Source organism: Penicillium nucicola, assembly GCF_028828085.1.
Source record: "Penicillium nucicola strain IBT 29836 chromosome Unknown utg000003l, whole genome shotgun sequence".
In the NCBI taxonomy this organism is placed as follows: domain Eukaryota; kingdom Fungi; phylum Ascomycota; class Eurotiomycetes; order Eurotiales; family Aspergillaceae; genus Penicillium; species Penicillium nucicola.
This window is the reverse complement of record NW_026643127.1, coordinates 3104-1074188: the sequence shown is the minus strand read 5'-3', so window position 1 is coordinate 1074188 and position 1071085 is coordinate 3104. Positions and strand designations below refer to the sequence as shown.

Genomic DNA, 1071085 nt, shown 5'->3' with positions numbered 1-1071085 from the left:
TCTCTTCTTTTGCCACAGATCCTCTTGACAGGTGGATCAATTGACAACCCAACGATACAGTATCCTGTGGATGATACACTGTGCCTATTGAGTGAGGCAGTGTAGCAGGATTACGCAGTGGTTCTGTTCTTGGCGGTCCCAGTGATTGTCCTCCCCCCCTAGGCATCGAAGCTCTATGCCACCAAAGTTTGATGCCCAGACACTATCCACCCCTGATGCATACTATGCATCGTCCAAGCCCAATATTCTGGGCCGATCTATTCTTGGGGCTTTCTTGGATTGCCGGTTTTATGGGTCTTGATAACATTGACGTCGCTGGTAGGTCCGTTTGCAAGGATTCGTCATACTGATTATAGGAGACTTGATTGAATTGTGATTCTCCTTGTGAGGCACAGTGGTCTTGGAATTTCTTGGCCGAATGGATCTACTTGGTTTTCAATTTGATGCCATTGATTTGCCTCAATTGAAGTTACTTATATATGAACCTCTTACCCATTCACCTTGTCTTTCCAGTTCATGCTTCAAGCCTTTCTCTTACTGTCTTTCTTGATTCTTCTTCTTGAGACCCACGGTCTATAGTCTATAAATCCACTTATCGATTCTCTTTGCTCCATTTCTCCATACTGGCCCCATCTATACACTCATTATGAGCAACCCAATCTTATTAGGGGTCTACCCTAACAACAGCTACGAGCAACACCCACCACCCTCCTCACATTCCTCATACTCCGACCAGCCTATCCTCCAAGAAGAAAAGGGTCAAAAGAGGCAAGGCCCTCTCGGCTTTCGTGAACGTCTCCGTCACTTCACCTGGGCATGGTACACTCTGACAATGAGCACAGGAGGCCTTGCCCTCTTGATAGCCAGTCAGCCAAACACCTTCGAAGGCCTCAAAGAAATCGGGCTAGCAGTCTACCTGTTCAACATTCTTCTCATGACTCTAGTCTGCTCCCTGATGGCAGCCCGATTCATCTTCCACGGCGGCTTCATCGACTCCCTAACTCACGACCGTGAAGGTCTCTTCTTCCCAACCTTCTGGCTCTCAGTCGCAACAATTATCACCGGTCTGGAACGCTACTTTGGCGAAAACCCAGAACCAGCCTTCTCCAAGACTCTCCAAGTCCTCTTCTGGGTCTACTGCGCATGCACCTTCCTCGTCGCAGCCATTCAATACTCCTTCCTTTTCTCCTCACACACATACCGCCTTCAAACAATGATGCCTTCATGGATTCTTCCAGCCTTCCCAGTCATGCTCAGCGGCACCATCGCCTCGGTCATCGCCGAACGCCAACCAGACCACTCCTCCATCCCAATCGTCACAGCCGGAGTCACCTTCCAAGGCCTAGGCTTCTGCATCTCCTTCATGATGTACTCCCACTACATCGGCCGGCTGATGGAATCCGGCCTCCCATGCCGCGAACACAGACCAGGAATGTTCATCTGCGTCGGCCCACCGGCCTTCACAGCCCTAGCCCTCGTTGGCATGGCCAGAGGACTCCCAGAAACATTCAGCGTCATGGAAAGCAGTGATAGCGTGGCCGATGGGCGCATGCTCGAGATCCTCGCCTTGGCCGCTGGCGCGTTCCTATGGGCGTTGAGCCTGTGGTTCTTTTGTATTGCGCTCATTGCTGTTGTGCGCTCGCCGCCCACTGCGTTCCATCTTTCTTGGTGGGCTATGGTCTTCCCCAACACTGGCTTTACTCTTGCTACCATTACCCTTGGAAAGTCCTTTGAGAGCAAGGCTATTGGTGGGTTTGGCTCGGCGATGTCGATTTGTGTGATTTGCATGTGGATCTTCGTCTTCGTTAGCCATATCAGGGCTGTTTGGCGACAGGATATTATGTATCCTGGTAAGGATGAGGATGTTTCTGACTAGTTCACCCTGGAATACTCCTATCGTTTTTTTTTTCGTTCTGCGTTCTGTTTGCCTTTTTCTTCTCTTTTTACAACTGGATTTTGCTTCTTTTCATTGCACATTTCATGAGCTTTCTTGTCACCCTTTTTTCTTGGTTCGAGTTGATTTACATATTTCTTTTGAGAGCGTTTGAGCACTTTGCTTTCTGCAGTTTTGACTGCTGCAGGAACACTTTTCCTAGCATCTTTGGCGTTGAGGCATTGCTTTTTTTTTTTTTTTTTTTTCATGGCGATCATATCATATACTAGAGTCCAAAATAGAGACCAGCAAAAGATTTCTTTTTACAACATATCCATGATATCATGGGTTAATATTGAAGGATATAGGAAATTCTAAGAGAACAAGCTCGTCCTACCTTATCTCTAATGCAAGTAGTGAGGATTATTAGGACTACCTACCTAGCATGTAGCAATACAATAACAATCACAAAAAATAACGTCAAAAGGTCCTGGGAGTTGAGCAGACTACAAATACAAGTATTGAAAAAAGATAATGAATAAATCACATTATGGAATTCTATATCAGGTCACCTTGCTCTAGCCCAACCAAGCAAGAAGCGACAGTGCGAATTTTGTGGGTATCATGACATTTGAGAAGTAAACAATGTACACGTCTTGGGCGCAGGACATGGCTTGGGGTGTTTCGCGGAGTGACAACTCAAGCTCCATGCTCGACAGTCAAGAGTGTCCGCGAGAACAGGTGCAGACGACAGCCCGCAGTCGACGCAGAAATGAACCGCGTGACCGTATATGCCCTCGGTCTGGGAGTGGCCTGTTGACAAGGCCACCATATTGAAGTGTTGCCGCACTCAATGTGAGAGAGAGAGTCGGAGTGCAAAAGGCCGTGTATGCTTAAGCAACCTTTCTGCCGACATTGCCGATTCCACGGCCGACAACGCTGACAATCACATCACCGTTGTCATTCTCGCCCGCTGCATCGCGGATACCCCATCCAGGAGCACCAAAGGTAGACATGTCCCGGGCGAGTTGGATCATGTTCGGGTCTGCAATCACCTCCCGGCCAACCTGCAGACGACCGACATCCTCAGAGCCCATGGTCATGAGGGTCATCATAGTCGCCGCAGCCGCAGGAGCCACACAGCCTCCCTTGGAGACAGTCTCCAACAGCTGGTAAGCACACTGCCTTCCAATATCCTCTGGTGCTTGACCACCCGCTGGCGGAGAGGCCACATCAGCCGAGTAAAGACAACCGGTGGACGACTCGGCAACCAAGGACAAACCAAATCCAAGACCGATCTTCTTCTTCGCCTGGGGGTTTGTTTTATCCGGGGCCGGAATCAACGGCGCAGACGCAACGTCGGAGAAGACATATGTATCCGGACAGAGAGGGTTGAGAATACCACGAGCAGTCTCAATCATGCGAGCGTTGTTCGAACCAGAGACACCGACAGAGTATACAACACCCCGAACACGCTTGATACGGCCGGCATTCATCAAATGCAGAGTCTTCGGCAGACGGACCTGGTGACCGAATACAAGCTGCACTTCACCACCACCACCCTTGCCATTAGGACCAGGGTTTGACCGGCGCAGAATACGGAGCTCGATGTTGTTGAAGATACCGAATTGGTTGTACAGAGGGAGAATCGCAGTCCGCACACTGTCGACGGACATGTCACCGGTTGGGGTCGACGAGGTAATAACACCAGGACCGGTGAAAAGGACCTTCATAGGTGCTTTGGAGAAGGGGGCCAGTAGGCAGAGGGGAATAAGGTAGTAACTGAGACCGCGGTTGCAGTTTGCAGGAAGCTCGTAGTTGATCATGCCGCCGCTAGCTCCAGTGCCAGATGTGCTACCTGTAATGAGACCAGGCTTGTAAACCAGGATGGTACCCGTGTAGGAGATCTCCATCTGAGAGCCATTGGTGACTGCATCGAGGAGGCGAAGGAAAGAAATTTCATGAGGCGCAAGACCTGGGTTCGTGGGCGACGACGAACGAATTTGCGAGATGTGGACTGTGCGGCCGGTGAGAGTGGAGAGGACCAAGCGATATACCAGGTTGTGATGAGTTGTGAACCGGAGAGGGGGTTGTGAGGTCGCCATCTTGAATTGTTGGTCAAGAAGATCTCCGCTAAGCTCAGTAGTTTCTAGTGATGAAAAAGAAAAATTGACGGGCCAAGGTTGATCCGGGCCGACTCCTAAGTCCGGGGATGCAGTTGGTATCTCCGAACATCTGATCTTGATTTCTCAGGGTCCAACTTAACTTCTGCAAAGCTCTCTACTCAATCTGGACAGACCAGACACAGTGCAGACATTATGCTTCCTCCGGCATTGAATATCCCAAAATGGTATGTCTACTATATCTCCTACGCTTTGACATCAGCGACTCAACTATATCACACCCCCCCACCATCGCGTGACTGTCGCAACACTTCATCGCAGAAGAGCTACGAACCACCAGACTAACCAATGTCAATAAACACAGGCTCGAAGAGAATTCACACCTCCTCCAACCCCCAGTCAATAACTACTGTGTCTATCACCCCTCATCTCCGGCCACTGCCGGTTACACTGTGATGATAGTGGGCGGGCCAAACGCCCGAACAGACTTCCACATCAACACCACACCCGAGTTTTTCTACCAATACCGAGGATCAATGCTCCTTAAGACTGTCGATACTTCCACCACACCTCCCACATTCCAAGATATTCCCATCCACGAAGGTTCGATCTTCCTACTACCCGCAAACACCCCTCACAGCCCTGTGCGCTTTAAAGATACCGTCGGTATCGTTATGGAACAGCCGCGGGCTGAGGGCGCATTGGATATTATGAGATGGTATTGCAGGAACTGCAAGGAAATTGTCTGGGAGAAACATTTCGTGTGCACAGACCTAGGGACGCAAGTCAAGGCTGTTGTCGAGGAGTTCACGGCCGATGAAGAGAAGCGGAAATGTAAGGGTTGCGGAGAAAGTGCAGCGACGAGGTACAAGGATGGTGAGATTGTCCAACCGTGATGAGTGAACTCATGAAGGCGTCGAGGGTGTAATATCTTGGTTTGAGATGAGTCATGAAAGGTGTGTTATGAGCGACGAATTCAACATTCTTTGATGACTGGTTATGGAAATAGAGTATGGTGCAGCACTTGGCAAATAAGATATGATTATACAGAGGAAGAAAGAACGGACATGATGAACGACATTGTTTATGTCGGGATATTTATTACAGCTCCATCCTCGCCATTATCCCATCGATCACAACCCAGCCAGCTCCCACGAAGCCCTAGCCAAAACACCATTTATTAACCGGGGCGGAAACCAAACCAACCCAACAATCATGTGCTAGAAAGAAACCCCCATAGATGCATACAGCAGCGTGATGGTAAGCTGCGAATTCTCGTGGTGCATTGATCCTGAACCCATACCACTCGTACATTCCATTTCACACGGAACTTTATTCATCAAATGGACAGTCAATACTCTCATGGCCATCTCGCTCACACAGGGCACACCACTTCGACTCGTCAACGACGCCCGAGGACTTGCCAGCGATCGGATCCATGGAGTTGCCCAGTCCGCCGATACCCTTCAGTCCTTCTAGGACGACATCCCGTCCTGTCTTTTGCGCGGGGGCAGCGTCCACAAAGCTCTCCGAGCTGGCTTCGTGACTGTGTTCCGGGTTCTCAGCAGCTGGGTGGTCCGGAGTGGGCTCCTCGGCCTCGGCCGGCTTCTTGGCCTGGTCGTTGTTCTGTCCGGAACCGAACATGCTGGTACAGTTGAGAATGTCGTGGCCGCCTGTTTCACAAATTTCACACCACATGGTGTCCTCGTCGGAGCCGCGCTCTGATTCATGCATTGTCTCGAGTCTTTGTTGGGAGGAATTGGAGGCCCCTCGGAGATGACGTGGCTCGGAGGGTGCATCGTGCCAGTCAGTTGGGACAACGGTGCGGTCAGAGAGACGGTGGGCTTGGTTCAGGCCGTTTGAGTTGTTGGAGATGTTGCCTGCGGAGTGGGAGGGTCTATGTTGTTTGGGTGAGAGTGTGATAGTAGAGCTGCGGTTACGACCACCTTGAGATTCAAGATGCATTTCTTGAAGTTGACGCTCGAGCTCCTCGATGCGATTGTCTTTGTGGCCAATGGTCTCTTCGACTTCCTGGATTCGCTGTTCAAACTCAGAGAGGTCTGGGTTGTGGTCATCTCCCGAGCCATTCTGTCCCAAGCTTGCTGCATCGGGGTTCCCACGGCTGAGAGAGTGAATGATAGCCTTGAGTCCGCGGATCTCGTCGTCCTTCTGGTCCAACTCGCTGCTGTTTCGTGGACTGTCTGATGTAGACTGTGCATCTTTCAACGCCGCGGCCGAATGATCACGCTCCTTCTTTAGCTCTAACTTGGTCCTCTCGACTTCACCACGGAGGAACTCGACCTCGGCTCTAGCCTCGGCCTCTCCCCGTCGGGCATCCTCGAGACCCTCTTCCAACTCGGAGACCAGCTCTTCCAGCTGCTTGAGCTGCTGCGCAACAATCTCGACATCTTCCCCACGGTCTAGGAAATGTTGATTCTGCTGCATAAGCTCATCAAGACGCTGCTCGTAGACCCGCTCGGTCTCGGAGGCGGCAATCTCCAATGTATCAAGGGTACTTCTGAAATCGGCTCGGTGGCCATCAAATTCGGTTGTCAATTGGACAATCCGTTCATTGCGTTCGCGCAGTTGTGTTCGGATCGAATGGCCGTCCGATCCTTCTAATTCTTCCAATGTCTTTTGGAAATCATTCAAAGTTCCCGCTTGCTCATCTAGCTGCTTATCTCGGTCCAAAAGCTGCTTCTCTAGGCTCTTGATCTGATCTTTCAAATCTTGAATTTCTGACGAGTGGGCCTGTTGCCGGAAGTCGGACTGCCGCCCATATGACGAAGCGTCGTCCTCCGTACTGATCCGCGACGCGGGCCTATCCGACAGTCGGGATGGTGCCTTGACTGGGCTTCGCATGCCATTGATTCCACCCATCTTGGACGCCGCTGAAGGTGTACGCAAGCCGCCCAGGCTCAGTTTCGGAGGGGGAACACGGGGCGACTCCGGACGAGGGAGAGACGGTCGTCGGACGCGTGGACGAGGTGTAGTGAGTGCCGGGCCGACAGACTTGCTGAAATTGGCTGGTGCGCGTGCCGGAGTCGTCGGCGTAGAATAGTTCGAGGTTGACCGTCGGGTCACGTATTTGCTATTGTTCATCGGGACAAAGATTCCGGATCCTGGAGTCGAGGTCGCAAAGTACTTGCGGCCGTCCACATCGCCGCTATTCTTCCCTCGCTGGGCATGTTCTGCACTCAGCTCGACTCCCGCGAAACGACCTGGTTTTCCGGCTACCGATCCGAGGAATTTGACTATTCCATGCATGCCGCCGGGGACATTGACCACGTCCCCGACCTGGACATCTTCGAGAGGCATCGTGACAGACCGTTGCAGCTGAAGTTGGTATAGATATGTGAAGTGGGATGGGGCGTCCAAACGAGAGATACAGCCCCTGGAAGGGCAAGGGCCAAGGGTTCAGCAAAGAGATGGAATTTGACCCAACTCCCATAAAAAGATCAAGGAGAGACGATATGTACAAACTCCCAAGAGCCAAAGGACCAAAAAGCCAAGAAGTAGCAGACAAGCAGACAAGCTTAGAAGTAAGAAAGGGGGACAACAAATAAATGCAACTCCACTTGGACACCCATTGACACCTCAACTTCCATCTTCCCTTTGCATGCGTCCTTACCTCTACGCATTTCAAATACTTCAATAAATCTCTTTTCTACTGTCGATCTTTCATTTCTTGACATCCCGCCCCCGGTCCAGCATCCAAGCTTCTCTCCCCGATCCCCCCGATTCCTCCGATCCCCCAGATCGCATTGCACGCCGTAGCATCATGGCGCAGTACTTCTTCGACCTCCTCTACAATTTCACAGATTGCATGTGCTGTTTTCCTAGCAGTCCACAGTTGAAGATCAACAATCGAAGCTTCAAACTCCTGCGCCTGCTTGGTGAGGTATGAATCCCGACAATTCGCTGGTCGGAAGTCGGACTGACGCAATACAGGGCGGTTTCTCCTATGTCTACCTCGTGCAGGATAAGAACACCAGCGAACTATTCGCACTGAAGAAGATTCGCTGTCCCTTTGGTCAAGAATCCGTATCGCAGGCGCTGAAAGAAGTCGAAGCCTACAATCTGTTCACATCGCAAACCAACATCATCCACTCAATCGACCACTGCGTGTCCACCGAATCCGGCTCAAAATTCCGATCGGACGGCGGCGATCCAGGCTCCAAGACGGTCTACATCCTTCTTCCATATTACCAGCGCGGTAATCTCCAAGATGCCATCAATGCCAATCTGGTCAACCACACCAAGTTCCCGGAGAAGCGGTTGTTGGTCCTCATACTCGGTGTCGCCAAGGCGCTCCGTGCTATGCACCAGTACCGCGTGAAGAGTGGTGCGACATCTACACGAAAGGCCAAGGCAGTGCGCAGGGAAGGCGAGGAGGCAGATGCGGAACGGACGATGCAGATGAAGCCCAAGCGCCGAGCAAGCCATCGCATTGCTCAGGATGAAGAGGATGAGGAGAATGAGCCTTTGATGGATGACGAGGTGACCCAGAGTCAGGAAGGTGTTCAAGATGGCGATCTGCGCCCATATGCGCACCGCGACGTCAAACCTGGTGAGTTGACTGGCAGTATCGCGCGTTTCTTCGATTACAGCTAACATTGTACAGGCAACATCATGATCGATGATAATGGGCAAAGCCCCATTCTGATGGACTTGGGATCTCTGGCTCCTAGCCCGATCGCCATCACCTCCCGGTCACTCGCCTTGGCAGTACAGGATACTGCCGCAGAACACAGCACCATGCCATACCGCGCACCAGAACTCTTCGACGTCAAGACTGGGTCAATTATCGATACCAAGGTCGACATTTGGTCCCTGGGCTGCACATTGTATGCCTGCTTAGTTGGCAAGAGTCCTTTCGAGGCACGCAGCGAAGAGACCGGTGGTAGCCTGAGCATGTGTGTTCTCGGTGGTGACTGGCGATTCCCCGATGAGAAGTCCGGTGCTTCCAAGGGGAAGGCCAAGTCTGGCGAGAGCGAGGACGCATCCAAGAGTGACAGCCTTGCCATTAGCTCACCTGTTAAGGACATCGTGCGCAAGTGTCTCACAGTCGAGCCCTCCGAACGACCAGATATCGACGAGCTCATTGAACTTATGCAGAGTGTCATCGAGCAGATGCCTGAAGATGACATCGCAGGACCATCTCATTAGCTTGGATGTCTCTTTTCTTTTACGTTTCTTTTGACCGGCAGGCCCGTATTGCGTTTGTGCTTTTCCTTGTATAGTATAAATGCGATTTCGGTATCCTTTCAGGGCTGGCAGGACTAACCTGTTCGCCATTCCATTAGCCTCTTGTTAGTAAAATAACTCAGTTGTGTCTCTCTTCATCTATCTTCTCGGTTACTCCTAATAATCATTTACCGGTGTCCTCGCTGAGCTCTACATGCCTTCATTATGACGAAATGCCTGGGGCAACTCGATATCTCGATGGCAAACATCTCCCAACTCATACCAAGCCCTGACAGCCTTCGATAATGAGCAAAAGCATCCCATTCTGCGACCACACGCACGGAGTAGGCGTGGCGACAATGTTCCCTGATCAAGTCAAGCAAAAAACATGTACTCCCCCCATGCTCTTCATCACCATCCACACCCATCCACACCCATCCACACCCAGTTAACACCTCCTAGTTCTCCTAGTAGGTCTCAAAAGAGGCGATCTTGCCGCAACAACCGCAGACGCTCTCGCCTACGGCGGCGCAGGAACAATTATATTCACGGGCCTCTCCCAGCGAGAACTGCAACCAGTAATCGACCACCTCAATCGCAAACACCGAAATGTGACGATACTCTTCGTACCCATCAATACCGCCAGCTTATCTTCAGTCCGTGATGCAGCGGAGACCATCAAGAAGATGGGGGAATTGATCGATGGCTTCAGTGCGTTTCCGACGGTGATGGCTGTACCCTGAGAGCCCACAGAAGATGGGAACGAGTCCCATTTCCAGCAAAACTATCTGACGTATTTCCTTTTGATTCGGCTGTTGATGGATGTCATGGCGTCGACTTCTAGGATTGTGGTTGTTACGACGAGTTTGAGGAACGAGGCGCCAGCGCCGACGTGGGAGGATGTTTGGTTTGCGGTGAGTTTGTTGTACTGGGCTGAAAGATGCGTGCTGATATCATATGTTCTTCCTGCAGGGTGGGGAGACATATCATTGTCTAGATGGGTATGCACAATCCATGCTGGCGAATATCCAGTTTGTCAAATCTCTTGCAAAGATAGGCAAGGATCGATCGATGTCAGTGTTTTCTGCGAACCCCGGAAGTGAGTGTCTCATACTCCGAGTTCATGAGCGGAGGGTCAACCGTCTGATCTCTCAATTGTGCTGCAGACACCAAGACCAACGTCCAGACCTACGTTTCATGGGAGGAGATATCCTCCTGGCTGCAACTGCGCAGAGAAGGTAAGGACTGATAGCGGCGACAAGAACCAATCTCACCACCGATGATTATCACAGCGGGCGAAGACCTCCCCATCCTCCTGCAACAAGCGCCAAATCGCTCGCGCAAGGCAGTGCCACTGTCCTGCGTGGACTGCTCGATCCGGAGCTCGAAGGTAAGCCAGCGCCCGATAACGCCGCCACACCACTCACTCGAGATACGATCTCGTAGCATCTTCTGGTGCCTTTCTCGATCATTGCCAAGCCCTCCCATTGCCGTATCTCGACTTTCCGGCGGGGGAGAAGAGCGCCGAGGCGTTATGGCGCCGTAGCCAAGAGTTGGTCGAGGCTTTTCTTGAACAACGACTCTAGGGAAATATGGCCCTGAATCAGACAGCAACCGTCTCAATCTCGGGACTTGGGGTCACTACGTACAAGCTTTGAGCTCATAGGCTTAATTGCCCTCGCGACTGATAAGAGCGGACTAAACCCCGACTACTCCGCATTCGCTTGGACCTCGTGTCGGCATAGTTCTCAGTTGACAGGAAGTTGTTGCTTGGAGCGAATGACAGGGCGTAGGAGTAGTCCTGGGCTGGTAAATGGCTATATCCCTCCATGTGTGACTCGGGCTTCTAGTCTCCTCAATCCAAGGTTTATCCGAGTTGGCTTGAGGGTGATAGCGATGTCAATTTATTGTCATATTTGGAATCATTCGAATAGAGCAAAGTGAATGGCGAGAAAGCAGAGACAGGGGTGATATAGTTGGACTGAACGCCGTCTAAAGCTCCAAAGCCCCTATAAAAAGCAAACATCTACTCCCTAGCTATCTCCAAATCGGCCAACTCGCCGGTCAATTGAGCTACCTGGACTTTGGCTCTCTGATACAACTTAAGCCAATAATATCGACTCTCAAATTGCCGACTTGCAGTGCGGGTTACTCCCATAGGCAAGTGATAAGAACTAAACCCCAAAGCTACTCCGCACCGCTGCGACCTCGACTTTATCTCTGCTCTCAACTCATCCTATCAACTGGTTTTGGCCTGTGAAGCGGAATATCTTCCGACATCTCAGATACAGGCTGATAAAGAGAGTTAGGGTTATCTGCATTCCTTTCCCCTCAACTACAGCATCTTTGCTTTTTCCCATTCCGACCTCTATCCCTTGTCTACTCTACATATGCACGCCCTCTCTCCCTCTCTCTCTAGAGAATCTTGATCTTTCTCAAAAAGCAGCTGGTCGCAACCATGGCACCAGTATACGACACTACAGTCATACCAGGTACACTCACCTTGGTGGATGTAAACCATGTCCTGGAAGCCAGACATCTGGACCGCGGAGACAGAGACATTGTACTAGTCCCGACACCTTCAAATGACCCCGATGATCCTCTCAATTGGAGTCCGAGGCGAAAAATGCTATCGACGGCTTGTGTGAGCATGTAAGGATACAATGGTTGAGAGGGAGTGCTGTTGGTACTAGTGCTCACAATTCACACAGTTATACACTATTCTCCGGTATTGCTTGCTCGGTGGTGTACTCGGTCCTGACACCGCTCCATGAAGCAACGGGGCTGCCTGTCAGCACCTTGAATGAGGGAACGGGGTATATGTTCTTATTGGCCGGATGGGGACTGTTATTCTGGCAACCATTTGCGATGCAGTATGGCAAGCGACCAACGTATATCTTGTCCTTGATTGGAATTCTGGTAGGGAGTCTGTCTAGAGCATGTTTGAATCTATACTGACTATCATGACAGGGAGTTACCATGTGGGGGTAAGATTCAGGAGCATCATCAGTCAGCTTGAGGTCCTGCTGCTGACAAGATAACATGATAGTCCGTACGCAGGAACCAATGGCCAATGGATCGCACGTAATGTTGTTTCGGGGTTCTTCACAGCACCTGTTGAAGCGCTCCCGGAGATCTCGGTGACAGATGTGGTGAGTATCTCTTGCCAGTGATGATTGAAATGCTACTCACGCGGATTTAGTACTTCACCCACGAACGTGGAATGTATATGGGATTGTACGCCTTCTTCCTGGCAGGAAGTAACTACTTCGCACCGGTAATCTGCGGCTTCATCGCCCAATACCAAGGCTGGAGATGGGTATTCTACTGGCCAAGCATCTTTGTTGGCTGCGCAATCATCTTCCTCTTTTTCTTCTGCGAAGAGACAAACTATGTGCGCGAGCACGTTGATGAACCTAGTTCCATTGTGCGGACTGGATCGTCGACCCAAAGTTCAAACAGCGTTGCAGACACCGAGAATGAGAAACATTCTCCTACTGTTGATTTGACACCTGAAACCGAGGCTGGCGTGATGCATACTAAGAAGTCGTATGTGAAGAAGCTGTCGCTTCTGGCTCCGCGCCAGAAACAAAACACTATGTTCCGTCGGTTCTGGCAGATTTTGTATTACCTATCTTGGCCTGTCATTTTCTATGCCGGGTATGGTTCTTGATTTCCTGTCATCTCGGATTATACTAACATATAGCAGATTCTCGTATGGTTCTTACCTGGTTCTGTTCAACATCTTGAATGGCACTGCTTCGATCATTCTGGGTGGTGCTCCATACAATTTCGGGCGAGCGTTGCATGTCCTATCTCCAGATATACAGGCTAACCTTTGACTAGATCGTCCATGGTTGGTCTCAGTTATCTATCATGCTGCCTTGGTGTGATTCTTGGGTAAATCATTCCCTATTCCTGTGTTCCAATCAGTACTAACTCCTATAGATCCATCTTCACGGGCCGTTTCAGTGACTGGCTCACTATCAAACTCGCACGCCGCAACAATGGAGTCATGGAAGCAGAGCATCGCTTGTGGCCATTCCTCGCCTGTCTGGTGCTGGTGCCTGCATCGCTCATTCTCTGGGGCGTCGGTGCTGCATATGAGGTCCACTGGTTCGGATTGATTGTTGCCATGTGCATGCTTGCCTTTACCAACACTTGCGGCATTACACTCAGTGTCAACTATTTCATTGACAGCTACCGAGAACTGAGTGGTGTTGCAATGGCGAGTGTCATCTTGGTTCGCAACACCATGTCCTTTGCCATTGGCTATGGGTGAGTTCTTTTTCTGTTTCATGGGAGACGGAGGCTAACTTCTTCTCAGCATTACACCCTGGATCGACAATATGGGATACCAGAACTGCTTCATTTCTGCCGCTTTCATCGGCATGGCATGTGCTGCAGTATTCCTATTCATGATCAAGTTTGGCAAGACATTCCGCGAACGCACACGCGAGAAGTACTGGAAGCTGGTCACAGAGAACTGGGAGCATGGAATGGGCCATTAACTCCACGACTATTGACATGAACTACATACACTAAGTTACAATGGAATATCCCTCAGCATAATACCCTCCTATTCAAATCATTCCGCAAGATGAATATCCCCAGCCTCATCATAAACAATCTCCCTCACCTTAACGGACCTCAAATGGTCCACCCCCTTGGACAACTCACAATCATGATAAAACAGATACCACTTCCCCTTAAACTCCACAATAGAATGATGCGTCGTCCACCCCAGCACGGGATCCAAGATCCTGCCCCGATACGTAAACGGCCCCCAAGGCGACGACCCCGTAGCATAGACCAGGAAATGCGTATCCCCAGTCGAATACGAGAAATAGTACGTCCCGTTATAGCGATGCATCCACGCGGCCTCGAAGAAGCGCCTCTCATGATCATCCGCCAGAAGAGGCAAGCCCGTCTCGGGCGCCAGAATCAGTAATTCCCGCACCGGCGTCGCAAGACTCAACATATCGTCCGACAAGCGCGCCACGCGCGGCGTGAGCGCCGGGACACCCTCACCGGAGGGTTCCTGGGGTCCTGATCTGGACGCATCGAAGATGAGCTTCTTCTCCCCAGATTCATTTCCAGCCTGGGACTCATCCTCAACCCAACATTGCAACTGTCCGCCCCAAATGCCACCGATATACAAATACGCCTCGCCGCCCGCCTCCTCATCCACAAACACGGCCGGGTCGATACTATAACTCCCCTCTAGAAAGTGCGACTCCGGCACGAACGGGCCTTCAGGGCTCTCGGAGACAGCGACGCCAATTCGGAAGATGCCGTCGTGGTCGCGGGCCGGGAAGAACAGGTAGAACTTGCCATTCTTGGTGGCAGCGTCTGGTGCCCAGAGCTGTTTCGAGACCCAGGGGATGTCTTTGTCGCGGAGGACGACGCCGTGGTCTGTTACTGGGCCGGTGATGTCTGGCATGGAGAGGACGTGGTAGTCGGCCATGTCGTATTGGTCGCCATTGTCGTTGAAGGCGATGTCTGTTTCGCGGTCGTGGGAGGGGTAGATGTAGAGTTTGTTGTTGAAGACGTGGGCTGAGGGGTCTGCTGTGTAGATGTGGGAGACGAGTGGTTTGGACATGGTGTTTTATCTTATGTGGTTGTGGTGGTGAGGTGGTGGTGTAGTTGGCGAATGTTAGGGCTGAGAGTATACCTTTATAGTCTTCGTCTCTCTCCGTTATAGCCTACAAGCCAGACTATTAGCCTGCAACTCCCTTGGCGATTCCCCGTTTTACCCGCCGGCTAAACCTGATTCTTAATGTTCATGTTCATGTTCATATTGTTTAGATCTATACAATCTGGTCTATTTTGCTCTGGTCTTTCACTTCAAATTCCACAAATGGCCCTGCGTCTCATATTCTCGCCCAAGACCCTCCTGCCACTCCCTCTCCATCCGCTCCAGCATTTCCTTTTCTGATTCCCTCATCTCCATCTCTACATCTATCTCATCCCCCTCTCCTCCCCCATCAACAATAATATCAACCTCATCATCCATCTCCACATCCATCTCCACTTCCTCCCTCCACATATCCCACTCCACCTCCCATCCAACCCGTTCCCGCACAGGCGACTCACAACCCTGCAAGCCAATAAACTTCCCAAATCGCCTCCGTCTCGTCTCAAGATCGACCAATTTCTCATCAGGCGTGCCAATCCAAGGCCGGATGGGGAAGGGGTACTTCTTTGAGACGGGGAGGGGAGGGTAGACCTGATGGAAGTGGCGGGCGAGGTTGTCGATTTGGTCCATGGTGAGACAGTTGTAGGCGAGGAGGGTCTCTGGGAAATCAGGGTGCGGTTGGGCGGTGGTGACAGAGACGAGGGGCTCGAGGCATTGGCTGAGGTGGTGGAGGACGAGGTGGAAGTGTGGGTGGATGTGTTTGCTGGAGGGTTGGTGGGATGTTTTGGCGAGGAGGTCTGCGATATTTTGGGGGAGGAGGTTTGTTGGAGAGGATGGGGAGAGGGGGCTACTGGGTGAGTTTGGGTGGTTCATTTTGGGGTGATATCTCGGTGGTTCAAATGGAGGATATAGTTGATTCTGGAGATGAGCATTGGATGGAGGAAATAGCTCTTATATACATGAAAGACGGACGGAAGAAAAGCATGCGATTGTCTGACTGAACAAAGGGACTGGACAATACGATGAAACGCCTCGAAAAAAACGTCTCTTTGAGCGACAAAGACATCGTTTGCTTGAATCCCAATCACACAAACGTTCGACTATAGCTCTGTGGACTGCGGTGCTTTGTTACTAAGAAAAGAACAATCTCATCCATTCCCCTGTATCATCCATTATATATGTTTCAGGCCCAATTATAAGCCGAGGTGTCAAAAAACTATACGATCAGATGGACATGTTGCCCACTCGGAGGGAGAGATCGGGCTCCTCGGACACCGCGGGCAGTCCCACATACTTGTTGATCCAGTTCAACACAGTCCGGTGCCAAAGAAGCGAGTTCTCGGGATTGAGAACCCAATGGTTCTCATCAGGGAAGGTAAGGAACGCGCTATCAACGCCCCGCATTTGCAGAACGTTAAACGCAGCGAGACCCTCGGCAATAGTCAAGCGGTAGTCCAGCTCATTGTGGATGATCAGATGAGGAGTCTGCCAGTGTTCAGTGAAACGAGAGGGATCCCACTTTGCCCAGTTCTCGGGGACCTTCCAAATAGGTCCCTTCAAATCATGCAGAGGGAAGTATTGCTCTTCGCTGGCTAGCTGGGAAGTCATGCTGAACACACCGTCGTGAGTGACGAGAGCCTTGAATTTGCGGCCGAGTGGGTGGCCCTGGATCCAGTTCATCATGTATCCGCCATAAGAGGCACCGAGAGCGACTGCACGAGAGGTGTCGACGTAATTAAGATTCTGCTCGATGTGCTCGAAGCCTCGTACTAAATCCTCGTAAGGCCGACCACCCCATTGGCCTTTGATGCCATCAGTGAAAGGCTGACCGTAGCCTGTGCTGCCAGTCGGGTTGGGTGTGATCACGACGTATCCTTGTTCCGCAAATACAGCAGGGTTCCAGCGGGTGCTCCACTGATCATTCCAAGCGCCCTGAGGCCCACCGTGAATCATATAAGCGAGTGGGTATCTCTCCCCGGGTTTGAAGTTGGATGGCTTCACGACGAATGCGTGAACGGGATGGTCTTCAGCTCCCCTAAACCAGATCTCGTCCACCTGGGCAGGAGACAGACCAAATGCAGCACCACCTCGGCCGTTTGATGAGACCATTTGAACATCATCTGGGCTGGCTGGATCGATGATCGTCCACAGGCTGTTATCAACCAGGCTGCTGCTAGACAAGAACAGCTTGGAAGAGTTGGCAGCCGCGGGAACTGCGTCATTCACGAATCCAGAGCGGGTCAGTCGCTTCAGTGAATCTGGCTTGGCCTTTTGCACATTTTCCAGAGGAAGTTGGTAGAGAACACCACGACCCATCTCCTCGGCGACGACTATCAACGACTTGTCGTCATTTGAAAAGGACAAGGCCGAAGGACTCAAATTCCAAAGACCTTCGCCATCGGCCGACTCGAAAATTTCAACCATGTTTCCATCCCATGGGTTAGGAACATACAAGATTCTGTTCTTATCAGACTCGTATCCGTCCTCGCGCATAGCCAGAAGCGCAATGGAGCTACCATCTGAGTTCAGAACGGGAGATGACATCGCTCCCTGAAGACCGGCAACCTTGCAGATCTTGGCATCCGTTGCACTCATGCTAGTCCATGAGAACATGGGAGCATAGTAGCACGAGCAAGACGTATGAGTAGCTGGATTGAGATCGGGGTCCTTGGCAATGAACACAATCGCCGACGGACTAATATCGAAATCACTAGTACCGCCAAACGGCGGAATAGGCGACTCAACACCCGCCAATCCAGATACCTGAATCAAGTTCGTAAGGCCCGAGACGGAGTACTTGCCAGCTTGTCTGCGGGCTGGCGACAATGGTGCCTGCTCTAGAATACCATACCAGATGGAGTTCTTCTGAGGCTCAACATAAGAATCCCAGTGCCGAACAAAAAGAGACGTGTATAGCTTGCCAGTTGTGTATGGTTTCTTCGCATCATGCGGGTTGTATAGCGATCCATCGGGATTGGCCTTGCCTGTCACGGCGAAGCCAACCTTGCCGGGTTCGATGAGGGTAACCTTCAGGTCCGAGACTGGGCCTGGCAACGTACCTGCAGTGTATGTGTCATTCGCCTGGCGGGCATTGCCAACGATGAAGCTTGTGTTTCCGTTTGCTTTGGTCTTGAGCCAGACTAATTGATCACTCGTGTCGAGCCACTGCGGGTTGCTTGCGCCGGGGTCGTTGGTGATGAGGGCAGATCGGCCAGAATTGATTTCAATGACGCGAATCTCATTTGTCTTAGAGTGGGACTCGAAGGAATAAGATGTCTGGGTGTAGACTGCGAGGGTACCAGCTGCGTTGGGGACGGCTGAGGACCGTCGGGGTGCCCCAAGCAGAACCCTGAAAATGTTAGTATCGATACATCATCAATTGATTTGCATAAGAGCCAATATGAGATAATTTCGGTGACAGGAGCAACTTACTCGGGAGTGAACTTCATGGAGCGAATGGCCATATCAGCTCAGGGTGGCGAGATAAGATAGGTAGCTTAAGAGCTCCCAGGGTGTAGATTTAGAGCTAGAAAAGGGAGATTGAGAGAGCTGTGTTGAGGTATGCACTATACAGAAGATAATAGATGATATATGATTGAGATAGAACGATGAGATGCGATGAGATGAGAGAGTTGGAGAAGGAGAGGTTGGGGACCTGATCATGCGGGGGTTATCGGTGAGCCCTAATCGGGTAAAGCGTCATGCCTACATTCTTGATGACTTCAAAGACTACTGAAGACTGGGGAATGGAGAACAGGAAATAGAGAACAGAGACTAGAGAATGAAGAACACCTTTGTATCCTATGACCCAAAACATAGCTATTATTACACGCAAATCAAAAAATCATCACTCTTCTTCCTCTTCCTCTTCACTTTCATCCTCATCCATACCCTCTGCTGCAGTCACGTTGAACGTGGGTGCTTGATCCACACCGACGTAGCTATCACTCATGAGGTAGAGGGTCAACTCATGGTCTCCAGGCGTGGGAACCACATATTCTAGACGCAGCTCCAACTTGCGACCAATCGTAACACGCTTGATGGCGAGGAGGCTCTTTGTCTTCTCGTCACCAACGACCAACCACCAGTTCTCCATCTTCTGGGTAGGATAGAACGGCGCGTGGACAGTGGCATCGGGTTCCTCATCATCTTCAAGATCCCGCTCGATCTTAACCTTGAGGTAGGAGGGTTCGCCCGAAGTGATGTTATCGGGATCCTCGACTTGGAAGTCAAGCTCGATGTTGGGGTACTTCTCGTTGGTGAAGGCGGCAGCTTGCGCCAATTGCTTGTTGTCGAGACCGAGACGCTTGACCAGTGTAGCGTAGTCCTTGTTCTCAGATGGGTCCATGGCTTCCATGAATTCAAAGATATCATTGATCCTGCACGAACGGAGATTAGTAAATGTTCCTAAGAAACTGCTTGCAGATACATACTTGTATTCATTGGCAACCTGGATGACCTCGGGGGTGAAATGAGGAATCTGCTTGAGAGGGCTATCACGATCCCACATGGACTGAACCACCATCTGCGACAACTCCATGGCGTTCATGGCGTTCAGATGACCCTCAGATGAGAGGACATCCACACATGCGCTGAGCAAGTTGAGAACCTTGCGGATGATGTCTTCTTGATCCTTGGCCAGATCAAGAGGAAGCTGCATGCGCGAGAAGTGAGCTTGAAGGAGAACGAACGCCTTGAAGTGTGGTGAGTCGAAGGAGACCTCGGCCATCTTGACGGGACAACGGTCATACACGCGACGGAGAATGTGAGCTTCATGACGACGCATCTGGATAGATTCGAACTCAGTCGCCGAAGTGACAATCTCCAAGATACCCTTGAGCTTAGTGCGGGCTGAAAGAGACAGAAGGAAGGTCTGCATGGTAATGAAGGAGATGTTGTAGTACGCTCCAATCATAGCAGCATTCAGAGGTGACACGCTGTCATCCTCCTCATCCAGGTCGATAATCTTGGCCTCTGACAATTCCTTCAATGTGTTCTCCACAAGCTCGGACAGGAAGGTGCTGAGACCCTCGTGACTGACATCACTGAGACCATAGAAGCTGGGGTTTGCAAGAAGTCGGCGATAGAAATAGGTATATGTCATCCAATCAACCGCATCTTGTGTGGAGGAGATGGTCTTTGTGCTTGCTTCAGTCACAAATGCATCGTGTAGGTAAACCTGCAAATGACTCTCGACGGGCAAAGCCTCGTTGAGGAACTTCTTGTAGTAGTCACGCTTAACAGCGGGCACCATAAGAACACCTCGGCCAAGCTTGTCCTGGCCTGGACGGGAGGCCTTGCCAAACATCTGCAGAATCTCACTGATGGGGTAATCAATGTAACGATGCTCGCGGCCATCGAAGAATTGAGTGTTCATAACGATGACAAGATGAGCTGTGATATCTAATTCCCAGCAAACATCCCGAGAAGCCAACATCACCTGAATAGCACCGATACTGAACAGATGCGAGACGATGCGCTTGTCAGTGGCAGTAAGGGCCTCGTGGTAGTAGCCAATACCGTGAGAAAGCGATGTGGCAAGAGTCTGCTCATGAACACGACTAAGGAGGGGAGCGAGCTCTTCGGCATCAGCGTTCAGGAATCGGTCTTCATCGTCGTCGATGGCGCAGGCGGAAAGAAGATCCATAGCAGTCGCACGAACCTGCTTACGGCTTGGAACGAAAACCAGAGCAGGCTTATCGGGTGAAAGCTGCAGAATAGATTGATAGGCAGGACGAGCCATGGCGAGCATGAGGAGGGGGAAGTGAGGAATGGTAAAGGACTGGAGATGAAGCTCAAGAGGCACAGGGCGGGCATGCGGGCTGAAGTTATAGATGGTGTGCTTGTTGGCACCAATCCACTCTCCAATATCCCGAGCGTTAGAAAGAGGCACACTGAGACCAACAATGCGCATCTCGTTCTCGGTCTGCAGGGCGATGTAGTGCATACGAGAAACAACCACTTCATATACGTATCCACCGTAGCCGCCGAGCAAGTGAAGCTCATCCGGAATGAACAATTGCACTGTCTGGATGTTCTTGCGGCGCTGCCACTGACGGGAAAGCACATCCCATTGAGCAGGAGTAGCAAGAATAAGATCACCTTGCTCGAGGAGTTTCAGATCGGCGGTGGTTTCGCCGGTGAGCTTAACAATAGTCTTGCCTCCGTCCAAAGCACTGAAGCGCTTCTGCCAATCAGCAAGTCTGAGGTCGACCAGCTCCTGGAAGGGAGCAAGGTAGACTGCACGGCCACCCTCTCTAGTGGACCAGTGCCGGAGTAGGGCCAACTCAGCGCAAACAGTCTTGCCACTTCCGACAGGAGCACCGATGAAGACATTGTCATCGGTGTCGAAGACTGACTTGAAGACTTGAGATTGGATCTTGTTGAAGTGCTGCCAATCAGGATAGAGCGCCTGGTAGTCGTCGCGCTTCAGTGCCTTGACTGGTGCACGTTGCATATCCAGTAATGGTGTGTGTGGAGGGAAGCGCTCCGGGAGAACAAGCTTCTGGAAGGAGACGGCAATCTTAGTTTCGGAATGCATCCATCGGTCAGACACCAGAGAAATGAAGTAGTTGGGTGGCATCGGCTCGGTGACAGGGACAGTAAACTCGACAAGATGTTCATTCATTTCAGACTTGGCGAATTCACCACGAAGCAAGAAGCGATCATGGAACAAGATCTCTTCACCATCACAGTCTTCAACGATAATCCAGAAGTCTTGCGCGTTGCCATGTACCTCATCATCCCAAACGAAGTTGGGAGAAATAGTCAGCTCAACACGCAGCATAGACCGGGTGATGGGTTGGACTTGAGCCTGAACCTCAAGTCGAGGGAACTTGGAGACCAAGTCACAAACAACACGTCCAGCCTTGGGCATACCAAGAAGCTCGCCCATACGGGGAGGATCCAAGTCGAAGTAGCTGCCCCAAGGTACATCAATTCGCTCAGCCTTTTGCAAGATGTCTCTTGGGCAGTGCTGGAATTGGCGAAGGGGGGACATGGTGGGCCACATGCGCTTCTCGGCCATCTTGCAAAGATCCAATGCAGTCTTGGCAACAGAAGACCAGCCCTTCTTCAAGCAGATCTCGAAAAGGGCTCGAATGATACGTCCGGCCGACTGTGTCACGTAGACCATATCAGCCATCAACGCAAGCCCATCGAGCTTGAGTCGGGAGATGTAAGCTTGCAGAAGAACATTGATCTTTGCATGGGGCTCGTCAATTGTTTCCTTGACGGGGACGGGGACACGACCCAAAAGCTTTCCAAGCTCAAGCTTCTCATCTTGGCGGACGGGAATGTATTTGAATTCGTCACTCAGAGCGAAAATTCGGAACAACTCAATGGTTGTAATAGAGGGTTGGAGGTGTTGAGCGTAAGTCAACATGGAGTTGTGACCAATGTAGTAGTGAGATGAGATACGTCCAAGCTCAGTTGACTGGAGTCGTCCGGTCTTCTTCTCATACTTGACGAGACCAGCCTTCTCGAGAACAGCAGCAGCGGAGTGGATGAGATCTACTCGCTTTTGCTCCAATGCATCATCATTTTGATAGTCGGCGCCAACACTGTACAGACCAGGCGAACGAAGCATTCGGACGTAAAGGTAGGTATAACCTAACCACTCCACACCATCGTCACGAGTACGAACATTACCAAGCACAACTTCGGCATTCAAGTTATCCGCCAGCTTGCTCATCAGCTGTGACTCAATTGGTAGTTGCTGATTCATGAGCGAGAGATAATATTGAATCTCGGTTTGGGATGTGATGATGATACCCTCACCGAATGTATCGTACTGAGGTCGACCAGCACGTCCAAGCATTTGGAGAACGTCTTGGGGACTCAATTCGACCCAGCTACCCTTCTCGGGAGAGTAGACCTGCGTTCCCTTGATGATAACGGTGTGGGCGGGAAGGTTGACACCCCAAGCGAGGGTCGCAGTACAGACGAGGACCTGAATACTTCCATCGGCGAAAAGAGCCTGAACAGAATCACGATCCGCAAGACTCAAACCAGCGTGGTGAATACCGAAGCCGTAAGGCATGAGGTCCTTGAGGCCAGCATCATCAACAGAATCAGCTTCCTCGGAAAGAATGGCACGGCTGGCAGCGTCACTGCGCAGAATCTGTCCAATAGTCTCATTCTCAAGGGCCTTATCCCTAATGTACTTAGCGGTCTTAGCAGTCTCCTTTCGGGAATGAACGAAGATCAGCATTTGATTGCGACGTTGTCCGACCTGCTCCATGACCTTGGTGTAACAAATATCGTTCATCGTCTTTAGCTGCTTAATGGCCTTCTTTTCGGTGACACCAATGAACTCTTGCTTCAAAGGGCAAGGGCGGTATGTGCCATCGAAATGGAATATGCCCTTGACAGGATCGGCACGCAGGAAGCTTCCCACATCGCGATAGTTGGGGAGAGTAGCACTGAGACCGACAATGCGCACAGGGTCTCCAGTCTGCTCGGCTCTGCGAATGGTTCGGCTGACAATGCTCTCAATGACGGGACCACGATCATCGTGGAGAAGATGGATCTCATCAATGATGACTAGGCGAACGAGCCTGGTGTAGCTAGTCTCGGAGGCCTTTCTGGTGATAACGTCGAACTTCTCGGGAGTTGTCACAATAACCTGAGTGTCGGCAATTTGTTGCTTGGTGAGTTGACGATCACCTGTAAGCTCAGACACACGGATACCATAAGGCTCGAGACGCTTGCCAAGGTTACCAACTTGTTCTTGTACTAACGCCTTCAGCGGAGAAATGTAAACAATCTTGAAATCATCGAGCATGATCTCTCCGGTTTCGGGGTTGCGGTTTTTGCCGATCTCCCGAAGAATTGTAAGCATAGCGACGTTGGTCTTTCCTGATCCCGTAGGAGCACAGACAAGCAGATTGCCATCATCGTGGAACGCTGAAGGGTAACACTTCGTCTGCACTCGGTTGAGTTCCTTGGAGGTTCCAAATCCAACACGGGCCCATTCGGGCAGCTCTGTGGTGGGAATATTCTTCTCTCCAGCTTCCTTCTTGGCCTTGGGGGGTGGCACGTGGATTTCTTCGTAACCCTTGAAGGTACGCTTAGTTGAACCTTGAGGAAGCTTGACATTGGGGTTGGTCATAAGGTGGTTGCCTTGGTGGAACACAAGGTTCTCTAAGTTGATAGTTCTCTTCGGCTGAAGAGGGCCAGTTTGTCCGCCCTCGGCGGTCTTTTGGTCTGCCGTGAGGCCTGAAGGGACGTCGACATCCATCAAATCAAACTTCATCTTCTTATCCGGGCGATCGGCGAGATCGTCGCGAGCTTCTTTGCCGCGGATTTCGTCGAGAATGGCGCGCTGTCCGGCTTCGACCATCTCAATTTCCACGAGATTGCGAGCATCGGCGTCCTCGGCGACTCGTCTCCAACGCGTGACCCAAACGGCCTTGTCGCGGTTGGTGACTAGCTTAGCGACCAGGTCGGGATGATCGTAATCGAAGAGCTCCATGAGGTCATTTTCAACATCGCGTAAGGGTTTTGGTGTTCCGTCTTCGTCCTTAGCACCGAGAATTTCGAGAGCCTCGTCGGCCTTCTCGTGTTGAATATGTGCATCTGTGTAAAGGGCGCCGATCTGGCGCTGCAGCCAGTAGGCATCAATTTCGCGGGCCGAGACATTCAATCCGGTCTTGTCGCCGTCCTTGTCGGTTTTACCCAAACCTCCGTCAATGACCATTTCATCGCCTTCTTCAGCATCCTGAGCAGCTGAAACGTCCTCTTCCGGTTGATCTTGTTCTTCCGCTTCGTCTTCGTCACTGTCTTCATCACGAATTTCGTCCACGGTTCCTGTGCGCTCTTCATCCTCATCTTCTTCGTCGAAGACTACGGCAACACCTTGGCGTTCATCGAGTTCACCACCCGCTTCGTCTAGGCCGCCGTCCATTTCTTCATCTTCATCTTGGGCATCGTAGTCTGTGATTTTTTTGCCTACGTTGACAAGCTCGTTGAACTCCTTCGGATTCATGGAGCTTCCCAGAAGATCGTCGATCTCCTTTTTCTTATCGAAATCCTTCATTTCTTCATCCTTAAGCAATTCCAAGACAGCATCGGCGGCACTTCGGACGACTTCGTGGGGGACATCGCCAAGGTGGCTTCCGGTGATTGTGAGAATAAGGTCGTAGGTGGCTCGTGTTGCGGGTGTCCGAGGACGGTATTTCAGGCCTTCGACAAAGGCATCGGCTGCTGAAAGGATTCCTTGGCCCCGTAATTGTGCCGGTTGGCCGCGTTGGCGCTTTTTCTGTTCACGTAAAAGGACATCTTCACCCTCACCGATAGCGCCTCGCTCAAGTTCTGAGGGGCCAGTCTTCTTCGACTTGGGCGCATTGTCACGCGCGACTCGCCCACCCATCTCTCGGATCCCAATGCGACCCGCAAGAGACTCCGGGTCTCCAGTTGGTTCGTCATGGGTGCGACTGATAAAACGACGGTCCGCCTGGAGAACCAGGTTGGACATCGCCGAGTACTTATACTGAGAAATATTTTGGTCCGCCATCTTGGTGGTAGTGTGGCTTCACGAAAAACGACAGAAAGAAAGGTTGCGACAAATCTGCCTGGGCGCGGAGGTCAAGATTCAGGCCCCGCCGAGACACGAAAACTGTCGGCAAATGATAAAACTTCAGATGGTCTCACAAACCTGGCTCATCCTCCTCAAGTCACGGTCCTTGTGAGAAAATAAACGCCAGGGTTGATGTAGATATGTGAAGCAAAGGAGAGAAGCTCGGGAAGATTTCGTGGCGAAGGCGGAAGGAGGGGAGCTTTAGTGGTTCTGCCGCTCCAGACAAGTTGGCGCGCGCAACAATGCGTCTACATGGGTTGTCTTCTCTGACATCGGTCCAATTTAGACCAACTGTAACGGCATCAATATGTCCATCCTATCCTTGTCAAATACACCGGACTGTCTGCCATCATGCGCGTCGGCCTGCCATCCACCCACGCGTGTATACCGCTCTGAAAGTCCCCATACGAGGCGCAAAGCGTAAAACAACTGTGAAATTGAAAGACCTTCCTCAGGGTGTTTTGAAGCTTGAGGCATACGACAATGGACTGGACGAAGCTCCTCAATACCCGACTGTGGTACAAGGGCATCGAAACAACATGCAAACATTCAAGAACTGTGTCATTTTGACCAGAGTCGGGGGCTTCTACGAGGTATGAGAATGGAAGCTGTGCTACAGTGTTTCCATATGCTGATAGGATGGATTTTTAGCTATATTTTGAGCAAGCAGAAGAACTAGCATCGTCTCTTGGCCTAAAACTGGCGACCAAAAAGACCAATGGCGGACCAGTTCCCATGGCTGGCTTTCCCTTTTTCCAGCTCGACCGTTTCCTGAAGATGCTTGTGCAAGATCTCAACAAGTATGTAGCTATTAGCGAGGAGTTTGCTCTTAATGCAGAGGAAAAAGCACTATCAGGCGGTCTCTTGTTTGGCCGCAAAGTGGCTAGAGTCGTCACTCCTGGCACGCTGATTGATGAGAAATTCATAGAGCCCTCTGAGCACAATTTCTTGTTGGCCATATACTTGGATGTTGCCACTATGGAATCGAAGCTGAAGCAACATGCCAATAGTGATGCCCAGTCTTCGCATCAACACATATTGTCCTCTGTGCCTCAGCAGGTAGGGTTGTCGTGGCTGGATCTTTCGACTGGCGATTTCTTCACACAGCTGACAACAACTCAAATGCTTCCATCTGCAATTGCCCGAATCGGAGCCCGTGAAATTCTGGTTGATCAGAATATCCAAGATCTCATTGGGCATGAATTACAGTTACTCGTTGGACATGATCATCGTCTGGTCACCTTCTTTCAATTCCCTGTGACATTCGACCCAGTGTCCGAGTGGGGAACCATGCTCGAGGCACCCGTTCCTGAGGATGATCGTGCGTCCTTTACTCCAGAGGAAGTGGCAGCTGGATACAGCTTACTTCAATATCTTCGAGTCCAATTACAAGGATCAAATCTTAAGCTGCAACCTCCTCGTCGAAGACATTTAAATGAATCAATGAGTATCGATCGCAATAGTTTGAGTGGTCTTGAGATCTTGGAAACAGCAAGAGATGGGTTTGGCAAGGGAAGCCTTCTTCATGCTGTTAAAAGAACTTCTACTAAAAGTGGCTCGCGGCTTCTGCGAGACCGGCTTAGTATGTGTAACTCCTCTTCCGGGCTTTTCTCATATGCTAACATGCTACACAGCCTCTCCTTCGACATCTTTAAAGATCATCAATGAACGTTTGGACCTCGTCTCGGTCTTTATGGACAACGAGGAGCTTCGTGAGAGCATTGTTCAGCTGCTGAAACGCAGTTATGATTCACAACGCCTGGTTCAGAAATTCGCCCTTGGAAAAGGGGACCCAGATGACTTGATCTGTCTATCTAGGGCCATCGAGGCCTCGAAGGAAGTCAGACAAGTTCTCTTTAATCACAGCAAAACTCCAATCTCGAACATTAATCTCAAGAACAGCGTGACGGTTATGATTTCACGGTTATATCTTGATGGCCCGATTGCATTGGCTGAAAAGATTCTCGCGGCCATTGATGAGGAGGGCTTGCTGCAAAAGCAACGCATCGAAGACAATACTGCTGCAGAAGCAGCTAGTCTGGCGCAAAAGGTGACACTCGATGAGGGCACACCCAGCGAGCTCGAAAGCCTACCGAAAAAGGTCAGGTCAAAAACCAATGATAGGACTGCGGCAACTGATGCTGAATCCGGTCCTATTGATACTTGGATAATGAGACGCGATGCAAGCAAGAATCTCAATGCTCTTCATGCGGAACTGGAACGACTAGGTGATGAAAAGGTTTCACTGACACAAAAGCTTCGCGATTCAGTTGGATCATCCGCCTTGACCCTCAAATGGACACCTGGCTTAGGTCACATATGTCACGTTAAAGGTGCCAAGATATCTCAAGAGTCCTTGGAAGACCTAGGCGTTACTCGAAACGTCTCATCTACCAAGTCCACGCGGTCATTTTATTTGCCAGCCTGGTCAGATCTGGGTGCAAATATGGACCAAGTTAAGATTCGAATTCGTCAAGAAGAGCAGACAATTTTCCAGCATCTCCGCCGCGAAGTGATCTTGAATCTTGTCAAGATTCGCCGGAACGCAGCTGTCATGGATGAACTGGACGTTGGCTGTTCATTCGCAATTCTAGCTCAAGAACAAAAAATGGTACGACCCATTCTTAATGACGGCGTTTGTCACAAGATCATCGGAGGAAGACATCCAACCGTCAAGCTAGGGCTAGAAGAACAAGGCCGATCTTTTGTGAGCAACGACTGCTTCTTGGGTGATTCCGAGCGAATCTGGCTCATTACTGGTCCTAATATGGCCGGTAAAAGTACATTCTTACGACAAAACGCACTGATCACAATCCTCGCGCAGATCGGGTCTTACGTACCTGCAGCTTATGCCGAGATCGGCATCGTCGATCAGATCTTCAGTCGCATTGGTGCAGCTGATGACCTCTTCCGAGACCAGTCAACCTTCATGGTCGAAATGCTAGAGACGGCTGCTATTCTAAGACAGGCTACTTCCAAGTCCTTTGTGATCATGGATGAAGTTGGTCGAGGCACAACTCCCGAAGATGGCACAGCTGTCAGCTTTGCTTGTTTGCACCATCTACACAATCATAACCAGGCCCGCACACTTTTTGCTACCCATTTTCATGCCCTCGCGGATATGACCCAGAACTTCGAGGCATTGGCGAGATACTGCACAGATGTCAAGGATACAGCTACTGGCGGCTTTTCTTTCGTTCATCGTCTGCGGAAGGGAGTCAATCGGGAGTCTCATGCTTTGAAAGTTGCTCAACTAGCTGGTCTGCCTAAAGAAACACTCGAGCTGGCTACGCGAATCCGTCAACAGATGAGAGACGAAACACCTCCGACGCAAACCTCCAGTGACAATTGATCCACGTTGCAAGGTGTTGGGAAGCAATGAAGTTGATATGTAGTTCACAGTGCTATGTATAATATCTATGTACAATATTTCGGCTTAAGATACCAAATTTTTACGAAGGTAGTCGCCTTCTCTCTTCTCAACCAACTCCCCAGTCAGTCGAACACCACCCACATATAATTGAAGCAGATGTGACAGAATCACAGCTTAGACCACAACTTCGCCGGACCTTTCTCAGCCCGACCAAGCTGACCCTTCTTTCCAAGATTAACAACCACACCCTCCCCAAACGCAGCCTCCTGACAATCCTCCTCACCAACCCCGTTAACAAACTGCACGACAACAAAATCAACCCGTCTCTTCCCCAGAACAACCATAGGCGCATGCCACGTCCCAACACCATAAGTAACAGCCTGACCACCCCGCGCCACAAAAGCCTTCACATTCTCCAAATCCGGCGGGTCACGAATGGTAACCACCTCCCCCGCCTCATTCTTCGCCGTAGCAGTCTTCCCCTTCAAAGTAGGCGCCACAACAACCAAAAACAACGGCTCCTCCTCCTCCTCCCCGCCGACCTTCTCCCGGCTTGACAAATCCACCGGAATAAACGTCTGGTTCGTAAACGGATGACGTTCAAGAATACGCACATCGAAGACTTCCTGGTCCGGCTTAGCCTGCTGCCGACCCGCATAGACAGTGCGCAGTTTGCGCGGGAAGCAGCAGAACATGGTCATGCGCGCTTCGGCAGGTTGGCCGCTTGGGCAGCCATTTGTGTAGCGGTCGAGAAGCGGGGAGATGGGGCTGTACTTCAATGCGGAGTTTTGGTTCGCTAGCACTGGGGTTGGATTGTAGGGTGGCAGAGAGGAGGGTTGAGGGGCGACGCTCAGCGCGCGTGGTAAGGGGGGAGACGAGTGCTGTGCCGAATGGTGCAAAGTTCATTGGTGTCAGTGGCTCTGGAGTGAGCGTTACACTTGGGTTGGTGGTGAGGATCGGCGCCATTATGGGGAGGTTTGAGGTGATTGAGTTGTCAGGGTTTGGGGTTCGTGCGTTGGACAATCGCTCGGGTTTATGTTGCCTCTGCTTGGGTAGGTCTACAGGCTAAAATTGACAGGGAAGGGAGTTGGAGGGTTTATAACAGAATGCGGAGATGTCGGCGGTTTCCGCTAATGGCTGGGCCGATAAGACGAGGCGATAAGCGGCCGGAGCCGATGAGTATAAAATGAGTCCAATGTGTTAGTTAGGGCAACAGTCGGGAAACACTGTGTAGATTCTCTTCTCTGGTGGATTATGATCGAAGTATACTCGGGTGCTCTGTGGATATGGATACGTGGTTTGGTGATTGAGACTTTGCAGCACTATGTATCAGTTAACTGGCGGGATAACCATCAGGAAATACTAGTAGTAGTCAACTGGATAGTCAACTGGTGGAATGCGATATGTGCTGGTTCACGTTTTGATGGATACCACCTTCCTCCAAGGCTTACTGGATACATTCCCTGGCATTCTGCGGGAAATTGGTTATTTTCAAGGTAAAAATGCTGGGTTGGCGCACTTCCAAACATTTTTCTTTGCTGGGAGGCTCTCGCACCGCAAACTGGCACTGGGCATGGAGAACGTAACAACCCCAATGTTTACATTTTGATACTAGTTTAGTCACAAGCTCTATACTCACTCCCCATTGGTGTAAGTCTCAGCCCGCTCTTGTCGCCGACATCAACACATGTATGTCTGTGACTGGCTCGGAGTCCAAGCGCGGTTGCATGGGCGCTATCATAATTATGGTGGAATATCCCCCCTGCTCAATACCAGAGTCTATTCAATGCAACTGGATATGATAGCTATGCAAATTACTTGCTTAGCGGGTCGTTGCGTCTGTGCATCTGTTCGTCACAGTTCATCGATACCTAAAGATAGACATAACTCCAGAACAGGGCTGCTTGACGCAAGCTCTGTCCTCGACTATTCTAGGTTGTGCGGGGTTTGAAATTGCACATTGCCTTTCAACCGGTTAAAGTTATAACGGTAGTGGTGTAGCTCGAGGCAGTGTCTGATTGGCCGTTATTCCGACTAACAGGACCAGTACTGTACATTTCTGTATACTTCTCGAGCATTTGGTGGATACAGGGAGATCCGAGGAGATCTGAGACACAAAGCCGAATAATCTAAAAAGCCAACAACACCCATGGAGACATTAAGGATGGTTCGCGCACTAGTCGCGAGGCAACCACCGTTGATCGCATATACATGTTTCAATCTGACCAAGTTTGCTTGCAAATGAGGCTCAACAGACTACAAGATTCAATACTTGGGCAGATATTCTCTGCACATGCTCCAGAGCTGGCCAATCACCTCGATTTGCAGTCCCTATCCAGCGATTAACGCGGGCATCCCGCGCCAATCGTCATTGGTGGGTAGTCTCCTTTCCTCCGGGTATAATGCCGGATTCATGATAATCGATATACTATTGCGTGAGGTTTATGCCGTTCTTGGATTGACAGCACTTCCTCAGCGGTTGATTCTTGGTGGTGTTCTAAGGATATAGAAGGGGGAGCTGGGGTATAAAGTCACCATGGCTCCGTTGGGTCGAGTCCTGGACTTGTATCATCTTATCCTTCCACTTGACCATTTTGAGTCCTTCGAGACCTTTTCCATATCTGATAAAGAACAAAGCAGTTCAACACTCTCTCTTTACTGCAGCAATGGATAAAACAGCTGCACCCAGCAACTCTCAAGACAAGACTGGTACGGCAAACAAAACCGACGTCCCCGTCACAAGTCCAAATCACACACAAAGGTATATAATATCCTCCTGGTTCTAGGTCTTTCATATTCAAGCAGCACCTCAAGCCAACCCATACTCCAGTATACCACTGAGCGCATGTCGGAGTTATCAACTAACATCGACTCATTTTGGAATAATAGCACAGAACTCCCCGTCCAACGAGACATGAACTTCGAACTGACAGGGGTCGGATCCTGGGTCGACACAACCAGCCTTACCTATCCTGCTACATTCTCCGTATCCAAATCCTCCAATTGAGCCAATTGCCACCTCAGAAATGCGGCTCTGTGGCAGATACCAACACGAGAAAGGAAATATCCGGCGATACGGTGAGTTGTTCCGTGTCTAAGCAAATCCATGCACGAGTGATGTAAACTGACACAAGTCCGCCGGCTCAGTCCGAGTAAGCCCGAGATCAGATCTAGAGAGAGACACCCCATGCCGTCTGTGGCATCTTATTGGAGGAGTACTTAATTTGTGCATGAGATATACCTTGGAGACAACCGCGGGGAATATCCTCATACAGAGGAAACTGGACGATCGATATGAAGTTATGACTTGAGTATTCCTCTTTTGCCTTTTTTTTTTTTGTTTTATTTCAATTTCATTAAGAAACCTGCATGTGAATGCCCTGGACGGGAAGATTATTGGGAAAGTGGAGACGTAATGCAGCTGTTTATGTTTGCATGGTGGCTAGCGAAAGAGCATATGGCATCGTTTCCCGCGGTTCCGACGCTACGAGATGAGTGGCGGCTTGAAGAACAGGGAAGATAATATTCTGAGAATAACTGTGTACAGAGTACATTTTGAGGCGCTTTTCCCCTCTTTCTCTTATCTTGGGGTTGGCCTTTTGTTTCATGTTGATCTTCTGTGGAGACGAGGGCTCTCAAAATCGATTTTGAATTGTTACATCGTGCATATATAGTACAGTAGATGTAACATGGCGTTACATCCTGGATGCAGTAGTGCCCAAACGGAGACGATGAGGGCTGTTGGAATTGTATGAACGTCAGATATGAGCAAGGATGACAGGGATGATACGGAGAGCCGAGGGAAATTGGTTGGTGTGGCATTTGACCTTGTAGGGCTGATAATGGGTTTCGTATGCGCCCAGTCTCGTGGCAAGTAACCTATAGTCTGGTTTTGTAGAGCCCAGTATCCCGGTGAGAGGCTATGATTTGTTTTGTATCCCTGGAGCTCCCCTGTGGTGGTTGAGGTGGTGTAGATGCAAGATCGATATTTGGTGCTGATGAAACCTATTGCTAAAGTCTAAACCATCGTCCATAGATAATAGTGAATTTGAGGAAGAGATTGTCAATTAAACATAGAAAGAAGTGGTCTATTACAGTATCCCCCTATTGAAGTCGACTGTTATTGATCACAGGAAAAGACCCTTTAAACACTCCAGATGAGGCCTGCGCAGAAAGCTGAACCCGAGGGTAATTTGGTCATGCATCTCTCGATCGCTGAAGAACCATTTCATCAATATGTCTATGGGTTTCTCTTCCTAGGCCCTCCTTCAGGTTGTCACAGCCGATGTAGGTACAGCTCAATTCTGACGTCCAATCCCTTACAGTCTTCACCGCGGAGACAGTGCTATGACCAGCGAAAGAAATGCTCACGGAACCGAACTTTCTGCTCAAATTACCTGATGTGATACTCAATTCTAGTCCTGCCTGTGTGATTTTCTTCGTGAAGTAACCCAGGAATCTGTCATCGCAACCGTTGAATCTGCAAACAGGGTATCCATTCAGCAGCTTTGACATGCGCGTACTTAACCAGAATTCCAGTGTTCTCAAGTATTGCTGTCTGTCTTGATCAATTTTATCTACAATCGACAATTTAGTAAATGTCTTTGGGGTTGTCAGATGATCGATTATCCCAAGTACCTTTGATTGCCTTGGGTATTGGTAGCTTGTCGGTATCAAAAGGACCCTTCCCGTGCTGCATCGCAATTTTGGTTGTATTATGGAGGATTTCAGGGTTGTTGAAAACTGAGGATACCATAATCCATGGTTTCAGATCTTTCGAATCCGACTTTGGTATGGTGCTCTCGAGATCTCGAATCCATATTTCTGCCATAACCTCGATAGCTTCATGGCATTGAAAATAGTCAGTAGCGATAGCCGCCTCACTCAGCTCCGACAAGCTCAATTTTCTGGGAACCTGTCTTAGGCGCCCATGGATAAGGTTCGGGATGATCAACAAGATTGAAATTATAACTCTACTGGTGGCTACAGTCAATATCTGCAACTATTGGGTCTACACCGCCATCACTATGACTTTGAACTTAACAAAGTTAGAACAGTGTGTGTGGATCTATGGTAAACATGTAAAAGATAAGAAATGGTGAATTGGTCAGTTTGTCATTTTGATGATGAGGTTGGATATCAAAATTGTGAGCATAATAAAACATCAATAGATACATTAGCTTGAGAACGCCATTAAACGGATAAAAAGTGCTACCAGACGACCTAAATCTATCTTTAGGAGCTATCTTTGCATCATCCTGTCGTCAAAGTGTTGTAGCAAATATTTAGAGGCACAGTGAGTGTTCACATAGTCCTCGGGCAACCACCACCCAAGTCAAGGCCAAACATGCTCACAGCATATTACCCACGCCGACGTGACCCGAGAAGACCGGCTCTCTTGGCTTCTTGGGTGGCAGAGAAATTAGTTTCTTGTGGTGCTAGGTTTCATCGCGGGTGCCGACAGTCACCGATCCATTTCCAGAACGACCAGCAGACTGAGGGCAGCATGCCCAAGTTTTTCAAGTGGTGTTTCCTCCTTTGGCATCAAATTTCGCCTTCTTGGCTCGTCGCTTGATTTCTCTCTTCGAGAGAGGTTTGTCGGGGTCCTCGGCAACAGGTTCGGAGCTGATAGACGCTTTTCTCTTGAGGTTATCAGCCCCGTTCTCGGGCTCTGTTGGCTCTGTTGGCTCTTTCGGCTTTGAGGCACCTTTCTGCTTTGGTACCCCATTGTCTGGTTTAACTTTCTCTCCGCCATGGACAACATCAACAATACCGCGCCAGCTGGTACGCTTCAACTTGGCCAGCGCGATGACCTTCCTCGTCTCTTCGCAGATTGCTTCCTTTCCGCGCTCTTGTGATAGCCCCCAGACACAGGTAAGGTTGATCACATCCCACGGGGCTCGCAGACTCAACGCCCTTCTGGCTTCGCTTGACACAATAATACCTCGGCCGCGTGTTGCGCGGATCAAGGAAGTTGCATTCCCGATGAGATTCCTCCGCGCATCAATACCACTCCCTGTGATTCCTGGCCCATAGCAGATTTCGATTCGGACTCCACGTGAGATCGCTGCAGATAGCATTTTAAACTTGAAATGATATGGCAGTCTCACGGAGAGATCCACCGAGATCACGTCGCATTCCAGATTCGTACAGGCATTTAGAAGAGATTTCTCATTTGTGGGACGGAGCGCAACCAGATCGTAGGCTTGAGTCAAGGCAGCCAGCCGTTGATTCTGTGCGGGGTCGGCCAAAGTTAGGTTAAGCCGGGTCAGCAATTGAAGCGATTTCGGTGGGTTCGCTGGAAGAGCGGGTGGAGTGAGGCTCGCAGGAAGCTTCCCATTGATTGTCTGAGACAAGGCCACGGTGGTGTAACCAACTAGCATGTCAGGTCAGTCTCTCATGTGCTCCAAAGGCGGATCTTGTGCCGGAGGCCGGAATGAATGACTTACGTTCAGCGAGGAAGTTGAGAGTGTGGGGCACCTCTGGGTCATCCGGGCTGAAAGGGACATTCAGGTCATAAAACATGGTGGGTTTAAAAGGAGGCCAGCCCTGCCTTTCTCTTCTTGTCTTGCTCAACTTATGATCACATCGAACTGTCCCAAACGGGCAATCAGAAAATCTATCGGATTAACTATTGATCCGTGGCTAACCGCTTTCGACCGGCTCCCCACAAACCCTCGGTCCCGTGACTCTGGGATCTCATTCTACGGATCATCATAATATCTCACTCCGTCTATCCCATTGCTCCAGGTCTCTTGTGAGCTTTGTGTTTGGGCTTGATCGTTGCTGGGCTTGCTGCTCTCTGCCTTTGAAGTTGATTCACCTCCCCGTCTCTCGTCACACGGCCGTGCCCCTCGTGACCCCGCTGCACATCTTTCAATTGTGGGCGCACTCGGAAACCGCCTGCTATCGTCAACATGGCGCGCGTCTATGCTGATGTCAATGAGCATATGCCTCGGTCCTACTGGGACTATGACAGTGTTAACATCTCCTGGGGTGTGCTGGAAAATTATGAGATCGTTCGCAAGATAGGTGAGATATAATCAGATCACGCCATTCTTTGGCATATCGAGAGACAGCGTCGCAAGTCCTGTGCGATAGCTGGATTTAGCGATCAAGCTTTGCTGATTTTTTTTTCACTACCAGGTCGGGGAAAGTACTCTGAGGTATTCGAAGGCATCAACGTTGTCAACTACCAGAAGTGCGTTATCAAGGTTCTGAAGCCCGTCAAGAAGAAGAAGATCAAGCGTGAGATCAAGATTCTTCAAAACCTTGCTGGTGGTCCCAACGTCGTTGCTTTGCTGGATGTTGTTCGCGATAACCAGAGCAAGACCCCCAGCTTGGTCTTTGAAGCTATCAACAACACCGATTTCCGGACTCTATACCCCCGCTTCTCCGACTACGACGTCCGCTTCTATGTTTACGAGCTGTTGAAGGCGCTCGATTTCTGCCACAGCAAGGGCATTATGCACCGTGATGTCAAGCCCCACAATGTCATGATTGATCATGAGAAGCGCAAGGTGAGTGGATGAGATGATTGAATTCATTGAAATGGAGAGAGCGGTTCTAATATTTTCTAGCTTCGCCTGATTGACTGGGGTCTGGCTGAATTCTACCACAAGGGCACGGAATACAACGTCCGTGTCGCGTCTCGGTATTTCAAGGGTCCCGAGTTGCTGGTTGACTTCCAGGAATATGACTATTCTCTGGATATGTGGTCTCTGGGTGCTATGTTCGCATCCATGATCTTCCGCAAGGAGCCTTTCTTCCATGGAAACAGCAACTCTGATCAATTGGTCAAGATTGCCAAGGTCCTCGGAACTGAGGAGCTCTTTGAGTACTTGGACAAGTACGACATCGAGCTGGACCCGCAATATGATGACATCCTTTCTCGATTCCCTCGCAAACCGTGGCATTCATTTGTCAACGCTGAGAACCAGCGTTTCGTCACAGACGAGGCCATTGACTTCCTTGACAAGCTTCTGCGATACGACCATGCTGTATGTTGCCTTTTACGCTTTACTCTTGTTCTATACTAATCAACTTTATAGGAACGCTTGACTGCTCAGGAGGCTATGGGACACGCATACTTTGACCCTGTCCGCGCCGATGCACAGGCTCTCAGCCACAACAACGTTACCCAGTCCTGAGTTTCCCGAATGGACCGTTGATGACCATGGCTTCAATCCCCCTTTGCAATGCCCGAGTTTCAAGTTCTCCGCATCCTGCCATCAAGATTGCGCCAAGAATCTTGGCATTCATCACCTTTTGCATTTGAAACCTGTTGTGATGAGCGGTATGACGGTGACCGACATCTTGAAAGGAGTTTGGTTTCCGTAGCCACCCTTTTCACCCTTTTTCCAATCTTTATCAGGCCCTTACACAGAAGGGACTGCGGCAATTGATCAAATCCTGAATGAAGACGACTTTGATGACAAGACATCATGACATTTAATCTCCTGGGTCTATAAGACCCTCTTATCGCCTGGGTCGTTTGGCGTGTCAGTGAGCGTGATAAATCAGCGTCTTAGATGGGCTACTCTTCTCTTTCATCTTTTATTTCTGTATAGCGCTGCTCGTGGGTTCCCTTTTCAATTGATTTCTCCCATAGTTGAATTGGTGTTGTGGCCTTTCTGCTAGGTGCTCTTTGGCTTCGTTATTGTTTTTCAGGGGGTTTCTTTTACAAGACAGCGCATTGCATCCTTTCACGCTCTATCATATGAATGAAACATGTGGATGACAAAAAAATTTAAAAAAAAAACTTGCTATAGAACTTGACGAGATGATAGTGATGACTGACTTGTATGCAATTAGAGTGTAGTGCATGGTAGGTCTCAGCGGTCGACAACGAAGTATGGTCTCATACAATATGTCAATCTAATCCTGCAAATTAATACCATGCGATCAAACCAAGCTTGAAATACTCCAAGTCAATAGTTAACATTAACGTTATAGATGTGCCTCAGATCACCCGTTGGCTCCAGCGTGTCACGTGAGGGCTTTATCGCAACGTCTGAGAAAAGAAGAATAGATGACCAGCAATGCGCAATCGAACAGGGGGTATATAAAGACCCAATGATGCTCAATTAAGTGACTCATGTCCATTGTATAAGCGTGTTTCGTCCGACTCCACTGAGGCACCGAACCTCCCACCAAGCCCCGCGCTCTCATTCGTTCACCCACCGTGGGAAATTTAATTGCCCGCATTTCGCACAACCATCCCACCTTGTATCTCTCCATCTCTCAAGATACTTATCAGGCGGTTCGTGGCGCGATCGGCGCCTTGGAGATTTACTCCTCACTATCGTGCATTCTCAAGGATGGCTCAGAACTCTGCCTCCCAAAACCCCAGTGAGTACAATGAACAATGACTCATGACACTTGCGCAGAAGCTCATGTATGTTGCTCGAATAGCGGGTGAGCCTACGGCTCCCCTTACCAGCGCACCCCCTCAGGTCGACGAACAGACACGCGCCAACATCGCCGATGCCGCCGCAAAGGACCCTCAGGGCCAGCACCAGGGTGGCGATGCCGCTCCCAAGGTGAAGACCGAGAAGGAGTGTATGTTCCAATCACACCGACAAACAGTCTCTTTGGTCCAAATGGACTGTTGTATCAAGGATCTTCGCTAATACATGGAATGGGGTACAGTGGAAAAGGAGCGCAAGAAGGCCGAGAAGGACAAGAAGTTCAAAGAGAAGCAAGCTGCCAAGGCTGCTAAGGCTGCTGCCACCAAGGATGCAGCTCCCAAGGCCGAAAAGAAGGCCAAGCCCGAGAAGGAGAAGACTGCAGACGCATACGACCCTCAGGTCATTGAAGCTGGCCGTCTCGAATGGTGGGAAGAGCGTGATCTCTTCAAGCCTGAGTTCGGTCCTGATGGCAAGGTCAAGCCCGAGGGTTCATTCGTCATTCCCATTCCTCCTCCTAACGTTACCGGTTCTCTTCACATGGGCCACGCCCTGACCAACGCCCTCCAAGACACTATGATCCGTTGGCAAAGAATGAAGGGCAAGACCACCCTGTGGCTTCCTGGAATGGACCACGCCGGTATCTCCACCCAGAGCGTTGTCGAGAAGATGCTGTGGAAGAAGGAAAAGAAGACCCGTCACGACATTGGCCGTGAGGCTATGGTTGGTCTCATTTGGGACTGGAAGGACGTGTACCACAAGAACATCAAGAACGCTTTGCGTCGTGTTGGTGGTTCTTTCGACTGGAGCCGTGAGGCCTTCACCATGGACCCCAACCTCTCCGCTGCTGTGACCGAAACTTTCGTTCGTCTCCACGAGGAGGGTATCATCTACCGTGCCAACCGCCTCGTCAACTGGTGTGTGCACTTGAACACCTCTCTGTCTAACCTCGAGGTCGAGAACAAGGAGATCGAGGGTCGTACACTTCTCGATGTGCCCGGCTACGACAAGAAGGTCGAGTTCGGTGTCTTGACTCACTTCTGCTACGAGATTGATGGCACCAAGGAGCGCATTGAGATTGCTACCACTCGTCCCGAGACCATGGTTGGTGATACTGGTATCGCTGTTCACCCCGATGACAAGCGCTACCAGCACCTCATTGGCAAGAATGCCCGTCATCCTTTCATCGATCGTTTGCTTCCCATTGTTGCTGACACTGAGGTTGACCCCGAGTTTGGTACTGGTGCCGTCAAGATCACCCCTGCCCACGATTTCAACGATTTCAACCGCGGTAAGGCTCACAACCTGGAGTTCATCTCCGTCATGAATGATGACGGTACCTTCAACAAGCACGGTGGTCCCTTCGCCGGCATGAAGCGCTTCGATGCCCGCTACAAGGTCATTGAGCTCCTCAAGGAGCAGGGTCTCTACGTGAAGTGGGAGCACAACCCCATGAAGGTCCCCCGCTGCGCCAAGTCCAACGATGTCATTGAGCCTATCCTCAAGCCCCAGTGGTGGATGAAGATGGAGAGTCTGGCGAAGCCCGCCATCGAGGCCGTTGAGAACGGTGATATCATCATTCGTCCCGAGTCTGCCGAGAAGAGCTACTTCCGCTGGATGAACAACTTGAACGATTGGTGTCTGTCTCGTCAGCTCTGGTGGGGTCACCAGGCCCCTGCTTACTTCGTCAAGATTGAGGGCGAGGATGGTGATGACAGCGACGGCAACCTCTGGGTTACCGGCCGCACTGAGGCAGATGCTCAAAAGAAGGCTGAGGAGAAGTTCCCCGGCAAGAAGTTCTCTCTGGTCCGGGATCCCGATGTTCTCGACACCTGGTTCTCTTCTGGCCTCTGGCCCTTCTCTACTCTGGGCTGGCCCCGTCAGACTCACGACTTCGAGAACCTGTATCCTACCTCCGTTCTGGAGACTGGTTGGGATATTCTCTTCTTCTGGGTCGCCCGTATGATTATGCTGGGCATTAAGATGACTGGCAAGATTCCCTTCAAGGAGGTCTACTGTCACTCCCTCATCAGAGATTCTGAGGGCCGTAAGATGTCCAAGTCTCTGGGTAACGTTATTGATCCTCTGGATGTCATGGAGGGTATTGAGTTGCAGACTCTCCACGACAAGCTGCAGCTGGGTAACATCGCCGATAAGGAGATTGCTACTGCTACCAAGTACCAGAAGAAGGCTTTCCCCAAGGGCATTCCCGAGTGTGGTGCTGATGCTCTCCGCTTCGCCCTTGTGTCTTACACTACTGGAGGTATGTTTTACATTTGATATCTGTAATTAATGCACATTACTAACATCTCGCAGGTGGTGATATTGCTTTCGATATCCAGGTCATCCACGCCTACCGTAAGTTCTGTAACAAGATCTACCAGGCTACCAAGTTTGTTCTTGGCAAGCTCGGTGATGACTTCAAGCCCCAGGCTGCTGTTAAGAAGACTGGCCGCGAGTCTCTCTCCGAGCGCTGGATTCTGCACAAGCTCAACACTGCCGCCAAGGAAATCAACGAGGCCCTTGAGCAGCGTGAGTTCTCCCAGACCGCCCAGATCTCCTACCAGTACTGGTACGCCCAACTGTGCGATGTCTTCCTCGAGAACTCCAAGTACCTCTTGGCCGAGGACGCCTCCCCCGAGACTCAGGAATCTGCCAAGCAGACCCTGTACACAGCCCTTGACGGTGCCCTCACCATGATCCACCCCATCATGCCCTTCGTGACCGAGCACCTATGGCAGCGTCTTCCTCGCCGCGCCGGCGACGAGACCATCTCGATCATGAAGGCCAAGTACCCCGAGTACATCGCCGAGTTCGACGACCCCGCTGCCGCCAACGCCTACGAGCTCATCCTGAACTCCTCCAAGGCCATCCGCTCCATCTTGGCCCAGTACGACGTCAAAACCCAGGGTGACATCATCATCCAGACCTACGATGCCACAAGCGAGAAGACCATTTCCGAGCAGATGACCACCATCAAGTCTCTCGGTGGTAAGACCCTCGGCGAGCTGACCCACCTCGGTCCCGACAACAAGAACCCTCCTTCCGGCTGTGTTGTTGCCCCCGTCGGTGCTGAGGCCGCCGTCTACCTCCGCGTCTCCAAGGAGGTCGCTCTTGAGCAGGAAGAGAAGGCCAAGGCTGCTCTCGACAAGGCTCTCTCCACTGTTCGCAAGTCCCAGGGTATCATCAACGGCCCTGGTTGGAAGGACAAGGTCAAGGCCGAGGTCCGCGAGGCTGAGGAGAAGCGTCTTCGTGATGCTGAGAGTGATGCTGCTCGTCTTGAGGAGCAGATTAAAGAGTTTGCGAAGCTGCGTTTGGAGTAGAATACCTCTATATGGTTAGGATTAAACAAAATATATGAATTGATTCCCTTCTGTTAATTTATTACCTCGATTGGTAGCTTTGTACTCCAACGTGCACATATATTTAGTGTCAACCTAACTTGAAGAAGCAACTAGATTATATATATCCGTGACAGTGCTTCTCAACAACGAACCTATATAAATTCAAAAAGAGATAACAGTGTGCGAACAGTAAACCTGTTAAGCAGAATATATTGTTCAATCGATATAGATCTGCCAAAAAAAAAAAAAAAAAAATAGGACCGTAACTAATTAATTGCCAATAGTTGACAATAAAATTGGGAAACCAAAAAAATTAGTTTCGCTGGGAATCGAACCCAGAACCTTTCCGGAACAGATGCTTGAAGCAATTGTTAACGGAAAATCATAACCGCTAGACCACGAAACTTGTTGATGCAAGACGGTCCACTTTAAGTTATTATTCCCGAAATATTAGCTCCCACGTGACAGCTCTTTATCGATAACAGCGCCAAGCCATCGATCCAAAACTTTTCCGCTCTTTTGATATTTTTGCTACGAGCCTTTCAGCAAATTAACCACACCACAATGTTGAGAGAAGTGTAAGTTGAATGTGACCGTCATGACCGCAGTTCTCGACTAATACCATCATTTGCAGAAAGGCCAAGAACCCGCGCACTGCGCGCATCCTGAAAGCACGGGAGCCCCAGCTCATCGAACCCCCCAAGAAGACCCTGATCTTCCACGGCGCAAAATGTCCCCAGGCCCTGGACACCGTTCTTAAGACTTTCCACCACTTGACGAAGCCTTACTCGGTTCTCTTCCACAAGAAGAATGAGAACTTGCACCCATACGAGAACTCGGAGAGTCTCGAATTCCTGGCGAACAAGAACGAGTGCGGTGTGGTCGCCTTTGGAAGCCACAACAAGAAGCGCCCCAACTGTGTTACATTGGCCCGTGTCTTCAACTCACAACTTCTCGACCTGTGCGAGTTGAACTTGCTCCCCGCCAGAGATGGCGAGGTTATTCCTCCTATCAACGAGCTTAAGATGGATGTTGGACTTGGACTCCGCCCTATGATGCTGTTCGCCGGTAGCCCCTGGGACGACCCTACCTCCACCGCTCACACCATCCTCAAGAGCACTCTTCTCGACATGTTCAAGGGCGAGGAGACCCGTCAGATCGACGTCGAGGGTCTCCAGTATGTCTTGATGGTTGCCGCCGACGAGCCCCAGGAAGGTCTCTCCCCTGTCATCCACCTGCGCTGGTACAGAGTCATAACCAAGCGCAGCGGTCACAAGCTCCCTCGCGTTGAGTTGCAGGAGGTTGGCCCCAAGTTCGACTTCAAGGTCGGCCGCACACGCCAGGCCGCCCCCGAGGTCCAGAAGGAGTCTATGAAGCAGGGCAAGCGTCCTAACGAGGAGGCCCGCACCAAGAAGAACGTCATCACCGACACTATGGGTGACAAGATTGGTCGTGTTCACCTCGGCAAGCAGGATCTGTCCGGCATGCAGACCCGTAAGATGAAGGGTCTGAAGCGCCGGGCCGGTATGGAGTCAGACGACGAGGAGCCGGAACAGGAGGAAGATATCATGAGTGTGGATGAGGACTCTGAAGAGGAAGAAGAGAGCCACAAGCGGGCACGGAAAAACTAAGATTTGCATTATTTCTTTTGCTAAGGCGTTTGGGCCGGACGGGATTGTATACTTTCTGCGCCTGTATGAGCAGTCTTATCGGCATATGAAAAGTTTTTTTTAACTCTACCATGATAAAGATATTTCCTCCACCATATCCAGTGCACCAGCTAGACTTAGACTATACTCCAATATAGAGATCTCGTAGTTTTGTATCAGTTTTATATCCGCAGTCGATCTGTATACATACACGTGACCATGACGTCGGCTCAGCTCTCACATGCCGAGGCCCTTCTCAATGCGGAACCGAGTAAAGTGCCGTTCCCCTCTCCAACTCCTTCATCTTCTATTCTTACTCTATTCTTCTCTGTTCACCATCATCCTCAAGTCTATTGTCCCGCCGTACCACCCCCGTCGACCCCCGAACAGAATCTGACCTCCTACCGAGGTCCAGCGGCGGCATGGATACACTGCTGGTAAGTATCGCAAACCATACGATAAACAAAGATACTCACGATATCACACAGTCCCAACTGGAGGCGCTTATCCTCAAACCCGAACTCGCGCCGCTACTGTCCCTTGTCAAGGGTGCTCGCAATGGAATTGTCTACGGATCGAAAGTGCGGTTTCCGCATGCGCTGGTGTATGTTGGTCGTCGGACAGGCAAAAAAACACGATATAACGGGAAGCTAACTATTGTGGACTTCATTTAGGATGATATTCCTGTTCAGGTCTGGAACGTACGTTGCTCCCCTATTCACACCTCATGGTTTTCGCAGAGCTGACCTTTTCGCCAAACAGCATACGGGAAAAAACCAAGCTTGTTCTCAAAGCTACTCGCCAGCATGCGCGCAACCTCGCCACATTTGCTATCATTTACAAGGCTTCTATGGTCCTTCTCCGGAATATCAACCCTGGTGGTGCTGGGAAGGAGGGCCGGTATGATAGTTTCTTTGCAGGCCTGCTGGGCGGGTATGCAGTATTTGGACGACAGCCGGGCAGTATTAGCCAGCAGGTATGTGTGCCTATTCTATGATATGGCGGACCTGAGATAATAGTCCGCTTTATCCCTTATACCTGATTGGTAGCTGACACTCACTAGATTGTCATCTATGTTTTCGCTCGTGTGATGCTTTCTCTCGCCAAACTCGCCATCCAACCTAATATGCATCCTCTCTCCTCCCTCATCACACCAGAGGCACGTACTAAGATTACGGATAATGCCTGGCCTGTTTTCGCCAGTATGACCTGGGCCTTTGTCATGTACATTTTCCGCTGGTACCCGGAGACATTGGCTTCCAGCTTGCGGAGTAGCATGGTATACATGTATGTCTTCCCACGTAACCCGGATCTAGCATTTCTAGGAACGAGAAGCCTTGTATCTGATACTGACTTGGGTTACAGCTACGCCGACTCTGACCATTGGGATTCCCTCCGGACGCTATTCATACACAACAAATAAGCTACCGTTTCCTAATCACCTTCAAGTTCTTTCTTTTTCTTCCTTTCTTTGGACATTTTTTGGCGCATAGAGCGGTTGCTTATTTGGATGCTTAGTGTTTTCCGTAAGACACATTCGAGCCGTGCAGTTTATCCTGGGACCTGCTCATTATATTTACACCCTGTATTATGAGATATGGAACTTGTCTTCATATTTTTGCCTGAATATATAAACTTTCATATATTTTGATTCTATGGTGTTAAAAGTTACGATATCCGAAGGGAAGAATGACGACTAGATCGTCCTATACTAATGAAAAATCTTACACAAGAAATTTAGTTGTTTGAGTCTGGGAGTTCACCAATGAATGTATGGCGAATCTCTGAACTTATATAGTAGAAAACCTTTCCTAAAGCTAGACCTAATCCGACTCTAAGATGATAAATAATCGTGGCATAGGCCATGGCCAGCAGCCTTAATTCTCAACACATGAGACCACTCGTAACTTGAGCTTTCAATGGATCACAGAAAGACGCTATAGCAGACCATGCAAACAACGAAAGCTTACTAATTAGAATAGAGATGAAGGGTATCAGATGTAATTAATAGTTCAAAGAGAACCAAAAATACAGAAATGCAAAACGACAGGGATATCTTACAAAACAGGAACCAGAGAAGCGAAGAGATCAGAGATCGAGCACAACTGACTAAACCAACAAAAAAGGGAAGTAGAAAGAAAGCAACTACTGTTGCCCTCCATCGACCTCAATAAGGACCTTCAAATCACCATCCATCCAGTCGACAGTATCAGCCGAAAGCAAAGCAATAGTCCAATCTTTCTGACTCTGAACAAGAAGCATCCCATCCGGTAACCAGACCTTGACTCTCCATTCAGCGATAACGGCGGACTCGCGCGCTTCCTGTGCGGCGGCATTCATGGTAAGACCCTCTGAATCCTGGAATGGCAGGCCGGGGATCTGGCCGGGGTATCGACGGAGGATTGCTTGCTTGACGGTGTCGATGTTGGGGCATTGGCTGGCGGGGAGATCAAACCTAGGGAGGATGCGTTTTCCGCCTTGGAGGATGCTGACGAGGAGGGATGTTTGGGCATTTGAAGGCGGGTTTGTGGCTGTGGGGGGTTGTGTTTGCTCGAGAGGTGTGAAGGGCTGTTGCTGAGGGTGGAATTGGTCATGTGTGTCTTGGGGTTGAGCTGAGTGGCCGTGTCTGCTTGCAATGTTTTCACGGATGATGCGTGAGACATCGCGGGTTATGCTGCTTGCACTGTTTGGGTTGTTAGTTTGTGCTCTTTGATTCTAGAATGGGTTGTTTGCTTACAATTCATCCCGGGCTGGGGTGTTGCGGGTTCCGCCGATGCGCCAGTTCAGGTTTGAGCATGAGTCTGCATGAATGATGCGGTCGATGTTTTGGTCTTCACAAGAGGGGATACAGTTGAAGTCTCCGCCGTGGATGACATGGTAGTGGCTGTCAACTGCAGCAACAATCCCACGCCAGTTAGGTTGCTGGAGCCCGGAGAGAGACCAGAGGTTGTCAAGTTCGTATCCTTGGTTGTAATTATCATAGGATCGGCCGATTTCCTCCCAATCAACGGTGTAACCGTCCAAGAGGAGGTCTGTTAGACCAAGATCCATGGGCTGGCTAGTGTCTATTGTTGATTGCTGCACAGGAGGTGGCGGAGGCATTGAGTGCGATATGTCATCAGGACGATGTTGTTGGTTTTGCATTTGGAGGTGTTGCTCGGGAGAGAAGCGTGGGCTGTTCAAACTGGAGAAATCTTCAGTCTTGCGACGACGACGTTCATCCGTACCACCACCCTTCCGGGTTTCAATGGCGTATTGACGTTGTCTTTCGTTAGTGACCATGCGTCGCAGCAAAGGAATGACCAGTGAAATGATTTTGTGGTGGTCACGCGGCCAAATGTATGCTCTCGGACCCATGCCCTCGTTGACTACATTTTCTCCGAAGAAGCGCTCCCCGTTGCCTTCTTGTTCAAGGAATTGACGAACGCAGTTCCAAAGACGAAGTTTGACCATTTCACTATCTCCCTTTCCACGCTGGCCCACACAGTCCCGTCTCTCGGGGTGTTCATCATTGAGCATGTAATTCTTTGCAGCTGCTTGCAAATGCAAAAAGTTCTCAGGTGAGATCTCAAGTGACGAGAACATCTTTGAGATTGGAGGTCGAGTGTACTTCTTATTGCTGGAAGGCTGACGAAACAATGCCGCAGCAGAATGGACACCAACAGCGCGAGCATCAGACAAAGACTGAGGTTGAGCAGGACGAAGATCCATACTGTCTCCAGCACCAGCATAGCCATGAGGCTGCTGAGCAGAGTGAGCTTGCTGTTGCCCGGAAAGACCAGCCCCAGCCAATGCCGGATCAAGATTATCATCGTTCCTCTTTCGCTTTTTCGAAACCGTGCGAGAAAGACCCGGAGATTGGGAGTGATCACTGTGACTGGGAACGCGCAAATGTCTACCATTGTTCATGCCGGTGCCAAAAGTCGTCTCTGAAAACTTGGCATCTCCGAACCCGTCGTCGTCGAGGTGCATGTCGGCACCATAGCCGTCCAGCTGGTGGTGATGACCAGCAGCACCGGCAGCTGCCGCAACTGCAGCGGCGGCAGCCCATTGCGAGACATCTTGGTCTGCGGCTGCGGTAGCCGCCTCTACCAATCCGGCGAGCTGGTTGTCATTTGGCGCATAGCCGTTGTTGCCCAATTGCGCATTCGGATCGAGATGAGAAGCCGCACCCGATTGGGCGGGGACATCGGAAGAAGATGTGGTAGGAGGTTGATTATTGGAGGAGCTCATAGTATCGGATAGGGCTAGAGTGCCTTTGCGCCCCAATTCGATAAGCTGATATGACGAAAATATGCTTTCGAAGGTGGGCTATGGGTGAAAATGCGACGCGACTATGTTTGTTGGCGACAAAATAGATTCACGCGCGTCTCGATGATCTGCTTGATCGTCAAACAAGTCGCTATGAAGCTCTTATCAAGCTCTTGTTGATATCGGCGCGCGAATAGCTTCGAATTTGGCAATGCGGCTTGGGAGAGCACCGTTTCGAATGCCAGAGTTGGCTTCACCCCAGAGGGCAAAAAGCACGTGTCTGAGAAAGAAGAATAGAGCTCTGAGAAATCACAAAGCCGAAAAGCTTCGTGGGTTGGCGATAAGAGGCGCGGGTTTGGAGATGTTTGCGTGGTTTGAAGGAAGGACAGACAGTGCAAACCCTGCTGTCACGTGACTCAGTACCGGAGGAATGCAACCTCGCCGCAACTATACAGAATGAAGTAGGGTTTAAGTATGGAATAAGGCGATAGTATACACGAGGAAAGTTTTATACCGTTCCAATGACCAAAAGGGAAATTGCCCAACCATAGGAGTTCTGATTCAAATATCTCGAACCCTACAGAGTAACTACAGAGTATAGACCACTGATCAATAAGTCAGATACCAAACAAAGTATTGTGCATCTATTGTTTCATTCTAGATATCATAAGCTCAATTGAAGCAGAAAATAATATACATGTCTAATCAGGTGTAACAAAATGACTCCCTCGTGATAAATCCAATGGAAATATACTGGCAGATATATGAGCTTTCTGCCCATGTCCAGATATGCCGATATATCCAATCCCCAAATGTAATCTCAAGCACATCACTCGTGTGTAAACGAGTATGACAAGAAAATGTTGTATGAATCATGCACAACCATCAGTGGGAAGCCAGGCAAGCCAACCAGCTTAGAACCCGTCACCCTCCTTCCAGGGACGACCAGCCTCCAGGGCACGGTACTTCGGATTCTTGCCACGCTCAATGGCAGCCTCAAGTGTTTGAGCAATCTGCTTCTCCGCACCCTCAATCTGCTGCTCCAAAGTTTGACCATCATCCCCACCCCCATTGTTCTCGTCGTCCGCAAAATCAAGGTTATCGGAGAACCACATCCAACTAGCCATATCACCTTGCAAGTTAGAAACCTTAGCCTCCAGAGCCTGATACTCTCTAAACTCCTCATTACCCCCGAAGCAAAACCCATACCCATCACACAGACAAACAGTCTCATCCACACAAACAACAGCCTCACCCGTGAAAACATACTGCCACAAATACTCCCAGATCCGCCCAGTGATATAATCACTCAACTCCGTTCCCAGCAACCAATCCCGATAGAACACATAGCGCGCATGCGGAATCGACCGAATGCGATCTCGAGACAGCGCAAACTGCGCGCAGCACGGCTGAGCCAGCACATTCGGGATGGCCTGGTCGGGGAAGAGCTCACCCCAAGCACGCGCCAGCATGGTCTCCTCCTGCTTCGATTCATCCGCTTCAATGGCACCGGGGTGCATCCAGGCCGGACACCCAGGCCCGAATCCGCAGCGGGTATTCATGTAACCCTCGCGGACGACACGGTTCAGATTCAAACGGCGCAGAAGCTCGGCTGCGTCACCGCCGAAGAGATTGTCGTTGTGCCAGGCGACTTGGTGCGAGTGCATGAAGACGGCTACGTCGGGAAGGCGGTCGTAGTGGTCGACGATGTAGGTGAGGTAGATCATGACTTCGTGGCCCTTGTTTTTAGGTGGGTGGAGGGGCGCAGAGGGATCGTCTGCGACGTAGACGGCACGTCCCCAGTCCGGCAGTTCTTCTGCTATCCAACTTGTGTCTTCTTGTTTTGTGCGAGCTACGACCATTGTCTTGGTGTATTTGTAGCCCGGGGGCCTGGGCGTGCCTGGGATGAAGTTTGGCGGGGGCGCGTAGAGGTCGTTTGAGTTGTGCGCGCGGGTTATGTTCCATCGGTCTGAGGTTGAGGCATTGTGGGATAAGGATAGGTCGCCTAGGCCTATGACTTGGGGAACGTCACGCCATGGTCTGGAGAGGCTTCGGGCTGTGAAGAGGAGGATGAGGAAGAAGCAGGCGCTGAGGAAGAGGACCGCTCGCCGTGGGAGAAGCATGGACAGGGTAGTCTATTATATTAATGTTCTGCGAGTAGGGTTAGCCTTGTGTCGCATGTCTCTAGCCAATGTATGTAACGTTATATGTGTGTAAGTGTATGGGCATGGGTATGGGCAGGGGGGTCTGTACGCCGGAGGATAGTTGCGAGGCTTAGCCAGGGGTCCTTACATAGCACAAATATCACCATTTCCTCATGGCCCTCCGGAGTATTCGGAAGGGGGTTTCAAGGGCGGGAAAGGGTCTCAGGAGAAGAACTCCATGACCGTAAGAGACACATCACTCTATCTTGATCATTGGGTCCTGAAACACGGGATGTGGAGTTAGTGCCTGCGCAGCGCAATGACGAAACAAGCCTTCGGGGGGCGGTTTTAGGGTACGATCCTAAGCAGCTAAGCACGAGAACATTGCGTCTAGGCCAATTGAATGGTATTTCAAGCACTCAAGACCTCCAAGCTCCTTTATCTATGTTTCTATCGTTCTACATAGCGTCACTTGCCTATGCGCCATAGTTATGCCCAGTCAAGTCATGATGCATAGACGGCCCCTATCCGTGCACAGCCACGCGGCACCGGACCCCCGAGACAGGCACTAGAGAGACCCTTCATGTGCAATTGCTACTTTTCCATTGAATTACATGTACACATTTGTAGACATCCATAGAATTCAACCGTATAAAAATCGTGAAAAGGAATCTGGGTATGATCTTTTGCTCGCGAGAAACGCCATGCAACGCTGGGGATTGGGGGGAAATCAGAAAGGGCTGAGCAGGCCGGAAAGAAAAATACAAGATGTGCAAGATCAAGATGCGTCTTCATCGGTCTCTTCGACCGATACTGCGCGAGCTTTGCCCTTAGACTCCGAATGATCGGAGTCAGGAGCATCGCGCGCAGTGGCAGTTGCACCATTGCTACCCCAGGTAGTCGGGATGGAGGCTGAGCCAACTTTGGGAGATTCGGTGGACTCTGTGGGCGCAACATCTGTCCATTCTTGAGAGGGAGAGTCCGCCCGGGGCTCAGTAGAAGAAACAGTGGGTGTGGGCTGCAGGCTGGCATTTCCGTTGGCAGTCGAGAGTGCTTCCGTAGCGGCGCCCGATACTTCCACTCCTCCATCAAGCGGAGATTGAGTGAAAGTATGGGAGCTAGCCTCCTGGGGAACCGTAGCACTAGACGGGGCTGTAGGCGAGGCAGTTTCCGTGGTACTCAGAGGCTGAACTTGTACTGCCTGTGGTACACCGACGCTAGGCTGCATAGATTGCAGGGGCAACAGAGTCCAGCCAGGAGGAAGTGTAAATCCTTCTGGCAGACGAGGGTCTCCAGAACGTAAAGAATTTTCGGGGCTTGTATCAAAGCGGTGGCTGGAGTAGCCAGGAGGAAACTGAACATGATTCAGAGGACCCGGCTGAGCAAGAGGAGTTCCGTTCATGCGCAATTGCTCTAATTCCACCTGGAGCTGACGCACGCGGTTCAACTGCTCTGTGGCAACACGGAGAGAGTTGATTTCAGCGGTAATCCGCTGCTCAATCTGCAGTAGCTGAACATTGAGATCAACAGCGGAGGTTGCGTGTACCCCTGGGGCCTGTGGGGCAGGCGCGGGGGTGGGGGGTTGGGGACGGCGGCCGAAGCCAAATCCAAGCCCAATCTGTCGGCCCGGAGCATTAGGGACGGGGTGTGCAGCGGGTTGCCCGGCTGGATTGCCTTGGTGAATCTGTTGGTGAAGGTTGTGGAAGATGTCTCCGCGCACAGCCCCAAAGCCAATTCGGAAGGGCCCAAATTGATAGACTCGCGCACGAGGCTGTCCATTGACACCTGGTGGACCAGGTTGATCATTTCGTGGAGCTGCAGCATTATTTGCAGCAGCTCCTTGGGTTCGAGTGGGCACGAGAACAGGACGCCGGCAAGTCGGGCAGTTTTGTTGCCTCTCAAGCCAGCTCCTGAGGCACGCAAAGTGCAAGATGTGCCCACACGGGAGCTTCTTGGGACGAAGACGGTCGGGAACACGACGCGGTGCAGGTGCTGGTTGCCCAGGCTCCACGCCGGCACCTGCTGCTGGCTGAACTGGGTGCATTTCCTCGCGACAGATGATACACACATCCTCCCGGGAAACCTCTTCTGCCGGTGCATCTGGATATCGCTCATTCATATCTCTCGTCGCATTTCGGTAGCGCATGAAGTCCATGATGCGGCGAGCGAATGAGCGGATGGTGACCACAACATCCCGCAGGATATGAATAGGCAGGCCGTAGAAAGTGAGGAGAATCCCGAAGAAGGACAGATAGATCACGAGTTTCAATAAGTCGGTCAAAAGATCCAGGTAAAACACCCAGCGGCCCTTTTCTTCCCATCCGGGCACGTCAATGTCCATCTCATCCACATCGTTCTCATCGGGCAAGTCCGTAGGAGGGAGGCAGCCCCTGCACGTGCGTGTTCTTGGATAGCTTGTACACGGGCTGCTCGAATCTCAGACCGACGTTCAGATATCTTGGCTTTGACTTGCTGGCGAGTTATAGATATTTCAGTCAATGCGATGGCATATCGGAGGAGGGTCGAAGTCGAGAGGATAGTCAAAATTGCGAACTCAAATCCGAACATGACCATCATGTCTGGTCGCGCCTGAGAGATGACGGTATGTACGCAATATCGCAACATTAAAGAGTCAAATGTCACGGTCAGCACCAGCGATAGGGCCAGGCGAATATGGAACAAGCGCGGATTAGCCGGAGGTTGTTGTTCCAGATATTCGACACGACCTTCACCGATCCAGCCCCAAACCTTCCCAACCAGTAGCGAAATGAACATGACCAAGAACCAGCCTCCAAGTTCACCCCGGAAGATGGTCATAGCCAGACATGTCTCCGTAACAGCGAACCACGCCCGTTCGTAGAGTTGTTCGGTTTCGATCGCTCGCAGGGGGCCGTACAGGAGTCGCTGAAGCCAGAAAAGTACAAAGCCCGTGATAAGAAGGCATAAATTCGTGAGAATCTAGAAACAAGTCAGTTAGCGGACGACGCCCGTGCGACAACCAAAGTGGCCAACTCACCATAAGATTCGCGCTACTTTGCGAAAGGTAGATGCATGCTGAATAGAAATTGGCCCTCTGATGAAGAGCTTTGAGAAATACACCGGTGGCCAGGACCACCGAGGCCTGCAAACGGGGTTAACGGTCTCCCCTCTCGATTGAGCAGCGGTATTACTTACCCCAGCATACGCGGCCAGTCTCATAGCTGTCGACTGATATGGTGCCGAAGGTCATGGACCAGGGAGAAGTGAGGAACTAGCGTCTCAAGAAAGCATTTGGCGGAAAGAAGAAGAAGGGAATGGCGTATACTTGTGAAGTGTAGCTTGATCTGGACAGCTTTCCAGAGCGCCTCTCCGCATCTTACGTCAGCTGCACGTGCCGTCAATCTATATGGCCCCGAGGGAAACTTGAGACTTCGCAGGATAGTAAGGATTGTTTGAAATGAATTGGGTCCAGCCAAGCGCCTTGAAAGATAAAACATGTCACTTTGGCTGATTTGAATAGACTTGTTTCGTCGAGAGGACTCGATTGCTATGACCTCATTGTAGCTTCAAGTTCGGTCGAATGTCGGACTAAACAAATAACCGATAGTATACGTCTATTTGTTGAGATATTGCCCCAATGACCAATCAACTGATATGTAACCATATTCTCACTTGTGAAGATCTCACCAGCCTGAAATAAACCAAGATCTATGAAGAACCCGTGACATCAATGTTTATCTGATCAACGTCATGTGACCCCACCCCAGATGACCAAATGTGTAACCTGCCCCCGTCCTTCTCAGACGTGCAGCTGAAGACATCCACTTCACTCGACATCAGGGTAATTGTTCCTCTGATAACACCCATACTTATTGTCTTATTGGAAATGAATCTTCGTCGGTGATGGCTTCGTCACCGGCATTGTTTACTGCCTCGCGCAGCCAAACGCTAACCTATCTATTGGCGGTGTGCCCCTTCTCCATCGCCTTTTTAGTGTTCATCAATTCGTCCATCTCCTTCGTGGTGACGGATTTGATTGGACTCCACGATGGAGAGGGCGATGCTGTGGGAACTCTGGGCTTCGCAGATGAGCTCCTCGCTCTAGCAGCTTGCCCACTTTGGGGTGTTCTCTCAGACCGCATTGGAGTTCGGCATGTATGTTATCTACTGTCGTTGACTGGCGTGACCATATTAACCTTCAATGCAGGTATGTACTGCGGGCTATGCCATCGTAGCCCTTGCTCTAGTTCTCTTTGTGCAGGCCACAAATATCTACCCTCAGCTTCTACTGGGGAGGTTGCTTTTCAGCGTTGGTGGCTCCGCTGTCTCGACTATGGTCACAGCGGTCTTGCCAACTGTCACTGGTAAACCTCTCAGCGCTCAGGCATACCGTGTATCTGTGTCCTCGGAGCTGACCATCACACCGGAGCGTGCCCGGAATGGTTACAATCCGAGGGATACCGGTAGTTCCGGTGCATCACCGTCCGCTCGACTTTCAGGCTTTGTTGGGATGTGTGCTGGCTGTGGCGCTCTGGTGGCACTGGCCGTTTTTCTTCCGCTCCCAGCACGATTTGAGAAGGGAGGGTTGACACCTGCTCAGGCGATCCAACGCAGCTATTACCTGGTTGCTGTTATTTCCTTGGTTATTAGTCTTGCGTGCTTTCTCGGACTGCGCGATCTCCCAGGCGACGAGGGCAAAGGCTGGAGTGCACTCTGGAAATCAGATTCAGGTTGTGATGAAGATGACGAGGACTCCGATATTCCAAGGCTGCCATACTGGAAGCAACTAACAACCGCCCTCTTTCTGGGCTTTCAAAATCGTGAAATTGGCCTAGGCTATATCGGAGGCTTTGTAGCCCGAGCCTCTTCTGTGGGAATCTCGCTCTTTATCCCACTGGCTGTCAATCACTATTATCGGGCATCGGGCCTTTGTGACGATGGACAACCCGTCCATGGAACTGGATTGGGTGATATCAAGAAATCCTGCCCGCGCGCGTATATCGTTGCCTCCATCCTAACCGGTGTATCCCAATTGGTTGCTTTGATTTCGGCCCCAGCATTCGGGTATCTGACGGACAAATCGCGTCGGTACAACTTCCCACTCCTCTTTGCCGCCTTTGTGGGAATCATTGGGTACTTGGTATTTGCCAAGCTTCCAAGCCCTCTGTTCAAAGGACCGGATGGTAGTTCAGGGGTATTTGTTGTGATGGCCTTAATGGGGGTCAGCCAGATTGGAGCCATCGTTTGCAGTTTGGCAGTTCTCAGCAACGGTATCCTGCGCGTCAGTCACGATGACGAAACCTTGAGAAAAATATGTGATCAGCAACGCGCCGCGGCGCGCCATGACGCCGAGCCTGGTGAGGGTCAGCCTCTTCTGGGCGGAACCGTCAACCACCGACTAGAGCGTCTGTCGCACTTGAAAGGATCCATCGCTGGCGTGTACTCGCTGTATGGCGGGGCTGGAATCCTCCTGCTCACCAAAGTGGGTGGACTCTTATTTGACGTGTTGTCATCAGGCACACCATTCTATATTATGGCCGGCTTCAATGGCGTGCTGCTTTCCACGGGTCTTATCTGTGGAGGACTTAATCACTTTGGGGCGCTTAAAAGGAGTCAATGATTTTGCCTAGAAAGATTGTGTTCAAGGGTAAAGGCGTCCGCTGAGAATACAATTTCAGCACCGCGGCTGAACGACTTTCCAGTGCATTACACGAGGTTCGGCAAAAGTGGGTTGCAATTTAATTTGAGCAAACTGGTTCATGACCTAAATTAATTTGCGGTAGATAGCGTCGCGAGTTTGCGACGCCCCAGTTTAATCTGAATCGTGGACTAAACACGCTAGTGAGGTCGTGTGGCTGATTAGGGAAATTAACAGTCATACGAAGTAGATATCAATGATCTTTGCAAATATTGAACCGAGAACTCCGTGTTCAACTGGATCTCCACCGTAGATGCCGAGCTCCAGATCACTGTGGACAACCGTCTGAAATTTCAATTGTTGATCTCATCTCGCTAGTCTCCGGCCTAATGAGGAGCATCAAACAACCTTCCCTTTTAGGCGCTCGACCCAGGGGTCTGTTCGGGCCCTAGTCCCAGACAGGCTTAGCCCCGTCCTTAACCTAGAACTAAACGTCGAAGTTTCCCCGTAAACAACCGCCTCGAGAGCATTTGGGGCCAAGCGCCCCCCCTTTTTGGTCGCTTGACTCCGAACCCCTGGGGCCTGTTCCTGGCACGTTGGAGCCCGCTTGGACTGTGCAGTCGCAGTCTTGGCGTTATTGGGCCACCACCCGCCAAGTCAATATCACCCCCCGGTTTCCCACTTCTCTTCTTTCTATCTTCAGGCTTTCCTAGTCCGTCTTTCACTCTTTCAATTCGTCTTCAGTCTCTCGTTAAACTCCAGTCGCTCGTTTTGAACAGTCGTTCTCTACCATATACTCAACTTTACCGCGAAATTTCAGCCTATCACACCCATTTTCAATACATAGATATCGCCTGAACACCATTGCCAAAATGCGTTTCCACTCTATCGCTCTACTGACCGGCGCTACCACCGTTGCTGCTGGTAACACCGCAGACCTTCTCCTGCCCGGCTTCCAGGGCATGAACCTCCAAGCCGGTATCATCGGCAGCGTATGTACCCCCCGTCAAGAGCGTGCATCATGCGCGACTGATGAACCAATGACTAATAATATATAGGAGGGAGATGCGACTACCTACCGTATCAACTGCCCCCAGACTGTGGCCGCCACTGCTTGTGGTATCCCCGGCGAGGGCATGACTGCGATTGCCGCCCCAACTTCCATGCAGCTCCGCAACATCAACATGCAGGGAACGTAAGTGCACGCGACACCACGCGCATCGCGCATCGCATCGCATCCGATACTAATATCGAACAGCACTGGAACTCTGTCCTGCAATGTTGAAGGCACCACTTACGCCTCTTGCCAGGCTTCCGCCGGGACTGTCACTCCCTCCGGCACTCTCGGCTCAGCCGATCTCAACTGGATGCCCGTGACCGTCACCGGTCCCTGCTCTACCAGCACCCCGACTCCCACGTCGACTCCCACCCCAACCCCAACCCCATCCAGCACCACCGAGATCGTGACTCCCACCCAAACCCCCACCTCCACCTCCACCGTGACCCCAACCATGACCCCGAGCATGACCCCCAAGAAGTCCTCCTCGGCGCTCATCTCCACCCCCCTCGCCACTTCCACTCCCCTGGTTGCGGCCCCCACCACCGACGCCGTCATCTCCGCAACTGGCTCGCCCTCCGCTTCCCCATCGGCCTTCAACGCCGCCGGCCAGCTCGGCGGAAACCTCTGGACCGTCGGCGGTGCCGCCCTGGCCCTGGCCTGCGCTTTCATTTAAAGCAAAGCATACATCTGACCCGATGCATGCCACGCCAGCAGTCGCGCCGGCCAAGTGAAGTACGATACGAGCCTCGCGCTCGACTTTTAATTATTCCGGGGTTTCTGTTTCTTCCGTTGCTTCGTTCGGATGTAATCATGTATCCCACATATATGTGTCCATCTACTATTCCTTAATGTTTGATACCTTTCTCCACGACAGACTACGATCTAGCGTCTTTTTTTCATACGTGTATCTTCATCATCTGAATATACCATTTTCTACCCCCTTCAGTGCCAATCTCCGTCCATCACTTGAGTAGGTCGCGCTTACAGTACTGTACGTGTGCTGTGCAGCAATCTGCAATAACTCAACTCAACGCTAGCTGATCCCGCCAAAAAATGTACTGTAACTCCGCGTCGATCTGTAGATCATTCTGCGGTCAAAGCTGTCAATGATAACACTATTGATCGCGTAGCATGCGGCGCAGAGCGCGTCGCTGCAAGGGCGTCCTGTCGGATTAGGGCTAGCCGGTACTGTATAGACGCCTTGACCATGTCTTGGCATAGGATCGAAAGTATAACGTTAACAGTGGATATATCACATATGAAACAAAGAAATCCGTTTCTTTGTTTGATATGTGCAGCAGATCCCCTCTCATAACTTAATTTAATAGCTCATACTTATCTCCTGCTATATTGGGATCGATCGAGACGGAATGGTGTAGCGATCGGCCAAATTTATTGACGTTAAGGTATTATCAAAGTTTTCCTGAGCATTAAGCCTCCGAAACAGTAGATATCGAGTAAGATTGGAATCCGAGAAATTAAATAAACAAGAGTAAAGTAGGAAAGAGATAACAGCTCATTGAAATATCCATCTTTCTTTGATCTCTGTCGGGATCAGGCGAGGAGAGTCCAGAGGGGCTGTACTAGTTAGGCTGAAACAGAGGCAGAGGCAGAGGCAGAGTTAGGAAACCTAGACAGTCGAAGTACAATAGACTCGACAACAGGAGCAAGAGCAACGCTAACGGAACGAGCCTAGTGCACACAACAAGCGTGAAGACCTTCATGGTCAGCATTAGTCATAGCGAAGAGAGCAGGACAAGAGCGACAAAAAACCCCATTAAAATGAGAACGAATAATATCTTCTCGAAACCAAACGCAAAAAAGCAAAATCATGGATCTCGTGGGGAAAATATAAGACATCTAACGCCGGCCTGCACCGTGCAAGTCGATAGCAGAGTATGCTCTCTGGAGTTGACTCAAATCAACCTCTCACTTGGAGGACATGGTCAAAGGCTCCTGGAGTGGAAGCTCAGCATCGGGAAATCGATCTGTCAGCTTAACCATCAGAGGAGGTTTCTCCCAAATGAAGTAAACTTTCTGATCAAGCCAATTGATAGATTCTGGGGAGAGGGTGATATCGAAGTTGAACAGTAGTTTGCATAGGATTAACCGAATTTCGAAGTAAGCAAGGCTAAATGGTAGAATATGGTGTTCAGTATATCCATATCCCGTTTCGTGAAGTACGAGTTTCTATCAATTGATTTAAAGACTCACGCTTTGCCAAGGCATCCCCGAGGACCGAGACTAAAAGGCTGCAAGACGTCCTTTTGGTCATTTTCAAAAACCGGGTTTGTTCCCAGCCAGCGCTCTGGCATGAAGCGGTCTGGGAAGGCGAAGTTCGATTCCGAGTGGTACGAGGCATAGTGGTGGCATGATACTATTGTCTGGTCTATGTCAGTGGCTGGTATCATGTATTGAGAGTGTTCAAGAATCGTACTCCCGCTGCCACGAATTGGCCGTTGACAAGTGCTCCGTTCTGCGGCGCAACTCTGGCGAGGCTGGTCACGAACGGTGGAAACATGCGCAGGGACTCCTCGATTACAGCTTCGAGATAAGTCAAACCGCTCTGGCTGCGGAAATTTATGTCGCTTTCTTTCTCAAAGGCAGTCCGGATTTCAGAAACCAGCCCCCTCATGACTTCTGCGTGTGTACACAGGAAAAACATACAGCCAGACAAAAGAGTTGCAGAGGTCTCGCTACCTGCTATTATAAGACTGTTTGAATTAATATGTTATTTTCCCACTCATATGCATAAACGAGTAAAAGGTACTTTGAGATCTAGAGTGTCACTTACATAAAACCATTGGAATGAATCTCGGCTCTTGTCATTGTCCTCTTGCTTTCAAAATGCTGACCCGTCTCATCACCAAGCCCATTCTGAAGAATGGCCGATATAAAATCCGGACGGCCCATCCTTTTTTCCAACCGGCGATCAACCTTCTGTGCAGTCAGATCAAAGTGTTCCTGACTCTTCTGCTTGAATTCAGCAGGAATCAAGAGGTCCAAGATTCTCTTGATTGATGGAAACTGGTTGAAAACAGTATAAAACGCCAGCAGTTTCAGGGAGCCGAAAATCAACTCGATCCAAGGGTGGAGCTGGCTATTATTGAGACAGTCAAAGGACTCCCCGAACATCAGATCCCCAGTAATGTCGAAAGTGGTAAAGTTCATCCAAGATTTGAGGTCAACTAGGGAATCCTCATGCTTGACACCCAACCGCAATTTATTAATCAGCGTATCGACATAGCCTCTAATCAATCCTTCCTGGTCCCTCAACGCTTTATCAGAAAAGGCATGGGCCAACAACCGTTTCTGTCGTGTGTAGTCGGCATCGTCAACCGCACATAGCAAATGATCAACACCATTGACAGGCGGCAGGTAGTGGTTGCGGTCTTTCTGAAAGCAGCCGCCAGGTCTATATCCATATATATCACGGAAGGACTGGGCAGTGTTGAAAGCAAGCTCGCCTGGAGAAATCCGAATAGCTGGGCCGTACCGGGCATGGAGAGCCGTGATGTCTAGATGGTTATGACCACGTAGAACGGAGATGCCCATGGGGATTCGTGAAATGGCCCATAGCTTTGGGCCGGGGAAATGACGCAGAGGAGAAATCCAAAAAGCGTAAACGATGCTGTACGAGACCCAGAACAAGAGCTGTGATATTGCAGATCATCAGCGCGACACAAGGAAAGTTCATACTAGTTATCCGAGAGCTCAGATACTCAGAATGAGGACAGAGGAGCTGCTGTATGTCGGATGGAATCCAGAAAAGGCAACGCAAGATATGTAGGGACCTGCAGCCCCCGATAACCGAGGGTGTACAGGAAATGCAAGACTGCAGCTTACCAGGAATCCTGCAGATAGGCCCCAAATGCGAGGTTCCAGCGCTATCCATGACATAGTGAGATATGGGGCGAGGGAGAACCACGGTGTAGAGGCCATGTACGCCCCGGACACCATGTTATTACGAGAATCGGGGACGCCGATGAGGGAAAAACAGAAGACAGGAGTCTCTGAGAGAAGTGATTTGCTGTCCAACTAAGAAAAAGATTCCAAAGATGCACCAACTGCAGGGGTGAGGTTGGAGAGAGAGAGAGAAGAGGAAGAGCGGGGGCGGAAAGTGGCAGAGCAGTGACACAACGTCTGCTATTAACCACCATTTGATCTTCGATCTCTCATACCCCGAGAGAGCATTCGGGAACTCCAGACCAGTTCAGATCTGACCCTAGGAATTTGGCTTCCGACCGTAAACGATATGCAAGTAGCAATACGAGTGGACGGCGGGATTCTTGATATCACTACGCACGCCTGCCAGGAACACTTGAGTAGCCTCGTTGGACCAACCAAGAACCCGAGTGAACAGAGCCAGTGAGTAGGCTTCGACTGCCATGAGAAGAGAGCACATGTTATAACGGCCGATCTCCTTTTGCACAGGATCATCAGCCCACGGAGTAGAGATGACCTACAACAAGGTTAGCACAGTCACAGATTCCGACGCAGAGAGATGCAGTCGCACCTTGTACATTTCATCCTTGACATCTTCAAAACCAGCCTCAATCAACCTCTGGCGATGTCCCTCGGCCATATTCATCGGACGACCAAATGCCTCACTGGCCGCCTGCAAATGCCGGAGAAACTCGCACAAAGTCGGCGCCAGACGCATTGAATCATCGTCCGCTCTCAGCGTTACCTCAAACTCCTGTAGCTCAAGCCAACCCCCAGGCCGAAGATGTTCATGGCTTTGCCGAATCAAACGCGGCCAGTCGGTGATGGCACCCCCGAGATCGCGAGCATGGATGAAGTCAAAGGGCCGTTTGGTACTGTACATCCATGGTGATTCAGCATCATCCACAATGAATTGCAAGTTGGGTGGGATCCACGATGGCTGGATAGGACTCAAATCGGTGCCGATCACCTCGGCGTTGGGGAAAGAGTCTGCAAAGTCGATGGCCCAGATGCCAGTGCCAGTCCCGACGTCCAAAACTCGGTGGATATTATCTCCCAGTGGAGCGAGGAAGAGCTGGCCGTTCAGCACTAGGTTTCGAACATGATGGAGCAGATCTTGTCGATCTTGTTCTTGGTCGTCATTGGGGAGCACATAATGTCCTTCCCGGTAGGAATGATAACGTCGGTTGTTTTCGTATCTATAATTCTGCACATCTGAGAGGAGAGACGCTGTGTAGCTGGAGTTGTCTGAATGCTGGTCAAAGACTGAGGAATCGTCGCTTGAGACCACAGAGATAGTATCATCCGTCTCTCCGGGAACATCCATTGTGGATGGTATAGAGGGAATCAAAGGGATGATCGAAGGGGAAGTTGAAGAAAATGAGTTCTCATCAACAAATGAAGAATCTGGAAGATTAGCCCATGTCAAAGTCCCACCAGGCCGGTCTGTTGGTATCAGTGTTGGTCTTCGCGATTCCTCTTTCTCTTCCTCCTGGACTGGGGCTGACTGCGATGCTAAGTGATATGGGTCTTCATGTTTATCTTCTCTCTCAGACTCTATACCCACTGATTGTACAATTCTTAATGTAGGAGATCGTGCCGGTGCCCTCGAAGACTCTTGCATTGCGGTGTCCGTCTCAAAGGTTCGCTTCAAAGACACGCAAGCCGACGGAGAAGTTGCCAGCGCAGGAATGCTTGGTACCAAAGCTAGTGTCAATGGTGGTACATGCTGCGGTTGCGGTGGAGAATGTCTCATTGTCGTCGTGGCTAAATTCCCAGGGTCGTTATACCCAGAGAGTATAGTTGAGATCGAAGACGATTCCAAGTCCACGCTTCAGTCGATTTTCCGCGCTAAATCATCACAGCAGAGAGAAGAGACAGCCAAGCATGGCATGCCGAGAATCAGTCTTGCGACAGAGGCTAGAGATAACCACAAATACTGTGATATAAATGATATGGATGCGCGGTGAGCTGGATATTATGATACCAAGACAAAGCAGGCCCGAAGCCCCCTCCCCCTTGCCGGGGGTTGAGTATCCAAGGTATTACAGGGATTCAAGGGAAGAGGCGCTGGGGTATATAGCTGCCCTACTGTACTTGGCGGACGTTGTTCATGCTGCAGGAGCCCATTCAGCCCTAACAGTGTTCACCGTCTATCCTAGACCTTTCTTGCCTCATTAATCTCGCATGGACATTCTCTTCTCTGGTCCCCCCTGAGTATATCTATATTGATGGTTTTTTTTAAGAAGAGCAATACCGCCCAGCAAATTATGTTGCACGGCGTCGGATACTACGGGTCGGATTGGATCGGTGGGATTCATATCCTGACGAGGGTCGGACACGGGGGAAACAGGATGTTTCCAGCCAGCCCAGCATCCGGTGATCTTCTGAAATGAGTTCGTAGGAGAGTATATCCGAGTCAGGCTGGACCTTCACTGGTCGATGGTCCGACAAGGAGAAAATATACATTGAGGAACACGGCATATTTTAGAAGGCCTTATTTCTTTTTTCTAAGTCAAGTAAGGTCTGTATTGTGATTGCAGCTGGGCATCAGGGTATTATCTCATTGATCATCATTCATGCGCCCGGATCGCCTCGATTTATTCGCGAGCTCGGTCTCGTCATCAGTCAAGCAAACCACCCCGGCTGAACTTGGCACCCTTCAAGGTCTGCCCGGGCCTTTCCCTCCTTTCTCCGGGTATGCCTCCCACCTCTAGCCCCGAATGAAGGAAAGCCGCACGCAAAATTCGCCAATGGGCCTCTTGGTTGAATTCTTGTAGGCTTTCAAGGGTAGTGCGCTGCACCTCGATCCGAGCGTCGACTTGGTTCGACACGAGCAATCCCTTCTCAAGATCAATACGGGCATCCAGAACACGCTCCTGAATCAGGGTGATCAGCTCCTGCACGAATGGCGATGAAAGACCAGTAGGCCGCGCTTCGCCGCCAATAACTTCAGGTGCAAATATCTTCGCCATCGATTCGAGACTGACACTGCTGAAAGGAACCATGTACTGCTTGATAGACTTTGTGCGAATGCGCTGGTACAATGTTTCGAGATATGGCTGGAGGTGAAGGTCGAGAAGGTAGTCTGAGCGGTAGGCTTCCAGGATGTCAAGACAGGAACGGAACTTGAAGTTGCAGAAAAAAGCGATGGCGCGGCGCATATGAGGTTCAAGTTCGAGGAAGTTGCGGAAAGAAGTATTGTCGAGAACGTTGCGTTGTAGTTCTTCGCGAGTCATGGTTGCAAGAGCCAAGATACCACCATACACGGCAACATCGTTGGGGGTGATAAGTTCGTTGTAATTGTCGCCAAGGTCTGGCTGAATAGTCAAGAAAACATTGGCTGCTTCGAGGAAGGCCTGCTGACGCATTTGTGAGAGTGCATAGGCGGCGGAGATTTTGGATTCGTTTTTAGCCGCGTCTTCTGGCTTCGACTGGGAATTGCGCAAACGCGACACGCTTGACTGCATAGAGACCCAATCTCCACGTTCGGCGGCGACATTGACCATCTTAAATAGCATAGATGTGATATGATTAGGTGCGGTACAATAGTCTCTCATGCGAGCGTAAGCCTTGGTTGCGGCAGGCAAGTCTCCCGTCTGGTGATAGTGATTTCCTAGGTCTTCATTGCCCATCTGTGGTAATCAGCATCACATTCGCACACGAGTTCACTTTCAGTGCTTACCCGGATGCTCTCTTTGATCAAGTTATTTTTATATCCCCTCAGTTCATGTTCAAGTCGCTCAGTCTGCGTCCGTACGTATCGTTGGGTACTTTGAATCCAAGCGTTGTCAAGTGACGCGGAGGGATCAGTTGGCGCAATGTCTGCCAGTGCGCGGACGGCCTTCTCGTAACGTGCAACATCCTTGCTGGATTTGGCCTCGGTGATGGCAGCCTTCAGGGCATCGACGGACAGCACAGTGGAGCACGTGCCTATGAGGTAGAGACGGTCGTAACGGGTGCGCCCTAGTCAAATGTTAGAAATGCCGATTTTGAAGGGAATGAAATTCCTAACCGGAGTAGTTTGAGATGTAAGTTTCTAGATCAAATTTGGGTGCATCTGCGAAATCCAGTTGTCAGCGTCACCTAAACGCCTGAGCAGGGTTGCTTGATGGCACAACCCCGCGGGGTTCCACATACCGTCAACCTTCACAGGTGGCGCGGATTGACCAACGACAGAAGAAGTACGAGATGTAGCATTTGCAGCTGAAGCTGAAGCTAAAGTATCGGCCTGAGACCGACTCGATGCTTCAGAGAATGAGGTGTCCATCTTGCCTCACTGTTCAGACAATGCCGGTGAGTCAAGTTAACACGGGTGGGGATTAATGTGTGTCAAGCTCTGTTTTTAAGAGAACAAAGCAGTCACAAAGAAGAGAGAGCAGTCAAGATTCCGAACGCTAATAACACGAGGTAGAGTATGTCAAGAGCAAATGAGGTGCAAGTCGATCATGGTCGTTTACAGGCAGTAACATACCGCCCACATCACCGCCCGCTGACCGCCTCAGTCCCCTTGAATCCTCCAGACGCATGGTTGAATATCAGAAGAGACTGAGAGATATGTTTTACAGGTTTCTTGGAAAATCCCGTTGAAAGTGTCATGTCATAGTCCAAGTGCAGGTAGATAGTTTGATATCGATGCCTGACGTCTGAGGCAACAATCCCGAGGCTCCTCGGCTTCGGGACATTGAGTAATCAGGAAAATAAGCATCAAATCGACCTACTTATGGGCTTAGAGATTTCAGAATATTTTGATTATAATCCCTGCCTTTGCCGAAGATCGAGTAAACATCTCATTAGCTCAATCTCGGCCCCGAGGCACAGTCGTTTGTGATCTTACATATAACAAGCTTAATCCGGGGTAACACCATCCAACCTCCGTCAACCTTTGTACAGCAGTTCGAGCTATTTATTTCACCCCCACAGTCAAGATGGCATCTTCACAGCAAGTTGCCCTTGTCATGGGTGCATCCCGTGGCATCGGCCGTCAAATTGCCATCGATCTCGCAAAGAGTGGCTACTCGGGTACATATACATCTACTCCATCTCGGCTTCAGAACCACTAACCCAGCCCAGTAATGCTAGCGGCAAAAACAACCTCAGACGCATCAAGTGTGGTCCCATTCCCCCCAGACCCAAACTCATCAAAATCAACAATCAACACCGTAGAACGGGAGATCCATGAAGCAGGCGGCCGCGCTGCCACGGTTGCGGTTGACGTACGCGATGCGGAGCAGATCCAACATGCTATTGAAGAGACAGCGCGTATATTCGGCAAGCTGGACGTCTTGGTTTACAACTCCGGGGCGATCTGGTGGTCGTCTGTGGAGAATACGCCTTTGAAGCGGTTCCGACTTATGCAGCAGGTGAATCCCGAGGGGCTTTATGCGACTGTTCAAGCTGCTTTACCATTCTTTGAGAAGAACGGGTGGAAGGGGAGGATTGTTGTTGTCTCGCCTCCGATTTATTCCAGATTCTTTCGCGGGAAGACGGCTTATGCTATGGGTGAGTTGTTTATTTATCGAGAATTGGTTAAGCGGAATGATTCTGATATAGGGTGATATAGGTAAGGTCGGGATGAGCGTCTTGGTCAAAGGTCTAGCCATGGACTTTGTTCGTCAAGGCCGAAATGAAATGGCGGTGACCAGTATCTGGCCTGCATCGGTAAGTACATGGTTATTGATTCTGGAGTGCTTCAGTATGTGAGGGACATTGCTGACTGCATTCATTTGTCTAGTCTATTGAATCGGCAGCTACAGAGCATAACAAGGCAGCTGATCAATCCCACAAGAAGGATTTGCGAAAGCCTGTATGTGTGCAATTTATTTTATCAATTTGCGACAATTACTGACTTGCTGCAATAGGCCATTTTCTCCGATGCTATATTAGCTATGCTTCGTGCCCCACATAGTGTGGTCAACGGGTTGTTGGACACGGACGAGGATTTCCTCCGCGAAAAGTGCGGTGTACTTGATTTCTCCAAGTACTCTGTGATCCCAGGGTCCACCCCACGGCGGATCATGCCGGCTCAGTTCCCGGCATTGGAAGTTGCAGAGCAGGACGATGAAGGGCAGCGGATGGATAGTACTAGATTGAGAGCTAAGATGTAGATTTGGGGTAATCAATCCAAAGCAAATCTAATTTGATGATAATATACTGGAGAATTGAAAATTTCTTACACTATGCTGCAATCTGGGCTATGAAATTAGTTTTAATAAGGGTCAAATGATTGACCGTGCATATGCAGCTCCACAAAAACTCATAGGAACAAATAAACGCTCAATGCAAATGCAATCAGAAATGCAAATGAAAGCCAAAAAGAAGCTGCACAACGGAAGGAAACGCCATACCCAGTGTCATAAACGAATAATATCCCTGATGAGTAGTATTTGGCCACGTCAAACATATATCTCAGCGCCTACATCAGGGAAGCAAAACCAGCAGTGAAAACACCAACAACAGCAAACAGCCCATAGACATGGCTCATTTCAACAGAAACCATACGTGGTGCAGCACCAGTCGACCCATCGACAGCAGTATTGACTGGTGTTTCTGTAGCACTCGCAGTCGCAGCTGCAGTCGACGCAGTCGTAGTAGTCACATTGTAATGCTTAGGGGCCCGAGCTCCACAGGGATTGTCTGATCGACAGGCGTATTGGCAGGAGGAATCGCCATTGCAGTTGGTGACGCATTGATCGTTGTGCTGTGTGCATGTAAAGTAGGGGATTGTCTGGGAGTATTCAGTAGCGTTGGGAGAGGCACCATTACTGCAGATGCACTCATAGTCTAGTGTTGTCTAAAGATTTGTTAGACTGTTACATGTTGGAAGCTCTTGGGTACTTTGGTTCACTCACTGCGTCACAGGTGTTGGTTGTGGGGGAACCGGATGCCCCGGATAATTGTAGGCAGAGGAGAGGACATGAGGAAGTCTGAGAGCTGCACCAGGCCTCTGTACGGTAGATGTTAGCTTTCTATGCTGCGTAGGGAGGTTGGATGAGGTATTGACTTACGTCGAGTAGCATATGGAACTGAATTTGTGTCAATGGTAGAATTAGACTGGCAGCTTGCCAGTGAGGCAGCCGATGCGAGAACGAAGAGAGTCTTGGACAACATGTTGATGGTTGTGATATATGATCTAGAATAAGACTTGACGGAGGAGGCTACTTCAGTTTTGTGTTAGCAATCTAGCTTTGAGGAATTCCCGAAAACCTCTTGTACTGCTTTAAATAGAGATATAGAGGCCCGGCGACAGGTCGGGAATGAAGGGATATGGGGTCTACTAGAACAGAAGGGGACCTGACTTACCGCGTTCAAACTCCTGGACTCCTTCTCGACCAAGTAGGGGAATGTTAGGGGGTCAACGACACGAGCAGACAAGACCAACAAGAGTAGAATGAGAAGGAGAAAAAAAAAGGGTAACTAGTAAGGAGAAATCAGAGTTCATAAAGGGAAAAAAAGCAATGATCACCGGACTATTGCCTCTGTAAAGAGTATCTACTAGCTCGTTTGGCCGGTGGGACGGACTAGTACCCTTTCGGTTCTACCGCATTGGATTGTTCTTTTTGCTGCAGGCCATGATATCTGTATGCGTTTGGTAATGTGAGACAGCTTAGTTCTTGGAGCCTTGGAAATCTTGGAAATCTTGGAACCCTTGGAAGCGAGGCCTGGACACCGAGAGCGACATTCCAGGGAGGCTTGCCTGAGACGTGTCAATCCGGGGATATCGGCAGTTTCGCGAAGGGTGTGTTGCCAGCTCATGGTGCCACCATTCGCTTCCCGACCAGTCTCCACTGTAAGAAGTGTAGTAAAGTCAGACACTCCAGTGCGTTGAAGCGATAAGTGTGTCTCAGTGCTCTGCAGCCGATCACCGACGCTTACCGGGTTAGGATTAGTGTCTTGTTGGTTGGAGACGAGAGTTGAGTCGTTGACAGCTGCAGCAAATACAGACCCTATTCTAAGCCAGTAAAATCCGTTGAAGCCCAAGGTTGTAAAGCCATTGGTCGTGTTCTTTGTGAAGAGTAACTTGCTGTTAGTTGATTTCGAGCATCCCCTTAGATAAGCTAAGCCCCGTGACCCCCGTCCACGGGTGTCTCACTCCAATTGACTTTCACCATCTCCAACTCCAAAGTACGTTGTCTTTGCCTCCGACTCGCCACTGATATCCTGACATCGTGCAGCTCTGTCCCATATCGGATAGCCCCCATCGCTTGTTCCCGATCCTTGCATCACATCACCACGCCCCAAGGCCCAAAATAGACCACGACTTCCCGCCACCATACCTGACACTGTATGCTTTCCACCCCGCATGAGGGTCAAAGTCCCTGCCTAAGCCACATTCTACCCTTTGAGCATCCAAAGCGGAGGTTCTACATCGGCCATGTGACAGAATCAGAACCAGAACCAGCTAACCCAGGCGAAAGCTTCAACAGGACACAACCACAACCACCCCCAACTTCACAACCAACATCTAATGGATGGAGCCAGCTTCTGAGGAGGCCGGACCGGCAGCTGAGCCGCAGCTGCAGCCGCAGCTCTCCTCCCAATCCCGAACACGATCCCGAACATCCTCCCAATCCAAGTCCCCGCCTTCAGATCTCCAACCCTTCCCCGCACCCGGACCAGACACCAGTTCAATCATCTCAATCAAAAGTGGCACAGCACCAAACGCCCACAATGACGGCTACTCAGATCCAAATCCAACTCCACCGAGTGCTGCATCTTCTATCCGTTCCCGCCCCGTTTCAGGCGTAGTACCCCCATATTGGCACCGACATGAGCGCGACGCCTCACACGTCTCGCAATCATCCTTAAGTCGAGTTGCCCCGATAACACTTGAAGACCACACAGCGGACCCAAACTCGGAGACGAGTCGGGGACTCTGGGCGCGTAGCGTTTCCGTCGATGATCACGTCGTCGTGCAGGGCATGACTGGGGTTGGATCGTATGTTGTTTGGAACTGTACAATTTTTACACTTGATGTAAGTAATGACCTGTGGAGGGGATAACCAGCTTGGTTTAAAATTGGAATTGGAGCTGGAGTCTAACGTATGTGTTATTGGACAGGGTGCTCCAATTGTTACTCGCTTAAGGCATGTTCAGCCCCCGCTTCCTCTCCGTACGGCGCAACCCATCTAACTCGCAGACTTGCTTCCTTTAGATACTCCGAGTTCGATGATTTGCGCCAGCGACTGGTCGCTTCATTCCCACATGCTCGAAACGCGTTACCCGCGCTGCCCCCGAAAAGCGTTCTTTGTATGTATATCATGTTGATCCTCTTAGTCGCCTCTTCAATCAGCAAGGACATCAACCGAAATAGTGCAAATAATGCTAATACCGTCAATAGTCAAATTCCGCCCAAAATTCTTGGAATCGCGACGCGTGGGCCTGGAGTATTTCCTCAAGTAAGTTCAAGTTGCAAGCATTAATCACATAACCGACCCAAATCCATATTCTAACCTCGCCTTAGCTGTATCCTTCTCAACCCGGAGTTCTCAGGCTCCCCCATTGTCAAAGACTTCCTCTTTGGCCGTAGTTGTTAATTAATATTTCTGCCCTCGTATTACTGGGTGATGCAGGGTTCCATGGCGTTTATTCTGGACTTGCATTTGCATCAACTGTACACCATGAATCAATTGACAAGTATATTCGCTTCGGATGTTGCGTTACAGAAATGGACTCGATACTGTATTTAACTTCACTGGAATCTCTTTGAACCATTCCAATTCATCTAACCAGTAGCCCAGTAGTTGAATCGTCCAGAATAATGGGGCACCCCAACGCCAATGATAGACAAGCTAATAGGAAGAAGGATGAAAATGAAGCATGGGTTCATGATTAATGGTATCGTCAAAGCCCCAGCAAGGAACAGTGTTGAGCTATTAGAACACGACAGAAAAAGAAGACCCAAGGACAAAACGCTATGAGTATGATACAGTCCCCAAATGTGTGCAGTAAAGCACAGCCAACACCCAGGACAAAATGAGGAGAAAACAACAGAAATAGGAGCCGAAATCCAGACAATTCACGAGCTACTCTCGCGAACCAACAAGAGAGGCTTATCCAAAAACACCGAATTCCCAGCCTGGGGCTGGTCCTGGTCGAGATCCCGATCATGTTCCTTCAGACCCTGCCGATCTCTTCCTCCCTCAACCACAGCAGTCCTCCCACCCCTCGAAGTCCAACCCCTAACATCCGCCCAGAAGATCTTCCGCCAGCTAATATTCGCCATATGCGTCATAGCAAGTAAATGCCTAGGCCCAGGAATACCCGAAGGGAAAAGCAGATAAAGACCCGAGTCCTGCGTAGGATCCGGGCGGAATTTATCATGGTAAGCCTTCTTCCCACCAATCGGCAAGCGATGGAAAGCATGGCCATAGAGATCTCTTGTGAGATGAGCCAACGGGCCAGGAATGCCGCTCACGTCATCCCGCGCCAGGGCATGCAGCGGCTCGAAGCCGAAGCCGAGGTATGAGACACCTGCGCGATTGAGGAGCGCCATGGCCGCGACGAGCAGCAGATCGCTGATTCCCTTTGCGCTGCCTGGCGCGGCGATGCACGGGTCGACGTGGTATCCCCCCGAGCCGAGATGGCGGAGGGCCGCGAAGCCGTTGATGTGGTTGTCGGCGCTGCGCGTGTATACGAATGTCATTAGTGCTGGGAGGGCAAAGGGGTCGTAGACTGTTATGAAGGCCTGGGGGCTTGGGGAGCTGTTTCGCTCTTCGCGCCATGCGTCGTAGATAGCTATCAGGTCGGTTTGGAGCTGGGGGATTGTGCCGTGGACGGCGGGGGCGTAGATGCCGAGGGTGATGTTGCCTTTTTCTTTGTTGAGGAGTTGGCGGTTCTGGGTTGTTATGCGTTTACCGCTTGTTTCGAAGAGGACTTCGTTGGTCTGGGGGTTGAGGACGCGCTCGGTGCCGAATCGGATGGTTGTCCAGCCTTCTCGTCGGGCGTATTCTCTTGTGAAGGTCTCGCTGGCTCCCATGAAGGCTATGCCCCAGTGGTGTCTTTTTCGGTATTCTGCGAACTCGGAGAGGAGTTCTGGGATGTCTGTTGTGGTGCACAATGGGTCTCCGCCGACGACTGCCACATTGTTTTGTACTTTGAAAGAGACCGCTGCTGTGCGAGCTTTGTTCACGAAGAAGCGATAGCTGCGGTCGAGGATGCCCATGTGAGCAACCCGGCCATGGTATGCGGCTAGTCGCTCGATAGCCGTCATTGTGGTGAAGTCGTCGAGACTGAACACATCAGCCTTTTCTGGCTGATGCTGCTTTGAGCGAGGGGTGATAGGTTTGGCATCTGGGAGGTCAGCGGGCCGTTCTAGCGAGTGAACGATTTGCGGTGGTTCGTTACTATCCACGCTCGTTGCCGGGGTCGAAAGAGATCCTGATGCCGTGCGAGTGCTGCGACTAGCTGAGCTGTGACATGATGAGGCAGTCAGGGCGGCATCGAGGTTTTTGCGTAGATGGTCGGCGACAGAGACAAAGGAGATATCAAAAGCATCATCAAGATGTTCCTCATGCCGGGGATTTGCATAGAGCTGATCAACCAGAGCATCGCCAATCTCATCCAGTAACAGAGTCTTCTTAGACTTTGGACCTCCGAGATCCAGAGTAACCTTTCGACCGCGTCGTGAGCGCTTCTTCTTGCCTGAGGGTACCGGTTCACCAGAATGCACCGCAGGGGCCATGGTTGAGTGCAATACAAAGCGTCGTCAAAGGTGAGTCTTCAGTTTGCGAGGAAGCGACGATGACACGTTCCTGCCCTGACGTATCTCAGTTAAGTATGTGTGCTGTCATGGCTGCTCCGGGCTCTGGCCAGAGCCAAAGCTTACATCGTACCCAGGGGAATACAGGTAATGTCTTGGTACGAGGTAAGTTCCGCCATGGATGAACAAGGCCCATACCGCGGTCAACCGTTGTATTTCGGAGGAAAACCGAAGTCTCTGTAAAACGCTGGTGCCTATACAAATTAGCCTCACGAACAAGCCTCGTCAGGGTCCTTGGCGGAAAAAGGGTGATAGCCCGCCTAAGCCCTATGGGGAAAGCTGATCGGCAGGTGCTTACAAACTGACGAATAATTGCCAACCATGACTGCAGAAAACAGGGACGAGATCGGGTGAATAATTTGTTGCCTAATATTCTGACTGCAATCGCGGTCCGCGGACCCCGATTTACCCCCGAGATGCCTCATTTACGGCCCATGGGCTATTCATAGCCAGATAGACTGAGCTATGCTTATTTCTATCCGGCTGCGTATGAGATGCTTGTACGTTGCACTGTGTGGCTGAACTGGGAATCGTCGACACGTCGCGGATATCTCCGCGCCAATACTGTGTCGGTGGAACCTACATGGGAAGCATGGGAGCCTAGAAATAATAAAAATAATTCGTTTGTCAAACCGCTAGGTATGTCACACAGTCAGAGAAATTCCATTGAAACAACAGATTGGTGTATGGTCCCCCAGGCGCAGTACTCAATACTCATGACATCAGAAGCAAAAGAAGAGCGATCACAGAAGGGAAAAAAACACACGTCCTAGGCATGGAGTGTGTGCTATTTTGCGAGATTTGGGGGACTGCCATTTCATACAAAGATTCACTTGGATGGGCCAGGCTCATTGGTGTTAGAAACCCGCTTCTTGAGGCAGGAGGCAGACTGCTTGCGGTCGAGGTATTCGAGGAGCTGAAGGCAGGGCGCAGTGTCGTCGTTGTCGTTGTCGTTGTCGCAATCACTGATTTTGGCCTTTCCATTCTTGTTAGCCTTCTTGCCTTTCTTAGCACGCTTCTTCTCAGCCTTTTCCTCGGCGATTCTTTGAGTAAGAAGACCCCTCATGACCTCGGTAACGTGCTTGTCCTCTGCTTCTTTCTTTTCATCCTCACGACGTTTCTTCATGATGATATCCAAAAGGCCAAGCGGTTTCTTCTTGCGATCGCGGCGCTTCTTGACAACATTGTTCTCATCAGTGATACTCTTCTCATCGGCAATGCGCTGTCTCTCAAGCATGACATGGGTCAGCACAAGCTCTTCCTTCTCCTCGTCACTCATCAACTCCTTGAGCGACATGCGAAGCATTTTCTCATCCATTGAACTCATTCTCTCAACGGAAATGCGGAAGGCAGAATCGAGAGAATCCTGATCCAGCTCATTCTTGGCAGCGTTCTCATCAACAGGAATCTTGTTTCGGACAGGCTTCTGGACGCTTTTCTTCTTTTTCTTCTTGGTCTTTACCTCTTTCTTCTCTTCAGCGACAGCATCGATCTTAGCCTTGACTGAGTCATCGCCTGCATCATCGGTATCCGAAATAGGAGCATTGTTCCAGTCTCTGAGATCGGTAAGAAGCTTCTCCTGTTGGGCGAGCAGATCCTGCGCTAGCCTAAGACATCTATCGGCGACACCCACATCCACCTCAGGAATGGGAGCCGAGGCACGCTCGGTGGGGACACCGCAAATGTAGTCCTAGACAAAGAGATAGTTAGTATTCAATACTCGACAGAGCTCGGGCTGCAGAACTGACCGTGTGGCGAATCCAGTGTTCTCCAAGGTCCGAGTCGGCATTCTCGGGCTGGTAAGGGTGGTAATCGCGCATAACATCGCAAACAAGACAGCCAAAGTAGTTTTCATCGTCTCCAGATGGATCAGAGTTGGAACCAGCATAATTGCCGGGGAAGTGGAAGCCGTGGGGACACAAGAAGGCGGTTCTGCTGTCTGGCATCTCCAGGGGAGGAGACTGAGAAGCCTCTCCATGATCAGGTGACTTTCTTTTGTCGATGGCGGGCTTGCTTTTTTTGTCATTACCGTTGCGTTCGCTGCTGGCTGGGGTCGGGTAAACAATAGGCCTCGTGGATGCACCGAGGGGCGCCGGGGAGTGCACCGACTGGGAGAACTTGACCTTCTTGGCCTTCTTGGCCTTCTTGGCTTTATTGGACTTCTTCCTGTCCTTGCGAGAGCCCGGATCAGGCATGATGATAGTGTCAGCAGTGGGAAGGCAGGAGTTGGATTGGTCGAAGATCAGGTAAGGAAAGAAGGAGGTGACGAAGTACCGAGTCAAGAGGAAGGCTACAAGCGCAAGGAAGGAGATTCCCCCGCCAAACGACACATGGAACAACATCTTGCGATGAATCAAAGGTTAAGAAGTTGTTTTGTGTCTGTTTACTTTTCGACAATTTCTTCTATACAAAGTCTTGGCGGGGTGTCACCCCAAAGAGGTTTAGCGTCTTCCTTAGCGTGGTCCGCAGCCATGCATCAGACAACACCTCAAGCGTCACAGGCACCATTGGGCCTGACAAGCTTTGCTGGTTGCATCAGTGAATTCTAAATCCGCCTAGACACAATGATAAACCCCCGAGAGGCCACTGTTGCAGACATTCCACAGATTCGAGACATCAATCACTACTACATTGTCAACACTTCGCTGACATTCGCAACGACCCCGCCTCCCATTTTTGAATACGAAGATAAACTACGCGACCTGAAAAGGCGAAAGCTGCCATTTCTGGTGCTGGCGTCAGACCAAAGAAAAACACACGATGGGGCGGACTTGGTTCTCGGCTATGCGTACTTGTCACCGTTTCGCGGGCACCTGCTTGCATATGCACCTACAGTGGAACTCTCTATCTTCATGCATCCGGAAGAGAGAGAACATGGACTGGGAACTATCTTGCTGGAAGCGATTATGAACAAGGTCCATGATGGCCTCGTGGAGCACCGGTGCGAGGAGCGGGTTGGCGACATTGACAGTCTGGTTCCGGGAGGATCTATTGGGGTCAGTACCGATGCAAGAGTCCGAAATGTGATCGCTGTTGTGGCTATTGACCCCGATACCTATATGAATGGCGAGGGGCTAAGGGCATGGTATTGCGAGCGTGGGTTCGTTGAGAAAGGACGCTTGGAAAAAGTGGGCGAGAAGAATGGCAAATGGTGAGCGTGAACTGAGGCGAGTTTCAGCTTATTGGGGCTAACTAATCATCTTACAGGATCGACACGGTTTATCTACAGTTCACAGCTCCGCTGAGTATACCTAATGAGTACGAACAAGGTGTCTGCAGATTGCAATCTTGGCATTGACTCGTGATGAGAAATTAGATACATGTCAGCTCACTGCTATGTATCAGAATTTATCATGTTTCCTCCGATATCTCCAATTATTCACCAGATTATGCTCAGGGAGATGTTTTCTCGGAGGAATGACACGAGTTGTGATTTATGAGATCAGAAATATCAGTCAATGCTCAGAGCCAATGAGGCTAGGAGAACAACTTACCCGCATCTCTAGACAGAGCGGCCAGAGCCACGCTCGCGGCTAAGGGCAGCTGCCCTGAAAGCCTCGACAATGTCGCACAGCTGACCATGTGTCATTTTGTGAGCGTGTGCGTCCTGCTCACGGATCTGCGTATTGATGCAGGTCGTGAGCAAAGGGAAGTCGTCGTCAAGCTCCCGGAGCAGAATCTTGGCAGCAACGTAGTTGGGGATACCGAGACCGATGCGGCGACAGTGCTGAACCTGCGCATTCCAGTTCTCGATGTAATCCGAAACGTCGGTGTAGTCATGGCGCTTCATATCCCAAAGCGAGTACACCTCCTTGGTCATGCGATCATCTTGGCTGCGGTCAATCGGAGTGGGCTTGACGGAAAGAGCAACAGCGAGAGCAACGGTCTCATCGGCAAATTGAAGATCTTCAGCAAAATTCTCGAAATGAGGCATAATCTCTGGGCCGATAACGCGGTATGTCCACTTTTTCACGAGTCGAGACCATTTGATCCAATCCTTGTAGTGATGGTGAGACTCATCAGGATGAGGAAGAGTGTTGTCGATGACATCTAGGATCTTCAGCTTGAAGAGAACATTGGTTACGTCGGTGGTCCATGGCTCTTGACCCCGATCTTTGGTCAACTTGCGGACCTTTGGGATCTTGGTCCATACAAAGTAAGGCAAATGATCTGCCTGTGTCGTCTGTTGTGGTAGAATAGCAGGGGCATTAAGGTTAAGGCCTGCAATAACTTCAGCTGCATTTTCGTCAGTAACTTCAATGCCAGAAGCAGAGTGAACGAATGGAGCAAGGTTCACAGGTTGAGCAGGAATGGAAGCAGCAGGATGAACAAATGGAGCACAGTTCACAGACTGAGCAGTGGTGGAAGTATCAGGACGAACAAATGGAGCACGGTTCGCAGGCAGGGCAGGAGGAGAAGCAGCAGGACGAACAAATGGAGCACGATTCACAGGTCGGGCATAGGGGGACGAAGCATCGTTGGGGCTAAGCACCTGACCAGACAAGCCGCCAGACTCAGCCGCGTCAGAAGACCCATCATACTGGATGAAAGGAACTTCATCGTTCGAAAGGAGGAAAGCATAGTTAGAGTGATCCGAAGCAGACATCGTGACGGTGGTAAACCAGATGTTGAAGTGTAGAAGAAATTGGACGGACGATGATGTGAAGGAAAGAGGGCGAGTGGTGAAAAAAGTAGCATTTATAGCAGAGCTTTGAGAGAAGAACACGCGCTTGTTCTACTGACTACGGTCGAAGCCGTCCGGTTTTGTTTATACCCACGGAGTAGCGCTTAAGCCCAGTAGACCTAGGAACCTTAACAAAAAATAGCACACAAGCCACAGTACATGATCACTATAGGCTTATCATTCAATTGCAAGTTCCTACAGCCATGCGAGAGGGTTAGTATCACCAAACTGACAGCGTCCCGGCGAAGCGGTTGAGATATACACACGGCCCCGCAAATTAAGCTTCCCCCAATCGGGCGGTCCAACGTTGGACAGGACCCGCCAACCGGCGATTTCTCCATGTTTGCCGGTGATCAACAAAAGGACTCGAGTTCCCCTCATTCCAATGTTATTTATTTGTATTCTTTCTCTTCATCTTCATCTCTCTATCTGGAACATATACAGTGCGCACATTATGGGAGACCCCACCACTTCTGCACCCCTATCGCGCAGTGAACTCAATGTGCAGAATCAAGATGAGCTGCGACTGGCGCAAATGGGTATGTTATCTATCCTTGCACAGTGGCGAGAACAAGTGTTAACAACCTCCAGGACACAAACAAGAGCTGAAACGACACTTCTCTGTTTGGAGCTTGATCGGATTGGCCGCCAACTGCACGATCTCGTGGACGGGTGAGCTCTATCATACAAGAATTACTGAAGGGGTCACATCTTTAACACAACGCAGGTCTCGGTCTGGGATTGATCACAGCAATCAATGCTGGAGGCCCGGGAGCATGTGAGAAAGACTCAAAACCAAGCTTGAGCAAGGTCTCGACTGATATTTGCCAGTGATTTACGGCTTCATCCTCGTTTTCATCCTGCAATCATTCGTCGGCGCATCCCTTGCGGAATTCGTCTCAGCCTACCCCGTTGAAGGAGGAATGTACCACTGGATTGCTGCCATCGCACCCAAACGATACAACAGTCTGCTGAGCTTTGCGACTGGATGGTGCACTGTGTTTGGCTGTGAGTTGACCCCATGAGGGTAAGCCCCCGATGTTAATGGTGGATAGGGATCTTCACAACTGCATCCACAAACTTAATTTACGCCACTACTGCCATGGCATTGATTGCCTTGTACCACGATGGCTTGGTTGTCCAACCATGGATGACATTTGTCGCATACCAGATTCTCAATGTCTTGACTGCCGGTGTGGTCATGTTTGGCAATCGGTTCATTCCGATGATTAACAAGTTCTCCTGTATGCTGCTCCCCACGAACTTTCTCAGACCTTCCCAGTTTCCAAAACTAACGCTATGTGATAGTGGTGTATCTACAGCTGGCTTGGTTCATTACCATGGTTGTGGTTGCTGCTTCAGCACCGGCGCACAATGACAGTAAATTTGTCTTCCGGACTTGGATCAACAACACGGGCTGGGATAATAATGTTATTTGCTTCATCACTGGATTGGTGAATCCGATGTATTCCCTGGGAGGATTGGATGGAATATCGGTGGGTCATATCTCATTGAAAACAAAGAAAAATGCTGACGATTTTACAGCATATCACCGAAGAAATGCCCAATGTGAGTTGTGTTTGTTTACCTGATAGGAACTTTCATTGAACATTTTCAACAGCCTGGCAGAAACGCCCCGTTGGGTCTAGGTTTGTCTTGACTTCAGTACTTCACGCGGATAATTTTTTGCTGATATCATGATCAGCCATCACACTCTCAATCGCCTTTGTCACCGGACTATCATACCTCCTCAGTCTGATGTTCTCAGTCCAAAACTACAGCAGTTTGGCCGACACGCACACTGGACTCCCTCTCGCCGAGCTCTTTTGGCAAGCAACGTCAACAAGGGGAGGGGCATTTGGATTGGTGTTCATGGTGTGGGTTGCGCTCGGCCCTTGCGTGATAGGATCACAATTGAGTGAGTGGGACTCAATGGACAAAGAGAACCTTCATTTTCTAACCTCAACAGGCACGGGGCGGGTATTTTGGGCCTTTGCACGAGACGACGGTCTGCCATTATCGAAAATTTGGGCACGAGTTCACCCGCGGCTTGGTTCCCCATTCAATGCACAGCTCTGTGTGGTAGTCATTGTTGGCCTGCTAGGCTGTATCTACTTGGGATCCAGCACTGCTTTCAATGCTATGATGAGCTCTGCCGTGTATGTCCTTTTCTGTTCTTGAAAAAGGATTGACCCCTGACATTTTTCTCTCGACGCCACTGACAAACCTTCAGGACAATCAACAACTTCGCGTTCCTGGTGCCAATACTCACAAATGTCTTACTGAGACGTCGCACCATGCACCGTGGCCCGTTCTTCATGGGGCAAACAGTTGGTATGACTGTGAATATCGTATCTGTGGCCTGGTTGATCTTTGCCATTGTATTTTTCTCGTTCCCTTATGAGATGCCTGCAACTGGTATGTACCAATCAATGCATACTAACCTTCGGTTTCAGACATGATGCTGACCTCCACTCTCCACAGTATCCAACATGAACTATACTTGCGTTGTTGTTGGTGGATTTTTGATCATTGAGCTTGCGTGGTGGCTCGTCGCTGGCAAACAGTATTCCTTGACTGTACAACGGGCCAAAGAAGAAGTCCCTGTCAGCGAAAGCTCAGTACAGGGTAAAGACCTTGCATGAGTTTGCCTTTGTATGCAGCAGTCTCAATGTCCATACTTGGACTTGGCTGCCTGACAAATCTAAATATAACAATGTCGATCTTGAATGGATGGGTTGCCTGTATGCTTCCCATGGGGAGGTACATGTTGCCCTGCTAACCCCTGTTAGGAAATTGGTTCAAAGAAAGTTCTTCCCGGGATCTTCATTATAGAAATATCATCTAAGTGGAATAAAAAAGCAAAACATGTAGTATTGCCAAGTAAGCAATAGTCTGGTAAAGTCGAGATACTTGAACAATAGTTGTTGTACGCAGCAGCCACATGGAAAATAATCAATCCCAATCCCCTAACACCAACTCTACGTGGTGTCCTGGGCACCACGGGATTAGCGGGAATGAACGCGCTTGGTGAGCTGGCTAACAAGGGGGCGGAGAAGTCCCACAGCAGAGGACTACTGCAGAGCCTCCCGACGATCAGCGGCATACGCTCCAAATTACGCGCTCTACGCGGAGGCGCCCTAGAACTGGTGGCGGCGGGCCTCAGCGACTCTATCCCGATGGCACCGAGCCTGGGACGATACCTTCGAAGTCTAGCTTAGGACTTTCAACCTTCCAGGGTCAACACTCTACCGCTGGCTCGCGATCACATCCTCCAACATGAGCATCAACGAGCATCCGCTGGCTCGCTGGCCCACGGGCTCACACTCACGTCCTCCCAAAGGAACTTTGACTGGTATTATTGCCAATACAAATACGACAATACTAAGCCTACCTAGTCCTGCGGGCGTGATAATATCCCAGAGCACATCGCCCTGTGCGCGACGGCGTATAGACAGCTTAAGGCGTGGTCCATCTGGCCGCCAGACCCTATCACGAACAAAACGGAAGCCCGCGCTTTCCTTCGGTCGCTTGAACCGACCGACTTGGCCACGCTGCTATAGAAAATAGCCTTCCAACAACAGCAAATAAGTTAACAGCAATGCCACTGGTTTCATGTTTAGTAAAATGAGCCGTGACAACATAATTCAGTACCGCATCCCCACAACTTACCCCACTGAATTCTGCAGGGTCCTCGGTGTGAAACAAGCACTAACTAAAGTTTTTGATCTGACACTCCGTCTCATAGGCTATGGAACATCAATGGCTCGAGTCCCAGTTTCCCATTTGAAAAGATTTAACCTAGAAGGTGATATGGTCTTCCTTAGCGTGATGCAGGGCCCTTGACAAGGTGATGCGTCAAGTGCGCCCCGTTGATAAATGCAACAGTACGTTGATCTTTGCCCCTTTCGACGCTAACGCTGAGCCTTGAATTTTAGTATTCATTCCCCTGATCGGGTATGGCTCTGTGAGGTGAATGGTATAAGAAACAGTTGAATTCCAGGAAGAAACTTATAGCGGGTGCTCAAAGGGATATATAAACAGAATATAAACACTATGCATCATATCACCGCCACAATTCTCCTTTCGCTGGGTGTTGCCTCGGCCTACGAGATTCCTAATAACCTGAAGCAAATCTATGACAATCACAAGGTACCGGCTTCAGGATCACATCTACAAGTCCCTCTCCCCTCTAATCAACAATTGATAGTCTGGAACGTGCAACAACAAACTAGCTGGCGGCTTCACAGACGGAATCAATGGCGCTGCAACATTCGCCTACTGCGGCGACATCGACGGCGCAATCTATCTGCATAGCTCGGGCAACGGAGGTCAATATGATAACATGGACGTAGATTGCGATGGACTGAATGACAAGGGCGGAGACTGTGGCTCTGACCAAACTGGCCAGGATGAGACTGCTTTTAAGGATCAGTTGAGTCAGTTTGGCATTGAGGACCTCGATGCTAATCTGCACCCCTATGTTGTGTTCGGTAACACCAACTTCGACCCGCAGCAGTATGGCATGGAGCCGTTGAGTGTGATGGCTGTTGTTTGTAACAACCAAGTGGTAAATACACCCTCTCTTCATGGAACGCGACTCGTGCGATAGCTGCTGACCGTGGGGTGCTTAGTTGTATGGTGTCTGGGGCGATACTAATGGCGCAGACTCGACTGGCGAAGCCTCGATCTCGCTGGCTCAGATGTGTTATCCTGACGAGGGACTCAATGGGGATAATGGCCATGGCGACGATGATGTGCTGTACATTGGCTTCACCGGTCAGAATGCTGTTCCTGGTAGCAGTGCTAGCTGGCAAGCTGGGGATCGGAATGCCTTCGAGGATAGCATCAAGGATCTTGGTGACAAGCTGGTCGCCGGTCTCCAGGGATAGACTCGAGTTGGATATTCTCGTCGTAGCCTTCACTGCTAGTTGGTTGTGATGCCTGCGCGTCGCTGGCGCCGCCTTGTGAAGTGAGACTCGTCTTCAGGTCCGGGCATTACTTGGTCCATTATTGGGTGGAATAGAGCAATCTGATTTTCTTTCATCCCCTTCTTTGTTCATCAGACAACAAAAGCCAGTGACACGTGATAGGCAGATCCCGTGAATTTTGGCTCATTGGCGCCAATTCAGCCCGCGATCCGATTTTCAGCTCAACAACTGCCCCCCTAAGTGGATGCTCTCCCTGCTGGTTGCAACCCCATAGGCCAGATCCACGAAGACCTGCTATTTTGGATTCTTGACAGTCCTGGAGGCACTGTGACAAATACTGGATACCAACCACGGGGAAATTCGACCGTTTAACACCAACGCAATGACACTATTGAAAGCCAAAAAACAGCACCGTACTATTTGCAGATCTCGGAAACAAATCGGCGATCCACATATGTCATCATGGCTCCAACCCAGGCTCTGATCGGCGAGATCTCTGTTCCTTGGAGACTTCACGATCGATCGATCGGGAGAGTTGGGCGCCCACCCAAAATTACTAGGCCGATCTTTACCCAACTGTCCGCTGTTCCTGGCCAGCTCTTGCAAAGGAACATGGTTAATTCGCCCGCGTTCCACGACAACCATGGGAGACTATTGAAAAAAAGATCCTGCTAGCTTGCCCGTCAATCTTAAATGAAGTCATTGTTGAAAACCCCCGCGACCGAGGGCACTGGTTTTTATCCCCCTCACTTCCGTCGCTTGATCAGTCGCAAGCTCAAAATGGAACCGCCGAGTATCCCGGACAATCGACCTTACAAGTCTTCCTCCATGCCACACACACCAGCAATTGTCGAGCCAAACGACGACTTCATCACCCAAACACAGACCATGTCTGTACGCTCCAATTCTCCTCCGGGGCAAGCTTTCGAGCCGTCAGCCTTTGGTCAGCCAGCGATTGGGAGACCACCGATGGGATCGCGACAGTCCTCAATTGGCGCAAGAACCAACGGCGACTCCCCGCGCAGATATTCGATTGACCAAGAATCGATTGCCGACTCATTTGGCAACCAATCCCTCGGTCATCATTCCATTGGAGGCCAACCAGACAGGCAGTGGCAGTACGGCCAACACCAGTTCGACCAGCGATCGCAAAGCAATCTGTCCCTGGACCAGGAGTCAGTAGGAAACCAATCGCTCGGACACCACTCTATAGGTGGCCCACCGAGGGGTTATTATTCGTAAGACAAGTCAATCCCAAGATCACCGAAATTGTCACTAATGATGCAGATCGCCTTCAACCCCCACCCGCGATGTCCACTCGTCCCTTTCGACAAGATCAATGCGCCGGAACGTTGTGGTGAACGAACTCCCAGTTTTGCAACAAACAAACCCCAACGAGGGCTCCGAACAATTCCACCCGATAATCGAAGAAAATGAGGAACAATCGTATGACTTGGTTGCTCCGTACGAAGGCGACGCGGCCCCACTGCATTCCCTGGAGCGACAAGCGGACCTGATGTTTTGCTCGGAGCATATGCTGGTAATTCTCAGCAACCCGCGGTATCTTGCCCGATTCCGCGAATTCTTGCATCAAGAGCGTCCTGGTTCACTTTCGACTTTGACTTATTATCTCAATGCTTGCAAATCGCTCAAAGCGATCGAATATGCTAATGCGCTCGTGCGACTGGCTGTCGATGTGCCTACGGCTGGCGTTGAAACGGCCGAGAAGCCTGTTGGTCCTACTGTGAACCCTGCGCTAGAAGCTCGTGTACAGGCAGCATTGAGTGCTTTGACTGCAGAGGAATTACCTGCTTTTATAACGTCCACCTGTATCAACATTACCAGCAAGGTTGTGGAGGAGCGCGTGCGCGGAACCCTTCCGGACAAGTTTCAGGGTACTGCCGATGCGCTGGCTGAGGTGTTTTGTTTGACCGATCCGTCGCGGCCAGATAATCCTATTATCTTTGCTTCTCAAGGTATGTTCGCTTTTTGCTATTATACTGTAAAGGTGCGCTAACCCAGTCAGAATTCCACCGCACTACTCAGTACGGTATGGACTATGTGCTCGGAAGGAACTGTCGATTCTTACAAGGGCCGAAAACAAACCCCAACAGCGTGCGCCGTATCCGAGAAGGGATCAAGGGCGAGCGACACCATTCTGAGCTCTTCCTCAACTAGTAAGTCCGACATTGTACTAAAAATTGAACAGCCAGCTAATTGATAACCAGCCGCCGCGATGGCTCTCCATTTATGAACCTGCTCCAATGTGCACCTCTCTGCGACAGCCGTGGAAAGGTCCGCTACTTCATTGGTGCCCAAGTCGATGTCTCAGGACTAGCGATGGAGGGCGCCCAGATGGAATCTCTACAAGACATACACGCCAAAAAGGAGAATGCCTCTGTCAACGGTTTGACAACCAAGGAATCAAAAAGCGAGTTCCAAGAACTTGGCGAGCTTTTCAGTCCCCGCGAACTGCAGAATGTACGCGAACATGGAGGCAACCTGTTCCAACCAATCGTCAATGAGGACCCGCATCACCGGCTCTTCCTGCAAGATTCGGATACCGAGACCGAAGGCGGCCAGGATCAGAATACATCCCAGTCAAATCATCCGCCAAACCCCACCGCCAGCCTTTCTCTCACTGGCGTCTACAAACATGTACGTCCACCTTTGAGTATTTTTATATCCAGGTTATTGACAAATGATATAGTACCTCCTCGTCCGCCCATACCCATCTCTCCGCATTCTCTTCACATCCCCCTCCCTCCAAATCCCAGGAATGCTCCAATCATCCTTCCTCAACCGCATCGGCGACTCAGGTGCCAAGCGCGATAATATCAAGAATGCCATGATGTCCGGGCGGAGCGTCACAGCGCGCATCAAGTGGGTCACCAAATTCAATGACCAAGGCCGCAATCGGTGGATCCATTGTACGCCGTTGATGGCCAATAACGGAGAGATTGGTGTCTGGATGGTTGTTGTCATTGATGACGAGGAGGAGCATTCTATTAGGTGGAATGGCAATTGGCCTACCACTTACTGATTCCTCGACAGAGGGAAGCTAGCATGGGAGAGGTAAAAAGTATTTGTATATATATTGTGCTTCCCGTGGATTTAATGGGAGTTTTCGGTACGCGCCCTGCGTTTCAAACGGCTGCAGGGTCTTTGGTTGAATTAGCGCATAGCTCGATCATTTCGGTCATTTAGATTATTCCGGTGTTTGCTATTCCTTCATATCACAAACTATCTGGATGCACTTTGCCACCATCTCCCAAGCTATCGCGGAGATCGTCATATCACGCGATCGAAATCTCCCAAATAAGGTTAACCTTCACCCCCGGACCCCAGATGTTGATGTCATGACCCAAACAATCTCATCCTGCATAAAATGACCTCGATTCTACAGCTCGATCTTCGCATATGAACCATCACAATATAACCCACCATGAATACCAAACAGTGCATCACCCGTCTCATCCATATTCATACCCCCCTTGAAACCCACCTCCTCAGACCAGGCGTATCAGCCGTAAAACAAAACCTCGCCCCATTGACGCAAATCCGGCGCCTCGGTCTACTGGAACATCATTCACATAAATTGCTCAAGGATGTACGGAGTGCACCCACCCAACCGTGCAATACTTACTATGGGTAGTTCCAACTCCCAGTGCCGAACGGATTCGTCGTAACAAGCGCAGCAGAAGCCAAGAATGTTGTCATCGACATCAGTTCGTCCACCAACACTGCCACTCTACAAACCAACCCCCCAGCTAACGTGCACCAAAACAGACGCACCATCGGTAATCAAAGCGCAAATCCTAGCCGGCGGCCGCGGAAAAGGAAAATACGACAGCGATGGAAAAGGCGGCGTCCGGATCGTCAAGACGTGAGTCCCAACCAAAGCATACAAAAACCATCCATCTCAACCCAAATCTAAGCAAAGAAACAGACCAGGCGAAGCCTTCGAAAACGCAACCAAAATGCTCGGCCACAACCTGAAGACAGACCAGACCCCGCCGTCCGGCCTCCCCGTCTCCAAGCTATACATCTACAAGGCAGTCACCATAGCCCACGAATACTACCTAGCAATGACGTTCGACCGCCAACACGCCTCCCCGGTCCTGTTAATCTCGAACGAAGGGGGGATAAACATCGAATCGAACATCGACAATTTACACCGGCTATGGTTCAACCTGACAACCGGTATAACGGATGAAATTCACGCGTACATCCAAGCCGAGCTTGGGTTCTCGGATTCGGAAATGGGGAGGGTGAGGTATATCCTGGAGCACATGGTGAGATTATTCAAGGAGAAGGACGCGACATTGCTAGAGTTGAATCCGCTTGTGCGGACATCAGAGGGTGACTTTATTTGTCTGGATGCGAAATTCGATTTTGATAATTCGGCGAGATATCGACAGGAGGAGCTCTTTGCGTTGGAGGAGCGGTCTGCGCAGGAGCAGGAGGAGTTCGAGGCGGCGCAGTTGGGGCTGTCGTATGTCCGGCTTGAGGGGAATATTGGGAATATTGTGAATGGGGCTGGGTTGGCGATGGCGACGAATGATTTGATTGGGCTCTTTGGGGGGAAGTGTGCTAATTTCTTGGATGTTGGGGGTGGAGCGACGAAGGAGACTTTGGCGATGGCTTTTCGGATTTTGGGGAGGGATGAGAGGGTGAAGGGGGTTTTGGTTAATATCTATGGTGGTGCGTCTATGTTGTTTCAAGGCTGCAGAGGCAGATGGTTGATATGTACTAGGTATTGTGCGATGCGATATGATCGCGGAATCGATTGTTGCGGCTGCCAATGAGAATGGGGGCTTCAAAATTCCTGTTGTTGTCCGGCTGCAGGGTACTAACAGTGACAAGGGACTGAAATTGGTCAGTGGACTTTGGACCTGGTTTGTTTGCTTTGACGTCTGACTTTGATTCTAGATCGAGAATTCGGGATTGGATAATTTACACGTAGAGCCGGATTTCGAAGAAGCGGCGCGAGAGATTGTGGAACTCACACGAAGCAGATGATAATGAGAGTCTGTACAAAAGGGAGCTGATGTTCAAAATTATCAACGCTCAATCCTCAAAATACAGATCGTGAATCGCTATACCTAAAGAGGCATAGCTTTCGTTCTAACTGGGCACTTTTCGGTGAAGATAACCCGGGATCTTAACTTTGCTCGGTCAATATCCGCCTGAAAACGAGGCTCTAAAAGATCTGACATCGCTAGTAGAACTTCATAAATGGGATTTGTTGGTTGGGTCGCTACTATCAGACAAGAGGAGGTCTCTAGACTCAGTCACTAGGAGTAGTCGACAGAATCCCAAACAGGGCACAATGACATGCAATAAACAAGAGATGCAATATTCTGTTCTGTATTGAATAAAAAAACGAAGTCTGTCATGCCATTAACCCCAAAACAAACCACCACGCAACCCAACCCAAGCCCCCAAGCACCACCCAACTAACCAACCCCTTAACTACCAAAATACCTTTAATAACCTGAAAAGTCTTCCTCTCATTAACCTTAGGAAACGCCCCCCCAGGAACACCCACACCCAAAAACGTACAAAGCGGCCCCCACCCATGCTCAGCCGTGAACTCCAACACTTCGCCCCCCCTCCCCCTAACAACATCCCTCACAGACTCATTATACATCTCATAAACCCCAGCCGTAAACAGATCCCCAGTCCCAAACCGATCCAAGCACCACTCCACAATGCGCATATTAAGAGAATACCACAACCGATCCGTCCTCCAGAGCAACCCCACGGCCCGGAACGTCCCCGTGAAGAAGAACCCAAGACTAGCATAACAGCTCTGCGCCCAGATCTGCGCGCTGGGGCGCGTTGTCAGGATTACCTGTGCGTCTGGGTACATATCCATTAGATCGGGGAGGAAGAATATAGCCGGCATGTCGCAGACGGCTGCGTAGCCGGCTGTTAGGGTGTAGAGCAGCTTTTGTCGTTTGGAGGGGTCTTTTTCGTGGGTTGCTGTGATGAGGAGCTGTTGGCGGTCGGCGTGGGGTATTATCTGGGCCATGTGTAGGCATGGTGTGTAGCCTAATGTTTCGAGGGCTGCTTGCAGGGAGGATGTTGCTGTTCGGGGGAGGCCTGCGCCTATTACTTTTAGGGTTATTTGGGGGGTTTGAGTTGGGGTTGGGGCGCTTCTGGGGTCTGTAATGAATCGGACCATTTTGGAGATGAGTTGATGTTGGGGTATCTTGTACGGCTTGTCTGGGTTGGGGTTGGGGATGTATGGACCTTATGGGGTTGTCTTATAGATCTGTTTGATCTGAGGTCTGACGTCAGCAGTTGGCGGTTACCCCGGTAGGTTCAAGTTGTTAGGCGTCCAGTATTCTCACTGCAGATGGATAAAGTTTCTGGGCATGTAGATTGGTGTTGTTGTTCTATTGGAGGGAGGATAAATCCTAATTTAATATGAAAGTGCATATAGTATGCAAGATGGGAGGTGCAAGAGGCCAGAAGATGATGCGCATTAACTTTGGATCAGATAGCAAAGCTACTGTGACAATTATCCCAACTGACTCCCTGATCACGAATTCTCCCTGAATGTTTGACCCGACAACCCTAAACATTGGTACTAGCCGACAAGAATCCCCAGTCTGCATTTTTATACATCCGAATCCGGAGCCTCGGCCTAAGCCAGTTCAGATCAATGACGTCACCCATCCGCCTTGAATCCTCCAAGCTACTTATTCCACCCATTTCTCCAATTGCCCAGACATCACATCTTTAAAACTCCCAATTGATTGATTTATCCAAAATGACCGAATCACTCGCCATTCTCCGCCGGAACCGCTCCGACGAACTAGCAAAACTAGCCGACGAACACATCCAACACGACCTCCAACCAAACGACCGCGACAAGCTCAAAGCAGCCGCAACCTCAATCTCACTATGGACGACTGTAGGATCAGCCGTCGGTGTGAGTCTGGGACTACTGGCCGCTATCCGTCTGCGAGGCACACGCAAGGCGTTTTTCTCGGCTATTCGTGCGCAGGAGAGACCTACCAAGGTTGTTTTTGAGGATGGGCGGACGGGTATGTTGGAACTGACATTTCACTTTGGTTTGAGCATTGCTGATATGTGTACTGTTGCAGAATCTATTCCCGATCTTACGCCATTGTTGAAACCTACTACTTTGGGCGACTTTGCGACTTATTTCTTTGCTTCAGCTGGTGGGTTGCTCTTGGGTGGTGAACTTGGTTAGTATTTCTATAAGTTGTGATTGGGGTTGACGGCATGCTGATCTTTGTTTCGCGTGTAGGTTTCGCTGGTGGTGCTGCTAGTGGGAGCCGGACTATCTCTGCTGATCCGGAGAGCAAGAAGAGGATTGAGACTGCGTTCCGCAGATTCCGGTCCGATGTTTTGCGGAAGCAGGCTGATGCTTTGGATAAGGGTGGTGAGGGCTCTGAGTTACTTTGAGGGTCTCTCAGTGTATATAGATTAGACAAAATACTTCATAGAACTTGTTCGGAATTATGGTCGCTGGTCATGACCCATACCATCAGGTGGTAGTTAGGCAAGACTACAGCAGGGAATCGTATGGGAATTATCCTCGGTGTCGACATTGATTAGATCAATGATCTACGTGCACTGAATATGTTCCATAGGTATCTAGGTACGGAGGTGGGCTTGAAAAGTATACACCAATTTGAATTACAAGCAGCATCTGCACAGTAGAGCGACGAACAACCTTAGTATGCTAGTACACAGCATTATGGAAGCTATATGGCATGCGTTTTGCCCTCAAATCTCGAGATTGATCCAAATCTTGACCGTTAAGTAGTACTGTACAGTATACCTAATCGATCTGACGTCTGTTTGAGAAACAATATCGTGCCAGTTCAACTTTTAATCCGAATAGAAGAATCTGAAAAGCAATGAACGAGATGTAAAATACCCAAATCTAAGAAAAAAAACCAAAACTATTCTGCTACGAGGAATATATCAATAATCTATAGCGCATCTTACTCCCGAAGTCCAGGGCCTGGATGCTCACCTAGCTAGAAGATTATGCCATACGGATTGTCCCAAGGAGACACCTCTATTCTGAAGGACCATGGCAAACGTCATCTAATTGTCTATATTCAATTTAGCTGGCTTGAAAAGGTCATGTTGCACCTGCGGCATGGTTGGATAAGAAATAGAATCCATAATACACGCAAGCAAGATAGTATAAGTATGATGAAATCCTTCGTGCATTGTGTGGTGGTTTGAATCAAGTTAGGCAGAGCTAGGGATACAAAACCGCTCCAAAAACAAAACCACTTTGTTCGAATAAGCTCAGATCAGCTCGAATACCTTAAACCACCACGGTTGGACCAACTGGTAGAGTTGAAGAGGCAATGTGACATTGATGCACTTTATTGTGTTAGTTCATAAACATGATTCGGGAAAATATGGCTGGAGACTTACTGACTCGGGTACCATAGCTCTGAGGGAAGTCAATAGAGCTATGTAGAACTCCCTATTACCGAACTATTGTCAGTGACTTGCAGCAATAAGAGGGGATTAGTAAATAGTCATACCCAATTGTTAAACATCACGACATCATTCTCCTCATACTCCGGAATCAAAATATGCTCAGGAGTACAAATTCTATCAAGAATGTCATTGAGCCAAAGGCGAATTTCTTCGCCATCTTCAACAACACGCTCATCAGCCCCCGCTTCAGAGTTGAAGTACAGCTTGTGGACAACATCGGGCAGAATCTGGAAGCACTTGACACCGGTCACTGGATTGACCCACACCATAGGGAGTCGATAGACCTTGTCCGCCGTCCATGGTGGCAGCTGGTCTAGTGGCACAGTTGTTCCACCAGAGGCCATTCCGACACCGCAATTACGGATCTTTCGGGTTCCTGTCCATACATACGGCTGGGGCGCTGGTACCCAACTGCTATGGTCCACCAGCACCTTTTCTTCAGCCGTGAGCATCTCATATAGCTGTGCGCTATTAATGAACGCCGTAAGCCCAGGATTTGCAGTCATTACTCGATTAGTCCCATCATCCCAGCGGATCGTCACTTCAGGTCCTTTCGGAGCCTGGATGCAGCGCAGGGTGGTTACACGCGATGGGTAAGAACCGTAGATGACGCCGTCAAAATGGAAAGCACCAAATCGTGACTGACCCCGTGCGAGCTCATCCGCAGATAGTGTCTCAACATGCAAGTCGGCGTGAGTTCCTGACCGCAGGGTCAAGCCTTGATTGCCGTGTTTGTTGTCACTTATGTGTCCTTGTCCAACCAGGGTGACTCCTTTCGAGCCAGGAACAAGATTGAATTTGCCCTATAACAGTAAATATTGGGCGTAGTTGGATACGAGGAAAAGTAAAAACATACCCCAAGTACACCGACAGTATCATCTGTCACATCGTCTGTCATAAAGCCATGAACAGCAGTAGTATCTGGGTCAAGCCGGTGGACAAATTCAAATTGGTTAATTGGCTTGAGCTCTTGTTGGCCCTTGACAATGACAACTTGGTAAGTGTATATGGCGTTACGAATGGAGCCAAATTCTTCATCAGTCAAGTTATTCATATCGGCACCGGTTATGATCGCTCCCATCTGTCTTCGTCAGCGGGTCTTCACTGAGGTCCATTGGAAATACCAACTCACCTCAACTTTAGAGCCATTTGGAGGAGAAATCGGGGTCACTTGAAGGGTCATGGTAGAATTGTAATCACGATACTGATATGCGGGTAGTAAAAACGTTTCTTCACGTCCATTCTCTCCTATTGAGTCAGTGAGTTATAAGTGTAGATTCGGCTATGTAAGGCTCGCTGACTACTTCCAAATTGCAGATCCGACTGTGAGCATCTGGGGGTTGCTTATCTGTCGACAGAGAAATGCTCAGCGAGCCTATCGGTGCTTTCTCCCGAATCTGGGGTTTATCCGCTCAGGCTGCTGACACTGTCGCTACCGGAGATAACTCTGTCCCCGAATTCAAGCCACATCATAATCACCAGTCAAAGTCCATAAACTTAAAGTGGTACTTTGTTATTCTGTTCAGGGTTTTGTGGGAATGCTTTATCTGCATTTTTTGGAGCGATTTGAATTCTTCGTTATCAATACGTTTTCCAGAGTAGCTGTTAGCGAGCCCACCAACAAGACTCCAAAGCAACCCTATCTACAATATGAATTATCTTATCTTTATTTTTCACGAAAGTTGCCATTGGGCTCTTCAGGGCATGGAAAGAGGACATAAAAGAATGTCTGAATCAATATCAGAATGTTTCCGTACATCAACTATTCTTTAGTCCTAATCTTTATACGATTTGGCCATGAACAATCCATCAACGCAGAGCGAGAAAAGTTCTTGGCCTCCTGGAACTGTTTGGTTGCAAGAATTACACACAAATCATGACGAGATTATCTTACAGCCTCGACCAACAGATGACCCCAATGATCCACGAAATTGGACACCTTTCCGCAAATATCTCAATTTTGGCCTGACTTGCTTGTGGGCGCTTCTCATCACCGAATTCCTTTGCGCAGCAACTCCAACATGGGGTCCAATGCACGAGCAGCTCGGCTTCAGCTGGGCTATTTTGAATGACTCTTATGCCATTGGTTGTGGTTTTCTGGGCATTGGCGCAGTGGTATTGACCCCATTTGCACTCAAATTCGGGCGTCGACCGCTGTATCTTCTCAGTACAATGGTCACATTCGCTGTGAGCATTTGGAGTGCGAAAATGGAAAAGCCCGTTGATATCATGTTGGTCAATGTATTGTCCTGCTTTTTTGGCGCACTGTCTGAGGTCATCATCCAAATGACAATCGCTGATATGTTTTACGTTCACGAACGAGGCCGGATGAACGCCATCTTTATCTGGACTGTCCAACTTGGCGGATCCTTGGGGACACTTGCTGCTGGATACATCACTGTTTCCCAAGGGTGGAGATGGGTATGGTGGTGGAACGCCATTCTATTTGGCGCTTGCTTCCTTCACCTCGGATTTCTCTATGAAGAGACCAAGTACCTTCCCGCCATGAATTTGACTGCCGTTGCCAATAAAGAAAGCGCTATTATGACTATCGATTCAGCAAAGAAAGACTTCCTGTCGGTCACCCAAAAGCCAAGCTCCAATGAGGCACATCTTGGGCCACACAGCCCGCCAACGATCAACCCGAATATACCTCTCAAGTCCTACTGGCAACGTATTTCATTGAATACCTCATCCCCGGATGACTGGAAGACAATTGGCCGTCACATCTACCAACCATTCATCATTATGGGAGCTTTTCCAGGTGTATTATTCGTGGCCTCAGTATATGGCGTGCTGGTGGCGTTGCAGAATGCCCTTAGCACAACGATGTCCAGTCAAATGACCGAGCCCCCATACAATTTCTCTGCTGATATGATCGGACTCATGAACCTGCCTCAGTTCATCGGGGTAACGATTTCCTCTTTGATCGTAGGCAGTTTGAGTGATGCTTGGGTTCTTCGTCTCGCCCACCGCAATGGTGGGATTTACGAGCCTGAGACTCGGCTGTGGATGATTATTCCCTTTGTACCTCTTGTACTTGGTGGTTCACTCATGTTTGGATACGGAATCCAACGAGGACTTCCCTGGCCAATTGTAGCCATAGGAATAGCTATATCAAGTGCTGGCACTGCTTCGATCAACACAGTGACGTTGACGTATGTCACTGATTCATATAGTGAGGTGAGCACTCAGATTCCCGTTTCACTCCTTTTCCTTTTGATTCTAACAAATTCAGGTCGTCGGGGATGCATTGGTTGGTGTCACTTTTGTTCGCAATACCGTCAGTACCTGTTTTATCTTTGCTCTTACCCCATGGTTTGCAGCAGTCGGTATTCAGAACGTCATTCTTTCGATTGCATGTATTGCCACTTTCTTTCTGTGTTTTGTTGGAATTTTTATCAAATGGGGGAAACAATTCCGTGCCCGAACGGCTGCAAGATATAAGATGTTTGCTGGAAAGCAGGCCAATTTCTAAAATTAATTTCACTTTATACAGACTCAACCATTGGATTAATTGCGCTCGGGTGCCTTCTCACTCAAAGATTCTTATCTATTCTGAAACTAAGAATAAACTTGAACTAGTCCCAGTCTGACGCAAGAGACGATTAGATAACTTAACTACAGTAGATAAGGACTACTTTGTCAAATGCTCAAGTGAAAATCGTCATATTCTCTTTATCTGTACACACTTTGGGAAAATCAAACCACTGCAATGCCCAGGCGAGATAGAAACCGCGTAGCCAAAACCAAATCGTTCGATGGGTACGTACTGAAAGCTCCGAGCCATTGACTTGCTATTCACTCTTTTAGCTGTTGGACATGCCGTCGAAGAAAGGTAAAATGTGATCTCACGAGGCCGCATTGCTCCAGATGCCAAAAGGGAGGATTTTCATGCGATGGTTACACTCCCTTACTGCATTGGATAGACAATTCTCGAACCCGTCCATCCGCAATCAAACGCAAAGCCATGATGATTCGTGAGTAACTTAAAGCTTGAAGTCGCTGGTTTCTCGAATAATAAATAAATAGGGTTTCCAACATGGAAGTTTGGCCTGGATGAGGTGGAAGAAATGTTGGCTCGAATCGACACAGCTGGGATGACTTTTCAAGACGGTCCCTTCACAGTTTTCCCTAAACGCATCCCAAACATATTACGTGATGTCGATATGATACCAAGAGATTGTAAGCCGACGTCTTCTGTCATTATTCCATTCGGACATGATCTCTCATGGTTGGCTACAAACGAATTGCATCCTCGAGAGCAACGATCAAACCGATTCTTCGGGCACTATATATCGCACGTTGTGCCTGTTCTACAGCCAATAGTGCACTCTCAAAACTTTTATGCACATGTTTATGTCTCCCAAGCGATTTTGGGATGCAGCAGCCTTTGTGGGGACGGAACACCGTTACCGAGTCATCGTGCCATATTTTACTCTTTGCTTGCGACCGCAGCATTCCATGTCAGAGGTATTGTTAAAGGCTGTACTAAGCAAGTACTAGCAGAGGTGAATCAAGCTGCCCAAGAGTATCGAATGATGGCATATCGCTTCCTACGCGAAGCTGTTCAAATGGGATTCAAAAGTGAAATGGAATGGCTGGCCACCATATCAGCCATTCTCTCGTTTGTCACTATCGATGTATGATGATCCATCATTGTCTTTTTGAAGTGAATTGTGTTTTAACCTTTCTGACACTAGATAATGGAAGGCAGCATGTCGGAATATTCTCTTCACCTTGAAGCCTTTCAGCACATGAATATCTTGAGCGCAGAAGTAAAAGCAAACAACGCACTTCACAGGTCAACGCTCAGATCGTTTCTTCAAACTGCATTTTTTTTGCAGTCGACTTTATCTGAGACCACGCGGTGTAACCTCACGAGTATTCCATGGCCATCCGACGGTGACTATTCAAAGGAACTCCAAGAGGCTCTTTGTCAAAATCCAGCAATCGATGGCCACATGTTACAACATACTTATGGTCTGACTCATACTTTGGCGACGTTCATTCGCTCAATAACGGTTCTTTTCCGTCATCGCGTATACTACGATGATCAACATCAAGCCTTGCCTAATAGCCTCGTGAATGCATTCAAGGACCAAGGGGCTCAATTAAAGTCTTGGGAAGTTGCGTCGGAAGTGAACCTTTTATCGTTTGATGACGAATCAGAAGAGGGGGCCCTCATGAAGCGAATTCTGAACTTGCATATTTGTGCATTTTACCACGCTATACAGATCTATTTTTCCACTCATGGTGGCCAACTTTCAACTGATGAAGATTTGCCATTCCATGTCGATCAGGTGGCAGTCAACCTACTCGAGATTGAGAAAATGAAGCGTGAAAGCCTGGTACTATCAAACCAACAAACTGCATCAATTATGTGGCCTGGCTTCATCGCATCCTGTGAGTCATTACCGGACAAAAGAAGCATTTGGTCCAGCTGGTGGACTAAGATGCTTCATTATAATATTGGGAACATAGAGTTCCTCTGGCAGACTGTGCAAGATATTTGGCAATTTAGCGACGAGATACGTGCGTCACGGCAATCCTATGATGGAATCCCATCTTGGAGAAAGTTTTTCGCCCACACTAAAAGGAGCATCTTGCCATTGTGAACTCCAGGCAGTATTGCGATAGTCTATTATAGACTTCCGCAAAACTCAACTAGCCCTGTACTGCGTTAGGGCCCCAAATTGGGTCGCAAACACCACAAACTTACCACGATCTCATATTGCATTAGTTATGCGTTCTTTCCTCAGCTATAATTCTTGAGTATTTGATTTACGTTCGGCGCGGTGAATCCAGGATTCAGTAGATCAAATTGGACTATATGATCGTCAGATTAGATTTATATCTATAGGTATTGCTAATGGTATGCGAATATATCATCCTCCCTACTTTTCCGTTTCCATCTTGAGAACTATCACCTAACTCGGGTACACCGATATTGCGGGGAACATCAAAGGGACGTTATGTATCAAGGGACTCGTGGATTTGGTCATTGAGAAGAATCCTCTAAGAACCCCATTAATCCCATCAAGAATTAGTTCTAATGTAATATTCACACACTCATTCTCCCACCGCCTCCGGATTTATTCTTTCCTTAACTGATCGACAGGCAATACACCTATAACAACGTATCTATACTTTGTAGCACCCTACTCTCGAAGAATCAAGTAATCTTCTAGAATACAACAAAACGCTTAGTAACGGTGAAAGGCCACTTGCAGCCCGCCACGCGCCGTCTCGAAAGATTCTACTAATCAATAAAACTTCAAATTTCATCTTCTCGATTTTCTTTTCGCTTCCGCCCTATCGCGGCGTACCTGGGCAGTGACTTCAGAAGCGAATTGAATGATTATGTAACATTTAGGGGCGTGCTCAGGTTTACTCAGTGAGCAAAAAGCGACCAGGGATGAGTACTCAAACAGAAAGGAAAAGTCATGTCACATGGCCTAAAGTCCGGTGTATATGTACAGATTAGACCTCGAGGGCCTTCAAGAAGGCAGGGCTTTCGTAACCCTGTGATACCTTGGAGATAGGTGTAAGATGTGCCTCTTGCACAGTCTCTTGGATCTTGCGAACGTAGAATTGTGCAACCTTGAGCCACATAGCCTTCTCGCTCGCACTAGCCTCAGATCCCTGCCAAACCCAGAGTCTGCTGCCAGTATCATAGAGGAAGACATCGTTGGCATCAAAGTCGGACCGGTTGACACGCTGTCCATCCTTGACAAGATCGAAAGACAAGTCACCCGAGGCATCACTGAGTCTAAACAGCTTGCGCGACTGAGCACCAATACTACCCTCGCTGGACTTCTTCCCAAAGCGACCGGGCCTCGGCGCCTCCAATGTCGACGGAGCGTCTTCCTTTCCGCCGAGTAGGTCAACAACGATTCTCGACCTCGACTCGAGCTGCGAGAGAACCTCAACATCAACATGCTTCGCAAGAGTCATATCATTGACCACCTGCGCAGCCTTGGCCTTCTCCATCGGACTACACTTCTTCCCCTGCCAAACCCAGATTTTCTCGCCCTTGTCCAAAACAAAGACATCATTTTCATCCAGGCTCTGCCAAGTCGGCTCGACTTCATGCACAATGAGCGAATCGATCCGCGCAGCACCAGGATGCTTGAAGATCCGCAACAGAGTCAGAATATCCGGTTTCTCCTCAGCCTCGACGTGGGTAAATCCAGAGCGGACCCCGCCGGACCGAATAGAAATGTTACGGAAAAGAGCCAAGAATTCATCCGAGGGCGACTGCTGCACCTCGCGATGCTGGGTTGCCGCGCCGTGCAGGAACTCATCCAGCTCCACGGTCTTGTAAGCTGCAGTCCCGGCTTCGTCCTGGGTTGTCTTGCTGCCCAGCCAGAAGAAGACGTCATGGCCTAGCTTGTCGTCGCCGACTTTGTACGAGTGCAGCACGATGAAACTGTCTCCATCGTAGAATTGGCCGTACTTTTCTTTGGGCCAGGGGATGACTTCGAAGTTCTCAATGCGCCAGATGTAGAGCCCGGCTTCTTGGCCGATCTTGCCGTTGTTCCAGGCTGGCTCTGTGGTTGCGGAGTTGTACTTGACGCGGTGGTCGAGGTCTGAGCCGATTAGCTCGACATTGCTGTCTTTGATGTCGTACTCCTTGGGGTGAACTAGTCCTTCGTGTGGAGGCATGATTGTGGGATGTGTGTTGATGCTGATGTTGACTTTGGAGTGTTGATAAAGGGACGCGATGTGGCGGTGGGTGGCTTAGCGGGGCATTGGCCAATGACGTCGTTAATGTGGTTCTTTTTTTAGAACATCACGGCGAGAATAGGGCTAATAGAAACACATGAGTTGGGTGAAACCCGGTATGTGGATCGAGGATTGCTGGGAGAAATTATGATAGTCGCATGTAATGCCGAAAGACACTTTTGCATCCATCTCGAGTCTTTAGCTGAACATTGAATACTCCACACTGAGCAAGCACCAAATATTCCAGGATGTATTTTGGGGGATATCTTCATCAGCTAGGTTGGGTCAATATCAGTTAGCTCAAATTATTTTGCTTCTTTAATTACTTCAGATTTCGTCTTTGGTTTGTGGTGATAAAATCCGAACTTTGCAAGGTTGAGGGAAGAGGGAAGAGAGACTCGGGCAATGATATAATCAAAATCAAACACCCGACACCATTCAAGTATTCCTAGCCAGTGGCCCAACTGTCAACAATGCATCCATCTACTATCAGCTGCCACACTCCCTAACATAAAAGTTCCCAACCAAACACCTCCAAGTACTGACATGAAATAGCCGACATTCATTGTCATCACGGCAAGCATCCTGTCGCACTGTCAGCGATGAGGTCCACAACAACCAAAAGATGATAAAAGAACCTCAACTCACAGAAGATACGCCACACCAGCAAGAACAACCTCATACGTCGCCCGAGCCGCAGCAGGATTCACACGCCACGATGCCCACCGACTCCCAATTTCCTGCATACTCATCCGCACGCCAGAGGGTGTCCGAGGTGACTTCCCAGCTTCAACATGCGAATGACCATGGAGCGCATGTTGATGATTGCTATCGGTCCACAAACGACCTTCGAAAATCGGCTTGAAGGCCAGCAGGACGCGCATGATCACGGCCAGCGCAATGATAAATATGCACGTTCCGGCATATTGGCCCTTGCTGCCCGGTGTCCAATCTGTGGAGAAGAGAGGTGTTTTGAAAGAGACAAAGAAGGTCATTGCCATGTCAGCCATTGACATGGACATATCTGACATGTCGCTCATGGAAGATGAGGTTGAGGTTGACGTTGACATGGACATGGCTGTCGTTGTGCCCATTGACATTGCCGTGGTTGTCGCCGTGGACATGGTGGACATGTCCGACATGTCCATTTTGACTATTGAATGGGGATGGCGAACTGACAAGGAAATATTATATTATAGCGAAGGAATGGCAAAGTGGCTATAGTGACGCATATCGGTCAACAGGGGGAGACTAAAAAGGTCGGGAGCAAGCGACAGGAACCTTGGGAGTGAACCCACGGACCGCGACACCCCGAGGTCCACGCCAACGTGGGCTTCCAAGAAATGACAGAATCAGGAGAAATCTTTGCAGAATTGAGGGAATTGACGTATATCAGTGGGGCCGCTAATGCGCTTATATCAAAACCTTCTCATACTCGCTCACGGGTTTGGGCGAATCAGAATCTTCCAATTGAGATCTCTGGCTCGGACCTTTCCGAACTGCCTTATCATTTGGGGAACCCGGCAATTTGAGCATGTTCTCATCCAATCATTCAGAGATCTTTGCGTCGTCCCGTCTACCGCAGGGCTGGGTACCCGCAGAGGATTTAGCGGCACAGGTATTAGTAACACAAACGACATCCAGGCAAGACAGCCCTGAAGGCTTCATCGGTCTGACTATAATTCTGTCACAGGCGCTGATTGATCTTCCATGAATGTGGTGACTGATTTGTCCGCAAAACCGCAATGCAGATGGAATCAAGCACTGGCATGGTCCCGTGGCTGGACCAGCCTGTCATGCTACACTCGAGTCGTGATGCGGGTGAATGTACAATGACTCCAGAGCAGTGTGCACTCAAGAGTGGTTACTGGGTGTTTTGGTATGAAGCCGATCATCGTTATGCCCTGCCGACGGTTGCGTTCTTCCTGGTCGCAATAATCCTTTTCACCATTTCTCATATTGCTACAAAGGCGGCACCACAAAGCCTAGCACACAATTCGATATGGTCGCGTCTGGTGGCAGCATGTCGCTTTCTCTCATATAAGAGCTGGAGATTTGGGGGCTGGAATACACATTCTCTCGGTGTTTGCTTGCTGGGTGGCGCTGGCGCGGTTTTCTTTTTGGGTGAGTAGTTTGCTTCATCTGCGAGAAAAATAGGTCATTGACGACGAATACTTGAACAGCTATGACTCTTGGTCCTCGTCCCTACTACTGGCCTAACACAAAGGAGATCAGCTACGGCAACTCCCCCCTATTGCTACCCGTGCTGGATTCTTAGCTCTCGCCTGCATGCCTTTCCTAATGTAAGCACATCCCTTCAGACCGGGAAATCTGGAAGACCTAACCAGTTCACAGTATCCTAGGTGCCAAAGCCAATCCTATCACAGCATTAACTGGAATTTCCCACGAGAAACTAAACATCTGGCACAACTGGGTAGCATGGGCAATGTTCATCCTAGCATTAATCCACACATTCCCATTCATAGTCTTCCACGCCTGGAAAGGCGATCTTGTTGCATCTTGGAGCGAGGGCGGAGTCTGGGTAACAGGTGTGGTCGCGCTTATAGCGCAAGCATGGTTGACATTGATGTCGATTCCTTGGATCCGGTATGTTCTCCCGTAGAACCCAACATCCAATGTCTAACATCCGTTCCATGATAGAAACCGCTATTACGAATTCTTCAAAGCAACACACTACTTCATGGCACTTGTCTTCGTGATCTTCTTCTTCTTTCACTGTGACTTCCGCATGTCCTCCTGGGACTACTTCATTGCCACAGCAGTTATCTACAGTCTCTGTTGGCTATACTCCCAATGCAAAACATATCTCGAGCACGGCTTCCGACACAAGGCTAGTCTCGTCCCTGAAACCGAGGACACGCTTCGAGTCACCATTGAAACCAAGATGGACTGGACGCCGGGCCAACATATTTTCCTCCGTTTCATGACCTGTGGTGTTCACGCGTTCACGGCCCACCCGTTTACCATCTGCTCAGTGCCCCACAAAAACAAGAACAATCAGCTCGTGTTCTACGTCAAGCGACGCGGTGGATTGACTGGCCGACTGATGAGTATGGCGCGGAAGACGCCCGGTGTCCAAGTGCCTGTTTTGCTGGACGGGCCGTATGGGGGCATCCCCGAGGACAAGCTCGCAGACTCCAACAAGAGTCTCATTATTGGGGGTGGTGCCGGTGCAGGATTTACGCTTTCAATGCTGGAGGACTTCGTTCGATACTCTCCTTTCCATGAAGGAAAGGCTGAAATGAAGGTCGTGGTCGCCACACGAGATCCCGGAATGCGCGCATGGTTTATCCAAGCATTGGAAGACATGGCGCTGCGAAATTCTCAACAAGGGGTTATTCCAGGTGTTTCTGTTCACATTCACGAGACTTATAGTGAGCACCAGGTTATTGATACGAAGACGGCGACTGAAACAGTCATTTCGGATCTGAAATCCGAAGATGAGAAGACCGGCAATGAAGCTGTTCGGGAGACTACTACCGTCGAAATGTTTGGTATCAGCTTCTTCTCCGGTCGTCCGGAACTACCAGCTTTGATCCAGGAGTTCTCCAGTGAGGATGGTGTTTCTGTTGGTGTGGTGGTGTGTGGGCCTTCGTCCATGACCCATGATGTGGGTGAGGCTGGATCTGCTGCTCAGTATAGAATTCTTACCAAGGAGAATAATTGTGCGAGGGAGGTTTGGCTCCACACTGAGAGCTTTTCGTGAGTCTTTTCTTACCGTTTGGGTTCATAAGTTCTTGCTAATCATGAAGTTGCAGATATTAACCTAAGCACTGATTTGGTGACTATCTCTAGTGTGGTCGGGGATTTTCAAAATTAACTTTTGATGCAGTATAATTATTTACAAGAAAAAAGAAAATATCACTGCTAAAGACACATCATATAGTCCAGCTGCCTTGTGGCAAAAATTGTAGCCGACAACTTTTATCCCTTGGATAATTGTCCCATCGTTAAGATACGCATGTTGATAGTCTAGACCTAATCCCAATTAAATACTGCCCATGATAGTAACTGTGTACAATTCCAAAGGGAAAACAAAAGAAAAATGACCTGTAGTCTTCGGCTCTTGGCAATAAAACATGCTCATTCCTGCGCAACGCCAATATTGGCGCCAACTTATTGTCTGACACATGACACGGACTTTGTTTACAGCTGCAAGCTTGTGAATATAACATCTCTCCGACTGCTACTTTCTTTTTCCCCGACACCTCTAATCTCTCCAACCTCCATGGACATGTCAATGAGCACAACCACCTCCACCGCAGCAACAGTCTCTTCCACCGCCAGCATGGGAGACATGGACATGGGAATGGGAATGGGCGGCGCCCACGCCTGCAAGATCTCAGTAACCAACTCCCCCACTCTCGCTCTCGCTCTCACCTTCGCTCTCACACAATACGATGCTAACCCCATACCCTCTAGATGCTCTGGAACTGGAACACAATCGACACATGCTTCATCGCACGCTCATGGCACATAACCTCGCAGGGCATGTTCGCTGGCTGCTGCATTGGCGTGATTCTGCTCGTCATTGCGCTGGAGTTCCTCCGCCGTCTGGGAAAAGAGTATGATAGATTCCTGCTCCGACAGCATAAAGCGAAGATGGCAGCCGTGGAGACAGGACAGAATTCCTCGGCGAAGATTCCGTCGTTTGGGTTCCGGCCTTCTTTTTTGCAGCAGATGGTTCGGGCTTTGATTCATATGGTTCAGTTTGCCGTGGCGTATTTTGTCATGCTGTGAGTTTTGCTTCTTTTTGTTGGCGTGTGGTATTCTTGGTTGCGTATTCTGATTGACGGTGTCTACTGTAGGCTTGCTATGTATTACAATGGGTATTTCATTATTTGTATCTTTATTGGGGCTTATCTGGGTTCGTTTGTTTTTACGTGGGAGACTATTAGTGCTGGGTGAGTTTTCTTGTCCTGTGAGCTAGCTGTCGCTGTGGTTGATGTGGCGCTAACATTGGGGATTTTACGTGAAGGGATGGAAAGCAGACAAGTGTTGCGAACGAGGCGACTGTTTGCTGTGGCTGATGCTCTGGCTTGAAGGAATTACCCTGCCTGAGATATCTTACTTGATGGGGGTGTTGCTGAAGATCGGTTGTTGATGCAATGATGATGTTCCCAATGGGATTATCAAAGCTATCTGTTGTAGATTCAATACCAAATGCATATTTTACTCATGACTTTTTGTTGCAATTTCATATCTGTAGACCTGAACTAGTGCAATAGACATAAGTGGTGTTGCATTATAGGAACCAAGGATCTGGATATCATAATATCCAACAGTGAACGAGACTGCGAAGATCCATCCAGATGAGTTCTGATCAAATGGTAAATATCAAAACATGACATGCATATACTAAAGCAGAATTTGAACCCAACGTGCCGCGTAAGGCTGATAACCCCACCAGTTGACCAAATCCGAGACCCATTTGGTGCATAATCGTAGAGCAGTTCCCCAGTCTGACCTCGAGCCGTGACCCTTGCATGAACACAGAAGGGACGAAAATTTGATTATGTTGCATTGCAAGTACATTGAAAAGAAGGAATATATTATCAAGAGACCTGTTGACCATTGGCTTCGCTACCTCATGCAGTTCGACCCACGACGGGTGATAGTCTCACTAGTTCGCAAGCAGATTGGCTGACAGTTGTTAGCTTCGAAATGTGCTGACGTCCAACATGGGGGCTGATTTCTTTTGCGGGATACAGTAAGATAATTAATGCCCCGCTACTTAGACTCAGCTGAATCCCAATCCTGCGCGGTTCCGTCCTACTTGAATATTTGTCTCCTTCTCTGCACTACATATATAGCTGAAGACGTTGACCATGGCAGCTTTTGACACCGAGTCCACTGCAGGACTTGCAAATGCAAGTTACGATTTTGTGATCGTCGGCGGCGGGACTGCCGGTCTGGTTGTAGCCAATCGACTTACTGAAGATCCAAACATCAGCGTGCTTGTCCTTGAAGCAGGCACAAACCGTATAAATGATCCTCGCATCAATGTTCCAGGATTAGCAATGGCGGCTTTTGAACATGAAGATTTTGATTGGAATTTCAGATCCTGTCCCCAGGTAAGCGGATCCAATGAAGTTACTGATGGACTTGGAAGGATGTGTTTAACATGACTAGGAACAACTGAATGGGCGCCAGATCCTGGCAAATAAGGGTCGCACTTTGGGCGGCTCCTCGGCCATTAATCTGGGCATGATCGTCTATCCATCCCGCACTGGAATGAACGCCTGGGAAAAGCTAGGCAACCCTGGCTGGGGCTGGGATGAGTTTTCTCCATATCTGCGCAAGTTTCATACCGCTGCGCCTCTATCTAGCGCCAATCGGGAGTTCTTCAAGGGGATGAAACATGAGGCACAAGATCAGGGGAGTACCGGTCCTGTGCAAGTATCGTTTGGCGATGAGTACATGCCTTTCCACGCGGCGTGGATGGAGACTTTCAAGTCTCTGGGATATCCACAAGATGAAGATCCCATTAATGGAGGCTGTGCAGGCCCCTTCGTATCTCCTGGTGCTGTTGATCCAGTTACTCATACCAGAAGTCATTCTGCGGCTGCGTATCTGGGGCCGGAAGTTCAAGCTAGATCCAACTTGCGGGTTGTGACTGGCGCTTTGGTGGAGAGGATATGCGTGGAGAAGCGGGAACATGAGAGTGATGCCATTGCAACTGGAGTTCAATTCACCAAGGACTCGAACTTGTACACTGTTTCGGTGGCAAAGGAGGTGATTCTTGCGGCTGGAACAACGCAAACTCCTCAGATCCTCGAACTTTCCGGGATCGGCGATCGAAACATACTCGAATCTCACAATATCCCCACTATCATCGACAGCCCTGGCGTTGGAGAAAACCTGCAGGACCACGCCATTGTCTCGTTTGGATATGAGGTTGCAGATGGCATGCCATCAGCCGACATGGCCAGGGACCCAGCAGTAGCCGCTGCTGCAATGGCGGCCTACGAAATTGATGGCTCAGGACCTCTCGGCATGGTCCCATTTACCTCGGCCTTCATGCCGCTAGTGAACAGCTCTGACGATGATCGGTCTCAAGTGCTTCAAAAAGTGCAAGAATCTCTAAACAACCCCAGCATTTCACAGACACACAAGAAACAATACGAAGTCCTGCACGAGATGCTCCAGAACCCCAACGAGCCCCACGCTCAATACGTCCTGGCCCCATTCCAGATCCTATCCAGAAAAGAACAACCGAAAGATATCTTCGGTCTCAGCCATCCAGGCTTCTTCATCACTCTTGTTTCAACACTAAGCTACCCTCTCTCAAGAGGCTCCGTCCATATCCAAACTTCCGACCCGAACGCTCCTCCTCGGATCGATTCTGGACTTCTCCGTCATCCAGCCGATGTCGAACTACAGGCGCGCCATAATCTGTATGTGGATAAAATCGCTGAGACAGAGCCTCTTGCTTCACTTTTGAAGCAGGGTGGCCGACGTCTTCATACCTCTGAGCCTGTGACGGATTTGGAAACGTCGCGGACCCTGTGCAAGGAACTTGTCTTGTCTATGTACCATGTGAGTGGTACGTGTGCAATGATGCCGCGGGAGGATGGCGGTGTGGTGGATTCTTGTCTGAGGGTGTATGGTGCGGCCAATATTCGGGTTGTTGATGCTAGTGTCTTTCCTTTGGTTCCTAGGGGCAATACTCAGGCCACTGTCTTTGCGGTTGCGGAGAAGGCGGCGGATCTGATTAAGCAGGATCTGGATTAGAAGAGTTGGAATGCCTGAGTTTCCACGTTACTATCCGCTGGGTAGATGAGATGCAGTATGACATCTGGGATATAGTTCAATGTTTTCATCAATGCAATGCTGAATAATGCTCTATGAGTAAGCCCCGGGGAGATGGGGCCTTATAAACCAAAAGTCTCCGCATCCACATTCATCCGAGACGTCATACATAATGTCTTTGTTCGTATTCTTCCGTTCCAATCTCACTCTTTTCCAATAATTTGTCCTTGGAATTCTCACCTCAAGATGTCATCCCAACAGCCCCGCACCATCGCCATCGTAGGCGTTGGCCCATCCATGTCCCGATCCCTAGCTCTATGGCTCGCAAGTCAAGGATGGAACATTGCTTTGATCGCGCGATCCGAAAAAACCCTCTCAGCCATCGCAGAGGAAGCCAAGGCAGTTCAGAAAAATCCAAAAGCCAAAATAATCTGGCAAACAGCCGATGCTAGCGATACCACGGCCTTAAAAGCAGCTCTCGATTTGACCGTCGAGCAGTTCCAATGCAAGTTGGATGTTTTGAACTTCAACGTCGCTCGTGTAGCCGAGACAAACATCCTCGATGTAACCCCCGAAGAGTTGGATCTCGATTTCCGAATTTCTGCAGTTGGCACCCTCGTTGCCGGTCAGTGGTTCACGCGAAATGCCCGCCTGGACTTTGTCTCGACCGGGGAAAAGCCTCTGTTTTTGATCACTGGGGGGCTTCTTGATAAAGCACCAGGTTTGGAATTTTCTTCTTTGTCAACTGCCAAATCTGCTTCTCAGACTGTGAGTCGGCTTTTTGCGCAGATTCTACCGGAGAAGTATGGAATTTTGGTCGGCATGCCTCTGGTTTCGGGGAGAATTACTGATCCAGAGACTGGCGATTGGGCTCAGGGATTCCATCCAGATGACATCATTCAGAAGCTGTTTAAGCCGTTCTTCGATGATCGCTCAAATGGGAAGGGAGATTGGACTGTGGAGCGAGTTTTGTAAGACAAACTCTGAACGAACCCTTTTATAGTGTCATATTAAATGTACGGATGGATGGAGGGCTGATTGCAATTTTCTCTATCCACCCTCCTCACCTTTGGGGAAATGCAGGCAAAATTGAGTGTACCCACGAAGTTTTTGGATGCATTCGGATTGTTCAAACTTGGTCAATGGTGAAGTTCGAGTCTTACCAGACAAAAGATGTTATGGTCTCCAGTTGAACCTCTGAAGAGGCCGCGTACACACAGACTGCTCTCTAGGCTCATTTCATGTTGCAACAACTTGATAGCACACTTTCCAAGACGACTACATTTTGTTCCAAGTATCAGCTAAAATGTCCTGGTTCTCCCAATGCTTTTGTAATTTCAACATCACGTGCCCCGTGTATCCCATTGCTTCGCCGGCTAGTGCTTACCGCCCCACAATGACACTTGGGCAGCTTGATGACACCTCCTTCGTATTCCGGCACCTTGAAGCTCAAATCAAATGATTTCTACTTAAAATCTATCATGGTCCCCGTTCTATGTTTTCTAAGATAGTGAATACTCGACACCCAGATGTCCAAGCAACGAAGATCCTATCGTGTAGGACCTGCATCAAAGCGAAGGTGTTGGACATGTCGTGGTAAGATCGTGCGCGTCTTCTTCGAATTTGATATATGCAATTTGAGATAACATGGCTCTGGCTGTTCTTAGAGCGAAAAATTGCTTGTGATATGGGCCGTCCGGGGTGCCGGAACTGCGCTGCGGCATCCCGCATCTGCCAGGGTTATGGTCTCCGATTGAGTTGGCCGGCGCACGGTTCCAGCAGATCAATCAACAGCTCGAGTCAGGGGCTTTTGCCTGAATGGTCGAAGAATGGAAAAGATGCGCATTTTATTAATACGTTGATGACGGATGTTGAGATGCATTATCTGCAGTATCCGGGTGGTGTAGGTCAGTAGTTGAAATTGCTTTCGGACTTGCTTGGGTAGTATGTATGTTTTGCTAACTCGGTTACTCGTTAATTTTTTAAGCAATACTTCCACCTCTTCGCACGTGGATTCCTACTCTATCGAATTTGACAAACGCAGAGCCAACAACGGGCGATGGAGACCATCTGCTGTCGTTTTGTATGGATTGAATGAACCCCGAAGAGTCACTTGGCTGATTATTTGACTCTAGTCATGACGAAAGTAGTTACTTCCTTCACTCCAATCGGATCAGATGGATATAAGCTTTGGAAATTGTTATTTCAGCTCTCATTCTCCGACGATTCGCCCGCTTCAATGGCCGTCTTGCGGGCAATATTAGCCCTAGCTTCTCTACACCGTCATGGACACGGAAAAAATACTCTTCAACTAAAGGTAGCAGCTCTGGGCTCTTTGACCGCATCCATGAAAAGAATCACGACCGGGACAAGAGAAATCTATCAACATGTAGCCGTGGACATGCTACTCTGCGCATTTGAGGTATTGATTTCGCCTCCTTCTTTTCAATGCCTATTAATGAGATCAGATCTTTATGCCTTCTGAGAGCACCTTCCAATGGCCGTTATATTTGTCGGGCGCTAAAGTCATGCTCCACGAGATGTGCAAAGAAGGGCATCCCAAACTGATAGAATTCGACCCTCTTGTTCTTTGGGTGCACTATCATGATATTCTTGGACGGTTCAGCTTGAGACATTGGAAGGTTGATTCTCCGGAAAATTTATCGATTTTCAAGGTACCGGGTATGGCTTCGGCTCTAGTGTCTGTGGAAAACGATCAAGTAAGGTGACAGTTGTTCGATTTGAATCTTACTAATAAGATTAATAGTTTATCAGCATATTTGGATGTTCACTGGAGATGATAAATCTCATCGCCAGAATGTCAGAAATGCAATTGAATAGTCTGTCATACGAACGTAGTGACACTGATCAAAGCTCTCTCGACTCTATTGAGCGCGAATTGACCGCAATCAAACAAGACACAACACACCTCTCTGGCAAGAATAATACAGAAGAAATCAAACGCGCGAACAACATGGCCAAGCTGTATCAGCTGGCAGGGCTCATTTATTTTGAGCGTGTTTTGAAAAGATCCCCCAACAACAAACAAGTGAAAGAATGGGCTACTGAAGCTTTTGGTCTTCTCCGGGAGTCTGTGATATGTGAGCGAGCATTTCCGCTATTTTTTATAGCATGCGAAGCGCAAAACGATATCCAGCGGGAGCTCATTCTCTCTGTATTTGAAAATACACATAAACGGTCCCATCAGCGCAGGCTGTATGCCGTGCAAGGAATGATTGAGTCCATGTGGGTGCAGAACGATCTAATTATGGATTCAAACACACAGTGGAGGACGTATGTCGATACGTTGAACACTATCATGTCTTCGAATGAGCTTCTGCCAACACTAGCCTAGTATGTTCGAGGATGAGAAAATACAAGCAGGCTTTCACGAATCATCATCTATCCGAATCAAAATAATTAATACATTGAGAGTAATGATCGCGATCAAATGGTTTCCCCAGCTGCGCGGCGAATTGCCGCCGTCAACCCATCGGGCTGGCTTATGAATGGACTGTGAGACGCATCCACCGTCTCCGTGTTCATGCCATACCCCTTCGCCGTCACTTCAACCATCATCTTCTGTACTGCCAGAGGAATTGCCGCGTCCTGCAGACAATACAGATAAGTACTTGGCACCTCCTTCCAGGCGGCATAGGTGCAAGGGCTGTGAAAGCACTTGTAGCTATGAGGTCTGAGAGCAGCGACTGCGGTCTCAATCTGAGCAGGACTGCAGTCATTGTAGAAGACTTCGTCTGGGTTCGCAGGATTGACCTCTAGTCTGTCCTCTGCCACCCTGAACCAAGGAAGATCACTGCCACCAAAAGCACTGATAAGAGACTGTCCTTCTGGGATGACAAAAGAGCAGCAGAAAAACAGATGAGCGACGCCACCTGTCAGGCCCTGTTTTTGGCGCGTCTGGATGTCCAGTCCTTGAATTGCCTCGTTTGCGGGTAGCGCGCCGTACGAGTGAACGACGACGACCACACTCTGTCCTGCGCTCACTTCCTGTTCGATTTGCTTGCGAATGTGTGCAACATCCTCGTCAAAATCTAGAAAGTGTGTTGGCGGGTTCACTGAGGGCAGATGCACCTTGTTGGTCTTGTATTTGGCAGTCTCCAGACGCTCAATCACTGGATCGAAGGAATCAGGATTGTGCCAGGCGCCAGGGACAAAAAGTATAGTAGTAGATTCAGCCATTGCGAAATATAGTCATTCAGTCCTGGAGAGACATTGACAGGCGAATTGGTCTTGAATTTATACAATGCGATAGTTCCCTCCTTACATCCAATTCACTGAAATTTCGAAATTCCCCTCAATGTGCCCCAATGTGGAAAGCTGCTCGTAGCACCAATTAAAAGCCTTCGAATATGCGGATGAGTCCTCCATTGGGGTGCTAAGCACTTAGTTCAATCGTAACGCGGGAAAGGAGGGGTCGCAAAACAAACCCATTTGCCGCTTTGGGATTGCACATAACACGCGGTAAATGACGGCGGTTGCGTTGGCAGTATTGTTATGACAATCATTTGTTTAATCTAATGATGAATTCGCTTGCCGAAAGGAAAACCAAAGAAACAAGATTTAAATGTCTGGAGGGAGCTTGTTAAAACATCGAATAGGGTCCCGGCGTGAATGGCTGAAAAGGACCCAGAGCCTCTAGAAGCCCGATTCGAGTAAATAATACGATAGAAGCAGTCCATTAAGGATTACTGGATATGCAGTGAGATCAAAGCTTTGCTTATTTCAAGCCACAATCTCATCCATCCACTGTTAGGGATGTCTTTTAGGAAATAGTTACGGTACTTTTGACTTCAATGGGTAATTATCGCTGCACTCAAGCTATCAATCTTGGGATATTTTCATGTCTTGTTTTTTTTTTTTGCATATAGAGAACGTATACCACTCGAGATGGACGAATCTAGAGTCGTGAATACTGCTCCGGTGAGGACATGCGATATTTGGAGTTGAACACAGAGTCTGTTAAATTCACCATGGAAGTTTGAAAATAGTCTTCAACGATGATTCACGCGTCTTGAAATGAATTCATTTCCTCGAATTTGTCTAGCCTATTTACAGCCACTGCTTGTTCCCGTGATGCGATATAAACGCACCACCATCGCCATTTGCAATTGAGGCGTTGTCCATAACGGACAGAACAGCAATGACTGCTTCTTCAGGAGTCAACTGTCGCGTAAAGTGCGGTGCATACTCCACAAACTTTTGCACAAGAATAGCTATCTTTCCCTCCTCGCCTTCAGGCGCGCCCGCTGTGAGATGAGCGTTAGTATGGACATACAGGGCGCTTATGATTGAATCATGTGACATACCATTGTTTCGCTCGGTTGCTACATATCCAGGGCTGACGGCGAGGAAAAGAACACCGTCCTTTTTGTACAGGGCATTGTATTTCGCAATGGCGACATTGACAGCAGCCTTGCTGATAGCGTATGGGGCGCCAAATTCGACTTCAGTTGCATTGATCAGGTCGATATCGGCCATTCCAGTGGAGATAGTGAGGACCTTTTTGGCATTTCCCTTGAGGATTAGAGGCATAAAGGCGTGAATTGACTTGATGACAGCCATCATATTGACGTCTAGTGATTCTTGGAGGTCCTTTTCCAGAGTCTCGAAGTCATCCTCGCTGTGCATTGTCAGCGTTGTCGTATCTTTGATTGAAAGTCAATACATACAAGTCACCCAGCGATTTGAATTCACTGATTTTAGACATAACGGCGGCATTGTTAATTAGATAGTCCAAGCTCCCACCAGTGATCCCTTTGACAACTTCTGCGGCTGCCTAGAAGGAATCAGTATGTTATCATTATTAAGGATACATTTACACACCTTGAGGGATGGTAGATCAGTGTACTGAGCCTCCACCATGTGAACATTATGGAGTCCCTCTTCTTTGGCCTTTGCTTCAGCAGCAGCCTTGTTTCGGACCAGACCGATGACGGTGTTCTCTGGATTCTGAGCAAGATGCCGAACGAATTGAAACTGTTCATATCAGTACTCAGTCACTGCAGCAGAGAGCATGTGGTCACTAACTCCGAGACCACGACTGGCACCAGTGATAAGATAGGAAGACATTGCGGTGTCTATACGTGAATTGGAGAAGGTGGCTTGGGATAAAACGAGTTTGGAATGATACTATGGAATTGACTGGCGGGGGACTCTCTATAAATACTGCTGACTTGTAGGAATGATTCCCAAGCCTTCGGTCAAATGCTGATTAAAGGGCATCTACACAAAGGCAAAGTGGTGAGCTCACTTGCTTACGAACAGCGGAGTGGAGCTTAGTTGCAGTCTGCTGATTGGCTAAATCAACGGAGAGTCAAGTATTTGCGAGCCAATGGGAACAAGGCCAGCCTTGGCATTTCCCCGCGGGACAACAAGACGCGTAAAATTGCCTGGGACGGGTAAATTGTAAACCGAATCATGACAAACTATTGGCTTTACGCTGGCATGGACAGTCTTGCGCTTATGCAGTGACGGCCTCAGTGCAGTCATCGATCCATGGTTGCTTACCATAAGATTTGCCCGCGCATCCTAGCCCCAATCAACGTTGTTTCTTGTCGATAAGACGTTTCGCAGAAGCGGGCGCTAGCGGACCTTGGCGGGCCTATTCGCATTGCACAGTATGTACAGAGTATGTTGTCAGTCTTACTGGGTCTGAAAGTAGACTCTGAGAAGACTGAATAATTCCGATTTTGATATTGTTACACTCACGTTCTACTTCGTTCTTTGATCCAACATTTTTTTCTCTCGATGCTTGTTATCGCATCGGCAAGTATTCGCCATCTTCGATGAGTTCATTCCCATGGGGTAAAACTCGGCTGGGGTGGAATATGTTCAACTCGAAACACACAGCGATCATGAGCATCGAATCAAATACATAAAGAAACACCTCATGACTCTGTAGATAGCCCGTTGTTCCTTGGATGTACTCCACCACACGGTAGATTGATCGGACCATGATAATGAAGCTAGCCACATAAAGCGCAATCAGATATTTTTGCCAAGGTCTGGTGGTAGAAAGAGATCTCGGTGTTGGGTCGGCGGTGATATTTTTGTGAAAATGAGCTGAAACAGCCATGAAGACGCCGAAGAAAAGTATTTGGACGAAAAGTCCAACAACAATCATTCGCTCGCCGAGCGTTACTTTGCTCTGGCTTTTTGCTTGAGCTAGAATAGCACCACCTGAAGAAGTTGCAACGAGTATCAGTATCGGATGGGGATTTAACAGATCGTTCTTGTCAGTCACATACCTCCACTTTGGACTAGAAACGATAGTACATCTCCAGTGACAAAAACTTTGGTCAACTTCTGCGGACGGATCAGAGCCCTGGAGCCTCCATCAACCAAGTTGATTATCCGACCGAGAATCATATATATCGAAGCAGCGAGCAAAGACGGGGCAAGAAGCAAGAGCAGGCTTTGCATGGAATATGGCCCAACGGCGTAATCCGGAGCTTGCTTTGCATTGACCGCACGTGCGGCATATCCACAAGCTTCAACTGGTTGGATATTAGCCTAGTTCGTCAATTGAATTCGGGTATACATACATAGTATGCCAATAATGAATGGTGTAAGAAAGGCTGTTTTGTTGACACTGGCTTGCCAAATGTGTCCCATCCCGGAAATGAGAAAGGCGGCGGTAAAGCATACTGCAGCGACATATGATGGGGTGTAGTTGTATAATACATATTTAGCAGCCATTATGAGTATGGTATAGGGGAAAGAAAGCGATTGAATATTTAGCTCGAGGTGTTTCAATATGTCGGGTTTAGAGATTGGGGGTTGCCTGAGACTTTTATAGCTGAATTAACCTTTCTCAAGGGAATTTAGCCCACTTACTAGGAAACATTAAAACCAATCAGGGCAGCCAATATCTTGTTTTGTCCACATCGTATAATTAGCGTGGGTTTGGAATCTATAGGATCGAAGGTTTGTATTTGTTGTCCCAAAGTGGTAAGGTGTACGACGGAAAAGATATTCTTGGAGAATAGATTTAACACGGTTTCCCCGATGTCTTAACTAGTAACAAGCTTTACATTAGCTCATATTGGACTAAGATCTCGTGAGCCCAAACAGGAATAGTGTACGATCCAAAAATCCGCGCGGAGCAGTTTCAGATGGTCTCTCACTTCATCTAACCAACAATAGAACAACGAGATCCGCTGCCATATTATATAAATTACTAGGCTTCCATCTTCAAAATGGGTATTTCCGAAATTCACATTTCTTTCTGCGCACTTTCATACTCCGCCACCTAGCGTTGTCGCATCTCAACACATTTTGCAGAAGTGTGGTCTCAAGATTGAGGCGATATTTCTCGAGGATCAAAATGGGGCTGAGCAATTTTGCTATAATGGTTATCGTGATTGCCTGCTGCCTTAGTAGCACAGCCTTGGCGGCAGGGATATTTTCTCAATTTGTTGTGCATGAAACGACGCGCTCAGCCTTCAGTTTTCCCATTCAGCAACAGCAGTATATGCGATCCCTTCGCCTCCGCAATATACAGAACTTACGACGCCTGGCGGGCTGGGGCCGGCGACATCCAAGTAAATATGATGTGTATATTCCCCGTTTCATTCAAGTCACTCATCCTCTTATTTCTGTTAGGCAGCACTACCAATGCGGATCAGCAATTTAGCTACGGGGATGACGAGAACTTAGTATGAGGATCTTCCTTGCAAGCAACATCCATGGACTTTGCTGACTATATATTTCAGGGAGATAAAATGTCTAGCATTTAAAGTTCTGTCCAAATGTCGTTTTCTCCATGTTTTGATGTCAAAATCAAGTCTGAAGAATTGAGTCAACGTGAACATCTGCATTTTCGTGTTGCTCCGGTGTGTCGTGGATATCTGATTTTCTGAGCAAACCAAGAATAGGAGCAACGTGCTGCCTCCACTCCGGGTCGATTGTGTAATAGATTTCATCGAGCAATCTTTGGCTCCAATCCCCTACCCACCAATAACCCCGTAGGCGATGCATCAGGACACTGAAATAAACCACGATAACCATCGCAAGTGGTTTACGCGACTTCAACATTTGTATAAATTCTCTACGGACCGCAAATATCCAACGGAACATTGCAGTCACAGTGCTTGGCTCTTGAGGACTTGCAAGGCTCTCAAAGGCAATCTGAAGATCTTGAATTACCGATTCGTAGGTCTCTCTTTCCGCAGCGGTGTAAATATGAGATATGTTAGAATATAAATGGTGCAGAGCTCCGAGATTGTATGGTGCAGGCTGAGGATTTGCACCCATCGAAGGGTGAAAAGAAACTGTCTCCGTGTCTACCAAAGTCGCGAGTTGGCCTTCGCGCACCCACTGCACAACGGCCATGAGGATTGTTATTGACTCGCGGCAGATATGAAATATGCGGAGAAGCTCGTCCAAATACTCCATCTCGTGACTTGGTTTGGAATATAACGGAAGGGCAAATGTAAATATGATGATAATGTTGGATAGAGCGTATGTGGCGTCGGCGTTTGAACTTTGCAGCGATTCCTCTCTCGCAATGCCGGTGATAGCCTCAGAGTGATGCGCTTGCGCAATCGCCAAATATCTCCCGCGAGTATCTGCCGAGCATTCGCCAAACGCTCGATGTAAAGCAGCAAGGGCGAGGATTCCATTCATGAGAAAGGGATGGTGGGCAGCTTTTCTGGGAATGACTGATTTCCAAATCCATGTGACAGAGCTGTTTCGGGACAGCGTGAGGCTGGTATGGGTACACCATTGGACCATCAGTTCCAAGTCCTCCAAGTTCAAGTCTTTCTTTGGGACGCAAGGGACAGAAGTTTTTATGGTTTCTGAAGGGGGCGTTGGAGGCCTCGAAGAAGATGAAAGTATTGCAAATGATGGTGTAGCATTACTTGGCGATGATGTCGATTGACTGTAGCTGCATGTAACGCCACGGTCTATACATTTCTGGCAGGTAGGTTGTAATTCATCGCACTTCTCGTCGTATCAGCTATCATGAAGATCAGGTAGTGTAAATTGACTAGAAGATTTGGATTGAAAATGGCAATATATGCAATTGTACCTTATGTCGTCTTTGTTTGCATTGGAGGCATCCGTGCCGTGATTTCGTGTGACTGCGTCGTGAAGGCATGGGAATTGCAACAGGGTGAAAGCGGAATAATACAGCCTGAGAATGAGATAACAAATAATGTCCTGCGGAGCGAGCAACTCAGGGAATCTGCTCCCTGAGGATCAACATCATTTTCTTTTTTTAGCTTGGAGTGTTCTTGAATATTGAGTGGATCGGAGGTTACCGAGCGTACACTAGTCCACATATGGTATGGTGTACGCATCGCAGTGTCAGAGATTTTCACCATGCTTTTGTCGGTCGACAAAAGTCTAGTATTTAAACCAATGATACGGGTTCTGTTCATATTACGAGAAAGCTTAAAAATAAAGAATGACACAGCCAGTCCAGGAAAGTAACAAATAGGGTCTATACCAGATTCTCATATTGAGCACACTGCTTGACGTTGTAAATATGATTTTGTCACACTTTGGTTCTAATTTTTAACCTCTTTAAAGTGTCTGTTTTAAAGTGCTTCCTGCTTACGGTAATCATGCGAAAACATGCGCAAAATGTAGTTAAAAAGTGATCGCCAAGGAAGCCAAAGCTGACTGAAGGACCAATTCAAAAAATCCTAAAGACAAAAAAAATAAAATAAAAAAAACATACAACAGTAAGGATTCGCTAGTGGTCACCCACCTAACTACTAACTTACCGGCGTGTGGCTTAAGTACGGCTGAGCGGACGGGAAGCCCTGTTCTCCACACCCTGTGGTCGTATGTACTGGGCTCACTGTTAAAGGGAAATATATAGAATGCTTTTCCCTGTTATTAGGGTGATACCCTTGCGCGAGAGCAGAACGATTAACGACCGTCTGTTCTTTTCAACCCATTGCCATATTTATCTCCATTGCAATCAGACATAAGACCTATATTTGAACCAGCTGTCAGATGCCTGGCATAACATCACAGACTATAACTTATAAAGTATACTAGAAGGTGGCAAGCCGGGGCGTAACCGGATCATGTTGTTACATTATTTTCGCCTCCTGCTTTGTTCAGCATAGCACCCTACGGGCCGCTTTTATCACCCAACTCCTCTATTCATCTCTCTATAGAATACTGTCTACCATTTTCTTCGCTTTCCTAAGCACTCCCGCTTATCACCTTGGCATAGATACACACCTTGGTTCATTTGACCCCAATGACGCTTAAGCCGTCTCTTTGGTTAGTCTAGATGGCGCTAGCCATGATACGATCTAGTCGTTTAGAATAGATATTCTCGGATAATACAGACCACAAACCTGTAATGGCTTTGTGCAAGATACGCGGAATAAAGGAGGGCGTGTTAAAATCATGCAAGTATTTGAATCAGATGAGGTAGTTATACTGAAGGAATACACGTATAAGTTAGACACTCAAACCCCCGATGGTCTTCTTCCCTGTGAGCACACAATGTGAACTGACATCATCATAATTGCCTTCGATAGAGCCGTCCACGATTCTGGTATCGAAAGAGTCAAGAGGTGGCCAATATATAGACAGCACCCAATAACGGAAAAAGGAGCCAACATTGTTAACAGCCCAATTCATTTGATACAGGTGAGTCGGTACGCTCGGTAACGCAATGCTTGGACGACTCCGCCCAAGTAAGTTAGCTGAACATCAGCGATTGAAACCGGAAACTAAAGCCATCAGTAGGAAAAATGTATCTGGCAAACCGCCTCGTTCTTCTGCTTGATCTTTACGCAAAGCAGCTGTACCAAGCAGTTTAGGTTGTTATTCTTGCTTCTCTGCCGAGTATACTCCACGAGAGTCAAATGGTTCTGCACTGCAGTCCGGGATTGAAGGCCCTGAAAATTTAGTTCAAGGCGAACCGAGAATCGCGCTCCCATCCCTTTCCCAAGATCTCACTCTCCCGATAACCGTACCTGACGAGAAAATTTGTGATCTACCTGATTATTCGAATAGCACAAGTGATATGATGCGACAGGAGCTTGTTTCTCACCTAAATCTTTCCTCTAACCAATTTCGGGTCCTTCAATCCGCTCTCTCAGTTGTCGGAAAGTTTGCATCATTGTCACATCATGTGCAAAGCACTTCACATGAGAAAGATAGTGACGACGTGATACCGCCGATGGAACTTCTTTCTGAACTTTTCTACAACCTATTAGGTGGTACGTCAATGTTTTTCTTTCCCTGCAGGTCTCGCTTTAAATTTTCCACGTACCTGTGTTCAGAATCTGACCAAAGTAGAGCACCAGCATACTCATTGGCCCGATCACATATCATCTAACACTCTAGAGCACATCTGTTTGGCGCTAAGCAATCGTGCCGTAAGTGGCCAATTAGCCCTTCAATACGCCGTATGTGTTCACTACAAAGCTGCAACTCACATCAGTCGCCGGTTACGATGTTGCACATCTTAGGGCTTGTCGACTTGTCTCAAGGGATCTAGAAAATCCTACATCGCCTCCAGTCTGCGATGCCTGAAGGATATTGATTTTACGCTATCTCGAAGTCTCCCTATGCTCCAAGCTCTTCTTTCAGGCGTAAGTATCAGCAGCCTACCTGACACCTGAGGCAGGAGTCATGTCCTGTTGCTAACTCACCAAAGGCTTCGCTTGTGCAGTTTCCCGGCCAAACTAGCCGCTCTTGGCACCTGACTGCATTAGCATCCAGGAGCCTCGTAGCCCTGGGATACCACCATTTAATCCCGACACTCCTTGATACTGAGGAAAGAAGCGAAGTACGAGAATGCGTTTATTGGTGTTACTACATGGATAAGACATTGAGCATGCTTCTTGTGCGCCCATCCTCGTTACCGGGTTTATCATACAATCCGGCGACATTGGTGAAGCCGGACCTGAGGAATCTATCTTACAAGGTTTAGATCATGGTGCAACTTGCCCGTATTCAGGATCTATATCTCAATGCCTTACCCGAACGGCAAAATGGTCGCCCTTACCCATCAAATCTGGTGGAGTCCCTTTAATTCGAGCTATATTCTGTCCGTTTGAAGATTTCAGAGGTCAGTATCCCTTGGATTGCCCCATTATGTTCAATCCCAGCCTGAGTATTGGAAGGTTCGCCCTACGTACATTGACACACCGGTTCTAGAGTCTGAGTGGGATGCTGTTGACTTCACATATTTTTCGTTAGCTTGCACTGCTCTTCGCCCCGATTCGATATATCTACACGATCACCAAAAAAGCGAAGAATGTGTACAATGCGCGGGAAAAGCTCTCAGAGCAATGTAACAGTGCCATACATATGTTTCCAGCACATCGGGATCCACAACAGATTCCCTCGTCTGGTAAGTTACCCTGACTATCTATAACAAACGAATTTTGTTAATCAGAATCGAAATAGGACCGTACTTCTATACCCCCTGACGCCTTTTTTTGTTATCTTCTGCAACATTGTTGCCACCTCTGATGTGGACGACCTACAGCTTTTGAAAGAAGCTACTGCTACTATTGCAAGTATTGGCGGCCATTTCTCATTTAGCAAAAATATCCACAAGTTGCTACATCAATTGATTGGTCTTTGCTCGCAACTCGAAATTCCGCCAAAGCAAACTTCAGCTACCAATAATACAAATGAATTATCTGAGGAAGCGCACCTTGGCTGTCAAATATTTCCCACGACGTGGTAGCAGAAAATTCAGTGGAAAATCAACATTCTCGCGACACAACGACTCCCGGTCAAGGTACCGGGGTCGACGCCAACACAACCCCGCAGGTGAACCATCCACTCATGGGTCAATCAAGTGACCAGGAAGGTACGAAAAGCAGTTCAATATGGGATGCTGGGCTGTTGTGGGAACTTTTCAATGTCCAGCCGTCTGTAGAATGGTTCGATGTGGGCTACGACAACCTGATTGACGGCCACCCGGATTGAGTCGACATATATCCAATGGCTAATTATCCAATATACATGTGTAGCAACTCTCAAGATTCCAGAAAGACTTTACGGTAAAAGATAATCAAGCAACTGCCTACCATCAAATACTTAATTGTAGTTGCTGTAGCCAACTGAGTTGCAAGGGTGGCCCAGCGAGCAGCATATACATGTAAGGAGGTTCAAATAAGGTTTCTTCATGTATGGCAATTAACGCAGGAATAACTTTCAATAAATGTGGTGAGAAGTTGCTTATTCTAGAATTTGTGCCTTTATCGCGGCCCTCGATCCAATGTTCTGCAATTCCAAGGTGTGGGGTTGAATCGGTGGCTAATTCATCCCCAACATCAACAATTATTACTCCTACTATTACTACTTGTATGATTTTAGCTAGTAGCCTTTTTCCGCCCCACTCCATTTTAATGAAGCAATGCTAGCACTTATCAGGAACCAGTCACGAACGCGGGATCTTGACTAGGTTATCTGCTGCCAGTAAGACGATTCGGACCTCCGACGGACATGAAGCACAAATCTCATAATTTCGCCTAGATCAGTAACTAGCGTTGCATTCCCCCTCCCTCAGAGCTCGTCTACACGATAAAACTGAATAATCTGGCAGTTCCTGGCCTCGGACTCCGAATCAGTTTGCCTCTCATGCGCGAATATTTAGTCGTTTATGAATAATGCCTTTGGGATTCCGCCGCTAGTAGCAACTCGTAGCTGAGACTGGCATTGCCTGACGTGGCGTTGGATAAATAGTACAAACTCCCAGTCAATCCCAGCTTCAGAAGAGTCGCTTCAACTTTTTCTTTCTTTTGGCTATTGAGCTGGTGCCAGGAATTCATACGGTGCTGGTCCTTTGAGTCCGTATAAGGAGCCTGCAATAGTCGGTCCCTGCTTAAAACCAGCCATGTATGCTTTTGGCTTGACTGCCTTGTCCGTGCTCTGGGCTGCCGGTGCACAGGCAGCTGGACGTCGACCTCTTCCACCTCCAGCAGCAGCAGAGACGGCGGCTACCTATGGCACTTCTTTCTTCGAGCAATTGATCGATCACAAAAACCCGAGCCTGGGAACCTTTTCTCAGCAGTACTGGTGGAGCGACGAGTGGTGGGCGGGGCAGGGCTCACCGGTACCTATACTTCGCATCAAAAAGTCTACTCAACAAGTCTTCTGACCCTTTCCCGAAAACCAGGTTGTGCTGTTTACTCCTGGTGAAGAGGCGGCGGCAGAATATACCGGCTATCTTACAAATAGGACTCTGACTGGTCTTTTTGCCAAAGAAATTGATGGCGCAGTGATTCTTCTTGAGCGTATGTCTTATGTTGTAACCAATTCAGCTCAAACTGAGACTAACTTCATTGCGTTACAGACAGATATTGGGGCAACTCAACCCCGTACACTGATTTAACAACTGAGAACCTACAGTACCTAACTCTAGAAAATTCTATCGCCGATCTCGTCTACTTCGCTAATAATGTGGATCTTCCTTTCGATACAAACCACAGCAGCAATCCCCAGAATGCCGTATGTATTAAGCGTCCTTCCTATCAATCTATTTTGATCTGACATTTTGGGCTCTAGCCTTGGGTTCTGAGTGGAGGATCATATAGTGGAGCTTTGACTGCCTGGACTGAGTCAGTCTCTCCCGGTACTTTCTGGGCATATCACTCCACGAGTGCTCCTGTGGAGGCCATTTATGACTACGTGAGTTTTCGAATATCAGATAAACAAATTAATCACTCATTTTCATGTTCAGTGGGGATACTTTACTCCCGTTCAGGAAGGAATGGCGAAGAATTGCAGTACGGATGTCGCGAGGGTGATAAAACACATCGACGAAGTTTACGAGTCCGGAAATGAAAAGAAAATCCAGAAGTTACAGGACATGTTCGGACTCGGCGACCTGGAGTTCGATGATTTTGCATCGTACGAGTACCTCTGTCCATTAGAGAAACTGAGCTAACCTACATGCGCAATGATTAGTGCATTGGAAAATGGACCTTGGTTGTGGCAATCCAACTCCTTCTACACAGGATATTCCTCCTTCTTTGAGTTCTGCGACTACATTGAGGTAATTTCTCACTTACTCTGACAGCTTTGAAATGGAAACTAACCGTCTTCATTAGAATGTGGAGGCAGGCGCGAAGAAGGTCCCAGGACACAATGGAGTTGGCCTGGAAAAGGCACTTGCGGGATATGCCAAGTGGTTTACGGAGGTTTATTTCCCTGGATGTGAGTCAACGAAAAGTTTCCTGAATTTTATACATCTCTAACAAGAAATTCCAGCATGTACTGGGTATGGCTACTGGACCGACGAAAGCACCACTGCTTGCTACGATACATACAATGCCTCAAGCCCCCTCTTTACCGATACATCAATCGACAACGCTATCGATCGTCAATGGAACTGGCTTCTTTGCAACGAGCCTTTCTTTTATTGGCAAGAGTAAGAACATGCAAGACTCCGAGACGATGTTGTTTTCTAACAGATGTATTTAGTGGCGCTCCATCTGGTACTCCCTCAATCGTCTCACGGACTGTAAATGCCGCTTATTGGCAGCGACAATGCTCTCTCTTCTTCCCTGAAGTCAACGGCTACACTTACGCGAGCGCAAAGGGAAAGACTGCAGCTGAAGTCAATGCATACACCAAGGGTTGGGATTTGACCGACACTACGCGACTGATCTGGGCTAATGGGTAAGTTATTCTCTTCTTTCTACGGTTTCCCTGTGAGTCTCAAGTTAATTGAGAGCTGTGTTAATTATTTCACTAGACAATTTGATCCCTGGAGAGAATCGGGAGTCTCATCTAGCTTACGCCCCGGTGGGCCTCTCAAATCTCGGCCTTCGGCGCCTTTGAATGTTATTCCTGGTGGCTTCCATTGCTCTGACCTCATTGTTAAGAATGGCGCAGCGAACGCGGGTGTCCAAAAAGTCATTGACGCCGAGATTGCGCAGATCAAGACTTGGGTGGCTGAGTATTACAAATAAGAGGCTTCAACAACGCTAGTCTATCAATAAATCAGCCAATGGGTGGGCTTTTTGTCGACATGACGCAAATGAATCATAGATTGTTTTCAAAGGTTGTTGTTCTGGCAGCATGTCGGCTCTGCCCGTCTACTTTATATATGTATGTTCGTCAGATGTGTTTATTCATATGCTCCGGATGCCGAAGCAATCACTACACAAACCATTTCACTTCTATCGAATTCTGTAGAGGGAAATCTTTGTCCTAAAAGAATCTATAATCCACGAGGTAATTACTAGCGAAGTTTTATACAGCGAATCCTCAAGGGTCAAACCTAACGATACATATACCATCACAGGCCAAATCCCATGATGACACAATGTAAGTTTAAGGGCACTACAGAAATATAGTGCTTTGATGCTTCCAAATATAGAGCAGATCCCGAGACAATATACAGCGCCTGTCAGGGGAAACGGTATGATCCAATGAGTTTCTGCTGTTTTAAGCTGAAGGGGTCAATGCAGTGGTTGCGCGACTTGGGCAACTCTAACCTTGTCTAACATTACAGTTTACCTGCTTCTAAGGCTGTATCTATATGATTCCCTCCCATCAAAGCTAAAGTACATACGACCACAGGGTGTGGAGAACAGGGCTTCCCGTCCGCTCAGCCGTACTTAAGCCACACGCCGGTAAGTTAGTAGTTAGGTGGGTGACCACTAGCGAATCCTTACTGTTGTATGTTTTTTTTTTTTTCCCTACTACGCGACTCCCTCCTATGTTAGTCCATTTACCATCTATACCTTGTCGTTAATTGAGGAGTTGGGAGTACTATCGTCTCTCTTCTAGAAGACGGCTATTGATCTTTTGCTACGGTGTAGATCTACTCGTGGTGTGTCTGTCAAATTTGATGATGCTGTGCTTTTCTCGAGTGTAAACGACAATCAGTCAAATCGAGACTGGAAATCGAAACTGGGGCTGTCAAGCAAACTTTGCCATCGCACCCGCACATCGAGTTAGGAATAGCGCCGACCCACACCCCAGATATGCGGAAAGAATATGTGAAACATACTGCTAGATACAAATCACGAAGCTGCGAAAGGCATGATGAAGGAAACAAAAAGCTAAAATTTTCAGTAGGTTCACTCATAGGACAATTTGAAATTTATGGATGTATGTGGGAAACTTCCTGAATGACTAGTCCGTTTCAAACCTATCGGTATCGATAGAGCAAATCCGTTGATTCTTTGCTGTAATATTTCCAACAATGATTACCTGAGAGCCAAGCGCCTCTCAAGATCATTCTTAACAAGGCTAAATCGATTCATTCTGTCCTTCCTAATCCAGTACTCGGGTGCGATTGGTATTAGTCGACCGCAGCCGCCGTCATGAATCTCCACAAGCAAATACTGATTTGATTGAGAGTTCGTGAAACTTCGGCAGGGTATGTAGAATGACTCAATCTGGTGGCCTTTGATCGGCAAGAGAAAATATATAAAATAGTTGCGAGCCTTGGAAAAGCTTTCTATACTTCTCTCTCGACCCTTGCCGAGTGTTCCAAATTTATCTTCTTTCAGTGGGCGAATAAATAACTCTCCCAAAAGACAATATGCTTTCTTCGGCTGCCAACACTCTGAAAAAACACTTAAACGTTCCACCAAGGCCGGAGATTACCATTGAGTTGGAGGCAGAGAGCCCCAATCCTCTTAAGCCCTTGACCACTGGGAATTGGATAACAGGCACTGTTAGTGTCCAATTTCCGCACGAAACACTGGTTGAAAATGTTGAAGTTCTATTTGAAGGTTAGCAAAATAAGAGTTTGGCGCATTTGAGTCATCTGACTGATTTTATCCAGGCCGTTCTCAGACAACAGTTTTCCAGTCTTCGCCTGGCGGTCGAAATGGGTTGCAGCATGTCTTTCTGAAAGCCTACCATTCAACCGATCATCTCGAGCGCCCTGCAGATCGAGTGCTGCATCAAGCATCCTCATACGGGTTTCCGTTCTCCTTTGAAATCCCCGACCGAACTTTACTCGGCGCTTGCGATCAGTTCGAACATTCGCACAGCTTCCTACCGCCAACTTTCGGTGACCCTTTGCTTGATAGTCCCCCTCTCGGTATCTCAAAAAGCCTGATGCCGAAATCTGGTCAGATTACCTACAGGGTGAAAGCGATAGTTTCTGGAAAATCTTTGACGAAGAACTCAAAAACGTTTGTCACGACTGCGACCAAGCCTATCTGGGTACTTCCTGCGACACAGGAATGTATAGACGTGGTTGCTAGCCCTTTTTTTCTTCTTCTTCTTCAAGATGGAGCAAACAACCCGTGACATGTGTGAAACATTCAGATTCTTGGGGGAGGTTGGAAATCAAATCATTCCCGCCGAAACCAATCCAAATACCCAGATACGATCACCAAACAAGCGAGAAAAATTGTGCATTCGCTCACATTCAAGTTCTTTTCGAGTCCGAAGACTGTTTGAAGCTTCCGCCCAACATTGAGTCATTGTACACAAGACTTGTGTTTGTCACTTCCCTTAAAGCAAGCCCAATACATGTCGCCTTTGATGGAGCAGAACTGTCCTGTTCGACAAAAGACCAGCACCGAATATATAAACGGTACTTACCGCTATTGGAGTTGAAAGTCAGCGATAGGCAGTGGATAAAGTGTGGTACACATATTGACTCAAGCGCGTCTTCGAGGCCACTCTTGTCGCCACAAGCCGCCCATTATACTATCGAGTACACCATCCCTATTCAAATCCCCAGAGATCATTACCTTGTTGCCAACTTCGATTCATGTTTAATCTCCTGCTCTTACTTTCTCGAGGTATCTATGGTCTGCCGCTCTCCTGGAAGAGCCTTTGCCAAGAAAATCTCGTTCCAGATTCCCCTGCTGTTGAGAAACTGACTCACTATTGTCCCAAGTTTGAAGACTTAGGACATACCCTTTGGCAAGTTTTCGTCATTCACAACTTGTTATATCAAAATCTTCCGTCTCTAGCACTATGTAGTACAAAGCTTCTGCCAGACATGGCGTCCTATTCGAGACTTTTAGAGAAACCGAGCATAAAGAGCCTCAAAGAAGATACATAAGACATATGCACTATCAATAATATTGTTTCATGAGACATTTATACCACTCAAGTTCATAAATTGGCTAGAATAGATCGGTGGTGAAGCTTTCGATTCTGTGTTTGAGGTAGATTTACTATCCCATGTTGGGCTCTTAACTTTTATATTTCTTGAACAGCACAAGCCGTCTAAGACTTCTGCTTCTTCTCATCGTGGAGTACACCACGTTCCTTGACCAAATTGGAGATAGCTTCCCCCGTCTCACCGCCCAACTTCGAAAATCCTTGTACCACACCCTCCCGATCACCAGGTCGCATCTCCTGGCTCATCTTAAACTTTCCTTGGATCTTGTCGATACGAATCTCAATTCCCACAATATTCCGCTGCAATAACTCGACGTATTTCTCTGGCGCGTCACCCACTTTCCACGGCTGTGGTCGTTCACCACCAGAATAACCCATGATCGATGTTTCCGTATGCTGTGAAAGATCCTGGATTTGCTGCGAGAGAAACTTCCCAGCTTCTGGAGTCTTGGAATCGTAATAGAGAGACAATTTGCCATAGACCTGAACCGCCGAGTAGTTCCAGGTTGGTACGACTTTGCCCGAGTCAGGCTTTGTTTCGGTGTAATATTTGGGAGTCACGTAGTGATGGTGTTTGCCATTGAAAACAACAAGAACATCTCTATCGAGCTCCATGACATTTGGCTTGTTCTCCAAGGCCTCAATCATGCCTTTCACTTGTGGGTTCTGTTTGGCGATGTGCGCGCGAAGGCGACCCTGGGGCGCGGACTGTCCGGCTTCTTCGGGCAGGTCTAGCACGCAGGGGACGTGTGTGCATTGCAGGAAGTCTAGAGAAGACTCTATTCCTGTGATAAGCATTCCTAGGGGGTTTTCACGGATGAACTGAAACAGGACGGCATTGTCCGTCTCTGCGTGGACACTCGGTAGGAACATGTTTGACGAAAAATTGGTAGTAGAAAAAGAATGTATACTGCGCGAGACTTCTCTGGGGGTGGGAACCGCCTTATAATGCTTTGCCAGTGATTCAGATGAAATTTGACTCAGTTTCACTATACCTAGTTATAGAAGCTCCGGGGTTCGAAAAGGCACGCTAACTGCATACAGAAAGTATACGCGGCGTTTACAATTGGCAAAAACGCCCTGTCGGATTCAAATTACAGTTAAAAACATACAGTGGGCCAATCATACATCGTCCTTAATTTGATTACAATTCGAAATTTGAAATGATTGCAACTAGAAGAGTCATAGTGGAGTGGAGTGCCAAATATCCATGGAGTAGCTAGGGCTTACCAATCGTCTGCCATCGCTCCCGCACTCTTGATTTGTTCTAGTGCGAATCCACATTTGATCAACAGATCTAGTGAGGATTGAACATCTAACAAGAGAAATTCTGCAAGCTGCTTTTCGAGGGGTCTTCGAGGTTAATAGTCAGATCAATTTGAATTCGACATAAAATCATGCTCCTCATAGCAATGGCACGTTTGATGAAGCATATACCGCCAAATCGACCTGATCAAGGTAAGGCACACCTGTTGCCAAATGCTCATCCATCTCTCGATATCACGGATATACACCAAAGCACTTACAAGATCAAGGAAAAATACAAGATTTGCTGTCCTAATCAACATCCGGCCAGATAATATCAGCTTTTGGTGAGATGTGCGACAGTCCTGGAAAGAAGCTTTTGCATCAATTGCCCGGCAGCTGAAATTGACCTGTACGTTCCTGGCATGAAGAGAAGGTTTCCAATGGCTCGCTGAATAAGCACTTAGCCTGAACAATATAGTGAGAAGGCTAGTAGTTTAATTAAGCACCAGCACCGCAGGAAGGCTGTACACCTTTGATTCAGCCTGTTCCACAAGTATGCTAAGCTACCTTCATGTCTTGAACCAGACCGCAGATCTTGGAATACGCATGGGACTTCTGCTCTAAATTCATATTGAGATGGTGTTGCAGAGAAATCGCGATGATTCCGAGTGATAGATGGACAACACAATATGCAAACAGATCAAACCACGAGTGGATCCATCTCTTGGCGTTATTCCCATATTCCTTTCTCAGACCTCTTGACTCATCGACAACCTTGGAAGTCGCGTGATGAAATTACAAACCAACTATAAGACTGTTATCAAGAAATCGTCCCTGTTTTGAAACTCGAATATTGACTTCCACTTTATCTGTTCCAAACTTCCTGCCGAGGCGCTTGGAACCGTATCCGTTTGACTCGATACTATTGATTGATCTATCGAGAATCACCATCTCAATCACTACATTTCTAGTGCCAGAGAAACCCGGAAAATTGAGAACGGTATTTTACGGTGCCCAAAAACACATGAACTTAAACCAAAGACCGCTTCTCGACCAAGAAATGCCTTGATTTGCTGCATCGAGATGTACAGACCACTCCCTCCAAGACCTAAAAAAACCAATATTGTTCGATCGCGAAATGGCTGCAAAAGTTGTCGGCAAAGAAAGACGAAGGTTTGTTCGAGGCTATGTCAATCATAATATCAAGTAGCTCATGGAACCTCAGTGCGATGAAGAACAACCGACATGTGGGACATGTGCTAGATTGGGCAAAGTCTGTGAAAGCTACCGTCCAGACTTCAAGTTTCGTTCTATGAACGTAACTAGCTCGAAAATACCTTCGGCAAGGACCGAGTCCTCACCTAACCATATGCAGCTTTTGGAAGATGTCGACCTCTCCAAGCAGGCTGAATCCTATTTGCCTCGCATCGGAAATATCAATGTCACGAAATCGCTGCAGCACTTGGACCGTGATGTTTTCTATTCAACAATATGGGAGGATTGCTGCCTTCCAACTATGCACCCGATGTTTCAAACTCTCTCGACAAAATTTGGCAATCATTCAATGTTTCGAGATGCCACCCTCGCCTTGTCTTCGTGCAACTTTAGCCGTCTTCACCCGGAGAAAAGAGACTCAAAAAATGGTCATATGGGCTCCCTCAGTCCTAATTTAGTTCATCAAACAAGAAGCCAACTGTATTACTCCTCGGCAATTCACAAATTCACTGCCTTGAGCGAAAGCGACTGTCGAACAAATACAACGATGGTCTTAACAGTGTTAACCGTTTTCGCCTATATCGAGTCCTCTATGGGAAACTTTAAAGGTTTCTACTGTCATGACCAAGGAATGTCAAGCTTGCTTCTGCAACTCAAAGTCAGCTCGCAGGATTCGATCATAGACGCTCTGTTTGCAGCTTGGATACAAATTCGTATTTTGGTATGGTGGGCACGTGCCTACTTTTGCTCTCTTTCAGTACAGCAGCACCTGCCTGCGGTAGTTCTGCCAAGTATTTATGAAGAGGCGTTCACTTCATTGCAAGGACGGAGGGTTATTGTTTTAACTATCATGTGCGAATCGCATCGTCTCAACTTCCGAACTCTTATGAGGCACTGGCATCAAAGAGAAACGACCAACTACACAAATGAACAGCAATGGAAGAAGACGGACGATCTTGAAACAACGTGCCATATGCTTGCAAAGCAAGGAGAGAAACTAGAATTGTGGCTCAAGCAACTACCTCCCAACGAACTGCCCATACAAAGTCAAAATGCCTTGCAAGAGGACGGTGAGACAAGTCTCACTCGGGAGCCTACTTATTTTCACTCACACGAAGCGGCACTGAATTTTGCATACTATGTAGTAGCACGGATTATGCAATGCACGGGGTTGTTGCAAAGCTTAGAGAGCAGCAATCCAACATGCGATACATACGAATGCCACAAAGAAGATGCATGGGTCCAATTGCTACTTCGGATAGTCGAGGGCATAAACATGCAGACAGCACTCACTATGAATAACTACACAATCGGGTTCTCTGGTCTCCTTCTAACTGCGCTTCTTCGATGCCAGAGCCGATCTCTTGGTCTTGAGATCCAAGGCTGGCTGCAGAGACTGGAAGATCTGAAGCCGACAGAGGAAGGTGCATTTCCCTTATATCAAACTCTAGGTGTGGTCAAAGCCATCAATCAACAAAAGGCTCTGCACCGTGATATCTTTGGAGCAACACAGCCGGTGGACGATGATGGAGGCACTCCGAAATTTACTTCGTATAACAGTCAGCCTATCTCGAGTCTGTTGCTTCATGGGATCGATCGGACTACAGGGGAGATTTCTACTGAATGTGTATCTATTGACTTATGAGATACATGGTCTTGATGAAGAAACTTGGTATTTAATCTAGAGCAGGACTAAAAGGCCACCCACCGCCCCAAACTTCAACCTGACCAATAAACTAGCGGCATCTGAGCTCATTTTGGATATTGTAATTTACATCGAATTTTACCTCTAATGTGGCATCAGATTCGTGACATTTTAATGAACCGGATCAACCATCACCCTCGCCTAGTAACCCACCAAAAGCCCGACTTTTGTTAAGTGTGTAGGGCTAACGCGCACTCAGGATACCTGAGTCTGCTAGCAATCCCCTGCGTAAATCATGTACCCTGAGTGTCTATAGGTAACATGTTATAAGTGTATGTAAAATTTGTTGATTCCACCTAATAGAGCCTAGGGACATGATATAAGTTTCCAGCTACTGTTATATCCTAGGGGGCCGTCTGGAAATCGGAAACAGTGCTATGGTGTTTTAAAGGGTGAGAGATCCGTAAGAAAGCCTCGAATGTGGTATACTGTCATGTGATTGTGTGGCTTCACGCTGATCACATCACATTCCTCATTATGTTTTTCTCAAATTGTAGTAGATGAATTAGAGTTTAAACGACACAAAGATGTGAAATTGGAAAAATTAAAACTTGGTTTATGGAAAACATACACAATCTGAGGTACTCTACAGAGCAACTACAAAGCAAAGAGGTCAAAGGACGTATATCGTAGTATTATGAGAACTATGTTCGGCCCAATCAGGCCACTGAAATAGAAGATAAAGTATAGTAAGACTGGGATATCTGACACGAAAGGAAACAAAATATGAACGTCAAGAGTGGTTGACAACAACGTCGTGAGACCAACTTCCAGCAGAACAATGCAGCCAAATAAACGCTAGAACCATGGACAAATGCAGGTCTAGTCGGAAATTTAGAACTGCAAAACAGCAACGAAGAGGGCACCGAAGACAACGGCGAAGCCGGAGACGGTGGCGCGGCCAGCAGCGTTGAAGGCAACGGTGCTGGAGGAAGGAGAAGCGCCAGCTCCGGTGGCGGAGGGGGCAACACCAGCACCGTTACCGTTGCCAGCACCTCCGGCGGGGGAGGTGTGGGCGACCATGCCGGTGGAAGCGGACTTGGAGGCGCTCATGGACTTGGAGACCATCATGGACTTGGAGCAAGCAGCGTTGCAGACCTTGACGGTGCTGGTCATGAAGTTGGTGGGCATGGACATGGCTGGGGCAGTGGGGTGGGGAGCACCGGTGACAGGGGACCAGCCGGAGGGACCGGCGGGACCAGTGCCGGAAGGACCAGCGGGACCGGCGGGGCCAGCGGGGCCAGTGCCTGAGGGGGCAGCACCGGAGGGAGCGGAGCCAGTGGGAATAGTCATACCGGGGACGACGGTGCTGGAGACCTCCTCGGAGGTAATGGTGTCACAGGGAGTGGAAGAAGCACCGGAGGGAGCAACACCGGAAGGACCAGCAGGACCAGCGGGGCCAGTGACGGAGGGAGCAGCACCGGAGGGAGCGGAGCCGGTGGGAACGGGCATGCCGGGGATGACGGTGCTGGAGACCTCCTCGGAGGTAATGGTGTCACAGGGAGTGGAAGAAGCACCGGACGGAGCAACACCGGAAGGACCAGTGGAGCCAGTGACGGAGGGAGCAGAGCCAGAGGGCACGGGCATACCGGGGATGACAGTGCTGGAGACCTCCTCGGAGGTAATCGTGTCACAGGGAGTGGAAGAAGCACCAGTGGGGCCAACGGGGGAAGGAGTCTCAGAAGCGCCGGGGATGATAGTGCTGCCGATGTGCTCGGAGGTGATAGTGTCACAGGGGGTAGAGGTAGAGGTAGAGGCAGGGGCAGTGGCGGAGCCCTGGTTGCACTTAGCCTCACCGAGGACAGCAAGGCAGAGGTTGACGGGGATGTTGACGAGACCACCACCGTTGGAGCCGGAGGTCTGCTGGCACTCAGCCTCGCCGAGGACAGCAGCGCAGACGTTGACGGGAACGTTGATGAGGCTACCACCGTTGGAGCCGGTGCCAGTGGCGCCAGCAACCTGGTCACACTTGGCCTTACCGAGAGCAGCAACACAGGCGTTGACGGGGACGTTGATGAGACCACCGGACGAGGTACCGGTCTGCTGCTTGCACTCAACCTCACCGAGGACGGCGGCACAGAGACCGACGGGGATGTTGATCAGGCTGCCGGATGAACCAGTAGAGCCAGTGGAAGAAGAGCCGGAAGGAGAGGTGGCGGAGGAGCCACCAGCAACCTGGTCACACTTGGCCTTGCCAAGAGCAGCAACACAAGCGTTAACGGGGACATCGACCAGACCACCGGAGGAGGCGGTCTTCTGCTTGCACTCAGCCTCACCGAGAACAGCAGCGCACAGGTTGACGGGAACACTGATGAGGCTGCCGGAGGAGCCAGTAGAGCCAGTGGAAGAAGAGCCGGAAGGAGAGGTGGCGGAGGAGCCACCAGCAACCTGGTCACACTTGGCCTTGCCAAGAGCAGCAACGCAAGCGTTGACGGGGACATCGACGAGACCACCGGAGGAGGCGGTCTTCTGCTTGCACTCGGCCTCGCCAAGAACAGCAGCACACAGGTTGACGGGAACACTGATCAGGCTACCGGAAGAGCCGGTGGAGCCGGTGGAGGAAGCGCCAGTGGCAGATGCGGCGGAGGAACCACCAGCGACCTGGTCACACTTGGCCTTGCCAAGGGCAGCAACACAAGCGTTGACGGGGACATCGACGAGACCACCGGAGGAGGCAGTCTTTTGCTTGCACTCGGCCTCGCCGAGCACAGCGGCGCACAGGTTCACAGGAACGCTGATGAGGCTGCCGGATGAACCGGTAGAGCCAGTGGAGGAAGCACCAGCGGCAGCGGTGGTGGTGGAGCCGGTCTGCTGGTTGCAGTCAGCCTCGCCGAGGACAGCAAGGCAGAGGTTGACGGGGATGTTGATGAGGCCACCGCTGGTCTGAGTCTTCTGGTTGCAGTGAGTCTCACCGAGAACAGCAAGGCAGACGTTGACGGGGACGTTGATCAAGGAACCCTCATCAGAGCTGGCAGTAGAGGCCTGGTCACACTTGGCCTTGCCGAGAGCACCAACACAGGCGTTCACGGGGACGTTAATGAGACCGCCGTTGGAGCTCTGCTGCTTGCACTCAGCCTCGCCGAGGATACCAGCACAGAGACCAACGGGGACGCTGATCAAGCTCTCAGAGGCATGAGCTCCCTATAGTTCATGACACATTAGTTCCACGTCTATAGCACTTCTCATGGTTCATTTGCTTACCGAGGAAGCCGCAAGGGCAACCAGGGAGGTAATAAGAGACTGCTTCATCGTGTATAAAAAAAACTGCAGATATCCTAGGATTCTTAAAAGAGTGTCGTGACAGAAATGTCAAAGAGTGGACGCTGCGAACAGCAAAAAGGAAAGCAGGTGAAAGAATCACAACCGATTGAAGCAGATACTATGCACAGAGAAAAAAAGAGAGGAACTGGCAGCGGACGACGATCGCCTTATAGGTGCCGGACCAACATCACAGCCCGTCCACTTCCACCTCGTCCACTTCGAAAAGGGGATAACGTCGATCAGGTCCCGAAAGGGTCTCTGCCAAGTTCACAAGCCAAGCAGCATCGAGTCGCTTCAAAGCGACTGAACCGGTCCCATTTTGCCTATTCACCAGGATTCTCATTGGATGGAGGTGTCCCCTTCGGACGGATCACACGTCCAGCTTCTTTGAACTGCAGATAGTAATTAAACCAAGGCCAGGCATTAAACTCCACATCCGGAGCCGCTAGTTCCAGTGGCGTAGTTGTGATTGCTTGGAGGCGTTGTCTAGTTCGACTAGTTCCCCACACTGCCCCTCCCAGATCGTGATGGTTTTTCTGTGCGGGCTCAGGGGTTACCCTAAGAACCTCTGAACACGTCGGGTTATTCAGTGTGTGGGCTTTTTTAAACGTATTATCGGATGTTAGTTGGGGGATTTTGGGCCACATTGAAACTCAATCCTTTACTTTGGTGTTTTATTTTTCCCCCTTGAGAAACCGGATTAACTTCAGATAGGTACTTCATGTACTCCGTCCAGCATTAAGCATTTATGCATATGATCCATTTGATATCTTATTACCTGCCCGAATACGGTGGATATGTCTCCAATTTTTGCAGTCCCTGCACTGTCGGCATAAACCGGTTCAGGTCATATTCGGACAGCCTTCCCAGGTATTTGAAAAAAAAAAAAAAAAAACAACCCCTGCTTGTTACCTCGGTCTGTGTTGCTATCTAGACCAAACCCCCTGGTGAGGCACGTTACGCCCAGTCTCACAGCTTCTAGGCGTGAACCACTGGTTTCCGCCTATTTCTGCAGGATCATGCAGGTACCAGGGGGGCTAGTGCATCAATCCGACTTGCCGCAGCTCCGAGACTCGACGTATCATCAGGCACCAAAATTCAGACCTCATTCTAGGCTCGGCCCTACACAGTGGTTTGCAGGCTGACATGTTCCCCAACCTGTTTGTGCACCACGACCCTTAAAATTGCAGACCCCCACCACCCCTTTTTGTTGTTTGTTTTGGCCCACCCTGCCAAGTGGATATATCTCGATAAGCGAGATCTAGTCTACTGTAATACTTACTGTACAGGGCACTTGTCTTTGCCACAATGACAAGTCTAATATGCACTTTGCTTTTGGCACATTATCTATGCAAGTCGCTGATTGTCGGCGTTTTCAAGCATCCGGCTACCGAGGCCCACAGCGCCACCATGCAGGGCGTGTGAACATGTCATTTCCGGTGTCTGTGCCTGTGCTGGTGCATGTTAGTATTGCCATGCGACCGAGGCATTCATTCTAGCTGGAGTACTGTAGAATCTCCTATGGAATCTAGGTCTGGTCATGCGGGAAAATGCCCTTGTATGCAGGACAGATAGAATCGTCTAGCCTTTCACTAGATCACTGATCTAGTCGTGCCTGTCGATCCGGAAGTTCTCACCGTAATCAACCAGATCATACCGTTCAATAGTACAGTACTTTTAAGGTTCTTCTATTTGATGTTGATCGCACTCAACCGTGTTTCAATCAATAATCATACCAATAGAATCTTCAAGTATGCCACTAGCCGAGATTTCTTGCGTACGCGGACAAGGTCTCTGTCCGAAATGTTAGGAGTAGTTGTTTTGTTTTTCTTGACTCGTGATTTGGTTTTCTTGTGATTGCGACCGGTAATATCTATTTTTGTATCCCATGCAAGGGCGAGAAGGCAAATCTACATTTTATCTCCTTGTTGGCTGCATCATCTTATCTGGTTTATGGCATTCAGTAAATTTGACTGTTGCTAACCAATGTAATTGCGAGCATTTTTTAATTACAGGTCCAGCACCAGATATCATACTTTGCCACATTTGTCATGTGAAAGGGATTACAAAGCGCCAAAATTTGATTTAATCTGACCTAGCCAGCAAATGCCTTGATTTCTAATTCCAGATCCCAGATCAAGACGAGGATTCCAGAGTGTGTTTCTGAATCCAAATTACCTACCGATTCATAACGCAGAGCTTCAATATGCGCAGTGAATCCGCATAAATATCAGCATAGAATTAATCTTCTCTGACCATTGCCAAGTTGTTCTTCACTATCTTATGGTCCACGGCCATTCAAACTGAGACTTCATCAGAATCAACGTGAGACTCAAATCAGATGCCACTACTGTAATTTTATTTCTAGATCATCATAATAATTTATTGTCAGAATGGCCAGCTACTTCCTTGCGGCTAGGTAATTTCATAATCTGTTTTCCCTTCTCGGGGGCATTGGATTCTTTCCACTATGTTACCGTGTGCATTGATTGCCTATATGAATGCTCTTCTTAAGCATCAAACTTTTCCTATCGGAGTGGTTCAGAATGGCCTTTCTTCGCCAGTACAAATATATGTATGATCATGAGTCTCATTGTAGTATTGAGAACACCAAATTACTCAAAATGAAATATATTTTGCATGTTGTGGATGTCGCAATTGTATTGGTGCTGTAGATATATATCAGCATTGCAACCAAGTATATTGGCAACCACCCCGCATTTCTTATTTCACACAACATACACTTTACTTGCGAGATAATCAGAACGAACGTAAAGTATATAGAAAGCGAGAATGCAAATGTACAACATACCTATTAACGTAGGTCTTCTGAATCGACGTCAACATTTGAACTGCGTTATCGCGCCAGACGATTTGCATGATTTGCATCAATATTAATGCCTTAAGGCATTATAGTCTGACCGCCCGCTGAGACCCTGCCGCCGTAATCCCGGCGGCTTATGTTTTTCCTAATGGGTACTAGGGCCTGGTAGAATACAAACGTTGCAAAAGTGGCCTACACTGCCACTTTCACTAGCTTAAAGGCCAGTTTTCAACCCATTCTGTCTTAACAAAGTCAGCTAATTTTATGTGCTTTAGAATATTTCACGAAAATTTTATATCAAACTAGACAGCGTTAACTATTGAAGGTCCCAATTTCGCCTAATTCTGACATTTAGTTCAGGATTGCTCCAAAACATGGAAATTTGATCCGACCACCACTTTAAACCTCTCCGATCCAATCAGCACTTTGTAAATCCCTAAGTAAATCCTTATAATACTTTTGCTGTTGAACTCTAATTAATCAGGACGAAACTATAATAGAAAGTCTGACTTTGTGGCATGGACATGATTTGCAATACACACGGATTGAAACTATGGGAATGGCAGGTGCAATTATACTTTTACAATGTTTTGTATATTACTGCATCGACAATTGGAATGTAATTATGGGTGCGTGGCTAACCGTGTCTACATTAAGTCACGTTCTCTCAATTACAGACTTATTCTATCCTCAAGGTTTTACACAATGGATCCATGGGCACTGAAAGTAAGCCGAAAACCCCAATTTCCCGAGGTCCTTTTTTCTCTTTACTAAAGTTGCTGAATAAGGTGAGTTCAAGGTCCGTCCACGGCACTTCAAGGCTTAATATGTTTGTACCGTTTGCTTCACACGACACATTCATCATAACTCAAATCGGTCCAGACATGCCTTGCCTTGATCACTAACCACTCTCCTCCACTTATCAATACACGATGGATGCCACGAAAAAGCACGCGACCTTGACTAGCCTTCCACTTGAGCTACTGTGGATGATTTCTGACCACTCATCGTTAGCTGACGTGGTTTGTTTGGCTCTATGCAACCATCAATTGTTATTCTCGCTCGCAGGGAAATCTTTCCATAAGATCCCAAAGTATTCCACCTAAACCCCTATAGATGAGATCCGGATCGACCTGTTGTCTCGTCTTTCTCGCAATTTACCGCAATACTATGTCTGCCACACGTGTCTTCGACTTCACCTGTGGGAAGATATTGGGCTCCCTAAGGTTGGGCCATTTGTTGGAGCCGAGAAGCATTGCTCTAAGATTCGGGATCCCTCGAAGTCCTACCATTATCGTGAATCGTGTTTTGCTAGCTACCCATCATGGTGTTGGTACCGCGTTCACTTCGTTCATCTTCAACTTGTCATGAGAAGGTTTTACTTTGGACCTGGCTTTGGAATTCCCTTTGAATCATTATTATTCACACAGATAGGACCTCGCAGGGGCAGATTCATCGATGGGCCTCCCAAACTTGCTTGTGAGGAAACGGATTCCATGATGACTTTATTCTCAGTCGAAGGTCGAATATGCTCTACGCCACCGGGCCTTTGCTTGAGAACACAGCAACTAGCGATAGTAGAGCAACAAAATGTACCACAGATGTGGCCGTTCAACGCTCACGATCTTATGGAAGTCTGTCGCCATATCACCGACTTTCAACCGGAATTTTCGGAAATCATCAAATCTCAAACCAAGCAATACAGTTCCGAAACAAGCTTAAGCAAGCTGGCAGATGAAGGACGTTGCAGGAGATGCAATACCTCATGGAAGTTAGAGATACGAACCGTGAATACAACACATGCTTGCCTCGTCTTCACCTCGTGGAAGGACTTTGGACCATGCTTGAGCCCAGAGGATTTCAGTTGGAAGGCTCATATGAATGTTGAAATTAGGGAGTTGGCAGTCCACGAACTAGTCGACGCTCGTTCACGATTCGAGACGGATTCTATTCAGGCTGGTTTGTCTGAAGATGCGATGTATTACCGGAATCTCTCTTTGTTGCAAAGAAAGAGGTATCAAAAAGTAATGGCTGGAGACTCATTCCGAAAAGACTTTACATCACATGGAGACATAAGAAACCCTGGCGGCTGTATCATTCTCTGAAGAAAGTAGAACGATTGCTCCATGATCGAATGCCATGTTGTATAAGGTGAAAGTCTGCCTCACGTGTTTTCCACTCCCACGGTTGTTCCTTCCTGCTTCGTGACTTCCCATTTAGGAATCACCAACTCCCACAAAACTGCTCTCCCTTTTTATTCTCTCTCTTTATTTCTTTCTTCTCTGCCCGAAAGATAGTTTTGTGACATAGACGTCTATGAGTTTACATCCCAATTCTTCGGACCTTTATTATATGATGAGCCCTACAGTACTTGAGGTTTTCAATGTGGTTGGAGTTTGGGTTGCCCCATCTCTGGCAGCATTACTTGAATTCATTCTGGCTATACGCTCACACAAGACCCCCCCTCCTCTCGTGATCTTGAACAGGGCTATTCTGTTGATGAGACGCACCGTCTGCTCAAGCAGATCAACCGTCGAATCGATCGTATAGAGTTGCACTGTACAATTGCCCAGAGAACTTGCTTACAAGAAATCGAAGCAAATATCACGAGGAAGATCAATCAGGTGGTTGCCAATACAGAGACGGAATCGGCTTCTCCCTAGGGGATGTTGGGTTCCTGACCGGGCTGGCTTCTGCGGTAGTGTGTTTTTTTTTGTATTGCTTTTTTTGCAGTTCTGGGATTTGCTTTTGCTTTTTGATTTTACTACTCATGAACTGGGCACGGAGCGTGCACCGTATCATCCCTGATTCATGTTTTCCCACACTTACATCCCAGGACCTCAGGAGTTTATACCTGTTTTCCTGGGAATCATCCCTTCGGGGTTGGTGCGCCAGCGACGGGTTTGCACTTCTACGCAGTGCTGGCGACCAGTACCTCATGACGGCTGATGCCTGTCGAGGGAAGCTAGGACAAACCCACATCAAGTCTTTATTACTCAGTCATGATATGGTGAGTATTCCTCAGCAAAGCAAAAGCCATACTAATGATTCTGTGAGCGGAAACACCCTGACACATCAACTTGCTGGCCACCCGCTGCGTGGCCAAGTTCATGCACCAGACTGGCCTCCTTGCTCAGTTTCAACATGCCGAGTTCGACGCCGATAACGACCAAGAAGGCATCGATATCGATGTCGAGGTCAGGGAGCAGAGTCCCGAAGACGCTGGGTACTCACCAATGCTTGCGTCTACGGCTGAGGGTGGAGAGACTACGTCCCTCAGCGCGCTATTCGAATATACGGTGCCAAATTGGACTAAGATTCTTCGGTCATGACCAATCTGAGCAGCAATTGAGGCTGATGTGAGGACTGAGAACGGGGCCTGTCAGTGTGATGCAGGATTTAGGGGGAGAGACAGGATGGCATAGAAGTGGGATGTTGGAAAGGTAGATGGTGTAACTGCCGACGTTCTTTGTACCTGGATGCCTGCGACACCAGGTTTTTCTTATGTTTTGGGTTGAATTTTAGGCTGTTGGATATTTTTTTCACGTCAAGCTGGTACTTAGTCTCTCTTTTTGAGGACCAGCTCTTTTTCTGTATTTCGATTATCAGGCGTATGGGCAAGTTCTTGCTTCGACTAGATAGAAGCGCCTGCATAGCCATGACGGTACTACTTAGGCTGCATCAGATTAATTGAACTTTGATTGATTGATTGATTGATCACATCAACTTGCAAACAAATGTTCTCGGGCCTCTGGCCAACGGTAGATCCTACACAAGGAGGTGATCCACAAGGGAAACTCGCATCAGGTCCTGTTAACACGTTGGAAGATATGAAATATCGGATTGAGCCCGACTGGGCGAGTGTTTAGACCAATGATGGTGCTCGGAGCGCACCCCGGCGGCACAGGGACACAGCTGGCGGCATCAGCAAGAAACACTTGGTCAGGAAGTTGGAGCCGGGCGATCGAAATCGGATAAACAGATGCGATGGACAGAAGCAAAGAGTATGGACCACCCACGAGTTGCATCGGAGAAGAACTGCTCATGTTGTTGATGAGAGCCACATAGCTACCCAAAATTGAAGGACTCACATTCACATTGACCATTTTGGCAGAATAACGGTTCGAATAAGTTATGATGGCAAGGTATTGTCATATATCAAGAATTTCTTTATTGCTAAGATAAGCCATATTGTCAACTCTAAGCTTTGCCATACAATTCAATCCTCCATTTCCACCCGATGCAATCTCACAGTGACAGGATCAGCGGGACAAGAAGTAAGCGAAACACCATAACGGATCTCTCTCTCAGAGTGCACATCCTCAATCTGATCAAACCTCTGCAAAAGCCTTACCAGCACATGGCTAGCCCTCATCAAAGCAAACTGCTGACCAATACAGGTTCGAGGACCCCCGTTGAACGGAATATACTCCCAGGTGACCTTTCGCCCGACCCACCGGTCCGGATTAAATATTTCGGCATCCTGGCCCCAGAGATCCTTTCGACGATGCAGAACGTAGGTACTATACAAGACTGTATGTCCTGTACGAACATAGATAGGATCGGTGCCATCTTTCCCGCCGCCGCGAGGAAGCGTAGTATCTTTTGTCGCGCAACGGCGGTTGAAGGGCACGACTGGGTAAAGACGTAGTGTTTCGTTGAGAAAATGCTGTAGATACTGACAAGATTTCAGAGACGCAAAATCCATGTTCCGTGGCTGATCGTAAGTACCAAATTGCTCCAGTATATCGCTTCGCAGTCGTGTGAAGATGAGCGGGTGTCTTGCGAGAAGGAGGATTGTCCAGCTGAGTAGCGAAGCCGTTGTATCACGGCCTGCCAGAAGAACGTTTAAAGATTCATCGCGTAACCGGACAGGATCTTTCGTAAGCCCTGTTAGAGCTTTCAAGAAAATATACTGAGATGGGGCATTTCCGATGCTGTGAGGTTTCTCTTCCTGTTGTTGCGCCTGTATCAAAGCAGCGTGAACATACTTATCAACGAAAGCGTGAACGATATTGATACACTTCCGGAACTCCTGATTGTAGATGATCCAGTAAAGCCGCTCGAGCCGGAGTCGCTCTGCGAGAAACCACATGCACCGGTCAAATCCGTAAAGAAATGTATCATCGGATGTCCTTCCCCCGTCCTTGTGTATAGCAGCAATCTGACTATCACAACTCTTACCAAAGAGGAACTGGGTAGCCGAGTCAAGGGTAAGACGAAAAAAGATGGCTTGAATATCCACAGCAGATGACCAGCCGTCAGATAGCATAGGAATGGCACATAGCGCATTTTGAATGTGTCGTTCCTCCCTGTCAAGATTGCTCATTTGATCTCGCGTAAATTGAGGCCGCAGCAATGATCTAGAGCGAAACCAATCCTCACCATCGGTAGTAAACTAGGCAGAGTCAGTCAAACCGTGCGAAAAGGAAGTGATACTGTGAATGCTGGAACAAAACTGACAATACCATGACCGACAACAGGTCCAGCTACGTTGCGACGCGTATCGCCCAAGCCAAATTCTTTGAATTGGGTCGCTAGCATAGCTTGGATATTTTTCGGATCTGCCGTGAATAGGTTTTCCCGGCCGGCCTGGCACATTCGAAAAGTCGAAACGTATCTGTCATGCTGGCGAGATAAAAAAGCTATTCGCTTCTGTGCAAGCTCCGGGAGCAGCTTCTCCTTTGCTGCTTCAAGTGTTTCGAGAAGTGTGGAAATACCGAACGGGTCCATACTGGGGTAGAGAGGCGCTTTCCCACAACCCATCCTACGTGCTTTCTGCGCATAGCGCCAGGTGCAAAGAAAAGAGAAAAGCATATATCCTGCGATCAATAGAGCTGCAAGAACTGGTAATGAATGGCGTTGCAGAACAAGATTGTCAAGTGTTATGGTATAAGCAGAGGGTACTTTAAGATGCGCTTTGAATTCGAACATGGTGCAAGAGGCGAGTATGAAGACAGATCTGGTCGAGAAATAAGCGGTGTAAGCAATGAGATGTAGAGACTTTATTAAAGGATTTCCGAGCAATTGATGATTTGAAAAGTCCGGCAAAAGTAGGCAAACAATTACTGTCAAGTAAACTAACCAGGAGTATGCTGTCGCATTGATATAACAAAACAAACACCCCAACCATCATAAAGGAGTGCAAGGAGAGTATATATCCATGTTTCGTCCACTATATCCCACTCTATATTTAGTGTGGATGAACAACGGGCTCATGATCCCTGCGAGATAAGATGATGACGATGGAACGCCTGAAAGCCTCACGGCAGCCACTCCGATGTTATTAACTCAAATTGAGCGCAGCATTTGTCCCAATGCAGAATCCCATTATAACCCGATTTCCTATTTTGTGTGAGTGGTATTTCTTTGGGCATGCTGACCATGATTAATTTAGGCTGCCCAGGGCTTCTACGGTGCCAGGTGTTCCCCACTTGGCAAATGGGTCATAGATTCGGGGACAAAGATATGTGCTGACCTACTATACAATATATCACTTTGCAAACATCAATACTAATCTAGCTGTCTGTTGAGTGCGTCTAGGCATGTTGGAAATATGAGTCAGTGGGCTCAGATCTCGTGGACAAGCACAACAAACAACGTAATCAGTATCCTTGTTTGTCTTGCATAAATGATGCTTCTGAGAAACTATTTATGGAATATATTAGGCAACCCGTTGTCAGGCGAGGAAAGCGCAATGTTATTCAAGGATTAATCTCCCTCATATCTTGGGGTCGAAAAGGCCGTATGCATCTATCTACAAGAGCTACTTTTCCCTCCTAGCTAATGCCTTTTCCTAATTCTACCTACTCCGGAATACTCAAGACACACTCTTGAGCCATCAAACCTCCCATGTCGTCCTCGGAAAAAAGCCAAAGCGACCTCTCGCCAGAGGTTCATCCTCGCAGCCACATCCCCGATTGGAAATGGAAAGGAACTCTTTCAGTTCTTATCCTGACAACACTAATCAATGGTTGAACCCCTCAGTTTGATTGACACGGTTTATTCAGAGCTAGCATTCTAACAAAGTAATTGTTTTAGGTTATGATGTGAGCAACGTTGCTAATATCCAGCCAGCTCTTTACAAGGCCTTCGGCGACATCACGCTTCTACCATGGATCAGTCTATCCTTCAGTCTCGCCGTATTTGCAGTCCTATCATTCTCCAGAAAGATTTTATATTGCGTGGACATGAAATGGATCTACATAGGTAGCGCTGTGGTCTTTATGGCCGGTGCTGCTGTGGCCGGTGCAGCTCCCAATCTTCCTGCGGTTATTGTTGGACGGATTATTATGGGTGTCGGTGGTGCTATTGTCTACCAAAGGTCTCTTCCAAAGTATTTTAGACGATGTTAGTCCCAAGGAGCTCACGATAAAATAGCAACTTAACATTTGTCGCCGTTTTCGCCACGCCAGAAGAGACACCTCGTCTATTCGGTCTTCTGAGCGCAACGTGGGCCGTGGGCCTCGTCATTGGAGGTCCCATAGGTTCTGCCCTCGCCTCAAACAAACACACTACCTGGCGGTGGGCTTTCTATATGAACTTGCCTTGGGTAGGTCTCAGCCTGGTGCTCGCCATTATTTGTCTCCCTCGCAAATACTTGGGGCCAGACATTCCGTTGCTCTCCCGACTGATGGCGATCGATCCTATCGGAATTGTGTTCAACATGACTACCCCAGTACTGTTTGCTCTCGCATTGGAGTTCTCCGGTCCTGTGTGGTACTGGGGCTCTGCAGCGTCCATCGCAGTCTGGGTGGTCTTCGGGGTGGTATTGGTTGGATGGGCCATTCAACAATATTGGTGCATTGGAACAACTCCCGAGCAACGCGCCATTCCTCTTCATTTACTAAACCGTGCCGACCTGCTTCCTCTTTGGGTCGCGTCTGGCTGTGCGGGCGCGTCGTACGCCATCACTCTCTACTACACGCCGCTGTTTTTCGCGTTCGCTCGCGGCCACAGCGCAATGCAGCAAACTGTTCGTCTTCTTCCTTTCGTTTTGGTTTTCATCGCCGTGGTGATTCTTGTGGGTGGGTCGCTCCCATTATTTGGCCGCTATAACCTGATTTATATCATTGCTGGTATTGCAACTGTCGCGGGAGCCGGTGCTATGGCCGGAACTCTGAGCCCTGATGTCTCCGAGTCCCAAGTACTAGGATTTGAAGCAATCATTGGTGTTGGTCTTGGCTGTTCCTTCCAGCACGGAGTTGGTGTCTCGAATGTGATAAACAAAACCCCCCGCGACCGCGTCGATAGCGCTGTGATGTTTAATATGGCGCAAATGGGCGGCATTGCAGTTGCTTTGGCAATCGCGGGCTCAATTTATCAGAATGTGGGATACACTTTGTTGACAGATGCCATTGGAGAGAGCGGGTACTCAGGCAAAGACCTACGTGAGGCGCTCGCCGGTGTGTCGTCAGCAGTGTGGCAGTCTGGCGACCCTGAGGTTCTTTCTCGTGGAATTGGTGCCGTCGCAACGGTGATTGGACGGGAATTTTATCTAGTAATCGCTGGTGGTGCCGTCTGTCTTGTCTGTGGGTTAGTGATGAGATGGGAGCGATTAGACTATGGCAGACCCAAGAGCAACAACATCGAGAAATGAGCGTTTCTCAACCCTTGCTGACAGCATTATGATGAGTATGAGCCGACTGTGTGTGGGGAAGTTGATAGAACTCTTTATGGTTAATTATGAAACTTGAAAATAACTCTAACTTTCTGAGCGATGTAACTCTCAAGGTAGAAGAATATCTAGAGCCGCAGTTGTGATACCTCGCTTTAAGATATTGTTTCATAGGCTACGGAGCACCGAGCTCCGAGGAATCGAAAGCGACCTGAGCGTAGATGCTCGAGGCGCTGGGCGAAAACGTGTCTGCTAGAGCGCCTCATGATACTTGAATTGGACTAGGCCCGAACCCCTCTGGAATTGAGCCATAGACTCCTACATTCTTGCTCTGTAGCCTTCACACCTACATGTCTCTCTCTTGTGACCAATCAGTCATTTTGTACAGTTTTGTTGACTCTGCTTCCTTAAAAAAGAGTGACTCGATCGATACCTTGTCTTGAGACAAGTCGATTACAAAAAATACGTTTACTCGAAGTAACCGAGTCTGACCAGCTCTTCAGTAACCTTCAACGAGGGCAGTTGGTAGAGTTTTGGCCGACAGATACAGGGCTACGACATAAGACTTTAGAGAGACTTCATTGTTTCAGTAGCAACAAATTGACGATTGAGACGGTCGGAGATATAAGTCTGTGAGTATACGCGCCAAGGCATGGGTTCAAGGTGACTGTATAAGTTGAGAAGTAGATAGATGAAAATACATAGATCATCACAAGAGGGAAATTAAATCCACAAAAAAGGAATCAGAAAGAATTACCAGCAGAGATTGCGACTCATGAGGATCGAAGAAGACGCAGCAAGTGTCCGCACCTTAGTCAGTTTATTATCCCGAAATGGTTAAAGCGCAACCCTAGCATCTCTTTCGAGCTTTTACGGTCCCTAACCGAGACCCTTTTTAACCTCATGAGCCTCAAATTCAATTATTTTCTGACTGATCATCACCATTCACCATGGAACTGGAAAAGTTTCCCCAAGAAGTCTTCGAGACAGTCCTGAAATTCCTTGATCTCAACACAATCAAAGCTCTTCGCCTTACAAACCGAAGGCTCTCAGAAATATGTATTGGACCCCGCTTTCTAGGCTTCATTCAACAACCAAGTCTCGATGTATCACCGCAGAGTTTTCGTTCCCTTCATTCATTGGCGTGCAACCCTGCCCTTAGCAAAGTGATCCATTCATTGAAATTTGTGGCCACAAGCTTCGACTCTACCGAATTGGCGAAGAATGTGGCATCCGGAAAATACGTGGTCCGAACGGTCAAGGGACCATTTTTTGAAGCCACCACTATGAAATACACCCCCGAGGAACTTTTCAACGCCAATTCCGACTTAGAGTGGTTGAAAGAAAAGCAAGAGCTCCGAGCCAGTGAATCATCAAGTGAGATGATTGGACTTCTTCGAATCGCGCTCCAAAAATTTAGCGGGTTGGAATTCATTCATTTAGATGGCGCCGTCATCACTGGGCCAAGATGCACGCAGAGAAAGTCGACAGAACATGGAGAGTGGCATCCGCTCTGGATGAGAGCCTCTCATGTACTCTCTTTGGTTCTGACAGCGATGGTGCAGAGCGGGGTCTCGGTGAAGAAACTTGATGTCTATCGCAACACTCCTAGATGCTGTATTCCATCTGGTCATATTACATCCTATGTATCAGGTCTCAGTCCCAACCAGCTAGCGGGATTGAGCAAAGATTTGGTATCGTTCGCAATCAGTCTTTCTGCGGAGATACAGACCGTGGTTGAATTTGACGATTCTGATGATGATGAGTTGAGTGAATATGAAAAAGCGTCACGCACAACATTTGGTTCTTCAAAGGGTCATTTAACTTGTGAAGATCCGCGTGCAACGTTGGCCAACGGGACGCAGGGAGTGACTTCTCTCCTCAAATACGCATCGTCTCTGCAAGAGCTGGATTTATCCTTCCGCCATGCTCTTTATGGCAAGCGACTGGATAGCTATGATCGAATTGTTGAAAATATTGCCTCCGAAGCCCAGTTCCCGAAGCTGCAGCACTGCGCCTTTTCCGGCTTTTTCGCAAAAGAAGAGTCTATCTTATTACTTCTCCAGAAACATCCCGACATTCGCTCTCTGAAGTTACATGACTGTGATTTGACTGCTGGTTCATGGACTCCGATATTTGGCCATCTAAGCCGATCGATGCCAGCGCTTGACAACCTCGACCTTTCGAACTTGAGTGGAAATCATATGACCCACCGAAAGCGTCCAACAGGAGTAGACCACCCGGGTGTAAATAACACAGAGCAAGAGCAAGAAATGGTCTTGTTGGAAGTCGGTGGCCTGGTGAGCTTATACCCAGTATGGGATACCGAGCCACGATCGCGTTTGAGAACATTATCCAAGGGTGATACGTATATTGTGCACACCAGAAGCTTCAATCAAGAAGAATTGAAGAAAGGGCTTGTTTTTCGACCAGAACCTGGAGGTAGAACAAAGGGCTCCGCTGAGGGTATGTGGTGGGGAAGGTCTCGACAAGCACTTTACGGATGCCCATAGTGCCAGTATCATATACGATCACTGAAATCTACCGCAAGTAGTGAAATGAACCACCTTCATTGCGAGATGACTGAAAGCTATGAATGTCAAAGCTATGAATGTATGACGAAGAAGAGAAAAGGACACAGGATATGAACTAGCTGGAAATGAACCCTTCAAAGCATTCATGAACCAAGAGAAGTTTATCAAAAAGATGTAACTAACGACGACTGCATTGCAAATTATCAACACAAAATATGACAGACACATGCAAGACAATCTGTAAAATTACCTCCCTCGCTTCGGGGCAATGGATTTTGTTCAAATGGACTCATACTTCATGGCGCTCCGAGACAAGTCACCCAAATGCCGCCAAATACTCGTGGCCCTTTTCGGAGCTGGCCGAACTTCCTATTCAGGTTTGTCAACACGCAGTCCTCTCCACTTTGGGGATTAGAAACTCCCTCGGCTGAACTTCGGCCCCACCGGGGAGCTGAACCCTGTTCGAACATGAATCGAGCACTCATAGTATTTGGCAGCTTGTTTGTTTATCCTGGATCTCATTCTGCAATTCAACGGCGGAGTGCCCCTTAATTAGAAGCACACATTATGTAGAGGAAGATTTATCGATATATTCATTATCAGAATTGACTAAAAATAAAATGATGCACCTCAGAATGCAAAGGGAGGATGATCTTTCAAGATTGTGATGAATTGGTAAATCAATCTTCAAAGTCACACAAAATTAGACCCCACGCCCAGCAGCTGGAGCACTAAACTGTTGCATCTTTCAATAAAGGACAGTGCTTCGTCCTTGGTATGCCAGGCATCGTTGTAAGCGATACTCAGCTCCAAGCGACCGCGGAAGGTCCCCAAGAACAACCCGAGACCATTTCCCAGTTCTTCGCCGGTAACCCATGGGGAGTAAAGCTGCATGGCCCCGTATTTCTCCTGTATGATCTTGTCAATAACACCCATGCTCGAGATGGAAACGGAAGGTATGTTATTTGCTGCCGGGATAGGGGGGATTCCAGGACCAGCTGGGTAAGCGGGAGTTCCCAAAGCCCAGTAAGATGGCACAAGATTGATGCGCCCTTTATTGTCTCGAATACCATGATAGTAATTTTTGACCTCTTCGATAACCTTGCGAAGCTCACTTAGCTCGTCTTTGAGGCTTGGTGCTAGATCGCCAACGGCAGGGATCTTTGAGTCAATGACGAGACTTTGACCCGAGACTGAGTGGTAAACGGAAACAGCATGCGACGGAGAGTTGTAGGGATCCTGGCACTGCCCACGTTCGTTGATCAGAGAGTAATTCACGTATCGTACTTTCCTCTCTTTAGGGCCTTTCTTTTGTAGACTGAAAAGCACAACAGCAGCGCTTGCATGATACACGTGAGTCAAACTGGCCCCAATTTCTTTACAGGCGCCGAGCAAACGTTGGGTCTCATCAGATGTGAGCGTCAAAGATACCCTCTGGTGAATTCCGGGCACAAGCTTGGTAACATCATACGGCACTGTTGCAATCTCAACATCCTTCAAGCAAAGCTTCTTCTGCGTCTTTGTCTGTTCAAGTATTTCCTCCTCTTCGGTGGTCAACTGGTCTGGCAGTGAGGCCGCAACCCGAAACGGCGGGCTCAGGTTTTTCCATTCACTGCCAAAGGCGGGTACATAGAAATTGGCCGGGTCATCAAAAGCCGCGGAAGCATATCTCATCAAGTTGTTGATCAGTAGCAGAGAGCCAATTCCATCCACGATATCGTGATGAGAGCGCAAGACAAGACTAAAAGTTTTTGGTTGTCCAGATGGCCGGTCATTGTTGTAGACCAAAAAGAGAGTGGGTATTCTGGGCACCGGAGGGTCGGAATTGCACCATTCCTCACTAGTCTGCGTGGTAGATACGGGGCAAACTGTCTCATTAAGCCATGTGTCCTGTTGACAGTTGTTGGTGGAAAGGGTCTCGTAGATCTTGCGACATCTTCCTTTCTCCGCTTGATACTCAACCCAGGATGCAATCGTTGGATGATCATATCGTATCCGTAACCATGCCAATCGAACTGCTGAGATCACACGTTGGCTTGTCGCCTCCATGGAGTCATCGCCATCAATCGTAAATGAGATATGAGCGGTCATTGCGAAAAAGGTGCGCCCAGTTCCTTCAAACAGCCTTGCAAGTGTTGTATAGAGCTGCTCCGCCTCATCAATGTCACGTTCCCATCTGCCGAGCTCGGTAGCTACCCAATTATAATCTATGCTTGAGGGTGCCATTTTCGTTTGTTGTCATTTGATAGTGACGATAGAAAAGACTGGGGGTGGTCACGTCTGGAAGGCAGGTCGATGTGGAATACTCAAGTCATGAAAGTCTTGCGATGTAAAGCAGTTTGAGAGAAGAAGACATACTAAATTTGTCAATTACAGTCCGCCTAAAGCTCAAATTGTATAGATCAGGTGATGCCTTCACCCAATAAGAACCATATTCGGATAGTGCACGACTTGACCCACTCGCTCACTTGTGCAGTTCCATGATATTTTGTGGGTATAAGACACGGTCTGTGGGGTAAGACACATCGGCAAATACAAAGTTGCGGAATTCATTTCGGACACGGAGGTGGTCCGTGGGACATTTTTTGGGCTATGATCTGGCAGAGGCCTGTGTATTCAGCCGAAGTTGACCCGAACCACCCATAATGCGCAACATACGTATCCAACTGTCACTGGACAAGGTCACTGTAATACAACCAGCGCATAGGCCCTATATGACTAATATTTATTGGCAACTTGATCAACTTGACATAGAGTTTTGCGACCATTGAGCCTACGAACAAGCAGCGGGTAATTTCCAGCTACGCGCCACCAGGGAGACAAAAGGAAAACCAATTATGTTGTCCAATTCACATGACCGTATCATCGGTCCTAGTAAATAGCTAGCATGTAATCATAAAGTAAGATCGTAATTGTATCATAAATGATCTAAAAAAAAGTGAAGGTAGACCCTGAGAGTAGAGGGCTGTCGAAAAGCAATCACACTCATGCATGCTGGACCTTGGACACAGCCTCGTAGAAAGCCTTTCCCTGAGCCTCAGCAATCTCCAACTCAAGGTCAGTTGGCTGACGAGAGCCGTCTGCCGCCTGTTCAGAGGGGTTAGTCAGTCAGAGAAGGTCACGTTGGGATAAAGCAAAGGCTGACTTACAGCAAAGGTGCCTGCACCCCAGGGACTACCACCGTGGACTTCATCCAGGTTGGACAACAAGGGGAACACAGTCTTATAGCCCAGAGGGACGTAAATGAAGCCGTGGTGACTGAGGGTACTCATAGTGGCAAGCGCTGTCGATTCTTGTCCACCACCCTGTGTACCGGTAGAAACGAAGACGCCCGCATACTTGCCCCAGTAGCCACCAGAGGCCCAAATACCGCCAGTTCTGTCCCAGAAAGCCTTCCATTGAGCGGGGAAGTTGCCGTAGCGGGTAGGAATGCCGAAAAGAATGGCATCGTATTCGAGGAGCTTCGCAGGCTCAGCAACGGGGTAGCTTGACTTAGCAGGAGCATGCATTTTCGCAAGGATGTCACTGCCAAGTGTCTCAGCGACCCTAATGGCTTAGCGGTTAACGATTGAATCTGATTGTGCCAAGGTCTCGGACATCGTACTGGAAAATGTCCACCGTGCCACCTGCGGACTCAATGCCCTTCTTTTCTGCCGCGGCTAATTTCAAGATGTGCCCGTACATCGAGTACTGTTGGCTCAGTACACTGGTTAGTTGGTTGAAGCATCAAAGATCGGGAATTCAAGACAGCGCGGGTGAAATTGGAGTGATTGATGAATGAGGAGCATCACGTACGAAGACGATAGCAACCCTGGGAGCCATGATAGTCGATTTCAGTTTGTAGTGTGGAAAAAAGCTGTACGAATGCTTGCAATATTATTGAAATTGTCGGAAGAGGGGTTGAGGGTCTATATTTATACTTTATCATGGCAAAGTGTAAAGCACACGAATTGGACTTTAGAGCGAACTATAGAGTAGTCTAGATTTCAAACACAACCACCATCCCAATCCTTGCGCAAGATGCGGAACTGCGGACGCTTGGACCGCTACTGGTCGAAAAGTGGATAGGTAAGCCGATCAATTATAGGGTGAAGTTGTTTTACGAGGATAGACGGCGTCACTGGCAAATCCTCCCGCATCCAACGGATATTATATGTACGATACCAAATTAATTTAATCCGCTGTAGCCAAAGTTCTTTTATTTTCAACTATCTACTGTAGCGTTAGATATTCTAAGTCTTACCTGGTTCTTCGTATTCTCTACCGAGACCAAACATCTCGAGGCTTGAGGTTACCTTAGGCCCCGGGGTACATAGCGAGATCACGTCAGCCGTCCCGTGTGCCCACCCGAGTGCTCAATTTCAGTACATTACTGCAGCATACCGCAATCTATTGGAAATAAACAAAGGACCCAGAAAGAAGCCGAATTATACATAAAGGGTATCTAGCAAAAGGAATTGGTATGAGCGCCGAAATTCCTTCTGTATGTGAGAGCTCTGGTACGGTACACGGGTGATGCTCGATTTGTTGAATCTTATCGGTAGATCGATCTGCTTATCCGTAAGCGGAATTATCCTGATCTGGCCTTTGGTATCGGGTCATGGACCATTGAAATCAAGCCCCGCCATAATAAGCGTAACCCTAAACTCCGCTACAGGCTGAAATCAACCGTGGATACTCTTTGTTGATGAGGTCACCACTCCATGAAGCTTAAAAAGGATCAAGTGTTAGCGTAATAAATAACAGGGACCCCTCCATGCTGTTTCCTATTATGTATCAGCATTTCAAATTACTACGTATCGAGACTTGAAACCAAAAGTAACGGTATGGATCAAGCCACAGGCCCGAGGCAAATTGTTCTATGCTTTGATGGTACCGGATACGAATTTCGCGGAGATGACACCGATAGTAATGTCCTCAAGATATACCGAGTATGTGATCTTAATACGAAGCAACTTCTTTCATGATACTTATGCGAATCTAGATGCTTGATCGCAATGACAAAAACCACCTGCATTATTATCAACCTGGAATTGGGATGGATACTGGCTTCATTTTTGTATCCAACGAAGCCAACGCTAATCCCAATCCCATCAAGAGATGGTATACAAAAGCAAAAGACGCTGCCTTCGGGTCTACCTTTGCTGAACATGTCATGGCTGGTTATAAATATCTCATGAGCTGTTACACCCCTGGAGACAGAATCTACTTCATTGGCTTTAGTCGCGGCGCGTATGTCGCGCGCTTACTTGCTGAAATGCTCGACCACATTGGCCTATTAGAAGCAGGGAATGAAGGGAAAGTTCGTTTTCTCTGGTCTATCTATTCCAAGTGGGGAGAAAGCCATTATAGCAGGGAGACTAGCCAGAAAGAGAAAGATGATGTCTTCCAGTATATGAAGGCATTGCGAGAGACATTTTGTCGCCCAGTAACGCAAATCGACTTTCTAGGTTTGTTTGACACAGTCAACAGCATCCCGCACTTTGAGATGAGTCGAAACCGATTTCTATACCCTTTTTCGACGAGAACTACTGCCAAAACTATCCGCCACGCAGTCAGTATTGACGAGCATCGCGCTAAGTTTCGACAAGACTTGATGGCAAATTCTAATCCGATCTCTGCTCGAGCTGCTCGAGCGAGATTGTATAGTCGTCAGGCCCGGCGTATACGCTCCGCCAGTCGTCAAGATAGCTTTAATGAGCAGGGTTTTGCGAAAGAGCGAAGGCCCACTTTGGACGATCTTTCTCTGCAGAGCCCTTCCCCGCAAGATAGGTTCTATCGGCCTCCACCTCGTTCCCACCGGCAGTCAAGAAATGAAAAAGACTGTTCATTCCCAGATCTCATCCTCGATGCCACCTCTTATGGAGAGTACAAAGATAAAGGTCAGAGCGTTGAAGAAGTATGGTTTCCTGGATGTCACGCCGATATTGGGGGGGGGTTGAGATTCAGCAAAAAAGAAGACTGGGCGCTAAGCCATGTTCCATTGGTGTGGATGGTTACTGAAGCACAACGCGCAGGGCTCAAGTTCGATCCTGAAAAACTGAAACAATTCTGGTGCTTTGATGAGTCAATTGACGGTAATGTTCGACAAGATTCAGGTAATAGAGTTGCCAGCCAAGAAAAATTGGAAATGAGTGGAAAGACAGATGAAAGATCTGAATTTGAGCACGCACTTTGGAAGTCAAGCACGAATGGTGAAATCCATGATTGTTTGCGATATCATGATGGTGCCAAATGGCCTGCTGTTTTATCCTGGAAATTGCTAGAGTATTTTCCACTCCGGAGAATGCATTTGCAAAAGGACCAATCCTGGAGACCAATTCGATGGCCGTTGCCTCTGGGGGAAGCGCGGGATATTCCTGAGGATGCCACGATTCATGTCTCTGCACTTCGCCGTTTGAAGTCGAACTCCAAGTATCAACCACGAAACCTAAAACGGGGAGAAAAGACAGCGAAAAGAAACGAGAAAGGCTCTGCTTTAGCCGATGAAACCAAGGAGTGGGAAGTGCACGCCCATCGTGACTGCCCAGTGCGAGAATCATATCGTCGCAGCAAAATGAAAACGATATTCGATCCCTGAACAGATGAAATCGTCTAAACTTATCGCCATACTCAAAACAATCGAAATGTAAACATCGAGAAAGATTATTTTAGGTGTGCCTATGTAACTATGTAATCCTCATTATTAAACATATGCATTTCGTGAGCTAAGTCATCGGTGCGGTGAATCGTAGCTCTAGCCTAGATGGAAGTTGATGTTCCCGAAAATTATATGGAGTGTTTGAAATACAATTACTACCCCAAAGAAGAAGGCATTGGTTGAGGGTCTTGCCTCTTTATGAGGTAAAGTACCTGTTGAATTATATCAGATTTGCAGCAGCAGTCTCTGGGTCAGAAGTCGAGACTTCTCACTACTTAAATGCAACATGATGGAATATCTACGGTGTGCTATTAATGATGAGAATGACAAACATGTCTTATGATCCACGATTAGGAACTCTTTGAGATTTAGCTTTTCATGTACCGCCAGAAGCCCCAGGGCTGTTTCAAATACAGCATCAATTTGAGAAAGCGGAAATAAAGTTGTCGAAACATGCCAGGGGACAATAAGATAGCGTCGCGAAATGATGATTGTAGTCCGTTGTACTTAGCTGATATTGGTTGCAGGGGCATTCGATCCTTGGAGCCAGGTGCTTCACAACACATCTTTCGGTGCAGAGCCCGGTTGAACAGCCCGTAGTAGTTTTAGAGCTAGGTAACTTTCTTTGAGCGACGCCCCATATGCCATTCATCTGCGAGCGATAGAGATCTCGATTTGCCAAAGTTGCCTTGCCTCCCTCGGGCACCAGGTAGGGACGCGGACGATCTTGGCACAGTGCGTTTGACTTGAGGTTGTTAACAAGTAAGAAGAAATGATAAAAGTATACGTCTCACTTACAATGTGATTTATCACAGGGAGGTTCAAATTGATCCTGACATTCTCGGCTGTTGGAACTTTCATGTACGGCATTCTGTGGTTTTCCACCGTGTCCTGTTACAGCATTTTTGATCTTGCGTAAGAATTCAGACATTATGGATGTGTCGCTAGATATAACTGTAGATATCACTGAAAGTAATATCCAAGTGAAAAGTTCTTCCTGTTTACTTCTTCCATGCCATACCCGTGGACGTATATTAAGACAGATAATGTCAAATGACGTCACCATATTTTATAACGCGAGAACGTAGCCAAGAATGAACATTTTAGGTGAGGCACAAATAGCGAACCATGGGACCGTGATTCACCAGCTACTGATGATTCCTAGACCATCTCATTAACTTTGCACAAAGGCGCTGGGAATACCTTTAAATCTACCGTTGGTTCACACCTTCTGTAGGATCTGGTTCATTATCTCACGAAATCGGAACGGCGTTATGTCAGTCTGGCACAGCAGACAGGTCGATACCAAATGGATAGAGCATGAACAAAACCTAATCGTAGGTTGGGTAGTGTAAGTGAATGGCAAATGAAGCTTACCGCAGTTATTCTGATGCTGTATCTAGAAACATGATAAGGAGTGATATTTGTGTTTATCTTGCCCTCTAAACCTTCTATAAAGACGGTTCTTGTATCCTCAACATATCACGGGATTTGCCACTACCCTAAGTAGTTTATGTGAGCGTTCTTTGGCCACTTCAGAACTATACTTATATCCAGAGAAAGCTAAGTTGATGCATCAATCAAGGCATATATCTACTTGGTGCATTATCTGTAGTTTACGTGCTCGATATGCATATGATCTGATGCTGCAAAACCACATTAAGGTGGATAACGCTGGGAACCGCGCCTGGGAACATAGTAAAATAAAATTGTAGCACTTGGCCCTCCAATACTACAAGATCTCATTTACCATTTAACATGGCCATATGTTCTAAATGATAGAATTAAGACTCTGAACCTTCCGCTCCGAAGCCTTGGCCTTATCGTTTCTTACCAGGTTTGGAAAGCTCAATCCTCCTCCACCGCATGAACAGTCATAAGATGAGCCTGAAAGATATTGTACTTGGTAATAACTGGGGGCAGGTAGTCATCTTGTTAACTCAGGAACGCGAATGCCTTCATTGTTCGCCTGGAAGGATGTCAGAGCAACGACGATTTGGAAGGCTTGGCTACATTAGCATCACATCCGTGACTGAACAGCCGAGCAATGTCAATCACCATTTTGTACGCGTGCGATAAGCTGACGCGAGGCAGCTAAGTTGTAATGGTGACTCAAGATTCACCAACGCTGGTCGGCTGTCTCATCAATGTGTCGGGATCGATGCCTCAAATTCTTGAAATAGCTTGATCCAATGAAAGACACTAATTGCGACTTTTATTAATAAAATAGTGAGGATCGTGTCCAGAATTCCACATATGATACTAAAATGAGAACACGTCTATATGCATGAGAGACAAAATAATAAGCGAAAAATAATAAGCGAAAAGGAAGCCCGAAACCCCTTCTCCCCTCCCTTGTTCCTCTTCAAATCAAGGTTTGTTCAACTGTTCGTTGCGGAAAAACATGAAGAACCCAACAGGTATTGCTAATTGACAGCTCAATGCAATCCAAAACCAGGGCTTTGATATTCCCTCGATAATACCCGCCGAAAAGTCAGGGAACACATCTCCCGGTCCGTCTCGATCTGGAGCGCTGGCGCGAGCAATCAACGTAGTAATTGTACCGATCAATTGTGCGGCACACAGTGACGCCGCGATATGAATTCGAGTGAGTGTCTGTAGCAAGATCATACCGAATCCTACTCCCTGTATGGAGTCCAGGACTCCTAGCCAGAGCCAAACTGCGCGAGCGCCGATCGCGTATCCAGTTGGCCCGCCCGCCATCCACGGCACCCACCAGCCAATGCCAGATGTGCTCCACAGCATCTGTGCCCATCTAGGAGCACCGAGTCCAATAGCAAAGATGGCCATGATCCAGGAATGGCTCTTGGATCGCCAAGCTAATAGAGCTAGGAGCACATACCAGACTCCGATGAAGAATGCCACGGCAAGCAGGAAGATCGCCCAGCGTGGCACGTACTTGGATGCCCAGAGATAATTCCAGTTTCGTTGATAGGGCATGCTGAGGAAGTAGTTCTGTAAGACCACGGAGACTGAAAACCAGATTATGATCTTGCGGCGGAGGATGCTCTTGTAGAATGCCGGGATTTTTCCGGGGGTTTGACGGTAGTAACTGGGTAGACCGGTGAACAGGACTACGGCGATACCGAACAAGAGAGCTGATATTGGCATCGTGATTGCGGCAACAGCGCCCGCGTTTTCAATAACGGCTCTGCCGTTTCCTGATGCGATATCAGAGCCCCAAAAGAAGAGCGCGGCGATATAGAGATTCTGAGTTCCTTGAATAATGCAGGCGCGATACACCCAAGATTCAATCTTCGAGCCACCTATAAGATAGTGAGTAAAAGTCTTATAGCGGGGGTGATTACAGAACATACCATCATCTCCAAAGTTGAGCGAAAAGAAGAGGTATCCACTGGAGGATCCGATGATGTAGAAGGCAGTGGCAATGTGGTAAGCCCAATCCTGACCGCCACCCTTGGGAATAAATGCTGCAATACCGATAACCAAAAATGCAATACTGTAGAATACAAAGGGTAGCGAGAGCAGATAAAATGACGGGATGCGCCGGAATGCCAACCACCAACCACAAGTTGTGACAATATACATACTTCCCAAAATGTAGAGACTGGCGGGACTGGAACCTGATGGTGAGGTGAGCAAGGTAATTTGAGAGGAATTGGCAGCCATTATCTGGCCCAAGGCCAGAATAATTGAGTAGACCGGCCAATCGAATACGCGCCTCAATAGCCAGCGTTGGATCAAGGGCGGTCGACTGAAGGCTGCAGGTCGCAGTAGTACTTGAGTTGACAAGTCTTCATAGTTGGAGCCATCATCTTCAACGTCATCGTCTTGAGCATTAATAGATGGAGATCTTCGAGATCCAAGATAAGGCGAAGGGCTGCGACTGGATACACGACCCAGCTTGACTTCACGCATGCCATCAGACCATTCCTTCTCACTGTTCACGATGAACTCTTCAATGCAAAGATCGGTTTCTGAATTCTTGCCAGTCAAGCGTTGCAGCATCCCCTGGAAATAGCGAGCATATTTGCCATTTTCGTCTTTGAACGTCGGGTCTGCAGTCTCCAGGGAGAAACTTTCACGTGTTCCCTTGATCTGGTCCACGCTTAGTACCGAGGAGGACCTCAGCCTGCCCCTTGATTTTGAATGTGCGTCATTATTTCCAAGACCAGCTACCGCTGAAGGCTGTGATAGAGTTGTCACCGAAAGAGATCTACCTCGTTGGCCTTCGTCAATCCCAGTCACAGATGATGAAGAGCTATGCTGCCCTTGTTTTATGATTGCCTCCGCTGCTTCTGGAGAGATGGGCTGTTCATCAGGATCCGAGATTTCTTCCAGTCTGGGCGTTAATGCAGTACCCTCATGTAAAACAGTACGTCTGATCTGATGGCCAGGGCCGGCCCGAACTCCCAATGAGAGAGTTCGCTGAAGACCTTCATCCGGAATCTGGGGAGGAGTTCTGGGTAGGGGATTCATCTCATCAAGGTTCGGAGTTGAAGTTTGCCCCGAGAAAAAGGACATTTGGCTGAAGTTGCGCGAGTATCGGGCACTTGATCGCTTCTTCCGCGAAGGATCATTCTCCTGCTCATGCATACGAATTGACTGCGCCTGCAGATGATCGAGGTCCTCGACCCATCGAGCCACGGGGAAGCGCTGCTTAGCTGAACTTGCTCGCATCATGGCGCGATCTTTCTGCTTTGATCCGATGGCACTTTCGATGGCCAACTTGAATTGCTTTTGGAGATGTTTCACTGTCATGGACTCCACGGGAAACCACCAACCGGGCATTTGACCGAGTCCACCGACTAAAGCTCCAACACCTAATGCGCCCTTACGACCAAACTCGACCGCCACAAGGCCAAATGGTTCATCGCGCGATGGGATAAGAGCAAACTCGGCTCCTGTAAAGATGAAGGGAGGCAAGGCCGTGAACTCTGGCTTAGAGAATACTCTTCCTGGGTAGAGATTCATCATCTCTTCCAACTTAAGCGCGGCGAACTTGCCCGTACATGTCAATGACAGGGCCGATACAGATCAACTGGACGTTTGAATGCTTCTCTAAAATTGCCGGGAAGACATCGGCAATTAGATCAACACCTTTCTGAACCGACCACCGACCAACGAACACAAACAATTCAGCAGCCGGGTCGACATTCAGTCCGGCCCATTTTTGCGCCTTGGAACGGTCATCTCCACGGGATTGTTCGTATGCCTGGTCAACCTTGATGACTTGGTTGGCCTCTGTCTCGGGATCCCATGGCTCTGTGTCCGAAGGATCCGGGTTAGGAAGCTTGCCAATTTCCTTAAGGCCCCAAAAAATAGGATATCTCGCGTAGGAGCGATCTCCATATTTGTTTGAGACTCCGACCGCACCGAACCCACGTTGGTGCACTCGAAGGTAACTGGCTCCCGCATGAAGCAGGTTGAAGACCTCGCCAAACTGCACATATTTGCGAATGATAGCAACGTCGAGGTTGAAAACTTGGCTGATTTCATCAAGCTCTTTCTGATCGCGAAGCGGCCATAAACCCTGGAACTCAGCGTTGTGTAGCGACAAACAACACGGAATGGTATTCGGGAGTAAGTATAGTGGTGCCACTGCACCGTGGTAGTCATTGATATGATAGATGTCAATGCAGTGGGAGAAACGTTTGACAGTATCGGCGATACAGGCATTCCAGGCACTGTAATAGATTGCACTGTGAAGATCGTCCATCCGAGGGGGGTATGGCTCTGATTTGGTTTGCTGGCGGAAGATAGGGGCGTCGAGAAGAACATACGTGATATTTCGCAACTTGTGGTATTGGACCTGCACTTCGTATACACTATTGGCGATGGTGACGGCCATAGGCTCATCTAATGTGTCGATTGGGTAGTCGACTCCCCCAACACAGGGTACCACCCAGATGATGTCGTGATGTGGAAGGTTTTTTCCCATGAGCTGGGCCATGACGCCGAGTCCACCGATTTTGATTTTGATTTCCCAATCCTCGATGTCGTATTCCAAGGTTGCCAGTAAAACAGTCCGCTTTTTCTTCGAGGAGATTGAAGCTGCCAATGGGAACATCCCCGGGGTAGATGCCACAGCCATTTCAGTCATGGATGCTGCTTTGGTCTCTTCTCCACTCAATTTCTCGAATCTCTGACGAGGGCGGAGGAATGCAGGTAGAATATGAAATGGCAAGCTGACACCTGTGCGGTTGAAACTGATGTTGTAGAATGCGCCCATGTAAATCAGGACACTAAGTCCCGCGGTCAGTATAGGAAGGATCCACAGCAGTAAATATATGATCTGTTGGTGCAAGCGCAAACCAGTGGGAACCAGCTCAAATCGCATGTCGCCATCGTTCAGTTCCATTCGGTAGGCCATGTATGGTGCAGGCGGATATTCAGTAAAGTTGACAATATTATCGGCAACTGAAAGTGAGTCAGGTTGAAGTCGATTGAGTCGACTGCTGTTCAGGGTGTTTCCAAGAATGAGGGTACGATCAAGCTCGTTGTCCGCGTTCAATCCCCAAACATTAATTTGGAGTCTCGAGGGCCATTCAGCAGAGAGGTGGAATTTCCATGCGCCATCCTTGCTATCGTGAGAGAAAGCACTTTTGAGGCCAATGTCTTTGCCGAAGCGATTGAAATCTCCAAAAGCAAATAGATGGGGAAATCGCCTTGGTGCCTTGTCCTTCCCTCGTAAGTCCATATGTTGGATATGTTGACCACTTCCAGCCGCTTTGCTCCAATACTGAAGAATAACATGATCGCCCTCCCATCGCTGTTGCTTTGTACCTGACCAAGGCAGACTATTTATTCGGCTTGAACCCCCATCGTAGTATTTCCACGGACTCCATGAGCTCTCCCAGTTCGTTGAATATCGCCATTTATCTGCACCGACGGCATTGTGATGTACCAAGAAGCCGTCATCAGCAGTGAATTTGGTGAGGCCAGTGTTGGTGTAGTTTGCCGATATGGGGAATATCATTGGATTATCTTTGCGCCCAATACGGAACATCAAGCGATCAACCGAATTTGTAAACCGAGATTTTGTTGCTGTTGAGGCATTCTTGACAGTGAGGACATGTATACCGTGGGTTACGTTGTCCAAGGTTGCTTTCCAGGACCATGCACCTGGAATTTGACCAATATGCTTCGGAGTTCCTGGTGTCACCGTCCCACAGGAGACACTTTCTGCATTGATGTTTGGAATTGCCTGACTTTCGGTAGTGGACGAGATAGCGACACTTTTTGTTACCGCATCACAGTCAAGCTTTACCGAGAACTGAAGTTCTATCTCAATACTCTGTTCATCAACGACTGTGATGTTTGATTCGATTCTAGCATCGTGACCTGGTGTAAATGCTGTCATCACAACGGGCGGAGGTATCCATTGCGCTATTGGGACGTAGGCACGGAACTCGAAAGGTTTCAAAGTAGCTCGGTCCACGCAACCGTTGAAATTAGGAGATCCATGAATCTCTAGCCTGACTTGGCTTGGTTGTAGAGTAATCTCATCGTAAGGCGCCAGCAAATTTTTGACTTTGATTCCTCCTGCGAAAGGAGCGAGCAAGCTGTTGGCAGGCGAACTGCAGTCAAAGTCGTATGAGACCGTTGTGTTCTCGTTATGATAGATGAGCCAAACCGCGGTCTTGTTGGTCGGATCAAGGTCATTCACACCGGGGAACTGATCACGAAGAACACTCCATATCCCGAGTTCCGTTGCAGTGCCACCAGATCCGGGAAGAGTGACATTATGTGTTTGCTTGGAGAGAGTCTGGAGATAATAGCCGTCTTTGAGCGAAGGAATTTGCTCTCGGAGATGGTAAAATGACTTGATGATGTTGCGCACTGGATGTGTTGGATCTCGATGATCCATACCTACCTTGTCGTCGTGGCATCCCGTCAAGGCCGCCTCGACTGGGAAATCGTTGTATTGACTTGATCCAAGTCCATAGCATCCCTGTATTTGCCAAGAGGGTGACGAGGTCATGGGTTGCCGACCGAATATGCCAAGTGGACTTGTACTATCAAGGATATATAAATCTTGCTCTTCACCCCAGAGCAGGACAGGAATTCCAGGTAGCTGGAGAGATGTAATGAACTGCCCTAGCAGCATCTTTTCTGTTCCTTGTCGAATGGATGACCAGCGAAATGTATCTTGATTGCTAGTTCCCATCATATGTCGCGGATCGAATTTCCCAGTGTTGACGTTGATGAGGTCATTGGATATCAGAATATCGTTCCAGGCATCGACGAAATCAACACTGGTGTCTGCCGGCGCTGTGAAATTGCCATCCATGCCGAGGAATCTAGTAAGCGCACGATAGATGCTGTAGTGAAATACTGCCGCATCTGCTCCATGCTTTTCTGGGTGCCGAAGAAAGAATCGATCATCGGAAGCATTGGTGAGAGAAATGCTTTCCGTCTGATCACTCGGTCTCATGTCTGGTTCACGTCCGCGACCAAGGTAAATCGATGCATAGGAATTGCTTGCAGTGAATTCTCCTCCGATGAAGAAGTTGTCCTTTCCCAGAAGAGACGCACATTCTCTAATGGCCATGGAGCTGCTCGCAAATGCGTCTACTGTAATTTGGCCTGCTTTGTCAAAGCGGAGCGCATCGATATCAAGAGAAGTGATCAACATGCAGGTGAAATGTTCGATCTTCTTTCTGACAGATGGAACCCATTCTCGAAGTCTGTCTTGCACCAAGGCAGCTTTTGCGAGAGACTTCTGCCAGTCAGGCGCTAGACTCACAGAGTCCATAGCACCATACTGATTATAAAGTTAGGATTAAGACAGTAGATAGACTGCTGTGTTGAATTGGACACACTCACCTGATCAAAGTCACTGTCATAACAGCCCTTAAGTTCATTGAGGAACGCTGTTTCGTTTCCAACTGGCACTCCCACCTCCGAATAGAAAGTGGGATACTTGCACTCTTTCTTGTATTGATTGCTCGGTCTAAAATCAGAATATTGTTGCCCTTCTTTCCAAACCGTTCTGTATTCGAGTGGATTCAACGGCGCGGTGCTGTTGAGAAATCCTTCGAAGCCGAGCAAATCGGCCATACTAAAAATGTCATTTTCATATCTTCTTGCCAGGAGGTCCACGATACTTACGTTCCGTAGGTACTATCCAACATAACATACATTCCTCGTCGGTGAATTTCGTCGATCGCTGATCTCCACTGTTGAATGGTGCCATAGTGTTTGTCCAGTAAACTGAAGTCCAAGGGCTGTTTCCAGTTAGAAATTGACACATTGTATATAGTCAGGGTTGCCTACCGAATAGCTGTCAGATTTCCAAGGAAAGTTGACGAAGGGCGTGCCAGCAATATAGACTCCCTATGAGTGAAAGTAGTCATTAGTTACTTTCCCAAAAGACAACTCATATACCGAAGGTTTGCTAACCTTGATGCCGATTCCTTGTATGTAATCCAAATTCTCTCTCAACCCATCCATGTCTCCTCCAAAACGATACTGATTTGAAATTGTGTCGGTTTCAAACACCGTCCCATTAATATCATTGTTTTCCGGGTTACCATCAGCAAACCGATCGAGAAATAATGTGTAGAAGGGAAATCGCCAGTTTGCAGGGGATGGGTTGTATATATGCTTTGGCCATTGACCCCAGTAATCAAGAACATCCTTTGCGGTTTTGTTCTCATTGAGATTGTACTCAGAAAATTCTTGGTCATACCGCAGAGAAAGCACGAACTGGCTGAACAGCAGCACCCACAGATAAAGGCTGCCCATTGCTCCGATTGTGAGACCTATCATCTGGCCAGGTTAGCACTAGAAACCACAATATAAACAGGAGACTCTTTGCTTGATCATGAGTCAAAAATTACAGGGGCTTCTGTTATATATCGTATCCCTGGTGCCTTCTATCATAAATATCAGCGCAAGAAGCCAGCGTGCTTTGACCGCCATTCCTCTGTAATGCTCTGTAATAATATGTAATTAACTCAACCGATCACATAATATTGAGGCGCAAGGCTGAGGCTCAATCGACATCTCCGAAGTAAAAGAAAGCCCCCAAGAGAGGGTCGTGGCCAGCCTCACCTGAGATGCCGAATCTTACAAAGCCACGGACACCACTTGCATGCATAAGAACTTTCCGCCCCCATTTTTGAGCTTTGCGGAGGACAGTAACTCCAAATTCAAATTGCTTGGTTCACTTTGAACACTGCCACTTTTTAGCTTCTCTAGCATGCATGTCGCCCCCACCGAAAACAGCTGACAGGCGTATTGCGGCTCCAAGTCGAATCAGTCCATACACGGGGCGGCGCTAAATGGAGACTGATTTAGTCATGACTCAAATACTTAGGTTTAAATTTGGTTTATAGTTTAGATAGTGGTAAGCGAAGGGTTCACAGAATCATTATTACGGAGGTGGGGAAGTTCTGCGGGGGGTTGTTAATGGAAGCGATATTTAGTTGGCTAAGAGAAATCCTGATCCCGTATATAAGCTCTTCATTTACTTTAATTTAAAGTGGTACGCTAAAACATGTGTCTAGGCCGTGCTTGGCAAATCTGACATCTTTACTGTTTCGTTATTAACTTATTGCAGTAATACTCAATGGTGGACGATTATATACGAGCACAACTTCTTGGCTTGCATGTGTTAGATGGATATCAAGCGACTTGGTTCTCGTTTAATGAGGATTATAACCTCGACAAGAATTATTTTAGGTCATGATTATGCGTAATTTGCATTTTCCTCGTTCAGGATGACGACCGATGTGCAAAGTGCGTATAGACTTGTCCATGGTTGAAATCACTTTGTTGGCTTACATTAACGCGAACCCCGAAAGCCCGACACTATATAAGGCATCAGTAAGCAATGGACAACGAAGTCTTCGCCACGACTGGGACTTATTTGGGCTGAGCATGCGTCCATTAATTTAGACCGTCGGCTGAGAGCGACAATTTATCAGAGATGGTGGCTTATGCATATCTCGTACTCTGCCGGCCTAAGCAGGAATACGTAGCCACAATCTTGTGAAAGAGGCTGAATATGAAGATCATAGACGCGTTGATCAATCTTATTCTACCATGTGCGAATAGGAAAGTTGTTAGATACTCTGGCTTTTGTGAAAGGCTAAACTGACTTTGAAAAAGAAAAGTGGTGCTGAATAAGAACGAAGGTCAGTATACATCGTAATGGAAGACGGTGTGTATCATAAAGACCTTTCTTTGTCTATAAGGATTCGGCTTGCTCTAAGAGGAATTCGACAACCAGCCTCTTAGTGATGAATGACCGCATGGCATTCTCGTTCTTAATTTGCTTTGTTTCTAGTTCCTGTTGCGGCCCTAAGACATTAAATATATCACTCACCCCCTGATAAAATACGGCTGTTAAATGTATTTTTTGGTATAACTTGGCATTTTATTCTTTCGAAAATGTTTGTAGAGATCATAGATATATATAACTTATAGAGCAGGAGGGATAGATAGCAGAGCGTAACGAGAACAAGCGAAGTGAAGGTGGGGGGGAGGATTGATTGATTTTGCACATTTAAAAAATAAAAAAAAAACATACAACAGTAAGGATTCGCTAGTGGTCACCCACCTAACTACTAACTTACCGGCGTGTGGCTTAAGTACGGCTGAGCGGACGGGAAGCCCTGTTCTCCACACCCTGTGGTCGTATGTACTTGCTAACGTATAAAAGTGAGATATACAGATGATTTGTAGTCGAGAAACAGAAACAAAGAGAATCAAAATTAGCATTGACTTAGCTTGACTTGACTTTTAAGTTAACAATCTGAATAACTGTTTTGATATTGAATGATATTATGCGATGGTAGATTTACCATTCCTCTTTCCTTCCCGTTACCTCCCCAGTCTTGTCTTGTCTGCAGCACAATTTGATTTCTCGCGTCGTTCTTCCTTTTTAATAGAAAAATATACTGCAGATGACATCCAGGTTTGAAAGTAACTTCAAGAAAAATATCTGTTCACTACTTTGTTGAGATTTATGGTGGCCGGCCATGGTTCATGCCATGAATGAGCTATGACGGCAACCGGATTAATTCATCACCTAGGAAATCTATTCAGGACTAGCTTAAGGAAGAGTTTTCTGGTATATAAGGAGATTCTAATACAAAAGAGAATCTCCAGACTTAAACAACTCGGTAATCATTTGAAACATTATATATATTGTACCTTCTCTATCCGCCAACATTCCCTGCTTGTATCGTAACATTAAACATACTTTAGGAAGGACAAATATCAAAAGTAAGACATTCAAAAGTTGATTATATATTGACGCCTTGTTAGCTTTGTGATGATATAGCAGGATGCCCTTAGCATTACATTCATTGTATACAAGTATACTTTTATGCCACAGAATCCCATACGTTGCTTTAATTCATAGATCATATTCCAGTACATTTCATAAGAGGTTCGCCGCAATATCCCTCGACACAGAAGCACAGAGAGAAACGAGCCAGGCTGTAGCAGAAAATTCCCTGCAGGTAGATCTCACATGGGAGGAAATTGCTAACTTGGACGTCCTTAATAGCATCAATTTGTAGTTGATAAGTGTGTTGACAAATGTGGAAAGAATGGGCGGTTTCATATCTCGACCATCCATGGATGTATACAGCTGGCTTATCTACCGCCTTCGCGAATTGTACCTAGGCCAGGTCCCCCTACAGTAGTGGGTTCAATCATTGGACAGTTGAACAAGTACTGATTATCTGGTTTTTTACAGCCTGCTGCTGATTGCGTTTTAATTTTCCACAATAGCATCAACATTTCAATAATATACACTTGCATTGTTCCATTGATTTCTTGAAGTTGCCTTCTAATATCTCTCGGCTACATTGGAATTGAAATAGAAAGAAATTGCTTGAAGCGAGAGTCCAATTTGTAACTAGATATTGTCAATAATTCCACTATAAAATTGAATTGATCCACACTAAAGTTTAGGCGCTTGCTGTAATGGCCGCCTTCTCATCCGCCTCCTTTCTCAAGGCAAGATATTCTCGACCGTACCCATTGTATAGATCATCAGGAGAGGCGTCGGGGTTCAAGATGAGAAGAGGGTCTTTCTTATCAACCCAGCCGCATAGAGGTGTGAGCAGGTTATACCCGAGGAACTTCTGCAGCCATACAGGAAGCTTTCGAACTTTCTCAATATCGTATGTCAAGTAAGGGTTTTCCTCTTGTCGCAGATGACTTCTAGTCACATGGGTAGAGAGGAGAACACGTCGGTTGTCCACTGTCGTGTTGGCGCTGCTGGCGTGGATGACGCTGCTCAGCATCATAAAGCAGTCCCCAGCCTTGAGCTCAGCGTAGCGAAGCCGAGGGTCATTTCCAATGGGATGAGGCACGTTGTAGTCCCAAAGATGGCTACCAGGGATGAAGCGCGTGGTGCCATTCTCTTTTGTAGCATCCGTGAGAGCAGCAAACATTGCGCACCCGGAGTCACGGCCTAGAACATACTCGCTGGCTGCTCCATTCCAGTTCTGATGACCTTGATCATCTCGGTGCAGCAGTTGGTCAGGCGAATCAGGCTTCAAGTAGAAGCAAACGGTAGAATCAAGCTGCGGCGGATTCTCAAATTCCATTTGGATACCTTCCTGGACCTGTTAAAGTGACAACTTAGTCTCAAACTTTCGAAGGATTGCGGGATATGTTGATATTGCTTTACTTACCCAGCAGCCATAACGGCTTGTGAGAAAATGATTGCGCACTTTCTCGAAGATACTATTGCCAATCACCTTTTGGGCATAGGTCTCCGACTTGGTCACAAGACCGGTCATCTGGCAACCGTTCGCAGTGTACCCTATTATCGAAAAGGTCAGAACTTCTGAGGGGGCTGATGTGAGAATCTAAGCACGGCTCAAGGCATTGCTTACCAATAAAAGAGTCAGTCTTAGGCACATGTGGCTCAAAATCCTCAAGAATCTGGTCTAATATGGACTGGTCGAAGATGTTCCTCAGAATGCAAACGCCAGCGACTTCCATGTGCTTGATGACATCCGCAGCGAGAGCATCGTCGATTTGCTGCTTACCCACAAAGACTTCAGGAATTTCTGTCACCTCCGACTTGGAGTCTTGCTTGGTAGTCACTGTCATGATGGCTTGCCGGTGCTTTGGAGTAAAATTCAAATGATGTGTTTTGGATATTGTGCTCCAAGTTTGAGTATATTGAAAACGATCAGCTCACGGGTGGTTCCTACTAAAATACCATTCGACGGGACTCAGACTGAAAATCCCTCCCGAATTTCGTTCATTTATTATTTCTAAGTGCATATACAGCGTATGCTATAAATCTGAGCCAAATTAGAACAGAGTGGTCGGGCCCTTAGACTGCACATTGTCATCTGCACTGTCACTCGATGAGATTCTACAGTAGTGAAGCAGGATTTCACCGACATTCTACCTCATTGAGTAGTATATGAAATGTATCAAGGCTGTCAAGCGGTGTAGAACTGATTGGTGTTCCACAGTAGTAAGGCCTGCACAGTCAAGCTGAACCAATATGCATACAGATCAGCAGCATGGTGTACTGCGTTCAATAGCTCTGCAACAAGCCCGGAGTGATGTCTAAAGCGCGCTGTCAATACGAATTCTGTCCCAAGGTGCAGGTCAAACTGTAATAGACAATAGCGTTACCTCATACATGCTGTTGTACTACACAGATACTGCATGTGAGCTATCAAAATCGCATCACATAATCCCGCATGACGTATGTTACTGAGTACAGTAGAGAGATCACACGGTGCGAAGGTATGGGCTGGCTGAAGCCGTGTCTTGTAGTGGAATAGTCGGGGTGTTTGCCCAGATCAACAGCCTCAATTTTGGTATCAACCGTTTGAGATACAGTTGTGATGCAGACTGTATAGCTTGTGCCATAATGAGCCCGGCCATTTCTACAGTAGACATGGGCACGAAGAATGTATTTACTCGCCAATCGTATTTTTTTGATTCTTTTACTTTTTTCTGATTGAAATAGGAATGGCGCAATGGCAGTCTAATGCGACACAAAGGTCGACATATAATGTAGAGAGCATGGGGGAAATTCAACATAGAAGCAAGATGATTGATATGGGTGTTAATGAGGCTTACCGAAGATAGTCCGATATTTTATCATGAAATTAAGTGAGCGCCCAATAGGTTATATGTGTAATACTCATTTACGTGAAGAGAGGTTCCCTAATGATAAATACTTTACATAGTAGACTGCTGATATGACTGACGGAACCTATTCCCGAGGTAAACATGTGCCACGCAAAATGCCGCAGAATTCAAGACTACATGACTTATTCATATCTTACATCTGTTGAAATGAGGAAGACTGGCTCGCAGTTTGGCGGTGCAAACTGGGCACTGTCAACAGTGAGACATACGTAATCACGCACAGGGTGTACTGTAGTAGGTTTAGAGAGGACTCTAATCAGAAAATCAGACTTCTTCTTTGAAAAGTGTTATGAGTCAGCTGAGATGGTAAGAAATATACTCATACTCGATAGTTGTCTAGTCTCCAAGTATTTTGTTGCAACGACTGATGATGCAGTGAAGTGAGGCACAAACGCCAATGTTCAACGATTATATATTAGTCAACGAATGCACCAGTAGGGTATCGAAGTTCATTTTGACATCGAGAGTTTTACCTAGGAGCCATCGGGCCAGTATCAAATTTAAAGAGTAAGTGATTGAGCTATACTGAAAAGATTCTAACGAGATGAGTGATAGTATACACTGAAATAAACACCCGTTTTCTCCGAATAGGCCAGAGAGACGTATTGCAGGAGATTGTCAGTTGTAGAAAAGTCAGAATCCGGGCTGTAAGGTACAAGTTAGCTGTGGTCAACTGGTATCTAAAGGGGGGAATGTCAGAACATACAAATAACTCTGGAAGGTCGAAATGAAAGATTCAGCCAATTCGAGCCACCCGAGTGACTGGTAGAACTTAATAATTGCCTGTGCATTCTCCAGATCATTCAGTCCAGTGAGAATGAAATACCACTTGGGGTTCGGAACCATCCCCCCTGGAGTAAGCTCATAGTTCCAGATTCCGACCGCCATCTTGTCAAGGTGAAGTGTCAGGAGCTGCCACAACTCTCGAGCAAACCCGAGGCCTCGTTGAATGGAGGTATCGTGGGCAAAGCTTCCACCTAGAGTCCAGATTTGCTCCAGCTTGGCCCAGGTGACGTCTTGGATGGTGTTGTACACTTTGAGCCGAGATTTCGACCCGTCGACCAAATCGAAGCCGATGAAGGAGTACTGGTTGTAGAGACCTGCTCCTTCTAAGTAGTCACTGACACCCTTCAGATAATTGGCACAGTTCATCACATCATCGCTGGTCTGGATAGCATGATCCAGCAACTCCCGGAAGGGCTTCTTCGTTACAAAGCCCTTAAGGGCTGGATATATGTAGCATTTGATGGTAACCCCTCCGCCTTTGAGGTCCAAACCAAACGCAACCTGATTCCTGAAACGGGATATGGGCAACTGAGCCACATCGACGCCGGCACCATCTTGCGAGTTGACGGTCAACGTCTGGACAAAATGATCGAAGAGCCCCGTCTCGAGCCCTTTCAATTTCAGCTGACCAATGGCCGTCATGGCCTCAGCCACTGTGCCGTTATTGAAGGGGTCCTGGGCTGTTCCTGAAGCATGGCTCACGGGCTCCCAACCGATCCGGCAGGTTGGTGGGCCGTTGTCCTGGTAATTGATGCTGAACTCGACCGGGATGCCGGAATACGTGATGAATGAACCCCAATCACCTGGATGAGGGCCGAGGAAAGGAATGAGAAAAGTACGATAGAGTGTCATGTAGAGGTATTGCTGTTGGACATCATATTTGGCTGCTTCAAAGACCCGTGTAAGAATCGGCGCCGTTTGATCCCACCATTTTTTGCTGTCCTCATTGTCAAACCACGCATATTGAATAGGATTGAAGCCTTTGTATTGTTGGCTTCGTTGCTGCAGAGCTTCGGTTGATTCCCCAATAGCAGGCGTGGTCATGGTGATTTTGATGGCTGTTTTCTCCTTAATTGCCCAAGATCAAGATGTCGGGTGGTTCTGCTCCAATAAGTGAAGAAAGGGATGTAGAAAACAGGTTCGGGCAAGTATAGAACGTATCAAATCCAGAACGTGCATCAGCGTGTTTGGTAGCTGAACTCTCACCGCCATTCCGTAGACAGAAAGTTTATGCGCCTCGAAATCCATGGTTGCGATAGATTCAAAGTACTGTACAGTAGGTGTCTCAACCCACTTTTCGATTCATTGTCTCTTACGTGGTTGCCAACAATTGCTCCAACTTCGGCTGAAGAGGACCACAAAGTAAGGAGGTTGAAGACGCAGGTGGAAATTCCTGCAGTTGGTAAGTTCGATTGCTGTGCAGGACCTGCAGAAAGGTGGAGAGACGAGTGTGCATCGCCGTGTAAACATTGGCTAACGACGCTGTGTGGGCTTTTCCAGAGTTGGCGCATGATGCATGAATCATGACAAAGAAATAGCTACATATGCAGACGGTGCCCAGGCGAGGTCCTTGGAGATCCAGAGACGATCGACGCTAGTTGATCCACAGTGGAAAATAGAATCCTCGAGCGTATGTAAGTCCACTATGATTGGTCAATGTGGGCTCTGCAGCTCGCATCACTGGGTAAACCCCCTTACAGTCAGTTTAGACATTTGCAGACAAAATAAGCTCTGTCTACGTGATCCTCACGCGATCACGGCAAGACCCGTGAGATACCCGCGACCTTGTGGGGGTTTCCAGCTGAGAAAGATCTTCCTTGATTCTGACGAAAATGAGGCAAGGGATGTCACATCCAGTCGCTTCTTTTCTACGATGCACCACGTCTACATGAATCATCTCAGTGGCCTCATGGCGTGCCCAGAACTATCCCCTTGCGACCCGACTTTCGGGGGAGGATGATTTCTTGGAATGTAACTCAGGCTAATCATATTTGCCGTTGCTTCATACATTTGACATCAAGACGATACTATTGCAGGGTTACACGTCAAGGTCGTGGGTTCTGACAGCCTGTCCTGATCTAGTGACATGAAGTTACAGGATCTAGCGGTTTCGAACCATGCTAGTTGAATGGCACGAGTAAGATATTTGACGGCTCAAAATAGTAGCTCTATTCTAAGTATCGCGTGGCTCCGAGACTTCAGAGGACCCCTGTGAGAGATCCGCAACTCTCTCGGAACCAGGACAATAATGTTTCCATGAGATTGCTGGAAGCTATTCGACACATGCCTTCCTCATCCCAATCCTCACTACCCACTCCCAACCGGGTGACAAAGAGGTCGCTAGGGTCCCAACGACGCTTGGTCTCTAGCAGGCGAATATATTTAGAACCCCAGAAAGTGTGTGTAGGTTGTCTCTCGTGCGCAAATGGAATACCCAAGTAACCCCCTCTCTCTCCTTGTTCCAACGACTCCAACAATGGAAGTTGTATATCATTTATCTCGCTCTCCACCGTCCGATACGTCTCCCAATTTGGCTCCAGTGGAAGGGCTCGTGCAAGAGTCAGGGACATGATTGCAGAACGCCAATCTGAGTGAACGGCACTTTCAATGCTTTTGTTAGTACCGGTGATCTTTCCACCTGCTATTCCTTCAAAGCTCAGAGCATCCCCAGTATTGAAATGCAACCGGGATAGTGTTCGAGCCATGGTCGCCGGGCCGTCCAACGAGGCTATTAAGTCTCGTGATACCAGCCTCGAGGCTGTCATGATTCCTACTCCGGCCTGTTCCAAGCCTTTGGGGATAGCTTGGTAGGTGGAGAGTTGGTCGAAATGCTCTTCAGAGTAATCGACATGGAGGCCGAGATCCTTGACCTGTTTGACAAAGTCCTGAACCAGTAGAGACCCGGCGTCATCAGTCTGGTTGATGAAATAAATCTCACTGGTGAGAAGGGCGCCACCTAAGGGAAAGCTGGGAATAGCAAAGGATTGAGTCGCAATTCCTTGATCAATCAAGGCAGTTAGACCGCCAAGATGCCCCTGAACTGCATTCCAGAATGGCTCGTCAGGTCCATTTGGACTTATCACATTCAGCTTGGCAATAGTTGCGGGTACATCTGGAAAAGTGCGAAATGTCACGCTGGTGATAACACCAAAGGTGCCACCACCTCCTCCACGAACGGCCCAAAAAAGATCTTGATTCTGATAGCGGTTGGCCGTGACGTAGGATCCCTGTGTAAATCACATCAGTTATAGTTCGATGCCATAGCAACCGACCATGCTGTTTGCTCACCTTGGCTGTGATAATGTTTAGCTCCAAGACGTTATCAACGCCCAGTCCTTTGGAGGGACTAAGAATACCATAACCGCCACCCTGCATCCAGCCACCCGCGATACCGACAGTACTACAACTTCCACCGACGACGGTATATTTCCCTTCAGCGGCGGCCGAGTAGAGCTCTCCGGTCATCACACCGGCACCGACTGTAACCGCAGGGCCTTCAGACTCGACAACTTGCCCCCATGGTGCAGAGGGATGAAATGACTCGGTATGCTGAATTCCCTTCAGCCCAGCTGTGTGAATTTGGATCGAATCGGCCGCTGTCGAGCGGCCGGCGAGATCATGTCCAGTATTGCGAATAGCAAGACGAAGGTCATTGGCGGCTGCAAATTCAATGACTGCTTGCACCTGAGAAACGCTTTCTACCTTGGCGGAATATCTGGCAACTCGACCCTGATCACACTGCGTTATGTTGCCGTCGGGGCTGACATGACAACTTTCTTCCCTTGACCGCAGATTTTCCCAATTGACCACCTGTAAGGAGGCTGTGTATGATGTAGAGCCCATAGTCAGCGAGACATGACATGAAAGAGTAGTTCATAGCTCCAGACAAAGACCTACCTGGACTCTGCACACGCCAATTGGTGTTGTGAAAGTTTTTCACAAAGTCTTCACATGCGTCGGGTGTGAATTCATCTTTAAAACAGACACTGCCTGCTGGACGAAGAGCGACGAGGTTACCACCAATCGAGGTATTCAGATAGTTCCAGCTCGCCTGTGAAGGCCAACAGGCGCTACCAGGTTGACAGCGACAGTGGGGTTGTGTTGAAAAAAGGGGTGACTGCCGTAATCCAAAAGCCAGGACGGCAGTTAGGATGGCAAAGGACAGGATCATGATGACCGTTTGCTTTCTAAGACCATGCGAAAGCCAGGTCTTTGCTCTTCATCAATATAAGGAGATATTCACTTCCACCATACTTCGACCCTATAGGCCCTGTCACTGGAGTTTCTCAAGTGCGCATTGCACCATTGATTTCAGTACGTAGACAATCTGAATTAAAAAAAAAAGTGCATGCATGTGCATATAATATTGCTGCTAAGGTAAACAAATTCGATGGCTTTCTTTCTTTTTGCTTGAAGCAGGGGGAGTGATGCGTCAAGTAGGGGGATCAATGTTGATCATGGTCGATGCAAGGAGGATTCCCATGATCAATATCTAACACAAACTTGGAAGAACTAATTGGTGGGAGGCGCAATGTGGAAGACCTCAATTGATTTGGGCATGCCCATATGGTACGGTGAGTGTAAAGTTGCATGACTGCATGATATGGTCATGCATCGAGCATCTAGGTGTGATCATAGACTAGTAGTTTGGATGGATCGGGGCCACATTCCAATTCTTCATGCATGTACGGCTGATATGGAATTTCTAGCTCAAGATGATCAAGAACAACCCAGGCCTGATTGTCTTTCTTTCGGATCCGGCATTAGAAATTGTCTTTATTCCCAGCTTCAATCTCCTAGTCTTTGAACTTCTATTACCATACGCAGGCTGTGACAATGGAGCAGCCAGGGCAAACAATCATTGGACCTTCGGACCAATGGCTGCACATTACAGCACGAAGTCCTTTTACAACCCTCCCCGGTAGTTCTCAAGATCAGCAGGCACTCAGTCTAAATGAGGCTGTCTCCATCCCTACCACTGCCAGGGAAGGAGTTACTGTCCCTTGGTCGAGCATCTTTCGTCTCAGTTGGGCAGTTCTACTTGCCCAATACGGATGCTCCACAGCTGTTCAGCTCGAAGCAGATATAATTGCTGTTCAGCTCGAAGCAGATATAATTGAGGCCAAAAACAGTACAGTGATCAGAAAGGCAAAGAATAGCACCACTGTTCATGTCTCATCTGAACATAATATACAAACTGTTCTCGACGACCTCGAAAAACAACAACAGCAGTTCAGTGCCTCCGGCTCAGAGTTCGTCACTTCAAAGCAGAATGGGAGTGAGGATGTACAAGGGTCCCATGTGTCAGTCATTATGCCATGGAGCTCTGATAGCTGTGACGGTATAGCTGGTGCTTCTCAAGCCGCGAAGCATCCTTCAAATTGGAAAGATCACTCCAATCTTGATCTTGAGAACAACGAGATCTTGCGCCTAATAATCGTGCCAGGAGCATCAGGACGTCGTTTCTTCTTTCATGTTCAATACTCCTCTGCCCTGGGCTCCATAGATGTTGCTGTCAGGATAATGCATCAGTTTGCACACATTACTCGCCAGATCATCTCAAGCTCGACAAAGTCATTGCAACTTTTGAATATGATGCCAACTGTTGACCAAACAACGCTTCATGAATGGAACAGTGAAACATTCCCACCAATCTCAAGTTGCTTTCATCATATGGTCACTGCCCATGCCAAGAATGACCCTTCCACTCCCGCGATCTCGGCATGGGATGGAAACTTCAACTATGGCGAGCTTGATGCGCTCTCTGACAGCCTGGCTTCTCGGCTGGTGCACAGCGGGCTCTCCAAAGGAACAATTGTACCTCTATTGTTTGAAAAGTCTAAATGGATGGTTGTCAGCGTCTTGGCCGTCCTGAAGGCTGGTGGAGCCTGTGTTGGTCTCTGCAACAGTCATCCCGACTCATACGTCAAAGGAATTCTCGAGCAAACCGGCGCTGGAATTATTCTTTGTTCGCCCTCACAAGCTCACCGACTTCAAGGTATTCAACGCGTTCCCTGGATTGTTCCTGATGTCCTCGAAAACGCGCCGGCCTCCGAAAACTGCTCCGATGTGACATTGGCTACGGTATCTTCAGATCCCAGTGATCTGGCATTCGTGATTTTCACCTCAGGTAGCACCGGAAATCCAAAAGGAGTACTTCTAACTCATCAGTCTATTTCAACTTCGGCGCATTACCACGGCCTTGCAGTCAATGTAAAACCTACGTCTCGGATTTTGCAATTTTCCTCATACGCCTTCGACATGAGCGTCATTGAGACGTGGTATGCACTAGCCCGTGGTGGTTGTCTCTGTATTCCATCCGAAACTCAGCGACTTCTCGATCTAGGTACCTTTATTCAAGATCACCGCGCGTCTTGGGCATTCTTCACCCCAACCATGCTACGCGCTTATCGGCCCGGCGATCTACCCGGTCTAGAGAGCATCGTTCTTGGAGGCGAGAACGTGACACGAGATCTCGTATTGCAATGGAAAGACCACGCCCGTCTCTTTGATCTCTGGGGTCCTGCGGAGTGTGCTGGTGCAGCGGGCTGTGAAATTGTACCAAAGAGCTGGGTTCCAGGGACGTTCGGTCGTGGCGCTGGCTGCCACATCTGGATCGTGCGGCCGGATGATTCTGACCACCTGAGTCCGGTTGGAGCAGTGGGTGAGCTGGTTATTGAAGGTCACATTGTTGGTCGGGGCTACTTGAATGATCTCATTCGCACCGAGCAGGTGTTCGTTTCGCCGCCTAAGTGGCGGTCGATGTTCTCGGCTCCAGTACAGGGTCATTTCTACAAAACGGGAGACCTCGGCCAATACAATGCTGATGGAAGTGTACGATATGTCTCGCGAAAGGACACTATGGTCAAGATCAACGGACAGCGTGTTGATGTGGATGCTGTGGAGGTGGCCATCCGCACTCTCCAGCCACAGCGCCAGGTCGCTGTAGACGCAGTGTTATTAGATGGCCGCCATGAAAGGACGGACCCAGTGCTGATAGGCTTTATTGAAACTCCTGCCGGTGCGGAGTGGGCTGAGGAAGAGCATCTGGCCCCTACCACGCGGCCTATACGCGATCCAGTCACATACATCATGGAAGCTACACAATTACAAAACGAGCTCTCCCACTGTCTACCTCGTTTCATGGTACCAGCCTTTTTGATTCCGCTGACTCGTCTCCCCCTCGGCGCTACCGGCAAGGTGGATAAAAAGCGCTTGCGAGCCTCTGTGTGCACACTGTCCCATACAGATCTTGTGTCCTGGCTCAATCCAAAGTCTACATCGTCATCATCATCCGAATGTGGTTCTCCATGCCCCAAAATTCCAAAGAACAAGACCGAGCATCTCATCGTTGATAACGTTGCTAAAATCCTTGGAATGGATAAATCCATGATCGACATGGAGACATCCTTCCGGCAGCTTGGAGGCGATTCCGTCACAGCAATTCAGCTGGCAAGACATCTAGTAGAAAATGGCCTAACTCCGCGAGTGGAGGACATTCTTACCGGAAGTTGGACTCTGACTGAGCTCGCAGCAACAGTCCAACAGATGACGCTAGCTCGTGCCTGTGTACCGGTTCCGTTCTCCTTGATGATCCCTGAAGATCGGGTTACAGCCTTGAGAGAGAGTGCTGCCACGCAGTGCGGTGTTTCTGATGCTCAAATTGAGGATATGTATCCTTGTACACCGTTGCAAGAGGGTCTGCTCACTCTCACTACCCGATCGGCGTCGGACGCGTACGTCGACCGATTTCTCTGCGGTGTTCCTCCGACTACCGATTTTGATCGCCTCGAGCATGCTTGGAAACTGGTCATTGAGCGGGTCCCTACACTAAGAACCCGGATCGTGCAGATTTCTGGAAGCCCCGCATTCCAGGTCGTGATCCGTAACACTGAAATAGTCCCCACGTTATACCCAGATGTCGATAGTTTTTTGACGGGTGACTGTGCTGTTGAAATAGCCTTCGGATCACCGCTGTTCCGCCTAAGTCGTGTTGCAACAGAGCCGGAGACTTTGGCAATCACAATTCATCACGCCATATACGACGGATGGACATTTTCACTGTTACTGAGGCTAGTGGAGCAAACCTACCAGGGCTCTTCTGTTGTGCAACCGTTGCCGTTCTCCCTCTTTGTCCAGCATCTGCAACAGAAGCAGGATTCTATTGCCACTGCTGAATTTTGGCGGCGTGAGATGGCTGATGTCCAGCCGATCACTTTCCCTGAGTATCCAGCTCCGGATTACTATCCTCGAGCGGCAACCGTCGTCCACAGGGATGTTGAAATGCCCTTGACCACATCATCTGCCCCGGCTACAGTCGCCGGCCCAACGACACGACTATGCCTGGCTTGGGCGATGTTACTTTCCCTTTACAGTGGCACACAAGATGTTGTATTTGGCAATGTAATGGACGGGCGCCGGGTAGATCTTCCTGGCATTGAAGCAGTAGCTGGGCCCACGTTGAGCACTGTCCCCGTTAGGGTTCAACTTCAGCGCCAATCGACCGTTCGGGACATGCTTCAGCAGATGGAAGAAACAATGACTCGAAGAATTCCGTTCGAGCACTCCGGTCTGCAAAATATTGCCCGTACGGGCTCCGATGCCGCTCTAGCGTGTCAATTCCGCAGTCTGCTCGTGGTACAATCCGATCCCGAGGTATTTGAATCACCAGTACTGGGCAATATTGAGGTTCGTCTAGGAGGGGGTGTGCAAGGATTCCCCGGATTTGGGCTGATCCTCATTTGCCACCCTCATCCACAACGTCAGTCCTACACTTTGCTTGTAGATGAAGCCCTGGTCTCACAGCGACAGGCGTCGCAGATGCTCGAGCAGTTCAGTCATCTGCTTCATGAGCTCAGAGAAGACACTCGATTGCTTGGTGACATCGACTTGCTCTGCCGTGGCGATCGAGCTCAGCTTTCGAAGTGGCATAGTGATATACCAGAGAGCTGTGACTACTGCGTGCAGGAGGTGATCGGCCAGAGGGCCACTATTCGGCCCAACAAGATCGCCTTGTCCGCATGGGATGGCGACTTGACATACGCCCAATTAGATCGTCTGTCCTCAATAGCTGCCTCAGACTTGAAAGCCAAAGGTACATTGCATGGTACTGTGAGCTGCATTCTCTTTTCTCACTCACGATGGGTTGCTGTGGCCATTCTCGCCGCTATGAAAGCCGGCACCCCATTTATCATGTTAGATCAAGACCAGCCACAGGCTCACCATCAGGCCCTCTGCCAGAGAGTCGAGGCAAAACTAGTCCTGACGTCCGAGAATTTGGTCGCCCAGGCCAACGGTCTTGGGCTTGACTCCGTGTATGTAATTGGTCCCCAGTTGGAAGATCTGGATTGCCCTAGCCAACTTCAGATTGCACCCGGACAATCTCCAACAAGCAAAGATATCGCCTACATTATCTTCACGTCCGGATCGACGGGTCAACCAAAAGGAGTGATGATCGAGCACTGCCAATTTGCCGCGGCCGCTGTGGCTCAGCAGAAACATCTTCATATCAACTCGGCATCTCGAGTCCTTCATCTCTCTTCTTACGCCTTTGACTCCTTTGCTGTGGAGATTCTTACAACCCTTTGCGCCGGAGGGACGGTGTGCGTTCCAACAGAACAAGATTGTCGCCATGACATTGTTCAAACAATTCGACGATTCCAGGCCACCTGGATGGTGATCACGCCATCAATGTTAAGATTGATTGACACGGGCGATGTTTCAAGCCTTGAGACTCTGGTTGCGGTCGGAGAATCTATGTTACCTGCGCAGGCGGAATATTGGGGATCTCGCGTTCGGCTTCTCTGTGGATATGGGCCGACTGAGTGCTGTACTGGCGCCTCGGCCTATCCAATCGACCCTGCAAACATGGATGTGCGCAATATTGGAGCAGGAATGGGATCACGTCTTTGGCTGGTACATCAAGAGAATCATCATTCTTTAGTGCCTGTTGGGACAATTGGCGAGATTATTATTCAGGGCCCGATTGTTGGACGGGGATACTTGAACGACCCCCAGAAGACGGGAGAAGTGTTTCTCGAGTCTGCTGACTGGGTATCGCAATTTACCTCTAACCCACAAAACCGTCTGTATAAAACCGGAGATCTTGGACGGTACAACGAGGATGGCACTTGCACATTCTTAGGTCGTATTAGCCAACAGATCAAGGTTCGCGGTCAGCGCCTAGATCTTCCAGTGCTCGAACACCACCTTCATCAGGTTCTCGATGCGAACTGCATGGCAATTGCAGCAGTAATTATTCCTGGGGGGGCAAATGTCCATCCTGTCCTTGTGGCCATGATCCACCTTCACGCCGACGATGACCCTAAAGATGCGCCAGGAGAACAAGAAGTGTTTTCCTCGCATTCTCCTACATTCACTTCGCTAGCTCTCAGAGCCCAGGAAGCGCTTCAGCACGCTTTATCGCCAGCAATGGTTCCATCTCTGTTCCTACAACTCCCGCGGTGGCCACTACTTGTATCCGGCAAAGTCAACCGACAGGTTCTTCAGCGGACGGCATCCGCATTGCCAGCGGCAGAACTATTCAAACTTGGACGTTTGGCAGTAAGCCCGGACGAGGAGACTCTCCACGAAGACGAAAGCGTGGCTTGGACGCTTTCACATTGGCTGGTAAATATTTTCAACGAGCGTGTCAAGTCGTCCCAGTCGGCTTCTATTCCCAGCGGGACGGACGACTGCACAGATGAAACCCAAATCGCCGGTCGTAATGTCACACCGGTGCGACTGGGTATGGACTCAATTGATATGATGGCTTTCGCGCGGATGATCGCGCGCGAGTATGATGTTACCATTCCCACAACGACGCTTTTCCAGAGCTCCCTGACAGTGCGTATGATTGCCGAGATCATCCTCGCTGAAAGATCTCCCGCAAAACTGTCACAGCCAGACACAAAACAGGCCCGTTGGTGGATTGACTATCAAAGGCTGAAGGGCGCCGTGGAGAATCTGCAGAGTTCAAAGGTCACCACTCTCTGTCGTGATGCGCCTCAAACTGAACACATAGCTCCAGCAGCGCGGTCCGTCTTTCTCACTGGTGGTACAGGATTCCTGGGCTCGCGACTGCTTCAACAGTTGGTTGTAAGCCCCGATGTGTCATCTGTGGTCGTGCTTGTCCGGGGAACTACCAGTGTCACCAAAGCAATGGCTCGCATTATCCAATCGGCGAGACTGGCGCAGTGGTGGAGGGACGACTACCGACGCATGATTGACGTCTGGCTAGGGGATCTGGCACTCCCTCAACTGGGTCTGTCGGATGATCAATGGTCGATTCTTTGTGGCAATTCCGAGTCTCACTTTGATGCAATCATTCACAATGGCGCGATGGTGCACTGGGTTTACGATTACGATGTCCTGCAAGCTAGCAATGTTCAAAGTACATTTGAGTTCCTGCGGGCTTTATCGTCCAGTGCCCATCCCACCAACTTTACGTATGTCTCGGCTCTACGGCCTGGGGAAACGCAAGTCCCCGTTGCGGAAGAAGTTTACGATTCACTGTCTGCAGCCGAGGGATACAGCCAGACCAAGTCAGTTTCTGAGATGCTCATTCAGCACTATGTAAAGTGCCACGGAAGACACGACAGGACTTTCTCAATTGTGCGGCCAGGTCTCATGATGGGCTCAGTTGCGGATGGTATTTCCAACATGGATGATGTGATTTGGCGCACCGTTTCGGCCGCCATCAATGCTGGCGGATACAACGCAAAGGAGGACAATTCCTGGATCTATATTGCGCCTGTGGACTGGGTTGCCACCGTCATCGTCTTTGAGACCATTCACGCATCTTTGGTTGCTGCAGATACAGTCAGTCTAACTGTCCTCGAGGATGGTTTGCTCGTCCAAGACTTCTGGCAAGCTATTATCCAGGCCACATCGATGTCATTGCTACCCATGGATGGTGCAAAATGGTTGGCGCAGATCGAAAACCAAATACACGCAATTGGAAAGCACCACCCCCTATGGCCTGTCATTGATCTTTTCCAAGCCAGTTCAGGCTGTATAGGATCACCCCTTGGAGATGGGCGCAAGGTCGAGCAACCACGAGGGTCAAGTCTGAGTATGATCTGGATGACAGTGTTGCGAAGCGCACAGTACCTGACCTCGATGGGTTACTGGGAGGACATGACGAAAAGTACGCATCATGATGAGGAGATAAACAGGCTTGCTTTCGGACGCGCGAGATCAACATTGAATATCTTGGCTTAGACGGAACTTTGGCTTAGCAGGAAAATGAAATATTATGAGTTTAAAATGCAAATCAATATTCTAAAATAAATATTCAGGATCGCACTGAGTCAGGTAAATAGCACACTTCATGTAGAGAAGTAGATATCGTAAGGGTTATCCTCTGCCTGCACACTTGGCCAATTAGGCAATCCATGCGGCCGAAGTAAATATTCTTCACACCTTCATCTCATCTCCAATATTCTGGTTTGTCATTTAACAAAGCTCCCTGGATAAAGTTAACATTAGTTAATCAACTGTGGTACCTAGACCTCCGCATAGCCTAATCTTATCTGAACCCAATCCCAAAAAAGGTAGGGTACTAGGCATGGCTGACAATGCGACCTACTGAGCATAATTTCTTGCTAAATCGAAAATCTAAATTTTGTTTAGCGTTCATGATTTTGTACTAGATGAGAGTCCCCTCCCAATAGCATGACTCGCTACCCGAGGCATCCAGGACAAACTTGAGATATTGAGAAACCCATCACAATATGTTATTGTCAGATACAGCTATCATACCAAAAGTAAAAGGGTAATCATATCACTGAAACATCGATTCATTTCATGAATATCATATTGCTATGGTTTGTAGGTCATTTTGGGTACCGACGCAATTTTGCGGCCCACATTATATTACCCTCGCTTTCTGATGAAAATGAAACGTTGGTCAATTGTGGGATATGTCGAGGAGAGTTTTGTGTCAAGCCCAGCAATATCAAAGTTCAGCAAAATATGGGCCAAAATGAGTCGAAGCATATCGGCGGCTAACTGCTTCCCAGGACTTTGAAGAGCCATTTCGATCAGTCTAATGCTATGGAGGTCAATGAAAATGAATATTTGGACTCACCATGTGTGTCTGCCATCGCCAAACTGCCGCGATTTGGGACTCAGTCCTGCAATCTTGAATGAGTCCGGCCGGCCGGTTGCTTGACCGAGTCGATGGAACCGAAAGCCATCAAACTCATGAGGACGATCATAGTACTGCTCATCTCGAAGCATAGGTAGATTTGGTGTTAGAACAGACGTCCCCTTGGGGATGGTAAGACCGTTCTTGAAAGTATAGTCTTGTGTGGCTACTCGAACCAGGGAAGCTGATAAGAAAGGTATCCAGTTAGCTAGCTACCGTGAAGTGCATTGGTAAAAACTGAATATAATGTTCATACCCGGAGCAAGTGGCCTATATCGTTGGCACTCTTTGATGAAGCTGTCGAGTTTGGTCATGGATTCAATGGCCTCCCTTCCCAGGACGCCAAACTGTCGCTCAGCCCGCTTCGCCTCCTCCTGTAGTGGCTCGATGTACTCTGGTCGAAGGGTGATTTCAAAGAGGCATGTGGCAAGAACCTTACATAGATTGTCAGTGTGTTGGATTGTAGTGGATTATCAGTTAGCTCAAGAACATACCATTCCAGCCGAATGAACGGAGCCAAAGAGGGCTGCAATCACCAGTTGAGCGACATGGATCTCATTATACACTCCGGCAGCTTCCTCTTCTACCCACTTCCACATCCAGTCACCGATATTCTAAAAGCGATGATTATGAGCGATGCAATATCCGAAGCTGAAATTGACTTACTTGTGGTTCTTTAGTCTTCCCCTCCGCCTGCCTGATCTGCTGCGCAACGAGCTTGCTAAGCTGGGTATGCATACGTGACGCAGCGAAGTATGGCCCAAGCAATCTTGAAGGCATTAAAAATGTTAGACGGTGAAATTGGAACAATAAACAGGGTAAATACTCAAGCGAGAACCCAGGAGAAGCTTACGGCTTGAGGAATGTTGGCAACCATGCGATCTTCGGGCCGCTCACCGGCACTGCTGAGCCATATTTGACAAACAGGTTGACAGCCACGGGATCTCTGCATAAGGGATCCCCGACAAGTACCTTGGATATCAGCCGCAGCATCAGACCAAGTCCGAGATGAAGGCAGTTGAGTTCCTGCCAATCTCCTACCCGGCGTTAGCAATTAATGAATTCCCACCCGAAATACGCACTTACTATTTGAAGTGACTGGGATTTCAGAGCCAAGGGCAAATTGCAATTCATCGACAAGCTCCTGAAAGTAGAGGTCATCTTTCCCGGATGTTCGCACCCGCGACCATGCGAGTGCCTTGGACAGAACAGGGACAGGAATATGATGAAGCGAATGCGCGAATCCAGGAGCAGTGTACCTAGTTTCAAACATTCTCTCATTGAAAGCATCAAGTGACATATAGTCATCATTGAGACTCATATACTCTTTGACCAATGCATCATCGCAGAGACAGACCTCCCACCGTCGTGCAGTTCGAAACTGGAAAGCAGAGTCTCCATACTATTGTATGTTAGTCCGTTTGCAGGTATATGAAACCAAGGCTGGGGCTTACGAACCTTTTCATATCCCTCTTGGAGAATTCTCATCCCATTTTCAGCCCATCGCCACCCCTCCTTTCGAGATGAAATGAGTCCTTTGGCCCCCACAACGGGGAGATTTACCTACAAGATATTAGCACAGTGAAGCGGAAAACTGTTATTTTCTACTAACCCAGGAGCGGTAGTATCTGTACCATCCTGCAATCACTTGGTACACTATAAATGCGACTGCTAGTCGACTGAGCAATGTGTTGTTGAGATGAGATTTTGTCGCGGAGCCAACATTCCAGCTTTCAAGAACTGACATTCTGAAGATATTTAGCCGTGGAAATTGATAAATACGGGGGTTCTTGACTTAGCTAGATGAGAAGGGGTAGACAGATAATCCCAGCCACCTGCTCAAAACGAGATCTGAAGCTAATGCATCTTCAGATCCATAGAATGGTGGAGCCGTACGGCATCCCTTGATGTTGTTGATACATCACATGAGACTTACATTCCATAGCTGCAAGAGATAGAAAGATGAAAAAGGCTCCATTCTTATGCATACATGTGCAGCTGTGCAACCTTACACCGCCAATTTATTAATGCATAATAATTTTGCGGGAGTTCCACCTTTTGTCGTCAGAGTCTGGCCTTTGGCCAATGTGAGTATACGCAGCTAGTAGCAATATGGCCGAACAAGTATTCTTTTTGTGAAGTAAGAAGATATATACCTTAGCGAGCCTAGCATGTGGCGTTTTTTTTAATGTGGAAAGAGGTAAAAGGGCACCATCGGTGAGAAAATTCCGTGAACGATAGCGAAATGACACTAGCCACCGTGAAACACATGGAGCACAACGAGGAAAAGCTCTGTGTACCTCGAGTTGCTCAATTTTGGCCACATAGTGGAATCAATTGGCTAAAAATCCTTGCTGGTAGGTTCAAGGGGAAAACAACGGCTCTACGTGATATGGAAAGGTCGCTTGATTTCAATTCAAAGCAGGCAGGAAATTCGGTCTCAACCCGAGCTAAATGGGCCCAGCAAATTGTCAAATGTCATATTTCAAATGAAATCCGCCAAGCGGACATCATTTGCGAAGAGAGTGAATGGATATGGCTGTCGCCCACTTTGTTTATTGATATTGGACACGAATCGCCCTCCAGATCTCTTCCGAGACCACCAATCTTACCTTCATTTCCACACAAAGCTTCCTGTGCGGAGATGCCCATCCGGATATGTATTATCGGAGCGGGAATCTCCGGTCTCTATCTTGCCATGCTACTGGATGAATTACACCTTCCAAACTTCAGCTATGAGATACTCGAGTCAAATAAGCGAACAGGGGGCAGAGTGTATACACATCGGTTTGGACCGAAAGCAAGTGATTACTATGATGCAGGAGCAATGAGGTTTCCCAAGGTTAGTTACATCACCGTAGTTCCGAGGCGTAAGAAATTGTCTGACTGACACTGGGATGATATGATGGGCCTTCAGATCCCACCACTACAAAGGTAAAGGTCGAGATTGGACTTGGCATTTTCAATCATCTCACGCTGTTGTAGGACGTTCGACCTTTTTGAAAGATGTGATGTGGATATTGTTCCATACTGCTACGAGGCGCCGCATTGCCCAACAATGTTCAATGGGGTGTCAATACCCTCGAACAGACCGAATGAAGCAGAACATGATCCATTCCGTTTCAGCATATCGAACGGTGGTCTCGTTCCAAACCAGTAAATAACTCTTCCCAAATGAACTCGAACTGCTGAAGACCAACATTTTTCACGGGACTGTTTCTGAGGGTCCTGACAGCATATTGAAACGAGCCTTTACTCCATTCATATCCAGACTGGCGGATGATTTCCAAGAGGGCTTCGCGGAGCTCATGAAGTATGATCATATGACGACGCGAGAATTCTTGAAAGTCAAGATGTGGGTGAATTCAGCCAAAGAAAGGCAAAAGAATCAGAAATGGAAAGTGTATGCTAACCGATATCGAAATTACAGGGGCCTTGACTTCTATTCCATTTGCCATATGGAGACCGTACTGAGGTTAGTATGACCTCTATTTTCTAACTATTCAAGTGCCATTAACACAGACTCTTCTTCGATTCTAGTGCGTCAGGTTTATATGATCAGTCATTATCTGAATCTGTTTTGGATTACATGGACTTTGAGTACCCTACTACATCTGGCAGAAGCGTGGAGTGGTATCGCGTCTCAGGAGGAACATCCCGCGTTATTGAGAAGATGGAAGCCATCCTGTCTAGAAAGCCTAGCTTAGGATCCCGTGTTACATCCATCGAATACCAGACGGCAGACTCCCACTATCCGATGTCCGTGCAGGTCGAAGGGGAGACACAATCCAGAGAATACTCTGCCGTCTTCAGTACGGCCAGTCTGCCTTGTATTCGTCGCATAGCTGTGGGACAAGGAATATTGAGTCCAGGTCAGAGAACCGCGATTCAGAATGTTCATTATGATGCCTCGACCAAGATTGCGGTCAAGTTCAAAACAGCATGGTGGACGAAATACTGTCAAATCCGGGGTGGTCAGGCATCGACCGACCTCCCCATTCGGACCTGTGTGTATCCTTCGTCCGGGACAAATACAGAAGATGTCTCCACAGTTCTGTTGTGCTCGTATACATGGGGACAGGATGCCCAGCAAATAGCATCATTGACAGGACAGGACTCAGATGGAGCGAGAAAGAAGGAACTCGAGCATATTGTGCACCATAATCTCGCTCTCCTACACCAAAGCCACACCGATTCCTTTTCCTCTCGACCATACGGATATCGCAGAATGTTGAAAATTATCCAGAATGAGTACGTCTGTCTTCACGCTTACAACTGGTATGATGATCCTTCCGCCTCGGGGGCATTCGCCTATTTCGGGCCTGGGCAATTCCGGCATTTTTACCCCGAGCTCGTCAGCCCAGCCGCCGATGGCCACATGTTTCTAGTTGGGGAGGCATGCAGCGCCCATCACGCCTGGATCTCGGGATCGCTCGACAGTGCCTACCGGGGACTGATGCAGTACTTCTACAAGCTCATTATTGAAGGGCGAGTGGGCCGCGGGGTGTTAGATAAATTGAAAGAGGCATGGGGACCGCTGGATGAGATGTCTGAAGAGATGCTAGAGTGGCAGGCTATTCTAGCACACCTGGCCAGAAGGTAGCATCAGTGTGGCATATACTTTTCCATGGTAAATGGCACTCGGGTGGTCCATTCTGTCATACCCTGCAACAATTCCTGATATCGCTTAGAACTACAGTACACATTCTTTTGCTCCTGCGTCAAAATTCACTTGCTGGAATGTACCACGAGAAGCCAATGGCATTATTGTTCTTAAGCCTCTACATCTTACGATATGTAACGAGAAGAATTGCAAATATCGAAAAGGATCTACGGTACAACGTATGAATAAGCCACTTTCTCCAATCGCCTATTTGTACAATGTATATGCCCCTAGAACTGCGTCAGGATGGAGAGGTTGGAGTCATTATAGCATGTACGGTGTGTTGTCCGCAGGTATCGCGGTAAAGCGCTGCATTTTCGGTAAAAGTCCATGTACGCCAGTGGCCATAAACCGGCATCATAGAGCGGCCGGTATCCACCAAAAGCAATCATACTGTAGTGACCTGTTTCCATGAGACATCCGAAGTGTATCTCATGCCTCCTGATCTATCTTCCATTGCTCGCAATTATCCTTGCATGAGTTAAGTTGAAGATGAGCAAGGGGCTCGCATGGCAATGGGCTCCACTGGCGTGAGCCATTAGCCACTCAACACCTGGCATTGCTGTGCCACGCAATAGACCTGGACCCAAGAATAGATGCATAAAAAATATGTCAGTACAGTACTTCGTGATCTCGACTTTTCTTTTTTTTCTTTCAAATAGTAGCGTGGCAGGAAAAAAATATATGTTTGGTTTGTATTGCGGTCCACATCAACTCATTTACTATCCAAAGCAACATCTCAACGGATACATTGAGTATACCCCTCCGCAGACAGCATTATGACGATTCAGAAGAGAGTGATCAGCATATTTGGTGGAACCGGTAAGTACTTCTCTGTTCATTCCAGGTTAACAGGGGTAGCAAATGGCTAACACTTCTCGGCCCAGGTAATCAAGGTGGATCTGTAGCATGTTCTATACTCCAAAACCCCGAGTTCACAGTGCGATGCATTACACGGGATTTGAAGTCAGAAAAAGCGAAGCTCTTACAAGAGTTAGGCGCCCAGGTTGTGGAGGCGGATGGAAGTAGTGTTTCGGATTTGAGGAAGGCCCTTGACGGAAGCTGGGGTGTCTTCATCAACCTACTTACTGAGGTTTGGCCATCTGATACAATAAACGATTCAATCCCACAGTAAACTGACAGTTGAGCTGTTTATATGCAGATATATCCTGATGATGAAGCTGTCCAGCTGGGCAGCAAGATTATCAAAAGCGCGGAAGCAGCTGGGGTTAAACATGTGGTTTTCAGCTCAGCTCCGTATGTCAGCCGGTTGACCAATGGGAAAGTGTCCCTGAACTCTTTGGATGGTGTGTAATTGGAATCTCATTCTCGCACTGTTTGATATTAAAATGATGGCCGCTAATTTCAACAGTGAAAGCAAAAATCGAAGAGGTAGGACAGGCCGCGACCGGGTTTGACACATTTACCCCCGTTATGGTGGGATGGTACTTAGAGCAGATTGGCGAATTTACCGCGGATCTCTATGGTGGATTCCCTGTGAAGGAAGATTCAGAGGGCATCTCAACCTGTCGACTGCCTCTATGGGGTGGGAAAGAACAGATGCCCTGGATCAGCATTGCCGATGATTTTGGTGACATTGTCCATGGCATATTCTTGAAACCCCTGCGTTGGAACCGCCGTTTGGTTCAGTGTCATGCAGATCTACTCTCGGCCGCCAATATGACTACTACTTATAGCGCTGGTGAGTGCACTTTACAACCGTGGTCGAAAAGGAGACAAATACTAACATCTAGCAGTAACTGGAAAGAAGACACGATTCATTCCTTGTGTGGATATCGCCGACATGAAGGCAGGAATCTTTGATGGTGTTCAGAATATGTTTATCTACACACAAATGAGAGATGGGGACTACTATCCCAATGGAATATCGGAGATCGAAACTGCGGCCGAATTGAAACTCGCAGCCTTCAAGGCAAAGCGAGGCAAGGGGAGAGAGACCCTTCTTACTGTCAGAGAATATTTTGGGAGAGAGTATGGCAAATGATGTGTTCCATAGTGACAATCAGCATTGAGAGACAAGAATCAGGACGACGTTTGTCCGATGCCATGAGTGAAAGTTTGTAAGGCTCCTATGTGCCTCGACTTGCTTATTGTCAATTTCGCAAAAGACCGAGTAAAATGAGAATATCAAGTTTCGATCACATTCTAGCATTACTAATTGGTAAATAAGAGGTCGATCAGTGTCCACCTTGATTCTCTACAAAAGAATAGTGGAAATACAGCATCCCAGCGATGCAAGATGCAAGACGCTATCTACTTTAACTGCAATATCACAACTACACAGGTCGTATTGCATCCATAAGAAACCATATGCACAACACGATGATCAGTCCATCTCCTTGACCGCAATCTGAACATCCCCTGCTGGTAGCCCGTACCCGCTCTGTAGTTTCTCAGGAATCCAGTATGCCGATGTGCAGGATTTTAAATTTTATCTGCAACACCGCTTTGGGGATATGATAAACGAAGTAAGGGGGTTGAACTGGCTCTTTTTCACTTCCATATGGCATATATATATATCTTCACACAAGTCGATCAGCTTTCGTTACCAGCCACTACAACAGACAATCATGTGGCCACTTCTTGGTTTGGCAACATTCCTTATCTGGTTTTCATGGCATGTTCTGCAGCGTCTAACTCAGAAACCCCTTCCTCCGGGTCCAAAGCCACTGCCTTTAATCGGAAATCTACATCAGTTCCCGGCCAAGGACCCATGCCGCCAATACAAGAAATGGACCGACCAATATGGCCCACTGGTTACCGTGAAGATGGGTCCCAAACTTATGGTTTGCGTGGGATCTCACCAAGTCGCCGTTGAGCTTCTCAACAACAAACAGAGCGTGCTCAACTCGCGCCCACGCATGGTGTACATGGGTGAATGTATCTACAAGGGAATTAATACTGGTCTGATGCCGTATGGTCCTCGATGGCGAATCCATCATCGAATCCAAACGAGATGTCTTCGCCCAGCCTGGGTTACTCAATATCACCCCGTTCCGGACCTCGAAACCAAGCAAGTTCTGCACGACCTTCTGACAAACTCGGACTTCGAAACCATTTTCCAGCGATTCTCCTACAGCATTAATGCGACCCTTGCGTTTGGTACTCGCGTGGAAACAGCGCAGAGTCACATTATGACGGAGATGTCTCGTATTTCTAAACATGTGGCTGAGGCGTCCTCGACGAAGCTAGGGATCCTGGTCGAACTGTTTCCAGCCCTCAACTCTCTCCCCACATGGGCGGCCCCGTGGAAGCGGAGTGCCGACTCAGCGCGCCATGAGGTGATGAAGCTTTACATGGACAATTTCAACAACGGCAAGAACAGCGGGACGTGGAACTGGACGCGTGAAGCATTAGGGATGGATGAAGCGCAGATGTCAGAGCTCGAGTTAGCCAATATCATCGGCTTCATTTTTGACGCTGGTAGCGAGCCTATCTCAGGGACTTTACGCATGCTAGTGATGGCTGCAGCAGCCAACCCCGCGGCGATGCAGAAGGCACAGGAGGAAATTGATCGCGTTATCGGGTCGGATCGTTTGCCTAGAAGTGACGATATCGTGAACCTGCCATATACCCGTGCGGTACTCACAGAAACCATGCGATGGCGACCACTGATTCCGGCTGGGTTTCCACATGAAGGTGATGAGGACTGCGAGTTTATGGGTTACCGGATTCCACGTGGGACCACTATTATCCCCAACAATTGGTCATTGGATCTCGATGAGAAGATTCATGACAACCCACTCGAGTTTCATCCTGAGCGTTGGCTAGAGAACCATGATCTCCCGCTGGGTGCCTTTGGATTTGGCAGACGGAAATGTCCAGGCCAAGTTTTGGCCAGGGAGATACTGCACATTGCTGTCACCCGCATCTTATGGGGCTTCAACATATCTCCAGGGTACGAAAATGGGAAGAAGGTAGAAATTGACACCCTGAATCTAGAGCAGGGTCTTATTGGGCCCCCGGTCGCGTTTGAAGCAGAGTTTACACCGCGCAGTGAGAAGCATCGGAAGATCATCTCGAGCGAGTGGGAGGTCGCTGAGAAAGATCCGGATGTTCTCATGGCACAAATTGCTAGCCAGATCAAACCCAGTACCAAGGAGTGATTCAATATCCCGAAACCGAAATTGATGTTGATGACACATTTCTTTCTCTTCTAGACAGCTTATGATATAGTCAGCCCCGTTTCGTGAATATGCGCTACAGAAAAAAATCACCTTCTTTTCCCTTTTAGGTTTTGAATGTGCCCTATGTAAAAGTTCTTTCATGTTTGATGGTGGCCGTCGTCCCCAATCAACCATGTCTAATTGTAAATGTTCAAAATATCATAGCTCAAGCGTCATTGGAGATCTATAAGCGGGTACCAATTGTAGCACTGAAATTGCCCTTGGGATACTGCGAATTTATTTATGAAGAGCTAAGTAGAGACTCGATTTAAAAGACTCAATTCTTTCCGCCTACTGCTTGTTTGTCTCTTCTTCTTCTTCCTCAGTCCATGGATAATCATCAGAAGAATGGTAGTAGACACTAAGATATACACCTGTCTTTTCAGTGTAGGCAAACGAAATCCACGAAGTTAATCGGGCTGTTTTCGCAATATCGCGTTTGGGACTGTAGATTGTCAGTTAAAATTTATGGACGCATCAGTAGAGCCTGACTTACAAGTAGTCTCGGACAATCTCCTCATAATTATCCCCATACTCGGCCAAACCAATCTTGATCAGAAATTGCGCAAGCCCTCGCACCACATTTTCGTCATTCTCTCCATGAACCGGGAAGTAGAATTTGGTCAATGGTGCTGATTCGCCGGCTTTCATCTCGTAATTCCAAACCATGGGAGTGGGCGTTGAGTCTTGCCCGTCGTCAAAGCCGCCAGTAAAGGCACGATGCCCTTCTGACACCTTTGTGAGCTTCCACAGATCTTGCAGATACTCCAAACCTTTCTGTACGGTTGGAGAATTAGCCCGTCCACCCAACGTCCAGATCTCCTCAATCTTGTCCCAGACAACATTGTTGTGTGCACTGTACAACTTAAGTCGTGACTTTGAGGCCGCCACGCAGTCAAAGGACCAGAAGGCAAACTGACTGTAGCCGTCTGTTTCTTCGAGGTAGGCGTTTACCATATCAAAGGACCCAAAGTGGCCGATGCGTGGCTCGAGCTGCGTGATGGACTCGGCGATGGTTGCCCCAAATCCGGCGCCCCTGGCGTGGCACTTTAGTGCTGGAAAGGTGTATCCCTTAATGGAGATATTATCCGGCTTCAGATCAAACCCGAACGCTGCCTGGGAGGTCAGGCTACTGCCTTCCATCTTGTTACCGCTCAAAATGACTTTCTCATCGGCATCAACGGTGTGAGTCAGAAGGAAATGCTGGAATAATTCGTCGTCAAATCCGGGAATGTTGAGTTGCTTCAGCCGACTGATCATTACCGTGATCGGTATTTGATTGTATAGATCGTCTGGTGTGCCAGAAGCCTGTGCGACGGGCTCAAAGCCAATCCGGACGACAGGCTTAGTGTTTCCTCGTTGCTGATAGTTCACACTGAACTCAACAGGGAGGCCACTTCTTGTTATCGCGCTGCGGTAACTTTGAGAGAAAGGACCGAGAAGCGGAAGCAGAATTTGGGAGTAAAAGGTGAGGGCTTCGAGTTGGCGAGGGAGGTCATACCCAGCCGAGGCTAGGACTTTCCCTAGGAGTGGTCCGGTCTTCTCCCACCATATCTTTTGCTGCTCATCGGAGAACGAGGAGTAGCGATTCAAAGTTTCAAAGGAAGATTGACCAGACTTCAGTGATGAACCTTTGGTCGTGACCGGTGGCGGACACGATTGCTCAACTGCACTGACGGTCATGCTGTCCGAAGAAGAGATGTTTCAAATTTTCAACTTTCGTATAAATCGGCTTCTTTGAATATGAGGAAATCTGCGCGAGGAACAATATAGAGCAGCCTTGTCAGGCTTTTAGATTATAAATAGTGCTCAAAAGTGTCATATCTCTCAAGTACACTTCACTGACTTGGGCCGACTCATTTACCAGACTTCTCACCGCTACTTCTTGATCTAAGGAAATCGTACTGTAGTTAGCTGATGAAGATAGATCTAGAGCCTGAGCGACATGCATGGTGCATGATGCCTATTTATGCATCAAGTCAAGTGGGTCGATGGATAATTCCCATATTATACCTGCAGATAGAGTATGTATGCAAAACTCTTTCGTTTCCCCCTAATTTCTGCGCCATGCCTATGCACAATGCAAGGAGATATGCACTGCGACGTACCATACTATTGTACAACTCAGGCCTGAACCACGTCATCACAATTCCTTCACCTTGTCCTATTGATTGTTGAAAATAATATGCACCAGTAGACATAAAACAACGCCGGAAAGATATATTGAGTCAGTGTTTATATATCCACTGTACTCAACCGATCTACGAAAAACATCCCTCGTATCGACAAAATGACAGTAATCAAAAAGCTCATCACTGTGTTCGGCGGTACCGGTAATCAAGCAAATTTATCTTGATGTATTGTCCACAATGTAGCTAATGACTTCCTTAGGCAATCAAGGAAGCGCAGTGGTGCGGTCACTACTCTCCCATAAAGATCATATCTTTGAAGTGCGGGTCATCACGCGCGACCGAGAGTCTCCAAAAGCCCAAGAGATTGCTAAACTGGGAGCTGAACTCGTGGTCGCGGATGGACGTGATCGGAAACAGACGACTGCTGCCTTTCAAGGAAGCTGGGGTGTTTTCATCAACAGTAACTCCGACGGTCCTGTGAATATTCCTATATTCCCAAAATGCACTATGTATACCTGAATAGAACTTACTAACTGATCTGGGACTCTATAGGACGACGAAGACAGCCTCGACGGCCCTAATATTTATGACCTGGATACCGCCATCCTGGATGCTGCGGAAATGGCCAATGTAGAACATGTGGTCTACAGCTCAGCGGCGAATATCCATCGAGCCACAAAAGGTCGGATTCACATTTCAGGATTTGATTGTATGTGACCCCTTATAACTTGAATGGCTCGGCTTTATGGTCTGAACGCACTGACACTGAGGGAAATTAGGCAAAAGCTTAGCTGAGGACTATGCTCGGAGCCAGAAGAAATTTACCACGTTCGTCCCTGTACTTCCTGCTTCATTCATGGAATGTTGGGGTGAGGAATCTTTCTGTAGGGTTTGGGGTGGATTCCCCTGGTATCGTGATGGCAGGGAGAAAGTGACTCTGGCCATTCCTCCATACGGTGGCGATGGCCAGATGCCCTGGGTCAGTTTGGAAGACGACTTTGGCGACATTGTCCACGGAATCTTCCTGAATCCTTCACGCTACAATGGAAATCATGTCCAGGCAATCAGTCAGACAATCTCGTTCGAAGATTTGGCTGCAGCATTCACAGAAGGTAAACATGTCCATCTATTCCTCCGTTTTGCATTTTGCACTATACTAATAGGCGAAACAGCTACTGGCACCGCCGTCGACTATCAGCCGCTGGCTTCCTGGACTAAAGTCCATGATGATGGAACTCATCTGTGTCGAGAATCACGTATGATGTTCTTTTATATGAACTTTTGTGGTGGTAAGTGGTACGCCGAATACGCCACCGACACTACAGCGGCTATTGAGTGTAAGCGAGCTGCCAGAGAAGCGCAGGGACATTCAGCGGACAATCTTGTCAATTTCAAACAATGGTTCACAAAGGGAGCCGCGAATCACCGCGAATAGATGCTTAGATACAGACAATTCAATCCCATTGAACACATAACGCTGCAGTCCAACCCGTGCACAGTACCAAATGATCAAGGCTTTAGGAACATGGTTCAAGCCAGAAACATCCCGCCATTGGACTCCAAAACAGTACCAGAGGCATAGTGATCCTTCATCAAGTACAAATAGGCCTGAGCCACGTTCTCCGGCGTACCTGCACTCGCGACCAAGGATTTATCTTTCGCCATCTGGATCGCCGTGTCGTAAAAGTCCCCTAGAATGTCCTTCACGACATCCGTCATGATTGCTCCGGGCGAAACAACATTCACCCTGAGAGGTTTCAGGTCAATAGCCAGCCCCTTGGCCATGGACTCAACGGCACCACAGTAGGCTGAGATAACTGTCCACCCAGGATCCGGCTTGTGGGCATGCGCACCACTCGTGAGAGTCAGCGAATTGTTCGCAGTCCGCTCTACGAATTGCGTCAGGTATTTGGCGAATATCAACGGTGCAAGGTACCGGATTGTGCCGGTGCGTTGGACCTTGTCAACAGTAACCTCTGCAACAGACGGAGGCTGTGTCATATCCGCGGCAGTGATTACCACATGGTTGACCTTGTTGCCCGCGGCAGCGAACTCCAGAATCCTTTGCACGTTTGTCTCCAAATTTTTCGCGTCCCCAAGATCGCACGATATTCCCCGGAGCCGCTCCGCCGTGGTCTGCGTTGGATAGGCGGTCTTGAGCTGAGCCAATGCCTTCTCAAGTTTGATGGTGTTCGATCCGACAATTGTCACATTAGCTTGATGCTCCAGGGCTGCTTCAGCCACGGCATACCCGATGCCGGAGGAACCACCAACAATAAGAACCTGTTTGTCACATAGTTGACCCGTGTATTTGGTGGTTCGAGGTGCCATCGTGTACTTCGTCTTATGTTTGTAATTAAAAGATGAATCAGTTTGTTAGAACCAAGGGAACAGTTTTCTGAAGATCTGATGCCCAGGACGATGTGCCTCACTGATGGTCTACAAGTCCTGACCGCTATTTGATAGGTTTTAAGTATTGGAACAGTACCTAAGTGGAGTCCCAGAAGAGGAGGCATACATGTATGCGGGATTTATTGGGCTGCCCACCTCAGGAGGTTACCTGGTACACATCACCCTGCACCTGCAGATGGATCCCCAGTGTGGAAACAGGAGACTCCTTCCCCGGCAAGCAATTTACGTGTATGCGTTGAGGCTATTCTCAATTGCGCAGTGAGAAAAACAGGGTATGAAAGCATTCCCAAGATAATGGAAATGAATTTCTTCTCCAAGATGTTTCAACTAAGTGATAATTCATTCTACCTATCGTTGAGGTCCGCCATTGGAGTCTCAAGTTCTTCTGTTGGGAATATCTTGACGACTTGCACCATTTATATCTAGCTTCTGTCTTACAAGTAAAACAAAGTTATTAAACTGCCGAAAGGTCTAGGTAAGACAAGCTTCTCGGAAATTTCCTTTATATCGATTGCTAAACCGACACAAATATGTAAATGGCAGTGGAAACTTGTTTCTGACATCGATGGATGAATAGTGCGCAATATACTTTTAGGCTGTTTTCTCTTTGGCCATCGTTTCATCAATGATTCGGAACAATCCATCCGCTGGTATGTTCGTCGGGTGGTATTCAGTCCCCGTGATAACAGCACTTGCCGCCTTCTCAAATTCATCATAGGCGGACTGCTGGCAATCATGCGAAAAGATCCATGTCGGACGTGTTATCATTGTTGGAACCTCCTCCTTGTTGTCAGCTTCCCAATCAGCCTTGTGGAGAGACTGCAGCATCTTCAGACCCCCATCCTGGATCAGACTGACCCTTTGATACCTAAAGATGCACGTCAGCTATGATAATTGAAAGCATCCGGGGTTGAAATGACCTCAGCTTCTCCATTACACGCAGACCCAATGGGATGCGTTGCTTTCCAGCCAATGCCAAGCAGATTGCAACCACAGCCCCGTCTTCAATGGCTTGGTTTGCACCTTGCCCTGTTGTTGGTAAGAAGGGATGTGCGGCATCACCGATCAGAACCATTCGACCTTTCTCCGAAACCCATCTTGGCAGCGGATCAGCGGCCAAAACCAAGTGATCAAAGCATTTGCCATGCGGAGATTTTTCGATAATAGCTGATAGTTGGGCCTTGGCCGGCCAGTGTTCAATATACTTGAGGGCTTTCGAGGCATCTGATACCTGAAGCCACGGCTCTGATACATCGTGGAAACTCTGCGAGATTTAGTGTTATTTAGATTTCATTGAGAAAACTATTGCGGGGGAGACAACTAACCTTGTGCATGCAGCCCCAGTACACATCTTTTCCATGCCTTCCCGTCCCCATCAGCATCGTAATATCCTTTCCAATAAAGTGGCTCAGTTGGTCATGTTTATCTGAGTCCTGAAGCAGCCATTCTGCTTCCGAACAGCCTTTGAGAACTTCAGCCGGATAGCCACACCTATAAATGGCACTTCCAGTCTTCGTCAAGCTAGAATCAACTCCGGTAATTATCGGCCTAGCCTTGCTGTGGATTCCATCACTGACAATGACACATTCTGTCGTGATCCATTCACCATTCACCATGACTCCAGCTTGATCATCATCTTCCCGGTACTCGGTGACTGGCAGACCGAACCGTAGGTCGATCCCCAGACTGACAGCATGATCATACAGAGCATTCACCGTGTCAGATCTGTTAATTACCCATCCCTCTCCCGGTCGGAATCCATCCATGTCCTTCTGTTCTTTGACCTTTCCGGCCTCATCGTAAACGACAATGGTATCAATCGCGCAACGGACAGAATCCAGATACTTGGCCACGGATCCGTTCCCCCACTTCTGAATAACACATGCTCCATTTGGACCGATACTGAATATGTCCCCTATTGTGACGGTTAGAACACGCACAAGCACATATTGAACAGGTATTCCCCACCCGGATGCGTTGGTCTCGCTGCTTTTTCAAATCCAACAACTGTATGACCCTTCCGATGACACTCTATAGCAGCCGTTAGGCCAGCCATTCCCAGTCCAACAATGGCCACTCGAATGCCTGTCGAGTTCGGTGCTGCCGCACCATCTGTGGTTGATGTGGTAACAGTCATCTTAGCAGTAGATGGTTCTGCCTGTCGAGTGTGAATGTCTACCTGAGTAGGTATGTAATATGTAGGAACAGTACGAAGGTCTTTCAATGCGATGTCCGAAACGCGATTACGAATTATATCAGCATTATTACTAGTGGGGTAACAGATATGTATCAGATCTATTATCGTTACCAAGTATGGTAGGGCTATTAACATTGTATTAAAAGGTAAGAAAAATTAGCAGCGAGAATAACTCGCTTAGATTGATTCTACTAATATAGCGAGAATAACTTATGGAATAGCCATTGGCAATTCGCGGTGCAAATGTATACGAAAAAGTCTACAAGGACGCGGTTCACGCGCCAAAATCTGCGTTATAAGTGAGCACAAAGCTGGAGGGTTATGACGATGATAATAAGGATCGTGATGTTGACTGGATTTCTGAACACTATAATTACTAGCTGAGAACAGTGGCCGAGTCGGTCTTACTAGATTAGGCTGAGTAATTCTACAAATTGCTTTTTTGACACTGTTTTCTTGATGAACCCGAATAGTGAACAGTAACTTAGGGTACTGTAGTGAACAGCGCAGCTTTCCCCCAAAAGAGGATTAAGACGTAACCGATCTCCAAGGCCCGCCTATGTATCAGAATGTAAGGATCCGAGACTCTAGACTGCTCGACCGTCCCACATGTGCCTCTGGCCCCATTTCTCATGCAATAGAAGTAGGACGATCTCTGGTCAAGTGGGGGAGACTCGCACCGGCGTGATCTGGTAATCTGGCTAGACAAAAGCTCTGCAAGTACTCCGTAGTTGCAGTAGGTCCATTCAGCTCACAGTTCTTACACCGCTGTTACAATAGCATAATGTTATCATATATGCATCCAAGCCACGTATCTGCAGGATAAACCGAACAGCCTCTTCATGCATGAATCTGTAACGTGGCCATTGCAAATGCCACTGTGTTGATGGCTGCTGTGATGAGTCGAATATACTCGGCCCCGCAATTTCCACACCGCTTTTATACATGCAGGCCTATCTATATGCATGCATATGGGTCTGAATAAAGGCTAGTTCTTCTTGCGTGAAACTGTGATGTAACCTTTGAGAATATTTCTGTGCTGAAGGATATCTGTGATGAGTCGAATATACCCAGCCCGCAGTTTCCACACTGCTCTTACGACAGGAGAATGCATACTGCACAGTATACATGCATCAACCCGCACAACGATGAGTTTTTCATGCGTGCAAATGTGATGTGGCCATTAACAAAACTTTCACTTTGAAGGGTGGCCGTGGTCGGCAACTGCACCAAGCTACTGTATATCGATCCAAATTTTGTTCGGCATCGTCCTGTTAATTACGCAAGAGAGGACGATCTAGCTGGAATTCGAATTTCTCCAACGGGACAAATATTCAACAAGATGACAATTGAGCGAAAGGTTGTCTCAGTCGTTGGAGCTACTGGTGAGAATGTACAAAGTAGAAACGGGAATATTGCTGATACACGACAAAATAATAGGGAAACAAGGAGGTTCCGTCGCCCGATCATTGCTTCAAAACCCAGAGTTCCAAGTTCGGTGTCTCACTCGTGATACATCATCGACAGTTGCAGAGGAGCTACAGTCTCTTGGGGCTGAGATTGTTCAAGTTGATGGAGTTAATGAGAGTGAGACTCAACAGGCTATTGCGGGTAGCTGGGGAATCTTTATTAACAATGGATACTCCAACTCGGTAACTTACTGCCATAAACCTGTATACACAAAGACTAACAAAGCACAATAATAGGATATTGTTAGAGATGGACGATATGATCTCGACTTCGGCAACTGCATCCTTCGCAGCGCTGCCGCCGCAGGCATCAAACATGTGGTTTTCAGCTCTCAGCCTTCGGCTTATGAACTTAGCAATGGATTATTCAGAACGCCTATATTGGATGGTACGTCACTCCTAAATTGGTGTTCGTATTGTTGACATGGATCTGTCTCACTTACTTGTCTTCAATTCTATAGTAAAGGCACATGGAGAATCCTGGGGACGGGCAAGTCCCGCGTTCATCACATTTACGCCTATTATGTCCTCGTGGTACTTGGAAGACTTCCTCATGCCGTCATTTTACAAAGGATTCGGTGGATTTCCATGGAACGAGGACGATGAAGGATATCTCACATTTCGGAGTCCACTCATTGGCGGCCCGGAACACGTACCCTGGATTTGTATAGATGATGATTTCGGTGATCTGGTGCATGGAATCTTCTTGACCCCAATGAGATGGAATCACCGGGTGGTTCAGGCCGTTGGAGACATTATCTCTTTTGAGGGCGTGGTGGATACTTTTATCCAAGGTAACAGATCCAAGTTTTCTTTCGATTTTTTCTCTTTTTCTCTCGCTGTCTATTTCCTCCTCCCCCACTCTCTTCCTTGTATCATTGGTTGACTGGTTCATATTGTTGTAGTGACGGGTAAAAAGGCTCGCTTTATTGGGTATGAAGATCCCTCGCAATTCCCAGCCTTTGATAAGCCTGAATTGAAAGAATCGAGGGACGTCTTTGCATTTTATCAGCTGAGAAATGGGGAATTATTTGGGACCGGGATCACTGAGTCTCAGACGGCGGCAGAGTTGAAACAAGCCGCATTTAAAGCGAAGGGTGGAAAAGGTCGTGAGAATCTGACAACTTGTGCCGAATGGTTTAGGGAGGTATTCATTGCATCCAAGAAATCTTGTTAGTACCGCAAATGATTAGTCTCTTATTGAAATGCTGGACATGCCAGTCGCTCTATACCGTGATCGATATATGCATGATATTGAAGGCTTCTATTTGATACTAGTAATGAGTTTCAGTTGCAGCTACTGTCAACATTGAACTGAGCTGTAAGGTTAGTGAAGTCTAGTTAATCTAGTTGTTGAGTCAAGGTTGCCAGTGTGGTAATCTGTCGAACGGGTTCTGGTATTGTAATTCTGGAACTGCACACCGGAACATTATCCTTGATGATCTCAACAGAGTCTCGAAATTCAACATGTTTTAAGTTGGAAATATCAAACATTAGTTCAATCCTCTGTTGAATACTACTTACTTGCGTGGTAAGCAAGGCGATTTTAAAAGACAAGGAAAGATTCGGCGCCATTAACGGGTCTCCACATTAGAGTCATAATATTAGCACTCGAGAAACGACACATTGTGCGGCCATCAATACTCTGTCACTAAGGATATTTCCCACGGTTGAGCGTATGTTCAGCCTAGCAAACTAGGACACAGTATGGTTGCACGTACTTCCTGAAGACACGACCGTGGTAAGTATACAAGGATATCTAATAAGCTCGATGTTTGACAGGATCAGTGCATAGGAATACGTACGCAGATAAATATAATCTTCCTCGTTATCCAGAAAATATTTCCATGCACCAATTACTTTAGCATGAGTAGTTTTACTTGATTTTCGTGACTATTAAAACAGTGAAAAACCCCCTGATAATCGATTTCATTACAAGGAACGTTATTTAGATACGACAGAAGAAGGGACGAAGGACAGATTGACCACCAGGTCATGATATCAAGCAAGCAACAACTAGAGCCACAGCATCTGGCTGCAATACAAGGCAAATACTATGTTTGTATGGGCGGCAATCAAGCGGTAACTTGAACAAGATCACGGTGCAAGACATCGTCAATGCTCAAGTGCGGGCTTCCATCAACGAGTTGGTACACCACCACAAATGCGTCGAGCAAACTTTGGGCAACTGAGTTGCCTACGATGTCCGGATCATAACTCAGATCAACCTTCAAAGAGTCCGAATGTATCACACAATCGAGATACAATGCGTTAGGAGGTTCGTACCCCTGTGGGACACTGCACTTCCAGTCGGAAAACATTTTTGGAATAATCTCAGGTAAATGAGCCTGGACATTCATCAAGGCCCAACAACTGCAGGCTGCAGAAAGCTCAGGGCTGAGCTGCTCCAGCTTGTACCATCCAATGTTTTGAAACGGTAATGCATTAAGAAAGCGTCCCTGGATCATATCCAAGGTGTCAGAGATAGTTCGCCCTGGCTCTAACGGGACGCGGGTCGGAAGCGGCATAACGGCGGCGCAAACCATTTCAGTGATACCAGAAACAGGTGCTCCTCGGCGATTATTGACAGAGGCAAACACGACATCCAGGGTTTTTGTCCACAGGCTGAGCACAAGTGCCAGTGTTAAAGTTGCTTTGTTGTCCACAGTGAATGGACTCGAGCTTTTGCGCAGTGGAATGAAGAATGGTGCAAGCTGTGAACGCGCTAGCAATTCTTGGTTTTCAAGAGGAGTGGTGGGCAGTTTGATTGCGTGATAGCCTGCAAAACTGTTCTTCCAAAAATTCTCATTGTCTTGGTCGACATTTGAGAGCCAACTTAGATATGACCCATAACTATATGGTTGCAGAGCCTCAGAGTGGTAGGCTCTCTCCAATTGTTGATATATGGTCACCAGACCAAACTCATCATAGAGTGTGTGATGTATAAACAAGGATAGTAGATTGTCTTTGTCCAACACCATCCGGACCAGGAATTTCTTCAAACCCCAAATATTTTCTATATCGCTTGTCGGGAGCATTGACACGATTTCAAGCGGTGGGCCATCTTTCAAAATCACCTGGTATCCTTTGTCGGCCAGGGACAGGAATTGAGAACGAAGGACAGGGTTTGTTTGCACCACTACCCCCCAGGCTTGAGAAAGCCTGTTGCGGTCCAAGTGCGAACTCACCTTGGTGTCTACTCGGGCCGTGAGATTGTAACCGATTGTTGCACTGATGTCTTGACAAGCTTGAAACACATCATCCGCCGGATAAATGTCCTCGATCACAGTATCCTGATAGTTGTCCATTACCGTACGCGATAGGTGCTGGCGTTCCTGATCACCTTCTCCAAGCCACTGGAAAGCAACGTACTGTTCTGCGACTGACGTCAAGCTTTTTGAGTGAAATGCCAATTGTCTTAGTGTGCGGTGCTGAAAAACGTCTTTCACAGTTATTTCCAACCTCTCTTTCCTAGCTTCATTGACCAGCTGCATGGCCGAGAGCGAAGTTCCTCCAATGTTAAACCAGTCGTCACTGCGGCTAATAGTCTCCACAGGGATGCGTAATGTCTTGACCCACAGTCGTTGCATGGTTTCTTCCTTTGAGGTCAATGGAAGTCCTGTGGCCTTTCGCTGATTGTAGCAACGAAGAGACCTCCACTCCTCTGCAGACAAGGCTGAAGCTCGCTCCCTGATTAATCGACGATTGGTTTTTCCAGTTGGAGTCAGGGGAATATTGGAGATGCAGACATAGAATTCCGGATTCATGAATGAGGGTAGCTTGTCTTTTAAATATGACGCTAGACCTTCAATCTCACCAAGCAGCTCTGGCGAGGGTGAAGAGAACTTTAGTCCTCTCGTCCTTCCTAATGAGTTCGAATTTGTCTCAGCCGGTATCGGAAAGTGCAAAAATGCACCCAGCTGATCGCATACTACGTCAGCGATGATAGTGCAACTCCCATGGAAGTATTGGCGAGCGGAAAACTCTATTTCCTCCAACTCAATTCGCTGGCCCCGAAGCTTAACCTGGCTGTCCTTCCGACCCAGATACTCCAACGATCCATCGCTTTGGTAGCGTACCAAATCACCAGTCATGTACATCTTTTTGCCGGGAACATTCCGACGTTGACTTCCGAGCCACACAGGAGGAGATATAAACACAGATTCCGTCAGATCGGGCTTGTTGATGTATCCTTGACTAAGGGCCCATCCTTCAATGAGCAATTCTCCCGGGGTACCGATGGGGACAAGCTCATTTCGATTTTCCTGGTTGACGACCCAGGATATTACAGCGGGGGAATTTCCAATATTGGTGGGCCTGTTCGAGCTTTTGAGATTGGAGTTCACTGTCGTGCCAGCGGCAACTTCTGCTGGTCCGTAAAGCCCTATAACTTGGACGTAAGGAGACCATTTGTCGATATCGCTCTGTATGACGGGCTCGCCACCCAGTACCAGGTAATTTAGGCAAGGGATGTCAATGGGGTCCATAAAACGCGCCATAGATGGAGTGAGGAAGGTCCAATTCACGCGGAGTCTTGTGATAACACTAGCGAGGCAATTCTTTCGCTCCTCCTCGGAGGGGATACAAATACAACCTCCGGCCAGGAGGGTCAAGAGATGATCTGATACACTGACATCAAATGCATAGGATGCGAATTGAAGTACCCTTGACTGTGTGCAAAGCATCAGTGGCATCTTCAGGCCCGCCGCACTTGTGGCGTAGGCGGAATGAGAAACAAGAACACCTTTGGGAGACCCGGTGGAGCCAGACGTGAAAACAACATATAGTGGATCATGTGGCTCAACAACAATGGGAAGCAAATGATCTTCTTCCCCTGCGAAAACACATTGAACGATGTTCTCGACAATCAAGACATTTTTGGCCATCGAATCGACCAAAGAATAGGAGCATGCATCTGTGAGTACAACAGTCGCCCCAAGGTCCTGAGTTATGGCCTTCAAACGCTCTTGTGGATGACTTGGGTCGAGAAGAGAGAAGGCAGCTCCTGCCTTTAGTATGGCGAGAATGGCTACCACCGTCCAACATGACTTCTCCATGCATATGGGAACAAATGTTCGAGGGGTCACACCATGATCCATTATCAGGCGTGCCAGTTTCGTAGAACTTTCGTCCAGTTCTCGGTATGTGAAGTTCCCATCCCAGGAGCACACAGCTGGCTCATCAGGGCTGGCATCATTTTGTTTTCGAATAAGATCATGGACGCAATTGGTTGACACCGAGGGAACAGCTGCATTCCACTTGTTCAGTTGTTGAAAATCTTGCTTTTGAAGTGCTTCTGTGCCAACAGAGGACAGCAAATCTTCGATAGTCATCACGAGGTGTGATCTATAATGGCCTTTCTCGAGAGTGTCCAAGGTTGGTTACAATGCTAACAAAGAAAGAAGGAGATACCTTGGAACTAAACATGGAATGGATGAAGTTTGCCTCAATTCGGAACTCGCAGATAAAGAATGACTTATGGATATTCTTTAATCTGACTGATACTATATTCTGGGTATCAAACAAAACCCCTTCCTAGGTACAGCAAAAGAGTTACCACGTCCTCAGAAAAGCGGTAAAACAATGGAGTAGCGGTGACCATGTAAATTGCTTTTTTGACAACTGCATAACGTGAGGGGAACAAGCTGATGATGCGCTCTGTGCAGAGTGATATATTATTGTCTTCTAACTTATTTCATCCTACTCCGTAGATATGCTTACATGGTAGCCTCGTTGATTGCGAAATTCAGACTCTATTTTCTCATTTATTCTTTTGCCGATCTGCCACTCTTGTAGAATATGTACTAATTGAAGTTCTTAGCTCATATTGTAGATAGACGGTTTGTTATTATCTTCGGGTTCCTGAAAGCTTCGTTTTATCGTTGACTAACTTAATGTCGATCATGATACATTGGAGTAAATTATATTCAGTATACACTGTGCGATCTCTGCACTATGTGACGAAATGTCAAGCTGAAAAATGGGAAAATGCTTTTTCGATGCTGATACGCAGACTGTGCATAAACTGACGCTCACCGACAGTTTACATTGTGAATGATCTATCCATTCCGGTACAGTGGGGTTTCATAAATACCCGATGTTGCGCGGGTTGAGTACCTAGAAATCAACCACAAAACCAACACCTGCTATTCATGACAATCTATTAAAGACACTCCAATCAAACAATAGTCCGGGTTATCGCCGAGAAGATATTGCCATCACTATGCCCTCCAATGACGACCCAAACAGTGGCGAAGCGCGGGGCATGGGATCATTGTCGTGGGATGTGGATACGAAATCTTATACTTCAGAAAAGTCCCTGGTCAACGATATCATCAAAAACTTGGAAGAGTCCGGAGCATGCATTGTGAGAAATCTCATTGACATAGAGAGCATCAACCAAATCTTGGAAGATATGGATCCCTTCGTCAAAGCACCTTCAGAATGCGAATGTAAGAATGCTAATGCCACATTCCCTGGTTTGTGATATGAGGACCTGCTAACACATAATACATAAGTCTTTGCAAAAGAAGTGACTGCTGTGAGTGGCTTGGTAGGTAGGTCTGAGACCTTCGCACTTAAGGTGGTTGGAAATACCGTGTGGCAGAAAGTGTTGGACCATTTTTTGAAACATCAATACGGACCATACTGGGTATGTACTGATCAGTATCCAGTGAAGGAGACATTAAGACCATTTCTGACATGTTACTAGGCTGGAGAGGAACAATACACGAGTTATTGCGCTGCACAGCTCGGATCGTCTGCCGGCTTGGGATTAGCCCCAGGCGCGAAAGCGCAGATGCTCCATCGGGATGACTCGGCTCATCGCCACTGGAGCAAAGAAGCAGAGAAATATGATGTGGGACGTGATTTGTGCCTTACCTCTCTTACAGCTTGTACAAAGACCACTCGAGCTAATGGGGGGACACGTGTTGTTCCTGGAAGCCATTTGTGGGACTACAGCCGGCCACCTCCTGTGGACAATGACGGTGTTGTGGATACTGAGCTCAATCCGGGTGACTCTCTTATCATCCTAGGAAGTGTGATCCACGGGCATGGTGCGAATACCACCACTGATGAAAATCGAATGGTCCTTGGATGTGGTGCTTGCTGTGACTATCTACGGCAAGAGGAGAACCAGTATCTTTCTCATAGTCAGGATTTCGTACGCCGACTCCCTGAATCCATTCAAAGGTTCATCGGCTACAGCACGTTTGATCCTGCCGGAGGTACAGCTCATTGGAAGGACCCCTGGCAGGTTTTGAATGACAAAAAGCCGGGCGTCCAAGAGAATTCTATCCCTTGTAAAGCCTAAATCAGCAAACAAGACATATTGACAGTTTGCGGCAGGAGCGAGAGCCTTTTTCGTTCCCTTTGGCACCAATAAATGTCGACTGATGATGATTTTATCTTCTTTGGGCCTCCCTCTTTGACCTCTATATAAATCAAGCTCCGCTCGAAATTCGATTTTGAGATTTTTATTGCAATTATCAGAGGGTATTGATATAGAGACCACTTTGAAGGAACGAGTCGTAGAAGTTATCTTTCATTAGTTTGTCAACTTGTTTGACCCTTGATGGCCATCATTCAAGTTTCAAATACCAGGAGAAACCGAAGACAATTGCGAAAGTGTCGAGCAGACACAGAACTTATCATAATCCGGAAGGTTTCATATTATAGTCTATCATCGTAGCCAAACATCACCCTGTGCTAGGAGCAGTTGTCTTCCTGAGGATAGGTACCGACGATAGTACTTATCTGCATTCCATATCTGGGTTCAGTATTTCTCATGGCAGATGATACGCCGAGGATGAGGTAGAATAGTGTAGGTATAAGTTGGAGGTAAAAGAAGCGCATCAACATTTTGATCTGAGCTTCAGTATTGACTTGTCCCCAAGCTCCGGATCGTGGCCATGACTTAAAAATTTTGAAAATGAGGCTTCAATTTCACCATCTCAGTGTCATGGCTATCAGGTTAGCTATCAGGGAAGAGGTCCTTGATAATTTGGGTATATGTAACCGAGAATACGAAATCTGAAGAGGGGAAGGGATGATCGAAGGTCAAGAAAGCAAAGCTACCAAAACTTGTAATGGCATAAGTGCAAACACGACAAGTATTCACCATCGACTTTTGAGAGTCCTTCTACCTGCCATCTCACTATGTGCTTCATTCCTGGTAATCAGGCCATAACTTATTACACAAGAAGAACAGAGGTTGTAGTCCATAAGATCAAGCTTTAATCCAGAAACTATTTAATCGAATTTCAAGAAGGTCAATACACGACACTGTCCCAGTGACTGAAAATTTCGCGAGCCGGAACCTACATCATGTCCGATGAGTTTCATCTGTTGATTCCAATTTGATAACTTGCAGAGGTTACCGATGTGGTCTTCCTAGTCTTCTGACTCTGGCCATCCGTCACGAAAGTTTTCAGCATCCGGATTGATCACTCGAAGTGGATCTTTCTTATCAACCCAGCCACAGAAGGGCTTGGCAGTTGTATATCCCATAAACCGTTGGAGCCAGACAGGAAGCTGCCGAACCTTCTCAACATCATAACTCAAAAATTGGTTCTCTAGTTGTCTGCAATGGGCTCTGGTGACAAAACAGGATGTGACGAAACGTCCCTCGGATGTTGTGTTGTTACCACCACCATGGATCACACTGGTCAGCGTGAAGAAGGAATCTCCGGGATTGAGTTCGGCATCAACCATGCGATTGTCATACTGTTCGGGAAAGGGAAGAGCATAGTCCCAGAGATGACTGCCTGGCAAAACACGGGTCGCCCCATTCTCACGAGTGGTCTTCGTAAGTGCTGTCATCATGACTAGCCCGGTATCTCTTCCTAGCTCATATTTATCCGCAGATGGCTGAAAGTTCAAATGATCTGCATCATCTCGGTGTAACAGTTGTGCCTTTCCACCAGGTGGGATATAGAAGCCCAGGGTGCAGTCAATCTGGGGCTCGCAGTTATAAGCGACCTTCACCCCCGTGCTGACCTATTATTCCAGATTTTAGAACTTCAACGGAACGCAGTTGGAAGAAAGAAAGGCACTCACTGGGCAGTGTCCAAATCTTGTAGTAAGAAAATGGTCATTGATTTCATGGAAAATTTTGTGCGCAAGTATTTTTGTAGCAAATGTTTCTGATTTTGTGAGAAGCGCCGACACAAACGCGGTGCCACCCGAGTCACCTTGATCATTCATGAATTAGCTGAGATTTAAAGATCTGACTTAAGAACAAATATACCATAGTAATCTCCTGAGCTGGAAATATAAGGAGCCAGTTCTTTAGCAACCGCGTTGACAGTTGCCGCAGAGTACATATTTCGTACAATGCATACTCCTGTTTGTTCCATTCCACGGATAATATCCTTGATAAGATCGCCAAATGCGACATTCACCTCAACATCAACTTCAGGAAGCGCATTATTGTCGATATTTTTTCCATGTTCAGTGGAGATCGAATCGTTGGTGACGGTCATCGTGATCCCTGGTTGCAAATTACAGCGAAGGAAAAGGTGGTATGGTAAATATGCAAGACGGGCCAAGATATAAATGGAATCGGTCACCGTTCATCTAGAGACAAGGAAGCAAGGAAGTTCCTTCCAGGCCACCCTATGCCAGTCCATGGTCATAGGTAATCTGCAAGTCGGAACAGTGTAATAGTCGATCCCTGACTCAGTATGCACAACAAGATGTTGATCCAATCAATCAATCAATCAATCAATCAATCAAATTTTAATTAATATGTCGCAGCCTAAATAGTATGGGAGATTGATCTACTATCTGCGCGCAGCTGCAGTGTACTGTAATATGGCCACAAGTCAACTCCTCAAGTCATACCGCCATTCTACACATCTTTGCGAAGGAGCATAGCGGCCAATGTCCCAATGGACTTTTTGGCCTAGTTAATGCCTGAATGATGGTTGATTGTAGACCGCTTTTTGACCGCTCTATACAGTGTATTGTAAATAGAGCTATCCATCCATGGATCTATGAATGTTTACTTGAATCAGGCATTTTTGCCTAAGTAAATACGGATCAAAATTGTTACGGCTTTAGCTTTATAGAATAAGCGGTGAGCGGCTACAACACCAACGGCTTTAGACTCGGCAATAGTGTTAAGACTAGACGAAGGACGGAGGACGGAGGTTTACCTTACGGTAAATATAAAGCCGTGACGAAGGTAGTAGTAAATGTGACGAGTGGAGGAGAGAACAAAATACATTTATCGCTAGGTCCGGAGGGTGCATAATGTAGGAATGACTTCATTTTATTGAACTTAGGCACTTTAGGTACTTGGCTTAATATAACACCTGCCATTGTAATCCAGGTATTTTAAGTTCTGCATGTTTCAAATGAGGCACCGATAAGGCATTTTCTAGGCCAAAAAGTCCATTGGGACATTGGCCGGTATGCCCTTCTTCGCACATCTTACTTGTGTAAACAGCGTACATCGAAAGCGCCAGGTGTTAACTTATATAAAGAGTTCGTCCAGCGCTAAAAAGCGACTCCAACCCCCTCCCTCACAACTTCATGCGTCTAATTCTGTGGCGGCATTGTACGTAATTTTTAATTTTTGATTTTTATCGTAATCATGTATAATACAAATTAAATCTACTTTGAAGTATCAAATATTGAAGATTCAAGCGGTTTGATGGCACTATCCTTCTCAGTCGTAATTGGAGGTTGGATAATCTAATATTGAGTGATTATTGTTAAATTTATCGATTGGTGAGCCCATTTTGGACTTGCTTGTGGAATGCGTCAACATGTTATTTTATATCAAAGTTGCCAAACCCTCCGTGGAGTATACCCTACCGTAGGGCAGCTATTGCGAAAAAGACAATATTTATTGTTCAGAAATCGTAAGGAAAGTTGAGATATTCACATCATTGGGTCAGGCTTCCCGACTGACAATAAAGAAGGTTTGTAAAGAGTCAGGTTGAATGACATCCCTGGTCTCAAGACCCTCGGTTCCTGCGATCAAGTCGGCCACTTCTGAATCCTTCCAGGCTCGTCCTCTCAATTCTGAGAGATGAGTTTCAATGAGCTCGTGGTCACCATTTTCTTTAGTACGTAGAACCTCAAATCGAGAGGTCATGATTTGCGACGCGCCTTGCTTAGTGGAGCTCACAAAAGAGTTTCGATAAAGTAGACCCGGATACTCCACGCTCTTGTACTCCTGCACCGCGCCAGAGGAGTCAATAAAGTTCAAGTCTTTGCCATCTTGAACTGAGTTCTGGTTTGTAATAGAGATGCACGCTCTACCAGTCCCTGGTTGGAGCGCCACCTTTTGCAAACACTGCAAGAACTTCTGTGCCTCCTCTTGCTCCTCCAGATGCAAGAACCCCCCATCCGCAAACAAAATCAAATCCACACGCTGTTCAATGTTGTAGGCGGCCATGACTCGGTCAAGATCCACTGCAGAGGCGCAGTGCCAAATGGTGGTGCCGACCGCAGACATGTTTCGCGTTTTAGCGGCTCGATCAACCATATCCTGGGACAGATCAAAACCAACAAATTTGCAACGCGATAGATCAACCTCGTTCTCTTTTGCACACTTCACGAGTCCATCCAACGCACGGCCAGTTCCGGTGCCCACGTCAACTACCACGAGCTGATCGGGGTCCTCTCCTTTCGTGCGCTTCAATTCTCGAACTCGGTTGAGTTCGGTCCAAAAGACATCGATGTCTTTATAGAATGCTCCTTCGTTGGCACAGAGGAGATCATAGTGCTCGGCTAGGTAGGGAGAGGAATAGAAGTTCCTGGTTGCTTCCTGATTTATCGAGCCCATTTTGATGGCTTGGGTGAGGAAATACAGTCAGAATAAACAAGAAAGAGAAGCGGAATGGACAATGTGGTACGGTAGAAGAAAGAAACAGACGAATCCTAAATGCGACACCCTAATAATCGAGCATCACCTGTAGGACCTTTCAATGGGCTCCTCAACTGAAGGAACGGGTGCGCTAAATACGTGGCTGTACCTGTATATGCATATCCCTTGCCTTGCCCGATGCTATGCACGGCAATGCACCTACTTATGCAGTAAAATCGAGTATACAGGTAATATCCTATTCACCGCCAGTTCAAAATTTCGTGGTTTTACATGCAGATTCTGATTTAGAAATAGGGCCATTCTGCTCAAGAGATACATGCCCAAGTTGTTTGATAAGCAAATATCCCCAACAAGAGATAATTTGATGCCCCTAAGAGCCAAGATAATATCACCATCAAGGATGGCCGAGGCAACAAGAACCGTTGCTGTGATTGGAGCTACTGGTAACTCCAGCTAGTGCAAAGTCTAGATACACAAATCGTTGACATTACATAGGTACCCAGGGCGGCTCGGTAGCACGCTCTTTGCTCCAAAATACCGATTTTCAAGTGCTATGTATTACTCGTGATATCTCGACGTCCAAGGCGAAAGAACTCAAGGCACTTGGTGCCAAAATCACCCAAGCCGATACGACCAGCCATAAAGACCTAGAAGTTACCCTTTCTGGGTGCTGGGGTGTCTATATCAACTACACTGTTTTTGTTGGTGGCACAATTTTCAGCACCATCGCTATTGACTAATTTCAATTCATAGGGTATGGAGCCAGAGGTTTCCGAGAACTTGGGCAAGACGATTTTATCGAGTGCAGCGGCCGCCAATGTCAAACATGTTGTCTTCAGCTCTGATCCGAATACCGATCAATTAACCGGGGGCCGGGTAACTCTCAGTGCCATGAGTGGTATGTTGTTCTCTGGTCTCGACAAAGCGTTTCTGATCTTGAACTCCGTGAACGTTAGTGAAAGCTAGAGCCGAGAAGTGGGCACTCGACAATCTTCATTTCGAGACATTTACACCAATCTCAGCCGGGTGGTATCTTGAGAACTTCATGTCTCCCGAACTGGAGGAATTCCATGGTGGTTTTCCCACTAAAAAAGACGATGATGGCTACTTAACACTCCGACTCCCATATTGGGGTGGGAAAGAACAGGTGCCATGGATTAGTATGAAAGATGACTATGGAGACCTTGTTCACGGGATCTTCCTGAATCCTTTAAGATGGAACCTTCGTCTCGTTCAGGCTGTTGCGGATCCAATGCCCTTTGAGGACTTGGTTAGGATATTCTCACAAGGTAGGTTTCAAAAGCCTCAGTTTGAATTCATTCTTGACCTGGACAGTTTGATAATACTCTTTGATAATGATATAGTGACTGAAAAGAAGGCCCGATTTACCGCATTCCAAAGCCCCGCGGAAATGGGAGGAGACTTGATGGAGGGTCCTGCCAGTATGTTCGTCTATACTCAGTTAAGAGATGGGGAGTATTACGGAAATGGGCCAACAGAAAACCACTCTGCTGCTCAGCTTAAAAATTCCGTGTACCAGTCGAAGGGTGGGAAGGGTCGTCAAACTTTGATGACTGTTCGAGAATGGTTCGAGAGAGAATTTCCGATTGGGGCTTAAGAAAGATTAGTGTATCAGCTAGTGTTAGGAATGACCAATTGAACCAGTGTTAACTGAAATGTGACATTTATTTGAGATATTCTCAACAGTAATCTTGAAATGTATAAGGACACCATATTTCCTAGTCAACTCAAATTATAACAAGAATGCCTTGTGGAATTAGGTGGACGATGACTATGCAGGTCTCGATGATCTACAAATCTTGAAAAAGAGCCAATAGGATACTCAAGATCAAAGCATTCAATTCTCGTATAAACGAGAGTAAGGGATTTGGTCGACGATACGCCAGTCAAATCGTTACGACGGCTGATAAACGTAAGCTCGGCCAAATGAATTTCACTGAACTGAGTATGGTCATTATTTGTCTATTTGTAACGCTAATTCTTTTCTTGCCAAAGGACTGCCTATGGAGAAAGTTCTGTTCTGTTCTTTGGCCCTCAAGTCTACCACTAGTTGTTAAGAAACACGGAGCAATCATCATTCCAAGCTCGCCTTATCAACAATGAAGTCACATTTGGACTATACATATCTCTAAGCCTGCTTCTATTCACGAGAGCAGGCTTACCCATCCCGCTCTCCGATGCAAGATTATCGAAATCATGCCTTTTTGATAGGCTTAATCTGCGAGGCGATCTCGGCCATGAGCACGTCGGGGTCTTTTTCAGCAGTATTCCATTCCTTCTCGATGATTCGCCGATGTTTGTCACTGCGCGGAGCAAAATCCACTTCAAACGGTACTGGGGGTCCGCTGAAGCCTTGCTCAAGGTTGAATGTGTCCACCTCTGCTCTCTGTCCATTCTTCAACGGTGGTGCGATGTTGTATCCCCATAGAATGCGACTGATGGTGAGAGATACTATATCCCGTGCCAATGCCTGACCGGGACACTTACGCCGACTAAACCCGAAAGAGGCAAGAGGAAGGTCTGGGTTTTCTAGCCAGCGTTCAGGGCAGAATTCGAGAGGGTTTTCGTATAACGTCTCATCAAGATCCAAGGACCAGTTGTTCAGAATGATAGTTGCGTTGCAAGGGATACGGTATCCCATGAATTCATCATCCGCGAGAGTTGCGTGTGGAAAGCCGGCAGGGATAAGCGGCCGCCACCGCAGGGTTTCCATGACCACCGCGTGCGTGTATGGTAGCCGTGCAAGATCATTGTGAGTTGGTAGACGATCAGACCCCACCACCTGATCTAACTCATCCTGAGCCTTTGCCATCGCCGCAGGATTAGCCGCAGCTGTCATAACGAACATACGTAAGGTCCCAGTAATAGGCTCACTACCAGCATCGAAGATAAATCCCATGATATTAGCTAGTTCAACCTCAGACATTCCCTGCGCCTCCTCCATCTCTAGCGCTTCACGGGTCCAATTCCAGGTCGAGCTAGCCTTGCCAATTGATAGATTGGCTAAGTATAGGTCGAAGACTTCTCGGCTGACCTGTTCGGCCTTCCATTTCCATGGAGCAATTGGAAAAGGAAGATGGTTTAGAATAGGAAAGAACTCAACTAGCATTCCCAATGGAGTTTCTGCCATATCGTTGAAGTGCTTATTGATACGGGACATATCTTGCATAACCTGACATTGAGCTTCCACTCTCTTACCGAATGCTAGTGTCGAGTTGATACTGCAGGCAAATCTCTGGAAGATGCTCTTTATATCTGAGTTTGTGAGAAGCTCGTGGAGGACATGCTTTGTCTCAAGGTCTTGAATCGGGTAGTATTGACTGACCCAGGCCGAACGGAGGAATTTGGTCTGGATTCGGTTGTGATTTTTCCATTGGGGACCATATGGCATTAGACCGGTGTTCAGGCCCTTAAAAACACATTCGCCCATATATACCGCGCGAGGTCGAGAGTTGTAGATAGCTTGTTTCTTACTTAAAAGATTGCGGGCTATATCATGCGACCCAACGCTGATTAGGGTCTGGGGGCCCATTTTCAGCGTGATGAGCGGGCCATACTTTTTGTGCCACTTCTTGTATTGACGCCAGAGGTTATCCGTAGGGAATTGGTGTATATTGCCGATCAATGGTAGTGGTTTGGGGCCCGGGGGAAGTGGTTTTTTGGAGCGGTATTGGAAAGCATGCCATGAAAGCCAGAGAAAGAGGACTGATGCAATGACTTGTAACATGGTTATGTTGATGCTTTTTGTTCACGCTAGTGGTCAAAAGAATTTATTTTGAGATTCACAGCTGCCGATTTAGAGATATGAACATGGATTACATTATGTCTCTGCCCCTGGATTTTTCATATGCAGACAATTCGAATGCCAAGGAATTTTTGGCTAAAGGGCGGTCTACGAAAGCGATTACGTATCCTGCACAAAAGTTGAATGATACCTTGATAGGCAGCTCTCTGTGCATGTAGTGCATTGGCATGCTGTGGTCTGGAGACTGCAAGCAAGGCGCGAGCGATGGGTTTGTCACTTTGGTACTTGAATGACTTGTCTTTTCGTCATATCTCTTGCAGTACGAACTACATGAAAGTTAATTAATCTGCTGCACCAGCTGCTGATCACGAGGCGCTAGATTACTTTGACTCAATGGCATTAGATATAAAATGGATGATGGAATGCGCTCAAGAGCGCCACAAATTCCAGACTGCTATTTCCTCTTGCATTTACCATTGACCAAGAAGATCACTATCTCCAGCTTATGCATATTGGTTGTGCTGTGTTGGTGTCCAGGGTCAGAGGAAACCACGCCAGGTGTACAGACTCTTCCTCCTGCGACTTTAGTAAGCTATTGTCCAATAAAGAATGCAGTATGCTCTAATGCCATCCTTGCATAACGTAGATCACGCTGGGAGGGTCCTGGTACGTGTGTGAATGTGGCAGGATTAACCACATATTTGCCCTCTACAGTACTGTACAGTAAATCATGTTTGTTTCTTGCCCCCAATAGCAACCAACGGAATTCTGACCAATAGTAGAATGCCAAGCTGAATTTCAGGTCCATCCAAACATGAGAGCTATCAACAATTCATTAGAGGGTCTTCACACTTTGTTGGCCTGATGGAATCAAGCTCATATCCGTAGTCCTTGCTGTGAGCTCTTCAATTGACAATTTTGTCGCATTTCCTTGTGCCTGGAGCAGCTTTAGAAATTTGTGATGTTAACCAAACATAATATTTGGGGGGAGGGGGTTTCAGTTTAATTCGTCAGGGGTGCCTACGGAGGGGACGCAAGGGGTCTTGATGCTATCTATAACTTATGACTGTGAGGTTAGCGACCCTGAGCACCCAGCACTTCATCTGCACGCCCTTGCGACCTAGGGTGATTGATGAATGATTTTCGAAGCTCAGGTTACATATTTAAATTGTAAAGATATCGCAACAACGGGCAAAAGTCACTATCGCAGTTCTCAGTCCTTGCACCAGCTTTACCGATTAGCCTGATATCGTTCGTCATAACTGACGCCCAGCACCGTCATGGGTCTTCTTTCAATTTTCAATTTCAGGAAACAGCCTGCCACGATTCCCACGGACACCATTCTACCAGTACATCGCTGGGACTTTATGAGTGATTCAACCCATACTGTACCAATTCTCACATTTCGATTCGAAGCCGTCTTGGACCCCGAGAGATTAAAGTGGGCCTTCGCCCGTCTCGTCACTATTAGCGAATGGAGAAAGCTTGGAGCCCGCTTGAGAAAGAATGTGGGAGTTTCAATATTTCCTATACCTCTGAAGCTGCTAATGTGGCAGATCTACAGGCTTCAGGTAACCTAGAGTATCATGTACCGTCCCACTTTGACGAAGAACGTCCCGGGGTCCTGTTTTCCAGTTTCAATCATCAGATGAAATTGAGTGAACATCCTCTATCTCCTCATCTTCCAGAGTCACATAGAACTCCATCACTTGCCAGCGACTCCTCCCGGGACTGTCTCCCTCTAGTTACTTCTACCCACATGGGCCGAAAGCTAGACGACTGGCTGTACTCGGATATTCCGCTCGTTTCGGTGCATGTGGTCACTTTTGAAGACAAGACTTTGGTTTCGGTGTCGTATCCGCATGTTTTGACAGATGCACAGGGCTTTGGAACAATTCTCAAGGGCTGGACTGCTGTCCTTCGAGGCCGAGAGGATGAGGTGCCCGTTTTCCAAGGATTCAGCACAGATCCGCTCGCATCTTTGGGTGATAACGCGCCGCCAACAGACCTTTGCTATAAGAAGCAAACTCTTTCTGTCATTGGTGCGGTTGTATTTGGTATAAGGTATGTATACGGGCAACTCTTTCATCCGTGCGACCAACGGATATTAGTTGTTCCAGAAGCCTACTTCGATCAAATTAGGGAGCAAGCCATGGAGGAGCTTGCGATGAGCATGACTAAAGCCGATCAGGCTGAGCAAGGTGCCCCTTTCTTGAGTCATGGGGATATAGTTTTGGCGTGGTGGACGAAGATGACGCTTCTGGCGCATAAGGCTTCTGCCAAGCAAGTCGTCAGCATCATTAGTACAATGGACGTTCGAACGATCTTGACGGATTACTTCGGTCCTGGCCCTGTTTCCTTCATTGGCAACGCTGTTGTTCCGTTGTACACAGTTGCTGGTGTTGGTCCAACGATTCAACGAGGTGTGACCTACCTGGCAAACGAGATCCGCAAGTCCATTTCAATTCAGCGATGCTCAGACCATGTTGAAGCTACTGCGACGCATATCCACAAAAGCGGAAACTATCCACTTGTCGGTAATGCATTCATGCAGACTGTCTTTTGCTCAAATTGGTACAAAGCACAATATTTTGAAATGGACTTCTCTGGCGCACTTGCAACACCCGTCAATGGCTCCCAAGAAATACGAAATAGAGGAAGGGCTTCCTGCATTATACCTAACATGCTCATGGGGAATGGATCACCGTTCAATTTCACGGGATTGTTTATTGTTGGCAAGACTTGTGATGGGTCTTGGATTCTGCAGACTATCATGGAAAAAGGAGCAATGAAAGCATTTGAAAGCAGTTTAACCCAGCCTTCGGGCTGAAAACGGGCGGATTTAGCGACAATGAGATGACTGTTGGTCTACTCATGACCAGGTTATCTTTTTTTCTCTTTACTTTCTATGCATCCTGTGTACTCATTGTCCTCTTCTCTTTCAGAACCCTTGAGACCATAGGAGATGTAAATTCCAAGTGGGCCCATCACTGTATATTCTCCAGTCTACTGACTGCCCTGTACAAAATAAGACTTGCAGTACACTAGATCAACAAGTAACTTGCTGTTTTTGGCTGATCAAATATGAAATCAACAACTCCGACAAAGCGGGAGAAGCGGCATAGGACAAGTACGTGCAAGACTTGAGGACTCCTGTATTCTGTACAAACCGAGTAGATCCAAGATCAAGGACCACGTTACTCTAAAACTCTTATCAACAAACCCCAGCCCATCATGTTCTCCAGTCGACAGTGTTTCAGATATGCTTCGTCTGTCAGCTTTTTACCAACCAACTAGCAAGTCTACGTCAGTTGCATGCAAGTCCCTTCGCCCGACATATCTGAAGCCATGTTCATTCATCATTTTATGACACTCTTTTTCCAAACATGTACAGGTCTAGCAAATCCCTCCTCGTCCCTCTCAAATTTCACTATCCTCTCAAATCCCAGCGCTTTCAACTCATCGTCAAAGGGCGGCCTCATCTGAATCGTCTTATACATCTCTCTCAATTCTTTATTCTTTTTCGAAGCTCTTGCATAATTGCTCATGGGCTGCGGCTCCACAACAAGGTAACCCCCCTCATTCAAGATGCTGTGTATGTGCGCAAATAGCGTCAACATCCCGGAGTCCCCGTTATTGAGATGAATCCACTTGGTCACTGAGAGCAGTAGTACAACGTCAAACTTGCCCAGCGCAGTACCCATGTACGCGGATGCATCCACGAAGTCAAAGTGCTCAAATGTGCATGGCCCATCCGGGTACGTTGCCTTCGCTTGGTCGACCAACCAAGGGTCAATATCGACGCCAACTGCAGACGCTGCGCCGCAGTGTGCTATCGCCTCATGTGTCAACTTTCCGGCATTGCAGCCTAGGTCTATGACTCGCGCGTTGCGTAGGATATCTGGTGGGAGAATGGAAAGGCGCTCGTCCGGGACGGTGGGTGCCCGGAACTTGGAGTAATATTGGTGGTAGTTGCCATGGCGCGCGGCGAGGTGTGTAGCTTTGAAGCGCTCTGCGTTGGAGAGTTCTGTTGCAGGTGGGGGATGGTCATGGCATGCTTCAGCCATATTTGGAGATAGTGTATGCGGAATGCACTTTTCGGAAAGTGTATTGATTATGTCGAAAAAGCAAATGTGTAATGATGTGTCTGGATTAAGTTTTAGCACACTAGAAAGGCCATATATTAGGAATTGAAGGTCTTGAAAGTTTGCGATCAATGCCAAATTTTGTTGCGTTCCTGGATGTTTGTAGCGTTTGCATATGTCTGCTGCCTGAGGCATACCAGGCGCGAGCAATTAACAACTACAGTATGTCGGTAGCGAGCTGGATTGTTACTACTGCCGGGGCGTAGAGATGCTCTACATACCTGGTGAATAGTACTTTCCAATGAATTCCATTCGAGTTCTGCAAACTCCGACTGTTCTAATATAACGTTAGTGGCCATGTGATAGATGCAAGTAGCCTACAATTTATACGATCTGAGTCTGGAGGTATGTTGTAATGTTTCCATTGATTAGACTCATCTAGTCTCAACGAAATAGTAGTCTTTCCTGGAGTACAATGTCAAAAGGGTGTGCAAGGGGGGACGCAAGGACTATGAGAAACTCGACGCCTTCGGGAGATTGACGGTATGACGTCAGCTTCCCTGCGTTCTCCGCGTCTTAAGATTCGCTACTTGCCCAACCTTAACCTCCATACCCCCGTACTCAAAATGCCATTCAGACAGGCGCTTCAGGGAATCATCGACAAGGCAGATAAGGCCTGGGATGAATTGATCCATCCCGATTCTCAGCCGGCACCATCGTCTAACAATCCTCCGCCTGTTCCAACCTCCAGCAAACCCCCACTAGCTTATCAGGAACAGCACTGGCAACCCCAAATCTACTGGCAGCCCAATCTAAATCCCGAAGCACCCGTCTCCTCCAACTTTTACCATGAACAGGGTCAACATGGATGGGGCAACAATGAAGCGCAGAATTATATCAACAGCCCGCAAAACTCACTCCATTCCGCCCAGGGTGATGCGGTGGTCCTGCGCGCTCTGATCAACCACGGACACCCCGACCATGCCCAAAAGTTCACCAGCGCCAGGCTGTCGAGTCATCAGACACTCAGCCGACCACGGGGCTGCCTGTCGGCCAGAATTACGGCGCCGGTCGCCCGAGGTATCTGGCCAGCCTTTTGGCTGCTGCCTAAAGATCCCTTCAAGTGGCCCGAGGATGGCGAAATCGACATAATGGAGGCGTGGAACGGCGATGCTATCAACCACACTTGTCTGCACTGGGGCCACTTTAACGGCGAGGACTGGAACAAGCATCGCGTTCTCGAAACTCCAATCCCCAACATTAGCTCGCCGGCGGGTGTGAAATACGATTTTATTTGGGACGAAGACGAAACGACAGGCAGGGGCCGCTTGGTCTGGTTGATTGATGGTATGCCTATCATGCGGGCAGAGAAGCCGCCTGGCACGAGGAAGATGAGTGAGTTCAGAATTCTCATCAACATCGCCGTTGGAGGAAACGTGTGTCAGGGTAATATGCCCAGCGATGGATGCTATGAGACTGTGGTTCGTGAGTTGGCCATGTGGGACGCACCGCCTGGTGGTTGGCAAGAGTTTGACAGGGCTTGGAGCAGTTCCAAAGATGGCAATACCATGTAACGAAAGAGGGTAATTTACATGTTAAAGACAATTCACTATACCCACATCTTAAACCTGTTACAAGAGATATCTCTCACTAGGCGGATGAGATGAGTTGTGATTAATCATTTCAATGAACATGCGGGCAAAGTTGAATCCTACAAGGGATCTTGCAGCTCAAGGGACGCATGTGGACAATTTATCTTAACAGGGTTCATAGGAATTGTAGAGCTCCTGTACTATGGAAGTGTGCTCAAACCCCCACGCTCAACAGTTGAATGTGCATATATTGCAGATCATTCATCAGAATTATTATTCTAACAATCCGTCATACCTGTGATAACTAATTCAAGATGTCATAGTAATCCTCAGCCAATGCGCGTTGACTCGTAGTCTTCCTTGGAACATCTACGATAAGAAATTTACGAAGACTTGAATCCAGCATGCCTAGACCGACACTTTCGTCAGTCTCAATGTTGTGTCACCACGAATTGAATGCATTGTCTTCTCTTCGATTATCTGTGCATGACAAAAATGCGGACATTGAATATCCATCTGCTATGTTGGCTAGAAATAGTCATGATACGCGACCTGTATTACAAAATGGAGTCGCACTGCATAATCATTATATGCATAAAGACTACCTCGGTCGACACACCGTCGCAGGTTTTCAAAATGTTGAATGTAACCCAGCCCTTATTTATCAATATTACTTATGAGTTCTATCCGCAAGACCTCGATAGTCTTGTTGAATTTTGGTTCTATCATCAGACTACAATTCTATCCCCAAGTTATCGCTTTTTTCTGATCCCGAATTGAGCATTCCAAGATGATAACACAATCTGCATGGATCGGCAAAACACCTCTGGGGGAATTATTTCGACTTTTTGCTGGTCAAAAATCGCGGCTGTCTTTTGAAGAAGTTAAACTATCTGATAGCCTCAGACAGACCGAGTGAGTCTTCCAATCTCACTCAGGATATACCAAGTCTAATCCCGTTTGTTTGTAGCATTAAACCTGAGGGCCCCATTATCATATCTTGGTCTGGACCAGATGATACTGAAAACCCTCAAAACTGGCCCAGGCTTCTTAAAGCATGGGTGACGTGTGTCATATCGTACGTTGATTCCTAGCCGCAGTGCGATCAACGACATCAAACTAATCATCGCAGGATTTATTCATTCGTTGTGTACTGCGGTTCTTCAATATTCGTACCTAGCTACGAAGCAATGATCGCCAAATTCGGGCACTCTGAGGTCGTTGTGTCTCTTGTTATGGCACTTTATGTCTTGGGATGTAAGTACATTGATATTCCATTATTAAAATCCGTTTGTCGATAATTATGTGCCAACACTACGAGGCGTTTCTAGACGGTACGGGACCATTGCTATTTTCTCCACTGAGCGAAATCCCGTCGATTGGACGCAACCCACCTTATGTCATATCATTTTTACTGTTCATCATCATCTCGATTTGTCTAGCAGTGCTTGATAATTTCCCTGCGATCGTTGTTCTTCGGTTCTTCCAAGGCTTCTTCGGAAGTCCATGCCTAGCTACTGGCGGTGCAACTATATACGACATTTATTCAGTTTCAACAGCACCTTACGCAACTGCCGTATGGGTAGCCTGCGTGTATTGCGGTCCAGCAATAGGACCTCTCCTCGGCACCCAGGCCGTGAAAAACATAAACTGGCACTGGCCATTATGGCAGATCTCCATAATGGGAGGGACAATTCTGCTCCTTATGATTTGTTCACTGCCGGAGACATCTTCAAGCAACATTCTTCGTCGTCGAGCGCGATCTCTCCGAAAGTCCACAGGTAACGAGAATATCATTGCTCCAAGTGAGCTCAATCCGATAAAACTCTCAACACATATTAAGGAATCCTTGATCCGGCCAATGGAAATCGCAATCAAAGATCCCGCAATCGGCTTCGTGTGTATCTATGCCTCATTCATCTACGCCATATACTACTCCTTCTTTGAGGTATTCCCGATTGTCTATCTAGATATGTACAAGATGTCACCTGTTTCATACAGCTTGATCTTCCTCGCCATCGTTGCGGGATGCCTTGTTGCACTTTCAATTTGGAGTATCTACCAGCTTCAGATGAAGGAAACACAAGCAGAGTTGATTTCCTTGAATCTGCACGAAAAGAATTTAGTGCCAGCCCTTCCGGGCGTAATCCTGACACCTGTCGGCCTCTTTATTTTTGCCTGGACAGCACGTCAGTCTATACATTGGATTGTGCCCACGCTGGGAATTGCGATCTATGCTGGTGCGACCTTTGGTATTTTCCAATCCATATTCATTTACCTCCCGATTACATATCCCCAGTTTGTGGCATCGCTTCTGGCAGCGAGTGACTTTACACGATCAGCTACAGCGGCGGTTGTTGTGATCGTTAGTACTTACATGTACGACAATCTTGGAGTCAGCAAAGGTGTGACGCTTTTGGCGAGTATCTCTATCTTGGGAATCGTTGGTATGTTCCTGTTTTGGATATTTGGGGCCAGTCTCAGAGCACGGAGCAAGTTCGCCGCGAAAGGAGAGGTTGACTGAACTTTTGTTGAGATCATACTTTGTGGTGAAGACTCCTTTTCTATCACGGAATATCATAGAAGCAAGAAAATAGAAAATAGAAAACAGAAACTGGCTCTAGAGGCCAACACAAATTACTTGCGCTTGTTGGACAGGCTCCCTATAGCGGTTGCTGTCATTCTGATACTGCGCTCAAAACTTGAGATAAATAATTGGCATTTTACACATCCCAGTTCGTAAATTACTGCGTTTCTATACCTAAAACAACCGACAACCATGTTCTTTGTCTACTCTGTCATACGATAATTAGTTGCATAGTATCGTGCGCCCGTAGCGACATTGTGAACATTACTTACTATGTCGAAGGTTATGTTTCACCGAACAGGTATATGCGATCACGCCATGCTAACTAACATTATCAACGGACCTCGGTCTTGGAAGGAATCAAGTCTAACGGAAGGTGCTATTGTTGCATATAGCACGTAAGGCTTCATTATTACTGCTCTTGTTCAATAGCAATTACCCCGCTTGATGATTTTATTGATTCGTTCACCTCCGCCTCCTGAAGATGGCCTGTATCTAAGTTTATACGTGACCGCAGCATATAATGACGCGAACCGAAATGAAAATGATATATATCCAAGTCTTTAGGTGCGTGCAATGGCTTCCTGTCACAAAATTATTGCAAACCGAAACAAGGAAACAACCATGGCGCCATCTATTATCGAATCTGCAGCTGCGGAGATCATCGTCCCTGTCAAGGCGGAGTCCAAATCAGCTGATAACGTCCCCAAACCCCGAGTAAGAAGGATCATTGATGAGGAAGGAAAAAACACTACCGCCAGTGTACGTCAAAAATACCCCGTCGATAGCCCTGCGAATACTAACCCATGGTCAATTTAGTATCCGGCCTACCTCCCTACTTGGGACTACAGCGAGAAATACCCCCCCCTGGAACCCTTTACCCATGTTGACCATGGCAAAGACGCCGACCCATCCCTGAGTGATCTCCTACCAGAAGGATCCAAGATTCAGAAGCTCACACCAACGATCGGCTCTGAAGTCACAGGCGTTCAGTTAAGCAAACTCAGCTCCACCGGAAAGGACCAACTGGCTCTCCTGGTTGCCCAGCGCAAAGTCGTCGCTTTCAGAGACCAAGATCTTGCTGATTTGCCAATTAATGAAGCGCTCGATTTTGGAGGATACTTCGGCCGGCATCATATCCATCCAACCAGTGGATCTCCCGAAGGATATCCCGAGGTGCATCTTGTTCACCGGCACAATAACAACTGGGAGCTTGATCAATTCCTCGCTGGAAAGAATAGCAGTGTGTCCTGGCATTCAGACGTTACTTACGAGCAGCAGCCCCCTGGGACTACCTTCTTGTACATTCTCGATGGTCCAGAGGTCGGCGGTGACACCGTTTTCGTGAACCAGGTTGAGGCTTATAACCGCCTTTCACCGGCTATCAAAGAAAGACTGCATGGACTAAAAGCTGTGCATTCTGGAGTCGAGCAGGCTGAGTTTAGTCTGGGCCGCGGAGGAGTAGTAAGAAGGGAGCCTGTGAAGAATGAACACCCCCTTGTTCGTACTCATCCCGTTACGGGCGAAAAGGCGCTTTTCGTGAATGCAGGCTGTAAGTTTATTTTCTCGAGATTGAATGACTGAGCTAACTATACGGAAAGTCACTCGCAGCATTGTTGGTCTTAAGAAAGAAGAAAGTGACGCCCTTCTAGGCTTCTTGCTGGCCCATGTCGGCCGGGGTATCGATTACCAGGCGCGTGTTCGGTGGGCCCCTAAGACTGTTGTAGTCTGGGATGTAAGTTGACTTCCAAGACTTCTTTCATGATGCTGTAGAGGCTGATACATGCACAGAACCGTGTTACTGCGCACTCTGCGATCATTGATTGGGTGACTGGTGAGCGTCGTCACTTGGCTCGTATAACACCGCAGGCTGAGCGTCCGTATGAAACGCCGTATATTACCGAAGCAGATAAGGAGAAGGTTTGAATATCAAATTTTAATAGGATATGTGTATGAACATAATCAGAAGAGCGACCTATTGATCAAATACGGTACACGAAGAATTTGCAAGCAATGTAGCAAAGGTAGCAACGTAAAGACAGGATAGCGGAGGAGAGTTGTAATCTGCGGTGGTCTGCCTTGTTTTTCTATCTTCTTTAGCAATCATAAAGCATAATTCGAATGTATTTCTGGTGAGTGCTCAGGTGAAATTTCAGAATTGGTAGTTAAGCTTAAATCAGACCTAGAACCCAGTCATCGTTCATCAAACCCTTGCCCTTCCAGAAGCAAACTGCCAAATTTATCACATGGTTCTTCCACCGGCCCCGGGAGTTAATATCTTCTCTCCACAATTCGCCTCTGTTGTATAGGTTAATTTCCACTGCCGCGGTTGGCGTACCCAACCCCCTCACTAAATATTGCAACATCGGTGCCAAACTGGCGCAACCAATATCGGCAACAATAAATTAGTGCAAATGGCCTCATCCAAGCCAAGATACTGCAATTCCGGCACTGATTCAATGAGATTATTCCGTATGCCTTATCTACGGTTCAGTGACTTGTCCTATCAACGTGGTCGGATATGCATCCTATGAAGCCATTCGCTTCGGAGTATTAGAATTTTCTCCCAAGAGATTTATTGAACATATCGTGGGTATATTGAGCACGCCTCGGATATTCTAAATTGCCAGACATGTGAGTTGTGGCTTGACTAGTAAGTACGTTGGTCCTGTCATCCCGCCGAAATATATACATCACAGCCCGCACAACCCCGAACTGCAACGGGGGATCAGAGAGAAAAGCGGAAATCAATTCTGTAGCAATTTGTTAGCTGACCATTTCTAGACTCAGTTATCTGGTTTCATGCGCGCATACCTCTTGTTGGTTAACACCGGGTTTTCGCGTAAGTAAAGCTCTCTTTCTTCGCTTGTCATAGCATTCCATTGGGTAGCGTTTTTTCTAGATTCTGTTAAAACAGCTTATCTTTACAGATCATAGGAGGAAATGTAAACTCACCTGTTGCACCAGTCGTAATAGAACTTTGCTGCAATGAAAAGGGCTATACCGGATACAGCCAGTGCGATCAAAACTTTGTTTCCGTGTCGGTAATACGGTGCGTCTTTGGCTTGGTAGACCTGGTTTCAACTGTCAGTATCATGGAGAACTAACCGAGTCAGCGGAGTAGTTTGGAACTCACATTAGCGCTGACAATGCTGGAGACTTGCACAGTCATGTTGTACAATGCAGAGGCGACAGTGCGAGTCCGTACAGACCCAGCATTCCGCGAGGTCAACGCCACTAGCACAGGGTGAATGCTGGGTCCTCCGACCAGCAGAGTAAGAATAGCCCATCGCGGCCAGGGCATACTTTTTTGAGGAAGAACCTCCAAGGTAATTAATAAAATCAGATTCCATACACCCATCAATGCACCGCACAGCAGGCGTTGGTTTGTACGTTCTGCGAGCCAGGTAATACCGATGATAGTGATAATTCCAACAACAGCGGAGGGAATGACCAGCAAGTTGGTTTGGAAGGTAGTGAATCCTTGCGACCGTAATTGCAAGGTCAGGTAGTTGGTAGCCGGCCCAGGAGGAATCATCCAGATCAATCCGATAGTATAAAGTGGCCACATATGGAAATCCTTCAGCGATGCCCACATGAGCTTTGGGGTCATTGCTTGTCGATTATGCATGGTACCCTTGCTAGGATCGTCGCGAATAATTCGGTTCACCATGATCTTTTCTTCATGTTCAGTGAACCATCCGTTCTTGCCACGGAATCCTCCCTTAGTTTGCACTGGCGATGCGGGCATCCAGAAAACGGCGATGATTCCAATGACGCCGGTTATCAGACCTTCGTAGGCGAAGAGGTATCGCCATGAGCCACCACCGTGTGAGTCGGTTATATGGAGCAAGCCAAAGGCAAGGAACGCGCCGATAATTCCAGAGACGATGAGGGATATCCAGAAGCAGGTCAATCTTTTGGGCAGCTCATTGGATTTGTAGAAGAATGAGAGGAATAGGACTGTGTCGGGGATGCTGGAAGATGCTGTTAGTCGAATTCTCACATCCTTTGAAAATGACAACTCACAAGCCACCCTCCAAAAGTCCTAGCAGGGCCCGAAGGGCTAGATATGAACCCCGTCCTTGTAAGAAAGCTTGACAAGCCGCGACCAGACTCCAAGAGATCATTTGGATCGGAATCCACCGATCGGGGCCCAGTCTTTTGGAAATCAATTGAGAAGGCATCTCGGCCAGCAAGAAGCATACCAGGAATATAGTTTGACCCAAGTTATAATCGTTACTTGTCATTTTCAGATCTTTGAGTAGTGTACTGGACAAAGCCTGGCCGATATTTCCTCGATCAAGCTGCAATGCGAAGAACGTCACGCAGGCAAAGGTGCAGACACGAAGGTCAATCTGTTCGAAGTAGTGAGCGTTTGTGCCTCATTTGCCGTAGAAGAATCACATACCTTTCTCACAATCTTCTTCTCTTCCTGCTCTGTCCATTGAAAATCGGGGTCCCAGCGATGAAGTCCTTCGTAGTTGTCAATAGGTCTGAAGAGATGAGGACTATCGCTAGCCTCGAATGTTCCCTCTCTTTTGCTCGAATAGATCTGCTGTTGCTCTTTATCCGAATTGTCACCAATACTAGTTCCCGGCGAGTCTTTTGGACTGGCAGAGATCTGCACAGCCTTATCATCTTCAATCGCCATGTGAGAGGAGCGCCGTAAGAGGCAATGGACTATGTATAACTCGTAGAGGTTGATTGTTCTTGGTTGACGCCTTAAAGTATTGGTATAACTAGAATGCTTTTATACTCGTAACAGAAAGTACAAAGCCCAAAAAACCCCAATCAGTCACGCAATTCCAGTCAGTTAAGACTCGCAGCCACGAGATGTTGTGCCTACAGGCATAGATGAGGCCATCGCGAGGGGTAGCCAGGCCGAAGGCGCCTGTCCTGAGTCTACATAAGCGACGAGAATTAAGCAGCACATTGACGCTAGAGCGCATGCTATATTTTATGGCGACATCGGAGAACTTGAAAAATCATTGTTCAGTTGGCACATGTCGAAATCCGTCCAAACATAGGGTTGTGATGATCCCCCCAAAGATCTATGTCGATCTCTCGATCTCATACGGATCGTAGATATCTAGAATTAGACTTCTGGAACTCAATGCCTTGTCAAGCTGCCGTGAGAGCAGTCAAGGCATTTTCTCGGAGCAGTTTGGACCTTTCTGGCTAGCTGGGGTGGGTCACCGGCTTCCGGACTCGCATTACCGGCAACGAAAATATGCGATCGCCAAGCCGAGATCGAGGGTTTTACTCAGTACGGAGTACTCCCAGCTAAATCTCCGTAAAATCAAGGAAATTTGAGTGGGGCCTGTCATTCATTAGTCTCTCTCACTTGGGGTTTCGCTCGGGTTCGGATTCTGATCTTGTTGGGCGTGGAAACCCCCACACCTAGATTTCATACGAGGCATCATTACCAGAAGGGAAACAGGTATCTAGCGTTGATCTGTAGTTATTTTATAGTTTGAAAGACAGGCATTCTAAATTGACATGCAGAAAATCGGCTTTGTTGTTGCTTTTTCTCTTTTCTTTTTAAAAAGGGGCCTTTTCCCCTGTGCACAGTCGCCGAGCACGACCGAAGAGGAAAAGGACATGATTGCACGCTAATTGTGGATCGAAACCCCAACCATTCGTCCATAGGCGATGAGTACTCCACACTGGTCACCGATAAGGTTATTCTGAATACATGGATGCAATAATTAAGGGTAATTAATTTACATTCCGGAACAGTCCAGCATCGCTCAACTATTTTCCAAGCTCTCACTCTTCCTTGGCCTTCGCGATCATTTCTCGAACCGCATTTCCAAGCTCGCTAATGATCGGTTCTCCGCGGGGAATAGTATGTCCCTTGCCGGTGTCGAAGAAATGAGCCATATCAGGGTCACAGAGGTTGTATAGCGAATCAGCAGCGCAGCGGTAAGGGTCTAGATAGACGAGAATAATTAGCCGACGATCAGGATTCTATCGCAGGTTAGAAGGAAGAAGCATACCGGCTGCGCCAATGACGTGCAGTGACGGAATGTCAATCATATCCTCTCGCTCATCAGCGAATACGTATCCGTTCTTTTCATCAATTGGAGGCACGCCCGCGAAAAACACGGCACATTTTATCCGTCGAGGGCGACCGTGCTCTTGCTCCATCTTTTGTTCGTACAGCAGATACGTCGCTGCAATACTCGTTCCTTCACTGTAAGCAACGAAACCCTCGATGTCAGGGTTCGCCTCAAGGTGCTTGTCGATTTGCTCCATGAGATCATTATAATTAACCCAATTGAAATCACAAGGAATTTTCTTCCGCAGGCGCTCTTCTGCAGGAAGATCTGAATTATCGATTGCGGTGCGGGCTGTCTCGTGCAGTTGTTCCGTTCCAATGCCCTCGTAGTCAAGCCAGCGGTAGTGTGGCGGGGGACCAAAGAAACCCAAGAGTTCTGAATTCGTTAGATCGCTTCAATGCCACTGCCGCGAGTATATCATACCTGGGGGCGCAGTGCTTGGTGTCTTCGCTTCAATATAATCGAATGAAGCAGCGTTGTCGGCGGTCAAATTTTGTTGAAATGGCGCTATTTCACGAGTCAGTGTATTGTAGCTTTCTCACCAGCATTTCAGTGATACCTAGCATCGCTTCCAATTTCTGCGATCATTAGTTTAACTCCAGGTTGGCGCGCTCGAGGGAAGAGCTTCACTTACAGAGCTACTGCTCACTGAGCCATGCAGACACACGAAACGCATTTTGGAAGATGAGATACGAAGTTCTTTGAAGAGTGAAGGGAGGATTAAAAGCCAACTCCCACATAAAGCATTCCCACACTCCTATTCTAGTCGTGGAAAACAGCTGTTGATGATCCCTACCTGTTTGGAATTGTTTTCTTTCCGGTCTTCTCATGGAATACGTATCATACGAAACTGAGATGTAGTCAGTCTGCAGTCAGACAAAATGTCCGTAGTATCCAATTAATTTGGCCGAGTTCCTACTTTTCTCCACCATTTGGCGATCGGGGACCCCTGAGTACGAGTTTCCTACTATAGAAAGTTTTCAGCTATCATGGACCATAAACCCAACGGTCCACTTTTTAGTGGAGGTTAGAGTGAAGTCCAACAATTAAATCTTCTAGCTCTGCAGATCTCGAACCCGGTCATGAGCCGAGACACTGCCGTGCAAAATTGAAATTAGGAATAGATCACTCGTTCCCCAAAAGCCGATTTGACCCACCACCGACGTAATAATACATGAATGATACGATCTGCGATTACCATGCTCAACCCCTTACTCTTCAGGTTCTGTCTTCTTGACCAATTCCCGGAGAGCATTGCTCAATTCTCCGATCACTAGCCCAGAACGTGGAATGACATGTCCTTTACCCATATCAAAATACTCCGCAGTGTCAGGATCACAGATATCGTAAAGGGCTTCGGAGCCGTATCGGAAGGGATCTGCATGGATAGATCAGCCCGGTGTCAAAAACTTAGGAGAGCAATCATTTCTTACCATTTGCACCCACAACATGGAGGGTAGGGATGTCGATCATTTCGTCGCCTCCGTCGTCCGCGAGGATGAACCCAGCATTGGGCTTCATGGCAGGCCAGCCGCCGACGAACATAGCGCATTTGATCCGGCGCTCTCGCCCTTCCTCTTGCTCTCGACGTGCTTCATCCAGAATAAAAGTGGAAGCAGCCATGGCACCCTCGCTGTATGCGATGATACCGCCGATTTCGGGGTTCCTCTCTAGCGCGTCATAGATGTATTTCATGAGCTCTGGGTGGTTTTTGCAGGATCCCTCTCCGAGTAACCCTCTCATCGCGTCTTCATTGTTTGTATCGTCGCTGGGAGCTGCATTGCCACGAATGCGCATAATCCAGGAATCTTCTGGCGCTTGGCCATCGTCAGCCCACCTGTAATGCGGTCCGACTCCGAAATATTCTTCAAATCCTGGAGCATGGTTAGGCATGACAAGCGAGGTTTTCCGGGACCTACTCACCTGGTGGAGGGATAAAGGACAAGGGTCCATTAATATAGTGAAACGTTGCGTCTTCGCCCAAATCCTTTTGGAGAGGCGCTGTAGACAGAATTCCCTGTTAACGACCGTAAGAAGAGGCTCTGAGAGGCTAATTACCTAACTGAATGGTGATATTCTGCTGTTGTTAGTATGACTCCAATTTTGCGGTTTGAAATTGCGCGCACTCACATCGGTGTTGCCAATGGCACCGTGAAGACATAGGAAATGCATGATGAGCAACTGTCACAATACTACAATGGATGAAGTGAAGGGAATCAAAGAGCAAAAAAGCCACCAAATCAATGACCAACACGCTGGACCTCGAAATATTTTAATACAGTAAAAATTGTTGAGGAGCTCTGCCGATCCTTGTATCCTGGTTCTTTCGATCGACATCTATGATCCATAGGCTATTTCTCTAAGGCTATGCGATCGGCAGACCGCCACACTTTAGTCGCTCCACTCATAACCAAATCAGATGCAGGAACAGCGACCCATAGATCAAGGCCCCATATTCTGACAAAGAAGCCACAAAGTCTAAGTATTGAGTTAACGTGATTGGATCTATCAATCCCGAAAATTGAAACCACTGCATAGCTCCCCACTACGGAAGGGGTTGCCAAACTCCTGTTGGCTTTGAATACAGCCCCTGATCGGGAGACTCAGTACATGTACGAGGCAGAACTTGGACATCTTATCCATTGCGGTCTTTCCTTGTACTGTTAGTTGTCAAATAGCCCCGTCTGTGATTTAAAATGTGCCGATCGTTCTGCCTTTCCTTTACCAAGTGGGCCGTCTGCTTTGCTCTCTCAGAAAAGAATTTACACATGTGAAATGGTCTTTCCCTATTCTCAGTAGATCTTTTTCTTTCTCCTTTTCATCTTCTGTGTTCCTTCATCTCTTTGCATTCATTCTCTCTTGCCTTTTCTGCTGGGCTTCAGACTAGCATATAGCAGTCTTTAATACTTGCCCTTTCTCACTATACTATTCACTCCTTTTGAACATACACACAGAAAGATGTCGCCAGCATTGGATACTACAGCAGGCTCCAATGGGTCACAATCTCCAGTTGAATCCCCAGTCCTGGAGCCCATTGCGATTATTGGATACTCCTGCCGACTTCCTGGTCAGGTCTCTTCCCCAAGTGAGCTGTGGGAACTATGCACACGAGGCCGCAGTGGCTGGTGCCCCATCCCCAACGACCGGTGGTCCCCAGAAGCCTATCACCACCCAAACCCCTCGAAGCCAGGTACCTCCAACCAAAAGGGTGGCTACTTCGTTGATGACGTTACACGATTTGATGCTCCTTTCTTCAATGTCAGTGCCCAGGAGGCCGTCGCCATGGATCCACAACAGCGCTTCTTGCTAGAATGTTCATATGAAGCAATGGAGAGCGCTGGTATTCCCAGAGAATTCATGGCCGGACGAAGTGTCGGTGTTTTTATGGGAGGAAACTTTGCCGACTACGAAGCTAATAACACGCGCGATACTGAAACGACTCCCATGTTTCAAGCCACTGGATGTGCGCCTGGTTTGAAGTCAAACCGAATTTCATACATGTTCGACCTTCGGGGCCCCAGTTTCACCGTTGACACGGCCTGTTCATCTTCTCTTGTTGCCTTGCACTCTGCTGTGCAGAGTCTGAGGAACGGAGAATCTACCGAGGCCCTCGTCGGTGGTTGTCATTTACTTTTGAACCCTGAAAACTCCATTACTATGTCTATGCAACAGTAAGGCTTCCTCAACTGGAATTCGGATATTTTGTCTGTTTCTGTGACGCAGTCGTTAACCGCTTTATCTCTGCAGGCTTCTCAGTGAGGAAGGACGAACATATGCTTTTGAAGAGAGAGGAAAGTCCGGATTTGCCCGTGGTGAGGGTGCCGGTGTCATTATGGTCAAGACTCTCTCTGCTGCCATTCGTGATCGCGACCCCATTCGTGCTGTGATCAGTCATTCCGGTCTCAACCAAGACGGAAGAACCAAGGGAATTACTCTTCCCAACGGCCAGGCCCAAGAGGATCTGATTCGCCGAGTTTACCAGGAAGCTGGCTTGAACCCAAGCGACTGTGGTTACGTCGAAGCGCACGGCACAGGTATGTAAAAAGCCTGTCCCAAAGACTTGAAAGCTCATATGTCTAGGTACCGCGGCCGGAGACCCCATCGAAGCAACTGCTATTCACGCAGCACTTGGAGAGGGCAGGAACGCAAGAAACCCACTCTATATCGGATCAGTCAAGACCAATGTTGGCCATTTGGAAGGTAAGCAAGGCCCTCTATGTTCATCTTGATTGCTGATTCTGACATTTCTTATCAACAGGTGCTAGTGGTATTGTTGCTGTTATCAAGTCGGCTATGATGCTTGACAGTGGACTTCTGCTCCCTAATGCCGAATACAAAAAGCCCAACCCCAAGATCCCATTCGCGCAATGGAACATGAAGGTTGTGAACTCGACACGCCCCTGGCCCCGTGGCAAGAAATATATCAGTATTTCCAACTATGGCTTCGGTGGTACCAACGCACATGTTGTCTTGCAAAAGGCCCCTTCACAGCCGACGCCAGAAGAGACTGTCAAGGAAAAAGACGGAAAGCGCCGTCTTATCGTGATCTCAGCAAATGACCGAGAAGCTCTTCGCCAGAGAAGCCGGGACTACGGTATCTACTTTGAACAGCGTCCTGAGGTGTTCGAAAACACTCTGTTCAGCAACTTTGCCTACACAGTTGGAAGCAAGTTGTCTAATCTCCCCTTCCGAGTTGCCCTCTCCGCTACATCCCTCAACGATGCTGGTATTCAGCTTGCGCAGATGAAGATCAACCCCGCTCGTGTGGTCGGAGGTGACGGTCCCTCGGTTGCATTTGTCTTCACTGGACAGGGAGCCCAGTGGGCTCAGATGGGTATGCCTCTGATGAATGAATACCCTGTCTTTGCCTCTGCTGTCGAGCGCGCCGACAGGTGCCTGTCTCAGGACTTGGGTGCCGACTTCTCCCTTCTCGAGGAGTTGCAGAAAGATGTGGAATCCTCCAGGATTAACACTCCTTACCTGAGTCAACCGGCCTGCACCGCTCTGCAGGTTGCTCTGGTGGACCTACTTCGCTCATGGGGTATCCGTCCCAGTTCAGTTGTTGGTCACAGTTCCGGTGAAATTGGCGCGGCATACGCTGCAGGCATTTTCGACCTGGAGGGAGCCATGACCCTGGCGTACCGCCGCGGTCAAATGACTGAGTTGCTGAAGAGCAGCTTCCCTGACCTAAAGGGTACCATGATGGCGGTTGGCTCTAGTGTGGAAGATATCAAGCCTATGCTCAAGACCCTCTCCGCTGGATACGCCACTGTGGCCTGTGTCAACAGTCCTTCCAGTGTCACCATCTCTGGTGATGTCCCTGCCATTGAAGAGCTGCAGGTGATCCTTGAAGACAAGAAGATTTTCAACCGCAGGCTCATGATCGATGTGGCTTACCACTCCGACCACATGAAGAACGTCAGTGAGGCATACTTGAAGGCCATCGAGTCAGTCCAGCCGTCAGACACTGCCACCGCTACCTTCTACTCCTCTGTGACTGGTGAAATTAGTCGGGCAACCGATCTTGGCCCCAGCTACTGGGTCCAGAACTTGACTTCATCTGTGCTCTTCGCCAATGCCCTCGCCAAGATGTGCGGTGGAGAGAAAAAGCCCAACCTCCTCGTTGAAGTTGGACCCCATTCTGCTCTGAAGGGTCCCATCCTCGACACCCTGAAGACCCTTGGAACATCTGTTGCTTCCAAGATCGGTTATGCTCCTACAGTTATGCGTAAGGCCGATCCCGCTCAGTGTGTTCAAGACGCTGCCGGTGCGGTTTACGTTCGTGGTGGAATACTGAACATTAACGAGATCAACTTCCCTCTCTCCGGCACTGCTTCGTGTACATTCCTTCGTGATCTGCCCCGGTACCCCTGGCAGCACGAGACTGAGTTCTGGCACAAGACTCGTATCACCGAGAAGCACAAGTTCCGTGATGGAGTCCGAAACGATGTTCTGGGCGCTGAGGCATTCTACTCCAATGACTTGGAGCCGACGTGGAGAAACATCGTTCGTCTGGACGATATCCCTTGGCTTCGTGACCACAAAATGCAGGGTATGAGTGTTTACCCCATTGCTGGTTATCTGGCCATGGCAATTGAGGCCGCTCGCAGACGCTCTGAGAAGTACGGCACTGTTGCCGCCAACTCACAGTTCGAATTCCGCGAAGTGAGCGTTGGTGCTGCGCTTGTTTTGACAGAGGACACAGATGCTGAGACTACCATCACCCTCAAGCCTTACACTGAGGGAACCCGTGGTAACTCTGATGCCTGGGACGAATTCCGTATCTGCTCTTGGAACGACAAGCGTAGTTGGACCGAGCACTGCACTGGTCTGGTCCGCACCCGCCCCAACAAGAAGAACCAGAAGCAGAACTCTGTTGTCAACTCTGTCGAGTTTGAGGAGAAGGTCTTCAGGAAGCGAATCACCGAGGTCAAGGGTGCCGCTACTTACAAGATTGACATCGACAATCTTTACAAGGTACTTGCAGAGGTCGGCGCTGGTTATGGAACGCCCTTCCAAGGTCTTGAGAACTGCTTCTCCGACCCTCACCACTCGCGTGCCGACCTGTACGTTCGAGACACCAAGTCCATGATGCCCAAGGAATACGAAGCTCCCTTGACCATTCACCCCACCTTCTTGGATGCTTTGCTGCACCTCACATGGCCTATTCTTGGAAAGGGTCGTATGGAGCTCGAAACTCTCTACATGCCGACTATGATCAAGAGCCTTGTCATTAATGGAAACCTTTCTGCTACTCCGGGTGATCACTACCGTGCTTGGTGTATTGGAGGTTCTGACTTGGTCAAGCCCGAGCCCACCAAATTCGACTTGTGGGTGACCCCCACCAACTCTAGTGAGGTCTTGATCAACCTAGAGGGTCTCACCATGACTCCCATCAACGACGCTGGAAGTGGTGACAATGCTACCCGCGATCTTTGCTACAAGCTTGAGTGGCAATCGCTGGCTGATATCGAGAAGGCTGCCGCCGAGGAAGCTGAAGCCAAGGAAACCAATGGCCATGCTAATGGTGATACCAATGGACACACCAATGGGCATACCAACGGCCACGCCAACGGCCATGCAAATGGCGTCAATGGACACCACGAAGAGTCCAAGGATGAGCTTCTGATTGCTCAATTTGGCAAGTCTGAAGTTGCTGCCGAGCGCCTAAACGAGGCTATCTCCAGAGAGGCCATTCGCTGGTCGACCACTATCTCTTCCCTGAGTGATATCAACACCGACCAGAAGCGCGAGCATGTTATCATCCTGCACACTGCGGCCAAAACCTTGCGTGACCTGACAGAGTCAGACTTTGCCAACATCCAGAAGACTCTTCTCAACTGCAGCAACGTCATCTGGGTCTACCGCAATGACACCCCTGATTCTCAGATGATTGTCGGTCTCACTCGCAGTTTGCGCTCTGAGACTATGGCCAAGGTTGCCACTCTTGGACTCAGTGCCGAGGACCTGAAGAAGCCCGCTGGCCCTGTTCTGGCTGCCATGAAGGCCTTGTGGCCCGCTGACGAATCTATCAAGCCCTGCAAGGACTTTGAGTTCAAGACCGAGAATGGCGAGCTCCTTGTTCCCCGTATCACCAATGATACTGCTCTCAACGCATACGTGCAAAATGAGACCAGTACTGAGCCCATGCTCTCGTCCCAGCCTTTCGCTCAGCCCGGTCGTCGTTTCCACCTTGAGATTGGCAGCTACGGTGCTCTTGACACTCTCTACTTTGCCGATGACGAAGTTGTGCCGCTGGCTGACGACGAAATTGAGATCGAAGTCAAGGCTACCGGTCTCAACTTCAAGGACATTGTTGTCACTATGGGACAACTTGCTCAACCTTACATCGGTATCGAGTGCAGTGGTGTGGTCTCTTCCATCGGTAAGAAGGTCACCAACCTGAAGGTTGGCGAACGAGTAATGGCTTTGCCCCTCGGTGGTTATTCCACTTTCGCTCGCTGCAAGGGAACCAGTGCGACCGCTATTCCCGACAACATCTCGCTCGAGGTTGCTGCTACCGTACCTGTTGTCTTCTGTACTGCGTACTATGCCCTGTATGAGCTTGGTCGCCTGAAGAACAACTCAGGCGAGAAGATTTTGATCCACGCTGCCGCTGGTGGTGTCGGCCAGGCCGCGATCATGCTTGCACAGATGGCCGAGGCCGATATTTACGTGACCGTTGGAAGCGCCGAGAAGAAGGAGTTCCTAATCACGCAGTACGGTCTCCGCGAGGATCACATCTTCTACAGTCGTGATGCCTCCTTCGGTCGCAGCATCCGTGAGGTTACTGGTGGTGTTGATATTGTTCTAAACTCTCTCGCGGGTGATCTGCTCCGTGAGACTTGGGAATGCCTTGCGCCATTTGGACGCTTCATTGAGATCGGTAAGGCGGACATTACCAAGAACACCCGTCTGGACATGCATCCTTTCGAGTACAATGTCTCCTTCCACTCTGTCGATTTGACCAAGATCGCTGCATACAAGCCCTGGTTGATGAAGCAGCTCTTGGATAATGTTTCCTCCCTGATGGCTCACGGCTTCATCCACTCCATCTTCCCTCTCTCTTCATACCCCATTTCCGAAGTCGAGAAGGCTTTCCGTGCTCTGCAGACCGGAAAGTCGATGGGTAAGATCGTGGTCATCCCACAAGAAGGCGACATGGTCAATGCAGTCGTCGCTAAGACCGGCTCCAACATCCTTAAGGCCGACGCCACCTACATTCTCATCGGAGGTACGGGTGGCCTGGGCCGAAGCATGGCCAAGTGGATGTCACAGAAAGGTGCCCGCAACATTGTCCTCGTATCACGAAGTGCTGCAGTGAACGCCCCAGTGCAAGCTCTGATGGATGAATTGGCTCCTAGCGGCACCAACATCACCGTTAAGGCCTGCGACGTCAGCACTCGCAAGTCTGTCGATGCTATGTTGAAGGACATCGCGGACATGCCACCAATCCGTGGTGTCGTCCACGGTGCAATGGTTCTTCGGGATATGCTCTTCGAGAACATGGACCTCGAAGACTTCGAAGCCGTTACCGCTAGCAAGGTCGACGGTGCTTGGAACCTCCACGATGCCCTGACCAAGTCTCCTCTTGACTTCTTCGTCGCCCTTTCCTCGGTCTCGGGTGTTGTCGGTAACCGAGGACAAGCCGCCTACGCCGCCGCCAACGTCTTCCTGGACGGCTTCATGGAGTGGCGTCGCAGCCAGGGTCTCCCTGGTACAACCATTGATCTTACTGCCGTGCGCGATGTCGGTTATCTCGCCGAGGTCGACACCAAGCGCCAGCAGGAGGTTCTGAAGAACATCGGTACAGACGGAATGACCGAATCAGAAGTGCTGGCGCTTCTGGCTGCGGCCATCACCGGCGATCTGGCCAACTCATGTGGCGGTCAAGCAATTACCGGCTTGGAATCCAACACCCACGACCACTTCTGGGAGCAGGACGCCAAGTTCAGCCTTCTGGCCACAGCCAACAAGAACCAGGCAGGCGGTGACTCAAATGAGGTTGCTCTGCCACTCCACGTGCAGTTCGCCAAATCCGAATCTAAGGAGGAGAAATTGCAGGTTTGCTACACGGCTTTGGCTGCTAAGCTCGCCCAGGTTCTTGTGCTTTCCCTTGAGGATATCGAGCCTACTATCTCGGTCTCCTCACTCGGTTTGGACTCTTTGGTTGCTATTGAGATCCGTAACTGGATTGCCCGTGAGGCAAATGCCAACGTGCAGGTGTTGGAGCTCCTGTCGACTGGTTCGCTGATGGCACTTGCTGATGTCATCGTAACCAAGTCGCAAAAATAAGTTCGAATTATACAGATTGAAATGATGTGAAGGATTACGGCTTTTTGTGATGTTTTATATAGATTGTACAGTCCATTGATGGCGTTTACTGAAAGGAATTTCATTATTTTTTAGGTTCAATATTTGCAACTATTTTATTCGTATAGAGGTGTAGGCTTAAGCAGACGTTTTTGCACCACTTAAGCGACAATAGCAGGACATAGCACTCTTTCGCTTTCTCCGCGGTCATGGCCACGCGCCTCGTCCCCAGCCTGCACGTCAATCTCTTCCAATATATCGGAAGACATCCTCTCCGGCCACGTATCTCCAATATCGTCCCAGAACTGCAAGTCTACGGCTGCCTCGGGATACGAGCCGAAGTCAAAAGATGCACCAATCGAGGTCTCAAGACTTGGATAAATACGTGAAGTGATCGCGAACTGATCATTCACGTAGATCTCGACGATAGAAACATCCACAAATATTCGAATAACAAGATCCTCTCCGTTAAAAAGGTTGAGATCGCCAATATCAGGAGCTGACACCCCGAGCCCCCGAACAGAAGACCGTCTTCTATCAACAGTCACCGTGCCCTTCGCGATATCAATAATGAGTGCAGTGAGCTCGCTTTTACCCGGGGATTCGCGGACATTGAACACAAAAGTCTCGTCGCCGGAGAATTTGCAGAAAGTAGCTTCAACCTCGAAAGTTTTTGTTTGGATAGAATCAAATTCAAAGAGCGATTTTGGTGGACAGCTGGATCTAAGGGCGGTGACTTGTGGCGCTGGACGAATTCCAAGTGTTGACATCGTACCAGCCTCTTCATCAATGAGCCATCTGTTGCTCACTATTCCAATATCAGTCAAAGGCCGTGAGATCTCAAAGAGCTCCCTTGGATGGGTCAGACACCCTGCCCAGCCCTGCGACTGGATTACAGACCCGTTGCAAGTCTCATCTGCCCATCCAAGTTGGAGTAGTCTGTTCTCGTGATCGCGAAAGATATGGGCCGCATATGAAATGCCGTGGTCCAATAGTCCGTGGGACTTAATTTCAAAGTCAATACAGTCATCATGCTGTGTAAATTTGCCGCAAATCCATAGCAGATAATGTCCATTGTGTCTTTTACTATGGGTGTCTTCCTCAATACCGACGATGATGTAGTCTTTCCGGCCCAGGGTAAAGAAGGAAACGCATTCAAAGTTCTTTCCAAATTGCAAGCTGCTGGTTGGTGAGATCCGAGAACCGTTTCTCGCTCTTAGAACACTCCCCAGTGACTCCCATCCAATCAAATCATGCGATTGATATAGGCAAAGCTGAGGTCCAAGATCTCGATTGCCCGATGCGATCATCATGAAGTTTGTTTTGATATCCACCTTCAGCAACTCGGCAAGAGACTGTGACTTTGAGACAAAAGGATCACGCCACCCTGTTGTTTTTGTGCTATCCGAGGGTACCAGAAGAATTGGATTATTCTGATAGCGTTGCCAGGTTTCCCCGAAATCGGTGGAGAATGCAACAGACTGAGACTCGCAACCCTCGATGTAGGGCAGTGACCAGTGGATTGGCAAGGAAGAGACACTCGTGTAGAAAAGGTACAGAACGCGCTGTCCGTCGACGATTTCGGAAACGATTGAACCAGAGAAGACACCCAGTGAATCATAGGTTGTTCCGTTTCTTAAGGCTGGAGTGCAGTCTTGCCAGGTGACCAGATCTTTGCTCTTTGCCATCCCCCAAGCACTATTGCCTGCCTTGGAGGTGCCTGGGTTCCATTGATAACAGACACGATATTCTCTTGTTTCTGGTATCCAGACTGCACCACATGGATCGTTCATCCACGAATGAGGCGCAATGAAGTGCGATATAGGCCGGAAGCGATTGAAGGACATCTTGCAATTTTGGACAAACATGAGATACGTATGTCCAGGTTCAATGAAATATCTGACTGTGAAAAAATACGTGGCTGATATGATCAAATATAACTCGACATATCTTGTCGCTGTTTGTATACTGGGAGATCATCCCCCATCAATATCATCCATCAGATTTTCCCATCTTCGGAAAATCTTCGTGACAATCAGTCCACTTCATCGGGAGAACTATCGCGGCTAGAGGAGTTTCTTCGCAAGAAAATAATACCTTCTCCAAGTTTCCGAGTTCTAAAATCAAGTCTCGATTCTGTGCCTCATTCTTCTCCGAGCTGCCTCCCACATTCTTCCTGGTGGACCGCATTTTTGTCCAATAGTCACAGCAAGAATTCAAATTTCACCGAGCAAACAATAATCTAGGGCCCGAGTGTCAGTCGCTTAATGTGAAAGCTTTGACAGTAGTTATGTTGATCGCTTAAACGCCGGACAATTCTCGGCGATATGCCAAGTCTCAGGATATGCGAATACTGTAGTTTCGCCCCAGAGCAACTGCACATAAAAGAACTGCATGGGCGCCGAAATCTTTCAGTAAGCCGCGCAGAAAAAGCTGATATCTTTGTCGCTTCCAACTATTGGTTTCTGTTCCTAAAATTTCAAGGGCAGCCCCGACGTTGGTTTTCTCACTTTTACTCAGCAACCAATCGCGGAGAACTGAGTAGCCATATCTGCGGCATGGATCAAAATTTGTCGACAAAGGATTTCGCTTCGACAAAAATATTCTGTCAGAGTCTGGAGGCGCGCGGACTTCTTCGTATGCTTTCGTCGGGGGAGCCTGAGCAACTTGGATTTACTTTCGAGTGGTACAGGCACAGTTGCTGAGCTGGGGTGATTGAACAAGCCTGGGAGGTAGTGAGGAATGGTAAAAGATACCGATAGTCTCCGGGAAATCTACCAACAACACATAGTGCCCACGACCGAGTTGACTATCATGCTCCATTACTCGGCCTGATCGAGATCTGCATGCGTGGCTCTGTCGGAAACAGTCATATAATACAATATAGATAATGTTTGAATTGAGTACCGAGTTGGTCAAGTCTGGAGATTCTTATCTGTGTGAGAATCCCCTTAGATACTGTAAATATCTGCCTCAAGCTAGTGCTAATTAGATTCCTTAGGTGATGAATCATTCTGGTTACCGTCATGGCTTATTCATGGCATAAACCATGGCCGGCTATCATAAATCTCAACAAACATTATGGATAAATCAACAGACAAGGGTCTATGGGTTAACTGTACCATAGCAAATGGTGGTAGAGCTACTTTCATTCCTAAAAGATTTAATAGAGTGCTGTAGACAGCTCCATGATACCAGCCCCAATGCTTCAGAATCTAATTTGAGCAGGGCCCACTATGTAAGATCATTTCCAGCAATAGCCTTGCACACTATCAAGTTATACGTGATTCAACCAAAGCTGTTTTTGATATGTGAATCTGCTTTAGAAGTAAATTAATTTATGTTAGGAATATACATGTCCCAAGGAAATATTTGTCGCATGTGCTATAAGTGTTTTCTTTTGTGCCTGAATTCCATACAATGAAACAATGAGTGAAGGGGTATGATCATTACGTTTGAGTGACAATGGTAGTCCTTGTTCACTTTATCTATAATTATGCCATTGTTTCCTCCAAGTTGTTTTCTTTGTCTCTTTCTTATGCGATTTTGAGAATCAAGCGCCTATAAAGTTCGAGTCAGATTCGCTCAGTACCGAGTCACCATTCCTAACACAGTATTACATTCTTTCAAACACTAAAGATGGCACCGTCTTTGCATGGATACTATGATGCGAGAGAAAGATCTGCGCGTACCATGGGACACCAGGAGCATGAATATGAAAGACTTTCGGCGATTGGCATACTCGGCGATGAATGCCAAAGTCAAGCTCGAATCTTGCTTCAAAAACTATACAACGATATTGTTACCGAAAAGTTTGGACCTGGATCCGGTTCTCAAGGTGAAATTCGAATTTTCTGCAAACCTTCAACTCGCAGATGGGTGCGATGGAGGCTCGAAGAGCTACTAGGTGAGTTTCGCCGTCTTGGATGTCGAGATTTGGAACAGGAAGTTATTGTTGAGAATCTCTATCAGATCCTCAGATGGAATCGAGCTTGGTTTCTAATTCTTAGAGAGCAGGGGAAGATACTGAACATCTCACACGAGCAGCGGAGAGTAGTATTTACACCACAGACTCAAGGTAGGAGGGCGATCGAAGAGAGGAGAAGGCTTGACGCTGCTTTCGCATACTTAGAGACAGCGGAAGAGTCTAATCAGTGGAACGATGAGTGGTTGGTTCGGTTCAACGAAGCAGGAGGATTTGACTTTTTGGAGGGATGATTCTCAAATTTCTTAGAATACTTTTTTTTATATTCTGTTGACATTTTATTTTACAAATTGCGACTAACTATCGAATATTAATTCGTGCTGAACTTTCTTTTGTATGAAGATCATGGATTTCGCACAATTCATTCCTTTTACTGCAGTATTCTCTACATTCAACCCTTATATAGCTATTAATTCGTGTTCTGCTTCCATTTTGACAAGTAGATAATGTCATTTTCTCCTATAGCTGTCCGTATGCTTGAAACTAAGGATGCGATTACTTATAAAAGGGCGGACTATACTCACTCCCACCAATGAAATCTTCCCGTTCTGCCATCCGTCCTCGGCGATTTCACGCTTCCCTGAGAAGTTAATTCAATCGGACTCCAACTTTCCTTCAACACTGCTTTCTGCGCTCTAAAATTCAATCAAGTCTTGCCGTCTTTTTACGAAAGGGCATGCTATAACAATGCTCCTTCAATATGTGCACTCTTTCTGCGGCACGCTAGATGCCACAGTTATCTTACATGGCTTCGTTGCCGTATCAGTTCTGCTATGCGTACTCTTTGCAGCCATTGCATACTCTGGTAACACTTTTGCGACAAGAAGACAATTGAAGAATCTCCAGCCTCTCGGTTTAAACGAAAGCAATATGGCTGATCAATATGATCGCAAGTATGAGTCACCAGAAGGAACCGTTCTCAATGGACTACCCCGAGTGAAGGCGATATACATCCACCCTGTCAAGTCATGTGGACCGGTCGAGGTTAGTCGCGCGTTACTTACCAAGTCTGGATTTATGTATGATCGATCTTTCGCACTGGCAACTGAGAGCCCTCAAGCCGATGCCCCTGGGACGTTGGAATGGCGATTCATCAGCCAGCGCACAAAACCACAGATGGCTCTCATCGCGACGGAGCTATGGCTGCCATCCAAGGAAAGCAACCCGAATGACACCTTAGTTCAATCGGGTGGATGTGTTGTCTTGACATTCCCGGACCCAGACACGCCGAACTGGACCACTCGCCTTGAGGCCTTTTTCCATACATGGAGCCTCTCAACTGCGCCCCAAGTGTCCTGTGTGATTCCTCTTCATATTACAGCCACTCAAATGGATCGCCTCAATATGAAGATGAAGACATTCCGCATACATTCGCGCGACGCAAAGGGCCTGAACATGGGAGAAGTTCCATCGATTGCAAATGTCTTGCCGAAATTGAAGAAGTTTCTGCGACTTTCCGAGAACTCAAGCATTACAATCTTGAGGTGCACTCCTGATACCCTCGTGCATACCGATAAAAACCTCGCGCCACTTCAATATATCGGTTCACCAGCCGTGCACGGCTACACAGACCAGCAACCTATCAACATTAACACATTGTCTTCCGTGCATGCTGTGTCAGCACTTCTTCCCCAAGAGAACCAACCAATGAATGCACTTCGCTTCCGCGCAAACCTATGGATTACAAACACTCCTGCCTATGAAGAAGAAAATTGGAAGCGTTACCGTATCCTGCCAAAATATGCTCGGCTTGATTCCAGTGAGAAACTACGCGCCAGTGTGGCTCCAGTAATTTCTGTTGTTTGTCGCACATCTCGATGCACTATGCCGAATGTCAACACCGACACTGGAAAATTTGACACCGATATTCCTCCCCGGAGAGAAAGAAAGGCAAACCTCAGCCAAGCACAACTTTAGTGCAACATCGCACAATTGAGACTGGAAACAAGGCGGCACTCGGTTATCTTGGAATGCACTGTGTCCCTGAAGACCGGAACTTGATGGAGGCTGAAGAGCAGAATATGGGGCTATATGTCCAAGTTGGTGATGAGATTGAGGTTCTTGAACGCGGTGTACATCTTTACGGGTCCACTGGAAATGATTACTAGTATTATTGCCTTGGGTCCAGGTCAGGTGGGTATATCAATCAAGAAGGAGTATGATTAGACGTGGGGGAAATGAAGAAGGCAATCAAGGCATTGTGATGCGCCACCCGTGAGAAGCTATCATTTTGCCCTGTAAATTCAGTGCCACAACTGCAGGCTGTACTTGTAATATCACCTCTTGTGTACTGGATGTATGCGTGTGGCTACTGTACATTGAAGAACGATAATCTAGTGAAATCCGTATGCGAGATGCTGTGTGATCTCTCTTTTATTTTCTTTTGGGGGGCTCATAAGCTTTGCCGAATACTAGTGGCTTGTTGTGCATCCGAACAGTCCGAAGGCTAACAAGCAGGGGGGAGTGATCACAACCGGGCCGTTCAAGACTTGAACAGCTGATAATCACTAGTGGCGCGAATAAGAACTATCTGAAGAGAAACAGCAGCCGAAAAATTTACCGAGAAGTCATAAACATTCTGCAGTCAGGGCCTACGGGAATATATAATTTTAGTCACCTTGCAGTGCCATGAATGATGGACTGCCACTCGTAAATATGGAAGCTGATCGGTAATGTAAGGCAACTATTGATTTAATTTGCATAGTTTAATAGATATGCCTTGAATTCTGCAACTCATGTCTCACTTAGCCTCAATTTTCCCGGTGGCGGGAAGTCGATCTTCAGCCCTTGCAAAAGGAAACATACCACTACCGATAGCACCGGAGTGCCCTGCTGATCAAGGCCAAATCAGCCCCACATCTTATGCAATATCAATTTTACATCTCTTCATTGAAGCTAAATCTCGAGAAGTGGCTCTCGTATCGGCACATGCCAAGGGTGAAACATTTGGGTCAGCCGATTTTGATGGGACGCCTCGACAGAGATCAAATGTGACATGCCGCGAATGATAAGAATCCAGTCCAATATACGGCAATAGACGCTTTATTTATACCAGAACCACAACCGCGAACCTTCGATGGCCCTATCACAGACGTGAGGAACCCGAGTAAAACATTTGACTTAGAACCAAGATGAATTTAGTATCCAACTCGTGGGCACCCTTGCTTGCAGCTATACTGGCTTGCCTTTTTACTTCGGTAGAAGCATTCGAGAACTCACACACGAAGCATGCAAAGCCAAGCTTCTCATTTGATCAGCTTTGGGATCTTGAGAAGACCTTTTGGGATGCGTTCCTCTACCCTGCCAATCTCAAACAGACACAAGGCAATTCGTCTACCATTTTTGCCTCCGATGTAAGAACGCGTCCACATGAGAATCAATTTTTTCCACATTTTAACGGTTCCAAAATCATAGGTCCAAGGACGTGTCGACATTACCCGTACCTTCGATGGAGATGAACTGAACCGTGAATACATCTTCGGCCTCTTTGCAGATCCTGATCATGTCAGTCTTGTCGGTGTTCCGATCGCATATAACATCACCCAGTTTGCTGCCAACGACAATATCGCTTCCGCAACCGCAGTAGTAACCTTCAACGCAACAACCTTCGGAGTCCTTATCCCCGTCACAATCGATACCTGGATTGAGTTCAACGAAGACGGAAAGATAGCCCAGTATGATGCCGTGTTCCGCTGGTTTGAGTACCTCCTAGACTTCCTAGTCGGAGGCGTGGCAACAAAGATCAATGCCACCTCGTCTGACCAAGCCGTCGCATATGTGTCTGATATACTGGCAAAGACAATCTGCGAGACCCATGAACAACATTGCACAGGATCAAATCAGCAGTATACGGATAGCTCTGCTTGCTATGACTTTTTGACTAAAACCGTACGGTTTGGGAAGAGTTATGAATTGGGTCGCAATACATTGCTGTGCCGGGAGGTCCATGAGCATATGGTACAGTATCGGCCCGACGTACACTGTGCTCACATCGGACCCGGTGGCGGTGGATATTGCGTCGATGATATGAGTTATGGACAGACTGTACTGCAACGGTACTTTAATGATTCGTGGATCCCATATGGATATGGCACGGATCAAAATATTTGGTTAGCCAACTAAAAGAACTCGGTGCACGTTTGCCAAGTCTAGTACACGCATGTGGTGACTGAATTTGAATTACTGCATCACAAATTATCTGTATCTATTCAAAATACCATGAGGCGAGGTCGATTCTCAAGAAAAGGCCGAGTGACAACCGACTTTGGCTGTATATGCCCACATCAAAGCCCTTGCACATGTCTATTATCAAGTATACAATCAATGCAGCAGCAGGACCACTTTTTTGGTCGCGTGCCACTCCTTGAGGATAAACAGGTAGTTAAAAGTGTAATAGCGATCAGCGTGCATTTAATCCATGTTGCGTGCTATGTCACATTAGAAACGAGATCATTGGTATATCCACAGAGCCCCTTGTTTGTTAAAAGCAAGAGTAAAGTTTTTGGCTTATCACGAGTTGAACGTGGTCTTACGGGGAATTATGCCAGCAAGGGGGTTCGGCTACTGTATACAGCTCGAAACTTGATCAATGATATCATATAACACACCTTATCGATAAAGTCTCCGGTCTTCCTAACCTTGTTTACCAGTGCGCGTACCCTACATTCCAATCCCTTCGCATGCCCGTTCCTAGCCGTCTTCCATTTATCCTGGCTCACAATCCTCCGACACAGACCGAGCGAGCTTTCTATTCCCCACGTAAAGCACGCCACCTAGGGCCTTTCATAATCCCTATAGCCCGAAGAGACATAAAGCAGGGGCTCTCTATCAAAACGTAGGAAAGTGGACCCACGACAGTGATCTCATAAGTTACACTTATGCAAAGCTGAATCATCAGATTCCCGTTCCAATTGCACAATCAGTGACCAGCTTTAAAACAGGACAGGCAAAATTGCCGGCTATAAGCCGCGGATCCCAGAAGCTACATGCCAGCCTTATAATCCAAGACGTATGGAAATTCTTCCCGTCACCTGGCTGGCCTCTGACATGGGTTTATTCATCCCTTCCAACAACTTGGACCTCCCTTGACAGTCATCGAGCAATGTAACAAAAGATTAATTATAGGCGCAAACACATGTAGTTATAACCGATAGGTCGGCCGTCTGAACTCGGTCCCTCTCTTGTCTCGAATGCTATGTCATTCAACCTGACAGATTATGATCAAAATGGAGACCAGACACTCTTGCAGCAGCAATTCACGAACTGGGAGCGAGGCCCAGATACGCTTATGTCCTGAAAAGTTTGATGATATCTCAACCGAAGAGGATCGATTACCTCCGGTGGATGGAGGGATCCAAGCATGGATGTTTTTGGCAGCATGTGTTATGCTTGAGGCTCTTATATGGGGTCAGTGATACAGAGAAGCCTTCCATTATGCGGACCACGCAAACTAACCCTAGTATAGGCTTCGCCTTTGGTTTTGGTGTGTTTGAGAAGTACTACCGAGAGCTTGAAGAGTTTCAGGGCTCTAGCATGGTAGCTGTTATTGGAACATGTGCTACGGTTCGAGTGCCAAATCTTGATTATCTGGTTTCATGCTAATGCTTTTTGCAGGGAATTTCCTATTTGAGCTGTCCAGCTGTGATCATTGCAATGATTCTTATGCCCAAAATGGGGCGATGGTTCTCCATTATAGGGCTAACAATCATGTGCTTTTCCCTAGCCATGGGGTCATTCTCAACAAACGTTACCCATCTGGTTCTCTCACAAGGTGTCGGATTTGGCATCGGAGGCTGTATCGCATACAGCCCTTCAATTCTCTACATGAGTGAGTGGTTCGTCAAACGAAGAGGACTTGCATTTGGCATAGTCTGGGCTGGGTCAGGGGTATCCGGCCTGGCCTTTCCAATTGGCGTGGAAAAACTCCTGTCAAGCTTTGGATATCAAACTACTTTGAGAGTCATCTCCATTCTCGCATTTGTTCTTGCCGCTCCGCTGTTGTACTTCCACAAACCACGTCTGCCAGTGTCAAGAACAATCGGCTACCATCGTCTCAACTTCCGATTCCTTTTCAACAAGGTTTTTGTCATCTATCAGATTGGCAACATCATGGAAGCACTGGGATTTTTCCTACCGGGCATATATCTCCCAACCTATGCCCGCAGTATTGGAGGCTCTAATTTTATATCCTCACTTACGGTGATGCTGCTGAATCTCGCATCTGTGTTCGGCAGCGTAGGCATGGGTCATCTGGCAGATCGATACCATGTAATCACCTGCATTACGATCTCCACAGTCGGTAGCACGCTGGCTGTGTTATTTCTCTGGGGATTTTCCTCCACAATTCCGACTTTGTTGGTCTTTAGTGTGGCATATGGACTATTTGCAGGATGTTTCTCGGCTACGTGGGCAGGAATCACCAATGAAGTTCAACGGGTCGATCCAAAAGCCGATGCAACCGTCATATTTTCGATAATTGCCCTTGGAAGAGGGGTTGGAAATGTCGTTAGCGGTCCTTTTAGTGAAGCTTTGATTCGAACAGATCCCTGGAAAGGTGTGCTCATAGGGGGATATGGCAGTGGATATGGCCTTGTTATCTTGTGTACCGGACTCAGCACTTTACTGAGTGGGATATGTATAGTTGCGCATCACATGAAATTTATATAGATGGATTCGGTGTAAATTTATGTACATGATTGGTGGCGGATTATATAGGGTGAAACATGGGATGGATATTTGTGTCCTAAGTCGATACTCGCTGGTTTTGGCTCAGAACTTTTCTTTCGTCTCCCATTCTTCAAGCTGGGATACTGTGGATTATTATAGCTAATCATATTCTCACATTGAATCATTTCAAGTCCTATCAATAATTGTAAATCACTTACATGGCCTCTCTAGTCGAGAACCTCGTTATCCGCTGCCATCCGGACAGCTGAGGAAAAAATGTAACGACGCAGAATCTGATTCACTGGGAAAAATCAAAAAAGCTTAATCAAGTTTCAATCCAAGCAAATAAGCTTTCCAGCAGGGCACAATTGCATAAAATAGTCAAGTACATTTCAAGCCTTTTAAGATGCAACTGGGAGCTTTTCCGAGTCTACGACGCCATCCCGACCCTCCCGAACTATAGTTCGCAGCTCAAATCCTGCGCTCCACGCTTCCCGAAACTTTATTGTCATACTGCGCGGCGATTCGATCTGGCCAGTTGAGATATGCAATTGTATACGTCATTCGAACAGAATATAGCAATTTCATTGAGCGCCGTTGTTGGGATTTTCCAGTATTCCACGCGCGTTTCCAGTCATTGACTCTATGACGCCGCCACGAAAAGACCTTCCGGTTATCTGCCAGGTTCAGTTGTCGTGATTTGTTGGAATTGTGCCGCATTCATATGTAGGCGCGATCATGACTCGAGAAAGCTTGTATGTGCTTCGTAGTGAAGTGGTATAAAGCCGTGCCCGAGTACGTGCGGCATCGAGGAAAGATCACTTTTCCTACGCTATTCCGCCCTAATTTTATACACCTTTGAAGATCCGTTAACTAAAATGCGTTTCCTCAACTTCATTGGTCTCGTCTTGGCCGGAGCTACTGCCTCCAACGCAGCGTCTGCTTGCGCACCCACTGACTCCGATGCTGCTGTTCTGGAATTCGCCTGGGGTCTAGCTGACTTCATTGGCGGCTACTACAACTCCACCGTCGACTCCAACTTCCCTTCCAGCTCGAAGAACGCCACTGTCCTGGGCTACAAGAAGATTCTGGCGGGTCTCTCAACGCAGAACACCCTCTCGGTTGAAGCCATTGACAAGGTCTCCGCCAAGGTCTCTAGCTACAAGGAGCCCCAGTGCACTTTCGACTACCCCCAGGTCAACACCACCGCTGCCTGGGCCTACTACGCCTACCAGTTCGAGTCCACCGTCACTGGTGCCTTCATCGGTCTTGCTGGATACACCCAGTCTCCTGAGGTTTCCTTCCTCATGGCCCGCCTGGCTGCCGAGCACAACGGCCACGCTACCGTCATCGGTAGCCGTGTCAACTCTACTCTCTTTGCCGATAACTCCACCTCCTTGGTGGCGGCCTATGGTCCCAACCAGGTCATCTCTACCCGCAACGCCACTGGCAGCCTCGGCCAGTACCTTGGCGGTTGCCTCACTGCTCCCTCCAGCCCCTGCGGTGCTCTGCGCATCGGTCCTCTGGACGCTACCCCCAGCTCCTCTGCTGGTGCTAGCTCCACTGCTTCCCCCAGCTCCACTGCTTCCTCTGCCTTGAAGCACCACTAAGGGATAGGAACGGTTTACCGTGTATGATATCTTGAGATGTTCTGTCTTTGAAAGAAGGGAGTTAATGGTTCAATGTAATAATCTAAGTACTTAGAGCTATAATAATGGGAGGTTAAGACAGACTTTTGAAATCTGCAGACAATTGGTACCATCGTAGGGAGAAAGTAGCTTACTGAAAAACAAAATATGTATACCGAACTTTCGACATTATTGTAGTGTTTGTCGTCTGATCCATGAACTTAGGCGAGTACTGACGCTTCTTGTGAAAGATGAGATCTATTACAACTCGTGTCTATAGATTACCATTTTATGATCAATCAATCAATCAAAGTTTAATCAACTTGTTGCAGCCTAGCTAGTATCCTAATGGCAATACAGGCGTTTCATCTAGTTGAAGCAAGCACCTATTCATAAGCCTGACAATAATACAAAAAAGAATTTGCGGCCCAGCCATCAATAGATGCGATTCCTCATGATAAATTTCATTATACTACCTAGGCAGCAAAATCACATAACAATCGATTACCCGCAGCCATATCAGCTCCAACGAGACTACACGCTGAAGAGATCCTTATTCTCAGTCACCCACTCCTCAAACCCAGTTGAAGGTCTTCCAGTGTAAAGCTGCACATTCCGGACCCCCTCCTCATAATGAGCGCGCGAAACATTTGCATCTTCATCGGTTCCGAATCTCCGAATCATATATTTGGCAAACGGCTCAGGCAGGCCATGACTCAGGTGTTGCTCCAAGGCCTCCTCCGCATTGATAGTCGTGATGGTAACCGGTTTCCCCAGAACCTTCGCAACAACATGAATAGCATCGGACATCGAGATAACCCTCGGGCCATAGACATAGACCTTGCGCTGACCATTCTTCGGTCCCTGAACGAGAATAGTTCCACTGACACGACCCATATCACCAGGCGTGACACAATCAAGCTTGAAGTTCGGTGTGAAAATCTTCACTTCTCCCGAGTGAATATCACTCTTATTGCGCAGAATGTTCGTAGCAAAGCCTCCAGGCCGCACGGCAACGTAGTTTTCCACACCGAAGACCTTGTCGAGGTTGAGTTCCACCTGCGCGTGCACGTAAGGGATGAGATCGCTGGGCTCGACGTCCTTGGGCTCGCCGGAGATGGTGTAACTGCTCAGGAAAACGACAAATTCAATACCAGAGGATTGTAGAGCCTCAAGAGTCGACTTCATGTGGTCTTTCGAGCCCATGGCTGCGTAAATGAAGGCACGCTTGGCTCCGAATTTCTTGGTGGCCGCAGCGACGGACTCGGCGTCCGCCATATCGGCTTGGACTCTTTCGAACCCGCCAGCTTGCTCTTGCTGCGCGCTGAGACCCGGAATTGGCTTCGTTGGATCACGCATCGCTAGGACGACCTTCGCTCCATGCTCTTGGGCAGTGCGGGCCGCGACGGATCCGATGTTGCCGGTTGGCCCAAATACAATGACGGTGGACATGATGTGGATTTTGGAAATAACTGTTGGATGCTTTGGTTACAATTGCAAATCTAATTTCCCTGGACAGGGATTTGCTTTATATAATTGGAAGGCGGAGGGATTCTCTTGAACGTCGCGTTTCGGACTTAAGCTAAATCCGCGCAGACACGGGATTGTCTTGTTCTTTCTTCCTATAATACCACTCGGGAATATTTACAGAGCAGTAAAAGAGCCTTTCTGCTGGAGGCTTTCAATACGCCCGAGCAAGAACTCGAGATGCCTATAGGCCGCACCAGGAACATACTGGGGGATTTCATGACCAGATCCGTAGACCGTACTGAAGGTCAGACCACGCTCAGTATGGGCCGTGCCTAGAATACCGGCACCGGCATCCGCCGTCCAGGGGGTACTAGAGTCACCGTTTGCGATTTTATCCAAGGCATCCGTGTACGGCACGAAGAACGGCTCGGTGGGGGGTTTCTGGAAGCCCTGCTTGCCATTCCAGGTCATGTTCTGGATTGTAGCTAGGGATCCGTTCGCGAAAAGAAGGTAATCGTACCAGCCGTGGCCGAGGAGGACGTTATTCGTCTGCTCGATGACGCGGGGTAGGGGTCCTAGTGCGCTGGGGAGTGAGCCGTCGCCGTTGGGGAAGATGTCGCCTCCGCAGACGGCGTAGTTGGTTGTTGGGACGTGGAGGGCTTCTTGGACCGCGGATTGGTTGAAGTAGTTGTTTGGGCCGCCTGCTAGAGAGGGGAATCCCATCTCGTCCCAGAGGAAGGGGCAGAAGTCTGTTAGGTGGTATATGTTGAAGCAGGGGTTGATGTATGTTGCGGCTTTTACTATTTGGTCCCAGACGTCGCAGCCTGGTTTGCTGGGATTTGGTGCGACGGGGAAGCTTTTTGGTGGGGGGAAGGTTAGGGCTTTGGTGAGGAATTCAGTGTAGCCGCATTCGTCGTTGCGTTTGTTGATTTCTTTCATGAAGGTTTCGTTTAGGCCGAAGACGTTGGAGAAATAGTTCAATGCTGGGACGGCGGGGGCTGGGTTGTATTAGGGGAGGAGCAGTCAGAGGAAGTGGGTGGTACGCACCATAGATCAGAACCTCATCCTCGTTGATAGAAGGATCGTTGATTTGAATGCCTTTCAGGTTGAAATGTGTCTTGTCCTTGCGGTCCAGCATCCCGGAAGCAATATAGGGAATGTATTGACCGGCATAGCTCTCTCCAGTAATGTAAACCTTATAACCCTGCATGCTAAAGGTCTCAATGAAGTTCTTCCAGAAATCGTTAAACTGATTGGCGACATCAATTTCATTTTCCACCGAAGCTGGACCAGGAGAAAAACCCGTGCCAGCGGGCTGATCAATGTAGACCACGTTGGTCAATTTGGTCCATGAGTAAGGGTTCTTCACAGGCTCATATACACCGGATTGCCACAGGAAAGGGCCATTCTCCTGCAACAGACCGTCGAGCGAACTGCAACCGGGGCCTCCATTCAGCCAGATTGTAATCTAGACGAAAATTAGAACAGATCCAGTAAGGGCTTTGATACTGACACACCTCCTTCTTCGCAGCTGGGTTGGTAGATGGGAAGAACCAGAAGAACAAGCTCGAGTTCCCATGAGGCGTATTGGATATAAGACCAGAATAACTTTCACCAATATCGAAAGGCACCTGGGGGAAGTGAGTACCATTGACGGCGAATTCTAGATCTCATTAATACTTGCTGTTCAATCATTCATAGACAACCCATCTGAACTCACTCTGCGTCTTCTTATTCAAATACTGAAACTCAGTCTGACTAGCAGCCACATCCCTCTTTTGAACATTCCTGACCGACTGTTTCAAAGATGCAGCCTTACGATGCGGACTCTGCAAAGCAGCAGCCGCAGCAACAAGCAGTGTAAACGGCGCCAAGACCAACATCGCGAGATAATTTTATGCAGCTCGAAGGAGACAACCAAACAGCGAGACTATCCTGTCTATTTAACAACACCATGGCGTTCCCAATTTGCGCGCTGCATGCACGAAATAAACGCAGATCAATTGTCTTCCCAGAGCCAAACCACCAAGCTTTGCCGAAGCCGCAGGGCTCCACATCGCCTGGCGGTGATATCCGCTATGAAGCAATCATTCGTCGGCGCCAAGCGGGGTAACGCGGTGGCCTAGAGTCATTGCAACGCTGCCAGAGATAACTAGGAAGGTGACATGCTAACCAATGTCGTCATGTTTACGAAGAATAGCTCGTCGTAGTGGAAAGTGCTATAACCCCGACGGAGTCCTGCTTCGCTTCCATATTGCGCCTCGGTTAGGTGATTGATCTTCTTCGCCAATGGGTCTTATGCAGGGGTCTTTGGATGCAAGGGGTAAATGAAAGCCAGGAACACTGCGTCTTGTTTCATAGTGCGGAAAGGCTCTTGCTTTGATTTATAAGTGACCAAGTGCGATTCGTGCGACTCGGCGGAACCTACCCGTTGCTATCCGGGGCCGGGTTGCCGATATGCTAAGTTAAGCATTGACCATAAAGGCGACTCCGGGCGATTTCCGCCAGTGAGATGACGTTCTTTCCCTGATATGATCCTAGCGGATGATTCGCTTATTCGATCGGACTTTTCTGGCATGTTCTCTGCAGGACCAGAATAGGAAACAGGTCACCTCGTGGATAAGGATTCGGCAGGATTCGGTATACTCCAAGTTATGCGTTAGGTTCAGTTATAAAGAACTTCCCACGTTCGCCTTCCAGAACGAAAACCGGATTCTTCCCGTGTTCGTCTCTGATACGCACAGCAGCACAGCCTGCCCTAACCACCCAATAAGACCAACTCTTCTTATCGCGACACCTAGCCCAATTCTATCCTGCAAGTTGCCACCAGATTATAACACGAGGCATCAGGATGATTCATACAATAGCCCGTAATTGACATGCAATGCAGCCGTGAGATACGAATGACTGTACAGTATACTGTACGCCCCTTCCCGATATACAGCGTGCAGGTCGGATGTTTGCTTTTGGGCATCAGAAAACTCAAGCCACCTGCAGGGTGTACAGTACAGTCAGAAGGCACGGATATCCGAGCCGACTTCCGAGCCCGAGATCGGGTGTTTCTATGGAGGGAAGGGCTATGGCTTTCAGTGTGGCTTTCAGCCTTTGGCGGGGCAAAGGGATTTTCACATGAAGCGGGGGAAGTAATGATCTTGGTAGCTCAGGGCAGAGCAAAACCCAAAAGGAAAGGCAAAAAGCAGACCCAAACCCAAATTGAAGCCATTGTGGGGTAAGAAGGGCACGAGACTCGGTCCGTATTCCTGATCGGTCGCATGGTGAGTGCATATGCAGATGTGCAGATTGGCACGTGGAGGCCTGGGGTGTTGGTGATGGGGGATGGGGGCTTATAGTTGGGGTTGGCAGGAGGGGAAAAGTCGGTGACTTTGGAGGGCCCAAGGGGTTTGAGTTAGGATTGTGTCGGAGATGTCTGACGGAGTCTGGGGAACTGTGGAACTGGGGAATGGGAACTGGAGGTAAGGAATGCCCAGGATGGGGATCGGCGTGGTGTAACGCGTGACATTTTTGAATCCGGGGATTGACATTTGCATCTCCAAATGATCAGGTGGGATGGTGAGAGGGCCAAGATGCTTGGCTGATTGTTGGGTATGCTGAGTGGTAGAATTATACGAGGGGGAGCGATCTCACGGAGGGAAAAACGTAGTAATGATATATTGGCCAGACCTATATTGAAACACCTAAGAACACGCCGAGGTAAAACAGCCTCTATTAACATAAAATCACAGAAACCAAAATCAAATGAGCATAAACCAATGAAAAAAGAAATAGTATCCAACACCGAACCCCAATTCCAAGTGTATCGAGGTATCCCATTATCCAATCATCATAAAATCACATGAAAATCATAAACAATCCGGTCGTGAGGTCGTCAAAGTGAGAGGGGCGGAGAGACGACAGACTTAGGCAGAGCTGCGGCGCTTCTTCAAGCGCAGACTGATCCTCTTCTTGATTGAGGAGAATGGGTTTGTGAGTGGACGGTTGTAGAATGGGTCATTTTTGAAATCGTCGTCCGTGAATTTCTGGAAAGTATTAGCAAATGTCAATTGAAAAATAAAGTCACAATGCATACCGTTCCTGGAAGACGCATGAAGTTGCCAGAGAAATCATTCATCATGTTGGAGCCCTCTTCGTATTGATACTCCTGGCCACTCCGATCCGTAGTTCCGGGAGGGTAAAAGGCCACACCGTCCAATGGCCGGTGACTGTTCAGAGCATCGGCAATCTTGTGCTGCGGAGTCGCCCGGAGGGCCTCGGCGTTGGATTCCTTCACAGCTTCAAGTGGGCTGTACTGGCTGATGCGGTTGCGTTCGGGACGGGCAGCATCATAGGGACCCTCATGGTGGTAAGAGAACAGGGAGACATCGTCCAGTTGATCGATGATGTCGGGTTGCACAAGCTGCGAGTGTCGCGATGGCTTGTGAGGGTTGTGAGTAGTGCGACGGCGGCGAGGCACAGATGGGTCCTGACTGCGTCTCGGCTCAACCGGATGGTGTTCGGGAGTGCCGGAATACCAGATGGACGGCGCAGAGCTGACTGAATCAGAGCGCGCCCGTCGAGAATACCCTGATGGCGCCGGAGACATGTAGCGAGCGTAAGGGTTGTTGCTGCGCATGCTGGAGTTCATACTTGGGCTCCGATCCAATGAGGTATGTTGGTTGAAAGGGTGATGAGGATGGTGGCGCGAGGCCATGGACATACAATCAACGGCCATTTGCAATGTTCCTGAATGATTTGGAAGAGAAGAAAGGGTGTTGCGGTGCGGTATCCAGAGATCACACGATTTCAGTACGAGAAGTATAGGTCACCAGTTGCGATATCGGTCTGAGCGTCAGCTGGTGTAGTATAGTTCGCAGCGATCTGAACAGAAGTGATCCAAGAAGAATATCCGAGGAGAATGAAGGAAAAGAAGTATAGAAAGAGGAATCCCGCGAAGTAAATGAGTCAGGGAAGCAACGACTGTGACGTGACGTCTTGCGCAGCTCATGGAAGATCAGACTTTATCCGACTTTAGTTCGCGCGCTAGAATTTTCATCGGTCCATGGCTTTACCAATAATCGCCTAGTACCACCTGTCGGCATGGACATGACATGGATATGGGCTCCATTTTACCGTGGGTCTCTCCTATTGAAGTTTAGTCTGGGACCCTGCTCTTCTTCTCGAGTGATATCATCCGGTCAGCCCGGATTGGCTGAAGAACCTAACGCCACTCTACTTATAGTCCGACTACTTCTCCCCTGACTCTCGACGCGAAAATACACTGTATTCGTGAATAGTTTCAAATCCACTGTTGCTAGTTATTACCTAACTCCATTCATCCCATGATTCACCATCTATAAAAACTCAAAAGTCATGCAAGGCCGACGTTGCATCCACATCCGAGACTTCCACGTCCTGATCGACTCCGATGACGATATCCCTTCCCTCCTTTCCTCCACTATTTCCACCCCATCCAATCCGCTGTCGACTTTCCAACTGATCTGCTCATCCTCATTCCACGTGAAATATAGAGCTATCGTCACCAGTATTTACCAACACTTGAACCTTGACTTCCGGCCGGACCGATGACTCGCTCACTAATATTTAAGCTTATGTCCAGGGACTGGTCTGTCAAGGGCGGTTCCTTAGGGCCAAAGTTACACCCCTGGCATGATCTAGATCCCGGATTACGAGTTGTACCCTTGCTTTTCTGAGTCAAGGGCGTCAATAATCGACTTTTTTTTCTTTAGATTCTTCCCCGTATAAGTTGATTCTGACCGCCTGTTCCTTGTCGCTTTGTACTATTGTTATCCTGGGTTCGTGTTTCGATGACTGTCATTGATTAAAGAGCCCTGGAGGCCCTGACTAAACTACACTACAGATGAGGTTGTTTTGCAACTATCGTGTTTCCCTATAGAACGCTCGGTTGGGAGACATTGACAGCATTTGCATGCATTCCCGTAGAATGCCCATTGGCACAGCATTAAATCTTTTTACTCATAATGTTACTTCTGTGATTCGTGGTGGTAACAGATGCTATCGGTTTGGTGTACCTAGACAGACGAACGTGATAGTAAGCCAGATCTTTCATCCATCGATGTAGGCTCCAGTTGAATACTCGACTGTACACAGCATAGATCAACTACTCATTACACCCGTAGACTTATTGATAGTCCCGTTTAGTAGCAAGTTAGGCCAAGAAATGCTCGGTTCATCTCCCCATTCATGGAGTATTCTAATGAATATGTTCAAAAGCTATCCCGTCAAACCTTCAAATAAATATCTCTACAAACTCAAATTTTGTAGCAAGCATCAGGTGGAACGACGGTGCAATTTCTAACGAATGTGGCTGCTCAATTGAAACAGACTAAGCAATGAATGCACTCTTCACCTCAACTCAAGTGACTGCTAACGTATTTCAAAGCTTTCACCTCCATCGAGTCGATTTCCTTTCACCAAGCATTGAACATTGAAATACTCATTTACCAACCACCTCCATGGCCACCCCATCCACCACCACGACCACCACCGCCCCATCCACCTCCTCGGCCACCCCATCCTCCACCACGACCACCACCACCCCAACCGCCTCCACGACCACCATCCCACTCGGTGCTTTCAGCGGCCTGTTTATTATCCACATCACGGTCGACGATGTTCACATAGTCGACTTCTTCTCCATCTTGCATTCATTAACGAGCTGCATCTAGAATGGTATGCCATTTCCATTTACCTGGTGAAGCTGTAGGGGCTGCCAGTACAGCAAGTGCCATGCTGAAAAACAAGAAAAGACTGCCTGACTTCATTTTGACAGAATGGTTGTTGACTACACCTGTAAGTAGGGCTCCACACTTGGGGGACATTCATCGCGGATCTTACCAAATAGGCTGTAGTATCTGATATCTGATCACTTGATTGTGAATTCCTGACTTACGAATATCTCGAAAAACCGGGACAAATCCGTAGTTTATATGTAATATTCCACTCGGTCCAGCGGCAGAGTCGAAATCTGACAGACTCGCGTTTCACCTGGGACTTCAAAAGTTGCTTCTATTTCATCCGATTGTTGGATATCGTGGTTAACCTCCGGTCAGTATCACACTGTCCGACAATTGATCAGAAAGTCTTGTCAGGGATGGTCATTCCATTCTAACTATGATAAAGCCGAGAGTAGATACACGCAATGCTTTTGAATTAGACTGCATCTGACTCGACGTGCTTGTCATATGTTACTCGTGTGTTGACGTCTTGGAACAACATGAAAATAATAAATGAAATAGATGTGAGGAAAATGTGTCGCTGACAGAAATTATAGGCCAAGAAGCCTAGCAAGGAAAGCCTGGTTGGCAGAACCGTCGCCTCTTTCAAGGACTGGCGGACTGAATACGAGTCTCTTCCGTCCATTCGCATTCGGATATTCACAGCACAGCAGGAGATGCTGGGCTATCTGGCTCTTTGCTCGGTCTCATGTCAGCTCTGTATGGCATTCTTCTTAAAGCGGAAAGATGACGACTATGCAAGGATGTTTAGAGATAGAGGTGGATATAGCGATATTCCTCAACAAACCTTTCAGTGTTACAGAAGTCTATGTCATTTATATTATACATGGTGTCTTGAGAAGCCAAAGTCCTTCGCATGCCAAATTGTCTTCAATATGAAGAGATCAATAGCGCACCATACTAGGGGCCCTGCATTCCCCGCAATCCAGTTACTCGGCAGAAATCTGATTAGTGGTGGCTGCTGAAACTCTATGTTATACTAGCCTATTCGTAACGTTAATGAGAATAGCACGAGTATCAAATCGACTCTGTTGTCATCATCTTCGTTGTATGTTAAAGTGCGGGTGCGGCTTGAAGATTAACGAATAGAAACTTGCGAAAATCACAGTCATATTCCAATTATAAGTAGTCTCTCATAGAAATAAATAGTTATTCCAGGATACACTGCTGATTTGATAAATACTTCTCACACAAGTAGTTCAAATCTTACCGTCAATAGTGCTAGGCTCTAGATCTCAGGCTATAGAGCCATTGTCGCACAACATGGTTCCGGGGATGATGACATGTCACAAATATCAGAGGTTTTGTAGAACATTTAAGTTTAGAAACGAGATGTCGTAGAAAGGAAAATGCGAGTAAGGCTGTGTAGATCTGACAGTGATTGGCCCACATCAAAGTTCTCCGCCCAAAACAGACCGCTCCAACCTCCAAGTGCGAGCCAAATGCCTCTTGTACAATATTCCGATTCCGAGTCCGAGCCAGAGTCAGAGTCTAGAGAATTGCCCCCATGCAAGAAACCCCGCCATGATCCAACTCCAGGGCCATCGCTGCCGCCCCTGCCTGCAGCGTTCCACGACCTCTATGCTTCCAGCACACGCGTCAGCGTACAAGATGACCCCAGTCTTCATGGCGGTCGAAAACGCGCCATTCCCCATGTAGAAGGCAACTGGCCGACGCATCTATACCTAGAATGTGCGTTGCAGCTCCTCGCCCTGTTTCACCCAGAGTCAGCAGCTAATTCGTGATAGGGTATCCCGCCAAAGAAGAGCTGTCACTCCTTGCAGAACTCGTTGCTCATGCCGAGACTTCCCTGAATCAGAATGCGCCTACTGTTCATAGTCTGTTGCATAGCGATCTCCATGCACAGCTGCCGCTCCATATCAGCCTGTCTCGGCCGGTGGTTCTCCGCACTGAGCAACGTGCGCCGTTTACCGAGTTGCTGCAAAAAGCCATCCATGACTCGCATATCTCACCGTATGTTCTAGATCTCTGGGCCAGAGGTCCACGGCTTCTTTTTGGAAACTTGCTGATCCATCCTAGGTTTGAGGTACTACCCGATTCTCTGGGCTGGGCTTCCAACTACGACAAGACACGCTGGTTCCTTGTCTTGCGTGTCAAGAAGCCGGCGCATGATTGTCTGAATGCTCTGCTGAATCTATCAAATTCCGCCCTTGCTCGCTTTGATCAGCCACCTCTCTACGCGGTCTCCTCGCATATGAGGAACCTAAAACACGCCTTGCCCCGTGGAGAGAATGGTGCGTCGCTATCAGAGGACTATTCTGACTGTTTTCATATCTCACTTGCTTGGAGTCTATCGGGACCTAGTGAGAGCGATCGCCAGCGGGTTGCTAGTATAGACCTAAAAGCTTTGCAAGCGAGAACTATTGCATTTGATAGTGTCAAGGCTAAGATGGGAAATAACGTGGTAAGTATTCCATTAGAACAGGCTCTATGAGTTGTGCTTTGGCCAGTCGAGCGCTCTCGCAGAGACTTTAGAACAGGATATCTCCAAAATTCCAGAGAGGCCGTGGGCATTTAATAATACAATGAATCTACGGTTGATCAAAGGGGGGAGTACCCTGTCTTGGATCTATACAACAGTAGCTGAGGGCCGAGGTGGGTACTGGATTACCGTAAGCATTTTCACGCGACCGCGTTTTCTCCCATTCGCGTCAACTCCTCCAACATGCAAGTCCCCAACGTAACACCGGTATGTCCCCCAAGCTTGGAATACCCTCGCGCTGGACTGACCCGCTATTTGCTAGGATGATCTCCAAGCCTTCCATGCCAAGCACTTCCCAGGCAAACCACAGCCCATCCTCCCACCAGGAAATGATCAACTCGCAGAGGACGATCTCGGATACTATCCCGACGGAGTGAAGCGCACACTCACAGACGAGCAGATCCGCATCTTCAGACACAGTGAAATCCACGCGCTGCTGCGACAGAAGCAGTTGCAGATCGAGAATGCAGAGTACGAGGCTCGCATGGCACCCTCAGGGGATAGCCCACCAGATGTGAAAAGCCCAACTGAAGAGACCCAGGCTGCTTTTCACAGTCCTGGATCTCAAACGCAACCACTGGGACGGAAACCCCCCAAGAAACGCGTCGCGGAGGACATGGACGCTGAACCTCTGGATTACGGCTCTGATCAACCTCCAGTGAAGAGGCCGACAGAGCCACGCGTGCCATACCAGGGTCGCAGGATCATCTCCTACGATGACTGAATGACAAGATTCGACGTCACTCCTCGCAGTGCTGAATCTCACGCGCATCCAATGGGACCGAATAATCACAATCATCAACCGAATCACGGAACTGAGGCTAAGGCCCACCTGCTATCTGCCAGATGTCAGAACACCGAGTGAGTCTCATCTGACCCAACACAGTCCCAACCCCTCGTGATCATGATGAAATTCAACGTATAGTCATCCTTAGCCGGAAAGCCATGCCATCTGCGGATGTGTGAGGCATTGACGACTTTAATCTTCTCTCTGAAACTCCTTCACAATGCTTGTTAATGATATGCACGCCTGTTCAATTGCAATACTAATTGTCTGCTTATCAGGTTTCTCTCTCGCTGTTCTTACAGTATTCGATGTTACAGTGTGGATGTAGATGCCGAAGTTCATCTCAAGGCTCTACCCACCATTTCGATCAGATCTCACACAGAGGACGCTGCTTACATGGCATTACTGAACTCAGCGCCTGTAAGAGAAAGGGAGAGGATCTGGCCGGTGTCAGCATGCAAACGCGAAGGTCCCGATCTCACGTCCAGCAGGAATGATATGCGCTGATCGGCTGTTGATCGAAGCAGGTAGATCTGGAGGACTCCTCATTCAAATCTACTTCCGATCATTATTTCAACATTAGATCATGTTTGGCTTACCTGAATATCTAAAAAATGTTGAATTGAAATATTGCTTCTGCTACCACAACTTTCTTCTCTTCTTTCATTCAAGGCTCAATATCTCATCCTGATACTGCTTTCTCCACCACTGGTTTGCAGGCCCCTCCACAAGCTCTGAGCCGGAAGCAGGTATCAGGCCCAGTTGGCTCTTCTACACCCACTCGTTCTGCTCCTCAGATCAGCAACACGAACCCTTCCACTCCTGTGATCGACAACAAGGGCTATAAAATGCCCCGTTTCAACACCCAGGCTCACTTGGACAAGTGTGTCGCTTGCACCGGTATGCATCGTTCTTGTTTCTGGTCAAAGGACTCCAACGGAGAGGCCCTGCCCCGTTGCCACGACAGTACCGACCGCAACCGTAAGTGCGACCCTATGCCTCTTACCTACCACATCCTCTCTCTCTATCTGGACGCTCTCACCGATACTTCTCCTGCAACTCACGCTGCTCTCACCACCGGTCCTCGTTTTGAGTTCCTGCGCGCGGTCGAGGACAATTCTCGTGCTGAGAGCCTGAAGGAAAAGAATGATACGAGGGATCAGAAATAGGAACTGGGTCATTTGCTCTTCTCTTTATGTCTCCTGATAATCATGTTGCTCTCTGTGAAGTCTTGACTAGTTTCACTAGTAATTTCAATTCTTTTGCTTTTTATTCCTTTTCTTCTTCGTAGCCAGCTGATGGCGTGCTAACGGAACACAGTGACCTGGAAGAGCTTGATAGCAACCCGATCAACAGGAAGCACACTCGAAACAATTCTCACATCTCCTCTTTTATCCTCACTTTGACTTCATGAGAACCACACGGGGTTAGTAAGAGCCAACATTTCATCACTAGTCGAATTCCTCACTTCCGCCCTGATAAACTTCGCCCCTGAAGGGACTGCGTGCACAATCTCCTTGTGGTCCACAAGTGAAGCATTGTAGAAATATCCCCGATCAGAGACCAAACACAAACGCTGCCTAGCCAAGCCCTCCGCAGAAAAGCGAACCTGCTTCATCTTACCACTGACCCTATCCCCAATCTGAGCCGGAGCAACCCCAGACTCCGACCTCACCTCCAAAGCAACATCCATACCAGGCCCCTGCACCAAATAAACCCTCCCACTCTTAACGCCCTCAACAATCGCCGCCTGACTCCGTCCCCGTCCCTTAACAACAGAAGTAGGCAACCCATTAACAGAAGGCGGCGAATGAGAATCACTCCCCCCAACGGCCGTAACCCTCTTCCCAGCAACAAGCATACCCTGCCACGCCTGCACCGCCAGCTCATCCGTCGAATCCCAAGGCCCATTCCAAACCTCCACAGCATCATTGCTCTCCCACCCAAGACTCCAATTGCAGGCCGGGCACTCCGCAAACGGATGGTTCACAGACACAAAGCCCCCAGCCCGCCGGACCTGCTCCGCCGCCTCCGCAAACCCAGGCTTATCACCCGGCCTATACCGCCAGTCGATTACCTGCTCCCTGTCTATGCCGACGGCATGCCAATGTCCATACCTGGTCGTGACTTCGATTGCTCGACCGATCAGCAGATCCGGCGCCTGTGCAGCTTGCACCGCTCCGGCGATCTGGTTGCTCGTGTCTGTGTTGTGGTCGCTCAGGAAGATGAAGGACAAGTTCTGCGCTTGGCTGATGCCCACTTGTTGTTCGGGTGTGTATTCCCCGTCGGAGTAGATGGTATGCATGTGGAAGTCGCCGCGCTGCCAGATAAAGTCTTCTCCTTCGGCGCACCCATTGCACATCGGGTCCATGCTTGTCGGCGCGTAGGTCGCTGTGAATGTTGTATTGGCGGGCTCGAAGCCTAGCGTGATCTGGAGCGTCCAGTCTATGCCTTTTGGCGTGGATTCGTACGGTCCCAGTGCCACATTCCAGGTTCCTGGGCTGATGGGTCCGGGGTTATAGCCCGGTGTTGCCCATGCAGGCGTGATGGTGAAATTGTTTCTGGTATCATGGATATGGTATCAGCAAGCTGATTTCGGCTGGTACTGTATACCGTATACCCGAACAACAAGGTTGCGAAAAGGATAGGTTCCAACTCACCGTTTCCCACCTGACCATCCTCTACTTCCGAATTCACCAAATGAGTTGGGAGCGTCGATCCCGCGTTGGTCGAATAGACCCAGGTCTAGGGAACTGCCGTTCCCCTTCAGTGCGTAGTCTTGCACGACGCTGATGGACGTAACGCCCTCTTCCACTTCGAATGGAACATATACAAATGAGTACACCTCGGACTGGTCAATGTGCCCAGAGAGACTCAAATGAACAGGTTTGCGAGTGTTTGCAGCCGTTGCCAAACTAACGAGACATGCGAGTGACAACTTCAGGATATTTCTGGTACTCAAGCCCATCTTTGCAAGTGAAATGAACTAAATCAACAAAGAGCTATCCTCAAGTAGAATGACCAATGCGTTCTTTGAATCAACCAAATCTCCGCTGCTTTATACTTCGCCGCGCTTGTACCTCGCATATCATCCCGTCGGCAGGATACGAGCGCGGCTTGACCCGACAGACACGCTACCACGTGGGAAGATAATTCGTACAGCAAGCGGGTTTCACTCCTGGACGGGACGAGGGTCTCTAGAGAAATTGGCGCGGATTCTATAGAGGGGTTCAAGTCGGAGATATTGTGCATGGACCCATGGTGGTGTCCATCCCGCTTGGAGATCGGCTGGATGTTGCAACATCAGGAAGGTGAGTTGATCTAGTGAAACAATTGATTTAGACACCTACGACACATAGTAAGAATAAGTTCAGTGGAAGCAAATGCGTGTTTGTACAAGTCTATAAGTTTAGAAGGTCACCTGCACACGGCAGGCCCAGATGCAAGACAAGAGAGTAGTAAGTATACAGTGCCAATAGGCCATAGCGAACGATAGCTGCAAGCGAGCTTCGAAACCGCCACAATGAAAGATGAATGTAAATGCCCCAAATGCAAAATTGTAACGCCGTATATCCCATCCCGTCTATACCCATTTTATGCAAGCCAAACAATATTAGTGATGAGCTTTGGTGCGCAATTAAGCATTATTGGCGCAAGAGAAGCTCGCGCTGCTGGGATTGTCGTGAATTGCCTTGCCGGAGACGTAGAGGCCGAGACCACACTGGATTCAAGTTAGCGATGGAATAATAACAGGACAGGAACTAGACGACGTACGATAGCCGCACCGACGGCAATGACGAAGACATTGAGGACTGTCATGGCGATCTTTCGTGGCGAGGAGAACCAGAGGCCCTTGTTCATGAACAGCCAGAAGATGCCGCTCAGACCGTAGGTGAACCAACTGGCGAAGAGAGCAGTCTGAGATGAAGGTTAGATGGACGATACATTAACAAGGACAATGAGTGGGTGGGTATAACATACGATCAGACTGAGCAAGCTGCTAAACACTGGGATGGCGGAAGAGATGATCCAAGCCAGAATCCACAGGGAAAGAGAAATGCCAACCCAAGAGCCGATGGCGACAGCATCACGCTTGTGCATGCGGTCTGTGCCGCGGAAGATGCGCGTGTAGACGTATTTGAATGCGACGTGGCCGTTGATGACACCGGCGATGACAATAGTGGGCAAGGCGATGCCGTAGGCAACCTTTGCGACCATGGGCGAGGCAGATCCCAGCGCTGGCGAGGTGACATCGGCGCCGGCGTAGCGGTAGATGACGATGGCGGCTATGAGGTACAAGGCCATGTCGATGCCCTGGAGCAGACAGAGGGACTTGGTGAAATCGCGCGGGTTCTTCAGCTCGGCCATCAGGCCGAAGAAGGCGGCGTGGCCGCAGAAGGCGAAGACGATGTTGCAGACTGCTGAGAAGCCGAGGTAGAGGTTTGTTTCGACGACTAGTTCGGTGCGGCCGCCGGGCTTCTCGATTCCGACGCCGATCATGACGATCAAGACTGCTGTCATGATACTTCCGAATGCTGGGGGTTGTTAGCTGGCGCTTGGAGAGTCGGGGACATTGGATACATACAGACTAGGGAGAGCCAGGACATCTTCACTAGGGTTCGGGGCAAGGAGCAGATGAATGATACGACCATGCCAACGATGCCGAAGACGATGGAGCAGGTTCCATGGCTGGTGATAGTGTTCATGGCCACGGTGAAGGTCAACAGATGACTGGCCATGACGAAGACAAGGAAGATGGTTTGCGCGACACCGAGAATTTCACGACCCCATTTTCCTGCCAGGACTTCGCCTGCGTCGGCCATTGTCGAGATGTGAGGATATTTCCATTTCATTTGTCCAATCACGTAGCCAGTATATGTGGCCAGTGAGCCGAGGAAGACAAGAATAATGATCGCACTATTGACAGCATTAGTTTCTGACGTTCTGATTCACATATTCAGGTCAGGACCAGCATACGGTAGAAACCCAAGGCCTGCAATAGCAGCAGGCAGCGATAGAACACCCAGGGAGACGGTTTCAGCGACCATAACTAGGAAATGTTAGACTAAAACTCAACACAAGTTCAGCTCCAAAGATGAGAATCGTCACATACGCAAACCACATTGCCTAAGAGAATCACAGTTAGCCACAGGAGTCTCCCAAAATCAAAGCCATGCAGACATACCACCACTTCAGCACCTTATACTTCACCTCCGCATTCTCCTCATCACCAAACGCATCCTGCTTGTACTGCGGCACATAGTCTGGTTTCTGAAGATCCGCATCCAAATCCGCCTGATTGAGATCGAAGCTCTTTTCCTTCGAGCCAAGCTCCAGATCCGCAGATGAGCTCATAGTGAAGGCCGATATCAAAAAAAACAGTAACGCGCGAATGCTGTAGATCTCACAACTCGATCAAAACCCACAACCAAAGACCCAATAAGCACCGACGAAAGCAGAAAGAGATCACAAACACAGTTGGAAAAAAAAAGGACCAAAACGCAACTGCAAAGACAAAAAAAAGCTCTTGAAGAATAAGAAACCGCCACCCAAAGCGGAAGTGGAGCGCCGAGACGCGGACCGCCGCAACGAATCAACTGGACGCGACGTAATAGAAATTTACTGAACGGCTTTAGTTCACTGGGTCAGTTGCTTCAGATGTCGTTGAAAACTGGGGAATATAGAAAACTTCGCTCCGATGTCGGTCGGCGGTTCTGGTTCGACGGTATACTTCGAGAAAAGATCATACTGTAGTTGATGCTGTAGAAGGGCTATGGAAAATTCCATCGGTTCCACTCATCCCTGCAGATTTAGGGCTGAGGTGTTTTTAAGCTTAGGCTAGCCAGTCTAGCCACTTTGGAAGCTGGAGGCTTTCGGCTGGGCTTGGACGTCTGTTGCCGCTCTAAATTGCTGGCCTCGTCGGACTTCAATCGGAGGTGCTGGCAGGCTCCGGTAGCTATTTCTGTCTTTTTTTTTTTTTTGTTTGTGACTCATATGGACTGTCTTGTTTCTCTCTAATTTATACTGTATCGTTGGTTGGCACTGAAGCTACAGTATGAGGCACACAGTATGTACGTCATGACCCTGGCATGACAATATGCCGTGGATTAATAACGTTACCTCTATTAACCCAGCCAAATGTCCTTATAATTTTAGACCAGCAAGTCATTCCCTTGGCAATTTGGGCCAAACGAAAGAACAAGAACCCCTAGGAGATGCTCAGGATCAGTAATGGCCAGGTAGGCATAACGAACGATTCAAAGCCTGATCAATAAGAATAGGAGAAAAGGAGAAAAGGTATTATAAAGAAGCAGGAAAGGCAGGCAAGTGATCAGCACAAGATCTCAGCCTCTCAGAATCTTCTTCTGTATGCAATCCATAACTTATCATTTTTCTTTCCTGATATACTACACTCCTGTCGCCATAGCATCTACAAACACCACCCAATTCCATCAAATCCCTGGTAAATCTTTATACAAGAACACATAACATTGGGAGAATGAACAACATCTCCGTGAAAATCAGAATCCCATGACCTAACTACCGGAACCAAGGATATAAATATACAACCCAGAGCCTCAGCCCACGAAACCCATATTCCATCAACGCCCGCGCCGGGACATCCCGTCCATGAAAAAGCGCATTAGAATAAAATGTAAGAGCAGAACGCCATGCCCACAGCGCCAGTATGCTATCGTACAGAAAGAGATGAAATGTAATAGAAGAGAGAGAAAGAAAGAGAAAGAGAGAGGGAGGGAGGGAGAGAAGGAAACAAGCCAATCAACCGTACCATACAAACCTGTAAACCTGTAAACAATACCACCCATCATACAACACCAAAAAACCATATCTTGTTTATGTCTGAACAAGTAACAAGCCACCTCACCCATGACTCTGCCGCTTAAGTCTCCGTCTCTTCCGTTGAGAAGCAGTGATTGCCTCATCTGTAAGAAGTTCCGCCGGCGGCTCGAACTCGTGCTCGACCTGGTCAGGAACAGGTTGACCAAACGCAAGTGAGGAGCGAGAGCCACCGCGGCGATCACCCTTGGTAGCAGCGATGGCTGCTTCCCGGACGTGCTTTTGGCGGAAAAACGAAGTGAAGGGTTTATCTTTGACAACGGGTTCGTAGAAGAAGGAGAGAGGCATTTGCTTGAGGTTCTTTGGTGGAGTTGGATCGGGCTTTTTCTTTGCTTTTGGGCTTGTCTGCGGGACGGAGGGTGTTTCGGCGGCATTGGGATGACCATGAGTATGACCATGGCTGTGGCTGTGGCTATGGCTTTCGCCATCTGTGCGGGTGATTTTGGTGTTTGGGATGGGTTTTCGGGATGTTGATTGTTTGCGTGGTTTGGGGGCGGATGCTCGCGCTTCTTGGTGGAGCTGGCGCGCTGCTAATGCGTCCACGTCGTTGGGATCGGGTGTGCTTAGCATGTCTAGCCCTGGTGCCGGGGAGCTGTCTATATCCTCTGCTGGACGGGAGCGTTTGCGAGGTTGGTTCCGAGATGCGGCATCGGATTCGTCGAGAACGGGCTTCTCTCTGGCGAGCTTGCGGCGTCGTTCTTCGTCTTTCCAGGCTTGGAATTTGTTGACCAGCGCGACTAGCTCCGAGATGAGAATGTCCCGCTTAGGCTCGTACTGCTTCTTTTCGCTCTCGTGAACCCCAGGCAATCCCATCACCCGTAACCAGTCGTGGCCACGGAGCTCGTCGAGGAGTCGTTCCAGGACCTGCTGTTCATGCTGTGCGCGGTCTCGTTCAATATTTCGTAGCTGTTTCTCCTGGCGCTCGAACTTGCGATGCGCGCGGAAGTATGTCTCTGCGCTGAGCGGGTCGATAGCAGTTGGACTTGCGGCCGGCTCACGGAGGTTGATCTTCTCGCAGCCGTACAGTTTGAGGAGAGGGTTGCCAAAAGGCGTCGGGTCGGGTTGTGAGGGGAATGGCAGAGGTTGGAAGAGGTTATCGAGGAGTATGATGGTGGTTTTGGCACTGAGAGATTCTGTCCAACACCCCGAGTCAGTCGAGTCCAATACATATGCCACTGCTCACACCCAACTTACCTGGCTCAGGGTCGTCCAAACTGATGATCTGCTCATAGCTATGGAAGTACTGTGCAAGCTCACTCTTACACCGTGACCCAGTATCAGTCGAACGCAACGACCGCCGCCCAGTCTGCTTCTCATCGGCCTCGGGCTGCGCGCCGTCGCCCGCATCGCTGTTGCGATTTCGCGTTAACCTCATCTCAGCCGCGCCATCGCCGCCTCCGTCACCCCCATCATGCCCGTTGCCCTTTTCCTGCCCGTCATTCGACACCCGCGTATCCACCCGACGAGTCGCGCGAGTCACCGGCGAAACAGCAGCCTTGAACTCCGATCTCGCCGTCAACGCCGGGGTCCCAGGCCGCGGCTTCGACGCGACCGACGATGGTGCGGGCGAGATTGTATCCAAGGGATCAGGCGACTCCCTCGACCATAAGTCGGTCGCGATCGCCGGTGTAGGATCACGGGCGCGGGTCCTGCCAATCCCGTTGCGAGCCGCCGGCGTCGCCAATTGCGAGGCGACCGAGTCAACGGAGGCCGAGGAGTCGCGGCGGTTCGAGGTCCGCGGGCGCGCAAGTTTTAGAGGGAGATTCGAGCGCGGTTTGGGGTCTGGGGTTGTGGTGTCCAGGCAGTCTGGTGAGCTGCGGCGGCGGTTCAGGCGATGTTTCTTTGGGCCGTCAGGTTCTTCCCGTCGCACAGAGCGGAGGGAGGGCCGTGACAGAAGGGCCATTGTTTGGTGGGTTGGGGAGGTTATTCAGTCGGTCATCGTGTGGGAGTCGAGGGGGGGAGGAAGTTCTTGGCGGGATGAATTTGTATGCGATGGGGAGGATGGCTACACTTTTGATTCTCTTCATGCCTTTTGCTTCTAATTGGGGGATTTATGGGGTTTTTTAGGATGAATTAGGTCTTCATGGCCTCGATCTGTGTGGATTGTATATATATATTTCTTTAGTAGAAGACCGGATAAGTTACTCGCAGTTGCTCCTACACTTACTACAAGTCTCCTCCGCATATAATTGGAGCTGGCATTTCATTTGCCTCCATTGCCTCCACCTGCATCGTATAGTAGTATACTGTAGTAATCGGAAAAGGATTCGACCCCCACGAGCATCGAGTGTGGGGGATTCTCCAAGACTTGCTGGTCTTACATGTGAATAGCTGCTTCTCCAGTACTACTCGAGTGACACCAGGGGACCAAATCACTCGAGATCGAAGTGTCACACAGATCTCGAAGATGCGACAGAAACAGAACTGATAGGATGAACATATACTCCCAGTGGCAGAACATCTCCGGCTGTTATGTGATACTTCCTCCAACCCTGGAACCCCGCATAACCCGTGGGGGAAACTCTTCTCCAGCCCAACTCCCTTCACAACTTCATCAATCTGGGCACTGTGGGGTGAAAACGTGGGGGCACTTGAACGAATGAAGATCTCTCCATTGCCATTTCTCTTATAAAGATGTCCGAGCCAACTCGAAACATCTTTCTCTCCCCATCTCCATACACACACACATACCCAACATGACAGCTAACGGCACAACCAAGCGCAATGCTCTCCCCCACGGAGTCTATGTCCCCACCGTGGCCTTCTTCAAGCCAGACGAAGAAGTCGACATTGCCACCGTGGAACAGCACGCCGCCTACCTCGCCCGCAGTGGCGTCACAGGTCTAGTCACCCAAGGCAGTAACGGCGAAGCCGTGCACCTGGACCGCGAGGAACGCAAAGCCATCACAGCAGCGACGCGGCGCGCGGTCGATGCAGCGGGGTACAGCAACATGCCAGTGATCGCCGGCTGTGGTGCCCCCTCCACACGCGAGACCATCCAGTTCTGCAAAGACTCCGGCGACGCGGGTGCCGATGCGGTCTTGGTGCTCCCGCCGAGCTATTACAAGGCACTGGTGAGCAGCGAGGCCATGCACGCTCACTTCCAGGCCGTGGCAGATGCTTCGCCCGTGCCGGTGCTCATTTATAATTTCCCTGGAGCTTCGTCTGGGCTGGATCTGAGCTCGGATGATATCATTGCCTTGTCGGCGCATGCGAATATCATTGGGTGCAAGCTGACTTGTGGGAACACTGGCAAACTGGCCCGTATTGCGGCTGCCAAGCCTGAGTTCCTGACCTTTGGAGGTTCGGCCGACTTCACCCTCCAGACGTTGGTTGCTGGGGGTGCGGGTATCATTGGTGGTGTGGCCAACATGATTCCCAAATCTTGTGTGCGGGTTATGGAGCTCTATCGCAGTGGGAAAGTCCAGGAGGCACAGCAGGTGCAGGCGGTTGTTGCTCGTGCGGACTGGGCTGCTATCCATGGTGGCTTCATTGCTGTCAAGACTGGTCTACAGTCGTATCGTGGCTATGGTGGTCTTCCTCGACGACCTTGTGTGGTCCCTGATGTGAAGGCGGCGGCGGCCATTCACGAGGAGTTCCGCGAGGGAATGGAGCTGGAGAAATCTCTGGAGAAGTCTTAATCTATAGAAATTGGCCTGAAATAATACCTCCACATCTTTAATCTGTTGTCTGTGTGTAGATATCCCATGTCACTGTATCATTGGAGTCCAGTAGCGCACCCCTCTTTAATGTGTCCTCGTGGCCTCGCGAAGCCCAGAGTCGCATGTGGAGGTCGTAGTCATTGTCGAGATTGTCAAGACTTAGTGTAATTAGTGCAGTTACTGTACAGGAGGGTAGTTAGTGCAGTTAGTCCAGTTAGTGTCAACTTAGATATGGCAGGCAAATGTAACATGAAGGCATGAAACAAGGGGGGTTTGTTTGTCTATCTGCATCTCCACTGTTGCATTGAAGGGATCGGCATGCGACGCATAAATAGTCCATTGCTTCTGGTGTGTACAGCGCTCCTCTTCCTCGTCATCCCTCAGCTGTTCACAATGAAGTTCGTCTCAGTCCTGAGTGTCCTCGGGGCTCTCACGGCCGTGTCTGCCGTCCAGGTGAACCCACTTCCCGCCCCCCGCAACATCACTTGGGGCTCGTCCGGTCCGATTCAAGTGCAACAATTGTCTCTGCGAGATCAACACACCAGCCCGGTGGTGGTGAGTGCTTGGGTGCGAGCATGGAACTCCATCACCACCCTTCAATGGGTTCCCGCCGCCGTGGAAGCTCCGATCTCCAACTACCCGGCCTTCCCCACCTCAACCCCCGAGTCCAAGACCAAGCGCGCAAACGCGGGCATCCACTACGTCAAGGTCCAGATCAAGGACAGCAAGGCTGATCTGCAGCATGGCGTGGATGAATCATACACCCTCGAGGTGACCAAGGGGTCCAGCGACATCAAGATCACTGCCCAGACCGTCTGGGGTGCGTTGCACGCGTTCACCACACTGCAGCAGATCATCATCTCCGACGGAAAGGGTGGTTTGATCATTGAGCAGCCTGTCAAGATCCAGGATGCGCCGCTGTACCCCTACCGTGGCATTATGGTTGATACCGGTCGCAACTTCATCTCGGTGCGCAAGATCATGGAACAAATCGATGGCATGGCTCTCTCCAAGCTGAACGTTCTGCACTGGCACCTGGACGATGCCCAGTCCTGGCCAATGCAGATGCGCTCTTACCCAGAGATGACCAAGGACGCCTACTCTCCTCGCGAGATCTACACCGAGGCCGATATGCGCCGCGTCATTGCCTATGCTCGTGCCCGTGGTGTGCGCGTGATCCCAGAGGTCGACATGCCCGGCCACTCAGCCTCAGGCTGGCAACAGGTCGACCCGGAGATTGTGGCGTGTGCCAACTCCTGGTGGTCCAATGACGTATGGCAATACCATACCGCGGTTGAGCCAAACCCGGGTCAATTGGATATCATCTATAACAAGACCTACGAAGTCGTCAACAATGTCTATCACGATCTGTCTGCCATCTTTGATGACAACTGGTTCCATGTTGGCGCCGACGAGCTCCAGCCAGGCTGCTACAACTTCAGCACCCACGTTACTGAATGGTTTGCCGAGGATCCCTCGCGCACATACAACGACCTTGTCCAATACTGGATCGACCGCGCGGTCCCAATCTTCCGTAGTGTCGGCAAACACCGCCGCATGATGATGTGGGAGGACATCGTTCTCTCCACCGAGAATGCCCACGATGTGCCCAAGGACATCGTCATGCAAAGCTGGAACAACGGCCTAGACAACATCAACAAACTCACCGCAGCGGGCTACGACGTCGTCGTCTCCTCCTCGGACTTCCTCTACCTAGACTGCGGCCACGGCGGCTTCGTCACCAACGATCCCCGCTACAACGAGAACTCCAACCCCGACGGCGGCGTCAACTTCAACTATGGCGGCAGCGGTGGATCCTGGTGTGCGCCCTACAAGACCTGGCAACGCATCTACGACTACGACTTTACCTCCAACCTCACCGACGCGCAAGCATCTCATGTTCTCGGCGCTGAGGCACCCCTTTGGTCCGAGCAGGTCGATGATATCAACATCTCCACCGAAATGTGGCCTCGGGCGGCTGCTCTGGCTGAACGGGTTTGGTCGGGTAACCGTGATGCGGCTGGTAATAAGCGCACAAACCTGCTTACCCAGCGCTTGCTAAACTTCCGCGAATATCTCGTTGCCAATGGTGTGATGGCTAATGCGCTTGTACCCAAGTATTGTTTGCAGCATCCCCATGCCTGCGATCTTTACCAGAACCAGACTGCTATCTCGTAGGGATAGCTGTCTTTTTCCCTGATACCCGTTGCAGTTGAGAGGTATCAGGTATCAGCTCTACCTTTTTCCTATCAACTCATATCTGTATATACTTGTTCCTTCCTGATACCCAATACTACTCTGGGATTTCTTTAAACGGCTCCTCTCGTAGCGTTAACTGACACTTGTAGCCAACCTCCTCCTACCCCAAGGACCCATAGATGTGATATTTCTTCCCATCCATCCCAGCCCACATCCCAATATCAGTTCCATCTAGATGAAACCCCTTCAAATCCCGGAACTATGAACAATCACGCGATCACCGCACAACCCCAGCGAGGACTCCAACTTCCAAACCCACCCAGCTCAATCCCCAGATCAGTTCCCTTCCTTTCCCTTGCTGTCGTGCAACACTGCCCACCTTGGAAAATGATGCTCCGCTTTCCCTGTCTCCAACGAAGGGGTTGACTGTTGGTTTCGGGGTTGGCGAGGATGCACCTGTGCGTGAAGCAGGAGGGATGAGCAGAGATGTTAGATGATGAACACAATGCAATAAGGACGAGGTACCAGGATATTACAATGGCATTGCAGAGGTTCACCCAGTATAATCGCCAAGTCAAAAGATGTCCATCGGATCTTTAGTATTAGTCAATTGGTTACCTACTGACTTCAATGTTACTATCTCTACCTAATTCAACGTCACCATATAGTTAACGTCAGACAGTATTACAAACCGATTCAAATCTTCACACTGGGCGGGAATCGACCATACCAGTCGATTCTCTATTCTACGATAACCATCTCCATCTCTATCTACAGGCAACAAAGCCCAAGTTCGAACCAGACCGGACTGAAAACCAGACTGGCAATTCTCTCACGTGTACATTTGCATAGAGAAACCCGTAGCACAACCCACACAGAACAAAATAAATCCCAAACCCGGCCGCACTGGACACATTCCAGTCTATCGTCCATCTGATCTCGATCAGTCGTGCCACACGTGGATATATCTGATGCGACCACCACCATTACCATCACCGGGGTAAGCCGAAGCGATATCTAACCTGGAACCTAGACTAAACAAACCAAACCAACCCAAACCAACCTGAAAATAAAGTCAAAATCAAAATCAACGTGAAAATATCCCCTTAACCGCATCTTTACCCATCACCCTATCCGTACCCTTGGAACGTATCTCCCCCATCCTCCAATCCCACTCGGCGCCCCTCGGGTATACCCACCAAACAACCCCGGCCGAGCCATGAGTTCCCCCGCGTGTTGGCGAGTATCTCTCGCTTCGTGGTGTTCGCCGTTCGGTTAACATCGACTGATCTGGAAGGTGGGCTTCTACTTTGGGATGAATGGTAAGCTTGATTTTGGCCGTTTAACGTTACTGTACTCCCACTGTACATGTTTTCTCTATTTCCTGGGAGGCGTGCTGGTCCTTTGGGCTTGGGCTTGGGCTTAGGTTTGTGGTTTGTGGTTTGTCTTCGCTTACCTGCGGATATAGTACATGTATCTTGCTGTTGCTTATCGTCAAGGGGCGTTTGTGCGACGTTGCTGTTTCGAGTTGACTTATATTTTCGAGTTTGGGGGGTTCGGAGCTGTACTGTACTTTGGATTTTGGATTTGTAGTTTATGTATGGTTGTACTGTAGTCTTGGGGTATTCTTTTCGTATTCTTTTTTGGGTTTATGGTGTTGTCATCGTCCGTATAGGACCGTTGACGTGTATCGTTATCGACTAACTTATGCTTTGCTGGTCGCCTTGTTTGGCTTGTTAATGTCGTACATGGTGCACTAGTCCATGTACTGTAGATGCCATCAAGTTGAAAGGGTCGAATCGGACGAGGCATTTGCCTGGTTTCCCTCCTTCTCCTGTTCTGGTTGTATTCCATTCTGGACTTTGAATGGACCTTGACCTCGCTCAATCTGATCACTTCTGTCTTGCGTGCCATTTACACGGCATTAACCCCACGAACCGGGTTGGAGGTAGTGGTCTGAACGCAGGCCCCGACTGAATAGGAGGCTCGTGTTGGTTTTGTTGACGATTGAGGGATGTGGTTTGGTTTGTTCGCGGGACTGCGGATATTTCGAAATATTTCCAGGTTTCTGGTTCTGCATGTGCTGTGGTTAAGTTATTCGTAGCATGGTTTTTTCTGGTATTTGGAGTCTTCAATTGTGATCTCTGATCTCTGGTTTTGTTGCTATTGATATTTGTTCATCTCTGTACTCATAGTATATGTAATGAACTATCAATGATGCGAGAGCCTCGTGTATGATCTACTTTGATTGTGTCGACTTATAGATTGGATAACATATCAATAGTGTTTCTCTCGCTCTATATCACCATACCTTAACTGCAACATCTGCTTCTCCGCAAGTAAACACCGGCTCTTCCAAAATATCAAATCACCCCTCGTCAAATTTTATAGCAATATATATCCAACTCGCCATCTCGAATATCCATTATACTCTGGTAACCGTCCCCTTTGCTGGGCAGCTAATTTGCCCTACAATCATGATAGAACTTTGATAATAAGACCGAGATCATGATCACCGATACCTGGTCAGACCTAGACAAGGTTGTTTATGAGAGGCATGCGTTATACCACGCACTAAGGCGTTACGCGTCTGATAGTACTGTAGAAGTGGCATAGAGCCCGGTCAAGATGCAATATACTGTCTAGCTTTCGTTCGAAGAGTCCTTGAAGGTGGGCGGATTGTTAATATGAAGATTCGAGAGTTTCAGCTATCCGAGAAGGATATCCTGTCTTATGTTCATATGATCTGAGAGGACTTCCTTTGGGATTTTTTAAGTTCGAGGGAGCTTACCTACTCAGTTGATACGCCGTATATATAAATAGTAAGCCGTCCAATATTTACATTTGTACGGCTGAGTTGCTACAATTGAAGAATAAACGTATCTCTCAGCGTCATTTGGGATACCCCAGGGACGTATTCTCTAGGGAAGTAATGTATGACTAGGACTACCTCACAAATATACTACAATAGCCCCAAGATGTCCTCAAACATAAGGGTCTCGAATACAACGGTCGCAGTGCCACGACTGTATACTCACACGTTGTCACTGCAGCTCAGTATCCAACTCGAATATCACGAGTCACTGAAACATGATCACCCTCACCTATGGACAATGCCTTGCACTCTACATAAGCCTTGTAGTCATGTACGTAAGCCTTGCAGTCCTGTATGTACATTCATTGCGAATGTACGCCACCCTCAAACATCAGCATGTAATAGGAGTACCTGACCAAAAACCCAGACAGAAAATCAAGGAAAAGTCCGACCTGCAAAACATCCCCAATGCACTTCACTGCACACCAATACAAAATACAGTACAGTACTCCGTGCATCTAAATTAATCTGCATAGGATCGCCAGCTATAGAAGCTAATAATGACCAGTTCCATGATCTGCCCGGGGGAGCATGCCACAATCACAATCACAATCACCGTCACTGTCACCGTCACAGAGCATGATCTCCAAAGATCCCCAGCAAGGAGGAAGCGGACAATACTGTAGGGCAAAATTCGTAATTCGCAATGCCCAACGCTCAGGCCGACAGTGACAATTACCCATTCCCCAACTAACCAGCAGACCAGCGCACTAGCGGTCGCCCTGTGCCGTCTCAGAGTTAAGCGACGCGGACATTTCAGTTTGTTCTCTCCAGGGCGCGCCGGAGCGCCCGAGCTGCCCCACGAAGAGGAAGTGTCACCATCGTCATTTTCGGATACTCGGATGGATTGATTGACACCGCCTCAGTGGGGTTCGCAGCAAGAGTTGTGCGTCATGTCGGGGAGCGCGAGGCTACTCCCCCATAGGCTGTGTGTGCGGTGGCTAGAGGGGAGGGTGGGGACAATATGGGGGGGGACTCATTTTTGTCTGTGGCACAAGTGGAAATCTGTAATGGTGGGATTTTCCGTATGGAAATTGTACAGGAATTGTCGATCGGGGTTTATTGTTTATTGTTTATTGTTTATGCCGTATATCCATGACCCACACGTCTTTCGGGCTGTCATGTTCTGTTGCCTGTACTCCGTACTAGTAGTCTGGTAGATTAACTTATAGATTGTTTGCCTCGCCTTTGTTCGGGGGATCTGCGTATCGAGCTGCTAGGGTCAAAGTGACAGATCAGAAACTATCAGTCAATCTATCTGTGTCGATCGCGGTTTTGCGTATCCTGGGATCTCGGTTTCCGAGATCGTTGCAGATTGGAATCTGGTTTATTGTTGCATCAACGTGTTTTATTGAACAAGGGTGATCTACGGTTCGACCGACATTACCCTGTGATTGGCTTGTAGACATTTGAAATTCAGACACACAGTACAGTAGCACGCCTGATGTACAGTATACAGGAGACTCTAATGTTAAATCTCGAATCCAGATAAGGCACCCAGCAGCCAGAAACAGACAAAAGTCCAACCGACCAGGAAGAGCTGCTCGGGGAGCTCCTGAATCTTGCCAGCGCAGTAGATAAAACACTAAAAATGCCACTGCCTCGTCCACGGTGGAACAGTGTAACGTCTGGCCCCGAGCCATCATCTGATTAGCCATCGAATACAACCCCGATCCCTCTTAAACCGTGACACACATCTCAAAGACCAGCATCAGATGACCGGGATCCTAGTTCTGATTCAAATCGCAACACCGGCGAGGCAAGCCCAGGGGATTGGGCAATAGCCAAGCCGAGGGGGAGGGGCTTGCGGATCGCTTTCCCCCGGCGACACGATTGGACGGCACTCCACGGTCGTGATAGTGATGCGAGATAGCATTCACCGCACCATCAACCATGTCCCCCGTATTCGGAGTCCAGATCAATCCATCTGCGCAATGATCCGACTTCGAGGACATGTGAATGGACTGAATCAGAAAAGTGGCCAGCAAGCGGGTCAATGATTCACTGGGTAAAGAGCTTGGCTCTGATCCCGAAGCTAATCTTGCATAGATAGTGTCGTCAGTGGCAGCCGGATCCGCGGGTGATTGGTGTTTGGCCCTCGTGCAGGGGTGATTCACTCAGACGAACCGGTAGATCAGAGCTCTGAGCCCGGGTGACAGTACCAGGCACCGGCGTTGGTAGCGAACAGCACCCGAAATGTAAATTCGCGAATTGAGTTGTATCATGCAGAGCACTCGAGACTATGCACACTAGTGCCGCCGATGTACTGTACAGTGTCCCAAAAGAGAACTTTGCTCTTTGTTCTATCGAAATGGGCAATACCTAACCAATCCTTGTGGCCATTGTCACGAGATAACTGAAGTACATCTGTACAGTACTGTAGATACCATAACTTATCGCGTTGTATCAACTCGCGCCCAAAAAGGACAACCCCCGACACACGTCGCAGATAGAAAATCACCAAATTGTAAGAATGTATTACCTATCCGGGAAAAGTCACTGCTTGTAGCCACCGCAAGGCGCGAAATGCAATGCATCCCGACTCTCGCTTCTCCAAACTCAACCAACGCCAACCCAATCCCCATTCCACATGGACAACAATCCGACCCAACCACATGGAACCGTGGAGGAGTAAGGATCGGTCCGCGAACGGCGCACGGCATACTGGGCAACCCGCCATACCAATAGCTTTGTTTCCCCAATCCAGAATCCCAGTGTACAGTAGGCAAGACAAAGACAGACAGGGAGAAACCCAGTGAAGACAGTTCGAGTCAGGCAAACCAAACGGTATGCCACCACTTGTCGGATGCAGGGGGCGTGGAGTGGCCATGTGACGCCCCTGGAGATCAGAGCGCCGGGCTTGCAGGGGGGTGAAATGGGGTGCAATGGGGGCCGAGAGGAGCTTAGGATCAGATAGGAAGGAGATAGATATTAATGCATGTGTTATTGCGGAGAGGTGACTCGGCGATTGTACAGTACTGTACATGTACATGCAACGTGAATTTCATTCGTTTATTTGCTCGTACTGTACCTTTGTCGCAAGTCGTCATCACCGTCCTGTACTCCATACTGTAATTTGGATGGGCAATTCTCCTAATCTGTGACTTCGACTGCTGCATGGGGGGAGGGGGTATTTGTCACTGTGGACAGGGATGCAATGAATCGAGGTTAATATACAGCAAACCACTAAGAACAACGTACCAGACGAGCCCCTAACCACATCAGAATACTTTACTGTAGACTGTTCATGATCGCCAGCGGAATCAGGCTAGTCTTCGCAAATACATGTCGCACCCCCCCCCCCCAGTCACCCTATTACCTATCGCGGATACGTCAAGCGGGTCCGACCTGTCAAGCTGGATTCAATAGTGCAACTAGTGTCTGCATATCATGCCCGTGCCCGGTACTCCTGAGTGCTCGACGGAGAATACTTTGTCTTGTGGAGCTGAAACCTGCACACTAACACCATGCCCTAGGCTGGATCGGAAATTGCCGTGTAGCAAAGAAAATCACCTTTGACTGCCTGAATCAATAGTATTATGATTAACTTGTTATATCGGGCACAACTCCCCCCCCACTTAATGTTCTTTGTCTCGAAACTTAGCCATTTCCCCTGTCACTTACCCGCTCAACCCGGGGCGCTCACGATCCACCGAGCCGTGCCCGTGCCCGTTCCCACCTAACAAGACGATGTCGATTTGTTGAGATTGCGTTGACTGCTCATTTGGCGAGATTGTATATTACACTATACTCGACTTGGGGACTGCCGTGGGGGCCAAATGTCGAATGTCTAGGCGATGTCCGTGAACTCGATTACCCATCAACTAAATTGTACATCTGCAGAGTCAACAAAGTTGGATATCTACAGTCGTGGTTGGAGGAAGTAAGCGACTGAACCACGCTAAGGGAAAAGAGGCTTACTTATCTGGTCGCTTTCGCTCCACATGTGTTCTCAGGGGCTGTCACTCGGCTTATGGTCACGGGAATACGGTCTAGAGCGTTTGATCGTCGAGTTGGGTTGGGGGAATTAGGGAGTTTGTCAATCTTCGGGCGGTTTCCGATGAGACAGAAGTGGACTCAACAGGAAGTACAGTAGTAAGAGGTACTTTAGTTTAGTGAGACTCGGGCAGATTAAAGCTGGAAATTGAGAGTGAGTTCAAATGGGCCACTGGACTGTCTTCTGTTGGATGCGAAATTGCGCACGTCTACTCTCCTGTACAGTTGTGCCGTCGGTCTTGTCGGCCATGCAAGGTACTTGGTTTTGGCAGGGCATTGTCGCGGTGTTGCTGTGGTGCAACGTGCCATGTGTGTGACCTTTGGTATTGTTCTGGAAGACCCTTTGGCTTGAAAGCACAGGGTTCTTCCCTGTAGTTCATTTAGTCCTCATATTGTGGCGCGCGGTTGAGCGACACAAGGATCGCTTCTTGAAACACGCCTCTGGACTCGATGAAGTGAGGCCAGACCCGATCGGGCAAATTGTCAACTAAGACTTGGTGGGTCCTACTGTATGTTTACTGTATGTTTTGGAAGAGTCGAGCCCTAAAGGAGATGCTTGCTTACACGCCGGGTGTACTGTATGGCCTGGAGATCAACACTCCGCAGCGTATATGTCGACCGGAATAGGGGCCTCCCGATTTCCATTGAATAGGCGCTCTTGCCACGATGCTAGACAGGGATTTGGACGAACCGCTCTTTTCCCTGGAGTGATCTAACAATGCATACCCCTGCGAAGCGCGCTCGAGCCCAAGGTGGTCGCCAGAGCAGGAGGGCGTTTATGGGGGCCAATTCACCACAGTAGTGTACTGTAAGCCCGGATTTGGGGGTCCAAAACGGTACCGTTCCTAGAAGTACAGGAAACAAGGAGCAATAGAGTCCAGTTGCATCGAGATCACCTCCGACTAGACAAGCCAACGGCGGATGCTTAGGTTGTGCGACTTTCTCAGCGGGGACCATAACATCCATGTATCGCCGACCACATTGCAACTCACACCAACTCTTCAAACATTGGGGGACGGGGGGGGGAGGTTCGACTAGAGTTACGCCATGTCCTCGAACATCGAGAGCTAACATTACATCGTCAACATAGCAACCTCATGTTGTGCACCCGGGGGAAATAAAAAGCAACAATAAGTGCCAGAACCGGTCGCTTCATCTACCAGGATCCCTGGACTAGATTGAAAAGCACATATGCCTAATTCAGTCAGCCAAGCCAGGCCGTAAACAGCATGCACGATCTCTAAGCTTTTTTTTTTCCTATGACGATCGTTTCCCCCTCCAGACGTGGGTGTTTCACCCTTTGGGCTCGTTTCAATTCTTATTTTAGAAACACCACATGGCTCGACAGGGATTAAACCCTCTCCCGCAATGAAGTGTCCCGCGTGTTGGTAGGGCTAAGAGCCGCTCGTGGTGTTATGAATAGACCAGAGGCTCAAGAGTTGCGATCAGCAAAGTGCAGCAGCAGCTCCTGTAGATCCGGCGTCTAAATGACGACAAAATTAGACCAGGCTTTGATGCTGATGCCAGGCTTGGAGCTTGGAGTGTGTTTATTCTTAGCGGGTCATCTGTAATCTGTACTCTGTAATCTTGTTCGTCTGGGGAAATACAGAAACATCAATGCTCGACGGGTAGTATTTGCCACTATGGGGGAGAGAAAATGAAGAAACGAGAAATGAGCCCCTAGGTGATCTGACCACCGGGCAAATCCCTCGACGGTGGAGAATACCATATGGCAACACCCTGTCAACCCATGGACCGCACCCAGACCAGACCAGACTTGACCTGCTCTGCCCCTTTTTGGTAAGATGTTTGTGAGCTCTAATCTCAAAGCTCGTTTCCGGCAGAGCCGACGACCCTCTGCCACGTTGTCGCCATTCTTAAATTAAGCTGACAGGCCAAGAGCCGCAGTTTATTTGTAATCTCGATATGGCGGGCCTGAAGAAAAAGGCTTCGGGGTCGCCGAACCCAGAGTGTGCCAGGGCATGTATGCGTGCTGAATGGGCAGAGACGATCATCCCGGGGCCGTGGTGACGGCTGGGAGTGGAGTGGTCTTGGCTAGCTTTAATCATGAAAGTGTTTTACTGTACGCGTGTTTCCGGTGGGTACAGGACGAAAGAGCAAAACAGATGAGGCTGTTACAGTACTGTAGGGGGGACCAGAGTGGGACGGGCTGCAGCGAACCAGACAGGTCGAAAGTCGGATCTACCAGCACACGTGTGAACGCGGTGTCTGGATCATGCACTTCTGGGTGCTTACTGGTTGCTGTCATCTGTCAAGGTCTCGTTTCAAGTTTTTGGGTTTGGGGGGGTTGACACGTTGATCATGCCATCTGACGCATAAAGTATAGAGTCAATCAGGGTTAACGGGCATCCCGGTCAGAGCCAAGTCTGCACCGTGAATCTGAAGTATATTGCACTATCGAGAACACAGCCTCATGTCAAGCATGGCGCAAAGGGTCCTCGAGTTCCTAGGGCAGAATACGAGATGATCTCATTTTCCCCCAGTTTTGGCGTAATCTAGAAGTCGGATACGCAAGTTACAGTAGCACCGGGATCGCCGACAAATACGAACCTTTCGTCTGTCCAGCGGTGTAATTTGACCGCACTGCGCCTCGATTACAGTACTGGGGCCCGCTTGCCGACAGGGCATTGTCCAATTATCCGACGACTGATCAACCCTGTAGCCATTCACAAGAGCTGACACCACTCCAGTTCCCCGTCTGATAGGCCAATTTCACTATGGGACCCTGTGGCTCAGGCAGGATTTGTGGCGCTAGTTTCATGCTGGCTTTTGCTCTCACCGACCCTGGAACGGTGGTGACGGGCGCTCCGAGTTGACGGCTAGGGCTACATGTAGTCTATGCGCAAGAGCATCTAGTGGATTGGTTCTTGTTTCCCCGTCTGACAGCATGAAGATTCTCCCAATCCATCCAGAGTGTACAGTCCTGTGTTGACCACTCCACACATAGGGAGGACCCAAAAAATCAGCGTCATTACATTGCCCATTAATCCGAAAATTTCATCTGGAGTTCCGCTTCTGACCCACCTGACATTCTTTTCTTCGATGTGCTTCCGCTGTCACTATTGACTGCAGGTGGGTAATCCCACGATGTGATAGATACAGTCGGACATATATTAAAAAAAAGGAGATCTGGAAAAGGAAAGAGCTGCAATCATTATCCAGTACAAGTACAATACTTACATTCGAGGATGCCAGATCATCCCATCGTACCAAGGCGTAAAAGGCAACCAAATGCAGGCCGAATCATAATACCTATGAGGCTCTGGCACGAGCATAAGGACAACACCGAGGCGTCATCCAAAAGGGCATAAGTAAAAGCGAACTAACTGCAAGTAGAGAGAGACAGATTACCATACGGTGAAAGAAGTTCACTGTAATCTGTAATGATCGCCGAGGATCAACGCAAAGGGGGTATAGCGTCCCCAAAGAAACCAAAACTTGCGAACCCAAGCCCTAAGGGAACTACCCCCTCTCTCCCCTTGATCGGAAGGCCTTCCCACACGCTGATTGGGGACTCTTCGGGTACTCGCTCATTTCACATTTGATTGGGGGACCACCTGGACCAATCCCATGCCCGTGCGGGCAGTGGGCGTGCCGAAATGGCTGTGTGGGGAGGGCAGATGGTCCCCGGAGAGAGGATCGACTGAACGATTGGATTTGTACAGTCCTCGGTAGCATCGTCGGCCAGATCTTGGTTTTCTCTCCTAGGTTTAGATGATAGGCGTTGGTCCACTTGATTTCCTTTTTTTTTTTTTCTCTTCCGTCATACAGGACACCAAATGCTGAGTCGGATCCAAACTGCTGGGATCAGATGGGTAATTTTTCTTTTCTTTCCTACTGTATACTGTACGGTCAGATCCCAATGTCCTCTGTCTACAGTGTGGTTTACATATTCCCGATTGGGTAGGTGACAAGCCTAAACCAGGGCGCCAAGCCCTGCCATGCGGACATGCGGACAGGCCGACGAAAAGGATATTTCGATCTCTGGGGCTATTACAGTGAACACACTGTCCTATCTCCACAGAATAGAGTAGACATCCTACCTGTCGCGATGACTGTTGGTGGTAGATTCCAAATCTGGCCAAATTCTGGTTAAGTCGACCCCATGTGTAATAATAGCCCCGAAACTATTAAAAGAGGCCCCAGTCTGCATAGGCGGCTAACCCTTGTCCCTGTTCGTGCCAACAATACGGTATTTTATTTTTATCTTTTGTTTTTGTGGATTTTGGATTTGGGATTTCTGATTATTTCTTAATTTCTTAATTTCTTAATTTCTTAATCATTTAATTCTTATTTTATATTCGGATTACTTTTATTTGGATTTTTGATTCTGGACACTGCTATATCTGTAGGGCGGGCCTGTCTATAATATCCCTTCGCCCCCCCCGGAACTCATACTTTAATCCAGCATATTCTCCTTACCACTTGCATGCAACCTCTGGCATTCCTCTTCACCTCCTTACATACCGCACGTTGCCTGTCTGAGGGAATCTTTGGTTAGCCGAGCGGGCCGCGATCTCGCCCCAACGAACAAACTTTAGTATGTACAATGAGTGACAGCGACTCCATATAGAACTGACCAAGCGCTAGCATTGAGGGCATGACGACCTCGGATTTTGTTCTTTTCCCAATGGCCGTTCCCCGATCTAAGCAGTATTTCATGGATCCCGTCGACATGTTCTACCCCATGGATGTCTACGGACAAACCGACCTCTCCCGTCTGCCCCATTCGTACTTCGATACCCACATGTTTGAGTCGGAGCTCAAGAACTCCAATTTCTCGATGCCCACCACACCTCCTTCCGCATACTCCACAGACCCTCAGATTGCCACAGGCTCTGCTGCCTCGGGTCCGTCCATTGCCAGCGCATCTTCCTCGGCCATGGGATCTCCATATTCAGGGACCGCGCATGCTTTCCAGGAGAACTGGGTCAACACAAACAACGGACTCGGACTGCCTGGGGTAGTCATGAGTGACATGTTCCCCCAAGAGTATATGCAGAACAGCATGGACATGGACATGCTGTACCAAGAAAAGTTCCCGGGCAGTTATGTCGGTATGTGGTCGCCAATGTTGTGGGAGAAATCACAGATGCTGACCGATCCAGATCCGGCATTGATACAACCAGAGCAACAAGGGCCTGGTTTGACTCCGACTATTGCCTATCCCGAACACGCCAACACCTACTCTAACTTGCCACACAACTACCTGGTGCCTTCTCCCACCACTTCTCCCCTTCCCTATAATGAAATCGCAGAGCACCACCCCTCTCCGCGCTCACACCCGGCGCAACACGCTGGACCATCACCCTTGATGGTTTCTCGCTCCCACCCGCAGTCGCGCCCAGTCTCAGTATATGACAGACGGTCTTCCATCTCCTCCGTCCGATCGCGACGCTCGCAGCACAGCCCGGCGCTGAGCAGCATCGAGCCCGATGATGAGGCCAGCGAGAAAGGGCGGTGCCCACACTCCGAGTGCGGACGTGTTTTCAAAGATTTAAAAGCCCACATGTTGACCCACCAGTCAGAACGGCCAGAGAAGTGCCCGATTCTGACCTGTGAGTACCACACCAAGGGCTTCGCTCGCAAGTACGATAAGAACCGCCACACATTGACCCACTACAAGGGAACAATGGTTTGCGGGTTCTGTCCGGGACCTGGATCCCCCGCTGAAAAGAGCTTCAACCGAGCCGATGTCTTCAAGCGGCATTTGACTTCCGTCCACGGCGTGGAGCAGACACCCCCCAACTGCCGTAAGCGCAGCCCCGGCGCATCATCAAAGAAGGGCACCAACTACAGTAGCGATGCCACCGGCAAGTGCTCAACATGTTCCTCGACCTTCTCCAACGCCCAGGACTTCTACGAGCATCTGGACGACTGTGTTCTGAGTGTGGTGCAGCAAGAAGAGCGTTCTGAGGCCATCAACCAGCAGCGCCTTGCTGAAGTTGCCGGCGACGAGGAGGTCAAAAAGACGATGGAAAAGCACCAACTGAATGTGTCCTCTCCCGTCGATACATTCAATGATTACGATGAGCTCAACGATGAGGATTCTCACGACCTCTCTGACTGGGTCGCCGGTCGCAGCGGCTTAAAATCCAACAAGGGGAACAACATTCTCTCCTCGCGTCCAATCCTTGGATCCGGCAATGCCGTCTCCAAATCCAAGCCCCCTCGCGCCGTCGCAACCCGCCGCCGCAACAACCGTGGCAATTACCCACAGTCCTGGGGCTGTCCCAGCAGCAGCATCAAGACCAAGAAGCGCGTTCTCTGTGTTTTCGATGGCCCCCGTCGACTGTGGAAGGACGAGATGATGCTCAACAACGAGTTTGAGGTCCGTGTCCGTCTCCCTCGTCACCCTGAGGATGACCGCGATGCCTATGTCACCGACCTGGACATCGAGACTCTCAACCGTGCTGAGGGAATTCACGGTGCGACTGACGAGGAGCGCGGTCCTTGGATCGGTGGTCCTTCTCCTTACATTATGGGCCAGCCGGCGATGCCTTTGCCGGAAATGTGCCAGATGCATGATGATGAGGTTTCCATCAATGACTTAATGGCTTGAACGATTCTCCTATTCTCCTACTCTCTCCCTATTCTCTTCCTCCTTCTCCCCGCCTCTTCTTTTTTCCTTGCCTGTCCTCTTCTCCCTTCTCTACCTTCTGGCTTGGCCGTGTGTATTTTCTTTGATGTGTCATGTTTCCGTATAGCAGCGGCGTCTTGACGAGCGATTTGTCTGAATACGGACTATGGATGATACCTTGGGATTGATATGAGATGATTTTCTCTTTGTTTCTTATGTTATTTGCCTGGCTGCGGGCTGGCTATACTGTGAACCGGATCCTGCTGGACAGCATCCTGGCGATAGTGTCGATCGAGGACTTAAAATGTCTGTCTTCTAATGACAATTATATCTACATTATACTCTCCAAACTTATGTCTCTTCAATTCCCGATAGTTGTCAGTTGTAAATTGCCAATGGCTAGTATCAAGTGTAAGGTTAACGTTATACTTGGCGGACGGCGGACAGGACTGTTTTCCCCCCAACCCCAATCCCCACCTCCCCCATGATCCTCCCACCATCACATCCCCCAGCTCCGTCATGCAATTAGCTCTACCAGAAAGTCTACCGACATTAGTCGCAAAACGTTTCACGGCTGCCCGAGATGCCAGTCATCTGGTATTTTCTTCAACCCACTTGTCGATAATCAACGCCGCAGGGATATCCGTGAGTGAACCGTCCTCGGGACAGGCCAAGTCGTAGCTAACACCATCCCGATTACAGTATCAACTCCGATACTGCCCAGCGCTTGCTAAGAAACCTTCCAACATCAAACCCGACAATGGACCCAAAGTCCCCAAGCCAGATCCCTTCCAGAACCCTACCCCAGAGCTCCTGATCGCGCAATTCCCGCCCGAGAACCCCGCCTACAACCTCATTCTCAACAAGTTCCCTGTGATCCCGAATCACTTCCTCCTCGTGACGAGAGACTGGCAAGCGCAGACTGATGTGCTAGAGAAAGCCGACCTAGAGGCTACATACGAGGTCCTGAAGGCGTGGAATCCATCTGAGCAGGGCCAAACGAATGGCTCCAAGACCCAGGGCCAAGGCCAGAGCCAAAGCCTGTTCGCCTTCTTCAACTCCGGCGACGATAGTGGTGCAAGCCAGCCGCACCGCCACCTCCAATTCCTCCCCGTGGAAGCAATGCGCCAACCGGGCTCGGAGACCTGGCATCCGCTGATTGACCTGCTCACCTCCCAATGCACATCCCCACCCTCCTCGCCTTCTTCAACGCCGAAATTCCAACACCTCTCTGCGCTCTCCTTCGCTCACTTTGCTCTTCCGCTTCCGCCAAACCCCTCACCCGAAGCCCTCTACTCGGTCTACACCACTCTTTACAAAGCCGCCGTCGCAGCAACACAAGGTTATAGCCCATATCAGTATACCGAGCCCGTTCCAACACACGGCGCATCACGTATCAGCTACAATCTTGCCATGACTCGCTCCAAGATGATGATTTGTCCCCGCCGGCAGGAGACAGCGGTCGTGCCGATTGACGCCGCGGCAGCGGCTGACATTGTTGACCCCGGGGTTCTTTCTTTGAACGGGACTATTCTCGCAGCAACGCTTATGGTCAAGGCCGAGAGTGAGTGGGATGCTCTGAGAGAGAATCCAGAGTTACTCACACAGGTTCTTACTACCGTCGGATTCCCTCGAACAGACTCGAGGGGTCCTTCTTTGTGAAGCGTGACTGGTGAACGTGGGATGGATGTTCATGTATAACCGTTGCTGACTTGTACTTTTTTGGATCTTTCTTTTTTTTTTCTCTATTTCTACCTTGCATTTCAGCATCGAATGATGCCTCGCTTTGTCATATACGACTTGAAGGCTATTTAGCGAACTCGGATCAAACCCAACGATGATCAGATATCAAGATAGCATTTTTGCACATAGCAGCAGGACCCAAAACAGCAAACAACAAAGAAACGCAGCATTATGAAATTCAACTCAAATCTAAAGCTTTGATCCATTCGCCTTGGCAACCAACTGCGCATTAACAGGCGTAACCGCTTTCCCAGTTTTCACAAAAGACATAATATTCTCCATACCCAGCCTTTCAAACCCAATATGCGCATCAACCGAAGCGCCGGCATTATGGGCCAGCATCTCGACATTCCGCATAGACGCCAGCTTAGGACTGACCCGCGGCTCATCGAAATGCACATCCAACCCAGCCGCCGCCAACTTCCCACTCTCCAATGCCTCCACAAGCGCGCTCTCATCCAGCAACTTTCCCCGCGCAATATTGATCAACCGAGCCCCATCCTTCATCTTCGCCAAAAGACCCTTATTCAGCAACGTCTCCCCACTAAACGGAGTCGCAACCATCACACAATCCGACACAGCCAACAACGAGTCCATTTCCTTGTGATAGGTGGCCCTCGACACGGCTTCCAGCTCAGCAGGCATCCGCACGATATCATGGTAATGAATCTTCATATTCATCGCCAGATACGCCTTCTCAGCCGTCCGTCTGCCAATCTGTCCAAACCCGATGATCCCAAGCGTGTGTCCATTCGGGTTATGCGAGACCATCGCCAAGTTCCGATTCGCATCGACAAACTGATCTGCGTCCATCGACCGCGCAGCCACATGCGACCAACTGAGCAGCCGGAACGTAGAGATAATCAGCCAGATCGCCGTGTCCGCTACTGACTCCGTACACGCCGCTGCGGCATTGCAGTAAGTCACTCCTAAACAAGCATCACGAATCAGCATTTGCATCGCATCATCTCCATCTCATACCGCCCCATCCAAACCAGACAGTTTGAGCATAAACATATAGAATGTACACGGTGAACAGTACATACCCCTCTTAGCCAAAGCAGCCGTATCAACCCAATCAAAGCCAGCACCAGCACTCGCATAGACACGACAAGAAGCCGGTAATAGCGACACGAGCTCTTCGTCCCAGTTGCCCATCTCGCCGCCGGTATTCCAGAATGGGCGGTAGATGGCCAGGAAATCGCCGAAGGTGCGCTCTTTCAGGGCGCGCTTGAACTCTTCTCGGTTCATGCTGTATGACCGGCGGATGTCGAATGCATCTTGGAATTTGGCGTGGAGACCGTGGTTCCAGCGAATGTCGTCGCCTAGTTGGAGGACGATTGGTTTGGGCATTGCGTTTTGTAGATTGTGTGGTTTGGCTCTGGTGGATGGGTATATAGAGATATTGATATAGGAGTGGGAGAATGGATGGAACTTGATGGTTGAGCTTCAATTGCTTTGGTTTGATTTGATATGGCTTATAGTATAGTATTACTTCTACAGACATCGGAATTAGTTAAGTATTGCTCTTGTTTCTGCCTTCTTCCGAAGGGCTGTTCTCGCCGGCTATTGCTGCTTTCATTCTTTTCGTCAGGAGTTGTGCGGCTATTGATTCCCTTCAGGCCGGGTATTGGGAGTCACGGCGAATGAAATCCGAGATGTGTGGGGGATGATCGTCGGAGACCCCATCGATGATGGAGTTTAGCTCTAGACTGCGGGGAGTTTCATTTTGCTTTGGATTCTAGGGGGTATTGGTGTATTTCCTTGGAGTTTCTTCTTTCTCAGGAAAATTCCGAAATGGTACCGTACCTTGATACCGAAGTCCGCTACTATAAACTTGATATTCAACAGTGGCCATGCCATGTCAATGACAACAAGATATTCATTGTTAATTACGTAGAATTATCCTTCTATTGGAAAGGAACGCAGTCTAAAAGCTCAGTAATGACAAACGCTACGATACAAAGAACCAGACCAGCTGAGATCAACCAAACAGTAAACAGATCACAAAGGCTCAAGAGAAAGACAAGGAACCTCACAGAAATTGAAACCACTTAACCAGTCAAAGCTTGATATCATGGATCTCACACCACTTCTTCTTGCACGTCGCATTCCCGAAATAGTAGGATCCACCGTGACTCCAGATATACTCGGCCACCTTCTTCCAAGAGACCTTGGGCGGCTGATGCATGCTGACACTGAGCTGGACAATGGAGGCATACGCCTCCGGGGATTCGGAGCAGACGAGGACAGCGTCACAGAGGAGTTTAATCTGTGCGGCAAGAAAATGATTAGTTATAGTGTCATTACATATGAGTATGGATCATTTGACGTACATCCCTGTCTTGCCACTTGGGCTTCCTGACGCGTTGATCTTTGGCTTTTGTCAGGGTGCGGAATCGCCCACGTAGCGTGGACTCCGCCTCTTTGAATCCGCCTATTCGCTTGATATCTTTGTATGAGAGGCCGCGTCGCTTGCACTCAATTAGGAATGCATTCCGGGTGTCGCTGTAGTGGAGGCTTGCTTCGATGGCGGCTTGATCTTCGCTGGCTGGTTGAGGAGATGCTGACTCCTCTGTTGTCGAGTGGACATAGGAAGGACTGTGTCTGTTCGGGTGGAGCTGGCTGAAAGACCCAGTCTCAGTGTCCGAGTAGATGGCTCCGGGGTTGGAGCTGTATTCGTTATTTGGGAAGGACTGCTGGTTTGGAGGCACTGCGATTGCTGTTGGCCTGGGGATTGAAGAATAGAACGAATCATGATTTGATGAAGAAGAGGCTCCAGTCATGGACATATGACTTGTTTTTGGCATTGGGATGCCATAACTCTTGGGGAGGGAGCCTCTGTTTTGTTTTGTGTGCATGTATGGATGATTCACAGGCCATGCAGCCTCATAAGGGCTCAAAGCAGGCCAATTCATATCCTCAGTTGCTTCACTGGTCATGCCCTGAGGATACCACATGTCAGGCTCATTGTTCAAGTTCCATGTTGTCCACGGAGCACCATTTTTGGAGCTGGTGAACTTGGGGCAGGGAGACGTGTGAGGTTCCATGTGTGCCTTGTGCGAACCCAGGTCGAGATCACTCTGGTTCGAGCTGTAGCCCGTCGTATTCGGGACATAAACAGACAACGGATCGAAGATGCCACATCTTGATTGTTCATTCGATGTTTCGAATGAAGAAATGGATGGTGTATCTTCGGAGACTGATAGGAATGAAAGATTGGTGGCCACCATGTGCGCAGCTCTTGAAATTGGATGGACTAGCCTAGCACGAGAGTCCACATTGCGAGGGTAAAAAGCTTCATGGTAGTTCTCAAAAGAACCATGGTAGGACTCGCAGTAACCGTCCCCGAGGTTTGGAAGTCCACTCTTCATACTGGATCTCGGTATGTCTGGAGAGACATTCTGCCCATATTCAGTTCCATAGTGATCTCCATCTCTGCGTGGTATGAAATAGAGATTCTCTTGAGAAGACACAGCATGGGAAACAAAGCTTCGCGTGCGAGGCATAGTTTCAGTGATATCGTGGATATCTTGTGTTTGGCCTATGGGTAGGTGATAAAGAAAAGGGCAATCAGGATGCGGAATAGAAACGGGCTCAGCAGAAGAGATGCGGGAATGCCAGTCACTTGAAAACTGGAGAGAATGTTCATCCAAACTCTCCGAGTTGCCAGATAAAGAAGAAGATGAATCAGAGACAGAACTGGGGAACACAGGACAGTATTCTGGAGATACCCATGACTTTGGGGCCCCGGTTACAGCCAACACATCAGCCATTGTAATGGCCTTAAGTGGAACAGCACGGGAAATCAAATTACCAAAAGAATGGATACGGTGACGGTTGTGGGCGTGATACCATCCGCACGCCTCACCGCAACTATTTGCAAGTGTTGTACGCGGGTTGACACTGCGTGTGGACTACCGCTTCGCAGTAGAGGGTCTTTGTAGAAGATTTCACAGCGGATAAAATGCGGAGAATTCGAGGAGACCTGCAGGGCTGACCGTTGAGAAGGGTCAGTATTTTGTTTTATATGGAGATGTTTCACCGAGATAAACCCTGGCAAGTTGCTTGCCACTAACCTATGAAATGCCTGAATCTTAGCAATGGAGATAATGAGGATAGCAATATCTCTGCAGATGTAGGATAGGGCACCAGAGGTGTAGTTATCTTGCAATGGTGGTAATGGTGGAAATGGCGGCAATGCCGTACTTGGGAGTTATAAAGCCGGTTCGTTCCTTGACAACTTGGTCTATAAAGACTAGAATATAATTCAAGCCGTTAGATGCAATGCAGTCTCGGATCTGCCTGAAATACGGTTTCTGGGGTTAAAAAGTGGCAAATTCGAAATGGCTGGCTGTTCGGCCGGTTTCCAGGATGGCACCGAGAGAGATTGTTTGAGAGACAATATCGATGAACGAGATCGAGAAAGGGTAATTCAAAATATTATTAACACATAGAACTATACAGCAAGATCAAAGTGTCTCTCTGTGCCTTTTAATGGAAAATCTGAGCGACCAGGTTGCTAATACATAAACCATGTTTATGATCCCGCCAGCCCATTTCAACCTCTCGGCCCGGTTAATCTCACTTGAGGCCCGTGCAATTGCGCAACGGTCAGGGAAATTCTCGTCCTGGCGTCTAAAGGAGGTAGGGTCAACAAAGAAAGAATATCAGCGTAGACATGGGTTGGCACCCAAGCTAGCCAGGTCACGAATTCCGCGGCATCCCAGTCATCGGATGATGATCCACTTCCCGATCGTTTCAGATCTTTTCTCTATTGTCTGGCATCTTGTCTTGCTTTAGCCTCGATACTGTGGCCGGGGATATGTTTAGGAGAGAATGAAACCTATCCATTGATGAATGGGATGATGGATTCTCGACGACCTTTTCAGGAACATCTTCCCTTGCCACCCGTAAACCCAAGTGGAGATATCTCAACTTCATTTCCTACTTTCCTGCAACACCTAGGGATCTGATAGTCAGGGTTTGTCCAATTAGCCTGGGAACTGTATCCCCGTTGGCAAGGCTCAAAGGGATGATCCCACTCCAATCGAAAGACCCCACCGTGTACAAGCCAGGCTAAGCTACTTACAGTGTGCATCCGTCTGCACGTCTACCTGATCGGCAAACTGTCTACAGCTCCATGCCTTGGCAGTAGCTCGGACCGTTTTGGAATGTTCCATCCTGAACGGGTACCGACATGGACCTTCTGGGGGAGGCTTAGTAGCATCCAAACCAATCAAGTCAGGGGGCCTGATCCAACCTGATTGGAAAAAAGTAATATGAACAAGGCTCAGGAGGATCATCTAACTTCTTTCTCTCATGTGGACGAGGAAGTTTTGCCGAAATATGCTACCTATCGATTTTCCAATGTTCTAGTATCCAACGCCCACACTCTTAGTCCCAACGGATGTAGTTCATCAAAGGCTTCCGTGAGAGTTAGCGCCAGAGATCGACAATCTTTGAGATATCCCCTTGCAGTGTAACTTTTAGTGCAGATATTATGAATCAATCTCGGGGTTGGGAAATAGAGATAGGTGGGTAAGCAACGCCCTCAATTGCCGGCCCAAGATGAAAATAAACTTAAGAGGGCCGTTGGCAAATATCTCCGGCTCCCTTTCCCCGGATCTACAACGTCCTAGAGTTGGGCCCATTCGAAAGAAGCTTCTTTAAAATAGCCGGGATAAATTGAGTGGGGTTGAAGCCAGCAAGGTCGAAAATGAGTGCAGTGAAGCGACAGGAAACTTGGGAAGTGCCCCCTGTCCACTCATATTTGATCATGTTAGAAGTTTTGTGACACTTGGAAATTTTCCTTAAGCACTTTCTATTTTTACATCGTTTTCATTTTCATTCTCATATGGATTCGAGTGCTTTTAACGTTAGTTTGCATGAATGTGTAGTCATCGGGATGAGGTTGTATTCGATTAACGGCCGGGGTTATTTCCCGTATATGCAGATCATATTGGCAGGGGAGTTTTTCCAGTCAGACGGGTAAATTAGCCGATGATACATCAGATTCCTTAAGCAATCCTGAGACTTAAATGGAATCCGAAACAAATCCGGGGAAGGTCGGGTTGGCAGCTGACGAGACGGTTGAGCTGGTTACGTTGATGCGAACAGGGGCGCAGGGGAGAATCAGTGCAAAAGAAAATGAGGGAATGGAAACCGCCAGAAAAAGCAAAAAGAGGTTGGTGCTGTCGAGTTTGAAAGGGGTCCATTAATTGCTGTTGGTTCTCTGTTGGTTATCGATTGGCCGAGTTAGGGCTCAACAAGTCCCGGGACCCGGGCGATGTGCATACAGATACTGCTTTAGTGTCGGCAGTAGTGTATGATGAACTTGGGTTCCTCGTACTAATCTCAAATGCCAAGAGAAATAGAGAACCATTTTCTATTCAACATTCTAAAAATATGTAGCTCACAATTCCTGCGCTGAGACAGCCTACCCAGGGAATGTTGTTTATCTTTCCACGCAGACTCGACACCTTCCTAAGAGAGTCACATATTTATGTCACAGACCAGAGCTATAGACCACTACATGAGACACAGAGGCCAGATCAGAGGTGTGAGGAGCCTCTAGCCTACTACATTCCAAGTCGTGGCTTGCTGCAGGTCTGGCATCACACAACAGTTGCTGGTAGGTATGCATCGTGGCGGTTACTGCGCTAATCACAGTTCATGATACTATTATACAAAAACAAAAGATAATGTTGAATTATGTTTCAGATATTTGATCAACCACCAGGTGTTTCGGGAAATATGAGGCATTCTTGAACGAGGTACTATTGAGTGCCGGGACACTGAGGTGGCGATTCAATATGCTAAAATTATATCCGGCTGACATGATATTTGTTGATCCTGGTTGTAGAAATCTTAGAACAAAGAAATGACTGTTTTCAGTCTCATATCATGCGGAAATTTTCCAGAGAAAGCCAGCCCTAATCTCACGGCCTCGAACCACACTCGTCATTGCCCACAAAAGGTGCAGGCAGATAAAGCGGGAAAAAATCAATGGCTAGTTGCTTTGCCCACCGGGAGTAAATTATAACGCAATCGCCCGAGACGCTGAGTGGGGGAGGCGATGATGAACATCCCCGGGGCAAAGGGTAGACGTTTGAATCCCTAAACGCATTCCCGCTTCCGTCGGCCAGCTGCGTCTCTCTGCGGAAATATTCAGATCAAAAGTCGGTCAATGGAGAGTTCTTTTGGCCAATGGAATCGAAGAGCTGTCTAGAGTAAAGAAGACGCACTAATGATGAGATCCGGAAGGGTTCAACACAGGGGTATGGGAGAAAACAGCAAAATCAAGGTAGAATACATCTCAGTGTGTGTTTCTTGGAGTTTTCGTGTAAGATATGCAATTAAACTTATACAACAGGTTGGGCCGAGGTGGGTGTTCCTGCGCTCCCTACTACACTCTTTAATAACAGGTTCAGACATCTACATCTGCCTATGAGCAGAATATTGACTATCTACTGGACCTGACATCGATTTTCAGACTTGAATTTCTCCGCGGATACTATGAAACGAGCCCTATTTTCTTCGACAAAGATTACAACGAATGGGAACGACCGTTGAAAGGAGTGTTGGGCAGCATTTCACGGGTTGCTATTCTTAGTCCATAAAGTTTGAGTAAACGGACAACTTTTCCATCCATTGACCTATGCCGTCTTGCTGATAAAACGACCGAGGTTATCTAGGCTAGGGTGGACAAAGAACTCTCATGCAGGTATTGAGGAATGTCTTAATCATGACTCGAAAGATCAGAGAAGATTATCCCAACAAGCCAAGTCTGTCACATATTTTGTGATGCAACATTAATCTTCTAGAGGTAAAACTAGTGGCAATGATTCCGTCGTGTCTGAGTTAGATCCCTTAGGCCTCATCTGGTAAGGACCTTGGTATTGATAACAGCGGATGAATCACCTGAACACTCTAGGATCCCTAGTCAAAACAACATGCGTTTGATCTTTTAACTTGCATCTCAGCATTATGAAACGAAAGCCTAAACTTGGAGTCTTTTATTCACGGAGCCGCAATGGCTTGCACTTCGGCTCAAGGGTCTCAAAACCGCCTCCTACAATAATTGGATCCGTGATTTGGAATCAGATGGATGTAGAAATTTGTTCCCTACTGCGAACTTTCTGTGATTTGTTCACCTGATAGATATTCCTTGCTCCGTGCAACTTTTGAGGGAACATACGTTCATTGCTCCTAATGGTCATGAACAACGAGCGACTGAGTACCTAGAGTTTTATATTTCTCAGAATCATATATCACTCAGATATGCCTCTGAACAACTTTGCTGTTTCCCTTCCCTATACTGTAATCAGAACTGGTTATCGAAGTGAATATCTCAATATGTGTGGCCTGTATGTGTATTGCTTGATTGCACACGAAATATTTTCCTCTTTCAGTCCCAATCAAAGAAGAGGAAAAAAAAAATAAAACAAGCTCCTTGTTGAACTAGATAACATTGTCATCTCCGGCTTCGAGACCTTGAACTCTCCCATGGTGTTCTTTCAGTTGTATTTTGGTATAATTTGCACTCGAAAAGGTTTCCAAGCTCACTTGGATTGGTTCGTATCTTTTTCTCAACATATTGCTACTAACGGCAAGTGGAATCACAACCTTATCTTCTCCCACAGAGATACTTCGTTGATTGATGATATTTTGAGGAACGATGTCGAAAATTGGGAGTCTGATATGCATTCTTCTATCTCAACCAACAATCTAATTCTCCTGCAGCTAACAATTACAAATTCTTGAAAACGAAGAAAAGGTCTTGCGAGGCAATGAGGGTTTCAAGAGACATATTCATGAGGCGTCGGCACATGATATTGAACGTGATCCATATATAGGTACACGAGGCGGATATATATAATGACCAAATCGATGAGATAAAAAAGAAGATGGAAATGGATTGTATCACTATTCCATGGGGTATCAAAATAAATGACCTGGAGTACACGCAAGGAGAAAGCCCAGTAAGTTATGTATCCATAGGTACAACTTCAGGGTGCGTAAAGACAAGAAAAGAACAATCAAGATTCCTCAAAGCTTGAATCTGAAGACTCTGACATTGGCACAGGTGCTCCAATACTTTCCAACCCTCTGGACTTCTCTAGGGCCCCCTTCGAAGACTCATCCTCGGCCGTAGGGTCAACGCCGGCTTCCTTCTTGAGACGCTCATAGTTATCACCAGCCTCCTTGATCATAATCTGGATCTCGACTTCACGATCCGCAATGTCGGCCTTTTCCTTCCGCAATTCTTCCATACGGGCGATCATTTGGGTCTTTGCATTCTGCATGGATGCCAAAGACAAGCGTAGTCTTTCGAAACTGGTAGCAAGTCGAGGCAGTGATGTCATTTTGGGAGGAGTGCTGGCTCGATCGCTACCATTGGAATTGCCATGTCCCATAGCAGCTCTAGTTTGGGCTGCTTCATAGGCAGCCTTTTCTTCGACATCGGAATCATCTTCGTCAGAGATCCCCTCAGCATCATCGATAAGGTCTCGCATAGCCTCGCGGTCCTTTTGTTTCTTTTCGCGTTCTGCCTTACGCCCAAGCGAGATCTTTCCATCCTCCACATATTCCTCAAACCCTTCCGCAAAGTCCTCATCGTCTCGAATGAGTCTTGTATCTGGTGCTGGTTTTTCTCCTCTTGCCACTGCGTCCCATTTATCCACATGTGCAGCGTCATCGTCTTCTAATGAGATGAAGTCCTCCTCGGCACCAGCACCGTGTTCCATGGCCAGACGCGCTCGTCGGGCTTTCTTTTCTCGAATTTCGGCTTCACTAGGAATATGTGATTGTCCCGAGACGGTCATGACCTCTCCAAACTTCGCTGCCACGTCCACGGCCTTGATTGGTTCTTCATCGGTGCTCGTCTTCGGAGTTGAGGGCGTCGAGTCCCGCAGTTCTTTTAAGTAGTCATTGTTATATGTTGGTCGATCTTGATCCCGGTTGACCCGAGCAGAGAGATTTTGTGAAGAAACATGCTGGCCAGCACTTCGTTCCATAGCTTTGCGTCCTAGCCCATGTCGTTTCGGTAGGACAACCTCGCTTTCTTGGTCGTCACCCTCGTTCATCGATGTCTCACTTGGATCGAATGCCATGCGCAACTTGGATTTCGGTTTTGCTTTCGAGCTTGCGGGTCTCTTAACTACTGGCTCTATAGCATACCATCATTAGCACTGTCTGTAAACCAGATCACCAGGAATTAAAAATGGTAGAAACCGATCACTCACCCGGCGCAGCACCGTCATCCTCCTCATCACTGCCTCCGATCTTGCGGGGCTTCCTGCGATTGGCAAACCTGGAACTCATATTGAAATAAGCCAAAGAAAGTGAAGAGAAGAGAAAGTGAATGCGGAGGCAATTTGGTGAAGCTCTTATCGCATATCAGGAACAACCATTATCCGACCCAGCTTCCACCAAACTCCAACTCCGCGATCTCTCGAATCTTGTCAAACCCCCCCAATACCCAACCACATCGCCCAAGATGCCTCAAGCTCAGCCAGAATTGAAGAAGGTGAGTGCTGCTCCCAAGTGACCGCATGTCTGTCGTCCCGGAACCCCTGCTGACAACGCGCTCTTTTCTGCAGTACATGGAGAAGCGGGTCTTCTGCCAACTTAACGGCAACCGCAAGGTCATTGGTATTCTCCGTGGCTACGATGTACGTCCAATACCCCAATCTAAAGATTATGCACTACCGCGACGACACTTGCACGGCGCGAAGAAACGAATTCCGCCCCTGTGATTTACAAAGACTGCAGATCAACAGCGGATAAATGAGCTGACGATACTTTCGTACAGGTGTTCATGAACATCGTCCTGGATGAGGCATATGAAGAGAAGGAGGGCGGAGAGAAGGTTGCCATTGGCATGATCGTATGTCCAACCCCCTTCATGATTAGGGTCTAGGCAACCCAACTAACAATGGCGCGCAGGTGATTCGCGGTAACTCAGTAGTGATGATCGAGGCTCTCGAGCGCATTGACAAATGAGCGACGCAACTACACGATGTACGACGTTTCTTTTCTGATGGAAGGGGCACGCACATAGGCACAACTCCACCAACCGAGTGCCGGGAAAAGATCATAATGCTACTGGGAGTTTCTGGGTCGGTTTCTCTGATGGGAACAATCAAAACCTCTTTTTTCTGTTCTATTTTTTTCTGCTCATTGGCCAGGGCGTACTTTTAGACTACTTTGCAAAGGCTATTCGAATTACTTTTTGACTGATTCCTTGGATTACTGTTGCATGTGGATGCAGAACTAAGGATAACTCATGTTATATTGGGGTTGAAACCATTGCTGAATCGACTGCACACGCCTGGAGCCATGCTGCTATCTATCCTCCCGCTTGATTCCATGGTAGAAAGAAATGAATAATAAAAATGTTTGTAGAATACATGGAATGGGCACTTCGAAATTACACACATATGGGTTCTCAAGTCGGTCTTGAACCAAACTTGAGTTTGAGCTTCAGCGGGCCTCCGCTGGCTGGAGTAGAGGGGGTAGATGCGGCTGGGGTTCTGGGAGTCGCGCTGGGTGTGGAAGAGGGGTTGGGAATGTGAAGTTTGGGGAGCGGAGTGGCAGACGGAGTACCGGGAGTCGTGCCAGTTTTGGACGTTTTGAAGGTAATGCGAGTAGATGGTGGAGGCATGCCTTCTTCGCGCTTCCGTTTGGAGCCCTTTGATGGACCCATGCGGACATTGGTGGATTTGGTAAAGTGCAATTTGCCATGTCCCAGATTTTTGACCTTCCAGTATCGAGGAAGTTTCATCCGTACAAGCTTGGACGTGATGGGATCATAAAGCACGCGGCAAAGATCCATAAGCTCAGATAGTTCCAGAAGGTTCATGGTTGGGGAGTTGCACGCAGCCCACATGTACTCCTTCATAGAACCATCGGAAGCCAGTTCTCTCTTGAGGGCCGTAATGGCTCCTGGAATGGTTTGTCGTCTTGCAATATCATCCCGGCGGATTTCTGTTGTGGATTCTTGTTCGATGATCAGGCCGTCCGCCTGTGTGTTTTCTGATGGTAGGGGACGACCGAATGCAACTTGTGCCAAGGCCTGTCCTAGCAAACCTAGACCCTGATGGCGAATCCAGGCTGAGGAATCGGTCGACAAGGTGAAAATGAGCCAGCGTAGAAGGTCAGGGTTTTGACCAATATCTAGGTCCACCAAACATTGGAATGCCTGGATCCGCAGAAGGTCGTACGTTCCTGCCCGCGTGTAGGGGAGGAATCGCATGAGATCCACTTTGATCATCCTGGCCTGCATGAGTTGCGCCTGGCAATGCAATGCAGCTCGGGAGTAAAGGTTCTGGAAAGAGCTGGCCCATTCATCCATTCGTCGATAACGATCAAACTCGGCGATAGCATCTTTTTCGAGCTGTTCCTCGGCTTGCGTTTCGAGAACTCGTTCCATATCAAAATGATCTAGCTCTTCATCATTTCGTGACTCAGTTCTGCCCAGCATTGCATTACACAATGACTTCATGAGCGAGGCGACGTAAAAGTTGTCAGAGAATTCATTGTTGGAGTTGTCATTGAACTTCAATTTGTCAAAGAGGAACCGTTTTACTCGCAGAGGAGTCTTTCCACTATTGTCGCGCACTTTGGAAATCGCGTCGGGAATCACTTGCTGCAAAATGTAGGCTGCTCGGTCAGAAAAATCGTTTGACCGCGTCATGGGGGAACCCGGGAGACAGAAAAGTTCCTGGAATGCCGTTTCAAGATGGTACAAGCCCACCCAGTCAACTTCATCCTTGGCATGTTTGACCAACGCGCGAGCCGCCGTGACACGAATACCATGGAAGTATCGACTGTCCATAAGAGTTCGAACGAAGATGGTGGAGATGAGAGGATGTTCACGTTGAGCGGCCATGTATTGCAAGGACTGCGATTGTTAGCTTGATGTTTGTATACGGAAATTTCACGGTCTTACCTCAAGCTGTGCCACCACATCTCGATCCTGCTGTAACTGGGAGAGATACATGTATCCTGGCATGCCAAGAGACAACTTGCAGATCCATTCAAAGTCTGCATCCATACGAATCCATTCGTAAGACTCCTGTCCCATTCGCTCTTCGTCCTCCTTTGTCCAGTCAGCCAGGTGCCAAGTTTGTGCTTCTTCCTCTGTTTGGAGAACATCTCCCAAACAGTACAGGAGAACTTCCTCTTGGACCTCGGCATCTCCACTTGCCACAGCCCGCTCCCTTTGCTTCTTGTTGCGCTTAAGCCTCTTGTATTTAGTGTTATACGGAATGTCAAACTTCGTCACTCCTTCTTTGATCTCAACGATATGTTCATATGGTGTACCATCGGCTTCGTGAATTCGAAGGGTCATGGATCCCGTAAACACAGGTTGCACTGCACCTGCATAAACGTGACGAACTTCTTCTTTGACGTCACGGAGAAACGTGTCTTTCTCCAGATCTCGAGGAGGTTGTGGCTCAGCCTGAATTTGTCGGATCATCATCTCTACTACAAGCTTCTTCTTGTTGAATCGTTGACTCGCAGTGAACCGTGGGCATCCTGCACCATAAACCCATTGTTGGAAGAAAACGTCTAGCTTGGCGTGACCCAGTCTCTCGCAAGTCTTCTGGAAGAGAGATGAAGTGACAGCCCCATTAGGCATGTCGCCCATGCGAGAGTTGAGAAACAGTCGAGTAACAATGCGAGACATAGTGGGCTTTCCGCTGGCCTTAGTGAGCCGGCGATCGAGGATCCACAAGACCAAGGGTGCCTTCAGTGCAACAAAGCGGTATTCAGAAGGATCGACCTTGAGGATGTTGCCCATGTCGAAAATGGAAGGACGTTCGTAGTCCAACTCGCAAACCCGGTCAGACATTTGTTTCAGTCTGAAACGATATTCATTGTTTCCGCAAAGGTGCTTCATGAATGTGTCTGTAATGTACCATGCTACACCGACAGTGACCCATGTATCGGCTGGTTCATTTGGAATGATATTAATACCAGACCACTGCGAGGCCAGACCATGCACCAGAGTTCGTGTTGATTCATACATGGGGTCAATCATCTCTGGTGGGAAGAGGAGATGACTGCTGCAAATGGATAAACAAGCAGTGGGAAGACTATCTGTGGGGACGTCGTCCACAAAACAGATCTTGTAGCTGGCGTACGGGTAGGATCCATAAGACAGCGAAAAGAAATCAATAGCCTGGGCCATGGGGAAACTTGTATTCTGAACTTCATCGGCTCGACCTGGAAGACAGAATGCGTGCAAAGGAATGGCGTTCTGTCCAAGCTGTTCGTCTTGGTCACTCTCGCGGAAGTCGGCAAGGTTAACATATTCGAATGGACCAATAGCGAATCCGATTTGTTGAGCTCCCAATGGCGAATATGAGGAAAATGAAACTGTTTTGCGGCTGGGGTCCTTGGGGTCGACAATGTCATCCGTCAGGTCGCCGGAGCAAACCACGGACATATCTAGGCCCTCGTCATCGGCAGAAAGTTGGCGGGTTTGCGGTCGTGGGCGCGACGGTGTCGATGAACCCGGTGCAGTTTTGGACTTGCGGTCAAATACACCACCGAGCGAGCTCGGGCATGTAATCGAAATGTCCCACGAGCATCTCGAGGACGTATCGTCGACACATGGAAACAGGGGACATCCGATACCAGACTCGAGCGAGTTGGTGGTGTACGCATGTGGGTAACGGCGATCTCCATGTTCAACACCGACGAATTGTAAACCATCACGTATGCTTTCAATAACGAATTCAATGTTCACTGTAAGAGCCGAGAATCGCGGGAGGGCTGCTTCTTGCGCCTTTGATCCTCCCGGCCCATCCACATCACCGGCTGTCGATTGAAGGGCGATCTGGTCTTGAGCTTCCGCCGATGATGGATCTAGTTCGTCGATTCGAACGTTTTTGGGAATCGTAATGGCTACCGTGGGCTTCAGAGGGGTCTGGAGTAGGCTGTCGAGCTTGGGGACCAAGCGTTCATGGTATTGGGGTCCGTAGAGTTGGATAGATTCGTAAGGATCCGAGTATTTTGCAGTCGCCTGTTTGCCGTTCACGATGAGTCGCTTGATCTCGCCTTGCCGAAAATTTAACCAGATCGTTCCCAGGTCTTGCCGGTGTGGATGGATGGTAATTTCGGTATTTCCCTTCAAGCTTTTGCTGGCCAGATCGATATCGAGTTCGACCTTTTGATGCCCGACACTGAATCCTAGATCCCAAGCAGGTGCTGCAGCCCCGACGGGCGTATCGACAACACCAGGCATCGTGAAGAGTCCTTAGTGACGAGACGCGCGGGGAGCGCAGGGCAGACCATCCACCGGCATCCCCAATAAGACTCGAAAGGCGATTGTATCGAGGACCGCGCCGAGAAACCGAACGGACGAGAGATGCGAAGACCGTTGCAAGGCGTGAGGTGAAGCTGCAACTGAAGGTGCTGACGAGTGACTGCGCGAAAGATGGTTGTTGAGAAGAGATGGTCGCAGACCGGCGACCGAACTCAAACGACGTTTAAATCACGGGTTGAACGGACAGCGACAATCGACAAAGTAAAACAACACTCGCGTGGTCTGGTCGAGCTTCGTAGGGATCGCGTCCCAATGCGGGAGTGCACGTGATGCCGACCTTGAAAATCCATGTCGAGACATTCCGCTCCTCCTTTTCTCCCCGTATATCGAGTGTTGTTCAGGGCATAAATTGAGTTGTTATTTGCCTTCTTTTCTTGCTTATTTGTTTCCCAGCTGCGCGCCATGAACTGAGGTGTTGCTGAATCCCCCCCCAGACTATACATTGAACTCCGCTTGACGCCCCTCAACTCTCACCATGAGCGCAATCCTTCGGATGGTCCAAGGTATGCGACAAGCAATCATGAAATTGGACCCGAATGTTTGCTAATTATTACCGTTATCTGAATAGAGACCCAAGACTCCCTTTCCGACGATGCCCTTCTGCCCCTTAAGTCGTACAAGTACTCGAGTGTCGACAAATCATTTATCTCCAACTACATCTTGAGACACTATGTACGGAATTCCCAAAAACCAGGTTGCAGACTGATCGCATCTGAACACACAACTGACTTATTCTACGCTTAGTGGAATGCCTTTGTCGAGGTTGTTCCCATGTGGATGGCACCTAACATGGTGACCCTTCTTGGGTTCATGTGGATTGTCGCCAATGTCTTTATCATTGAGATCTTTGTGCCAGATATGGTGGGACCGGTAAGCATTTATTCCTGCTTTTCTGTGAAGTGACGAGTTGACATGGAAACAGGGCCCCGCGTGGATTTATTTCAGTTTCGCTCTTGGCATGTGGATGTAAGAGAACTCAATTGACTGTTACATAGTGTGAATCTCGCTCACAGGACACAGGTACTCGACCCTCGACAATGTGGACGGTAAACAGGCACGACGCACTGGAACATCCAGCGGCCTCGGAGAACTTTTTGAGTTTGTACCACTCTCCGGCCAGCCATGGACGCTTAACTAACAGGCACATAGTCACGGAATCGACTCTCTGAACTGCACTCTTGCCAGTCTGCTTTCAACGGCAGCAATGGGCTTCGGCGCCACGCAACTTGGTGCCTGGACTGCCATTGTCCCCTGTCTGGCCATGTATTTCTCCACCTGGGAGACCTTCCACACCCACACGCTGTACCTTGGCTATTTCAATGGCCCAACTGAGGGTCTTTTGATCGCCATTGGCATTATGATTGCGTCTGGGATTTGGGGACCTGGAATGTGGTCTCAGCCCATTACGGGATTCATCAACATCCCCCAAATCTTTGGTACCGCTTCCATTAAGGATCTGTGGGTGCCGATCTTGCTGGGTGGTTTCTTCCTCGGCCATCTTCCCGGCTGTGTGATGAACGTTGCTGCTGCGCGCAAGAAGCAGGGCTTGGCTTTCACCCCCCTTCTCAAGGAGTGGGTCCCTATGATTGCCTTCACCAGCTGCATCATTGCGTGGCTCTTCTCCCCTCACTCGACCATTCTGTCCGATAACCACCTGGTCCTGTTCTGCTGGGTCATCGCCTTCGTGTTTGGACGTATGACTACTATGATCATCCTGGCCCACTTGCTGAGACAGCCTTTCCCCTTCTGGACTGTTCTGCAAGCCCCACTCATTGGTGGCGCTGTGCTTGTCAACCTTCCCATGCTTGGCTTCCCCGTCATTGCTCCGTGGTTGGAGCTTCTCTACCTCCGTGTTTACCTCGTGTTTGCCTTTGTCATCTACATGCACTGGGCAGTCCTTGTTATTAACCGCATCACCACTTTCCTTGGCATCAACTGCCTGACCATTCGAAAGGATCGCAGTGTTGCCAGAGACCGGGCTTACCGCACTCTCGGTGACGCTCCCCTCGATGAACCCCGCGCCTCCACTGATACCAACAAGACTCATTAGATTGTTTTTCACCGCGCCACCTTACATGCAACACGGATTGATTCCTGAAGGCCGTCTCATTGGGTTGTCCTCCATATTATCATTGCCACCAAAGGACCCGAGCGGATCTTTGAAGATTTTAAAAAGCCAACATCTTGTAATTATGAACATAACCTCTTTCAACATCTCGCTTGAGATGACATGTCTTGAATAACCGAATAACCCCACTCGAGGGCTGGAATTTTGACGAACCTACGCATGGAAACGCATGTCCCCTACACTTTGTACCTACGAGATTATTAATATTTGCGAATAGACAAAAGATTCAAGTTCATTAGTCTTCAGAGAAGCTGAAATCGAAATGCAAATTTTGGAAAGCGTCATAATACAGGAGAATAAAGTATTACAAAAGTCACCAACAGCCCAAACAATCAACGCTGGCAAAAAACACAATCATAACAGAAGAGTCACAAATCAAAGGCAAAAGCAAAGTCGTCCCAATCGTGCAGACTTTTATTTGTTTCCAAGTCCAAGGGCACCAGTCAAACTGCCCAGACCAAGTCCATCAATAATCTTGTCAAGTCCCAGACTTCCAAGAATTCCATTCAACAATCCACCAAGACCAAGTCCATCAAGCAAACGACCAACAAGACCAAGCACACCAGTCAGCAGCAAACCAACAGCAGCAATGATCTGGAACAGAGGCTCGGAGAGCAATCCCCAGAGAGGGTTCAGCTTCTTCTTAGCGTGAGGCATGTCAGCAATGCGTCTCTTGCCGTTGTCAATGGTCTTGACCACGGTCTCAGTGAGATCCTTGATCATGTCGGCGAGTTGGTACTCCTCGGGGGTGGCATCGCGAGAAGCAGCGCGCGCCTTGGCGGTTGCGGCGATACGTCCATCGGGGTCGAGACCACGGATGGCGCCGTTGCATTCTTGGAGAATGCGGCCGCCTTCCTCGAGGAGGGGCTTGACTTGCTGGACGAGTTTCTCTTCGTCGAGCTCGTCCTTGGGGGTGCGGTCGGCTTTTTCGACGGCCTGGGTGTTGTTAGTGTCTTGTTAAATCTCATTGGTTATTGCAGTGGAACTTACATCGGTGATCTGCTTGCAGACTGGCTTGACAGACTCGAGGGTCTGGCTGAGGATGTGGCACATCTTCTCGGCGAGCTGGCGGTCTTGCTCGGCCTTGGCCTGAGCCTCCAGCTCCTCGGGGGTAGGGCCCTCTTCTTCCTCTTCCTCAGGCTCAGGCTCGGGGATGTTCTCGATGAGAGTGCACTCGCCGAGCTTGTTGCCGTCGTTGTCAACGACGAATCCGTTGTCGTCGACAGCCTTGCCAATGAGAGTGGCCAGGTTACCGGAAGTCAGTCGGCCGATGAGGTTGCCATCGGCATCGCGGACTTCACCCTCCTTGTTGACCTTGCGGCCAGCCATGGGGTTGACATCGCGCTTCTTCTCCTCGGGCTCCCAGCGTTCGGCCTTGCCGATGGTGTTGCCGTTCTTGTCGGCGACATCACCATCCTCATCGACGCTGCGGCCCATTAGGCGCTTGGCGTCACCTTCGATGAGACGTCCGATGATCTTGTCACCGGCGGTGACGACACCGTCCTTACCGACGACAGCGTTGTCAAAGCCGAAGAAAGGACCTTCGGCCTTGCCCTGCTCGCCACCGGGGATCAGTTCGGCGCGGCCAACGACCTTACCGTTGTCACCCCAGATCTGGCCCTTGCCGTCGACCTTGCAGCCGGCGAGACGCTTGTCGCCTTCCACAACACGGCCGACAACAGCACCAGTAGTAGGGTCAACAACATTGCCGGACTTGTTGACGACCTTGCCCTCAAGGAGGGAGAGATCCTCCTCCTCGGGTGCCTCCTCAACAGGGGGCTCGTAGGGCTCAGCACGACCCTTGACATTGCCGTACTTGTCAGTGATCTCGCCATCCTCGTCAACAGCGCGACCACGCAGCTTCTTGGGGTCACCCTCAACAAGCTGACCAACGATGGATCCCTCATCGTCTTCGACGAATCCATCCTTGGTTACAACGAGGCTCTCCATGCCAGCGAAGGGGCCTTCGGCCTTGCTGTCAATCTCATCCTCAGGAATGAGCTCAACACGGCCAATGACCTTCTTGCCGTCGTAGATCTCGCCATCTTCGATCTTCCGGCCAGCGAGCTCCTTGGGGTTACCCTCGACCACGCGGCCAATGGGGTATCCCTCAGGTCCAATGACATAGCCGGCCTTGTTGCAAGTAAGACCGTTCAGAGCCGAGAAGTCAGGACCAGCCTCTTCGGGCTCCTCGGGCTCCTCTTCGAGACGCTCAGCGCGACCAATGACGTTGCCCTTGCGGTCGAGGATTTCACCATCCTCATCGACGCCGCGGCCGCTGAGCTTCTTAGCATCGCCTTCAATCAGGCGTCCGACACGGGTGTTGTTCTCGTCTTCAACGAAGCCGTCCTCGTTGACGACCAAGCCTTCGAGTCCCGAGAAGGGTCCCTCTTCGCCTTCGTCGTCTTCGACTGGGAGGGCCTTGGCCTTGCCGATGACATTGCCGCGGTTGTCCCAGAACTGGCCCTTGTCGTCGAGGGTGGCGCCGATCTTGGCAATCTTCTTAGCGTCACCTTCGATCAGCTCACCGACGGGTTTGCCAGTGGTTTGATTGATGATGTAGCCGCGCTTGTTGCAGATGAGACCCTCGAGAGTGTCGAGGCTGGGGACACGCTGCTCGGCATCTTCAGCGGCGTCCTCGAGATCGCCCTCGACACCTTCGGCGGTGTCCTCGGCAGCATCCTTGGCGTCTTCGGCAGTGTCTTCGAGCTCACCCTGGGCGTCTTCAGCGGTGTCTTTAGCGCCCTCGGCGGTCTCCTCGAGATCACCCTCGACACCATCGGCGGCATCATCAGCTGTATCCTTGACGCCGTCGACGTTGTCTTCGAGTTCGATTTTGCCATCTTCGGCAGTCTCTTCAAGATCATCCTGAGCATCTTCAGCAGTGTCCTTGGCGTCGTCGACCAGACCGTCTGCGTTCTTCTTGGACGCATCGACGTCGGGAAGCTCATCGTCATCGACATCCTCTGCGGCCTCGGAGACAGCGTCCTCGGCATCGTCGACGGCACCCTCAGCGTCATCGGCGACACCGTCAACAGCGCTCTTGGCTTGGTCGGTAGGGAGGTTATCGTGAGCATCCTCGAATTCATCCTCGACATCATCCTTGACGCCATCAACCTTATCGGTGGCATCGTGGGCAGTCTCTTCGATGACCTTCTTCTGCTCCTCAATGGGAACAAGATCAACACGACCAATGGCATCACCTTCATCATCAACAATCTCACCCTCCTCGTTGAGGGTGAAACCAATCAAATCCTCCCAGTCGCCTTCAACAATGCGACCAACAGTCTGACCAGCAGCATTCTTGATAACACCACCATCAGAGACAGGCAGACCCTCCAGCTGGGCAAGATCCGTAACAACATTCTCCAGATCTCCCACCTTAGACTGCGCCTCATCAGGAATATTCTTCGCCTGATCAGCCAGCTCGTGCAAAATATCAACACGGCCAATCAAGTCCCCATCCTCGTCGACAATCTCGCCATCGTCACCAACAGTCTGCCCAACGAGATCTTCAGCATCGCCCTCAACAACCTGCCCAATAGGGTTCCCATCCTGTCCAAGAATGTTGCCCCCGTCAGCAACCTCCAGACCCTTCAACGCAGACAGGTCAAAAGGCACAGGCAGGCCGTCAGTAGCAGGCAGCTTATCAGTCGCATCCTTGGCGCCATTCTGGACAGTCTCAACACCCTCCGCGGCTGTATCCTTAGCCTTGCCAGCGACGCCCCCGGCAAGACCCTTGGCCTTACCAGTCAACCCGGACGCAGCGCGGCCGAGGGGCGCGGCGGAGCCGGACGCCTCTGAGGCGACATCGTCTGGCGGGGATCTTGGGCGGCGCTGCTCAGAGGAGGAGGTCTTTTTCTTGGACTTGGGGGAGGGGGTCTCGGGGATGGAGACTTCGTCGTCCTCGATCGGCTCGGGAGCCTTCTGAGAGAGTTTGCGGGGTGTGCTCTTCTTCAGAGACTTGGGGTTGGGGCTGGCTTGGGTTGTGCTGGGCTTGGAGGCCGCGCTGGACCCGGAGCCTTTGCGGACCTTGGCGGGCGTGTTGGTCTTGGAGCCCAGCTTGGGAGGGGCTTTGTTCACTGCGGGGGAGGCCATTGTTGTGGTGTGGTTGGATGTGGTGTTGTTTGGTCGGTGTGATAGATCGAGATTACAATTAAATCAGGTCAAATCAAATCAAATCAAATCAATCAAAGTGAATAGAATAGAACAATTCCAGGCGCTTGCGTGAGAGGCGTGACGTATAGTTCGTGAGAGGCAGGGAGATAATAATAATACAATAATCCCAGGACAGGTATCGATAGGTAAGTAGTCCAGGTCTGGGACGAATAGGAGTATAGCAGGGAGGTATTTCTAGTGTGAATAGAAAAGCGTAAAGTGAAAAGTAATTCGGGGAACTCAAGAGGTTCGAGAGTTATGTTTATAAGTAGTATCCAAGGATTCTGATATCATTGCAGTATGGCGAGCATCACAGGTGTCTATATAGGTAACCAGGCTCACCAGTCGGGCCCACTACGTCATGGGGCCCGTTGATATCATAGCTTTGCTTTGCTGCTTGTCATCCCTGTTCGAGAGAGGATCGTCCCCAGAGTCAATCTGGATGGGTGCACGGTTGCATGGCAGTGGCTGAAGGGGATGGTACTGTAGGGCGGTAAATAGCATCATCTGCATCATACGAGTGGGTCGATGGGATGAGGGATCAGTTGAGAATTTCGTTGATCCAGAGGTTGTTGCAGGGCCAGCGCTCCAATCAGGGGGGTTAGGGCTGGGGTGTATGGGGGATGGGGGCTGAATCGGGATAGAGGAGGAGGAGGAGGTGGAGTTTTGTGCTTGTCTGGTTCTGGCGGACGTTGTACTACTTTGGGACTATAGGAGGAGATGATGGGATATCAAGAGCAAAGAATGTCCTGTAGCGCTGGCGATGTGTGGATTGTTGCACGGATGATGGCATCTAGAGCAGAATGGTAGATATGTCGGTCCTTACTGCGTGTGCACACTCCCAGGTATACCCTATGTCATGTTCCTGAACATCCTGGGAGTATACGCGGCCGAGTCAAGAATGCAGAAAAAGAAGAATTGGAGACTGGGAAAGCAATGTGAGTGGTCAACTGTCAGAACAGCATCATCCATGGAAAGACCCCGGGCCACGCTATACGAAACATGGACATGCGTGGGTGGACAAATCACAGTCGGTTCTGGCCTCTCCAGTGGCTGCAGCCTCCACTGGCATTTGCCTCCACTGTCAGGCTGTCATCCCCTGTCACTGTCCCTGTTCTGTGGCTGAGGATTTTATTCGGTTCGTATACTTGTCAACTCTCTCCTTGACCTGCGAATCATCATTACATCACAGCTGCAAGAACTGCACAGGACGTGTCAGACAGTGCGACTATACAACGTTTTACCCTAGGTAGTATCGTCCACCTATTAACCTATATCATCTTGGACATGGCTCTCTCTACAAATATAAAAGCCTCGTCTGTGTTCAACCTTGAATAGTTCACACAGATGACGTCCAACCTGTTACCAACTCCAGTGGTCAATCGCACAAGAGATGAAAGACAGGCGGCGTGTGCATCGGGTCTCGGCCGGATGAGATCATTTTAATTTATCCAAGTGGAGTGTTCAGCCACTCAAGTCATCGGTCTCCGGTTCACAATTCAAGGCACAGTCTCAACCAAACTGTCGACAGAAGCGTTTCAGCCTTAACCAGTGGGAATATGTGGCAGGTTATAGTCCCGGTTGGAAGGTCGGAATGGAAAAATTCCAACGTAACTGAAGACCGTTAGACGTGGAGCAAGGAAATCTCCGAAATCAAGATTGACTAGCGTGGGGTCTGTGCGTCCCGATGGTCTAGAAGTATACACTGCACTGGTTGGCACTGGTTGGCACTGGAGAACTTGTTCGGGCCTGGAATTTGGGAGCAGTTCGTACAGTAGAACTTGTTCTGGAATATATTATGTGCAAGTTCATGAGTTTGGCTCCAGCGGTTTGATTTCTGTCTGAATAGACACGGAGTCTACCCACTGGAGCAGCATATGCCCGCCAATATCAAGCTACAATTGCCAGAGCTGGGCACTATCAAATAATGTATGGTAGACAGAAACGACCCATATACTGTAGACTGCTCCCATCCCCGATCGCAATCGGGGTGTTCTATTTCTATCCGAATGACATACACTGTAGCCACTCTTCGCCACCCTGATAACGTTCTGGCCCAAGTAGGAGATGATCAACATGTTAGGTTTCCATGTTCCAAAGTCAATTAAATTACTTCTGCCTCATCATTGACGATGAATGTAACATGCTCCAAGAGTTGACTGCCCACAGGACAGTAGGAAGCTAACCATGTGGGAAATGTGGCTGGTGCATTTGCCTCAGCCACAATGTGTGGAGCTCCCCACCGCCCGATAGCCCTTAATTTGGATGCACGATGGGATTTAGCTCATCTTCAGCTCCAATTTGTGGTGCTTATCGACGAAAGTGGTAGTCAGTGAAATGATGTAATACCCTTCTTTCCTACAGGAGATATCCAACCAGCAGAATCATGTCATTCCAGTACTTTGAACGCGATCAGTACCAACAACGCAACCCCAAATCGGACATATAACATTCACCCTACAGTATAACCAGTTTCAATCCAAATGAACCAACCCCTAATTTCCCCAAAACAAGAAATCCAGCCCAAAAACCAGGAACACCCTCCCCAAGGCACCCCCCAAGCAAAGCACCCCTGCCACAATGAAACAAAGCCAAGTACAGTACCGTAACCTAACCAAGCACCTGCGGCTTCCGATTGATCCCCTCCCTCGGCCCATACTTCCAAAGCAGCGTATCCCTGTACAGCACACACGTCCCCGAGCCAGGAACATGATTCGAACCCATATGCCTCTCCTCACGCAAGTGGCATTGAACCCACTCCCAGTCCCCACGCTTGGGATGATCCGGATCCTTAAACTTGATCTGCAGCGCCTTCGATCTCCAGGAGGCTTCTTCGCCCGTCCCTAGGTGCACGCGCGTTACGCCCATGCAGGCGGCGGGCTTCGGGTCGAATCCATCGCTCGTGACGGAGACTTTGTGCAGGTATGCGAAGTCTCGGTCTGTGATTGTCATGATGTGCGCGCCGGAGTCTTTCACGTAGCTGAATGGGTGACTTTGCACTGTGTCGTTGAGCCGGATTTCGATGTGTGACTGGGTGGAATAGGGCGTGTTAGATGCATTGAATAAGTTACATGTACCGTACAGTATGGGACTGGTCTGTTTAGTGTGGGCAGGAGGGTCGACTTACGGTTGGTCCTACCGCTGGAGATGTAGGGCTGAGTAGGCTGTTCGAATCGATATTTGCTCCATTGAGTGTGCCGCTGTTTGGCGTGATCTCCTTGAGGTGAATCTTTCCGGCTTTGGGGCCCTGCAGTAGTCGGCTCTCGTTAGTGTGTTCCTTTCGTATCAGATGACGCAGATAACTTACCCCTTCAACCCAGAATCCAACATGGCCCTTGTGCTTTGTGCTGATGGCTAGGAATTCACTCCATTGGAATGGGCGTGGTTGGCATAGTTGCTTGCCCTTTGACCAGTAAGTTACTAGACCTGCATTCCACTCCAGATCCCCAATCGTGTACGCTTTCATTAAAGCATCGACGCTGACGAGTTGCTCGTCGTCGTCATCGTCCTCGAGCCAGCCTCTTATGTGTTCCAGATCGTCCAGACGCTGAACCACGTCCCAGCTGAGGTCGTCTGCTTCTTCCTCCATCATTTCACTGCGTGAATGTCAGTCTGTCGAGACTTCCACATCTTCATCTCATGAGAAAACATACTCGCGATCTGCCATCATTTTCAGGTATTTCTTCAAACGCTTCTCGAAAATAGCAGGCATGATATTGGCTTCGATCCTCTCATGGCATCGTTTAATCTGGCGGTCAATGTCACTATCAACAGTCAGATATGTCTTCGGGGCAAATTGATTCAATCCTGATCCACTTACTTAGGATCAAGGTCTGGGTCGTGCGAACTCCATCCCGGTGGGACGTTCTTCATATCGGTGATCGACTCGTCTCCTTCATGTTTCCACGATTGCTTCTTCGGTCGTGGAAGAACCTCAGGTTTCCATATTTCCACGTAGGATTTATCAAGGTCTTTGGGGATATTATCGTCTTTAGGCTTCGCTTTCGCAACTTTTGCGGCTCTTGCTGTCATTCCAACCTTCAAGGCTTTCGCAACTACGGCCTTTTTCGCTGCGGTTGCTTTTTTGGTGATGCGACCGGTCACTTTTTCGGGCTTCAGGGGATTAATGTCTTCATTGTAGAAACCGGCTGGTTTGGCTTTTGCTCGAAGGGAATAGCGCATGTTGGAATTATCAAATAAAGATGAGGTGGTGGTTGTACTCGAACAGTAGCTCCGATATATATCTGGAAGCTACCACCGTCCTGCGAGGGAGGTTTGCGAACAAAGAAAAATTTGAAACTTTCGGGAAGCTACAAGATGGGTCTTTGGTCAAAGACAACTCGGCTGTCTTTCAAAGACTAACTATTTTATCTATTTTGGAACAAAGAATTGGAGGTGTTAAAGAGAGCAGATCTGTATAGTAAATGATCCGGTATAGAATCATCGTATCCTCCCGCACGTAGAAAATCGAGAGGTCTTCTTTTAGATATAGTGTGGCTGTCTTTTTCGCAAAATCTCCATCCGACTTGCGAAGCTATTCAGTATTTTCTGATGGTGAATGGGAAGAGGTCCGCGGGAGGATGAGGACGGCAAGGAATGACCAGCGTGTAAGGAATGAATCGAAGACCTCCATTATTGCTTCTTTTTCTCGTTGATCTTACTCTACGTATCGGATGGATCGAAATAAGTTTCGTAACCTGCAGTCCCTAGATTTCTTCTTAAACCCTAACGTTATATCAAAATACATTTATTCACGTTCGTTCTAGCGTGTTTTAGAATTTCAAAGTGTATTGTATGCGCTGATACAGTGTAAGTTAACAGAAGTATTTGACCTTTGACTTTGAAAGAACAGCGACGGCCGCTTATGTCCAAGCTGCTGCCATTTCCAAACAGCACGAGCACATTAATTAATCATGCCCTTAATCCTCTCCTAATTATTAGAATTCACGTGGGGCCAAAGTTCAGTGGTTATAGAGCACAGTGCCGCGGGAAGAAACACCCTTTCTCGCTTTGAACTAGTTTTCTGCTTGTGTGTTCTTGTGCCTGTTTTCCTTCTTTCATGGAATGCTCACTGGAACTGCTGTACTTGATTTGAAAATGTCATCAAAATAATTTTTCTTCTCAAGGGGTCAACTTTGCACGTTCTCTCCACGTTATTGAAGCAACTCCAACTAATCTTATAGGGTATCTTACGGTCTACATAGGGAGCATCATTAATATCTACATGTAAGCTCTACTAGGCTATCTCTATAGCTTAGGCTCTCTAGGGTCCCAGCTTCAGCTCGACTCCGTCTCGCTGGTCCTGGGCGGCGCTATGTCTTCCTCTCGCGAGGAACCGACATTGCTGTAGGGCAAAAAGACTAGTTCCTTTGCAAATCGTGGTAAAACGGGCCCAACGTTCCTGATCTCAAGGAAACTTGTCTGTAGAATTTGGCATGGCGTACTTGTTGATCAAATACGAGCTTTCGACCACAATATGTTCTGTCTTCTTGACACGCACTTTGTATGAAGTATTGTGAGGCCAAAACGGTATTTACAGATACCACTATATGACCCCACAGATTCTGCATAATACACGATCGTAGCATAGATCTCAGGGGTGTCAGCCTTGATGTGGGGACGAGCCGACATTATTGCTAGTTCCGGGCTGAGACGGGACTCATTACTAAAGGAAATGTCTGCATACAGACAAGAGCTAAGATGGCCCCACTAGGGCAGAATTTATTCTTCTGCTATCGTTATTTGGATCGGAAAACTGAAGGAAAAAGATCTAGAAGATAACGTATCCAACGCAAGGTTACCTGGACAGGCATGTAAGTCGAGGTGCAGCCACAATTCGACATAATGTAAATTGTTCCTTCGGTTGTGAATTTTCATTCTCCCATTTTGCTTTTGAAAGGCTAAACACAGCACGGTGCGGCAAGAAAAGTACAGCCTATCTCATCTTTGCCGAGGTTACATCAATGATAGATGTCAATTGCTTAGAGGGGATAACAGGATGTCTGATCTCTCTCGTTTTATTAGGGCAAACTGACATGTTCGTGTCGGACTTACCCGTGATGGTCCTCTTGGACCCTTTCCGGCCTATCCGCTGCGCGGGAGAAGACGCGGCTCATAAATAAGTTAATACAGGGGATGGATGGATTAAGTATGTGCGGATATCGAAGTCCACTCAAGCGGCGTTCTGGCGGATATCGTCTCATTCAAACGGAGCGATCGACAAGCCTCATCCTATAACCGAGATTTTTACTAGATCAAATCTCCACACTGATAGCTCCGTATGATTGAACGCATACTGCTCGCTTTCCAGAAGGTAGATAATTCCCACTCTTTCTCCAACCTTCCCTTCACCAGACTTCCTTCTCTGACGTGATTGTTCGGGGATTTTGCACAGAGTTTCAATGCCCGGGATTGTGGAAAAGCGCTGGATGTGAAATTGTAGACTGTGGTGCCAGGTGGGGATGGTACCCACCAAGCTTCCTGTAGAAAATCCTCGTTATGATCTTGATCTACGAGCTCGAGATACTACTGAGGAGTAATTAACCCTTACAGTCCTTAGCACAGTTCACTAATGGCGCTCCTGCTCGGTCCACTCACCGCGTCGTACTGTACATCCATACGAGAGGAGTAGATACTTCCGTGGATGGATCGGTGGGCTGCCTTACCAGACTGTCGGATTCCTAACCCACCTATTCCTGAGCAAGAAATCGATTGCCTATCCCGCGTCTGGGAATGGTGGCGCTGCTGAGGTTCGAAATTGGGATATTCAGAGGGATTGCCATCGAATTCATCTTTCATTTAGGGATCAATCATTCAAGTTTGCCTTTTACCTTCTGGGATCCTAATTTTCTTGTCAGACTGAGTCAGTTAAATCTTTATAAATGATACTAAATGAAAGCAAGACACGCTTTTTGTCCTTTCCAATTGCTTGCTCCATGGACCAAAATCTGAACGCTCACATCCCCCTTATCAAATGTACTTGCAGAGTCGCTGTCATGCGGTTTCAGTTCTCTTCGATGTTACCTATAGCATGACCCATTCTTTGGGTCTCCGTTCGAACCGGTGGTAGCTGAATGGGACCGCTCTTGGTCCCACACTTAAAAAAAGCCCTTTGTCGTCAAACAACAATGTCTACCATGCATGATATTGGAATGAGACAACAGGTGGATATTCACAAGGCTCCGTCTTCAGTGACTGAGCAAGGGCTGTAGGATTCCCAAACCAGAAAAGTATGTAATCGTCGGTTGTTTCTTTCCTAGGCCGAAATGTGATTATAGCCTTTATCCATGGTACCTGTGGGTACAACTGGCCTTTTAAAGCAATGTTCCAAATACTACTGGTTGCTGCTAATTGTCTAGTAGAAAATTTGGGCGATCATCCTGATCAGCCAGTCTATGTGGACATGTTGTTATGACCCGTCGTCTAGCTCATAGATCCTACTGGTCTAGTGTCGCCGGCGTTTCTCGGGAATGGAGTCGCTTGATTTCCGCTGAGTTCTTTCCACATTCGGAGTATAGTTGTATTGGTCAGGGGCAAGTGCTCATTTCATATTTTCGACAACTTATCCACACAGCATTATAAAGGCTGGTCCCCTCGTAGAGCAGTGAACGATCATTAGAAGTTTTCATTCTGTTCATTAGAAAGGACCGACAACACTTAAAATGAAGTTCACCCTCTCTGTCCTTCCGCTTGTTGCGGCCGTGTCTGCTTCTTGTCTTCACGGAACCTCTCTTTTGCCGCGTGCAGCCGATGGCACTGTTGATATCAATGCCTATAACTACACCAACGCCGGTGGACCTCTCAACTGGTACGGCTTGGACACGGAGAAGAACTCTGCTTGCTCCCAGGGCAAGCGCCAGTCCCCCATCGACATCGTCACCGATGATATCAACTATGCCACTGCCGACTCTCTTCGCTTCAACGTCCCTAACGCTGATAACGCCAAGTTTGAGAACTTGGGCTCCGGCCTCGAGGTCGTTCTGACCAACGGTACTCTTGTTACTAGCAAGGGATCATATCAGCTTGCTCAGTTCCACTTCCATACTCCTAGCGAGCACCGTGTCAACGAGGAGCACTTCCCTATGGAAGTTCACTTTGTCTTCGAGAACTCCTGTATGTATAAATCTATATCTCTGGTGCTAATATCAACTACTAACTCTCATAATAGCTGGCGATATTGCTGTTGTTGGTTTCCTCTTCCAGCTCTCCCAGTTCGGCTACTCTACCCCCCTGTTCGACTCCGTCTTTGCTCACATCGAGGACATCGCCACTCCCGGTACTTATACCAAGACTGGAACCCTGAACTTCGCCGCTCTCGCAAGCCACCTGAAGTCTCACGGTATCTACGAGTACTCCGGCTCCCTCACCACTCCTCCTTGCTCTGAGAACGTTGCTTGGTTCGTCAGCACCGAGCCTCTGCCTCTCAACGTTCAGAGCTACAACGCTGTCAAGAAGGTTCTCAAGTTCAACGCTCGTTACACCCAGAACGCCCTTGGCCAGGATAACCTCCTCGAGGTCGCTGCCAAGTCCCTGAACTAAATGACTGCCTTGAAGCATGACCATATCTACTTCAAGTTAAAAGTTGCGGCCTAATTTATCGGACAATTATAATTATAATTTATGTATTTATTCAAATGTATCATGGAATTGACTTAGGTGAAACACAAATACCTCTCAGATATTATTTGACTCGAAGCCAAAGTCAGGGGATATTCATCAATTGCAGTGGTCCTCCACAATTCTCCGCGGAAATACCAAATTTGCCAAGATCGGCAGTTCACCTTTGACTTTGTGGCTGGCGGGGCTCAGATACAAAAAAGGAAGTCTTGACAGGCACAAGCATTACCAAGAGCTCAACTAGTCCCGATGTTTTATATGAATGTGGAGATCTCGTATGCCAGTGTACTCCGGTATCTCCGCAGATTCTGGCATTTGATCATCACTCGATGAAGTGTCTAGCTTCTCTTTGGGTTGCATTATGCTCTAAATCTGCCTAACTTCCTTGTCTGTTTCTCTCTCTATTGCGCGAAGATACTGATGCTCTCCCCTGGTCGAACGGGGATGGCAGTACTGTAGATACGGTAATACAGTACATAATTACAGTATATCTGTACTGGGCTACAAATACAGTACCGATGATACGCCGCTGTACCGTTTAAGTCAACATGGTGCCGATCAACATTTTCCTGACAGAAGGAATACCTTGTTCTTTGCATGAAACATCCATAAAGCGCGAAAAACAAATGTGCTGTATGGTAAAAATGGTAATTTGTCAAATTAAGTAGAAGGCTCACAATTTCCTACTTTGTTGACTTGGAAAGTATCTGATAGAGAAAAGACTACTGATGGTCGCTACAGTATAACTTACTTCTAAGTCATGACAATTGGGCGTTTGATAATACTCTTTAGCCAATGGGAAGAAATATGAGTAGAATTCAAAACACAGCTACCATCAAAATGAACAAAGCTAGCCGATAACATATCAAGTTAAACATGAGCCGAATCACAGGCGAGAAAGGTGAGAGAATTCGCCGGGCGCATGATAAGTCGGGACTCTCATGTCCAAATCGGCACCAGAGTATCCCAAGTCCTCAGCCACAAGCATAGCACATTTCTCACCGATGAGAAGTGCAGTCTATATGTCCACCACAGTTAGCATTATGGTAATATTCACAACATGACAGATACTTACGCTGAACGTGTTACAGCCCACATTATCGGGACAAATTGACAGATCGCAGACCTTGAGGCCCTTGACACCGTGAACATTCAAGCGTTCGTCAACCACGCCACCTTGCGGCGCAATGGAGCTGCCCTCGCGTGGTGCCATACTACATGTTCCCAGGCAATGCCAGGTTGTCTCAACATGACGTTGGACTATGAACAGTCATCAGAAAGAAGGTCCGATGAGACGAAAAGATGATAACTTACTCCACTTCTCAATATGCTTGATATCCTCATCACTGTAATTGAGAGGGTCGCGAGCCTCATGTCTGTTGGAGTTAAGGGTGGAGGCAGAAGACTGCTTCCCGGGTTCCAAGGGCTGAGTCCAAGAGCCTAAATAGCCGCGTTGGTTATATAATGCTGAAAAAGAACATGAGAGGACTCACCGTGTTGAATACCGGCCGAGATATGGTTCTTGCCCGCGTATGCCTTTGTAACTGCCAAATCCATATCCAACGCCCGGGCGGATGAGCTGTGAGAGAATTGGGGGTGCATGCCAGTCACTTCCCCAGCGTATGCACTCATACGACGGGCAGTCTCGCGGGATTTAATGTAACCCCAGACCATAGGGGCCATGTCTCGCTTGTCGTTCATGAACCCTGCATCAAAGTCGGGTACCTCATAGGGGTCGGCAGACTGGATGTGGGTGAAGCCACGGGAGAAGGGGTATTCCTACAGTTTGTATTAGTTAGAATCATTTTCAAGTGTAAGAATTTCATCATACCAAGAAGTGGAACATGGTAAAGAACTTGCCAGGTGGCATATGCATGTGGTCTCCGAACCAGCTAGGTAAAATATTAGCCAAGTTTAGCGAATTAACATCCGGTTACCTCACCCAGAGATGATAGAATAGTGCATAACAGGCTTATCGGGCTTGTTCTTGAAGTAGGAGTCGTAACCACCAACAAACTCGGGAGTGGGCCACTTCTTCATCTCGCTCAGTTCCTGCTGAGTCGGACGAATCTTGACACCGGCATCAATGCCATTCGTCGCCAACGGGCCAGTACCCTTCTTATCCCACTCCTCAAAGACCTTCTTTTGCACCTCAGGGTCACCGCGGACGAAGTCATCAAAGGACTCCACATCTGGCTTTGCGCGGTAGACAGAGAAAGTCAAGTAGTGGTCTTGGAAGTTGCGACCGACTCCTGGCAGATTTACTAAAGGAGTAACACCTGCTCGACGAAGCTTGTCGGGGTCGCCAAATCCTGATCTCTGCAGAATCAGAGGCGAGCTGAGTGTGCCAGCACTAATGATGATTTGCTTGCGCGCCCGGAAGATTCTGCGAACTGGTTCTCCTCCGTTGAGAGGCTTAGTGGGGATTGTTACTACGCCGACGGCGCGGCCATTCTCAACAATAACTTTGTCAACTTTGGTGTTGCATTTCAGGTGCAGGTTGGAATGCTTGGCCCGGGTACTGTGAACATAAGCATGGGCAGCATCACTTCGTCTTCCTATTCAGTTTTTAGTGACAAGCTCACAGGTGGAGAGTAGTGTATCAAAATTGGCTCACCTGTATCACGGTTGATCCACTTCAACCAGTGCTCGGCGCCATGTCTATTATCATAGATCCGTCGTTAATTGAGGATCGATAATGGCCACAAAGTTCACAACATACCCAGTTTTCAAATCTTGGAGGTCATCAGTAACTGGGATTCCTTGAGACTCGGCCGCGCGAAGGAAGTCATCTTTGATCGGGTAGGTATAGTTTCCAAAAGAGACCTTGATAGGCCCATCAGACCCGTGCAGCTCTGGATTGTTGCAAGCGCGCTGATATGTCTCATGTTTTCTCATCAAAGGAAGAAGCTCCTTTGTAGTCCATCCTTTTGCTTGGAAGTCGTCGTAGTCAGAGGCCGACGCTCTGGTATACATCTGCGCATGGGTCAGCGACAAACTTTCAACAAATTGTTCCTTGATAAGATATAAGAACCTACCATGAAGTTAATTGAGCTACCACCTCCAAGGATGTTGGCACATGGAACAATAGCCTTACGTCCATCTAAATGCTCAGATGGTCTCGAGTGGTAGAAAGACGCTGTCTTTGAATCGAGCTTCATGTTGCTGGGGTAGATACCGGGACGGTACACCCTGTCACTTGTTAGAGTCACCCCGTATAGAGTAATTATCTGTAGTTCTCACCATTGATTGTTCAAGTTATCTTCGCCCGCCTCAATCAACAAAACAGAGAGGTTATGATCGAGATTGGCGAGGCGGCCTGCAGGGACACATCCCGAACTGCCGCCGCCGCAGATAATGATATCAACTTCGTCTGGAATCGTCATGACTCAGACAAATCAAAGACAAGGATGAGAAATAACTAATAAAGATTCAGGTTTATCTTGGTGAAGACAAAATAACAAAGGTCCGAACTGAGGTTATTGGAGGTTCTTTATATACCACCCTCCCTCACTCACTATTCCAATTAAAGCAAGAATCGATTCAGGTTGCAGCGTACTCTGAACTCCCCAACTCGACCCCGCGCGAGGAGACAGAGTTCATGAATTGAGTGTGGCTTGCTCGCATGTTGCCCCCTGATAGAGGGCGCCTACATTTCTCGTATGTACCGATGAGTGTGTCTGCCTTGTAGTTCTCTTGATGCGGCTAAACTTCATATTTTATCACTCGCTATCAAAGCATTCGATTCAAACAAGTACGATTTATGGTGTACCTGGATTTTGAAGGCATTGGATGCGTGTTCTTTCGTTATACGTCATTACCCTGGGAAAGTTATAAAAGCCGAGAGCGGCTTACCCAGACAATCCTTGGGAAGAATCCCCGCACTACGTGCACCTACGTGATGTCCAGAATTGGGTCTCAATCTGGGTGAATTGAGAGATACATGCAAGTGAGACATCGCCAAGTGTTCCAAGTTTACAACATGCCCACTTTTCCGGCTACTAGTCGGATACCTATCCTCTTGAGTTTGAGTTTAGCCATGAACGAGTACTTGTATCGATTAATAGAATGCATTTGATTGAAAGCTGCTATACCTGCAAAGTTTAGCAGCTCTGCGTTGGAAGAAACGGAAGCATGACAGGAGCATCGGGCATACTACCCTAGGATATACATGAATAGAAATAGCTCCTGGTGTTAAAAACTAATGAATAAAAGCTGGAAGTCTTGATTCAGTATCAAGATTTCACTTACTCTAATATCAACCTTATAGACTCAATCTTGCCTATAATGCCCTTTTGCTGATATTTTCACTATCATTTACATTAAGATATGGAGCCAACAACCTACAATAAACACGCAAGCTTTTGTCCCGAAGAATCTAACAGAGATATTTACTACTATTATCCGGTCATACAATGGAAAGGATGCAGGATGCATGTGAGGTCAAGGTATACTTCCTGATTCAGTAGCGCCCGGATGTACCGGCAAGGACTAGCGGACATGATTCAAAGTACCAATGATATGACCGCTGCATGGGTTAGTAGCATCCACACTGTATATTTCCCCGCAATGGAAAAGCCCTAACGTGGAGTTTGCGGGGTATGCTGAGTGGCGTGGGGAGACGCCTAATTACTAGTTACACCCTACGTACTTTGTATGCGCCATGCCATTGGAGGAAACAGAATAACGACCAAGCCCGGCGTGCTCTAGTCTTCCTGGGGCGAAGTGGGTAGAGTCCACATTCCTCTTTGCCAGTCTCGGCCGGCAAACTTGTTGTAAAATGAGAGGTGGGCTGTGTTGGCTGGATAATCTGCATTATTTAAAGTAAACATAGGAAGATATCAAAGGCAAATTTTGATTTGTGATAACATTTTGACATGAAGCAGCATTCGGTGTTGACAAGACGTTTATTGAAAATGTCCTGAAGGAAGCATTCTTCTCTCAAATTCCAAGCGTCTAGCCTGCGAAGCTATTATATTTTGCAGTGGAGAGTATCACGAGGACAAAAGGCTAAACGGCTAATATCAAATCGTCTTAGCTTTCTGATGGATACTCATTGGACGCATGAAAGCCTAGACTGCACTGTTTTTCGTAGGCAACAAATGATACAGAAGTACTCCAGTTGTTGCATGGGAGGTTTCCCTTCCGCAGAAGTGGAGAAAGGCGCGGATCTCCCGATAGAGGAAGATCTCCGCACTGGCCGACGTGTTCCACGCAGCTAAGTTAGTGGAGAGTCTTTCAACGTGAGGATCAAAGTATTTGGAGAAATGAAGATATAGGCTGACATAGACTTTGAAGATTTAGACATCATCTACAAGTCTCTTGATACATGGACTTGTCGACTTCCATTGCTGTTTGACCATGTCCGTCTCTAGGTGAATAAATGACCAGTCAAAAGCCCTCTTTCGTTACAGTAGACTTGGCATGTATCGACCCCCAGTCTACCAGAAATTATGACGTAGTTCCACAGCTATTATTGGAAGAACGATGGGTTTGAAAGGACTTATCAGGTATGTGTGGACTACCAGCTTGGTTATAAACATAGAAGTCCTGCTGGCAGGTCTTGGCCGAGTCTCCCCAATCTCTTTGAGGGTGAGATTGTGATCAAGTCAGTCGTTAAAAGGCAAGCGTGAGGGCTGTTATACATGACCCTTCCAAAGTCATTTCCACAAATGCAACCACAAAATCCTGACCGGAGTAAAGTTTAATATACTTAAATGCCTCCAATTGTTGCCTCAACTTGAGAAGAGCTGACAATTATCGGAATGATTGAAATGTATTAACAAATACCCAAACTTTGATCCTATGGAGCGAATTGATCAAAAAAGGAGACCTATAAGTTATTCGCCATCTAAGATTGCCGTGATAAATCTACAAATACCATAGTTAACATAAATAGGTGCTTACAAATTATAATTGAACGAGGAAATTATTTTTAATCGGAAGAAAATGGATTTATTTCAATTTGGTTGACGCTCGGTATCAGGAAACAAGTAATGAAATCTAAGAAAATGAAATTAGCTGTTGAAAGCCGTAAGGATTGATCATAGTCAAGCAATATCAAATCGCATGTTCAAGTTCCAGAACTCTTCAGTATGGAATGTAACAATTCCGATAATACGCTTTCTTCCTTGACCAAAGGCACACAGGATGAAAGATGCGACCATCTTACCAATTCCCGTACCCAGCAAAGCATCGAACTCGGCTGTTCCGAGGTGCCAAATCAGGGGCTCCTTGGAAGGGTACTCATAAGGTCTGATAGCTCGGTAGATCTCGTATCTGACACAAGGCACAGTCTCCTCATTGATAATCCCGTTCACAAATACATGTCTAAGGGAACTCAACGGAAAGTCCATCTCATAAGCGACTTTGGTAAATTCAGACATGTGCGGACAGTGAGACATGTTATGGGATCTGTATACATTGTCAATAAATATCACGCCCGGTCCAGTACGCCCACACCAGTTGACTGGGGCGCCCTGGCGGTTCATGATTTCGACGTCCCGGTACTGGGATTCAGCGTCACTTACGTCAGAGCCCTCAACTAGCAATCCTAGGGGTACTAGCAATGGGTTCCAGGCGTGCTTCAGCTTTGAGTGGGTGCGAATGACCCTGTAGTCTGGGTCTCTTCTTTTATGATGCAGGGAGAGAGTGCTGATTGCAACTGGACATCCGGGCTCACGAGAGCTCTCCATCCACTTTCGAAAAAGCCGTCCCTTGGCCTGTCGTCCATACTTGTACTCGGTCATCTCTTCCTTACAATTATTTGTTTTGATGGAAAATATGATGAAGATCAAGTCTTGGGGCTAAACACACGGTGGTGGGATGATCAGTATGATCGGTTGGTATAAAACACAAATTTGGTTCTCGATGGCTCATTTTATAGCTTGCACTCATTTTGAATATCTGAAGGAACCAAAGAGCATATATCGAACAATGCAATTGTCTTGGACAAGGAACATCATTGGAATCAAAGGATTCCTTGTGAAATAATGGCCACTATCAGTATAATGGAACAAAGACCACAAAGGATCTATAAAAAGAAACCTAACCAGCTGCAGACTTGATCCTGGATTCACTTCATTGGGACCGGACGAAGATCTTAAAATCTTAAAAACACTACTAGACAGACACATGCGTCTCCTTCGTACTAGATATCTGCTGCTTTACTCAAGCAAAGTTGGGTTATCTGATAGTCCATGGGAAGAATTTGGGCGATCTCTGCATAGAATTAAAACAACTCGATGATATTAGGAGTGAGTGAGAAGAGAAGTGCTACTTCATCCCGATGAGTATCTTGTATTGCCGAATGGATTTTATGTATGGCAAAAATTCAAATCACACGGTGGATTCGGGCATATTACAAAGAGCATCCTGAAATGTCTCTGTATAGAAAATTGATATTATAAACAAAGCTATCGAGTTGTCGGGTATATGAACGAAAAATTTCAATCGAAAAATTAATTCTCCTCGGTCGCCAAATACGGAGGTGGTGGATCAAAGATATCCTCTGACTGTGGTGGTGAAGGGGGTGGCCGAGAAGGCCGAGGAGGCTGCTGCACATTCGCCGAATTGTTATTAGCGGGTAATTCCACAGGCCTCGGGTCATTGGGCAGCTCATGGAGATCTGGTGAATGTGGAAGGTCCTGTTCTCTTTGCCAGACCCGGGGTTCCTCCTGGCCAGGAAGTTCAATCAGCAATTCTTCCAGTTGAGCCCGGCCTGACTGGGCTGTCCAAGGTCCAGCTTCGAACTGGGGTGGAAGTTCAGCTATTTGTTGTTCAAGATTCTCAAACTCCGGCATGGAAAGATCTCGATCGAGATGATGCTTCAGAAGCTCATGTGTAATCATTCGTTCCGGAACAAGCCCTTGAGTTTCAACGAAGGACATGTGTGGATATGAGTCCGCCATTCGTCGTAGCCTGCTTGCGAAGCGGTGGTGATGAGGACAGCCGTCAGCCCCCATCAGAAGAATGGTGATATGTGCCCAGGTTGCATCGAGGATATTCAGCTCGAACTCGTCAATATCGTTGACTTCACCGCCAAGCATCAAAATCAGTCTCAACTTTGGTGTTTGGGGGCCAGCTTGCCATCCGTATATTGGATGGAATGTTGCTGTTTCAGAATGCTTCTGGAAGTGCATTTCTTTGATCTTTTGCCATCCGACCATGATGCGGCTGGGGCCTGTAAACTTGATGGCCTGACACGCTTGTTCCAAATTCCGCCCATTTATTACATTGATGTAGTTTGCTTGGCTGCTGAATGTCACCAGTGGATAGCCCTGTGTGTTGCTATCGTGGATTCCTAGTGCTTCAATGAAGCGACGTACAATGGCTAGTGCGAGGTCTGTAGTATGGTTAATGTACGAGTAGAGCAGAAATAGATGGGTCCCAATCACCTTTGTTCTTAGGTTGGTTGGCCTTGAAAAATCCCGTGATCAAGTATTGGTTGTACTTGGGTATTAGCGGGTTGAAATCCATGGCGCCGCGAACATCCAACAAGATCATGGTCTCATCTGTCGAGGATCTGATATTATCAGTAGTTTCGAAAGGTGCATTGATCTGCTTTGAATACCCTTCTCGGGGGTATTGATTGCGACAAATATCGTCGGGAGACTGATATCTCGGAGCAGATTCCAACGCCGAATCCATTCGCTCCCATGCCAACTTCAGCTCGGAAATTAAATTTGGCTTTGCTGCAATTTGGCCTCCAACTCTGTGGTTTCGAACCCAGTAGGTTCGCTCTTCGGCAGTGTCCTTGTAGCCTCTCCAAGTAGGCGTCACACCTCTCCATCCTGCTGAGGCGTCAATAGTAAACCTCAGAGGATTGCAGGCCTGGGATTGCCAAGCGACTGAAATCGGCTCAAGATACCCGGCTCGTAGAAGGCTAAGATATTGAATAGGTCTCTTTGTTCGAAGGTCAGAAACTGCCTGGGCGATCCCAATATACTCCTGGTAGGTTGAGACAATCTTTCTGTCGATTTGTTCCTGCCATCGCCCCTCTTCCTCCTTGAGAATCTCACTGCGCAAATCAAAAGAACCAGCAAGTCTCTTTTTTATTTTGATCGCAGTTCGCTCGTCCGAGCTTCTGACAGAGAGCGCTTTCCTAAAGCTTGAACGCTTAGATGACTTTTCGGTGGCCACATCTCCGTTGGCAGATATGCGGTTGGGGAGAGACATGTTGGAAACGAGAGACTCCAGTTGCTCAAGCTCCCAAATATTGAAAGAAGGCTCTAGAAGCTGAATCGCTATTTGTGCCTTCTCATTCAGACTCGCGTCCAGAGCGGCAGTTTGTTGAATAAAGTTGGCATGTAACTGCGGTTCCGGTCGTGCAACTCCGAACATGCAGGATCCTGCAAGGGCATATGATGACAATATATTACAATAGGGGTTATTGTTGGATAAGCGCAAGTGCGCGAAGTCATGATATGGCTTTTCGCCCGGATAAAGAACGGCTTTGGACCACATTTCGAGAACGTCCAGGCGATCAAGCCTTCTTTTCCAGTACTTGTGGACATGGCATTCGCACAGCAAGTGTGTTTCGTGCTCAGGTTCGATTTCGGGGTTGTAAACCCGGCATGCTAGCTGGGCGCTATGGAGCATCTTCTGCATTTCAGCCTCATCTTGGGCACGAACCTTGGCCGCTCTCATCAACGCATTTTCATGTGAACGATGAGAAGCACAGCTACTTGTGGTCTGGGAAGAGACTCTTCGGCTCGTTTCACTTCCGTGTGAGGAAGACATGGGTCTTGTGGCTAAAGAATAAGAAGGCGGTCTCGTGGAAGACATATTGGAGCCAGAGCTGTTAGGCTGGTCCCAGCCGCTCGGAGAGCCGGCCATAGGGCTGACAATAGATGATGGTGGTCGATTTAGCCGATTTGAGTGTCTGTTAGGGTTTTCGTAATACTGATCAACAGCTTCATTGATACTATTCGCGTACTCCACAAGATCAGTGAACTGTATTTCAAGATCAGCGTTGGCGATACATACTTCGACAAATAGACCGGCTCGAGCTTCGTCGATGCCTGGTACGCAAGACATGAATTCGGATATGTTTGATGCGGATGGCCGCATTATTCCGCAACGAGGGTAATCAGGGTAGCGGAGACATGGGCTCCTCAAAAGCGTGATTTCATGCTACAGATAATGTAGTTGTAACCCGGGCAAGGCTGTTGAACCCCAGCATGACACACCTGACAGCCTCACACAGCCCCGGTTGCTATGGCCCTGTCTTTGGCTGGTCCTCCGCCATGTGCCAAACATTCCCAGGGCAAGACGGGGCACGTGGTCAAATCAAGAGAATGAGTGGATGAGCTTCAGCCACCCCTCACCCCGTTCGCGGCTCGGCACCCCAAACCAGGCCACGATCGGGCAATTTAAGCGGGACTCGCGTGTCCGACCACATATCTCCGCTTCCTAGATCAATTGAATTGTGCGAGTTTAACTTATTCTGCTATCAGCCATGTAAGAAAATAGGAATACCAGAAAACCAGAATCAGCCAAATGTTTTTGCCATAACTAAATACAAATGAAAGATCGGAGTCAGGAAAAGGTGTTTAATGACTGTAGCATCAAAGGATTGGCAGATCGGAGATTTTATTCTAGTATTGACATTACGCATACGTGGGGGTTTTGTCAAGTTCATAGGGTCCTTGTTCGCCTTGACGTCACTTTCCAGTAACATCATTACGATACACTTTGTTTTTAGTTCGGTCATGTTAATTCAGAAAACAGAAGGCTATAATTGGGCCTAATATTCCCTCAGGCCACACAGCTTTGTTTTTTGCCCTCTCCTTTTCTGATTTTCCATTACAAAGTTCAAAACATTACTATTACCTCGTCTCTATGTAACAATATGTGTATTTGGCCCAATTTAAGCGTTAGAACTCTGGGGACATCTGCTGTCATGTGCAATCTCTCCGGGTAGTAAAGTCACCGGCGGTGGAAGGTATCATTGAAGGATCATGGCGATAGTAACATCTGCGATATGTTTGGCTTGTTCACATAGAGCACAATGGACGCGCTTGCTGGGGAGGTATCTACTGGTCTCGTTCAGCTCGCAGAAGATCAGTATCGGTATTTTGAACTTTACACCTTGTGTTACGAAGTACCATTGGTTTTCTTGCGTAACTATACATGGGAATATATGGTGGCAATCTAATAAGCCTGCTCAAAGTCCCAGTAGCCGAAGGGGTCATTTCTGAAGTAAGGTAGCTTGATATACCCATTTTTTTGTAATTATGCAGGCGTTGTTTAGGTTCAAAGTGAAAGCACTAGCGTCCTGTGGGTCATTTTCACCATTCTATTTCCAGTGGCCCATGACCAACCTATATAGATTGGGCTGGAGGATCTAACTTCACAGTGGGCCACAGAAGGCAAAGAAATCACGATCAAGATTTGTAAATACAAAGATCCAATACCTCCATCCTTTAAGTCTCAAAGAGTCAACTAATCCATGGCAACCAGTGCAAAGTAGTCCCCAGCTCATACTTTCAGACCAACATGTTATGTCTGAAGAACCTGAGCTTAGATCCAGTCCAGAGACTTCCAGTAATCCTTGATAGGCTTGGGTCCAAAGTTTGGCTTGTCTGGAGCAGATGCAATGACTTCAAGCTTGACGTACTGGTCTCCACGGAAAAAGTAGGTCAAGCCATTGGTGTTTTCGGGCACCGGGAATGCTGCATCAACAGAGTCGAACCCAGCTGCGGTCAAGGCTGGCCATTCCACAGAGATCTTTGCAGGGCCATAAACGGTCTTGTCCGTTTTCACGTTCACCTTAACGTATTTAATGCCGCGGAAGAAGTAAACTTCGCCAGGCTTGTTGGGAACAGGCATTGCGGTGTCGATGGTATCGAATCCAGCTGAATCGAGACTCTTGAATTTCTCGGTGATGACCCAGGGTCCATCAACAACAGTATCCTTGTTTGTCTCAGGTACGACCTTGATGCGGGCGAAACGGCTACCGTGGAAGACATAAGTCTCATCGGGGCTGCCTTCGACTGGCAAGGTAGCATCGACTGTGCCGAAGCCAATAGAAACAAGGGATGGCCAGTACTCATCAATTTTGGCAGGCCCAAAGCTAATCTCGTCATTGTTTGTAGAAGGAGTAAACTTGATGCGAGCGTAACGGCGACCTCCGAAGAAGTAAGTCTGCTTGTAATTGGGGTGATAATAGGCTGCGTCGACCATGATGACAGAAGAAGAACTGTTGTTTTGGTAATATGATTGCAAGGACTGAGACTTCCTCAAGAGCTTTTCAGATGATGAACAGAATATCCGACAAGACTCGATGGGGGTTCTTATAGCAAAATACAAAGAAATCTGTTGCATTGACACGTAACCAACTCAATCTATGAAGTCACTGTGTTGCGCGATTTTTGCCCATTTTGCATGCCATTGTGACTTTATTGCATATGTGTGACTCTCCATGCAGCTCTGTCTCGATATTTTCTCATCCAAGTTAACACGTTGTTCCTCGTGTGGGAACAAACTATATCGAGTGTATCCTACAGAGTCGAGGATCCCAAATTGATAGATCTGGTTGGAGCGACAGACAATATTATGTTACTGAACAGAGCAACAAGAAGAAAATTATGTCTACTTAGAACTGACCATTTGAGCTACGGTGATCTATCAACATAGTCGCAGCGCATCAGAACGTGCCCCACCTCATCCTAGATCAATCACCCCCGAGGGTCCTCACCACTGGCCAGCGCTCATATTCTCCTCATCATCAAGTACCGTTGATTTAAGTATGAGGCGAGCTGAAGAATGACTGTGAGGTCATGACGTGACCTTACTAGGCTAGTTGATTGGTTACAAGATCAAGAATTAACTAGCGGTGAACCCATTCGGGAAATGACTGGCATGCGGGACGGGATGAGCCTAGATTTAGCGCGTTGAAATTGCGGGGAGCGAACTGCACGGCCTTTTACAAAACTAATGAATAGGCAATCGATCTTTGCTGCCCTACCCAACCGGTCCAATGAAGGTCATCTCTGCCTGGCTAAGTGGAGCGTTCAAGATCTGGAACACACGCTGCTCTATGTTCAGCTCCACTTCTACAGTCCCCTAACCCATCGTTTTGTCAAATGGCTTACGCCACCTTGATCGAATTTGAAGTTGACTACTCTAGGGGTAGATAGAAATATCACAAAGCAAAAGGGCGTTCAAATGATGGGCGCAAAATACTTCACTTAAACGTTGATGAAAAGAAATCTGGAAAGCTATATCGTGACTACAGTAGCAAAAACATTTTTTCAGACCAGAGTTCTCTAACTAGGCCCCCTCGGTAACCTGGGTATACTTTCCTGGCAACTGATTAGCCAGCCATGATCGATGAATACGAATGAATTGGTGCGTGTAGGGGCTGAACTTCACTCAAAATTCCCTCCACTATATGCCACCCTCGAGACAGCATCTTTTTTTCATTCAAACGCTTTATTGGCTTAATATCCAGCATTTTGAGGAAATGATACGGTGCAGTCTGTAGATGACTGTCGAAGGACATTCGTTGAGAAAGCTATTTGCAAGTTAAAAAAAAGAAGAAATTGATTCTGTCGTATTATGAATATGGTCCAGCCAGCCAATGTTTCTCTTCATAAGGGCATGCATATTGCAGCATCATACAGTAGATTGGGAGCCCACATATGACGCACTAATTGGATTTTTATACGCACCACAGGGGTGGCTCCTAATTCAAAAGTTTCAATACCGGTTTGAGCGTATGGAACACTGCGTCCGTGGTTTCGATCGGTGCTTGAAGAGGTTCATAGCGGCAACGAGGCGCCGTGAACATCTAGAAACCGAGCACAGCAAAGCAAAGGCCAGCTCTCGAATTAGATGCAATGAAGCTGAGAGAGCGGAGAATTCTGGGTTGTATGCTCCATTTTGATAGCATTTGCGTTTGATGCAATCAACTTGGAGAAAATAGACTTGTGGTTCTTTAAGCCTGTGGAGATCAGTAATTCCAACGAGGTGTGGAAATAATTGCTAAGACCTGCTCGGCAAAGACCAAAGGGTGAGACGGAATAATGGTTTATGGCAAAAAAGCTCGAATATATGGATGACAGGGTCACGCGACTTCAACGTAAACTGTGTGCATTCTATATATTTCGCTTCAATGTAAGCTCAAGCACATACGACCACAGGGTGTGGAGAACAGGGCTTCCCGTCCGCTCAGCCGTACTTAAGCCACACGCCGGTAAGTTAGTAGTTAGGTGGGTGACCACTAGCGAATCCTTACTGTTGTATGTTTTTTTTTCGTCTGTAGGATTTTCTGGTTCTTGTGGCAGACATTGGCTATGAATTCTGTCGATAATAACGGATACACGACTGGTATAGACCTTGGATTTCTTGGGGCATTTATCTATTGTAGTGGGGGAATTGCTTACTGCATGAAGTAGCGGTCTATGGATGATTCAGCACTCATGATGTATTTAAGACCTCTCTACTCTACGTAGAACAAGACAGACACATTCTTCTCTTCAGACCATCCCTATGTGCTCTCCTTTCATATAGCCCTACCTCTTGTTAGGTTTGCCTATGCTTGTACTGCTATTGTCGACCCGTCTGTTTTGACCAGACTGCCGTCGCGCTATCCCATTTCAATACGTATACTTGGATAATGTAACGCCAAGAGCCTGCAGCAAGTTGGGAATCACCTAAGCGAAATAACCATCCGATTGAGCTTAACGGATATTACCTATCAATCATATGGACCGAGAGATTACCTGTATATAGCTGAGAAAAAAGAGAGGTGGAGCTGCAATAGCGACCAGAATCAATATTTCACACATGAAGGATTTGGATCGCCAAGAAACGATTAAAGGATAGAGCCTAGCTCACAGCTTTTTTCTGCTGATATACAGGCCGAGCATGCCCAAGGAACCGAGGATGACTATCAATAATACGATCAGCCGCTCATCGACCAACTTTCGAATGAAAGCAAAACCTTTCGTCAACGAATGTTGCTCGTTTAAGGACTTCGGGGCCGGCGAATTTACGACAACCAAATCCAGTGCTTGTAGCAGATTACCAGCGTTTCTGAATTCTCCGTTGACCCAGCATTCTTAAATAGTTGAGCCAAGCCAAAATATCTTTAGTGTTGGGGAGTAATTCTCTCCGCAGCCAGGTCGCTCGACCATCAGTTAGAAGGTTGTCTTTCAAGAGATGGATCTCGCATTTTTCGCGAGTCACAACTTCATAGTGAAATGGGATAGCGCGATGGCAGTCTGGTCAAAGCAGACGGGTCGACAATAGCAGTAGGAGCATAGGCAAACCCAACAAGAGGTAGGGCTATAGGAAAGGAGAGCACATAGGGATGGTCTGAAGAGAAGAATGTGTCTGTCTTGTTCTACGTAGAGTAGAGAGGTCTTAAATACATCATGAGTGCTGAATCATCCATAGACCGCTACTTCATGCAGTAAGCAATTCCCCCACTACAGTATCATATTTTGCTGTCGAACAAAGTCTCAATGGATTTCTGCAGCATATAGGAGAAGATAACCCTTTTCATGAGCGTTTTATCTCCATTGTTAGAACCTTTACTCCGGATAGCTCAAGACAACCTTTCGCGTGTTAGAACTTTGTGGATCAAGATCTTAGGGATTAAGTTCACAGCCCGACAAAGTTGGACCCCACGAAAAGGATCATTGCAACTCAAACACTTCAGCACCGTTTTTTCATGCCGAGTGAACGAGTTCCGTGGTAGACCCCGGAGCAGTCTCACTTGCATGGTTTTCGAGATATTCGGACGCTCGCCATGCTGCTCAACTAGACTGGACGGTCAGTATCCCAGCGATTTCAGAGTTATCCAAGGGCAATTTATGCCGCGTTTTAGAAGTTTGCGGAGTTTGATACATCTAGATCAGAGCTTGGCAAGCCACACGTCCAATTAAGTTGAATATAAAAATTTTGCTGAAAGGATTCTATAGTGTCGGGATTGTAAACCCGTAGGAAATTAACCATAGAAGGCGCGCATCTTGGCTTCCTAAAAGATGCAAATAAATCTTTTTAGAACTGCCCTTCTACCCCATCAAACATCAAAAGAAGTCGTTGCTAAGGTCTAAGCAAAAGAAATAGCCTCGTGGCCATAAATTTGTCCTAACTTCCTTTCGGAGAAGGTATGGCCGAAATATGTTTTATGGTCAAGTTCAGAATACGATCCCTTCACCGGCGGCCCTAAACCGAGAAATTTGATCTATAAAAATATACTAACAATTCAAGATCAGCTTATCTAGTTTCTTGCAAGGTTAATATGCCGCAGTCGATACATTCAAGGTACCATACCTATCTTTCAACGTCTGATCGTGAACTTTAGGGCTAGACAAAAGAGTATTCGAAATTATATTCATTGAAATGCGTACGGGCGCGAGGGCAGTCTGGTCGAGCAGACAGGTCGACAATGGCAACGAATCCAACAACAGGCCAGGAATGAAGGGATAGGCAGATGACGTCTACTGTAGATACTCTGATTCTATATTAAAGAGTATAGTAATCATGAATCATGAATCAAGAAATGAGTGGCATTGTTGCATATCCCTATTTTCCTGCATTCGCAGAAATTCATGAATAATCACAAATAATCATATTTCTTTCGGAGCCCTACTTTCAAATACTTGCCACTAGATTAAATTAGTCCCCCGGATTTCATCTCTCCGCAGCCATGGCCGGGATAACGCAGCATGAGTATATATCTTTTTGGGTCTAGATTTAAATTGAGTTTGAACTTTGACCGTCTCTTTCTCATGGAAGGACGTACTGGCCGATGGCCAGCTTGCCTCGTGAGCCCGCATCAACCTTTGAACTTGGATTTGCCGAGATGTATTTGAATTGAGTCAACTACCGCTGGAAGTAAACAACCAATGAAATCCGATTCCGTAGATAATTCCCCCTTCTGACGCTCGTTCCTTTTCCCCGTAGTCAGATGTCAGGTTTACCTTATAAATAAGCTACCCCTTCTGAGGATATTGTGTTGAAAATGCTTCCAAATTTCTCATTCATTTTTGTTCACTTATCGTTGATCCACAATGTCACGCTCAGAAACCGAAAAGCCTGCAAGCTGTGGATTCATTGAAGATGTCAGCCAAGGAGCCAGTCATAACGTTGACTGGGATGAAGAGTACTCGCCGTCCGAGCAACGCAGTATCATCCATCGCATCGATCGTCGACTTATTTTGATGACTGGACTTGCATACTGCATTTCAATGATAGACCGAACAAATCTCAGCATGGCCGCTGTGGCTGGGTAAGTCATCAAAAAAGCTCGAACCGCGACATTACCATCTGACAAGTGGAAAACAGTATGACAAAAGATTTGGAGCTAGTTGGAACGCGATATGTATGTCTTGGTAGCCGTTCTCATGTGCCTTTTTGCTAACTATGCAGTCAATCATCATTTTGATTTTCTTCGTGCCCTATGTGATCCTGCAACCCCCAATGACTATTGTTACGCGAAAGCTTGGCCCTCGATACTTCCTGGGTGTCATAATATTGTCCTGGGGTGCAATTCTAGTGGTATTTTTTCGATATCTCACAACATTAGGTCATGGGTATTAACTTGTGGGGATTTCAGGGAATGGGTTTTACGAAGTCTTGGAAACATATGACTATATGTCGTGTGCTGCTAGGTGCCCTGGAAGCTGGTAAGTTTACCCATTTACCGACCATTCATATCCAATAGATCTGAGGCTGACTCTGTGCGGTATTTAGGTTATTTCCCCGGTTGTGTTTACCTTCTTTCTAGTTGGTACGTCCGCTGTAAGTTAGAATTCTACACGAAATTGTTTGTCAGTCACTCACCTTGCGAAAGATGATGTTCAAAAACGGTTTTCTTTCTTCTATCTATTTGGTTGCGTATCATCCGCGCTAGCTGGCGTATTGGCCTACGGGTTGTCGCAAATGGACGGCATCCGGGGCCTCCAGGGATGGCGCTGGATTTTCATTATGGAAGGAGTGGTATGTCGACTTACCGTGAATTTCATCGAAAATAAACTGAACGTTGTTTTTTTCTTAGCTTTCGGGAGCTGTTGGTATTCTAACGATGCTTTTCCTGGTCGATTTCCCCGATCGCGCCCATAAGTCGTGGAAATTCCTTGACGAGAAGGAGTGCGCTTTTATTATCAGACGAATCAATCGCGACCGAGCTGATGGAGATGCGGAGCCTTTTAGCATCAAGAAGTTCCTTGCACCCGCCACTGACCTGAAAATCTGGGGTTTCGCAATGATTTTCTTGTAAGTCTCACAGGTTATTCCGTCCTATTGGATTAGAGCACACGCCTGACAGCATGATAGCTGCCTGACGACCAATACCTACGCAATCTCCTATTTCCTACCAATTATTCTCCGGCAAGGCATGGGCTATGGAGTCGCCGCTTCTCAATGCCTTGTTGCTCCCCCGTTTGGTCTCGCTGCGATCTTAATGTTTTCAACATCTTGGATCGGCGACAAGTACCGCATGAGGGGACCTATACTGGTCTTTAACGCCCTCATAAGCATCGTCGGGCTACCTATTATGGGATTTGCTAAAAACAATGCCGTCAGATACTTTGGCGTTTTTCTTGCTGTTGCCGGAGTCAATGCCAACATACCTGCTTCAATGGCTTACCAGGCCAACAACGTCCGCGGACAATGGACACGTGCTTTCTCAAGTGCTACACTGGTTGGATTCGGAGGGATTGGTGGCATTGTGAGCAGTTTGGTATTTCGAGCGCAGGATGCGCCTTCGTATCCTCCCGGAATGTGGACAACTATTGCGTAAGTAATTTCCGTGCCATTTGTCGTGAACTGCATTCTTAATCTGTGGAATCTGCTAGTTGCAACATCTTGATCCTGGTCATTGTGGCAGTACTGTCGCTCTGGTTCCGACATTGCAACAAACAAGCGGACAAGGGAAAGAAAATCATTGAAGGCTCACCCGATTTCAGATACACGATCTGAAAATTAACTGTCGTATGCGCGCTGGTGCTGTTTTTGGGCATACTGCCTGGTAGTATGCAAGGATTTCCATTTAACTAGTACCCGTTATTTTGAAAGTCATTGCTATTCTTCCTGAAACAAATGAATTTTCAATGATCGATTTTCAGACCTTTGGATAATCTGCTTCGCTCACTCCATGAGACTTAAGGGATATTTCACGAAAGGCGTCATTTAATTCAGGGTATATGGACCTGGCGCTGCCTTATAACGCAGATATATTTGTTGTCAACGAGCAAGTGCGGGATCTTGACATCTTCAATCCCAAATTGAAACTCCAATGGACAATCCATGAATAGCAAGATATGGAGTAGTTAATCCCTTTAATTCGCTTTGGCAGTATTATGAAGTGGAGCCTGGTGAAGTATAGTAACCCTCCATGATGTTCAAACCTTGTAGCCCTACAATACCTCGCTAAATTGAATCATAACGATTTGTATCCTTCTTGGCTCTTCATCGCTACTTAAAAACGACATAGCATGACAATATTTCAGCCCCGAGAAACAAAATCTACGAAAATGAGAAGTTCACCAAAGCGCCCTGAATTATTATTGAGGAGGCGTGGGATCTCAGTAAGTAGTAATAACTTAGCCCTAGTCAACATCTGCTGTCGGCAGTCAGCCCCTTTTCCAGGAAGAGTTCCGAGACCCTGTGGGTCGCTATCCGGGATTACAATCCCGCGGAAATCGCTAAGTACTGTATTTGGTCTCGGCATCCATCCATGGTCCCCATTCCGGGCGCCATTCTTCATCCAAATTGCCTTCTTTCCTTCTCTTCATAGCTGAATACCCTTCGTAGTGAAATCCCCTCACTCCAAACTCCACTTTACAATAGCTGATCTTTCCCTCATCACGGTATTTCTTCGGTGATTTAGAGAAACACAGATTACAATGAGCGCATGATGGGGGTATTAATAGTGGGCGTCAGCAGCGCAACGAAAGTGCAATTTGACCATAATACTTCAGCTTGCGATCGGAAGACAGGATATCATGGTTCGACTTATCAACTGCCTATTCGCACTTTCCGCGGCGGCTTCGCTTGCGGAATCACGAAGTATATATGGGAGTAAGCAGAACCCTATCGTAGATCTCGGTTCTGCAGGCAGATACCTGGGAACTCTCCAGAACAACGGAACGTGAGTGATTCCAATCGGACGGTGACTAGAACACGGAATTCTCAAATTTCTACGGGACAGTGTTCAATCTTGGAAAGGTATTCCATACGCTCAACCGCCACTTGATAAACTTCGATTCGAGCCGCCTCGCCCACTAGCTCCACAATCCTCAATTGTGATCAATACGACCGCTGCTCCTGATCGCTGTGTCCAATTCACACTGGCGCCCTATGGAGTGCACAACGCGTATCTCGGGCCTGGCTCGCCCGGAACTGAGGATTGTCTCAAATTATTTGTCTGGAAACCAGCTAAAGCTCGGCAGAGCGCCAAGTTGCCTGTGATGGTATTTGTGCATGTCTGTGAACAAAATCTCCATTATGTCATTTCTGAAACTAAGGTTCTTCATCTTGTAGGGTGGTGGACTGGTCTTTGGCGATGGATTGCAAGATGACTACGGTGACTGGGTGGGACATGACCAGAAGTTCATTGCTGTGAACATGAATTATCGTCTCGGAATTTTAGGTTTCATGAATCACCCAGACCTGCCCTCAGCAAATGCGGGTATCTTGGACCAACGCATGGCCATGAGATGGGTCAAGCAAAACATCGCCGCATTTGGCGGTGACCCTGACAACATCACCATCATGGGCCAATCTGGCGGCGGATGGGCAATTGCGGCACACCTAGGTCTCTACGATGGCCGTACCAATGGAACCTTCCAGAAGGCCATTGCGCGCTCGATTCAACGAGAACCAATGTTCAACACGGAGGAGTTGACGATGCGCAATGAAGTCTTGTCCCAAAAGCTTAATTGCACCGGTGAACAGCTGGCTTGTTTCCGCAGTGTTTCCGTGTCCGATCTAGTCGACGTCTTCCAGACCATGTCCATCGTTAAGGGCACTAAAGGGTATAAATTGTTTGCAGTGCATCTATATCACTTTGCTGATGAGAGTTTATCTTAGTATCTTTGCGAATAAAGTCTTCGGCTACCAAGGAAGTTTTGGGCCAACAATTGATGGTGTGACCTTGACCGACTCAGTTACACGTCTTTTCAAAGATGGAAAGACGGCAAATGTACCAACCATTGCTGGCTGTACCAGTGATGAGGGTTATGATGGCTGGGTTGATGCATATCAGATGAATCCAACCCCGTCAAACACAACCCGGCTTGATCCTCAAACCAACAGGATCACTAATCTTACAGATTCACAAGTATATGAGATTGCCTCTTTTTACCCTGTGAGCGCCGAATATGGTGCCGTGGCCTCAGATAACTTTTTCCTCGATATTTTCAAGTCATATTGGATGGCCCTTGGCCTTTTCGGAGAGGTTGGCATATTCGGATCCGAAAGAATGATGGGTCGATGGTTGAGTGCCGCTCATGGATCAAAGCATATTTGGTCTTTTCGATTTAACGCTCCTCGTAAGTTGGCTTTTCTCTCTCTTTTCTTGGTTTCTTTGGAAGATATCTCTGATAAAGGAGCATAATTAGCCGTCGGGGCCTCTTTCAATGGATCTTATCCTTTGGCTCCTGCGACCCATTCTACAGAGAATTCATATCTGAACGACCCCCTTAGCACGATGACTGACTATGAGCATGCTGTTGCTATTGAATTTCGTGCCTATTTGTCATCTTTCATCCGCACTGGCAACCCAAACACCGAAAAGCTTGCTTCTTCTCCCCACTGGCCTCATTATGGGGCTCTCGGCGACTTTGTCAACTCCCCAGTTCGCCTGGTGCCACAGTTTGCTTTTAAAAGTAATGCAAACAAAAGTTATCCAACCAGCACGCAAATTGAGGTTTCTCCAAAGGCGGGAATAGAGCGGACGGATTTCTGGCAATCAGACAAAATCCTGGAATCCATTCGATTCTAGGTTCTTTGAATCAAATCAATTCCATTGTATAGCAATGGAGTTTTGCATCGAAGAAGAAACTTGGCCCATTAATTGGAATTCAAATGTTAGTGAACAGGAAATATGCATAGTGGAAAGACAAGCAGCAAAGGGAAGTAGATTCATTATATATCAATAGCACGATGAATGGTGGCACAGGAACGTGAGATAAATCATCCAGCTTTTCAAAAAATAGTAGTTCACTCGTACATATATTTGAGCAATATCATAAAGCCCCATACAAAGCTTTAGGATTATGAAGCTGAAATATAACCGCCGATATCAAACAGCTGTAGTAAGTTTCCCAGAGATGTTTAACCAAAATCGGCGTAGTGAGTAAGCTTACATCTCACGCAAAAGACATACAGCCCCTGTGACCCAAAGCCAAGTCGGGGTGGAAACGGGAACAAAATGGGAGGTCGAAAAATAGATAGAGAAACGGGCTGTGGCTGATGCTTTGATGAAGATGGAGGCTTGGAAACGCTTAAAACGAGATTCACCGTGCGTAGGGTTGAAGACTGACTGTGATTCGGTAATGGGCTTTGTCTGGATCCATTCATTCTGTTTTATTTTTTTTCCAGATTATCCAAATAGTCCTCAAGTACGGGTGACATTACGATTCCCAGACATGTATGCCGGTTAAATTGGAGAGCAATCTTACTATTATAACACAATCTAGACGTGAAATGGGATCTATTTAGTTCACTCTCTCCAGAACCAAGCCCGAAAGTGGAATTTCAACGCTGGCGAGCCTTCCATCAACCAAGTTGAAGATGAACTCATCAGACGGTCCGGCAAAATCAATATCCATCCACGCAAATGAATTGTCAAACAATCCTCCCTTTCCACCCTCAACAGCCGCGCGAGGGTTTAATTCATTTGCCTGCACAACCATGCGATGCGCTACGCGCATTGAGCCCTTGGTCTTATACAGAGATGACAGCGACCTCGAGAAGGAGTTGAGACCAGTCGGATACACACGTACATGTGTACTATCAACACCATTAACGCCTTTGACCCAGAAAGTTTTCACTCCTAAGCCAGGACGTCCCTTTTCAACGGTCAAAGTGAGGTTTGTTCCAGGTGCGGTATCATCCACGAATGTTCCAGCAAGGTTGCGCTTGGTATTTTCTGCTGCTGCATGCTCGGCGGCTGGAACGAATATCTCACCTATCAGGTCGCGTAGAGGCCAGCGAGCTGATGATGCGGTTGAGCCGCCGACTAGAATTGAATAACCGATACCTTGGTCAGGTGAAAGGGCAAAAATGCATGTGTAATCCCCGTTACCACCGGCCTTGGTGTATAAATCTGAAATTCGAGTGCGGTTTGATCCTGGAGTGACGGGGATTTCAAGACGTGAGATCTCCCATGGCGCTCCGACGAGCTCGACTAGAGATCCTGTTCCACTGTGAGGCTTCATCCATTCTGAGGTGGTAGCTGCAGACAAGAATTCGGAGTTCAAAATGGCAAGGCCTGCAGTACGAAGATCCGCGCCGTTGGCATAAATACCACCAGTTCTGTAGGAAAGTCCATTAGCTTCTTTTTTGTAGTCACGTATGCAGAAAGCTTCAACTTACGAAGCAACTATCTCAATATCGAGATTCCACGATGAGTTTTTATCAATGCCGGACCGATCGATGACATTCAAGTCCGAGCCCTTTGGTGCCTTCGTTGACATGCTACTCAAGCCCATAGGATCGAACACAGTCTCTTGGATTGCCTCGGTGAAAGTTTCCTTCCCTGTCATGCGTGTAAGAATCTGGCCAAGAACAGCAAATCCGGCGTCAGAATATATAGCATTTCGGAATGGAGAAATCACAGGAGGCTTCTCATTGCGCATGAACTTGAGAAAATCTATCAAAGAGATGTGTAAGTAAGTCTCGAAGGATAAATGGGTTTGGTGATTTACCATCGGGCTTGTAGTTCAATGGGTCATCTGGGTTTGCGTACTCCAAGAAAAAGTCTAGAAACAAATTAGGGAAGCATTTCAATAAGAAAATATTTATGCAAACCTCCAATGCCGCCAGACCCAGCTTGGTGAGATGCCAAGGCTCCGATAGTAATATCATCCCAGCGAATTCTGTCCAGGGGATCACTTGATGAATTACCTGCAAGCTCGGGCAGATACTTCGTGACAGGATGGCTAAAACATTGAATGCCAGCCTTGACAAGGATTGCATAGACAGTGAACAGCTTCGTCACACTTCCGGTGCGGGAGATAGTCTTGTCGTTGAGAGTCCCAGCGGTCAAAGTCTTCTTCATATCCCCTCCAACGTGGGTATATCTATAGAGACTGTCGTTTGTCGCGGCCGAGAAAATATCAATGGAGAAAGCTAAGTCCGTGCGATTAAGCACATCTGTTTCGAAAAGGTCATCAATGAGCCCGGGAAGCTTCGATCTAGCGTTACGAATTGCCAGCGATCCAGAGGGATCGAAGTTCGAAATGAATGACGGGCCAATCAAGGGAGCCTCATCTGTTGCAACTATACGTGCCGCTGAGGCATAGGAGATTCCCAAAAGGGACCCTATCAATAATTTGTAAAAGCGCATTGCAAAGGTCGTTCCGTGAACTGCTGCTTAGGTATGAGGAGCTTGCTTTGGAAGATGGAGTTGATATAGAATTCAGTAAATGGCCATTGAACGGCATCTTATATTTACCATATTGGAGGCTTTCATGAACAACTTGGATGAACCTTGGATCTATACGAGCGCCTGGGACGTGGGCCAAGAGATCATCTGTCGTTTACAGTTTCACGCTCCGCTGACTTGTCAATCAAGAAGGCGGTGTCGGTCTAAAATAAGCGCAGATCGCCGTTCAGGGTCTGCTCGGCCTCCAAAAGGCTCATGGGCCTATAAGCAGAGGTCTTAGGGACTACGCAAAGTGCGCTGGGGCTTGGCAATCGGAGCGGTCCATACTTCCCAAAGTGGATGCCAAGCGAAACATATGTGCCCTGAATGACATCATCGGGTATACTTTAACGTGGCAATGTCAATCTAAAGGCTCGTTCCTGGTTATTTTGGATAACGTAGTATTCATTAGGCCGTTGGAAGTTGAAAATGGCGTAGACCGAAATGAGTATAAGGGTCATATGTACTGTGAGCTAAGAAATGCTGCTGTCCTTAATGGGGGCCTAACCCTAAGCTCATAAGCTAATTTTACTGTAGTATTGTACTCTGACACATATTACAGGTTGCAGGTCCTCTAATTGGGTTACACGCAAAACATCTTACAGCTCAACCTCCAGCTGGCCCAGACCTCTGCCTAAAAATATAACCCTGCTTTCGACACCGAAAAAGTCGCGAAGACCATCTTGCAATGACTTTGCAATTGCACGAGACAAATCAGTGGGTTCAGCTCCAACACCTCCCGCATTGATCACTTCGCTCATGAACATGACTTCGTCGCTATCCTCTGTGACAAGAGCATGCTTGCTCTGCCGCCACGCCATATGCCTGGTCAACACAATATTTCCTTGGGCATACAAGATCTCCCCCTTGTCAACACTTCCTGGCTGTGTATCAGCGGAAGCATCTAATGCAACAAAGCTATCTTCCTGAGGGCAGGCGAGACGGAGTTCCAGTGGCGCATTAGCAGCACGTAGCTCCGGGAGGTCAAATGCGCCAGCCGTTACGGCATGCTCAATGCTGATGCTGTTATAGAAGTCTACAACAGGGGAGATAGGCCGACCGGCCTTCTTTTCCTTTAGCACGCGCTTTAACAAGGACTCGTTGGACTGGGGATATTTCTTGGATGACACGTTCGCAACCTTCTTGAGTGTGTTGCGGTATAGTGCCACCCGTGGGTGTGACTGGGCGTTTGCGTAATTTTTGCTAGCAAAATCGGCAACTGTCTTTTCCACAATGGCCTGGAGTTGGTTAGATCTCATTCAAGGTATTTTTCGTGTGGTGGTTCGCTTACCTGGGCGCGTGAATGGATGTTTAGATTGACTGTGCGATTGTCCAGTCCTTTCGCCGTCACAACTACAACCTGGAGGGAAGGGAGAAGTTCTGCAACTTCGCTCGCAATTCTGAAGGTAGCCATGTTTCTATGCTGGTGCGGAACTATGGTTTATTCCGGTGGGGAGGGTGATGTCCAAATGTTTGAATTTTCCGGCAATTCGCGCAGTTATGAAGTCACTGAAGAAAGTGAAAAAGCAATTGAGTTTGGATTCATTTATACAAACGGCGTGCGCTCAGGATGCTTTTATACGTCGGCATGAGACATCACTCCGAATCTCCTTTTTGGCCGGTGAGACTCCGTTTACTCCGTGATACTAAGTGGGTCCGCCTTGACCCAGAGCCTCTTTCTTCATTGCCTTTGAAAGCACAGAAAAGATTAAGCATTAAAGCTATTTTGCCAGCAATTTACGTATAAAAAACATGAAACAGGAATATTATTAAAAATCACAGAGCCGGGCATGGCCATGTCTCAGAATTGACGCTTCAATAAATCTTACCGCAATGCTTGCAGTGGGCAAAGTGTTTGTCTTTTGGTTCACGGCATGTATGTCAACTATCAAGCTCTTTGTTACTTCGTTTGTCAGCTACCGGTTGTCATCTCACCAATTCAGCTATATATACTGCGGTGAAAAGGCACAGTTCTCAGGTTCTGTATATATCATATATCATATACTCCAGCCTATATCCAAGGTCCCAAACGATGAATCCAGTCGTTCTGGCTATCGCCTGGGAGATCATCTATAAATGCACGTTGTTCAGAACTCTGCATCATGCACTTGATCACTACTACCACGATATCATCAAATTGTGGGGCCAGCTTGGAACAGAACACACTTGATTGCTTGACTTGAGGTTAGTATCTTGTCTCCCAGATATTACTATAAAAGCGAGGAGTCTCTATTCTGAGGCGATAAAGTCTAACAAAAGTTGTTAGTTACTGCGATGGACATGTCCAAGAGAATACATGAATTCGATTCCTAACAAAACATAAGAGAAACATAACCAGGCTATTTTTGGCTCCATAATGTCCTGTTTTTCCGGGTTCATGCTTTCCTTTCCACTGCGCCTTTCTATCCTACTCCACATTCATCTTCTTTCGGAGTCTGCTATGAGAAATTTATACATCTCTTGGTGAAACATGATTGTCTTCTCTTATACGTACTCAATATCATGACATGCCTCAGACATTCTGCTTCTGCTCGCTATCCATGGCTATTTTCAAATTGCTTTCGGACTCCGCCGCTCAGCAAGGGTCATTGGGTCAAACCGGATCAATAATACGTACCGCTGAGCGAGACTGATCAAGCACTAGGGCCTGTGGAGCACGTCAGAGCCCTGAGTTCATGGAGCTTCCGAACCTCATCTCGGTATCGAACATCAGGATCAGATATAGTGATTGACCGAACCGAATACCCTACAATCGACACATTCCATGTCCTCCTTTCTTCAAAGAGTCCCTCTGCGGCTTTTTGACTCCGGGACTTACGCGAATGAACGAATGAGTCTGACTCCGCTCTTCGTCGCCCTGATATGGTCGAATTCCCCGTGATAGCAGTGTTTCCACCACACAGTTCCTACTGTAGACATTGTCGATGAACGAATGTGTGGTGTCTGACCGAAGGACTTATCACGTCTTACCGGGATATGACGCTGTATAATGTGAATTTCGTTGTATTTCTAGGAAACTATGTACCAAAGAATCTAATAAACAATTTGATATCTGTCTGCAAAGATCGTTATACGTAATCATCTTCTTACTCAGATCATGCCTAAATCTAGGCAGCCCAAATATGTCTTATCTCAATATTCAAGAGGCTTCCAGAGCTCGAAGGAAGCATGCCTTGTCAATTGGACGTCCATTCGCCTGAGTGCCTGCCCAACCGAGTTGTTGATTGTTCTTCCAAGCGGTCTCAGAATCACTGATCACCTTCTTTTCACTCTTCTCCTCGTCGTTTATTTCAAGTTTCATTATCAGCAACCGCAGAGTCCAGTTCTCCCTGTCACCAGCTTCTTTTTCCGTCTCCATCAGTAGACGAAGTAGCTCGAGATGCAGTCTTTTCAAGACAGTCTTTGTCTGCGAGAATGCGCCTCGTGCGGCGATCTCTTCCAGAATATATTGCTTCATTTGAGGCGCAAGGGTTTGGCCGTGTTGACAGCTTCTGAAGATGCTCGATAGAGCTGTGTTTGAGAACCCTGGCATTTGCATTGACAGGATGATGGGGAATGAGAGCTTTCCCTCGTCAAGATCATCACAGAAGCCCTTTTGCGTGGTGTACTATAGCGGAGTCAGTCTCGGGGCACAATGAGATACAGTATAGTGGGGATGTTTTACCTCGGCACTTTTGAGGTTCTGGTAGTCATCGCGGATCTGGAAATATCGCCCAAGAAGGGTGGTCAATTGACCTAAATCAAGATCACTGTAACTTCGTTAGCCTTTCTCGATACTTTGATCATGACCGAGCTCAATTACCGATTGATTGTAGCCTCTGACTTCATCAGACGGCTTATAAGACGGAATAGGCCGCCAGTCTCTGTCATCATATTAGAACATCATTCAGTGACACATAGATATAGAAATACTTACTGCCGTCAACCATCTCAATGTACTGTGATGGAGTCGGTATGTGCGTGTGGTAACTCCAGTGTAAATCACGTCCCTGTCCTAGTTGAAGATGACGCATTTCCTCTTGATTTTGTTAGCCAACTAGGCCGACAAATCATAGTTCCTGTGGCAAGATACCTGAATAGACAGAAACAGCAAATCTCGAGAGCATGTGTACGAGGCACAGGGCTTCATTCATCAAATATGTAGCTGTGTTGATTGTCTGACCAATACCGAAAATATGGTGCGCGACAGGCTTGCCACGTCTCAGAGAGCTGCCATCTTGGATATCATCAAGTCTGAGTAGCTGTCAGCAAGATACTACACTGCTTTTCTAGATGATTGTGACCCACAGTAATGACGAGTTGTGCAAAAAGTTGACTGCCCCTTCAATGATCAAGAGAGATTTCTCGGGTACCCTATACCAAGTGTTTAGTGCAAAGATCAACGTTTGTCTCACATTCTTCGACGGAAGCGAATTTATATAAGTGTAAGGGTCCAACACCGGCTGTTTTAGCAGATTAGTTCTCTTTCTCGGTTCTAGTTACAATCAAATTAGAAACTCACCTCGGTCATCGAATATCCGTTCGATGCAAACTTCATCAAGGCGTCATCTTCAAGTGCTAAGCGACGAAAATGATTAGCATTCCGCCTTTTGTCACAATAGCGAGGTTTTTTTTTCTTTCATTACTTACTTTGCTTTTTACTGTCCACAGAGCGAATTGTTGTGACAGTGTTAGTATCGGTTTTGGGGTCAAAGAATTGCTCTGGAGGCGCAAGAACACGGACACGATGAGTGCCAAAAGTTTCGAGGTGATCCTTGTATGGATTGCGCTCAGTTTTCCAGTAGCGTGGAACGCGAAGACTCCAAACCCAATTGCCAGCCATCGAGTGTTCCAGCAATGTTAACCAGTCAAGCACTGATCTTGATGGATTACAAGTCGACTTGTATTGCTCTTTCAAGTGACAGAATCTTTCTTCGTGGGCTCGAATCTCGGCCATTATGACTGCCTTTGCGGCGGAATGCGTTAGACCTTGATTGACAGCGACAATATGAACAGCATTGACCAAGGGTACGTCTCCGCCGCTTTTGAGGTGAGATGCATATTCCTTTTCCCATGAGAATAGATCATTGACAAGGCATAGTTCGGCATAAGCCATGTAGCTCATGGGGTCAGCAATCTTCTCTTCTTCTTCGGTCAGTGTGATTCCTGAGCCCCATCGGAAATTATACAGTGTCCAGCTGTTGGCAAGTCAGAATATCGTGTACTTTGGTGGTTGGTGATGTAGGCTGATCTTACTCTGCTGCGGCATCGACGATCCGGAATGCAAGGTACTCATCTAGACTAGCAAACTCGGTACTTCTGACGTCTTCCACTGATTTGGTGAATGTCTCCCATCGCGAGATAAACCATTCACCAAAGACTGGATCTAAACGCAAATACTCTGCTGCAATCTTTGCTTGGACTTCCGACTTGCGTTGTGCTTTTTCTGACACTCTAGTTGACACAGAGGTCATACCACTCTGGGTCAGTGCTTGATGCAGCATTTTGTTTTCAAGTAACAACTGAGAATCGAGTTAGCCTTTCCTTGGCCCCAATGACTGAAACAAAGATCGTCATACCGCGTCATGATCTGCTGCATTATCTGTTTCGTCTATTCTCGGGTGTCAGTAACATAAGTAAGTTTTCTGGCCGACCTATCACGTACCGTCGTGAAGAAATGCATATTCAACAGTGTATGCCACAAGAGCAAATCTTTCAGGTAGACAATTTGGCGCACACAAAGAAGTGAAGTTTCCAGCATGCGCGTTGAGATTGCCAAACTTTGATCCAACACCATCAACTCCATTCAAGTCTATGTGCAATTGGACCGAAGCATGATCGGCTATCTCTGTTTGCTTGTGAATATAAGGATCAAAAAGGGATGTGTATCCGGGATCAGCGGCATAGATCTCAGGGTCAAGCGGCACAGCGTATTGCTTCACCATTTTGCCAAGCAGAATTGATACACGAAATTCACAGGTACTCTGATGACCATGGAAGAAAATGATCACACAATGCAGCCTCGGCGTTTAGGTGGGGATATAAGACTATAAATACTACATTGTGTCGCTTATGGGACAGCCCGCGCCCCCAAACAGCGCTAAACCAGACTAATCCCCGGCGATAATCCACATGGGCAAGGCAAATCCCGGAGCAAACGGTCTCTTTCCTCATCGGTATAATTTTGCATACAAAGAATGGAATACGAATGGCAGCCTAACCTCTTCCAAGCGCCACAATCTTCTTCACTTCATGCAAGGGTCAAACCATTGGCGGATCGGGGGGCATATCATAAATCAATGCTCATAGCGCATGACTTGTTCTCCATACCAAACCTAAATGACACTTTCCGCCGGTCCCTGATTAATTTAGTTCTCCCTGTACGTGTCGGTCTCAAATTGGAGCCCACTCTCCTATCATTGTTCCAATGCAGCTCCCATTGCAGGGGTTCCCGTTGCCCCTGTGAAAATTCCCAGTTTTAAAGGCACATTAATACTATCCCTACCAGCCAGGTGTGAAAATTGCCAAGAGACTCCACAAATTCACGTTTGTAGTGCGGGGCAGTGGAAGCGCACATCGTAGTTCACGCAAACTGGATCTGACGTGTTCCATTTTGGCTCTTTTCCGTCAGCCTTCTAGACGCGTGAGAATATTTCACACATGCACCGCGCCAAGATTAACCGCACACAGGCGAAGAAATTGTACAAATGCTCATGTCAGGACGCATGGTACTTTGTCATGCCATGCGAGGGGTGCAAATGTACTGTCGACGGCCCACTTCGTTTGCACTTCTAATGTGATTTGTGCTTAACCGAACGCGAGGTTCCGGGACGGTCTGGAATGAGACAAAGAGCGCATTATGCAGCTTGATGGGGTCATTTAGAGTGGAGCTAAGTGAATAAATTGCGACCATAGCGAGCTGTGTATAGTGCTTTTAGGTTGCAATATCCCTTGACTCGGCATGGTCTCGTATGAAACCTATTGAACTGTTGAATGGAGATTTAAACATTGGATACACATTTAACATTGAAGATCAGCTACTAGGCTCTGAATATAGGTAATTTTCTTATTAATTCTCCGAAGAACATGTTTCAACTTTGTGGGTTCGACCCCGGACACCCCCCTTAACCACTACTATGGACGTAGTGTAAATCCCGCAATGCAACTACACGGAGTAGCGCCGGGGCACAATTACTGGAAATCCGAAAACCTCCTGGCGCGTCTAATTTTTAGTGGCCCATTGGAGAGTGATGCCACGTAGCAATATGTGTGTTTCTATTCGATAAGGGATCTGCATACAGCCCCGGTCAGCCCCGGTGCGATTGGCCGATTGTTCGCCATGGACTTATACATGAACACCTCCTGCATTTACAGTGGAAACCTTCTTTGTTTCCTGCCCCTCCATTTCCTATCATCACACCACTTTTGCGATGTTGTTTCCGCTGTGCGCTGTGCTTCTCTATGTTTGCGGTGTGGTGGTGTACAGGCTGTACTTCCATCCTTTAAGCAGGTTCCCAGGGCCAAAATTGGCGGCAGCATCGACCCTCTACGAGTTCTACTATAACGTGATCCAGGGTGGTCGCTATCTGTTCGTGATAGAGGATCTGCACAAAAAATATGGTATGAACGCCGTGAGCGACAGGTCTTAGAGTCAGCGACTAACCTTTCAAGGACCGATTGTGCGTGTTACGCCCCACGAGCTTCATGTCTCAGATCCATATTTCTACACAGAAATCTACGCAGGTCCCACTAGAAAGCGTGAGAAGGATCCAAGAATGGTCCGGTTGGCAGGACAGCCAACTTCCATGTTCGCCACTGTTGATCACCACTTGCACGCTTCTCGGAGGGCTATCCTCAGTAGTTACTTCTCTAAGAAGTCCATTACCGGCCTGGAGGGCATGATCCAAGGCAAGGTTGAGAAACTTGTAACACGACTTTCTAAAGCCTGTGATCAGGGTATCGTTGTTCCCCTAGACTCTGCATCGTCCGCTTTGACTGCCGATATCATTTCGGAGTTTGCATATGGTGTCAGTCTGGACTATCTGGATGATCCCAATTTCAAGAACGAGGTTGCAGAGTCCATTTTGAGTCTTGCATCGTCTGTCCATGTTTTAAAGTTTTTCCCTTTCATTTTGTCTATTTCCAAAATCATCCCGGACAGTGTCGTTGAATATCTTTCTCCGGAGGCTTCTAAGATATTGCGCTTGCAGAAATTGGTTCGTGCGCAAGCAGCAGTTGCACTAGAGAATGAGGGCAAGGTCGAGGGCAAAGTCACAATGTTTGGAGCTCTATGTGACCCTTCTTTGCCGCCACAAGAGCGCACTCTTGATCGGCTTCAGGACGAGGGCTTCTCATTGATTGGCGGTGGCACCGAAACTACCACAGGAACACTGAAGATCATCATGTTCAATTTGCTACATGACAAGTCTCTGTTGTTGAAGCTCCGTGAGGAACTTGCCCAGAATTCAAGCGACACATGGGCTGAGCTCGAACAACTACCCTACATGGTAAGAGATCCTATCTTAGATTGTCGGATACGAGACAGACTAACCTGGATATTGTCTATTTAGAGAGGAGTTATCAACGAGGGACTTCGTCTCTCCGGAGTTATTACCCGACTTCCGAGACGTGCTCCAGATGAAGCATTGCAGTTGAACGAGTGGACAATTCCCGCAAATGTAAAACGACCAGTATTCTCAACCCGGAAAGGTTTAATCAGCTAACAAATTCTATAAAAATAGACCCTTTCAAGCACATCATCGTGGTTTATGCATATGAATACAGAGTTGTTCCCTGATCCGCATAAATTCGACCCTGAGCGATGGATCCGTGCCCAGGAAGCCGGACAGCGCCTTGAGCCAATGATCGCTGCATTCATTAAAGGATCTAGACAATGTCTGGGCAATAAGTAAGCTATCTTCCCATATGGTCAGTTGATACGTTAGGCTTACACTATCCACTTTAGTCTTGCTTTGGCTGAACTATACCTTGTTATCTCTGCATTGGTCCGGCAATTCGAAATGGATTTGTACAAAACAGGTCCCGAGCATATTCTTACTTACAGAGAGTTTGGATTTGGAGTTCCCAAGGAGAAAGGAGGGTTGAAGGTCATGATTAAAAAAACCTTGAGCGCTTAGTTCTCGCCAGTTAGTTCACCAGTTGGCTCTCAGCCCCAAGAACGAAATTAGGTATGAACTATGACATGAATTTAGGAAAGTTGAAATTTCTCAAAACGATTGGCCCTCTTGCAACAATATTGGAGTTTTCAGGTGGAGGGGGCTAAATCTTTGAACTACTGCTTTATGGTTATCTGTATACGTTTGTTTGATTGGCATTGCTTTAGTATCAAAATTAGTTGATTTGTTATGACTTGGAATGCCTATCACTTTATTCTTTGTTTCTTTGTTCTGAAAATACTATAAAGAAAACACGAAAGAAAATAGCTAAAATTCATGGCGCATAATCACTATATCTTAGCTTACGCGCAGACAAAGTTTTCGGCGTCATCAGAGCCTGCACTCGAGTTTTTAGTGTCAAGATGGGCACTTTGAGGCCATGGGCAAATCTTTCTTGTGCGATTTGATCCATCTAGAGGACCAGAGGTTAGTATCGAGTGAGGGAATGTGCCGTTCTCCACCCAGGCTCTGAGTGCATCATCGGTATGGTATGTCGATGGTGCAGAGGGAAAGTTTGTTGCCGGTCCGCAGTGCCCGCCACCTATTTTTGAGAATTTCAGATCAGTACTCTTATCCACCGAATAGTAACCAAGATAGACAAACCCGGAATCATGAACAAATTGAAAAAGTCCGACACTTTCTCATTTGCAGTAGTATTCTGCAGTTGTTCAAGATGCATAATGGGCCACAAAGCAACATTGAAAGGATCTGTCCATCCTGAGATCCCACATATTAGCTCCTACTCCAATTGACTATTGGTGCTCACTCACCTTGTGTGACGATCATCTTCCCACCCCGCTTCCTGAACGCACTCAAGTCCGTGCTAATACTATCAATGAGTGGACTAGCAATAGCATCAACCATATCGACATCCGCTCCAAAGTCAAATTGACTGACATTGAATGACAGCGTGTCAAATACAAGGTTCTGAAGGACTGGAGTGCTATAGTTCAGGTATAGGGACGTCTCCTGCATGAGCCATTCCTTCTCGCTTCCAAGTGAGTAGCCGGGGAATATCACACCCCCATTACGGCTGTCTGCAGGACCTGCGTAGATAGCCTCCATAGCTTTGATTTGGGGTTGAGTCAGACATGTCACATTTGTACTCGATGTCTTCAATATATCTGCACATGCCAGCGATCGGATATTGAATGGGCACTCGAGTGGATTTTCGATAAGACCATCGACGACACCATCAATGGCATCGCATTTTTCAAGGATTGCATTTGTGGTAAAGTTCAGAATCGATTGGTTAAGGAATGCATCACCCTAGGAAGAATTAGCGTGAATTTTCATGATGATCATCTGGGGCCAGCGTTGCTACCTTTATGTGCTTTGCATTCCACAAGAAGGAAAGTATCAGATGTGAGTACCAATTTCCGGGACTGCCAGCATAAATTCCATCGAAAAGTTCAGGGTGCAATTGTGCAAGCGCAAATCCTTGAGCTCCACCGGTTGAACATCCGCTGAAGTAACTGAATTCTGGCTTTGATCCATAGTATAAAGCGGAAAGGTCTCGAGTCGGTGATGTCAACATGGCTATAGAATCATGTATCCACGCCTTCGTTTGGGCCACGTTATTCAAGAATGGGATATATTGTCCTGGTGCGGTTGTTCCATTGCCATTCAGAGCGACTTCGTGGCCCGAGTCCCCTCTGTGGTTCGTGTCAGTGGAAGGTTTTGCATGGTCAGAGAAGGGACGCATACGCTGCTACTGCATATCCCCGATTCAGATTGAGCAACATAGTAGATGTATCAATCGTTCCTGCAAGACCTCCATTCCCTTTCCAATCAAAATTAGTCGTATTTTTCTTTGAATTCGGCGCTTCAACCTACCAGCAACAAGGTATCGCTCATTATATGACTCCTTCTCCGGTAGCCACAGTTCAAACCCAAGTGAGTTGTTTCCACTATACCTAATATGTCCCTTGATCCGACAGAACGGGTACTGATTTGGGAGTGCTGCTCCTGTTGCCGAGTCAGAGAGTACTAATTCATTGCTTGCGACCCACGACGTCGAGGTCACACTGATTCCGGTGACTTGTTGTGCCAATGCTTGCACATGGGCGCAAGAATCGACTGCAAGAGCTGAAATTGCGAATAATGCATTAAGTGCAGTGCTGTGAAATGGGGTTTGTATCTTCATATTAAGCGGTACTTTTTCTACCGTATGCTCTGATCATAATCATGGAGACAAGTCATGCTATATATGCTTCGAATTGTAGTCCTCTCGGCTAAACAGAGGCATTCTTATTCCATAATTGCTGATCAACAGCAGTGGAGGCGAGACCGAAATCGGACGACGGAGCCGCTCGCCGAAAGCTGGGGAAATTCCGATGTGGGGGAGAAAGGGGGGAGAACGTAGGGCCTGTTACTTGATCACACTTGAGGCGAACGACGCAGCGGTTTATTCTGTCAAGATTTTGTAAAGTAGAAGTCTTCGGTCCTTGAACTGGTACCATCACATGAAATTCCGTGAGACCTCTCATCTCAATTAAGTCTGACCTACAGTATGTTATTTTGAAATAAGCCGTAGAAGAATCCAAAGACAGGTTGAAGTAATTAAACAAATAAACGGAACGGACAGACAACTGTTCACACGTTTTGCCGAGTCCGTTGATACAGTACGATACTTGACCAGCAGTACTAGGACAAACACTGCATATTACCATATAGGAGGCATATGCAGACCCATCCCCCCAATCTCTCCAAGCCAGTCATGCGATAATTGTCCAACGGGATCGTCTCCACAACCATAGGGCTGGAAACTTTGCAGGTCCTCAAAACACTCATGCAGAACAGAATCAACCGCGAGCGATGCTGGTCCTGTCTCATCAATTGACCAATAACTCAAAGTGGGATTAGCAGTGACACCAGCCGAGATTGAGCTATTCGGCATCATATCTCCCGTGGGTCCAGATCGTTTGGTATGATACTCTACAGCATCAGATAGCATTGCATCGCTGAGACGATTAAACACATCATGGCAGTTCTTTGTAACATTCCACCTCTCCGATATGGCGACCAAGACATTCGAACACACTCTTGAGTCATTCACGATCTCGAAGATCGTCGGGTCGGTATCTAGCAGTGCTGTGGGTGCATTTTTGGATAAGTTCCATTTATGAGAGCGGAAGTGTCGACCCACTGCGTATACATATGAAAGGCCAGCCATGAAGACCGAGTGCAGCGTAATCCATGTATAATTGATTCGTCGGGAACGGTGCAGATGGGCATATAGTGTTATAGCTTGTTTCGCTGCGACGAATATGGTCTGTAGGACTACTGCATCTCGCGACGATGCTGACGAAAGACCTGGTGATGGTCTGTATAGCATCAAGAGGGCATTATGATAGAGGATCTCGTACCACTCCCGCGTCCGGAAGCTGGATCTATCGCCTGGTAGTGTGCTCGATAAATCGACGTCTGAGAGAGAAAGATCTGCCGTATCACGACGCCAGGTTGCTAGTTCGTTGGCTAGTCTTTCTCGTGCTGCAAGAGCCGGTACCTCGTCCGTCTGGGTTCGAGTGGAGCCGCTGTGAAGTGCGGACAAGATATCTCCGCATATTATGCGATATCGTACTATATGCACGAATAGCGCTGTTCTGCAGAATGTTGGTGGTAGCTGGTCGGTGTCGGACTCGCAGTGGTTTACGATGGCGTCCAGACTCGGATCAGGCAGGGCAACGTCTGCATCTTGGAGATGGATTGCAAGTGGTCTTCCTAGTGTTATGCTGACGACTCTATCACATATGTTAGGAAAAGCATACTAGTGATGATAGATATAGCTCACCTATCCATAGCAACAACGCACCAAAAACAGCGCCGACGTACTTCATGAGCGATAAGTTGCTGTGAAGTGTCACTCGAACCGGTTCCTCTTGGTACTTTATAGACCTGCTCGCGGTGTAGACCGAGCTCCAAACACATTCTCGAGGCAATACCAACAATATGCCACATACTACTTGAAGTATCTTGGATAGAGCTGATCATACGATATTGCCCAAGCAATAGGATAGCTTGTAAAGCCTGTATACTGCCCTTTTCTAACACCTTGTGGAGTCTCTGTGCCGCTCTTAGTTGATAACCCTCAGCGTTGGGCAATGATTCCAAGTCGAACTTGTGCACACTCGCCGTTGCGATAGCCAGAATCATGTCGAAAGCAAACCCAGCAAAACTATCTCTCTCTAGATACTGGGTGTCTGCATAAGCCCTATTCAGGGCATCAATTGCAGTCCCCCGATGAAGAAAGGGGTACGAAAGATGATCATTTTCGAAATATGCACGGTGAAGATCACGAGCAACTCGCTCCGGAGGAAGGAAAAAGGCATCAAAAGGTAGAGCCGAAGATTTCGGAGTCGATTGGATACCTGTAGGCCCAGAAGCCCGCTTCTGGCAGTTTCTCGAGGTCACTTCGACAGTCGTACTGACCAAATTCGCAAAAGGAATGCCACTGGCTGAGCCGAGGAAATGATGCTCTCCCCCGGCACGGCGCGAGAGAAAGGAGACCTCCTCCATGACTTCATCTCCACGATCTCGTCCTCCATCTTCATCTTCGGCAGATTGGTCAACATCAGGATCCGGGCTCGGTTCGGACGCCCGTCCGAACTCCGTCTGGGGTGATGTTCCTAGTTCGGAGTGCGCCAGTCGAGCAGCCAATCTTGAATTATTGGCTTCGGCCTGTTTCAGTCGACGCTGGAGTCTTTCAACCATCTCCCGTCGGTCTTTTGCTCGGTCGACATACTTGCATGCAGTGCCGACTTTTCGGCAGGGTCCGCATGAGGGTGAGATTTTATCGCATCGGGATTTGCGACGTCGGCAGCGGTCACAGGCCTGTGTGTTCATGTTGAACATTAGGCTTCTTATCTGTTCTATTCTTATTTCAGTTCCAGCGGCATCTATGCAAGGATGTCACTTCTGTGCCCCAGAATCGACCTTGACTCTCTCCGCATTGTTGTGGGGGTCCGCTATCGGCCTCGGAGGCCGATGCCGATCTATGTGAATATCTTCTCTGTGATTTGTGCAATATGACAGTGGGCTATTTGCTAGTTGAGTCAAGCCCATTTAAAATATGTGCAACTTCCCCAGGTTTTGCTTTCCCCGCCGTTCTGTTCAGTTGGGTTGAAACAAAAGATATATTCATCATCAATGTCGGCAGAAAAACCAATGACCCGAGGGGAAAGCATAGAAGATGTCGAGCGAGCGGTTTGTTAACTGTCTGTCATTTCTCACTGCTCGCATACTGATGATTTTGTTCAGACTGGGTCATGTATTTCAGACGAAGAGCCTGAGTACGACGAAAATGCTGTCAAGGCACTAGTGCGGAAGCAAGATTTGAGGATTCTACCTGTCTCTGCCTTTATTTACCTGCTATGCTACTTGGATCGGTCGAATATAGGTATATCTTGCCACCCTTTAACTTGTGCTTGATACTGACGTCCTGTTTCAGGCAACGCGAAGGTTCTCAATGAAAGCCAGGGAAATGACCTTCTCACCGAGACAAACATGTCCAATTACCAGTATACGTATGTACAAAAACTTGTTGTAAGACGCATTAGCATACAACGGTCGACTGAAGTTTCTTAGCATCGCCTTGATGGTTTTCCTGATTGCATACGCCATTTTCGAAGTCCCTTCCAATTATCTACTCAAGAAGCTGAAGCCAAGCGTTCGTTATTCCACCCATAAGAAGAACCACATATAGCTAACATGACACAGCGATGGATTGCCTTCCTCATGTTCTCTTGGGGTGCAATAACAATGGGCCTAGGTGGAGCCCGCAACTTCGGCCAAGTAACAGGTATTCGCTTCCTCTTAGGGGTAATTGAAGCAGGTCTGTTCCCAGGACTGGTTTACTACCTTACATTCTGGTATCGGGTTTCTGAGCGGTCCCTACGTGTTGCACTCATTCTAGCATCTGCCACACTGGCCGGTGCCTTTGGTGGCGCCATTGCCTACGGTGTGGGATTTATGAATGGTGCACACGGGTTATCAGCCTGGCGGTGGCTTTTTATTATCGAGGGAGCCCCATCTTGTGCTTCTGCTATTCTTGTCTGGTTTGTTTTGCCCGACTATCCTGAGACAGCGAGCTGGCTGAATGGTGACGAGCGCCAATTGGCGAAAGAGAGGCTTCAGCACGAAGGTTCGAAGGGAAATGCGGCTGCCATGACGTGGGCTGATATCAAGGGTGTTCTTACGGATTGGCGGCTGTGTGGGCATTATGCTGTTCGTTTTACACTCTAATCCAGAAGCTGGTTCACATTGCTCACGCACAGCAGATCTATTTCGGCATATCGACGCCATTCTCCAGTCTATCCCTCTTTACACCATCAATCACAGCGGGTCTAGGATATGAGAATATCCAAGCTCAACTAATGACCGTTCCACCCTATGCGGTTGCATATGTGGTGACACTTGCAGTGTCATGGTCAGCAGATCACTTCAATGCGTATGTACCTGCACACAATCCAAGTCCCCTTTATAAAGATAACCGCCCTAACCAGGTATCATGCAATACAGTCGTGGCCTACACTCGGCGGCCTTCTCATTCATCGGCGCCATGGGATTCTTGGCATCAGCTGTTCTCCCAGTAGATGCATATTTGGTTCGTTCTCAACCCCTTGCAACTGGATCTGCACTAACCCAACGGGTCATCAGCATCGGTACGGTTGCCTGATCGTAGCATCTAGTGGTGCGTTTTCTTGTATACCGCCTCTTCTTGGTTGGTTGTCATCTAATATTGATTCCACTGGCGCTGCTGGACTGGCTATTGCGTTGAATATTTCGTTCGGGGCTCCTGGGCAGATTGTTGGTGTTTGGATTTATAAGGCCAATGAGAAAGCCCGCGGATATCCTACTGGTCATTGGACGAATGCTGCTCTGTTGCTGTTTGTTTGTGTTGGATGTAATTTGTTGCATCTTTATTATGTGTTCGCTAACAGGACGAGGCGGACTTTGGGGGTGGCTAAGGCTTATGCTTATTAAAGGCATGTCCATACATTCCAGTACAGTAGAATCTTGATACGTACTTGATTTGTTGATTTCCTCCAAGTGGCAAGATTTATAATCAGTGAAAAGTGGCATTAACTTACAGTAGACCGATCCTTACGTAGTAACTCGGGCTATAGACACGTATTTTCTATTTTAATTAAGTCTCAAACGCCATAATAAGCAAGTAGATAGCCCTTAATGTATGCTCTAGATCACAATCACTGTCCACAAGATCTCATATTAAAAACCAACAAGTTCGGAGTTAACGAGCCTCAAATCCGCCCCATAAATACCGACCAATCAGCATCTTCCACAGTCAGGCCATCTTCAACATTCGAGGCCAGCTTGTCCTTGTCCTTCTTTAAAGACGCCGACATTCTTTGTTGTCTTTTTTGTCTTTTTGTCTTTTTATCTTGTGGTAATCGCGAATTCCTCTGATTGTTTTTTCATCGCGCCACTCCCACGATCAATAATAGCCTGTCGATACGCTGGCTTTGCCGCCACCTGGCCTATACAGTGACCTGGCTCACTCTGTCATATATTGGAGGGCAAGATGCGATCTGCAGTGAGGCTGGTCTATGCAGCCGTGCTCGCGCTTGCGGGCTTGAGCAATGCCAGTGACAATGGCACTCCATTGGATCCAACAAAGTGTGCTGTAAGTCCAGAGCTGCGCGCCGGAATGTCGGACCAGATAATTAACACCTTTTTCTCTGCAGCTCGAGCCTTCGGCCATGGTATCGGACGCTTGTTTATCCTACGGCTCTATTGACAGCATTAACGACATGATTTACACGAACCTCAACTCCATCACGCAAGACACCGATTTCTTCTCATATTATCGCCTCAACCTCTTCAATAAAGAATGTCCTTTCTGGAATGATGCAAACAGCATGTGTGGCAATATTGCCTGCTCGGTCAACACCATCGACTCGGAAGAGGACATTCCTCTAACGTGGCGCGCGGAGGAACTGAGCAAGCTGGAAGGCCCGAAAGCGAACCACCCGCCACGCAAAATCCAAGAACAACGTCCGAAAGAGCGGCCTCTGCAAGGAGAGTTAGGAGAGGATGTCGGTGAAAGTTGTGTGGTTGAATACGACGACGAGTGTGACAACCGCGACTACTGTGTTCCAGAGGACGAGGGTTCCGCCGGCAAGGGCGACTACGTGAGCTTGGTGGACAACCCGGAGCGATTCACGGGATACTCGGGTGAAGGCGCGCACCAGGTGTGGAATGCGATCTACAACGAGAATTGCTTCCTCAAGCCCATTGAAGAACTGGATGAGCAGACACTCAACGTGCCCATGGGTGGCCTCCAAGCTGCCTCGGATTTCCGCAATGTGCTCCAGAAAGAATCACAACGTCTGGAAGATCTGTCGCTTGACAATGAGTGTTTGGAGAAGCGCGTCTTCCACCGACTTATCAGTGGCATGCATGCGTCTATTTCGACCCATCTATGCTGGGACTACCTCAATCAAACAACCGGCCAGTGGCACCCCAATGTGCAATGCTACAAGGACCGTCTCCACGACCACCCGGAGCGCATTTCCAACATGTACTTCAACTACGCATTGGTATCACGCGCCGTGGCGAAGCTTCGCAAGCACCTCGAAGGATACACATTCTGTACAAGTGATCCCGCACAGGACCTCAAGACCAAGCAGCGCGTCAACAGGTTGACAAGCTCGCTCTCAGCCATCCCTCAAATCTTCGACGAGAACATCATGTTCCAGGACCCCGGCGCACTGGGTCTGAAGGATGATTTCCGCAACCGCTTCCGCAACGTTAGCAGACTCATGGACTGCGTCGGCTGCGACAAGTGCCGTCTATGGGGCAAGCTCCAGGTCAAGGGATATGGCACCGCACTGAAGGTTCTCTTCGAGTACGACGAGACCAAGAACGGCGAGAACCCGACCCTGCACCGCACCGAGCTAGTTGCCCTGGTCAACACCCTCGGCCGTATCTCCCACAGTCTCGCTGCTGCGCGTAGTATGAAGCGAGCCCTCATCAGTGGCAACACGCACATGTTCCCTGTCCACGGCGCCATGCCTTCCGGTCATCAATGGACCCCCCATGGCGTCAAGCCTCAACGCCGCTTACTGCAAGACGGTGCTGGAAACTATTACTACGAGAACGAAAATGAAGATGATTACGTCTATGGCCGCGAAGCACCGACACGCTACCCCTGGGAACGCCCACCGCGTAACCCGAACGCGACTGCCATGGAAGAATTCATGGTTGAATGGAACATGATCTGGGGAACGGCTGGGTATATCGTCCAGACGTGGATTGATCTCCCGCGGACATTGTAAGTCCAACATCACCTTTAACCATATATTATTTACTGATCTTTGTTCCTGCAGGTTCCAACTTGGCACTGTTGAATCCATGCGTCTTTACAACTACTGGCTTGGTCTGCCTGTGCCTCCTCGGCTATGGAAGCTGAAGGCCCCTGAGCCTCGTTCACACACTAAGCCCCGCGCTTATGAGGAAGGTCGGGCTCGGGATCAGAATCAGAACCAGAATCAGGCTCATGATCAAGCTCGTCGCGATGAGCTCTGATATATCCATTATTCATTTGCATTGGCATACACTGTACATATACGGCTCTGTGCTGTGGCGTTTGTAGACTTGGGTTTCGGTTTCGGGTTGGAGTTGTGAATCTATACTCTGTTTACTTGCATTTATTTTGGTTCTCACTGTGATATGATGAAATATACCTCCCTGTTCAAATTGAATCTAGTTCCATATGGGTGTAGCCAGCCGGCTCGGTCGACACGGGGTGTTTACCGAGTGGCGCGGCGAATGCTGCGGGGAAGTCAAGATTTGCGGGTCAAGAGATAGGAGAGAGGAATCGTTCAACTTCTAAATATGTATACCCCGAAGATGTTGATGTTGCTGTAGATATTGATATCAAAGCATCGCTATATAAAGTTGCCTATGAAAGATGTCCAACTCTGGCTATACTCCGAGATCTGCCTCGGTCGCCCAAGGCGGAAGGTACATGCAGTCGCTGAAATTTCATAAGTTGCAGTCAGAATTCGAAGAAAGAGAAGACACAAGATAGTTCTTATTAACGTTATATATAAACTGACCTCTGGCTACTGAACTCTGCATATATAAGAAGTGTACCTAGGTATTTCTTAGACTGGTGATCGGTTATGTAACAATCGGCAAACCCCGACCTCGGTATCTCCACTCCGGCCACATGCGACTTTTCCGCCTCTTCGACTCCCCGGATTCTCTACTCTCCATATCTGAGACCTCGATGCAACTATCCTGAAATTAATCTCATGGCGACGGCTTCGCCACCAAAACCCTGGGAGAGAGCGGGCGCCGGTAAGTCAGATCCTGATCGTGATCGTGTTCGCCTCCCAACTCAAGAGCCGAGCGCGATGCCCAAGAGTCACAGTCACAGTCACAGTCACAGACTCAGGCTCAGGCTCAGTCACACCCATACTAACATCCCCTTCTAGCAGGAAACACACTATCATCAGCACCAACTGCTGCCGGCCCAGTAGCCTCAACAGCCATGACTTCAACCACCCCCGCAACAGCGTCCACCGCCCCCGACCTCCCATCCCGACCCAACACCCTCAACTCGGTGGTGAACAACACCGCTTCAAACTACTCACCGTATGGAGCCTCAAGGCTAGGCACAGCTGGCTATGGAACTGGATACGGCGGTATGGGCGGTATGGGCGGTTACTCGTCGCCATACTCCCGCTTCGGCTCCATGGGCGGCATGGGCTCCATGTACGGTGGCTATGGTGGCTACGGGAGTAGCATGTATGGTGGCATGGGTGGGATGGGCGGCATGGGTATGGGAGGCATGTACGGCGGCATGCCGGGTCAAGATCCCAATGATCCTAACAGTTTGACGAACTCGTTTGGGCAGAGTACCCAGGCGACTTTCCACATGATCGAGAGCATCGTCGGTGCGTTTGGTGGCTTTGCTCAAATGCTCGAGAGTACCTTTATGGCGACTCACAGTTCTTTCTTTGGTGAGTCCTCCGTTGTGTAGAATGTACGTTTGGGCGCTTGCTAACGCTTTTCGTAGCGATGGTCTCGGTCGCAGAGCAGTTTGGCAATCTGCGCAACACCCTCGGCTCGGCGTTGGGTATTTTCACTATCATTCGGTGGTTCAGGACTCTGATCGCCAAGTTGACTGGTCGTCCTCCACCTGCTGATGCTACCTCTTTGACTCCTGCTGCTTTCGCGGCTTTCATGGGTGGGCGCGCGGCTACTACTCTTCCAGATGGCTCGCCGGCTCCTACCAAGCCATCCAAGAAGCCTTTCTTCATGTTCTTGATTGCTGTGTTCGGTCTGCCCTACCTGATGGGCAAGCTCATCAAGGCATTGGCACGGTCCCAGGAAGAAGAGGCCCGTCGCCGCCAACAGCTGGTCGGCCCCAATGGCGAGCCAGGCTCCGCATCTCTCGACCCGTCCAAGCTGGACTTCTGCCGTCTCCTCTATGACTACACCCCCGAGACCCAAGAGAGCAACGGCATTGACCTCGCTGTGAAGAAGGGCGACATCGTTGCCGTCCTCAGCAAGTCCGACCCTATGGGCAATGCCTCTGAGTGGTGGCGCTGCCGTGCCCGCGACGGGCGCGTCGGCTACCTTCCCGGTCCATACCTGGAGACTATCCAGCGTCGACCCACCCAAGCCATCACCGCCGGCAGTGAACCCGGCTCTCGCACTACGTCACTGAAGGGTGATGCCACCGAGGCCCGCACTCAGAGCCTTTCCTCGCTGTCCAAGCCAGAGCAGAAGCCCGAGCTGAGTGGCAAGATGGGTGATATTTCACCAGAGAGCTTCCAAAAGAGCACCTTCTACTCTTGAAACCATAGACGTGTCTGATGCCCGGTTGGGTTTCTTGTTCTGTTCTTTGCCATGCTAGACGGCTGGAGCAGGTTGTGATTTGGCCAAAAGCTTCTCTTCTCCTTCTGCTGTCTCACGCTTCCCTTTTGCTCATCCTTATATATCCCTTTGAGCGTGCGACTGGTGGTTTCCTTTTTGACTTGCTGTGCAGGAACACATGGCAGTTCTTCTCCTGTCCAGGTCTCCTACTCATCCAACCGGGGATTGAGTATCGGAGACCTGGGCAGTCTCCGCTTTCCTCCTACTTCTCTTCCTCTCCCATTTTTTTCTTCCTTTTTTCCTTCCTCTCTTCTTCTCTTCGTTCCTGGATTGGATTCATTTTAGCGACGGTCTCTGGTCTCCTTTGGATTTATGTATTTAACAACTTGCAAATGCAATGCATGAACATGACAACAACCATTTTAAATGCAGACAGTAGAGTAGAGCATATAGCAGAGTAAACATTACTGCAGAGTACACTAAAGTAGAGTATAGAGTAAATCCCACCCCAACACAAACTCCCGCAACCGTGCCCATCCAAAAAAAACCCCCAATACCCACAGTGGGCCAGACCAATTGACGGCCCTACCGTTCCGCGTCTCCACCCAGAACCAGACATCCAAAGTCCCAAAGTCCCAAAGTGACACGTCGAATATCAAACCATAATCAGTAATAGAATTTATATTAAATTAAAAATTAAAAATCAACCACACCAGCCCAATTCCATCCCTAGTCTACTGTACTGTACAGTACTCGACAGTCCCAGTATGGAAATGATTGGAAAGGAATGGAATGATCTACTGTACTGTATGGATGTCCAGCATGACACGGTATCATGATGTTATCTGGTATCTTCGACCTGACAGAATATGATATCACATTCAATTGCCGGGTCTACTGTACTGTATGCTGCACTGTACAGTATTGTATCGTATGCATGCAATGCGAGGACCCGTACGGCATGTACTGTACTTTTTACTTACATGTACATGTCTTACTTCCACCTGCTTTGACTTGCTTTCCGAGGTTAATGTCAAGGTTAGTTACTGATAGCGATAACTTGCAGTTGCTTTCTGGTCAAAGCTTCTTGGTTAGCTCATTGTATTACCTGGACTGTAGGTTGCATGTAAGTTAAGTCAACTTAACTTAACGTTAACGTTCACGCTATCTACAGTAGAGTAGTAAGCCACCTATAGTACTGTACACCAGTCATCCCAGCTCCAATTCAAGTCGAGTCGAGTCCCTGTCCCCATCCTGTCCTTGTCCTTGAAAAATCATCCAGGATTCCAGGGCTTGCTCATGACCCTGTCCCTGTCCCTTTCCCTGTCCCTTTCCCTGTCCCTTTCCCTGTCCCTTTCCCTGTCCCTGTCTCAATTTGTACAGCACACAAAAGACGTGTACAGTACAGTATCCATGGATGGATCCTAGTAAAACACCACTAAGTATATTTACTGTACAGTACATTCAGTCGCATTCCTCTAGCTGCATTCGATTCGAATTCGAATCTACTATCTACAGTACTGTGCTGTACAAACTACTGTAGCATCAAATCCCGTATTCGGCACGCTGCGTCTATAGTACGATGTCCATGTCATATCACACCGGACCGGATTGGAATGGCAATACTCCGTGTACTGTAGGGAGGATCCGGTGGGGTGGTGCTGGTGCTGGTGCTGGTCTTGATCGGAATTTGGATTTGGATTTGCATTTGCATTTGCATTTACATTTGCAGTTGGATTTTGTTTGTGCTGGGGTTTGCTTGGCTTTGGCTTGGCTGGGGCGGTTGCGGGATAGGGGTTACTTACTGTAGTGTAGTGGCTTGACATTACCTGGGTGTGGGGTGAGGTGAGGTGAGGTGAGGTTAGTTGCAGGCTGCTGGGAAGGTGAATACTGTAGGTCGGTTGTATTTACTGTGCTAAGTTAATATGCTGTAGAAGGATTTACGGTAGTCTACTGTGTGGTCTCGCTACTCCGTTTTGAGATGTACATTGTAGTAATGTAGTATTGTACCGTACTGGCCATCGCCTTGTTGAACTACACCAGTACGAGTTACACAGAGGGCAAGTTATATGGTCTTGATGAAAACCACTGTTTGAGACTGCATTATCATCCTATACTATAACGTTATACTATATACTAGTGTGTCGCAACTTCATCGATCCTAGGATATACTGGGTCCAGTCAGTGCTTCGTCCTCTCCCACCACGATCAACACCAAGCTGGGACAAGTTAGGGAACAGAGGCCTACTGACTACAGTGTGTGGTTCAGCGCTCTCTCCTTTCCTCGCTGTCAGGATTCTCATCTGCTGTCACCGGACTGCACTCGGTCGAAAGGGTATTGTAACGCACCGTAGCGTGGCTCTCCTTGGAGTTGGACTCGGATTCAAATTTCGGATCAATACTGGAGCACGTGGCTGGGATCACGCTGGTAGTTGGGTATTGCTGCGGGATGGGGATGGGGATGGTGAGGAGGGTGTTGTTGTAATGGAGTGGTGGAGGGTTACTGTTTGGGCAGCATTGAGGGATGAGGCTTTTCGGGGAGGGATTTGGAGGGGGGAAGGAGCAGTAGCAGTAACAATAGCTGAATTGTAGGAGTGGGGGGGGTTATAGAGTAGTATCTCGTGGCTGAAGTGGGGGAGGTTAAACAAGGACGGAGAGTAGAGAGTGTCTCAGGTGAGACGAAGATCGGTTGAGCGGGATGTATGTAGTGTATAGATCGTGTGATGTAGAGGTCATGTATGATCGGTCGTGGCCGTTTTTGCTCCTTTCTTCCGTTCTTCCGGACCTCTGGCTCGTCTCGCTACCCGTACTTGCACGTCAAGATACACAGAAATAAAGAAGCCATAATGTGTATGCATAGATCGCCATCACTGTCACCATCACCATCACACCAAGGTCATTGACACTGTCACCACCACCATCACCAATCTAAGTAGAATGAGAACGCCCATGCTATGACTTTTCCTCGCCTGCCTATGTCGGAGAAGGAAAGAAAGAATAAGAAATGCAAACTCCTCCAACGATGAAAGTAAAAGCAGATCCATGTACATCAAGAAAAGAAGAACATCAAACAGGAGTGGAAATGGGAAGGAAAATCATGAAAGGGGACAAGACAGGCTCACACGCTGAAATGGGAAGACGAATCATTAAAAGGGAAAAAAAAGAAGGGATGAGCTGAAGAACAAGAGATGGAAAAGAAGAAAAGAGAAGAAAGCAACAAAAGAAAAGAAAAGAAAAGAAGAGAAAAGAAACCCCCCAAATCACATCCCCAAGCCCTCATGATGAGGCATCTCCTGATTAGGATCCCCCTCCCTCGCCCACTTCGACATAGTCTGTGTAAGCGTGTAATCCAGACCCTCCAGCCTATTCTGGAATGACTCAATAGTATTCCAATCGGGTGGATGAACATCCACTTCACTGGGAGCATCCTCCAAATCTCTCGGCGCCGAAGCCGAAGCCGAGGCGGAGCCATTCACAGGCGGAGGGGACGAAACAGCCGGCAGAGAAAGATTCAAAGGCGCCGGTACAGGATGATGCTGATGCTGCTGCTGCTGATGCGGATGCTGCTGATGCTGATGATGCGAAGGCTGATGCAAAAGTGAATGGGAATGATTATTCGACGAATGCGGATGCGGCAATGAGAGAGGAAGATGGCCATGGCCTGAAGCATGCGATGCATGGGACGCATGCGAGCCATGCGATCCATGGCTGCCATGGCTAATGTGGGAGCCATGGCTGCCATGCGAGATGTGGTTGCCCACGCCGAGGGGGTTACTGGCGATGCCTGCCACATTGTGGTGGTAGAAGCCATGGGCTGGCGTGTGGCTCTGGGAGTGGCTCTGGGGGTGGCTTTGGCTGTGGCCGTGGCCGTGGCTGGCTCCATGGCCGTGAGACGGCGTGTGAGACGGGGCATGGCTGTGGCCGTGCCGGGGCATAGTCAGTGGCATGGCTGGATCGTCGTCTATGATCAGGTCCGGGAGGGATTCGAGGTGATTGGGGTCTAGAGATAGATACCGAGCATCAATATCATTCGGTGTGACGCTCACCCTGGAGTCCGAGCTGGAATTACCGTATGAGCCGAGTGGGAACGGGGGCATATCTCTTGGGGAGTGCATTTCTGGGAGTGGTGAGATGGGTGTCGTGGCGCTTGATTCTTCTGCTGGTTCGGGCGTGTAGCAGGTCATGTCCGAGGGGGTTTCTGAGGGGGCAGTTTAGTTTAGTATAGATTGGGATTGGGGGAGACTGGGTTGATCTATCTGATACTATCCTATTCACGTTTGTGCATCGTGCATAGATAGTATGATCGTGTCGACTTACGAGGTTCAGGGCTTTGAGGCTCTGTTTCGGCTTCCTTTCGATTCGTATCCCACGATGTCCCATAGCGACGTACAAAACGAGCGATCCGTTTGGGGTCGACGTTCTGACCATTCACTCGGAACGCCGTCTGCTTCCCCTGGGCGGCACGTTTCTGTTGCTTGCGAAGCATGATGTGAACCTCTTTGGCCTTGATATTCTTTCGGACATGCCATGCCGCCAGACGATCTTTGTATTGTTTTTCTCTGATGCATATGTTAGGCGATATTTTCTATAGAACGAGGACAACCAGGGCCAAAAGCCGAGCCAACGAGAAGAGGAAAAGAAAAGAAAAGAGTCATTACGAGGCATAGAACTTGTAATCCCGCTCCATGATGCGTTTCACATCACGTAGTTTCAGCTGATCATTGCGGTAGAGCTGTTCAATAGTTTCGCGATATTCATGCCAATCGTCCGATCGGCGAGGACGAAAGATCGGGGGTGAAAAGGGCTTGTCCATCGTGGGAATATCTAGAGAAGAGAGTTTCATCAAGGCCGTTTAAAGAGAGGAATGTTATAAAAAGAAATATGACGGGGGGGGAGAGGATTCCCTCTTCTCTTTACGGCGACGTGCGCGCGGACGCACGACCCCCTGCTTCCCCGGCCAAATCAGCGTGTTGGATGAGGATCCATCGTGGAGGCAACTTGTCAGTGAGGGTATTCGCCCAGGAGAATATCTCCGGAGATCCTATTAGGTAGGAGCCCAGTCATCGGGTGAAAATATTGATATTTTCTTTTTTTGTCACTTGATGTTTCCTTTTCTTTTTTTCTGTTTTGGACTTTCTAGTGATTTGACCGAGTGGAGTTGGTACTTTTGCCTAAGCGAACTATTACATGCAGAGCACTGGCCGCAAATTGGGTGCATTTCCGGCTGCCTCTTACAGTCTTAAATTACAATCGCAGATCCAACCGGGAGCGGCCCGAAACTTCCTTGACAGCTCTTTGTCCTGGGAGCCTAATCTCGGTTTCTCAGGCTTCTCACAGGCTTCTCATACTGTAGACGGGCGAGAGAAGAGTCTCTTGCCGCATTAGGAGAACAGGCGATAGAGCCTTGGGCGAACAGGCGACGAGGACACAGGTTCCAGCAGATTCCAAGGGGAGAAGACAGGTCTGACCATCGAAACTGGACACTGAACGGTACCGTGTCAAACAGTAAGATTCAATATGACACTTCAGTCACAACGTGCCAGATCTGAAGCAAGGAGTCAACCGTTGCGACCGTTAGCCGTATGGACGATACGATATGCGTAATGAGGATGTGGCGATCAAGGGGCCCGCGTGTGGGCTCGGACCGTTGTTTCCCCTCCGGCCGAAAGGTCCAGGGCTCACATCCCCGACTCTCTGCGTACTTTGGTGCAAAGACGCCAAACTAAAATGTCCCCGTGGCTGAGAAAGATAAAATAAAGGTGAAAATAATAAAATAATAAAAAGGACAATAGTCGATGATTTATACCCCGTGTGCGCCCCTGCCTGAAACAATGATATACCCCGGGGCACACATCTGCAAATGTAGTCCACTTTACAATGGCTAGAACAAACTAGTAGGAATACAGAAACAGTTGATCATGCAGTGATCTACTCGGGGAGCTGGTGTCTGGTCCCCGAGAGGCCCGAAGGGAGAGAACCCCGAACCTTAAGGTCAGAATCAGCCAGGTATGTGACGATGCCGTATACAGGGGACGATCGGACCAGAGTGCGGGGAGGGGGAAACAAATGGGTACTTTGGCACTGGATTTCCCTGGACAGTGGCCCCCCCCTTCCCGCCTTTCGCGCGGTAACGGAGATATCCGCCGTGTCCATGCTCATAGGTCCACCGTGGATCGTTCACCGGCTCGGATCGTATGCAGGTACTAGGATACTGGATCAATCTTGGCGGCGTAACGACGGTGTAGTAGACGGGCTCGCGCGAGGATCTGTGCCCAAATCGATGTGAGGTGAGGGTCTGTTCCGAGTCCACGCGCAGCATCTGCACGTAGCCGACAAAGGTCGGGGACGGGATTGGTCAAAGGCCGCGCGCTGGTTGATCCAGTCATTCGGTCGCAGCCCAATGAGGCCCCGGGGATGCACTGGGGTGAAACATCCAGCTGTACAGGTACGGTATGATAGGCACGTCATGCCCATTCCAGCTGCAGTTGATCCCCCAAAGTACGAAAAGGAAGAGAGGCGCAGTGCAGTAGATTTTCAGGATCTGCGCAATTTGGGATGACTGGCATCATGATCCTCTGCAGCCTCACCTTTTTTTCATTTTGGGTCCTTTTTTATTTTCTCTGCCCTTGTTTCATCTTGGCGGAGTCCCCTGTCGGGCTTGATCGGCGGCTGCCACGGCTGCAGCCGCGACAGCTGCCGAGTTGGAGCCCGTGCTGGCTAGATTGCTAGCGTGCGCAAGGAGGAACTTGCAGCAGGTCAGCGTGTACTTGCAGGCACGAGTCCACGTCTCATCATTCTGGTTGAAACCCAACTTGATACTGGCATCCCCAATCCGATCTCGTTTGATCTCATAGGGTAACTTCAACCCCGGTGCAGTGGCGCCGGTCTGGCCCCGACGTGGCGATACCACGGGCGCAGGGTTCTTCTCGACGAACCTCCCCAGCTGGCGAAGACATTCCAGGAACGCCACCATGCCCGCATCAAAGCGACGGTGCAGCCAGGGGAGGTTCAGCGGCAAGTCTCCTGACGAGAAAAGGTCCAGTTGAGTAACCTTGGCTGTAGCTCCCTCAACAGGCTGGCCCGATGGTTGGACCGGGTATTCGATTTTATCGATCCGTGAGTTGGATCCCAAGGGTCTGAGACGATACCCCTGGAATTGAAATCCGAGTTTTTCAGCCATCGTGGCCAGAAGCAACGCTGTCTGTCCCCATGCAGCATTGATCTCAGGCCAGTCAACAGACGGGTTGGCTAGCCGGCCGAGGCGTAGTCCATTGATCGTCCCAAAATATCCATCGTGACCAATGCAGAAAGCGTCATTGTAGACATTAGTCCTTTGAAGTCTTTCAAGCTGCTGCGAGTCGTGATCATAGCGCATGTTCAGTGCATCCCGTTCGTTTTGAAACTCGGTCAGCGTCAAAGCAAAGGCATTGCGGTCTCGCCAAAAGTTCTCCTCGTCCATATCCAGTTGTCGCGACTCAATTTCCAGATTAGCAATCTCTCCGTCTAGAGCGGCCTTTTCCTTTTCTAGAGCGACTAGTTCGGCGAATGCAGCCCGCTCCAAATCCACACTTTCATTCAAGGATTTGTCGGCCGCTTGAACCTCTTCTGCGCTTGGGACTGACGTATTCAAGTTTCTCAAGAATGAAATGTAGGCATCCCTCTCCTTCGTAGCCCCGGTCAACCGTTTCTGCAGTCCCTCCACAAGCAGGTCCGTACATTCCACGCAGATAGGATGGTCGATATCAGAACGAGCCGAGACAATCTCAAACAGCCGGGTTGCCTTCTCCACTTGATCCACGAATGATTCATTCTCTTGGCTGGCAGGTTGGGCAGGCGGGCGGGTTCCCTTGCGGGTATTCTCGACGGGCGGCACGACTTGAGACTCTGTCAGCATGACGAATGACATGTTGCCGCTATCACCTCGAGCGGGAGGTCCGCGAGGGGCGGGGATCGACCGCCGGTAAATTGGCGGCGTAGCATGTTTGGCTGTTTGATCATAGTGTCCGCGTCGGTCGGGTGGATAGGAAGACTTGGAGGATGCAGCTCCATCTGATAGCGTTTTGCCTGTAGAGTCTGACGGGTCAGCCGGGGGGGACCAAGTAAAGCAATAGCATCTACTTACTGACAAGCAGATCAAAGGCAGCTGGGTTAAGTGACTCTAAAGAGCCATCCAGTTTGAGTGGTGTTCGACACTTCTGGCAGAACATGTCGGGGTGTGGGGAGGTGAAGTTGGGGAGCGGAACGTCATTTGTTTTTGATCCGCATTTTTGTTTGTCGCGCGACCTGTCCAACACTTTGCCATCTTCATCTCCCCAGGCTTAAGCTCGTCTGGCCTGGTGATTGCGATCAGCTATTTCCCTATATTGATTGCGTTCAGTGACTCCGCTCATTGATTCCACGCACTCGGTTCAGGCGTAATGTACTCTGCGCCAGACATCGACCGACCAACGAAAAGACCGCGCCTGTCATACACCCCTGACAATTCAGAAGAAGTTCCCGAGGAATTTGATCTCCCTGCTGCGCGTGCCCGAAATGACTCGCGCCTCAAATCTCTATTCGAGGGTATCTTCGCCAAATACAGCCAGGACTTTACCGATGTCGGCGATGAGATCGACTTGCAGAGTGGGAAGCTTGTGGTAGACAATGGTCATCTGTCTAGAATGCAGGGCGAAACTGACACGGGCGCTCATTCCCCATGGGCTCAGGGTGGCGACGAGTCGGACGACGCTTCAGACGCCCAAGGCGCAGAGGAACATGAAGACCAATACGCAGTGTCTCACAGCGGTGATTTACTGGATGATCAACATGAAACAGCTACGAAATTTACCGTGAATGAGACTACTGCGGACTCGGACTTTGTGTTTACTTACAAAGCGTCCAAGGCTCCAGGACTCAGTCCAATGGCCAAGAGCGAAAAAGCCACCTTGAACACTACACCCAAGCCCCAAGATTCTATCTGGCAGGTCCCTGACTTGCCACAGACCTACGCAACACCCACTACCGGCCCTGGCGGCCGAAAAGTCAATATTGCCTTGACCCCACAGATCGGATCTGCTCGGTCTCCATCGCCGCCTGGGAGTGGCTCGATCTGGGCCATTGCTAAACGCGGCAGGCCACGAACCGAGGGGAAACCCAAGGCCACGCCAAGTCAGCGGCAGCCACGTGGGAAGCGAAAATGCCACTCAAGCCCACTAACATCTGACTGGTCTTTTGCAAGGATACCAGATGGTGATGAGTCCGACGACCCTTTGCAGGAGAAGGATTGGGCATCACCTTCACCATTAAAAATGAGGAACATCCGCGGGAAACGTGTGCAAGTGTCGGACAAACAAGGCGACAATTTATCTCCTCGGCCCGTGTGTACTACTTCAAAACCAGATCGTACATACGAAACCGACGGCGCGGAGCAACACCACGATGGCCAATCGCCACAGGAAACTACCCAAAAGGAGGGGACATTGAATGATATCTTACCAGACAAAGATACAATCCTCAACCCCGCGCAAGCTGTATCAGTCCACTCCGCTCAAGATACGCCAAGCAAAAGGCGACATATTGCGCCCGACGAAGCAAAATTGATCGTGTCAATGATGCACAAGGACGGCAAGAAAGTGAATGACGTAGTTCAATGTCTCCCTGATTGCCCCAACCGGACTATCCTAAATTGGTATTACTACCATTGGACTTGTCGTCTGGCAAATCCGCCTCACCTTTCGGGCCCCTGGTCGCAGGGCGAACTTGCAGCTTTAGGTCGTCTCAGCAACCAATCGGGTCTCTCTTGGGCTGAAATAAGAGACGAATTTCGCAATCGTTCACTCAATGAGATTGAGTTCCACCTGCTTCGTCTTTCTGTCGATGGACCCCTGCCGGGAGACGTGGACGGACAGGAGCACGAGGAAGAAGCGGAAGAGAGACCCGAAGTGCTTACTTCAAGTGAACAGATTGGAGATGGCGCAGCTGAAAGCCCCACTGGGGCAAAGGTACCATGCGTGGAAGCGCAAGACCAGACTATCAAAGAAGAGGACCAAGTCCAGGCATATCAGCCAGTCGGAGATGATGCGCACGCTGTGATGAAAGAGGAAAGTCATGCAGATCCATTCTTCCATTCACATGCCGCCCAAGAGGCACCCATGGAAGATGAGCTCATGGAACAGCAAAATCCCGACGAAGAACCTGAACTATCTATCCCGAAGGCCTCGCAGGCTTCAAGACAAGGTACCAATGCTTCTGCATTTCCTATTGCTCAGAGTAATTCTGGAGGTTTTATCGAGGTAGATGACCATATTAGCAAGAAGCCTACACCCCAGATCTTACTGGATATCTCTATGAACACAGCGATTTAGGACAATTGATCCATGCTAAGGGAGCATCAGTTATCAATTGACCGCTATTGACCAATATCATACCCCCAATTCCAAATTATGCCAGCCATGCCAGTTAAATCAGCTATTCGAAATCCTCATCTCTTGCATTCATAACGTCCTCGAGCTTCGTATCAACAGCCCCGCCAACATCACCAGCCTTAGCCCAGAACCGAGACAAATGCCGCGAGCCAGAATCGGAAAGCACCGTAACAATCCTATGGCCCGGTCCCAATTTCCTAGCAGTCTTGACAGCAGCAATACCTAGATCCCTGTATCAGTATCAAGCCAAAATCCAAAACAGGAATAAACTCACAATTTACCGCACTACTACTCCCAATGAAAATGCCATCCTTCTCAACAAGCCAACGCGCCATAGCCAACGCCTGCGCATCAGTAACCCTAACCGCATCATCAACAAGCTCCTTCCCAGCCTCAAAGTTCGCAGTAACACGATTAATCCCAATCCCCTCAACAATAGTATCAACCTGCCGTCTCCGCCTCGTTCCCTCCCGCTCCTTCAGGTCAAACATGACACCATAAACAACCCGATTAAAAAGCCCACTTCCCTGCGGATCAGCAAGCACAACAGTAAGCTTAGGCAAGAGAGGCTTCAGGAACCTCGCCACGCCTGAAATCGTTCCGCCAGTCCCGGCGCCGGCGACGAACGCGTCAATCCGGCCTCCGCATTGAGCGTATAGTTCTGGTCCTGTGCCTTCGTAGTGAGCACGCCAATTAGCTTCGTTTTCGAACTGGTCGGCAAAAAATCCTCGTCCGCGCATCATACTCGAGTCTGGTTCCAGGAGTAAGGCTTTCTCCTCTGCTGCTGCTGCCGGTGTTGTGCATGGAGATGGGGATGAAGAGAGGCCAGATGACGCCGTGTGCGTCTTTGCTAGTGCTCGGGCGCGATTGACGAAGTTGTCTTTCTCGACAATCGGGGCTGGGGGGACCCTGTCGACGATTGCGCCTAGTTTTAGGAGCAGGTTTGACTTTTCAATTGCCTGGTCCGAGGGCATGCAGCTGAGTTGGGATTAGCTTTCGTGTCTGTTGGATTGGATTCTTGATATGTGGTGTTTTACATGTGTGCTAGATAGCCTTTTGCACGGGCTAGAGTTGCTAGTGAGATTCCGGTTGATCCTGATGTTCCTTCGTAGATGGTGTCGCCTGCATGGGGCGTCAGGATTCCTTGTTCTTCGGCCTGGTTGGATTTAGTAAGTCTGATCTAGTAGTGAGGTGCATGGCTTGCTCAATTCACATACAATTTCAATCATGCTTAATGCAACTCGGTCTTTGGAGCTTTGTCCGGCGCCGTTCAAAAACTGGATATGGTGTCAATTACGTTCGTGAAGCTACATCGAAGATACATACCTCCGCCTTGCCCAAGATTTCACATCCTGTCTCATCTGATAATGACTTGATACGGAAAAGAGGGGTGTTTCCAATACATCCTTCAATGCCTTCGACGATAGTCGGAGGTCCAGGTCGGGCCACTAGGTCATTTGGTCGTGGTTGCTCTGTCTCATTCTCATCGTGCTTTGATCTGGACAATTCATTATATGTGAGAGCCAAGCAGACACCAGCCACAAAAGCTGTGCCAATATATGCCGTGGAATGATCGGGCATTGTGTTCAAGTCTCTGTCTGTACTCTACAGACGTGCGCATAAGAGATATCAAGCTCGGACCACCTGGGATTCTTCAATATGAAGCTCAAACACACATTATGTGGGTGTCAATGATCTCAAGTATGCTGGGAAATTGACTCAGTCAATATATCAATGATTTCACGATAAATCCATCAAGAACCAATCTCTTGACGTGAAGCTCAATCTCGCCTCACGTGCTATTCTGCCTCAGGCCCCCACAGCTACTTCTCCGAACGTTCTCCGTCCCCAGAACTTCTGCTCTTCAATCACAATGGACTCGCCAGTCCTCACCCAGCTGTTCCGACAGCTTTTCCGCCATCCAGCATGTCAGTCATTAAGGCGACAACCATATTCTCTCACCCGGCCCCAGACCCGAACGTTTCTCTCCCGGCGCACACCCACCAAGCGCAAAACGCAAGATGATGCTTCGCTATGGACGAAACGAGGAGATTACCCCAAGAACATCGATGAAGAGTACCGTACATATCCGCAGGTCACAGCCAAGGAGCTACGGAGTCGCCGCGAACGGCCGCGGCAGGTCAAGATGCTGACGCGCGAGTTCATCGATGGTAAGTTCGGCGGGCGAAATATGCGCGACGACAACTGACATTGTGCTTTTAGACAGCCTATACAATCCTCATTATGGATATTTCTCCAAACATGCGACCATTTTCAGTCCCGGTGAACCGTTCAATTTCAATACTATCGAGGACGGGCCTGCTTTTCACAAACTGCTAGGGCAGCGGTATACGGAGTTCGAAGACTTGCTAGACGAGACAAACCCAGATATTGCGCGGCAGTTATGGCACACGCCGACTGAGCTGTTTCGCCCATACTATGGAGAGACCATTGCGCGATACCTGGTGTCAAACTACAAGTTGACCCTGTATCCATACCACGACCTGATCATCTACGAAATGGGTGCTGGAAACGGAACGATGATGTTGAACATCCTCGATTTCATTCGTGACACCGATTACGAGGTATATCAGCGAACCAAGTTCAAGATTATCGAGATCTCGCCCGCACTAGCAGATCTCCAGTTCAAGACCTTGACCGACAAACTCACAGCCAAGGGCCACCGTGACCGTGTTGAAATTGTGAACCGCTCAATCTTCGACTGGGACACATATGTGCACTCGCCATGCTTCTTCTTAGCTCTCGAAGTCTTCGATAACTTCAGTCATGACACCATCCGTTACAACCAACGCACCGAAATGCCCCAGCAGGGCGGTGTGCTAATCGACGCTGATGGCGAGTTCCACGAGTACTACAACAACCAGCTGGACCCAGTCGCTGCTCGCTTCCTGCGCGTGCGTCAAGCTGCAGCCCGTAGGCCTTTCCCGAGTCCCTTGGGTCCATCTCTCCTCCGTGGCCTCCGCTCCGCTGCGCCATTCAGCAAGGAATACACTCAGCCGGAGTATATCCCCACCCGCCTGATGCAGTTCTTCGATGTTTTGAACCAGTACTTCCCTGCCCACCGTCTGGTCTCCAGTGATTTCAGTTCTTTGCCGGATGCCGTACCGGGTATCAACGCACCTGTCGTGCAGACCCGATACCAGCGGCAGACTGTTCCAGTGACAACTCCTTTTGTAAGTTTACTTAAATTAAAAGTATTCTGGATTCAGCTAATCGTCATTCCAGGTCCACCAAGGCTACTTTGATATCTTCTTCCCCACTGACTTCAATGTTATTGAGGATATGTACCGTGCTGTGACGGGCAAGTTGACTCAGGTCACCAGCCATGAAGAGTTTGTTCATCGCTGGGCTTATATTGAGGATACTGAGACACGCAATGGGGAGAACCCCTTGCTGAGCTGGTATAAGAATGCTAGCATGTTGATGACTGTGTAGATAGGATGTAATCCATGCCATTCATATTGATATCGATGAATTCATTCAATCGAGTAAGATCAAGAAGAGAAGTGTGAAAGAGCTTTTTCTAATGGAAGCGAGTTTCTCGTTATTGCAAACGTAGTAGGTTTACCTACCAACCATGCGCAATTCATATCTGCGTTATAGGACTGAGTTATCGTAGTCACAACCGTGAGGGATGTATAAGTTAGTGTTACTGTCACTGGTAAAGCGTTGAATCTTTTTTACCGGAAACCTATACAGTAAGAGTACTTTTTTTCTATATGAAGATGTTCTTTTTGCCTTACTTCGAAAGGGTTTGTATCGGGGTTTTGATTTCTTCTTGGCTTCATTTCGAAAGGGCACAAGCGCAATAGCGTTGATAGACGTTGCAGTAGCTTGCTTCCGTTGAATAGAAACAAATACATCTGGCGAACAAAAAGTAGACAGCAGAGTTTCTACATTATCACTTGCTGCCTTTTTCTCGACTCCAGATGCTATCTACGGTCTTGGCTATTTGACTGGACGTCGGCCTAACAAAAAAACAAGACACTTGGCTATCTGTCAAAGTATGGCAATTTCCATGTACTTTGTCTAGCTTATGCTCTACCAGTACGTTGAATGGAAATTTGGCTGCAACATCAAACAAAATGGGTGTTCATAATTCGTTATATATCAGAGTGTTTGTATTTTAAGACATAAGACATAAGACATTATAAATGCACATCCTCATGAGAATGCTCCTGCGTATTTCCACTCTTCTCATCACGCTCCTTGCGAACATCCATCCATTCCCTCATAGGCTCCCATTTGCGGCAAGTATGAGCCTGCCCAACACCCAGGCCGACACGTTCCCCACCAAAGAAGTAAAGAGGAACCGGTGATAGATCCCCTTGGCATTGAATAGACTGCCGGAGTTGATCGAGGCAATGATCCATATGAATGCGACTCCAGTCATCGGGGAAATGGGGAGACTGGCTAATAAACTCGTCCAACTTTTGGTGGTGGCCCATGTGCTGAGAGTAATAGTCCGAGTCAAGCTTCATCCGGACTGCATTTAGACAGTGTAGGGAGTGGAACATGTCTGGTCTAGCGGGGTATTAGACTGGGCTTGTTGCAAGGTAGACGGTGGATGGCTATGTTGGTAGAACTTACTCGAAGTGGTAGTTGTGATATTTGGGATCGGTGTTGAGGTCTTGGTCGTATGGTTCTGCTTCTGCCTCGGTCATATCGACAAACTCGCCTGTAGTGCCTCGGTATTAGTATTGCACTAAAACATGAAATATATTACCCGTACCTCGAAGTAGATCGTCCCAAGCAGCATCCATTTCAGGACTGGGAAGTCCGAAATATTGAGGCTCGGAAGGGTCAATGTCACGGTAAATTTGACCTATCGTCTCATTGTACCAGAATCTTCCAGTGTATACACGCTCTTCGTATGAAATATAGGGATGAGAGTCTTTGACATCGGTTTGGAAGGCTGGCGATGAAGCCACACAAGCGAGCCTACCATTGACGTGTTGTTGGAATAGGAGATATCCCGAAATCACGGCAAATGTTATGGTAGAAGCTATCCACGGCGAAACAAGGCGAATATAGGACTTTGGGTGCGATTGAGACCCAACAAACCCCGAGCTACTGGGAGATTCAGGATCCGAATCGTCGCTATAGACTGGCTGGTAGATCTGTTCTTTGAAGGGGTCGGTAATTGCCATATCGTAGTATGAATTCCCATCCAATTGGAAGAAGAAAAGAAAAACAGAGCGAGATTTTCTGTCGAAAGTTGTCTGTCGTTACAATTGATCAGAAATATCAAAATAAGGGGGATGATGAGGAGTACGAGAAGTATTTGCTTCACCGCATTTTGGCCTGCAAGACACGAAAAGGTCATCTCACAGCAAGAATTTCGACGCTGCATGACAGCATTCGGTCTATCTCGGTGGGCGTATTGCATCAATGCAATGATCGCCATAGAGAGGCGCGATCTACAGTGCAGATGAACTGAACTATACGATGCATATCCCCACCCGTGGACCCTTTGAATCCCAAACTTGAGGAATGCCTCACGGACTCGCTGGGCTATGATCGACATCGGCTCTGGGTAGATCCCGAGGCTATTGGTTTTGACGTCAATCTAGGGGGAATCTTTCCAAGATTGGCGGCGTGCTGGTGAGCTCATCCTGATCCACGATAGTGGAGCTGAAGTAAAACACATTGAACAGTAAACATCATCCTGCATTCTGTACTGTAGGCGTCAGTCTAGATTTCGTGAAGAAAAATGACTGCTCCATAGTGGCCTCGCGGATTTGCTGATATGCACTTGTGTCGTGATGATCTGCAATAATTGCTGCCTCAGAGAAATCTGTACATGTAAGGAGATCAATTACATGACGCCACTTGAGGACTTTTGATAATCGCGATCGATTTATGATCAGAGCTTAACTATAAAGAGTTTCAATTTTATCCATCGTTAGCTTACACAACAAACCTCTAGACTCCAAAACAAACTCTTTATCAAGTAAGTACAAACCCCTCTGACTGCCTCAGTTTCCTCCTCTTATCCGACCTTAGTCCATATTAGCGACCATGAAGCTTTCTTTGGTCACCCTCGCTATGAGCGCCAGCTTGGCTCTGGCCGCCCCCCTTACCCAGCGCGGTGAAGAAGTATCCAAGCGCGCCCTGGCTACGGAGGAGACTGGCGCTACTTCCAAACGTGCCCTGTCAGACGATGAAGTCGCTACAGTTGCCCGACGTGCTCTGACCGATGGTGAGATTCGCACAGTCGCCGAACGTGCCTTGACCGACGATGAGATCACTACAATTACCAAGCGGGCTTTGACTGCTCTGGAAGACGAAGCAATCAACAAGCGTGGTGTGAGCGATTACAAGCGTGGTGCTGGTGCATACGACTTCCGCGACGCGGAGCACAAGCGTGCTCTTGCTGGCGAGGATGCTGCTGCTATCACCAAGCGCGGGGATGCGAAGTATAAGCGTGGTCTTGACGACTACAAACGTGGTATTGAAGACTACAAGCGTGGTGTTAGCACGTACGACTTCGACAACGAGGAGCACAAGCGTGCTCTTACTAGCGAGGACGCTCCTGTTATCACCAAGCGTGGTCTCGAAGAATACAAGCGTGGTCTTGAAGAATACAAGCGTGCTCTTACTAGCGAGGACACTCCTGTTATCACCAAGCGTGGTCTCAAAGAATACAAGCGTGGTCTTGAAGAATACAAGCGTGCTCTTACTAGCGAGGACGCTGCTGATATCACCAAGCGTGGTGCTGCTGCATACGACTTCGGCAACGAGGAGCACAAGCATGGCGATGCCGAACAAAAGAATGACGCTGTCCCTTCAAAAGATGATGCCCCTAAGGGAGGTGCTATACACGCTGTCCTCGGCGGCGTTACTAAGGGCGTTGCTGATATTGTCAAGCGTGGTGATGCCGAACAAAAGAATGACGCTGTCCCTTCAAAAGATGATGCCCCCAAGGGAGGTGCTGTACACGCTGTCCTCGGCGGTGTTAGTAAGGGCGTTGCTGACATTGTTAAGCGTGGTGAGGTCGGTTACTAATGTGACTTGGAAGTCCACCATGGGGAAGTCGAAGAGCTGGATGAAGACGGATTGGAGGAGATCCGCAATCCGCAGAACGGAGATCCTGACTATGTGAAATAAAGATTGATTAAGACAACAAATTTGAACCATAAATCGTCACTGTTGAGCTATTCTCAAATGCCACTCTTGGGCTGTAGCTGTTATAGTCATCTTAGCCCTAATTGCTTATCTCAACCCCCTCTCAACCTTGGAAGTGAGGGGAAACCACGGCAGTTTGGCAACTCCAACTCTTCAACACTCGCAACAATAAACCATCTATAACGATGACCATCGACGCTGATCCAAAGGGAGAACCTACACAGGCTCCATCATGGAATAACATCGTCACCCAAAAGCGCACTATCCAACTAGACCTCATCCCGGAGCCCTGGCGACTCCCAGCCGAGGTTCTAGCTACCCCCCATCATCAAGCATAGAAATCATCCGGTCTAGTGGGATATTATCCAACGAGGAACTAGAATGGACCGAGACAACAGATATCCGCGGTCTAGTCTCGCTGATCACAAGCAGAACTATAACAAGCGAACAGCTCACCACAGCATTCTGCAAACGGGCTGCGATCTCCCAGCAGGTGAATAAATGTCTGACGGAGATATTCTTTGAGAGGGCGATTCAGAGGGCCAAGAATCTTGATGAGATACTCGCGCGGACTGGTGAGGTTATTGGGCCTTTGCATGGTATTCCTGTTTCCGTTAAGGATCGGTTCGATGTTGAGGGGGTTGATACTACTGTTGGTGTGTTCTTTCTTCCGTTTTCTCGCTTCCCTCTTCATTTGATGTTATATACTCACCTGGCACAGGTTGGGTTGGTCTTACAAACAAGCCTGCCCAGTCGAACAGTTCCGTTGTGCAGTTACTTGAATCTATGGGCGCGGTGTTATATGTCAAGACTAATGTGCCGCAATCCCTTATGGTGAGATCTATTTCATAATTCCTTCAGAATCCATTCATCCAGTATCCCCTGGCTAACCCCTTCTCAGATGTCCGACTCATACAACCACGTCTTCGGCCAATCCGTCAACGCATTCAACCACGCCCTCATCTCCGGCGGCAGTTCCGGTGGCGAAGGCGCCCTCATTGGCAGCAGAGGCAGTATCCTAGGAGTCGGCACTGATATCGGTGGCTCAATCCGTGTTCCATCGGGCTTGCAGGGTCTATACTCCATTTGCCCGACGACAGGTCGAGTACCATGGGATTGTTCCTTGTAAGTCGCCAACTCACCATTGAACAGACACATCTAATACTTTGTTCTGATAGTTTACACCAACACTACCTGATCCCTCCAGTCGCCGGACCAATGGCTACATCCCTCGCTACGACGGAATATTTCATTGAAAGTCTCCTCAAGTCCGATCCGTGGAATATTGACCCCGGTGCTATTCCCATCCCCTGGAGAAAGGAATTAGCAGCCCCGCCGACGAATCGGAAGCTGAAGCTTGGTGTTGTCTTTGATGATGGGGTTGTCAAACCGCAGCCGCCTGTTGCGAGGGCGATGCGTGAGACTGTCGATGCTTTGAGGGCGGCTGGCCATGAAGGTACATATATCAGCTTGACATATTTGCTATGCCCGAAAGCTAACATAATGCAAGTAATCGAATGGGACACAGCCCTCCACGCCCCCGCCACGAACCTCTGGACGAGAGGTATTCTCGCAGACGGCGGCCAACACTGTCACAGTCTCTGTCAGATAGTCGACGAGCCATTGATTGAAGGGATGGTCGTGGGAACAGATAAAGATCTACTGACTATTCAAGAGCGAGAAAAGGTAAGAATAAGCTTCCAGCTCATACAAGACCTTACTAAACATGTCAACAGCTCGAGGAGACTAAATACGCCCTCCAAACCACATTTCTGAAACAGTGGGTTGGTTCGGGCATTGACGCCCTTATCATGCCCGTCCTGCCGTGGGTGGGCTACAAGCCCAAGACTTGGGTCCGCAGTAAACAATGGCTGGGGTATACGGCCATGTGGAATTTGTTGGATTATGCCGGTGTCACTGTCCCTGTCACCAGGGCTGATCGGATTCTTGACTCTGTTGGGAATGGGCTGGATGTCGAGTGGGAGGGTCATTCTATTCGGAATGAGTCTGATGCTTTCAATTACTTGCAGTGTGAGTTTTGTCCCGTTTTACATCGAGAAATGAAGTATGCACATGCTGATGTTGATTCTGTTACAGATGATATCAATCTCGTGCATGGAATGCCTATCTGTGTACAGATTGTCGGTGGCCGTTTTGGAGAGGAAAAGGCTGTTGCTGTTGGAAAGGTTGTGGATGAGTTGATGAATCCTACTCCTTTCCATTCATAACGTTTGGGTTTGGAAGACGACGCACAATATTCATAGCAATGCATTCATGCTCGTGAAATCGTTCTCAATATGTATGAGGGATGAGTCCCCCTCGGCCGTAGATGTAAATACCTTCTAAACAGCCATCAAATATAAAGTAGATAAATACAATGCAGCCAGGCCATGACCGTGAAACCGGTAGACATCCCATAAATTCACACCCTTTCCCCAACCCGCGGCTGACAAGAAAAAAGAACATCAAATCTAGAACTCAAATTCCTTGCGGAAAATGTTCACGTCCATGCCGCCGACGACCTGGTCGGCCAAGTCTCTCCGGCCCATCTGGCTGAAGACACGGCGCAGCGTGTCATAAAGGTTAGTGCTCTGATTCTGGCTGATATGCAGCATGCGCTCGAGACGCTCATCGTCTAGGCCATCAGGGTGAACGCCATCGTTGATGATCTCACGTGCACGTTCACGGCCCTCCTGCTCGACGACACGGTGCATAGACAATGCGCCAAGGAGGTGTTGTGCGGCTTCGGGGTAGCAGCCGATATTGATGCAGGATACGCCGAGGTTGTAGCGGGCGCGAACAAAGTTGGGGTTAATGTTAAGAGCCTGTTCGTAGGCTTCAATGGCTTCTTCGGAGCGGCCCGAGTTAGCCAGAGTAGCACCGAGACGGTTCCAGAGGAGGTGCAGCTGTTCTTGTTGGTTTGTGCTGCCGGATTCAGTGGATGCTAAGGCTGCAGAGAAACAGTCCACGGCCTTTTCGTATTCCTCGGCACAGTAGAATAGCACACCTAAACCGACTTGGACGTCTGGGTCCATCTGGGCACCTGAGGGAGAGAGTTGAGCTGCTTGGATAAAGAGCTCGGTTACTCGGTCATGCAGGAGCTGACGGTCTGTAAAACCAAGGTCGGCATCGCCGGTAACTTCCTTTGGATCGATGATCGTCGGGTATTTGTTTGAGAGCCAGCGCTCGAGTGTGCGATAAGCAGTTGAGTCGTAGCCCTCGTTTGTGTATGAGACAGCCAGACCCATCAAGGCATCCAAGTTTCCGGGGTCGACCTTCAAGGCCTGCTCCAAAGCACGAATAGCCGGCAACTCCTTCTCGTTCTGCGCCTGCGCAGACCCCAGCATCGTCCAAGCTTGCACGTGCTGCGGGTCTTTCTGGACTGCAGCCTCGAATGCCAGCGCTGCAAGGGAGAGGTTACCGCCCTCGCGCATAATCTTCATACCCTCCTCGAAGGGGTTACCCACCGCCTGATAGACGTTATCTTCCTCAAACATGTAGTCACCGAGCTGAGGATCTCTGAAGCGAGAGTTCAGGCTGTCAAAGCCTTCCCAGTCGCCCAGATCGCCAACATGCACATTATCAGTAACCTCGAAGTCATTTTCCTCAGCAAGTTTCCTACTCGTCGCCGTCTCAGCTTGAACTCGTTCCCAAACGGACTCAAAGGCGTCATCATGGGTGGGCACTGACCTGTCCAAATCGTTCAGCTCCGCCTCCATAGCCGCATTAGCCTCGTCATCCGTCCGAGTCTCATTGCCAGCAGTCTCCATCTCGGCAAACTGCGCTTCCCAGTTCTCATCATCAAGCTCAACCATCCGGCCCTTGCCCTTCTCCTGCGTCTGACCCTCCATAGGACCTTGCTGCATACCCATCTGTCCGCCCATCATAGGCCGCATCATTCCCATCTGTCCACCCATCCCCATGTATCCACTACCCATGCCCATCGGCCGCTGGTAGCCAGACATCATAGGTGTGGTGGAGGTAGCCGGGCTAGACGTCTGAGGCATGCCCATCCGGTTCTGCTGCTGGAAGCGGGAGAACTCAGCCGGCGAGAACCCAGACCCATTGTTCATCTGTCCTGGGAAGGCGGCTTCCATGCGAGCCTGCTCGCCGGGGTCGAACTCCGCTGCCCACCCCGGCGATCCTGTGCGGGCTGGCGCTGTCTGGAAGTTGTCCAGCTCACGGCGCATGTGCTCCATTGCGAATGGCTGCGGTGGGGGGCCGTTTAATTGTTGTCCTGGTTGCTGCATGAAGTCGTCCATCATCTATTGGTGTTTCCCGACGAGATCAGTTTCCGCTGGGGAATGACTTGCTGGCTATGGATGCACCTACTTGGTCTTGTCCGCCCATCATGTTTCGTGACCGCATGCCTTCTTGCATGCCCGGCCCGCGGCCGACCAGTCGATCACGCTGTAGTGACTTATCATCTTGAACGTGCTTTGTAAATTGAGAGAGGGGGTTTCCCGCCGTGGAGCATTCCGCACCACCGAGGAACGACATGGCGTCTATGTGGCAAAGTAGGGTGAGATTGAAGTCCGGTAGCTAATACAAGGTAGGAAGAGGAGAAAGAGCAAATGAATAGTTCCCCGGATGTTGAACGTGGGGTTGGACGATTGACCTTTCCAGCCGAGGTTCCCCGTCCGGTCACGTGGGGGCTTATAAATGCATCGAATTGCCTTTTTGAGTCGGTTCCAAGGTTGTTATACAGTGATCGCTATTTACATAAACCTCCACCCATCGCTAACTTTTCACGCCTTCGAATGAGGCTCCTGGGGCTCCTGGGACTCCTGGGACTCCTGGGATTCCCGAGAGGCCGCTTCCTCGGGGACATCCCGATTCTCCTCCATTGCAAGCTTTTCCTTAGTCTTCTCCATCTTTTCAATCTTCTTCTGGTTCTTACGCTCAAGGAACTCCGGGCTCATAACCTTGGTCCTGGCATAGTCCACCATAAGCTTACGACCATAAGGCGCTCTGCGAGCCAGCTTCTCCTTGCCATCAGTGGCGCTCTGCTGGTCGTGGAAATCGACATGAGCAAATCCACGCGGTAAGCCTGTGCGGCGGTCAACGGGGACACGGATATCCTTCACGCCCTGGATGTCATCAAACAGATTCTGCAGATCCTGGTCCGTCAATTCGTAGGGAATGTTGCCGATGAAGAGAGTCATTGAAGGCCTATCTTCGCTCTTGGCACGGTAAACGGTGTTGGCATATTGAATGGTGAGCTGGCGGCCCTCAAAGTCAATGCCATCAGCCTGTTGTATGGCATTTGCGGCTTCCTCGATGGTGCTGAAGTTGACATAACCGAAGCTGAAAGGCGAATTAGCAAATGGTGCTAGTCGATCACTGATAGTCTCAAACTTACCCTTTGCTTAATCCTCGAGAGTCATGCACGAGGACTGCGTTCTCCACCACTCCATACTTTTCAAACTGAGTGCGCAGGTCCTCGGCAGTCACGTCGAAGAACAGGTTTCCAACGTAAACCGTGGTCCTCGGCGACGCTTTTTCTCTCATATTTTGCCGTCTCGGTTGCCTTGGGGCTACAGGGCGTGATCCACCATTGTCACGCGATGGTTCCCGGCTTCTGGGCTCATCGTATTCCCTCGGTCTGGTGTAGCGGATCGACGGACGGTCGCTGTTCCATCTCATCTGCATAGCCGAGTTGGTAGCCCGTATGACTAGCAGCGATGTTGAGGGGAAACATTTCGATCGCGATAGTGTGCTGGACGTAATCGAGGGGATGGGAGTCACTGGTGACAATTGAAGCCGACAAGCGGCCCGGCGGAGGCAATGCCTGCGGATTGAATCAATATGGGTAGGTCTTCAATGGTGGAATGCAGCAGAATGTCATAGTAGATTGATTGAATCGATGAAACTTACATTTTGAACGGATTCAATTTGGGATGTTTGGATGCTTGCGAAGAGAATTGGCTCGGCAACCTTGTAATAATTCCCGATAAATTACAGTCACGTGGCTTTATCTATATCGGCTTATCGTACGATGCCAAGAACTCATGCCTTCAAGTTCAAGTTGAATTGTTTGATACGATATCTCGGAAGAGTGGAGGATATATTGTAATAATCCTGTAATATGATACATTATATAGCCCAAGGCGCCAATTTTCCGTCCAAATTCAGATAGCCTTCTCCGTTTGATGGAAGTCCTCCAATTAGAAATCATAGCTGCCATTTCAGGATGCGAGCAATGCATACCAAGCATCATTATCTCAAGGTATGAAACCAAGAGATCAATCCAATTTTGTACCAAAACAACAAAAGCATTCAACGTGGAGATATTGAATCATTGATCATGATACAGACATTTTATAGTCCGCCTTGGCCTCGGCCAGAATTACCTGGTTGAGGCATTGGCGCATTATACCCAGACATCGGCGGGACTCCGCTCTCAGGACTATTAGATGGCGGTGTGAATATTGTTGGTAGTCGTTGCAGGCTAGGAGTCGTCCCACTACTTGACATTGAGGGAACCCGTGCGGATGCGAGAGGACTCGATACTGGAGGCTGTGACATGCCTCCGGATTGAGGTATTTGTTGGCGTTGGGCATCTATCATGGGCCAAAATTGATTTGATGAGTCAAGTGTTGGGTTTTGAAGATATGTGTCCCAAGCATCCTAATCCCAGGTTAGCATTGGTATTCGTATAAATAGAAGAGGAAAACATACCCAGTCAAGATTAACTTGCATGTCCGGCATTTGACCGAACATGCTACTGAATGGTGAAAGTGGACCACCCGGCATTTCGGCCGAGGTGCCTGCGCCTGTGGGCATTGGCGAGTCTCCCATTTTGAACATAGGATCAGCGAATGGAGGCGGGCCTGGGTTCATTGGGCTCATCCCGCTACTCAGCAATCCAAGAGTCATTGCAGCATTCTGCTTCTCGTCTTGGGGCTCAAATGTGGTAGCACCAGCACTGTTCTCAAGGGTAGGGGCCACCATGAGCAATTTGCTGAGCATGACCTCCAGAACACTCGATGCCTTGTATGCCTCCATGCTTTCGTCTTTCATTTCATCCCAGATGTCTTTCGAACGCTGAAGTGCCGTCATCATCTCCTCGCGCCGCTCCCGGCCCCATGTGTATGTGTCTCCAGATGGCCGTCCTGACACTTGCATTTGCAGGCCGTGGTACAGATCCAGAGAGACGACTGTCGCTGAGAGCAGGAAATCAGCCGAACTCAAAGAGCTATTTTTGCTCTGACGGGTAGGCAGACGTCCTTTGCGTAGTTCTGTGTGTAGGAGCCCTTGGACTTCCAAAAGCTCCATTGCTGAGTCGATACATGTTCTTCGAGAATATGTGAAGCGAGGATTTTCTCTGGCACGAGCCAAATATGGTCGATGGAGCACGCATTGTGCTTTATCATAAACAGCCTTGACCTACACGGGTGATTAGTACTACTTAAAAAAAAAAGTACGCCTCAAAAAGAACTTACGGCAAATCGTGACATGATAAGGTTACAAGGATCCATCTGGCAATCCTCGATAGGTCGAATTTTCAGGTGGGGAGGAATCATGTCTCTTGCTTGGCGAAGCTCCGCGTCGACTTCCATCACATTCTCATATGAGGTGTTCGAAATAGCGGAGCTCTGCTCAATGACACGGCCAAAGGCATAGGTCAGACGCGCCTTGGCAATCAAATACGAGATTGGAGTTGGTTCGCTCAACGGACGAGATGGCGGGAGCTCTTTGCAGTCTTCGTCAAAGTCATCATCATACAAGTTGCTTGGTAGTTCAGTGTCACTGTCAGAAGAGCGGATCATGCTTGGTAGTCCAACCTGGAACGAGAACAGCAGGTCTGCCTGACGCACGAAGCTCCAGACTCGCCGCCGTATCTCGCCCTGGAAAGGTGTGATGTTCGGGAACATTTTCGAGTCGCGGTGGTATCCTGACCGCATTGCCAGGCGGGTGATAACACCGGCTAGTACCCAAATTGAGACGTCCGTGTCCCGGCTTTGCGAAAAGTCACCATGAAGATGGAACACCAGCGCTTCAATCAGATACGGATGGGGTTTTGTGTAGTCGGCCAAAGTCAAACACTGTGCCACGGAATTTCGAAATCCTCCTGCCATGTCTATAGATTTGCCTCTGAACTCAGGCGGTTCGTCGCCTTCGTTGTAATATGATAGCATTGCTAGTCGCATCATTGCAAATAGCATGGCAATCCAGACAAGTTCTGTTTGAGAAGGATCTTCCCAATGTTTGTTGTACTAGACGGATCAGTCCGATTCTGATACCTTTGACCTGGATAAAACTTACCTGTGTTTGGAATGTGGGCCCGTGAAGAATATCTAACAAAGGTTAGAAGGGCTTCAATATCATAAAGCTACAGAAAACTCACGTGTGGCAGGGTCATAGCAGTTGAAATAGCGAGTCACAAGAAGATCAGTGGTGTATTTGGATGGCAACGCAGACATGATCTCGCCGCGGCTCATCGGCTTCATCACCCCGAATAACAAGGTTGATCCAGGCACATCGGTGGCCGGTTGAGCTGCCTTGACCTTTTCAAATTGCTCTTCAAATTGCTTCTTATGTGTCGAGAAGAAATTCCGCACCTCGGAGATCTATTCTGTCGTTAGACGTGCATAATCTTGGCGAAACATCCCGACTTACATCGTTCAAAATAGAAGCCCAGTGAGCATTCCCCATGTAATATGACTTGTTATTGTCCATCTTCATAACACCAAACGATTTGGTCACCTGTTCGGTGTCGCTCTCTTCGAGGCCCATGCCCTCCTCGTCGATGTCGAGCTCATGGGAAGGGCCAGCCGATCCAGCACTGCTTTCTCCCGAAAGAGCAGCCATAGCAGCCGCCGGACCAGCAGATTGCGATCCATTTGTCATCAACGATAGCACTAACCCTTCTAACCGATCGATTCGATTCTGCATATCGTCTGGCGAGTTTGAAGAGGACTGTTGGGGCAAGTTCTTCTTTCGGGAACTTGTTTGCGCGTAGTTACATGAAGCGGCGTCGCCTCGTTTGACACAGTTTTCGCAGGGGTTGGAACGATTGCATTTCAGCCTGGAACTATTAGAGACAAGCAAACGGCAGCATCAAGGTCTTGGCCTGCTTACTTTCTGTGCCGACATGGCCCACACGACAAAGGTACCCGGTTTCGCTTCCGGACTACTCTGTAATCGGGGGAGTGGCCTGCACTCGACGAGTTTGTAGAGGGGGGTGTTGGAGTCATTTTGGTGGAAAATGGCATGGTCGTAAAGGTTGGGTTATCAGATTGGTCGATAATAGGGTTTGAAGGAGGCGGTGAGACTGTGGGAATTGATCCTAGTGAGGCTTTGCGCTGTGAGCCGTGCTAGTTGGCGGGGTTCTCACACACGCCGTCGCAGTTGCGCAGCGCACTGAGTCAGCGCAACTGTTTCGCACAATCGTCGCAATAGTCCTTTTTCAACTTTGATCACAGTGAACAGGGCTGTCGTTCCCAAGCCTCTTAGCTGCGCAGAATGACCGTGTCCTAAGCACTAATGTCTGAGAATTTGGCGTCTCGTTAGGCAACCGCACCAGGCCCGAACCACACAGCTTATAACTATTTTTCAACCGTCGCAAGTAATCTGCGATCTTGGTATGATTCCAGTCGCGTGGTATTCAGCAGGATTTGATGCGACGTAACGGGACGATGCGCGACGCTTGTGAAAGATGGAGAGGGGAGCGTAAAATCTGGCCCGTGATGTGACGACTGAAACCTTTTGCACTAGGCAGTAGGCAGTGTCGTCCAGATGAAAGAAGATCAAATTATCTCCAGCAGTTCATGGAATTCAGGAGTGAAGATGAAGGGAAGGTCAGGTCGGGGATCAAACTCGATGATTAATCCGTTATCTCCGTTTTTGGGGAAATGATCTCACGCATACAACATGCAACGGCCACAGTCTACTCGGAGGATTGGGAATGTGAATAAGTACGCTCTGCAATTTGCTTGTGCTAAATCTCTTTGTCAGCTTGGATATAAATGCTCAGGCCTCTCTTTACTCCGATTCTGCTGCATTCTACACTTGCGCTGATTGGTTGTCCCAACCAATCAGTGACTCATCTGTAGAGCACAAATAACGTTCAATTATAAGTGTAATGATACTGTAAATTAGCCAACCACATATGATTTGTAGACAGTAGGCGCTGGTTCCATTCATCCCTGTAGGTGTGTGCTGTCCAAGACAAACAAAGGATGATTACATAGGCCCTTTGCTTTTCCTCTGTGACGTTAGTTTCTTCCTTCCCAACCTCCTAAACGGCATCTTGTACATTGGTATATTGAGCCATGAGTGACAACCCAAGAGGTCGTGGCTGTGGTGATCGTGGCCGTGGTCGTGGTGATAGTGATCGTGGTCGTGGTGATGGAGATCGTGGAGGTGGTTCCCGCGGGGACTCTCGTGGCGACTTCCGTGGCCGTGGTGGTGACAGAGGTCGTGGTGAATTCCGGGGTGGTGGTGATAGAGGTCGAGGTGACTTCCGGGGCCGTGGAGATTCTCGAGGTCGTGGCAGAGGAGATGGTGGACGCGGCCGTGGACGCGGTGGAGGTGTGAACCAAGGCCCGCCCATTTTCAGGTCAGCTCTTCGAGATAGGATTGATCGATATGATTTAACTCTTCATCAGACAAGGCGAGCCGATTCCACAGCCTAGCCCCGTCGTTACCAAGACCGAAAACGATATCGCCAAAGCCCTCGCCATCAGCGGCTCAAAGGCTCACAGGCAAGCCAAGTATCCCGAGCGTCCTGGGTATGGCACTGTGGGCAGACCGGTGACCTTGTATGCCAATTATCTGCCCTTGTCCTTGCCTAACAAACAACTATACCGCTATCATATTACGATCGCGGCCGACACTGCGGGTCGGACTGCCCCAGTGGGCAAAAAGGCCCGGCAGATTGTGTGTTTGCTGTTGGAAGAGCACTTTGCACAGCAGAAGAGAAGTATCGCGTCTGACTTCCGTTCGACACTGGTGTCCTATGTTAAACTGAGAGAGGGTACCTATGACGTGCGATATAAGGAGAACCTACTGGATGACTATCTTGAAACTCCCCGGGTACATCAAGTCACTGTCCAGCACACCGGTCAGGTCAATCCGGCTGATTTACTGAATTACTTGACTTCCACCAATGCTGGTGCGATCTTGGACTCTAAGTCTGAGATTGTCGCTGCTCTAAACATGATTATAGGACACCACCCTAAGACTGACGATAGTGTCGTCTCAGTTGGAGCTAACAGACACTATAGTCACCGTCAAGGTGTACAGGAGTCTTACAGCCTCGGTGGTGGTCTTTCGGCTCTCCGTGGATTCTTCGTCAGTGTACGTGCTGCCACAGCTCGCGTCCTCTTGAACGTACAGGTCAAGTACATCGCCTGCTACGATGAAGGACCTTTGACCAATATGATTCAAAGCTACGGCGGCCGGAACACCTATCGTCTCGAAAAGTTCCTCAAGGGTGTCCGAGTCTGCATCACACATATCACTCGGAAGAACAGCCGCGGTGAATCCCGTCCTCGCATCAAGGCTATCCATGGACTTGCCAACCGCGGTGACGGTGGTAAGTCACCTAACGCACCTAGGGTCCCTCGTCATGGTGCCGGTCCCGCCGAGGTGGAGTTCTTCCTTTCCGAAGTTGGCCCTAAGTCTGGCCCTTCTGGTGCTACGCCTAAGCCCAAGGGAAAGAAAGCCCCTAAGGCCGGTCCTGTGGAAGCTGGACGCTGGATCACTGTGGAAGCCTTCTTCAAAAAGGGTCAGTCAATATTCACTTATTGAATATATTATGCTTACCTTACGTATAGAGTACAACCTCTCTTTGAATCGAGGTCTGCCAGTGGTCAATGTCGGATCTCGGGAGAAGCCTGTCTATGTTCCCGTTGAGGTCTGCGAGGTCGCTGCTGGTCAGCCAGCCAAGTCGAAGCTCTCTGGTGACCAGACTGCCCAGATGCTCCGCTTCGCCGTGATGGGCCGTAAACCAGGCCAGAATGCCTACTCCATCGTTACTAAAGGTGTTAAAGTGCTAGGACTGGAGCCTCAGAATTCCACCTTGGTGAGCATCCTCACTCTTAATGCCACACTTAACATTGCTAACTAAGTGTAGTCTGCCTTCGGTCTCAGCTCCTCTACAGAGCTCATCACCGTTTCCGGTCGTGTCCTTCCAGCACCAAGCGTCTTCTACAAGAACGGTAAGAAGACCACAGAGGTTCGAACCATGGCTGGCAGCTGGAACATGAAGCAAATTCAATTCTCCCAGGCCAAGCAACTAAAGTCGTGGACCTATCTCTATATCGCGCACGAAAACGCCCGCCCAGTCTTCAATGACCCCGAGGAACTTTATGCGTCTCTTCGGGGCTTCCGTAAAACCCTCACAGACATGGGCATGGCAGCGGACGCTCACAAAGTCGGCAAGCGCGTAATCCTCACAGGACACAGAGACGCAGACGCAATCGAAAACGCCGTTCTCGATCTGCAAAAAGAACATAACCCAGTATTCATTCTAGGAATACTCTACGCAAAGGACACAGGCGTTTACAACTGCATGAAGCAGGTCTGTGACGTCCGATGCGGCATTCGCAACGTAAACGTACTGGCCGAAAAGCTCCGCGGCTCCAACGACCAGTACAACGCGAACGTGGGCCTGAAAATTAACCTAAAGCTCGGAGGAGCAAACCAAAGCCTTCGGAGCGCCGACCTCGGCATTATCTCCGAGGGCAAAACAATGCTAGTCGGAATCGACGTCACTCACCCATCCCCAGGGTCAGCAGCCACAGCACCCAGCGTGGCAGGCATCGTGGCCTCGGTCGATTCAACGCTAGCGCAATGGCCAGCCGAAATCCGCGTCCAAGGCGCCCGCCAGGAAATGGTCGCGGATCTCGAGACCCTCCTAGCATCCCGCCTACAACACTGGGCCAAATGCAATGAGGAGGCCCTACCAGAGAACATCATCGTTTACCGCGACGGCGTCTCCGAAGGCCAATATAACAAGGTCATCGACGAGGAGCTTCCCCTCCTCCAAGCCGCCTGCAAGAAGACCTACCCAGCAACACAAACTGCCAAGGGCCTGCCACGCCTATCAATTGTCATCGTCGGCAAGCGCCATAACACCCGCTTCTACCCAACAACAGAGCAAGACTCCAACCGCGAGAATCCCATGCCAGGAACTGTCGTCGACCGCGGCGTCTCCGAAGCCCGTGACTGGGACTTCTTCCTCCAAGCCCATTCCGCGCTCCAGGGAACCGCTCGGCCGGCTCACTATTTCACCGTCTGGGATGAGATCTTCTACCCGCGTCACCCTGCGAACTCGAGTGGGCCTGGTGCGGCGGACGTGTTGCAGGATCTGACACATAAGATGTGCTATATGTTTGGCCGGGCTACGAAGGCGGTTTCTGTTTGTCCCCCGGCTTATTATGCTGATCTTGTCTGTACCCGGGCTAGGTGTTTCCTTTCGGATCTCTTTGATCCCGCTGAGACGTCGGGTGGAAGTTTGAGCGGTGTTACTGAGGGTGCGGCGGATGTGGCCAGGACTGTTGATGTTGTTATTCATCCTAATGTTGCGGATACTATGTTTTACATTTAGGGGGTGGTCCGCGATGGGAGGATGGTGGTGATAGGGAGAGGGGGGGGATGGATTATTGGATGTTTCCATTTTTGGGATTTGATTTTGGAACTCGATCTTGGAACATTGCTGATGTTCATCATTGGTAGGAGGATTGGATGAGAGATAGGATTGGAAGTTGGAAGAACATCAGAATGAAATTGGTTGACTTGAGGATGATAGATGAAGGAAATATGTGGAGGATACTTGTTATCAAATTGAAGATGGAGATCTAGCTTAGCAAATAGTATAAATTTCAACCTGGAAGTAAGCCATCTTTTCTGTAGTAGAGTAAGGTTGAGTATACGGCTTGGCGCTCTAGCTTATCTGCAGCCCTAAAATCACGATGCTACTAACATCTACATTCTACAAGGTTGACTCAAATGCAATGAAAGAAATGAAATTAAAAGATCGCAATCTGGATGGGTAAACTTGTACAACGGGAAGGCAAAATACATTTGTAAGAAGAAAGAAAAAAAACAAAAGGCACAGCCGGGAAAAGAAGAATGACAAGAAGGGAAAATAGGAGATTACGACCAGCAGACTCATTCGTACACGCAGGCCAGACAGACACCGGTAGAAATGCCCGTCCCCTGGGATTTTGGTTTGCAAGTTTCATCAGGACAGGTCCTAAGTTTCATGCGGGTATCGATACATATTGCTCGTGATCTGAAACGGCCATGGAGTGTCGAGACGAAGATGATGGGCTCCGTCTTCGACTTCGCTGTAGACTGGATACAGGGTATCTAGCTGGCTCGCTTATTCGTCAGCATGGGTCCAGCTCGGCTGGTTGTGAGTCTTGGGATTGCGTTGAGATGTGGCAGTCCGCTTGGGCTCGGGCGAGTTCTCAAAGTTATCCCAGGATGACTCCATCATCTTCACAGCCTGGGAGTGGCTCTGAGAGGTGGACTTGGTGTTTTCACTGGCTTTGGGAGAGTCGCCTGTTGTTTCCCACTGGGAATCGAAATCGAAGTTCTTCTTGCGGTTGGCGGCATTTCCGACAACGCCCAGGGGCTCCTGTTTCTTCTCCTTCTCGGTGAGCTCGGGGTCTCCGTTCTCGTCGTAGAGGCGGTTCTGGTACAGGTTCTTGCCACGGCCACCAAAGGAGCTGATAATGCGGGCATCTTCCTTGTCTTCGTCGTCGTCGGTCAGGTCAAAGTGGACATCAGCGTCGCGGCGGGGCTTGGTCACATTGGCCTTGCCTGGGGGAGTCTGAAAGTCTTTCTCGTTCTCGAAACCAAAATGGCGCACTTCCTCACCGCGCGGGGCACGAGAAGGCTTCTTGGGAGTCGCAAAGTCATCGAATTCCCAGTGGGGAGTGTTGTAGGCGTTGGTGTGTCTAGTTTCATGCTGGACCTCAAGGTTGTTGTTGTTATCACCGCCAATCTCGAAGTGGCTGTACTTTTTAGGATCGCTCTTGTAGAAGCTACGGTCCTCATCGACGGGGCCGGGGCCAGCCATGTCCTCCTCGTCCTCGTCCATCTTGGGGACTCTACGCTGGGGCTTGGATGGTGAGTCAGAGACATCGTCATCCTTCAGGAACAGCTCGCTAATGTTGCGCTGAGTAGGGCGAGAAGCACCACCGCCATAGGGACGCATAGGGTCAGCGGCCTTCTTGCTAGGAGACAAAAGCTCATTCAAAGATCCAGCTCCGTACGGGTCCTTGGTGTAACGCTTAGCAGCCGAGGCACTTCTGGGGGGTGAATCACCCAGCTCAAGAGCAGCAGCTTCCTTGTTGGGCGATAGCAGCTCAGTCAAAGACTCTGCAGAATATGGATCCTTGATGAAACGCTTGCCGGGTGAGGCAGGACGCTGAGGTAGCTCACGTTGGATCGAAGAAGAGAGCGAGGGAGCAGACGATTCGTTCGCAGCAGTCTTGAGGCAACGGACCTGGTCCTTTCCATCACGGATAGGCCAGGCGCGTCCACGCGCGCCAATAACCTCAACTTGCTTCAGCAGAGAACCCTGGTCCCAGTAAATCCGGATCTGTTTGATGGCGTTGTTCTCAAAGGTGACGATGTGCATCTGCAGGGAGTTGCATTAGTGACGATCTATGCGCTACGCGATCTCGGGGAATTTACCGTGGGGAAAGTCACAACACGGTCGGCCAGGAAATTATCGTCCAGCGAGGGGAGATAGGCCCCGCCACCCTCCATGAACTCCAGTGTGGTCTCCATCTCTAGGCATAGCGCATCAGAGCCCTCAATGGAGCTGATGATCTGCTCCGATCTCTTCTTGACCACAAAGCTCTGCTTCCGTACATGGTTGAGCAACGCGTCGCGTGATTCGATCTTGGTGGTGGTGGGAACATAGATCAGAGACACGTCGTCGGTCAATTTGACGCTCTCGGACTTGGGATTGGCCTGGTATTGCCTGTACTGATCCTTGTAGTAACTCATGGTGAAAGGGGGGATGTGTGGGAGTTGTACAGTAGAGAAACAAAACAGGTGGGCTCGGGAGGCTTATCAAGGAACCACGGGGGGGAAGTTCTCAGGTACGGGATAGATCTCAACTACAGGGGCTAACGTTCATGGTTGGTACCTTGCATCTCAAACACATGCAGAACTCAATAAAACACGCGCACGGAGCCGATTAAAATGCGCCAGTGTTTCACTAAAGTGGTCCGGTTCAGGAGGTTTGGCCCTGTTTGCCGTGTTTCTCCGGCAACTAAATGCCCAGGGGCCTCTAGAATGGCGTCTAGAATGAAGTACTTGGAGATGGATATTCTTTTAAGGTTTGCTTCTTCGGCATGGACATGCAGCTAATGGGGATTGTACATGTCCCTGGGGTTACATTTGGACTTCCAACTCCAGGCTTGACATGGGCTCAATGGATGAACGCTTCAGTCTAGAACCAATGGCATATGTACCGAACAGGGCCTGAGCTCCCCCAGCTCCCAGCTCCCAGCGCCTGGCTGGTCGTTTGATCTTTCGAGGCAAAATGCCCTCCCAGGCACTCGCTGTGTCGGGAATAGTAAAGGGCATCGACATGATCGTATGGATGAATCGATTGAAAAGGGTGGGTATGTTGTGCAACTCGTGTCTCATTACAAAGGTCTGGAGAAAATCCCAAGTCAGTAGGTGTCTGCTGGGGGAGAAAGTAAGCAACATACCCAAGATAATCCTCCTTGATAGTGCCAATGGCGTTGATAGCAGCTACGTCAGGCTTGACACCAAGAATCTTAAGACGCAGACTGGTTCCTTTTTCAATCACTTGATCGGCGTGGTCAGTGTATTGTGGCGGCACAGTGTTGGGTTCCCATTTGATATCGGAGGGGATGTTCTAGTAGGCTGTCAGCGCTGTATGGTGTAGAACGGAAATCAAAGAACGCACCTTTCGCGCAATGAAGACAGATAACGGGCCTGCCAGGGTGAAGATACCCGTAGGCTTGACGGACGTAACAATGGCATCAACCTATACTCAATCAGCAAAGACTCGGAGGGACCAATGTCAAATCCCAAGCGCATACCGTCTCGCCACGGAATGGCTTCCAAATGATCGCGCGATATCTGATGGTGTATTCTGCTTGTCCGATGCCGGGCATCACTCGTCCCTCGCCAATATCAACCATGTCCATAACACAGATCACAAAGTGATCACCCGTACACCGTCCTTCTTCTTCCTCGTTGAGTCGGGTGATAAGGTATTCCCGCATGTTAGGTCCAAAAAAGGACGGGTGCATCGAGATCACCTTGGTCTCTTCTTTGAGGAAGAACATTATCGCGGTATATGGTATATGATTGCGCTAGGGTGTATGGAGAGGTATCGAAATATTGGTGTCGGTTTCAGAGTGCGGTCTTCAGAGTACTGTCAATCGAGGTCAAGCGACGGCGTTTGCGAGCTCATGACCTGCAGTGGTGGGGCACGGGAAGAATAGGGCCACAATGAGTGAAAGAAGATGCGAGGAGTGGGTGTGGCAGATGTTGTATCTGCCTTGGATGGGCGGAGAGGCAGATACAGCTAGAAGCGCAAGCTTTCCCTGGTGAAAGCATCTCGGTCTGGCGGTCCAGGTTTGGGTGGGTGTGTCACGTGATGTGGACAAAAGGCTCGATGGGAATATCACCATATAGATAGTTTCTATCTATGGTATTATCTCTGTTGCAATGGATTGGGAGATAGAGTTATGCTTGGTTCCAAGTCTCTATCCATTCGAGGTCCCTTCTTTCCGCAAGATGATCAGATCTATACTATGCCATCCAGAAACTATGTTGCTATCTGGCAACTACAATTGTTCCCTGCTATTGATTCATCGATTTCAGTCTCGGTTTGAGCATACATATTTTAGCTAAATAATCTATCTCGTGATTGTTTTTGGCGAATTGGTCGCAACTTGCCAAACCGAAACTACAACCAGGTGTGCAGTATGTGGATATATATCGAAGTGCATCCACACGCAATAATATGAATATGAACTTTTCAAGTTCAAGGCCACTGATATAAACAGGCTCACTATTGTTAGACCTGGAAAATAGCCACCAAAGCTGAATAGTCCAAGTATCAAGTATGCAGTCAACAGCGTTGAAGACAGTGTTCTATGAGTTAACCAATGCAACAAAATACTATGATGGACTTATTAGACAAAGAGTATTCCCATGGACTCATTCCAACCAACCTTAATTCTATTAACTTCAAAGAGAGTCTCAGTAACGTGTTTTCATCACCGTGGAAGTGAACCTGGGAAGTATAGTCGGGGTCTCACACCCTGCCAAGACCACGTTTTACCCTCGGCTTAGCGTATGACGCCAGGACCTTCAATATCAAACCACTTTGCCCAACACAATCTTCAAATGCCTCGTCCTTGATTCTTTCTTTCATTCTTCCAACTCTGCCACATTCGTTCCCACTTGACACATCCGACAAGATGGCACTCAACCTCGAGAAGCAGCTGCTTTTTGTAAGCCCCCGCGCTCCGGATGCTCCGAACCATAGCTGACTCTGACATCTTCATTAGTACGGCGCCTACCATAATAATCCCGTATATATGCCATGACCTATGGGGGATGACGAATAGACTCGCTAACAGTGCAGGTCAACGTCGCAATCCATATCACTTGCGTCCCTGTCCTGCTATTCACTGGCATCGTCCTGGTACGCAAATGAGCCCATCTCACGTCCCAACAAATATCCGGATCGCCAGAAAAGCACCAGAAACCATACGAAACAAGACTGATTATATCTCAACAGGCCTGCAATTGTCCACCCCTCTTCACGCTCCCAGACGCGCTCCAGATCCAATACCTCCCCGCAAATGCTGGCACGATCGGCGCCCTCATCTACGCCATCTTCTATATCCTCCTGGAACCTATAGCCGGTGGTCTCCTCGCACCCGCCGTGATCGCAGCTGCATACTACGGAAACTACTTCCTCGGAACCTACGGCAACACTGTGAACTACTGGGCCGGCGGCATCCATATTGTGTCCTGGCTGGCGCAGTTTGTCGGACACGGCGCATTTGAGAAGCGCGCCCCTGCGTTGCTGGATAACCTTGTCCAGGCTATCCTGCTTGCTCCATTGTTCGTCTGGATGGAGGTTCTGTTCTTCTTTGGCTATCGCCCGGAGCTACAGGAACGTTTTGAGAAGGGCGTTGAGCTTGAAATCTTGAAGTTCCGCAACCAACAACAGTCCGAGAAGGAGACGGGAAATGGAAAGGGGAAGGGGAAGGCGCAATAGATGCAGGCTGAGGGCTGCATATGGAGTAAGGGACCAAGGGGACCTCGGGAGTGTTGGCCAAGCTGGTTGGAAGCTCCCCGGTTGCCTCGGAGCGATTGACTGATGTTTTTTCTTTTGCCAGCGATTCTCTCATGGGTCATTTTTGTTTAGCACAGCGTGCAATGTCTGCTTTATTGCTTTGTTGCTTTGTTGATTATGTTGTGGTATATGGATAGTTCGGGTAGTGAATTACCGAGTTGGCGTCGTAGGCTGTCAGAGTCACACTTGCAGCTGTAGCCGTAGAAGTTGCCCACGTATAACTGCGAGATAGCTCTGATCTATAACTTCGAGGTCTCCCAGTGAAACTATAGTGACGCTATGGTTGCCCAGGCAGTGACATAAGCGACACCTGACCAGGAATTCCGCCGATCCGAGAAGAGAAAAAAACGGGACGAGAGTGTGGCCCGTGTGGCTCCAGTTCCGGTCGCCAGAGCAAACTGTGCAGCCATGGGGGGACACTTGTGCTTCATATTTTGAAATTCTGGAAAAGCAGGAGTATTTTCAATAGCATTTTAAATTATTCTACTCAGTAAATAGATGAGGGTATAACACGAAAAGGTGGCCGGGCACACTAGGGCCACCTCGGAGGGCCCAGTGTCCGAAACGGTTTAGCGCCAGTCCTGAGAATCCAATCCTCCCCCCGACGACAAAGCTCTCCTTCCCGTCCACAATCCTCTCTCCTCTCCCGTTCTCTCTCCCCAATTACATCTCTCCCTCAGAGAATTCATCCTCCTATCCTCTGAACCCCCCTTTCACAATGTTCAGAAACGCTTTGCGGTCGTCCAGCCGCTCCGTCGCGGCTGTTTCGGCCACTGGCCGCATCGCCTCGGTGAGTCCCATCCCATCCTAGCCGGTCAATCCATCGCCAGTCCGACATCGTTCATCTCAATTCCGAGCTCGATCGGTGCTCAGACTTCATCACTACCCGGCGCCTATGCATGGAGGATACCTAGGACACGTTGTCCTTGTGGGAGATGGTCATTGACAAGTTTTTCGTCTCGTCTAGGTCCGCGCCGCTGCTGCCGGTCCTCTCAACGGCGTTCGCTCCTACGCCTCCGAGGCCAAGGCCCAGCCCACTGAGGTCTCTTCCATCCTTGAGCAGCGCATCCGTGGTGTCTCTGAGGAGGCTGGTCTCGCTGAGACCGGTCGTGTCCTGTCCGTCGGGTACGTTCCATCGCCCTAGGGGCCGCGAAGAAAAATTCGGTCCCCGGCTACAATTCCATCGAATGCGCCCCTTTCCATCAACATTCGACAAAAAACGAACCCAGAAACTGATCGAGCTTTGAATAGTGATGGTATTGCCCGTGTCCACGGTATGACCAACGTCCAGGCTGAGGAGCTGGTCGAGTACGTGTTCCCCCCAAATGTCTTGGCATTATCCCGTCCGGAAAATTAACCAATCTCCAGGTTCGCCTCCGGTGTCAAGGGTATGTGTATGAACTTGGAGGCCGGTCAGGTCGGTGTCGTCCTGTTCGGTTCCGACCGTCTCGTCAAGGAGGGTGAGACTGTCAAGCGTACCGGCGAGATTGTAAGCCTACCCCTTGGTTATCCATTTTGATATTGGACTACCACTACCCCAATATTTCACCGAAACGTACTAACAATCCATAGGTCGATGTTCCCGTCGGCCCTGAGCTGCTCGGCCGTGTCGTCGACGCTCTTGGTAACCCCATTGACGGAAAGGGTCCCCTTAACACCAAGGAGAAGCGCCGTGCTCAGCTCAAGGCCCCCGGCATTCTCCCCCGTCAGTCCGTCAACGAGCCCGTCCAGACTGGTCTCAAGTGTGTCGACTCCATGGTGCCCATTGGCCGTGGTCAGCGTGAGTTGATCATTGGTGACCGTCAGACCGGTAAGACCGCTGTCGCTCTCGACACCATGCTCAACCAGAAGCGCTGGAACACCACCGGCACTGATGCTGAGAAGCTCTTCTGTATCTACGTTGCCGTCGGTCAGAAGCGTTCCACCGTCGCCCAGCTCGTCAAGACCCTTGAGGAGCAGGATGCCATGAAGTACTCCGTCATTATTGCTGCCACCGCTTCCGAGGCCGCCCCCTGCAGTACATCGCTCCCTTCACCGGTTGTGCCATGGGTGAGTGGTTCCGTGACAACGGCCGCCACGCCGTCATCATCTACGATGATCTCTCCAAGCAGGCCGTTGCCTACCGTCAGATGTCTCTGCTCCTCCGTCGTCCCCCTGGACGTGAGGCCTACCCCGGTGACGTTTTCTACCTCCACTCTCGTCTCCTTGAGCGTGCCGCCAAGATGAACAAGACCCACGGTGCTGGTTCCTTGACTGCCCTCCCCATCATTGAGACCCAGGGTGGTGATGTCTCCGCTTACATTCCCACCAACGTCATTTCCATCACTGACGGTCAGATCTTCTTGGAGTCTGAGCTCTTCTACAAGGGTATCCGTCCCGCCATTAACGTCGGTCTCTCCGTCTCCCGTGTCGGTTCCGCTGCCCAGGTCAAGGCCATGAAGCAGGTTGCCGGTTCCCTCAAGCTGTTCTTGGCTCAGTACCGTGAGGTCGCTGCCTTCGCCCAGTTCGGTTCCGACCTTGACGCCTCCACCAAGCAGACCCTTGCCCGTGGTGAGCGTCTCACTGAGCTCCTCAAGCAGAAGCAGTACTCCCCCATGGCCGTCGCCGATATGGTTCCCCTTATCTTCGCCGGTGTTAACGGTCTCCTCGACACCGTCCCCGTCGCCAAGATCCTCACCTGGGAGTCCGAGCTCCTGTCTCACCTCAAGAGCTCTTACCCCGAGATCCAGAGCACCATTGAGAAGGAGGGCCAGGTCAGCAAGGAGACTGAGGCTAAGCTCAAGGAGGTCATCTCTGCCTTCAACTCTACCTTCAACGCATAAGTGAAGAAATCACCCGGATGATCCTTCGTGGTCGGCTTTGTTTTCTTGACTCTATGTTGATAGACAAGATAGCCTGTACAATTTTGAGCCCATTGTTTTGTTCTGTTCTCTTGATGCCGGTGCCATAGCCGAATCCAGGTCTGCCCCTGGATGTAGCGATGTAATGATCAGCATGATCCTGGGCGGACCACGGATTTACTGTAGTGCCTTTCCGAGCGAACGCAAAGCTAGGCTGTCAAAATGTGATTATATCCTGTACGTTTAGATTTTATCCGCGCAGGGGGCGCGAGATGGGAGGACGACCGTTCTAATTCCGTCTGGTCTCCTGCTATCCATGTTGAACCGCAATTTATTCCATTTGTTCAACTTTTGCTCTCCGTAATCATAGTAGACTGTAGACTCCAGTAGACTCCAGACTTAAAAACGAATCCGGGCTTCCACATATGATCTTTTCTTGGCACTCGATGTACAATTTAATATGCAAGTATATATCAGCCTGCCATCTTACAAATTGTCAAGACAAGCGCGTAATATCCTAGTAATGCCATCTCTTGCCATGACTGCAGCTTCACTGCCTCAATCGAAAGAGTATACAAATTCGGCAAATGAGGCCGAAACCGGCAGCCGATCTGTTATCGATAAGCGAACAATCTTTTCCCGCCAAACCTTTGAAGCCTCCCCGCGTCGCAACCTTCACATCTCTCGCTTTGAATATACCGCCGTCATGTCTGCTCCTTCTGCTGCGCCTACACCTTGCAAGGTGATGCTGAGCAAGCACGTTGCTACCCACCTCCTCTCCGAAGTCGAAGAAGGCCTCAAGACCCTCGAGAAGCCGCCTCACCTAGTCGGTTTCCTGGCCAATGATGATCCTGCTGCGTTGGTCTACGCACAGATGACCCAGAAAACTTGCGAGGAGAAGTAAGTACTGGCATTGTTCCCATGTTGTGCGGCCTCAATGGCTTCATCCTTGGTGGGATGGTGGGGTGCTAGTATGATTCATACTACCCCTCGACCTTCAATAAACCACTCAACACCAAATAAAATATCATTCAATTAAAACAATTGACTAACATAATGTCTCTGCAGTGGTTTCAAGTACTCTCTCCGCGAAGTCTCCCGCGACGACATCGAAGACGCCATCCTGGCCGCCAACACCGATAACGACGTCGACGGTATCATCGTCTACTACCCGATCTTCAACAACCGTCAGGACCAATACCTGCAGCAGATTGTCGACATGACCAAGGATGTCGAAGGCCTGAGCCACAAGTACATCTTCAACATGTACCAGAACGTCCGCTTCCTGGACGGCGAGGCCAAGCGCCAAAAGTCCATCCTGCCCTGCACCCCTCTGGCCAACATCAAGATCCTTGAGTACCTCAACATCTACAACACCATCCTTCCCTACGGCAACCGTCTCTTCGGTCACACCATCTGTGTCGTGAACCGTTCCGAGGTTGTTGGTCGCCCGCTTGCGGCCCTCCTCGCCAATGACGGAGCCTGTGTTTACAGTGTTGATGTCACTGGCGTGCAGAAGTTCACTCGTGGTGAGGGTCTGCAGAAGAAGCAACATGATGTTATTGATTTGGAGGGTAAGACTATCAAGGATGTTGTGCCGCTTTGCGACGTTGTCATTACTGGTGTCCCCGGTGATAAGTACAAGTTCGACACAAGCCTTCTGCGTGAAGGTGCTGTCTGTGTCAACTTCTCTAGCGAGAAGGTATGTTTCAATCACTGATTCGAGAGTGTATTTCCGCTAACCATGTTTTCCCTAAAGAACTTCCCTCACGAGGTTCGCGAGAAGGCCTCCCTCTTCGTCCCCTCCATCGGCAAGGTCACCATTGTTGTCCTGCTGCGCAACCTTCTGGTACGATTATCTATCTATCTTGCTACGTTATATCATTTTATGCGATTACTAACTCTCAACACAGCGCCTGATCCAAAACAAGCGCATGGACGACGTCAAGCCCGCCGAAGCAACAGAACGCCCCGGCACCCTCGAGGCAATCTCCTAGACGCTCAGACGAGCTCAATATTGATTGATATGATATGCTAGACGACCTGGCCATGTCAAAAAAAATTCCTATATAGATTTTGTTTGTTATTAGCCTTTTGATGATACAGTACATTGAAACCACAAGGTTCTCCCGTGCCTTCTTTCCTCCATTTTTCGTTCAGCCATTTGATATCTCCATCTGCACCCGACATGTCATTTTATATGATGAATATAGTCATCGCGTCGAAAGAGGAAAAAAAACCCCCAATGATAGAAGTGGAAGTAAATTGAACAACAAAAGGATATCATCATCTCCACGAGAATAACCTCTCAAAGCCAATGACCATGTCGAGTTGAGAAACCACTGAATTCAATGCCTCGCTAGCAGAAAGCAATCCGTAGTCCAGTTCCTTCTCGGATCTGAAGCCGAACCCTTTCAGGCGTGGAACTTCGCCGACGAGGAGAGAATCCCGTGTCCAGCCGTGGATTCGGACTGTGAGAGGCATCACTATGACTAGGACTTCGATGTTGGATAGCGATGATTTGTTGCTTTTGGGTTTGGAGTTTGTCTTTTCTCTGCTTTTGCTTTTATGGGACTTGGATTTGATACGGTATATCCGTATTTGGGGGAAGTGTTCTTTTGGGGGTTGTTTTGAGGATTGTTGACTTGTTTGGTTTGCAGAGAGGGTTGATTTTGGTGTTTGTGTTTGTGTTTGTATCGGTGTTGAGGTTGAGGTTGATGAGGCTGAAGATGTCGGAGATGTAGGATCTGATTCTACAGCTGCTTTGAGTGACCCTACATCTTGTAATTGAAGATTTCGAGTAGCACCCACTGCAGCTGTGATATCGGAATGTGAGATATGCGTGATTATCAGGGTAATTGAAGGAACAATTTGGTCTGGTCGGTCAAGTCAGTTGACATTCTGTTTGGGATGTGGTGAAATTAGGGCTTACCGCGATGAGGCCGAGGACGAGATAACATGGAACCCATTTTGAATAACTTTTGTTCTTTCTTAACTTCTTTCCTGTTTCTCTGCTTATTGTTTTGCTACTTATGGGCGAGGAAAGCTATAATAAATATGACAATGGTAAAGGCTGGGACTGAGGGGAAAAGCAAGGGATGTTTCGCATCACACCTGCCCTGGTGGCTTGTGTTACCAGGGTTTGTATTATTGCATTCTGGTTTTACACCGAATGTGTTAGACTGTTGAGCCGAAATTAGCTGTTGAACCCTAGGGATTTTGTTTGTCAGTAGTTATGTTGTAAAGTATAGCAAAGGTTCACGTGAGAGGTTTAGCCCTCAACCGTGGCCTGGGTGATCGATCTGTAGAACGCTGGGGGTGGTTGCATTGACATGCAGATGCATTATGCATTGCCTAGGTCATAGACTTTTGTCGGCAATATTGACTTACTCTATGCAAGTCAAGCTGTGCCTAGAGTGGTGAATATGTAAGTTTTTATGGCTAAGTACTAGCGCTGCTTGAGGACCTTGAGTTTTAGCCAGGGATGTAAACTGAGCCTAAGCAACCTATAGTAATATTTGGGGAAGTGACAGCGAGTATGAGAGACACGATACACAGATTGGATATACAGAAAGGATACACATCCAAACATGTGATATCTTGATACCCGAAGATAGCATACCCTATAGAACGCGATGTGAATTTTTGACACTGGTTGTGTAGATATGATGACATTTTCACCTAATGATGCAAATTGATACCGTGAACTCATCCAGGAAGCATATTCCTCAGCTGAGTTTTGAAGAACCCCCAATTCAATTAGACTTCTTTTCATTCTCCTTAGCCGCCAACCTCAGAACATCAATCTCACCAGCCAGCCAGCTGCGGAATGGTTCGGGGTGGAATACACCCTCTGCTGAGAACCAAGTTCCATAAGGTGCCTCACAGCGCTTTTCCTGGAGGACCTTGCCAGAAGCAGACTTATAGGAAACGTGTAGCTTGTAGGTGTTGGAGAACTTCTTGGACGAGGATGATACTGATATCTGTTGACAATGTCAGCTTGTTGCCAGAAACAAAGGATCGCAATAGGCCTTTAGACCATGGTAAACATACCGTCTCTCCGGTCTTCCTCTTTCCACAGTACACCTCACCAGCCTCAACGCCCCAAATCCAGTATGTGAGAATGCTGTTTAAGATAAAGTAGGAAACGACTGCTGCAATAATCCACGGGGAGGTGGTAGCTTCCCAGCCAAGTATGCGGTCAGCGTAGAAGGTCAACCCAGCAATCGCGACAGCGCTGTATCCAAGCAAGAAGCGGATGTTTGTCTTTGAGTGGTCTGGCGTGAACGCGTATGGAGCGGGGAGATTTGTCAAGTAAGGGAGGAGGGCATCGTCGCTGGTAGACTTGAGATCTGTATTCGCGATCTGTTAGTGTTGTTCTTGTATAGAGTAGATCGAGACTACGAACCATTGGTCGAGTAGACCGGCACTTTGGTGGTAGCCATGAGGAAGTCAATGAAATATGCGAATCACAGGCGTCGTAATAATCAGAATCGCGAGCGCACGTCAGTAAGAAAGTGAGGCAGGACTGTGTTGGTCAAAGATGCGGCGTGGCCCTTTGGAGCTGGAGCTAGTAATGACATCTCTCTCCGCCTAACCTCTCCCCCTTCAACTTTCCACCCCCCACCCGCCAACTCTCGGGATTTGTCACTTAAACACAGGCTACGCTCCTTTCTGTCTTTTATATTCATAATGGCAGTTCAAGGGGTTGAGCAAACTATCCTTCGGGATCCGGCGTTATTGTAAGAGAACACAAATTGCCTCGGAGACGGAGAGAAGTCGGACTGACCACTGCTTATAGCTATTGGATTCTGTTCCCGATCTCAATTGTTATGGTATGCATCCTTTCCAGCAAGGAGATAGAGTCTCGTGCTGCACCCAGAGTACCACTAACAACCCTCATAGATCCTGACCGGAATCCTGCGCCACTATGCCACAGTTCTGATGAACTCGACTCCCAGATCGCCAGCCACCCTCGCCGAATCCCGCGAGCGCCTTGCTCTCCTCCGCGGAGTGAACCTCCGCAACAATGCTTGCTCCGTGCTCAACCGCGAGTCCTTCGAGATGCGCAAGAACTACATGATTTCCGGGTTCCGAAGCGGCGCGTTCTTGAAGGACCCTAATAACCGTGGCCAGCCTCCTGCCAACCCCATGACCGATCCTGCAGGCATGGAAGCCATGATGGGCATGATGAAGGGAAACATGATGATGATGGTCCCGCAGACATTGATTATGAGCTGGATCAATGCCTTCTTTTCCGGATTTGTGATCTGTATGTTGCAATGAATCTGATCTAGTTTGATCAATAGCTTACATGTCGCAGTGAAATTGCCCTTCCCCCTCACCATTCGGTTCAAGTCGATGTTGCAGTCTGGTGTTATGACTCGCGACCTTGATGTGAGATGGGTGTCCAGTCTTTCGTGGTACTTCCTCAACTTGATGGGCTTGCAGTCTGTTTTTGGATTCATTCTTGGCAGCGATAACGGTATGCATTGGCAATTATATGATCATTGTACTCGAACGCTAATATTCTAAAGCCGCCAACCAAATGGCCCAGCAAATGGGCATGGCCAACCCCGCAGCAATGGTCAACCCACTGCAGCCCGGCCAAGACCCCGACAAGCTGTATCTCAATGAGGCGGAGAACTTGGAGGTTATGGAGCACTTCTGCATCCTTGATGGCGTGGAAGAGAGAATCCTGCAGAACTTTGCTCCTCAGGGCATTTGATCTCTAACTGGCATTGCTTGTGTATAGGGCTGGGTATGTACCTGGCTGGGACCAGTGCTGGTCTTGAACAGATAAAGAATAGAATGCCATGTCTCTTCAGAGTCATAAATTATGTTTACACTTAATATCGTTGATTGATGCATGCTGCCAATTTCCCATATCTCGTATTCTCGTAACTCATAGCAATCATTCTTGACGGTAGTTTATAACATCATTAAGGATCCAGACTTCTCCATTTGAGACTTTCTCTGCAACAGTATCAACTTCAATATTGCCTGGTTGGATCTAGAGTTGGTTAGTTAGTCAAGTCAATAGCTCAAAGAGACAAGAACCTTACAAATATTCTATCGCCCTCCTTGGTCCACTTTAGCTTCTCCCCTGCAAGGGTCTCAGCCTCTTCCCCAGCCCTCCAAGGGCTAGCAGGGACAAGATGAGCCTTCACAAAGCGCTCTAAATTCTGCTTTGCCCGGTCCTGGCCATCTTGACCTTCATATGCGTTTACTTCACCAAACTTCTTGTAATCCTCTGGGTTTTCCCAAGGCTTCCGTGGAAGCGCTTGGATTGCACTGTTGCGAGGCGCTAGCACCGTCATGTTCTTGGACGCATCGTTGAGACGAGAGGCGATGGGCTCAAAGTCCCGAGTCAAGCGAGCGAAGATATTGATGCCCTTGGTCTTGGGAAGAACATCTGAGATGATAGGGCCATCTCCGCCAAACTTGACGCTCAAATCCTCAACCGGCTCTGTCGTCTGTGGCTTAAGAAAGTCAGGGATGATCTTATCCATCATGGATTTGTGCTCCTTGTGTTCAAGGGCTAGTGGTTGCTGATATGAAGGAATGGGATATGATAGTCCCCAAAGCGCAGATGAAATATTAGCAAATAGAAGTGCAAATAGAAGATATGTTAACTGAGTTACTCCCATCCTGCATGTCGAAGCTAAGTTAACTTGTTCAATGAAGGGCAGGTCGACCATGACGCAACGAGCACGTGACGTGGGGAGATAACAGAATCACCTGATATCGATAAGCCACAGAAATTGGCCGCGATCTTGAACTTGCCCCATTTTACATTGGTTCGCCTTGATCGATTGGCAATATGTCAGCTCTGCAGACCTTCATGTTGGTCGTAGACCATGACAAGGAAGAAGCAAAGCGAATTGCTGAGGGAACCGCGCAAGGTATGGCCTCTTCACCCCGCACTTGCTACTCCGTGGGGTGACTAATTGAGGCTATTGCAGATATCGAGAACAAGAAGACAAAACTGATTGACACTGTCCAGTCGCTTGGCGAATATATAAACGACGAAGACCCGATTTTGCGCGGAAAAGCGATCTCCTACCTTACTGCAGTCATCCAAGCCCTCTCGCCGAAGTATCTCTCGAGACAACAGATCCAGGTCTTGACTACATTCTTCTGTGATCGCATTGAAGATGGAGGTGCTGTTTCTGGACTGGAGGCTCTGCAGGGTCTGGACCGGTTCAATCGGTTATTGGCCAGTCAGGTAGCACAAGCGTAAGTGCTATACTTCGCATTCAGTGCCAATCGAGCTTGCATCGCCGGGCACAAAGCTTGTTACAATTATGGTTGAAGGCTGACTTGGCTATAGTCTCTTTTCAAACTTCCAGGATCTCCAGTCTCGTTCGCAATCGCAACGATTCCAGGTCTATCAATTGCTCAATGAATTGATGTCAACACACCGGGAAGGTATGTTCGTTGCAGAAATATTCTATGATCTCGAGACTAACAATCGTTAGCAATGCGCAAAATGGGCGAAATCTCACTTATCGGAGTTGTTGATATCATGACAGGAGAGAAAGACCCACGGAACTTGATGATCGTATTCTCTATCTTAAAGGTTGTCATGGTGGAATGGGATATTTCCAACCACGTTGAGGTATGCACCCTTTTTATCATCTTACAGAACCATCGATTAACTCTGGAAAGACCTTGTTCGACTCAGTATATAACTACTTCCCGATCACATTCCGACCCCCGCCCAACGATCCATATGGAATCACAGCACAAGACCTCAAGGGCCGTCTTCAAGACTGCATCTCTTCCACTAGACATTTTGCCCCTCACGCCATTCCCGCATTATTGGACAAGCTTGATTCCACCTCTCCAAACGTAAAGGCAAGTCTGAACACTGCATACACAGTAGCGTTTACCCAATTCTAACTTATATTATACTCACAGAAAGATGCACTTAACACTTTGATTGCATGCATTCATTCTTATGACCCTGACACAGTTTCAAAGTACTCCATCACCATTTGGGAGACTCTGAAGTTCGAGATTCTCAACGCTCAAGAAGAATTCTTATCCGAGACTTCCCTTGAGGCTTTGAAAGCTATCACGCAACGGCTTTCCGAAGGAGTCACAGAGGTATCTCAGGAACTTCCCCTTGCGCAGTATCTCAAGACAATCACCAAGGAATGCAATGAGCAACTCCAGGAACCTCAAAATAAGCAGGCCAAGCCATTCCAGCAGATCCTTAGCTGCGTTTCCTCAGCTTCTGCCGTGTCCTTCATTCTTATTGTTCAAACTGTCATTGCACCTATTTTCACAATCTACCAAGAAGCAGATGGAATTGTTAAACAAAGGGCGCTTCTCGAAACGCTCAACGTCTTGTTCGACGCTGCAACGGATGTGTTTGGACAATGGACTACCCGTGGCGGGGAAATTGCCGTCGAAAATCCCCTGCTCGAATTCAAGGACCAATTCTCGGAGATCTTCGGCCAGGCACTGATGGGCGCAGCCAAGGAAGAGGTTTCTTTCCGGGTAACTGCTCTGAAGGGCTTCTTGCGTCTGTCGACATTGCGCGATTTCTTCCAGGAGAATGAGATCGGGCTTTTCGTCCAATACTTGGACGAAATTCTTTTGAAAGAGGAATCTGTTGGCCGCGATGATTTGAAGAAGGAAGCAATCGCTGCTCTTGCAGAGATTTCTAAGCACAAGCCCCGGTTGATTATGGACATCACATTCCCTGCATTTGTGGCGACTCTGCCAGAAGAAGATGCAGGCTCAGATACTTTGTATTTGCCAACACTCGAAACACTTGCCCAGATCAGCGTTGAACGAGACATCTTCGAGACCTTGTTCCGTCGCCTTTTCAGCAAGCTTTCTGTCTTGCTACAGAAGGAGCAACCTGGATCAGTGGCCTACCCTCGGGCCATCCTGATGACCCTACTCTATGTGATGCAACAGAGAAACATGCAACAAGACCAGAGTGTTGATCTTTACTTTGATAAAATTGTGGTTGGACTTTGCCGCGACGTGGCTATCTCGTCAGTCGGCAAGGCTAAGAATCGAATCTTGAACGACCCTACTGTCCTTGATACCTTGGGACGACTTTGCAACCTCCTTGTGCGGTCTGTTTCTATCGAGAAGCAGGAACAAGTGGCCGAGAATGTGTATACTCTTTTCACCACCCCTGAAGACTTTTTGCCTGTGCCGTTTGCTCAAACTACTAGCGCAGACCAAGAGCGTACTTTGATTGTCTCGACTTATCTTCTCGCGGGATTATCAAAGGACTGCAGCAGCCGGATCCCGCAAGCCAGCGACATGTCAGCTTTGCTTTCCGATCTTGTAAGCCGTTCCGTCTCATCAACAGAGCCAGCTACCCATCAGGCCTATCTACGTCACGTGGCATTGCTCGTGAACAAGTTCTTGTCCAAGCAAGACCTGCCAATCGCCGAGAAACTCTTCGACTCTCTTGTACAGAGTTCAGGCGAAAAGCTCAGCCCTGCAACTATTCGCACCGTTTTCTGGCTATCAAAAGCCCTAGTCCTCCGCCTTGCACCCACAACAACTCACGTTCTGACCTCTCTGCTTGCTCTTATCTCTTCCCCAGACCAGCAGACCAGCACGACCGCAGCACAGGGCTTTGCCATTCTTCTAGGCGAAGACGACATTATTTCCCCGACCAATGGCGCCACAATTCGTCTGCTCTGCAGACAGCGCCTCTTCACAACCGTCATTCCCCTGATCTCATCTCGCATTCGTGAAGTTAACATCGCTGGCACGGATGATTCTGCTGCTGCCACAAAGGCACCAAACCACATCAAGCCAGCCCACCTCACTGCCCTTGCTGGCATCCTCTCCACAATCCCCACGGCCTTGGTCATGCCAGAACTCCCCACATTGCTCCCCCTGCTCCTGCAGTCTCTCGACCTCCAGACCGCCGACTCCATCGCAGTCCGTACAGCAACACTTGATACCCTTGCTGTCATTATTCGTGACAACGGTGTTGTAGTTATTGATCAGTGCGGCCATGTCTCAAGCCTTGTGACGAGACTACTCAAAACAACCGTTAAGAACGTCGGCCCTGGCACTGTGAACAGTCCCCGCCTCCGTGCGGATGCATTGAGATGTCTTAACCTTCTTGCTACGCACCAAACCTCCGCTGGTGCTGATGCTTCCACCCGTGCCCCGCCGTCTATCTCACCGCTCTTGCCTGTCAAGAACCAAGTGCTCAGATCCCTGCGTGCAGCTCTGGATGACCCCAAGCGTGATGTGCGCAAAGCAGCAGTCGACGCTAGAGGTGCCTGGCTACGTGGTGTCGATGATGCACCCGAGGAGGACGATTGATCGATCATATTTTACATATCAGTATAGTATTCCCCAGGAAGAAGTAGAGAAAAGCGAGTTTGTATCAAACAAAGCATCGAGGATAGATGTTCTTTCGGATTTCATTCACATGTTGTTTCGAGTATACAAAATCATTTTTGATATGAGTCATGTCATGAAAATGTGAAATTTAAACGGCGGACCTCTGAATTACTGCATCCGTACGGCAGGTGCAGTCGCCATCACCTCAAAAGGCCCGTGTCCCCTATTTCTGCCATCAATTGTTTATTAATGCTGTATTTCTAAACTATATCTTGAGTGTACCGGCCCCGTAACTTACAGTAAGTACCTTTTGAATATAGAACTTAAACTAAGTATCACTAGAAGAACTATGTAAAATTATAGAAGATTTCTAGAAGTATCTTCGACTTTAAGATATAAGTTAATAAAGAAGTAGCACTCTCTCATTTCTCTCTCAATTCTCTCTCAATTCTCTCTCAATTCTCTCTCAATTCTCTCTCAGTTCTCCCTTAGTTCTCTTTTAGTTCTCTCTCTTAGTTCTCCCCGTTTTCTTATTAATGTAAATGATCCTTTCGCTAAAAGGTAATAGAAAGGTAATAACTATAGATAATATCTATGGATCTCCTAGGGGCTATTCGTACGAAGTGGTAATAGGTAATATAGAAACCTTGGAAGGCGGTATAGGGGCATGGGCCTTTTGAGCCGATGGCGACTATACACTGCCGTAGACCGGGCCACTATCTTTATCTAGCTTCTTAGTTCTCAACTTCTCAACAGAGAGATCCAGTCTCATTGCTTTGGCTGACCTCGTTTTCCGTAACCGTTGTATGGCTTTTAGAATAGTCATGATTAGCTTTGGCTTTCGGTATCTTTATCTGTTATTTGAATCAAATATCATACTACTCTTATGTTCAATACGTCCAAATTTTCAGTCACAGTCCACTTTCTTCACTGTGAGACTAGGCTAGTCTCGGGGTTGTAAATGGGTAAGCGAGATAGATGCTTGATATAGCGTATACAATTGGGAGAATATGCATTGTAAAATGCTATGACTTGTTTTCCACGCCTATGACCAAACATCTCCTTGTTCTAACAGGATGCTATTTATACTACATCATACCTTCGAAATTAACCAAATCCCTCAATAGTGGAGAAATGATCCGCTCAAAAACACGCTCTTCCACCCCCCGATCCATACACAGAGAGTGCGCACTAGACCAAGACAGACAACTTTCCACAGCCTCCCCATAGGGCACGCCACTCTCAAGGTAAACCTTAGGAACAAGTCTGCTAGCAGTATTACGCCTCATCCTCTCCACATCCCAATCCTGATCCTCCGGTTTGTATAACGAGTCCAAGGACTTGCCAAGTGATAGTTCCACCAATGCAAACCCAAGCGGTAAAAGGAGATTATTGTTTGCCTGTCGCATAGCTGAAACGGTAGCTTGTGTCTCTATCTCTGTCTCTGTTGCTGGAATCGAAAGTGGCCAGGAGAGATAAACACTGTCGAGTAGTATATCACAACCATCTTTATGGGCCGTGAGGTGAATATCAGAACTGTCCCATCGGGATTTCAACCAGTTACCGCAATATTGGATCACGCCGCATGCTAGGCCGGTGGCGATGTGGAGGCGATCGTGTCGGCTTATTTGGGATATGACTTCTGTTAATGGTTTTGGGGGTGTTGGACTGAGGGCTTTCGTTGAGGCGTGCATTATATAAGAGTCCAATTGACTTGTGATCATGCCTGTTGTTGTCCAGTTGGTGGTTTGTTCGGTTAGTTGTACTTCGGTGATGCGCAGTGACGAGCAGAAATCCTTGATTGGTGGTGGTGGCAGTGGTGATAGTGACGAGAGTGTTGTTTCGGACTGATTTGTTTTAGGCGTTGGCATATCGAAGCGGACTTTGGGCTTTGTTCGAGACTCGTGTAATGATAGGCTGGATAGCGATAGGATCTTTTCGTCTTGCCACGGCTCAAAGACCACCTCTGTCCAGGTCCATATGTGATTATCTGTTTTGCCGGTGTTTGAGAAATTCATCTGAAGCTTCGACTGGACGTCTGACTCCTTTTGCGATGCCAGTGGGTTTGTTGGGAGTTGGAGGTGGACACAGTGTTGCTCATTGCATTCACAGCGCCAGTAGGCTCCGAATATAGTTTTAAAGAGTGTTTCTGCGTGTTTGCGTCCTTTTTGATATTGTTGTAGAAGACGGGGCAAAGGGTGTCGTTTCTTGTTTCGTGCTTCTTCTTGATAGAGGGATTGATCCAATAGAGTCTTGAGTATGGTATTGGCTCCATCTATCTTTGCGAGGAGATCCTCATAGACTGCTCTACTGAGCATTTTCCAGAAATCCTTGACATCCCACGTTTTGGGGTCGGGACTCTATAGATCAGAAGTTAATCAGGAAAACTAACACGACGGAAGAGACCTGCAACATACCTTGTTCTCTAAGACATTGATCCCTAGCTTCTTAGCTAGCTTTAATATCTGCTCATTAAGACCACTCATATTATCCAGAAATAGATCATAGTTGCGGTCTAGGCGTAGACGGAGCTTCCGCTGTAAAACAGGGTCTTTCCATCCTGGCCCTTGTGGGTTATCGATCAACCCAGAAAGCTCATGTTCATCATTGACAATGCCTCCAAGAGTTTGTATCAACGTATTAATAAGGACCGCTCGCTGTGTTGAAAGCCCCCGTGAATATGTTGCGAGCTCTCTCCGATAGCGCCGCAGCAACTTGACTTTCTCTATACCCCGAACATAGCCGTCAAGCTGGTTGACGAGAAGAGGAATAACAGCAAGTGCAAGCCCGACAGCTTCGATTCCAGTCACCATTTCACCAGCAGTTTTAAGGGCAAAGTTGACTTTCATCTGTCAGCTTTGTCGCGATGCCCCGCGCTAAATGTGCCGTCTCGTGTGTGGGCCAATCACGACCCTGGCATGTTATGCACCTTTTCGTCGCAAGTTCATCATCTTTGCTGTTTCAATATTTGATAGCAGGACGTGGAAATTTACAGTATGGCCGCGGTGTCGAACCTGGTACGGAGCTGCTTGACGAAGTTCACCTCGTTGGTCTCCTCGACCTCCCTATCAGATCATGCAGAGGAGATATCCTCGCAATCATGGAAAGATGAGATGGGCCGACTGCGTATATGGTCGGCAAATATTGGCGCACACCAAAGGGGCCAATCATCCCTTGACTTTCGCCTAAGGGATGCATCTCACATAAAGAATCAAACAATCAATCTTCTTCAAGGACTTGAAGACCTCTTGGATGACTTGAAAGAGGTTCTCGAGGAAGATATAGACGATGAAGCCTCGCAAAATGTTGAGACACTGGAGGATGATGACAGGACCGAGATCCAGCAAATACACAAAGACATTGTCGACACAATCCATCATCTCTACCGTATGTCCATGATCATTCGGACGCCAGCGCATCACGACCGCCTTCTCGGAACCGATAAACTAGATGCGCAGCCTTTCAAACACTGGGCTCATAATCATGCTTCCAACAAATATCCCCTCGCAGATGCTGGAGTTCTGGAGTGTGTCAGTTCCGCAATGGCCTTGCAGAGAGCCATTCTAAAGTACCGCGAGAGACATCATATCAAACTCGGCCAGAACCTAGACGATATCAAAGAGGAGGATCGAAAATCAACAATATTATCGGAAACAGTCGCAACAGATATATGCCATGATCTGCCTCTCAACAATGACCTGCTCTCTGTGGCAGATACAGCTGAAACACAGACATCCTATGCAGGAACATTGATTGATGGCACAGGAGCCACCAAAATCCCATCTCTGCCCAAGGAGGGCGCCAACAATACTCCGTTTGAATGTCCTTATTGTTTCTTGATTATCTCCGTTCGAGACACGCGAGCATGGGCCCGCCATATCTTCCGCGACTTAATGCCGTATGTGTGCATTTTCCCTGGCTGCTCTGGCAGACTATATGAGAGCCGCAGACAGTGGTATAGCCACATTGAGAATACACATGCAGATTCGGTGAGAGCTCAAAGATTTGACTGCTCCATTTGCAAAGAATCATTCTCCACTGTGATGTATGAGCGGCACGTGAGCCGTCATTTGGAAGAGCTGGCTCTCTTCCTTCTTCCTCGATTATCTGAGGATGAGGAGAACAGTGAGCAAGAGACAGATGAAGAAGCAATGCATCTTTCATATGAGAAATCTAGTCAGAAGTCCGAAGAGCCATGGCAAGACCATGACGAAGTCAGTATCGGAGAAACATCACAGCAGCACTACCACGAAGAATTCATGCATGGATTCGGCACCGAACCAGATCTGAGTTACTTATCAGAAACTGCAGAGACTGAAGACCGCGAACATGAACATTCACTTTCAAACATCGGAATTATCAGAGATCCGACCAAGGAGAGCAAAGATGGCTATAATCTTACTGGAACGTCTCTCGAACGCTCAATTGGCCCTGATTATACTCCCATGCCTACGAATGATCGCCTTTTTATGAGGCGCGGTATACACATTTACACTTTACGGTTTCCAAAGCACAGTATTGGCGATGGACGTTTGACAGTAGGCGCAGTACGGTCGGTAATTGCCGAGTCAGTTGGCATAGAAAGTCAACAGATCATCATTGTGTTTGAAGGAAAAGCACTGGACGACGACGAAAGCACATGCAGAGCGATGGGGCTTACGGATGGAAGCCACTTCTTGGGTATTTCCCCGAAAGACGCTTCGCCGAATGATTCTTCAGAGGATTCCGAGTACGAAGGAAACGGCAAACAACGAACAAAGAAAAATACAAGCCCTTCTGATTCTAATTTATTAGAGTCCTCGGGTCCCGAAGGAAGTGAGTTTCAAAGGCTCACCGAGCTGGCCTCTGAGGAGCGAATCGAAAATATGCCAGAACAGACCGACAATTTACCGAAGGCGAAGTCGAAAGAAAAGCCTATCCAATTCAAAGATGTTATTGGGAGAAAGTTTACATTTCCATTTGAGTTATGTGCCAAGTGGCCGGTATGTTCTCTTCCTAGTCAGGCCAATTGTATGTTCGTTGACATCAGGTTCTAGGAAGTGGAAGAGCTTATCAGAAAATGTTTTCTACATATTGATTACGAACCCGTCACTTCCAATGTGGCGAAGGGGCACTATGATCTGATCGGTCCTGATGGCAAGGTCATTCTTCCACAGAATTGGGAAACAACCGTTCAACCTGACTCGTCCATCACTATGCGTATGTGGTCAACTATCGAAAAACAAGAGGAAGGCCCACGGCCATCTTCGTCACGCCGTTTGGGCAACCCTCGCAACCCACCCAATATCAAGCTGATAACGTCCCCGCTGGCGCAAGTGAATGTATTATCCGAGTGGCTGCAACAAGATATGCTTCCATTGGTCAATGAGTACGTGATGAACCCGCCAACTGATCTGAAGACGCGGCGTTTCGATTATAGACGATTGTCCGAAACGATCCTTGCACAGGTGATGTTGAAGTCGGATGGAATTGATCCAGACGGCGATGTAGCCACTCGTATGGCGCGCAAGGTGCTTATAAAGGATGCGCAGGCGGCTCTTAATAAGCTGGATTCAGTCCCAGGACTCAATTTCTCCGGTGCACCTCTGGTTGAAGAGACAACGAAGATCGATTTTCCTAAGAAGAAGAAACATACGAGCCCAGCCTCTTCTCATCGATCATTCACAGAAAACGATTTGGATCATTTTGATCATCTTCAAGATCTATCGGAGATTCTACTACCGGAGAGTCAAGACCACGGCAATAACGAGAGCACCGTTGCACCTGCAATTTCAGAAAGAGCGGACCCATCGATTGTACCGTATGTAGCTGAAATCAATATCCTGCGCGACAACTACGTGGCTCTCCGCGCAAAGATAAAAGGTTCACCCAAGGGCAGCAAAAATATGACAGAAGATTGTTTCAGTCTCATCAGGGCAATGAACCGGGAAATGACGAGGTTGGGGGAGTTTGAATACCCAACACGCGCTGAAGACGTTGAGGCAATGGCTCATCTAAAAGAGTTGCAAAGGATGAAAGATCATTTGCATGTACTTGCAGGCCTTGAGATAGACAGGTCTTCCAAGAGACATCGGCACAACCAGCGGGATCAATGAAATGATGGCCACGGGCTCTGATGGTAGCTTATTGTACTGACAGATTCATCTTCTCCGAGGCTCCCATGATTTCTTTCTTGCTCTCCGTCTTTTCCTTGTTCATCAATCAATCGACAACGTTGGGTTTGGTTCATCAATTGAACCTAATCCTTAACATTCTACATGACATGTTCAAAGATTCAGTAATTTGTAGATTGTTCTTGTTCATGAAATAAAAGGGGAAGTATTCGGCGCTAACAAAGGAACTCCGCCATTATAGGTGATCAATTGCCCAGGTTTTGAGCTTCACACATTTTCGGATAAAGCTTGCCACTCTTCAGCAGTTGCTCGTGGGTTCCACATTCCGTAATTCTACCACCATCGAACACGCAAATAACATCCGCATGTCGAATAGTAGACAATCGATGAGCAACTGCAATTGTGATTCTATCACCAACCGAAGCCGCTTGGTTTAGCGCGTCTTGCACAATCCTCTCTGATTGCGTATCCAACGCGCTTGTCGCTTCATCTAAAAGCAAAATGCGTGGTTTGCGGAGGAGCGCCCTAGAAATGGCAATACGCTGGCGTTGTCCACCAGAGAGCTGCGTGCCATTGGTTCCGCAGCGAGTGTTGAGTCCATCAGGTAAAGAAGAGATAAATTCCAATGCGTTTGCTGCTTGACAGGCAGCCTCGATGTCTTCGGTAGAGATTTCTGAATTTTCTTTGGTCGGTGCTCCCATCGAAATATTCTCGCGAATAGTGCCGGGGTAGAGTGTGGGCTCCTGCTGTACAAGCGCCACCTCATTTCGATACAGCCACGGGTTCAAGGAGTCAAGCGCTGTGGACCCAATCTTTATTTCTCCGGCTACCGGGTCATAAAACCGCTCGAGCATACTAATCATAGTACTCTTGCCGCAACCAGATGCGCCCACAAAAGCGACGAATTGCCCTTTTTTGATCTATACCAAAGGAGTCAGCACTTTGTATGAACACGCCATGTTTGTCTTATCTAGTTGAGTAGATCATAGCGAAGGACAAGAGGGATGAATGGAATACCTCAAGGTTAACTCCACGAAGCACGGGGATATGCTGTCTCAGTGGATAAGAAAATTGTAACTTCTCTAGACTGAGAGTTTTGAAGTCTCCCGGACCAAGCTCACGATTCTCGGCAGTTTCTCGAATAGTCGGCTGGAGTTGTTCAAGCCAAAATATGTAATTGGCTGCGCTTGTCGCTTTGGTCATGCCTAGAAGAATGTCAGCTGCTTGTATCATCAAAAAAAGATTTACACCCGACTTACTGCTTGCAAAGCCAAATAGTATCGAAGCTTGCTGGCCAGAGAAAAACACACCGAGGAAAGTGATAAAGAAGTTGAGCATACTCAATTCGCCGAATGAGACGAGCCGACAGCCATACCTAGGCAAAGAAAATTCAGTGTCAGCTTTCAAAATAAGAAAGTAATATGCCGTGCGATATCAGAAGGCAACTAGACTCACCAGAAGCCAAGAGCTAGGAAAGAGTATTCAACACTCTGGGTGAATGCAAATGGAAGCATGATAAGAAGAAGTGGTTTCGTAGATCCTGTGATCGCGTAGTCCAGCTCTTTGGTATAACGATCCAAGACTGACGTCTCGATCGCTAGTGAGGAAACCGTTCGGATAGCAGTTACAGCCTCAGAGGCAATTGACGCACTAGAGGAAAATCTTTTCGAGATCTTGTGATCCATGGCAGATTCCACTCTAATGCGAGCATATCCAGAGGCTAGCATTGGTGGCAGCCCTGCTAAAACAATAACAAGGCCAAGCTTCCATGCATAGATCACGGCTAAAACAGAGCAGGCTAATACGCTTACCACTGCAATCAGTATAAGAGCAATATTAAAGCCCATCAGCTCAAAAATAGCTTGCGGATAAGAATCAACTCGGCTGATCAAGGCGCCCGTAGTATTTTCAGGACGGTCAAAGAACTTCAAGTCTTGCTTTAGTATGTCGCTGACCAGTTGCTTCCGGTATTTGTGATTCATCGCCTGTCATAATCTTAGTCAAAGAAAGTCATCCCTAGTAACTTTGGGATAGACTTACCTGTGCCACATTGTTCGATGACCAACCAACTAGGAAATAAACAACTAGGGAACCAAGTCCCAAAACCAGGAACATTAAGGCAAAGAAATTGCCTTTCTTCACCATATCTTCCCTAGTGTGATTGAACACCTCGATAAACCTTGACATGAGAATAGCTTGACCAGGAAATGAAGCAGCTATAACTTGGTCAGCTTTAGGCTCATTCGCTAGGTACAAGCTGACTCACCTGCTGCCAAACATCCAAAAACAAGGGTCAGATAGCTCCACTTGAGCTCTGGGGAGGATTTGACCAGTCGACAGATTGTATGAAGAAGTCCCACACTTTTCCAGTTGTCGAAATCATCCAAGTCAACCTGCTTCACGTAGTCCGTGGTCTTCGACGAGTATAGACTTGATTGGTGAGTCGGCTCCAATTCCTTATCGTCCATGGTCTCTTCCTCAACTTCCTCTGAATCGGCCAACTTTTCCTCATTCACCGTCAAATCCTGAGCCCGTACAAGTCTTCCATAGGCGCCATTCAACTTCAACAATGAGCTATGCGTGCCTTGCTCTAGAATCCGGCCTTTCTCTATGACGACAATGTTATCAGCATCTCGGATAGTGGCCAATTTGTGCGCAATAGTGATTGTGGTGCGGCCTTGCGAAACATTGTTCAATGCCCGCTGGACAACTTCCTCGGCGTGGGGGTCAAGAGCGCTAGTTGCTTCATCGAGAAGAAGAATCCGGGGTTGAGAGACAACGCTGCGGGCGATTGCGACCCGCTGCTTTTGGCCCCCAGATAGCAGTCCACCTCTCTCCCCAATAACGGTATGATATCCATTTGGTAGATTGGTAATAAAGTCGTGAGCAAACGCAACTCGAGCAGCTTCCTGCACCCGGGCTAGCTTATCTGCGTCAGATTCATTCTCCCAAGGCGTACCAACAAGACCATTCGCGATATTCTCAGCCACAGTGCCAGCGAATAGGACAGGCTCCTGTTGGACAAGTCGAACCTACTCTACTGTTAGTCACAGTGCTAGGGAAAAGAGCAGGGGGTCGAACTTGTTGGCGAAGCCATTTAAGATTGAGCTGTTCAATAGGCTGGCTGTCGAGCTTGATCGTCCCTGATAAAGGATTATACCACCGCTCAATGAGTCCGATGATGGTACTCTTGCCGGACCCGCTAGCACCGACAAGTGCAGTTACTTTGCCAGTCGGAATACGCAGCGAAAAATTGTCTAGCACTTTGATATCTGGACGGGCAGGATAGGCGAATGATAGATGTTCAAATTCAATGTTACCTATCATGTGAGGGAGTGTCTTCCCTGATTCATCGAATGGATTGATGAGGGAAGTTCGGTCGATGAGCTGGAACAGCTCTGAAGCCGCACTGGCGGCGCGGGTAAATTCAATCAAGTAAGGCGCTATCGCAGTCAGGCTCGAAGCCGCCACAATAACAGACATGAGTACACTAGGAAGATTAGCAATTAGTGAAACTTTTGGTAACGAGAGGTCACAAACATGAAAACGTCACCGGAGTTCTCAACTTCTCCAGAGGCTATCATTTTAATGCCTTGCCAGAAACACAATCCAAATCCTGCATATATAATGCAGTATTCAGTCGAGAACATAAAGCCAAAAAGAGGGCTTTTCTTATTCCCAAGTTGGCGTGTAGCTTGTAGGAATTTGTCAAAATCTCCGACTAGTTGAGATCGAAGATTGAAGGCGTGGACTGTCCGAGAACTGGACAAGATACTTTCTGCAAAGGCTCCGGCTTGTGCGTAGATCTTCAGGATATTTGTTTCAATCCCGGCCTCAAATGTGGAAACAATGCCGATCACGAGAAGCGTGGCGGGAGCAATGCAGCAGCAGATAAGAGTCAGTTTCCATTGAGCGACAAATGCCAGCACAAAAGCTGATATAAAAGCCGAGAATCCTTGCACCACGAGGCCTAGCTTCTCAGATATTCCATTTTGGATGAGCTTCCCGTTTGAAGTAGCTTGCATTGCAATTGAACCACTCATTCCCGAGTCGAAGAAGGCAATCTCCTGGCTGAGCCCTGCTTTCACATATAAGTAGCGGATGTTTCGTGTGATTCGATAAGCGGCAAAAGTGAAAAGCGTGCTGTACAAATAGGTGCAAATGAACCGCGCAAGGCCGATGATGAAGAAGTAGAGACTAGTCCTGGATTAGCTATTTGTCTCTATCGCAGTAAGCTTGGGTCATGGTATCAAACCAATATAGATATACCTAAGTCTGGCGGCATCATCTCGAAAAGAGGAAGGATCCTTGTCGCCTGAAACATAATTGATGATGAGTGTGATGAATTCGCCAAAAACGAGATTAACAAGAGCCATGCCAACACCGGAACCAAGTGCACTGAGGACAGCAATGAACTGCAAAGAATACTCCTTTCTCGCACCATAATGAAAGATCCGCTTCATGCTATTAGTATGCCGATATGCCATGAAACATTGATGATTGCACATACCAAGTAGCTGCGGAAAGCGCTAGTCTGTTGCTCTTCTGGTTTTTCGCCAATGGAGACTTTCTCTGTCTTCAAACTGCTAGCCATCATGAGGCTCGATTTGGGGCTTTTTCCAATAAATCACAGATTCCGTATGGGTCCTGCACCGACTGGGTTTCAGAAATTCGGTGATAAATTTCGCGCCTTTGTCATACAAAGAGTGTGAGGCGAGTCGGAGAGATTCTATATTTGAGAGATACTATGAAGAGCAAGTTTAACCAGACAGGAATAATACGTCTTTCTTCTTGCCTTTTATCCATTCTCATTTTCAGTATGTAGGTCTACTCATCTATGCTTGGCATGGGGCTGCGGAATGCTTGGCATGGGCAACGGAGCCTCCGTCGCGCGGGTGGCTATATCGCCGTCCGCGGGCTCCGACAGAGTCGGCGAGCCAGCAACCACCCACAAAGTTTCCAAGGTTGAAACCGCTTTTACGAGAGCTTCTGCTGATTTAGAAACCTTATGTAGTTTATCTAATATGGTATCCTATAACAATCTTGGGTATCGATAATTGCCCAATGTACCGGTGTATGTGTTAGTAGAGAAGAGACGGGACATACAGAGGCTAGATAACGTATTTCGATTAGGCGTGTACGCCATAAACGGAGGCGATAAATCTGTAGGTCTTCTCTTTACAGTGGTAAGTCTCCTGTTTCAGACGCATAGATCTGCGTTTTATCAATTCCCCAATATCTGCTTCGTTTCTAGGCATATTTCATTCCTGTATAAACTAAATAGATATACCTCTTGTTAGTTTATCAGATACGAAAACAAAGAATCTGTGGAAAATCGATATGCGAACTAGCAAGGGGCAATGTGCTCCAATTCAACCTAAGTATGAGTCGAGGCGATGGCCATAGATTTCGTTATTGGCCTTGTACAGAGACTCTCCGATAGGTAGGTATTTGATGACCATAATGATTTCTTTCTCGCTTATTACCACTCTGGTATACCAAGCCATGCCCGCCGATATTGCGGCGTGGCAGCGCGCGTAATCCGACAGATATCCTTCATTTTTTGGGAGTTTTCGGGCGTCGGTTATCCTTCATTCTCTTTTGTGGCAGCTTAATATCATTAGATATATATCTCATGCGGAGGAAAGCAATCAGGAGTATCGCAAATATCTGCCTATTCATTCAATAGTCTAGGGCGCACCGGTCTACTAAATATCCACATTTCTCGGGGAATAACCAGCTGTCGCATCGTTATTTAGCGGAACAAGTTTCCTTCCTATCACTTCGTCCGTATGTAGGAACGAGTCCGGCCTCTTCTGCAGAGGTTATCCGGACCGGTGGCGTGCAGCAAATCACGATTACCCCTCCACTATTCACACGTCAGACAATAATCATACACTGCCTGACTTCCGCTACACCTGGGCATACATCAAGCTCATCTTCTACGTGTTTTCTGCTTCCCGTGCAAATCAAAAAATTGAATTTCCAGGCGGAAGACGTATCCTACTATTCCGTCGGGGCCTGACGGTATAGATCGTGTAGTGGGTTCAAGCGCCAAGGGGACGGTCAGCGACGCGGTCCCCCACTTCCGGACTGCGCTTGCGACTCGCAAGAAGCACGATAACATACTAGAAAGTTATGTTAAAGGAACCAGAATGGGATGACAAGCTGTCCTCTCCAAGTGAAAAGGAAGAAGGCACTGAGAGTGCAATATAAGGCGAGTGGCTTAATACTAGCAACAGAATAATTTAAAAAAATTTAGGCAGTGAAATTGAATTCTTTCTACGTATATGATGTAACTAGCCAGAAACTCACTGGTCGTGAGCGCTACCCATATACCCATATACTATTTACGGTTGGCCAATGACTACGGAAGACGGGATGCGCGGGCTCCGGGGGCCCCTAATAATGAAACTCCGTCCAAGCCCATCAATTCTTTGACAGTTTTCTTGTTTTGCAAATACGCATATTGTGGCATTTATCTTACATTTTCCCGTGAAAAATGTCCGAGGAATCCGGGGACGCTACTTTCCAACCTGCAGAACGAGCAGTAGGAGCCCCGCGCAATTTTAATACCCGTTATATTGATATGCAAACTAACTTAATTTCGAAGTGTGATCGATGTCGCAAGCGAAAGGTCGGATATGTGAAACGGTTAGCATATATCACAGTATCTTACGTTTAATCACAGGTTCGGTGTGATAGAACGTTCCCTTGTTCAAATTGCCGATGTACGGGAGCAGACTGCAAGGTTACCAGCCATCTTGACAAGCAGAAGCGGTCGCGAGTTTTGATATCAACTCAATTGTAAGCTCCGACGTCTCTACCATGGCAGTGTCATGAGCTTATCCTGATCTGCTCTTTAGCGAGGAAAAGATTGATCTCATCGAAAAACGGCTGGGTCGTTTAACTCGTCTTGTTGAATCGGCGACCACGGATAATATAGTAAGATCGTCGCGTACTGCTCTCGATCACCAGACTAACTTAAATCTTGTACATGCCTTTCGCAACATGCCATCACAGAGTGCGTCTATGATCTCCCCTACCACAGAGAGGCCTGATAAGAATGCTCAATCGTCCAATGATCCGGTTGGAGCACCGCCGAATGAGATTGCCGACAATGTAATCCTAGCCGAAGGGCTATCTTCACTCACAGCTCATTCAACATTTGCTATTGATTATGCGCGCAACGTCGTCGACTCGAATCAACCCATGGGGCAAAATAGCGAGGAGATTGGCAAACTGCTGGACACGCTGCGCCACATCACAAATGCATCCAACGACCAGCGTCTTTCATCAAAGCCTTTGTTTCCCTTGGTACATTCAACACCCTGCTCAAATAGGGAGCATTATGATATGCCCCCATTGAGAGCTGCTGTCCAACTCATACAAGAAGCTGAAGGTACTCTTCACTGCCACTTGTTTATCACTATAGATTAATTGTTGTTGTGCAGTCAATGGGAACTACGTATTCCGTGTGATGTGTTATTTACTCGGCCCGCGAAGTGTGTCGGACCTGTGTTTGAAGGTATACTTTTCTTCCGATTACTCTGATGCAGAGTTCATCATTGTCAATGCGACTTTGAATTGTGAGTAGTTCAATTATCAGAGACATACCAGTCGGGCTAATATGTTATTTAGGCCTGTCAGGTGAGAGAGTTACCAGTCAAGATGATGCTGAAACCCACGATGAGCACAACAAACTGGTCTTGATGTGTCAAACGAACCTCGAGAGGGCACTTTCAAAACTTACTCTATATATCAAACCTAGCTACGACATGGTCCTAGCTCTTGTTCTAGGGGTATCCTATCACCAATCGCTATGGTTGTTATCTTTGCGCTAACATGAAAGCCCTAGATTTTCTATGCTCTCAACGTGTCGAATACGTCTCTAGCCTGTGTCTTGGTAGGAGCAGCGTACCAATGCTCATATTCCCTTGGATTCCACACTCGCTCGAATACTTCAGATGAGCCTTTACACGAGTCAGATCAGGAGCGATTGCTTTTCTGGGCGGTCTACTTTTCCGAGAAGACTTTGTCTCTTCGACTAGGACGTTCTTCTATTATTAATAGCTGTGATATCACAATTCTCTCAATGGAAGGTCTGAAAGCTCCAAAATCCCACACCATTTGCTACGCATATCAGATGGTGAAGTTGGCTAGTTTGTCGGGCAGAATTTACGAGCAGCTTTACTCGGCAGATGCCCTTCGCTCGAGCGAAGATATGCGAACTCACCGAGCACTAGAACTTTCCCAGGAGCTCCATGGATATTGTGCAGAGGCTCGCGATGCAAATGTTCGTTTACCGAAATCTCTATTCGTCTACTCTTGACCGGAGTAATGAACTAACGAAATCAAATTCCACCCTACAGCAAATTTGGGCTCAATCAACTAGAGAAAATTCTGAAAAAGAGCAGATTTACTTCATCTCTGCATCTGACGAGGTTCTACGCCTTTCAATGTTAACTCTGATATACCGAGCTATGCCTCCAGAGCCCAATTCCGGAACAACCCTCAGTTTGGGGTGCATTACCTCTGCTAGATGCGCGCTTGAATCCCACCAGGCATTTGTTCAGGGGCTTGGAATGCAAAGCTCCTCGTTTCATCTATCTACTTATGTTAATTGGTACGTATAGATAGCCCCTGGGTTCTAATAATGCCAGCTATATGAGTTTCCGTACTGACATTTACACCTCCAGGACGATTTTATTCACACCGTTTGTTCCTTTCATCGTGCTATTCTGTCATACTATTGAAACACGGAATAAGGAGGATTTGAGACGAATGCATACATTCCTCGAATCGATCAGCGGTGCCTGCCAACATTCCACTGCAATTGCCAAACAACACCATCTCTTTGGCGTATTTTATAGTGTAGCGTTGCGCTACATTGAGTTGGGTTTACCATCATCTCCCATGGAAGAGGAGCAGATGAAGCTTAGGAGCGAAGTGAATGCACATTTGAGCGCATTTGGGCTATGGCCGCACACCAATGATGTAACTAGCCACCACACAGAGAGAGCCAAAGCCTCAATGTCATCTGTCTGCGAGAGTATAAAAGTCTCCGAGGAGAACAGGGCTGCCGAAGGAATTAATTGGGTGCAAGATCCGGGGCTTGAACGCTGGTTCTCTTTCAATCAACAGATGATGGGGCTATTCGAAGCTAGCGATTTGCCATTTTGAATGTTCTTGTTCTTAGACTTTTAAATTTCACAATATGTAATTTTCAAAACATCGTTATTCTTGGGACATCTAGTTCTAGTAGACTATTATGGCATGTTCATTCACGAGACAGTTTTGATCAAAAATTCGACTAAGCTTAGGGCATACATACAGATATTAGTCAAATGTCATTACCTACTCAGGCCCACTATATTGGCGAAAAAGTGCAGTGGATAAAGACATTTGGTAGGGGATGGGTGGGTAAGTATGCACTCATCCAGGGTTGGCTTTATATCACCTGGTAATTTTATGCAGCCCGTAGGACAAACTGAAAGGCCTGGTAAAACCTGGTAGAAGTACATCGCTTGATACCATGCTGCTCTCATCGCATCCACACTTGGCAACGGCATCACGGAATTCTCGGAACGCGAAAGGCGGGTCTTGTTGACGGCATTTACGGAACATCCCCGACACCCAAAACAAGGTATACTATTCTAATTGTTTTGGTATGACCTATAAATGGTGTTCTGTAGTTGACTGGACTTCTTCTGATTTATAAATAGCAGCCACAGTGTCTGCGAAAACCAAACAAGCGTCGACTACCAGTATATCCAGTACATGCCGAAATGCTTTTTGAGATAGTTCTCGATACCCTGCAGTCTTCTGCGTTTCTGATCATCATAGTTGTGGTTCTTGGCCTTGCTATATATGACGCTGTCCGTGGGCCACAGTCCATCCCGGATTTCCTCTGATCGGCACTGACACGAAGGATGGTTATTCTCGTGGATTGGCCAAGGCCCGACAGCAATGGACCGCCCATGGAAAGGAACTTATTGACCAAGGTCTGACACAGGCAAGTGCCCGAGTCTTCGAATTTTGCGACTGTGACTGACGTTCTTCCTAGTTCACTGGTTGCTTCCAGGTCTTCACAGAGGTTGGACCCAAGCTTGTTCTACCCAATCGATTTGCGCACGAGATACGCAACCACTCTAGTTTTCATTTTGGTAGTGCCGTATCCGCTGTGCGTGAAGAAATACTTTGTTATTATTTTAATTCATTCCGAAGCTCCGTCTGATGCATGAATTAGGAATTCTTCGGATCGTACCCTGGATTCGAGCCCTTTGCCTTGGACAGCTCGTCGCAAGTTGTCATAGATACTGTGAAAGGCAGACTTACACAATCACTCAGTCAGGAATCTCCTTTAACCTCTCACTCGAAGGCTTAACTAATGCTGTTCGCTCCTGGTTTAGACCTCATTGTCGAGGAGCTCGCGGATGAAACAAGCAAAGCTGTCGACGAGCTTTTCGATAATCCGGAGAGTAAGTGACTTGTTCCTGACGTTTTATAACTCCGTGCGCTGAGATTCCTTTACAGACTGGACAGAGATTACATACAAGCCGAAACTATTACATTTGATATCCCGCATTTCCTCACGCGTCTTCCTCGGCCCGGGGCTTTGTGAAAATGGGGAATGGAGAAATATCAGCACAGAGTACGCCGTTGCTGCTTTCGTTGCCGCGCGCGCCTTACGACAGTGGAATTTTGCCCTCCGCCCTATTATCCACTGGTTTCTCCCGGAGTGCCGGCAGCTTAGAGCTACACTGGCGCAGGCGCGAAGAATTCTGAAGCCAGTTATCGAAAAACGCCGCGATGAAAATCGCCAGCGACACGATCATGGACAAGGTCAATTCAAGGTCGCCGACACTATTGGGTGGATGGATGAGGCAGCTAGAGGGCAGCCTTACGATGCTGCAGTCGCTCAAATTGGCCTCTCGCTTGCTGCCATTCACACGACGACCGAAATGGTAAGCGGCCTCATCAGCGACCTGTGTGCCAATCCTGAGTACTTTGAGCCCTTGCGCGAGGAGATAGCTTTGGCTATAGCAGATAAGGGTTGGTCGAAGAAGGCACTACAAGATTTGAAACTTATGGATAGTGCAATGAAGGAGTCACAGAGACACCACTTCGGCGATGTTGGTACGCATTTCCCTTTCGCTCTTTGGGTACAGCAATTTGCTAATAAACCATCTGCTAAATCTAGCTGCAATGAACCGTATGACTGTTAGCCCCGTCACGCTGTCAGATGGTACCCAGATTCCGAAAGGGGCTCTGACAATGATTGGCATCAACCAGATGCATGACGCAAGTGTGTTCCCTGAGCCTCATAAATACAAAGGCGACAGGTTTTTCAAAATGCGTCAAGAGCCTGGACAGGAACAGCGTTGGCAGTTTGTCTCGACTGCACCCGAACACCTTGTCTTTGGTCACGGCAAGCATGCTTGCCCAGGAAGATTCTTTGCCGCAAATGAGATTAAGGTTGTACTGATCTTCCTGCTCATGAACTACGATTGGAAGTTCACCGCTGAGGGCCGTAAAGTGGACAAGTCTTTTGGCCAGGAGACAGATACTGACCCGACTGCCAGAGCAATGATCAGGAGGAGGAAGAAGCAGGGTGTGGTTTTGTGAGTCTATGGCACGACATGTATTTCTTTGCAAAGAATATTCTGCATCACATACATTTATTTACGAGTTGTGTTACTTGATGCGCGCATTTCAGGTGTGATAGGGGTATAACATGTGTCTGCGTCCGAATTTTCGCTCAATATGATTTCTCGTAGCAGAAAAGCCCTTGGATTTTAGCGTTGCATTGACCTTATCGTTCATGCATGCTAGGAAAGGGCTTGCTTCCTTGTCATGCTATTCCACTGGAAAATAGCAATCATCTTGTGAAGTACTTTTTGTAATGATTATCTCAAGATGCTTCCGTAAACTATCGTGGGATTTAATTGAGCAAAGTGATCTTCATAAGTCGAAGGTTTTTCATCAGACAGTGCTCTTTTCTTATGAGAGTAAAAGGCAGACTCACATGGATTCCATAAGAGCGAACGAGAAACATGTGAACAATGGAAAAAGGGAATTTATGGAGCCACTCACTCATTGCACGTCCAACGTAGGTATCCCTGATCCTACTGGGTGCCCCAAAAACACACAATCCCCTGCTCAAACAAGAAATATACATACCCACAGCTAGTCGGGAGAATTTAAGCGAAACTTGCATTATGATGGCCTCTATTGTCAAAGTCTAGAAAGCTTAGCCAAGCTGCCTAGTCACGACACATAGGCAATTATTAGGGACTTGCTGGTCTCAATAGTGATGGAAGCAATTCTCAATTTTTCCATGTTGACTACTGACCGGAAAGAAAGGTGATTGTTGTAAGTACAAAGCTCATGATGTACGTAAATTGGTAACACATAACCCGCAAAAAATGTGGAATATGTAGTAAAGATATAATTTCCGGGCTTGCTTTTGAAGACATCTAGTTTGATGGGTAGAAGATCACCTCAGAGCCAAGATGAATGTAAGGGCGATGTGGAACAGGTCCCAGAGAAAGATGCACTGGGCTTGTTTCGCGCGTTTGAAATGCCTCCATGAAGTCCGTCGAGACCCTGAGAACTCTGTCCGGCCGTTGCAATGTTCCTGCATAGCTTGTGTCGTAAAATTAGTTTGTGTGTCAAAGGCTAGTTGCGCGCGAGTCCCCGGATCTCATCTCTCTGAACATGACTCAAATGCGGTCCAAAATCATCCAGCTGACAATCAGTTTGAATAGCACATCATTCGGAATCCTCGGCATAAGGATTCACTCCATCGGTGGGCGGACCAGCAAAGTTTTCATGTCCCCATACCCAGTACCATAGTGCTGAGATAAACACAATGCCCACGAATACAACGGCTGCGTAATTCATTGTGCCGACAGTGACATTTTTGTAAGTCGGCATGCAGAATAAAGGAATGGCCAAGAGGGTCCACGCTAATAAGTGAACGTTAATGAAATACAAGCGCATATGGCAAAGGGGAAACGAACCAACGGTAACAATGTTGCAGAATGTGCCCAGATGACCAAGATGAAAACTACCATGCTTGATATCTCGACGGCGCCGTATGATGAGCGATACGGCCACAGGGCAGGCATAGCTGAGAGTCAGTAGTATAATACCCACACCGGAGAAGGCACTGAATGCCGCGCTAGATCCAAAGTAAACTAATCCCAATAGAATTTCCATTATCATGCCTAGCATCATGGCATTGAGCGGGATATCTAAGCGGTTGTTGACGATCTTCAACCATTTAGATCCAGGAATTGCGCCGTCGCGTGCGAATGCCCAAGTGCATCGAGATGTAGCTGTTGCACAGCCAACACCACAGATCAGGCCTAGTACCAATAATGGGATAAGCAAGCAGAAGGCACCGATGGAACTGCCAGTGGCTGATTTCAAAGTCGGCGGGACTGGCTGGCCTGAGGCGATCAGGGCACTTAGATCCGGCAGTACGAAACAAAAAGGAATCAAAAGTGCTAGACCGACTATCATATTAATCCCCACGGTCCCCACCATGGCCTTGGGTACTTGAACAGCGGGCTCACGCACCTCCTCACACATTCTGTGTAAGTTACCACAGGTTAGCACAAGAAGGGTTAAAATCAGACGGGATCTTACGAGATGATCATTCCCGTGGCTGAGGTTGCCCACGAAGCTTGCAAGAGCCCGACACAAAACGACCAGCCCGCAGGCCAGCCGCTCAGCGGCTCGAAATGTGTGAAAACCCAGTCGGCGGAGTGTCTGCCCTGCTTCGCAAGAACCAGGATGCAGACGATGATTGAAACGACCCCGGCTATAGTTAGAAAAATGGCGAATTGCTATAAATCGAACGGGTCAATCAGGTGGACATGTAAGGAAGGAAATGATACAAAAAATTGAGGTGAACGGGGGCTTCGAAAAGGATTGAGAGGATGTTGAATGTACTGACCTCTATCCAAGGCAGCCATTTATTGCCAAACGTCGGAACTGCATGGCATAGAAGGGTAATCGCCAGAAATATTAGGAACACGTGGTAAGCTTCGAAATGGTCGGTGATGCCGACTCCGGGGGACTTCTCAAAGACATTGAGACTTGCGATGAAAAACTGTGTGGTTGAAAAATTGACTGACAGTGTAATCATGATTTGACCAGTTGTGTAAGCCCAGCCGCAGATCCAGGCAAATATATGCCGGCACCAGGGAGGTGACAAGGCAAATGTCTGGTAGTAGACACCACCGGCTGTAGGAAAAACCGAGGTGATCTCTGCCAGCGAAGCAGCTACGCAGAGAATAATCAGACATACAGCCACCCATCCCCAGATCACATTAGCAGTACCTCCTCCGGTCAATGGGTACGTGAAGGTGGTTGAAACTCCGTAGGGAACAGAGGATAGGATGAAGCACATAAAAACAACATTCCAGGTAGATCGATTCCGGCGGAGCTCGGCAGTGTATCCTAGGGTTTCAAGGGTACGATCTGCCAGTGCTTGATCGTATACTTCATGTACAGACTTATTGTTTTCGCTGTCGGCTGGAAGTTCCCGTGGAGGTTCGTCTTCGAGGGGTTGCAGAGGAAACATGGCTGCATATGGGAAGGGCAGACGCCAAATTGGTGCAAGGATGAGGCTCAGAATGCAAAAAATAGGTCCAAGGTATGTGTTGATTTTTAAGATGCGCTTGGGCAGTATTTCGAGCTTACAATTGCATGGGAAACTGGTGCAGTGGTGGTAGTCGTGACAGATGGTTGGTTGGGTTTGACATGGAACGAAGGAAGAGATAAGAAGGGAAAATAGAGGATTTTTATAAATTTGCGAATTATTGTTCCTGGGCAAATCTCCACTTGAGTTTGGCTTCCGATGGCCAGTGGATTTTTTGTTTCATTGCCTCTCCTCCAATCAGTACCATTTAGGATAGTAAAGTCAAGAATAACCAAAAGATACGAGCGCTAGCAGTGGATGCATACGGAGAGTTCCGAAGGACCTCAAGTTTCTACCTACGAGAGACAATATCCGTTTTGTACTAGTTCGCTGTCTATTCAGGCTTTTCAACGGATGCTCTTGGACTGTAAACTCGTGAGACTGCATTACCTACTGCACCCTAGAACGAAAGCTTGACATCTACCATCCGCACTAGCGGTTTCAGATCCCAGCATATCCATGGACTACAGTAATGCGCAGATAGGTGATCCGTTGATACTTGTGGACTCGTGCGTGAAAATTGTAAGGCAGAGACATAGTGCGTAAAAAATTGCTCAGAAAGAACTTCCTCGAGAAACGACATATTTTCAAACCTGATATACGTATTTTTTCGTATAGCAGAAGGTATGATGCGCTTCAAGTTGAATAACTTAAATCAGGAGAATAGCGAGAATGAAATGATCCCAGAAGCAAGCGGCATTGGCTGATACCCTCTGAGTGCTTTCGACGCGGACCCTCCAGATGTTTCACTAGTAGATTGTTTTCTGGCTCACTGACATCAGTAAACCTGGCAGTCTAAATTTTCATGAGCAGTTCCAGCATGGACTCATGATTGAACTGCGAACGAACATGGTTAGGCTCCAGAGATTCGTTGTGGGCAAGTAGATAGTCGGAGGCCGCGGAAACCGAGCCACCCAATCAAAAGTCTAGTGGCAAAGTGAGTCGGTCAGTATATCGACGGAGTTGCGGGCTCTGCGGACCCGATGAACTCTAGTTTATGGGTCTCCTCTCAGCCAAGCCGACATGCAAACGTTCAGAACACAGCTTTCCAAGTATGGTCGACACATTCCATATTGGTTCTAGTCGGGTATGTTGTTGTTTCTCGTCCTTGGACCGCTACAGGTCATATGCCCTGCAACATATGTATCTTGTATGATCGAAAACTACTAAAAGAGGATCAAAGTGAGCCAAGGTACAACTTATTGCAGCATCGAAAGGACTTCTGCCGCTCTTTGTTATTAATTTTCATTTACCAACACACAAGACTATGATTCATGACAATCTAATACTTGATCTCGATGTTCATTGGGCTGGGACAGTCTGGCTATTCCTTACTCAAATGCGTAAGGGAATGGGGGTTGTAATCGCAAATCGAAAGTCAGTAAGTGTTTGCTGACTTGCAATCTGCAGGACGAAACCCCAGCTATAAACAGACCTCATGATCATCTACGATACCTGGGGTGTAAGAATTAGCTACTACGCTAGCCGCAAGCCTCCATAACTGTCTATGAACTTGCGCCCTTCTTAGCTTGATGACATGCATACAAGCGCAGCATCGACAGAAAGATATCCTTGAACCTGACTTCTTGGCTGTGTTCATGTTGACGATTGTTTCTTCCTCTCTTTGCCTCATCAATATTCTATCAAATATGACGGCCCTGCTCAAGCGCCGAGCCTGTAGTGTTGTGGGGCACCAACCTTGGAAGCTCATCGAGGGTTGACTAATTCTTAGAAGACGAGGATCATTAGTCAACCCTCGATGAGGTCTCCAGGGCTAGCTATAAAAGGATAAAGCTCTCAGAACTACCCCCACTGGTTGCAGACAAGACTACGCTAGATAGTCACGGACTGGGTCTCTTGGGCGGACAGAGTGCGATACTTGATGTGGTAAGAGAGCATGACTGCCTGGCTGCAGCCATAATAGCCTTTTCGGTTCGAATTTTCCCTGCTAAGCTCTCCTAGTGGGTCGTAACAAAAGCTACATTACGACTATAGGAAGCGAAGGAACATCAATGCTATTTATTCCTTAATTCATATTTCATAATAATCCTCCTTAATATAGCATCAGATCATCATTCGTAGACGTCATCTGCCTATCGCTTCCTACCTGACCTATTATTGGGTTTTATTGCCATTTATCGACCTATCTACTTGACCAGATTGCCATCGCAGCATCTCAATTTCAATAGGCATATTCCCCCCTAATGGACAGTTAGCAAAATCATTTCTGCACTCAAAGGATCTCCAGATCTCCCATCAAATAGTTCAAGTTTCGACTAAGCCAATCTCTTTTTTATTTGTTGCCTTCTGGCCCTACTCCGAGGTTATCTCAAGTGCAATGAAGATATGTTTTGTGCAACATACCCATTCATCTGGCTCTACATAGGCATTCCTTTTGGTGGTGCCATGTTCATTACGAACAATAACGACCAATAGATTGTGTGGCTCCAAGGCAATCATGACTGCACGGGCAATTCCACACATTTTGCTCCACTCAATCGGAAGCCTTGTCCTAGTAATTCCGCTTCAATAATGAAGAGATTCTGAGGCTTGAAATATGTGGCTCGTATAATGGGCGACAAGTGGCCTGTATTAAAATAAACAACAAGGGCGCTGGTTCTATCGCGACTCAAGAAGACAGCACTACCGTGTGATCCTTGGGAAACAAGCTGAACTTATTTCTCAGTAGCCAGAGCTTCAGATGTTTGAATTGGTAATTGTATTTTCACCAGTTTCATGATAAACAAAAGATCATTCATTCATACTAGTCTAAACCCATCTTTCTCGGGGCTTGAAGCATTCGAGCCACATCATGATGTTCATTAATACGAGCCAATGAAAGCGGAGTTCGGCCAGAAGCGTCCTTCGAATCTATGTCTGCTTTGCTAACCAGAAGTAGCCTAACGACATTATTATATCCAAATTTAGCAGCTATTGAAAGTGGAGTTTGGCCATGAGAGTCCTTCGACTCTATATCTGCTTTGCTAGCCAGAAGTAGACTGACGACAGTATCATATCCATTTCGAGCAGCCAAGAAAAGTGGAGTTTGGCCATGAGAGTCCTTCGACTCTATATCTGCTTTGCTAGCCAGAAGTAGACTGACGACAGTATCATGTCCATTTTCAGCAGCCCATAAAAGCGGAGTCCGGCTATAATCGTCTTTAGAGTCGATGTCTGCCTTGCTAGCCAGAAGTAGACTGACGACAGCATCGTATCCGTTTCGAGCAGCCAATAAAAGTGGAGTTTGGCCATGAGAGTCCCTCGACTCCATATTTGCTTTACTATCCAGAAGTAGACTGACGACAGTATCATGTCTATTTTCAGCAGCGCATAAAAGCGGAGTTCGGCTATAATCGTCCTTAGAGTCGATGTCTGCTTTACTAGCCAGAAGTAGACTGACGACAGTATCATATCCATTTCGAGCAGCCAATAAAAGCGGAGTCTGGCCATATTTAGTGCCCTTTGACTCTATATTTGCTTTGCTAGCCAGAAGTAGACTAACGACAGTATCATGTCCATATTGAGCAGCCCATGAAAGCGGAGTCTGGCCATATTTAGTGTCCTTCGACTCTATATCTGCTTTGTTAGCCAGAAGTAGGCTAACGACAGTATCATGTCCATATTCAGCAGCTAATGATAGCGCAGTTTGGCCATCTTTAGAATCCGGGATATCCACTTCCACGGTGTCATCCTTGAGGAGCTTTTTTATGACAGAATCAAGACCAAAGAAAGCTGGAATGAGAAGTGGTATGGGATCCATTGGAAGATATCCTTCTGTCTCGTCCATGTATACATCTGTCCAGGATTTTTGCAGTTTCGAGCCTGGGGCGCAGAGATGACACGCTAACGTTTGAATCTTGTCTTGGCAGGGAAAACAGGCTTCGCGAAAGTGATCCGTCCAATAAAGTGCTGAATAGTTCAAAAGAAGATCTAGACCAGCTTCTGCTGAAGTAACATAAATATGCCATATGCACATCTCTGAAATGACCTGGTGTGACCTTTTTGTCGAGAATTTATGCTTCCAGCTGTTGGAAGACTCGATATCAATTGGCTTTGATGAATCCTGGACTAGGAACTCCTTCACAGTTTGATGCAGAAGGTAGACTCTCTCATTGACGACGACAAGCATCAATCCACAGATACTTCGTAACGTGTCTTTGAAGCTTTCAGTGGATTCGATTGACTCTGCTATGTCATCAATGGACTGGCCCTCCCTTTTCAGAGCCATGGCAAGAGATAGTTCGTCCACGGACATTGGCCTTTTTGCGGCCAAAACAATGTGCAGTAGACGCTTCGCTGCCATGTGATCTCTGCCTTTGCTCAAAATCCGTTCGTAGGCATCATCAACCGTTTGAGGGAGCACGATTTCACGGACTTTTCCTTTGTTGAAGCCAACAAGATTTTCAACGTAATCCATCGTAAGAGTGACCCAAAGATAAGTTCGATGCGGTATCTTCGTGAACTTATTTCGCAAAAATTGGCAGTTGATTTCATCTAATCTTTTGCGAAGAGAGATGTCTTGAACTCTTTTCTCGATGACCAGGTTGATTTCGACTGAGATTTTCTCCGATTCGACTTCGCCCTCCCCACTCAAGTGAATTGTCGGCATTTGGCCCTCCAACTCTCGAAAGTCTTCGATTATGTGGCCGTAGGGCCTGCTTGTCAAAAGGAACTTTAGCTTGTCGCCATTTTTACCTCTCAGGTAGAGGTCTGCTATGGCTTCGACAAGCTGCTTTCTTTCATCTTCCTGACACTCATCCAACGCATCTATGACACAAATGATCTCATCGGAGTCATTTCTCGAGGTGACTCTGGTGAAAATATTCCATAGAGTGTGGAATGACTGAAGTAGCCTTTCACCTTCTCTTTCCTGTTCTTCCAGAACAGAATCTGAGAGAAGCCAGGGCTGAGCCAGGAAGATTTGATGTAAGATATTGGCAAGCGCAATTGTGGACCTTCTCTGGTCTGGATAATCGTCACGAAAGAAGAAGTAACAGACTGTCCTTTTTTCGGCAGGGAGGACTTCGTCGACCAAATACTTTGATAAGACTGACTTTCCACATCCTGGGTCGGCTGAAACCCACAGAAGACTGGAATCTTTGTTCTCTTTCCATTCTCGAAAGTGAGAGTGGTCGGTAAACCATTCGCATGTCCCGGCTACACGCTTGTCAACGCGATCTTTTCTGTCTTCATACGGACAGTTATGGAGCAACTTGAAGAATCGGTTTGCTTTCTTGTTTCGATCCGAAGTTGTTTTCTTGACTTGATGCTTTTCGAGCGCTTTTTGAATGTGGTTTGTGATCTTTTCTGTGTCTTGCTGTCTCTGTGCTGCATTAAGAAGCCAAGTGGATTTTTGGACTTCAGTTTCTTGGCTTTCGATGCTTTTTGCCAAAGTGTCCCACTTTTCATGGATCAGATTGTTGTAAAATCGACGGGCTGTGTTCTTTTCCAAGAAACACAACGCTCGAGCTTGAAATTCAAGGATTTTGCAATAAAGCAGTACCAGCGCTTCTTGAAATTTCTCCATGAAATTGCCAGATAGATTGGCGTGGTAAGGGAGGTAGAGATTTTCCATCATCTGAAGACGAGGAAGCATGCCGGAAATCTTCTCTAGTCCATTCAGAAGCTCGCTATCTTGGTCTTCGGCACGGATAAACAACTGCAGGAAGATTAGCTAGCCGCTCTTGAAAAAGATATGTAATCGCATTTTAAGGCTCACCGTGAGAGAGAAGGTGATACTCGCGCACACTATTGCCGCTGGGGGACTCGAAGATGCAGCCGAGCTGACCAGATCTTTCAACACCAGGATATTTCGAATCACCCGGCCTAGCTGCTCCCTGACTTTGATAGAATGATCGTTGAACTGAAACACCAATGCCCTCTTTTCAAGTTCTTTGACTTTGACATCAAGAGAGTCGTGAAGCTGCTGGGAATCTTTTGCACCATGAGATTCGATATCCAAACCAGAGGCTCCAACAATCTTGGCTGCTTCTTCCAAAATCAGACGCATATGTTTGTCTTCGGAGAGCTTTTCCCTAGCCTTTGTCCACAAGTCATCAGTCTTAGCAGGCAAGACTGTTTCTCCTGCATTCACTATAGGAAGAGGGGGAACATCGCGGTTTCGCGGCTGAGGGGCACGTTCTGTGTTGTCAGGTATCGATCCCTCCTTCGTTCGACGCCCCTTCTTACTAAACAAACGCCAGGGCATTTTCGTATTGTCGAGCAAGGTTCCAGTTATTTTCGGATTGAGAGATAATATGAGAGATTCTCTTTTGGATAATACCTAGCAGACTTAGCTGAAAAGTCAAGTGCCTCGGCCGTTGGCGCCTAATCATGCACGCATTGGGGGCTGGGTAAAATCAGTGTGAATGCATGCGCAGGGATCCGAATTCACCCAGTTAATTGATGGTCAGAGATGCAGGAGCGAAATAGAGAGTCACCTGCCTGTATCACTTAGCCGACCGGATATTTTGAAATGTAGTGCCTTCAGTCATCTTTAGAGTGGATAGTGAGGATGAACCAAGAGTCCTCATCTGGCGCCTCTTAATGCGAACAGCCAATATGATCCTTGCTACTACCCGAGGCAACTTTTGTTGGAAGTCCTCAAACTATGAAGCGTATAATTGGGCAAGAAGCGTTAACTTATAGCACAGAGAAGACCCGGCATGGGGGAGCTTCTTGGTCGTTCCTCATAGCATATAATTGCTTCGCTGCGGAGCATACGTGCACGCCAAAGCTCAACATGACCATGTTAGAGCCATACAGAAATAGTTCCAGCCATATACAACGAATGTTTATTGAAAATATGAACGGACAGACACATCGAAGAAGGCACAGGCCTTATACACCAAGATGGAACAACAAAATGAAATGATAAATTTCTTAATAGAATTCCATGATTGGGGTGGTTCTCTGTCCAGTAATATGCAAGAGATAATAATATGCACATCATCAAACATGACGTCTAATGGGTTCGATAAAACAAATAGAAATGAGAACGGTCCAGGTTACCGGACCAAACTTTGCCATGGCGGGTATCTGCTGCAAAAAGAAACGCCATGCACCTGCAATGGGAAGAGGTCTATGATAGAGGAAAGAGGTGTGGATGTTTTATAAAGATGGTGGAGGTAGGGTTCGGGTTGTCACGGGACGAGGGGATAGATGGTCGTGGCAGAGAGAAAAGATGGGATGAAATCGGCAGAGAACAGGATAATCGGGAACAAGGTTGAAAGGGTTTTGAGTGCTTTGAGGAAGAGGGGCGGAAGGTAAGGTCTTGGTAGAGCGGACGTGTGGAAGCGAGCATATTGGTAGGCGCCATGTGATCAGCAATGCAAACAGACAGACAGCACTCATTTGCTGGCAGATTTCTTGGCTTGCTGGCTTTCACTCAGCCGCATCACCCACTTCATCTCTGATTCTGTCTCCTTGATTTGGGCCAGAGCTGCATCGATTTTGCCATTGTTAGATTGGGCTGACCCAAGGGTACTTCGGAATTCATTCTCCTTCATATCCTTATATGCAGTATGTGTAGCCAGCAGTTTTTCATAAGAATCCTTGAGAGCCTCGATCTCACGGTTCTTCTGATCTGCGAGGACCTCCAAGCGCTCGGTGGAGTATATGTGTGTTTTCTGCGCATTGGATATGGACTGGAACTGGCCGGAGATAACATTGATACGTCTTGTGAATTCCGCCTTGTCGAGCTTCGTCGTGCATGCTAGCACCTCGTACTGTGTTTCGTGGTACTTGGAGATCTCGTGTATCCGAGCTTGTTCGCGGTTGTGGTTCTCGCGTTCCTCGCGCATCATATCGTTGGTTTGATTGGCGTCCAGCTCGGCATCATGACGCTTCGAGCGCTCATGTTGTATATCTGTTCGCAGTTCTTCCAACTGCCGGTCCTTGCGCGCGATTGAGTTGAGATTGGTTTCGTTGACCTGTTCGAGGTTTTGCAGTCGCTCGTTCATATTTTGTTGCTGGATCTTGTAGGCTTCGTTTGTCCGTTGGAATTCTTCCGCGCGGGACTTTTGCAAAGTGCATTCACGCGTCAGACGCGCAATTTCCTCCTGGAGATTGTGTATGACCCGGCCAGACTTGCCGGTTGCTGCATGTCCGACTGCAGACCATTCTGTGGTTTGCGGCTCGCCATTGCTGGTGTCTGTTGTAGCTGAGGGGTTCGATGGTTGGGAAGGAGCGGGAGAGGTCTCATTGGAGGTTCCTGGAAGGCGAAGAGAATGTGTCAGCTCTGCAATGCCCGGTAACGAATCCAAAAGTACCAACCGTTCTGGCCTGCGGCCGGAGACTCGTCATCGAGGAATCCGTTGTGCATATTTAACTGAGTGTCCACATGCGGCAGATTGACCTGCGGTGCGTCTGCATGAATAAGGGGGTCAGCACCAGCTGGGGCTAGATTCTTGCTGGAGGTGAATCGCATCATGGCCCGTTTGAAGCCGCCCATGTTGAGCGGAACATGCCTGGAAGTTGAAGGCCAGAAAATTGGACGCAAACGATCAAAACGACACAAACACGCGGAGAAGGCTCATACCGATATTAAGTGTCGCAGGTGCCTGTGTCTTATTATTGCTTAATCATCGAGACATCGCAAGGGACAAGCTTTCAATAATAGACACACACAATCACACACACTATCTTTTTTCAATAGTTCAACAATGGCGTCTCAAGCTCAGACCTTAGCTGCAGATAAGTTCCGATGGAAGTAGCGGTAAAGAAGAGGTGAAGTGAAAACGGCTGCTTTGTGTTCCCGCTCCGCTGTCCGCTGTTGACGTCGCGGAAAGCAGCGGGGAACAGGGGTCTTGTGTTTAGCGATTGATTCCACCGACAACCAAATTTGCTGGCAGTTCGAGGTACGAACACGCTAACAAATTGCAAATCAGACGAAAAAAGCTCAGGGATACTGTGGTTTGAAAGAATTGATTACTTCTCAGCGCCTCATGCCACCTATTTATCGACGATATCCAGGGGTACTATATATACACGAAGCTATACCATCCAATTTTGCAAGACAGTTGAACAGAGTGTGCCCACCCTAAAACACCAGAAAAAGAACCCAAAACGCCAACAAGAAGCTCTCTACTGAACAAGGTAGACAAGCAGACCAGCAACACCCAATACGAACTTCATGGAGGATTGAGTAAGGGAACCAGCGTCAGTCTGTACGCTGCCAGTGGACGAGGCGTCCTTAGCATTGCTGATGTCGGTGATCATGGGGACATCATCCGAGCTGCTTGAGCTGGACGAGCTGGCGGGAGCGGAGCTGGATGGGGTAGCGGAACCGCTGGCGGCGGAGCTGATCAGGGCTTTGCTGCTGTTGGCAGCATCAGTGGTCTGAGTGCCGGTGGTGGTCTGGCTGGGAGCTGTGGTAGTGCCAGTGGTGGCTCCGGTTCCGGTGGTGCTGGCGTTGTCTTCCGGGGTATCGGCGGGCTTGTCACCAGCGGAGTGGAGCAGAGCAGTGTAGTTGAACTCGTCTTGCTGGGAGACCTCAAAGGCATAGGTCTGACCACTTTTGACATCGCTATCGGGAGTCCAGGTGAAGCTGCCGTCCTTGGCTTGGTCGGTGATAACCTTAACGTCCCTCAGATTGCCAGAGGGTCCTTCACGGAGGGTGATAGTCACGGGCTAATGGCATATTAGTTATCTGATGCTTGTGCTTCGAGGAGCTGCTATGTACCTGATCGGGGTGGGCACCACCAGCCCAGCGAAGGGTGACGGGCTTGCCAGCCTGGAGAGGCTCAGTAGGCCAGGCAGTGAAAGAAAGAGGGTCGGCGAGACCGAGGCTGACAACGGTTGCCATAGCGGCAATGACACTCTTGGAGAAGAACATGTTGATTAAAGAAAGTAAAGTCCGGGTTCGTTTTAATGAAAGTGGGCGATATTTGTGAGTTCGTATATTGGCGGATGGGCGGCGTAAATGGCGATACAACTTTCAGGAACCTCAAGTGGCGCATCGCGATTCTTATCTGCTGGAAATTATTGCCGTGAGGTCCCCCAGCCCCGCAGAACTAAGCTCGAATGTCGCGTGTTGGTATTCGTAGTGAGACTTCAAGGGCGTTTGGAGAGAATGTTGCATTCCTCTAGCCCAAACGGTGAAGCGGCGACATATTGCTCAGGAAAGCATGTTGCTTCCCAGTCTGGGGAATGCCTGTTAGAGGGCATTGGAAATTCCTAACACAAAAGCTAATCTGCGTCAATTTCAGAGCTTGTTGGTTTGACCGATGTTGGAGTGAGCCGGAGGTCATTCCGCGCCAGGTATAAGATCCATATAGGGTTATTGCAGAATGAGTTATTCCGTTGTTTCTAGTGGCTGAAGCTAAGGATCAGATATCCAGCCATTCAGTCCAAACCTCGAAAATGAGGATCTTGAAATGTCGAGGCCCAATAACATGACTCGGTGGGATATGATGGAATGCCATCCCTTCCTCGAGTTGTTATGATTGGTACCAGTCCATAGGGCAACATAGATTGCAATATCAATCTTCCAGCCCATAAGGCATTTCCCAGTCCTTGGTTTTACTTCAAGCCCATACCAAGGGGTTTGGTTGATGGTGGAGGACCGGTCCTGGGAGGTTGAGGTAGCTTGATCGCCATTCATAGGGCAACATTTGGACTGACTCTGGCCTGTCTCCAAATGCATAGCTTCAAGTACGATAGCAATGGCTCAGATATGATTGATTTCTTGAGTACCTCCTTAATTTTGTCTCAATACTGCCTGGGATTGACTTCTGACAGCTTTCAAAAAAATGTTAGCCGACGTTCGGACCGTTGTATATTTTTGTTATGCCTTACTGCCCCTATCACAGAAAAAAAAGACCACAAACCCAGCTTTGTTTATAGATCGATCCAACAGCCATCAGCTATAGAAGCAAATCTATCACCTGTCAACTTGTCAGTTATGACTTGGTGGCTTCAGTCAAACCCTCGGCGTTTGTCCTCAATTCTACGTGATTGAACGGGAGCAAGGGGTTTGTTTATTGAGACGATCATTCCTTGCAACAAATTACTTATACCCCGCAAGATCTACACGTCCCTTGAGAACATTGCCAAAATGCATTGAATAGAATTGGTATACGCTGATAATTTTTTGAACACTTAGAAATCCCACATGCCACGCATAAGACACCCGGCACCAGAGTCCACCCCGCCATCCTCTTCTAATAGACGATCTGTGAAGATACGTTTGGGGATCTGGTATTCGACAACAGGAATCTTGCGGATATTCCTCTCTTCCAACCCTAGCTCTGCCGTAATCATACCCTGGTAGGTGTGGTCGAGGAAATCCTCCAGGCTGTAGGCCTGCTTTGTGAATTGCTCCGAAATGATACGGGCAATGGCTGCCACGTTGGGGTGATAGTGAGACTGGAGAGTCTCAATCTCCCACAAACTACTCTCAATGGCATTGGTCATGGTGGGGTTGGCCTCTGTGTCATCGAACGGGTCGTCCATGCCTTCTTTTTCCACAGTTTCGAGGAGGTCCTTATCGCGAATTGATCGGTGCAAGAGGAAGGAAGTGGTAGGGTGACTCTTGAAGAAGTTGTACAGGAATGGTACAATGACCACGATAGCCGAGGGGGGAGCGTTGAGTGCCAGGCGGGAGAGACGCTTCATAAAGCTTGCAACCATGGTGGCGGGAAGATGGGATGAGCACAGGAAGGTGTTAAGCAGACGGAAGAAACGTGACCGGTGCTTGGAGTGCAGGAGCTCAGCGTTCAGGAGAGAGTAGAGCTTTGTGTAGAACTGAGGGTAGTCTAGGTTCTTTTCCTGGATGAGGTAGAAGAGACCAGACAGAGCGAGGAGAGATGTAGCACCGCCGACGTTGAAGGAGTCAGTCAAGAAGTCCATCAGGAGTTCTGGGCGAGTAAACCAAGGCTCAATGTTGTGGACCATCATGCGCAGAAGACCCTTTCGCTGTGTCTGCGAGAGGTTGTTTCGGAGAATGGCCAACCACGCATCCTGGGCTTGTCTCTTGTGAGCGTTCACCGAAGACAATTTCTTGTTCTTCATATCCCGGTTCGCATAGAAATTTTCGAATTTGTGCTCCGCTGCGGGCACTTCGTCGCAGGACTCAAGCATCGAGATAAGGGTTTCGAGAATGGATTCGGATCGCTTCGTTGCGGCATATTCACTGTGATGGTCAGTAATGAAGATAGCGAAATTGAGCAAGAGGTACCTACGCCATCTGGGTGAATGTGTAATATCTGACTTCGTCATACTCCTTCATAAATTTGTTCACGTATTCAGACTGCAGGTCCTGGCCATTGCGGGCCTCGACAACGGCCTGGAGAATGTCCTTGAATCCGGTTGACCAAACTGTACTCTCGGCACCGGGGATGTGTGCAATACGTTCCTTGACCAGGCGCATGCTCAGTGTCAGGGCAGTGATCTAGAGATTGTTAGTTGAGAAAATGAGTAACCAGATAGTATACGTACTTGACAGGTGCCATCGGCCTCGCGCATAATGGCAAAAAGAGCACTCTGGTACTCATTCAAGCGCTCCTTCAGCCATGCCACAATAATCTTCTCATTCTCAGCGGCGCGAGTTGATTCCGTGAGATTTCCTGCAGCAATCAAGCGACTGAACACACGGCAGAGGGAGACCGCAACAGCCAAGTCAGGCTTCTCGGCAGATTTCTCGACATTGAGCATCGAGATCAGAGTCGCAATATTGTTATAGTGCTTCCGCGACTCCGCAATCTGATTCTCTAGCTCTTGAATAGTCGACAGTCGCTCGGCGAAGGTGTCCTCGGCGACAGCGCGACGCTTGGAGGATGGGGCACTGGCATTCTTGCCACTCTTGCGCTTCTTGGAGCTCGAATCCGTCGGGGCAGGCATGATGTTCGTCTACTGTCGAAAGGTGATCGTCGCAACTTTTTTTCTGGGCAGATTCGGATGTGGGTTTTTCCGTGGCACGGCACCAAGTCCCAAAGAGGCTAGCGTCTTCACCTCCTAGCCATTCCGAACCTCAAGTCTCCTCAGTTCCGTTCACCCACCCCATTGAATCAATATCTTTCCATCCGCAACAATGGCTGCACGTCTCGCTAAGAGCGCCATTGGTACGCTCCTCACGCTTCTCGACCGTCTGATCGACTCGATGCCTTCAGTTGCTAACTTCCCCTAGGCGCATCCCGTCTTCGGCCGGCTATTCCCGCCCGTGGTGTCCCTGCCGTCACTGCCAACCTGACCTCGTCTCGCTCGGCCTCCAACGTGCCCGCCGAGGAGCCCGCTAAGAAGGCTCAGTCGATCCTCAACGCTATCCCCGGCAACTCCCTGGTCACCAAGACCGCCACCCTGTCTGCCGCCGCCGGTCTGTCCATTGCTGCCATCAGCAACGAGCTGTACGTCATGAACGAGGAGACCGTCGCTGCCTTCTGTTTGCTTTCCGTCTTCACCGCTGTCGGCAAGTACGGTGGCCCTGCTTACCGCCAGTGGGCTGAGGGTCAGGTCCAGAAGCACAAGGACATCCTGAACGCTGCCCGTGCCGACCACACCAACGCTGTCCAGCAGCGCATCGACAACGTCTCCCAGATGTCCGGCGTTGTTGAGGTTACCAAGCAGCTCTTCGCTGTTTCCAAGGTGAGATTTTTTGGTTGAATGTGGTATGTGATTTGGTTGTTGACAGTTTGTTCCCAGGAAACCGCCCAGCTCGAGTCCCAGGCCTACGAGCTCCAGCAGCGCACTGCCCTCGCTGCCGAGGCCAAGACCGTCCTCGACTCTTGGGTTCGCTACGAGAGCCAGGTCAAGCAGCGCCAGCAGCGCGAGCTTGCCGAGTCTGTCATTGCCAAGATCCAGAAGGAGCTCGAGAGCCCCAAGGTTCTGCAGCAGATTCTGCAGCAGAGCGTTGCTGATGTTGAGCGTAAGTTTATCGCGTCCTTGATGTCATTGGCATGAACATTACTAACTCTGCGCAGGTATCATGGCCTCCAAGTCCCAGTAAATGGGTATCAGCAGCTCACTGCATTCGGCATTGTGTACAAAACTATAAGGGCTATTTGCATCTGCCGAGTTAGACCTTGCAATACCATTTGAATTATTATTCTATATTTTTGCGACATGAAACAACGGATGTGTTGAGGAACGAGCTTACCCTGCTACCCTTGAGCCTGATGTCTTCTGCAAGAAGCTCGGCGATATATCCCGTAGACGGCCAGGCATTGGCGCCACGAGCCACCGTAGCTGAAACCCCGTTGCTGGTTATGAAACCAGCTTTGGAGTCCGCGACACGTCAATATCAACAATATCAACAATATAAACATATGTCATGTCCACTATGTATCTCTGCGGCAGTGGCACTATGACCTGCAGGGACTAAGGCAGCAGCCACCCGTGGAGACTGATAACGATCTATAGCTCTCGATTTATCGCGATCGATTCTCCGTAATCTCGAAGTTGCCCTGCACCATATCAACCGTGAGTAAATAAGGGCATTTGTGCGCATGGAGCCGCCAGCCAAGACATGCGCATCCGCAGCCGCCGGACACAGCCACTGACATCTGTTTTGACTAGATTGTTTCTATTTTGGATCTTGACATCTCCAGCATCTACAATTTCTGTCGTCTAGCCTATGCCACTTACCTGCAGTATTCTCTCCACCGAAACTATCACCAAGATCCACCCCCGCACTATCTAAGCTAGCCCATGCGCCATGCCCTCCCTCCGCAACATCCTCCACAAACGCGACGAGCTCAGCAAAGACCCCAAAAACGACCAACCAACAGCTCCCCCACAGCCTGAATTCACCCTCATCCGAACAGACACACACACTCAAGAGATCCTAACCGCTCCCCCAGACCCAGCCCCAACAACTCCAATCCTCCAAGAACCAGACAGCAACACCCTCTCCCCATCCCCGCGCCGGAGCTTCCAGCTCTTCACACGCTCGCGCAATAACTCGGTCTCCTCGCCGTCCCCGCCACGCCGTGAACGCCGCCTCTCAAACCTGCTCCACCTCGACCATCGCAGTCGCAGTAACTCGCGTGACTCCTCTGTAAACATCCCTGCGGATTTACCGCAGATTCTGGACGACGGAGGTGCAAGTAAGCAGGAGCGCGAGGCGCAGTGGGAGAAGAGGGCTACCGTGCTTGTTCAGCAGAATCCGCAGTTCGGGAGGTCGGGTTCTGAATTGGCGTTGGCGGGGAGTGGGAGTGGGCATGCCAATGAAGATGTGGGAGAGGCTTCGTTAGGATTGGGGTTGGGGATTGAGAGGCCTGGGCCTGGATCAAGGGGGTCAAGTCAGAGTCGCATTTCGGTGGGGCCGGCTGAAGATGTAAGTTTAGTTGAGGCGTGGTGATGGGTTGTTTATATATATGCTTTGAGTGGAATGTGGGACTGATTATGCTTTTAGGTTAATATTCAAGAGGCAATTCGACTGCATGAATCTGGTGGTGAGTTTGTGCCTTGCAGTAGATGTATATATCAGCTGCTAACCCTTGGTTCATAGATCTTGAGCGATCAACGCACATGTTCGGACAACTTGCAGACGCAAATAATCCCCTCAGCCAAGTTCTCTATGGTCTTGCTCTACGGTAAGGGATCTTTGATTTGCATTCACGTACATATACTGATTCTAATAGACACGGATGGGGCTGTCCCCAAGATCCAGCGCGCGCAGTAAAATACCTCTCTGCAGCTGCGTCCAACTCAGCCGCAGTAGAAGCAGAGGCTCTGCGCGCCGGTGTCAAAAAGGGCGGGTCTGCAAAAGGAGAGCTCGTGCTGGCCATGTTCGAGCTTGCCAATTGTTTCCGCAATGGGTGGGGTCTGGAAAAGGACCCTGCTGCTGCCAGGCAGTACTATGAGACTGCGGCCAACCTAGGGGATGCCGATGCCATGAATGAAGTGGCATGGTGCTACGTAGAAGGGTTTGGCGGGAAGAAGGACAAGGTACGACATTTTTTACCTCTGTATATTGCTATTATGCATGTTAACATGCTGCTATATAGTTCAAGGCAGCCAAGTATCTCAGACTTGCCGAGGAAATCACGGGCCCTACTGTTGGAAATTCTTGGTAAGTTTGGCTGACAAGGAGAGAAGTCCTTTGCTAATGCATTTATAGGATTTGGAAGGACAAATATAATCCTAAATAATCGATAATGTTGTCCTGATCTTGCTTTTTGCGAGTATCAGCGCTTCCGATTTATGAGAAACGTTTTTGTGATATATCGTGATACATTATTGTGTTTATACGCTGTGCTATGCCAAAATTTAATGTCTGAATGATTTGTGAACACTATGTACAGAACGATCTATATCTCCATGACGTCTTTATCTACACATTTATGATGTGCACACCTCATACACTCTCTTTATGTTCAATCCTCCCCGTTGGTTTCTCATCCACAACTTTATCAGAGACAACCACACGCGCCCTTTCACCATCGAAGATAACTGCAATCTCCTCAAGCGATCTCCCTTTAGTCTCAGGATAAGCTTTCCAAACAACAACCAAAATGAAGAGCAAAACACCCAAAAACACAAAATAATACTTCCAAGAAATACTCTCAAATGCAATGGGGTTGATAAGCTGATTGAAAGCCAACGCCAGATAATTCGAGCCCATCGAGATAGCAACGCCCTTTGCGCGCATCGAGAACGTCCAGATCTCAGCTGGATACGCTAATAGCAGAGGCGTGAAGGCAATGTCATAGCCGGCGTAGTAGATGAACAGGAATGGTATGACGGCTGTCCCAACAGAACCAGTCTTGGTAGTGGTGAAGCTGCCCGAGAGCGCTGTGATAAAGATGTAGCTGATCAGCATTATAATTGTCGACGCGAGAAAAAGGGCACGTCGGCCTGCGCGCTCAACTAGACACGCGCCGACTACACTCATTATCAAATTCCAGAGTTGGAGGAATCCGTTTATGAGTGTTTGGTCTGTAGTCGAGGTTATGCCAATTGTTTCGAGAATGAGAGTCAGATAGTAGGAGACCACTCCGCTGTAGAAGCAAGGACTTCGTCAGTAACAGAAATCCCCAGCCACGGAAGTGAATACTAACCCGCCATTCCACTGCGCAAAAATACCCAGCGAAACACTCAAAAACAATCGATACCGATTCCCAGGCGTGGTAACGCAATCAATCCAGCGTGACTCAGCCTGAGCCAGCTCTTCCAAAAGCAACCCCTGGCTAATCTCCTCAATCTCAAAAACAACCAACTCCGAAGCCTCGTCGCCACCAGCATGAAACCGCACCAAAATATCCCTAGCTTCCTCAACCCTCCCTTGCTTAATCAGCCAACGCGGCGACTCAGCTACAAACAATGTCCCCGGCAGCGCCAGCAAAGGCAGTGCAACCTGCATCAGAACCGGCAGCCGCCATGCCCAATTCCCGGCCATATTTCTCGTCCCGAATGAGATCCACGCGGACAGCGAAGAGCCCATGTAATACTGGCACATGTAGATAGCAGTGACCAGCGAACGATGCGTCGGGTATGCAATCTCCGTAACAAGAATAACGCCAGACTGGAACCATGCACCGGCAACACCGACCAGAAGTCGGGAATAGATGAACATGTCAGGGTTGCTTGCGCCGGCTTGAATTCCCACGCCTAGGGCCAGGAAGATGTATCCTACGAGGATGGTGGGTTTGCGGCCGAAGCGGTTTGCGGACCAGGCTTGTATTGGCAGGAACAGGATGCTGCCGATGTTTTGGAGGGCGTTTATAAAGCCTAGCCAGATTCCTGTTGGATTGGACATGAAGGTTTGCCATTGGGGTAGGGATTGGAGGCTGTTCATTAGTGAGATGTCGTAGCCCATGGTTCCGGAGAATAGGATTAAGCTGGCTATGTAGAGGTTCAATGATAGCAGGTGGGGTGTTTTCCACCACGGTTCCGGGTTGGAAGGAAGGACCTGGTATTCTTTGTCAGTATTTGGCTTTTGGTGGTGTTGGGAGGGTTTGTGTTACTGAAGCTAAGCCATTGGTAGGCGCTGTGGTGGGCGTCTTTGCCTTCATGATGACTGGATCTTGCAATCAAAAGGTGCCTAGAGCCGAAATGTTGGTAATTGAGATGATGGTCTGCCTTTGTACAGCCAGCTGGAGCACCATATTAGTCCATTCCGTCTCCTGTCCAGTGAGGCATTCCACAGAGAGAGAGAGTCGACTTTCAGGGGAAGATCTTGCGGGGAAGAGTTTGTGGAGATGTGGAGAGATTTCGGATCCCCGGGTTAGGTTAGTCAGCTTCGAGATATAAGTTCACTGGAGGCGACGAGACAGAAAGAGGTCGGATTATCTTCTTATAAAGGCTTGTGTGTGACGGGAGGCAAATGCACGACCCTTGCATAGCAGGGCCGCGTATTAGCCGTACAGCCACGCGGCAGCCCATGTCTCACTTCAACTATGTACAGACGACACATTCCAAATATATGAAAATCTCTTGCATTTGCCATTCTTTTGAGCTCCAGATAATGTTCATCTGTTTGCTTTGGCCAAACGCTCATATTTCAGGTATCAACAGCTGTTCCACATAGTACCTGTCATGAAGTGGCCTATGTTTGAGTTCTCCCTAGCAAGCCCCTTCAACCCTTTGTGTCTTAGTGCCGGACTTGGGCATCCTCGGAAGAAAGTTCCAAAGAATCAAAATAGCCCCCGAAAGCGCTAAAATAAAAGGCATCAAAACTTCAACGCCCTTGACCTGCGCAAGAACACCAACAACGAAAGGGAGAACAGCAGCGCCTCCACCTCCAAAGGCAGCGCAAAAGCCAATGGCGCTGACATGGAGATGCTTGGGCAAAAGCTTAGTCGTCACAACCACAACTCCTGGGAACAAGGGGCCCAAGAAAAATCCTTGCAGGGAGACTGCAATTGCACCCGCAAAAAAGTTCGGAACTAAGTATAAAACGAGACAAAGGCCCATCTCAAGAGAGATGTAGATCTGGCTCATCAGCAGGAGCACAGAAATCATGGCAATTCTCGCGAAAACGATCACTTACCGTGATAGCGAGCTTCTCTCCAATCAACGGAGTCACAAACCCAAGAATAATACGCCCAACGGCAATTCCTAGCCAGAATCCAGTGGACGTCATACTGCTCGAGAACGGCGCAGCGTGTCTTACTTCTTTCATGAATGTCACAACCCACCCTCCTAAGGCGACTTCGATACCCACATATCCAAGAAGGAAGACAGAGCAGATCCAAGTGACTCGAGCAGCAGGCATTTTGAAAAGAATATTTCGAAGTCCTCCTTTCTTCTCATCATAATCTTCCGAGTGTTGTTTCTTAGACAGTCGGAATGCAGCCCCCGTTGAGTCCCAGAAACAGGACACGCAAACAACGATTTCTATCGCAGCACCGCCAATCTAGACAGACAAATAAGCATATAGTCTAAAAGAACTTTCAAAATGCTCGTCTAAATGATCTTACCATGATATAATAAAAATAGTACCACGGCAAACCAGCATCAGCAATAAGGAACGAAGCAACAAGCGGGGCAATAACCGCCCCAATACCATAAGAGCCATGCAAGAAGCCCAGCAACTGATTTGCATTATCCAAATCACCAACCCAGGCATTCCAAGCCGAGTCAGCCATTCCATTTCCAAGACCGGCGAATATGAACGATACGACGAGGACTGGGTAGGGCGGGTGCACGCAGTTCAGGATATAGGCTATAAGGTGACATGCTGATGAGATGAGTGCCACTCCTCTTTGGCCGAAGGTGCAATGCGCTTTGTCGTTGACTATTGCTGCTGTTGCGTAGCCGAGGAGCGGGGAGAGGAACACCAGGGAGACGATTGTGTAGGAGAGGTTGTAGTAGTCTTCGAGCTGGAGATTGGTTAGATTTGTATGGATGTGTATAGGGGTGTGGTTTGTACATATGGGAGGAGAGGCTGTATTGTAGAGTTTGATTAGTATATAGGATATCTATCATTTAAACGGGAAACTTACTCCGTATGCAGAGTCGTTGGCTCCCATGACTAGGAAGCTCCAGAATGTTGCTAGCGTTTTAGCTATGTTTGATCTTGGATGGTTCCATTTCTCATTCTCGGGAGGTGCATAGGTGTTGGTGTATTGTGGGCTGTGAACTTGCTGGGCCAATTTATCATGGCCGATGTTGGGAAGAGCTTGTGATTCATGAGACATGGTTTCTTTTGGGCGAAACGAGTTGGACGAGAGGAGGATAGAAGTCAATTCAATCTATCGAGTTTTTATAAGCCTTTCAGACTTGAGCTAAGTAATTTTCGTTCATAACATCATCGAACCACTTCGATCTACGGCAAAGTTGAAGATATTTCCCGTTTCGGTAATTTGTGGGCCGTTGCGAAAAGGGAAACACAGCCAGCATCTAAACCCCCACTGCGTTTTTATTATCGACTGAATTCGATGGAAAGGAGAAAAGTCTTAGGAGATAGTGAGATTGATCTTTTCAGTGTATTGTTGCCACCCCTGAAAGATAGGGACGATCAGTTCCCGAAAGCAAGGGAGCTTTTGAAGGCTTGATGGCAGCAGCACCTAAATGAAAGCTGAGTTCTCACAATGCAATGATACAGCCGAAGAAGACAAGTATCAACAGCCATATATTCGATTCTAGGATGTTTGATCAAAAGAAAATCATAGAAAGTTACCGGCCATCATATTGAAGAATCTTCTTTATTATGAATCTACTATAATTTGATATCCACCACTCACGTAATTATTTTACCCCATATGTGGATAATCATCGTACACTCTCACCAACACACGATTTTATATACAGACTTGCTCAAGCCCACTTTCCAAGCAGAGCCATGATACCAGCACCAAGCAATAAGGTCAGCACCATGAAGGTCAGACGCTTGTCATCCTGAGTACGGTGAGGGTCAAACAAGAAATCCCTCGCCAACAGCTCAACAAGACCAGTATACAACAGAATGCCAGCAGAGATAGCATCAAGTACACCCGAGACAACATTCGCCGTGAACGAGCCAGGGTTGTAAGTCGTGCGCAGACCAAGCCCAATAGCAATAGCAATAGGCGTAGTCAGTCCATAAGCAGCACACAACAACCAAGGCAGCCAGCTGCCCTTCTTGAAAGGAATACTCGACATCCGAGCACCAATACCCAGACCCTCAAATGACTGATGGAAGACAAGTACAGGGTAGAGAGTCGGGAACTCCTCGCCCGCAACACCAAGGTTCAATCCAATAATAACAGAGTGGAAGATAACACCGAACTCAAGGATCAGGAATGCCGCAATCTGCTGCTTGAACGAACGCTCGATAAGCAGCTCCTGCGACTGCGACTCAATCTCCTTCACCTGCTTGTCATGCGAATGAGAGCGTGAAATCGACCGCCGGACCTCATGCTGCACTTCGACCCCACTGGGAGTGGCCATCATCGGCTCGGGGTCCTCACGACAGATTCCATACTTGACCTCGACCCAGCGCTCAGCTCCAAAGTCCAAGAGGAAGACGACCATAAGCGATGTGAGCACGATGGCTGGGCACCAGGAGTAATCGGCCCAGTGACCTGTCAAGCCGACGCAAGAGTTTCCGCCGATCTCGTCGTAGGCCGGATCAAGGAGGTGGATAAATGCTGTGGCGATGATGACGCCTGCACCGAAGTACTTTGCGAAGAGGTAGACGTATAGTGGGATGCGGAGGCGCGGGGCGCGCTTTGCGAGCACGGGGAAGAAGGTAGCTGCTGAGGAGATGACTAGGATGACGAAGATGGCTGAGATGCGCGCTCCCATGCGGCCGTCATAGTCGTTGCCTTCGGAATTAAGATAGCAGACAATTTCGGCTGCGTCGGCCGTGTCTAGGTCGACGTTGTGAGGGTCGAAAGCCATTTTGTGGGTGGTTTGGACCACTCGTTTGAGGAAGTAGAAGGAGGGACTGATGGGAGATGAGGGCTCCGTGGCAACTTGGAGGAGAGAGAGCCTTCAAGAAATGAAAAGCCGCGACGATCTTACTTCAAATTAGGAAGGAAATGTTCGGCCGTTTTATATCAGGTTCTTGGTCGGCTTTCTCCGTTGTGAGGACCTTGGGGTTGGTGTCTTTGCCTGCGCGTTTTGGCCCCCATTGCATGGCTTAATTCGCCTGCCAAGGGCTGGCTGCGATATGATTTAATATTATTTAACAATGATCATTATTCTCTTTTCTTTTCAATTGGAACTGTATCTTTCAAGGTTGTCACATCCTCTTGTCGCGGTGTTCCCGACTTAGGGTTACGCACACTCCGGATAAATGCCCTAACCCTTCCTACGAAATAACCAGACACATACACCTAAGCCCAAGACCTCCAGTCTCGGATACTTTCTTGACCAAAGCTTGAAAGCGTCCAAGCCTCGACGCAAGACTTACCAGCGGACCCGCAACCACACCCGCGAGGTCGTGAGTGATTGGGCCTGTCAGCAACCACCTACCACCAAGGTCCTTCGGTTAAGATTACGCGTGGATCACAACCCTGGAAAAGTGCCTGGAGTCGCAGGAGATATTACTGAGAATGGCAGGTGGGCTTTTTTTTGAACCTAGATAGACGTACCTGCCCACTATTGCGTAGGAATGGAGAGATTCCGTGGTCCAGATCTGATATCCTGAGATGAGATATCCGTCAACCGCGGAAAGGGGAAAAGACAACGTGCTGGATCGGCTGGGTCCGAGCCAATGATGCAGTAGATAATAAAGATGTTTATTTGTTCATCGTAATGGAAATGAATGTGTTGGATAGTGGTGTTCTGCCAAGATCATCATGTTGGCTCGTTTCTTCATCGCATTCGTAGGCGTCGCCGCCATGACTAGGTTTAACAAAGGAATTAGAAAAGATAAGGAGATAATAAAACCTTGAGAGCTGGACCCCAAGGTTCATGTCTCTCTGTCCAAAGCCAAAGCCAAGAAAAGAAGAAACAAAAAAAGCAATTTCATCCACCTTGAAACGACAAGTCTTTCCCATATGTATAGCCTTGTCTCTCCTAGTGCACACGCCCTGCAGCATGAATCGATAAACACAGGAATATTCCCCTAAGCAGAGCAAAGAAAGAAAAAGAAGGATTAAATGACAATAAATCAATAATAATCGTAATGCAAATCGCCAGATGCAAGGATTCATATCATATCTCGTTTCGTATCTCGTAACCCAAACCGCATTATCCTGCAAGGTTTTCAAGGTTGTCTGTACATCACACATCAAACATCACACATTTGCATTCCCACATGAGTCAGGTCCACGCCCTGTCGTTCATCGTTTGTAAAGTATAAATCCCCGCCTCCATTCAACATTGAAAGCAATCCAGACGCTCCGAACCCAATCGCTAAATCATCACGCTAAACAAAATAGAGGAGAGCCCACACCCTTAATCGGTAATCCTGAGCCCAACCACCAGAAAAATCACATTCAAGGTGAAAAAGAAAAAAAAGATACACAAAGAAATAAAGGAACAAAAGTGTTGCGTGATCTATCGTTGCACGCTAGAATTTCAAGAGCCATTGCTAGCTCGTGTTTTTGAGAAAAGTAAGAGTTAAAGGAGGCATATTTGCCAGGTTTGACAACCGAGAAGAGAAAAAAGGGGGAGAAGAAGAAGAAGGAGAAGAAGAGGAAGAAGGAGAAGAGAAAAGGAAACTGTCGTATCGAAATAATAGCCAAAGTAAATCAGCTAGGCATGGAAGATGCCCTCCTCCTTGACAGGAGTGGCAAAGTCCTGAACCATGCGTCTGAAATCGCGAATAACCTTCTCAGGCACACGATCCCACATCAGCGATCTGGAATAAACATCCGAAGGCGCCGCATGCAAGCGACCCTGCTGAGCAGCCGAATTACGCATGGCAGCAAGGGCCTGCTGTAGATTCGACGGCTGCTGCGGTTTAAAGCCAACGCCATCGTCTTCAAACGTCGTCAAGGAGTTATACTGGTCAGCGTTGAGAGCAAAGACCTGCTCGCGCTCTTGCTGCTCCGTCGGCATGACCAGCGTATCATGCAACTGGTCCAGGGTTGAAGGGCCGGCCTGTTGATGCTGATGTTGCCTAGTCATCTGGCCCATTTCCATGCCGCTGATTGTGGCCGGGTTTAGGCCTGAGACGGTCGCGTGCGCCGCGTGGCTCAGATCCTGACCGGGCGCCGAGGCCAGCACGGCCTTGAGCACGTTGGCGGACTCGGCGCGGTACTCTTCTGAGAGCTGGGGCAGGGAGCGGCCTGGGATGGAGGTGCTGTTGGAGGCGATGAAGGCGCCGAACAGGAGACACATGTAGAATGCGTTCCAGCTAATTGGCAGGTCGCCGGTGGATTTCTCCGCGGCTTTGGGCTGCATCTGCTGGCTTGCGTTTACTGCGTGGGTGTGGTTGCGGGCCGGCTGGTGGTCTTGTGGCATGGGGATTCCGTTTGTCATGGGGAAGTCATCCCAGTGGGGTTCCATGGTGAGGTTCTCGAAGCCGGTGAAGTCGCCCGGGATGGTCTCCGGTACTGGCTTGACGTTGGCGCTTCTCTCGAGTTTGTCCACTGTTTCCAGGAGGATGTTGTTTTTCTTGCGCAGCTCGGCTGTTTCCAGCGTGTGTACGCGGATAAGTTCATCCTTGTCCATGTGCAGCCCTTCGATGTATTGGTTCATCTGTTGGTGGGTGACGATCAACTCGCTCTTTTCACGGAGGAGGTCGGCCTCGCGCATTTTCATGCTCTGCAGTGCCTCTTCTAGGTCGCCGATGGTTGCGGTGAAGTGTTTCTTCTCTTCCTCCAACTTTTCGGTGTGCAATTTCTTGCGTTGACGAGAGTCCAGTCTATCACATGTTAGCGGTTGTTTGTATCACATGCACGGAAGTCACTTACGCTGCCTGCCGATTTCGCAGCAGTCGCTTTTGCTGCTTGAGTTCCTTGATCTCGTCTTCATTATTGGACTGACTGATCAAGTGGTCGATATTACTCAGCGTTCGCTCCGCGGGGATCTCGAAGCGGGCGTTCTTCTTCCGAATGCCATCCCGGCGCACAGTCAACGGGGAGTCATGTCGGTAAGTCGGGCTCTTGGTGGAATGCGACGGCGCATCCGCCAGATCCATCGGCGCTGGCATCCAGCCTTGACTCGACTGCGGCGACATGGCCACGCTCCCCGGCGCGAACGACATACTCCCCCGGTACGACATCGGGTTCATAGGGATCGCACCGACAGGACCAACAGCTCCCCCAGCAAACGGAGCAGACGAGCTCTGGTCTGCTTCCGCGGGATACTGTTCGTAGCCTGCCGTCGGGGTACAAGAGCCGGAATCGGGTCGCGGCATGGACCATGACGACTGGTATGAGGTTGAGTGAGGGCCATCGACGGGCATAAATGAAGCGCCCGTTGCGTTCAGCATGGAGTGACCGATATGCGAATTTGAACGGGACTGGTTGGAGGTATGCGAGTAGTTGGACCAGACGGAATCACGATGTGAGTAGTTCTCTGGAGCATCGTAGGAGGCGCGACGATCGAGATCTTCCGATGAGGGCTCCAGGATCTTGTCATCTAGTACACTCATCTCGTCCTCTTCCGTGACCTCTAATGTTGGTGATTGTTGATAGAAATCCGATTGGAAATATCGTGCCATCATGAAGAGGCGGTGTGGTGGTGAGGGGCGGAGGTGGTGGGGTAGGATTTATAGAAAAGATGAAAAAGATGAAAAAGATGAGTCGAAGGGGAAGTCGAAGTAGTAGTGAAAGTAGTAGAAGAAGAAGAAGGAGAATAGAAGACTAGATAAACAAGGATAAGAACAATAAGAGGGGAAGATGTGGGAAAGACGCAGGCTATGTAGCAGACGCCCTCGTGCGGTTGACATACAGGTACTGGATACCGACGGGCCTGCTTGAGATTAGCGTGCCGATCAAGTACCCGGTACTCAGCGGTCTGCGCGGGAGTGGAAGTGTGGCCCCCGGGGGGGCTCCATTCCCGTTATTGGCTGCATCATTCTGCTTGGGCAGACCTGCATTGGGTCCTCAGTATTCAGAAAATATACGAATCTCCCGAATATACACGAAGCATCGAGGAGCCAATAGCCACTGGATATCGACTATAGACGATGGACGATGGACGATGGACGATGGGACTATTGAATATGGATCTGCTCTATCTGCCTTCTTTTTTACTTCTCGAACCGGGTGGTCTGTGCCAGACGTATACTTCCGAACTTCAGGTGGTCAGATGCTAGAAGATGTCTTTACTACCAATCAATCTCCAGTGTGATACCTGGGTTGACTACACTTTGGTCCTTGCTTTGGATCTCTTTGAATCTCTGGTACGGGTTCGGCCCGCTGATCCACTGTTGGGCCGACCATGGTGTATTTCCAACAGGTGAGATCACTGTCCCCCTCATGACCTCAGTTTTGATCTTAGGCAAGGATCAAGGATCAACCGGGGGGAACATCCAGATCGTGTCGATGTATCTCTGCACCTCCCATATGGCTGAAGCAGCCGCTTTTCCAACACCCACAGCCGGATACTCCACAGGCTGACAGCCCACATGTAAACAGGTGCACACACACAGACACACACACACACAGAGAGAGAGAGAGAGAGCCGCCAATGATGGAAAGACGACTTCTGATTTTCTTACTTCTGACAAGGGGCTAGACATGGCGGCAGACAAGGCGGCAGCATGAACGCCTCCAATCCAGATTTGACCCTGCAAGATACAGTCCTAAATCAGCCATACAGTACAGTATGGTAGATAAAATCCAAGCCAACAATCAAATAATAACAGCTTGCTTTTTCTTTCTCTGGCGGGGTTTCCTCTCTTCTTTGTTCTTTCTCTTCCCTGTTCTTACCCACAGTATTGCCGCCCAAACCGCCGTACCTTGTTCCTGTCAACCTGTTCCCCGGAGCACAAACCCCCTCGGCGGTAGCCCCTTGAGTCTGTTCGCCAGCTATACATAGTGTCAAAACAGCCTGTGACAATGATAGGCCTGTCAGCTGGGCGGGTAGACAACCTAGCCCGGATAAGATCTGGCGGTGAAAACGCCGACTCTGTCCAATGGACATCCAGCCTATTCATCGGTCTCTCCGTACAGTCTTCTGTCATGGTGCAAGGTACCCGACGTTGTGTATTAGGTCCATGACGTTTTTGTTTTTTTCTTTTGGTCTGGCCGCTATCTACCGGGGTTCTCTCCGGGTACATGGGTACGAATTACGAGGTCCGGATTACCGTCAGCGGCTACCAGTCTCTAGTCTACCCTGAAGCCTGGACCCAGAAACAAGACCAGAAGAAAGAAGAAAAAAAAAAGATAGATCCATCTCTCAACAATACGGTGAAGCATGAAACCACAGACTCTCTACCTCATGACTCACCATGAAACCGTGATCGACCTTCTCTCGCAGCGCTAGAAAAAGAACATGGCAGGCCCACTGGCTCCACCTCGAACTCCCCATTCTCTTTCCAATACATGTACATACTGTAAAATGTACTCTGTATACGGTATGCTGTATGCTGTATGCTGTATGCTGTACACTGTACACTGTACTCCGTACTTCCGTGCTGCCCATGTACATGTCCATGTAGGTATCATGTAGGGGAACCACATCCTGGAAACGGCTCTTCCACACAGAGCCTGTATAACCGTGCGTGCCCAAGCACTCTAAAACACTCCTCTTCAGCCAAGCCTGAGCCAAAACTCAACTCAAAGCCTCACTTTGGTTCTGGGACCTGCCTGATCGGCTGGGTACATTGGGCATATCATGGGCTCGCAGGGCGGCTTGGATTGGATGGATGCTGCGCTAGGTGATCATTCGGTAATTATTGGTTTCCACTTGTCTTTTTTTCGGAGAGGGACTCGTTTCGGGGATGCCTTGGTTGATATCTTTTGTTTGGAATGGGGGTTGAGTGGTTTGGGGACCTTTGATTCACCGTTTTATTGACTCATTTCAAATGATCCCGAGACATTTTGTGGGATTTGGGGGTTTTAGGATATTCCTCTTTCGTGAGGCTTGGAGGAGGAATTGCTTCGAATGGCCCGGAGACTCCTAGGGTTGATTTCGTCATTGGAAATTGGGTCATTGTGTTGTTGTGAGTTGACTCTGGAGTGGAATGCGTCACTCTCTGTCTGGCTGTCTCTTGTTTTGTCTTTCTCTTCTTCCCTGTCCTTGCCATTCTGTTCCGGATATCCTGGCACTTTGAACCCTCAAAACTGTCACATATCCTGTCCTTAAAGCTAGACTCACAGTTGAAAAAAAAAAAGATAAGGATATTTTAAAACTATCTTCAGGCAAAAGTCTTCCAGTAACCCCCAGAACCAAATCTATACAAACCTCTACCGATAGTTTAACGCTTCAAGGTCCCCCAACCAGCTACAATGCAAGCACGCCATGCCGTAGATTCAAGCTGTGCTACACTTTGTTAATTCCCTCGTTATCCCCGACCCGATATTACGAAGCAGTGTTGATCGCAGACCCAAAAGCGAAGATGAGTGACATCATCCAAGAACCCTGGCCGTGATCTACTCCAGGGTCATTTGCACCAAGTGACACAGGACTGTCAGGCTTTATACTTTCGGGTGCAGCTTGCTCTATTTCTACTTGGATGATTCTATTTGTCCTAGCACATCGAGTTTCATATACTCCTGTTCAGCGATGAAATCGCACGATCTATCAACTGGAACATGCTGGCTGCATCCACTTGACCATAAAAGTACGCTATCAATATGATATCTCGATCTTTAGACTCTAGTCTTCACCTATTGAATGTATCTCATTATACAATATGCTCTACTCTATCCTATCTCTGGTCTATACGCCGAAGCAACCATATCCTTGCCGGTCTCGGGGTGATTCGTCTGTTTCCAAGACAGGAGTTCGCTGCAACCCTAGAGGGTTTTAGCTTTGAAGATCACGCAGACCAACTTCCACTTTCTAAGGTTCTCAGGTCATATCGCTGGTCAGCAGATGGCGGTTCCGTTTGATCACGGTCACATGTCTTGGCGGGAAGTATACAGGCCACTAGGAGTTTCTCTATGGTGTTAGGTTGAAGGATTCAATTTAATACAGTTCATTCTTTTTTCTCATATTTCCATATTTTTCACGTGGTCCATATCCAGTTCCATGACCAAGTCCATGTTGCATAGGCTCATGTTCATGCTCCAATGCTATGAACATCTCCGGGGTATCACCAGCTCAAACTAAGCAGAAGTAGAAGCGCAAGCTATCCAAACTACAGAGATCTAGAAGCGGATGAAATCATGCTGTCCGGCCGTTTCACCGCTATCCACGCCCTCAATGACGGTATCATCGAAGGCATCCGACTCGACATCATCCGAGTCAATAGCATCGTACTCCTCTTCCTCGCTAGATGGATCAGAGTCATCCTCACCCAAATTAGCCTTGTTAGCAGCTGCAGCTGCAGCCTTGCGGATCTGACCAGCACGGTCGACGTGAGGTAGCTGGCAGCGCTTCTTGTTGCAGGCGCCGTTGTTGGCATAGTCAGGGCACTCGTGGACATGCTTCTCTTCACATGTACTACCCTTGTCACAGAAACCTAGTGTTGCGAAGGCGCGGCAGACTGGTGCACCAGGTGTCACCCGAATATGGGCGTAGCGACAGTCGGGGTTGGCGCATCGGCCTCTAAGGAAATGCATACAGGTGGGGGAACGGTGGGGCGAGGGCTCATGGGATAGATCACAGCTGGTACCTGCACCGCATTGCCCGGTTTGCAAGAAGTCTTTGCACATTGCAACCTTCTCTGGATCGTGGGTAAAGAGGCAGTCTGGACCCTTGTAGCATGTACCTAGAGAGGTGTTAGTCATTGAACTTCGAAGGGAAGTAAGTCGGAACAAGGTGGTCCGTTGGAAAACAAAATACCGGTCGTGGAGAATCTTTTACAAAGTTCATCGCGTTTCTTGGTAGGGGGTCTAATGCCAAGGTCAGTAAACGACAGGAGTTTGTTGTCGTGGGACTCACTTCTTGGAAGCTACAGCGCCGACGCGGTGGAGGTTGCCATTTTTGCTGCGGACGAAAGCCACACCAGCAACGGTGACTCGCTTGGGTGTGGTGTTGGCAGTGTTGGGATCATCTATGAGGGGTGAGCCAATTCTGCGCGAGGGGAGACCAGAGGAATACGCACTAGAGATGCGAATCAACTTGCTTCCGCCTCTTGCGATCTTGAACGGAATATCATTGACAAGAATTTGATGTTCAGCTGAAGGGTTGGATGGGGTAGACACTGAAGCAGTGCCAGAGCCTTGCGCGTATCGAAGAACCTTGGCCTGTTCCCGTTCAGTCCGTTTCTGTTCCTTCAGTTTGCGTGTCTCCTCCATAGCCTTTGACCTAGCCTGAGTTTCCTTGTCGTAGATAGCAGAGTTGATCAACTGCATGTGGCGATCGCGCTTTGCGACCCAGCCATTACCAACCGAAGTAGGTGCCGCTTGCCCGTCACCGTTGCTGTCACTCATGGACCCAGGAGAAGGTGTCCCTTGGGTTGGTCCAGATGTGTTATTCAAAACAAGTGTGCGGTGTCGGTGAGGCGCAGGTGCCCCTCGACCTCGGCCACGACCTCGGCCGCGGGGGTATGGAGCCCATCCAGAGTGAGTGTGAGCATGGCGAGACACATATTGAGACTGGTGGTTAGTTGGCTGGGTATCGTGGCTCTTGTGGCGGTTGATTTGACCTGCTGGGGGTAAGGTTATGTTGAAGCGAAGCTGATGTCGGGCACTGTACCTGCAAGCTGGCCAATCTTGGCAAGAAGATCTTCGTTTTCAGTCATGGTGACCTGCTGAAGCTAAGTTAGATTAGTGAAGGTCCGATACGACCGACTAAATCACAGTTTAAGAAATAGTTGTGGATGTGGAAGGTATGCGTCAGTGGAAGCTCAAAAGTTACGCGCTCATAAGCGCTGGTGGCGCATCACATCACATGACGAGTGGGCTCGCTACAGGCAGCGGCTGTGGCCACAACGGCAATTTCTATACTTCGTTTTTAACGTGTCACCTCGCTCTCACTTACGGCCATATATTGGACGGAGAAAGCTCTTGTATGTTGATCTATAGGTAGCAAAAACATGGCTGCTTCTGGTAATCTCGTATATCACTCTCATCAAACGTCTTGCGCAAACTCTACGCGGTAATTTTCTAGCAATGATAACTTCCATACTCTGGCATCTTAGATCTAGCAAAGTTCTAAAGAAATAACAAATTGATGTATTGGAATATGTCACTTTAATTTCATAGGCTCCCTTATGGGTCACCAAGTTTTGCTTGTAGAGCCTCTTTAAATCTCCAACATTGTGTGCTTAAATGCAAATAATACCAGTGCTAGTGGTGGCAAGTTTGCTGGACTTGGATACATAATCACGGTATCTGACCGTAAAGTTCTTTTAGAAATCTTTAATTGCTTATTTTCAGGCGACTAGATCATGTATAAATCTATCTTATTAGGTCAATTGACGATTCGACGATTGTTTTAGTGGATAATCATAAGATCTGATGTCGCATAAGGAAATTATTGTAGTGGATACTGAACTGTGCAAATCGTCGTCAAGTATGTTCGGTCCAGTAGCACAAGGTTTGTGGAAGTGATGTGCTATTATACTAGGACGGAAGTTGATGAGAAACTTCGGAAAAAGCGATAGTTCATATAAGAAAAAGTTAAATGAGTTGCCTGGTATCCTACTTACGATCTTATAAGTAGTAATAGATATTGAATATTCTAGGGTTAATTGACGTCGATTTGTTTTGTCCTTAACATTGGAGCTGAATTCCGCATTGGACGGTTCAGGGTTCATGACTGCTGATGCTGGAACTTTCTTGGTAACTGAAAACTTGATTATCTTAAAACTACCTCGAGAGGACCTTCCAAACATCCAAGCCTTGATTCGGACAAAATCCTACAGTATCTCAACTACTTCATATCGCGAGTTGAGGTAATATAACGAGCCTCTTCACCGCCTTCCGCTTACAGGGTTGAATAGCTCCATCCCGAGTGTGGCGTGGACATCATCTCCAACAATCACGCGCTTCTTCACTTCACCACCTCTTTTGGCCCATATAATCATTTATCAGTGGTCGCATTTTGCAAATCTTTCACCTCCCCTCTGAACGCCCTCGACACCCGCTCCCATCATGGCCCAGGTCAAGCAAGACCCAGATGGCCCATACATCAAGCCCGACCCTGACAGCAAGGACAGAGTCCTAGCCGATATTGACGATGAAGATCTCTACGAAGATGCCGGTGATCTCGATTTCTCACAAGCTGGACAGAATGTGTGGCTCTCGCGCCTGCCCCGACAGCTCTGGGAACACTGGGCCCATCTGGATGATGACGAAGAGATAGAGATTGGCACAATGAGAGTGGAGGGAACACCGGACGACATCAAGCGGGTCAGTCAATTATGCGCGTCTACTTGAACTATTTTTAATGCTCGGTTCTCTCTTAGGTCAGTTTGCGCCTACACGAGCGTCCGGACAACCAAGATATCCCCAAAGACTACACGCTCCAGCGACAGACACTCAATGCTGCAACTGCATCACACCTAACTCATAATACATATGTCTTTACAGAAAAAGACGTTCCTGGTGCTGAGAACCGCATGATTGACTTTGGAGGACCGCGCTCGGTTCTCTATGAATCGCAGAAGCGTGAAGAGCGCCGCAAAGATCAAGGAAAGGCCCACCAGCCTTGGCAGCGCAAGACGATACCCAGTATGTTCTAGTTCAATGATTTGACATGGGTACTGCTGACCATACCCAGAACAGACTGCCCTAGTTGGCGCGGTCAGCGAAGAATTTAATTGCCTTCCCGTGGAAAACGAAGAGTTCCGACAGATCTCAGAGAAGCGAGCTCTAGAAGCTCTGAAGCCTCGGAAGGAAACCATGTTCATTGACAAGATTCCCGGCAAGATTCTTCAGTCACGCCATGCCCTTCCTACCGAGCAGGGCCAGTTCGTGGTATGTATAGATTCTGGCTGCTCCCAAGCACAACTGCTCACCTTCTACAGCAAGCAACGAGGCCTACGAAAAGCAAAGCCCAAGAAAACAAGTCCACCCGTATGCCTCAAAACGAGCTTCTGGATCTTATCTTCCAGTGCTTCCGCGAATTCAGATACTGGCCTTTTAAGACGCTTAAGTCAAGACTGGCTCAACCCGAGGCTTATCTCAAACAGACCCTGGAGATGGTTGCTCACCTGGTCAAATCTGGTGACTTCGCGATGACATGGGAGTTGAAGCCTGAGGCAACGCACAGCCAGTATTCAAATGCAACCTCTTACGACGGTGCTAAGCAGGAGCTACCACCTGGGGCCGACGATCCTTATGATGATGGATCTGATGATGATGCTTCTGGCATGGACGACGTTAAGTTTGAGAACGTGGGCTGAACAGACACCCTACCTCAATATGTAGCATAAGAGACAAGGCGTTATGACTTGACCAATTAGGTGGGATTGGATCTTTACAAAATAGTCATAGAATGGACAAATCTGCTACATACCCCCAGTTGGTTGTAGGCATGTCAAAATATTCTCGACTTGAGATTTTCGCAATGAATTTGCATGGCTATCGAATTCTCTCAACTATCTCAGTTTCTTGTCCATGTTTACATTTCAACCATTTAGTAGCTTTCACCGCCTCAGTATTCATAGCTCTTATCGATAAGCTCGGGCAGTATCTCTCACTCAACCTCCCCGCGTCCAAGGCCATCTCTGATCTGAGCATCATCTACCGACTCGACAACTCGATCGCTCAGTTCTTCTCATAATGGCCTCTCAAAAGATTGCAAATGCCCTAGCAGGCATCGAAGCCAACTCCCACCAGCCCACCAAGCTTCAACAATACAATGAGCTCCTCAACAACATGGTCGCCAACACATCCGGTCATGAACTAGCTCAAGACCTAGTCTACTATCTAGACTCAATCCTCAGTGAAGACGTCAGCATTGTTGCAGCCCGGCCCCTCCTCGACTCCTTCATCACAGTCCTCCAAACCCTCGAACCCGAAACCAAGATCAAAGTCGGCCAACACGCAGTCACCCTTCTTCAATCCCGCTCCGCCTCAGTAGAAGAACAAGACTCGCAGATCCGTGAGATCCTAGCAGACGCCTACGAATCCGAGGAAGAATACACAGCCGCAGCACGCGCTCTACAGGGAATCCACATCGACAGCTCACAACGCCTCGTCTCAGACGCAGCAAAGGTCCGCCTCTGGATCCGTATCGTGCGCTACTACCTTGAAGACGACGACACAACCTCTGCTGAAGCATTCCTCAACCGAATCAAGAACTTGCCCAGTAAAATCGAGGATCACGATTTGAAGCTCTATTTCAAGCTTTCGCAGGCCCGTATCTTCGACGCTCGTCGCCGTTTCCTAGATGCCGCGCAGGAATACTTCAATGTTAGTTTGGCGTCGGGCGTGGATGAGGGTGATCGTATCACGGCTCTTTCGGCTGCCATTCGCTGCGCTGTTCTCGCGCCTGCTGGTCCCCAGCGCTCCCGTTCCCTTGCTCGTCTATACAAGGATGAACGGACGCCGTCTGTTGATGAATTTGCTATTCTTGAGAAGATGTTCCTCGATCGACTTTTGACTGCTGACGAGGTTGCTGCTTTCTCGAAGAAGCTTGCTCCTCATCAGCTTGCTGTTACTGCTGACGGCACAACTGTCCTCGATAAGGCTGTTATTGAGCATAATCTCGTGGCTGCGAGTAAGCTGTATGAAAATATCCATGTAGATTCTCTCGGGTCGATCTTGGGTCTTCAATCTTCGGGTGATTTGTCTGCAGGGGAGAAAGCCGAGGCCTATGCCGCCCGCATGGTCGAACAGGGCCGTCTCCGGGGCCACATTGACCAGATTGATGGTATCATTTCGTTTGATGCTGAGAGTTCGGGTGGCTCATCTGCGGGTGGATCGAATGGGACGAAGCTTCGTCAGTGGGATATGGGAGTGCAGGAAGTTGCCGAAGATGTGGAACGCGTGGCTGCCAGTATTTCGGATCAGTTCCCGGTATGTGCTATGCCATCTTTTGATTTCTGATTTATTGCTAATGATGTGACAGGAGTTCGCCACGAGCCAAATGGTTCATTAAATGACATGACTTGTCCGGCATACCGGTCCTATCTGATGAACTATCTACGAATTGATGCCAGCCCACACTTCATTATGTCCGTTTAGACAGCACACAGCAGAAAATACAATGCTTATTTGCTGATATCTATCTTAATTCCAAGTGTATCTAAGTTAACTTAACCTTGGAAATACTTAAGTTAACGTTAACAGTTACTCACTAGAGCAGAGCGCGGGGGCAGCTAAGCAGCTTACCTTAATAAAATTCACTACGCTAGTCCTGTCTAAATATAGTTGTATTCTAGTGCCTATATGAGCTGAATGAAGACTAGAACCACGAGTTTTTTTTACTTCAACGATGACAAGAGTGAGACTCGTAGATTTGTATGAGTAAAGAGGGGAGCATCTAGGTCACTATATAGCTATTCAGGATTCCAGGGGGCGGGGGCTCTAGATAGTGGGCCGTAAGTTTGACCCTGGAATTTTCAGCTTCTTATGCAGATATAGAGGGTGACATGGCGGCTTAATACGTATATTAGTTATCTTTGTATCTGCGCCCAATGTCTATATGATGGAAGCAACTCTATACATTGGGGATCAAGGATTGTACATAGTGTAGCTGCAAGCCAAATAATATGGTTAGAAGTTTCACCCCCAAGCCACTGTCTATTTGACAGATGAAAGTAGAATGACAAGTAAGAAAGAAAAGAGAAAGATAGGCAGATGACATTGTATGTCATGGCCAACTTTAAAAGTTAAACCAAGAAAACCAAAAAAAAAAAGAAGCAGACAAAGCCGTTACAAAAAGAGAAAGTAAAAAAAAGGTCATCAATCATAATGGCATAATAAAAAAAACCCAACAACAGCCCAAACTCAACGTGTCAGCGTAGTCTGCGAGCCATTATCAGGCGAGATAGAAATATCCGTCTGAACATTAATATTCAACGGCCTCAAATCCGACCCAAGGAAACCAGGCGAAGGACTCTCAACCTTAGCATTATAAAGGCCCGCCTGCATCTTCATATACTCCAAATCAGGCGAACGCGGCGACCCCTTGGACAAGAACATGGAGTTCGAGTAATCGGTATTGATAAACGCAGGCTTGGTACCATTCCGTGAGCTCTTCAACTTCAACGCGGGGAAGAGACCGCGAATAATGGGCAAATTGGAGCAGATCAAGCCCACAGCCGGCTCGACGTGCGTCCATAATGTCGCTTGGTAGACCGTGTAGGTGGGGTCGTCCGGGCTGATCCAGAAGAGGACGACGATGCGGTAGATGCTGGCGAAGCAGACGAAGGCGCCTAGTGCGAAGACGCCGTTTAGGGCTAGTTTGTCTTGCCAGGCGCGGTGCAGGTTCCAGATCATTGGGATGGGGAGGATGAGGATTGCAAAGTCCATTAGGATGTTGAAGGCTTGGTTGACGATTATGAATTCGTTTGCGCTGAAGCAGGTTCCTTCGACGGATTTGTCCCAGTAGGCACGGAGCGGTCGGCATTGGCCTGCGCAGGCGAGGAAGATCCCGGTGCCCCAGGCTGCTATCAGGGTGTTGAGGGCGAAGGAGGCCTTTTGGAACTTGGGTGTTGTGAAGACTCGGCGGTAGAAGCAGATTATGCTAATTTTGATGGCGGGGCAGAGAATGAAGTAGGTGAATTGGTTGGCGAGGAAGATCTGTGCTGGTTAGATTGTTTTTTGGGGGTGGTTTATACATTTCGTTGACTTACCTTCCAGTAGTTCATGGTGGTCTTAGGGCCTAATGTTTTGGCGTGGGCTCCGTTGCCGCCAATTGCACACCCTGGTTGCTGTTAGTGTATGTATATGACTGGGGAGAGGGTATGAGACGAACAAAGAATCAACTCGATCAACATGCCAATCATCAGCACCATTGCTCCCATACTGAGATAGTCATCCACTCCGAAGCCAACTCTCCGCCTCAATCGAGCAAAGACTCGCAACACAGTCGATATCAAACACAGGCTCACCAAGACCGAGACGATCTCGATCATCGCCCAGCCTCTGTTACTCGGCGCCATATTGAACGGTCAGATATCTTTGCTGCAACGATAAAAGAAGGTGGGGGTCCAACAACGGGAGTAAAAGAATGAAGACTCCTGGAGAGCACCAGATGAAGTCTTGGATATAAAAGACAGAGATACAGATCAGTGCGGTCAAGCCTCGCAGGTTCTCAAAACCCACCCACATCTGCTAGTGGGCGATCAATGGCCCAATCCGGTACGCGATTTGGACACGCGGGATGTGCAGCTCGCATGGCGTATGTGGAGAGTGGTTGATATCCTTGGAAGCGTGATCGATAGGCAGTTCAAGGATTCGTGGTTCGCTGTCCAGTAGTTTTGCCCATCAGGGCCCATCTTGACTACAAAGGGAAAGTGACTGCGTTGATGGATAGCTTTTGACACATTCTTTGCTCTCTCTGGCGGGTTGGCTCCACGGTGGAGATTTGGAGGCGCCCAGTCGGGAAAGACGGCCCTGCGATCGCCATCTGATAGTGTTGGAATCAGTTTCTGTTCCTGTTTATCGTGCCGGTTCGTCTTGACGTAGACAGTTGTGCGGCAACTATAAAGTTAAGTATACTGTAAGTGTGCCTGAGCTCGGTCATCACCTATATCTGCCTATATCTCCATAACTCACATCTATACCTTTATATCGATCTCTACTGTATCTGTTACCCTCGCTTGGAGCCCCCCCACGTCTGTCCACGGTTTACAGCGGGCCGGTCGCTGGCAGAGTTCAAAGTGACGTGCAGATCGGACCAATGGCCTCGGGCTCCATGTGCTGTATACACTCCCGTCTTCACAGCCTCTTTGAAAATAGAAGTCCTATATGTTCGTTTTGGGTTGAGTGAACTGTAGGGTCGAGCCCTGCAATTTGGCAAACTGCCGATCGATTGTCTCAATCTCAAACATAGGAAGTTGATCCAGTGCCCACTATGGATCAAAATCAAGCCCCCGGCATTCATTCAACCCGAACTCGGGCTTTTGTATCTGCAGTCTTGAATTTGCGTCATAAAACTCAGACTGTATACAGCAGAATGGAGAATTTACCGCTTTAGTCGAAGCTTACTCGTCTGACCCTCTTTTTTCAACTCTACTTGGATCTTCGACACTATTGTCCTATTATCTGATTCTTAGTTCTCAAATACAAAAAACCAACTTGATGTCTGAGACTTGATCGGAAAGACTCCGGCAGTTGTGTGTTCCCACGGGCGCAGTGGACCTGAGGACCCTTGCCCTAATGTGAGTTGTACGCGGCTGTGGGTCTACTTGAATCATTCGCAGGCTTTTGGATCTCCTTTTCGATTCTTTGACGCCACACGATTGGACCCGCTTATTAAGTTTTATGTATTCTGCAGGAACCTGTACTCTCTCGCGGGATGGGCAATTGGGAGTATAGAACTACAAGTCATAGACTCACAAGGGGACACAAAGCCAAGAAAAGAGACGGAGAGCAAAACTAGTAGGCTGACCCGTAGATAGTGCGAATATAGCGTGTCCAAGGAGCTTCAAGGTTATCAGGGCAATGATCAACAATCTTCTCGAGGTTATACTCGGCGCCGAATTAGCTCCCCTCACCCCTCCTAGTCAGACTCCAACTCCAATCCCACTTTCTGACCACTTTCTTACCTTGATTCACTTCCCTGTAGATATTGACCTTGACATTTATATTCACTCTCACTTTCTGATTCACATCCCCCACAATGACGCTCCCAACAGTCCCGCTCCTAATAAACAACACCTCCGAAACCCCGACTCAAACCTTCGAAGTAATAAGCCCCTACACAAACAAACCCTGCTGGACCGCTGCCGCCGCAACACCAGACGATGCAATCCGCGCCGTCGAAGCAGCCAACGCCGCCTTCCCAGCCTGGTCACAAACAAAGCCCACCGCGAGACGCGACATCCTCCTCAAAACCGCCGATATCCTCGAATCCCGCCTGGAGACATGCGCCGAATACATGCGCACCGAGATGGGCGCCGACGTAGGCGCATCCCAGATGTTCGTCGTGCCCTTAGCCATCCGCATGCTGCGCGAGGTCGCCAGCCGCACCACCAGCATCTGCGGTAGTGTCCCCGTAGTCGAGACAGAAGGCCAGAGCGCCATTGTATACAAGGAAGCGATGGGTGTAATTCTGGGAATTGTACCTTGGTATGTAACCTATAACCTATCCACTTCGTAAACAAACACACCACCAACCTATACCCTGCGATTCAATCCAATGCCCAAGACTGACATGGCTCCGTCCCAGGAACGCGCCCTACGTCTTCGGTATCCGCTCTGCGGCTTGCGCCCTTGCGGCCGGCAACACGACTATCCTCAAATCCTCCGAGCTGACACCCCGCTGCTACTGGGCTATCGGCCAGGCATTCGTCGACGCTGGTCTCCCCGCTGGCTGTCTGAATGTCATCCACTGTGCGCCGCTGGATGCTCCCGCTGTTGTCAATGCCATGATCGAGCACGAGGCCGTGCGCAAGATCAATTTCACGGGTAGTACGGCCGTTGGTCGAAAGATTGCGCGCGCCTGCGGTCAGAATCTAAAGCCGTGTCTTATGGAACTAGGTGGCAAGAATAGCTCAATTGTGTGCGCGGATGCAGACTTGGAGGTTGCAGTGCAGGGTGTTTTGGCTGGTGCTTTCTTGAATGTGAGTCTGAGTTGTTTATCTGATTTCTGTCCATTACAACTACAATCACAATCACAATTATCAGTAAAAGTGAAGTGAAGTGCAGTGCAGTGTGAGAGGATTCTTAGCTAACTTGTCAGTCGGGCCAAATTTGCATGGCAACAGACAGAATCCTGGTCCACACCTCCATCCTACCGGCCTTTACAGAAGCCCTCCAAAAAGCCCTCGCAGCAGGCGCTGCCGCTGCCTCACAGCCCCCAACCCTCGTCAATACGGCCTCGAAATCCCGTGTTGAAGCCCTTATCGCCAGTGCCATTGCCGCCGGTGCCCACTTCATCTCCGGCTCCGACATTCCCTTCCCCACCAGCCCCGACGCCGGCGTGCGCATGGCGCCTGCTGTGCTAGGCGGTGTCAAAGAAGAAATGGCATTGTGGCAGGAAGAGTCCTTTGCTTCTGTTGCGGCGTGCATGCCTTTTGATAGTGAAGATGAGGCGATTCGGCTGGCGAATGGCAGTGGGTATGGATTGTCGGCGGCTGTGTTTACCGAGGATTTGAGAAGGGGGTTAGCTATGGCCAAGAGGATTCAATCTGGGTATGTTTTTTTTTTCTTTCTTTTTGGATTTGCGGTTGCCATTGTTGGTGTGGTTTTGGCGGTGATTGCTGACTGTTGCTTAGGGCTGTTCATATTAATAGTATGACTATTCATGATGAGCCGGCTCTGCCTCATGGCGGAGTTAAGAATAGTGGCTGGGGTCGGTTCAATACTGATGAGGGATTGAATGAGTTTTTGGTTACGAAGAGTGTTACCTGGATGGATTAGTTTGTATATCGCATTGGCACGGTGTTGTTTTGTTTCGTTGGTGGTTATGGTTGGTAGTTGGTGGCGGTTAGTTGGTCGCTGCTAGAAATTCACTATCAGCCGCTTCCTTCTTTTTATCGGCCATTCTTTTTTCAATTGCGTAGCCCCTACACGTACTCCATCATGTCTGCAGTTTATAGTTCTCGGACGAGAAACATCCTGTTGGTGTCTGGACTATCTCGGTGTGCATTAACCCGAGCAGCGGTGTGGAGCAGGTATTCGGTATAGACCAATAGAAATGAACACATTCAGGTAGAAGCAACAGAAAGTAAATGCAGATGAAGCTATACAAAGGCCAGTAAATACCAGACACAGGAGAGAGTGTGAATTCCGTCGGTTATTGAAGGGAATCCGGTGACATCATTGGGGCCCACTGGGGCAATTCCCATCCCCGGATTTGGCCACGGCCAATCAGGGGCAACCCGTAACCAATCCCTTTTTGTAAGCCAGTTGCCTCTGGGGGAGTAGCAGAGTGAGTTATACAGGAACTTATAAGCGATCAGTGATCTCTATGCTGACTCTAGTCGATGCTGTTGGGCTTCTTCAATCTACTTGAACATACGATGTAATTCCGAATCGGAAATTTCGGACCGTGAGATGTATTCCGAGGTCCCTGTGGAAATGTGGAAATAGGAAATCGGCGTGGAAAGACAGTGGCCGGGGTCTGTTCACCCGGGCCAATAAGTGAGTCCAGCAGAACATTCACGTCGAAGAACATGTGAAAATACACCCATGTCACAGTGCATAGACAGCGAGTAACCAGCCTAGAGCCCTAGAAACCTAAGCCCAAGTAAACCGTTAACATGTGAACGGGGGAACAGGAATGTTTCCCCAGAGCAAAGCAGAGCAAACCAGCTCGTCGCAATTAATAAAGCGGATACCCCAACTTTCCTCTTTCCCCACTGCCTCGGCCGATAACTTTCGTCGGCTTCTGATTTCCCCCTCTTACTTTAAGGGCCTTTTCTCTCTCTTTTGCTTTCTCTTCTCTTCATACCCCTATACTCACACACATCATGGCTCCTCAAGTAATTGTGGTTGGTGGTGGCCGTAAGCTCTCCCCTGTCTGCCCTTCCCCCAGACTCAGCTGATCATCCCCAGTGTCTGGTCTCAGTGCCGCCCACACCGTCTACCTGAACGGCGGCAACGTCGTTGTTCTCGACAAGCAAGCCTTCTTCGGTGGTAACTCAACCAAGGCTACCTCTGGTATTAACGGTGCCCTTACTCGCACCCAAGTCGATCTCGGCATCCAAGATAGCGTCAAGCAGTTCTATGACGATACCCTCAAGTCGGCCCGTGACAAGGCCCGTCCCGACCTGATCAAGGTCCTGACCTACAAGTCTGCGGCCGCGGTTGAGTGGCTACAGGATGTCTTCAACCTCGATCTCACTCTCGTCTCCCGTCTCGGTGGTCACTCGCAGCCCCGGACACACCGTGGTCACGATGCCAAGTTCCCGGGTATGGCCATCACCTATGCTCTGATGCAGCGCCTGGAGGAACTTGCCGACAAGGAGCCCGGTCGTGTTCAGATCATCAAGAAGGCCAACGTGACTTCCGTGAACAAGTCCGGTAACAACGTGACGGGTGTTTCCTACACTCTCAACGGCGAACCCAAGTCCGTCGATGGTATCGTCGTCCTGGCTACCGGTGGCTACGCCGCCGACTTTAGTGAGACTTCGTTGCTCAAGCAGCACCGTCCCGACACTTTCGGTCTCTCCTCCACCAACGGCACGCACGCCACTGGTGACGGCCAGAAGATGCTGATGGCCATCGGCGCTAACGGTATCGACATGGACAAGGTCCAGGTCCACCCTACTGGTCTCGTTGATCCCAAGGATCCTCAGGCCAAGTTCAAGTTCCTGGCTGCCGAGGCCCTCCGTGGTGAGGGTGGTCTGCTCCTGAACTCCGACGGTCAGCGTTTCTCCGACGAGCTCGGTCACCGTGACTATGTCTCCGGTCAGATGTGGAAGGAGAAGGAGAAGGGCAAGTGGCCCATTCGCCTCATCCTCAACTCCAAGGCCTCCAATGTCCTGGACTTCCACACTCGTCACTACTCCGGCCGTGGTCTGATGAAGAAGATGACCGGCAAGCAACTTGTCGAGGAGATTGGCTGTGGCGAGGCTGCCCTCAAGAAGACCTTCGACGACTACAACCAAATCGCCGACGGCAAACAGAAGGACCCCTGGAACAAGCGCTTCTTCCACAACTTCCCCTTCACCCTTGACGACGAGTTCCACGTCGCCCTCATGGAGCCCGTCCTCCACTTCACCATGGGTGGTATTGAAATCAACGAGCACGCCCAGGTCCTCAACGGTGAGCAGAAGCCTTTCGAGGGTCTCTACGCCTGCGGTGAGTTGGCCGGTGGTGTCCACGGTGCCAACCGTCTGGGTGGTTCCTCCCTGCTCGGCTGTGTCGTTTACGGTCGTGTTGCTGGTGACTCTGCTTGCCAGCACCTCTTCCAGAAGCTCATTTCCACTGGTGGATCCGCTTCTAGCCGTCTCGGCCAGATCTCCCTTCACATCGACCCCAACACTCCCGGCAAGGTCTCTGTCGAGTGGGGTGCCGGTGCTGGAGGTGACCTGCCCACTCTCGCTGCAGCTCCCAGTGCCAGCGCTCCTGCTGCCTCTGCTGCCGCTCCTGAGCAGCAGGCTGCCAAGCCTGACCCGGCCAACTTCAAGATCCCCGAGACCGAGTACACCATGGAGGAGGTCGCCAAGCACAACACCAAGGAGGATCTCTGGATTGTTGTCAAGGGTATTATCCTTGATGTCACCAACTGGCTGGACGAGCACCCCGGTGGTGCCAACGCCCTGTTCAACTTCATGGGCCGGGATGCTACTGAGGGTATGTTATCACTATTTACTATCTCCCTACTACCACAGAACAAGCACTAACTTTTTCCCATAGAATTCGCAATGCTTCACGATGACGAGGTCATCCCCAAGTACGCCGGCCACATCGTGATCGGTCGTGTCAAGGGCCAGACCCCCAGCCTGGAGCTGTGAGCGTGATAAGAGATATGCCATCATACCTCTACCAATTCTTTCACTCCTCTCCTGTTCATCCTTTCCCCCTTCCTCCATTGAGGTCCTCTCTCCCTCAACGAAATAAGAACTTCAGCGCGTTCCTACATACCCCGTCTTCGTCTCTTTTGATTATGCTTTCATGATTGGATCTGGAATCTGGCTGTTTCCGTTTGGAACTTGCTTTTGATTTCTTTGTGTATCATACATAACATATTTTTCTTATTTTCTGGAATACATCTTCTAGAGTTATCGCTGTTTCTTGTATTCCGTACTTGTAGCTGTAATTGGTGAAGTCGATAACGTCAAGCATCAATCAAGTTAGCTATTTCCTATTTCCACGCCAATAATTACACTAATGTAATCACAATTCCGACGGATGCAGTTGCACATCACTTGCATACAGTATACTATCCTCGAAAAGTCGGGGTAATCCAAATCACCGAGACCTCGGCTCAGGTTCACACTACCCTAGACTCGGCTGATGCATGTTGACTGCCGAAGAGCCCGTCCCATCTCCGACATTACTACAGTACTCGAGCATACCTAGGTAACTCATGCTTCATATTAGCATGAACACAACATTCACATTCACCAGATTCCGTAATCACTTATAGAAGAAGATCGTCATTCCGAACAATTCAACAATGGGTATCACTCGTAACACACCTACAGTACAAACAACTCAGCTATTTACTCACCTCTATCACTTCAACCATAAACAATGAACCACCCCTAAAGCTCTACTGTAAACCAACTTGAACCTACCCCTTCATATGCATCAACACCATCTTCAGCCGTCTAACAGCCGGTCCATCCCCATCCCCATCTGCATTTGCACTCCCCTCAATCTCCTCCTTCGCAGCCTCAAGCACCGGCTCCAAATACCCCCACACATCATCAACATACCTCTCCTGCACATCCATCCAGTCAGTCGCGCCGGGGAGATACATCGCGACAGTATCACGCAGGGAACTCCCAGATCCAGACCTAACTCCGGAACCAACGCCATGCTCATTCTCCATGAGGAACGTATCAATATCGGGGACGAGACTCGACCCTGAAAGACTCCCACTCCCATTCCCACTCCCTCCTCTCTGCATCCGTCTCTCCTCCTCCTGGCCACGCTCTAGCTCAGACCGCATCGCACCACTCACGCCCCGCCGGAACGACTCGATGGCGTCAATCTCGCCGCGCGAGAGCGGCGCCGGGGCCGCGTAGCTGTCCAGAGAGGGGTGTTCCGCTGGTAGGGTCGCGGGGTCAGGGTCTGTGTTTGGGTCGAAGGATGGGTCGGACAGGAGGGATAGGACTGCTGCGCCGTCTGCTGGCTGCGGTGTGTAGGTGTCTGGTGGGTGTTGTTGCTGGGGGTATTGAGCGGGTGGATTGCGCTGCCAGACTGTTTCGTATTGGGCTTGGGAGGGGTCGCTGGCTCGTTGTTTTCCCTTCCAGGGGCCTTGGGTTGATTGGAGGTCTGGGTTTTGGTTTGGGTCGGAGTCGTTGTCGTTTTCGTTTTCGGGCTGTAGCTGTTGGTGGTTTGCGGCGTGGAACTCGGCTTCTGTTAATGGGGGGAGCGAGACCCCGCTGGGTTGGTGGGTGCTATTCCGGAAGGTGGGTGCTTGGTTGTTTCTGGCTGTGGATTCGGGGTCTGGGCCTGGGTCTGGGGTTCGGTTTGGGGTTTGGATGGCTCTGCTGGTGCTTTGGGTGCTGGTGGTTGGTTGTAGGGTTGATTGTCCGGCTTTGTTTCCTGTGCTTGTTGCGAGGGATTGGGAGAGTTCTGCTGGTGTGGGTGGTTGGAAGGCGCTTTTTGCGAGGTTGGTTGCCGAGGACTGGATTCGGGATGCGAGGGAGGGTTGGTTGGAGCTGTTGCTTTCTTTGTTGGAGTTGCTGTTGGTCCGGTCGTCCTTGGCCTTGCCTCGCATGTTCGGTTCAGTCATGGTGGTTGGATTGGAGTGGAAGGGCTGGGGTAGCTCATGGGATTGGGGGATGTGAAGGTAAAGAGTGTCATTGTTTAGGGTGGAATGGGTATTGTCGGGTTGTTCGGGTCAATGGGTCAGAGTAGCCGGATATCAGCATGTGAAGGATGACTGTCACTGGGGCTTTTTGGCGTTGAGGGTATGATATCACTGGGGTTTTTTTGCTTTTTGGAGGAGATCTGATCTGTACCTATGGGATCTGAGAGTGAGTCGCTGTCTAAGTGAATATATATATCGAAGAACTTGAGACGAGATGTTCTGGATTAGTTCCCTGTGAGATCAAGAGGAAGACACTCATAGAAACACGGGATAATTAGAGTAGAATAGCTCTCAACTATGGCTCAAGAGTTCCAACATTTATATTTGTCCCGCAGTGCTAAGCGTGGGGATCTGCTTAGGCGTCAAAGATGACGACAGAGGCGGTGATGCCATGCATACCACTTCATACTCTAACGAGGACCTGAAATTGAGGGAATCAGGCCCAGAAACATGCCTCCGAACCCAGGTCCATTCAATTGGTGTTCGTTTCGAGAGTGGGATACGGGTTACAGGGCCGAGGGGCGCAATGTTACAGTCGCTAAGTGTTGATGTCAGCATTGTGGAGGTCATGTTTAGTCCTCAGCAGTGAGGTAGTAGCCTGGACTAGAACAGGAGATCTGAAGACCTAGAAACCCGAAACACTGCACTTGAACCGCCGGAGGAAGAGAATATCCTTCAACTCAACTTCCCAGACGTGCGTAGTCATATGGGCAGAAAGGGTATCGAACTCTCCCCACCACCGCCTCAACTCTCCTCACCTCAACTCTTTTCATCTTCCTTCATCTCAAGTCTTGTACGCTTAAACCCCCCAACTTCATCCTTGCTGTCTGGATTTTGTTAAGTGCTTTTCTTCTCACCTTATCCCCCCCCCACAGAATATTTTTCAGCTTTGCGGCCCCCCCACTTCACCGGGCTAGCTTCGTCGACTCACTCGACCTTAACTTCACTTCGCGATCTCCTTCTGCCCCTCCCTTACCGCCACCTGCTTTCTCCGAATTCCTTCGGACATTCTTTTCTCTCGGATTCTGCGCACGACCCCGAGTGATTTTCTGCCCAGATAGAGCTTTCGGAAGCATTTGCCAACTCTATTTTTCGTGTCCTTGCCCTCGCGCGGTCAAGGGCTAGAACGAGAAAATGGTAGACAGAGATCCAGGCACACCTACCTGGAAGTTTACACAGTGAGTGCTCTTGAGTATGTGAGTTCGGTTCGGAAGCTGACCCGGCTAGATGCTTCGGCGATAAAGGCGATGTAGAAGATATTACAGAAGGTAATCCAGAGCTCTCCTCGCACTCGGCGGCTCAATTCATATCCAAGTATATCAACTGACTGGTGCCCCCCTTATTTAGCGGATATCATCTCGACTGTCGAATTCGACCACACTGGTAATTACCTGGCTACCGGAGACAAGGGTGGACGTGTGGTGCTGTTCGAGCGAAACGAGACGGTAGGACTTCCGGCAGCACGCGGTAGCTTCCATTATTGACCATTGACTGCAGAAAAAAACCTGTGAATATAAGTTCCACACCGAGTTCCAGTCACACGAGCCCGAATTTGATTATCTCAAATCGCTAGAGATCGAAGAGAAGATCAACAAGATTAAATGGTGCCGACGACAGAATGCATCCCACTTCCTCCTTTCGACAAACGACAAGACGATAAAGCTTTGGAAGGTCTTCGACAAGTCGCTGAAGGTGGTCGCAGAGAACAATCTATCAAATGAACTCACCCCGGCGAGTGCGGTCGGGGGTGGTGGTGGGCCTCGTGCACCCCGCGTCTCCTTCAAGGACCCCTCGGCACTGAAGTTGCCTCGTTTGACACACCATGATACCGTGGTCGCTGCTGTGCCACGGAGAACATACGCCAATGCCCACGCGTACCATATAAATAGCATTTCCGTCAACAGTGATGGCGAAACCTTTATCAGCAGTGATGACCTTCGAGTGAACTTGTGGAACCTCAACATCCAGGACCAGAGCTTCAACATTGTGGACATCAAGCCGGCGAACATGGAAGAACTCACAGAGGTCATCACAGCGGCTGAATTCCACCCTGTCAGCTGTAACTGGTTCATGTACGCCAGCTCCAAGGGTACCATCAAGCTGGCCGATATGCGGCAACGGGCATTGTGTGATGAGCACGCTAAGCGTATGTATCCCTCCCCCCTCGGGTCTCAAATCTCTAACACCGAGCAGAGTTTGAACAAGAAGAAGATGCCTCCTCCCGTTCTTTCTTCTCCGAGATCATTTCCTCCATCTCCGACGTGCGATTCTCCAACGACGGCCGATACATTGTGTCCAGGGACTACTTGACGGTGAAAATTTGGGACGTGAACATGGAGCGACAGCCAGTCAAGACTATCCCCATCCACGAGCATCTCCGCCCCCGCCTCTGCGACACCTACGAGAATGACAGCATCTTTGACAAGTTCGAGGTGGTCTTTTCCGGTGACGCCGAAAATGTCATGACCGGAAGCTACAACAACAATTTCATGATCTACCCCACAGAAGAACAGAAGGATACCGAGATCGTGCTGCAGGCGGACAAGTCGGCATTCAAGGCAAAGAAGGTTGGTGTACCGACACCTATGAACAAGGGTAACGGAAAGAAGGCCGGTTCGCGGTCCGGAAGCCCTGCTGGCCCCGGCAGTCGGATGAAGAAGGAGACCGATGCCGACCAGATCGACTTCAACAAGAAGATCTTGCATATGAGCTGGCACCCATTCGAGGACAGCATTGCCATTGCGGCAACGAACAATGTGAGTTCTTCGACTCAACCCAGCACAACTAAACATGTACTAACATCTGTAGCTCTTTGTCTTCTCCGCTCTCTAATCCAAATCCCATTATCATTTTTCCATGGACAGGCGCATCTGGGGTTTGGATCAGGTGGCTGATGGCCTTGAACAGGCAGATACGAAGAACGAAAACCAGAAAATAATGATAGCAGCATGCCACGGTTCCATGATCTTAGGACGTTCCCTTCCATCCCCTCGAGCTCTTACGAGAACTACGAGGCCCTAGTCTCTGTTTCTGCCTTGCTTTCCCTCGTCTGCTCTATACAGAGGTAACGAGGTTGTCGAAGGCATTGTACCAGGCCTATTCATGATAGAGAATGTCATGCCTGTTGAAGGCGTTTTCATAATTTATAGTCAGCAACACGTAGATTTGAGTGATATTCCTGGACTATTGCGACGTGCGTGTCTATCTCGTCTCTACCATCTGTACCGTCGTGTGCGCCCCTTTCCGAGTCCGTCATGTCCTGCACAGTCAGGCCTCCCAGCCTTCATTTCGAAGACATTGCTCAAACCCATTCAACCCATCCATGGGATGAGCAATGGCCAATAACGCCATTCATCTTATTCAGTCTGTTCAGCTTTTCAGGCTCTCTTCAGGCCAACGAGTCATGTTTTTTTTCTGCCGGAATTTAAAGGCGATGACGAAGGCGGACATCGCCATCCCGCCAATCAAAACGCCGCACTCGGAGAATCCATTGTCCGAACGTGGCTCAATCAGGTTAGCGCCAGGAAAGCCTCCACTGGAGCCCGCGATCGGTCGCGCGCAATTCCATCACCCCAGTTTGTGTCTCCTGCCTATCTGCTTCGGTTCTTTCTTGCACTTCTGCAAGCCTTTCGACTTTCTTATCTCGAGTGATCGGGTCATGCTGTGACCCCCAGAGCAACCTGAGCGTTGCCGACTAGAGACAGCTCCAGCTCTCGATTACTTTCCTCCCCTCCCTCCGCTTTCTACCTCTTCCCACCCACTGGGGTTCATGCGTAGATCATGAATTCTGGAAACGATAACTGGCACTCCTCAGGTGGGCCACCGTCGCATCCTGGCATGGACCAGATGAATCAACAGCCTCGGCCCCTGGGGTCGTTCAGGTATGCATTGGCCCGTACTCCCAGTGTTGATCAGAGACTAACCGATGACCTCGATCCAATAGTCAGAATCCGTCTCAGCAAGGTCCGGCGCCGCAATCCTCCGGCCCCGTTCTTCCTCCCCCAGCTGGTTAGCCCACCTGCATTCCACCCGCTCGTTATACCTTTCTCGAGGACTGCAGCGAGGTCGAGAAGCTTTCAAGCTAATTTTGATGCTACTATAGGTCCTTACCACCCCGGCCAGTCTGGCGGTCACTCTCTCCCCGGCCTGGCAGAACTCAGCCAGACTCACGGAGGTCCGCATCAGTCCCCAGCCTACGGACAGCACCCCGCCGGTCCTTCTCACAGCACCGGACATTCTCTCCCTGGAATCGGCCAGGCTATGCAACATGCATCTCCTCAGCTCAACCGCGACCGCGAGCGCGATTCTCGAGAGCGGGAGATTATGGAGCGCCAACGCCAAGAAGAGATGGCCCACCGTGAGCAGCGCGAACGCGAGCGGGATCGAGAGCACCGTGAACAAATTGAACGGCAGCTAGATCGCCGCGATCAACCGCACCACCCCGTTCAGAGCCACACTGGCTCGATTCCTCTCCACCAGCCTGTGGCCAACAAAGTTCCCAACTCTATTCACGGTCCTGGCGGTCTTCTCTCAACTCTCGGTGGAACACCACAGGGTGGCCACCAGGGCGGACCTCAATCTGCTGCTGGCTTGTTTGGTCAGCAAATGCAGCACGGTGAAGGCACACCTCGGTCGTACATGCAGCACCCTGGTGGACCGCCAGGACAGCCTATGATGGGATACAATGCCTCTGGACAGCAAATACCTGGAAATGTTGCAGCTCTTGCGCAAGGCCAGCAGCCCATCCTAAATGATGCGCTCAGCTATCTTGATCAGGTCAAGGTCCGCTTCGTCGATCAGCCAGATGTTTACAACCGGTTCTTGGACATCATGAAAGACTTCAAGAGTCAGGCTATTGACACGCCCGGCGTGATTCAGCGGGTTTCCACCTTGTTTAATGGTCATCCTGCTCTCATCCAAGGTTTCAACACTTTCTTGCCTCCGGGCTACCGTATCGAGTGTGGTACCGAGGATAACCCTGATGCAATTCGCGTGACCACTCCATCGGGGACAAACACTCTCAGCATGCCTCGTGCTGGACGTCCCTTCGAGACTACCACGAATCCCCGGCCTGCCAGTGACATCCATGGTCAATCTGACTTCTACCGTGACCAGTCCCGTCCCGGTTGGCAACAGACACAGCAAGACCAGGCCGTGTCTGGGTCTTATTCTCCTGGCTCAAGAATGATGGGACCAGGCATGTACCCGGATGGACAAGGCCCAAATCAGGACCACCACTACGGCTACCCGACCCAGCAGGAGCAACAAGCTGCTTCAGCCATGTCTCACCAGCAGGATCACCGTGGTGTGGCTCAGCTTCAGGGCGCTGCTTCAGCAGCATCTGCCGGTCTCGGTAGAGCTGGGCTCCTAGGAGTCTCAGCTGCCGGCCAGAACAGCAGCCTTACCCAGCCCATGAACAACCTCGCTGGCGTCGGAACTGGCATGCTTCAGGGCGCTCAAGATTTGAACAAGCGTGGCCCTGTCGAGTTCAACCATGCCATTAGCTATGTGAACAAGATCAAGAACCGCTTCTCTAGCGCACCTGAGATCTACAAGCAGTTCCTTGAAATACTCCAGACATACCAGCGGGAATCCAAGCCCATTCAGGATGTCTATGGACAGGTCACCCAGTTGTTTAACACTGCGCCTGACCTTCTTGAGGACTTTAAGCAGTTCCTCCCCGAGTCCGCCGCGCATGCCAAACAAGTTGCCGCACAGCGCCAGGCTGAAGAGCAAGCTCCTCTCAGCAACCTCCGAGGCGAACCCGCTGGCTTTACCTCTCAGACCCCCAATCGCGACGTGAAGATGCCTCCTTTGGGTCAATTCAATGTCAAAGACCCCAAGGAGAATAAGAAGCGACGCGGTGGCCCCGGAGGTGGTGTTGGCTCTTCAATTTCTGGACCTGCTGGCGCCGAAGCCGTTCGTCTGTCAGAGTCAGGCAGAGGTGGCCAGAATGGACAGTTTGGCAACATGAGCAAGGTACGTTTACATCGAATTACCTCCTACGTTGTCATTAGTACTAACTTCATCACAGAGAACGAAATACCACCATGGGAAACCCTCTATCTCTGAAATGGCAAATGTCTCACCTACCTTGATTCCGGCTCTCCCCGAACCTATCCCTCCTTCAGTATCGATGACCCCAAGCCAAGAAGAAATTGCTTTCTTCGATCGTGTCAAGAAGTTCATCGCCAACAAGGTGGTTTTCAGTGACTTCTTGAAACTCTGCAACCTGTACACCACTGATCTTCTTGATCGCCATGTCCTGGTTAAGAGGGCTGAGGGTTACATTGGTTCTAATGCTGAGCTTATGAGTTGGTTCCGGCGCTTCATGAGTGCCGAGGAGCCCGAAGACAAGATCATCGACCCTAAGCCAAACACCGAATCAGGCGTCGTCAACTTGGCTCACTGCCGGTCTCTGGGACCGAGTTACCGTCTGCTCCCTAAGCGTGAACGCCAGAAGCCTTGCTCTGGCCGTGATCCGCTCTGTGCTACCGTTCTCAATGATGACTGGGCTTCGCATCCCACTTGGGCATCTGAGGATTCTGGATTCGTTGCTCACCGCAAGAACCAGTACGAAGATGCATTGCACCGCATTGAAGAAGACCGCCACGACTATGATCACCACATCGAAGCCTGTGTCCGTACTATCCAATTGATTGAACCCATCTGCCAGCAGTTCCTCCACATGAGTGAGGTCGAGCGTGCTTCATTCAAGCTGCCCCTTGGTCTCGGCGGTCAAAGCGAGGCTATCTACCAGCGAGTCATCAAGAAGATTTACGATCGCCAGCGTGGTGAGAAGGTCATCCAAGACATGTTCCAACGTCCATGCCATGTTCTCCCAATTGTCCTTTACCGCTTGAAGCAGAAGCTTGAGGAGTGGAAGGCCTGCCAGCGTGAATGGGACAAGGTCTGGCGTGAACAGATGCAGCGTGCATACTGGCGCAGTCTTGACCACCAGGCAATTGCCACCAAGCAGACTGACAAGAAGCTGTTCGTTGCTAAGAACATTCAGCAAGATCTGCAGACCAAGTTTGAAGACGCCCAGTCCCTTCGTAAGGGCGGATGGACTCCACCAAAGTACCAGGCCGAGTTCAAATTCGACGACACCGAGGTCCTCTTGGATACTGTCTTCCTACTACTCTTGTACTTTGACCGCAGCACTAATGGCTTTGGTGCCGAGCCTTCTCGACTCATCAACTTTGTCAAGGACTTCATTCCTATCTTCTTCGGCCTTGACCGTGAGGTCTTCCACCAGTACATTGATGAAATCTCCATTGCCATTGTGGATGACGAGGATTACGCAAACGAAGATGCCTCAAATGGTAGCCGCAAGGTGGTCAACACGCAGAAGCTGGATCTCCTGCGTGAGGCCTTAGACCGTGGAACCGAGAAGCCCAACAAGGAAGATGGCATGAACAACCACGACGAGACACCTGTCGTCCGGGCTACCTCGGCTGTTTCTGAGAACGAGGAAAGCTTTGATGTCGCAGAGCTCAGATGGATGGAGCACCCCGGCCAAGGCAACTTCAACCTCGAGCGCGAATACACCTTAAATGAGAAGCACAAGAAGAAGGAGCACCACATGTACTCGAACCTCAACATTCTTTGCTTTTTGCGTACCTTTGAGATTCTTTACTCGCGTCTCCATCGCATCAAGCAACAGGAGGGCGAGGCGCGCGAACAAGTCCGTCGTGGTCTTATGTCCAAGCCTGCCCACGATCTGTGCTTGATGGACCGTTTCCCTAGCGATTTCTTCTACGATGTCGACCCTAAGGCCAACCTTTACAAGCAGATCGTGCGCATGTGCGAGGAGGTCATCAAGGGTGACATCGACCAGATTCACCTGGAGGAGACTCTTCGTCGCTTCTACATGCAGAGCGGTTTCTTACTGTACAATCTGGAGCGCATCTTCTCTTCCATCGCCAAGTTCGTGGCGTCCATCTTCACTGGCGATTCTCGGGACCGTAGCTCCGATATTGCCAACCTGTTCTTCAGAGAGCGTGAGAAAGAAGAGACCACCCATCACCAAGAAATGCAGTACCGCAAGCAAGTTGAGCGTCTGGTCAAGGAGGGTGATATCTACCGCATTACCTTCGTAAGTCACCCAACCATATCTACCAGAGCAAACACTGACCACCTCCAGCACCCTGATGATCGCCGCGTCACAGTACAAGTAATGACCAGCGAAGAAGCAACCCTGGATAACGAAGAGCTCACCGCCGAAGAACGCTGGTCGTACTACGTAACGGCCTACTCGATGCGCGACCCAACAGAGGGCGTCCAATTCTCCAAAATGAACATGCCCTTCATGAAGCGCAACCTCCCCTCAAAACTGGAAGAAGAGGAAGAGTACGACCGATACTACCGCAACCTCCAGCACCACGATGGTCTCATCATCCGCATCTGTGCCAACAACTACACAATGTTGTACCAGCCCCCGAGCTACGACTGGTTCTGGCGATCCAACGCACCCATCCCAGAAAAGGATGCCGACACCGAAGCCATCAAGGCCCAGCTCGACGAGGCCGCAAAGGAGAAATCGGCTATCCGCGAGAAACGCCACGACCGCTTCGTCGAGAAGTTCATCAATAACCCCTCCTGGGCTCGCGGTCTCAGCAAGGACAACGTCGACCAATCCAACCAACGCTTCCGCTCTTGGATCAACGGTACTCTATCTGATAGCCCCGGTCCTTCGGGATCCGAGCTTCCCTTCAAGGGTGATGTCCCGCAGAACGAGAAGTCTGAAGGCAATGGCAACGGCAATGAAAATGGCGATACCGCCGAGGCCAACACAAACGCCAACGGCAGTGCCAGCGCCGAGGCTGATCCCAGTGCTGGTGCGGCTCCCACCGAATCCGATGCCGGCCCCGCCCCAATTCCTACCACCGAAGCTCCCCAACCGCAGACCCAAGCAGAAGGCGACACGGAAATGACAGACGTCGAGCCCGCTGAACCCTTAGCGGAGACTGAGGCTTAAGCGTAAATTGTGTAACATAACGACGGGGGTTAGTGTCAGTTTCAAATTCGGTATCTTTGCAGTTTTAGTTGTGCCTTGCGAGGCTTGATCTTGATGTGCATTTCTATTTGACTTTTGTTGTGTGGGCGGCGTCTACTACGAGGAAATTGCGAGATGATGTTACTACGGTCTGCTTTTCTCATACGTTGTATTTGTATCTTTCTTTCTTTCTGCCCTCTCTGTTACCTTCCTTTTCACTTGTTTTTTTTTTCTTAGTCAATGGAATGGCTTGGATGACTAGGCTGTTTTAATTTTTAATTTTGCTGCTTGTAGACTGATCAATTTGGGGGGTATTGTCTCCCAGGTACCTTGTGAGAGCGTGGTAAGTTGAGATCTCTACATCAGGTCAGTTATTACAGACATGCGACCAACAAACAGCACTGTACATGGGATTCGGAAGAAACGAGGGGAATTGGAGGAAGTTTATTCTGAGAAAGATGCTCCAGCACATCTTCGTGTCTGATAAAGTAGATAGTCAAGCACCGTCAGTTCAAATAGAAGACGACCTGCACTAGATGTGTAGACCGATGTACTGCTCACTTCTAACCAGTCCCAGTACATTATTCGTAAACAGCCCCTGCTTATCTCCAAATATCCTGATCCTGGACGCAAACAAGGGTATTGCAGGACACTATTGACACGACGATCATCTCCTATTTAACAAGTGCAGTACAATACTTGCATGCTGACGAGATTATGCATCCGAATGAGATTTTTTTTTAAAAAAAAAAACATGCCATTACTGTCATTCATAATTCCAAGGCTGTTCCGATCAGTATAACTCATTCACCCTTAACTTATAAGGATAGCGCATCTTTTTGAGGATTGAGCTAACCCCACAAAGAAGTCGATCAGGAGATCCAAGATCGACCCAATAACTCTCGCCTAATTTGAATCAATCTTGGCATGCTGGACACTGTACTGTCGGTTATAAAAATGCGAGCTCCGTGTGGCCGAACAGCTAACCGATACCAGCCCGAGACGCCACGGGCGAAACTCGGGCCGGGTTTATCATCGTTGTGGTTTTTAAACTCAACCTGGGCTCTTTTCTGTGCTTTTTGTGATGATTAGACTATGAGATATCGCTTATTTATCACCGAAAAAACTCCTTTATTTTACTCTTCCGCTTATGTTGAGATGGCTGTCCGGGGGCAGGGCTATGTCCGAGATTGACCGAAGGAATTCCGACCACCGAAGAAATGCCGGGGTTGACGTCAGCATGAATCGGGTGCGACGTTTTGGGAAATTGGCATCATAGAGTGTAAAGGGGGAAATAGAGAGATGATTGTGTTATATACTTTTGAGAAAGGTGTGGTATACACTCTTTATCAGAGATATCCTTTGTAGTCCGTCCATTGTATACTCCACTGGGCCAGAATGCCACAATACTGTACCAGATGCCAGAATCCATAAGTTACCTAAAGACCAACGAGAAAGGTCCTCCTTTCTTCCGGGACTCCGGATTTTGTGGGGATTGCCCGGGGTTAGACATATAACTATCCCTCCATCCTCTTTCTTCTTCTTCAACTTCTAGACCACTCTCCACTCTCCCCCATATATTCACTATGGCTGCTTCTGCACTTTTGAAGAGCCGTGTGCGTCGGCCTTCGTATTTGAAGAAGCTTTGTAAACCAGAGGACCTTATTGATCTCTTCCCCAATGGCTCGTACATTGGCTGGTCCGGATTCACTGGTGTTGGATACCCCAAGTATGTGACACAGCTCGGAGCCAATTCAATCATTTCTAACATTACACAGGATGGTACCAACTGCCCTAGCAGACCACGTTGAGAAGAACAAATTGGAAGGACAGCTCAAGTATAACCTCTTCGTTGGAGCTTCCTCCGGCGCAGAGACGGAGAACCGCTGGGCGCGCCTGAACATGATTGAACGGCGGAGTCCGCACCAAGTCGGAAAAGAAATCGCCAAGGGAATCAACAATGGGCAGATTAAGTTCTTCGACAAGCATCTGAGCATGTTCCCCTCGGATTTGGTCTATGTCAGTACTCGAGTCTCGGGAGATCCCGCCGAAATGACGGCTAACCTTAACTCCAGGGCTACTATACTCTCAACAAACCGGAGAACAAGATCGACGTCGCTGTCATTGAGGCGTCGGCTATCACTGAAAATGGTGGTATCATCCCGGGTGCCTCCGTGGGTGCATCCCCGGAGTTGATCCAGATGGCCGACAAGGTCATCATCGAAGTCAACACTGCCAGTCCATCGTTCGAGGGTCTCCACGATATCGTCGGCTCAGACCTTCCCCCGGGCCGCAAGCCATACCTCATTATGGCCCCGGAGGACCGCATCGGTACCACTTACATCCCCGTTGACCCAGAGAAGGTCGTCGCGATCGTGGAGTCCAACTACCCAGACCAGACCCAGCCCAACGCGCCCGAAGACGCAAGCTCGCAGGCGATCGCCACCAACATCATCGAGTTCCTCAAGCACGAAGTCAACCACGGCCGTCTGCCCCAAAACCTCCTCCCGATCCAATCCGGCATCGGCAACATCGCCAACGCCGTCGTCGGTGGCCTCAGCAAAGGCGGCGCAGACTTCAAGAACCTCAAAGTCTGGACCGAAGTCCTCCAAGACTCCTTCCTGGACCTCTTCGACAGCGGCAACCTCGACTTCGCAACCGCAACCTCCATCCGCTTCTCGCCCGACGGCTTCAAGCGCTTCTACGACAACTGGGAAAAATACGCCGGCAAGCTCCTCCTCCGCTCCCAGCAAGTCTCCAACTCCCCCGAAATCATCCGCCGTCTCGGCTGCATCGGCATGAACACCCCCGTCGAAGTCGACATCTACGCCCACGCCAACAGCACCTGCGTCATGGGCTCGCGCATGCTGAACGGCCTCGGCGGCTCCGCCGATTTCCTCCGCAACTCCAAGTACAGTATCATGCACACGCCCAGTGCCCGTGCTAGCAAGGTCGACCCCACCGGTGTGAGCTGCATCGTGCCCTTCGCTACGCACGTCGATCAGACAGAGCACGATCTGGATGTTATCGTTACTGAGCAGGGTCTTGCGGATGTGCGGGGTCTGTCGCCGCGTGAGCGGGCTCGTGTCATTATTGATAAGTGCTCGCATCCCGACTACAAGCCTATTCTTACCGATTACCTCGATCGCGCTGAGTTCGAGTGTTTGCGCAAGGGTATGGGCCATGAGCCGCATTTGCTGTTTGAGGCTTTCAAGATGCATAAGAATTTGCAGGAGAAGGGTACTATGAAGATTGACTCCTGGGAGTAGGGTTGAATGTGGGAGGCTCTTCTTTTGAATACATTTTCTTGAAAAATGGCCGTCAAGGCCGTGGTTCTGGTGTTGGGTGTTTTGTATATATCATTAGCGCTTTGAGAAATCATTTATTTATTTTTTCATCTTTCTTCTTGGTGTGGTAGACGAAGTCGGGTTTAGCTTTGGTGATCTTCAATGCACATTTCCAGATCCACCAATGAATGTTTCTGGGGTGTAACACAAGGATATTTTAGGTTGGTGTAGGAAACAATTTTCTTTGTATGAATGCTCAGAGTATACGCTTGCCGTTGAATCATGTGTTAGAGCCAAGGGGTATACGTATATTCTCGATCTACCCTTGTTCTAATCTAGACATTTTGCGGTACAGACAAGGCCAACTCTATACATGTAGTTGATTCATTGTAAACGTAGGGAAAGAACGTTGAAATGCGTTCAACAGGATTATATAGACGAAACCGAAGACCTTGAGCAGAGGAATAAACCCAGCCGAAATGATCTCCCATGCACTTGCGTCCAAAGTACCAAGAGATGAATAGTATAAGTATAATTCCAAGAGATAGATAGTATAAACAGATATAGAAAGATAGAAAAGAAACTGTTTAATCATATACAGACATAAATCCAACATGATAATAAAACTCCAATCAAACCAACTCCAATGCCAATAAAGCAACCCGACAAAAAACCGCAAAAAAAGAAAAGTCAAAGAGTCAAAGAAACATGGCACAATCAGGGCGAAGTACCGGTAAGCCTGGGTCAAACAAGTCAGCCAAATTCAACAATTGTCAGTACAAAGAAGGGAGGTGAAACATACCGACCCCAGATCGAGCCAAGGAATCCAGTTTGCGAATCTGTAGACTTACGTCTAGCCCACCCAGACTCGACGTTGTAGTGCTTGGTATCTTGCAGGCCGGCGAAGAGACCACGACCGGCAGTTGCGCGCTGTAATATGTTAGTCTGGTATGCAATGGCGAAGGCAATGCGAGTGGTGAACGTACGCGATGTTCTTGGGCAGAGCGGACCCAGTAGTCAGCGCCGAAGTCATTTTGAAGACGGGCGTGCTCAGAGGTGATAGGGTTCTTGGAGGGAGTAGACATGTTGATGTTGTGATGTTGTGGTGGAAGTATAGACTGAGTAACAATCACTGATAGTCTTGATAGATAATCAAAGTATTGAATGGAATTGGAATCTTTGTGTGATGAAGAAAGTCGAGCATCGTGTAACGACAAGACCCTTATATAGATACCAGTCCTGCCATCTACCCTCGAAAAGTCTTATCCTATACAGAAGATCCGAGACTGAGCCCCATACTGTAGAAATGGCCTGACACGGCCGAACCAAACAAACCTCCAAGCTGAGCCTCAATTCGGTTCCGAGACGCTGGATCTCGGATTTGCCCGTTTCTCGGCCTGCTGTTCGCTATGATAGGCTCATTCGGACCGGATTTACCCATGTTAAATATTGAATAGCATGATCTCTATCTCTCTGATTGGTTATCGTCCCATGAAAAAGTGATTAGGTCAGATGACTGTTGGGGATGTGGTTGGGTAGAGATTTCGAGTGGTGACGTTTAGATCGGGTGTCTATGGTGCGGTCGGCCGGAACGAACTATGGCCTTGCATTTACGGGGATGGCCGTGGCTGTTTCTGGGGTTGGAGAATACAGTAGTCGCGGATGTTGCCGAGGGTTGGTTTTGGGAGTCGTTTGATTTGTGGCTTGGTTGGTGGTATGAGTTGGTGGTATGATCGGGTGGCGTGTTTTATGGGCAGATGTATAACGTTGCGAAAATGGTTAGGAATTGAGTTGTTTGGACTCAGTCTCGGGGTTATATCATTTGGTTAGATTCGTTTTTGTCCTTGCTTTGGTGTGCTGTAGGATGGAAATCATTTTCACCATTTCCTCCTTCGAAACACGCTGTACGTTACTTATTTCGGATAATCTTCCCCTGTCTCCTTTCTAGGCGGGAACCCAGCACAGTCGTAACTAGCGCTCAAAAATAACTTCTGCATTATATTTAAATACTCTCTATTAATCTAGCCGGCCAGCTAAATAGACGGAATCATTTCAAAGCTGCGGACTTCAAAAATTGAAGGCATTTAGAAATATTTGTTTTTACTAGATGTCAGAAATGAGGATTGGGTCTATATTTGCACATATATGTGTCTACAGATTATATTAGTCAGTATTCCCAATAAAAGATTGCTGGAATAAGTGGAGAGCCTGACTATATGGCTATTTTATCTAGTCACACCCGGGTACAGTAGGCTATTACATGATATTCCTTATGACATTAATACATTTCGATAATTTGAGGCCTACTAAAACAAAACAATATAGAGTTTAGCACATTTCGAATAGGTTCGAGGAAAGAAGATCAAGGAGATTGAAGTTGTAAATCTGATTTTGATCCAGTCTCTAACATATATATCGTTCACTCTATCCCTTGGTTTGAGGCTTAATGTGATGTTCAATTTTAAAACAAAACTTCGCCTACTGCCAATGATATAGGAGGAGTGAAAGCCAACCAACCTCATGATATTCAATTAAATGATTTATTATGAGATCAGGAATGATGATCACCTTGTTGGCCACTGGCGATGAGATCTTGAGTCAAATGCCTCATTTTTGTGTATGTTGTGTGTCTTGGATAGAATTATCACCTCAATCATAACTATGATAACAAAATTGTTTCAACTTCATACCCAAAAAAGTTACGCAGACTGCATCAAAGGATGGCTGGTTGGGGTAGTAGTGTCGCCCTGTGGCACAAGTCCTTAGTAAGAATCCTCCTGCAGTCTACGCACAACTATATTGATAAATTTATAACTAACGCTATTAGAAAATTATGCTGACCAAAGCCTAATAAGTCGTAAGCTATAAAATATTGGACAAGAAATATAGTTGACACAATTACGTACCTCATTCAGAGTAGAAATAGTATCTGTACTAGGGACAATGCCTACACACCTTCTGTGCACAAGGGATATTGCCTGCACTGGGAAATACAGTGATACCGGAAATAAAAGTTCTCATCTGGAATGATACGTTCTCTGCACGGTATACAGCATCTGCACTGGAACCCGAGTGTCGGTGAAATAGAATTTAAGGTAAAGTGAGGAGAATGTAGATCCGACGATCACTCATTCCACAGATAACATTCCCATGTGGATGAGTGGTACAGATCTCACCCCAGAATATTTGAGATGTGGAATGTGAAAACGTTAATGACACGTCTCATTCACTAAGCAGAGAGATCATATGCAGTCAAAGCCGTTAACTTAAAAGCCACAGCCAACGCCAACGAAACTCCAAAAATACCAAAAATACAAGCTACATGAATCAAAGAAAAAGCCACAGGAGACCCTTGAACTCATTTTTCGAAAACTAAAAGATATCCAATCATTGTATTGGTCATCTGACGAAGCTGATTTTCACGATGTCCCATATTCAAAGAATGCTTATACAGTACCCCTGGACGGTAGCCCCTGAACAACCTCGAAATAGCCAGTGTCAAGATTGCACTAGAACCCAACTGCATCCACTCCAGACGCCCAGAAGGGCCAGATCCGCTGTCACTCTTCGCTACTGATCGATTGGCATCCAAGATAAAGCCAAGCCAATTTTGGCGGTCTGGATTGTCGTATTCTCTTCAGCACTTCGTTTGATAGGTTTGATCGTACTAGCGGTTTTTGAAACACGAGTCTGCCCAATTCCACTCTATACTGTACAGACAAATTACCAGGTACTGTAATATATCCAATATTACCACAGTACATATTCCAAAAGGAGAGCAATCTCCAACGGCGCTCAAAGATATTGCCAATGTCTTACCCAGAATCCATCTACGTTCTCCATTCCAACCCCAATCACGTCCCAAAGAAACCTCACCAATAATTCAAGCCAACGAAGGCGCTATCACATCAAACCGCCAGACTAGCGAGCTTAAAATATCTAGTCATTCATTCCACCTGATTCAGGAGAGCCAGCGCTTCCTAGCTCCAATAGACAGTCCTACTGTAGTCAGTAGTCTTCTCCACAAAGAGCACTCGGCCCCGGGCTGCTGTTGGGATCTACCCCGAGAAAAGGGGATCGCCAGTCCAGGAGATCCAGACTGGAACAGAGTTGAGATCAGCAAGCATTGACGACTGCGACAGTATGAATCTATATCTACTTGCGGTTGGGTCCTGATGGTTATTCTACTTCTACTATCCAACCTTGGACACTCGACGGAGTACCCGGATGCTGTACGGTTCCCACACTCGGACTCGCTTCGATTGCATACGTAGGCTGCAATGTTTATTTTCTGGTAACGAACACACTAGGCAGATGCTATGCTCCGAGTAGAAGGTGGTTCTCGGACGAACACGCGGTCGGTCTCTAGTTGCCGGGAGAGTTGACCTGAATTACAGTTAATTAACTGAGGCTGTTGGTCCATTGGACTGAGTTCTTGTTGGATGATCGGCAGTTCACGGTACATGGGTAGGAGTGAGTTGATCGTCAGGGGGCGAAAACAGCGCATAGTGAACATTGCGGGGAGGGTAAGAGCAGAACTTAGAAGAGGATTGAAGGTGATTATATGAATCACGTTCTAGCATGCATATTGATCTGGTATACTAATATGATCGAGTAACCACAGTAGAGACCTTCGCTCTTGGCGTCCGGAGTACACACCGTATAGTTATGGAGTCAACAAACAGCAATACACTGCCAATACGGTATTGGGATTTGATGAGATCGGCAGGGCGGAAATTAAAGATACATGGACATCCAATCACAAGCCAGGATCTTCTCAATTTTGGCTTTGATGATGCCTAATGAGGAATGGCCGGGACGCTATGATATCCCGCCCCACATGGCGTGGGAGGAGATTTCCTGTTTTCGGTTTGTTTTTGGATCCAACTCTGCACACTGAGACTGTGGGAACTCAGCTCCACAGAGTGAGAGACATACTCATCTTAGGGAAATGAACAACCGAACCTTCTAGGGCTCGAGGGCACCTGCATGCAGTGGCCATGCAGCCACAACGGGGTACCTTACATATGTCTGACAGAGACCCGTGTAATGGTGGCTTGAAAGAAGTCAGGAGTATCTGGGGGATGGCCCTCGCAGCCGTAAGGGGGCTGTGAGACAAGGCTATTTTGGATGTAAGACCAGTGATGATCCGTGCGGATAGAACAGCAATTGTAATTATAGCATAGTAATGATACCGTAGTAATGATAGTCCCGAGGACAGTTCAGGTAGACAAGAGTCAAGTACTGTAGGTATCAGGAAACAACGCAGAGGGAAATGACCGTTGGGCGCAATCGGAATAGTATGCATCCCACAGATATTCGTACAGTAAAAATACGAAACACAACTGCAAATCCACTCTGCCCGACCCGTGCGGGCCAACCAAAAGCAACAAACGATTGGGTCTGCAGCCAAACACCAATCAGAGACCGTTCGTCCCTGAAAACACATCTAGAACCCCCCAGGGGTAATTTACACTCTCGAATCCCGGCCTTTTTTATGTCTTTTCTCCCCTTTTCTTTCTTCTCCCCCCCCTAACCGCCTTTTCTCCATCAAAAGGCCCTTGCCCCCTCATCTTCTTTTCATTTTGCTACCCACGTTCTTTGATATCACTGACCACCGCTTCACTCGTTCAGCGGGCATTCATTCTTTTTGTGTGGGCATTGAATCTCCAACATGAAGGGAGCTATCTTCGCCGCCGCCGCCATGGTGGGCTCTGCCATGGCTGACGGTGTTCACCGTCGCCATGATGCTTTCCACCAGCGTCGTGAGGCTTCGTCCAGCGCCTGGGCTTCCAGCGTCACCTCAACCCCCTCTGCTGCTCTGGAGGATGAGACCTGTGGCTGCACCACCAAGGTCATCACCTACTACGGCGAGCCTACCCTGGTCCCCATCTCCAGTGCTCAGCCTACCTCCTCCTCGACTTCCACCCCCGTCCCGGAGTCGACCAGCACTCTCACCAGCACTCTGCACTCCACCAGCACCAGCACCCTGACTGTGACTGTGTCTCCCTCCACCTCCTCCGTGGCCGCCGTTTCGACCAGCCCCGCCAGCAGCAGCGCCGTCCCGGTTCTGCCCACCCCCGGTGTTAGCACTTTCCCCTCCACTGGAACCTACACCATCCCGGCCACCACCATTACCGTGACCGACAGCACCACTGTCTGTGGTGCCACCTCCACTGAGGTCCCCAGCGGTACCCACACCTACGGCGGTGTTACCACCGTTGTCGAGACCGCTACCACCGTTGTGTGCCCTTACGCTACCGTCAAGCCCAGCGGCACCACCGTGACCAGCGTCATTGAGACCACCACCTACGTCTGCCCCGCCGCTGGTACTTACACTGTTGTGCCCCCTACCACCACCACTGTGCCCACCAGCACTGTCCTGGTCTACCCCACCCCCCAGACCATCACCCCCGGCACCTACACCCAGCCCGAGACCACCGTGACCGTGACCCGCACCGACTACACCTACGTGTGCCCCTTCGCCACTACTCTGGCCTCGACCACTGCTCCCGCTGCCGTCACCCCTACTGCTGCTCCTACCACTGTTGCTCCCACCACTGCTGCCGCTACCACCACCGCTGCTCCCGTTGAGTCTACCTCCACCTCCAGCGCTGTTGCCACTAGCACCCCCTCTTCCAGCACCGGTCTCACCGGTGAGGGCCAGTACGGTATGACGTACTCTCCCTACACCTCGAGCGGCAACTGCAAGACCAAGCAGGAGGTTCTCTCGGACATCACTGTCATCAAGCAGAAGGGCTTCAACCTCGTCCGTGTCTACTCTAGCGACTGCAGCGGTCTCGAGTTCATCGGTGATGCCTGCAAGGAGCTCGGCCTCAACATGATTGTCGGTGTCTACATTGACTCCACTGGTACCTCCGGTGCCCAGGAGCAGGTCGATGCTATTGCCAAGTGGGCCGAGTGGTCCATGGTTGAGCTGATCGTTGTCGGTAACGAGGCTATCCAGAGCGGATACTGCGACGCCAGCAGCCTCGCTTCCTTCATCGCCTCCGCCAAGTCTACCTTCAAGGCCGCCGGTTACACCGGCCAGATCACCACCACCGAGCCCATCAACGTCTGGCAGCAGTACGGAGCCTCCGCTCTCTGCTCCCCCGTCGACATCGTTGGTGCCAACATCCACCCCTTCTTCAACGCTGAGGTCACCCCCGAGAAGGCCGGTGAGTTCGTTGTCTCTGAGTTTAAGATTCTCGAGGCTATTTGCTCTGGCAAGGACGTTGTCAACCTCGAGACCGGCTGGCCCAACGCTGGTGAGGCCAACGGCGCCGCCGTCCCCGGTACCGCTGAGCAGGCTACCGCTGTCAAGGCTATCGCCAAGGCCGCCGGCTCCAAGTCCATCTTCTTCTCCTACGCCAACGACCTCTGGAAGTCCCCCGGTGACTTCGATGTTGAGCAGCACTGGGGTTGCGCTGATGTCTTCTAAGCGCCACGTCTGATGGTTTGATCTGTTACATTGCTTTTATTTCTATTTTCTTTTCTGCAAAACTTGTACAGGAGGATAAGGAGTTTCAACCTTTACTCTTTTTGGTCTTGTCTATAGTCTAACGATTATGGCTGGCCATTTTCATTTCTTGGTTTCTATTTTTAAACTTTGTCCTGTTTTTGGTAGATACTCCTTTTATTTGACGTTGTCTACTGACCTGGTTGCGCCGACCCTGTTTCTTTGTCCTTATGCTTTTAGTGTGTATATTGTTATTGATGCCTTCTTACGAGTTGAACAAGTAATTGAGTAGCACTGTAGTGTAGTTCCTCTCCGTAGACTGCCGTTCGACACGAACACTCAAATCGTTTGATACCTCAAATACCGCAAATCCCACTCTTAATGATAACAAGGTAAAAGTACAAGTTGATACAGCATTGCGGCCCATCCCTGATATCCAGGACTCGATGCTATTCAGATGTGTGGAGTCCCCATGGGGAAGGTGCGATGGCCTCGACACCCTAGGACTCCTTTCTAAGTTACAGCTCGGACTGGATCTGCTCATCGTCTCTTCGTCATCATTTCAGCTTCCTAAGGGTTTCTGTCTAAGCTTGTCACTTGCATCGTCTTCTACGCTCCAATCTTGATATTCTGCTTCTAGTTCGTGTTTCATCTCATCTTTCGCAGTTTTGTGAAGCCTAGACATGATCCATGACACACAGACCCGTCCCAACAACAACGAACTGGAAATCATACTCGTTCACATTCTCTTCTTATCATTAAACCGCCCTCAGTTATCTCGAGCAAGCAAGCACCAGACGTCCAGTTATTCTCCATCTAACAAAGACGCGCATCAAACGTGTAATGAAATATCACTCTACCACAGCAGACCTTTCTTACAAGTAGCAGGCAATCCACATCAAGAAATATATACCATTAACCCATAGCTAAATACAAAAAGAAACCAAAACATGCATCCAACGACAGGATATGCACATCAGCCAGCCAAAGTGAGGGTATCATCATAACGAGCATTGAATAACCCCGTCGCAGTTATATCGGACATTGAGCCTTTTACAGCTGGGCGCAAGTCTATCAAACCAAACCGATTAGCCATGATTCAGAAAAAAGAAAAGAACAAGAAAGAAATGCAGATAAGCTACTCACCCCATTTGAAGAACAGGTCAGTCCCTCACAACAACAACCCTCGACACCGCAGTTGTCAGCGGTACAAGACATGGTTTCCTACAGAACGTCCAGAGTCAGCAATTGTACGTAGAATATTCGTCTCCCCTTATGTCCCTCGATGACAGGACAGGCACAAACTCACAGATTGACACGCTGTCAGAGCCTTGGGCATCGCCTCGGGAAGCGCAACAGTGAGAGCAGCAAGGAAACCGAGAATCACAATGGAAGCGCGCATTGTGGCTTGATTTGATTCGGTGATCTGAGATGGAAGGTGAAAGGAGAAAACGGACGTTGGAGGTAATCTGGGAATTGAAAGTGGGAATCAGCGACCGAGTCGACAACGATATAAAAATAGAAATACATTGCAGGACAGCCGTGAACGGCATATATGCATGTGCAGTTTTGGATCCATGTAAGGGCCAAGAATCGGTGTGGGAGGTACGAACCTTGATCGATACTGTAGTGTCAATGGGTTGTGTGAGTAGAGTAGAGTAGATGATGGTCGAGGTGATGGCTGTTGAGTGTTACAGTAGATCGAATCTGTCAAAGGTGCGCCGCATGTCATGTAGGATCTATTCTGGTCTTATAGCTTTGCGAACAGTGGAGAATGAAATGACACAGGCCATGCATTGGGGCGAGAGTCTACATCACTGCGTCTGAAACTGAAACTGGGCTGGAGGATCTACAGGGGTAGTATGGGGATCGGCGGATTACAGTACTGGGAGGGCTGGGGCTTGCCAAGGTGCTGCTTGCCCTATGGCGGGGCTGGATAAGGATACGAGGTTGCAGTATGCTGTTGACTGGGGTTGCTTGTTTGAGTATAGTGGTCCAGAGAGGCCTGTAAGTGTAGCAGTAGTTAACGTTGGTACTCGAGGGCATTGTTGACGATTGCCCTAACTTATCACGGTGGAGACTGTGGCGGATTATTAAATGTCGACAATCCACTCATTGACTTCCTGCGACGTCATGTACTGATCGAATGAACACTTTCTTTCTGATTTCTTGATACAATTGGGGTATATGATATTAACATCCAAGGGCTGACATTCAGTAAAAGACAGGTTACCCAACCGCGGTCAAGTACATGGGACTAGAACCGCAACGCGGCCAGTACTGTATACCAAGCCCTTGGCATTGGATCTTGCAAGGGACGCACGGCCAGTCGAGGGTGGTGCTTTGCAGTGACAAACCAAGCTTGCGTGGGCTGCCCAGAGTGGAAGTGATGTTCTGGGAGGTGGATCCTGAGAGCTAGGGGTTGGGGCCGTGGAGATGGAGGCGACAAGCTGGGAGTGGGCTGGGCTCACGGTAGCCAAAAGATCGATAACAGTATCAATTCTACATTACTTATAAGTAATTCGATGCTGGAAACGATTAAAGCCTGACGCCTCCGGATTGCGAGGTGGCCATCTTGACACCTATAATGTCAGGCCACCATTGGGCTGTCACAATCTCAGTCAGGCAGTGCCCTAGAGTGCTCGTGACATTTTACTACCGATTTAGTTGCACTCTGTTATTAACTTCGCTATCTATAATACAAAATACTGGAGATTTCCGTGAAAAAAATCTGCCTCAACTGTTCAATACTTTTACAACGCAGGTCAAATGGGCCAATAAATTGATTCTCCAACATTTGGTCAGCGCCGTGGACCGTATTGATAAGCCTCCTGCAGGTAATGTTCAGCCTGACCCTCTTCTCTAAAGGAGAAACGTGGGATAGTGCATCAGTTCTGCACTGATCCACTGGATAGAAATGCCTTTAGAATAGCCAGACAAGCCTGAGGCACTTTTATGCTTAGCGCTACTGCTTTAGCAGATAAAGAGATTCTTGCGAAGGGAGTTTGGACCTATTCCTCCACCTTTTGCCAGGCCATATGTGGCTCCGTGGAATGGCCGATAAAAGAGGACAAAGCCGCATCGCTATCAACGATTCTCTTGGTCGCATACTATCCAACGGCTGCCTCGCCAGTAGCAGTGATAAGACTGTTTATGGCCCTATCGACGTATACCTCGAGGCACTCTTAAGCTAGCATAGTCTTCGGATGATATCAACCCACATAAGTCTCAACTCTAAGATTTCGTTAGCAAAAGACTGGCAAGCGAGCCAAGATTTAGACATCCGTATCTCCCGATGGGGGAACAGAGGGCAGTTCAGAGTTTACGGATATAAAGGCAGTCATGTCTGGCGACAGAAGTTTTATTTTTGGCGTTGAACTCGTCGGTCCCCATATGTTAGTCGTAAACAGGGCCGACCCCCGTGGCCAGCTCCACAATATGCCATCCAAAACAAGATCTCGGGCCCGCCGATCGGTTTCACTTGCCCAAGACGCACATCAGAATTTCCTGATTCGAGTATCGTCGAGCAGGAGATATTGCGCCAAAAATGCTGAGGAATTTAGCATAGCCACGGCGAGCGCGCCAACATCCTAGCTCGCAAACATCCAGAACTCAGCTAGCCACAGATATCGGGGACAGCGATATTCAACAAGAAAGCGTCGACAATTTGCTCACAACTATTAGACTTCAGCACAGAACTATCGCGAGAGGTCTGAGCTTCACTGGCTAGAACAAAATCATCGTGATAAAATTTTGTCGAGACATTAACAAAATTGATAAGATTTTACCGCCGATGGTACTAGACAGCCTGGTATGCATGCTTGTCCGGTTACTATTGGCGGAGCGCTTTTTGGCGTTATCACCGCAAGCATTTTGAGTGTGGCGAACCGGTATAAATGTCTTTATGTGAAGTATGTGGCGTATCGGGATAAATGTCTGTATGTGAAGCATGTGGAGCTGAAGAACATTGCAATCGCGACAATCGTCCCATTTTTCGAACCCAAGCTGGTCTAAGACTATCGGATGGGTATTTCTATAAGAGTGGTCTTTACCAAAGTAGATTGTCGTGTATCTATCGTTTCATTCCACAATTCTTCCATATACTCTGCTACCATGATCACCAAAGCCCTACCTTCTCTACAGCCTACCCTTTTGCAGGTTTATCTTGCTTGGGTTGATGCGTGGTGTTATATCTCGAATGGCCACTACAAGCCGACCCAAGAGATTATTTGCCTGGACGAGATAGCTTCTCTATTCGACGAGGAGAATCTGCACCAACTGATAATCCATTCTCGCCTGGTAGATGCCATCTACTCAGTGCAGCAACATGTCAAAAACGGAAATCTGTGTCTCGGAGGCCCCAGCCCACCATCCTGCAACGAGACCAACCTGCTCTCAGAATCATACAACCCGCAAGTCAACTGCAAATGCGAAACCACGAGTCCAATCAAGCAAGCAGGATCAACATGCAGCGCCCTCTCAACCATGCAACAAATAATGGAAAAAGTCATATCCCGCAAAGACGAATGGCACAGCACCGGCCTATTCACACCATCGAAACTCCGCCTCGCCGTCGACGAACTTGTTAACTCCAATACAGACCTTCAACCAGAGTCAATAACCTGCCAGGGCCTACCGGCCTCATCGCACATCCCGAAGATCAGAGCTCCGGATCGCCGCCCAAACCCATCTGTCGATAGCGATCCCCGAATCACGAACCAGATATACCAGACTGCGGAACAACTCAAAATCTGCACTGATGCAAAACACTTTGGCGTTATCGCTTGCGGAGCGAGTCTCTGTGATGAAGGTCTCGCACGCGCAATCGCGGATTCATGCAACGACATTCTGATCGGTGATTACTGTGAAGCAGCCGATGCAAAGGGTCTCAAATTGCTTCAGCAAGTCGGCGCAGCTGCAGTGGCCTTTTTGAAAGTCTGCAATCTGGCTGGGAGGGTCGGCGACTGGCAGTTCGACAACCTCGCCGCTTATATTCTTCAGTGTCGAGTTCTCGGGTATTATAAGGACCATAGTCGGGGTCGACTTCCTGAAGGTACTTATGGGAGTCGCATGACAGGACTGCAGGTCCATCGGCATATTGATAGTGCTGCTTTCCATGGGGTGATGGCTGCTTCCATTGGGACCGGAATGGAAGTTGATGAGGGTCAGTATGGGCGCATCGTGGAGGCGATTGTTTTTATCAGTGATTTTGTGGACATCCGGGGTGACACTATGCGCAAACAGCGAGAGAATGTTATTTTGAGGGGATTGCGGGGGAATCTTTGTCGCTATCTTGATCGATCGATTGGGGAGTGTTTGGATGTTGTTGCTGATGTTGTGGAGGAGACTGAGGTTGGGGCTTTGCTTGTGATGGGCTTCTGTAATTGGGCGCTCATGTCATCTCATCACAAGATTTATGAGTTACTGGAGGGGGTGAGCCCTGTTCAGAAGTACGGTTGTTGCGAGTATACTTCTGTTGCGGATGATTCGCGGTATGAGCGGTTGATCCAGGCGTTGCGACCATATGGCACACTTGGTGTTGATGGTCCCAGTGTACGAAAGAAGAGGATTGAGATGGATAAGAGTTATGATGTCTGTCGACAGTCACCGGAGTTGCATCTATCGTGGCTTGCTGATGCCGCTCGGAGCTTGTTGGAACCGACAACACTGAGGCAGATTGTCGATATGGTGCATTTCGAGTGGAGCGGCGATGTGGGAGCTGTTAATTATTGTCCTTGAAACGAAACCACAACGCTAAGGAAGTCTGAATGTGGCGCTGAAGATGGCCAACCATGAAGCCATTTCAAATTTTATCTAAGAAATTCATACCCTCTCATCGAACTCGTTATCTGGTTTGGTCCATTATTTTCAGATGCTGCCTGAGTAATGAAATTTGCTTAGGGATCTGCTTACCCTTCACTCAGTCTAGAACATATTAGCAATGAACATGATCAAAGTAATTTTCGTCAATACAGCGATCATTTAAATTGTCCGGGGTAAGGTCATATAGCGTACGGAAAGATTGCTATTTGGTGCTGCTTTTCTTGTAGCGTTCAGTGAATACCATGGCATCGGATCACACATTAATGCCATGGAAAGCATCCTGGTTTAGTCTAATGATTTGTTCCTTTTGTCCTGCTGCGTCCTTTGTGAACTCAACTTTTAGGACGAACTTGAATGAAAACTCATGCGTGATTGCATATGGCCACTTGGAAGGTTTGTTGCCCCAAGGTAAGACACAATCGAAACGGAAGTCGTTAAATTCTGTTTTATACTGATATTATACTAAATTGAGAGATATAAAAGGATTATAAAACTAGCCAAAATTAGTAAAAGATAACGTCCACTATAAAGAACGTCTACTGCTAAACCTAGAAGGCCTGCAAAGAAAAAGAATGGCAAGAAACGCAGAAAGCCATCTGTGAACGTGCTGAAACTTGCTTTGTGTTGCAAGAAGTCTTGAGGAGCAGCTGTGAAAGCATGATCATTTCTTAGAACGATCTCGGCCGGACAGCATACAACATTCACACCAGTCGGGATCCCTTGTAAACTTTCTGAGCTGATTGTAGCAGGCGGAAGAAACCATCAACATCCTCTTTGATGGTGGGTTTGATGAACTTGTGTACAGGGCAATATATCGTTGATGACGTGGATTGAAGGCAAAGATCAGGAAGTCGGCTGCCATGGAATTGATTGTTTGTTCTTTTAATTTTTTCTAATATCTTTTTGGGAATCTTTCTTTCGATTGTGAAAGAGCTAGGCCAGCCTAGAACGGAGCTCACAGTTCAGATGAGTCAATCAACTTCTCTTCCCCCCATGAGTCTGATACACGTAGACCTAGTCTACTGTACAATAATATTGACTGACTTTCGTTCAGGTAGTATTGGATAGATCGTCAGAGGAGATGTTAGTTTTAAAAATATAAGCGCAACATAAAATTTAATTGAAGTAGGGGAGCTGCTGACTGCATCTTTCGTGAGGGTCATCTCGGACTAAATATGCCTGAGTCCAACGGTTAGGAGGCTTCCGCTGCACACAGAGATCTTATTCCAGTATCACGCATACCACCCGACTTCACTAGTCAAGAATATGACCGTCTCCCCTATCCGTTCCGAGCAGTGGTACAATTTACTGGTAGTGATCTGGTCTCCCGTTGTTTGGCCGCTCGGGGTGGAGAGAGCCTGATGTAGCAAATGAGTCTAATGTGCCTTTAAGAGAAGACTAAACTAGGGAAATCGAGAATGTCCAATCGTGAGGATTGAGCGGACAGCTAAGATATGCGCGTTCATATCAAGTGACTGTGCAGAGCGAGAAGTAGGCCTTCGACACGGTATCCTGTTTCAGAAGAAAGGAACTGAGTCTGTCAGTGGATGAAAATTATTTGAGATCTCGAGAGAATCTACCAAGGGACCCTCACTTCCTTGGCCAGAATTCATCACTCACTCTGAAATCAGACTCTTCTGCTTCAACGTTCGGATGTGTCATCTTTTTATCCATGAACATGGTTCGATAACCACGTGGGCCGGCATGTTCACGATAATCCCTGCCTCCATGTCCGGGAAAGCTTGCGCGAAAAACTTTCGCTCGTTCTGATTATACCCAGGCAGATTTCCTTTGACTGACTTTGCTCCGGGGGTGAGATCAATGGAATAATCGATAAGGTGGCCTTGATATCTCGAATCGACCGCGCGAAGTAATCTCTCTAGGTGAAGAACAACCCCCAATTTGATGCCACTAGTAACTTAGTCCCATTTAACGTTTTGAGTAGGAATTTCTACATCCAATTTTACCTCTAACGTGAGACCAATCCTTGGCATTTAAACAAATTCGATAAATCCGCAATCCTCGCCTAGCCCACTCAGGCTATAGCAATTCCCTACTATACGAAAAGTAAACGGCGGACATATGAATTATTCGATTAGAGTAGTTCATCTTTTTTTATTTTAGCGCCCCATTACCTCGTCCTGTAAGCTTTGCCTTCTATTGCGACGACATAAAAAGCTCGCCCTTTTGACCTCTTCTACCTCCTTCACTTGTCCTTCAATGGCACTACCCTGAACTTATCATCCCCTTCTCTTTTTCTAGCCCCAAAAGTTTGAGCTACTGTAAGAAGCTGTCCCATATTTGTCCCACTTCTGTCTCATTCTGACATCGTCGTATTCCTAAGCAATATCAGTATTATAGGTCTATTGTTTTTCAGCCATAAGCTTTCTATATATTTCATATTGCTAGTAAGCTAAGTACATACGACCACAGGGTGTGGAGAACAGGGCTTCCCGTCCGCTCAGCCGTACTTAAGCCACACGCCGGTAAGTTAGTAGTTAGGTGGGTGACCACTAGCGAATCCTTACTGTTGTATGTTTTTTATTTTGCCGTTTTTAAATTTTGTTGCTGCTCTGCTCGTGGCGCTATTGCTAGTGTGCATTTAAGTTTGTTCTATGTGCTTTTTCACGGGGTCCGTCGGTCCTTTGGTGAAAGGAATCATATTTTTCTGCATAGCATAAACTACACAAATGCCCTTCATCTATCATGATCACAAAAATACAAGACCACCTTTGCTTCCGAATGATATGCGCATAAATGTGGAGGCTAAGATCAGCGGCACAAAGAGGGCGCAAATCCTCATAGCTAGTGTGAGTCGCAATGCGATTTGCTGTTTTCTAGATTTTTCTTAGTGCCAATGGTAACACCTCGCTCAACGGGCTTCGATCATAGGTACCGAACTACTATATCTACATTGAGTAAAGTCCCAGTGTCACGTACCATCTGAATTGTCACCCGGATGAAATGAAGAAAAAAGACCGAGACAATCTCCTGTTAGCGATGTTTCTGCACGGAGTCTTCCCCAGCCAATGGATTGCAGGGGAAATCAAGGAACACAAAAACGCCCGGACACTAAGTCAAAAATGGAGTATGCCTTGGACATAGTCTATATCCACTTGATTAACCCACAATCCAGAGCGAGAGCGAAGCGGATTTCCATGTCAAACCTGTCAAACCTGTCAAGACGTTATAAGGGACGAGCCGTGAGCGGGAGTTCCACTTCAATAACCCGACTTTTAAGCTTGGAAATCAAACTTTCATGACAGGCCGTAGAATCACAGATAACAGAATGACTAGCTACCATACACGAATCCAAGACCCATAAACAGACGGTGAACGGAGAACAGAGCCTCCGGTTCTTCCGCGCCGGCAGTGAGAATCCCCTGAATACTCCACAGCGGCTTAACGAAAGAGAAAAATGGGCTAAAAGGAGAAACCCCCGAGGCATGTGGAGCCCTTTGGGGATCGGCAGGGATGGCAGCTCAACGTTGTGGAGTTGGAATGTTAAGTTGTGAAGATCGTTCGGGAATTTCCACTGTAAACGTCTTAGTTCCAGAGTTTTTATGCTGTCTCAGGCTGATTGTGGGTATATTTGCTGTAGATCTCCACGAGCTAGACAGGGCCGCGGCAATTCTTCAACGGCTCTTGTTTAGATCTACAGTGGCATACGAGTTATTCGATTCCAGGGGAAATAGCTCTTGGTATTAAAACAACGAGGAAATCCCTGCATAGAGATCGTCAATTCACCCCTAGTCACTCTTTATCATCATGATTCTTTCCCATTTGTTTGGCGCGCTGGTCGCCACGGCTGGCGTGGCCAAGGCCGTTAACATCACCGGTTATGAGTATGTCGTCGTTGGATCCGGTGCTGGTGGTGGTCCTCTCGCTGCCCGTCTTGCTTTGGCCGGCCACAAGACCCTTCTCCTCGAGTCTGGTGACGATCAGGGTGAGAACTACAACTATACCATCCCTGCGTACTCAGCCAGAGCCTCCGAGGATGAGAAGCTCTCCTGGAACTTCTTCGCACACCACTACGAGGATGACGAGCGTCAAGCTCGTGATTGGAAGGCGAGCTACGACACACCCGACGGCAGCATCTACACCGGCCTCAACCCCCCAGAGGGCTCTACCTTGAAGGGAACACTCTACCCTCGGACTGGTACCCTTGGTGGATGTACTGCCCACAACGCCTTGATTGCAGTCTACCCCCACCAATCTGACTTCGAGTTCATCGAGAAACTCACTGGCGATAGCTCTTGGACACCTGACAACATGCGCAAGTACTACACTAAGCTCGAGAACAACAACTACTTGCTTCCTGGCGTCGAGGGCCACGGCTACGATGGCTGGCTATCAACCGAGACAGCTCCCCTCAGCATTGTCTTGGAGGACCCTCAGCTGTTGAGCATGCTCACCGGTGGTGCTTTCGCTCTCGGTAACTTGACTGACAACATCATGAACATTGGCACTCTGCTGGCTGGCGATGCAAATGCTGATTCCAAGACCCGCGACACTGAGCCTGGATACTACCAGATCCCTATCTCGACTGATGATGCTCACCGCAACGGTGCTCGTGAGTTCATCATTGCTGTTCGGGATGCTAAGAACACCAATGGCACCAAGAAGTACCCTCTCGATGTCCGTCTCAACACTCACGTCACCAAGGTGACCTTTGATGACAGCGAGACACCCCGTGCCACTGGTGTTGAGTTCCTCGACGGTGAGCACCTTTACAAGGCCAGCCCTATGTCCAAGTCTGCTCTCGCTGGTGTCCCCGGTTCTGCTACTGCTTCTCGTGAGGTTATCGTCTCCGGTGGAGTGTACAACTCTCCCCAGCTCCTTAAGCTGAGTGGTGTCGGTCCCGCCGATGAACTCAAGAAGTTCGGTATCGATGTTGTCAGTGATCTCCCCGGTGTCGGCACCAACCTCCAGGACCACTACGAGATCTCCGTGCAAGGCAAGATCGAGAAAGACTTCTCCTGTCTGGACAAGTGTACCTTCAGCATTCGCGACCAGGCCGACCCCTGCATCAACGACTGGGAGTCCCCTATCCTCGGTGACCGCGGTATCTACTCCTCGCCCGGTCTCGCCGCCACCATGCTGTACAAGAGTACCACCACCGACGATGACTTCGACATCTTCTGCTTCGGAGGACCCGTCAACTTCCGCGGTTACTTCCCCGACTACAGCATCAACGCCACAGACGAGCACGACTGGTTCACCTGGGCCATTCTCAAAGCCCACCCCCGCAACACCGCCGGTACCGTCGCCCTCCAGTCCGCCGATCCCCTCGACATGCCCAAGATCACCTTCAACTACTTCGACACCGGTGTCGGCGACTACGCTGCCGATCTCACTGCCCTTTACGAAGCCATCGAGCTCGCTCGTGACGCCTTCGACCGCCAGCTCGTCAACATCACCGAGGTCCTTCCCGGTGCTGACGTCCAGTCCAAGGAAGACGTTGAGCAATACGTCAAGGATGGCGCCTGGGGTCACCACGCCTCTTGCACCTGCCCTATTGGCGCTGATGACGATCCCATGGCTGTCTTGGACTCCAAGTTCCGCGTCCGTGGTGTCTCTGGCCTCCGTGTCGTTGATGCCTCCGTCTACCCCAGAATCCCTGGTACTTTCACGGCTGTGTCCACTTACATGGTTGCCGAGAAGGCTGCTGATGAGATTCTTGCTGAGCTCGAGGCTAGCTCTTAAGTCATGCCGAAGTGGTCATTAATGTGAAGCCGGACTGGTGCGGTTCTTCGTTCATATATGGTTCCTGTTCAATATGGAGCGATTTCATGTACTTTTATAATACCACACTCTTTCTAGAAAGCCAATAGATCTTGTATATAATCTTTCTTTATTACTTACTACCATTTCCAATGCTTTTTCGCGGTAGATTGCGACTATTATTGTACCAAGTCGTCACAAAGCGCATCTCGTACTGGTTAATTAGGCGGTTTACCTATAAGTTTCTAGGCCTTGACCCTTGCTCACCGGCAATGATCAATGCAATCATTGACCGCGCCATAATGTTTGGGATGGCGGCTAAGGCAGTCCTCGATGTGGCCTACTGGGATAGTTTAGACAAAGTGACGAATTTGCCCACCTCAACTTTACTTGTCTGATGTTTGACTAACGAGTCACCATGTTTCTCAGTCATTAGAATTGTAAAACCCAAAACCGGTGTTCAAAATTCTCATGCAGAGCGCGACAAGGGATCGAAGGCAATGTAGCTCAAGGTTGGCGATAACCCTGTTAATGACACCCACCGAGTCAAAGCCATCCGCGATGTCCTCCCTTGTAATATTGAAGTATGGATTCCAGCAGAGCCACGGGACACTCAAATTTCGATCACAAGTAACGCTGCAGCGAGCAAGTCATTTTTTAGCGCGGTGTATCTTAAAAATCTCTTTTGCCATCCGAGGAGTGTTTAAAGTCGAAAACCGCGTGATGCACCACGAGGGCGATATTGGCGCAATTCCCCGCTCTAAACCGCATTTGGCGTGGGGTTGGGAGACGCTAACCCCCTTGGGAGGTACAGAGCCTACACTCTTCCCAATCGAGAACATCGGCAAGTATAGAACATCCCGACTAGGCAAGATGCCGAAAAACTCAAGGTCGGCATTGAATTCTTTCATGCCGTTAACTCTCAATTCTTCTTTCACCCTCAATCTCCAAAGCAAACAAGAAACGCAAGTACTCCGATAAACACGCAACCAAAACATAAAAGCCCCACCAGCAAATTTCAAATTGCAACTTCAACATTCAACACAACAGCAAACAACACCTCAAATCCAAAATGCAACCAAATCCACACATCACTATAGTCGGATCCTTAAACATCGACTTCGTAACAGCAACTCCTCGCTGCCCTGGACCGGGCGAAACTCTCACAGCAACCTCATTGAGCGTCCTAGCAGGCGGGAAAGGCGGCAATCAAGCCGTAGCAGCCGGCCGCGCCTCATTCACATCAAACGAGAAACAAGATGTGACCGTCAGCATGATTGGAGGCGTTGGCGCCAACGATCCATACTACTCCACGCTCCTCCAGCCAGCGCTGGAGAAATCAGGGGTTGACACGGCATCCATTGAACAATCTGCGATCGCGCAGACCGGATCTGCGAGTATCATTGTCGAAGAAGGGAGCGGCGAGAATCGGATTCTTGTTGTTCCTGGTGCTAACCATGCTGGGTTGATGGGCGATGTGGATGAGATTGTTCGTGCGATGAAAAAGTCCGAGGTTGTCATTTTGCAGGGCGAGATCCCGCGAGACACGACCGTGGGTCTGTTGGAGTATTTTAATGCCAAGGGAGAGGCGAAGGTTGTGTTTAACCCGGCGCCTGTATTCCCTGAGGGTGTCCCGTTGTCTGCGTTGCGTGGTACGGCTGTTTTGATTATGAATGAGACCGAGGTTGTGCAGATGGCGAGGTCGATTGCTGGGCTCCCTGTTCACGGCGATGTTGTCATTGATGAAGATCGATTTGATCCTGCTGAGTTTGCGGGCAAGTTTCACGAAGTTGCTGGGGTTGAGATTGTTCTTGTCACGCTTGGTGCGAAGGGCGTTTATTTCTCTACTAAGAACGGGAAGTGTGGGACTGTTGCTGGTGTGAGAGTTGCCAAGGTCGTTGATACCACTGCGGCGGGTGATACCTTTGTTGGGTATTTCTCGGCTGCTGTGGCACGTTTCCTTGCTACTGGGAAGGGGTTGGATGAGTTTGAAGAGATTGAAAAAGCTGTCTCAGCGGCTAATGCTGCCGCCGCCATGTGTGTACAGAGCCGGGGTGCGATGCAAAGTATTCCGTTTGCTTATGATATGATGTGAAGTGAGAAGGGGAACATTGTGTAAATAGAATTAACGTTAAGTTGCGTTGGCAGGGTATAGTTATGAGATCATATGTCACTTTCATCGAATTCCTCCTCGTATCGCGCCATGTTCCACGTTGCTTGTAGGGCTTCGGTCTCCTGGTCCAGCTTCATCCCTGTCGTAGCAGTTATCCTGGCTAATCGCTCTAACAAAACAGTTTGTTGCGACTCATGTGTCATGTCACGGGCAATGGTGAGAAGACTGGCAACCAAAATCGGGTCCCACTGCTCCGGAGAATCGTTGCTTGCTGCGATCCCAGCTATCGACTGTGCATGCCAGATATGCGAGGTGTAGCACCTAGGCCCTGGAAGAGATTTCAGAAGCCGTGGTTTGTGTGTCAACAGTAGTAGAGATGTGATATGATAGGCAGCATTAGCGACCAGCGCCATTGGCGTCGTATAGATAAGAATCGGGAAAGACGAGTTGTGATCAGGGTCAATTTGATCAGCTTCTCCACCACGAATATCCACAATCTGTTGGACGTCTACCGGTCGCTCGTTGTACCATTTTTGGCAGTCTGTCCATAGAAAAGTCCATTCGGAGAGGAATTGTGATTGTCGCAGTGAAGGGAATGCGAGTCCTGGGGATGTCGCTTGCCGGGGCGGGATGTCGGGGCCACCATACATCAGAGCCAAGCAATGTCCGAGTAAACATAAAATATTTTTGTATACACCGTTGACGGTTTGGGGCTCGATTTGAGTTTGTGAATGTTGAATTAATGTGCCGTCGCGCCGCAGCAGTGATCTGAAAGGGATGAGAGGTGGTATTGCAGAGGTAATGCAGCTTGCAATATCTATAAGAAACACATTGTAAGTAAGATGAATACTGGAAACTAGTCTTTCACATACCGAGCCGAAAGTAAAGCCAGAACAATGCCTCTCCAACTTCTTCTCCTAGAAGAGACTGCGAAGAGAAATCACAACCCTGTTCTATACTATACATGAGAATTCTTCTCCACTGTTGTGGCCCAGCAGGTAGAACATCTTGAAGCATCAAAAGCGTTTGCCCGGCATATCTAGCCAAATTGGACTCAACTGCGAGGCTTTCCTGTGCCTCCTTCCGGAACCGACGACTACTTTCGGCGTCCTCGCTAGTTGCCAGTGGCAGGAGCAGCCTCTGTCCAGCAGAGAGTGAGAGAACCGCAGCTTGTAAAGCCCGATTTGTTCGCGAAAGCAGCAACACCTGAAGCCCAAATGGGAGCTCAGGATCTCCCGTGTCAATCCACGGACCAACATGATACCGAAAATGGCGCAGCAGATCAGTTTCTTGGTTTCCACCGACAAGAAGCGTCTGACGTTCGACTGTTTGAGCAGTAGCAACAGGACTGGCATGTCCAAAATAAGGGGGACTGGTCAAGAAGCGGGCATCTGGTGTGTTTCGTCTTTCAACAAAAGGAATCGGACGCCCCGAGAAACCAACGCCTGGCACGTTATCCGACAAAATAGGTTGAAAGTCCAACACTCGATGGTCGCCCGTGTCATCATGGCTCCCAGCAGATGACTGCAGACCATCGGTGAAGTCAGCGTTGCCCTGAGTCTCATCCAGGGGATTCTGCGGCTCCTTGGATTTATCTTTTTGCCCAGCTGCAAGAGGCGAGTCGTCAACAAACTATACCGGATCAGTAAGATCCCAACCCATGACCGAAATATAGAAACACAAACCGTGATAGAGCTATACCCTTGCCCAATCCCTGACCCATGTGGACCAGCTCTCGACGACACAAACGCCAAATCACCTCCGTATTTACAGGAAAAGCCTTTCACCTCACAATTAGCACATCTAGGCTTCTGCTCATCACCTGAATCAATCTTGTCAGTATCGAATACCGCCAAATCCCGTCACGGGAACGACCAAGCACGTGACACGTACATTTTCTCCTGCGCCTGCGACACGTCAAACAGCCCGTCCGCACGCGCTGCTTGGCTGCCGGCGTGGGTTTCCTGGGCATTTTGAGGTCTCCATCGACTGAGAGAGAAAAAAGACAGTGGAGGCTCCGCGGTTCTTGATCCGGAGACGGCCGCTGGTTTTTGGCGGGCGCCACCAATGGGGAGAGTCGAGCCGAGAGTGGGGATTTATATGCGGTTGACGATCTGAGGCCTTTTCTCTGGGGTTGGGCCAGCGGAGTTTATGGAGATGAGATCCGATGTTCCGAGATTTATGATGTGGGTTGATTTAACTATATGTGGACACTATGGTGAAGATGGAAGGTGAGGTTGAAGTGCGACGTCATTCATTAACTGCATTTTGGTATCACTTAAGCTATGCTAATTACTGGTATAGCAATTTCCCGTTCATTACAAGCTTTGTCCTAAAGCTTCTCAATATACTGCGATCCTTCCATCTTCTCCAGATCGCGGCCAGTTGCTGATCCCATGCGAGCAAGGAAATCGGTTAGGCCAACATCGCGCTGAGCTTCGCGAAGGAGCTCTGCGTCTGCCTCGCCAGCGTTACTCTTGAAAACGCGATCCATTTCTTCCAGGGATGCGCCTTTAGTTTCAGGCAGGAAGAACCAGACCCAGGCAATGCCGACAAGGAGGAAGCCGGCGAAGAAGATGTATGTACCCCATTCCCAGGCTTGGAGCATTGGAGGCACAAAGAAGGCGATCGCAAAGTTGTTGATCCAGTTACTGGAGGCGCCGATCGAGGCTCCCTTGGCACGGATTGACAAGGGGAAGATTTCTGAGACGAGGGTCCAGGAGACTGGGCCCCAGGTTGCGCCGAAACCGGCAATGTAGAGCCAGATGAGAGCTGTGAGACTGTTAAAAATTGTGTGAAAATCGCTGGATTGGAGTTGACTTACCGACTGCGGTCCAACCGGCGGCAACATGGCCTGGCCAGTCGTGCTGGAATTTGGCCACGATTACACCGACAATCACCATGCTGCAGAACATGACAATGGATCCACCAAGAAGCATGGGCTTCCGACCGATTTTATCAATGACCAACTGGTATTGTTAGAGAATGATCTATAATATTGAGATTGTTGACTTACCATTCCGGGGACTGTGCTAACGATGAAGACGACACCAGTGACACCAGTTGCCAGTAGAGCAATAGTACCACCTGTCAGACCGAGACTAACAAATACATTGGACGCGTAGTAGATGACTGGAACTGGTTAGAAAAAAACGACCATGTCAGAGCAAACAACTCACTAGCATCAATACCACTCCACTGCTGGAAGAACATCACCAACCAAGCAGTACAGACACGCTTGAAGTTATCCATAGTGCGGAAGCAATTGGCGTACTGTGCAATCTGATTCATGAGAACACTCTTCTTCTCACTGTCGGCAAGCTTAGGCGAGGCCTTTGCAAACGCGCGCTCCTCAAAGACAGACTCAGCCTTAATCTCAAGGTATTCGACCTGAACCAGCTCATGCTCAACTGGAAGCTTGCGCATCCACGCAAGAGTCTCCTGAGCCTCCTGGTCGCGACCCTTCTTCACAAGCCAGCGGGGCGAAAACGGCATGAACCAGATTCCACAGGCCAATGCGACAGCAGGAATACCCTGAATAATAGAAGGCAAGCGCCATGCCAGATCAGACTGAGTCGCGCCCGTCCCGCCGATGTTGTTACTTCCATATCCGACCCAGAAGGAAATCATAATTCCGAGGATAGTCGCGAATTGGTAGAAAGAGACAAGCAGACCGCGCATCTCAGGAGCTGCCAGTTCGGCATTGTAGAGAGGGCCGACACCGCTGAACAAGCCGACACCCAGACCTGTGAAGAATCGGCCTGCGTAGAGAAGCGATGGGTTGCCGGCTGTCGCACCGACGTACAGGTAGCTGCCGAGGATGACCCAGCAACAGGCGAAGAACATGGTATACTTGCGTGAGTAGATCTCTCCCAGAATACCGGCTGAGAGGGAGCCGACAATACCGCCCAATTGGAGGACAGAGGTGAGCCATCCTGTTGCTGTTGATGAAGCGACAACTGTGGGGAAGTTCTCTGTGAAACGGGTCATCACAAGGGATTGACCGAGAACACCTTGTTGGTAACCATATTCGAAACCACCAAATCTGGGGACGTTAGTGTCATTCGTCGTGAAATTGTTTGGTGTGCACTCACGATGCGAAGAAAGCAATGAAGAGGACTTTAGGGTTCTCAAAAATGGACTGCCACATGGACTTTTTCGCGATGACCTCCATGATAGGCAACTGAGTCAAGTCTCTCGGAATCTCAATCTCAAACGTGGGGAAGTGAAAATACGGGGGAGATGGGGCCCCATATATACTCACTTTTTTCGCATTGAAGTTGCACCTACAGGAGACTGACAGAAAGTTAGGTCAAAGTGGCGCCACGTGAGTAACAAAAACTCATCTCGGCGTCCCGACTCGCTGTGAGTTCCAAATCCCCCGGAACCCCAACCATTTTTGTGGAGGCAAAACGTGGAGAGATCCCGAATGCTAAACCTAAAAGGGCGGTTCAGAGCCTACGAACCCCCGATTCGGCTAATATCGGCCTCTCACACGGAAAAGAGTGGAAATCTCGGCTCCACAGAGCCTGCACGGCTGAGCCCACGCTGGCTTCACATGAATTGTCTCACTTGGCCCTGTTATCTAGCTTTGAAAAGTGTGGGGTTGTGTTCAATTAGGGAAATCAGAGCCTTCATCTCGCCAATTTGGCCAAGTCCAAGCAGATCAACACTGGGGAACCTGAGATCGTCTAAGCATTTCCCTTCGGAATGGGCCGCACTATCGGGGAAAGCTGGGGCCGTGGCGATGTTCAGTATAAAAGGTTGATAGTAGATGTCTATTGTAATTGAAAATACACGAAACTATCTCCATTCGGCAAGCATACCCCCTCCAAAGTGAACATGCATTGGTCAACTGCGCTACTCTCCTTGGTGACGACTGGGCTTGCAGCTCAGGCGGATAAACACTATGCCATCATGGATAATGATTGGTATACAGCGGGATTTGTCCCGTACCTAATTGCCCTAGACGGTGATGTCGAAATTCTGGGCCTGGCCTCGGGTGAGTATATTTCAACCTTGACAATAACAAACCACCACTAAGACCACCACAATACAGACACGGCAAATAGCTGGCAGCCTCAAGGCGCCCTTCACGCCGTAGCAACATTAGAAGCAGGAAACTTGAGCTGCATCCCTGTCTATGCAGGCGCAACATGGCCACTCATCAACACCCCACTGCGCTTCCAAGCATGGGAAGCGATTCATGGCAAGCTGCCCTGGGAAGGTGCCTTTGCGCCAGAGAACAAGACCCTCGAGGCTGAGGGCAATGACCCTACCTCTGGAGATCCCAATCGTATAGTCAAGGAAGCGTTCAAAGAGGGTTTCCCCAAAGGACGACCAGAGAACTCGACATCTGCGGCGAACTTTATGGTCGAGATGGTCCACAAGTATCCCGGGCAGGTATCTATCTACTCAGCTGGAGCATTGACGAACATCGCGTTGGCAGTTCGTATGGATCCGACATTTGCGTCGCTAGCTAAGGATCTGGTCATTATGGGTGGCTATGTTGATTTAAATATGCTTGAGGCGACGGGGAGTATTATGCTGGCTGATTATCAATCTGACGTGAGAATCGTTCCATACCCTCCAGGGCTGCTGGCTTGATCATTCGCTGACTTACTATAGATCAACTTGATGATCGACCCCGAAGCATCAAAGATCGCTTTGACTGCTGATTTCCCTAACATTACCATCGCTGGCAACGTGGCCAATCAGGTCTTCCCCACGGAGGAGTTTAAGAAGGAGGTTCTTTCCGTGCCTAACCCCTACAGCGAGCTCTTCGATAAATACTATGATCTCTCGTTCCCTTTCTGGGATGAAACAGCTGCTGCATTAATGGTCGATCCCACTATTTCCGTCAATCAGACTTCAGGTATGTCAAGAACTACACCTCATTGACATCGCATCGTGAAACTAAACAACTTTAGTCTTCTTGGACGTTGATATTTCTTATGGAAGCCCCAATTATGGAAATATTCACGTTTACCAAAAGGCTCTTGCGCCTAAAGGGATCCGCGAGGTGAACTACGTCTTTGAGATTGATGCCGATAGACTTATCCAGCGGATCAAGCATGCTTTGCAATATCCCAAGTCTTGCGCTGATTTGAAATAAGGGATTGAATATTGATACAATGTCGAGTCTTGAAACTTGTCCTGTGTCTCGGACATATTAGATATAAAATGACGCTTAGATCAAATAATCATGAGAATACATTTATATCATATCCGTTCTAGATAACACTCAGAATTTCCCCAGTCTCATATCCCCATGCCCTCTCAAGATCTCTCAGTCGCCACAAAGCCCCCCAACCAGTCGTCCTTTCGATTATCTTAAACAATTTCGCAACCTCGACATGCTCACTGCGATGACTGAGCAGCTTACCCGCAATGTAAAGTGGCTGAATAGCATTGATCAAATTCCCGCTGTGGGGATTCGTTAACGAAATCCCACATACCCGTCTTGCATGCCAAATTGCCGAGAAATACGGCTTGGACGCTGCCCCAGGACCAGAGCCGCGCTCTACAGGCCTCATGTCAAGCATCATTATACAAGCCGCGTGGTATAACTGATTCCCCGAGATGGCAGCCCAATGCGCAAATAAAATTTCCGGAAAGATCTGACCAGATCCCATACCAGTTGTTTTTATGGGCAACATTGCCGGCGGGCGCTGGTCAAGCCAGTAGTGCAATTCATCCCAAAGGCGTTTCCATTGTTCGGGGAAAGGACGTGGATCGGAGGATATCTCGCCCAATTCGAGGAAGCGCGTACGTCGACTGGACAAATCGCATGTTTTGGCACAGAGATAGACAGCCCAGTTAGCGTGCATGTCCGGTGAGGCATGGCCCTGTTCACAGAAGAGATCGCGGATGCGAGTTTCTTTTTCCTCGGCGCTGTTGGCCAGGACTGCAGGCACCCATTTGTCTAATGGGAGGACTGTGCTTTCTGCACCGTTGGAAATGATCGCGCCGCATAGTTCCATGCGGGCGTAGCACCAAAATACCGCTTGGAGGTGGCCGCCTGAAAGGCCGGTTACGTTGAAGGATTCGAAGAGGGCTGCACAGCCCTCTACGTGACGGCGCCAGTCGCGGGGGCTGACGGACATTAGTTCCATAACTGCTAGAATGCAGACTGTCACGAGAACATTTGGATCTTTTGCTTGCAGGCATGGAGCTAGGAGACGAATTGATTCTTGGTAAAGTTCGAGGCTGTCGTATGCTTTGTCGAGGCAGGCTTTTCGCTCTGTTTGGCGGGCTGAGAATGCTAGTATGGCATAGAAAAGAGCTGGAGAGCCCTGTGCTAGGATTGGGATATGCACACCGAAATGGCGGGCTTCATCGAATTTGTCGAGGTATGGGGCACATTCTGTGATCCAGTTTTTGAGGTAGAAGATTAGACGGATTTTGGGGATTGAGATCACTCGGGTGAAATCTAGGCTTTGACGTGTGCCCTGTGGCTCACTTGGCTGTGGAATTGGGGTATAATTTGATGGCTCGAGACTTGCTACAGCTGAGAAGAGGACGCCACGGAGTTCTTCCTGTAGTTCCAGGAATCTGGGGTTCGCGGCATATTCATCGGCGCTGGAAAATGTGCCCGGAGATAAAAAGTCTTCTTCAATTGGGGTGAAGGTATCAGATATCCGTGCTTCTAATATTGGCGTTGGTTCTTCCATTTTGTGGAATCCGGGGGATCTGGGGTAAAAGAAGAAGAAGGTGGAGTGGCGCCGAAGAATTTCCTGATCCCGTGGACCCGTTGCCCTACTTAGTCACGGATCCATCTTTAGAGACGAGATCGATTCATGAATATATTTCAAAACTATATCTGCAGCCTTTGACTTTTTGAACACATGAGTAATTGATGTGACCATACGTTGGGGAATAATCCACCATATTTCTGATTGGTGCGATGAATGAAGATCCCTGTCGCACTTTCGACTCTCTAACTTGCTGAATTATTACGAATGATGTTTCAATTGATAGACTGCAGGTCAATGTGCAGTTTGGCCAGCATGATGGAATCCAAATATGCAACTCTTTATCATCTATGAAAATGGACAAAGCAGCCGACTCCGGGACCATGAGAAGATGGAGGGATTCTGAGGAAGTACTTTTGAGCACCGGAAGATTTTTTTAGTTGTAAGTGATCAAAGATGAAGGTGTCTTCTAGGTTCTAGTCTCTGCTTCCGACTTTCTCGTGAACAAGTTGAGCTCCTCGCAGCCTATGGCCCCTAGTAGCCCGAATAGTCGAAAACTGCATCGAGAAAGATATCAGAAAGACATCAAAAAAAAAAAAAAAAAAAAATTACAATTTAATAGAAAGCAGCGTAAAGAATAACGTCCAATATAAGGAAATGCCTATTGCTGGATTAGAGTGTAGTCTAGCTTTAAGATAAACTCCGAGTGGAAGGCAATAGTAGAGCACTCCTTTACAAGATAGAGTCATTTTAAAATAGAAGTCTCTACTACATGAAAAATCTACACTAGTTGACAATGTCTTGTGAATAAGTCATTTATGCCAGCCCTCCAGGTTTGGAATGGATACAGGGCACGGAAGTTTTGAGTCAATCGCGATAGTGTACTGATGTACTAGACTGGGGGCGAGATGTGAGCCCTGGATGAAGCCTTGCTTCAGATAGCGTGACTGAGATCGCAAAATTTAAATTCTAAAGAAGCGTCTTTCGACTATTTATTCATCAAATCCTGCAACAGAAATAGTAAATCAGGAAAAGAGAGGAGGTAGCTAAAACCGTCAACTTGACCTTTCGGAGTCCCTACTATGCAATGGTTGATTCAGATATGATATACCTCTGAAGTGCATCGCGACCGTACACTGGAAGACCAGAAGCAGAGATTGGTCAATTTACAAGGCCAACAAAAAGTGGAGATAAGTTTGCTTTTCGTTTGGTGTGGCGTCAGCAGTACCTCGCTCAACACCAGCGCTACCGGGCTACTTTGACGCAGAGGCACAAGATGTTTATCTATTTGCCCATCTTTATGGGTGGTGTTCTCCAAATATCGGACAGGGAAGTCTAGAAAGACATGTACAAAACTGGGGTTTTGTGAAGAAGTGGCCGAAAAGTCTTTTTCTCGGTCCAAAGCTGATGTTGATAATACCACCAGGCATTAACGAACCAGAGTCATCTGCGTCAAGCAACGTTGATTGCGGTATATGAGATCCGGAGACCTTTTGTTTCAGTATTGTTAATTTATCCACAGATGAGCTGACAGCGACTGTATTTCCAGGTAGATTTATTTTCAACAAGAACCCGTATCGGTGTTCGAATTTCCAAATCAGGTCTTGGCTGAATCACGTAGGGTGGGGTGGAGTAATTGGTGAGTGATGTCTCTTTTGGTTCAGTCTCTCATGATTGGACCAATAGGAGGTGGCGGAGGAAGTGTACAGTAATCTGTACTGTCTCAAGTCCAGCCAGCCACACAGGCCATTCAGAGGTGGAGGTGCAGGAACCATACAGCAGGGTCTGGTCGCTTGACTAGTTTCGTACTTCTGTCAGAAACAGGAGGACCAGGGCTCTGTATCTCGAGTTCACTAGAAGTCATCAAAGCTATCTAACAGAATATTTAACTTGACCATTAAAATATAATGTGGGAAATTTTCCCCCCAGCCGTATGCTAACATGACTTTGATTGCCTGTCCATATTCAAATTCCTTTCTGAGCGCTAACTACTAACGTGCATAGATTCCCACAAAATGTTCTCACATTTCAGTCCACAAAAGTTCTTCGGCTATCAACACCTCAATTAACCCATGAAGGTACATAGTTAGTCTATAGTCTCTCATGCACGAATGTTGCTATCTGCCAGTAAATAATTGCCAGCTGTTGTGAGAGCCCCTGCAAAATTGTGGATGATTCTTGCTCGCTTGCCTTTCCCTAAGTTTGTCTCTCAGCTTGACTAGGCTTGAGTCTTTTTTGTTTTGTAGTAGACGAGCGTGCTATAAATACGGGAGCCTGCGAAGTGTCACTTTTGCATTTTGCTGTCCGATATATCTAGTTTGGCCTCAATCATTTCTAATCAAATCGTGATACTCAAGACTCCGTGAAGATGAAAGCTGTTATCTACTCCGGTGAAACCAGGATCACAGTCGAAGACCGCCCAAAGCCAGTCATTTTGGAACCAACCGACGCTATCATCAAGGTTGTTCATACTACCATCTGTGGAACAGATCTGCACATTCTGCAAGGCCACGTTCCGTCATGCACTCCGGGTCGCATCCTCGGCCATGAGGGAGTTGGCTTCATTGAATCTCTAGGCCCTGCTGTCAGAAACTTTACTGTCGGTCAAATGGTGCTCATCTCTTGCATCACAAGCTGCGGAACTTGTCATTACTGCCGCAGGAAGATGCCATCCCAATGTGAATCTGGTGGATGGATTCTCGGAAATAAGATTGACGGCACGCAAGCCGAGTACGTCAGAATTCCTCATGCCCCATTCTCCTTGCATGCGCTACCGGAGAGCATCGATCGAAAGGTTGCTGTTACTCTGTCTGATACGGTTCCTACTTCTTATGAATGTGGAATCCTGAATGGAGATATTAAGCCTGGTTCCACTGTCGCAATCGTAGGAACAGGTCCTATTGGTTTGATGATACTCCAGATGGCAAAGAACTTGTTCGGCCCGTCAATGACGGCGGTGATTGGGAGAGGTGCTCCCAGGCTTGAGACAGCCAAGTCTATGGGTGCCGATCATACATTCAGTATGCTCGATGGACTTGATGCTGTGACGTCTTCAGCGCTAGCTGCGACAAATGAGCGAGGGTTCGATGTGGTTATTGAAGCAGTGGGAACGCCTGATTCTTTTGAAACTGCACAAGCTCTGGTAGGCGCTGGAGGAACCATAGCTAGTTTGGGAGTCTTTGGCGAGTCGTGTCAACTGCACTTGGAAAAGTTGTGGAATCGCAATATTTGTACACCTCTTCTCTACGCTTTGGCAGGTTGATCATATCTGACCTTTTCTCCTAGGCTTGAGGACTCGGCTTATTGATGCTGTCACTACTCCAGATCTACTCAAGATGGTAGAGGCCGGTGGCATCGATCCTCATTTCCTTGTTTCACATAGTGCGCCTTCCAGAATTCTTTGCCTTTCAGGATGCTAATCGGTGTCTAGACTTTGGATTTGATGATATTCACAACGCCTACGAAGCATTCGAGGCATCATCTAAGCACGGCGCCCTAAAGGTGGTAGTTAGCATGCCTGAAGCTGTTACGAATGGCCATTCGTAGTTTTTGAAAGCTCTGGTGGTACTCATTGCAGAACTTCATTAGCTCAGTACAATGTTTTGACATTTGTCGGGAGAATAATATACTTTGCAAAATGTTCCACTGAGGTTCCTAACGCTCCACTTATTCTCCTCAGGTTAGATCAAGTCCTGAAGCTGTTCACTTACGACGAGTCCCAACTTCTAGAATAGAAACTCTTCATCCAGATAAAAGAACAATTGATAGCTCTTACCAACCTTGCTTGCTTGAGCCCGTGGAAGTCATCCAAATTTAGTCAATCAGACAGAAGTGGAATCTATTAAATGCATTTTGTAATCAAGCACAGGCTTGGATAATTGAAGCGATTTTCAGAAGGCTAGTACAAGAAAAAGAAAATCAGGCATGTCCTAATGAAGCCCATTTTGATTAAAGCAAAACAAGTGCCCGTCATTATTTCCAATCCACAGATATGTTTTGCATTGTTACCCAAGATTACATCACAACGCTAGGTGACGGAAAATTGAGCGCCGAAAACGGCTACCTTCGACGCCATTTTAAGCGTTCTTTTTCAAATTGTGGGCATAAGGAGCACAGGTTAGCTTATTTTCCCTTATACGCTAAAAGGTTGGAACCATCTTATTAAAAACATCTTGACCACCAAAAGTAAAAGAGGGCAAGCAAAAACAAAGTAGGCAAGTAAGAGGAATTCAATTTCGACAATCGTTAATGAGTTCTTAAGCTCGAAGGTCTATTGGAAAAGCTTATGGCTAAACTAGAGAAATCTCGGATGGTTTATCGGGGAATTTGCACAAGCTGTAAACATAAGTTAAAACGCGGGTGATGATGGTAAATATCATTCTAAAGTCTCTTGTAGCCAATAAAACAAGTACGCGTCTGAATAACTACCAAAAATGCTGCATTGAGTAAGCGAAATCAACTCCCGGGAGCTTTGGTGATGCCTAACTAGGAATGGACAGGCAGCTAGTGCGAACCAATGGCGGATGTGCCCCATATCCACCTGTCTTCCCTGTCTTGCATTGATTATACGGCGCAGTGACCTTGATGCAAAATGCTTGAGCTTGGGATAGAGGCAGAGAAAAGAAGGCGCAATAGTTGACGTAGTGATATTGGGGAAGAAAAAAGAGGAAAAGGGAAAGAAGAGAGGAAGAGAAGCTTCCTCCTTCATCTAACTTATATGCTGGCTCTAGTCTATCCTAGTCACACGACCTCATGTGACCATCTCGACAAAGGTATGCCCAAAGGAACTTTCGCTACTGACAGCTCTCTGACTCACAGAGGGTTGAAATGTCCTCCAGCCACCTTAAGCCTTGTACGGGACCGAAGGATAGTCGATGTTTTCCGGGTTAAGATAGTCTGATGCCGAAACCGAGGAATCTAGCTCGGCCATGGTGAACCCATTGCCCATCCAAGGACTTATTTGTTCACTAACGTATGTGTATTCATAGTCTTCGAACCGCGGCGTCTCTAGGACCTTGGCAAAATGGAGGGAGGATCCGGGCCAGAGGGCAGTGACTGGACCATCCTCGGCGCCGCGTTTGTACCATGATCGGCAGGACATGGAAAACACCGTTTTCTTGAAGAATTCTTCACAAGAAGCTTTGAAAATGTCGCAGGAGACCTGGCGGGGCTGTATAGTCGCTATGCGATCTTTTTGCATCTTAGCAATAACCGCAGAAACATAATCACAGGTGCGTTCGAGCACAATCACGATGGATCCCGCCCCAACACCCGAATTTGGACCATGGGCAACGAAGTAGTTGGGAACCCCGTGGGTGCTCATGCTGAGGTACGTTTCGGGGTATTCTTTCCACTTGGCGCTGAGGTCTAGGTTGCCACTCCCATAAATTGGGAATCGTCCGGAAAACGACGTGTCAAATCCGGTGGCACAGATGATGACATCTACCTTGCGCAGATTGCCATCCACGGTGACAATTCCGTCTTCGGTGACCTTCGAAATTGGCTGCGAAATAAAAGATACGTTGTGCTTGGTGACAGCCTCAAGGAAGCCTGGTCCAGGTGTAATACGTCTGCAGCCTGGGGCAAAGGATGGGATGATGCTCTTGAGGATCTCAGGCATCTTTGCCAGCTTTTCGGTCATATGCTTAGTGAAGTCGGCAGTAGCCCGATCAGAAAGCTCGCCACGTAGAAGGAACTTTGTCATCGTTGAAACCTCGCTGTCGAGTCTTTTGCGATACTCTAGGAGAGTCTCGGGATGCTTGTTGAATTCTTCAATCTCCTCCTGCGTGAATTGGAAATTGGACTCGGTGTCGGTGTGTTTCCGTACTTCTCCCTCAGCCATTGGGGGGAGAATTCAAGTTTGACCACGGGCATAATTATCAAGATGCTTGACCTTAGACTGAAGAGCGGGCACGATTTGAATGGCGCTAGAACCAAGGCCAATTACTGCAACGGAAAGGCCCTCCACATTCATATTATCATCCCATGCAGCACTGTGGACAAGCTTGCCCTTAAAGCTGGATAGACCTGGAATCTCCGGCCATTTCCAATCATTCAGAGCGCCGAGACATCCGTAGAGAACATCACATGTGTCCTCGATCACGGCTCCGGTAAGGCAGTTTTCAATCTTAACATGCCACTTCGATTCAGCGTCGTTGAACCGAGCCTCAATGACTTTGTGACTCAGCTTCATATACTTTTCCACGTCGTACTTTGCAACAATGCCCTTCCAATACCGGAGAATTTCTTGACTGGAAGCATAAAATTTGGACCAGTTCGGGTTCGGCTCGAATGTAGCTTGGTAAACATGAGCGGGAATATCTACCAAAGATTAGTCCATGCTTATATTCCCGGGTTGGGTAAGGTACTCACCGCATGCAGCACCGGGATAATGGTTTTCAAACCAAGTTCCACCAACCTCCGAGTTCTTCTCATAGACGACGAGATCGAGGTTTGGAATCCGACGCGGGAATCGGATGGAGGCAAGGATACCCGAAATACCAGCGCCAATGACGATGACCTTCATGGGGCGTCCATAGTCAACGGTGTCTTCGATAGAAATAGTCATCTTGTTGTTCTTTGATGGATGTTAGCAGAGAGTACTTCTCGCACAAGAAAGGCGGAAAGGAGCTGTAGTTGTACCTCTAGTCGTGATATCTAAGAATGATATTGGTAAGGACTGAACGATATAGCTGTTATTTCTCGCTACTTAAATAGACGGACCTTTGAACGGCATTGGATCTCTAATATCCTCGTGGACGGAGCTCCGAGTCAGTTCTACCATCCGGAGCTCCGGCCTTTGGACCTGCATCAATAGGAGCCGAGTAAGCCACGGTCCTCCGAGCCGAGACGCAAATGACGTCTCCAGAGCGGCGTGGCCAGGGTATGCAACCTCGGACCGCTTTCAGCAGTTAGTTCATATTTCCATAGCGCTACATAACTGTCCCCATCTCCAGAATCACAGAAGACCCGAACAATTTCCATCTTTCTGCCACAAACACCATTCGCCTATTCCATTCTGTATCTTGCCCACAATGGCGTTGAAAAATTCACCTTTCGTACTCCCAGCGAGCACACCGAAATCAAGCAAGATGACAATCCATATAGCCGGGTTTCATGTGTACCTCTATGGAGTTCAAGAATTATGCCCCCAACAGGCAGAGAACACCACAGTATTATTTCACATCCACGGTCGTACAAGGACATATCGGGATGCCGAGGAATTAGCTCACCAGCTTCTTTTTGAAATGAGAAGCCGGAATCACTCCCACCGAGGCCTTGTTGTTGTCTCTTTTGATAATCGCAATCACGGCTCTAGAGCAGTAAATCTCCCTTCCCGTGAACGGATATCCCACTGAACCTGGAGACTGACTGGGCTCTAGATTGATTCGCTCGCAATGTAAGCGTTGAATTCAAGGTCCTATTTGTACAGAATTGACCAAAAAAACTATAGCCAAGACTGGAAAGGTGGAAACCCAAAACATGGGTAGGGATTCTCTTCCCCAATGATTTGGATCTGATCAGATGCTGACGCCTTACAGACAAGATATGCTGTCAATGATCGGTATGTTTCTTGTGAACTATGAAAATGAAAATAATCTCAAGATTTTGCAGATGGAACGGCGAGCGACATCAGAACTGTCATGAAATTCCTTCCGTGTTACGTTGATGGTATGTTTCGCCCTACCGAGTTCATCGTAACAGGACTCTCTTTAGGTGGACATGTTACCTGGAACCTACTCTCTGAGGAACCCTCTGTTGCTGGTGCTATCATTATTGTCGGATCGCCAAATATCACCAGTTTGCTTACAGAGCGCCTCGGATATTCTTCTCCATCCGACATTGTGGAAGGGTCAACAGAGTGGCCTAGGTCACTGAAGATACTCTGTGAAGAGCGTGATCGGGCGATGGCAAAAATCTCAGGTAAGAAGATCCTGATCTTGAACGGGGCTCTGGATACTCTCGTGCCGAGTAAATTTACGTCTTCCTGGGTTGTCACCCATGCGCACCAGAATGAAGTCAAATATGTCGTCCAGGATGACAGTGGGCATTGGTTATCAGTTCGCATGGTGGAGGAGATTGTGGAATGGGTAGCACAGGCTTTAATATGATTCTCTTAATCTCGATATTGCTCTGGCGGGTGCGTTATGAATGGGGAAAGTTGGGGAAAGTTGAGAAAAGTTGAGCGGGAAACCCGTCAATGCCTAGACTTCAGACTTGGTCTGTGAAGTACGAGCTATCGAAGTCTGATAGTTGAAAAGAACACGCATTCAGCAAAACTGTATGTAATTAGTAGAAGCTTAACAAAGGTTGAAGGGTCTCCTACGCTTGTCAACCTCCGCCATAGAGTTACTCAGATCAAAAAAGGAATCGTAAAGTAAATCACCCCCCTTCTCTTCGGTATCGAATTCTGAAGATGAAGCGAGATTACCATCATCAGCTTGAGGATTTTCAAAGGCCGTATCCTCATGCAGCTGTGTCACTGAACACTCGTTGAGCTTTTCTGTGTGGGATTTGTAACATTCACTATTTCGAAGGGGGTCATAACAGGGCTCTTCACTGAGTATTGCTTCCTCTTCCTTTTTCATAATCTCATGGGCCAGCTTCTGCAGAATATCAAGACTCTGGGCTGAGACTATTGCTTTGGCTTTCAAGCGGCGCTGCATTCTTATGACCCTGCCGAGCCCTTTCTTTGCTTCCAGTGCCCACTGGCCGAGTGGATTGCTACGTGCGAAAGCACTGAGAATAACTCCAGCGGCGAATAGGTGAACACCGACAAATGACACTGCATGTGCGTGTTGGTTTCGATTGAATATTTGGTGCCACCCAATGTTCGAAATCCTCAAGGCTGCGTTCCAACAAGTGCTAATTGACCAACATCGCGTAGCTTTTGAGAGCATCTCACATTCGTTGAATGTGAGTGTCAAAATAGGTCGATGAATTAAAATCAAGGCATGATCATATGCAACCTGCAGCAATAGGGCCTGCATTCCGTATATTGAATTCTTGATTCTTGCGCGCCGTTCCTGTAAGTGGACTGATTCCAGGAATATGTCATCGTGCTCGGGAAAAACAATACCGTCATCACCATCACAGTCATTGACATCGACATCGGTATCGGCGTCGTGGCAGTGTGGCTTGTCGGGAATTCGAAGGATAGCCGGAAGATCTTGATACTAGCTCCGTAGAGTATGGTCTAATTTGCAAACCTTGTTCACCATGTGTTCGGATTGTGACTGGGGGCCATGAGCTGACATGGATGGGGTTGAGAATCCCGGTGGCAGAACACCAATACTCCCAAGCCCGCCCGTCGTTGGTCGGTGAAGTGACTGAACTATATGTCCCAGAATGACATAAAATTTCAATTTATGTGTTTGGTAGGTGAGAAGTGTTGTTGAGTTGGGAGACATCCTGGCTGGGTCGACATCTAACATTAAGAATGAAGAAGATCCTTTTTCTGGGTATGCGCAATCGTCACGTGGAATATCAGCGACGCAGTCTTCATCGGCGATGAGAGGTGGCAAACCATAGCACATGGCTAGGAATCGGTCTGATGTGTGAACTGCCCAGAAAAGGCGCGATTTCAACTGGCGTCTCTCCATGAAATCCATTTTTTGATAATATGGCGAAGCCCAGCACAGCTCGGAATCCTCCTTATGGAGCCCCAGCGCATATGCAATTCTGATAGTGCAAGCTGACTGTGACAAGGCCAGATTTGAGTGTCCATGATATAAATACAGGTTCCCGAGCAACAGCATCGACTGCAATGTGGATATATTGCCGCATGCAAGGTTGTCCGTCGAATTGTTGTGAACTACCGAGAAAAGTCGGGACACCGATTCGCTGATATCAAACTCCTGACCATCGGATGGCATGAGACTTGGACCTTCCGTGGGGGCGACGCTTTGAGAAAATTGCTGCATACAGTGACGGTGGCGCGCGTCATGAACAGTGGTATATCGCCCTCCCATGGCCACTATTGTCAGAATCAACAGCGCAAATGTGAAGCTCTCGTCTCCATTCGGTATCAATCGCTCGTCTCGCGCGTACAGGTCTATCATTTCCCGGTAATTATGAAGAAAATTACCTTCATGAACCACGACAACGAACCAGTGAACGGTGTTGAAGTAGACCGCTATTAAATAGTCTGCGACGGGTCGGGGTGGTAGGAATCGCAAGATGGAAGCCGCAGATGGTCTGTGGGAGGACCAAGGAAGAACAGGAGAGACCTTTATGTTCCTCTCTCTCTGTTGCTCAGGATGCCCGGGGGTCTGGGTGAATAGCCGCGTATCCATGCATTGTCCGCTCAAATCAAGGCTTTCCACGTTGTGATCCGTTGTCAGCTTTTCGCTGCCAGCATTGCTCATGGCCGGACTCAATGGGCTTTGGGGGTTTTCAACTCTTCTTCTACCTCTAACCTGGCGAATATTTGTTGGTCGCTCATATTGACTGCAAGGGTTCTGAGCGACTTTGGTATCACTATCCACGGCTCTGTGAAGACATGCTGACCCAACTTTCACGCAGACAGAACAGGGCCTAAAGGCATCGCACTAACCATCAGTAAGCACAAAGTTTTTTCCAGAGGAATAACGAACAAAAACTGCTTCGATACGTACTCGGGTCTTTTGTTTTCGGCATCGGACACAGGCACGCACAACCTGTCGTGTAGTTTGCAGGCTGCTCTGTTCACCCGACGTGGCCATGATTGTACCAGATAAGTTTTGAATGTAGCATAAGTTGAATCTAAGGATAACCTAAACATTTCTATAGCGCGATCCGTGGGCCTTCGTATCAACGGATCCAATTGATCTCTACTGTCCAATAAGGAATACGGGATATCTCCTCACTCAAGTGCTCTGTTGTGACAAGTATCATATTACATAATACAATGACGTGTATAGTTGTTGAGATATGAAATTATCTTATGTATGGGATTTGGGCACGCTTGGGAAATTCGGCAGGGAATAATTGTGAAGGCTTCCGAGCATCCCGATCAAGCTTGCCGCGGACGCGGAAGCCCATATTACATTCCTGTTACCTTCCTCGCCGAGGCCGGTCCTCCGAACTTGTAATTCAGAACCGGGTCTATCTGTCAATACGAGTAACTTCGAAGGTCCTGGCCGAGGCCGTCTCAGTAATCAGAAAAGTCAAGCCTCGGTCAAGACCCATTATGCGCACCTGAACACCACCTTCTAGCCCATGCACCACACCAAGTTCTAGTCCATGCACCTCACCCACCAATATACTCTCTTCTCTCTCTCTCCATCTGTCGCTTCGGTAGTGCCTTTCTTTGATACTTTTATATAATTCAGCGTTTAGACGCTGCACTTCATCGTACAAATGGTAGCTCTCCTGTTAAGGAGAGTTGACAGGCATTATAAATATGCTTGACATGATCTTGTACCCTCTCAGGTTGGATTGCTGATTGAAAGCGAAGTACAAGTTTGGTTGGTGCTTCATGCTTTGCAAGCTGCTTGTAATTTGCTAGTGTTTCGGGGAAATGAACGCTGAATTGGCTTAATATTCGTAAATTCACGGGTGCGTTCATCATAGGCTGGTCATTTTCCAATTTCTATCTCGTGGTGGCATCAATGACGCTCTTTTCAAGATGGCTCGAGCCATTCGAAGTCTTGCTCAAACTATCAACTTTTATGCATTCCTAAACCAATTCCTAGTATGTCAAGGTCTTGTTTGCGCAAGCAAAACCAAAATTCCTGCGTTTCTAACTACCAGTCCTGTCTGGAATCCCCTAATCCCTCCTCCATATTCAATACCCACGATTGGTATATCCACTTTTCTTTTCAGCAATATCACAATGGGAAAAATATAAGATATCCGCCACGCAATAAGCCACGGTCACATTTTTGGTGACTATATGATCGTAGTGAACGTCTCCTAGTGACATGCGGTTGTCAGAATCCTTGAATAAATATGAAACCGAAAAATTGCAATGTTAACAAATTTAACTTACACAATTTCGCACCGCAGTCACTTGTTATCATAGGATGGGTCGCCATTTCTTCACTCAAATCCCGAGACTAGCCAGCTTCTTCTGGCCTTCATCGGTAAATAAGAGTTTTCCACTGGTCCAGCCAGCCATCCAAAGAGCCGGATATCTCCAATGGAACCATAGCGGGTGAGTCGACGCGCCGAAATACCCAAAATGATGGTCGAGACTGAAGCAAAGATAGTTGCAGCTTCCCAAAACCAAGAGAGTGAGAATAGCAGTAAACCACACGGCCTTGTGTCCGTAGTAATAGTCCACCAAAAAGTAATTGGTGAGACCTCCCAAGGCGCCACTCATTCCAAGAGGACATAGAATCATTGTCCAAATGACCTTGTAAATCATTTCACGCGTGCCAGAAAAGAAGAGCACAGCGACCGTAAGGAACAGGATTTCAGCAATCATTGAGTTGGCCCAGAATACTAGGAAAGGGCGAATGTAAATCAAACGTCGCTTACGCGCCTGTTCCTCATTCTCCTCGCCGGAGGTTATGATGGCTTGGTACTTCGGTAGGAGGGTCATCGCGTGAATTATCGAACGGGACGGAGATATGGCAAAAGCAGAGGCAAATATTGTGTTGCTAAAACTCAACTTGAATTTGGTGCAGGGCCTTTGTTATATCTGCCGTCAATTCAAGGAACCTTCAACATGGCAAGCCGAGGCACTTGATTGTACGGGGCGTTTCTGACCTCTTGATTATTAAACGATGCCGAGCGTCAATAGATCTCGATTACGTTGGTCGTGAATATGAGGGTATACTTTGCACCCGAGCTCTCTAATGCATTGTTACACCAGCATTAGGGGGCGCACAAGGAAGGCGTTAGGAGATGTGCACATAACAAGAACTCTTAGAAGCATGACTGTATATTCCGAGCATGCCGATCAAGTTTGCCATTACACCGCGAAGCTTTTGTTACATCCCCTGTTAGAATTCTTAAAGCCGGTCTTCCAATGAGCCGGTCTTCCGATAATCCGAGGCACTTAAGTACGCAGAAACAGGCCAATAGCTAAGTTAAGTCTGATCCTAGTGTACAGCCTCTGCTCCACCCAAAATCATGATCTCCAACCTGCCGCCCTTCACCGCCTTGGGGATTTATTCTAAAATGACACCCGTCCGCACTTTATCTAGACCACTAGCGGCGGGTTTCTACTGATATAATTCATCTAAGCTTCCTGGGCTTCAATCCTTCATTTTATCGAGATATGGGGTTTCAGATATGGCGCTCTATTTATCGTATTTACTATGTGATTTTAGGTTATCTGCTCAATCTTATGATCCGCTCAATGGTGGTTGACGTTAGTGACTCCGGCAACCGATTTACGTAGGATGTCTTTTGGACTAAAAGGTAGAATCATATTTTCGACACTTCCATTTGGCGCTTAATTCCTATCTTCAAACCCCCAGGGATTCACTGCCCTTCGAATAATCGGTGGTGATTGCAAGAGAGACACAGCCTGTCGTTGGAATTCCTTGAATTTTTCGGACTCGACGTGGCGCTTCAAGGCATCTTGATCAGTGTACCTTTGTCCCTGTTAGCGAAATCGATTTTCAAGGTGTTGGAAGACTAAGAAAAGCGGACTTCTCAATAATAATAAGTTCATTTCCGCCCTCCGGATTGATTGCATAGTATTGAAGCGTCCCGGGCTCATTTATTTTGACGTACGCTGCAAAATCATCGAAGGCTCGGACCGTCTTCTCAGAAAGTGTAGTGTTAGAACAATGTTTTAAAAGATTCGAATAATTTCATACCTCTTCCAATTTACCATCTCGTGGCATGAGGCTGACGACATTATGGAGTAAGCCAAATGCCATTTTCTTCTGCAATATGACGGTTTGAGGGATATTTTCAACGAATTTACGGGGTTCAATGGACAGGTTCAAGTACGTGCTTGCGTTTTAAAGGCAGAAGTGAAGGCCGAGGTATGATTTTTCGGATTACTTAGTCCCTCGGGCAATGCTAAACTTTGACCAGTCCCACCGGGTCCCAGCTCATTGAGTCTTGACTAATACGCATTAGCCTTTCCCCGGCGGACCTCAAAAAAGGGTCGTCATTCTTCTTCTTGTTGCCGTCGTGGATGAAACAGTTATAGGCAGCTGCTCTAGCTCTGTAGTATGCTGCTCAATGCAGTTTTCGGGCTTGGCAATCTGTTATAGTAACACAATGCTGCATGTTCTGGGGTTTTCATAAATCTCTGAGTTGTCAAACACACTCATTGAGCGCTCAGTGAGCACGCAGTCCTCACACGGTAGTCACGTGATTACATTGAGCAGCTTGTGAGTTAACGTACCCGGTAAGCGAGTGGTAACCCCCCAGCCAATTTTGTACTATAAACTGCGATTTCTTAACCAAAACGCCAATCAATTAAAAAAATGAGGCTATTAAGATATATCTAGGCACCTATTCATGAAACCGACTTATAATGTTCGCTATTTCTACCACGGTTGAACAGACAATATATTGAAATGGGATAGCGCGATGGCAGTCTGGTCAAAACAGACGGGTCGACAATAGCAGTAGCAGCATAGGCAAACCCAACAAGAGGTAGAGCTATAGGAAAGGAGAGCACATAGGGATTGTCTGAAGAGAAGAATGTGTCTGTCTTGTTCTACGTAGAGTAGAGAGGTCTTAAATACATCATGAGTGCTGAATCATCCATAGACCGCTACTTCATGCAGTAAGCAATTCCCCCACTACAATATTTATTATTGATCCCGTGTAGCTGGAAGTATAATATTATATCCTATTGATTCCCTCGGTATTGATATCGAGTTTATAATATTTATTAACGTTATAGGGTAAGTTATGAAATAGAAAAAACAACTCTCTCTTGGCAAAAACGTTTTCCTGGAATATCTAGCCAACCAGAGGTCGTGAGAGCCTCGAGAATTAGTTCACCGTAGTCGTAACTCCAAACGCTACCATCCGATACCCTTTTTGTAGGGGTGATGGCAGCCGTGATGGCGACGGGTGCGAATGCACAGAATTTGCCCCCTATCAGGAGAGGAACATCAAAAAACACGGCCCTCACGGACCCGCCCCGATCCATGGAAGACATCGCGGAAGGGGCCCGCAGGGTGCTGAACCACATCGAAAACAATGGCACGGAGGATCGCTATGTTACTGGATATATCCGCGCCGTCCGCCAGTACGCAATCAACGCCCAACGGGGCGATGGCCAGGGCATAGCCAAGGTGCTGGAGGCGCTGACCAAAATCAACCTCGACACTGACCGTCTGAACCAGCGAATCGACACCATTGAAAAGACCACGAGCGCCCTATCGACAACTTTGTCCACCCCTGCGGCGAACTCGGCGGCGGCATGGCGCACCTTCCGAGCCAGAGAATGGCAGCGCGACCTAGCCAAAGCGGTGGCACCCAACACCCGGAGCAACGGCAAACGTCGTCTCCAGGAGTGCCAGAGATCGAACTCCGCGAAGACCGCGAGGTCATCGTCAAAGTAGGTTCAAACCGCGATCAACTCCGAGGTTTGACGCCGAGGGATCTGGTTGAACGGGCAGAACGCCAAAGAGCCACAAATGCCCGACAGAAAAATTCCGGGGTGCTGGCTGGACAGGCCTCATTTGTGGCAGCCCGGAAATTGCCCTCGGGTGATGTGGCGATGATCGCCAACAGTGCCGCCGGCGCGGAGATCCTTCGCAAACACCCTACGTGGTTGAGGGCGTTTGGACCTGGCTCGGTGATCCAGGAACCATCCTGGGGTGTCGTGGCGTACCTTATCCCCGTGAAGTCGATGAAGCTTACTCCGGAGACGATGGCCAACGTCGCAGCTGAACTGCTCAGGCAGAACAACTGGGGCGAAGGCGCGAGGATCCAATATCTCGGATGGCTGACGCGTCCGGGTGAACGGGCGGAGGGCTCGATCCTGATCGAGTTCACCAGCCCAGTCATGGCTAATCGCGCGATTGTCACCGGGGTCGTGTGGGGGAAGCAAATCCATCATGTCTCACGGTTCTGTCGCGAGGGGCGGGTGAAGCTTTGCAGGAAATGCCAAAAGCCGGGGCATATCCAGTCACACTGTTCCAACGTCTTCAATTGCGGCCACTGCGCTGACGGGCACCCGACCTGGGAGTGCCCGTCGACAAAGGGGCAAGCGATACCAGTCAAGTGCGCCAACTGTGGCGAGGGGCATCGTCCGACTAGCCGGGAGTGCCCGGTCAAAATTGTAGCGATGAATGAAGCCAAACAAGCCCTGGCCGAGTGCCCTACATATCACCGCATCCCTCTTCACTTCCGAACTGCAACAAGTCCTGACAAAGAGACAAACTCGACTAGCTCAAGCACCACCACGGTGGACGGGATAGAAGAGTCGATACATGCCCCCGTGAGGCAACAGGAAGAAGAAAATTCGACGCCAAGCCAGGAAACGACGACTGATCTAGATGCCGCACCAGCGGAAACAGAGACCGGACCAGACGAGCTCAACGAAGCCACTCAATCCAAACGAGGCCCCGGTCGCCCGAAGGGCTCAAAGGCCAGATCAAAGGCGCCCAAACCTCTAATGATACCACTCGCATGCCAGCGATCGACGAGGTATCAATTGGCCTCCCAAAGAACGAGTCAGGAAGACGCCAACTCTAAAAGGCGCCGCACGGGCGAGCCAGAAGACACCATGGATGAACAGCCGGATGACAACGATTGGTTGACATCCAGCTCAACCCGGTTGACTTTCTCCCGAGACCAACGCCCAAGAAGACAGCCACGAAAACCGGCTTTCCCAGTTTATTGGTGAGATCACGACCCTCAACGATGCGAATAACACCCCTGAGCCAAGTGTTGAGGAACTGGATCCGGAGAGCCCCGAATACCGAAGACTGGTTGTTTTGAAATACAGGAAACAGCAAGCGGTATCAATAAGGTCCTCTCCCCCCGTACTTGCAACTGATGCAGTGACAATCGACGACCCAAATGACGAAGTCTGGCATGAAGCCAGCGAGCGAAGCGATGACGAGCAGCCCCATCAATGAGGACCTTCGAGATTCTTCAATATAACGTACACAAGTCGTGGCCGGTGATGGCTGCGTTTTTGCGAGATAAGAATGTTCTCGCAACAGACATTATCGCGGTGCAGGAGCCGTGGAAGAATGAGCTACAGCACACAACCCACCAACCGGCGACCACATCATTTCAGCTCATATACCCGGCGAAAGGGGCAACACGAGTACAAGATCAAATGAGCATGAGGATCAGAATCGGACTTCAGCCCCATCTCAACCAGGAGTATGCCTGTTTGTGTTCAAAAGGCTTGATCCAAGCACCTGGTCATGTCAGCTCATCTCGCAGGACTACCAACTGTTGAAACTCAGGAAGACCCGGCGAGATGGAGACTGGACAGACCTCTTCATACACAACATATACAACAGGCCGGGCAGCCAAACACTAGAGCAACTGAGATATGAGCTGTCGAAGCGCCCTCTGGGAGAACACGTAATCCTGGGAGATATGAATGCACACCATCCAACATGGGGAGGCACAGGGACCAAAGCTGACAGGGAAGCTGAGCAACTTCTCGAAATCACCAATGAATGGGGGCTGGAAGTAACGACTGAAGAAGACAAACCGACCTGGACCCGGAATGATCAGTCGTCGGTGATTGAATTTACCTTTGTCTCTTCAAGCCTCGTGGGTAGGCTTATCCAATGCGAGAGGGCAGACGACATCGAACACGCTTCCGATCACTTTCCGATTCGATCCGTGTTTGACATGGAGACTCCAGCCGCAGTACAACAGAAGCGAGGAAATTGGAACGTAACTGACAACAAGAGGCTCGTCCAGAAAATCGAAGCAAGCCTACATGTGAGGGATCTATCCCAGGCAGACACACAGCAAATAGAGACTGAATGCGAAGAACTACTGGAAATCGTTCAATCAGCAGTTGAAGGTTCCACACCATGGGCAAAACCATCAGCGTGGTCGAACTCCGACTTCAAAGATGAATGCAAGGCCGCAGTGATAGAGGTCCGTCGTCTCCGCCGCAGACACACGAGAACGAAGGATCCCTACGACTGGATGCTTTACTCCAAAGCACGTAACAGAAAGTCACGTTTGATCAAAAAGACCCTGTCACGAGCGCACCGACGCCGTGTCCAGCAGGTTATCGAAGGTGGGCCGCAAGGCATGTGGCGACTAACGAAATGGGCAAGGAATCGAGATGGAGCGTACGAGAAAGGGATCACGCCCGCGCTCAAAATCCAAAACCCTCAAACACCGGGCGCTTTCGCGGAAACAATTGAGCAAAAAGCAGAAGCCTTCCGGGCAGCATTCTTCCCGCAACCACCACCGGCTGACCTCTCCGACACGGAATCATTCCAATACCCGCATCCAGTTAAATTTCCACCAGTGACGGCGCAAGAGATAGAGGAAGCAGTGAGAGGAGCGAAAGCAGGAAAAGCGCCAGGAGAAGACGGTATACCGAACTCTCTGTGGCACAAACTCATCGAGATACCGATAATCTTGGACGTGCTTGTTCAACTATTCAACGCATGCATGCGTATCGGGACACAATCCATCACATTTCCAGCGCTCGATCACGGTCGTTCTCCGAAAACAAGGGAAAAGTGACTATCAACTCGCCAAATCCTACAGGCCGGTTGCATTACTAAACACACTCGGAAAATTCTTGGAGTCAGTTGTTGCACGAAGGATCAGTTATGCAGTGGAGACGGAAGGATTGCTCCCTCGGACCCATCTAGGTGGTCGACGAGGCATATCCACTGACCATGCTATCCACATTATCATCGATCGGATCAAGACCTCATGGGGAAAGGGTAAAGCAGTGGTGTCCCTGTTGATGCTAGACGTCTCCGGGGCATACGACACTGTTTCCCACGCTCGCCTACTCCACAATCTCAGGAAAAGGCGACTCGGACACTTTGTCCCCTGGGTGAAGGCCTTCCTGTCGAACCGAAGCACAAGAATCCGCATGCCCGAAGGCATGTCCGATACGATCCCAACGCCCACGGGCATCCCGCAAGGATCGCCGATATCACCAATACTCTATTTAATCTACAATGCAGACCTCATCGAGGGCTGCGGGGCAGGTATCACTAGCAGTGGTTGGGTAGATGATGTTTGCTTCATGGCCAAAGGGGACAGCGAACGCGAGACGATCGGGAAGCTCAAGACCGCATGACGTAAAGCCGACCAGTGGGCCGGGAGACATGCGTCAGTCTTCGACCCGAAAAAGTACGCTCTCATCCACTTTGTGAACACCAAAGAGGTCGACCCACAATACCTTTCATTACGTCTACAAGAACACACCGTACCAGCGACCAAGACAGCTGAGCGATACCTAGGCTACTGGCTAGAACCGAGTCTGGAATTCCATCATCATCGTGAGAAAGCCGTGGCCAAAGCTAGCGTCTCTCTCAGAGCACTTAGGAGCTTGGCAGGTTCAACGTGGGGAGCCTCGTTATATGCCATGCGCAGAATCTATCAAGCAGTGATTATACCGCAGATGCTCTTTGGTGTCTCGGCATGGTATCAGCCTATGCTCATTAGCAAATCCAAAGCCCAGGCAATCTGTCGGCCTTTTGTGGCCACTCAAAAACAAGCAGCATGTCTCATTAGTGGGGCATTCAGAACTACCTCAGCGGAGTCACTGAACACGGAGCTTTACCTACCGCCTATCTCGATTCACATGAACCGGCTAGTAAGAGAAACGGCTCTTCGTTTGCGAACAGGACCAGAGCTTGGTATACCACCAACGATGGTGCGACGCCGACCGGCACACGAAAGAGACTGGAGTGGATGGACGCCAATGGAAGCGCAAGCCTGGAAGACGGGCGGATGCCTGACGGCTTCCCCGAGAACTTTAGCGAGCAACTGGGAGAGTCGAAAGGCATTCGTCCTAGCACCATGGCGAACGCCGCCGGAGGTGATCATCGACGACAGAATGACCGCAGTGGAATATCACGAGGGGATCATGGTACAGGCATCACAAGAACGACCCTTAATAGTGTACACCGATGGAAGTGGCATCGAAGGAAGAATGGGAGCAGCGGTAGTGGTTGACCTCGAAGATCATGTCGCCCACAGTCAAATGGGCGACGAGAACACAACAACTGTGTACGCCGCAGAGCTACGCGCTATCGAGATGGCGCTGGACTCGGTCCTAAACAGCACCGAGCCCTGGGCTGCACAGGCCGGGAATGGGCTCGTTATTTTTGCGGACAGCCAAGCGGCGCTGAAAGCGCTCCGCCGACCTCGTATGCCTTCAGGTCAGATTTACCTGATTGGATGCCTAGACCTCATCCGACAACTGGCGGAGCGGGGAATCAGAACTGAACTCCGATGGATTCCGGCTCACCAAGGAGTACTGGGCAACGAGACAGTAGATCAACACGCGAAAGACGCGGCCCAGCAACCCGACGATCCACAAAATTCTCACAACCGATATATCCGCCTCGCAGCCGCGACGAAGCGGCGACTCCGCCAAGAGGCAAGGATCGAGTGGGAGCGAGCGTGGGCATCAGAAAAGACCGGTCGACCGACCAAAAGGTTGATTGAGATACCAAGCAAGAAGACACTGGAATACTGGTCGGGATTACGCAAAGCGACTGCATCTATCCTGATGCAGCTGCGCACTGGGCGTATCGGCCTGGGTGCCTATCTGGCCCGCATCAACCGACGGGAGTCGGGTAGATGCGAATGTGATCTAGGCAACCAGACCGTGACCCACGTATTGCTTGAATGCCCATTGCATCAAGAGGAGCGCGAATGGATGAGAAACGCCCTATCTGAGAAATGTATAACGCTTCGCCAAGACGAACTTTTGACACAATTGGAAGCGCGCACCATTGTGGCCGAGTTCATGACCAGAACCGGCATCTTGGGCCAGTTCCAGGAGGTGGATCCAATTGCTCTCGGTGTGGAAGAGGTAGAGAAACAATGATCCCGTAAAACAGTGTGACGGAAGGAGAACAATAATGCCCGTTAGGAGCGCAGTGCCAGGTCCACTGTACTCCCTTGAGTCAAACGAGCGCGCAAGCGTCTGTCGGCAGCTGAGGAGGACAGAGACAAGGGGAGAGTTGGGGGTTAGGAGAAGTGGAGCAGGGCTCCAGCGAAGGCGGTGAGGACCAGGAACGTTCGTTTTCATACTGGCAATCTGCCAGTGGCAAGCGGTTGGACATTTGCAGTCGTCGCATTCCTTTGTCTTATATTAATTCTACATTCGATATGGCTAAGGAGAGGCTCGAAACATGAGCCCCCCTAAGCAAACCAGTGGGCTGGTAACCACCTTTTAGCTGTCGGCGGGCCCGATAGCACTCCCGCATAGCAGCATATATTTGGAGCGAGCTACATCGGGCAAATGAATTCATCATCATCATCATCAAGTTATGAAATACTATTACAAAGCCATTCGGGAGGTGGAGGAACCCGGCTACGGCAGTTGGTGTTCTCGAAGAACTCCGCGATCTTGACTCACGTACACCCGACATGGATCAATCAACCGGGCAATCTTCCAAGCGCAAGCGATTGTCTTTCGCCTGTAACTATTGTCGCCAGAAGAAAACGCGCTGTGACGAAGAGCAGCCCTGTAAGACGTGTCGATTAGCGGAGGTGGAATGCATCACGACCGACAAGCGACGCGATGGTGCACCTGTCACCCACCGGCGACGAACTGGTGCAGCAGGTCTAAGCCCAACTCAGGAGACTCCGAATACACCTGACTCCAATTTATCGTCTCTCACTCCTGCTTCTCATGATCGCCCACGACTGTGGTCTCAATGTTGGGTTCGAGATCGCTGGAGAACGGGCCGCTTGCCGATGATGCCTCGCCTGTCTGGAGCAAGTATGCTTGAGTTAACGACAGAATGGCTTGATCTCGCATTTTACCGACTAAAACCCCCCAGAATATCATCTGTCTCGCCTGTGGTAAATGTTCAATTTGCAACTTTTGTACCAGGCCCGCCCGCCATTCCTCCCCCAGAGAAGACTCGTGGCCTGATAGATCTTTACTTTGAGACCCTTCATAGGTTGTTTCCGTTCGTCAATCGCGAAACCGTGGAAAGTATATATAATCGCACTCTATTTCAATCGCGGGATGGCTTCTCCATGCATCATGCTTCACCTCCACACCAGGCATTGATGTATTTGATTATTACGACTGGCCTGATGGTTAGTCCTGCCTCGGAAGAGTCCCAGGCGCAAATATCGGCTTGTGTGGGGTATTGTAATCTATTGCTTGGATATCTCATTGCCACCCGCTGCTTGGAGTCTGTCCAGGCCATTTTTTTATTCTCGATAATTCTTCGCAGCTGTGATAGGCTCGCGTGGGCATGGGACATCCTGGCTATGGGAGGCTCGATGGCCCAGTCCATTGGGCTCAACCAAAAAATCAAGTCACATCCCCACCAAGATGGAAACAGTCTAGGACAGAATGAAGAATTGGGGTATCAAACATGGTGTTGTCTATATGTCTTCGAGAAGATACTTGCCTTTGAGAGTGGGCGCCCATCCGTGATTTGGGATCGTGAGCTTTCCGGGACATTTGCGGATCTCAACGACTCCGATGCTCCAACAAATACAACACTACAATTTCGAAATGTTTCTGTGAGCCTTGCAAATGTTCTTCATGAGATGCAGGAGCGCTCAGCCAGAGCCTGGCGAAGGGAGGAATGGTTGCCGCAGTCAGCGGAGGAAGCAATCGAAGAGAAATTGAAAACCGGGGGAGAGTTACTTGTATTACTCGATGCGTGGCGAAATGATCTTCCCAAGGAGTATAGGTATGTGACTCTTAGGGCAAGTGTGAAATCTGCGAATAATTAATGAGTTGGGTATTCTTTCTAGTTTTGACGCTACCTCCACTTGTCGCAACGGACCCGAAATGGCCTTTATATTATTTTATTACAACACCGCGTAAGTACTTATATTTTGTCTGCTCCTCGATCAATGCTTCAGGCAGACAAGAAGCACTTACATATTCCGCACCAGGGTTATTCTCTTACACCGAAGCACGCTCATGATTAGCAAAGAGGAAATGAACGAAATGGTAACTAGATATGCACCGAACACGCCATGGAAGTCAAGGCTTCTCAATGGCCCGACAATTGTGGTCGAAGCCGCTCGAGATATGGTAAAGCTATTGGTAACGCTTGTTGACTCGGGTGCACCGAATTATCTCCTCACAATGACATCGCCGCTAGCTGCAGTATATGCACTGGCTGTGCATATTTTTCGCGAGAGAAAGTCATTGTTGATTCGATCAGACTTTGAGGTGAGCAAGGGCTAATCTCTTCTTCGATTTCTGTTCCGCTAATGTTCCTTTTCTTGCTAGCTGATGAAAGTAGCCATGCAGCTCATCAGGCAGTCATACCAGAAGCATGGAACTGTGTGCAATATTGATGATATTCTCAACGGTCTGGAACAATTTACCTTAAAGTGTCTCGAAAACTCTGGAGGGGACCCCGCTGGGCAGCAAAGCAATTTTCTCGATGAGCCACCTATGCCCGATCACACATCTACCCTGGCATCGATGGATCTAGCTTGGGGTCCGTCAGCATTTGACTGGGCGGGATGGGATTGGAACGATTTAAATAATTTATTGGAGCATAGCTCGTAGCAATTGTGTTACTGTGCGAAAAAAGATATGAATGCTGAAACAGTCGAAATTGAGAATTGAAACTCCATTGGACCAATATTTCTGATGAATCTAAGCCATCTGCTCAAGATAAGGAATGCCAGTCAACCTATATCCACGCTCGGTAAGCTTCACCGACTCTCGAGGCTTCGAGCGATTATAAGGATCAGCCTCTCCGTTCCTGAAAACCGGAAGATCGACGACGTGCATTGCATTGGGCCAGTGAGTGGTCATTTTGGTTTCTAGGAATAATGAGAAACACGTTCAAAGTTGGATGTGTGGGGGTAATTACCTTCAAAGGCCATCTTTTTTGTCTGAAGCTGTTCCTTCGTTGCATCTGCGACAGGCATGAAGCAGGTATAAACACAGAAACGATCTTGGTTTGTCTCAGAAGACACGTTGTAATGAGGTGTTCGTGAATCCCCTACTGAAGTTAGCTCCACGCTAAAAATCTGAATCGCCGCAGTGTGTTCCTACAGAGAAGCAGGTCGCCCGGTTCAGCTTCCACCTTGATCCATTCGCAACCCTTGTCTTTCAACCAGGCCTGTCCAGCCTCAGTAAATCCGTACCACTCCTTAGTCCTAAGGTAAGAAGATTTGTCAGTATCAGCAACGATGAAACGAAAATAGTTCCATACCAAGACCAAATCCTTTCCTCGTCCTTGAAATTGGCGTGGAACTCTTCACTCAACAAATGTGCGCCCTTGCAAACAATTAAACCACCATCTTGAGGCCCATTAGGAAGTAGATTGACAAGGCCTTGCAAGCACCGGAATCCAGGCTTTTCAGGATCCTGGTCTTGATGAGGCCATGGCGAATTGGGCTTGATATCCATTCTGTTGGGGAATCCGATGTTCACAGAGTCAAATGACACAATCAAATCCTCAGTATCATAAACCTTCTCAAATGCGCCCACTACAGCTGGCTCTTGACGAACAGCCCAGGTAAATGACTCGTGGGAGATGCCGTACCCCAAGCACATTCCTTTCTCGTTGATGTCGGGGAGGTGGTCCTTGTGAATTGTTGAACGATCATTGCGGTCAAATCCGAGGTTGCTATTGTGATGAAGGTGTTAGCTTCGTCTTATAATGTGGGGCTTGAATTTGCTGTGAGTGATGGGAAATGGCTCACAATTCCTCTAGCCAAGTGTAGATGTCGTCTGCGTATTTCAAAGCTCGATCGCGAGCGATAGCACCTTTCACCACTGCGTAGCCGTTTTGAAGAATGTCATCACGGAAATCACCGTATTTGACGTCAGTTCCCTGAGAGAACAATCTTCCAGAAGGGGCCTTCAGCAGCGTGGACGCCTTAGCTGTAGTAGTGGTCTCGGACATATTGCGATGAGCTCTTCGATGACTCAGCTTTCTTTTCAAACACTCCATATCACCGTGGCCTTGCTAGTTTGCTGCTCGATTATACAACTTCTTGTTGATACTTATATTTGTGTTGAAATTGTATCGAGATTCTTGTTACCCGGCTCGGCTGCTCCGGTTCGGTTCGGCTCGGTTGAGGCTGAGGCTGAGGTCCCCTTTGGATCTCTTCCATAATCGCCACATTTCGGCTATCAAAATTTGCAATGACAAGTGGTATAACTTTATGAGTGTATCAAAGGCAAGGACGTCGGGATGTCCACGTAGTGAGGCGTTATTGAGTTCAATGAATACTTCTAGTTCTTGATCCTCTGTCACGAGCTCTGGATTAATACGAATTTCGATTTTAGATTGGCATTCGCTGGCTTTTATAGCAAAAGCATTACTATGAAGCCTTTCATTTTATCGGAAGATGTACGGCAGACGTATCTTAAACCAGGGCGTAGAGTCTAAGAGAAAGGATTTATGACTATGTCGTTGGTGGGAAATATCAAGAGCCACATATATATTGAGGTTGTACATTGTCAATATCACAATTTTCTCCCAAAAGGCACTATGAACCAAAAGCGCAATCTAAGCGTGAGGACTTCCTAATTTATTCAAAAATTGCGGGCTATTGTCTGTCGGGGTAATATTCGGATGAATTTCAAATTAATAAAGATCAGCTCCTATAGCGAGTAACTAATTATCCCCCTCATCAATAAAGAAACGTCGAGCAAGCACTCGAATTCTTGGCCCAAAAAAGTAGATTGGAACAGCAATAAGAGCCAAAGCACCACAAATCACAGCTTCTACAATCATGGTACCATCGTATCCAAGAGTAGAAACAGCTGGCAATGTAGCGTAGCTCAAGCCAAACGAGATAAATCCTCTCCCAGCACAAATAACAACGAGAAAGGGTGCAGCACGTTGAGGAAAGCTGTCTACTGCATAAGTAATGCCAACAATATTGGCTCCAAGGAATGCAAAGAAGCTGGCATTGTACGATACCACCACAGCGCTGACGTTCCATTCATCTGAGTGAGTTGCTGCCTGTCCGTATATAATACCGCAGACAACCCCAATGATAGCTGGAATAGCCATCATGGGCAGACGGTATTCTGGTTTATACAGACCCTTGTTGCGGCGACTGAAAGCACGGATGGTCAAATCACCTCCATAGCCCAGTAATGGCAGAAAAATGACACAGCTAACGAGCTGACCGGCTTGGACATATCCAAGGGATGTGAATGCGAAGTTGTAAGGCGGCGGCATGAGGATACTCGAGAAGGTTGACGATTGAAAAACGTAGACACCAAGGAAAGCACCGTTCAGCAATAAGAGCCAGAAAATTGTTGGAATGCAGAAGCCTTGGAGGATATGTTTATAAAAAATTGGCACATCACTCAGACGTGGCTTGAGAACCATTGGCTTAAGGTCGTCTCTCCAGCGACGAGGTCCGTACTGGTCGATATCAAGAACAGTACCATGAGCACTGATATTGATGTTTTCCATCGCGTCGACTACCTTGGGATCCAATGTGGATTGCCCACGGACCGCTGTCTCAGGACGCTCAAAGTGTGACTCTGTGACAAATATGACAGATAAAACGAAGATCAGGGCGTTCGCAAGCGTGAAAAAGCCATACCACCATCTCCAACCCCATGCCGAAACCATATATGTGGAGGTGACGAAGAATACCCCGGCGGCAATGTTTTGAATGAAGATAAACCAGGCAAGTTTGCGACCGCGTTCGTGGAGAAAATGGATCTCTTGCACGATCATTGGCGAAAGTGCTTCGCTTTGTCCGGCAGCCAGTGACATAATATTGCGACCTGCGATGTGGCTTCCCAAGCTTTGGGAACACTGACACCAGACACCAGCCCCGATAAGGAGGAGCATTGATGCAAGAAAAACAGGCCGCCTGCCTGCCGTGTACGCCCATGGCATCGTGATGAGGTTTCCAACACCCATGAACAACGTCGGATAAGTCATGAGATCATTGGCTTTGGTCTGCTGGCCCGGGTAATCCTGCTCGACCACAGAGAAGATAGGGCCCATTCCGGAGGCAAGGACAACTGCCGTGCAACTATATGCCGAGACAAGAACTAAGATAATCCACTTTCGCCATGGGGGGAGGTTTAATGGATCTAGCTGTTTTAGAAGCTTGCAAAGCTGATCAAGACAGGTAAATACCTTTGGGGTCTGCAGACGGAGCCGGTATGAGTACGACCTGATTGTCTCTCAAGAGCTCAATCTCTCCATTTTGGGATGACTTATTGTCGGAGTCTTCTGCAAGCTCGACATGACTGATATCTGTCTTATCCATGACTGCGATAGATTCAGACTGAGGGAAATGTGGGGGGATATCGAATGACTCGGTTATCCAACCATGCAGATAGCTCTCATCTTTATATAGAGGACAAGGTGTCCTATGCCAAAGACTGTAATCGCGCAGGTTGACCCCGGGATTTTCGAAGGTTCTCCACACGCGAAATCTGGGGTTGAGGCCCGCATGCCGAACCGAACCGAACCGAGCCGGAGCAGCTATTCAAATGACATTTAAGCTCCAGTGGCATCGAGACCCTAGCAACCGACACGAAAAGAATTGGCCTCTCAAACAAAACACACTCGGAAAACATGTCAGTCAAATTCAACGTCGATATTCCTTTGGCGGATTTGAAGGAGCCCGAAATTTGCCATGGGGGATATGAGCCTTTGAATCCACGCTCTGAAGTACTCTCAACAGGAAGCTCAACTGCACCCGGAAGACTTATCCTACCTTGCGATATTCTTATAGAGCATGATGTCGCGATTCCAGTGAGAGACGGCTGCACATTATACGCCGATATTTATCGACCTCCGACTGCCCTAGCACGCTCTACTCCAGCAATTTTGTGTTGGAGTCCGTTCGGAAAAAAGTTTAATGGAATAGAGTCTCTACGGCTCATGACGCCGTGGAATCTTGGAATCCCCGATGGAACACTCAGCGGCCTAGAAAAGTTCGAAGCCCCCGATCCGGCCGAATTCGTTGATCACGGATACGCTATCATCAACGTGGACTCGCGGGGTGCATTTGACTCCGAAGGAATAATGGCAATCATGGGGACACAAGAAGCGCAAGATGGGTACGATGTGATCGAGTGGATTGCTCAACAGTCTTGGTGCAACGGAAATGTCGGCATGGCCGGCAATTCGCATCTTGCAATTGTTCAGTGGTTCATTGCTGCGCTGCAGCCACCATCGCTGAAAGCCATTGCACCCTGGGAAGGATGTGGAGATCTTTATCGTGAACAATTTGCTCGTGGTGGTATTTACGGTGGCGACCTGTTCGATCATCTCATCGTGAAATACATCTTGCGAGGTCGGAATGGAATAGAGAGCTTCCGAGACATGTTTGACCAGTCTCCCCTTGCTAACGACTGGTGGAACGACAAACGACCCGATATGACAAAGATCAACATTCCTACTTATATCACCGGGACATGGACCAACACAATGCATGGCATGGGCGCCATTCGAGGCTGGCTAGATGTCAGCTCATCGCATAAGTGGCTTCGCTGGCATCCGTACCAGGAGTGGTATGATATTTGGGGAAATCAGGAGGCTCAAGCCGAGCTTCTTTCTTTCTTTGACAAGTATTTGAAAGGGGTTGAGAATGGCTGGGAATCGACTCCTCGTGTACGAATGGCAGTCCTGAGATACGGAGAAAAAGCCCCGTTAAAGAATGTGGTTGAAGATGACTTCCCACTTCCTCGTACGGTATACAAAAAGGCTTATCTCACTGCCAATGGCGGATTGACGCTTGACAAAGTCCCCGAGTCAAGTTTGATCTCCTACAATTCCGAAGATGCAACCGATATAGCGAAATTCACCTATACCTTCACCGAGCGTACCCAGCTGGTCGGTATACCAAAGGCAATTTTGTATATGCATTGCGACGATTTGGATGACATGGATGTCTTTTTGAATCTGAGTAAGTTGTCTGCTTCGGGAGAGCAACTTCTGAACCTTAACATTCCGTGGGAAAACCTTCCTGTCTCGAAGATCTCCGAGATCCCAGAAGAAAAACGAACAGAGGTCATTCTGTACCAAGGACCAACAGGAATACTGCGGGCTTCGAATCGTGACATTGATACATCACGTTCTATGCACCCCAATTGGCCGTTTTACAGCCACGAGAAGCAAGAAAAAGTCCAACCGGGATCTATTGTACGACTTGAAATTGGAATATGGGGCATGGGTGTTGAATATGAGGCAGGAGAGAGTCTGCAGCTGCGTATCAGCGGCTTTTACCAAGGTATCTCTAACTTCGGCACCAACGAGCATATTCAGAACCGTGGAAAGCATTGGGTGCATATAGGTGGGAACTACGATAGTCATCTTGTTCTACCTTTTGTGTAGACTTTTCATATTGTCATTTAGTCTCATGCTCGAAACTCAATCAAAAGGAGGGTAACTGGCTTATGTACATGATCTATTTTGAAATTGACCCATTGACGAAGACATTTGTCGGGTATTTACTTCATCCGACCTTTCTCGCCCTGTATTTGCTTTAACTCTATTTTGCCAGTAAAATCCTTTGCTCATGAAGTCCATTAAAAGTGTCTTTTCTGACTAGTTCAGCTGATCATCCGTTTCTCTCGCCCCACTCCATCATTCACAATAATTTCAAAAAATGGCGACGATCCATGCGAATTACTCATTCGATGATTCAGGGTCCACCAGACAGTTTTTGATACATGGTTCCAAATCCCTCATGCCACTTGTCTGAGATATCCTGGCTCATTCCGGGTGCAATCATGGTGTCTCCGCGCTCTAACCCAGTAGAGAAGAAGTCCATAAACTCCTCCACCGATAAGACGTTGGGGTTTTTGTGCTTTTTGTTATCGTCAGGATCATCCCGATCACGATGCAGATTTGTCGCGACAGAAGGAGGCGCGACCTCGACCACATTGATCTTTTCGTATCCGCCGCGGGATAACTGGGAACGAAGGGCCATTGACCAGAAATGAAGCCACGCTTTTGTGCCATTGTAGACTGGATTGATAATCGCGAAGGGAACAAATGCAAGGATCGACGACACATTGATAATAGTTGCACCTTGCTGCTTACTCTTGAAGTGTTCGAGTAGGCGAAGGGTCAAGTGCATCGGGCCACGAATGTTAATGTCGATCTCTTCATCGGCACTTTGCAAAAAGTCCGTAGGCTCTTGTCGTAACACTTCAAGGGGGCGTTGAACGCCGGCGTTATTGATTAAACAGTCGAGCTCTGGATATTTCGTGATGATGCTGTCCACGAATGAAGATATTTGATCGATTTTTCCAGTGTCGAGGACAAAGTAATCGGTAGCACCGATTTCTTTCGCGGTCTCGCGTAGAGTGTTTTCGGTTCGTCCAGCAATGATGACCTTCTTGCCTTCCTTCAGTAGGTATTCTGCTATGGCCTTGCCTAATCCACCTCCGCCACCAGTAACGAGAACACAAGAAAAAGAAAGAGGCATCTTCGTGAAATATCTTGCGTTTGGATTGTAGACTAGATGTTAACAGATGATTTGAATATTTATAATAAGACGGTGACGTCTTTACCCACGCCGAGTTCGAACATTACTAATTATTTCGGGATGCCGGCTGCCAAAGATTTTGCTGAAGTCGGCTACTTAATCGTGACCCACAAAAGGGTCAGGATTTGAGCCTCTGATTTTCACTGTAGGAAAATTTCATTCGCATGGGATTTCTCTGTGTCAGACTAATTGTATCCAAATTCCGGGTAAGTGAATTGCCCGTTCACGACAGGGTATGAAATCCAATCACCATCATTTACCTCCTTTGTCTCGTCGTTCCCAACCTCTGAAGAGCCCTTGTGCATTTGAGTAATCTGAAGCCCACTGTTGGCAGGCACAATGTCCTTATCATAGTCAGGAAGACTGATCCCAGAAACAAAAAGATTGCCGCGCGAATCCTTGATATCCAGCATCCGTTTCCTGTAAAGAGCTTAAGGCATTCAAGCAATCGGCTGCCTAACGGCAGGCACATACTTTACCCCAATCTATTAGCTAATTTTCACTTTATAGTTAGTTGGTGGATCGAAGCCACTTACTGGATAGATCTGGACCCTTTCAAGGTCCCAAACCCCACTTCTAGCGTAGATGTCGTTGTTGATCAATTCTCGAACTTCTTCGATATTTTCACCCGTGTATACAACCACACTGCCTAGGAACTGGGAATCTTTCCCTTGCTGTGGATGTTCTTCAAATATTGCACCTGTAGTTTGTTATACATGAGCGGCGGAATCATTTGGTGTTGGCTTGGAAGTGTAAACGGACCTCCATCAACCAGCTTGCCGGAAGAAATCAATGGTTGGATGCCTTCATAGTGACCGCTGATAAAAGCCAGTCAGCATTCTATGCATTCTGAATACATATTTCAAGCTTACCCCTTCACTTTCTTTCTTAGCTCCAAAGCATTAGGGCGGTCGGGCATGATGCAAAGGAATTCTTTCTTTTTGGCTACCGTCGCCATGGTTCTCCAAAGCGCAGCCCGTATTGGTTGCGGGGGTCGAATTGAAAACGCAGTAACGCGAGGTGAGATCCGGCTTAGGAACATTGTAAGATGTTATAAGTCATGTATCAGCGAGCAATTCCCGATGTTTATATATAGCGATCACGCCCGCCTTATGGGAGTGCGGTGAATGGTGTCGGAATGCGCCCCCGGTGCTGAGGAATACAGAACCACACAGCATCAGAAGCGCTATTTGATGACAATACCACCTCTATGGGAAGTGGAATAGAAAACTTGGAGATATTTCTTGGCTCATCGGATGTGTCCCCCGAGATGTCGGAGGGAACAGCCGACTGTGGAGAATACATACAATAGAAGACGTCAAGCAATTTATTTCATGACTAGCCATTAAGAATCGAATAAATTTCTTGGTGCGAAGATGGGCATGGACCGCCGAAAGATTGATTTCATGAGATATCAGGTTAAAAGGGAACCAGACAGCTGCACCACTGACTATCTCGCTGTCTTTGATACTTCAATACCGCCCAGTTCATGATATACGGGCTGTATTTCGGTAGCATGGCCATCTAACTCCATACCATTTTCGTCGACACTTTGTTCATGATTTCCGTATCCACCACTGCTGCTGCTATGGCCATTGCTACTGTCGTTGACATCACCCAGAATGGCATCAGGAGACCAGAATCGTGACTGTGCAGTAGAACCATCTGATGGGTCGGTAGGAGGAGGTGGCGGAGCGTTATGTACCGGACCGGATAGTACAGATTGATCTGTCTCTGGTAGACTGGCCTTGTTGGCTGTTTTCTGGCGTTGACGGCGGATGAAAAGAAACAACACTGCTGCAAGAAGGGCGACTCCAACTAAGGCTGCAATTGCAATACCGGCAACGGCTCCATTAGTCAACGACGAACCATCGTCAGAATTACCATTCTTGGACGGGCATGCATCTCCCGAGCAAGAGGAAGGAACAGAATCTTTGGCAGTTACGGTCACAATGTCTTCCTTTGCATCTTCATCCCAAGAGCATGCAGATACATTGAAGGTCCCTCTTTCGTAGTCGGCGGAAAGATATCTGAAAATGTCAGTGCATGCAAAAGGAGCGAAACTCTGAACACTCACGCTTCCTGCAAGAAGGTTCGACCCAATGTATACTGCGTAGAGTTCGCCGCACGTTTGAGCGGGAAGTAATAGCTGCTGTTATCCACCAATGGAGCTTCCGCAGTAAGAGCAAAGGCATCATACGGTAGAGTCACAGCCACAGCCTCTCCTCCAGAAGACACGTCGGAAATTCGGAATGTAACCTGTGCGTTTGAGTTTAGGAGCTCAGTATTGTGAGTATCATTCACTAGATATAGACCACTTTCGCTATCAAGCGTAAGGTCAAATGCATCTTCAAACGCATCACAGACACTCTCTGGAAGCCAAAGATTGGGGTCAGTTGAGTCGATAAAAGTTAAGATCGGCTCGGTGAGTAATGTGGACGAGGTTGATCCACTGTAGCTGATGGACTGAAGATACACAACCAAGTCACGAGTAGTATCATCGGCCATAGAGAATGATACTGAGTTTGCAGTAAAGCGGGAGGTATCGTATCCAGAGAAAATAAGTTGTCCGTAGACTTGCTTCAAGCCTAGCATCGAAGAGATAGATTAGAGACATATTATGCTGCCAAGGCCTGGTTCACTCACGATACTTAGCGCCGGCCGTATAGCTCCAGCTGAGACTCGGAATAGTTCCGTCCTCCTTCAGTGTCGTAAAATAGGAGGGCGAAGAGAAGTTCCCCAATGAAGTAAAATTGAGAGGTTGTGGATTTAAACCGAAGATTCCGCTATTGGTATTTTGATCAGTGAACCATAAATCCCTAAGACGGACAGCATCTTACAGATAAAATGGAGTAGGTGTTGCGATTCCAGCAACGGTCTGATTTCTAAGCGTCGGACCAGTGAGGCCAATACCAATACTATCCAGAGCGAAGTCCGCCCTTTGATAGTATCCTAGGTTGGCCTCGAGACCAACCCCATTCTGGTTAATACCAAAAAGACCAAGCTCGTCCCAGCTAGATGACTGATTCATATTGAATAAAGTCCCTCTGGAAACTGCACAGTTCGATGGCGCGTTAGAAAACACTGAATGAGAGCAACCATAGTCCGACAAGACAACAAGTGACTCTGGCGACGCCGTAGAAACAAGTACTCGAAGCGACTGTTCCGGGGTCCCCACTCGCAGATTAAAGCTGCTCCAGGGTCCATCATTTCCTTCACTGACTCGGAGTATTAGCAAAGGGGAAACAATCAATCCAGGACAGGTTGATCAAAATACAAATATTCGCTGGGTGCGATAGCTAAGGCAGACGGAGAGCGTTCAGCCAGGCCAGCTGCTAAACAACCTAGAATCAACGGAGTTATAAATATTAACTGTTGTATGATTTTGGAATGCATTGCGGTGAGCTGAGGATTTCAATAAGTGATCCTCAGAGTACAACGTTACTGAATTCATTCCCATGTGGCTAGTGTGGCGACCAGAACCTGCAGGAGTCATAGCCCAGCCCATTAAGCTTGGACAGCTACATCACTGCCGATTTCAAGATCTCCGAGCCAATTGCTGTATTGAGATCGGCATTGTTGGGGCCCAGGGGCAACGGGCGGCCCCTGACAGGTCGACGCCCACGCACGGCCAAGGTTGCAAAACCGGCTGAGGGTCGGCCAAAAACCTGCTCTGTTGTCATTTCAGGAACCAAAATCCTCGTTTACGCTCGTTTAACTTCTTTTTTAGTTCTGATGTAAAGCGGAACAGCACTTCATGGAATCCTTGCCCTTCCTGGCTAGTAAAAATGCCTGTCTTTACCTTTCTGAGTTAATACGCCGCTCTTGTTAGGCACAATGACAGCATCAATAAACAATCGCTGGTCGACACGAGATTTCAATGCTAGTCTCGTAGGGTAATTGCTTACTGCTATTATAAACTTTGATTTAAATCCTTCACTTGAGAGTCAGCCGTTGTCCTATCTGTCGTTTGGTCTCTGCATCTACATCACCATTAGCAAAGAATCGTACTACATCGTGTACCGTACGTTCGATGAAATCGCTCACTATGTTATCTACTCTGCAATGGGTTTTGCTTGGGCTAAGTATGTCCGTGACAGGCGCCCTGCATGATCCCGGTAAGAAGTTCGCGAAAATGAAATCCATTCTGGGCGTGTTTAACACAGCGAAGTTATTCCAACGCCACACTCCCCAAGTTACGACACTATAAGGAGCAGTACTACGGCTTGCACGTCTGAGAAGACCGATGACTGGCCTATGTCGTCAATCTATCCTAGCGACACCACAATCGACACTACCACTGCCATTCAGGTGACACCGCCGATAAACATCTCAACTATACCGACAGTATCAACAGCATGCTTTAATAGCACAGTCACTACTACCATAATAGTATCAATGATTGAAACGCAGTGGTCCACTACGTCATTGACCGCCACTACTACGGTAACAAACACAACTACCGACATTATCAAAGACACTGTCACCGATACTACTACAGTCACGAACACAACTACAGCTATCGTTATGGATACTATCACGGACACCACTACCGACACTACAACTGCTACGAAGACAATTACTGTGCCGACGACCATCACAGAAGCCCCAAATCCCTGCCCGACTACATGCAGCATGTACGTTATTCCAGTCGACAGAATAGAATGACATGGAAATGGCTGACTGATTCTACATTTATAGGTCTGTTGGAACCGTCAATTTGTTTTACTGGCCAACGAATCAGCCGCACCACGTTTACCCATCGACTTACGTGAATTCACATCTCAGTCAAACTTTGTAAGATTACCAACTGTTACTATCGCTTCTTTGCAACTAACGCTCAACACCACACAGCACGTCACCCTCAGTGTACATGATCGTTGACTATCTCTATGGATACAACACCGCTGGTCAGACTGGGCCCTCTGGCACCAGCGTCGTGTTCCCGCTTGATCTAAATCAAGTCTCGACTATAGATCTTACCAACTCAGCTACTCGCCAGCTGACCTTGAATGATCTTGGAACAGACTGCCCACAGAGTGAAGCTCCCTCGGCTATCGCAACGGCGACACCCAACTCCCGCTGTGATCCTATTCTGGTAGCTCCAGAGCCCGTCAAATCATGGGCTTCGCCTTGCAACGCATGCGGCAACTTTGGGCTGTTTGACCCTCCCTATGCTGTAGGGCCGATCACCGGAGGTTTGGTGCCGATGACGACGACTGTCGCAACCTCTTCGGAAATACAGGCTACCTCGAGCACAACATTGCTTTCTGCCGCCGAAGCCACTACTACTGCAGCAGAATCTACCACGGTTGCGACTACCTCGGAAAGTTCTTCTTCGGGCGAGGAGACTAGTTCGCCTGTTATGGAAACCAGCTCTACGCAAACTGAAATTGCTTCTTCCGCTACAGTCCCAACGCCAGTTTCACCGAGCACTGAACTGGGTGTCACTTCTTCGTCATCTATCAGCTTGGTCTCTAGTCCAGCGACTACCTCTCCGATATTTAATTCTGCGACCAAAGGAAGTTGTCTTAGTGTATCTCTAAGCTTAAGTTTCCTTACACTGGCACTTCTGTTATAGATCAGAAACTCGTTCAAAATTGGTGCTCCTTGTCAGCTTCTACCAGATACTTCGCGCATGGTTAGGTGTAGTCGTCATTATATCATGTAATAAAAAAAAAAAAAAAATAAAATAGCTGAAGCTGAATGCGAAGACATCATCTAAAGCCTATTATCATACACTCAAATCCACGGACCGAAAGAACTGCTCGTCAGACCTAATTATTATAACTTTCTATGCCCAAGATCACGAAGATGAAATCATCATTTGCATGGGCCTACCGTAATCTTGTTCAGTATGCCCATCTCTCATCTGGTTTCCAGCTAATCATAACATTCACAAGAAAACGTTACCATCAACCCTTATCTTCCAAATTCATGCTCCAGCAAAAGAACTGAAGTTCTCTTTCTGCTTACTGAGCGACAGGATGATGTAATTCGGCTACTCGAGAGAGATTATTATTTTCTGAAACATTCAGTTCCGAATGGACGAGGCTTCAGTCAGTGCCCCCTCCCCCACCAGCTAAATGGACAATAAATTCACTCATTGATCTTCACTGTATATAAATCCTTTGGAAAGAAGAAATGTGGATTTGATTAATCAATACAAGAGCTTTATCGCTCGTAATCAAAAAATATGCGCCTTCTTTCGTCTGAAAAGTAGCATTGGAGTTTTGAAGACTACTGAGAAAGTAATTGCTCTCCAAGGAATCCCTTCGTCCTTTCAACAACGCACCTCTCCTAATTGCTGGATCGTACAAACCGAGAGTGGTTGCGCTGTTCAGCGGGCCGACAATTGCCATCTTCCCTCGGAAGAAAGCCGATATCCACCAAGTATTGTGTGCTTTTATCCAGCGCTGCAATAGTATCTCTTTGACTTAATCCAGCCGATTGTTTCACTAGAGAGGAACCCATGAACTGCCTTATATTTGCTTCAAACCAATCCATTACCGGTAAGAAAGGGTGTTCCATGTCATGACTTTCGACGTCGGCTCTCAACGTTGTCATCCACTCGGCGTGCCCAATAGTCTTGATCGTTCGACCACTGCAGCTGCTAAGAATCTTGCAAAAGGTCTCGATCGGCACTCCATCGTGGCAATCCAATGCTTGTTCGCTGTGCAGATTCAGAACACTGTCCACCACAAGGGAAGTAATTTGTTCAACCCCTGCTACCGGAATATCTGATTTCCACAGATCCTCGCTCACTGATCCAAGGGACAAAATACTGTAGGCTAAGCGCCACAGGAAGTCTTCGGGATGGGCAATTCCTTCCCATCTTGTCCCTACCAGATATCCCGGTTGTACTACTCGTGCCCGTGGAACTGACGAATTCGGCCCTTGGTCGAGCTGGTGATTGTATTTCTCCACCATCATTCGTGACAAAAACTTCGTTTGATCGTACCCACACGCTTGAGCGAGATTATTTAAAGCTTGCTCTCGAGTTTCTGTTGGTGATGGGAGATACCCTCCGCACACGTATGTAAATGGACACGGTGCTGGCATATTGGACAGTGCCTCCAGAATTATGCGAGTGCTGTCAACATTTGTGGGCTTTAGTGACGAAAAGTCATCCAGCCAGTTGACTCGGGCGCCGTTGTGGATGATTCCATCGATGCGCATCCGACCCGTCAAGTCTCCCCAATGTGCATCGTCAAGGCCCAGCCTTGGAAGGCTCAAATCCCCGAGCCATACTTCAATCTGGGAGTCAAATTCAACGCGCCACCACTGACAGAGTTCAGCATGAGCTCGTATCTTGTCTCGGGCTTCCGCTTCACTCCCCGAACGCACCAAGCCCACAACGTGGCTCACACTGGGGTCCTCCAGTAATTCCCGAAGCAGCTGACTGCCTAGGAATCCGGTAATCGATGTTGCAAAGATTCTCTTTGTCTTTTGAACATGAATGGGTACAGGAATATCGATCAAGCTTAATTCATCCAGGAGGTCTCTCGAGGCGTTGGTATCTGACCAGGCATCCGATAAGCCATCTGCTCGGCCAGAAAGTCCCTGATCAATCTGACACACTGTGATCCCAGGTTGCATCAGGTCCTGAATCGGAGCAGTACCACCGAAACGCCGGCGTATCTCTCCAGAAAGATATGCAGTTTGGATGGAATCCAAACCCACACTGGTCAAAGGAAAGTCCCAGCCGCGTAGGCCTTCTCCAGCCGATGGTTGTCCTGTTTCAACCAGGTCTGCAATCATGTTGCTGAGTTGAATAGCCCGCGATTGAGCCGGATCTATTTGGGACCATGTGTGACGGAGAGTGCCTCCAGGCCGAAGTGCCATGGTCTCGGATAGTGTCATACTTGCCCAGTCTGAAATCAGCTGCTGCCGGTGAATCTTCTTGGAATCAGTCAAAGGCATGGATTGGACAGGCACAAAGGCACTGGGAACCATATAAGATGGCAATATCTTGAGTAAGTTTGCGCTCATCTGGTCCGCTAAGGATGGGTATTGTCCGTCCTTTTGTTCGATAAAAGCCACCAGCTCCGGGCTTTGAATGCCTTGTTGGTCCTTGGCCAGAATTACTGCAGCCTGTTCACCACCGGGAAGGCAGTCACGGAGGACCTTTTCAATCTCACCAATCTCAACACGGATTCCGCAAATCTTGACGAACCCAGCCCGACGACCACTGAAGATCATTTTCCCGTCAGGCTGCCACCGAGCCAGATCTCCCGTTCGATAGCAAAACGCTGAAAATGGCCCAGTAAGAGTCGAAAGTGATTCCGGTAGAGATATGAAATCGGCGCTTTTCTCGGTATTATCCAGGTATCTCTGCGCAAGATAGGGACTCTGAAGCAACACCTCGCCTTCAACTCCAATCGGTTGCAATCTGTCAATATTGTCTGGATCAACAATCCAACACTTTGCACCAATACCACGCCCGATTGCTTTCGGGTTGTCCGTAGATCGGAGATTCAACTCGATTGTATCCCAGACTCCGCCTTCAGTGAGTCCGTAGATATTGCTCAGTCTGACCTTGTCAGCCCAGGTGCTCAAAATGGCTGTTGTGGGCGCTTCGCCCCCAATGTACAAATTCCTCAATGTGGGCAGGGCGCCTGGTCTTAAGGATGCCACAACTGCAGGAGTCAAAGAAGCATCAGTGACGTTGAGTTTGTGCATGACCCCTTCGAGGTCTTCAATGCGCTCCTCCTCGGAGGGTATGCAGACAGTGCCCCCAACAACCCAGGGTGCAAATAATTCGCATATGCTAGCATCAAAGGAGAATGAGGCAAATTGCAGGAACCTGGTGGTGGGCTCCAGTTCAAATGTCTCGCCAACGGCCTCCAGGCTCCCAGACACTGCACCATGCTGATGGACAACCCCTTTTGGCTGCCCTGTACTGCCAGAGGTGAACATTATATAAGCCACTTGAGAAGAGTCCACGCAGAGCTCTTGAGTCCATTCATTGGATAGAACCTCTCCGCTCTCTAGAGATGAAGGTGTTATTGTTCGTAATTCGTCAAAGTGATTGTGGCCTTTCAATCTCTCTAGAATAGCGGTTTCCACAAACAACACTTGAATTCCAGCCCTTTGCGTGATGTATTCTATACGATCCACGGGATTTGAAGTTGCGATTGGGACATAGCCTGCGCCTGCTCGCAAAATGGCCAACAGCACTATGAGCGACAAGGCGGACTTTTCCACGCAGAAACCAACAACGGTCCCTGCTCCGATTCCTAGACTGCGGAGTTGGAGCGCCATCGCAGCAGATCGCTTTCCTAATTGCTCGTAGGTGACATCTTCTAAGGTGCTAGATACGGCAACATGCGCAGGTCGTTCCCGATAGTGCCGATTCACCAAACCATGAATAGTGGTTGCGGGTTTTGGTGCATCGGTTTGCATCCACTGACAGAAACGCAAGCGATCGTAGTTGCTGATGACCTCGATATCTTTGACCATTTGGAATGGATAGTAGACCACCGACTCCAGGATCTTTCGCAAACTATCCAGAAGATCGGATAATTCGAAATCACAAGGTCTCGCGCGCCGGGAATACAAATTGAGCATGACACTGTCTTGTCTGGACCACTGGACCACTAGTAAAAGACAAACCTAAGCTGGTCAGCACCGATTCTAACACAGTTTTCAAAAAAGCTTACCTTTGATACCTTTTCCAGGTTGAATATTTCCTCGGGAACTTCATTTACTGGTATAGCCTCTTCGTGTGCGAGCCAAACAGCGTAACGCTCCAATCCCTCACTTATTCCTTTATCCAGAGCTGACTGGCTATTTTTGCGTTGGTATAGAGCCTCTTGGAGATCTAACACGTTCCATTCTGACTCAAGTTCGACCGAGATTGTCTCCGGCTTTGCGGCCTCGGCGGGGGACCGACGAGTCCCTGTACGGCCGAAGCTCTTAAACGAGACTGGATTATGGCTGTAATACCCCTTCAATAATACTGTCCAGGCAACCAAAATGGCAGACTCTGCTTTTGAGCGGGGTAGTGGAAGAGGCATAGAGATCGGAGTGATGGAAAGCACATCCGGCGAGTGATCCTTCTTTCCCAGATTGTCAGGACAATCGGAAGACTCCTGTATAACAGACGCTGGAGTATGAAAGCGCATAGTGATCAAACAAGTGAGTCTATTGAGAATTTGCAGGATCACAACCGAATTTTGATGTTTATGCTTTGGAAGGTTCCCTTTATATTATATCATTGGGCACCTGCTATACCGCTCTTTGAAGATGATACGATATAAATATGCCCCAAGGATTTTGGAAATTGGCGCATACAAACTATCCACAAAGGCCAAAGCCACGGCACTGGTGAACACAACAATTCCATGAGTGATGTCTCTTTGAGGTCACCAGTACAGACCGCTCTTTTAGGTTTTCATGGACCGGTTTCTTGCTCTTGACGCATTTCTCTGTCTTTAGCTTTGAATGAAGTTAAGAATATAGCCCGCCATCAAGCGGCACCTGGGTCAAATCCGGGATTGGGGCACGTAACCTGCAGCGAAGACTCGCATGTTGCCAATACAAGTGACAAAGCCAGGCGTAAGTGCTCGGCTATCATGTTATGAGGTGGGCCGCGAAGGTTTAGAACGCAGAGTAACGTAACCAAAAGAGTCTGCCTGATCTACTCCTTCGTTATGTTCAGCAAAAGACAAGTGGATGATCATCTGCTTTCAGGAAATATCTATTACGGTTACAACATTGGTCTGAGTCTCTGGATCATCAACTAGAAAACTACAGGGATTTCTTTAATCTGCCCAAAGGTGGCGAATCTCATACTTGGTCGATCCGATCTCGTCACTGTCTGCAGATAACCATCACGCATCATGCATTCTTTGTCATTTAAGCATCATGCAGGCGCCTTGCAGGATCTTCTCGATTGACCGATCGCTCGGAAATCCATAAATCGTATCACAGTACATGATTCAAATGCATGCATAGTTCATATCAACCATTCACATCAAGATCACCCGGAGATCCTCAAATCGGATTGCAGTACATAACCTACATGCATGCCTGAGTTCGTATCGGCCATGCACACTGAACCTTATTCTCCATCAACAATCGAATCAAACACAATTATAACGAAGCGAAAATAAGACCTTACTTACAAACTCAAAATTCGACCCACTTCAGTGCATGCGCATCATCAAACTCCAATTTTGGTGAAGAAATCGGCCCCTTACAAGTTGGCTGCACCGCTGGATACAGCACACGGGTATCCTATACGTGATTTCTCTGGTGTAGACTTTTGAATCTTGGATGGAGATGACGATAAATATTGGTGTCGGTGAAATTGACTCTCCTTGAGGTTGGCTACACCGCCACTGAACCACCTCGCTATGTGAGTATATTGACGTAAGGCATTGTATGATTTGCCTTGCCAGGGCGCGACTTCTGTTCACATTATATAAAAGAGCTGTATCTCAGAGCGATAATTTCGGGTTTTTATTAGATACCGCTTGACATTCTTCTTCCCTGTCATATCTCCCACCGACCTTCGCCTTTCCACACAGAGTCCCGATATTGTGAGACGCTTTTCTATCGCCTTCATTTCCTCAGCAATCATGGCGACCACTCCTATTGGCAACAAAACTTTGGAGCTTCTTCGAGCCCGGCTTTTGAATGCGGTCAAGAAGGAAGCAGCGGCACTCGTGGCGGAAGACTTCGGGAGCCCCAGTGATATTGATAGGAATTTCAAGTCTTTGTTTCAAGCAGAACTGGGCCCCCACGAGATAGCCAGTCCGGATTCGACCATTCTCTTCGATGAGAAACAGAACAACTACGATGTGGTTGCGTATAACCCAAGCAGCGGTCTCAATCCGAAAAGAGCCGTCGAACTCGTCAACCCTATCCGTGACAATCTTGTCGGCGTTTGGAAAGTGCTAGAGTACAGCATGCTCGACAAATCCAATCGAAATGAGAAAATACATCCATGGGGGCCCATTCTGGACGGGCAAGTAATCTTTACTCCCGATGGGTACGTCAGTGCCATGGTCGAGATCCCGGGACAGCACCCATTTGGAGGTGATGAGCCCTGGACTTCAGGGACAGCTGAACTCGCGGAATCAGCAAGAAGATCGTGTTGTTACAGTGGAAGATTTTTTGTCGAAAGAACAGCCATCGGAGCAACCCTGGTTTACGAACTGGAGCTTTGCAACTACCCTGTTTTTCGTGGACAAAAGTTCCGAGTGTACCTCGACTTTGTGAAGAAAGGCAACCAGCAATTTCTTATCACAACATTGACATCCAATGATTCAGCAAGACAGAAGCAGGAGGTGTTCCTCAAGATATAGGGACAAGGGAGCGTGGTTACTTATGGATACAGTAACAAGACTTGGTGCATCCACCACGATTCTAGTCACTTTAGTTGATGTCAGTTGCTAGTTCGTATGTCGTTTATTACTACTCAATCAAAGAGTGAAAGCTAAATCCAAAGCTATCTGACATGTGCGTTGTTGTTTGATTGTCTTCCCCAGTTCATTCCCCCATGTATTGCTGTCCTGTCTCCCAAATTACCACAAAGACGTAACTTCAGACATCAACATGATCTTTCATACATGTTATTTACCATGAACATGATAGGATATTGATACTAGATAGTAAGCTATATTAAGTTGTGCAATAGGAACGGCGCCACAATCGTTTTGGTGAATAGTTAAGTTAATAGTAATTGAGAAAGCATATAAATAAACAAACAACTAAACAAGATTACGAAAGTAGCACGAGAGAATTTCTGCAATCTATCACATAGGCCTGCGCTGCATTATACAGTGCTAAGCTTAGTGATAATCGTGATATTGATGATTATAATCACTGGCCCCTAATTAGCTCACAAGATATCTGCCATTACTAACATATTTAGCTCGTGCTCAATCGTCACGGGATCTCCAATCAATTGGCTATTGTAGAGTATAGAAAAATAGTAGGGTATGAAAAGATAGTGAAGTCCCCTGTGAAGATCCGGCCTTGGGAATTGGCTTTTTTTCCCGATTCATCATTTTTAAATTCTGAATATTGCTCATCGCCCAAACTGCAGGCAATGCGACTGGCATAATTCAGGTAATGGCTTCGTTCATTTGAACCAGGCCACAGTCTGGGTTATGCAAGGGACTTTCTAGTTACATACTCTGTTTTCAACATCAGGGCACGACTTTCACCGCTCATGCAGAAAGACAGAGATCGAGATCTTTCGCCGAGATCTCGATAGATCAGTTTTTTTGAGATTTAATTTTGTAGTCATGCGTGGCGCCTTATCCACCAATATTCCAAAATACACTGTGCGCGACGAACTATTGGCGGACCGAGGAACACTCCTAACATTACTTCTTTTGCTGCATGATCAAATTGCCTATGTAGGAATTTGTAAATTAAATGAAAGAATCTTATCTCTCAACTCAGGCATCTGGCGGATCTCTATGGCCAAACTCTACCGAAGAATTCTCCAATGGTACCGATTAACATGGGAACCGACGACAACAAGGGTGTTAATGCAAGAATCCAATAAGAATGGACTCTATACGTCATCTTGAAATATCTCGGAGCTTCATCGTGCTCATCTATACTAATGGGCACAGTGGTGACGGATTTACTAAAGGAAATTGCTTTCCACCATGAATGCATCTGCTATACAGGCGATCGCGGGGTAAAGCATCCCTGGTCTCCCTTTCAAGGAGGTAAAAGAGCGTTTATGGTCAGGAAACCACTTTTACAGCATCAAAGTGCTCTTTTTAAGATATCCATTTATGGATGGAGAGTTTCTCACTCCCCCCGTCTCTCTGAGTCCAATCAAACCTATAGTCACTACCGATACGTACTCCCATGAAGGGAAAGTAAGGGTTGAATTCCATCACTTGACCTCCAGTCCATATCATGGTTGTAAACTGTAAACCGGTTCAGTGCCCTTTCAAGTTAATTTTAGTCTGGGATCCGCGGTAAATACCATTGGACGATGCACTCCTGAGATATCTCAAACTTTCATTCTGGCATGATTCGGTCTGAATACTGCGAGGAGTCTAGCAACTTGGTCCATTTGTACTGATGCGTGATACTTCCAAATTTTACTGTCTCTTCATATCCTCCCGCAGCTTGAACCGGGAGGGTAGGTGACGAATTACATTGGTCGTTGTCAAGGATATCGCTGATCAATCTCGTCCCCAAAGTCTCTTGGTGCATGTGAGATGGATCCCAGCTAAATATATGATTATTCTAATAGGCTATAAACGATGTTTTTCATTTTAAATAATGCTTGTATGACGGGTCGAGTGGTACATAGAAGCCCCTGGAATCATTTTGACTTGGTATAAATATAAAGAGTTGGTCTGACCGAACCAAAATACTAAAACATATGAAATCACTCTGCTCTCCTACGATTCAGTACCAAGATGCTTCCCACCACCACCAATAACAAAAATCTCGGAAGCGGCCTGACCAACAAAAGATGGCTAAGCTGTCTCAGTATCTGTGGCTGTCTCTCAGCTGTCTTTCTCATCATTGGTCTCGCTGCCTCGAGAAATATCCCTCCAACAAGACCATGGTGGGATGCCGAAACTGTCAAGACTCATTACTTGACATATCACAAAGGCACCCAAGCTGCGAGTATATTCCTGTTTGTTTCTGGGGCACTCTTCCTGCCCTACTCCACCGCAATTACCAGTCAAATCCGACTCATCCCCGACCTCAACCCAGCCATTGCAGATCTCCAGCTCGCCAGTGCAACAGCTGGTGTTTGGTTCTGGATGATATCAGCCATCTTCATGTCACTTTTGAGCTTCCGTGATTACAGTGCTGAGTTGATACAATTCCTCAATGATGCGATGTGGATGTCCCTTCTCCTGAACTGGCCAATCTTTTGGGTGCAGTTCTGGACCATTGCTTGGGCAATTTTCGCCGACCGCAGCGCCGACCCGGTGTTTCCGAAGATCATGGGATGGGTGAATCTTGTTGCTCCGGTAGTGCTCGCATTGGGATCGGGGGTTCATATGCACCACACCGGCCCTTTCGCGTGGAATGGTGGGTTGGTGTTTTGGCCTACTCTTGTTGTTTTCGGGGTGGAGATGAATTGCTCTTGTTGGTTTATACTACAAAATGTTCGGCGGAACCGATATTAATAGGTTTATTTCGAGGGTCTACCTACATGGTGGTCTCTGTGGGAGGATGATAACTTTGTCGAGCTTTACCTTGGTGTTCTGGGAGACATTGGGAGTCAGTATGACACTTGAATGTGTGTTCTTGTTTGTATCTTGCTATATGGCTTTCAAATCTGTGTTGAGAAGTGCCTGGGAACGAAAGGTCTCTAAAGAAAATTTCAGGGTGCTATTACGATCAAAGCAGCGATATTTTGCCCCAGATCTACACATCAATTTATTCCATGCTTTCAATTTAATGAATGGTTACTTTTTTGATATACTTAATCATACAGCAAGACTTATTTTGAAAATGTACAGTTTCCTGTACCTTGGACATGGCTAGACACATTTTATTTATCATGTTAGTCCCCACGATGGTCATAGTCTGAAATAAGCCATTACTAAGCACTGAAGAAATAGTTATCCAATGACCTCTAAATAACCATTTGACGCTGGCATAGGTAACCGCTGAGTTATACTCAGCCTGAACTCGCATCGAAAATATCACATCACGTACTATTTACCCAGCTAACTGCTCTATCGGACCTCACGCTTCTAGAATAAAGTTTATTGAACCTTTTAACGAGTAAATCCGGCAGACCTCACCAGATGACAAGGCTGTTTCGTCAAATCCTACGCCGAAGAATTCTGGTCCAATCTGATCATTGGGAGGATATGAATTTCCGAAGCAGCTATTGAATGGCAAAGTTGTCCGGTATGAGCATTGCACCAAGCATTGTTCGAGCTGATAATGTGCAAGCAAGGGGATTGCGTCCAGGTGATATTCGTGAAGAAAACTTGGAATACCAAACATGCATTCATGCAATGCATAGGCGAGTGGATGGCGCAGCCGATTCTTTTTCTTCTTTATTTTCTTCTTTTTTTTCCTTTTCTTTTTTTTCTATTTTTCCAAGACTTGCTAAACTATGATCTTATGCATTGCCTACGTAGTCATAATACCGCCTCTTTTGGAAAGTGGCGGTCTGCGAAAAGACGTCAAGACATGGCAGGGGATGATTATCTTGATTGTCCTCTTGATGGAAGAGGTACATACGTACAGTGCGGTATGCCAAGCACTCTGTTTCTATATAAGTAGTACTCGTCTTTGTCTCATGGCTCCTCGATAGATTAACGAAGACTCAACTATTCAAATTAGATTTAAACATTCACGTTCTTCTCTGCCAGAAGCAACGTGAACATTGATTTCTTCCACTCAAAATCTCAACATTGAATCATTACCAAAATTCAACATGGTTCATCAGATAACTAATGAGGCTGCTCATTCTATCTCCCTTCCCTTTCTCGGGAGGGATCTGAATGAAGTTAGATCATCATCTTGTGATGCTGATGCTTGCCTCGATATCTTTCAACAAGCGCAAACGCCCGATTTTTTTCGATCCGTAGCAAAGGCTATGCAACTCCGCCAGGCTTATCTACGCGATGGCTGCATCTTCATCAGTGGAGAAAATCTGATACCCATTTTAAAGGGGATTGGGGCGAGAGAAGAAGATTTTGAAAAGCTCAAGGAGGTCAGCCATCATCTGGACCCGGACCCAACGGTGGATTATCGAACTTTGAGAAGTGGAAGATTCTCTGTGGATATGAGGGCTGGAACTATCGAGCGACTCCAAAGACAGCCCTTCGTTCTGACAATGGTTGAGAACTACAAACGACACGACTCGGACATTCCTCGTGATTTCGGTGACTTTGACGAAAATCATCAAAACAATACCGTCGTTCAGGCTATGCTCGTTTTCAAAGCCTGGGTCACTCAAGACGTCCCTGTGCTGGCTCGCCCCGGTATAGACTACGATAAGGATATGGTCCTTACAGAGATTTTCAACGTGCATACCTTCACGAATGAGAAAATCCAGGGATATCCGGCTTTGGAAGGTGTGCACCAGGACGGATCCGATCATACCATGACTGTAAAGCTTGGATCTTCCAACATTACTGCTGACTCTGGGATCACATTTGTTCATGCTCGGGATGAGACAACGGGCGTTCAGCATTCCGAGACGACGATGGAGCTGCTCAAAGGCCGATATCAGCACCGTGACTTTCTAGACACGTTGCTTTTCACAGACAACAGTTTCAAGCACAGTGTGACCCCGGTCTACGCACTAGACAAGAGCCAGCCGTCTTACAGAGACATGTTCGTTATATTTTCTCGCAAGCCAAGAAGTGAGGATCATTCATCCGGATTTCCGGACTCTTTGGAGCCGCACAAGAAATTCAAACTCAAGTTTCCGATCTGGCTTCCCCCTCTCCCAAAGCCTCGCGCCTGTGGTCAACCACATCTCAGGAAGCAAAGTATGCCTTTCCAGAAGTACACCCTTTCTTTATTCATATCCGCCAATGGCGAGATGATGCCTTCTCTTGATGGAAATTTCGGAACACATATTCCTGTTAATTCTTGAGATATCCACGTCGATGTTGATTGATTTGCTTTGCTATTCGTCTAATTTAGCTTGAGTGGTTTACTTCGCTCACTCCTAGTTTTGTGGACTCAGAATGGATTTTATTTCTTGCACGTCATCAGAGTGCTCAAATGAATTATAGTAATTTACAACTCCGAATTAGGCGAGGCTAATACCTAGCTCAACCCCCGGGTATTCAGGCCCTTCATTGCTGATCGAGTGTAGCAAGTCAACATTTTCTTGGAATTTGGCCATGGGCACTCAATTATTTTTCTTGAGATTTTCTTGTTCACTCCACTGGGCACTTTCTTTTTATGTGACGGGATGTATACTTCTTGGTAGTAAACACCTTGATGTTATCATTTGTTACTATCTCATTTTCTTGGCCTCTTCTAGTCTGATGTCTCTTCGCTTTGACTCTGTCGCATCGTTTGGGTAGTATAACTTCCTCTGCTAAATAATATTATATCCCACTTGATATTCTCATTTATCGTATAGGAATAAATCATTCATGCTTTGCAACTTTGAAAGCACCAAGAAGTCCCTACAGAGCCGTTATCTCTCTTCGTTGGAAACTTTCCGCCAACCGCAGAGACAACTCCACTTAATAATAGATGACTGTCATCCTGCTAGATCTTAATTTTCTGTGTGGCTATTCATTTCTAAATCTTGAACAAAGTGCCATTATTCCATTAACTGATAATAGCAGCACATTGAGCGTTCAGGCAACGCAACAGAAGGGATAGAAATTAAATCCGAGCGAAACTTTATCACGCAGCTATCATTCCTTGTTCTCTCTTCTGAGCATCTGAATCATAGTGGATAGATCCTCGAGCCCCTGTCCTGACTCGACCGCTTCCCTCAAAAGAGCATTGAAATCCTCCAACAGACGGCCCGACACACCTGATGTCTCCGCCGTCTCACGCGCATTACAAACCACTCCCAACATTGTGCTGACAGTTACTGAGTCCCCAGGTGTTGATTGGGACAGATTTTGGTCTGTTTCGGCCATTTGCGGCAACAGACTTTGAAAAATTGGCAGCAGGGGCAGAAGACTCTTTCGTGTAAAATCAACTGTATCAACACCTGCGGCTCCAGCTAAAGCCAGGGATTGAAAAAAGGCCGCACAAAATCCTGCAACCATAGAAAGAGCAGCATTTTCCAGCAAACAGATATTTTTGTGGTCATCTGACGACCACACTGTCTTGCCAAAGATCTGACAAATGTGCTTCTGCTTTGCGAATACGGCTTCCGGTCCACTGTATGTAATGTCTGCCTGTTGTGCTTTGACTTCCGAGGGAATGGAGTTAATCCACCCGTGCAGATACCCCAAAGCACTGAGTTTGTTGGTCACAATATCTGCGGTTCCAATCTCCCATTGTGGTCGACTCGTTGTAAAGTTTATGACGGTGCAGCCAATGAAGGTCGGAATTCTGCTGAGCACATCTCGAACAACCTCATCTGAGGCCAGAGATATCAGCACGAGCGAGCCAGGCTGTGCACAATCTGCTGGAACTTTAGCCACCTTGGCACCCCTTGGAATAAAATGTTGCGCCTTGTCGATTGTTCGATTCCAGATGGTCACCAGGTGGCCCTTGTCAAGTAACACGGAAGCAATAGCGGCTCCCATGTTCCCCAGGCCAAGGACTGATATCGGTACAGCTGTGAATTCCATCGCAATAGAATGACTTTAGCTGTCAAAAAGGAATCAGAGAAAGCAATTTGAATGAATAGGAAATTCAAATTAAGTTAGCCAAAGGCTTTCTTCATAGACCATACGAAACGAAAAACAAGTATCTGATAGACTCCGGCTACTTCAAAATGTCGCAGGCCCCTTACAGCTTGTTCTTCGCGGTGAGATACGAGAAATTTCAAGTATCCAGAGACTCGAAAGCTACTGCTGAGATATTCATCAGATGAGCAGAAAACTGACTTAGTTGTCAAGAAATGCAGATGAAAGCCTCGAAGTTTGTTTGCCGAGAACCTATCAACACGATGCATCACTTTTTGCCAACATCATATAACTCTGGCTATGGCAAATTCTAAACGCTCTGTACTGCATCCGGTATAACGATATTCAAGCTGAGCCCATTCAGCGGAGTACTGAGTATGGCCAGCCATTGGATAAAGTGGCGGTGAGACTATAATCACTAAGTGCAGTGCTGCTGGAAAATGGGCCCTCCTGTAAGGGTGTCGATCGATGGGAATACCTGGGATGCTCATCTTGCATACGCCTGCTCATGTTATGCTGGCTGGATTATTCGGGACAATGCGTAACTATGCACCTTCAGATATAGAACAACAACTTGCAGCGTCTCATGTGAGACAGTTGGCGTGATTCTAGTTCAGCGAACTTTAAGCAGTTCCAAAACGGGTGAAGTTATTATTAATTGTGTTCTTATTCTCCAAATCATTTTCCTCAACCTCTCTATCCTGACAAGCATTTTGTTCAATTTTGAACTTGTGAGACATGGGCCACCTGAGTTGAAATCCGGAGATATCCCGTTGAAAAGGCACATGAAATCTCTCCATATCGGTAGCCTTTTTTCTTTGTTCGTTATATCTTCCAATGGATCCCCTCTAACTGTTCGGGTAGAGGTGATTTAAGTCAGCTTAATCGGTCTACAAACTACCTTTTCACCGCCTTTAGGGCCTTTTATGTTTCTGCCACTGTCTTTATATCTACCTTGAGATCTATTGTTTGTTATGTTACCCTTTATATTAGACCTAAATGTATCATCTCTGATTTTTGCAATCTCCGCTCATCAAAGCCATATTCAAAAAAAAAATAAACGACAATGAAAAACTCTCAATATCCGTAGCTTGTGGGCCAGAGCAAAAATCACAAAAAATAAATGTGCATCATCCGTGAATCGAACACGGGCCTCGTCGATGGCAACGACGAATTCTACCACTAGACCAATGATGCTGAGACATCAAACAGCTGGAATTGCTGATTGGCTGCTGATATTCGGTTCCCTATATTAAGCTACATGTAGTACAGCATATCCTGTTATACAGGATCAGCTGAACATGGGTTGCAAAAGCTCAATTTTCTGTGTGAAATTAGCCGTTTTATGATAAATTCCGTGAAGATTCTGACTCTAAAACATGGTATCCATTAGATCAGCTTCGTACTTTAAACGAGTGCGAGGTACGAATACGAGAATTTCTAGCCCCCAATCTCGTAACGTCATTACTCCCCTCACGTTTTGACTCTACTCCCTACGGTGATGATTTAGCATCTTTTTATAATATTTAACCCCATCCCCTACTCTACAGCCAATATGCGTGCCAAAGGAAATATGGGAAATAAAACCGTCCAGGAGCCTCCGCATCCTATGGGCATCCGACCAGAGCACATAACCGAGTTTGAACGACTACTCTGGATACAACCAAAGTACGACGCGCATGCAATCAATGAATACTGTATTCGATATGACAGCGACGACTCAACCTTGCTTACAGCAACTGGAAAGAGATATAACGAGAAGTCTACGCGTGAATTCCGCGATTCGTCCGGTCTTCCCTTGTTCGAAATGCAAAAAGTCCGGTGGTCAGGCTTGAAACCTAGACGACCGTGGCGGATTCGATTACCAGGGAGCAAAGAGGATGATCTGGTTGATATCCGGTTTAAGGGCCTGATGAATACCACCTTTGAAGTGACCTTTCGTAATGCTGTCGCGCGCGATACCAAGAACGAGAACGATAAAACGGTTCATATTGTGGTGCACCGCGTCTCACCATTCTATCAGGTATATGAGGTGAGGGCGGATGGCATCAAAGTCATGGATATACGCGAAAGTATGGAACGGAACCGATCCGTCCCCACAATCATGTATAATTCAAGTGGGGGGATATTGCCTCCTCGATTAGTGATGGAGGTCCTGGTGGCTGCGAATTTTGATATGTCTTTGGTAAGCTTTGGTATGAATCAATTGGTCGAAGCTGTTGGCTGACCTGATGGCAGGCTTCTCTTATCGCGGTCATAGTCTGTGATATGGGGTTTAGTGCCTCTCCCCCCTCGACAAGCCGGATGCATACCACTTTGAACATTCCGTGAAACATTTGTGCACGAGAAATGTGGCATGGAATTTACGCTGAGAATTGAGTGACAATATCTTGCTTAGCAATTGTAAAATGAGCGACGTGTTTATCAACGAACAATCTAAATTGTAGTAGCTTTATCCCCAGTCTTAGCTCCACATCACTTGTACATTTACTGTGTCAAGGCGATATCAAGCAAGACGACATCAAGCAAGGCTTTAATGTTCTACCAGCAGTCTCAGGGTCATTGCACTTGAAACATGGTCAAAACACAGGTATGGAAATAGACCGGTGCCTGAGGCGTCACAGGAGCAAGTCAGCGCCAAGGCCCACAGTCCGGGATCTGCGAGCCTGGGCCAATCATTTCAGCAGATCATCATGGCTCAGAATGAATCATCAGCTTGCATATGACGAGTTAAAGAACTCTGCACGAGAAGTATAAAGGCAACTGCACTCGCAGTCATGAAGAATTATTGTGAAACAGCTTAATTTACTCGGTCATAAATGACCCACCCATTCCTCACCACAATTGGAAATCTTTCTCCTATAACGATGGACAAATATACTACGAAAGAGGATATCCTCCGATTAGGCATCCTAGACCCAGAACTTGAGGCAGTAAGCGACTCCGTATCAAATTTGTGAATGGGTCCTCATCCAAAACTAGATTCTTCCACATAGTCCACCTCCAGCAATGGACTTTTCAGGGCCTATGGACAAACTACGCCAAATAGTATCAACAATGGAGCAGACAACATACAATTCCTGTCCAAAATTTGATGCAACAGAGTCTGTGATTAACATCACGATGCGCGATGGGTACCGAAACAGCCTCCACATCACCAAGCCGGGCAACTCATCTGGAGCAAACCCAGTAGTTGTTCTAATTTTCGGAGGAGCATTTGTCATGGGTACCAACATCCAATCTGTCATCTGGGCTCGCACGATTGCAAACCTATACGGTGCTACTGTGGTACAACCATCCTATCGCCTAGCACCAGAACACAAATTTCCCACCGCCCCGAATGACATCTGGGATAGTGTACAATGGATAGCTACCAATGCATCTGCCTTCGATGCAGACCTATCCAAGGGATTTGTCATAGGTGGTGGCTCGGCAGGCGGAAATCTTTCCATCGTGACAGCTCATCGCTCAGTGAGAGAGAAGCTCTTTCCTCCAATCACCGGAATCTGGGCCAGTATTCCTGTATGCATGAGCCAAGAGACAGTGCCAGAAAAATACAAGGAAATTTGGTTGTCTCGTGAGCAGAACGCCAATGCTCCTGGAGCTCCAGGTCTTGATACAAAGTCTATCGGAGGATACGAGGCTCTCTACGGGCAGGATTTCTTGTCTGAAGACTTTTCGCCGTTTGTCTCGACAGCGCCGTTTTCTGCTATTCCACGAACGTATGTTCAGGTTGCTGGGCTGGATATCCTCCGCGACGACGGTATCGTTTATGCAAAGGCTTTGGAAGACAACGGCGTTGAGGTGAAGCTTGATGCTTACCCTGGCATGCCACATGGTCATTTCAATTTATGGCCAGAGCTGAAGCAGTCGATTAAGTCCCAAGAAGATACAATTTGGCATGCTGGATGGCTTTTGCGCCGCGAAGTGCCTAGAGAAAAAGTAGAAGAACTTGTGGCTTTGATTGTGAAATGACACACTCAACCTTTCTTGTCAAAGCTCAGTCCGAATAGTCCAATAGGAACCATTTGAAGCCTTTTTCCCCGTGATTTAGTAGTCGATCTACCGGTGACAGTGTATATTTTATGAAAATCTGGGCTAGCAAACAGAATCCGTTGACTTACACGTGTGGCAGTGCTTTTCCGGTTTGGAAACAGCCTTGCAGAACATTAAGCCCCGCAAGGACCCCTCTGGGGCCAAAAAAACATACTTGGAACAACAATGATTTCTCATCCTGAAAGTGTTCAATTCTGCATGAGAAATTCCAAAGCTTTTGAAACGCCTCCATCTAAATTCCGAACCTCTCCTCTACCATGGGTCGAGACCCATACGAACGACCTCGATCGGCCTATCCTTACGTTCCAATCAATCCCAGTCAAGACAAAAGAGTGGTCCATATTCTTCCCGGATCTGGTAATCAACAGATCCGTTGCCACATTTCGGTCCAAGCACTAAAAGATCCTCATCCGACCGACTATGAAGCCCTATCTTACGTATGGGGCACATGGACAGACCACGGCACCATTTGTCTAAATGGAGTTCCAAATTTTTCCCGTCACGCGCAATCTACATAATGCTCTTCGGAGACTCCGACTGGGAAACAGGCCCCGTCGCATGTGGATTGATCAAATCTGTATTCGCCAGCAGTGCAACTGCGGAGACGATGGACATACCTGCGAAAAGAAACAACAAATCAGGAAAATCGGCCATGTTTTCTCAAAGGCAACCCGAGTTATCATCTGGCTAGGCGAGCCCGACATACCTTGCAAGCTGGAGGAATCGAAAGACAAGATCTTCAAGGCTCTGAAATCTGCAATCTCGACCAAGTTGGTCAGTCCATGGTGGACAAGAGCTTGGGTGATTGAGGAATATGCTTTAGCCAGTGAAGATCCAGTTGTGATGTTTGGACCCTATGAGAAATCATGGGATGAGCTACTAGAGCTGATTGAGGGAAGGCGGAACACTGTCAGATACGCTATGGGCCAAATCGCAGAAATGGGTCTTTATCTTGACCATTATGAACCCTTGAGGAAGCCAAAGATTCCCCGAGAAGCGGGTTCTGTTGGTGTTATTCTTCAAGATCAAATATTGCGTAACCCCAATTTCGAGCGCAATCTGCATTTTCTCTCTGTTGTCCTCAGGGATACGCAAACGCGAAATCCCGAAGACAAAATCCTTTGCATTTTGCCTTCCTTGCCAGAAAAGGAAAGAGAGTTGACCCTGAATGGCTGTGGTGCAACGGCGTCTCAGATATTCGCGCAAGCCACTTACGCTTCCATAGCTTCAACGGGGAGTATAGGTATATTGAGCTTAGCACCACGGCTGTCTTATCGGCGGGCTCAGAAGATGGAAACACCAACTTGGGCGGTGGAATTTACATTTCCTGAAAAATATACACTTAGAAATCATCATTGGCCAGAGGGCGGATTGAGAGAGAAGTTAGAAGATCGATTCAACCACGGCTTCCAGATCATGCATCCTTTGCTTACGTATGGAATATTCGAGTTTGTAACTCGCCAAAGGAGCTGGTGTCAACGATACCCTCAAGCAGTTGCAGAGGTCTTTTTCAATCCAAATCATCCTCGAGTGCTAGCTTTAACGGGCCTTGAATTCGACTATATCCAAGATGTGATGGATATGGATAATCGTGCCACCATGCGAAATTTCAGACCGGACTTGGTATGGTTTCAAGGATTCATAAGTATGACGGCAGCAAGTTCAACGAGCAAGCCCGTTTCTGTTTTTGATTCGCTCTCTTTCGACTCCACGGATCGAGACATCATGTCCTGTATCAAACAGAAAGCTCTTTTTGATAACCCATATAATCAAATTGGTTCTGTAAAAAGGAAGAATAACTATGCCATGCGTCTCCCGCCACAACAATCCGTCCGGTTTCCTATTCTCGCGGCGCATTTCCGAGCATGGGATAAAGTGCACAAGCCCCAAAATGCGAATCGCAAGGGCTCTTTTCTTCCTTCTGCGGGGAAAGATCTTATAAAAATCTTCGTGGACGATTTCTTTGAGGATAAGAAGGGATCAAACGCAGAAGAGGATGTCTACGAGAGTCTAATGGATCCATACGATTCTGAATGGTTTGAATATTTCTGTAACGTCGGGTTCCTTTTAGCCTTCTATTTCGACTCACGAGGTTCTACTTTCTTTGTTACTGGTGCTGGGTTCCTCGGCATTGGACCGGCTGATCTTCGGCCAGATGACAAGATAGTTCTCCCCTATGGAAGTCGATATCCAATTGCGCTCAGACACTATCGAGACTCAATCTGGCATCTTGTGGGATTTATCTACGTTCACGGAATCATGGAAGAGGGACTTTGGAACTGCTTTCCCGATATTGAACTGAAACAGACCGAATTTTGGATGGAGTGAAGTTATTCTGCGATAAATTAGTATAATATTGAAAGTCAAGAGCGGTAGCCATCTTTATTTAATATTTTATTGTCATCCATTGATAGATCCGATCTCATAGACAATTGATGTAGAAGGTCCGATGGTAGTCTTGTAATACAGCCGAGTCAAGATGGCAATGCTAGGAGCGAGGCAGATGAACGAACGACTCATACCTGGGAAAATTGAGGTGGAATAACCTCAACTCCGCAATTTTTGGTGCCTATTTCAAGTGGAGTGTAGGAATAATTTATCAAGTGAATTTGAGCTAAAGAAACCCGTAATATATACATATCTCAACCAATCCACCAAAAAACCTTTACAGAACGACAATCTTTGACTCCGAAACTATGCATAACAAACAATACCAGCCTGGTTCTCACTCATTCGATGTTGATCTGGAACAAGTACCGCTGCCGAATCTGAGCAACATCATAAACAATGTACTCATTGTAATAAAGGCCCGCATCTTCGCTACTCTCCTGCTTGATCTCAACATCAGGCATGGTAACACCCTGCAAAGCAGGATTCAAGCAAGCTGCATCCTTCCACCCACCAGGAGTGACGCGACCTTTTCCAAGAGTTGCAATCTTGCCTGTCTGCTTGCATACATCACCAGCGTTGTAATCGCTACCGACGAGTTCCAACATCGGGGCGCCAACTTCGGCGTCACAGAGCAGGAGGAGGGCCATGCCGCCACTGTTGTAGTGACAACAGTAGTTGGCAGATTTGCTGGATGTGTCGGCCAGGTAAACTCCCTTTCCGAACATATAGCCGTTCACTGGGGCTTCAGGGGGTGCAATGCGGAGCCCTTGGCTCAGGATTCCACCGAAGTTTGTGCTTCGCGAGCCGTGCCAAAGGAGGCGGCGGTCACCGTTGACGATGCTTGCGTATGGTGATGTGTTGAAGCGGTCGTTTTCGCCTTGACGCTCAATGCGGAAGATGTTGATGACTTTGTACTCTAGATTGTGGGTGGACCCCCGGGAGTTTTGGAGGTAATCTTCCAGCTCTTTAAACTCGGTTGATTCGTGATCCACTGGTGATTATTAGCTTTTGCTCATATTCGTGATGTAGTTTGGCACTCACATTCAACCATTTCTTCCATTCCCAAACTCTGGAACTGGCGATCCAACTCATGGACCTCGTCAGCACCTTGATTGTCCTTCATGATCTCGTTGGTGACATCCATGTCGGTCAGTGCTTCAAGCAGTTCGACTTCTTTCTTAATCTGCTCATTGCTTGCAATGGTTGGGGGCCTGTTGCGGCCAAAGACATGCGGAATCAGCGTGTAGTAGCGGTCACTGAGGTATTCAATCGCATCCATGTATGAGAGTCCGTATGTCGCATTGGCGGTTGCTGGCGCCGCGAGCAATTCGGAGAGTTCTTTGAGAACCAAGAACCCATTAGTCATGGAACGCTTGCTCAGCTTCCCGAGAGGCATCTTCTTGGCATCATAAGACATCGCTGCCAATGCTTCGAGGACGTGGTTGTTGTTGAAGATGAACTTCATCAAGCTCTGAATAGGCTTTGAGAGAGCGCTCTCAATCTTGATCCCGTCTTCCTTCTTTATTCCGTTCTCATTTTTGACATTTTCTTCCTCTTCCTCGTCGTCTTCCTCGTAGTTGCGTTCGAGGAACGTGTATTTTCCATGCTTCGGAGTAGCGAGTCGATCCTTCCATGACAGGCCTGTCTTGCTCTTGAATTTGGCTTCAAAATGTTTGATTGCTTCTGTCAAGCTACCACTTCCAAGTCTGGCTGACTGGCCGTGCTCTCCAACTCGGCCCCAGCGTGTCCAAGTGATGAATTTCTGCTGCTTGCCGACCAAGATTTGGACACGGTAAAACTTATTTGCGTTGCTGGCTGACACAGTTTGGTTCAAGGTAGCGTCCCAAATCAAACCTGCATCATCGATATGAACGGTGGGTTCTGAGGTAAGGGTCAGTGTCTTGGTCCCATAACATGTAACCATTTCAACTTACGCTTAAAATCTCCTGAGCGATCACCGAAACCCTCATCAACTGGAACATTCAAAGTCTTTGAACTGGCCTTCTGGATGTCTTTAACCTTCTTATTAGGCTTTCCCGCCGGGTCATCTTTGACAGCACGCTTTTTGGTTGCAGGCTTCTTATCAGTGCCATTTCCATCCGTCGTGGCGTCTGGCTGAGGCGTAAGCTGTGCCTGTCCAAGAAGATATTGCTTTTCCGGCAGTGGCTTCTTGGCCTCAGTCGATTCCGTGAGCCATGCAAGAGAAACAATTTGACATTTTGCGATTGCGCTTGCTTGTGTGTCTGGCTCGACAATTAGACAAATGGCGATAGTGTCAATTCAACATACTTACACTTTGCTGTCTTCTTTTCCACGTCTTTCTCTGTAGTAATGAGATGCGTGATATCATCCGTCACTGCCGTGCTGAATGTAGCGCCATTATCCTCAATCATTGATTTCAGGTCCGCTTTACCAGAATAAGCTGTCAGCAAGATATCTTTAAATGGGGTGGGTCATCAAACAGCAGGTCTTACATTGTTTGAGCTTTGGAAACGTCCCACTCACGGCAATGACCAATTTTTTAAAAGATCTTGCAGGCATTGTGCAGTGTGATAAGTGGCAATTGAGTAGCGGACAGTAAACAAGTTGTGATGAAAAGGGGTCGGGGGCCGAATACGAGGTGGGGGCTGAGAAGAAAGAGGGGGAGATGGAAGAGATGTATAGAGTCGTGCTTAAGGGATGAATCTGAAGAAACTGAGATGACAGAAGAGAAGCAGTCACCTTTTAAACTACCTGGGCAGCGTTGTGACCATATCAAGCCTAAGAAACCAGGCACCAATGAGGCTGCTGCCTTGCGCTAGCCAGGCAGCAGGGCCCAAGTGGAGACTTTGTGCCTGGAAGCCTTGGGGTTGAGCTCTATTTAGACTAACTTGTTTTATCGGCTTTGTTTTCAAGAAGGGTGTGCAATTAAGCTAATATACGGAGAACCGCAGATTATGTTTCGGGTCTGCACAAATAGTGGTCCTACTGTAGATACTAGAAAATGGGTTCCAATGTGGCATCGAGGCTTGTCACATCAACCTGCTAGATCCCATTATGAAAACAATTCCAATAATAAAATCGGATCATTTTACGTCCAGGTGCCGAATATTCTCCCAAGACGCAAAGACAGGACGGAAATGGTTGGATTGGGACATTATAGTCGGACTTTCCATTTTAGGAAAGTCGCCGCTCCGGTGGCGGGGAACCCTTCAACTGGAAAAGGACCGCACGCTCAACCTCCCCCGGGGCCATGCTTCTGATAAGAGAATGGAGCTCAAATTTATAGTGAGTCATGGGGGAGATAATATCAAAAGAGGGCAAGCAAGACGAGCGTGTCAATCTTGTCGTCAGAAAAAGGTGAGCTGCAGATATATATATCGGCGCAGAACAAATGTCCTGACATGACCGAGAAACGCTGCTATCACAACCAAGAACCGACGGAGCCAGAGCCCTCCCAAAGCTTGATTCAGATTCCAAGTCTTATTTCCACTTCATCTGGCATATCGGGGTTCTCGAAAAGAGGCTCAGTGGCTCGAGATAGATCCGCATCTCCAGCCAGTGGACAACGAAGGGACCATGCACTTCAAAAATCCCGAAATCATGAAACCGATAGCTCTTCCATCACTGAGGCAGGTCAGAATGCAGACTATGGATCCGAATCGCGCCAATTTGCATGCGACTCAAATCCAATGGCGACGTTTATGGAAAATGACGGATCACGGTTACAGAATGGCCAGAGCCAAAAAGGCGATGTAGGAGCATGGTTGAGCCCAGGAGAAAACTACCTTGACTTAGCAGAAGCGCCTAACCCAAGGCTACTATCACGGGCACTATATCCGCAATCAACGAGTGTCGACATCCCTCTGCTGCCACCAAAACAGAGCCAAGAAGCTTTGGTAGACGTCTATTTCCGCCGAATACACCCCATACTGCCTCTTCTAGACGAACAGACGGTGCGAGTCAATTTCAAGGAGGGCTGCTTGCATGCTCAACTTCTCCAAACCATATGCCTTGTCGCAGCTAAAGACAGGACAACAGCTTCTGTTTTATGCCTCGGCCAAAGTTCAAAAGTGCTCCAATTGGAGAGGTTCAGCAGTATACTCTACTCTGATATCATGCAAAACATGCCAAGGACACCCAGAGAGAAGATAATCTACATCCAAATCTTGGCCCTTTTGTCGCTCCACGAATGGGGCCCTACTGGATCCGAGGATCGCTCTTTGAATTTGGCTCAGGCCATCCATCATGCGCATACCATCGGGCTACACTTGATGCGAATAGACCAACAGCCTATTGCTTCACTTAAAGCACTTTTTTGGTGTTTGTGGAGTCTAGATAAATGGAACGCTGCTATGAGTGGAAGACCGATCATGATTCACGACCGCGACATGAACCAGGGGGTGGATGACGTTATATCATCGTTCCCAGCCTCATTCCGACTCTGGCTTGACATCGCGGAGAAGCTAGGCAGGGTGATTCTGTTTTATCGGCCGATCGTCAATGGCGCCGATCACGAGGAGCTTGATCTTCCCTCCTTTGAGGAAATTGTTGAGGACTGCGGTGCGTGGGATATTCCATCGGAGCTGCTTGGTATGTTAGTGTTACTGTAACTTGATTGGGTGTACGCTAATGCAGATATCAGAGTCGAGCGAGCTCCTTTATCACGCGGTCATTATTCTCTCGACACATTCCAATGGCCTTCAAGGGCGGTCACGGCCAAGAGCTTCAAGTATTCGACAAACTCATTCAATCTTCTCCATCGCGTCTCTGATCCACAAGCGGGACTTCAAATGTTTACCGCCGTTGCCAATGCTCGGTTACACTATATCCCTCGCTTTCTCGGTTACTTACAAACAACTAAGAGAAAGCCAATTGGCCAGCACCCGCCAGACAGCTATTAAGCAAATGCGCGAATTTCATCAATGTCTGATTCAGTCATTTTCTATATGGTGGTCTACTGCTGTAATGGCTAGACTAGGAACTCATGTGCTGGACAGAATCCAGGCCTCCATAGAGCTTCAAGGTTCCACAGCGCCGGTGAATGATGCTCTTCGACCGAACTCTAGACAGAAAGCGGGAGATCAGCGCTCACAAAATCTTGGAGAAACTGAAATTCTGGGGTCACACCCCAGCGTCGACTGTATGCAAGGGTTAGGACGGACAGAGACTGGGATAGAGAGGGTAGGGCCTCTTTATATTCAACCCCGATCAGATGACCTTTCCGATTTGGACATCTCAGTCGCAAATCCATTTTTAGGAGCTTCTGGCATCGAAGATTTCGACATTTTCTTCAATAATTTCCCTGATGTCAACTTTCCCAGCGGCAATGACCAACTGCTACTGGATATGGATATGGATATGTCGGGGTTCGAATTTGAGTAACCAAGGGATGTACATATATAGAAAGATACCACCAGAGCAAGGATTTTAACATTGAAATCATCGTATCCCATATTTTTGACCCTATGATTTCATACGTGGCCAAACAGAGCCAAGATAAAAACTCCGTTGGTTGGAATCCAAGCTCCGACCCAATTTGGGAAAGCCCGCATTCTTCGCCGACGCGAGTACGGCGTAGATAAAGTGCAATGATTCCCCCGAAATTGAATCTATTGGAGTATCACGGAATTATGATTTCAAGGTTCAACTCGTTAAGCTTGAAAAGCTCCTCGGTCCGCAACATGTTCGGCAAGGACATCGTTGGCTCTGAGTTGAAGTATGGGGTTCTGCATTACATCATTTGGCACCATTCGGGTACGGTTCTGACTTCTTTACTCTAGGCTTGATCAATCATGCGTGTTCGTGCAAGAAGAGCGGCATGTCGAGTTATCACCTGCGATTACGGGGAGATTCAAGCTCTCGCTCGCCCAGCCCGCCGCTTTCAAAAGCATCCAGGTGAGACTTAGAGGAATGCTGTCAATGTAAGAAACCCGCACCAACATCGAAGAATGATATCCAGTCTAAACGTTCGTGTTAATAGTCCCATCGAAGGATTCCTCGGCTACGACATTCGCGAGCAGCTTACGTTCGACCGTGAGCAAACACTGGCATCTACAAAAGCCCTCAGTGCATTCCAGATGCCAGCCGGAGACCACGAGTTTCTCTTCAGCATTCCGCTTCCATCTAAAATGTTCTCAACGGTGACAAGTTCAAACTACGAATATCACAAATACAAAGTTGAAGTCGTCATTGAGCGACGTCTCAAAAGTGACTATGTGGTCTCACAACCGATACACATCTACCAGCTTTGCGGACTAGAGCAGAGTTCTCTCAGACCGTTCAGTCCATTGGTTTGTTACTATATTTCAATCAAGATGGGGTATCATGGCTAATATTTTGTCGTGTGCAGACTCTTGAAGGTCAATCCGATCAGGATATTCAATACTGTATTTCTCTTGCGGATCGCAATATTCCTTTTGGTTGCACGTTCCCTGTGGAATGTTGGTTTGCTCCTCTTTCCAAGGATACCAAACTCAATGCAGTCACAGTCGAAGTGCAGGAGCAGCAAACTGTGCGTTTGGACGCGACAGCTGCCGAGTCGGTGCGACAAAATATACACTTTGTTACTTGCGCGCACAACCAGAGTGTCTTCTCAAAGAAGATAGACTTTGCCAATGGAAGCGAACCGATGGGAGCTGATTCGATGGAGACGGAATGGCGTATCAACACATCTGTGTGTTTGCCACGTACTTTGGGTGGTTGTTCGCAGAGTATCTCTACAAAACACATCAAGATCAAACATTTCCTGGTCATCAAGGCCGAGTTTTGTAATGAAGATGGCCAGATGACTGCAGAGGTATGTATATTTCAATTTCTGGACATAGGTGCTGCGACTAACTATAGCCTAGATTTCGGAACGCATTCCCCTTGAGATCTATATGACACCCTGTGTCATTGGTGAGAATGGGTTCATCCATGGACGGGATGTCCAACAACTGCAGGGGAACGATCATCCTCCACCGGCCTATAATGACCACTTGTCCGACCTCATAATTTTAACTGCTGCTGATGTTGACCTTTGTGGGAGTACAATTGTCACGGAGATGAACCTTGAGCGCAGTTCAAGCCAAAGTTCTTCTAGCAGTTCCTCCTCTGATCCTGCACCTTTGTATGTATAACGATCAATCCGGTTTACGATGTTGATGTGGTTCGATCATTACGCTTAATTCTAAGTATTTATTCATTCTGCTCTTCCACTCTCGGCTTGTCTCATTCTGCATATACCCTCAAGTCACTATCCACACATATACCTAAAGTGATGAAGGTGTGCCACTTCACATGTAATGTACTAGAATCTATAAATCAATCCCTGTTCAGCGCCAACCTGGCCCTAGCATAATCTTTCCCAACCCTCCTCAATGCCATCACCCGACAAACCCATATACCCCATACAATCTCCATCCCAGACACACTCGAGGCCCGCCCAGACAACCACTCCTCCCAACTTGCATCCCGGACAGCAAAGTAAGCCCCAGGCCCCATCCATTCAACAACAATATCTTAAACCCCAGAAGTATTGAACAGAACCCCGTTAAGCCCCACAAAAGTAGCCTCCCCAGCCGCCATCTCAGCAGAAAAAGCCCTCTGCTTCTGCTTCTGCTCAATCCCAACGTGAATACCAACAAGATCCAAATCTCTCAGCTCGACACGACCTCCAATCAACCGAATCAAATCATCAAGCGCATCCCTCTAGTGCCAAATTCAACAACAACAAGCTTCTCAGGCTCCCGCTCACCGAGCCAATCCTCAGTATTCACAGACCCAACATCCTCATACCTAACAGCCTTGAATGGAACCCGAGTGGCCAGGTTCCGATCGGCTTCTAGGATACGTGACACACTCGATGTGACGTGCAATAAATCAAGGGACATTGAACGCTCTGGATTACGTGCTAGGTAGTACGAGAATCCACGGGCTGTTTTGGTCGACGCGGGCTAGGTTGATCACTACTGTTGCAGAGGTCGCCGTCCGACTGAGACCAGGGGAGCTTGGATGACGATCTTCGTGGATGAATGGAGGGTTGTTACTCTAGGTTGGAGGAGATGACATGTTCACTTAGGATGTAGCCTGCTATATCGCTGATGAAGAGGGCTGTCCAGGCCTTGCGGTCGAGTTCTTGTTGGGCGGACGGAGATGGAGTCGTGGTTGTCAGGTCGCTGGTTGGATTTAGTGTCTGTGTTACTGTGTACCGGTTGTACAAGGGCATCAAATATCCTTTGGCAATGTCTGCTGGTCTCAATCCGGTGGCCTATTGGCTCGCCGGGTTTCAGTTTGAGATCTGTTGGTGTGCTCGTTGTTGGTCAGTGCCCGTTGAGGACGGTTCCTTTCGGTATTTCTGGGATGTTGGTCTCTTACAACGATGCGTAGCCTCCAGCAGGGACTGAATTATTGCCCATGCTGATGGGTGATTGTCTGGGACAGGATAGCTGTTAGACACGGGGTACTCGTCCCACCTAGAGGGATATGAATGAGCTTATGTGTGTATCAGTGGTTGGCACTGAGAATGTCGCTAACCAGTAGAAATATGGAAAAGCATCCATTCGAGCATAAATCAAGTGGTTGGAGGTCAGATTAATGAGCAGTGAGCGAAGCCGGATGGAAGACTCGGGTAATTCTCGAGGGATGGATTGGATATCAAAGCTAGCATGATTGCTGTTAACCTACTGGAAACCACATGAACAAAGTTTCGCTACAGGCTGTTTCGATAAGGTATTGCGAGAAATGAAGTCAGCTTCTCGACATGGATACTAAGGTTATCTGTAGCTTCCTGAGTCGATTCTCGGAGTCCCGCGAAACCCCCACCTGGCCTTGGGAAACAAATATGGTGCATAGTATACATATGAAGCCAGGTTGGGTACTGAGATATCCCAAAGCAGTTCAAACCGCAGAAGTGCAGGCATCAACTCACGCTTTACCTTACAACCCTGGATGACTAAGATCTAGTTGATGTCGATGATGTCATTGTTGACATTGGAAGGTGGAAGCCTGTTTCCCCAGGCATCACTATCGTCAGAATCAACATGATTAAAGAACGCAACTGTTACATTAACGAAAGGACCGCAAGGCTTCGAATTAACTGACAGAAGAAACAAGCCCCATGTGACTTGATTTAATTTATATTTCATATGCCACATAATTAACGATACTTTGACACTAACCAACATCACCAAAATATTCCAGATCCGACCTAGTCACTACTATAAAATAAAACAAACATCCTAACACAAGTAGACCCATCACACAAGCACACGAGATAGCATCCCAACCTTACTGTGGAGCTCCCCCGAACTCTTATCACATTCCAGAGGCAGGACATACTTCGGGTGGCGCAATCCGCAAAGCCATCAGATAAGGATGCAGCTAGGACCATCCACTCATGCTCGAGAGATGCCGGGCGGAAAGAGCCTTACTGTAATCTCGCATGAACCCCCCTGCCAGCGATCGATTAGCGCGGTCGACATGCAGCCTGATTGCGGTGCAGACAATGGGATTGTGGCTTTCCAAGGTTGGTGGACGTGAATGACTAAAACGGTGTAACTAACTTTACTTAACTTATAACATGGAAGTTACAGCAGGCTAAGGAAGTAAAAGTGAGTGGAGATCTCCGGTCTACTATACAGTCTCCACGCGAGGATTGACACGGTATGAGTGGTCCTTGGAACGAAGTACTCGATTGATATTTGATATTAACTTATACTTCATACACTCGGAGCAGAAAGGAAAGGAATGTGACGAGAATACTGTATGTATGCCGGGATGCAGAAAGGAAAGGATTATAAAGAACAGAGAGAAACGATGACACGGTTTTATGTGGGCGTCTGGAAAGTGAAGCGCGCCAGGAAAATCATCAGAAGATGCGAGCAAAAAGCCTAAAAGGAACCGCCCAAACCAATTTGATATTTGGGTTCAATATGCAAAGTAAAGTGGAGGAAGTGTGCAGGAGCTGGAAAGGAGAGTGGTATCGACAGGGGTGAGTGTGGAATGCTGTGTTGGGAGAAGATCGGGTTGAGATTTGGTTGAGATTGGATCGCTGGAAATGATTGTTCACGTTGGTGTGAAGGTATGCAGGGTGTGAGGCCGGGTGAGGGTGTTGATTAAGGGTTTTATTATTGTCGGAGAGGGCGGTTGGGTGAGATATATGGAAGGACGGGGCTTGGCTTGAGAGACGTAAAAGTGGTACCGGAAATGGCTGCATTGTATGCAAGTAGGTTGGTTGTGTGGATATAAAGATGAGACGATGGGTGGAACAAGGTCGGAATGGAGTGTCGTGGAAGAACTCAGAAAATGACAAAACGCTTCGGTTTCGGTTTCTCGGTTTCTAAAAAGGTATCAGAATGAAGTCAACCAGGTAGTAGGAATCATCAGAACTTACCTGGACTATTGGTCCCAACCTGAACAGGAGTAGAAGCCTTCGGCTCAGACTTCCTCAATCTGCCACCAGCTCCTGAACCCTTGGCTCGAACTCCATCGGCCGCAGCGCTAATCGTAGCAATACGATGCCGAGCCCGTTCATCGCCCTGCTCAGCAGCCTTGACATACCAAACATTCGACTCGAGCGGATCCCGTCGACATCCAATACCCATCTCAGTGAAATAGCCCACCGCATACTGAGCCTTCGCCAGACCCAAATGCGCAGCCCGCACAGCCCACTCATACGCCTCCTCCTCATCCTTCTCGAGAACCGGCTCCGCGCCAACAAGGTACCACGCACAAAGCGCCATCATAGCAAGCGGATGTCCCTGCTGCGCCGCAGTCGTATAGAAATGAATACTCAGCGCCGGGTCCCGCGGACAACTCAGCTTGCCATGTTCGTACGCATCACCCAGCCTGTAGCACGCCTCGACGTGGCCCAGCTCGGCGGACTTGGTGAACAATTGCGCAGCATAGGTCGCGTCCGGGAAGACGTCGTCACCGAAGCCCGTTTCGTGGAGCACCCCGAGCTCATACGGCCCGGAGTTGTACTGTGCGTCTGCGGACTCGGTCGCGCGCTTGAGCCATTTGATGCCCTCGCGGTAGCGTTTGCCGAGACCCATGTCGCCGGCTAGACAGGCCTTGGCCATGCGCATCATGGCGCCTGGGTGGTTCTTGGACGCGGCTTGGCGGTAGAATTGCACGGCGCGGCCTCCATCGGGGCGGGTGCCCCAGCCGAATTCGTAGCAGAGGGCAGTGCGGTAGCAGGCTTCGACGTGGCCGTGTTTGCTGGCCGCTACGAAGAGTGGGAAGGAGCGGTCGTGGTCTTCTTTTCCTTTGTTGAAGAGGCCTGACGCGTATCCGTCACCGAGGTAGTATTGCGCAAAGGGGTAGCTTCGGTCTGCAAGGCGTTGGAGGATGGATTTTGATTCGCGGAGAAGGCGGGCGCGGGTGATGGGGCTTTTGTCTTCCAGGTCAATGGCTGGCATTTCGCGCATGGAATTGAGCATGAAGACCGCAAATTCGTACAGGACAGAGGGCTCGTCGGTCTTTTTGACGTTTGCCAGGTACATTTCAAAGGTCTCTTTGTGGCTGAGAAGAGAGGCATTGTTGCCGACTGAGGCCTGCAGGCGGGAATTGCCGAATTGAACGGCGGTTGGTCCTGGCTGCGGGTACGATGTGTTGAGTAGATCGACGACGGACAGAGGCCGGGTATCAGGCGATGCAGTGGAGTTTCGTGACACTGAGTGACCATGGAGGTACGGCGATGCGGAGAGATTGCGGCGGTGGCCTCCGACATCTGAGGTGGACGAGTAGGCCGAGAGAGGGCGTGTAATCTGCGGCCGCCGCACTGCTAGCTTGTCTGTCGAGCCTGACGAGTGCTCTGCGGCATCCGCCACGGGCTTGCGTGCCGGTTTCGCAGGCGCTTGCTGGTGGTGATAGGCCAGTGGCTCGTAGCTGTCCGACACCTGGGCCACGCTGTCCAAACTGCCCCGGGAGGAACTATTATAGCTCAACCCCTCGCGTTCCAACGACGAGCCACTCTTTTTCGGGTTCCCGTGTCCTCCATCTTCCTTGGGCTCGACCACTGACCACGAGCCGCTGCTGGCGGGGGTGTGTCCATACGGATGCGGATGTTTGTAATGCGGGGCCTGGGTCGAGTCCCTCCGTGGGGGATAGGAAGGGTTCCAACTCTGGCGTGGTTGCTGCACTGAATCTTCGAGTGTCATGTCGGTGAACTCGGAGAGCTCCAATTGGGGTGTGATGGGCCCATTGTATGGTGGTTCGATCTGGGCGCTCGACGGCTCGGGGATGACTGTGCCATGGTCGATCCTGACTGGGGAGCGTGGCGAGTTTTGAATCACCGGTGATGTGTCCGACTGCGTGTGGGCCACTGGTTTGCGACTAAGGTTCAAGGTCGGGCGATTTGGGATAGATCGCGGAGTAGATTGAGCAAAAGGAGGCGTTGATCGGAGATAGGCTGCCGGCGGACTGGGCAGGGGTTGGGCATACTCGCCATGCACCGGACTGGCCATTTCTGAGAGCCTCGAGAGCAGTGCAAGTTCACAGAAAGATGAGGGGAACGCGGTGGAGAAAGGACCCGTTAAAAGAGTGGACCGCGAGATCTGCTCCCATTCACAGATTCTATAAGGGAAAGCGGTTCAGAGCAGTGATGCCGTCGTTCAGCAGCTCAGCAGTGCAGTGCAGCAGTTCAGTTCAGAAATTCCCGAAATTCAGACTGGGAGGGGCGACAAAGAAGATATTCCGCTAATTCCCCCACTTCGCTAGAAATCCCCTTATGAACTATGGGACCTTGTGTGCCCTTGCGATGCTTTTAGGCGCCACGATTTCCCCGTATTCCACTTCACCGACTCGTACATATGTAATGTGTAATATGTGTAATATGTAATATGCGTAATATGTAAGTTATATGTAAGTTTACCATTTGACCATTGACCATCCTCATCCGAGACATGCTAAGAATATCTGCTGACCACATAAGACCACTTGGCATGTCAACGTGGGAGAATGATGGTCTCCGATGTTTCCGGAGTGCGTGGCAAATATTCCCTCCTCGACACTAGTTCTAGGCATGATTCATGGTAACCGAAGTACGAAGTAGGCGTGGAAGAGCCTACTCTAGGTACTGTACGCTCTGATCTCCATTCCCCCCAAATCCTCCGAGACAGAGAGGCGTCAGCCATAGCCGAAATGCCATTCTCTCCATTATCCCTGACTTGATAGAAAATAGTTTCGATTGAGTTCACCGTACCTTGTTTTTTTTGTCCTGTAGGTTTCGCACGGCCCGTTCAAACCATGGCGTCGATAGGTTATATCCTCCTTGCTCTCCTCCTGCATATATAGCTTGGAGGGATGCCATGTCGGGTCCGGTATAGGATGCGAATTGTCATCGGGAATGACGACATTTGCTGTGCCTCTGCGCATCCTCTTCACCTTCGGTTCTCTGTCTGGTTCTTCCAAGGTGAAACGTGGAAGGCGTGGAGAGACCGAGACCGAAAGTGTCGCCGCATTCCTGTCAGATCCGAGGCCACGTCGAGTTCTCAACAAGAAATCCAAGGGGTGAAAATGAAGCAACCCATTGGGCTTGCGGGACGTGATACGTTCTTTTTTCTCTTGTCGGTGTATGCTAGCGTCTAAGAAATCCCAACGGACATGAACAAAAAAAGAAAATAGCCGTGCTTAATATCTGGGGATATTCGATATGGCGCAGAGGAGGCTGTCGGGGAATGGAGTCGGCTGCAATGATCGACAACTGGCGGTTGATCATAGTCCCCGTCATCCTCATACTGGAAGGATTGAAATCTCAGACTCACTGGGAGCGACCAGGAATCTGGTGACACCATCGGGGTCAGATTGTGTTCAGATTGTGTTTGAGAAGAGATGGTGTGCATTTGTCTCGACTGGGCACCGGTCTAGAGCCGACGATTCGTATTGAGGCTCACTATGCATTCTACAGGACAGTCCAGAACTTCTGATGCTATGAATCACATTCAGTTCTCTAAGAGCTTAATTGCGCGTGGCAATTAGGGCGTGGCAACCAGGCAGCCCCGTGATGCGCAGAAAAGCCCTCGGCTTCTCTTCCCCTCTGTTACAGTTGACTCGCCTGGGATTGGGTCGCTTCGCCAATAAAAGACCCTTGGGATGGGCCGACCCCAGGGCAAAGTGGTCTGATTGGTGGGTGAGGGGCTTAGGGGGATGTTTAGGGTGGATTAGCCCCGGGGTATTGCCCCTAGCGACCGAAATAGAGGACAATAATAAGTTGCGAGAAGGCTTAGGGGCCATATGCAAAGCGGCCAAACCTGGTCCCGAGTTCAGTCTCAGACAGACCTGAGACCTCAGACCTCAGACCTCAAACTTCATCCTTTTTCCCCTTCGTGGTGCATCTTCGGTTGTGTCTGAATTTCCTCTTTCTTATTTGCTGTAGCCCGTGGAGTGGGACACTGTTGTTCTCCACCTTGCACAGGCCGACCGTATCTCCGACAGAGCTCTCCAGATCTCGATCTCTGCTCTCGGGGCATTCGAGGTGTCGGATTCTGTGTGCATTTACTGAGGTCGCTGGCAAGCATCAAGTGAGCGCAAGGACATGTTTTAGTTGCGAAACCACTGCACACTCTGAATCATCTTTGCCATTCGTTCGGGTCTGGATGACCGACAATTGATCATAGTGAGTGGGATAAACAATCCGAAATGTACAGCCTAGAGCTTCAGGGGCGCTAACAGGGGCCATACAGTCAAACCATGTCTTTGCCGCAGAGGCCAGGCAAGGCCTCCCCTCGGCGGGAGGAGGCCCGGGCATTTCGCGAACCCTCGCGACGTCGACGTCGAGATGGGGATTCGGGCACGTATAGCGACGATCCCAACGCCTCTCCCTCACACCGACGCCATCGCCGACACTCGAGTCACCGACGGGGAGCAGAAACCGACGAAGAGCGCATGGAGCGGGGTGGGGATGTGCGACGCAAAAAGAGTATGGTCAAGCCAGAGCGCCGGAAAGCAGACCCCGATCATCCCAATTACCATTATCGCCAGCGATCACACCACATGACGACTTTCCCGTCGGCGACAGGAAATGACCCCTTATTAGACCACCAAGAGGGCGAGGCCGAGACGAACAGTTCGCGCAGCGTCGATGTGAAGAAGGAGGGATTGTACGGTGCCAGTGGGAATGTCAACAAACCCATGGAACGGGCTCCCAGCAGACATCGGTCGAAGAAAAAGAAGCGATCGAGGCGGTCATCCAAGGGCGCCGTGGAGGAGAGGAAGCGTTTGAAGGAGATTGAACAGAGCGGGCCCCCTGAGTTGTGGCCGACATATTGCGCAGTGCTGACGTTCTTCATTCCGGACTTCGTTCTGAAGTGCTTTGGTATGCCCCAGAAGGAGCAACGGACGGCTTGGCGAGAGAAGATCGGCCTGATCAGCATCATTCTAATGATCGCGGCATTTGTCGGTTTCCTGACCTTCGGCTTTACGGCTACTGTGTGTGGCTCGCCAGCGGTACGACTGAAAGTCAATGAGGTGAATTCCAACTACATGATTTTCCATGGCAAGGCCTATGACTTGACTGGATCAAAGCATGGCGCTGCTGAAGGTATCCCCGCTGATACGAATGTGCTCTACGACTTACCCCACAAGTATGGCGGGCAGGATGGCAGCTTCTTCTTCCAGCAGGTCAATGGTGCTTGCAAAGGCTTGATTACGGCCCAACCAGATGGTGGTGTTCCCACAAACTCTGACGGAGACCTTGGGTGGTATTTCCCCTGCGCACCGTTCAATCAAGATGGGTCGTCTTCACCAAATCTGACGATCGACTACTACCTGGGCTGGGCTTGTCACACCAGCAAGTCCGCTCGTGAACCATTTTACACCCTGTCAAGTGACGGAGACGTCTACTACACTTGGGAAGACACTAAGAACAAGAGCCGAAACCTTGCGATCTATTCTGGCAATGTTCTCGATCTCGATCTTCTGGCTTGGTTTAACGAAAGTCAGGTATCATATCCCAAACAATTTGACGAGCTTCGCACGAATTCTGCGGTTCGGGGTGTCGACCTGACTTACTACTTGCAAAGCGGAGAGGAGAAGAAGATTGGCAAGTGCTTGGCACAGATTATCAAAGTGGGCAGCATTGACACTGATACTGTCGGTTGTATCGCGTCCAAGGTCGTACTCTATGTGTCTTTGATCTTTATTCTGTCTATTGTCGTCGTCAAGTTCGCCTTTGCCCTGCTCTTCGAGTGGTTCCTGGCACCCAGATTTGCCGCCCAGAGCACGAGTATGAGCTCAGATGCCAGAACTCGTAACCAGCAGATCGAAGATTGGTCCAACGACATCTATCGACCAGCTCCCCGAATCGCTGATCCCATTGTCCCCGATCGAGCCAGCAAACGCGCCACTTTCTTGCCTACCACTTCCCGCTTCTCAAGTCCTTACAACGTGAGCAGCAGCGGTGGTAGCAAACAGAGACCGCACTACGTCACAATGGCTAGTCAGAATTCGACCTCCCGTCTCATGCCTAGTTCCAACCCTGGCACTATGTACAAGTTGAGTCACAACGGAAGTGGTTCCTTGAGCGCTGATAACTCGCGGAACAATGCTGCTGCGAGCCGGACCAGCTTGGTTCCTCCTGGTCAGCAGGACCCTGGTTACTCTACGTTGATGACTGATTATGAGGGTCCTGGTCCTGCGGGTTTCATTCATGAAGCTGTCGTTCCCCAGCCGCCGGCTGAATGGCAACCATTTGGTTATCCATTGGCACACAGTTTGTGTCTGGTTACCTGCTATTCAGAAGGCCAAGAAGGTATTCGATCAACACTGGACTCTATTGCTATGACCGACTACCCGAACAGCCACAAGACAATTCTTGTCATCTGTGACGGTATCATTAAGGGTAAAGGAGAAGAGTTTTCAACACCGGACATTGTGCTTGGCATGCTGAAAGACCCTGTTGTCCCCATTGACGAAGTCCAACCCTACTCTTATGTGGCTGTGGCCACCGGCTCCAAGCGACACAACATGGCCAAGGTTTACACAGGTTTCTATTCTTACGGCGACGACTCCGTCATTCCCTTGGAGAAGCAGCAGCGCGTTCCTATGATGGTTGTCGTCAAGTGCGGTACTCCCCAAGAATCGACCCAATCGAAGCCCGGTAATCGAGGCAAGCGAGACAGTCAGATTGTCCTGATGTCCTTCTTGCAGAAGGTCATGTTCGATGAGCGGATGACGGAACTTGAATTTGAAATGTTTAACGGCATGTGGAATGTGACAGGCATCCCACCAGACTTCTACGAAGTGGTTCTCATGGTTGATGCCGATACAAAGGTCTTCCCGGATAGTTTGACACACATGGTATCGGCTATGGTCAAGGACCCTGAAATTATGGGTCTCTGTGGAGAAACCAAGATCGCCAACAAGACAGACAGCTGGGTGACCATGATTCAAGTGTTCGAATACTTCATCTCTCATCACCAAGCCAAGGCCTTCGAGTCCATCTTTGGTGGTGTCACTTGTCTTCCAGGTTGTTTCACCATGTACCGCATCAAAGCACCCAAGGGTGGGCAGAACTACTGGGTGCCTATTCTGGCAAACCCAGATATTGTTGAGCACTACTCTGAGAATGTAGTCGATACCCTGCACAAGAAGAACCTGCTGCTCCTCGGTGAAGATCGTTACTTGACTACCCTCATGTTGAAGACCTTCCCCAAGCGCAAGCAGATCTTCGTCCCACAAGCCGTGTGCAAGACCGTTGTCCCTGACGCATTCATGGTCCTGCTTTCGCAGCGTCGTCGCTGGATCAACAGTACCGTGCACAACCTCTTCGAGCTTGTCCTTGTCCGCGACTTGTGTGGTACTTTCTGTTTCAGCATGCAATTTGTCATCTTCATCGAGCTTGTCGGAACCTTGGTACTGCCCGCGGCCATCTCCTTCACCATCTACGTTGTCATTTCCTCTATTGTCAGACGACCTGTCCAGGTCATTCCTCTGGTCCTGCTCGCCCTCATCCTGGGTCTGCCGGGAGTCCTGATCGTTGTCACCGCCCACCGTCTCGTCTACGTCCTGTGGATGCTGATCTACCTCCTGTCTCTCCCCATCTGGAATTTCGTTCTCCCGACCTATGCATTCTGGAAATTCGATGACTTCAGCTGGGGTGATACTCGCAAGACGGCGGGCGAAAAGGACAAGGGCCACGAGGACGGCGAGGGCGAGTTTGACAGCACGAAGATTACGATGAAGCGCTGGCGCGATTTCGAAAAAAGGTGAGTTTTTGTCCCCATCCACACCCTTTTAAATAAAGTTTAATTTACTGACATCTGCTTAGAACGCCGCCTGCGCAATACTGCATGGGCGCAATCCCACGGTCCTTCGGAGGGATACCCGTCGCACTACGAGACGTATTCACACTATTAACGAAAGCGAAGCGCAATTCATTGTTCATTATTATTATTTTACCTATTTTTATATTCTTTTCCTTCTGTGGACTTGTTTTTTTTTCTGGACTCCAGGTTGTGATTTATTGTATCATTGACATACTGGCGTTCAAATCTTCCATTTCAATCATATAATACAGTTCGGGCGGGTTTTACTTTTCAAGTACGAGATGAAGTGATAAGTTCTTCTGTCAATTTATGTACAGTAATCAAATGGTACTTTGCAGTCTGATACATATTACTCCATGAAAATCCAATATGATATGAGATTGATCTCCCCTTGCAACTTGCACCCTGTCACTTAACAACCCTGCAACCCAGCCCTGGGCTGTGTACAGTGAGATGAGACTAATGTCCGACATTCACAGCTCATTGGACCACCGGATCAGAATTTCAAAGTGCACCATACTGTTCCCTGTCCATATAAGCTCTCAGGGCTGTCTCTCTGACTTTTGACAGGCTCTTCGGCCCAAGCTGTGCCCAACAGGATCAAAGCGCAGGTCAGCAGGCTTGCTCGGGTTGGATCTGCAGTGCATGGCTCCCTGCATCATTATTTACATATGCGGTTCTGTATCAACTCTACTCTGGGGAACAAGATCTCAGGGCTGTCAGGGCTTGAAGGGGAGATGCTGACTAACCTCCCATCACTTCGACGAGTCTCACAAATATCTCCCTGGGGGCTTTCCCCCCGCGTCATCTTGCTTCCACGTTCCCACGGCCACGTTCTGATAGTCCATTTCATCCTTGCTGTTCCTACCCCCTTCTTTTACCCCATAGACAGAGGCTACCGCGCTTTGTTCGGCTCCCGCGAAAGCCCGGCGTTTCATAGACCCTCTCTCTCCCTCCCCCTGGGGGCCCCTACTTTGATTACCTGGCCGTGTTTACTGCCTCCGCCCCTCCGCCTTCGCCTCGCGGTTGACTCGGCATTTCTGTTTTGGCTGCATTCCTGTCGACGCACGCCACTTAGTGTGTGGGGACAAGTCAGCAAAAGGCAACCGACGTCAAGGCAGCGTCAAATCCCGGCTTTAACCTCTGAGCCTGTGCAACCCTTGCCCTGGCTTGTGATTGTAATCGCAACCGTCATCTCACTCTCACTGCCACTCTAAAGTTCCAATAGTTTCGGCGGGATTCCCCTTTTGGTTCATGGCGGGCGATGCTTCATTCGTGTGATTCGAATCGCCCGTCATCCCACCGTCGCGATACGACATGCCATGTGTCATGTGATATCGAGAGGTCCCGAGTCATGAATTCTTCTTCGCATTCTTCCAGAAATCGATCTTCTGCGGAAGACGATTCGACCGTGCAGTCGGATATCTTTTCCCACGTCGATCCTTCTGCGACGATGGCCTCTGATGTCGATCGCCATTTACACGATGTCGGTGTCGCCGCCCTTGCTGCGGTTTCGCAGTATCCTCGACCTGTAAACGATCACAGCGGGTCGTTCTTGGTCACCGAGGTTGTAAACGCTGTGACCGGGGCGGGTCCATCCCCTGACTATCAACTCTTCAGAGGGAACTCGCTTCTTCCCGGACATAGGAGTTTTTACCCGACACCATCTGACACCGATAGTGCTTCGGGGCCGGATTTTGTTTTTGGACGCCCCGATCGTGATGTTAATATGGACTCGGTTGTTCGGCATTTACTTGGCCGCGCTGCTGAGCATGACAATATGGCCATGATCACGCAGGAATGCGACGAGAGTGCGCGCGACAAGGATATGGTTATGAATTACGAGTCCGACGTCGAGGATAACATTTCTCCACCTTCTATCCCAGATGATGAGTTTGAGGACTTTATCCGATTTTATCCGGACGAAGAGGAATACTACCATCAACGCAGGGGTCGCCCGACCGAAGATGCCCCAATGGCGGATTTCGATCTAGATGACTTTTATCTCAATATCAACTACGATGATATCGATGTGGATCTACCCCAAACGCTTGGCATCCCTATTTCCGATCCTTCTGAGATCATGGACTTTGCTGATCAGCCGGAATTCCCTGGGCCTCACCCGGCATCTATCATCCACACTTCGACGTACGAGCGTAACCTCACTATTGATGAATTTATCCAGCGCTGGATGGTTCAAACGAACATCATCCCCCGTGGCTTCCATAGCGAAAGCAGAATACCACCCCAGCTCCGGCCCCTGTCTAAGATGATCAGTTGGAGTCCGCCACAGACGGTCGTTAGGCCACGCGAATGGAGGCGCGACTTTTACGATTTGCAGCAGATTCCATGGACTGAAACGCTCCGAGTTAAACGGTCTGATGCGCGGACGCTGCGTGATGCTTGGTATACATCATATCATAACTTGGATTATTCGCATATGAGCCACGCCAAACGTATTCCGGCACAAGAGTCATTCTTCCGCGGGACTTCCATGCACACCTCACACAAAGCCTCTATCGAACACTTCCAACTCCGCAACTTGATGTCTGCCCCGGCATCCAACACCGTCAATTTCGCCTACCAATCCAAGGTACTATCATGGACACCGACGACCGGCGACGCCCGCTGCCTAATCGATCTAAGCCAGGCGGACCCGGATTCAGGCTTTCTGGGCCCCGTCAAAATCTCAACCATGAAAACCGCCCACGGCCTCACAATCGCCGGCGGTTTCTGCGGCGAATATGCCCTCCGCAGTTCATTTGGCTCAGGCACCGGAGCAAAAGGCCTCGCAACACCCGACTTCAACGACGGCATCACAAACCACGTAGACATTATTCCCAACCGAACAGGCCCCTCTCCAGTCGGTGTCTTCGCCTCAAACGACAAACACCTCCGCATCCTCGATACCGAAACAAATGTCTTCACCTCCGACCACGAACTCTCTCAACCAATCAATTGCACCGCAACCTCCCCCGACAGCCGTCTGCGCGTTGTGATCGGCGACTCCCCAGACGCCTGGGTCATAGAATCCGACACTGGCAAACCCGTCCACCCCCTCCGCGGCCACCGCGACTTCGGCTTCGCCTGCGCGTGGTCACCAGACATGCGCCACATTGCAACCAGCAACCAGGACAAAACCCTCATAATCTGGGACGCACGCACCTGGAGACCGCTCGAAACAATCGACTCGGACGTGGCCGGGTACCGATCTCTACGCTTCTCGCCTGTCGGCGGTGGTCCCCGAATGCTGCTCTGCACGGAACCGGCAGATCGGATCTCGATCCTGGACGCTCAACTCTACCAGTCGAGACAGGTGCATGATTTCTTCGGCGAAATCGGTGGTGCGGATTTCTCGCCTGATGGCTCGGAGATTTGGGTGGCGAATACCGATCGCCATTTCGGCGGCTTTATGCAGTATGAGCGTAGGCAGTGGGGGCAGCGAGTGGGGTTGACGGATTTGCCCGGTGAGTGGGCGAGTGAGCTTGAGTTGGAGGGCGATCCGCGCTGTGTGTTGAGCAAGCGCGAGAGGTCGTTGCGGTTTTTGAGGAATTTGTCGAGCGATGAGCATGAGGCTTTGATTCTTTGATGTCTATCTTTCTCTTTTTTTTTCTGCTTTTCTGCTGTTCTCCTTTTGGGTTATTTGTTTTGTTAGGGCTGTTGTCCTCGGTTGGTCTTTTTGAGCTTTTCTGCATCTGATACCCTGGTCTCGGCGTTGGTTGTTTGTTGTTCTTGTGTTCCTATTTACTTCGAGTATGTATCTACATAGCTCTCTCTCCGTTCCCCCTGTGAAGTTATATGCAATTTATACGTACAGTATGCGTGACATACCCGCATCGACAGTCCAAATCCGTCCGATCGATCTCGATCCCAGCGTCGATCTCCCTCATCCCCTAACCACAACACCCTAAGCCCAACACCCTAAATACACCCTAACCACCACACCTAACTACACCCTAACCACTACTACAAACTATACACACTATACTCACTAGTACCTAATAGCAGCCTATAAAATACTACACCAAGCCAAGCCCCAAACCCACAAATCAGCCCTACCAAAACGCGTGGCTCAACCCAAATCGATCAGCCCCGCAACCCCTCCACTGAGCTGAGCTACTTCCATCCGATTCTCTTTCTTTTGCTTCCCCCTTTTCTCCCTCCTTCTTCCATCGATTTTCTATCTTCTATCTTCTATCTTCATCTTCTATCTCAATCTCCATCTCCATCTCCATCTCCCTCATCCAACCCAAAATGTCCTACGGAAACCAAGAATACGGCGGCGGCGGCTCAGGCAGCAACAACTACTACGACCAGAACAACGACTTCTCGGACCGCAACCAGTCCCACGGAAACTCAGGATACGGCAACCAGGGCGGAAACGGCGGCCGCCAGGAATCCAACTACGGTCGTCAGGAAGAGTCCTACGGCGGTGGTAACCAGGGCGGCAACTACGGCCGTCAGGAAGATTCCTACGGCGGTGGCAACCAGGGCAGCAACTACGGTCGTCAGGAATCCAACTACGGCCGCCAGGAAGAGTCCTACGGCGGCGGTAACCAGGGTGGCTACAATAACAACAACAACAACTCCAACTCCAGCTACGGCGAACAATCCCACCACAACCGCCGCAACAGCAACAGCAGTGACGACTTCAGCGGTGCTGCGCAGCACGCTCAGGAACACTATGATAGTGGGTCGTCGGGCTCGCTCTTCAACTCTGCTTTGAACTTCATTAAGGAGCGCAAGAGTGGATATAATGACTCTGAGGTTGATGAGCAGCATGCTGTGCAGTCGCACCAGGCTATGTATGGCTCAGGCTCTAACTCTGGCTCTGAGCAGCATGATAGTCAGACTCTGGGTGCCGGGGCTGCTATGCAGGCTTTGAAGATGTTCACTAGTGGTGGTTCTTCGGATGGCGGTATGGATAAGAATAAGTTGATTGGGCTTGCTATGGCCCAGGCTGGGAAGTTGTGGGAGGATAAGAATTCGTCTGGAAATGTGGTATGTTCTTTTCTTTGTTTGTTTCCCCGAGTTTGATTTGGTTACTAATTTTCGTCTTTTTTTTCAATTCTAGTCTGGTGATAAACAGTCTGCTGTTAACAATGCTGCCGAGATGGCTTTGAAGATGTACATGAAGAGCCAGGGTGGTGGTGTTGGTGGAACTGGTGGTGCCAGTGGATTGATGGGTCTCGCCAGCAAGTTCCTCTCTTAGATGGATGCTAGCTAAGTCATGCACGAATTGGCTCGACAGGCCTTGGGATTCATTCGATTTTGATTGTATGTAGTTCGAACATAGCCATCTATGACCAGCATCAGAATGACAGACACACATGGACATAACTATGTACTTCTCTTTGCAAGAAACTGCAAGAAACTGAAAAACGGTATATATTGAACTGGATGGAATCTAAGGTAAAAAAAGGCCACCAAAGTAAGCCAATAACAGAACTGAACAACACTCACTGTCTCATGTCGTCAAATACATACATAGAGCCAGAATGGAAGAAGGGAAAAATGGAAAAATCGAGGAAGATACCCGCAAAGGTCAACGCTAAGCGCAGAAAAAGTCCAACACCGCGACCGACCCTAAACAAACTCGCGCAAAATGCTCAAATCTACCACTCGTCATCATCGTCGTGTTTGCCCTGCATTGCGGTCTGTCGCGCCCGCAGCGCCTCGGCGAGACCGCCTGCGAGACTTGCGTTCGATGTGCTGTTGGGTGTGCCGCGCCCACTGGCACCAGAGGAGTCACCTGAGTTCATGCTCGTCGTGCTATCCCTGGGTGCTGGTGGGGGCGCGGGCTTGCGGCCGGCCATGTTGGGTCGCTTGGCGGGAGGGGCTGGAGGGGCGGGCTTGCTCTTGGCGGCAGCGGCTGCGCCATTGGGAGTAGGACTGGGAGTTGCGCGGGGTGCCGCGGGGGGCGGGGGTGGTGCGGGTTTAGGCGTGGGAGCGGCAGCGACTTCTTCAAGATAGGCTTCGGGGGCCCAGCCTTGAGCAGAGGTTGATGTGTTCATGCACAGCCACCAGCCTGGGATCATTAGTATTGTAGCAGTAGAGGTGGAGAGATGTACGTACCATTTCCTTCCTTGGACACAATCTGTACAACTTCGCCAGTGCGGACAGAAAGCTCGTTGGCCCGGTCGCTGTTAAAGTCATACTTGACCTTGGCAGTGGGCTTCTTCGCCGCTGGAGGGGCCGCAGGGGGAGGTGGTGGCGGGGCTCTAACAGAATCACTGGACTGGTTGCGGGTGTGGGCTGCTGCTGCAGCTGCCACGGGTTGAGGCACGACCCGCGGCTGGGCAGGCTGCGGTACTGCTGCGGGCTGGGGGTGGGCCGTGGAAGAGGTTGCGCGGCAGGGACAGGTCTGCGAGCAGCCTGGGACAGCTTCGAGGGACCGCCACCAGGGCCACCGGGACGGAGAAGCTTGCCCTTGGTGACCGGACGAGCAGCAACTGCCTTTGCTCGCGGGGTGGGCTTGGAAACAGAGCTGGGAGGTTCACCAGCACTGGTGTGGATTGTGCTACTCTTGTAACTGTCCACATTTCCAGCAGCCGGGTCCTTGACCACCTTGACCATGGCCAACTTGCCAGGCTTCTTGTTGTATTCAATGCTTTCTCCGACCTTCAAAGTGAAAGCGCCACGCAACACGGTAGAGAGGTGAGTAAAGAACTCGGTCTTGAAGACACAGTTGAGAAGAGGGTCAGGCTCCTGGGCTCCGATGACCAGGGAGAACCAGTCATCTTTGAGAGTCGAAGTGCTGACACTCTTAACAGCTCCAACAGGGACCGTTCGTTCTGACGCGATGACAAGCTGGTTGTTGACGATGCTCTGCGACACAATGTAGATATGACGGTTCGTCAATACCAGAATCCGAGGAACAGGCTTGCTGGAACGACCAAACTTGGAAACCAAGAGCTCGGCACGGCAAGAGAACACAATATCTTCTGAACTGCTGATGTTTGCACCATTGCGGACCATTTCACCAGGACCGCCAGCGTTACCGACGCCAAGGTAATCGCCTAGGAAGCGACGCGATCCCAGCAAACTCATTCTGCGACGCTCCTTACGGCCTTGTAAAATCTGATGACCTTGGTCACGAACCTTGATCAGCTCGAGGCCACCGTTCATGCGGCGCCAGAAGCGCTGGATACGGATCGCACATTCGATGCGGTACCGGAGGTAGTTTCTCCAAGCGCGTTGGATTCGAATGGCCATGTTATGCCAGTACTTATCACGCATAGCTTCAAGCGCAAACAGCGTCTCGGGAGTCTTGACGAACACCTTGGTAATACCCATTTGGTATTCCTCGGCGGGAATACGGGTATCCTTCAAGATCTGCTTGGCACCAGTTTCCACATCACCAGTCCACGTGTAGTCACCGGCGTAGGATGTCTTAGGAGATAGGAGGTAGAAACGCTCAACGAACTTGTCAAACGTTTGACGATAGGCGAAACCAGCACGACGAATGCGGACGTTCTCTTGAAGACCAAGGTACTTGATCTGGTGAAGAACGTTACCAACATTGTACTCCTTGGGAGCCTTGTTATCGTTGGGCTTGATGGTACGAATGTAAGACGGCTGCGCCTTCATGAGCGTGGCCACAAGATCATTGGCAGATGCCTTGATCTTGTCACCAGCGGTAGGCGGGCGTCGCTTGTCATCTTGGTTCACCTGGTTGGGGAACAGAGTGTGAACGAATTCATTGCTACTCGATTGAGCGAGGTTCAATAAATCCTTCAGCAACTGGTCCTTGTTCTTATCGGTCATTCCCTCAACTGCGTAGGCGACATCACCTGCGTAATGCTTGACAATGAATTGGCCCTGGCGACCCTCAAAGTTGGGATTTTGAGACAGGAAGTTCAATCTGCCAACGAAAGTGTTATCCGCAGCGCTGGAATCAGCGTGGGCAGTTGCGCAGGCGTCGTTCAAGGCAGCGAAGACACCAGGAGGCCGCTTGTCTTCGATCAACGAACACACCACCTTGTTGTCGAAGTACTTGATCGGCGTCCACTTGATCTCCTCACGAGCATATTCATCCTGTTCGGCTTTCAAGGTCAACTGAATGAAAATCTGCTGCAACTTTTCATTGACGTAGTTAATGCAAAGTTGTTCGAAGGAATTCTTCTCGAAAATCTCGAATCCATAAATATCCAGAATACCGATCGAGTTGCTGATAGATCCACGAGCAGTCAGGGACTGGTTAACGCGACCCACAATCCAATCGAACAGGTTGAAGTAGATTCCCTTGGACAAAGCGTCCCGAACAGCGGAAGCTTGGACTTGGTTAAGTGGAACCTCGTAAACAGAGCCTCGGCGGCCTCCTCGGGCGGTCTCCATCAGGCGAATTGTCAAGGCCTTGTTGACTTGAGCGGCATCGACTTCCAAAAGATAGGCAACAAAGTCGACAACGGACTGATCGGTAATCATAGCATTACCAGAGTCATCCTCGCTGAATTGCACATTACCGATCCATAGAATTGCGGCCAGCATGCGGAACACGTTGTCCTGCTCCGCGTCGCTCATTCCGATGACCTTCATCGCATCCACTGTATCCTTGAACTCGGCAACATCGTCGACTCCGGGCACATCGAAACACTTCGAGCGACTCGTGTAAAGGTATGATTGCGGCTGTTGTAGGCCGAAAGTGTCGCGGTACTTTTGTGGTGCGCCCTTTGTGAGCTGGTAGAAAATGTGGAAGTTTCGTTCGTTTGTGATCTGTCCAACGACTCGAGATTTCTCCAATAGATAGTTGGTAATGTTGGCTCCCACCGGCTCCCCGTTGGCATTGAACTCCAATTCAAGGTACTTGCCGAATCGCGACGAGTTATTGTTGCGCAGGGTTTTCGCATTACCGAAAGACTCTAGTAACGGATTAGTGGCCAACACCATGTCCTTGGTCTGTTGAATTGACGAATCGCCGCCGCCAGATACACTGGCAATGTATTGCATGATCCTCTTGGCTGCCTCCGTCTTTCCGGCACCGGATTCTCCGGAAATAATAACACACTGGTTATCCTTGTAAGACTTCATATTATAGTATGCGGATTCGGCGACTCCGAATACATGAGGAGGAACTTCGAGACGGTTCTTGCCGCGGTACGAATCGAGAACATGATCGGTGTAGATGCCCACTGGAATCACACGGTTAGCCAACCAGTCTAAAACTCATCGCGAGTAAACTTACAATCGCGGAAAGGGTTCACCGAGACCAACACATGGCCAATGTAAGTCTAAACATCACCCGTCAGCCTGTACTCGTGTTCGCGCACAACCCCGCAGTCTGCGAAAGTGATCCCTTACATAAATCTCGTCATGTTCAAATCGGAGTTTCAGATTGTCGTTGATTGCCTCGTTGGAAATCTTGCTGAGCAGAGTAAGATCTGACACTCCGATCTCCTTCTTTTTGCTACTTTCGAACGTGGCCTTCTTGACCTGCTGCTTGCCCCCCGCTGACCGGCCATCGCCAACGTCGGCGGCAGCTTTGTTCCGCCCAAAACGGCTCTTCTTCTCCCCACCCGCGGGGCGTCGTGATTGACCCTATTCAATCGGGGGTCAGTTTGGTGTTTCCACGGCGGATCACGGTAGTCTTACCATTCTTGTGTATGTATCGAGCTCTCTGGATGTCGCGCTCCGGCGACAAATGCAAATATGACCTGTCAACTGTAAATTGAAAGAGTGTACAAAGAGTGTGAGGTGTAAAGTGTCAGCCGGGTAGAGTGTGGAAGTGTAGAGAGAGTGTAGAGTGGAAGGGGACTTACGTACGACACAGTCAAACGGAGACAAACACTGCGCCACACCAGGGTCTTCGGTTGCTGCCTCAGGGGCAAATCAGACGGAACTCCCGTATAGTTCGGGGTTTGATGATTATTCCGACTTCTCCTCCACTCATATCGCTTTCCTTTGTTCATTCTTTCTTTTTTCTACCCGTCCGCCACGCGCGTCACCGGCTTTGTGGCTAATGCGGGTCAAGAATAGAAGCATCGACGTCATTGGGCATATTTCTTAAAATCTACTGCCTAATCACAATCTGGTCAAGGTTGCAATTGGGCTTCAACTTGTGGACCATGGATAAACAGTCTTAGTATGAATCATGAGTCTAGGCTGTATCATATGGGTGGGTATAACTGAATATAAGCCAACTCTACTGGGAAGGGATGACATGTTTGTAAAATATAGAGATGGAAGAGAAGGAATCATCGAAGTAGCAAGTTAAAAGAAAGACAAAAGCAGACCAAAGCTTGGAGACAAAGATATTTGAAGCAGGCTGAAATTAAAGCCTGACTATTAGTCTATATACATGAACAGAGGGGAGAGTATCAACAATGAACCCCGCCGGAAATTGCCAAAGCAATAACCTCTCCAAGGCTTATAGCTGAAACGAGGAAAATCCTCGTCTTTAATGTGACAGGGTATCTAGATAGAACAAAAGAATACATGCAAGCTCACCTGCTTTGGCAGGGTGGGGATATATCAAACGCGACAATCAAGTCAATGAATATCACGTACTCTTTGGCGTAGGGACCGATACCTTCTCGGCGGCAGCAGGTTTCGATGTATCCGTCGACGATGCGGTCTTATCCGATACAGGTTCGCCATCTGGTACACCCGGAGATTCAGTCGGTTCAGCGCTCTGGCTAAAACTAACATAAGAAGCAATGCGTGAGAGCCACCCTTGGGGCACCTCCGGTGTTTCCACTTCTGGTGCTTGTTCATAGATCTCCTTCGATAGAATTCTGTTCGTCGCTAGCTTGGGTAGCTCGCCGTGCTTCGCTCGGAGCTGAAGCAACTCCTTTTCAAGAGCGACCAGAGCCCCGCGTGCTGCTTGCTCCGATTGTTCCAGTGCCACCAATCGGTCTTCGACATCTGATCGCCGTGTGCTTTCCTTTTGCCGTGAGCGCCATGACTCGAAAAGAATTAGGCCTCCTGCAACAAGGAAAAGGAAGGATTCGGATATAAAATTGGCACCGGACTCGATCGCTTTCGATTCGGAGAGTGGCCGAATACGATAGTGCTGAGGTTTTGCTGCTTCTTCGGCGGCAGCTTTGGCTTTGGCTTCCGCGTCCTCCACAGCCTTGGTTTCTGCGGCGTTCTTGACGGTCGGCGAAGTTGGCTTGAGTTTCCTCGCTGCAGCTTCGGCCGCAGCTTGTTTTTGTGAAGCTGCAGTGTCTCGAATGGAACCTAATCGGAGGCGCATATCAAATCGGTGGAGGGCCTGCGCCATTGAGACGCAGATCTTGCGGAATCGCTCATGTTCGCGGGCTTGGCCTTTGATTTGACTCTGTTGCCTTGTTAGCGTGAGGGTTGATTGACAGTGGGGGATAGCTTACAGCAATAGGCTTGGACAATGTCCTAATTGCCAAGGAAGAGAGCTTTAGTGTTAACGACATGGTGCTTAGAGGGGAAATGAACCTTGGAAGCTTGAGAAGCTTGAGTCACTTTCTTACATCAGATCCAGGCACGGCTGACTCAGCAGTGGTCCGGGCGTCCAGGTTTGGACTATACGAAAAGGTCAATGACCAACCTGACTTCGACTTTGTTGTATTTCATCCCATTCGTTATTGGACAAATAACCACTCAGATAGATATTTCTTATGTCTGCTAACTAGTTTCTCCCAATTTTGACGAGTATCTTACTGAGTCTCGGACCCGGTCCCTGCACATCTGGTTGACTGCGCTTGGATCACAGCCAAAAGCGACTGACGCTAGTATAAGCAATATGTGAAACCTGGGCAAGGTTTGACAGGTCGGAGATCCCCGAAGTTCTGAACTGTGTTCTCTTGGTGTGGGGATACATTTTCCGGGGTTCTTCGCAATTCAAGCACCCAGATACTGAATGCAAGTGGCCAATCACCTCATGCATACATTCCCAGCATCATTTGGTCTCCCGTCTGAGACATACGCAAGCTTCTCCCGCCACAGCCTCGGTTCCGAGATAAGAATAATTTAGCTTCCCTCATCAACCACTCAGATGGTGTGATTGGCTCCCTAGCGTGGAAATATTTTCTACACTGGTTCTGTCCGCGCTGTTTGTTCCCTCAGACAACATGGCGGATTTCGAGGGTCATCCCAAGACAGGGAGTAGGTACACCGTACAAGATGTGGAAGATCAACTACCCCCACATGCAGGTCCATCAAACGACAGCATCCCAGACGATGGACAGATCGTGACCCAGCGTGAACGCCAAAGTCTGATTCGCGGCCTGGGTCAGCGTCATATTCAGATGATTGCCATTGCGGGTGCAATTGTATGTGGGGTTCATATTCCTGTCATGTTCTTGTCTAACTTTCGCATAGGGAACTGGACTGTTCCTCGGACTTGGTGGGTCTATCGCTACTGGCGGTCCTCTAGGTGCCCTGTTGGGCTATATGTTTGTCGGCATAATCGTCTGCTGCATTCAATTTGCCCTGGGTGAAGTTTCAGCACTGCTTCCAGTCACTGGATCTTTTGTTCGACATGCAGAGGTCCTCGTGGACCCGGCGCTTTCATTTGCGATCGGATGGAATGTCGTGTATGGATGCTTTATCAGTGTTCCGAGTGAGATTTCCGCCAGCGTAGTCTTGATCCAGTATTGGACAGACATCAATGCGGCTGTGTGGGTGACTATCCTCATCGTAGTCTCCGTGGTGGTCGCTATCTCGTTCATTCGCGTCTATGGTGAGATCGAGTTTATCTTCGCCATATTGAAGATCCTCCTCGTAATTTTCGTGGTGATTCTGGGCCTGGTGATTGACCTGGGTGGTGTGCCTGGGGTCCCACGAAAGGGATTCCACTATTGGAAAGAACCTGGACCATTCGTCGAGTACATCACCACCGGTTCTTGGGGCCACTTCCTTGGCTTTTGGGCTGTCATGACCAACGCCGTGTATTCATTCGCAGGAGTGGAGTCTCTCGCTATGGCCGCTGCTGAGACAAGGAATCCACGCCAAAATATCCCAAAGGCTTGCAAGAGGGTCTTTGCGCGTGTGTCCATATTCTATCTTGCTGCAGTGCTTATCGTTGGCATGTTGGTCTCTAGTGCGGATGAGCGTCTCGGCAATGACTCCGGTACTGCGGCAACAAGTCCCTTTGTCATTGCTGCCGGTGATGCAGGCATCAAGGCTATCCCGTCTGTTGTGAACGCTGTCTGCTTGACTTCTGCGTGGTCTGCTTCCAATCAGAGTATCTTGGCAGGAACAAGAACCTTATACGGTCTCGCCATTAAGGGCCATGCCCCTAAGATTTTCCTGCGGACTAGCAAGTGGGGTGTGCCTTACATGTGTGTATTGCTGCAGGTTGTTTTCTCTCTTCTTGCCTACATGTGCGTCTCTAATGGCGCCATGAATGTCTTTTGGTGGTTCGTTGATTTGACAGCTGCTGGTACGTTGGTCTCGTGGATCACTATCGCGCTGAACCATATTCGGCTTCTACAAGCGATGGACAAACAGGGCATTCCTGTTACAGCTTTGCCGTGGCACAATCGGATTACTAGTGCGTATTCCTGTTAAATTTATAAGATTGACTATACTGACTCTTTCCAGGATACACCAGTTGGTTCGCGTTGATCTCCTGCGTTATTATCCTCTTGACTGGAGGATTTGTGGTTTTCACCAAAGGAAACTGGGATCCAGCCTCATTTGTGTCATCTTATCTGTATGTTTTTTTATCTCGTCCGCTCGTGACCCAGCTAACAGAAGATGTAGCGATATTCCCCTTGTTCTTCTTGCATATGGGGGTTACAAACTAATCCGTCGGACCGAGATTATACCACTCAGCCAAGTGCCTGTGCAACTGGCAATTGACGAAGCAAATAACGACCCAGACAACGTGCCAATCAAGAAAGACAGCATTTGGGCGAAGATGAATATTCTTTGGGGATGATACATTCTCTACGAAGAAGTCATATGATCTTATTTGAGGATCGAGCCAGAGGCAGACGTGAAACAGAGAGCGCGATATATCTAAATGAATAACTCAGACATTTCTACGTCTTGGGGATATCATACTAATACTTCACCTTTCTTTCATCACCTATAAATAATTTCGGGCTTTTCTATGCAGTTTCTTTTCTAATCTTCAATTACGACGTCTTCTATTGACTCGCACTATATAACGTTTTCTCGGTTCCCAGGTACGTCAGTCATACCTTGCTACCTTTATACTAAGCTCTACGCCTCATAAATATAGCCAGCGAATATACCGCGCGGTCGGTAAATCCTGTAATCAATATAATACAATATATGCCCCTTCGGAAAACTTAGTCGATGCTAACACCAGCCCGCGATCGTCGGAGTTAGCTAAACCCGCCCACGGACCCTCGGATCAGACTGTTCACCCAAACGATACCCCGAGGCATTCTGCACCATTCCAGTAATTCCTTAATATAAATTAAGTCCGACGTTGGCACCGGAACGATTACCGAGAAACCATAAGGGGTGCAAACACCGTTATCCCCGAGATATACGAGTGGAGGACTAGCCCATATCACGACTCCACTTACCGCAGGGACGCAGATCAACCTGGGCATCTATATAAAGCTCTGTCAAAGGTTCGCTTTTAGTACACGCATTCAAATCAATACTCTGTATTCTGTTTATCTTCACACTACATTATGTCTGCTTCAAACACTGGTGTCTGGCTGCTCGAAGCGGGTGGCCAATTCGTCGTTCAGGAGGCTCCGATGTATACTCCTGGTCCTAATGAGATTCTTGTGAAGAACAAGGCTGTTGCTGTTAATCCAAGTTAGTCTATCTCTCCTTCTTTTGTCATTCAACGTATCAATCACTAATTCAATATATGGCAGTGGACTGGAAGATCCAGCTCTATGGTCCCCATCTGCCATTCCCAAGCAAATACCCATTTGTGAGTTCCTTTGGCGCAAGGCACGACTGAGACTGATACATAATGCTATTCAGATCCTAGGTGCCGATCTTGCCGGTGAAGTGTACGAAGTAGGCAAAGATGTTACAAAATTCAAGAAAGGCGATCGCATAGCCGGGTATGATATATATCTCCAACTACAAAGTGTGTATAACTATGAAGTATCATGCTAACATCACAAGAAACGCAAATTGGTTTCTCTCCCATGACATCCGAGATAGTGCCTACCAGAACTACACAATAATCAATGCCGCCGTCGCCGTCCACCTCCCGGCAAATATCCCCTTCACAGAAGGCAGTGTCATTCCGTTGGCTGTGAACACTTCGGCAATGGCCCTCTTCCCACCTGCTCGTCTAGGTCTTCCACTTCCCAGATCTCCTAAGCCAGAGCCAATTGGCAAGGTGATCATTGTCTGGGGTGCTTCGTCGAGTTGTGGGTCTATGGCTGTTCAACTTGCCGTTGCATCGGGTGCTACTGTTGTTGCTACGGCTTCGGGTAAGAATCACAAGTTTGTGAGGTCGCTAGGTGCAACTGCTGTTGTGGACTATAAGAGTGAAGATGTTGTTTCGGAGTTGATTGATACGGTTAAAAAGGCTGGAGGTGAATTTTTAGGGGCTTTGGATGCTATTGGGGATGATCAGACCTGGAGGTTGTGTGTCGATGTGGTGCAGGGTCTTGGGTGTGGCCGGGTGGTTAGCAATAACCCGAGGATTCCAGTAAAAGATATTCCTGAGGGAACTGAGGTTCTTGGTGGTAAGTTTCCTTTCTTCTTCTAGACTGTGATCAAGCTGATAATGATCCTCATTGGTAGTGACTGATACTGCAAATATCGGTGACAACAAGGAGATTGTGGAGGGTATTTGGGCCAATTTCCTCCCACAGGCATTGAATGATGGAACTTTCAAGTGTCTTCCTGAGGCGATAGTATTGAAAGGGTTGGACAAGGTTGCTGAGGGCGTTGCTCGGTGTCAGAAGGGAGTTTCGGCTGCAAAGGTTGTTGTAGAGCTTTGATTTACTTCATACCCACTTTCAAGTAACTCAGATTCAGTCATAGCCGCAGCATAGTATATGCTGTTATTGGATCTGATTTGAATGGAGTTTAGTTGTTCTTGTTCCGTTGAAAAAGTATGGCGGTCGGAATTTGTGTACTGTATTGTCCCGTGCTTGAGTAATAAACATTCTCCTGATTTATCAACTAGATTTCGTAGGACATAACTGTGATGGTGTATTTCAGCAATATCAGGTGATCTTCTTGTAATAGAATCGATAATAGTAGACTTGATTGCTGTAAATCAGGCATCCGATGAAAATTATAGATATTAATGGGAGTCTATGTGTGTTATGTTCGAGTAAATCTTCAAGTTATAGTATATGAGAAAGTAAGCCTAGAAAAAAATAAAGCACTGAGCTCAATCCAGTAAGAAAATTTACCTGCTTGGTCCGTGAGAATGTGTGGAGTCTGGATTTTCATGTAAACAAACAAAGATATTTAACGTTATGACTGCCACGCAACAAAGCGAGAAATTATAATTAAAGATCTCAGCTATAGACAAAGCTATATATCTGATGTATCAAGCAAGCTAGTTATTATTTGAATAATTGTCTCAAGCATACAGTATATCAAGGGCGAACGCATGGGATAAGATGCACGTGACCGCGGGACTGTTTATCGATTTCCGCATTGAGCAAACTATTATGGTCTTGTCATCCTCAACTCCCAACCCTCAATTGAGGTGCCTTTGTTTTTCTGGAGCTCTGTACAGTTTTTCTGCTTTAGCGCTTTGCATTTCAGTACGCCTTTCCCATCTGTTGTTCATCGTCCCGTCCCGACCGACTGGCTTCGGGGGACCGATTGTACGGATTCTGACTCGACCGTTGCAGGGATACCAATCTTGCACCACTTCGATACCTTTGAGAACCAGCACTTAATACCCTTTTTACGACCTTCATGCATGATACCCTTTGTCTACGCACCTGCGAGCCACCACAATACGATAATTCGACAACTGCGATAGAAAGACCGACCCAATGAGAATGGAGGCCCTTTCCCCACGCACTACGAACCAGATGATAAAGCCCAAACTTATCATGGATCGTAAGGCTTTAGAGAAAAATGCTGCACCACCAAGCGCCCAACCGAAATCCTCATCAGCGAAAAACCATGCTGAACCGCCACCGTCAGTAGTTTCGGAACCGGAAGATGGCGGAGAGCGATACTCGATAGGTGCATTCTTAGGGAAGGGAGGATTTGCAGTCTGCTATGAGGGCGCATTGGCGCGCAATGGTCGTGTATATGCCATGAAGGTGGTCAAATCACAGATGCCACAGAAAAAGATGGAGGAGAAGGTATGCCAAACCCATGAGCTCGGTGCTTCTAACGGGGGTTCTGACTTATTCCACAGTTTCGGACGGAACTGCAAATTCATTCCAAAATGCGACACCCATTTGTCGTTCAGTTTTACCGCGCATTTGCTTTTGAATCCAGCACATACGTTGTCCTAGAGCTATGTCCAAATGGGTCAGTAATGGACATGGTACGGAAGCGTCGGTGTCTAAGCTTGCCCGAGGTACGACGATTCATGATTCAGCTTTGTGCAGCGGTGAAATATCTTCACAAGCGATTTGTTGCGCACCGCGACTTGAAAATGGGAAATCTGTTCCTAGATCACAACATGAACATCAAAGTCGGGGATTTTGGCCTTGCAGCGATGATTCTCTCAGACAAGGATGCAAAGCGACGAAACACGCTTTGTGGAACTCCCAATTACATTGCCCCCGAGGTTCTTGATAAAAGCAAAGGCGGGCATACACAAAAAGTGGACATTTGGTCATTGGGTGTTATTTGCTTTGCCATGCTTACAGGATACCCACCTTTTCAATCAAAAACACAAGAAGAAATTTACAAAAAAGTACGAAACTTGAGCTATGCCTGGCCCAAGGAATCAGACACCAACAACTTCATACCAGAAGAAGCGAAGGATCTCGTTACTAGCTGCTTGAACCTTGTCGATGAAGAACGGCCAGACCCAGATGACATTGTTGAACATCCATTTTTCAACATGTACGATGGGTGCATTCCTCGTCAGTTGGATTCCGGGTGTCGTTACAACAAGCCACTCTGGCTCAAGGATGCTTCCCCCGGGGTGATTGTATGGTAGGCGGCTATGGCTTAGATTCTGACGAAAAGCTTCGTGCCTACGTGTATCAGGTGGATGACCCCAGCCAGCGGTACCATTCCTGCAAGGCTGCCTTCTATTCCCTCTGTGGAGTTGGGAAGAAGCCCGATGGAACGGCTCGGAAATCTGTGGGTAGAAACTGCTCCAAGTCAGCCTATGCCGAGTGCGATGCAGAGGACCAGAGAGGTCTTCGTCCAGTTATTCCGCTGACACCTGACTATGTTTACCGATGGCCGCACGATCTCGATGGGGACTGGTGCCTGTTGGAAGCTTCTCGCAAGGTTCGCAGCGAAGAGTCCATGCTTGACAGCAGCACTCTTTCAAGGCGCAGTGTTGCAGCTCGGCCCCACCCTGTGGCAGCTTCACGGACCAACGCTGCCCTTCTGGCTGCTCAACAACGACGCATGGAAGGCCAAAGTCATGCTGCCACGCTTCGCCAGCAAGCTCGTGTGCCTCCTCTGTCACCTAGAAAGACACCCGGGATCAGCGACCCTCCGGTCTTATCTAGACCCTACCGTGACGTACCAGAGCCGGAGCCGAAACTACCTCTGGCTCCTGGGATACCCGCCGGTGGTCTAGCGGAACGTCCCATCCGTACACGAAGAATGGTATCCGCATCCCAAGCAACGACACTGTGTAGCAAGGAAAAGGATGCCATTCCTCAACTGACCAAGTCAACAAGCATGCCAGCTGGCCTGACTGTAGGCAAAACGCGTTCTCAGTCTCGCAGATTGGCAGCCGCTGACCAGGAATTGCCACAGGCTTCCATCCCAACGAGAGAAAGGCAGCCAACTACAATTCCCGAGGAGCGTAGAGCGCCCCCTCGTCAAACATCCCTACGATCTTCGTCGCGAGTGGATGCGAAGATTATAGCGGAGAGAAATGAACGCCAAAGAGTCAGCCCCATCGATGCAGGCGCAAGATCGTTGTCTAGCCAGTCTAAGTCTTCGTCTTCGTCTTCGTCTACTGGACTTGCCCGATCTGACTCAAATGGAGTCAGTCGATCTAACAGTAAAACTGCTGGTAGGGCTCGTTCTAGCTTGGGATTGAGTCCCCTTTTCCACACCGAGGATCTCTGCGAGCTTCTCCCCAGGACTTCGTTGACCGAAGTCAATACCGACCTCCGGCTGTTGCTATCGAACTTGATCAATCACGCCCCAAGTCGTCGACGTGGTGGAGCAAGGAAGCAGCCTCACGCATACGTTATTAAATGGGTTGATTATACAAATCGATATGGCATCGGGTATGTCTTGGATGATGGAAGTGTTGGATGTGTTTTCAAAGGAGAAAATGGACAACCGGCAACAAGTGTTGTTGTCCGAGATGGGGAGAGACATATTCGTCGCAAGGCGCGGAGTGTCGAGGACGGGGATATGAAACCGCTGTTTTACTCGGAATCGGATCAGCTTGTTCCTCGCAACGGACGTGCGATCGAGTTCTACGAGAACAGGGACGATGATTTATTAGGCTGTCGCGGAATCCGGCGCGCTATGATTTCACCATCCCTGTTCGACAAGAGCTCAAAGGCAATGAGAACTCGCACCCCATCAGGCACTGAGCCTGAAAGAGCCGATGCAGAGAAAATCAAGCGCATGAAGCTCGTGGACCAATTCGGCAAATACATGATTGGAGCCCTCGGTCGCCATGGCGACGAAGGTATCATGGACGATGACATCCCGCAACAGAACAGCGGCCAGTTCATGAAGTTCTACCAGCGCCTCGGCAATGTTGGAATTTGGGGCTTCGGAGATGGCGCATTCCAGTTCAACTTCCCCGACCACACCAAGCTTGTCATTTCCCCTGGTCGCACCCGCAGTTCATCTCCCTGGATCGACTTTTACCATCTCTCACCATCCGCCGCTCGCTACTTTTCCGCCAAGGGCAGGATGCACCCGAATGGCTTCGACACGAGGGCTGTCGCTTCGGACGAAGCTGCCACCTTCCTCAGCATCGCCAATGGAGACTCCGTAAACTCAGTCGAAGACCGCATCCGCGACATCTTAGATGCCAACGTCTTCACCGAGAAAATTGCTTTCATCAAAGATACCATCAAAGTCTGGATCAAGAACGGTCGTCTTGGCGGTCGTCCATCTTCTGCTGAGATCCCGTCCGCGGATCCATCCACACCCACGGAAATGTTCTGGCAGGGCACTCAAGAACGATCGCAGCCCAACACCCCCGGAACGAAATTTGTCTGGGTCACAGTTGGAGCCCCAGACGGCGACGGCCAATACCGTTCCATTATGTTGAAAGACAGTGACCGCGAGCGACTCACCAAGCGCGCTAGCACGGATTACGAGAAAGAGATGGATGCACTGAAGGATCGGCTTCGAGCTCTGAATCGTTGATTCATGCCGGAGATTCTATTTTGGCTATTTAAATGTCCGCTTCATGATGTTACGACTTTTGTTTTTGTCGGATGAAATGCTTTCATGTTTATTTTTATTTTGGTTGCGGCTCAGGCCTAGGCTTCGATGCTTGGAAGTTTCGGCGTCTATTCTTGATAGTGTTGATCAAATTCACTTCTATTTTTGCACAGTTACTTACAAAATAATCCATCTGGCTCGATTTTCAAACCTGTCCCGTTGGCTGGATATGCTTCCCTGCCTTGCCTGCAGTCACAAATCTTTCCTGTCCAACGACAAAAATAGCATTCTGCCGTACCTTGTGGGTATAGAGCAAAGGATTCTCTCATTGAAGATATCTTCTTCCTCTCGTAGCTTTTACATCGAGATCCTGAGATTACAATAGGCCCTTGGCAGATAGGAAGTAGTGCGTGGTCACAGTTATACCGGACGCTTTGACTAAACCTGCCCGCTGCATCATCCCATTTGAGCTCATCCCAGCACTCTTATTCATCTATCTCTGAGTTTGTTATCGAATCAGAGCCAAGTTCAGAACCATCCAGGCCCATCGGTCGACTGTACGCCGACATTCCCCCCCGCGTCCGACCACCCGAAACCCGGGGGGTAAATATGAGAAGCTATAAAAGAAGATAGAATCCCCCGCATATCCTGAGACTATGCAACTACTAGCCTCATAGCTTTGAGCAAGTGAGGGCGAAACACAAGTCGTACTTGACCAGACCCCGTCGACTTCTACTCCAACCTTCTTTCATATAGTCATGCAGAACCCCTCCTGTCTCCTCTATGGCCCAGGCGACGCCAGATTCGAAGATCAGCCCATGCCAACAATCAACGACCCCCTCGATGTAATCATCCGCATCGAATACGTGGGCGTATGCGGCAGCGATGTAAGCACCAATCCATCCCACGAGTGACCCCAAATCACACCACCACCTCACTCAATATCCACCCTGCACGGCAGTCTAACAACCAAAAGGTCCATTTCTGGGTCCACGGCGGCATAGGAAACCACGTTTCAGCCACCAATCCCATAGTCATGGGCCACGAAGCCTCGGGAACAGTGCACGCCATCGGAAGCAGCGTGAAGAACCTACAACTAGGCGATGCAGTAGCTATCGAACCCGGATTCGGCTGTCGCATCTGTTCGAAGTGCAAATCCGGCAAATATAATCTCTGTCCGAATATGCGGTTTGCGGCGAACCCGCTGGATACGCATGGCGCATTGTCGAAGTTCTTCAAGGTTCCTGCTGATTGCTGCTATAAGATTTCTGGATCGTTGGATTCTGAGTTTGGGTCGGAGTTCCCTCATGCGATTGGGCTCGATGAGGCGGTGTTGATTGAGCCCATGGCGGTTGCTATGCACTCGGTTCGGCAGGTTGGCGTTAAGCCTGGGGATCGGGTTATTGTGTTTGGGGCTGGGACTGTGGGGATTCTCTGTGCGGCTGTTGCGCGGGAGTTTGGGGCCAATTTGATTGTTTCGGTGGATTTGAGTGATGATAAGTTGGAGTTTGCGAAGAAGTTTGTTGGGGAGGATCGGGTTCGGTATCGAACTGCGATTCCTGCGGCGCAGCTGGATGCTGAGGAGAATGCTGTTGGGCTGAGATCTTGGCTTAGTGGTGTTGACCCTGATGCGGATGTTCCTGGATTTGACGTTGCTATTGAGGCTACTGGAGCTGAGCCTTGTATTCAGACGGCCATTCATGTGCTGAAAGTGGGTGGCTCGTTTGTGCAGACTGGGCTGGGCAATCGAAATGTCAAATTTCCTATTTCGACGGTGTCTGAAAATGAGATCACCGTCAAGGGGTGCTTTCGGTATGGAGCGGGTGACTTCCAGATGGCGCTGGAGCTGGCGAAGTCGAGAAAGATTGAGTTGAAGTCTCTCATCACAAAGGTTGTGCCGTTCGAAAATGTTGTAGAGGCGTGGGAAACTACTCAACGAGGCGAAGGGATCAAAACACTGATTCGAGGAGTTGGGCGTGCTGTGTGAAATATCTTGAGTTTCAATTGAATGGAGAATGTGATTATTAGGGCTAAGCTATGGCTCAATTTACACTTTACAAGATCTTCTTCAATCTAAGAAAGCCCACATTACCAGACAGAAGGCCTGCTTTCAGGAGCAGTTTTTCCCTCTGCACGCATCTCCAAGTCCTTTTCGCTTGCAATAGTCTCATCATCGCCCCGAAGACCTTGGCTAGTCTCCAAATCACGATCTAGGTCGTAGTGCTCAGTGAAGAGACTGATCACTAGAGCTACACCGGAGACAGCACAGCAGACTATCCATACTGTGCGAAGACTGTCGGTATACGCCTCTTTGAGATTTGCCTTGTCTGCCCCGTCTGCCATAGCCTTGATAATCTGGACCAGACCAGCGGCGTCCTTGCTGTATGCATCGGCCATAGGAGCCAGATCGGGATATCTCATGATGTTACTGAACATGCGGTTCTGGAACACCACTCCACCAACCGCAACACCAATAGCTTGGCCGAGGGCACGGAAGAAGCTAAACATGGCGACGGCGATAGCGAGGTTCTCCGGCTCCGACGAAGCCTGAACGGCATAACCCAGAGATGGGAACAAGATCCCTAGCCCCAAACCAGAGACAATATTCAGGAAGATCCAGCCAACAACACTGGTGTGGACTTTGATCAGACACATCAGACCAAGTCCGATGGTTGACAGAACCCATCCTAGCCACACAGCCCATCGGTACCGGCCAGTTACCGTAATGAGAATTCCAGCGACCATTCCACTAGGAGCCACAGTGAATGTCTCAGGGAAGAGAGCCACGCCTGAAAGAATAGGACTATACTCTTTCACGGCTTCATAGTATAGAGGAAGGTAATAGAGCGCACACCACAGAATGAAGCCCTGCAGCACACTTCCAACAAAGGAAACAGTTGCCGTCCGGTTTTTGAAAATGACTGGCGGAATGATGGGGTCGGATGCGAAGTAATACTCGTACAATGCGAAAATGAGAAGACCTGCACCTCCCACACAAAGAGGAACTAGTGTTCGCCATGAGCTCCAGGGGTAGGAGACTCCACCCCAAGTGAGTGGGATGAGGAAGGATGATATACTTCCGACGAAGAGAACGGTTCCGAAATAATCGATTCGTCGAAGTTTTTCGCCTAAAGAGCTGGGGACGAGCTTCAGGTTGAGGAACAGAATGACGAGGATCAAGCCGACACCGATGAATGGAAAGTTGATATAGAAGATCCAGCGCTATAGCTTGGTGTTAGAGGAATGGTCGATGTCTTTGGTAGGTCAAACTCACCCACGACACGTTCTCGGCGAAACCACCTCCTAGAATTGGTCCTGTCACTGAGCCGAGACTCCACATTGCACTTAGAATACCAAAGTACTGTCCTCGCCATCTTAATGGAACAAGATCTGTGATAATGACTTCGCTCAGAGATATGATGCCTCCGCCACCGACACCTTGTATAGATCGTCCGACTAGCATATAGGTAAAGTTATTTGCAATCGCCGAGATGATAGCACCAACACAGAAGAACACGAGGGCGATCAATATCATAGGGCGGCGGCCGAAGATATTCGAGAAAGAGGCGAAGCTCGGTTGGAAGACTTGAATATTGTCAGAGAACATAGACAAAATAGATGTCTTGAAGGTATCATACCTGTTGAGCAAAGTAGGAAGGAGGTACCGCTCCAAAATGCTTCGATGGCTGTCCCATTCAGCTCTTGAGCAATGTCCTAAGCTTCATTAGGCTATGTATGGTTTGGTCTCTGGACATGACACTTACCGGCAACGCAACAGACAACGAAGTCCCATCGAGAGCAGCCATCAATGTAAGAACCGCCAACGTGAAAAAGACCAAAATCCCCCTCCGCCCCAACGCAAACTTCTCCTCAGGATCCGGCTTCTTTTGCTTGATGTCAGACGCAGGCCTCACGCTGTCATCGTAAGACGACCTTCCACGTCTGTAAAATGGTAAATCTGCGTCTGCCATAGTGAGTAGTGAGACCGATGTACCGATTTTATTTCGACGTAGTTAGAGGCAAATATGGTTTAATATTGCAGTGTATCTCGATCAATAAATGATTTTACATTTGAATCCGCAAGCCAGACAGATATATAGAAATCAGCCGTCTAGCCAACGCCCACGCGGGATTGGCAAGATTCCATGAAGTTGGGAATGGGACGAAGAGTTCCTCCGTGGCCCAAGATCCTGGAACTAGACTCCCAGAAGACCATCCATACCAGGCCGATTTAATCTCTAGGGATTCCACGACAGGACGGAGTTGGAACTTGACCGCAGCTGTTTGGGGGACGTTCGGCATAAAGTTGGCCCGCGGACTGTGTCAGACGGGATTCGGGCTAATTTTATTCGTTCGCAGGTGGTTCTTGTATTTTTTATAGGCAATGATATACTCCGGTCGGGGGTTTAATGGCCCAGCCGAATAATCTTATTCTGGTCGCGGCTGATTTTGATTCAAGTGGCTTGGAGGTTGCGTTGTTTTGGCTTTCTGACTCGATCGTGCTATACATCCTCGATTGAGACATGATGCAACTGTACGAAGAGAAGATACGATGATATTCCTATGTGGCTTGCGAGTGAAGATTATACTATCTCGGAATCGAGGGGTTCTGGTTGCGAGGCATGAAACAGACATGTCTTGATTCTACCTATCCGATCTGGCATCTAGTCGGAATTCTAACCCGACCGTCAACTTTTCGAGGGCTAGTCCTCGCATCAAATCTCCGCTTTTATATGAAGCAGAAATATAAAACCCAGCAGAAGCCTCCAGGTCATCCCTCATGGCCCCTCGCTTCGCCATGGATCAGCAATGCATCTTCTGAGACCGACAAGCCAAGCAACATGCCGTGTCACAGAAGACCCTACCCACGTTAAAATCAAGAAGAATCCTGCAGACGTTGCCACTCGCCCTGAAGAACTTCAGGCAGTTCATCCACCAAACTGGGTCGGTACGGCTTCCAGCCTAGCATCTGACGTGCGCGCTGCGAACGACCACGAGAGTTCATGCCCCAGCTTAGAGATTCAAAGCCTGCATACTTTTTCGCACTGTCCAGGTCGATTGACTCAGCCTTGGCCTCCGGGATGTACCCAAGTTTGGCGGCTGCATTTGCTGTATCTTGGGCTAGTTCGCCCCAGACGTGTTCTCCGTTCTCGGTGAGGTAGTAGGCCTTAGCTCCCCAGAGCCCGTCGTCGGTTCGGCCTGCAACCGCTGCATCTACTAGAAGTGAGTATACATCACTCAGGTCATGGACATGCACATTGTTCCAGATGGACTGGCCAGCGCCGATTATCGGGCCTTTCTTGATACGGAGCGTTACATTGGCCAATTCGTAAACCTGACGCCCACGCTGAGAGCAAGGTCCTCGGCCCTTGCCTGGAGAAATATATTAAGTTAATGTTTTCATGCAAATTGATAGGGGAAGTTCCTTACCATAAATCGTAGGTGGACAGACAAGCGCTGTCTTGAGGACATCGGCATGCTGCGTACCCGCATCAAGGATGAGCTGGTCTACGTTTCGGTGGAAGGCATGGTCTGGGAGATTGAGCAGCTCCTCAACACGATCCCAGTCGTTGTAGATCTTCTCGCTTCTATTTCCGAATTCGTTCTTGTCGCTGTCTTCCCAGGTGAGGATACCCGTTCCTCCAGTGTGGAGCAGGTAACCAGGGTGCTCTTTGGTATGGCCTGATACTAGACCGGCTATTATGGCCTTTGCAGCGCCAACATGGTCACTTGCATCGGCGGTGTCTGTTTGGGAAGGATCAGCACAGTTTGGTTGTTATGATGTCTTGGTTGGGGCATTTACGTAGCACGATATCCGCAGCTGCACTTTCTTTCTCTAACAGAGCGGAGTCGTCAAGGTCTCCCAGAACAATACGGACGTTTGGATACTGGGCTTTGACCTGTTCAGCTTTCTCGTTGGTGCGGACTAGAGCTGCATAGGAGAAGTCTGGGTGCTTTGCAGCGAGAGTGGCTAGTGAGTCGCCGCCAATGTAGCCAGTAGCGCCGGTACTATAATTGTCAGAATCAGAATTCTCAAGTAGGATCGGGTGCTCTCACATAAAGATTTTAGTCATTGCAATCTTTACGCTTGCACTTCGAATTGTCAAGAGAGATGAGTTGAGGTGTGACGTCACAACTTCCCTGTGATATCGAACAAGATTCGCAGTTTTTGGTCGTCAGAGATCAAAGGCAGTTGTGTTTCAAGGGATCTTGCCTATTCAACGTCGATGATAAAGCAGACTGTAAGAGAATTGATGCACCAGGATCTCCTCAATGCTTTCCTCCATCCGGCACTCAACCCCGCGGTGGAACCTCGATAATTTGTAATCATTCGGATAGAATCCTGTTGAACTACATTTTACATCATGGCGTTGTTTTCATGACTTGGACTCACGAGGAAGATATATCTTAAGGCTAAACTACCCTGCCTCCTATCCATTGATTCTCATTTGCGTTGATTTCATATCAGATTAACATCGGCCTTTAATGTTATCAATATTCTTTTGACCTTTTGCAGCCTGATTAGTATCGTAATAGCTATCTAGACACTTCTTTTCCGTTGCAGCAAGAGGAAAGATGCCAGCTCTGCATGTAATGCGAATCCGTAAGCCAATACATAGGAAAAAGGCCAGTGCCGTAGCACACTGGGTACAAAATGTATCCAGACCCGTTCTAGCTCCATGAGTTTATCGTTCTGATATCCTTCATCAACTTTGGGGAGATGGACTGTTAGTGAGTTCAGCGTTTGTCTGGATATCTATTGCTTATTCGTCGAGGATCTGTCGACGGTTGCGAAGCTGTTGAGTCGTTCACCTCGAGCTTTCATTGCCCTTCGCACAGGCGGCATAGGTGAAGATGTTTTCAGTTTGCTTGCGCATTTCTAGTTAATACTGGTTGGATTGAGGCTCTCTATCAATTGCCTTTTTTTTCGAAATGACTACTCTGCCTATGAAATAAATGAATTGAAAATCCGTTTATGCACAGGTGCTCTTTTGCCGTACAAAACAAGCAATATCGGTGCTATGGTTGCCAAAGAAGCTATGACGTTTTTTGTTTTACTAGTGACTGTCTCATAAATGCATAACCATAATGTACTCACTTTCTAGTGTAGACGTATGCAAGGGCCGCAAATTGAGATTGTCGTTACGGAGTACACGCACGACATTTAGTTAAACATTACAGCAGATGAACAGCCCACCCCTTGCCACAAAATGAAACCCATGCATAACTTCATTTCTTCATTGACCCTTCACCGGTCGCAACATACATACTTGCTCATAGCCAGGGAAGGGCGAAGACGACTCCAAGAATCGGAACCCATACTTCTCATACACAGGCCTGCCCTCGGGCGACGAAGACAAGTAAACCTCCACACCCTCTCGATCAGCCCGTTCAAGACCCCATTTCAAAAGTCTCGATGCTAGCCCCCGGCCCTGATAGGACGGATGCACAGCCAACATGTCAAGATCTACAGGTCACAAATTAGCGCAGCTACAATACAAGCAATGCAAAATCAATGGTCGCGTGCAAAATAAACTAGACCCCAATAATCAAAGCCACCAGATAACATTAGTACCCTAGGACAGTGACGTTATAACATAACTTATCCCATAAGCAAAAGAAAAAAAAAAGTACGACAGAACAAGCGGGGCAAACAAGCAAACAAGCAAAATGAAACATACAATAATGCGGCCTGTCGCCCATCCACTTTGCTTTCGATTGTTCCATGCCGGAAAAGAATTGATCGCATAGCTCGCCGTCACAGCTAGGAGCCCATTCGGCGGGTTGCTCGGGTTCGTGCCGATGGCGATCGGCGGAAGTTGGACATTTCCATTTCGCGAATGCGGCGATCGCGTCTGGATCTGCGTCTGAGTCGGAGTCTACGATTTTGAAGAATACTTCGTCGGTTTCGCCGGCGATTGAGCGCGTGATGCTGTCGTGGAAGGTATGTTCCCACCATGCGGTTACGTCGGGGGTGTGTGGGAACATGGTCCTGTTGAAGTCGCCTACGAAGGCGGCGTAGAAGATCTCGGTGAGTGAGGCTTTGTCGGCTGGCGTTGCGGGGATCATTTCTAGTGGCATTTTGGCGGTTGTATTGTCTTGTGGGTGGTGGTGAGTGTTGGAGATTTGAATGTTGGAGTTGAGGTTATGTGGTGGGAATGCGGGTCTACAGAATCATCCTATCATCTTGGAGGGAAAACGGGACGGTGTTCTCGTTTGATCCTCTCACTGAAGGTTTGAATCTTATTCCAGATTCACTTGATGCTTGTTATAGCAAAGAAAGTGTGGTGAAATGATGTATTTTGGTTTACGTGAGAAGGCCAACGTGTATTTTGCCGTCTGCGGGATTTTGCCAGACAGACTATCAATGGTCTGCTCGCGTGGCCGGTTGCCAAATGTAAAGGCGAAGTTAGTCAATCGGAAATAGGAAATGTGGTTGAATCTTTGAAATTGTAGACATTAATCGGGATTAAACTAACGGCCAACATTATATCCATAGATCGTGAGCCTGTGAACGCTCCCATTACGCTCCTGAGGGTATATAATTCAAACAAAGTATTGACACTGGTCCCCAAGCGACCATTAAAATCATAGAAAGGAATTTTGTTCACGCAAGAAAGGGAACAGCGAAACGGTGAAGTTTCGAGGTAGGGGGTGTATTTGCGCCGATAGCGCACTCTTCAGACAGGAGATCACTGTTTTTCTTTCTCCAGTGCTGGCTCTGGGGTGGCGATTGGACTGACTGGTCCAGGCTCCGTGTTTTGTCTCTGGTAAGATGGGTCATGATGCAAAGTCTGGTCTGCGCGTCCTGGCTGAGTAGATCCTCTGTACGACTGGTCGTGTGAAGGCGGCAAGACAGAGCGACGGATACGGGGATCGTCGGGCTGCTGGTTCTTGCTTTCCGTGCTCTTTGTGGTTTCCATTTCTGACTTGACGCTTTGGTACATGCTTTCGACGATGAAGACTTCTTCTTGCACGTCTAGATCACAATTTACCAGGCAGAACTCTCGCTCGCGTTGTTCGATGTACTCTCGGATGTTCTTCCATTGGTTTTGGTAGTTCTTGAGGCGATCTGGGAGTCCGGAGCCGCGGAGGTATGTCAGGACACCAGCCATGATTGTGTTAATCGCACCGAACGCAGTGACAGCAGAGTGTGGGCCGCTGGCTGCGCCAAGGGCAGTCACTGCGGCGGCAACGACGACTTGGACGCCGAGACAGGTGTTGATGAGGAAGTTGAAGATTTTGTAGGCGCGCTGCGCCTTGGTTTCATTGGTAATGACACGGGTATAGATACCAACATTGGGCGCACTGCGGAGAAGATGACCCTGCTCTGTGAGCGCAGGGACACTGTCGATACCGGTCAAAGCGCGGAAGACGAGGAGCTTGTCATTGATGGGAATGAGAGAATCCATATGTGTTGTGGCCACTCGCTTTGGTGGGGCTCCTGGCATTTCTTGTCCATACCCTCCAGTCTGTACGCCCATAGCCGCTGCTGCGTGTGCCGCCATGGGTGGGTAGCCCGCTTCTTCACGATCTAAGGCTGCCTCAATCATCCGGTGAAGGAGCCTGCGGTTGGGCTTCTTTTGCGCCATGTTCGCGGGGATAGACAGATTAAGGAAGGGTAAGGGGAGAAGAGCAATGGAAAGATAAACCTTTTCACGCACAACAGAGGGGTCACATCCATATTTGTAAACACGAGGGACCGGCAATGCCGTCAAGCTGTTTTCGCGCAATACCCACCTTGCAGATGCAGTCAAGATTGGTGCATCGCTCGTCCGAGCACTAGATCAGAACTATCCCTGCATCAGTCGACGTCGAGTGAGGATGTGCATGATTATCTTCCAGATAGGGGAAAGCCCGGGGGAGAAACCTGCAGGGTTTGGCGAATAGCCGGTGCAACAAGACCAATCCGAATCATGACAGGTTGGACGCATGGCGACCCGCGCATGCAGTAAAAAGTTAGTGGCATCGGCCAGCTGGAAGTGCTTTTCTCAACTCGAAATCGACCTGTCTTGGCCCGAATGTGGCTTGAATTGGTGGAGATCTGCACGGCGCGCTCTCAAGAAGCAGTCAAGAACGGTGGGGCTAGTCTGGCGGCGTCGAGGAATCATACACTACAATCACGATCTGGTGTGAACAGAACGACGATCGTTGGAAAGGAGTTTGCAGCTTACAGTACTTCAGAGTGAAAAATCCTCCGAGAAGCGCTAACGATGGAGCCCTTACTCCATGGCGATGTCCACTTTCAGGGTCTTCAACCCAAGACGTGCCCATTTGTCAATGACTGCATGACAGGCGCAGAACCCTGGGTCCAGTCGCGGAAACGAGATTGTCACTTTGCAGATCGGACATCGATTCAGCAAGTCTAGTGGATCCCATCGCACGGGATGATAATTCTGCTGCACCTTTGCAAGCTGCATGTGTTGATCAGCTGCACCGTAAGCCGCTGCTTATCGTGCTGTCAGAATCAGGGAGAACAGTTGTTGTCTCAGCTCCGGATGTTGAAGCCCCCTGGCATAACAACCAAATACAAGCACGGGGGTTATCCTTCGGGGCCTTCGGGCAGGAGTTCCACTTGGTGGATCATCTGGATCAGCCCCTGAGTTGTGATCGAGTTAACACCCTAGCTTAGTGCCAATCAGTCCCGAGTGTGAACGAGCGACGTGATTGGTTTGGCTTGCTCGCCATGCATTTCCGTATCTTCTCGTGGCGGGCTGAAAGTCCAACGTATCACACCAAAAGCTTGACGAGGGTGGGGTGAGAGGTGCACAACAACGTGGAGATTGGGATAGGCAAGGAATGGGTGTTTCAAACAAATGTCTTGCTGTTGAAGAATTCAAGAGCCGTGTTCCACTTGAGGATCCCGTCCCCAGTTGTTTAGCCCTTGGTTGTAGCCATATTCGGGGCGACCGCCTTTCTCGCCGCAGTATATTCCTATTTGACTCCTTGGCTGCATTCGTGTTGACTGCGATTCGCGATCTAATTGTCATGGTGAAACTATAAAGTTAGCTCAAAAATCAGTATTTTAGAATGAGGCTTGAAGCCATAAACGTCAGCTGGGGGTGCTCGGAGGTTAGTTGATAGGCACTTTGCGGCTTCATTGGATGGAATGATTAAATGATTGAACGAATTAATTGAACTGGTGCTTTGTGGTTTTGATATAGCTCTAAAGGAGAAATTGAACCGTTTGTATGACTCCGCCTATCAGCGGCATTCGTCTATTGGATATCACTCTCCCTTCTTTGTTTTTTTACCATATACACCGTTTCGTAACGTGATTAATTTGCGGGGTTTGAGGCGCATTTTCTATGCTTATCAAATGTGCCGTCTTCTAGTAGCAACTCATGTATGTTGCAGATAGTTTACTTGCACCTGTAAACCTTGGAAACAATGATGGGCATGACTAATTCGAGTCCAAAGTGACCGGACTTTGGAAGAATGCGACCCCGAAACCCGACTCTTTCGGTATGAGAGTGAATCCATCCTATGGCCAGATTTGCCTCGGCTTCCCGATGGTTTCATTCGGAGATTCATTTTCTAGATTACTCTATCCTCTGCTGAACTGTGGTTCTCACATAGAAATATATTTTCGCGTTTAAACTTCTGGATTTCATTCACTCGTACTTGTTGTATTTCCTTAGTGTTTGTGCTCAAAGTCAATTGCTTCACTCCAGATACATCAAAGTATGGCCGCTATCAGCATGATTGAATGGCTTTGGGCTTCGACTCCCCAATTCGATTTTTGGAAATGCTTGCTCACAGTGTTCCTGGTGGTCAATATCAAGAACTTGCCATTGGTTTTTCATGTAAGTATGCAGTCAGAAATGAAGTGAACCTAAGTAGTACTGATACTAACAAACATACTTCAAGTATCGCATCTTCCGTCCGATCATACAAAATGTCTTCAAAAAGAAAAGCCGACATCAGTTAATTTCAATCCAACACGGAAACAAAACTCTACCACTGGCCTTCTTGCCTTGTATCACAACAACCTACACGCCCATGCTCGAAGCGGATTACAACCTCCACAAATCGAACAGCACATATTTCACAGATCTGGACGCCAGTCGCTCGCATCTATTGTCGACTCTTTGCTACAGCGGAATCCCCATCGTGGATCAAGAGTTGGCCGCGGAGGGGAAGTCTGGAATGCTGGCTGCCATTATTGGGTCGGTGACGACAAGCTTCAAGAAGGAAATTCGCATCTTTCAGCAGTATGAAGTCTGGTCGCGAATTCTCACCTGGGATCAGAAGTGGCTGTATATTGTGACGCATTTTGTGCAAAAAGGGAGCGTGAAGCATCAATGTTTGGTTGCTGGTACCGTTATGTTGTCGGGAGAACATGTCTGTGCCAAGTGCGGTGGTGCTGGTCGCGATGGTGGCAAACCCGGTGCTGGGCCTGTCGTGTTTGCAACTTCGGTTTCTAAATACGTTTTCAAAAAGGGAAGGTTTACTGTGGCTCCGGAGCGACTTCTGAAAGCTTCGGGTTTATTGGGAGGCGACAAGATGGGAAGTGAAGATTTTGCCAAACACAGGGAAGATACGGACGGTACAACAACTATTGGTCAAGTGGTTGAAAATGAAAGACTCCAAGGATTGAAGTATGCTCACGCTTGGAATGAGTTGGAATCCTTGCACTCGGAATTTGTTGGGCAGACCGAAAAAGGGGATTCTGTTCCAGCCATTGGGCGCTTCGATGATATTTCTGGTCACGGATTTTCCTATTGTTAACGGTTGAGCATGGAGTATTATGACAGTCGATGTGATAGACGTTCACTTGCTCTTCCAGTCTGCAAGTGGGGCTTCGGTGACTCGGCCTTTGATTCTCGACACTAAACAGAGTCTAAAGCAGAGTCTAAAAAGACTCTGCTAATAGGAGAATTGAATTTATTCTAGAAGACTTCAAGCCGAAGCATATCTCTCAATTTGATCGTCTTATTTTAAGGTGGTGAAATCCGCGACCTTCCGCTGAGACCATATTTCAACGGAGTGTCGCCATACGACGCAATGGAGGGAATGGCTGGAGTAGTTATAACTATGCCCGGGAGCAAATCAAAGGCTGTCACTGAGATTTGGGGCTTTCAACCCTCTGGTATTCCCTAGCTACTTAGTAAACATCCCCCTCTCTCTGTCCCTCTCCCTGTCCCTCTCTCTATTACAAATGCCGAGGTGGGGAACCCCAACTGATAAGAAAAAATCCAGCCTGTTGACGGCTACCACTTCGACATACTCGGGCCTGGATAATTTGCATTCTTGTTCTATTTTGACACACCATGGGAGACGCACCTTTGCCAACTGAGCATGTGCTCATTGTTTTTAACATGCACATGCCCGCAGCGTTGCAAGAGGAATTCCGCCGCAAGTTTACTGGGGCCGAGGTTACCATTCACAAGTCAGAGCCAGGTATCCCTGTGTCACCAGGTAAATCATCATGAGCCGTAAAATGCTGAGCTAGGACTCGCTTTTCATCATTGAATGTTAACATTGTGTATGCAGAGTTGTACCGGAGTGCCACCGTCCTGGTCACCTTCACAGATCTGCCAGATCCCAAGGATGCCATCAAGTGAGACACATCCCTGCAGCTGTTGAACCCCCTTGGGCAATACACTAACCAAACTGTTAGCTTGAAATTCATTCATTCGTTCTCCGCTGGCCTGGATCATCTCATGCAGCACCCGATTCTACGGGAGACTGACATCCCCATTACCACCAGCTCGGGTATCCACGGTCCCCCTATCGCAGAATGGACCGTAATGAATTGGCTAGTCTCTTCGCGGCAGTATGTGAAGACATATGAAGCGCAGAAAGCCCACGTCTGGGCAGACAAGTCCCAGTTTATGCACGGACTGCACGACCAGGTCGGCAAGAAGGTTGGCATTCTCGGATATGGGTCTATCGGCAGACAAAGTAAGTTTCAATTAGGAAAGATGAATATGCAGAAATATCAATACTAACATTTCCAGTCGCGAGGGTCTCCACGGCTCTGGGTATGACTGTGTACGCGCACACTGCCTCCCCGAGAACAACAGCCGAATCCCGTCGCGACGCTCACTACATCGTGCCTGGAACAGGCGATCCGGACGGCTCGATCCCGGTTTCATGGCACCACGGCACAGACCGAGAGTCCATCCGATCTTTCTTGGCCCTTGGACTGGACCATCTTGTCATTTCGCTCCCGCTGACTCCCGAAACGACTTATCTCCTTGGTTCTGAAGAATTTGCCATTCTCTCGGAGAACTCGCACCATCATGCTACCAAGCCATATGTGACTAACATCTCGCGGGGTAAGGTCATTGATCAAACGGCTTTGATCGAGGCCCTGAAGTCTGGTGTGCTTGGCGGTGCGGCTCTTGATGTTACGGATCCGGAACCTCTGCCGGCGGATAATCCTCTTTGGGATGCACCAAATGTGCAGATTAGCCCTCATATGAGTAGTCTGGGGGGCGAGTACTGGCCTCGTGCAATTGATATTGCTGTCTTGAATCTGGGAAGGGTGCAGAGAGGTGAGCCTTTGGTTAATGCATACAACCGGCGCAGGGGATATTAGAGTTCCATATTTACGTGCCATGATTGAACATTTCGTTCTTGAATAACCGAGCGGAATATACATGATGATGAGGTTTCTTTGTATTTTGATATACAGTGGCATCTGGCTATCCCAGGACGTAGCGAAGTAGTGTTGTTTTTGGACGGTCTTTCGGTAACCAGATCTTGATTTTCTAGGTCAAAATGGGAGCTGACCAGAGGTATAGTGATAATTACTCTATAGCTGGATTGGAACTGGACATGGCTGGTATTCAATTGAACAGCTTGGAAGCGTCGTTACGGGAAATACTGATAGTGAAAATCAAATTAAATGCAACCTCTTCCACGAACCATGCATCCATTGTCATATGGAACCGATTCTACCTATACAAGGTGAGGAGAGGTAATATTTGAGAAAAGCATGGTTCAATACAAGTTATCTAATCTACAGCAATATCAGTTTCCCAGCCCTCCAACCAGACTTTGTACAAGCTGTAACGATCACAATAGTCTCGTTCAAAGCAGGACTTGACCATCTCTCCCAACTCTGATCACGCTCACTTGCAGGATAAGATGCAACAAGGAACCATCTATCACGATCGGAGACAATATTGAAGGGCTGGCCATTGACATAGCAAGATAATGAATCCAGCTCGATGTCATTCGGCACCACTGATCCCTCAATCTGGACAATAACCGTAGAGCCCTCAATCCTCTTCGACTGCGTCTGCACCACCAACTCAACGGGAACCCGAGAGGTCCATGAGCAAGTGTCGCGACCCGCTCTGACACAATCAGAGTCAAGAGCAGGCACAGACGAAGGCTTCACACGACCATTCATTCCCTTTTCAAAAGCAAATCCATACCTGAGCAAACTATTATCATCATACCCCCTGCCAGCAAAAGTAAGGTTCACAGGCATCCCCGTATCCTCCATAACGCCCATAGGAATCGAAATAGTAGGCACACCCAGATGCCGGATCGGCCGATTCCCATTAGAATACTTGACCCCATTACTCCAAGCAAAGCGTGAAGAAACCTCCTCGCAGTCCGCGTCAGCGGCTCCCACATCGCCATTAGCCGGGAAAACCACAGCATCAAGCCCAAGCCCCTCCATCCACCTCTCGAACGTCTCTTCGCGCGCACTTTCCAGCGCCTGCAGTCCAGCCTTCAACCCCGGAATATCGAAGATGGACTCCGGTCTGCTAAGCGGATACTTGACCATCTCGTCCCACCGCAGCGCATTCGCCGCATCAGGCGTCCCCTTCAATGATAGCGGCGCAAGCGGGAAAATAGTAGCCGGATCAACCTGCGCCAGGGAATTGAGGCCCTCCTGTCCGTTTCGAACGAGGAAATCATCCCAGATGTGCGCGACCAGCTCGCTTCGCTCCATGGCCGACCAGCCAGTTGGTAGACCGGCCACTGTGACAAGCTGGCCTTTGTCAGCGTGGGACTCGTAAGTCGTCACGAGTGGAAAGTCCGTTTCGATTACTGCTGCCCCACACGCTTCAAGTACCTCCCTTGCATGCTGCCAGAGTTTGATAATCGAGGCCCGGGTAGTGACTTTGCTAGCGGGGTTCAAGGCTATCTGGTCACCTCCGATGTACATCGCTGGCACGCCGATTCGCTTTCCGCGCAGGGAAGCACTATCTCGGAGCACTGAGAACGACTGCGGTCGAACTTCTTCGATTGAAGGGAGCGGAATGAGCTTCTGCTCTTGATAGAAATCTCCTTCGGGCGTTGGGTCCGATGCGGCCAGGACGTCGAGAACGTGGAACATGTCTTCCATACTTCTGGTATGGGGTACTAAGACGTCACACGTAGCGTATAAAGGCCATACACCGCGAAGAGGCAGCAGACCTTTTGAGGGTGTATAGGCGACGATGGAGTTATTAGATGCAGGCGAGCGACCCGACGAAACAGTCTCGCTGCCGATAGAAAACGCACAGAAGTTGGCGGCTGTCGCGACGGCTGATCCGTTCGATGAGCCTGACGCATATGCTGCTGCCAGATATGCGCTGTTGTAGGGGCTTTCGGCGCGGCCGTAACACCCACGCTGCATGCCACCGTACGCCATGGCGGGCATGTTAGTCCGGCCTAGGAGGATTGCTCCGGCGTCGCGGAGGAGCTTTATACATGCTGCATCTTCATTCGCAATTAGGGTCTCGAAGGCTGGTGATCCGCTTGCGACGCTCATGCCCTTGACTTTGATGCTGTCTTTGGCGAGGTAGGGGATACCTTCCAGTGGTCGTGGTGGTAGACCTGCTGCGCGTCGGGCGTCAGACGCCGCGGCATCGTCTAGGGCGGTTGGATTGATGATTGGAATTGCGCTAAGTTTGATGCCGTTCGCGTCGAACACGCTGATTCTTCGGAGATATCTTGATACAAGGTCGACGCTGGAAAGCTTTCCGGAAGTAATGGCGGATTGAAGTTCTAAAATGCTTGCGTCGAGCAATGAAAAGTCTTCATCTTTGTGAGCCATTTTGTTGCACATTTGGCTTATACTTTCAGGTGGTCTCCGCGGAACCAAGTCTATTCAACAGGGAGACAGACATAGATATAAAAGGGTTCCAGGTGGAGATGGCGGGCAATAGTCCGTCTTTCTTGGCATCTCCGCCACAACGGACAAAAGTCCGCTGTCCCTATCATCGGTCAAATACTTAGATATGACTCGACTTATTAACCTGGCCACAATAGTGTGGAATTCATGGCTGGAGGATGGTAAGATTTTATAAGCTAGTAGTGGGATGGTGACAAACACAGAAGAATCTTATCCATTGCGTCTGTTCCAACAATGCCATTCAATTATCATATTATCATACTACGCTGTTAACTCTCAGTCCTTCCTCCAGCACTACAGCAATGAAGCCACAGCCCGCAACAGCGAGTGCCCACGGATTCTTTAGATCTTTGAGAGAAGGCCAGAAGCTGTTGTTCTGCTTCTGCCACAGCCGGAGCTGTTCATACTTGTGAACATCATGAGCCTTGTACCTCTCCTCTTGGCTGGCCTCCGTCTGCTTGTCACCTCCGACAAAGCGCAGAAACACGTAGTTTGAGAGCGGTCCCAGCAAAACAAACGGGTTGAAATTACCAGCCAAGTTCAATAGAGCATAGGAGAAATGAACCAATGTGTCTCCCAAATAACTGAGAATATATTAGCACATGCGACATAATGGACGGCTGGAACTCACTTTGGATGTCGCACAATACTCCAAACTCCATGCCGACATAAGTCACTCCGTTCCTTGCAATGCAGAGCAAGCTGAATGTCAGCCATAGCCTCCATGGCAAACCCTGCACCAAAGAGCCCAACGCCCAGCCCACGAACGAGGCTCGTGGTATTTTCATCCAGCAATACCGTGCTCGCACTCATACGGAATGGCGCGGTGAACGGGAGCGATATAACGCTTAACACAATGGCTTCGGGCAAGAAGATCTTCAAGAAAGCCATTCTCCAAAATCCAGGCTCTTTCTTGGCGGCGTCGTATCGAGCATCATCTTTGCCACGCGAAAGAGACCGCAATGCGATGCGACTGAAGAGCCTAGTGCCCCAGATAGTAACACAGCTTAATATCACCTTCTCGGTCCATGGAAGAACATCCCAGCTTTCGGTGAATGAAATCCCTTGGTCGTACATCGGTTGTCCGATGGCGCTCCACCAGGCATTGACGACCTGGGCTGAGGGCCATAGCCAGTCTTTCAGCTCGACTCTGTCGGTTGCCTCGGCTGCGATGTATGTTGCCAGTGAGAGGCTTGAGTAAAGACCGAAGGATGGGAGGATCGTTGATTTTAATATTCCGACATCACCTGGTGACATCGTCATGTTTGGACGTACACTCCGGAGGGAGGGCGATGAAAGGCCATTTGAAGCTTGAGTATCCAACATTGATGGAGGAATTAAAAAGGTCATCTTTGCGACATTCTCTGAACATTCAATAAGCAAGTTACGTCCACGAAGCGAGTTGGTTCGTGCTTTACTATGTTTAACCTGTTTCTTTTCCCAGGTTGATGTCAAGATTATGTAACATTGCGTAGGTCCAGCTCAAGAGGGTTGCGGGTATCCGGGAAGTCGTGGATATAAGAAATGTTTTCATTTTATTAAGTGCTTGAATGTGTAGAATATCACGATACTAATATACAATAATGTGTGGGTATAATATACGAACAGTAGCTGATATAGGAGAAAAAGGCACGACATGCGTTAGTAATCATGACCAGGTTGGGCCTCATTTCGCATCGATATCCCTCAAATGGTTAGAGAGAATTGGCGAAAGATCAATTGTCCCTGTAAATAAAGATGTCTGATCGTTCTTCATGTAATTTTGCTGCATCAGAAGCGACAATCGTTCAGCCCAGAGCGGGGTGAATTTCTCCACGTTGGACCCCGAGAATGCCTTTGGTTCGTTGTCACTATCGATGGATATATCATCCTGCGTATGCTGCCCATGGAGATTGGATATCAGTGATAAATCAATGGAGCATGTGGCTTCGAGATCATGCAAGTCATAGCCACCTGGTATGCGTTCAAGTGGCAGTCGGTTCGAAGGCAGCTTCCGGGGTTTTGTCCCAGTCGCCGAAGTCTCGTCCGATTGATTTCTGGTTTGATGACGGATGAAATATGCTCGAGGGTCATGAGTGGAAATTGTTGTAATGGACAAGGGGTCCGTGATTGAAGTTTGCGATGAGCTCAAAGCAGCCTTGGCGGCAAGGTACCGGCTATGGTGTGGAGAATGCGAGACCGGTGGTCTGGGTTGTGAATTTGACAGTGATTCGTTTTCCCGGGACCGAACACGGCTGCTTTGTATGGCTTCCTTCTTCCTCCGTTCAAAGTCAAGCGCCTTCTCCAAGTCCGAGCTTTCTTCGGCATTGAAACCCTCATGGAGCTGAGCGGCCCACCTATCAAGAACTGGAAACCCTCGGCCACTGTCCATAGACTCATTGGTATGCTCGTTCAAATCATGTGGAAGAGAGTTACGTCGAAACAACTGTTCTGCTTCGCCATTGTCGGATAAATCGTCAAGTGCTCCATCGCTCTGTCCGTCAACGGGCGAATTGTTGAGTGAACGCCCCGGGTGCGATCCGAATCTCTCCTGCGCAAGCGACGAAAGCGGCGATTCGGGCTCTTGAGTAGGTTCTTCCTGTACAGAGCTCTGTTGAAGTGAAATTTGCGTTGTTCTCTGAAACCACGTATCGAGCGCCCCATTTCCGTAGCGTTCCCTGTCTCGTTCTCTTTCCGCTCTGCGAGCACTTGATACGCGAGGTCTTTCCGGCGAGGAATCAATCAGCTCCCGAGGACCTTTATGGCCGCGCCTCACCGAGGACACAGATTCGATCCTTGAAATAGGAGGACTTGGAGGTTCCAGACTTTGAGGAGAGTTTTGAGGGCTTCTTGAGTCAGAAGTTCTCCGTCTGGATCCCTCTGGGCTTCGAATGACCAGATTCACAGAATTGGGTTGATCGAATCGATTCTGATCGTGTCGTGGTGTTTGGAAAGATGCATTGATTTTCGAGATAGACCATGGGTTGGCCAAGCTGGAGCGTTTTGGTGTATTGACATTAGGTTGTTCGAGGCTTTCATTGGGCTTGTATTGGTTATCGGAGACCGATGTTAAGTATTCCGGTTGGTCTTGTCTTTGCGAAAGAGGGCTCTGTATGATATTGCCGTCAAAGGAATCTTCAGCCTGCCGAGACTGAGTGTTTAGGTCTGCAGCAGGCTTCCTAGCCAACAGCAGGCTAAATCCACCATTACTAGCTCTTGCTTCAGATGATGTCACGTTTGCTTTGGTGGAACTTTGCTTCATCCCTGCTGCAAGCTCCCCGTAATGGTCTCGAAAAAGAGTTTCTGCCAAAGCCAGAACAAGTCCCCGATCTTCAAATAGAATATCATCTTTTGCTGGCTCGATGTTGACATCGTAAGTCCCCTTAGGGCAAGTTATTTGCAAGCAGAGAAAAGGATCCGTTATGGTCTTGGAAGATTCGGTTTGAGTCGTAGTGAGACGGATGTATGGCTTGAAGAGCTTCACAATTTCTAGTCCGATACCTCTGCTGCTGGAAAGAGGACGACCATCGACGCTAATAAACTGTCCTGTATTGTTGATTTTTGATGCATCTACTCTGGTCAGCGGTTCCCGAGAAGATGTTCAAACAAGACAACTTACCAAAGGGGGGTTTGGGGAGAAAAGCAGTCATTTCATAATCTTCTTGATCAGATGACCCTTCATTCTGGGCGAGAGCTTGGGAAGAAAGCTTTTGCACAACACAACAAGACGACACTTCCGTTCCAGCGATTTTAAGAGCTGCATCAGACACGGAGGCATCTGCGCTTGGTGCATATGACCAGTTGCCATTTTCATTTTTCGCCTTGAGAACTTTGAGCGAGAATCTCCTAGATGGCTGTGCCATGGCATATGCCTGAAGAAGCTTTTTGATCCTTGTCAAGTTTCTTGTGGCTGCTTTCAAGACTGTTTGCTTCCGAACAGGGATATGTTTGAGGAAGTTTTCAATGCGAACTGTTGTCCCCACCGGATGGGATATTCGCTGTGTTCTGAAGCTACGGTCAGCACGGTCATCAAACTAACGGGATTCTGCTTCATCGCCTACCCAGTCAACTCCCCATTCCTTCCATACTTGTGACAAGAGCCAACAACTTCCGACTGAACTCGGGTAGTGACCACAACGACTCCCGACATCTCTGCTACACTCGCCAATGCTTCTCCACGAAAGCCTAGACAAGATCCACCGACATTCTTGAGATCATCCAATGTCTGGATCTTGCTTGTGAAGGAACGCCTACAAACGTATTGTTGGTCCTCTGGTGGAATCCCATGACCGTTGTCCTTGAGCTGAATCGCATCAATCGTATTTTGAGATATTTCAATCTGCAACGAAGTGGCGGATGCATCGAGTGCATTGTCAATGAGTTCTTTGACCACTGAGCATGGATCGGAGATGACTGATGTGGAACCAATCGCCCGGATTGTGTTCTGAGGAAGCGCCTCAATCGGCATCCTGCGATCGTAAAATTATACGTTCATCACTAAAAGCTCCAAATATTCAGGAGAGCAAATGCAGTGCCCTTGATTGATGAAAGTCTGGTTGCAAAGGACGAATTCGGACTCGAGTTGTAATTCCACGCACGAAGTCGAGCAACATGATGAGTCAGCTGCTGTGGCGCGATAAACAACACGTCGGATCTGAACACTCTTCAGCCTTGTCCACCTCGCAAGACGCTGAGATGTTCGGTGAGGACTTTTCAATATCACAGCTGGCAGTCCCGGTTGTCAATTCCCTGATCGGTTTCCTCGCGTATCCATCACAGTACCTCTTTCTGCACTTCGAGCCATTGCCGCTTACCAAGAATGAGGCTTGGGCAATCAACATATTCGCACTGTGCATTTTCACATGCTATTATCGAGCGTGTTTTGTAGACCCTGGTCGACTGTCCAAGTCTGAAAAGCACTCGGAGCCTACTCGCGAGGACGGTGACGGGCTGGCCGGTCGCCAACGATGGTGTCGTAGATGCGAAGCTTACAAACCCCCACGAGCTCATCACTGCAAGACATGCAAAAGGTTGGTCGAATATCAGTATTTGAGAAATTATTGTGCTGACTTGTTGTCAGATGCATTCCCAAGATGGATCATCATTGCCCTTGGACATCAAATTGCGTCTCGCATTTCACATATCCGCACTTCATTCGCTTTCTCTTCTACGCAGTTGTCGGCATGTCGTACCTTGAAAGTTGTCTTTGGCAGCGTGGGTATTTTGTATGGAAAAACAGCAATTTGCCCAGCGTACGTAGCTTGATAAAAACGCCGACAATCTCGTTGCTGACAATTGATAGTATCTTGGCCCAAGGCTAGGACAGCTCATCCATCTGTTCATACTCTTTGTGGTGAACAGTGTTACTGTATTTGCTTTGTTCATTCTCCTACTGAGGAGTCTCTGGTCGCTGGGAACGAACACCACTTTCATTGAATCCTGGGAGATTGAAAGACACGCCACCCTTGTCCGCCGATCTCGTGTTCTGGGTGGGTATCTTGAAGGCCCAGGTGGAATCCGAGTTCAGATCAGAAAACAAGAATATCCGTACGACATCGGGATTTGGTCCAATGTGAAGCAAGGCATGGGCGGAAGTGCAAATGTCAGTACCTTTTCAAATGTGATACAAGGACACATGATTAACTTTCTATTAGATCATCAGTTGGTTCTGGCCGCTTGCTAGAAGTCCTGATTGTCGCTCTGGTTGGGAATATGAAACCAATGACTTTGAGGGTATGTAAAGATTCCAGAATGTAGAATCAAACTATTGACTTTTTTAAAGACCCAGGTGTTTCATGGCCACCGCCAGATCCTGATAGGATTCCCTTGCCTGTCAATACGAGACTAGGCTCCAAATCATCTCAACCATACGCTAACGTTCAACATGAAATCGATGCATTTAATCGTCGCAAAACAGAAGAAATGAAACGACTCACGGCTTCCAGTGTACAGCGCCGCAAACCCTTCCATGATCGTTACCAAAGAGATGAATTTGCTCCAAGTGAAAGCGACGATTCTGAACTCGAGTCAGGTAACGAAACAGACGAAGGCGAAGAATCATGGCGCAATGCCGAAGGAGAACGATTACGTGACTTCGGCGTTGACGAGGAAGCAGAATTCTATGATGAGGAGGACATCCCTCTTGGTATTCTTCTTCAACGCAGACAGCAACAAACATCCAAGTGAAAATCAGATTATCAAGTTCAATAAAAACAAGCCGGACTATCAAATCTTCTTTGCGATACCCCTCAGCCGCACATATCCCAGCCACTGGCTACCATCTTCGCCGCGGGTAACAACATCCTCAAGAACGTCACAAACCTGGCGCACCACAGTATCCCACTTCTCCTCGGGCAGAGCCTCAAGGAACTGAGCACCCATCAGTCGAACCCACCCCTCCAATCCACCCTTGGCATCAGTAGTCAGCTTGGTCGGGCGGTATTCCAATTCAACCTTTTCAACTTGGAACCCAACTTCCTCCAGCGCACTCCGCATCCAAGTATCGGAAGGGAAGAACCAAGGACTCGTCTCTCTCGCTTTCTCGACAGGAATTCCCTGCTGCACGAGGGCGTAGATCAAAGCCGTCTTCACCTCGGCAACATTCCCATGCCCACCCATTTCGAAAACATAAGTACCACCAGGCTTCAGACTACCATAAATGGCGCGAAGGGTGGACATCCGCGTTGTCTCGTCACGCAGGATCCAGTGGAGGGCTGCGTTGGAGATACTGTCCTTTGTTAGAGATCCATCATGTAGTCCGCATATCATAGTTGAATCCATACACTTTATCCCAAGATCCATTCACAATGGATGTTTCCTTCTCTAGATACCGGCAGTCCACAACCTGGAAGCTAGCCTTGGGGCTTCCGTAGTCCTTGTTGGCAGAGTCAATCATAGATTGAGATGCGTCAATACCTAGGACGGAGTCGATCGCTGGGATGAAGTTCCCTGTGAATTTGCCATCACCGCAGCCGATATCGAGGACTTTTTCTGTTGGCTTGGGGTCCAGGTATTGGAGGAGCTTGCCGGCGAGCTTCGGCACAAATGCCGCAGAAGTAGCATAAGCCTGATCCTGTTAGTTGTGGTAACATAGACTACTATAATAGCAAATGACGCACCTCAGCTGACCAGTGGTCTTTAGTTTCCTGGGTATTGGCTGCCATGGTGTGCCAAGATCTCGAGGTATAGTAATGCGGAGAACGAGCTTCCAGGCGTTAAAAATTCAGGGATGGGATGAGATACGTAAATAATGGAATCAAACAATGAACAAAATGTTGCTCTAGTCAATAGCACTTGAGTATTCTGAATAACTTAAGTTGTCTGGGTGGTTGAGCTCTTTTATATGTATCTGGGCTCATACAGCGGAGATGATGTTCAGAGCACAGCGAGGCCGATATCGGACCGGGCATATCGGCGTCATGTAGTATACGGTCTTTTTGATATACTGCGATCTCGCAGACAATCGAGTCATTGCAGGTTCTAGAATTTAAAATTGAACTATGGATACATGTCTTGCTTTGATAATGGTCATATCTTATTGGAGTGAGCTCTCCGAGGGCAGCCGCTGAGTTATTGCTCAGGCACAGATATTAACTTAGCAAAGTAAATGCATTTATTCAAAGAAAACTCAAAATCAGAAGTAATTCACACCCATTGATAGCTGTTTCCTTCCATTCCATCTCAGCCTTTCTTCAAATTGTAGAATATCCCAACTGTATCTTCTATATGCACTTATACAGCACAGCACTACCAAATCGACGTCACTAGGCGGGGCAGCGGAAACAACAAATTTATTTCCGCTGGTTACACAGGACAAAGCCCCTCTTCAGATATAAAAAGATGTTGCTGGATTGATTCTCTCAAGGTCCCTCCATCAATCATCTTCTATCTCATTGGTCTTTTGGAGTCTTTGGACCCCTGTACATTTTTCAGATCTTCAGCCAATCGGCACTCACCATGTCCTACCAGGGTCACTGTAATTGCGAGAGTATTCGCGTTGTTCTCCCCCAGCAACCAGCAAACACTGGTATCTGTTATTGGTATGATATTTCCTTGAATATTAATATCCTAACATGACCGGCCCTTTCTTACTTACACTGGGTTTCACTGTAGCGATTCCTGCAAGCGCGCTGGTGGCGGCGGTAAGCATACCAAGCCGTCGAATAAGAAATGTCGGTCAAACTAAACTCCTGTATTTAGGATTCTCCTGCAATTACTTTGTTAGCGAAGATGACTTGACTGTCGAGGATTCAAAGAAGACTCTGAAAATCTTTGAAGACAAGAAGTCTGCTTCTGGAAACCCTGTCAAGGTAATTTTCATGACCGGCTTCAGTATCCAACAAGACTAACGCGTTCGCCTTCTCATAGCGCCATTTCTGTTCCAACTGTGGCAGGTTAGTGATGTGTTGATTGCACAGCGTTACAATAACGCTAACATCTTGCGCCAGCCCTGTGTTTACCACGACCCCCAAGGCACCCGGACAGGTCTTCTTGAAGGCCGCTTTGTTTGATACTGTTTCCCCTCCTAAAGCCGAGGTATTTGCCGAGAAGCGATACAACTGGGTTGGTGTTGAACATCAGACGTGAATGCCATTCGAATAGGAGTTGACGGTCGGTAACAAACATGACTGATGATATGAAGTAAATCCATATGCAATGGAGGTGTCAAAGATGCATAGATGGTGCAATCCTTACGCTCACTATTGGCCCACTCTTTCCACACCCTACTGTAAATTTAGTTCATATCAGAATTTTGAACCGAACCATAGATATCTTTATACTTTTATTACTCTAAACTGAAAAACCGAGATCAAAAAGCGAGATGTATACTCAGAGCGAAACTGCGGGGCTGACGTCGATCCGCGGACTGCAACGGTGATCTGCTCTGACCTCCACACCTTCCAAGCGACACCACACCAGCCATGCTACTTTGGGGGAACAGAGTACTTGAAAAGAAATGTCAGAAGCCTTAGCAGAAGCTTCAAGCCCCAAGCGACCGGGAGCCGTGTTACAAAATCCCCGACCGCGCAGCGACCATGACAGCGACACAGATACCCGCGAGGCGCTGGAACTGCGCGAAATTCAAACGCACGAGGATGACCAGTTAGAAGAATCAGCGCAGTCAAATTCATCAGGCGACGAATACCGTGTCGTAACTCGGCGCACGACATCACGCGCTGCCGCAGCTCGTGTTGAGTCTCGGCGGCGCCGTCTCGCGAGGAAGGGGGCTTGGGGGAAATTTGCGAGGTTTTGGACTCATCATGTCACCTTGACGGTGCCGCACAAGAGCAATCGCGATTATTTTGGTAAATTGTTTACTACGGATATAGTTGGATCCTTTGGCTAACGGTGCGGTAGCTCTGGAGCGGACATTTCTGGCTTATATTCGGACTTCGTTGGTTATCACCCAACAGGGGGTGCTTATCGCACAGCTATTCCGCCTCACGGCGGCGGAGGCTTTGGCGGATCGCTTAGGTTTCTATCGTGTTGGCGTTCCGCTTTCTGTTACTTGTCACTGCGTGGCTATTGTTGTCGCTCTGGTTGGTGCTTTTCGTTTCTGGAGACAACAGAACGCCATCGCTCGGGGCAAGATACATGCTGGTGGGTGGGAACTAAACTCTGTAGGCATTCTTTTGGGCTGTGTAAGTGTTGCATATTCTAAATGGCTTGGAAGCTATGGCTAATACGACGTAGATTGTTTTGACCATGCTAATTGTTTGTGTCGCCATTGTTGTTGAGGATGAATCCGATCCATCGATCTTAGGTCGGTGGATATTGGCCGGGCGCTCAACCGGTCTATTTACATAGCCTCCTGGAAATAATTCTCCATTCTACTGTAGTGTTCCTCGGATACTTCAAACCCAATCAAATGAACATGCGAGCTAAGACTTTGTCCACTTTCTGCTGCGCCCACAGCAGGGCGGCCCCACTGGGGCTTAATCTTGGCTTTGGGGTCTTTATATATGGCAAGATCATCGTACAAGTTATAGCTTATGACCCTTCACACCAAGCAATCAGACTGAAACAAAGACTAAAACCGGGACTAGAAGTTGAACCCCCTCTACAAGTCCCCCTTGACAACATGTCCACTCTCAACGAAGTAATGGCATCAAGGCACCGCGTATCAGTCTACCACGTTTATCACAAAGGCGAAGAGCACGTCTCCATAACACCTTTCATCAATTCACGCAAAGATCTTGGCTGCACGAAAAAGGAACATAAAAAAATGGCAAGGAAACAAGGCGCTGAACCAGACCAACACGATCCAAACAGCTACTTCGTCCACAAACCATGTCTAGCCTTCCATGACGCTCCGCGAACTCTCCGTCGTGGAAATTTCAAGCGTGGACCCCCAGTCTGTATCATGAATTGTGGCGCCTTTTGGAGAAATTGGAATATCCAGTTTGGACCTGATCTGAGAGACATCATTGATCCGCGGGGCGTGGTTAAATGGGAACATCGCAGCAATCCCAGTAACATCACTCTCAATGGTGATCGTGCGCTCAAGGGATATAAAGTTCGCACGTGGCGACTATGGGGCAACACTGGAAAGGAGTATCATCGTCAGGTGAATTATTGTCGCAAAGCTAAGAAGCAGAAAGCTTTGGAGAAGAATAAAGAGCCAGAGGTCGTTGAAATTGATCCTATAAGGTGTGACGATACCACTTTGAGTGAGAAGCGTCCGGGTCATTCGAAAGCACAGGTGTTGAATTCGACATTGGAAGACCCTATACTACAGCCTGCTGTCGCCGAAGAGGCAGTACGGCTTGTCTGGGGCTCTCCGTTATCCCTTTCTCCTCGACAATACAGTTTCAAATATGCTGGTATCACATTCGTCTGGGAAGGAACACGAGAGATTCAGCCTGACAGAAAATGGACGAGGCGACTTATGCCGTTTCATCATCTAAGGCTACTTGCTAGGCTACCAGGTCGTGAGAACGAGCCTCTCTTGATTGCACAGTACACATCCAGCTTTGCATATCGGAAATTCGGCGAGCTTTGGGTCTTTGATTCAGTCTTATCTGATATTCTCAAGGAGACGGGCGACTCTTCTCTGTGGAGCAAGAGAAATGATGAGAATGAGATCTTTCAGTTGGATCCGGACAATAATATCAGAGAAACGAGGCTTTTTGATGTAGTGATGGCTACGGCTATGTGCATGATTATCAGCGAGTGGCAGAAGCGGATGGTCCTACTCATGATTCTAGCCATAGCTGGCGAGGGAGGTAGTTGAATGTTTTTCCGGGGGCTGTGACTTGAATTCGGTAACTTAGCATTCAAAAGTCGTGTTTTCCGGTTAGGATTCAACGACGTGGAAACGATGTTCATGTCATAAATTATATTACAATTTACATATAAGTACAATCACCTTCAAAAGCAACCATTACTAATGTGATCGATGGCGGTGAGATCGAACATAATGGCTGCTGTGTCGTTTTGTGGTGCGTAGATCTTCTTCGAGAATAAACCACTGCCTCGCAACTTCTGCCCTCTCGTCTGCAGTTGATTCTCGCATCTCTTCATGGCCTTGTGCTATGCGAGAATAAACAATAGCATCTTGTTGTACCTTTCCGAGTGAAATCTGAAGCTTCCTCCGAAGTCCAACCAAAGGGTATCCAGCAAGTCCCCATATTCCTAATTGAATATTAGCATCAATGAGTTCATTCTTTCAACGGATTCCTGATCATATTTCACATACCTGCCGGTGGCTTGAGGAAGACACCGCCAATGCCCTTGCCGATTCCCTTGGCCATCCCTGCAGCACCTGCCTGCTTGTATCCATGCTCGGGCTGAGTTACTAAGCCTGTGACTCCGTAATAAAAGCCATCGCGGAACTCCTATATATAGTTGATCAGTCGGGGGGGATCTAAAACGGGACTTGAGTTCCTGCATACCTTTCTGGCAGCCCGCAGGCCACTGCGGAGACCAATCACCTGCGGTGTGGGTTTAACCATTCGATCATGATACAACTTGGGGGCATTATGAAACCCTTTCGATAGACTCAACGTCAGATCTGTTGGTAACCAGATGACTGTTTTCAAAAGCTTCTTTGACATCCGACCACCGTGATATCGTACTTCTGTCAAAGCACTCTTCTTTTTCTCCGAGTCTTTCGATCCGCATGCCATTTTAATGGAGTTATCAAGCTGCACGCTTCGTCGACGGTCGATGCTGGTATCGGGTGTATCGGTGCCTGACCTATCGAGGCTACTTCTGTCACTTAGACTTGACTCGTCGTCCGAGGAATCCAACTCGCGACTTGGTGTCTGCGTCGATGATGATCGCTCATTTGACTCCTCGTGTTGGGCGAACTGTTCATCAGATCTCTCATTTGGGGATAGGTCGTCACTGTCTGAGCTCTCGCCTTGATGTCTTTGTCTTGTTCCTTCCGGGCAGTAGCATGATTGCATAGGATCAGTGCGGTTGTGAGGATTTCCAATGGCACGACCGGCGGACACAATATCCGTGACCATTGCCACAGGTACATCTGCTAGTCCAGTCACAAAGTTTGCAATTGCGCCAAATAGCACTTGAGTTGACGCGCTGATTGGACCAACTGGGTCGCGATATGTATCGTATTCTTGCGCGCGGTTTCTGGCATATATATCAGTGACTTTGAACTTCATGACATATTTTGGTTAGATGGAATCTTACAATACGACATCTTCGGGTTTCAACCGTCCCATCTCTACTAAAATAGATGCTGCAAAGGCACTCAGTCCTATATCGGTGTGTTTGATATGCCAGACAGCGGGTCGAGAGGGACATATCGCGCATTGCAATGATGCCGAATTAAGGTGACGGTGGAAACTGCGGACTCCATCCCGAACCCCAGATTCGGTCTTCATCTCGTTACTAATCTTCTGGGCTTTTTCCTTTGTTGATGGCTCCAAAGCTGAGCGGATAGCTTCTGTCAGCTTCTCGGCCGTCAACTGTTTATGAGGAATAGGCATCGGGCCAGCTCCTGCCCTAGCAACAATTGATCCCCAGAACTGTTGGTCCCCGAAGAATGGAACAATGATTGTTGGGCATGCCAACGCAAGCCCTGCTGCTGTTGTACCGGCACCGCCATGATGAATGACACATGAAACTTGCTGGAACAGCCAGTCGTGGGGAACACTTCCTATGATGAGGATGTTGTCAGGAACATCAACATTATCAGCTCCCAAGTTGCCCCAGCCCTTTGAAACAAGCGCGCGTTGGCCAGAATTCCGGATTGCTTCGAATATGATATTTGTCAATGTGGCCTGATCATCCACCACAATGGAGCCAAAGCCAACGTATATCGGCGCAGGCCCGGCCTTCAAAAATTCAGCTATCTCCTTCGGGGGTTCGTAATCGGACTTTGATGGAAGAAAGCTAAACCCGCAAATATCAATGTTTTCCGGCCAATCTTTTGGTTTCGGGAGTAACGCCGGTGACCTTTTCAGTATTTGTTAGCGGTTTCACTCATCCTGATATGCCTAGGGGGTTTCTTACCAAAGATATGAGTAAGAAACTTGTAATCGGTGAATCAAACTGGGTGCCGTGATTGTATCGAGTTCGTCTAAAGCGAGAGCTTTCTTCCGCCAACTGTTCACTATATCCCCCAAGCCCTCCCAGATCATCATGTCAACGACTGCGTATGATACAAAATTTGCGACGGTAGGCTTGCAACTACTCTGATTGAGAACTGCAAGCGGATGCGAAAATGACTGTGTAGGCGACCAGGGCATTCTATAGAGATGGAGTCAATATCCGACAAACAGTATACTGGTATAGAGACTCACGTGAACATCATATGAAGCGGAATCCCCAGACGCTGCGCGCAATGAATATGAGCCAAGCTAGGTGGGTTGGCGATAATAGCATCAGCGACAAATGGGCGACGTCGGTAATCCACAGTGTCGTTCCAAAGATCCTCCTTGATTTGGTGTAAGTCTGTTCCATCTCCGGTTTCAATACAAGACCTCCAGCATCCGTGAATGATCGCTTTCATATCTGCGCGGCGCTTTCTGATAGCTCCACTGCGGATCGTATTAAGTCCCGGCAGCAGCCCGGGATTCTTAACCATGAAAGCCATCAACTCCTCTGGATCCCCTCCAATATTGAAGAACTCTAACCCGCTTTCAAGCACAAAGTCACGAAATGAAAGATGTGTTGCTAGTCGCACTCGGTGTCCATGTGTTTGTAATTCTTTCCCTATCGCAACGAACGGCTGGATGTCGCCTCGCGAACCAATGACTTGGATAACAATATTCAAGTGTAGCGGAAACGGCGTCTTTTCATCTTTCGGCATAGGTTCTGGCGTCGGCTCGTGTTCGAGACTCTCTAAGTCGGAGGCTAGAGATGGGACCTGTATGCGGTTCAATAACCCTGCGATACTTGGCTTGTGTTCGTTGATTTTTATCCCCAAACGTCCATCGCCTGTGAGACGAAGAAAAAAATCAGTAAGTGAAATGTCTACGACAGATATTCGTGAATACAAACTTAGTACTCGAACACCAGTATTCAGTCCATCTCCCTCGAATTCCACCTGTTCCCAGTCCCGCGAGCTAGGTTTGTTGACCTCCTCGGGCCAGTCTTCCGATTGAAGGGCTTCATCACGATGAAACTTGCTTCTCGTGACAGTCGGCGCTACCGAAGCCATGCTTCTCGGGAGATCGGCTCTAATCGACCAGGGCGAACTGTGGGTGCCAAGCAAATAATAATCAACCTCTGCGCAGAGTAAGGCAAGCAGAAGTAATATATGTGCCCAGGAAGCTATGTAGTCTTGGCTTTCCAATGCCGAATATAAAGAAAATAATTAAAACAAGAAGAAAGGGTCTCGCGCACAAATAAGCCAAGTCAATGATGTCAGTAAGGATCGATCCCGAACATCCGGCTTCCCGGGTCTTTCCACTGTGGAACCCGATCGTTAACAAGGCTGATGTCTAACTTATGTCTGCTTAGTAAGAGCAAGTTTAACTTACGGCGAAATAATAGCCAATGTTTGGAATGAGTTGCTATACTTGGCCTGGGGGTGAATCGAAGCCGAGGGATCCGGAGAGAAATATCCGGTCATGACCTATAACCATGAATACGTGACAGAGTACTGTTTAAATGATCACTTCCGCGGGCATTCAATATTACCTTGGATCTAGAAATACATCCCGAGGCCCCGCATCAGAATCTAACGTGAGATCTTCAGCCGTTTACCGAGGTACGCAATCCACTCTGAGGCCGATGACAAGTCACAACGCTGGATTTCGCTAGTGTCGGTAACTTAGTATTATCTTATGGTATTATCTAATTCTAATGCAACGCTCGCTAGATGTATAAATTCATGCGGTCTCGCCGACTCTTCCGTTTTCCTCGGCTGCCATGGCTTCTCTCTCGTCAATGGTCATCTCACTTTTCGCCTCGCGGATCCTGACAAAGAAGACCACAATCAGCAATCCCAGAATTGCTAGCCCGGTCTGATACCAGAAAACTGCTTTGTAGCTCTTCCGAGTCCCCAGTTCTTCCGTCTGAGTCTGCGTGATATCTGCAAAGCCCAACATCACAGCAATTCCCATGTGTAATGTGCAGTTGATCAATGCACCAGCAAGACCCTGCCTCGCTTTTGGCAAGTTTGTCGTAATGAAGACATTGGCAAGGTTGAAGCTGATGTCGATTCCGATGGTACCGCATATCATTGAAGGGAACACAAAGGCCCAGTAGTTTCCGCCGGGGGGATGACAGCAAAGAACAATCCAGATCCCACATAGCCGAGGCATGAGAACATCATCAGAATTGTTCCTGGTACTTTGTGAAATATCATTCCTCCTCCCACAGACAATATCAAACCACCAACACCCATAGGCGCACACCATGCCACGATTTGCATGGGCGAGGCACCCATTACGTCAGACATGCTGAACGCGATTGTCAGTAAAAGATTCCAAAACAGTTCAAAGATGTCGGGGTGACTTACTATAAAACAGCATAGAGCATGAAGATTCCGAGCGTGCCATACAAGAATAGCAAGGCTATAACCAGCGGTGTCATATACCTCACGTGGAAGATATCACCGGGCAACAGTGGATTTTCGACCACCCAGCCCTCGACATAAATCATGGCACCGAGAAGGATAAGCCCAAGCGCGAGGAAAAGTGGAATATAGGGTGTTTTCCATCCCTGGGGTGCATACGAGCTGTCCGCAATGGGGAAGACAATCAGGACAGCCGCCGGTACAGATAGGCATGCACCAGCCCAGTCCATCTTGATTCCGTTATTCTTTTTTTCGTGGTAGTCCCGTGGAATGGAGAAAGATGCAAGGGCCGTGGTAATAGCAGACAGAATTGCACCAAAAAAGAAATACCATCTCCAGGTGAGATATTCGCCACAGAGCCCTGAGAAGAAAATGCCAACGAAGAACCCGAGAGCTGCGCATGCGCCATAGATACTGAACACGATGTTCTTCCTAGGTCCCGGTCGATAAGTGCTACCCAGGATCATGATTCCTGAGGGAAGGAAAGCGGCTAGGCCAAAGCCTTGCAGTGCTCGGCAGATAATTAGCATTAGCCACGTTTGTGACACGCCGCAAAGAATGGATGAGATTGTGAGCCATAGCGCGCCGGAATTGTAGATGAGATATCCACCGAACATGTCGGTCATCCGGCCGAAGATGAGTAGGGTGGAGGTGACGACCAGTGACAGTGCGGTAGATGGCCAAATCGCAGAAGCTGCTGGAAGATCAAGCTCTTCAACAAGCGTTGGAAGAAGCACATTTGATCCTGAGATGTAGTATTCCTGATCAGAACAAACGGGTCAGATGGGTGTCGTGTCGTGAGTTGCGTGCAGGAAGTCGAATACTTACAGCAAGAATCTGTGACATGAAAATGGACAAACAGAAGCACACCTCTGACCAGAAGCCACGGAAGCATTTTGGACGCTCTCTTCCCAATCTTTCCAGGTCGGCGATGCTCTGGTTTATTCTGGCCTGCTCAAGATCAGGTGGCAAGGCATTACCATTCGGGTCAGGACCCTCTGGTACTCCCATTATGTTAGACTAGCCACGGCGGAGTTCACTTGACAGTCAAATGTTGAGTAATGGGTTAGTGGAAAGGCATACTGATGAAAGGATACATGCACTCATATTTATTTTTTCACTGGTGGCTAATTTCTAAGCGATGACGACCTAGTATACGGATGGAGGACCCAGTAAAGTAGTATTAGTTGCTAAATAGTACCCGTTTCCAGAAGGCTAAGAGAACAATTTGCATGGGGAAGCTAAGATGATTTGTGGGCAAGGATGGACCGTAAAACTGCTACAGAGACAATACCAAAGCTTCTCCGCTGAGCTTCCTTTTTAGGAAGTTGTGAGGAGTGGAGCAGACGGGATCGGAGAAAACGTGGCTGACATCGGCGTTTTACGCACGTGATGCAACGCTTGGTAAGCGGTGTGCTGAACAACGAGCAAAAATTGAATCGGCAGAACTAATTGCACGATAGTAATTGGGATGCTCGACTTTGTGGATTGAATTATTATATGTGAAAGTTTAATCCGACTGCAGGAAATAAACAGAGCTTAAGGTGCATATAGTAGGAAATTGGTCATATAGACGTTCTGACAAAAGCTCATATGAGAGATACAAATATTATAATTGAATGGTCTTCAAAAGCAGTTATGAGATAAAATGACAAGCGATCTAATTGTAGTCTAATCTCGCCTCGTCATCAAAATAGCCATCTTTGAACTTCATGGCGATCAATTCCTCAAGCGACTTGTTCAATGTTTTGACGAGGGTTTGCCGCCACATGCGACCAGATAGTAGCTTCAATCCTAGAACGTTGATCCCTTTCATCACTGCCAGTGTTGTCTTGGAAAACCTCATCCATCTCTTCCAGGGTACGTCCCATAGTCTCCGGGACGAAGAACCAAGTCCAGACAAAAGACAAAGCACAAAAGACACAGAAAAACACATACGTTCCATATCCCGTATTTTGCACGAGGGGCGGGGTGATGAGACCAATGATAAAGTTGTTCAACCAGTTGGACATGGTTGAGTATGCCATACCCTTCGCACGCAGCGAAGAGGGGAAGATCTCAGCTGGCATTGCCCAGGGGATAGGGCCCCACGAGGCTCCATAAGTTAACATGAAAAAGAAGAGGAATGCTACGCAAACCCAGGCCTCCCCTGTATGTGATTCCCAGTCTGATTGGAACTGGCTCATCAATATGGCAATAATGAAATGAGAGAGAACCATGCAAATTGCACCAGTGAAGAGCAATGGCCGACGACCAAATTTATCCATACCCCAGAGAGACCCTATGCAAGCAATCATCTGACAGATGTTGAGAACCCCAGACATATTCAGCTGCATGAAGTAATTCAGTCCCATCCCTTCGAAGAGACTGGGCGAATAGTAAATCAGAGCGTTCACACCACCGAACTCTGCAGATGGTTAAGTCAGTACACTGCTTCAAAAAAATGCTCGCTGTAGGAAAAAGAGAAATGAAAGGTCACTTACGTTGAAAGAACATAATACCTATACCCACATGGGTCCGTTTCCAGCAGCCCTTGCGGAAACAGTCTAGGTAGCTCCATACATGAAGCATGAAACGACTAAAGATCGTCCCATCTTGACATTTAGGATGGCGCGTAGCACTCAGTTCTTTGCAGTAGGCAACTTCTGACCGGATGTCAACCCATTCTCTCAAGACACGCTCGTCGGTTTCGCTGACGCCTCGCAGCTTGCAGAGAGTTTGTAAGGCTTCCTCGTCTCGACCTCTTCCAGCGAGCCAGCGCGGTGAATATGGGAGAAACGGTATTCCAACGCCGAGGAATATGGCAGGAACCATCTATGTATATAGTCAGCGAAAATCAATCTCTGTGGCCTGCGGATGTGATTTCTTACCTGAATCAGGAACGGAAGGCGCCATGACCATTCACCAGGGATATAGCGAGTACCATATGTGATGTAGAAAGCGACAACAATAGCCGTGACTATACTCAGTTCTTGCAACACGAGTAACGTGCCGCGAATTTCGGGAGGTGCAATCTCGGAGATGTACAGTGGTGCCACCATTGCAAGCATGCCAACCCCAATTCCTCCTACAAAGCGAGCCCCAACAAGCATAGCAAAGCTTGTTGCTCCAGTTTGTAAGGCCGCTCCAAAGATGAAGATGATGACTGCGGCCATTATGGACCACTTTCGAGAGATTTTATCTGCTAGCCATCCTTGGTTCATAGCACCCAAGAAAGCACCCAGTTCGATCATCGCCGTCAGAATGCCTTTCATAAAGCCACCACCTGAAGCATTGGCGCTGACTTCCGGAAACTTCTCAAGAAACTGGTCCATTGTAAGAGTCACACTCACAACGCCCTGGTCATAGCCAAACATCGCACCACCCAGCGTAGCGAAGGCTGCGCAAGTGCAGACATATTTGTTGTTGACAATACCCTTTAGACCTGTGATATGTGACAATCGTTAGTTCGGGACCTTGAGTATTAGAGGATCATAGTCATAGAATTCATACCAGCCTCGCCATATGGTTCTCTCGCTTGTGTAGGTAGGAGACTAGAAGGGTCTATCTTCACTTCGGATTCAAGATGCTCAGCCTCCGGCGATGCTGGTGATGCTTTTTTGTCCGCCATGATTATATCGGTTGTGAATCTGTATCCGCGTAAAGCTGGTAGATTGAGTTGAAATGTGCCAAGGTAGTTGAAATGGTTATAAGAAGAGGAGCCCTATGCACCCAATAGAAATGGAGATGAAAAAAGTCAAAGCATGGAATCCTATGCGATAATGAAGAGATACTTGGGCACTTGACACTCAAATGATCACCCAGCCCGATACCATATTCTACTGCAATACATACAATAGACTGCAGGCGGCTGTTGACATGGCTTTCGGGCTTGACGCCACTGTCTCCACGCGCCCAAAATGCGGGGGAACCAACCATGCGAGTCTGGCAACGAATATTCCCGATCGGACACCATTTTCCGGCCCGGATACCATCTTCCAGCTCTGATCTATATCCCTCTTCGTCCTAGTCAAGCCGAGTGAGAGCGACTCATATCTCTCCAAAAGCAAATGACATGCCAAATTCCTGCCCAGCCCGAGATCTACATACACATCCTACAGTCATGGACTATCGGGTACCCCGAAAACATTCAAGAATAACAAGATTTGTTTCTGCTCAATTGCCTCATAGTTTCTGATTGTCGTCATTTCGCCGCGAGATCTTCTGCCGATTAAAACACTGAGCTCTGCCCCCGGCCAGAGGCTTCATGGGCATCCTGCGCCCGGCAACCCGATAACATGAAAGTCTATAAGTTATCTCCGGTCTATGCATGTGAAACTCTCCTGGACGATATATGCACTGCTGTACGAGATCCTAGGCATATTTTGATGTTTTCAAAGAAAATAACTACTCGCAAAACCTCCACGGCTTCAAGGGTCTATCTACCTTCTTCCCCCAGTTTGGTTCCCCCACGGGGAACCAAACCGGGTTGATCTCGGGATGGGGATTCCGATCCAGATGCTATAGCCAACTCGTATGTGGGTCTAAAGAAACGTGGGATAATACTGAACTTCTACTAAGTGAGCTGTAAATGATTACCAAACCCTAGTAGTTGTGCAAGTGAAGATTCTAAAGCCCGCTCGGATTTAGAAATTACCTTCAACCATTGACACTCACCTAAAGCATAAGGAGCGGGTGGCTTGCAGCTAATATATTGTCTTAAAGGCTATATTTTCTTAGCATAACCACTTATAGATATGTAAAAAGCAAATGAGACAGAGCTTCTGGACTCCCACTCCTCCCTGTTACATGTATGGCTGTTTAAGGGTTTGAACGATTGGCCTGGATGGATTCAATTCAAGTTGTCCATATGAATTATTCCTACAACCCTCAGCTTGGTATACTACACAACTCTATATTGATTGTGATATTTCCCGATACTATCCGGTGACTAGTAGGAACTACGGAGAAAACTTGGGATTTGACACAGAACTAACCTGGTCTACACTCGTTTTCTAGAAATAGGGCTTTAGGGTTGAAACGATCAATTCCAGCATACTTCATGTATTTTCTAGTTGCTGAGGTCCGATAACTTTGACAAAAGTTCTTGTTGGGACTGCTTGTCCCAAGATGTTTTGTTGATTCGGATAAAACCGTGCCTGCTCGCTACATCAGTAGAATTCGCCGTCTTGGCAAACATGTTTCGGCACGGCAACTGCTTGAATGTTTGAAGCGACGTTTATAGTCTAAGTGTCGGTCTTTGCATCTGCTCTCGCAAGATCCCGAATCAAACCGGTTTGATTGATGCATGCTATGAGTATGAGGCTTTATGCCGATACCCGACATTTCCCTTTCATATTATTATATTTCTACTTCAACCGAACCTCTTCATGAATATTCGTAGGAGATATCTCAGGTTGGAAATGTGCGCTAAGGCTCACTTCGGTTTACCTGCTATCAGTGCTCGACATGTTCATCCCATCCCCACCACGTCGACAAATCAGGGGGCATAAAGCGCTATGCTTTGTCTCATATAAAGGTAGTTCACAATTGTGCTTCTCTACTTCTCTACTTTCATCTGGATGGACAGCCGTGTCACAGGTATTATCATATCACTGAATACTACAAATCTGGCACTAACTATTTTGCTGACGGAGACAACGACCGATAATTTATAAAACAAAACAAACACCTCAAACGTCGACTATCTTGCAATGCAAGATAAAATTGGGAATTTCTCAAATAAACGGATTACTTTCTGCTCTGCTCGATAAACCACAAAAGATCTAGTATTCTTTGCGCAAGTGCCGAAGAGGCCCGAGAACCCCTTCTAGCCGTGATGAATTTTGTTGCTCAGGACCCCAGCAAAATGCTGGATATACGATACTGACTACCATGAAACTCAGATCAGTTGACATATCACCGCAGAAACTACCTGGCAAATGGGATTGAGGCAACCGTAATTGAAATGAATACTGCAGTCAACAATGCGGCTTCTGTTCGGTGATCTGCCAAGGCACAAGGTCAAAAGTACGTGTTGATTAATCTAAACATATTGTAAGCCAAGCGACTGTAGCATTTTCAGGCAAGTCCAAGTGTTTGGAATAGTAACCTCGTATCTCCAATGGGACCCATCTGCCGATCAATGTAACACCCCTCGATTTACTGACAATGCCTCGGATAGATAGAGGAAAAGAGAAATGAGCTAAATAGGACGAGAAGAAATACACTAGATGCTTGCAGCCATAATATCTAATATCGAATATTTCCTTCAGAATGAAACCATCTAAGCAAATTCTCCTTCCTTTTCTCCTTTCACTTGTACTCCAAGCAACGGCGTTTCCCGCGCAAGACCTCCCAGTACATGTCGGACACCATGTTATATTCTCATACCCCGGCCTTGAACCCCCATCTCACCTCTTCGATCTGATCACCCAAGGCAAGGTTGGCGGCATCATTCTATTCGGCGAGAATGTCAGCACAAACCTAAGCACGACGATCGAACAATTCCAGAACACCTACAGAAAGAGCCCTCACTATGTTGGAAGCCCTTTACTCATAATGACAGACCAAGAAGGTGGCCAGATTCGCAGACTGCCCGGCGGCCCAGAAAGCAGCGCGAAGCAAGTCGGCCAAGCATCCAACCCAAGAATGGCAGCGACACAGATGGGCAAAGATGCCGCAACCACCCTTAAAGCTGCAGAAATCAATTTCAACCTTGCCCCTGTGTTGGATGTGTATCGGGAAGCGGGCGATTTCACAGATCACACTGGTCGGTCCTTCAGTAACAACTCGGATGTTGTTGGTACTTGTGGATCGGCGTTCATCAAAGCCCAGCAAGGTGCTGGTATCATTTCGTCTGCTAAGCATTTTCCTGGACTCGGTGCTGCTGGTGCGACTGAGAATACGGACTTGCAGCCTGTCACTATCGACTTCAGTCTGGAAGAGCTGCGGTCTGTTGATACGGCTCCTTATGAGAAGGCTATTGCTGCTGGTATTGATATGGTTATGAGTTCTTGGGCTGTATACCCCGCTCTGGATGCAGAATATCCGTCTGGACTCAGTCGGGCTTGGATTCAACATGAGTTACGGGGTAGACTTGGGTTCACGGGTGTCACTATAACGGATGCACTTGAAGCGGGGGCTTTAGAGGCTTTTGGGGATGATGCTACTCGTGGTTTGCTGGCTAGCCAGGCTGGTATGGACATGCTGCTTGCTTCAGCGAGGAATGTGACTCAGGGAGAGAGTGTTGTGGATATTTTGGTGGCTTCCTTGAAAGACGGTTCGCTAGATATGCAGTCTTTCATCCGTGGGACAGAGCGAATTTTGGAAGTTCGGAAGAAGATTGCCTAGGAACTTAGCATTGAGGGAATGATAGCTTTAGACTAAGTGTGAAGGGATTTCAAGAATGACATTAAAGGTTAATGCGGACAAGACAGTCTGAGAAATGTGTTTCATGATTTCGCTTTGTATCGTAAGTGTGGAGAGTATGGCACAACATTGTTTCCCGCTCTGGAACTCCATAGTTACACCCATAACATACGGCTATTTCTCCGTTCTTGCAAAATCATACGATGGTGCTCTTCGTCGAACGTGTACATCCCTACAGGCGAAAACGAAGGAGATGGAATGAGCAACTCTGCCCAAGCAAACGGTCAGTAACATATTTTCGACCATATTTATCGCAGTATAACTCACCCAGCAACTACTTGTATCACCGAACCCGCAATCCTTAATCCTGAGGAGTATATTATACTATCAGGGCTGGAGACTATATAGGCAATGCCCACTAGAGCGAGGACTCCGAAGACAATATTGATAGCCGCGGAGATGAGATCTAATCCGACCAAGACACCAGGATGGGGCGCTTTTCTGATTTGAAGAAGGACCAGATGAATCAATGACCAAAGAGCAGTTCCCCCTGTCTAAATGAGTTGGGGTCAGATACAATGTTGAGGGCCATGGATATCTGCGCGCGCGGAGGGGTCCTTACCAATCCAACTGCCAGGTAGTCAGGGTTCCCAATGCTAAAGACAATGACTGCGGCTATAGCAATGAAAAGACATGTGATTCGCAAGCCAAGTAATGTATCATGGGTTGTAGTAGATGGAAAGTAATTGCTCATATTGTGCGAAGGGTCGTTGTGTTATCTCGAAAGGCAGCTAGCTGACATATGGATATGGAAGCAGAAGTAAAGACAAGATATTACAGTCTTATGTGGAAAAGTATCAGAGGGCAGTGTATTCTATAATAGGATTTGATGGATCCTGTGGGATTTGGCCCCAAGATCATCACCCTGATGTATCCAAGCATACGGGATGGGGGTCTGGCACGGATTCCATACTGGAGGCAGACTGGCCCAGGGTAGACGAAGGTTTGCTTAATAAATATTGAATCACATTTTCATTGGAGGAATTTTCTCACTGTAGGGTTGTAATCCACAGTTCTGCCTTGAAGCTTGAAGGTAAGCAGGGCTAATTGAGGCTATGCCGAGCCTCTTGGCATTAGGGTATGGCAGCTTCATTAAGTAACTCTAAGATATTTCTACCGAGCTAATAGCCCGCCTAGTCGGACAAATCTGAAAATACACATGTCCCTCCCATTGTGTGTTGTGTGTCTTTGTATAACGTTCCAAACGTCTGCTGCCGTGGTGCCGGCAGCCGACCTTGTACGTCGTTGACAAACTGAAGGTGTCTTGGCCCTCAGTCAACGTACATGTCTTGTCAACCTGGACGTAATTTAGCGTGACAATGCAACTGGTAGCTCGGGGTAGGTCAAGTATGTGCTCATCTTCAAATGGATTTCTGAAAAGTCCAATGCTTTACTAACGTGTAGCCGTGCCGCCTCATAATTCACATAATTTTCTGGTCTCCTTATAACTACGTAGCTAGACAATGCTGGCTTATTTAATATCTGAGAGGGTAGTGGTAGGGACCTGGCAAGCCTGCTAATAGCTATTCTTGTTTCAAAATGTACATGTTGTGGCCGAGTGCATATCTTCCTCTGTGGCCACACTAACAATGAGAATAACAATTTTCCGGACTGGTACACAAACAAAGCCACCTTTGTCACGCGAGCAGCTTGACAACATTGCCAAGCTCAACTCATAAGCGCTTTGGATTTGGGCATTTTGTTTAACCGGGACGCGAGACTCCACTCCTCGCTTCTGCAAAAGAGACTCCCAGTGTTGAGTCCGCTTGCACTCGCACTAGAATTCGGAATAGGAGCAGCAAGTTCCCCGGGAAGTTTTCTTGCAGCTTGCCAGCTCTATACCGGTCCAGAGACCTCCACCATGCCGCGTGGATCCCGATTAAGATGGAGCAGTGTTTTCCAAGATCCAATGAAAGAGTTTCGAAGAGTCAGCAATCTAGGCTTAGGGCCATGCATGGCGAAAGTTTCGTATACAGAAAGTTGTCCATAGAATGCCGGTGTACCCTCTCAAAGCCTCTAAGCGAGCCGAATTGAGGTCCCTTGTGTATAGATGGGGGCCAAATGAATGATAATAATCTCTAGAGCTCACCGGCGTGCGCCTCAAGTGCGAAGTTAGCCAGACTAGGAAACAACCAATGCCTTGGAACTCCACTCCCTAGGCCACAATACATGAGAATGGATAGGATATCCCATGTGAATGCCGCCAAATGTGCCGGTATGTGAAAAAATTAGCAACTTGGCGTTTGTGGGACATGCCGGTATACAAAATGCTTGATATGTAGGCACGAGGACCCTAGGAGACGCGTGGGTATTGGCCGGGATCCAGGGATCCATGATAGTGCAGCTATGCAGCTAGCGTAGTCCCGCATAATTTGGCCGGTCTCGGAATTTTCGTGATACAGCATTGTACAATATGTGTCGAAATCCAGTGGAAGAAGCGACATCTGGAAGATTCAACTCGGTTGAATGAAGACTCAAAATTAAGAAATTAGATTGGGGCAAATAGGAGACAAAGTTGCTGAGAACCAGGCCGATCGGTGGAGATTGGAAGAGTCACAGACAAGACCGATAGAGTTCTACGGGCAATATTCATGAGATAGATATCCTGATTCTGCTGCTCTTCTTCGACCCATTTGAATCCCAATATCTACAAACTATCGCAACAATACGTGTATATTCGTGGTTTTTATAGATGGCAAGGAACAACGTAACGCCACCGGGTCCGAGTGGTTCCGCCGTTTCGAGCTCCACCAGCTCTTTCTCTGCCAACCTGCGCTATTTTCTTCCTTTAAACCCCTCCTCCGACCTCTTTCGACTTCTTTGATTCTATCCGACTCCGAGTCTGGAATTTCAGTCTACTCAGTTTTGCTTTGCGCTCCTGAGCGCGCCCACGATTCACCATGGGGCTTTCCAAGGAGAAGCGTATCATGATCTTGCTGGTCATTGATACTGCGTTCTTCCTGCTGGAGTTGATTACTGGTGAGATATCCCTTGACTCTGATCTAGCGCGACCATTTCTGACATGTTGCTTCCTAGGCTATTCCGTCCACTCGCTCGCCCTCGTTGCCGATTCCTTTCACATGGTACGCAATCCGCAGTGCATTTTCGTTCCACAACATGATTCTAACCTTGCCCACAGCTGAATGATGTGTTATCGCTGTGTGTCGGATTATGGGCCGTTAAAGTCGCCAACCGGGAGACGACCTCCAATACCTATACTTACGGTGTAAGTTGGCAACCGCTACAAGCCTAGAACGATCTGACAATTGTATTCTTGAATAGTGGCAACGAGCTGAGACTCTTGGTGCCTTGGTGAACGGTGTGTTCCTAGTCGCATTGTGCATGTCAATCTTCTTGGAGGCAATCCAGCGATTGGTGGAACCTCAGGAGGTGCAGAACCCGAGATTCGTGTGTATTGTTGGCTGCTTCGGACTCGCCTCCAACATCATCGGCTTAGCCCTCTTCCACGACCACTCGCACGGTGGACATGGCCACAGCCATAGTCACGACGAAGAAGATCACGGCCACGACCACGACCACGACCACGATCATCTCGAGGATGAGGAGCATGGCTACAGCGACCACCAGGAGCCCGCCCCGCAAGCCATCGTCGCCTCCGAGACAGCGACTCCCAATGCGCTGGCTCACTCTGTCACCGAGCCTGCATCACCACAATCCCGTCGTCGCGGCACCCAAACCCGAAGCTCGCGGAGATTCAGCACCTCGACTGGACGCGTTTTCGTGAGCGCCGATGATATTCCTGTGCTTCCCGAAAGATTGCGCCAAGGAATCATTGCAGCCAGTCAGTACCAAAATGAGCAAAATTCGGATTCGGATACTGGTCGGGACGAAGATGAGATTCCATCGGAGCGCTCTGGTCTTCTGCGTCACCGGGACCGTGCCGCCAACTACACCGATGAAGAGGGCGCTGTCATTAAGCCCTCGAACAACCACCACCATCACCACGATGAGGATGTCCACAAATCTCACAACCATATGAAGCCTAAGTCTAAGGATGGAAAGAAGGGTGGTCACAGCCACGATCTGAACATGCGCGGTGTCTTCCTCCATGTGATGGGAGACGCACTGGGTAACATCGGTGTGATCGTCTCTGCACTGATCATCTGGTTGACTGACTACGAATGGCGCTACTATGTTGACCCGGGTATTTCTCTGGTCATCACGCTGATCATTCTTGCCTCCGCCATCCCACTGTGCAAGGCTGCTTCCCGTATCCTGCTCCAGGCTGTCCCTCCCGGAATGAGTATCGACCACATCAAGGAGGATATTGAAAGACTCCCCGGTGTCATTGGGTCCCACCACTTGCACGTGTGGCAACTCAGCGATACTAAGATCGTGGCCTCGATTCACCTTCAGGTCGATACCGAGATCAAGGGCGAAGGTTCAGAGCGATACATGCGCCTGGCCAGACAGGTGCGACGCTGCCTTCATGCCTACGGCATCCACTCTTCAACTATTCAGCCTGAATTCGCACCCGAAAGCGACACAGAGGATAATCATAGCCATCCCCATGCATCATCTTCCGGTGGTACCATTGAGCACCAACCCAGCCGCGCAGCCAGCGTACGGGAAGGGGACAACCAAGCCTGTCTTCTGGAGTGTGATGAGAACTGCGCACGTGGAGGACAGTGCTGCCCCAAGCCCACTTAATTTTCTCTTTATACAACCCCTTGTTTCTCACATGGATGTGGCCATCAAAACATTTCTACCCGACGGTTTCCCTATTCTGATACCCTATCAACATCACTCCGTTTATTCTTTGTGTCATTTGCCACTCTCTTTTTCACCGAGTAATTATCTCATACCCCTCATTTTTTTCGTGGTTTAGCCTCGAATTGCCAATCTTTTTGAATTAGGGCATTTGATGACGGCATGTCATATTCGCATGCAGTATATCATCCTATCCGTGTATGAAGTGCCCCTGTATTGTTAAGTGCCTGAGGCATGTTCATGTATTTCTACTTATATCTAATTAAGACTTCATCTTTGACCTGAGCTTGTGTCTGCATTCTGATTCTACACCGAAATCACTGCAAGTAAGTCTAATATATCTTCATTGACATGTGTTTTCGTTCTTTCTATGAACGTCTTGGTAGCGTGGTCTGTTTCTGAGATTTTCAATTAATGGGATTTCCAACTCTCAAGTACGTGGATCAAACACAAGGATCTTTACTCTGTACCATATGTACAGTGCTTGTTTTAGATATAAATAGCATCACGTGACCATACCCGGGGTGATCTGCGCGTCTGGCCCGCAGCTTGAATTGTCGCCCCTTGTTCTTCATGCAGTGAGATTCTCTGCTTGATTCTTTGCCATTCATTCTTTTCATTCTTTTCATTTCTCTGCCTTTTCACTGTATGCTCAGAGCATGCCCTGTCGCTCCTTTCGCTAGTTCCACATTAGCCCCATCGTGTTTGGGGCCACCCTGTCACCCAGGCTCGCTCTCAAGCTAACCCAACATGACATACCCTTACCAACGTTCCGCGGGCGCTTCTCCTCTTCCCTCTTTCAATCAGACCTACACACCGAGATCTCAAAGCATATCCAGTCGTGTGTGGGAGTTTGTTCCTCCAATCGCAAAACAATGGCTTTCGGAGGGGTCTCTCGGTCGTGGAATCGGTAGACACAGAGGCAGTGAGGGTATCAAGGTCACCGCAGTGCGAGCTGTTAAATCCATTTTCTCAATCTCTACTGCTATCATCTTATTGTGGATTTACTCTATTTGGTGGGGCGAACGGAGAGTATTTCAGGACCACATCAATCAATGCCTTTGGGAGAGTTGGGAAGAATGGGTAAGTGTTGTCGCAAGCGATTATGTCTCACACGATACTAACCGCTGCGTATTAGCCCCAAGATGCAACACCGCACCATATTGCCTTCATCTCGGATCCCCAACTCGTCGATCCCCACACCTATCCCGGTCGACCATGGCCTCTGTCCACGTTGACTGTTAAATACACAGACCAATATATGCGTCGATCATTCTCCTTGATCCAGGATCACCTCGAGCCGGACTCGGTTCTGTTTCTCGGTGACCTTTTCGACGGTGGAAGAGAATGGGCGACTGGCACCTACACCAGCCCTGAAGCGCGATATAAGAATATCAAGACCAATTTCTGGAAGAAAGAATACCGTCGATTCATGAAAATCTTTCTGGATCCTTGGGAAAAGAACAGTCCCTCGCCAGTAGATGCACGAGGGCGCAAATTGCTTGCTAGCTTACCTGGAAACCATGATCTTGGATTTGGAAATGGAGTTCAAGAGCCTGTTCGCGATCGGTTTCAGACCTACTTCGGGCACAGCAACCGAGTAGATGTGATTGGAAACCACACATTTGTTTCAGTCGATACCGTCTCCCTGAGCGCGATGGACCAACCCGATCCTTTGACGGGTAGCTCGCCGACAGCCGCAAACGATGATGCCTGGCCGGCCCGCCCGATTTGGAAGGATGCAGATGATTTCTTGGACAAGATGGCTATGCATAGAGCCAGAGCGGAGACAGAGGAGCTTCGAATGCTGCAAAACCAGAGCGAGGGTCATATGTTTGATTACCGGGTGGTCGATGCTGTCGATCCGGCAATCCACCATAAGCTCGAGCCAACGAGCCCCGGGTTCCCTACTATCATTCTTACGCACGTGCCTCTTTACCGCAAGCCTGCAACTCCATGTGGCCCTCTACGCGAGCGCTATCCTCCATCCTCGGACGAGGAACTGCAAGAGGATGAGCCAAACTCTTTGAAGATCTCGGGTGGGTATCAGTATCAAAATGTTCTCACACAGACCGTGTCGAACGAGTTGGTGTCTAAATCCGGACCCAATGTAGTTCAAGTCTACTCTGGGGATGACCACGACTACTGTGAAGTTTCCCACCGCGAGTTCAACGGTTCACCAAACGAGATCACCGTCAAAAGTATCTCCTGGGCAATGGGAGTCCGACACCCAGGCTTTGTATTGACGAGTCTGTGGAACCCAATTGACCCCAAGACAGGCAAGCCCATCAAGGATGCTTCCCCCACCATTCAAAATCACCTTTGTCTTCTCCCAGACCAACTGGGTATCTTCATCTACTATCTTACCATCCTCGGCCTTAGCGTCGTCATCCTCTTCATCCGCGCCCTCTACCGGGCATTCTCCTCGCCGGAACCATCATCAAACGGCGCACTCCTCCCTCTTTCTGAACGCCGCTCACAACATCAACCCCAAACCTCCGGTGCGTCCAGCTCTACTTTGTCAGCAGGAGGCCTGGCCAGCCGCGGGATGACCGCGTCTCCTCGCTACCCTGGGACTAAGTCACCTGATGCCTACCTAGGGGCCGAGGAGGACATGTCCTCTTCAAAAAGTAAGACTTCATGGCGGCCGGCATCAGCCACTGGGCCCCGCTCTACAGCTTCTCTTGTCTTGCATGATTTGTACCGCTCTACCAAGACTGTGGCGCAGGTAGTGTTGTTAGCGTATTTCATCCTGATCTGGCGCTGGTAGCCAGATCGTTCCAGCGAAAATAGACAATAATAGACATACATCCCGATCACCTGGTGCTGCAGAATTTACTAGCTTCGATCTGGACCAGTTCATAATAATAGCATCGCAAAACCAAGGCTAGAAACAAGCACTAAAAAAAAGCTAGAACAAGCGCTAGCGCTAGGGCACACATTAGGCCCGTGGACCTCGTGACCAGACCCTGAGAGCAAATTTTTTTCCGGCCCGACCCCAAGCCTCGGACCTGCCGTGTCTTGCCCTTCCCCGGGCTATTTCCACTCTCTCGGACTCTACCCGATAATTCACCGTTGTGGTCAAACTTCGGCATAGCTTCGGGACGTACGTCCAATCCTAGTCACGGGAAAAATCCCGCACTCGCGTATCAAACTCCTGCCAAGCCTTGACGCGGGCCGTTTGGGATTTGCAGTTGTTTACTCAGTAGACTATAGACACCAGTCGCTCGAACCAGGGTCTCGTCCAGCAGTATTATTCATGACAGTATGGACTGAAAATGCCTCACCGGATGTTCTGTCTGAGCCGACAATCTCGTAACAGAATTGCTTCCATGTGGGAAATAGAGTAAAGTGGAACCCAAAGCACGAGTAGTCAAACCTTCCCCCCGATCAAGACAAGTCCATCTACGGACCAGGGGAAATCACCCAAGTTATTTCCTTATTCCGGCTCCGGTGAGCAAGATTAACATTCCTCTCATACTTTTCCGGGGTCCAACGCTCATCTGTTGGTTGACAATCTTGCCTGCGGGTCACCGGGTTGTCCACGTTATTGGCTCTTCCCCTCTTTCCTCCAGACTCGAGCCCCTGTCCTGTCTGGGGTTACGTGGTCCGTCTGGGGAGGAAACCTGGAGAAGGAAATGAAGGACACAGCTGTCCCCTGTTCGGTGTACAGGACGTCCCGCGTTTTGGTTGATTTGTTGATCTGTGGCGTTGGGATACATGCCTCTTGCATGCCGTGTACATTATTGGGGGGGGTTTGTAATCGCACATTATTACCTGCTGCATCTGCTCTAGTCTTCGACGTTGTTTAGCCCACTATAGTATCAGCCATTATAATCCAGATCCCTAAAGCAGGTGACCAGAAAAAAAAAAAAGTCGAATACTTTTTCGGGCGCGAATTGGACTGGCCCGGGCCCGTTCGTTGCCCGATGCGGGACGCCGATCGGCATCGCATGTGGCTCAGTCCGAGATGCCGGTTCCGGCTGTCACTTACTCCCCATTTTTCTCGGGGCATGTGGCTTGCTTGGCTATTTGCTTGTAGCCTTACCGAATACCAGAATCGAATCTAGTCTAGCATTCTACATCATGTGGCTGACCCCAAGACGGGATGCCTGTGATTCCTTACTTCGGGCGGCCGATCCCAAAGGGTTTCTCGGCTCCGTCCGAGTCTATGTGCCCGCGTGACCAATGGCTGGCCCTGTGGCTGAGCAGTCCCATCTAGACTCTCGATCTGATTGGTCGATCCAATTCCTGACAAACTCTAACCCCGGGCTCAAAACATCTAAAAAAAAACACGCGAATTAACCCAATTGGGAATAATAAGGAAATTTCCAGATCGTGGAGCCCCCGCATACGCTTTCGGTTTGTTTGTTCGCTTCTCCCCGTTGAGGATAAATAGGCTGTGATCGTCCCTGCTTTTGGTGCTTCATCTTCTCATTCTACTTCACACTTCCATCTCCTCATTCCATCCAACTCGACTCTACTCTTGACTTGATTACTCTTCACTTGACTCTTCGCTCTACTCTACACTACTATATTCTACTCTCCTCGATTGATTAGACTACCTTATCTCATTCGTCAATCGTCTATATTTACAATGGGCTTTGCACTGAAGAGGCCGGATGATGCCGTGGGCTCTGCTGCCCCGGCAATCATTATTGGATTGTTCGTTGCTTTTGGTGGTGTTCTCTTTGGGTATGTCTCCTATCTTGCCCTCTTCTCAGTCAGACACTAACATACTCTAGATATGATACTGGTACCATCAGTGGTATCCTGGCCATGAAGTTCTGGCGTGGGATGTTCTCGACCGGATACATCAACGAGAAGGATGGCCTTCCCGATGTCACCTCCTCCCAATCCTCCATGATTGTCTCTCTTCTCTCTGCTGGTACATTCTTCGGTGCTCTCGGTGCCGCCCCTATTGCCGACAGGTTCGGTCGTCGCATGGGTATGATCATGGAGACCTTCGTCTTCGTCTTCGGTGTCATTCTCCAGGTCGCCTCGACCTCCATTCCCCTCTTTGTGGCTGGTCGTTTCTTCGCCGGTCTGGGTGTCGGTCTCCTCTCCGCTACCATCCCTCTCTACCAGTCTGAGACCGCTCCCAAGTGGATCCGTGGTACAATTGTCGGTGCCTACCAATTGGCAATCACACTAGGCTTGCTTCTCGCTGCCATCGTCAACAACTCCACCAAGGACCGCCAGGACACAGGCTGCTACCGCATCCCCGTCGCGATCCAGTTCGCCTGGGCCATCATCCTCGTTGTCGGCATGCTCATCCTCCCCGAGACACCCCGCTTCCTCATCAAGCAGGACCGCCACGAGGAAGCCATCCGCGCTCTCGGCCGTCTCCGCCGCATGGACGTCAACGACCCGGCCCTCGTCGCCGAGCTCTCGGAGATCCAGGCTAACCACGAGTTCGAGCTCCGTCTCGGAACTGCCTCCTACTTGGAGATCTTCAAGGGCTCCCTCGGCAAGCGTCTCGCTACCGGATGTGCCGTCCAGGCTCTCCAGCAGCTCGCCGGTGTCAACTTCATCTTCTACTACGGCACCACCTTCTTCCAGAACTCGGGCATCCAGAACTCCTTCGTCATCACCCTCATCACCAACATCATCAATGTCGTCTCCACCTTCCCCGGTCTGTACATGGTCGAGAAGTGGGGTCGTCGCCCTCTTCTGATGTTCGGTGCTGTCGGCATGTGTGTCTCGCAGCTCATCGTCGCCATCGTCGGCACAGCCACCAACTCCGACGTCTCCAACAAGGTCCTCATCGCCTTCGTCTGTGTCTACATCTTCTTCTTCGCTAGCTCTTGGGGTCCCGTCGCTTGGGTCGTCACTGGTGAGCTGTACCCGCTCAAGGCCCGTGCCAAGTGTCTCTCCATCACCACTGCCACCAACTGGCTCCTCAACTGGGGTATTGCCTACGCTACTCCCTACATGGTCAACAGTGGCCCTGGCAACGCCAACCTCCAGTCCAAGGTCTTCTTCATCTGGGGTGGCTTCTGCTTTGTCTGTGCTGTCTTTGTTTACACTTGCATCTACGAGACTAAGGGTCTTTCCCTGGAGCAGGTGGATGAGTTGTACGCTAAGGTGCCTGTTGCCTGGAAGTCTATTGGCTTTGTTCCCTCTGTCAACTACAGGGATGTTCGCGATGTTGCCGATAACATGAAGGGTGGTGACCTTGCTCAGCTTGAGATCGATGCTGGTGAGAAGCGTGCTGGTGAGCATGCTACTCACCACGAGAGTGTTCCTGCTAAGGCTGATGTCTGATTGTATTACTTATATTAATGTCTCATGGGATTTGTATGATTTTCTTTTTGTTATTTGTGGATATTAGTCCACGGGTTGGATTGCATCTTTCTTATGATATCTATGGTTGTTTTATAGCGAAATGCATTTACTATATTATTTATTTTTACACCACGTTCTATCGTAGATTAAATATTCACATATTTAGAACACTATCTTTTCAGTTTGACGGTTGGATTTCATCCTGTTATTACGCTAAGTTGGAGAGTCTCAGTCCAATTAATTATGCAGTGTAATACCACCACAGACAGAATATATAGTTGAAACCACTGCAATGCCAAACCTTCAAATTGACCATTAGAAAGGTCCATAAAGCACTAAACATGAACTCATACCAGTAGAGAACCCATATAAAATAACTTAAATAAAGACACATGCCTATATTCAAGTACTTGTCGCGTGGAAGCCGAGTGAATTGAAGCCCCATGTGATCGAGTTGAACCCCTGTATTGGGGGGTTCAACTGGTCTTGGCACTGCGACCGAGAAAAGTGGAGAAAATGGTGCCAAAAATCCAAGGCGAGTACTTCCTCGCGTCTAACTTAACTTATAAAACTAGAGAACTTCCTTAAAAGTATCGTAGATGTCGCCTCAATGCAGAAGATTCATTTGTCTCTGAATTGCGTAATTGCCCATTGCACCATTACCGATACCCTCTAGGGTAGCAACAGGCAAGGAAGCTAGTACCTCTTTGTATTTGATAGACAGGGGAAAGAAATCTCCTTTTGGATCTCCTATAATAGTGTGTTCTATTTGGGCAGAATATCACAGGTTAGGAGTATGCAGATGGCAGCCAAAGAGAGAAAGCCAATTACCTGGGACATGCATACAACTCCTGATGCAATTGTACCATACCAGATTCCTTGTTTATTTCTGGGCGCTTAGAGCCCCGCGAACTATTTTCCACAGATATTGGGCAACGTATGTCAGATTTCACTCTCCTCGTTATCTACACCCCTCTACCATTCACAGTATTTGATGACCCTGCTCTACTAAGTCTTATTCTACAATCAAGTACCAGCTACTCAACGATGTCTTCCAGTTCTTATTCGCAAAAAGTTCTCTCTAAAGGATCTCAACTGGTCAGCGCGGGGCTGGAGGGCGCCAAAGGCACAGTTGCTTACGGAATGCCTGTTCTAGAAAAAACCGCAAACTTCACAGCTCAGGTTAAATTACACCAGTTTGCAAGCAAGTCATTTGAAGTATATTATCTGACCCCTAGTAGACAGTCAGCTGGGGAATCGAAAATCCGGTTCTATTCACATGCGCGACTGTTGGTACAACTGGTGCGCTTGTTTTCGCTGCCCCTGCCCTGGTATCGGCCCCGGTTCTATCGACCATGGGATTTACAGCATCTGGTATCAAAGCAGGTATGTGCTGTAATTGATAAGTCTCCACTATCCCCACATCCTTGAAGCCCGAGTAACGTTTGATGTTATTGAATATAGGTTCTATGGCTGCAGCTGCTCACAGCTCCATTGGGAACATCGCAGCTGGTAGTGCGATGGCTATAGGACAGAGTGCTGGCGCTGGTGGTAGTGGCCTGGCCATCGTCAACGGGGCCGCACAGATGGGGGGTGCTGCGATGGCCGTCGGAAGTGCTGGGTTTGCATGGCTCAAGGCCAAACTGTAAAATGAAGTGGGAATGATGGTTTAGAATTATAATTGCATCTATCAATTAACCAATAAGATGCGTCTCGTCTATGAGCCTCTACTCCAAACTTCTATCTCTTGGCTTATGCTTTTGACACCTTATTCTAATTGTACATGAGTATCAATCATGCCCGGCGTCAATTTAATTGAAATAATCTTATGTACATGTATTGGATTCTATTGCCTTATGCCACAATTCCACATTGCCCTCTTAGTTTCTTTCGTATTTGAAGGCTTCATATTCTAACCGTTGACTCCAGTCCCATCGAGCCTATAATCTCAGACGACAAACCAAGAAACCTATCTCCAAACATGCGCCATCTCTGCTCGAACAAGTGCCATTAGAACGACCTGTTACCATTGAGTATTAGCTACGTTCCAAAACCCTGACATCTGCAACATACCAAGCTGAGGTCTGCGCCCTCGGCAACCCGAACGCGAAAGACTGAAATATCTCGATCCCGCGCAAAACGCTCCTTGATATTATTGGAGTGGAACGAGATCTCGGCAATCGTAAAGTTGCCAATGTTCACATAATTGGTCAACCCCATTGCATCACGCGGTCGCATCTCGACCACAGCCCCAGAACTCAAGATTCTGGCGTCAACGGCTGTGTGTTTCGACGTGAAGAATTTCTTGTGAGCAACCTCGGCGATATGGTTCCCACTGAGGTCTTCTGCATGCCACCCTAGCTTGCGCCGCAGGTCAAAGACCGGCTGCCCCGAGGCGTCCTTCAATGGTCTCCTCAGAGTCATCGAGCTGTAGCTACCTGGGCCTTCAACCGAGAAGAGCCGCTCGCCATGGTCGTTTATGACGTCGATTTTTTGAAGATGTTGGTCGTGGACTCTGACCCATATCACACACTCTTGCTCGGTTGTGTAGCCCTTGGCTAGGAGGACTGATTCAGGTGGAGCTTGTAGTTGTGCGTCCATTGCGATTGAACATATATGCCAAGAAGAGCTAAGCCGGGTTGTTTTTTGGGTTCAGTCGCAAAAGCTTCAAACACGAAAGGACAGAATAGGGGAAGGAGGAGAAGGAGTGTTGGGGCGGAGAGTAGGAGGTATCCGAAAAAAAAACAAGTGAGGTCAGGATCTCCAAGCCTTAGCCGTGGTAGACTATTTTCCAGGATGGGGGCTAGTTCAACAACTTGACGTGGAGCTCATCAATTGAAGCCTGGTGGCGAAATTGCCGAGTATAGTACCAAATAAAGAAAGGTCAATGAAGCCCCGGGGCCTCGCAAGTCTCTGACATCAGCGCGGAATGCTTGGGGGCGGTAATATTACTAAAACCGACTAGGAAGCGACTGTGGGGTTGGATCACCAGTAATATGTTGCATTGTGTCCCTAACGGATTCTGACAAAATCAGCCTTCAATGTTGATCCTGGTCCACTTTGCTTGGCTCAATTGGAGCGTATATCAAGCTTTCCACTTAAAGTGGGTCAATCCTTTGCATGGAGTATACGCACCAGGGATGACAATGCTATCAAAGGTAACATTATACCAAATTCGTTCCGTATATGAGGCAATTTCAATATTGATGGGGGCCAGCGATCCATGGGGCGAAATTCATGAGATGGGGTCTATTTTCCCATATGGGCCGTGACTTGAGCGCCGTTTGATATCTTTGTTATCAGATCAAACTTTCTATCTCAACAACACAAAAACAAAATATTGATAGTAAGACTGCGTAGGGAACCAATAGAAATATGTGGCATAGTATGATATTGCGTTAGCTTGACAAGTCATTGACTACGCGAAATGCCGTTTGTTTATTAGTGGGTTGTTAAAGCCTCACCCAAGGAACACATACAACATGATACACGTAATATTGGAGATATTGGCAAAAATAACGCTGAGAAAGTTGAGAGACTAATGAGATCATAGAAAAAGACCTCGCGTGGTCTCATCTTGCTCAGTGACTAGCTAATACTTGCCCTCCATGTCTCAACCCGATCCATGGAAAGCATGGGGGCCAGTGTTGGTAGTTTGGGTACCCATGATTTCTTGCGTAATACCAAAATAGAAACCCTAGCAACATGAACATAGTAATGATAGTCTGGTTAATTCCAGTGTATATTGGAAATATCTCTTTGTATAGCTCTAAACAAAAGAATGCAAGTAGAGGCCTTAGAAGCACCAATTGAACATGAGTGCCATGGCCATATCTTTCTTCTCATTTGCTCGTTGAACCATGTAGTATGTAAAACATCTTACTAGCCCGGAAGTAGAAGTGGCTCCCAGAGCATCCCATAGCTGAGTCAAAGATATCATTGAGATCACAGAGAGACCAGGAAGGCCGGAGTGGAGCCCGCAATGGAGCCAGAAGGTCACTAAAGAGGCGAAGGAACTAGGGAGCCTTGCAAGTCCGCGAGTTCAAAGCCGCTGGAGCAATCTTCATTCGATTTACTACATGAGGAAAGAGAACAATGGACGAGAGATGTCACGGACCAGAGAACAAGGTATAAAGATGCCCATTCTTCCCGTCTAAAATTCATTCAAACAATCAAAGCAAATTCTTCTTCCTCATTCAATCTCTTTACAATTCCCAAGAACTTTCTTCCAATCGCCAAAATGGTCTCCTTCAAGTCTCTGCTCGGCGCTGTCGCCATTGCTGCCTCTATCCAAAGCGGCTCGGCCATCTTGGTCGAAATTTCTCTTGACGTTGCTCTTGGAACAATTGGTGGTATTGTTGGCGCCGCCGGTGGTGTTACCGGAGGTGTATCTGCTGCCGTCGCCAACTCGAAGAGAGAAGTGGATCACATTGAGGCTGGACCTATCAGCCGTGTCAAGAGACAGTCCTACGGCACCAAGTACGATTGGGAGCAATGCCACAAGGAGCTCACCACCTCTCACGTTGACTTCAACGGCGAGTCTGCTGGAAGTAAGTAGTCTCTTTATCTCAATTCTGAAAGACAATTTTTGACTAACAATATGATGTAGCTGTGGTCGTCAGCGGTGTGCCTCCAACTTGCATGAACCTTGCTACTGTCATCACTGGCAAGTTCGACGAGGGTAACCCGGTTCCTCTCAGCAACAATGCAATCCGTTTCACTGGCTTGACCAACGATGATGTCAACAAGATTCAGGACGCTCTGAACACCCACTCTTAAGGAGATGGAATACGTCCTGTTGTTGGTAGTTTCTACAAGGAACTTATTGTGATTAGTTTTTTTGGCTTTATCTGCATCATGTCTCGTTAGATTGGAATTGACAGTGACGCATGGGACTTTCTTTCCATCGTCAGTTTATATGGTACAAATTATCCTCTCATAGTAGATTAAGATTCTATAAGAAGATTCATGACGTTCTGGTTCCTCCTTCTATATTTGAATTTTCAAAAGCATATAGTTTAGCTACATGAAAATATAAATTTTATACATGAACGATGTCTCAGCTTATACATATACTGGAGGATTATTACTTTTTCCTTCAAAAAGCGAAATCGCAACTGCGATGCTCGAAGAGGTGTATTGCCTTTTGATAGATTGCTCAGAGTGTGATAGACAGTCTGTCTTCAGAGACAAGCCACGCTATATTCGTGTATGGCTAAGGCACTTTTAGACACTTTTAAAGACCATTAAATTTGTTATAGCCACATCAATCTATTTTAATTTCAATAAGGCACTGATCTGGCGTGGAGGGGAAGATGATGACAGCGTTTGCTATGTCAATATACACCAGCGTGATCGACCGAACCAAAAGAACAAATTGACAAAGCCTAGCGTGTTTAGGGCTATTCATGTGCATCACGCCGTTAAAATAACCGCTGATCAAGATGGGTCTACAGTGGGGATATGCCCCTGTAAGATTTCTATGTCAAGTTAGTTAATTACAGTAATGTGGAGCCATGGTATACGCAGTTTCAGTATGTTCTTTTTTGGGGGCCAGCGTATATAGAGCAAGAAACCCACCTTTGGGGGCCAGCTGCTCCACCTGTAAGCCTCCCTACAGTATTGCCCCCCCCCCGATTCCCAGTGTGGCTAGGATTAGCTCTTACTGCCATGCTGGAATTCAGGGTGCGAGTGCTGGTAGGGGGCCATCGCACGGGCTGTACAAATTACATCAATTCCGCAAGACCCCTCTTCAACATTTTGCTCTCAAATCATTGATTCGACAAAGGAAAGAATTGGTGCGCAGGAGTGTCATGCTGTTAAAACAATTATCACAAGTCTTATTGCCAGTGCTCTACCTTGGTCTGTCTGGACTTGTATTCGCTGTCTCTTTGCATGCACCGAAACAGGGACAGCGGTGGGCACTGCTGCCATTAATCCTGATATTTGCCTTTTTATCTTTATCCGCGGTACTCAAGGTGCCTTTTGCGCCCGGAATATCACTCGTTTGGGGTCAAGCTTTAACAGGGTATGTTCTGCATACTATCTCGACCTTGCATATTGAGGCGATCCCACCACCATCCTCATCTGTGCCAGGTTCAAGAGCACCTGGATCAGAATCATGCTTTGATTTCGGTTATTTCCGTCGAATATGGCTCAATCCACGTTTGATACGGACGCATTCAACTCAGCCAACATCGACAAAGCAGTCTCGCGGGGTCTTCCTTGTCTTGCAGTTCTTTAAACTCGCCATATACTACATCATTCAAGCAAAAATATCTCCGGCAATCTTTGATGAGATCGTCATAGACATCTTGCCGGATGAGGTTGCTCCATATCAACAATCTCTTTGGCGACCTTTGGATGGCTTCACGGCGCGAGAGTGTTTGAATGTGATATTCGTCACTTTCTCGTCGTTCTGGACAACTGTTGTGTACCTTGACGGGACGAATGCAATTATGGCTGCCTTCTTTGTTGCAATTGGCCTGGATTATCCAGAAGATTGGCCGCCGCTGTTTGGGAACCTATCCCAGGCAGTTGGGCTCCGGAACTTCTGGTCAAGATTCTGGCACACGCTTCCCATGAAGCCTTATAGAAGTATTGGAGGGTACATCAGCCTGCAGATACTTAGGTGCTCGCCTCGGTCATTCGCTTACAAGGGTACCGTCGCCTTGACTGCATTTTGGCTTTCGGGCGCTGCTCACGCCTTGGTGGACTGGCTTCGTGGCAGTTCTGATTGGCACCTGAATATTTATTGGTTTCTGCTTAACTTCCTCGGTTGCATGGGTGAGTCCCTTTTTGTCAAGACACTTCGCGAGTTGGCGTGGCGAGTTGGACTAGAGCATCATCTTCTGGCCCTCGAGAAAAGCTGGCTAGGCAGGTTCGTTGGGTATATTTGGATCTGTCTTTTCTTCTGTTGGACGGTGCCAATGTGGCGTTTCCCCGAAATTCACCGCCAATCGTTGGCATTCCATAAAATGAGACAGCTTCTGTCGAACTTGCAAATAGTTCAACAGTAGATGTTGCGTATATAGGGCAGGTAGGCAAAGTCTCTATCTCATCACTGGGTTGAGCCGAGACTAAACCTCAAACAATGAATGTACATATTACAACAGCCATTTCGAGATTGATATTCACCGAAGGCCCCGCCAAGTATATCGAATGATGTATTTGGAGAGTCTCCCATCTGTATTCGACTTCACTGTTCAAAACTTCAGCATACCCTCAGTCTAAAAAGACAAAGACATAGCAAGTCTGTATTGTTCCAAAATCAGGATTACTCAAGAATACCAAATACAAGCAACCGGCAAACGTGAGAAATGCCGAGAACTCGGACCCCACCGCCCGGTTCCCACGTCATTCACATCCCGCTCCACCCCACCCCCCGGTTATCTGCGGTTTACGACACCAGTCACGTGAAAAAAAGACTTTGATGGCATCTATGACTCAAACTTAGACTCAATTTAACATGAATGCAGCTAGATCGGTAGCTGATTGAAAAGAAATCATTACAAGTCTCTATTCTGCCGGGACCAAGCCCAGTTGAAAGGCAACATAACATGGCCACAGCTACTAATACAATGCCGACGACGGCATTCGAGCTCCCCAACCTGGGACAAAATACCGGAGAACGACAACGAAATCTGAATTCCTCCAATGCCCATGAAATCGACGAGGTCATGCAGCAGTCCCTCATTGCAGACTCGCAAGTCCCCGACGGAGGCTATGGCTGGATTCTCATCGGTGCATGTGCCGTCGTGACCTGGTGGTTCGTCGGTGCCTCATACACATGGGGTGTGATGCAAGCAGAGCTTGTGGATAAGGAGGGATATTCGTCTTCGACGTTGGCATTCGTTGGATCGCTGTGCCCCGCTTGTATTTCTCTTCTGGCTGTTCCCAATGCCAGGCTGATTGGATTGATTGGTGCTCGGACGACTGCTATGACGGGTATCTTTTTGCTCGGACTTGGGAGCATTCTGAGCGGCTTTGCGACTCATAGTGTCCCGGGTCTTTTCATGACTTGGGGATTTATTGGTGGTCTTGGAACTAGTCTGTGCTTCATGGTTAGTTGATTACCCTTACGCCGAGCTGCGGGCATACTAACACGAGGCTGTGACTACAGGTCGTCTCTGTCACACCGGCGCAATACTTTAAAGCCAAGCGTGGTATCGCCAATGGAATTGTCTACGCGGGTGGTGGTCTAGGTGGTACTGTCATCAGTTTCATCCTTGATGCCCTCCTCCAAAGCGTCGGCATTGCCTGGACATTCCGAGTCCTCGGATTCCTGATCATGGTGACGGGGCTGCCGGCCGCGTGGTTTATCAAAGAACGCGCGCCCATCAAGCCTGCGAAGATGGTCGAGTGGAGTCTGTTCCAGGATGTGCGCTTTGCAGTTCTTTTTGCCACTGGTGTCATCGGCACATTCCCACTCTTCGTACCGGCTTTCTTTTTGCCATTGTACGCCAACTCTCTTGGCTTGCCATCTAGTGCTGGTGCCGGTCTCGTGGCCGCGTTCAACTTTTCGTCTGCAATCGGACGACTTTCGTGTGGATTTGCGTGTGATCGATTGGGATCGCTGAACACGCTTTTCCTGTCGTTGTTGCTGAGCGCTCTGAGTATCTTCGTTTTGTGGCCTGTTTCTACTTCCATTGGGCCTTTGATTGCCTTCACTATCATCAATGGTTCTGCGAATGGTGGCTTCTTCTCGACTATGCCAACTGTCGTCGGCAACGTGTTTGGCTCGGCGAGGATGTCTGTTGCGGTGGGTATGATTGTGAGTGGGTGGCTTGGTGGCTATCTTCTTGGTGCTCCTATCGCTGGTTATATTTTGAATGCTTCTGGTGGTCAGGCTGGCGGTGTTGGTGCTTATCGACCGGCCATCTTTTACGCTGGCTCTATGGCCACGGTTGCGACTGTTTTGGCAGCATTCGTGCGGATCAAGGTTGATCGGAGGATCAAAAAGACTGTTTGATATGGAGCGAAGATGGAGAAGACACAAAAGTTATGACTTTAACCGCCTGGTGAGACATATTATCTAATTCATAGCTGCTCATTGGTATATGTTTGTAGAGAAATACTTCTGGCGGAAGAACGAACACTCAAGTATTTATGAGCACGGTGAATTGGTATAAAACGTAAGTAAATGAATTTAGGCAGTACGTTCGCTGCTAAATTGCTCAAATCATCTATTTATTTGTTCATAGTATACGTATGAAGACATTTGTCATGTTCATTCCCTCTAAAGACGGGCCTTCTTCTCTTCACGGCCTTCGAGGTTAGGGTGAGGGTTGCGAATGGGCCGAGTAACGGCGTAGAAAGCAAGACCTGAGGACTTTGTCGAGAACTATAGTAGGCCAATCATGTCAATACATTGCTGGTTGCATTAGAAGTATGCGGGTCTCATGACAAACCTTCACCTTGGAACCGACGTGGAAGAAAGCAAAGTCTCCAGGGACTAGGTGATGAGTGACACCAGTAGCCTCATCCTATATAATGGCCAACATGGTTAATATTGTGCCCGATCTTGTATATGTTGAAGTAGAAGGATTGACGAAGGCTCTTTGAATATGGGCAAGGAAAACCTACCAAGATATCGATCTGACCATTCAGAACATACTTGGTCTCCTCGAAGTTGTAGTGAGCGGGTCTTTGAGGTCCAGCCTCGATCTTGTAGAATCCAGAGGTGAAGTGTGTGGGCGAATCAGTCGTCTTAGTGCGAATAGAGTGGAAATCGGCTGTGGTTGCGTTCTCGCCCTGGGGAAGGGGAATGAACTCCTGACCGGCGCCCTTAATGATGGTGAGAGGGACAAGATTGTTAGACACTTTGCGAGTGAATCTAAGCGTCAGTGATACTCCATGATTTATACTTCCACAATGCTCTCTTGAAAGAGCATTGGACTCATTCACTCACTTTTGATTTATTTTTGTGATGAAGACAATATCGAGAATCGCAAGGCCTCTTTAACTATTATAAGCACTCTAAGGACTCAAGAGACACCCGGGGGCATGACCGGGTGATAGTGAAGTCCTGCATGCTTTACCCCAATGAGGAGAAAAAGCCCCCGGCGCATCACCCGTAAGTGGAGAATATGTCGGATGGACGCCCGATATCCACTGGCAAAGATGTTCTTACGAATTAATTGGTGATTGCGTGCTTCTTGCTTCTTCGAACAGCATGTTTTTCCTCGGAAAGAAGGTTTTCCCGAGTAAGGGAAGTAACAAAAGGCTTGCACCTATACAGTACTCGTCTTGGAGTATTCTGTTGGACCAATCAGGAAAGTTGATCCCCGCACCCCTCATAAAATTGGAGATCATGAAAGATAAATGTCCTCCCCCTGGATCAACCGTCAATCCTCATCTTGCACTTTGAATGAGATGGCTATTGGGTCCAAAGAGTGGCAGGTTGGCCAGGCACCAGGTACAGGGTGGCGAGTTGGCTCCCGGAGGTATTTGCGATCTGTTGTTGGCAGATGCTGATACTGTTCTTATCTGAGAAGCTAGGCTCTTCTTATATGTAAGAACATTCTTCATACTTGAGGCATAGTGTCTCTCACTTTGATATGTCCCAGGGCGTGGAATTCCTAAGCTGTGTTCAATTTATAAGCTTAGCTCAAGACCTTGTGATTGGCTCACAAGACCCACAGTCACATGCTGGGTAAGGGGGCACGTGATCGGGCTCGGCAGGAACGAGCTTGGCGTGCTTAACCCCGTCGCATCCCCCGGTGCATATACGATCGAGTGTACAGGTCACTGTCGCGATTGACACCGAAACCCAAAATTGGCAGCAATATGATCCCTTTGGATCCGGGGTGAAGATCTAACTAGGCGACCATGTCGGTCACAATTCCGCTCGAACCCCTCCGCGAAGACACGGCACATGCAAAGACAGGTGACCATTCCTCCTGTCACGCCGACGCGATTATCCAAGAGCTCGAGTCTCCCTCGCACTATTCTGAACGAAAAGCAGATCTTGATACGGAGACTGAACCCATAAATGCCGCATCGAACATGAACAGTGCGCGGAGCGACCGGACACCAGGTGCCGAAAAGCAACCTTCATCCGGCTTGCAATTCCTGGCCGAAGCTTGCGAGCATCCGCTTTTTCCACCTTTACCGTCCTATGGAGTCCCGTCTGGACTGGGAAGATTACGAGACTATGTTTTCATGGTGGCATCGTTTATTACCTCCTTCTGCTTCTTGACAGCTATCTTTGTCGGAGCATTGTTTCGTACAGGCGCAATCGCACTATCAGAAGCTCGCTTACGACTTAGCGGGCAGGATCCAGACACAACAAGAGCATTCTATACCGAAGAGCAAGCACGACGCAACGCACGGAAAGAGGCCGATCGAAGATGGCATTTACACAGACAGAAAAGGGACACGGATGAGGAACATGCCCCTGGACAATCTGTGTCGCTCGAAGGAGGAAAAGATCTTCTTGTCTGTGATGTAGCATACTATGCGCGTCGTGTAGGTCTTGATGTGGAGAAATTCCGCGTCCAGACCGAGGACGGCTTCATCATCGAGTTGTGGCACGTGTATGACCCTCAAGAATACCAGGCACTATCGGCAGAGGAGAGGCGTGAGCGTGGGCCAAATGTCTTTACCAAGCCCAAGATTTCGACTACTACTCGTCCCCAGACTAACCGGCGGTATCCTGTTCTTTTGATTCACGGGTTACTCCAGAGCGCTGGTGCGTTCTGTACGAATGATGAAGATAGTCTGGCATTTCATCTTTGCAAATCTGGGTATGATGTTTGGTTAGGCAATAATCGCTGTGGCGCGAATCCAGAGCACACAACACTTTCCACCGCCGATCCGCGAATGTGGTCCTGGGATATTCGACACCTCGGAACGCTGGATCTTGCAGCCCTTACTTCTCGTGTTATATACGAGACTGGATTTGAAAAGCTCGGCCTTGTCTGCCACTCCCAGGGGACCACTCAAACATTCGTCGCTCTGGCCAAGGAACAGCGTCCTGAGCTAGGCGATCGCATCTCAGTCTTTTGTGCTCTTGCTCCAGCTGTATATGCCGGTCCGCTCGTGCGTGGACCGTACTTTCGATTCATGAGTACTCTCTCTCCGGCCATGTTCCGATTCTTTTTTGGCATTCACTCCTTCATCCCCTTGATGATGACCGCACAACGGCTGCTACCTTCTAGAATATATGGCACTATGGCCTACTGGGTATTTTCATTCCTTTTCGACTGGTCAGACACGCGCTGGGAGCGTGATCTTCGCCACAGAATGTTTCATTTCGCCCCGGTATATGTCAGCGCCGAGTCAATGCGTTGGTGGCTTGGAAGTGAAAGCTTCGCCAAGCACAAATGCATCCTGTCCACGGACGAGGAACTCCTCCGCGAGACAGATCTTAATAACACCATGTGTAATGATCCTGTCTCTGAGCACGGCGATGATCCCGGAGATGCATGTTTGGGAACTCCAGCGCCTAGCCCTTGGTTTGGACCGCAAACACCTCCATTTGCATTCTGGATCGGTGGTTCAGATGCCCTTGTTGATGGTCGCCGGCTTCTAAATCGATTCCAGAGCGGCCGTGAGCCTCATGTCCGTCTCGTGCACTCCAAGGTCATTGATGAGTATGAGCATCTTGATGTTCTTTGGGCAATGGATGCCGTCGAGCAGATCGGTAATGAGGTTCGTCAAGTCATTTGGACGACGATGCCTGAGGATGCTCGACAGGTTTGTCGAGCCCCTCGGGGAGTCAATCTGAACCTGATAGACACAGAGTAGACGATCGGTCTGTCTCGACCGTAGTACATATAAATCATCGGTAGATATCAGTCATCACGAGCCAATGAATTCTAGACCAATTTTGGCAGGAAACGCAATAACATTACATTACCCTTCCACAAATTACAGCGGCATGCGGCTCAGCAAACAAATCCTTATTCCAACACTAGGTGCGTCAAATGCCCGGTAAACCTCCAAGGCTGTGGATTCCACTGATAGTGTGGTCCTGCACCTGTAAACAACGTGTTTCTGCGCCACACATAATCCATTCAAACAACGTGATTCTCTAACTACCGATACTGTCATTGTCAACTAGGGACTTTCAACGTTAAAGGATTGTAGTCTGGCAGTCTAATTTTTAGGCAAAGATTTTCATGACGACATGGTCATTCCGATTACCTGCTTTAGACAGATACTTCGCTCTGCTCTATATTTGCCTTTTGACTCATGGTCTTTGCCGTCCACGGGAAGTATTCTGTCACGCGACCAGGAGAATTGTCGCTAATTGACCACAAAAAGGAAAATGAACCTAGCAAACAACGTTTAACAAACTAAAATGTACGTTTTCTGAAGATGTGTACATTATAATGCCAGCAAACAACTGAGGTATATTGAAAAGTAAACAACCGTGTAAACAAAGACTTCGTGTTCTAGATACACTAGCAATTATTCAGTTGATATCAGTTTGTGAGGCAGTTGATATCAGTTTGTGAGGGTCACAAGTGAATGATTCAATGATTGACCAGCTCATAGTAAGTGACGTTTTCCAGTTGCCACTGGCGGGAGTCAAGATCTAAGCTTAGTCCCACATACCCCGCAAAACCCCAGATTTGCTGTGGAGCCGGGACTCCACCAAAACATTGAATTGTTCTCAAGGTCGTGTTGACTACATTCAAAGATATTGGGATATAATTATATACTTGATACTCCGGTAATACTGAGCTAGCACTGTTCCTGGAGTTTCAGGGGAGGCAGCCTATGGCAGAGACATCATGCTACTGTGGCATTTTGCGTTACGGTCTTGAGTAAACCCCAGTACATGTCTAGAATGCCCGTGTCGACATCTGTCCCAGTACTTTTGATCTATCTGCGATGCAGAACCTGACCAATTATCGTCTGTCAAGGCCACCCCAGACGGCCTCGACGCGCAATGTGGGGAGAGGGCTAGCTCGCGTAGATCGACTGGCACCCCCTATTGCCATCCACTGTCGTATGTGATGCTGTCATGATTGTCAGCGCTCGTCGCTTCTTGCCTGTCCAGAAGAGCTACCGAAGTTGGTCCTATACCTGGATTTCGATACCTTTCTTTGCATCCATGGAACCCAGCAGCAATCTAGATCATAACAACGACATTCAGTCCAGGCTAAACTAGACGAAGGGGGGGTGAAAACTGAAACTCTGGCGATTGTCTGACGCATCACAGTATTCTCTATTGGCTTGCCACCGTACAGGGATGTTCTTCATGTCACTATTCCTTCAGTCCAAACTGACTCCCAACCCCGCATTCTGTCAGATGATGTCTACCTATATAAGTCCTCCTAGACAGACTCCTTGGACTGTATTTTAGATGCTCCCCTGAAGAAACTCTCCTCTCTATCTATTTTCATCAAGTTCCATCATCACCTCAACCCTCCTGATCAGCCGCTCATCTCACAATACACATCCACCATGTCAGCACCAGTCGGCCCTATCCTGGCCCAGCTTCAGATGCTGCCTGCTCGCTCCAGGCAGGGTATCAACAACCTCCGGCAACGTCTCTTCCAGCAGGGTATGTTCCTCCATCCTGTCTTCCGACCGGCTCATCGCTTTCTCTCTTGATATCATAGTACTGACACAGAAAACAGGTGAGAAACCACCCAAGGAGAGTCACTTCCTTCGCACCTCGTTCAGCGTCCACCGTCCCGTGTGGGTTACTGCTGGTGGCGGTCTCTACACATCCATGGCTGCTGTGTATCTCACAATGCGATACCTGAGACGGGTCGCTCGGTAGATGATCAGAACATCACTACCTCCAGCGCTTGATACTGTCTCACTACCCACTTCCACATCTTTCCGCTTCAGATACATACCCTTTTCGCCTCGAGTCAACATGGACTCATGTCCACCAGCTGTGGAAGCCATGTAGACTTGGGCACCTCCCTTGTTAGGCTGTGCCTATCCTTTCTTTTGTTCGGTCGGTCATATTGTACGCCATAGAATGGCCACAGACCCGGTGTTTTTGGATTTAGGGCTACTGTACCCTCGTATGAATTTTACTACAATCATTTTTCATTTACTACTGTCGTAGAGAACTAGTACTCCGCGTAGCAGACATCTCTTCATTCATAATTTCCTTGAATTAGAATTTCACTGCATGTGATTTGTATCTTGATCATAATTACATCGCTTAGCCGATCGTGCCGCACAACAGCAGTGATGGCCAAGGACACGGTCATGATGACTAAATGGCATGATAGCCGGAGACCATAACCAACAAGTATGGAGGTCAGTCTGGACCGAAACATGACCCTGCCATCAGGGCAATAGGGATTGGCCATCATGCAATGCTCTGACCTGGTCTATCCAGGGGCGCGTAGGTGTACGAAAGCGACAGCGGCAAAGTATAAATGTGGCATTCCCAAGTAGCCCTGTATGAATGCCCAAAGGAAACTTCACAGGTGGTCAGTACTGTAGACAACTACAGTAACCACAGTGACAGATCCACTCGGCTGAAGAATCCACCAGGTTTCTCACATCTCCACTCCCATGGCCCAAAGGAATCAGGAGCACGCTCAGCCCTCCCTGTGGTGACAATCTAGGCTGTCATCTTGGAAGCGAGCCTATCATGTCTCGTTTCTTACTTGGCGTCACCGCAATTCACTGGCCTATGATATGACTACGACTAGATGGGTGCATGCGTTAGTTTGTGTTAAGGGGCTTGGCGACCCCGCGTTTTGTTGGTTGCGCTTTCTTATTAGGTGGACTGATGGCTGCATAGTCGTTTGTTCAATAATGATTTATGATGTGCAGTGTGCAATGGGGCCATAAATTAAGCAAGATGCTTGGTAATGCGACAAGGAACCCTTGAACCCATGGAAGAGGGTTATGGTTGTCTACCCGAGCTGAGTAATGCGGTGAATTTCCCTTCCCGTTTGGTGACATGGTGATTCCTGAGATTTATAAAGTTGAATATGAAGTGTGAGATTATTGTTTGTTTATCACACCAAATGCGGCGATGGAAAGACTACGGCCCTAAATGCGTGGCATGCTCTGGCAGGATCTCGATTGGACTTTGGTATATGCATCTCATTTGGTACTAAACGTCGACTTGTAGCCAAGGCAAGTATACGAATTATCTATAAAAGTCATGAGTATGTTTTATAAGACTTAACCCTGTTCATTTTACTTGGTTTACTTCTCTCAATCGACGCAATGTAGGTGCAATACGTCCTGTAACTTAAATGATGTTACCACCGCGCGCCTCCCCTAGAGGATGTAGAAAAGGTCCATTTGATTAAAGACTAGAATATTTCACTTCATATCGGAACTCAATTCCATCACCTTGTCTATAAAGATGGATCTCGTTGAAAATGATATGGTAGTCTTTAGGTCAACAAATTGGTCCTCTCCAGATATCATAACGGCTCGAATGTCTAGCTTCCATTTTGATCTAATTGGATAAATACTGCATATCCAAGACAGGCTGTTTGCCCTCGAGCGTTTCAAGGGTTGGGTAATGCGTTCGTCTGTAACAACTTAATCAAGCAGCCGTTCTAGTATTGCGGGGAATAACCCAAGCCGAAGTCTGTAATAGTCATAGACAACACAGTATCTAGAATGGATAAAGGGCAGAACTAGGTTCATTCATAGCAAATGTTTAATGTGATTATAAAGAGACCATGATGGAAATAGTGAATATTTGCAGACTGACAATTGGCACAAGAGCTGTTATAGCTCAATCAAAATAATGTGCGTCAGAGTAGATGATAAGAAAAAAATAAGCTACTGGTGGATTCTTCTATTCTATCTGCTTCCAAAGGGCACAGCTATTCACGTGCCTCTCCAACGGCCCTCCAGTATCCAAGTCACGTATTGTGGTAATTTTCAACGTGAGATCCCCCGCCGGAGCCCAATGGAGCATCCCCAAAGTCACGAGAACAAAGAACCCCAAACCCCAACTTTTCCCCGGAATCGCCAAGCTTTAGCCCAACTCCGGTGGAGCCCGGCAGTCGATTTCCTGGAGAATGGGAGTAAAATGCACCTAGGTTCCGATCCGAAACTAGCAGAAAGACAGAGAGGCCTGAGGACAGGGATCTTGCTGGCTATGAAGGTGTTTCACATTATCTTATATCAGGCCCACTCCCTCCTTTACTCGCCATTCGCAACTTCGGCCGCTTGCTCTTACTACTGGGAACATACCACGGCCCGGCGGGGCTGAACTGAACCCTTCGGTCTCCGGAATCATATGTTCGCCACACGTATACCCTCCTTCAAAAGCAAGACCGTATATTGAACTTCGGGACCATCCGATCAAGAACGAACCTCCGGCGGCGGAGTCCCGTCAGCCCTATGCAGACTTCACGCTTTATATAACCCACTTCCCCCGCAATACAAGAAAAATGGGTCCATGAAGCTTGAACCTCCGAACAGGTTGATCACTACTCCTTTCAAGCGTGCTGTGCATCGTGATACTCAGATCCATTCTCGTCTCCCTCACCAGCGACTATGACCACAGAAAAGATCGTCCCGACCGATCGGGAGCTGCATAATATCGAGCTGAATAATCCCGATGTTGTCGAGCTGACTCGTCAGGCCGAGGAGAGTGATGCCGCCGATCGTTTGCTGACGGTCCGACAGGCTCTGGGCAAGTACAAGAAAGCCGTGTTCTGGGCCATGTTTTTATCCACTAGTTTGATTATGGAGGGCTACGACTTGGTTATTGTGAGTCTTTCCCCGTTCTCCCAATAAGTCGTTTCTGACTGGATCACGCAGATCACGTCGTTTTACGGCCAGACACAATTTACAAATCGGTTCGGAGTCGCTGATCCCACCACTGGCATCAAATCTATCCCTGCATCCTGGCAATCCGGTCTCTCCAACTCGGCGGTCGTTGGCCAACTTGCCGGACTTGTCGCTAATGCATACACCCAAGATCGGTTTGGCTGTCGCCCGACTCTGATGTTTTTCATGTGCTGGATGATGGTCATGATCTTCATTCCTGTCTTTGCGCCCTCGCTGCCAGTTCTGGCCTTTGGAGAGGCAATGTGTGGTGTTTCATGGGGTGTGTTCCAGGTAAGCTAAACCGAGCAAACGATCAATGTCTCTCTCTCCGCCAGAATAGGTCGCTAACCATGGTATTTCGCAGACTCTGTCCACGACCTACGCATGCGAAGTTGTTCCTACCGTGCTTCGCCCATATGTCACTGCCTATGTCTGTATGTGCTGGGGAGCTGGTATTCTTCTTTCCTCTGGCGTGGTCCGAGCTGTCGCGGGTGTAGACGGTGATCTAGGATGGAGACTTCCTTTTGCGCTGCAGTGGATCTGGCCAGTCCCTCTATTCATTGGTGCATACTTCGCTCCCGAGTCTCCCTGGAATGCAGTCAGGCGAGGCAAATTGGATCTCGCAAGAAAGAGTCTGCTGCGGCTTCACCAGGACACGCCGGAGAAGGAGCGTGAGGTAGATGCTACTCTTGCTTATATCAGACATACTACCGAGCTGGAGAAGGCAGAGACTGCTAACGCGAGCTTTTTGGAATGTTTCAAGGGACAGAACTTGCGCCGCACTGAAATTGTCGGTTTTGCTTCCTCCTAACGAGTTTCATCACGTCGCTAACACTAAGTGTTTCAATAGAATTGTGTTGTATGGGCAGCTCAGATCCTTTGTGGAAATGCTCTTCTCGGATACTCCGTTGTTTTCCTCGAGGCAGCTGGGTTCTCTGAGCTCCAGGCCTTCGATGTCAACATTTCCCTTTCGGCCTGCTATATCATCGGCGGCATTATCTGTTGGCTTATCTTCCCTCATCTCGGTCGCGCCACCATCTACATGGGCGGCATGGCTTTCATGTTTGTGTGTCTCATGGTGATTGGAGGTCTTGGCTGGGTCGAATCCAAGTCTGCGCAAATGGCCATCGGAGTCTTACTGGTGATTTCGACTCTATGTAACATGATCACAGTGGGCCCGGCTTGTTATCCTATTGTTGCCGAAACACCCTCTGGCCGATTAAGATACAAGACGATTGTCATTGGCAGGTTTGTCTACAACCTGACTGGTATTGTCCACAATATCATCACGCCTCGCATGATTTCTGCGACCGGTACGTTCGAATCTAATTCAAAATGTTTCTTGGGGGCCGCTGGCTAACATGGCTTGTCATATTCTCAGCGTGGAATTGGGGCGCCAAGGCTGGAATCTTCTATGCTGGAACGAACCTCCTTTGTAACATCTGGTGTTGGTTCCGCCTCCCAGAAACCAAGGACCGTACCTTTGGTGAAATTGACTTGCTCTTTGAGAATCGGGTCCCAGCAAGGAAATTCAAGTCAACCAAAGTTGAGCGTAAGTTACTTATGTTATCCGTTTAACCCGTCAAGGCACTTAGCTAACGCAATTTGCTAGAATTCTCTCATCAAACGGACATGAAGATCAAGTCTGAATTGGCTGGAGGTCAGGCTGAACATGTAGAGACCTTCGCCTGACTTTGTGCTCATTTTGATCTGGGGTTGACTTCTGCTTTGTAATTATCTATTAAACGACCATCTTGAATACATACCAATTGGCGCTCGTTGTTCGCCCAACAGACCTAAAGATTTGTATGTTTATAAAAGGTCAGAAACTCACGAATTAGTATTTCATGGAAGGTCTTGGAAGATTAAGATTGGCTAGTGCCATATTGTACAGTTCTGATGAGGGGAGACAGAGAGATAGACAGAATGGAGAGAGTAGAAGAAGGGAGAGGGAGACACAAAGTAGGCCCTTTCGAACCTGAAACCAGAATTTGCGGACGGCAAATTTTCAAGCTCTCTTTGAACCCAGCAAGGACTACCGCAATAAAACAGACTGGACAGCATTTGCGAACAGCACCTTTGCATAGAGATAATGGAACCAGACAATGGGTTTCCAAATTGGCTGATCCTTCTGAGGGTTGCAATGGAAGCCTTGTAACTCGAGCTGCACCAGAGGCTGATTCTTCGTTGATAGTAGTCGAGTGATTTGGAAACGGTGACAACCCGAAAACTCAGACTCGTCTGATCCAAAGCCAAAGTCAACGCAGCTGGCAGGCGATTCTGACGATATCTGTGGTATTTGCTTGTCTAGGATTTTGAATGATCCGAAAAGACAGCTTCCCGTGGCAGGTATGGTGAGACTTGATAGCTGAGTTGATTTCCAAATCTGAACTGCGTTGGGATCATCGTTGAGCCCTGCCATGTTGATATCAGCAACAGATACAGACTATGCAGGAAATTGCTTACCGGTAAAACGTGCTGGCAATAGCTTCCAGCCCCCTATTCGTAGTGCAGTCCTCTCAAGTCCGAAGATGAATCCACCAAAAAACCCACGGGTGAATAGGGCTAGGATTTCTTCATCGTTCAATCCTGATACCACCGACTCGGGAAATACCTGGCTGACAGTATCTGTGCCCGTTCTATGATGCCGTGGATTCACTATCTGGAAGGACGACGACGTAAGAAACTCGGTCCGCACAGCTAGAGTATATTGAGAAAGGTGAAGTGATTGAAAGAAACAAGGACGGGGAAACCACCGAGACACCATGGTTGGGGCAGGTGTGGTGTGCAAAAGCCAGTCAACGAGCTGTGTTTTTTTTTCTGCTCAAAGGCAAGATCGCTAATGGGAATGGAAAGATGGAATTGAACCCAGGAAGTCGTGATAATGTCAGTTCTTAATACTCCAGGGCTCCCAGCTGGACATGAGTCAGATATGTTTGAATGCGATAATGTTCCGGAAGTGGACCCGGAGCGACCCGATAACTTCACGCTCGAAACAAGAAATCAGTCGTAAATTCCCCCTCAAAAGTTGAATCTACTCCATTGCATGAAGTTTGTTTATATAATCTAGCTTCCAGCTGTAGGCCGACCGAGTAGTTCCACTTGGCAGCTTGGCTCTTGCTACGGTCCGGGCCGCAGATTTGCTTTGATCATTGAATCGATTTCCGATCATTGACTTGCCCTTGTGAATGAGACTGTATAATTCATGACTGTTGTTTACTTATGTGGCTTCAAAAGAAACTGTTTGGGAGAAGACATACCAAGTCCGCTCGAACTCTGCTACAACAGCCCGATCATACTCGGAGATATGAAGTTCTTTCACATTGACGTCCAAAGATGAGGCTCACAGACAGACCGACAGCCTTGTCTAACAAAAAGGCCGGTTCGGACTTTTCGAATGTCCGTTAAGTTTTCCGATGAAACTTCAACGCAAGAAATGTTCACGTTACGTGGTCTTGTAAGGCTGAGTGGATCACGACAGCCTAGCGCATTGGGCCACAGAGTATATACTCCAGTTATTTCAAATGAAAGAGGGTCAGAAGCAGAAAACAAACTGAGGAGGTGTAGGGCTGGCTTTGACTCACAAAGTTGAACCTTAAGACTCTTCGTCCCGCGCGGAAAGGGTTCATACCGGGCCCTGACCCTCCACGCATCCCGTGTGGCGCTGTTTTACCTACCTTCGAGAGTATTACAACGTATGATGGCAGTGGCTGTAGAGTTACTGGTCATATTGCACTGCCTTTTGGGTTCGCCGTTTGGTTGTGGTATTTTTGGTCTCTGTTTATGCTAAGCAACGCTCCAAGCGAACAAAATGCAGCCACAAAGGTACTTCTTCTAATATTACTTGTGGATGTTGCATAACGCGTCGGCATTACATTTCCTCACATTTCGCTGGAATCCTGCAACAGAGCGACAAATCGCCCCGATGTAACCAGTTTGTTTAATGCATTATTTTCTCTGGCTTTGAAACGTCACTGGCTCGCTGCTAAGCCCATTTTTGGCTGCTACTAAATTTATCGCGCGGGGTTGCGGAGTATCGGCATGCAGAAACCATGTTGGTATCAGTAATTATCACGGCACATACCTCCTTACCTTATGCTCGAAACACTTCTACCCCTGTTAGATCCGCTTTTCTGGCAAATAAGAGCATGTTAAAAGGCATCTAGCCCCCCCCCCCCGAGGTAATTCTCTAGCAATCATCTCAGCCCGACTGGGCAAATCCTTCGCTTCGTCATAGGCACAGGCACAATACCGTAAAGTCACCTGCCCCTATATATAGATCTCGATCCTTACCAACTAGTATTTCTCTCCTCATGCGGAGATCCAGTGGAGACCAGGGATCTACCAGTCGTTGAGGACCGTCGAAGCCGGTTTCCACATGTCGAATAACCGATGGCTTTGGCCTTTATGCAGCGTGTATGGGTTTCTTGGCTGCCTTGGCTGCTAAAGCTTAGCCCGATCAAGGTTCCCCCACAGCTTCCAGATGTAAATACGTATCCCGTCTATACATTTCGGTGATCGTCGTGCCCATCTGATTGGTAGTGGCTGTTTTCTTTTGCGCAGCATAGACCTTGATCCCATGACGTTCTAAATAGGGATTCGAGTCAAAGCAGGTGAATGGCTTTAGCTGCATGAATGAAAGCCTTGCTCTTCTGCGGCCGTTCCTTGCGTGTACACGACATTGTGGATCCTGTTGTGCTCCGATGTACGTGCCCCTCATGTCTGATATTGGTATGCAGCTCGCTACTGCCACACTCTGGCCGTCTTCTGTGTGCCTTTCTCGCCAGGTAGATTTCTATGTCTCGGGTCGATGATGCCAGCGGAAGTTTTAGCGTTCTATCATCCTCAAGGTACAATGCGATTCTCGCTTGAGTGATGTATGGTGCTCAAGACACGCGTTCAACACAAGGTACGGTTGAAATTCTCCGATGGTGAATATTAACCTTGTCAAGTGGAATTAATATCCAACACGGCAGACGACACTGCAAGCCTTTCGGTGAGGGGTGACTGGTGAAGAACGGTCTTTCCCCGATTCATAACTTCTTCCGTGTTTATCCCTTCTCCCCTCTCCGCACTATACCCCCTGGCTATATTGCAGCCAGTTAGCATCGAATGTCAGAAAACTGATATTATGTGCCTTACCTCGTTAGGGATCACCATGAGGGGAAGCAATATCTCCACCATGAGACCGTTGGAGAAGACCTGTGGGGTGGGATGGAAGTACTGATGCAACATGAGAAAAATTCAAGATAGCTCTTATTGGTAGCCAGCAGTTTGGAGTAGACATAAAAGGCTGATGGAGCGCTGCTGTAAATGTAGATCAGTCTGTTCCTACACTCTTCTCAATCTCTGCAAAGTCTTGAGTCCAAGGCCGTGGAAATGAAGATTCCTATCCTCGCCACCCTCATCCATGCGCTGCCCCTCGTGCAGGCTGCCCCAGCCCGAAGGGATAGCACTTCCAACCCCGGCCTTCGGGGAAGCGAATCGCTAGTCGGATATTCATCATCGGAACCCTCGGCCAGTAAATCACCGCCTGACATCACATATTCGCTGCTTCCCGGACAGACGGAAGACCCTAAAATTGGATCCTATCTCGATTTTCAGAATGTCGACAACCCGCAGCCGATTCGTGGTTCGACTGGTGGAGATGACCCGGGCCCGAGTATGTTTGCGTCAACCTTTTTTTCCATTTCAAGCCGGGAGGGAGGTGCTGACTCGCGATGATTGACAGGAAATTATAATTACGACCGCATTAATAGCGATAAGCTGGCACCGCCGGGGACAGACCATGGGCAGACTATCAATGCTCAATGGCCAATGGGTAAGGATGCTTTGCGCCATTGCATATGTATAACGTGCTAATTATGCGACAGGACTGAGTCATAACAGGTAATTGATTTTGTGAAATATGCAGGTCTTTTCTATACTAATATTTCCCAAGACTCGGAATTGAGGGCGCAGGATGGGCTCGCCAGGAAAACACCGTTGTCATGCCTGACGCCAAATTGATGGCAGGCGTTGATATGAGACTTGAGCCTGCTGCATATCGTGAGCTTCATTGGCATGTGGCATCGGAATGGTCTTTGGTCTTGAATGGATCATGCAGAATTCAGGTATTGGATCAATGTTCAATCGGACTACCTGAGCATCATTGACCCCTTTAGGCCATCAACGAGAACGGAGAGACATTTATTGATGACTTGAATGCTGGAGATGTCTGGTTCTTCCCCCCGTGAGTTTTCCGATGGTCATTTAACATCAATTGTGCTGATAGTTTGGACTAGTGGTATTCCACACTCCATTCAAGCATTGGATGACGGAGTGGAATTCCTCCTCGTTTTCGATGACGGAGACTTCAGCGAAGACAACACTTTCCTTGCCACCGAGGTTTTCCTTCACACTCCGGTAAGACCAAATCATTTTGATTATGGCATAAAAATTTAAATACTGATTCAATGTGCAGAAAGAGGTGCTCGCCAAGAATCTTGGACTGACCACGTCGGCATTCGACAACATCCCCGATGATGAACTTTACATTTTCAAGGGAACGCCAGCACCCGCAAACATTGAGGAACAAACTGTGACAACATCTGCTGGAGTAGTTCCTCGCACTCAGAGCTACTCTTATCACTTCTCAGAGCAAGAGGCTCATGTCGTCGCTGGCGGGTCTGTGAAGATCGTCGACCCAATCAGTTTCCCTATTGCTAGCAACTTCTCCGCTGCTGTCGTCACCGTTCACCCAGGTGGTATGCGTGAAATTCATTGGCATCCAACTAGCGATGAATGGACATTCTTCATCTCCGGTCAAGGCCGAGCCACTCTCTTTACGGCTCCGAATGCCGCGACTACTTTTGATTACAGCGCTGGAGATGTCGGATACTTCCCCAAGTCGAACAGCCATTATATTGAAAACACTGGAGATGAAGATCTAGTTTTCGTGGAGGTTCTTCAAGCCCCTGAGTTTACTGGTATGTTTTCCTATTGTTATTGCGTGAACTCATAATGACAAGTTTTAGATATGGCTCTTGGTCAATGGATCGCCTCAACACCAAAGCAGATCGTTGCAGACACTCTAAATCTCAGCAACGACACACTGAGCAAGCTCAAGAAAGAGAAGCAGTATGTTGTGGCTGGAAACACTTCTTCATAAACATACGTACATAGGTCACCTTAACATGCATCTTACATTGTCCAGCTGGGGCCACCGATAGCTTAATGCCACCAAAGCGATAGAAATCAACGTACATTACAACGGATGTTCATGAATCCTTCTAACAGCTGCACTATACCTTATAAGGCGGCGGTAAATCGCGATCATTGTCGGACTCATCTTCGCTGTCAATACTGACGTCGGAATCCACAAAGTAAGCAGGAGGGTGGTCAGCACCTCTATGCACAGCCTTAGAGTCCAACTGAGGAACCGTGGGCATAGGAGCGGGAACTGAAACAGGAACAAAATTCTATAAAAAGAGTCAGCCTACATTCATATTCCAAAATCCCCATTCGCCCACTTACTTCTGCCCCTGCAGCATCCATCTTGATAGCCACTGGTTCACAGTCCCCAATCTTCCCAACAAGCACGCCTTTCTTCCAAACGCCATATTTGAGAATCATTCCTTTGAAATCAGACCGAGATACAACACACTCGGTCACATCACAGTCTGTCAAGCTAGCCCTGTCAATGTGGCTTTTCAAGATTGTTGTTCCAGTGATAGTGCAGCGCTTTAAAATATTTTCATCCATGATGACTGCCTTTTTAAATGTCGATCGCTTTGCCGAAATCCGGCCGTTGAAGATGCTATCTGTGATCACGCTGCGCTTCAAAAGCGCCACATCTTGAAAGGTGGAGTTTTTGGCTGAAGATCGCGACGCATATTCCACATTCGATAAAACGCAGTCATTCATAGAACATCGCTTGATTGATGAGTTTCTAATGTTGCAGCTTTGTAGACTGCTGCGCATGACGCTATTGCCGTCGCCGCTAAGGGTGCTGCTACTCGCTTCTGATACGTTCATGGCTGGACCTTTTCAGGGTTGGTTTTCTCTGTCGAAGGTTGAAGTGATAACAAATTACAACATTCTGCTGTGTAATTACTGCAGTGGTGAATGTTGGGTGAGACAGAAATTCAAGCTTATTTTGAAGGGCAAATGCTTCTTTATGAGATGTTGCGGGGGTGGGGGCGATACGGGCTCATATCTCCGGAATGCTGTTGCCTATGCCGTCTAGACGAATCAGTTCAGAAGATCAAAGTCCTTTGAGATTTAAGCTGTATTAAGATAAAGTAGCCTGTTCTAATTTAATGTACAAAAAGGCATCACAAGTCTTAAAGCGAAGCCTTGATAGTTCCACAGTTTCCGTTGGAGAGCTGAGTAGCGCTGGAACCAGAAATGAGATTGGCCGTTCCATAGGTGGAAGTGGTCGAGCAAACAGTGGTTGCGATCTTGTAGCAGTATTTCACGGTGCCACTGGCCCAGTAGTAAGACATGGCGCAGTTCGCGGTCTCAATGCAGCTAACACAGCAGTCGTAGGGACTAGCAGTGTTGCCAACACTGAGAGATTCACCGGTGACATGAGTGAAAGTGAGAGAGGAGATGTAGTATCCAGCATAGGCGCCGAAGTCGGAAGAGAGAGGGCTACCGGCGATGTTGTTGGTAGCACATGCGGCATAGGCAGCAGTAGTAGTCACACCAGCAAGGATGGAGGTGGTGGCAGTGACGGTATCAGTCTCGGCAGCAGCGGTGGTTGTTTCGGTGATGGTGGAGGTGGTGCTGTAGCTCAAGGTGGTGGAGACATCTGAAGGGAGTACCACTGAGTTACTGGTGATAGTGTTGGTCACAGTGACAGTGGTAGAAGGAGTGGCTGCGGTGACAGTAGCAGGGGCTTCCGTGACAGTCGAAAGTGTGGTCGTCTTGATGACTCTCTTCTCGTGGCAGACAACATTCTGGGGATACTCGTAATCATCGAGCCATGGAGAGCATTGCTCCTCCTCCTGTTGCTCCAAGGTGCGCTTGTATACAGTAGGAGCAGCCATAGTATCCACGATAGGAGTGAAGCCGGCTGAGGTGGCAATAGTCGAGGTGACAGTGCTGGTAGAAGAGGCGGTGCTAAAGACAGTCGAAGTGATAGGAGCAGGCGTCAAAGTGACAGTTGCGGTATCATACTCAGTCGAGGTAGTCGAGAACGTATCAGTGATGGCATTGGCAGTGGAAGTCAATGTTGTGGTTTCATAGTCGGTGATGATCTCGGTTGACACCGCAGGAGTCACGGTGAGGGTCTCCTGGGTGGTTGTGAAGATCACAACCGGAGAAGGATCATGATAGGTACGAGTGATTGTAGTTGTAGGAACCGCCTTCACCGAGCTAGTACCTAGATGTGTCTGGCAGTCGGCTGTGTGCACATGGACTTGACTGCTGGCCAGCTGGGAGCTGGCGACAGAGCTGGTGGCCGAGACCTGACCGAGCAACAGACCAGCAGCGAAGACGAAACGATTGAACGACATAATGAATTAAAGAACGGTATTATTTGGGGGGGAAGAGACCATCTCGCCGGGGGGAAGTGTTATATAGTTCTGTTTTTAGGGCTCGGCGGAGCTAATCGGCTAATAACACCCCGGGCGCATTCAAGACACAAAGCACACACGCCAAAGCCCCATCGGGCGTTCAATAGCGCAGATTAAAACCAGGAACGAGATCTTTTTCGTTTTCTATCGTCACTTTAGTCCTAGCTAGGTGTCGGAGTTGTCCGTACACGACAATCGGGCGATCATAAGCGAGTCAGCGTTCGAAGATTTATACAGCAGCCGATGTCTGGATTTAATTCTCATCTGAGCAACATTCATTCTTTGCGTCTGCTTGATCGCTGTGTTCCTTTTTTGCTCTTTGCAGCATTGTCATTCCTTTTCAGTCACTCTTTTATACTAATTGACCTCTATCAAAATGGGTCATTTGCTCCTTCGAGGATGGATCCTCGCCGCATTCCTTTTGCAATCGAGCCTTGCTGCTCCGTCCGAGTCAGCATCTGTGACTCCTAGTCCAATTGCTACGGTGACACCTACTCATCATCGCCAACACCACTGGACTCATCCATCACGGCCCTTGCCGAGCCGCAAGCCATGCAGCGCTCGTCCTTCATCGTCCCCATCTTCATCAGCCATTCCGGTTTCAAGTGTGGTACCCTCAAGTGTGGTACCCTATTCAGTGTCAGCCATCAGCTCTGTTCCTAATGCCTCTTCCACTCCTTATGTGAGGCCATCCCCCAGTCACTCGCCACACTGGACCTATAGCCGCAGACCTCTGCCGCATCGCAGCCCATGCTCTTCTTCTGCCGGAGCTATCTCAACTTCTTCAAGCCTTGTCTCCACTCCTATTTCTCCAGCCTCCACTGCTCCTACTGTAGTCATCTCTTCTAGCGCATCGCAATCCAGTGTGTTGTCTGCCACTCAACAGGTCTCTTCCTCCCAGGGTTCTTCTTCGCAAGTCAGCCTCTCTGGATCCTCATCTGCTTCTACAACAGTTATTGTTGGTGTTTCTACATCTGCGCCAACTCTGTCTCAGTCGGGCTCTTCTCTGGCAGGCACTACTGGATCTGGATCTTCCACGGTGCAATTGACTACATCGACGGTTCTCTCTACTCGCACAGCCACTATCACCGCATGCCCCTCTACAGTGGTCAACTGCCCTGCTAGCTCAAAGACAACCTTTGTCACCACAGAGACAATCGTTGTCTCCACCACAATCTGCCCTGTCACTGCGGCCGAGGGCAGCAGTGCTACTCAGACTGTGCCTTCTTCTCCTTCTGCCACTGGAAACACTGGAAGCGCTGGCTCCGTCACCAACGGTTCCGGCAACAATGGCTCGGACATGACTACCTCCACAGTCTACAGCACTCGCACTGCCACCATCACTGCATGCCCCTTGTCGGTGACCAACTGCCCATTGAGATCCAAGACAACGTATCTGACCACCGAGACTTTGGTCGTTTCCACGACTGTCTGCCCGGTGGCAGATGCCACTGCAACCGCCACCGCTGGTGCCGTCGCTACTCAGAGTGCCACCTCGCCGGTCGTTACTCAGATTGTTGGAGGCAATGGTAACCTTGGTTCCCAGCTCACCACTTCCACCGTCTATGTTACCCGTACAGCTACCATTCTTGCCTGCCCTGAATCTGTGACCGACTGCCCCTTGAGATCCAAGACCACCTCTGTCACTGTTCAGACCGTGGCTGTTGCGACTACCGTCTACCCTGTGTCTCCCGAGTACACTACCATTATTGTCGGAGGCGCTGAGGCTGTAGCTGCTACCGCCACCGTTGCCAATTCCCAGGCTAAAGAGACTGGGGCCTCAGCCCAGGGTGCTACTAGTGGATCTGAATCTGGCGCTACCGGTGCGACAAAGTCTGGGGGTTCAATCTCTGGCTCTGGCGAAACCTCAAACGCAGGAACCACATACACCACCACTCTCGCCGTTGAGTCCTGCTCCGATGATGGTACATGCACAGGCTATGTCAACACCATTGTGATGACCCAGACAGGTGTTGCTCAAGCTACTGGAAACCCGGCTCCTTACGTTCCTCACTTTACCGCCGGTTCTCTAGGCCACCCCAGTGCCTCTGCCTCTGCCTTTGCTTCTGCCTCCGCTTCGGCTTCCTCGGCTCCTGCGTGGGCTCAGGGCACATCCCCTAGTGGAATGACCACAGCCGCTGCTTCTACCTCCAGCAGCGCCGTGGGCGCCACTTACACTGGTGCTGCCTCCGTTGCTAGCCAGTTCTCAATGATTCAGGTAATTGTTACATTGGCTGTGATGCTGGTGGCAATGCTTGGCTAAGGAACGACGAGCCGCTTTTAATGTTGACATCTAATTTTTCACTTCTATATATGCCTTTTTTTTACGTCCAATTAAGGACTCTTTGGAAGAGATAAGATAGATATTTATGTACAGATAGCTAGAACAACTTTCATCAACCATTCATAATCATAATCTTCACAGTATTTCACTTTCAATGTCTAGGCTAGAGGTTCGTTTCGCTTTCTATCCATTCGCGTCAACTACTTCTTTCGTTGGCTCCACGTGGAGGAATCAGCCTTTGAAATCCAATCTCTAAATCATCAACGCCGTTCCTATGTGATGGTATGTCCAGCAGTCACACGGCCAATTCTCATTCTCAGGCATTGGCGATGGATCATAACAGCGATCAATATGGAGCTCAATGCCATATTCTCGAAACTGTTCAATATCATAGTTCCAGCCACGGTGTCTCATAGTCTCCCAGTCATCGAATTGTTCAGGGTGATAGTATGTCTCATACTTGATAGTGCGCAAATTTGGGGGCTGTCCGTTCTTCAACATTCCAATCAACACATCTGTCCAGAGGCCATCGCTTTCAAAGTCTTTCACAATAAGATTCTCTAAAGTACCAGGAAGACGTCTCCCAGTCCAGTCATTGTCCGTATTCAACTCATCCCGTTGGAATGTATCTGCAGGGACTATCAGGTGTTTCAGATGCTCCAGACTGGAAAAGTCGGAATCCGATTCGGCTTCAGAAACATCGAGATCGAGGTACTCCAGAGTCTCCGCCGTGGTCTTTGCCAAAGCTTGAATATAAGACTCTGTAAACCGATGCTGATAAAGCCCATACGGCCAAGGAAACTCCGCATCCAAGCCCTTCAAGGTGAAGCTTTTGAGGCCATCAAGACCCGTGAGAATCTCCTCGAGGATCTCCGATGAAATATCGCAATTGAGTAGAGTCAGCTTTTTGAGGCTTGCTCTATTTGGAGCCACTCGTGCAGCGAACACTTTCGGATGTAAACGCCCAAATTTGGCTCCTTGAATGCAGAGAATTTCGAGATTTTCTATGTAAAATACTATTTCATTTGGACCCAAGGACCACCAGTCTTTGAATTTGCCCTTGAATGCTGCTCCGAGATATACTGAGATAGATCAGTAGACTAACTCGAATACATCTGAACATAAAATAAGACTCACGGGAGCGTAAATTCTGTCCAGCCAATCTGGGTCTCAACTCGTCAATTTTGATTCTCGGTGCAAAGATACCCATGAGTCGATTGCTTTGTTCTTCAAAGATACCCTTCAGAGGCAAGCTTCTCAGGCTCAGGCTTTCGATGTTTTCTAGCTCCCACAAAGTGTCAATGAGTGGTTCGTGGACTTCGTCCGTCTCTTCATCGTGGTAGTGGATCTGTAGCTCCCGCACAAGCGAAGAGAGTGTAGGGCTGCTTTGCACAGTGTTTGCAAACTTTTCACCGCAGCTCGGGTCTCGCAAGCATATTGAGGAATATAATAATGGAATGATGATGCTATGAAACCTGTGACATGTCTGTGCAAGCGATCGAAGGGAGCCTGGAAACCGTCGAAGATTATGGAATATAAAGTTAAGTAGCTCAGTGGGGAGGATCTGAAAGAGAGAATTGGCATTCATTCTGATTCATGCGACTGACACCTGTATTCAGAGTAGTCCTGTCTAACAGACAGATCTTTGAGATTACTCATTTCGAAGGCTGACACCAGGCAAGACAACGTGGGGTCGCTGTGGATTGGGCTAGTGTATTAGGGGCCAATCATAGACCAAGAACTCAACATGCGAGTTATTTCCAAGTGCAGTATGATGCGTGCATTTGAAAATGAGCAAAGAAGAGAGAATGAAAGGTACCAAAATAAGTCAAAGAGCCCCAAGGGCACAGTTGTTTTGAGTAGAACATGAACAAGTATTTATCAATGGCACTGTATACGGACTAGTTACCCCTAATATAGTACCATTGCAAGAAATGATAACTACTTACAAAGAAGTATTAGTTATATCAAGCTTTGGAAAGTAGGTATGCAGAAGAGTTTGGCAGATCACTGCCCAATATTATATTTCTATCAGAAGAACGTAAGAAGAACACGGGCTGTTTCCCGAAAAAGAATGTACATCTTCGTCAGCTAAGCTGTCAACTGATCACTCTGGAAATTCAGTCTTTGACAAGATGAATTACTCAATGTCAGAGCATCCGAGAGCGACAGTACCACCCTATGGATATGTTAATACGGCTTCTACAAAATCTTCGCTAACAGTAGAGACATCACTTACTAAGAGGTTGGCCTCAGTGCAGCACTGGGGAGCGGTGTCACACTTGTCAGCCTCATAGGCGTGACCTGCCAAATGTTAGATCGATTGAGCGTCAAGTGAGACTGGGAGTTAGACTTACAAAGGAGACCAACGGATCCAACAATCTCGGCAGCATTGACACCAAGCTCCAAGAGGATGGGATCCACGATGGGGTCGAGAGGGGTGGCCAGAGTGCCACAGCAAAGAATAGGCTGGATGCACTCGGCGTCGCGCTGCATCAAACCACCAGCCTGGGGCATGGCGGAGACCATGGTGGCACCGACGAGGGAGAGGACGGAGAGGACGGAGAATTGCATCTTGATGGATGGATTGGGTGGTCTTTTTTGTAGAAGAAAGAGGATGTTCTTTGAGAAGTCTTGAGAGCTGTAGTTGTGAATGATATCGATCTCCACGGAATGGGATCCTTATATAGATTTTGTAACCGTATACCTAGGGCATCAATTGCTTCCGAACTTCTCCTATTCCTCTAGATTGAGTACCATCGTCGTCCTTGGAACATCCGATTGTGAGCTGTAGACAATGGACTCTCCGAGTCATTGGCTTGGAGGATCTGCAAAAACTCTAGATAACAGTTCATGACCATTGAGGTGACCTGAGAGGCTGAGGCCACGAACCGAGGCACCGGCATACAGGAACAGTAGCCCTCGATTCCCGAAAGGTAGACCGGTACCATAGATTAAGTTCACGATGTATAAGAATCCGCTAACTCTACGCGAACGTCTTGGCTGTCGATCTTTCTTGGCTAATTAATTGCCATGGAACTGCCGATGTGACTGGTTCCAAGTTCATGCAGGTGCAATATAGCTAGCAGGTCTCCAGTTGTTCCATAACCTCTGTTCTCCGGAAAGTCTTATCAGTGGATCCGAATATCGAGATGATCTGCGTCGGCTTAGTTTCATTGTGTCGATCCGACGTAAGGTACGGAGGACCAGTGCACGATCCTTTCTCTTATAAGCAAAGCTCGTTGATGGTACTCCGTAGAAGAGAACAAGCAAATATGAACCGCCGTGAACCCAAGTCACATAATTTGTCATGGGGCGACGGTTGGAACCGATGCCGAAAACGAGCCGGAGATAAGCCTGGGGTCTTTGATTGAACGCCAACGAAGAATTGGAAGTCCCACAGCCTTGGTGGCACTCGTTCTGCTGGGGTCGATCGTGATGCCTGTACTCCATAGTCCGTAGCCCGTTCCGTACAAGCGAGGCTCCATGTTCTTGGCCTCTTGGCTTTCCCTTCCTTGTCGCCATGCAGATAAGGGCAGAAGCAGTTATGTGAACAGGTTGGAAATCCCAGCCAACTTCTTTCTGACCATTTTTGAGTCGATCATGTCTTGGACAATCCTTGGGATCAATAATTGACAATGTGGCCGTGACAATATGGCCGGTGAGAGGATAAGGTTCTGCGTAGATGCAAGCCCAGACATTCCCCAGAGGAAAAGAGGGAGAAAATCGTTCAGGGCTTGCCAGCACATGATCTCATGGTAGTCCCTAAATGAACAGGGACATAAATCACCTTGGCCTGCTTCGCAGAGGGAAGAGTAAGCCCCGAGTCCTGCGTCGAGAGAACCGGCAGGATGTGGCGGTGCTGTGGCGCTCAGCGGGCACACCGCCACAGCCTCGCGACACAAAAAACTTCCGTCGATTATCTCCACACTGGCAGTTCGACCAACCCTTCTCCCCTTTTTGATTTTTTGAAGTATTGGCCCAGCGCATAATACTCGAACATCATCAAAATGGCTCCCATCTCTATTGCCGACCTGGTGGCCGCCCTCCCTGCGGAGGACTGCTGGGGCCCCTCCACCGGCGCCGACAACATGTTGGCTGGCGTCCCTTACGCTCCTTTCTCCAAGGGTGACAAGCTCGGCCGTATGGCTGACTGGACTGCCGAGTCCAAGGACCGTCAGAACCAGCGTCCTCAATACAACCGCGGTTTCAGAGGTATGTTGTTTGATGGCTTCTTCTTCGCCCCTCCACCGTGGTTGAATATCAGCTAACTCTGTGAATAGACCAGCAGACCTACGGTGCCGGTGCCACCAACCTGTTCAGCGTTGCTACCGCCGAGGATGAGTCCTCCTTCTCCGTCGTTGACAACACTCGCACCCAGAAGCGCACTTTCGGTCGTGGCGGTGGCACTGTTTTCCGTGGCCGTGGTGGCCAGCGTGGTGCTATGAACCAGCGCGGTGGACGCGGTGGTTTCCAGCGTGTTGGTGCTGGTGGCCGTGGTGGCCAGCAGGGTGGTTACTACGACCAGCGCGGCGGCCGTGGTGGCCGTGGTGGCCGTCGTTTCGGCTGGAGAGATTACGACAAGCCCCAGCGCATTCGTGAACCCTCCGTCAACATCCGTCCCGACTGGACCATGCTTGAGGAGGTCGACTTCAGCCGTCTATCCAAGCTGAACCTCGATGCCCCCGAGGGCGAAGACCTCGACTCTTACGGTTTCCTGCACTACTACGACAAGTCTTACGACAGAGCCCCCGTCAAGAACGCCGAGCGCAGAATCCAGTCCCTCGACCGTGCCGCCTACAATGTCACCACCTCCCAGGATCCCGTCATCAACGAGCTGGCCGAGAAGAACGCCGCTACCGTCTTCGCTACCTCCGATATCCTGTCCATGCTGATGTGCGCCACCCGCAGTGTCTACTCGTGGGATATCGTCATTGTCCACCAGGGCGACAAGATCTTCTTCGATAAGCGCGACGGCGCCTCCTTCGATCTTGTCAGCGTCAACGAGAACGCCGTCGACGCCCCTCTCGAGGTCGCCGAGGCCGCCGGCAAGCAGGAGCAGATCAACACTCCCGGTGCCCTGGCCATGGAAGCCACCATCATCAACCACAACTTCGCTTTGCAGACCTTGACCGAGTCCGAGTCCAACAAGGTCTCCTTCGCCAAGCCCAACCCCTTCTATGACGAGGCCGAGGAAACCGAACCCCTCGCCTCAAAGGGTTACAAGTACCGCCGCTTCGACATCTCCCTGGAGCGCGACGAGGAGCCCGTCTCCATGGTCGTCCGTACCGAGGTCGACGCCGTCATGAAGGGTGGCCCCACTGGTACCGAGGACCAGCAGCTGACCATCAAGGCCCTGAACGAGTTCGACCCCAAGGCCCAGGGGTCCGGCGGTGCCCTGGACTGGCGCAGCAAGCTGGTCTCGCAGCGCGGTGCCGTCCTCGCTACCGAGATGAAGAACAACTCTTCCAAGCTCGCCCGCTGGACCACCCAGGCTATCCTGGCCAAGGCCGACGGCATGAAGCTTGGTTTCGTTTCTCGTGTCAACCCCCGCTCCGCCACCTCCCACGTTGTCCTGGGCGTTGTCGGCTACAAGCCTAAGGAGTTCGCTACCCAGATGAACTTGAACCTCGGCAACGGTTGGGGTATCGTCCGTACTATTGTTGACCGTATCCGCGCTCTCGACGCCGATGAGCCCGCCGATAAGGTTAAGAAGTACGTTCTTATCAAGGACCCCAACAAGTCCGTTCTGCGTCTCTACAGCGTCCCTGCCACCACCTTCGAGGAGGATGATGAGCTTGAGGCTGAGGTTGAGAAGTCTGACGAGAAGTCTGATGATGAGTAAACTTTTGAATGACTTATGTTGTTGAATGTGCATACGTACTCTTCCTAAAATTTGATTTTTTTTTATCTGCTTCGCTATACATGTTGCATCTTCGTTCGATAGAATGAGAATTAATCACTCTGATTACATCCATGGATATTCCACACTACTTCCAGCCCATCACCCTCACATAACCCGATTTAGAGATCCAAATAGAAAGACTAAATGAGCATTTCCCGCTGTTCCACAGCCAGACACGGCATCAGGTCGAAAGCCAAAGGTCAGTCTCGACGTGACAACATGCAATGCAATTGGACCTTGCACAACCCAGGTCCAAGTCCTTCCAAACCAACCGATCGAGATGATAACTCAAAGTAATCAATCGCGAATTAGGAAACAAGAGGCAGAACACATGTGCCCTGCTAGGCCGCAACCGATATATAACATGGAAGCTCTCGACTACTTTAGGCAATGTGAACAGAGTGATCAGACCTGTTGTATGACCATCTTCCATGAACTCGGGTTCTACAATAGAGTTTGTATACTACATTCTGTACTCTGTACACCGGTACTTAACCCCTGCTTCTAGTTTTCTCGGACCTTCCATACTAAGTTAGTCGTTCTTGGTTATTGTTATTTGTTATACGTGTCGCGGGAGTTGAGGCAATTATGGAGACTAAGGAGTAGATGCTGATATCAACTATCATTGGTAGCCACCACGGTGCCCATTCAAGAGAATATATCAGATCTGAGAGCCGAAGACAAATCAAAGAACAAATAAAAACATTCTCGAGAGTCAAGTAATACAATTGCATACGGCAATTTGGTTTTATATACAACCCGGTTAATGAGTGGGTGTCGAAGAGAAGAAAAAGAATGGTAGGAAATAAAGAGTTAAAAAGACAGATGAAATAAAGGAGAGAAGATAATTCACACACACGATAACAACCACAGCCAGAAGTGAAACCAGGTTAGGTCATATTGAAGCCAGACCAAATTGCAAATTAGCTCCAGGACACTCCATAAGAAAGCAGAATCTCAATTTTCAGACATTATATCGTAATCGTTTTTTTCCCGTTGCTTTAATCGCCGCTTAGCCATACATCGAATCATCGGCTGTGCCAGACATGCCGAGGTCGACCTTGGTGCCGAGAACACTGCTCAGACAATCGATCAACTCAAAGTCCTCGACAACCGCGCCGAAGCCGTAGCAGCGGACTTTGGTATTGAGGGTATCAATGATGATCTTGACGTCTTCGCGACGTAGGGTAGTGTACAACTCGTGGTTCTTGAGGCACTGCAGGGCCATAATGGGTGTGATTTGGCCTTCGGTGACGAGCTGGCGACTGAGGTTGAGAAGCGTGCTTAGGTTGGCGTGCGGGAGGTCGGGGGCTTTATGTGGGTATGGTGTTTCTGCTGTTGTTTTGGCGATGTAGCTGGGTGGTGGGCACGTTGCCATCAGGGCGTGACCTGAGAAAGGCATGTCCTCGTCGTCCGCTTCAGTTACTGAGCGGCGACAGAGATAGTCCGTGTGTTCGCGGCAGGGTCCTTCCAGACTGTCATGGGGTGATTAGTTTCTCTGGTTTAGGAGCTGGACTGGCGACTTACGTGAGAATAAAGTCAACCTGTAACTGAGGATCACTTTCAAAGACACCGCTTATCCGAGGCATGGGTGCCGGCTGGAGGGAATCGACTGGTCCACCTGAAGACTTATTCATGCCCATAGAATGCTCGCCTGGACTGGTCTGGTACACTTGCTGTTGAGGTACGTAGCCAATTGGAGGCGAGATTTCCGGGTGGGAGTGGTCGCCGGTAATGTGGAGCGGACTCATACCAGAGGATGAAATTGTGGTGGCAGGTGTCGTGTTGTGGTTGCTGGCCGACTGAGGGAAACCTGTAGTCTGCGATGCGGATGCAGTGCTGCTGCCACCAACAGGACTAGATTGGTAACCGACCATCGGAGGCCGCTCCGCTCGACGACGCTCTAGATCGGCTTCATATTGAATTCCATGTGCTGCTAGAATCTCTCGCAAGATCTCGTTCTCCTCCCGGACTGCATGAGTGATCTCCCGTTGCTGCTGGGCTGTCGCATTCGCCTCGGCGATCTCGGTTGTGTATGCCTCCTTTAACCGCAGCACTTCCGTCTCCAAATTCCGCATGTATTGCTCCTTTCGTTCGCGATGCGTCCTATGGCCATCAGTCCTGGTCCGTACCATGCGATCCGGGGTATGTACCTCTGAGCCTGACGATTCAGCTCCTGTCGTCTGGTCAATGCAGGCTTGCTGTCCGGTTTGGGTCCACGACGTTTGGGGATTTGTCCATCTGGAAAAATGAGCGGGGTTCGTTGTGCGAAACAGAGGGCAATCACTCACCTCGGGTTGGTTTCTTGGGTGGCTGCTGTTGTCCTCCTCCTCCGAACATTTTGAACAACTCGGTCCCGAACCCTTTAGATGATGGGGTAGACGGCTCTTCTGTAATCCATTGCGCCGTGCACTCCGGGGGCCAAGGGCCGGGCCGGGAAATGCATTGGCGCAACAATGTCAGCACAAGATCTTCGAGAATCAACTGAAATGAGGTTCTGGTGAAGGCTCGGGCCAGCGGTCGGAAAGCCACGATCCAAACTCTATAGCTCCGGTGGCGAGAATCGGGAACCCCGTTGTGCTCGACTCTGGGGTCCCCGGCTCTGTCAGAGTCACCAGCCTACACCCGAATCGAGGACTCTGGGGGCAATTGCGATTGTCTGCTCCGCCGCGATCGAAGAGAGCTGTGACCAAGCGTTCTCCGATCGCAAAACACGGACCATTTCGAAGAAAAAAATCCAGCCACACCAGCTCCACGCTACCTGGGGGAAATCGCTTGGGAGATTTGGGACCGCAAATTGCAGGCGTGGCAATCCGAAGCAGGCTCGACCAGAACAGAGAGACCAGTCCAGAAAATCGGGATAAGTGCACTCACCATACTGCATGGAATGGTCCATCGGGTAGACCCCACCGGGCATGATGAAGGGATAGGCAAGGAGAATGTGTCAGTAAGAAAATGAGCAAGTGAGCAAAAGGTGCAAGTGTGAAGAAGAAGGGGGAGATGAAGAAGAGAAGTGGGAAGTGGATGTGATAAGTAGAGTCCAGAGAGTATATTGATCTTCCCTTTTAACGAATTATGCGTTCCGATCTATCTCCACTCCCCTGGCTCTGTCTTCTGCTTTTCGCTTTTACGATTACTTGGGACTGCTCGACACTATTGCATTTCCTTTTTTTTTGTTCTTCGTGCAAGAGTTGGGGGAGTTACCTGGAAGGTACTTGCGTGTCCAGTAGACCACCGCGCTCTCCAGCAGGTATCGGGCAAGTACCTGCTGATCTGACCAGTCGTCAACTGCTTCCTCCAATCAATCCCCGACTTCCTCCCAATAGTTCTGGGGAACAACGGAACATTCTTGGGTGCCTGACAAATACTCGACTTGCAGCGACACACCGGCAACTGTCTCGATGAATGAAATCCTGGTTCATGTCACAGCCCCCAGTTCCGTGCGTGACGACGCACGCTATCGGGCCCAAGTGGCCGCCATGGTGAACTTCTCTGCCTCGCGCCATCCAATCTCAAGCCCCGGCACAGAAACTCAGGACCTGCCCCAGGAAACCACCGCTGAAGATCAGCACTCGCATCAAGTATCCGCCTTGGAATCCCCTTCCCTACACGAGGCCTCTCCATTGCGGGAGGCGTCCCGACCCGCATGGGAGGCATTCCCAGATCGTCACTGGGTCACCGAACATACCAATGATCGACAACCCCCGGGCGATCACATCCCTGCGAGTCGAGACCTCGACTCGCTCGATAGTCTCATCAGTGTGATTCCAGATTCTCAGCCAGAGATCGTCGCGCCAGCTCCAGATTCCAATCCAGAGCCAGAGCCAGAGCCAGATCCCGAACTAGTTGCCTCGGGCCCGGCTTTTGCAGAAAGGTCCTACCCACCCTCCAAAAGGCGTTGTATGCAGCCACAGACCCTGTTACAGGAGGCCCATGTCCACTCTCCTGCAGCTGAATCTGATATCACACGTCGGGATTCCTCTGCAACGGACCAGCCCGATCTCCACCCTGTCCACCCTATCCACCCTGTGCAACATGTTATAGGGGATGCTCCTAATCCCATTTGGATATCGAGCTCGATCGAGTCCACTGGGCGCACGCAGAGTACCGATTCCTCGATAACAACATCGCTGCCAAACCCCGATCCCCTGACTCTTGCATCGTCTGCGGCTGCTCCTATTCTGCCCTGCACGACGACCCCCCTCCCCTCTTCTCGCACCCTCACTCTACCGCTAGAAATCCATGCCCCTCCACCCCCAATCTCAACTGCCCCCTTCACAACACATATCACATCAACGTTAACCATGCTCACAGACCGACTCAGGCCACAGCGCACATATCAACCAATCCACCAAACAAGGGATTTGGATCCCCTGGAACGGGGATATTGGTCAATACACTTCAACATTGGATCGCAAGAACAAGAAAAGGAACAAACCTGGTCTACACCGACCTTCCGAGCATTCTGGGCCTTCCTCGAAGACTTTATCAGAAAAGATGGCCGAGCAGGCTGGGGCGTATGGTGTATCCTAGAGCGATCTCCCCCCACAAGTGAAGATGATTCACTGAATTCAATGACCTCGGACATAGGAGAGACGATAGATGTCTCTGTCCCGGTTACACTCAAGGTATATGCATGGGGCGAAATCGCCATGCATATTTACCTGTTGCTGTTCCTTGCTAGTGAGCGACGAATTCGGGGGATGGAAGCTCAATGGAGGGATGCTGGGGAGACTGTTGTTATCCAGATGCAGTAAGTAGGCTGCAGTATCATGTACTAGTATAATAAAGCTTAGCCTGGGGGCATCTTGGAAAAGGTCCCCTATCTGAGACATGTAGGAAATATTACACCCACTATGTTTTGCGTGGAGCTGATGATATCTGGATCTTCAATTTCTCATTTTTGAAAATAGGGATATTGTACATGTCGCAAAGAATAAAAGAAAATTCCGAAGGGGAAAGTGATAAACAACAATAAAGAGATAGTTGAAAGCCAATTTGATGGATCGGGAAAGCAATGGAAGTCAGTAAATAAGCAAGTCGGGACCATTGCCCTCCAGCCATCCTGCCGATGCGCCGTATCGCCTAAATGACAGAAATAAAAAGGAGAGTTCAAGCAGTAGAAGAGAATGGATGAAATCGAAGGTGATAGATGTCATGTTGACTTAATAGTTTAACTCACCGCTGCCAGATGCATCAACTGCATCGAGATCCTCGTAGCTCTTCAAGCTGCGACCTTGAACAGCTTCGCGAGGTGGCATGGGCCCGCCGTTTGAGCCCATGGAGTCTGGGAAGGGGTTCGGTGGGACCATGCTGGCGGCAGGATGGCCAGGTGGGACTGCCGGGCGACCACCGTACATGCCAGGCATGCCACGAGGAGGGCTCAATCTGCCGTTACCGTTGAATCGGCGACGGTCATAAGGACCGGGGCGGTTGTGGCGGTTTTGGCCACGACGCATCACGCCGGGCTGATGCAAAGCATGGCCATCATGGCCCATCGCGTTGCCGTTCCAGCCACTCATCATGGGCATGCCACCTGCGGGGAAGTTGGCCATGTTGTTATTGGACATATAAGGCATGCCAGAAAGAGTGAAGCCACGAGGTGTGCCGGCCTGGCTGTGGCCGGGAAGGGGGAAGTGACCATTGCTATTGGCATCAGAGCGAGACGGAGCGATGCGTGAGGGGTCAAGGACGTAAGAGTTTACAAGTGCGAGCTGTTATCATGTTAGTATGAAGATTTGGATAGACATTCTTTGAATCCTTACATCATTTTTGAGGCCATCGAACCACTCAGTATGACGCTTCTCAATGTGCTTGCGCCAGAATTCTTGAGCTTTGAAAAGCTTGGTGCACTCAGGGGCCTTGCAGCGGAACTTGGAGTCATCTTCCTGCTTCATATACTTCAGAAGTTCATCCTCGAGAGCCTCATCCACAGGCTTGCCGCCCAGTTTGGCAAGATCCGCGTTCTCCGGTTCCAGGATCTGCAATAGCTTGTCCTCAAAAGTCTTTACCCAATTGAAGGCACGTTGCAATTGTTGCTCCGACTTGGAACCGTGTCGTTGAGATCGCTTCTCTTGAACCGGGGAAGAGGGGTCTTCGCCTTCCTCACTCGGTTCCTTTTTCTTAACGGGGAATGGGTGGCCTAGAGCGCTTGCTCGGGCAACCTCTCTAGCCTGAGTAGTAAGGCCACTGCGTGGGCGACGAAGATGTCCTCCGGGGCACTTTCGCCCAAGCTCATGAACTGAATCACTTTCGAAAACACAGAAGAAGCAGAAGTTGTAAACACGGCGGAGGTATTCGACTAGCAAGTCCAAGGTTTTCTTCTTTGCTGTCAAGTCCTCGTCGTCAACCTCTTCCTCGGCAGGAGGCTCCTTCTCCTCGCCTTCTTCAACATCTTCTGGGTCTGAGTGCTTCACGCTGACCGGCCCAGTGGCCGGGGCCTGGAGTTCACCCTTTCCACGCAGGTTCTCGACATATTCCTCAACTTTGCTGAGTCCGTCCACGTTACCCATCTCAATGTCCAACTTGGACACCAACCGTTTGGCTATTTCAAGGTCACGGTCAACTCGCTCAGGTGCGGAAAACAAATCCCACAAAGCTTTCTTGCGTGGTTGCACTGCGGGAACGTGGATGCCAACATGGCACACAAAGTCGCCGTGAACAGCATCGTGAATCGTCTTATCATTGACGGCCTCCAGAGCTTTCTCGGCAACTGTGCCGGTAGCTGCATTGGCACCTGCATCCTGATCTATATCCTCGCGCTCCTCCTCACGTCCATCTCCTCGCTCCACAACGGTTGTATTTGCTGATGGGTGTAACATGATCCATCCCATACGATGAAACTTCTTGGAGGGATTTGGATCGCTCAGGCTGAGGCCCTTGAAGCCGCCATCCTCCTCCCCAAGATGCTCCTTGCAGAACTCCTCGATCTTGGTACGACTGACGTTCGGCGCAAGTGTTTTGATAAGAAGGGCGGGCTGAGAGAGAGCTTCATCGCGAAGCTCTCCACCACGGACTGGGAGCAGATCCAGAACACCCATGTTCTCCGCGGGGGCCGTAGTCTCGCCCTCCTCCTTCTCAATCACACCACCAGCGCCGTCGCTATCGCTCTTGGAGAGACCCTCGAGTGTGAAGTCTCGGAAAACATCGCTCTCCAGATCCCGCTCCCATTGCTCATATGCAGTCCGGCGGAGAGGGAAAAGGCGGGCACGAAGGGCATCGCGGATCTCGGGAACATAGCGCTCTTTGAACCATTCTTCGTTGCGGTGCTGCTGAACAAACAACCTGGCCAATCGGACCTGCAGATCAACCTTGTATGCATCATACGCTTCCTGGATTTGCGTGCGTTCCTTCTCGCGATCCTCGCGTGCTTCGCGCTCTCCTCGAACCCGACGTCCACCGTTGTGAACACGCTCCCGTTCATCGTTCACATTTTGCTCTGCCCTCCACCATTCAGCAAACCAGTTAAATCCCACTTGGAAATCCAGACTGAGAGGATTGGGCATCGGATTTGTCGGAAGGGGGCGCTTGCCGCCATCTTGTCCAGGAACATAACGGTCAATGTTGGCAGCCATTGGGGAAGGGGGTCGTCGGCGGTCTTCGCGCTCGCGGGCAGCATTCTCACGAGAGCCATTGTAGAAGTCCTCGCGGTGAGAACGACGGTCCGATGGCTCATAGCGGTCAATCACAGGAGAGCGGGAACGCTGCCGGGGGCGTCGACGATCCTGGGATGCTATTTCATTGTGAGCCTCCACCTCTTTCCCAACAGTCCGCATGTCACTTACCGGGAGAACGACGTCTGTAGGAGTCACCCGGAGTGCGTCCTGAAAAGGAATCACCCTCACGGCTTCTGCCGGGAGACGTGAAACCATCATAGGAATCCATTGTTTCAAATTTCCGTTGTTATCGTCCACGATATGCGCCTTGGTCACGGGGATTGGTCCAAATCTGACTCCGGATGGATAGGCAGGCGCGGAGCGGTCCTAAGCGATCGATCCGAAGTTCGGTAGGGAAGAGCCGCGCAATAAGCTAAGATTCGGTATCGTCAACGTTAGACCAAGCAACTTCACACGAGATAGCGGTGGCGGCTAGAAGGTTCAAGGATAACAGAGGCATTGTGTTCGGGAAATAGAAGAAAAAAGATCACACTGCTGTCGGACTGACTGTCCCAGGGAAGGTAACGTTGGGAACATCGTACAGCAGGTGTATGGGGTTTAAAAGAGAGGAATTGAAGGAGCTCGCAAGAGCCGTCTCAAGCAGTCAAAGATGCATAGAAGAGCCAACAAGGCAAGAAAGGGGGTGGGGAAATCAAGCAGGGATATCAAAGATACTGGGGAGAAAGCCAAATTGAAAGAGAAGAGGGCCACCTACAAGAAGCCGGCGAAACGCGATTGATGAAAGAAGAAGAAGCCGAGGAGGTGAACTGAGCTGGAGAGAGCTTGGCGCTTGTCCCAAAGGGGCAAGGCGTGACGGGGATGACTGGCAGATTTTGATTGGCGGATTGCGGACAGGAACAAGAGAAGGCTGGTTGGCAATCTTGAGTTACATACTGAATGAGACTGAGTAGCAATGGAGAAGGCCAGGAAGAGCTATTAATGCTTCTCTCTAGAGTCAGTAATGTGGTCATTGTGGGGTTTAGATCGAGGGCAATAGGAAACTCCTGCGTGAAGACAATCTATAGTTTGCGGAACTTCACTACTCATGTGCCATTACACCGTCCTAGTTCGGTGTTGTGTTACTCAGCTTTTTCGGTTTCTTGGAGTCAGATTTCTAGTCCTTCAAATTCCTCCCGTATTATAATGTCTCTTATAGGGTCATTGCCGCAGCAATAGATTGGCGCTGGCAAACAAAGTATACTATACAAAAGCCCTACTTACAGTAGATACCAAAGAGCAAGTCAGTTCAAGGTAACTGATAACCTCCTTTATTATATGGGAACTGGAAATTCTATACGTTATCTGTCAATATGAATTAGCTAGTTATACTGTAAGATAACTAGGTTTATTAGAAAGCACGTGTATTATACACCTTTAGGATACAGGAGTAGCTCACGGTTGATATGCATTTTGCATATGATATCAAGTATGTCTTCAATTCTTTTGCTCCCAACGCTAGATATATTTACCGTGCTGCTTCCGTCGTCCATTTCGCCTTGCAAGCTGACGCACAAAACAGATACTATTTGGTATAAGAAATATATATGGCAACTAGTTCGAGTATGCAATATCTTCTTTTTTCCCAAGACTTTTTACATAACATGCTTTAAAAGCCAAGCTGGCTATTCATAGAGTATGACAACGTCGTCATATCACCGACTCCCGTGTTGTTAGTTCAACGGCAATGACAATGTGACAAGAGAAATTACAACCCACAATACACAAATTCCCGCAAGCCAATTTTGAAATACTCACCCAGCACTCACAATCCCAGACAACACTCAAGTTCATCTCGTCCCCGTACATACACTTCCCTCCATATCATCCCAGCTCGCTGATTGGCCCGAGCGCCTCCACCCCAATCACCAGCAAATGCAGATACAACTCACCACCCAATCCAATCCATTCCAAATTCCATAACTATGGGCAGTCTAGCCGATTCCCGCTGGGCTTCAAACTCAAACCAGAGTGACAGACATACACACCAGTCGGAATACCGTTCGACCTTCTCCACACATACCAGCATCCACAATGTCCGCAATCAAAACAGGACGAGCACGAGAGCTTCGAGCCCGGCGTCTAGATCACAACATCAGCCCCATCATCCAGGGACCCTGCTACCACCAGTAGAGGAATTATCCCGCTTTATGAAGATTGTCGCACGACTGCGCTGGAAACTCCCCTTCCTGGCTGAAGGTTACAGACTAGCAACCGTGACCGGTGCTGAACCGGGCGACATCGCACATGCTGAAATCATGTTCAAGATTGATTTTCATGAATATTATGCTCTGCTTGAACGTGCTATCGTGCATTTACTTGCTGTTTTTAATATTTCTGTTTCCGCGGGGAGAGGTGGGGGCGTTAGTGTTGATGGGAAAATGGATCGGAATGGGCATGCTGGAAGCGCTCATCGATATCATGCCAATGTTCTTGAAGCCCTACGGGAACAATCAACACCTTTATCGCCTGTGCTTGGGAGCGGGGTGGTTTATTCGCAGTTACAGCGAGCGAAGGAGTTGCGGAATCGTTGGAAGACTGCGGATTTGACACCTGAAGAGAGGGCAAGGCAGGGAGAGACGAAGGAGGTTGTTGCACTCGCCAGTTTTGATTTTGAGGAGATTCTGTCGGATATCTTTCTGGGGTTGGAGGAATCTTATGTGCGTGCGAAAGATCATGTTGATAAGTGCGTTCGTCCGGATGATGAATCTGGGGTTGAAGCTGATGAGGAGGCCGGGTGGGGATTCATGGTTGATGCTATGGACTGGGAAGCTGTTTGAATTTTGTTGTGCAGGTTTATATATATACATTATGGCATCGGTTGCGGGCGACTGGTGCTCGGTCAATGAGTGTGTTGATGAGGATATGGGCATAGAGAATATTCTTGCCTTTCAACTTGCATGTCTAGATCACAATGCTTCGGAATACTCAATCCATAAGTATATGGACAACGAATCGACTACAGTACCAAGTAATCGATGTCCAATCTGACTCCCTGCTGATGAATTTACACCCAACACCCACGGCATCAAGACCAAGACCAAAAAAAAGCATATTCAAATTTAGAATGATGTTCACACAATCAGTCGCAGATCCAGACCAGTCCATGCCAATTCCAGTCTTTCGAACCCCGATTTCCAATACCGATACCGATCTGTTTTTCCAGTGATGGAGGCCCTCTCTAATATTTCCCAGCCGAGAGAAAAGAAACGAAACTCAATAAATCCGCAACACGAAACACCGAGAAGTGAAAGAAACAGGGAGAATACCGGGGTGTGATAATCCACATATCACAGTGGATCCAGTAAGATGGAGTATAGGAAACGAAGTGGATGATAGTAAGAAAAAAAAGAGGAATAACAATCGGAATCCGTCAGACTGGATATTTGTTAGGCGAGGTTGGTATACAGGACAGCCCTATACATAGATAGTAATGGATATCGACGTTCCATACTAGACCAGACCTAATCAACAGTCGGAACGCGTCAACAGTGAAAGTTGATATCGATTCGGATGCCTGAAAGTCATTCTTGTCTTGTACACAGCACCTCCAGCCCGAGGAGCCATCGTCAAAAGGGGAATACGAACAAAATCAAAACCAAAAACCATATCGAACAAGAGGGGGAATGAGAAGTGAAAAGTCGTCCCAACATAGCGGTTATAAACAGACATCAGGGGCAAATGGGGAGATCAGAAGTGAAAGGGGTAAAAAGCACATCAAGGGGGCATAGAGCATAGAAACAGGTGATCCATACACATCGCTCGCTAGAGAAAAGGTCCAAGACATCCATCCATAAAGCCGTGACTACAAAGAAAAAAACAAAAGAAAAGAAATGACCATATCACTGGACGTCTACGTGGGGCGTCTTGTTCATGATAGGGGAACAAGTCTAACCACTTAGCCATCCTCATCAGAGGCGTCAGCAGAGTCTTGCTCACTCCCGTCAGCGCTGGCGGTCGTCTTAGTCTTCTTGGAGCTCAAGACGTCGTCGTGGACTTCGCTTGACTTGCGCTTCTGTCCAGCACCGTTGGCTTTGGCAAGATCCTTGCTGATATCTTCAAAGGTAGCAGATTCGCCGGCCTCCACGCGCTTCTCCATAGCGGCAACCTCATCTGCTGTCAAGAAACGGCCACCAGGACCACGGGGTCGACGCATGGCATGGTTGTGTCGTGACTCGTGAAGATAAGGCTTGCGACCCTTGGACGTCAAGCGCAATTGCTCTTCGAGCTTTTGACGCGCTACTCTGCGCTTCAAAATGCGGTGGAATTGCTTGGCGTTGACGTACAAAGGCGACTCTTCTTGGTTGCTATTTGGGACCATGTCCGAGGAGGTCTGGTTCTGTACGGCTGCCTGAGGAAGCGGGGGTGCGATGGAGGGTCGCCCGACGTGAGACATCACCTGGGCGTTGGGGGCATTCGGGCTACCGACGTGGCTCATACGACGTTGCGACAGCTGCGGATTCGGCGGCATCTGGACTTGTGATCCCATTGGGGGCATATGCCCTCCCATTTGGGGAGAACGGGGGTTGCGATCCTGCTTCATCTGCATACTGGCCATGCGTGGTGAGCCTCGGGATCCGGGTGCCATCTGCCCGGCCATGGAGTCCTGGTGCATGGGGTAGAACTGTCCCGAGGCAGCAGCTGTAGCCATGGCGGCGGCTTGTGTTGGTGAAATGCCATAGCCCTGGGGCATCGGCGCAGGAACGCCGTACCCCTGAGGGAAGTTCATCTGTTGATGAACGGCGCCGGATGCATTCTGTGCTTGTTGATAATGCGGTTGCGACGGGACGATAGGAGAATTCTGGTGGGCGGAATGTGGTTGGATAGGTGCCTGCGCGTTGGTAGGCGAGGCCATGGACCCGACAGGAGGACCAGCGTTAGGTGCGCCGGTTTGGTAAGGACCAGGGATGTGAGAGGATGGGTGGGGATGTTGGCCATGGGGCTGTTGATACTGGGGAGGGTACTCCATGATGGCCGAATGTGATAGATTTACACGGCGTGCAGCACTGCTCCAAGATCGATCTAAGGTGGCGATGGATCGGAATCACCAATCAGACTTAGCAGATTGAGTTAAGGTCGTACGTCAAGACGGATCAAGGTTGACGGAAACGTTTGTTTGGTGTAGAGCGAAATCGCGGGGCGCACAATGAGATGAAGCAGTCACCACAAGCGTCGGGCTATGCGGTTAATGATTCGACGATAGGTCTGCAAGGGGGGGTTTCGCGTCAGCCGAGCGCATCGCCGAGCGATCACTGGATTGGGTGGGGGTAGAACGACAACACAGGGACCAGGCACGTACAAAGGTATTGGCCGTCAAAGGGAACTCTTTAAGCGGGCCTGTGAGAATAATCTTGAACGGCGGGTTTGGCTCTTTTGTGCAAATCCACACGCCCACAGTCGGGTGTAACGTGGTTGGGCTGTGATGCAGTACCGGGGGGTACCCCTCGACGCGATGCTTGATGCGTTGTCAAGGACCTGATGATGCCACAATGTGGTGGCTACTTCAAGCACGGTCGCAATTCCACTGCCACGTCTGTTTCAATCTGAGGCGGTGCTGACTTCGCGACCTTGATGTCAGACTGCGCTTTTAGGCTCCACGCAAGACTAGAGATGAAGGTTAGTAGTGTCATCAACCAATCAACACGACAGACCAATGATCAGTGCGTTGTCCGACAAGCACCCAGGTGGAGGGGTGTTGGGATTCCAAGGCGGGTTAGACCCAGGCTTGGGACATGTATGCGTTGGCAGTGAAGCTACATACCTTTTGACTTCTGCAGAAGCAGTTGAAGATTTGAGGCGAGACTAGACACGACTCAACAGCGAATCAACGCGACTAGAAGTATGTTAGTTGCGACTGGATACCCACGAGGGATGATGTAAATGTCAGGGACGCGTGCAGGGAGAAACACAAAGCGCGGGTAAATCGGAACCAATGAGAGACCGGGAGGGAATAGATATATGATCCATATCCCACACGCGTTGTTTTGGGGGAGCTCGATACCTGAATAGGCACAGTGGAACAGATTGGACAGAGATAATCTCCGTGGAAGAAGAGATCCAAGGTTGTGATTTGACCAGAGATTAGGGGGTGGGATCGTGCCAACGAGGTTCTGTGCGTGTCACGGACAGTTCCGCTCGGAAGACCAGGGTGTAAAGAGTGTGTAAGGGAGTGTAAAAGCAGTGTAATGAGGGGGGGGAGATGTAATAGTGTAAAATGACATATAGACCACAGGAATAGACAATAATATACGCGTCTGGGAATCTCAACAATAAATGCAATTCATCTTACCTTCTAGACACCTTAGGATATCAAGTACAGGGTTACCCCCGACGAATAGTGTTAGAAAGGGGGCGCTGTGCGATGGTTGGAGGACTGAACAGGAGCGGGCAACCAACGAGAGAAGGCAGAAGAAGGGAAAGGCGAAAAAAGGGCGGATGGGGCAGTTTTGTAGGAGATTGACTGGCCGCTGTCGGTGACCGCCTTGGGGAAGAACGCTGTAAGTGGCTGGACATGAATACTGCCCCCTTACCGAATATTACTGGTTGATCAGGGTGTGTTTGGGCGTCGATTGGCTCACAGCGTAAGGCTGTGACCATACGGTAAGCTTACCATCCGGCAGTTCCGAGCTTGTGTGACCATGACGTAAGTTACCATCACGGGGTTTACAGGTCACTGATATCTCTCTCTTCACCTCACGGTCTGCATTCATGACCCTGGCAGAGTGTGGACTTGGCTATGGATTGGTGGTTTTCTGGGGGATTTGTTGTTTTCTTTTTCTTTCCCCTTAGACTCGGCTCTCTGTCCTAGTCGGGTAAGTTCCCTCCACCTGATGTCCCATTCAACCATGATCCTTGCTCTCAGATACTGTATAATTAAAGAGCAGTAATCAGAACATTCTGACCACTGTTCTCGCCTTCTCTGCGTTCCCTCTGTCACGGTCCTTGTCACAGTTCCAGAATTGTGTGATGAGATACGGGGGGCGGCAATGAAACCTCCTGGGCGCCAATATTGCAATCAGGCCGGGGTGACGGCGTTCTTAGACCTTGGGAGCGTCGATCTAGCGCCTTACTTTTCTTCTGGTGTACGAGTTATTTCCCTGGAAAAGAAAGTGAAGCAAATGATAAATGAAGTCATGACGCAATCCGTTGACCCCCAAACTAATTTTATAAACTGGCGGTCGAATGATCTCCGATCACTGATATCTCCACTCCTCGTATTGCATTGAGGCTCCTGGTATCATGAACGGTGTGCACTTAGTTGGACAGTTCACAGTAGATATAGTTACAGTTGACTGTGTACTATACTCCACGTGCATTCTAGTCCTGAACCGTCATTTTAGTAGCATCCATGGGCCATTCACAGGAGGCGAATTCCCCGATTCGCAGGAGGAGATGGGTCCGATCTCCGGACCCCACGTGTGGAAGCTTGACCGCCTCGGGGACACGGAGATCTGAGCTTTCGTCGTGTAGATGTATTTTGGGGGGCGATTTTTTTAAGCAAGTTTACCCTGCAGGTGGTAACTAATGTTCTTCCAAATTGACACTCACAATCAAGTGTATCCTAGGGGAATTTGGGGTCTTGGCAGATGAGTCATTTCGTATTCCGTATTTCATATCAGAAATATATATTATACAATTCGTTCAACAAGTCTAACAAAAAGCCATGTTCCAGGCCAAAACAAATCAGCCAGATGCTGAAGAAAAAAGCAGACGCAATTACCATTTGCAAGTGAAAATTATTGTCAACTTGTCCATGGCTTCATTTTGGGACCATCTCTAGAACATAAGAGCTGCTGGACCTCGGACTTCCCCTTGATTACCGAATTAACATTACACAGAATTCTGGCCAAGGTAACTACATTGAATATCTACTTGCCAGGGGTAGCTATCCAATAACGACATGTAGCTTGTAAGGAGAGATCTAGTTGGTCGGGTTGCTTCCCACAGTCCGAGCCAATGATTTGTTCGAACATCGGAGTCATTCAAAGACAAAGGATAGCTCAGATTTATACTTGTGCGCACAGCAAAAACTACCTTGTATGGTTAGACAAATAGTAGATGCTCCAGCAAGCGGAATTTCAAAGGCTGATCTTAAGCCGAGCTGTCGAGTCAGGTTACACTTCTTGGGAGGAGGAGGAGGAGGAGGAGTCCATATTGATAAACAGAACAATCCAAGTAGTCCGAGAACATAGTATGTTGATGGTTTAGGGTGTTTAGTGATATGAAAAGAAGAAGTTGATCAGAAAATGGCATTTTTGGTCTCGGAACGTCTACTAGATATACAGTAGTCATTATCGGATACTTAGACTAGCTTGCATACAGTTCTAAACGGCATTCCCAAATAGAACCATTGATTGGTGTCGTGAGCCCACCATATATGAACGCACACGGTAAGACTTGATGTCTAAGTTTCAAACCGAGGTGGAGTATAGTATAGATCCCAGGTGGGCCATGAACCAAGCTTTCCAAGGTTGGGGTTGAAGTACATGTAATCCCAGGAGAGTGCCAGATGTGCACCCAACCAAACAACAAGATTCTCTAGTTGCTCCCTCAAACTGTGCATCTATGGATCGTTCATCTCCGGGGTCAAAATGCGAAGTGCAAGTCATCAACCCTTCAGCCCCTTGCAGTGGCGGTGATTAGCTTACTCAGCACATCCGCTCCGGGGACTCATGTGGCTTTTCCGCATGGACAAATCGACTCGACCACAATCGCATTTTGCTATCTTTTGTGCTTCGAGCAAATCGAGTCTGTGGCTGGTGTGCCTGGGTGCTAACCTGTTCAACCTGCAAGATACAGGCCTCCGCGTCTCCCAGAACCCTTCCCCACAAAAAAAAAAAGCATCACAGACGCGCTCCCAATATTGGACCGATACATGACGTCTTTGTTGACACCCACCCATTCGACTCTTGCGACCATCAACCCTCGAACGAGCATAAGCAATTCGCATCCCATTGATCCCGCGCTTATTACCCTGCGACTACCCTTTGAGTCGCGCTCCTCTCGGAGTTCGCGCATCGGTGTACCCCTGTCACCACTTGCATCCCACTTCCGCACTCCGATCCCCATACACGTCGACTGTTGACGACCCACCCACGGTGCATGGGGTAGAGAGCAAAGATGGCTCCAGGCGGCGCTGGAAATATTAAGGTGGTGGTGCGGGTGCGGCCTTTCAATAGTAGAGGTGAGTCAAATGAGCCAGGAGGGGTCATCCCTACGGGACGAAGCTGACCATCTGTCTCTTTGCAGAAATCGAGCGTGGCGCAAAATGTATCGTCTCCATGAAAGGTTCCCAGACCGTTATCACGGCACCACCCGGCGCACAGGATACGTCACGGAAAGCCGGCAAAGGAGCAGTCGAAGGCCCGAAGGTGTTTGCCTTTGATCGATCATATTGGTCTTTCGATAAGAAGGCACCGCATTTCGCTGGCCAAGACGACCTCTTCGATGATTTAGGTTCTCCGCTTCTAGACAATGCCTTTGGCGGTTATAACAACTGTATCTTCGCCTATGGTCAGACCGGTTCGGGGAAGTCATACTCCATGATGGGTTATGGCAAAGAATATGGTGTGATTCCGCGAATCTGTCAGGATATGTTTGAGCGGATTGTCGCAATCCAGAAGGACAAGACTTTGAATTGCACAGTTGAGGTCTCATACCTGGAAATTTATAATGAACGGGTCCGAGATTTGCTCAACCCGTCAAATAAAGGAAACCTCAAGGTCCGTGAACATCCGTCTACCGGTCCATATGTCGAAGATCTGGCCAAACTCGTGGTCAGCTCCTTCGATGAAATTGAGAACTTAATGGACGAGGGTAATAAAGCCCGAACGGTTGCCGCAACGAACATGAACGAAACCTCAAGTCGATCACATGCCGTCTTCACCTTGACGCTAACCCAAAAGCGACACGACACTGAGACATCAATGGACACAGAAAAGGTGTCGAAGATCAGTTTGGTTGATTTGGCTGGTTCAGAACGAGCGAATTCGACTGGAGCCACTGGTGCACGATTGAAGGAAGGTGCAGAGATTAACCGTTCCTTGTCAACCCTTGGTCGTGTCATTGCTGCCTTAGCCGATGTATCTGCTGGCAAAAAGAAAAATGCCTCCATGGTCCCTTACCGTGATTCAGTGCTCACGTGGTTGCTGAAAGATTCATTGGGTGGTAATTCCATGACATCTATGATTGCAGCCATTTCCCCTGCGGACATTAACTTCGAGGAAACTCTTGGTACCTTGCGCTACGCCGACTCCGCCAAACGAATCAAGAACCATGCCGTTGTGAATGAAGATCCGAATGCCCGCATGATTCGTGAGTTGAAGGAGGAATTACAACAGCTTCGATCCAAGCTTGGAGGCGGAGTAATACCAGGAGCAGCCGGTGCAATTGGTGGCGTAGGAGCTCCTGCAGAGGAATATTATCCGCCTGACACACCATTGGAGAAACAGATGGTATCTATTCAACAGGCAGACGGAAGTGTTACCAAGGTCAGCAAGGCCGAGATTGTGGAACAGCTCAATCAGAGTGAGAAACTTTACAAAGATCTCAATCAGACTTGGGAGGAGAAGCTGCAAAATACAGAACTAATCCACAAGGAACGTGAAGCTGCGTTGGAGGAACTGGGTATCAATATTGAAAAAGGGTTTATTGGACTGAGTACACCAAAGAAGATGCCTCATTTGGTCAACCTTAGCGATGACCCCCTCCTCGCTGAATGTTTGGTGTATAACATCAAGCCAGGCACCACTACAGTTGGTCACATGGATCAGGGTCAAAGCGTGGAGATTCGATTGAATGGATCTAAAATCCTTGAAAAGCATTGTACATTCGAGAATGTGGACAATATTGTGACCATTGTTCCCACCGAAGGGGCCGCCATTATGGTCAACGGTATGCGGGTTGACAAGCCAACACGACTCAAGAGTGGGTTCCGAATTATTCTTGGTGACTTCCATATCTTCCGATTCAATCATCCCCAGGAAGCTCGGGCTGAACGTGTGGAGCAGAGCTTACTGCGTCATTCCGTTACCACCAGTCAGCTTGGATCACCTGCGCCAAATAAAACCCATGATCGGAATCTGAGCAAGACAGGGTCTGAAGTGGATGGCGAGTCAAATGGTACGGACTCACCGATGCCCTCACAACGTGGCCGTGAATCAGATTGGTTTCTAGCCCGCCGAGAAGCTGTCAACGCCATGGTGGGACCGGATCAGATCTCTCATCTGCCAGATGATGAGCTGGACACTCTGTTTGAGGATGTACAGAAGATTCGCGCGGGCCGGCGTGGCCTGCCAGAAAACGAGGAAGACTCCGACTCTATCAGCTCCTTCCCCATTCGCGACAAGTACATGTCTAACGGGACAATTGACAATTTCTCCCTTGACACTGCCATCACAATGCCAAGTACACCTAAACAGAACGACGAGGAAGAGCCAGGAGCTGCCTCGCTCAATCAAGCCCGTCAAGACATGCAAAGGCAGCTGGATCGTCGCAAGGAAGAATTCCAAGAAAAATTGAAATCCGTGGAAGCATCTTCTACTCCCGACTCCCCAGAGCTTCGGACTGAGAAGGAACGAATGGAAGAGGCCTTGCGAAGCGCCAAAGAAGAATTCGAGCAGCAACTGAGGAAACAAAAAGAGAACTTTGAGACTCAGATGCGAGACATGGGCAAACCAATCCCACAAATCTTCGAAAATGGCTTCGCTAAGCTGGATGATCGCGAACTTGAAATTGCACGATTGGTATTCGGCCAGTGGTCCCAGCGCAACTATGTTCGCATGGCGGAGAAGATTCTCCAGCATGCCTCGCTCATGAAAGAGGCACAGATTATGAGCCATATCATGGACAAGAACGTGGTTTTCCAGTTCGCCATTGTAGACCATGGCCACAACATGGAGTCGTCCTATGATCTTGTTTTGAACGGGATTTCTGGAGACGAGGACAATTTTCTAGACGAAGCCAAGAAGCCTTGTGTGGCTGTCCGAGTAATTGACTACAAGCAGTGCGTGATTCATCTGTGGTCAATCGAAAAGCTCCAGCGCCGCGTTCAGGCCATGCGCCAACTCCACCAATACATCGATCGCCCCGACTACATCCAACACTTCAAACTCGACAACCCTTTCTCTGAACCGTGCTCACCCCAATACTCTCTCGTCGGTGATGCCGATATCCCCCTCACAGCCGTCTTTGAGACTCGCGTGCAAGACTTCTCCGTCGAAATCACATCACCATACACTCAAAATGTCGTCGGAATTATTCGACTCTCACTCGAGCCTTCTTCTGCCCAGGCGCCTTCGTCAACTTTGAAATTTAACGTCGTCATGAGGGACATGGTCGGGTTTGCAGAGTGGGAGGGGTCTGATGTACATGCACAGTTGTTCGTCCCGGGCATCTCAGAGGAAGGAGGTGCAACTACAACTCAGATGATCAATGGGTTCGAAGACACTCCAGTCCGATTTGAAAGCGTTCACAGCATGAGCTTGCCGCTCTCAAGTCCCCGGACAGCGGCATTGAAGGTCTGTGTTTACGCGTGTGTGACTTCAGTCCATCTTGATAAGCTACTCAGCTGGGACGATATGCGTGACTCGGCAGAGCCGTTGCCACAAAAACGTACTGCTCCTCGTATTCCTGAGTCTGAATTTTATTCCGAGGAACGTCACGATGTCTTTGCTCGAATTCAGATTCTTGAGATGGCCGAGTCCGGCGAATACCTCCCTGTGGAGGTTATCCAGAGCAGCAGCCTTGATGCTGGCACATCCCAGCTTCACCAAGGATTGCAACGCCGTATCTCCATCAACATGACATACAGCTCCACCGAAAGTCTCCCGTGGGACGACATCAACAATATTCGGGTGGGATCCGTTCGCCTTCTTGATCCCTGGGGAAAGATTCCAGATCAGGATTTCCAGACCCCGGACGTTCCCTTGAAGTTTGTTCAAGAGCCGATGGTCAGGGACAACGCCGATGGAACCTCCCATGTCACGATCGTGGGCCAGTGGGACTCAAGTCTTCACGGCTCTCTCTTGCTTGATCGAGTGACAGCAGAAAAGTACCGGGTACAGGTGACAGTTCGCTGGGATCTCGTTTCCAGTCGTCTTCAGAACCCCGTCGTGTTCGATGCCGATCAGACCCTCCAGATACAGGGCCGCACCTATGTCCGCCAGCAGTCAATGTTCAAGCAATTCTGGAACTCAATTCGTGTCGTGCATTCCACGACCCGGATGTACTCCTTAGTCATTCGTCCAATCTCCGCTAAGCGCGCTGCTGATCTGTGGCGCATGAACACACAGAATGACTATGTCAAGGGCGAGGAGCTATTGACTACCTGGGCACCCCGAAAAGTCTCACTAGTGCGAGACTACATTGCCGCCCGTAAACGCAGACTGCGTGTCGCCGAACTCCATGCTGCCCGAGGTGCTCTCAGTGCAGGCAGTCTGAACGCATCCTCGGCTCGCAGTGGAAAGTCCACACCAATGCGCGGCACAGATCTCAATGAACGCAAGTCAAAACTCCTTCGAAAGTACCTTGATCTGTGGTCGCTCAAGCAGGACCCCACCGAAGCGATTTTGATCCGAAGTAATACCGAACCCCCTACAGATGGAGCGGCGAGTACCTCGCACCCGAAAAGCTCAAATGATACCAATGACATCTCTGATAAAGCGTCGCTCAAGCCTCGCTTTGTGGCTACTATCCAAACCCTTCCCAAAAATCCTTCTGCCTTGAAAACGGGCTACGTGCTTACCCCAGATGATACAAACAATATCTGGGTTCGCCGTTTCGTGGAGCTCCGCAGGCCCTACCTCCACATCTATTCCGTCCCAGAGGGTGATGAGATCAACGCAATCAACCTTCGCAACTCACGCGTGGACCATGCACCCGACTTTGCCCGACTACTCGATGGTTCTGGCGCTGGAGCAGACCGCTCACTATCGGCCAAGGGACGGCCAAATATTTTCGCTGTCTACGGAACCCAGAACACTTTCCTCTTCGCTACTCGCACAGAGGCGCAAAAGGTGGAATGGATCTTAAAGATAGACGAGAGCTACTTCAATAGCAACAGCCCCAGTGCGGCCGCGAGCAACGATGGCCGATGATTGTGACTTCATTCGTCAATGGTCCTGCCGCGGATATACCTGTGGAGAGGAATTTACCTCGCCTGCTTCATGAGTTATGATATTACGGGTCTAAGTCTACCTTCTGCCTTATCCTTTCGTTTTGCCCGTTTCCTTTCATGACCTGTTGAGATACCCCTTGAATATATCGACTCGCGTGGCCTCCCTCTTATGTACATAATAATCCGATATAGTCAGGACTATAGATTGATTGCGCATATTTTGTTTGTGTTCTCAGAACGGTGTATATGAATCCATTCTTAGATTAGACAGCTTTGAGTTCCTAATCAATCTTACTCTATGATATCACCGGTACTTGTGTGGACTTGATGTCTCACCTGCGTTGCCAGGGAAACAATCAGCATTGACATCAACCACATCTAACGAAAACACTCGATCACGTCCCATCAGCAGACGCAGGTGAGACAAAAGGTCGGTGAACTCTTCTAAATTCGAAGAGAGACTTCAAAATATTCCAAGAATGTTCACACAACGCCCCTCATTCCGTTACATAGCCACCGGGGCTGTAGTGTCTCTGTTTGCCCTTACATTCCTCATTATCGGCACTGGCACACACCGCGAACTTTCATCAGAGTATATACTCAAGGCACCTTCAAGGCCTTGCCCGGCTTCGAGTTTCTCAGGGAATCAAACCTGGGATTTTGTTGTCGAGCGTGATGGAAATAACCACGGGCTATCAGAGAGCCAATGTCGCATCGCATTCCCCAAGCTCTATAACGAGCTTGACAAGTCATCGGCTCTAAGAGCTGATCGCCATTATACATACAAAGAGTTTGATTCTCGCACTGTGGATGATGGTATGGTCCGTGGTATCATTGATGGCGGAGAGGTTAGTTCACACTGGACTAGAACGACAGTTGTATAAGTCCCACTGACTAACATTTAATTCGTCCAGCTGTACATAGTCGACTATGCCCCAATGCCTGTTACAGCTACTCGCGCCCGCGCGACCCTCAACTCCCTTCACCGTGCCTTAACTGCCTTCCCAGACCGACACCTTCTCCCCAGCATCGAGTTCACCTTCACATCGGAGGACTTCGCCGCAGACTCAAATGGCAATGGTCCCATTTGGGCCTATTCCAAGCGGGATTCGGACACGTCAGTTTGGCTGATGCCGGACTTCGGATACTGGGCCTGGCCAGAGGTCCAAATCGGTCCATACCACGAAGTTCGACGACGTATTGCCGCTGTTGACAATGGGGAGTTCAAAGGAGATGGTAGCTTTATTCCTGGTCTGCAGTTCCAAGAGAAAAAGAAGCAGCTCGTGTGGCGTGGTAGTCTGGCGACTAACCCGCCCGTACGAGCTAAGCTGCTCAAGTCTGCGTTGGATCATAGTTGGGCTAGCGTGCGGGTTATCGATTGGGATGATGAGACTGATATCCGGTTCAATCTTCTGCCTATCGAGGATCACTGTCGGTATATGTTCTTAGCACATGCGGAAGGGCGAAGCTTCTCTGGTCGTGGCAAGTATCTCCTGAACTGCCGCTCTGTTGTTATTTCGCATGTCCTGGAATGGCGCGAAGTTCATCATGCTGCCCTTGTATCTTCTGGCCCAGATGCCAATTATGTTGAGGTTGACCGTGACTTCGCTGACTTGCCGCGCAAGATGGAGTATCTTATTGATAATCCAGAGGCTGCGGAGCGCATTGCTAACAATGCCGTGCGCACTTTCCGTGATCGCTATCTTACCCCTGCTGCCGAGTCTTGCTACTGGCGCCAATTGGTGCGGCAGTATGCTGCTGCTTGTGAGTTCGAGCCGGTCTTGTTTTCGACTACTCGTGATGGGAGGACGCAGCCTCGAGGTGTGCCATATGATACTTGGCTGTTGATGCATTGATATTTTTCATATGCTTTCCTTTTTTTCTCTTTTCACTTGCACAGGACTGCATCCCGGATCTATTTCAAGTTTTCGGCTGGCGTTGGTCTAATGACCCGGATGATAACGTTATTTTCACTTTTGACACGATTTGAATACGCATTGATTATTTATGAACATATTCCTGCCCTTTGATGGCTGGCAATCCCAATGATTATGGACCATAGCGAGTTTCTGACTGAAAATGTAATACTGTTGTCTCTGAAATCACAGGATTTGCGGCGTATACAAATCCACACTATGCAAGGCACTCGCCAAGTCAATTACATAGAATGACCAGGTCCTGTTCTCCAGTATAAGACGCTTGAAGATCGAAGCATCCGATTGCTCTTGTTGAGCCTCAATCTAGTTATCAGATCGTTTCGAAGGAAAAGAACAGTCATTATTAGATCCTGCCGTCTCAACATCAGGTGTGTTCTTCCAATTATATGAAATCCTACGGGCTGCTCTGGCCATCTGTTAACGACGAGGACCCAAAGCCCGCAGTCCTAACAGTAGTCTCGGTTGCACTGAGCATATGCTCAACCTGGAGTAGTTTATGCTCCTGTAAAGGAGAGCCATGCTGATGTAATTGAACCCAAGTCACAAAAGTATCTCCTTTTGTAGTATTCAATATCAGCATTCAACAAACGCTTGACACATGAATTCGGAGGGGTTCGTTGTGCGATTGATTTTCAGCACGATTCTTCTTCACTGGTGCGTATGAAGAAATCTTCTGGAAGGCAAGCTTGAAAAATATCTTTGTCGGTGGTATGCAGCCAACAATGAAGACAACCCACATCTCAGACCTGATACCCTTGTTACTATTCAGGACAAGCATGAGGCGCAAGAAATACCTACTGGTTCCAGACAATCACCTGAGCTAAGGTGTCTGACGGATGAAACAATATAAGCATGTGCGGTAAAAAAGACGATTCGAGCGGATTACTTACGTGTTTCATCTGCTGTCTCCGTAAGAAGGCTTAGCTTGGCGGATTTGAAGGCCGCGCAGATAGCTGCACTGCTGTCCGTTAGTGTCGATTTAGCCTGTTCAATGATTCGGAGGCACCCACGCAATACCAACTCCCATTAGAGCACACAGGCCCACCTTGGTCTTGGCTGTGAAGGCTGCGATTCTCAAGAAAAGCAGCATAGGGTATATTGCAAGTGCAATGTCAACAAATGCCGACCATGCTAATCCATTGAATATATTCATGAACACTTGTTATGCGTACGACTTGGATCAGAGAGAACTCACATCCTTGAACATAACCAAATATTTGGATTCTTTTCCGCCCCGAACATTCTCCTGGGACATCCTCATGCCAGAGCTTTCGTACTGGCGAGCATTGAATGAAGGCCAATATGGCCGCGATACAGTTAAGAATGAGATTACTCCCGGCCAGAAACCATAAGAAGACTGTTCTAGTTGGTGTGTGGACGCCTTCAATTTGTAGAATGAAGGCGACGATAGCAAGTTTCGCCAGGCCGATAGCCACGAGAGCAAGCACTTGATTGACCCAACCGAATAAAAGTGCAGAACTGATGTCTTCCGGGGATACATATGCTCGAGACAGACCAAGACCATAAGAAGCTCCGATGGTGAGCATGACCATACTCGCGGTCCCCACTACCTAGATAGGTAGTTAGTAGTGAACACATTGTGATGAGTGAACGAAACGTTTAACGGCTCACAAGAGTTGAACTGGCGATATAAAAATCGTCTCTGATACGGTGTAGTACTCTCAGACATGTATACCATCTGATGCTGAACATAATCAATGCTATGCCAAACTCAACCCAAGAAACCACGAAAAAAGTCTGTTGAAAGCCGTCATTTGTCATTGAAAGGACTGCTAGGGATTCCGTGTCATTTGAGATGTTCCATCTTTCACTCGAAGATACTTTTGGCCATGAAATGAAGGCTATGAGCTGCCTGTATAAAATGACAGATTGAGAAGGCGGAGCAAAAAAAAAATCAGAGATGGACACAATACAAGTAGCTCAATAACGTTACAGTAGGGAACGTGAAGTTGGTTGGTCGAAGGTTTGGTTACGTCATAGATCTCTATTGGAGCGAATCTCATAGTATGAACGTTAGGCAAAGAAGTAGCAGTGTATTATGCCACAGGTTATAATCTCCCGGAGAGTAATTCTGGCAGACCAACAAAGATGGTCAATTCATAAGGACATTTAGGAGCATCACAGCAGAGAGGAAATGATCCCTGTCACATGACTCAATCTTTATGCGCACTAGCTCCGTATCTGCATTACTAAGCAGCATGAGAGCTCTGAGCATAATTCCATATCGTCTGAATGTTTCTTCACTGGTCTTGTCAAATGAGCCTAAGCCATGCCAGGCCAAAGCTTCACGTGTTGTACTTGCCAGAAGGTCTTCTCCAGTAAAAACCACCTACGGCGACACGAGCCCTCACGTAAGTCATACTAAAACCACGACTTGACGCGAGGTTGACCTTTCCCCACAGATACTTCCCAGTCTCTGGTAACATGTGAATTTTGTGATCGTCAATATTCAAGGAAGTGAGAATGCCCAAAACTGCAACCGCCTCTCGTAACTCACCTGTTTAGCGATGCACTGCGGCGACATTACAAGAGTTGCCCCCGGATTGGAGCCCAGCCCAGGCCCGGGCCTGCTCGGACCGGACGCCGACGCAAGGCCTGCGATAACTGCGCTAGACAGCGAATCAGTTGCGATGGAAGCTTTTCTTGTTGTGCCTGCCAAGTTACTGGGGTCCCTTGTACTTATCGTCGTCTAGACACACCACTGCATGATTCGCATGAGCGTTCATTAACTCCTGACATACCAACTCGACGCCAAAGTCTGTGCAGTGCAACCAACCCGGAAGAGCACGGTTTAGAGAAGAACTCGTTGCCATTCTTGCTGAACTATTCTGCGCCGGGAAACCGCAGTTCAAGAGATGTTAATCGCGTTCTGTCTCTGTTGTCGACTGCAGAACCTGTTGACGAAAGCCTCGATACTGCCCTACCAAGTCTTGATGTCGAAGCTGATCAAGCGCATCTTTTCTTGGAAGAGTCTTGGAACTTGTTCTTCGGTTCTTACAAGATTGATGAACAAAATCCAAGCTCGCCGAGGCCACAGGAACTCGAAGACCAAGACCAACGCCAAATAGCTTCTGCTAGAATGGTTGATTGCATCGTCAGATCGGACAGTGGAAGTAGTACCTCTGAAGCAATCACTAAAACTGGCAACGTGCAAGAATTCTTCGCAGAACGCAATGTAGGTGATCATATCGAGGCGTACTTTGAGCGAATAGTACGCCCGCGGTCTCGCATCGTTTTGAAGTCTACATTCAACCTAGAAAAAGTCTCCACTCCATTGCTGTTGTCTATGTTTTTGATGGGCGCGGACTGTGATACTTCGGACAGCGTGAAATTGCAGGCGATTGAGTATGCTGAAATAACAGAAAAGGTGGTCTTTGATAACGCAGACTTCAAACGACTGATATATAGAAAAAGAGAAGATGGTTGGGCTTCGCTAGAGATACCTGAGATTGAGTTGATCCAAGCTGCGATTCTGATACTTCTGATTCAGTTGTCAAGCCCCAATGCTGAAACACGTCGTCGGACTCGAATCCAGCGGTATCCAGCTCTAGTATCGGTCGCACGAGCGACGTCCCTCACGCAGACTAAGAATTGCTGGCATGACAATAGCAGGCCAGCTTGTCATGATGGCTTTCTCAAAAACGAAACCTGTATCAGGTATGTCTACTTTCCTGCTAATACATAAGTTATCATTGATCCCACTCACTAAATTGACCGTCTAGGATGATGTCCTCGATTGCCATGATGGATTGTCACTATATCATGTTCTTTAATGACCCGCCCATTCTAACGGCCCCGGAGTTGGGATTTGATCTTCCAGCCGAAGAGAAAGGAATTGAAATCACGGACCCTATAACCTGGGAGCTTTGGGTGACCAATGAAAAAAGTTATCATCGACCGCCGCCACTGAATCTTTTCATACAAGAGCTTCTGTCTGACAATTGGATTGGCATGGAAGACCCACGTTACAAAAATTTGAGTTTTTTCGCACTATATGTTGTTATCTCTGGTGAGGCCCATGAGATTTGGGATATACGAATCACTGTACTGATAAAAAAAAGGGTTCCATCGCATCATTTTCGGACTGAGAACAAGTCTTTGCAATATGTCCGATGCCAAAAGACAGATTGACAGAGCTCTGTCCCGTTGGATGACTCTGTGGGAGGCCCTACAATCTAAGTCAAGTCAGGATCAAATATACCGAGCGGGAATTATGATTCACGGACAAGACTTGTGTGCGTTCGCCAAACTCTTACTGCGTACGCCTTTATGTGACACTGGTGATATCGCGCATGACTCAATGGGCCGTATCCACGAGCTCTTGAAGCGGCGCCCATGATAAGATGAAACTTGTTTCTGGATTAATACAAACCCAAGCCAAACGAGGAGCTAATGCTACACGCAAGAACGACCCATGTTGCCCCTCCACTCCGTGTTTTGCTCAAAAGTCGACCTGAATCCCATACCAAATGCTTCACTCCATTGAACCCGTGGTACGTGAACGGCATTGAGAGCCCAAACTTCAAAGCTGCCTTCGCAGTGGTTGGAAGGGATCCAAACGCGGCCGCCATGGATGTTGAATCGAGGTTTAGATCTAGGACAGGCGCACACAGATAGAGTGTGGCGAAACCGTACAAGGTCCCCGAAAGCATCAGCCCAGTGACTCGCTGGATCGCAGAGGCCGAGGAAACATAAGTCCACTTGTAGACTGTGAGATGGGGAGCGATAGGGCGGTTTCGACGTTGAGCGGCGAGTCGGTCGTGTGCACCCTCGGCGGTAACCTTTTGAGTTGCAATGTTTTTCCTGTGAGGCAGTTATTTTAGAAACTGCTAGGTGCAAATAAAACAATGTATGAGGATTACTTACTGGGTTTGAAGGGTTCTGATTACCCTTGGGTATATCTTGATGGGTTTCAGGAACCGAGACGAGATATGCAGCATACTGGAGGCGGCTGTAGAACACTTTAGTATGGAACTGGATTAGGCTATTAGGTCTTGCTCTTGTGAATAAAATACCTTAAGGATGATGAGATAGCATCAGAAAAGACCAGATGAGATAATATAGCGAAGTCTCGAGGTAGGATACCACGAACAAGTTCCCAAATCTCCATAGATCGGAGAATATCCACCAGGAAAATACCCACTGCCGGAAAACACCCACACGCCAAGATCTTCGTTGGAATAAACAATTGCGGATCCATGAATCACGAAGTTTGTTCAGTTTGCTCCTCCGGCTTAGTCTTACAATAGCCTCTATTCACCAGGTCGGATTTATACAGGCAAAATCGGACGTTACCCCGTGTCTTCAGCCTGTCTTGGCTCCAACTAAGCCAAGCCACTTACGACCCTCATAGCCGTGACGAATTCCCCCGCATTTGAAGTGCGTTCGTGCCTGATAAAGCCTATGGTGGCTGAAATTCACATTTGGCTGAATGAATTAGCCGTGTCAATGCCTTGTGACAGCAGGCCTTCGCTTAGAAAAATGGGCTCTCCAGGTTTAGCCTAGCCGGTTGACTGGAGACCATTTTCGAACCAGTGTATGTGATGAACGGAGCCTAGCACCTGGAAGGAAACAGGTCCGCCGTTCATTAGTGCTGTGGAGACTGGGCAGTTTGGGATAAATGGATAAATTAATTCAAGCCAGCCAGGAGCTGAAACAATGCAGAAACGTCCGCCCCACTTGATTGTCAATATAAAAGGGTCCTGTTTCCTATAAGTTTAAATCTCAGTTCAACAGGGAAATCAACAGTTTGCTTCTCAATACCAATTTTCCCCAAGTTTCAATATGGTTTCTTTCTCAAACCTTTTCCTGGCCGCTTGTGCCTTCGCCAGCACCCTCGCAGCTCCCAGTGACTTGAGCAAGCGAGCTATCACCACCAGTCAGACCGGAACTAGCAACGGTTACTACTATTCCTTCTGGACTAACGGCGGTGGTTCTGTTAGCTACACCAATGGTAACTCCGGTGAATACAGTGTCTCTTGGACCAACTGTGGAAGTTTCACCTCTGGCAAGGGCTGGAGCACTGGCAGTGCCCGGTATGATAGATCCAACTGTCGCTTGGCACAAAGATGACTGACATTTGCGACTTCTAGCAACATCAACTTTTCGGGTTCCTTCAACCCCTCTGGAAACGCCTACCTTGCTGTGTATGGCTGGACCACCAGCCCTCTGATCGAGTACTATATCATGGAGAGCTACGGCACCTACAACCCCGGCAGCAGCATGACCTACAAGGGAACCGTTACCAGTGATGGATCAGTCTACGACATCTACACCCACCAGCAGGTCAACCAGCCCTCTATCTCAGGCACTGCCACCTTCAATCAGTACTGGTCCATTCGCCGCAGCAAGCGGTCCAGTGGAACCGTCACCACTGCCAACCACTTCAATGCCTGGGCCTCCCTTGGAATGAGCTTGGGCTCTCACAACTACCAGATTGTTTCTACTGAGGGTTACGAGAGCAGCGGTTCTTCTGACATTACTGTCTCGTGAGCGGGCTTTGGCATTATGGAGTAGATCATGGCGAAGGCCCCGATTGCCCCATGCAATGGATCGTGTTGGAACCGAGTTAGGTCGTTTGTCACGTTGCAATATATCGTGTTTCTGAGAACAATGCATTGATCGTTGACTATTGTTCTATTGATGGGCCGCTTCATTGTTCCATTGATGAATAGGTGGCCAATTGAATCTGTAGCTTGACACTCTAATGAATGGTATTCTGCACTTCAATTGGCAGCCTAACCCCACATTACTTGCTCTGATGCGCTATGAATTATCCAACTTGAAGCTACCGGATGCAACAACATAAATGCTTCGACCGGGATCCGTTTTCTTCTTTCCTCCACATCCTCATCCATATTCTCTTACAGTCTCTGATGTGTGGTTCAAACTGCACAATTAGGACCGAAAGAAATTGCAACTTGTTGCTTAAATTGTTGTCAGCAAAACTTGAGGCTAACATTCTCACCAGAACTTCCATCCTACAATCCCGCCGTTATGGCATCAACCATTCCAAATGACGTCGCTTTCAATATCCCGGTTCTGAAAGGTCGCTCCAACTGGTATGAGTGGCACAGGGACTTCCTGCGGGTCACACTCTGCGTCAATCCACTCTACTGGGATATCTTCACCGGTAATGTTGGTCCCCCCAAATACCATGACTGCAACTTCGATGTGTACTTTGGTGAAGATGTCGTGAATAACGGCTTCACGATGGATCATTGCTCGCAACCTGAAAATGACCAGATTCCTCAACTCGATGCCTCAGGGAAGGAGGTTCGTGAACAGTACAACATCGACCACCAACATTGGAATCGCTTTGTTCTTGAGGCTCGAGGATATCTGCGTTTTGCTCTGGACCAACAACCTGCCATGCACATCCGACAAATTGCGAATCCGCGGGAGGCATTCCTGGAGTTGGAGATGACATACGCATTTCCCCATGCCCAGCCCTCCGTTGATGCTTGGAAGAAATGGCTGCTCATTCACTACCACTGCACACGAGAATCGCCCGAAGAATTTGTCAACAGGTTCAAGAAAGCTCTGCAAGAGCTCAAGGGCCAGGGAGTTCAAGTGAGTGTGGGAGTTGAAATTGCTCAGTTCCAAGCCGCCCTCATGCACGATCTTGAGTGTCTGCATTTTGTAGATACCTTGGTTATTGATCCCAAGAGCCTCACTGACACAGATTCTGTCTATGCTGGTTTCCTTCAGGGATAAGCACAGATGCAGAACGGTTGTGACGTTGGGTTTTTCTTTCTCTCTTTGCCGTCTCCGATATTTTTATTTGCTTTTTATTCACTTGCTTTGTGATTTTCTGCCGGTATGATCCGGACGTGGTTGAACTGTGATTCTAATTAGCTGGGATGATATCATCAGGAGATGAAAGTAGCATGGGTATTGCTACTGGATCAAGAATCAAAATTGTTGCTTTGGTTTCAAATTCCCTTCCTTCCTGAACTGAAACTCATCAACTCTACGAGAGAGCACTCGGCTGGTCAAAACTTCGCCGAGTTTTTGCATAACACCTTACGTAGCTTCCGTAAATAAAATACCACTCACAGACAGGAATAGCCGCCTTCTTCATTCCCGGAATTTTTGAATATTGCCGCGTTTTCATCGTCACATAGTGGTTGATTCAAAGGCAACATCCAAAGGGCACCCGACATTTCAAGATTCATGGAGATACAGCTTGACAGAGTCAGAGTGATAATTGTCAGTGATTTTTTTTTCTTTGCACTGTCCATGCCAAGTTCGGAGAAAAGTGGGAGTATGAAGTAAAGAGCGATAAGCAGGATAAGAATGTTGAGATGGCCACATAGGGTCGTTCGTGTAGCCGGTTGTAGACAGAGGTGAAAAGAAGATGAGATTCCTCTCTCTCTCTAGTCTCTCTTTGAATGTCTTTCTTCCTGTAAGACATAATCATATGTTATAATTTTTCTTCTTTCCTTATCTTCAAGAAAGAAGGAAAAGAAGGAAAACACCGACCCCGAGGAGCCTCCTGCTGCTGCTTCCCAAGACGCCATGGACGTGGATTGGACCCCATCGCGATCTGAAGTCTTCAGTCTTGATTCAGCCGCATTTGCGTCGTCCTCTGGCTGCTACAAGTCACCCACAACAAAGAGAGTTGGGCATCAACCTTTATATAGTTCTGATTCTCCTATTGCAATTTTGGAATAAAAAAGTACGTGATTTCACATTATGCGTTGCGTCTGTGAACAAGGAAAAATTGAACTGGGGCCCAACATTTATTTTCACATGAATCTTTAAGACTGAAGAATAATTGTAGCCAAGTTTCTATATGGTTTCTTTTTCCCTATTAGAAGTTGGAAGATGATAACAACTTAAATGGATCATGATGAACTGACTACTTAAGGCAGTGTTTCTCAGCAGCATTTCGATAGGAACTTCTCTTTTTTTCGAGAAAGTGAAAACAAGTTAATATTGATAAGTCTCACTTTCAGCTCACTCTGATCTTACTTCTGCAGTTGCCAGTAGTATGATGGAATATTGAGATGTGTCGGGCTGGCTAGATCATCTCTTACGACTGCTATTGAGGAAACCCCGGAAATCCTATGTTAATGTACTCTTTTGTGCTTTTGATACGTGTTGTCTATGTATTTAAGAATTCAATATAGACTAGAAGTGACAAACTCATGCTGTTTGAAGAACATATGAATTTTGAAAAGGACAAATGACACACAAAGAAAGAGCAGTGATGGTCTTAACTGTCTAAAGTTGCTGATAAGCTAGCTTTGAATGCCACGGCGTAAAAAAAAGGTCCATTCTATTTCTGCCTAGCGTGAGGGGATTATGTAGGGTCTATCTGCTTTGGAATTAGTATGCTGATAGAAAATCCCTTGTAACCAGTAGAATCGGCGTAGATGCGGAGTAAAGGCTTAGGGCATTCAGCCTAATATCGTCACTATTGGTAGGAAATGTCCTTCGAGCTAACCGCAGCCACGGCCCGTCTGAGGTTTAAAAGGCTTGGATTGCTTATTTGCACAAGAAATACTCACTTGCACCTAGCATACAATCAGAACAGAAAAATGCCGTCAATCGTGGGGGTGGTTTTTTGCGTGGCATCTGCAGTGACCTACAGTTATGCCGCAGCAGTTTCCTCCTCAAAATCTGTCAGTATCTCGGTAAATTCAGCTGTCAAATTCCAAGAATTGGATGGATTCGGCGTCTCGCAGGCTTTTCAACGAGCAGAAGATATCTTCGGCAAAGAGGGGCTTACCAGCGAAAACACCAAGCATGTTCTCGATCTTCTTTTTAGCATCGAGAAAGGAGCCGGGTTCTCGATACTGCGCAACGGCATCGGCTCCAGCAATAGCTCACAAAGCAACTTCATGAATTCCATCGAGCCTTCAAGTCCTGGTCTACCGGGCGCGAAGCCTCACTATGTCTGGGATCGCAATGATAGTGGTCAGTTTCCCCTAGCCCAGGAGGCGTATGACCGTGGACTTGCTCGACTATATGGTAATGCATGGTCGGCACCCGGATATATGAAGACAAACGGCGACGAGAACAATGGCGGCTACCTGTGCGGAGTGACCAATACTTCCTGTCCGTCTGGCAATTGGATGCAGGCATATGCCGACTACCTTGTTCAGTGGGCAAGATTCTATAAACAGTCTGGGGTGAAAGTGACAAACATCGGTTTCCTGAATGAACCCGAGTTCGCCGCCTCATATGCTGGGATGCTGTCCGATGGCACTCAGGCGGCGGAGTTCATCCGTATTCTCGCAAAGACAATCAAGGGATCAGGCATGGATCTGGAAATCAACTGCTGCGATGGAATTGGATGGGAGGAACAAGAGCAGATGATGGCTGGTCTCCAAGCCGGCCCTGATCCTGCAGAGAATTATCTCAGTGTTGTGACTGGACATGGATACAACTCCGTGCCAAATTTCCCACTGTCGACGAAGAAAAAGACATGGGTAACCGAGTGGGCTGATCTCTCGGGTGGCTTTACTCCTTACACATTCTTCAGCACTGGTGCGACCGGAGAAGGAATGACATGGGCGCGCAACATCCAGGTTGCGCTTCTGGATGCAAATGTTAGCGGATTCTTCTATTGGATTGGCGCTGAGAATTCAACTACTGACAGCGGTCTAATCAATCTCATTGGGGACAAGGTCATTCCGAGCAAGCGATTCTGGGCATTCGCACAGTTTAGTCGGTTTGCTCGACCGGGTGCTCGTCGCATTGAGAGTATCAGCTCTGCACCGTTAGTCTATGTCAGCTCATTTCTCAACAAGGATGGGAGTGTTGTTAGTCAGGTCATCAACAACGCCACCGAAGCATATGATATCAGTCTGAGGGTTCACTCCTCATCGAAAATTAAAGATGCTCGGCCTTATGTGACGGACAACGCAAACGACCTGACAGCCCTGGCGCCCCTTCGTGTCGCAAGCGATGGCATCTTCAGGACAACAGTTCCGGCACACTCGTTGGTGAGCTTTGTTTGCTCATAGATGGAAGATATACTCCATGTTCTTGATATAGAGTAGATCATGATCTGTTCAAAAGCTAAGAAGCACTCTATTAGAAAGTTTCTATACGGAATCCTTGAACTGAGTGCGCCATTCAATATCTATGAATGCCTAATTTGACCTCTTTTTTCACCTCTTGCTTACCCATACTTGAACAGCTTTGCTAAATCAAGCATTTCCTATAACTGGGGAAGTGTCAAAAATTTATGATCCCTGTCTTAAACTCGAAGTTAAGCTTCACCAGAAAAGATGGACCATACCGTTGTTCAGACACGGGAAAAGTGAGCCCTGCATAGCGCTAGTGAATCCTACCAACGCAAATCAAGGGTCACAGCTCGCAGTTTCACATTCAGCGACATTGTCGCATCAAGAACCTTCACAGAGATGTTGCGCAGCATGAAGGACAACATAAACGAGCTGGGGAAACGACAGCAGATACACAACGGACGAGCAGAGTTTAGACACTATCCATCTTCCTTCCCTACCCTATCAGTTCCAATGACAAAAATAACCAAACAACTGACGCCAACATACGTGATGTCCCAATCCGCGACTAGTCAATAGCAACAAGCAGAATTTCCGAGCCCAAATAGACATAAGCAAGAGTTCTGAAAAAAGTAAAATGAAGTAAGGGGTCTTCTTAAAATTCATAGTCATACATAAAATATCCGATTCTGAACAAAGAAAATGTAAAACTCATAAATTATGTACTTCGGATCCTGGAGGCTTGGAGGTCGCCCCGTTCCCTAACTCCGAGACGTCAGAGGCACCCAATTCGACAGGATGGCGCGGCGATCCCGGTCTGCGAAAGTAAGGCTGGTTCATCGGTGCGGGTACTCCCGTTGACTGTGATAGGGCTTTGAAGCGTGCGCGTCGTTCCCACAGGGCCCAAACTATAGATGCAATTGCAATGATACCAAGTGGTACGCCCACTCCGGCTCCGATCGCTGCTTCTCGCTTTGAATTTGAGCCGCTGTCGCTCGCAGAGCTTGATGTCGTGGCAGAAGAGGATGGGACAGAAGATGAGGTCGCAGTCGCTGTTGAGGTGGCGGATAGCCCAGCGACACCAGCGAGAGCTGTTCCATGCGGGACTTCTACTGAATTGAAGTTGCCACAGTTAACGGTGCCATTCTCCCAATTTGCTGTGCCGCAGCAGTGAACGGTGCTGCTTCCATTATACTGAGCGGCTAGTATGGGAAACCCTGAGCCCTTATTATAAGGCACTACACGTAAGTTATATCATGTTAGGCTGAGTCGATGATGACAGGGCAGTGATAGCTCTAGCTGCGAACATTATAACTTACTACAGTATTTGTAAGAACCGCACGAGTCCCAGCTTCGATCAGTGCAGCTTGCACGCGAGAGTACAAACCCGCGCTGTCCTTGGAGATAACATAGCCCGTTCGACATGCAAACATCACCTTTGCTGCAACAAAATGTGGTTGAATCTGAGGTACAAGGAACATCATTTTTTGCTTCAGATCCATCGGGATTGTAACAGCTCGTGTCAGCCCGAGCTGTTATGGACCATACAAGGCTCGCAAGAATAAATTGCAACCAGCATTGTCGCAGATTCCCCATCGTTGGACTTGGAAAGCTAGAAATAAGTCACTCAGAGATTCGACGTGAAGAAGAATTCCTCCGCGCCTCAGAAACAGTCCGAAGAGCTGCCAAGGTTCTTGGCTCTTTTCATTACAAGATAAATTAGCGGGCGCTGTGCAGCATTTCGATGTCATTGTGCACGGAGGCGTTGGGGGCCTTAATTATCTAGCTGTTGTCATTGGATGATTTGGACAGGGACTGCGCCCTGATCTGCAACAAACAAACTGCTTATGGTTTAGAGGAACCGAGAAAGGAAATGATCGTGAAGAAGTGAGACCTAGTTGTCAGCCACTATCATTCCGGCCTAGCGCAGTTGATAACACTACAGTAGGAATGTGCTCAAGTTATTTTAGTATCTGACTATAACTCATGGCCCAGAACTACTGCAATTCCGCCAATAAACAAGGTAGCTGCATTTGAGAATGTCTTAAAAACACTACCCCAGTAAATAACTTCAGCGTCTGAAATTCACAATGAGGTTGGATTGATTAACTAAAACTGCAATAAAATGCATGTAGTGAGCTTAATTGCATCCTGTAGCTCCATGTTGAGACAGTGGTCCCTCGTTATGACGGATAGTACTCCACACATTGAGCACTAGCTAGCTTGGTGATAGGTTCGCCTGATCGTTTCAACCGTTCCGATTCCTCGCTGGCCATCTGTGCTTGAATCTAGAAAGAAGTGTTACCACAAATAACCGCATCTGTTTCATGGAAGAACTAACATTTATTCGGTGAGGAGTGATCAGCTCCCTTGCGCCCGTTATCTTCCATTCTGGAAGGCCCTCGGGCCGACCCAAATCTCTCAGGGTCTTTTGCTCCACCAGACTATACTTACCATCTGCACGGTTGAAATTGAAAGGCTCTTTCAGAGCCACCGGTGGGTTGGTGATAATTCGAATATCGCGTCGCAGGTTCCGAGAAGCCGAGTGCAGCATGAATGGATGGAGAAGAAATACATCCCCCACTTCTCCAGTAGCCTCATGAAAAGAATTGTCCCTCGTATCCGTTGGAGACTGCGCCCATTTATACCAAAGATTTGGTTCCTTGTTGGGGGTATTCGGAACATGATGAGAGGCAAGAGATGGCCATGTCCCCTCAGGGTGGTCATACTAGAATTTTTCTTGAGATCAGTAAATGAAGCGAGAAAGGAACAGATCTCTGCAAATACAGCCGTACCATATATTGTGCCACTAGTCCAATACCATCCGTGCAAATTGCCGTTCCGCCACCTTTGTACTGTATATCGCTGAACAGTGGGATAACCAACAATGCTTGCTCGGGGCTATCCAGGAAATGAACAAACCAGTCGCCATCATTGTGCCAATCTGTCAAAGATCGAAGATCCAAATTATCCTCTGAATTATATTCCGGCTTTCCCATATTCACGATCCAAGCATCTTTCCAGTGTTTGCACCAGTCAGCTACCCGCTCCGCTCCACCAACGAGCTCACAGATGGCATCCCAAGCTTTGGGGGCAAAGCTCTCCACGCTGATCATCGTGTGACCGGGCATGTTCACCTTCTCCTTGGTCCAGGTTGTTTTATCAGTGGAAGACACTCCCAGACGCGTCCAAACCGACGAGGTAAATTCCGCTGCCGCTTCACGAGTAAAGCATTGGGGCACTTTGAGAAAGCCATGATCAAGCCAGTGCCGCTTCTGCTCCTCTGTGAGTCTATAGTGAGGCTGTAGATCGGACATCAGTACTTGACGGCGATGCTTAGTTGCGCAGAGGTCAAAGGAAAACTGTCGAGGACACTTTGGTCATGGTCTGTCTTATGATTGCCGTTGGGCTAAAGTACAAGTAAACAGGCCAACTTCTATTTAGCCGGCACTTTATCCGCCCAATTGTAATTGTAGCGAAGTCACCGAATACGGGGTTCCCCGCACCCGCTGTAATTTCATGGGAGATAGTAGGCTATCAAGAGCGGAAACCTCAAGGCTCTGCAAAGGGGACATGATCGGATTGGCGAAGCTTTGAAGGTCATGCTTTTAAAAATCTGGCATGTAGTTACCGCAAGGGAAGCGCGATATGACAAAGATGTCGAATTAAGAAACTGAACTTTTTGGATTTCCCTTCTAGGTGTTTTTGTTCAGAAGACCCAGAAAGACTTCGTTTTTCAAATAGCTCAATAATAAATTCTTCTTCGTCTCTATTATCTCACCTGCATGTCAACATGTTATAAGTGATTCTATTTTGAAGAGCAACATCAAACATCGATTGTTGATCACACAATCATACCTCGACAACCGAGTTTATTTCTGCAACTTTCGGTGAAGCCCGTGAATTCCGAACACCTGTTCAGGACACTCGGATCGGCCGATCTGAGCTTTGATAGAACCGAAGGAGAGCCGCAAGATCTGAACCGTTTCAGGAAATAATCGGCGGGAGCCGCAAACCATCGCCACAACCAGTTGTATAGACCTGAGAATACACCCGTCAATGACATCAAGATTCCCAAACAGCCATTTAACAATTTTACCATGACTGGATTTCGGTTGCGCCACAACTTCAAGGCAAAGCACCTGGCATGATCACAGCCTGGCATGATCACAGCCCCGAAGCCTTCGGCCGCATGCTGAACCGACTTACAAGCGTATGAAGTATCAATCGGACAGTCTACCCTTTGTGTACAAAAGCATCTGGACCCTCACTCAAACTAGCTACAGAATGGGATCTAGCCAACATTCACATTTGGGTCACCATCGGGATTTTTGAAGCTTGGCAGGGTTTCGTCGTCATTCATCCAGCCCTGATCTTGGCGAACTGAGCAAGTGGTATTGATTCCACTTCGAGCACAGTCGACATGCCACACGGAAAACCGGAACACTGGGAAGCTGTTCTGATCAATGTTCCAATCGTCTGTACTGGTGTTGCAACGGCTTGTTATGCCCTTCGCCTTTTCTCGCGCTACTTGTTGGATCATAAACTACGAATCGAAGATGGAATGATGGGAGCAGGCGTCATTTGCACTTGGGGAGTCGCGATATGTATCGTATATTGTGAGTTTTAACAGAATCCTATCATGAAGAAATCATTCCTAACTGTGACTTACAGCTGCTGTTCATGGTGTCGGAACGGGAGAATCAATATGGGATCTCCCGCGCGAGCAAAGGTTGCGCATTGCCTTGGTTAGTTTCATCAAAGCTGCATTGAAGACACCTCATTAACAACATCTCATTCTTCAGTCCAATTGGATTCTACAGAAATTTTGGCCTGTAGCGCAAGTCTTTGTCAAGGTCTCAATCTTGATCTTCCTCCGGCGACTATTGAGCGTCGTTGACTGGGCTAGACACGCTGCAACTGCTCTCATGGTCTTTGTCGTGGCCTGGGGAGTTGCAGCCTTCATTGCGAACACCTTTCAATGCTGGCCGGTTCAGTATTTCTGGATTAAAAGCATTAAAGGGTCGTGTATATCTGGACAGACGACCCTTTACACTATAATTGGAGCCTTCTCGGTGGTAGAGGATGTCCTCATTCTTGCCCTGCCACTACCAATTGTATGGAATCTTCAAATGCGCTTGCGTGACAAGATTCAGCTCACATTTTTATTTCTGATGGGTTGCTTGTAAGTTCCCAGGCCTCTCTATTCAATGTTCAAGCTGATTACCCTTTCCAAAGGGTGTTTGTTTTTAGTATTCTACGTTTACTTCAGTTGAAGAATTATCTAACGGATAATTTGACATGTAAGCATGGTCGTTCAGCTTATGCTTTACTAAGATACTGACCCATACACTTGTCACAGATAGCAGTGGTTTGTCGTTGATATGGGCCATCTTGGAATTGGACATGGCAATCATATGCGGCTCTCTGATGATGCTTAAACCTCTCTTCCAGTCCTGTATGGGAACATTACGGAAGGGCGCTAATAGACTGAGCAGTGGCTCATATTCGTTCGACTCTAGGGGGCCTGTCAGATCATCTCGCGCATCACGGGAGTCAGACGGCTTTGGATACGGGCGCACTGAGATGTTGACCACTCCAACAGCAGCGAGGGTAGGGCCCGGTACAACATACAATGCCAACTGCAGCGAGGATTGGACTATGTTCGAAGATATACCAAGCTACGACCTTGATTCCAATCCCGATCCGCTGAAACGGAAAAGTACAGCCGTGTGAAGGTGTATCTGGAGAGTCTATGTTTTAGATCAAAACAGATATTCGAAAACATGTTGCCTTGCGGTGCACTATGGCTGCCCAAAATTACTTGTCTCATATATAATCTGTCGTTTCTCATAGCCGAAAATATTTCCGTCACATATTTTTGCAGATCTATCAGTCATTTCAATCATTGCCGCCATGGCCTGGGTTGTAAACTAATGTCGCAACTTCGAAGCGGTCCTTCAGAGCGTGCCTAACAGCAGTTTCCTCACAAAGTACTTCCTCCCTATGCCACTCTCTGTCAACGTCACGGTATAGTAAATTGTAAGAATTCATCTTGTAGTTGGAGTGGTTGGGTGTTTCTTCGACATGAGCCATACTAATGCGGTTGCGCTCAGGCACAAGTTCCCCTGGGGCGATGCCAGCGTGCTCGATTGCATAAATGCGTGGCAATACAACCAGAGCTTCAGACGTGGAGTAAATGCCCTCTCTCCGGTTATATTCTTCAAAGATTCTCAACACTCGTTGTCGAATGGACCAATCCCGGCATGCTATCCCAGTCATAAAAATGGTTGGGATCCATCCCTCCTTGGCGGAAAAGTAGGGATCAAGCATCCCACTGAAATTTGTTAACAACTTTTCTGCTGCATCAACTGCTCCTTTAAAATGGGGGAAAAGCACGTCCCATTCCATTTCAGAGCCTGTGAAATGTAAGGAGGTAAGAGTAATGTGGAGTATTTCATTGTTTATCTTGAGCAGCAACATTGCACGCTCTTGATTCGGGGAATTTGTTGCAACGCTATTGTTGTGGAGAACAACACAGTTCTTGTATCCATTCTTGTATCGGTGAAATTTATCAGCGACACTATCCCACATGAAACCTTGTGGGGGCGCGGAGTCGTATGTTTTAGTGTTGAAGCGTTTTGGGTCGCTGAATAACACTAGCCAAGCCTGGACTGGCAGGAGAAGCGTACGCCTTTGTTGCTCATCTGGATATGTCATAATATCCTGTATGTTATCATCGATGAGTTCCATGAGGAAGGGCCAGTCCGACCCCTTGTAATCATTCATCCATGTGGCACTGGCCCAGTGCAGATGAAGCTGCACAAATGTGTTTAATAGAATGGGGGCAACTATGCTATGCTTGGCGTTGTTCTTTCTCCACTCATATAAGAGCTTCGTTCCAGATCGAAGATGACAGCGAACAGCTTCGACATCGCCTTGGAAGAGAGCAATGGTAATCAAGACAACACAAGCAACCAGCACCTTCTCGGTATGGGATGGGTCTGATAGGTCGTCTTCTATGATGCCTTTCCGAAGATGACCGATCGCTTTGTTACATTGCTGAAGAGCGAACATGTCATGCTGACCAGCAATTGGATCCGCGAATTCCCGATGCAGAGCACTGATAGCAATCGCTGCATGGCGCACCACGGGATAACATTCACTAGCTTGATGAACGAGCAATTGCCAAAAAGGGTCGAAGTTATACCCAGTGCAGTGTGCCGCGGTATGTGAGCGGAACAATGATAAGTACTGACGTTCCTTGTTGGATAGTCCGACTTGGCTAGCATCGACCATGAATACTAGGCTACCACTCATAGCTGCCTCTTTGTTCATAGGCACAACACTAAAGGTCTTACCACTTGTGCGTGCATGTCGAGCATCCCGGACTTCACGGGTCCTTCCATCGGGGGGTGTCACGTATCCCTGGCACTTTCGTCCGCTACGGCTGCACATAAGACATATGGGTCGGGTTTCATCGCACTTCCTATGTCGGGATCTAAACGAAGCGGATTTAGCACCGGACGGATTCTGAATCATAGATCTTCACCGATTGAACCAACTCACTTGCAGGTCAAACAGCCCGTGCGAACCTTCGGGACACTGGCTCTTTTCTTCTTCTCGCTCACTGCTTCTACCATGATTGGTTCAGAGGTGACTCGGGCCAGTGTGGATCTGGGGTAGCTGACGGGGGGTGTGACTCGGCTGTCCAGAGAGCCTTGCTGAAAGACTATTTCTGGTGGGGATCGCGTAAATGCACTTTTAGCCCCCAATTAGTGTGACAGGGATCATCCTCGACGGTCCAATGGTAAAAGTCGTTGATGTTGGGGTAGACCCTGGTGCCTGAGGCATCAATATCAACCCAATCTCACCGCCAATGTGGACCGAGATTGTTGACTCTTCATACATGTCACATTGAATAGGCATTGTACCGTTGTCGGTGGTTCTTCTGCATGTCTTCCAAGCCCAGAGACGCTTTGGACTTTCCAGAGTCGGATAGGGGCTTCCTAGAAGCTCACCTTCCGACCCAGGATGGCTCTACCCGGGATCTCCCCTTCACAACACTCACTTTCGCCACATCGCTCGACTCCTCCCTTGCTCTCTCACCTGGGGCCCGCACGGTCCTTTCTGGGCCCCAGTCGAAGGCAATGACACATTATCTCCGGTCACGCCACGATGGGATTCTTATCGGTGTCGGCACCGCAATGGCAGACGACCCAGGTCTCAACTGCCGCATTGCAGGAGTCGGAGGCTACGGCAAGGACGGCCTGGATGGCCAGCCACGACCAGTAGTTATTGATCCATCTGCTCGATGGGACTTTTCTGATGATAGCAAATTGTTCCAGCTTTGCAGAGAGGGACGCGGACGTGCACCGTGGATCGTGACCGCACTTGACCAACCCCCTGCGGAAAAACGAGATCTGCTGGAGAAGTATGGCGGAAGATTTATCTCACTTGAAATGCCTCAATCTGACTCTGGCCGGCACCAAATCAATTGGCACAATCTTCTTGTCACCCTCAAGTCCAATGGCCTTTCAAGCGTGATGGTAGAGGGTGGTGGCCAGGTTATCAATTCTCTCCTCAGTCCTTCCAATATGTCACTGCTCAATTCCGTGATTGTCACAATTGCCCCAACTTGGCTAGGTCGAGGTGGTGTAGTTGTGTCACCAGCCAGGCGGTTTGATGACGGAGGAAATGCAATTTCCGCTGCGAGATTGACGAGCGTCAAGTGGTACCCATTTGGTGAAGATGTCGTCTTGTGCGGTCGGGTCCAGCTTTCTGAATCTTGAAAATCAACGCAGTCGCTCGAAATTATGAACTTTGCTACGAGCAGGATTGTGATTCCCCTCGTGGCCTCCACGGCAGCTACTGACTAGATCACGTGCAGACCTGCATACAAGTACTTGGCTGAAACTACCGTGGTTGAATTACAGAATTCGTGTTTCCCTGCTATATTTCATTACCTACTGCATGGTTCCACAGGGCATAGCATACTTCAAACTTCACATCCTAAAACTTCTCAGACCATACAAAATTGAGAGATCATCTATCTCGAATGATCAAAAATGTCGATACCGCTGTGATTAAACACAAGATTGCTGTTGTCATCAGCACTGACATTGACATTCGAGGAGAAGGGAACCCTAGCACTGGGTGCAATGACCAATGAAAAGATCTTACCAAGAAAGCGGTTCATATAATAGTATCCAAACTTGTCCGTCAATGTCCCAGAGATCAAAGGTCCAACAAACATCCCGAATTTCCAAGTTATATTGGATAATGAGAACGATCGAGAATATCCACCGTTCGGACCGAATATCCCCGGAAATTCTTCCTCGACCGCATTTGCGCCATCTAAAGTGTCCCGATTAGCGAACTCTTCACACGCCCTATTTGAGATGTTTGACCCAATATTTCAATTGATAGGCTCACTCACGCATGACTTCAACACCTCCAAATCCCAAGAGCAGTGTTCTGCAAACTCCAAGCCCCACAAGTGCAGTGAGATAAATTGCTTCAGCCGCTTTCTTCGTACCCGACCATGGGAAACTTTCGTTACCCGCTACTCCAAGAAGCCAGAGCGAGGGCGCAGTTAATAGAAAACCAATTGTGACGGGATACCTCATTCCAATTTTGTCTTTCACCCATCCTGCGGGGAGTACTAAAACCATAGATGGCAGTTGAAGCAGAAGAAATAACAACCCCGCGTGAAGACTATCCCATTGAAATACTGACTTTACATGCAGGGGGATTGTAGTTTCAAAGCTGGAGAGTATCATGGCGAACAAGATATCAGCAGCTAGTGCTGTAGAAACACGACTTTGCCGGAGCATCAGGTAGTACGCATTCTGTGTCTCCGGCTGCGCTGTTTTCCAACGATCCAAAGATATGTTTCCCTCCACACTTACCAGAGATTGATACGTAGTCGTCGCTAATGAGTTTGGACGTAGAAGTGGGCTGTTCTCTGCGCCATCATCTATGTCGGTAGCGGTTTCACCAGAGCCAGCACTTTCCCCGTCTAGGGAATTGTTCGTCATGGTGCTCTCGTCATTGTTAGTTGGACATATCACAAGCAGTTGGAGGATTAGTCCGATAGCGATGACCCCAAAGGCCACTGTCCAAATGAATCGATACGATACTAATTTGTACAGTGTTCCCGAAACGGCTGGACCGGATAGGAAACCTGCACTGACGAACATGTATGTCAAGCCTAGCGCTTTGGCGAGATTTCCCACCCCCACGGTATCCGCAAGAATTGCCATTCCAATGATCCAAATCAATGACCCGGAAATGGTTTGGATTGTTCGACCAATAATCAGCACAGGCACTAGAATAAGGTCAGTTAGTATGCCGTGGTTGGCAATCCTTGGGATTTGATAAAATTACGTTTCGCTGGCCACGCATTGAGCAGTGTCCCAATCGCGTTGATTGCCGAGGAGATTACCAAGAGGCGGGTTTTCTCGGATGTTTTATCGGCGAAATGAGCTATGAAAGGTGCAATTGTAATGGATACCGTTGCGTTCATTGAGAGTATGATTGAGGTAAGGATTTGAGTGTGCGCAGGATTTGTTCCGATACGAATCTCGAGCATCTCAGGTAAAATAGGAACGATGAAGCTAAACAAGAATGTATCTTATTTCAGTTAGCTTCAAAATCAATATTTCTAATTGCGGTCCAAGAAGGACACACCAGAAAACATAGCCATAGAAATAACGGCAGTGACAAAGACCTTTGATGCTCTCCATTGATAGCCAACTGGCGAGTCTAGAGCATAAATTGCAAGAGGCATATCTCAAGTCTTGGAGGTTCCTGGATCTTCGAGAGGTTCAAAAACAAGACGAGGCTGGTAAAACAAATCAAGCGTATCTTTACAGAGAAATGAACCGCGATAAAAGCAGGAATTAAATACACCTCCCAGCCAGCTTGATTTGCGTCTGCCAAGTCTTTATGTGCTACAGGATCCAAGAGCTTGGACGAACTCCTGCAGGGATCAATTTCAGCTCGGAGCTGTCTCACAAACATGCGGATGCAGTCTCACCTGAGATTAAAGGACCAATTGTGTAGCCTCTGTCACCTATGGCAATGTTAAGCGACAAATGGCGGATCTCGAGGTGCGCGCTGGGTATCCCTACAGATGAACGATCTTTTTCCGTTGCAGTAAATTTCCAAAAAAAGGGCGACAAGATATTCTCTCTCCGACATTGTTTTCTGAATAATTTAATTTCGTGTATCAAGCTTTGTAAGATGATATCCCCTCGGTGCAGAGGATCTGAGGTAGGTTATTTGCACTAATAATACATATGCCTTGTGGGATACTCATTGCCTATGAAGCATGTGTCTTTTTTCTTTTTGTGTGCACTTTAGTTGCCATACTTCTGGTTGAATATCCTTTCCATGAGTCTCAAGTTGTAGAAGACATGCTTTTCTGGTTAATGGGACCCTCGTCCTCTAAATTGAAACCCTTTCTGTGGCTTATCCCAGTTAGACTGTTGTGCGACTAGTAGAAAGCCGAAAGTGTTAGGTTTTCTTATCGAAATCTTTTCTATGGTTTCAAGGTCTTACCTCGTAGAATTTGAGGAGACTACACAGCCTAATGCTCGTCCTGGAAGGCTGTCTAGCTGTCCATGCAATTTGAAGTGGTTCTAAAGTCGCCCACCGCAGTGAGCCACTTTTACTTGATGATGTATTCCGTTCTCTAGTATCATTCTGTTCTCTAATATATAAGACACTGCCTGGAAGTCAGAATGTAGCTATTTGCTTGTATGAGGGTGTCGTGAGATGCTACTCATATTTAAACTTCAACAGGAAGCAATAACACGCTACGAGCGCTTCATTGATGCAGTCTCACCACAGCCCTTTGAGGTAATATGCACCGCAGCTATCCTCTTTCCTTGCTGAGGAGATCGTAAAAGTGGCGTCTGCACTGTTTGTATATGCATGGATACCCTCGCGGGATGTCCTACTAAATTGGGTAGCACGCCCAGCTCCAGGGTCACAGTTTAGATACGGGCTACATGAGACCATCAGCCAGATTAGTAACTCTGTCAGGGTCTTTCGAGTGGTCTTTATAAATATTTCAGCACAAATAACCAATTATATAGAATAATATGAAAGCTTTATAGCAAACAAGCTCGATCTGCTTGTAGAACATCCGCAGCCAAGATGACCATGCCATAGTCCGCCTTTACCCCCCATGCTCGGGAGATGCTCACTGATTCACTTTCTATTGATTTTCTGACTCAATGGTTTACTTTCAGATAAAACAACAGGGATTGCATTTAGAAATCAATCTATGAGAGCTCCAGCCTCAGGCTGATCGCAAAGTCTACAAATGATACTGATCACACTACCAGCATGAAAACAATGTGAAGACGATAGAGTCCAATCTAAAGGTCTTTGTCTCGTCTTTTACTTTTCAAAAATATAAATGATAATTAATTATTTCTTTCTGCATTGTCTACAAACAGAAGTCATAAAGAAATAGGCATCTTCTTAACACATTCAGTGTGGTTTGTTCCATCACAATGACCTTTGATCCTCCTTTCCAGGAGTCGTAATTCTTGAAACCAGAAGTATAAATAATCTTGAATCATTCATAAATCTTCATTCACCTCGACAATTCAAAGGCTATCTGCTCCGACTGTGCACGACTTTCCTGGATAAATTTGGAATCATGTCTCTTCCGCTCTATCGATGGAAACCCCAATCCCTAGAACGCGAAGAGCTCTTAGCTACGCTGCAAAGGCAAGTTCGCTATTTTCGGTATAGACCAGAGCGTCGCAGCCAGGTGATCGATAGGCTCAAGGAAATTTCTCAAAAAGCACTTGACCGCTTAGACAACCCACCGCAGGCCTATGATTCGCGACTTGAACAGCTTTACAAGGCGCTCCGTGAATACTTGCCTAGCGCTATTGAATTTCTTATGAGTGACCCTCAATATGACTTAAGGGCTGCCGACGCGATCGCGCAGATCTGCCTCGCCTCAACCACTTTTAACCGCGTTGGGGTGGATGTCTCGAAAGCTGGGACAGATCAAGAAACCGCATTTTTACCGTGAATTTATTTCCACTGATGTTCATCTCGGACTTGCTTTCAGGTCCGGTGAATTTTTGACTGGCATCAGCTGTCAAAATATCACAGATTCTTTTTTCTTCGATCTCTCCTACTTGTAGGTAGTTCTAGGCTTCGTAGCACAATTTTTGCCATTGCTAATGTAGTTATTGGGTCACTCAAGTAAGAGAAACGTTACTCGAGCTTTAGATTTAAAGCCAAAAAGTGAACAAAGGTCGTTTGAGTGAAATCTATCTGCGGAGTCCATGAGATACATATTGACTTGTGCAGTAGTAAGTCGGAGTTTTTAACCTATTGAACCTTTCCCCTTGAGTCAACGGGCCAGATTTCTTCGATGATGCCTCGGCGGTAAGCATAATAGAAGTCATGCAGGTTGACTGTAGGGTCGATATGACTTGGAATCATTTCAACGCGATCACCGACCGAGAGATCCGGTGTACCGTCTTCCCACATTAGGGAGCCATGCTCATCGCCAAGAACTCCATAGACATATCTCGGGTCCTTGCACTCTGCCAGCCCACTATCCGTCGTCAAAGACTTCAATCCACTATCGATAGTAACCGCCCGGGGACCTTGCTTGCTCACAACCGTTGATAGAATTGTGAGGCTGTTTGAATAGAAAGTACCAACGGCGTTTCGATAATCCGTATCCATGAAGATAAATGATCCAGGTTGAAGCTCAGTGACGCCAGGAACGGTCGCGCAGAACTCGGCCGTACCCGTGCCTCCCGTGGTGACCACTTCAATTTTGAAGCCGGCCTTCCGCAGGGAGTCGGCAGTGCTCGTTAGGATCTGCATAGACTCTAGGCACTGAGCTTTGCGATCCTCTTTATCATGCAAATGCTGCAGATGACCTTCATACCCTTGGACACCAATCAGCTTCAGATGCTTCAACCCACCGACATGTCGGGCCAGGGCCAGGGCAGGTTCGCCTGGTGATACGCCAGTGCGATGAAGTCCAACGTCGAGGTCAATAAGGGTTGTAATGGGCTCTGCAATCCCTGAGGTCTCTAAAGCATCGTTAATGGCTGATGCACCGATTTCGCTATCAACCACGATCCTGATCTTGGGGTATTTGCGGAACAATTCCACAAGTCTCCTGACTTTGGCAGGGCCGACAATCTCACATGTGATGAGCAAATCGTCGAACCCTGCGGCAGCAATGACTTCGGCTTCGCTGACTTTGGCCACGCAGCCTCCCTTGGCACCGGCTTTCACCAGCTTTCTGGCCAGAATGGCACTCTTGGTTGTTTTAAGATGAGGGCGGATATTAAGACCAGTTGGTAAAAGCTTATCCATAAGTTTCTTGATGTTTTCCTCCATAAGATCAAGGTCTGCAATCATGGATGGCGTATCAAGGCTATCGAGCCTGTCACCAACCTTGGGGGAATACATGTTGAGTGGGGTATTGGAGTTTGGGGGCTGAAAGCTGCGAAGTAGCGGGGGTAATTGGATTCTGTTTAGGATTCCGGAAGAATCTGGGAAATGGGAAACTTGCAATTTATGTTGAAAGGACGCAAGGGGCAAAGATGCCCCCCAACTACCCCCGCACTAACGGTGTATACGGGGCTCTGATAGTGAGGCGGTGTCCAGCATTCACTATGGGCAGAATAGGGAGTTAGGGTAACATCGGACCCTGTGCCTGGTTTTTGGCGGGCTAAGGGCTCGTTCCGATCTTCCGTTTGCGGAGGGATACGTTTCAGGGGTAATTGAGCATACACTTGAGAAATTCTTGAGGGATCTAGAAAAATTGGCATATCTCTGTGTTGTCGCTGCGTTCAATTTGAAATTTGGGAATTGGACCATATGGATCCTTCACGACACAAAGGTATCGCGTGATCTCATACAGTTATCAATTCATGCAATAAGATCTCTTGGCTTTTGCATCAAAGGAAAGTCGGGATTTTCTGTTGTATGGGTTGACATACTGCAAGTCCTGTTGCGGGTATCACTCTCAATTAATTGAATAACACCGCTAACACTGCTGTCTCGAATTCTCTCTAGATTCTTTTTAACCCTTTTCGTAACGTTTCCTGATTTGTTATGTTTCTCGAATGAAACCGTGGTGTCCATGGGTTCCATACAGCCTGAGAGGCCAGTGCGGACATTGTTTACCACAATATGACTTTGAGGCTAGTATCAATCTTGTTCACTGCCCATGCCTATATCATTCCATATCAATATCATATTGAACAACTTCTACTAGCACAAGCCACTTGAATAATTATATAATATGAATCGTGTCTCCGCCAAAAATCCAAGGTCACACTAAATTGTCCGCGGTTAATCAACCAACCCGGGATCCTACGATATTAAAATTATGTATACTCAAGTATGCCGTGTACTGTCTGGTATTGAGTCTATCTACACATAAGACCTGTTGTTTGAATTCCACAAATGTTGTAGAGCGGCACCTAGATAAATTCAAAAATGAAAGATAAATAAGCTCCACATACTCAATTAAGCTCAAAGTGGCGTAGATCAACAGCCATGCGTGCGCAAAGCCAAAACGGCAAGACTGCAACAAAATGAGCATTCATTCTTCTCGTGGGGCTCGTCAAGTTCCGGAACGTACTAAGAAACATCGACTTGATTGGTAACTGCAAGCCTGATAATGGTTTCACGCCTATATAACGGAGTATATCCCCATTCTGAGATATGCACGCAGTTCCAAGACGCGTACCTTGCATTACTCTCTATGACTTGTCAGAAATATAGGGGCAAGGCCCAAGTTCAAGATGGGATGCAAACCAGTCCAATATCTTGGCAACAATTCCGGCCAATAGGAATGTGTTTCGGGGGTGTTTTGCCGATGAGTAAGAATGGCTTCGGGCCCTGTCCGGGGCGCGATGACGCGGGGACTGACGAATTGCCCCTGTTTCTTCTTTGAATATCGGAGGACTTATGCTAGCGAAGTAGCAAGACTATATTGTCGTGGCTCACAAATATGTACATTGGCAGCGAATAGCAATGAGAAATCTACTTGCAGCACAAGGCGTTCTCTTCTTTCTAAGCAAGATCCTTTTTTCGTGAACAGAGCAGATGCGCGATCTTCCGTGGATCCAAAAGCTAGGTGTTTAGAAATCAAGGTGACTCTATTTGAGCCTTACTCCAGCCCTAGGACCAGACCCCCATGTCTCCACATCATGGTCTCAACTTATTCGCCTGGACGGGCTGGAATAAATAGACATCTCGCAGAACAACTGTCGTCAGCAGTGTGGATACATTGGAAAAGTGGTAGGATACAAGGCAGACTACTGGCGAGGCAAAGCATAAACGAGAAACACATATATAGAGCTCTTCTCCTCAAGTCAAACTGGATCTTCACAAGTAATTTTCATACTTTGCCTTAACTCAAGATGCGCAACACTTTTCTTACTTTCCTCGCATGTGCTACGGCCATCTCTGGCGTTGCAGGTAAGATATAACTTGCTTTTTCTTTTACAAAAGGATCGTATCTGACAATGCCCCCAGCGCACCCTGAACGCCATGACCATTCCAAAGTTCATGCGCCCTCCGTTCAAGTCCGCAGTACCGATAAGTGTGCCCGCCACATTGAGCAGCGCCGTGATACTGCGCTGTTGAAGCGTAGAAGTGCCATGGCCAAGCGCTCGACATATGTCAGATCGAGTGCCAGTCCCTACAAGTACACCGAGATCCAGAACAAGACTTGCGAGCTTACTCCGGACACCATCTTCGGTCCCTACGATGTAGATGGCGAGCTCCACCGCCACGACGTCCGCGAAGGACAGGAGGGAATTGACCTCTATCTCGACCTCGGATTGATCGATGTGGAGACCTGCGAGCCTCTTCCTGATGCTTGGCTGACTATCTGGGTAAGTAGCCCTCTATCTACAAGTACAGCTGCAATGTGCGAAGATCATTTCCTCACACCTCTTTCTAGTCTTGCAATGCCACAGGTACATACTCCGGCTATGTCGGCATCGACCCAGATACCGTATCGGCATATGATGGCTGGACAACGAGATCAGATGGCACAACCGACGATGAGACCTTCCTGCGCGGAATCTCCAAGACAAACCAAGCTGGTATTGGTGAATTCCGTACCATCTTCCCTGGGTACTACTCTTCTCGCACGACCCATATCCACGTTACTGTGCAGACCAACGTGACAGGCGATGATACCAGCTACTCTGATGCCGCTACCAAGCATGTTGGACAGCTGTTCTTCCCCGAGGAGCTGATCAACTCCGTTTATCAGTTGGCACCTTACCATGCTCACCTTGCTACTCTAAACCGTACCCTCAACAGTGAGGATTCGCTTTTTTCTGTTGCTAATGCTGATGGGTACTCTGCTATGATCTCTACGGAGTTGATTGGTCAAACTCTTGCTGAGGGTCTGATTGGATACATTACTATTGGCGTGAATAAGAGTGCATCTGCTATTGCTACTACCGGGGAGCAGGTTAACGTGCAGGGGTACTTGCCTACTGTTTCGTTGAGTTCTAGTGCTCAGGCTGCTGCCAACACTATTGATCTTGCTGAGGGCTATCGTGCTAACGGCATGAAAGTTTAAGACTCGAACTTGATGTGGACTCAGATTGAATTTTGGTGATATTATGGTAATTAGAATGCACAGTATTTTGGCCGCTTGAAGTGCCGAAACTATGACGTAGAATTAGAAAGTGATAGTGCGAAAGACCAATGCAATTCAATCGGCTTTGAATAAGAAGAGAATAAGCTTTTCAGTCCTTGTAGGGCAAAGCAAAAGATGGCCCGGTAAGATCCCTGCCGTCCGACTTGTCCATCTGCGGCTTTGAAATCTCCCGTCGAATGATGTTAACCAGATCTTCTTGTTCCGCCATGGTCGTGACAGTACCACGCCTTGGCCGCACAGCCCCCTCCTCGTTATCGGTGTCGGATGTCCCACTTTCCTGTCCATCCTGAAGAGTCTGTTGTCGTACCAATGAAGCCGCTTGTTGGTCGGACAAAGCCGCCGCAACTCGGTCTTCAAGTGCCTTCTCGTCAGTTTCCTTTTTGAGAGCGGCATAGTGTGATCGACGATAAACACCAACGGAGCTAAGCACAACGCCGAGAATCTCAAAAATAAACATGACCGGCAAGGCGTAATCTAGTTGAGGGTTACAGCCTCCCGACCAGATATCAATCAGCACTTGGAAGACGCTGTGCGCAGGCAATGCAAAGCCTACTTTGTAGAAACCCGGAGAAAGCTCGAAAGGGAGCAAGATTGATGTGACATTCGTTATAATCCAGGTGATCAACGCCATTGGAACGTAGGGTGGTGGGAGCCAAATGGTGAACACGTCCAGGACAAGGAAGTTCAGATGCGCGAAGAGCCACAGTGCCATCCATGTCAGCACAAATTGGCTCCCGTTGACATGCCAGCCGTGTCGGAAGGCCCAAATCGCGCCCGCAGTGCAAAGTGATCCGACGAACGTGTAAATCATCGAAATGATCAGACGTACAATGGCGATTCGATGGGGGGTCACCGACGTATACAGGTTGAACTGAGCGTATAGACCGTTCACGGTACCCAGGTAGAAGAATTCTTGAATCAAAATCAAAATGATGACCAGAGTGTTGTAGATCAGGCGAGACCCTTGTGATGTGGGTTGAATATTGGTCGAGGCCAATGTCCATGGGTTGGTGAAGGCTGCAAGTGCGGCTGGATCGGATGTGTTCAGAGTCTTGAGATCCTGCTCTCCGTTCGTTTTCGAATACGCGACCCGTGCAGCTTCTGATAGAGACTTCAGATTTGTTTCGAGAGCAGAGTCAACCACTGTTGGGTACCGTGCTTCGTTCCAGACCATCGTAATGACATTGGCGTTGTCATATGATGAAGCAGCTGATCCACCAGCAAATGCAGCAGTAAGGGCATCAGAGGCATTGGACGTAATGTAGAGACCTCCCCAGAATTTGATGTCGCATACGGCACCTTCGATCTCACCTATCTGCGGGTACAGAGAAGCCGGGCGCTCAATCAGGGTTGGAAATCCGGCACCCTCGAGCTCCTGATACGCGTCGCGAACTGCATCGCCGATCGCACCGCCATCGTAGTCGACAAATAGAACATTAATGTTGTGGATATGGGTTGATTGTTGGAAAAGAGATCCAAAGATGTAACAGAAAAGACCTAGGAAGAGAATCTGAAGAAGGAAAAGATTGACGGTCGCGGCCTTGAGCACAGCCAATCGACGTGGCCGAACAGACGGGTGATGAATGCTAGGCCGCTGCTCGCGCGCCTTAGGGTAGAACTGCATTCCCGATGATCGAGCCTGTATAGTTCGCAGTGGATCTTTAGATTCCCCCAAGGTACCTGAGGACATGAAAGCTTTATATGAAATCTTTTGTGGAGGCCCGCCGAAGCTCAGCATCAAAGGCCGAAGGCCGGAGAAATCTCGTAATGCGGTCTCGGTGAGTCGGAATGTCCTCCACCCGTGAACAAACTAATTTAAGCTCGTGCGATGGACCCTCTCAAGCATAAGGAATCGGGTTTTCCCTTGGTTCCTGAGGGGCGAGGGCCATTCATATCACTTCAAAGAGGCTGATATGTCAGATCTGAGGTCAGAAAGGGAAAATGGTGATCTGAAGCATTAAGCCGCATGGGGCAAGTCATCTCTGAGTAATAAACTCCCGCTAGTCAGCTTGAGCCGTGTCAACCGTGGTTGCTAAGCAGCTGATCGCTCTCTTCAGATCTATATCAGTGCCGTGATCCCGTTGGCTCAATCTCATGTTAATCACGGCGTTTGAATTGGTAAGAGATTTGTGTTTGTTCCGGTAGGATATTCCCGGTCAAATCCCTTGCTGGATGGCATATGCACTTTTTCCGGTTGGTAGTTAGTGCTGATTGGCTTCTGCGCTAGCAGAGATGATTGAATTGTCCCGCGTATATGGGCGGTTAACGCTGGAGTCGAGACGTGTTCACGAAGAAATGAGCCAGTCGTTTAGAAATACCAGAACTAGAATCCAATCTATTCCCTGGCCTCAACTGGAAAATGATCATGGTAATGTATGTGTTGGTAGCGTGTCATTGACTTATGCTTGTGCGCTTCTGCTCGATTTTTTCTTTTGGTCAAGGAACCAGTGGTCGACCCAACGAAACCTTCTGACGATTTTATTCAACAAGAAGATTGCATTCAACAAGTCTTAGAAATCGTCGCGTATGTTGAGTAATCATCGGTGTTGAATAATCAAAAATTGCCCCTTTCGGCGCTAGCTTCTATTTGCCCCAATCATCCTCAGTTACCATGTCTCCGATATACTGTTGATTAATCTTCAACTCTCCAGATACGTAGGTGAGCAGGCAGTCCCCTTGGAATTTCTGTCATTAGATGCATGTCCCGAGATAATATTTTGATGAGATGATCGCGACCTCGGTCTTACACCACAATGTGATTTATCAGCCCTGGTAAGAGTAATGTCGCGATATATACACTTCTCACTTCCATCCTCACGATACAATTTCTTTTCGTTCGCTTTCAAGTCATCATACAACTATCGCCTGTGTTTGTGTACCGAATCGGTGGAACACGCATATCTTCAACATGGCCCAGCTTGAAACCGACCAAACTGTGGACGTGCGCGACAAGGTCGAGGATGACTCGTTTTCGTCCGACGATAAGCTAGAAGCTGGACTGAATACCTCTAGAGGAAACAATGATGTCTGGAACTGGGATGAGGATCCTAGCAATCCCTATAATTGGCCATCCCGATTGAAAGTTCAGCAAGTCCTTATGATTGCTTCGGCGGCATTTACAACGTATCCTGACCTATCTCTGCAATGGAATCCTGGCATTTAGACTGACATGGTATCCAGGTCTCTCGGTGTATCGATCCTTTCCGCAGCTCACTCGGAATTCATGATTGAATTTGGAGTCAGCAGCACAGTGGCTATCCTACCCTTGTCCCTCTATGTATTTGCCCTGGGTCTCGGCCCTATCGTCGGAGGGCCGCTGTCCGAGACTATTGGAAGATATCCAGTGTATCTTGGCACCATAGTTCTTGGGACTTTATTTACAATGGGTGCTGGCTTCAGTCCTACGTTTGCTGGGCTCTGTGTGCTGCGATTTCTGGCGGGTTTCTGCTACGCTCCCACGTTGGCGATCGCTGCCGGAACTATCAACGAAACGTTTAAGCCAGTGAAACGCGCCATTCCCTCGACCATCTTTATCTTGTCTCCTTTTTTGGGCCCTGGATTAGGGTAAGTTTTCTTTTCACACAGCCCAGGAGCTCTCGTTTGACTAAATTATGTGAAGGCCCGTGATTGGTAGTTTTGTGGTGAACAGGAAAGGCTGGCGTTGGACTCAGTGGACAATGGTCTTCTTCGCCATCTTCACTCTTCTGACAATTAGTGTCTCTAGAGAGACATTCCATCCTATACTGAAACGTCGACGCTCCAAGGAATTAGGACTCGGTATCCCTCCATCCCCGCCTCTTTCTTCCAAAATCAAGCTTTTCGCAACCATCGCCCTTGTCCGTCCACTTCATATGCTAACAACCGAGCCCATTGTCGCTTTTATCTGCCTCTACGTTGCGTGTGAATTTGCAACACTCTTCTCGTTCTTTGCCGCCATCCCTCTGATCTTCCAAGGTGTCTACGGATTCGGCATCGAGGACTCAGGTCTCGTGTTTCTCGCTATCGTTGTCGGATGTCTACTAGGAAGTGTCACTGTGCTCCTTTGCAACGTCTTTCTCTATTTGCCTCAAGTTTCAAAGCACAAGGGCCAACAGGTTCCGCCCGAGCATCGTCTTTATCCCGCTCTCATTGGCAGTCTTGGTCTCCCGGTTGGTCTTTTCTGGTTTGCATGGACGGCCAGGGCAGATATCTCCTGGGCGAGTCCTGTGGTCGCAATCATGCTCTTCGCGTGGGGCAACCTTTGTGTTTTTATTAGTACGACTCAGTATCTAGTTGATACATACCATGGTCTCACTATAGCAAGTGCTATGAGTGCGAACAGTCTGGCTCGATATGGACTGGCGGCAGCATTCCCTTTGTTTACGATCCAAAGTGAGTCTTCATATTCAATTACTGTGCTATTTACTTTTTGCTAATCATGTTTTAGTGTTTACAAAGCTTGGAACGGGCTGGGCTGCAAGTTTGTTGGCCTTTATTGCGGTTGCTCTTTTGCCTGTTCCTTGGGTATTCTTCAAGACCGGCAAGAAGCTGCGAGCTTTGAGTAAATACGAGACCGCGGAAGCCTAATAGCTCTACGTTGAATAATTAGATGTTTTATAGACTTGTCTTCATTTCGTTAATCCGGTTGCGCTATCTTAAATTGGACATACAGTATGTGCTATTCCTGTGTGAATTGAGCCGTCCACGAATTGGCTGGAAACCAGACTAAACATGCTGCTAAATCATGTAATAGGACTATGTAGAGGTACCCCTGAACCATTTAGACGGTAATCCACGTCATTGGTCCAAGCAAGTCTGAGGAATACTCTTTCCCAACATACAGTTCTCAGTCTGTCATGAATCCACTTCAAGTTTTAATGGCCGATTTTCGGCGAATCTCAAAGACAAATAAAAGTTATAAGTGTTTCCAAAATTGGTTGGGGAAAGATGCATATGACTCAAGGTATCTCAACGTTGTACATGAATAATCAAAAAAGGCCATCCAGGGGCTATAAAAAGGGAGGGTCAACCATTAAACACAGCTACAATTTGTACTTCAGGTTCAAAATCAAAATACATTGCTTTCATCATGGCCGATCCTAAGATCACATTCTATTTTGACATTGGCAGTCCCTTCAGCTGCATTGCATTTCATGTCTTGAGGGCAAGTTCAACCCTCAATTCGAAGTTTGTGGGTATAACTAACATATACCTCTAGAACTCTCCTGTCTTTTCGACCTGTGAAGTTGAGTTTGTTCCCATTCTGTTCAGAGATTTGATGCAAGCCTGCAAAAATACACCTCCTATTGCGGTGAAAAGTATGCTCTACTCCATTCCCTTGAATTATCTTCGACAGAGCTCACACCTTGGAACACGCTGACCAGAATAGACAAGTTTGAATGGATAAATCGTGAAAGAATCTATTGGGCTCGTCGCTTCAATGTACCTATGTCTGAAGCTATCCCGAAGGGCTTTCCTGCTCCTACTGTCGAGGCCCAGCTTGTTCTAGGCGCCATCACTACCCATGCACCAGAAAAGCTGGTATCTGTCACGGACAAAATCTATCGTGGATTTTGGGAGAATGGAGACTCAAATGTCCTAAACTTTACTGGTCTCATTCCTATTCTAGAGGAAGCTCTTGGGACAGATAGTGCAAGCAATATTGTGGAACTGGTAGGTGGTGCCTACATCGTATTGTTGAAATACTGACATTTATCCGTCAACAGTCCAAGACCGCCGATATGAAATCTACCTTGGAGGAGAACACTCAGAAGGCATTTGTTTCGGGTGCTTTTGGCTTGCCATGGTTCGACTGCACAAATTCCCAAGGCAACCAAGAGGGATTCTGGGGGATCGATCATCTGGGTCGTCTGGTGGACTTTTTGGAACTCGATGCTAGTTTGGACCAGGCTTTCCGGGTCTTACTTTGAGATTCTTTACCATTTTCATCGTGTGTCGTCCAACGTATAGGACAGGTTATTCAAAATACGTGCTTAAGCACGTGATTTTCCATATAATCACCCTTTATTAATTGCTTTCAAATTGAAGAGTGTACTTTATGCAGTTTTCTTCAGATGAGAACCAATTTCTAGGTCTTCACAGTGTAATCCACTTTTACAAAACTCCATGCTTGCTTTCCTCCATACCACGTCTCCATGGTCTTGGCTTGCAACAAATAATTAGCATCCCATTTCATATCAACAATGACAAAGTCTGCCAATTTTCCCACTGCTAAATTTCCTGTCCTGTCTTCTGCAAAAACACTTCGAGCTGCACCTCCTGTTGCTGCAATCATAGACTCGCACAAATTGAGTTTGAAGTGCTCATTTACAGTCTGAGAATATTCTTCATCTCTGGCAGAGCGTCGTGTTGTTGCAACATAAAGGTTCTGCATTGGCATCCACGGTGAAGTTGGACTATCACTACCAATTGCCATCAGAGCACCAGCATCGGCAAACTCTCGGTATGCGAATGCACGCTGGCAACGATCTTTCCCCAGCAAACGAGGCCATTCCGTCAGGATTGAAGGATCGGCATGAACCGGTTGGATCGAAGCCGTTAATCCCAACTCACCCAGTCGTTTTGCATCTTCTGGAGATGCAAGCTCGAGGTGCTCAATTCGGTGCCGTCTCCCTGGTGTCGCATGCTTTTCAATTGCATCGATGGCCATCTTGATAGCCGCATCGCCAATTGCATGCAGAGCAATCTGTAGGCCGGCAGAATCGGCTTCTTTTACAACCTGATCCAAGTTCTCTGGCTCCCAAATCGGTGGAGGCGAGTCTGCTGGGGCGTAAGGTTGTGACAGAAAGGCTGTGCAAGCATCAATGATCCCATCGCAGATGACCTTCACACCCACAATACGGAGATCGGGACTTGTTGCGGTGTTGTATTGCTGGAAAAGCTCACGAGCCCGTTCAATTTGCCGAGAGATATCCTCTGGACTCGAAGTGGGCTTGATGAGCCAATATGCTGAGACTCTCAGAGCGAATTCAGGATCCATAGCGCGCAGGGTGACGAGAGAGTCCCACGCTTCTTCATCCATGGCCATCTCTACCACACCGGTATAGCCAGCCGCATTGTATTCTCGAACTGCTGACCGAATAGCCTGCATTCGATCCTCCTTTGAGCTTGACACGGCTTGGAATGGCCAGATAACGGACATCATGGCACCTTCATCAAGAACACCAGAAGGATTCCCTTCGGCGTCTCGGTGAATTTTGCCACCAGCAGGATCTGGCATATCTGCAGCTCCTAGCTCTGTCAGAGCGGCAGTGTTACACCAGCATGAGTGTTGAGAACTTGCATCAATGAAAATCGGTCGAGGATCGATATCATCAAGCATGGCCGCTGTTACACCGTTGGGAGTCATTGAATGCATCCAGTTTTTGCATTGAATACTGGGCTTCTCTGGGTTCATGACTGCATACTCTTTGATTGTTGATTTGATATCTTCCACGGACTTGCAAAATTTCAAGTCAAGTTTGCGAAGCGATTGCCCAAGAAGGAGGAGGTGCATGTGGCCGTCTATGAAACCAGGAAGAATGACCCGCTGTGCAAGGTCTCGCCGGTCAAGATCTGAACAGTTTCCGGAAGAAACCACATCTGTGTATGACCCGATGGCTATGATCTTGTCATCCTCAATCAACATGCTATCCGCAAAAGAGACGTCTTCATCCTGACCACCGCCGGTATCCATCAGAATACGGCCATTGAAGAAAAGTGTCCGAGTTGACATAGCGATATACAATATGTGAAATACAATCAAACAAGAGACCCCAGGCATCGAATCAATAGATATGTTTGTGATCAGCTGACCCGGATAGGAAATACTCCACTTCCCCACCTCGTCTCGACTTTCCCTCCGCGAATCTCAACCTTCTTCGTCTTCAACATCGTCAACATCGGTGATGAACGGTCTTACAAGTCTATCTCTCAGTGGAGAGCCTCGTTTGTTGAATAATTTAGTCATTTGTAGATGGCAATCCACGATGACCCCAGGATTTCTTCCCCGCTAAAGGCACTGGCCCCGGCCCGGTGTTCTACGTGTATGTAATATTTACAAGAGAATCCCAGGTTTATCAATCATTTTGAAAGAATTGTTTTCATCCTCTTGGGTTCTATCTTTTGTCAATCTGAAATCAGCTAGACGCCAGCTTCAGCTATGTCACACGCTATAACTTCTTCATCTGCGGTTGACGACTTTCCCAAAGAGAAACAGAACGACTTAAGTGACCTCGAGAGATCCGAGGGCGAAGTCATCAATCAGGCAGGTCGCAAGCATGAGCATGCTCTAGAGCATGCCCTGGCTGTCGAAGGAAATGAACGTTTTCATCGACTTGGTTGGAAACGTCTCACAATTATCCTGATCGTCCAATCTATTGCCCTTGGCAGTCTGAGTCTCCCTTCAGCCTTTGCAACACTTGGTATGGTCGCAGGTGTAACTCTGTGCCTTGGATTGGGCTGTATTGCCATTTATGGGAGTTATATGATCGGTCTAGCAAAGCTGAAATACCCGCATGCTGCTCATTACGTTCATTTTGGACGCCTTTTGCTAGGTGGATTCGGTGAAAAGCTTTTTTCAGTAGCTTTTGTAGCTTTGATGATATTGACAGTTGGATCTCATTGCCTGACAGGGAAACTTGCTCTGGCTACGATCTCTGATAGCAGTGCGTGCGCTCTAATATTCAGTGTCGTTTCCGCTGTGATCTTGTTTGCATTGGCGATTCCGCCCTCATTTGCCGAACTTTCAATTTTGGGTTTTATTGATTTCGCTTCTATCATCGTGGCTATCGGTGTCAGCGTCATCGCGACGGGTATTCAAAGCACATCATCTCTATCAACCTGGTCTGCGTGGCCTAAGAATGACTTGACTCTGAGTGAGGCCTTCGTTGCTATCTCGAATATTGCCTTTGCCTACTCTTTCGCCGCCGCTCAGCCGTCATTTATGGACGAAATGCACACTCCAGCAGATTTCACAAAAGCCATCGGTACCCTGGGCGTCACCCAAATGAGCATCTATACTCTAACTGGCGCACTCATTTACGCATTTGTGGGACAAGATGTTGAGTCTCCAGCCTTACTTTCCGCAGGCCCTCTTGTTGCAAAGATTGCATTTGGAGTAGCTTTACCTGTGATATTCATCTCGGGCTCAATTAATACTACTGTTGCTTGTCGCTATATCCATGGAAAACTCTATGTGAAATCTGTGGTTCGCTATGTCAACACCATGAAAGGCTGGGTCACATGGCTGTCAGTCGTTGTTTTGATCACTACTCTGGCTTGGGTCATAGCAGAAGCTATTCCTTTTTTCTCCGAGCTGCTCTCTATTTGCGGTGCCTTGCTTGTCTCCGGCTTTTCATTCTACCTTCCTCCAACCCTTTGGTTCTTCTTATTGAGAGAAGGAAGCTGCTTTGATAAACACAACATCCGGTACGCAGTCTGCAACCTGATTGTTTTTCTTGTTGGAATCTGTATACTCGGATGTGGTCTTTATGCAAGCATCACAGAAGTGGTAAGCTCTCGTTGCACCTTGTTTCAGTATGTTATTCTGACGCTGTATCCTTGCAGATTGTCAAATTTAACATAGGCTCCATTAATCGGCCTTTCTCGTGCGGCGTCAGCGAGTGATTCGGGGGCTGCTGCCATGAATGTAGAAACAAGAATGTAACTGAACTAAGCCAATCAACTTTCACAGATCACCATAGCTCGGTCATACATATATGGAATTGCGGTCTCAGCGTTTAAATTCATCCAGAATTGTCATTTGAATCAACTTGGCAAAATCTAGAGCATATGTCTGCCCACGAGTTTTCGGACTGGCGATGAGACTATTACAGTATTTGTATTACGAAAGATACAAACCTGGCCTCACAGAATTCAATACAATACAGTAACCCCCCTGATACCACTGTAGCCTATTTAGACAAACTCGTCCATTTTAGGAAACAGCGTCTGAACACCCGTTGGGCGGGTTTCTTCTCTTCCATCATTCTTCCATGCTCAATCCTCAATTCATCTCACATTTCTTGCAATGCGTTCTGAAACCCTTGGGTGCTGGACATGTCGAGTTCGGCATCTGAAATGCGATTTGCATACACCTGCATGCAAAGAATGCACCGACCGACATGTTCACTGTCACGGCTATGGGCCCAAGCCAACATGGATGAATGGTGGTTCGGAGGAGCAAAAGGAACGACAAAATATCAAAGCTGCAATAAAAGAGAACTTTCGCCGAGTAAAGAAATTGCAAGGTCGAGCTCGCCGAAGAGCTAGGGAGCAGTCCCCGGCATTATCGGAAACAGCGACCAACAGAGAAGCGCCACAGGCAATGATCACACCGCCTCAACCTTCTTATTCGCCGTGTTTGTCTGGTGCGGCAGATACATTTGAGTCTAGCATTGAGCCAGAACTCAATGACACCAGTCAAAATACGCATCAAGGGCATGATGAGGCCCCGCAATCCTGGACTGACCCCCGCAATCAATATTCCGAGCCTGGAGATGCTCTCGATTCTCGAGAGGCATGTCTGTTGATGCATTATCTTGATCAAGTTTTCCCATGGCAATTTCCGTATCACTGCTCCAGATCTCGTTTAGGAAATCGGGGCTGGCTTTTTCTCTTGTTGATCAAACGAGGACCTCTTTATCACGCCGTTCTCAGCTTATCTTCACTTCACCAGGCTGCGATACTCGGAACTGAGGAAGAGTTTCAGCAGCAGCAAAAGGCATTTGAACACCACTCCAGAGCCCTGCGAGAACTTTGTGATATAATGAGCGAAAAGGGCGACCAGTTGCTGGATGATCATCCTCAATTAGCGGAATTCTTGGCATGCAGCTTCATGTTGATCAGCTTCGAGGTAGATATCAGAAACTTCCCTTGGAGTGACCATCGCTGATCTATTTGTCCAGGTCTTCCGAGGTGCCGAGCATGATTGGCTACTGCATCTCGACGCCACTGCTTCCCTCATGGGTCTCTTATCACCAGAAGCTTTATTCAATTCAGACTCGTCTGTCTGTGATACTAGCCCGAATCAGTTTTCTGGGCAGTTTAAATCTCCCACAAGTGGAATGGTGGAAGGACTGCAATTTCTCACGGTGGCAGTAATTTGGTCCGATATCTTCGCTTGTGTTGCGACTGGTCGGGCCCCACGACTTCCATATCAACAGTGGCTCCGAATCCAAGGTCTCAATACTGCAGATCTCATGGGCTGCGAGAACTGGGTAATGCTTGTCATAGGCGATCTCGCTCAATTTAGCATCTGGAAGGAGAAACAGGAAGAAGACGGTAAACTGAGTATCCGAGAACTCGCAAGTCGTGGTAAAGAGATTGAGAGGCGCTTAGAAGGTGGCATTCAAGATCTTGATTTGGCACGATGCGTAGGTCTTTGATTCTTGATGACCTGGTTCTGGGTGTGCGAAGCTGACTTTCATCTACTGTAGGCACACCCGAATGCGGAATCTTCTACAAATTGGGTTTCGCGTCTTTTTTCTTACGCTGCCCTTGTTCTACTACACACCATAGTATCAGGTCCACTACCAGCACTGCCAGAGATACAAAGTGCTGTTTCTCGAGCAATTATCACTCTTCAGAATAGACCACAGGGCTACTCTCTTACAGGGTCGGTATGGGCATTGTGTGTCATAGGCTGTATGGCGCAGCTACATAATCGTCCGCTATTTGAGATGCTCATGACGGATTTAGTACAAAAATCTGGAAGAATTGGTAACAGTGCTACAGTTTGGAAGATCATCAAGAGATGCTGGGAAATGCAGGAAACTCAAAGAGCTGACTGCCGTATCACTATGTCAGAGATGGGTATACAGGCAATTTTGATATAGCAAGAGGTTGACATACAATTGTTTCACGCTTGAACTAAAATACTGAGCTCTCACATCGATAATTCTTCAAAGGAAACACTACACGATTACTTTCCAGTCTTTTTCGTTCAATTTCTTCTCAGACATATATTTCAGATCTATTCATGACTATCAAGAATAGCTTGCTTCATAGCTGACAGCAGGAATTCATTGATTCATCTTGTAGTTGCAAGGCAAAGAAATAAGAAATGATGGGAAACTCGAGCCGAGATAGCCACAAAGAGAAAGTCGAACCGTGATTTCGGATACGACCAATCAGAAGGCAACTGGGGGGAATACCGAAGTATAGAGTGATCGTTGAGCAAGATCACAAAAACGATAAATATCAAGGTGAACCGTGGGGTTCTAGGGTGGAAGCTTGCGAGAATCGGTCTGAATATCACTTTTCTTGATCCATTTTCTTGCATACCGTCTTACTATAGGACCTTTTTCGATGTTGACGGCAGTAAGAATAAAACAAAGCTCGCTCACGAAATGGAGCCTCCTCAACACATAACGTTTCTTACACACAAACTTCTTTCAACTACACCGCACAGCAGTTGATAACTAGGCACAGGGTGGCCCCGGGTTAGCGGAATGTGAAGACGTTGGATCGTATTGCATCCCAAGTTGTGAGAAGTTCAAATAAAGCTACAACACTTTCACGGATATCTGACATGCAATCTGGAAATTTTAATCACATCTCGGTTAGCTAATCTGATAAATCCCTTTTGTGCTGGCCCGCTAATGGGGTTTGGCTTTTCGGATGGTGTTAGTATCGCGATTAAACCGCGACAACCATCGATTCACGCTCCGCAGGTCAACCAAATTGTGCTCATTACAGACACTTGGTGGTCATTAATTAGACTCTTTCGGGAGAGTCTTTGAGCGTGGTGATGATTCCAACTTGGTCAACAGTTTCTGTGGTAAGAAGCCTCAGAGCCGACGTTCACGTCATGGAACTTGTACATAACCCACAATTTGTTTCAGATTTGATTCCAACCAGTGTTTCTGGCCTTGAATCCTCATAAAAGTGGCGACAGCTAAGATACAGCAGGAAAGTCCTGCCCGGTAGAGGTCATCAAGTACGCTTAGTGGCCTACAATTGGCAACTGTCCAACCTGACTTCCTATTTCACACCCTTGCCTTAGCGACTCAATATAAAGTCAAATGACGCCGTTTCCCCGCATTTTCACAATATAATATCCCGCTCTTGTCTCTGTCATGCGGGCCGCCGATCTATAAACTAGTAGATGCAGGGCTCCCGGTGACATCATAGCCTCAGCCTCGAGGGGCAAGTCTTCACCGACTGGTCGGGCCTGACCTCCATCAGTCACTATGTGGGGGGGAATGGTCAGACTTGGTGCTCACTTTCTTGTCACATTTTAGACTTTAATGATACTCACGGAGTCCCCTTGACTCGGTGTACCTGAGTCATCTCCTCTTATCACGGAAGGTAATTTTCTTTCAATATCTAGTGCTGTAAGGGATAGTTGGTTTCATAGAATCAAACTGTGATTTCATTCAGTTCCTTTGTCCTGGAATTTGTGCGTTCTTTGTTGGTTCTACAGTGCGGGTTGCATCCGTGGTTCTACGAAGCATAAACGACTCGAAAACAAAACCCCAACTATTGAGTCCAATCTCGGCAGAGTCGATCACTTTAATAAGTAATTTGTGACCTCGGCCATGTGTGCTGATCAGTGCCAACGCATCCCGTAAGCCACCGAAGGCCATGCCCCCTTCTCGACTAACGCCAAGCGAGGACCCCTGGCCTGGGGGCCATTTCGCCGACTGACTTCGAAATGGCGGCGGTCTGGGTCAAGGAGGTGAGTTTTCTGATATCCATACGTCTTGGCTGCATGTTTCTCTAAGGCACTGGAAGCCCGAGTCGGTTTGATGTATGTCTTGTGCGGTGGTGTGAGGGGTCTTTCGCCCTTGCATCGGGAGCTCTTTGCTTTTTTTCCTCTCTCTTACTTTTCTGATCTAGCAGCAATAGTTAAGTCCTCATATTCGAGGCACATGTGGACTTTCCAAGCTTCGGTCTGGATCGACATCCCGTCAGCCACCCAATCGACTCTTAGCCCGACCGATCTTAGCGATTGGATCGATCATCACTCCGAGTAGATTAACTCTCAAATGGATCTTCCCTAATAATTGTCGGTTTATTTGTTTAGCTGTTTATCTGTTAGGGCTTCTCACAGCCGGGCTCAGCCCGATTGCCCTCACATGTGGACCTATTACATTTTGCGAACGAGCGCAGCCTCGCCTCAAATGCATCTCGGAATAATCCCGCATCTCACTAAAACTGCTGTCACCGATGAGAAATGGATGTGGTCAACGTGGTCGTGCGTCACCATCATCCAGTCATCTTCCTTGTCTTATGATGCCCAGTTCCTTTGGAAACGAAACAAATTCGAGAATCAAAGAGATCACAATAAGATCCCGAGGTCAAGACCCACCTCTTCTTTGTCCAGCGCATGCAGCCCTGATTCCTGATTCTGCCCTGGCCTGTATGCTTTAGGTTTCGACTATTCTCCCTCTCTCTCGCATGCAGCCATCCTATCCCCCCCCTCATGAATAGATCAGCATAATGCACCAGCACGAGCTCATCCATGACTGGATAGGTCAAATTAGTCTTCGCCAAGTCCCGGTGCCACCTGACGGATCTCCATATCAGGCGTGCGGCTGTTTCCTCTTTCTCTACCTAGATCCCTCTTTGAGCCAAGCAGACCCCGATGCTGTAATCTGACATCGGGCGTCTCTTGGTACCCTAAGTTCCATGCGAGCCATGTCTCGCTAACAGTAGCGGTAAATGTCGACATATAAGAAGCTCTTCCCTTCCCTCCCCGATGATATGCTCCGATCTTCAGGATCTGCGTCTCTCTTATTCCTCTCTTCCTTCCCCTAATTGAGTAGATCACCATGCTATCCTCCTTCTTCACTTCCCCTTCCACTTGGGTGATAACCCTATCCCTGCTCCCCGCCGTGCTCAGCTCGCCTATCATCTCAAAGCGAGCAAAGGGTGCCTGGCTCGGTCTGAACACCAACTTTCCAGACCCGAGCTTCATGAAAGCTGCCGATAACAAATGGTACGCTTTCGGCACGAATGGCAACGGCAAGCGCATCCAGGTCGCAAGGTCAGACGACTTTAACACATGGACCTTGCTGGACGTGGAAGCCCTCCCAACTCTCTCAACCTGGGAAACTGACCGGGACCACTGGGCTCCAGATGTAGTCCTCCGAGTGAGTCTCTCTCAGTCTCCGAGAATATGTCAAATACAAAGTGAAACACATAGCTGATCAACCCTAGGATGACGGAAAGTATGTCATGTACTACTCAGGCGAAGCTAAATCAAACATTGGCCATCACTGCGTCGGCACAGCCGTATCAGACAAGCCAGCAGGACCATATATTCCAAGCAACACGCCCCTCTCCTGCCGACTGGATCGAGGCGGCTCAATCGACCCAGCCGGATTCAAAGACAAAGATGGTAGCCGATACGTCGTGTTCAAGGTCGACGGCAATAGCGTCGGACACGGCGGCGACTGCAACAACGGCGTTGAGCCATTGGTCGGCACGCCGATCTTGCTGCAGAAGGTTGCTGCTGACGGCGTTACTCCTATCGGAGATGCGGTGCAGATTCTGGATCGGTCTACGGCTGATAATGATGGGCCGCTTGTTGAGGCGCCGAATCTGATTCTGCATGGCGATACTTATTTCTTGTTTTATTCTACACATTGCTTTACGGATCCCAAGTATGATGTCCGCTGGGCTACGGCTAGTAGCATCACTGGTCCTTATACTAAGACGAACGTGCCTTTGATTAATGCTCAGAGCTCTGGGCTTCTTTCGCCTGGTGGTGGAAATGTTTGTGGTTGTGGTGATAGGATGTTGTTCCATGGGTTCTGTACTGAGGCGAGAACTGATCGGTGTATGTATGTGGCTGATGTTTCTCTCACTGGGAAGACGGCAGCTATTGCTTGAGGTTTCTACCTCGTTCCTTCATGATTTATGCCTTTCGCACTTTGCATTGTGAGATTATATATTTTCTGTCGCTTCTGATGATATACCCAACCAAATATTATGCTTTTCTTTCATTGAGAAGAGGGATAGATTCAGGTAGTAAAATCGTATTATTCATTCATTTGGGGTATTAATCTTTTGATCTAAGCAACTAGGAAAGCTTGTCCTTTTCCTCTCTCGCATGCTTCTTCTCCAAGGCATTTCGCACCCATTCCGGGGCACTCTGGATAGCCGTCTCGGGTATTTCCTTGTGATTCAGGAGATAACCCTGGATTTCAGCAGCAGTCAATTCACCACTGGGAACAATTGCAGCAAATTCATCTGCAAGGCGAGAAATGCGGGATTGAATGGATTGAAGAGCATCTTGCAATACATCGTTCTCGACTCCATGCTGAGAGTCTTCGGATTTCCTCCGCTCCTCATCAACACACCTGGCTGAAGACTTGGCAGAGCCATTGCTAGCCGTTCGTGGTCTCTTCACCCGCCGAATATCGTTCTTCGTTGTGTTATAGATAGAGATAAACATCTCCTTGATATCCGCTTCGCTGGTATAACCAAAGTTGATAGTCATATCAACACGGCCAGGTCGGAGAAGAGCAGGATCCAGCTTGTCGGCATGATTCGTGGTCATAACGAGAATGCGGCCCTCGCTGGCAGCAACGCCATCAATGACGTTCAGAAGACCAGAGAGTGTGACACCGCCCTTGGCAGGTATCTCAGGGACAGCAGTCGCATCCACTTCGCCATCTCCGTCGCCTGAGATGATCTCGTCTATGATGGGCTCCGGGGTCGAAATGATAGTTTTTCCTCGAGTGCTGGTGATACCCGCAGCATCAATATCTTCAAGGAGCACGATGCATCGCCGCGGCAGGGCTGCAAATAGAGACGCGAGACCATCTTCGTCCAGGGCTGTAGAATTCAAATTAAGCAAGTAAAGCTTCAATCCTAACAAGCCGGCAGCAGCAAAACACAGACTTGTCTTTCCGGTTCCAGGGGGACCGTGGAAGAGGTATCCACGTCGATACGGGATGCCACGATTAGAGTACCAGCGACGGGTCCGAGGGTGCAGATATTCCTTGATGTCATCGATAAATGACTGTTTCTGTTCCTGGTCGAGGATGACGGTTGAGAGAGGACGCGGAAGTCGGGCCATGCCACGATACCAATCGTATGCAGATGTAGCACATGGTCGCTGACCGCGATAAATGACAGTGAGGTTCCCATCGCGCTCAACGTAGGCCTGTTGCGCCTCCGCCAGCAATGTCTTCAGGATGGTTGGGTCCCGACCGAGACATGACAGATACAGTCGCTCATTGTTCAAGACCCAGCGTGCGCTCCCTTGTTGATGCAGTCGCTCTAGCATGATTGGCCGGTTTCGGTACCAGAAGTAGTGGGAACCCTGGGCTGGGGTGAATCGGAGGGCTTTGTACTTGTCGCGGCTGAGCACCTTTGCCCAGCAGTCATCGAAGGAAGCAGGTTTGCCATTATCTCCTGGCGTGTCCCAATCTTCGTCTTCATCTCCAGCATCTGAGTCTTCGTCGTCGCTCCAGTATCCGTTGCTTTTGATGCCCGCCACAAATCGGTTTGTTTGTTTCATGTGAGATTGGCGTGAGATCCAGTACATCAAGTAATTGAAGATCTCGTCATCGAGGCGGATCTCGGCTCTGGATATGAAGTAATGGCTGAAATGGACTGAGACTTGACTGTAGATGTATCGAATGCTTGCGCCGAAGACAGCCATTGCCACCACTAGTTGGATGTAGGCGTTGATGTCGATATTGAGATATGACATCAAAATGCGTGATATAAAGCCATAACCAGGAACTAGCACCTCCAGCATCGCTGTCTCGGTTGAAGACAGCGGTCCCGTCACCGTGGGGTGTGTTTGATTGGAATCCATGATCGCTTCACTAGAGCCGAAATTGGGAAGAGATATGGTTCAGAAGAGAATAGGGACGCGAGGACAGAGACAAAGAGCCCTGGATGGATGTTTTCCACCAGACAATTCAAGCATCTTTTATACGATGGCAACCCCGAAGAGCCTCACAGGGTCTGGGCACCATCAACGCTCGGACACCCGATTGGGAGAGCGTCGTTGGCGATCTCGGGGATGGAGAGCTGCACCAGAGCTGCACTTAGGAGGCTAGCTTGGCCTCGCCGAATTGATTGGCTGTGAGTGGGTTTTTTGCTGCTTCTGCCTGGCCTTGAGTCATCGTGTCTTATGCCTTGGGGGCGCAGTATGCGTAGCTGTGCACGGTGACACAGAATGACAACGTTGGGCCAGAATGGATTCCAATTCTAGTTGGGAGGTGAGACACTTGCGAAAGAAAGTGCTGTAAGAAAGAAAAACAAATCGCATGGTTCTGTAATTGTGTACTGAACGATGAGAAAAAGCAAAGGCAAAAAAGAAACTCTCCCTCGGGGAATCGAACCCCGGTCTCCCGCGCTTATCGGTATTAATGACAAGCGGAAATCATCACCACTAGACCAAGGAAGATTGAATGACCGAGTTACTGCTCGACCACTTGGCTGGTTGATGGAGATTTGGGCTATCTTTGGCATTATGACCGAACGATGACTTGGTAAATAATCCACTTTATCGAATCCCATAGATATCTCACCACCACAACTACTAACCGTATCATAGTGCATTAACACTACACAGTGCTATTTATTACTCCATGGATTCTGCTCCTACTAGGATATTGCGTAGTCGATATTTATGGAATCATACTTCCTCTCATCGTCCAACAAGCTATACGAATATCCAGATATATATTCACTGAACAAGAAATTGTTTTTTCGCGAGATAACTTACCCAAGCCACCTGACACCATTCACGGCCATACTAAAGAGGCGGAGGTTTCTGCAACTGGGCAAATAAAAAGGTCACAGTTCTACATACATAGGAGGCACCTATCGCACGAGTGTCCCAGAGGAGCCAAGACAGAAACAAGGGAGAAAGGACATGTGAGATCATTGATCTAGGTCTAAACATTATATACATAAATATGGGTATCTTCAAAATACAGTAAGTTCCAGATGGAGGAAAGGTATGTGGGACCAACATATCAACCCTGAGACTCAGGGTGATTGCCCTTGATAGCATCCGCAACACCACCAGCCCAGTGTTTGAAATCATCCAGTTTACCCCAAACTGAGTTCCACCAGGTCGATTCTTTTTCATTATCACTGCCATTGTCACCTTCATGGTCACTGACACTGTCATTATCGTTGTTGGCAGCAGGGGAGGACTCAGATGGAGTGGTAACGTTTGGTGCTGGCGCTGGCGCCGAGGTTGAGGGTTCAGCCGTCGCAGAAGTCTGAGTTGGAGCCGGTGGATCGGGAGGTGTATCCAGAATGGGAGTATCTTCATCGGAATGGAGCCCGATGGGCTTCAATGGAAGGCGGAGAGTGCCATTGTTAGGTAGGGGATCCACACCCAGTGAGTCGCAAAGAATATTGTACACCTCAGTGTTTTCTGAAAGATTTCATTAGTCCAGGTATCAAAAAATGAGGAACTCGATACTTACGGAATACTTCAACACGGCTATTAGGTTGGTGCGGGAACGCCGGCCCACGCGCGATGAAAATGGCACGCATCAATGGATGTTCATGATCGTAACCATGGATACCTCTGGGGTAATAATCCTCCCCAGACTTCAAAGCTGCCTTGACATCCAATTCTGACCGGTCAACAATGGCCCAGCCTGTCTTGGGGATGACCCACAAAGGTGCAATGCGGTCGTTGTTGGAGAAGTGATAGCGCTCCGGCATCGTTTCCTTGGTGTACCATTCGAATGCATGCCCCCAATCTGGGGCAACCTTCTCCAACTGCGCTTGCAGCACTGGCAGATCTTCTGGCCGCTTCGGGCGAATGCCAATAGATGGCCACCCATCGCGATGTTCAATCAAGTTGTAGTCAATGAGGTCGTCTAGTTGAATGACTCTCTCTGTGGATGTCGTAGCCATACCATGGTCCGATAAAACAACAACGTTGACTATATCTGTCAGATTTCGCTGGGCAAGACCTGCCATGATATTGGCAACCATGCTGTCCGCTTGAGTAATTGTCGACCGAATTTCAGTGCTGTTGGGTCCAAATTTGTGCCCATGGCTGTCAACATTAGGAACATAGGCTGCAATAAATTGTGGCCGCTCAGGTTCCACCTGCGACTCATCCTCGAGACCTGGAAGGTCTAAAAATTCTAATACTCGGTTGACCTTACGGGATAGAGATTCTGTCCCATTGTACTTATCAACGATGGTCGGCTCCCGATCTGGGATATGTGCTTCAGATCCAGGCCACATGTGAATGGCAGTCTTCACACGGTGCTTTTCCGCTGTAACCCACAGTGGTTCAGCATTCCACCACTTGGGCTGCATGCTGATAGATGAATGGGTGGAGATAAACTCCTCCTTGTACTCCGGATCCCAGAATGTATTTCCCACAATTCCGTGACTCTCGGGGTAGAGTCCAGTCATGAGCGTGAAATGGTTGGGGAACGTGACACTCGGGAAGCTGGGGGTCATATATTGCGGAGATACGCCATTTGCGACGAGGGAGTTAAGCGCAGGGGTCAGGCCACGGTCGAGGAAGTCGGCTCGAAAACCGTCAAGCGAGATAACGATCGTGGTCGGCGCGAAGAGTGCTGTGCCGTTCGAGAGTATAGGTATAGGGTGAATACGAGAAGCTCGGAAGCCACTCGAGGCTTTGTATGCCCCAAGGACGAGAATGAGGAAAAGGATAATAATGAGGGTTCCGATGAACAAGAACTTCTTCCATGACGGCCGTGGAGGCTAGGTAGTAGAGCCATTAGCCCGAGAATCGTCGAGGTTCACAGTAGGCACTTACAGGGTCATATGTGTACTCGTCCTTTCCATCCAGGTCTACAGATGACCTGCTCAATAGAGAGGCATTGTCATCACCTATTCCTTCTTCCATCTCGTACATCAGTTCACCATCCTCGCTGACTCGTTCCCGGCGCGAGTTCCTCCGCGGTCGGCGCTCCTTGTTCTTTTTGCCAATTCTGACACTGGCACTATGCGGGCTGAACATCCTCCGCAGCCCCTGTCCAGCACCTCGCCTAGTCAAGAGATTCTCCATCTCCTCTTCCTCTTCTAGGACCGCACGGTCGTGCTCCGCGATCTCCAAGGTACTGCGGTTTTGATGAAGGAGGGCATCGTCGTCGGAGTCGGAGTCCTGCTCGGAGGGCGACCGCAATGATGAGGCATCATTGTCGTAATTTGACGGGTGGAGAAGTGAAGGACTTAGATCTGGACGTCGCATGGCTCCTTGGAAGAAAGTCGCGGGAGTTGGAGAAGTTCAAGGGAGATCGACGGGATAACCGCCAAGACACGATAAGCCCATTTTTGGACTTGACCAACCTCCGACTCTGTTCACTCACAGCACCTTGGAGGTCTATACTCGCTACTTACTGCCTATGCTCTGCAGTACAAGGTCTATCTAATCCTCATAATGTCCCAAACAGACCCAAACCAACACAAACAGACGCGGTTCCATCGCTTTTACCGCGAGCATTTGGATCCTCCGCGCGCAAACACTAAAAATGTCACCCAACAGCAAATGACAATACGTACCTCTACACCTGTCCACGGCTCTGCTGAAGACATTAAACCATCATAGAAACCCGAGAACGAAGACCGGTCTTGCCAAGAGGTGTCATCTTCCCCAAGCGGCATTCTGCAGACAGTTCGTGGCAGCCACATTCCTCACGCATATGTCAGGAATATTGTTGATCGTGCGTCAGGGAGCAACGCAACTGACATTCCTCGATACAAGCCCTCAGGGTTACAGAATAGAGAGAGAGGGAGAGAGAGACTTGAGCATTGGCTTTTTACATGATCTGTGTTGATGCACACTGACATCTGCCGGATGCAGTATCCGCTCGGAGGGTAATTGGCCAAACCATCAGCCCTAGAGGGAGGTAGCCAGGAGCCATGTGTTATGCAATTGTGTCTAACTGAAGTTTCTGAGATGCGCGCTACTGATGACTGGGACCATATTGATTCTCTTTCCGTGGTAATTTGGAACTAGCACTTTGCGCCAGTTAGAGTATGTTTGATGTGATTCCACTCGTCTTATATCCAAGGCAGTGAGCCCGAAGACCAAGACCCAGTTCCAACGTGGAACATCTCAGCCTCTTTGGAAGTTCCACAGAAGCTTGTCTCTGGCGATTCAGCGCCTCGAGAGCCTTGGAGATACTATCCACCCATTGTCTGAAGGTACCCTGCATAGCTTTGGTCAACGTGTCTGCGTCTAATGTGCCTGAAAACAGCCCGCGGACAAAGAGGTTCCACATACATGCATTGTGACAGCCCGACGTTGATCCATCTGGAATGCCTCATTGGCGCGGTTGCTTGATCCTGGCTATCCGCATGCAATGGCCAACTTCCTATTTGGGAATATCATATCACGTGACCGACCCCGGAGCTCTCTCGTTCGCCTGCGAGGTCATGACATGTCGGCGCCGGACTAAAGCCGATCATTGCGCCAGGGTTGCACGATTGACCTCGACCCGAACATCCATTCAATGTGACATTTCCGCATGCGGAAGTCCAGACATGCAAATCTTGTTCCTCTAGGGCCAGGGCAGGAACAGTAGACAGGTCCTACATGCTGCAAAAAATTCTCTTCTCGTCATCATTAACTTTAATTGATCTATAGACCGCATTTGGACAGCCCACGATGTCTATAAGAATCCCCTCCTCATCGTCCCTGGCCTGGTCCCTTCCCCTTCCCATCGCATCAGCATAATTACCCTAGGTAAGCTTTGCCCTGAAACTTCAGTCTGAACGCTGATCAGATCATACTAACCTGCCTTTCAGCTCCTTCATTCGTTCAGTCAGGAAGCAACTTTTCTTGATTCAATCGCTTTTCTTTCACCAAAAAAACCCAACAAAATGCACTTCACTGCCCCCTCCGTGGCCGTCCTGGCCCTCGCTGCCGGTGCCTTTGCCGGTGTTGCCCAGAAGGAGCACGAGCCCCCAGTTCACAACAAGAGTGTCATCAAGCACGAGGCTACCGGTTCTGCCACCGGTGCTGCCCACTCCACTGGTGCTGCCCACTCCACTGGTGCCGCCCACTCCACTGGTGCCGCCAAGGGCACTGGCATCCAGACCGGCACCCACCCCGTCGTGACTGGCACCCCCAACAACGGCACCCACGGCGGTAACAACGGTACCGTCGTCGTTACCTCGACTGCCCCCTGCTTCACCTGCAAGAGTGGTAGCTCCACTATCCCCGTCAACGTTCCCAGCCGTACCCCCAGCGCTAGCGCTAGCGCTGGTGCCGGTGGTTCTGGCTCCGGCTCTGGCTCCAGCTCTGGCGGCGGTGTTGGTGGCAGCTCTGGCTCCGGCTCCGGCTCTAGCTCTGGCTCCGGCTCTAGCTCTGGCTCCGGCTCTAGCTCTGGCTCCGGCTCTAGCTCTGGCTCTGGCTCCGGCTCTGGCTCCGGCTCCGGCTCTGGATCCAGCTCTGGCGGCGGTGTTGGTGGCAGCTCTGGCTCTGGCTCTGGCTCCGGCTCTGGCTCCGGCTCTGGCAACACTCCTGCCTCCCCCAGCTCCACTGGCTTCACCCCCTCCAACCCCGGTTCTAAGGTCTCCGTTCCCCAGATCGGTGCCGCCGGTGCTGCCATGGCCTACGGTCTTATGCTCCTTGCATAAATGCCTCGCCTCTAATATTCGGAGTTTAGTTCTGCTGAGCACCGATTCTCTCTGACATCTCCGTCTGATCAAATGGCTGCTGTCCATGTTCGGATTGAATAACAGAGAGATTCCGGACTCTTCAGACAGGCGTTGGAGGAAATGACTGCTTAGATTATGCTGTTATTCTATCTTTGATTTTTTGGGGTTCTTTTCTTTTTTCAATACTCATCTAATCTAATGTTAATCTCAAAAAATATCTGGATCAAAATCTTCATTCGAAAGAATCTGAGTTATGCCAATCACTATGGCCAAATAGACATAATTTACCCCATACATCACACGTTCATGGTTATGAAAAGTCAGTATGAAAATAACCTCCAGTAACTGGAAATCACCCAAGGAAAGACAACGAGGAACATAAAACTACATAAAACCAAAAGAGTAGAACATCAAGGCACTGTCAGTCCCCCTGCAAACCTCCTCTCGCAATCTCTGCTATATCCCCTCTCCAAGTAGACTGTAGTGCTCATAGACTCTCACGACGAACTCTAAATCTAGGACTCAGTGGCGAAAATGTAACCACAAATCTTGTCAGGGTCATACTCTATCTATTCATAGATCTTTTTGATCACGTCTCAAGTGCCTGAGTGGTGTCACCGTTTGCCGTGAGCCGTTTAACAGCGTATTGGGCTTAGAGTTGGGGCTTGGATCGATCGTAAATTAGGGTTTGGGGGAAGCTCCATTTTGACGCTTTCGGTGCGTGGGGGTTCTTGATTTACCCCCACTTGCCGATACAAAGTATCATTATGGGGGCGAAAATCTCGATATCTAAAGTAGTCCTTGTCCGAACACTCTACTCCGTACAGACTCTCCATTGCCGAGTCCACCTCCCCCACTGCCAAGAAAGTGTGCGTAATTGCCGGATATTAAGGATCAGCGGCGTCTATCGTCCGAAAGAAATGTGCTTTCTTCTCTGTTGTAGCTTACCCTGGATTGAACCCCGAATATTCTACCGCAACTAATCTGATTCTGTGTCTCTTCTCCCAATGGAGAGTACTCCAGGTCAGAAGCTAAGGCCTAAGAGAATTCGGATCTATGCGCTGAGGATTCATTATCCGCCCCTAACTTCAATCTATGGAGCTTGCCCGCTAGTTTTTAGTCCCTGTTTCAGGATTTATGGAAGATACAAAAGACATAGAAGATAGCCAGATAATCCGATATTCAAATAGTCTTTTGCAGAGTGTGTATCATCTTCATCACTTGGTAATGAAGGTCTTCTATTTTGCCTTTGCCCTGGCGGGGAGTACATTCGCACTTCCGCGGTGTACCAGCTGGTTGGAAGACGGGTTCCAGCATCCAGGCATTTATCATGACTGTCGATCTCTTGACCGTATCCAGGCCAATTACCACAGCAACAGCTCTGCATACTTGGATGCACTGAGCAGCGCCCAGTCTCGCCTACCAGCTCTCCAAGATGATGCAACCTGGACGATGTCAGGACCATTTGAGAGCGTGAATTGGGCTGGTGGCGACGGCCACAATATCCCCCTTCAAACAGATGGCAAGTCCGCATACGCTCTGACAATTGGCTGGTACGCCACTGGCAATAGTCTGTGGTTGTCACGAGCAAAGGAAATCGTGCTAGCATGGGGTTTGACATTGAAGGATTTGAACGAGCAGATTCAAGGTGGAGAAGGTCTTGCATATATGACCGCCGCAGCAGAAATTCTCCGCGCTTCTGCTAGGGACTCAGGTTGGACCGTGGAGAACACGACAACATGGTTGAATATCATCGAAACCGTCACAGCTCCCTGGAACGTGTCATACGGCATTGCTCGAAATGACTTCTTTATGAATCAAGGGTTTTACGAGAACGGGGGTGCAATGAACCTGGCTGTATTCAGTAACAATCGCACCCTATATGACGAAATGGTTCGCCATGCTACGATCGGAGAAAACCCTGATCCTACTATTGATTATGCCATTCCGATTCAGGTAAGGATTGCTACATCGGAATATAGCTATGTGAATCTTTGGCTTACAAATTGTGTTCTTGTGTTAAATATCCGGAGATTCTGACTACTACGGACAAGTGACAGAGATGGGCCGCGATTAGGGCCATCCGATGGGCACTCTTCGTGGTCTTGCATTCATGGGCACCACGGCCCATATACAAGGCGGCGCCGACTTCTATAATCAGAACTCATCCCGACTTTTGGCTGGATATGAGTACTGGGCTCGATACAATGACATGGTCCCTTGGGAACCCAAGGTCATCCGTCCAGGAAGCGGTGAAGTTTATGACAAACTAGTCAACATATCTCGGGGAAAAAACTATTCCAAGTATACGCAGCCTCTGGAGGCTATTGGTACTGCATTCCATGAGTATTATCGAAGAGGTCGCGCGCCCGATATGCCTTACTATTCCAGCTATATGAAGTGGCAGGGCATTAGTTGGGACACCTTCGAATGGGGCGATGATAACAGTGTTGGCTTCCTTGGTCAGTTGTGATTGCTCTACAGTGCTGCACTCATGTTGAGATCATTCAATGGCTCAAGTTGCGTTGTGCAAAGCCTGTAAATCTGATTTCCGAGCTCGCAAGTAAAATGCATGCATAAGAGGCCTCTGAGATGATACGGAATCTTTTTCCATAGGAATTTGCCTGTCCAGCTGCTATATGCTTGAGGAGAAACAGTTATTTGAAGGGAAATAGTTACAAAATTGAAAATCACCGAGATGTACACAGCCAGGGAAGATCAAACTATAAATTTGCTATGAGACTGCCAAGTTATGAATAGCGCAACACGCGTTAGCTAGCTATTGAGACTAAATACAAACATGAAAATAACACATAAGATTGGATTTAGGCATAGTTTTACTCAAAGCCTTTCAAATACGACTTGATCGCAAAGATTATCGAACCAGTATATTTCTGCGGGCAAACACTGCTTTTTGTAGGCCAGAGCACAAATACCTTGCCTGTCTTCTTTGCTTGCCAGGCAATGCCAGCCTTTCTTCATTCAAAGCCCAACCATCGCATTACGACGGTTGGTAGGGAACTGCTAGCTTAGCATGCACATTGAATCTAAAGATGTCTGTAATATAATCTAGTTTTTGGTAAGAGTACACCCCGAGAATTCTACCGGCGTGCCTTTAAAAAGGAATGTACTTCTTACTCTGAATCTTATTCCGTCATACGGGAAAAATTCCGGATGCATGCCCGGTAGGGCCATCAAGATGGATCGGTAAAGCCTACATTCGTTTTGCTTATGATTTAGACCCTAACCCCGTTGGGAATTCTGATAAAGGTGCCGAGAAAATTCCTTATTGGTCATGTTATACCGTCTCGAACCCACAAAACATGGTGCTCAATGTTGAAAGTCACGATGTATAAAGGGGAAATGGTGACGACCAAAATACTTACAATTATGATAATATACAGGCGGCTCCTCTCTATGTAAACCATTCCCCCTAAAATTGTGCGTTAGCAAGATCAAACTCGGTTCACCATTCTCATTTGAGCCTTTACTGTTATTCGATGTTCTGCCTGCCCTCATGGTACCAGGCCGATCAGGGAATGTATATTCGAGTAGCGAATTGGCGGCCTCTCCTACGTAAGTATGGTAACAAGCAGCGTGGCTGGGTTCTAGATTTTTCTTCTGAGCATTCACTATGCATTCAAATCTGGATAATCAAATGGTCCAGTCATTGTTGGGAATCTTATTTCATAATGGGAATGTAAACTGCAACGATAATGCATGTGCATCATAGGGTATATCGGAAACCAGGGATCTGCCTGTCCGTCCTGTGCTTCTGCTCTTCAGCGATAATTTCAACCTCGGATGATCCCTCAAGCAAGTTCCGTCTTCTGTTCTCCCACATGTAATACACGAATAGCGACCCCAAGAAAAAGACTCCAATTCCCAATCCACACAAAGAGGCCTCGATGCCGCTGGAGTACTTGGGCTCTTGCGAGGCATAGAAGAACTGGGGTCCCACGATGTTTCCAACACAGTATGCGGCAAAGATAGAAACCGATACTGTACTTCTTTTGGTCGCACCGGCAACATTCGAGGTGACGATACTTAGACTGAGGGGGATGTTGACCGCGAAAGCGGCAACGAAGGCAAGACCGACTAACTTGACCACTCTGTGGGTGTCGTCGAGTGTGTAGATCAGAACGACACCAATCACTGCGACGATCGCATTGAGACACATGCAGATGATACGCGTGGATCGGTAGTATGTGGCAATTCCGGCGGTGATGATCAGGAAGACTAGCTGGGACGCACCCATGGGCATCTGCAGCAACAGGGACTTGAAATCGGAGTATCCGAAACCTGCAATGATGATGGCGGAGAACTGTATGCACGTCAGCAATGTTGGAGAGTAAGGGCTTGGTTCACATACGCTCGTAAGCCCGCCGTTGGCGAGGTTGACGCAGAAAGTGTAAAGCACTAGGAACCATGCTTGCGGATCACAAGCAGCCTCCCGAACTTGACTCCATTCAAATGTCTCGGTACTCTCCGCAGGGCCTGTCTTGTTCTTCATCGTTCTTTGCACTGCGATCACTCGTTCGCTTTCGGTGAGGAAGGGTGCTGTCGCGGGCGAGTCGGGGAGGACGAAGAAGAGCAGGATGGAGTAGCCGGATGTGATGCCACCGAGGACGAGGAATAGTAGACGCCAGCTTTGTAGTGAGGAAGAGCAGTTGCCAATGCCCCATGCGACCACACCTCCGATGAGGTTGGCAATGCAGTTACCGACGAACCATGCACCTTGGCTGATGAATCATTAGTTGAATCTCCTTTCAAGCTGCCATGGTTCACTTACCGAGCGGGTTGTTCTTCTCTCTTGTAGAACATTCCTGTGATGAGACCGAATCCGGGGGCGACAGCGGCCTCGCCCATTCCCAGGAGGAATCGACAGGTGATAAGGCCACCATAGTTCTGGGCCGCTGCATGAGCCATCAGAATTCCACCCCACAGAAACCTGAATCACTGTTAGCACGTTTGAGAACATAGACGGTGGACATGAACGTACACTGAAACAGCGAGGTACTTTCCAAGCGGAAGGCGCACAATCAAATAAGACGTTGGATAACTCCAGGCGAGGTATCCGAAATAGAAGATTGCTGAGCACCAGGTGTATTGTTGGCCAACCAGATTCTGTGTTTGTCAGTACGGACCAGGCAGTTGAATGGTGTAGAACTGACCAGATCTGATCGGAGCCCGAGGAGAGTCGCTTGACTCAGGGCAAGTTTATCCATGTATTGAAGCATATAACAGATTCCCATAATGGGAATCATGCTAGTTTCATTAGCATCGGTATTGACCAGAAGCCAGGTGTTGAACTAACAATAAATCCAACTTCCATAATAGTCGACGCTCCTCTTCTGGAGATGCCTGGTACTCCGTCACTTCCCCAATACTGGAGTCTTGCATCTCCGTGTCGAGATATTCTGTCTTTTCTTGCATCTTACGAGTCGTCATAATCCCAATCAATATAGGTGATCAGTATGCATAAGTATGTCTTCGAGCGAAGGACCCCAAGCCCTATATACACGTTCATATCTCTAGATCTACTATAGGATGCCAACACTAACAATTTCATGTTGTTCAGATAGTCGATTATCGTGATAAGATCACGATAACTAGCAATTCCTCGTGCTTCACTACGTAAATAGTTTCCTATCAGCAAGGCATGACTTTCCCGCGGGAACCGGGACGCGAATAAGACAGTAATCCTCAGCCACCAAGTAGAAAGTGTCGAGGTCGGCAAGTTTAAGTGAAGCAATAGGATAAAAATGTAGAGGGGTGATATCTAGTCGGCAATTCGCGTTCGCTGACTGGTCAGATTCGGCCCAGAGTTCGGCAATTAACGTGCATCTGCCCCGGATTGGTAGATTCGGCGATGTTATCTAGGGAAGACCCATGATAAGACTAAAGAACAGCCGATGTCAGCCCGTAAACTTAGAACGGATTGCATGGATTTATGTTGCAGTTATGAAAGTTATGTCGTTTTTATGCTGGTTCATAATCTCGTGAACCATGTATCCGTGGGATTGAAGTGTAGACTGCCATGGACATAGAGGCCACCCCGGGAACATTTAAAGATCGATCTCGCTTTCGTAGAGGAACCAGAGAACCACTTAAGATTATCTTTCCAGCTATCTAGAAGTTCACACCTTACACAACAACATGGCTGTTATTCCGGTTTCCATTTCGCCCGAGCAGGCTCAGGCTGCCATCGATGAGGCTCTTGAAAAAGTGTCCACGCAGCTGCGTGAATTGAACCATTTTGTATGCCCCTAATTCATATTGGTCCGTATGTGAGGTTAACCCATGACAGATCTGGTCGAACCCTGAATTGGCCTATGAAGAGCACAAGGCACATGACGCGATCTGTGATTTCCTTGAAAGCCAGGGTTTCACAGTCACCAGACACGCATATGGCGTGGATACATCCTTTGAATGTATCAGCGGAACAGAAGGCCGCCTGATCAACTTCAATGCCGAATATGATGCGTTGCCCGATATGGGACACGCCTGTGGACACAACCTCATTGCCACGAGTAGTGTCGCTGCCTTCTTAGCGCTAGCCCACCTACAGAAGAAGTTTGGAACTGGTGGCAGGATCCAACTCTTGGGTACACCTGCAGAGGAGAATGGCGGTGGCAAGGAAAAGCTGCTCAACGCAGGAGCTTACAAGGAGGTTGATATTTCCTTGATGTCGTGAGTGTGATCGTGCTCTTCTTCGTATTTGCCTCCACTCACTCTTGCTAGTCACGGTGGACCCAGTGGCCAGGCTCTGGTTGGAAGCCCATGCGACGGAGCGGCAGGGATTATGATGAACGCCCGCAAGGAGCTGCACGTAGAGTATTTCGGTAAGAATGCCCACGCTGGTGGGAACCCGTGGGATGGTGTGAATGCTTTGGATGCGTTGGTTCAGGCATACAACGGAATCTCCAGCTTAAGACAACAGATTCTGCCGGATGAGCGCATTCACGGTGCCTTCCTGGATGTACCCAAGGTTGCCAATGTCATCCCCGCCTACACCAAGTCTTACTGGCAGATTCGAAGCCCAACTTTGAAGGGATTGACCAATCTGATTGCCAGAGTCCGGAGCTGCATCGAGGGAGCAGCGGTCATCACCGGCTGCACTGTTGAGATTGTCGAGTGAGTGATTTGTGCATATTGTGTGAGTTGGGATTACTAACAGAGCCCAGGGAGGGACTGTACACTGATATTGTCTTGAACGAAACCTTGTGTGAGCGATTCAGCACTCACATGGACGCTTATGGAAGAAAGATTATTCCAAAGCATGACAAGGTCTTGACTGGATCTTCGGACGTTGGTAAGTGTTTATACATCCTACTTTCATAGCTATCGCTGATCAGTCGCAGGTAATGTAAGCTACGCCGTACCGACACTTCATTCGATGTTTTCCATTCCATGTCCGGAGGGCAGCTTCCCCCACCACCCTAGTTTCACGGCGTCTGCTGGAACAGATGAAGCACACACTGAGGCCGTTCTTACTGGCAAGGGACTGGCTATGGTGGGATTAGATATGTTGACTGATGATGCACTTTTCCAATCTGCCAAGTCACAGTGGGAAGGACTCAAGCCAGCGGAAGCTTGAATGGCGAAATAATCTGTTATAATGAGCAATGCATAACAAGGACCATGAATTATAGTGAATAATATCAATCATGATGAGTAGCTATCAACATCACAGTAGATTCCATTGGAAATAGCCCTTATTCAAACAAAACTCTAGTCCTCTAGTTCATTATCGGTGCAACTTTAACCTTAGCCTAACGATAATGTATTGCTACCATCAATCTACATTTTATACCTTAAAAGGTTCCCGCATAGATAGAAGGAAAATCTGCTGATAACCTATGTTACATCTCTACTATACCCCCTCTCCAAGTAAACTGTAGTGCTTATGGACTCTCACGACGAACTCTAAATCTAGGAATCAGTGGCGAAAACGTAACCACCAATCTTGTCATGGTCATACTCTATCTATTACTTGATCTTTTCAGTCAGATTTGAAGTCCCTAAGTGTGGTATACATACACTGCGAGCCGTCTAATGGCGTGTGAGGCTTAGAGTCCAGGCTTGGATCGATCGTAATTTAGGGTTTAGGGGAAGCTTCGTCTTAACGTTTTTAGTGCGTGGGGGTTCTTGATTCGCCCCCACTGGTAGATATTGCAGAAATCGTAGACAAACATTAAACACTATGAGTAATGATTGTACTGGCGAGTGAGATACCGAAATCTGAAAAAAAGAAAGCTTTTCATAAAATACCAAGCTATAATTTTACATTGTATCAAGGACCACCATCCAGAATCTACTAAACAGTCCCAATCCAGTTCACATACTGACACTGACACCCACCCGAACCACCATCAACACCGCCATACTCCGTCCCATTACCCTGCGGAGTCTGATTCAAACTCTCAAAGATGCCCCCGGCAGGATTCACAGCCACCCCGCCAGCAGCCCGATCCTCCAGCTGTAACTGCACGGAGCTGATGTTGTAATGGCCATCGCTCTCTATAGCATAGCAATATACCATTTTCTTCTTCTCTGCGCCGCCATGACGGTCAATTGTTATTGTTACCGGGTAGGGGAATGAACCTGGACGGGAGAAATCCGTTGCGGAGGAGGAGGATGTCGATGACGATGTTGCTTTGCTTGCTGAGGTAGATGTCGAGGCTGTTGCTGTGGCTGTCTCTGTTGTGTTGCTGGATGGAAGGAGGCGACGGCCGATCTTTTCTGGTTGCGTCCAAATTTGGACGAGGAAGCGCGTTTGGGACCAGCTGCAGCGGTATTTCGAGTTTTCTCGGCTGGTTCCGCCGTTTGAGTCGGCGGGTGAAGATTCGGTTTGGCTGGTCAGGTAGATTGATTTGTCAAAGTAGGTGTAGAAGCCGTAGTGCTCTGAGGCTTGGCCTCTGTTATAGAGTCTGATGGGCTGGGAGGCGGGGAGGGGGTATAGCATGGCGGCTGCGGCTGAGCCGTCGGAGTTTTCGTCGGGGGCAGGGATGATGGATGTGAGGTTTGGGAAGACGGTGCTATTTGATTCTGTCGAGCGGCGGTAGATATTGGTCGTGGAGAGGGAAATTGGGGAGAGCATGGACATGAAGAAGGGTGTTTCCTCGCCGCTGTAGGGAGCACTGTTGTTGTCTGTGTACTGGCCTATGAAGGCCTGATCCGCATTGCTGGGGGCTACAGGAGATGGGCTGAACACGTCACTTCTTTTTCGTCGACTCGAGGTTGAACTGACGGTTGTGCTGTTGTCGTATGTTCCATTGCGGAATGAGATTGAGACTCGGAAGTTAGGCTCGTCCGCGCTATATGGCTGATTTTCTTGTTGTTGGCTCTTGGGCAAAGCACAACTCCACATCGAGGAGGGTGTTATGCAGGTAGACTTCTGAACCTGGGGCTCAGTTCCAGCAAGGGTCGCAACACCAGTTGGCATGGGAGGGTAGCCAGTGAGATTTAGCCACTGTGACTGAACTGGAGTAGGATCTCCCTTTCTGGTCAACGTGATTGCAAGCACAATGGCCAGAATTACAATAATGAAAAAGAACATAAAGATGAGCAAGTACCATCTTCGCCGAGTTCGACCTTCACGTCCTGGGCGTCCAAAGCAGCCTTTCTTGCTGAAAGGACCTCTGCCACGCCATAGACCACCAGCTTTGCGTCCAACTGCATCTTCCTTCTCCAGTCTGCGTCTTCGAGCTTCGTGGGGTCCAATTGCACCACCTGGATTCACAATCGTAGCCCCACCAGCAGAATGAGGAGCATACCGGGGCTGGGTATCATATCGCGGTGGGAGAGGAGCTTCTCTGGGGAACTGGGTATATGCTGGAGCTGGAGCCTGCATGTCAGACATAGGGACTGAATTGGGTCCTCCAGCTGCGCGTTGGAATCCCGGAGAGATTGGCTCAGATGTCTGTGTTTGGTGAGGCGCCAATTCTGACTCCTGGAGCTGTGATTGAGAGGTGCGGGGCTCATCTGCTTGCCTTTGAGGAACAGCAACAGCAATTGGCTGTCCTCGTTCTCCGTTTTGTGAGTCTACTTCTTGTGACCATCCCTGGGAATTATGTGTTTGTGATTGTGCCTGTTGCGGCTGTGTTGTGTGTTCTGCCGTATCGGCCTGTACTTGGGTCTGATTTGCAGATTCATTCTGCTGTCCCTGATAACCATAAGCCCATTCGAATCCCTGAGGTGGAGCTTGAAGTGGAGCTTGAGGTATAGCTGATTGCTGCTGCTGTTGCTGCTGCTGACGATGTCCAAATGGCCATCCAGATCCAGACTCCCGTCCCTGAACCACAAGCGGTGCATGTAAGTGTCTCCGCTTTTCATACATCCACTCAGTACCTTGCGGTTGCTCCTGTGCCGTCTGAGTTGCTGTTGTTGCCTGAGGAATATAGCCCTGTCGATCCGTTTCAACCCCACGGGATTCTTGAAGAGCAGGGGCAAGCTGAGGCGGTGCTTGTTCCTCTCGGCGATATGGCCAGGGCCATTCTGTGCCAGGTGAAGGACCTTGAGAAGCGGGTCCAGTTTGCTGCGGGATCGGTATTTCGCGAGTCTGCTCCAATGGCTGTTGTTCTTGAGCCACAGGCGCCGGTTGTTCTGGCTGCACTCGCTGTTCGGGGGGGACCATTGGGACATAATGAGGTACAATAATTGGTTGAATAGGTTGTGGCTGTGGCGGAGGTGGAGGGGCAGGATAATTAATAACAGGCGGCGAGATATTGGTAATAAATTGCGGAGCTGGGGCAGCTTGAGGTTCTGGCATTGGAATCGGAACAGGTGTAGGCTGCTGCGCGGTGGTTGAAGCTGGAACTGGAGCTGGAGTTGGAGCAGGTGGCTCGTAGACTTGTCTCTCATGCTCAACAGGCGCTGCAGGCATGGGGACAGGAACAGGAACAGGCGTAGCAGGCTGATGCTCCACGACAGCAGGAATCTCCCTCGTAGCCTGCTCAGCGACAGCGCCCTTCTCACCATCACCGACTACAGGGGAGTCCCAAGAATCAGAGCTAGTGTCCGAAGCAGGCGATTGAATCAGCATTTCCTTTGCGCTTGCAGCACCGACACCGCCAGCAGCAGACTTAGGCTTCGGCGAATCGATATCAATCAACAATCCGGAATTCTTCGTCGTAGTAGCCGACTCCCTCTTCAGATCTGGAGTAAGTCCAGTATCGGAGCTAGGGTTTGGATCACCACGACTGCTCTCATCAACAGGGATAATCGCCAGCCCATTACCGCCATTGCCAGGAAACTCTCTTGTCTCACTGAGATCTGCCCCTGTATTGACCACGGGAGTCAGGGAACAAACATGTCCAATACATTCAAAGTAGGGTGTCTTGCTGTACAATTCATGCGCAGATGCTTGGTAGTATTCAGCTGCTTCGCCCTGGACTGTTTGTCCGCCGCCAAATATGAATGACATGGTCTGTTGTCTGGATGCGGGTGCTGGTTGGGGCACGGGAGGAGCAGTGGCATAGTCATACGCAGGGGCGGGATCATGATCAGGAGCCAGATCAGGGAATGCCTGTTGGCCGTGTAGGCTGGTGGACCTCTCAATTCCGCCAAGCGGCGAAAAGTTCTTGTCGCCAATTGGAGCTGCTGTTTCTGGTGTATCGGGTGAAAAGCAGGAGACTTCTTTCTCTTTGAATCGTTCTCTCCCCCGTTCCCACCATTTTGATTCTTTGCGGGCGGTTGTTGGTGATGGTGTTGACGCCGCTGGTGAATCTTGATCTTGACTTCGGGGGAATGATGGGCTTAGAGGTGATTTGCCTGGACGGCCTAGTAATGGGGAGAGGAGGTATGTCCACCAGCCCTGGGAAGCTGGGCGGTCTGTCTCTGTGTTGACGCTGAGGCGGGTTGTGTTTGTGAATGGATTGCTGTTTCTCTTGGGTTGGGTGCTGGTAGTTGTCGTGTTGAGGTTGGAGGTGCTCGACTCTGGGGATGTCTGTCGAGGACTGTCATCTTCCCAGGCCGTCGATGCGATAGATGCAGGTCGATTCGGGGAATCGGTAGTCAGGTTCGTATTGGGGAGCACAGCCTGGGACCCTTTTGTCTGAGCGAAATGCTGTGCTGGAATGGCTGGCACAGGCGGCACATCTGCTTCGAACTGCCACAGACGTGGCGTAGGCTGCGAGTACACGCTGGATGCTACCCGAGGTGGATGCAGCTGCTCGGTACTCGAATTCAAGTGTGAGTTCCAAGGTGATTCTTCCCTGGCAGGGGTGACAACAATCGAGGGTGTGAGTGGTGTGTATTGATCCTCGAGTTCCCTCCGATCCAGGGACTCGCTTGTTGGAACTGTCAGTCCGATCATGACATTGCGGTCGGATGGCGAAAGACCATGGTCTTGTCTGTCATGGAATGGGTTGGTAGATTCCAGCTGGCTGAGGAACAAGCTGCCATCTTGCATCTGCTCGTCTGGTCCTCCATTCGGTAACCGCTGGAGCCCACGCGAAGTCCGCTTTTTGAATGTTTCTTTGGATTTCTGTGATGTGCGTTCCCTCTCTCGCACTTTGGAGAGGAGCTTCAAATCGTTCAGATCCACAAACGGTGCCGCAGCTGTCTCTTCACTGGTTCCTATTTTCTTCGGCGCCGGCGCCAGTGTGAAATCCGTCACCAGATTCAAGCCCAGAGGCTTTGCGACACTTTTCCGTTTCTTGGATATGCCTCGAATGTTGGCTTTCGATATTTGTGGGAAAATAGCTGACCGATTCACAGTCCCAGTTTCATCTTTGGTTGTCTTGGACTGTAAGTTTTGTCGGGTGGCCTTGGACAGGAATGCAAAGGGTCGGTTTGGCTCTTCCTCGTGGTCTTCTGCGGAGGAACAGGGTGGACTTTCAATTTCCTCACAGATAGGCGATGAAAGAGGAAATTTGATTGTTGGAACAAGTAGCTGGGGCTGTGGCTTTTTAGGATGCATCGTGTCTCTGCGTCCAAAGACTATGTCAGTTGCGTTGCCGGTGAATGTTGCGTCGAGGTTAGGGCTGCGACTAATACCATATGCCAACACCACGATGAAAGATGAGCAGAGTTGCTGAGAGGGAAATATGCAAGTCAGATGAAACACAATAGACAAAGCGCTATTAATATGAACCCGGCAATGCAAACAATGGGCGCTATGAAAGAGCAACAATGGTCCAATAAAAGAGTGTATTGACACGGCGAACAGCGAAGGAAAAGAAATCAACAACAGGAAAAGGTGAGCATCGGATAATATGTAAGCTTAAAAACAACAGAGATGCAACCGCAATTAAAGAAAGCTCTATTTCTGCATGGCATCTGCACTGGAGCTCCGAGCTAAACAGGACGATCTGTTTCTGCTGGTTGCCAACTTCCAATGACAACTGCTACCGTTGATTTTCTGCAGGATTCCCAGACATCCTTCTGCAGAGCTAGTCTGATTCAAGTCCCGCTATTGGATGGGCTGCAGATGCGTGCGAGGGATTGGATGCAGTGCCAATTTGAGGCCGCTGTTTACGCGCCGGGCCTGGATGGGCGCTTCCAACCACCAATCACGCAGAAACTTCTTTAAATAGAAGTGTTTCGCATCTTAGAATAAGAGGAGTGAAACTCAAGCAGTCTATCGCTATGCAGGACTCGAAAATACGGTTGGGATATACCAAAGATGATAGATTCAGCGCATCGGCGCCTTTTGTAAATTGATACACACTCGAGATCGAGTAAAGAAGACATCCCATAGTCCATATCCCGTCCATATTCCAAGACCCCTGTCCAATCCTAGTCCAGAGACCGAACTCTCTGCGAATAACCCTAGGCAAATCTAAAAAGTAAAAAAAAAGACAAAACAAAACAACCAAAGACGAGTGCGGGTATGAAGAACGGAAAAAACCACTCCGTGGTGAAGCCAAAAACAAACAAACATATGAATGGGTAGAGTGTCGCTCATCACATCTAAAAGACACCTCAAGAACAAATAAAACAGGTCGTTGGAGGGTTTGCAGCATGGCTAGTCATTTCTCATCCAGCGCCGGCAGAGGAAGAGCCTCTCAAGCGCCATCACTACCGTCGCTCATCGGTATATTGGATACCTTGCATAGGCGCAACGGACCCATTCATAAGCGGCGGGAGGGTACGCGGCTGCTCCTGCGCCACAGGGGCACCGTTTGCAAAGCCAAAGACCGGACCTTGGGACTGGCCATGGCCATTGGTCTGCTGTGCGTTCATGGAGTGGTGCTCGAAGATGGAGGGTGGGCGAGGCTGGCCATTGGCTTGACTCAGCTGCGCGCGCATGGCTTCCATCTCATCGCGGAGGGCATTATTTTCCCGGCGCACCTGGCCCATTGATTTCTCGAGGTGGTTGATATACTCGATGGCGCGGGTAAGGGTTTCCCATTTGCTGGATTTGTTGGTTTGCCCCGATGGTAGACGCAGACGCAGCGCTTCAAAACAATCTTTCATTTCGCTGCGGCGTTTGCGCTCGGCGAGTTTATGTGTGACCCGCAGTTCTGGCGTTCGGCTGTAGGGTGTGCTGCCGGGAGGTGTGTCTTCCTCACCGATTAGGTCGCGGACCGCCTTGTGTTGCAAGGAGTGGTGGTGTACACTTTGGGGTAGGTCTACTTCGTTAGTATGCGACGAGCAGAGTCTGGGAGAGTTGTCTTACCATGCTGTCCGCGCGGCATTCGCGATTCGGAATACATACTACTGAGCGACTCCGCCGTACTCCCCTTTCGAGAGAAGGGCGGGTTGGATTCTCCCTTGGAGGATACCGAGCTTGACCGTGCCATGTCCGGGTCAGGGAACGCATACGCCATACCCGCGGTGGGAGCTTCTGCGTTGTAAATTTCCGACCGCGGGTTGGATTGAATAGCGGGCGCTGTGCGACCGGCTGCGAAGCTTCGGTGCTCCCCGGGCGCGGGCCCAGCGGAGACAATGGCTGGCTCCCACCGGAGTAGCGAGGCCCCCGATATGAGTTCATGTCGGTCGGGATGCCTCGCTCTCGCTGCAGACTCGACACAATTGAGGACTGGGAGGCATTGGTGCTGTGGTACGGGGAGGCTGGGTTGATCGCGAGAGAGCTGATGCCTTGGTTCATCCGGCTGTCGACGCTGCTGCGGCGGGACTCGGTCTCGGCGACACTCTGCCGTTGTGAGGGTGCTTCGTAGTTCTGGTTGATTGAGGGGAGGGCGGAGTTGGGTTGAGGCGTGTTGAAGTTGGGAGACGGCTGGGCCCCGGCGGAGGAGGGTGTCGTCGATTGATCATGAGCATAGGGAGAGCGATCGACGGCGGGATGAGTGCGATTTGGAGACGGTTGCGACGAGGCGATGAAGCTGAGCGAGGGATAATTGTTGCCCGTGCCATTGGTCGTCGTCGAGTAGGTGGACGATCCTGCAGGGTCAGCACCGCGCCGCTCCCACTCCGTCCCAGGCGAGGGTCTCCTACTTGTGCTTTGCGGCATCGACCAATTCCCCGAATCGCGCTCGATCGTATTCAATGACGCGCCTGGTGACTTTTCGGGGGCTCCGGCGCCCGGCATATTCGCGGTGAGCGTTGAGATCGACGGCAGGGTTTGTGTCGAGCCCGGCGTCTGCGGCCCTGGAGGGGCCCATGGCCTATGAGCGACAGTGGGATCCATGGGGGAGAGAGTGAGGAAGATGTAGTGGGAAGTGCCGTCCAGAGAAGATTCCACTATTGCATGTTCCAGAGAGAGATCGTAAAAGAGTGGAGGTGAATCTTTGGAACCCAAGACTGAATGTAACCTCGACAGGTCGGAGTCAAACAAAAAAAGAAGGGGGAAAAGATAAGCTGACTTTTGTACAGAGTCGAAAAGACTGCAAAGACAAGAGCTCAAAGGCCAATTTTCTGGAGCGGGGACTCGAGTCCGAGGCTCTGGGGGGGAATAGGCTCACGGATTACTGAATACACAATACACAATACAGAACAGATCATTTAGGAATAAAAGCAAAAAGAGGAAAAAAGAATAAGAATAAGAAAAAGAAAAAGAAAAAGAATGCCCTTGACGCCCCTGCTGCAACCATGTGCCACGAGGGCAGCAAGGAGCCATATGGATTCGAACCGGCTGCATTCTCGTGGCACACGTTAGACCACTGGGGACACATGGCACACATGGTTGGATCTGCTGAGAAGCCCATCGACAAGAGACGAGACTAGGCGAGACAATATCACTTAGTATAAGTTTGTATAACGGACCAGTTACCCATAAGTTCACAGTTATCCTCACGATCACGGCCCTAGACTACCCTCTAAACTGTCCCACCTGCATCCTCCCGAGGCTATTTTCACCCCCCCATCGCCAACTGTCCTGGGCCTCAGTTGAGTGTGTGACCTGTGGAATATCTTGGCAGTGATCTGTAGCTGTGATCTATCTAGAATAGAGTGGTTTGTTCAACGCCACACAAGTCTAGTCCATGCCCAGGCAGACGAATAGAAGCACCAATCAGCTTTGCCACATGGCGCCTTGCAGAATGTCTCGCCACTCGATCTACGAGGTAGCACTTGTCCATTCTTGGAACTCGAGATGCCAGAATTCTCACTACCACGGTATTATGAGGTCGTAGTCCAAGGGATGTTAGAGTTTGCTCGGGCAATAGTGTGGTTCCTCATGGTATCCCTTGTTCCTTGCTGGTGTGAAGAGGTTAGGGTTTAGGGTTGAGGTGTCAGTATGTCAGTATAGGCCATAGCCTATAGTCCCTAGTCCCTAGCCCAGAGCCCATAGTCTCACGGCCAAAGACCATTATTCCCACTAGTCTCAAGTCAGCGACCGGACAGCTGCTCTCGCCAGGGCCAATCTGACAGTACGGTAGAAAGCACTTCTGACTAGTGCATGCACGGGAACCGATGATCGAAGCTGGGGGTGCAGAAAGTAACGGTAGATCATTCCACTCCCTGGCATCCTCAGTCCAATAACTCACGGCCAGCCCGCGTGTGAGTCTCAAATACCACTTTAAGCATTCCCAACCATGTCTTGACTTGCATATCCAAGATGCCACGGGGGAGTCGTGCCGCGCCCTCCAGCGGGAGAGCCATGTGTAAATGTATGGTAATGGTACGAGGTACCATTGGTGCTAGGACTCGCCCTTGCTGCTCGGGGTTTGGGTTTCAGGGAGCGCGAGGAGACTGGTTTCGGTTGCCGCTGAGCTGCTGGGAGGATTGAGGTTAAGGCGACTTGGCGCTTCCATGGGGAGGCGGGCAGGTCGACGTCCATTGCGCGGATGGCTACCGCATGCAAGATACCTGGTAATTTACAGGATACTAGGTTGGGTATTTCGAAACAGAATGAATTCAAGGTGCGACAGACTAGTCCGGTGACAAATATACAGTGGAAGAGTACAAAATATAGAATGGTCATCAAATCAGTTCAAGTCATGGGCGCGCCAATATATATATATCTACAATCGTTGGAATTGGATCTATAGCCAATTAACCTACTCGTCATCTTCTTCTTCCTCTTTCTCTTCCTCTTCCCCTTCCTCTTCATCGTCCTCATCCTCATCATCCTCAAATTCAACTCCAATCTCTCCGGTAATATCCCACCGGTCGCCCTTGGCGGCCGCACTAACATACTTGACAAACTTGAGCGTGCCACTATCCCGCAGCACAATGCTCAAACGGTTCCATCCAGCCTGAGTGCTGAACAAGATACCATCATCTTCATCCGCACCGGCCGACCGATAAATAGCAGGATCGGCCTTGGTCTTTTTGCGTCCGAGGACTTGATCCGCGTTCTCGGGGTCTTCCTCTTCGTCCTCTTCCTCATCGCCGGCCATGTAAATCTCATAGCCACCGACGGCAGGACCTTCAGCGTCACCATTAGTCTCGTTCGTAGACTTGGACTCCTTGGACGAGCCCTGGGTTTCACCATTTTCGTCCTCTTCTTCTTCTTCCTCAGTCTCCTTCTCCCATCCCTTGCTTGGGGTGAGGCAAAGCGAGAACTCCAAGCGGGGCTCTTCGCCTTCATAGGCACTGGCAAGTGTGTAGTCGGCGCCGCGGCGGAAGCGGCGAGCAAGGAGGTTGTGGCTGGTCAGGTGGTCCACACCAGTGATAAGAGAAAGCCACTTACGGAACGCCTGCGATGGGAACAAGACGTTCAACAGCTCCTGGATGGGATCATCGGACTCCTCCTGACCAGAGGGATGCTGGTAGAGGTAGCGGTGCTTGTGAGGTGGGCGAGCAACAGTCCATCCGCGCTGAGCCTGGATCTCATCCGACGAAGCAGGCAGCTTCTGTCGCTCTTGGTCTTCGACGTATGCACTCACACGCGAAGCAAACTTATCACTCAGGAAGCGCTCCAGACTGAGTGAGGACTCGCTAGAGAAGGCGTCGGACATTTCCTCGGCGATGTCCGGGGTCAAATAAGTCGGCGCAATGTACTGGACTAGGAAGCCAAGATCGGATTCAGTGAACTCTGAACCTTCGGTTTGCTCTTCCACTTTGCCCTTGCCCTTGCCTTCGATTTCGGGCTCTTCCCAGGAGACCGGTTGGGGCTGAGGCAGGTCGTAGATGTCGCCGCGTCCCTGCAACTGAGCCAGACTGCTACGCTCGGCAAGCTTCTCCTCGAGTCCTTCTTCGTATCCGTCTTCACCTTCCTGGGGAATGTGGAACCATCCGCTGATAGCCATGCGCACACGCTTCTTGGACTTGTCCTCGTCCTCGCGGGGGTGGTATACTTCCTCGACGTCGTGGAAGCTCTCACCCGGCTGGACAGTGAAAAAGCTGAGCTGGTTGAAGGCGGGTGGAATAGACAGGCTGTAGTCCGGGCTAGGGATCTTAACATCCTCGCCCTTGGCATCCTTCTCGGTCGTTGTGGGGAACAGGCGAAGCGCACCACCCCACTCCGCCTGCCAGGGAGTATCAGGGTCTGTCAGGTAGAGGATGTAGCTGAGACGACGGCTGCCAATGACATCGTCATGACACAGAAGGTGGCACCCCTCGGTGTAGACGTTAATGGCCATGTCGGTTTTCTGCCCGCTCAGCTTGCCTGACCCGGTAACGGAAGACAAGTACTCGCGGAAGCGGGCTGAGTACATAGCATCGCGAAGCTTCAGAACCGAAGGTAGCTTGGAGAGGGAGGAATCATCCAATCCATCGAGGTTGGCGAGATCACCAGACTGGAAAATCTTGTAGATGTCGGTTTCCTTCTCGGTAAAGTCGACCTGGGTTTGGATTTCATCGCGGACAGAACGAAGTAGATTGGACTCGATCAAAGAATGAATGACACCATGGAGGTAGCTAGAGTAAGACAAAGTCAGCCTGGAGCCATTGGAATGGTTGAAGTACATACGGAGAAGATTTGGCGTATTCATTAGTGTACTTCTGCTGCTCCGCGGTGTCGAATAGACCGTCGCGGAAGCGGGCAGCAGCTTCCTCGCTAGAAAGAGCCCGCTTTTTGGACTCACGCTGGACATTGCCATCAAGCGAGCCTCTCTCTTCTGTCTTGCGCTTCATTTTTGCAGTTGTCAGAGCCAAACTCCCCAGCAGTGGCCTGATCCGTTCTATTTTTCTACCGGGCGGTGAGAACCACTCGGGGGCGGTGAGACAAGACGGCGAGGTTGCGTCACTTGTTAGATTTCAGTGGCCTGGATATCTCAACTGCACAACTCTTTTGTTATATATGGATATATATACTATATCCCCTGAGTGTCTGTGGACTGCTTTATCTTGATCTGACCTCTTTAACGTCACGATCCAGCGCCTCTACCTCTTTATCTCTTCGATTCTGTACCGCTGCACCCCACCGTCGGAAGCGAGGATCATTGAGCGCAACGAACAGGCACATATACTACACATACTTGTTAGAGAACTATCACATTCCTGGTGAACACCCATGTGGTGTAGTCCGTTTCACTTCCAGGAAACCAGGACTGTCGTCATTATCCTTATCGACCCGAGTCCCACCCCACTTGGATCGGAGACTGTGTTCGAGTCTCTTCCATACTCCGTATAAGCATGGAGCATCAGGATCAGAGTCAAGTCACATATCCAGAGACTCCAGGAACACCACCTCGTCCCCCCTATTCTCCGGTCACTCCGGTATTCGCACATCTTGCGCCGGTCACCTCGGACGAGCCAAGAATTGTCCCGCCACCAGCATCTCCCTCTCCAACATCGCCAGTTTACAACTCTCAAAACACATATACAGGCTATGCATCTCCTCCGCCTCCAGCAAATCCCCCAGTATTTAAACCGCAACCCCCTCCAGTGCCGATCTCCGAGAGTGATAACCCCGATGCAATCGCACTTCGGTCTGCGATCTCTATCCTGCAAATGCAGAAACAACAAAGCTTGCGGGACATCCAGGCACTCGATCGCATGAAAGAGGCAGCGAGTGCTGACCCGGAAGGATTTGCGCGCGATTTGGCAGCTGGAAGGCTGAAAACCGAGGACCACGGGGCTGTGATCCAATTCACCGAAGACGACGCCATGGAGGACGGCCCTGGAGATTCCAAACGCACAAACGTAGATGGATCGCCCGCGTCCAACTTCGGTCATATCCCAACACCACAGAATGTGGTGCGAATGCCCCCGATCAATTGGGCCAAGTACCAGGTTGTCGGTGAACCACTCGATCGCATGCACGAAGAGCAACTATATCGACCAACTTCAGGTCTACCGAGTCGTGAACGTGCACCAGAGCATGTCCTAGCCTCACCTTATCGACCGCTAGTCGACCATCTGGAGACGCCCTCCCGACTCGGTCGTCCCAGCAAGACCAAAAAGACATGACCCCGAGAATGGGGCTTTGATGACCATCATGGACTTACGGACTTCACGATGTTATGTATTTTTTTGTTAGATCAGGCAATTGTTTGTTTTGTTTTGTGTTTTTTTTTACATGTATTGCTTTTCATTTCGCTCGGCGCTACTGCACGCCCATTGCATGGAGTACTATCAGTTTCAATCAAGATTATATCCTACATCTTCAACAATTCCTGCAGCTCCGCCCCCAAAGGATAAACCGTCTCCTCAGGCAGTCGAACCCTCGCACCCTCCACATCCCCATCCTTCAACAACCTCTCAACCTCCTTCATCAACCCAGTCACATCAGTAATCGAGACAATCCACTGATCCACGAGCATCCCAACAGCCTCCCCACTCAACCCAATCTGAATACTCCGATGCCCTAAAGGCCTAAACCCCAGATCCAAATCCCTCTCCGGATCCCATTGTACACGCACTGGACTCGCACGCATTTTCGCCTGCCATTCTTCTCGCTGGATCTCATCCCCGGCGGTTGGTGTGTAATGGCTCAGGCTGGCATTTTGTAATGCCCATTCGAAGCCCGAGCGCGTGATTTCTATTGCTAGGATGTGTTCTTGGTTTGCTTTGCTTGCCCATCCGGATCGGTAGGCCATCCATAGGAAGGAGGGCTTTATCCAGGTCATTCTTGTCAAGGAGAAGGGCGGCACGAGGGTTTGGGCCTGCAGGGCTGGGATGGCTATTGTTGGGCTGTAGGCTTGGTAAACCGTTATTGTATCCGGGGTGTATTTTGCTCGGATTTGTCGATAGACTGGTGTTGGTGTTTTTGTTTTTGGTTGTTTCATTTTGAAGGAGTTTGTATAGATCAGTGTGGTGATATGTTGGAAATGTTAAAGCTTTGGTTGAACAGTAGTTGAAATTCCAAATACTACTGTTCTTATAGTCTCTTTGGCTGATTTCTGTGTTGACTTGGAAAATAGTTTATTGACTCATTCGACTCTAGCTCTGTGGCTGATTGTCTTGTCATGATCCACCTCGTATTCAATTCCACCGCACCAAACCCGATCGATCCCCCGCGACGCCCTAATATCCCTAGTAGGATCCTCCCGAAGAAGAACCAGATCGGCTCGTTTCCCTTCCTCAATCACACCCCGATCCAAGAGTCGAAAGAACTGCGCAGGAAGAATAGTAGCAGCGCGCAAAACTTCACGAGGTGATAATCCCGCTTCCACAAGCAGCTCCAATTCACGATGTAATGATGCTCCATGCTTGACATCGAAGAATGAATTCGGCTCTTCATGGCAATCGGTGCCTGCAAGGATAGGAACACCCGCACGGTACATGGTTGTAACCGAGTCTCGGGCATTCTCGTACGTCTGGGCTCCCTGGCTGTTCCTCTTGGATCGCAGTATAGCCATAAACAAGGAAGGTTTGAAGATCATACCAAGTGCCGCGCTGAGAGGAGGGTTTGCCGAAACGGCCTGCATCATAGTCAAAGTCGGCACCGAGATGATATTATTCTCAATCATTTCCTTTGCTGTGGCTATAGAGATTGGTTTATCTCGTGGGACATGGGTGATGAGATCTACTTTCGCCCTCAGTGCCATTTCGAAGGGTGTATAGGTTGAAGCATGGGCTACAACCATCTTGTCTCTTTGATGTGCAGCTTCGGTTACTGCGTTAAGAGTCTCCTGGGCTGGGCCTGGGATGTCAGATATCAGTTTGATGTAATCCGATCCTTCCGCTATTCTTTTCTCGACGAATGCCTCGGCATGTTCGGAGCCTGCGAGCAACGCTTCTTCCAGGAGAGGCATCATGCAGCTGTGGAGACTACCTGCAGCTGTGACTGGTAGCCCGGCACTTCTAATGTCAGGAAGACCGGGGGTTTCTCTGAGACTGTTCATCTTGTCGGCGGGCCACATTGCCATGTCCAAGGCTGTGGTTACTCCATTGGCTGCCAGTTGCTGCAGGTGACCAACATGATGGAGATGCACATGGCAGTCGATTAAACCTGTAATCAAGAAGCGACCTTTTCCATCGATGATTTCGTCGGCGTTTTCTGGGTTGCTGCTAATGATACCCTTGTGCATGACCACAGTTTGAGGTCCTGTGAACTCCGATCCGTCGAAAACATGCACATTCTGGAGAACAATCTTCCGTTGAGTATCATGGTTATCTGAGAATAACATATTGAATGAGTGATGAGATGAAGGCTTCGAGGGTTTCTCGAAGCCCATTAAAGTTGCGGATCCTATGCGGGGATAGGCCCCACAAGGAAAGCTTAGAGGGGATCTATGAAGCTATTGATCAAACGGAGGCCTGTTGGAGTTCTAGTTCATTCCTAATCTGACTATTCACTGCGGAAAAAGAACTCAACAGAATGTAAAAACACGAAGGAATCAAGGTAAGCCAGTGCCACCGATACCGAAAAGAACGAAGAAAAGAGAAGGAAACACCTCAAACATAACTATCAGGGTATCAAACGAAAAACGAAATCTCATGAAAGAATCACAAAGCAGAGAAGCATGCTACAGAGTGAAGGCCCATGAAAAGATGCAATTCGCAGTCTTCAGCCACGGGAGCCACGGGAGCCACGAGAGCCACGGTGACGACGGCGGCGGCGATTAGGAGGAGCAGCTGAAGGTAGAGTAGCCGATGAAGCCGCGGATACTGTAGTAGACAATGGAATAGGAGGAGCAGGAGAATTGTGTCTGGCATGAGGGTTGATAGGACCAAATGGAGGCTGTGGGTATGGCTCATCCTCGGGCAAAGACTGCATGAATGCCTGAAGACGCTCATGAGCCGCTCGAACCCGCATATTCACAGTCTCGCCGTCATCATCAGGGACCTTGGAGTAGCTCTGGCCCTCCTCCTTGCCCTCATTTCAGGTTTCTTCTCAGAGTTCAGCTTCTCAACGAGGCCCAGCTCCTGGAGGCGTCTGGTATTCTTCCAGATGAGAGCCTGGGCGACAGGGTCATGAGCTCTGGTTTGAAGCAGGATGTGGTTGAGCCCAGCTGCGTTGACAGGTGGGAGAGCGAGAGTTCTCTGTTCAATCTTGTTAGACTCACTGCTATAGTTGAGGGAGGGATATATGATCGAAGATGACTGACTCTAGTCATGCCAGAGGGAGGCATAGGAAGCTCCTGAGCAGGGCGATCGGCCGACATGGGGATTTCTGCATGCGAGGAGGCTGCGATATCAGCAGAGCTGTGTTCGCCCTGCTGGCGGTGGTATCGAACGATAGCTTGAGTCCTTGCTTGGGAGCTGTTTTGGTGACTGGCTCGGGTGTCACTAAAATGCATCTGACGACGGCGACGCTCTTCCATGAGTCGATTCTCATCTGGATATTGTTAGAAGAAATTAGAGGGGCCAGTCAATATAGCAAGGAAGAGGGTACCTTCGGTTTCGGTAGTGTTCGCCATGGTTGTGGTGGATGCAGGAGAAGTCACTTCGGCTTCGGCTGAAAAGAGTTCAGAGGGACCGCCTTGGAGGAGGATGGGTGAAGCATTCAATAAAGAGCGCATGTCGAGGAAGGAAGAGTTCGTCACATCGCGGTCCTCATTGGGGCGTGCCATCTTGACGATGTGAGTTGGTGGGAGTTGTGAAGGACTGCGTAGTGCGCGTAAGTCCTAAAAAGGATGCGTAAAAAGACATTGAGTCTGGCATTCGAACGAACAAACGACAGCCAAAATACTCCGTGCGAATTTTAAATGAAGTTGCTTCAATTCTAGGTAGCCTCACCTGCTCATTTGAACAAGAGGTGTTGTATCAAACAACATCTCTTTGGGACGACAATTATATTGCTTTCATTGTTACGGAAACTATCCTTGTGAGTTCAGATATAAGAACTGAAGACCCGAAGAAAGCAATATAGACAGTTCCACTGCTAAGAGAGAAACTAGTAGCCCTAAGGTCAGACAGAAATGAGACTTCATCGATATTCGAGCTGATATGTGCCGATTGACACCATTTTATACAAGCCGGGTTTAATCCGCAGGAATTAAAGAGATGATAATGCTTCTTAAAATACTTGAAAGCCGAACTTGTATGTACAAAATGCGCACCTTGTAAACAAAGAGACCCTTCTATCTAACCCAGCTTAAAGCTTTGCCTTTGCATTCTTCTCAAACGCCTCTACATCATCCAGTCCTCTCTTTTGAACAGCATGATTCTTCTCCTCCACATTATCCCTCCACTGCAAATTCCCAGCATGGTCATCCAAGCCACTCAGGGTCCGGGCATACATCTCTTCCTTCATGGTACCATAGATGCCCGTTGCAGCCTTTGTTTGCAGCTTGCGATCCTGAATTAGAGCCAGAGCTTCCGGGGCACCACCAACTGCATCGACAATTCCAGCCTGGAGTGCATCGCGTCCACCCCAGCGACGGGCTTCCAGAACCACATTCCGGAAGGTGACTGGGGTAAGCTTCTCACGGAAGATACCCATCATGGGTGTCTGAAGAGGGACACCGAACTCTAATTCATTGACACATAAGAATCCACGATCTGGGTTCATGATTCGGTAGTCATGGTACATGGCCAGCATGAAGCCTCCAGCGAAAGCGTGTCCGTTCAAGAGACACACTGTTGGCATGGGGTATCTGGAGTCCATGTTAGCACGTCGCCCGTTCAAGGGATGGGGAAGTCCCGGCTTTTGATGATAATATATTGCAGATACGTACGTCAAGAATCGTCGGAACAGTCTCCACAGCCAGTTTTCCAGGAATCCTTCGGTTTTGCTCACGATATCGAGATCAAGTCCATTACTGTAGAACTTGGCAATGCCGCTGGTAGTGACCACAACACCCTTGGGGTAGCGGTGCTCAATAATATCAAGAGCGAGAAGTAAAGCGTCGATAAAAACGGGTGTTAGGCGGTTGTCCTTTGGCGAGGTAAAGGTAAGAACATAGATGTTTGCATGCTCTTTGTCTGTGCTCGGATTTGTGCAGATGATTGACCCTCCAGTTGAGCTGATTGGGACAGTGAATAAGGACGCCATGGTTGCAGATGCTAGAATAGAAAATCCCAACGAGAGATGTTATGTTTGAGTCGCCCTGCGTCTCCCCGAGGGCCGGGTTTCTGAATACTAATCAGGTCCGCGGCATCACATGTGAAAGGCCAATGACATCATCACGTGACGGTATATAGTCAGAACGTTCGGCGTTCCTCTGATTATTGCAGATTATTTGATATCTAACGAGATCAAACTCGAGTAGGCTTGTTATGGTTGATTGTGGAGATAAACGAGTTGAAAGGGTATTCGGCCTTTCTGGAACATGATATATTGTTCGCCCCAAAGGAGATAGTCATTCACCACGCTAAGACCCAGACAGCTGTCGAAATGATATAGTTCGATCTTCAGAATACTCTTGACAGGTCTGTCTGTGTCTAGCCATAGGCACATAGAAAGTATTAGCGGCTAAATGAGCCTATGAGTGATACAGAGCTTTGTTACGGCTAACAAGGTCCTTCACCCTACCGGATCTACAGAAAACCTAAACTGCAATAGAGAAGATCACCAATGACTATATCTTCGGCTAGATCTCCCACTGAATCGCTTTTTGGGGAAATCAGGTTGAAACGATGCTCACGGCGACTACTTTTCCTGGAGGCGTCATCGCCACTTGCCGAAGTACACCCCGAACTCATCGATTACCTCGGTAACCCGAACACCACTACACATCGACACAGCGAACTCATGGATAGTAACCAAAGAGCGACTCTCTGTATAATCTACAACTAGAGAAAACTATCCAGACCAGATCTATCTTCTCGAACGAGATTAGTCCCTAGTCCGACTTCCAGAATGGCAACCACAACACCTAATCATCAACAAGGGGCAGTGGTGGTGAACCCTGGAGAAAGTGCCCAAATCAGTCTTCGCAGTGACCTACCAGTAGCCACCCCAGGGCCAAATGAGGTTCTCGTCAAATTAACCTGTACCGGCTTATGGTAAGCACTCCCAGAAACATGCTACAGTCCATACAAGTAACTCCAAGAAACGAAAAGCCGGTCGGAGCTTCGCGCCGTCCAAGCTTGGGGTGCCTACAATTCCATTATCGGTCACGAAGGAGTCGGCATTGTGGTGAAAGCAGGTCCTGACGCCTCACAATCTCTGCTCGGCCAACGAGTTGGTGTCAAATGGTTGTACAGTGCATGCAACGAATGTTCCGTTTGCAAGCGCGGTTTCCCGCACAATTGTGCCAAACAGCTTAATACGAGCCGTCATGTGCCCGGCACACTGCAGCAGTACGTGATTGCGGATGCGAGGTTCCTTACTCTCATTCCGGAGGGCGTGGCCGATGAGGTTGCGGCCCCCTTGCTATGTGCTGGACTGACCATGGTTGGAGCTTTGTCCAAGCTCGAGAATGAGTTGAAGGAGGGGGACTTTATTGTCATCTCGGGATCTGGTGGCGGCTTGGGCCATATTGGAGTGCAGATTGCAGCTAGGATGAAGAAGTTGCGAGTCATTGCTGTTGACAGTGGTGATGAGAAGAGGAAACTGAGTCTAGACTCTGGTGCAGAGGTGTTCTTTGACTTTAAGACCGATGATGTCGTGGCCCGGGTGATGCAGTTGACTGGAGAGGGTGCACATGCTACAATCGTTGTCCCTGGAACGGAGGATGCGTTGAAAATGGCCCCAACTCTGGTGAGAAACATGGGTTTTATTGTCAATGTTGGGCTGCCCCGAAATGATATTTCAATTCCACTTTCAGCTACATTGTGCACAGCGAGAGGTATGACTGAATCTCTCTGTCTTCGATGGCGTCTGCTAATCTTGGTTAATATAGGTCTTACCTTCATGGGATCTTCTGTGGGAACTGAGAATCAAATGACCAATCTGCTCAAGGAAGCAGCAACAGGGAATATAAACCCAGCTATTGAAGTTTTCGAGTTCTCGGCCGTGCCGACATTGATTGACAGACTAAGGGAGGATGGAATTACCGGAAGAGCAGTCGTGAGATTGCCACAGTGAAGTGAGGGAGAGCCGAGAAAAATAAAACCAATCTACAATATGACATGCTGAAAATGAATTCTCAGAAGTTCCTGATCAAATCTGGGGGAGAAGGGGTATTTCGTAGAAACTAGCGACTCGGGAATGTGGACCTCCAACCGGGCTCATTAGCGCTATGAAATTCCCTTTAGCCTTAGCCAGTGGATTTTCAAACAAGTGGACATTTTCTGGACAGTCCTGACCTAACAGATTGAGTGAAAATGCCCAAAACGCTATTTGGAGACTGTATTTCCTGAAACCGGGGACGGATGTACACTGTAAGGCCGAGGGCTTCGCATGCAAGATGCGATTTGTCTATGATGGCCCAAAGCTCCACAAACTCCATGATTCAGGATTCATTCAGTCACTCACAGCGAGTATAGACTCAAGCACAGACTATTTGACTTCACCTGGGCAGGGATAGTTCACTTACTCTTTAGCTCCACGTAAACATACTTAAACTGGGGTCCCTCTTCTCATGATAGTTCTAATATACCCCCATCACTCAAACCTCTCTCATACTACCCAGCATCTTTCCACCAACTTCTCATCATGTCCGAACAGAATTGGCGCCCCGGAAAGCGAGTAGCCATCGCCGGCGGAGGCCCAGGAGCCATCTCAACAGGTCTCGCCTTCCTCAAGCGTGGCTATGACGTGCGCATCTTTGAACGGCAGCCCGAATGCAAGGCCATCGGGGGCGCTGTCCTCCTGTCGACACCTGTCTTAGCAATCCTACGATCCTACGGACTGAATCTGGAAAATGTGGGTTCCTATACGGTAACCCATTTCCAAAACCACACCGGCATAGAACGTGTCCAGCTCCCCTTCAATGAAGAGGTCGAGCGACGCATGGGAATCAAAGGCTGGCACTACGGAGTCCTGCGCTCTTCTGTTTTCAAGAAAATCTTGGATCTCGTGCCGGAGGGTATCATCCATGCGAACCATGAAGTAACGGGCTATGTCGAGCTCGAGGATGGTGTTGAAGTCGAGTTCAAGGATGGAGCCAAGGTCACCGCTGATATACTTGTCGGCGCAGATGGAATCCGCTCGCCGGTTTCACGACAGGCTTTTGGCGAGCCTGGTCTGTTCCATACGGGAATTCGTCTGTGGCTTGCTTGGTGCGATTATATCCCTGGCATTCCGGAGAATCACGGTGTTATTTCTCATAACTGGCAGTACCAGGCTAGTTTCTTTCCTATGCTTCACGATGGTAAACCGGGCTTTGAATGGTGGGTCGTTGAACCATCATGGGAAGGAAAGCCTCTGCCTGATGACCCGAAGGAATATCTGACCAACATTCTGAAAGGCTGGCAGGAGCCTATGCCTCGCTTCCTTGAAGCCACCAATTTTGATACGCAGGTGTATCGATGGGAAATCTACAACAGACCTTCTATGAAGAAATGGTCGACTGGCCGTGTCGTATGTGTCGGCGATGCGGTGCATCCGGTATCACCATATGCCGCATATGGCATGGGCATGGCTATTGAAGATGGCTATTATCTGGCCAGGTCACTAGATGGAGTTGATTTGCGAGATTTGCGAGCTGTCAGTGCTGGTTTTGAGCTCTACGAAAAGCAGCGCGTCGACTATGTCAATCACAACATGGAATTTGCACGGTTCTTAGGAACAATGTTTCATGCTTTGCCTTGGCCTCTTGCTAAGGTTCGTGACTGGATTTTTGACTACACCCCGTTGTTAGGAAGTTACTTGAAGAAGGGTTATCTAAAAAAGTCCGAGGAAGAGACGTTGAGTTTGAAGGAGCTTCAGGTTATTTAGGGGTTTCTGTCCTGAGTGAAAGGCTTGGGGAATCATGTGCATAATATATTCTCGTGTTTGCCAAAATACAACAAAATAGGCATATTGGATCTAGTAACCCTCAAGTCCCACGGCAATGCTGGTTTCCACAGTAGTCCAACCTGGTTGGCCGTAGAAATCCTGCAATAGCTTTTCGGCCTTGCGAGCAGGGATAACATTTGTTAAATCATGGCCGTCGGTAGGAGGGTCGGGAATCTGAGTGTTATCAGGTCGAAGCTTTTTGACAATGTTGACCATCTCATTCAGATTGAGAGGCGTGGCAAATCCGAAGATCCGCTGAGAAATGGTGCTTGGATCGAGAAGGGCTGCTGTATGAAGACGCGCAATGTCAACAACATCTACGAAATATTCTGATACAATATAAATTAGCTGAATTGCAAGAATAGGAATACCAAGCAGATTGTACTTACGTGGGACATAAGTCTGGAATACTCTAGTATCACCCTTGAGAAGACCGCGAACCCAGCCCATTGTTGAGCCGTGGATCTCGGGGTGTAGGATTCTTCCCAACTATAACCAGTCAGCATATTCGGATATATCAAGCTACAATTGCACGTACCGAGAATTCTGGAAGCACGGTGTTGAATTCAAAGCCAGGCTTATGATTCTCAACCCATTCCCACGCTGCCTTTTCCCCTTCTGTCTTGGAGGCAGCGTAGCAGAACAGACCCTTGAGCTGTAGCGAGCTGTTTGGATCCCAGGCTGCCCTAACGGCTTCATCATTCCATGTATCTGAACTTTTTATGAGCCATGAAAATTACATCGAGTCCCACCGTTGCAGCAACTTACTCTCATCCACGCTCACGCCCTCCTTATCAGCCTCCGGGAATAGAACCGCCACCGACGAAGAAGTCAAAACCACCCGCTGGATCTCGGAGTGACGAGACGCCGCCTCCAACACATTGCGGGTTGCCTTCACCACCGATGTTATGACCTTTTCCGGATCTGAGTCAAAAGAGACATCTGAAGCCTGTACATTGGCATGAATCTCGTCAGTCCACATCAAGAATTACCGGATTCAGCACAGCATACCACATGAGCAACCCCCGAAACACCTTTCATCACTTCAGAGATTACATCCACATCGTCAAAGTCCGTCAGAATCACCGACTCGTACGACTCCTCCCCAAATTTCTCCCGAAACATCTCATCAAGCCATGGTTTCGGTGCGCGAACTGCCCCGCGCACCTTGAAGTTTAATTCCAGCAGACATTGAATGATATTACTTCCCACAAAGCCATTGGCTCCAGTAACCAGAATGCGCGAGCCCGCAGGCAGACGGTGAAGAGAGTTGGCCATGACACGGATGACCGGGATGAGTCTCGTGTGAAAGAGTGAGAGGAACATCACAAGCGGGGAGCGGCCTGTGTGGAGTCGAATAGAGTTCTAAGTAAGCGGGCATGTTTGTGCAATGGGCCGAGAGGGTTGGATTGCAGTCAGAGTGAGAGACTTGGACACAGTGATCCGATGCTACAGGGGCTCTGACTGGCCTTGGAACATGCAACTCGCAGCCATGGGCAGTTCGCTGACCTGCAATGCAGCACATCCATGTAAGTGTCAGTCCCGAGGGTTTGGTACGCGCAGACGATCTGTGGTTTGATTTCCGAAGAAAAAGAGATAAAGACAGTGATTGGGTTGAGAATACGTGAATGGGAGAGATTACACAGATTCTACTCGATTCTATTGTTTGGCAGCCTCTACATATACTGGCAACGGTCATCCCCAAGATATAAGCTCATGCGAACCCTGGTTGCAGTACGGGAGGCCATGACGTCACCGGGTGGATAACAGGCCTGTCACTTTCTTCAGCAGGAACCTGCTTCTGACAACCATACTCATTGATCACTTATATATCATCCCAATTCCATTTAGATAAATCTCACGCGTGAAAATGCAGACACGCTCTAAAACTCAAGTCGGCCAACCCGCACAACCGCCAAAACAGGCAGCATATGAACAGCCCTCGAACCCAGTCTCGCACAACCCACAGGAACAACGAGCACCAGCCGAGACAACACGTCACCATGGCGACTCAATCGCGGCTATAACCCGTACCGCCAAATCGAACCCGTCTGGCGACGAAGCCCGGGCTCGTCTCGACGAACAGCACAGACGACACGAGCAGGAATTGCAGAGTGCGTCGGACGTTGATCTGGAATATGGCGTTGAACAGCAACCATCGGAGGGGCATATTGCAGAGGCAGTTCAAAAGAAAGGAATGGGGGTTCAGCGGGCACAGGCTGGTGCCCATGCTGGTCCGGTCGGGAGTGCAGGGGGTCCTGGCCACCCGGGGTTTGGCGAACAAGAGAGCTTAACGGCGAATATGGACCAGAAGAGGTTCGAGCACGAGACCTTACTCGGGGAGAGGGTTGGTCATAGTCCCGCGGAGCCGGATGGGGAAATTGCGGAGAGAGAGGCCGTCAGACAGCAGAAGCTGGAGCGGGACGCGAACATTGATGTGGAGGGCGCTGTCAAGGAGGCGACTGGGGATCCTGTTGTAGGTCACTGAATAGTTGCATCTCGTCAACCTGGATAGCGATGATGTATGACAAGAGCCGTTGCAATGTCATTGTAAATGGGCATGGCTTTCATTAATAGTTGCAGACTAGCTAATTGCAGCTAGTATAAACATGAGATTGGTATTATATGCACTTCGAGGTCGATGAATGGGTATGATAAAGAAACCGAAAGCGCCAGATATGTGAGAGATGAAAGGGCAGTGCGCAAAGGAGATGAGACATCAGTCATCGTGATCATCCGTGATACCCATAGAGACCTTCTTGAGTTCAAGATCTTTTTTCAACTCTTGAATACGGCGGCCCTTTTTGTTGCGAAGAATGTGGTTCTGGACCTTCTCCCACTGTGCGGTTTCAGTGCGAATGAGGGCCTCCAATTCGGCAACTTCCTCGCGCTGCTGCTGGAGCTGCTGCTGCTCCTCCAGCTGATCGTCATCCAGTTCATCGTCATTGTCAGAGTCGCTATCAGAATCGGCGCGGCCAGTCTGGCCTCTAGCGGAGGGGTATTGAGGAATGGATGGCGTGGGAGCTTCCTCCTGCTCGCCGGGTGCATCGTCATCACCAGCCAACGCAGCCTCCATCTCAGCTGCGAGAGTATCTTCGAAGTCGTCCATGATGTCTTCATCGGCTTCGCCGTATGCATCCTGCTCCTCATCGTATTCGTCTTCGTATTCCTCAGCTTGTACCATTCCCTCGGCACGGTTAAGTGACGTGCTGTCCACAAGCTCGAACTTTGGAGGAAAGATCGATTGTTCATCTTGGGCTAGTAGCTCTTCCACGGCCTTCTCAACTTGCTCAATGGTGCGGGTGCTGAGTCGATCGCGGAAACGTCGCTTGCGAACCCAACGAAGCGGAGGTGCGAGGCCGTGTGCGTATTGGAGGGCTTTGTCATCGGGAACTTGAACGTCCGGAGGAAGTGGGTAGTCAAGTGCCTCTTGTTCACTGTTTACTCGTCCAAGAACCAAGAGCATCTGACAGATATCCGCCGACTTGTACCAGCCACGTCGATCCCAACTCTTCATGCCTTCGATGATACAAGGCAGATCCACCAGCGCTGCGGCATATTGCCTGCCTTTGATAGTCAAGACGGCGCGACGGCCTTCACGATTGAGAGGTTTGAATCCGAACCCGTTTCCTTCAACCGAGCGATCATTGATTGCTTTCCGCAGAGCTTCACAATCTTCTCCTGGCTCCATCCGTAAGATGAATTGTTCTTCGATGACAGGGTCCGCTTCGGTATCTGAGGCCTCCGAGTCATAGCCCACGCCGACTGGCCGGTTAGGGACAACTCCCTTGTTCTTGATGCGAATTGACTGCAGTGCTGGCTTCTTGCTAGGGTTCAGCTTGAGGCGTTTCGGGCCTTGTTGGACAGGCACGGCGGGTTCAGGCTGAGCGACATTTTCGGCGGGTCGTTTTTTCGTCGGTTTCTTCTTCTTCGGTTTCTCCTCACTTTCTTCGGGCTGTGGCTTGCGTGCGATCTTGAGAGTGAGCTTGCGCTGGGGTTGGGGGGTTCCAGAGGCTGTAGATGGTGCTGTTGGTTCTGGCGCAGGTGCCGGGGCAGATGCGGACGCTGGTTCAGCTGGGGGGACCGGCCTCTTCCCAAGCTTCAGCTTCAATGTAGGTCGCGGGGCATCCGACATGATGCCAGTACGAGACAGATCTCTTCAGAAAGGGGAGTTCAGTAAAATGCGAGTGAGTGGTTGAACGGAGAAGTGTAAGAGGAAGAAGACGCGGAAGCTGGAAGTCTCCGCCCTGGCCGCGTGAACTTCGTCTTTTCGTCTCCCAGTACCTTTTCTCCACCCTTGACTTTCTATTACTTTCGCCTCGATAGACTCACTTTCCTATTCATTACCTCAAATTCTGACCATACAATCGGATCCGGGGATTCATTCATTAATTGCCTGCCACAATGTCGGGCCCAAACCTTCACAATGCTCTCCTCCGGCCTCCGATCGTCCAAATCCTACGCGCGCAAGGCTTCCACTCCACACGTCCGTCCGTTCTCGAGTCCTTGCAAGACCTGACTGGCCGATACATCATGATCCTCGCCTCCTCTGCTGCCGACCATGCGGCCAACGCCCACCCACAAGATCCAGTCCCCGCTCTGGAAGACATCTACCAAGCTTTACAAGATGCTGGTGCCATCCGACCACAATTACGAGAATGGGAGGAGGAATGGCAGGGCGAGGAAGATATGCGTGGCCTCGATTCTTTTCTTGGCTGGATCACTGGCCCAGCCCACCGCGAAATTCGACGAGTCGCTGGCTTCGTCCCGAGTGAGGGTGACATGGTTGACCGAGACGCGATGGAGAAGGAAGATTATCTCACATCCTTGAAGAAGAAGCACAGCAAAACTGGCGAAGAGTCTCGCTATGCTGGAACTGTTCTGGGAAAGAGTGCCGAAGAACATCCGATCGTCATTGAGGGTGGTCTCCCCAGCATCCAAGAATGGGGCGCGCAGATCCGAGCACGAACCTCTGATCCCATGGATAGCGATACATCTGGTGTGAGCAGTGCCCCGAGTCATCTTTCCGACGAGGAAGGGGTGGCCGCCTGAAGGTGATCGCGGCCCAACACCTGTTCCCTTACAAACCAAACGATCTTAATTCCACAACCCACACCCATGACGAAATATTAGCCCTCGCCTCGGGCATGCACACCAGACGGCATTTCAAAATCAGGTGCTCACGGAACTGAAAATGTCCCGGCTTTGACTCACCCCAGTGACACTTTGGTTTGCCTCGAAAGGTTCCGGCTCTCGTCAGGCTTGACTATGTGATGCCCGAGGCAATGATTCCACTCGTGCTGCTCGGATTCTTGGCCCAAATCGCCCTGTGCTAGCCTATCATCGCCTGGTTTGATGAGCCACCGGCAATGTTGTCTCGCAGTTCCAGGTATCAAAGGAGCACTGTATATTGTCAACCGCTGTGTGGATCTAGCCACAAAGCATGCTGCAAGAGGATGACCAGCAGACACTCAAGCGGATAGCCATAAATAACCAAAAGCAATCGACAGTCATCAATTGTTGTTTGCCGTGGTTGTTCACTTGGACAAATAGGACAATATTATATGAGAAAGACAATATTGGGGTTCGCATCTTTCAAATTATGACAGCTTTAAGTGTGCTCCATAGTCTTTCATAGGACAGCGACGGCTATCGATATACCAAATCCAAATCTGATGCCCTTGTGGCTCTTCTGTAAACAATTCCTGCTTATACATCAACTGCGTGACCTGGTCACACCCTAATCTGCAACATCCTCCGTGCATTCGGTCCAAGAATCAATTCGACTAGTATATTAGGGTTTTAATGCTTGTAAATCTAAAGTCCAGGGTTAAAAGTTTAATTATTCTACATGTTTCTAACTATCACATCTGGGGGACCGCAACACGGACGTTGAACTGCTATTTGCCGAGTGGAGGCAGACAAGGAATCCCCGGAGTCCCCCGCAATTTGCCCCTTTTGTCGCTTCCAGGGTTTGCGTGTTGGGACTTTGCTTTACTCGGTTCCAGCTGTGTATGATCTGAGACATCACTGGAAGCTACCGCCTCATAGCGCCACCCAGCTTAACCCGACTTGGCCGACTTGGCTTGGAAAAAGTATGTCCAAATGGACACCGAGAAACGCCAACACGAGGATCGGAATACAGTATCGGTAGTTGGCCGTAGCAGCCCGAAGAAGCCTCGGCCAGACCGTTTCAATCGGTTCAGCCCTGGTATCAGACAGCCGAGACGCTATATTAGACGGCTGCGATCCCCGTCACACGGAGGGCCCCGAATACCACTGGTTTCTGTAATTTCCCGGCATTTCATGTAGTCTGGAACTCCCACGATTGCCGCCATTCTTACCCCAGACAGGCCTAATACGATGAACTGAACAATGAATCTCCACTGTTTTGTCCTATCGCCACATTTGGCTTCGACTCTGAACCAGTCCTACCCCAGTCCCACCCGATAGCTCAACAACTGCCCCATACCCCGGAATGATGATTACATATCGTTACGAATCCCCAGAGTCCGCGGGGTTGACCAAGACCCCCTTTTATCTGGCCCTTTCTGCTGATCCAAAATCCTAACTTGGTTATACATTTTTGTATGGACACTATCACCATGGACTCTCCCGAATATGCCACTGGCACTACCCAGTCAAAGTACGATTCTGATTATATTGAGGAAAAGAATATTGGTGGGAACCTCGCAGACCCTACTTCAATACTATCTGAGACGCACAAATCATATCTCATTGAGCGACATGGCACACTGGACTTGGATCCCATCCCTAGTATGGATCCGGCAGATCCATACAACTGGCCATCATGGAAGGTGAGCATTCAACAAACTTCCCTCCTCTCAGTACTTATGTTGACAATATGACAGAAAGTTGCCAACCTGAGTCTCGTTGCGTTCCACGCTTGTATGGGTACATTTACTGCGGCTGCAATTATCTGTGCTTATGAAAATATCGCGGAAGATTTGGGCGTCACAATCCAGCAGGTCAGTTATCTGACATCGTTGCAAATTGCAATCTTGGGCGGTGCTCCATTGTTCTGGAAGCCGCTCTCTCATCGATTTGGTCGACGTCCTATCTTCCTGCTCTCGTTGATCCTGAGCTGTGTTTGTAATGTCGGCTGTGCGAAGAGCACAAATTACGCCACCATGGCGGCATGCAGAGCTCTCGTTGCGTTCTTCATTTCACCTGCTATGGCTATTGGTAGCGGTGTTGTGACCGAGACTTTCTTTAAACACGAAAGAGCGCAGTATATGGGTGTCTGGACTCTGATGGTCACCTTGGGGGTACCGATCGGTCCTTTCATCTTTGGGTTTGTTGTTCAGCGTGTTGGATACCGCTGGGTCTACTGGATTTTGGCAATCGTAAGTGATTTGTGCTTTTAAATCGATCCTTTACGTTACGTTACTGACGACAAAAAGACAAACGCCATCCAATTCATTCTCTACATCTTCTTCGGACCCGAAACTCGTTACATTGGAGCCGATATTCACTCCAAGTCTTCTGCATTCAAAAACGAATATATTTCCCTCCGCCGAATTGACCCAACTCCTATGAAGTTGAGGGAATTCTGGCACCCGTTCACATTGTTCACCAATATCCCCGTTCTGCTCTCAGCAGTCGCCTACTCTATGGTCTTCCTCTTCGCATCAGTTCTTAACTCGGTCGAAGTTCCTCAGCTTCTCCAAAGAAAGTTTGAGCTTGACGCACAGGAGCTCGGTTTAATGTTCCTAGGTCTCATCGTCGGTTCTCTGCTTGGTGAAGTGCTTGGTGGATTCATGTCCGACATGTGGATGAATACCCGTGCCCGGAAGATTGGACAAAAGCCTCGCCCCGAGTTCAGACTATGGCTTAGCTACATTGGCTTCTTGCTGAGCATTGCCGGCATGGTTGTCTTTTTGGTATGCACCGAGCAATCGGCCACTGGCAAATGGGATGTCAGACCAATCATTGGAACTGGTGTTGCTGCCTTTGGCTGCCAGGTTGTTACTACTGTCCTTACTACCTATGCCGTCGATACTTATCCCCAAGATGCGGGAAGTGTTGGTGTCTTTATCAACTTCGTCCGCTCGACCTGGGGATTCATTGGACCTTTCTGGTATGTTTTCATTCAGGCTGTGTTTGAAATTGATTGAATGCTAATCATGTTCAGGTTTACATCTATGTTCGAGAGTATCGGCATCGCCAATAGCTCTGGCGTTGCTGTCGCGTTGATTATGGGTGCTAGTTTCATTCCAATGGCCCTGATGCACTGGCAAGGCAAGAAGTGGTATCCTAAGCGCGTGGATTGAACTGCCCCCGTATTTTTGATGAAAGGGGATAGCGGAAGCTTTCATGGGCAGTAGTTTATAGGTTACTCGATTCTTGATTAACGAATTTATTTTTCTATTGGGGACTTTCTGGAGAAAAGAAACATTTCGACACAGTTCTGGTATTTCAGATTCATACATATGGGCTTCCACTCATGTTTTACTTTCCTTCTTGTTTCATTATAGTCCCTGAGGAATTGTACTGATGATGTTGCAGTAAATAATGTCTGATATTCAAACCAAGTTGGACTGCCCCCACAAGTACATATGATAGCATGAACAGAGACCTTATGAATAATTAACTGAGGATTGATATTTAACCTCTGAGGCATGTTTTCACGATTCAGTCTCTTGATTTAGGAATGATCCTCATGCTTAATTTGATCAACGGACTTTGCGGTCTAGATCATACACTTATACTTAGGAAGTAGGAGTGGGCTAAAACATTCCACAAATGGGCCAAGTCAACTCTTCTTCAAGGTCTCTTCAAAAATGTATTACTCCTTTCAGATCAGATTGTAAGGAGAAAAGCAAGGTAGCACAATAAGTAGATCATGCAACGAGTAACTTCTGGCAACGGCAATGTGGATAGGCTACCTCAACGCGGATTTGAGTAAATAAATTGGTCTAAAATCGTAGCACTCGTAGTCATGAGCGTGATACACGCGATATCATAATCAATCCTTGTCGTTTTGTGTACGTTTCCGAGTTCCGATCCTGATCTTTCGGGATAAGGTGCTCATCTCCATTTGCGATGAGGGCTTCAACGAGAGTCGCTCTTCCAGCGTGAATAAAGCCCAGTCGTCGGTATAGTTCAACAGTAACATCATTTCCCGCCTTAACAATGAGCCGGATTTGAATATCCCGAGGAGAGGCCCTATACGACCGAAGAGTATCAATGGACGACTGGCACAATTTGCTGCCGAGTCCACGGCCGCGATGTTCCGGGAGGGTGAACAGGCTTAACATCTGCCATCGCTCTTCCTCCTCGTCAGATCTCTGAGGTGGCTGGCCGGCTTCTAGGGGTAACTCAAAATCGGCGCTAGATGAAGGCCCTCGAAGAGTGACTTGACCGATCCATTGAATGTCATCGGGGCAAATGCGATCACAATTGGATGGCGTGGCGGCACAAATGAAAACTTCTCGATCTGGAACAGTGAGGCGATCGACCCAATCCGCGTCGCTGAAAGCTGCTTCAATGTCGTAAGTAGACGAGAAAGACCCAGGTGAAGTCTTCAATGCTTTTAAGCGTAGGTCTCGATATTTTTGAGCGGAGGCGTTGATTCCATCCGTTTTCGAGATAGGGAAAAATGAATAGGTAAAGTTAGAGGCCATGATAGAATAGATTGAAGCATGTATTCCATTACCATGCCAATTAGTTATTTATATGCAAGAACTGCCCGAATTACATGACTCAGAACTAGCAAATATCGGCTAACTGAAAATTGGCCGTTGACCGGCCCGATCCACTTTGAGATCCCAATGGAACGGACACTGACTAGGGTACACTGCGTTCATCAGCACGATACTATTTCTCATATTGCTGCTAGAGAGCAAGTCAGACGGGAAGCGTTGGACTGAAGCGTATGTATTTATATGCATCGGCTAAGGCGCTTATTTAACAAATATTGAACGCTCTATTTTTCCAAGGTCTCGACTTCTTTGGGGAGGAACTTAAAAGTTTTCTCTTCGGTATCTGCTATAATAAAGTGATGATAAAATTGTCGGGGTATCGTTTTCGAACTCTGTTATAAGCTAGCACACAACACGCTGTTCAATGACCGGTGAAAGCATCTCCTACTCGCGGATTCAATTATTCATTGATTTTGAAAAAAAGCTGGATCATCATTTTTCTAATATTAGAAAAGTCCCCACTACTCATGAATCTAACACTGATAGGCAAACTAAGCACAGGGCAAGAAATTGAAATCAAAGAAAAAGAGATGGAAGCAACCTAACAAGCTAGCAAGAGACCGAAGACTAATGCGAGGAAATCAAACAGTAGCATTTCCAATCATTGCTTTTGAGCAATGAACAGGCCTTAAGGATCGGAATCAAGTGCCGGGTCTTAAGACTCTGGGAAGCAGACATGGTGGAAACTGAAGCTATAGATTTCAAGGTAAGATGTGGGCCTTGCAATAAAGACTTGGCAGCGAAGGGCAGATTCATTGAGAATGGAAGCAAGTAATCCATATGGCTTGAAAGAAGGATTAACCAAGTCTGTATTGCTTTTTTTCGAAGCCCTACTTTTCTTTCAAGTCACAAGATCTGGTTTTATCCTTTGTTTACTGTAGCTCCAATATCGTATGTTTCAGTATTTCGAAGGTATATCTTTGTTCCCAGTAAAAGATTTTAACACTTACTATAACATAAATATAGACCTGCTGGCAGAATTCAATTTCAGTATACTTCTTAACTTGAATTTATCTCATTGAATGTGTGGATATCTATAACCAGCCCCATTGAAGTTGACCATTTTTCATCACTCTCTCAGACCCTAATAATCATTTTGGCACACTATGTCAGACGGAGCAGGATTGAGCAGACCTACTGGTCTTCTTAAAAGCGCGCAAAAAGATGAGCCTGTTAGTCGAAAGAGGAAAGATGAAAACCCACACGGTGGGAGGGCGCAGAAGGCCAAGAAGCGAGGTAAACAGAAAGATTCAGAGGAAGAAAAACCCTTGAATGTCGCTTGGCTTGAAAAAGACCTGCGAAAGTCATATGTCAGTCAGCTTCCAAGCCCTGAAAAGAAAGAGCCAACTCCGAAACGAACCGAGTATATGGCCCACGATCCTGCTATCACGGATTTGGACAAGGTACCGAAGGGTTGGACTCGTCATGACCATGACATTCATCCCGAGTAAGTTGTTTTGAACGACAAGACATATATTGTAGGCATACTGATATGGACTGTCTAGTGATTACAAAGCTCAAACTGAGCGGTGCCTGCAGCGATTAAAAGAAAATATTATGCCGATCTATTTCAAGAACCGGCTGAAGGAGATCAAAGCGAAGTGGAGCGATCGCGAGTAAGACCTCCTAGTTCATGTTTTTTATTACTTCGGCAGACTAATTCCGTAAACTCAAGTGAAAGAATGAAAGCGTATCCGGGACTTAGCTGGCCCGTTGTACAGCGGTTGGAAACTCTGGTCAACTCCCTAGACTGGCTTGCCAAAGAGGATAAGAAAGACCAACATCAACAGGTGGAGAATGTGAAAGCTCTTATAAAGGCATACAAAAATCAGACCCTCAAGTGGAATCCGGGGCTTGTCACATACTGGTCCAAGGGCGTACGGCTTTGCGAGCCAAGACCGTTTGATATGAAGGAGTTCATGCATGTCAGCATCAAACACGAAGGCCATACAGGATTTTGGGTGGAAGGAGTATGTCAACTCTACTTTACTGGCTGGCTACAACATGCTAATACGGAATGTCTTACAGTTCGATTATGCGCCGCAAGCTATGAGGAGGGCACACATTTATGTCATCCCACCTGGCCTCGCCAAAAGCCATATTGTGAGGTCAATCCGCCCTTCACAAATTAGAGAGAGCTGATACGTTTTGTGTAGATAGACTTTGCTATTCGTTTTCCGAAGCAAGGTCCCCATCATGCCCAAAAGGCGCTGGAGCTGGACTTTGTCGATGACACCGGAGCCGAAATAATGTCGTTATTTCCTGGCGATCTGACAGATATCCGAGACTTGCATACGAATAGCACAATGGCCATATCATATCCACCTGTCATTGGGGTTCTTACCATTGAAGTGGCGAATGGTGCAACGGAACACGGCCTGGGAAGAATGATTGAGCTCAATATGTTGGACCCAGACTCAGGCACCTTGCTCTTGAAAAAATGGGAGCCTGTACCATGCGCGGTAAGAGGTGGGACACCAAATACCGGTGGTGAGAGATTGAGTGGCCTATGGATGCGACGAAAATTGTATACTTACACGGCCCCCGATAATACTGATCGCCTATGGATCCATAATGAGCGCCCGTTTATCAAGGACATGCCAAAGGCAACGAAGGCACAGATGGCAGCGCCCATTCCTTTTTGCAAAAGAAGGATTGAGTCTCTGGACAAGTACCCGGGGATGGACACGACTTATCCAGGCGGTCACCCTGCAAGTGACGATGATGAAGACGATGAAGACGATGAAGATGATGATGAGAATGATGATGAAGATGATGATGATGATGCCCCTTGAGGGAGTTGCACTTGGTCTTTTATTTGTTTTTGTTTTGTTTTTTATATCACGTTCGAATAAAGCTATTTTCAAGACACTTTTGCGCGCCAATGACGGGATACAAAGTTGAGTAAAAGTAGAAGTTGAAATGTGCAAGTGTGGAAGCCCTAAAAAGGTCTGACATCAGCCCTTCCGACTCTCACCTCCCCAACTCCCACGATGGTCTTTGCTTTTACCCTCCCAACAACCTCACCTCTTTCATTTCAGTCTTTCATCTCTTCTTCAACTCATCCCTCTCTCCCCCAATCGGCCTCCACATCCCGCCATGCCCTCCGCCTGGCGCTGAAAGCTCATAAGCGCCTCCCCCGCGGTCCGCGTCAGGATGCCCACCTCCCAACAGTCCTATCCGCACTGAATGATTACCTCCCATACCTATTTGCCATTTCCAACGGATTAAATGGGAGAACAGTCCGACCAGATACACAAGCCTTTTCTCCCCAAGATGGGACCTACGCGCATGGTGCGGGGGAAGAGATCGACATTACACCCCACGCTGAGATCGAGTCCGCATGGAAAACAACATTGTCATCCTCGAGCACATTGAATATAGGCACAGGCAATAATAATCCCAATGGAAAAGGACTCCGCATGCGTAGTGGACGGGTCGCTGGTCGAGGCATCCAGTTTGAAATAGCATTTACGCTTTCAACACTCGGATACGTGTTGAGCAGGATGGCGCGCGCGGGAGTTTTGACCGCGTTATATATGCTTTCTACCCCGACTGCAGAAGATCGCACCAGCGCAGTACAAACAGCGACGCGTTATCTGTTGCAGGCGAGCGCGGTACACAACTTCCTTGCGTCATCTCCGGCCTCCGCTACCGCAGTGCCAGATGTGGATGCTGGAACACAGGCGGCACTGTCGTCGCTTGCGCTGGCCGAAGCTACCCTGCTAGCTGTTCTGAAGGACGATGCTTACATTGTTGCGTGTATCCAATCGCGAAATCCGAATGACAAGGAGTGGATGGTTCACGCACCTGCAATTCCAAAAGTGCGTGCTTTGCTCTTTGCTCGGCTTTGCGTTCGCGCTGCAGAATACTCCGAGCAAGCATCTGCTGGCCTTGGGGCTGTCGGATCTGCATCGGGGCGCACAGGGCGTGTAGAGGAGGATGTTGTGCGCTATACTTCCGTCTTGGGGCGTGTCGCTCGTGCCCGGGCTTGTCGGCTGTTTGGCGTAGAAGCTGAGCTGACAGGCAAGACTGGCGAGGGCATTGCCTGGTTGAGAGCTGCAAAGACCTCCCTCGGAATTCGAGGTACTGCCTCTTCGGAAGAGGATACATCTGCCTCTGGGGCCTCGAAGGGTGGCCTATCCCGCTTAAAACGTGAGTGGACAGAGAGACGCGAAGAACGCAGAGTAGCCAAAGATGCTGGCGGTAGTCGGACTGAGAAAGGCGCTTTGGAGTCGGGTGACGATGCTGGCAGAGACGAAGAGGGACGAGTAATTTCCATGTTAGAAACAAAATGGGTGAAAATGAACGATACAGTGAGTTTGAAATCGTTCCGCCATTGAAAAAATGCTAACTCCTTTAGATGAACACACAAATCGTCCCATCGGCTACTCCGTTGCTATCGAACCTGCCTTCAGGTCGAGATATTCACTCTCCGCCAGCACCATATCAGCCACCTTCTCTCGAAGAGGACCAGTTGATCCGTATGCGCGCTCCGTCAGAGGAGAGAGATGACTTGCAATTCGGAAGCGATGATGACAGCGATGAAGATGCAGCGCAGCCGTCTGGTGGTCGTGCTCCTCCGGGAGGATTCCCGGACCGTAGCGCAACAGCCTCTAGCGTTTACTATTGACTGATACCCGCTATAAATGTAGACAATTGGATGCACACCATGGAACTATATTCGCAAAAAACCACATTGGTGCATAAGGATACACTCATAGTAAGAGTTAGCGGATCGAGTTTCCTTCGTACTAGATCAACTACGAAAGTGCCAACAGGCCAAATGATAGAGACAAAAAGGAAGATTGATCAAACAAACTGATATCTATATGTACAGTACAAACAGGCAAAGGAACAAAGAGAGCCGTCTCCAGACTCTCTCCTCCATTTCTTCGTATCTCACCACAGTTCGAGACCCAACGTTGGCAAGTCTGAGACCAAACGATAAACCAAGGCCATGGAGAATCCTTGTTGCGCTTCTCCCCTTCCACCTAGTTCATGTTCCCAGCCCTCATATGCCAGTATCGACAATTAAGCCCCAGATCCCGGATCGTAATCGCGCAGCGTAACATGCAATCAAGTAAGAAACGCTTATGCCGACTCGCCACCGAAGTGGTTCTTTTCCTGACCGAGGTAACCCTTAACCTTGCGCTCCTTGATGAGCTCGAAGTACTTCTCTGCAGAGGGAAGAATATTAGTATACGCAGTTCCAAGAAGTTCCAGGTCCGACTCCAGTCCCCTCTAGCCAGACGTTACAATGCATCTGAACAGATCTTCTGGAGAAAGTCTTTCGTCGAGAAAGAAAAGAAACTAACCTCTGAAGATACCGCACTTCTCGAGGTGGTTCACGCCCTCGCGCGCATAGCACTTGCCCAACTCCTCGCCGACGAGACGGGCCATCATGCTGCGCACCCATTGCTCGCGAATGATCGCATCACGGGCGTTGTGGACAGCGACATTGTCCTCGAAGTCGACGCCCTCGTAGGTTGGGGGGACGGTGGGCTTTTTGGCAAGGAAGGCAGCGGACTCGGCGGTAGGCATTGTGGGTGGTGTGAGTAGTGCTTGTGTGGGTGGTTCGGGTGGTAAGGCGTCGCTTTCTTGCTGGCGCAGAGGGCAATGGCAGCAAGGGTGGATGGAGGCTTGAAATCGGTGCTTGCGGTGTCTGTCGTGGATCTTGAAGGTTGGATTACCCGTGTTGTGATTGGGTGACATCAGGGCGGTCAGTGGAGTTGACTCTGAGGGGATCTGGTCACGTGCTGTGAACGCTCTGCACGTGACATCAGCTCGGCTTGGGTCACGTGATGTCTATAAAATCCGAAAACGGGTTGTCCTGCATGAATCGAATATTATGTTCGTTCTATTGTTCTATTCATGTCAAATATATAAGGAGAACGATGAGAGTATCCCTAATTCCTTTCGAGAGAAATGGTATTTTCAGTCCTGATGTTCAACTCCATCGTCCACATAACGCCTGAATCAGGTAACGCGCCCATGAACCATTGAAGCAATGTACATATCAAACACAATCTTCCAGATCCGATACCCCGAGTGATTGTCATAGAAGTAACCATGATGAACGTCAACAAGAAATAAAAAGGAAATCATAACATAGGGTGACGCACTCTGCCTTCATCAATGTTTCTTTTTCTTTCCCCAGAAACTGTCATATCTTTCGCCGAGGCTCTCCTTAACACGAACCCAGAATGACCGGTTGAGCCATTTGCTCAGCTCGCGGTAATAATAAATCTCACTCCAGCAGTCACGACCGAACATACAGCCAGCCATGTTGACAACGAAGTCACGAGCGTTCTGCTGGTAATGCACGGTTGGATTCTCTTCATCGCCACAGGCGCCAGGAGGGAAAGCGTTGATGCTGCGTTGAGGTAAGAAGCCGACACTACTGCGGACCCATGGTTGGCTCTGGTAAATGTATTCAAGGGCATCCTGTTCCTTGTGTTCCCAGTCCATGTGCATCTGCTCATACATGACTGGATCCCACCAGGCATCGAGAAGCCGATCGGTCCAGAGAGAACGACGAACGAAGAAAGAACCCAGGTTGAAACCAGAGCAATCTTGCGATAGAAGCATATTCAATGAGTTAGGGTTGTCGTCGCCTTCCAGGGCTCGGCCGAGTTCGTCCAGCCAGAACTCCGGGAGCGGGTGTGTGATATTGAGCGGGTTGTAGGCACCGATATCGCGGTAGACACCGGTGTCAAGGCGATTAAAGATATGGGACTGTAAAGAAGTCTCATGCTCCATAATCCAAGTATTCAGATCAAGCCACCAGAACCATTCTGCGTCGGGATACTTCCGCATGGCTTCGCGGATCACATCGCCTTTCTCCCAACTTTCACGCCATTCATGTGAGTATCGTTTCTTGGCCAGGAGATTGGCGAGTTCCAGCTCGTAGCCCCATTGCTTTGCGTACTGTTGCTTGTTCCAAATGCTGTTGCGTTCGATCGCCCATTCGCGTGCGCCCTTCAGCTCCATCACTCCTCCTTCCACGTTGGATCCAAGTATGATGACGAACTTCTTACCGCCACCCATTGGTGATCGACGATACATTTGCATGATTGCTTGGATGTGCATCAGAATCAAGATAAGATAAATAGAATGGAAAGGCTAGCACTTACTTGACCAGCATAGCAGATATGCGATCCAAACCAAGAACAATAATAAGGCGACCTTGAAGCGGCCTCTTCGCAATGATATCCCAAATGGCCGCTTGCCTTTATCGTAAGATCTCCATTCCTTCTCATATAAATCCTTGTCGACATATTCGCGAGAAGAAAGTCGTCTGAGGATGGGCAAGCGGGTGGTGAGCTTGTGCTTTTGACGAGAGAAGAAACCGCTATTCCGCGTCGAGAAGGAAGGATACCCGCGCACCTCTTCACTTTTGGCCCTGGCTGCTGCCCATGAGATGCCACTGGCGGGTGACAATGTGCCTGGTCGAGGCGAAGAAGTGCCGCTGCCCGGCACGAGGCCCGGGCTGGACCACCCTCCGCCCGCGTGGGGAGAGGGTGATCGCGACAGGGACATGAAGATGATCTGCGCGTGGCAGTAGTACTGTCGAAGGATATGAAATTTCGATGCTTCGCGGAACGCCTGTAAGGAAGGGGGTGGAATGAGGACTCGTGGTGAGGTCAGAATGATTACAGACGTAAGGAGAAAGAAGGGAGGAAAGAACGCGGCACAGTGAGGATACACTGGACATCCTCGACTTTTACCCAGTCAGTACTTTGTTATCTGCCTGGTAAAGAGATCTAGCCCTGAGTTCGACGGATGCGGTCACGATGGGATACTACCATCGTCATATGTCTCTACCGTACAAAAATAACTACTCATCAATTAATCCAATGCAAAGCAACTTGTTACTCGATTGGCGGGAATTCATCGCATAGAATAACTCCAAACCTTGTTTCGAGGCTCTGCTCTCATCCATGGATCGACCTATCTGTCATAATGACGGGCACCAGGAACATAACCCCAATGCCTTCTGTGCAGAATATCGGGAGATCGGCCCTACGGATCCGCATGCGGAACAATAGCCATTGTGGATAGTAGGAACGCTACCTCGCAACGATGCAATTGCTATCAATCTATGTCCAAAGCAGAGAACCAAGTAACAAGTAACACCGGAGATTGTATCCGCCAATCCTCAATCCCGATCCCGATATTTCTGCGCCGACCGAGTCGGCAGTCGGTTCGCGGCTCCGGCTTTGGTCATCAAGCCCTGCCGCATCGAAAAAGGTTCGTTCGCGGGCCGGGACTGAGCACTATCGCCGAAGGTGAATTCACATTGAAGTTTGAGGAACTTCTTTTTATGTCGGTACACAGTAATTACGTCGCCATTGTAGAGCTTTCCAAAGGGCAACTGATTCGGCCTATTTTCGTTCGGTGGGCCTCGTTGGAGTAGAGTGCCGTTGACATGGATGCCCATGCGGGCCTTCGTGGAGATTATAGCCATAACTCCAGGGATTTCCTGCCAATTTTCGCCGGTGGCAATCTTCGCCTCGATGCCCGGTGCCCAGAACGTAAGCTCCAGGGCGTAGGCGGGGATTCTTGTGTCTGTTATGTCTGTGTGTTGAATAGTCGCCAGCGGACCACGACCCCATGAAGTGAGTCGGTTCTCCAGGAATATTGTCAGGTCGAATACTGAACCAGGAAGCGCTCTCAATTTGCCATATCGTTTTGGCGGCTTGGCAAAAGATTCCGGATTTATTGAGGGCTGATGAATGATTGGCTCGCATGGCTCTGATTCTTCTTGGAACTGTTCCAAGATGGCTTCGCCTGTCTGGGCATCAAGGGTTGTGGCGAGTTCAGGGTCATAGCTTGGTTTGCGCAGCCTGGCTAGAGTTACGGGAACAGGAGCTTCCTGGCTGTTCTGAGGGCTACTATCGGTGGAGGCCTCGCTAGCTGTGTCGGGCACCGCAAGGTCAATTCGACGAGTAAACTTGGCTTTCGGAGTTTCTTGGGGACTAGAAGTTGGTGGAACTGAATCTGAACTTCGGTTATTGAGGCTAGGAGGGCTCGCGGGCTCCTTGGCGTCTCCAGGAGTGGTCTGCCGTGTTGATGATTCGTTAACGGCGCCGGCCTTGAAATGCATGATTGAATGCACGGAATTCATGTTCAGTTCTCCAACAAGCTTCTCTGCGCCCATCAGGCTGGGGGCGGTGCCACCAAATGGGTTCTCCGGGAGGGAAATGATCGAGTCGCTGGGGTCATCATTCATCATCGACTCACCAGAAGAGGCATATTCTTCGATCTGGATGTGATCGAAATCATACGCGCCAATATTGCCCAATGCGTGAGAGCTTTGCAAGGCTGAAGAGGGGATTTCACCAAAGAGACGTTTGGCTTGTTGATCCACATAGGCTTGAGAATCCTGGAAGCTCTCAATCTTTGGAAGGCTTGGATAACGAACAGACGTCGGGACGTACTCTATGCGAGGCTTTTTGGCGAGAGCTTCACTACTGTTATGCTCGTCTTCGTCGGCTCCATTGGCGAAGCCAGGGCCATCGGCAATAGACAATTGCGAAGCGTCCAGCTCGTCCTCGGGATCTTCCCCAATGATCGAAAGCCCGCCATGACATTCGGAAAGTAAATCATCATCTTCATAGTCGTCCACGTCGGGAACAGTTGCAATCCAAGGATGTTGGAAGCATTCTTTCTCTGTTGGGCGTAAAAATGGATCCCTGTTGAGAAGTTGAGCGACAAAGTCGACACCGTCTTCAGAAATACCTGCCTGACGCAGAACATCAAAATCGGCATCACTTGTCATGATAGTGCGTAGCATCTGAACGCCTCTATCTTCTGCTCGGCCAGAATAAGGGGGAACACCAGAGAGAATATGGAATAAAACCGCACCGAGAGACCACATATCAACGGATTGACTATATGGAGACGTTTTGGGTGGTCTAAAAATCAGCAAAGGTTTTCCGAATAAGGAATGGATACTCACGGGTCTCCAACACGACGTCTCTTTCGGAACTCGCCACGTCGATATTGTTCATAATCAGGATATACCTCTGGCGCACAATACAAGAGGGTGCCACAGAATGTCTTCAGGAAGGTTTCCTGTTCAGTCACCTTTGATAAACCAAAGTCTGACAACTTGATTTTGAGTGGTTCCAAGGAAGAAATCAAGATGTTGTCCGGCTTGATATCGCGATGGGTAATTTTTCGTTTGTGCAAATAGTGGAGAGCGCGTAACACTTGTCGCGCGATGGTCCTCACCATCTCCTCGGCAATTCTGCCTTGTGTTTGAAGGTATGTGGACAGCTCACCTCCTGGGACGTATTCCATGATGATGTAAATCCACCGATCATGTTCATGATAGTCGACGTATTGAACGATGTTGGGCTAAACTGAGTCAGTGGCATCAAATCGATAGACGCAGAAGTTAACGCTTACATGTGTGAGGTCCCTCATAATCTTCATCTCATTGTCGACCTTTTGATCCAGAATGCCATTTTTCATGAAGCGGCGTTTGTCCAGCTCCTTTGCAGCAAAGACGGCACCTTGCTGTTTGGTCGCAATCTTGTAGACCGTTGCAAATGCACCCTTGCCAATTTGACCGGTAACATTGTACATTGAACCACCTGTCCAATGCATCCCGTAGGGTTTCGAGGATGACCATGTTAAAACAGAAGGGTGGGGGCCTGTACGTTCTTTGTGTCGGGGAGCAGCTGCCAGAACTCGTTCAAAGTATTTCAGCAAGTTTCTTTCGTATTGGACAGCGAATCCCTCGCGTGGCGGAATTCGGACCAGGAAACGGACCTCGTCCGAGGCGTGGTCGCCGATGACAACCTGGATGACGGATCCGTTTACAAGCATCCTGCTGTTTTCTTTTTGAGTTTTTCGGAGACGGCAGTTGTCCACGACAGTGCCATTTGTGGAGGTGTCCTGAAGCATGAGGATTCCATCTCCTGTCAAATAAATGCGAAAATGGGCATTCGATACCCGCTTCGCTGCATCATCAACTGTCAACAGAACATCACAGCGAGCTGGATTTCGACCAAAGCAGAATCCCATGCCTAGATTTTGTACACTGGATGATAGTCTCAAGGCAAGATCCATTGTTGGCGTTTGAGACTCATCATCCAATTCATCTCTCTGGTGGATATGCTGAGGACTGACTTTCCTTGTGGCAGTAACGGCATCATGGGCAACACGAGAATTGGGATGAAGGGTGCAGATGATGTCGGACACATCTTGGTCCTCGAAGCCAGAGTTGCTCATGCCCATCCGACGAGGATCAGCGGTTGGCTGTGTGGATTCTTGTGTGGCCGCCATTGTAACGAAGTCGGATGAAGGATCAAATGCGGTTGCTATGAGAATGAAGAAGGATGGAAAACAGCTACTGGGAAAGATCCAAGGAAAGAGGGTATATGTGCTGGTGCGAGGACAGCCAAAGCGATTTGCATAACAGGGTCATTAATATCATGGGCTAGAAACAAGGTATGAGTCGAGAATCCGAGGAAAAGGCCGGGGCGAGGTGATAAATATACCTCTGGGATAATGCGACAATGAGACCAGAGGGCCAAGCACCCGGGTCAAGGCTTCCTGGGCAGTATCCCCACTGATCGTTCACAAATTTGCCAGGGTATCTACCACTGTCACTGACAAGCAGGCAACAGCAGACTGATCTCCAAAATATAGGTGAGCCAGATTGACCTCTGGACAGCAGCTGCACAGCTTCTTGCAAGTGGGGTGTCTCTCCAGGTATTCTCAGAGCACGTATGGGTGAAGGTGATTTGGGGAGCGGGCCATTTATTAGAAGCGGCTGATATAAATTTGGGCCCCAGGTAGAATAGCGTTTGATGCCCTTGGTCAAAGTATGAAATGGTGGGAGGTGGGCAGTCGAGGCACTGATCAATCAGAAACAGACCAGCGCGTTTTCCGGGTTGAAAGCTATCGATGCAGGGGGGAGGACAAAGCTGTGGCGATCTTGGCCTAGCAAAAAGGTATGTCTGTCAAGGCGAGCCCAATCGTTAGCATAGTTCATTTCGTAGCTTAGCTGTGTCCTTGTTAGCCTCGATTCGGAAGAACCAACTCACACAACTTGACGCACTCCCGATTACTTTGTCCAAAGTTGGCAGAATGCAATCGGCGGACAAACGGGATGGGGACGCAGAATCGCACTCCTTGGAAGGTCGTCGTCCGAGGAACAAGAACATCCATGATCGAGCCGCAACAATCGTGACCTGCAAACACCTCAGGCACCGAGTACCTGAGGCCCTGGTGAGCCTGACTCACCAGGCAACAATGACTCTGATTGGTTGATCGGCAACTAGCGTCAACCAGGGAACCACCCAAGACTCGATCTATGAGAAAACATCGGATAGTTGAGAGAAGTTGAACATGATATTTACAGTGGAAAACCGTTACTTAGCAGATTGATAATAGCTACTACTTTGTCTGATCCGCCTTGAGACAGGTTCAAGATCTTGGATGGGAATTTTCTCTCCCAATTAAATACACTATGTACGGGTGTCTGTCTATACGTAAATTATTTAGTTCCATAGGGCTTGGTCGTGTCTTCATTGCGCTTGAAATCGCCCTTGAGCGCAGTGTCGAAGACTCGCTCAAGTCGTGCAAGTGCTTCGTCGGAGATTTCTGTGACACGTCAGATTTGGTTAATTGTTAGCCTGGGTGCAGATGGAACGCTTACGGTAATGAACCACCACCCGACCGCCCATTAGTCTCAGCCCTTGTTCTTGTCCAATTTGTGCCATGTCATTCGGCCCCACGCCAGATGCCTCGAGATCCAACCAAACCATATTGGTGTGCAGGGGGTACTCCAGCTTGCCTCCGCAACTGGTCCACATCTCGGCGACCTGCTTAGCTTTCGCATGAGTTGCCGCAAGCTTTCCTGTCTGACCATGAGGATCGGTGCCAAATGTTTCATCCAGCGCGACTCGGGCGGCAGCTGCAATTACACCAGTCTGACGAGCTCCACCACCAATAGACTTGCGGAACCAGCGGGCTTTCTTGATAAAGTCGTGAGAGCCGACAATAATACTTCCAATGGGGGCACCTAAGCCCTTGGAGAAGCAAAGGCTGACACTGTCAAACAAACTGGCGTATTCGGGTAGGCTGCCGGCACCGGCCACCACGGCCTCCCAAAGACGGGCACCATCCAGATGGACTTTGATGTCATGAGCATGTGCCCACTCCACAATACGACGTGCCTCTTTCAACGGCATAATCATTCCATCAAGTGTGTTCTCCAAGCTGATCAGTTTGGTGGGACAGTAATGGATATTGTCTTCGAGGACAGCGTGCTTCTGGATGTCCTCCAAGGTCAAATGAACCCCGTTCTTGGGTATAACAGTCTGCATTGTAGCCCCAGTCCAAGCACTTACACCACCCGCTTCATAGCAAATGATATGAGATCGATGATCGCATAGCACCGAATGAGGAGGTTGTGCGAGATGAGAGCGAATTGCCACCTGGTTTCCCATTGTCCCCGACATTACCAATAAACTAGACTCATGTCCTGTGATCTTGGCAACATGGCTTTGCAAATCATTGGTGACTGTATCTTCATTGAACACATCATCGAGGAGGGTCGTTTGGCAGATAGCTTCAAGCATGGATGCGGTAGGTTTCGTCATTGTGTCGCCTAGAGTAGTTAGTATACATGTCATTGCCATTGGTGATTCCAGCATACTCCTGAGGTCAAATTCGGCAGCACCAGCCCCCTGCCAGGTGTTGGGCTTCATATTGTTGCCGGGAACTGCGGATGTAGACATTGTGCCGATTGAGAGCTGTACTGCGGTAATGGCAGGATGTATTGTGGCTCTTTTTAGCGACCAAGAGACCAAGAATGAGCGACAGGCCGGTTGTAAAAAGCGAATCATGAGTTCTGTTGTCAACGTCGCATTGGTCCCGTGAAATTAACGGGGAAAGAGGGGACCTGGCACGTGATCACGCGGGGAGTACACCCTGAAAGTGTGAGTGCAACATAGTCCAACATTATCCGCCGATCCTGAACTTGTTTATTCAGTGATTGGTTTAGGTGCAACACGGACAACTCATGTTCCAGCGTGAATGTCTTCAGTGCACTCGATGACGACACGCTCTGCCCTTATCGATAACCTAATTGAGACTAGCGTGGTTTCGAGCACTGCCGGCTGACTCAGCGGTCTGGCTGCGATCCATGGCTTTCTCAACGTCCGCACAATCTTACTCTCGACACATCATGGACTTGTCCCATTTGACTCGCCCGGGCATACTGTCCCAATGCTCACGGTGCTCCAGCTCACTGGCTGCACTGGAGAATGAGTGGGCAAAACTGTCCAATGTCTATGCTATCCCAACGGCATGGCTCAGTGTCGACCTCCATCGTATCACCGTATCGTCGGAGCGCAAACAGATCCCCCATACCTCTGACATGACCGTCTTGCGTGGGCGTATCATCCAAGAAATTTCTTGCAAATTATGTCAACAACGAATTGGAGTCTTGTGTCCATTTGACACTGGGTAAGCTGCCCTGAACCAGCAGTGCATCCTCTCCTTGCTGACCGATATTCAGACTGAATATACTGTGGAAAATGAACAAGGTTGCGTTCAGGGAGATCGTTACTATGCGGACCGTGCAACCTCAGTTCAAGCAGGGGACCCTCGAACGCCTCCTTAATTCTACCCCGAAAGAACCACCGCGCCGTAACTCAGAAACTGTTCAGGACAGTGCGCTTGTACCGGCTGGCGTTTCTGACCCTACCAATCTCGATCCGTCAGTACAAAGACAGATGATCAGCCAAGGCAGAAGCATCGATCAAATCTCAAACTCCGTGAATCACCTACAAGATACAATGTCAGATCTCAAGCATTCCTTCACCGCACTTCGAATTGAGTTGAACGGACCAAATAGGCATATTGGAGAGGGATCCAACCTCCAGGGGCATGATTTTAATATGATTGCTACCGTACTCAGGGAACTCAAATCCAAATCCGACGAAATTGAGAAATTGAAGTTGGAAATTGAAGCTCTGAAGTTAAAAAACCGTTACATGGGAGGAAACTCGCCACAATCACACCAAGATACATTGTCTGTCTTGAATATGAACGCTGCGCTTCCTGAAGTCCGGAGCCCGGGCCTGCTTCAGGCAGGCCGGAAGCGCACCTGGCCCGACGCATTCCCTGCTGATCGGAGCCAACAACCTGGCGCTTTCTTTGATGAAAACGACATGACTGACGATTCGGACTTATCATTCCCAGCTGTTCGTGAATCCCGTACTGATCTTACCGATCAACAACGGCGTGCTATTACCAGCGGCCCGTCGGAATACAGGGCGGAGTCAGAGCTGCCCCCTCGGAATGGGACCAGTAAGACCAACCGAGCTCAATCCCAACCTCCACAACAAACCATAGCGAAACGCCCGCGTCTCAACCCGTCAAATGACGACCACGCTGAAACAACTACATCGCAACCACCTGCCCCGAGAGGACGTGGCAGACCCCGAAAATCGATCAACGCACTACCGAATCCCAATCCCGATACTCCACAACCTTCAAATCCCACCCCAAATGAGCCGGGAAGTAACACTAGTTCCACTAGTCAACCAACCTTGGCACGCCGGCAATCCCGTCGCAGTCTGCGACCAACATCTCCTGACCCGGGGCCATCTTATAGCGACAATGCTCAAGATAGCTTATCTGATTTGCAGCAAGCGGCCAACAAAAAAACCAAACGCAACACTGGCTCTCCGAATGGTAGTCGCATTGGTGCCCCGGAGGAAACTATGGATGAAGTTGGTATGAATGAGAAGCGTAAAGCTAAGGTCGCGGCGCGGGACGTTATGGCCAGAATGGCGTTGCAGCAGGAAGAGGCTCGAGAGGAAGGCAATACACGATAGACGCCTTGTATTTCTACGATACTTGTACAATAGATTCCAATAAAGCTGGTCTAAATGGTTAACATTTACATGCCACAATAGTTCTATATTGGGACCCAATTTACCTTGCACTACCTTTGTGTTTCATCACTGACTCCTTTCTACAGGAATATATGCGTATGATGCTACATCAATAGTATTTTCTCGAAGAATTTAAGGTGTCGACGATTTCCCATGTAGATTGCAAATATATATCGTTCGTTGTTTTATATGAATTGTCTATTTCTTAAGTCTATCCAACATCAAATCACGAACAATGCGAACCTAAAGTATATAATGATATCCATTGTGTTTACATGGAAATTAGACTTTGGTTCCTGGTGGCGGTGGCTTCCTAACATTCCTGGAGGCGGATATCGCTAACTCAAAAAGCGGCCCCGTTTTTTTTGCTATCTTATCGACTATCAAGGTCTTGGACTAGTGAGTAATAAGATAAATTTGACCTATAGACATCACTTAATAGCTCTGATGACCGTCGTGAAATAGAGGCAGATATAGATGGATATGCACGTTTATATTTCGTCCCCAATGGCCCGATATGACTTCCTACAAAAGCGACAGCAGGATGACTAGAACAATCGAGGTAAATAGTTGGTGGACCATGTAGAACCAGGTATTTCGAACGTAATAGGCAGCAAAATCAGTCCGTCTTTGTATTGGAGAACTAGCGCCAGTCAGAGATCGCTGGTTGGAAGGCATCTATTTCGACCCCAGGGGCTTAGATCACTGATTTTGAAAAAAAAAACGAATCTATGTTAATAATTCATAATCAAATTGGAAAGATGCTAGGCTTACGCCTCAAAACTAAACGTCTTGAACGGCCCCTGAGAAAATGCTTCGCATTGCTGAAGTCGTTCTCTCAGATAGAAAAGCTTACCTGGAAAACATGTTACGTATAGTTAACTAACCACAATCCTTTTCATCTTCTATTTTTTACCAGCTTCTCCATTCTTCTCCATTCTTCTCCATTCTTCTCCATTCTTCTCCATTCGAAAACTTGAGATTTGAGATACAACCGTATCATAAGATAGGGTGTTTCTGCATGATATTATCTCTGGCAATCTTGCTTGTTAAAAAAAAAGTAGGAATACATAAAGTGTCATAAGGCATGAAAATGGATATAATCTCAAGTCGTTGGGCCATGATTCAAGGATGGCGGACGCTCAGCTTAACGAGTTGGAATGAAATGCTTGGAGTCGGACTCTTGTTGACTGAATGACTCAGGGAAGGCCGCGATACCACCGATGATACCAATAGCCATGAAGCCGAGGGAGATCAAGGACCAGATGACACCCCAGCACTGGGAGGAACCACCATACTTCTTGGCGAAGACGCTGGCATCGGAGGTGTTCACTTTGCGCAGGATGAGGTCATCACACTGGGATAGATCGTTAGCGAAGTATATAGAGAAGGGCAGGGGGGAACTTACAATATCCCAGACACTGTATAAAGCGGACATGACGCCGATGAAGAGCTAAGCAGGAGATATTAGCACCACAGCCATGAGAGGGAGAGAGAGGATAAGCGACTTACCACGACCCAGCGCAGGGCTTCACCGTGGGCAATGAACCAGCATGCCACCAATAACCCAACGGCAAGGATGATAGTCATAATGGTCAGCCAGTCCCGTCTTGCCCACCAGAGTGTCAGCAAGAAGCAAACACCCAGAACAATGCTGGCGATCTTGCTAGCCACAATGTCAAATCCAGCAAAGATGAGGAGGGCACCGATGATCGAAGAGCCGAGATAACCAGCGGGCAGGGTGATCGCACTGATACCACCCTGCATGTGGGTGACACCACCTTCGTGAGGATCGAGAGAGATGGACTTGACTTTTCCACCGGTGCAACAAGCCGTGATCGCATGACCGAACTCATGGAAGGCAATCACCAACATCTGTCACATGTTAGTTGTAACGAGGGAGGAGACAGGGGGTGAGAGTGGTTTACTTTAAAGGGCCATAGAGACCAGCGAACATAGGGTAGATTCCATAAAAGTGCGATCACGACGACATAGACGGCCATCACCCCCAGGGTCACGGCCTGCGTATGGTTGACGGTCAAGCCACGGCTGGCAAGTTGATGCGGGGCGGTTTCCACCCTTCGGGCTAGCGCTGCATATAGGGCTGGCATGGTGGGTAAAAAACAAGCAAGAAGCAGAAGTGAGAAAGAAATCAGCAAGGCACTCTTTGCGCAAAAGCTCTTTATTAGAAGAGTTGAGAAAAGTCAGGGCCGAGATACGCGCGTAGGGATGGACGCGCATGTTTGGGTGGCTGGTGTGGCGCTATTTTTAGTCTCTTGGCTTTCACTCGCATAGGGCTGAGAGGGTTTCGGGACGGTCAAAGGGCGACAGGATATTAGAAGGCTATGGTTTGCTAGCCATGGACCTATGAGAGGTAAAGCCATAGGTGTAAAAATCCCGCGAAGATGTGAGAATTTCTCTTGTTCTTTGTTCGGTTCTACTGTATACACGCAGTCAAGATCCAAATCCACAACAATGAGAATAAATTATAACCAGCCCAGTGACCTCAGCAAAGATACAACTGCCCAGATGCACACACAATTCCTCAACCTGGCACGTGATGGGCGTCCTTACCTTCTCTCAACTCCATCGCCATTCAAGGCCTCGGACCTTCACTGCGACCTGCCGCTGCTACTCAAATGCGGGGATGGAAATTGGGATCAACACAGTTGCCGACTCTATTGCAAATGGAATGTAACGAGAATGCCGGCTCTTATATGGCACTTCCGATAATTTCTTGTCACTTTTGAACTCACGATACCCCAAATCACGCTCAAATATGGTGGGCATGCTACTAGTCCTGGTCGCAGGACTTGCTGGATCTACATGCGCCCACCCAAAAAGGACAATTCCTCGGAGGACGAACTACCATGACAATGCAGGAGTCCTCGACTTTGTTAATCCCGGTATCGGTACCTATGGAACGACACCAAATGGAAACGGCGGCATGATCCCATCGGTCTGTCCTCCGTTCGGAATGACGCGGTGGACACCGCAGACGCGAGAAAACTTCATTTCTCAGGTTCCGTATGGTGATAGTGACCGTCTGATTCATGGATTCCAGGCGACTCACCAACCTGCGATTTGGATGGGCGAGTCAGGTCAGATTGTCCTGACCCCAGGTATGGGTGATGTTCAACCGTTGTTTGAAAATCGCGGGTTGGAGTTCCGCAAACAAGATGAACGGAGTACACCGTACGTCTATGAGGTTTTGGTCAATGCCACTCAGGTTCTGAATCGTGATTGGAATGCCACGGCCGAGGCTGTTGGTGATGGGGAGGTTCCTGGGGGTGCAGGATCGGTGCCTGGCCAGGTGAAGGATGGTGCCAATGGACGGACACGAAAACGTGAAATAGAATCGACTCTTCGGGCACAGTCTGATGAGAACGACAAGCCTTCGATTCAGGTACTTATCTAGTGTGTGGGTCGCGATTGTGAAGTAGCTCTGATGTCTTTTCTAGATTGCCCTGTCAGCAGATGCCCACGTTGGTCACCTTCGCTTCGACTTCCAAAGCAACGACGAAGCTCATGATCCTTGGGTCTTCATTCAAGCGTCCCGTCGGAACTGGACTGGTGAAGTCCACATTGACCCAAAGAATAGAGAAATTTCCGGTTACAACACAGAGCGCCAGGACTATCTCCTCGGGCCTGACAAAGCACCGTCATTCAAGGGGTACTTTGTGTCTCGCTTTTCCGAACCCTTTACCAAGTATGGAGTTGCGAACGGCGGCTCTCTGACCGAGAATGAGAGTCAGCGACATGGAAACTTCACTGGCGCATACGTCAAGTTTAGCAAGAAGACCTCGCGCGTAGAAGTACGGACGGGCGTCTCATATGTCAGTATTACGCAGGCTCGGAAGAACCTGGAAATCGAGGCCCCAGATGGACACACATTCGAGGATACTGTCGATAAAGTGAAGTCTGCCTGGTTGGAGAAGCTCGGTCGAGTATCGATCAAGGGCGTGAACAAAACCGACTCAGACCATGATCCTCGAACGATCTGGTATACCGGACTATTCCATGCACTCCAATACCCAAATGACTTTTCCGAGCCCACATCAAAGGAGGATGGCGCCCCAAGAATCTTTTACTCCGGTTATACTGATAGCGTTCACACTGAGAGCGACTCTTACTATCAGTCTTGGTCAATCTGGGATACGTACAGGGCCGAGCACTCAGTTCTCACTTTGTTTGCTCCAGAACGAGTCAACAGCATGATGCGCTCGCTAATTCGCATCTTCGATTGGACAGGCTGGTTGCCGATGTGGGCAAACCTTGTCGAGACGAACATCATGATCGCAACAAATGCAGACGCCGTCCTCGCAAATGCACTAGAGCGTGGATTTAAAGACTTTGACATTTCCAAAGCTTGGAAAGCCGTCAAAAAGGATGCATATACCCCACCAGACCATGACACTGAGCTGCTGTACTATGACCGCGAGCCGGGTACGTCGTACGAGGCCCGCGCTGGTCTAACGGCATATATGAAGCAGGGCTGGGTCTCGAATGACGGATGGTCCGAAGCGGGTAGTCGGACCTTGGATTACGCTTTCGATGATTATGCCTGCTCAGTTGTTGCTGCACATGCTGGTGTGGACAACGCTACTGTGGCTGCACTGCAACAGCGAAGCCAAAATTACGCTTCTATCTGGAACAATGAGACGCAATTCATGCAAGCTCGTAATGCGAACGGGAGCTGGGCGAACAATACCTGGGGCTGGACGGAGGGGGATGATTGGGTATACACGTTCGATGTTATGCATGATGTGAAGGGCTTGGCTGCACTATTCGGTGGACGTGAAGCTCTGCGAGATAAGTTGGATGCTCATTTCAAGGGTGGTCATAATGACCATACCAATGAACCGAGTCATCATGTGCCGTATCTCTACTCTGTTATTGGATACCCCAGCCAGGCCGCTGAGACCATCAGAGAAATCGCCTGGTCGAATTATAATACCACCAGTGGTGGACTGGGCGGAAATGAGGACTTGGGCCAGATGAGCGCCTGGTACGTCTTCTCAGCTCTGGGCTTCTATCCCGTCAACCCCGCCAGCGAGGAGTATATTGTCGGCACGCCACTCTTCGAACACGTGTCCATTCGTTTCCCTAGCGGAGCCAGAACTGGTGGACGGAATCCGCATGGAAAAGAGAAAACACTGGAGATTGTCGCCCCGGGCGCATCCACTATGTCATATATCAAGAGCTTGATGGTCGACGGCAAGGCCGTTACCTCTCCAGTCTTGAAGCATGGTCAGCTCGTGCAGGCAAGAAAGATTGAGTTTGAGATGAGCGCGACTCCAACTTCATGGGGGAACAAGCCTCTTTGGTGAGGTTGCATTTCATATAGTGCTACCGCGAGTGCCCTCATCGTTTAGGGGAAAATAGGAGATAGTGAACTGGGTGGCTTGAGTTAGCCGAGATGTTTAACTTTTGCCGTGCATAGAAAACTGAGCCTATTTCTCTATCTGCAGTTTCAAGCGAATCGGCGTTGAATCGCATCATTCTTCTGTTGTTTGGCAAATCATTGCACCATCCCAGATCGGACTTTTGACCAGATCCGCATACATTGTCCATAACCATTTCCCCCCCGATTCTACTCCCGTGGATTCATGTAGTTTAATTAAATCATATTTACACTTGGATTGGTTATACGATAAGTTATCTTATGCTGCTCAGACAATCGAAGAATACCTCCAATGCTTTACAACCCAGAGCCAAGTAACTATCCGAGTTCAACAAACGAAAACATCCCAGTTCATCACGCCATCCATATCCATCGCCCAAGACGCGTGAGCCCAGAAACTAAGGAAAGTGCCTCAAACGGGATCTTGGAATGCAAGTAAGGTATATAAAGTCAGACATGCCGAGGGTGTTGCACACAGTACCCCCCATCCTCTTTTCCTTCCACATTCCAACATGGAGAAGAGCACTTTTCAAGATTCAGCGGCCTTGCCTCCGCAGTATGACAGCAGCGACAATGACAGTCTGCAATATACCACCGAGACAGGCGGGAATACCTCGAAAGCGACATACCAAGAGGCATCCGGTGCTCCAGTCGAGGTGAATTCTCCGTTGGGGTATTCAGTGGGACCTGTGACTGTGATTTTTCTCAATTTGAGTAAGATGATTGGGACGGGGGTTTTTTCAACGCGTGGGTATACGCATTTCCATTCTGGAGAGGCTGTACTGATCGATATCTGTAGCGTCGAACGTCCTGAAAGGCGCTGGCTCTGTTGGTCTGTCGTTGATCTACTGGGTCCTTGGCTATTTAATGGCCTCAAGTTCGCTTTCTGTTTATATGGAGTTTGCATCTTGCTTTCCGAGTCGCTCGGGCTCCGAGGTCGTTTACCTGGAGCAGGCGTATCCGAGACCGAAGTACTTCTTTCCTACTGTTTTTGCGATGCAGACTGTGCTGTTTTCATTTAGTAGCAGCAACGCGGTTGGTATGATTTTGATTGGGCGAAAAGACGAGAATTCTACTGATGTTTTGTATAGTTCTGGCACAGTATCTTTTCAAACTCGCAAAGGCTGAAAGCACTCCTTGGAAATTGAAGGGTGTTGCTGCGGCTTCTTATACTATTGCTGTACTGGGTTAGTACATGAACTTTGACAACTGAGAAGGTGACATTTGCTAATAGTTGATCGTGGCATAGTTCTTGCTTTCAATACGAGATGGTCTCTCCGAATCACAAATGTCATTGGCCTCGTGAAATTGATTACATTGATCTTGTACGAAACCAAGCGCAACACTTGAGGAGTCAAATGCTAACTACTAGCAGTATCGGCATCAGTGGATTGGTCGTCCTTGGAGGCCACACCTCGGTGCCAGACCCCAAAGCAAATTTCCGAAATGCATTCGATGGCAGTGGTGCAACTACCGTCTATGGAACAACGAATGCCTTGGTCAAAGTCATGTTCTCATATGCAGGCTTTGAGAATGCTTTTAATGTGGTGAATGAAGTTCGGGTATGTCTTGATCTCGAAGATATTTTGTTTCAGTGCTGACTTTGGCTAGAATCCCACCAAAACTCTACGGTGGAGTGCCCCATTGTCGCTCGGGCTGACGGCAACATTATACATCTTGGCCAACATCGCGTACTTCAGTGCGGCGTCCAAGGAAGAGATCCTTGAGTCCAAGGTTGTCGCAGCCGGTTTGTTTTTCGAGAAAGTCTTTGGTAATAGTGGTGCGGCGACGGCATTGAATTTCCTGATTTGCCTTTCTGCATTTGGAAACCTACTTGCTGTTCTCATTGGACAGTCTCGTATGTTGAGGGAATGTGGGAGGTGAGTAATGTGCATCTTGTGTCAAGGTCTTTCATACTCGTTCCAGGTGTGGTCGCTAACCGAGTATATCGCTATAGACAAGGTGTTCTACCATGGACCTCATTCTGGACGTCCACTCGGCCCTTCGGCACACCTTTAGGTCCATACCTGGTGAAATGGGGGTTTACCATGCTCATGATCCTAGCACCCCCAGCGGGTGATGCCTTTAATTTCAGTAAGTTTCCCCGTCATGACACTGGGGTCTACCGTCTTTTGATTGCCGATGAAATGCCGACTAACTTTCACAGTTGTGGATATGGGGACCTACCCAACCTCCATATTTGCCTTGATCTTGGCCATTGGACTAGTGATTACTCGGCAGCGGCGTAAACGGCTAAATCTGGGAGCCCCAGACTATCAGGCTTGGCATGTCACCGTGGGATTTTCGATTCTCTCGAATTTATACATGGTCGCTATGCCGTGGTACCCCCTAGTGCGGGCGCGACGGGTGATGTGAGCTTCTGGTATGCGACATACTGCGCGGTGGCTGTTGGAATGTGAGTGTCTAGTGATCTGAGGACCCCAATACACCTTACTAACGGGGGGTGATTTAGTATTGTGCTGTGTGGAGTGTATTACTATGTCTGGATCAAACTTCTCCCGAGACTGCAAGGGTTCAGGTGGGAGCAGACGGTTCTTCAGTTGGATGGCGGTGCGACAGCGCATAAGATGGTCCGAGTGAAAAAGGATTGAGATATTGCTTTACCTAGGATAGTGGCATTAAGTTATATATCTCTGCCTTACCACTCAGTCTCGTCACGGGAATCCAAGATCACGTTATCGGCTTAGATCAGGCGCCGGAGCGAACTCCACACTTTTTCCCCTGCCTTTCATCATGAGCCATCTCAATGTCGTTATAGCCGATGAGCCGAACGGTGATATATTCTCAACAGGCCCTTTCTTCGCAATTACTCCTCTCAATTCATGTGCATCGTGTCATTGATACATAACCGACGACTGTTCATCTCCCCGGACTTGCGGCTATGCGTTTAACAGAAATCGGGTACCCCAAACACACGCGATGACCCGGCGGGACTGTCGGCTGTGGAGTCAATTCCCCATTAGCGTTGACTGTGGCTGATTGAGGTCATGGAATGAGCTGATCTTCATCAAAAAATACCGCATAGGTTTTCGCTTCATTGGCTCAGTTCCAAAAACTTCCGCTATTTAATGCGCCATGGATAAACCAAGTGGGACGGGAAAGGACCTCAGATGTCATCAAAGATTCTGCAGAACCCAGGGACACTTTGAGCGAAAGCTTTAAAAGCTGACGGCTGCCACTGGGGCATTCGGTCGTTCCAAGTCTTATTACAATATGCGCTCCTCCAGCACTTGGCTTTGGGCCTCACTTGCGGCCTCCGCGGCCCCGGCTCTTGCCATCCATGCCCCATTGAACCTGAGCAATGGCTTCGAGCTCACTGCTAATGAAAAAGCCAATTACCTGACGATCACTCAAGATGGTCGCCCTATTTGGGACACGGTTCCAGGCCGGGGATTTCTCAGTGCCAGCGCAGGAGATGATGAGATCATCGCTGCCAATGGTAATTTCAAGATCAATGAAGTGGACCAGAAGAAGTGCACTGGTCAGCAGATCACCAAGGTTGATTTGCGTCAATGGAACGGCAGCGCCAATGACCATGCTGCGGTCATTGAAGGTAATCTTACCGGCTGCGGTGATGCTACTGCTCAGTTCACTGTCGCGTTCTGGGTGCCATCCCAGTTCCCTGATCGCATTGCCTTCCGCGCCAATGTTGACTCCGAGTCCGATGCCACGAAGCTGTTCCTGACTTACCGTTCTTCCCCTGCCGAGGACTTCTACGGTCTTGGTGGTCAGGCCTCCTTCGCCTCATTGAAAAACCAGACCGTCCCGATCTTCTCCCGTGAGCAGGGTGTCGGCCGTGGCGACCAGCCAACGACTGACCTGGAGTCCAAGGATAGCTTCTTTGCTGGTGGAGATCACTTCACCACTTACTCCGCTGTGCCCCAGTACATCAGCTCCAATTCTCGGGTGTTCCACCTGACACAGGAGAGCTCGGCTTACTCCACCTTCAACTTCACTGATGCCCGTGCCGTCACTGTCCGATACAGTGGCCTGGATGTCGATGGATACTTCATGCAGGCCGAGAACATGCTGCACGGTATCACCATGCTGACCGAGTACACCGGCCGCATGCCCGAGCTTCCTAAGTGGGTGGACACCGGTGCTGTTCTCGGTATCCAGGGTGGACAGTCTAAGGTCAACCGCATTGTCGATCAAGGTCTCAACCTAACCACTCCCATTGCCGCTGTCTGGCTTCAGGATTGGTCTGGTACCCATTCCCAGAGTGTTTCCTACATGTCTCTCAACGTCTCCCGTCTCTGGTGGAACTGGGAATCCGACTCCAAGCTGTACCCAACCTGGAATGAGTTTGTACAGAACCTGCGTGATGACCACAATGTCCGTACTCTCTCATACATCAACCCCTTCTTGGCCAACGTCAGCTCCAAGCCAGACGGTTACACCTCGAACCTCTATGAAGAGGCTACCAAGGGAGGATACATGATCCAAAATTACACTACCAATGACACCTCTGTTATCTCCAGTGGTCCTGGTCTTGATGCCGGAATCCTGGACCTGACCAACCCCGCTGGCCGATCTTGGTTCAAGAACGTCCTGCTGTCTCAAGTCTGGAATGCCAACATCTCTGGTTTCATGACTGACTTCGGCGAGTACACTCCTATTTATCCCGATACCCGCTTTGCCAACAAGAGCATCGACCCCCTGGTCTATCACAACACTTACCCCCGTGAGTGGGCGGCCCTTCACCACTGGATTGGAAAGAGTGTTCCTAGCTTCAAGGATGCTATTCTCTTCCACCGTTCATGCGCCATGGCGGCCAATCGCTACATGAACCTCTACTGGGCCGGTGACCAGGACACCAACTGGGGCGTCAATGATGGCATTAAGTCCTCCATCACCGTCATGGGTCACATGGGTCTCTCTGGCTACGCCCATGGTCACACTGAGATCGGTGGATATACCACTACCTGGGATAGCAACGGCGTCGTCAACCGGTCCGCCGAGCTGCTTGGTCGCTGGGGAGAACTCTCCGCCGTTGCCAGCACTGTCTTCCGTACCCACGAGGGTAACGTCCCCCAGGTCAACGCTCAATTCTATACCAACTCCACGACCTACTCCTGGTTCAGCTACAACGCGCGCATGTTTGCCAGCCTTGCCGCTTACCGTCGCCGCATCTTGGATACCGAGAGCAAGAAGCTCGGCTGGCCCTTGCTCCGCATGCCCGTCATCTACCACCCCAACGATGTTAAGGCCAAGGCTATCAGCTACGAGAGCTTTTACCTCGGTGCCGATCTGTACGTCGCACCGGTCCTGGACCCCGGTCACACAAGCGTCAAGGTATACTTCCCCGGCAAGAACGAGACCTTCACCCACGTCTGGTCTGGCAAGAAGTACCAAGGTGGCCAGACCGCACGGGTCTCCGCACCTTACGGAAAGCCTGCTGTCTTCCTCGTCAATGAGACCAAGAACCCTGACTTGGAAGGGTTCCTGCAGTTCGTCCGCAAGGAGAACAGCACAGTCATTTACCGTTAAACATTACGTGTCTACGAACACCCTTACCCTCGATGTATGAAAACCCGAAGCTCGACTCTGAGACATATCAAAAGAGTCGGTGTATGTAATTAGAAATTCAGCTGCCAATCTATTTCCTTCAAAGGCAAAACCCCGACGGGACTCGTATTTTCTATCACTAGTTAGCCCGATCACTTCAAATCCGGACGTTATAGATCGACATACTCCGCACGGTCTTCTGGAATGTTACATTTCCCCTCATTTCATAAACACCCTTCATGACTTTGACCGTGTTGCACCCGGCTCGCTTGCAATTTGGACAAGTCAATCGGTTATCGGCTGGGAGTTGACTTAAAATGGTAATAGAGCGGATGTATAAGATTTTACAATCCTAAGGACCTTTGCCAGTTTTATCACCATGAGGTTGATAAACACGATACTTTACTGGTTGCCAATTGCAGCTTCGGCAGAAAAGGCGAGGGGTACCAGTGATCGTGAGTTTTTTTCATCTCAAGTTTGGTCTGATACAATATCGTGGCTTAGCTAGAACATCTAGTCGTCCCGTTGACATATGAACCCCTGCCTCTTGGAAGTATAACACCAAACGGATGGCTCAGAACGGAGCTTGAAGCCTCCGCGGCAGGACTAGGAGGGTAAATCAACGCATGAGGCGAGCTCTTCAAATTAACACTAACAAATACCAGTCATTTATACGACTTCTATCGCTATGTTGCAAACTCATCATGGATAGGCGGCGACCAAGAATACAGTGGCCTAAACGAAGCCCTACCATACTGGCTGAACGCCATAGTCCCGCTTGCCTATACACTTCAAGACGAGCGTCTCAAAGCCGATGTCAAAACAGTCGTCAGCAAAATCATTGACTTGATTCAACCGGATGGCTGGATCGGACCTGAAACACTTGAAGCGGGAAACCGTCTTATCTGGGCACGAACTCTAGTCTTTTTGGGATTGACGAATCTTGTCGATGCCGACCCCGAAATCTACGAAGAAACCGTTATCAATGCGCTGTATCACTTCAATGAATTGATGAATTCCATGTTGAAGAACAATGGTACGGGGATGATCTATCATGATGGCGATCAGACTAGTGCGGATGATTTTGTTTGGTTCCGGTCTAGGTCACCAGATATGGTTGTTTCTTTGCAGTGGATGCTTGATCATCATCCTGGGAACCAGAGTGAGATTTTGAGAGAGAATATTCAATTGATCCATGAGTATTCGTTCAAGTGGGAGGGCTGGTATACTGAGCAGAGTTATATCAAGGAGGACCTCAATATTGTTCCGCAAGATCTGGCGGATCAGGAATGGCCGTTTTTGCATGGTGTTACTGTTGCTGAAGGTATGTTGTCTGCCGTGTGGGAGGCAAATATGGGACTAATAAGACTTGGTGCAGCTCTGAAGTATGCAGCTGTTTTTAGGCGCTCTACTCACAACGATAGTCTGATTACTACTGCTAAGAATGGCGTATGCTCACACGAATCTCAATCGTCAAACCTCACTGGTGCTATTGCTAATTTCGTGTAGGTTGACTGGACATTCAAATATCACGGCTCAGCTTCCGGCTCAATCCTAGCTGATGAAGTGAGTGAACCTACTCACATACCAATTGGACGTGGCTGACACAATCAAGCGTCTCGCTGGTCTGGATCCATTCTATGGATCTGAGCTCTGCACAGATGTTGAAACAATCTACTCACTCGCCTACAACTACTTCGCAATCGGCGATCCAGACTATGCAGACCGCGCTGAATTGGCCGCGTTCAACGCCTTACCAGCAGCAATGTGGCCAGATTGGACGGCTCATCAATATATGACTGAGCCAAACCAACCGTTTTCTAAAAGGCTTTCTGCATCGCCTTTCTGGAATGTTAACACTATTGGCCAAACATTTGGCGTTGAGCCTAATTATCCTTGTTGCACTGTCAACCATCCTCAGGTATGAAGCTGGCACGTCTCATTCATGTGACGATGACTCTTAATATGATTCACAGGGATTTCCAAAATTCACGATGTACAGCTTCCTCAAGAACGGCGAAAACGGACTAGTTCACGCTCTTCTCAGTCCCGGAAAGGTAAACACCAAGATAAATGACAAAGCGGTTAGAGTCGACTGTCAAACCGACTATCCGTTCAACACGAGTCTTTCATACACAATCGACAGTGAAACACCATTTGACTTCTACCTTCGCGTCCCACAATGGTCAACAGGGATTAAGATAAACGACAAAGCACTCTCAGTCGACACAAAGACAGGTCTGACACAACTCCAAATCCAACCGGGAAAGACAACCCTCAACTACGTCATCGGCATGGAAATCCAAACTCAGTCAAGAGCGAACGATACCGTAGCCATCTACCACGGTTCAATCCTCTACAGTCTATATATCGACCCAATAACAACAAGCACGCCACCAACCTACTACAATACACAACAAGAATGGCCAGAAGGAACATACCCACCACAGATGCAAGATCATTCCATGACAAATGGCACAGAGTGGAATGTAGCTATTGACCCATCGACTTTGACTTTCCACTCAGGATCTGGGTCTTTGCCTAGGCCTACTTTTGATGATGGAAAAATGCCCATGTACATCACTGCAAAGGCTTGTTTGATTGATTGGCCTTTGTTTAAAGGGGCTGTTCCTGCTTCGCCGCCGGCGCTAGGAGATAGGCTTTGTCTTGGGGAAAGTTTCGTTGCGAGGCTAAGACCGTATGGAGGATCGAAGTTGCATATGTCTGATCTTCCTATTATTGATATTGAGAATTAGCGAATTGTAAATGGAACGGGTGAATTTAGGGTTCGTATCTTTAGTTTTTAGCAAATATTCAAAAAGATTATCGACACAAAATCGGAGTGTATTATTCTCTTGATCAAGCCGTCATATTGAATAGGAGGGAGCATGTTAATCTAAAAGGATTCTTGAACAAAGGCCTTCGTGGTATTTAAGACATCTCCCTACCAATCAGCTTCTGTTTCATTTCAGTGTTTCAAGAGCACTAGGCTTCTTATCGATATTTTAGTGGAAGAAATAAGTCACAATAGCTAGTTTATGTTCTAGTCATAAAGACTCTTTGATAAGAACGATCGATATCATAGTGTTCCCCTTTCCAAGTCCCTCCTTAATCCAAAGAAGATAAAATTACCGTTCCACTCCCCTAACTAGAATACTGTGGGTCTTATGGAATCTATTCGAACAATTGACGGAGTAACTAGTTCTTTAGTCTCCTTTAACCAACTTTTACCCGTGATATAATACTTAGCAAATTCCAAAGTATAGCGTGACACCCCAACACGGCAAGTAAATTGGGTTTACTGTCTTCAAAGGCCATAGAAATGATATGGCAATTGATACATTTTATTTCGCCATTTAGTATAAAGTATACAAAGGCTCTCTTTAGATTCACTTTGAAAATTCACTTTCCATGACCTCAGCACCAATGAAATCTGTAGAGAATTATGTACATGTTCGGGCCTTCACTTGAATCAATTAAATGGCCAGGCGGCATTATCGTTCACCTTGCAGGTTCCCCTTTTCTTGAATGTCTTGACAGTCCTGCGAGCAAGGCTTGTTCCACTCTGTTTGATCATCTTCCCACACTTTTCGCTGAACCAAATACCTGTCGCCACAAATGACCACGAGTCCGGGTTCCTTAGACAGAGATTGGCATTACATATCCCGTCCTCTCCTTGTTTGTTGGTTGGATCCACTCCACACAAAGGCATCTTTTCTGTCAACGCACGCATCTTAGGCCCGTCCCCACAACGACGATCAAATGTGCCTTTAGGAAGCTCTAAAGATGCACTCAAGCCATAAGCATAATCCAGGCCCCTATTTCGATGGTCAGATTTCGTGTGATTTGTGAGGTGCATTTTTGTGGCAAACAATTGCAGATCAAGACTTACGGTTTGTCTCCAAGCATAGCGTAGGTAGTGTGTAAACACTCATGAATGAGGACTGATGCCGCCGAGCGCTGAGCTTCACGAAGTTCAAGTTCTCCATTTTTGCATTGCTCAAGGTTAGAGGCGGTCTTCTGAATTTTCGTTCCAGCTATTGGGGGGTTGAGGAATGAGTCACAAAGCGTGAGTGTACCTTCTTTGCTGCTTTGCTCATTCATAAACGCAGGAAAGCCTTTCTTGCACCCTTTGGTGCTGGCCGTACTTTGATCACATCGGACAGTCAGGACATAGTCGCCTTTTGATGTTGAAGTTCCATCCAATAAACTTGTAATCCGAGTCAATGTATTTGTGTAGTGGGATTTCCAGTCGGACTTTGCAATGGTGCGTTTGTCGAAGAATTCTTGCACGTAGCCGAACTTGCTAAAGTCTGCCTTGGCCGCGTTTGCCATTTGGATAGCATAGCGAAACTCCGTAATAGCCTCAGTCTTCTGCTTTTCAGTACAAATTAAGCCTGTTTCGGTCGTCCACTTGATCGTGACATCTTTGTTGTTGGTATCTTGGTCGGTATTGCTGTTGCCGCTTGTGCTTGCACATGATGAATCCGCGCGCGTATCTAGCTCAACAACAGAGAAAGCCAGTGTGTGAGTTATCATAAGAAAGATGGCAGCAAGTGCTAAACAGAAATTGGAAGCCTGTGGATAAACCATGATGAAGTGGATACTGGCAGACAATCGAGGCAAGGAAGTTGGTTGTCTTAACCTTCTATGCAGCTGGGTATGAAGGAGTTATAAGCAAAAGACATTACATTGTAGTAGCAGAAAATATTCTCATATCCAGGTAAGCTTCCAGTGGGCCACTCTATTTTGCTTGAATGGGGGCGATTAGGGTTGGGGGCGGGTAACATGGAGGGTCCGCGGCCCCAAGAATTTCGCCGGCCTTTTTGTTTGAGATTTCTTTTTCGCACTGAGTGGAACTTGGGGCTAAACAGCAAGCCTTTTTACGCCGCCGGCAGGATTTAGCTCCCGTGCTATGTATAGCGGAGTAAGATTAGTCCTGGTTTCAGGAATAAGGGGCCTTCCCCTTCTGGAAATGATGCCAGGTGCGCCGAAAATATTGAATTACTCTTTGATAAGAGGTAACTACTACCTGTTGGCCATTCAAGACATTTGATGAGATTGGTCTCGACCAAGTATCGAAAATTCCTCGCTCTATCTTTTGAATATGTCCAAGACTTAATAATATCAAGTTCAATTGAAGATACGAACGAGTGTGATGAATTATTCAACAACGCTAAACTCCAGAGGATTGGATGCAGGTAGCACGATAGGCCGCTCCGTCCAAATGGGGTCCTTAAATCCGTGGTGATAGAACAATACAGTCTGGCTATGCTCCTCCATACTTCCCCAATTCCAAGTTTCCAACAAACAACCATCCACCTGATATCGAATTTCGTCCCCTAAGACCAGATCTTTCGGCAGGAGGTCTCCTCCCACACTGTCGCTCCACGACTCACCAGGTGCTAGACTGATGAATCGACCAGATTTGGCGATCTCAACAGGGCCTTCATAATCAATCCAGAGAGCACCAGCTATGGCGCAGTTGACACCGTTGAGCTCGCAGTAATTCCAGTGACCATCGTTATGACGTCGAAAGGCCCACTCGGATGGAACCAAGTTGTCTGCATCAAAAACGATAGACCTCGTCGCAGGCTCAAAATTGCCCTGTGGATCTTCTGAGGTGATGCCAATGTACGTGATAGTATATTGCATCACGAAGTTCTCCGTGAGTTTCTTTTGGTTACCGCCACTTAATGTCACCCTAAACTTTGGGGTTCCGGGGCTAGGTCGATAGTGTTGTTAGTATAAAACCATTGTAATAATGTGATTTTGTCACTTACACTGGAGTGGTGGGCCACTGCGGTCGTGGTGTCTCATAGACGGGAGGCTTAGGTCGATCAACCACATCGAACGACAGATGATGTGGCCCAGGAAGAATTGCTTGGGCGGAAGGATTGGGATACTTTTCAAGGCTTTGTTCGATAGTACCCCATCCCCACCAAGAAATCTCACCACCCGGCCAAACCAGCTCATATCGTTCGCCTGGAATCAAGGCTTTTATCCATGATTCCTCCAAGCCTGTTCCAAACCAGATACTTTGGCCGGGCGCTAACTCATGAAAACCTTGTTTAGAACCCCAGAAGGCACCACTTGAGAGGTATTCATCGTTCCAGGATTCCACTAGGCCCTCAACCTTTTCCATTTCGCCATCAGCGGTGTGTCGAAGAAGAACAAAGCCCTTGGACCCAAATGCTTCAAAGCTGCCAGACCAATATATCGTGCACGGCTCATCGTGGCCGTCATTCGGGTCCCGATGAATATGATAGATGAGCATGTTATTGGAGCCTTCTTTCGCAACTGTAGGCCCATCAAGGGACTGTAGCTCAATAGAGAGACTGAGCTTTGGGGTATTTGGCCTGGGAGATATCAAAATTGGTTCCCCCGTTGGGCGGGCGCGATACATACAGCCTATCCGATGACAAAATCTTCAAGAATGGAGAGATACGATCATTCTCAGTGACAGTGGTCGTGAATTCATGCATACTTGCGAAGAGGATAGCTCAGAGATAGTGGGATGAACAGGAGACCATTGACAGTGCCCCAGCGTTCCAGGGTCGAGGGTTGATGACAAACGGACTACCAGCTGAGTCAAACAATAACTTGGGTTAACGTTACCCCCAGGTCACCGCCCCCAGGGCCCGGGAGCCGCAGGGGCTATTCTTATCCAAGCTAGGCTTGTTTAGGCACTCCGGAGTGGAGACTCGACCGAAATAGTTCCCACAAAGTCCAGATCAAGCTAGCTAAGCTTTCTAACCTGGAAAAGCTTAGCAAATTTTGACACTCCCCCAGTGAAGCATCTTGGGGGCTAGCTTTGAGGGTCCAAAACCTCGCGCTGCACTCCACTATTCCTTAGAATAGATCGACACAGTCACCCGCATATACGCGCTAACTTTGTGTCGCGATTTGGGGGCCAGCCATTTCCCAAGCACGGCCCTGATCCTGGGCCCTGGGAGTTATTGGCTGAAGATATACGCGATAAGCCAAGCGAATGGCCCCCAATGCTTATACAATATGACCCTGTATGCAGGAACCCGCAAATCCATCCACATCTACGGGTGATGATGGGGCCAACACGAAGCTTGCTGGAAGATTGACGTTTCATAGAAATGCTTGGCCCCCTCCTCAAGGAGTGCATACTCTAGCTTCAAATTCAACTATAGCGCAGAAATATCTATCTTTGCACATTGTCTCGCCCCCAGCACTTAGGACTATGGGACCGTGTCTTCATCACCGGCCCCATTCTAAAAGTGAAAATAGAATATAGAATAAGATAGAATAATCAAACATAACCCTGACTAAATGAGGAAGTACAGGACCTTTTCTGTATGACCTTCATTCTTATTACCTGTATCCTGCACATTATCTACCTCTCTCTCCGGTAGTCTCAATCTTCATCTTCATTTAATTCTCCAACTACAATGATTTTCCGAATCCTTTACTTCCTTTTCCTGGCCACTATGGCCACGGCTGTCGTTCATCCCAAAGCCCGAAAGCCCTGCTACAGCATTATGGACCAAAAGAAATTCAGTCAAGCCATCCAGAAAAGCATACAAAAGACTCCGGGCGGCAGCAACCCAAAGATCGGCTACAAAGCACCAGTCTCGCACGAGGACACACTGAAAGGGATATCATTCTATGCAACCTCTGGCTGTCACGGTGACGGTGGGGGTGCAGTTGTCGATGTTCTTCGCTCCGACTTCACTGGAAATGACAAGCTTTGTTCCACGAGCAAAAATGTGAAGGGTGGAAGGGATGATCTGGAAGGCGATGGAGCAAGTATGATCATCGACGGCAACATTGGCTCTCTTTGTCAGCTCCACTTCTACAAGAGCCTTGGCTGTGCGAACGACGACACAGACTGGCTGGGCTTTATGAGTTCCACTGACCAGATTTCTACGTGTGGATCTGCTACCAACTCTGATGGAAAGACAATCACTGGCATGCGCTCTTTCAAGTATGTCTGTGCAGCTTCAAACTAAGGTGTACACACGGGAAAGAAACGAGCAGAATGTTTAATTAGATTTAATTATGTTGACCATGTGGCTTCTGTTCGTCTATAAAAGCCATGTCCAACGACTCAAATTCAATTTCTGATTATACCTCATGTTTATATTATTTTGTCTATGTATCAACGTACACTGTGTATGAATAAAAAGGCGTGACTATAAATTCCGTTCTGATTTTTTAGGATCTCCAACGATGCAAACGATTCAGGTCTCGGTTCAATATAACGAAATATGACTTGCAGGCTCTTCGAGCCTCTAGTCAAAATTACAGACTTACTATGAAATGAAACAGAAAACCAGTCGAAGGTACTGATGAAATGATTTCCTGGGCACGCTAGAACTCTGACAGATTATATAATGTATGAATTCAAACCAGACTAATAATATAATACAGAGTACTCCAGCCTTAAATAGCGATCGAGTTTGGCGCCATCTTGGGGCCAGCAAGCGGCCACGGATTGGAACGGGGAGTGAGACGGCGGAGGAAATACCCGTACTGAGCATACCAGGAGTATGACTCCGCATTCAGATAAACTTCTTTCATGGTTGTTTTGCCGTGTACAGTGTTAGTGGCATGCTGAGCATTATTCCACCATCCTTGAATCTCTGTCGGGTTGGCTTTGCCATCTTTGTCGTACGGATTAGTGTTTCCAATCCAGTCAATATGTGTTAATTGCTTGAACAGGGTACCAGCTGCAATTTTACACATCATTAGACTTTTTTTCCTTAGTAGCTTGGTAGGGGTAAATACCTTCAGTTCCTGCATTCCAGCGCTCGATGTTGCGGACTCTCTCCCAATCCTTTTGAGTGACGTCCCCCGGACCACCATTACCAGAGTGCTTTGCGTTAAGCGCTGCCTTTTTCCATACATCGAATCGGGGTTCTTCCCAGAACCCAGTGCAAAAGTTTAGCAAGCTGCCCTTCTTGTCTGGCAAGTCGACCTCGAAGACAAGGTCTTTGTCGCACTTCATGTTGCCAACAGACTCATCATTGCAGGAAATATACATCTCGATATCTGGACGCCCACCTTTTCCAGGCATGACATTCGTCAAGGTGTTCATCTTCTTCAAAACGTCCTCAACCTTGTTGATTGTTTCTTTCTCGAAGCTCATAGCAAAGAATTGCGTATATCTAATTCACTGTTAGGCACTTCCGCCTTTTGAATCGAAGAGAATGGAACATACGCGGCGTCTGCTTGATTTGCCTTCAGCTCGATCCCGGCATTTGGATGACTCTCGGGGGCCAACTCTTTCAAGAAAGGCTTGACATCCGACCAACGATCCCATGCATCGGCTGCCAATTCCAGGGCGCCAACCCAGGCGCGCACAACTGCATCCTGTCGTGTCTCGGCATGGTTTGCAGGATTGCTGAGTCCACAACTAGAGTCCCATTGTGCGATCAATGGATTCATAGTGTAGGTAGGTGAGTCGCGAGGGACCATGACACCAGCCCAGGCAATTCCCGCAAAGAGGCCAGCCTGAGCGAGAGCGGTTGTCAGCATCTGCATTGTCAAGAACAGGCAGATCACTTGTGTAGATTCAGGTAGACGACCGTGTGGTAGGAAAAGGAAAAGAAATAAACAGGTCAAGGGTATATGTGGCAAGAGACGGGACGATGATGGGTTTTTATTTGATCCCAGGGAGTGCTGCGTTCTGATTTATTAATATTACCGTTCGATATAATCTACCCACTCTTGCAAACCATTGTGCTGAAAGTGTGTTTCTGGCACACAATATTCTTTTTTTTTCTTCTTTTTCCAGCTACTTTTCCTATACCTGTTCCGAGGGCCCCCGGGTTCCTGCGTATTGGGGGCCAGTGTTTGGCGCTAGTTCAGGACCCGCCGGGGCTGTGGCCCCTGGCCCCTGTGGCAGTTGACCTGAGCAGATCGGCCCGAACCCGTAGCATTGGAACCCTAAATTGAAATATTCTGGGTTCTAAGTGGGATAATGCCAAAAAGCGCGCAACAATAGCCGTCATTTGATTTGATATATTTTTAGAATATATCAGATCAACAAAAGAAACACGGGTAGAGTGGGTATTATCCGCGTATAAGCAAAATAATACCCCGGTCTTTGATCTATATAACCTCTGTTCGCCTCTCTGTGTTCTCATCCTAAAATAAAGTAGCGAAAAGCTTCCCTTCTATATCACATTTCTCTCATCTGGACAACATGCGGCTGTTGTATCTCGGATCAATTGCCATTTGGGCAGGCGCAACAGTTGCCAACCCTGTCAAAGCGGCTCCCAACATCTTAAAGGCTATGACTGGTGACTATACTGTTTAATATATGCTGGCTCTTATGACTAACTCCCATTTCTAGCTGCCGCAAAAGTCAGTTGTAGTGAGCCCTGGGTTAACGACGCCAATGCCACCCCGGAGACGCAATGGAAAGATTCTCATGCCCAGGATCTCTGGGATGCCTTGGTATACGACTATGCAACAACGAATAATCACAAGAAGTATCCATCTTTTTCTCACTACGTTGCTGAAATGTTGGGACAAGACGGCGGAACCTGGGACTGTGCCAAAAGCTCACAGGATGGGACCAACGGGTGTATTAAATATACATCCGATTGCGTATGTCTTCCCACTTGCACAGACAATACTCCCTCTCCTTTAGACTAAGATAAAGTCTGAGAAACTAATCCTCAACAGAAATCCGCGTACGGGCCAGCTGCGAACTTCATTTTGATGTCTCTCTCCTCAATTTCGAATGTAAGTTCTATTGTTGTCTTCCTGCTCGGACTTCATCTGACTATGTGACACTGCAGTTCTATGACCCATACTACCAAGACATGGTGAACGCTGACTCAGCGGCTGCGAGTTCAATGGACGAAATTGGTGAAGTGTTTGTCAAATACAAAAAGCCTGCCATGGATGCGGCGGAGATCCTTGGATGGATCGCCGAATTTATGTCCTTTGGTGTCGGCCAGTTTGCCGCCAAAGGTCTCGAGAAAGGATTTGCTTCCAAATTACCAAGTTATGAAGAGGCAACAAGCGGCAAGGCATCTGAAGTTGCCCAAGCGACGAAAAACAAAATTAACGCATTCAAGCAAAATACAAACCAGATGGCTTTTGAGCTCTCGTCTATTGCCTCTGAATACATCGCCGAAGGCAAAAACCTGGTGTAAGTCGGGATATCCACATGATGAAGATGTGGTAAAATGCTGATTTTAAACAGGGGGGGAGCCGAGAGTATCATTACAGAATGCACAAAATTTTCCGAGCTGGCGCACAACATAACCCAAACATGGTCCTCAAGTATCAATCAATACACCGACAAGCTATTCAGTGGCAAACTGACTGGTGATGATTCTCAGGGAAGTGGCATCTCTGAATTCACCACACTGACGAATATGGTGCGCGATGGAATGTACACTCGACGTGTTGACCCCGGAGATGTCACTTCCCATGCAGTGGATGTGCTGTTCTCGCAGTTGATTCCAATTTCACTGCATCAAGATGATGACTCGCGTCCAACGCTCATGTAAGTCCACTCCGGAAAACACTGCTCGTCTTTGGCTCAAACTTCTAGTGTTCGACCATATTCCTGTAGTGATCTCAAAACGGCCAAGACTGACACTCTTTTTAACGAGCTGTTCTATGTATGTATCTTTGTCATGCTTCAACTGATTTGATGCTAACTGGCTGAATCAGTATCCCGGTAGTAGCAAATGGAATGAGGCTAAAATAACACTGAAGAAGTACCCTAAGCAGTGCTTTTTCTTCGTGGACGCCAATAAATCTGGCTCAGGTATCGCATCGGGACGTTTCTCCAGTCATATTCAACGCCTAACTGTTCTCCCTGGAATGACGTCAACTGAGCTTAATGGTCACCGCATGGGTGACCTGACTGTGGAAGACTTTGCATTAAGGTGAGTTCTGCCTATTGACATCCTACGAACCGAGCGTTGCCCTGATATTTCAAAATAGTATTCACGAGCAGTGGCTCAGTGACAAAGAAAAGAATAGTAACAAGAAGAGCTACAAAATCACCAAGGATGCAAAAGCAGGAAGTCCCGCGAACTTATGGGAAAGCAATGTTGCTGCACCGGGGATGTACAATGCGTACTTCAACGAGTGCGGTAGCACTGACCCGAAGGACATTAAAGGAACCGACAAGCAAATGGACATCGTCTCGACCAACATGATGAAGGCGAATGATGTGAGTTACATCCCCTCTTTCTTCACTCTGCATTTTGATTTCATATATCGCTAACCCTTCACAGTGGAAATTTGCCGACGCCTCGAAAGGATTCCCGTGTATACCTGTCAAAACCTACGATTAAGAACGATTCCCAGCGAGGGAACATGTATTTAATAAGTTCTTAGACCAGATAAGTCTTTATTTATCTAGCGAACCTTGCGCTTTTGGAGTATGCTCGTACATAGACATATACAGGAGGGAGGGAAGAAAAACTGGGACTTCGTGTACTATCGTATCATCGAATTCAGTAAATCGCTTTAATCAGTCTGAGGGTTCAATTGTTAACTTAGAGCTGAGCTGAATTTGGAGTTGGGATCTAGTTCGGGGTCCATATGGACTATCCTTGTCAAATCTTGGCTTATATGGACATCAACAGTGGAAACTTGACCGAAATAGATTCCACTCCAAATCATGCTGGTTGTATGGCTCCTGACCAAGTTATCCTTTATAACGTCTTATATGAGGCATTCCTCAAAGCGCCGCTACAATACTGTCACGATACTCTGTTAGAGAGACGTACATGTCATAAAGTTTGAGTTGATGCAATTTGGCTTTTCGTACGAGAGGCACGAAGATTAGATAACACTGGGAAAGTAGATTGACCCTGCTCAAAGATGTAGAGCCAGACTAAGTAACATATGTGAATGACAACCATCTTATTCAGTTGCAGTCTGTGCCAATACCACCACGGGGGACCAGTTGTAGATGAAGTCTCCCGTGTTGTGCAAGGAAATTTGGTAAAGGCTCACCTCCAGCTCAGTAAGCGAAATCATCAGACTATGGCCCAGTCGTCTTTTCATTCCTTGAATGATTTCACGAAGAGCAATCAAGTAAGTATTAGTGCATAGTTGCACTAGTCCAGGCCGGAAAGAATCGGTTTTCGACTCGAGAATCGTGAAGTTCTGCTCCTGCAAGCGGTTCGGCAAGTCTGAAACCCAGCTGTAGTTGCGAATGAATTAGTTTTGAATAATTTCACTACTACAGGATAACGAACTTGTAGTCAAGACCAGCCTTTTTGAAAGCGTGGTTGATATTCTCCTCAAATTCTTCTGCTTCAGCACCTTGGATGCGCTGGTGCATCAAGTCGGCATCCTCCCATTGAACGTATCCACCAGGCTCTATAGCGCATTTGGTTAGCTTCTGAGAAGAGGTATCTGATATCTGCGTTCAATTGGACCTTACTTAGAAGCTTTTTGAAATGGTTAATGATTCCCAGCGTGTCGTTGTTGTGCAAATTGCTTGCCCACATCCGAAGGTGGACCACATCGTAAATTCCCTCCAGAGACTCAGGAGGATCAATCAAAGAGTCAAGAACGCCAAGTTTAACGTTCTTTGGCCATAAGTTCTTTGATGGATACTGGTCGTTCGATATGTCATATCCATGCAGCTGGACAGTTGGTGGGAGCTTCTCTGCAAGATCTAACAACCAGATACTGTTCCAATGTTAGGCATCTTTGCAAATATCCAAGATTGAAATGGAAATTGAATGGAAGGAATTTTTGAAGACATGAACCTTACCCCGTTCCCGTCCCAAGCTCAGCAATCTTCATATTCTCCGTCACTGCAATGTCAGGGTGCAGCTCAAACCCTCGGTGAAGCTTCCAAAGAAGGTGCTGTGCATCCAGTCTGTGTACAATCAACGATCTGTACGATACTCGACCCTTCGGTATTGACATGAAGTCAAGTCAGAAGTAGTGGATTCAGCTAACCTAACGGAATCTCCAACACCTCGCCCCAAAACATAGTCGTCTTTTTGAGTCATGGTCATCTTTGTTAGAGTGGATCTGGTAGAACCTTGGGAAGAAAATGGAATTGAAGACGAATGAGTCTTTGATAATTATCGATTTGCTTGTTGAGTGGCGCTCTCTTGATATGTTAGCTGAAATATTTCCGCGAGGGAGTTCAGGGTATTTATATATATGCCTTGGAAGGACTCGTTGCCGATTCATAACTCATAACTCATTGACCATGATTGGGAATGTATATACTTCTGCAACAGGACATTCTAAGAAGGTTGTGACGTGGTAGAGCTATGTGCAGAATTTTCAGGGTATCACTGCATATTTCATCCGGCACAATCAAAACTTGTTGTTACACAGCAGTACAGTACGTTTTAGTACAGTGGTGTAACCAAAAGTATTTGGCTGGCTGTACTTAGAACTCTACTTTCTGCCATACCGCCCTCCAGGACCCCTACCCTGATCGGACATCCAAACCTCTGGATTCAACATGCTAGTCATTATATGCGTTCCATAGGTGTCAGATGCAATGCCTCGTCGGGTCTCAGGCTCAGTATGATGGATGGCATACTAACTGTTCAATTGAATGGACCTCGGAGGGTTTTGGCCGGCAGTAATTCAAAGTACCCCAGGTCAAATAACCCTGAGAGAACACTCTACAACTGGCCAAATAATTTTGAGACACCGCTGTGCTTCAGCATCGGACCCACGTTCAGATCTACAATAGCTGGTACGTCATCCTTATATTTAACCACATTCGCTATCTTATGAGGCATGATCAGGCAAGATTGACTGCTAAAACAAGTTGAAACATGGAATGTCGGTCAGTTAGTACGATACTATGCTCAACCAAGTACACTGATGCAGTAGGCGAAGTCATATACTCGAATTATACCTCTGCACACACCGATTGAAGGTTTTGGTAGCCATGACGTGGCAGCCATATGAAGGGATCTACAAGTGGATACAGAGAGATAAGGGATGAAAAGGTGATGATTGGCTATCTCGACCGGGGATTAATAGCCTAACCAATAAAGCTGTCATGTCGATCGACCATATATATCTTATATTTCTTCAGTGTAACATCAGTGTCAATCTAGAGCATACTCTTCCAAATTATCAGACTGCAGGAGATTTCAATAGGGAGTACTGGATAATAGATTGTCGCATCTCAGTTTCTATGATATTCCATTAGTTCTTGCCACCGTGTTGTACACCAGCAAAAGATCGACATTTTAGGCCTCAACAAGTTTTGTGTGCAGGTTTCCTTTGAAAACTGAGCTTTATTGAAGTCAGAGGAATATAAGTAGCTCAGTCTGCTGCTGTATAAAATTTCAAAAAGCCAAGCTCCTTCTGTCTTTGAAAATATCAATACCAATTCAACAGTCTGCACACCCATATCACCATTATGCATTCTCAGACCTCGACCACATTCACCCACCAGGTTGACATACTGGAAACGGTCGCCAAAATCTTAGCAAAGTACCAAGACAGCGACTACTATGTCTACGAACGCGAACAGCATTGGTACATGGGGATAGGAAATCAATCATCATTGATCATCGACTCGAAAGGGGAGACCGCGACGATCAATACGGAGTCCAGTGAAACATCTCGGACAGTTGCTGGGGATTCAATTGCAGGAATTGCAAGGGAATTCGTTTCGGAGAATACAAAACATGGTTACCGGGTATTCGGTCAAGCAGGGTTCAACTATGCTGCACACGTTCGTGGACAGTCATTTAACCCTGGCTGTTGGCCACTTTTGGCCTTGTTTGTTCCTCGTACCGAGCTTGTACTGGAGCCTCACACGGTTACTATCAACGGTGTTCATGAAGAAGTGAGGGACTTGTATGACTTGATCCACCAAAACACAATGAGCCTTGATGTTTCTCTTTCTCCTAAGGTGGAACCAATCGATACGCTGGATACCCAAGGCATTTATCAAGATAGGGTGAAAAGAGCTCTTGCAGATATCGCTGAAGGCCAGTACGTGAAAGTCATTCCATCACGGGCATTGGAAGTGGGGCAAAGGATCAATATGCCAGCAACCTTGCTTTCAGGCCGGCGCTCCAACAATCCGGCTCGAACCTTCTGCCTGAACCATGCTGGCTATGAGGCGACTGGCTTTAGTCCCGAGCTTGTGATGTCAATGGAAGACGGGAAAGTCATGACTGAGCCATTGGCTGGAACTCGCTCGAGAAAAGGGACCCCAGAAACCGTCGAGCTACTACGACAAGAGTTACTCAATGACCCGAAGGAGATTGTCGAACACGTGTTATCCGTCAAAGAGGCGATAACAGAACTTCACCGACTATGCCCACCAGAGACAGTCAATGTGGAAGATCTCATGTCAATAAGAGAACGTGGCTCTGTCCAGCATCTCGGATCGAGTGTTGCTGGAATTCTATCTCCCGAGAAAGACATGTGGGATGCATTTGATGTCTTGTTCCCCTCAATTACCGCGTCCGGTATCCCCAAGGATGCGGCGCTTGAAGCAATTCAACGCCTGGAAGATCAGCCACGGGAGCTCTACTCTGGTGCGGTCTTGATGATTGAAGGCCCCAGATCAGTTGAAGCAGCACTCGTTTTGCGCACTGTGTTCCAGGATCAAAGCCGTGGTTGGGTTCAGGCCGGAGCTGGCGTCATCTCTCAATCGAATCCAGAGCGAGAACTCACTGAAACACGAGAGAAGCTCGCAAGTATTGCCCCATTTGTGATTCAGAATGTGTGATTAGTAGAGTTTAGATACATTTTCTAGTCTATGGATAATGAGAGATAAATGAGTTCGATTGTGGTGCTATAATCAACAAGTTTTCGGTATCTGATTGGTAGAAAACAGGATTTAATGATACACTGATAAGCATCCAGAGAGCTAGCTAACTCCTCAATTTCGGTATCGTATTGTTCTAGGGGTTTGAACCGGTGGATCGTTCCTTTCGGTGTTCGAATGAACGGCTTCTCGTCAATGGCAACAAACACCTGGCCTCATCAATATGACTATCACGGCTGCTGTTGGAATTTTCTGTATCCAGTAATTCCTTCTCAAGATCTTTTAACTCGAATGGAAGAGCCGAGTAGGAGCCCTTGCTCCCATTGGAATCTTCTATCTCGAGTAAGAGGCTCGGGTAGCGTTGCTTATTTCCAACCACGAGAGCTGCTTTAATACCAGCGATATTTTCAAGCCGACTCACAATAGAGAGTGGATTTATACTTTAACCAGTGGAGAATACAACGATATCGTCAATTCTGTAATCATATTCCCATAGTTCTGGTTCAGTCGGATGCTTCCTGAAGATATCCTTCGTGTGCCACTCATTTAGATCGAGACAGTTGTGAAACACGCTCTGGTAAGGCCCAAAGGTGCTGTCACGACGAATGAACCTCTCGAATTCAGTTTTGTTCCCATGGATTTCAGGGTCTCTTGGTTGCTGATGAATGCCATTGAAGGGATGAAAATGGAAGTAATTCCAATGTAAAGAGCTCATCGGGTACTGAATCAAGGATCCACATTCGGTAAAATGTATTGCATTGAAGACTCGTGTTTTGGTGACAATCCTTTTCGCCCTTTATTTGACTGGTGGAACCTATGGACAGATCATTGTCAGTTGCCCTTTGTCTATTCATATCACAAACAGAGCTTACCTCCCACGGTGAATATCCACTTGAGCTTGGATATGGACTTCATCAGCTCCGAATCTTCAGATAAATCTTCAATAATTGAGGGTGGTAGAAGAGCTCCGTCAAGATGAGGGTTCCTAATTGCAGCCCGAAGTGTTAAGCTACTAGGTGGTCGGCGTGGATATCCGAGCATTAGTGTGATTCCAGAGAACAGAAGATAGCAGCTAAGGGTAAACTCTGCAATGTAAAACAAGGGAAATTCGACATAGACTGCTCTGGTATCTGAAAGCATCGCGAACTGACATTTCCTGCTCTTCGGGTCTTGTTGGGATATCAAACGCTGTGCGTCGGATGTAGCCAAGGAGGAATGACTGACTGGAACGAGCTTTGGCATTCCGGTTGAGCCTGACGTATGTAGAATCTCGTTCAAGTCAGGTTATCATTCTGGTTAGCATTTTCTTCTTTTGAAGGTCTCACCACTGCCGAGGTGGAATGAAGCGTAGTCCATGACCCATTGTAGGGATATCCCTTCGCTTGCTTGGGCCCACGAAGAATTTCCATTAAGTCCTGGATCTGGATAGCCTGAAAACTGCTTGTTTTGAATATATCATCCGCCGTAGAAGCAAACGTAGAATCAAGAGCAGACCTCCGACCCGACATTGCTTTAGAAAATTCTCAATTATGGAACTGCTAAGCCGAAGCGAAATCAGAAGCACCTATTTCAAACATAAGTATCGAGGTATCTATTGGAGTAAAGAAAATTCTAATTACGCAACTATTTTTTTCATCTTTCTGGCCAAAAGAGATACTAAAATATGCCTCAATTCACTTAGGCCTAGGTCAGTGACGAAAGTATTAGAGCCAAGGTTTTATTTTGAGATCGCATGTCATACGCGAAGACGACCGAACGAATATTGTCCAATTGCCAGCACAAATTGTTCACGATAACGATCAGATCATGATAAGAAAGAACAATGTTTTGTGAATTGGGCTCCGCATTTTCTGACGCAAAGAGTTGATAAACGGCTGTCTTGTTAGGAAATTGCGAAGCCGTAGCCTGAATATAGTTGAGCAAAATCCGGCTACCTACTCGACTGTCACTCAAGTCGGTGACACGTTCCATATTTTCTGTGGCCATGAATCCGGTGAAAGATAAAGCACGATATAACATGTGAGGGGCGAGATGACACTCCTTGTTCTTCAACTGTAGGGTTGATCACGTCAAACAGGTTAGAAAAAGCAGGATTTTACAGCTATCACCAATAGAACAAGGGATGTTCCGTGGTCACTAGGATTGGCTGAGCTTTTCCTTTATATTTGGAATATCTAGTAGGGAAGAACTATGAGGTAATCGTCAAAGTTTATGTTCGGGATAGAGTGTTCCTTGTTAGTAGGCTGATCGTCTCCTGTCACTGCTGGCGAGCGTCACACGCAGAAGCACACAGAGAAGTTATGCTGTGCTACACAATGTAGCATCTAGCTACATAAATGTACTCAGAACTACTTGTGAATATTGGGACAATAGTGCGTCAGGCCGTAACTAGCCTTGATCGGGTTACGCACACCAGTGGTGGCTATAAAATACGGATGTACTTTGGACTTGCGAATTTGCCATCTTCAAGACATACTACGAACCAAGAACTATCAACACAAGACCTGCAACTTAATTTCAAAATGGATCACACACTACACGTCTTTCGTGGATCAGGTGATGGCAAGATAATTCAGGATGAAATCAAAAGAACATTGGGCTCAAACGATGTGCTTCTCGATATAACCCACGTCAGTATATGTGGAACAGATGATCTCTTCTTGAGATCATCTCAAGTGCTTGGTCATGAGGGTGTGGGCGTTGTCAGAGAGAAAGGCGGCGGGGTGACATCAGTTAACATTGGCGACCGTGTTGGCGCTGGTTATATCCAGAATGTGTGTGGAGAATGTAAAGATTGTGTTTCCGGTACTTGTCCATGCATCATTTGAAGCCTAAACAATTCGGCAATTGACCTGCTTGTCTAGGTTGGAACCAATACTGCGCTAACAGACAACGTTATGGCGCCAGTGCACCCGAGCAAGGCTGCCTTGGGAAGCAAGCGGTCTGGGACGCAAAGGCTCTCATTTCCATCCCGCAAGCGTGTAGCTCTACTAATGCCGCGGCACTCATGTGCGGTGGAGCTACTGCTTGGACAGTCTTGACCCGTTACGGTATTCGGCGCGGACAGCGTGTGGGTATCATAGGGGTTGGTGGGATGGGTCACCTCGCAGTCAAGTTATCCGCAGCTTTGGGGTACCACACTGTGGTCTTTTCGCGCTCAAACTCCAAGCGAGATGACTGCATGTCATTTGGGTCTAAAGAGTTCTATTTGATTCCTAAGCATACTGCGGCGAAAGCACGGCCCATGAATGATCCTGCAGGTGTCTTACCTGGGATATTCGAACCTGTGGACCATTTACTATTATGCAGTAGTGTAGCAGAAGACTTTACTATGCTCATGAAGCTGGTGGCTACACGCGGTACTATCTATCCATTGACAGTCAGTCTTGATTCTGTTCCAGTTCCCTTACTGGCTATGATAGACAATGGAATCGGGATACAAGGATCCTTGACGGCGTCGACAGAAAGTCTTTTCAAAATGTTGCAATTTTGCGCTTCGAATCACGTCAACCCCCTAGTTGAATGCCATTCCTTGGACCAAAATGGTGTCAAAACTGCTTTCCAAGCATTGAAAGAAGGATCTGTGCGATACAAGACTGTGTTAGAGAAAGCAGCATGTACTTAGATAGCTTTGAATGCACAGAATTCTGTTTTGAGATCTCCATACATTTCATTTCGTTACCATCTATGTATCAGGTTACTAATGACAGTTTTAGATTCTCAGTCCAACACAAGCGCAATTTTGACCTTTGAACCTCCATGTAGAGTGTCAGTCGCTAGACTCATTTCGCATACAACCTCTGAAAATATTCGTTAACCGAAGTTGGAATAATTTCAGGAAAAAGGTCATTGTGCAGCAGACCGGGGGGCCTCCAAAACCTGCCTTGACCTTGCACATATCGCAACAAAATCCAAAAGTCAACCGGAAAGTTACTGCCTCTCTGAAACCTCTTCGGTGCGGATGATGGATTATCAAGTATTTTTCTGGCCTGGTCCACAGAAGTCAGGTTGATTCGAGTCTGCTTTCCTGAATGATACCGCAGAAGCTCGGCGACTTCTTGAAAGGAAATGTAATCACTTCGAAATCCCAAAATCCTGTTCTCAGATTTCTCGGGATGGTGGATGCATGCCACGAGGTACTTGGCCACATCTGCGCAACTGGAGTAGTCCATTTTTGCTTCTGGATCCCCCACGCACTGAATTTCATACCCATTCTGCTTGATTGATTCATCCCTTTCAAACCATGGACACAGAATCTGTTCTTCTTGGAGATCATAGAGCTCCCCACATCCAATAACGGTGTAGGTCATCTGGCCATTTTGGATTGCGGGATGCTTAGTAGCATTTTCAAAGCATCTCATTTTTCCGTCCCAGATCTGATCAAAGCGTTAGAGGAGAAAAAAAGACTAAAGTGGGGCGGAAATTATATACCGGATGCAAATATCCTCCTTTGTTCTCAAACCAGGGAATTTGGTGCATCCCGAATTCGCTTGGGAAGAATCGTCGAACTCCAGCTATTGCAGCGGCGTCTTGAATAACTCCTTGTTTACTGATCACTTCATTTCCAAGAGTGCTGACAACAATATTCACATCATGACTAGCCAAAATCTTGGCGAGATGATCGCTAGTGATGTTTTTGAGATCTACTCTCTTTTCGATGATGCTCGCCTCGTCAAAGTCACTGACTTGAAAATCAGAGGTTGGAGAAACAAAAGCAAGAACTTTCAATTGTCCTTCTTTAGACTTGTTCATTGCTCTCAACAGTTGTCTTCCAATTTGACCGTTGGCTCCGAAAACAGCGACGGTCTGACACTGAGTAGACATGATGAATAGAGGTTGACTTTGGTGACAAAAAAAGGTGTTTATTATCTGTGAATTTGCAAAATGAAAAATGCAGATTTGAAGATATGTTTAAATTGGCTTGAATGAACGGACACAGAGCGGGTTTACCAGAAGTGGTACGAAAGCCCTGTTGTCATTCCTTCGGGTGGCAAAGCCTCTTTAGAGACTCCTGCGTGAAAATGTAAGGCAGGCCCCATTTTTGGAATGCGATGAAGGATATGGTGAGGTGTTGGTGATACAAAGGAAAGACTTGACGATCCCCGCGTCAGGCATTTGGAATGCAAAGGTCTCACATGGGACATAAAGCATTACAGGAACGGTCAGACCTGAGGCAAGCGCATTTTATCAACTTAAAATAAAGATGATGAACAGCGGGAGCTTCCAAATCAAGCTACTGGCAGAGATTAGATCCATACCAAATCAAAGCCGGATTATCTAGCTCACGCCTGGGCACTGGAACCGTTTATATCGGATTCAATAGCCTGGGATAATGTTGGAATACTATGATTTAGACCATTGAATTCTTCTTAAGCTTGCCTTTACTATGTTGTCGACCAAAATGGGTTGTGATAAAGCCGCGAATTAAGTTCGTTATTTAGTGTCTACTTTTTGCATCACTTTTTTCAACAAGGTCAAGGAAAAATTACCATATCTCATTCAACCTCTTCCTAGGCTATTATGTAGGCCTCAAAGTCTAACCAGTTGTCTCAGTGAGATTCAATGCGCACACAGGTAGAAACCTCCAATCCATCCTACTACGTGTAAGCATGATTGTAGTGGAGTAACGATGAAGCTACTTACAGGTTCTCCTGTAGGACCAACGCCGTTGATGGGTGAGCTTTCATACACCAGATAGGGATCTCCAAAAGACTTGTCGGCAGCTCCCTTGGTATCAACTGACTCTTTCTCCACTTCTATCTTGGTCACTTTCTCACTTGTAGATGACTGAACATATTTCAGGTAGTCATGAATGTTGGGTGAGTTCGTATCGTCAGCAATGACAGTTGTGCCTGGCCCAACGAGACCCAATTCTTCGCAAAGCTTCAGGTCATTGGCGTACTCCAGTTTGGCATGGTCAATGAAGAAAACATCAACAACACCAGTAGAGTATTCTTGTCGCAGTTGCCGAATAGAGTCCCGGCAAGGACCGACACGGACTTCCACGATGTCATCCAATCCAGCCAACTCAATAAGTGCACTGGATATGGCAGCGAACTTGGCACTTGCCTCAAAGCTCATGTACTTCCTACCACCGGCTTTCTGCAAGGCAGCCCCAAAAAGCAACGCAGAGTAGCCAACATATCCTCCTAGCTCAACCATGAGATCAGGCTGCAATTTGGGGATCAACTCTTGGGCCACAACTTTCCCTTTCTCGGAACCGACGTTCATCAAGAAGTCAGTTGTACGACCGTACTCGTCGATTGCATCTAGAATTCGAGTGGCATTTCCTTGCATCTCGTTATATCCAGGATGAGCGCGGATAAATTGCAGCAGTCGCTCTTCTCGGCCATCGTTATGCTGTCCAGCTGTTAGAAAGAAAGTGCGGCATTGGAGAAAAGGAAATATGGAACGCACATATATGGCCTCTTCGGGTTTATAGAAAGCTTTCTGATCTTTGGTCATGATTATTTCTTTCAAGGTATTTGTTTCGGGTGTATTGATTTTTATCACGGTGATAGTGTACAGCGGCGATTTAACGATTGAACCTCCAGGGGCTGCCAGAGAGATTGAATAGGATGCCGTACGGGCGAGAGACTCTGAAGTATGGCTTGTAAGTCAAGTTCAGTGGAAGGTGTTCCATCATCTCGCATCATGTGCTGTGGTGGTATGTATTTCAAATTCAACGTATGATCAATCCTAAACACGTAGCCTGGCTTCGATGTTCGAGACTTCAAGACTTCATTTGCATATGGAGTTATGCAATGCAAATGCAAGGATGGCCCAACGTACGACCTAGGAGCGAGTTTCACAGAAGCGATCAATTGAAAGTGACACAACAAAATGTCTATCAATTACGTTTTTGGCGAAGCACATGGGTATTCCTCAAGTCCCAATCACGCTGATAGGCCTAAGTTGATGCATACTGCATATCTGAAGAAATTTTAAACCCCGTATTTCAACGAATATGAGAACCCCGATGCAGTGCATATATCCGGAATTTATGCTCTGTACCCCAAAATTGGCAGAATAGTGGCAGTCAATTAGCTCGGTTGATTTAAACGGCTTTCACGTATCGGACCATGCATCTGCAGATTTCCGGCGGGCCAATGAATTGTGGCGTAGACACGACAATCCTGTGGTCGACGCTCATGAGTTATTTCAATGTAGTGCAATTTCCTTGAGTTAAGAAATTGCATGAATTCAATGAATAGATTAAATCAGGTAATGAAATGGGGACAATGTGATGTCAGTCTGTAAGGCCTACGTACGTCCGGACGTAGGGGCGAGGAAGAAGATGAAGTCTTTTTTTGAGCACGGTCGCCGCGATAAGCGCGACGACACTCCTGACTAAGCTGACGAATGCCCCATGGCCTTGGGAGCTTACAGTCTGGTCAGGTCGACAGATGCCAACAAAACCCAAACAAAAGGCCAGGAAAGAAACGACGGGCAGATCAGGCCTACTGTACATGATATGATGATATATCAAGGAGCATGATCATTGATCATGAATAAAAAATCAAGAATCAAGAATCAAGAATCAAGAAATGAATGACATAGCTGCATGTTTTTCTCTTCCTACAGTCGCAACCTGGCTTCATCCTTCATCGAGGATCTTCATGTCTGAGGCACTGGTCAGATATGTTGTGTGACGCACACCGCTACAGTAACTACAATCTTAACGGAAGCCTGTGTTAGGGTGTTCTGATCTTAGAGTCCCACTCCCTTTCTTGTAAAAAACCGAAACTTAAATAGTATTACCTATAGCAAAACACGATAGCATGTGTGAGATCTATGGTACCATCTAGTATAGCTTTTGGATTACCTTGAAGAGCGGAGTGGTGACCTGACCGTCACGAATGGCCATGTAGATCTTTGTGACGTTTGTTCCAATGGTCTCCTTCTGTCTTCCATCGTCATCAAGATTACCCCCCAAGGAACCTGGGTGGTCAACCAGCCCACGATGGAGCGGAACCTGAAGAACATGACGTATCCATTGATAGATCTCCCTCGTTGCAGGTGCCAAGTATTTCGGAGTAGATTGTTGGGCCAAGAATTGTTTGCGTGTTCGTTGATGATCCTCGATTAGCGTCAATGTAACAGCAGTTGTCCATTTCGGAATCAATGCATAGGAAGATGGGTCTATATCACCGCGAGTGAAGTGATCGAAAATTGCATGTGCGGAATCTCTTGCCACCTGTTTACACCGAGTCTCGACTTCGGATTCATTGTACGTATGCCAGGCTTCTGTGATCTCCGTCCACAAATCAGTGAACACCATAGCTCCGTGGCAAGAATACCAGATCTCTCTGTGAAGTACAGCCAACCTTGACTTAGTTGTGTCAAAGAAATCTTCATCCAAAGCGCGTAGATCAAGTGCTTGGCAAAGAGAATAAAGATGTACTGCGCACATCATCGTGAGAATATCAACTGATTCGGCTGTATATCGAGCTGTAACAAGGGCTAGCGAGTTAACAGACTGATTGTTCATCTCGGCAACCTGTACATGGCTAACAACCGAGTTTCCAAGGTATGCCAGCTCTGAAAGATAGGCCGACATGTTGACATCAGTCCCCTTGCATGTAAATGAGAGGCTAGGATCATCAAAACAAAGATTAGGTGGCAAACCCTTGTTGATGGCTGGATTCACGAGCTCTTGACATTGTGAGGCTATCAGTCGACCAAGCATGACGATTGCAGTCTTGGTCTTTTCCATCGCAGTCGTGACAGATGCAGCCTGAAAGTTGCCACCATGGTGGAAACGGTCTCCTGCTACATCAATGAGAGGATTGTCGGTGGACGAGTTCAACTCAGTGGTCACTTGGTCGTCTGCAAGCATAAGATCTTCAAGCACAGGACCAATCCATTGAGGTGCAGTACGCAATGCATACCGATCTTGTACCAGGCCTTGCTGTTTGATGTTCATTTCGATGCTGAGGTGAGACCCAATGAGAAATGAGCGGATATTATCAGCCACTTCGATCTGTCCTGGGTGTGGTCGACATTGGGAAATGAAGTCATGGTAGTTGTCCACTGACCCGAGGAGGGCCTCCGTGGTCATGGCAGTCAGCAACTGCGCGAGAAGAGCAAGGATATGGGCGTCATGTAGCACCAGTGCGGCGGCAGCGGCGCTCGGGGCAGTTCCATTGATTAATCCAAGGGCTTCCTTAGCCCTCATTGTCACAGGTGAAAGGCTCGCCTGGCGCAATGCGTCTGCAGCCGACATCACTGTTACATGATTCTCACTCTTTTTGGGCTTGACCTGCACAAAGATTCCTGGATTTCCTTCAAGTAGGCCACCAACATATGAAAGTGGACCAAGGTCACCAGATGCCGAAATGCTACCTCTCAAGGGAATGATAGGCGTAATTCCCTTGTTCATTGCTTGAATCAGCAGCTGGATCTTGTCCATGCCCACGGCCGAATGTCCCCGTATTAGTGAGTTACAGCGCAGTAGAATTGCACCTCGTGTCACATCCTCCGGCAGAGCATAGGCTTTGTTGTAACCATTTGGAAGACCTGGTAGGATACCACTCTGATGATGTTGCAGAAAGCCTTTTTGAAGCAGTTCGACTTTTCCTGTTCGCGAGTTGGCATTACCGCCACATCCAGTATTGACTCCTATGATTGTTGATAGTAAGTACACATCCAATGCACCTCCTGAGGTATCTGCTTACCATAGATATCTTCCCCGTTGTTGAGATGGGCATTGAGTGTGTCAATGCTTTCCTGCACACGTTTCTCAATTGCACTAGTCGTGGACAAGGAGACAGTTACAGAAGACCTAGCCAGAATATGTTAGACACGCAAGGTCAATTTTCATAAAGGTAGAAGAAAGGCCATCGTACCTGGCCACCGCAACAAGATGCGCAAGTTCCAGCGACTTTCGATCGCCACTCAATGATATGGCGTCGGTTTCCTTTGCATTCTCGAGAAGGCTAAAGGCCTGATGAACTTTTTCGAGGTGTCTCATCATTTTTACTGATTTTTTGCTAGACAGCTATGACTTGAAATTGAGTTGAAAGATTTAGATGGAGCCTTGATTGTTTCTTTCATTGAATAACAACACCTGTCTGTCACTTCTTATGTAGGCTTCCTCGCTCAGCTGAGGCAATCACGACGGAGTCTAGTGGATACCTATGTACACATGCCCGATTGGGCTTGTCGTACGAGTCAATCTCATATGCCACAATGTTTTCATCATCATGCGCAAGGGGTTGTTGAGTGCCTATGCCCGGATTTGGATCATGTCCCTGTCTGCAGATTGAAAGGCCAAATCAAGAATCTTGCAGATCATGACAAAACAGTGGGGGTTAGGAAATCCACTTACTTACAAAATGATGTATATCTACTCACAATATCGTTGGAAGTCATTAAATAACTCAACCAGACTTGAACCTTACACATTGGAAACAAAGCCCTCTTTCGACATGGCAAAGGAAACACCAAGCGTTGATGTTCTGATTGTCGGTGCTGGTCCTTCAGGGTATGCATCGTGATCAAAACTTATCAACACTTAACTAATTGTCTATTGTAGGCTCATGGCCGGGACATGGATGGCAAAAGCAGGAATCAAGGCGGTGATCATTGATAAATCGCCATGCCAAACTCAACGTGGACATGCAGACGGTATCGAAAGCCGAACATTCGAGATACTCGACAGTTTTGGACTGGGGGATAGGATATGGAGAAGTGCTAACCGCACGGTCGACCTGTCTATATGGGTGAGCACTAGATCTAGTGTTTCCTTCGTGGTTGCATTTTCCAGCTTATTCCCGGGCTGGAATATTGAATTTTATACTTGTTGATGGAGCCTTCGCTGACTTTACAGGAAAAGAATGACTACGAATCCATTGGAATTCAGCGGACAGATCTTATGTATAACTGTACCCCAGGCCTCTCCAAATTTCAAGAAGCAACATTGGGCCAAGGCCAGATCGAAGAGAGCTTCATAGATTTTATTGAAGGCTCGAACTCTGTTGAAATCAAGTGGAAAACACATCCGGTCGATTTGACCATCAACGAAGGAACGGATCACCCTATCCAACTGGTGGTTGAAACTAGAACATCTGAAAGTGAGGTATGTCAAATTTAACGAATCAATATTCATATAGGTACCTATTGACCTATATATTGCTTTATTTTTAACGAAAGGCCCAGCACAATTCCTGTACAATCAATGCGAAATATATGATTGGATGCGATGGAGCACACAGCTGGGTTCGAAATTCACTTGGACTCAAGCTTGTAGGTGATCAAATTGGCGAAAAATGGGGAGTTATTGACTTGATTCCACTCACGGACTTTCGTAAGCTTCGAGGCTTTTCTCACGGACCGATAGAAGAGAATTGATACTGACCTGAAGACCTTTAGCTGATATCCGCAAGCGATGCATTGTCAAGTCCGATGCTGGCCAGTTGATGATCATCCCACGGGAACGGAAGCTAGTGCGATGCTATATTGAATTGTCACATGAAGTGGCCGCGGTTCTCAAAGAAAAAATGGATCCTGCGTTGCTCGTCGCCATTGTCAAGAAGATTCTGAGGCCTCATAGCTTCAAGACCTCAAACATTGAGTGGTCCACCGTCTATTCGGTGCGTATACCCACATACAAAAAGCGCAGTGATCTCAGGAACCATCTGACACTGACTATTGGCTTAGGTTGGACAGAGAGCATGCACAAAGTTGTCAATGTACAATCGAATCTTCTTAGCTGGTGATGCCATACATACGCACTCACCAAAAGCGGGCCAAGGCATGAACGTGAGCATTCAGGACACGTATAATCTCGGCTGGAAACTAGCGTCCGTCATCAAAGGAAGGGCAAATCCTAATATTCTGCGCACGTATCAATCCGAGCGCCTTCAGACAGCAATGCGCCTGATCGAGTTCGACAAGAGGATGGTCCAAGGGGTCTTCCCAAAAATGTCAGCCCCCGATTTAACGAGCAGCTCGTCAATGAACCAAAAGATGAAGGATGCCCTTAAGGAAGAAAACGGGTCTGCATCGGGAATCACTGTGATCTATAAACCAAGCTGCCTCGTCACACGAGCATTGGAATCGACAGATCGCAGATTAGCTTGTCCTTTGCTTCCCCATAGTAGAATTGAGCTCGCTGGAAGTTTGGCGGTTGGTGCTAGACTTCCCGACACTCAGGTCTTATTCCAGTGCGATTCCAGACCGTGGTCTTTACAGAAGATTCTTCGCAGCACTGGAGAGTGGTATCTGATGGTTTTTGGTGGTGACATTTCAGATGGCATTCAGATGATTCGCGTCAAAAGACTCGCATCGGAGCTAGCTCGACATGGCTCTTTGGTTTACAGACCGAATCGACAAGACTTTGACTGCGTCGGTAGAGTCTCAACAAACCTGATTCATTGTGCACCTCGGAGAAGCGTGAACTTGATGGAATTGCCAGAAATATTCAGACCATTCGATGAAGGTTTGGGGTATGACTACTGGCGCGTGTTCGCTGATGAGGAACTTTATTCTGAAAGGCGAGGTGAGGCATATCGTCAATACGGAATCGGGCCTGAGGGATGTATTGTCCTAGTACGGCCCGATCAACACGTCGCTTTGATTGGGAGTCTAGACGATTATGCTAGGATTGAGCTATTTCTGGGTACTTTCATGACTCCAGCATGTTTAGTATAGATACGACCTGTAGGTATGGTAGCTTCTTCCAGCAGGTCAACCTAATGCTAGAGTGGTAGCTGGAGTCCGAGAATGAAGATTCCCATGATTTCCCCACGTTTCTTTGGGACTTTTGGGGCTCTTTTCAAGAATAGCAGCTCTGTCTGAGTTAGCAAGAGAAATCAAAGAGAAATTATAACAAACGAGCTGTCTGAATGTCACCGTAGCCCGAACGGCTCTTCAAATGTAGATTCTCATTTTCAAGTGGAATGGGACCTCTTTTTTCACACTTTTCGTGTTTTGACAAAACACTGTACAGCTACAGGTTCGCTAATTGCCTGGCTATTACCACACTGGCTCACGAAGACGAGATAAGCAGGCTCGGGCCGGCGAAATAGATCGTAGAAGAAAACCTGGATGAGTCGTGGGGATAAAATTTAACATGGCGTACAAACTAGAGCCCATATTTATGACCATGATATTTCTATACACTTCTGACATCTCTGAAATCTCCAAACTCCAAAGCTCCCATCATCTGTGTCAAGAATCAAGGGACTGTGAACAAAATGGAAAGCTCGTGGTCTATAACTTAGCTATAGTCGCAAATTTCTAGGAGGATTATAAATAGGATGTAACTTTTTTGTTTCCCTGTTTAAGCTATTACATCGAATAGACCACACAACTGCGTGGCCAGAAAGTCTCGTGAAGCCATATATCAACAGAAAACTTGGAAACCTAAATCCTGAATCCCTTTCACAAGAAACAGAACTTGACCCCGTATCCACATCAAGTTCTAGATGGTATTCCGAATAGGATCTTTCTCAGCCCCCTCAATATTCTTCGAGAATTGCTCTGCAGCTTTAGAGTCATCTCCGAAGATCGTCTCCGCAACTTGCCTCTGAGGGGTTTCTCCCATCCACTGGAACAGAGAAAAGTCCTGGAATTTATCCGTGCGGAAAATCTCCAAAAGTTCAAGTGGTTCATCGTCACTCAGGTTTTCAACGAAATGTCCCATGTTTCGCGGCACAATGCCCACATCGCCAGCCATGTAGTTGAATGTTCGGGCCTTTCCCTCGGAAGCGAAGATCGTAACACGGGCGCGGCCCTTTTTGAAGTATGTCCATTCGTCAGCGTTGGGGTGCCAGTGCATTTCGCGTAGAGCGCCAGGCGCCACTTCCAAGTGGGCTGCTGCCACGGTCTTTGAGATGGGGAAGTTGGTTGAATCTGTGATGCGAACAAGACCACCTGTACCCTCAATGGGAGTTTGCGCATGCATGTGATGAGTAAAGTTGATCTTGGACTTTTTGAACCCGCGTGGTTTTTCTTCCTCAATGCTGCCTGGCTTTGATCCTTGGAAAATGTACTTTTCGGATGTTGGGATATTGTCGAACTGCTGGGGCTTGACACGGAAGTTCTCGGCGAGAACGGCTTTGGGGGTATGGGCTGGACCATAGTTTAGTCAATATTACACTGTTGATCGGTAGCTTGCTCACCCATCCAGTCCGTCAAAAGGAATGTAGATTCCTCTGAGAAATGGCCATCATCGAAGATCAAGAGAAATTCGGTGCCGTTAGGTCCTAGACCCTGAAGCGAGTGAGGATGTCCTGCAGGGAAATACCAAAGATCGCCTGCTTCGAGATCATCCATGAAACTGCCGCCTTCTGTGTCGAGCGCAGTCACCCGGACTTTTCCCGCCAGCACGTAAGCCCACTCGGCCTCGGTGTGCCAGTGTAGTTCGCGGATGACTCCTTCATCTAGCCGCATGTTGACCCCAGCCAGTTCACGGCTTGTGGGGAGTTCACGGATAGTAGTTTGTCGAGTCCATCCGCCCTCCTATATTGCCATTAGCATATCCATTTTACTGGTGATCTCACTTGGATATAACCATACCTCAATCCGAATATGAGAATCGGCGAAGCTCCATCTCATATTGGAAATGCTGCCTCGGTCTGTACTTGGCGGGCGGATTAAATCTGGATTTTGACGCTCACGATCCCTGTTTCGCGGTCCCATCACGGTGGTACCATCTCCATTTCGAAAGGGAAGTGGCTGTCTGTCATCTCCAACCGAGTCGACTTTGTGGTCATAGGGATCGCGATGACCTGGTGAGAAGGGGGGATGACCGATAGACTCGCTGTAGAGATCTGGATGACCCGGTCGGATCTGGAGCAGCTGCTGCAGTCCATAATCGGGAGCTGGAATAGCTGAGACGCCCAGCACAAACAAAAAAAGAGTCATTCCTAACATGATGGGCAAATGCAGGGAAGATGAGAGTTGCAAGGTTGAGACCAACGTGACTGGCAGCTTAAATGTCTCTCCGCACTTCCGCCGACTCCGACATCTCCAACTGCCAAAGCTTAATCCTTTCCTTTCTTCTCCTTCTTCTCCTCTTCTCCTCTTCTTTGCTTGTCTTCTGGTCTCTGTTTCGTCGATATACTAACCTTGTCTCCACAGTGGAGAACTATGACGCAGTTATTTTCTCTGCGGAGTCAAATTTCGACTTGGGAGCTCCTTGCATTCATAAGAGTCGCAATTCCCGCTATTCACTTCCACCATGTCTCAAGAAAGGGATCCTCTACTAGGACACAGGCCTACGGGTCAAAAGAGCCTATTCAAGTACTTGTGTTGCGAAATCGATCCTGCCCATGGCGACCTCCTACTGCTTTTCTGCTACATCATCACCGGCCTGTTGGACAGCTCGGCAGTGTTTATATGGGGCTCATTCGTGAGCATGCAAACAGGCAACACTGTTTACTTTGGACTCGGTCTTGTCGGCACAGATGACGATCGCTGGATCAAATCCGGTGTCTCCATAGCCGGTTTCTGTTTTGGCTCGCTTTGCTTCGCCGCCTTCCATCGTCTGTTCCCAGCCAGGCAGCGATGGGTTCTCTGTGCCTCTTTCCTTGCTCAGATGCTGTGTGTCACCCTTGCTGCTATCCTCGTTACCGTTTATCGCCCTTCGCGCGACGCGCCTTTGACTTGGCTTGTGCTTGTTCCGCTTGCCTTGGTCGCTTTCCAGAGTAGTGGGCAGGCCGTCACTAGTCGCGTCTTGCAATTTAATGGCTTAACCAGTGTTGTTCTTACTAGCATCTACTGTGATTTGTTCTCGCATCCGGACTTTCTTTCTCCCAGGGTTATTCGCCATGCGGAGGAAATGCGACGTCTAGGCGCCGTATTATGCCTTTTGCTTGGTGTCATCTTAGGTGGACTCTGGGCTCATAGCTCGGTGGGGCTGATGGGAGCGCTGTGGACTGCTGCCATCTTGAAAGGATTTATTGTTATTGCATGGTTAGCGTGGAAAGGGAAGGATGAGGAGTAATGCGAGGTGTGGCAGTTCCATAATTGATAATGAATTTGGTGAATGGATTGAATACGGATATAGTGGCTGAAAGAACGGCGTTCTTCGATATATGTCATTTGAAGTATTTTAGAAAAAGTGCACAGGATGAATCGATCGGTTGAAATACCAAAGTGTTAGTCAATACATTGAACTTGCGGAATAGTACATCGTGAGACTCCATGACAATATAATTCGATAACCTGAAGTACGCTGAAGTAAATAGGGACTAATGTGTTTCAAAATCGGGCTCGGGAAAGAATTAGTGAACTTATAAATCCAAAGTGAAATCTCGATCTGAGTTTGAAATTCCACGAGGATCATGTCCACATACCCCGGATTTTGAGTGGAGGAATCTTCAGGGTATACTTGAATATCCGTCATAGCTATTGAATCCCTGATCCATTACATCAAAAGCCTTCTCCCCCGTTTGAAGCTTTATCGAGCCTTGCGCCAAAATTGCCACGTGCTTTGGACGTTTCCTAGTTTAAGTTATACCCTTCTTCCACGGCACTGATCATTCTACAATGCCACAAATCTCAACAGTTGGTTGAGTAGAGTGATCAGATTTAGTTGTTCCACATAGTAGCAGATCAGTTGTCCGAATTTGACTTTGATTTAGACGCCGCCCTCGGTTTTCAAGTCCGCTACTTCCCAACGTGACATTGAGTTGCCACTGATGAACGGAAAGGATTTTCCTGACATGAGCTTTGACAACTATGACAAAAGCTATTTCTTCAGATCCGCTGCACAGTGCTCTATAGCCCTAGCCTCCTCCTGCCTCGATCTCAATTGCCTCGTCTCATTCAGTGAATCCCGCGACTAGCATCACTTCACACTACAATGGCACAGCGGAACCAGGATACATCAAATTCCGACGATGACGAGTGGAATAACGCATTAGATAATGAAGAAAAGCATAAGTCGGCTCACCGACCATCTCAAGATGAGAATCCATTCGGAGACGACGAGGAGGGAGACACGCAGTATCGAACAATGCGTTGGTGGCAATGCAGCATGAGTATGTCAACTGCACTCTTTCCTCTGGCGCACGAAAAGTATCTGATATCATTGATTTACAGTCATGATTGCGGAAACTATATCCCTCGGCATTCTATCGCTTCCTTCAGCCGTTGCAGTCTTGGGACTGGTGCCGTCAGTCACTCTCTTCCATTACGGACCACATTCTGATTTATATCTAGCTCGGTGATCCTCATTGTCGGACTCGGTATCACGGCTACATACACTGGCTACGTGATAGGTCAGTTCAAATTGCGATATATCAAGGTTCACAGCATGGCAGATGCTGGGGAAGTAATGTTTAGCAGAATTGGCTGGCCACGCTTCGGCAGAGAGTTTCTGGGAACGGCCCAACTCCTCTTCCTGATCTTCATCATGGGCAGTCACATCTTGACTTTCACCACTATGATGAGCACTGTGACAGACAATGGCGCTTGCTCAATTGTCTTTGGCATTGTTGGTTTGATAGTTTCTGTTCTACTTGCACTGCCTCGGACTCTACGCAAGGTTTCGTGGATGGCATGCGCTTGCATGTGGTACCCTGGGTCACGATCCTTTTCAGTATTGACTTTGATTTGACAGCTTTCATAAGTATTATTACTGCTTTGCTGGTTACCATGATTGCTATATCTATACAGCGTCCGGGACATGGTCAGGTAGACGCGATTACGACAGTTCCTCTGAACAAGGCATTCTTGGCCGTGACGAACATTGTGTTTGCGTACGGTAAGTGTCCATATTCCACAAGTGGATAAACGTTCACTGATGATTTCATAGCCGGTCATGTCGCATTCTTCAGCTTTATATCCGAAATGCGGGTTCCTACTGACTATGCTAAGACTCTATATCTGCTCCAAGTCATTGACACGAGCATGTACGTAATTGCTGCCGTTGTTATTTACATCTATGGCGGAAGAGGTGTCAAGTCCCCAGCATTGAGCTCGACAAGCTCTGTGACAGCCAAGGTTGCATTTGGAGTTGCTATTCCTACGGTATGTTACCCCAATCTGACTTGAAACAACGTCTAACGCAGTACCCAGATTGTGATTGCCGGTGTGATCAACGGACACGTTGCCGCCAAATATATCTATGTACGAATCTTCCGAGACACGAATCAGATGCAGAAGAAGTCAGTGTTGTCTATCGGATCCTGGGTGGGGATTACCGTCGTTCTATGGGTGATTGCCTGGATCATTTCTGAGGCCATACCAGTATTCAACACGCTGCTAAGCTTGATTGTAAGTCCTTGAATTTTGGCCATTTTATGGTTCCCCAGTTAATTCCATTCTACAGACTTCGCTGTTCGCCAGCTGGTTTACTTGTATGTGGCTGTTTGAGTTTGTTCCGACATCGACCGAGCTAATGTATTTCCTAGACGGACTAAGCGGTATTTTCTGGCTTTTCCTTAATTGGGGTCGATACAGTTCCAACTGGAAGAAAATGACGCTCACCTGTATCAACTTGATTATCGTTGGGATCGGTGCTTGCTTGGTGGGTTTATTTGAGACTCAACAATGCGTCACTCTAGCTGACTCTCAATTTAGTGTGGAATGGGGCTGTGGGTTTCTGGGAAGGCCATTCATGATAGTAACAATAGCTCCAGCTTCACTTGTTCTCATGAGTAATGTTGAAGTTGGGCCTGTAGCTTGTGTATGTGAATAAATATCAAACTATATTTTTTGAGATGAAGACATGGTAGTATTGGCTGTTTTCATGGTTTTTGAAGCGCACGTAACAATTTCGTCGACTCAATCGCACCCAAGTTAGCTCACCCAAACCTTGATGCCATGACGTTACGTGTCATCAGTGGTTAACAAGGGAGAATTAGTATGCATGTCCAATAGATCATAACACAGGCTCACTGGGTTCACGTTCGTACTTAATTTGCATCCTGTTCGATAGCATCGCAAAGGTGCATTCCCAGTGTGCCAGGCTATCTCAAGACCGCATCAGTTCCACAATTACGATCCATACTTGGTGGAAGACATAGTTAAAATGCCTGACAAAGTAACGCAGACCGGAATTCCCTCCCGTGATTCGGCAAGCTTGAAAACACTGATTGACGAAGATCGTTACGCCTCGAGCACAGGTTTGGAGTCAAATGAAGCATTCTCAGACAAAGATCGACCCGACGAGAAAGACTCAACACTTGTAGAGTGGGATGGCCCTGACGATCCGGTGTGAAATCCCCCCCCCCCACAAGGATGCATGCATATACTACCCGGGCCTGGCTTCAATCACTAACGAACTAATAGGAGAAACCTACCAACTTTTCTCCCGCAAAGAAATGGTTTATCACCGTCGTCCTTGGACTAATGACAATATGCGTGACTTTCGCTTCATCAGTATTCAGCACAGCAACCGCAGTGACAGCAAAACAATTTCATGTCTCAGACGGGGTGATGATCCTAGCAACCAGCCTATTCGTATTAGGCTTCGCCTTGGGTCCAATAATCTTTGGTCCACTCTCCGAATTATACGGGCGGAAGCGACCGATGTTCTTGGGCATGATTGTCTTTGCAATCTTCCAGATCCCCATCGCAGTAGCCCGAAACCTCGAGACAATCTTCATATGTCGCTTTTTGGGCGGGGTATTTGCCAGTGCGCCTCTTGCCATTGTGAGCCTTGCCTCTTTCGCGATCCCGTCGAGAAACTGTTACTCACTAGCGTCGTCTGGGGTAGGTGTCGGGTATTTTGGCAGACATGTTTGAGCCAGTAGAACGTGGAATTGCCATCGCCATCTTCGCCGCTAGCACCTTCGTCGGTCCCGTTGCTGGTCCAATCACTGGTAGTTTCATCACAAGGCTCCTAGGGTGGCGCTGGACGGAGTATATCACCGCAATCTGGGCGTTTGCCTTTTCCACCATTGGCTTTCTTTGCATTCCGGAGACATTCGAGGGGACTTTGCTAACAAAGCGTGCCAAGTGCCAGCGCACCAAGACCAAGAATTGGGCTTTTCATGCCAAGGCGGAGGAGAGCGTTGTTGGTGCGCAAGATATTGCGCTTCGCTATCTCCTTCGGCCTTTCCAAATGCTGTTCTTGGAGCCCATTCTTCTCTTGATCACGCTGTATGTTGGTTTCATCTATGGGTTCTTGTATACCTGCTTTGAAGCCTATCCTATCTCGTTTCATTATGAACGCGGCTGGCAGCAGGGAGTGGCGGCTTTGCCTTTCGTGGCTATCATCTGTGGCGTCGCCGTGGCGTGTCTAATCATCGTGGCCTTTTCGTTGACACGGTATCGAAGTATAATGCGCCGCACCGGACGAGTCGATCCCGAGGAGCGGTTAATCCCAATGATCATTGGGGGTATCCTGGCGCCCATTGGAATGTTTTGGTTTGCTTGGACATCGAATCCCCACATCTCTTGGATTCCACAAGTCATCTCCGGAGGCTTTTTGGGGGCCGGGGTGTTGCTGATCTTCTTGCAGGTATGCACTTTCTTCTGCCTGTGATGATTTGTCTGAAATCAGGCCAATTGAATACTGAGGCCCGTGAAACCCTAACTCTGATCGACAGGGACTCAACTATATTATTGATGTTTATCCTATGTATGCCAATTCGGCGATTGCAGCCAATTCCTTCTTTCGGTCATGGCTAGGGGCTGGATTTCCGATATTTGCCTTGCCAATGGTATGAGTATTCCGCGGGCAAGTTTTTCACGAGGCTGACTGCATGATATTAGTTCAAAAATCTGGGTGTGCCTTGGGCCATGACTTTGTTGGGATGTCTCACCGCGGCGCTCTTCCCTGTACCCGTTGCGTTTTTCATCTATGGGCCAAAGATCCGATCATGCAGTAAATTCAGCGTGAAAGGGGAGTAATTAGATTAATCGACATCAGCCTGAGACTGACAAGGGGCTCCATGATTGATGTCCCTCAAATTAGCCCAGAGATGTGACCCCTGGAATAGGCTATGCCCATATTCGGCTTAGTGATTCCAGCCCGGCATTCCAAGTTTCCACGTGAAGGCCGTAGTTCCGACTGCCGGCACTTCCGATATAGAATGATTTGAGATCTTCCAATGGAACTGCAAGTGGAAATTTGGATCGGATTCATTACAGGAAAGCAAAGGGATTATCAGACACAGAAGGAAATGGTTGGCTGTCACGGGGTGTAATACGCTGACTCAGGCCTTGGCGTGCAGACCACATTCGAGTCTCAAACGACTTGACTGATATTCCGATGTCACTGTGACGAACTGATGGAGAAAGTGAGTTACATCAGAGGTGATAGACGACAAATATGCATGACACGCGGTTCATGTTATCGTGGCCCGAGGCACAATTGGACTCTGCTGGGCTCCATCGGCCGGGTCCGATGTGGAGCAGAGACCTGTAGGCGAGAGAGAGGCTTCGCTATGCACTTCCTTGACCAATCCGCTGGTAATGATGCATCTCATGTCATACCCCGGGATCTAAAAGGGGGTGACCGGGGGAGAACTAAGCTTCCTGGGGTAGCAGGAGTGCACGAAACCCCCAGCACACCGTTCCGCCAGGGAGAAATCCGGGGAAACCAAGACTTTTAGCTAATATTATCTGCCGTGGTGACTCTCGAGCACTTCCTTCTCCACATTTGCCTCGACTGGCCCCGTTTTCGCCAATGGGAGCTGCGATCCTCGGACCGGGGTGCTCTTTGGCCCACAACTGGGGGCCCTCCAGACTCACGATCGTCCGGCAGACGGCGATGGCCGTTCAAACCTCACTGCGTGTATATATGAACTTGTCTCCAGCATCATACTGTTTTTGGCGGGGCAATTGGTGTGGCATGATCTTCAATCTCTAGATCTATCTTCATACTTACTTCTCTTTTAAGATATACCATGGCACCGTATCTTGGCCTTCGAGGAAATGCCCTCCTCCGGGCTGCGGTCATGCTGGTCGTGTGCCCTACCTTTACTTGTTATGGATACAACATGAGTGTGGCCGGTGGCCTATTAACACTGGACGCTTTCAATTCTCAATTCCCAAGAATGGACACAATTCACGTCGATGGGGCTCTTCAACAACAAAACTCGCAGATCCAAGGTCGGTCATTTTATCAATGGTTGAGCCAGTATAGATCTTCCTTGCTAATGTGCATTTTTAACAGGCACCGTTATTGCCCTTTATACTGTCGGTGGTATCTTCGGTGCCCTATCATGCGTCTACCTCGGTGATCTCTGGGGCCGACGCAAGGTCATCTTCATCACCAACTTTATCACTATCATCGGTGCCATCCTTATGGCAACATCCTTCCAATTTGCCCAATTCATCGTCGCGAGGCTGGTTCTCGGTTTAGGAATTGGTGGCTATGTGGCGACAGTACCGGTCTGGCAATCTGAAATCTCACCTTCTCACAAGCGAGGATCCAACGTTGTCACTGATGGAATCTTCGTCGGACTTGGTGTGACGCTTGCCTTGTGGATTGACTTGGGTTTCTACTTTGTCAAGGACAACTCCGTCTCATGGCGATTCCCTCTTGCTTTCCAGATCGTCATGTCCATTACTGCAATGATTTTCATTACCATGCTTCCAGAATCCCCTCGCTGGCTGATCAAAACCGGCCGAGTGGAGGAAGGACGTCAGGTTCTCGCCGCTCTGCTCGATGCCGATGAGCACTCCGATACCATCAACGACAACATCCGCGATATCGAAGCCTCCCTCGCCTACTGCGGATCCGGATCATGGACCGATATGTTCAAGAACGGCGAACAGCGCATCTTCCACCGTGCCTACCTCGCCGCTACCGGTCAGATGTTCCAGCAAATGTGCGGTGTCAACCTGATCACCTACTACGCTACCACCATCTTCGAACAATACCTCGGAATGGACGCCGTGAAATCCCGCATCCTTGCCGCTGCCATGGGTCTGATGCAGCCCTTCGGTGGTTACCTCGCCTACTACACAATTGACCGTCTCGGTCGCCGACCCCTGATGCTCTGGAGTGCAGGTGCCATGTCAATCTGCATGGCCGGTCTAGCGGGAACAACCTCCCCCGTCGCAGCCAACAACACAGGTGCCCTGGCCATGGCGGTGGTCTTCCTCTACTGCTTCCAATTTATCTTCACAGTCGGCTACTCCGGCCTGACTTTCCTCTACGCCGCGGAGATGGCGCCTCTCCAAGTCCGTGCCGCTGTCAGTGCCGTTTCCACCGCCACCGTTTGGGCGTTCAACTTCCTGCTGGCTCAGGTGACTCCCGTCGGTTTCTCCACGATCGGAAGCAGATATTACATCGTCTTTGCCGTAGTCAACGCGGCAATTGTGCCTAGCGTTTACTTCTTCTTCCCTGAGACCAAGGGTCGCACGCTAGAAGAGATTGATGAAATCTTCGCGCAGTCCAAGAACATCTTCGACCCACCCCGTGTGGCTCGTGCTATGCAGCTGCGTACGGTGCATGTCGGCGAATCAAATTCCGATGCTGAGAATACGGGCTCGAATGACGATGTCATCAAGGAGGAGGTTAAGGCGTGAGAGATGTGCCTGGACTTACCTGTCCACTTCCAAATAGGATGAGCAGGTATATTTAAGACCAGAATGCCGTGATGAATTAGCTATAGCGGGACTTGTACATATTTCAGATTCCCGACCGGGTCATTGGACCGGTCATTGTCCTCCAGTCACCAATTTGACCCTTTTCCTTTGAATTGTGCTCTCTTGTACAGTAATGCGCTTTTGCGGTCTTCTGTAAACTGCAGATTGACTGGTATCTCGGTTCGAAGATGCGACCGTCGACTTGGCACCGTTTCAGGCTATGCTGCAGAGTTTCATCTGATCCAGGAGGTCCTAGATCCGTGCCTTGTTTGAACCGAAAATCGTCGTCGATCTTAAGAAGCTGTGTTGCAGGTGCAGTATTACATGTACATCAGGCTAAGCAGCGACGCAGATATAGCATGGCTCGTACTATATCCAGCGCTTCGACCCGGAGAAACGTCCAAGTTTAGCAAGGAGCAAGGGTTTTATTGCTCAGGGTCTTGTCTAGATCAAACGACTGACATGTCTCCGGTTTCATCTTGTCCGTTTCACAACCGGCGGCTCCATAGGACTCCGAGTATAAGACATACAGTATGGAATTGTTCACCATCATGTAATTGAAATATCACACTATCCTTTCAAACTCTACCAAGGCATCCAATATGAAATCTTTCGCATGGTTGATCTACCTCCCCATGATGGCAGAGGCTGGCGAGGTCCTATGGAGTGGACTGTTCAAGGCCTCTGCGACCGTGGCTGACTTTGACAAATGTAACTTCGCACCGCACTCACTTCCTTGTGAGCCAAACACCATATACTGATCGATTAAAGGGTCCTGGTCTAACCAAGTCGGCGCTTGGCAATGGTATATTCACGGCACCGCATCAACAGACGAGTACCTGGGACTCTCGCCTGATCACAAGAACCCAGCCGATACCAGCGAAGAACAAGGCATCCGAATCACAATTGACGGCACATCCTTCTGGAATGGCCAGACGATGGAACGATCCGAGCTGATCCCCCAAACGACCGCGGATCTGGGCAGTGGCCATTTGTACTACCACTTTTCATTGAAGACCAATGAGACCAATGCGCCCAATCCCAAGTTTGAGCACCAGATTGCTTTCTTCGAGGTTTGTATCCATCCTGCGCTGGGTTACGGGATCAGAGCTCACACATCCCACAGAGCCACTTCACCGAGCTTAAATACGGTCTCATGAGCGGCGATTCTGCCGACTCGGACAACACCCTGCGATGGTGTGTGGGTGGGACATCACACTGGACGACTCAGCTCGAAGCTGGGAACTGGTATAACTTTGCCTATGACATCGACTTTGATACGCAGACGGTCGGGCTCTGGGCATCGAATGGGTCTAGCCCGTTGACGCAGGTCGTCTCGGGTGTAGCTACCTCAGCTTCCACTAATTCGGCGGATTGGCATATCGGCGAGTTACGGCTTGACAATGGGGGATCGGACTCGGCTGCGGAAGACTGGTTCTGGTCTGGCATCTTCGTGGAGAGAGCTCCGATTACGGCGGCAATGGCGGGACCGAAGTGAGCAAACAGAGCAAACCAAGCATGCCAAGCAAACCAAACACACAAACGTAGTAACATAGCAATCGTAGCAAACATAGCAATCGTAGCAAACATAGCAATCGTAGCAAACATAGCAAACAGCCAAATGCAAAGCCCCCCACCCCCCAGTCTGATGAAGTCATACTCAAGCTTGACCCAAGGTGGAAACGCGAAGGAAAACAAGAAAGTGATGTGAATCGGAAAATTCCATTAAATCATAAAGCTAATTCATAGTTATTTTATCGTATATAATTTATGCATTTACCGGCAGGTGTAACCACCGTCAATGAGGAGATCATTGCCAGTCATGTAAGTGCTGGCATCGCTGACCAGGTAGACGTAAGCACCCTTGAGCTCCTTGGCGTCACCGTTGCGACCCATGGGGATCATTGACATCCAGAGGTCCTGGATATCCTTGGCCACAAAGTCCGACAGACCAGTGTCGATGTAACCAGGAGAAATGCTGTTGACTCGGGCAAAGTCGCGCCACTCGTTGGCGAGCGACCTGGCCAGGTGAATGCAGCCAGCCTTGGCGACGTTATAAGAGGTCTGTTCCTGGGGGAAGTTGGCGATGTGGCCGGACATGGAGGAGGTAATGACGAAGCTGCCTGTGCCGCGCTCCTTGAAGTGAGCGCCGACCGCCTTGGCGCAGTGGAAGGTTCCGGTCAAGTCGGTCTGGATAACTTCTTCCCAGTCCTCCACGGAGCCGTCGAGGACGCCAGCATCGGCGGTCTTACCAGCGTTGGCGATGAAGGAATCGATCTTGCCAAAGTCCTTGATGACTTCCTTGACAAACTTGTCGACGCTGTCCCAGTTGCTGACGTTGCACTTGTAGGCCTTGACCTTGACTCCGTACTCGGCGGCGAGCTCCTTGGCGTTCTTCTCACCACCCTCGGGGCGGGAGGAGTATGTGATGGCGAGGTCCGCGCCCATCTCAGCGCAGCCACGGGCGGCTTCGATACCCATGCCGCGAGCTCCGGAAGCGCCGGTGACGACGACAACCTTGCCCTTGAGGCTCATGAGGTCGAGGAGACGGTTGGCCTTGGGAACGGGGATAGGCATGATGGCGGATTTGGGATTGGAAGGTAAAGAGAAGAGGTGTTTGGTATGGAAGACTGAGATTTGAGGTATAAGGGTTGAGCTTTGAGGTTGGAGAGAATAACATTGTTTCCCCGGTTCACAACTGGCTTAAATACATCGAGCCATCCAATGACTTCATGATTTGGTTATCTTTTTAGCGCTGACATCAGACACCAGGAGCAAAGGCCTGCGCCTGGCTCAATCAGGTTGTTTCTTGTTCCAGGCGCCAGATCCAGTAAGAATCGAACAGCTTCAAGTTGGAGACGGGCGGGACCGTGACATCATGACTTGCAACTGGCCAGTTTGCCAGTTGAAGCTCACCGGAAGATCGTATGAGCTCCTTCAATTCAAGAATACTGCCACGATATACTTGGAAGCTGTTTCCCTCCTCGCTTCCCGTCTCTCTCCTTCTCTTTCTCTCACTTTCCTCCACTTTGTCTGGTCAAAGAAACACAGGCCTTACCCCACTTCTAAGCGCCAAGGCCGAGTATACAACTCACGACTCCTACGCAGGCTGCAGTTAGGCGAGCGATGCATAGTTCAAAGGACCATAGTATTGCGGATAAGGAGAATCCCCCCGACAATCGAGATCCTGGTTTCTTGTCCAGAATGACGAACACGACAATAGAATTAAAAGTCGTTGACTCAGCGATATCCAGAGAACAAAAGCTGTGATTTGGCCACCTAAAAGGAATCTAGAAAGTCCGAAATTCAATTCCTAGCTGTATTTGGGGGAATTAGTAACTTTACTTTTCTTTTCTTTTTTTTTCTCTATGGAAAGCGAACTGGGGGGAATTCCCCCAACTCAGCCCGGGCCCAATGCCCAAAGCCCACTCCAGCGATCTTCTACTGCGAGTACCTTGCATCACAACGATTTCGACGACTCATTTCTTGCCAGGTGGGATCTCTGACTTCCTTAGCGCCCTTTTCTAACCAATCGACTAGGGTCCGAGGCTTTTTCCATAGAGATAGTCACATCGGTCATGTCGCCCGTCACCCTCTCCGCACCAGTCAGGATATCGAAATCCATACGTGGAATGGGCCCGACGACCCTGATAACCCGTAAGACCACAGAGGTATTGCCCAAAAGAGAAATTCCTAACAATCTTAGGTTCAATTGGAGTAAGACCTACAAATGGACTCTCACTTTGACCGTTTGTTTCATGTCAGTCCCACCCCCATCAAACTAAAGCACGGCTGACAGGGTCTACAGCTCCATTTTGACCGGTCTCCCTGCTGGATCATATGGTGCTGGAAACAATTACATGGCCACAAGGTTTCATGTCCAGAATGAGCCATTCCCCAACCTAGCCTGGGCGACGACCTCGTGGAATATGGGTGCTGCCTTTTGGCCACTGATATTCGTCCCGCTGACCGAGTCGTCGGGTCGTATGCCGGGCTATTTTGTGGCGTACTTCATTCTCGTCGTGTCTCTATTTCCCTCGGCATTTGCCCAAAACTTCGCTACTCTAGTGGTGACTAGATTTTTTGGCGGTGGCGCTTCTTCCGTGTCCATTAACATTGTCGGTGGAAGTATCAGTGATGTCTGGTACGGGGATAAAGCTCGAAGTTTGCCAATGTCCCTGTTCGGCTTCACCAGTGTGGTTGGAATCGCCTTAGGACCATTTATTGGCTCTGCGATTCAGACGATTCACAAGAACGATCCATGGAGATGGTGAGATCTTTTTTTCCTGGCCTTGATTCACTCTTGCTGACCAAATCCAGGATCTTCTATATTCAGATCATCTACAACGCAGCATTGATTCCAGTCTTCTGGTTGATTCTCCGCGAGACGCGCGCAGACGTGATCTTGAAGAAACGCGCGAAAAAGTTGCGGAAAGAGACCGGTCGCGCGATTTATGCCGAGGCTGATCTCGATACTACGAGTGTGTTGAGGCTCCTCCAAATTTCATTCGAGCGCCCTACGCGAATGCTATGTACCGAGCCCGTTGTGGGCTTTTTCACATTGTGGGTTAGTTTTGCGTGGGGTATTCTCTTCCTCTTCTTTTCTAGCGTCTCGCAAACCTTCAGTGCCAATTATGGCTGGAGTACATTTCAGACTGGTCTCGTTCAGCTGGCTATCTCAGTTGGCGCCGTGATTGGCACTGTGATCAATCCGATTCAAGACTGGATTTACCTCAATTCAGCAAAGAGGAATCGTGAAAATCCGGGGAAGCCGATTCCGGAAGCTCGGCTATATACTTCTATTCCTGGCAGTATTTTGTTTGCAGCTGGGCTGTTCTGGTATGGTTGGGCTAGTACTGGGGGCGGGTCCATTCATTGGATTGTGCCGACGCTCGGAATTGGCTGTACTGGTGTTGGGATCTACTCTATCTACATGGCCGTCGTCAATTATCTAACTGATGCGTATGAGAAGTATGCGGCTTCAGCTTTGTCGGCTGCGTCGCTGGGCCGCAATACTTTCGGTGCATTTCTGCCTCTCGCGTCGTTCGAGCTTTTCGATACATTGGGCTATGGCTGGGCTGGTACTTTGCTCGGCTTTGTTGGAATCGCTCTCTCGGTCGTCCCTGTTGTACTTGTGATCCAAGGCCCAGCTATTCGCCGAAGCAGTCCCTTTATGCGAGAAGCGATGTTCGAGCCGGGCGACAAAGAGTTGGAGAAGGATCAGCAGTCAGAAAAGACAGATGTGTGATAACGGCGCTCTATTATTCTGGTCTACATGGCATCGACAAGAGAGAGAATATTTTATGTTCTGTAGAAACCTACACATGGGGTCCAAGTGTGGCAGTCTTTTTCTTTTCTACTTACCAGGTTTCGGAAAACGGCAGTTTAAATGGCAGCAAGGTACAATATAAAAGCGTTCCTTTTCTCATTATTCTCCAACATATTAATAGAATCACTAAATGTCTCTTCTCAGGTTGGCATCAACATGTGAGTGGGTCTTGCAATCCTTCTGTTCCATCCTTGGTACATAAGTCAGAGCATCATAACGTCCAGTGTAAGTAGGAATGGTACACAAACTCGTGTGTTGTATCAAGATAGCGCTGCGCATCGTGGTAGCTAATTTGAATGGGTTGGTAAAACAATGAGTCCTAAGCACGCCTGTGGTGGTCTCACCGAACGCAATATATATTTCGATTATGCTCGGCAAACTTGGACTTTCTATTTGTGTAGTGCATCTTGATAGATAAATTATTGTATAGTGATACGAATTATGTCTCGGGTGTTCTTTAATTTGTTAAACTACGTGACAATGTCAAAAATTCAGTTTAGAGCTGCCTGACTGTTTTGCGGTCGGTTATACTCCATTTGGCCTGGAGAATTCGACTGGGGGCAAGGGCTAACACTAATAGGTTGTGTTTACAGTAGACCGTCAAACATCAAGAGGCTTCGATTTTGGCTTAGGGTATCACGAGTGCTAAGGACTGTACAGAACTGGCGGCTTCGAATGTGCATGTCAACTTGACGATGGCACCTCGAAATTGTTGGGTAGGAAATTACCATTTCTCAAGTCAGATATCCAGCGCCATTTAAGTAATGCTCCAATAGGATATAATACATTACAATGTGGTTGAGATAACTTGCACTGCACTGCCGCTCCTAACTCGAAACGTGCAGAAACCAAGTGGATATCGGCGATCAGCCATTTTTAGATTGACGGTCGAAGAAAATCAAAAAAAATGCAATCAACTGCTCTCGTACCTGCAGTAAGCACATGCAAACCGCTGAATGGTGCTTGAGTGCATCAATATGACTCCGGGATATTCTTCTTCGCACAGCACTACACGTAATTGACAGTTTCTCCCTGGGTCAACCACGAATGAATCAGCAACTTTCCAACATTTTGAATGATGAAACAGAGAAATTACTCCGCTGAATCAGCCCCCGAACAGACCAAATATTCTGGAGAAAACCGCGACTGCCCAGGCTGAAGTGGCTCCGGAGAACATCCTCCGCTGAATCAGCCACGCGTCGCAATCCCCCCAAGTCGAGACATCCAACATCGACGTTCAAACGCCCACCCTAAATGAGATTCTTTCGAATCAAACAACTGTGATTCGTCCTGCTTAGACGACCCCTGCTTAAATTGATTAACCTCGTGGGGCAAAAACACCCCAACTCCCGAATTTCTCAACGAGTTGACGCGGCGCCAAGCTGCTTCTGTTCCGGATGCGCCCCAGAACTACCACCAGCCAGGGCTAAGGCATTGGACACACAGCAAGTTCAATGCTATAATGCTCTAACAGTGCTGTTAGTCTGCAGAATGAACACGCGTCAGGGGATGAAAATGACAATAAGAGGAGGGTATAAATCAAGGCTCTCTCGCTGTGCAGGACTTGAAGAGATATCAACACTATCACCTTGACAACTCTGCTCTACATCATGGTTCAGCTTTGCAAATTCCTCGCCGTGGCTGCTGCATGCTTGGCAGCTCCTGCAATCGCTCATCCTGGCGAGAAGCATGATCCTCACCACGTGAAGCGTGAGGTCCACGCCCGCGAAGCCATGGCTGCTCATGCCAAGCGCTCTCTCGGTGCTTGCGAGAGCACCTTGCACGCCCGCGAACTGAACAAGCGTAGCATCGCCCGTCGCTCCCACACTGTTCAGAGCCTCCGCAAGAAGCGCGGCATCACGACCGGTAAGCATCCTTGGTTTCTGTTTCGTTCTAGACATAGGCTCACCACTTTGCAGCTCCTCAGAAATGGCGCCGTAACCTCGCGGCTCTTGAGAAGTGGGAGGCTATTGATCACAACCGCACTGGCATTTTGGACTACAGCCCCGCGACTCCCGAGTCAATGATCTTTGCTGCCAACACTAGCTGCATTTTGTCTCCTACCGTTACTGACGGTCCTTACTATGTCTGGGGGGAGGTTGTGCGCCAGAATGTCAAGGAAGAACTGTATTCGGATGGTGTCGATGTTTTCCTCGAGGTGCAGTACATCGATATCAACACCTGCAAGCCAGTCCAGGGTGCCTTGGTCGACATCTGGCAAGCCAATGCCACTGGTGTCTATAGGTACGATACATCCATGTTCATTTCCATTCCCAGAGAGCACCATCTAATCAATACCAGTGGAATTTCAGAGTCGGGTAACTACGCCGCCGACGGCTGGGACTCGACCTACCTGCGCGGCATCCAACAAACCGACCGCGACGGTGTAGCCACCTTTGACAGCATCTTCCCCGGCCACTACGACGGCCGCGCAACTCACACCCACCTCCTCACTCACTTGAATGCAACCCTCCTTCCCAACAAGACTCTCGAAGTCGGCACCGGCAGCGTCGCCCACATCGGCCAGCTCTTCTGGAATGAGGTCCTCCGCTCCGCTGTTGAGGATACCTATCCCTACACCTCTAATACGCAGGCCATTACCACCAATGCCGATGACATGTGGAGCATTGAGCAGGCTGACAGTGCTTACGATCCCTTCCCTGAGTACCTCTATCTCGGCGATGACCTCGATGATGGATTGTTCGCTTGGATTCAAATTGGTATCAATGCTACTGCTGATTTCACCGATAACTCGTACTACTCCATTGCCGCTTACCACGATGCTGATGGCGGTCACGAGAACTCTGACAGCTCGTTCGTTGGTGGTACTGGCGGCGGTGGTGCTCCCAGCGGTTCCATGTCTCTGTCTGGGTCTGGTGGCATGCCTACAGCTTCGTCTAGCGCGTCTACCTGAGGTTGAGACGAAACAGGAAATATCCTCGATTGTTCTAGGGTTCCAGCTAAACTATATTTTCTCCCACGGGGACTCGACCCGCTTCACTCTGGATTCGTGATTCGTCGGGTGTCCGAAGTGCTGCAACTATACGACTCCGTACCGCTTAGTGAAATTGAAACCTTGACTCTATTGCATTTTGACTTTGTCCTATTCCGTCGTCCAAGCACCAATGATCTACAAAGTCAAGCAAGAAATAGCCTGTGAGTGGCTCTGGACGAGAAGCCAAGGCAGGTCACAGCCACGCGCTAGTCCCGAAGTAGAAGGTAGTCGGCCGGTGATGTAATGCGCGCATGGCCGAGGTTCGAGTTTTGGGCTCGACGAGGTTTGGCGTCTGGCATAAAAAGTCAAAAACACGCATTAATGATGGATTGGGGGCTTTCACCCGTGCAGAACCCAAAAAAACTCCCAAAAAAAGAGGGAGTAAGCGAACCAATTTCGACTCCACCAGCCCAGATCTGCCGACAAAGCCCGGAGCTGCCAACCACGCCAATCATTAGGGCTTGTCGCTTACACTTGGCCCATGGTTTGCCTGCGCCTGATTCCCCCATGAAAGGCAAAAAAAATGTGGTTCATGTGAGAGAGGTCGACGAAAGATACAATAACTGAAGACTAACCAGTGTTTCTGCAGTCGATGTATCCTAGTCGAAGCTCACAATTCAGAGCTTGCATTTACTTCATGCACGCCCTGCTTTAGCCCGAAACATACTTCAGACGAGGCCAAGAAATTGCGATCCATCGAATAGACTCGGCCCTATAGATTTCCCCACTTGCTACTGGTACTTCGAACCCCCTGTTCAAGAGCCGTGTGATCGGATCGGATCTGATCTTCGAATCCCCTTCTCTCTTTCTCCTTTACATGGCATTCCCCATGCCTCTGCGTGACTATGGAAGCTCCAACCCTTGATGCAAGCCGCAGCAAAGCCATTCTGATTGTGACTGCGATCTTCTTGGCTATTTCGCTCATTAGTGTTGCGCTCCGCATCTTTGTTCGCACGCGCATTGTTCGTGCTTTTGGGTGGGATGACAGTATCATGATGGTGGCCATGGTAAGTTCCTCTCTTAACTCCATTCTCAATTGTGCCGAAACTGATCGCATCGCATAGGGCCTCAACCTTGCCTTTGCCATATGTGGAATACTAGGAAGCAAGTATGGAATTGGTAGGCAATTGGCCTTTTTTGAACTTCATCCGGACTACTTCCATCGCGCATTACTGGTAGGACTCTTATCTGTTTGGACCAGAGATGGACACCTCAACTAACTCCCCTCTCACAGTGCTGGTGGCTCGGCCAAATCTTCTATGTCTTGACCTGCGTCGCGGCCAAGATCTCCATCATTATCGCTCTCCTTCGAATCACCGTCGATCGCATCCACGCCTACATTCTTTACGCGGCCATGCTCCTCGCCACTGCCGTCGGCCTCATTTTCTTCTTCTTCACTATGTTCCAATGCTCGCCGGTCAACTTCTTTTGGAATATTCGACAGCCCGGGGCAGAGGGCACGTGCGTGAATAAAAACACTCTCATTTCCATTGCGTACTTGTACAGTGTCGGCGCGGCGGTCACCGATCTGACCATTGGCCTCTTGCCCGTGGCGTTGATCTGGAACTTGCGCATGAATCGCCGGACCAAGGTGGCCATTGCGGGGATTCTGGGCATCGGTTGCATGTTCGTGGCACTGCTAATATTTCCCTTTTCGTCTGATCATCTCACTAATTGGCTCTAGTGCGAGTGCTGCGGTTATTGTTCGCATTCCGTTTGTTCATCATTACAAGGATCTAGAGTTTTTGTGTATGTTTCCCCTCTCCCACCTTTGAAGTCCACCTTTACTAACCAGATCATAGACAACACTTACCAAATCTCCATCTGGTCGAATGTCGAAGCAGGCCTCGGCATTACTGCGGGTTGCCTCACTACCCTCAGACCTCTTGTCCGATTTCTCCGCGACGGATCCTCAAGCCACAGCCGAACAGCTCGGTCGTTTCCCCTTTCTAGTCATGTCGCCGGGTTCCATCGCACATCACGCTCCCATTCCAAATTGACTTCGCAACACGATGCCAACCAATTGTGGACTGGAAGTGGCACGGAAGACCATGGCGTGACTACGACTATCATGGGGACGGGGCGGGTTACAGCACCCAGTGGGAGCGAAGAAGATTTGAATCCGTCGCCGTGGAAGGTCGAGAGATCGGTTCGCGTGTCTGTGCGGGATTCATGATATTTTAATTAAATTCTTATATATATGTATATGTATAATTCACGAAAGATGATGTTAATGTTTACTTTTTTTTTTATTGTTGATCAGGGGGGGGGGGGGGGGGGGGATATGCAACACACACCAAAACTCCCACTCCCACTTCCACTCCAATATCAATCCCAACTCAACTTGGGACTTTTGCAGATCAAGTGATGATCAAAAAAACATGCATGCGAGTGCCAAGAATAGGCGACGCAATTCTAGGAAAGCCTCAACAAATAGTTCGGCACCAAACCGCAGTCGCGTGAAAATGCCGATTAGCCGCACAAAGCCCTAGTTTTCGATGGCACACATAGCCGGGCCCATTGGAGAATCGATCCAAGTCAACAATAGGATTGTAATGGGAAATCTCAGATCGGAATCGAAGAGCCGCAAATCCCTACGCTACTCTAAAAGTGGACATAGTAAGAAGGAAGAGATCATTATTAGCTCGGCAAAGGCCAGATGAAACAAAACTAGTCAACCCATGCATTTGGTCTCGCCATCGTTTCATCTCCGTTCATTTCATTTTAGTCCGTTCATTTCACTGTTTGGTTTCTTCCGTCTCCGCTCGGACGAGGCCCTCCTGCGACGACGATACCCCAACGGCATAAGGGTCGACCTTGGTGGTCGCAAACTTGCGTGCGGGAACCTTGGTCGCGAAGAGGATGTCCAGCTCGGCATAGGTCCGATCCTTGGGCTCGGGCAGTCTGAAGAAGGCCCACACAAATGTACATAGTGCCGTGACGCCCCAGAAGAACCCAGTTTTGCCGGATGCGTTCCATGCGGTCGGGTTCATGAAATATGGTTCCAGGACTTGGGACACCACGTTGACGATTTGGTACGCTGTTCGGGCGAGGCATACTGTCAGTGGACGCAGGCGCACGGATGATGTCTCGGATACGATGGCGTAGGCGATCGGGCCGACCGTGAGGGAGTAGGTGAACAGCCAGAGGAAGCAGAAGGCTGCTTGTGCCCACATTGCCCCATTGCTGTCAGATGCGGCATTGAGGATACCGATCAGGAACAGGACTGTGCAGAGAATGCCTTGGCCCCAGACGTACAGGGTTCGTCGCCCGAACCAGGAGATCAGCCACCACGACAAAAAGGTTCCGACAAAGGCGACGCCGGTGCAACCGACACCCAGTTGGAAGGAGCGGTTGACGTCCATGCCTGCTTGAATGAAGAAATAGGTGGGCGAGTAGGCGAAGGTGCTACCAGAGAGGATCTGTCCGGCAAAGGTGAGACAGCAGATCTCTGTCCGGCGCAGGTCAACGCCCTTGAAGCAGTCTGCGTAGGTGGTTCCGGCTTCGATCTCGGATTCGATTTTGATCGTGTGCAGCATCATTGCGAGTTGTCCGTTGATCTGGTCTTCCGTCTTGGTACCACCCAGTCGCCGGATACTGCGCTTCGCATCTTCCAATCGGTCTTGACGAACGAGCCACCAGGGACTCTCGGGTGCGAGCCAGCAGATGGCCATAAGGGGGACAGGCCAGATCCATTGCAGGGCGAAGGGAATTCGGTAGGACCACTGGTCGGTTCGGTCAACCAGTCCGTATAGCACCCCAGAGGCGATGAGCTGGCCGATAGCCCAGCACATGTTCACATAGATGGTGAGGTATCCACGCAGGTTGGTTGGGCAGACTTCCGATGCGTACGCGGGTCCGATCGTTGCGAATACACCCCAGGAGAAGCCACAGAAGAGCTGTCCGATCAGGAGGACCTTTGCGGAGTCGGCGAAAACGGTGATGAAGAGGAATGCCGTGAGGAAGAACAAAGCAACCACCATCACGATTCGGTAGCCATATCGGGATGCACCCCATCCGTTGAGAATGCCACCTGGGACATGTCAGCTTTGTCGTTGGTTGAAAGAGCAGGATACTAACCAAAGATACAGCCAACGGTACTGGCCATACTCAGTCCTGTCTGCCAAGGCGCTGAAACCTGGTATCCAATATCTCCACCGTAGTCTTGTCCATATTTCTTCGCAAACTCTGGATAGCCGAAGAAGTTACCCATGAGGATGGTATCGTATCCCTCCATAATAATGGACATGGAGATCAAAACCGACCACATGACCGCCTTCCGATTCTCTCGCAGGGCCTGCATCAGGGTTTGATTGTGTTCATCGTCGGTCGCCTGCTTGGCCTCGATGATGGCGCCAGCGCCCAGGGTGTCCTCGACATGATGAGCGGCTGTCTTCTCCAGCGCGATCTCTGTATCAGTTAGGGTGGCCATGGTAGAGAAAGACCAGTTGTAAGCGCTGTTGTCCCGTAGCTACAGGCCCTGGACCGGGGATCATCGTCTATATATGTCGCTGCGCATTGCGACTGGCGCAATGATCCCCGTGCATTAGTTCGCCCCGGAGATCGTGGGGGAGAAACGGTTATTCGAGCTGTCCTAGATTAAAGTCGGCCCATTTCGGGACTTTCAGGCTAATCTGGCCATCGAGGCGAGAGAGAGAGAGAAGCAGATTCGTCGTCGAATATGTTCGCCATTGTGCCTAGACCAAGACCGGAATGTAGGCTTGGGAGTTGTGGTATTTTTCGCACCTATCACGAGACAAGAACCAAGTCAAAGGGATCCTGACAGCAATTCATCCGCTGAACCAGTTAGTGTCTGGGGAAGCGAGGTTGGGGCATTCCGGGGAGCGTTGTGATTGGACCTTGACCGAATGGCGGCGACGGCCCCGGATTCGAAATGAAGCTATTCCCTTCGTGAAACGGGAGACCTGCCGCGAGACAATTCTGCTGGTATCAGATGTTCGAGTCAATCTCACTGTATCCCGCAGGGCTGCCAGTGTCAGGTGTCTTTGTTCTGTACGGCATCTCGTTCCGGGGATTTGACCTTGACTGATCGGGAGTATGAGTCTGCCCACCCGATATCAGTACTCAGCTTCTTTGTATTTAACCGGAGTGGCCAATCTCACTGGTGGTCCAAGGAATGTCAAATCAAGCTTGACAGGTATCCCTGTTGCACTTCCCCTTCACCCCAGGAATGAAAAAGTGAAGCCAAGGCCCCTGTTCAACTTTAATCTTGCATTCCAAAGCACTTGATTACCGACTCTTCCGAATATAGTCTCGGACTGAGTTTTGATCTTTGATGGTCAGATTGGCTGGAGAGGGAAGAAGCGATCAACTGCGGAGGCCTAGACTTGACCGTTCCTCGCTTACGTGCTGTATGTAGATGATAGCTGTCGCGTCCAGAAAGCCTCTCGAGGATGTGGATGCCAGGCATCTGTATCATCAATCAGACTGTCCTGTGGGCCATAGAAGCCAATATGAGCCAAGCACTCTGTACCGATAGAAACAGGACCGGGATGGATGATCATAGAGTCGGCAGGAGTTGAATGAACTAGGGTTGTAGTGTGGGCCGGGATCTGATGTTGGAGATTAATGTAGGAGTCTGATCGACGTGTTTTTCCCACGCTTCACGCCGCTAGTCAAATTGTTGCCGCTAGTTCAGTGCTTAATGAGTACTGTCTGTGCTGGATCGCAGCACCAAGGAAGGTGTCCGATTGGTGGTCGCGGTTATCTTGCAGGGAAAACGTAGCTGTTAGTGTTGTTTGGCAGAGAACGGCCGAACGCGAAGAATGCACTTGACCTTATCATTTGGCAAAAGCCATTTGGTTGTGCAATCTGCTTGAGATCAAACTTATCTCAAAGAAGACAAAAAGAGTAGCCATGTTCAAAGGAAAACGCACGAAGCGCCGTTCGTGATGCATTGGGGTATAAAAGATAGAAGGACCAGCTAAAGAAGAACGAAGAGAATCAATAAAATACAGGCGACGACCGAACTCAGCTCCCATCAATCCGCATGAACGCCTTGGATTCCTGCGCGTTCATCACCATGTCGGGGATCACAAGCCGAGGGATCCAATACGGCTTGTAATCAACAAAGCTCACGTCTGGACCAGAGGAATGAATAACCCACTCAGTCCGACCATCCGAACCGAGAAAGAGTCCCTTGGATAGAACACCTTGGACTGAGTGTCGGTAGACTTGCACAGGTTCAAATTCTCGGCCCCAGACTAGGCGACCTGTTGCAGGGTGGTGGTTGATGCCGACAGGGTGCCAGGCAAGATCGCCGGAGCCATAGGGAATGTGGGCTTGGATTTGGTTTGCGCCTTCATTGCCGTTGCAGCGAAGCTGGGTTTTGATGTTTTCTTTGTGACTTGTGATGGTGATCTATGTACGTGTTAGTAGATGGTGATGTGTTTGAATGAGCAGAGAGAACTTACCAGGCCATTAAGGAAACCTTCATCGCCAAATTGACGGGTTGTATCAGCACCAGTGGAAAAGCCTTCGATACTGCAGGGGGAGGTGCCATTGTAGCATCCATCGACAATGATCGTCCATGGACCGGCGATCTTCGTTTTGGGATTATAATCTGGGAGCTCGGAGCAGTCTCTGACAGGTTCAACGGTCAAACTTTGCGCCAGTGGCTGTGCGCCCGCGAGGAGGAAGAGAGAGAAACAAGCTGCCAGCATGATGTGTGTGCGTGTGTGTTGAGAATATGGGAGGAGAAGGAGTCAAATTTTGCAAGGGCGAATGTCGCTATTATAGTCCTGTCTTTCGAAATGGAACTAGATTCGCCAAATTCCCTCAAACCCATAGTAAATCAGATCCATTTCAGGCTGCAACGATCTAAATAAGCCCTCGGGACCCTGATCGGTCGAGGGTGTTGGTCTCCACCAAGGGGGCGGAACTATAGAAGAGACCGATGGCTATTGGTCGACAGGGACTGAAGTTAAGCTGTTCTTCCTTTCAAGTGAGACATTTACAGGTTCTGCTTCCCCACATTAGACCCTTTCGGCCCGTTGATGTCAAAGTCTGCCATTTGCCTCCCAGCAGGCGCGAAAGAGTCGACGCAGACACAAGGCACAAGGCACAAGTGTCTCATCATTGTGGGGAATAATCAGCTATTTCGAATGTCGGGGGCCAAAGGTTAGGGTTGGAAAGGGGCTGAGTAGGACCTTGGACCCTGAACGGAAACCCTAAGACCCTGGAGAAAAATGGGAAAATGCTGTCGAGTCCACATTCAACTTTCAGCCCCCGTTTGGCGACAAAAATAACCAATCAGATCCATTTCAATCGTAAAAATAACTATTTGCGACTAACCCCCAAGGCTTGGTTTTAGTCTAAGTTAGTCGGTTTCATTCCTCAGTAGTCCTTCGGCCTCTTCTTGTCCAGGTGACTTCTGTGACTCCAGGGTCTCAGCCATAGTCAAACCTTCCTGTCGGCCTTTGTCTGCATTGACCATCCACACCAGTGGAATTGGCATCAGGATCAGAATGGCAATGACAAAGAAGCCACTGCGGACTTGACCGGTCGCATCCACCAATACACCCACAATCGCCGGTCCAATAAAGGAGCTCCCTTTGTCGGTCGCAGCGTACAGGGCGTAGAATGCAGCCTCGTTCCCAGGGGGAATGAGGAGTCCAAAGAAGGACCGACAGTACGAGGCCAGTCCACCACCAACTACTCCATGTACAATCGCCAGGGGGAAAATTTCCCACGGCTGTTGTAACCCAATCACGCCCCATCGCTGGACAAAGGGGATGTAAGCAAGCAGCCCATACAACGGAATCAATTCAAACAGTGCAATGCACAGGATGATCGTGTGATGCGACTGCAGTCCAAAATATCGCGACACGTGGGGCCACAGAAATGCGCCCGCCATTCCTGACAGAGTTGCGGTGATGGACAAGAGTCCGATCAAGGGCGTGCTGAGATGCAGCTCGGTGCGTGCAAACAGGATGGCCGTGCCCGAGACGGTGGCCAGCGCATCTGAAATCAAAAACCACGCCACCAGGAACAGAAGGACTTCCCGCAGTCTGACAGCTACTTTCACCGTTTGCCAGAGGGACTTCCATGCAAATCCGACCAGTCCCGCCCATGCCCGCCATTTGCCCCCAGAGGTGGAGATATCTAGGGGTGGCCCCGGGCGAGCGCGCAGCAAATGACGAGCCACAAAGGTGAATGCGGCCCACCAGATGCCGACTAGCAGTAATACGAGGCGCATTGGCAGTGTCGCCGATACCTTGGCAAGCGAGGTCTTGGACAGTGTGATGAGCATGATGATACTGATGACTTGTACCAATACGGCTGCACAGTAACCAAGACCAACTCCCTTCGACGAAATCTTGGTGGACAATTGTAGCTCTGGTGAGGTTGACGATGATCCCTTGTGTGGCCCATCTTCCGGTAGGCCTTGCGCTGGCGGGTTTAAGGGATCTAGATCATCCAAGCTATCATTGTCACCCCATGCATTCCAATCCGAGTTGTCTTCGCGGTCGTAACTTGACAGTTCCGCGCCTTCGTTCACTTTGCCGTCCTGCAGTGAAGGGTCGTTCGCGACAAGCACTGGTAGGTAAGAGTTGAGCACGACAAACGAGGACCCGAGACAGGTCACGCCGACGACGACCAAAACCGCCCCGAGGATGTATACAGGTGGCGCGATGAACACGAACAGCATGCTGGCGATCGATCCGACAAATCCAAACGTCATCAACAAGGTCTTGCGGTTGTTTTCTATCAGATGTTCGTTAGCTCTGGTGTCCCCTGTCTGTATCTATTGAGTTCGACCGTTTCGTGTTCAATCGTACCATAATCCGCCAGAGCACTGAACGATATCAACGTCAAGGCCTGGATAAGTACCGCCAAGGAGAAAGTATACATAGCAAAGCTCGCTGTATTGATCTCTAGGCCTAACAGAGGCACCACACACTGGCCGGCGGCATCCTGCGTGGTATTCCCAGAGGAAGCCCCCACACAAGACTCGCGACTCGTCTGTAGCACACCGCGTTCGCGGGCTAACTGTTCCAGGGTGAGGGGTAGAAATGATCCTAAAGACAATGAGTGACTTGTTGATATGTGCCCGAGTGTTTCACGAACCAACGCCACACACGGCGAACACCTCGGCCGCTATCCCGTACGAGTACCACCCAAGGATCTCCCGGCGGCTCGTAGCTGTTGTATCCTCGCCAGCATACCGCGGGGGTCGCTGTTGCCCTCCATGGGAATGAGAACTTTTGGAAGCCGACGATCTAAAGACAGAAAATATGGACAACATGAAGAGAGGTACAGTTTACAAAGATCTCCAAAAGAAAAAAAAAGGTACGGAACGGATGCGGGCGGAAGATCGATGTATAGCCCTTGATGACGTCATATCTAGGAACTCTCTACAGTAGAACATTGTTTATAATATCATCGGCAGGTTTTGCATCTTGAAGCTCACAAATGGCCTGAATAATAATTCACTGTGAGCATGTTAAGTGGAATTTGTAATTGAGTAGGTCTGTTCGGTTCAATGGTGACTGGCTGCTACGTCAATCTGCGGTCAGGATGCCATGGGATGCCTCACGAGATGACAGAAGAATATAACAAGAGTGTCGGATCAATGATCGCTTCCAATAACTCCGCGGATATGCCCTTCTCTGTCTTTCTCATTGGCCCTGGCTTTATCGGTGGAGAGCTCCTCGATCATCTCCTCGAAGAGGGCTATGTAATCACTGCGCTCGTCCGTCGGCATTGCGCAGTCGCCGAATTCACCAAGCTGGGGGTGAAAGCCATCATTGGAACCCTGGACGAAGGGCGATTAATCCGAGGCCTGGTTGCCGCCAGTGATATCGTCTTCCATACCGCGACATCGAACCACTTGCCATCGGTCCAATCGGTCCTAGATGGCATAAGGACGCGGGCGGATCAGGGTCTGATGACATACTACATTCATACCAGTAATGCTTCGCTGTTGGCCGATGAAGCTGCGGGTCGATATATGGACAATATCATCTATGATGATGAGCGGCCCTCGCAGATCGATACGTTGAGGAAAGATGCGCCCCATCGGCAGATTGACCTGGAGATTGTTCGGGCGCGTCAGGCTCTTGCACAGTTTGCGAAGATTGCAGTACTGATACCACCTGTTATATATGGCATTAGCTCGCGAGAAAAGCGGTTGTCGGTTCAATTACCTACGCTCATCCGGTACTCCCTGAAACATGGATACGCAGGTCAAGTCGGCAGCGGCCGTTCAGTCTGGGGATATATTCATGTGAAAGATCTGGCGAGAGGTTATATGACACTGTTGCACTGGATGGAGCGCTCCTCCACGGATGATGTCTTGGAAAATCCATATTTCTTTTGTGAGAATGGCGAAGAGCTTTCCTGGGGAGACTGCGCCGCTGAGATTGGCCGACTCCTGACGATCGAAGGACGGATTGAAAGCCCTGAGCCTCGCACTGTCCCACCAGATAATTATGACGATCTCTTCGGCGAGTTCACTGTTGCAATTGCGGGATCAAATGCCAGAAATCGCGCGAGTCGACTTCGCAAATTGGGTTGGCGGCCATTGGAGAAGAACACATTTATGTCATTGGTCGAGGATGAGATTCCATTAATTCTGCAAGAGACTGGAGAGTTCCACGGCTATGGATCAAGTCGGCCTCATCATTGTATCGAGAAAGACATTGGTTAATACGGAGCACTGGCTTGATTTGTCGCCCGGATGTATTTTCTCCACCAACGATGTCTTTAACGAATGCTGGAGCCTTGTACAGTACATCTTAGGCTAACAGAAATGCGATCGTAGATCTCGGTGCGAGAAGAGTGGCCCGGTGGAGTGATGTTCGGTGCAGTGGACTGCTGTATACTGTACAGTACTTGTACAACATAGCTAACGGCCAAATGTCAAGTATGAGAATTTGACCAATTTTTGCCTTAATAGCATGTCCATGTCAAGATAGAGACATTCACAAATTATATTCGTGGAAGGGCAGTGGGATCGACGCACGCGAAACCGCGAAAAATCACAAAATAATTCGCAAGAGGAGATCACCCTTCCACATACGTACATCCATGACATTATGTACTTCTCCTGAACATGGATCATGAAACATTAAACAGGGAACAGGGAACCTTCGTGAAACAAACTCCTTCCACCTGGAATGTGACTGAGAACGGGCGGTATCCCGTGGGTGTGATCGACAGCGCTCATTTGTCAGTGATGTAGTTATCAGTATCGAACGCGTTCAGGTCCACCGACCCTATGAAGCCAATTTGTGATTGGTTTGGCTGCAAATTCCGTCAGTCAAAAAGCTCCCCAGACAATGGACCTGTTGTGAGGGGACAGGGAAGGGAAGACCCCGCCAGGAACTCGGCCAATCAGATATCGTAATAGGCGGTGGCAAACCGGTCGGTAGCCCGTTGTTATTTTAGTCCATGATGTAACTGACTTGGGAGCTGTATCTGGTCTACACTATAAGATCGGAATCATCTCTTGTCCGCGATCCAAGCCAATCCGTCTATCCAATCCGTCTATCCAATCCGTCTATCCAATCCGTCTATCCAATCCGTAATTCATGCCCTTCATTCATCCATTATGACCGTGTTTATAAAAAGAGAGATCATGGGCACGACCATGGAAACCACAAATCGATACTCAGACCTAGAAGCCCGAGGAGTTGGTGCCTCGGGCGTTATTTGGTATGTACCATCAATTTTGCAGACGTTGAGAATAATTGCTGACAACACAAAGCTCAGCTAAAGACAGCATTTCAAACCACACAGTCGCTATAAAGAAGATTGTCAGACCATTTGCGTCTACTGCTGTGGCCCGGCGCACTTATCGCGAGGTTCACTTGGCCAGTAACCTGCGGCATGACAATGTATGTCGAACCTGCCACCTAGAAGATGTTATCGCAGTGGAACCTAATCCAATTTAGTTGATTAACATGCGCGATATTTTCATCTCACCATCTGAAGATCTGTAGGATAAATTTACCCAATTCTACGCGGAAGGTCATACTAATCTGTGTCAGTTATCTTGTGATGGACTGCGTTATGACAGATCTCCACCAACTTATCCAATCCATCGAAAAGCCGTTGGAAAGCCAATTCATAGAATTCTTTACGTATCAAATGCTGGTATGTCCACAACAATCGATCAGTCCTGAACTTAGCCCCGCTAACTGAGGCAGCGAGGATTGAAATACATCCACTCCGCCGGTGTCATTCATCGCGACCTAAAACCGAGCAATCTACTGATTAATGACAACTGTGACTTGAAGATTTGCGACTTTGGTTTGGCTCGAGAACAAGATCAACAGATGACTGGTTATGTTACAACAAGATACTATCGAGCACCAGAGGTCATGTTGACCTGGCAGAAGTACAGTTATGCAGTTGATATCTGGAGCGTTGGTTGCATATTGGCAGAAATGCTTCTTGGGCGTGTTCTCTTCCCTGGAATGGACCATGTGCATCAGTTTACCCTGATTACTGAGCTTCTAGGGAAACCATCCAAGGAAGTTTTGGAGAGAATTTACAGCAAGACTGTATGTATACCATTCAAACTGAGAGATGCAGTCACTGACATCGATTTAAGACACTACAATATGTACAGTCTCTACCAGAAACAAAGCGTCGTCCAATCAGCTCTATTCTTGGAGACGCAGACCCCCAAGGTATGGCATTCATCACGATTTATCTACTCCTGATCCTCATAGATACTGATTTCAATAGCCGTTGACCTGTTGGAGAAAATGCTCAACATCGACCCGGAACAAAGAATTACAACGGCAGAAGCCTTAGCTCATCCGTATGTCTCGACTTATTTTGACCCCGAAGATGAACCCGTCTTCGACAGGCAACTTGATTGGTCCCTTCTCGATTCGGAGTTATCATCCGAGGAATGGAAAACCAAGATGTAAGTCTACTTATGGTGTTTGATGTTCTCCTAGGCTGATAATTGCAAGGTATTTCGAAGTTTTAGATTATCACCGCGGTGCTTGCGATGGACAAGATGCGGATCAGTTAGCTCAGGATCAAAAGACTGAAGACTGGTTACGCAAGGAGATGATGGCTGAAACTTACTAATAAGTTTCGTGGAAGACAGCCCTGAGCACTGTGCAGTAAATTATCCTCTCATGTTCAGTATGATGAACTCGTGAACTCAATATTTCGCTTTGACTCACATGTGTACAATTTTTGTTTTTTAATAACCACTACTAGCGATCTAACGATGAGACATTGTCAGAAATGAGATTATGAATAAATGATTGAAGCATTCTGTTGCGTGGTTTATATCTGTAGATCGGTGTGAATGTTTGGGCGAGACCGACATTGGAGGTTCGAACTTGGCATGTCACACCTCCGATCAATAGACTTGAACTATACTAATACGGACAAGCAGGATTCAATCGGAGTATAAAGATCTTGGCAACGGCCCAAGGCAGCTGAATAATACCCAAAGCAGACCAAAATGCTCCAGAAAAGTGCTGAACATCCCGATTCCGGGCCGGTCCAGGGCTACTTCCCAATTGGGCTGGATTAGCGACCAACTTCAAATTTGCTGCTCTTTTCTTTCTCTCTTTACTTATATTCAAAAGTCATACCTTTTCAAAAGGTCAAGTGCGTCCACCATGGGCGTGTTGCATTACTTCGCGTTCATCGTGGGCCGGTTGTTGTATGCCTGTCGCGGCCATGATGCCTATCAAATCATTCACTCACGGGCGTTCAAAGAAACTCCCGATGCAAATATGACCCTTGAGTCTCCTGAATGTGGTCCGTCTGGTTCGAAGTTGCCTCTTCACTGCACTTGTCTGGCCGATGACGGAAGGGGATATTTGCCTGAACTGCGATGGAGTCCCCCAAGTTCTCACGAGCCGGTCCAGGAATTCGTCTTGATTTGCGAAGACCTCGATGCACCTATTCCGTTTTACGTCTTCCATCACGGACTTCTATGGGCGATTCCTGCCTCAACTCTCTCCGCCAACAAGGAAGACGTACAGCCCGATCAGCACGATAAGATTTCGCGCCAAACTACCGCCGGTTGGCGATTTGTTCCAAACATGCTGGGAACACCCTACGCCGGTGCAGGTGCACCATTAGGTCATGGGTCACACCGCTATCTCTTTACGATCGTTGCTCTGAACGCGCCGCTGAAGTTCAAGTGTCCTGAAGGAACTAGCAAAAAAGATATCAAGCGAGCTATGAATGGCAAGGTGATTGGCTGGGGACAATGGACTGGAGTGTTTGAAAGGCCATGGCCTTAATAGTGCTTTGCCAGATGTACTTATCAACTTATCTCTGTGATAAGACCACTGTGGAAAAATGATCGAGTTTGAGAGACGGAACCGAGGTATGCGGGCAGCTATTCCTTCACTGCATTTACATTCCTTTTACCCAGAGCGTCGTGCGAGCTTTGATATTAAAATAAACCAGGTTCTGATGACAATACATGGCTCTCTGCAGTCCGTTTTGATATCATATTCACACCTCTAACGCCAAATACTGGTCTGTGTATTCTATTTTAGGCACGCATTTAAGACCTCAGTCCAACGTGAGATAATTGTAAACATGTCTCACCTTCAGCCACAGATGACAGTTATGTCGAGGAATGGTATCCAACACATCTCTTCCATACAAGGTCAGCCGATTAACAATTCTTAATAAACTGTCATGGACTAGGAGACCTGCTTTGATGATGCCGGTAATTCAATTGAAAACTGTCGCTCCATACCCCATCATTCTGTGGCCGAGGACAAGTTGCATGGCCTAAGGCCAATTTTGGGGTTTCTACATCATACCAGGGCTTTCCCCGAATCCACATGCAGCTGACTCGGATGTAGGTCTCTGACTCGGCTCTTCTACAAGAACCGAAAGTGACGTCCCGGTCCAGGAAAAGCCGCTTTACATCATAAAGCTATAGGATATGGATATTCTTATAATGAGCTTAGGCCATATATCATTCTTAGGTGAATAGAACGTTCACCCGCACTGTTGACATCCATTATCTCGTCGCAGCACGCAGGGGCTGACGCATCACGGGTCAGGGGCGTGACCAAAATCGATCCAACCATTCAGACAGAAAGCCGTATATTACGCTGATATCAGCTTGAGCAAGCCTTGTTACTCATTTAGGAAATCTGACTAGTAAACCGTTGCTCCTGCAGCACTCTTGCTTACTCATTCGAAACTTTCTGTGCGTGTCCCGTGGTGAAGATATCCTTGCTCAGTGCAACTTTGATTGAGGTGGACTTTCTATCATGTCACATGTTGACTGAAGATGAAATTACCGTTTCAATTATTTGGTGTTTACGGCCTATTAAACCTCTTTGACTACCGGAACTATTCACTCATTTCCCTCGGACAAACTTCCTGAACGGGACTGCATTTCTATCGGTCAGCAAATATCATGACTGGGTTCTCATGACAATCTGCTGCTTTCATGAATACAAGTGGGAATTTAAGTTCCACCCTCCTTTTACTCCCGGTAAGTAATTCATTAAGCGACGTTAATACAGTTGGTCAAATAGGATTTGGCAACCCGAGCGTACTTCTACTTGGCGAATACGAATGTCCGGTTAATGTATCTAAAGCGTTGGAACAAGTCCCAACCATATACATCTAATAACTCATCTATTTATACAGGCTACAGTCCACAGGTGATCACTCAATCGACTGAATAATCAACCGCAGTCGCCGGTCCGTCTCATCAGCCAAAGCCAACTGCCCATCAGAGGGGGAGGCAGAAAGCAAGACTTTACAAATTTGGCGAACAACAGATGACAAATTAGACAGACACGCGCGCGACTGACTGAGGTCTACCACTTCTCCCCGAGGCGCCCGAATCTCTGCACCCACACCGATACTGGCTGACCTTGCCGTCATCTCCAATATCGGCAGCACCGTGTCAATCGCCATGACTATGAGTATGAAGACATTAGCCCGGGACTTTGATACGCTGCAAAAGGGACATTTGAGAATCCTTTCTGCCTGTTGCTGTACCCTTCCCAGGTGAAACAGCATCCTCCGGGTACTCATTGACTCCACTGCTCGCACAACTTCGCTGGATGCTAATTCGTGGCAGTCGCAGCGAAGAGAAGAGGTTCCTTCGGACAATGAATCGAAATCACTCTCTTCTGACAAAAGAGATTGATCAATGCTGTCAGTGTCCATAGGGCCCGAGAAGATGTTACTGGGGGGCATCCCAGGAACTCTCCATGGGTCCTGTATTGGATAGGAAGCCTCTTGCTCGTGTGCAACGAAGGACCCTCGGTTGCAAAAGACACCTGGAAAATAAGAATCTGTTTGGATTACATTGGCAAAGTTCAATCCTCCATCCATGATTTGAATTGTGAGAGATGCGTCCGCCATTGGACCAATCGCGGGAAGAACCTGGTTCTGCGTTGAAAATTGAGTCCATGGCATGCATGGTGGCTTAAATCCTGCGTGGAACATGGGGCTGTCCGTTTTCGAGCTATTCTCCAAGGTGAAGTTATTGAAGAACTCTGAATGGTCAATCGGCCCGGCTCCGCCTGCAATGGCGCATTCTTGCTCCAGGATCCAGTCCCCGATAGGGTCACCAGTCTCTTCGAAGGGAATATTGTCAGTCTATTTATACATCGGGTCCCAGTCTGTGCTTACCAAAGAACCCAACTGCCGAAATCTCCGTACAACCAGCCAGCTGCGAGTAACCAACCTCGGATGTGACCTCGTCGGGGCTCGAGTCGCTCTTGTGTGATAGAGCCTCCTCCTTGCTTACCATGGGACTCTGTTTTCGCTCCTTCCTAGAGTCCTTCTTATAATTCCCCTGTCGAATGGCACGATTAGCAGAGCCAGAATGAAGACCTCTTATCTGCTCGCCGGAGACTGGCCGGGAACGCTTGGTCTTGTTTTTTGCAGGTCTTCCCAATGGAAGTGACATGGAGTATATGCACGCAAGACCCTGTTTCTCACATCTTGCACACGTGGGACGCTGGTGTCCACAGCCTATCTTCGCTGCTTGGCAGGCGTTGCAAGTTTCGCGCATCTTCCGACTGGGCTCCTCATCTGCGACCTGAGAAGGTCCTAGCTCAGGAGTCACCGATTTCATCGTAAGAAATGCAAAGAATATACAAATAATATTCTTTGACGAAGGGTTGTTGTTTGACGCGTAAAATGGAAGTCATTGATGGTGATGATGTGCCTGTTGTCGGGTCTCCTCTGGATATTTGTATCCTGGAATTACTGACAGTGATCTGCACATCACCGGATAAAGCTTGTGGTTGTCCAACAGCTTCAACCATTATTGATGGCTTGAGCCGGCCCGTTCTCCTTTCACACCACAAGGTTAGATCCCTCCACAACACCCGCCAAGGACACGTTGAGTTACATGTAAAGAACCTAATTGACAAATTATTCTGTCCCACCTTTGTTCGGCGCCGGCACACAAGTACCGTGAAATTCAGTCCCTTATATACTAAAAAAGGCACATGCGTTTGTAACTTTCTATGCTGATCTAAGACGAACTTCTCCGAGTCTGGAAATGAAAGGAATTGGAACTACGCCGGTTTTTAATTAAACTACTGCAATACAGTCTAAGCTGGATATTTAGACCCTTTATGCAGACCCTTTACGAGCTAAATCACGTCGCGACTTTTCAGAGACTTGAGGGGCATCTTAACGAAATTACGTCGAGATCGCTTTGATTCAAGTCTTCAGGACATCTGATAGCAGCGCTTGGGGAACTTGACCTATTAAATGAGAGATAATGCAAAACGAGCCGGCACCGATATCGTTCTGCAAAGGTATATCAACCATTCTTTTACCTGGTACCGACTAATGCGGGCTGTGAAATCTTTATATTGATAGAATTCAATGGCGTATGGACTACGCCGTTCCTTGTTCACATATCAAGCTTGCTTTATCATGTATGCGTGATACTCTCGAAACCCAAACTCAGCAGAATGTAGAAAGATTGACTTTCTCCATCAATGCCCCAAGAACGTTGAGGGGCATGCGATAGGCAAAAGTTCAGTGGCTGTCACAAGTTTCTTTTTTCTTTATATCAAACACTTTAAGAAAAGAAAACTTCTTAAAAAACACAAGATGACATACTAAAATATCTTTACAACCGACTTTAGCATCAAAAGAGCTACAACGTGAAAACCAACAATCTGCGGCCCAAGAGAGCTTCACTTTATTAAACCACAACTTAAAAATTTCTGTCGGTATAATATGCAGTGTGTTGTTGAACAGTCAATCAATATTGTCAGCCAGAGCTTCCTATGTGAGGATACAAGGCCCTATATTTGTTTTCACTTGGTCTTGCTAAACCAAGGCCGACTATTGCAGTTTCAAGGCATCCCATTTTCATTTTTACTTTGAAATCAGGAACTTCTAGTGAGAGTTACTTGCGACTTGTATTCCACATTAAAAGACTTTTGCAGGTACTGTCCAAAACATTACTGAAAAGAAGACACAGAGAATACGTAAGGGTTGAAAGATTCAACAGGTAAAAATTGTTGTTTGCAATTATCGATTAACGATTGTGGAATCAATATTTCAGCCATTTCCTGATTCCTACATATATCCAAAGCTTGACGGCACAAATTTATCTGAAAGCTTGAAACTACAACTACAAGAGGCCACGTGGCCTCGGTTTCAGGTGTCATATCTAGTCTCAATAATTCAATTCATCATGCCACTAAGCTCAAAGTGGCGAATAAGGCCTTCGAACAATCCAAAGCACGAAAGGATGTTGTTGCACTCGGCACTGCTGAAGAAGCGTCCCCATCTGTAGGCTCATTCCATCCAACGAAATAGTTTATCGCAAGCGGGAAACCAAGATTGGCAGCTTGCATAAAATTTGCAACATCAAAGCCTGCACGGGCCTTCATAGTAGGTGGGAAGATATGTGCAAAGCAATGTGGGAAGCGATAGGGTGATGGTTGCTCGAACAGAAAGTAGACGTAACGGTGGTGTGTAGTTGGTGGTGCACGAGGGGGAATGTAGGTGGCTTCAATTTCCGGGTAGTCCTCGTGGTCTTTGTCAGGAACCAGTTGGGAGAGATGGTGCTTTTTGGAGCGTTTAGAGAGATTCGCTTGATACCAGTGTAAGACGACTGTCTCTTTTCGTGTTCCAGGGACGATAACGTCAAGGTCAACGAACAAGACCAGGTATTTCTGCTTGAAGTCGAAATCCTTCCCGCTAATTTCGGGAATCACCGTGGTTTCTTTGTCGCTGTCAACATAGTGGAACTGACTCATGAATCGGATATCGTACCTCGAATGTCCAATGTCATGCCCGGCTCCATCCATTTGCCCCCGGGATACCTGAGATCCAGTATTCTGCTTTTTGGGAGTAGATGAGACCTGACTTGCGCAGCAATCATACATATAGCGTATAAAGATACTATCAAACCAAACATGGCTCATTGAGGAGAATGCAAGTGTGGAAAATGAGGTATATCAAATTAAAAGCTAGTACAAGAAAGAGTTCGGTCCACCTTCATTGAGCTTTAAATATGTAGTCTCAACTGCGTCCAATGCCTTACTAGGTGTCATGTCTGTCCCTGGGTGTGCATCTCGGCTTGCCTTTTACGCCAACCCCAACCGTTCAAATACACCAGACAAAGAAGAGGCGTGACAAGTAACACAGTCAACGAGACAATACAGTACGTCCATTTTATGCCAATTGCACGAGTCAAAGGGTCGACAGCGGCTGCTGCGCCAGCGCCAAGAAAGCATCGGACAAAGTTATTAGCAGCCATGACGGTGGCTGGTCGGTCGTAGTACAGATCCACGATGAGTGCATTCATGACACTGTACGCAGCGGTGATACAATAGCAAATTGCAAAGATTATCGACAGGGAAATCGAAAGAGGTGGGTTCAAAGGTAGTAGTACCCCATACGCCACAATGAACACCGATGCGAGTATCTAGACTAGGAAGTCAGATCAGGGCCATAAAATACTCAAGAAATTTACATATGACAAGACAGCTTACCGTCATTGGTAAGCCAATCTGCAACCTGGCTTGTTCGATTGGAAAGCCGAGCATGTCCTCTTTCTGGTTCTTGTGTACCGTTAAGCCGGCTTGACAGCGGGTTCGCCGGTAGTTCCAGTCAACTAACACTCCGTTGGTAGTAGCACTGAGAAGGGAGCCCAGGCCTGCGGGGATGAAGCAGAGTCCTATTTGCAAACCGTCGAGATTGTACATTTTCTCGAATTGTACAGGCATGCCCGCCGTGACAGCATAATAGCTCGCAAAAACGACACCGTTTGACAGGATAATTAGCCCCACTGGTCTGTGAACAAGCAGACACAAAGCGGACCACGGGCTGTGTGCATGGCCAATGTGTCTCGGGAACATGGAGACAGGGGGGGCTGTGATAGGCCTTCGTGTGCAGTTCCATAGCGATCTATTCCAGCCGACGGCAGGAAATGACCCATTGCCCACAATCGTACGACACGTCTCTGGGAAGAACAGCAAGAAAGGTACGAAAAGAACTCCAGCCGCGATGGTTAGGAACCAAAAGATTGCCTGCCATCCCAGATATGTGTTCAAGGCACCTCCGAGGATTGGCCCAACGGATGGCGCGAGAATATTTCCCAGAGACGTGAATCCCATGTAAAGACCTCTCTCGGCAGATGTAATGATATCGGCTGCAACGGCAGATGCAAGAGCAACAGTCCCACTACTGCCGCAGCTTTGGGCCCCACGAAAAAGCATTAATATATAGAAGCTGTGTTGTAAAGCGAGAGAAGTGTTGGCAAAAATATAGATAACGAAGCATATGATGTACACGGGTCGACGGCCTGCTCGATCTGCTAGGGATCCTGTGAAAATAGGAGCAAGACCTTGACATATCTTGATACTCATTCTTAGTAGCCATCCCATTTGATTATGAGGTCGAATAAATGATCATACCATATACGAAGTGATAGTAAGGTTAATTTTAGATGAACTGACATGAAACTCTCTTGCAAGTGTGTTCAAGGCTGGATAGTATATGTTTGCTGATAATGGAGAAAAGCTTGATGCCAGGGCTGCAGTTAAGACAACAAGGCGCTTCTGTACTGGCGTGAATACCGAATAGGGTGGGTCTGTAGGTTCAGTCTGTAGCAAAGTTGTCGTTTCGTTGGTCTCGTCAAAGCCTGCTCGACGGCTATCTGACTCGCTCATTGTGATTCAAATCGATTGTTGACTTTTACTAAACAAAGAAGATCTTTTTGACAAAAGCGATGGTGACTTGAGATTATAAATATACCGTTCACAAGTACTACTTACTGTTCACCGATCATTAGTTAACTTGTCAGGGTAGTTTTGTACACAATTTAGCACGCTACATTGTAGCTGTAATTGAAAGTTGAATTTCACCAGCATATATCTGCCATACATTTCGATCAATAAAAGAGAGTGAGCTATTTATCATCGGTCTGTCAACCATACATTTGTCCGAATCAAGCTTCGGCAAGATTGGACCCTTTCATATTTTTGCAACAGGATTCAATAAAGGCTCGACTTGACCCGTATATATGTGTACTGGCCTAAACAATTTACCCCGGTTGACTATGCCTTCCCCATTAGAGGGTATACTTTCGCGGTAAACTAGATAACTCACTGGTATATTCTCTCCAATGCGCCATGATACCGATAATGCGATGAACAAGCATTGCGGCCGGAATAATATCAATCTCAAAGCCACTTTCAGAGTCATCATAATATTCCAAGACCATAAATTAGAAATAAAGCATACTCACATCCCAGTAAACACAAAATTGCCATAGAAGTCGGCATTCGGATACAAGCCGCGAGATAGAAAATACTCATCTTTTTCAGCTGTCCTTTCGATAGCCTCTGCGACTTTCAGTAGCGGCTGTTCCACATAGGTAAGGTCTTTCAGAATAGTCCGAATGGAATGGACGCGCGGGTCCATGCCCTTATAGGTCCGATGACCGTAGCCGAATAACTTCCGTTTACCTTCTTTCACCTCACCGATGAAAGCTGGGACATTTTCTGGCTCTTTTATTGCTTGAAGCGTACGCTGAGCAGATTCAGTAGCGCCAAAATGTAAAGGACCGTGGGCGGCTGCCACCGCTGAGAGCAAGCAAGAGATCGGGTCGGTCAGTGAAGAGGCCGTGACTAGCGTTGAAAAGACTAAAAGCGCCATTCCATGCTCCGCGTTGAGGTTTCCAAAGCTTCGGAAGCAGGAAAGCCGGATTTGATCCCTCTCGGTTGTGATTGTGTTGATGAGTCCTGCCATTCTGAATATATTGTCGTAGTAGGGCAAATCCATAGAAGGAACTTCAGTTGCCAAGCCTAGTCTGTGGCAGCGTACAATGGCAAATATTACACCGTAAGCTGCGATTGACTTGAGAATGGCTTCATCGGCAAATTTAGTGTTTGTTTGGTACACTGTTGCCTCGTGATGAGCCGGAATGAAATCTGGCACGCATGCAAGATAGGCCGACAGTCCGGCCATGATCATTGGAAGTGGGCTAGTTTGGGTTCTATGTTTCGGTGTATATCATCAGAATGCTTATACAGTAAAAAGAAGAGAAAGAATTGGGGGATGACTGGGATTCATACGGAAAACTGAGTATAGTCTTGTAGACAAGATCGGGAATCTCTTGCATATACCGTGCTATCTGCAGCTGCAGCCTTGAACGCTGAGGTTCAGTTGGAAATGTCCCCCAAACCAACAAATGAAACATTTGTTCGAAGTCTGCGCCCCATAGCTGCTCCAAGGTGTAGCCACGATAAAGAAGCAGGCCTTGTTCGTGATCACTGCGGAGGTATCAGTGCATGATTCGCCGCAAGGCCAGTCTCGCTCACGAAAAACTGATAGATGATTCTGTGACTGCCGTATTTTGTAATCCGGGATCGTAGATGCGCAATCCGTGAGCCAGTTGGTTAGCGCGATCGCTGTCAATCGAATGCGCCGTGACTTTGCCTAGATCAGTGGCACGTATTGCGTTGCGGTGAATCGGAATCTCGTAACTCTTGTTAGTTCGCGAGTCGCGGACAAATAAAGTGCCATTAGACATGATGGGATATGACTACTCTCGGTGGTTAAGGTCAATGTAATCAGGCGCTGAGAGCTTTTGAGGACACCGTCGGTGCTACCACTTCCCCATTTTGAACTCAACTCCTAATTACACCGGAGTTTCGGATGCTACGTTAGTTATCCATTTACTACAAATGGCGGAGTTGTAACCAGGATATGTAGCAGAAGCCTTGTTGGATCAATGCAAGTGTCAAATTAGAACTATTTCGTCGCATCATAATTCCTCATTAAAAGCCATAGCACCTCCCCATATCTTCTTGTGCTCTGTGCTTACTCGGGCATGTGCTTGAAAGGGCGAGCCAGGGACTCCTCACAGAAGGGAAGCTTGCTGACGGTCCAGATCTCGGTGTCCTACAGAACATAAATTAGCTCAGACCGAATACCCCATTGTCACATGTGTGACTCGCAATGCATGTGCACATACCGGCTTCAGAGTCTTCTTGATCTCAGTGTCCAGGGTTCCAGCCTTAATAGCAATGATCTCGGGGGCGGCATCGGGGTCGTGGGCAATGGGGGAGCCACACTCGGAGCAGAAGATACGGTGGACGGCGTGGCCGGAAGAGCCCTTACCGGCCCAACTCTTGGTAGGACCCTTGATGGTCAACTTGTCCTTGGGGAAGACAGTGACCAGAGCTAAGGGAGTGTCAGTTCCACAGTTCAGCATACTCAATTGCACGGAAGGGGGCGGATGTACAGTAAGTCGAACCGCTCTGGCGCTGGCAGTCATCACAGTGATCATAGGCCGTGATGAGAGGGGCGTCCACGTCCACGGTGTACGTGACGGCTTTGCAAAGGCAGTGTCCAGAAAAAGGCATTTTGAATACTCACAAGGTTCTCAGAGGTGAGGACCTTTGGAGAGGGAAAAGCGCAGTATTTAAGAGTTTCGATCCCCGTCTAAGCTCGTGAGAAGTGACAGGTCACCAGTACCTCGACTGACCGCATGTTTACGCTGGGGGGACCAGGTACTCAATACTCTGACATCATATCCGAATTGGCTTTTGCGAGAGCTTTTCCCCGTTTCCACAGTTTCTCGTGTCTTCCAAAGATTCCAAATTGTGGCAGCTTCATTAATTGGCTAATGGACTGCATCAGAATGACAAATTATTGCCCCGCCATAGCTTACTGCCCCTCCATCACTTGGCTAAGCGCGCCACTAGAGTACAGTGAGATTGCTCGATGTTTTTGCGCACAAAAAACCCCGTTCCAAATGGGCACCGCAAATCAGTTCCTTCGCGCAGATTTAATCCTTGCTTATCTTGTGGTTCACCGGACGGGAGCCCGGCAACAGTCCATTCGGTCCGGATATCAACGCCCAACGGGGCATAAGTGTGGGTTTTGAGGCCCTGCGGGGTGTTTTCGAAGCTGGCGCGATACCGAATCTTCCCCTGGAGCAGGCCAGGGATGTAAACAATCCGGTCCGTCAACTCATACCAGCTGCGAAGGGCCTCGTCGGGCGGCGCATCTGCTGGCGCTTGGCACCGCTCGTAGTGGATCACCAGTGGGTTCTGTTCGATCATCGCTCCATGATCGTGAAGCTTCTCGACGAGGGTCTCCTCGGAGACCGAGGAGGGTAGGGATGTCAGGGTGGAGAACTGAAGTCGCTGCATTGTGATCAATCAGGGACTGAACACTCGGTCAAGGATATGTGCCGGGGGTTTCGTGCGTTGGAGTCCCAAGTTAGCGGCGATCACGGCTTGGCAGGTCGGACTCCGTGGCTAACCCAACAGACTGGCTCAGGGCATGTACAGCAGATGATAGAGTAAGTATTTGTGATTGGATTATGCCTCCTGCGAGTTGGACAGCTTGCGGTGGCCTACATGTAAGCTTTGGCTTCTATGCAGAGTGGGAGATTGATCAATCCGATCCCAACAAAGCCTTCATCTCAACGAAAAACAAAAGGCATAACTAACAGACTGTACTTACACAGTAGAGTGTAAGCCCTACGTAGGTCCAAAAGGGAAGTAAGTCAACATCGACGTCATCGCCGGTTTCTCGCCTCAGGCAACGATTCAGGCTTCATACCTTATCACCCATACTGTCGCTTATAGGGATCTGTCTGGATATAGGTCATAGCGGAGCTATAATCTTTGGTCTAGAATTCAAATGACTCGGTCGCAGCATGAAAATGGATGCCTTGGAACTCATTCGTGCTCGTTTCACGAGACTGTGTCATTGGCCTGTGACTCTACCATCGACATGTTTGACTTTCAGGGAATACGAAACAGTCGAAAAGGTTACAGTAAGCTCCAGGCAGAGTGAACGTAATTGCCTACTCGCTATTCCTCCTCTCTATGGGCAGGAAGCACCATAAGCAAGGCTGAGACCCAGATATCACCAGCCCCAAGCCAAAGAATGCCATCCCTGTCTTTGCCAATGTATTTTTGACCAGCAAATGGGGCCATGATGCTAGCCATCCGGCCAAGACAGAATAGCATGTCGCTAGCGCTGGCACGATAGGAAGTGTCTAACGCCGTTCTTTACGTATCCACGCCCGAGATGTTTAAGTACTAATATTTGACAACTCATCGTTGATAGAGGATTTGGAATACACCCACGCTCTGCATAACATATTCCAAAGCTTTCGAGCCGACGCAGCAGGCGGTACCCTCGACGTGAGTCTACACTGTCATAGAGACACCTTGCAAATTGCCCGAGATTACCAGTGACCGACCATTTTTGACTAATCAAGGGTAATGAAACGGAGACTAAAGCGACGAATGTGCCAATGACTCTTGACAAGTAAATGTATACGTAGTCACGGTAAGCGTCGCTGACGCTTCCAGCGCCACTGTCTACATTGTTGCGGAGCAAGTCTTTTATCCTTGGAGGGTGCTTTATTGTCGGCTTTTTAGGCGGAGATGTAAGGGTCATCGATGTAAGCACTAGGATCATAGAGGTCGTAGGGCTCCGAAATTTCAGGGATGGTGGACTCGAGGGCAACGTCTATAAGTATTTAATGTGCTTCGACCTTATGATTGTGTTCTTGGGAAACTCATTTTGGGTGTGTTATTATTGATTTTAAGATGAATTGAAAAGGGATAGAAAGCAACGAACAAGGCTCTGCAGAAGAGGAAAGACATTGAAGTCACATAAAAACTTCAACTCTATAAAAATTCCCACGTCAACCATCGATTTGGGTCGACGCAACAAGATACTTGTTGTATCTTGACAATGTAATTCAAGTACAGTAGGATACTACGGAGGCCCGTCAGAATATGAAAGTATGTATTTAACGTGCGAATTGCGAGATTAGTCACTAGTAGCTAATCCGCCTAACATTTTCAATCTTGTCTGCCACACTCTACTCCAAAAACTGGATCAGCGCAACTCTCACTACTAGGGCCTCAATTCAAACTTGCCTGCATTTGTGCCGCCTGACCACCCTGAGGGTTTTGGCCTCCGTATACAGCGGCCTCGGCATGCTGCGCATCGCGAGCATCATCCTTTGTGACGTAAACAGGCACATCAGCGCTCGCAGTCAGTCCCAGAGCCTCATTGCTGTCGGCAATTGATCGGACCTGAGCAGTGACAAAGCCGATTCCAAGGGGTTGATTGAATGCTCTTCCCTATCGTACTCTTATTAGAATTTGATGCAGAATTGAAATTTTCCTCGGATTTCCTGACCTCTGTTGCTTGGATTTCATCTGCATCCGTGACTGAGATCGAGGTTGGTGGTTTCCTTGAGATTTCATCGACCTTGTTTTCAAAATTCATTTGCCGCATTGATAGACTCTGGGCGGTGGCTGTTCAGAATCAGCTTTGGGCAATTCTTAAGCATTTAAATTGAAAGTACCGGCTGGTCCACCCCGAGCAGGTCCATGTCCAGTTAGTGCACTCTCGGCCTGCGAAATGGCTGAAACATCGTCTTGTGTAATACGTTGACAACTCTCAGCGGCGAGTTGGATTTCAGCGACAGTCGGAATATCGAAGCTCATATTTCTAGAATAGCCGTTGATTTCTTGTATCTACTGTCGTCGCAATTGTTTCTCTTAGAATATATATAGTGTGGAACAAGTTGCAGTGATGTCACGGTGAGGCCATCTCAACACACTGTGCTTTGCCTCTCCCGCGTAAGTGGTGGTGGCGTTGGCTACATTGACAACGAATAAGACATAGAGAATTCAATGGTATTCAATTGATCAGTAATCATGGGGCATTCACTAGACCTGCGAGTTTGCCATGAGGTCCGGAGGCAACGACCTTGGCTCTTGTCCCCGCTAGCTAACGCCCTGGTTTGATGGTAGTTATGAGGAGTAAGACAAGCATATGCTGCATCTACGTGTATTCTTCAAAGCCCGGCAATAGTCTCCTACAACGTCCATTAATCACCAGGATTAGAAGTAGACAGGTGTGCAATGTATACATGGTTCGAGGGGTATATGGGGATGAGCCATTATTATCGTTGCCCTGGTCCAGCGCGCCACTGATTTCTATAGACCCAGAGCATCATCCAACCATACCACCACTCTAACCCTCCATGCCACGACCGCGAGTCTGACTTGTTGTCGCATAGAGCTTATGGAGCTCAACTTTATATATTTGCCATTGTCCATCCTTCGACGAGTGGGTGTAGTTCCCCACTATACTAAGTATTAAGTGCATCAAGCTGCGTACCACTTCATCATAAGTTATCGCCCATATCATCCGCGCTGCAAATCGATGTTCTCTTTTGAACAAGAGGCAAAAAGGGTGAATCAAAACAAGACCGTAATGGCCAATGCCGCATTATTGGGCCACAGAGTATATATAACCCAAATAGAACGTCAAAGCAACAATCGGTCTTAGCACAACAAATCCAACATATCCCATATTCCTCTCTATACCAACGCGGTGTAAATGAACCCTGGATCGACGTATGTCACGTGGTCTCGCGCTCGACCAATTGGAATCCGATGGCATCCCGGTCCCCATCCCGGTACCGGGATGGGGAGGCTACAGTTCCTTCCTCCCTCCGGTCGACTCCAAAGCACCTGATCATCACATATCCGGGAGATTTCGACACCGGTTCCGCTCTATTTAACATCAGAGCATCTCAACGCCAGAATGCCGAGGGCTCGGGCCCCCAGCGACACGTAAGGCCCTCTCCATGACCTTCGTAATATCGCTGAAATCAGGTTAGACACCTTCCCAAGAAGGGAAAGAAAGCATGCGATGAGTGCCGCCAGCAAAAGGTCTGAATGTTGCATGATTGCGTATGACAACGTACTTACTTTTGTAGGCAAAATGCGATGTCTATTTGGCTCCGGACCAGCCTTGTCACCGGTGCCGCAAACTCAAGATCGAATGCATCGCATCTGATGGCTTCACCAGGCAGCACAAGCGTCAGTAAGAACCCCCGGGGAAGTGACACAAACGAGAATCCTGTTTCTTACATATGCTCCTCAGACGCCTCGAGGGCCTGGAACGAGAGAGAGAGCAGTTGCGTCAACAACTGCAAGACTCTCAACTGACGAATCCGCATCTAACACCAATCGCCTTGCTAACAGCTGCAGCAGAGATGGGAGTACCCATTGAACCGAAACAAGATGAGTCCTCGGCGGGTTGGCAATCTCCATCGGTGCCTTATCCGCAGCAACATATTGCACAAGTGAATCCATTGTCAAGTCCCAAATTAACAGGACCTGATGCCACAATGCCTCGGACCTTAAAGGGCGTCACGGTTACTGGGCAGGAGATTGATGATCTTTATCAATTGTGATTGAGCCTGGAGCTTTCTCGGGGTTAGCCAGAACTAACATGTCACAGGTTCTTTCAACACTTCGCCTCATTTCTGCCGATCCTTGACCCGCAAACCACGCCCAATGCCTATTACTTGCAGTCGCCATTCCTATTCTGGGCCGTGGTTGGTGTTTGTAGTAGGTCCTATTCCCAAAATCCAACACTACAGACCGCGTTGGCCCAAGATATCACCGAAATGGCGTTCATGTCAGTATTATCGACATGTGCACCGTGGCATACAATTCAGGGTATGTTGCTCTTGTTGACGTGGCCATTTCCCAAGGAGAATCGCCCAGATGTCACTTTCCCGTTGAGTGGGATGCTACTGCATGTAGCAATGCAAAACGGCTTTCATATCCCAATGTCCAGCCATGAATTCTCTAGGATTAGTATTCCAGCTCCCTCGGAATTGGATATGGTCCGACGCTCAGAGCTCTGGGCGCATTGTGTTCTTGTATACCAACGGTAAGCTTTCGATTGAATACTACTTGAGAAAGAATTACATTGATAAATTGAATAGGTCGTGTATGATCAAGGGCCAATATCCACGGAACCTGGTCAATGTTGCCCATGATCCTACCCAGCGTCAGGTATTATTTGACAAAATCGCCCCAGGCCTTGTCATGAAAATTCGATGCCAGGAGCTCGTGACAAAATGCAGCGAAGCAGTTTTAGAAAACGGCGTTCGTGCCATGTCTCTGGACCAAGAGCGTTCTTTGGACATCTTACTTAGAGCATGCGAAAGTCAAGTAGATGAACTTGAAATGCAAGCAGTAGCTGGTTTGTTCTCTTTTCAAATACTACATCCATTTCTCCTCACTAACTATTTTATCACTAGACGATGAAAGATTTCACCTTCTACTGTGTCGGATGGCAATCCAGAGTTTCCATTTCTACAAAAACCAAACAACCGTCTCCAGTAGATGCCTTCCTCGTCTTATCGTTACGGCTTGTGATCTAATAGACCAAGTGCAAGCCCTAGGAAAGCGAATAGGGTTCCTTTCCATGGCGCCCGTTCAGATCGGGTTCGGTGTACTCCTTGCTTCAATCTCATTGCTTCGCATACTCAAAAGCAGCATGGCCTGCAGTGTACTAGATACCCGTCGTGCACAAACCTCCTTCTTTGCAGCTATCAATCTGGCTAAGCAAATGTCAACTGACAGGACTGATACGGCAGCGAAGACAATCACTGTCATGAATCAGCTATGGAATAGCAGCAAAGCATTCCGCAAGGCCGACGGCTCGGAGTACACAACTCTTCGAATCCGCAGCCGTTTGATTCTCAGTCAGATTCTAGACGCCGTCTGGTGGTGGCGAGATGAATTCGATCCTGGGGCCCGAGCCAAAGTGCGAGGCACTGAACCATTTGATGGTTCTTCTGCCCGAAGTCATACGTTGCCTGTAGACACATGCCGCCCTGTCACAGCATCAGATCCTAATCGCGAGCCTTTCGGAAGTACGATCCTGAATTTGAATGCCCCACAGGACCAGTTCCAGATGGACGAAGACTTCTTTGCAAACTTTGAGTGGGCACTAAGCGATGATGCTCTATTATCTTTGGATGGCTTTTCGACGGACTGGTCTACCGCCAACCATCTACCTTGAAGATGAGTCCAGAGCTTCTCGATTTGTGCATACATCAGGTCCAATTAGCTCTCAATAAGCCCCCCCCTCCTCCCCCCTGATCGACAACATCAGGTATCATACAGAGATAAGACCCGTTATCCAGCCTTACTGCAAGCTGTCACAATTGCCGACCCCGGGCTCATATCTCGGCTAATGTTAGTCGAATCTGCATGCGTCAGCCTGCCTTAGCCACATACGAATATGCCCACATGCCGTATCAAGATGTTAAAACAAAGATCTTACCGGCAAATCCGAGTCATGTTCCCTGGTCTATCGAGGCACTTGCAGATGGTATGGACGCGCGGCGTGCGGCCTGTCGGCAGATGTTAGGAACTGAAGATCGTGGGTGTGGCCCAATTGGCGTTCAACTATCCTTATTTGGGTTGAGACTACAGCCACGTGAGGAAATCATTGTCCAAGAATCACCTGCATAAAGATGTCGACATTTTGAGATATCTCCAGATGTATACTTGGTCAAGAACCTTCACGTCTGGATGTCTCTATCTTTGCCACACTTGCACTTCCTCCAATGGAATAATGATAGTCATATCAGGTCCAATCATTCAATTTACTGGTATCTTCCAGTTGGTTTTATTTTGGTCCAAATTTTCCTTTGTTCTATATTCATCACATGATGGCCCTTGCTTTTTTTTTTTTGCCGTTCGCCAATGAATTCCGCCACCCCTCGACACCCCCCTGTAACTCACCTGCAACTCTGCTGTAACTCCGCAGGGGCTCCGGTGTGGGACCAAGCCACGCGATACTAACATTTGCCACTAAATTGTAGTATTCCGTATCGGGTGATTTTCAGCGTAGCTGGGATATCTACTAACAAAGTTTCCCCGCATTCTTGAGCCATGTCTTGCCCTAACTCGGGCTCCCAGCAAGGTCCGGATGGGAGAAGTCAGAACACTCATCATACCATCCATTATTGGCAGTCATTTGAATGTGTTCGCACCTGAGGAGAGCTCGATCGTGATGGTCAATCGCCGCCGGGATTCGCCTAAACTCGAAAGATAAGAAGCTATAGCCGGATGTCTCTATTGCAAGGGTAATTCCGTGGGAATGGCTTGGCATCCGCTCAATGTTCTACTGCTAACTTCGATGGGAACTAGTGCCGGAGATGCGCTAAATTAGCTTGCAACAGGGGTTGCTGGTTGGTTCGCCGCCAGCTTAGCTGCATACTTGGCATCAGAACTAAGACTTTACGGGCAGGTCTCCGCCAACCCCCAAGATTGTGTGTGCGCCGGCTTATCACTAATAAGCTATTAAGTGGAGTTGCTTCTTTAGTGTCTTGGACGTTATCAGTCTCGGCGATGGGGGTTGCGCTTGAACCCCGGGGAATTGTGGCCCCATTTCCAATGCTGCGATGTATTCTCCGGAGTATACGGCTCTTTGGTTTGCTCCAAACCCCCCGGCATCCGATCGAGACCGTGATTGATCTGGGCTTCTGGAAGTAACCCAAGGAACGCCACCAGTTATCTATACAATCTCTATCCATATCAGTGGCGGAAGTGGCCTGAGAGCGAGAGCTACAGAATCCCAGCGCTTATCCCACAATGGGTCGTGGCTTACACTCGTGGCACCTAGAACTTTCAGCTTTTGCCTTATGCGCCTTGTTGCACGACTCCTGTTCGTCAGTTTTCACCCCTTGCTCTTTACACTTCTCCACCTTTCGCTCCCCCTCAAATCAGATTTCCGTATTGTCAACCGGTTTCATTTACGTCGAAGGTCCGCCACACGAGGTTACATCCATTTACGGATAAGCTTGAGATATCGCCTTCGGTCGATAAAGCGGAGTTCCGTCGGTCTTATGCCTCTCGTGTGCTTGCTCTTCACATAAATCATGTGTTAAAACCCCTTCTTGTTCTCGCAGATTCTCGCATGCCTATCTTCTCCCTGTGAAGCCAACATCTGCGCTCCACATTCATCATGGAGAAGGACGAGTCTATCGCCATTACCACCGGCGCCATGGTCGACGAGACCGCGCCGGATGAGGCTCTCAAGCAGTTGCGCAACCTGAAGAACCACCACCATTGGGATCCTAACATGCCTGAGGATGTCGTTGACGAGCTGGACGAGGCGCTGAACACTACCGATGAAAAGACTCAGATCAGCATTGCACACGAGCTCATCGACAACTCGCCTTATCCTGAGGTTCGTGCTGCTGTCCCGAACGTGGATGAGGGCGGTGCTGTTAACACCCTTCGCGCCTGGGTGATTGGTCTAATCTTTGCGACTATTGGTTCATCCCTGAACATGCTGTTCTCCATGCGTCAGCCCTACATCGTCATTCCCTCTTACATCGCTCAAGTTGCCGCCTATCCCGTTGGAAAGGCCTGGGAGAAGTTCATGCCTAACAAGACCTTCCGCGTCTTTGGCAAAGAATTGAGCTTAAACCCAGGTACCTTTTCCAAGAAGGAACATGCGATTGTGGTGATCATGGCTAACGCCACGTTCGGTGGTGGCGCCGCCTACGCAACGGATGTCCTTTTGGCTCAGCGCGCGTTCTATGGTCAGCGCTTTGGCTGGGGCTTCGAGATCTTGATGTGTATCTCCACCCAAATGCTAGGCTTCGGTATGGCCGGATTCTTCACCAAGTTCCTGGTCCAACCTGCCGCCATGATCTGGCCCTCCACTCTCATCAACACTGCTCTTTTCTCGGCGCTGCACGATCACTCCCTTCCCGATCCTAGCAAGGTCTCTGGTTGGAAGCTTGGTCGGTATCGTATGTTCTTGTACGCTATGATCGGATCCTTTGTCTGGTATTGGTTCCCCGGCTTCATCGCTCCCTTCTTGAGCGTTTTCGCCTGGGTAACTTGGATCAAGCCAAATAACGTTGTCATTAACCAGCTCTTTGGTGGTGCCACCGGTCTTTCGCTTATTCCCATGACTTTTGATTGGACCCAGGTCTCCGGCTTTAACTTTAGTCCTCTGATCGCCCCCTGGTATGCGATGGCCAATACCATGATTGGTATGGTTCTTTTCTTCTGGATCGTCACTCCGGCCATTCACTATTCTGGTCTGTTCTATTTCAAGTACCTGCCGATCAGTGATTCTAGCAGTTACGATAATACCGCCAATGCCTACAACGTCAGCAAAATTCTCACTCCTCAATTTACCTTCGATGCCGTCAAATACAAGGAATACTCCCCTCTCTTCTTGTCGACCACTTTTATGCTGGCATATGGCCTTTCGTTCGCCAGTATCGTCGCTGTTGTTGTCCACACAGGTCTGTTCCACGGACCTGATATCTGGGCTCGCTTCCGCATGGTTGGCAAAGAAGACGAGGATGTTCACGGTCGCCTCATGGCTAAATACAAGACCGTCCCAATCTGGTGGTATCTCGCTTTGTTCCTTATCATGATGGGAATTGGTCTGGGAGTCGTTCTTGGATATCCAACTCACCTAAGCTGGTGGGCCTTCTTCATCGCCCTGATCATCTCCGCTGTTTGGTTCATTCCTCTGGGCATTGTCAAGGCTTCTACCAATATCGATCTTGGCCTCAACGTCATTACTGAGTTTATCATCGGATACATGCAGCCTGGAAAGCCCATGGCTATGATGCTGTTCAAGACCTACGGCTACATCACCATGTACCAGGGAATGTACTTCACCCAGGATTTGAAAATTGGTATGTCCCTCTCCCTCTCTCCCGATGTAATCTCAAGTTACTAACTTTGTCTTAGGCCACTACATGAAGATTCCCCCTCGTGTGACTTTCAGTGCGCAGATGGTCGCCGGTGTCTGGTCTTCTCTCGTGCAGATCGCCACCATGAACTGGGCCCTCGGCACAATCAAGGACGTCTGCGACAAGAAACAGGTCAATCACTACACTTGTCCCAACGGCCGTGTGTTCTTCAACGCCTCCGTCATCTGGGGTGTCATCGGTCCCTCCCGCATGTTCTCTACCGGCCAACTCTACTCTCCTCTCATGTTCTTCTTCCTCGCCGGTCTCATTCTCCCAATCGTCATCTACTTCCTCGCCCGTACCTTCCCTCGTACCCCTATCAAGTACCTCAATGCCCCCATCATCTTCGGTGGTGCTGGTTTGATCCCTCCTGCCACCCCCCTCAACTACCTGTCCTGGGGTATCGTCGGCTTCATCTTCAACAAGTACATTCGTGACCGCTGGCGCGGGTGGTGGATGCAGTACAACTACGTCCTCTCTGCCGGTCTGGATGTCGGTCTGGCGCTTTGCACCATTCTGATCTTCCTGACTCTCAATCTCACCGGCACTTCCTTCCCTGACTGGTGGGGAACTCGCATCGCGGCTGATACCATGGATATGGCGGATACCGCTATCCAGATTCCGCTCGCTGAGGGCGAGAAGTTCGGACCTTCCACTTGGTAAATGCTGTCACTTAAGGAAGTCTTGGTTCTGTCTGGGGATAGGGTTAGTTGAAGATGTCGATTAGGTGCCGGTGCTAATATTCGGATACCCATTTAATCAACGCTAGCAACGAATAGTAACGCCCTAATGATTTGCTCTTTTGAATGTTGCTTCTTTCCAGATACATAATTAGTAATAATACCAGTAAGATTGCTTGTTCTTCACCTCAAGCTGTCCATGGCATGTTATCTACAGAGAACGATCTTCGTGTATTTTTCACATCGGTCATCCGAAGTCATGTCTGCCTGCAAGGATCATCTCAGCCTCAGTTTGACAGCTGACTATCGGTGCAACTATTGTATAAGCTTGCATCTATAATACGAGCCTGTGCTCTCAATCTCTTCTTCTGCTCTCAATCTCTTCTTCTGCTGACTCTCAGCGCAGCACTTCTTCCAAGGTTCCTATGCACTTACCACAACCACCTCGCCACATCACGGTTTTTACGCTGAGTGAATAGCCATGAACAATATTGAACATATTTGAAGGTATTTCAATTGCAATGCAAATATACAAACAATATATACAAACTCGTCGGACTCACAATATTCACAAAGCGAGGTCCATATCGGAATTGACGAGACAAGACAAAAAGGAAATTCATCAGCGGCAGTGATATGGCAATCTATCCCAAGGATAGATGACATCCACAAGCCGATTCATCGAATCATGGCATACGGTGAAATCAGCATGTCTGGATTCACACGCATCCAGATTCATATCCATATACTTTCATTCGGATCTTCCAAGACCCAATTTCACCCTAAATCCACTCCGTTTTCAAATGCATGATAATTCTTCCAAAAGGTAGACGTTTAAACTGCGACTCTGCGGCGGCGCATTCCAACGTCAAGACCAAGAGGCTTGCGCAAGAATCCCTCGCTGGTCTCCATGGGTCCGTCCTGCTGCATCTCGAACTCGAAGAGGCGGAAGACAGTAGCGGCCATAACGAGGAGTTCCATCTCAGCGACGTTGCGTCCAACACAAGCGCGGGGTCCGTGACTGAAGGGAATGAAGGCGGCCTTCTGGCGGGGGGTAAGGCGCGAGGGGTCCCAGCGCTCGGGAACGAACTGCTCGGCGTCGGGTCCCCAGATCTCCTTGGAGCGGTGGATGGTGTAGCTGGGCACAGAGAGAACGTCACCGGCCTTGAATGTGTGTCCGGAGATAACGACCGAGGGGGCACCTTGGGGAATCTCACGGGGAAGACCCATAGCGGAGGTGCTGTGGATACGCATGGTTTCCCAGATGACCCATTGGAGGCTGCATTTTGTTAAAAAAAGGGCTCTTTAAGTGAGCGGAGATGATTATTGATGACTTACTAAGGAATATCCTTGACCATGGCGTGGGTGGGAACCTCAATGTCCTTGGGAATACCCTCGTCGAGAACCTCGTGCAGCTTGGGGATCACACCGGGGGTAACCATGCACCAGTACAGGATAGCACAAGCAGTGTTAGAGGTAGTATCGGAGCCAGCAATTAGTTGGGTAAGAGCCTCGGCGGTCAACTCAGGGCCTGCAAGGTTGTTGCCATTTCCGTCCTTGCCTTCCATCAGGCGGGCGAGCAGATCGACACGAGTGTTGTTGGCCATAACTTCCGGCTTAGTACGTTCATTGACACGAGCGATGGCGATACCGGCGAGATTCTGAACGGCTTGCATGCCCTCGCTGAAGAACTTGTCGGGGATGTACTTGGCGAAGGGGATGAGGGAAGGCATGCAACCTAGGGTAGCAGAGACTTCACCACGGCGGTTCAGAACCTCAACAGCAGCAACATACTTGGGCGGATCCTTGGGGTGCATGCGCATCTCAGCAATATCCTGACCCTTCTCGAGCATACCGAAAGGAGCACCGAAAGCAAGATCACCAATGATATCAAAGGCCAGGAAGTTAAACCAGTTCAGGGCATCAAGGCTAGCGTATCCAGTCTTGGGGTTACCCTGAAGATCAGCCAGCTTTTGCCACTGCTTGACAAACTCCTCGACGTTTCCATGAATGTATTGCTCGAATTGGCCAATGGACTTGGCACTGAAGGTGTGGGAAACAGTCTTGCGCTTGCGAGTGTGCTCGGCACGATCACGAGTGTTGAAAAGACCACGGCGAATGGAGACAAAGGCATCGTAGAAGTCACTGGAAATGTCAGTTATGGGTACTGGTAAGTTGGTGAGAATGACTTACGCCTTCAAGAAACCGTTACCGTGTCCATAGATGCTCTGAATAGCGGCGTCATCGGCAACGGAGACCTGTGTGGGCGAAATACGCACGAGCTTGCCGTGCTTCTTGTGCAGGTCATCGATCTTTTGATACTTGTGGCCTCGGCGGGCCTGCAGCAGCAACCAAAAGTTGGTGAGGGGAGCAAAGCTAGGAGCTGGGATGTCCCGCAAGTGCGACCGCTGGAGATACGGCACCAAGAAATAGGCGCCAAGCAGGCCCAAAAGGATCAATGGGATGGTCTCGAGGGTAAAGAGCATGGTGACAGTATATGATATAGGTATTGGAGATGTCAAAAAGATATGAAAAAAAAAAACAGCACCGACGGTACGGGCCAAAAGTACGATGTCGATCACACTCAGGGATGATAAGAGGGATATATGCACAGAATCACTCGAGTTTGACTTTAAGATTCGAAAGCCAGGAAAACCAAAGGATCCTGTGGCATGATATTTAAGCAAAAGGGTAGTCCGGATGGTCTGGGGTCAATGAATCATTCCCCGAGGCAATGGCAAGCAACGGTAAGCAGTCTCGGTAGTGTGGAGTAGGAACGTTGGTGGCGGAGATCCGTGGAGAGTGCCGTCCTGAGGCCCCGAGCACCGGCTTCGGCTATTCGCGTCATGGCCCAAGCAATCAGAGGTCGCATATTTCCATTGGAACCCCATTCTCGGTGTAAATCTGCACGTCTTGATTCGACGCAGAATGTGGGGGAATGCATCCACGTGAGACAGTGAAGGCAAGGACATGGTCACGTGTTGCTGTACAGCTGCGCACCTGCCCCGGTCAATGTCATGATTAGGTCAGCGTTCTTATGTCATCCATGGATGGTCCCCTTTTGATCAGGTGATGCTGCCTGATCTGTCAGGCCAGCACAGGGTGAATCTCGGGCAAATGCCGGGCATAATTCCAGGTTGTGCATTCACTTACTAATAAGTTATAGTTATTCACATGGCAGTCATAAATTACCGTTAATGTACATAATCTCGCCTCTATCTCTCCATTTTCTCAATTCTCTCTCTATAACCCATTTGCCCTCAGGAAGTTATGGATCTGCTGGTAGGCCCCAGTGGCGTTGTAATGCAAGTTGATACCATGGCCAGTGTTCGGTTGAATGTAGGCAGAGAAAGTACTGGCCGAAGGGAAGACCGGCTCGGCAGCCGCGGCAATGGATACTGCGGCACCTCCAGTGGCAAAGCAGTCACCTCCACAAAAGGGAATATCCTTATCGCCATTGATGATATACACGGGGCCGGCGAACTGATTCAGAGGGGCCATACTGGCGACAGTCAGGATTTCACCGATGGTGGATGGCTGTTTGGTCGCTTCGGCATAGGCCAGAAGATCGGTGTCGAAGTTTCCAGGGGCAAAATAGAGGTACATGTTGTTGCTGATATCGCCGCTGGTGAAGTAACCAGCGGTATAGTCTGATTCCCGGCCTTTGTCGAGACGAGCTTGTTGGAAATTGGCACCGGAAATGAACATGCCCATGAAAGAAGCGTTCATCGAGAATCCAGTCAGGATGATTCCATCGGAGAGATCGGGGTATTTGGCTGTCAAGCCGTATGTCTGGGCAGACCCAAATGAATGGCCGACATGGACGATCTTGGAAGGTTGCTTGATGCATGAATCAGAGATGGAACCCTCACGCACCATCCGGGTAAGCTGGGCCAGAGCCTCCAGTTCCAAGAATGACTGGATCTCATTCTTCGCATCTCCGTGGGAGGATTTGCCGAGGCCGAGTCGATCATAGGCCAGAGTATGATAGCCCTGAGACAAAGCATGGTCGACGTAGGAGTAGTTGTAGTTCTGATAGGGCAGGTCCCAATAGCTAAATCAATAGTGTTAGATCATGCGGTAGTGGAAAATTATTGGCACAATAAACCTTTTGTCAAAGCCCATTCCGTGGGTCAGGATCTGAAGTACATGAGGGCTGTCTCCGCCCTTGTCGGGCATACAGTACTGGGCCGAGATATCGTAGAGACCAGAGATGGTAGCATAGCCAGACAAAACATCCGCTGTCACGTTGGCAGCCTGCGTACTTGCGTGGAGGGCGAAGGCAGTAGCGTCCAGGTTGGTCTGGGGAGTGCTGATCTTGTCGAACACACCATTACGGGCTGTAATCGGGACTTTCACAGTCATGTCATAGCAAGTCTTGGCACTTGCGACTCCAGCCATGATGGCCATCAGGCTCAAGCTTGGGATGTGCATGGTGTATGGTGAATTGACGGCAACTATAGAATATGGATATCTATGGCGGATGTAACGACTTTATATCTAACCTGTTGACTTTACCCCCCGCTACTGTAGGATTGAAGGCACCCTATGGATCGATGTATTTGTATTTGGACGTGTTAACTCCATTCATTTGCCAATGGGAAAGTCTATCGAGAATGTACAAAATTGGGATTTGTGTGGAGACGAAGCAAAATGTAGATCCATAATGCACGTCCAAGGGGCATTCTGGGGCTATTGGTGTTTAGCGTCAAAATAGCGGGTAAAGGGAAATTAGAGACCGAACATCACCTCATACGTTCTTTCATCCAGCGAATTATCTGTCGCAATCTGATATCTGCTCGCTTTCGGTTTCGGCCGTGAACCGAGCATCTAGTACTGTACATGCGAACCCCGATGCTTAACGGGAGATCCTCCAACGTTCTGAGATAGATCAGAGAAGCTTGGACTCCGCAATGGTCAATGGAGAAGAGTTACGGTGGGGTAGAAATGTATACAGTGCTAGAACTTCCCTTACCCCTGTCGCGCGGAAAGAGAAGCTTTGCGATGCATATGTTTCGGCAATTCGATGAGACCATGTGCGTGCCCTAATAGCGAGTCATGCGGCTTGCTGGAGCCGAATTGACAAATCTCTGAAACAATCTCAAGAGTCTAACCCGACAAGGCTGAGGATACGAAGATCATTGAAGATCAAAGATCGGGCCAGTGCTCCCAGCCGGTTATGTCCCGTGCCTGATCTAACACACATCGAAAAAGGCAAAATGAACCCGAAAAATGAGGCTATAAAACTATACATTCAAGTGGACAAGACAGAGCATATCGTCCCTGAGTCCGATGCAGTATGCAAATCCCAATCATCGTTGTCTTGGAAGTGTATTGTACTGTATGGAGTATATCATAAGTCTAGATCACCACCGATCTCCTTCTACTTGAAATAGACCGTTCTTCTTTTTCTCCACCTCCCACCGCTCTATCCAAGCTTTCATGACTTCCCGGGCTTTTTGGTTGCCCACATTGACTGTGGGAATAACGCGGCCGATACGTAGAGAGCAGCAAAACATGGTCAGCTCGCGGAACGAACTGTGTTCGCTGTAGGGAACACCGTAACAAGCGCTCTCCCGCGTACTTCCGCGTTGTGGAGTAAGACTTTGGCTGGTGAATGAGGTCTTCCACTCTTCACCATGTAGAACGGTGGGCACTGGGGGGTTCTGTAACGTTCGTCCGGCCGGCGAGCGGTAAGTCCAGCCCGTTGGGCGGAAGCCAACGACTCGGGAGAAGTGTGGTTTAAGTGTGTCAAGGTAGTCTGCCAAAGTGTCGGCACGAATTTCGAAAAGGGTCTGCATGTGCACTTGCGCTTCGTGAGGATTGTCGGTCAGCAACTCGGAGAGTTCTGGGTCTTCCAGACAGGCGCAGATCCGTCGCTTTGGCGGGGTTGCGAAGATCTTGGAACCAAGGGCCTTTGCAATGCCCATGCAAATTCGCTCTTTACCGATGCTATAGGTGCCAATTACTACCAATAGTCGACCGCCGACCTTGGTTGCTTGATCTCGCGGTTTGCTTCCTGGAATAGTCGAAAGAAATTTGCTCATCAATCCCCCTGGACTTTTCGTTGAATCAAGTCCAACTCCAGCCTCTTCGTCTAAACGAACGCAAAGCTCTTCGCAAGCCGTGATCACATCTTGCTGGTCTGGGAATGCATATTTAGGGCTCAAGTAAGTCGTGTCGAGGTAACATAGGTCGATCCGTTGCTGTCGCGGCTTTCCAGTCACTGGATTGATGACATCCGGACGCAAGAGTGGGTGCTGCACCTGGAGTGGAGATGCCCGAAAATCACCACAATGCAGTATTCGCTGCTGACGGGAATTGGGTCCGGTGTCAAAAGTCTTCTCAAATAAAAACAGAGAGCTGCCAGGACAATGGTTTGCATGGAGCATGGTGACATTAGCACCTCCCGTGTTCGGCACCTCGGATGTGATTTCAAAGTCCAGATCAACTATCCACTTGGGGTCGACGCGAAGCTGTTGGCGGACAAGATTGGCAGTAGGTTTACTGCAAAAGATAGGTCCGTGGCACCAATTCTTGCCTAGTCCGATATAGTGATCACTGTGGAAGTGGCTAAGAAAATAGGCATTGCATCCTTCAACGGCTCCGTAGCGAAATGCGTCTACACATATTGAGAATCCAGGCATGATTTTGTAAAAGGGGCAAGTCCGCTGGTAAGCTTGTTTGCCACGAGATGACACCTCGCTAGCGGCTGCGGCTACCCAGGCCGTGTCTTCTGCGTTTCCTGCCATCATCTTGGAGAACACGGACCCTCCATTCGGCTTGTTCTGTGAGTATGGATCAGGTTGTGGGGGTCGAGCTATGGCGGCTCGTTCAGTACGCGTCAGGCCTTTATCGGTGTCCACCGGGTTCAAAGGCGGGTTAGGAATCGACTGGGGAGTAGGACTCGTAGTGACAGAGGCTGGTTTACCGTCAAGGCAGTCGTTGACATGCACTGTGATATCCTAGTCTAAGAATAAGCATCATAGACTTGGAATGAAGCAATAGATACCCACCATTTGATTCAGGCCACTGAGCGCCGTCTGACATATAGGGCACATTCTCACCCCATCCTCGGTCTGTTCTGGCCCCAAATATTCGTTCGAATCTATCGCGTCCGCATAAAACCCGCTTTGTTGCTCTTGCTCTTCAGTCTCCCATGGTCGTTCTCTAGACTCTTCCCCAAAGACGCCTATAAGGTCGTCGTCTTCTATATCGTCAAAATTTCGGTCTTCATCATTATCGGCATTATTCGTGGCTGCTCTTACCGATGGCGGAGGTGAAGGGTGGGATTGTGGTGCCGTTGGTGTTTTCGGTTGATCCATTGGCAATGCCTCCCTTTTTCTTACATCTGTGGCAGGGTTTTCATGTGTGACAGGAGTTGTCTCTTGTATATCTCGGTATACTTCCATATCATCTTCGCTATCTGACTCATCGATGAATGGCCCACTTCGGTTTTGGATCTTGCTCGGTGGCGGGGCGTTCACGGTGTTCGAGTCCGCGGTTGGCAGGTGTACACTTTCAGCGTTTCGTGAATCGACTTTGCGACGCTTGGCACCTGAATCGCCATTGAAAAACTGATCATCGTCCTTCAGGAACTCCTCATCCCCACCCCAAATGTCAGGCGAAGGTGATCGTACTCCGTTCGTCTTATCCAGTGCCGCTTGCTCAATCTTTGCCAGCCCTTTTCTATCTTCCAAAAACAGTCCTTCAGAAGTATCTTTCTTATAATTATTCCCTCGAAATGCTGGGGTACCTCGTCCGCTGCTGGGCGAGCGCGTGGAAGGTGTCACAAATTGAGTAATTCGAGCCTGGCTCGAGACTGCCCCTTGTGGCGTGTCGGTCTTCTGGAAGAAGTTTAATATGCTCGTATTTCGCTTGGCAGAGGAGGCCTTTGAGGCAGATGGCCTTTTCGACGGTGTATTCGCCTTCTTCACGTAAGAGCCAGCCATTTTCAGATCGTCAAGGAGGGGTGGACAGGTCGATAATGGAGTGGCAAAAGTCGGACAGGGCACGGCTAGCCCAAGAAGAGGGTGGGTGTCAGTGTATGCAGTCAAGTATACAAGATGTTCATAGTATGTGCAGGCTCAGGTGGAAGTGTCTTCGGGAGGCGCGAAACAGGATCGCGACACGAAGTCACGTGGTAACTATATCAGATTCAATCCGCATTCTGCCTGGCGCATCGGCTCCTTGCCTTCCCAGCTCTTAGGCCACATACAGTGCAGACGTTCGGATTGCTACATACAGCTCTTCTGGTGGCTGCTCACTTGGCAAACCTAATTTCGTTTTTATATTTCAGCGACACCCTATACAGTGAAACTATAGTTTTCAAGGTGCCCAGTGACAATGAACGCAATCCAACCTTGCTTAGTCGATATAGACTTGGAAAATTATCTACGTCCAAATATTTGAAAAAAAAAAAAAAAAAAGGCTGCTGATCATTATTGCGAGAAGGTCTAACGAGGTATCATAAAAAATGAGGAAAGTATCCCAGGCGCCAGCAGGAACCAGAGGTCCGGGGATGGAATCTCTCCATCTGAACAAGGCTTCAGGACCAGCAAATAAACCTTGGTTTCATAGTTTCTTCAAGTCCATGTGGCGTCGAGGTTTTCAGATATTTTCTCCGCGGGTAACCATCTCTCAGGCCATAAATTGATTCGTTTCGGTAAGGGACAAGATGAAGGCCTCGGGGAGTTGGTCATATGGTTATCTCGTCTTTTTTGAACCCCATCTAATGGCGTCAACAGTAATGCAGGGTTCGATGCGTGGTATATCGTAAAATCGAGTTCAAGGTCGTTTAGCGTGCTTTGCCAGCCTGGTTGGAAGCCTCTGTATTGAATGTCAGGTTAGCCTCAATCCATACAGCTGTCATGGTCTTTCCAGAAACGCATTCGCATGATGTCGAATACACATTTTTCCATCGTGGTTTGAGCCTCTAAAAGCATGCGCAACTCACCTCGCCGTGTGGCATCCTCCAACAAACCCACATCAACTTCCGACCGGGGCAACATCACATAGCGCACCACACTGCCTCGGATGAACATGTTCTTCACTGAAGAGAGGTGAGGGTACTTGACAAGATCCAGCACTTCAACATCGTCGAGCTTGATGTTCAGGTATTGGTCGACCGACTTCAAGATTCCACGGATGCGGATGTCATTCTTGAGCTCAATGGTGACCGTCTGGTTTGTCAGAGTCTTAAAGAAGCTGTAATCATTGAAATGTCAGTTACAAAATATCATGCGACAACCGGGTGACCTACCTGAAGAAAAGCATGGTTGCGGTGGCGTTGAAAGCTTGGAGGGGTGTGACGGAGAGGTGCGACCGAGTAGAGCGGTTATTCTGCCGAGCCGTCGGGCGGTGTGCAGTGACAGCTTTGGATCTTCTACACAAATATCTCGTCAATATGGGTACATAGGGGTACACAATAATAGTGACAGGACTGTTGTGTAAGAGACAGCTGATCTTTTGAGAGATAATGATACGTTTATTGAAAGTCTGTTTCCAACATTTTACTCTTCATCGCAATGAAAATGATGAATATATATGTTTCTACCAAGTGCCGCTTCACAGTAATTTTACTCAATTGATATGGACTCTATGTCTAGGTGACATTGCTACAATGTTTACAAATGCCATAATTTCCGTTCCCATACTCTCAAAGGGATATAGAGCACCACAGACATCACCGCAGCCAGAATCCAGCTTATATCAGTACCCTCGGCTGAGCCACCTATCGCAGCGGCAATGGGACCTACCCACCATTGTTGACTCATGGAGATAACAGCAAGAACTGTTGCAATAACCCAAGAAACAGATGCGGAAATTCCATGCGGAAGCATCTTTTGATCGTTCCACGCATCAAGGTCATATTGGTAGCCACTCCTCCAGACGTAATGCTCAGCGAGAAGAACAACACAAAAGGGAACAGTCCAATACGCACATATCAACAAAAAGTTCTTCAAAACGTCCTCCAAATAGTTCCTAGCGATTATAGCAATCGCCAGATAGCACATACTACCGACCAATGACCAAACTAGACGAGGCACAACAAGAAGCCTCTTTGAGACCATTTGCCCCGCCAGGCCCAGGGAATACACATTTGTTGTTGTGACAGCAGCTGCCGACAAGCCGAGGAGCACTTCAATCAAGTATCCCAGGCCACGGACGCCAGGGTGTATATCTTCAAAAACAGAGCCAATGAGCCCGCCAATCCCACCTCGGTCGTATGAGGCTTTGAACCGCGGATTAGGGCTGAAACAGAGTGATCCAATCGCAGCGCCCAATAGCTCGATCGATATTTGGCTAGTCAAAAGGCCAGCATAGGTCCATGAGAACATTACATTGTCACTGACTGTCTCGCGTATATAGACACTATAGTCTGCCGCTATCGTCGCCCAAGCAACTTCAAATCCAATAATGGCAGTGCTGAAAGAGAGGATATGTGAGGATTCGGTGGACCCGTGGCCCATAGGCACATTAATGAAATGCCGAGCTCCGAATCCCGCAGTGATAGCCAAGCAAATGATTGTCACAATCCAGCAATATCTCGAATATTTATGGAGTACTCGATACCCAAAGAAGCCAAGAATGATAGCCACGAGCCCAATAATGAGTATAGACACTGTCATTGGTAGTTTTCCGCCCCCAGCGTCATGCAGCACCGCCGCGCCAGAAAGTGTGTTCACGGCGGCCCAGCCAAGGGCATCAACCAGATTGAAGACAGCAAGAATCTTGGAAGGCCACCATCCAAAACAATACCGGGGGACAAGCATGGTGCGAAGCCCGAGTTTAGGACCAAAACGCACTGTAAGTGCTGGTACGGCAGCGCCGATCAAGTTGAAGAAGATGATAGCAAGACAGGAGTCCCACCAGCCAAGTCCAAATGTTGTAGGACCCAAGAACCCAGTTGCCAGAGTGGACATATTGCAGTTTGCAGCAAAGAACATTGTAAACAAGTCTCGAGGGGATTGGTCGGTTCGCATGTCCTCAGGAACGCGTTCAACGCCAAATTCCTCCACTCCGATCGTTCGGGACCAGTTACGCGCTTTTAACCAGAATTTGTTGGGAGAGCAAGGATTGGAGGCAGGCTGAGTCCATTTTTCCAAATTGCTACTTTGTCCTGAAGAGAGCGTGACTTCGTTTTCCGGGGCCATGGCGAAAGTGAAGCCTATAACAGGGGCCAGCGTGTGTAGTGACACAAGAGGTGAGATTGAGAACTGAAAAAAAGGCGACTTGCCAAAATTCATCCATGCCACTTGATTGGAGATTCCAAATCACTCGCGAGCCAGATGCATGTCACCCTCGATTCGAGGAGCCAAGGGGTTGGGAAAGCAGCCAGATGCATACAAGGGCTGCGATAATGCAGGCCGATACCCAACACAAAGAAAGGAATCCTCTATATTCTTTACCTTTGCAATATACAGGTGATAAGTCAAGTGTATACGACCATGAGAAAAGAAATTCTAAGCATCAACTACAGCGCTTGTGCAATCTAGTGCTTGTGGCTCCGAGAATGTGTGTTTCCGACAACATGTGACGTTAGACCAATGACAACTCTCGGATCATACAGAATGCCATCGATCAATCTAGTTCTGAGTATGTTATGAATCTGTGATTTTTACGACCTTGGAACTGATATTTCCTCTGATTGATGGCTTAAATCGACGATCACCTGCAAAGAGACAACAAGGCATTCTATAAACATGACAAGAATACCAATACGAACTGAAGAACATTCCCAAACCACATAAAACATAACAACATTTCCCAAAATACCATGAGGCAGAAGTGATCGACTTAGACCTCAAGCGTGGTTTTCTCATCTTGTTCGAAATTCACGTTGCTCACTGATGCAGGAGGGGCAGACGGAAATTTGGTGTACTTGGGTGGACACATATCAATAGGCTCGTCACTAATCTCCTTTATGATGTCTTTTTCACTCGGCAGTGCTTTTTCCTCATTGGAGTTCCCAGTATCGGGTTTGATGAGTTCTTTGGGAACATCCACGTCCGTCCGTCGAGTAACTTTTCGAGTCCGAATACACCATGCGATACCGAGTACAGTAGTCGCAAGCCAAAGCACCATATTGACCAAATCGATCCAGACCGCAGCACGCATACGTGGGACTGATAATGTCGCGTCTTCATATTCGGCTTTGTTACCAGAGATGTAGACCGACCCGAAGACACCCACTTGGGCAAGCCAGAGGACAAGCAGGACTCCATCCCAGGCCGACCATGCAACTTTGGTCACAGTAAAGAAGCAATGAAAAATGCAAGTCAAGACAGAAAGGGCAGCGACAAATTCAGCGTAGATCCATTCTGGGTAGGCGTGAGTCTTGGTTTTTGTGGCTTGTGCCAGATCGACTCCATAAAGACCAGCAACGGTGACAGCAAAGACAAATTGAAGAGTGCGGAGTGCAGCACGGCTGATTACTCCACAGAGTCCCCTTTTGTGCCAGTAGTGATCGATTCTTCGCGTGGGTTTGGCCATGGTGGGAAGTGCGAGGCGTAGTATAGAAAGAAGGCTTGCAATTAAGAGGTACTAATATAGAAGCGCAGAAAGAAAAAAAGACTAAGAGACTCTCCCGATGCTTAAATAACCAAAAAGTCTTCGGCATATGTGCAGCTTTCTATTTTAAACACACAGTTGAAACCTGATCTGAAAGCTTCAGACCGTGCATTTCCGTATCAAGAAATTCCATCGTATCCGTAGGTGAACCATGCACGACGCAGCCAATCAGAGCATCCAAAACGGCAGAGTGGATCCCAGTCCAGTAGTTAACCACGGAACCGTCGATCTTCCCCTTTAGGGTTTTATACTTGGAACTCGATTCGTCGCCATTTGAACGTGTTGCATCCAGTTTCGATTCTTCACTTGACTTTCTCACAATTCATCCTAGCTCTACTCTGTAGATCACTCAATTGATCAGACTACCTTGCAGAAATGACCAACGCGAGACAAACCGCGACATCAGTTGATAATGACGACCCTCCCCCGCGATACAACGCTTATTGGGGTGCAGAAGATAGACAAGCTAGACATGAGCTGTCTTTGTCTGAGCCGCCATGCTCCACTGCACCATTGCCTAGTCTTTTCCTAACCGACGATGGCCGGGTGGACATGCGAGTTGGATCCCGATTTAGCCGCAACCTGGAATGGTTGATGGATGCCCAGCCCACTGAAGCGGAGTCATCTCGACCGGCAGCTGCAGCTCCTACATTAGCAGCTCAATTTAACCTTGGTCTCAATATTGTCATCCAAGTGGTAGGTAGTCACGGTGACGTACAGCCCTTCGTCGCCCTGGGCGAGGAGTTGCAAAGACATGGACACCGCGTGCGGTTGGCAACACATGCCAAATTCGAAGCATTTATCAAGTCTGCTGGACTTGGGTTCTTCCCTATTGGCGGAGATCCTGTTGAGCTAATGTCGTACATGGTGCGCAACCCGGGATTAATTCCGAGCATGAAGAGTCTGTTGGCGGGCGATATTCAACAAAAGCGAGCCTCAATTGCTCAGATTCTACAAGGCTGCTGGAGGTCTTGTATAGATCCAGATCCACATAGCAAAGAGCCTTTTGTCGCAGATGCTATCATTGCAAATCCGCCAAGCTTTGCCCATCTGCATTGCGCACAAGCCCTTGGGATCCCTGTTCACCTTATGTTTACCATGCCCTGGACGGGGACCAGAGCTTTCCATCATCCGCTTGCAAACCTGAAGTATCTTGGAAGCGATCCTACAATAGGGAATTTCATCTCCTATTACTTTGTTGAATGGATCACTTGGCAAGGGTTGGTATTTTGTTGCTCGTCGAAATCAGGTTTGTGCTAAATCATTACAGGTTAGGCGATCTGATCAATGAATGGCGACGAAATACTCTAGAGTTGGATCCTGTGCCGGTCACGGAGGGTCCAAACCTACTCGAAACTTTGAAAGTTCCCTTTACTTATTGCTGGTCCCCAGGATTGGTTCCAAAGCCAGAGGACTGGGGCTCTCATATAGGTAACTTGACTGGACATGCAATATAACAAGATGTGCTGATGGACCGTAGATGTTGTTGGATTCTTTTTTTCGTGAGCCAGTGGCTTATGAGCCACCGGCAGAGCTCGATGCATTTCTGCGTGCAGGACCATCACCCATTTACATCGGATTTGGCAGCATAGTCCTCGAGGATGTGGAGAAAACCACCTCAATTCTCCTGGATGCAATTCAAATGACAGGAGTGCGTGCTATAATCTCTGGGGGTTGGAGTGGGCTTCATGGGCGAGACACTCCTAATGTCCACTACATTCGGGACTGCCCACATGAGTGGCTATTCAAGCATGTCGCCGCCGTCGTTCATCACGGCGGTGCGGGTACTACGGCATGTGGTCTACGGAATAGCAAGCCTACTATTATTATTCCGTTCTTTGGAGAGTAAGTATGGCCACTTTGAGCGCATCTACTTAGAACTGACCAATCATGTGTTTAGTCAACCATTTTGGGGCAACATGGTCGCTGCTGCTGGGGCTGGGCCGGAGCCTATCCCCTATAAGAGCCTGACAGTGCAGAGACTAGCAGACGCAATTTCTTATTGCTTCACCCCGCATGCTGTTAGCGTAGCTCAGTCGATTGCGGATAGAATCCAACAGGAATCCGGTGTCCGTGCAGCAGTAGATTCGTTCTATGCACATCTGCCACAGAAGATGATGCAATGCGACCTCATTCCGGGGCAAGTTGCAGTTTGGAAACTAAAGAAAGGAAACCAGACACTCAAACTTTCGAATTGCGCCGCATTTGCTTTGAATAGCCAAGGGCGATTTCAAAAGAAACATCTCCGAAGGTAAGTGATGGATTCAAAGCCTGCGACTCCTCTAGTCTGGTGCGTGCCTGAGCTAACCGAGAGACAAAAAGATATCAGAGCAAGCCTTTCACGATCGAAACTCAATGCTGGGACCCATTTACGGCCGTCTCATTAGCTTCACTGTCAACTTTCAGCGGTATGGCCGATGCCACAGCTGGCATCTTCATCGACCCTTACAAAGAGTATAAATATCTTCGATCAATTCGAAACTCGAGCCTTTCCGGCCCGACCGAGGTGGCTTCTACAACAGCCATTGCAGCGTCGACAAATCATCTTGATGTCAATGTGGACCCGGATCATCCTCCGAATGATCCTGAATACGCTAAACGGATGGCACTAGCCTCGGCAATCAGTCTGGGGAGATTTCTCGGCCGATCTTCACGCGGTATGTTCATCGACCTGCCACTAGCAGCAACAGAAGGGATGCTGGCCATCCCCAGGCTTTACGATGCTCGAACACGGGAACATGCTCCTGTGCGAGGATGGAAAAGCGGTGCAGCCGTGGGGTGGTCGACCTTCAGCCATGGTCTGTATGAAGGCTTTACGGACATCTTCGTGCACACCTACCATGGCAAGAAGAAAGAAGGGCCGTTTGGAGTAGCCAAGGGATTGATGAAGGGGCTCACCAGTTTGACGGTCAAAACCGGAGCCGCTACGATCGGCCTTGTCGCTTATCCAAATCAGGGCATGTATCGTTCTCTTCGAGCCCATTTGAGAACCGAAATTACTAAAATAATTGTGGAGGCCAGATGGGTTGAGGGAGAATGGCGTATGAATGAGGAGGCTGTGACTGTTGACGTGGACGTGTTACTATCTGCCTTTGATGATCTGTTGGTGACCCGAGACAAAGCACGCCGAGCACGCTGGATGTTGGGCTAAATTGCAAATGTCTTTGAGGCATGAAGAATTAGGCGCCCTGAAGTATTTCCCCTGGGCCCACAAAGACAGTCTAGGCTAAGCCCTAAGAGATGTTTCATGTTACTATATAAATCTCCGTACTCGTATTCGCGGATCTTTAACCAGTGGGGCTGTGGAGGATCAGGCAGCGACTTCTGCAAATGCAGTCAGCTTATTCTGGGACGAGTTTTTTAGCTTGACGCAGGAGATTTAATTTACGTATCGTCAAAAATTCTATTTCTTCAGGTACGATATGATATGGGCTCAAGGATGTGACTTGATAGGGTCTACGCTCAACCGGCTCTTCAAAGCCGTTTGCTGCAAGGGTACGGAGTATACTGTAGACTGTCAGATGCGGGTCTCTCCGCTAGCAGTCTGGTATACGAAGTAGCAGAGGAACGAAACAAGCCACACTCTTGCAATGTGACTGCCTTGTGTTGACCATGCAACGTGAATCCACTTCAAAGGGGCCTGTTAGTTAGAGGCAGTGTCAACAGGATATAAAGAGACAATTGGGTCTCATGTCAAAGAATCACTCAGAATCATCAATTATAATCACAATTACAATTACAATTCTGCTATCTACCCTTTTCCGCCGGGATGGGCAACCCAACTGGAGTCTCGATTGATGCAACACCTTCGTGGATGTTATATTCTCTACATTCATTACATCCTCATGTCATTCCGACAACAATCTCATTGATCTACCTATTCTGCACGGGTTCAATATTCTTCGATGTGGTCCATCATTTACTTCATCGTTGCAACAACTCATCGCATCCTTTATTACAACGGTTAGCCCGTATACACCGCTACCACCATCTCTACTATACTCGGCATATGGATTTCAACGAGAAATACCGCATGCTGAATCTGACGCAGGCATTGCCTCTGGAACTGGTCCTACAAATCATTGGCACCGTACTAGGATACTGTATTGTTACCTTGGTTGTCCCGAATGGCCGTGCTTGGATTCCACAAACCCACCTATGGTCTATCATTGGGTTTCAAGTTGTGAAGATGATCTTCGTCATCCTCACGAGTGGTCGTGACTCGAACCACATTATCTACGAAACTGCGCCCAAGGACCCCAATTGGATCTTCGTGGGCCCGGAATTCCACGCTCTCCACCACGTCTACCCTGATCGATACATGGGATCTTTTGTCAAACTGTTTGACTGGGTATGGGGCACCGCCTACTCCTTCCGAGGAAAACGCTTCGTGATCACCGGTGGCGACGGAGCTTTCGGGCAGGCCATGCGGCAAGAGCTAGAACGCGAAGGGGTGCAAAATATTCGCAACTTGAAATTTGGAGAGGATTGGGATCATGAACACTTTGATAAAGCAGCCTCGGTGCTTTCGACTTGCGATATCCTCATCCTAGCGCATAGTTCCAAAGGAGACGATGCAATGAAGTCGAATTGTGATTCGGCCGTTCGACTAGTGGAGCTATTCAAGCAACACAGAGAGAAAAACACATCCAAACCAACTCTTCCTGAACTGTGGTATGTGGGAAGTGAACTTGAAATGCTCTCCGTTGGAAATGCGGACTTACGACGCTTCTCTGACTCCAAACGACGCTTCCTGCCACACGCGCGTTCATACTATGATGATGCCGATCTACTTTACCGTCACCTCGTGCCATCTGCTTTGATTTCCGCTGGTTGGGCGGCCAAGTGCTCAATGTGGTGGATCCGGAGAGGCGCTCGCTATATTCCTGTCTCGAGCACTGGGATTGCCTATCTAAATTATTTTAAGTTTATGTATTGGACTCCTTATGAACAGGACCAGGTCAGATTATGAAGATACCCCGATTGAATATGAAGTTCACGTTATACTATCTTGTTTTTACTATTTTTCTTTTCTCTCTGAAAATAAAACGGTAGCTTAATCCCCAGATTCGCGGCCAGGCCTGCGCCCATCGTGGCGGATGCGTGTCTTGCAGAGCAACGGATGAGCAACGGCCAATTGATTGCGTGCTTTCAAATTGTTTCTTCAGTATTTTCGTGGGGTTCGGTGATTGCCCGCCATGGGGGCTCGACTCTGTCAAATCAATTGGAGGCCAGATGAAAGAGAGGCGTTCCACAATGCAGGTAAGATATTTACATTAGCGCCACGGGCCTAGCGCAGGTCAGAATAGACAGATCAGCTCGGTGTTTTGTCTTAAAATGGGGCCATTTTCTTTGTGTGTACTCCACTATGAAACGGGCTTTGTCCAACTTAGGAAAATGAACATAGACACCCCTGTCACGTTGAAAAACAGCGTGAGCTTCTGTGTGTGTGATAGGTGGTAGATCAGGCACCCGTGTAAGACTAAATATCGTGACTTTGTAGTATAATTTGCAGTGATTCAGGTTTCAAAGGAGACAGGGGCGCCTCTTGCAAGTCATTCGCATTCACTGAGGGGGGAAATGTACCCATCGTTCGATAAATGGTTGATCTCAAAGTGTATGATAAATATCTGGAAGCTGAAAGGACAGGACGTGTATGTACGGGATATCAAGGTAATTACATTAAGAGTCAGCCACCAGGGCCGAACCAAGTAGATAAATAGCATGCATAATCATGACCATCCAAACTAAATTCCAGAGGAACGACCAGCATTCCTCCTAGGCTTCATAGCCCAGCCAGACAAACAAGTCCAACCAGCACCATTCTTCCTCCCCTCATCAAAGACAGCCCCGACACCCTCAAGCAGCTTGGATCTCTCACGACCCATTTCCGCCCGCAACTTCACCAGCCAGGACTCCCACATCCATCCACCAATCAGACCAGTGATACTGGCGGTATCGGCGGTGCTACCAATTGGCCCTTGCACGGCTTCGTATTCCTCAATTTGACTCTGCACACGCGGGGCGGGGGTCTCACGTGGTGGTTCGCGCTCGACAGGCTCCGTGCCCATGGGAAGGAACATCCAAGCGCGCTTTGTGCCAGTAAAGCCGGTGTTGTGGAGACGAGCAAGGAAGCTCTTTGAAGCGACAGGGTCGTAGCCGCGTTTGCGGAGATTGAAGGCCATCTCCACAGATGTTGCTGAGGCGTGAGGTCCTGCGCGGGAGATTTCGGCGTCCAAGACTTGGAACTCAAGATATCCACCTGGCTTGAGGCAGCGCATACATTCCTTGAGCACAAGGTCGTATTCATCGCTATCCTTGTCAGAGGGACATTCGGTCTTGAGCAGGGCGTGAAGGGAGCGTGCGGATATCACATCGAACTGATTATTACCAAAGGGAAGCTCCCAAAGGGCTTGGACGGTGACCTGGCGGTGATTGGGTGGGCCTTTGATAGCGCTGTTCACGATTTGTGTCTTAGATGACACCGTGTAGACCTTGACATTGGGGAAATCATGAGCTGCTTGCCAGGCCCAGTCGCAAGAGGAGTGGCCCCCGAGATCAAGGATTCGGAAGCTACGTTTGCCTGGTCCCTTGGTTGGGCTCGGCTTGGAGGTGGTACGTGCAAGCCGGCGCTGGGCAGGGCTTATCAGGAGTTTACCGCCATTCAGAGACCGAAGAGCGTCCATGGCCCACATAGATTGACAGAGCTGGGCGAGGACCAGCTGTTCCTTCTCAAGCTTGTCAAATTTGGCCTTTTCAGCGAGCTCAGACGTGATCACCGAGTTACGAGGAGCCTTCGCAAAAGGACCCTTGTATGCAGGTCGCTCTGGGCGGACCAGCTCATATTTTCCCATTAAGCAGTTAATGTGTAGGTCACCCATTCCAAGACGCATGGATTGAACGGCATCAAAGCGCATGTTCCGATGAAGGAACCCATCAGTTATGCTAGACCGTTGCCGAATAGATTGAAAGCCTTGCCAGTAAATAGAATCTTTACTCGCAAGGATGGGTGGCAAGGGGCTCAATGCCTCCGGAATTGCTTCGGAGAACCGGACCATCTTCTTGGAAGTTTCTTCGGTCTTTTCTTGTACTTGAGGCTCGACAGCTATAGTCTGGTCCTCAGTAGCCTGGGCAGGCTCAACCTCGTTGACCGGGTTGGTCTCATTGAGAGCTGAGAGGTAGGAGGCCTGGGCAGCCAGCCAAACACTGGTTCGGTCATGATTGTCAACTGCACGGTGCTGCAGCTCTTGGTCATAGAGCTCGTCGTACTCGTATCCGTTTCCTGAGCGAGGGATCTCCTGCACTTGAACAGTATCAAAGGCCGCGCTCATCGGACTATCTTGATAAATGGACCGACGGGTTGGTGTCTCACAGAGGCGAATTGCAGTAGGCGGTCCTTCTTCATCACGAACAGCGGTAACTGGGTCTTCATCGACAGGACGTTCGGGCCAGTCAACCACTTGTTCCACAATTTCCCCCTCCTCCCGACGCCATGGCAAGTTGTAGAACCCCTCTGCCGCTGCTGACGTTGGCTGGTGGTTGATGTTTGGGATGGACCAGGTATGGCGGGCGCGCGGCGCAAGCGAGGCAAAGAAACCACCAGGTGACGGAATGCTCAGGTCACTGAAGCTGTATCCAGACAGCTCAGAGGCCGGGGTCACCCCATCGGCACTACGTGGACGACTGGGAGGTGCCTGAAGCTGCCACATCTCGCCATTCCCCTCGGAACTTTCAGACCACGAGTCCGGTGTTCCATCCAGACGAATATGGTGTAGCATGGCCAGAGCCGAGTCGGGCAGAAAGACACCTTGATTCGTGGGGGTGGACTCGCGCATTGGCTCATCGTTCAACTGCAGCGATGGCGAGGGCGAGGGCGAATATCTCTGAGCAGCGGAAGGAATCTGCGGGAAGTTTCCCAAAACATGGCGCCAGTCCTCATGCGAGCTCTCAATGGCGATGGGCTGTTCAATATCTGAGCTGCCATCTCCATTGTCCATCTCACTATCACTTCCATCCAGGTCACGTCGAACATGTATATCATGCGCAGTCCAATTTGTATCTGGTAGGGACTGAGAATCCGGCGTGGCCAATCCACTGATGACTGATTCCTGGTCTGAAGAGATGCTACCATCGAGCGAAGGGGGAGCGTGGTATGCAGGTACAGCGCGGCCGAGCATCGATAGAGCTGCAGGGGATACAGGGATCTTCGGTGGAGGAGTCGGCGGTACTGGAGAGCTCTTGTGACCTCCAGTCATAGATGGCCATCCTGTCGGCGAGGGAATCTCAAGTGTGAGAAGGCGTTTGCGACTTCCTATTGAGGTCACCGAATTCCGAGTGATTGGTGTCACCAAACTTGATGGCCGAGTGTCGGGGGAAAAGCACGAATCGCTGAATTCCGTCTCATTGTCATCCATATCATCATCTGTGGCGTCGTACAGATCATCATAGCCTTGCGAATGCCGTTGCCATTCCGTGTCCGCTTCTGAGCAGCATGATGAGGTTGTCCCTGCAGAGAGAGGCGATCTTAGACGAGCGAGACGTGCATGCGTGGGCACTGAGAGACCGCTTGTCTTCAGCCTGAGCTGCGGGCTGATTGCTGCTGGCGTGGGTCTAAGGAGTGACGCCTTAGGGCTTGCCTGTGCAAAATGTGACTCGCGTGTATCCTCCATTATAGTATTAAGCACCGTCCCCCGGGCCTGCCGGAGGGGCGGACATCGAACAGTCGAGCGAAATGTGTCGGTCATCTTGTCAACTGGTGGATGCTGGTTTGTGTGAATCACAGTATCTAGGGTATCTCAAGTAAATAAGGGAATACCAGACACCGATCTACGGGTCTGATCAAGAGAAGGTGTAAACAGAATAGAATGAAAACAAACGAAAATGCACCAGCTACCAGAGCAGGCACAAAACACAAATCAACAGAACGCTAGACTTCCCAGTCACGGCACTGAAATGCCTATATAGTGGAATGGGCGCTTTGCACAGCCGGTCACCAGCCGGGGGAGCCCAATGAACAGACGATCCTTGTTCACAGATTGTCATATTGTTGCAGAACTACTGCAGTATTGGGCACACTTAGTCCAATAACCCCGGTCGCGACGGTGGCTCGCCACGATCTGATTGGTGGTAAGCAAGTGGGCGCATCGCCTTGAACCAGGGTGGTCTCCTCGCGTGAAGGAGCCAAGGTCGTTTTCTCAGCAAAAGACAAATGGCTAACTAGAAAAAATGGCAGTGAGGGCGAATGAGCATCGTGGATGCAGTGATGAACCTCCGGGGGTCAAGGGATGCAGTGTGAAGAGGCCGATGATTGGCGCAGCGTAGCCGCCCAACTACTATCTTTAGGGGAATTAGCGGCTTTTTCGGTGTCAGTGCCACCTCATTTATGCCGCATTCCTCTTGGATTCGGACAGAAACTGGGATAATTAATGCATCCATGATCGGTGAGCCGGACAATGAGGGGAAATGGGCGCCAAGTCGAGAGTAATGCACCCTAAGGCATTGCCCAAAGTAATTATAGAAATCTGCTAATTGTCTGCATGTAGTTGATGTGACTGGAATGTGACCTCAAGGCGCGTAGAGAAGTTAATTCTTCATCACAGATTTATCTTATCTTACTTTCGAACTATACTGGCGCTACTATACAGTAGACATGACTCACCATCACCTTCTGGTTTGGCCTGGTCAAGTCCAAATTTCTCCAGAGGAGCCAGAGGAGAACTTTTGATATGCGACAATCAAAATGACCACGCCACACACATGCTGTAGTCATGCTCACAGTAGTGTCGCGCTTTGTCGCATAACTTATGCAATGTTGAACACAGGCGTGCTTGTCTAGGCCGGGTTATAGGGTACTTTTGGAGATACTACCGGTTGAGAGAGAATGCTGGATGATGTGGTCAGACAGCCGAAAGCATCCCAGCAGAGTCCCTTGCACAGTACTGTGTAGTCCTACCTCAAGAACCCCTGGGTTAGGGTTATTCGTAGCACTTACTCGGGACCGTACGTCAATGACGTCACGAGGTGAGGTATCGCAAGCCACAGTGGCTCCCGAAAGAGCAGATTTTGGCTCTTCGCGGTGAAAGAATATTTCTAGCACTTTCCTCAAGTCAAAGGATCCCATGGCTTCCGGTCCAGAGGTTTCTATCTCTACGGAATATATATAGTACCCCCATGCCCCCCCTCTCCAGCCACTGCATGGCATTTTCTGTCCATACAAAGCAACCCCCCCCCCCCAACAGGATTGATGAATATACTCTTCTATCCTGGGACGAATACTCAATTTCTATTGTTATTGCTTTTATTGTTTCTGAATATTCCTTTGGAACTTGGACTTTGCCGGTCTGCTTATTGGGGAGATTGGCAATTGCAACAAGAGGGTTGCCGCAGAAGTGCAGTGTTGCACCCAGAATACCCTATACCTGTTTAAACAAAACTGAATCAAACCCAAGCCTTATTGAAGGGCTAACATGATGTGCTCAAAATCGTACTGGAAGCCTCAACATGAGGCTGCTACGGCAAAAGACTTGCCTCAGACGCCTAGTTCTCAAAGTGCCCCTCAAACTCCCACGAGCTCTGTTGCCCAGTGTGAGTTTGCTCAAGCAACAGAGGAACCAGTGAGTCCAAGTTTACCCTCGGAAACACCATTGGTCACGGGCGCTATCTCTTCAAATGGCCATATGACCCATGTTCTCCGAACACGGGATGGATCGAGTCCAGAAGGCGCCACTTCTCGGGAGGTGACGAGCAATGATGTGCCACGTAGAGGGCGAGTGGTGCGGGCATGCGCAACATGTAGACAGCGCAAGGCAAGATGTAGTGGAGAAATGCCCGTATGTCTGCAATGTCGCCGACTAAAGGTGATTTGTAGATATCCATTGGGTTGGAAGCTGGAGATTGAACGGTAAGTGGTGCGCATTTATCAGATATATCTTGACTGGATAACGTTACTGATGTAGGTGACCGGGGATTATAGGGAAATTGATAGTCTCTCTACAAAGATCAACGAATACAGAACCTGTGTTCAAGATCTTCTAGATACTGGAGATCCACCTACTGGTTATTGGGTACGTTCTCTGTTACGAAAGGTATGTTACCTTCGGCAAAACCTCCACTATAACCTTTACTAATGATTTATGATAGCACCTTTTGATGGAGGACACACATCCCAAAGCAGAGGTTCCAGATCAAAAAGAGATCTCACGCGCCACAAGACAAGGGGGAAAGCGTCGTCTGAGTAAAGGAGGGCGAATACGTATGGAGAAGGGTGCACAAGGAGTGAAAATCGGTCAGAAGCATGGCGATTTGCTTGCGGAAAAGGACCTACCTTGGGGCGTAGTGTCTGGCCTGAATGATCTCTCCATAAACGTCCCCACAGCAGTGGACAGATACTGGCTGCCTCCTCGTCACATTGCGGATCAGCTTATTGAAGACTATTTCACTACTGTGCATCCTGGGTTTCCGATCCTGAGTAGACCTGAATTCCGTGCTCAGTATTTGAGCGCGTGGAATAACCCACGGCCACTCGGGGACAAATGGCTGGCAATATTGAACATTATATTTGCCATCTCAGCCAAGCATGCCTACTTGACGGACGCTTCGTGGCGTGGATTGGACAATGACCATCTGGTGTATCTCACTCGAGCAAGACTTCTGAGTATGACGGAAGTAGAGCTGTTTGGTCGTCCTGATCCCCAGCAAGTACAGATTGAAGGCTTGATTGCTTTCTATTTACTTGCATCTGATCAGATTGATAGGTAAGTGCACTTGATCTCTCTCACTGTCAGTTCTAAAGGAGTCAACTAACCAAATGGTCTTCATAGGGCATGGCGAATCTCGGCAATAGCCGTTCGATCTGCTGTTACTCTTGGGTTCAGCGAAGTAGTATCTGATACCAGCACCAATGAGGTCAGAAATAGGCTATGGCGGTGTCTCTATAATCTGGAGCAAATATTAGGTCATATAACTGATCGTACAATCTCCATCTCGGAGAGACTTTGCTCTACACCCCTCCCACTACCTTTTGAAGAGGAGGAATTCGAGCAAAATTCCGCAGCTTTGACGCTGCTCAGAAGTCCCATGATTCGGCATGAGCGAATTGATCAGATCATGTCAAGCTCGAGGACTTTGCCAAATGCCGATAACAATGGTCATTGGCGACTCAGGCCACCAGATGATGCTTGGCTGAAGCGCATACCAGCCAATTCCGGTCTCTATTATCTCTTCTATTCTGACCTTACCATTTTGCTTCAAGCAATCATTGATAATCGCCATTCAACTGCCACATGTGCAAAGAAGGACAGTCAGATTGATGATCTACAGTCTCAGCTCCAATATTGGAGACGAAGTCTTCCGCCATCACTCGACTTCAATCAAGTGGAAATTAGCAGCGGTGTGAGCCACGTGCGGTACAAGCTGAGTCTTGCATTCCAGTATCACAGCACCTTGATTACCCTGGGCCAGTCTTGGCTTCACCGGCGAGGAAAAGATGAACTCAGCAGCATGCCACTATTGAGCCATGAAATGGCGATGCTGACACTAGACGCTGCCATGCGAACCTTGGACATCTTTCCTTGTGAGCCGAGTGTTGCACGGCTCTATCAAATGTGTCCGTGGTGGTGCGTTCTTCACTACCTCACGCAGGCAGCAAATGTTGTTTTGCGTGAACTTTCCCTGAGCAGTGTTCACATGCCTGACGAAGAGCTGCACCTCGTTTGGCAAGCGAAGAAGTCGATTCGTTGGTTCCATGCTATGTCTGTCTACAGTCCTGGGGCAAGACGTTTGTGGCAGATCTGTGACTCGGCTTTTCGCAAGTTAGCCAGCCGAAAGTTGTACAACACTGAAGACATTCCATCTACGCCAATTGAGCCCACTTTTTCCACTCACATCAGCTCAAGGCAACCAATCGATAATTTTGTTTTGTCAGATGAGGCAGACGTTGGATATTTTGGTCTCATGATGAAAGATATCAATTTGTCAAACTGGGACGAGTTATAGTATGTCGCAAAATATCTACCTTGGCTAAAATGTTTTGGCCTGGCTATTAAAAGTTTGGATTTTTGAGTTACGAAAGGAGACTGTTCATCTCATTGAACTTGAACCTAAGCCAAAAAATTATATAAATAATATAACATATGAAAAATGTTACAAGGCCTTTCGAATCAAATAATTTATTATGATCATCTTTTATGTAAAATGTTGAGAACTAGAATTGTAAAGCGTATCGTTGAAAAAGGTTGGTCAAGCCCGGAGCAGTGTGCCCCGACTAGCACGTATGGCCCGCTTTCCAACACAGTTCAAGCGCGATATGTGATCAGACAAAAGAACGATGATTGTGATAGCTATGGATGTGCCAGGCGAGCAGAAACGATCCCGGGCTGCGAGGCGTTGTAATGGAGCTACGGTTAGCCACTTGCGGTTCGAGTGTAGCCACCATCACCAAGTAGAGTTCAACATGACCAACGCGATAGTACCCAATCACATACAGTTTGTATAGTACATGGTTACAAGTGGTCAGTAATTCGAGACTATATCAGACTATGGGGCGAGCAAGAGGCCGAGCAAGAGGCCCGAGTGCACTGTTAGGACTCAAGCAGTGATGAGAAGATGATCTATGCAGTCCCCATATTTTGTTTCCTGTCAATGACAATGAGAACTTGCACCAAAATCACCTAACTCATAAGTTAATAGGGCCATGGAGATCGTGAGCCCCACGTGAGAGTTAGAGCCCTTATCGGTTCTCAAAGGAAGTCGGGAGAAGAGGAACAGGAAATGGAAGAATGAATCAAGAAGCAAAAGAACGAAGAAAAAAAAAACCAGTAACTTATAGAATAATTGAACAACTCTGACATCGTAGGTGATCTCCGCGAGGAACAGCGTACGATGAAACCCACCTTTGCCACTGTACAGCTTCAGAACATCGTCATCTTGTAATTTTTCTCTATATCTGCCCCTCCCCCTCCTTTTCCACCAACACATCATTCACAATGTCGCCGCCAGCCATCATCGCCCCCTCTATTCTCAGCGCCAACTTCGCCAATCTCGGCCATGACTGCTCCAAGAAGATGGAACAGGGCGCCGACTGGCTACACATCGACATCATGGATGGCCACTTCGTGCCTAACATGACAATCGGCTGCCCGGTCGTCTCGCAGATCCGTGGCTGTGTCGACAGGCCCCTGGAGCCCGGCAGCCGGGGCACCTTCGATTGCCACATGATGATTATGGAGGTTCGTTGAATATTCCCGCGCGGATCCGTGACTCCGCAAGCTTCAAGCTCCGGCTGCAACGCCAATGTGAAGCTCCCCGCTGACATTCTCTCCACGAATTAGCCTCATAAATGGGTTCGCGAGTTCAAGAACGCCGGTTGCGACCTTTACTGCTTCCACTATGAAGCTGCTGTCTCCTCCGTCGCCGCGACCGACCCTACCGATAAAGAGACCACCGAGCGTACCAGCCCCAAGCAATTGATCCGTTATATTCACGATGAGGGTATGCAGGCCGGTATTGCTATTAAGCCCGATACACCGGTCGATGTTCTGTGGGATATCCTGGAGAGCGAAGACCCCGCCGAGCGACCAGACGTGAGTCCTGATTTGAATTGCTCTTCGTATGCCCCCAATTCACCTGAACTGACGGAAACAGATGGTGCTTGTCATGACCGTGCACCCGGGCTTCGGTGGACAGAAGTTCATGGCTTCTGAACTGCCCAAGGTTGCGGCTTTGCGCGCTCGATTCCCCGAGCTGAACATCGAGGTTGATGGAGGTCTTGGTGTCGGCACAATTGACCAGGCTGCGGAGGCTGGTGCGAATGTGATCGTTGCGGGTTCGGCAGTCTTTGGTGCTCAAGACCCCGCCGATGTCATTGCCAAGTTGCGAGAGGCTGTCCAGAAACGTCGCAGTTAGATACCTATAAAAGGGGGTTTGGTGTTTGGGCCTTTTGTTCCTACAGTAATTACGAGTGATGAATGGCATTGTACATGGGTGTCTCCATGGAGTTTTGATCTATTTGCGCTTAACACGAGCAAGGGAATTGTTCAATGTACAGGGTTCATAATCATCGAGGTCGTGAATGCATCTGCTTAGTCCTTAGACTCGGCCTTAGCACTTGCATCTTCCTTTTCCTTGGCCTCTTCAGGCTGAGACTCATTGGTCTCTTCAGGCTTAGATTCCTTGGCCTCTTCAAGCTTAGATTCCTTAGTCTCTTCGGGCTTACACTCCTTGGATTCATCCTCCGCATTCTCCTTGGCCTCAGTCGTGGGTTCCTCGGTCTTGACTTGCTCAGCCGCGGCTGCCATTTTGGTATCGTTCACATCTTCAAAGAGCGGTGTCGCAACCTCTTCAATTGTTTCGGATCCTGTTTGCTCAGCAGCCTGCTTGCGAATAGCGTCTAGGTTGGCGGTCGGCTCATCGGCAGTGATAGAGGCCCGGATCTCGCGCACAACCTTATCCTGCTCATCCTTATCCGTTGTCGAGATGATAGAGCCGCGATGGTGCCCGACCAGTCCAAGTTCCTCGGCATTCGCCGCGTGGAAGTTGGCTGACGACACGGCCGCCATTTCAGGAACGAGAACAGGACGTTTGCCAGCCTTGGGTGAATCTGGTGCAGTGTCTGGGAGCTCGGCGGCGACGGAGCCGCGGTGCCCACGAGGCGCGGGCTTCTCAGTAGGTTCCTCCTTCTTCTCGTCGGATTTAGAGGCGGCCTTGGATGCGGCTTCCGAGCTGGCCTGGCGCAATGCAAGCACCGCCTTCTCGTCTTTCTTCTCTTCAGTCTTGGCCGGCGGGCTTTGTATCTTAATTGTAGAGGGCTTGGGGGTTGCGGGGACGGGCTCGGTCTTATTCTCGGTCGCGGGGGTTGGGTAGCTGGTTGCTGGCATTCCACCCAGGTCCTGAACGCTAAGCACTACCAGCCGGAGCTCGCCGAACTCGTTCCATTCTTCGATCTGTTCTAGGTCCTGTGGGTGGAGGTTAGTGGTGCTGTTGGGAGCAGTGGTAGCTGTCATGCAAGGGATCGTCACATACTCCCACAATGTCGCCGTGTTTCACCAAGCCTGGGAGCTTCTTGCCCTTGGAGCGGCGGCCCCAGAGTTTCCGAGCCGCATCGTCGGTGGCAACATCAATAGCACGAAAGGGGAGCTTGTTTGCTTTCAGAATTGTCTCGATACGAGCAGTGGCGGTGACAATGTGCGATGACCCCGCGGTCAACGACGTGTACAGGTAGAGAGTTGGGTCGGACATGGTGTATGTGTCGAGGGTAAAATGAGAGAAGAGATGAGGGGGTTTGAATATTAGCGGAAGTTCTGTTGCCCTGTTGGACTTCAATTCAAAGCTCCAAGTGGAAGATCGAATTTCCCCTGAGGCTTATGACGTTATCACGTGCAGACTACATAGATCAAACTTGATCGAACGCAGTCTCATCTCTCACTTATATTCGCATTTTCTCCTTTTCTGCAGACTACCATGATGTAGCCTTTCTTCTCTTTCTCTCTCCACAATCTGAGCTGTACCATGTCTCCAACATTTACCCGCCCTGGCAAACGGCTCCAGCGTGGCAACTTGACGTCAGTCCAACCTGATTCCAAGTTTGGGGTCAGGTAGGTCCAATTGCAGTCTTTGGTGTGTCAATTTCAGTTTGAGATGCTAACCCTTGCTGAATATCGTGGCTTCAAGAGAGTTTGGCTGTGCTCTGCACGTCAGCTCTATAGTCCGTCGCATGTCTACAGCATCATGGAGCGCACCTGACCTACATTTAAATTTCAGTCCCGATGCCCTTCGCTCTGATCCATACGTAATCGGATCCAGTCATTTCCTGCATCTGACTCCTCTTTTTACCACGGCTCCAGGCATCGAGCCACTTTTCAATACGGGGAAATCATGAGCGAATGAGGGGCTACTTGAAACCTTGAGTCTATGGAGTGGGAGGGATCAGCAGCAGATTATATGACAGCGTGATATAATAGCTGCTATATTGACAACCACTGGATACGGGTCTACACACTTCCATAATATGGCACCTATCAGACCAAATGCTAAGCGGCAACAAAAGAGCAAGGATCTATCTCCGCGACGCAAGCTGAACCTGCTTTATCCTCCATCCTCGCCGAATAGTACACACTCCAGAGCCTCAAACATGCGTCGCAAACCAAACGTGCAGACCCACCATGCACAGTCGGAGACATACCCCTGTTAAACGACAAAAATGATTACCCTACTGACTCGAGCATCCAGCCCCTTTGCAAATCAGCCTATGGAACTCGCATCGCATCTTTATCTTATCCTGACATGTGCGTTCTACAGTATATGTCTCTCGAATCGCTACGCTCCCACCCGACTGGGTGGTGGATTGCTGGTGGCTTGAGGTAGTGGTCGCAGTTTGCCAGTTAGGTTGTTGAATGACATGTCTCATGACAGAGCTGCCGATTCAGGATTTAGAACACAGTCGCTGTCTGGATATTTTCTATCCTGCATGTCGAAGATTGGACGCGACATTGTAGGTGTATACTGTACATTTGAATGATACACCAGTTGGAAATACTGCTTGTCAGCCGTTGTCGATCTACTCGTTTTGCTTCTGCATCCTGGTCTACTTTGGGAAATTGATATGATTAGGAGACATTAGGCACTGAGAATATAGTGGTGGCTATTTACCATTTCCAGTCCCCTGCATTGCCATGGCCACCCGTGCACATACTCCGGAACCTATCATTGTAGACATCACTCCTATGCCATCCAATCTCACGTGTGTCATACCCCAGTCCCGGAATTGCAGTAGCAGGTCTGGGCTGTGATGCAGGGGCGGGCTTATCAGGATCTCAGGTTGAAAGACACAGGTCGGATTAGCTTGTCCAGAAGGGAGGGGGGAGGGTGTGGGCTTGAATCCTGTGGTTCTAGTGTCGAATGACGAAACTGGGGTTTGCTGTAGAGCCGATCAGGAGGCATGGGTTCAACTTGACGGTGAAGCCAGGTATCGTGTCAAACGGTGGACGGACTCTCGGGCCACCGCGTGGAAGGCGGTGCAGCAATAGCGAATCCCCGATTTGTTGAGTGTATAGCCTACCTCTAGTGAAGAATGATACATCTAAATCACTCTGCACTTGGTTTGCCCACAACGCTCAGGACGATCGTAGAACACGACGTAATGTCAGGAAGAACTTGGTAGTGTACTTCTGGCATGAAACGACAGCAGTGCCAGTAGTCGCCCGGGATCAGCAATTCGTTTCAATAGCAGGTGGATCCTCACGTGGAGTGACTAGTGCAGACGCAGAACCCGAGATTGGGCAAGCAAGCTGGGAATAGTCGAAGGAACCGCAATACAGTAAAGAGAAGAGCCTCCTGTTCTTTGAGAATAGAACCATGGGACTGGTGCGGGAGTGACCCATGGTCTCAAGGTATAAACGGCCGAGTCCGTGGAGGCTTTCCCTTGCCTTTGTTTTCCTTTTCATGTTGTTTCGCGCATTTCTGGACAGTTTGATCGGTTGGGCATTGGACACCTGATGGGCCATAGCGACGTGGCACTCATCCAGACGAACCATCGAGTGCCTGGGCTTGAGGGCTGGGTTTCCCGCTGTAGGCGCTGTATTCGCGAGAAAGGGGAGTTATATGTAGAGACAGGAAAAGCAAATCACCCTTTTTCGTCCGTCAGGTCTTCGCTGGCCTCGGGAGAGACTCGGGCTGATCCGGTTCGCTGCCTCACTTTTTGGTCTTTCGCGCTGCTGCAGCTCAGCCAACGAGATGTCGCGGTCTTCGTTTGTTACCCGGGTTTGCTCCGACGGTTTGTTACCATACCTCTCTCATTTCTGGGTATAGGGGTCCAGACCAGACTCGGGATCGGCTTGGAGTATAGTCGTCCTCTCTTATTCCTCGTATCGCTCTTACTTTGTGGGGGACCACCTTTTTGTAGCCCAATCTTCCTTCTTTTTGACGCTCTTCTCCCAACTTATGATCTTCGATCTGCCAATTTTGGATCTTCTTGTCTTGATAAGATCGGCTTTCCATCTGCCATCTGCCTTCTATCATCTATCATCTACCTTTTACCTTTTACCGTCTACCATTTACCGTCTACCATTTACCGTCTACCTTTGCGTCACTATTTCTCCCCAGATCTACGTACGTACCTACCTACTTGGTCGCAGGTCGCAGACGCATATACTCACCACCGGGCCAGCTTCCTCTCCCTGCATTTGACTACTGATAGACAGTGACTTCCCCGGCCATTGTCCACTGTGAGGAATCCATTCCCGCACCATGACTGTCAACCCGGCCGATGACGAATTGTTCACGAGAGCCATCTCCGGATACCGCGAAGCGTTTTTGGTTCAACATTCCCATCTCTCGGAATCCGAACAAATACATCTCTGGAGGGAACGGCTGGGGCAATTCATGCCGGCCCCCCAGGAACCCGTAGGGAAGCCGGGGAAACGGTCTCGACAAGATGCGACACCGCGGACGATACCCCCCTGTGACTCTGGTCTCCCGCGGGCAAAACGGAGAGCCACCGTATGTGACCTTGGTCTCTTGCTCCTCACGTCTCCTGCTCCCCTGCGATCGCTTCTCTTGACTTCTGACCCGCCACATCCGTCCTTGGATTGACCATTGGCAGACCCCGGACCTTGCAGACTCCGACCTGACTCGGAATCTCTCCCACGCCTCCTCCCCCGACCTACCGCGGACCGCGTCCTTGTCGACCCCCCAGGGAGCCTACCGTCACACCGCCATGGTGCGCTCCCAAAGCCAGCAGATCCCGGTCTCCCATCGACACCCACCGGCCGGGGCTGCCATGGGCAAACGCCAATCCTTCGGCCCCCGGACCCGTCGTCTCGACCATGTTGACGAATACTCGCCATCCGAGTACGCCCGCCATTTGGACATCTCGCAATCGTTTGATCCGGCCTGGACATTCAACGAACGGACTGGACCATCCTTCCCGTGCCCCTGGACGTCCCCTTTCGACCAGGCCTCGACATCGGCGGTGGAAATGTCACGCAGCGAGACCACCGACTCACTCATCGGCGGAATCAACATGTTCCGCTTCGACTCGTCCGGACCATCCTCAACCCCCAACTCCCACGGCTCCATCCCTCCGGATTGGGTGCCAAGTTCCTCTCCTTTTACGTATCAAGATCCCGTTCTCTCAGTATATCCTGACCTAGATCCCACAATTCCCATGCCCTTCCCCACCACCACCTCATCCTTTTCAACATCCGCTCCCCCATCCACCGCCTTCTACCCCATGCCCCACGCCTTCCCCTCGATCGAGGCAGCAGAAATGAAACCCTCGGATTCATTCGACAGTATCCGCTCAGCATCTTCACCATCGCGCGCCGCACGCCGCACTCAAGAGCAGATCGCCCACGGCTCTCGCCCCATTGCACCAAAGAGCGACGCCCATGACAGCACCGTGTGCCTCTCCGACCCAAGCGATCCACACAAGATGCTCCGTATCTCCTCGGCAGACGGCACAACCAAGGAAGTTGCTGCGATCCCCAAAGCATCGATCCACAGACCTCCGCGCCCAAAGACATACTGTCATCTCTGTCAAGACCATCCGGACGGCTTTCATGGCGATCACGAGCTGCGCCGTCATATCGAGCGCGTGCACTCTTCCGTTCGCAAGGTGTGGATGTGTGTCGATATCTCGACCGATGGGAATTTCCTTGGCAACTGCAAGGCTTGTCGGAATGGGAAGAAGTACGGCGCAAATTATAATGCCGCGGCGCACTTACGTCGCACCCATTTCAATCCTTGCCAGCGGGGTCGTGGTGGCCGTGGGAAGGACAGCGAGAAGCGCGGTGGGAAGGGCGGAGGTAATTATCCGTCCATGGATGTATTGAAGCATTGGATGGTTGCCGCTGAGGAGGTCATTGAAGATGCATCTCTGGACGGTCTCGACTCAGGGATGGCCGTCCGGGGTGAGAGCAACGTTCCGATGCATATCGCGGTTGACACGACCGTCTGTGAGACTCTTGAAGACTATGTCCCGTTTGAGATGGGATCGACTCCCTTTGATGGGTATGATCAATTCTCCGAGACGCCTGGTGTGCCCTTCAAGCTCAACCTGGAGCTCGAGGAGCAAGCTTCTCCCAAGTCCCCACTCTATTTCGACCCGCAGCGACCATTCTCGCCCGAAGTGGATTCATATGTGTGAGTTGGGCGTAGTTTTTGTATGATTCCTGTTGTTCATATTCTTTGGTCCGTGTATTGTATTCTCTGGGTAGGGGGTGGGGGTTAGTTTCGGGTCAGGGGAGTGGATTTTCATTGGCGATATATGTATATGCAGGTATAATGAATGTTAATGAATGTGATCAAAGTAGCGAGGACAAGCATTCGGGCAATCCGTGATCCTGCAGCCAATGTACTACCACGTAGGCAACAACAATACGGTGAAGTGCCAAGAGAAGTCGACCCGGAAGAAACCCCTGGGACTGCTTCGATGGTTCGTGAGTGGCTGAAATGCCTCCAGTGCGGGCCTTGCCAGCCAATAGTGCGTTCTGGTCGCCGCAGATATGTGGCTGACTGCGCTGGTCAGTAGGGCTGGTGGCTGACTGTGGGAGATACGGGCTTGGATACTTTGGAGGCCAGGAATGAGGTGAGTTTGCTCTGTCCGGATCATTCGCAGTCCCAACTGGACTGAGAGTAGAAGTAAACAAAAAAGCGCCAGAAGTTCCCAACCTCTCACCGCGTAGAAAGCACAGGGGGCAGAAAAAGGGTACTTTGCCAGTACCTCAGCCCTGTTGATTCTTGGCGGTCAAACCCTCACTTCGGGGGCCCCGGACAAGTATCGCCCAAGTAACTCCCCCAACTCTTTCTTCAGTCACACCCAAGTAAGTTCTCTCCTCGTGATTCTCTTTCTCTCTTTCTCCTCTCCTCGTCTTCCTTCAGACTCTTTTCTTTCATCTCCGTGACTCACGTCAGTTCATCCACAGTTCTCCTCGCAACCCATCTCCGTTTGTTGAGAATCCCAGGTGTGTACCTTTTTATCGCTGAGACAGTTGTGTACCCTCTGAGGACCCCCGTTTAAATCGCCTAGAGGCGCATTCTGTCCCTATCGCATTGGCAATGATCACCTGACTGACTTGTCTCTTATACAGAACTCTTCCCGCCATTATGTCCTACCAGCAGCAGTACCCTCCTCAGGGCCCTCCTCAGGCGTAAGTCCATACTACGATCGCATATACCCTTCAACACAGCACTCGCTTTGCTTTCCAATGGGACTGGATGCGATCATTATGGTCCGCCGACTTCGTCTCCCTTTGCGACCGCCAAAGCTGCAACCCAGATCACCCCCGTTTCGCACATTAGTCAACATGATGGAATTTGTTCTGATTCGCATAAAATAGCTACTATCCGCAGCAGCAGGGTTACCCTCCTCAGGGCTACCCTCCCCAGGGCGGTTATGACCCGAACTACCCTCCCCAGGGATATCCTCCTCAAAACAACGTATGCATCGAACCCCATGACTCCACATACTGTGAACACTAAGAAATCCTGTTACAGATGAACTACGCCCAACCCCAGCAGCAGCAGGAGAAGAAGTCTGGTGGTGGTGGTTGTCTCGGATGGTGGTAGGTAGTCATCTTGTTGTGGTTCGTGAGAAAGCGACTGACATCATCTTTTTTTTTCTACCAGTCTGGCCACCCTGTGCTGTTGCTTTGTCTGTGAGGAGGGCTGCGAGTGCTGCGCTGACTGTGTTGAGTGCTGCGAGATGTGTTAAACTCTACGACCCACGACATCGACGATATGCTCCTTCTTGTCGGCGTTGATCATTCTCGCTATGTCCGGCAGCGTTTTGGGACAAAGCACAACACTCTTGCAATGTCATGATTTCCTTTCGTCTTTACTTAGCTGAATTTGTTTCTTTCGATGGACGATCACCGCATACTCAAATTGAGTTCTATCGCTTGTCCTCATATTTTTGAGTTAATTTGATTCCCATTAGTTCGATTGGTTTGCGAACATTCTCCTGTTTATCTACGAGCATGTACATACGTACTTCCTAGATGAACGCTTGGCTTCAATCGATCTCAAGTTGCGTGTTGAAAGTTGGAGATTTGGTATTAATCACCTGGTGTTGTACCACACGATGTAGTTGAATTTGATCATGAGTCGCTTCTTATGTTTCGATGGTAATGTCAGAAAGTGCCACGGGTCTTACTATATGCGGTACTTCCATGCAGTAGTTCGTTTCATCATCAATCCTAGAAATGTTGCTGCTTTATTTTTAGTCCAAAAAACTGGCGATCTGCATGGAGGCGCCCAGCTAGCAGCCTAGATCATATCGACCCTCGCGGGTGATTCGTGAATGGGAAGCCTCTATCCCGTGCCTAAGCGCCTTGCTGTATGCCTTGCCAGCATGGAATCTCATGCTGTGAAAATAATGATAGGAGTCCAATGATCAGCATTGTTGGGCAAATTGTATATGTATGCTGTTGTCCCACCACGCATTCATATGTTTCGACTATATAAAGGTCACTCAATATGAGCAAGAATAGCCAGCTTGGTCCAAACCCTCGTCATACCAATGGGTTATGCCTCTTGTCTTTGGATGGCGGTGGTGTGAGAGGGTTGTCGAGTCTTCTCATACTGAAAGACGTTATGACCCAGCTCAACTCGGAACGTGAACATGGCCAAGTTTTGAAGCCCTGTGACGTGTTTGATCTGATTGGAGGTACAAGCACAGGAGGGTTTGTATTGGAAATCCCTTAGTTCTCACAGGATTCGAGCTAACTTGGGCGTCTTAATTTTAGTTTGATTGCCATCATGCTCGGACGACTAAATATGAGTGTTGACGAATGTCTTCACGCTTACACCGAATTGATGGAATCGGTTTTTGGTGACAAGATCAGCAATGTCCCAATGGACTGGTCTGGAAACATTAGGCCTCAGTATGACAGCCGGAAACTGAAACTGGCAGTTGAAGGTGTCATTGAACGCTGTGGGCTTTCTCCAACCGACCCGTTCAATGATGGGACCCCTTGTCGCTCTAGGGTCTTTGTCTGCACAACGTCCAAAACCACTTTGCAAACCACACGTCTCCGAAGCTACACGGTTCCGAACGAGAATGCACTATCAGCGACGATATGCGAAGCAGCGCTGGCAACATCCGCGGCAACAGGGTATTTCGAACCCGTCACGATCGAAGATTGTCTGTTCGTCGACGGTGCTTTTGGGGCTAATAATCCCATCCAAGAAGTGGAGGAAGAAGCAGCCGATATATGGTGCACTGCAAGTCGTGATCTGAAACCGTTGGTCAAATGTTTCGTGTCAATCGGGACAGGTAATCCTGCACAAGTCCCAATTGATGACAATCTTTTCAAGTTCCTTTCAAAGTCTCTTGTCAGGCTGGCAACCAAACCTGAAGGCACAGAGCGCCTGTTCTCTGCGCGTTGGCGCAGTGAGATAAAAGAGAAGAGATTCTTTCGCTTCAATGTTGAACAAGGATTGCAAGGAATACACATGACCGAGTTTCAGAAGCAGAATCTCATCAAATCTGCAACATATACCTATCTTCATCATTCCTCCCAAAAATGTTGCGTGCGTGATTGTGTTTTGACTCTTGTTGATAAAGAGGGTGAGTGTATCCGCCGAGACCTATTTTTCAGGCTACTGAGGTACTGACTACATACAGGGAAGACCAATGTAGATTTTGAAACTACCATAAGGGTAAGACAACCATATTTCTGTTAAATGACCTAATATGGATTGTATACAAGGAATACGGCAATCGGACTTCTCGGAATCGAGTCCTGAATGCAATCCCTCCTGAAGGACGCCATTCCTACGCTGCGAGACCTGTAGGCTGGGTCATTCCATTTGAAAGAAACACTCGATATGTTGACCGCGAAGTCGTGGGTAAGGTTAAGAGAAGACTCTTCATTAGGAACCAGCCTGAAAGAATCGCCATTTTCGGCCTTGGGGGAGTAGGCAAAACACAAATATCTTTGGAGCTGGCATATCAAACAAAAGAACTATATCCAGACTGCTCTATTTTCTGGCTGCACGCATTGAATATGGAAAGTATTCAACAGGCATACCGGATGGTAGCGGAGCAGCTCAAGATTGACATCTCGGGGGCAGATGCAGACGTTAAGGGTCTTGTGCAGAACCATCTCAGTAACCCAACCGCAGGTCGATGGCTATTGATTTTTGATAACGCCGATGATTTCGATATGTGGAATGAGAACGAGGATTCAACAGCAGGACGGTTGAGAAACTTCCTTCCCCACAGTGACCAAGGGGCTATTGTTTTTACTACCCGAAGTAATAAAGTAGCTCAATATCTGGCTGCCACAGACATTATCGAGATTCCGGTGATGGAAGAACACAAGGCCATTCATGTCTTGCGAAATTCTTTAGTTGATAAAGAGCTTCTCCATGACGCCGAAGGCACTCGACAGCTTCTCGATCGGTTGACATTTCTTCCTTTGGCAATTGTTCAAGCCGCATCTTTTATCAATCAAAACTCAATGGATATCATGAGCTATGTTAATCTTTTGGATAAACAAGAGCAAAATGAGATAGATCTTTTGAGTGAGGATTTCGAGGATCATGGCCGTTACAAGAGCAGTCGAAACCCTGTTGCTACTACGTGGCTTACGTCTTTTGACCAAATCCGAAAACAGTCTCCTTTAGCTGCCGATTTTCTCTGTTTCATTTCCTGGGTTCAAGAAAGAAACATTCCCATCGTGCTTCTGCCGCCAGCAACGGGAGTTGAAACACAGAAGGCCATCGGTGTTCTGCAGTCTTACTCCTTTGTTCGGGTCAATAGCGGGGGATCAACGCTTGACATGCACCGACTGGTGCAGCTTGCCTCAAGAAATTGGCTTCGTTTGCTTAAAGTATCCCAGGCATGGCAAATTTGTGCGATGCGACACTTGTGCGAAGGTCTGCAAGTTGTAGATCAGGGGCGTTCTCGGGTTGAATGGCGAGTCATGATCCCGCATGCCCTACATATCCTCAACTGCACGACTGGTGAGCCCCCTACGACTGAAAGAACCCAAGTCTTGGTCATGGTAGCTTGGTGCCTTACTTATGATGGAAGATATAGAGAAGCGGAGCCGCTTTTCTATGAGATCATCGATGGCAGCATGAACTTGCAAGGCAATGAAAGTATGCATATTCTTTCAGGGCTCGGTGGACTTGCAACCATTGCTATGAGCCAAGGAACATCTGAAAAAGCCATTGGGTTGTTCAAAGAGATCCTACGGATCAGAACCAATATTCATGGGCCTGATCATCTTGATACAATCCGCGCTGTTACGCAGCTGGCAGGCTCATACCGTATGGCCGAAAAGTTCGACAATGCGGAGATCTTATACAAGAAAGCCATTAGACATTACCTTGCGACCCTCAGACCCGATTCCACTGAGACTATGGACGCAATATTTGGGTTGACAATGGTTTTCAAATCCCAGGGGAAAGTCTCGGATTCGGTAGAGTTATCTCATCAGTCACTTCAAATTGCGAGAAATACCCTGGGCTCTTGCCACATCCAGACAGTCTTTGCCATGGTAGGTGTCGCGATCATATATGTAGAGCAATGGCGATTGAAAGAGGCTCAAGCTTTGTTCACTGAGGCGTTTGACATCCAAAAGGATCTTCTTGGACCTGAGCACCCAGCCACGATTAGAAACATGGCCTGGCTTGCTACCACATTGGCATATCAAGGACAAAGAGCTGAAGCATTTGGAATGATGAAGGAATGTATACGTCTTCATGGTCAAGTCTTTGGGGATGAACACCCTTATACGGAAAGCCTCAGCGACCTACTAGAGGGGTGGACGACGTCAAAGTGAGTTAGCCGACATTCAATTATTCCTGTACTTCTTATAGGATCCATTCATTAACTTTATCAAAAGGTCGATGTCATCGTTTTTAAAAAACAATTTTAGCGGTTTTCGACGCTCCGAGATGATGCAAGAACGAAGAGGCCATTACCCCAAAGTCAAGGTTTACGGCATCTTTCACGCTTCGCAGCAACCGAAGAATGACCCTTTGGTTCGCGAAATCAAAGAAGCTATAAATAACATGGCGACAGGGGACACGCTTCCAGAAGTGACACGAGGTTAGGGCTGCAGACTCGATGAAAGGGCCGTTGAATTCGCTTATAGGCCCGGTATCGCTAGAGATTAACATACAGAAGTACGGCTGTAGTTCAAGACTTTCATTTTTATATCTTTGGCTGGTATGTCAGGCCTTGGAGATCATAGTCAGGGCGTTGTGCGTAGCAGTCCTGGTGGCATGGAAGCGAAACCAGTTTCTGTACGCGTATGCGGTGCTTGTCTTGATTGCCGTGGTTTACAAAACATTATACAAGGGGAGATAGCAGACGTTTTGAATAGAAAAACAACATATCTCACTGCCCATAGAAATCCTAGTGACGAGAGAAAGTAAGGTGGACTGTCGTCTTGTTGAGAGCTGGCTTCATGTAAGGACGCATATTGGTGAGAGCACAAATGCATGCAAATATTGGTCCAGTGTTACAATAGGCAACTAAAGCCGTTTATCAGCGATGTTTTGATCTCGGCGATATTAATTACTTTCCACGGGAACTTTCATTGGCGCGGAAATGTCAGCTCTGAGCATATTTCGCAGCGTCGGAAGCCCTGCTTCCCACATTTCCGCGAGCTATACGAGTGTCGGGAGCGGAGATTTATCTCATTGAACCATGCAACTGGATTAAAAGCTAACCAATTTTTTTGGCACGAGTTCCACGGACAAAATTGCCCAATTGTGAAGTGGTGTGATGCGGACACGATCCTTAGATGGATATCGGTCGCGACCATCGGCGACTATGGCAGGATGGAACCACAGGTTCGAGCATTTTAATCTCAATTATCTGAAACCCACCCGTGTACAGACCTATGATTGGCACAAATTCAACTTCTCGTTCTCTCGCACTAACGCTGTCGGCTCTCCCGGCCCCATGATTATTCGAACGCAGCGAGACTGCCGCTGTAAGACCGAGACTCCACTGTGGCTGTCGGAACAGACAAAAACTGGTTAGTAGACTACCAGGGGCGCGTGCCCAACGATTCCTGCGTCGCACTACTCTATTGGGGCATATGATTAATGTTGCAAGGGGCTTTGTTTTGTGGCGATCTTGCGGAGCACCAAGTCTTGGAAATTGCTTGATTCAGATAGAAGAGACTCATGTAGGAGATAACCGCATATAGCCATGAATCACAACTATACTGTCCAGTGTGTTGATCTGAGCTGGTCCCAGTTGAGCGCGGGTTTCTCGGTTGGGCCCGAAGCCCCCAACAGGAAAAGATCTGATAAACTCAGATTAACTTGGGTGTCGAAAGTCGCGCAAGCGAAGCAGAGAACAGGGAAATATCAGTGGAAAGGCCCACAGTTAGAAAAGGCCAAGCGAAGCTTGATCTGGCCATTCCGAAGCTTGGTGTGGGCCACACTTTACTGCGTGTGGATTAGGGCTCGCTAGATAAGATCACGGCGACATCTGATTAGATCTTTTGTGTTTTCTAGTGGAGACTCCAAGACCACGCCAATACCTTAGCCTACGTTTGTGGACTCTGGCAAAATGCTTTTACCAAATTAAAACTCTTGGCCGCGCAAATACCCAGTTTTGTCTGCGTGTCAGAGCGCGTGGTTCTCGCCGACGGCCGATCTCGGGTAAACAATATTTTTCTATAAAAGTACCGAAGTCCCAGCTCCGAGTCTCTTGATCTCCTGATTTCTAGATTATCTTTATCTTTATCTCGAAATGGGTCTCCGTCCCTTGATTAAGAGAGGCCGAGCGGTCATGCGCCGCTTGGGCGCCGACAGCAAGGCTGATTCGGCGACTAGCTCTTCGATTGAAACTACCCAGGGAGCTACATTCGAGGAAGCCAAGAGACAACCTACTGTGGAGGCTACGGCTACGGCTCAAGAGCCGGAGCACCCTTCCGAAGATCTTCAACATGGTGTCCGCAATGTCGAGGCTATTACCATGAGCTGGTCTAAGACCACCTTGATTTGTGTCTTCATCAAGTACGTTCTTTTGAACTTGTGTTCACTGCAAAGCCAAACGATCAGTCTTAACATGCGATTTTTATAGTATTTGGTTCCTCTACTTTGTCAATGCCTTCCAGTCATCCGTGTATGGCAGCTTGAGCCCGTACATTTCCAGCTCTTTCCAGGCTCACTCCTTGTCCGGTGTGCCCATGGCTCTCGCTGATGCCTTTACTGCGGCTTGTTACCTACCTGTTGGAAAGATCATGGATACCTGGGGCCGTGCTGAGGGTTTCCTTCTGATGACCATCAGTGCTACTCTTGGTCTCATCCTGTTCGCCTCGTGCGACAGTTTTGCCATCTACTGTGTTGGATACGTAAGTTCGCCAAAACAGGATCATCTCTTGGGTTTTTACGATACTTACCAGAATGCAGGTCTTCTACCAGCTCGGCTTCAGCGGAATGGAGTATTCTATCGATGTCATCACCGCCGATTCCTCTACCTTGAAGAACCGAGGTCTAGCATTCGCCTTCACCTCGTCGCCATATATCATTACCGCCTTTGCTGGCCCCAAGGTTGCCGACGAGTTTTTAGCCCAAGTTAGCTGGCGTTGGGGTGTTGGTTGCTGGGCCATTATTTTCCCCATCGTTGCGGCACCACTGTACTTCATGCTCCAGCGCAACTTGAAAAAGGCTGTTGACCAAGGACATGTCCTGAGAGAGTCTAGCGGTCGTACTTTCTTCCAAAACGTCTGGTACTGGACCATCCAGTTTGATTGTGAGTATTCCTATTTCCCGGAATGGGTTTTCACCTTAACTTGATTCACTAGTTCTAACTCTCATCAGTGCCCGGTGTTGTTATGTTCACTATCGGCCTTGTTCTGTTCGAGGTTCCCTTCGATATCGCTAGTGAGGCCCCTAACGGCTGGGGCTCTGGCTATATCATTGCTATGCTCGTTGTTGGTTTCTGCATGCTTTTCTTCTTCATCTTTTACGAATGGAAGCTGGCCCCTGTGCCACTGCTTCCGATGGAATTCCTGCTCGACCGGACAGTCATTGGCGCTTGTCTCTTGGACGCGACCTACCAGATCTCTTACTACTGCTGGAACAATTACTTCACTTCGTTCTTGCAGGTTGTGAACAACGTGACTGTTGCCCAGGCTGGTTATATCAGCAACACCTTTGATGTTGTTTCTGGAGTACTTCTTATCCTGGTCGGTTTCATCATCCGCAAGACTGGTCGCTATAAGTGGCTGCTCTACATTTCCGTTCCTCTGTACCTTTTGGCTCAGGGTTTGATGATTTACTTCCGCAAGCCTAACATGTCTGTCGGATACCAGATCATGTGTCAGATCTTTATCTCTATTGGTGGCTCAATTTTCATTATCGTGGAGCAGCTGGCTATTCTCGCCGCCGTGGATCACCAGCACGTCGCCGCCGCTCTAGCCTTGCTTAATGTCGTTGGCACGATCGGTGACTCTGCCGGTTATACTATCTGCACAGCGATCTGGACCAACACCTTCGAGAAGGCCCTCATCCGCTACCTTCCCGAGTCAGCGATCTCGAACTTGGATATGATCTACGAGGATCTCGACACGCAGATCAGCTACCCTGTCGGAAGTGCGACAAGGACTGCTATCCAGGAAGCCTATGCATACAGTGAAGTGCGCATGTTGTCCGCTGGTCTGGGTATCATGGCTTTGGCCATTGCCTGGACTATGCTGATCAGAGATATTGACCTCAAGAAGAAGCCCCAGGTTCAGGGAACAGTCTTCTAGAAGTTCAAAAATGGGACTGGCTGTATTTCTCAAAGTCATACAGTCGCATGTGAAATGAGCCTATTTTCCATACGTGCTCTGAGCCACGCCACTATCGCCGTTGGTGCTGATCACCAGCTGCATGTTGCTTTGCCTTGTCACCTTAATTTGCATATATCATTCGCTGCCCCCTTCGGGTCGGAGAAAAAAACACAAGTTTACTAATAATTTATACCCGAATTGATATTGTTTTTTGCGATAACTGCTTCTCATCTTGCTCTAGGCTCATTTTGATTATCGAACATTGTAATGTCGGGTGAAAGTAGGCAGACGCGAGGTGGAAAAGGGCTTTTGCCCGGGCAATGCAGCCTCACTGGGCAAATATCAGCCCCCGTTCTTTTTTGTTTGATTTTGCTTTGGCCTATCTGACATGCAGGCTATGTTTAGCGCAGTTTGGCCTTTCCGCTGAACTCGTTCCTCTTCGGTGCGGGGCTTGATGAATTCGTCTCTCGTATACTAGAGACCCTCTCAACATACAGTACTCTTCACCATGGCTTCAGATAATTACGCCGAAATATGCGACCAGATATATGCCCGAATAATGAAAAGGCTGGAGGACTCTTACCTCAATGGGACTCGTGTTGCTCGTTTTGCTCCGATCGGAACCGCCGAAGAGGTGCTCAAGCCGGAGATTCTATACCGTTTCTTTCGCAGTCTTCAGTTGCCTCAGATTCGAGTGGATACTTTGGTGCAGAGGTTAGATCAAAGGAAGCTTCACAAGTTTCTGGCTATTCTTATCTTTACCTCGTGTACCATAGCGACCGCTCGAACATTCACCATCAAGCTCTTAGCCCCTACGGACACGGAGTGGCCCCAAAGTCTCAGTATCCTACCAGCAGATCGTGAATCTCTTGAATCGATTTTTGGGGAACCAGTCACACCTGACAAAATCTTGTCGACACAGGCATGCTTCTGTCCTATAATGATTTGCAAAAAAAAGAATGATCACATTGAGAGCTTGGAGCGCGAATGTCTTCCATATCTGGAGCAGGAACTTCGAGGAAAAGGAGCTTTTGGTATGGTATATCGAGTGAAGATTGCCCAGCGTCACTTCTTTTCTCCCAATCTGGGTTCAGCAAACTCGGATCCTATTGATGTCGCGCGCAAAGACTTCCACAACAGGGAGGACACCGAGCTGGACGTTTTGCAACAGATTCTAGCTTGTAAGAGACCATCTCCCAATATCATCGAAATCTACGGGAGTCTCGAGATCGGCTCCGTGGGGTGTAGCATTTTCATGCCTCTTGCCATTGAGGACCTCCGGGCTCATATGAAGGATGATACGCGACCAAGACCAGGGGCCACCGAAAGAACCGATATGATCCTTGCCGCTGCAGGGGTCGCTGAGGGCTTAGAATTTCTCCATAACAACATGGAGAAGCCTCTCGGTGGGAAATTGGTTTGTTACCACATGGACCTCAAACCAGACAATATCTTGATCTTCCCGGAAAGGATCGATGAAAATGGGAAGCTGATTTATATTTGGAAGATCAGCGATTTCGGCATGTCTCATATCAGACATCAAGAAGATGAGGCTGAATCACACGAGAACGTCTTTACAAGATTGTTTCTCGAGAAGCGCGTGGTCGAATCTCTCGCCGGAGCTTCTAACATGCGTTTAGAAGGCACATATTTGGCTCCTGAATCACTTCTTCCGGGGAAAACCATGAAGACTTCCAGCGATGTCTGGTCACTGGGCTGTATCATCAGTGTGCTATTTACATACTTGGTGGAGGGCACAGCTGGGGTGGCCAAATATGAAGAGATCAGGTCCAGTCATCGCAATGCAAACGGTCGCGATCGCTTTTTTGTTGCAAATACGACCTTTGGACATCCAAAGATCAATTCAAAGATCGGACTGTACCATGACCTTTTGGTAAAAAAAGCTAGTCAACAAATTCCACAGGAGGGGCAAGCCTTGAGATCTATATTGACTTACCTTGAGCGACACATTCTTCTTTTGGATCAGAAAAAACGGCATCCCGCAAAGCAATTGAAGAAAGAGCTAGAAAGCACTCACCATGCATACAAGGAACTGGATAACACACCCAGAGCGCATCCAAATGATGAACAACACCGATTTAGCGCGCTGTTGCAGGATATTCGCATTACCGAATCAATGGGCAATCAGAAAGAGGCTTCCAAGAAGGCTGACACTTGGTTCTTCAAGCCTAAGGAAGCTTTCAAAGACTGTGACATATCTCCGGATGGATCTATTATCGCATTCTGGAATGATTTCACAATCTGGCTTTACACCCAGTCCTGTGAGCGTATTGTGGGCCAGGACCTATACCCGGTTGCTGAGTTCCTTTTGGATAAGAATAGCGAACCTCGACGCTTCTTGAAAAGTCTGAGCTTGACAGATAAGTACTTGATAGTCTCCCTGTCGGGCAACGATTTCCAGGTAAGAGCTCATCCGCAACCCATGCAGACTATTCGACAATGTCCTAATTCTTTGTTGGTCATAAGTGCAACGTCTTTGATTTACGACGGGATAAACGAAGAAACAAGTCGGCAAATATCAATTTGAAACATTATCAGCGGGTCTCGCTTCATCTCCCCGAGATAAAGGAGGTGGCTATTTCATCTGGAGGTCAAATCATGGCGTTTATTGTGCGTGACAAAGAAAGAGATGATAACCCAGGCTCACTGTACATTGGCAACGTCGGATCCCCCAATGATTGGAAGCTAGTATCGAAACTGAGATGGCCCGCGTCGGACGTCATTCAACTTTCATTCTCCCCTGAGGATGACATCTATATTGTCTTCAGACCACAACGAGCCGACCAAGCCCATAACTATAAGATTCCTGTTCTTCATGCATGCCTAGCAGAGAAGAATATGTACCCTCTCATCATTGAGCCACGGGTAATTCTTGATTCTGCTATTCAATGGGTCCTCCCAACTAACTGGTGATGCATTAGGGTATCGAAACTACCAGCACTGTTGGCCTCTTTACCGCACTCGCTCCACTCTCACGGCGTCCTGGAGTCTGTGTAATTGTCACTCGGGAAAAACAGCTGCATATACAAAGCCTCAGAGAGCCCAACAAAGCCCCCCTGTCAATCAGAAAAGCATAAGTATCACCAATTATCGAGTGATCAAGTTGATTTCGGGACTAAATCACAAGGTCATGTTTGCTGTTGGGAGAAAATTGGGAGATCTAAGAATAATTTTGCTTGAGATCACGATCAATATCCCAATGCCACAAGCTGATAATACCGATATTTCAGCTGCGGATATTTCAGTCAAGGAAGTTGCCATACTCCCAAATCTATCCTATCATAGCGAGTTCACTGCCAGGGTTTTCCTTGATCAAGGGAATAGCTACTTCCTTCTTGCTGCTCTTCTCGATTCTAATGCTTGTGGTATATACAAAGTCTGTCTGGATGGTGCTAGCTCAAGTTCTCCCCAGGGAGACACAACATGACCCAGCATCATATTAGGCCTCACCCTCATAGAAATCTCTTGCTTCCTTCGTTCCAAATCTCATCTGTCTTTTGATATCATGGAATTTCCAAGCTGGGACCAGGCGCATCTTTGGTAGATGAAACGCCGCCCCGTCGTGACGTATTAGCCAGTAGTAAAGAAGATAAGTCACTGCGGTGAGCCCGAGTGAAGACAGGAAAAAAATCCATATCATGGATGTGCCAACTATGCGGCTGGTTTCAATATCCATGTCGAAGAAATTCATGCCAAAAAATGTCTATTTGAAGTGCGTTAACGTGGGGGAGCAGGTAGAAGTTGATAGAATTTGAATTCTGTGGGGAAACTCACTGCAACGAATGATGTTGGAAGATAGAACAAAGTGAGTCTAGTAATAAAAACAGCTGATTTGTTTAGTTCCAGTATGTTTTTGTTTTGCTCCTGTGCCAAAAGCTGATCACGCGCCAACAAGCTGCCAGAGAGCAACTTGGCGACACTTTTTGCCTGCTGCTGTAAATAGTTTGCAGATTGTGAATAGGTCTTGCAATATCGAACATGATTCTTCAAACACTGAGTAACATGTTTTGTCTCGCTTGTCTCCGATTCAGCGTCAATGAGTGCCGATAGGTCTTGAAGAAGGTCCATCGCCGACGAAAGAAGAGCTGGCACTTGGCGGAAACGAGTTTCTAGGCTGTTCAAGGCAATAACCGCATCATGTCCTAGTCCCAAGGGCTCTTCAATGACAGTTACTAGGGCTTCCTTGGCGACGGGCAAGAATTTGTTCTCCATCGTCATGATGTAGATTCTCCATGCGGGAAAGTATGCTGTGAACAACAGCTGATGAAGCCAAAATGGATCGACATCTACCTTTGCTTTATTACTTGACATCGACAGCCATTGCATTGCTTCGCATTGTAGTTTGGACTGGGGAGTTGGACTGAGAAGCACACACAAACTCTGCGATGTTGCGCTGTCGTATCGCTGGTAGACTCCAGTCTGTCGAATCACCCATTTGTCGCCATTTTCTTTGTACTCTGGATACTTTATAGTGTATAATATCTCTATAATATGATCAGAATTTTTTTTATTGTGATTTCATCTGTGAGAAATGGGGAAAGTCGTTACCTGTGATTGAGCCTGAAGAGGCTTCCGTGAATGGAATACACAATACGGCGTCAATATCAGCATTGCGATGAGTGCGAGAGTAAAAGCACGATGCCATTTCCCAAAATATCGAGCTAATTTCATGGTGTGAAACAATGAGATCGAGCATGGGCTTCGTAGCTTCTAGCGGTCCCCTGGTGTTCCGTTGACAGATCGATCTATGAAAGGTCAGGAACGATCAACCGTAATCTTTTGGCTGACAAACATTAGGCGAAGCTTGTAAGAGTTACTTTGGTTCATTTGAAAGTGCATTTCCAGGTCTTCTGCTGTGCAAGTCTTGAAACTTTGATCACAGGGGGTGGTGGATAGAGCCACATTGTGTCCGACTTCGAAAACTTCAACGGGATGAACCGGTTGAGTAGTTCTGTAGTAATCAAAAGATAGCATGCTGAAAATGTAGAAGACGCTCTCAATGAATTCAACCGCGGACAGATTCTCAATTATTATAGCTTTCAATACTACAGTAAGCGCCCAGCGCACCAAACTAATCACTGCCTCCCTGCATGTGCATTGAAATTCCGCCTTGGGTTCATAAGTAATTCCATTTGCCACACTTCCAGGCTAGTCGTCTTCTAATTTTCTGCTCGCAAACTGTCAGGGTCGTGCTCATGTCCAATCAGAATATCTCGTACTCAAACTCTTCCTGTAGCTATGTAATCAGCCATGGGCCTCGAAGATCATCTTCCTGAATCAAATCTCACCGTCCTCACTAATCGGGGCGCAATGAACGACCATGTCTCGCCATGTAACTGCCCAAGTATTCAGCCTTGCGCCCGATGAAATGGGGGTTGCTAGTCATATACCCGGATCTTAAAATCGGTCACCCCATCAAACAGGCTCTCAAGAAAAGCCTGAAGACTTTCTCCGTTCAAGTAGCGAGAATCCACTATTTGACGACGTTCGTTATCCGCGAGTGGTTTGTCGGGCATTCTGCTGAGGCTGATTGATTTGTCCCAATTTAGTGGAAGTAAGATCTGCGGCCCTCATAAATCGCCAGGATCTGCGGCTGAAAATGGGGAGGAGCATCCCATAGGATGCACCGCCACGTCACGAAGCCCTATCTTTACCCCGGTTCCCAGGGCACGAGACCTTCTGCATGGTTTCTGGCCAATGTCTTTTCTTTCCGCTTATCTGGGGGGTGTGACTATACTTAATATGGAAAGTGTTTCTCCCGTGATTGGACAGGGATCTTGTGCGTCCGAGTCACCCGGGTGAATTTGACCGGTTTCACGATACGAGTGGCGTAGCATGCGGCTTTCACCTAGTCGCCGATTTTGCTGGGTCGCTGTAATATGCATGAAATGTAGTTCATAAACACCTGCTTTCTTGGTTGTCTGCCATATGCATTCAAAAGTGTGATGATCGCGTTGTGATAGACAGGGGGTATCTCAACCTCACTTGTCGACATGTCTGAGCCAGTCGAGCCATCGGAATGGCTGCCAGACTGGCTGTTCAATTTGGTGGCTGGATCAACAAGACCGGGCATGTTGTTGACACCCTCAACAAATGACCAGTCAGATGGGCCTCTTCCAGCACCCTCTCAACAGCAAAATAGTCAGATCGCCTCAAAGGACTCTGTCGGGGCAATTCAACCGTCTCCGGCAGATTTGGAGTCTGCCCATATCTTTGAGTACCGCGAGGAAACGGTTCTCCACGTAAAACCCAGTGTGGACAGACGCGTCGAGAGAACCTTGAAAGGGATCCATCTGTTTGTGCGTATAGAGAGTTCTTTACCATGTCCCGCCGTACTCATTGAACCAGATGATTACAGTCAATGCAACGCTCGGAACAGGACTTTACTGGCGTGGCGGACAAATTCTCGAATTAGCTGGTCCCGTGGCGGTTCTTGTATCTTTCTTCGCTGTTGGACTGCTAGCATGGGCAGTCATGCAATGCATTACTGAGATGCTATGCATTTGGCCAATCCCCGGTGCTCTCTCGGTATATGTGAGCCAGTTTGTGGATGAAGAGCTGGGCATTGCTGTTGGTATCACTTACTGGTTTGTATACCCCAATATCGCTATCCTACATGCTAGTTCAAGAGGTACTGACCCCCCTTACAGGTTCACTTACTCTCTTTCGTTCTCTACGTTGATTGCAACTTCAGCTGCAGAGTTCAATTATTGGCGTGGAATCAATGAAAATCTGACTATCCAAGGTCTCGTCATATACTTCTTGATACCATTCATACTGGTTCTTATAAATACACTGCGTATCAAGGTAGGCTTCAATTATCACTCTTTCGCCGGTTGGGTTCTGATCTTGAAAGTGAGCGCTGACCGATGTCAAGCAATATGGGCTGCTGGAGGTAGTTACAGGCAGTATGAAAATATTTTTTCTTGTTTTCATCATCATAGCACTCATCACGATTAATCTTGGGGGTAAGTACCAACGCCCTTTTCCTACCCTAGGCTCTGGAAAAGGGTAGAGTCACTTACTGCTGTATACTAAGTTCGGCCAGCGGGCTCAAAGGAGAGCATTCACATTGGCTCGGAAAGTAGGCTGATCTCACCAAATGTTGCATGCCGAAAGCTAACATTGATAGACTGGGCCTCGCCTACCGACTTTGATGGGGATGCAGCACATGATTGGACAACAGCCCTCCTGTGAGTGACTCTCATTGCCTTTGACTGACGTGAACAACTTACCTATTGCAATAGAATGAGTGTTTCCATTGCAACATTTGCATATGTCGGGGTGGAAGTTGTTTCCTCGTCTGTGCTTGAAGCAGCAAAGTCACCAAGTCATTCCAAGGACGGAGGCAATCCATTCAAATTCTCTGCTATCTGGATTCCAGTATTTGCGACAGGTGCATACTGTCTCAGTGGAACCCTTGGCACATTGGATATTGAGCGAAAGGATCCTCAGCTTCCTCGACTGAGCTGGCTTCCACAAAATCCAGGCCAAGATGACCACTTCTCAAGTCGCGCTGCCTTTGTTGTGATTGCTTTGGCTTCTAAAATCCCAGGTTTGGCTGATACCTTCAATGCCTTCCTGGTGTTTACTTGTATTTCCTGTGCAACCACCAATCTCTATATTGCCTCACGCGCACTGTTTGGTTTAACCAGTCGGTTGGAAGGTGGTGAGGGCCAGCGGTGGTACATACGTTTCCTTGCTTCGTTTGGGAAAACGGACAGTCGTAAGGTTCCCGTGCGAGCCATTATATTCTCTGCAGTTGCATTCTGGTGGGTTCCTTTTCTACAACTTATTGGTGGTACTTCCAGCCCTCGGTCCTCTGTCAATACTGTATGTCTACAAATCTCCGGTCAAGACGCCCAGCGCTAACTCCAATCCAGTTTATTGAAGTTCTGGCTCAAATGGCATCTGTGGGTGTTTTGCAAGTTTGGGCTTGCGAGTGTTGGGCCTTTATTCGCTTCTATCGAAGGTCAGTCTGGTCATCCTCTCCCGCGTTTGATGTACTGACTAGGGTCTTAGCATCTATCAACATCGCGAATATCTCGAGCGTGAAAACATTGCTCTGATCCAGCGTTGGAGCATCAAAAATAATTCCGACTATCCTTATCGCGGTTATGGACAACCCATTCTTGCATACCTAGCACTGTTTGGGTGTATGTTTATTTTGCTGATGGCTAATGGGGCTGCCTTGTGGAATGGGTTCCACCTTCTACCTTTCCTTGCCTCATACCTGACTGTAAGTGTTATTTGGATCTCCTTTGGTACGAAGTGTTGATCAACAAACTTGCAGGTCATTGTCTTTCTTGGAACATGGATTCTATTGAAGATTGCCCGGTCGGCGCCATGGGCTTTGGTTGAGCTTTCAAAGCCTAAAGTAGTCGCAGATATTTTGAAGCACCTGCATGACATTCGTCTCGGTGTGACTGATTCCAATGAGGACATTTTGGAAACATGAAATTGTTCTGTCGTGGTCGGGACCCTTGTGTATGACTGTGTTGATTGTGCACCATGCAAAATATATAACTGTATCCATGAGGATTTTGTTTCGATCCTGAATTCCACCTCCGTAGTCTATAATCTCTCATACAACGCTTCTTTGCTCTGTACATAGGGTTGATGTTTGTATATCGCCTGCAGTGTTAGGGGTTGGCATAGTTTTCAAGGACTGCGTCAATAGTGAATCGGTACTACGGGATCATCTTAATGCCTGGTAATTCAGGCTACAAGTTGGACACCCAGGCTTCATCGGTACAGCGAGAGATTCAGACTTGAATGAAACGTTAAATGGACTTTCTGAGGTGGGCTTCTACAGAAACCCACAAATAATAGAAAAAAGAACCGTAAAATGAGGGGAGAAACAGAAGATCCCAAAAAAAGAAACCAAAAAAATTCCGGTGGGCCGGAGTCGAACCGGCGACATTCAGATTACAATGGTCAATTACAGTCTGACGCCATAAACCAACTAGACGACCGCCGGATGGTTGTTGAAAGCCGCTCAGTTTTTGGTTTCTTGAGGTGAGTTGGGTTGAGGTTGTTACCCTTCCTGCACTCGCATCTTGTTGCTCAATCTCTCATCTTCTGCCACCACTTGAGCTGACCCGCCTGGACTATATTCCCATCAACTCCACTGAAATCCCTGGATTCTCAGTCTGAATCATTCATTCTTCATGAATCCTCCCCATATCATCTGGCATGTTACACCTACCCACTCAGCCTGCCCCAAACCCGCGTACGCACTATAAGTTATCCACAGACGGAGTATCGCCACACCGAAACCTCGTCGTATACTTAACATGGCCGGTTGCTCCCATCCAAGTCCACCTCTTTTCCTATGAACATCTTTCCCGGTCTGAGGAGATTGATGACACAAGCGGGAAGTGGAGGTTTTGCATGAAGATGCGGAGAAAGCCGCGTCGATTTACCCGTCAATCACAACCCACATTCCGCTTCATGGCGTGGACCACTATGCCCAAAAAGGCGGCCAAGAGATATGTATCCCTGGACGGAGGAATATCTCAAATCAGATCGAAGAGGGGTTCCTGGCAGTCGGAGCCTCGGCGCGCTCTCAACATGCAGGTGCAACGTTGTCGCATGGCTTCATGCAGGGGACATACCATTGAGTTCTGCCGATATTTCCCCACGCACTGTCTCTCTACAGGGGTGGAATATGTATGCATGCACTCCTCATGGAGATTTACCCAAATGGGAGTGGACGCTCGGTACTTGTCCTGCCGTCGGCTAGTATTGACCCTGAGAATCAGTCGATCGTCATGCTCTGTTTCTCTCTTTACCCCTCGGAGCTTAGTTGGGGGAGATGAGACCGATGAGGAGAAACAAGTTTAGCCGGTAATAGCCTCTTGGCTGGGCCTTTCATTAACCTGTATATAAATCTTCCAGGATCGGCCGCTGCAGCATTCTTTTTCGTTTAGTATAGCATTGGTGAATTGAGAGAGTGACTTGACTATACACGGCATCATGCTGGGTCAATACTTTCTTCTGCCACTTTTGGCATCGTACGGTGCAGCCGTCACCATTTCAGTAGCCAAGTCTGGCGGCAATGCTACTAGTGGCCTTCAATATGGTGCTATGGAAGAGGTACACACGTCGAGCTCCAAACCAATGTGTTAAGATGGATTCTAATATCCTTTCTAGGAGATCAACCATTGCGGAGAAGGAGGTCTATATGCCGAATTGATCCGCAACCGAGCTTTCCAAGGAAGCGCCAAGTTCCCTTCCTCACTTGATGCCTGGACTGCTGTTGGCGGTTCTTCGCTGGCTCTGAAAAACTTAACCAACCCATTGTCAACGGCCTTGCCAACTTCGGTCAATGTCAAGGGGACTGGCACAGTAGGCCTGACCAATGCCGGATTCTGGGGAATTGATGTTCGCCCCCAGAAGTATTCGGGATCATTTTATGCCAAGGGCTCTTATAAGGGCTCTTTCACGGCTGCTCTGAAATCCTCCAGTGGTGAGGTTTTGGCAAGCACCAAGGTCACATCGAAGACTGTGGCAAATGACTGGGTGCAGCATTCCTTCACCTTGACTCCATCCAAGAAGGCTGCAAACTCAAACAACGCTTTCTCGCTAACGTTTGATGGCTCGGTAAGATCAAGGCTACAAAACGCGTGGAAAAGTGTCCAGCTAATACTATGCAGAAAGCATCAAGCGGCTCCCTTGACTTCAATCTGATCAGTTTGTTCCCACCCACATGGAACAACCGTCCCAATGGCATGCGAAAGGACTTGATGCAAGCCATGGCTGACTTGGAGCCCGTAAGCTGATAGACCTTATTCCCCACTTGAGATTTCAAGCACGAGATACTGATGTATATGAAAGAAATTCCTTCGTTTCCCAGGCGGCAACAACCTGGAGGGTGATACCATCGAAGGCCGTTGGAAGTGGAACGAGACGATCGGACCGCTGAAGGACAGACCTGGCCGTGCAACCACATGGCAATACGGCGAGACCAGTGGATTGGGCTTGGTTGAGTATATGGAATGGTGTGATGATCTCGGAATGGAGCCCAGTAAGTCCAACCATCTCCCATCGTGCGGATCCTCGTATCTGACGCGAATATCATAGTCCTCGCGGTTTGGGCTGGACTTGCCCTGAACGGTGATCTGGTCCCCGAGGCCGACCTCGACTTCTATGTGCAAGATGCACTCAACGAGATTGAGTTCCTGACAGGCTCTGTGGACACTGAGTATGGTGCTTTGCGCGCCAAAGTTGGACACCCCGAGCCTTGGAAGATTCGTTATGTGGAGGTTGGTAACGAGGATAACCTCAACAGTGGCTTGGGCTCGTACACGGCATACCGGTTCCCGGCTTTCTATAAGGCTATCAGCGAGAAGTACCCAGATATTCAGATTCTTGCTTCCACTGTCGACATGACTATTCCTGGAACTGCGGGTGGTGACTACCACTTGTATGATATCCCTGATAATTTCATCACCAAGTTCGGCATGTTTGATAATTACAGCCCCGAGCATCCTATTCTTCTTGGTCAGTTATTGAATACAACCATGAGGGGTTTACGCTGACATATTTCTAGGCGAAATCGCTGCCACCGAGACCAACAACGGAGTTGGCATTGACTGGAGTAACACCTACTTCTCTCTGTATCCATGGTGGATTGGCTCAGTTGCCGAAGCAGTCTTCATGCTGGGAGCTGAGCGCAACTCAGACAAAATCATTGGCACTACATATGTGAGTAGCTTAGGTCAAATTTCACAAGATCGATCTAACCTCATGATAGGCACCATTCTTGATGAACTTGGATAGCTACGAGTGGTCTCCGACCATCCTCTCATTCAACGCCAACCCCGACGAGACAGCCCGCTCAACCAGTTATCATGTGTATAGCGTATGATCCCCCTGTCAATGCTGCTGTCTGCAACGAACTTTCACGTACTAATCCCAACCTCGAATATAGTTGTTCAACCATAACCTCATGACAAACACTCTGCCAGCAACATCTCCCGACGCATTTGGCCCTCTATACTACGCCACGGGCGTGAATAGCAAGACAAACTCGCACATTTTCAAGGGAGCTGTTTATAACAGCACTGAAAACGTTCCCGTATCCTTGTCGTTCGAGGGTATCGGCCGTGGCACCAAAGCTGACTTGACTATCCTGACAGCGCCTGACGCCTTTTCCATGAATGAAGTGGGTGGTTCCAACATTGTCAACAGCAAGACTACGACCATCAAGGCTGGCAAGAAGGGCGAGTTTACTTTCAGCCTGCCTAACCTGAGTGTTGCAGTTCTGAGCACCAAGTAAAGTGCTTGATGTTGGTTACATGTATTTGGGTAGCCATTTTGAAATGCACATATGTTGATATCAATTAAGCAATCAATAGATCGCGTCATAATGTCTTCAGTCTAAGCATCCAAGTCGATGGACGACATTGTACTTGATCATTACCTATGTGGTACTGGTGCATCAAAATGTGCATCAGCTAAGGCATGAACATGAGGATCGGCTTTGACTTGGAATTGAGCGGCCATTTGGGCGCCCAAAACCCGAGGCTCAGAGACAGGCGCTGGATAACCGAGGACTCCAAGACCTGGGGGTCGTCGTTTTGCCCTTCGTCCTCGGTAGTATCCTGAGGCCCAACCTGGGCATCTGAGATAGGCTTTCGCTTCTGGGGCCTGGCAGCACGCTTCGCAGCCTACTTCTCGGCTTCCACATTCGAGAGAATTCTTCGAACAGTAGAATGCGAGATATTGGTGCCCTCAGCGGACGGCTGCTGGGCAATAACAACACAAGATTTCTCATTGACTGGCCCCGGGCCGGTGAATTTGACAAGAATATTATCTCTGAGCTCATCAGTCTGTTTAGTAGGTCGGCCAGAGCGAACTGCATCGATGAAATAAGAATCATGGAGCTCGAGCGGTCGGACATTCGGATTGAAGCCTCGGCTTATTGCGCGCGTATAGATTGAATTGACTGTGCGCGCCGATGTCCCAGTAATCACACAGATCTCACTTGGTGATTTTCCTGTGGCTTTGAGAGCTACAATGGCTGCGCGTTGGGAAATCTCGGATGTTGGCATGTTGGCTTGGTTGAAAAGGGGTGAAAGTGCAAAGCGGAAAATTGGCAACTTCGCGACTGATGCATCAACTCTTTCATTTCTCGATTTCTTCATTTCTCAACTTCTAACTGCGATACTAAAATCTGACATTTTACTTTTCGAATGTTCGACTCGTTTCCCTCTTCCATGTAAGTCTAACATCGGTGTCATCTCACCATGTACACCACGTCGCGGGTTCTTCGCGACAACGATTTACTTTGAACCCGCGCGTTCGAGTCCCTTTCCTCGAGTAAACAGCGCTGCGATGGTCGCTACAAGGGCAAATGCTGCCGACGCTGCGAATGACAATCGGATACCGCGGTAATAAACCAGTCGAGCGGCCATTTGCACATCTGGGGGAAGGTCATAGATGGCCGATATGGAGTGGCGAATCTCATCAATCACCTAAATAAGAGCGAATACACTGATCAGCAAGGCCTATTCAAGGGCGCATTAACACAGGTCGTGGAGGAGGTGTTACTTTCCATTTGTCTGGTATTCCACTCAAGGCCTCCCCGAGGCCTGAGTTCAATGTATTCTGCATAATTGTGGAGGTCGCTGCGACGCCCCAAACGGTGCCGAGAGAGCGAATGAGGTAGACGGTTGATGCCGACACGGCATGATCTATACAAGCATAGCTTAGCAGTGGTCGCTTCAACATAACCGCACCAATCAACTTACCGGAGTGATCGAAAGCTGCCAGGAATGTGAACAAGATTCCCGGGTATACAATACCCTGCCCCAAATTGGCAGGAATAACATATGCAAAGTACTTCCAACTTGCATCGTTGAATCGTAGGAGCATGACCAAAAAGTTACCGATAAACATCAAGGTTGCACCAGCGCGTACGAGGTATGCGAGCTTGCCCCAGCGAGACATAACAATCCCTGAAATGAGACCACCCAATGGGGTAGCGAGGCATGGAATCACAAGTCGGGCACCAGCTTTACTGGGCGAGTCCAGGAGAATCACTTGGAACATAAGTGGGAGCGTGAAGAGGTACTGTATCTTTGATCAGCTGCGAAGCTCAAACGGCGGAGGAGAGACGGTGCTCACAGCATATGCCGCCATTCCCACACAGACATTCGCAATCTGGGTAGAAATGGGAAGGGTTCCTTGGAGCATCTTCAAGGGAATCAAAGGCACAGCTGAGGTGGTGGCTTCGACAATAATGAATCCGACCAGCAATATCACACTAGCGACCAACGGGAGAATAACCCAGACATCGCTCCAGGGTAGAATGTTTCCACCGAGACTTAGTCCAACAAGTTGGGCCGAGAGAGCCAGGATAAGCAGACAGGCTCCCAGAAAGTCAATTTGATGCCAGATACCTTGTTTCTGTCGATCCGGGGAAGTATCAATGGGACGGGTTGGAAACTTCAGGACTATATAGCCCATGATCAAAGCGAACAAAGAGACAGGCACCTGCAAGAGGAAACACCAGCGCCATCCAATTGAGTCCACAATAGAACCACCGAAAGAAGCTCCACAGATGGCTCCAAAACCGTAAGAAACGTTCTGGATTGCTTGGTACATGCCGCGTTGGCGGAAGGGAATGAGATCGGAATTGATGATGGTTGCTTGATCAAACATTAGTCATTGGACCCTCTATTCAATGAAAAGTGGTGGTTACCCATAGTCATCAATCCTCCGCCTCCAATGCCGGTCAAGGCACGCATCATGTTTAGAAAAATCACATCCTGAGCTATAGCACACCCGAGACATCCGGCCATGAAGGTAATTGTCGCCGTGAAAAAGCACGATCGGCGACCCAGCAAATCGGAAAAGCGACCATATAACGGCTGGAATGCAGTGCTTGTGATCAGGTAAGAGGTGGTTAGCCACGAGGCAGTGTTTGCAGCGTTGAATTCGGAGCTGATCACAGCATAGGTCGAGGCAGTAATGGTGCCGTCAAAGCCCCCGAGAAAGACATTGGCCATAATGGCTAGTATTGTTAACCCCCTGCTTCATTAAGATGATTCGAATTTACATACCGACTTGAATCAACAAAAATCCTGGTGGCGGGGTCCAAGTCGGAGGGTCCGATCGCAGCAATGGCTGTTCTTCGTGGGGGTCATCCTGAGTATACGGGGATGGTTCGTTCTCTACCATTGTCAACCAGGTTGCAGTCAAGGTCCAGCCCACTTCAAAGTCCAAAATAATGACGAGAAAGAGGAAGAGGAAGAGGAAGATGAAGTTGAGAGAAGAAAAAAAGCAAGACGCGGGCAGAGGAAGTGGAAACGCCTGCCAAGCACGGCATCCGAGGTGATTCTGGCGTGAGTCGATTTAGTCATCTTTTCATCTTTTGTGCATTTTCTCTTCTTCTCTTCTGTTTTCCTCTTCATCTTCTTTTCATCCAACTCAAGTCAAGGACTCAGTGCAGAATACCCATCTAAGGTTAATGTACCCAATCAGAATCAACATGGCAGACATAGAAACTGATCGAGCTAGTACTCGTTATGAAGTTGATCGAGCTCATTGAATATGTGGCCTGCACGGCAGCGCTGATGCCAATCGTCGCTGCCGACTGGCAATTTAAATCGCGAACAGACCTGGCACCACCTCGTCTGAATATCACCATCCCGGCTGCAAAGGATGTCGAGAAAGGTTACCTCTTCGTAGCACCTTTCCCCGGTCAGTGGGCCGAGCCTCAGCTTCACGGTCCGCGCCAAGAAGCTCCCTATATCTTCCGAGATGATGGGGAACTGGTGTGGTCGGGCTATACCTACTTCTCCATCTGGGCAGCCAACTTCCAAAAAGCGAAATGGAAGGGCCAAGATGTGCTGTTCAGCTTTGAAGGTGACCATAACCCGGGTTATGGACACGGGCATGGCCATGCAACCATCTTGAATCAGCGTTACGAGACCATTCGTGAACTGCGCGCCGGCAATCACAAGCTGATGGATAAGCATGAATTTCATGTCATTAATGACAAGACTGCACTGCTCCAGGTTTACCAACCTGTTCCAACGGACTTGTCACGCTGGGGTGGTACTTCGGAGCAGCAGTGGATTGTAGATGCTATCTTTCAAGGTAGGTTATTAGCCGAGTCTGTAGATCATCCGTACTGATTTCCTGCAGAATTGGATATCGAGACTGGAGAATTACTTTTCGAGTGGTCCAGTCTTGAGCATGTCACCCCTGATGGTAAGCTCGGTAGCATCAAACGCTTGCCAAAATTTATACTAATGTATCACAGAGGCTGTACTTCCTCTGAACCCCGGACAAGCAGGCGCCGGCTTCAATTCCTCCGACGCCTGGGATTACTTTCACATCAACTCCGTGGACAAGGATGCGGAAGGAAACTATCTGATCTCCGCTCGCGATGCCTGTGCTGTACACAAGATTAATGGTACCACGGGTGAGATTATCTGGAGACTTGGTGGCTTGCGATCCGACTTTGAACTCGGTCCAAACGTGAAATTTTGCTTTCAGCATCACGCACGGTTCGTGGATCAGAGCGACGATGAAGAAATTATCTCTCTCTTCGACAACTCTGCCCACGGAACCGAAAATCACCGCGGGAAAGAAGTGCACACTCATCCTTTCTCGCAGGGTAAAGTCATTTCCATTAGCACGACCACTTGGACTGCGAAGATTGTACAGGCCTTCCAGCCTCCTGATGGACTTCTCGCCAAGTCTCAGGGGAGCACCCAGCTTCTTCCTAATGGCAACGCACTTGTAAACTGGGGCTCAGAGGGTGCCATGACTGAATTCCGGGGAGATGGCACACCCATCTTCCACGCATACATGGACTCGGGGCTTTTAGGGGAGGGAGTTCAAAACTACCGAGCTTTCCGATACAACTGGACTGGCCTTCCGACCGAAGAGCCGGCTATCATTGCCGAGAAGACTTCATCGGGAACTGCAGTTTATGTCTCTTGGAATGGTGACACCGAGACTGCGGTCTGGCGATTCTATGCAGTTACAGACCGGTATGATTCACGCTCATACCTGGGCGAGGCGAAGCGTGATGGGTTCGAGACCTCATTCCTGATCAAAGACCACTTTTATGAAAGTATAGCCGCCGAGGCTGTCTCTGCTCGTGACCGCGTCTTGATTACCACTCGAGTTGCTCATATTCAAGATGCTGTCCTTCCTCCCCATGATGGCGCGGTTGATCTGCATTCGGAGGATCGTGGTTCTTGGAGGCAGTTGGTTTTGCAGGCTTAGTTGAGGTACCGGATGGCAGACAGAGTGATTGAGGAAATAGGGGTCAGTAGTAACGTAACGCAGTGAAAAGTAAAGGAGTAGGTAGAATAAAGATTCTCCCTTCTCCAAAACTTACCTTGAGCTGCCACTTCAGTAATTGAAAGATATGAAATCCTGATCACCAGAAAAGGTATCATAGACCACTTTCTTGGAAGGGGTTGTCGACCATGAAGCGACTAACGACAGACCGAGGACCTCCTTTCAAGACAGGGTTCTTGAAGGTCTTTTAATACATCCATTCTATAACTTGCTTTCCAAGTATACCAAAACGTGATCCAATCACCCAGCAGCACTGTTCACCCGGCCGCTTAATTTACTGTATCTACGTATCTGCGATGTTTCTTTTGCTACACAAGTTTGAAGGCATCAGGTTAGTGTGGTAAATAAATGAAAATTTTATTCTTACAGAACAACCAATCCAACGCCAAACGCTTCTATATGAGATACCCACAGTACGATACTTAATCCAAGAAATTAGGGTCGAAAGAATTAATCCAATCTAGCAGACAAAAATATGCCATCTGCTTAACTTACTCATTCACCGGCTCAAAATCAAAACGGAGCTCCACTGCGCCTGAGGAGTCGATGAAAGGAATAATGCGAGAAATACGCATAGTACCCCTGGGAAATGCCGATAGAATAAGGCAAGCCACTGCTCGGCCCAGTTTCATACCAAGAATCTCCTGATATTGAGACGTACCGTGCTCAACTATGGCGTGTATTTCGCCTTCGACTTCCTGGACATCGAGTCCGCGAGCATCGTCAAACATTAACTCCTGTATAACCATGTGAGCTTCGTGGTTTATTATTGTAGTAATCAATACATGCCTTAGAGTGTGGATGTCATGATCCCTCACATACAGTGCCCTGGCGATTTCATTCCACCTTGGGCCAATGCCGTGTCTCCAGATTGAATCAGCAACGATTATTCCGTGTGCAGTCAGTTGATCATAGCAGCTCTGGCCATTAGTTCGGTTTCTCTTTACGGAAACGATCTTTGTACGGCGGTAGGAGTCATCAAAGGGAATATTCATATTATCGTGAAAGCTAGCATTTAGCTCGGCAGGGGGGCCCTCCCAGCTAGTTTGTTGGAGTTCAAACCGATTTGCTTCCAAAGGGGCTTGTAAAATGTCCCTTGTCCAGTCTAGTGTTGTTGGAGCGACTGGACAGGTTGGAACGTTGGGATCATCTAACCACGATTGATAAAGAGCACCACGCTCTCTGCGAGCTTTAATGTCCCCCGGCGTAGAACGTAGGTTCAATTCTTCAAAACATTCGAGGTCGTCTCGGATGTTGTTTGAGAGTGGTGCCTCTCGCCACGGGCGTTGGCTTTGTCTTGAATTTGAAGAACCCGACATTACAATATGTTGAAATAGTGTCCGAGAGGGACGAAGGTAGATTTGAACTCTGTGTGAAATGTACAATGCCTCAGACAGAAGCAGATATATGGGCATATTTGTAGCTTTTTTTTTCAAGACTAGCAGTCAACATGAGGGTATTATAGACCTTTCAGAATGCACAAAAGCCTTTCTTAGTGATGCAAGGACTAAGTGGTGTCGAAAAAGAAACAATGGCATCAGTGATTGTAAGGAGATGACAAAGGACTCGACTCGAAGCTGAAGCCTGTAAAGAAGACAAGGAAAGAGAAAACTGTATTGCCATTCGACCAGTATACGATGCGTGCAATTGGCCCCTATTGAGTCCAATTTGTAGAAGATTCCTCCCTATCTCTAATTATCTCTAATACTACTCATTGAATTGCTTTGGTATTCATATCTCAACACTCTGAGATCCTAACACGCTTCTTCCAAGAAGTATAGACATGTCGACAATGTCGGTGATAGGTTTAACGTTCATGTAGGGCAGGCTTCCCTACCTTAACGTTAATTCGAGAACCCTGCCAACATGGCTCCAAGCGAGGAACGTGCACTTGACATCTCACATCAGCTTCATAATAAAACTCCGGATGCCAGCTCATCCGAATATCCTCCGGGACAGATTGGGACGTTGCTGGGATGTGGCGGTCCGAATACGAGGCGAATACGCAACCAATGAACTGCAGGCGCGCTTAGGCTTTAAAGCCTGTATTGCTCTGCGGAACGCCTTTTCGCATGCTTTATTTCCAGACTCGTACAAATGTGAAGGGAATAGAAGGGTGCCTACCGATGCAGACATCCCGGAGATGTGAACAAGGCAAGAAGGCAAGAAGACAGTACGTGAATCAGCAAGCAAGCAGCAAGCAGAAAGTCGTCAACAGGCGATGAGATAAAGTTGACCTGCGCACCTTCCTAAATCTTGGGATCCCGTGACAGTCGGAGAGTACTCTCTCGGATGCTTGCCATCCCGGATTCCGTCCTCTTTTCTTTTTTTTTTCTTTGTGTGTGTCTCTCTCTTTCATCTCATCTCATCTCATCTGGAATCATCAGACAAGATGCAGGATCAAATCCACTCTCCCGATAGTGACGCCATGGAGACTACCGAATCCAAAGATCCGGACAAGGAAATCACTACACTGGCTCAATCAATCTCGCACGTCTCGCGCCAGAATAGTCTGGAGGTCGACAAGCCCGAGGGCATCAACACGTTCCTCGATCCAACTGGAGACCCTGAACTTGACCCCAACAGTGATACGTTCATCTCGCGCAAATGGGTCAGGAACATGTTGCAAATGGTATCCGATGATGCGGACCGGCACCCGCGTCGTACAGTAGGGGTCTCGTTTCGCAATCTCAATGTCTTTGGCTATGGCACCGCAGCCGACTACCAGATGAACGTTGCCAATACCTGGCTCAAAGCGGCGGAGTGGCTTCGAGGGGTCCTGGGAATGGACAAGAAAGTGCGAATCGACATACTGCGAGAGTTTGAAGGAATCGTGCATAGTGGAGAGATGTTGGTTGTTTTAGGTCGCCCGGGCAGGTATGTGCAAGCGGACGAGAAGAAGTCTACTGAATTTCATCCTCAACACTTCTTCTCGAAACAAGGCAAATCACTAAGTCACCTACAGCGGATGCTCCACCTTTCTCAAGACCCTCGCAGGAGAAACCCATGGGCTCTATCTGGACAAAGACAAAAACACGGAAGTGCATTATGACGGCATTTCGTGGGACGACATGCACGGCCGTTTCCGCGGGGAGGTGATCTACCAAGCTGAAACGGAAATACATTTCCCACAGCTGACGGTCGGTAATACACTGCTGTTTGCTGCCCAGGCTCGAGCCCCAAGCAACCGTCTTCCTGGGGTGACACGAGATCAGTATGCAATGCACATGCGTGATGTTGTAATGGCGATGCTTGGTCTTACTCATACCATGAATACTAGAGTAGGCAATGAATTCATCCGTGGGGTTTCTGGAGGTGAGAGAAAGCGGGTGAGCATTGCTGAAACTACACTGTGTGGCGCTCCCTTGCAGTGCTGGGACAATAGTACTCGAGGATTGGACAGCTCTACCGCACTCGAGTTTGTCAAAAATATTCGTCTTTCCACAGAATACAGCAACACAACTGCAATCGTCGCCATTTACCAAGCTAGTCAGTCAATCTACGATCTCTTTGACAAGGCAATCGTTCTTTATGAAGGCCGACAGATTTACTTCGGCAATGCTCACAATGCCCGGCGGTTCTTTATCGAGATGGGCTTCGACTGTCCAGACAGACAAACTACGGCAGACTTCCTCACCTCACTGACCAGCTCATCTGAGCGCCTCGTGAGGCCAGGGTTTGAAAGTGCTGTACCCCGGACCCCGGATGAGTTTTCAGCTCGCTGGAAAGCTAGCCCTGATCGGGCGCAGCTACGAGCTGAAATTGACGCAAGCCATAGAAATAGCCCGGATGGAGAAAAGTTCAAAGAGTTCAGTGTTTCTCGTGCGGCAGAGAAGTCGAAAGGTACCCGTGCAGCCTCACCGTACACTCTGTCATATCCAATGCAGATTCGTCTCTGCCTTTGGCGAGGTTTCTTACGCCTGCAGGGGGATCTCAGCATGACCCTTGCCACTGTCATTGGAAACACGGCAATGAGTCTGATAATCGCCAGTATCTTTTACAATTTAGATGCCGATACGGACAGCTTCTTTCGACGTGGCTCTTTGCTCTTCTTTGCAATTCTCATGAACGCCTTCTCAAGTGCCCTTGAGATTATGATCATGTGGCATCAACGGTCCATCGTGGAAAAGCATGACAAGTATGCTTTGTATCACCCTTCAGCAGAAGCCATCAGTTCTTACATCGTGGAACTGCCCTCAAAGGTCTTGCTTGCAATTGTGTTCAATCTTATTATCTACTTCATACCGCATCTTCGCCGAACTCCAGGCCATTTCTTCATTTTCTTCCTGTTTTCCTTCACCACAACACTGACCATGTCGAATCTCTTCCGTTTTATCGGAGCAATTTCAAGATCTATGGCACAAGCAATGCTTCCTGCATCTCTGTTTATGATGATTTTGATCATCTACACCGGATTTACAATTCCAGTCAGAGATATGCATCCTTGGTTCAGATGGTTAAATTATTTGAACCCAATTGCGTACGCTTTTGAATCTCTGATGATCAACGAGTTTAGTGGTCGACACTTTCCTTGTTCCCAGTATGTACCGGGTATCTTGCCCATGTACAAGGATGCACCGATGAGCTCTAAGATCTGTTCACAAAAAGGGGCAGTAGCAGGGCAGGATTTCATTGATGGAGATGCCTACATAAATACCACTTTTCGATACTTCAGGTCTCATCTGTGGCGCAATTACGGTATCCTCTGTGCATTCTTTGTGGCCTTCTTGGTGATGTACATCCTTGCCAGCGAGCTGGTTCGGGCCAAACCGTCCAAGGGTGAAATCCTCGTGTTTCCACGAGGAAGAATCCCAGTCTTTGCTAGAAACCAAAAGTCCGATCCGGAAAGATCCATTGGTTCGGAAAAGAGCGATGTTGCAGTTGCTGAAACTGAAGATCAAACCGCAGCCATCATCCGTCAGACATCCATTTTCCATTGGGAGAATGTCTGCTATGACATCAAAATCAAAGGAACACCACGTCGAATCTTGGACTGTGTGGATGGCTGGGTAAAGCCAGGCACTCTGACAGCTCTCATGGGTGTCACGGGCGCGGGAAAGACGTCTTTGCTCGATGTTTTGGCAGATCGTGTTACCATGGGTGTGATAACTGGAGATATGCTTGTGGACGGCCGTCCTCGAGATGATTCGTTTCAACGGAAGACAGGCTATGTACAACAACAGGATCTTCATTTGGAGACCAGTACAGTCCGCGAGGCTTTGACTTTTAGCGCTCTTCTTCGCCAACCTGCTAGTACCCCTCGTGCTGAAAAGATCGCCTATGTGGAAGAAGTCATTCACATGCTCGGTATGGAGGAATATGCAGAGGCTGTTGTGGGGGTTCTCGGTGAAGGATTAAACGTTGAACAACGAAAGCGATTGACCATTGGTGTGGAGCTTGCAGCTAAGCCAGCACTATTACTGTTCTTTGATGAGCCAACATCGGGTTTGGATAGTCAAACTGCATGGTCCATTTGCACGTTGATGCGGAACCTTGCCAACCATGGTCAGGCTGTTCTGTGCACCATCCATCAACCTTCGGCTATGCTTATGCAGCAGTTTGATCGGCTATTGTTCTTAGCAAAAGGAGGACGTACGGTCTATTTCGGAGAGCTCGGACAGCATATGAAGACATTGATCGAATATTTCGAAAGCAAGGGGTCAATCAAATGTCCCCCAAATGCAAACCCCGCCGAGTGGATGCTAGAGGTGATCGGAGCTGCTCCAGGCTCTCACGCGGATAGAGACTGGGCAGATCAATGGAACAGCAGCAGCGAGTGTGAGCAGGTTCGTCGGGACCTAGTTGCAATGAAAGCAGAGCTGCTGGAAAAGCCTGAGCCTCCTCAAGTCGCAGGATATGGACAGTTTGCCATGCCAATATGGTATCAATTCATAATTTGCATTCAACGGATGTTTCAACAGTATTGGAGGTCCCCAGGATATCTCTACTCCAAAGCTGCGACAGCCATCATCCCTGTAAGCATTTCAAGACTCGTATGACTTCTATGACTGACCATAAAGCCTCTGTTCATCGGATTCACCTTCTGGCATATGCCTACCAGTCTCCAAGGCTTGCAAAACCAGATGTTTGCCATTTTTATGCTTCTGATCATCTTCCCCAATCTGGTACAGCAAATGATGCCCAGCTTCGCTACCCAGCGCGCGTTGTATGAGGTTCGAGAACGGCCATCAAAAACTTATTCGTGGAAGGCATTCATGGTGGCTAGTATCTTCGTGGAATTGCCATGGAACATCTTAGTGTCAGTGCCGGCATTCTTTTGTTGGTATTATCCGATCGGACTGTATCACAACGCAGAACCGACCGATACAGTGACTGAGCGAAGCGCCGTAATGTTCCTTCTCATTTTAGTCTTTCTCATGTTCACATCGACCTTCAGTTCCATGGTAATTGCTGGTATCGAACAGCCCGAGACTGGGGGCAACGTTGCACAACTCTTGTTCTCGCTCTGCTTAATCTTCAACGGGCACGTGGCTTCCAATCCTTTCATTCTTGAAAGTAATAGCTGACTGGATTCCTAGTGTGCTTGCGAGCCCATCTGACTTGCCCCGCTTCTGGATATTCATGTATCGCCTCTCCCCGTTCACGTATCTCGTGTCTAGCGTACTCTCAACAGGAGTGGCTGGGACAACCGTGGAATGCTCGAGCATTGAGCTCCTCACAGTCTCGCCTCCAGCAGGTCAAAATTGCTCTAGCTATCTGGGCCCATATATCGATGCCCTCCATGGCCGCCTGCTGAACCCCGAAGCGTTAACTGATTGCGAGATTTGCTCCTTGTCAAGGACAGACCAGTTCCTGGAGAGTCTGAATATGCAGTACTCGGACCACTGGCGTAATATTGGGATTTTGTTTGCTTTTGTGGGGTTCAATATTGTTGCGGCAGTGTTCCTGTACTGGCTCATACGTGTGCCTAAGCAATGGTCGCGCAAGGTCAAGGCTTGAAAGTACAGTATGTTAAGTGGTAGTTTTGTGGCATTGCTATTTGTCTAGATTAGATCACTGATTCTTAGGACCTATTGAACCATTTCTCAATTCTTCAAATAAGTTTGTATGGTGCAGTACGGACAAGGTAGCCCCATTATGGCCGGGTATCTCTCTTGGTGTGGGCAACTTGAATACCGAGTCGAGTTGAAACAGGGTATGAACAGTTCAAAGGTAGGAAGCTCAGGGGGAAAACATCAAACCCCGAAAATCTTCAGCATTTGAGAGAAAAGCAGAGTCCAGAATACCGGGTTTTATTTATTACCCAGGGAGACATCCCGTGAACGCTTCACTCGCTTCATTAGAACCAGTCGGGTAGGCCTTGAAAAAAAAAAAGAGTCGACAAGAGGGAGGTAGCTCACAGCCAATGCAGCTGTGAGTTGTTGACGCGAAGTTTGGGGTCCAAATACGTGCATTGGTGGACTTAAGTGGGTTGGAAATAACTAGGATCGCGATCTTGGTCTATCACTGGCTGATAGTTAGGGCTTCGTGGCCTATCCAAACCTGCGTCGGCCTATCATCGCAGTTCCCTTGCGTTCTGGGGCTGTTCATGAGGCTCAATATACTTCTGACCCAATCCTCTGTGGGCACTTACTAGTGATCTCTTCTCCTCCTCTCCCCGTCTTCAAGTCGTCTCTTCATTTGAAGTCTTCTGAAGCTACTTTACTATGTGTTCCTACGCCCCGTTCCTATGCTTCTCGCATAAAGTTCCTTTGTCCGACGAGTTGCAGCCTTTTCAACGCTTTGGTTCCTCGCTTCCAGCCGATGCTCAATCTGTCACTCGTGTCTTGAGAACACAACCATCTCTTTCTCTCGATCGAGAAAAATCACAGGAAGTGTTCCATCTTCCTCAGCCGTGGTGGAAATCCGAGTTCCTATCGACACAGCCACCTTCCTATGGTCACTCCTCGTTATGTCACAGCGGCCTACAAATAATCCCTGGCCCCCAAAGCCCCCACAGTAGTGGCAGTGGCAGTTTACCATTCATGAATTATTATGATTCTTCGCCATATCAGCAAGATGATGCACTCGTATCGCCGTTTGATGAGCAAAGGAGCATTCACTCCATGCCAGACAGCTTAATCGACTTGGACCCGTCTCTCACTCTATCAACATCCCCCAAATTTGAAGTCTACCCTGACAAGATATCGCCTTTCAACTTCAATGAAATCTCCCAGCCAAGCTGCTACTATCATCGTAAAACACCAGAAGCTCTGTCACAGGCTCCGATCCCTGTATCCTCGTGCCCTAAACGAGGAGGGAGAATAAGATCCACATCTCGCGTCTGCAAATCAACAGAAAAGCGCACCCCGTCAACACAAGGCCGTCGTCACCCCCGAGCAGTAACATCATCACCCGAAAGTGAAGCCTCGCGCACCTTTATCTGCAGTTTCGTTGCCTACGGATGCAAAAGCACTTTTACTTCAAAGAATGAATGGAAGCGTCATTTCACCACAAAGCACCTTCTATTAGGGTTCTACCGATGCGATGTAGGCAGATGTAATAACCAGACACAACAGATGTCAACCCAATCTCTGGAACATACATCTACCACTCCCCAGTCCTGCCAGCCAAATGACTTCAATCGCAAAGATCTTTTTACTCAACACCAGCGTCGTATGCATGCTCCCTGGCGGCAGACTGACCGGCGAAGAGCACCTACCGATGCCGAGCATGGTGCTTTTGAGTCTGGCCTTGAGCAAGTTCAAAACAGATGCTGGCATCGTGTGCGGCAACCACCCCCTCACAGTCGTTGTGGGTTTTGTGGAGAGTGTTTCTCAGGCATTAATAGCTGGGATGCCCGGATGGAACATGTTGGGCGCCATTTTGAGAGACAGGATCCGGCTTTCTCTGAAGAGGAGGCAGAAGATATGGCGCTTCGTGAGTGGGGATTGACAGAGGGCATCTTGACCCTTGTGGATGAGCAGGTTTGTTTGGCTTCGTTGGTGGAGACTGAGAGGTGAGTTTCTTGTGATTTTCTTTGGGGTTTACAGTACAAGGGATATTACGGGATACAACGTTCTTAGAGGTGTGATTCATCGTGAAAGATCGAAAAACATTCCTGGCACTTGGTAGTTTGACAGATGTGAGCATTCAAGGGCATGCACGTGTCAGGTGACGACCTGAAGCTCGCTGATCAGAAAAGCGCAGGATTCAGGCATTTGCTTGTGGGAGGATTTGTATGCGATTTTCCCTAATGTTGGCCTATTGAAATCTCACCTTGACTCTGTAGCCTCTACTTCGTAGCCTTGACCCTGTAGCCCCAAACAGACCTAAGCTGCATCTCCAAGGCGGTCACCCCACACCCGGAACTCGACTCCCATTCGAACTACACTTGCACACTTCACTTCTGCTGTTCTGCCCTTCTGCTCTTCTCTTCAGCTCTTGGGCTCTTCAATTGTATTCGCCTCAATTCCCCCTGGTAGGCATGCCGCATATGCAGTAGCGTTCTTGGCCCCCTTGCATTCCATACGCTCCAGACCTATTCACCATGTACGCTCCCTCTCCAAATCAGCACACCAGCTGGCCGCAACTGACATGCCTTCGAACACCAGGACGGTGTTCTCCCTAATCATAATCAACAAAGCTGGTGGTCTCATCTATCAGCGCGAATTCCAACCGGGCTTGCGCAAGCTCTCGACAAATGACTACCTCGTCTTAGCAGGCACCTTTCACGGGTATGGCCATCTTCTGTTGAGCCGAAGCAGCGTCTGATGTTGATCTTGACAGTGTCCATGCCATTACTCGTTCTATCACACCCAAGATTCCCATCGCACATCCGGCGCCCTCCCCCGCCACCTCCCCAAGCGTCACCACTCCTGCGACGTCGGGGTACTCCTATCCCAACCCAGGCGTGCCAGTAACGGGCCTGGATTACCTCGAGACCGACAAGTTCCGATTGACATGTTTCCAGACGTTGACGGGGACGAAATTCTTGTTGTTTACGGATCCGTTGACTGGCAATGTGGAGAATATCGTGCAGAAGATCTACGAGCTCTATGCGGACTACGTGATGAAGAATCCCTTCTATCAGCTCGAGATGCCCGTCCGATGTGAGGCATTCGATCGGCATCTAGGCGCCTGGTTGCGAGGAAGGGCATAGTTCCCCCTGGGGCGGGGGAGAATCATGACTTTATGAATTAGATACGGCTTATTCGTGTACTGGTTGGTGGCTGGAGATCACTCCGTCTTGTAGACCAAAATCACATATTTCTCTCGCACTATAGAACGTACCCAGCAGGGCGGCTCAAGAATATAGGACAAGCAAAAGGAAACGCCGGGTATGCATCACAATCATATTGAAGGCGCGAGAGCCTCACGCAGTATCCATCTTGTCCTCGTCCTTCTTATCTTTGTCGCCGCTGGAGCCTTCCTCGGGGATGTTGCCCAGTTGCGTCTTGCCTTCCTGCTCTTCCTGATCGCGCTTCTCCTTCTCCTGTCGATTCTTCTCCTCCTCAAGCGATAACCGCAGAGCAAAGGCGAGCTCGGGGTCATTCTCAGCAGCGTCCTCGAATCCGAAATTACCACCTTCGGCGCCCTCGCCTCCTCCACTGCCAGTGCCGGCATCTTCACCGGCCAGGATCGGGGTCTGCTGGAGCACCTCGCTGAGCAATTGAGGACCCGGAGGGATGATGGCGAGATTGGAACCATCGCCACTCTTAACGTTCTCAACAAAGGCCTCCAGCTTCTTGGTCTGATCGGACTCGAGGTCTCCGAATGCCACCACGTCGATTGACACATTGTTCTTCTTCATCTTCTTGGCTAGCTTCACAAGGGTCTTCTCATCTTCTTCGATAGGGGAGCACGAGAAAACGATGATGCGTTGGCGTTGGGACTTTTCCATACGGTGCTTGAGGGCCAACTAAAATAGCGTAGAGTCAGTGACGAGAAGCTTAGAAATCGGCCTGAGGAACTCACAGCTGCAACCTGAATACTCGAGCTAAGATGAGATGTGCCGTGGATTTTTGTCTCATGAAGACCGGCCAGGATTGCACCAAAGTCGGATGTGAAGGTTGACAGCACCTCGGGGCCCTTGCCGCCCATGCTCATGAGGCCGACAGCTGACTGTGGGTGTACACGCATCTTAACGCTGTGGATGATACTGACAGCATCGACTTGAGATTGCCACCGGGTTGATCTATCAGAATTAGATGTTATCCCAAGATGAAAGAGCAGCAGCACGATACTCACGTGTAGTCTCCATTGCGACTGCTTTCGCTGTTGTCGACACTATAGCTAGTCAGGATTATCGGCCAGAATGGGGGAGGAAAGTCACCAACATGATCATAGTAGCTTCGAGCGACATGATGGCAGGTAGGAATGAAATTAATGTAAAGAAGGCAAAGGTAAAGAAGGGCAAATTGGGGGAGATGAAGACGGATGACGAAGGCGAGGTGGAAGCTCTGCATTCTGCCCGCTCTCTCCGCCCTCTCTGGCTGTTTGTTGTGGTCCTCCTTGCTCCGCCTTGACTTCAGCATCCCACCTAACGTTATATCCCTTTGCACAATGCCCGCTATGAAGCGTAACTCCGACGCCATGGACGTCACGCCTATGGGCAGTCCTACCAAGAAGATGCGTCTCACTCAACACCAGAAGCAGGCATTGATGGACAATCTACAACTTGAAAGTAGGTTGCGACATAGTCTTCCTATGCACACACGGTGCTTACCTATGTTTTAGTTACTGAGCGCGCACGTAAGCTTCGTGCTCAGTATGCTCTTCAAGCTAATGACCTTCGGGCGCGTATTGAGCGACGCGTTAACCGAATCCCACTCTCGTTGCGCAAGGCATACATGGGGGAGCTGCTCGACAAGCACAATGCCACGGTAAACAAGCAACAGCACCTGTCGCCATCTCGAAAGTATTCACCTGCGAAGGTGTCGCGTAACCTTGCAAGCATCTCTGTCGACCCGGAAACCTCTGCTACACGCGACGGTCGAACTCGGAGGGCAAGGTACGATATCCCATATGCTCAACATGAACTTGAGCTCGCCAACTAACCTCCGAAACAGCCCTGATGGCCACTTCTCTGACAAGGAGAACGCTCCTGCTAGCGAAGGCTTGAACAACCCCAAACGCCGTGTGAAGGCAGGACCTGCCGGCGGGGCTTCGCGCGTGGTGTCTCAAGAAGTGCGAGGCAACGAGAACCGAATCCTATCTCCCAAGTCCAACAATTCGCGAACCTACCCACACTCACCTTTCCGTGCCTCGCCTGAAAAGGGTCAACCATCGTACCTCTCCCGCCCCACATCTCCACTGAAGCCTTCTAGTCCGCTGCGATCGCGCGGTGCCACTGTATCCGCGGTGAAGGACCAGCGTCCTCCTTCCCGGGCCCAGAAGACGACCAATCGTGCTGCTACAGGACCTAAGACTACTACTCGCTCGCCTTTGCCACGCCCGGCAACTCGGCAGGCAGAGCGCAGGAATAGTACCTCATCTAATGCATCCTCGGGTACCACAGTCACAAAACCCACTCGAACTGGAACCGGTGCTAGAAAGGCTACAGCGGCCTCTAGCGCCGCTGCAAAGAAGCCGGCTGCTCCTCGCATGCAGGCTGCGTCAATGGCTGTTAAGAAGCCTGCTAACACTCCTTCAATGCGGAAGACTACTGCTCCTGCTGCTACTGAAAACGCAACTCGAACCCGAGCATTGCGCAAGCGGATTTAGAGAGGCCGTCGTGAACCATACAGCGATTTTCTGCTTTGGAGTTGGGTGGGATCGTGTTACTTTGAGCGTGGGTGACTTCTTATGGATATTTGATCCTGGGCGCTGTTCTTTTCTTTTTCATTATGCGGAGGAGTATCATAATAGGTGTCTTTCTAGAATGTCAATCATACATTCAGGTCCTTATGAGGGCTTCCATCCAAACCCGTTCATTCAATTTCAGTGCATTTCTAGTGTCTTGAAGAGATAAATTGAGTCGTCCTCTAAGCCAGAAATGCGCATGCTGAAGCATCTCCCATAGACAAGGCGGAAACCGCTCGAAGTGATATCACTGAGACCCGATAGTTGACGTGAAAAGCGTGCAGCACACCCAACTGTCATGTCTGAGGATTAATTGATACTATCTCTGGCCAATTTCTCATAGCTTGCAACGCTCACATAAATACGGGGAAATCGGCAGTGCCAGCTCGTAAACACTAGGCTGTTCATCGACGGTAAGGTGTCGCAATGGTCTCTGGTGGTAAGTAAATAAGGTTCACAATAAGTTATAGAAGGAGACAAAGTGAAGATTTTGGGGACGCATGAGAATAAACAGACACAGACGTGGATCGAGAATAGAAGATTAGGGGGAAAGCTCACAAGAGAAATGCACAATTTACTTCAGAATCTACAGATCAGATGCCATGGCAATCATGTTCATTGGACAAAATGAGAGAGCAAGGAAATAAGAGGCTCCCTGGTGTTTAAAAAAGAAGCCAAACCAAGAGAGAAGAATGAGAATGGAAGGAAAGAAACAAAAAGGGTCTAGGTAAAGCCGGAGCCTGGCCCACGAGAAAAGAAGAGAATGAGCATGCTCAAAAGTCGGAAAGAATGAATAAAGCAGGACATGTATGGGTCCAGAGGGACAGGTAGGGGTATGGCTGATCCCTCTAATCAGATGCAGATGAACAAAAAAAAGCAAGGCATCATAGCCCCTATAGAGATGGAGAAAAAAAACAGGAACTAATCCACAGCGGTCAACCAGCTTGATCACTGTGGGGGAATTTTCAGGGAGAGAAAAAAAAGAAAAGAACTCCGTCAACCAAGCCTGTCACTCAACAAAAGGAGAAGAAGAAAAGAACGCTAAGCAAGCCCCCAAGAAAAGAGTACACTCCACAGAGAAGGAATCAGACGGATGAATGCAAATCGAGATTTATCACAGAGCAGCTGTGCAGGAATAGAAGAAGAAAAATCAGAACCTGTCTATCCAGTAACGCCCATGGCACCTGGACTTGGACGCGGTCGATATGCAACATTTTGTGATTGACCATCGGGGGCACTGGCACTGGCGCTGGCACCGGCACTGGCGAGAGCATTTGGCTGACTACCATTGCTGGTGCTTCGGTCACGGTGATAAGCCGCTGGAGGTGGGCCAAAGTCGAGACCAGCTTGAGGGTTGGCACTGGCCGAGTGTGTGTGGCTACTGGGCCCTGGCACATGGCGGACTGAACTTTGCATTTGCCAGGCCGCGTCCTGAGAAGGGTCGGTCTCAATACGTGCAGAGGCTGGAGCGCTGTTGTTGCGGTTGGGTGTGGTGATTGTGAACGTTTCACCACCGTTCTCAGGTTTCTGTGAGAAGCTGCCTCGCGCAATATCACCGTAGCGTTTCAAAATTTCCTTGGTCGTTACTTCAGCATTCTCTCTGAAAAGAGTCGGGTCGCTCAAAATCGATTGCAGGTCTTCCGGAATCTAGGGAATAGTCAGTATACAGGAATAGTGAAAGGAAGAATGGTGGGGGACTGACCTCGCACATGGCGTCGTTATACGTGATCAAGGCGTTGACAGCCTCAATAGACAAGAAGCTCTCATCCACGGTGCTGTTCTTGGCATTGGGGTAGAGAATGTTAGGCGTGATGACAGTTGCAAGATTATGAATGTCCATCTTGCTTCCAGAGTCCTCATCCACATGTGAGAATGATGATGTCCAGTTCAAGAAGGCGAATAGAACTTCCATAGTATCGCGGTGAGCCTTGGGTAGCAAACAACATGACAAGTGCAGTACTCGCTTCTGCTTCTCTGGATCGGGTAGTTCTGTCGAATGTCAGTATGGATGTTGTCAGCAAGATAGACTCTGTCGGACTTACTTTGAGAAATGACAAAGAGTCGGTGAAGCTTGAAAGTCAATAGGGGATCAGGCATCTCACGAAGGAACTTCTTCAAGAGTGCTGCAATCTGTACAGGGGTCTCCTTTGTCAAATCAACTTGGTCATACTTGGTATCAATCGTCTCCGCAATATCCTTCAGTCGCCGGATGTTGCCGTTCTTTCGGAAAACACCTTCCACAGACATATCCATCTGTCGCATAGCAGAAACGGAATCGTCGACCAATGTTGGGATGCGAAGCGCACCAGGGCCAACACCGTGGCTTGATTCTGTGCCCTCCTTTTCAACCAGGTAGTCCAGGCCAACACCGAAGACACCCTTCTTCTTGCCACCCTTCTTGTTGTCCTTGAAGGCACGACCAAAGATGTTCCAAATAGTAGGTTTGCGCGACTCGATGAGGGAAAGCAATTCCTCCATATTGAAATAGCCATCCAACAGGGGTTCCATCTGTAACACAGCAACGTGGCGGACGATGAAGTACTCCAAAGCTGTTAATTCAGAGAAATATCGCTTGGACCGGGTAGGCTCCATGAGTGCCTCTAGGTTTCCACTCGACACTCCGCGTTGATGGCCGCGGTTGTATCTGGGCATGGGCTCTATCCCACCAACGAGCTTTGTACCAGCATGTTTGTATGCGTTGGGTCGTTGCTCCTTGGCCTGCTCAGCCGCGACGATGCGTGGAATATCGTCCAGCGTCAAAGCATCTTGTGTACCGAATGTTAAATCGGTCACAGTGTCACCATTTGCATCTCTTTCCTCGACGATCTGGAATCCAGCGCCCCGTGGATCAGATCCCTCGTTGCCGGAGGATCCTGGACGGGCACTTCGTCCTTCAGGGCCATCAATGATCCGTGATGCGCGGGCTCTCTTATATGTTGTGGAGAGAGTTCGCTCATTACGAATAGATCGTAGACGACGCATCTCACCCACGGTCTGCTCAAGGGACGATTCTTCAAATCCGTCCCGGGAGCCCCCAGTGTAAGAATAAGAACGTCTATTTGGACGGCGACCGTCGCCAGGCGCTCGATGGCCTTCATTGTCTTCATATCCCTGCAGATTGGGGTCATCTGAGGCGTAACATATTAGCCAGTCTGCTAGTGTAATCGGGGGCATGGTAGTAAATCTCACCTGAGGTGTGGGGCAAAGTCCCTCCAGACCGAAGTACAGCGAGAAGTCGCGCCAGCGCCACCTTCAGCAAGAATATGAATTGCTGCAGCTTTGACACTGAGACGAAACCACCGTAGACCGTGGATCCAAGGTTCTTCTGAGTGGCACAGTCATTGCAGTAGACTTGTTCCTCAGATTCGCTCCATAATGCTTCGGAGAGTTCGGCAGTCAGATCCTTCTCACATGTAGAGCACGTAAGATGAGGAGGCTTAATGTGCCAACGACTTTGTCCCAACAAAACACATTCGTCGTCAATTGGTTCTTTGCAGGCAATACAGCAGTCTGACAACTGATCAGCCAACCCCTCCACCCCAGTCATGAGATCAAGTGAAGCTCTCTCGTCTTCCATTTCTGCGAGTGTTTCGAGATCACGAAGATGCTGCAGGAAGTTGTGCAACCCATCAGGTGCTGATTTCTCTCGCTCAAGCTTCAGTGCACCTTGCAGTCCGATGCGGATCAAGAGCTTGAGGTAATGAGCAAGACCAGTCACCAAAGACAGAAGTTCTTGTGTGACGCCTAGTTTGCGCACTCCGGTCTCTTGGGTTTTTGACAAAAGAGCGAAGAAGGCGACAATCTTCTTGCAGAGAAGTTTGGCTTCGCGGCCATAAGAAAGTTCTGATGTAACATTAGCTGTTGGTTCAGATGAATCCAAGGGACCGATGGACTCACCCTTCAACTCGTGGGATTTGATATAGTTCGCTAATTGGTCGACCGCGCTAAAGAGAATTTCGACGTGACCAATAAAGCGTTTGGCGACAAGAACGCCGTCAAGGTAGGCGCCATTGCTGACGTGGAGGAGCATGTCGGAGATGCAAGCAGCAGATGATTCCTCGAACGTTGAGAGTGTGTTCCAGATGTTGAAAACCTTGTCCTCCATGATATCTTCTTCTTCACGGATTTGTTTCCGTTCTTCCTCGGTCGCATCCTCATCAACTGGTGGAGGCTCCCAAGTCTGGCCCGCAGGAGATAATCTCACGTTCCAGAACTTGTGAATCATGTAGCATTCCGGGTGCCAGTGTTGATTTTGGCCGTTACGGAAGATCTCAACGAATTGTTTCAAAATTGCCGTATGACACCCATGACACCGCTGAGCGAACTGAGTCGAGTAATGGAAGTGACAGTAGACTTTGCTTTCATGTTCATAGTAGGAGTCCTGGGCACCAAAGACGGTCGGACAAACTGAACAAGTAAAATGCTCGATATGGTATTTGCGGTCCAGCGCAGTAATGTATGATCCTCGTAGTGCTCCACCACACTCGTGACAAAGAAGACTCAGTCGTCTAAAGTAGTCGGTCTCACACAGCGGAAATTGGCAGCTGCCATCCTCCGAATCCACGGGAAAGAACTTTGAAGCAACGATTTCGCCACAATCCTAGCAGTACCGAATAGTTAGAAGGGATTGAAAGTATACACCAGTGACCGAGAGTGAACTTACCTCGCACTTGAAACACTCTAGATGGAAAGTACCCCCTAGAGCCCGCACAAACTGACCAGTGAGCGATTCACCACACTTTTGGCACAGGCGCGAGGAGCCACCCGGGGATTTATTATGCTGACGCCCGTTCACTCGGGATCGGTCTCGGGGGGCCGAGTGTGTTGAACGGTCGCGATAGTGGGCCTGGTCGGGACCCAGCCCGCGACTCAAGCGACCATCGTCTTGATTCACTGGTGTGACTGGGCTTGGACCACCGGTTCGTGTGCTTGGTGATTCAAATGGAATGAGACTGTCTTCGGGAGAGGTGGGTGTATTTTTTGTGTAGCTAGCCCCGTAGCCAGAGGTGTTGACAGTAGGACGGCCGCTGGGTTTGCCTGCGACCAGGCTGGCTGGTAGGTCACCGGGGGGCATGATGGTCCCCCGTCAAAGGAGAAGGAGGGTGTTGCTGAATATAATCACGCCCAACGCTGCATGCAAAGAGTGAAGAAAACGGCCGGGGAAGCGTGGACTCGACAATACAACGCGATTAACGGAAGGAATTCTGGACTGAGCACGCGCGGTTCGAGGTCTAGTTGGGTCAAAAATTGTCACCTTGGACTTTCTCCAAAAAAGGGACTCACCCTCACGCCATATAGCCAAAACGGGCGGGGGTGGCAGATGTAGTACGGGGCAAGGAGAGTAGCGCGCGAGATCGAGGTCAGGATGCGAAGGCGGTATAGAAGATTCAGGGTCTCCAAGCGCGCAGGCTGAAGATGTGGGGATTGGAGCTTTCCAAGACCAACAGAGACGTCTCAACAATCCCAGAACAAAAGGAAAATTAAAGTGCAAGGGCGAGGGGAAGAGAAGTGGGCTGGGGGAGGAATGGAGATGGAGATGGCTTGGGCATTTGTTGCCCCCCTTATGGGTGGTCACGTGAGTCAGGGACCATCTATATGAGAGATCGTTCTTGTACGGGGGAAGATCTCGGGAGATTGTCTAGTCGATCTGCTATACTGGATTAATTGAGTTCATGCTAGCGGGTTGATTCTCTCGTATCTAGGCTCCTCATGTTTGGGGGGTGTATAATATCAGCCCCTTTCGCCGTGCTTTTTATAGCACAACCGCCTATACCAACTTCAAGATAGCGTAGTCATGACAGCTGCTCTCTAAAACTGACTTTTGACCATCCTATATCTCCTAAGTAGGGCTCATGATGATCTATTGAACTCATCTTGTCCAGCACAAACATATCTTTCACCCTTGGTTCTCTCTCACCCTCCCACAGAGTATATATGATGACCCGCACAAATAGAGCGAGAGAGATCCAATCAATCATCATGTTTGTCAATCACAAATTCCTCTGATAAAACTTAATTCTCAATCGAAAGAGGAAGAAAAAAGAAAAAGAAAGGGCAATGGAAGGGTAAGGGCACCTACAGCCTATCGTGACCAGGTATATATAAATGCCCACGCAAAGCGGACACCTCACCTCGGAACCCTGCAACGTCTGATCCTCTCGGCCTTGTTCACCTTTGACATCTCCAACACTTCAGCCTTGAGTTCTTGACCAGCATGGCCGATCAGTGTTCGCTGCGCTTGGTGCGAGTAAGTCTCCCCACCATCCGAGTGGGACTCCGAACTAAGTGAACGTCCACAGGAACTGGCTCAATTCGAGCGAAGTGAGCAGCTCGGTATGAGAGACACCTCTGTTTCCACCTCTGGTGCTGACATCACGATAGCTTTCACTGTCGCTTATGATGAAAACAACACGCGAGACATCCAAGCCCTCATCATCGGGCCCCCAGGCACACCCTATGAGCTGGGGTTCTATGAAGTAAGATCAACCCGCAGAATGTATCGTCCGAGTGAAATACTGACCTTGTCCAGTTTGCCATCAGAATACCATCTGGCGAGAAAGCTCCGATATCGTGAAATTTGACGCCCCAGGCTAACCGAACTAGATTACCCTGCGAGTCCGCCAACAGTGAGGCTGAAGACCACTAATCAGGGCCGCACGCGCTTCGGCCCTAACCTCTACGCAAACGGGAAGGTTTGTCTGTAAGTACTGCTTGAAGATATTCATTGGTCTTGTGCTGACTGTCCTAGGTCGATCCTGGGGTAAAGTCTCGATCCACGCTTTAACACTGGATATTTCTGATCATGCAATAGCACATGGCCTGGAGACCGCGGCGAGGAATGGTCTCCCGCCCAAGGACTGGAGTCAGTCCTGCTATCTATCCAAAGTCTGCTATCCTCAAACCCATATATCTTGGAGCCAGGGTTTGATAGCAGGGGCGCCGATACGGAGAACATAGAGGCATACAAATCCAAGGTGATAATAAACGCGGAGGGATAGTCTCGAGAATACTGACATTTTTACAGATACGACACGAGAACCTTCGACTGGCAGTTCTTGACCCTCTAGAAAAAGCCCTCCAATGTCCCGCATTAGCCTGGCAACGCAGAGCGCAAAGAACTGGCGATGGACAAGCATCTGATCAATCCACACTGAGTGCCTTTGGGGACTTTTGCAAACAACGATTCCTCTGGTACCTGGATCTTTACAACAACGTGATTGAGAAAGGCATCGTGGACGACGCACGGAGACACGAGACCCCATTTATCCAGATGCCGTTTGAGAGTTCGAGCAACGGTATGCATGGTACATGGGATTACACCAAGCTGAAGACTCGCCTAGAAAGCATCCAAGAACAGTTGATGGAGGAGACACACAAGTGGCCTATCGAGGGCCTGACATTGACCAAAGAGGACGCTGGGATTGCGGTGAAATTGCTGGGACAGCATGAGCAAATTGTTGCGGAAATGAAGTCTCGGACGCAGGTCATGGACCTTTCTCTTGTTGATGGCAACCCTTTCGTCTGGCGACTCACCTACGCTGGCCGCACGGAATCTCGACTGGAGGGTGGTATCATCAAGATCAAGATCTTCATCAGCCCTCGACACCCGTTAGAGCAGCCCCGTGTGTTTGTTGAGTCACCCCTCTATCATATCCGTGTCTCCAAGACGGGTGTGATGATTTATCTGCCTGCTCGAGCTGACGAGATCCGTCATCACATCGACGGCATCATCAACGCCCTGGAGGAAGACAGCCCGCCATACAACCCACTCATGACCGTAAACCCGGAGGCAAGTTCTCAGTGTTGGGGAACTGAAGTGGAGCGTAGGCTCTACCGTCGCAAGCTTCGAGCGTCGCTAGAGGCATCCTAAGTCTCAGTTCTGTCTGTTCAGGGGGGTGCCAGTGAGATTGGTTTCATCTTGAGCCAGTCTGTTTTAACGTTTTAATTTGCTTGATTCGCAGGTCATCTCCAGATATCTGCCTGGGGGTGTTAATCGAAGAGGATTCGCGATGGCGGAGAGCCGAGGGATTGTGAGAGGGGGGAGCAACAGGGTCAAGAACGATTAAATATTTCTTAACTCAATACTCAATACTGCTGCAAACATACGAATGAGAAAACCATCCCCCATCAGAAGTAGGTTAAGAATCAACCGTTCCAGTGACGTGAACCGGAGTCGAAGTGGATGAGCGCACGGCCCACTTGGTTCTCCGCAAGAACTTCCCCTTTTCACCAGTTCAAACCACTTCTCAACTCACATCATGTCGGCGAAAAGGCGCACACTAGAGCTCGGAAATGTCTTGGTGGTTGGAGGCTGCGGTTTTCTGGGGTGGCACATTGTCGATCACCTGCTGAACTTCCCCTCCGAGACCGACCCCAGCGTCGCCCTCCCCAAGCCGCAGGGCGATGCACGCTTCGACTTCCCGACTCTTGGATCGCGGTACCCAGACTATCACTCGACCGTGTCTGTTGTCGACTTGCGCACAACCAACAACCGTCTTCCCGGCGCAAAGTACTATGACGGCGACATCACGTCCGTCGAGTCCATGATGGAGGTCTTCAAGGCTGTTAAGCCTGATCTGGTCATCCACACTGCTTCGCCTTCTATGATTGAGGGCAACAAGCCGCTGCTGCACAAGGTCAATGTGGAGGGAACCCGGACCCTTCTGGAGGTTGCTGGTGGCGAGCACGGTGACTGGGGTGGCAAGTGCAAGGCTTTCGTCTACACCAGTTCCAGCTCCGTCGTGCACGACACCCAGAGTGACCTGAAGAACGTCAACGAAGAGTGGCCCTACATCCGCGGCCCCTCGCAGAAGGAGTACTACTCCGAGACTAAGGTGAGAGATGATCGAACACAACCTTTGAACCAGTTGCTAACCATATTACGTACAGGCTGATGCCGAAGAACTTGTCTTGAAGTACAACCGCCAGTCCCCGACCGAGATGATGACCTGCGCCATCCGCCCGGCCGGAATTCACGGAGAAAAGGACACCACAGTGACTCACAAGATCCTGGAGCACGGCTCCCAGGCATCGGACAGAGTGCTACGGATGCAGCTTGGTGACAATGAGAACCTGTTCGACTTCACCTACGTCGGTAATGTGGCGTATGGTCATCTTCTCGCCGCGCACCGACTTTTGGCGAGCTATGATCTTCGCGCGGCGGGTCAGGGCGGGCCCCTCGACTACGAGCGCGTGGATGGCGAGGCTTTCAACATCACTAACGACTCTCCTATCTACTTCTGGGATGTGACCCGTGCCATGTGGGCGCTTATTGACCGGATTGTTGAGCCTGACCAGGTTTGGGCTTTACCTGAGGGTCTTCTCGGCCCTATTGGTGGCCTTGCTGAGACTGTCTTGGGATGGTTCGGCAAGACCCCCCGTCTCACTGCTCGGACTGTACGATACTCTTGTATGACTCGTTACTACTCCACTGAGAAAGCCAAGCACCGTCTCGCTTACCTGCCTGTTGTGCCTTTGGATGAGGGTATTGCCCGTGCGGTTGGGTACATTGTCGAGCAGAACCGACAGGCCGGTGGAAAGAAGACACTGTAATTGATTTAGATGAGAAAAGGCATCTTATGCTGTATTAATATGATTTATTAGCCTCTTGCCGTTGAAGCTATACAGTTGGAGCTACGATAGAGAAGTACTTTGGAGTAGAGTGAAAAATATTGTAGAACGAGTTCGTTGTATCACGTATATATCCTTATATGCCTGGTCCCTGACCGGCGTTCCCATCACATTGTTACAAGCATTCATAGATCATAACCAGCGCCAATGGGCCTTTCCCTTGACGCACTGTAATGACACCCGGAGTGGGGGAAAAAAAAGAAACTCCAAAGTATGCAATCCGCTTAAACCAGATATCTGAAGCCCTTGCGCATGCGCAAAGACTCGTTGGCATGCTCAAGAATATCATTATCCGTTGTGTCAGCCATCTCACCAGCCTCAATCTGCTTGTTCAGGCTAAGCAGCATGTGGCGGAAGTACCAGCATCCGATGACGGTGACACCGAACATGGCCAGCACGATTCCGTAGCTGGATCGGTAGCCGTTGTTCTCCAAGTCCCAGACGTAGGAACCGGCCACGTTACCCAGTTGACTAAAGGCGTTGATCATGGCGATGGCCACGGCACGCTTGGCTGGTGGACGGGGGAAGGAGGAACTGATCCAGGAGTAGAACACAATAAAGCCTGCGTAGGAGCCTGCCTGCAGGAAGAGTGCTACGTATCGGGCTGCCACGTTCAGGGTGGACATGCTGATGACGAAGCCGACGGCTCCCATTGCGATCGGGCCGAATATGTGCCAGACCTTCTCCTGGGTTTTATCCGCGTGCCATGCGTTGATGACGGAGAAGATACAGGAGAAGACCCATGGGGGAGCACTCATCAGGAGGGTAGGGACATAGCCGAATCCAAGGGTACCAGTGAGAGTGGGCTGGGAGCAGTCAGTACACGTTGTGATCTTGGGGATCGGGGGTCAAGAGAACTTACGAAGAAAGCGTTGAAAGACAATCCAACGACATAGGCAACAAAAGTGAACATCATCACGTAGATCTTGGGATCCTTCAGAGCCATCATCAGACCGCCCATGGCACCGAGCTCCTCGGAGTCGGTATCCGCCTCACCAACATCCTCGAACATACGGAGCTGGGCCACTTGACGCTCCTCTTCGGTGAAACCACGAGCGTTATGGGGCAGATCCGGGAGAATGAAAGCAGCCATGATGGCCAGGAACATGGTCACGGCACCCTCGATCCAGAACAGCCAGCGCCACGCGGCGTGGCCCAGGACGCCCTGCATGTTGGACAGGACACCGGCACCCACGAGGGCGGAGAAGGCGTTGGAAATCAGGTTACCGCAGAACAAGAGGGCATTGCGGGAGGTCAACTCGCGGCGCGTGTACCACTTGGACAAGATGAGCAGAGCACCGGGCAGGAAGGCCGCCTCGATGAAGCCCAACAGGAACCGAATGGCCACCATGTGTCCAAAGTTCTTGGCGTTGCCGGACATGGTGGAGATGAGACCCCAGATGAGCATGGCACAGGCGATGTAGAGCGAAGGGCGCGAGATGCGGTTGATGAACATGTTGGACGGCACTTGCATGATAATGTAGCCCACGTACAGGATACTCAGACATGTCGAGTACTGGGTGTTGGTGAGTTGCAGGTCTTCCTGCAGACCCTTGAGACGGGCCGCGGCCATGTTGTTGCGGTCCAGGTAGTTCATGATATAGATGAAGACGAACAGACTGCATCGGGCGTCGAGCTTCCTCTTGAGACTCTTCTCGACGACGACGCGACGAGCGGGATCCATCTGAGTCGCAAGGTTCTCTTGCTTGGTCGAGGCAATGTGCTCGACATTCTCATACCTCTCCTTCTCGACCTCAACCTCTGTCCGGGAATTGGAAGCTCGTGAGATATCGTCCGCCATGACTGTTGTATAGACTGTATAGAGAATTCACATTGAAACCAGGGGGACTCTCCTCACCTTTAAGACAAAAAAAAAGAAGGACCACCACCCCCCGCGCTAATTTCCCGTCCCAATTTTTCACCATTTTTCCAAGCAATTTTTTTTTAAATTTTACCCCGGTACCCCCACGCCCGAAGTCATGAGACGCGGGGGGGCAGTGGAGCGGAACAGAGAATGTCCCTGAGAATGGAGACTCGGCCAGGCCGACGAATGGCATGGACGGCCCATTCCGGGATGGGAAGACTAGAAGATTTCACGAGATTCTCACGAGTTCTCACATCTTAGGGTTTATGATGGGGGAATCTGGATAGTTGACGAGGCTAAGTCGATGGCCATACTCTCCCAATGTCATGTCCTGTCATCTGGTATTCTCCTAGCATAACCCTAACCCTAGCCTCACGGCCATGCCAGACCCCAATCGGCCCGGGACAAACCGGCATCGGAAGCGGTCAGTCCGGGTTTGTGCAATCCCGACTTCCCCGCCTCTCCGCAAAGTTCTGCTCGCTTACCGTTCCCGTGTTGTTGGTCCTGACTTTCCCTTGTTGGCAGCTCTTGTCCGGTATTCCGGTATCCCACAGGAACGTGTGGACGGCCATGATTAGACTTTAATTGAGGCATTTAATGCTTTCTAGGACGTCCCTCCACATACTCCCCCAACTCCCCCAACTTTCCAACTCGCCAATGCTCTCCACAGTAGAACCATCCATGGATGGACGTCATCCGATGTAAACCCCGACGTTGACAAATCATGCCTCAGAATGCCATTTCGAGCCAAGACCCACTGCCAATCTAAGCTTACGCTCAATCGGGTAACTCAACCACAGATCCTGAAGCATCCCACGTTGCATCCCCCCTCAATCCACCCCCCAAACCCCCGAAATGACGCTCAAGGGCGGGCACTGGCAGGGAACAGGTGGACGCCAGTGGCTTCGCCCTGATCCGGTAGCTCAATCTCGATGTCATCCTCGGGCCACCCTTCTCGGTCATCCTTGACAAGTCGGACACAGCACACGTCAAGGATCAGCGCAACGGCACTGATAGCCACCCCGAAGAAAAGTGCCGCCCGATAGCCCAAAATCGGGCTCCCGGATCGGCGTGCGATGTGCGTCTCAATGGTGGAGGCAAACCCCAGACCGAGACTGTTTCCGTACAGATTGAGTGTGCCGATGACAGACCCCGCAATTCCCTGTTGATGACGTCGGACCGAGTTGCTGGCGATTATCTGCCCCGCGGTATATACAAAGTCAGGACAGAAGGAGAACAGGATGACTGAAGGGAAAACCTGGGCCCAATAACTTTGATGAACGGGCAGCGTCGCCATGAGTACGTTGGAGACTAAGATGGTCATGGTGCCGATGGCGAGAATCCATTGCGCCGCCAGTCGGGGGATCATCCACGCGGCGAGAATCGCTGCCCCCGTGGCACAGATAACAAAGGGTGTCCACCCCACGGCAAACTGGAGTGGTGACCAGTGCCACACCTTTTGCAGCCACAGGACCTGGTACCAGATCAGAGTGCCTACCGCCATGTAATTCAGCAGCACAACCAGGAGCAGCATCAGGAAAGATGGAGCCCGAAAGATGTCCAGCGGCATGATTGGCTCGGCCGCATAGTTTCGCTCCCAGAGCAAGAAACCGGCAAACAGGAACACGGAGCTGATCAGGAGAATAATCTCATAATGAGTCGCCCAACCAACACTCGGTGCTTGACTATATGAAATGAGCATGGCAGTCAGTCGTGCACTAGGAATCAGCCTTACTTCCAAACAAAGTTGAACAAGATCAATGATCCTATGCCGAGGGCTGAGCCAATGTAATCGATTTTCCCATTTCGGTCCACAGGTGGCTCGCGCGGACTCAATACCCAGATAGGCAGAAAGGTGATGAATCCAAGACATGCACTATCAGTGTCAATCTTGGACTGCGACGGCAAGTTCTCATGCCCTCATACCCACTTACATGAAAATGAAGAACCACTTCCACTCCGTCCGCTCTAGGAAAGCACCCAAGAACAAGGCGCCAAAGTAGCCTCCTACGGGGGCCGACGCCCCAAAGAACCCCAGACTGACATTTCGCACACGGCCGGGAGGGTTGGTGCTGGAGATCATGGCGACTGCATTCGGCATAATGAACGCACCGCCCAACCCGGCCAGAGCCCGTACGGTGATGAATGCGAAGAAGTTAGTGCAGAAGGCACTGGCAAGTGTGCACACTGTAAGCCAGGCACCGCCGGCCAGAAGGAGTTCTCGGTGGCCATTCACATCTCCCAATCGACCACTCACTAGCACGAAAGTGCCTTGTGTTAGTCTGTAGATATGAGTTAGTATTGCTGATGAATCTCCGGGTTCAGTGTCTGGTTCTCACGCATAGCTAGCAGCCATCCATGATGCATAAGAATCTTTGGCGCCTAATGATTCGCTCAAGGCGCTGCCCCCAGCAACGCCCGCGAAATTGACCGTCATCTCCCCGCTTTAGTAAAGAGCTAGCAAAAGGGTTGAATTTGATACTCACCTGCACGACATTTGCAAGCACCAGCAATATAGTAATGACCACTCGACGTGATTGGGTCGTTCGACTAGGCACCGTTTGCTCGAATACGGGCTGATCCGCCCTGGGCATTGAGTGGGCATCTGCCTCTGCTGTCGCCGAATTGGGGATGACTGGAACCTGGGGTGGCTGAGACGGGGTGGATTTCACCTGGATAGCGTGTAACATGAACATCTTGAGAGAAGGTTGGAAAGATGAATTCTACTCCAGCATTATTCCCTATAACTGAGCATCTGAGTGCGGAGAAGGGTCCAAGCCAAGGTAAGTACCTGGGGTATCCTGCTGGATTTATCAGCATGCGGAGGCCCCGCGCAGTACAATTCCGGGGTTCATCAAATATTCTTTTCTACTGTTCTTCTGGGCTTGTTCACTCTATTTATATAGTATCTAATAGCAGCCTAGCGTTGATATCGTGGAGAGCAATCTACTACATACTGTAAGCTGTACATCCCTGAACATTAAGTTAACATTCAAGGAAAGTGATTCTTGATCTGCAATAACTCAGAGGACTATATCCATCATGCTGTGGAGAATTCACAATTGTGGCCACAAATTGACGCCTTAGTTGCCAGGCGCCCTAATAATCGTAACTTATAGTGTCCTACTATAGTGCGAGGTGGGACTTGTGAGAAGTCTTCCGATGCTATTTTTAACGGATAAGACATGTTTGGCACTCGAGAAATGCAGACTACCAATGGAATGAATTATACTGCCGATAGTCGCTTGGACTGAGAATGCAATTACCCTTTGACATTGACATGTAATAGGCTTCACTTGTGGCACTGTTGAGTCCACACATCTGTCTTGCTTGGATCCGTTGGCTGTAAATCATAGAAAAAGGCCACATCTTTCCAAATGGAACAGACTTTGGAAAAATCCTGTCGAGCGCCACAGAAGACATTTCATCTCGTAAAAAGATATATTGTGGGGGTCCACTGGTGCTGCCCAAGTCTACGATCACGATCACGACGATGACGACTTCATTCTCTCCCACTGGCAACAATCTCTATCTGGACCTGACGATCCCAACGCAAAGAGTGCCGGAGGAAAATAACAACGACATTTAGTTTAAACGAACATCCGCGCCTACATGCCGACCAGTGTACCCCCACGCAATGACGCCCCGGGGCCCACATCGGCAAATCCTCGGATTCCCGTCTCTAAGCCTCCCGAACAAGGTTGCGATATTCGTTACAGGGGTCCTGCTCTTCCTCCTCTGCCGACCGAATCTTTTTGATCACTCGACAGGGGGTACCAACCGCGACCGAGAACGCTGGAATATCCTTGGTGACAACCGATCCAGCTCCGATGGTACATCCCTGACCGATTCGAACCCCCGGTAGGACGATTACGTTGCTTCCGATCCAGCAGTCGTCCTCGATGAAGATAGGGTGGCCGAATTCGACAAACTTGCGCCGTGACAGAATGCTAGTGTCGTGACCGGCGGTGATCAGGCTCACACCAGTGCCGATTTGCACTCGATCGCCGATAACCACAAGACTGGTATCGAGGATCGTGACACTGGACTTGATTCAGAGGGGGCTCGATTGGGAGGTAACTCCCAAGACTTGAAAGGGCAGAGACTCACTTCCAGTTGAAAAAGCAGTCTTTGCCGATGCTGATATTGCTGCCGTAGTCCGGCAGGAAAGGTGGCTCGATAAAGGTTCCGTCGCCCACTTTGCCAACCACCTTTCGTAGCAACGCCAGACGCACGTCACCGATCTTGTCATATGTCACCGTCTTGGTGTCCAGGTTGTTGTAGTCTGCCGCTAGTCCGCGGCAGCGATGACGGCCCTCGAGCAGCTGCGGGATCATGGGATTGTACCTTAACCAGTCAGCTGTGTGCTTGTGCTTGTGCCTGTACCACGGAGACATACATCATTCCTGATATCATCCGGTCGTAGTCCTCACACACAGGGATTCCCTGCAACCCCTTGGAGATCTCGATTATCTCGGGGCGTAACTCTTTTGCAGCCATGACCAAAAATCAACGGAGAGAATCTAAGAAAGCGACAGAAGAAACGGACTGAATACAAAATATCGAGGTTGGGAAGGCAAGATATAAAGGCGGGGATCCCCGACAATTCGCCGGAGTGCCAAGGAATTGGGCTACTTTCCTATTTAGGCAGGACATCCAATTTTTATGTCATCACATCAAATTCAATTGAATGACTAAGAGGTCATGGCTCATGGCTCATGGCAACCTGGAAACTTATGAATTATGGATATTCTACTCCTTTGTTGTGCACACTCACTTCATCCACGTCTCGAAGTGCCTCTCGCCGGGCCGCATCAACATCAAAGGCCGCCTTGCTGTCAAACAGGGTCTCCATCTCCTCGAGACTCTTGCCCTTGGTCTCCTTGACAAAGAAGAAGACAATGACAGCCATGATCACATCAAGCGCCGCATAAAAGAGGAAGACATAGCTCCCCCACGAGTTCATCATGTAACGGGTCACCAGGGAGAACAAAAGTTAAACAACCACTGTGTGGATACGGCGACGGAGGTTCCAACCTCACGAATTCGAGTTGGGAAAATCTGGGCTCCAGTCAGTGATTTGCGTTGAGAAGGAATGGGACAGTCGGCTTACCTCGGCTGTGTATGGCCAGGGTAATGGACCCCAACTAAACTGATAGATCGAATTGGTCAGGAAGATCATTGCGACCATTCCGATCCCAGCCGGAGTGGCTTTGGAGTTAGGAGGAGGCGTGGTCTCCTTGACAACTGTGACAATCACGAAGCAACAAGCCATCAGCAGAGCCGAAATCCACAGGGTCGGCTTGCGTCCCCACATCTCCGAGAAGAACAAGATGTATATGCCCACGGTGACGAACTTCTCTGCCCCGAAGAGACCCGTGATCAATAAGGACTGGTCGGTGTTATCCCCGACAATCAACTTGAAGAATTGCGGGCCGAAATACGCCAGTGCCGTCATCCCAGTACACTGCTGGCCGCAAAACATGAAGAAGGCGAGAAGGAGTCGGTAACGGTTGGCGGGCTCGAGCAGCTCACGTTTCTTGAAGCCCTCGGTGGCTCGCAGCTCTTCGGCCAGCCCGACTCGGATTTCATTGAACTCCGCCTTGACCTCGGGGCCTAATTCTGGTCAGTGTCCATACGTGGATTGGTGACCGTGGGTTCCTCTTACCGTCACTCGCGCGGATCCACTTCAGACTCTCAAACGCTTCATCATATCGACCCTTCTTGGCCAGCCAGCGGGTACTCTCCGGCAACGCAAACAAACCCAAGGCAAGCACACCGGCCGGGACCATTTGTAGACCGACGGGGATTTGCCATTGTTTCGAGGATACTGGCATGCTGATCTTGACCGCATAGTCGATCCAATAACTCAACATGACGCCCAGCGCAAAGAGCCACTGCATGCCGGATCCGAGCTTTCCTCGAATTTCCTTGGGGGCCATCTCGGCGTTGTATGATGGAACCACGGCTGTCCCCGCTCCCAGACCCAATCCGGCCACGAACCGCCCGATATAGAAGCAGACTAACGAATGCGAGGGGACGACCTGGATGAGGACACCGATGCAGAATACCGCCATGGCAGCTTGCACCGTCCTCTTGCGCCCAAAGCGGTCGGACGCGACGCAGATACTCAGCGCCGAAAGGAAGGCGCCGACATTCTGCAAACTGACCATCACCGCACTGACGGTGGTTTGGTCTTTGTACCCGAAATCATTGACATAGGATTTGAACTCGAGGATCCCGCCTATCTGTGTGTGAGCTGAGTCCTGAGGTCAGTTCCCTTCGTGGCACTTACCGACAATGCCCGTGTCATATCCAAACAGGAATCCGGCGGTACAGATGAAGAAGCCAAAGAAGTAGGCGCGAATGGCACCGAGCCTCGTCCCTGGTAAGGCCATGGTTGATACTCCCATGGTCCCGACAGGAAATGAGCTTAACTTTAAATCCAACTGGGCTGCGCACGCAACCTCTGAGCGCGGATACGCCATAGCACGCCATCGCGTGGGATTTCAGGCCTGTCGGGACTCCAGCGCCCAATGCAGCCAAACACTGCCCTTCCCATAGCCAATGATTCGGTTTTCCTCTGGGCGACTGGGCTTCTGCCACGGGCGATACTGCCCTGCTTAATACACTCTCGTATACTCGAGCTCCATCTCAGCTTTCCCCGCATTTTCGGCTGGTCGGCTCGGTCGGCCATCGGCTGGGTAGATCCGAGCCACCCGATGTCTACTGGGCTCGTGACTGGATTGGCTGGATTCGAGCAGCTCCAATCATTTTCATTGGAATCCATGACACCCACCAATCAACTAGTGTAAAAGACATTTCTAATTGTAATCCACCTGCAATCAGCACCAGATACTTATTACCGCACTGTTCCTTCCCATTAGGGGTGGAGAGGACATGATGGTTATGTTGACGAATAGACCACTGATGTATAGCTTATCTATTGAAAGTATAGTGAAACGATTGGAGGTATCAAGAGAAAGATGAAGGCTTTTCGTCCCCCTTTCACGATGATCTCTCGGACTCCAGAATGCTGTGCAGTGGCTTCTATCCAGCCCACGCTATCTCATTCACAAGGTATACATGTTGTGCATCCGACCAGACATTCCCTCCACGGAGACTGTGGCATGGCAGAGGTTGGCCCTGGGTCTTTGATAACCCATGATGCAGGTAACCGCCAGCTCGATCTCACACTTGCTCTGTATCCGGTACTCTGCGATTCTGAAATTTGATGAAGCTTATTGCTCTACACAGGATGGTGTTTGCTCTAACTGTATATCTGTAGCTCATCAGGGAGGGCGGCATAATAAGTAATGAGCTTGATTGCAATCAAACGCGTTTGATATCTCCTTGGACCTTCTCCCCATCAACCTTTTCATATTCTCTTGACACCAACATTCTCTCTTCCAAGTTTCATCTGTCTTCGGATCTAGCTGGATCGGTGAACAAGATTTCAACACGCAGCGGGCACAGCAGTCATGCTCGTCCGACATGACCTCTCTGGGCAAGGGCCAAACCCATTCTTTCAGGCCTTTGACGTCCCGTACGACCCCAATCTCCCGGTCAGCTATCTGTTCAGCCTCGTCGGCGAGAAACGGAAATGGAAGCAAGGGTCCAAGTGCTGGAGACGGAATTGGAATAGGTGCATGGCTTACGAATACGATCGCCTGATTGGATTCTGTGATACCAAGCTGGAGAAATGGCAAGAGATATGCCGCCAAGTTGGCATCAAGGAGATTCTCCCTTCGATCAACAGGTGCAAGAAGGTTTGCTTCTATCTATCCCCCCGATGAAGATCACCGACTAACTGTACAAGGCCCTCGATGGGATTCGTGTCAACATCGTCGATGTCCTTGACAGCTGGAATACTGACATAATTCCTCGTCACTTCGCCAATGATCGTCAACTCGCCGACTATACCTTGACGAACAAGAAAACCATCAACCGCAGCATGCCCAAGAAGGACAAGATCTTGCGTGTCCTCCTACGCCGCCTGACCTAAAACACCCAATGCTATCTTTAGGAATACTTTGAGCTGGGGGGGGGGGGGGGGGGGGCAGACAACGTAAATGAATTTTATCATCCTCTAGGTATCCTACAAATCATCTCTATTTGACCAGTGGTTTTCGTATGACAGTATGTGCCATGTTTCCTCTGGTAACCTCAGGATTTATTCAAGAGAGGCGAACAGATCACCTGATTGGAGTCCCTGTTGCTTCTCACGAGTCCACCTCTGCTCTTTGCCGGGTACAACTCGCTAATTCCATCTTGAATTTTATCATGCACTCATTGATTGGACTTGTCGTTACCCTATTTGTATTCGTCAACTTCAGCCTGTCCAACGCCCTGCCCTACGACTTCAACATTCGAAATGCGGGCAATGCCACCTTCGACTACGTGATTGTTGGTGGCGGTACAGCAGGCCTGACTATTGCGGCTCGACTCGCAGACCGGAACTACCAAGTAGCTGTGGTGGAGGCAGGAGGATACTATGAGCTCATGTATCCGGTGACGCGAGTCCCAGGATCTTGCAGCCTTGGAGCGGGTGCAGATATCCGTACAAAAACCCCAATTGACTGGGGCTTCGTGGCCCAGAGAGTCGCTGGCGCAAATTTCCGGGATATTCATTATCCAAGAGGCAAGTGTCTGGGGGGATCGTAAGTCACCACGGAAGTTGAGAGTGGCCTTGACTGACAAGAATGGTAGGTCGGCATCAAACTTCATGATATATCAAAGGTCAGTTCCAGTCTGGACGTGCACACAGTACTGAAACAGAGTTTGGCAGGCCATCAATTCAGTCAATGGCACGGTGGGCGGAGCTTGTCAATGACTCCAGTTATCTGTTCGAGAATGTGTTGCCTTTTTTCAAAAGATCTGTTTCTTTTTCACCACCGAAGGCAACACGCTTCGCGAATTCCACGCCCTTGTTTAACGCCACTGCATTTGACAAAGAAGGTCAGCCAGTGCAAGTCTCATATCCGAAATATGCGATGCCATTTTCTACATGGGTTAAGCAAGCTCTGAACGAAATCGGGCTCCAAGAGGCGCACGATTTTAACAGCGGTTCTCTCATGGGTCATCAGTTCTGCGCGATGACAATCCAACAAACAGATGGATCGAGAAGCAGCTCCGAGTCTGCATTTTCATCCCAGAATAGACAGTGGACATTCTACTTATATGCTATGGCCAAGAGGATCCTTTTCGATAACCAAAAGAGAGCGACAGGTGTCCTTGTCGAACAGGGCAACGAATTTATTCTGACAGCCACTCGAGAAGTGATCATTTCAGCGGGTGCCTTCCAATCTCCACAGCTGTTGATGGTCTCTGGTATAGGCCCTTCGTATGTCTCCCAGACATACGGCATTGATGTCATCGCTGACCTTCCCGGGGTTGGTCAGAATATGTGGGATCATGTTTTCTTCGGACCATCTTACCAAGTAGCCGTGTCGACTTTGACGTTGCTTGCCAGCGATCCACTATATCTTCTCTCGCAGGCGGAGGCTTGGTTCTTTGGTGGAAATGGGGTTCTCACAAACCCATCAACAGACTATGTGGCATTCGAAAAGCTTCCATTGGTATCCCTTTCTGGATTCTCTCAGGAGAACAAACAGGATCTGGCTTGGTTTCCGAGTGACTGGCCAGAGGTCGAGGTATGAGTTTTGGAGAGTTTGTTGTGTGCTAGTTCCTAACTGTCAAATCCATCCAGTATCTTGCGGGCTCTACTTATGTGGGAAATTTCTCCGATCCATACGTGCAGCAACCTCGAACTGGACAATACGCCAGTATAATAGGCATCCTAGTCGCACCCATCTCTCGAGGAAACGTGACAATCCGCTCAGCGGATACAGCTGATATGCCAGTGATAAGCCCTAACTGGCTGGAGACTGATACCGACAAAAAGGTCTCGGTTGCAGCCTACAGGCGTGCTCGCGATCTGTTTCGCACTCAATCTATGGCGCCTGTGATCCTTGGGCAAGAATATTTTCCCGGGTTGGAGCATGAAACAGACTCCGAGATATTGGAAATTATCCGAAACACGATGATGACAATCTATCATGCCTCTTGTACATGCAAGATGGGTGTTAGCACAGATCGGATGGCTGTTATTGACAGTCGCGCCAGGGTCTTTGGTGTCACTGGACTGCGAGTCGTCGATGCTAGTGCGTTCCCGATTCTTCCGCCGGGACACCCTCAATCAACAATTTGTGAGTCATTCTTATTTCAAAGGCGGTATTGTTTCTGATAAATGCCAGATATGCTAGCGGAAAAGATCGCAGTAGATATCATTATCCATGGGTCGGTATGATGCTTGCGAGAACCTGCCCAAAGAGAGCGGCAATATCACGAGGAAGAGAGAAATGAAAATCATTATATTCATGATTACCACATGTCCTCCAAATATATCTGGCCAAGAGTATCAAACATGTTGTAATCGCTTGGGAGACTATCATCAGGAAAGGCAAAGCCGAGATTGTTTATGATTTGCTCATTGGGACCAAGAGCATTCTCAAAGCTGCTTTCATCCTGTCTATTGCCTCCCTGTATATCTCTTGTAGAAGTACCAGCCCAATTGATCGTGGCAAGCGGTGGAGTCAACAGAGAATGTTGAGTCAATGGGTCGTTAAGGCCCAGAATACCTTGCCCGGGATAAGATGGCGGTGCCATGAACTTCTCACTAGCATGCAGCTCTTCCGGATCAACTGATTGACCAGGCATCGTGCATGAAGCATTTAGCTTCAATGATAGCGCAGAGGGCATCTGATCAGTATTGTAGTTGAGTCGCTGACAATACAACTTCTCTAGGTTCCGTCCGATCCGTTTGGAAATATCCCAAGATGTGGAGAGTTCTTGTAAAGATTGAAGGAAGAGTCCTACAGCTACATGTGGCGATGGACTCTTCGTCTGGGCGTCTCCGGTATTTGAGCCAAACGCAGAACATTTCTCAATGATGAGCAATGCCGCCATATGCATGCAGTGTGTAGATGTCACAGGGCTCAACTTGAAGCTGCCAAAAGTATGTCTGTACTTCTGAGCCACAACGCAGACTGCCCGGATGGAGTTGTTGCAAATAGTGATAGCTTTCTTTTTGCGCTGTGTTTCTGATGCATCTTCCTGTGTGTCATATTGAACTTGTACAGCTTGTTTCCCAGTTTCTTTCGTATCGGAATGACATTTAAGGAAGGGCATACATAGTATAATGCAGACTGTGTGGTATACCATGCACAGAGTGTAAGTATGTGGGAACCGAGAAGTACCCGCTGAGCGGTCAATTTTTAACTCTTGGGCGAGGTCGTAGTACCAAGACCTGAGGTCAAGAACACAGGACTCGAAAAATGATGCTCGTTGTGTGGGTTGAAGAAGGGGCTTGGGAGACCAGCTATCAAGATCATTAGTGACCATGGATATGGAAACAAAGATTCCATCGAACTCACAATGCGAGAAGCACTTTTTCAAAAATACGACACAAATCAATCAGTGCCCGGTGCAACTGTACCACGTCCCTTTGAGAGGCAGCCCGAAGTTGCCCGTTTCCATTTGCTGAGGGCAAGCATACATCCGGTGCACATAAAGCAAAGGGCTTGTTTACGACTCCTTGGGAGTCCTGTAGGACAAATAAATGTGAGCTTAGTAGCGAAGGAGAGAATACCCCCGTTGTGAAACATACCAGTAAGGTGCAAACCCTACCTGTGTAGCTTGCTGACAGCTTGTCGTGGCAATACAAAGCCCAGTAAATCTGTCGGCGTAACTCAATCTCAATGCATGGGAGAGCAACTGCCCCCGAGAGAACAGATGGATCCATGTTTAATCCCATGTCCAGCGCCAAGCGATTCGCCATACCCTGGTGAAGCCATCCAGCGGCTTCAGAGCCCATTGCCTGCGTCCAAAGTTAGTTCGTCTTGTTCAACCAGCAGACATAGATAGGAATTACGATATAGGCCATTCCTAGGATAGCTAGTGACTGAATTGTTGTGATTTTAGGCCATTTAAGATCATTTTGTATTAATCTTTCGGCTCTCTGGATGAAAACTCTGCCGGCCGTGTTCGAATCATTGGGGTCTGATCGGATCTCCAAGCGTTCGCAGTATCGGGAACCCATGGCTAGAATGCAGTTAAGCAAGAGTGGACTGAAATAACGGCCTCCGTCTTTCATGGAATCTCGGAACAACTGCTCGTTCACCATTTGCATCCATGGTTGCTCCCACTCAAAATACAAATCAATCAGGTGGGCTTCGAGCTCATCTGATATCAGACTTTCAGCCAACAAATCAGTGTTATGAAGGCACTGACTTCCATAACCATTGCTAGGATTCCATGGGCAAGAAGTATCAGTTTGAGGCATTTCTTTGGGTGAATCTTGACATGATCAGCAACGTTGCGGGAAACCCTCATGTCCGACTTACCTTTTGATGCAGACTGAAATGGTAACCGGCCACTTGTCGGTCCAAAGTACCGCACCTCGCCATCTTGGTCAAAATTCAAAGACTCATCTAATGTTAGTGCGCCATCAAACGTGGCACACAACTCATCCACCTTTGAGCAGGGTTCTGCCCATTCAGCGTCCGACTCTCGGTCAGGACTTTCATCTTTGCCTAATAGTTGAATTGCCGCATCGGGGTCAGTCCCGCGAGAGATCAAAACACGCTCCAGAAGTTCTATTCTGTTACGCAACATGACCACATAAGACTTGGGAGCCGGTTGTCGACCATCCTCCGCAGTGGAGTACTGACATTGAACGCCACGGTCAAGACACCTCGCACATGATGGTCGAACACCATCGCACTGTCAGGATTGCATGTCAACATAGCTCATGTATACATACTTCTGGTCCTTACCTTGGCTCGTCGTTGTCGGCATGCCTCACAAGCGCGGGTCGTATACTTTCTGCCCGGTCGTTTACGTCTGGTGGTATCATCTGTTGGGGCCAGGGACATTAGGAAGTAACAGAGGAGAGATGACGCAAGGAATCCTCCCAGTCATCTGTATCAGATATAAACGATGAAGAAAGAGCGATGGGCAGTGACATTACAAAGCAAAGGCACCTTGACACCTGAATGCCTGAGGCTGAAAAAGAGTGTGATATTGATGCCCGATATACAAGGCCACTAGCTTAGTCATATTGTGGTGCCTCAGGCGCTCAGGCTTGGCTTGATCCGCTTGTTCCGTTCACGCTCTTCATGTACAAGAATGTCGTAAATGAGACCAGGAAATGTGCTAGATCCTGAAAACATTAGTGGCACTTTCAACAGACTACCAGAAGCCTTTTGAGAGGTTCACAATGACTATGGACTTGTCTATAACTTAATACTTGGATGCAGAGCATCTAAGGGGAACTATAACTCAAGTTAATGTTAGCTAACTATAATGTAGTCTATATAACCATGTTCGAGGTATTCTTGATTTCATCCCCCATTGCAAAAGACGTAATAACTTCTCGTCATAGACTGAACATCGTCTGCAAAAGCCAGAAGAGACTGCACTCTGATTGGAGAGAGAAATGTTAGGTTTAGTCGGGGAGTATCTCAGTGGCCATACTGAGCCAGTAGGAAGTGGTCCATTCCCGGATGTGGACGAGCAAGGATCTGGGGTATGTGCCGTCTATCAGGTGACGGAAATGGTAGGTTTGGGACGTAAGGATGAGGAGGTGAATTGGGAGACTTTTATGATCGTGATAGTTCTACGGTGGTCTTCTTCGTGTGAACAGTATATAGTGAGCCTATCCTGCACATCAAGAATGCCCAACTAGATAGAGACCACCACAATGCCACATCCTACAACCATACGACCGCCAAATAATTATAAATAAATCAAAATTATTCGAACAAATCCTGAATAGTCCCCAATCCCTCCCCCCCCCCCACCCAAATAACCCCAAATAACCGTAAATTCCAAGGTCTCCAAATGCACTGCACAGAAGTACGTGTGGGAACGTGCCAATCACCGCCCTCACCTCCCCTCCCGACTCACCTCCCCCATCTTTCTTTTCCCTTTTCTTCTCCATCTCTGTGAATCGTTGAAAGGGTGTTATTCAGCGCGTTGCTGTCGCGCCATTCCCTTGATTATCCTCTATTTCGTGTTCCAGCCCGTGTTCCGGATCATCGGACTGCGATTGCATCGCGGTGGGATCATCAACACCCCAAGTGCCTGAACTTCATCATGGCCAGCTGATGCTACGGATGAATCAATAACCTCGAATAAGGGCACCCGCTCTGCCCCAGCAGACGGTTCTGCTACACTACGATATTTGACACAATTTCCAATCTTCTTTCGACTTGTCTCCTCCCCGTGTCCCCGCGAAGCTCCAACTCGCCTGGCCGAGCGTATCAGCATGGCCGGCAATGACTCCCCCAAACCACAATTTCTCGCGCCTCCTGCCGTCACTGCTCTCAGACAGGAGGCCCGGAACATCGATCCGAAAATGACTCGAACCTTGAGTGATGATATGCGGGAGGAACGGGAGGACTTGAAGGAGGCCGCAGAACAGACGCTGAACATCATTGTGGATATGGACCTCGAAGGTCGTATTAAATGGGTCAGCCCATCGTGGAAACAAGTGGTCGGCTCATCGCCCGAGTCGGTGGAGGGACACATGATCTCGGAAATCCTGCTGGGCAACAAGGATGTGTTCCGGGATTCGATTGAATCCATGAAACAGGATGATTCGCGAAGTCGTTTCATTCGCTTCGCGGTGCAGATGGGTCCGGATTCCGTCCTGAAATATGCACCCGAACCGTCACTGGTTGCGAAGAAGGAAATGAGTATAACGGACACAGAAGAGATGGAGGGTTTCCTGCCCGAAGAGGAGCAGAATCACAATGTGCTCAATATGGAGGGACAGGGAATTATGGTCTATGATCGGACAGACGATGAAGCCGGCCATGTGAGTCGATCAGATTAAATACCGTGATGATACACTGACATTTCTCCGATGACAGACTATGTGGATGTTACGACCATTGACGGAGCCACGAGAAGTAACAATCGATCTACCGCCGCTGCTCGTTGAGTCTTTGGGAGTGGGAGCGGAGGTACTGGCAAACTACCTGACTGAATTAGCGGACGCAGCAGCAACCGAACCCGATCCTTGCAAGCATCCTGCACCAACGCCTGTCCTCTGTCGCATTTGTGAGCGCCAGATCACACCGTGGTGGTTTGAGAAGCATTCCGATCTATGTTTGCAGGAACATCGGGCGGAGATGGATGTTCAACTGGCACAGGAGAACCTGAATGAGCATCGACATGTCATTGTCAAGGTGTTGGATGCGCTGGAAGCCCGTCAAGGCAGGCCCTTGATCGGCGGTGATGGCAACCCGACACCTCTCCCTCAAGCAGAATACAGAGGACTGTCCATCGGTCCCTCACCTACCAGTTCTGCTCCGTCATCTGGCGGTGTTTCCAGTAGTAACTCAGCACCTGGTACACCACCCCGATCGCGAGACCACTCTGCCTCTGGTGTTATGCCCAATCGACCCCGTTCTTTCACTGTGCGGAGACCACTGGCTCGTATTGTGGAACTTGTGCTTGACTTGTGTGATACTTCTCTGGAGATCAGTATGCCGATGATTAAGGAATCTGCTCGGACTGATGGAGAGGACTTCCGGACATTGTCTCCACAGTCTGAATCTCGAATATGTCAAGTTTTGCAGTGGCAGTCACCCAGCTCTAATACGTTGGAGCAAGAGCAGGGTCTGGCTGCACTGGCCGCGGACACCGAGCAGGTTGCCAAGGCAAAAGTTGATGCTGTTGTGCGTCATCGCAAGATTGTTGAGTATGCCGAGCGTATTCGCATTGAATACACAGTGTTGGTCGAAGAATGCATTGCAGCAGCACTCAGCAAAGCAGAACGCATAGCCTCTGGCCAACTTAGTGATTCTTCATGCTCTTCCGACGAAGAAGTCCCATCTGAGAATTTCGCTGGCAGTCATGTTGCCCCCGATGATATTGGAAGCTTAGATGAAGAATCCTTGACTCAATCCATTAGCCAGGATTTGCAACAACAAGTGCAGCCACAGCCAGCAGCGCCCTCGCCGCGGCGGCCGGCATCTGCTTTGACCATGTCGATGCGAAATTCCCCCGACCGGTCATTGCTTTCACAGCAAGAACGAAGGTCATCTTCGGTGGCAGTCTCGACGGGTTCCAACAGTCCCATGGAATGCCCCACTCCAAGATCCCACAAGAGCGCGGCAGGTCTGCTGGGTACATCCCAGCCCTATCGAGTGGGTCTTTCTCTCGCAGATATTGACGCTGGAGATAGTAGTGATAGCAGTCTGCCGTCTTCGGCCTTCCCGGGAGCTGTGCGGACAGATTCGCCTTCTTCCGAGAGAAGCTTTGATCGAAAGCGGAGAAGCCTGGTACTTCCTGGGCTATCAGGCTCTCCTCGTCGACAACCTTCTCCTGCTCGGGTTTCTGGTCCGCATTCCCCATTGCGCATGCCAAAACCTCGCATATCAAGCGGCGCTGACAGCCTACCATCACCAATAGTATCCCCCTCTACATACGCAAGTGAGTTGGCGCATCACTATCGTCATCACCGAAGGCAGTCATCCGCCACGTCTTCCGATGTTGCGAAACCACCGCCGTCCCCACGTCTCTCCTCAGTAAGCCAACAGCCTCGACCAGCACCATTATCTATCAAGGACTTCGAGATCATCAAGCCAATCAGCAAAGGTGCTTTTGGTAGTGTTTATTTGGTCAAAAAGAAAGCTACCGGCGAATACTATGCCATGAAGGTTTTGAAGAAAGCCGACATGATCGCTAAAAACCAGGTCACCAATGTGAAAGCTGAACGAGCCATCATGATGTGGCAGGGCGAGAGTGACTTTGTTGCAAAGCTCTACTGGACTTTCTCCAGCAAAGACTATCTCTACCTGGTGATGGAGTATCTCAACGGAGGTGACTGTTCCTCGCTTGTCAAGGTTCTTGGTGGCCTTCCTGAAGATTGGGCTAAAAAGTACATTGGCGAGGTTGTTCTTGGAGTTGAACACCTTCATAGCCGAGGAATTGTACACCGTGATCTAAAGCCTGATAACCTTCTGATCGACCAAACTGGCCATTTGAAACTGACCGACTTTGGATTGTCACGAATGGGTTTAGTTGGACGACAGAAGCGTGTGTTAAAGAGCCCGGACGAGGCCGCCCCTGATCTGTTGAAGCAAGGATCTTTCCCCCGTGCGATATCAATCGCATCTTCACGGTCGGCTTCATTCGATTTTCAGGCCAGCTCATCGCCAGGATCAACTCCTCTGATCACCCCAGAAGTGAGTATCAACGCTAGTCAGCCATCTTACTTCAACCTCAACCAGAGTGGTTTGAGTCGGCAGAGCTCCCGTCGCGCCTCGGGATACCGCAGTGACAGTATGGGCAGCGATGGCCTCAATGGAATCTTTCGAACTTTCTCCCTCAATGACAACGCCAATGAACCATCTGTGTCGTCACCGAGCATGTTTTCCACTAGCATGGTCGAAGAGGAAGGGCAAAGTGAGCCAGGCGAGTCTCCTCGTCTCCAGCCCCTTCAGCCAACCTTCAGCAACCCGCTTGCGCAGAACACACCCCCCCAACAAAGCATGCTACCCCCAGTCATGGCACTCTTCGATCCAGAAGACCATGATAGACGCTTCGTTGGTACCCCTGACTATCTGGCCCCAGAAACCATCAATGGTGTTGGACAAGATGAAATTAGTGACTGGTGGTCCCTAGGATGCATCATGTTCGAATTCATCTTTGGTTATCCGCCTTTCAACGCGGCGACTCCCGATGAAGTTTTTGAAAACATTCTTCACCGGAGGATCAATTGGCCAGATGATCCGGAGGACTACGCCTCGGCAGAGTCGTTGGATCTGATGAACAAACTATTGACTATCAACCCTCGCGAGCGTATTGGAGCCAATGCCGAAGAGAAATTCCCCAACGGCGGAGTTGAGATTCGCAGTCATCCATGGCTGGCTGAGATCAATTGGGATACGTTGCTTGAAGACAAGGCTCAGTTTGTTCCCAACATTGAAAACCCCGAGGATACTGAATATTTCGATGCTCGCGGTGCCACCCTCCAGAGCTTCGCAGAAGAATTGGAAGACGAACACTCGCCCCAGCCACCAGCCGCCACTGGCCCCGATCGCCCTCATGATGCACTGTTCAAAGTTCGATCGCAGGTGAACTCAACCAAGCGGCCGTTGATGCCACTCCATATTCCCCCCCACGTTCGTGATGCTCGTGATTCGCGAAGCCGGAGATTGAGTGAACCGGCTCTGGCTGATGACTTTGGCAGCTTCAACTTCAAGAATCTGCCGATGCTGGAGAAAGCGAACAAGGATGTCATTCAGAAGATGCGCCAAGAAGCTATGCAAGCACAGCACCGACAACCAAATCCGTCCACTGTTCAGACGCCCAGCAGCTCCTCACAGCCCTCATTGGAAGGGAGCCCGCTTCCCATGTCACTTCAACGAACCTTGTCACAAAACAAAGGCAACAACCGGCCATCTTCTCCGTCGGGACTGAGCCAATCCAACTCATCTCCAAGCAGACCCTCGCAGCCTTCGTCCCCCCTCCTTGTTCAATTCAGTACTGGGACAACCCAAGAACGACGCAAGACTTCTGGATCCTCTTCAACCACGTCTCATCAATCTAGTGGGACTTTCCAGCCTTCTTCGGCTGAGCAGGGACGTATGCCAAACCTCAGACTTGGTTCTGTAGCTTCGTCTCCAGTGAAAGCCAGTCGGATTCCCGCCCACTCTCCTGAGAAGACGCCCAACAACCAACGACATGGCAGCGTCCCAGCGAGCCGTGCTCGCTCACACACCATTGGATCTCAAGATGGGGACATGTCTTCGTTCCCCAAGGAGACCTTTGTGCCTACCCACCATAAACGCCGCAGTCAGTTGTTTGACATCTCGCCGTCCTCCTCTGACAATGAGGACCCTCGCACAAAAGCACTCCTCAAGGTGCAACGCCGTCGACAAAGCTCTAGGCGGTTGTCTCAGATCAACATTCAAGAAGGGCCATTCTTCCGCCCGTTGGATGTGCTTATTTGTGAAGATCATCCTGTCTCGCGATTGGTCATGGAACGGCTGTTTGAAAAGCTTCGCTGTCGCACCATTACTGTCACGAACGGGGCAGAGGCAGTCAGATACGCCCTGAGTGAGGTTCAGTTTGATATCATCATGACTGAATTCAGATTGCCTCAAGTTAACGGTGTTGACTTCGCCCGGATGGTGCGGGAGACAAGAAGTGCCAATCGACACACTCCAATCATTGCGGTTACTGGCTACTTGAAAGACCTCCCCGAGAATCACAACTTTGATGCACTGATGCAGAAGCCCCCGACATTGCCCAAACTGACTGAAGCTTTGTCAAAATGGTGCATGTGGAAGCCTGTCTCTACTGACTACAATTCTTCCCAACCTGTCACAGTCCCAGGCTCAGGTGGTCGTTCTGGTGCCCATACAACTGCGGATAGCCCGAGCTCGGTATCCTCTGGGTTCGTTTTGAATCCGCCAAGCTCATACCGAGGATCTAGCCGCGACGATTCAATGAGCAGCAGCGTCTTTGGTGACATGGAATCCGTCAAATCAGACGAAGTTCCAGTTATCATCAGTCGCAACACTGAGGATTGGGATCAAACTCACGGTGGCTTGGGTATCTCGGATGACCAGCACCCTGGTAGCCCAGATCCGAAGACTATACCTCTACCTCATCTCCTTCACGCTGCCACTGCACCAGCTGCCATGGATGCAAATGGTGGTCTGACGCCTAGGAAACAACGCTCAAGTGAATCTATCCGTGCGAAACGGGAGTCTCTGGAGAAAAAGCGATATGAAGGTGCTGAATCGGGCGACGATGAGGATGAAGAGCTTGGCAATTCCCAAACACGCCGCAGCCCACCATCTCGAAACCGCCGCCCTGGCTCCAAGCTGGGCATAGAAATGATGCGAACCAACAGTCGTGGCAGTGTTGTCAGTGGCAGCGAAGAACTGCTAAAAAAAGAAAGGGAAGCTCTTCGGAACCAGGGTGACTCAGGTTACAATGAAGAGAGCGATGGATCTTTGGGATCGCCTGCTAGTACGAGTTTGGAGGATCGCTTTGAGGGTCTCAGCATCCCCGAAGAATCGGAAGGAGACGAATCAATTGATCCCAAAGACTCTCCATCTCCTTCAGTCCCCGGTCCCTCCGCCTCTCAGCATCGCCGACCCTCATTGGCGCACCACGATACCTCGATCTACTCTGGATCTCCTGCATCCAAGACCAGCAAGGGCCATACTACACCCCCATGGGAATTGACTCAGCCAACGTCCCGTGCCTCTGGTCCACCAATTACCCCCGAAGTCAAGATCTCTGGCCTGGCATTCGACTCCGGCTCTGGTCCAGACACAGACTGCAGTCCTACTCCTGACTCGGAAGCGACCCCACGACCTCTTCATCCCTCCCCGAGCCTGGATCCCGAGCATACTCCTCGGCCGAGCGAGCGACACCGATCGGATTTGAGCTCCGTATTCAAACGATAAAAGTAGCGCTGAAGCGCCGTTCGATCTGACGATCATCTTCTATTCTGTTTCACATATTTTGGCGCACCTACAATTCCTTGCTCTGTATAACGTTTTTGTGTGTATTTACCACACCGTATCCATTCCCTCACGTCTCTTATGTCTGAATGTCTGTTAGTCTTGGAGCAGGGTGTTCCGGTCTGTTTTGTTTTTGTTTATTTTTCTCATTGTTTCTGTTTTTTTTTTTTTTTATTCGTTCTTTTTATCCTCATCTTTTTTCCCCCTCAGCGACGATAGTTTCGTTTTTGATTCTTCATCCAGAAAGTCCAATACCGGCTTGATGCTGGCTCTTCCATAATGATTCCCTGCCGTAATGCGACTATTTTTGGACACGGCCCGTCCGTGTCCACCTCCCAACGTGCGACCCCGACTACGTTGCTGTCAGTGAGGGATCAGCGTGGTCCACACTTGTTTGATTTATAGTAGATTCAGTTGGCGCAGAGCTGACGCCACTCATTTACGCGAACCCGAGGGTTTGTTGTTCTATTCGTCCTCGAGTCTTGGGGGTGCGTTAGTGGCCATGTCCTGTGCGTTGATCTGCATTGATGGCCTACATGTACACATGCAATAAAGTGCCCACAATCTTGGACCTGGTTCAGATCATATACTGTAGAACATGTCCTCAATCTGCGTCATAAATGATCTCATAATTTGAATCTCAACCGGCGTCTACGCCACTCGTCTAGATAACATTTTCACTTGGAACGGATCGCACTGAGAAAACTCGGATTCTCATGCAGGGGACAGGCTTGGCGAGATCACATAAAACTGCCCATGGCGTATTATGCAGTGCATTGCGCATGTCTTTCCTGAATTTCCAGGTAAATCACAATCGCCACTGAGTGGAGTGGGTGGATCTGGATCAGCCTGTCAGAGATGTGCGGAACTATATGCCTGTCGATGCTTCGCTGGCCGAGACTTGCCAAGACAAAGTGATCGAAAAGCCCTCCTGAACGGGCTCGTATTAGTGTGGTAAGGGTGGTGAGGCATGAAGTAGGAAGAGAAAAGGGTAGAGTGGGAGAATTTTATAGATCTCAGACCTGACCTCACCACCGCCAATCTCCAACCACCAACCTCCCACCTCCCACCTCACCAAGTGGACAGCCACCTTACTTTAAACTTCTCTCGAGTCCAGACCAAAGAGTCCAGAGTGTCGGCCTTGACCCACCAGATCCACCTGGTTTCACTCTCGAAGTCGGACTCTTCTCATTTCTCTCTCTCTCTCTCTCTCTCTTTTTTGTAAAGCTGTCTCTATCGGTGGACTTTTCTATTCTCTCGCTTGATACCAGAATTGCCACGCTCACATTCCTCCTCCTTCATTCTTTGGCCTGGTGCCATTATGTCATCGCCTGTAGATGAGCGCAAGACCCTGCATCTAGAACCCAAGGATAAGCACCGAGACGACGACGTTTCTCCCACCTCCGACGATGGTACCTACGTGACCGAACCCGAAACGCGCCGTGAAGCGACCCATTTGAAGGTTGACACCAGCTACGAGGTCGTGGACGATGAGCCGCCCATGCGCACCCCTCCGCGCGGCGAGAGCAAGCCACTCGACTGGAGGATGATTTGATGCTGCTCCAGGCCGAGCGCGTGGTGTCGCGATCGACTCATGACGGCGATGGCGACGGCAACGGCAACGGCGACGAACACGATAAGAACTCCATCAATCGCGCTCGCTCGCGTCGCTCGGAGCAAGTGGATGAGTTCGACGAGGCAACCAACCCACTGCATGAAAAGGCCGCGATCTACAAGCCTCCTGAGTCGCCAAATACCAAGATTGCCGTCTTTGTGAAGCGGCTGCACCAGTCCAGTTTCCTCGTGCGCTACTTAACCTATATCGTCCCTGTTGTTCTGATTATCTTGATTCCCCTGCTGGTCGGTGCTCTCGAGTTTCCCAACGCGAGTGTTGGTGGTGTACAATTGATGTGGTTCTCCATCTGGTTGGAAATTGTCTGGTTGACTCTCTGGGCCGGTCGGGTAAGTCAAAGATGCGGATTGTCTCCTGAATACCGCTAACATTGTATAGCTCGTGGGTAAGTGTTTGCCTATTTTGGTCGGTGTTCTTGCCAGTATTTTCACCAACAACGCAAAGAAATGGCGGGACATGGCCAAGCAGTTGGAGCTTCACGCAGCCTTGTTCTTCTGGTGGCTCGGCGTGGAGATCTCTTTCTTGCCCACCATGAAGAACCACCACGTTGATGGCGACAAGAATACGAGAGGCTGGGAGAACACTCTCAACAAGATTATCATCGTCATCTTCGTCTGGACCATCCTCAATTTTATTGAGAAAATCCTTATCCAGCTGATCGCCATCAGCTTCCATCTTCGCACCTATGCCGACCGCATTGAGATTAACAAATTTCAGATTGGTAGTCTCACGAAGCTCTACGAGTTCTCTCGCGGAACCTTGCCAGATAAGAATGACGAATTCGAGGAGAAGAAAGAAGATGTCGGTGGGCCAGGCACCAAGACTCCCCTACACTATGCTGGAAAAGCGCAGCGCAAGGCCGTTGGCGCTCTCAACAAGGTTGGAAACAAGGTTGGCGACGTCGCTGGCGCTGTCGTGGCCGATGTCACTGGTCGCACGACCACTCGCAGCACCGACGCCTATCAAGTTATCCTAACTCTTTTGCGAACCACTTCTGGCTGCCAGGTTATGGCCCGTCGTTTGTACCGCACCTTTGTCAGGGATGGCTTCGAAACCGTGTTTGGTGGTGATCTTAAAGCTGCCTTCGATGACGGCGAGGAAGCCGAGGCTGCGTTTTCCATGTTTGATCGTGACATGAATGGTGATATTTCCATGGAAGAATTGGAAGCCGTCTGCGTGGATATTGGTCGCGAGCGCAAGTCTATCACCGCATCGCTGAAGGATTTAGACTCTGTCGTGTCGAAGTTGGATGATGTCTTCATGTTCTTTGTCATTGTCATTGTTGTCATCGTGTTCTTGTCTCTCATTTCAACCTCGGCCTCTGGCGTCCTGACCTCTGCCGGTTCATCGATCCTTGCCCTGTCCTGGCTGTTCTCTGCCACAGCGCAGGAGTTCCTCCAGTCGGTCATTTTCGTCTTCGTCAAGCACCCCTTTGATGTCGGCGACCGTGTGACTATCTACGGTAACGCTGGTGATGCTGGTCTTGGTGATGACTACTTCGTCAAGGAAATCACTTTGCTTTACACCGAGTTCAAGAAGATGCAAGGACATGTGGTCCAGGCACCTAACAGCTACCTCAATGGACTCTTCATTCTAAACCAACGTCGCTCCGGTGCACTAGCTGAGGCTGTTCCCATCGTCATCAAATATGGCACAACCATCGATCAACTCGACACCTTCCGTCAGCGACTTCTTGAGTTTGTTCGCAGCGAGAAGCGTGACTTCCAGAGCAACATTCTCACTGAAATGCGTGCTGTTACCGAGAACTTCTCCCTTACGCTCAACGTGGTTTTCTTCTACAAATCCAATTGGCAGAATGAGGGTCTCCGTTTGCAGCGTCGCAACAAGTTCATCTGTATGATGATGCTTGCATTGCAGGAAATTGGCATCGAGGGCCCACGTATGAACCTCCAGGGTGCCAAGTTCGACATTCCCTTCCACGTCAACTATGGCAACCCACGCAACGCTGGTACTCGTGGCAATCTTCCCGACGAGCCCACCGAAGCCGAGGAGATTCTATCCGAGACTCAACATCTTCCCGAAAACACCGGCACCAGCAGCAGTAGTGCCGCCCGCCATCCATCTATTCTTCGCAAGGGCATGAACACTGCCACTGCTCGTGCCCGCGGTCCATCCATTTCGCAGCGCAAGCACGTCGATTTCTCCTTGGGTATGTCTAACATGGCTTCCAACGATATCATGGGCGATGTGTTTGAGGATCGTGGTGCGCGTGTCGACGATATTGTTCGCAATGCCAACCGCGATGCCACCGAGCGCCGTATGCAAGAAGTGACCGAAGAAGAGGAGGAACGTCGGAGTCGGACTTCTTCTTCCCGCCATCGTCGCCCCTCGAATTTGAGTGCTCCTAGCAACGAGGAAAGTCGCCGGTCGACTGACGCTCATAGCTTCCGCAGTGGTCACTCTTCACTCAGCCGTAACCGCTTCTTCCATCATCGCAGCAATCTCAGTGAAGATCGTGATGATCTCATGGAACAAGGTCGCTCTGATCTGCCCCCTCCTCCTCCTGCCGCCGTCTCTGGTACCAAGGAGCATCCAAACTGAGTGAACAGCCATGATGGTTGATCAAATCGTCTGACCTCATTTAGACTGCGTTTAAATGTCCTTGATTGTTTTCTTTGCTGCACAGGCACTTTACACTGGTGCATTCGGTCGACTAATCTGTTCTTCTACCATATATATATATCCCCATACCGGTCTTTAACCTTTCCTTTTATCTTTTGTGTCATATTAAGCGTTCGGGTTGTGATTTGATTTTCATACAAAACAACGCCACTTTCCCCCATTCATGTGTGATAGTTGCATTTCGATGTCTATGCATCACAGTTCAATCAAAGTTTCTCTACGTTTCCCAAACGCATGATTTACCAACTTCCCCATTCACAGTATTTAGTTTACGAGGGACGAAACTCGGACTTCGATTTTCACGACTTCCAATGAGGTTGCATCGATAAGCATGGGAGTGCTCGGAGTTCGGAGTGCTAACTTAGCATCGGAGTCTAAAGCTCATCCATAAACCTGCCGGACTTCCTTTTCCAAAACCTCAACACATTTGCCATGTCCTGTCCAACTGGAAGTGATGATATTCTTGGACCGCGAGTAAGCGTTCTCTGTCGGCCTTTTGATTTCACACTTCTGTTCGAAGATGCGTTCTTCAAGGTCTTGCCAGCGAGCTTGTTTCTTCTGGTCACCGCAACACGTCTTTGTGTCCTTGTTCGTGCACCGGTAAAAGTCACGTCTCACCGATTAGCAACGTGTAAGCTTGTATGTATGAGTGAGCTGGCAGTTTGGAACTTTGGCAATTTCGAGATACTGAAAAGGATTCGGCATAGATTGTCCTCGGCTTATTGCTACTTTTCCATCTACTATACCTCGCATTTCGCATCCAGAACCCCTTTCTATATACCAGCCTGTCACTGGCTTCTAGTATTCTGGATGTCGTCGTTATCATGGCATCGCTCCTGCTGTCGTGGCTGGAAGATCAACGCTCAATACGGCCATCGGACCTGATGATCATTTACTTTGCTGTCATGACTATTCTTTCCCTTGCGCGAGCTCGCAGTCTGTGGCTCTTGACAGTTCCCACTTCTAGACCAGCTGCTTTGTGGACACTAATTTGTGCCGGCACAGCTGCTGTGCTGGGCATGGAATCTGTGCACAAGACCCAGCGTTTGGGCATGGCATATCACCAGCCAAGTAAGGAAGTCACCGCGAGCTTTTGGGTAAGAAGCTTTTTTATCTGGGTGATTCCCCTGTTTCGCACGGGATTTTCAACTATCCTTGCGGTTCATGATATGCCCAATGTTGACACTGCTTTGACGGGAGCAGAGGCTGAACGGAAAATTATAATTGCTTGGGCTCGCGGTACGAGATATTCCAGACTAATAATCGAGTTCAGTGCTTGACAAATTCTATAGTGAATCCAGAGTCCAAGCATCGTCTGCTGCGAGCAGCTTGTCGTGCATACTTCTTACCCTTGGTCAGCGCCATCATCCCTCGACTGTGTCTCTCTGCATTTAAGTTTTGTCAGCCGTTTCTCATCTCGGCTACTTTGAATTTCATGTCTTCTCAGTCGACCCCGGAGAATCAGATATATGGTCCAGCATTGGTGGGAGCGTACGTGCTCACATACCTCGGGATGGCTGTATGTTGCCCATCTACTGAATTCATACACAGATAGTTGACAGTCTATCTAGATATCAAACGCGGTATACTGGCGCCAAGCGTTCCGCCTGAACACCATGTTGCGAGCTGGACTTATTCCTCTGATATATCGACAGACTACAAAGCTTCATGCCGCTGACTTTAAAGACAACCCCGCGATCACTCTGATGGGAACTGATGTTGAGCGCATCATTACTACACTGCACGCTCTACATGAGGCATGGGCAGCCCCGTTGGAAGTAGGCGTTGGAATCTTTCTCTTGGAGCGACAGCTGGGAGTTGCTTGCTTGATCCCAGCGGTTATATCGCTCGGTAAGAACCTTTCCTTGATCCTGCCATATCTCATCTAATAAATATTTAGTCACCGTCATTGCAAGCGTCCCCATTTCCCAGAAGTCGAACGCGGCCATCAGCAGATGGATTGAGCGTGTCCAGGCTAGGCTCGGTGTCACCTCCAGTATGCTACAGGACATGAAGTCTGTCAAAATGTTGGGTTTGACCGAGAAACTATTCGAGTGTGTATCTCAGTTGCGGCGAGTGGAGTTGCAGGTATCGGAAAGGTTTCGGAAATTGCTTGTGGTGCAGGTCATTCTGTGTATGTTGATTCTTCATACTCGACGGCGATAGCCGACTTTCACGATACTAATGCTGATACTAGCATACATACCTCTTACTTTGGCTCCTTTTGCTACCTTCAGCATCTTTACTATCATCTCCGCCGTCAAGAATAGTGACGCCCTCTTATCAACGCGAGTATTCACTTCGCTCTCTTTGATCTCCTTAACGACTGCACCGCTGCTGGTCTTTGTTCAACTTCTCCCATCCCTATATCAGTCCATCGCATGTTTTGACCGCATTGAGATGTACTGTACCAAAGTTACTTTGGACGTGCTAGAAGAACAATTTTCAACAAACTCCATAGAGCTCTCGCAGGCTCTCTCAGCCCCATCGTCGACCTCGCATGATCCAGTCATGGAATTTACCAAAGCAAGCTTCTCTTGGTCTCAGGAAACGACCACAGTTCTGCATAACCTGAACTTTGCAATCAAGAGAAAGAAGATTACGGCCATCATTGGACCTCTTGGAAGTGGCAAGACTACACTCCTGGAAAGCACACTTGGAGAGACTGTCTTGACAGATGGGTCAATGTCCCATTTCCTGTCAAATGTCGCTTATTGCCCCCAAATCGCATGGATCGTCAATGATACAATTCGCCAAAATATCATTGGTCCATTAGCATTCGACCTGAAATGGTACCAGTTTGTCATCTGGGCATGCGCTTTGGAGAATGATCTTGAAGATATTCCCGAAGGAGACCTTTCCAAGGCAGGAAGCTCTGGAGTAACGCTGAGTGGAGGTCAAAAGCAACGGATTGTAAGTGATGAGCTCTTGAATGGCCATTCAACTAACCCACATAGTCCCTTGCCCGAGCTCTATACTCTCGTGCTCCAGTGCTGGTGCTGGATGATGTATTTAGTGGACTGGATAACAAGTCTATTACTACCATAACCTCGCGCCTCTTCACATCCGATGGGCATTTCAAGGATTCTGGGAAAACTGTTATTCTCGCCACGCATAACCGTAAGTCAAAGAGCACTTGCGAAACTAGGGTTCAATTAACAGAATCGCAGATCGAGTACTCCCATACACCGATGAAATTATTATCTTGGACGAAGGAAAAGTGACAGAAATCACGACGTACGACTGTATTCGACACTATTTACCACAAGAGAGCGACACAGAATCCAATGAAGTTTTACCAGATGATGAAATACGCAACGAGAGAGAACCGCGGACTAGGATCTCTGCATCGAGTTCTCAACCACGCGATGAAGAAGAAACCGACCAAGATATTTCTCGCAGGGATGGAAAATGGTCTGTTTATGCATATTATCTCAAGTCTGCAGGTTGGAAGATGATAGTCATTCTCGCAGCCTCGGTTGTGCTTTTTGGATTCTCAGATAAATTCACGAGTAAGTTTTCGCATGGACTCCGATGTCTCTTTACTGATTGTCATATAGCTATCTGGCTTCAGAGTTGGTCTGATGCCAATGAGCAGCGTCCGAATCAAAGGCTAGGATTTTATCTCGGCATTTATGCAGCATTGTTTGGAATTTCATTCCTTTCACTTATTACTGCCTGCTGGTCAGTCTCATCGAGAAGCCTACGTGGTATTTTTTTGACATAATAGTTTCAGGGCGCTTTTTGTCCGAGTCATCAATAACACCGGTCTAATGATGCATGCCCATCTACTACGATCTACTATGAAGTATATAACATCTTGGAATTGCGCGCAAACTGTCTTCAATGCTGATATTTCATCTAGTGCTCCATTTAGCTTCTTCCAAAAGGTTGACGCTGGACTGACAACGAATCGGTATGTGCTCCTGCGCAATGAATGGAATGTGCCATGAGAATTGATTCTCGCAGATTTAGTCAAGATATAGAGCTCATTGACATGAGTTTGCCCATTCAAGCAATCAACACCTATCTTGGTAGACCCAATATGGCATCCGGATATTGCCTTGTATCTGAGCTGATCGACTTGATAGGATTTTCTAACTGCTGCGTTCAGCTTGTCATCCTTGGCATCATGGGAAAATATTTGACAATAACCGTCCCTGCCTTGGCCGTGATTCTGTATTTCGTTCAGAGCTACTACCTGCGTACTTCTAGACAGGTGCGTCTTCTCGATATAGAAGCGAAGTCTCCTTTGTTTACACACTTTGTGGAGACTATTCAAGGAATGGCTGTCATTCGAGCCATGGGGTGGAAGGTGCCATTCCAAGAGAGATTGGAAGATGCACTCAATCAATCACAAAAGCCCTTCTATATGCTTTTTTGCATCCAACAGTGGCTACAACTTGTCCTGGACTGTGTTGTCATGGCCCTCGCAGTTATACTTGTATCGTTGGTTGTTTCGTTAAAAGACCAATTCAGTTCAGGATCCATTGGGGTGGCTTTGAACTTGATCTTGAGCTTCAATACAGATCTCATGATGTTGATCAGGTCATGGACCGTACTTGAGACTTCTATCGGAGCAGTTTCGCGTGTTCTAAGCTTTGTCAACGACACACCGTCGGAATATCAGCTTGAGGGCACCACCGAGTCTCCGACTCGGTGGCCTTCTCATGGCGAGGTAATATTTGACAATGTGGTAGCGAAGTATAGGTGTGGCTCCCTCTGGCATACACTACATTCTCAAACTGACCCAAATTATGAACAGCTCTGATGCTCCGTCAATCTTGAATGGAGTCTGTCTTTCGATTAAGCCAGGCGAGAAAATCGCAATTTGTGGCTCATCGGGCAGTGGCAAAACATCTCTCATCTTAGGACTGCTGAAAATGATTGAACTGCAAAGTGGCACCGTCAGTATAGATGGAGTGAATCTCAGCCCCCTACAATGCCATGAAGTGCGCTCTCACGTCAATGTCATTCCACAGGATCCATTCTTCATGCCTGGCACCTTGAGAGTCATCTTGGACTGTGGAACTGCCAGTGTCATCCTCCCGGACGAATGTCTCATCGAGGCCCTTGAGACGGTTGGTTTATGGAAAAAGATTGTCAGTGTGGATAGAGGACTTGACCAGCCACTATCGGTATCCGACTGGTCCATGGGTGAGCGTCAGCTCCTTGCTCTGGCACGGGCATTAGTCAAGAAGAGTTCCATATTGGTGCTGGACGAGGCGACCAGCAGGTGTGTTCTCCTTTCTCCCTAGTTGTACCATAATTAATGACCTCCAGTGTGGACTGGGAGACTGAATCCACAATACAGACCATCATCGAACGCGAATTTGCATCTCAAACAGTCATTGCAGTGGTACACCGTCTACGATTCATAGACAGGTTTGATCGAGTTGGCCTTATGAAACAGGGCTCTCTCATTGAATGTGATCGACCTCAGACTTTGCTCTCAACACGATCCGAGTTTCGGGCGTTTTATCATACGAGACAAAGCGAGTGAAGTCTTCTACTGGTTTAGAAAGAAAGCGTTTTCCCTAGGCGAGGACATTACTTTACGGGGGAATATAGCAGCTGCTCATGGATGGTGTCTACTATAGCATGCCTTGTATGGTTTCAGAGACAATTCAAATCCAAATCGGTTGCAAAGATGCACAAATCAAGATCAACTTTAATTTCCAGTCTGCTGCTAAATTAGTGCTCACTTTGGCGGTTTGCTGAAGACTGATGTTGCTCGTAACGTCAACACAAACACCCTCAGCCTTCTTCTTTCCTTTCCTCTCTTCTGTCTTTCCCTTTCGTATCTCACACCCAACCTTTCTCCTTCTCTCTTGATACTGTTGTCCAACAATCTCACTATGCGAGGCGAGGTAAGGTCTTAAGCTCTGCTCTGACTGTTCTTCCAGTCCCCAACACGTCTGCTTGAAGAAGCGCTTGATACGTGACTCTCAAAACAGAACATAACCAAGCGAGTTGATGCTAACTCGAGATCTCAGATCTGCCACATCCACATTGGCCAGGCTGGTGTACAGCTTGGTAACGCTGCGTGGGAGCTGTATGTCACCTCGCTGCGTCTCCATTCTCATGCTGAAACAGAAAACAGTTATCTCCTTGAACATGGACTCAACGCCGATGGATCCATGAGCCCTGATGTGATCGACGACGCCGTGAGAAGTGGATCTTACGAGACATTCTTTACAGAGACCAGCGTCGGAAAATACGTCCCTCGTGCCATCTTCATCGATCTGGACCCCTCTGTACGTGCTTGCATATAACTCGAAGGAAGCATATTTTCAAGGCGGACTGACTGATTGCAATAGCCCATCGACGAGATTCGCACCGGTACATATCGCGAACTCTTCCACCCAGAGCAGTTGATCAGCGGAAAGGAAGATGCTGCGAACAACTGTATACCGCGACCTGAGAAACACTAGCTGAGCGAAGCAAGCTAACAAGAGACAGATGCGCGTGGCCACTACACTACTGGAAAAGACATTGCTGACGACGTTCTCGGTCGAATCCGTCTTGTGTCTGGTAAGGAAATAACTCAACCAGTTGGCGGTGACTTTTAACTGACCAATTCATAGAGAATTGCGGCTCTCTGCAGGGCTTCATGATCTTCCATTCCTACGGTGGTGGTACAGGCTCAGGATTTGGCTCGCTGCTGCTGGAACGGATTACCACCGAGTTCAGCCGCAAGGCCAAGCTGGAGTTCTCAATCTACCCTTCACCTCGTACCTCGACTGCAGTGGTGGAGCCCTACAACACCGTGCTATCTACCCATAGTACTATTGAGAACTCGGACTGCACTTTCTTGGTGGACAATGATGCAGTGTACGGCATCTGCCGCCGTAACTTGGACATTACCCGTCCCGGCTACGAGCATATGAACGGTCTTGTTGCTCAAGTGATCAGCTCTTTCACGTCCAGTTTGCGTTTTGACGGCGCTCTCAACGTCGACCTGGCTGAATTTCAGACAAATCTGGTGCCATACCCACGTATACACTATCCTCTGATCTCGTATGCTCCGGTGAACGGCGAGAAGAGTAGCTCCCATGAAAGCTACAAGGTGCAAGACCTCACTTTCAAATGTTTGTCTCCTGTGCCCGGTTCATGTTCTTTGACTGACTCTGAAATAGGCTTTGAGCCAAGAAACCAGATGGTTATGTGTGATCCCCACAAGGGCAAGTACATGGCTGTGGCTTTGCTTTACAAGGGCGATGTAGTTCCTCGCGAGTGTTCACAGGCCATCGCTGCTCTCAAGGCCAAGAGTTCCTTCAACCTGGTCCAGTGGTGTCCCACCGGCTTCAAAGTCGGGATCAACTACCAAAAGCCTGTCCGTGTTCCCGGTAGTTTGCTAGCCCCTGTGGATCGCTCAGTTAGCATGCTGGCCAACACTACTTCTATCGCCGAGGCTTGGTGCCGTCTTGACCACAAGTTTGACCTAATGTACTCCAAGCGTGCTTTTGTGCACTGGTATGTGGGTGAAGGCATGGAAGAGGGCGAATTCACAGAGGCGCGTGAGGACCTGGCTGCCCTGGAGAAGGACTATGCGGAGGTGGCTGAAGATAACAATGTGCAAGCAGTGGAAAATGAGTACTGATTACCCTGGGCCGTTGTTATGTCTTCAGAATGGCATGCTGCTTCCTGGCGGGAGTGCATGCCTATACCTGTTTGATGACTTGTACACTGTATGTTTATTAGCTTCAAATTTGTTAAGATATTCTTGAAGATATCTTGGACACGAGAGAGTAATTCAAGACAGGACACAGAAAATCTTGAAATGAATAAACCTGTTCATGTAATTTCGTCTGAAGCTGTGCGTAATCACATAGAGTGTTCAATATTTCCCGACATAAAAGACCTGATACCTCCACAACGTTCGCTATAGGGGGTGTGCTAAGGGTACGCCTTCCTTTTCACATTGGCTAATTCGCAGTCTGAACTGAATGCCCTAACATGTATCCTCTTCAAGTATAACATTCGAGAGATACGCAATATCTGCGATTATCTTTGGCTTCAGGCGAGAGTAGTAGTTGGGATAACGAGTGGGGACAGAAATACCTTATCCTACTCAAAAAAAGAAGATAGATAGGGTCAAGGTGTTATAAATACTGGGTTCGATCAGGGGTTTGTACGCCTAATTTGGAGGTATTGGGAAAAGCATATATAGTTCGATGATAGGGGGAGAAGGGAGCATGTACCTTGAACATGTCGGCTGAATAAAGCTTCTGTTCGAGGCTATGACCGTTGTCCCTGGTGTTTACTTGCGGGATGGATTGGAGACGAGGGATTGCCATTCACTAGACATCTTTTGCGGCAGATTTCTTTTAATTGTCTGGCAGATTAACGCAATTCATACTCCATTCGTAACCCCAACGCCGTTCAATGCTCCATGCAGCTGTATCAGTAGCCGAGCCCAAATTTCAGGTGGCGGCTGCAACCTCCAGCTCTTCCAGTGCCCTCAATGTGCGTTCATAAGTCCACATTGTTACTGCACTCGCTGGCGCCGCTTTGAGTAAACTCACTGTGAGCCCACGGTATAACCCCCGAACGCCTTGCGTGCGCAGAATAAGAGCAATACTCTGAATAACCCCCCTGTACTCGGGAATGTTGCGATGGACATATCGTGTCCTTGTCGGTCCCTGTACTTGCAAGCGCTTGCGGACCAAATCAAGCGGAAACACACCGGTCTTGGCCAATACACTGGCAAGCACACCAGCAGCCGCATCCCCTGTACCGAAAGGTAGGGAATCCCACGTCGTCAACGCTGGCCTGAATGCCTCATATGTTGTGAAGAAAAGGCCCATGTATGGCACGATTTGCGCAATCGCAGCAGAACAACCCCGGAAGAACCCTGGTAGGCCCTCCTGTCGCGCAATATCCATAACGGAAGCCCGCAATGAGCCGTAGACACGATCCGAGCCTTGTGCAGCAAATCGTGTACGAAGGAGGTCTAGTGGGTATGTGGCGCCTGTGGCACATCCACCTGCAACAGCTCCAGATATGAAGGATTCGGCGGACGATGGGGGTCGATAGGGGCCGAGTTGCGCAATAGCCTGTGTTGTTGCTCGATACGTGGTGAATTGAATGGCGCCGTAGCAGACGTACATCATCTCGGCTGGGATGTTGCCTTTCCAAAGACCCTGTCGCTGGGTTAGTATTGGTGCCAACTGTTTCCAGCGCCAAAACATACGGTGATTCCCTCTTGCTTCATGATTGCCCGCATTGTGGACAGCGTCCCCTTGTAAATTGGCCCATTGACCCCCTGATGTGAGATTGGGTCCGACAATGAGTGAATCTGCAGCTGCAGCCGGATTTTGACGACATCCAGCGGCGCAATGCAGAACCGTGAGATCAGCCCGGCGATTCCGCCAGCCAGCACAACCTGTCGTTTGGTGCCTTCATCTTTGAGATGCTCGGCCCCTGACATTGAGACGAAAGTGAATCAAAGAATTGCCATGCTGGACTGGACTGGAATGAGAATCATAAACAAGGATTTACGTAAGGTGAGTCGCCTCCAGGTCAAGAATGATAGTGGCCTGAGGCAGAAGTTGATACCTGAGTTTGGTGCCTGAATTCGATGCCTCAATCTGCTGCCTCAGGTGTTGATCTGTCAGCCGAGGTCCGCGAAACAGTCAACTCTTTCACCTTCTCAGCTTCCAAGCCTCCATATTCTACCCAAGATTCTTCTTCAAGACATCTCACATCCTCCATGCACCGTCTCAAACCTTCAACTATCTCTCGGCAGCTGCCGAGCAGTTTACCTCGCTCAATTCCCAGGCGCAACTTCGCCGTTGCGGCTCATCAGCCTAACAGTTCTCCGCAATCTGACCCCCGCGACCCAGCAAATATACCAAATCAACCCCAAAATACCAACACAACCCCCCCCAACCGGACCAACCTGACGGAACCCACTTCTCATCTAGCAGTCCCCAAATCCTATACTCTCAAGAATGCTGTTGTGGAGGGTCAAGGTCAATGCTGGCTGGACAATGAGGTATTGTACTTGCATCGCAGCAACGGCACAACAATGAAACTCCCTTATACCTACCTTCGCGATTTCTGTCAGTGTCCGCTCTGTAAGGATGAACACTCGCACCAACGTCCTTTTCGCACAAACGATATTCCAAAGGATGTTAAGCCAAGCTGGGTCAAATGGACTGGAACCACCCTAGACATTCAATGGGCCAACGATATTCCCGGTTGGCCAGCCCACCACAACTCACATTGGAGCATTGACCAGCTGCAAAAGCCGACACTCGATCCTCATGTGACAGTGAGGCCCACGAAACCAGTGACATGGAGTGGATCTTATATGAACCAGGAACAGCATTGGATCTCTTACGAGGATTATGTTGGGGGTGGCTTTCAGTTTGCCAAAGCCATGAATCAGCTACAAACCAAGGGCCTGATTTTCATCAAGAATATTCCGAAATCCAGGGAAATGGTGGAACAGATCGCCACAAGCATGGGCCCTTTGCGGAACTCATTCTATGGCTCAACATTTGATGTGCGGACTGTTCCAAATGCGCAAAATGTGGCATATACAAACACATTCCTTGGATTTCACATGGACTTGATGTACATGAACGAGCCACCTGGATACCAACTCCTTCACTGTTTGGAGAACTCATGTCAGGGAGGCGAGTCGCTGTTCGCTGATGCATTTCATGCCGCTGCAAAAATGCGTGCTAAGCACCCCCACGATTTTAAAAAGCTGTCGGAGCAGCGCTTGGGCTATGAGTACAGACACGAGAACAGCATTTACTATAATGAGCGACCAGTGTTCGAGCTTGACCCCAGAACGCAAGAAATGCGCCATGTCAATTATTCGCCCCCGTTCCAATCTGCTCTTCCGCCTTCAAAGGGGGTTGAACAGGATTCAAGCTCTATCCATGAGTTGCAAGATGCCCTCTCCATATTCACTAGTCTAATTGAGCAAAGAGATTCCATCTTTGAACTGAAGCTCAACCCAGGAGAGTGTGCCATCTTTGACAACCGACGAATTGTCCATGCGCGCCGGCAATTTGACTCCACCGGAGGATCTCGCTGGCTAGCAGGTGCATATGTCGATACCGATGCGCTGCTTTCCTGCTTTGCTGTCGGCCGGACCAATTTCCCTGCAGCCTGGAAGAAACCAAAGTAATTCTAGGGAGACCTTCGCTGCAATTGAAAATGGACTTTAACCAATAGCATAGCAAATTTGAACTAACAGAGGTACGAACGAAGTAGAATGTAGGACCAACATTTCTCGCTCGTAAAGTCTTACTGTCTGTACACCATGGAATGCACATTCCTTGAGACGTTCAAAGTTCCCACGGCATGGTGATTAACTAAGACTACACTGCACAAGTAAGCATCGGTAATGGGGTTGTATGTAAAGGTTTTATAAGGCGGGATTACTGTTGATATCCCCTGCCAATTCATGTGAGCCTTGTGTATTTTAATCATATCATTTAGAGAGATTGGCAGTGTTTGCAATGACGCCTTTAAACACTACTTGAACTAAAAGTCATACAGTATTGAAAGTGAAGAATTGAAGGGGTGAAAAAGAAAAGTCAAGCACAGAAGCCTCGCCAGGACCAAGCATATATCATAATGTTCGACTTTTAGCATCTAGCACCAGGGACAGGGGAGTCATGGGTATCGTGCAACAAAAGCCAATGACTTAAGCTGCGGTCGGCTTGTTGACGGAGAATTCATTGAGGAAGTCGGGATCGGCATTGATTTCCTCGCGGACCTGCATCGAACAATTAGTAATAAGATCAACGAGAAGATCAACATTGGATACTTACAATGTCCAAACCACCAACCAACTCGCCGCTGACCCACAGTTGGGGGAAAGTAGGCCACTCGGCGTATTCCTTGAGACCCTGTCGAACGTCCTCGTCGGCCAGAATATTGAAGAAACCGTACTTGACACTGCGCTCACGGAGGATGCCGACCAGCTGTCGACTGAAGCCACATTGTGGGCTACTGGGAGTTCCCTTCATAAACAGCATGACCGAAGCGGCCTTGACCAGCTGCTCGAGACGGGCAAACAGAGCTTCCTTGGATTGTTCTGGCGTCAGACCGGGAGCGGATGCGACAGCGGTGGCATTGGCCGAGTCGGTAGGAGGAGCTTGAGAGGCAGAGACAGGAGCCTGGGTCGCCGTGATAGGGCCATCCTCACGAGGCACAGCGGAGAGTGGTGGAGGAATTGTAGTTCTCACACCATCCATCGGACTGGCACTTGCTCCCTGTCCGCGGCCCGCGTGACGCTCGACCGCATCCCGCACCTTCACGGCATCACTTCCACTAATTGACTCCAAGATCTGACCACTGCGCAAGCAGACGACAAAAGGCACGGCAGAGACATCGTACTCCTCCGAGATATCAGGAAGCTCCTCAGCGTTGATGCTGACAAACGAGATGGTAGGCGGGGTCGTGGCGGGGTACTGCGAAGCGAGGGCGGAGAGGACAGCGCCCATTTGCGCGCATGGAGCCGCCCATGGGGTGTGGAAATAGAGGACAACCAATGCAGAAGGAGATAGTGAGGAAAGGTGCGACGAGAAGTCGGCCTCGGATGTGATTTCAGTGAGCGCGGACATGGTGGGATGGCGGGGAAGAAGAGGAGTGGCCGGCGCCGGCGATTATCTTCGAAGGATTCAGTTCTCAGGTATAAATGGAATACAAGAAGAGAAAGGGAAGCAGCCTACACAAGTAGAGGTTGTGTCGCAAAGGTGACTCTTGCTACCCACGAACCCACGCAATCCTCCGGTTATCAGATCGGATTTGCGCTGTTTGCACCATTTGCACTTGTCACGCCTTAATATCACGTGACACCTATATCTCCATGTGACTTGCTCTATCTCGCGAATTCCTTGCGAACCTCCAACAGTCAACCACGCTGACATGGGAAACCGGAAGAGAAAGCTCAGTTCTGATCACTCAGAAGCCCCCGGTGATAGAGCTCCCGAGGCGATACCTCAAGTCCACGTCGATAACCCAAGCACCGACGGCTCCAACGGCAATGCGACAAAGAAGCGGAAGAGAGTAGATGGAGAGAAGGTGAAATACCCAGATCTTTCCTACTCTGATGGAAAGTTGCAGTCGTCAATCCGAATTTCAGACCTGCAGGGACTACTTCTCTACTGCTTTGCTGACGGAATTGCACCACAATGGATCTCGATGAAGCATTCTGGCCATGTGCGCAAGGTGGTTGTACTGATGGTACCTGGACTCGAGATGGGCATGTTCGATAAGACCATTCCTATTGAACCGACTGAAAACGAAGAGGAGTCGAAAGCCAAGGAAGTGCCACCCACGGAACCACTCCAAGACGATCGGGCCGTCGATTTTGAACGATGGAAACAAGGGCTCCCACAGGAAGACCGTTCGCACCGCTTCAATCCTCGTCCTCTCGCGCGTGAAACCCTTCCTCAACCCCTTCAACATTTGGCAGACATATTCCCTCACATTTGGCCCGTTAAGGCGCCAGGTGACAACAAATATAACAAGGTCCACTCGCCTTTGCAGGCCATTTTGCTGTCCGCGGCTCCCAAATCCAAAAATGACGAGTCCCGTGGAAAAGGTCCTCGCCCTGCCAAAGTGGAAAAAAACTTTGTTCCCCAGCGGACGCCCATCATCAAATTTGTCACCAGCCGCGAAGATCTTGAAGACAGCGACTACATCCTGCATCCCGCATTTTTCACATTGGAGGAGAGGTCTTCCCAAGCTGAGGCCCGTCAACGAGGTGGAACTGCAGCAGAAGATGGATGGGTGGATACTGAAGTGCCAACGCTGGAATCTGCCGAGGTGCCTGATGCGGAGATTGAAAAGGGCAGCATGACTGCTGGACGGGATGTTTTCGCCCTTGATTGTGAAATGTGCATTACAGAAGGGGGTCAGTCTGAACTGACGCGGATCAGCATGGTTAACTGGGACGGCGAAGTGGTCCTGGACGAGCTCGTCAAACCAGATCGACCTGTTATCAACTACCTGACGCGCTTCTCCGGAATCACACCAGAAATGCTGGAACCTGTGACAACAACCCTTGCCCAAATTCAACAGCGACTCCTGGCACTTCTTACACCGCGGGCCATCCTCGTGGGACACTCTCTTAACTCCGATCTCACTGCCCTGAAACTGGTTCATCCCTTCATCGTCGACACCAGCATCATCTACCCACACCCACGCGGTCCACCTTTGAAGTGCAGTCTGAAATGGCTGACCCAGAAGTACATGAACAAGCAGATCCAAAATGGGATGGCCGGTCACGACTCTATTGAAGATGCCCGTGCTGTTCTGGAGCTGGTTAAGTTGAAGTGCGAGAAAGGCGAACGCTGGGGCACCAGTGATTCCTCCAACGAAAGCATCTTCCGTCGTCTTGCACGCTCTGTTCGCCCAGCCTATGTTCCTCGTCCAGGCGAAGAACGAACCGGCGCTGTGGTCGATTGGGGAAATCCTGAACGTGGGTTTGGCTCACAAGCAACGGTTTGCATTGGATGCCGAGATGATGATGAGGTGGTGAATGGTGTCTCCGCGGTGATCAATGGCGACGAGTCAAATGTTTCCATTCCTGGCGGTGGTGTAGACTTCGCTTGGGCTCGTATCCGCGAGCTCGAGTACCTCCGTGGCTGGTGCAATCGCATGCCTGACCCGAAGAACGCCAATGAGTCTACGGGTCTTATTCCTCCGCCAGAAGAAACCACACCTATGACGGGCACTGGCACCGAGGTAGCAGACCTCCCACAGCCTGACGTTCTGGCTCAGACGGTTTCAAAAACCGTATCCCACATCTCGCGCATCTACGACTCACTTCCCCCGTGTACACTCTTCGTGGTTTATTCTGGAACTGGAGACCCACGTGAAGTGAGCCGGTTACAGAACATTCACAAGCAACATCGGGAGGAGTTCAAATCCGGCAAGCCATGGGACTCTCTGACTTACAAATGGACCGACACCGAGGAGCAATTGCTGAAGAAAGCGTGCGAACGTGCGCGTGAGGGCTGTGGCTTCATGTGTGTGAAATGATCTATATGTACTGTAGATAGCTGGAATTTCCGACATGGACATTTGGTGTCAGCTCTTTATTAACTAGCGAATGCAAACCCAAATCTGGGCCTCTCGGCCTAGCCAAATTTCAAAGTAATTTCCCTCCGTCTCCTGTAACTTAATCCCTTGAGTGGCTTAGGGCTTGGTTCGATTCGCCGTCGATTCGCTGAATACCATCGGGACCCACCTGACTTGGCAAAAAGATCTTCCCAACACCACCACCACCACCATGAACCCATTCGCGCAAAAGGTGTGGCATCGAGTGGCTTTGGTATCGGAACTGCCCAATCTCGATGATGAAAAAATCGCCTCCCGATGCAAAGCCTTCAGGGTCGTGGTCGGCCAGTCTCCGGTCGAGGCAGATCTGGACGTACCAGGGGATCTGAAAGACCAAGTAATGGTCTTCAAATATAAGGATAAGGTCCACGCAATAGACCATGTAAGCCACCAGAAGCGCCTCGAAGACGAAGCTGACCCCAAAAAGCAATGTCCTCACTCTGCATTCCCTCTGTCGCAGGGCAGCCTCTTCGACATTGAGGACTTTGGCATTACCCTGAGCACTGGCATCACCTGTCCCAAACACAATTGGTCCTTTGACATCATCTCTGGACATGCTGATCGTGGCAACTACCGTCTAAAGGTCTGGGAGGTACAGCTACGTGACTGTGAAGGTACCGACAAGGAAGTGTGGGTGAGACGCAAGCAACGAATCGGTTGAATCCGTCAATTCTTTGACTAGACCTCGGTGGGCACTCCAATTGATGAGCTAGAGTCTGCCTCGTCTTCTCAACGAATCTGTACTTCATCAGTCGCAATGAACGGATCACAGCTTGCATGAATGCGCATGCTTTTGAGCCCCCTCTCTTGGGCCAAGTCTCCAAATAATTACCCCTGTGTCTCTTTGGCAGCACACAAACTGACATACGATGCTTGATTTGACATGTAAGTAAAAAGAACTCGTGTATGAATGTGGGCTCGATTATGCTGCCAATGAGTCTCTCTTTTACACCGAAGTGCTGAAAGCACAGTGTGGCCGTTTCATTCAATAAAGGTCAATGTATTCGGAAACTTGTTAGATATTCAAAGGCAAGATGCATCCGGCCTTTTCTTTGCTTTTTGTGCATACGATATATGAAAATTCTAATCACACTAGAGATCCCTCTGTAATCAATCTAACTTCCAAGGTTCAATTAACCTGTTACCGCCTAACTAGTATTGCAATAGCCAAGTAAGCCGGGCTCTAATCAGAATAGTCGAACCCAAATGCATTCATTGGTTGTGTACATCCCGTTCTATGGTTAGTAACACTTTTGTTCAAAGTTACGATGCAATGATGACGATTGAAGAATGCACAATTTAGATCTTGGTAAAGGAATAATCGAGTTGTTTAAGTCTGGGGATTATTATTTATCTGAGAAGCCCCTTGTATATTGTAGTGGGGAAATCACGAGATTTGTATGATGTCGCAATTACCTTACGAATACTATATAAAACCGGGTCTATAGATGATCCGTCGGCATAGCTTATATAACTAGAATAGACCCATAAATAGCGAGAAATAGGGGTAATGGAAATATAGAGTCATTTACATCTCTAATTAGCCGGATATAGTACAAATGGTGACATATGATTACTGCCTTAGGCAGTGATGTCCTCAAGGAAAGGATACGGGCAATCTACGACTGTAGAGAATGATGAACAGTTACAACAATGCCACTCATTTCCTGATTCAAGATTTATGATCATTATGCTCCTTGATATAGCATCTGCTTATCCCTGATAGGCGTCATCTGTCTAGAGCTCACAGACCTGACTTGTTGTTAGGTTTTCTTGCCACCATTTGTCGACCCGTCTGTTTTAACCAGACTGCCATCGAGCATATCCCATTTCAATATATAGTTATTGGAAATCTCTGCCTTAAGCTAGTCCTATTTAGATTCTTAGATAATGAATCATCATGGTAGCCGTCGTGGCTCGTTCATGGCATAAACCATGGCTGGCACATATGATTATCAACACACTTTAAGTACCGTCGAACCCGTTGGATGGGATACGACTCGCCCTGTCAAGGGGTCTTCGCTTGACACTTGGTTGCGTTCAGAGCGGCGGAGCACCGTGATACGTTCTATCGGACACACCCTGGTTAGAGCGTTCAGATTTGTGAGACTACGTTAATCTCCAGGTTTCGGTGATTAAGTGAGATAGAATCCTAAGATAGCGTATACAATAAATGAGGACATATGTTGTAATAAGTAGACTGAACGCCGATTCCTAGAACCAACGTGGGCGCTGGCATTTAACTACTGGTCTCATGTGAGATGTCTTATGCATTGAGACTGACCCAGTCCCTATAGCCCATCATGGGGCCTGAATGGCCGACTTGAATGTCAGGTTCTCAAGGCTCCCAACACACTTAGTTGAGAGGCGGTGATGACAGGTGGTCCTGACACCTTCTCAAGCCACGGATAGTCATCTATCACTAGGGACTCGATGATTGACCCATGAGACGGCCCACAGTGGGAATTAAAAGATACAGTGATGAGATTCACCAAGAACTCCCAGAAGTCAGGAAACCAACCATGATTTTCCCAATCGACCAGTCAGGGCTATAGTCCCTTCTTCCCTAAAAGGGCGATAAAGCCGCTTTGGAGCGAGTCGATCACCTCGGTGTCAACGTTGCCCTCGGCGAACATTTCGGCGAGTTCCATAAGATCCAGCTGCTCACTCAGTTCCGTAATATTCCATATTTCCTGCAACAATTTGCGCAAAATTCCATTTCGGCACCGAGGCTGATCTACCGCAATGGCTAGATTTTCGGCAATGAGAGACATTCGACAGAGGTTGACTTCAGACCCTCCTTCTCTCACTGCACAATGCCTTGCCATTATATCCTCATAGATGTCGCGGTAGTAAGGGAGAGACTTAGGGAATCTTCCCATTAACCTTCTGGTTCCACCCCATCTTCCATAGACTCCTGGTAGTCGTACATAGCTTGGTCCCAGTCGCGCGTGGGCCACCCAGTATACCTTTCGTTTCCAAGAGTCCGGGGCACAGCAGCGACCCCATCCCAATCAATGACACCTAGGAGCTCGCCGTCTTCGGAAACAATGAAGTTCTGAATATCAAGTCTGGGTGTGCAAGGACAAAGGGATCCACGATACTAGGCTCAGGTATCCAAGAATATTGAGAGACTCTTGGGAGACTTGTTGTGCTCAGGATGTATATCAAGCATAAGGCTGTAGTACTCTTTCGGATCGCTAGATGCCGCAAATTTGATATAGATAGGGTCATCGGCTGGAACTTTATGGACGAACCATCGATCAAGGGTAGCCTTATGATCGACCCGTCGCATAGATTTGACTTGAGATGAATTGCCATGATTGTCAAAGACAACACGGCCGCTGGTACGAAATGAGAAGCTATCTAGCTGCGCCATTGCCGAGGCGATGCTTTCGAGAGCTCGAATTCGGCTTAGATGGGTGGTGTCAGGGGAGACGCCTTCTAGACGTCCTCCGAACCAGATGTTGTATAAAGAGATCCCTGAAATAAAGGACATGATAATATATGGACATCGAAGAGGATTTTGCGTGGTTGAGGAGAAGTCCAAAATATCAGGTAGAGGGATCGTGGTTTGCCGCTTCAGTAGGCGCATGGTGTTCGCCTCAGAGGTCAGGGCCGAGGCAGACAACTCATCCCATTTATTTGCTGTGCCATTAATAGGGATTTTTGCGATCCAGCGAAGACCGGTATCAAAATTCAACGGGAAGAGTACATGGTAAGGTCCATACAGAGGCTCGCCGACCGAGGGGTTCGCATTGGTGGTTTGATCGAGTTATTGGAGGCGCTGTAGCATGGCGTTTGCAAGCAGGGGCAGCTGCTCTCTATCAAGGGTCGAGAGAACCGCACAAAATACTTCTGCGTTTTCATCATCCTCAGAAGAAGGCGAAGAAGGCGACCAAGGCGGCAGTTCAATAGGCTGCTGTTGGTGCATTCTGGTCTGTGGGCAGGGAGAGGAAGTCAGAAGAGACGAAAGCCCCGAGTTTGGGGGAGGAGAAGAGACCATCTTCACGATTTCGGTTCTGAGGCGTCTAGCACAATCGTGTGTTGACCGCGTCTCTCTCAGCGCTCTCCAACGCCCCCGAAACAGTCGGGGTTTTTGTCACCTTGACCAGGATCTCTTATCTCCCAACCAATCGCCCCAGTTGGGTCGAACGTGCAAAATGATCAGGCATGATTGTATCTTCACTTCATTTTCTGTACCCTACTCGGGGGTAGAGTGGCTAGCAGGTAAATGACATTGAAACTGGCGATTTGAGGCCTCATTGGGAATGGCGCTAATTATGATGGGCAACGCTTCTACCTAGTATTGTAAGTTAATATGTAATATGATAATTGAAGCTATCCGCATGGAACAAAGCGCATTTCTAGCAATTTTCAGGCGTTATTGCAATAAGCGGAGAGAGTATTGAGTAAATTCATCAATTGGAGATTCGCAAATTTGATTTGCTTCTGCTCAGGTCTTAACGCCTATATGATTTCTGAGAAATACGTTTTTGTATGGTGGGCATAACTGCATGTTGAGCAAAATCCAAGTAGTGGTCTTACTCAGGGATCTGTTGTAGTATTACAGGTATTGATACTTTCTGCCGGAATATGACTAGTCTGGATTACAGTAGACCTTATATGCGTTTAAACTTAGTACTACTGCGACTATGCCGTTCTCTGGACACCTTTGGTGGCTTCTACTGTAACTCTGTTACCGTCCCTTCTCACCCACACTAAATGAAGAAAACTTGCATAGTCCGTTGCAGCCTAGCCAGAAATATAATGGTTATTTAGGCGCCTCTTTTCGGCCAAAGCAACAGATCGGTCCGAACGCCTAGTAATGCCGTATAAAGAATGAGATGGCTCATGTAGCGAGAGAAAGGATACTTCAAGACAATTTGACATAGATTGGAAAATCTTCAGGCAGTATAGAGTACGAGGATGGGTGGAAGCAACACAGAGTAACCTAGCGTGCAGACCTAGTTACTAGACACCCATTGATACATCTTAGAAGTCAAACACCATCTAAGATGAGTCTCCGCAAAACGAATAACAAAATCCGCAATAACAAATGCCGAGCTGTTCTTGGCCTCCTATTGAATGCGATGGTGTAGCTGGGTCGCGTTCTCAATGCTACTGTCATGTAATGAACAGAGAGCTACCATAGCGGTAAAAAGCGCTTCATCACTTAGGTGTTCAACCCAGCTCGATCCACCAAGCTTTACGAGAACAGCGTTCATAGTCTCAGCGCTGGAAGTGTCTTTTCAAGTCCCACAAGGTCATTCTGGTGGCCCGTAGCTATTTGAACTTCCCGTTGCATCGAGCTAAGATCCTCCGATATGTCGTATGGAGAGAAAAATTCGCTCTCGAGTAGCCTGAAAAGGGGTCCAATGGAAATGGTTTGTTCCCTTATGTTCATGTAATTTGGAAGATCACGGCGTGGGTTTCCGTTTCGAATTTTGATTTCCTGACCGAGCGCCTGCAGCACCACACAGACTTCACGAAATAGGGGTTCCGCTGCTCCCGCTTCTTAAAGGATTTGATGGCAATGAACACGGAAATGAGAGAGGATAGAGCAAACTTCTCGGTCCTCTGAATTGTCATCGGCTAGAAGAGATGTTAGAGCCGAAGAACCACGTGCTAGAAATCTTTCACTTGCTGCTTTGGAGGTGCACCTCCTTTTTCTGTAAAAGAGCCATGGCTGGTCCAACACTACTCTTTGCTTTGCAAGGGTCCATTTCTTCCAGCAGATCATCAATTGTGCAAATGACTCCAAGTCATGCCGTCATACACACCAGGACATAGCCCGCCCTAAGAGTGGGAAAGAAGGTATGAGTTGCGCTAACCTCAGAGACTACCTATTAAAATACTTCTTTATGCTTTCCGCCTATCGGCATCCCTGAGCTCTGTCGAAAATTCAAATGCACCTGTAAAACTTGCATTCAAAGATCGGTCCAACTTTTGTCCTCGCTTAGATGATCTCTCTCACCCGGGATTGGATCGACGTCGTTTTGTGGTATTTTCAACTTTTATATTTTTTGTTTTAAGTAGAACACTGATATCTGCAAGTCTCGGAGTGTCATTCCTTTCCTGATGTTTGGAAGACCGATCGGCGTGTAACATCTTATCACGTAGAATGATAAATCTGCAAATGTTGTATCGATATTATTAGTTATAAACAGAACCAAGTTTTCGTCTCAGAAAAGTGCTTCTTAGATGAGTCAGAAGCAAAATGTTGATGCTAGCTTTTCAACACCTAGGTCGCAACAGTGCTCCTTATATGATCTTGAATAACTACTGCTTTCCTATTTTATCATGTTGCGTTAATCGAAATCGTGCTACCATTCTGTGCTACAATGATTTTCACATGAACACACCCCTATACGGCTCGTCGGTGATTGCCACCTTGATAATGCTTAGACAAGCGTAAAACATATACAATGGTGTAACATCAGTATCTGACCTCGAGTACTTCAGCCTAGGACCCAGTTTATTACGAGACCACGCCGTTTTCTAGGGAATTAGACAGGTCAGCGAAAAAGAAGCCTATGGCCTGAGCAATATAGTGGTATTATAGAGTAAACCGAACGCTGGATCTAGAATTAGAGCCCTAGGCACTACTAGTAGAGAGCTTCAGCATAAATGCTTAAAACTAGGACCCACTCCTGAAATCGGGCCCTCTCCTTCAGTGCGTATCGCACGCAATTTGACTGGACTGGGGATGCGATGATATCGCACAGAAACCAACTGTGGTTGAGAATCTAAATATGTAAATAGAAATTTCCGTGCCAGATCAACGTGAGGGATCTAGAAGACTTTCGAAGAATGTGAGAGACCAGAAAGGTCACCGGGTAAAAGAGGTGATGTAGGTCATCCTTGTCAGCTTTTAGGAGCTGATAGTGACCCAAATGGTCGGGATCTGCCGGTGCATGGTTATTTTGGACTTGATATCATTTTCCGTGAGGTTTAGAAAGGTCTAGTAGGATCAAGAAACTCTTACATGACGACAAAATTTGGTAATAGACGTAGCGGATATCGTCATACGATGAAGAGTAATCTGATCTTTTATAAATGCCTTTCTGATGAGATATATCTTAAGTAATGATACTTGATCGGCGAGTGCGCTGCCGGGGCATATACCGATACCCCCGATACGCTAAATCGTCGCCGGCCCTAACTCTATTCTAAGACGTTGATTAGGGCTTAGGGCTTTTAAGCCCCGTGGCTCATCAATATTGGGCTTGAATCAGCGCAATTCAATATGAACATCAGGTCAAATTCATTATAAAAACAAAAGATAACAAAAGAACACGAATATGCAAGAGCACATGGAAGAAACTCAATAAAGGATGACTGACACCTGAACAATGTCTTAGATCCAAAGATCTTTTAATATAAGAACTACAAACAAAGCTTAACTAGAGAAGACAATATATTAAAATAGGGGCGACGCGATGGCAATCTAGTCGGGTAGATAGGTCGATACTAGCAATTGGAGCATAGGCAAAACCCAGTAAGAGGTCGGGTAGGACATAGGAAAGGAGAGCAGAGAGGTGAGGTATGAAGAGAAGAATGTGTCTGTCTTGCTCACTATGCATAGAGAGGTCTTAAATATATCACGAAGGCCCAAATCATATAATAGGGCTTACCTCAACAATATATAAACATCCATACCCGGGAACTCTATAAGAACTAAAATCAAGGAATCATTATAAAAGAGATATCTTGGTAGAAAACACGAGGGAACCAAGATTTCCAAAGAAAAGTGAAGAACTGCATGAAATCTTAGAATATTTCTGTAAAGGTCCGTGACTTCAAGACACAACAATAAATTCGTTCAACGGGTTCCTACGCAGGCAAAGCGGTATCGAGAGCCAGAAGATTCCTACGGATGTAAACAGGAGTCAATACGTACACGATATCTAATAGTTGAGAGATTCAATCAGAGAAAGAACAACTTAAATATGAAAGGAAACACTACTTGAAATCATCATTTACCAAGACTAAAACTCTCTGATCTCGTTTCTCTTATTCTCCTTTACTACACATGATCCTTTCCCCAACAATCTCAAAGGCTAGACCTGTGAAATGGAATGGACTAGATCTAGTCTCACTTATGTTTTCCTATAACTATTCTACGTTGAACTACAGTGTAATTCTGAACCCCTCCATAGTTAAGAGAGCGGGAGCTAGGCTGAAAACCGACTAGCGTACACTGTTATTCAGGAAAACGGACACTGTTATTCAGAACTCTCCTCCTATCACTCACATACTATTTTTACTTTCTGAAGGCTGCATGGAAATCACAACAATCTTAATTCTAACTCTGCAAGTTTTGCAATCGCCGTATTCAAATTTGAGTGGTTTTATTCAAGACTGCTATTTCCGACTGTAGAATGTCTAGCCTTCCGACTATACTTACAACCACCCAACTCAAATATATTTCTCACCACAATCCAAGTAGAATACTAAGGAATTATATTAGTACCAAGTTAATACAGATTCAGGTCCTATCCTTTCTGAGTATATGATACCCTGTATTAAGCAGTTGTATACTATCACTACAGTGCCTTAATGTCTTACAATATCGGATTGCTCACATTTCTAACCAGTGTTATCACATTAATCCATAAACAGACTAGCGTACGGTGACATTCAGGGGAACCCATAATCATACTGATATCCACCATTCTACTTCTAATTAAATTTTATATATCCATACCATCTACTATTTTTACTAGATTCTACAATGTCACAATCTAATCACGATCATATAAATTCTGCCACGGAGCCTGAAATTAAGACTGATAACCCCTTGCCGTCGTATCTGCAAGTGCTACCGGAACTTAGGGTAGTCCTATGCATAACCCATGGTTCCTGCTACATTCGAACCAGTCTCTCTCGCCATCTTCGTGACAAACATCATGTTAAGAGTCAACAGCGGCAAACCATCGAGTCCGCACGAGAATTAGCTTGCGTGGCACAATACAGCACTGGAGTCATCCAGCCTCAAGATGGGATTTGTGAGATTCGCGGGTTGCCGACCGTGCTCGGGTTCATCTGCCACTTCCCCGATTGCGACGTTCGCTCTACCAGCAAGGACCGGATCCGCCAACATTATAATAAGCATCATCAGTGGCAGGTCGCGCAGCAGGGGGCGATTCCATGGCATGAGGCCTTTATGCAGACGCTCTTTCTCCAGAAACAAAGCCAACAGTACTTTGCTGTGGTTCTTGCCGACCAGATTCCGACCTCCAACCCTCAATATATATATCGGCATGCCAACGCTCCTACTTATGTACCACCATCTGGTTCCGAGACACCCCCTTCGTCAGCTCTCACCGGCGATACATGGAAACAGATCATGGGCCGATACCAGAAGAGTCTCTCTCAATCATCGCGGAAGTCCATCGCCGCAGCGCGCCATGTATCCGAGGTCACTCCCTTTATGAAGCGGGCCGGTATCCATATCCACCTTGAAGGGCTCGAGGTCAAAGATCTTGGTCCTAGCTATCGAACACCACGACAGGACCAGGAGGCTTTACTTTTTGTCATTTGCGAAAGCGTCCAACGTGTTCTCGAGGGAGCAATGGCGGTCTTGGTACATGACCAAGATACAGAGGTACGCCAGCTTAGTCGCCGTAACGCACGGCTTCTCAACACTTTTGCCCGGGGAGAAACATCCCAGGACCCCCTCTCCGATCTCCAGAATGAACGTACGCGACAGAGATACATCACTACCTGGCAGCAGCTGGTATGCTACTGGGAGCGCGTCGTAGAGCAGCAGCAACTCCGGGACAATCTCTTTCAAGCCAGTACGCGGCAGCTTGAGGTATGGGTCGAAGTAACCGAGATCGCAAGTCAGATTGTGGATCTTAGTGGGTCTGAGGTCGATAGTCCGCATGGGGAGGATCTGCGCGCCCGGCTAGATCATGCCGTACTTCAATTCAGCCTTGCTATCATCCAGCACCCGGTTTCTCGTCGAAAGTTTGATTCAGTCCTTGTTTCCTATGCCGTGGTTCGCTTCTGGAGCCCTACGCAAGGAGCATGGCTCGCGATTGGGAACTATACATCTATACTATCGCAGTTGATCTACGACTGTCAGATGGTCATCCTTGCGTCTGTGTTGGCAGAGACGGCAGAGGGTAAGGATGCGGAGATAAGTACTATGATCATTGCGATCCGGGACGAATGGTTGTTGAACGATACCGACGGTCCTCTGTCGGAGCTGCTCGAGAACCGACTGCTCGGGTTCCGCATCAGTCAGACCGAGGTCCCCCCGGCCCAGATCCGCTGGCATGCCGATGGTCAGACTCTGGTCTGGTCAGATGTGGTCTTTCACCTCTCCGATATCCGCGAGATCATCTTTCAGCGGATTGCAGAGGCCCGGCGGATTCTCGAGGTTGAGCTTTGTCTCAGTGGGCGCTCTAGCCCAGCATCGGAGATCCCGACCATCGCGTATGATGAGCTGGTCGATAATTGGGACGCCACTGCGCCAGGCCAGTCATTCATCACCGATTCGCGCAATACGTGCCATCTGGACCCGGTCAAGGACTGGCTGATCACTCGGGTTGGTAGGACGCCTGCCCTGTTCCACACATTCTGGTCGCAGAATGCCGAGGGTCATTGGGTTGTGTCCGCCGATGCGACTCAGCAGTACGAGAACGCTGTCCAGCAGTTTCTCCGGGTGGTTATGGTCCCGTTCTTTCTCGGTTCAGGGCAGCAAGGACGTCGTACTGAGTTCATTGGCCTTCGGTGGCGGAACACCACGTTGACCACGCGCGATCTCTTCCTCCACGATGGACAGATGCTTTTCATCCTTAGCTACTATAAGTCACGGAATCAGACCAACGCCTCCCGCTGGCCTGTCCGATTCCTACTGCCCGAGGTTGGGCAGCTTATCACGCAATATCTTGCCATCGTGAATCCCTTCCGAGAGTTCCTCCAGCAGGAGACCGGGGGACCCAAGCCGTCCGACTATCTCTGGTCTCAGGGCACTGACCCGTGGCCTGCTGATACCATGACCCGGGTCATTGTCGAGGCCGGTAAGCTAGTCCTGGGGAAGCATATCCATATCAAAGCTTGGCGGCAGATCACAGTCGGTATTGCACGGCGGAAATTCGCGGATATAGATGCAAATCTGCTGATCGAAGAAGCGGCCGGAGAGGATGGTGATGAGACGGATGCGGTCCAGGGGAGCATGTCCGATGCGCTTCACTGGCAGGCCAGCCATACGCCGCGTACGGGAAATCGGGCCTATGGAGGAACAGTGAACTTCCGTGGTGGGCTTACCGATGCTGGGCTGCAAGAGTTTCGGCACATTAGTCAAGTCTGGCATCGGTTCGTTCGTAACCCTATCAATTTCCAGCCGGCTTCCGCCACCCCGCAACGCTTCCAGGCCACGACCGCGTGGGAATGGGAGGTAGCTGAAGGGCCACGAAGCGAGCGCTGTCAGCCCAGCAATACCCCTAGTGGGAGTCGTCGGACTGCTGGCAGTGGATTTAGCACACCGTCTAAGAGACCCCGGGAGGTGGATACCGAGTCCCCGATCATCCAGCGTGTTGCACGGCGGAAGGCTCCCACCCGGAATCGACGAGTGTGGCGAATGGACGAGGCCCAAGAGATTCTTCAGCGGATGTACGGTGCGGATGCTGAGTACCGCTCCCCTAAACAACGACAGGCGATGGAACACATCTTGGCAGGTTCTGGCCAGGTACTAACGGTTCTGCGAACCAGCGAGGGAAAGAGCTTACTCTACCTGCTTCCTTGCCAGTTACCCACGGCCGGTACCACGATCCTTATTTTACCGCTTGTGGTGTTGAAGACGGAGATCCAACGGCGGTGCGCGGAGGCCGGGATCGAGGCTCATATCTGGGGTCCGGGATCTGTCCCTGGTCGATTACACTCCTGTCCCTTGATCGTGGCCTCGGTTGAACAGGCGGTTCGACCACGATTTCGAGAGTTTCTCCACCGATTGCATATTGCGAATGAACTGGACCGCGTCGTTTTCGATGAGTGCCATATGATCCTGACTGCCGTGGAATACCGACCTGCGATGGCCTTGCTCCCCAGGATCCGGGAGCTTGCGTGCCAGATGGTATTTCTTACCGGAACGATGCCACCTAGTAGGGTACCGGAGTTTGAAGAAGCCATGTTACTTCGCGGAGCACGTATGGTCCGGGGCCCGACGACGCGGCAAGACATATACTACCAAGTCAGCATGTGTCCCCCAAAGCAGGACTTGGTGCGAGAGTTTGCGGTGCCGGGGATTCAGCAGGGTATTGGGCTTCTCGGAAGTGGCGAGCGTATGATCATCTACTGCTGCGCTAAGGATATGGCCGAAGAGGTTGCCCAGCTCATCCGGGCGCGCGTCTATCATTCTGCTTCTGGTAGCACCGAGGACAAGGCGGCAGTCCTCCAGCAGTGGCGGGATGGCAAGCCGCCGTATATCGTGGCTACCTCTGCATTTGGGATGGGAATCGATTACCCCCGAGTGCGGTGGGTGGTTCACGTTGGGGTCCCATGGACGCTGATCGACTTTACGCAAGAGGTCGGCCGGGCTGGGCGCGATGGTCAAGGGGGGCGATCCGTCGTGCTCGTCCCGACTGGATGGAAACCTCGAAAGGACATACGGCCTATGAAGGCTGGGGATGGAGATCGCGCGCTCGACGGGTATATCGGCACTACGAGATGCCGGGCTTACGAACTGTCGCAGTATCTGGACGACGGGGGAATGGTATGTCGGCCTGGGGCAGCCATGTGCGATAATTGCAACCGGGCCGGGGAGCAACCCACCTCCCAAGTAATAGACGGGCGACACGATTGGGGTCGAGAGGAAGATGATCTCCAGGATCTCGAGTGTGGACGAGATTTACTCCGGGGCCAGATCCGGCAGCAGGCATGGGGGCTTGCTGACTACCAAAAGGGAATTGAGTTATGGCGGGGGGTATGTATGATTTGTTACCATCTCCCGCGGGTGGCATCCGGACAGGAGGGCCACACACGACACTCGATGGAGCAGTGTGGGAATGAGCAGCGGTATCGTTACTTTGATTCGAAGAAAAAGGCCAACAGGCACGGGAAGAGCCGCGGGGGGTGGTTCAGCGGATATAGCAGTTGCTATCAGTGCTTCCAGCCCCAAAGGATCTGCGACCAGCGGTGGCGAGGGGGATGCGAATTCCCTGATTTAGTATTACCGCTGTGTTGGGCAGTGTTTCAGAAGAATGGATGGGCTGCAGAATTCCTGGATGGACTTGGGGGGAGTGAAGTGAAGGGAGATGAGGTGGAATATATGCTATGGCTCGGGGGTGAGCGGCGGATGTTTGGGGAACGGAGTTCGAATGCAATTGCGGTGGTAGAGTGTATGCTACAGCAGATGAGCGGCGAAATGCCAAGGTAAAGGGGACTTATACTCCTCCATAAGTGAGTTTCGGTTATACTATTGTCGGGGATGATATTAGCGAATATAGTAGAGGAGTAATTCAATCTACCGTAGAGGCTTATATAACCCTTGTATAAGGGTGGGGTTCGAGGAAATGCAAGATAGGTAGTATATCTAGCACTGTATTCACAAACGCTATGTCAGTTCGAGGGTTCCTATAACTATTCTACGTTGAACTACAGTGTAATTCTGAACCCCTCCATAGTTAAGAGAGCGGGAGCTAGGCTGAAAACCGACTAGCGTACACTGTTATTCAGGAAAACGGACACTGTTATTCAGAACTCTCCTCCTATCACTCACATACTATTTTTACTTTCTGAAGGCTGCATGGAAATCACAACAATCTTAATTCTAACTCTGCAAGTTTTGCAATCGCCGTATTCAAATTTGAGTGGTTTTATTTAAGACTGCTATTTCCGACTGTAGAATGTCTAGCCTTCCGACTATACTTACAACCACCTAACTCAAATATATTTCTAACCACAATCCAAGTAGAATACTAAGGAATTATATTAGTACCAAGTTAATACAGATTTAGGTCCTATCCTTTCTAAGTATATAATACCCTATATTAAGCAGTTGTATACTATCACTACAGTACCTTAATATCTTACAATATCGGATTGCTCACATTTCTAACCAGTGTTATCATATTAATCCATAAACAGACTAGCGTACGGTGACATTTAGGGGAACCTATAATTATACTAATATCCACTATTCTACTTCTAATTAAATTTATATATCTATACCATCTACTATTTTTACTAGATTCTATAATGTCACAATCTAATCACGATCATATAAATTCTGCCACGGAGCCTAAAATTAAGACTAATAACCCCTTGCCGTCGTATCTATAAGTGCTACCGGAACTTAGGGTAGTCCTATATATAACCTATAGTTCCTACTATATTCGAACCAGTCTCTCTCGCTATCTTCGTAACAAATATTATATTAAGAGTCAATAGCGGCAAACCATCGAGTCCGCACGAGAATTAGCTTGCGTGGCACAATACAGCACTGGAGTCATCCAGCCTCAAGATGGGATTTGTGAGATTCGCGGGT

At 48.7% G+C, this 1071085-nt stretch overlaps 410 protein-coding genes across 410 annotated transcripts; 209 read left to right on the top strand and 201 right to left on the bottom strand.

The window, feature by feature from the left end:
• Positions 1-646: 646 nt before the first annotated feature.
• Positions 647-1876, top strand: N7511_003984 (tellurite-resistance/dicarboxylate transporter family protein; the record flags this gene model as incomplete). The annotated part of the gene is made up of 1 exon (XM_057126409.1): positions 647-1876. The coding sequence occupies one exon, from the start codon at positions 647-649 to the stop codon at positions 1874-1876; it is 1230 nt and encodes a 409-aa protein (XP_056985299.1).
• Positions 1877-2766: 890 nt separating this feature from the next.
• On the bottom strand, positions 2767-3978 carry N7511_003983 (RNA 3'-terminal phosphate cyclase-like protein; the record flags this gene model as incomplete). The annotated part of the gene is made up of 1 exon (XM_057126408.1): positions 2767-3978. The coding sequence occupies one exon, from the start codon at positions 3976-3978 to the stop codon at positions 2767-2769; it is 1212 nt and encodes a 403-aa protein (XP_056985298.1).
• Positions 3979-4191: 213 nt separating this feature from the next.
• N7511_003982 (3-hydroxyanthranilate 3,4-dioxygenase) lies at positions 4192-4892 on the top strand (the record flags this gene model as incomplete). The annotated part of the gene is made up of 2 exons (XM_057126407.1): positions 4192-4223; positions 4361-4892. 2 exons carry the CDS (start codon positions 4192-4194, stop codon positions 4890-4892), a joined length of 564 nt encoding a protein of 187 aa, XP_056985297.1.
• Positions 4893-5328: 436 nt separating this feature from the next.
• N7511_003981 (CAP-Gly domain containing linker protein BIK1) lies at positions 5329-7314 on the bottom strand (the record flags this gene model as incomplete). The annotated part of the gene is made up of 1 exon (XM_057126406.1): positions 5329-7314. The coding sequence occupies one exon, from the start codon at positions 7312-7314 to the stop codon at positions 5329-5331; it is 1986 nt and encodes a 661-aa protein (XP_056985296.1).
• Positions 7315-7777: 463 nt separating this feature from the next.
• Positions 7778-9165, top strand: N7511_003980 (putative serine/threonine protein kinase ENV7; the record flags this gene model as incomplete). Its single annotated transcript, XM_057126405.1, has 3 exons — positions 7778-7897; positions 7948-8566; positions 8621-9165. The coding sequence occupies 3 exons, from the start codon at positions 7778-7780 to the stop codon at positions 9163-9165; spliced, it is 1284 nt and encodes a 427-aa protein (XP_056985295.1).
• Positions 9166-9488: 323 nt separating this feature from the next.
• On the top strand, positions 9489-10729 carry N7511_003979 (putative oxidoreductase, short-chain dehydrogenase/reductase family; the record flags this gene model as incomplete). Its single annotated transcript, XM_057126404.1, has 6 exons — positions 9489-9573; positions 9646-9894; positions 9937-10097; positions 10156-10282; positions 10350-10421; positions 10476-10729. 6 exons carry the CDS (start codon positions 9489-9491, stop codon positions 10727-10729), a joined length of 948 nt encoding a protein of 315 aa, XP_056985294.1.
• A 912-nt stretch (positions 10730-11641) lies between these two features.
• N7511_003978 (putative MFS transporter) lies at positions 11642-13694 on the top strand (the record flags this gene model as incomplete). Its single annotated transcript, XM_057126403.1, has 9 exons — positions 11642-11835; positions 11895-12102; positions 12154-12170; positions 12233-12335; positions 12386-12843; positions 12893-12985; positions 13030-13083; positions 13132-13461; positions 13511-13694. 9 exons carry the CDS (start codon positions 11642-11644, stop codon positions 13692-13694), a joined length of 1641 nt encoding a protein of 546 aa, XP_056985293.1.
• A 77-nt stretch (positions 13695-13771) lies between these two features.
• On the bottom strand, positions 13772-14785 carry N7511_003977 (glycoside hydrolase family 43 protein; the record flags this gene model as incomplete). The annotated part of the gene is made up of 1 exon (XM_057126402.1): positions 13772-14785. The coding sequence occupies one exon, from the start codon at positions 14783-14785 to the stop codon at positions 13772-13774; it is 1014 nt and encodes a 337-aa protein (XP_056985292.1).
• A 240-nt stretch (positions 14786-15025) lies between these two features.
• N7511_003976 (uncharacterized protein) lies at positions 15026-15694 on the bottom strand (the record flags this gene model as incomplete). Its single annotated transcript, XM_057126401.1, has 1 exon — positions 15026-15694. The coding sequence occupies one exon, from the start codon at positions 15692-15694 to the stop codon at positions 15026-15028; it is 669 nt and encodes a 222-aa protein (XP_056985291.1).
• A 351-nt stretch (positions 15695-16045) lies between these two features.
• Positions 16046-18285, bottom strand: N7511_003975 (oligopeptidase family protein; the record flags this gene model as incomplete). The annotated part of the gene is made up of 2 exons (XM_057126400.1): positions 16046-18170; positions 18254-18285. The coding sequence occupies 2 exons, from the start codon at positions 18283-18285 to the stop codon at positions 16046-16048; spliced, it is 2157 nt and encodes a 718-aa protein (XP_056985290.1).
• A 383-nt stretch (positions 18286-18668) lies between these two features.
• N7511_003974 (ATP-dependent RNA helicase BRR2) lies at positions 18669-25337 on the bottom strand (the record flags this gene model as incomplete). The annotated part of the gene is made up of 1 exon (XM_057126399.1): positions 18669-25337. The coding sequence occupies one exon, from the start codon at positions 25335-25337 to the stop codon at positions 18669-18671; it is 6669 nt and encodes a 2222-aa protein (XP_056985289.1).
• Positions 25338-25751: 414 nt separating this feature from the next.
• Positions 25752-28752, top strand: N7511_003973 (mismatch repair ATPase MSH1; the record flags this gene model as incomplete). The annotated part of the gene is made up of 4 exons (XM_057126398.1): positions 25752-25782; positions 25845-25993; positions 26052-26982; positions 27035-28752. 4 exons carry the CDS (start codon positions 25752-25754, stop codon positions 28750-28752), a joined length of 2829 nt encoding a protein of 942 aa, XP_056985288.1.
• Positions 28753-28940: 188 nt separating this feature from the next.
• N7511_003972 (ureidoglycolate hydrolase) lies at positions 28941-29739 on the bottom strand (the record flags this gene model as incomplete). The annotated part of the gene is made up of 2 exons (XM_057126397.1): positions 28941-29569; positions 29622-29739. 2 exons carry the CDS (start codon positions 29737-29739, stop codon positions 28941-28943), a joined length of 747 nt encoding a protein of 248 aa, XP_056985287.1.
• Positions 29740-34292: 4553 nt separating this feature from the next.
• N7511_003971 (ribonuclease P subunit p30 family protein) lies at positions 34293-35298 on the bottom strand (the record flags this gene model as incomplete). Its single annotated transcript, XM_057126396.1, has 2 exons — positions 34293-35149; positions 35223-35298. 2 exons carry the CDS (start codon positions 35296-35298, stop codon positions 34293-34295), a joined length of 933 nt encoding a protein of 310 aa, XP_056985286.1.
• Positions 35299-35690: 392 nt separating this feature from the next.
• Positions 35691-36923, top strand: N7511_003970 (casein kinase II subunit alpha/alpha'; the record flags this gene model as incomplete). The annotated part of the gene is made up of 4 exons (XM_057126395.1): positions 35691-35805; positions 35920-36293; positions 36354-36773; positions 36825-36923. The coding sequence occupies 4 exons, from the start codon at positions 35691-35693 to the stop codon at positions 36921-36923; spliced, it is 1008 nt and encodes a 335-aa protein (XP_056985285.1).
• A 1170-nt stretch (positions 36924-38093) lies between these two features.
• Positions 38094-41503, top strand: N7511_003969 (valine--tRNA ligase; the record flags this gene model as incomplete). Its single annotated transcript, XM_057126394.1, has 4 exons — positions 38094-38124; positions 38188-38334; positions 38425-40443; positions 40497-41503. The coding sequence occupies 4 exons, from the start codon at positions 38094-38096 to the stop codon at positions 41501-41503; spliced, it is 3204 nt and encodes a 1067-aa protein (XP_056985284.1).
• Positions 41504-42088: 585 nt separating this feature from the next.
• On the top strand, positions 42089-43155 carry N7511_003968 (rRNA-binding ribosome biosynthesis protein RPF2; the record flags this gene model as incomplete). The annotated part of the gene is made up of 2 exons (XM_057126393.1): positions 42089-42102; positions 42159-43155. 2 exons carry the CDS (start codon positions 42089-42091, stop codon positions 43153-43155), a joined length of 1011 nt encoding a protein of 336 aa, XP_056985283.1.
• Positions 43156-43595: 440 nt separating this feature from the next.
• Positions 43596-44596, top strand: N7511_003967 (Tim17/Tim22/Tim23/Pmp24 family protein; the record flags this gene model as incomplete). Its single annotated transcript, XM_057126392.1, has 6 exons — positions 43596-43610; positions 43662-43777; positions 43848-43874; positions 43936-44149; positions 44237-44460; positions 44539-44596. 6 exons carry the CDS (start codon positions 43596-43598, stop codon positions 44594-44596), a joined length of 654 nt encoding a protein of 217 aa, XP_056985282.1.
• Positions 44597-45318: 722 nt separating this feature from the next.
• N7511_003966 (uncharacterized protein) lies at positions 45319-47406 on the bottom strand (the record flags this gene model as incomplete). The annotated part of the gene is made up of 2 exons (XM_057126391.1): positions 45319-45856; positions 45911-47406. 2 exons carry the CDS (start codon positions 47404-47406, stop codon positions 45319-45321), a joined length of 2034 nt encoding a protein of 677 aa, XP_056985281.1.
• Positions 47407-48338: 932 nt separating this feature from the next.
• Positions 48339-49547, bottom strand: N7511_003965 (DUF3431 domain-containing protein; the record flags this gene model as incomplete). The annotated part of the gene is made up of 1 exon (XM_057126390.1): positions 48339-49547. The coding sequence occupies one exon, from the start codon at positions 49545-49547 to the stop codon at positions 48339-48341; it is 1209 nt and encodes a 402-aa protein (XP_056985280.1).
• Positions 49548-50346: 799 nt separating this feature from the next.
• Positions 50347-52766, bottom strand: hrdA (E3 ubiquitin-protein ligase HRD1; the record flags this gene model as incomplete). The annotated part of the gene is made up of 4 exons (XM_057126389.1): positions 50347-51958; positions 52012-52526; positions 52585-52689; positions 52743-52766. 4 exons carry the CDS (start codon positions 52764-52766, stop codon positions 50347-50349), a joined length of 2256 nt encoding a protein of 751 aa, XP_056985279.1.
• Positions 52767-53450: 684 nt separating this feature from the next.
• On the top strand, positions 53451-55167 carry N7511_003963 (putative MFS transporter; the record flags this gene model as incomplete). The annotated part of the gene is made up of 2 exons (XM_057126388.1): positions 53451-53702; positions 53755-55167. 2 exons carry the CDS (start codon positions 53451-53453, stop codon positions 55165-55167), a joined length of 1665 nt encoding a protein of 554 aa, XP_056985278.1.
• Positions 55168-56057: 890 nt separating this feature from the next.
• Positions 56058-56918, top strand: N7511_003962 (putative GPI anchored glycoprotein; the record flags this gene model as incomplete). Its single annotated transcript, XM_057126387.1, has 3 exons — positions 56058-56177; positions 56244-56380; positions 56444-56918. 3 exons carry the CDS (start codon positions 56058-56060, stop codon positions 56916-56918), a joined length of 732 nt encoding a protein of 243 aa, XP_056985277.1.
• A 1256-nt stretch (positions 56919-58174) lies between these two features.
• N7511_003961 (cytochrome P450) lies at positions 58175-59899 on the bottom strand (the record flags this gene model as incomplete). The annotated part of the gene is made up of 4 exons (XM_057126386.1): positions 58175-58376; positions 58460-58629; positions 58683-58959; positions 59040-59899. Coding segments are annotated over 4 exons (1509 nt in total), but the record flags the coding sequence as incomplete, so codon positions are not given.
• Positions 59900-60470: 571 nt separating this feature from the next.
• N7511_003960 (class I SAM-dependent methyltransferase) lies at positions 60471-61517 on the bottom strand (the record flags this gene model as incomplete). Its single annotated transcript, XM_057126385.1, has 2 exons — positions 60471-60707; positions 60762-61517. The coding sequence occupies 2 exons, from the start codon at positions 61515-61517 to the stop codon at positions 60471-60473; spliced, it is 993 nt and encodes a 330-aa protein (XP_056985275.1).
• A 95-nt stretch (positions 61518-61612) lies between these two features.
• N7511_003959 (uncharacterized protein) lies at positions 61613-62160 on the top strand (the record flags this gene model as incomplete). The annotated part of the gene is made up of 2 exons (XM_057126384.1): positions 61613-61634; positions 61781-62160. The coding sequence occupies 2 exons, from the start codon at positions 61613-61615 to the stop codon at positions 62158-62160; spliced, it is 402 nt and encodes a 133-aa protein (XP_056985274.1).
• A 654-nt stretch (positions 62161-62814) lies between these two features.
• Positions 62815-64460, bottom strand: N7511_003958 (COP9 signalosome complex subunit 1; the record flags this gene model as incomplete). The annotated part of the gene is made up of 4 exons (XM_057126383.1): positions 62815-63825; positions 63876-64156; positions 64206-64250; positions 64331-64460. The coding sequence occupies 4 exons, from the start codon at positions 64458-64460 to the stop codon at positions 62815-62817; spliced, it is 1467 nt and encodes a 488-aa protein (XP_056985273.1).
• Positions 64461-65118: 658 nt separating this feature from the next.
• On the top strand, positions 65119-66297 carry N7511_003957 (uncharacterized protein; the record flags this gene model as incomplete). The annotated part of the gene is made up of 5 exons (XM_057126382.1): positions 65119-65212; positions 65264-65692; positions 65754-65851; positions 65925-65996; positions 66052-66297. 5 exons carry the CDS (start codon positions 65119-65121, stop codon positions 66295-66297), a joined length of 939 nt encoding a protein of 312 aa, XP_056985272.1.
• A 308-nt stretch (positions 66298-66605) lies between these two features.
• N7511_003956 (uncharacterized protein) lies at positions 66606-67300 on the bottom strand (the record flags this gene model as incomplete). The annotated part of the gene is made up of 3 exons (XM_057126381.1): positions 66606-66983; positions 67042-67136; positions 67198-67300. 3 exons carry the CDS (start codon positions 67298-67300, stop codon positions 66606-66608), a joined length of 576 nt encoding a protein of 191 aa, XP_056985271.1.
• A 1361-nt stretch (positions 67301-68661) lies between these two features.
• On the top strand, positions 68662-69726 carry N7511_003955 (PX domain-containing protein YPT35; the record flags this gene model as incomplete). The annotated part of the gene is made up of 4 exons (XM_057126380.1): positions 68662-69128; positions 69345-69439; positions 69531-69588; positions 69654-69726. The coding sequence occupies 4 exons, from the start codon at positions 68662-68664 to the stop codon at positions 69724-69726; spliced, it is 693 nt and encodes a 230-aa protein (XP_056985270.1).
• A 482-nt stretch (positions 69727-70208) lies between these two features.
• N7511_003954 (uncharacterized protein) lies at positions 70209-71873 on the bottom strand (the record flags this gene model as incomplete). Its single annotated transcript, XM_057126379.1, has 1 exon — positions 70209-71873. One exon carries the CDS (start codon positions 71871-71873, stop codon positions 70209-70211), a length of 1665 nt encoding a protein of 554 aa, XP_056985269.1.
• A 907-nt stretch (positions 71874-72780) lies between these two features.
• Positions 72781-74293, bottom strand: N7511_003953 (uncharacterized protein; the record flags this gene model as incomplete). The annotated part of the gene is made up of 2 exons (XM_057126378.1): positions 72781-73641; positions 73700-74293. 2 exons carry the CDS (start codon positions 74291-74293, stop codon positions 72781-72783), a joined length of 1455 nt encoding a protein of 484 aa, XP_056985268.1.
• Positions 74294-74515: 222 nt separating this feature from the next.
• On the top strand, positions 74516-75106 carry N7511_003952 (GNAT family N-acetyltransferase; the record flags this gene model as incomplete). The annotated part of the gene is made up of 1 exon (XM_057126377.1): positions 74516-75106. The coding sequence occupies one exon, from the start codon at positions 74516-74518 to the stop codon at positions 75104-75106; it is 591 nt and encodes a 196-aa protein (XP_056985267.1).
• Positions 75107-75453: 347 nt separating this feature from the next.
• N7511_003951 (uncharacterized protein) lies at positions 75454-76557 on the bottom strand (the record flags this gene model as incomplete). The annotated part of the gene is made up of 1 exon (XM_057126376.1): positions 75454-76557. One exon carries the CDS (start codon positions 76555-76557, stop codon positions 75454-75456), a length of 1104 nt encoding a protein of 367 aa, XP_056985266.1.
• A 532-nt stretch (positions 76558-77089) lies between these two features.
• N7511_003950 (uncharacterized protein) lies at positions 77090-79280 on the top strand (the record flags this gene model as incomplete). Its single annotated transcript, XM_057126375.1, has 12 exons — positions 77090-77174; positions 77227-77307; positions 77363-77413; positions 77467-77643; positions 77691-77879; positions 77944-78131; positions 78181-78204; positions 78257-78284; positions 78341-78553; positions 78605-78794; positions 78869-79053; positions 79120-79280. The coding sequence occupies 12 exons, from the start codon at positions 77090-77092 to the stop codon at positions 79278-79280; spliced, it is 1572 nt and encodes a 523-aa protein (XP_056985265.1).
• A 1411-nt stretch (positions 79281-80691) lies between these two features.
• Positions 80692-81527, top strand: N7511_003949 (glycoside hydrolase family 75 protein; the record flags this gene model as incomplete). The annotated part of the gene is made up of 3 exons (XM_057126374.1): positions 80692-80787; positions 80846-81205; positions 81270-81527. The coding sequence occupies 3 exons, from the start codon at positions 80692-80694 to the stop codon at positions 81525-81527; spliced, it is 714 nt and encodes a 237-aa protein (XP_056985264.1).
• An 819-nt stretch (positions 81528-82346) lies between these two features.
• N7511_003948 (PAS-associated C-terminal) lies at positions 82347-84609 on the top strand (the record flags this gene model as incomplete). The annotated part of the gene is made up of 5 exons (XM_057126373.1): positions 82347-82804; positions 82854-83542; positions 83593-83743; positions 83795-84224; positions 84277-84609. The coding sequence occupies 5 exons, from the start codon at positions 82347-82349 to the stop codon at positions 84607-84609; spliced, it is 2061 nt and encodes a 686-aa protein (XP_056985263.1).
• A 402-nt stretch (positions 84610-85011) lies between these two features.
• Positions 85012-86588, top strand: N7511_003947 (succinate--CoA ligase subunit beta; the record flags this gene model as incomplete). The annotated part of the gene is made up of 6 exons (XM_057126372.1): positions 85012-85176; positions 85222-85294; positions 85356-85452; positions 85516-86270; positions 86323-86444; positions 86499-86588. 6 exons carry the CDS (start codon positions 85012-85014, stop codon positions 86586-86588), a joined length of 1302 nt encoding a protein of 433 aa, XP_056985262.1.
• A 373-nt stretch (positions 86589-86961) lies between these two features.
• Positions 86962-87756, bottom strand: N7511_003946 (sulfotransferase family protein; the record flags this gene model as incomplete). The annotated part of the gene is made up of 1 exon (XM_057126371.1): positions 86962-87756. The coding sequence occupies one exon, from the start codon at positions 87754-87756 to the stop codon at positions 86962-86964; it is 795 nt and encodes a 264-aa protein (XP_056985261.1).
• Positions 87757-88347: 591 nt separating this feature from the next.
• On the top strand, positions 88348-89009 carry N7511_003945 (uncharacterized protein; the record flags this gene model as incomplete). Its single annotated transcript, XM_057126370.1, has 3 exons — positions 88348-88624; positions 88685-88789; positions 88852-89009. The coding sequence occupies 3 exons, from the start codon at positions 88348-88350 to the stop codon at positions 89007-89009; spliced, it is 540 nt and encodes a 179-aa protein (XP_056985260.1).
• A 1100-nt stretch (positions 89010-90109) lies between these two features.
• N7511_003944 (TauD/TfdA dioxygenase family protein) lies at positions 90110-91254 on the bottom strand (the record flags this gene model as incomplete). The annotated part of the gene is made up of 3 exons (XM_057126369.1): positions 90110-90874; positions 90928-91152; positions 91204-91254. The coding sequence occupies 3 exons, from the start codon at positions 91252-91254 to the stop codon at positions 90110-90112; spliced, it is 1041 nt and encodes a 346-aa protein (XP_056985259.1).
• A 614-nt stretch (positions 91255-91868) lies between these two features.
• On the top strand, positions 91869-93549 carry N7511_003943 (MFS general substrate transporter; the record flags this gene model as incomplete). The annotated part of the gene is made up of 2 exons (XM_057126368.1): positions 91869-93254; positions 93310-93549. The coding sequence occupies 2 exons, from the start codon at positions 91869-91871 to the stop codon at positions 93547-93549; spliced, it is 1626 nt and encodes a 541-aa protein (XP_056985258.1).
• A 3005-nt stretch (positions 93550-96554) lies between these two features.
• Positions 96555-97739, bottom strand: N7511_003942 (gelsolin family protein; the record flags this gene model as incomplete). The annotated part of the gene is made up of 1 exon (XM_057126367.1): positions 96555-97739. The coding sequence occupies one exon, from the start codon at positions 97737-97739 to the stop codon at positions 96555-96557; it is 1185 nt and encodes a 394-aa protein (XP_056985257.1).
• Positions 97740-98443: 704 nt separating this feature from the next.
• On the bottom strand, positions 98444-98947 carry N7511_003941 (copper transporter family protein; the record flags this gene model as incomplete). Its single annotated transcript, XM_057126366.1, has 1 exon — positions 98444-98947. One exon carries the CDS (start codon positions 98945-98947, stop codon positions 98444-98446), a length of 504 nt encoding a protein of 167 aa, XP_056985256.1.
• A 597-nt stretch (positions 98948-99544) lies between these two features.
• Positions 99545-101526, top strand: N7511_003940 (uncharacterized protein; the record flags this gene model as incomplete). The annotated part of the gene is made up of 4 exons (XM_057126365.1): positions 99545-99923; positions 100027-100102; positions 100155-100406; positions 100461-101526. The coding sequence occupies 4 exons, from the start codon at positions 99545-99547 to the stop codon at positions 101524-101526; spliced, it is 1773 nt and encodes a 590-aa protein (XP_056985255.1).
• A 522-nt stretch (positions 101527-102048) lies between these two features.
• N7511_003939 (copper transporter family protein) lies at positions 102049-102560 on the top strand (the record flags this gene model as incomplete). Its single annotated transcript, XM_057126364.1, has 2 exons — positions 102049-102165; positions 102243-102560. 2 exons carry the CDS (start codon positions 102049-102051, stop codon positions 102558-102560), a joined length of 435 nt encoding a protein of 144 aa, XP_056985254.1.
• A 1088-nt stretch (positions 102561-103648) lies between these two features.
• On the top strand, positions 103649-105554 carry N7511_003938 (GMC family oxidoreductase; the record flags this gene model as incomplete). Its single annotated transcript, XM_057126363.1, has 2 exons — positions 103649-103894; positions 103953-105554. 2 exons carry the CDS (start codon positions 103649-103651, stop codon positions 105552-105554), a joined length of 1848 nt encoding a protein of 615 aa, XP_056985253.1.
• Positions 105555-105818: 264 nt separating this feature from the next.
• Positions 105819-106547, top strand: N7511_003937 (uncharacterized protein; the record flags this gene model as incomplete). The annotated part of the gene is made up of 1 exon (XM_057126362.1): positions 105819-106547. The coding sequence occupies one exon, from the start codon at positions 105819-105821 to the stop codon at positions 106545-106547; it is 729 nt and encodes a 242-aa protein (XP_056985252.1).
• A 1852-nt stretch (positions 106548-108399) lies between these two features.
• Positions 108400-108927, top strand: N7511_003936 (transcription factor domain-containing protein; the record flags this gene model as incomplete). Its single annotated transcript, XM_057126361.1, has 1 exon — positions 108400-108927. The coding sequence occupies one exon, from the start codon at positions 108400-108402 to the stop codon at positions 108925-108927; it is 528 nt and encodes a 175-aa protein (XP_056985251.1).
• Positions 108928-109019: 92 nt separating this feature from the next.
• On the bottom strand, positions 109020-109772 carry N7511_003935 (alpha/beta hydrolase; the record flags this gene model as incomplete). The annotated part of the gene is made up of 1 exon (XM_057126360.1): positions 109020-109772. One exon carries the CDS (start codon positions 109770-109772, stop codon positions 109020-109022), a length of 753 nt encoding a protein of 250 aa, XP_056985250.1.
• An 870-nt stretch (positions 109773-110642) lies between these two features.
• Positions 110643-111662, bottom strand: N7511_003934 (Short-chain dehydrogenase/reductase SDR; the record flags this gene model as incomplete). The annotated part of the gene is made up of 5 exons (XM_057126359.1): positions 110643-110839; positions 110900-111213; positions 111263-111369; positions 111417-111569; positions 111621-111662. 5 exons carry the CDS (start codon positions 111660-111662, stop codon positions 110643-110645), a joined length of 813 nt encoding a protein of 270 aa, XP_056985249.1.
• A 685-nt stretch (positions 111663-112347) lies between these two features.
• On the bottom strand, positions 112348-113291 carry N7511_003933 (RTA1 domain-containing protein; the record flags this gene model as incomplete). Its single annotated transcript, XM_057126358.1, has 3 exons — positions 112348-112772; positions 112841-113089; positions 113138-113291. The coding sequence occupies 3 exons, from the start codon at positions 113289-113291 to the stop codon at positions 112348-112350; spliced, it is 828 nt and encodes a 275-aa protein (XP_056985248.1).
• Positions 113292-114374: 1083 nt separating this feature from the next.
• Positions 114375-115695, bottom strand: N7511_003932 (Zn(II)2Cys6 transcription factor domain-containing protein; the record flags this gene model as incomplete). The annotated part of the gene is made up of 2 exons (XM_057126357.1): positions 114375-115538; positions 115627-115695. The coding sequence occupies 2 exons, from the start codon at positions 115693-115695 to the stop codon at positions 114375-114377; spliced, it is 1233 nt and encodes a 410-aa protein (XP_056985247.1).
• Positions 115696-120423: 4728 nt separating this feature from the next.
• Positions 120424-122503, top strand: N7511_003931 (putative serine peptidase; the record flags this gene model as incomplete). Its single annotated transcript, XM_057126356.1, has 10 exons — positions 120424-120642; positions 120706-120823; positions 120883-121037; positions 121095-121217; positions 121270-121439; positions 121497-121584; positions 121640-121745; positions 121800-121959; positions 122013-122210; positions 122287-122503. The coding sequence occupies 10 exons, from the start codon at positions 120424-120426 to the stop codon at positions 122501-122503; spliced, it is 1554 nt and encodes a 517-aa protein (XP_056985246.1).
• A 1583-nt stretch (positions 122504-124086) lies between these two features.
• Positions 124087-124805, top strand: N7511_003930 (uncharacterized protein; the record flags this gene model as incomplete). Its single annotated transcript, XM_057126355.1, has 2 exons — positions 124087-124279; positions 124333-124805. The coding sequence occupies 2 exons, from the start codon at positions 124087-124089 to the stop codon at positions 124803-124805; spliced, it is 666 nt and encodes a 221-aa protein (XP_056985245.1).
• Positions 124806-125738: 933 nt separating this feature from the next.
• Positions 125739-126506, bottom strand: N7511_003929 (FMN-binding negative transcriptional regulator; the record flags this gene model as incomplete). The annotated part of the gene is made up of 1 exon (XM_057126354.1): positions 125739-126506. One exon carries the CDS (start codon positions 126504-126506, stop codon positions 125739-125741), a length of 768 nt encoding a protein of 255 aa, XP_056985244.1.
• Positions 126507-130635: 4129 nt separating this feature from the next.
• Positions 130636-133050, bottom strand: N7511_003928 (uncharacterized protein; the record flags this gene model as incomplete). Its single annotated transcript, XM_057126353.1, has 2 exons — positions 130636-132942; positions 133003-133050. The coding sequence occupies 2 exons, from the start codon at positions 133048-133050 to the stop codon at positions 130636-130638; spliced, it is 2355 nt and encodes a 784-aa protein (XP_056985243.1).
• Positions 133051-140105: 7055 nt separating this feature from the next.
• Positions 140106-141820, bottom strand: N7511_003927 (cytochrome P450; the record flags this gene model as incomplete). The annotated part of the gene is made up of 2 exons (XM_057126352.1): positions 140106-141284; positions 141350-141820. 2 exons carry the CDS (start codon positions 141818-141820, stop codon positions 140106-140108), a joined length of 1650 nt encoding a protein of 549 aa, XP_056985242.1.
• Positions 141821-142738: 918 nt separating this feature from the next.
• N7511_003926 (uncharacterized protein) lies at positions 142739-144485 on the top strand (the record flags this gene model as incomplete). Its single annotated transcript, XM_057126351.1, has 3 exons — positions 142739-142859; positions 142928-143222; positions 143267-144485. The coding sequence occupies 3 exons, from the start codon at positions 142739-142741 to the stop codon at positions 144483-144485; spliced, it is 1635 nt and encodes a 544-aa protein (XP_056985241.1).
• A 968-nt stretch (positions 144486-145453) lies between these two features.
• N7511_003925 (F-box domain protein) lies at positions 145454-147016 on the top strand (the record flags this gene model as incomplete). Its single annotated transcript, XM_057126350.1, has 1 exon — positions 145454-147016. One exon carries the CDS (start codon positions 145454-145456, stop codon positions 147014-147016), a length of 1563 nt encoding a protein of 520 aa, XP_056985240.1.
• A 714-nt stretch (positions 147017-147730) lies between these two features.
• Positions 147731-149263, bottom strand: N7511_003924 (uncharacterized protein; the record flags this gene model as incomplete). The annotated part of the gene is made up of 1 exon (XM_057126349.1): positions 147731-149263. One exon carries the CDS (start codon positions 149261-149263, stop codon positions 147731-147733), a length of 1533 nt encoding a protein of 510 aa, XP_056985239.1.
• Positions 149264-150022: 759 nt separating this feature from the next.
• N7511_003923 (NADH-quinone oxidoreductase) lies at positions 150023-150859 on the bottom strand (the record flags this gene model as incomplete). Its single annotated transcript, XM_057126348.1, has 4 exons — positions 150023-150124; positions 150187-150583; positions 150642-150727; positions 150833-150859. The coding sequence occupies 4 exons, from the start codon at positions 150857-150859 to the stop codon at positions 150023-150025; spliced, it is 612 nt and encodes a 203-aa protein (XP_056985238.1).
• Positions 150860-151863: 1004 nt separating this feature from the next.
• N7511_003922 (T6SS phospholipase effector Tle1-like catalytic domain-containing protein) lies at positions 151864-153617 on the top strand (the record flags this gene model as incomplete). The annotated part of the gene is made up of 2 exons (XM_057126347.1): positions 151864-151968; positions 152022-153617. The coding sequence occupies 2 exons, from the start codon at positions 151864-151866 to the stop codon at positions 153615-153617; spliced, it is 1701 nt and encodes a 566-aa protein (XP_056985237.1).
• A 2430-nt stretch (positions 153618-156047) lies between these two features.
• N7511_003921 (uncharacterized protein) lies at positions 156048-163409 on the bottom strand (the record flags this gene model as incomplete). Its single annotated transcript, XM_057126346.1, has 7 exons — positions 156048-156964; positions 157016-158613; positions 158672-162426; positions 162489-162723; positions 162774-162889; positions 162939-162998; positions 163050-163409. 7 exons carry the CDS (start codon positions 163407-163409, stop codon positions 156048-156050), a joined length of 7041 nt encoding a protein of 2346 aa, XP_056985236.1.
• Positions 163410-166588: 3179 nt separating this feature from the next.
• Positions 166589-167744, bottom strand: N7511_003920 (phytanoyl-CoA dioxygenase family protein; the record flags this gene model as incomplete). Its single annotated transcript, XM_057126345.1, has 3 exons — positions 166589-167251; positions 167321-167451; positions 167525-167744. The coding sequence occupies 3 exons, from the start codon at positions 167742-167744 to the stop codon at positions 166589-166591; spliced, it is 1014 nt and encodes a 337-aa protein (XP_056985235.1).
• A 1601-nt stretch (positions 167745-169345) lies between these two features.
• On the bottom strand, positions 169346-170639 carry N7511_003919 (uncharacterized protein; the record flags this gene model as incomplete). The annotated part of the gene is made up of 2 exons (XM_057126344.1): positions 169346-169454; positions 169516-170639. 2 exons carry the CDS (start codon positions 170637-170639, stop codon positions 169346-169348), a joined length of 1233 nt encoding a protein of 410 aa, XP_056985234.1.
• Positions 170640-171793: 1154 nt separating this feature from the next.
• On the bottom strand, positions 171794-173766 carry N7511_003918 (FAD-dependent oxidoreductase; the record flags this gene model as incomplete). Its single annotated transcript, XM_057126343.1, has 3 exons — positions 171794-172822; positions 172884-173416; positions 173493-173766. 3 exons carry the CDS (start codon positions 173764-173766, stop codon positions 171794-171796), a joined length of 1836 nt encoding a protein of 611 aa, XP_056985233.1.
• A 665-nt stretch (positions 173767-174431) lies between these two features.
• N7511_003917 (uncharacterized protein) lies at positions 174432-181817 on the top strand (the record flags this gene model as incomplete). The annotated part of the gene is made up of 1 exon (XM_057126342.1): positions 174432-181817. The coding sequence occupies one exon, from the start codon at positions 174432-174434 to the stop codon at positions 181815-181817; it is 7386 nt and encodes a 2461-aa protein (XP_056985232.1).
• Positions 181818-182471: 654 nt separating this feature from the next.
• On the bottom strand, positions 182472-184492 carry N7511_003916 (cytochrome P450; the record flags this gene model as incomplete). The annotated part of the gene is made up of 9 exons (XM_057126341.1): positions 182472-182619; positions 182686-182929; positions 183002-183179; positions 183240-183359; positions 183412-183514; positions 183599-183782; positions 183832-184147; positions 184204-184308; positions 184358-184492. The coding sequence occupies 9 exons, from the start codon at positions 184490-184492 to the stop codon at positions 182472-182474; spliced, it is 1533 nt and encodes a 510-aa protein (XP_056985231.1).
• Positions 184493-186203: 1711 nt separating this feature from the next.
• Positions 186204-187348, top strand: N7511_003915 (flavin monoamine oxidase family protein; the record flags this gene model as incomplete). Its single annotated transcript, XM_057126340.1, has 2 exons — positions 186204-186220; positions 186286-187348. The coding sequence occupies 2 exons, from the start codon at positions 186204-186206 to the stop codon at positions 187346-187348; spliced, it is 1080 nt and encodes a 359-aa protein (XP_056985230.1).
• Positions 187349-188564: 1216 nt separating this feature from the next.
• On the top strand, positions 188565-189413 carry N7511_003914 (NmrA-like family domain-containing oxidoreductase himF; the record flags this gene model as incomplete). Its single annotated transcript, XM_057126339.1, has 3 exons — positions 188565-188715; positions 188781-189110; positions 189166-189413. 3 exons carry the CDS (start codon positions 188565-188567, stop codon positions 189411-189413), a joined length of 729 nt encoding a protein of 242 aa, XP_056985229.1.
• A 586-nt stretch (positions 189414-189999) lies between these two features.
• On the top strand, positions 190000-191535 carry N7511_003913 (cytochrome P450; the record flags this gene model as incomplete). The annotated part of the gene is made up of 1 exon (XM_057126338.1): positions 190000-191535. The coding sequence occupies one exon, from the start codon at positions 190000-190002 to the stop codon at positions 191533-191535; it is 1536 nt and encodes a 511-aa protein (XP_056985228.1).
• Positions 191536-191886: 351 nt separating this feature from the next.
• On the bottom strand, positions 191887-193278 carry N7511_003912 (uncharacterized protein; the record flags this gene model as incomplete). Its single annotated transcript, XM_057126337.1, has 2 exons — positions 191887-192040; positions 192092-193278. 2 exons carry the CDS (start codon positions 193276-193278, stop codon positions 191887-191889), a joined length of 1341 nt encoding a protein of 446 aa, XP_056985227.1.
• Positions 193279-193885: 607 nt separating this feature from the next.
• On the top strand, positions 193886-195162 carry N7511_003911 (NmrA/HSCARG family protein; the record flags this gene model as incomplete). Its single annotated transcript, XM_057126336.1, has 5 exons — positions 193886-193928; positions 193987-194204; positions 194280-194436; positions 194507-194839; positions 194900-195162. The coding sequence occupies 5 exons, from the start codon at positions 193886-193888 to the stop codon at positions 195160-195162; spliced, it is 1014 nt and encodes a 337-aa protein (XP_056985226.1).
• A 95-nt stretch (positions 195163-195257) lies between these two features.
• N7511_003910 (uncharacterized protein) lies at positions 195258-196058 on the bottom strand (the record flags this gene model as incomplete). Its single annotated transcript, XM_057126335.1, has 1 exon — positions 195258-196058. One exon carries the CDS (start codon positions 196056-196058, stop codon positions 195258-195260), a length of 801 nt encoding a protein of 266 aa, XP_056985225.1.
• A 672-nt stretch (positions 196059-196730) lies between these two features.
• Positions 196731-198276, bottom strand: fqzB (FAD-dependent monooxygenase fmqB; the record flags this gene model as incomplete). The annotated part of the gene is made up of 4 exons (XM_057126334.1): positions 196731-197007; positions 197060-197403; positions 197465-198054; positions 198108-198276. The coding sequence occupies 4 exons, from the start codon at positions 198274-198276 to the stop codon at positions 196731-196733; spliced, it is 1380 nt and encodes a 459-aa protein (XP_056985224.1).
• A 1402-nt stretch (positions 198277-199678) lies between these two features.
• N7511_003908 (uncharacterized protein) lies at positions 199679-200982 on the top strand (the record flags this gene model as incomplete). Its single annotated transcript, XM_057126333.1, has 5 exons — positions 199679-199721; positions 199777-199988; positions 200043-200193; positions 200267-200599; positions 200711-200982. 5 exons carry the CDS (start codon positions 199679-199681, stop codon positions 200980-200982), a joined length of 1011 nt encoding a protein of 336 aa, XP_056985223.1.
• An 898-nt stretch (positions 200983-201880) lies between these two features.
• N7511_003907 (non-ribosomal peptide synthetase) lies at positions 201881-205138 on the bottom strand (the record flags this gene model as incomplete). The annotated part of the gene is made up of 1 exon (XM_057126332.1): positions 201881-205138. One exon carries the CDS (start codon positions 205136-205138, stop codon positions 201881-201883), a length of 3258 nt encoding a protein of 1085 aa, XP_056985222.1.
• Positions 205139-206028: 890 nt separating this feature from the next.
• N7511_003906 (uncharacterized protein) lies at positions 206029-207120 on the top strand (the record flags this gene model as incomplete). The annotated part of the gene is made up of 3 exons (XM_057126331.1): positions 206029-206257; positions 206324-206457; positions 206518-207120. The coding sequence occupies 3 exons, from the start codon at positions 206029-206031 to the stop codon at positions 207118-207120; spliced, it is 966 nt and encodes a 321-aa protein (XP_056985221.1).
• A 1079-nt stretch (positions 207121-208199) lies between these two features.
• On the bottom strand, positions 208200-209290 carry N7511_003905 (phytanoyl-CoA dioxygenase family protein; the record flags this gene model as incomplete). Its single annotated transcript, XM_057126330.1, has 3 exons — positions 208200-208805; positions 208866-208999; positions 209056-209290. 3 exons carry the CDS (start codon positions 209288-209290, stop codon positions 208200-208202), a joined length of 975 nt encoding a protein of 324 aa, XP_056985220.1.
• A 1418-nt stretch (positions 209291-210708) lies between these two features.
• Positions 210709-211605, bottom strand: N7511_003904 (class I SAM-dependent methyltransferase; the record flags this gene model as incomplete). The annotated part of the gene is made up of 1 exon (XM_057126329.1): positions 210709-211605. The coding sequence occupies one exon, from the start codon at positions 211603-211605 to the stop codon at positions 210709-210711; it is 897 nt and encodes a 298-aa protein (XP_056985219.1).
• A 442-nt stretch (positions 211606-212047) lies between these two features.
• Positions 212048-213265, top strand: N7511_003903 (NmrA-like family domain-containing oxidoreductase himF; the record flags this gene model as incomplete). Its single annotated transcript, XM_057126328.1, has 5 exons — positions 212048-212090; positions 212143-212348; positions 212401-212545; positions 212604-212936; positions 213012-213265. The coding sequence occupies 5 exons, from the start codon at positions 212048-212050 to the stop codon at positions 213263-213265; spliced, it is 981 nt and encodes a 326-aa protein (XP_056985218.1).
• Positions 213266-213862: 597 nt separating this feature from the next.
• On the bottom strand, positions 213863-215395 carry N7511_003902 (cytochrome P450; the record flags this gene model as incomplete). The annotated part of the gene is made up of 1 exon (XM_057126327.1): positions 213863-215395. One exon carries the CDS (start codon positions 215393-215395, stop codon positions 213863-213865), a length of 1533 nt encoding a protein of 510 aa, XP_056985217.1.
• A 1298-nt stretch (positions 215396-216693) lies between these two features.
• On the top strand, positions 216694-218243 carry N7511_003901 (uncharacterized protein; the record flags this gene model as incomplete). Its single annotated transcript, XM_057126326.1, has 2 exons — positions 216694-216921; positions 216978-218243. 2 exons carry the CDS (start codon positions 216694-216696, stop codon positions 218241-218243), a joined length of 1494 nt encoding a protein of 497 aa, XP_056985216.1.
• A 529-nt stretch (positions 218244-218772) lies between these two features.
• On the bottom strand, positions 218773-219480 carry N7511_003900 (class I SAM-dependent methyltransferase; the record flags this gene model as incomplete). The annotated part of the gene is made up of 1 exon (XM_057126325.1): positions 218773-219480. The coding sequence occupies one exon, from the start codon at positions 219478-219480 to the stop codon at positions 218773-218775; it is 708 nt and encodes a 235-aa protein (XP_056985215.1).
• A 644-nt stretch (positions 219481-220124) lies between these two features.
• Positions 220125-221072, top strand: N7511_003899 (glycoside hydrolase family 16 protein; the record flags this gene model as incomplete). Its single annotated transcript, XM_057126324.1, has 1 exon — positions 220125-221072. The coding sequence occupies one exon, from the start codon at positions 220125-220127 to the stop codon at positions 221070-221072; it is 948 nt and encodes a 315-aa protein (XP_056985214.1).
• A 989-nt stretch (positions 221073-222061) lies between these two features.
• N7511_003898 (uncharacterized protein) lies at positions 222062-223614 on the top strand (the record flags this gene model as incomplete). The annotated part of the gene is made up of 3 exons (XM_057126323.1): positions 222062-222168; positions 222223-222347; positions 222422-223614. Coding segments are annotated over 3 exons (1425 nt in total), but the record flags the coding sequence as incomplete, so codon positions are not given.
• Positions 223615-224301: 687 nt separating this feature from the next.
• On the top strand, positions 224302-225603 carry N7511_003897 (TauD/TfdA dioxygenase family protein; the record flags this gene model as incomplete). The annotated part of the gene is made up of 4 exons (XM_057126322.1): positions 224302-224439; positions 224497-225229; positions 225279-225412; positions 225469-225603. 4 exons carry the CDS (start codon positions 224302-224304, stop codon positions 225601-225603), a joined length of 1140 nt encoding a protein of 379 aa, XP_056985212.1.
• An 802-nt stretch (positions 225604-226405) lies between these two features.
• Positions 226406-228331, bottom strand: N7511_003896 (uncharacterized protein; the record flags this gene model as incomplete). The annotated part of the gene is made up of 6 exons (XM_057126321.1): positions 226406-226430; positions 226492-226575; positions 226633-226751; positions 226814-227654; positions 227707-228035; positions 228089-228331. 6 exons carry the CDS (start codon positions 228329-228331, stop codon positions 226406-226408), a joined length of 1641 nt encoding a protein of 546 aa, XP_056985211.1.
• Positions 228332-229449: 1118 nt separating this feature from the next.
• Positions 229450-230418, bottom strand: N7511_003895 (uncharacterized protein; the record flags this gene model as incomplete). Its single annotated transcript, XM_057126320.1, has 5 exons — positions 229450-229613; positions 229680-230117; positions 230166-230249; positions 230302-230320; positions 230377-230418. The coding sequence occupies 5 exons, from the start codon at positions 230416-230418 to the stop codon at positions 229450-229452; spliced, it is 747 nt and encodes a 248-aa protein (XP_056985210.1).
• Positions 230419-230953: 535 nt separating this feature from the next.
• On the bottom strand, positions 230954-231914 carry N7511_003894 (uncharacterized protein; the record flags this gene model as incomplete). Its single annotated transcript, XM_057126319.1, has 5 exons — positions 230954-231120; positions 231176-231616; positions 231666-231743; positions 231801-231819; positions 231873-231914. The coding sequence occupies 5 exons, from the start codon at positions 231912-231914 to the stop codon at positions 230954-230956; spliced, it is 747 nt and encodes a 248-aa protein (XP_056985209.1).
• A 786-nt stretch (positions 231915-232700) lies between these two features.
• On the top strand, positions 232701-239537 carry N7511_003893 (type I polyketide synthase; the record flags this gene model as incomplete). The annotated part of the gene is made up of 4 exons (XM_057126318.1): positions 232701-233413; positions 233490-233776; positions 233823-233942; positions 234001-239537. 4 exons carry the CDS (start codon positions 232701-232703, stop codon positions 239535-239537), a joined length of 6657 nt encoding a protein of 2218 aa, XP_056985208.1.
• A 179-nt stretch (positions 239538-239716) lies between these two features.
• N7511_003892 (glycoside hydrolase family 32 protein) lies at positions 239717-241402 on the bottom strand (the record flags this gene model as incomplete). The annotated part of the gene is made up of 1 exon (XM_057126317.1): positions 239717-241402. The coding sequence occupies one exon, from the start codon at positions 241400-241402 to the stop codon at positions 239717-239719; it is 1686 nt and encodes a 561-aa protein (XP_056985207.1).
• Positions 241403-243194: 1792 nt separating this feature from the next.
• Positions 243195-243773, top strand: N7511_003891 (uncharacterized protein; the record flags this gene model as incomplete). The annotated part of the gene is made up of 1 exon (XM_057126316.1): positions 243195-243773. One exon carries the CDS (start codon positions 243195-243197, stop codon positions 243771-243773), a length of 579 nt encoding a protein of 192 aa, XP_056985206.1.
• Positions 243774-244410: 637 nt separating this feature from the next.
• On the top strand, positions 244411-245457 carry N7511_003890 (uncharacterized protein; the record flags this gene model as incomplete). Its single annotated transcript, XM_057126315.1, has 1 exon — positions 244411-245457. One exon carries the CDS (start codon positions 244411-244413, stop codon positions 245455-245457), a length of 1047 nt encoding a protein of 348 aa, XP_056985205.1.
• Positions 245458-246671: 1214 nt separating this feature from the next.
• On the top strand, positions 246672-247662 carry N7511_003889 (uncharacterized protein; the record flags this gene model as incomplete). The annotated part of the gene is made up of 2 exons (XM_057126314.1): positions 246672-246893; positions 246955-247662. The coding sequence occupies 2 exons, from the start codon at positions 246672-246674 to the stop codon at positions 247660-247662; spliced, it is 930 nt and encodes a 309-aa protein (XP_056985204.1).
• Positions 247663-248765: 1103 nt separating this feature from the next.
• Positions 248766-250206, top strand: N7511_003888 (uncharacterized protein; the record flags this gene model as incomplete). The annotated part of the gene is made up of 3 exons (XM_057126313.1): positions 248766-248946; positions 249005-249102; positions 249154-250206. 3 exons carry the CDS (start codon positions 248766-248768, stop codon positions 250204-250206), a joined length of 1332 nt encoding a protein of 443 aa, XP_056985203.1.
• An 878-nt stretch (positions 250207-251084) lies between these two features.
• Positions 251085-251816, top strand: N7511_003887 (uncharacterized protein; the record flags this gene model as incomplete). Its single annotated transcript, XM_057126312.1, has 1 exon — positions 251085-251816. The coding sequence occupies one exon, from the start codon at positions 251085-251087 to the stop codon at positions 251814-251816; it is 732 nt and encodes a 243-aa protein (XP_056985202.1).
• Positions 251817-252368: 552 nt separating this feature from the next.
• N7511_003886 (NmrA-like family protein) lies at positions 252369-253286 on the bottom strand (the record flags this gene model as incomplete). The annotated part of the gene is made up of 1 exon (XM_057126311.1): positions 252369-253286. The coding sequence occupies one exon, from the start codon at positions 253284-253286 to the stop codon at positions 252369-252371; it is 918 nt and encodes a 305-aa protein (XP_056985201.1).
• A 192-nt stretch (positions 253287-253478) lies between these two features.
• cpdS (uncharacterized protein) lies at positions 253479-255187 on the bottom strand (the record flags this gene model as incomplete). Its single annotated transcript, XM_057126310.1, has 4 exons — positions 253479-254302; positions 254352-254772; positions 254822-254967; positions 255025-255187. 4 exons carry the CDS (start codon positions 255185-255187, stop codon positions 253479-253481), a joined length of 1554 nt encoding a protein of 517 aa, XP_056985200.1.
• Positions 255188-257221: 2034 nt separating this feature from the next.
• N7511_003884 (uncharacterized protein) lies at positions 257222-258033 on the bottom strand (the record flags this gene model as incomplete). Its single annotated transcript, XM_057126309.1, has 2 exons — positions 257222-257341; positions 257392-258033. 2 exons carry the CDS (start codon positions 258031-258033, stop codon positions 257222-257224), a joined length of 762 nt encoding a protein of 253 aa, XP_056985199.1.
• Positions 258034-259780: 1747 nt separating this feature from the next.
• On the bottom strand, positions 259781-259987 carry N7511_003883 (uncharacterized protein; the record flags this gene model as incomplete). Its single annotated transcript, XM_057126308.1, has 1 exon — positions 259781-259987. The coding sequence occupies one exon, from the start codon at positions 259985-259987 to the stop codon at positions 259781-259783; it is 207 nt and encodes a 68-aa protein (XP_056985198.1).
• A 1532-nt stretch (positions 259988-261519) lies between these two features.
• On the top strand, positions 261520-263304 carry N7511_003882 (uncharacterized protein; the record flags this gene model as incomplete). The annotated part of the gene is made up of 4 exons (XM_057126307.1): positions 261520-261769; positions 261826-262051; positions 262118-262502; positions 262843-263304. 4 exons carry the CDS (start codon positions 261520-261522, stop codon positions 263302-263304), a joined length of 1323 nt encoding a protein of 440 aa, XP_056985197.1.
• A 911-nt stretch (positions 263305-264215) lies between these two features.
• Positions 264216-264536, top strand: N7511_003881 (uncharacterized protein; the record flags this gene model as incomplete). Its single annotated transcript, XM_057126306.1, has 1 exon — positions 264216-264536. The coding sequence occupies one exon, from the start codon at positions 264216-264218 to the stop codon at positions 264534-264536; it is 321 nt and encodes a 106-aa protein (XP_056985196.1).
• Positions 264537-264775: 239 nt separating this feature from the next.
• Positions 264776-266335, bottom strand: N7511_003880 (PHP domain protein; the record flags this gene model as incomplete). Its single annotated transcript, XM_057126305.1, has 2 exons — positions 264776-265928; positions 266028-266335. 2 exons carry the CDS (start codon positions 266333-266335, stop codon positions 264776-264778), a joined length of 1461 nt encoding a protein of 486 aa, XP_056985195.1.
• Positions 266336-267004: 669 nt separating this feature from the next.
• Positions 267005-268722, bottom strand: N7511_003879 (neutral amino acid permease; the record flags this gene model as incomplete). Its single annotated transcript, XM_057126304.1, has 7 exons — positions 267005-267088; positions 267142-267285; positions 267349-267902; positions 267953-268284; positions 268345-268417; positions 268481-268494; positions 268553-268722. 7 exons carry the CDS (start codon positions 268720-268722, stop codon positions 267005-267007), a joined length of 1371 nt encoding a protein of 456 aa, XP_056985194.1.
• A 1527-nt stretch (positions 268723-270249) lies between these two features.
• On the bottom strand, positions 270250-272128 carry N7511_003878 (acetyltransferase SAS4-like domain-containing protein; the record flags this gene model as incomplete). The annotated part of the gene is made up of 2 exons (XM_057126303.1): positions 270250-271358; positions 271420-272128. The coding sequence occupies 2 exons, from the start codon at positions 272126-272128 to the stop codon at positions 270250-270252; spliced, it is 1818 nt and encodes a 605-aa protein (XP_056985193.1).
• A 793-nt stretch (positions 272129-272921) lies between these two features.
• N7511_003877 (dihydrodipicolinate synthase family protein) lies at positions 272922-273866 on the top strand (the record flags this gene model as incomplete). The annotated part of the gene is made up of 1 exon (XM_057126302.1): positions 272922-273866. The coding sequence occupies one exon, from the start codon at positions 272922-272924 to the stop codon at positions 273864-273866; it is 945 nt and encodes a 314-aa protein (XP_056985192.1).
• A 414-nt stretch (positions 273867-274280) lies between these two features.
• On the top strand, positions 274281-276065 carry N7511_003876 (beta-N-acetylhexosaminidase; the record flags this gene model as incomplete). The annotated part of the gene is made up of 1 exon (XM_057126301.1): positions 274281-276065. One exon carries the CDS (start codon positions 274281-274283, stop codon positions 276063-276065), a length of 1785 nt encoding a protein of 594 aa, XP_056985191.1.
• Positions 276066-287578: 11513 nt separating this feature from the next.
• Positions 287579-289540, top strand: zfpA (uncharacterized protein; the record flags this gene model as incomplete). Its single annotated transcript, XM_057126300.1, has 1 exon — positions 287579-289540. The coding sequence occupies one exon, from the start codon at positions 287579-287581 to the stop codon at positions 289538-289540; it is 1962 nt and encodes a 653-aa protein (XP_056985190.1).
• Positions 289541-290077: 537 nt separating this feature from the next.
• N7511_003874 (uncharacterized protein) lies at positions 290078-291220 on the top strand (the record flags this gene model as incomplete). The annotated part of the gene is made up of 2 exons (XM_057126299.1): positions 290078-290203; positions 290261-291220. The coding sequence occupies 2 exons, from the start codon at positions 290078-290080 to the stop codon at positions 291218-291220; spliced, it is 1086 nt and encodes a 361-aa protein (XP_056985189.1).
• Positions 291221-291490: 270 nt separating this feature from the next.
• Positions 291491-292654, bottom strand: N7511_003873 (D-mandelate dehydrogenase-like dehydrogenase; the record flags this gene model as incomplete). Its single annotated transcript, XM_057126298.1, has 2 exons — positions 291491-292230; positions 292348-292654. 2 exons carry the CDS (start codon positions 292652-292654, stop codon positions 291491-291493), a joined length of 1047 nt encoding a protein of 348 aa, XP_056985188.1.
• Positions 292655-293363: 709 nt separating this feature from the next.
• N7511_003872 (uncharacterized protein) lies at positions 293364-295077 on the bottom strand (the record flags this gene model as incomplete). The annotated part of the gene is made up of 2 exons (XM_057126297.1): positions 293364-293573; positions 293638-295077. 2 exons carry the CDS (start codon positions 295075-295077, stop codon positions 293364-293366), a joined length of 1650 nt encoding a protein of 549 aa, XP_056985187.1.
• A 5265-nt stretch (positions 295078-300342) lies between these two features.
• N7511_003871 (uncharacterized protein) lies at positions 300343-301627 on the bottom strand (the record flags this gene model as incomplete). The annotated part of the gene is made up of 2 exons (XM_057126296.1): positions 300343-301472; positions 301549-301627. The coding sequence occupies 2 exons, from the start codon at positions 301625-301627 to the stop codon at positions 300343-300345; spliced, it is 1209 nt and encodes a 402-aa protein (XP_056985186.1).
• Positions 301628-301802: 175 nt separating this feature from the next.
• On the top strand, positions 301803-302308 carry N7511_003870 (putative small nuclear ribonucleoprotein SmG; the record flags this gene model as incomplete). The annotated part of the gene is made up of 4 exons (XM_057126295.1): positions 301803-301832; positions 301906-301977; positions 302118-302192; positions 302252-302308. 4 exons carry the CDS (start codon positions 301803-301805, stop codon positions 302306-302308), a joined length of 234 nt encoding a protein of 77 aa, XP_056985185.1.
• A 445-nt stretch (positions 302309-302753) lies between these two features.
• Positions 302754-306560, bottom strand: N7511_003869 (transcription initiation factor TFIID subunit TAF2; the record flags this gene model as incomplete). The annotated part of the gene is made up of 2 exons (XM_057126294.1): positions 302754-304208; positions 304257-306560. 2 exons carry the CDS (start codon positions 306558-306560, stop codon positions 302754-302756), a joined length of 3759 nt encoding a protein of 1252 aa, XP_056985184.1.
• Positions 306561-307116: 556 nt separating this feature from the next.
• On the top strand, positions 307117-308691 carry N7511_003868 (uncharacterized protein; the record flags this gene model as incomplete). Its single annotated transcript, XM_057126293.1, has 6 exons — positions 307117-307144; positions 307210-307313; positions 307386-307511; positions 307564-307607; positions 307662-307739; positions 307791-308691. 6 exons carry the CDS (start codon positions 307117-307119, stop codon positions 308689-308691), a joined length of 1281 nt encoding a protein of 426 aa, XP_056985183.1.
• Positions 308692-309183: 492 nt separating this feature from the next.
• N7511_003867 (LEA domain protein) lies at positions 309184-312867 on the bottom strand (the record flags this gene model as incomplete). Its single annotated transcript, XM_057126292.1, has 2 exons — positions 309184-309705; positions 309760-312867. 2 exons carry the CDS (start codon positions 312865-312867, stop codon positions 309184-309186), a joined length of 3630 nt encoding a protein of 1209 aa, XP_056985182.1.
• A 2670-nt stretch (positions 312868-315537) lies between these two features.
• N7511_003866 (uncharacterized protein) lies at positions 315538-317109 on the bottom strand (the record flags this gene model as incomplete). The annotated part of the gene is made up of 4 exons (XM_057126291.1): positions 315538-315957; positions 316055-316523; positions 316581-316691; positions 316748-317109. 4 exons carry the CDS (start codon positions 317107-317109, stop codon positions 315538-315540), a joined length of 1362 nt encoding a protein of 453 aa, XP_056985181.1.
• Positions 317110-320588: 3479 nt separating this feature from the next.
• On the top strand, positions 320589-321465 carry N7511_003865 (carbonic anhydrase family protein; the record flags this gene model as incomplete). Its single annotated transcript, XM_057126290.1, has 2 exons — positions 320589-321039; positions 321095-321465. The coding sequence occupies 2 exons, from the start codon at positions 320589-320591 to the stop codon at positions 321463-321465; spliced, it is 822 nt and encodes a 273-aa protein (XP_056985180.1).
• Positions 321466-322429: 964 nt separating this feature from the next.
• N7511_003864 (GMC family oxidoreductase) lies at positions 322430-324929 on the bottom strand (the record flags this gene model as incomplete). Its single annotated transcript, XM_057126289.1, has 10 exons — positions 322430-322561; positions 322619-322803; positions 322858-322983; positions 323037-323322; positions 323375-323435; positions 323486-324101; positions 324161-324204; positions 324266-324519; positions 324582-324735; positions 324787-324929. The coding sequence occupies 10 exons, from the start codon at positions 324927-324929 to the stop codon at positions 322430-322432; spliced, it is 2001 nt and encodes a 666-aa protein (XP_056985179.1).
• Positions 324930-327593: 2664 nt separating this feature from the next.
• Positions 327594-328292, bottom strand: N7511_003863 (uncharacterized protein; the record flags this gene model as incomplete). The annotated part of the gene is made up of 1 exon (XM_057126288.1): positions 327594-328292. The coding sequence occupies one exon, from the start codon at positions 328290-328292 to the stop codon at positions 327594-327596; it is 699 nt and encodes a 232-aa protein (XP_056985178.1).
• A 711-nt stretch (positions 328293-329003) lies between these two features.
• On the bottom strand, positions 329004-331614 carry N7511_003862 (uncharacterized protein; the record flags this gene model as incomplete). The annotated part of the gene is made up of 2 exons (XM_057126287.1): positions 329004-329887; positions 329940-331614. The coding sequence occupies 2 exons, from the start codon at positions 331612-331614 to the stop codon at positions 329004-329006; spliced, it is 2559 nt and encodes an 852-aa protein (XP_056985177.1).
• Positions 331615-333066: 1452 nt separating this feature from the next.
• Positions 333067-333729, bottom strand: N7511_003861 (Hemopexin; the record flags this gene model as incomplete). The annotated part of the gene is made up of 1 exon (XM_057126286.1): positions 333067-333729. One exon carries the CDS (start codon positions 333727-333729, stop codon positions 333067-333069), a length of 663 nt encoding a protein of 220 aa, XP_056985176.1.
• Positions 333730-338570: 4841 nt separating this feature from the next.
• Positions 338571-340479, top strand: N7511_003860 (major facilitator superfamily domain-containing protein; the record flags this gene model as incomplete). Its single annotated transcript, XM_057126285.1, has 9 exons — positions 338571-338788; positions 338845-338881; positions 338929-339057; positions 339116-339185; positions 339253-339300; positions 339353-339498; positions 339557-339774; positions 339835-340296; positions 340356-340479. 9 exons carry the CDS (start codon positions 338571-338573, stop codon positions 340477-340479), a joined length of 1452 nt encoding a protein of 483 aa, XP_056985175.1.
• Positions 340480-341504: 1025 nt separating this feature from the next.
• On the top strand, positions 341505-343504 carry N7511_003859 (secreted lipase; the record flags this gene model as incomplete). Its single annotated transcript, XM_057126284.1, has 5 exons — positions 341505-341650; positions 341711-341972; positions 342043-342536; positions 342592-343052; positions 343122-343504. The coding sequence occupies 5 exons, from the start codon at positions 341505-341507 to the stop codon at positions 343502-343504; spliced, it is 1746 nt and encodes a 581-aa protein (XP_056985174.1).
• Positions 343505-344219: 715 nt separating this feature from the next.
• N7511_003858 (serine hydrolase domain-containing protein) lies at positions 344220-346072 on the bottom strand (the record flags this gene model as incomplete). The annotated part of the gene is made up of 4 exons (XM_057126283.1): positions 344220-345039; positions 345100-345376; positions 345432-345485; positions 345535-346072. The coding sequence occupies 4 exons, from the start codon at positions 346070-346072 to the stop codon at positions 344220-344222; spliced, it is 1689 nt and encodes a 562-aa protein (XP_056985173.1).
• A 677-nt stretch (positions 346073-346749) lies between these two features.
• On the bottom strand, positions 346750-347564 carry N7511_003857 (B3/B4 domain-containing protein; the record flags this gene model as incomplete). The annotated part of the gene is made up of 2 exons (XM_057126282.1): positions 346750-347388; positions 347442-347564. 2 exons carry the CDS (start codon positions 347562-347564, stop codon positions 346750-346752), a joined length of 762 nt encoding a protein of 253 aa, XP_056985172.1.
• Positions 347565-349289: 1725 nt separating this feature from the next.
• Positions 349290-352074, bottom strand: N7511_003856 (uncharacterized protein; the record flags this gene model as incomplete). Its single annotated transcript, XM_057126281.1, has 9 exons — positions 349290-349757; positions 349815-349899; positions 349953-350013; positions 350067-350139; positions 350652-350707; positions 350780-351327; positions 351386-351651; positions 351709-351740; positions 351795-352074. The coding sequence occupies 9 exons, from the start codon at positions 352072-352074 to the stop codon at positions 349290-349292; spliced, it is 1869 nt and encodes a 622-aa protein (XP_056985171.1).
• Positions 352075-353559: 1485 nt separating this feature from the next.
• On the top strand, positions 353560-355266 carry N7511_003855 (cytochrome P450; the record flags this gene model as incomplete). Its single annotated transcript, XM_057126280.1, has 5 exons — positions 353560-353749; positions 353801-354636; positions 354700-354819; positions 354871-355037; positions 355095-355266. The coding sequence occupies 5 exons, from the start codon at positions 353560-353562 to the stop codon at positions 355264-355266; spliced, it is 1485 nt and encodes a 494-aa protein (XP_056985170.1).
• A 341-nt stretch (positions 355267-355607) lies between these two features.
• On the bottom strand, positions 355608-357451 carry N7511_003854 (uncharacterized protein; the record flags this gene model as incomplete). Its single annotated transcript, XM_057126279.1, is given in 6 exon segments — positions 355608-355846; positions 355909-356022; positions 356076-356574; positions 356630-356960; positions 357013-357130; positions 357142-357451. 6 exon segments carry the CDS (start codon positions 357449-357451, stop codon positions 355608-355610), a joined length of 1611 nt encoding a protein of 536 aa, XP_056985169.1.
• Positions 357452-357970: 519 nt separating this feature from the next.
• Positions 357971-360150, bottom strand: N7511_003853 (transcription factor; the record flags this gene model as incomplete). The annotated part of the gene is made up of 2 exons (XM_057126278.1): positions 357971-359048; positions 359099-360150. The coding sequence occupies 2 exons, from the start codon at positions 360148-360150 to the stop codon at positions 357971-357973; spliced, it is 2130 nt and encodes a 709-aa protein (XP_056985168.1).
• Positions 360151-360453: 303 nt separating this feature from the next.
• On the top strand, positions 360454-362289 carry N7511_003852 (uncharacterized protein; the record flags this gene model as incomplete). Its single annotated transcript, XM_057126277.1, has 8 exons — positions 360454-360510; positions 360565-360703; positions 360755-360830; positions 360892-360973; positions 361024-361530; positions 361581-361753; positions 361825-361909; positions 361963-362289. The coding sequence occupies 8 exons, from the start codon at positions 360454-360456 to the stop codon at positions 362287-362289; spliced, it is 1446 nt and encodes a 481-aa protein (XP_056985167.1).
• Positions 362290-362848: 559 nt separating this feature from the next.
• On the top strand, positions 362849-364854 carry N7511_003851 (ER oxidoreductin; the record flags this gene model as incomplete). The annotated part of the gene is made up of 3 exons (XM_057126276.1): positions 362849-362950; positions 363012-364600; positions 364656-364854. 3 exons carry the CDS (start codon positions 362849-362851, stop codon positions 364852-364854), a joined length of 1890 nt encoding a protein of 629 aa, XP_056985166.1.
• A 731-nt stretch (positions 364855-365585) lies between these two features.
• pex13 (peroxin PEX13) lies at positions 365586-367137 on the top strand (the record flags this gene model as incomplete). The annotated part of the gene is made up of 3 exons (XM_057126275.1): positions 365586-365631; positions 365769-366296; positions 366353-367137. 3 exons carry the CDS (start codon positions 365586-365588, stop codon positions 367135-367137), a joined length of 1359 nt encoding a protein of 452 aa, XP_056985165.1.
• A 3278-nt stretch (positions 367138-370415) lies between these two features.
• On the bottom strand, positions 370416-371968 carry N7511_003849 (Clr5 domain-containing protein; the record flags this gene model as incomplete). The annotated part of the gene is made up of 3 exons (XM_057126274.1): positions 370416-371353; positions 371473-371714; positions 371814-371968. 3 exons carry the CDS (start codon positions 371966-371968, stop codon positions 370416-370418), a joined length of 1335 nt encoding a protein of 444 aa, XP_056985164.1.
• Positions 371969-373786: 1818 nt separating this feature from the next.
• On the bottom strand, positions 373787-375362 carry N7511_003848 (beclin 1; the record flags this gene model as incomplete). Its single annotated transcript, XM_057126273.1, has 2 exons — positions 373787-375219; positions 375278-375362. 2 exons carry the CDS (start codon positions 375360-375362, stop codon positions 373787-373789), a joined length of 1518 nt encoding a protein of 505 aa, XP_056985163.1.
• Positions 375363-375572: 210 nt separating this feature from the next.
• N7511_003847 (Myb-like DNA-binding domain protein) lies at positions 375573-377498 on the top strand (the record flags this gene model as incomplete). Its single annotated transcript, XM_057126272.1, has 1 exon — positions 375573-377498. One exon carries the CDS (start codon positions 375573-375575, stop codon positions 377496-377498), a length of 1926 nt encoding a protein of 641 aa, XP_056985162.1.
• A 103-nt stretch (positions 377499-377601) lies between these two features.
• N7511_003846 (putative cysteine synthase) lies at positions 377602-379139 on the bottom strand (the record flags this gene model as incomplete). Its single annotated transcript, XM_057126271.1, has 5 exons — positions 377602-377780; positions 377833-378536; positions 378596-378714; positions 378776-378835; positions 378885-379139. The coding sequence occupies 5 exons, from the start codon at positions 379137-379139 to the stop codon at positions 377602-377604; spliced, it is 1317 nt and encodes a 438-aa protein (XP_056985161.1).
• A 292-nt stretch (positions 379140-379431) lies between these two features.
• Positions 379432-381014, top strand: N7511_003845 (class I SAM-dependent methyltransferase; the record flags this gene model as incomplete). Its single annotated transcript, XM_057126270.1, has 3 exons — positions 379432-379729; positions 379782-380752; positions 380805-381014. The coding sequence occupies 3 exons, from the start codon at positions 379432-379434 to the stop codon at positions 381012-381014; spliced, it is 1479 nt and encodes a 492-aa protein (XP_056985160.1).
• Positions 381015-381727: 713 nt separating this feature from the next.
• N7511_003844 (oxidase ustYa family protein) lies at positions 381728-382729 on the bottom strand (the record flags this gene model as incomplete). The annotated part of the gene is made up of 3 exons (XM_057126269.1): positions 381728-382103; positions 382170-382257; positions 382312-382729. 3 exons carry the CDS (start codon positions 382727-382729, stop codon positions 381728-381730), a joined length of 882 nt encoding a protein of 293 aa, XP_056985159.1.
• Positions 382730-383600: 871 nt separating this feature from the next.
• On the top strand, positions 383601-384587 carry N7511_003843 (uncharacterized protein; the record flags this gene model as incomplete). The annotated part of the gene is made up of 1 exon (XM_057126268.1): positions 383601-384587. The coding sequence occupies one exon, from the start codon at positions 383601-383603 to the stop codon at positions 384585-384587; it is 987 nt and encodes a 328-aa protein (XP_056985158.1).
• A 305-nt stretch (positions 384588-384892) lies between these two features.
• N7511_003842 (uncharacterized protein) lies at positions 384893-386935 on the top strand (the record flags this gene model as incomplete). Its single annotated transcript, XM_057126267.1, has 6 exons — positions 384893-385015; positions 385159-385363; positions 385429-385541; positions 385609-385832; positions 385886-386393; positions 386444-386935. 6 exons carry the CDS (start codon positions 384893-384895, stop codon positions 386933-386935), a joined length of 1665 nt encoding a protein of 554 aa, XP_056985157.1.
• A 243-nt stretch (positions 386936-387178) lies between these two features.
• Positions 387179-389207, bottom strand: N7511_003841 (tetratricopeptide repeat protein; the record flags this gene model as incomplete). Its single annotated transcript, XM_057126266.1, has 2 exons — positions 387179-388972; positions 389040-389207. 2 exons carry the CDS (start codon positions 389205-389207, stop codon positions 387179-387181), a joined length of 1962 nt encoding a protein of 653 aa, XP_056985156.1.
• Positions 389208-389455: 248 nt separating this feature from the next.
• On the bottom strand, positions 389456-393605 carry N7511_003840 (uncharacterized protein; the record flags this gene model as incomplete). Its single annotated transcript, XM_057126265.1, has 8 exons — positions 389456-390014; positions 390070-390454; positions 391061-391337; positions 391389-392096; positions 392153-392926; positions 392976-393007; positions 393058-393280; positions 393330-393605. 8 exons carry the CDS (start codon positions 393603-393605, stop codon positions 389456-389458), a joined length of 3234 nt encoding a protein of 1077 aa, XP_056985155.1.
• Positions 393606-394984: 1379 nt separating this feature from the next.
• N7511_003839 (putative RNA interference and gene silencing protein (Qde2)) lies at positions 394985-398265 on the top strand (the record flags this gene model as incomplete). The annotated part of the gene is made up of 4 exons (XM_057126264.1): positions 394985-395271; positions 395321-396441; positions 396491-396738; positions 396790-398265. The coding sequence occupies 4 exons, from the start codon at positions 394985-394987 to the stop codon at positions 398263-398265; spliced, it is 3132 nt and encodes a 1043-aa protein (XP_056985154.1).
• Positions 398266-399042: 777 nt separating this feature from the next.
• On the bottom strand, positions 399043-400682 carry N7511_003838 (uncharacterized protein; the record flags this gene model as incomplete). Its single annotated transcript, XM_057126263.1, has 2 exons — positions 399043-400308; positions 400365-400682. The coding sequence occupies 2 exons, from the start codon at positions 400680-400682 to the stop codon at positions 399043-399045; spliced, it is 1584 nt and encodes a 527-aa protein (XP_056985153.1).
• A 448-nt stretch (positions 400683-401130) lies between these two features.
• Positions 401131-402001, bottom strand: N7511_003837 (DNA-directed RNA polymerase II subunit RPB7; the record flags this gene model as incomplete). Its single annotated transcript, XM_057126262.1, has 3 exons — positions 401131-401565; positions 401617-401697; positions 401753-402001. The coding sequence occupies 3 exons, from the start codon at positions 401999-402001 to the stop codon at positions 401131-401133; spliced, it is 765 nt and encodes a 254-aa protein (XP_056985152.1).
• A 1143-nt stretch (positions 402002-403144) lies between these two features.
• Positions 403145-403953, top strand: N7511_003836 (2-hydroxy-palmitic acid dioxygenase MPO1; the record flags this gene model as incomplete). The annotated part of the gene is made up of 4 exons (XM_057126261.1): positions 403145-403177; positions 403235-403258; positions 403312-403371; positions 403468-403953. 4 exons carry the CDS (start codon positions 403145-403147, stop codon positions 403951-403953), a joined length of 603 nt encoding a protein of 200 aa, XP_056985151.1.
• Positions 403954-404749: 796 nt separating this feature from the next.
• Positions 404750-406853, top strand: N7511_003835 (F1F0 ATP synthase subunit alpha; the record flags this gene model as incomplete). The annotated part of the gene is made up of 6 exons (XM_057126260.1): positions 404750-404821; positions 404999-405156; positions 405283-405339; positions 405400-405520; positions 405604-406080; positions 406140-406853. The coding sequence occupies 6 exons, from the start codon at positions 404750-404752 to the stop codon at positions 406851-406853; spliced, it is 1599 nt and encodes a 532-aa protein (XP_056985150.1).
• A 556-nt stretch (positions 406854-407409) lies between these two features.
• N7511_003834 (methylenetetrahydrofolate dehydrogenase (NAD(+))) lies at positions 407410-408868 on the top strand (the record flags this gene model as incomplete). The annotated part of the gene is made up of 4 exons (XM_057126259.1): positions 407410-407771; positions 407940-408573; positions 408631-408720; positions 408785-408868. The coding sequence occupies 4 exons, from the start codon at positions 407410-407412 to the stop codon at positions 408866-408868; spliced, it is 1170 nt and encodes a 389-aa protein (XP_056985149.1).
• A 1758-nt stretch (positions 408869-410626) lies between these two features.
• Positions 410627-411316, bottom strand: N7511_003833 (signal peptidase complex subunit 2; the record flags this gene model as incomplete). The annotated part of the gene is made up of 3 exons (XM_057126258.1): positions 410627-410854; positions 410925-411223; positions 411280-411316. The coding sequence occupies 3 exons, from the start codon at positions 411314-411316 to the stop codon at positions 410627-410629; spliced, it is 564 nt and encodes a 187-aa protein (XP_056985148.1).
• A 247-nt stretch (positions 411317-411563) lies between these two features.
• On the top strand, positions 411564-412599 carry N7511_003832 (ER membrane complex subunit EMC3; the record flags this gene model as incomplete). The annotated part of the gene is made up of 5 exons (XM_057126257.1): positions 411564-411613; positions 411673-411706; positions 411777-412143; positions 412195-412356; positions 412409-412599. 5 exons carry the CDS (start codon positions 411564-411566, stop codon positions 412597-412599), a joined length of 804 nt encoding a protein of 267 aa, XP_056985147.1.
• A 186-nt stretch (positions 412600-412785) lies between these two features.
• Positions 412786-413572, bottom strand: N7511_003831 (uncharacterized protein; the record flags this gene model as incomplete). The annotated part of the gene is made up of 2 exons (XM_057126256.1): positions 412786-412884; positions 412937-413572. 2 exons carry the CDS (start codon positions 413570-413572, stop codon positions 412786-412788), a joined length of 735 nt encoding a protein of 244 aa, XP_056985146.1.
• A 122-nt stretch (positions 413573-413694) lies between these two features.
• On the top strand, positions 413695-417188 carry N7511_003830 (MET18/MMS19 family protein; the record flags this gene model as incomplete). The annotated part of the gene is made up of 6 exons (XM_057126255.1): positions 413695-413776; positions 413837-414110; positions 414205-414302; positions 414353-414492; positions 414543-414725; positions 414795-417188. 6 exons carry the CDS (start codon positions 413695-413697, stop codon positions 417186-417188), a joined length of 3171 nt encoding a protein of 1056 aa, XP_056985145.1.
• Positions 417189-418297: 1109 nt separating this feature from the next.
• On the bottom strand, positions 418298-420058 carry N7511_003829 (uncharacterized protein; the record flags this gene model as incomplete). The annotated part of the gene is made up of 2 exons (XM_057126254.1): positions 418298-419569; positions 419627-420058. The coding sequence occupies 2 exons, from the start codon at positions 420056-420058 to the stop codon at positions 418298-418300; spliced, it is 1704 nt and encodes a 567-aa protein (XP_056985144.1).
• Positions 420059-420205: 147 nt separating this feature from the next.
• On the top strand, positions 420206-423304 carry N7511_003828 (uncharacterized protein; the record flags this gene model as incomplete). The annotated part of the gene is made up of 2 exons (XM_057126253.1): positions 420206-422191; positions 422246-423304. The coding sequence occupies 2 exons, from the start codon at positions 420206-420208 to the stop codon at positions 423302-423304; spliced, it is 3045 nt and encodes a 1014-aa protein (XP_056985143.1).
• Positions 423305-423567: 263 nt separating this feature from the next.
• N7511_003827 (ABC transporter ATP-binding protein) lies at positions 423568-427916 on the bottom strand (the record flags this gene model as incomplete). The annotated part of the gene is made up of 10 exons (XM_057126252.1): positions 423568-424242; positions 424340-424527; positions 424582-424697; positions 424778-425307; positions 425363-425538; positions 425589-426354; positions 426404-426812; positions 426863-427519; positions 427592-427737; positions 427833-427916. The coding sequence occupies 10 exons, from the start codon at positions 427914-427916 to the stop codon at positions 423568-423570; spliced, it is 3747 nt and encodes a 1248-aa protein (XP_056985142.1).
• Positions 427917-430333: 2417 nt separating this feature from the next.
• On the top strand, positions 430334-432505 carry N7511_003826 (fungal specific transcription factor domain-containing protein; the record flags this gene model as incomplete). The annotated part of the gene is made up of 6 exons (XM_057126251.1): positions 430334-430724; positions 430777-430911; positions 430964-431124; positions 431181-431618; positions 431695-431948; positions 432022-432505. 6 exons carry the CDS (start codon positions 430334-430336, stop codon positions 432503-432505), a joined length of 1863 nt encoding a protein of 620 aa, XP_056985141.1.
• A 605-nt stretch (positions 432506-433110) lies between these two features.
• Positions 433111-434950, top strand: N7511_003825 (cytochrome P450; the record flags this gene model as incomplete). The annotated part of the gene is given in 6 exon segments (XM_057126250.1): positions 433111-433204; positions 433216-433349; positions 433389-433553; positions 433572-433671; positions 433859-434461; positions 434526-434950. The coding sequence occupies 6 exon segments, from the start codon at positions 433111-433113 to the stop codon at positions 434948-434950; spliced, it is 1521 nt and encodes a 506-aa protein (XP_056985140.1).
• A 1146-nt stretch (positions 434951-436096) lies between these two features.
• On the bottom strand, positions 436097-437918 carry N7511_003824 (Amino acid/polyamine transporter I; the record flags this gene model as incomplete). The annotated part of the gene is made up of 4 exons (XM_057126249.1): positions 436097-436293; positions 436348-436922; positions 436979-437178; positions 437289-437918. 4 exons carry the CDS (start codon positions 437916-437918, stop codon positions 436097-436099), a joined length of 1602 nt encoding a protein of 533 aa, XP_056985139.1.
• A 2881-nt stretch (positions 437919-440799) lies between these two features.
• On the bottom strand, positions 440800-444243 carry N7511_003823 (uncharacterized protein; the record flags this gene model as incomplete). The annotated part of the gene is made up of 3 exons (XM_057126248.1): positions 440800-443694; positions 443755-444176; positions 444225-444243. 3 exons carry the CDS (start codon positions 444241-444243, stop codon positions 440800-440802), a joined length of 3336 nt encoding a protein of 1111 aa, XP_056985138.1.
• A 1141-nt stretch (positions 444244-445384) lies between these two features.
• Positions 445385-446487, bottom strand: N7511_003822 (uncharacterized protein; the record flags this gene model as incomplete). The annotated part of the gene is made up of 2 exons (XM_057126247.1): positions 445385-446247; positions 446310-446487. The coding sequence occupies 2 exons, from the start codon at positions 446485-446487 to the stop codon at positions 445385-445387; spliced, it is 1041 nt and encodes a 346-aa protein (XP_056985137.1).
• A 632-nt stretch (positions 446488-447119) lies between these two features.
• N7511_003821 (GPI anchored serine-threonine rich family protein) lies at positions 447120-447870 on the bottom strand (the record flags this gene model as incomplete). Its single annotated transcript, XM_057126246.1, has 2 exons — positions 447120-447665; positions 447718-447870. 2 exons carry the CDS (start codon positions 447868-447870, stop codon positions 447120-447122), a joined length of 699 nt encoding a protein of 232 aa, XP_056985136.1.
• A 1265-nt stretch (positions 447871-449135) lies between these two features.
• On the bottom strand, positions 449136-450875 carry noc4 (ribosome biosynthesis protein NOC4; the record flags this gene model as incomplete). The annotated part of the gene is made up of 3 exons (XM_057126245.1): positions 449136-450168; positions 450218-450426; positions 450474-450875. 3 exons carry the CDS (start codon positions 450873-450875, stop codon positions 449136-449138), a joined length of 1644 nt encoding a protein of 547 aa, XP_056985135.1.
• Positions 450876-451065: 190 nt separating this feature from the next.
• On the top strand, positions 451066-451977 carry atp4 (F1F0 ATP synthase subunit 4; the record flags this gene model as incomplete). The annotated part of the gene is made up of 4 exons (XM_057126244.1): positions 451066-451096; positions 451162-451616; positions 451674-451896; positions 451952-451977. The coding sequence occupies 4 exons, from the start codon at positions 451066-451068 to the stop codon at positions 451975-451977; spliced, it is 735 nt and encodes a 244-aa protein (XP_056985134.1).
• Positions 451978-452685: 708 nt separating this feature from the next.
• N7511_003818 (tetratricopeptide repeat protein) lies at positions 452686-454123 on the top strand (the record flags this gene model as incomplete). The annotated part of the gene is made up of 6 exons (XM_057126243.1): positions 452686-453306; positions 453385-453424; positions 453481-453565; positions 453614-453920; positions 453980-454044; positions 454093-454123. 6 exons carry the CDS (start codon positions 452686-452688, stop codon positions 454121-454123), a joined length of 1149 nt encoding a protein of 382 aa, XP_056985133.1.
• Positions 454124-454329: 206 nt separating this feature from the next.
• Positions 454330-455986, bottom strand: N7511_003817 (uncharacterized protein; the record flags this gene model as incomplete). Its single annotated transcript, XM_057126242.1, has 3 exons — positions 454330-454972; positions 455033-455883; positions 455939-455986. 3 exons carry the CDS (start codon positions 455984-455986, stop codon positions 454330-454332), a joined length of 1542 nt encoding a protein of 513 aa, XP_056985132.1.
• A 550-nt stretch (positions 455987-456536) lies between these two features.
• On the bottom strand, positions 456537-458113 carry N7511_003816 (MFS transporter; the record flags this gene model as incomplete). Its single annotated transcript, XM_057126241.1, has 4 exons — positions 456537-456905; positions 456964-457329; positions 457394-457795; positions 457919-458113. The coding sequence occupies 4 exons, from the start codon at positions 458111-458113 to the stop codon at positions 456537-456539; spliced, it is 1332 nt and encodes a 443-aa protein (XP_056985131.1).
• Positions 458114-458732: 619 nt separating this feature from the next.
• Positions 458733-459797, bottom strand: N7511_003815 (uncharacterized protein; the record flags this gene model as incomplete). Its single annotated transcript, XM_057126240.1, has 1 exon — positions 458733-459797. The coding sequence occupies one exon, from the start codon at positions 459795-459797 to the stop codon at positions 458733-458735; it is 1065 nt and encodes a 354-aa protein (XP_056985130.1).
• A 1803-nt stretch (positions 459798-461600) lies between these two features.
• N7511_003814 (putative bZIP transcription factor) lies at positions 461601-463518 on the bottom strand (the record flags this gene model as incomplete). Its single annotated transcript, XM_057126239.1, has 2 exons — positions 461601-462714; positions 462764-463518. The coding sequence occupies 2 exons, from the start codon at positions 463516-463518 to the stop codon at positions 461601-461603; spliced, it is 1869 nt and encodes a 622-aa protein (XP_056985129.1).
• Positions 463519-467113: 3595 nt separating this feature from the next.
• Positions 467114-468651, bottom strand: N7511_003813 (CCCH zinc finger protein; the record flags this gene model as incomplete). Its single annotated transcript, XM_057126238.1, has 4 exons — positions 467114-467676; positions 467751-467800; positions 467850-468555; positions 468606-468651. The coding sequence occupies 4 exons, from the start codon at positions 468649-468651 to the stop codon at positions 467114-467116; spliced, it is 1365 nt and encodes a 454-aa protein (XP_056985128.1).
• A 1354-nt stretch (positions 468652-470005) lies between these two features.
• On the top strand, positions 470006-471258 carry N7511_003812 (transcription factor IIF subunit TFG2; the record flags this gene model as incomplete). The annotated part of the gene is made up of 4 exons (XM_057126237.1): positions 470006-470263; positions 470320-470584; positions 470634-470830; positions 470881-471258. 4 exons carry the CDS (start codon positions 470006-470008, stop codon positions 471256-471258), a joined length of 1098 nt encoding a protein of 365 aa, XP_056985127.1.
• Positions 471259-471637: 379 nt separating this feature from the next.
• On the top strand, positions 471638-472958 carry N7511_003811 (PCI domain-containing protein; the record flags this gene model as incomplete). The annotated part of the gene is made up of 2 exons (XM_057126236.1): positions 471638-472876; positions 472929-472958. 2 exons carry the CDS (start codon positions 471638-471640, stop codon positions 472956-472958), a joined length of 1269 nt encoding a protein of 422 aa, XP_056985126.1.
• An 851-nt stretch (positions 472959-473809) lies between these two features.
• Positions 473810-474966, bottom strand: N7511_003810 (uncharacterized protein; the record flags this gene model as incomplete). The annotated part of the gene is made up of 3 exons (XM_057126235.1): positions 473810-474604; positions 474658-474728; positions 474780-474966. The coding sequence occupies 3 exons, from the start codon at positions 474964-474966 to the stop codon at positions 473810-473812; spliced, it is 1053 nt and encodes a 350-aa protein (XP_056985125.1).
• Positions 474967-476648: 1682 nt separating this feature from the next.
• N7511_003809 (aldehyde dehydrogenase) lies at positions 476649-478390 on the top strand (the record flags this gene model as incomplete). The annotated part of the gene is made up of 4 exons (XM_057126234.1): positions 476649-477097; positions 477198-477591; positions 477711-478162; positions 478246-478390. 4 exons carry the CDS (start codon positions 476649-476651, stop codon positions 478388-478390), a joined length of 1440 nt encoding a protein of 479 aa, XP_056985124.1.
• Positions 478391-479442: 1052 nt separating this feature from the next.
• On the top strand, positions 479443-481431 carry osm1 (putative fumarate reductase Osm1; the record flags this gene model as incomplete). Its single annotated transcript, XM_057126233.1, has 3 exons — positions 479443-479476; positions 479528-481270; positions 481334-481431. 3 exons carry the CDS (start codon positions 479443-479445, stop codon positions 481429-481431), a joined length of 1875 nt encoding a protein of 624 aa, XP_056985123.1.
• A 782-nt stretch (positions 481432-482213) lies between these two features.
• Positions 482214-483383, bottom strand: N7511_003807 (uncharacterized protein; the record flags this gene model as incomplete). Its single annotated transcript, XM_057126232.1, has 1 exon — positions 482214-483383. One exon carries the CDS (start codon positions 483381-483383, stop codon positions 482214-482216), a length of 1170 nt encoding a protein of 389 aa, XP_056985122.1.
• Positions 483384-484507: 1124 nt separating this feature from the next.
• N7511_003806 (protein phosphatase 2A regulatory subunit CDC55) lies at positions 484508-486336 on the top strand. Its single transcript, XM_057126231.1, has 6 exons — positions 484508-484639; positions 484689-484729; positions 484809-484906; positions 484959-485607; positions 485655-486217; positions 486270-486336. Exons 1-6 carry the CDS (start codon positions 484596-484598, stop codon positions 486291-486293), a joined length of 1419 nt encoding a protein of 472 aa, XP_056985121.1. The 5' UTR covers positions 484508-484595; the 3' UTR covers positions 486294-486336.
• Positions 486337-487241: 905 nt separating this feature from the next.
• Positions 487242-492441, top strand: N7511_003805 (transcriptional regulator SIN3; the record flags this gene model as incomplete). Its single annotated transcript, XM_057126230.1, has 4 exons — positions 487242-487342; positions 487405-487469; positions 487564-489440; positions 489496-492441. 4 exons carry the CDS (start codon positions 487242-487244, stop codon positions 492439-492441), a joined length of 4989 nt encoding a protein of 1662 aa, XP_056985120.1.
• Positions 492442-494045: 1604 nt separating this feature from the next.
• Positions 494046-495728, top strand: coaT (acetyl-CoA hydrolase ACH1; the record flags this gene model as incomplete). The annotated part of the gene is made up of 3 exons (XM_057126229.1): positions 494046-494188; positions 494238-494478; positions 494535-495728. 3 exons carry the CDS (start codon positions 494046-494048, stop codon positions 495726-495728), a joined length of 1578 nt encoding a protein of 525 aa, XP_056985119.1.
• A 735-nt stretch (positions 495729-496463) lies between these two features.
• Positions 496464-496831, bottom strand: N7511_003803 (uncharacterized protein; the record flags this gene model as incomplete). Its single annotated transcript, XM_057126228.1, has 3 exons — positions 496464-496485; positions 496549-496676; positions 496733-496831. The coding sequence occupies 3 exons, from the start codon at positions 496829-496831 to the stop codon at positions 496464-496466; spliced, it is 249 nt and encodes an 82-aa protein (XP_056985118.1).
• Positions 496832-501420: 4589 nt separating this feature from the next.
• On the top strand, positions 501421-503187 carry btgE (putative cell wall glucanase (Scw11); the record flags this gene model as incomplete). Its single annotated transcript, XM_057126227.1, has 1 exon — positions 501421-503187. The coding sequence occupies one exon, from the start codon at positions 501421-501423 to the stop codon at positions 503185-503187; it is 1767 nt and encodes a 588-aa protein (XP_056985117.1).
• Positions 503188-504258: 1071 nt separating this feature from the next.
• On the bottom strand, positions 504259-504607 carry N7511_003801 (uncharacterized protein; the record flags this gene model as incomplete). The annotated part of the gene is made up of 3 exons (XM_057126226.1): positions 504259-504276; positions 504352-504429; positions 504515-504607. The coding sequence occupies 3 exons, from the start codon at positions 504605-504607 to the stop codon at positions 504259-504261; spliced, it is 189 nt and encodes a 62-aa protein (XP_056985116.1).
• Positions 504608-508038: 3431 nt separating this feature from the next.
• Positions 508039-508729, bottom strand: N7511_003800 (uncharacterized protein; the record flags this gene model as incomplete). The annotated part of the gene is made up of 2 exons (XM_057126225.1): positions 508039-508583; positions 508660-508729. The coding sequence occupies 2 exons, from the start codon at positions 508727-508729 to the stop codon at positions 508039-508041; spliced, it is 615 nt and encodes a 204-aa protein (XP_056985115.1).
• A 4067-nt stretch (positions 508730-512796) lies between these two features.
• On the top strand, positions 512797-514734 carry N7511_003799 (GMC family oxidoreductase; the record flags this gene model as incomplete). Its single annotated transcript, XM_057126224.1, has 1 exon — positions 512797-514734. The coding sequence occupies one exon, from the start codon at positions 512797-512799 to the stop codon at positions 514732-514734; it is 1938 nt and encodes a 645-aa protein (XP_056985114.1).
• A 1090-nt stretch (positions 514735-515824) lies between these two features.
• N7511_003798 (ribokinase) lies at positions 515825-516847 on the top strand (the record flags this gene model as incomplete). Its single annotated transcript, XM_057126223.1, has 1 exon — positions 515825-516847. One exon carries the CDS (start codon positions 515825-515827, stop codon positions 516845-516847), a length of 1023 nt encoding a protein of 340 aa, XP_056985113.1.
• Positions 516848-516915: 68 nt separating this feature from the next.
• N7511_003797 (Zn(II)2Cys6 transcription factor) lies at positions 516916-518837 on the bottom strand (the record flags this gene model as incomplete). Its single annotated transcript, XM_057126222.1, has 4 exons — positions 516916-517682; positions 517738-518497; positions 518551-518687; positions 518759-518837. The coding sequence occupies 4 exons, from the start codon at positions 518835-518837 to the stop codon at positions 516916-516918; spliced, it is 1743 nt and encodes a 580-aa protein (XP_056985112.1).
• A 360-nt stretch (positions 518838-519197) lies between these two features.
• Positions 519198-521039, bottom strand: N7511_003796 (sugar porter family MFS transporter; the record flags this gene model as incomplete). The annotated part of the gene is made up of 5 exons (XM_057126221.1): positions 519198-519637; positions 519690-519834; positions 519882-519997; positions 520045-520910; positions 520960-521039. 5 exons carry the CDS (start codon positions 521037-521039, stop codon positions 519198-519200), a joined length of 1647 nt encoding a protein of 548 aa, XP_056985111.1.
• Positions 521040-521707: 668 nt separating this feature from the next.
• On the top strand, positions 521708-522980 carry N7511_003795 (uncharacterized protein; the record flags this gene model as incomplete). Its single annotated transcript, XM_057126220.1, has 4 exons — positions 521708-521867; positions 521925-522433; positions 522494-522740; positions 522796-522980. 4 exons carry the CDS (start codon positions 521708-521710, stop codon positions 522978-522980), a joined length of 1101 nt encoding a protein of 366 aa, XP_056985110.1.
• A 118-nt stretch (positions 522981-523098) lies between these two features.
• Positions 523099-524538, bottom strand: N7511_003794 (putative C6 transcription factor; the record flags this gene model as incomplete). The annotated part of the gene is made up of 1 exon (XM_057126219.1): positions 523099-524538. The coding sequence occupies one exon, from the start codon at positions 524536-524538 to the stop codon at positions 523099-523101; it is 1440 nt and encodes a 479-aa protein (XP_056985109.1).
• A 2389-nt stretch (positions 524539-526927) lies between these two features.
• On the top strand, positions 526928-528105 carry N7511_003793 (putative zinc-containing alcohol dehydrogenase; the record flags this gene model as incomplete). Its single annotated transcript, XM_057126218.1, has 3 exons — positions 526928-527789; positions 527845-527940; positions 527990-528105. The coding sequence occupies 3 exons, from the start codon at positions 526928-526930 to the stop codon at positions 528103-528105; spliced, it is 1074 nt and encodes a 357-aa protein (XP_056985108.1).
• A 1297-nt stretch (positions 528106-529402) lies between these two features.
• On the bottom strand, positions 529403-531127 carry N7511_003792 (flavin-containing monooxygenase; the record flags this gene model as incomplete). The annotated part of the gene is made up of 3 exons (XM_057126217.1): positions 529403-530392; positions 530453-530880; positions 530932-531127. 3 exons carry the CDS (start codon positions 531125-531127, stop codon positions 529403-529405), a joined length of 1614 nt encoding a protein of 537 aa, XP_056985107.1.
• A 287-nt stretch (positions 531128-531414) lies between these two features.
• Positions 531415-532670, top strand: N7511_003791 (alpha/beta hydrolase family protein; the record flags this gene model as incomplete). The annotated part of the gene is made up of 7 exons (XM_057126216.1): positions 531415-531442; positions 531516-531679; positions 531942-531958; positions 532013-532045; positions 532101-532123; positions 532174-532230; positions 532276-532670. 7 exons carry the CDS (start codon positions 531415-531417, stop codon positions 532668-532670), a joined length of 717 nt encoding a protein of 238 aa, XP_056985106.1.
• A 100-nt stretch (positions 532671-532770) lies between these two features.
• On the bottom strand, positions 532771-534926 carry N7511_003790 (fungal specific transcription factor domain-containing protein; the record flags this gene model as incomplete). The annotated part of the gene is made up of 4 exons (XM_057126215.1): positions 532771-532838; positions 532886-533344; positions 533465-533735; positions 533778-534926. 4 exons carry the CDS (start codon positions 534924-534926, stop codon positions 532771-532773), a joined length of 1947 nt encoding a protein of 648 aa, XP_056985105.1.
• A 1658-nt stretch (positions 534927-536584) lies between these two features.
• N7511_003789 (uncharacterized protein) lies at positions 536585-537085 on the bottom strand (the record flags this gene model as incomplete). The annotated part of the gene is made up of 1 exon (XM_057126214.1): positions 536585-537085. The coding sequence occupies one exon, from the start codon at positions 537083-537085 to the stop codon at positions 536585-536587; it is 501 nt and encodes a 166-aa protein (XP_056985104.1).
• Positions 537086-539522: 2437 nt separating this feature from the next.
• On the top strand, positions 539523-540026 carry N7511_003788 (uncharacterized protein; the record flags this gene model as incomplete). Its single annotated transcript, XM_057126213.1, has 1 exon — positions 539523-540026. One exon carries the CDS (start codon positions 539523-539525, stop codon positions 540024-540026), a length of 504 nt encoding a protein of 167 aa, XP_056985103.1.
• A 158-nt stretch (positions 540027-540184) lies between these two features.
• N7511_003787 (uncharacterized protein) lies at positions 540185-541315 on the top strand (the record flags this gene model as incomplete). The annotated part of the gene is made up of 1 exon (XM_057126212.1): positions 540185-541315. The coding sequence occupies one exon, from the start codon at positions 540185-540187 to the stop codon at positions 541313-541315; it is 1131 nt and encodes a 376-aa protein (XP_056985102.1).
• A 2976-nt stretch (positions 541316-544291) lies between these two features.
• On the top strand, positions 544292-545476 carry N7511_003786 (ribonuclease H family protein; the record flags this gene model as incomplete). Its single annotated transcript, XM_057126211.1, has 1 exon — positions 544292-545476. One exon carries the CDS (start codon positions 544292-544294, stop codon positions 545474-545476), a length of 1185 nt encoding a protein of 394 aa, XP_056985101.1.
• Positions 545477-545510: 34 nt separating this feature from the next.
• On the top strand, positions 545511-545787 carry N7511_003785 (uncharacterized protein; the record flags this gene model as incomplete). Its single annotated transcript, XM_057126210.1, is given in 2 exon segments — positions 545511-545618; positions 545638-545787. 2 exon segments carry the CDS (start codon positions 545511-545513, stop codon positions 545785-545787), a joined length of 258 nt encoding a protein of 85 aa, XP_056985100.1.
• Positions 545788-546021: 234 nt separating this feature from the next.
• Positions 546022-548146, top strand: N7511_003784 (uncharacterized protein; the record flags this gene model as incomplete). Its single annotated transcript, XM_057126209.1, has 4 exons — positions 546022-547310; positions 547375-547443; positions 547519-547801; positions 547862-548146. 4 exons carry the CDS (start codon positions 546022-546024, stop codon positions 548144-548146), a joined length of 1926 nt encoding a protein of 641 aa, XP_056985099.1.
• Positions 548147-548236: 90 nt separating this feature from the next.
• Positions 548237-549497, bottom strand: N7511_003783 (uncharacterized protein; the record flags this gene model as incomplete). The annotated part of the gene is made up of 5 exons (XM_057126208.1): positions 548237-548406; positions 548457-548588; positions 548642-548745; positions 548802-549218; positions 549295-549497. 5 exons carry the CDS (start codon positions 549495-549497, stop codon positions 548237-548239), a joined length of 1026 nt encoding a protein of 341 aa, XP_056985098.1.
• Positions 549498-550214: 717 nt separating this feature from the next.
• Positions 550215-551841, bottom strand: N7511_003782 (uncharacterized protein; the record flags this gene model as incomplete). The annotated part of the gene is made up of 2 exons (XM_057126207.1): positions 550215-551662; positions 551709-551841. The coding sequence occupies 2 exons, from the start codon at positions 551839-551841 to the stop codon at positions 550215-550217; spliced, it is 1581 nt and encodes a 526-aa protein (XP_056985097.1).
• Positions 551842-552152: 311 nt separating this feature from the next.
• Positions 552153-553916, top strand: N7511_003781 (CocE/NonD family hydrolase; the record flags this gene model as incomplete). The annotated part of the gene is made up of 1 exon (XM_057126206.1): positions 552153-553916. The coding sequence occupies one exon, from the start codon at positions 552153-552155 to the stop codon at positions 553914-553916; it is 1764 nt and encodes a 587-aa protein (XP_056985096.1).
• Positions 553917-554226: 310 nt separating this feature from the next.
• On the bottom strand, positions 554227-555015 carry N7511_003780 (NAD(P)-binding protein; the record flags this gene model as incomplete). The annotated part of the gene is made up of 1 exon (XM_057126205.1): positions 554227-555015. One exon carries the CDS (start codon positions 555013-555015, stop codon positions 554227-554229), a length of 789 nt encoding a protein of 262 aa, XP_056985095.1.
• A 245-nt stretch (positions 555016-555260) lies between these two features.
• Positions 555261-556033, bottom strand: N7511_003779 (YciI family protein; the record flags this gene model as incomplete). Its single annotated transcript, XM_057126204.1, has 5 exons — positions 555261-555495; positions 555550-555560; positions 555612-555775; positions 555838-555893; positions 555948-556033. The coding sequence occupies 5 exons, from the start codon at positions 556031-556033 to the stop codon at positions 555261-555263; spliced, it is 552 nt and encodes a 183-aa protein (XP_056985094.1).
• Positions 556034-556525: 492 nt separating this feature from the next.
• On the bottom strand, positions 556526-558106 carry N7511_003778 (uncharacterized protein; the record flags this gene model as incomplete). The annotated part of the gene is made up of 4 exons (XM_057126203.1): positions 556526-557105; positions 557153-557663; positions 557722-557861; positions 557916-558106. 4 exons carry the CDS (start codon positions 558104-558106, stop codon positions 556526-556528), a joined length of 1422 nt encoding a protein of 473 aa, XP_056985093.1.
• Positions 558107-559473: 1367 nt separating this feature from the next.
• Positions 559474-560656, top strand: N7511_003777 (uncharacterized protein; the record flags this gene model as incomplete). Its single annotated transcript, XM_057126202.1, has 3 exons — positions 559474-559712; positions 559777-559872; positions 559930-560656. The coding sequence occupies 3 exons, from the start codon at positions 559474-559476 to the stop codon at positions 560654-560656; spliced, it is 1062 nt and encodes a 353-aa protein (XP_056985092.1).
• Positions 560657-561375: 719 nt separating this feature from the next.
• N7511_003776 (acetyl-CoA synthetase-like protein) lies at positions 561376-565202 on the bottom strand (the record flags this gene model as incomplete). Its single annotated transcript, XM_057126201.1, has 2 exons — positions 561376-564690; positions 564738-565202. 2 exons carry the CDS (start codon positions 565200-565202, stop codon positions 561376-561378), a joined length of 3780 nt encoding a protein of 1259 aa, XP_056985091.1.
• A 1458-nt stretch (positions 565203-566660) lies between these two features.
• N7511_003775 (uncharacterized protein) lies at positions 566661-567389 on the top strand (the record flags this gene model as incomplete). Its single annotated transcript, XM_057126200.1, has 1 exon — positions 566661-567389. One exon carries the CDS (start codon positions 566661-566663, stop codon positions 567387-567389), a length of 729 nt encoding a protein of 242 aa, XP_056985090.1.
• A 2088-nt stretch (positions 567390-569477) lies between these two features.
• N7511_003774 (uncharacterized protein) lies at positions 569478-570203 on the top strand (the record flags this gene model as incomplete). Its single annotated transcript, XM_057126199.1, has 1 exon — positions 569478-570203. One exon carries the CDS (start codon positions 569478-569480, stop codon positions 570201-570203), a length of 726 nt encoding a protein of 241 aa, XP_056985089.1.
• Positions 570204-571471: 1268 nt separating this feature from the next.
• N7511_003773 (2OG-Fe dioxygenase family protein) lies at positions 571472-572641 on the top strand (the record flags this gene model as incomplete). Its single annotated transcript, XM_057126198.1, has 1 exon — positions 571472-572641. One exon carries the CDS (start codon positions 571472-571474, stop codon positions 572639-572641), a length of 1170 nt encoding a protein of 389 aa, XP_056985088.1.
• A 781-nt stretch (positions 572642-573422) lies between these two features.
• Positions 573423-574316, bottom strand: N7511_003772 (NAD(P)-dependent oxidoreductase; the record flags this gene model as incomplete). The annotated part of the gene is made up of 1 exon (XM_057126197.1): positions 573423-574316. The coding sequence occupies one exon, from the start codon at positions 574314-574316 to the stop codon at positions 573423-573425; it is 894 nt and encodes a 297-aa protein (XP_056985087.1).
• Positions 574317-575928: 1612 nt separating this feature from the next.
• Positions 575929-576704, top strand: N7511_003771 (uncharacterized protein; the record flags this gene model as incomplete). The annotated part of the gene is made up of 2 exons (XM_057126196.1): positions 575929-576558; positions 576612-576704. 2 exons carry the CDS (start codon positions 575929-575931, stop codon positions 576702-576704), a joined length of 723 nt encoding a protein of 240 aa, XP_056985086.1.
• A 488-nt stretch (positions 576705-577192) lies between these two features.
• N7511_003770 (alpha/beta hydrolase) lies at positions 577193-578348 on the top strand (the record flags this gene model as incomplete). The annotated part of the gene is made up of 2 exons (XM_057126195.1): positions 577193-577318; positions 577356-578348. 2 exons carry the CDS (start codon positions 577193-577195, stop codon positions 578346-578348), a joined length of 1119 nt encoding a protein of 372 aa, XP_056985085.1.
• Positions 578349-578906: 558 nt separating this feature from the next.
• N7511_003769 (uncharacterized protein) lies at positions 578907-580757 on the top strand (the record flags this gene model as incomplete). The annotated part of the gene is made up of 1 exon (XM_057126194.1): positions 578907-580757. The coding sequence occupies one exon, from the start codon at positions 578907-578909 to the stop codon at positions 580755-580757; it is 1851 nt and encodes a 616-aa protein (XP_056985084.1).
• Positions 580758-581158: 401 nt separating this feature from the next.
• Positions 581159-583361, bottom strand: N7511_003768 (uncharacterized protein; the record flags this gene model as incomplete). The annotated part of the gene is made up of 5 exons (XM_057126193.1): positions 581159-581811; positions 581862-582701; positions 582755-583063; positions 583114-583242; positions 583295-583361. The coding sequence occupies 5 exons, from the start codon at positions 583359-583361 to the stop codon at positions 581159-581161; spliced, it is 1998 nt and encodes a 665-aa protein (XP_056985083.1).
• An 842-nt stretch (positions 583362-584203) lies between these two features.
• N7511_003767 (fungal specific transcription factor domain-containing protein) lies at positions 584204-586184 on the top strand (the record flags this gene model as incomplete). The annotated part of the gene is made up of 2 exons (XM_057126192.1): positions 584204-585392; positions 585445-586184. 2 exons carry the CDS (start codon positions 584204-584206, stop codon positions 586182-586184), a joined length of 1929 nt encoding a protein of 642 aa, XP_056985082.1.
• A 566-nt stretch (positions 586185-586750) lies between these two features.
• Positions 586751-587920, top strand: N7511_003766 (uncharacterized protein; the record flags this gene model as incomplete). Its single annotated transcript, XM_057126191.1, has 3 exons — positions 586751-587092; positions 587152-587598; positions 587651-587920. The coding sequence occupies 3 exons, from the start codon at positions 586751-586753 to the stop codon at positions 587918-587920; spliced, it is 1059 nt and encodes a 352-aa protein (XP_056985081.1).
• A 382-nt stretch (positions 587921-588302) lies between these two features.
• Positions 588303-588673, bottom strand: N7511_003765 (uncharacterized protein; the record flags this gene model as incomplete). The annotated part of the gene is made up of 2 exons (XM_057126190.1): positions 588303-588491; positions 588512-588673. The coding sequence occupies 2 exons, from the start codon at positions 588671-588673 to the stop codon at positions 588303-588305; spliced, it is 351 nt and encodes a 116-aa protein (XP_056985080.1).
• Positions 588674-588686: 13 nt separating this feature from the next.
• Positions 588687-589462, bottom strand: N7511_003764 (uncharacterized protein; the record flags this gene model as incomplete). The annotated part of the gene is made up of 4 exons (XM_057126189.1): positions 588687-588828; positions 588858-589080; positions 589158-589255; positions 589317-589462. Coding segments are annotated over 4 exons (609 nt in total), but the record flags the coding sequence as incomplete, so codon positions are not given.
• Positions 589463-591163: 1701 nt separating this feature from the next.
• chs3 (putative chitin synthase activator (Chs3)) lies at positions 591164-593248 on the bottom strand (the record flags this gene model as incomplete). Its single annotated transcript, XM_057126188.1, has 1 exon — positions 591164-593248. One exon carries the CDS (start codon positions 593246-593248, stop codon positions 591164-591166), a length of 2085 nt encoding a protein of 694 aa, XP_056985078.1.
• A 2224-nt stretch (positions 593249-595472) lies between these two features.
• On the top strand, positions 595473-598991 carry chsF (chitin synthase CHS3; the record flags this gene model as incomplete). The annotated part of the gene is made up of 1 exon (XM_057126187.1): positions 595473-598991. The coding sequence occupies one exon, from the start codon at positions 595473-595475 to the stop codon at positions 598989-598991; it is 3519 nt and encodes a 1172-aa protein (XP_056985077.1).
• A 1410-nt stretch (positions 598992-600401) lies between these two features.
• Positions 600402-602636, top strand: N7511_003761 (WD40 repeat domain-containing protein; the record flags this gene model as incomplete). The annotated part of the gene is made up of 1 exon (XM_057126186.1): positions 600402-602636. One exon carries the CDS (start codon positions 600402-600404, stop codon positions 602634-602636), a length of 2235 nt encoding a protein of 744 aa, XP_056985076.1.
• A 665-nt stretch (positions 602637-603301) lies between these two features.
• N7511_003760 (uncharacterized protein) lies at positions 603302-604259 on the top strand (the record flags this gene model as incomplete). Its single annotated transcript, XM_057126185.1, has 2 exons — positions 603302-604048; positions 604122-604259. The coding sequence occupies 2 exons, from the start codon at positions 603302-603304 to the stop codon at positions 604257-604259; spliced, it is 885 nt and encodes a 294-aa protein (XP_056985075.1).
• A 403-nt stretch (positions 604260-604662) lies between these two features.
• Positions 604663-608641, bottom strand: N7511_003759 (class I myosin myoA; the record flags this gene model as incomplete). Its single annotated transcript, XM_057126184.1, has 6 exons — positions 604663-605075; positions 605123-605268; positions 605334-608178; positions 608232-608277; positions 608348-608584; positions 608639-608641. The coding sequence occupies 6 exons, from the start codon at positions 608639-608641 to the stop codon at positions 604663-604665; spliced, it is 3690 nt and encodes a 1229-aa protein (XP_056985074.1).
• A 904-nt stretch (positions 608642-609545) lies between these two features.
• On the bottom strand, positions 609546-610434 carry N7511_003758 (OPA3 family protein; the record flags this gene model as incomplete). The annotated part of the gene is made up of 2 exons (XM_057126183.1): positions 609546-610325; positions 610375-610434. 2 exons carry the CDS (start codon positions 610432-610434, stop codon positions 609546-609548), a joined length of 840 nt encoding a protein of 279 aa, XP_056985073.1.
• A 657-nt stretch (positions 610435-611091) lies between these two features.
• N7511_003757 (uncharacterized protein) lies at positions 611092-612905 on the top strand (the record flags this gene model as incomplete). Its single annotated transcript, XM_057126182.1, has 4 exons — positions 611092-611292; positions 611342-612515; positions 612566-612677; positions 612728-612905. The coding sequence occupies 4 exons, from the start codon at positions 611092-611094 to the stop codon at positions 612903-612905; spliced, it is 1665 nt and encodes a 554-aa protein (XP_056985072.1).
• A 730-nt stretch (positions 612906-613635) lies between these two features.
• Positions 613636-614916, top strand: N7511_003756 (zinc-binding alcohol dehydrogenase family protein; the record flags this gene model as incomplete). Its single annotated transcript, XM_057126181.1, has 5 exons — positions 613636-613765; positions 613828-613886; positions 613940-614022; positions 614087-614658; positions 614717-614916. The coding sequence occupies 5 exons, from the start codon at positions 613636-613638 to the stop codon at positions 614914-614916; spliced, it is 1044 nt and encodes a 347-aa protein (XP_056985071.1).
• A 1077-nt stretch (positions 614917-615993) lies between these two features.
• N7511_003755 (CDC5/polo family serine/threonine-protein kinase) lies at positions 615994-619429 on the top strand (the record flags this gene model as incomplete). The annotated part of the gene is made up of 3 exons (XM_057126180.1): positions 615994-616251; positions 616308-617048; positions 617093-619429. 3 exons carry the CDS (start codon positions 615994-615996, stop codon positions 619427-619429), a joined length of 3336 nt encoding a protein of 1111 aa, XP_056985070.1.
• Positions 619430-620205: 776 nt separating this feature from the next.
• N7511_003754 (NAD(P)-dependent alcohol dehydrogenase) lies at positions 620206-621434 on the top strand (the record flags this gene model as incomplete). Its single annotated transcript, XM_057126179.1, has 2 exons — positions 620206-620334; positions 620424-621434. The coding sequence occupies 2 exons, from the start codon at positions 620206-620208 to the stop codon at positions 621432-621434; spliced, it is 1140 nt and encodes a 379-aa protein (XP_056985069.1).
• Positions 621435-621535: 101 nt separating this feature from the next.
• N7511_003753 (uncharacterized protein) lies at positions 621536-623418 on the bottom strand (the record flags this gene model as incomplete). The annotated part of the gene is made up of 4 exons (XM_057126178.1): positions 621536-622669; positions 622722-623032; positions 623086-623161; positions 623212-623418. 4 exons carry the CDS (start codon positions 623416-623418, stop codon positions 621536-621538), a joined length of 1728 nt encoding a protein of 575 aa, XP_056985068.1.
• Positions 623419-624323: 905 nt separating this feature from the next.
• On the bottom strand, positions 624324-625521 carry N7511_003752 (uncharacterized protein; the record flags this gene model as incomplete). Its single annotated transcript, XM_057126177.1, has 4 exons — positions 624324-624820; positions 624878-625192; positions 625251-625456; positions 625505-625521. 4 exons carry the CDS (start codon positions 625519-625521, stop codon positions 624324-624326), a joined length of 1035 nt encoding a protein of 344 aa, XP_056985067.1.
• A 1164-nt stretch (positions 625522-626685) lies between these two features.
• Positions 626686-627529, bottom strand: N7511_003751 (Acyl-CoA N-acyltransferase; the record flags this gene model as incomplete). The annotated part of the gene is made up of 2 exons (XM_057126176.1): positions 626686-626915; positions 627130-627529. 2 exons carry the CDS (start codon positions 627527-627529, stop codon positions 626686-626688), a joined length of 630 nt encoding a protein of 209 aa, XP_056985066.1.
• Positions 627530-628140: 611 nt separating this feature from the next.
• Positions 628141-629040, bottom strand: N7511_003750 (uncharacterized protein; the record flags this gene model as incomplete). Its single annotated transcript, XM_057126175.1, has 1 exon — positions 628141-629040. One exon carries the CDS (start codon positions 629038-629040, stop codon positions 628141-628143), a length of 900 nt encoding a protein of 299 aa, XP_056985065.1.
• Positions 629041-631134: 2094 nt separating this feature from the next.
• Positions 631135-632179, top strand: N7511_003749 (acyl-CoA thioesterase; the record flags this gene model as incomplete). The annotated part of the gene is made up of 2 exons (XM_057126174.1): positions 631135-631254; positions 631319-632179. 2 exons carry the CDS (start codon positions 631135-631137, stop codon positions 632177-632179), a joined length of 981 nt encoding a protein of 326 aa, XP_056985064.1.
• Positions 632180-632721: 542 nt separating this feature from the next.
• On the top strand, positions 632722-633995 carry N7511_003748 (D-isomer specific 2-hydroxyacid dehydrogenase family protein; the record flags this gene model as incomplete). The annotated part of the gene is made up of 4 exons (XM_057126173.1): positions 632722-632869; positions 632945-633011; positions 633072-633355; positions 633412-633995. 4 exons carry the CDS (start codon positions 632722-632724, stop codon positions 633993-633995), a joined length of 1083 nt encoding a protein of 360 aa, XP_056985063.1.
• Positions 633996-634418: 423 nt separating this feature from the next.
• On the bottom strand, positions 634419-636455 carry N7511_003747 (amidase family protein; the record flags this gene model as incomplete). Its single annotated transcript, XM_057126172.1, has 1 exon — positions 634419-636455. The coding sequence occupies one exon, from the start codon at positions 636453-636455 to the stop codon at positions 634419-634421; it is 2037 nt and encodes a 678-aa protein (XP_056985062.1).
• Positions 636456-636789: 334 nt separating this feature from the next.
• N7511_003746 (DUF1295 domain protein) lies at positions 636790-638001 on the bottom strand (the record flags this gene model as incomplete). Its single annotated transcript, XM_057126171.1, has 3 exons — positions 636790-637117; positions 637165-637897; positions 637962-638001. The coding sequence occupies 3 exons, from the start codon at positions 637999-638001 to the stop codon at positions 636790-636792; spliced, it is 1101 nt and encodes a 366-aa protein (XP_056985061.1).
• Positions 638002-638199: 198 nt separating this feature from the next.
• On the bottom strand, positions 638200-640980 carry N7511_003745 (putative DNA mismatch repair protein; the record flags this gene model as incomplete). The annotated part of the gene is made up of 3 exons (XM_057126170.1): positions 638200-640082; positions 640132-640517; positions 640574-640980. The coding sequence occupies 3 exons, from the start codon at positions 640978-640980 to the stop codon at positions 638200-638202; spliced, it is 2676 nt and encodes an 891-aa protein (XP_056985060.1).
• Positions 640981-641123: 143 nt separating this feature from the next.
• On the top strand, positions 641124-642698 carry pfa4 (putative palmitoyltransferase with autoacylation activity Pfa4; the record flags this gene model as incomplete). The annotated part of the gene is made up of 5 exons (XM_057126169.1): positions 641124-641542; positions 641593-641764; positions 641815-642114; positions 642167-642245; positions 642322-642698. 5 exons carry the CDS (start codon positions 641124-641126, stop codon positions 642696-642698), a joined length of 1347 nt encoding a protein of 448 aa, XP_056985059.1.
• Positions 642699-642737: 39 nt separating this feature from the next.
• N7511_003743 (class I SAM-dependent methyltransferase) lies at positions 642738-643675 on the bottom strand (the record flags this gene model as incomplete). Its single annotated transcript, XM_057126168.1, has 3 exons — positions 642738-643239; positions 643295-643578; positions 643631-643675. 3 exons carry the CDS (start codon positions 643673-643675, stop codon positions 642738-642740), a joined length of 831 nt encoding a protein of 276 aa, XP_056985058.1.
• Positions 643676-644468: 793 nt separating this feature from the next.
• Positions 644469-645098, top strand: N7511_003742 (GFA family protein; the record flags this gene model as incomplete). Its single annotated transcript, XM_057126167.1, has 5 exons — positions 644469-644551; positions 644625-644653; positions 644712-644821; positions 644880-644905; positions 644960-645098. 5 exons carry the CDS (start codon positions 644469-644471, stop codon positions 645096-645098), a joined length of 387 nt encoding a protein of 128 aa, XP_056985057.1.
• Positions 645099-645468: 370 nt separating this feature from the next.
• On the top strand, positions 645469-647745 carry N7511_003741 (DUF202 domain-containing protein; the record flags this gene model as incomplete). The annotated part of the gene is made up of 4 exons (XM_057126166.1): positions 645469-645817; positions 645870-646153; positions 646206-646275; positions 646559-647745. The coding sequence occupies 4 exons, from the start codon at positions 645469-645471 to the stop codon at positions 647743-647745; spliced, it is 1890 nt and encodes a 629-aa protein (XP_056985056.1).
• Positions 647746-647898: 153 nt separating this feature from the next.
• On the bottom strand, positions 647899-651141 carry N7511_003740 (putative UDP-glucose,sterol transferase; the record flags this gene model as incomplete). The annotated part of the gene is made up of 7 exons (XM_057126165.1): positions 647899-648146; positions 648211-648349; positions 648407-649106; positions 649167-649934; positions 649992-650228; positions 650282-650918; positions 650982-651141. The coding sequence occupies 7 exons, from the start codon at positions 651139-651141 to the stop codon at positions 647899-647901; spliced, it is 2889 nt and encodes a 962-aa protein (XP_056985055.1).
• Positions 651142-651814: 673 nt separating this feature from the next.
• Positions 651815-653514, bottom strand: N7511_003739 (putative MFS multidrug transporter; the record flags this gene model as incomplete). Its single annotated transcript, XM_057126164.1, has 4 exons — positions 651815-652271; positions 652310-652387; positions 652447-653264; positions 653332-653514. The coding sequence occupies 4 exons, from the start codon at positions 653512-653514 to the stop codon at positions 651815-651817; spliced, it is 1536 nt and encodes a 511-aa protein (XP_056985054.1).
• A 716-nt stretch (positions 653515-654230) lies between these two features.
• Positions 654231-656113, bottom strand: N7511_003738 (uncharacterized protein; the record flags this gene model as incomplete). Its single annotated transcript, XM_057126163.1, has 4 exons — positions 654231-654910; positions 654987-655317; positions 655374-655927; positions 655996-656113. The coding sequence occupies 4 exons, from the start codon at positions 656111-656113 to the stop codon at positions 654231-654233; spliced, it is 1683 nt and encodes a 560-aa protein (XP_056985053.1).
• Positions 656114-658758: 2645 nt separating this feature from the next.
• Positions 658759-659835, top strand: N7511_003737 (putative glycosyl hydrolase; the record flags this gene model as incomplete). The annotated part of the gene is made up of 1 exon (XM_057126162.1): positions 658759-659835. The coding sequence occupies one exon, from the start codon at positions 658759-658761 to the stop codon at positions 659833-659835; it is 1077 nt and encodes a 358-aa protein (XP_056985052.1).
• Positions 659836-662813: 2978 nt separating this feature from the next.
• N7511_003736 (cation diffusion facilitator family transporter) lies at positions 662814-664584 on the top strand (the record flags this gene model as incomplete). Its single annotated transcript, XM_057126161.1, has 4 exons — positions 662814-662892; positions 662950-662996; positions 663053-663139; positions 663196-664584. 4 exons carry the CDS (start codon positions 662814-662816, stop codon positions 664582-664584), a joined length of 1602 nt encoding a protein of 533 aa, XP_056985051.1.
• Positions 664585-665394: 810 nt separating this feature from the next.
• N7511_003735 (putative manganese ion homeostasis (Fr)) lies at positions 665395-667414 on the top strand (the record flags this gene model as incomplete). Its single annotated transcript, XM_057126160.1, has 2 exons — positions 665395-665727; positions 665783-667414. The coding sequence occupies 2 exons, from the start codon at positions 665395-665397 to the stop codon at positions 667412-667414; spliced, it is 1965 nt and encodes a 654-aa protein (XP_056985050.1).
• Positions 667415-669241: 1827 nt separating this feature from the next.
• N7511_003734 (sugar porter family MFS transporter) lies at positions 669242-670911 on the top strand (the record flags this gene model as incomplete). Its single annotated transcript, XM_057126159.1, has 2 exons — positions 669242-669339; positions 669390-670911. The coding sequence occupies 2 exons, from the start codon at positions 669242-669244 to the stop codon at positions 670909-670911; spliced, it is 1620 nt and encodes a 539-aa protein (XP_056985049.1).
• A 960-nt stretch (positions 670912-671871) lies between these two features.
• On the top strand, positions 671872-672581 carry N7511_003733 (uncharacterized protein; the record flags this gene model as incomplete). The annotated part of the gene is made up of 3 exons (XM_057126158.1): positions 671872-672114; positions 672174-672318; positions 672397-672581. The coding sequence occupies 3 exons, from the start codon at positions 671872-671874 to the stop codon at positions 672579-672581; spliced, it is 573 nt and encodes a 190-aa protein (XP_056985048.1).
• Positions 672582-672901: 320 nt separating this feature from the next.
• N7511_003732 (uncharacterized protein) lies at positions 672902-673533 on the bottom strand (the record flags this gene model as incomplete). Its single annotated transcript, XM_057126157.1, has 2 exons — positions 672902-672952; positions 673006-673533. The coding sequence occupies 2 exons, from the start codon at positions 673531-673533 to the stop codon at positions 672902-672904; spliced, it is 579 nt and encodes a 192-aa protein (XP_056985047.1).
• Positions 673534-675172: 1639 nt separating this feature from the next.
• On the top strand, positions 675173-675711 carry N7511_003731 (uncharacterized protein; the record flags this gene model as incomplete). The annotated part of the gene is made up of 2 exons (XM_057126156.1): positions 675173-675482; positions 675542-675711. 2 exons carry the CDS (start codon positions 675173-675175, stop codon positions 675709-675711), a joined length of 480 nt encoding a protein of 159 aa, XP_056985046.1.
• Positions 675712-678491: 2780 nt separating this feature from the next.
• On the top strand, positions 678492-679903 carry N7511_003730 (uncharacterized protein; the record flags this gene model as incomplete). Its single annotated transcript, XM_057126155.1, has 2 exons — positions 678492-678995; positions 679055-679903. The coding sequence occupies 2 exons, from the start codon at positions 678492-678494 to the stop codon at positions 679901-679903; spliced, it is 1353 nt and encodes a 450-aa protein (XP_056985045.1).
• Positions 679904-680170: 267 nt separating this feature from the next.
• N7511_003729 (uncharacterized protein) lies at positions 680171-680789 on the bottom strand (the record flags this gene model as incomplete). The annotated part of the gene is given in 4 exon segments (XM_057126154.1): positions 680171-680275; positions 680343-680417; positions 680518-680767; positions 680785-680789. 4 exon segments carry the CDS (start codon positions 680787-680789, stop codon positions 680171-680173), a joined length of 435 nt encoding a protein of 144 aa, XP_056985044.1.
• A 973-nt stretch (positions 680790-681762) lies between these two features.
• N7511_003728 (putative ab-hydrolase associated lipase) lies at positions 681763-683682 on the top strand (the record flags this gene model as incomplete). Its single annotated transcript, XM_057126153.1, has 1 exon — positions 681763-683682. The coding sequence occupies one exon, from the start codon at positions 681763-681765 to the stop codon at positions 683680-683682; it is 1920 nt and encodes a 639-aa protein (XP_056985043.1).
• Positions 683683-685350: 1668 nt separating this feature from the next.
• Positions 685351-685672, top strand: N7511_003727 (uncharacterized protein; the record flags this gene model as incomplete). The annotated part of the gene is made up of 2 exons (XM_057126152.1): positions 685351-685450; positions 685527-685672. The coding sequence occupies 2 exons, from the start codon at positions 685351-685353 to the stop codon at positions 685670-685672; spliced, it is 246 nt and encodes an 81-aa protein (XP_056985042.1).
• A 2714-nt stretch (positions 685673-688386) lies between these two features.
• On the top strand, positions 688387-690354 carry N7511_003726 (putative MFS alpha-glucoside transporter; the record flags this gene model as incomplete). Its single annotated transcript, XM_057126151.1, has 6 exons — positions 688387-688602; positions 688654-688953; positions 689027-689452; positions 689513-689975; positions 690044-690214; positions 690275-690354. The coding sequence occupies 6 exons, from the start codon at positions 688387-688389 to the stop codon at positions 690352-690354; spliced, it is 1656 nt and encodes a 551-aa protein (XP_056985041.1).
• Positions 690355-694041: 3687 nt separating this feature from the next.
• Positions 694042-695812, top strand: N7511_003725 (putative oxalate decarboxylase; the record flags this gene model as incomplete). The annotated part of the gene is made up of 8 exons (XM_057126150.1): positions 694042-694324; positions 694394-694483; positions 694536-694551; positions 694604-694775; positions 694827-694894; positions 694947-695067; positions 695126-695630; positions 695679-695812. The coding sequence occupies 8 exons, from the start codon at positions 694042-694044 to the stop codon at positions 695810-695812; spliced, it is 1389 nt and encodes a 462-aa protein (XP_056985040.1).
• Positions 695813-695945: 133 nt separating this feature from the next.
• N7511_003724 (uncharacterized protein) lies at positions 695946-696678 on the bottom strand (the record flags this gene model as incomplete). Its single annotated transcript, XM_057126149.1, has 2 exons — positions 695946-696122; positions 696178-696678. 2 exons carry the CDS (start codon positions 696676-696678, stop codon positions 695946-695948), a joined length of 678 nt encoding a protein of 225 aa, XP_056985039.1.
• A 308-nt stretch (positions 696679-696986) lies between these two features.
• Positions 696987-698162, bottom strand: N7511_003723 (uncharacterized protein; the record flags this gene model as incomplete). Its single annotated transcript, XM_057126148.1, has 1 exon — positions 696987-698162. The coding sequence occupies one exon, from the start codon at positions 698160-698162 to the stop codon at positions 696987-696989; it is 1176 nt and encodes a 391-aa protein (XP_056985038.1).
• A 436-nt stretch (positions 698163-698598) lies between these two features.
• N7511_003722 (uncharacterized protein) lies at positions 698599-700485 on the top strand (the record flags this gene model as incomplete). Its single annotated transcript, XM_057126147.1, has 1 exon — positions 698599-700485. One exon carries the CDS (start codon positions 698599-698601, stop codon positions 700483-700485), a length of 1887 nt encoding a protein of 628 aa, XP_056985037.1.
• Positions 700486-700758: 273 nt separating this feature from the next.
• N7511_003721 (uncharacterized protein) lies at positions 700759-701942 on the bottom strand (the record flags this gene model as incomplete). Its single annotated transcript, XM_057126146.1, has 3 exons — positions 700759-701588; positions 701644-701888; positions 701920-701942. The coding sequence occupies 3 exons, from the start codon at positions 701940-701942 to the stop codon at positions 700759-700761; spliced, it is 1098 nt and encodes a 365-aa protein (XP_056985036.1).
• A 704-nt stretch (positions 701943-702646) lies between these two features.
• Positions 702647-703080, bottom strand: N7511_003720 (hydrophobin family protein; the record flags this gene model as incomplete). The annotated part of the gene is made up of 3 exons (XM_057126145.1): positions 702647-702685; positions 702746-702810; positions 702864-703080. 3 exons carry the CDS (start codon positions 703078-703080, stop codon positions 702647-702649), a joined length of 321 nt encoding a protein of 106 aa, XP_056985035.1.
• A 1436-nt stretch (positions 703081-704516) lies between these two features.
• On the top strand, positions 704517-706351 carry N7511_003719 (eukaryotic translation initiation factor 3 subunit D; the record flags this gene model as incomplete). The annotated part of the gene is made up of 2 exons (XM_057126144.1): positions 704517-704721; positions 704790-706351. 2 exons carry the CDS (start codon positions 704517-704519, stop codon positions 706349-706351), a joined length of 1767 nt encoding a protein of 588 aa, XP_056985034.1.
• Positions 706352-707423: 1072 nt separating this feature from the next.
• On the bottom strand, positions 707424-708751 carry flbB (the record flags this gene model as incomplete). The annotated part of the gene is made up of 4 exons (XM_057126143.1): positions 707424-707886; positions 707939-708517; positions 708565-708652; positions 708703-708751. The coding sequence occupies 4 exons, from the start codon at positions 708749-708751 to the stop codon at positions 707424-707426; spliced, it is 1179 nt and encodes a 392-aa protein (XP_056985033.1).
• Positions 708752-709812: 1061 nt separating this feature from the next.
• Positions 709813-711168, top strand: N7511_003717 (uncharacterized protein; the record flags this gene model as incomplete). Its single annotated transcript, XM_057126142.1, has 1 exon — positions 709813-711168. The coding sequence occupies one exon, from the start codon at positions 709813-709815 to the stop codon at positions 711166-711168; it is 1356 nt and encodes a 451-aa protein (XP_056985032.1).
• Positions 711169-711576: 408 nt separating this feature from the next.
• On the bottom strand, positions 711577-714295 carry N7511_003716 (putative arsenite resistance protein Ars2; the record flags this gene model as incomplete). The annotated part of the gene is made up of 3 exons (XM_057126141.1): positions 711577-712125; positions 712177-714143; positions 714196-714295. 3 exons carry the CDS (start codon positions 714293-714295, stop codon positions 711577-711579), a joined length of 2616 nt encoding a protein of 871 aa, XP_056985031.1.
• A 1693-nt stretch (positions 714296-715988) lies between these two features.
• N7511_003715 (uncharacterized protein) lies at positions 715989-716843 on the top strand (the record flags this gene model as incomplete). Its single annotated transcript, XM_057126140.1, has 1 exon — positions 715989-716843. One exon carries the CDS (start codon positions 715989-715991, stop codon positions 716841-716843), a length of 855 nt encoding a protein of 284 aa, XP_056985030.1.
• Positions 716844-717961: 1118 nt separating this feature from the next.
• Positions 717962-719032, bottom strand: hapB (CCAAT-binding transcription factor subunit HAPB; the record flags this gene model as incomplete). Its single annotated transcript, XM_057126139.1, has 1 exon — positions 717962-719032. The coding sequence occupies one exon, from the start codon at positions 719030-719032 to the stop codon at positions 717962-717964; it is 1071 nt and encodes a 356-aa protein (XP_056985029.1).
• Positions 719033-723183: 4151 nt separating this feature from the next.
• Positions 723184-728159, top strand: N7511_003713 (kinesin-3 motor protein uncA; the record flags this gene model as incomplete). Its single annotated transcript, XM_057126138.1, has 2 exons — positions 723184-723247; positions 723313-728159. 2 exons carry the CDS (start codon positions 723184-723186, stop codon positions 728157-728159), a joined length of 4911 nt encoding a protein of 1636 aa, XP_056985028.1.
• A 499-nt stretch (positions 728160-728658) lies between these two features.
• Positions 728659-730035, top strand: N7511_003712 (uncharacterized protein; the record flags this gene model as incomplete). Its single annotated transcript, XM_057126137.1, has 2 exons — positions 728659-729027; positions 729094-730035. The coding sequence occupies 2 exons, from the start codon at positions 728659-728661 to the stop codon at positions 730033-730035; spliced, it is 1311 nt and encodes a 436-aa protein (XP_056985027.1).
• Positions 730036-734498: 4463 nt separating this feature from the next.
• On the bottom strand, positions 734499-735077 carry N7511_003711 (succinate:quinone oxidoreductase subunit C; the record flags this gene model as incomplete). The annotated part of the gene is made up of 2 exons (XM_057126136.1): positions 734499-734940; positions 735004-735077. The coding sequence occupies 2 exons, from the start codon at positions 735075-735077 to the stop codon at positions 734499-734501; spliced, it is 516 nt and encodes a 171-aa protein (XP_056985026.1).
• An 844-nt stretch (positions 735078-735921) lies between these two features.
• N7511_003710 (glycoside hydrolase family 11 protein) lies at positions 735922-736629 on the top strand (the record flags this gene model as incomplete). Its single annotated transcript, XM_057126135.1, has 2 exons — positions 735922-736172; positions 736230-736629. The coding sequence occupies 2 exons, from the start codon at positions 735922-735924 to the stop codon at positions 736627-736629; spliced, it is 651 nt and encodes a 216-aa protein (XP_056985025.1).
• Positions 736630-737133: 504 nt separating this feature from the next.
• N7511_003709 (uncharacterized protein) lies at positions 737134-737853 on the top strand (the record flags this gene model as incomplete). The annotated part of the gene is made up of 1 exon (XM_057126134.1): positions 737134-737853. One exon carries the CDS (start codon positions 737134-737136, stop codon positions 737851-737853), a length of 720 nt encoding a protein of 239 aa, XP_056985024.1.
• A 1829-nt stretch (positions 737854-739682) lies between these two features.
• N7511_003708 (uncharacterized protein) lies at positions 739683-741113 on the top strand (the record flags this gene model as incomplete). The annotated part of the gene is made up of 1 exon (XM_057126133.1): positions 739683-741113. The coding sequence occupies one exon, from the start codon at positions 739683-739685 to the stop codon at positions 741111-741113; it is 1431 nt and encodes a 476-aa protein (XP_056985023.1).
• A 714-nt stretch (positions 741114-741827) lies between these two features.
• On the bottom strand, positions 741828-742600 carry N7511_003707 (uncharacterized protein; the record flags this gene model as incomplete). Its single annotated transcript, XM_057126132.1, has 2 exons — positions 741828-742354; positions 742504-742600. The coding sequence occupies 2 exons, from the start codon at positions 742598-742600 to the stop codon at positions 741828-741830; spliced, it is 624 nt and encodes a 207-aa protein (XP_056985022.1).
• A 699-nt stretch (positions 742601-743299) lies between these two features.
• Positions 743300-744433, bottom strand: N7511_003706 (uncharacterized protein; the record flags this gene model as incomplete). Its single annotated transcript, XM_057126131.1, has 3 exons — positions 743300-743404; positions 743458-743844; positions 743912-744433. The coding sequence occupies 3 exons, from the start codon at positions 744431-744433 to the stop codon at positions 743300-743302; spliced, it is 1014 nt and encodes a 337-aa protein (XP_056985021.1).
• A 1106-nt stretch (positions 744434-745539) lies between these two features.
• N7511_003705 (uncharacterized protein) lies at positions 745540-746852 on the top strand (the record flags this gene model as incomplete). Its single annotated transcript, XM_057126130.1, has 5 exons — positions 745540-745735; positions 745791-745864; positions 745922-746301; positions 746355-746419; positions 746479-746852. The coding sequence occupies 5 exons, from the start codon at positions 745540-745542 to the stop codon at positions 746850-746852; spliced, it is 1089 nt and encodes a 362-aa protein (XP_056985020.1).
• A 165-nt stretch (positions 746853-747017) lies between these two features.
• Positions 747018-748759, bottom strand: N7511_003704 (uncharacterized protein; the record flags this gene model as incomplete). Its single annotated transcript, XM_057126129.1, has 2 exons — positions 747018-748566; positions 748686-748759. The coding sequence occupies 2 exons, from the start codon at positions 748757-748759 to the stop codon at positions 747018-747020; spliced, it is 1623 nt and encodes a 540-aa protein (XP_056985019.1).
• Positions 748760-749071: 312 nt separating this feature from the next.
• On the top strand, positions 749072-749908 carry N7511_003703 (RibD family protein; the record flags this gene model as incomplete). Its single annotated transcript, XM_057126128.1, has 1 exon — positions 749072-749908. One exon carries the CDS (start codon positions 749072-749074, stop codon positions 749906-749908), a length of 837 nt encoding a protein of 278 aa, XP_056985018.1.
• Positions 749909-750165: 257 nt separating this feature from the next.
• N7511_003702 (MFS general substrate transporter) lies at positions 750166-751908 on the bottom strand (the record flags this gene model as incomplete). Its single annotated transcript, XM_057126127.1, has 4 exons — positions 750166-750473; positions 750556-751446; positions 751506-751751; positions 751809-751908. The coding sequence occupies 4 exons, from the start codon at positions 751906-751908 to the stop codon at positions 750166-750168; spliced, it is 1545 nt and encodes a 514-aa protein (XP_056985017.1).
• Positions 751909-753792: 1884 nt separating this feature from the next.
• Positions 753793-754176, top strand: N7511_003701 (uncharacterized protein; the record flags this gene model as incomplete). Its single annotated transcript, XM_057126126.1, has 1 exon — positions 753793-754176. One exon carries the CDS (start codon positions 753793-753795, stop codon positions 754174-754176), a length of 384 nt encoding a protein of 127 aa, XP_056985016.1.
• A 305-nt stretch (positions 754177-754481) lies between these two features.
• On the bottom strand, positions 754482-755585 carry N7511_003700 (DSD1 family PLP-dependent enzyme; the record flags this gene model as incomplete). Its single annotated transcript, XM_057126125.1, has 1 exon — positions 754482-755585. One exon carries the CDS (start codon positions 755583-755585, stop codon positions 754482-754484), a length of 1104 nt encoding a protein of 367 aa, XP_056985015.1.
• A 1964-nt stretch (positions 755586-757549) lies between these two features.
• N7511_003699 (intradiol ring-cleavage dioxygenase) lies at positions 757550-758727 on the top strand (the record flags this gene model as incomplete). Its single annotated transcript, XM_057126124.1, has 3 exons — positions 757550-757607; positions 757665-758026; positions 758095-758727. The coding sequence occupies 3 exons, from the start codon at positions 757550-757552 to the stop codon at positions 758725-758727; spliced, it is 1053 nt and encodes a 350-aa protein (XP_056985014.1).
• Positions 758728-758896: 169 nt separating this feature from the next.
• Positions 758897-760432, bottom strand: N7511_003698 (SNG1 family protein; the record flags this gene model as incomplete). The annotated part of the gene is made up of 1 exon (XM_057126123.1): positions 758897-760432. One exon carries the CDS (start codon positions 760430-760432, stop codon positions 758897-758899), a length of 1536 nt encoding a protein of 511 aa, XP_056985013.1.
• Positions 760433-761716: 1284 nt separating this feature from the next.
• On the top strand, positions 761717-763374 carry N7511_003697 (MFS transporter; the record flags this gene model as incomplete). The annotated part of the gene is made up of 4 exons (XM_057126122.1): positions 761717-761931; positions 761989-762372; positions 762428-763179; positions 763235-763374. 4 exons carry the CDS (start codon positions 761717-761719, stop codon positions 763372-763374), a joined length of 1491 nt encoding a protein of 496 aa, XP_056985012.1.
• Positions 763375-763876: 502 nt separating this feature from the next.
• N7511_003696 (putative 2-hydroxychromene-2-carboxylate isomerase) lies at positions 763877-764717 on the top strand (the record flags this gene model as incomplete). Its single annotated transcript, XM_057126121.1, has 4 exons — positions 763877-763951; positions 764006-764105; positions 764177-764460; positions 764514-764717. The coding sequence occupies 4 exons, from the start codon at positions 763877-763879 to the stop codon at positions 764715-764717; spliced, it is 663 nt and encodes a 220-aa protein (XP_056985011.1).
• Positions 764718-764875: 158 nt separating this feature from the next.
• N7511_003695 (amidohydrolase) lies at positions 764876-766522 on the bottom strand (the record flags this gene model as incomplete). Its single annotated transcript, XM_057126120.1, has 1 exon — positions 764876-766522. The coding sequence occupies one exon, from the start codon at positions 766520-766522 to the stop codon at positions 764876-764878; it is 1647 nt and encodes a 548-aa protein (XP_056985010.1).
• A 426-nt stretch (positions 766523-766948) lies between these two features.
• Positions 766949-768373, top strand: N7511_003694 (uncharacterized protein; the record flags this gene model as incomplete). Its single annotated transcript, XM_057126119.1, has 1 exon — positions 766949-768373. The coding sequence occupies one exon, from the start codon at positions 766949-766951 to the stop codon at positions 768371-768373; it is 1425 nt and encodes a 474-aa protein (XP_056985009.1).
• A 5191-nt stretch (positions 768374-773564) lies between these two features.
• N7511_003693 (glycoside hydrolase family 43 protein) lies at positions 773565-774627 on the top strand (the record flags this gene model as incomplete). The annotated part of the gene is made up of 2 exons (XM_057126118.1): positions 773565-773885; positions 773953-774627. 2 exons carry the CDS (start codon positions 773565-773567, stop codon positions 774625-774627), a joined length of 996 nt encoding a protein of 331 aa, XP_056985008.1.
• A 190-nt stretch (positions 774628-774817) lies between these two features.
• On the bottom strand, positions 774818-776566 carry N7511_003692 (BCS1 and AAA domain-containing protein; the record flags this gene model as incomplete). Its single annotated transcript, XM_057126117.1, has 1 exon — positions 774818-776566. One exon carries the CDS (start codon positions 776564-776566, stop codon positions 774818-774820), a length of 1749 nt encoding a protein of 582 aa, XP_056985007.1.
• Positions 776567-777737: 1171 nt separating this feature from the next.
• N7511_003691 (nucleotide pyrophosphatase/phosphodiesterase family protein) lies at positions 777738-779956 on the bottom strand (the record flags this gene model as incomplete). Its single annotated transcript, XM_057126116.1, has 3 exons — positions 777738-778147; positions 778200-779466; positions 779522-779956. The coding sequence occupies 3 exons, from the start codon at positions 779954-779956 to the stop codon at positions 777738-777740; spliced, it is 2112 nt and encodes a 703-aa protein (XP_056985006.1).
• A 1634-nt stretch (positions 779957-781590) lies between these two features.
• N7511_003690 (uncharacterized protein) lies at positions 781591-782349 on the top strand (the record flags this gene model as incomplete). The annotated part of the gene is made up of 1 exon (XM_057126115.1): positions 781591-782349. One exon carries the CDS (start codon positions 781591-781593, stop codon positions 782347-782349), a length of 759 nt encoding a protein of 252 aa, XP_056985005.1.
• A 1248-nt stretch (positions 782350-783597) lies between these two features.
• N7511_003689 (uncharacterized protein) lies at positions 783598-784843 on the top strand (the record flags this gene model as incomplete). The annotated part of the gene is made up of 2 exons (XM_057126114.1): positions 783598-784326; positions 784448-784843. The coding sequence occupies 2 exons, from the start codon at positions 783598-783600 to the stop codon at positions 784841-784843; spliced, it is 1125 nt and encodes a 374-aa protein (XP_056985004.1).
• Positions 784844-786097: 1254 nt separating this feature from the next.
• On the bottom strand, positions 786098-787806 carry N7511_003688 (uncharacterized protein; the record flags this gene model as incomplete). The annotated part of the gene is made up of 6 exons (XM_057126113.1): positions 786098-786694; positions 786743-787112; positions 787163-787321; positions 787373-787497; positions 787545-787638; positions 787688-787806. The coding sequence occupies 6 exons, from the start codon at positions 787804-787806 to the stop codon at positions 786098-786100; spliced, it is 1464 nt and encodes a 487-aa protein (XP_056985003.1).
• A 723-nt stretch (positions 787807-788529) lies between these two features.
• Positions 788530-789970, top strand: N7511_003687 (M20 family metallopeptidase; the record flags this gene model as incomplete). Its single annotated transcript, XM_057126112.1, has 5 exons — positions 788530-788631; positions 788681-789063; positions 789115-789507; positions 789558-789685; positions 789735-789970. 5 exons carry the CDS (start codon positions 788530-788532, stop codon positions 789968-789970), a joined length of 1242 nt encoding a protein of 413 aa, XP_056985002.1.
• A 720-nt stretch (positions 789971-790690) lies between these two features.
• Positions 790691-795295, bottom strand: N7511_003686 (uncharacterized protein; the record flags this gene model as incomplete). Its single annotated transcript, XM_057126111.1, has 1 exon — positions 790691-795295. The coding sequence occupies one exon, from the start codon at positions 795293-795295 to the stop codon at positions 790691-790693; it is 4605 nt and encodes a 1534-aa protein (XP_056985001.1).
• A 1100-nt stretch (positions 795296-796395) lies between these two features.
• N7511_003685 (uncharacterized protein) lies at positions 796396-797968 on the bottom strand (the record flags this gene model as incomplete). The annotated part of the gene is given in 3 exon segments (XM_057126110.1): positions 796396-796949; positions 796997-797269; positions 797281-797968. The coding sequence occupies 3 exon segments, from the start codon at positions 797966-797968 to the stop codon at positions 796396-796398; spliced, it is 1515 nt and encodes a 504-aa protein (XP_056985000.1).
• Positions 797969-799297: 1329 nt separating this feature from the next.
• Positions 799298-799558, bottom strand: N7511_003684 (uncharacterized protein; the record flags this gene model as incomplete). The annotated part of the gene is made up of 1 exon (XM_057126109.1): positions 799298-799558. The coding sequence occupies one exon, from the start codon at positions 799556-799558 to the stop codon at positions 799298-799300; it is 261 nt and encodes an 86-aa protein (XP_056984999.1).
• Positions 799559-799778: 220 nt separating this feature from the next.
• On the bottom strand, positions 799779-801798 carry N7511_003683 (oxidative DNA demethylase; the record flags this gene model as incomplete). Its single annotated transcript, XM_057126108.1, has 2 exons — positions 799779-801582; positions 801635-801798. The coding sequence occupies 2 exons, from the start codon at positions 801796-801798 to the stop codon at positions 799779-799781; spliced, it is 1968 nt and encodes a 655-aa protein (XP_056984998.1).
• Positions 801799-802299: 501 nt separating this feature from the next.
• On the top strand, positions 802300-803076 carry N7511_003682 (uncharacterized protein; the record flags this gene model as incomplete). The annotated part of the gene is made up of 1 exon (XM_057126107.1): positions 802300-803076. The coding sequence occupies one exon, from the start codon at positions 802300-802302 to the stop codon at positions 803074-803076; it is 777 nt and encodes a 258-aa protein (XP_056984997.1).
• Positions 803077-803264: 188 nt separating this feature from the next.
• Positions 803265-803894, bottom strand: N7511_003681 (DUF4291 domain-containing protein; the record flags this gene model as incomplete). Its single annotated transcript, XM_057126106.1, has 1 exon — positions 803265-803894. One exon carries the CDS (start codon positions 803892-803894, stop codon positions 803265-803267), a length of 630 nt encoding a protein of 209 aa, XP_056984996.1.
• Positions 803895-804038: 144 nt separating this feature from the next.
• Positions 804039-805238, bottom strand: N7511_003680 (amidohydrolase family protein; the record flags this gene model as incomplete). The annotated part of the gene is made up of 1 exon (XM_057126105.1): positions 804039-805238. The coding sequence occupies one exon, from the start codon at positions 805236-805238 to the stop codon at positions 804039-804041; it is 1200 nt and encodes a 399-aa protein (XP_056984995.1).
• A 380-nt stretch (positions 805239-805618) lies between these two features.
• Positions 805619-806624, bottom strand: N7511_003679 (uncharacterized protein; the record flags this gene model as incomplete). Its single annotated transcript, XM_057126104.1, has 4 exons — positions 805619-805909; positions 805966-806094; positions 806160-806389; positions 806447-806624. The coding sequence occupies 4 exons, from the start codon at positions 806622-806624 to the stop codon at positions 805619-805621; spliced, it is 828 nt and encodes a 275-aa protein (XP_056984994.1).
• Positions 806625-807148: 524 nt separating this feature from the next.
• Positions 807149-808048, bottom strand: N7511_003678 (enoyl-CoA hydratase/isomerase family protein; the record flags this gene model as incomplete). Its single annotated transcript, XM_057126103.1, has 2 exons — positions 807149-807650; positions 807732-808048. 2 exons carry the CDS (start codon positions 808046-808048, stop codon positions 807149-807151), a joined length of 819 nt encoding a protein of 272 aa, XP_056984993.1.
• An 807-nt stretch (positions 808049-808855) lies between these two features.
• N7511_003677 (zinc-dependent alcohol dehydrogenase) lies at positions 808856-810025 on the top strand (the record flags this gene model as incomplete). The annotated part of the gene is made up of 3 exons (XM_057126102.1): positions 808856-809001; positions 809059-809786; positions 809841-810025. 3 exons carry the CDS (start codon positions 808856-808858, stop codon positions 810023-810025), a joined length of 1059 nt encoding a protein of 352 aa, XP_056984992.1.
• Positions 810026-810595: 570 nt separating this feature from the next.
• On the top strand, positions 810596-811819 carry N7511_003676 (FAD-dependent oxidoreductase; the record flags this gene model as incomplete). The annotated part of the gene is made up of 1 exon (XM_057126101.1): positions 810596-811819. The coding sequence occupies one exon, from the start codon at positions 810596-810598 to the stop codon at positions 811817-811819; it is 1224 nt and encodes a 407-aa protein (XP_056984991.1).
• Positions 811820-811909: 90 nt separating this feature from the next.
• On the bottom strand, positions 811910-813157 carry N7511_003675 (uncharacterized protein; the record flags this gene model as incomplete). Its single annotated transcript, XM_057126100.1, has 5 exons — positions 811910-812208; positions 812269-812368; positions 812418-812590; positions 812648-812828; positions 812891-813157. 5 exons carry the CDS (start codon positions 813155-813157, stop codon positions 811910-811912), a joined length of 1020 nt encoding a protein of 339 aa, XP_056984990.1.
• Positions 813158-813749: 592 nt separating this feature from the next.
• Positions 813750-814367, top strand: N7511_003674 (uncharacterized protein; the record flags this gene model as incomplete). The annotated part of the gene is made up of 1 exon (XM_057126099.1): positions 813750-814367. The coding sequence occupies one exon, from the start codon at positions 813750-813752 to the stop codon at positions 814365-814367; it is 618 nt and encodes a 205-aa protein (XP_056984989.1).
• A 231-nt stretch (positions 814368-814598) lies between these two features.
• On the bottom strand, positions 814599-816014 carry N7511_003673 (transcription initiation factor TFIID subunit 7 family protein; the record flags this gene model as incomplete). The annotated part of the gene is made up of 1 exon (XM_057126098.1): positions 814599-816014. One exon carries the CDS (start codon positions 816012-816014, stop codon positions 814599-814601), a length of 1416 nt encoding a protein of 471 aa, XP_056984988.1.
• A 269-nt stretch (positions 816015-816283) lies between these two features.
• N7511_003672 (Bromodomain associated domain protein) lies at positions 816284-816931 on the top strand (the record flags this gene model as incomplete). The annotated part of the gene is made up of 1 exon (XM_057126097.1): positions 816284-816931. One exon carries the CDS (start codon positions 816284-816286, stop codon positions 816929-816931), a length of 648 nt encoding a protein of 215 aa, XP_056984987.1.
• A 1553-nt stretch (positions 816932-818484) lies between these two features.
• Positions 818485-820173, top strand: N7511_003671 (uncharacterized protein; the record flags this gene model as incomplete). The annotated part of the gene is made up of 4 exons (XM_057126096.1): positions 818485-818697; positions 818752-819246; positions 819304-819980; positions 820035-820173. The coding sequence occupies 4 exons, from the start codon at positions 818485-818487 to the stop codon at positions 820171-820173; spliced, it is 1524 nt and encodes a 507-aa protein (XP_056984986.1).
• A 666-nt stretch (positions 820174-820839) lies between these two features.
• On the bottom strand, positions 820840-821526 carry N7511_003670 (GNAT family N-acetyltransferase; the record flags this gene model as incomplete). Its single annotated transcript, XM_057126095.1, has 1 exon — positions 820840-821526. One exon carries the CDS (start codon positions 821524-821526, stop codon positions 820840-820842), a length of 687 nt encoding a protein of 228 aa, XP_056984985.1.
• A 1184-nt stretch (positions 821527-822710) lies between these two features.
• Positions 822711-824399, top strand: N7511_003669 (uncharacterized protein; the record flags this gene model as incomplete). The annotated part of the gene is made up of 5 exons (XM_057126094.1): positions 822711-823051; positions 823110-823220; positions 823280-823574; positions 823633-823707; positions 823761-824399. The coding sequence occupies 5 exons, from the start codon at positions 822711-822713 to the stop codon at positions 824397-824399; spliced, it is 1461 nt and encodes a 486-aa protein (XP_056984984.1).
• Positions 824400-824597: 198 nt separating this feature from the next.
• N7511_003668 (pH-signaling protein PalC) lies at positions 824598-826237 on the top strand (the record flags this gene model as incomplete). Its single annotated transcript, XM_057126093.1, has 2 exons — positions 824598-825920; positions 825968-826237. 2 exons carry the CDS (start codon positions 824598-824600, stop codon positions 826235-826237), a joined length of 1593 nt encoding a protein of 530 aa, XP_056984983.1.
• Positions 826238-826698: 461 nt separating this feature from the next.
• On the bottom strand, positions 826699-827148 carry N7511_003667 (putative NADH-ubiquinone oxidoreductase 12 kda subunit; the record flags this gene model as incomplete). Its single annotated transcript, XM_057126092.1, has 2 exons — positions 826699-826784; positions 826923-827148. 2 exons carry the CDS (start codon positions 827146-827148, stop codon positions 826699-826701), a joined length of 312 nt encoding a protein of 103 aa, XP_056984982.1.
• Positions 827149-827739: 591 nt separating this feature from the next.
• N7511_003666 (putative alpha-1,6-mannosyltransferase subunit) lies at positions 827740-828678 on the bottom strand (the record flags this gene model as incomplete). Its single annotated transcript, XM_057126091.1, has 1 exon — positions 827740-828678. The coding sequence occupies one exon, from the start codon at positions 828676-828678 to the stop codon at positions 827740-827742; it is 939 nt and encodes a 312-aa protein (XP_056984981.1).
• A 1087-nt stretch (positions 828679-829765) lies between these two features.
• N7511_003665 (serine/threonine-protein kinase) lies at positions 829766-832902 on the bottom strand (the record flags this gene model as incomplete). Its single annotated transcript, XM_057126090.1, has 3 exons — positions 829766-831500; positions 831569-831969; positions 832021-832902. 3 exons carry the CDS (start codon positions 832900-832902, stop codon positions 829766-829768), a joined length of 3018 nt encoding a protein of 1005 aa, XP_056984980.1.
• Positions 832903-834118: 1216 nt separating this feature from the next.
• Positions 834119-835382, bottom strand: N7511_003664 (threonine aldolase GLY1; the record flags this gene model as incomplete). The annotated part of the gene is made up of 3 exons (XM_057126089.1): positions 834119-834225; positions 834281-835234; positions 835283-835382. Coding segments are annotated over 3 exons (1161 nt in total), but the record flags the coding sequence as incomplete, so codon positions are not given.
• A 431-nt stretch (positions 835383-835813) lies between these two features.
• N7511_003663 (uncharacterized protein) lies at positions 835814-837470 on the top strand (the record flags this gene model as incomplete). The annotated part of the gene is made up of 2 exons (XM_057126088.1): positions 835814-836094; positions 836147-837470. The coding sequence occupies 2 exons, from the start codon at positions 835814-835816 to the stop codon at positions 837468-837470; spliced, it is 1605 nt and encodes a 534-aa protein (XP_056984978.1).
• A 1207-nt stretch (positions 837471-838677) lies between these two features.
• Positions 838678-839641, bottom strand: N7511_003662 (M50 family metallopeptidase; the record flags this gene model as incomplete). Its single annotated transcript, XM_057126087.1, has 4 exons — positions 838678-838887; positions 838939-838983; positions 839043-839405; positions 839459-839641. 4 exons carry the CDS (start codon positions 839639-839641, stop codon positions 838678-838680), a joined length of 801 nt encoding a protein of 266 aa, XP_056984977.1.
• Positions 839642-840309: 668 nt separating this feature from the next.
• N7511_003661 (GH92 family glycosyl hydrolase) lies at positions 840310-842860 on the top strand (the record flags this gene model as incomplete). Its single annotated transcript, XM_057126086.1, has 2 exons — positions 840310-840936; positions 840992-842860. 2 exons carry the CDS (start codon positions 840310-840312, stop codon positions 842858-842860), a joined length of 2496 nt encoding a protein of 831 aa, XP_056984976.1.
• Positions 842861-843446: 586 nt separating this feature from the next.
• N7511_003660 (uncharacterized protein) lies at positions 843447-845546 on the top strand (the record flags this gene model as incomplete). Its single annotated transcript, XM_057126085.1, has 9 exons — positions 843447-843681; positions 843734-843973; positions 844026-844121; positions 844184-844259; positions 844310-844496; positions 844546-844814; positions 844892-845028; positions 845102-845306; positions 845408-845546. The coding sequence occupies 9 exons, from the start codon at positions 843447-843449 to the stop codon at positions 845544-845546; spliced, it is 1584 nt and encodes a 527-aa protein (XP_056984975.1).
• A 622-nt stretch (positions 845547-846168) lies between these two features.
• On the top strand, positions 846169-848445 carry N7511_003659 (uncharacterized protein; the record flags this gene model as incomplete). The annotated part of the gene is made up of 1 exon (XM_057126084.1): positions 846169-848445. One exon carries the CDS (start codon positions 846169-846171, stop codon positions 848443-848445), a length of 2277 nt encoding a protein of 758 aa, XP_056984974.1.
• A 32-nt stretch (positions 848446-848477) lies between these two features.
• Positions 848478-851219, top strand: N7511_003658 (uncharacterized protein; the record flags this gene model as incomplete). The annotated part of the gene is made up of 8 exons (XM_057126083.1): positions 848478-848526; positions 848886-848918; positions 848981-849077; positions 849129-849787; positions 849842-849912; positions 849973-850029; positions 850079-850384; positions 850440-851219. 8 exons carry the CDS (start codon positions 848478-848480, stop codon positions 851217-851219), a joined length of 2052 nt encoding a protein of 683 aa, XP_056984973.1.
• Positions 851220-851935: 716 nt separating this feature from the next.
• N7511_003657 (mutanase) lies at positions 851936-853056 on the bottom strand (the record flags this gene model as incomplete). The annotated part of the gene is made up of 2 exons (XM_057126082.1): positions 851936-852281; positions 852356-853056. 2 exons carry the CDS (start codon positions 853054-853056, stop codon positions 851936-851938), a joined length of 1047 nt encoding a protein of 348 aa, XP_056984972.1.
• A 570-nt stretch (positions 853057-853626) lies between these two features.
• Positions 853627-854948, bottom strand: N7511_003656 (uncharacterized protein; the record flags this gene model as incomplete). The annotated part of the gene is made up of 3 exons (XM_057126081.1): positions 853627-854188; positions 854247-854822; positions 854872-854948. 3 exons carry the CDS (start codon positions 854946-854948, stop codon positions 853627-853629), a joined length of 1215 nt encoding a protein of 404 aa, XP_056984971.1.
• Positions 854949-855923: 975 nt separating this feature from the next.
• Positions 855924-856445, top strand: N7511_003655 (uncharacterized protein; the record flags this gene model as incomplete). Its single annotated transcript, XM_057126080.1, has 1 exon — positions 855924-856445. The coding sequence occupies one exon, from the start codon at positions 855924-855926 to the stop codon at positions 856443-856445; it is 522 nt and encodes a 173-aa protein (XP_056984970.1).
• A 433-nt stretch (positions 856446-856878) lies between these two features.
• N7511_003654 (uncharacterized protein) lies at positions 856879-857979 on the bottom strand (the record flags this gene model as incomplete). The annotated part of the gene is made up of 3 exons (XM_057126079.1): positions 856879-857165; positions 857224-857603; positions 857657-857979. The coding sequence occupies 3 exons, from the start codon at positions 857977-857979 to the stop codon at positions 856879-856881; spliced, it is 990 nt and encodes a 329-aa protein (XP_056984969.1).
• Positions 857980-858643: 664 nt separating this feature from the next.
• Positions 858644-860762, top strand: N7511_003653 (uncharacterized protein; the record flags this gene model as incomplete). The annotated part of the gene is made up of 8 exons (XM_057126078.1): positions 858644-858740; positions 858794-859050; positions 859245-859600; positions 859655-859960; positions 860030-860078; positions 860131-860348; positions 860407-860638; positions 860703-860762. The coding sequence occupies 8 exons, from the start codon at positions 858644-858646 to the stop codon at positions 860760-860762; spliced, it is 1575 nt and encodes a 524-aa protein (XP_056984968.1).
• A 574-nt stretch (positions 860763-861336) lies between these two features.
• N7511_003652 (uncharacterized protein) lies at positions 861337-862448 on the bottom strand (the record flags this gene model as incomplete). The annotated part of the gene is made up of 5 exons (XM_057126077.1): positions 861337-861619; positions 861675-861798; positions 861863-862113; positions 862199-862306; positions 862390-862448. The coding sequence occupies 5 exons, from the start codon at positions 862446-862448 to the stop codon at positions 861337-861339; spliced, it is 825 nt and encodes a 274-aa protein (XP_056984967.1).
• Positions 862449-863827: 1379 nt separating this feature from the next.
• Positions 863828-865153, top strand: N7511_003651 (putative salicylate synthetase; the record flags this gene model as incomplete). The annotated part of the gene is made up of 1 exon (XM_057126076.1): positions 863828-865153. One exon carries the CDS (start codon positions 863828-863830, stop codon positions 865151-865153), a length of 1326 nt encoding a protein of 441 aa, XP_056984966.1.
• Positions 865154-867714: 2561 nt separating this feature from the next.
• N7511_003650 (alcohol dehydrogenase) lies at positions 867715-868808 on the top strand (the record flags this gene model as incomplete). The annotated part of the gene is made up of 2 exons (XM_057126075.1): positions 867715-867997; positions 868057-868808. Coding segments are annotated over 2 exons (1035 nt in total), but the record flags the coding sequence as incomplete, so codon positions are not given.
• A 387-nt stretch (positions 868809-869195) lies between these two features.
• Positions 869196-870016, bottom strand: N7511_003649 (NAD(P)-binding protein; the record flags this gene model as incomplete). The annotated part of the gene is given in 3 exon segments (XM_057126074.1): positions 869196-869388; positions 869402-869568; positions 869624-870016. 3 exon segments carry the CDS (start codon positions 870014-870016, stop codon positions 869196-869198), a joined length of 753 nt encoding a protein of 250 aa, XP_056984964.1.
• A 725-nt stretch (positions 870017-870741) lies between these two features.
• On the bottom strand, positions 870742-871657 carry N7511_003648 (O-methyltransferase; the record flags this gene model as incomplete). The annotated part of the gene is made up of 3 exons (XM_057126073.1): positions 870742-870786; positions 870836-871552; positions 871610-871657. The coding sequence occupies 3 exons, from the start codon at positions 871655-871657 to the stop codon at positions 870742-870744; spliced, it is 810 nt and encodes a 269-aa protein (XP_056984963.1).
• A 1339-nt stretch (positions 871658-872996) lies between these two features.
• N7511_003647 (aromatic amino acid ammonia-lyase) lies at positions 872997-875168 on the bottom strand (the record flags this gene model as incomplete). Its single annotated transcript, XM_057126072.1, has 3 exons — positions 872997-874813; positions 874870-874976; positions 875041-875168. 3 exons carry the CDS (start codon positions 875166-875168, stop codon positions 872997-872999), a joined length of 2052 nt encoding a protein of 683 aa, XP_056984962.1.
• A 454-nt stretch (positions 875169-875622) lies between these two features.
• Positions 875623-877846, top strand: N7511_003646 (putative FAD monooxygenase; the record flags this gene model as incomplete). Its single annotated transcript, XM_057126071.1, has 6 exons — positions 875623-875678; positions 875730-875916; positions 876024-876272; positions 876347-876500; positions 876566-876786; positions 876854-877846. The coding sequence occupies 6 exons, from the start codon at positions 875623-875625 to the stop codon at positions 877844-877846; spliced, it is 1860 nt and encodes a 619-aa protein (XP_056984961.1).
• A 772-nt stretch (positions 877847-878618) lies between these two features.
• N7511_003645 (uncharacterized protein) lies at positions 878619-880072 on the bottom strand (the record flags this gene model as incomplete). Its single annotated transcript, XM_057126070.1, has 3 exons — positions 878619-879268; positions 879319-879658; positions 879716-880072. 3 exons carry the CDS (start codon positions 880070-880072, stop codon positions 878619-878621), a joined length of 1347 nt encoding a protein of 448 aa, XP_056984960.1.
• Positions 880073-880379: 307 nt separating this feature from the next.
• On the top strand, positions 880380-881144 carry N7511_003644 (YoaK family protein; the record flags this gene model as incomplete). The annotated part of the gene is made up of 1 exon (XM_057126069.1): positions 880380-881144. One exon carries the CDS (start codon positions 880380-880382, stop codon positions 881142-881144), a length of 765 nt encoding a protein of 254 aa, XP_056984959.1.
• Positions 881145-882005: 861 nt separating this feature from the next.
• N7511_003643 (uncharacterized protein) lies at positions 882006-883566 on the top strand (the record flags this gene model as incomplete). The annotated part of the gene is made up of 7 exons (XM_057126068.1): positions 882006-882183; positions 882245-882317; positions 882365-882638; positions 882821-882908; positions 882960-883174; positions 883223-883420; positions 883558-883566. The coding sequence occupies 7 exons, from the start codon at positions 882006-882008 to the stop codon at positions 883564-883566; spliced, it is 1035 nt and encodes a 344-aa protein (XP_056984958.1).
• A 611-nt stretch (positions 883567-884177) lies between these two features.
• N7511_003642 (MFS transporter) lies at positions 884178-886003 on the top strand (the record flags this gene model as incomplete). The annotated part of the gene is made up of 5 exons (XM_057126067.1): positions 884178-884360; positions 884438-884800; positions 884865-885611; positions 885700-885813; positions 885866-886003. The coding sequence occupies 5 exons, from the start codon at positions 884178-884180 to the stop codon at positions 886001-886003; spliced, it is 1545 nt and encodes a 514-aa protein (XP_056984957.1).
• A 998-nt stretch (positions 886004-887001) lies between these two features.
• Positions 887002-888631, top strand: N7511_003641 (putative MFS sugar transporter; the record flags this gene model as incomplete). The annotated part of the gene is made up of 2 exons (XM_057126066.1): positions 887002-887206; positions 887271-888631. The coding sequence occupies 2 exons, from the start codon at positions 887002-887004 to the stop codon at positions 888629-888631; spliced, it is 1566 nt and encodes a 521-aa protein (XP_056984956.1).
• Positions 888632-889293: 662 nt separating this feature from the next.
• Positions 889294-890189, top strand: N7511_003640 (uncharacterized protein; the record flags this gene model as incomplete). The annotated part of the gene is made up of 3 exons (XM_057126065.1): positions 889294-889402; positions 889463-889764; positions 889818-890189. The coding sequence occupies 3 exons, from the start codon at positions 889294-889296 to the stop codon at positions 890187-890189; spliced, it is 783 nt and encodes a 260-aa protein (XP_056984955.1).
• A 278-nt stretch (positions 890190-890467) lies between these two features.
• Positions 890468-891268, bottom strand: N7511_003639 (SDR family oxidoreductase; the record flags this gene model as incomplete). The annotated part of the gene is made up of 1 exon (XM_057126064.1): positions 890468-891268. The coding sequence occupies one exon, from the start codon at positions 891266-891268 to the stop codon at positions 890468-890470; it is 801 nt and encodes a 266-aa protein (XP_056984954.1).
• A 791-nt stretch (positions 891269-892059) lies between these two features.
• N7511_003638 (uncharacterized protein) lies at positions 892060-893939 on the top strand (the record flags this gene model as incomplete). The annotated part of the gene is made up of 5 exons (XM_057126063.1): positions 892060-892184; positions 892232-892348; positions 892398-892451; positions 892500-892961; positions 893012-893939. 5 exons carry the CDS (start codon positions 892060-892062, stop codon positions 893937-893939), a joined length of 1686 nt encoding a protein of 561 aa, XP_056984953.1.
• Positions 893940-895630: 1691 nt separating this feature from the next.
• On the top strand, positions 895631-896934 carry N7511_003637 (intradiol ring-cleavage dioxygenase; the record flags this gene model as incomplete). Its single annotated transcript, XM_057126062.1, has 2 exons — positions 895631-895886; positions 895940-896934. The coding sequence occupies 2 exons, from the start codon at positions 895631-895633 to the stop codon at positions 896932-896934; spliced, it is 1251 nt and encodes a 416-aa protein (XP_056984952.1).
• A 926-nt stretch (positions 896935-897860) lies between these two features.
• Positions 897861-899191, top strand: N7511_003636 (putative integral membrane protein; the record flags this gene model as incomplete). Its single annotated transcript, XM_057126061.1, has 5 exons — positions 897861-898022; positions 898080-898190; positions 898250-898641; positions 898700-898764; positions 898818-899191. The coding sequence occupies 5 exons, from the start codon at positions 897861-897863 to the stop codon at positions 899189-899191; spliced, it is 1104 nt and encodes a 367-aa protein (XP_056984951.1).
• Positions 899192-899753: 562 nt separating this feature from the next.
• N7511_003635 (uncharacterized protein) lies at positions 899754-901447 on the bottom strand (the record flags this gene model as incomplete). Its single annotated transcript, XM_057126060.1, has 2 exons — positions 899754-901048; positions 901096-901447. The coding sequence occupies 2 exons, from the start codon at positions 901445-901447 to the stop codon at positions 899754-899756; spliced, it is 1647 nt and encodes a 548-aa protein (XP_056984950.1).
• Positions 901448-903006: 1559 nt separating this feature from the next.
• Positions 903007-903698, bottom strand: N7511_003634 (uncharacterized protein; the record flags this gene model as incomplete). The annotated part of the gene is made up of 2 exons (XM_057126059.1): positions 903007-903396; positions 903450-903698. The coding sequence occupies 2 exons, from the start codon at positions 903696-903698 to the stop codon at positions 903007-903009; spliced, it is 639 nt and encodes a 212-aa protein (XP_056984949.1).
• A 656-nt stretch (positions 903699-904354) lies between these two features.
• Positions 904355-906283, bottom strand: N7511_003633 (uncharacterized protein; the record flags this gene model as incomplete). The annotated part of the gene is made up of 3 exons (XM_057126058.1): positions 904355-905742; positions 905817-906056; positions 906106-906283. 3 exons carry the CDS (start codon positions 906281-906283, stop codon positions 904355-904357), a joined length of 1806 nt encoding a protein of 601 aa, XP_056984948.1.
• Positions 906284-906610: 327 nt separating this feature from the next.
• Positions 906611-907687, top strand: N7511_003632 (NAD-dependent epimerase/dehydratase family protein; the record flags this gene model as incomplete). Its single annotated transcript, XM_057126057.1, has 1 exon — positions 906611-907687. The coding sequence occupies one exon, from the start codon at positions 906611-906613 to the stop codon at positions 907685-907687; it is 1077 nt and encodes a 358-aa protein (XP_056984947.1).
• An 819-nt stretch (positions 907688-908506) lies between these two features.
• On the top strand, positions 908507-910086 carry N7511_003631 (uncharacterized protein; the record flags this gene model as incomplete). Its single annotated transcript, XM_057126056.1, has 8 exons — positions 908507-908694; positions 908747-908876; positions 908934-908977; positions 909030-909135; positions 909189-909545; positions 909596-909674; positions 909733-909916; positions 909966-910086. Coding segments are annotated over 8 exons (1209 nt in total), but the record flags the coding sequence as incomplete, so codon positions are not given.
• Positions 910087-910631: 545 nt separating this feature from the next.
• N7511_003630 (YbhB/YbcL family Raf kinase inhibitor-like protein) lies at positions 910632-911264 on the top strand (the record flags this gene model as incomplete). The annotated part of the gene is made up of 1 exon (XM_057126055.1): positions 910632-911264. One exon carries the CDS (start codon positions 910632-910634, stop codon positions 911262-911264), a length of 633 nt encoding a protein of 210 aa, XP_056984945.1.
• Positions 911265-912660: 1396 nt separating this feature from the next.
• Positions 912661-914086, bottom strand: N7511_003629 (Zn(II)2Cys6 transcription factor domain-containing protein; the record flags this gene model as incomplete). Its single annotated transcript, XM_057126054.1, has 2 exons — positions 912661-913583; positions 913639-914086. 2 exons carry the CDS (start codon positions 914084-914086, stop codon positions 912661-912663), a joined length of 1371 nt encoding a protein of 456 aa, XP_056984944.1.
• Positions 914087-915671: 1585 nt separating this feature from the next.
• On the bottom strand, positions 915672-920023 carry N7511_003628 (putative citrate synthase; the record flags this gene model as incomplete). The annotated part of the gene is made up of 7 exons (XM_057126053.1): positions 915672-916346; positions 916601-916912; positions 916980-917638; positions 918598-918680; positions 918737-919486; positions 919566-919763; positions 919812-920023. 7 exons carry the CDS (start codon positions 920021-920023, stop codon positions 915672-915674), a joined length of 2889 nt encoding a protein of 962 aa, XP_056984943.1.
• A 290-nt stretch (positions 920024-920313) lies between these two features.
• On the bottom strand, positions 920314-920858 carry N7511_003627 (GFA family protein; the record flags this gene model as incomplete). The annotated part of the gene is made up of 3 exons (XM_057126052.1): positions 920314-920394; positions 920468-920676; positions 920750-920858. The coding sequence occupies 3 exons, from the start codon at positions 920856-920858 to the stop codon at positions 920314-920316; spliced, it is 399 nt and encodes a 132-aa protein (XP_056984942.1).
• A 318-nt stretch (positions 920859-921176) lies between these two features.
• On the bottom strand, positions 921177-921650 carry N7511_003626 (uncharacterized protein; the record flags this gene model as incomplete). The annotated part of the gene is made up of 1 exon (XM_057126051.1): positions 921177-921650. One exon carries the CDS (start codon positions 921648-921650, stop codon positions 921177-921179), a length of 474 nt encoding a protein of 157 aa, XP_056984941.1.
• A 1737-nt stretch (positions 921651-923387) lies between these two features.
• Positions 923388-923978, bottom strand: N7511_003625 (uncharacterized protein; the record flags this gene model as incomplete). Its single annotated transcript, XM_057126050.1, has 3 exons — positions 923388-923609; positions 923668-923786; positions 923837-923978. The coding sequence occupies 3 exons, from the start codon at positions 923976-923978 to the stop codon at positions 923388-923390; spliced, it is 483 nt and encodes a 160-aa protein (XP_056984940.1).
• Positions 923979-925086: 1108 nt separating this feature from the next.
• Positions 925087-927366, top strand: N7511_003624 (putative C6 transcription factor (Leu3); the record flags this gene model as incomplete). Its single annotated transcript, XM_057126049.1, has 7 exons — positions 925087-925115; positions 925163-925214; positions 925262-925368; positions 925429-925737; positions 925789-926226; positions 926282-926541; positions 926600-927366. The coding sequence occupies 7 exons, from the start codon at positions 925087-925089 to the stop codon at positions 927364-927366; spliced, it is 1962 nt and encodes a 653-aa protein (XP_056984939.1).
• Positions 927367-929319: 1953 nt separating this feature from the next.
• Positions 929320-931741, top strand: optB (small oligopeptide transporter, OPT family; the record flags this gene model as incomplete). Its single annotated transcript, XM_057126048.1, has 2 exons — positions 929320-931021; positions 931077-931741. 2 exons carry the CDS (start codon positions 929320-929322, stop codon positions 931739-931741), a joined length of 2367 nt encoding a protein of 788 aa, XP_056984938.1.
• An 851-nt stretch (positions 931742-932592) lies between these two features.
• On the bottom strand, positions 932593-934244 carry N7511_003622 (cytochrome P450; the record flags this gene model as incomplete). Its single annotated transcript, XM_057126047.1, has 3 exons — positions 932593-933037; positions 933097-933903; positions 933952-934244. The coding sequence occupies 3 exons, from the start codon at positions 934242-934244 to the stop codon at positions 932593-932595; spliced, it is 1545 nt and encodes a 514-aa protein (XP_056984937.1).
• Positions 934245-935001: 757 nt separating this feature from the next.
• On the bottom strand, positions 935002-936192 carry N7511_003621 (alpha/beta hydrolase; the record flags this gene model as incomplete). The annotated part of the gene is made up of 2 exons (XM_057126046.1): positions 935002-935812; positions 935867-936192. The coding sequence occupies 2 exons, from the start codon at positions 936190-936192 to the stop codon at positions 935002-935004; spliced, it is 1137 nt and encodes a 378-aa protein (XP_056984936.1).
• A 932-nt stretch (positions 936193-937124) lies between these two features.
• N7511_003620 (DNA cross-link repair protein PSO2) lies at positions 937125-939710 on the bottom strand (the record flags this gene model as incomplete). The annotated part of the gene is made up of 2 exons (XM_057126045.1): positions 937125-938723; positions 938775-939710. 2 exons carry the CDS (start codon positions 939708-939710, stop codon positions 937125-937127), a joined length of 2535 nt encoding a protein of 844 aa, XP_056984935.1.
• An 845-nt stretch (positions 939711-940555) lies between these two features.
• N7511_003619 (Sm-like protein LSM2) lies at positions 940556-941034 on the bottom strand (the record flags this gene model as incomplete). The annotated part of the gene is made up of 3 exons (XM_057126044.1): positions 940556-940587; positions 940715-940965; positions 941021-941034. The coding sequence occupies 3 exons, from the start codon at positions 941032-941034 to the stop codon at positions 940556-940558; spliced, it is 297 nt and encodes a 98-aa protein (XP_056984934.1).
• A 350-nt stretch (positions 941035-941384) lies between these two features.
• Positions 941385-942914, bottom strand: N7511_003618 (purine-cytosine permease family protein; the record flags this gene model as incomplete). Its single annotated transcript, XM_057126043.1, has 1 exon — positions 941385-942914. The coding sequence occupies one exon, from the start codon at positions 942912-942914 to the stop codon at positions 941385-941387; it is 1530 nt and encodes a 509-aa protein (XP_056984933.1).
• A 643-nt stretch (positions 942915-943557) lies between these two features.
• On the bottom strand, positions 943558-944253 carry N7511_003617 (MARVEL domain-containing protein; the record flags this gene model as incomplete). Its single annotated transcript, XM_057126042.1, has 1 exon — positions 943558-944253. The coding sequence occupies one exon, from the start codon at positions 944251-944253 to the stop codon at positions 943558-943560; it is 696 nt and encodes a 231-aa protein (XP_056984932.1).
• A 453-nt stretch (positions 944254-944706) lies between these two features.
• On the top strand, positions 944707-947482 carry N7511_003616 (glycosyltransferase; the record flags this gene model as incomplete). The annotated part of the gene is made up of 5 exons (XM_057126041.1): positions 944707-945551; positions 945602-945762; positions 945843-946176; positions 946232-946582; positions 946654-947482. The coding sequence occupies 5 exons, from the start codon at positions 944707-944709 to the stop codon at positions 947480-947482; spliced, it is 2520 nt and encodes an 839-aa protein (XP_056984931.1).
• Positions 947483-948340: 858 nt separating this feature from the next.
• Positions 948341-949303, top strand: N7511_003615 (uncharacterized protein; the record flags this gene model as incomplete). Its single annotated transcript, XM_057126040.1, has 1 exon — positions 948341-949303. The coding sequence occupies one exon, from the start codon at positions 948341-948343 to the stop codon at positions 949301-949303; it is 963 nt and encodes a 320-aa protein (XP_056984930.1).
• A 775-nt stretch (positions 949304-950078) lies between these two features.
• N7511_003614 (uncharacterized protein) lies at positions 950079-953075 on the bottom strand (the record flags this gene model as incomplete). Its single annotated transcript, XM_057126039.1, has 1 exon — positions 950079-953075. The coding sequence occupies one exon, from the start codon at positions 953073-953075 to the stop codon at positions 950079-950081; it is 2997 nt and encodes a 998-aa protein (XP_056984929.1).
• A 1725-nt stretch (positions 953076-954800) lies between these two features.
• Positions 954801-957324, top strand: N7511_003613 (Zn(II)2Cys6 transcription factor; the record flags this gene model as incomplete). The annotated part of the gene is made up of 4 exons (XM_057126038.1): positions 954801-955231; positions 955304-955415; positions 955471-956084; positions 956151-957324. The coding sequence occupies 4 exons, from the start codon at positions 954801-954803 to the stop codon at positions 957322-957324; spliced, it is 2331 nt and encodes a 776-aa protein (XP_056984928.1).
• A 989-nt stretch (positions 957325-958313) lies between these two features.
• On the top strand, positions 958314-959232 carry N7511_003612 (ribulose-phosphate 3-epimerase RPE1; the record flags this gene model as incomplete). Its single annotated transcript, XM_057126037.1, has 3 exons — positions 958314-958556; positions 958659-958910; positions 958972-959232. The coding sequence occupies 3 exons, from the start codon at positions 958314-958316 to the stop codon at positions 959230-959232; spliced, it is 756 nt and encodes a 251-aa protein (XP_056984927.1).
• Positions 959233-959408: 176 nt separating this feature from the next.
• On the bottom strand, positions 959409-960564 carry N7511_003611 (uncharacterized protein; the record flags this gene model as incomplete). Its single annotated transcript, XM_057126036.1, has 2 exons — positions 959409-960281; positions 960349-960564. 2 exons carry the CDS (start codon positions 960562-960564, stop codon positions 959409-959411), a joined length of 1089 nt encoding a protein of 362 aa, XP_056984926.1.
• Positions 960565-963570: 3006 nt separating this feature from the next.
• N7511_003610 (uncharacterized protein) lies at positions 963571-965470 on the top strand (the record flags this gene model as incomplete). Its single annotated transcript, XM_057126035.1, has 2 exons — positions 963571-963822; positions 963926-965470. 2 exons carry the CDS (start codon positions 963571-963573, stop codon positions 965468-965470), a joined length of 1797 nt encoding a protein of 598 aa, XP_056984925.1.
• Positions 965471-966429: 959 nt separating this feature from the next.
• N7511_003609 (uncharacterized protein) lies at positions 966430-967036 on the top strand (the record flags this gene model as incomplete). Its single annotated transcript, XM_057126034.1, has 4 exons — positions 966430-966473; positions 966663-966762; positions 966820-966887; positions 966952-967036. The coding sequence occupies 4 exons, from the start codon at positions 966430-966432 to the stop codon at positions 967034-967036; spliced, it is 297 nt and encodes a 98-aa protein (XP_056984924.1).
• Positions 967037-967800: 764 nt separating this feature from the next.
• Positions 967801-971391, top strand: N7511_003608 (Acyl transferase/acyl hydrolase/lysophospholipase; the record flags this gene model as incomplete). Its single annotated transcript, XM_057126033.1, has 5 exons — positions 967801-968006; positions 968070-968893; positions 968951-968985; positions 969036-971113; positions 971181-971391. The coding sequence occupies 5 exons, from the start codon at positions 967801-967803 to the stop codon at positions 971389-971391; spliced, it is 3354 nt and encodes a 1117-aa protein (XP_056984923.1).
• Positions 971392-973048: 1657 nt separating this feature from the next.
• On the top strand, positions 973049-975053 carry N7511_003607 (uncharacterized protein; the record flags this gene model as incomplete). The annotated part of the gene is made up of 4 exons (XM_057126032.1): positions 973049-973314; positions 973382-973652; positions 973711-974053; positions 974122-975053. 4 exons carry the CDS (start codon positions 973049-973051, stop codon positions 975051-975053), a joined length of 1812 nt encoding a protein of 603 aa, XP_056984922.1.
• Positions 975054-975582: 529 nt separating this feature from the next.
• Positions 975583-978522, top strand: N7511_003606 (uncharacterized protein; the record flags this gene model as incomplete). The annotated part of the gene is made up of 3 exons (XM_057126031.1): positions 975583-977496; positions 977562-977960; positions 978034-978522. 3 exons carry the CDS (start codon positions 975583-975585, stop codon positions 978520-978522), a joined length of 2802 nt encoding a protein of 933 aa, XP_056984921.1.
• A 12-nt stretch (positions 978523-978534) lies between these two features.
• Positions 978535-979740, bottom strand: N7511_003605 (uncharacterized protein; the record flags this gene model as incomplete). Its single annotated transcript, XM_057126030.1, has 3 exons — positions 978535-978798; positions 978870-979579; positions 979644-979740. 3 exons carry the CDS (start codon positions 979738-979740, stop codon positions 978535-978537), a joined length of 1071 nt encoding a protein of 356 aa, XP_056984920.1.
• A 1348-nt stretch (positions 979741-981088) lies between these two features.
• N7511_003604 (uncharacterized protein) lies at positions 981089-983553 on the top strand (the record flags this gene model as incomplete). Its single annotated transcript, XM_057126029.1, has 10 exons — positions 981089-981394; positions 981444-981682; positions 981746-981902; positions 981973-982063; positions 982144-982179; positions 982228-982288; positions 982343-982928; positions 982979-983067; positions 983118-983334; positions 983389-983553. The coding sequence occupies 10 exons, from the start codon at positions 981089-981091 to the stop codon at positions 983551-983553; spliced, it is 1947 nt and encodes a 648-aa protein (XP_056984919.1).
• Positions 983554-985073: 1520 nt separating this feature from the next.
• Positions 985074-987378, top strand: N7511_003603 (alpha-L-arabinofuranosidase A; the record flags this gene model as incomplete). Its single annotated transcript, XM_057126028.1, has 8 exons — positions 985074-985193; positions 985251-985700; positions 985754-985870; positions 985935-986124; positions 986181-986600; positions 986650-986804; positions 986854-986961; positions 987031-987378. 8 exons carry the CDS (start codon positions 985074-985076, stop codon positions 987376-987378), a joined length of 1908 nt encoding a protein of 635 aa, XP_056984918.1.
• A 391-nt stretch (positions 987379-987769) lies between these two features.
• N7511_003602 (uncharacterized protein) lies at positions 987770-988153 on the bottom strand (the record flags this gene model as incomplete). The annotated part of the gene is made up of 1 exon (XM_057126027.1): positions 987770-988153. The coding sequence occupies one exon, from the start codon at positions 988151-988153 to the stop codon at positions 987770-987772; it is 384 nt and encodes a 127-aa protein (XP_056984917.1).
• Positions 988154-988384: 231 nt separating this feature from the next.
• N7511_003601 (MDR family MFS transporter) lies at positions 988385-990284 on the bottom strand (the record flags this gene model as incomplete). Its single annotated transcript, XM_057126026.1, has 6 exons — positions 988385-988576; positions 988653-988795; positions 988853-989174; positions 989229-989752; positions 989806-990117; positions 990167-990284. 6 exons carry the CDS (start codon positions 990282-990284, stop codon positions 988385-988387), a joined length of 1611 nt encoding a protein of 536 aa, XP_056984916.1.
• Positions 990285-990631: 347 nt separating this feature from the next.
• Positions 990632-992345, top strand: N7511_003600 (arylsulfotransferase family protein; the record flags this gene model as incomplete). The annotated part of the gene is made up of 3 exons (XM_057126025.1): positions 990632-991205; positions 991254-991319; positions 991372-992345. The coding sequence occupies 3 exons, from the start codon at positions 990632-990634 to the stop codon at positions 992343-992345; spliced, it is 1614 nt and encodes a 537-aa protein (XP_056984915.1).
• A 2470-nt stretch (positions 992346-994815) lies between these two features.
• Positions 994816-999383, top strand: N7511_003599 (uncharacterized protein; the record flags this gene model as incomplete). Its single annotated transcript, XM_057126024.1, has 4 exons — positions 994816-995300; positions 995389-998398; positions 998444-998682; positions 998963-999383. The coding sequence occupies 4 exons, from the start codon at positions 994816-994818 to the stop codon at positions 999381-999383; spliced, it is 4155 nt and encodes a 1384-aa protein (XP_056984914.1).
• A 707-nt stretch (positions 999384-1000090) lies between these two features.
• Positions 1000091-1001386, top strand: N7511_003598 (putative C2H2 finger domain protein; the record flags this gene model as incomplete). Its single annotated transcript, XM_057126023.1, has 1 exon — positions 1000091-1001386. The coding sequence occupies one exon, from the start codon at positions 1000091-1000093 to the stop codon at positions 1001384-1001386; it is 1296 nt and encodes a 431-aa protein (XP_056984913.1).
• Positions 1001387-1001960: 574 nt separating this feature from the next.
• On the top strand, positions 1001961-1002525 carry N7511_003597 (trafficking protein particle complex subunit 4; the record flags this gene model as incomplete). The annotated part of the gene is made up of 2 exons (XM_057126022.1): positions 1001961-1002100; positions 1002153-1002525. The coding sequence occupies 2 exons, from the start codon at positions 1001961-1001963 to the stop codon at positions 1002523-1002525; spliced, it is 513 nt and encodes a 170-aa protein (XP_056984912.1).
• A 213-nt stretch (positions 1002526-1002738) lies between these two features.
• Positions 1002739-1003728, bottom strand: N7511_003596 (proteasome regulatory particle base subunit RPN10; the record flags this gene model as incomplete). The annotated part of the gene is made up of 4 exons (XM_057126021.1): positions 1002739-1003284; positions 1003341-1003560; positions 1003614-1003652; positions 1003703-1003728. 4 exons carry the CDS (start codon positions 1003726-1003728, stop codon positions 1002739-1002741), a joined length of 831 nt encoding a protein of 276 aa, XP_056984911.1.
• A 200-nt stretch (positions 1003729-1003928) lies between these two features.
• Positions 1003929-1005089, top strand: N7511_003595 (uncharacterized protein; the record flags this gene model as incomplete). Its single annotated transcript, XM_057126020.1, has 3 exons — positions 1003929-1004049; positions 1004103-1004376; positions 1004435-1005089. The coding sequence occupies 3 exons, from the start codon at positions 1003929-1003931 to the stop codon at positions 1005087-1005089; spliced, it is 1050 nt and encodes a 349-aa protein (XP_056984910.1).
• A 1239-nt stretch (positions 1005090-1006328) lies between these two features.
• N7511_003594 (GTPase-activating protein LRG1) lies at positions 1006329-1010241 on the bottom strand (the record flags this gene model as incomplete). Its single annotated transcript, XM_057126019.1, has 5 exons — positions 1006329-1006814; positions 1006870-1007156; positions 1007210-1008295; positions 1008357-1009767; positions 1009831-1010241. The coding sequence occupies 5 exons, from the start codon at positions 1010239-1010241 to the stop codon at positions 1006329-1006331; spliced, it is 3681 nt and encodes a 1226-aa protein (XP_056984909.1).
• Positions 1010242-1011381: 1140 nt separating this feature from the next.
• Positions 1011382-1013037, top strand: N7511_003593 (ubiquitin-conjugating enzyme E2; the record flags this gene model as incomplete). The annotated part of the gene is given in 6 exon segments (XM_057126018.1): positions 1011382-1011414; positions 1011467-1011643; positions 1011697-1011737; positions 1011757-1011867; positions 1011979-1012141; positions 1012192-1013037. The coding sequence occupies 6 exon segments, from the start codon at positions 1011382-1011384 to the stop codon at positions 1013035-1013037; spliced, it is 1371 nt and encodes a 456-aa protein (XP_056984908.1).
• A 388-nt stretch (positions 1013038-1013425) lies between these two features.
• N7511_003592 (C-3 sterol dehydrogenase/C-4 decarboxylase) lies at positions 1013426-1014719 on the top strand (the record flags this gene model as incomplete). The annotated part of the gene is made up of 2 exons (XM_057126017.1): positions 1013426-1014001; positions 1014057-1014719. The coding sequence occupies 2 exons, from the start codon at positions 1013426-1013428 to the stop codon at positions 1014717-1014719; spliced, it is 1239 nt and encodes a 412-aa protein (XP_056984907.1).
• Positions 1014720-1015021: 302 nt separating this feature from the next.
• Positions 1015022-1016598, bottom strand: N7511_003591 (uncharacterized protein; the record flags this gene model as incomplete). Its single annotated transcript, XM_057126016.1, has 2 exons — positions 1015022-1015603; positions 1015660-1016598. The coding sequence occupies 2 exons, from the start codon at positions 1016596-1016598 to the stop codon at positions 1015022-1015024; spliced, it is 1521 nt and encodes a 506-aa protein (XP_056984906.1).
• Positions 1016599-1017523: 925 nt separating this feature from the next.
• On the bottom strand, positions 1017524-1019357 carry N7511_003590 (uncharacterized protein; the record flags this gene model as incomplete). Its single annotated transcript, XM_057126015.1, has 5 exons — positions 1017524-1018346; positions 1018397-1018537; positions 1018596-1018943; positions 1019001-1019098; positions 1019148-1019357. 5 exons carry the CDS (start codon positions 1019355-1019357, stop codon positions 1017524-1017526), a joined length of 1620 nt encoding a protein of 539 aa, XP_056984905.1.
• A 986-nt stretch (positions 1019358-1020343) lies between these two features.
• On the bottom strand, positions 1020344-1021161 carry N7511_003589 (sugar O-acetyltransferase; the record flags this gene model as incomplete). The annotated part of the gene is made up of 3 exons (XM_057126014.1): positions 1020344-1020704; positions 1020772-1021008; positions 1021061-1021161. 3 exons carry the CDS (start codon positions 1021159-1021161, stop codon positions 1020344-1020346), a joined length of 699 nt encoding a protein of 232 aa, XP_056984904.1.
• A 202-nt stretch (positions 1021162-1021363) lies between these two features.
• Positions 1021364-1023074, bottom strand: N7511_003588 (sugar porter family MFS transporter; the record flags this gene model as incomplete). Its single annotated transcript, XM_057126013.1, has 6 exons — positions 1021364-1021387; positions 1021439-1021610; positions 1021667-1021722; positions 1021775-1022277; positions 1022330-1022905; positions 1022957-1023074. 6 exons carry the CDS (start codon positions 1023072-1023074, stop codon positions 1021364-1021366), a joined length of 1449 nt encoding a protein of 482 aa, XP_056984903.1.
• Positions 1023075-1024142: 1068 nt separating this feature from the next.
• N7511_003587 (uncharacterized protein) lies at positions 1024143-1024666 on the top strand (the record flags this gene model as incomplete). Its single annotated transcript, XM_057126012.1, has 2 exons — positions 1024143-1024430; positions 1024481-1024666. 2 exons carry the CDS (start codon positions 1024143-1024145, stop codon positions 1024664-1024666), a joined length of 474 nt encoding a protein of 157 aa, XP_056984902.1.
• Positions 1024667-1024944: 278 nt separating this feature from the next.
• Positions 1024945-1026964, top strand: N7511_003586 (GMC family oxidoreductase; the record flags this gene model as incomplete). The annotated part of the gene is made up of 5 exons (XM_057126011.1): positions 1024945-1025321; positions 1025371-1025400; positions 1025450-1026314; positions 1026371-1026869; positions 1026918-1026964. Coding segments are annotated over 5 exons (1818 nt in total), but the record flags the coding sequence as incomplete, so codon positions are not given.
• An 80-nt stretch (positions 1026965-1027044) lies between these two features.
• Positions 1027045-1029596, bottom strand: N7511_003585 (Zn(II)2Cys6 transcription factor; the record flags this gene model as incomplete). Its single annotated transcript, XM_057126010.1, has 6 exons — positions 1027045-1028041; positions 1028097-1028266; positions 1028330-1028539; positions 1028594-1029018; positions 1029066-1029444; positions 1029498-1029596. 6 exons carry the CDS (start codon positions 1029594-1029596, stop codon positions 1027045-1027047), a joined length of 2280 nt encoding a protein of 759 aa, XP_056984900.1.
• A 1394-nt stretch (positions 1029597-1030990) lies between these two features.
• On the top strand, positions 1030991-1037159 carry N7511_003584 (protein kinase RIM15; the record flags this gene model as incomplete). The annotated part of the gene is made up of 2 exons (XM_057126009.1): positions 1030991-1031542; positions 1031598-1037159. The coding sequence occupies 2 exons, from the start codon at positions 1030991-1030993 to the stop codon at positions 1037157-1037159; spliced, it is 6114 nt and encodes a 2037-aa protein (XP_056984899.1).
• Positions 1037160-1038537: 1378 nt separating this feature from the next.
• On the top strand, positions 1038538-1041411 carry N7511_003583 (Mechanosensitive ion channel family; the record flags this gene model as incomplete). The annotated part of the gene is made up of 3 exons (XM_057126008.1): positions 1038538-1038699; positions 1038783-1039178; positions 1039228-1041411. 3 exons carry the CDS (start codon positions 1038538-1038540, stop codon positions 1041409-1041411), a joined length of 2742 nt encoding a protein of 913 aa, XP_056984898.1.
• Positions 1041412-1041924: 513 nt separating this feature from the next.
• On the top strand, positions 1041925-1046995 carry N7511_003582 (uncharacterized protein; the record flags this gene model as incomplete). The annotated part of the gene is made up of 14 exons (XM_057126007.1): positions 1041925-1042131; positions 1042200-1042731; positions 1042785-1043011; positions 1043064-1043343; positions 1043393-1043626; positions 1043690-1044405; positions 1044450-1044612; positions 1044663-1045004; positions 1045053-1045176; positions 1045229-1045408; positions 1045462-1045526; positions 1045584-1046202; positions 1046258-1046728; positions 1046776-1046995. The coding sequence occupies 14 exons, from the start codon at positions 1041925-1041927 to the stop codon at positions 1046993-1046995; spliced, it is 4380 nt and encodes a 1459-aa protein (XP_056984897.1).
• A 355-nt stretch (positions 1046996-1047350) lies between these two features.
• N7511_003581 (tubulin alpha chain) lies at positions 1047351-1049095 on the top strand (the record flags this gene model as incomplete). The annotated part of the gene is made up of 6 exons (XM_057126006.1): positions 1047351-1047362; positions 1047450-1047749; positions 1047813-1047900; positions 1047955-1048026; positions 1048080-1048583; positions 1048632-1049095. 6 exons carry the CDS (start codon positions 1047351-1047353, stop codon positions 1049093-1049095), a joined length of 1440 nt encoding a protein of 479 aa, XP_056984896.1.
• An 823-nt stretch (positions 1049096-1049918) lies between these two features.
• N7511_003580 (thiamine transporter TPC1) lies at positions 1049919-1050925 on the bottom strand (the record flags this gene model as incomplete). Its single annotated transcript, XM_057126005.1, has 2 exons — positions 1049919-1050638; positions 1050689-1050925. The coding sequence occupies 2 exons, from the start codon at positions 1050923-1050925 to the stop codon at positions 1049919-1049921; spliced, it is 957 nt and encodes a 318-aa protein (XP_056984895.1).
• Positions 1050926-1051075: 150 nt separating this feature from the next.
• Positions 1051076-1052641, top strand: N7511_003579 (putative Gamma-butyrobetaine hydroxylase subfamily; the record flags this gene model as incomplete). Its single annotated transcript, XM_057126004.1, has 1 exon — positions 1051076-1052641. One exon carries the CDS (start codon positions 1051076-1051078, stop codon positions 1052639-1052641), a length of 1566 nt encoding a protein of 521 aa, XP_056984894.1.
• A 522-nt stretch (positions 1052642-1053163) lies between these two features.
• On the bottom strand, positions 1053164-1054085 carry N7511_003578 (PICOT family protein; the record flags this gene model as incomplete). The annotated part of the gene is made up of 2 exons (XM_057126003.1): positions 1053164-1053235; positions 1053291-1054085. The coding sequence occupies 2 exons, from the start codon at positions 1054083-1054085 to the stop codon at positions 1053164-1053166; spliced, it is 867 nt and encodes a 288-aa protein (XP_056984893.1).
• Positions 1054086-1054389: 304 nt separating this feature from the next.
• Positions 1054390-1056510, top strand: N7511_003577 (RNA exonuclease; the record flags this gene model as incomplete). The annotated part of the gene is made up of 1 exon (XM_057126002.1): positions 1054390-1056510. One exon carries the CDS (start codon positions 1054390-1054392, stop codon positions 1056508-1056510), a length of 2121 nt encoding a protein of 706 aa, XP_056984892.1.
• A 250-nt stretch (positions 1056511-1056760) lies between these two features.
• N7511_003576 (Rieske (2Fe-2S) protein) lies at positions 1056761-1057249 on the top strand (the record flags this gene model as incomplete). Its single annotated transcript, XM_057126001.1, has 1 exon — positions 1056761-1057249. The coding sequence occupies one exon, from the start codon at positions 1056761-1056763 to the stop codon at positions 1057247-1057249; it is 489 nt and encodes a 162-aa protein (XP_056984891.1).
• Positions 1057250-1059137: 1888 nt separating this feature from the next.
• N7511_003575 (uncharacterized protein) lies at positions 1059138-1060347 on the bottom strand (the record flags this gene model as incomplete). Its single annotated transcript, XM_057126000.1, has 4 exons — positions 1059138-1059397; positions 1059475-1059659; positions 1059735-1060236; positions 1060320-1060347. The coding sequence occupies 4 exons, from the start codon at positions 1060345-1060347 to the stop codon at positions 1059138-1059140; spliced, it is 975 nt and encodes a 324-aa protein (XP_056984890.1).
• Between the last annotated feature and the right edge of the window lie 10738 nt (positions 1060348-1071085).

Excerpts from the sequence above, each read along its gene's own strand:
- N7511_003806 (XM_057126231.1), top strand. The coding sequence starts at position 484,596 with ATGGTAGACAGAGATCCAGGCACACCTACCTGGAAGTTTACACA. Across the intron at positions 485,608-485,654 it reads GTGTGATGAGCACGCTAAGC|AGTTTGAACAAGAAGAAGAT; the intron begins GTATGTATCCCT and ends AACACCGAGCAG. Across the intron at positions 486,218-486,269 it reads CCATTGCGGCAACGAACAAT|CTCTTTGTCTTCTCCGCTCT; the intron begins GTGAGTTCTTCG and ends TAACATCTGTAG.